Here is a 1,153,433-nt window from a genome sequence, read left to right as displayed (position 1 = left end):
GAAATGGAAGCAGAAAAACATGGAGCATATAATATGAACAATTCTGAACTCTCCAGATGTCTATGTATGAAAAAGCTCCTGATCTCAATGTGAAAATGGGGTTTAACTACATACATTATCACCTGTTTGGAGAGGAGAGGTAAATATAGCTATATATGATATATGGAGATAAATACAGGAATAAAGCACTATTAAGCACAGGAACCACTCATATTTTTCCATCTTCTCATTGCTAGGCTGGAGAATATAAAAGCGAACTGTGGTAGCCACTTGATGATCTCTCAGCCATAGTAGAACTAATGAAAGTACAATGATCCAATCTTACTCAGAGAACTTGTATTAGTTTTAAAAAGAGTACCACCGGAACAGCTCTCTCAGAATACTTTCCTATAACCTCTTAAAAGTTATTTTGAAAATTGTCAATATGGCTGGGTTCTTTTCAATTCAGCTGCAGGTTACAAAGGAATATTAAAGATGCTTTAAAAATTGATATAATACAAGAAAATTTTAACTATATTACATCAATTATGATATGTTACAATGAAATCCATGGCAGCTAGAAATGAAAAGGAGCTCACAGAATGATAATTAGAAATGCATTTACAAGATTACTCAGTTTTCCCAAGTAGGAAAATTACTGTTCCTTCTTGCTCCTTATTGGTACAAAATTTATTTCAGGGGCCACAGATTCTTAAAGCGTTACAAAGTCTGAAGAATACAAAAAAATTGGCCATCAAAAAAATTAAGGCTTCAGATTTAAAAGACCCAGTGAAGCAAGATTTAGCTATACAAATTAGAGGTGTGTTATGTCTTAGAGTAGGTAACAGCTGGATACTGTGAAGAATAAATGTGCGTACCAATGGGTGGGATGTTCATAATGCTAAAGAGCAAGAGAGAGATGTATAGCTTGGGCAGTGATGTGGATAATTACTTAGGAAATAGCAGAGTAATTGCTTCAGCAAATTCCCATGTAACTATTCCACATGAAACTTCAACGTGCCCTTGGACTTACTAAACACAGATAGTTGTTTCAGATAACCTTAGCAAAAAGAATCAGCAGTGAATCACAGTTAAAAAGAAGATCGCTGTTGTATTATTTAGTCCCACAAAACACGTTAGGGACTCTAAACATTAATAACACAGAGACAAAAAGCCATTGATTTTTACATTAGTAAGACCTTGGTAAGACCTCAGAATCCATTTTTTTCTAACCTGCTCAAACTATGTGTCTGATAAAGCCTATGATGTATAGATTTAATTATTTAAAATATCTTCTCATCTTCTGGAAAGTTTTCATATATATTCAATATTTGAATTTCATACAAAGCAAAATTTTAAAACATTTAAGTTGCTACAGGATACTGAGTGATAGCAATGTATAAAGAAGATTCTGGTTTGCCGAAGCAGTGGGAGTGGTGTAAATCTCAAAGTTGCAACATATCCGAAAAAACAAAAATGAAACAAAAAAACAGGGAGGACAAATAAAACTACACAAACTCGTGACTCAACATAAATGGAAGACAGAAACCCCTCAAATTCCAATTACTTGTAAGTATAAACGTAAACATTAAATTGCAGCATGCTCTCACTGGTGCTCCTGCCACCAGGCTTCATGGAAACCAACAGCAATTCAGGAGAAATACAAGGAAATAAGAGGGGAGCTAATGGCAGACCTGAATGTGATTTAAAACCACTGCCAGAAAGTCGATCCTATATGTGAAAATACTGAAAGTCAACAGTTAGATACAAGCACTGACACAGAGAAGGGACTTGAAAAGGTATATTAGAGATGACAAGGCAACCTCAGAAAGCTTTCGTGTTGGAGGGAGAAGAGAGCTAGCACAAAAGGAAAGGTTTCTTTGGGAACTATACATAGAGAAGAAAAGAAGCAAGGGGAAATATTTAGAATCCGCTACGACAAAACAAAATTTTAAAATCCAGTGACACATAACTATTCGAAAGCCATGCCATCCAGTAAAGAAGCAATACTTTGTCTGCAATGACAGAAGAGAGTGCTCTTGAACTAGGAATGTCATAACCATTCCAACAAACTGGAAAAACAAACAAAAACAAAAAAACTGCTATAAAAAAGAAAATTGAGAATGATAAGCCAAACAATTCATCTGATAGAAATTCCATCCCCTCCCTACAAATTGCCAAAACAGAAGGAAACTATAACATAACACTCAAACCTTAATTAAATATACTCAAACAAGCATTTAGGTAGATGAAACAGACATTTAAAACTAAGAGAAAATGCATGATCAGAAAAACAAATGAGTTGATTGAACTCAAAAAAAAAAAAAAGAAAAATACAAAACTATACCACAAATAGAAACTACATTACAAAATTCTAAACAAAAAATAGATTTCAATGAAAATATAACAAGGGATAGTAGAAAAACAACGGAAACAACTAAGGGAATAAAATGAAACTGAGAAAAACAATTAAAGGGTCACAGAGAAAGTGATTGAAATGGAGGACAGGCAAAATAAAATCCAATTTACATATCAATTGAATTCCTAAAGAACATTTTTTTAATGGAATAGAACTAATATTTGAAACTCTACTTCAATAAAGTATTAAAAAATGAAAGAGCTGAATCTATACACTGAAAGGGGACACTGGGTATCAAGGGAAAAGGACCTCCAATGATCAACTCCTAGTAAGACTAGTAGACATTAAAGGAAAAATTCTCAGGGTATCAAGGCAAAAAAATTCAAATAATGTACAAAGGAAAGAGAATTAGATTGGCAACAGGTTTATCAAATACAAGACTCAGTGCAAAGTACTGATGGGCAGCATTTTCTTTTTTTTTAATGTATTTTTTAAATTAATTAATTAATTTTGGGCTGCACTGGGTCTTCGTTGCTGTGTGCAGGTTTTCTCTAGTTGTGGTGAGCAGGGGCTATTCTTCATCACGGTGTGCAGGTTTCTCACTGTGGTGGCTTCTCTTATTGCGGAGCACAGGCTCTAAGTGCGCAGGCATCAGTAGTTGTGGCATGTGGACTCAGTAGTTGTGGCTCACGGGCTCTAGAGCGCAGGCTCAGTAGTTGTGGCCCACAGGCTTAGCTGCTCCGCAGCATGTAGGATCTTCCCAGACCAGGGCTCGAACCCGTGTCCCCTGAATTGGCAAGTGGATTCTCAACCACTGTGCCACAAGGGATGTCCCAATGGGCGACATTTTCATAAAATTCCAGGAAATACAGTGGAATCTAAATATTTATATCCAGCCAAGCTACCTTTGAGTATCAAGCCTATAGAAAAACTGCTTTAAACATGTAATAACTCAAGGAATTCTGTGTCCACAAGTCCTTGAGAAATCTATTAGAAGATGAATTTAATTCAACTAAGCAATTATTGGGAAAGTTAAGCCAAAAATTAACAGTGTGTATTTATATATTTATTTGTATATATAAAACAAAGACAGGGTAAACACAGGAAAATAACATGCGATATGATATACACAAATATATTATGTACTAAATGTTCTCACAAAGTAGAAACAATGCTGATAAAACAATGGAATAAGAAGGAAAGGGAAAGAATAAAGTAGAATAAACTTGTATAGGCAATAGGTAGGTATACTATTAAAAGCTGACAAACCAGACATTAAAGAGTTAAAATTTTAAGTTGAGAATAAAGCCATAATTACAATGTGACTACTAAAACAAAAATAAAACACTGCTAGAAAAGAAGTTCAAATAAAGAGACATAAGAGAGAGATAAAAACTCATGTAGTAAAAGAAACCCAGCAAATATACCATAAATGCAGAATGATTATAATATGAAATAATATGATAGAATTAGGACCAAACATAACATTCTTTCCAATAACTTCAGAGGCATTAACGTACCTATTAAAAGGAAAAGACTTCTATTCTGGTTCATAAAGCAGAACCTCACTTTATACAATATATAAGGTATATACCTAAAAGAAAATGAGTGAAAAGCCTAAATATAAAGAGTTAAACAAAAATATACCACGAAAATTTTTAAACAGATGAGCAGGGATAGTAACACTGATAAACAAAGTAAAACACAAAACAAAAACTATTAAATGTAAAAAAGGAAGACACTGTTTAATATTAAAAACCAAAAGTCTCAATGAAGATATAATAAGTATGAATATCTATGTAACAAATAATACAGCATTTCTCTTTGTAAAGCAAAATCTCAGAGATGACAGGAGACACAGACAGAGCAAAACCAATAGGAGACTTTAACATACTACTGACAGATCAGGTGGACTAAAAATGTGAAAACACTTTTTAACACTACAAATAGAATTATGAAGACTCTATGAATATATATTAAACTTTACACCCTGGAAATAGAAAATAAACCTTACTCTATATGGAACATCACAAAAATTCATCATGTATTAGGTCACAAGGAAAATGTCAGAAAGTTCTATAAAAGAGATATATTATAAGCAACACTCTCTGGTTTCAATGAAATAAAACTAGAAATTACTTAAGCAGATTTGTAAAAGCCCCTTCCTACTTGGAAACTTAAAAAACATTTTTTTAAAGCAATTCTTGGGTAAAAGAGTAAATACAAACAAAAAATGTCTTTTAAAAATAATAATGAAAACCCTACACATCAGATATTTTTAAAGCACTGATCAGAGGAAAACTGATAGCCTTAAACACTCATTTTAATGAAATTGAAAGAGTAAAAACTTATGAATTATCTGCAGAGCCAGAAATGTCTCATACTTTATATCTCTCAAGTCTCTCATACTTTATATCTCTCTCTTCTTCTATACCAGCTCTGACCCAGTCTGAAAAGGCTCTCTACTTTTAAGGACTCATGTTATATAGACCTCTAACAAGCAGCTTTCCTTGTCCTTGCACCCTGTGGCAGGAGCAGGTTACGAGCCAACTCCCATAAGCTCAGCAGAGATTCACACTTACTAATACACTTCTGGAATCTAAGCTTTTAACACATGTATTGTACAAGAAGCAAGGGAGACAAGAATGGCCTTCTAATAGAAAAGGTAGAAAACTAGAGCAGTATTTTAGCCTCCTTTACCTTCTCTTTTTAATGGATATCTTAAATATTTAAAACCATATTTGATAAAATGATGCATATCTTTATATAAGAACAATTTTAAGGAGAAATAAACTAAGTACATATACTACGATATAACCCTGGAGAGTTGTAAAAACTCAATGGACATCATGAAAAGGCCAAGTGTCTATAGAAGAGAAAAACCCCAAGCTAAATAGCAAATGGACAGGAAGAAAACATTTAGAGCACATGTAACAGATAAAGGTTACTATTTAATAAATAGAACTCAAATAGGTAAAAATTAGCACTATCAATTAACATTAAAAACAAAAATTTAAAAGATTTCCAACATCATGAATAATTTAAGAAATGTAAGTAAAATCAGGATATCCTTGCCATGAAATTACAATTTTAAGAATTTCATAATATCCAGTATTAGTGAGAATATGAGAAAATAGTGATTCTCTTAAAATGTTGGTGAGAATGTAAAATTACACAACTTTACTGGAGGGCAACATTGCCAATACCTATCAAAATTAATAATCTACATACCATTTTATTTCCATATCTAACCATCTATTATTCTAAACACTCACACTTAATTACAAAGACACTTTTAATAGTGTTTTTTTTTTTTTTTTTTTTGGTTACGCGGGCCTCTCACTGTTGTGGCCTCTCCCGTTGCGGAGCACAGGCTCCGGACGCGCAGGCTCAGCGGCCACGGCTCACAGGCCCAGCCGCTCTGCGGCATGTGGGATCTTCCCGGACTGGGGCACGAACCCGTGTCCCCTGCATCGGCAGGCGGACTCTCAACCACTGCGCCACCAGGGAAGCCCTTAATAGTGATTTTTTAAAAGGTGTGTAATAATATGAACAATTTCATGTCTCTTACAAAAAAAAATCAGATTATATATTTCTACATGTGTATATATTTTCATGTAAATAAAGGAATAAAGGTCTGGAATGATATACACCAAATGGATAGTGGTTACTATGGGGTGGGAACTGTGCATGGCTAAAAGGAGCAAAGAAGTACTTTTACTTTTTACTTCAATATATTCTTACCTGACGCTTGAATTTTTATGTCAAGAATGTTTTCACACATAGTTGTATAATTTCCTCTTGTTATTTTTAAAGAAAATAGTAGATTAAAAAAATGAAGATAGTGTATGTTTAGAATGTTTCAGATACTTTTAGTTATAATGGCACTTCTCAACCTATTCTTTGGTCTCAGTATTTTTATACTTTCCTATTTTTTTAATCTACCTTTGATTTTGATATGGATTCCACAATAATATCTTCCAGTTCAAAAATTCTAACAGTGAATTTTCTAAAAAGTTTATCCTGTCTATAATGGTATTTTACTTTTAGTGACAACATTTTTCAATTCTTCAATTTCTAATTAGATCTTTTTTCATATACACCTTCATATTTGGTTCTGCCTGTTTGGTTACATAATTTCTTGCTCTAGTCCAATGGAAGTTATTTTTTCATTTATTCCCATGAAAAAAAATCAAGCATACTTATTTTAAAGTTTTTAGTAGATCCATCCATTACACTAATTTTATATAAAGCAAATTCCTGTTTGTGCTATTTATCAAGTTGTCTTTCTCAAAAGTAGATTTCTTCATGTTTTTTATGTCATTTATAGTGGATAAGGTAAAGTGGCCCAACAGAAATTAGATCTGATGAGGTTATCCCTTCACTTAATACTTACTGTACACTGTTGTGAGGTATTATTACTCTTGTTTTATGGATAAAGAAACCCAAGTTTGTAATATTGCTTACTCATCAGTGAAAGAACTAGCAATAGGTCTGATTCCACAGCCTCATTCCTTTGCCATAGCACTGTGTGTGTTTGTGATTTAAAAAAAATTTGTAGTTGGCAACAAGTTTTCACCAAAATAAATTCAGTCAATGTGACTATTCATCCAGAGTGTCAAGAATGTTGTCCCAGGGCTTCCCTGGTGGCGCAGTGGTTGAGAGTCTGCCTGCCGATGCAGGGAACACGGGTTCGTGCCCCGGTCCGGGAGGAGGTCCGTGAGCCATGGCCGCTGAGCCTGCGCGTCCAGAGCCTGTGCTCCGCAACGGGAGAGGCCACAGCAGTGAGAGGCCCGCGAACCGCAAAAAAAAAAAAAAAAAAAAAAAAGAACATTGCCCCAGAAGTTAATGACCACCTTTTTTCTTGATCACAGTACACTACAGGTGAGTTCTTCTAGATTTTACTTGTACAAACAATCCTTCCTTCAAACTGAATTACAGTAAAAACACTTACCACAAAGGAAATTGCTAACAAAATCATTACCTACCTCAGCACAAACTAATGTTATTACCTCCAGGAAACAGAAGCAACTGAGTTACATAATAGAAATATTAATTTAAAGGTCACTGGATGTCAGAATGTATCATTTTAAAGAAGTCTCCTGAGTCACCATTTATTAGAAATTATAATGGTTAGAACTCCAAGTTCAATGCCATGAATCAGCAGATCTCTCTCCTCCCTGGTTCATTTAGCACCAGCTATGAAGATCTGGAAGGGGGAGGATAGTTATTCTCTCTCTGAAATATTTCCTTTCACTTGTAAGGAAGAAGAAAGAAAACCAGAGAGCCCTTCCTAAGCAACACTTTATTAAATATACATCTAATACCCTGCATTAATATATACAGCACACACACAGAGAAATTAGCTCTAGAAGGAGCCAGCTTAGTCCCATGCCCTCATTTAACAGATAATGAAACTAAGACTCAGTAAAGGGTTTATCCAATCAAAGCTGGAGAAATACTGATCGAAAGAACCACAAATAAAGAGGGGTAAAAATATTATACCACTTCTCTCAGCTAGATAAAAGCCATTCGGTACAACTGAACATGAAACAAAGATATGAAAATTACTGATATTTTCATTCTTCTATGTCATTTAAAAAATTCAACGCAACTTTTTCTTCTGGGCCTACACTTGCATAGTAAAGGAATTTGGTGAAAACTAAGTAATTAGCCTCTGCAATACATCAAAATACTTTCCAAACACTATACTTAATGTAACTGAAGCTGAAGTAGCATTCAATAATCATATTAAGGATGCCTATGTTTTAAAATGCATGGTGAGACCTGCATATACCCTCCAAAGTGCTAATTTGGGATTAAAAAGCAATTATAATTGCCAAAGAGCATAGGTTGATCACTGATACTACCATTCTGTATACAGAGTACTGTAGACACAGCTTATTGTCTGTAACATGTTAAACATAACCAAGAAATTCTGGTAGAGGGAAACAAACAAAGAAAAATTTATTGCATATCAAATGAACTGAAATCTTCAAATTTTTCTTTTCCTGATTTCAAGTCCAAGAGTCACTTTTTATAGTATACATAGGACAAGAAAAACCATTAGTACTGGGCATCAAGTACATCTTTGGTAATTTAATATGTTCCCTGAACATTCATTTTTTTTTAAGTTCCATTACAGATCTCTTTGTACATCAAGATTACTATTGCAAGACAATATACTTATCCACTCACGTTTCCTCTATATCAAATTGAAAAGTTGGTACAAAGTATAAAAGACATTATTCTAGTGGTTTTTTAAAAAATTATATACTATTTAGATTTCTTAAAATTTAAAACTGAATATTTTCTGCCAATATGATTCCTATTTCATCACAACACATCTCTGATATTCACCATATTCTAATACATAATACAACCACTTTAGAATAATCTTTAGCTATATCTCCTAGAGCTAGACATACATATACCCTATGTCCCCAGCAATTCCACTCCGAGGTCGATAGACAAGAGAAATTCATACATATATAGGAAAATTTAAGCAGTTATCTGTAGTATCCAAAAGGTAACAACCTAAATGTCTATTAACAGTACAATTGAAAAATAAATTGTGGAGTAACCTTACAAAGGAACACTTCACAGCAATAAAACTGAACTTCCACTACACACAGTGTGCATGAGCATCATCTACATAATGGTGAGTGAAAGAAGCTAGACACAGAAGAGTACATACTATATAATTCAACTTACATACACCTTTCAAAACAGGCAAAACTAATCTATGGAGATAATAATTATCTGAGTGAGATAATGACAGGAAGGAAGCATGAGAAAGATAATGTTCTTTACCTTCATCTGTGTGGTGGTTTCATGTGCAACCACCTTGGAAAAGTTCACCAAGCTGTACTCTTAGGATGTGTACTCATTTCTGCTTGAATGTTATAATTCAATTTAAGATCATCACTTCACAGGCTTCCCTGGTGGTGCAGTGGTTGAGAGTCCGCCTGCCGATGCAGGGGACACGGGTCTGTGCCCCAGTCCGGGAAGATCCCACATGCCGCGGAGCGGCTGGGCCCGTGAACCATGGCCGCTGAGCCTGTGCGTCCGGAGCCTGTGCTCCGCAACGGGAGAGGCCGCAGCAGTGAGAGGCCCGCGTACCACAAAAAAAAAAAAAAAAAAGAATTTTTCTAAGATTATATCTTGGAGTAGTGAATTCATCCTAGCAGTATTAATCAGAATAATAATATTCTGGTAATGACTTTCTACTAACTAACTATGTGATCTTTAACATAACTTAACTTCCCAGTGATAATTCTAATAGCCAATAAATCTCAGAGATCTTCTGGAGATTTTACTGAAAGACTTTAAATCATTTTTATTCATGTAACAAATATTCATGTGAGCTTACTATATGTAGGACAGTGTTGTAGGCACTTATTGCTCTTACTCTAGTGGAAAGAAATAGAAAACACACAGAGGAAGGAAGGAAGGATGGAAGGAAGGGAGGGAGGAAGATGTAAACTGTAATCGGTAATTAGAAAGTATAGCTATACTAATAGATATATACACACCAAATGAAACTCCATCCAGTGTGAACCCATCTGAACACACAAACACAAAAGGGAACCTAGCTTTAAATAACTATTTCATTATGCTGTGAAGTAAATCCTCTCCCAGGGTTAATATTCCAGCATAAATCTTCATGAATAAGTCTTTATAACACATGAAATATTTAAGCATTTCCTTAAAACCACAGAGGACAGAGCTGGAACCAAAGAGGCAGATTTTTCAAAGAAAGAGATTAGGTCAGTAATTAAAAAGGAACTTTAAACAACCAAAATATTTTAAAAGGCAGTGTTAAAAGAGAAACTTGATACTGGATTGTAGACAAGAAATAATTTGTATTTGGGAAGGAGGTTAGATTTGACCTATAAGACCGTTCTAGGAAGGATTTAATTCTAAGAACAGGAATTATCAATTAGGAGTTTTGAAAGTACATTAAAATATGGCATACTTTTAAATGCTTACTGTGTATATACAATAGTAAAAATAACAGTCATACACAATCTTACATTCATAATAAATTGACATTTAAAGTACTCTATTATCTTATAGATCTAAAAATGTTATTATAATTATACATATATGGTATAATTATAACAAAAATAAAATTTTATATTCCTTTTTTAGTGAGCAATATATCTCCAAGTATTTTTAATACGTTAATTTTTACTGTAATTCTAGCTAGGTTACCAAGAATGTTTATATCAGTAAATACATGCTTTTTAAGTAGAAAAAGATACGTACATTTCTAAAAAGCAACATAATTCTTTTAATCTGTTTTAACATCCTTCTAGGACAAAAATGCAAAAAACAAGCAAACTGAAAAAAATACTTATGTATGTATACACTAAAATCAAACTGCCTGAAAATTCAAATAACAGAATAAAATAGCAATGAAACTTACTGAGGCTCTGTTTATGCCACTCCCTAGTGGCTTCAAATTATCATTCATCGGTTAAACGCAACCAAGCTGAAAATCCTTGCAACTGACTATTATACACACTAGACACTTGTAGAATATTACCAACAAATATTTATTGAGTGGTTGTAGCCTTTTCTAATCCATTCTCCACACTACAGTTACAACAGTCTTTCTAAAATGATAATTTTATAAACTCATGCCCCCTCTAAAAGACATAAATGCTTTCCCTGCTACGACAGAATCACATCTAAGTTCCTTAAAAGGACTTTTGAGGTGGCATGTCCTGGTTACTTGTGCAGCCTTACCTCTCCCCACTCTATGTGAACTCAGTTTTTCAACCACATGGCTTTAATTTCAGGTTCTCTGAACTTTCTGGAGTCCCAGTTCTAAACATGAGCTGTCACTTCCACCTAGAACACTATTTCCTGATCTCTCACCCTAACTTCTACTGAGTCTTCAATATTCACCTGCAAGAAGGAATGATCCTCATGGAGAAGACCTTCCTGGTTCCCCACATACCAGTGCTTCACCCCTACAGCAATCTCAAGCTGGCTTATACCACTTAATGGCCTACCTTCCCCCAAAACAGCAAGACAGAGATCATTTCTGTGTCACCACTCTGTACCCAATGATACCTAGAAAATTCATTATCTGTTGGATTGAGTGAATAATATAAATGCCAGTCCTTGATATAGGTAATATGAGTTCTAGGTTCTTAGAACACTACACAAATAGTTTCCTAGTTTAGAACACTACACAAATAGTTTCCTAGTCTGGGCATTTGCTTAATTTGAAAAAGCAGAGTAGAAGAGTAGGTGAACTTGGGCAAATTACTTAACCTCTTCAAGCTTTATCTTCTACTACTTTAAAGAGGGGAACCTTCACCATTTCATCATATGGTGCAACCATCCACTCATTGATCAAACCAGAAAACCTGTCATCATCCTTGTTTCCTCTCTCTCCCTCTACTATCTTACCCAATCCAAACCAAGTCTGTGTATCCACCTCCAAAGAGATATTTCAATTTGTCTGCTTCTCTCCATTTTTTTCTATCCCCACAGTAAACCAGCTTCTCTATTATATTTTCAAGTACATTTTCCCATTCTTGCCCCATCCAACTTATTTATCACAGAGCAGTCAGAGAACCTTTATCAAACTATAAGGTGAATTGTCACTCTACTTAAAATCTCCCTCGGGCTTCCCTGGTGGCGCAGTGGTTGAGAGTCCACCTGCCGATGCAGGGGACATGGGTTTGTGCCCCGGTCTGGGAAGATCCCGCATGCCGCGGAGCAGCTGGGCCCGTGAGCCATGGCCGCTGAGCCTGCACGTCCGGAGCCTGTGCTCCACAACGGGAGAGGCCACAACAGTGAGATGCCCGTGTACTGCAAAAAAAAAAAAAATCTCCCTCGGTGATGTCCTACTACCCTATTAAATGATGTGGCCCCTAACAACATCTCCAAACTCATCTCATCCAACTTTGCCCAAAGTTCCCAACACACGACACACTGGCCTCCTTCCAGATCTTGCAACTTATCAAGCTTTTTCCTGCCTCAGAGCCTTTGCATATGCTGTTCTCTCTGCCTAGCACACTCTTCCCTTTGGTTTTCGTAGGGTTGGTTCCTTTACCTCCTTCAGCTTCAATGTTATTTCTCTTCAGAGAGATTTTCCCTGAACACTGTATCCAAATTGTTCCCTAAGCCTGCAATCCTGTTATTCTCTATTACCACACTTTCCTTCTTCCCTTTTCAGCAAATTCCCAATGTGTAGAGCCATGGCTCAGCACACAGCAACAGACTAAAAATGTTTCGGGAAGGAAGAAAAGAAGGGAAGCTGTACATGGGCAGAACATGTACAGTCTATTCTGATGTGAGCATGGGTTCTGTTTTCTCTAAATTTCACCTTCAACAGTCTGACATCCATCAGTAGAGTTGGATAAATGCCTTCTGTTATGAAGACAACTGTTTCTTTTGTTTATTTAATTCTTTTTTTAGGGGGGGTCATGTGTGTGTTTTTTTTAATTTATTAATTATTTATTTTTGGCTGAGTTGGGTCTTCGTTGCTGTGCGCAGGCTTTCTCTAATTGCAGTGAGCAGGGGCTACTCTTTATTAATTAATTTATTTACTTTTTAAATTTTCTTATGACAAGAATTTATTACTTTTGTAAATGAAAAATAACTTTACTGATCAATTTTACAGATTTAAAACAATATAAGCATTTATATATAAATGTTCACATTATAGAAATTTTTATGAAAATAAAGATAAAGAAAAAAAGACAAGTCTTATCACTCAGAGATTCTATACTTTCCAGCATTTCAAGCATATATATTTACAGAAATTTGAATTTTTTAGTGTACGTGTTGGGGGGCTACTCTTCGTTAGGGTGTGCGGGCTTCTCATTGCGGTGGCTTCTCACTGCGGAGCAGGGTCTCTAGGCGCACAGGCTTCAGTAGTTGTGGTTCGCGGGCTCTAGAGCGCAGGCTCAGTAGTTGTGGCTCACGGGCTTAGTTGCTCCGCGGCATATGGGATCTTCCCCGACCAGGGCTCGAACCCGTGTCCCCTGCATTGGCAGGTGGATTCTTAACCACTGCACCACCAGGGAAGCCCAAGACTACTGTTAATGCATAAGTTACCTGAGATAAGGCAAGGGTTAATATAATTGGGTCAATAAAAGTAGATAGCTATTACCTCAGAAAGGATGAAATATGATCATGAGAAACAGAAAATAAAATACTTGACAGTTTTGATAAGAGAAATAAATCCAGAAAGTTCTGAAACTGAAGTGCCACCTAAGGGTGGTGGCATCAGAAAGCCACCACATGATAAGGTTTTGGAGGAAAAAATGAGGCAAAACAACATTCGAGTCCCAGAAATACATGATTTTAAATAGGAATAATACTGATGGGAACAGACAGAGTAACAAACATAAACCCTCATTATCTCACATTTCACGTATGGTTTTGTTTTGTTTTTTGCGGTACGCGGACCTCTCACTGCTGTGGCCTCTCCCGTTGCAGAGCACAGGCTCCGGACGCGCAGGCTCAGTGGCCATGGCTCACGGGCCCAGCCGCTCCGCGGCATGTGGGATCTTCCCAGACCGGGACACTAACCCGTGTCCCCTGCATCGGCAGGCGGACTCTCAACCACTGCGCCACCAGGGAAGCCCTCACGTATGGTTTTTTCCTAGAATTTTCCCTGCACAGAAATATTAAGCGTGAAAATTGGAAATTTCATATAGGATCACCTAGAATGTAATCCCAATTTTATGAGTCAATCAATTCCTTTACAACTCCTAGGCCAGTCTAATATTACTGAATGTGTAATATTACTAACTTGAGGTTGGGTAAAAATGCCAAGTAGATCTACTCACAGCAAATTGTTTCAGTTGTGCTCCACGAGAGCTGGATGCACTCAGGTTTATTTTACGTTGGTCACCAGAGGTACAATTTGCTTCCCACCACTCTGCAATAAGCAGCTGCTTGCAATAAGCCCCATGTTGCAGACAACATTAGACCGTCTCCTGGGGCTTATAGAATGTTGATTCCTAAAGGCCAGATTTAACACTTTGGGGAAATATAAAAGCCAGCAAGCAACTACAGAATGAGAAATAATGCATGTTGCTTGATTATTTGAGGACTGCAACTTATTACAGGGATTGGTTACCACAAAACTATGATCTGTAAATGGCCCAGGTGGGATATGCTGAACAATAGTATGTTGTGCAAAAACTGAGTTGACTCACAGAACAGCAGAGATGAGGGGCACCAGGCGGATTAGCTGGTGGTCGTTCTGACTAATGGTTAATGGGTCTGAATCGCTAGTCAAAGGGCTAATGTCCCATTTGACAACCCTGGCCTCCACCAGAACACCTGCTATACTGGGCAGATTGTTTTAAGGCAGCTCTCTTATAGAATTCTTTATATTAAGTGAAAATCTATCTCTCAACTATTTAGTTTATTCCCATTCAGTAGGTTATACACTCCCTAGAACCAAGAGAATAAATCAAATTCACCTTAAACATTCCTACAAAAATTTGGAAGAAGCTATTACATACCCTCATGCCTCATTTTCCTTGTCTTCAGATTAAACTGCTGGAGCTTATTCAATTGTAACCTTGATTGTAGGGCATGGTGTTGAGTCACTTTCTTCTAAATATGTTGCTATCGCTGTATTTCAACAATCAAAGCCAAATGCACTAACCTAACATTAAGAACCAACATAAGGGGCTTCCCTCGTGGCACAGTGGTTAAGAATCTGCCTGCCGCTGCAGGGGACACGAGTTCGAGCCCTGGTCTGGGAAGGCCCCACATGCCGCGGAGCAACTAAGCCTGTGCACCACAACTACTGAACCTGCACTCTAGAGCCCATGAGCCACAACTACTGAGGCTGCATGCCACAACTACTGAAGCCTGCGCACCTAGAGCCCATGCTCCGCAACAAGAGAAGCCACCACAATGAGAAGCCCAAGCACCACAACAAAGGGTAGCCCCCGCTCGCTGCAACTAGAGAAAGCCCACGTGCAGCAATGAAGACCCAACACAGCCAAAAATAAATAAATCAAATAAATTAATTTAAAAAAAAAAGAACCAACATGTCTTGTTCCACCAAATCCTAATAAGGATGGAATTATAATCATCATCGTAAAATGAAGATATGGAGAATTACAGAAATAGAAATTCCTGCTAGAGGCTATATAGTTAGAGACAAGTATGGGAATTGAACACATGTCTGACTGCAAATCCTAACCCCTGTCCTGGACTACTTACTTCAGATGAGACCTGAGCAGAGTGGAGGGGGGATGGGGGTAAGAGAAGCTTCTGAACATCTGTTAACTCCTAAGTATGTTATTTAATACACAAACTGACTTGAACCATCTATGTGTTCAATATAACAACCATTTTTCTCCAAGTAATTGAAGAAAAAGGCTAAACCACGCAAGGTTGAGGATGGAGTTATCCAAATGCTACAGGAAGATGTCTGAACTTACCTTAGGGTTATGAGGCCACTGAGTATTTTAAGTGATAGAATTATACATTTACTGAAGTGACTTTAAAAATTAACTCTAAGAGGTGATATGTATGGATGGATGGAAAGAAAGCTACACTGGAGGCTGAGAGCAGTAAGATAACTCTCCCAATATTCCAAGTGAACCCTGCACAAGAGTCTGAACTAGATAAGTCACAGGGAGATGGAACAAAGTATATGGTTTCAAGAGATTTTTAAAAAGCAGAATTGACAGTACTCAATGATGGTTCAGATTATAAGCTGTAGTATACTACAGGTTTAGAATGTGGGCTGTGGTCTGACTGGGATATGAATTACAGCTCCACAATTTAATTTGTGTGATTGACGCTGTACTTCAGTGTCTGCAACTGTAAAAGAGGTACCAGAGTACCTACCTCATGGAGATGATCGTAACATTAACTGTGATAATAGATGTAGAAGGTTTATAAAAGTCCCTGTCACATAATAAATGCTCACTAAATGTTAGCAATGACAAGGAGGGAGAGGAGAGAGGCAGAGAAGGTAGTCTACGATGGCTCCATGTCTTTGCTTAGGTAACTGGATGAACTCAGAGATGGAACACGGGCAGAAAGTCAGGCATGAGAAGGAAGGTCAGGAGTTTACTTTCAAAGATGATGAGCCCGAGATGCCTGAGCGTTATCCAGGTAACAATGTGTTGAAGAGTAAGAAATTAAATGCCTGGATGTAGTCTAGCCTTTTAAAGAAATTTGGCTATGAGGGCAAGTAGAAAGGATGTAAAAGCCAGGGGAGGAAAGTAACTTATTTTGATGGATGACACAAGAATTAAGAGTTTGAAAGAGAAGAGCCTGGAGACAGGGAGGGACTAAAGGTACAAAGGATTAAGGGGTTAACCTGGTGAAACCAGTTTCCGAGCAGTTGGAGAGAAATGGGTCCAGAGCACAAGGACAAGCCTCAAACAGAAACAAGAGTTCCTCTTTCTCCTAGAAAAGCAGGAAACAGGCAAAGTAGAGATTCAGATTAAGACTGGAAACTATAAAACTCCTAGAAGGAACAAGAGTCAGAACACTCTTTGACATAAACCATAGCAGTATTTTTTTGGAAACTGTCTCCTCAGGCAAAGGATACAAAAACAAAAATCTTTAAATGGGACCTAATTAAATGTAAAAGCTTTTTTTACACATCAAGGGAAACGCACCACCAACAAAATGCAAAGACAACCTACAGGATGGGACAAAATATTTGCAAATGATATAACCGGTAACAGGTTAATATTCAAAATATATAAACAGCATATACAACTCAACTCAACATAAAAAAACAAACAGTCTGATTTTAAAAAGGCCAGAAGAACTGAACAGACATTCTTCCAAAGAGGAAATGCAGATGGCTAACAGGCACATGAATAAATGCTCAACATCACTAATCATCAGGGAAATGCAAATCAAAATCATAATAAGATATCACCTCACATCTCTCAGAATGGCTATCATTAAAAGAACACAAATAACAAATGTTGGTGAGGGTGTGGAGAAAAGGGATTCCTCATACACTATCTGTGGGAATGTAAACTGGTTCAGCCACAATGGAAAGCAGTATGGAGGTTCCTCAAAAAACTAAAAATAGAAATACCATGTGGTGACCTAAATGGGAAGGAAATCCAAAAAAGAGGGAGTATATCTATCCGTATATCTGATTCACTTTGCTGTACAGTAGAAACTAACACACCATTATAAAGCAACTATACTCCAAAAAAATTACTTAAAAAAAATACCATATTACCCAGCAATTCCATTTCTGGGTACATATCCAAAGAAAACGAAAACACTAATTCAAAAAGGTACATGCGCTACAATGTTCACAGCAGCATTATTTACATTAGCTAAGATATGGAAGCAACTTAAGTGTCCATCAACACATGAATGAATAAAAGGGTAAAGAAGATGTGATATATATACATATATATACATACACACACAACAGAATATCACTTAGCCATTAAAAGAAATGAAATTCTGCCATTTCCAACACCATGGATGGACCTGAAGGGTATTATGCTTAGTGAAATAAGACAAATACTCCTGTTATCACTTGTATGTGGAATCTAAAAAATAAAACAAGTGAATGAATAACAAAACAGAATCAGACTCACAAATATAGAGAACAAATTAGTGGTTACAGTGGGGAGAGGAAAGGTGGGAGTGGCGAGATAGTATTATAGTTTGTACCTCTTAATCCCCTACCCCTAAAATAAAAAAGCTACAAGGATATAGTGTATAGCACAAAGAATATAGCCAATATTTTATAACAAATTATAAATGGAGTATAAACTATAAAAATATTCAATCACTATGTTGTACACCTGAAACTAATATTGTAAATCAACTATACTTCAATTTTTAAAAATTTATAGATGCAGAGGTAGATATGTCCTATAGCAAGAAATTGAGGAAGTTTCTCTCCAATTTCACATCTTGTAATAACCTGAGGTCAATTCCATGGGAGTAGAGGGAGGTGGGGGGAGTAGGGAACTGAACTTGAGTATGGCGGCAAAGCTTTAGGATATTATTTGAAGGGAATGGAGTGAGAATGACAAGGGAAAGGCGTTCCTACGATGAACTTCAACTTAACTTTCAGAGCCCAATTCATTTGTTGCCTGTGAAATTTCCCCCTACTTTCCTCCCATAAATGGAACTTTCATCTGTCATACAATATTTGGTTCTAAATTTTTATTAAAGCACTTATTATGATAAAAGTTATATGTTTATTTTGCCACTAGATCATGTTTTGTTCAATGCTAAAATTCCCAGTCATTCTCTAAAACACAGTAGGTGCTCTTTTTTTCTTAAAAGAAGCAAGCCAGTTATCGATCCATCTAATTATACTGTAATTCCACATACTTCTCCATGTTAGAATGTTAGAAACCAAACAATGCAGTTTTTTAATCAGTAAACTAGAGAAAATTTGTATTTTTCTAATAGCAAATAGTTCACATGAATCTGCCCTACAAATAAGGTCATTGGGTCCATAGATTTGTTTTCAATATGCCCAAATGGTATTATTAGTATCATTAACAGAACTAGAATTGTGGGATAGTCTTTGGAAACTATTAAGATAGCATTAAACTATGTCTCACTGGCCCTAGATGTTCTCCTTGTAGAAACTAAACCTCTGCCATTTACTAACTAGCTGACTTGCCATCTAAAGGTTCTGATACCTGAAAGCAAGGAATACTTTTTTCTTTCCTTCTTATGTATACACATCATAAATTCCTAAGGACCTGCCTAGAATGAATTTAAACTAGCAAAGAAATCTTTTCTTCATCAAAAATCCTTTCGACTATTTATTTTCTTCCCAAGTAGACTGATTTTGGTGTGTACCAGTTAATACTTTATTAGCTTGGTCTTGCATGCTGAACACATCAGAGGCTTTTCCCCCCAGATACAGTTTTCTTGCATTCTTAGTAGTATGCCATAAGGGAAAGAATGATTTTTGAGCTACAACCACATTATCAAAGTAGAAGAGCCTCCTAGAACCCTAATTTCCAGAATCAGACGTAGAATTACTATCTCAATTCTATTTTTCTCTAAAATTTAAGGAAAAACACAACCAAAAAAGATTAATTGCTGATATTAAGAATAATAAATTATGTGACATATATGAATGAGCACCTATGTTGGGCAGCTGCTATGTTAGGTACTGGGATGGTAACCAAACTGCAGGAAATGTTATTCCTACTCTCCAGGAATTATACAGGCAAGTGGGATGGAAAGTACATGAGAGAACAAAATAGTTGAAAGACTTTTCATCAAGAAGTCAACAAATGCAGCCAGTTAATTTACAACAAGGTGCCTTTACCAACGTTAAATATCAGCGTTCCCCCCTAAACTTTAGTAAAGCAAATAAATTTGCCTTGGCTTTCATAGAGCCATGTGAGCCTTACCTACGTAGGTGTTAAAACATTAACAGATAAACCTCTGTGATAGGCTTTAACTAACAATGTCTCTAGAAGAAGGGTGGTCATCTGGTGCCAGGGAGGGGAGTAGAGGGCGGTCCCTGACTTGAGAGAGAAGCACTGCTAAGGGAAACAGAAGGAGAGGCAGGCCAGGGAAATCCACGGGTGTTTTCCAGGTAGGGTCAGACTCTCCACCCTCCCAAATCCATTCCTGGGCCTCTCCCTCTTCTCTCCTTAGGTCACACAGAACCCTCCCCCGCCCCCCCCAGTCCAAATCAAAATGAAGTTTCTGCACCCAACCCCCCTCAAATATCATCTACTCCATGTGAATTGATTATGTTATTTATTCAAAGATATTTCCTTCTTAAGGGGAACTCCTGATACCAATTGTTAAAGTAATAAAATATATTCCATATCATTAAATTTGCATATATAGATATATTGCTGGACTTATTATTTTGTACTTATTAATACACTGTATTATTATAAATTATTAGGCAATGAACTCCTTGAGGGCAGGGTCATCTTAGATTCCCAGAGTCTAGAAGTACATAGTAGATGTTCAATACATTACAATGAGACAATATTCCTCCCACAACTAGGAGGGTCTAGATTATTAATTATCTGAATCTTACACGATTATTCTCCATAAGTAATCATACAACAGAAAAATATTTTATATGAAGTGGCTAATTGATTAGGAGAGGAGATTTCAGCTTCACTTTACCATGGAACATTCACTCTTTCACTTCCTCTCTGCAGAATATTTTATAGTAAATAGAAACAGAATTTAACACTTTTTCAAAAATAATCCAAAATATCTAACAGTTTATTCACAGTCACTATGAAGATTTTCACTTTTTACACCTTTGATCTATTTTTAATTTAATTTAATTTCAGTCCACACTACACTACACTACACTACCTCACAGAGCTTCTGTTTACTTAGAACAGAACGATGAACACTGTCATTGTCCAGGATGATGAAACAGGTGAAAAATTGGTTGTATATGTTCAATCATGACGTTAAATATTATTAGGTTAGGTGGCCAACTATTACATTCTAAGAGATTAAAGTACAACACAAATTGATGAGGAAATCATAATCTTAAAATTTTCAACAACAGTCTGGTATTGATTTTGATATAAGACTAAAAAGCTTACTTAATACATTTTTTACTCAATTCACTATTGCATATGCGCTGGGGGGAAAAAATTGTATCTTGTATTCTATACCAACCCATTAAATCAAAATGAATGAGGGTGGCATCTATTTTTCTTCCACTGCACTGTAGATAACTACCAATTCAGGAAGGTAACTAACAATGGGAGCAATTCATCACCAATATCACTTTGTCATCAAGTTTTGCTTCCATTCCTGACCAACCAAAAATATATATATATTCCTTTTGACATATGTAAGTTTCAAACAGGTGTCAGAGATAAAAATTGCTAAAGGAGTAGCTGGAGTAACATGAGACTGCAAAAACAGAGGCATCCTCTCACTATTCTTTATCATTTCATCTAATTATTTCATTATGATGTTAAACTTTAAGCCATCCTTTTGAGATGAGTAAATGCAGACACACTGTCCCATCTCAATTTCATCCATGTTGTACCACGTATCCAATGAACCTCCCTTCAGGGAGGTTCTGACCTGTGTATTTCAAGACGGCTGCTACAGAGTACCTCAATATTATTTCATTTGATTTATTAATATAAAACTCAATCTGATTAGGCTTCAGCTTTTCAGTGAAATGACATTCACTTAAACATGGCATTTGACTGGGAATAGTTCCTTTTTCTGTGTCATATTTTTTAAGTAGCATTTTTTTATCTGTCATTAAGACAACAAATGTATCCATATCACCAAGACCTATGAGTAAAACGTGTAAGTGCAATCAATCAGCTAGATGTTTGCAATCATGAGCATAAACACCTTAGGCATGACAAAGCCTACATGAATTGTAATGCTTGGCAGGATATGGAAGAAGTGTTTAAAAAATAGACAAAAAGTATATGCATACTGTAGAGGTGACAAAAATCTGGACATGCAGTTAGAGGAGAAAATGTAGAATAAAGAATTAACAATATATGGCATAGGGAAACGTAACACTTGATGAATGACTGGTTCAAAAATGCTAGGGTAAGATAGACTCATCTGTATCTATAAATTTGGTTATTTCTCTTAGGAAAGAAAATTAATAATCTTCTCAACCTTTGAAACCCATTCAAGAGTAAGAAAAAGACAGTAAGTAGAAAAGAAAATTATAGGCTATCTCCACACAGAAGTCCCCAAAGACATCTGGAATATAACTATCTATCTAATCATCCACCTATCCAAAAAGTGTTGAGCACTTAATGTGGGCAGGATATTAGAGTGGACAATGTTCATATCTCTAATCTTCACAAGTTCTCACGAGTTAAACGTTATTATCCCAATTTTATAAATGAGGAAAGTAAGACTCAAAATTTGAGAAACAGAAGGGACTTCCCTGGTGGCGCAGTGGTTAGGAATCTGCCTGCCAGTACAGCGGACACGGGTTGGATCCCTGGTCCAGGAAGATCCCACATGCCGCAGAGCAACTCAGTCCGTGCGCCACAACTACTGAAGCCTGTGCACCTAGAGCCCGTGCTCCGCAACAAGAGAAGCCACCGCAATAAGAAGCCTGCACACAGCAACAGAGTAGACCCCTCTCGCCGCAACTAGAGAAAGCCTGTGCCCAGCAACTAAGACCCAACACAGCCAAAAATAAAATAAAAATAAATTTATTAAAAAAAAAAATTTGAGAAACATACCCAATGTTATACAGGTGCCAGATTCCAGCCTCCAATCCAGGTGCTGGCTGTAGTCTAAGCCAATGATTGTCAAACATTTTGGGTTTAGAACCCCTTAACATTTTAAAAAGTTACTAAAGATCCCCCAAAGCCTTTCTTTTATATGGACTGTATCCATGAGTTATAACATATTAGAAACTAAATTTGACAATCTAAAACTTTTGTTATTTTTAAACGAATTAACAATAGCACACCCATTACATGTCAACACAAATAACACTTTTTTGTTTAAAACTAACTATATTTTCCCCAAAAGAGTTTAAAGAGTGGCATTGTTTTACATTTTTGCGAATCTTAAGAGAGACAACTGGATTCTCATATCTGCTTTTGAATTAATCTGTTGTGATGTCACATGTCTTTTAGTCTCAGCAAAATTGCACTGTACATTCATGAGAGAATGAGAGTAAAAAAAGGCAAATAAATTCTTAGTATTATTATGCAAATTATTTTGACGTCATAAACGCCCCCCCCCAGAGTGTTTCAGGGATCCATCAGCATACCCTCAACCACATTTCTCACATTTTGAGAACACCACTTTCTGAAGTATATTACTGATACTGCATATGCATTACTATATAAAATACAAATTCATGCAAATATAGAATTTTTGTTTTCTGCAATGGAACTTAATACTTATTGCTCAAGACCCTGTTCCACCTAAAGTCAGAGACATAATCTAGTCTTTTCTAGATAATCACTTCTGGGTTTCCTCAGTAACTTCTGTATAAGGTCAATTCAGGATTTCAGGCCTCCTCATCTTTCTTGTCCTTGAGGTGAGGGTTACAGGCTGAGGGGCAAATTCACCCTGTGTCATCAGTGGGAGGCATCAGATCTGCAATGCCCTGCTCAACATTTGTGCAGTCTGGTTTTCAGATGCATCTGTAGTCCCGCTGGCCTCCAAGCATGTGCCCTACACTGCCATTCTTGGCTGTTATCTCCCTCATCATAACGGAGAGCACTGGTTCTCTGAGCGAACTTCCCTGTCCTGGAATTTAAGAAGTTCTAGCTGCCTCCCTTGATCCACAGGTAACCGGGGATTAATATTACATCTTCTTTGCCTCCAGGCTCCTCTCATAAGCATCTCTACCCTACTGACCCCATGTCACTTTAATGTGGGACACATCCATGAGATTGTTGCTTCATAAAGTTCCAGAAGGGGCAGGGATTCAGCCATTCCAATGTTACTGCTACCACACCCATGGTCATACAGAACCATATACGCTTTCATGTAAGTCTTGCCATCTCCCTGGCTTTCACCTAGAGAGTGAAGCTCAAATATCCCCTACTCAAATCTTCACCTAAAGGAGTTTCTATCACATCCCTCCCACACCTCAGCCTGAAGAGGAAAAGAAAGTAAGGTACAGGGCCACTGTGTCTACTGAATCTCACTTCTAACACAAATCTCTTTCTAGCCAAGACAACGTTTATTTAACATTATAATGAGATCATCTCATTTTTTAGCTAATTTCATTCCAATCTATTGTTTAAATTTTTTTAAATAAATAAATTTATGCACTGGTATCTTCAGAGCTTTGCTTTAAAAACACGACCTTCTCTATCAAATACAGTCCAGCTCCTGCAACTCAAACAGCTTGGATTTCAAGACTACTGCATCAACTGTAAATTTCAGCAGTCTACCTAGAACACAGAAAATAAGAGTTTAACTCTTCTTTAAAACTTTAACTCTCCTCTCCAACATAAAACTGTAGTAATGGTAATAAGCTTCAACCTGATTTAATGGGAAAAGGGCTGTGGATATTAAAAACAAACATGTATATTGATATACATATGTAAACCAAAAATAATTTACTAAAAAGAAATTGCACAAATCAATATATCAAAAGACAATCTTATGATCATTTGTATAATGATAGGTTCCATAAACACAAATATATTCAGTTATATGTATTACATTAATTATGGAAAAAAATTGGTTTTATCCACAAACTTTGATAATATTCCTTCTCCTCCTCCACCTTCTCCCCCTTCCCCTTTTTCTTTTTCTGAAAACATTTGGAATATCAAATATTGTTTCCTACAAAGAGTCTTCTGGTAGGATCCTAGGTGGTAAGATGGTACAGGTAGACATATAACTGGAGTGGTGAGAAGGGGTACTATTTACGGAGAATATAAAGTTAAGGATAGAGCGTAGAGCTTTAGATTTATGAGTAACAGAGATATAAAACTAGTCTATCTCTGATATCAAAAATGAATAAACAGGGCTTCCCTGGTGGTGCAGTGGTTGAGAGTCTGCCTGCCGATGCAGGGGACACGGGTTCGTGCCCTGGCCCGGGAGGACATAAGGTAGGTGATAATACTAATGCATAAATTAAGTTTGGCAAAATGTTTTCTTTTCATAAATTATAAAAATAAGTAATTCATACACTTTGAGTCTTTAACCAGAGGCACTGTGCAAATGCAAAGTGCTCTGAGTCTTCAAAACTTTTCAATGTAAACTGCAGTGCTGCGTAATATTACTTAATTTACACAACCCATGAACATCCTCTTAATTATTAGTTCAATATTTTTCCAAACTTTCTTGCCTTCAGCATTTTAAAAACCATTTTTGAAAACCTACTCAAAACAGAAAAATAGTTTTTAAAATAGGAAAAAAAAAATTAAAACCTCTACTCACTCATAAGACGTACAAAAATGTTGACAGTAACCTTTTAAACTTTCACCTATAGAACAAGTATAGTCTACATCTTGTAATACAACAAATCACCCTCCTTCTGAAGAAGGATTGAAACATACCCAAAACAAATTTTTTTAATTAAGGAGAACACACATACAGTGTAATCTATTTTAATTTTTTTTTTTTTGCGGTACGCAGGCCTCTCACTGCTGTGGCCTCTCCCGTTGTGGAGCACAGGCTCCAGACACACAGGCTCAGCGGCCATGGCTCACAGGCCCAGCCACTCCGCAGCATGTGGGATCTTCCCAGACCAGGGCACGAACCCGCGTCCCCTGCATCGGCAGGCGGATTCTCAACCACTGCGCCACCAGGGAAGCCCCTATTTTAATTTTGCTTTATATTTCAAAGATTTGTGTTTAAGCTTTATTAATAGTACTTTTCAAGTTATTTTTCTATCAATAGGTCTTTAATCATCTGAAAATATTTAATTCTGTTCGAAAATCTTACAACTCTTAAAATACTTGTTTCTGTGAGTATTTTTAACAATGATTATCTGAAAAACAAACTCCAAAGAACAATAATTAAGCCACATGGGTTTTAACACAGAATTCAGAAAATCAGACACACACACTACATGCACACACACAGCCATATTTTAAATAAAATATAATCAGTTATAGAATAAATAGACCCAGATTCCTTTTTACACTAATTGATTCATTCAACATCTTTAAATAATATCTTATTTGATATCAAATCCAGAATGTTTGCTTTCTAACACAGAATTGAAAATTTGCAGACTTCTCTCATATAAGTAATACTGAAACTGAGTGGGGCCCTGTGGGGTTCCGAGGCAGTGAAACTGAATGGGGCCTGGGCACTGAGTCCTCCTTTTGTCCACCATTTCTTATAGGCAAGACTCCAGCCTCCATGACCTTCCCCAAGTTCTGAAGGGCAGATTTGAACAGTTGCTAATCATGGGAGGAGCAGCCAAAAAATCACCTGAGGCAAGATTAAAGGCACCAGAGAAACTCATCAAGATTAAGAGATGATCACCTGAGGGCGTCCTTGGTGGCGCAGTGGTTAAGAGTCCACCTGCCAATGCAGGGGACGCGGGTTCGAGCCCTGGCCCGGGAGGATCCCACATGCTGCGGAGGAACTAAGTCCGTGTGCCACAACTACTGAGCCTGCGCTCTAGAGCCCACAAGCCACAACTACGGAAGACCTCGCGCCCAGAGCCTATGCTCCGCAACAAGAGAAGCCACGACAATGAGAAGCCCATGCACCGCAAGGAAGAGTAGCCCCCGCTCGCCATAACTAGAGAAAGCCTGTGCACAGCAAGGAAGACCCAACGCAGCCAAAAATAAATAAATTAATTAAAAAAAAAAAACAGGGACATCCCTGGTAGCACAGTGGTTAAGAGTCCACCTGCCAATGCAGGGAACACGGGTTTTTGTCCCAGTCCGGGAAGATCCCACATGCCAAGGAGCGGCTGGGCCCGTGAGCCATGGCCGCTGAGCCTGCGCGTCTGGAGCCTGTGCTCCGCAACCAGAGAGGCCACAACAGTGAGAGGCCCGGGTACCGCAAATTAAAAAATTAAAATTAAATTTAAAAAAAACAGAGATGACCACCTGAGGTGAGATTAAAGGAGCGCAAGCCCTGCTCACACCCTAATCTTGTCAGGACTCCCACTGTGAACCACTGCTATAAACCCCTCACCAAATCCTCTGGGGTGGAGATACGTAGTTTTTCAAGGCAGAAGCCCAGTGTGTCTCCCTTGCCTAGCAAAGCAATAAAGCTATCTTTTTCTACTTCACCCAGAACTCTGTCTCTGGGATTTGATTCAGCACCGGTATACAGAGAGGCCAAGCTTTTGGTAATGACGCTATTTATGAGTAAATTAATTAACATTCTGTATTAGCTGGGATTAAAAGAATCTTGACTTTAAAAGATAAAATATCTGTTAAAATGTCAAATCTTTTTTAAAGCATGTATGTACAAACGATAAGATTATTATTAAATGGTACAGTACTTCATAAACTGCAAACTCATCTATGCCATGGGATTAATCACCAACACTTGAGAAAGATGTGGACACAGACTGGCCCCAAAGTGGTATTTAAGTTTTTTGCTAAACACACACCTCTGTGTTTTTCTGTTCAAAAACTGACAAGATATAAAACACATTTAAAATCTTTTTTTAAATACCATGCAGCAACAATCCCTTAGAGGCAGCAATGCTAGATGGTACTTAAAAAAAGAATTTTTTAATTTTCTTTAGATTCATTTACAAAGCCTCACCACACAGCATGAGACATTATCCTGGTAAGCAACTATAAAGCAGAATTAACTATCCTCAAATGACTATGAAATTAAGTCAGCCATATCAGATTAAGATGACCATAACTGCAGTTAAAAACATGCTAATTTACACAGCCCCCTAACCATGTTTAATTGCCACATTAAAAATCCTAAATGCATCCTAAAATCCTAAAATCCCTTCAGATGCTGGTCCGTGCTTTTACTACTCCGAATCGTGTCAACTAAATTAACTTGTTTTGTCTGAATGTTGCACTTGGTTTTTTAATTTATAATACTGGTAACATTCACCAGCTCTAGCTATTATGTCGAAATATTTTTATTAAACAAATTAATGTAATTAAATCCATCAAACTGACTGTCATGAGGTAAGCCATGTGTTAAAAAAAAAAAAGTCTCTTACCCTCCTACAGCATGAGTCATCATGAAGAATGTATAGAAAAGATATACATAAATGCTGTTGTCCATTTCTATCTGTACCTTTAACCATCTGGGACATACTCATCTTCTCATGAACTAGGAAACTGAAGATAAGCAAAGGCACCAGCCAGTGTTAGAATTACTGCTGTACCACTCCTACACACGCCCACCCCTCCCCACACTCACTGATCTCTGCGGTCCATAAAATCCCTAAGCTTTTTACCGTAAGGCAATCCAGACCCTTTGGACACCCTACCTCAGCTCTGGATAACCTTTCTCTACTGGCCTGTCAACCACTTACTTTTTTATTCAGAGTACAAAACCATTTGGCCTGTTTCTGCTACACCCCCTGGGTGCCTCACTCTCTAGAACCATTTGATTTGAACACCCAGCATGTCTGGATTTGGCTTCCTTCCTGAACAACTGTTTCACCTTTCCTCACCTACACAATAAGGACATTATCTTATTACCCTCTATTCCCTTGTCACTCAAAGACCAGGATGCCACCCAGAGTTGAGGACAAATTATTTACTCCACCAGTTACTTAGGGCAACTCCCAAGCATTAATGAAAGTATCTTTTCCCATTATATGCCATACAGAGTCTTCAACAGGCAGCAGAACATAAGAGATAAAAGAAATTGTGACCTGCTCAAGAAAAAACCACAAAGCATAAAATCATCTTGATTTCCTCCATGACACGATATACCATAATGCCCAAGCTCAGTTAGGCGTTAGAAAGCCAAAGCATCCACAGCTGGCAGCAAAATGAGAACGATCTAGACTCATTTCAACATGTACAGTAGTTGCACTGAAAGGCTCCTTTAGCCAGTTCACTGTGTGACCCCCATACCCATGAGAACTATGAAAAGTTCTCAGACTAGAAGTAGTCTTCCTGCAGCTGCTGGAAATGACCAATTCTGTTAGTCTTATGGTCTTACAGTAAGTAAAACCAGGGGAGAAATGTGAAAGTTCTTTTAAAGTGAAGAAGATTAACATGGATGGGGACAGAAATCAAGACAGTAAAGGAAGGAGTAGGTGCTCTGATTTAATAAGCCAGAAATATTCACTGTCAACATTTTAAAACGTTTCATTTTAGGGTTTTTTTTTTCTATGTATACAGATTGGTTCCCTCAACTCCATTCCAGTTGCATTCTTTAATGCATGCCAAACTAGAAAGCTAAGCTAGAAGGCTAGAGTTCACTTCCTGAACTCCCTGACAGCTAGACTTTGGCACATAATCCAGCTCTTGCCCAGCAGATGCACCGACAGGACTTTAAGTCAGAGTTAAAACACAGTGAGGCAGAGGCCAGGCTGGCTGCTGTGGCTTCTGCTGTTTTTACTTGCAGAATCAGTCAGAGAAGTTTGATTTTTCTGCAGCATAGATCTTAGTCCAATTCCCACTTTCAGGAGTGTCGAGAGCCAGGGCCAGCCGTCCACTTAACCAGTGTGAATCATGGCAGAGATGATGTGGTCCTAGAGCCAGCAGTCGTTAGACAGTTCCTCAACTGTGCAAACTGCAGTTCCCCAGCTGACTGGCCACCTCTCTCAATGAGCAGCCCCTCCCCAAACAGAAACACGCTCATTAAATGAAGCAACAAATAAACTTCTGAACCATTACCCATTTTCCTCTCTTTGTTATACAAGCTAGTGCTTACCCTAACCTCTAAAGATTCCAACAAATATTTATTGAATGAATTTTGCAGAGGAAGATGGAAATGAAAGAGAGAAGAGGGAGGGAAAGCTGGAAAGAACTGAAAAAGATGGACAGATGGATAGAGATCTAGATTAAAGGATTTATGGGATAAACACTTTCCTGAAGTTTAGAATTCTTTGGTATTATTACAACTGTGTTAGTTAATAATAATATATTTAATTTCTTTTCTATTGATTTTTCTGATTGAGATAAACACTTGTTCAAAATTCCCATCTTATAGAAACTTATATTCTAATATACCCCATAATTTTAGTTAAATGTTTTCAGGTTAGGATTACAATTTTGTCATAAAGTTAATTACACATCTACAAGTTAAAAGTCTTCCATAATACATGAAGCTAAAATCGAATGCAGACATCAAAATAACGCATATGCAAAAACTGTACTATTTTATCATGTGCAAATTTTTTATGAAGGTATAATATAATGTTTATGACAATATTTTAAAGCAGCACTTCTCATAGTGTGGTCCAAAGAACTCTGGTGATCCCCAAGAACCTTTCAGGGGTTTCACAAGGTCTCCGTTTTCCAAGTACGTATCTGTGTAAGGGTAGATTTTCTTCATGTACTTCAAACAAAACAACATATGTCAGATTGAATGCAAGAGCAGATACGGGAACCCAGCTGTGTCTATTAAGCTACACATTAAAGAGATTTACAAAAATGTAAAAACGTCCCACTCTTCTCACTAAGTGTTTTTGTTGTAGGAAAGAGTTATTTATATTAATATATAATAGGTTTACTATTTTTATGAGTTTTTAATTTTCCCAATTTTAAATTCTAATATGCTAAATACTGAAAAATCTAATCCACGTAAACAAAAGCTCTTTGGGGCCCTCAATTTTTAAGATTTTTTTTAAAACTATAAACTAATTAGCAAAATCCTGTAACACTGCCAGAATTTCTTCTAGTAAACAAACTGTATTAAATTTAACCAGCTTGCTGTATGTATAAAATACCAGGAAGCCTTTCTAATTGCTGTAGTAGAAAAAACATGGTATTGTATACACGGGTTTAAATACCAGTTTCACAACTTATTAGCTATGTGGACATCTGGTCCCTATCATTCTCACTTATACCAATATGACAAACTCAACAGTACGCGTATCAAAACTAAAATTATTGCATTTTGCAAGCATTCTTGAACACTGAATAAGGATTATATAGTGATTTCTATATAATTATATACATTAATTCAATTATCTGAGAGTGTATTTCACAGCTAACTCACTGTTAAGAGTTATACATTCTGTAGTAGCAGTTGCAGCATCATGAAGTATAGCTGAAGCCATCACAAAATTTTTCCTAAAATACCTGTCTTGTTTTATGGAGTCTCAACAAAATGCTTAGTTGTTCAAACGTCTGCCTTGATCCAAAGATTTCTTTCTCAGGAAAATTTGGTGTTGCCTAGGGATACTCCTACCTTTCAGTGAAGAAGTGTTCATCTGAGAGAGTTGTCTAGGACACTCATCTTTGACAGCAGAAGATAAACTTTATCATAACTTGTTCATCAGGCATCCAAAGCCTAGAAATCTGCTCTCTATTACTAACAATTTAATATGCTCTCAATGAGTATGATCAATTCTTTTATCATCTAAATTTTATGAAAAGTCTTATTAAGGAAAGTTAGGGTCTGAGAAAAAGCTCCAAAGCGGTAGACGCCATTTTTCCCCCCATATTCCCAAAAGAATTCTCTAAAATTTTGCAGTACGCTTTCTCAGTTGACATTCAAAATTTTTCACAAGTTTGAACAGCTGCAAAGAATGTAACTTCCAGTATGTTGCAAATATTCTCATTTTTAAACACAACCATCACATCACTCTTTTAAGGGTACCAAAGGAATCTAAATGTCACAGACGTTTGATACACACCATCACCCATTATTAAAATACAATATTTAATAGTAAGAAATTTTACAGGGTTCACATTTTTGCTTGAACTCATTTATACTTACGTCCCCACTGAATTTTACCCTTATGTAATACATTTTTTTATTTCTGAAAGTTTTTATCGATCACTCTATCATACTTTTCTACAATAAAAATATTCCTTAAAATCTTACATCTAAACTTTTGATTTTATTTCCTAAAACTGTACAGTTCAAACTAGAAATATATATTGGAAATGCATTTCTTGATGAGATGGATGGGGCTAGTTTTTTTTTTAATTGTTCATAGGCCTCTGAATGAACATTACTTATTACTAGTATGAGACAAGGTTATGCATCAATTTTTGTTCTATTCTTTTCTCTCTTTATGAAAGGACTGAAAAAATCCTGTTTATTTAAATAATAGATGAAAAGGGACAGCATTTTGTTATAGCAATGTTAATTCCTCAAAATCACATAATGAATCATACATATATTTTTAATAATCAGCTTATAACTCAATTACATCTTCCTACAAGTTGAGAAAGAAATTGGAAACCACATGAGTTGCAAAAGAATTTGTTGCCTAGTGTTTTTAAGTCATTCACTTTCTCAATACCAATACCAATATTTCTAACTGATCCTCTACTTGATGTGAGGGGCATTTTCCACCCTGGAAAAATGCACCATAGTAAGAAAAGGAATGGGTGAGAGGCCTGTCTGCATTTCTTCTTACAACATGAAAGAGCAACTGTGAGAAGGCAGTTAAAGGAGAACCTGCTAGAGAGATGCCTTCTCAGGTGAACCAGTTTTAGGCAAGACTATGGAAATTTAGGACTTAGAAAGGGATTTCTTCAAAATCAACTGTGTGTTCCTTGCAAAGTAATCATGTACCAATTTGAAGACCTCAGGTCCAAGGGGCACACTGTCCTTTCACTCATCTTAGTATCTTAAACTAATCCCCCTTTCCCAGCTTCTCCCTCACCTCTCTCCCCTTCCTCCCCACCTCTCTCTCACACACAGAATTCAAAGCCCATTCATAGAAAGTAATCATATGAAGATCACCTCTGTATTTATTATAAAACTACTGCTGGTGGCACAATCATCTGAACACTAAATATGATCTAAATCCCTGCTACTCAAAGTATGGTCCTCAGAACACAGCACAAGTATCATCTGTGATCTTGTTAGAAATGCATATTTGGGGGCCCCATCTGACAACTACTAAATCAGAATCTGATTTAACAAAATCCCCACATGATTTACATGCAGATAAGCATATAAACACTGATGTAAGAAGGGGAGAAATACTTTTTGAAAGTTTAATATGTAGAAAACTATTTTTCTTTTGAAGATAATGATTCTCCCTTTCTGATCTTAAGAACTAGATAACCCTTGTGTTTCTTATGTAAACTAACCAGTTTATAAGACGATAAACCTCAAACTAAATATACTGGAAACACATTTCTTCCTCATTTTCCTGGACTTCAGAAGTGTCCTTCCTCCCTTCAACCTATCCCCTCCATAGCTGCAAGAGTAGAATCTATTTAACAAATATGACCATGGCACTCCCCTGCTTAAAAACCCTTCAAGTGTCTCCAACCCAAAATGAAATATTACAAGTACATGCGGACCTGATTATCTGGCTCCTATCTACCTCTCCAGCCTCATCATGCAACCACCTTCCATTGCCTACTGTAATTATTTTAGCTCCCTGCACACACCACATGGTAACTGTCCATCATGCTATCCCTTGCAAGAATACCCTTGCCCTATTTATTCTCTGGCTAATTCCTACCTGTCCTTCAAGGCCCCACTCAGCCATCTTCTCCTCCAAGAAGCTTTCCTGTGTGCTGAAACACACACACACACACACACACACACACACACACACACAATGGGTAAAGTTTATTTGCTTTGTACTCCCACATCACTTATTTTATATTCAAATAATCTGTCTCCCTAAATAGACAATAACCTCCTCCAGGGACTAACAAAATTAACGGCATGAAACAGGTGACAAAGACTGAGTCAAAATGAATAAATTGAAATTTAATTCTTAATCATAGCACTGTAATACCTCTTGCAATTGGTATATTTGCTTCTTCCCTGCTCTTACGCTTTAGTGTTTTTATGTCATATGATACAGTAAAACCAAGATATAAAAACTATTTTTTAAAATAAACTACCTCAATTCCTTTTTTTCAACTCGGCAGGGTCTGACTACATATACAGAACATGGCTATGTGACTTTGGCAAAATTACATAATCTGTCTCAGTTTCTTTTTTTTTTTTTTTTTTGTGGCCATGCTGCATGGCTTGCAGGATCCTAGCTCCCCAACAAGGGATTGAATCCGGCCCTGGCAGTGAAAATGCTGAGTCCTAACCACTAGACCGCCAGGGAATTCCCGACAGTTTCTTTATATTGATTAAATAGCAATTGCAAGATCATATTAGGTAGGAAGTATCAAATCAGGGTTGCAAATTAGGATGAAATGTTTTATATAAACTATAAACATTATATACAGAGTATTTTTATTTAAATCATATTCAATTTCATAAATTCTATGGGTTACAATGTTAAATCAACAGGAAATTCCTTAAGAAATAAATAAATAAAACTTTAAAAAAAAGTTTATTATTTATTTGTTTTATTGGCTGTGTCGGGTCTTAGTTGTGGCATGGGGGAATCTTCATTGTGGCGCAGGATCTTTTGTTGTGGTACGCAGGCTTCTTTCTAGTTGTGGCACACGGACTCTAGTTGAGGCACACGAGCTCAGTAGTTGTGACGTGCAGGCTTAGCTGCCCCACAGCATGTGGGATCTTATTTCCCTGGCAGGGATCGAACCTGCGTCCCCTGCATTGTAAGGCGGATTCTTTACCACTGGACCACCAGGGAAGTTCCAAGATAAACTTTAAATGAGAAGGTCCTAACCTTTGTACTGCTGAACTTTAAAAATTTAATTCAGTATAGTATTAATATCCTGGAGTGGCCTTTGCACAACTCTTTATTTCCTTAGTTTCCTGTACTTCAAGAAGGATATAGAAAAATAAGTGATTATGTGAAACTATTCAGCTTCCGAAACACAATCTGCTATCATGAACATTTCATTTGTTGAAAACACTTTCATCCTTTTCAACAACCCCACATCATTAATGCTTATTTCACCTGCCTGAGACAGGTATCATTACTAACCCCACACAGCTGTTCATTTCACGCCACACTAGGGCAGCTATTGGATGTCCTACAACATGGTGGCTAATCCTGACACTCATGAGGAATACTACCACAAATACATAAAGGACTATCAAAAAGGCAAGGAGAATTAAAATGTCATAGGTTTTGAAGGATGTATCTTAAGTCAGAGAAACTCAATAAATAACCAGTTGGCTTAAGGCTGAAAAGAAGAATTGCCAACTGGTTTAAAACCACAGTTTAATCAACTTACAAAGACAGTAAACCTAGCACCCAGATGTTGCTTTTTAATGCCATTCCTCACTAAAGAACCGTAGCTCCTTGGAGAAAGGGCTGATTCCAGAGCTGAGCAGAGAAGGTACATGATGAGCCTGGAGCATCTTGTTACACCAGAAAGTAAGGAAATGCTCAAAGAATGAGAAGACATGTCACAAGGACTCAAAATTATAAATTGCTGGGGGGGAAAATAGGAAAATAATAAATAAAGATAGAAATGGGGAAGAAAGAAAGGTTGATAGAATAGAATGCTGAAAGCTGACGGGTAAAAGTGGACATGCTGCTGGCATCATTTTCCAACCACAACAATAACACTGGGTTCAGGCAAGAATTATCAACAGATGCTAAATCAAGAGGAGAAATTTTTACTAGGAACAGTATGTGTGTGTGTGTGTGTGTGTGTGTGTGTATATATATATATATATATATATATATATATACATGGTCTCAGAATGTCTCCTCACTGCCTGCTCACCAGCAACAAGGGGAACATTTGTAACTATAAAAGGGAGAAATTGGACAACACTTTGACCAGGTGCACACTGAGTGCTTCCAGATATAATACCTGGAAAGAAAACATCACTTTTATAGTATTCTGTCTGGGAATGTGAAATCTGAAACTAAATTGTGACGAAACATCAGACTTAAATGAGGATCATTCTATTTAAAAAAAAATAGAGGGAGAACCCTGTATTCTTCAAACATGTCAATGTTATAAAAAGACAAAAAAAAGCTTAAGAATTGTTTCAGATTATAAAGAGACATGACAAACAAATGCAGTATGCAGCCCTCTACTGGATCCTGTACAAGAGAGAAAAACAAAGATGTATAAAGTACATTATCAGGTTCACTGACAAATTCTAATATGGATCATAAGTTAGATAAAATTAATCAATATTAAGTTACTATGGTCATAAAAACGTACCTTATTCTTAGGAAATCACATTGAAATATTTAACAGTAAAGGAAGGCAATGATATCATCAACTTACTCTCAAAAGATTCTGAGAAAAGGATGAATGTAAATGATCACTCTACATATGTATGTGTGCAGTGTATACATAAGTGTAATTAAATACATACATACAGGTATTCTCTGTACTACCCTTGCAACTTTTGTGTAATTTAAAATTATTTACAAATAAAAATTGTTTTAAAAAAAGCAGAAAGTATGATAAACACAAACTCCAACTAATGTGAGAGAGGCAGAGGAATCAGACAGGGGAATCAGGCAGATGGATGTGAGGTGTAATATTTTCTATGACAGATGCATGACTGTTCCTCTTTTTACTATGCTTTATAACTACATATATGTTACTTAAGCTCACATGTGTAAAGTAGCATATTATGAAGGAGAATAAAGATAAAATAATGCTCTGTAAATTATTTTAATAATTCATTCAAAACTACTCTAAGAATATGAAGAACAAACAAAGCCCAAAGTTAGTAGAAGGAAGTAACTGAAATGGAGACTACAAAGACAAGAGAAAAGACCAATGAAACTGAGTCGGTTCTTTGAAAAGATAAGCAAAATTGACAAACCTTTAACTAGACTCACCAAGAAAAAAAGAGAGGGGGCTCAAATAAATAGAATCAGAAATGAAAGAGAAGTTACAACTGATACCCCCAAAATACAAAGGAGCTTAAGAAACTACTATAAATTATATGCCCAAAAAGTTGAACAACCTAGAAAAAGTGGATAAATTCCTAGGAACATACCATCTTCCCAGACTGAATCATGAAGAAACAGCAAATCTGAATAGACCAATTACTAGCATGAAGGTAAAAAAAGTAATCAAAAGCCTCTCCCCTTCCCACTGCAAGAAAAAAAAAAACAGGACCAGACAGCTTCATTGATGATTTCCACCAAACATTCAAAGAAGAGTTAATAACTATCCTTCTCAAATTGGTCCAACAAATTTAAGAGGAGGGAACATTTCCAAACTCATTTTAGGAGGCCAGCATTGCAAAAACTAGACAAGGACACCAGTAAAAAAGAAAACTAAAGGCCAATATCACAGATTAACATAGATACAAAAATCATCAACAAAATATTAGCAAACTGAATTCAACAACATTGAAAGAGTTGTACATTATGATCAAGTGAGATTTATTCCAGGGATACGAGGATGGTTCAACATAAGCAAATCCATCAATGTGATAAACCACAATAACAAAATGAAGAATAAAAATCATATGGTCTTCTCAGGAGATGCAGAAAAAGCAGTTCACAAAATTCAACATACATTTATGACAAAAACTCTCAACAAAGTGGGCAAAAAGGGAACGTACATCAACTTAATAAAGGCCATATATGACAAGCCCATAGCTAACAACAAACTCAACAGTGAAAAACTGAAAGCTTTTCCCCTAAAATCAGGAAGAAGAAAATGATGTCCACTCTCATCACTTTTATTCCACATAGTATTGGAAGTCCTAGCCAGAGCAATTAGGCAAGAAAAAGAAACAGGCAACCAAACCGGAAAGAAAGAGGTAAAACTAACACTACTTGCAGATGACACTATTTCAAATATACAAAATCCTAAAGACACCACAAAAAAACTGTGAGAATTAACAAATTAAAGTTTCAGGGTACAAAATCAATATACAAAGATCTGCTGTGTTTCTATACACTAATAATAAGCTATCAGAAAGAGAAATTCAGAAAACAGTCACACTTGGAACTACATCAAAAAGAATAAAATACCTAGGAATAAATTTAACCAAGGAAGTTAAAGACCTGTACAGTGAAAACTATAAGACATTAATGAAAGAAACTGAAGACACAAATAAATGAAAAGATATTTTGTGTTCACGGATTGTAAGAATTAACATTTTTTAAATGACCATACTATGCAAAATAATCAACAGATTCAATGCAATCCCTGTCAAAGTTCCAATGGCATGTTTCACATAAATAGAACAAACAATCCTATATTTTGTATAAAATCAAAAAAGACCCCAAATAGCCAAAGCAACATTGGGAAAGAAAAAGCTGGAGGTATCACACTCCCTGATTTCAAACTACATTACAAAGCTATAGTAATCAAAACAGTACAGCATAAGCATAAAACAGACACACAGATCAATGGAACAGAGAGCCCAGAAATAAACCCATGCATATATAGCTAACTAATTTATGACAAAGGAGGCAAGAATATACAATGGGGAAAGAATCTCTTCAATAAATGGTGTTGAGGAAACTGAACAGCCATATGCAAAAGAACAAAACTCGATTATATCTTAAACCATTCACAAAAATTAACTCAAAATGGATTAAAGTTCTAATCACAAGGGGAATAAATGTAACTCTGCATGGTGATGGATATTAACTAGATTTATTGTGGTGATCATTCTGTACTGTATACAAATACTGAATTATTATGTTGTACACCTAAGACTAATACTGTTATATGTCAGTTACACCTCGATTTTTTAAAAATTTAAAGAATATGAAAAGCCCTCACAATGCAGCACAGCACAGACTAATAAGTATTTTGGGGGTAATAATGATCAATTTGTTTTAAGTCCACTAAGAGCACAGTACTGTTTTTAAGCCCAGTTCTTTAGTTTCTTCCTTCTTCCTCAATTTGGATGGTCTTTTTCCCTTCAACAAAAACTGTGTGAGTGTGTGTGTGTGTGTGTGTGTGTGTGTGTGTGTACTGTAACAAATAGTACAGTTAACAAGGTTTAATTGCAAATCATTATAGCTAACATTTATTGCTAAGTGCCAGACTATTAATGCTACTATGCCCGTGCTTATTATAGATCGTATCTTTTAACTATCACAGTCACTCTTATGACATACGTCCTATTATTTCCACCCCTCTTCACACAGATAAAAACCAGCAACAGAAAGGTTAGGTAACTTGTGCAACGCCACACAGCTAGTAAGTTTCAGAGTCAGAATTTGAACCCAGGGAATCTCATTCTAGACCTCATAGTTAAACACCATGCTCCACTGTGTTTTTATTACCTTCCTGAACCTAAGTTTCTGATCTCAAATTCTTCTTGTGCTGAATATATAGGTAAAACGACCATCAAGTACTTTAAATCCAGTACTTTATAAACCAGTAGGTAAAAAATAAATTATAACTATTATTTCTATTCACTGTGGGCAGCAAATGCTCTATATAAAATTCAAAAACCGATACTATCTTAGATTTGAATTTCCATTTCTTCTTTCCTCTGACCACTCATGGGGGGAAAAAATGTATTGTTGAGTAATTAAAATGCTACAAGAGACAAAGCAATAGAGAAAAAGTTTTAAAATAGTCTCAATCTGTATACACTAGATAACCACATTTTTAAAATACTTAGTATGCTATTCAGAAAAGGCAGATCTTATCGGACACAGAACACGCTTTCCAGCATACTGGCAGATGACAGATGGACAACACTGACAGATGGATGAAGTGAACATATGTCATTTTGTGGCAACCCAGCATCCAGCCCCTTTCCTGACATCACTTCAACTCCCTTTTGGGGAATTTTCTCCTCCACTATATCGTCCTGATGGAAACATAAATCTAAGTACATGCTCTCCAACTATGGAAACCAAAGGTGTCCCTTGGAGGCTGCTTCGGGACGATTTCTGCACAATTCCTGGTACAGGTTGGTTAGCACAAAACCCAGGATTAGTCAATAAAACACAATCTCTTGGGACTTGGTTTACTAAACAGAGTCTATGCACATACCAAAGATGTGATTAGAGTTGATTCATGTCAGCAACAGAGCCTAGGTATTTTTGTTGAGTGTTCCTGCTACCAAGACCTTTGGATCTGCCTGATTCCTCCCTGTTCCAAGCCTAATTATGCAGTCTCCCTTCAATTCTGAGAGAACTTCCCTCATTCTAAGAATTCCCAGTAAATTCCTTTTTTAACTTTAAATCATAGTCTGTGTCTTTTGCTGGCAAGGATGACAAAAAAACAAACATATAGAATATAAAGCCATAAAGGGATGAAATTATATAAACTTATTGAGTATTTCTTTGGATGACTTTTACTATTTTCCATTAGTTTGGTATGTTGGAAGATATGCTGGCCAAAGAATATGAAGATTTAGAAGCTAGTCCAGGCTTTCATTTTAGCAGGCTATAACATTTCAAGTGTGAATGCACTCATTCTTTTTTTTTTTTTTCTCATCTGTGAATGCAGGTGGTTTGAACTGCAAGTTTTCTTACATTCATAAAATATCATGTTTTGTGAAGAAGATCAGATTCTTAATGACAACACCAAAAATATAGACCTTCTTTAAAGAATTTAGCACATGGTTAATTGTTGACTTTAGTATTACCCATTCTTTTTTAAATATTTTTTTTATATAACTAAGATTTATAGTGGTTTCTAACATAAAGACTAGGAATCAAATACTTTCAGACTATTTCCCTAAGGGAATAACATGGCATGTCTCAGAAGATATAGCTATAAAAAATAAATAGGTTTGAAATATTATTACACAGTAAATACTATTATATTTTTAATATCCACAGGCAAAACAATGCAACTTTTACAGATTTTTACATTTTCTAATATTAAAATATTCTCCGGAAATGTGCTTTCCTTCATGTTTTCAAATGTTGTATCAATACCAACCTTACCTAAAAGTTTCAAGTTCAAAAGAATAAATAATTCCTTTCAAAATTCGTTGATGATTTGGTAGACATGTTCTGTTAAATGTGTATAAAACTGATTTACTAAGGAAGATATCCATAACAATACTAGAGATTCAATTTTTCAAAGAGGTCTAAAATTACTAGTGTCACTGTCAGCTGAAATGGTTTAAACTGCATTAATCACAGATTGATGAGAATCTGAAACAATGGGAGGACACACCATCAGGTCACAAGTGTTAGTATTGAAACCAAGACATCCATAGCAAAGTACTATTATGAATTCTTTAAAAATTACAAAGTCTTCCTCAAAAAGCCATTCAAACCAAGGAGACTATCATTATGTCTACAGAACCATGATTATTTAATATTATCATTTATCAAGCATTCACTGTATTTGAAAGGCTATGAGATTCTATTCCTCTCATCAAAGTTTTATCTCTCTAAACCTAACCTTGGGGATACTATTTGTTACTAACTCTCAACACACTTCAACACACAGGGAACTCCATCTTTCATGTAAGTCATTACACTAAATTCTAGGGTAACAAAGAGGAATAAGAATCGGTTGCTGGCTTTAAGGCACACATAGCCATGAAAACCGACTCAGTATAATGTCATACATACTAGAAAAGAGATGGTGTTTAGTGCTATCTGTCAAGGAAGCAATTAATTCTACTTGGGGGCACAGAAAGAGCTACAGAGAAGGTGAAATATTAAGCCTTTAGAAAAATATCAGAAATGTGAACAGTAACCTCTTATGTAGATACTGGACTTCACAGTCATTGACACCTGAGTTTAAACCCCAGCTCCACCCTCCTGTTGGCCACGTGAAACTGATCAAGTTGTCTGGAAACATAGAAAGTAGCCTTCATTCTGCCACTAGTTGTGATCTTAGGCAATTCACTTCACCTCTCTAGGCTTCACCTAATCTATGAAGGGAGTCATGGAGTCATGCTTTAAGATCTTTAATTTCCCCTCAGATTCTAACATGAGTCTATATTTTACATTATAGAAATTCCTATCTCTGTTGGATATCTTCATTTAGCAACTATTTATCAAGTACTACCCACAATATATCAGGCACTGTTCTAGGCACATGGGAGATGTCAGTGAACATAATAGCCCAAAATCACATGGAAATTACACAGAAAATATCTACTGAAAAACTTATAAATGCTTGGTTGTCTCCTTGTTCATACATCATTTCCCTGTAAGGTTGACATGTGTATTTGAAATAGTTACCACTGGGAAACAAATAACCAAACATTAACACACAAACAGAAATTTAAATGAAGATGAAGTATAGTTGGTAACACTGCCATCAAGATGATAGTTTCTCTAAGTTCACAATCAGTGAGCCTTAGCAACCTGACAAAAAAGGCAGTATGTTAATGAGATCTCTTAAACCAATTTAGTATATAGCCATCTTTTCTTCCTCATTTAAACTATTACCTGGTTATATCACAGCTCTCAAGAAACTATGTAAGTTTTACTTACAGATAAATAAAATCTGTACATGGTAAGAAATAATCACAAAAACCTATAATATCACTTCTTTTTCAGATATTCCACTTCTGTATCTGTGCCTTGTTTTAGACCATCTATGTCATTACGCAAGGTCTTTATTTGAGAATCGTATTATCACTTTTCAAAAATTGATTTATTCTTAAGTAAGCAATTTTAAGACATCAGGGATTTCAGGCAGCTCCAGAAACTCAGAAGACAGGGAATTTGGGGGGTGGCTTGTGGGGGAGGATGTGGATTGTTGAAAGGATACAAGATGCGGTGAGAGCAGAATCGACCTGCCCTCGGAATACACAGTGACTTGAGGAGTCACATGGCAAGTCAATTTGGACTCCTCCTCTGGGTCTGCTTCTCTCTTTCACTAATCTACTATTTACTCAGTATGCCTCGTCCCATTATCTCATGGCAATGTCTTCTTTATGGCTGCTATAGCCTCCGGGATTCTGCTGCCTACCTTCTCTCAGAAAATCTGCACACTTCTACATCATTCTATTAACTGCATCCCTCTCCTTAGGCGAAACGATCTTACAGGGGTTGTGCTCACTTTCCTGTAGAGAGCACCCCGTGGAACAGAGTTCTTATGTCCAGCCCCTTCCATGATTATGCGCCTTTGCCTGTTTTCCTATAGTCAGTGGTCAGGATAATGGGGTGACATGGTACACAGACAACTTGGTACTATATGCATAAGGCACCCTTCAAAAGAAGATTATGGCACAGTAGGTAAGAAAGATACACCATAACTGCCAGTCACCTGCAATGGACTGTTCATTACGTAAAGATAGTCTCACCACAGAGACTATATGTACAGAGACTGAATTCACAAGTCATGTCCACGAAGTAAGGCCACTTCTTTAAAGACACAGGAAGCAAATATATATGGCATATACTCGTAATTTAAAGTTCAAAAAAAAGGTGTAAAGAGGTGGGTATGTGTTTCAGAATAAAAAAGCTCAGCCTGGGAAACTCTTCTTTAAAGCAAAACAAAACAAACATACATACATATACTCAAAACAAACTAAAATCATTAATTTTAAAGATGAGCCTGTCAGCATCAAATTTGCACTGCAGAGTGGCATGTCTTAGATTTCGACTACTCAACCATAACTGACAGTCTCCAAGGTGTGCAGCTCAGAGTACATTAACAAATGGCCACCACTCTGGGTGAGAGAGCCGTCAGCCTGTCTTTTCCCCAGCTTCAGCACCCCACTTTTACCAGCAAGGGGCAGCCAGCATTGCAAGACCGCTAGCCTGAGGGTCCTGTCCTGGCCTCGTGTTTAAAAACTGCAAGCAACTACAAAACAAAACAATGAAAAAAACTATGGGTTACAATTTGTTTATAAAGATTACTTCAATAAAATAATGGAGGCTTAGAAAAGACAAGGACACCCATCTCTGGTTCTCTTTCTGATGGTGGGCAGGAAAAAGCCCACCTGTAAGGTGATATCCGTTGCCTCAGAAGAAAGCAGATACCGAGGAAGGTAGTGAAGAGCTATGGAAATGGGACTTTGGTGACCCGATCAAGGCACTGATCAAGCCTCACACACACCTGCCCCAGCTCCCGTCTTCTCACTTACGTTTGTCAAAAAAGATCCTTGGGGCTTTCGTACTTTGGATAAGACATCACCTCCCTTGACTCCTTGGCCTCCATCAGCACAAATCAACAGGAGAGCCCAGCAGTTACAGACAGGACCAGTCCTCCCCAGGGTCTACATAGCCATTGACAGGAATGAAAACTGAGAACCCACCCCCTCCCAAAGCAACACTCACAACCCTACCATGTTTATCACCCTTGGGATCATCAAAACTAATCTTATTATGTCCTTTATTCCCCCTTCTCATCAGCTCCCGGAGAAGCCCCAGACTTCCAGGTCATCTCTATCCCTACCAGGCTCTGGGGGCAGTGCAGCAACCCCAGGACCACCAGCGACTCCTCGTCCCTCATACCTGCTTTAATCTTCCCATGACCACTTGCAAATATCTGCTGCACTATGAATTTTACTTGTTTCTTCCATTAAAATTTCATCTGTTAACTGCTGTACCCCCAGCATATAGAGTACTCAGTATTTGTTCATGAAGGAATATCCAAAAAAAGTTATTCAAGGAAAAAAAAAAGTAAGGGGGAGAGAAAAGTAAGTTTGTTTGTTTTTTTTCTGGACTTGACAGGTTTTAGTCTTTGAGGAATGACAAAGGGCTTAGACTCATAATAAATGAAATTAATACATTCAATACATACAAAGACTACCAAAACTATACCTATGAACCCTGGAACACTGTTTTCAAAAGAGTTATTCTGACTTTTTACTTCTTTAATAACTTTACATACATAATATAAACATACACTCTCATCAGTAATTTTCAAAAATTAATTACTTTCTTTTCACAATGTATTTTCAGAATCAAACACATAATCATTTTAATAGCATGTTTTCTTTTATATGGATTATTTTAAAGCTCTAAAATATTCATAGGCATTCTAATTTTCTGAAGTGTCAGAAAAGAGTATACACTCCTTGCATTTACCTAAAGGAGCTGAAAACATATGCCCATAAAAAAACCACACATACAAATATTTATTTACACCAGTTTTATTCATAACTGCCAAAACTTAGAAGCGACCAGACGTTCTCTGACAGATGAATGGATAAACTGAGGTACATCTATACAATGGATTATTATTTAGTGCTAAAAATAAATGAACTATCAAGCCCTGAAAAGCCACGGAGGAGACCTAAATGCATATTACTAAGTGAAAGAAGCCAGTCTGAAAAGGCTACATACTATATGATCCCAGCCATACGACATTCTGCAAAAGGCTAAACTATACAGACAGCAAACAGATCAGTGGTTGCCAAGGGTTCCAGAGGTTGAGGAGTGGGCTGGAAGGGCAAGAGGGAGATGGAACACTGGGTATTTTTAGGGCAGTGAGGTATGATAATGATGGATACATGACATTATGCATCTGTTAAAGTTCATAGAGCAAAGTATAACACAACAAGTGAACCCTAATGGAAACTATGGATTTTAGTTGATAGTAATGTATCAGTATTTTCTCACCAATTATAACAAACGTTCCACGAAAATTCAAGTTGTTAGTAACAGGAGAAACTCTGTGCAGTCGGGGCACTGGGGGCAGGTATATGGTAATTCTGTTCTTCCTGCTCAATTTTCTATAAACCTAAAGCTGCTCTAAAAAATAAAGTCTATTATTTTAAAAACTTAATGAAGGTGTAAACAGACTGCCTACAAGCTTTCAAATGATCACTGACATTGTCATCTCTTCTGATGAGGTTTTTTTGTTTTGTTTCGTTTTTTTTGCGGTATGCGGGCCTCTCACTGTTGTGGCCTCTCCCGTTGCGGAGCACAGGCTCCAGACGCGCAGGCTCAGCGGCCATGGCTCACGGGCCCAGCCGCTCCACCGCATGTGGGATCTTCCCGGACCGGGGCACGAACCCGTGTCCCCTGCATAGGCAGGCGGACTCTCAACCACTGCGCTACCAGGGAAGCCCCCTGATGAGTTTTTTAATATAAGCAAAACCTGTTTCATAAAGAAAACGGTGAGAGTGGGGGCAGGGTAGCAGACAGATAAGGACACAGTTACGAGTGAGGATGGTAAAAAACACAAGTTTTACACGACTACAGCCAAATAAACAATAGTATGAGCAGTCAGAATTCCTAATCATTTTCATTTTCCTGTTTCAAGTGTTGTGAGATCATGCAACATATTTTCACAAAAAGCCCATAAATCTACATACTCAAGGTTAACAATTAGTCAAGATAAAAGTGAAAAGTCAAGTGTGGAGTCCATCTGTTACTTGATAAGGGAAGGGGCCTACAAAATTATACAGTTTTCTCATTATAGAGGATTAAGTGACTTACCCCAAAACACTTAAAAGTGGTACAAATGCCCCAAAAAACAAAAACAACAACAAAAAAACCCACTAACTACAGAGGAAAAGAGATCAAAAGCCTCTCACAGAGCAGCTGTTAAATAAACATTTCTTAAATCTAACTGAAATTATATATCAGGGAAAGGAAAACAAGAGATTTTCTATGAAAAGGAAAAAAAATCAGAGATGATCAGAAAAGTTATTACATTGGAGGACAGGGGTGTGGCATGCTGGAATAAAGGCTTGCACCATCTACCCAGCAGCAGTGTTTAGATAACTGGATGAGACTATGTTTGTAAATATCTTTGGAAAATGTCAGGCAGTAAAAATACTAAAACTGAGAAAAAAATAAATTAGTAAAAATAATGTCACTTTCTTTGGGCTTCCCTGGTGGCGCAGTGGTTGAGAGTCCGCCTGCCGATGCAGGGGACACGGGTTCGTGTCCCGGTCCAGGAGGATCCCACATGTCGCGGAGCGGCTGGGCCTGTGAGCCATGGCCGCTGAGCCTGCGCGTCGGGAGCCTGTGCTCCACAATGGGAGAGGCCACAACAGTGAGAGGCCCGCGTACCTCAAAAAAAAAAAAAAAAACCTGAGAAAAACACTGAGTAAAGGAGAGAAAACTGCCTTTTGATGCTGTAAAGTAAGGCAAGGCAGTGCATTTAGGATCCCTTTCCTGGTTCCTTGGAGCTCCACGTGCTGCCACTTGTAAAGCTCTACTGAGACAGAGATCTTCACTTGTCCATTTTTCTTGACAACTTTGGTTATAAGCTTTGCTGATGCTTATAAGTTCCTACAGGAGACAAATTGGTTAGTGAAGATTATGAACTAAAGGAAAACGCCTTCAAGGATGAGGTGGTAAGGGTAGAATGAATTCTTACACCAAGAAAAAAAAAAGGCTAAGATTTGGTTCTACATATTTTGTGCCAAATTAATTTCTCCTCTGCTGAGTACAGTACCTCATAAATCACCTACCTCTTAAGCATGAATGGAGAACCTGGGGAAATACATCAGATTTAAATGAACCCACTTTTAAGGTAAGGAACTCACATATCACAAGAATGGCTTACACTTCGGAAAACACTGTTTTGAATCAATTCAAAGTTACAAAATGCTTTTTTATCCCCTGCTTTTTTAATTATGAAGGAAAAAATGCAAATACCTCTTTCTAATTCTAGGTTTGCTCCGACTCTTCCTACTTTAGTCATCAGTAAAGACCTCATTCCTAAAAAAAAAACCAAACCTTCATCATCGTTACTTCAAATTATTTAATGGGAGCTGCTTTGTACTAAGCACAAAGCAGGTCTTTAAAAATTGCTCACAGGCTAGAGTTTGACATCATCATAAGTGCCTATAAACGAATATCAAATAATGTAAATTGGTCACCTGTTGACAATTCATCTGCATAAATCAAGTGAATACTCATGTAATAAATTCACATCTGACCTTTTTAACCTTTCCCAGTATTGATCATTCTGTAGCTGATAAGATCCTAAACTTGGCTAATGACAATAAAAAAAAAAACTGCAAAGGAAAGAAATGCATCCTTGGGGAATGACTAAGAAAAAGCTTTAGAACTTGGTAATAAGAAGCCAGTTCCCAGGAGGAAAAAAAAAAAAAATCCAACATTAGAAAACAGTGACAGGACTTAACAATTGTACAAGATGAGCTTTACCAAGTCCATGCTATCCCCACAGTATTATTGTCCTTTATCTGACAATCACAACTTATCAGGCTCCTTGCATTTTTCACAGTGTTAAAGGCAAGAATGACATCCATACAGTTCTTATCAAGTTAAAACCAAAGGACAGTCAACTCCGGAGAGTCAAACAAGTAAGGATGTAAGTGAAATGGCTTTGGTCATAAATCAAAAGCTAGTAAGGCCCGAACACATGAGTCTGACCCTTTAATAATATTCTCTCCTAGCTTGACAACTCAAGTGAGAAAACAAAGTATAGGGGATATCACTTGTGCAAAGACCCTGGATGCTGCACCTGATATTAGCTGTAGCTATCACACTGTTCAGAAAATTTCTTACACGAAATCAGGTAGAACTGTTATCACTAAGACTAGACTTTTGTTATCGAAGAAATCAAGAAATTTTCACATCAGATATATTCAAACACGATCTCATGATCTATTGAGAAGATTTTAGTATTTTTGGTTAAAGTTTAAAATTCCTACCAGAGTTTTGCCTCTTTCATAGCAGAGGTTATGCATAGCAGAGGTGGTGCTGTCACCCATCTATTCAGAAGGTGCTGAGCAAGAGATTCTTAACTCAATAATTAACTCAGCAGAACTTCCTGGATCAAACTGCAGAATAAATGTCCTGTCTTTCTGCATGCCAGAGCCATGCTTACCAAGCATCAAAGGGGAATAGGCTTGTTGAGTGTTGCTACAAAGAGTAGAGACAGATCAAAGGATAAAAGCTACCAGCAAACGGGTGAAAAAGCATCCAACAAAATACTGACCTTGTGAGATAGATGTCTACCACCAAAGTAGTAGTTCTCAATCTACTTGCTTAAAATTTTGTTTCCTAGGCCTGGTACTCAACTGGCTTGTTCATGAATTGGCGGGGGAAGGGGGGGGCCTGGAAATATGCAATTCTAACAAACAACCTAGTTGATTCTGATGTAGGTAGAAGATATACAATGCTAGCTAAACAACCAGGCCTTAGCAAACCTGTGGACAGATTTATGCATTTGGTCAAAAACAGCATTTGATGAACTACGAGGTCCCTTTGATATTTGTCTTTGTTTCTATGAGATTATGAAGGCAAGTAAAACAAAATAACAACAATACAGTAAACTTGAGAGTATATATAACTTGAGATGCACTATCATGTCATGTTTAAGACATCAAGCTTTGGTTTTAAAATAAGCCTGCTTTCAAATCCTATACCACTTACTAGCTTTGTGGCCTTGGGCAAATTACATACTTTTCCTAAGTCTCAATTTTTTTATGGGTATAATACTCAGCTCAGAGAAATTATGAGGACTAACTAACTTTGTGTTAAACACTCATAAAAAATGATAAAGAATGAAAAGTAAAGGTAAGAAAAAATGGACAAATCTGATACATTTTTAGTTAAAAATTATGAAAGTAAAAAAATTTATTATCTCATTACTTTAAAATATATATATATAGCCAATAAGCATATAAAAAGATAGTAAACATTGCTAGTCATCAGGTAAATGCAAATCAAAATCACAGTGAGATGCCACTTCACACCCACTAAGGACAGTTAACATCAAAAAGACATTTAACATGTTGATGAGAATTTGGAGAAATTTAAACCTTCCTACCCTGCTGGTGAGAATGTAAAATGGTAAAACAACTTTTGAAAAACAGCTTGGCAGTTCCTCAAATGCTTAAATATGAGTTACCATATGATCCAGAAATTTCACTCCTAGCTATATACCTAATGTAAGGTCCGTTGGCCCGGGTGAAAGGAGGCCCGGGGGGTAAGAGAAAACATCTACCAGTATGAGGTAGGAGAGGCATTGGGACATAACGACCTCACCTGTTCTGGGAATCAACAAGAGACTCTAACTTCCTGCCCAGAAAACAATGCGGCTGACGGGAAGGGAAAATGGGCTTACGCCCCACAACAGACCAACCAACACCTGGCCCTGCTGTATCCTCACCAAATAAGGAATTACCCTGTATAGCAAACCACCCCCTCCCCTTGCAAGCCGCCTTCTGCCTTTACCCCAATAAAAATCCCCCTCATCCAGTACTGGACGCGACTTCTCTGGCCCCTTTCTCTCGGACCAGTGAACCTCGCCCGGGAGCGCTCCCTAATAAAGCTCACTTGAAGCTTTCCTCTGTTTCGCGGTGCCGTTTGTTAAGATCCGACCTTACACCTAAGAGAACTGAAAACAAGTATTCAAACAAAAACTTGTACACAAATGTTTATAGCAGTATTTTTCATATCAATCAAAAAGTGGAAACAATCCAAACGTCTATCAACTGATGAGTGTATAAATAAAATGGGGTATTATCCATATCGTGGCATATTATTCAGCCATTAATAGAAATCGAGTACTGATACATGCTGCAACATGATAAACCTTGAAAATATTGTGATAAGTGAAAGAAGTCAGTCACAAAGGACCACATATTGTTTAATTCCATTGATATAAAATGTTCAGAATAGGAAAATCTATAGAGATAGACAGCATATTAGTGGTTTCCAGGGGCAGAGGTGGGGTGGTGTGGAGATGATGGCTAAAGGGGTAGTAGGGTTTCTTTTGTGGGTAATACAAATATTCTAAAATTGATTGTGCTGATGAATGCAAAACTCTGAATATACTAAGCCACTCAATTATAAACTTCAAATGGGTGAATCATATGGTATATGAATTAAATCTCAAGCTATTTTTTAAAAAGATTTATCTAAAATAAGAAGGAAAACATCCCTTTATGCCCAGCACCCTTTCCTTTGATGAACTGCCACTACCCCCATTCTCTGTAATTCTAGTTGGCTGTCAATTACAAGAAGTCCTCAAACCCCACTCTTGCCACAGTAACTGCTCACAATTTTCTGCCACTTAACTCTGGAGTGGTTTCTATTTCTCTACTTCCTGAGGCCTACTTATTCAACTCTGCTTTCCACTCTGTGATGTACCCGCACTTTATCAAATAAATCCCCCCCTCTTTCTTTGCTTAATCTCTCATTTTAGGTTGCTTGTAATCACAACACCCTATTTAGTATATACTCTACACTTCTCCAATCTCTTCTCTAAAAGTAATTACATAAACAATGGGCTATAAATCCTAACAATTTTTTCTACACATATACAGTTACTTGTCCACATATATAAATGTATGTCTTAACAGCATGATACTATGCATAGTATAATTACACCGTAATCAATTTTGTCATTCTTCCATGAATAGTTAATTGTCTTATTTATCCATTTTCTTTTAATATCAAGGGGAGTAGGGAGCATCCATTAAAAATGTATCAGCTTAAAATCCAACAAACATTTACTGAATATACTTGGTGGTTGGAAAAAAATTTTTTTACATACTTTTAGATGAGAGGAAGCTGAAAAATAATTTCTAATCAATTTTTGTTTACAATTCAGTTTGACAGAGAATATATAACAATTACAAAACAATTACATATCAGGAAATAAGCAAAATTGTAAGACAATCATCTTATACCAGCTAAAGCCATGCAAATTCAATTCAATTTTATTAAATGTCAACTATGTAATATTTTTCAATGTGCTGGTTATATTGTCCTTCAGGGCATCCAAAAAATAGTTTACAGCTTGGTATACTCATCCACTAGTCAACATTTTGTAACTGTCACATATACAAAGGTTGATAAACAAAATTTCCAGCAAAATTAAATATATTTAGGACAAAAGTTTAGGGTTTTGATTATTGTGATTATAATAATCATCTACATCTTTTAGTACTTACGAAGTCTTATTATCTCATTTATGTCTGCAATCAATCCTAGGAGGCAGGTATTGTTATTATAATCACCCAAGGGCATTATAGTTTTAACTGGCAAATCTCAGATTCAAAGTCAAGTCTTTCTGTCTCAAAAGTTCCTTTCTTAACCAATACCTTTGTAATATCTTAACAATGATTTTAATGACTAGCTGAAGAATTGAACTGAAGTTTTTATAATATTACATTAAAACATCTTTATTTACAAAAATCCTGCAAGCAACAAATTACTTTTCTGAATCAGCACAGTTATTAAACCTGAGTTCTTTACTTCTTGGCACATGAAAAGTTACAGTATCAATTTCTTCAGCATTCTGATAAAGGTGAAATCATATTAATTCAAGCTACCTACTTGATAGACTTGTGATCTTTTACAAACACAGAAAACAGGTTAGTCTAGACTCTTAATGAAATAATTATTCTGCATGAGAAATAGGTACACAGTTCCATGAGAATACAAAATAATATAGAATGCATCGTAATTACTGCATTGTTACACAGTAGATCTTTCCATATTTATGCATATTTAATTAAAATGATATTTATCAAAAGGCTAATGAGACCATTTTGAAACCCATTTACTGAAAGGCTAACGAGACAGTAGAATACAAGCTGTTTATTAACTGAAGAACAAGATATGTGACATCTGTACAAAGTCAGAGAAGACTGAAATTAAAAATAAAGTATCACTGAAAGCTTCTCATAAACCTTCCAGTAAAGAAGTCATATCACAGATAAGAAAGACCATGTACAATGTCAGCTTCCCACTTAAACTGACAGGTAAAGGCAAATTTATATTCTAGTCAAAGAACTTACATAATGAGCATATATAAATTAGATATAATGAGAATATGTAAATTATATATACATTTTTCAGGATTACAGTTGTTATAAGTATTTAAATACACGTCATTTTTTAAACTGCAAGATAGGCCATAATGGGGACTTCCCTGGTGGCACAGTGGTTAAGAAACCACCTGCCAATGCAGGGGACATGGGTTCGATCCCTGGTCCGGGAAGATCCCACATGCCGCGGAGCCACTAAGCCCTGTGCGCCACAACTACTGAAGCCCGCGCACCTAGGGCCTGTGCTCTGCAACAAGAGAAGCCACTGCCGTGAGAAGCCCGCGCGCCGCAACCAAAAGTAGCCCCCGCTCGCCGCGACTAGAGAAGGCCCACGCGCAGCAACAAAGACCCAACACAGCCAAAAATAAATAAATAAATTTATTTTTTTTAAAAAAAAAAAGGCCATAATGCTTACATGGTGAAATAAAATTTCATAATGTTGCACTTTAAGACAATCTCACGTTAGATTACTGCATCTCACAAAAACACTGTTGATATTTCACTGAGCCAAAAAGTAGTTCCCTAATCATGTGAATATAGTGGAAAGACACCATGCTGAAAGGCAAGTAAAATGCCAGTCACTTTCTTGAATAATAATGGTAATAGTCATAACAATATGTATCTGAAGGCTTTCAGCTTCAAGAAGAGAAAACTCCAGAGATATCAAAATGGCACATATCAAACTCTAAATAACAAAATTACTTAACATTTAATTGCAAACTCTCTGCTCATCAAATAAACAGGAACTCATTTTAAGATTAAGAAAAGTAGCAAGTCGGTTTAAGTCGAATTTTTAGATGAAAGAGCATTCATGAGCAACTTTCCAAGCCAGGATCTTGGTTACATTTTTTCCTAACATTAATAACAAGATTCACAAATACACGGTAAGTTTAAGCAAAAAATAAAATCCATACATATTGCCAGTGGCAACTGTTCTCTTCAAGAGAATTTAGCATTATAAATTACCTAAATAAAAATCAAAAGTGAATTACCAGAAGATAGTAAAAATAACCCCAGCAAAAACTTCTCTATTTCTCAACATAAATTAACATGAAAGAAGTCACTCACTGCTAATTTATTTATCAAGAAAAAAAAGATACTTTATTGTTGCACGTAGATAATTTGAAGGTACTTCACTGTAACACGTTTTTCTGTTATTTATCCAACGATACATTTATTAGTTGTCATATTAAGGCCCTGCTAAGAAAGTTTTTAAACATTTACTAAGAAACACCGTCTACAGTCAAAATGAGATTATGCTTAATATCTTCAAAGAATCTCAAATAGCCTGTTATTTATTCATTGGCTCCTAGGACATGTTCCAGCCAGATAATGATCTTTTGTCAAAATAAGAGCAACCCAGTCATGTGGTCCTCTTCACACAGACTGACAGCAATGCTCAGAATGTAATCAAAGCAAAACTATTCACCTAAATGGTAGTGACAGGACTACTTCGAACTGCTTAGATTTTTATTCTTCTTTAAAATTTTAGTCCCTTGAAATTTAACTGAAGTTAATACACAGCTATTAAATAGTAGCAGACTTATAATCAATACCTTTACTAACAGCTATTCCCCAGGCTCTCTTAGATAGAAGCACCAGAATTATGCAAGATGGAAAATACCCAATTAGGTTTTCCTAGACCAATTAGCTTGTCCAGCTATTGAATATTTTGACATAAATACATTCACACTCTTGAGTATGTGAGAGAAAAGTTAGCCCCTTAATTAGCAGTAAAACTGGTCTAGAAACGAGTCATCTGGCGTATCTCTGATATACTCTGGGATTGTATCATGTCACCAGAAATTTTTTAGAATACCAGGCATAAATTGCTAACCTCAGAGTACAAACTTAAGTTCAGCTCGCTTTACAAAAAGTAAAAAACAAAACAAAACAAAACAAAAAAACCCAACTGTTTCTTTTAAGTATCTGAGTTGATTCTAAGTGAAAAACATCAATTGTTCTCACTGCTATCCACTTTCCATAGTGCTAGAATGAGAGAACAGATCTGAGCTCCTTGTTCAGATACAAGTGGATCTAGGAATAAAGGGAACCATGTTTTCACCCAGGTGCTTGTGTTTCAGTCAGCCAGTGCTGAGACAACACTGTACAAACTGCTGTAGCTAGTTAACTTGGATGGTTAAAATATTGCCTTTGAATGCATGTGAACAACACTTCTGGACTTGAGTCATCCAATATTTATACTGAGCAGGCATGTTGCACCAGGCATTGGATTTGTCAACAGAAACATAAAGGTTTTAATTTTTTTTTTAATTAAAAAAATATTTTTTTAAGATTTAGAGTCTGGTGAGGAGATATATGCAAAAAATTAAATAAAATTTAGTGTAACCTGGTAAATGCAGTAATAAACTTATGTATAAGTTTGAAAAACATGGGTCTATACTAGCAGCAAACCATGGATTCTGACTTATTTTGTGAGCCATGGAATCAACATAGTCACAATCATTTTTTTTAATATAATAGCATAGGATACAAAACACTAAAATGTACCTCGTGAAAGAAAACACTGTTTTAAACTTTTGTTCCAGTTTTACATTGATACAGATTTAGATGTAAACACAGAGACAGATTTCAGTATAGCTATAGACAAAAATATAGAAGTATATATTTATCTCTATATGTGTGTGTACATACATATATCTGGGTCACCATGTAAAATACTCTTCCTAGGTATGGTCAAAAATCTTTGAAAGTCACAAGTAGATGAAATTTGCCTGAATAAGTCAAGGTAGGCTTCATCAAGGAAACAGCATTCAGGTTAATACTATATGAAAAAGTTTGTTCAGTACAAGGATAGGAGGCTTCCAGACAAGAAGAATAGAGTCTGTACAGATTGAGCACACTAAAATATGAATAGGGCCACATGCTGAAATATTATTTTGGATATACCGGGTCAAATACAATATATTAGCAAAATCAACATCACTTCTTCCTTATTTTTTAATGTGGCTACTAGAATATGTAAAACTATATATATGGCTTGCATAACAAATTTTAATGGACAGTAATGTGGTAGATGATGAACTGGAGAAAGGAAAACACATTAACAGTGATTAGGTCAAAGTTAGGCTGTTGAAATAGCCAAGGTGAGAGAAGACGACAGCCTGATCCACAACAGTAGGAATGCAAAGGAAGAGGAGAGAAAAGTTAAGAGGATAAAAGAAAGAAGAGACAGGACTTGGTGACTGACTGGTTATAAGAGATGAGCTGCCGCAACTAAGGCCCAGTGCAACCAAATAAATAATAAAAATAAATATTAAAAAAAAGAGAGATGAGAGAGATGAAGTCATGCATTCATTCATTCATTCATCCAAACATACCACTGCATGCCTAAGATATGCTGGGTCCCATGCTGGTTGTGCTACAGGGAGCTAAATAAAAGTCAAAAATGCTTATCAACATTCTGGAGTGGGGAATGGAGTGGAGGTTGTTACCATCCACTGAAATAGCAAATGAAGGAGGAGGAAATTTTCTGTTATCAAATACATCAAGAATGAGAAGCCTAAAGGATATTTAAATGGAAGTATCTGGGAAAGCATTTGGATTGCAGGGTCTGAAGTGAAGAGAAAGGTCTAAGCTGAAGCTACAGAGTTTGGCAGCAGATTCTTAGGAGGGGTTGAGATTGCTCAGAGAGAGGCTGTAGAGGGATAAGGGCCACAAGGTCCAAGGGAAAACAACACTACTAAGGACGCAGAAAAAGAGAGCAAGTCCACTAACAGGGAGTAGCTAGACATGAAGGAGAAAAAGCCATAAAGGGTAGAGTCACAGATGCCAAAAGAGAAGAATGTTTTTAAGTAAGTAACATTCCATAAAATCAAACTGGAAGAATAATTTCAGAGAAGCACTGAGTACAAAATCTGCTAAGTCAGAGATCACTGATGACCTTTATGAAGGTGATTCCAGCAGAGTGTGGAAAACAGCAAGACTACAGAAGGCTGAAGAGCACAGGGGAGGCCAGGAAGTAGAGAGGCCAAGCAGAGACAGCTGTTTCTAAAACCCTAAAAGAACAAAAAAGTAGTGAGCACAGATTTGAGGGAGGGTTTGGGGTGCTTTCATCTTTGCGTTTTGTTTTTGTTTTTGTTTTGTTTTGTTTTTTTGCGGTACACGGGCCTCTCACTGTTGTGGCCTCTCCCGTTGCGGAGCACAGGCTCTGGATGCGCAGACTCAGCAGCCATGGCTCACGGGCCCAGCCACTCCGTGGCATGTGGAATCTTCCCGGACCGGGGCACTAACCCATGTCCCCTGCATCGGCAGGCGGACTCTCAACCACTGTGCCACCAGGGAAGCCCTATCTTTGTGTTTTGATATGAGAGAGACTTGAACATGTTCAAAAGCTCAGAAAAGCAGTTAGTGCAGAGAGTGTGGTTAAAAAGGCAAGAAATGGAGTAACTAATGGATCAAAGTCCTGAGGAGCTGGGCGAGGAGAAAACCTAGAACACAGATGGACAGGTAACTTTGACCAGGAGAGAGAACATCTCTTCCCCTAAAGATGGAAGAAAAGGTGGCTTAAGAGACAACGATCAATTCTGATGCAAATAAGGACTCTAGTTTCTATATTAAAATATTACTCATGGTATAGAGGAATCACTGGGCTCCTCTCATTAATGGTAACTGCAAATGTGGCTCCACAGTTCCAAGTATCTGAGTAATACTTATGCATAGCAAACGTTCTAAAGCCAAGGACACAGAGTTACCACAGGGCAAGTCAACTTCAGTCTACTCCATGACCACTGACTTAATAGGTTCTAGCACCTATTAGGTACCCTCTCAGAAATGACTGTCAGTCTCAAAGAGGATTGGAGGGACAGAAAACCTTTCTATCCCTCTAGGGTTTCCACCTATGTACATGTGGAATAGAAGGTGTGGGAGAGTTTCTATCCTCTCTGCCTAACCCCTCACTAGCTCCTTCCCAAGGAAGAGTCACATCTGTCACACTGAGCCACAGTTTAAACCTTGTGGGTGGAGTTATTGTGCCTTCAAGACAGGAACCCAGATTCCCTCTACCTCTACTCTTCCCATTTCTGGCATTGGAAAGGTGAGTATGCATGCCCAGGAAGAATCTGGACCTCCAGGCAGAACGGTCATGATCATTTTGTGTGGTTTTAAAAAATCAGATCTGGCCTTCCTCATCTCCCCTCTGCTCCAATTTGCAACCTACAACTGGGGAGGTAAGTGGGACTGAGGCTCCTCGGAGTAGGAAACACAGTTTAGCCTCCAAATCCCTCACTGGAAAAGCCAGACATGGAGGGTTACCAAGCATCCATCCAGCTATGAAGCAGCACATTATTTCCCTGCTGGTGGGGGAAAAAATCATTCTTCAGTCCAGAACCCCAGAACACAGGAAGGGTAAAAGTGGAAGATTAAAACATCAAAATACTACCCTGAAACTCCCTCATCCAAAAGCCCTCAGCAACAGACAGAATAAAATTTGCACTCAGTTTTTCTGCCTATTTTTCATTTTTCTTTTCCTCAGTCTGACCCTCCTGAAGTCCTCTCCCCTTCTACTACCACACGTTCAAATCCATGAATTTCGTATGTCATCTTCTCAAGGAAGTCTTCCCGACCTGTCCAGTTAGATTTAAGTATCACCTCGTTTATCCTCTCATAGGCCTTATTTATATGTCTATTAAGTACTTTGTTATAGTAAGTTATTTAAATATATCTTTCCTAGTAAAACAGAGAGAGATCGCTAAATTCAGCTGTGTATCTCCAACCTTGAGCACATTGTCAAGGTTGGTCTCTGCTCTAAGTCACACCTCATCTCTCCTTCCTCTGAACTTCCACAACAATTTTGGGGGCTGCTACTGGGCCCAGTAGCATACAATCACCACTATCCCTCTTTTTTTGCAAGAAAGAAAGATCCAGAAGGATTCTGTATCACGGATAAACAATCTGAATTAATCTGACTGCCCAGACAGGAAGAACTAAAGGAGCAATCTTTTGACTCATCAGCCAGTCAGTGCTCCATTTGGCCTGGAGCTATGGAAATTCTTAAATCATCAGGCTCAAAGGAGGGTCCACAGACAGTAGAAATCAGTCATGAGTCAATGGGGACTGAGGCCAAAAAGACAGCCAGCAGTTGAGGTTGTCCCTTTGCATTTTCAACCTGGCTAAGTAAGTTAGAAAGTATACAGATTGTGCTTACTAAATACTGAGTTTCTAACTTGACTATTAATAATGGCAAAGCACCTTATAAAGTACACCTTATAAAGCACACCTTATAAAGCACATGAAGTACTTCTAAATACTTCCATTTTACACCTGAGGAAGTGAAGTCTTAGATAAATTGGGTGAGTTCTGTAAGGCCTCATTCATCAACAAATATTCAATAAATTCCTCCCATATGCAATGCACTGGGACTGAAGCAGACCTGCCCTTGTGGAGCTTTTTCTTATGGGGGAGACATAATAAAAGAAGTAAAATATAAAATATGTCAAATGGTGCTAATGGGAAAATAAGGCAGGCTAGGCAGAAGGTAGGGGTTTTGATGGCCCAGGAAGTCCTCAATGACAAGATGTATTAGAGCAGAGACCAGAATGGGGAGGAAAAAAACTTAAGTGGGTGGTGTCCCAGTCTGAACTGTAACCCAAATCTTGGATTCCCGCTGCTTATGCTTTTTCAAAATACAGCAACTTGCCTCTATGAGAGGAAGATGTTGACATTTAGGCAAGTAGCAGGAGAAACAGAGCCCTGTTCTTAGCATTTAGGGCACATTAGGAAAGTAGATCAGAAAAAAAAATCCTGAACAAGGCACAGAGAACACTATCCCATGGCCACAAGGGTCCCCAACCACAGAGTTGGATACTCCAAAAAGATGCCAAGGGGTACCTGTCATTGACAGGAGTAGCAGCACCACTGCAAATAGCAAAATGTTAAAGTTGTAACTAGAGAATGTCTGATCTTTTTATTGCTGTTTTTAAAGGGGAATGTCCTAAGTGCTTTGTTATGGTTCCTATCATACAAAAGTCGTTTGACTCTATTCTGAGTTACTTGGCTATCACAAGACAGAAAATGGGCTGCAATAAGAAGAGCTTATTCAGAGGAGGGAAAAGTACAAATTCTGGTCCCGTATCATGTCTTCACCCAAGGTATGATTTACCTTTCCCAGTGAAATTTTTGTCCAGCTCTGTTAATCACCCCCTACCAATCAAAAGTAAAGTACCATTCAGAATGGTGAGGTAAAGGAGCAGACAACCTAACAATTGTTGCATACAATTACTAAGTGACCTGAAGTAACCACCTCTACAACAAATAAATAAATATTCACTACATGAATGATGTCTCCATGAGACTTTGCCCTTTTCCTTTGCCCAATCTGCACCTGTTCTTAAAATCACTTCTGGTTTGGCGCTCATATTTATTCACTTAATGAACTGAGCTGAATACCTACAAAAAGCCAAGTACTTTGAGTGGTTAACTACTTGAAAACAGTATGTGCATGTGTACACACACACACACACATACACAAAAGCACACACCAATTATATACATAGGTCCTGTGTGAGATCCATTTGGGAATATTTCTATACATGTCAACTATGTAGATTCAAGTGCGAATGTATGTGTATATACGTGTGAGTGAGTCTGTATCAGAGAGAGAGGCAGAAACAAAGAGAAGGGGAATGGGATAAGCAACAACTAAAGTTACATTAGACGAGGACAGGAGAAATCCTAAGGCTCATGAGAAAACGCAAATGTATTTAAAGAAAAAGAATGAGGGCTTCCCTGGTGGCACAGTGGTTAAGAATCCGCCTGCCAATGCAGGGGACACGGGTTTGAGCCCTGGTCCAGGAAGATGCCACATGCCACGGAGCAACTAGGCCTGGGCGCCACAACTACTGAGCCTGTGCTCTAGAGCCAGTGTGCCACAGCTACTGAGCCTGTGCTCTAGAGCCCGCGTGCCACAACTACTGAGCCCTAGAGCCCGTGCTCTGCAGCAAGAGAAGCCACTGCAATGAGAAGCCCGCGCACGGCAACAAACAGTAGCCCCCCTTTGCTGCAACTAGAGAAAGCCCGCGTGCAGCAACGAAGACCCAACGCAGCCAAAAGTAAATAAAATAAATAAATTTTAAAAGAAAGAATGAAGTGAGCCTTTACTCACTTGTCTTCCCTGTACAATCATACTCACTGTACATGAACTGCTTTGCCCATATCCTGTACGCTCCCTGTGTTCCTTACAGGTTAAATATAATCAAGATCTACCTTTAAAGCTACTTGTAAAAACATCTCTCCCATTAACTTTTAGCTGACAAGTAATTATATTTTATCCTTCAAAAGAAAATTAGGTATAAAACAATCCCAAGAAAAATAAGAACTAATAACCTTGCTCCACAAAAGAGGCAAAAAAAAAAAAAAAGATTTAACCACGATAACACCTTCAGTTTCTGTCCTGCCATCCATTAATTTTAAATTTGATTTTTCTTTACATCACAAGGCACTTATTCAAAAATAGGAGAAGAACATATCCATATGTTGTCCTGCAAAAATAAAACACTATTAGTTGTATTTCTTGTTCAAACACTGTAAGAATAAAGGAACTGTTTTTAGAAATGATGAGGTTCCTGCAGATAACATTACACACAGGATTTGAGGCTGTTTTGTGACATAAAGTGCAGAGTATTTTGAGGATGGTTACAGATGCAATGGCACAGAAAAGGCTTTTAACTTTGGCTCATTTCCTCTGACCACCATGCCTCCATTCTACATTATAACCTCTCAAAGCTACAGATCCTTTCAAACTAGCTTTTAAACTACCTTTCCTTGGTATCATCACAAAACAAGAACACTTTGTTATTTGAAAATAAAAGCACAAAATTATTGTGACTCAATAACTGTGCTCATTATGGCAAACCAATAAACAAGGCTCAACAGAAACTGTTCTTGCCAATAGCTGTTGCTTACTGAGCTGCCAAGAAATAAATCCAAAAGAAAGCAAAGAAAGATCTGCCTTTACGATATAGACGGTTTCTTATTCAGAAGCTATCTTTAATATCAGAAACCGCTAGCACATATCCCACTGCTATCATTATCACCCACAATAGAATCGTAAACTAAGCACTAAAGTCTTGTCATTCATACCTTAGAATAATGATTAAAAAAAAAAAAACTAACAAGGACATACTGTATAGCACAGGGAACTATACTCAATATCTTGTAATAACCTATAATGTAAAAGAATCTGAAAAAGTATATATATGTATAGGTATAACTGTATCACTTTGCTGTACATTTGAAACAAAACATTGTAAATTATACTTCAATTTTTAAAAAATTAAAATACTAGAGAATTCCATTTTTAACTTAGTAATTTCTTTTTTGATATAACCCATAACAAATGCTACCCTGAGTAGAATCACTTTTAGAGACCGTATAGCGCTTTATATCCAAAGGAAAGTTAATAACAGGGCGGGAAAACATAAGAAGCATCAGGGCCTCTTTCTCTTGTTTGAGGCAGAAGAATTAGCTGGCAGGGTCACCAAAGCCAAGACCAAATATTCAACAGTGCTGGTTGGAGATGGTAGGGCCAAGCCAAAAGAGGTGACCAATCAATAAGAGATTGGTTACATACAGGGGGAATTGAGCAAGTAGGTAAACATATTTAGGATAATGGGAGCCAAGGTTTTCAACACTGCAGAAGGAATCTGCAAGTATAAAAATGGGAAAGGAAGAATAAATCCTGCTGTTTGGGGTTGGAGTTGGAGATATCAGTGTGAACCTATTTTTTTACATAGATCTATAGATATATACATACATAGAGATATATACGTGTATATGGCGTATATATACATACACACATACATGCATACATATATACATACACACACATACATACAAACCTCTATTTCCTAAGTTTATTTACTAAGAAGATCTAGAAGGAAAGATATCCTAACAGCAATGACACCTCTAGAACCCTCTAGAAACCCCTTGGTTTCTAAATGTCATTTCCACCCAAAGGAACCAGAAAGCCTAAAATTCCAAGGCTGAGGCAGAAAAAGTATAAAATATGCCTGGACCACCTTTTAATATAATGAATTGAGAACATAGCACCAGTTCTGTGGTAATTCTGTCTGAAAACATCATCTGAAGCTATTCATGAGTAAACATCAGATAAACCCAAATAGAGAAGTATAATTTGGCTGTATTCTTCAAAAACATTCAGATCATGAAAGACAAGGCAAGACTAAGGAACAGTCCAGTTGAAGGAGACCAAAGGGCAGGATAATAGATACAAGGCATGATACTGGATGCTGGACCTATAAATAACATCGCTAGGGTGACTAGTGAATTATGAATGGGATCTGTGGGTTAGATGGTAATATTATATCAATATGCATTTCCTATTTTGATGGTTATATTACGGTTATGTGGGAGAATATCCTTGTTTTTAGGAAACACTGAATTACTAAGAGATTACTAGAGCACCATGGCTGCAACTTTTACTCTCAAGCCAAAAAAAAGAAAAACAAAATCTTCAAAATCATCTGTGAGAGTTAAGGGATAGAGAGAGAGAAGAGAGGGAATATGATAAGACAATCGTAATAAAATGTTAATACTAGGGGAATACGAGTAAAGAACATATGAGAGTTCTTTGTCCTATTCTTAGAATGTTTCTGTAAGTTTGAAATCATTGTAAAATTAAAAGTTTAAAAGAGAAAGAAATGTTTGGTCATAAATGTTCATATACTATGAAGAAAAACCTTAACTTTCTATGAAGGGCCACAATCTGCTGTAAATTTTAAAAGTAAAATAAAAAAAAGGTATGCTGTGGCTACAGACAAAAGATGGCCTACATAATTCTAAAAGCACTCAAACAAAATAAGGACATTAAAAGGGCTTTTATCATCAATAAGTCTGAAAAATGTGAACTGTATGGGACTTCCCTGGCGGTCCAGTGGTTAAGACTCTGCACTCTCAATGCAGGGGGAACAGGTTTGATCCCTGGTCGGGGAGCTAAGATCCCACATGCTGCACAGCGTGGCCAAAAACAAACAAACAAAAAAAATTGTAATTCTTATGCAACACTTGGCTGATTAAAGGTGACATATTTTATGGGCATTACAAATATTTTAAGGATAAAATTGCAGAAAATCCCTGCTATTCATGAAATAAGATGACCCACGTAGACAAAGAAATGTGTCACCCAGATCCTGCTTCAAGGATGAGCTCGGGGGGATTGTGGTCAGTAGAGGGTCTCCAGGTCAGCCGACTTGAACATGTGGCTCAGTTGCAGACAGCCCTGCCCTGGGCATTCCACATCCTTCCACAGAGCAGGGGTGACCTGAGACAATGCTGAGGGCAATACCACCTCAAACCCCTCCCCTGCCACTGGCCTGGCTGGGGCTTTGTCAGGCTTGCGTGGAAGTTTGGCTTCTTTCTCTACCCAATCCTGTAGCTTCCCCTTCCTTTCACAGCAGTTGATTCCTGACATACATCTTGCACCCCTATTCCACCTCAGTGATTACTTCTGGCGAACCCAACCTACAACCAGGCCCTCCTTCGCTATTTGTTAAAACATAGCTTGATATGGACACATTTTATGATTTTGTCTTGTGAGGGAGTAACATTATTTCTGACTCATATGACAGGTATGAATTTTCTTAAGGTGAATTCTGCCTCTAACTCCCATCCATTTACCTTCTCATGCTGTGTGACAGAAAAATTGTACTTTCCCCTTTTCATGTTAGCCAAATATAAAAGATAATGGTTGTTTAAACAGCAAATTTCCCTCTTACGGTCCATTAGCTCCTGCGGCTTGTTCTTGTAGTGGAATTGAAATATAACAAAATGACTTCCATGGCAATAGAGAATAATCTAGTAAATGTGAATTCTGACTCACCAACAGAAGAATATAAGAGGAGATTACAGGACTGTAGTGGGACGAAATTTTTAATTTCCATGTGTGTATTTTTAGTATCACATTTTGAAACAAAGAAAACAGACAAATTCATACACGCTGAACTAGGAAGAGTGAAACTCTAATTATAGTAAAAGTTTAAAAACTATACCTCAATCATCAGTTTGTATTATCACTCCCTACCATTACTACCAAAATACATTCAACTATCACAAAAAATTTTTTACTTAGAAATTTGAGACCTTTTTACAACTTCTACTTGCAACTCTATTATCTACTATAATTTCAGTTCCAGTTACTAATGTCTCCCATTACGTTCATTTTTACTAATAAAAACAAGTATGGGGCTTCCCTGGTGGCGCAGTGGTTGAGAGTCCTCCTGCCGATGCAGGGGACACAGGTTCGTGCCCAGGTCCGGGAAGATCCCACATGCCGCGGAGCGGCTGGGCCCGTGAGCCATGGCCACTGAGCCTGCGCGTCTGGAGCCTGTGCTCCACAATGGGAGAGACCACAACAGTGAGAGGCCCGCGTACCGCAAAGAAAACCCAAAAAAAAACAAGTATGGTTTATGGCTAATATGTAAGTGAAAGATTCTCAAAAGACTACAGAATCTTTAGAAAGCACAGGAATAGAGGAACTGCAGGGTTTGTGAGCATCACAAATACGATAGCAGATCTCTTGCCTCATACCCAGTTAGCTGGCCCTTTCTGTTCAGAAGCCCTGTGAAACATGCAGGCTGACGCCCTTGGGCAGCCACTCTCTCTACCATACACCGCTTTTCTCCCCGCCCCCCAACCCCCTGAGTTGTACACTCAAAGGTGGTTGTTTTGGTCCCACACTTATTATCAGTTGTTCCTGTTGCTGTGTAATTTAAATTGTTCACAAGCTGATGAAATCAAAGAGCAAAAAGGCAAGAATGACTGCATCTAAGAAAAAGAAGTACTATGCATCACAAAGATTTAATAAAGATGAATTACTAAAATTATAAACATACTGGGTATGAACAAGGCTAGACTGGACAATTAGAAAAAAATTATTCAAATCTAAAAGGATTCTATACTCAGAATGCTTTGTGTCTTAAATTTTTCTTGTTAATCAACCAAACTAATGTACTGTAGATAACCCATTGTGTCTGTGCCTTATACAAGAAGGATTATGCAAACCTCCAGACTTTTTAAAGGAAAGAACTTCAGCCTTACAAAAGAAACTCGCAAACACATAAATAGTGAGATAAGAGTAGGAGTTCAAGGAAGCCTGGATAGGATTCTTTAATATTAAGCAATCAACCACACCTCTCTTTCATTTGCCTCCACTCTCTAGGTGGGATTCCCGCCCTCTGTTCTTAAGGATGACATGCAGCACTGCTCCCTCATCCCCGACTGCAACAGGCATTGCTTCCATCTCAGGCTAATTCTTCCTGGTTTGTGGTGAAGCTCAGCAAGTGTTCTTCGCCTGCTTGCTTCACAGTCCTTGCCTTGCTTTGTATATATGGATTCTTCACTACCAACTAGATTTCACTTGTGTCCAGCATATCCCATCTGCAAACTGCATTTTCCCTTTGGACATCTGCTCCCCAAGATGGAATTCAGACAAGAATTTATTCTTGACTCCACAGCCACGTGGGCAATTACTTGATTAGACACATTTCCAGTGCTTTAAGCACCCTTGCCAATGCATATATTGGCTAACTAGGAAAAAGGGTACCCGGGCCACTGAAGCCTCTTTTTCTTCTAGCCACATTTTAATGGTCAATGTTCCCTGCACACTGGAAATGTACAAGAGCTACCATAAACTGAATTTTCTGCTATGGGCCCAGCATTTGCAGCTTTAGCTCCTAAAGCATCTAATCTATTTTTTACTTATTCTAGTCTATTGTCTTACATTCCTTAGCCACCACTCACCTCATTTCCTACCAACCTATTATATCCTTACCTCCTTCCTTGGACTTTTTGGCCTGTAACTTGGTAATTCCCTTATTACGCTTGAACAGGTTTTGCTCACACCGCTTGTGACATCAAATGAGAAGTATTTTTCCTCCTGACACCAACCAATTGTAACACCTACTGGGTGTCCTACAATTCTAGTCAATTCTGACACTAAGTTCCTGGGGTTAATGTCAGGTTCCCCACAAAATATTTTCACTTCAAATGCCAGTCACAAGTATCAAGTCCCCAGGTTACCCACATTTCTGTCCAACTTGGCTACAAAGTCAGGGGGTTCCCACAATTGACTCTTACTGCAAGAGTCAACAATTCACCAGAATAGCTCATTAAACTCTGGAAAACGCTTTACATACTATTGCCAGCTTATTATAATGGATACAAACGGAGAGCCAGATGAAGAGGTACATACGGTGAGGTCCGAAAGGGTCCCAAGCACGAGGACTTACATCCCCTTGGAGAAGGGGTGTGCCACCCTCCTAGCATGTGGGTGTGTTCACCAAGTGCAAAGCTCTCTGAACCCTGTCATTTACGGGATTTTAGGGAGGTTTCATTACACAAGCAAGATTGATTAAATCACTGGCCATTGGTGATCTACTCAATCTCCAGTCCCTCTCTCTCCAGTAGCCAGAGGTTGTTGGGTGGGGCTCAGAGTTCTAAGTTTCCAGTCAAGGGTTGCTGTCCTTTGACCAGCCCTATGCAAAAGCTAGATAGGGCCCATCAAGAGTTATTATTCGAACAAAAGATGTTCTTATCACTCTTACCACTCAGAAAATTCCAAGTGTTTTAGCAGCTCTGCCAGAAAGTGGAGACAAAGATCAAATCTCTCTCTCTAGTACCATAATACATTAACTCTTTCTTCCTTTTTCCATTTTTCCACAAACTACCTTGTAAGTAATAGCTCTCTACTGTGACCTAGTCCCTTTAACGGCTCCTCTCACACTACCTCTTATAAGAAACTTCTCCCATTTCTCCTTCCCTTCCCTCTACCTTTCCCAAGTTTGTACCAGGTAACAGGCAAGATTTAGATCATTACACATTTTCAATTAGACTTACTTTGTTGTCTGCTCTGCGCAGACTATCTGCTGTGTGTAAACTCTGCATGCTAGAAGTAGCTATTTAATTTTGCTCCTGACATTTTATGTAGGAAAGAATTGCTTACAGGTTCAGTGTGTCTAGAAAGACCATTCCTCTGGGAAGAACATATCTGTTGCTCAATGTTCATTGACTGTTTTATTTTTAAAATCCTCCCATCACCATTCCTGACTGCCAAGGGTACAACTTCACAGTCTAATGTCTACAAGTAGTGAAAATTAAAGCTTAGCCTCTGCCTACATAAAAAAGTATCCCTACCTGAAGATACACAGTCCCCTCAGAATCTTTTTGCTCTGATTCTCTGTTCACATAAATGGGTTCTATATATGTAACCTTTTCCCAAAAAGAAGACACCCAAAGATAGCCAAGAGGTGCAAGACAGACAATTAAACTTCATTCTGAATTGAATCACCAATGTCTTTTATTGCCTTGTTCTCACATTTTCAAAATTTTCTCCTTTCAGTGATAATAACCTTGTTAAAAACTGACCTTCAAGATAGGGATCAGCAATTGATCAGTTTGCTAGCCCACTCTCCCATCCACCAACCAACGTATTTCATTTACTAGGATACAATTTTTAAAATATTCTGTCATCTCTGGAATCAGGATTTATTTTAGTCAATCACAGCATAGTTTAAGTAACAGTACCTTTTTCTTTCTTAGTGGTATATAAAAATAAGGATTCATCTTAGATTTGATAATAAGTTCCTCTCCCAGCAGCCTCTGGTTGACCACCAGAGATAACCCATGTAAAGCACTTAGCATTGGATATGGCATACAGGAAGTATTCAATAAATTTGCTGTGTTCATCATCATGTTTCTAAACAAATAACAGAAAATTTAAAAATAAACATAGATTAAGTTAGAGTTCTGATGCATTCTCCTTATTCAACTTTTTCTAAGTGCCTTTTGTTTAGTTGTTTCTGTCCTAATTTTCTATACTTTGCATTTGTCTCCATGTGCCAGACGACTGAAAAAAAAAATCTGATGCAATTGCTAAAGGTTGTGCTAAATGATCTGGCTCAGAGTATCCAAGCCTGACAGATTAGGATCTTTTCATATCAAAGGACTTTAATATCCTTTGAGATCCTGTAAGATCCTTTCACTAGCTACCAAATCAAAAGACTATTTGGATAACAGACTATAAAAATATCTCACTAGATAACAGACTATAAGACAATTCCACAGTTAGGAGTCTTTGAAAATGGCTCAAACTTTTTTTAAAACTAAAAGTACCAAGTCATAATTTCAAATGATATAAGTTATTTTTCTTCCATACTCTCCTACGCTTTGACATTTTTTTCTCTCTGTCTCCATACACAGTAACCTGAAATGTATTTCTACTTAAATCAGAGAGCAGTCAATTAAATTTAAAAATTGTAGCCCAATTTTGTTTGCCTGATCACACATTACTGGTACTCATTTTTACTTTATACTGTATCATACAGTCATTTCAGCAAAATCATTTTACTTCTTGTTAATGAATGTGCTAGTATAAGAAATATCCACATTTTAAAAGAAGCTCAGCATTGGTAATTATTAGAGAAATGCAAATGAAAACCACGAGGTATCACCTCACACCAGTCAGAATGGCTATCATCAAAAAGTCTACAAATGATAAATGCTGGAGAGGGTGTGGAGAAAAGGGAACCCTCTTGCACTGTTGGTGGGAATGTAAATTGGTGAAGCCACTATGGAAAACAGTGTGGAAATTCCTTAGAAACCTAAAAATAGAGCTACCATATGACCCAGCAATCCCACTCCTGGGCATATACCTCAAAAAGATGAAAACTCTAACTCCAAAAGTTACATGCACCCCAATGTTCATAGCAGCACTATTTGCAATAGCCAAGACATAGAAACATCCCAAACGTCCATCAATAGATGATTGGCTTAAGAAGATGTGATATATATATACAATGGAATATTATTCAGCCATAAAAAAGGAATGAAATAATGCCATTTGCAGCAACATGGATGGACCTAGAGAATATCATAGTAAGTGAAGTCAGACAAAGACAAATATTATATGATATCACTTACATATGGAATCTAAAAAATAATGCAAATTAATCTATATACAGAACAGAAACACAGTCACAGATACAGGAAAAAAACGTATGGTTACTATGGAGGAAAAGGAGGTAGAAAGGGATAAAGAAGGAGTATGGGATTAAGAGATACAAACTACTATACATAAAATAGGTAAGCAACAAGAATTTGCTGTATAGCACAGGGAACTACATTCAATATCTTGTAATAACCTATAATGGAAAAATAATCTGCAAATATATATTTTATATATATATATATATACAACTAAATCACTTTGCTGTATACCTGAAACTAACAAAATATTGTAAATCAACTATACTTCAATAAAAATGTTTAATAAGAAATATCCACATTTTAATGAAAAATACAGTACAGCTACAATATTTCTAAAAGAAAATAATACAGACAGTACAGTTTTATGGTATTTTATAGATGAAATTGTACCTTTATTTTGCTGTTCATTTTAACCTTTCCCCTATTTAAAATAACTTAATTGAAAGCATGATATAATTTCACCTCTGGTATATCAAAAATACACAACCAACTGTGGTAACATTATTCTGTAACATTCCTAAGTAAAACCTATTAAATATTGATTCAACCTGGACCCAAGCCTGAACAATGTTATTCAACAAATTTACATAAACCATAATTCTAACTATTTAATGTTCATGTATCATGTAGCCCTAAGAATAGAGAAATATTGGTTAGCAAATTATTTGTATAAATACAATATAACTCAATATATAATGCCAGTCGTTATGCTTAAGGCTACAGAAAAAAAATTTTTTTTCAAATTACAAATCACATTTAATAGGCATATCCACAATGTCTACATATTATATATTCCTGCAGTCTTTTTCTACACATATATACCTTATTTTTCAATTATTGGGATTATGGCAACATCATGTAGCTTGCTTTTTTTTTTAATTTCACAATTTAACAGCAGCAAATTTCCCTGAAGAGTTTCAAAAACATAGGAGTGCGTAGTACTGTAGTATTGTTGAAAAAAATCTGCATGTAAGTGGGCCCACCGGTTCAAACCTGTGTTGTTCAAAGGTCAACTGTAACTACAACAGTAAACAAGTCATTTAACCTTTATAGGCCATGGTGTTCAATTCAGAAATGGGTAATTTCTTAACAAGATTATCTATTAAGTCTGTTCAACTTAAAGATTCAATGATGACATGACTTCTATTTCCAGAATCCAGTTTTACACTCCCTGCTGCTGCACCTCCACCTTGGTGGTATTCCCTTGCTCCCACCTTCCACCCTTGACCTTCTCCACCTTACCCCACTGTCCATTTAAAATGTTCCTATCCTGTTCTCTTTCAGGCTTTTCTATGTGATCAACCATCTATATATGTAGTCTGAATGACAGTAACTTTTAATGTACCTTCTTTGTGCTAAATTTACATTCAGGTACCTTGCATGGCTCAACGGAGAGGTATTAGTGACGTGGAACATTCAGGCACGGAGGCTTGGGGAAGAGCTCTCAGCCTATCTGCTTACATCTTTGGAAAGCATATGGCATGAGGCATGACTGCATCTCTACTCTGAAATAATATGTCTGTAGTAAAGATTATTAATATCATTTTATAATTTTACAACTCTCATTTCCATAATGATCACCAGTAGAAATAACACAGACATTTTAGAGTCACACCAAAAAAAAAAAGTTATTCTGTTAAGTCCTTCTCAAATATATTCTGATGAGGAAAGGTTTATGTTGTTTGGGGGTGGGGTTTATTTTTTTAATTGTGATATAATTGACACACATTTTATTAGTTTCAGGTATACAATATGATAATTCAATATTTGTATCTATTGTGAAATAATTACCATAATAATTCTAGTTAACATTCATCACCACCCGTAGTTAAAATATTTTTTTATGGGATGAGAACTTTTAAGACCTCTCCTAGCAACATTCAAAATACAATACAGTACTATTAACTATAGTCACCATGGTATACATTACATCCCCAGGACTTACTCATTTTATAAGTCTAAGTTTGTACCTTTTGACTACCTTCACCCACTTCACCAACACCCTACCCCCAGCCTCTGGCAACCACCTGTTCTCTGTATTTATGAGTTCAGTATTTTTTGTGTTTTGTTTTTTGGAGATTTCACATATAAGTGAGATCATACACTATTTGTCTTCCTCTGTCCAATTTATTTCACTTAGCATAATGCCCTCAAGGGCCATCCACATTGTCCAAAATGTCAAAAAAAAAAAAAAAAAAAAAGGTTCTGTTTTTATTTTTGTATTTTCTGCTTTCCTTGCGCTAGTCTAGTTTTTCTTAAATATTTACATAAATTTATGTAATAACTTCACTTTGGACTGAACAGATTTGCTTTTATTTTCTAAGGATTTGATGACATGTGTTGAGATTATCTCACTGAGATGCAATAAAATTTAGCTTATGTTCCAAATGTAATCCACCAAGTTATAACATGATTTAAAATGAAGTCAGTAAAATAAAATTCCAATTTTCTAGTGAATATGTATAATCATTAAGGATAGGATCTTAAATATTTTCTGATTGCCTACCTGTGCTGAGAGTTATGGGGGAGCAAAAGCAGTTAAAACCAGTTTTCTGTCCCAACGAGTGTACATGTTGGTAAAATAGAGAGACCTGTGCTCACCTAACAATAACACAAGGTAGAATAAAATGGTTCTTTAAAGAAAAATAAATGAATTCTGTAGCGGCACAAAAGTTTTAGCATTAAAGGATATACAGATAAATAGAGAGGATTAAAACTGTAGCTCCAATACCCTTCCAAATTTTAAGGTACTTCTTTGAGCAATAAATAAGGGAAAAATTACCCAACCATGTCCTTTCAAAGGTACACTGGAGATTATACTTCCTGTAGCACTTCTGTACAAATGAGCCCTGACTAGCAGTGGACCACTGCTTGCTGTTGAGGAGATTCCTCAAGTAACTGTGAAGACTAAAATGGAAAAAAACCAGGCGAGGCATGGTCATACAGATCAATTCAATTGGTAAAACATGGACTAGATAGCTACATACAAGGTCAGGTGGAAGGAACAACTTGGAATGCTATTAAGCAATAGAATTAGGAAAACTACAGTTTCGTTATTAAACCAACTTTTATTTAGAGCCTTTGTGCAAAACACTAGATCAGTGAATAAAATCCAGGAAACATGTACTCTGGGAGACTGTCTCCCATGTTATATATTCATGGTCTAAAAATAATAATAATAAATTCAGAGAGCAATCCTTCACTCATTCATCCTGTAAATGTCCCATGTATTCAAAACAAAACAAAGCAAAAGCCTTCTGCTCTGAAACGACCTTTATAAAACACCTCAGCTGGTATTCCTGGTCCCTAATATCAAGTGCTTTTCCATATCTATAGATTATTCACATAATGAAATGCAATCACCCTCTTCCTTAATATGTTTCTTTTATCACTTTTTTGGTCAAAAGCTTTAAAACTTCCGTATACTGCAAAATCAAACTGAAACTTCACAAGGTGGCATTCGAAACCCTCCATCTCTCTAAACATCCAATTTGTTTCCTATTACCTTCCCAACAGGAATTTTCTGTTCCAACCTCAATGCCCTCCTGGTACTAAGCACATTATCTTCATTTACATCTATTGACATCTGTTTTTCTATGGTCATCTTAACACAACAAATCCTTTCCCTCCTATCCAAACTTTTTCCAGCTCAACTCGAGCACCATTCCTTCCAGAAAGTCCTCCTCGATCATCCAAATCCATACTACTTTCTTCCTTATTGTGTATCATTCATTTTGGTAATGAATCTTATGTTTTAAATTACTATCTGCTGTTTTCATACCAACTAGGTTGGAATTTTTAAAGTCAGATGGTTTATCATTTATTTATTTTGTACTTCCTAGGATATTTAGTATACCAGTTATTGGATAGTAAGTATTCAAAATGTATGTGCTGTTTTAAATTCATCAATAAAATCATCTGGTCTAACAAATTTCTTTACACATGAAAAACAGGACAAAACAAAAACAGAAACAAAAACAGGACAAAAAGTTAAATAGCTATTGCACATCACAAAGGGTTTGAGAGCCAAGTCCGACAGCTAGAATTCTGTATTCAGGTTACCAAGAATCCTGCAGAGGGTCCCTAAAAGGGTACAAGGAAAGATCCCTTATTTTTCATGTACTACTGTTAAAAGTTTGGATCCTATGATTTAAAAAGTAGCTTGAATTCAAAATGTGAAATGACCATAGTTAAATGTAAGGTAATATTTGGGCAAAATTAGCTGTTTTGAAGCCTTCTGAATGGTTTATGTTTTGTTTTTTTTAACCAGCATATTATTGTAAGGGCCATACCTGCAACAACTCCAAACACATACACTAATAAATATCAAATGACAGTGTAACATAGAAGGAGTTTTACCATGGAGGCATGACCTACCCATCATGTTTTGCTCTCTCTCACAGTACTTTATCTACTTGACTAGAAAATAAAAGCCCACATAAATTCACACTAGTCAATCTAAAATATTTTGGAATAAAGGACATAAATTCATCTGAGAAGATAACCAGTACACAAAAAATCAGGTTCATGTGATACAATTAAAATTGGTTACCACAAAGAGCTGAAACATTAGGAGTGTTAGAAATTACAGAGAGCCTTAGGAGTATTAGGAGTTACTGAGAGCCTTTTAGCAAAAGAGGGCTTGCCCAACTGCTATTGTAATGACAATGAAAAATTTTATTTCTTAATGATCTCATCTGGAACACATTATATTTGACAGCATATAGATGCTGTCAAATATAATAGGCACATATGGCATACCAATTATGACCGCCCTCGCCCACAAATAAAAAATGACTTTTGAGCACAACTCCATTTTTACTGCTTTTTGGAACTCTTTTTTCATTTAGGAATAATCTAGTACATACAACAGAGTTCATGGAAAACTCAAACACTTAACTATCTCAGTGAAGAGAGGTAGAAAGAAAGTCTATAAACTTCACTTCTGATCCATTTGAAAAAATTTAAATTTGGAGAGAAAAAATCAATTCATTCTTAAAGTCCCTACACACTAGAAATAAAGTTCATTCCACACTTTCGTATTTGACAAAGAAAATAATATCAAATAGCAGCCCACGATTCCCGGAAGGAGTCATGTCAATTGCTATTTCTTAAATTAATTCAGTAACCTATAATAATGTGAGTTCCTGATACATAATGTCTATCAGTAGGCAATGCAAAAAATTCAGAATCACTTCTAGTGCCAAAACTCCAAAAAGATATGTCTAAGCAGTTCCTTAATTCCTACTTCACCTGTATCTGCTGCTTACTGCAGTATCAGAAAAATTAAAATTATACCAATGGGCTTCCCTGGTGGCGCAGTGGTTGAGAGTACGCCTGCCGATGCAGGGGACACGGGTTCGTGCCCTGGTCTGGGAAGATCCCACATGCCGCGCAGTGGCTGGGCCCGTGAGCCATGGCCGCTGAGCCTGCGCGTCCAGAGCCTGTGCTCCACAACGGGAGAGGCCACAACAGTGAGAGGCCCACGTAACGTAAAAAAAAAAAAATTATACCAGGTATAGCTTGCAAGAACTCCAATTCTACAAATTAAATGCAAGTTTAACCAAGATTTCTTATAATATCTTATCAGTCATGTTTCTAAGCTAAGACACTACAAGTCTGTGAAATTCCTTATACTAACTATAGTTTAGTGAGTTCGCATGTGCTTACACAGTTTGTTCTTTAGTTACTTAACAGGAAGTGTGCAACAATATTCTTTAAGACTCCAAAGGTCCTTAAAAATGGAAAATGCTCAAATTTAAAGGATTTATCTGTTATTTTCAAACTCTCTTCCTCTACTTTCACTATTTCTGAATATGTAGGTGCCCCAAACAAAAAGACTGGCTGAAAATTCAGGAACAGGAAACTCCAACCATATCATCTTAACAAATAACACCACATATCAGAGTATACCACCAAAAAAAAATGTATTTGGAACAATGCACTAAAAATTTTGATTAGAGCTTCACACTCAAATGTCTAAAGAATTCTGAGCATTTTACATGATACTACCCCATACATTCTAGAGAATGATTAATAAAGTATAACATTAAAGAAATAGTATGTCTAAGACCAAAAGAGATTAAAATATTTCATATTTATATTTTTACATTAGTTATTTATCCAATTACAAATGTAAGTTATATTAAGGTAAACATAAATTGTAACCTAAACACATTCTTTGAATTTTCCTTCTACATCAGTGTCTTCCTTCCAATCTCCCTGGCTCTACGTGTTATACTACCCCAGGGCCCCGCTAAGTGAAAAGCTAAGATCTCTTCTCTTTCTCTATTCACTATCTGACTCAGAGGTCAGCAAACTACTTCCTGCAGGCCAAATCCAACCTACCACCAATTTTTATAAATAACGATTTATTAGAACACAGCCACACCCATTTGTTTAACTATTGTCACAGTATTTACCAATACCAGAGCAGAGTTTAATGATTGCAACAAAGACAACATGGTGCATCTGAACACCTGTCAAGAGGAACTCACTCAGATCCACGACTTTGTATGTGTACCCTGAGAGCTCCTCAAACTCTATCTTCAGTCTGGACCCAGACTTGCATTCCAACTTTTCAGAACAATCTACTCTCATATTTCTAATAGGCAAGCAAATGTAATATGTATAAAGCTGGAAATTTGATTTCTACCCACCCCCACCTGCTCCTATGCCTTTCAGGTCTCAACACACTCATCAGCATTCATCCAATTGCTCGGGCCAAAGTCTTCAGAATCATCTTTGATTTCTCTCACATTTCTCTCACATCCTTATCCCAACCACCAAAAAAATTATATTCTCAAAATATACTCAGAATCCGGCCACTTCTTGCCCACTCCAATGCTACCACACTAACTCAAGCCACAACCATTTCTCACCTGGACCATTACAATAGCTCCTGACCGGCTCCTTATTGCTGCTCTCAGCCCCTTACATTCTATTTTCACAAAGCATCTGGAGTGATCATGGAATCCCACTGCTAAAAATACTTCAAAGGCCACACAGGGTATAACCATCAAAGCCCTTCAGGATCTGGCTCCTTTGGTTTCTCCACATGGGCCTCCTTACTGTCAAGCATGGTCCTGCCCAGTTTCTTTGCACTTACTGTTCTCTCTGAAAAATTCTTCCCTCCAGATACCAAGTTGGCATGCTTCCGCATTTTATTCAGGTCTCTGCTCAAATATTACTTTAAGCTAGAGACTACCTTCCTCAATCACTCTCTCTGAATTAGTGACTCCTGTCAACTCTATATCCCTGTAGTTAGATGCCTTGGGAAACAGACTCCAAGACTGTGAGATTTGCATGCATTTAGAGGAACACTTTCAGGAACAACATCTGGAAGGGAGTGAAGAAAGTAGGACAGGTAGACAGAGAAGTTGAACTGCAATGCAGTTGTAACGGAGGCTTCGGTCAAAGCCACTGGAACCTTGAATGGGAACGGCCTTCAGAATTTCCCAACTGAGGCAAGAACCTGAGAGGTCTTTGAGTCCACATACTGGTTCATTATGAGATGCAGGGTACTTCCAGACAGAGGGAATAATTTGTGTAAGACACATGAGAACATGCTTTAGGGAAATTAGGGGAATGTAATACTACATTACACAGTGACAAAACACCTATAATTAAAAAGACAGAAAATAACAAGTGTTGACAAGGATGTGGAGAAACTAGAACCCTCATAAATTCGTGGTAGAAATGTAAAATGGTACTACAGCTGCATTGGAAAACATTTTAATAGTTTCTTTAAAAGTTCAACATAAACTTATCACACAATCCAGCAATCACACATCTAGGAATCTACCAAAACAAACAAAAATATATGTTTATGAAAAGACTAGTAAAGAATATTTATAGCAGCATTTTATAATACCTAAAAACTGCAAATAAACCAAAGGTCCATCAAATGGTGAATAAATTTTAAACATGGACTACATCCATACAAGGAATACTATTCAGCAATAAAAAGGAATGAAATACTGGTATCTGCTACAATATGGATGAGCCCCAAGAACATTATGTTCAGTAAAAGAAGCCAGACACAAAAGACAATTTACGATTCCATTTAAATGAAATGTCCATTAAGGGCAGAAAGCAGATTGTTGGTTGCCTGGAGCTGGGGGTAGGAAAGAGGATTGACTGCAAATAGGCATGAGGAATATTTTGGCGTTCATGGAAATGTTCTAAAACTGGATTGTGGTGATGGCTACACAACTCTCAGAATTCATGAAATATCATTGTTTTCCACACTTAGCATGCGTGAATTTTATGGGATGTAAAGGAAAAGGACAAAAAAGATTGTTGGCTAAGTAATTCTTAAATTAGCTAAAGTAATAGTGTAAGGATGGTAATAGCTAATACTCACTGAGTTTGCTAGGGGTCAAAAATTGTTCTATGAACTTCACTTGTGTTAACTCATTTAATTTTTACTACAATCCCATTAAACAGGACCTACTTCACCCTCATTTCAGAGATGAGGTAACTGAGGCTCAGGGAAATTTAAGTAACATGCTCATACCACAGAAGAAAATATATTAATTGACTCATACTCATAAAAATAAATCATTCTACCTTACAATGCTAAGTAACAGCCTTTAGCTAACTTACCAGCAAAACCAGAAAATAGCACAATATGTACAAAATGTGTATAAACATGGTAAGTTTACCATAAACAGCACATTTAAGATGGTCCAATAAGTGACCATGTTGCAACACTTCTAATTATCTCCACTAGCCATTGAAACCACTAATGAATATGTCATTATAGGACTGTTTGGTCAGTAACTGGTACATATTCAGTGAGAGAATTATTGTAAACAAATACAAAGAACACCTATGATCTTGTCTACTGAATCAATATGTTCATACAGATACAGAAATATCACTATAGTTCATGTAAATACAACTTTATTCTCTAAGAGTCAGGCATAAACATACACAAACACACACTGAGTCACATACACTCTATAATAAAAATTCTAGTGCAACGTGTCACAAAACTGAAGGCATATCATTGCTCCTTTAACTGAAAAGTACGAGACAAGATGAGATGACAGGGTGTTTTATCTTTTTCATATGAAAGTTTAGTTATAAATTTCACAATGCAGTAAACGTGAATGGAAAACTTGGGGACAATAACTTCTTGTGCATCTTCCAGTAAAACATTCTCAAATTTAGAGACAGCTCTAGATAAGAAAGCTGATAAATGAACTACCTTGTATGTAGTTAGTATTTTTTTTAATTAAAGCACCTCGTATAAATGATCACCAAGCCCATATATTTGACAATTTAATTTTCCAGCCACACAATCCTCAGAATGTGGAAGAAATAGGATGTGTAACTAAAACCAAATTCGCCTTCAATACCTTTCCAAGCCAAGACAAAAATCCACGTCAGCTTTCTGTCTAAATGATATATTGATGAAAGCTAGAATAAAAATGGTGCTTAAAAATGTGCCATTTATAACTGAGAATAAATGTTTCTAAGGGCTGACAAGCTTCAGTCAGTTAAATTGCTTTTACGTGGAAATATTTTTCCCAAAATGTTTTCTCTAGTATTTTTAATAGAAAAATTTGTAATTAATGTTCCTAATAATTAAACAACTCTTTCTGTGTATTGGCTATACAAATTAGTAATGTGAATATATAAAGCATTCATTTAAAGTTGAAGAAACCATCCCATAAGAGAAATGTAATTCCTATCTTTAATTCTCTTAGAGTGTAACATCTCTGCCTAGAAAGCTATGCATCAATAATAAATTTATCATTCAATATGGATATCAGCCCATAGCTAAAAATTTGCAGATCTATATAACCAAGCACATTAAGTAGTCCTCCTGGGTAACATATAACCATGAGTAACTCTCATAATTCAACACACACTATGGTAAGAAACATTACAACAGCATGTGTTCATTTTGAGTCCCAATCCAATTTTATAAGAACCTGTAGATGCTGTCAATGTAATGAATTAAACAACCAATGTGCACTAAAAGGGTTGGGGGTGGGGGCAGGAATGACCTAAAGTGTATCTTAACCTCTATAAAACCTCTGTTGGTATTATTTTAAGATATTGGTATAACTTTCATTAAATAATCTTTTGGTATCTATAAAAATTCTTCAAAATCTCTGAAAATAATATACCACAAAAGCTTGCTTCTGAAAGCAACCAGATTCAATAATCAGGTTTGGAGCAACTACATTTACCACAATGAATTTAAGTGGGAAAAGTAACTATGCTGGACTGCTACAAGATTGCTCTCCCAATTCCGTATATAACTAGAAAAGTGAGCAAAATATATAAAGCTATTTCAAATATTGAACAAAAGGCAATACAGGCCTGTGAAATAACAGAAAGGAAACAAATGAGGTGCTAAGACTGCCCATATTTTATCCTAAAGGCAAAGTCCCATCTGTGGTATAAGGATGGGGAACCCAAAAAGAACTCAGAGACTGCCTAAGTTAAGAAACAAAAGTTACTCTTTGGGGAGACTGAAATAGCCAGAATTTGTGGGTCTGGTAAAAAAAAAAAAAAAAAAAAGGTGTGGGGAGCTTTGCAAAAAAAAAAAAAAAAAAAAGCTGCAGTAATTGGCATTAATCCTGACAGGCTTTGAGTACCCATCTGTGCTGAATAGGGTGAAACTCCAAGAGGCCAAGTGAAGAAAAACAAGAAAGGAAAGAGCAATTTCAGGGGAGCTGTAAACTTAACAATTTCCAGAATGTAGAGACCTTGTTTATAACCAGGGCATTCTGTAAAGACTCTAGAAAGGTCTATTACTCTTAGTAGTGAGGCTAAACTAGCTCTAGAGTAAATAGTACCATAGATCATGGAAATATAAAAAGCATGAAAATGAGCCTCAAAATGATTAAACTGATCTGTAAATAAAGGTTAAACCTTATTTAAAGGAAACCATAAAATTCAGCTAAAAAATATTACCTATCTAAAAAAAAAAGAAACAGGCAAAAGGCAGGAAAACGTTACCTATAACCAGGAGAAACATCGGTCAATAAAGATAGATCCAGAATTAACAGATAAAGTTAACATAAAAGGAATTTAAAATAGCTATTAAAATAGGCTTGATAAGATTAAAGACTCAAAGGAAAATAATAAGAGAAAGGGAATATACCAACACAAACCAGATTAAATGTCTAAAGGTAAAAAATATAGTATTTGACGTAAACATTTCACAGGATGGGGTTATCAGCAATTAAGCACTGAAGAAAAAAAATTATCAGGGAACTGAAGACATAGCAATATAAATTGTCTTAATCAAATATGAAGGGAAAAAAAGGCAAAGAAGTGAATACAGCCTCCGTAAAATGTGAGACAGTATCAATTAGCTAACGTTTGTGTAATTAAGAGTCCTAAAAGAAGAAGGAAAAGAGGGTTAAAAAAATTTTAAAGAAACCATGCCCAAAAATGTTCTAAATTTAATAAAAACCATCTACCTACAAATCCAAGAAGTTCAAAGCCCAGGCAGAATAATTATAAAGGGGAAAAAAAAAACCCACAAGGTATGTTATAACCAAATTGCTAGAAGCCAGTAATAGAAAACCTTAAAAGCAGCCAGGAAAATATAAAGATACGTTATGTACATAGGAACAAAGATAAAAATACCACAGACATGATGTCAGGAACTATGCAAGCCAGAGGAAATGGAATGCCATTTTTAAAATGCTAAAAAAAAAAAAAAAATTAATGAAACTAAAATTCTATATCCAGTCCAAATGTCTCTCAAAAATAAACAAAAAATAAAGGCAGATATGTTGTTGTCAGCATACCTATATTTTTAGGAAACACTGAAAGAAGTTCTTCAAGTAAAAGAAAAATAATACCAAGATAGAAACTTGCATCTACATAAAGGCATAAAGAACAGTGGAAAGAATATAGGTGTAATAAACCTAAGACTTTTTCCTAATTTTTAATCTCTTTAAAAGATAATTGACTGTGTGTAGCAAAAATAATGTATTGTGGAGTTTATACACATGTAGAAGTAAAATGTATGACCATAATAGCACAAAAGATGGAAGGGACTACTGGAAGTATACTAATGTAAGATAATTATAAGTGAAAAGGCATAAAATTATTTGAAAGTATACTATGAAGTATTACTAATACATACCATACATAAGGTATTGATGTACTAATATATATTAATCCATGATGTAAACTTCAAAGTAACCACTAAAAAAGTAACAATATATAGCAGTAGTGGAGATAAAATGGCACATAAAATGTACTCTATTGTCTCAAAAGGCTGCAAGAAAAGACAAAATTACAAACACCAAAAACATAGACAAAGAGAAAAAAACAAACAGCAATATGGCACATTTAAGCAGTTACCTTATACAGAAACCTAAACCAGCCTCTCTAGCAGGGCTCCCCAAAAGTTTTAAGCCCTAATGTCCTAAGTCATTTATTGTATGCAGTAAATTAACTTCTCCTCTCTGCACCTACAGTGGGACTTGCTTTGTCCCATACTCAGGAAAATTGGGAAAATATCCATTCAAACCATTTTCTGTAGGTATTCCTCCCGCAGAAGTCTAGCTGAGTGAGGCTAGTATGTATTCAATTTAAAGGCACAGATTGTCAGATTGTAAATAAACAAAACCAAATATATGATAAGTTAAATAAAATGAGCCCAAATACATGCTAAGTTAAACCCAAATTAATTATAAAAACAGACGTTAAAAAATGATTTTTTTAAGATTTATCATGCAAACACTAACCATAAAAAAGCTTAAGTAGCTACATAAAGATGGAAGTAGATTTGAGAACAAGTGATATTACCAAGGATAAAGATGGGTATTTTATTATGACACAAGAGTTAATTCATCAAGAATACTTAACAATCCTTAATGTATATGCAGCTAATAACAGAGTATCAGGGCACATGAAGCAACAACTAACAGAACTAAATGTGAAATAAACAAACTTACAGTAATACCTGGAGATTAACACAGTTCTCACAGTAATTCACAGAACAAAAAGACCAAAAAAATCAGTAGGTATACAGGATACTTGATTAGCACCATCAACACACTTGACCTAATTTACATTTGTAGAATACTCCATCCAGTGATGGCAGAGTACACATAATTTTCCAGTGCATGTGAAAAGTTAACCAGGAGACATCACATGACAGGCCGGAATAGAAAAGGTCCAGTAAATTTTAAAATGTTGAAATCACTCAATACTTTCTTTGATCACAGTGGAATTAAACTAGAAATCAAGAAAAACTAAAGAAAAAGAGAAGCCCTGAAATATTTGGAAACCAAACAGTATGCTTCTAAATAACCAATGGAGAAAAGAATACAATCACAAGGGAAATTTTTGAATATCTTGAAGTGAATGAAAATGAAAACACAACCTATCAAAATTTGTGGGAGAAGCTAAAGTAGTGCTCAGAGCAGTGCTTCACAGAATGTGCTACACATTAGAATCAACTAGGGAGTTTTTAAATATCCCATTGTACACCATATATATTTCAACAATTAAATCATAGTGTCTGGGGTTGGGAAAAAGCCATTAGTATACTTTAAAGACTCTTAGATCATTTTCATTTACAACAAAACTTCAGAGACACTAGTTTAGAGGAAAATTTGTAGCTTTAAAAGACAAATTTCTACGTTAAGAAATTAGAGAAAGCAAAGCAACTTAAAAACAAAGTACATAGAAAAGAGGAAATTGTTTTTACAAGAGTAAATAATCAAAGACATTGAAAACAGACAAACCAAAGATGCTTTTTAAAAGAAAAAAAATTTTAAGTGATAAACTACTAGCTAGAATGACTCAGGGAATAAAAGAAGGAAGACACAAATTATGAATACCAGAAATAAAAAAGGATTCATTCTACAGATGCTTCAGACATTAAAACAATAAGAGAATATTAAGAATAATTTTAATCCGATATCCTTGATAACAGATTAAATGGATAAATTGCTTGACAGATGCAAAGTACAAAACTAACTCAAAAAGAAGCCCATCATCAATCTCAAAAATTGAATTTATAACTAAATGTCTTCTCAGAAAGAAGATTCCAGGACCAGATGGCTTCACTGGCAAATTCTATCAAAAATTTAAGGAAGAATTGAGACAAATCCCATATAAACTTGTTCAAAAAGAGGAAGAAGGAATACTTCCCTACTTTATGAAGCCATCAAACCTCCAAAACCAAATGGACATTACAGAAGAAAAAAATGATAGACCAATATATCTTATGGATACAAAGATTTTTAACAAAATATTACCAAATCAAATCTAGCTATATAGTGGATTCTTGAACAACATAGGTTTGAACTGCCCAGGTCCACTTAAACGCAGACTTCTTTTTCAAGAGTAAATATTACACTACTGTAAGATCCGAGTTATTAAATCTAAGGATGCGGAACTGGGGATACAGAGGAACCAGGGAGACAGAGGGCCAACTATAAATTATATTTGGATTTTCAACTACTCAGAGGATCAGTGTCCTTAACTCCTGCATTGTTTAAGGGTCAACTATATATAAAAAGGAATATTAACACATACACGTGGAATCTGAAAAAATTGGTATAGACGATCTCATTTACAAAGCAGAAATAGAGACTGACGTAGAGAACAAAAGTATGGATATCAAGGGGGAAAGGGGTGTGGGATGAATTGGGAGATTGGGATTGATATATATACACTATTGATACTGTGTATAAAATAGATAACTAACGAGAACCTACAGTATAGCACAGGGAACTCTACTCAATGCTCTGTGGTGACCTAAATGAGAAGGAAATCCAAAAAAGAGGGAATATATGTATACGTATAGCTGATTCACTTTGCTGTACAGTAGAAACTAACACAGTATTGTAAAGCAACTATACTCCAATAAAAAAAATTTTTTAAATGATATTACATCAAGTATGGCTTATGCAGGAATGCAAGATTCCTTTAACATTTAAAAATCTAATTAATGTAACACCATATTAACAGATTAAAAGACAAAACCTTATGACTATCTTGATATTGTAGAAAAGCATGTGACAACATTCAATACTCACTCCTGATTTAAACAAACAAACAAAAAACTCTCAGCAAAGTAGAAACAGAAAGTGTGTCGGTTATCAACTTCTTGCTTGTCAGCTCCAAACTGTCCTTCTACCCTTCACTGTCCTGCTTTGTGATACTGAAGCTGGACCCTGTATCTTTTCATCTTTGCCAGTAGCCATAACATTAAGCTTTATTGGTAGACGGTGCTGGAGGAACACTGCTCGAGTAAAGGACTTCTCTTGCTGGTTCCAGTATGCTTTATTTTCTTCTTGCTCACATGGCAGCCACTAGGGGCACCCAGTGGCACTCACTCCCCAGCAGCTTTCAGCCACACCCCCATAAGCCCACTGCAGCAAGTTCCACCAGCACCCCAGGTAGTTTCCCCAGCAAGTCTCACAGATGTCCCCAAACAGCAGTCTCCCAGAGAGTTTCAGTAGCACCCCATGAGCATCTTCCCAGTGGATACTGTCCACTCCTCAGGGATTGGCTCACCTCCACACACATCACAGGAGCAAGAGAATAAAGCACACTGAAACCAGAAAGAGAGGCCCCTTCCTCCTTACCCAAAGGAGGCCTCCCAGGGAGTTTCAGTGACACCTCTACAGGCTAATTCCAAGCAAGTCTCAATAGGACCTAGAGGGCGGCTAACTGGATTAAGCAAATGGTGGTACGTCCATACAATGGAGTATTATTCAATAATAAAAAGATATAAGCTATCAAGCCACAGAAAGACATGGAGGGACATTAAAAGCCGATTAAGTGAAAGAAGCCAGTCTGAAAAGGCTATTTTTTTTGTGATCCCACCTATATGACATTCTGGAAAAGCAATACTATTAGAGATAGCAAAAAGACCAGAGATTGCCAGAGCTTCAGAGGAGGGAGAAGGGAATGATGAACAGGTAGAGCAGAGGGGATTCTTAGGGGGGTGAAACTATTCTGTTTGATACTGTAATGGTAGATACATGATATTATGCATCTGTCAAAACCCGTAGGACAATACGAGGAGTAAACCCTAATGTAAACTATGGACTTGAGTATTGGTTCAATTTTAATAAATATACTACACTAATGCAAAATAAGAATAATAAGGGAAACTGTGTAGAGGTATATGGGAACTCTGTACTTTATGGTCCATTCTCCTGTAAACCTAAAGCTGCTCTTAAAAATACACTCTATTGGACTTCCCTGGTGGCGCAGTGGTTGAGAGTCCGCCTGCCGATGCAGGGGACACGGGTTTGTGCCCCGGTCCGGGAAGAGCCTGCGCGTCTGGAGCCTGTGCTCCGCAACGGGAGAGGCCACAACAGTGAGAGGCCCGTGTACTGCAAAAAAAAAAAAAAAAAAAAAGAAAGAAAAAAAAAAATATATATATATATATATATACATAGTCTACTAATTTTTTTTGATGTGTTATCTTTATTTTGTATTTCATGGTAATTTTTAAAACATATACAGATACACTTTAAAATTGTCACCTTACTTCTGTGTGGTCAGCAGTATTCTAAGATGGCCTCCATCTTAAGAGGATTCCTACTCCCTGGTGTACACAGTCTATCCCCTGAGTATGGGCAGGACTGTAAATATGGTCAATTCCCTGTATTAGATGACATTTTATGACAGAGGTAAAAGGATTTTACAGATGTAATTAAAGTTACAAAGTAGTTGACTTTAAGTCTGTCAAAAGGAGATTATTCTGGGCTAATCAAGTGAGCTCTCAGAAGGGACTAGGCCTTTCCTGAAGTAAGAGCCTCAAAGAGACTCTCCTGTTGGCCTGAAAGGAAAGGGCCTCATGAGGGGGTCATGTAGCAAGGCCCTAAGAGGGCCTCTAAAGACTGAGAGCAGTCTCCAGTCAACAGCTAGCAAAAAAATTAGGACCTCAGACAACCCCAAGAAATTGAATTATGCCAACAACAACACAAATATGCAAGAAGACCCCATGAGACCTCAGCCCAGGTAAGATCTTGATCTCACCTTGTGAGATCCTGAGCACAGAATCCAGCTATACTGGACCCATACTCTTGACCCATGGAAACTGACATCCCTCATTTATGTTTTTTAAGCCACCAAGTTTGTGGGAACTTGTTATTTAGGGATGGAAAACTGATACAGCCTGTTACTCACACACTGACAAAACACCAAAGTCAACAAATTAGACTAAAAGAAGTCATTTGAGGCTTTTGTTTACTCTGAAAAATGAACTTAATTGTACAGTCATAAAAATGTAAATTACTTTATTTTGCATATAGCTGGCATTTGACATTTTGAAAAGCCAAATTATAACTAGCATATATGACACAACCACAGCCTCTTAAAAAAAAATCCACAACCAAGAAAATATGCAACAACAAATCCAACAGGAAGCAACTTTTTTAAGATGCTACTGAGAATTTTGTAAATGGTAACCAAGTGATAATTGTTTAAAAACAAACAGACAGGTTCTGACCCAAAAAAAATGCCAAGAGAAAAGTTTTAAAACTCTGCAAATAAAACATGTCATGAGTCCTGGGTTTCTGAATAGAAATTTACCATAAGCAAAGTCAATGTTCATGTCTTTCTATGTACCAATCTCTAGAACAGAAAAGTGAGGCCCAGCATAGTGGAACAAAAGATTAAAAACAGTGAGCCCTTACAAGATGATGCAACACATCTTATATCACAGAATTTAAAATTCTGGTGAAGCTCACCATTTTTTTAAAAAACTCTATCTTCACTGATATGAAAGAGAATATAAAACATTTAATATCTGGAGATTTTTATGACTTTCCTTTTATGATTGGTGGATAAGAAGGATGTTTAATTGTTTACTTTCTTACCAAATTATAGTTTAAAAGATTATCAGTCTCATAGATCAAGTTTTATCTTTCTTCCAGCTTTATCATTCTATGATTCATCAGACTAAATTCAGAGCATTTGCATTAGACTATCTTATTAACATTAAAAAATAATTTTAAAGGAGGTTTGTTTAGCACAAAACAGTGTGTAAAAAATTAATGAATGGGAATGGGACTGAGGGTAAAAATTGAAATACTGGTCATATTTCATTTCAACCTGAAGAGTATTGAATAACTAACTATAAACAAGAGTTTTTATGGTCAAGGTTTAGAACTGATTAAGAAAAATTACTTAAGGACTTAGTTTCAATTGTATTTAAAAGTTATTCTACATATCACTGTTAATCAATTATACTTCAATTTGAAATTTATTTTAATTTATTTAAAGTTATTCTAATGGATGAATGGAAAAACAAAATGTGGAATATCTACAAAATAGAATATTATTCAACCTTAAAAAGAATTAAAACACTAATACATGCTACAATACGGATGAGCCTTGAAAACATCATGCTAAAATGTGAAAGAAGCCAAGAAACAAAGGTCCATGTGTTGTATTATTTCATTTATATGAAATATTTGCAATGGTTATATCCATTCTGGATATGGGAGACTCCTTTGGTGATGATGAAAATGTTTTGGAACTTAACAGAGGTGACACAACATTGTGAATGCCAATGAATTTTATACTTTAAAAGAGTTAACTTTATATTACGTGAATTTTACCTCAACTAAAAAAAGTCAATCTACTAAATCTAAATATTAATTACAATTATAACATATAAATGTACAGAAAATATCTAATCCCAATTTCTATCAACCCTCAGCTGTTCAAATAAAAGTCACTAGCACATGAACAGAAAATCATTAAATATCCCACTTCAGTACACATTGAAACTTTATACACAAATTTTGAAAGGTCACCTGTACCACTGCAGCAACAATTACAAAAATGCTAGATCCTGTGGTAGGCATGTAATAAATAAAATTTGCAAAATCTCAGAAACTTATAGGTAATGATACACCATAGAGGTAGTTCACATAATTCTACTGAACAATAGTCATGCTTTCTCTTTTTTCTACCAATTTAAATATTCATAAATTACTGTCAAATGCCAAGTCATAGCAAGAAAAGATCTAGCCCAAATCTTGGAATCTGGTTTGGAGCACCTGGATTAGCAAACTAATCAGTCAAATGTAATATTAAGCATGTCAACCAAACATTCCACTTTCCCTTTGTCTTTGGAAATGCTCCATTAGATTTCCAAAGAGAAAAATAAAAGACAATACTTCATACAAAAGGTTTTAACCCCTGCTTGGAAAACACACATTTTAACACATAATTTAATATTTTAATAAGATTGGTTCAAGATAATTTTCCAGCAAGACTCAAAATATCCCCACCATAAGAAACACTTTAAAGTTGTTTTTCAGTTTAATTTAAATAGATCTTCAAATATAAATCTCCTCTATAAATATAAGAATTGCCTGCTTTGCTCAGTAGGCAATATCATATGTAATAAAGAATTTAGGTTACAATGGAGGTTTATACCTAAATAAACTAAGTAAAGCAGAATAAGATATAATACATAGTATCTTCAAGGGAATTACATAAGCACTAATTTTACATAAAACAATAAAAAAGATGCTAGATCTATACTGTCCAATATAGTAGCCATTAATCACAAATACCTCTTCAACTTTAAAGTAATTAAAATTACATAAAATTAAACATTCAAAATTGGTTCAAGATGGCGGAGTAGAAGGACGTGCACTCACTCCCTCTTGTGAGACCACCGAAACCACAAATAACTGCTGAACAATCACTGACAGGAAGACACTGGAAGTCACCAAAAAAGATACCCCACATCCAAAGACAAAGAAAAAGGCACAGTGAGATGGTAGGAGGGGCGCAATCACAGTAAAATCAAATCCCATAACTGCTGGGTGGGTGACTCACAAACTGGAGAACACTTATACCACAGAAGGCCACCCACTGCAGTTAAGGTTCTGAGTCCCACGTCAGGTTTCCCAACCTGGTGGTCCAGCAACAGGAGGAGGAACTCGCAGAGAATCAGACTTTGAAGGCTAGAGGGATTTGACTGCAGGACGTCGAGAGGACTGAGGGAAAGAGAAACTCCACTCTTGGAGGGCACACACAAAGTAGTGTGCACATCAGAACCCAGGGGAAGGAGCAGTGACCCTACAGGAGACTGAACCAGACCTACCTGCTAGCTAGTGTTGCAGGGTCTCCTGCAGAGGCGAGGGGTGGCTGTGGCTCACCACAGGAACAAGGACACTGGCAACAGAAGTTCTGGAAAGTACTCCTTGGCGTGAGCCCTCCCCGAGTCTGCCACTAGCCCCACCAAAGAGTGATATAGGCTCCAGTGCTGGGTCGCCTCAGGCCAGACAACCAACAGGGAGCAAACCCAGGCCCACCTATAAGCAGACAAGCAGCTTAAAGATTTACTGAGCTCTGCCCACTAGAGCAACACCCAGCTCTACCCACCACCAGTCCCTACCATCAGGAAGCTTGCACAAGCTATGTAGATAGCCTCATCCACCGGAGGGCAGACAGTAGAAGCAAGAACTACAATCCTGCAGCCTCTGGGAAAAAACACATTCACAGAAGGAGTGACAAAATGAAAAGGCAGAGGATTATGTACCAGATGAAGGAAAAAGATAAAACCCCAGAAAAACAACTAAATGAAGTGGAGATAGGCAACTTTCCAGAAAAAGAATTCAGAATAATGATAGTGAAGATGATCCAGGACCTCGGAAAAAGAATGGAGACAAATATTGAGAAGATGCAAGAAATGTTTAACAAAGACCTAGAAGAATTAAAGACCAAACAAACAGAGATGAACAATATAATAACTGAAAAGAAAACTACATTAGAAGGAATCAATAGCAGAATAACTGAGGCAGAGGAACGGGTAAGTGACCTAGAAGACAGAATGGTGGAATTCATTGCTGCGGGACAGAATAAAGAAAAAAGAATGAAAAGAAATGAAGACAGCCTAAGAGACCTCTGGGACAACATTAAATGCAACAACATTCACATTATAGGGGTCCCAGAAAGAAAAGAGAGAAAGGACCCAAGAAAATGTCTGAAGAGATTATAGTCGAAAACTTCCCTAACAAGGGAAACAGCAACCCAAGTCCTGGAAGCACAGAGAGTCCCATACAGGATAAACCCAAGCGGAAACATGCCAAGAAACATGGTAATCAAATTGACAAAAATTAAACACAAAGAAAAATTATTGAAAGCAACAAGGGAAAACGACTAATAACATACAAGGCAACCCCAATAAGGTTGAAAGCTGATTGCTCAGCAGAAACTCTACAAGCCAGAAGGGAGTAGAACGATACACTTAAAGTGATGAAAGGGAAGAACCTACAACCAAGATTACTCTACCCAGCAAGGATCTCATTCAGATTCGACAGAAAATCAAAAGACTTACAGACAAGCAAAAGCTAAGACAACTCAGCAACACCAAACCAGCTCTACAACAAATGCTAAAGGAACTTCTCTAAGTGGAAAACACAAGAGAAGAAAAACACCTACAAAAACAAACCCATAACAAGTAAGGAAATGGTAATAGGAACACACATATCAATAACTACCATAAACATGAATGGATTAAATGCTCCAACCAAAAGACACAGGCTCGCTGAATGGACACAAAAACAAGACCCATATATATGCTATCTACAAGAGACTGACTTCAGACCTAGGGACACACACAGAATGAAAGTGAGGGGATGGAAAAAGATATTCCATGCAAATGGAAATCAAAAGAAAGCAGCAGTAGCAATACTCATATCAGATAAAATAGACTTTAAAATAAAGATTGTTACAAGAGACAAGGAAGGACACTAAACAATGATCAGGGGATCAATCCAAGAAGAAGATACAACAATTGTAAATACATATGCACCCAACATGGGAGCACCTCAATACATAAGGCAAATGCTAACACCTATAAAAGAGAAAATCAACAGTAACACAATAATAGTGGGGGACTTTAACACCTCACTTACACCACTGGACAGATCATCCAGACAGAAAATTAATGAGGAAACACAAGCTTTAAATGACACAATAGACCAGATAAATGTAATTGATATTTATAGGACATTCCATCCAAAAACAGCAGATTACACTTTCTTCTCAAAGCAAATGGAACATTCTCCAAGATAGATCACATCTTGGATCACAAATCAAGCCTCAGTAAATTTAAGAAAACTAAAATCATATCAAGCAGCATTTCTAAACACAACGTTATGAGATTAGAAATCAACTGCAGGGGAAAAAATGCAAAATACACACACACATGGAGGCCAAACAACACGTTACTCACTAACCAAGAGATCGCTGAAGAAATCAAGGGGGAAATCAAACATACCTAGAGACAAATGAAAACAAAAACACAATGATCCAAAACATATGGGATGCAGCAAAAGCAGTTCCAAGAGGGAAGCAGCAAAAGCAGTTCTAAGCAATCCTACCTCAAGAAACAAAAATCTCAAACAATCTAACCTTACACCTAAAGGAACTAGAGAAAGAAGAACAAACAAAACCCAAAGTTAGTAGATGGAAAGAAATCATAAAGATCAGAGCAGAAATAAATGAAACAGAAAAAACAAAACCAATAGCAAAGATCAATAAAACTAAAAGCTGGTTCTTTGAGAAGATAAAAAAAATTGATAAACCTTTAGCTAGACTCATCAAGAAAAAGAGGGAGAGGACTCAAATCAATAAAATTAGAAATGAAAAAGGAGAAGACACCACAGACACTGCAGAAATACAAAGCATCCTAAGAGACTACTACAAGCAACTCTATGCCAATAAAATGGACAACCTGGAAGAAATGGACAAATTCTTAGAAACGTATAACCTTCCAAGACTGAACCAGAAAGAAACAGGAAATATGAACAGACTAATCACAAGTAATGAAATTGAAACTGTAATTAAAAATCTTCCAACAAACAAAACTCCAGGATCAGATGGCTTCACAGGTGAATTCTATCAAACATTTAGAGAAGAGTTAACACCCAACCTTCTCAAACTCTTCCAAAAACTTGCAGAGGAAGGAACACTCCCAAACTCATTCTACAAGGCCACCATCATGCTGCTACCAAAACCAGACAGAGATACTACAAAAACAGAAATTTACAGACCAATATCACTGATGAATATAGGTGCAAAAATCCTCAACAAAATACTAGCAAACAAAATCCAACAGCACATTAAAAGGATCATACATCATGATCAACTGGGGTTTATCCCACAGATGCAAGGATTCTTCAATATATGCAAATCAATGTGATACACCATATTAGCAAACTGAAGAATAAAAACCATATGATCATCTCAATAGATGCAGAAAATGCTTCTGACAAGATTCAACTCACATTTATGATAAAAACTCTCCAGAAAGTGGGCATAGAGGGAACCTACCTCAACATAATAAAGGCCATATACGACAAACTTACAGCAAACATCATTCTCAATGGTGAAAAACTGAAAGCATTTCCTCTAAGATCAGGAACAAGACAAGGATGTCCACTCTCACCACTATCATGCAACATAGTGTCGGAAGTCCTAGCCGCGGCAATAAGAGGAAAAAAGGAAATAAAAGGAATACGAATTGGAAAAGAAAAAGGAAAACTTCCACTGTTTGCAGATGACATGATACTATACATAGAGAATCCTACAGATGCCACCAAAAAACTACTAGAGCTAATTAATGAATTAAATAAACTTGCAGGATACAAAATTAATGCACAGAAGTCTCTTGCATTCCTATACACTAATGATGAAAAATCTGAAACAGAAATAAAGGAAACACTCCCATTTACCATTGCAACAAAAAGAAAAAAATACCTAGGAATAAACCTACCTAGGGAGACAAAAGACCTGTATGCAGAAAATTATAAGACACTGATGAAAGAAACTAAAGATGATACCAACAGATGGAGAGATATACCATGTTCTTGGATTGGAAGAATCAATATTGTGAAAATGACTGTACTACCCAAAGCAATCTACAGATTCAATGCAATCTCTATCAAATTACCAACGGCACTTTTTACGGAACTAGACAAAAAATCTTAAAATTTATGTGGAGACACAAAAGATCCCGAATAGCCAAAGCAGTCTTGAGGGAACAAAACGGAGCTGGAGGAATCAGACTCCCTGACTTCAGACTATACTACAAAGCTACAGTCATCAAGACAATATGGTACTGGCACAAAAACAGAAATACAGACCAATGGAACAAGATAGAAAGCCCAGAGATAAACTCACACACCTATGGTCAACTAATCTATGACAAAGGAGGCAAGGATATACAATGGAGAAAAGACAGTCTCTTCAATAAGTGGTGCTGGGCAAACTGGACAGCTACATGTAAAAGAATGAAATTAGAACACTCCCTAACACCATACACAAAAATAAACTCAAAATGGATTAGAGACCTAAATATAAGGCCAGACACTATAAAACTCTTAGAGGAAAACATAGGAAGAACATTCTTTGACATAAGTCACAGCAAGATCTTTTTTGATCCACCTCCCAGACTTATGGAAATAAAAACAAAAATAAACAAATGGGACCTAATGAAACTTCAAAGCTTTTGCACAGCAAAGGAAACCATAAACAAAACGAAAAGACAACCCTCAGAATGGGAGAAAATATTTGCAAATGAATCAACAAAGGATTAATCTCCAAAATATATAAACCGCTCATGCAGCTCAATATTAAAAAAAACAAACACCCCCAATCCAAAAATGGGCAGAAGACCTAAATAGACATTTCTCCAAAGAAGACATACAGATGGCCGAGAAGCACATGAAAAGCTGCTCAACATCACTAATTATTATAGAAATGCAAATCAAAACTACAATGAGGTATCATCACCTCACACCGGTCAGAATCGCCAACATCAGAAAATCTACAAACAACAAATGCTGGGGGCGTGTGGAGAAAAGGGAACCCTCTTGCACTGTTGGTGGGAATGTAAATTGATACAGCCACTATGGAGAACAGTATGGAGGTTCCTTAAAAAACTAAAAATAGAATTACCATATGACCCGACAATCCCACTCCTGGGCATATACCCAGAGAAAACCATAATTCAAAAAAACATATGCACCCCAATGTTCATTGCAGCACTATTTACAATAGCCAGGTCATGGAAGCAACCAAAATGCCCATCGACAGACGAATGGATAAAGAAGATGTGGTACATATATGCAATGGAATAATACTCAGCTATAAAACGGAAAGAAACTGGGTCATTTGTAGAGACGTGGATGGAACTAGAGTCTGTCATACAGAGTGAAGTAAGTCAGAAAGAGAAAAACAAGTATTGTATATTAACGCATATACGTGGAATCTAGAAAAATGGTGCAGATGAACCAGTTTGCAGGGCAGAAATAGAAACACAGATGTAGAGAACAAACGTATGGACACCAATGGGGAAACTGGTGGGGGGGGCACAGGGGGACGAATTGGGAGATTTGGATTGACAATATATACACTAATATGTATGAAATAGATAACCTGCTGTATAAAAATAAATAAATAAAAAAATAGAAGGCACAAGGGAAGGCTTCAGAAAATTTTAAAAAATTAAAGATTCATTTCCTCAGTGGCACGAATCACATTTCAAGTGTGCAATAGCCACATGTGTCTCATGGCTACCATATTGGACAGCAGATTTCCATCACTGTAGAAATAGCACTACAGAATCCACAGAGGTGGATTTACCATAAATTTGCTGCATGAAGCTTAGGCTTCAGGGTTCTTTTCTCTTGTGTCAAATGGTATGAGTCACAGTATGCAACTTGGGGGTCCAGCAAAGAGGAAGGTAAATTGGTGGTACATTCAGTTTGGGTTTAGTGAAATATATGTATGTGGTTCTCACTTATTTCCATGTGTACTTAATTATTGCCATGTGATCCATTGTGGGAATGGCTTCAAGGAATACACCTTTTTACCCACTGCTCCAATTCACCTGGAGTCATTAAATGGAAGTACAGAGCCTGAGGTCTATGGAGACATATATGTGTCCCATGGAAAATAGAACTACAGGTATGTGATAAGTGGAGGAGAAAAAGTCTGAAATGTACACAGCTAGAAGCTAGTCTATGGTAAATTCTTCCATTCATGATACATGAAATAGTATAAGCAGAGAATTCAGTTTTTAGTCAGTGCCTAGTCAAATCAGAAGTTCTCTCTTATTGTAGTATAGTTGATAAGGCTTATATAATTATAAATGCATCATACAGTTCTTTTTTCTTTTTATGGGACTCCTATGAAATAGAACTTCTCAAACTCTCTTTGTAGAGCACAAACCTGTAGCAGTTCTACAAGCAACTGAGTATTTTTTTGAGTGAAGCTGCATGTTTTATACACTTCAACTATCAGTAATAAAAAAAAATTTTGTTAGCCAGGCTACAGGAAAGACTAACTCATCTTTCTAATCTCTTTCCAGGTAATCATATTGTAATAGCCTTGTCACAGGGAGAGGCAATCAAAGACTATACATCCTACAGATGTAAATTTTTAAGAAGTATTTTAAGAGTGTTATTAGTTCTAAAATGTCCACTTTTCTAAGTATTATGATTATGTCATTGGCCACCTTTTCTTTTTTTTTTTTTTGCGTACGCGGGCCTCTCACTATTGTGGCCTCTCCCGTTGTGCAGCACAGGCTCCTGACGCGCAGGCGCAGCGGCCATGGCTCACAGGCCCAGCCACTCCGCGGCATATGGGATCTTCCTGGACCGGGGCACGAACCCGTGTCCCCTACATCGGCAGGCAGACTCTCAACCACTGTGCCACCAGGGAAGCCCCACTAGCCACATTTTTAAAAGTCTGTCATCTGTTTTCTTTTTTCATTCTAAGTTTTAACTTCTGTACATCAATTCGTAATTTTGTATTTTCTTTCTTAAAGAGGACTTGCCCTCATAAAAAGTCTAAATTTCAGATCCCCAACAAAACCTTAATGCCCCTGATGCTAGGAAATTATGTCTTGATCAAAATAAGTATTTACCAATTAGCAATCTCTACATTTTTGTTTCTTCATTCCACGAGTTACATTTTATAACCCAGATACATCACTGTCATTGAATCCCAGGATTTAAAAAGGCTAATTTGGAACACGTGTTCCCCCCACTATGGCCTTTACCTGATATCTCTTCAACCTTCAGTTCCAAAAAAAAAAAAAAAAACCACCACAAAAAACTCACATCTCACTAGCACTAAACAAATGTCATTCCTGGTAATTAGGTTACAATGAGTGCCTTCGAGCTTTGTACTGCTAATACCAGTGAAATTCTTAATATAATTACAGTTATGAGTATTCAAATGACTAAGACTTTTCTTTTAGTACACGATATATTGAACCAAATGCTGGCCTGAAAATACCAATTCATTTAAGAAAATAAAAAACAAAAATTTCAATCATCTAATTACCTTGACAAAATGTTCTAAATGATACCAACATTAGTAAAACTACCTTTATGTATTACGAAAATACACTTACAGTATAAATATAAAAATGCCCAATAGCTAAAGACCTTTTATACAAATATTCCCTAGGTTACATTTTATTTATGTTTCATTTCATACCCTTTACACTTCATTAAGCCATACTTCAAATAACCTAATTTCTAGTTATTGTACTGCAAAGATATTCTCAGCCTGAAACTATATTAAAAAAATTGTAAAGCAAACTTCTCAAAGCCATACCACAGGTGGAAATCAAATGAAATGCCTAATATCATATAAATGGCTAAAGTTTTAAATGGATTGCATTTATACAATTGCCTAGGCACATTTATTTCAAAGTGTTTTTGTTATGCCTGCCACAGCTGTAAAATAAAAATTATAGGTTATGTTAAAAATTTAAAGAACTGAATTTAGACCTGGAATGTAGATATTCTAGTAGTTAACCCTGATAGATACAGTTACTAAAAAGAAAAACACTTCTTAACCAAGACGAATGGAAAGAGAAAACTTAGCATTCTTAATCAAAACATTTGTTCTATATTCCTAAAGACAAAAGATAGAATAGTGGTTTCCAGAAGCTGCAGGGAGGGAGGAATGAGAAGTCACTGAGTTACTGTTTAATGGGTACAGACTATCAGTTTGGAAGGATGAAAAATTCTGGAGATGGATGGGGGTTACAGTTGTGCAACAAGGAGAATATATTTAATAGCACTGAAAATGGTTAACGTAATTCATTTTATATTTTACCACAATAAAAAAAGTTTTAATCATGCTAAAGTAATTATACTTTTATTTTTATATACACATTTTTTTTCTTTTCTGCAATTCAGCCTGAATTGGAAAGTACTTCATTATTAATAACAGCAACTAAGCTCTTAAGTTGTCCCAAGTCATAGCTAATAAGATGGAGAAAATCGATTTCCTGACTTCTGGCTGCATGAACTTTGTTCTCTAACACTATGCAAATTGAGAGATCACATAAGAAATTCCTAACTCTGACCAAGAATAGTTCTTTTAAAACATATAAAAAACTATTTGTACAAGTAAAGGCATAAGTGAATCTTTTTTAAAGTAAAAGATAGCTAAATGTACTGATGACTACATTGAGCATAAAGAGTTGATGGGGCAGGGCAGGTGTCATAATAAATCAAGTCCAGCGTTTCAGTTGTGAAAAGAAAACAATTACGTCAACAGTACAAATATTCAATCAACTTCGAAGAATCTATCTTTATCCTGTATACCATAATGTCCTGTATAATACAAAACCTACTGACAAATTCTAAGATGCATGATTATTTTTAAAGGGAGTTCTGATTCATTAGAATTTAATATTTACAAATCTAAGTGCCATCTGTAGAATCTGATTTACATTAAGATACTTTCCACTCATCACAGTATCTCCAGCATCTTATACGGTGTTACACAGTTGGCACACAATAAATACCTTTTTAATTAGCAGGCAAGGAAGGAGAAAGAGAAGGAGAGAATTAAGGAAAAAAAGGAAGAGAGGGAAGGTGGGAGGGTGGGGGGTGTATGGGGTTTGTTAGAATTTACATACCATCATTTTCTAACAAACCATCAGCTAGTATTCAGCCTTTATGCAAAAAGTCAGAGAGGCTAGAGACTAGAAGTAATGATAAACTGAGGATCAGTTCCCAGACTAGGCTGTGCTATTTTACAGATTTTATTGGTGATTTCTTTCTCTATTGCCTGGAGTTCAGAATTTAAATATATTAGTGATAGATACAAAGTACCTGATTAATGCCTTTGATCCATTACACCTGTATAATTTGTGTATGATGTATAACTACACTATTAAAATATATTTTAAATACAGACTCTTAATACAAAGTGATTTTATATATTCCAAAATATTTTTCTCCATTGTACAATTAAAATTTTATATTTTCACCATTTTATAATAGATCATTTTAAAAGCCAAATATTAACCAACTCTATTACAAAAGCAAAACACCTGAAACAACTGCCATATTTCAACTTCATAACCTTTGTAAAAATATGTGCTTATTTGGGTCATAGAATTATGTCACTTTTGCTGACTAACAGGCAAAAATCTCTGTCAAGGGACTTTCGTTTATATGGTCTGATGCCCTTATAAGGAATTACAAGGCTCAATGGCCGCTAGTTGTGTGTACTTCTGGCATTGCCCTAAATTTGTGTCATTAGTCATTTCATGAAGTCCTTCTAGCTTTCCTTCATCAACTGCCCTCTCAGGTTTCCCAGTTGTCATTCTTAAGATCATTTCACACAATAATTTGTCACCTTCCTATGTTTTTCAGTTAAACATTTACATACTTTGATTCCTTAAAGATTTCATGTTTTGTCAAAACTAATCAGGAGAGGAAAAAAATCACATCGTTGCCTATGGCATGTGAGGGTAAAGGCTGACTGGTAATGGACAAGAGGGAACTTTCTGGGGAGATGGTAACATTATCTTGATAGAGGTTTGGGTTTACAGGTATACGTACCTGTCAAAACTCAGCAAACGTTCACTTAAGATTTATGCATGTCCACTGTATTTCAATTTACTTCAAGAAGAAAAAATAATGGAGACTATTACTGAATTCTAGATGATATGCATGCTGAAGTATTTAGGAGGAAATGCCTGCAATGTACTTTGAAATGCATCATAAAATTGATTGATGGATGAATAGAGAGATGAACAGATGAACAGATACATAATTGAAAAATGTTCGCTAAAATAAGTGGTAGGTAAACTGGTATTCACTGTAAAATTTTTCCAACTTCTCTATGTTTGAAAATTTCCACAATGTTTTAAAATTTAGAAGATCATTATTCATAATCCTTTTTACTTTAAAATTTACCCAGTAAAGAAAGAGGAATCTGGGACTTCCCTGGTGGCACAGTGGTTGAGAGTCCGCCTGCCGATGCAGGGGACACGGGTTCGTGCCCCGGTCTGGGAAGATCCCACATGCCGCGGAGCGGCTGGGCCCGTGAGCCATGGCCACTGAGCCTGCGCATCTGGAGCCTGTGCTCCACAATGGGAGAGGCCACAACAGTGAGAGGCCCGCGTACCGCAAAAAAAAAAAAAAAAGAGGAATCAGCAAATGTTCCCAAAGACTCTGAACTATGATCTTAGTTGCTTGTTTGCTTGAACGTTTCAGGTATTTATATAAATTGATCCGAACAGTTAAAACTGGTTAAAAATCTTTTTAAATTAATTAAATGTATCTGAAAGGGCATCTTCTGGACCATAAAGGATAAGTGAATTTTTTCCAGATGGAGGAAGCTCATTCTAGACTGTAGAAAATTGTGTACATAAGCATATAATACAAAAAATTTACAGCAAAAAGCAACATATTTATGGTAGTTGCTTCTTGAATATATCAAGATATTTTAAATAAATGTATATATATTAGATCCTCCTTTTACGATCTAATATACTGCTTTTGAAAGATTCTGCAATCTTTTCAGTTACCAATATAATCTAGGTGTCTCTTGTTTACCATTCAAACCAAGCTGCAAGTATTTTAAGTAACTGAAAGTATGACGACAGCTGATTTTATTACTTCTTTGGGATTTTTTTCCATAACAAATTTTACCTCGAACTCACTACATGAAACACTGCTCTAAACTGTTAAAATCCCAAGAGTGAATACCCTGGGATTAGAAAGGTTTCCTAGACCAGACAGCAAATAAAAATGCAAGTGTCTCACACAGCAACTTAGCCCACTATAAAATGCACAAAGGACAAATATCCAAAGTACTGTCTAAATTGTCTATAATCTACTTAGATATTTTAAATATTTTGTATGTTCCTTTTTAAGGCATGTGGATGGTCCCATTTCCTTTAATGAGCAGTTTACCTCTCTAACCAACTCCAGCAAAATTCTAGCACATGTGGGTTTACTTCAATGTACCTTATCTACAAAATGTAGGTATCACTAAATACTCACATGCTTAATATGAGGATTAAATGAGATTTCGTTTAAAAATAAAAGCAGTTAGGGCTTACTGTTCAATAAATAATAGTAATTAATAATAAAAATGTTTATCCACATGCATATTCACACAATTGCACAGACATGCTTTTTTAATCTGGGCCATGAGCCCAGGTGAGCCAGAATTCATTTTATCATTTCAGTTTAGTTACAAAGTCCCAGCTCGTAGTCTCACTGCATTACTGATCACTTCAATGTCATGACAGTTTTTCATTTGCTCCCGTTCAGATCCAAACTCCTTACTTCACTGCTCACCCAAGACTGGAACTCTTTACAGAGTTCACTAGCAAAGACCTTAAAATTCTTTTATCATTTATCCGTTAGTGGCTGAGAATAGAAATATCACTGGACCTTCACCTCAAATAATCCTCTAAAAAAATTCTGAGTGACTGAGTTGGGCCAGAGGTTCAGACTCAAGATGCTCTGTAATTTGTTTCAAACCATTTTCTATCGGTACTGTCAAATGATCCCCAGGCTGAATGAGATGTTTTTTGTTCTTAGGGAAAAAGTCAGGTCAGAAAGATAATATTAGGAGAGTTCTTAAGATTGAACACTGCATTATTAAAGGAGATGCTAAATATTCAGAAATTCTAGGGAAAAGAAATTTCTAGGACAAAAAAATGAAATAGAAAGGCTGATTTTGTCCATTAGTACATATAATAATGACTGTTACTATTTAATAGAAAACTACATTATCACTTGGTGATAGAAAATGATCTTTGATCAGCTTATTAATCTCCATGCTTTATTTCCACCATGGAAAAAAGTATTTTTCATATTTACAATTATTAATCTAGCTCAATATACCATAAAGATTTCAAAACAGTTAAATCTTCCTTAATGCCCTAAGAGCAAAGACAGAGCCTAAGGCTTAGCAAGTCCATAACACTGACATATTCTTCTCAAGAAACATGTTTAATTTAAGATATAGGTATGGGGCTTCCCTGGTGGCGCAGTGGTTGTGAGTCCGCCTGCCGATGCAGGGCACGCACACGGGTTCGTGCCCTGGTCCGGGAAGATCCCACATGCCGCGGAGCGGCTGCGCCCGTGAACAATGGCCGCTGAGCCTGCGCATCCGGAGCCTGTGCTCCGCAACGGGAGAGGCCACAACAGTGAGAGGCCCGCGTACCACAAAAAAATTTCTTAAAAGGTACAGGTATGAATCTTTTTTGCTGGAATGTTACTTATACTCATTTAAAACCTGAATGCTATTAGTACTGATTTGCACTTTTTCATATTTCATGATATGCTCTTGATACAAGTGTAGGCTGTGAGCAACCGCACTCAGGCTACACTCCTCATTGGCTAAGACCCGTCAGCAGATTGTACACATGTTAACACATTGCTTTTTTTCATTTGCAATACGCTGAGAGTGATTCTCTTTTTGTTCCCTGATGTTGTATTTCAATGAAAATGATACGGCAATTAGGACCTTATTTAGCCAATAAGTTAGTTTGCCCTCTTTGTCTACATAAAAACTAGATGCCTGGTTTCTCATCTAAATGAGAAAGACATAAGGCAGTAGAAAAGTGAATACTGAAAATGTTAAAAGAAATAAAGGTTTCAGTAGTAATTTTTTAAATAAGGACTAGGAGGAAAACAATTTAATATAAAAAATTTGCATGTCTAAAAATACTTAGGTCGGGCTTCCCTGGTGGCGCAGTGGTTGAGAGTTCACCTGCCGATGCAGGGCACACGGGTTCATGCCCCGGTCCGGGAAGATCCCACATGCCGCAGAGCGGCTGGGCCAGTGGGCCTGCGCGTCCGGAGCCGGTGCTCCGCAACAGGAGAGGCCACAACAGTGAGAGGCCCGAGGACCGTTAAACAAACAAACAAACAAAACTTAGGTGAATCCCTACAACCCTAAAAAAATCTTTACAAAATGATTCATATGTGAACTAAACAAATCTACCATTTCAAAAAGAAAAACTTTTGGTAAAAGTAAAATCTTCATTAAAAACTTTTTTAAAAAATACTGTGATAAAGTACCATTCTAAAGAAATGGCCAGGTGCCTTGTGATTTTATTTTTACGCAAGAAAATCTTATTCTGCTTTACTGACAATGTGCTTTATTTTAAAACTAGAGCAGAACAAAAAGTTCAAAGGAATACTTTCCAAAGTACAAAAAAGTTGATGATAAACCAAGCCACAGCTAGAATGACTATCTGTATAACCTTCCCAAATCTGTAAATGCTTAAAAGTATAGTATTATACAATCACAAACAAATATGTACATATTCTCTACCTGAACAGCTTTATAGTTGCCATGAATCATTCTTTCATTTTCTACAAGTATTTAGAAAGCAGTCTAGTTCCTGATTTAAGAGGAAAGAAAAGGAAGGAAAAGCGGAAAAATAAAACACAAAGTGTTTGACAAAAAGAAAGTATCCGATAAGACATGGATAGATGGGTGGGTGCATACATAGGTAGATGGATGAACAGATGCTCAAGAAGGACAGGTAAATGAATAAATAAGCTGCTTTCCATGCACGGGGGGGCGGGGGGCAAAAAATACCACACACCGTCTTTCTTTCCTCCTTTTACTTAAGTAATACCTGTGGAAGTCCTTAATCTGGAGGTTGTCAATGCACTTCAGGAGAGGATTTATGAATCTCCAGGAACTATGAAGGATGGGGATGCATGGTGATACGGGTACACACATGAATGGCGTGGGGGTGGGGGTGAGTGTGTGTAGACATCCACTCATGCATGTATCTCTGAAGTAAATTAAGAGCTTCTTAAAGGTATCATGACCTAGAAGAAGGTTAAGATCCACTACTGTAAAGTGTTCTGCTTAGTTAATTAAATGGTACGGCAATACTAGGTAGTCTTCTCAAAGCTGGGGAGCCATGCTAAGAATTTCAGGCAAACCTAAAGACAGACTCAAACTCAGGGCTCTCATTAACCAGAGCTCTTAGCTACCCTAAAGAGGTGAGAAATTGCATTGTTTTAACATAAAAAGCATTTTTTAAAAATGAAATTAAAATCCTAAATGGGCAAAAACTTACTTTTAATGTTCTCAAAACTTACTTTTAATGAGACTGAAGTTAGGACACAAAAGTTCTCAAGTGTCAGCATTCAGTACTTTGTGCAGGGAAAACTCTTCATAGCATGGCCTGAGTTCCCACAATGTGCCTGAAGATAACATGCAGGCACACAGAACGATCTCTCTAATAACTGGAGTACACACACAAAAAGGGCCCCTTCTTCTCATCTCTAGAAACAAATTAATCTACTCTTTTTTAAAGTCTACTTCATCAGAGTCTTTCACCTGTCACCAAAAGCAGCAAGGCCTGAGTGAAGAGGCTGACTAGGCAGCTTGAACAAGTTCCCGTGCACAGACTAGGGAAGCTTTGGCACTCACAGATGGTGCTAGGCATGGGACCTGAATCAAGAGCAGCAGGATACTATCTACCTAGTAGATAACAAAAGCACTGAAAGCTTAAAAAAAAAAAAAAATTAACACAACATCCCTGATTTCATACTTATTAAGCATCGTCCTTTCACAATAGCCCAGAAGAATTAAGAATTTAAAGATTCACATCTAATTTAACTTCAACCCAGATGAAACAGTTTTTTTTAAATTGAGACTTCAACAGCTGAATCTTGCCTTTCAATGGCAACAGAACTTTAGAGAAATGATACCTTCCCAGGGATCTTTTCAAGCTTTTCACAAACATTTATAATAATGGCATATAATTTCATAAGTTTCTTTAATGGACAGGTCAGCTCACACTTTGAGAAATGCAGACTCAAGAATCAAATTCACAGAGGAGAAGGGAAACATGGAAAGCATGCTGGACCAGAATCACATCAGAAGGCTTAGGGTCTTAGCTCTAAAACTAGGTGGATGGACATGAGTTCCTGGACAAGAACCACATGTAGACAAAGCAAACATAAGGTAACACATTATACTCAAGTCACTCTACTTCCTGTCTGTCTGGCTTTATCTCATAAATAACAAAGCCCTGTTTGAGGTCCTGATTAGAACATTCTAATTGGAAAAAAAAAAGTGAAATTGGAAAATACATAATAAGGTCAGGATATTGGAAATTAATAATCAGATGAGGAAAATGTATTTGATATTTTCACAACTTCTGCAATATGCCTCCTAAGTAAGCTAAATGACATATGTCCGAAAACTACTGCTATTTTATCTAAAAACAGTGCACACTAAAATATAATTCTTCCTTTCTTTCCTGGTAGGAAAAAAAAGTTTTTAAAGCATGTAAATATAAATTTTTAGGGAAAGCTAGATATCGAGTATGCTTTTTAACCTGGTCCAATTTTTTTTTTAATCTGGGTTTATAACAGTTCTATAACTCTGAGAGTATCTGTTGCTGCTAGCCTATGGAAGAGATAAGTAATTGAAGATAAAATTTTTGTACTTTACACCAAAACTTGCTAAATTACCAGATACTCCATCCTCAAGCCAAAATCCTTACTTAAACAAGCCAATTAGTCACTTAGTTATCCCACTACTTTCTATTTTGAACTCTTCATTAAAAAAATTATATATACACACACACACACACACACACACACACATATATATATATATATTTTTTTTTTTTGCCACGCCTCTGCGGCATAGCATGTGGGATCTTAGTTCCTGGACCAGGGATCAAACCCATGCCCCCTACAATGGACGCACAGAGTCTGAACCACTGGACCAGCAGAGAAGTCCCTGAACTTTGTCTGAAAGGATCTAAGCAGGGTAACCAAGTATTTTCTGGAAGCTGGATGCACAAAATAAGAACCTTTACCAGCTCATGAATATTTTTATTGTTTTCTCTTTTACTCCAGGAAGTAAACAAACAATAGACACTATTAAATTTAATTACTGTGCCCTATTTTATGTTGAGGACAAAAAATGCTCCATCTCAGTAACAGCTACTACACATGCAGCACTCCCATAGTGTAAGGCCAGGATTTATAGTGCTTTTGTTAGATAATAAAATACAGATAAACACGAGAAGAAATGCAATTCGTTGCTTGGTAACATCCACCACTAATGCACTTTAGGCCTTTTCATGATATCACTGGTCAATGGAAAAGGAGAATGTTGTATCCTCATGAGCAAGTCACTTTGCCTACTGGATCTCAGGTTCTCATATAAAGTATTTTACTTATTAATTTTATTAACCTGTAAACTCTTTATAGGCAAAAGACCATAGTATCCTAATACCCATCCACGCACAATAGGTGGCCAGAAAAATAACGTTCAAACTGCAAGAGGACAAAGGCTCCAGTCTACTTAATCTCCAGTCTACTTAATCTTCAATCTAAGACTTTTTAAGTCTGACCCTTGGGTGGGTAAGTCCATAAAATGTAGTAGAAGAAATAAGAGCGTGGAAGGTCCATAGAAGTGTGGTAGAATGAATTGAAGACCATAAGAGAAAGAAATGACTTGCACAGTTGAGGATTAGCTGAAGAACTATCTGCTTTTATCTTTTTTTGTTACTAGAAAGTTTTAGAGGATCCCAAAGGCAGAAATTAAGACATGAGCAGATAAATTATATATCAGTTAAACTTTAAAATTGTTTTTTGATAAATATAAGCGGTTCCAAGCTTTGATTACCCTCCTAACGTGTTGCCTCCATCAGACTTTATCAAAACTATACCAAAAACTCTAGTTCTAAACTTTGTAGAACAAAGTATAGTTTCTCTTTCAGAAATTTTGCTTTGTTTTTTTCTAGTTAAAACCCTCATAGAATGGCTAATCATAATTTTTAATAATCATAAAATCAAAACTTCCTTAATTTATATTAAAAAATGTTTATGCTCTTTTGGCAAAAAAGGAATTAGTACTTAGAAATTCACATTTGGACAATCTCCCTTAAGATATCCAATATGTAGAAAAAAATCTGTAAGCACAAAATGTCTACCACAGAATTACTTATAACAGCAAAAGTCCAGAAAAAAAAATCATTAAAATAAGAGAACGATTACATAAAGATCAAATTGGCATACCAATTTGATCTTCTATTTTGAAGCTATTTAAAATGATCGACATAAAACCCAAGCGGCAACATGGAAACACTTTGTTTAAAAAAAAAAAAAAAAGATAGAAAATAGGCTGGAAGGAAATACATTACCCCCTAAAAAAACAGTTTTAAGCAAACAATGTAAGAATACAAAAACTAAATTGCTCATACATTTCATAATGACAGTAGAAAAGTTAAATAAAGATGCATTTTTAACTAAGACAGGACTAAGTTATCTTCCAAGTCTTTTCTTCTCAAGCTTAGATATACATATCACTGAATACTTAAAAAAGAATTTTTCCGTATTCTGTAAAAACACAAAGTTACTCAAATTTTTCAAAACCCTGTTTTATACGTGGAATCTTGTCAGAGTTAAACTCAAAGAATTTGACATTAACTTACATAGTTGTTCTCTATTTATGAAAAGCCAAAATGGATCTTTTAAAAAACACATCCACTGCTAAAACAGTTTGAAAAAATCCAGAGTGAAAACAAAGAACTGTGACAGACTCAGTATCCTCAGCAATAAGAAGTATAAAAATGACAATCTCGAAAGATGTATATAAAACAATTTTAATTGTGCCACTTATTAAAGGTTTTTAAATTGTTTCTTTTCATTTTATTATTTCTTTCTGACCACCTAATCTAAACTAGTTATCAGGCCACTACCCCATCACACTTTTCATTATTTGTATAGCACTTATTCTTATCTGATATATTTGACAGAAATATCTATTTATCTAATTGTTTATTATCTATCTGGCCCACGAGGACGTAGACTTTAGAAGTGAGGGAGTATATTCTGTCTTATTCACCCCCAGAGCTGCCTCATACAAACTTGTAAGCTCTACATACATCACTATAGTTATGCAATACACAACCTGCACAACTGAATATGACCTGCTTATGAATGATTAACTATATACATGTCATAAAGCACCAGGATCTTAACAATGTCAGTATCTCTGATGATGCAACACCACTCTCAGCATGTATGCCAGAAAAAGCTGTTCCTCAAAGTTTTCAACTCCTAAGTTTTCTTTAACATTATTTCACATGAGCATGTATGAATTTGTTCCTTGTTATTCCATGGAATTTATAAAAGCAAAATATTCCTGAGGCAGAAACCAATCCACAAGAATGGTAAACCAATCCTTTACCTATGAAAGGCCAATCATAATGAGTTATGATAGTATTAAATGTTTTAAAGTATCTCTCAAACAAAAAAACACAGAGTTTCTTAGCACTGGGTAAGTCTCATTATTTTTAAAGTGACTTCCTAGTCGTTTCAAAGAATACTGTTTATATATAAATACACACACACACACAGTCTAATCCATTAGAATTTTAAGCATAGAAAGGGATTTTAAACAATAAAGTTATACAACTACTTATAAAACTAATTAGAATAAGACATTTTAGTTTAGTATTTTATTCAGGAGTCCCATACTCACTCTTTCCAAACATGGTTCTTTTTATAATAATGTCTGGAAAACAAAAACTCAAATTTTAATCAAAAGTAAAAGCTAGAACTATCTCCTGGGAAGTCTAATTCAAGGTAAACAACCTCTCCTTTACTAGACTGTCCTATTCACATAAAACTGTGTGGCTAGAAGAAATGATAATGGAATATAAAACCTTTGTCTTCTAGGTTGTTGTTTATAATCTGGATGAAGCTGACAGCCAACAAAAAGCATACAAAGGCCAATGTGAAAAGAATGTGTAGGCTTGGTCATTCATCTTCCTAGAAGACAGATGCTCACCAGTAAGGCGATCAGCTACTGAATAATAACTTTCTCATCCACACACACACACACAGATATAAAATAGAAATTACAACCCTTATTCCCCACTTGGAAAATATGAACTACATTCAACAATTTTTTAATTTGTCCACTATGTGCTAGGCAACAATAGGATAAAATATGACTAGGAAACACTATTTGCCCCCAGAGGAACTTCGCACTCTTATGAGGACATTATTTGGCAACAAAGAAGCAATGGACACATTATCAAATCAAGGTGGGGTCCAGCAGTTAGAAACAGCCTTGCTATGCCTAGACCCAGGGCTGACTCATCTCAAACCATGCTGTCCTGCACCCCCGTATCTACTCTTCTTCTGGAACTGCTTCCCCCTGGAGCTTATCTCCTTGCCCAGCTATTGCATCTGCATAGTCCACAGCTAATCCTCTCATCTCTAGTTTTCAAAAGTGATTCTTCCCAATCACCCCTTCCAACCTCCATTCTATCACCCTAGGGTCCCCATCTCAGGCACTCTTTCTGACTCAACTATTCTCACACCTCCTCAAAACTGCACTCCCAGACTTGACCACCTGTGGAGGGCAAACCTGTGTCTGCATATTACGTCAGAGAAAGACAAGTACACAGCTACCTAGAACACAAGGCAGGGTGAAAATGCATAAGAGCTCTGCAGGTACTGTCGTCTGAGCTAGTTATCTCAGGAACATCTAACGATATATAGTTAAGTGTTCACTGCACAGTAGAGATTCCCTTCTGGGAGCCACCTACCATGTTCCACAAATCAGTCCCAAGATAGTCTTATTGCATTTTTTCTACCGGAAGTTTTATCAGAAACTATTTCAAGTTTTTGCCTTTTCAAAATTGGTTTCAATCACTGGAAGTTGCTTTTGAGACATACATTTGAGAACTTCATCATTTACAGTTGACTGATTTTCTAGACCTTCCAAATACTGGATTTTACCCCTTTAATGGCCCTCTGCTCCCAATATAAATTTTCATCAATGCCAGGATATTGGACGAAATAACCCTGAAACCAGCCGTCAGATTAAGGATGGCTACAAGGTACATCTCTAATCTTCAGTAGTGGCCTGTGCTAAGTAGAAGGCCCAGATGTTCCTTGCAATATATGTGTAGCTACCTCAAAAAATTGCCAGCTACCAACCAAAAAACTCTGGTACAAATAAAGTAGGACTGGATGCATCTAATGAAGCACATAACACTGTAATGCTGAATGTAAATACTAACAAAATTTTCTAAAGTTATATGCGAGCAGGTCCTTTGTAAATCATAGAAGGAAAAGTGTTTTTAACCTTAAGTTTTCCCATATAATTAACCGTTGCTACCCAAGCAAATCCTGTGAACTGAAAAGCCAAACTGAGCTGGCATGGTCCTAGTTATAATTACCATTTAAATACAACAGAACAAAAGCCTCTATGTTGACAAGAACATCAAAGCGGAACACAACCATCTAGAATGTCTCAATTACACATATGCTTTGGAAGTACTGAGGGTTTTTCACTTCACTTTTCTTTCCAGAACATCCAACAAAACTTTTAAATCAGTTAGTGAAAATATACACATGTAATAGCATAGATTCTTTTTTTAAGATAGAGATCTGAACATTATCTCATTCAATCCCCTTTTAAAAGTGAGAAAATGAAACCTAGAAAGTGCGAGTCACACAAGACCACACACTATATTAAACAAAAATTTTCCTCTGTTAACTATTTATACCTATGCCCCATAACATAGCTCATTTTTCAAATACAATAGAATAATTTATTTTGTGAGTCTCTCCAAGTACCAGGCTACCTTCAAAACAGTATTATGACCACGGTCACCAGAGGAGGAAACCTGAGTGGGCTAGTAAAGGATGCAGAGGACACAATCATGGAGAGCTTAATGGTGTGAACTTAATTCCCAGGAAACCTGGTAAACCTTACTTCCCAGGAAACCTGAGCACGTAGAGCTCAAACAGGTATCAAGTCTCCTCTGAACAGTTCTCAGTATGAGGACATCTTAGTGTACTGTTTTACATTCCTTCCCAGTCCAAGCTTCACACAACAGAATTCTCAAAATATCTAAGTGGGACTTCACAATCTACTTTTTCAAATGTTCTGACACAACACTGAAAAGGCTGAAATTATTAAGGTCTCAAAAGCTATTGGGCTAGCCAAAAAGTGCCTTTGGGTTTTAAGTAAAAATAAAACACACATTTTTCATTTTCACCAAGAACTTTATTGAACAATGTATTCACCCTTTTGTTCCACTACCTTCTGCCATTTTTCAGGCAACTTCAGAATTCCATCTTCCCAAAACTTTTTACCTTTTCGAGCAAAGAACTGTTCCAGATGCCTTTTACAGTCTTCCAGGGAATTGAAATTTTTCCATTAAGAGAATTTTGTAAAGACCGAAATAAATGGAAATCCAAAGGTGCAATGTCTGGTGAATACGGCAGATGAATCAGAACTTCCCAGCCAAGCTGTAACAGCTTTTGCCTGGCCATTAAAGAAACATGCGGTCTTGCATTATCCTGATGGAAGATCATGCGTTTTCTGTTGATTAATTCTGGTCGTTTTTCATCAAGTGCTGCTTTCAGTTGGTCTAACTGGGAGCAGTACTTGTTGGAATTAATTGTTTGGTTTTCCAGAAGGAGCTCATAATAGAGGACTCCCTTCCAATCCCACCATATACACAACATCACCTTCTTTGGATGAAGATTGGCCTTTGGTGTGGTTGGTGGTCGTTAATTTCCCTTGCCCCACGATCTCTTCCGTTCCACAATATTGTACAGTATCCACTTTTCATCGCACATCACAATTAGTTTTAAAAACAAAATGCTTTCATTACGTTTCAGTAGAGAATCCCACGCAGAAATATGGTCAAGAAGTTTTTGTCGCTTAACTTATGTGGAACGCAAACATCAAAGTGATTCACAAAACCAAGCTGGTGCAAATGATTTTCAACGCTTGATTTGGGTACTTTGAGTATGTCGGCTATCTCCAGCGTGGTAAACATTGATTGTTCTCAATTAATGTCTCAATTTGATCGCTATCAACTTCAACTGGTCTACCCGACCATGGAGCATCATCCAGTGAGAAATCTCTAGCACGAAACTTCACAAACCACTTTTGACACATTCGATCAGTCACAGCACCTCCTCCATACACTGCGCAAATCTTTTTCTGCATTTTGGTTGCACTTTTACCTTTCTTGAAATAATAAAGCATATGCCGAAAATGTTGTTTTCCTTCCACCTTCAATATTAAAATGGTTACACAAAAATTCACCAATTTTGATGTCTTTTTTTAAATGCACAGCTGTCACAAAATCTAACAAAATTGTTTTGAAAGAGTTAAAAGACAACTAAGTGCTACTAGAACCATCTTATGGAAAAACCCGAACGAACCTTTTGGCCAGCCCAATATTATATTTAATTCAAATGTGTTCAGCTACTACCCATTTTCCCTCTATTTTTAAATGTGTGAATCACTGTAAACATTCTAAAACTTATTTTCAATTTTTTCTACACAGGCACAATGGAAAGAAGTGGGGGAGTTAGAAGGTGAGTAACTTGATTTTCTAATTATAAAGGGAGGAAATTTTTAAATGCATTATAGATGTGAAAATTTAAGTGTAAAGAATATTGTGTGTGCATCTTGACAGTATCCAACTTTGAAAGATAAAAAAACGTTTAAATAAGCTTTTAAATTACTTCTTTGTAAATATTAAAGGTATAGCCTTAATTTCTATGAAAGTAATTCTTAAATGCAGCCGTTTTATAACAAAAAAAACCAGTTCCCTCATCACTTGGGAGAAGTTTAAGTTTGTTATTTAATTTTGTTTCCCTACTATCTGACTCGAATTTGTTTTTTTCCATTAATTATAAGGTCCTTTCTCTTATGTTTTAAAATAACCTGCATATTCATATATCTGTTAATACACACACACATTTTTATTGTAGCTCAGCTAATGCGCTGGCAAACATGTGTATGTACGTACACACGTACACACACACACACACACACACACACACACACACACTAGTTTAAAGCACTTTAGGCTTCAGAGGAGCAATACCATACAAGGTCATGGCAAATAAAAAGCACAAATTTGAAGACTAAGAATAATGAAACTTTAAAGTACAAATAGAGAACAGGAGTTCAAGCACGCTCAAGATATCATGAGCATTTTCAAATAAGTTTTAGAGCTCAAATTAGATGATCCTTTTTGTGGACTGCTGAAAGAGTAGAGGTTGGAAAACAGAATTAATTGAAGAAAAAGGAACAACAAGAAAATAAAGTAGGAAAGAAAGGAGGAGGAAATGCAAACTTATTTAGTATTAAAGGAAGAAATGCTATTAAACAGACCAATTGCGTAAAGGCCACAAATTAATAGAGCTTAATTAGAGACTGAAACACCATATTGCCAAAACAAAATGCCTGAATGCTACTTAATCAAGAAAGAAATCCTACATTTTCTCTGGACATACCACTAGTAGCATAAGAAATCAGTAAATACTTTTTTCAAAAGGAAGGCTTAAGCAGAAGAGAAAATATATAGGTCACAGGAAATATAAAACTAATAGTGTCTTTCCATACAGACTTAAAACAATTCTAGTCACTAATGGGCAGTGGGTCTGAGGAAGGAAGATACTTCTAGGAGATACTACATTCTTACATTATTCACAGGGCAGGGATCCATATCATTTTGTTCACTGACCTATCCCAAGTACCTAGAGCAGTGCCTGACACATAGCAGGTACTCAAAAATAATGAAGGAAGGGACTATTACTTTGCCTGAGGCTCTGTCTGTAACAAATCCCCCATCTGGGGAAGCACTTACTAAACCACATGTTGCTCCAATTCTGATTACTTAATTTGCATTTCACTTTTCTCACCCTATTGTCGTTATCATGGGTAACAGTCTGTTGCTACAATTGGAAGTGATATCTGTACAGTACAGATGAGCACAATACTTCTGTTCTTGGCTGATTTCATTTTATGGCCATAAAAACTCAAAGCATCTAATCCTTTAGCTTGTTTCCTTTATGCCTTCTCCCCACCTTTACAATAGATCTACTCCTCTGAATTTTCCCTGATCAAAACAGTCCCTCAATGATCTCCATAAAAGCCCATTAGTAAAAAAAACAAAAAAAAACAAAAAAGGTAATTAGGATGAAATTAAATCATTAGGGTGGACCCGAATCCAACTTGACTGGTCTCCTTATAAGAAGAGGAAATTTGGAAGGATTCTTGTGCGCAGAGGAGACACCAGGTGAAGACACAAGGAGAAGTCAGCCATCTACAAGGCAAGGAGAGAGGCCTCAAAAGAAACCAACATTGCCAACACTTGGATCTCAACTTCTAGCCTCTAGAACTGTGAGAAAATAATTTCTGTTGTTTAAGATCAAAAAGTTCAGGGGCTTCCCTGGTGGCGCAGTGGTTGAGAGTCCGCCTGCCGATGCAGGGGACACGGGTTCATGCCCTGGTCCGGGAAGATCCCACATGCCGTGGAGCGGCTGGGCCCGTGAGCCATGGCCGCTGAGCCTACGTGTCCGGAGCCTGTGCTCCGCAACGGGAGAGGCCACAACAGTGAGAGGCCCGCGTACGGTAAAAAAAAAAAAAAAAAAAAAAGTTCATTAGTAATAGATTCAGAGACACATTTTTGAATCTATTTAACATATATAAATAGATGTTATGACAGGTATTACTGTAAAAGTATTCAAATTAAGTTGTTGCTTTATTTGATGTCAAATCCTGCCTTAAACTGATAAAGTACATATAGAGGTGAAGGCTACCTACAGGACATGATGAAACAAAGATGACTCTTACTATTAATACAGACTCAACTATCTGCCCTTGAGTCAGTGAGGGACAAGAAAAAAAGACTGGAGGGGAGCTGCCACTAGTGCACAGGATGATTTTGAGCAGTGCAGGTATTAACTGATTGGCTACCTCCTACCAACGTCTCAAGCTAACCCCAAATCACTCTCACACCGTAAAGCCCAATCATTCCTGTTCTTTTAAGTTGTGTAAAGAAAAAGCTCTCTAAAATAACATTCATTTGTAAGTGATTAATATACAGTAGGCACTCAAATATTTGCTAAATAATGAATCAATGAGTACTTCCTTGTGGTTTGGGAAGTTCAGCCCAAATTAAATGCCAAACTTTTAAATGTAAAGTGTTATGTCTCAAAAATGTATATTACCAATTGATAAATAAATGTGTCTGGATACTCAATAAGAACTTTATGCATTCATATATTCAACACAAAGACAATTTTATAACAATAAATTGAAACAATTTTGCTTTGAAGTAATTCTCAAGTGACAATTTATGCTCAGTCATATACCTACCAGAAAATGAAATACCTATTTCCAAAACTAATGAGTCAAAAACAGTAAGAAGGGCTTCCCTGGTGGCGCAGTGGTTGAGAGTTCGCCTGCTGATGCAGGGGACACGGGTTCGTGCCCCGGTCCGGGAAGATTCCACATGCCACGGAGTGGCTAGGCCCGTGAGCCATGGCCACTGAGCCTGTGCGTCCGGAGCCCGTGCTCCGCAACGGAAGAGGCCACAACAGTGAGAGGCCCGCGGACCGCAAAAAAAAAAAAAAAGAATCTGTTGTTTATATCTTTTCTAAGAAACATTTTTAGAAACTATTGCTAGAATTTTAAAATTTGTACAGTTTCATTATTAAGAATTAATTCTTGGTACAAAATATGATTTTAATTAGCTGGGATTTAACAAGGTATGTGATCAGTAAGTATGTGTCAATTCTTAATTTACAAGATTTTTGTTGTTGTTGTTTTTTGCGGTATGCGGGCCTCTCACTGTTGTGGCCTCTCCTGTTGCGGAGCACAGGCTCCGGAGGCGCAGGCTCCGCGGCCATGGCTCACGGGCCCAGCCGCTCCGCGGCATGTGGGATCTTCCCGGACCGGGTCACGAACCTGTGTCCCCTGCATCAGCAGGCGGACTCTCAACCACTGCGCCACCAGGTAAGCACTATGTGTGCTCTTTTAATTCTCCTGTGAACAAATTGTATTATCTTACTGGTTCCCTCATTATTTATGAGCTAAACAAAGTCTTTGACACATTCATTTTATATTTGAATAGGACTCATGATTCTTTTTAAAAGTAAACTTTAACAGAGTCTGTAAGTAAACATACAACTTTTGAAATGACATTCACTTTCCATGAACACACCTTCTTAAAATTTCCTCTAGATCATTAGTCATCTCATTTAAATTACTCAAGCTAAAATAACACAGTATGCTTCAGTGAACCCAAAACACCAGCATTATATGATGTACCTTTATTATGTACCACCAAGAAAGAAAAAAAGCGACCAAATATGACACAACGCTTTCTTATCATTTAATACTTGTTTGTTTTTTAAAACTTTGTCATATATTCCACTGCTCTGCTTCCATGCCTTTATATATGTACAATTTATCTTTCCAAGGCCAAATCTTAGGATTTGGAAATTATGGTGGTACCTAAAGTACACAAAACTCAATTAAACCATTGACACTATAACCACATTCACACATGCACAGACAATGAGAAGTTCATCAAAACCACCAGACAGCCAACAAGGAACTTAAGAAACTATCAATTTAAAGATGTGTCCTAATTTCAGATATATTGAAATATGAACAAAAATGTGCATTTCAGAAACCAGAAAAAAACTTATAAATGTAAAAATATTTAACACAATTATAAATGACAAATAGCTTAGAATCAGAAACTCTAACATTAGATGGTCATCATTTGCTTAAATATTAGCGCCAGTATAGTCCATAAAGATTGCCAGCAATGTATGAACCTTAAAATTGAGACCCAAAATCTCAGTGAAGCCAAATAATCCTTTAGAGGTAAAAATAAAAGATGAGGTCCTTGATGGAAGCACAATTATTCAATCTCTTGCTGACTCAAAGAGTAGTAATAGTGCTTTGGGCTCTAGTAGAAGAACAAGAAAGATGTTACAGCATAAAAGGTATGGTTTAAAATAAAACAATGAAAAAAAAAAAAGAATTACCCCCATCCTTCCTAAGCAAATAATCTTCCTCCTCCTTTTTGATATACTGCTGACATTCATTTCCCATCTTCAATCTAATATTAACAGTTTGTAAAACTGCTTTATTATAACAACAATCTCCATCAACACACAGCTACAACTAGTTGTAATCTCCTTGAGCATAAAAGGAGACAAAGTCCTGTCTTGAATAGTCAGGTTTGTAACTTGGAAAAAGTACCTATTATTCTAAATACTTATCAATGATGTCGATCAGATTTCCTGGTAAACTTTACTTAATTTTTGGCCTTTCATAATATGTTACAAAAGTTTTAATTGTCTCCTTTATTACTGGGGTCTGCGGTACTGCCTGGAACGTAGCAGTAGTCGTGAATATTGGTAAACTTAAACTCGATTCTTTCTCACAATAGCTTGATTTTCACAATTAATCTATGAAGTAAGTATGGCAACAATCATGACTCCCATCCCATACATGAAGAAACTTTACAGAGTTTAGGACTTTGCCCGAAGTCACACCATTAGTAAGTGGCACCATCAAAACTGAATCCCAGGCCCTCTGACTGAGTCCTGAACGTTTCTTACTATCACAGACTCCATGTCCCCTACCTAGGAGCTGTCCTTCCCTCTCTTCCCTTCCTTTAGATAACAAATGGTACTTGCCCTATGGATATGGCTTGCTCAGTTACTGACTGAAGCCACATCAGTGAGTTCATCATTACTCATGAGGAAATTCTCGACCTAGTTACACCAGCATTTTAGCACTGATATTGTAAAATTAGGTACAGCCGAGTCTATTGGAAATACCTAATAGTGACAGATAAGGCCAGGTTCTAGTAGGACTAGAACACTTAATTTTCCTGTGCCTCAAATTCTTCATTTGCAAAAGTGAGGTAAAACGTAGAGAATCCCAGTCTTTCCCTAATCAAAAACCTAATATTCTAAAACCTTACCAGTGATACCAAGCATATCTTGCTAATTTTTACTTCTTAATATTTAGCCTTTCATAATGTGTTCAAAGAAAAGGAGGAAACTATAGAAACCTAGCCGTTAGATTCTATAGTGGGAGAAGAACATAGAATCCATCAACAAAAATTTAAATACATTCCAGCCATACTACCTAAGAAACCTGTACTCATTTAAAACCATAAAGTTTTGAGGATAAAAGAGATCTACATAGATACAAGTGTTACAGCAGCCCTTCTGGGTATACAGTATGCTGTTACATTTTACTAGCTTATAGCATTTTTTTGTACATGGCAAAACTACATTTTTCTCATTGCAAATGCCCTAGTTCTTCCCACAAAGTTATTGTAAAGTCTTCAAATGTCACTCATTTGTCCTTTAAAGCAAACAAAGAAAATACTCTGTGTCATGAAAAATGGTCACCATGTCCTCTAGTTGCTTCAAGATATAGCATATAAATCACTGAGTTGCTGAATAGAACCGTACTACCCAGATACTTTTGCCTAAAAGATTTTTAAGATTTCTCACCTTTTGCTTTTCTCTTTTACATCTTTCAGACCACTTAATCTGCTCTGATCTCAGAGATACCAATTATTTTTTCAATGTGTGAATACGGTTGGTATTTTTGACCACTTGGTTAGCATAAAGCTTTGTATGAATTTTCCTTGTATGAGTACTTTTTCTTTGCATGAGTCAATGTCTATTAAGATGTAAATTATTTCTGCTTAATCACTTGGGCCTTTTACTAAAAGTAGTTTTAAAATGGACAAAAAACTTTGGTCAATTTTTATGGAATGGCATTATTACCATCAATAATATGCTTCTATTTTAATAAGTAACCTACCACGCACTGCCCTGTTACCAAAAAAAAACTGCTTGAAATGACCAATAAAATTACCCCCCCCATCTCTTTCTCCTTTGCCTCTCAGCTCTATTTCCCTCCAAAAAATTCTTTCCTTAGAAATTTCCCAAAACTGCATGTTTTTCTGGTTCTCCAGTCCCTCTGATCTTTTCATCACTTTCTTCAGGATCCGTTTCATCCTTTCTCCCGCCACCACTTACCTTTGATTCTCTGCCTGCATTCCTCTTCCTCTTAATTCACTTCTTGGTAGCTCATCTACTTCCCCAAGTTCAATTAACATTTCTATACTGATGAATCCCCAAAGAACATTTTTAGTCCTAATCTCCAACCAATCTCTGATCCCAGATTTCCAGTTGCCTTCAGGATATGTCTACATGAATGACTCAATATCCTATTAGAATTTAAAACGTCTAGCTTCTCTCCATAATCCTCACCCCCCTGTCCATAAACTCATACTTGGGGACATCTAATCCTTCTATGTAATCCTAATAATTTAAAGTCCTCACCATCTTGCCAGTCCAAGCCCAAAATCAGTTATGTTACCTGCTTTATTTAATCACAGGAGGCTAAAATGGTCACCAAGTTGCCACTTAAAATGTAACAACTGTTTTCAATACTAACTGATGAGCTCAGAATAACCTGTGAGTAAATTTTTTATAGTTCACTATTTCCCTACTGGACATTTGTTTCTAATTTTTCAGTATATACAAATCAAGTTACAATATTTATCATTACACATAATTTTGTATTTAAGAATATCACCTTACCATAGCAATCCATAAGTGGAATTATGGGGCCAAAAGACAGAAGCATGGTTAAGATTCTTGATTAATACTGACAAGCTGATTTCCAGAATAGTGCTGTCACAAGAATGTTGGTTCCAGGACAGCTGAGATATTGTTTGTTTTGTACGTATTACAGGCATGGTAATACAACAATGAAGAGCAAAAGGACTCAGTTTAGTGAAATAAATTAATCAACCAATCATACCTATGAAAGTACTCACAAATACTTAACATTCTTTTGTATACTCACTATACTTTTCCACTTACCTTTAAAAGTGACCATGTCATTTGCTTTGACCAATAAAATATGAGCAAAAGTGACTTGTGATACTTCTAGACAAAAGTTTTAAGAGCCATTTGTATTTTCATATTTTTCCCTCTGTCACAGCAACCAAAATGACAGGCAAAAGTTTCTATTACTTTTATTATTATTATTAATCATCATTATTATATTTCATATGGTAAAATGTAGTTTTCTTCCTTAAAACATATCCCCTTTATTGAGCAGAAAGTCACAGGGAACTCCCTTACAAAGAGCTCAATGCAAGGAGGCCCTTTGATAGGAGGATTGCAGGTGTGCAGTCCCCTCTAAGATAAAATGTGGTGCAATAAAGGAAATTGCTAAAACCTAAAAGGCATCGTTGAAATCAAGCTGACTTGGAACATCAGAGAATTCTAATCAAGTTTTGATAGATTTCAGTGAAATAAAAATGCTTCATAGCATGGCTCTAAGATAGCTTTACTGCAGCTCTACAGGCTCCAAAAAGGCAGCTAGAAACCAGGCAAAATGCTTCATGTTACAATTCAGCTGTATGGGCTGAAATGTCACCCCAGCATAAGGGTAGAGGGGGTAAAGGAGAGAAAGCAGCCAGAAACTCAGATATAGAATGTAACTCAATATATTTCAATTGCAATGAATAAAGCAAACAGAATAAACATATAAAGATGTGGGCATGTAAACTGAGTTTCTAAAGACATTTTAACTGCTACTATCTAAATCCTATGAGATAAGGAATATTTCTTCTACAAATACAGCTAAACACATTGGAGATTACAAGTTTTAGTGGCAATTTCAAGACGTACAAGGAATTAGAGGAAGCCCAATCAGAAATGAGAACCAAGTTTAAGGCCAATCAACATTTCAGAAGTTAGAAGAACAGGTATTTTATCATTTTTTTGTTTGCATTTCGTAAATAAAGGTGTTTGTGGGAGATTTAATAAATGTTTGCCTTCTCTCCTTTTTTTTAAGTGGTAAAGGTAGAAAAGTTAACTAAGAAAAGGAGGGAAAGAGAGCAGTCAATTGCAAATTTTGCAATCCAGAAAAATCCTATTAATATCCTTTTGTGACGGTATCTGTTCTTATAATTAGGTCCCACAATTACCATAAATGCTTACAGCCAGGTAGTATGATTATCAAAAGCCGAATATGATGTTCCTTATTTTTAAATCACAATTCAAGTTTATTGTATTTTTCCCATCATAAAACTAATTAATCAATATAGAAGATATGGAACATACTGAAGAGCAGACAAAAGGGAAAATAACCTGCAACACTGTGATCCAAGTAAATCATTATTTCATATTTGGTCTATTTCCTTCTCATGATTTCTCCAAGCCAAGTTTTTCCTTGCTTATTTTATTCTATCCACTTTTTCAATTCTCATCATTTAAATGTAAGCTTTTACTCATGTTACCTACAACTGTTCACAGGCTTCACTTTAATACAGCATTCCATCAAATGGATATCTTACAATTTATACTTTGCCTTAGTGCCAGATAGTTGCTCTCAATTTCTTCCACCATTACAAATAATTCTGTAAGGAACACAATGGGTATAAAGTTTTTCAATAATTTCAAATTCCTGTATTAGAATATATTCCTCAAAACTGAACTACTTATAAAAACAATAATCAAAGGGCAATATGATGTCTGGGATTTGTATCAAAATTATACAGGGTAACAAAGTAGATGGGAGTTACAGATGAAACAAGATTGTATATATTTAAAATTTTCCAGAACAGTGTTCAAACAAAAAGCAGATAGCATCCTAAGGGAGAAAAAAGTATATTTTATATATATATATATACAAAATTATATAATATAGCAAAGTGAAAGTTTAAGGCTCTTTCTGCACATTGCCAAACTGCTTCCCTAAAGGGCTGTAATCATTTTTACTCCCAACATATAGCTTAAGGTTTTATTGTGAAGTCTTTTTAACTTTGAAGTCTTTGTTTATACATTGACTTCAGCACATCTCCAACCTACTGAAATTTTTTTCCATTGAGATATGCTACTGAGTTTTCACTTATTCTGGACACAGGCAATTGCTTTTTTGATGCTCTGTGGTTTATCATGCAAACATGATCTTATGCAGAACAAGAATTGGTAACAATGATTTACCTACAGGGATGTTTATCATATTGTTTGTTGTTTACCTCATATTAACATGAAAATGTTGGTCCAAAAATGAATTAGGAACATACCAACAAGGCATAATTAATTAATGCCCCAAAATTAATTATTAGGATATTGAAACCTGTAAATTTATAGTGACAAGGCTTTTCTTACCTAAAAATTCAGTGATACAATGTCCAGATACACACTTTACCCGTATGGCCCTAGCTCTGACCTTGCCAATGAAGTTTCGTGACCTTGAGCAAGGCTCTCATCTCCAAAATCAGTGTTTTACACTAGCTCATTTCTAACGTTTTTGAACTCTATGATTCTATATAAACTTAAAAGAAATGAAAAATATAGTTGGTCAATAAGAAACTTTATCATGATATACAGTATATTAGTTTCCTGGAGCAGTTGTAACAAAGTACTAAGAACTGGGTGCCTTAGAGCAACAGAAATGTATTGTGTCACAGTTTTGGAGGTCAGAAGTGTGAATAAAGGTGTCAGCACAGCCATATTCCCTCTGAAGAGGCTAGGGAAGGATCCGTTCCAGGCGTCTCACATAGTTTCTAGTAGCTGCAGTTACTCATTGGCTTATAGATGGCCATCTTCTCCCTGTGTCAACAACTTCTTCTGTGTATGTCTGTGTCCAAATTTCCCCATTTTATAAAGACACCTGTCATACTGGATTAGGGCTCAGCCTTACAAGCTCAGTTTAATTAGATTACCTCTGTAAAGACCCTATTTCCAAATAAGTTCCACATTCTGAGAAACTGAGGTTTAGAACTTTAACATATGTTTGGTTGGTTTTCTTTTTTTGGTTTTTTTGGGGGGTGAGGGGAAGGTTGACACAATTCAACCCATAACAAATAGCACACTGGTTAATCTGCTGCCCTCCAGATCCACTTCCTGATCGTTTCTGACTTCTACCCCAGAGGCTGACATCTGTGAAGTACATTACCCAAGCTTCCTTGACTTCTAGCTTCCAGCTGGGTTCAGCCAATGGGAGGCACCTGCAGGAGATCACAAGCTGATAGAAAAGAGAAGGTGAGGAATTTGTCACCCCCGACCTCCCACCAGGACGCTGTTTTGGGAGTCACTACATTCAGTCACTCAAGGTCCCGATTCCTGTCCACTGGCCCCTCTCCCATGCTTCCAGCTCTCACCAGTACAGGTAATTCCATTTCCTCTCCTTGACCCTCCGGCATAAGGCTGTCATGACTTCCCTCTGTTACTAGTCCTTGAGTGCTTCAGTATTTCTTCCCAGTTGAATCCTGCCCACCCCTTTGTGAACAGCCCCTTCATTAACCTCTCTTCATCACCCTCATTCATGTACCATCTGTTTCTCACCAAGACCCCATCTGATATATTGGGATAAGCCACTTCTTTACTTCAGATGATCTACATGATTTGTTTTTCAAAACTCTAAACAGAAGTGTAACCTCAGGCATGGAGGCCTCCAATCGATACTTAAAATAATTGGTAGTAAAGGTACCACTCTGTATCATATACACATTTGTGACTCTTTGGCGCTCTCTCATTTCTATCTTCCTCTAGAGAAGCAGTATGACAGAGGTTAAGAGCATGGATTGTGGAGGCAGACTACTCCACTTTGACTCTTGCCTCCACCACTTACTAGACTGTGTAAACTGAGCAAATTACTTAACCTTGCTGTATGTTAATAAAATGGACATAAAAACAATAGTATACAGGTCATAGGGTTGCCACGTGAGATAGACATCAAATTATTGATACTTACATTAATTTTATGGTAACTAAATCAATTAATATAGATCAAGTGCTTAGAACAATGCCTGGCTTATACAAGTGTTTTGTATTAGCTGCTATTACTAACTTTTCCTTTGATGTTTTGTGCTTGATCTATGCTTTAAGTCAATCTAGCCTCATCATTTTATGTGGACCCCACCTGCCCAGTCAAAGGTATGTTAGGAATATACAAAAGCACAGCCAAGCATGTAACTTTTACTACCAACCTACCTGGCCTTCAAAAGGGCAATAAGACCTGTCCCTCCTGCTATACCTGGCTCTCTGACCCCTGTGGCAGAACATTTTAAATCGTTAGGATTTTTATTGCCTTACAATTCATTTTTGATGACTTCACGTGCTGTCAGACAAGTCTGTGACGTTCATCAATCCCCCACCTGGGCTACTCCAGGCTACACGTGAGACACCACACTCCACCCCCTACCCCAAGCTCTACTCAGCCTTTTAAACAGTTATCAAACCCCTCCTTCAGCCAGAGACAGCCCTTAATAGTGATTTTCATCCCAAGATGTATATGCTTGGTTTTGTTTAATTGTGGAGAAGATGTCACTCCAAAAGGACATGAAAAATCATCAAATTCAGTAGCATTTTAAGAAAGGGTTAAGTAATTGGGGAGGGAACCTGGGAAAAGAAACCCTCATTGATCTTTGCAAACTATAAGCCTTCTTTTTAAGTTAAAAATAAACAAAAAACTTTAGAAAATATTCCATTACTTGACTTAGCCAAACACACCTCAACTGCAATAACTAATTTGCAAAAAGTGTTTACTGTTACTGTATAAAATGGCTTTGAGATACATTTAAATGTACTGTATTTGTGTTTATATAAGCACTTATTTACCAATACATCAAAATATCTTATCTACATCCCAAGAAAGCTTCAACTTAGAAATGAGAGTACTAGCTATGAGTTGAGTGGTAGCTATAGAGTTCATTGTTATAGAAGCAGATGGACTGGCTGGCTGACTACGTGACTACGAATTTGGCAAAAGAGCCAAGCGACCAAGAGCACAGCCCTGAGGTGAGAAGGCTCTGGTCCAAATCCTCACTCCCACATTTACTAAATGACCTTGGGCAAGTTAAAACCTCCATGGGCCACAAGTTCCTTATTGTAAAATAACTGTTCTTACCTCACACGTCATTGGGAAGATTAAATGACATAATATATACAAAGCATTTAGAACTCCTGACACAAAGCCAGCCCTCAACCACTTCTAATTCTACAACTTCCAACTGTATATAAATAGTCCAGAACTATATAGTTCCATAAAAGATCATTTTTATAATATTCCAGACAGCTCTTCCAATTATTAGCTGAGAATGTGGGCCAGTTCCTTGACTTCCCTTAGCCTCAATGCCCTCATGAGTAAAACAGGAATTAGTTTCAAGGGCTTCTTGTGATGTTCAAATGAAACAATGACTATATAAAGCCCAGGATGAGTACAATGTATCATTCTCATTGTTACACCCTAGTCTCTGGAGGAGGACGAGCACGTGGTGGTGATAAGGAAATCATGGGGGATCTAAATTTCCCAGTAATAGAGCCATAAGTATCGGGAGAGGGACTACCTGAACGTCAACCATTTTATTCATTTAACATCCTCATGCTTAATCCTCCACAGGAAACCTGGCACACAGTCTGGGGGGGAAACACACATCTTTTTTCCTTAAAAATTAACAGCAAAATGGCACGAAGAGCTTAAACTTTGGAGTCATATTTGAGATAAACCCAGCTCTGTCACTTACTAGGTAAATGGAACCAAGCAAATTATTTCTCTAGGCCTCAACCTCTAAACTGAAAATAACAATAGCTGCTTCATGATATTATTTGAGAACTAAGAGGGATAATGTTTATGAAGTATTTAGCAGAGTGTGTAACAGATTGTATGTGCCAAATAAATGGTAGTGACTGTTTTTTTTTTTTAAAAAGAGATCATTTTTACTTTAAAGGAAATATTTTGTTGCAGTTACAGTTTGGGGCTTTTTTCTCCTACTTATGAGTCACACTGCTCATACTTTAGCACAATATTAGTGATTTTAGAGAATAAGTTTTCACTGATGACCCATGTTTACATTAAAACAATATGCTGAATCCTGAGTTCATGTCTAGACTTGCTTGAAATTACAGAGATGAGAAGGTTAATTACCATTTTAAATATAATGATTGGCTATTACCTTGTTTTCCTTTTGAGAAAAGGGCAAAACAGTTTCACTATATGCAAAAATTTTCCTGTTGACAATTTATTCATTGCTGTTTGACCTCTAGTTTTCTTTCAAATCAAGCAATTAGATTTTAAACCAACTCGCATGAAATAGCAGCAAAAATGACTTCCTCAGCATATTTAGTACTTCTTTAAGGTCTCCCAGAAGTAACACCTTCTAATTAATATTTATCCATTTCCTCCCACAGCATCAATGACTATGCTGCCTAAGGGAAGCCCATTGCCAGCTAAGGCACGTGAGGTTAATAATAATAGGATTGGGCTGGATGAAATAACACGTTGCATTATAAAGAACTAACATCTCATTCAAATGAAATATGCTAGGAGAATAAAGAGTCCAGAAGACAACCAATTGTAAAAATATTAGAAAATAGGTAACAATTAAAGTCATTCTTTCTCAACCCAACCAGACGAACTAACTGCCAGTTACTTTCTACTTACATTAGTATTACCTCAGGGGATCTACTGTTTTCCTGTAAAACTCAGCCAAGCTGCGAACCTTAACTAAGATATTTCTCTACATTAGTTTCCAAGTACAGAAAGTATATCTGTAAGTAAGACATACATCATTCATTGTTTCCAGGATGCTATTAATTCTTGCTGCTCGGAAACTGAAATATCTATACAGGGCTTCTTGTACAGGGAAATACAGAAATCTGCTTGTTAACCTAGCTATGAGTATCACATAAGCATACCATATATTTCCCCATTTCTTATGAGTATATGAATGCTGTCAGGCCATACTATCCACACTTGATGACTAGTTTCTTCCACTAATCATCAAGAAGACTAAAATCTCATCTTTAAATTTAGGCCTTAATGGTTTTCAGAGGAGAGGAAAATACTGAAGAGAATGTCTAGAGTTAAAGATAGAACAGTAGCCTAGGATTTACATGCCACGTAAGAAGAGGACAAATGGAATCGCTGTAAGTTTCAAACAGGAAAACGGTATTATCCAACTGTGTTGGTAAGAACTCTGGTAGCGATGTCGAAAATGTATTAGAGGAAACAGAGTCAAAGTAAGAGGCACCAGGTGGGATCTTAGCAAGGGTGAGGGGGACATGAAGTGAAACACTGCAAAAAAGAGGAAAGAAAAATGTTCAGAATGTATTTCACAGGTAGACCCAAAAAGATTGTGTATCTAATTGCATATAGATGGTTAAAAAAAATTGGAAGAAGTTAAAGATTATGGTGAAGTCTCTAACTTTGACTTGTGACCAAATATGGCAAAAATGTCAAGAACCAAAATAGTAACACAGAGGAAGAAAACAAGTTTGGTACGGAGCAAAGGCCAGGTTGGGAGAATCCACAGAATATCATCATATAGATATGTCCAATAAATAGCTAAAAGTACAGGCATGATTCTCAGGCAAGAAGTCAAGGACAGAGGGCAAAGGGAAAAGAAAAGAGATCCAAGAAAAGAATCAGCAAAACAGAGAACTCAAGGAAGAACCAAGAAAGGAGTGTAATGTGATGAGGGACAAGGAAATTTCCAGAAGGAAGTATTTACAGCGCCTGAGTTCGCTATGGCATCAGGAAGCGTTCATATTGTGCCCATTGTATTTAGCACTGAGAAGGTTTGGGAATTTTTTCAAGGAGTTTCTGTCAATTACTGAACACAGAAGTCTGATTTCATAAGTTAAGGAACTGAAGAGAACTCAGGTTACTCTTTCTGGATGTTTGAAAATAAAGAGAAAATGTGCCCATTCAGCTCTAAATTCTGACAGATTCTAGGAAGTGCAATCTGTCACTACTGAATAGAAAAGGGGAGAAAACAAAAGGAATTAAAGGTGACTCCAAAGTCCCTAAATTTGATTGATGGGTAGTGATTATGAGGATCCAGCCACCTCAGGTGCACAGTCCAATACAGCAGCCATGAGCCTCAGTGAGGCTACTGAGCACTGGAAGTAGCGAGTCCAAATTGAGATGTGTTCTCTGAAATCCACACCAGATGTTCAAGACTTAGCACTTCAAACACGGTAAAATGTCTCATTAATAGTTTAATATTAATTACATATGGAAATAATATTGGGGATATACTATGTTGAGCTGAAGTATATTATTAAAATTAACTTCACCTATTTCTTTTTACTTTGTTAATGTGCCAAGTAGACAATTTAAAATTACACAGAGCTCACATTATATTGCTATTGGACAGCCCTGACCTAGAGAATGAACACTGGAATTGGAATAAGGGCAGGATTCAGAAAGGTTCTGTCGAAACCAGCCCTTCTGAATCACATTAGGGTAAAGTTTATGAAGAGGTCACCCAGGACAACTTCATGATGGTATAACTTAAGAAACTAAGGTCCTAACTGATTAGGTTGCTTACTCAGGTCCTCTGGCTAGTTCGAAGCAAAACCCAAACTATAACTCACCATGGGTATTACCTCTTTTATTCCACCTCTTGAAACATCAGTGAAAATTTAAAAGTTTGAATTAAAAAAAGTTAACAGTAGCTGGGCTGTTATATACATCCATCTCGTTCTATGCCATGTCCAATAAAATATCTTGCTTGTAGCAAAAAACACAACCTCCAAACATATTAAAATTATGACCTCAATAAACAGTGTCCTATGTTCACCGCTCAACCCATATTGTAACTAATCTTTTAAGGTAGCCATGCTAGGTTTTGCTTTTGTTTTGGACATATATATACTCTGAACAACACAACTCCACATTAAAGACAGTATCATCCATTCAAGCATATGTCTCTTAAAAAATAGTTTTAAGAAAACATTTGAAAAAGCTCAAAGAATTCACTTCTCAACTCTTGCATTGTTGTCTGCCATTCAAGATTGGTAACTCACTAAAATATCAGGGCTTTTTATACTCATGAGAAGTTAAAAATTACTAAGTTCAGGGACTTCCCTGGTGGCGCAGTGGTTAAGAATCCACCTGACGATGCAGGGGACATGGGTTCAAGCCCTTGTCCTGTAAGATCCCACATGCCGTGGAGAAACTAAGCCCGTGCGCCACAACTACTGAGCCTGCACTCTAGAGCCCACAAGCCACAACTACTGAGCCCGCATGCCACAACTACTGAAGCCCACGTGCCTAGAGCCCATGCTCCACAACAAGAGAAGCCACCGCAATGAGAAGCCTGTGCACCACAACGAAGAGTAGCCCTCACTAGCCACAACTAGAGAAAGCCTGTGTGCAGCAAGGAAGACCCAACACAGCCAAAATCAGTCAATCAATCAATCAATAAATTTATTTTAAGAAAGAGGTCTATTTTTTAAAAATTACTAAGTTCAAAGTAAAACTACAGTATATATTAATATATATTTCAAATTCTTGTAGAATTTAAAGTCTGACTTTGCCCAATGAAATCTTCAAAGCTCACTCAACCTCTATGTTACAGGTCAGCCACAGTTTCAGGATCTCCAATAATTATAACCAACCAAAACTCTCTGGTTGTAATTTCTTCAATATTCCAAGCTACTATAAATCTGTTTAAACTTCACATGTAAAAAAGGGCACAATTAGATTTTTAATGACATTTTCTTTTCAAGCTAATTTTCCATGAGAAATTGAAAAATAAACTTATTGCTTTAAACTGTACATAGTACTTAATTCTGTGAGATAGTTTCTTAAGCTATTAACTACCAAAATTATGATAGTTATTTTCATTGTAGAGTTATTGCTCCAAACTACAGTGCTGAAAAATGATTAGGCAGCAGGTTTATTTCATTCTATATATATACACCCTGCATTTATTTTAATAAAACTACTATTGGTATTCCAAAATGACATTATTGAGAGAAACAAAGAATACCAGCTTCCATTTCTTGACTACGTGCTATCTCATTGTACCACACTGATAAAAGGCTGATACAAATCTAGCTAATGGAGTCAGGCATGCACAGAGCAACTGTGTTTTCCAAAGAGGTGTTTTCAATTTTGAACCACATGTTTTCGTTTCTTTGCTTGCTGTTTGTGACCGCTCTTCACATAACTGGAGTTAGTGTACTCATCTATTTTAAAGGTATTCTATTCCAGATTCCTATATGGAAGCCTGTCCACTGGCTGCTGTTAGTTCCCAGAAGTACACATCCAGGTATCTCATTTAAAGCAGAGCTTCAGCACATTTTTAAAAGATTTTTCCAGTTTTCCCTGCTTGTACTGGCCTCTTTCAGCTTACTACACATACTAGGTGTTAGGTGTCCCACTGTCATCTACCATAATGCAGCATGGTGTTACAGTCACTGCTCCTTCAGTGCTTGCAGACCCAGTCACAGTGCTGTTTATGTCAACCTGCTCCATGAAAAGAGTAACTTGCAGTTCACGGTGAGGAAATCACATAAATATCTGTGGTACATTCAGTATCAATACTCAAAATTTTTTACCACAGGCAACATTTTATACGCCTTCAGTTGGTATAGAGCCTATAATCTACTATAAAGGATTTTTTTTATTTCCTTAACTCTCAAAGGATCACTAAGAGATAAGGTCACAAAATTCAAGAACGGTCTTCCATTTTTCACTGCTAGCGAAAACGTGGCCATGTTTAAGACTTGGCTGGTACAGGCTAACACATGATTCAGACATTGTTACGCTCCCATGAAGTGAAGCTTTGACACCTTGTTCAAGATCAACAAACCTACTTAACCACTTCTCCCACACAACTATTAACTCTGGCCTCAGAACTGCTACACATGCCATCTCTGAAACTCTCGCTTCTTCTCTGGTCAAGCATGGACCACCCCATCTTTAAAATCGGATTACAAATTCACACCTATTTTTCTTTCAGCTCCTCTCCCTTCACTAACTCATTACTTTCAGTATCATATCAGTAGTTGTTCACGTGGCTCAATAAACTCACACACCAGGTGTGCGGATAGAAACTATGGAGAGAAATTATGTCTGCTATTTCTGCTGTGCCACCTGACAACATTTACCACCAAACCATTTTAATAGCATAATTTAAAAAATTTTAACTGTAAGCCTGGATGTGAAGTGTTTGCCAGTTTTCATGATATAAACACTCCCACCATGACTGACTTCAAGCGACAAAAATGAAGTTGCTGAATGCTGGAATGGGAACATGTAGGCAGACTGACTCTTGGGAACCAGTGCAAAGCACTGTACCATGCTTGGCACAATTGCTGATTTATTGAATATCAAGCTTCCCTTCTAATATGCCCACCTGTTACATTTTTGACAAGTTTCAAAAATGTCTCTTTTCAATTTGGCTCATTCTAGACACATCTATCCAGTGGAATAGTAAGTTCCATGAAGAAAGGTGCTTTTCCTGTCTATTTTCTTTACTGCTGTATCACAGTAGATAGTTCTGTACCCAGAGTAAACACCTGGAAAATATTTGCCAAATGAACAAACTCTCAATAATTTAAATATAAGAAAATACTATAAATATCCAATAGAAGCTGTGATATGCCTCCCATCATAAAATAAATTTAACTTACACATGTGGGAAATAAAATCATAGAGAAAAGAACTGTAAAATTAAAAGTTACCTTAAAATTATCAGGTGCAATCCCTTCATTTTATTAAAAAGGAAAACCTATCCACAGAAGTTAATTGACAAATTAATTGACATAAAGTCTCACAGTGCCAGAGTGAGCCTAGAACCCAGGTCTCTTGGTATCTGGTCCAAATCTTTTTTGGCTAGATAATCATTAACTGCCCCTTGGGTTATTACCTATTTGAGCTATTAACCTGTTGGGAAGCTGCTAACATTATGAAAAGCAGATTTTTTCATTGGTTTTCAACATTAATATACAGTGCAGAACTGCATTTGATATACTATCTAATAAAAGAAAAGCCAAGCTAATCATAAGATATCAGTGACAAAGAGAGACTATAATTATAAAGTATAGTTCTCTATATATCAAATGACCTTTTTCTCAGCAAAGCATCATAGGAGCTGAGATTAGCTCAATTTCTATATTCACAACATCTTTAAATTTGGAATCATCTATGAACTTAATTATCTTAGTTATTATTCCCTCTAGCTGATCATTAGTACAGAGGTCATATAAAATTAGTCCTTATATTGATTCTAGAAAGATTCCAAGATCTTCTCTTAATTCAGAGGCATAAGAAGCTTCAAAAATGGCCAAGAATCTACCAACATCTTTATAAGATTTCAATTATTTATATATATGTTATACATACAATTATACATATATTATATATATATCTTATTGGGCTAACTAGAAGTGTATCTCAATTAAGGTCTTATTAAAAACACATAAGTAAAAATCCCAAATATTGTCTAAAGAAATATTTTTTCTTCTAAGAATCATAATATCCTGTACTGAATTTCTATAAATGATTCAAGTAGGTTGACAGTCTCTCAAGTTGTTTCTATTATGAAACAGATAAGTAGAACCCAAATGTAAACAACTAACCAATAACATATACACATAGTGAAAATTACAGTATTTTAACAAATTACATGTTAGATATTTTTCTCATGAGAAATTCTCTATTTCATTATTTGCTACCATTTTTTAAATCCACAAAAAAATAAATGTGCAAAAGAATCATAACTCCTTGAAAATGACTAAGAACAACACTCCCTCTGTTTCTAGAGCAAAGTGAATATTCGAAGATAATTTCAGGAGGTTACGTTCATTAGCCAATATTCCCCTAACACCTAAGGCAGTTCTCTGATATTTTTCAGTATGATCTTATTACTGTCTAATTATCCATATTGCTTTTCATCCTTTTTGTTAAACGGAAATTCACAGCAGTTTAACCTTTCATTCAGAATCATTAAATACACCCCCCCTTCACTGATAATTGGCCTCTCTTTTTTATTTTTATACTATCTTTATTGGAGTATAATTGCTTCACAATGGTGTGTTAATTTCTGCTTTATAACAAAGTGAATCAGCTATACATATACATATATCCCCGAATCTCCACCCTCTTGTGTCTCCCTCCCACCCTCTCTATCCCACCCCTCTAGGTGGTCAAAAAGCACCGAGCTGATCTCCCTGTGCTATTCGGCTGCTTCCCTCTAGCTATCTATTTTACACTTGGTAGCGTATATATATCGATGCCACTCTCTAACTTCATCCCAGCTTACCCTTCCCTCTCCCCGTGTCCTCAAGTCCATTCTCTAAATCTTATAGCCAGTTTCTTAAAAGGACTTTATTTGAATGTAGTGTCTCAGACTGTCCTCAATTCTTTTCAGTCTTGTTTTTTAATCTGCTCTGCTGTAGTTATTTCCACTATTTTATCTTCCAGGTCACCTATCTGTTCTTCTGTCTCAGTTATTCTGCTATTGATCCCTTCTAGAGAATTTTTAATTTCATTTATTGTGTTGTACATCATTGTTTGTTTGCTCTTTAGCTCTTCTAGGTCCTTGTTGAACATCTCTTGTATTTTCTCCATTCTATTTCCAAGATTTTGGATCATCTTTACTATCATTACTCTGAATTCTTTTTCAGGTAGACTGCCTATTTCCTCTTCATTTGTTAGGTCTGGTGGGTTTTTACCTTGCTCCTTCATCTTCTGTGTGTTTTTCTGTCTTCTCATTTTGCTTAACTTACTGTGTTTGGGGTCTCCTTTTCACAGGCTGCAGGTTCATAGTTCCCATTGTTTTTGGTGTCTGTCTCCAGTAGCTAAGGTTGGTTCAGTGGGTTGTGTAGGCTTCCTGGTGGAGGGGGCTGGGGCCTGTGTTCTGGTGGATGAGGCTGGATCTTGTCTTTCTGGTGGGCAGGTCCACGTCTGGTGGTGTGTGTTGGGGTGTCTGTGGCCTTATTATGATTTTAGGCAGCCTCTGTGCTAATGGATGGGGCTGTGTTCCAGTCTTGCTAGTTGTTTGCCATAGGGTGTCCAGCACTGTAGCTTGCTGGCCGTTGAGTGGAGCTGGGTCTTGGCGTTGAGATGGAGATCTGTGGGAGATTTTCGCCGTTTGATATTACGTGGAGCTGGGAGGTCTCTGGTGGACCAATGTCCTGAACTTGGCTCTCCCACCTCAGAGGCACAGGCCTGATGCCCGGCCAGACCACCAAGACCCTGTCAGCCACACAGCTCAGAAGAAAAGTGAGAAAAAAACAAAGAACGAAAAAAATAAAATAAAGTTATTAAAATTAAAAATATTAAAAATTAAAAAATGTTAAGTAATTTAAAAAGAAAGAAGAGAGCAACCAAACCAAAAAACAAATCCACCAATTATAACAAGCGCTAAAAACTATACAAAAAAAGACAGAACCCTAGGACAAATTGTAAAATCAAAGCTATACAGACAAAATCACACAAAGCAGCATACACATACACACTCACTAAAAGAAAAAATGGAAATATATATATCTTTGCTCCCAAAGTCCACCACCTCAATTTCGCATGATTCGTTGTCTCTTCAGGTATTCCACAGATCAGATACAGGGTACATCAAGTTGATTGTGGAGATTTAATCCGCTGCTCCTGAGGCTGCTGGGAGAGATTTCCCTTTCTCTTCTTTGTTCGCACAGCTCCTGGGGTTCAGCTTTGGATTTGGGCCCGCCTCTGCGTGTAGGTCGCGTGAGGGCGTCTGTTCTTCGCTCAGACAGGACGGGGTTAAAGGAGCAGCTGATTCAGGGCTCTGGCTCACTCAGGCCGGGGGGAGGGAGGGGTATGGATGCGGGGTGAGCCTGCGGCGGCAGAGGCCTGCGTGACGTTGCACCAGCCTGAGGCACACCATGCGTTCTCCCGGGGAAGTTGTCCCTGGATCGCGGGACCCTGGCAGTGGCAGGCTGCACAGGCTCCCAGGAGGGGAGGTGTGGATAGTGACCTGTGCTCACACACAGGCTTCTTGGTGGCGGCAGCAGCAGCCTTAGCGTCTCATGCCTGTCTCTGCGGTCCACGCTGATAGCCGCAGCTCGCACCCGTTTCTGGAGCTTGTTTAGGTGGTGCTCTGAATTCCCTCTCCTCGTGCACCCAGAAACAATGGTCTCTTGCCTCTTAGGTCCAGACTTTTCCCAGACTCCCTCCCAGCTAGCTGTGGCGCACTAGCCCCTTCAGGCTGTGTTCACGCCGCCAACCCCAGTCCTCTCCCTGGGATCCGACCTCTGAAGCCCGAGCCTCAGCTCCCAGCCCCGCCCACCCCGGCAGGTGAGCAGACAGGCCTCTCGGGCTGGTGAGTGCTGGTCGGCACTGATCCTCTGTGCGGGAATCTCTCCACTTTGCCTTCCGCACCCCTGTTGCTGCGCTCTCCTCCGCGGCTCCGAAGCTTCCCCCTCCGCCACCTGCAGTCTCTGCCCGCAAAGGGGCTTCTTAGTGTGTGGAAACCTTTCCTCCTTCACAGCTCCCTCCCAGAGGTGCAGGTCCCGTCCCTATTCCTTTGTCTCTGTTTTTTCTTTTTTCTTTTTCCCTACCCAGGTACGTGGGGAGTTTCTTGCCTTTTGGGAGGTCTGAGGTCTTCTGCCAGCGTTCAGCAGGTGTTCTGTAGGAGCTGTTCCACATGTAGATGTATTTCTGATGTATTTGTGGGGAGGCAGGTGATCTCCACGTCTTACTCTTCCGCCATCTTGAAGGTCTCCCTGGCCTCTTTATTAACTGATCTCCCCCCTTGATTTACTACAAATCTTTTTGTATGCCTTTTGTTAATAAATTATTTACCTTCTTTCAACTCAACACACTGTCAGTTAGCAAAGCTTTCCTATTATTTCTTCAAGTTCTTACTGCTCTTTAAAGATGCTTTAGAATAATAAATTTTTAATAAACCTGGAATAGTTTAATGATTCATATTTAATTCTATGGTACAATTTATGTGAGACATACTACTCACACTTAAGTATTTCCTATTGTATTGTCTTAGTACTCCACGGTAACTTTCCCGCAATCCAAATACACAAATCTTTGCAATGTAACGTATGACCTCTAAAAACCACAGTGAGCCGTATTACAATTATCATATCCGTAGCCAAATCAAACTGAGTCAGCCTCTCTGTCAGCAATTTCAAGAGCTATACAATTTTTAATAAAGTGCAACCTATACTTATTGTGCCTTCAGTAAATATCAATGTGACCTCCGAATGTGAGTAACCTGTCACTAGATTATGCAGAGTTACCTTTCATAATAATGGGTCATTGAGGCGTCTCATTAATGTAAATAAACAATTACCAAAAAGAAAAAAAAAAGTATTCCTGTTCTTCTTGGAAAGAATATTTTCCGTAACTCCAAAACACTGATAAAGTTTGGGGGCTATCGCTTTAAGCCCTTTCCTTTTCTTATCAGCCACAGACACATTTCCCAAGAACTGCCACCCCCTCTCCAAAACAGTGCCTTTTTTTTTTTTTTTGTAAAAGGGAAAAAAAAAAAAAAGTGGGAAGGTAGCTACTGACCTTAGATCAAATAAGGTGATATTTAAGTTTCATTTTGAGATTTCTTCCACATTTCCGGGACCTAAGCTATGAAACAGAATATGGGATCTAGGATCAGTTCTTTTCTAAGAACAAGTGCATAGTGTTGACTGGTGGGAAATGCATCTGAAGTTGACAAAAGAGATGGAGATAACCAGAACAAGATTAACCATTAGAGCCAAAAACTCAACTCCCAGAATAAACGACAAGAGATAAAGAAATAAGATTTCTATAGCTTTCTTATTTTGAATAATTTTAAACAGAAAGGAAAGGATTTTGTGCTCATCCTCTTGTAAAATACCTGTCAACTTTTAATTTTTTGATTTTCAATAATTTCAACCTTAATAAGCACTATTCATCTGATCCCTTTGACTAAAAAAGCTCTGGTGTTCAAAGTCTCCTTATCTATTCTAAAATTTCTGTTTAATGTACCAACATGGTACATTCTCTTCTTTACAAAAATCAAATTTGACTCCAGCTTCAAAAGTATGGAACAATATTTTTTCAATATTCTGAGGGATTGATTCTTATGTCCAGCTCTCTAACAATTCCATCTGGATTCTAAAACTATTTTCATGCAATTTTTTAAATGGAAAAGACCTTAGAAATCAACTAGTCTATACCTCTTACTTTGCAGGTGCTAAGACTTGACCCTAAGCATAGTTAAGAAAACCTCTCCCAGGTCACTCAGCCAGTTAATAAGTGATAACAGCTGAAAGTAGTAAGATTTCCTGAAGCCTACTCCTATATTCTTGCACCAAGGAACTGGCAGGTAGAGGCTTACAAATTTGTTTTATGTAAAAGAAAATAATAACTTTTAATTAGTTAGGCAAGTAACTTAATAAAAGTGTTTTTCAAATGCTTAATAAGAATCTTCTGTAAAAGTTCATCTCCTTATACATTCTAACAGTAGTAGTATAACTGTTTGTATCTTTTCATTGCTTAACACAATTTTCTATTGCCACTCTAACAAATTAAAACAAACAAAGGGGTTTAAAATTAAAACAACAGCCATTTATAATCTCACCGTTCTCCAGGACTGAAGTCTGGCAGGTTCGGCTGGGTACTCTGCTTAGCGTCTCAGAAGGCCAAAATCAAGCTGCCGGCTGGTCTGGGCCCTTATCTAGAGACTAGGGGAGAGTTCATTTCCAGGATCATTAGGTTGTTGGCAAAATTCAATTCTGTGTGGGACTGAGGTCCTCATTTCTTTGCTGGCCTTTGGCTAAATGTCATTCTTAGTTTCTAGAGGCAGCTTGCTTTCCTCTGCTCACGGCCCCTGAATCTCCAAAGCCAGCAAAAGCACATCGAATCTTTTCTCTGGCTTTGGATCGTTCTGACTTGTTCCACGGCATCTTCCTAACTTCCTCCTCTGCCTCTGCTTTTAAGGACTCCTGAGATTATATTGGGCCCACCTGGATAACCCAGGCTAGCCTCCTCACTGACAACTGAAGGTCAACCTTAATTACAACCACAAAGTCCCTTTGTCAGTACAAGGTAACATATTCATGGGCACAATATCTCATCATATTCACTGTCCTGGGCATTACGGCATGGAATCTTGAGGACCAAAATTCTGCCTACTACACTTAGCACCTGTTTTACTAACATAACCTTAAAGATTTACATTTTTTTTAACAGATCCTATTGTTCAAACTTAACAACTCTAACAAAAATGTAAATTTTCACCCCTAACATTTACACGTCCACTTCCAGGAATGGCTCAGATTGGCCCTGCTTAGGTCCAATCACAGGGCCAGCTTCGTAGGGACATAACCAGTGCAATCACCCATGGGCCTGGACTCAGAAAAGCCCCACACTTGGGGCTTAATTAATGCTCTTCAGGTGCTATCTTGAAATTCTTAATACTTTATTTTGTAAGTAAAGTCCTATAGACAATGGAGCATGTACTGAGGGTTTGTTTGAAAAAGAGTATATTTCTCTTTCATTTTTGCAGAATAGTTCCAATAGGTACAAAATTCTAGGTTGGGATTTTTTTTTTTCCTTTAGCACTTTAAAGATGTCATTCAGTTCTCTCCTGTATCCCCCCAATTGAAAAGTCGGCTATTATTTTTGCTTCTTTGAAGGTAATATCTTTTTTTTCCTTTTAAGAGGTTTCTCTTTTTTTTGGTTTTCAGTGGTTTGACTACCTACCCTGTGCCCTAATTGTGGTTTTTCACTGTATTTATCCTGATAGGATTTGCAGTACTTCTTGATTCTTTAGGTTGATATCTTTCATGAGTTCTACAAAATTCTTAGCCTTTATTTATTCAGGCTATTCCCCTCACCCATGGCCTAGATATTTTCTAACTGACCTATCAACCAGTTCACGATCCTCCCCACAGCTGTGTCTAATTTGCTGTTAAACTCATCTATTGAGTCCTTCACTTCAGTTATACTAGTTTTCATTTCTAGAATTCCTTTCAATTCTTTTTCTAGATTCTGATTCTCTAATGAAATCCATCTTTTCATCAATTTTTTAATATATTGATTATAATTATTTTATAGCCCACGTCTGATAATTCCAAAAGCTAGAACACTATGAGAATGTTTCTAATGATTGTTGTTTTATATTTTTTTAATCTTGGTCCTGGCTTGCGATAGGCATGGTTTATTTTTATAGAATGTCATGTACTGTGTTTAAAACTTACAGAGATTCTGCATGATGTCTCTTGTTTCTGGCAATGACAGAGAGTTAAAGTAAAGGAAGATCACCTTAAAATCAATTGAGTTTATCAGAGGCTGCATTTCAATTTTTGTAACTTAATAGTCTATTTCTAGTTCTCTGTAACTCCTAGGATGTAGCCCTTCAGGGGTCCCAATTAAAAGTTTAGAGTGTTTTACCAGGGTCCTGCATCTTCCTCCCTGAATTCTAGTTTGTGACCTCTTAGCAATGTGAAACTGCCAAAAATTACACCCAGCATCCCCCATCTTAGCTGCCGCTGCTTGGCTTCTCAGCCTCACAGCCCGTACTGTTATTAAGTGACAAATAACCCAAGGTGAAAAGTGGCACTGAATACAGGGATCACCTCAGTGTGTTTCTCTTCACTCTGGGATCTTTGCCCTTTGGTAGTACTACAATGCCTGTAGATACTCTTTTTAATACAGCTTTCTCATTTTTTCAGTATGGGCCTTAGCTTGAAATAAACTAATCTATCGTACCTGAAAGTGGAGATCAGATGTTGGTGATCTTAATGGCCTCGCTTTATGTATGCATCCATATATTACTGGTTCCAAAAGTATTAAACACAGGTTGACATACCTATGGGATAGTTTACTTTTCTGTGTTTTATCTTCTGCTTGAAAGCTAAACCATTTACTTCTTAAATTTTTCAATTATTTCTCTGTTAGAATTATTATTTCAACTTATATTCAAATGTTTCTCCTTAATAGTTCAACCTGACTCCTTATGTATAACATAAAAGGTGTTATTTGGGAGCATTTGGGAGCACCTTCATTGTAAATGCTGTCTTGCACTTTTTTTTTAAATAGGGTAATAGTGTTCACAGAGACTGGATTTTTTTTCACAATAAGTTACGTAAGTACCCACTATTTCAAAGAATGCTGCATGTATAACTTTGTTCTTTGACAACTTCTAGTCATCTCTCAAAGCATATAAGATTTATGAAATGGGTTGAGCAGAAGCTATGGATATCTCCTATAGTTACATTGCCATAAAATCTCAGTAATTCAAAATTGAAATTTATGATCACTGAAACATTTCTATGCTATAATTTGAGCCTGAACTAAGAAAATGTTTTATTGTATAATTAAATGTATAAAAATTGTGAAGGCAGTTTATCCTACTCAAGAAAGGAAATTGCTTTTAAGGACTACCTTAAGGGCACCAACTTTCTGTATGCCTCTGAAGAGTATTTATAAAATCAGTTTAATCTATATCAGACAATAGCAACAATACTTACACTATCTCATTTTTTAAGTATTATTTGTAAATATACTTTGTAACGAATGCAAATTATTATGTGTAATTGAAAGTGCCAAAAACTAAATCTCTCATCAAAACAAATTGCAGCCCAGGATTTCACTCTCCAGCATTTTTACTATCAATTAAAGACAAAAAACAAAAACCTAGGCACTTCTTCCTACCTATAGAACCTTTCTTTGAAAGTCATGTTATTTCTAAATTTGTGCTCCTGAAATGTACGATATTAACTACAAATGAACAAAAAAAAAATTTGGCTCTAAACCAAAAAAAAACTAGGAATAAGTATAGATAGACTAGTATCACACTACTAATCACAATTATGTTCTCCCAGCTCAACAGATTAACTGGCTTTTAATACAATTATAGGTCATTATTCATTATTATCATTGCCCTGGGCATTTGTTTCAAAACATGAATTTCGTATTTTAGCAGACTGCAATTAATTTCCCTTGGTGGGTCAAGGGACCTTTAAAGATTTATAAGCGCTCAAGACACAAAGGAACTAGCACCTTTCTCCCGCCCCCAAGGGCTCTATTCTATGTCATCTATTTCCCTGGCTCAATTCTTCATAACTCTTTGCTCATATTTACTGCTACAGACGTAGCCATCACAGTCAGAAAATGGCAATTAGTCTACCATGTTGCAAACCAGCTGTCAAAACTGTATGCAGACTGTATGTTCGTAATAAAGTATTATTGCTATTAATAAAGAGACATTTCAGGAACCACTGTATCAGAAATTTCATTACAGAAATGGGGATAATATGATAGATGCAGAGATACAAGGGTCTGCATGACTTCTTTGCTAAGAATGAGAAATATCCTCAACCAAACCATCACCACAGTATACAGAGGCTTTATAGTTTGACAGTAAAGAACACTGGATTTGATGGGAAGCCCTTCAAACCTTCGCTCTTCCATTTACCAGCCAGCTGTACGTTCACAAGCAAGTTAGTTTACCTCTCTGTACCTCAATGTTCTCATCTATAAAATAGGAATAACAACAGTACCTACTTTACTGGGGTTTATTTTAATGAGGATTAAATAAAAATGAATGTAGAACTAAGCCCAGTGACTGGAAAATGATAAAGTCAGTAAATATTAAAAACTGTTGTGAGGCACATGAAAAGATGCTCAACATCACTGATTATTAGAGAAATGCAAATCAAAACTACAATGAGGTATCACCTCATACCAATCAAAATGGCTATCAACAAAAAGTCTACAAACAATAAATGCTGGAGAGGGTGTGGAGAAAAGGGAACCCTCCTACACTGTGGGTGGGAATGTAAATTGGTGCAGCCACTGTGGAGAACAGTATGGAGGCTCCTTAAAAAACTCAAAATAGAACTACCATATGATTCAACAATCCCACTCCTGGGCATATATCCGGAAAAGACAAAAACTCTAATTCAAAAAGATACATGCACCCCAATGTTCATAGCAGCACTATTTACAATAGCCAAGACATGGAAGCAATCCAAATGCCCATCAAGAGACAACTGGTGAGATATACGTAAGAAGATGTGAGTAGAAAGATACACACACACACACACACACACACACACACACACACAAACATACACATACACACAATGGAATATTACTCAGCCATAAAAAAAGAATGAAATATTGCCATTTGCAGCAACATGGATGGACCTAGAAAATATCATACTGAGTGAAGTTGTCAGATAAAGACAAATATTATATGATATCACTTACATGTGGAATCTAAAAAATAATACAAATGAATATATGCAAAACAGAAACAGATTCACAGACATAGAAAACAAACTTATGGTTACTAAAGGGGAAAAGGAGGTGGAAAGGAATAAATTAGGAGTATGGGATTAATAGATACAAACTGTATACATAAAATAGGTAAGCAACAAGGATTTACTATATAGCACAGGGAACAATATTCAGTATCTTGTAATAACCTGTAGTGGAAAATAATCTGAATCACTGTGCTGTGTACCTGAAACTAACACAATATTGTAAATCAACTATACTCCAGTAAAGAATAAATAAATAAATGATTTTTTTAAAAAAAAGGGACTTCAGTGCTACAAGAAAAAAAATATTGTGGTTACTTTTTTTTCTCTGTAGATTGCATGTCTTTTTCCCTTTCCCTTTGAACTTGATCATCCCAACACTCTCACCAACACAGTGTTTTCCTGTCTTTGGGAGTCTGCTTTGCTTCATAGGAGATACATTAGTATTTTTCCACCTCAGACTTTAGGATCTCATCTTAGTTCACCTTAGAAACACTCCAGGAAAGCAGCAGTGTACAATGGAAAAAGGTTTAGACACAGAATTTGTCCAACTGAAACGTAATGTGTATCACATAGGTAATTTCAAATTTTCTACGAGCCACATTAGAAAAGGAAAAAGAAACAGGTGAAATTGACTATAATAATATATTTTATTTCACTGAATATATCCAAAATATTAACATTTTAACAAGCGGCAGTAGCCACACTTCAAGTGCTCAATAGCCACATATGCCTACTATATCAGGCAATAGAGATTTAGAGTCAAATGGACCTGGATTCAAATTCTATCTCTGCCAATTACTTGCCATTTACCTGCCAAATCTCAGTTTCATCACAGTAAAAATAACTATGTCCACAAGATTTAGTGTATACAGAAGTAGCAATATAATGTTGTACATATGAAACATATAATGTTATAAACCAGTTACCTAAATAAACAATAAATTAAAAAGTAAATATGTCTACCACCCACAAAAATAAAATAATAACTATCTCCAGATACTGTTATGAGAATTAAAATGGCATACACAAAGCACTTAATGCAAGGCCTGTCATACAGGGGTGCTCATTAAATGAGAATTCCCTCACCCTAACCTTCTACTCTAAAACTGAATGCTGGCTCAATATAGAATATTCTGTGCCTTAGCCTTATTTCCTTCCCTTCTACCCCTACTACAAACTATAGCCTTTTCCCCCACCTTCACAGCTCTACCTCCTGGCTTCCTATCATCTATAAACTTCACTGTGTGGACTTTTAGAAGCCATGGAACCTCTTAGTCATGACCTAAGTATGTGGTCCTAAGAAATGAAGAGAGCTGTGCCTGAAAACTTCCTTCTCCTCTGACCCTGTCTCATCCATCTCCCCAGCAGTTACCACTGCTGCAGCTTCCCCGGCAACTGCCATCAACAGCAATGCTTCCTCACCAGAGACAGACTGACCCTCCAACACTGAAAAGGATCATTCTACAAAACAACTGGCCAGACCCTCCAAAAGTGTCAAGGTCAAAAAAGATAGAGTGACCAAGGAACTGTCACAGATTAAAAGAGACTAGAGAGACACGAAAAATAAAAATGAAATATAGGATTCTGGGTAGGATCTTGGTATAGAAAGAGGACATTAGTGGGAAAACCAGTGAAATTCAAACAAGGTCTGTAGAGTAGTTAATAGTATTATATCAATGTCAATTTCCTGGTCTCCATAATTGTCCTGTGGTTGTGCATAATGTTAAAATTGGGGGGATATAAGATGAGTAAGGTCTGAGGAGCTAATGTATAACATGGTGATGATAGTTAATAACACTGTATTATATAATGAACTTGGTTAAGAGAGTAAATGTTCTCACCGTAAATAGGTGATGGACGTGTTAATTAACTTGATGGAGGGAATTCTTTCACAATGTATACATATATCAATTCATCCCAGTGTACACTTTAAATATATTACAATTTTGTCAATTTTACCTTAATAAAACAGAAAAAAAAATTAGGGGTATATGGGAACTCTCTATACTATTTTTACAACCTTTCTTTAAGTCATTTCAAAGTGAAAAGTTAAAACACTTTTAAATGTGATTATCTGAAACTTTATTATGAAGGAACCTCTGTCCCAATGGATGGTAATTGATATATCATTATAAAATAGTGCTACTTATGCTAAGTCTATGGCAGTAAGGCCATCACACAGGTTAATGAAAAGTCGATTCCAAGGTATAGAAAATCCACCTTAATCACCACTATTAGTTTGCAAATCCACTAAGAGAGTATGATGTCACCTACTTACACTCTAACACTGAGGACTTGATGACAGCAAATAATGTTTTGTGCGACCAGTAACGTTATCAAACAAATACACCGTTTGATTTAACATTACTGAATAATGTGCTTAAACAGTAGCCCCACTGCTACCAACAGAAAGAAAGTGACAGGAAAAGGAAGAGATGCAAAGAAGCGTATTCCAATATGCACACTTCCCCCACCCAGACCTTCGTTGGTTTAGGAAACGGGCCTTGGTCAATAAGCTCTGAATGAAATTTCTTACAATAGAAGTCTGCTCTGCTACATCCTGTGTTCCTGTAACATGAATTAGCTCATAGGCAACTGGTGAGAAAGAATGGAGAAAGAATTTTCAGTATAAAGCAGAAGCTGCACTGGTTCACATCTGATTTTCTTCCCGGATCATTAATGTTTTGCCTCATTAATAATAACAGCTGAAGGCTAAGTACACTAAAGGCAGCAAAGTAAGAAGGAATCAGTATTATACATTCAACCTTTCTCCTAGAAGTGCCTAAAGCAAGGTTAACCGGGATCTTTGTTTTCATTAAAAAATAAAGTTATAAATAAATAAATAAAACAAAGTAACACAAAACAATGAGCTGAGCATACATCTCTGGGATCAGTACATTTTGTACAAAGCTTGCAATCTTTCCTCTACTTGCAACTTCTGGTAATAATGCCCCTGGCCCTTGTAAATATAGATAGCCTCAACCCTTCCTTATATAGTCTTCCATCAAGCTACCTTCACCTTTTTTAAGTAAAACCCGACATTTACTGCAGTGTTTATTTATTAGAAAGTTCATATGTCTTTTAAATGGTGCTATTGGAATTGTTGTTATTTTCATTAGTGCTCTGGTTACAAACATGCATAAGCCCTAGTAACTTAAGTATGAATTTACGAACTGCGTTTTCCAGAAATGCATATATAATATTATCATAGAAATGCTGCATTTCCACATACTCTGAATACATAAAATGCTGTCCGACGATAATTTAAAATATAAACTGTCAAACTACCTTGTTTCCAAAGATTACTTATATATCAATAAAATGTGTTATTAATACCAATATTATATTTATCATATTTTAAATTTAGCCATAAATTCAAAATTTAGTCATGCATTTCCGTATTAGTCACACATTTCTTACATAGATAGGATATTCTAATGTAAGGACATGTGTCTAGAAAGCATTTTTGTTCTAAAACTAAAAAGATACTTTAAACAGTGTCTTTTACTATATTACATCATGCTAAAGAAGATTTTAGTATAAGACTTTTGGTTCATAAAAAGAAAGCAACAATTACTGCTTAATGATTATTTGTTATTAAATAACATGATACCAATCACTAAGCATTCTTATATGTAAGTAGTTCCTGCTAGTAACAAGCATTATGAAAGAAAATTTGTGTTATTTATACATGACAGAGATATAGCACAATTAACTCATTAAAAATACAGTTCAACCTAAGTAGCTACAATTCAGTATATCAACCTTAATTTGAATATACTATTTCTGAAATTAATTTATATAATAAATATCAATTACTTTAATATTTACATAAATGAATAGTGTTCTCTTTTTTACATAGTCTATGATATGCTAGGGTACTGTTATGGACCCATGCAACCCTGAATTTTAAGGAGCCTTTTTTTTTCCCAACTACCTATTCAAATTCACTTGGTTAGAGATAGTATGTTTCTCAGAGAAAAAAGTTACTGCACGATTGTCTGCTTATAGTGTGACCTCTTTCACTTGGGTGGGTATCCTCTCCACCACTAAGCGAGGATGTAACCTTGTCAAACCAAAGGCAAAAGAATAATGAGTGCACGACAGGCTAACCCAGCATGGAAAGGTTGTTAAGGAGGTTGCAGAAACAGTTCCCTGAATGACAAAATAAAAGTATACTCCAAAGAGTAGGTTAATATTAAAGAAAGCACTCAAGAACATGAGAAGCATTTAATTCCCATCCTCGGATGGCTGCCATACAAAACTTCACTCAAATTTATTTCATTAGTTACTTACCAGATTTACTTAATATGTTTTCAAATCTTGGTAGAACAGGTTTGACTAAGACACATTTAGAAAATATCTACTTCCACAAAGTACTAGCCAAAGGTAAGTATGAACCAGTAGATAACGTTTTGCTTTTACCAATTATAAATTATCACCCAACAAAAAACAATCATTCCAATTCAAGAATCAGAACTATAAGTTGGAAGTCTTCACCAAACAGGAGGATTTTTACTATCACTAAACAAGTAACAGTAATTGCTACATTAATTGCCACCCCAAAGCACTAACTGGCATAACAGGGAATCATATTAAAATATTTTTATAAGTAGCTGAAACCAGCAGAAATTAGGCAAGTTATGTTGCAGTCTTCTCAATGTAAATTTACTTTTAAAATAAACAAACAAATCTCAAGCATGTACTAGGACTATCATTGTGTCAGTTATGTACATTTTGACATTCCTTTTCTACACTATGAAATTTTTGTTCTGGACCAGTCTTAATACTTTAACAGAGAAACAGTGCCACCTTTTGGTCCCATACAAAAGCCTCCAGTCTACTAGTCTTCCAAACTTCCTTTTTTCAGTTAAATTACCGATATATATAAATGCCACTGAATTTCATGTCACAATTATCATCGTCTAGAAATATTTTGTAGCTACACAAGCTAATAAACCATGAGAGTAACTTAACAGTTGCTTCCAAAATGTGGAATTTCAAAATTACCCAAATACCAAGTTCATGTACTCTAGATCATCAATATAATAATTTCTAATCAACATTTCATTAAACACGTTCTACCAAATCCAGGTATGTCAGTCAACTGATATATTTTAAGTATAAAAGAAAAATCCTTTCTTATAGCACTGTTACATTTCAAAATTGATTTTGAAAAATGCATTATATCAATATTTTAAATGGACCTATTAATTTAATAATTGACAATATGGTATAAACAGTGAATTACTAGTTAAATCAGATAATTATAAATAATCTGTTTCTGATTTACTCACACTAATGACACAATGTCACCACGTTGTACTTCAAAATTCCTCACTTTCCAGTGGTTCAAAAGCACCACATCAGATGACTGGCTCCCCCCAGGATTCAAAGAAGGCTAAAAAATAAGATGAAAGAGACACATCTATCATTTGTATTTTTCATTCTTCATGGTTCCTTGCACTTCATAGCTGTAGTGCAGTGCAATAAAACATTTCTAATATGGTAGCTTTCAACAAATTGCTGTTCTAAAATAACTGCAAATGATGAGTTTTCAGAAAGGCTCGTTGGGATTCTTCACAGAGAACCAGAAAAAAAAAAATACATTACCAATACTTATTTGAAAGGAAAACGTGCTAGATATTCAAATCTTTACTAAACTCCTACAAAGAGCATGGAAACCTGTAAGAGGAATTAAAAGGAAAAAGTGAATCAAACCTCCCAACAAAATATTCGGATAGGATCTAATTCCACAGTAAGTACACATTATCGTTCCATCTGGAGAAAAGAAGAAATAATCTCAAATCAACCAGGAAAACACCCATATAAAGAAGTAAAGGGACCAGAAGAAACGAGTGATGGGATAATCTTGGAAAATATGGGAATTTGCCAATCTGACCTCTCTTTTCTCCAGAGAGCATGCAACAAGGGTCCTGGCTCCAGTTTAAGCCTAATAAGTAACCTTCACCTTAGGATTCAGACAAGTCTAGATGTGCCTAAGGACTGACGGGGCAAAAACTGAGAAACATTTCGTGTAAGAATTCATCTGAAGGTCAGGAATCATCTAGGCATAAAAAATTGACTGAGGAGCCATAAAGCCAACATACCTGTCACCTGGACAGGGGTGCAGAAAAAGCCAATGGATATCAAGTCTGAAACCTGAGGGTGGACAAAAGAATGAGAAAAAGTAGGAAAGCTTTATCACCATTGACCCTCCAGGGTCTCTGAGAACGTCATAGGGGAAACAGCAATTTCTGCGGTGGTGGGAAAGGTACCAAACCACAGCTGAGGCGCTCCACCTTCACAGATGGTGGCCGCAAGAGGAGACACAGCCACAGCAACCAGGGCAGGAGCGAGGAAAACAGTGCATGCCAGACAACAGCCCATCCCTGGAGCAGTAGTGACATACTCTTTTTTAAAGATTCCTGGTATTACCTGTAGGTTCTACAAAGCAGATGTGGGCAAAGCTGTGGAAATTTTGCATGGGGGCTATTATCATGATCTTATTTTTGACTCCCCAGATTTTTTGTGGCCAAAAAATATTGGTTATCCTTGGGGGTCTCAAACCCTTCTACAGCTTCTGCAACTCCTTTATGTGATAATGCCTAAATATCTCTAACTTTAGTTTTGAATTCCCTGCTAATCATCACTTGACTATCTGACATAAAATTCAACATGATTAAATGGAATTTGTCATCATTTCCTACCAAAACAATTTTCTTCCTTATTTTCTTACATCCTTATTTACCATTTTCCCAGTCAACCAACTTAAAATCTTAATTATCTTTTTACTTCATATCCAACCAGTCACCAAGCTAAAGGGATTTTCTTTTCATAATATCTTTCACTTATGGCCCATCTTGTCTCCTCTCTACCATCATATTTCAAGCACCAGTCATCATACAACTTCATGCACCTATACTAGTCAGTCTCTCACCTCCAACTCAAAAGTGCATGATTCTATTTCTTTATAACTATAAAATCTTAAGTTACTTAACTTTATTATACTCCAATTTCCTTACTAGTAAAATGGTGATATTTAGTAACTATTCTCTAATTAATAATTAAATAATAATAATAGCCAATATTTGCCGAGTACTTACCACGTGCAAGACATCGTTCTAAGGGCTTTACAAATATTAACTTATTCGGTGAGATCATGCATTTAAAGTGCTTAGAATAGTTCTTAGCCCATAGTTAAGCTCTCAATAACTTCTATTATTGATATTACTAAATCACAACTTTAATTAGAGGTAGTTTTGTACGCTTTCCCCAGGTTCCTCCTCTGGCTCTATCCCTAATAAGGAACAGAGCTGATATGGCAGGATAAATCCAAGGGGCTTTGTTGGGCCATGGTGCTAGGGTATGGAGCTTTTGCCATCACACAGTAGGGTTAAGCTGAAAGTCACGCTTCCATAGGGGTTTATTCTTTCTCACCCATATTTCCCATTCATATTCTCTATTTCTTCCTCTCCCTCTCTGTCTTTGAGTTCTGCATCTTGCAAGTCCCTTCCCCTTATTTCTTTGTATTTCTCTTCCTACATAATTGCTGTGGCAAAGGCGGCCTGGGGGAGACCACCTGCACATAAAGAGAAAATCTCCTTTCTACTGCACTTGCTCTGGGTCCATTTCTTTTCCTTGCCATCAGAGTAGTGAAGAACAAAAGTTATTTAATTATTTCCAACTGCTCTTCCTTAGTGTCTTTTATTGTTTTTCAAAAGTTTGTGATTACAACTCTTAATAAGAAAGACATTTTACACTTTACCCAATACACACATGCACGAATACACACATCTGAACAAAATGCCACAAAATAATAATTACCTTTACTTCATACACCCTGATATTTTCTTTGTCTCTTAATCCATATTTTTAAAATTCTGTCTATAGCCAACCATATTAATTTCCCATCCACTATTATTGATTTGCAACCTACAAATCAGTTGTAGCCCAGAGTGCTAACATCATAGCTTTAGATGATTCTTCTTTAACCATTATCCTATGAAGGCTGCTTTCTTCTGGAATTCTACCATCAGTTCTTTCATCTCTGCTTTATATTATTTCCTTAGAAAAGATCATCAATATTCTCAGTTGCAAATACCACCCACATACCTATGACTGTTAAAAGTGAAGTCCCAAATCACTTCCTCCTCTATACTCAATACATAGCACTGCATACTACAACACTTCGCATATTGTGATGTCAGTTTTATTAACCTGTCTCCACATCTAAACAGGAAGCACTTTATCCATTATTGTGACCCCTAGTTAAATTTATACCCTACCCCCCAACTGCATTTCTGAAATTCTAGAACATAATTCTAACTGGTTGCTGGGCATCAAATTTGATCAAGCCATTCCCCTACTTAAAATCCTTCACTAGCTTCCTGACACTACCAACATGACTGTCTTCAACATAAAAATCAAGAGACATGTGATCTGCAGGACCCTACCAATCCCCACTTACATAGTTCCTACAAGTTAACACTAAACCACAAGCAGTGCTCCCTATACACAGGTTAGTTCCTCACACTCCCAAGGCATCATCTAAGCAAAATTCCTGCCTGAAATGTTTCCCCCTCTTTCCCTCTTCCCACAATCTGTTTAACTCATACTTCAAAACAACACTTAAGGGCCCCGCCCCGTCGCCACGTTGTTCCCTCGGTGCTGGACGGGAGCAACTGCAGTTGGACCCGGGCAGTGCCGCCGACGCCTTCTGCGCACCGGGTCCTCGACCTTCTCTCTTTCCTCTCTGCACCCGGATGGGCTGGCCCGGAGCTCCCGGGCTTCCTCCGTGTGGCCGCGAGAAACTCCCTGCACTCCTATAATGACCCTGGCACAGTGGTGAATGGCTTTTCCTGCGGTCCGTGCCCAAGTGGATCTTCCCGACAGCCCTAGGGATAATGATGATATCTGAACTGAACAATTAAGGGTTCTGAAATCAGAGATGTTGAGATTAAAAATGGCAGGAAAATCACTGCTTTTTAAAGTAATTCTCCCTTGGAGATGGTGGAGTTGGGAAGAGTTCTCTAATGAACAGATATGTGTCTAATAAGTTGGATACCCAGCTCTTCTATACAATAGGTGTGGAATTTTTAAATAAAGGTTTGGAGGTGGATGGACATTTTGTTACCATACAGATTTGGGACACGGCCGGTCAAGAGTGATTCAGAAGCCTGAGGACGCCATTTTACAGAAGTTCTGACTGTTGCCTGCTTACTTTTAGCGTCGATGATTCTCAAAGCTTCCAGAACTTGAGAAACTGGAAGAAAAAATTCATATATTATGCGGATGTGACAAAATCCGAAAGCTTTCCTTTTGTGATTTTGGGTAACAAGGTTGACATCAGCGAGCGGCAGGTGTCTGCAGAAGAAGCTCAAGCCTGGTGCAGGGACAACAGCGACCATCCTTACTTTGAAACAAGTGCAAAAGATGCCACGAATATCACATCGGCCTTTGAGGAAGCAGTTCGAAGAGTGCTTGCTACCAAGTATAGGTCAGATCACTTGATTCAGACAGACACAATTAGTCTGCACCGAAAGCCCAAGCCCAGCTCATCTTGCTGTTGAAGTTAGAGAGGTTGCCCGTGCGATCTAACCAGCTCATACACTTGCACAGATAAGCACAGGGTGGAGACGAGAATTAGTGTTTGCAGCGATGGATCATGTACTCATAAAATTAAACTAACCATATTACTGCCTTGTTAGTGGGCGGGAGAAGGGACACATCCACTCACAGGAGACTCTATTTACTCAGTAATGGCACCTTACATTTATAAGTTGTAATGGTTGTCTAATAATGTTTAATTTAAATATGTATGTTACAGAGCTAATAAATGAGATGACCAAGACTTTATAATTAAAACAAAACACTTGAGTGTTCTAGAAGTTACTGTTTTTTCCCTGGGAAAATAGAGAACTACTTTTTCTATGTGTATATTTTTATATAATTAGCATTCTGTTCCTGGTTCAGGGAAAACATGTCCTAAAGCAATAATGTTAGATATTAAAGATTAAAATCCAGAAAGAAAAAAAAAAACTTGAATTCCATGAGGCAATCTCATAGGAATTCTTTCCTATCACTCCTTCTCTCTCCTCCCCATTCCCATCTTCAGTCTCCATTAGGTGATCAAAACTCCCAAGTTCCCCATCAAAACCTGTGACTGCTGCTATCATAGCAGTTTTAAGCACATATTATAATTATTGGATTCTCTCTCTCTCCAAGAGTCCATAAGCATTTTGAGACTAGATTATTTCTTATGTCTGTGTTCTTGATACGTGGGCAAGTAAGGATGTTAATAAATTTTAGTGGAAAGAATTTTTTAAAAATCAATTAATGAAATTTCCAAAGACTCCCCAAATCAACATGCCCAAAACAGAGACCATATTCCATCCTAGCCCCAAAATATACTTCTATACTCTCCTCCTTAGTTAACAGTATCACCACTCACCTTATCCCCCATACTAGAAAACTCTTGAGTCCTTCTCAACTTCTCTCTCCGAGTCACCTATCACCAGACTTTCCCTCTTCCCAGAATGCCTTTTCCCTACTTGGAAAAATTCTGTTTATCTTTCAAAGCCCAGCTCAGATGATGGTGACTTCTCTGTGAAGCCTTAAAACAAAACACAACAAAACTTGAAGTTCCCTTGCAGAAATTAGGAAATTACATCCTGGTGCTCCATGGTTAGGGACCGAATAATCCCTATAGACTCAAATCTTGACACCTGCATTCATCTTTCCCTTACAGAATCAATCATCTACCAACTTTTCTCATGTTAATTGTTAGAACCAAAAGGTAATGCATTGTAAACAAAAGATTTATGTAGGGGAAGAAAAACCCAGAAGGAAGCACGTCTAATTTCAAGAAGTAAAATATTAGAATCATTAGTCAACACCTGGAAGACCTTGTTTGATTTTTACAAAGGAAACAATAGTTTTCTTTTACCTTTCCTCTCCTCCACAAGGCTAAATTAATCATTCCCCCACCTGTGCTCCCTTAGCAATTTAGGTAAACTTCAGGGATAGCTCTTAAAACCTTATTACAGGTATCAGCCTATACATATGACTCTTTCACTGTAAGTTTCTCAGTTGCAGGAACCATACTTTATTCATTTTTGTATGCCCAATCCCAGAACAGTGGCTGGAAAATAGTATTTCTATGCTTTGAAGTTTAAAAGATTAAATGTGTTTGAAAGCATATTTAACTAAGATGTTTCCCAAGCAATGAACGTTATCTAAACAATGTATACATCTCTTGGACTTCCCTGGTGGCACAGTGGTTAAGAATCTGCCTGCCAATGCAGAGAACACGGGTTCGAGCCCTGGTCTGAGAAGATCCCACATGCCTCAGAGCAACTAAGCCCGTGCGCCACAACTACTGAGCCTGCGCTCTGGAGTCCGTGCTCTGCAACAAAGAAGCCACTGCAATGAGAAGCCCGCACACCACAATGAAGAGTAGCCCCTGCTCGCCGCAACTAGAGAAAGCCCACGTGCAGCAACAAAGACCCAACGCAGCCAAAAATTAATTAATTAATTAATTTTTAAAAAATAAACAATGTATACATCTTCCAAGAAAATATACTCTGGATGAGTAAGTTCAGTAAGAAATTTTTTGTGTTGCATCAAGTAGGCAATTTAAGCATTAGGAATAAAGTTGGACAGTGCTTTATTAGTAGCCATAATAAGATAATGCTAATCAAAACAGAATAAAATTTTCTTTATAATTCATTTATAAATGTAAATAACACTTATGAATATGAATAACACTTTTCATAAAGAGAAACTTTCTGTAATTGGGAAACTGTTCCTATAGCACTATAAAAACCATAGTTGTTTGTACTTCAATTAAAATTTTTTAAAAAAATAAGTACACTTTACTTCCTGAGTTTTCTAAAACAACTTTTCAGAAGAAAAATAATGCACTAACTTCAAAATGAAAATTTTATATAAGAAATGAAGAAAACTTCATTTGGATGATGCAATTTTAGAAAAATTAGTAAACCATGTTATTTCTTGGAAATTTTACAACTTGTTTTTCCCTGTGGAAGGGCAGTTTGCTTCAGACAGAGAAAGCAATCTTTTCAAACCAAAGGTATACACATGAAATCTAAATTAAAAGTCATAAATTTTGGAAACCCAATGTAACCAAAGAGTCCATATTTTCTTGTCATGTTGTTAATATTTTAAATCCTAGATTCCCAGAGATTACGTCAAAATTATAACCAACTGAAAATAACAATGTTTTCTGAAGTAAGAAACCTCAGAGAATATTTAATCTAGGAGTTTCTTTTTTTGTTTTAATTGAAGTATAGTTGATTTACAATGTTGTGTTAGTTTCTGGTATATGGCAAATTGAGTCAGTTACATATTTTTTTCAGATTATCTTCCATATATATAAAACGGAATGTATTCTTACTGAATATAGTTCCCTGTGCTATACAGTAGGACCTTATTGCTTATCTATTTTGCATGTAGTAGTTTGTATCTGCTAATCCCAAACTCCTAATTTGTCCCTCCCCGCCCCTTCCCCTTTGGTAACCGTAAGTTTGTTTTCTATGTCTGTGAGTCTGTTTCTGTTTTGTATATAAGTTCATTTGTATCATATTTTAGAGTCCACATACGTGATATCATATAATATTTGTCTTTCTCTTTCTGACTTACTTCACTTAGTATGATAATCTCTAGGTCCATCCATGTTGCTGCAAATGACATTATTTCATTCTTTTTTTATGACTAATATTTCTTTGTGTGTATGTGTGTGCACACGCACATGCACGTCTGTGTGTGTATATATATATATATCTCACATCTTCTTTATCCATTCATCTGTTGCTGGACATTTAGGTTGCTTCCATGTCTTGGCTATTGTAAATAGTGCTACTATAAACATTGGGGTGCATGTATCTTTTCGAATTAGAGTTTTCTCCAAATATCTGCCCAGCAGTGGGAGTGCTGGATCACACAGCAACTCAGCAACTCTATTTTTAATCTTTTAAGGAACCTCCATACTGTTTTCCATGGTGGCTGCACCAATTTACGTTCCCACCAACAAGGTAGGAGGGTTCCCTTTCCTCCACAACCTGTCCAATCTAGGAGTTTCTACCTGTATCTCAAAATGTGTGACTGTGTCAGATGTTCCTGCTTGCAGTCAAAGAGATTTCCAGCAGCAAGGGGGAAAACACTGCTAGTCATTGGGATTACCAATAAAGAAGAAAATAAACCCAAAAGCAGCTCTGCCCTTCTTTACTTCAGTGATTTACATTCTCACACAATCAATTCCTTAGCGTCTACTGTGGAGCACTAGGATTAAAAATCAAACAGCTTAGGTAAGTCTTTTGGACTTGTACACACTGTTGTATTTAAAATAGATAACCAACAAGGACCTACTATATAGCACAGGGAACGCTGCTCAATGTTCTGTAACAACCTAAATGGGAAAAGAATTTGAAAAAAATAGACACATGTTTATGTATAACTGAAAAAAAGAAAGAAAAGAAAAAAAAAATCAAACAACTTAGATAAGTCTTTTGGATAGCCCTTGCTCTAAAGACAGAAAACTATGTTCAAAACTGGGCTCTACTTGCTTACTAGCCAGATTACCTGAAACAAACTATTTAACGTTTCTAAACCTGATTTCCACATCTATAAAGTGGGGATTGCAGTACCACCCACCTCATAGGGTTCTCACGTGAGAATTAAATCAGAGGATCCAGGAAACATTCTTAACAGTGCATGATACCAGTCAACAAATAAGATGATAATGATGACTACAGCAACAACAGGACAAAGGGAAACAAAATCAAGTACAACATCCTTTCCATAAGATTCAAGATAAGATTAAGCCTTTGCTTATTGCCCTGAATGTTTTTCCTTTCAAAAACTGGCATACCTTTTTTTATTGCTCTTCACTTTATTGTGCTTCACAGATATTTTGTTTTTACAAATTGAAGGTTTGTTTCAACCCTGCATCAAGGGTCTATCAGCTCTATTTTTCCAACAATATATACTCACTTCGTGTCTCTGTGTCACATTTTGGTAATCCTAGCAATATTTCAAATTTTTCATTTATGATACTTGTTATGGTGACCTGTGGTCAGTAATCTTTGATGTTGTTATTATAATTGTTTTGGGGCACCACAAACTGTGTCCATATAAAACAGCAAATTTAATCGATAAATGTTGTGTGTGTTCTGACTGCTCCACCGACTGGTCATTCCCCCCACTCCGGCCTTCCCATTCCCTGAGACACAACAATATTGAAATTAGGTCAGTCAATACCCCTACAATAAGTGTTCAAGTGAAAGGAAGAGTTATAGGTATCTCACTTTAAATCAAAAGCTAGAAATTAAAACCATGAAACTCAGATTGGGACTTGAACCCACATTCTTTTAACTGAGATCATACACCTGGTCTCAGGACTTACTGAAGTTCAGGTTCTTGATGTCTCATGGCAGAAACAATTCAGTGAGAGACAAAGTGATAGGTAAAAAGTGGATTTATTTAGAGAGAAACACACTCCATAGACAGAGTGTGGGCCATCACAGAAGGCGAGAGAGGCACCAGGGTATGGGGTTGTCAGTTTTTATAGGGGCAGGTAATTTCATAGGCTAATGAGTGGGAGAAGTATTCCAGTTATTTTGGGGAAGGGGCAGAGATTTCCAGGATTGGGCCACTGCACACTTTTTGATCTTTGATGGTCAGCCTCAGAACTGTTATGGAGCTGGTGGGTGTGTGCATTTAGCATATGCTAATGTATTACAATGAGCATATAATGAGATTCAAGGTCCACTGGAAGTCAAATCTTCCACCATCTTGGACCTATTTGGTTCTAATCAGTTTACGTCGTGTCTTCGGGCTATGTCATTCTTTTAAAGGTTGTGCCCTGCCCCCTTCCCTCCTGTTTCAAAATGATTAAGCTTAGTGACTAAAGGACGTGGAAAGCCAAGAAAAGCTGAAAGCTAGGCCTCTTAGGTCAGTTAGCCAAATTGTGACTGCAAAGGAAAAGTTATTGATAGAAAGTAAAAGTGCTACTCTAGTGAACACACAAATGGTAAGAAAGTGAAACAGCCTTATTGCTGATATGGAGGAAGTTTTAGTGGTCTAGAGAGAAGATCAAACCAGCCACAACATTCCCTTCAGCCAAAGCCAAATCCAGAGCAAGGTCCTAACTCTCTTCAATTCTGTGAAGGCTGAGAGAGGTGAAGAAGCTGCAGAAGAAAAGTTTGAAGCTAGCGGAGGTTGGTTCATGAAGTTTAAGGAAGGAAGCCATCTCCATAACATCAAAGTGCAAAGTGAAGCAGCAAGTGCTGATGCAGAAGCTGCACAAATTATCTAGAAGATCTAGCTAAGATAATTTATGAAGGTGGCTACACTAAACAACAGATTTTCAATGTAGATGAAAGAGCCTTATACTAGAAGATGCCATCCAGAACTTTCATAGCTAGAGAGAAGTCCATGCCTGGCTTCAAAACTTCAAAGGACAGGGTGAGTCTCTTGTTAGGGGCTAATGCAACTGGTAACTTTAAGCTGAAGCCAGTGCTCAATTACCATTCTGAAAATCACAGGGCCTTTAAGAATTATGCTAAATCTACTCTGCCTGTGCTCTGTAAATGGAACAACAAAGTCTGAATTACAGCACATCTCTTTACAACATGGTTTACTGAATTTTTTTTTTTTTTTTTTTGAGGTATGCGGGCCTCTCACTGTTGTGGCCTCTCCCGTTGTGGAGCACAGGCTCTGGATGCGCAGGCTCAGTGGCCATGGCTCACGGGCCCAGCCACTCCGTGGCATGTGGGATCTTCCCAGACCAGGGCATGAACCCGTGTCCCCTGCATTGGCAGGCAGACTCTCAACCACGGCGCCACCAGGGAAGCCTGGTTTACTGAATATTTTAAGGTCTGTGGAGACCTACTGCTCAGAAAAAATATTCCTTTCAAAATATTACTGCTTATTGACAATGCATTTGGTCATCGAAGAACTCTGATGGATGTATAAGACTAATGTTGTTTTCATGCCTGCTAACACAACATCCATTCTGTAGCCCATGGATCAAGGAGGAATTTCAACTTTCAACTTTTTTTTTTGGTCTACTATTTCTACTATTGATAAAGAAACATACATGCTGTGGAAAAAAAAAAAAGAAGTTGCTAGAGCCACCCCAACTTTCAGCAACCACAACCCTGATAAATCAGCAGCAACAACAATGAGGCACAACCCTACACCAGCAAAAAGATTATGACTCACTAAAAGCTCAAAAGCTGGTTAGCAATTTTTAGCAATAAAGTATTGTTTAATTAAGATATGTTCATTGTTATTTTTAGACATAATGCAATTGCACTTAATAGACTACAGAATAATGTAAACATAACTTTTAAATGCACTGGGAAACGAACAACAACAAAAAAAGTCATGTGACTTGCTTTATTGTGCTATCACTTTATTGCGGTGGTCTGGAACCAAACTTGCAATACTTCTGAGGTACGCCTGACTAAACTGGAAGTCCTCAGGCTGAAATTTTTACCACCATCACCCCCCGACTACTAAATTCTTGGTGCATTGTTTCATTTTAGCTAAGCAAATAAAGTAAGCATACTTCTATTTTGGATCTCAATTGCTCTGCCTCTAGGAAGTAATCCAGATGAAATTTCAATGTGCATAACTATTGAAAAATATCTTCTAGAAAACCATGATGCCTGGGCTTCCCTGGTGGCGCAGTGGTTAAGAATACGCCTGCCAATGCAGGGGACATGGGTTCGAGCCCTGGTCTGGGAAGATCCCACAGGCCGCGGAGCAACTAAGCCCGTGCGCCACAACTACTGAGCCTACACTCTGAAGCCCACAAGCCACAACTGCTGAAGCCCGTGTGCCTAGAGTCCACGCTCCACAACAAGAGAAGCCACTGCAACGAGAAGCCCGTGCACCACAATGAAGAGTAGCCCTTGCTCGCTGCAACTAGAGAAAGCCTGTGTGCAGCAACGAATACCCAACGCAGTGAAAAATAAAAATTTTTTAAAAACCCAAAACATTATACCCATTATGTTTTTAAGTTTCATTTTTAAAACATACATACATATATAAATAAAGGTATACAGTAAAAAAAAAATCTTAAATTAGCTCTGGTTGATGAGATTATAATTTTCTTTTTCTTTTTTTTTGGAAAAACTTTAAGTTACATTAAAAAGAGGTTATATGCTTTGCTCTGACCTAAGTACTATATCATTCACTCTAAGAAAGACAATATAAGTCAGCAGATTTCAACAGATGTTAATAAATTATGTTAAACCTTGAAATGGCAGATATCAAACCTGCTTTTGAAACAAATATAACACAGGAGTTGAGCTTTAATGTTCTCTCTGATCAATCTGATGGATTTTTATTTCTCCTAAAAACAAATATTATTGTCAAGGTATCCTAAATTCTCAGCTTGTGTCTAAGTTCAAATCATATGACAGTTTGGGGGAAATATATGTCTTGATTTAGGAAAATATAACTCCCCTAGAGAATTAAACAGAGACATGATAGATTTCTCACCTTGTAAGATTTAGCCACAGCCAAATAATAAATGATATTATTATGGTTTTGATTTTTTCTACAAATTTCTTATTCATTTATTCTCTCATTCACTTTTTAATTAAAACAAAAGAAGTCCACAGCCACAATTCACTACCTATAGTCTACCAATAAAGCCCGGTTTTAACCTCACATCTTTGGGAGCAGTACTGTCAATCTTTTCAGACCTATAACGAGCACTACCCGCCCTGACTATATTCAATCTAAAATGTTTAAATAGTATTTTGTGATTTTCAATAAGACAGTCCCCAGTGGCAGCCACAGGAACCAACAGCAGCCCCCAGACTTCTTTGGAAGAACCATTATTTTAGAGAACTGATTGGTGGAGTGAGGTGCAGCAGAGCGGGACTGTTAAAGTAAGAGAAGAAACTGAAATAATACTTCATTGTAAACTTTCTAACATTGTAGCACTAGCCAGCAAGCAATGAGGTACATGTAAAATAAGTATATTCTGATTACAGAACAATTATTATTATTACATGCCATACTTTTGAAAAAACATGCATAAAATTGTGTAAAATGTCATCTTCCTTCTCTTGCTATACAGGTGTCTTATTGTTTGCATGGCTTCTAGAGTTCTCAGACTTGTCTTACAAGGTATGCATAATAAAATGGACTATACTGTACCCAAGTCTGCATGAAGCTTTAAGTTGGAAGTGGAGCATTCTTTCCAGGTAAAGGGTACTTATAACCCATAGCCCTGAATACTTGACCCCCTACAATGACCATCCATCTAATTCAAAAATTATTCAAACTTTTGACCTCAGGGCCCTTAACCTGGCAAGGTGATTAAAACCTAGACTCACACATACATACTCAGTTACACTTGAGTGCTAAAGGGAAGAAATTCATATCATAAAGCATCTTAGGAAATGTATACTTATTCAGTCCTAGTTACATATGACACTTTATTAATAAGTTTAGAATAATGGGCTCCTCACACTTGCTCCAGCTTCCAGAGGCCCCCACAGGAGCATGTGGCAATACCAGGAAGTCCCCATTAGAAACCTTCCCACTTCACAGAGTCACTTTAGAGCTCTGGCCTAGACCAGTCACTCCACCTTGACCAGATAATCCTGACAGCCTCTCTTTGCTCACACATGTAGACTTTGGACAGGTTTCACATGAGCTGGAACAGAGATATATTTTTATATGCCCAACTTAAAAGACAACAAAGGATGCCTTTGTTAAGGAAGTGAAGTTATAAAAATTAATTCACGCTTTCTTTTACTCATTCATTCCTTCATTGCTGAAAAACTCCTGAATTCCAATTCTGCTAGGCATTGTGCTAGGCAATGCGATTCCTCACCCTTGAAAATCCAAATATGATTCGAATCACATTTTAGTCAGAGATTTAAGAGCCTTTTAAAAAATATTCACTTTAAATTGAGGTGAATATTTTCTCATCCTTTTGATATTTCTGCATGAAGTTTTATTCACTGAAAAATAATTTGTATTTCTGTAGATACTAAATTTCTTAACTTTTTTTAAAAAGCCTTTAAAGCTGTATTAATAAAATTTTTAAATGGACATATACCATTTTAATTTAACTTGGAAGAATAATGAGTTGCTAATTTTTCATTCTTTAGATTATATTTTCTATGTATATATAGGGACACATCAAAGTTTTACAGGCACTCTCATATATTGCTTGTACAAATAAAAATCTTTACAAACTATCTGAAAGGTAATTTGCCAAAATGTATCTAAAGTGGTCTTATCCTTAGGCCTGGAAATGTCATATTTAGAAACTTATCCTAAGGAAATAATCAAAAATATGTACAAGGATGCTCATATTATTTATGATAGGTGAATAACTGAGTCAACTTAAATACCAATAATAGAAAACTGATTAAAATAGTAATGGTTAAACCATATTATATATGGATACCAGAAGCCATTAAAAATCACACTGCAGAGAAATATTTAAGGATATTTGGATATGTCTGGCAAAATAAATTAGATGAAAATGTGATAAATGGAAAAAAACAAATTGGTGTGATCCAGCTTAGAAAGGGAAGGGAGGAAGAGAGAGAAGGAGGGAGGGAAGGAGGAAGGAAAACTGTAGAAAGGTATGAGAAGAACTTATAATGGTTTAGAAATGCAAACTTTTAGTCAAAAGTCTGGGCTTAAATCTGTGTAATCTTCAACAGATTAATCTCTCTGCTCCTGTTTCTTCATCTGTAAAATGGATTAGTAATAGTACCTTCATCATAGGATTTCCGGGGATATTAAACAAACTATTATATTTAAACTGAATACTAAAACTATAATGCCTGGAACACACTGATCACTCAGTACTTTTTAACTATTAGTATTATACAATAACATCTTAAAGTAATTAATTCTGGAAGGTGATGTAAATTATTTTTATTTGTGTATTTTTCTATGTTGTCCAAGTTTTCTTCAATCAAAATGCAGTGCTTTAGAGAGAATGAAGCAATTAACTTTTTAAAGGAAAAAAAGCATCTGATTCTTTTGTTTTTAAATAGAGGAGTATCTAATTTTATTTATACTTTTTCACAATTTTATTTATTTATTTATTTTATGTATTTATTTTTGGCTGCATTGGGTCTTCGTTGCTGCACACGGGCTTTCTCTAGTTGCAGCAAGCGGGGGCTACTCTTCGTTGTGGTGCACAGGCTTCTCATTGCGGTGGCTTCTCTTGTTGTGGAGCATGGGCTCTAGGTGCACGGGCTTCAGTATTTGTAGCATGTGGGCTCAGTAGTTGTGGTTCATGGGTAGAGCGCAGGCTCAGTAGTTGTGGTGCACGGGCTTAGTTGCTCCGCAGCATGTGGGATCTTCCTGGACCAGGGCTGAACCCGTGTCCTCTGCATTGGCAGGCAGATTCTTAACCACTGCGCCACCAGGGAAGCCCCAAGCATCTGATTCTTATATCTTTTTATTACAAATATTTTTGAAGTTTGCTTTCTTCTTAAGTTCCTTAGTGTTTAAGCATCCGCTTTATTCACATCACTGTAACTAGACTGCAAGGTTACAATCTGCAAACTTTCTGGTTCAATGCAATAATGCAATTACTACAAAACACTACCATTAAATATGTGTATGGTGTTTCCCTGCTAATAAAACATACTGAGACAGCTATTCAAATTAATAGTTCTAATTAATCACAAAATGAAATAGATGATGTATAATTAATGAAATATTAAATTGATATAAACATTTCTACATAGTAACAAGAAGACAGATTACTATATGTAATCTAAGCCAGCTACATAGATACATCTATGTACTGACACCAAGATACATCTATATACTGATGAATCTTTAACATCCTCATAAAACTGAATAAGGCCTTCTTATTCACTAGTACATCCTTCTCCATTGCCCAGAAGAAACCACATTTCCCTCTGATGTGCCCTCCTGACCCAAAAAGTTCATAGTAAGATGTGTAGCAACAGAAAGAATTTCGTTCAACAAATAAAAAAAGGTTTTTAGGAGGCTGTTGGGATGATTTCCCCAGGTGTACATAACTCCAAAGAGGCCAAACTCCCAAGTAGGTGCAGTGCACAGCAATCTATTCACTTCACGTGTACAATATCTATAAACAAATCTGTGAAAATGAGACCATGGATTTTAAATCCTTCAGCTCTTCATTGCTGAACCTGATACTGCATCATATGAAAAAAAAAAAGCCCCCATTCTAGCAGTACAAGTGGGTATAAAGAGAAATTTTGGTCCATGGGACCTCTGAATTACATAAATCAAAGCTATTAGAATTCAAGGGATCGACTGTGAAGAAAACAATCTATTGAAAGGAATCAAAAAGCATTGTGGCAGGTAAAAGGGACAAAAGCATACAATCCTTATATTACTCATCTACTGCTATAAAACAAACTACTCCAAAACTTAAAACAGTAATCAGCTGTTTGCTCTTGATTCTCTGCATTTAGGCTATGCTAAATGACTAACCAGGTGGTTAGTAAGCTAGTGTGACCTGAGATCATTCAGGCAACTGCAATCATAGAGATAGCAGTGATCCCAGAGGACAGGCTCCACTGTGTAAGCATCTAACAAACCTCTGTAGACATGTTTGCTATAATTCCACTGGCCAAAGGAAGTCATATGGCCAAGCCAAGAGTCAGGGTAGGAGTCTACAAAAGAGCTTGAGAACCAAGAGGCATGGCTTATAGGAGTTGGGGGGAGGGGAGGGGATGTTAATGTAACAATCTATCAAAGTTCTGCCATCTGGACCCAATGAATCATATCCCTCCCACACGCAAACACATGTAACCCTTCCCAGGATTTCCAACATCTCCTCTGACTTTTGCAAAAGGATCAAATTTTATTACCTCATAATATGCATCAGCTCCAAGTATGGATGAGGGTACAACTTGAACGCAGCTCATCTTGAATCAGAAGTTTACGAAGCAAAAAGAAAAAATTGTCTGTCCCCCAAATATCCAACATACAATGGAAAGACAGGGGACAGGATAACTACAATAGATTTTAAAAGGGAATAGGAGAAACACAGAAGTCATTTATCCGTACAGGTCTAAAATCCAGCAGCAGATGTTGTCAGAGCCTCCTAACACAGGGACAGGAATATTCTTTTAATTAGGGCCCATTTCTGTTATCTGGAATGGTTTCCTAATCTATTCTTCTCCATGGCTCTTTGCTCTGCTGTCTGGGCTTTGGGGTTCTTTTTAAACAGAAATGCTCCTACTCATAGTAAATTGAGGCCAAGAGTCCTCTTTTTAAACTGACCATCCCTTTTAGTATAAGCCAATTCTAACCTCTTAAAATTTTGTAGACTTCCTATGCATCTAACTGAGGTTCATTCTATTCCCCCTAAAACTATATCCATAAATCTTTCAAACTAGATCTTGCTCTAATTTGGAAGTGTCAGGTTGTTAGGGCACAAAACCCTTAAGATTCTTATCATCTTATCATCTCTTTCATCTAGATAAAAGGATCCACCTTAAATCTTTCTAAGATCTTAATAAAGAGTACTTGATATTTACTCCAGGCCACTTTTTACTTTAAGAACCTTTTGCCTGCCAGAGACTACTAAAGAAACAGTTTTATTTTCCAATACAGAAATTCCTGGACACCCTGTATTTCCTCTAATTTCTGCTTTAAGTTCACTTCTCTCTTCCCATACCTTATACAAAGCTATCAGAAGCCAGTTGACAATTTCAACATTCTGCCTGGATCCTTAAGCCAGATCCACAAATTCAGTACATACATCTTCTGTATTCTAAGTTCCTGTAAGTGACAGTTTTTAAAATTGTTTCAGAACCATAAAAATGCATCATCATCATTCCAATCTCCAATAACAGTTTCCTCACCACCTCTCCAAATTCCATTAACAGTTGTTTGTCATTTTTCCAGCCTCTGCCAACAATCCCTTTACCGTTTTTCTAGACCTCAACTGCAACCCAGTCCCAAAACCAATGCAACATATTTTAGGATTTTGTTATGGCATCACCTCACTAATAATACCAATTTTAGTTTCAGTCACCTATTGCTGCATGACAAACCATTCCAAAACTGTGCCTTAAAAGAATAACCATTTATTTGATCATGATGCTGCAATTTGGGGTCCACTCAGTGGGGGCAGATCCTCTGCTGCTTTCTCCTGTGGTCACTCATGTGGTTGTAACCATATGGGGTTCAAATGGGGCTGGAAGTCCTAGATGGCCCTAGTCATATGTCAGGTATTTACCTGGGGATTGTTGGCCAGAATGTCTCATTTGTCCTTCAATGTGCCCTCTAGCAGGACAGCCTGAGTTTCTTGCATGTTCCCAGTTCACAAGTGCTCACCATGTTTCCACTTGAATAACATCTGCTGATGCCCCATAGTTAAAGCAAGTCACATGGCCAGAGTCAATGTGGGGGGAACTATACAAATCAATGAGGGACTTATGATTCATTGAGAAGCTATTACTGTAAAAATCTACAAGTCTCCTACCCTAAGTGAATGTGCCATTCTCTCAGCTGACACTCTGTGCTTCCTATCGGTCATTTTAAAAACTACAGAAATAAAAGATAGTTTATATTGTAAAAAAGAAAGAGAGGAAGGAAGGAAGGAAGGAAGGAAAGGAGGGAGGGAGGAAGAAAATTAGCTGGTAAAACAAGTAAACTAAATAAAGCAAAAAAAATTAACATTCTTAAAATGTCTTAAAAAATTAAAAAACATTCTTAAAGCTACAAAGTGCAGAACACACATTTTAAAGTTTTAATAAAGTAGAAAGATAATATAAAAGTAAAATTAGGAAGAGGAAATAAAAACAAAGTTTATAAACTAGTAAGAAAATCTACAATGAAAATAATATAAATTGATAAAACAACTGGTATGAGATTAGAAACAAGAAAATAAGCTAAAACTAGCACAGATATATGGTAAATAATTCAATAGACAAAAGGATGGGGAATAAAAAATATATTTTTAAAAAATACTAAGAGTTAGAATTCAAAAGCTTAACAAACCAAGGCAATCAGGCTTTTTCAAGCAAAAGTTGTTCGCATTTTGGCAAATCCCCCAACAATCTGTCATACCCAAGAGCTGGGGCTCTCTGTAAAAAACCAGTTCTCAAACTTGAGTATTTACAGGCTTGTCACAATGCAGATTCCAAGATCCTAGCAGTGATTCTAATTTCATAGATCTGAAATAGGGCTCGGGTACACAGGTAGTGTTAATAAAAAAGGCCCAAGAACCACACTAACTGCAAAAGGGCTTTCTCAGACCATGCGCCTCCTTATCCTTTGTGTTGCATTTACTGCTTGAAGCCGTTATGACAAGTGCACATTTAAAATTTCAGAATCAAGAGCTAACGTGCTCCACTCCCTTAGTTATAGCTCAATTTGAGCAGCTTCACCCTTTCAATCCTCCCTCCAGCAATAAAGCAGCATTTTTCATATTACAGGTCATGACCAGTGAGTGAGTCGTAGAATCAATTTAATGGGTTGTGACCAGAATAGAAAATATCAGAGGGCATTGCACATAATGATGGTAATTACAGTTTAAGCACTGTTACATGAAACTTTTGTTTCAGTCGTGTGTCTGTGTATACAATGAAAACCTATAATATGAGTCATGGGCAAAAAGGTTTGAAAATTTCTGCTATAAAGAATATGATGGATTCATCAGGGAGCTAAAAAGTTTTTCAGGTGCAAAGTGCAGAAACACCCTCAAATTTAAAGGAAAAAAAATTTTAATGATGATAATTTCATTTTATCATATTGCTATAGGGTTTAATTATTCAGGCACTTTAATGCTTCAAAGAACAAATTTAATATGCAGTTATTCACCATCCCCTTGAACAGGTAGGTGAGAGAAATATGGTCCCTTTCTTTTAGAACCTTACAAAGTAATTAGTATTAACCCATAATTAAGATGACTAGATGACAATAAAAAAGAATTTATAATCATAAGTTAAATTTACAGGCCTGTAGGATTTCAAATAAGTGAATGATGGAATTAGGGAAAGTTGTGTAAAGAAGATAGGACTTGAGTTTACCCTTAAAGGAAGTGTAAGATAAAGAAAAAGCAGACAGGAAAAGGTACAGTATTAAGTCTTGTTGTATAGTCAAACTAGGCTAACTGCCTATAAAAAGAATCTCCAAAGCTCAGTCTATAATACAATAGTGAGTGGATTTACTACACCCACTGTTGGGTGTAGTACAATACACCCAGTACTACACCCAGTCATTGGGAAACCCAGGTTCTTTCTATCTTGTAGATCCACCATCTCCTGTGGCCTCCAAGTCCTCAACTGGATCCTCTGCATTCAGCCAGCAGACAGAAGAGAGAGCATGGATTACAAAGAAGGCTTTTATGGGTCAGGCCTGGAAATGGCACCTCATTTTTCTGGTCTTTTTTCACTGGCCAGAACTCAGTCACATTTGACTACTAGGAAAGGAAAAAGTACAGCCTAGGACCAAAATGGTGTACCTCCATTCATCACTAGCTCTCTCTCACAACTAAAACATCCCAGAAGTAATTAACAAATACAGGAAGACTCTGAAAGATGTAAAGAAGATATACTGGAGGCTAGGGACCTTAGGACTTGAGGAGTGACACGGTGGTGAGTTCCCTGGGTTTTCCTTTTGCTTCCCGTGCATCCTAGATGAGGTGCTGGAGAAGCCTGCAACCAGGAACCACCAATAGTCAGGACAAAAAAGCCTGAAGAAGAGCCTATTTTTTACCCAAAAGACTGGAAAAGGATGGCCAAGTGCAACAAAAAAAAACCATTTTTTATAATACCTGTCCTAATCCAGCCAAACACCAAAGGAAAAACTGGCCCAACACCGTCGTGTCAGTGGGCTGAGCAGGGACCTAGACTTCCAGCCTCACCCAGCAGCAGTGAGACTGGGCAGGGTCCCTTCATTTCCCCTGACTCAGCAACAAAGAGGTAGAATGAGAGTGCAGGCAGTGCTAATCAGCACACTTTCTCCTACCCCAGTGTTAGTTTGGCAATTTCTTTAAAAATTAAACATAAATGTACCACACAACTTAGCAATTCCACTCCTAGGTATCTGCCCAAGAGAAATGAAAACATGTTTATACAGAACCTGTACACCAATGTCCACAGCAGCATTATTCACAATAATGAAACTGTAGAAACAACCTAAATGTTCATCGACTGGTGAACAGATAAACAAAATGTGATATATCCATACAATGGAATACTATTCAGCAATAAAATTATACCAACTATTGATATATGGTAAAACATAGATAAACCTCAAAACACATTATGGTAAGTAAAAGAAGCCGGACAAAAAGACCACATATAGTTTGGTTCTATTCACAGGAAATGTCCAGAAAAGGCAAATCTATAAAGCAGATCAGTGGCTGCCTAAGGCAAGGTGGAAGCAAGAATTAACTTCAAACAGGCATGAGGGATCTTGGAAACTTTCTAAAAGGTGATGACTGTACAGTGCTACAAATTCAATAAAAATCATTAAGTCACTCAGAATGGGTATAAACCTGTTTTTTAAAAACTAGATGGAATAAAGCAATGGACTACCATGTTATCCATCATCTAGATTCAACATTATGAACTCATGGCCAATCTTGTTTCATCTGTAACCCCACTCCACTTTTCCTCCTCTAATATTAAAATAAATTTCAGCTATTTTATATATATATATGTATAGGTATGTATGTATATTTCATTGCAAATTTTATTAGATTCATAGTATAGAAGATAAGGATTTTTAACCTAATCACAATATGATTTTTACATCTTAAAAAATATATTAAAGCACACTTTGCTTGACCATTTTAAATAATATTTTGTTGCTTTCTCATATTTTCAGTTTCCTTTTTTACTTCTTTAAACAAACTACATTTAACAGGTGATAGTTTTAATATCTAAAGTCTTTAAGGTCTGATTCTACCAAGGGTTGTTATTGACTCTCGTTTAAAGCACTCACTTCCTTGTATGATATTTTTTACTGTGATATCATGTTCATCAAACTTTGCATGTGCCCAGGAGGACTGCTGATAGCTTCTGCCAGGTGCCTGAGGCTGCCCTAAACCCCTGTCCACTATAAATTACTATCTCTGTTTAGGGTTTTTCAGTTACAGTGAAAGAGAATTCAAATCTCAATTCCACATTAGGGCTTTTACTCTGTACTCAGAGACTTGACAGTTTTTCTCTCATAACAGATTCTGGTTTTAGTTTATCAGTTCCCCAAAGATGTGTCTCTTCCATGATCCTGAATTTATTCAGAATTTCTGTCCCAACTCTCTACCTTGTATCAGTCCAGGGCTGATCCCCATGTGGCCATTAAAACCAAAAATCTAAGTTACCAGGAAACAACAAATGTCCAGAAGACAGCTGATTACTTTAATGTGTAGTTACTACTCTAGAATGTATTCCCCCTTACGTGTGGTCTCTGGTCATTTCCCTTACCTTCCTGCAAGGTCACTATGCATTTTTAAAGATTCTTAATATTTTTACTTTTTAATGAGTTCTGCATGGGAAATATTTTCAAGATGTCTATTCTGCCATCTTTCCAGAAACTGAATTCTAATTCCTTCTTAGAAAATCTATAATCTTCAGTTTAACATAGGGTGTCTTCCATCAACCTGAGTTTCAGACTTTAAAATCTTCCATCTCCCACTTACAATGTAAGCTTGACTGAGCTCTGCCCACCAGAGCTACAACCAGCTCTACCCACCACCAGTCCCTCCCATCAGGAAACTTGCACAAGCCTCATAGATAGCCTCATCCACCAGAGGGCAGACAGCAGAAGCAAGAAGAACTACAATCCTGCAGCCTGTGGAACAAAAACCACATTCACAGAAAGACAGACAAGATGAAAGGCAGAGGGCTATATACCACATGAAGGAACAAGATAAAACCCCAGAAAAACAACTAAATGAAGTGGAAATAGGCAACTCTCCAGAAAAAGAATTCAGAATAATGGTAGTGAAGATGATCCAGGACCTCGGATAAAGTATAGAGGCAAAGATCGAGAAGATGCAAGAAATGTTTAACAAAGACTTAGAAGAATTAAAGAAAAAACAAACAGAGATGAACAATACAATAACTGAAATGAAAACTACACTAGAAGGAATCAATACCAGAATAACTGAGGCAGAAGAATGGATAAGTGACGTGGCAGACAGAATGGTGGAATTCACGGCAATGGAACAGAATAAAGAAAAAAGGAATGAAAAGAAATGCAGACAGCATAAGAGACATCTAGGACAACATTACACGCAACAACATTCGCATAATAGGGGTCCCAGAAGGAGAAGAGAGACAGAAAGGACCACAGAAAATATTTGAAGAGATTATAGTCTCTTCCCTAACTTCCCTAACATGTGAAAGGAAGTAGCCACCCAAGTCCAGGAAGCACAAAGAGTCCCATACAGGATAAACCCAAGGAGAAACATACCAAGACACACAGTAATCAAACTGGCAAAAATTAAGGACAAAGAAAAATTACTGACAGCAGGAAGGAAAAATAACATACAAAGGAATTCCCATAAGGTTAACAGCTGACTTCTCAGTAGAAACTCTACAAGCCAGAAGGACTGGCATGATATACTTAAAGTGATGAAAGGGAAGAACCTACAACCAAGATCACTCTACCCGGCAAGGATCTCATTCAGATTCGATGGAGATATCAAAAGCTTTACAGGCAAGCAAAAGCTAAGACAACTCAGCAACACCAAACCAGCTCTACAACAAATGCTAAAGGAACTTCTCCAAGGGGGAAACACAAGGGAAGAAAACGACATACAAAAACAAACACAAAACAATTAAGAAAATGGTAGTAGGAACATACATATCGATAATTACCTTAAACGTGAAGGGATTAAATGCTCCAACAAAAAGACACAGGCTTGCTGAATGGATAAAAAAACAAGACCCATATATATGCTGTCTACAAGACACCCACTTCAGATCTAGGGACACATACAGACAGAAAGTGAGGGGATGGAAAAAGATATTCCATGCAAATGAAAATCAAAAGAAAGCTGGAGTAGCAATACTCATATCAGATAACAGAGACGTAAAAATAAAGAATGTTACAAGGGACAAGGAAGGACACTACATAATGATCAAGGGATCAACCCAAGAAGAAGATATAACAATTATAAACATATGTGCACCCAACATAGGAGCACCTCAATATTAAGGCAACTGATAACAGCTATAAAAGAGGAAATCGACAGTAACACAATAACAGTGGGGGACTTTTAACACCTCACTTACACCAATAAACAGATCAACCAAACAGAAAATTAATAAGGAAACACAAGCTTTAAGTAACACAATAGACCAGAGAGATTTAATTGATATTTATAGGATATTCCAACAAAAGCAGCATATTAAACTTTCTTCTCAAGTTCGCACAGAACCTTGTCCAGGATAGATCACATCTTGGGTCACAAATCAAGCCTCAGTAAATTTAATAAAACTGAAATCATATCAAGCATCTTTTCTGACCACAATGCTATGACATTAGAAATCAATTACAGGGAAAAAAACATAAAAAACACAAACACATGGAGGCTAAACAATATGTTACTAAATAACCAAGAGATCACTAAAAAATAAAAGAGGAAATCAAAAAAATACCTAGAGACAAATGACAATGAAAAAACAACGATCCAAAACCTATGGGATGCAGCTAAAGCAGTTCTAAGAGAGAAGTTTATAGCAATACAAGGCTACCTCAAGAAACAAGAAAAATCTCAAATAAACAATCTTACACCTAAAGGAACTAGAGAAAGAAGAAGAAACAAAACCCAAAGTTAGCAGAAGGAAATAAAGCATAAAGATCTGAGCAAAAATAAATGAAATAGAAACAAAAAAAACAGTAGCAAAGATCCATAAAACTAAAAGCTCGTTCTTTGAGAAGATAAACAAAATTGATAAACCATTAGCCAGACTCATCAAGAAAAAGAGGGAGAGGACTCAAATCAATAAAATCAGAAATGAAAAAAGAGAAGTTACAACAGACACCACAGAAATAAAAAGCAGCCTAAGACACTACTACAAGCAACTCTATGCCAATAAAATGGACAACCTCAAAGAAATGGACAAATTCTTAGAAAGGTATAACCTTCCAAGACTGAACCAAGAAGAAATAGAAAATATAAACAGACCAATCACAAGTAATGAAATTGAAACTGTAATTAAAAATCTTGCAACAGGGCTTCCCTGCTGGTGCAGTGGTTGAGAGTCCACCTGCTGATGCAGGGGACACGGGTTCGTGCCCCGGTCTGGGAAGATCCCACATGCCGCAGAGCGGCTAGGCCCATGAGCCGTGGCCGCTGAGCCTGCACATCTGGAGCGTGTGCTCCGCAACGGGACAGGCCACAACAGTGAAAGGCCCACGATGTACCACAAAAAAAAAAAAATCTTGCAACAAACAAAAGTCCAGGACCAGATGGCTCCACAGGTGAATTCTATCAAACATTTAGACAAGAGCTAATCCCATCCTTCTCAAAGTCTTCCAAAAAACAGCAGAGGAAGGAGCACTCCCAAACTCATTCTATGAGGCCACCATCACCCTGATACCAAAACCAGATAACCATACTACAGAAAAAGAAAATTACAGACCAATATCACTAATGATCTGTAATTTTCTGCAAATATTATATGTGATATAATATCACTTCAAAAATCCTCAACAAAAAACTAGCAAACAGAATCCAACAACATATTAAAAGGATCACACACCATGATCAAGTGGGATTTATCCCTGGGATGCAAGGATTCTTCAATATATACAAATCAATCCATGTGATACACCATATTAACAAATTGAAGAATAAAAACCGTATGATCATCTCAATAGATGCAGAAAAGGCTTTTGACAAAATTCAACACCCATTTATGATAAAAACTCTCCAGAAAGAGGGCATAGAGGAAACCTACCTCCACATAATAAAGGTCTTATATGACAAACCCACAGCAAACATCATTCTCAATGGTGAAAATCTGAAAGCATTTCCTCTAAGATCAGGAAAAAGACAAGGATGTCCACTCTCACCACTATTATTCAACATAGTGTTGGAAGTCCTAGCCACAGCAATCAGAGAAGAAAAAGAAATAAAAGGAATACAAGTTGGAAAAGAAGAAATAAAACTGTCACTGTTTGCAGATGACATTATACTATACATAGAGAATCCTAAAAATGCCACCAGAAAACTACTAGAGCTAATCAATGAATTGGTAAACTTGCAGGATACAAAATTAATGCACAGAAATCTCTTCCATTCCTATATACTAATGATGAAAAATCTGAAAGAGAAATTAAGGAAACACTCCCATTTACCATTGTAACATAAAGAATAAAATATCTAGGAATAAACCTACCTAGGGAGACAAAAGATCTGTACACAGAAAACTATAAGACATTGATGAAAGAAATTAAAGATGATACCAACAGATGGAGAGATATACCATGTTCTTGGATTGGAAGAATCAATATTGTGAAAATGACTATATTACCCAAAGCAATCTACAGATTCAGTGCAATTCCTATCAAATTACCAATGGCATTTTTTACAGAACTAGAACAAAAAGTCTTAAAATTTGTATGGAGACACAAAAGACCCTGAATAGCCAACGCAGTCTTGAGGGAAAAAAGCAGAGCTGGAGGAATCAGGCTCCCTGACTTCAGACTATACTACAAAGCTACAGTCATCAAGACAATATGGTACTGGCACAAAAACAGAAATATAGATCAATGGAACAAGATAGAAAGCCCAGAGATAAACCCACGCACCTATGGTCAACTAGTCAATGAAAAAGGAGGCAAGGATATACAATGGAGAAAAGACAGACTCTTCAATAAGTGGTGTTGGGAAAACAGGACAGCTGCTTGTAAAAGAAAGAAATTAGAACACTCCCTAACTTCATACACAAAAATAAACTCAAAATGGATTACAGACCTAAATGTAAGACCAGGCACTATAAAACTCTTAGAGGAAAACACAGGACGAACACTGACATAAATCACAAGATCATTTTTGATCCACCTCCTAGAGTAATGGAAATAAAAACAAAAATTAACAAATGGGACCTAATGAAACTTCAAAGCTTTTGCACAGCAAAGGAAACTATAAACAAAATGAAAAGACAACCCTCAGAATGGGAGAAAATACTTGCAAATGAATCAATGGACAAAGGATTAATCTCCAAAATATATAAACAGCTCATGCAGCTCCATATTAAAGAAACCAACACCCCAATCCAAAGATGGGCAGAAGACCTAAATAGACATTTCTCCAAAGAAGACATACAGATGGCCAAGAAGCACATGAAAAGCTGCTCAACATCACTAATTATTAGAGAAATGTACATCAAAACTACAATGAGATATCACTTCATACCAGTTAGAATGGGCATCATCAGAAAATCTACAAACAACAAATGCTGGAGAGGGTGTGGAGAAAAGGGAACCCTCTTGCCCTGTTGGTGGGACTATAAATTGATACAGCCACTATGGATAACAGTATGGAAGTTCCTTAAAAAACGAAAAATAGAACTACCACACGACCCAGCAATCCCACTACTGGGCATATACCCAGAGAAAACCATAATTCAAAAAGACACATGCACCCCAATATTCATTGCAGCACTATTTACAATAGCCAGGTCATGGAAGCAACCTAAATGCCCATCAACAGATGGTACATATACACAATGGAATATTACTCAGCCATAAAAAGGAACGAAATTGGGTCATTTGTAGAGATGTGGATGGATCTAGAGACTGTCATACAGAGTGAAGTAAGTCAGAAAGACAAAACAAATATCATATATTAATGCATATATGTGCAACCTAGAAAAATGGTACAGTAGAACTGGTTTGCAGGGCAGAAATTGAGACAAAGATGTAGAGAACAAAAGTATGGACACCAAGGGGGGAAGCAGGGGGAGTAGTGGTGGTGGGATGAATTGGGTGATTGCGATTGACATGTATACACTGTTGTGTATAAAATGGATGAGTAATAAGAACCTGCTCTATAAAAAAATAAATAAAATAAAATTCAAAAAAAATAACATAAGCTTAATTTTTATCTTTGTTTAAATGCCAAATGTACTGGGCTTCCCTCGTGGCGCAGTGGTTGAGAGTCCGCCTGCCGATGCAGGGGACACGGGTTCGTGCCCCGGTCCAGGAAGATCCCACATGCCGCGGAGTGGCTGGGCCCGTGAGCCATGGCCGCTGAGCCTGCGCGTCCGGAGCCTGTGCTCCGCAACGGGAGAGGCCACAACAGTGAGAGGCCCGCGTACCGCAAAAAAAAAAAAAAAAAATGCCAAATGTACTATGAAACCATCCCCAAATTAAATAACTTACTAATTACATCATTCAATAAACCAAAACAAAATGGAACGAAATATCTCTGTGAACAGGAATACTATCAGGAGGTATTATAGCACAGTGATAAAGCACAACTTTTATTGGTTATTATTTAGTAAAATGGAAAGCATTATCAGAGTTGGTTCAAATCACTTCTAAAACCTAAGGGCTATGTAAGTTAATGTAAATCATATCAAATGTCTGGCCTTAGTTTTCTCAAATGTAAAGTTTAGAACCTGAATCAATATCTCTTAATATATCAAAAATTCTAGGCATATGAATCTGAATAAAATATTAAATTTAAATTTTTAATTAAAATTTTTTTAATTTAAAAATCTGTAAAGATCATTACTATACCAATCAGCAAGCATCATGAGTATACTCAGCAGAGCATACAGAAGTACTGTTAAAGGGGCATGATGCATACAGCCTACTCTCAACTGGTTCAATAACAACGTTTGTGGGTATATATACTCACACATACATATGTGTGAGTATATACACATAGAAACATAGATGCATATATTATATGTTATCTATTATATGTTATATATGGGGGGAGGAGAGGAAAGAAAGAGAAAGGAAGAGAATAAAATCAACCCGGCAAAATACTGAAAACTGGTGAATCTGAGTAGAGAACACATGGGAGTTATCTGTACTACTCTTAAAACTTTTCTGTAAATCTAAAATTACTTCAACGTTAAAAAAAGAGAGTGCTGTGAAGTCAGTGTTTAAACAACAGACCTAACCCTGGCTATATAGAACAGAAGCTCACTGCTATTCTATCATGGGACGTGAAGAAAATCCATGAAGGGACATTATAAAGTTATCACTCACTCACTGTTTCAGTATCACATATGTTTGTTGCTATAAATACAAACTGATCTATTTAAACTCTCTATTAATGACAGGTTGCAGAACTACATAAAAATGCATAACATCCTAAGGGGTAAAAACCTCAGGTGAGATTTTTGAGCGAAAAGTAATTTGGGAAGAAAACACACGTGTAAGCTAATAAAGCCTTCCAACATTAACACCTGGCTTCCCTCAAAGTCAGCCTCAGCCAACCAAGGGGACTAAGAGCACAGAGCAGTCAGCATCACAGGAAATGTGTGCCCAGCGGTTCCCAGCATCTTAGAAGTGAAAATTCAGCAGGTAACATAAAACTCCCTAACTCCACCTTAAATTCTGGCATATAAATCACAGTACATCTCTTTTCTTGAGAGTCTATTTGTATCTAGCTTCTCAGAATGTCAAAATAATAGTTACAACCACTATAACCATTGTATATTAAGCCCACTATAGGTTTTAAATTTTTTTAATAGAATAAAATAATGTGACAGAAAGAGAGAAAGAGCATCAGCCTCTTTGCTTGCTTTTTTGATAGAACTTTTAATTTTAAACTCAGCAGGGAACAAGAAATGACTGCAAAGAGCCAGGTAGAAGTGAAGAGGTTTATTACAAACCAGTTTCTTCAAGATCATTTGCAGGTAGCTGAAAGTCAAGGCAATTTTGAACCAATGAATGTGTGGTATTGATGAATAAAGACCTAAATGCTGATTAGACTCTATTTTCCCTCACATTCTCTAATTTTCTAATCTATTCTGCATAAATCCTTCCCTGAAGTCTGAGCTAGAGAGATAGTATTGTGTAATGTTTTCAAGTATTTTCCCTTCTGGCTATGCAAAATGGTAAAAGGAAAAGGGCATACTACCTAAAAATTGTGTGGCAACTGCAACAAAAACAGGACAATGTCACTTACAATTATTTCTTTCACTTATTTTTTTATGTCTTAAATCTTAATTTTACATGTAGAAGGCATACACCTTTTATAAGAACCAGTGACCCTGCTGCAGGCATTCTCACTCAAATAAAATCTAAAACTTTGGTGTGAGGTCATTAAACGTTTCCTAGGGTAACTTTTTACTCTAAAAGTCTCTGTAAGCGATTGAACTCCTAATCTGAGTAATTTCATCTCACCAATATAAATTCCCTCTGTAGTTTCAACTGTATGCAATATCAGTTTTTGTTTCCTGAGTTAAATTAATGTTGAGTAACATGGCATTTCTTTAAAAAAAAAAAAGTGCATCTACTTTCATGGTAACCTTTCAAGCAACCCGTAGAAGTGATTCATGTGCACGAGAAGGGAATAGGTCAGTATGAATAATCATTAACCAACAATATCTCCTAGTGTTCCTTGTGTGCAGAGCATTGCTAAAGTTACATCTCATCCAATAAAAGGGATATGCCTATATAACTTGATAAAAAATCAAATATTTCATAAACTGAATCCTATTTTCCACTGAATTATATCATTAACTTTATTTGCATTTATGACTTACCTTCAACTAGCTGTGACTCCCCATGTTTGATCACCTCTATCCTTCTAGTCAGATACCTAATGAATTTGTAAATTAATATTGGAAAACCTAACCTCAAAAAAGAACCACTGAGTATTGTTTAAAAAGTAAAGAATTATTTCTTATAAGAGGGAATCCTGAAAATGAGCTTGTCCTATTAAATCTCAAGCCAACAGAATTTTTTTAAAGACATAAAAAGAGTTCTAATGCAAAATTTGTCACTCAAAGTGAATTTCCTGTTGTTATAACAGTATTTATTCAATAAACTCCAAAGGATTGGTATTATATGTCCTTTAAATAAAATTCTAACTTTCATTTCTTGGATTTCCTTAAATAACATGTCTACAAGTTGCAGAGTGACCTTTTAAAAAAACCACACTAAAGTGATGAACCAATTGGCCCTGGGCTATTTCCAACCTAACGGCATCTAAACTGGATCAATCCATTCCAGAATTCAGTGACTCAGAATTTCAATCTATTCCAATTTTGTCGGACTTGGACTACAAAGACTAGGGTCATTCTAGGTAGACTCAAAGGTAAATACAACTTTTTAGATTACCTCTGAAATCAATCATGTGTCTTTGGCATCTTAGTGGCTGTGGTAGATGTACTTACCTATTCACAATTCCTCCTTCCCTCCCCACCTTCATCATGACTTCCCTGTGGGTGGAATATACTTCCAACTAATTGCTTTGGGGTTTGCCATGTGACTTGTTTTTACCAATGGAATGTGGACAGAAGGGTAGAAGTTCTGAACTGAGGCTTTAAGACATTCTGAGTGTTTCCACTCACCTGCCTGTGTCCTGCTATCACCCATAAGAAGAGCATGCCCCAAGCTGTCACTATTCCTTCAGCAGAGGCTCCAGTGAGAGATACAGGAAGCAGACTGATCCAAACCCTTAGTCTAGAGTGACTACAATCAATCTACAGACCCATGAGTAAGAAATAAAGACCTGTTAAGTAAACCACTGAAATCTTGGGGTTGTTTGTTGCCACAGTAACAAACAAACTTAATACAGTGTCCAACCATAAAAGGTATTATTTTTCTGGTACCACTCTGTCTCAAATTAAAATTTCCAAGTCCATTCTCTAAAACAGTATGCTAAACCAATCAAGTTTTTTCATTTCTGGATGTACCAGGCACTGACCAAACATTTGTCTGACAGCTTGATATCTTCTATATTAAATCTTATCTGAAGATTTATCTGTCAACTAGGATTAGTAATTCTTGAACCTCCTCTGCTAAAGCAAGAGTACCTTGAAGACAGAATCTGTAACTGATTCACCCACCCCCTATAGCACCTAAAATAGTTTTGCACATACTAGCCATTTGATAAATGACTCCCTATTCCAACTCTCAGTTACCAGTGCTTATTATTATTTTCCATATCCCAAAATGACCCCAAGTCACAAAATTACTCATATATTTGAAATGACAGAAATGACTAGATATGATCTTTCTACCTGAATACATAGGGGAACTAAAGTACTATGCAATGAATGATGCTCAAGACTGATAACCTGCACCAGTAGGAATTCCCTCAAAATGGCACACAGATTCCTTTAATGAATACTGAGATTTAGAATGGATAGCTGGATGATGAATCTCACGGTGCTACACACAAACATGTAGCAGAGATGGGTCAGCATTCGAGGGTACAATTCCAAGGGAGTTTCCAGAAAGGGGTCCGTGAGCCCCTTCACTGGAGCACTTTTCTGTCATGAGTCTGTTCATCACTGGTCCTCTGTGCCACTCTGTCTCCTGCTCAGTGTCCCAGTTATCTAATTTTCTCCATCACCCAACTGATCTTTTATTTTCTTTCCTCTTCTTCACATTTTTCTTCTTTCTTGCCTATTGCTTTTTCTGCCTTCCTTTCATACTTTTAAGCCTTGGTACAAGAAGACATCACCATGGATCCAGAATACTCCTTCTGTTCCACAACAAATCAACCAACTGCAATAACCTGGATATAATGTTCAGGCCTCAGAGTCAATAAAAGCAGATGTGCTCCTTAAAGGAAGCTCAGGGACTTCCAGAGAGCTCCACACACCCTGCCAACTATTTAGTACTTGAATCATTAAAGAAATTTGAAGACAAGAATTTTTTCAAATTTTTTGCCAAAAATTCTGCTGAACCCCATGGTCTAAACATGTTCAGTTATCAAAGCTGTATAGTAGCAAAGATCTCTTCAACTATGCTGAATTAATTAATCACCATATTTCTTATTGCACTTTCAGCTCCTAAATAATTTTAAGTATGATTTAGTGATATCTAATGAAAGTGTAAACAAGTTATCTATTATACTTAAAAGTGGTCTGAAATTCCTAAAATATAGGTCAAACCATAATAAACATACATTTTTTTCCTTTCTTCCCAGAATATTCTTTCCCCTTTTATTCCAAAAATAGCACCCCCTCTTCTTCTGGGAAGTGTCACCCTTACCTCACCATGAAAGCCCACAATGTGATTCAAATATACGCTGTCATTTTCTCACTCCAACTAGCCACAGGCTAGGGGTGTGCACCTGTCCAAAGCTGGGTCAGTCATGGCACCCTAATCTTCTGGCCAAAGTTGATCTGTATTTGTATGGGTAAGGGCATATGGCCCAAGATGAATCAATCACAGTCCTTCCTCAAGATTTTTCAAAGTGAAATTAAGGCATAAGGAGAAGTCTCTCTCAGGCGGTGATGAAATTGGCATCTAAAGGCATGAGACCTGCCAGCTGCCATGTGCCCTGCATTGAGAAGAAAGCTGGTCTGAGAGAACTAAGCCAAGATGCAGACAGAAGCAGACGTTGAAATAGAAAAGACTGAGCACCCTGGCAGCATTCAAATCCCTGGTTCCAGTTGTCTCTGACAATTGCCACACTCCTTCCTTTCTCCTAGGTACATCATAAGCCTTCCAATCAATTCCCCTGTAGATCTAAGTCAATTCAAGCTGTTTTTCTGTAATGAGTAGCCAAGGATATTCTACATAATCTACCAAACAAACTACAAGTTAACAAATTTGACTTATTGGGGGTAGTGGTTCAGAAAGAACCACTGTAAGAAACTCTAATGTATGTTCAACAAACTTACTATTTAGTTAACAGACGTGGCATTTAAGGATGACACTATTTAACACGTTCTTCACTGGGGATAAGCCTTCTCTTTTCATAAAATGGTTGGTTCCTTGTGTTTTTTTCCTCTGAGCACAAGCCATGAACATAGATGTTCTGTGGGTATATACTGGGCTACAAACATGAAGATTGGGATACTATGATTGCCATATGATCCTCTGGAATGTCATGAGATCCCAGGTTAGGAGGTTTTGTGTTCTGGAAAATTCCATCTAAGGACAGTGAGGGTTGTGTAGCAAGATAGCACTAACTAAACTGGAGAATAATCATTATTCACATGATTATTTGTTACCAAAGGATAATACCTGTGGATGGGTTCAAAGGGATGAAAGGGACCAAAAAGGAATTTCGATGGCTATGGAGAAGGCAGTTTTAATCTCAAATGAAGCATCTGACTCAAAAGCTCAACAAAGAAAGTTTAGCTTTCCCTAAGAATTGGGTCTAAGATGAGGCTGCTAGGAATTCACAATTGAAGAAGTATAAGAAATGTAAAATCCCATCTGTGTTCAAAGTATTAAATTGCATTTAGAAATAAAGCCATACACCTGTAAATCCCTCCTCCTATGCCTGCTGTACCCCATGCAATACAATATTTTTGCATTCAACGCAAGTGAACAGTTTGCTTGGGGCTGGTGACCCACCCTAGAGGGAACCTGAGAGACAGGGTTGAGCTTAGAATCCATTGCCCAAGAGAAGGCCCTAAAACACCCTCAAATGATGAAAGCAGAAGTAAATATTCAGACAGCCCTGCTTTAGAACTTTAGCTTCACCCAAAGAGCACACACTCTAAGGATCTCATTGACCACCTGAACTCAGGAAGAGACCTGATTCTCAGTACAATAATTACGATTTAAAAAAAGCAAATTCAGCAGAAGCGGGAGAAACAGAGAGATGGCAGCGAGATACGGACCTGGCCTGCCAATTCCCACTCTGCAGATGAAGGGGCCACAGGCCAAGAAGTGCAGGTACCTCTAGATGCTGGAAAAATAAATGAGTCCCGAGGGGAACAGCCAGCTCCACTCACCACCAGTCCCTCCCATCAGGAAACTTGCACAAGCCTCATAGATAGCCTCATCCACCAGAGGGCAGACAGCAGAAGCAAGAACTACAATCCTGCAGCCTGTGGAACAAAAACCACATTCACAGAAAGACAGACAAGATGAAAAGGCAGAGGACTATGTACCAGATGAAGGAACAAGATAAAAACCCAGAAAAACAACTAAATGGAGATAGGCAATAATCCAGAAAAGAATTCAGAATAATGATAGTGAAGATGATCCAGGACCTCGGAAAAAGAATGAAGGCAAAGATCGAGAAGATGCAAGAAATGTTTAACAAAGACTTAGAAGAATTAAAGAAAAAACAAACAGAGATGAACAATACAATAACTGAAATGAAAACTACACTAGAAGGAATCAATACCAGAATAACTGAGGCAGAAGAACAGATAAGTGACCTGGAAGAAACACTGGTGGAATTCACTGCTGCGGAACAGAATAAAGAAAAAGAATGAAAAGAAATGAAGACAGCCTAAGAGATCTATGGAACAACATTAAATGCAACAACATTCACATTATAGGGGTCCCAGAAGGAGAAGAGACACAGAAAGGACCCGAAAAAATATTTGAAGAGATTATAGTCAAAAACTTCCCTAACATGGGAAAGGAAATAGCCACCCAAGTCCAGAAAGTGCAGAGAGTCCCATACAGGATAAACTCAAGGAGAAACACGCCAAGACACAGAGTAATCAAATTGGCAAAAATTAAAGACAAAGAAAAATTATTGAGAGCAGGAAGGAAAAAATGACAAATGACATACAAGGGAACTCCCATAAGGTTAACAGCTAATTTCTCAGCAGAAACTCTGTAAGCCAGAGAGAGTAGCATGATATACTTAAAGTGATGAAAGGGGAGAAACTACAACCAAGATCACTCTACCTGGCAAGGATCTCACTCAGATTCAATGGAGAAATCAAAAGCTTTACAGACAACCAAAAGCTAAGACAATTCAGCACCACCAAGTCAGCTCTACAACAAATGCTAAAGGAACTTCTCTAAGTGGGAAACACAAGAGAAGAAAAGGACATACACAAACAAACCCAAAACAATTAAGAAAATGGTAGTAGGAACATACATATCAATAATTACCTTAAACGTGAAGGGATTAAATGCTCCAACAAAAAGACACAGGCTTGATGAATGGATACAAAAACAAGACCCATATATATGATATCTACAAGGGACCCACTTCAGACCTAGGGACACATACAAACTGAAAGTGAGGGGATGGAAAAAGATATTCCATGCAAATGGAAATCAACAGAAAGCTGGAGTAGCAATACTCATATCTGATAAAATAGACTTTAAAATAAAGAATGTTACAAGAGAAAAGGAAGGACACTACATAATGATCAAGGGATCAATCTAAGAAGATATAACAATTATAAACATATATGCACCCAACATAGGAGCACTTCAATATTAAGGCAACTGCTAACAGCTATAAAAGAGGAAATCGACAGTAACACAATAATAGTGGGGGACTTTAACACCTCACTTACACCAATAAACAGATCAACCAAACAGAAAATTAATACGGAAACACAAGCTTTAAACGACACAACAGACCAGATAGATTTAATTGATATTTACAGGACATTCCATCCAAAAACAGCAGATTACACTTTCTTCTCAAGTGCGAACGGAACATTTTCCAGGATAGATCACATCTTGGGTCACAAATCAAGCCTCAGTAAATTTAAGAAAACTGAAATCATATCAAGCATCTTTTCAGACCACAACACTATGAGATTAGAAATCAATTACAGGGAAAAAAACACAAACACATGGAGGCAAAACAATATGTCACTAAAAAACCAAGAGATCACTGAAGAAATCAAAGAGGAAATCAAAAAATGCCTAGAAACAATAGACAATGAAAACATGACGAGCCAAAACCTATGGGATGGAGCTAAAGCAGTTCTAAGAGGGAAGTTTATAGCAATACAAGCCTACCTCAAGAAACAACAAAAATCTCATATAAACAATCTAACCTTACACCTAAAGGAACTAGAGAAAGAAGAACAAAAAAAAACCAAAGTTACAGAAGGAAAGAAATCATAAAGATCAGAGTGGAATTAAATGAAATAGAAACAAAGAAAACAATAGCAGAGATCCATAAAACTAAAAGCTGGTTCTTTGAGAAGATAAACAAAATTGATAAACCATTAGCCAGACTCATCAAGAAAAAGACGGAGAGGACTCAAATCAATAAAATTAGAAAGGAAAAAGGAGAAGACACCTCAGACACCACAGAAATACAAAGCATCCTAAGAGACTACTACAAGCAACTCTATGCCAATAAAATGGACAACCTAGAAGAAATGGACAAATTCTTAGAAAGGTAGAATCTTCCAAACTGAACCAGGAAGAAACAGAAAATATGAACTGACCAATCACAAGTAAAGAAATTGAAACTGTGATTAAAAATCTTCCAACAAACAAAAGCCCAGGACCAGATGGCTTCACAGGTGAATTCTATCAAACATTTAGAGAAGAGCTAACACCCATCCTTCTCAAAGTCTTCCAAAAAACTGCAGAGGAAGGAACACTCCTAAACTCATTCTATGAGGTCACCATCACCCTGATACCAAAACCAGACAAAGACACTACAAGAAAAGAATATTACAGACCAATATCACTGATGAATATAGATGCAAAAATCCTCAGCAAAATACTAGCAAACAGAATCCAACAACACATTAAAAGGATCATACACCATGATCAAGTGGGATTTATCCCAGGGATGCAAGGATTCCTCAATATATGCCAATCAACCAGTGTGATACACCATATTAACAAATTGAAGAATAAAATCCATATGATCATGTCAATAGATGCAGAAAAAGCTTCTGACAAAATTCTACACCCATTTATGATAAAAAGTCTCCAGAAAGTGGGCACAGAGGGAACCAACCTCCACATAATAAAGGCCATATATGACAAACCCACAGCAAACATCATTCTCAATGGTGAAAATCTGAAAGCATTTCCTCTAAGATCAGGAAAAAGACAAGGATGTCCACTCTCTCCACTATTATTCAACATAGTGTTGGAAGTCTTAGCCACGGCTATCAGAGAAGAAAAAGAAATAAAAGGAATACAAATTGGAAAAGAAGAAGAAAAACTGTTACTGTTTGCAGATGACATTATACTATACATAGAGAATCCTAAAAATGCCACCAGAAAACTACTAGAGCTAATCAATGAATTTGGTAAACTTGCAAGATACAAATTAATGCACAGAAATCTCTTCCATTCCTATACACTAATGATGAAAAATCTGAAAGAGAAATTAAGGAAACACGCCCATTTACCATTGCAACAAAAAGAATAAAATACCTAGGAATAAACCTACCTAGGGAGACAAAAGACCTGTATGCAGAAAACTATAAGACACTGATGAAAGAAATTAAAGATGATACTAACAGATGGAGAGATATACCATGTTCTTGGATTGGAAGAATCAATATTGTGAAAATGACTATACTACCCAAAGCAATCTACAGATTCAGTGCAATTCCTATCAAATTACCAATGGCATTTTTTACAGAACTAGAACAAAAAATCTTAAAATTTGTATGGAGACACAAAAGACCCTGAATAGCCAACGCAGTCTTGAGGGAAAAAAGCAGAGCTGGAGGAATCAGGCTCCCTGACTTCAGACTATACTACAAAGCTACAGTCATCAAGACAATATGGTACTGGCACAAAAACAGAAATATAGATCAATGGAACAAAATAGAAAGCCCAGAGATAAACTCACGCACCTATGGTCAACTAATCTATGACAAAAGAGGCAAGGATATACAATGGAGAAAAGACAGTCTCTTCAATAAGTGGTGCTGGGAAAACTGGACAGCTACATGTAAAAGAATGAAATTAGAACACTCCCTAACAGCATACACAAAAATAAACTCAAAATGGATTAGAGACCTAAATGTAAGACCGGACACTCTAAAACTCTAAGAGGAAAACATAGGAAGAACGCTCTTTGATATAAATCACAGCAGGATCCTTTTTGATCTACCTCCTAGAGTAATGGAATTAAAAACAAAAATAAACAAAGGGACCTAATGAAACTTCAAAGCTTTTGCACAGCAAAGGAAACCATAAACAAAATGAAAACACAACCCTCAGAATGGGAGAAAATATTTGCAAACGAATCAAAGGACAAAGGATTAATCTCCAAAATATATAAACAGCTCTATATATATATATATATATATATATATATATATATATATATTTTTTTTTTTTTTTTTTTTTTTTTTTTTTTTTGCAGTACACAGGCCTCTCACTCTTGTGGCCTCTCCTGTTGCAGAGCACAGGCTCCGGAAGCACAGGCTCAGCAGCCATGGCTCATGGGCCCAGCCGCTTCGCGGCACATGGGATCTTCCCAGACTGGAGCATGAACCCGTGTCCCCTGCATCGCAGGCAGACTCCCAACCACTGCGTCACCAGGGAAGCCCGCAGCTCAATATTAAAAAAACAAACCAATCCAAAAATGGGCAGAAAACCTAAATAGACATTTCTCCAAAGAGGACATACAGATGGCCAAGAAGCACATGAAAAGCTGCTCAACATCACTAATTATTAGAGAAATGCAAATCAAAACTACAATGAGATATCACTTCACACCAGTTAGAATGGGCATCACCAGAAAATCTACAAACAACAAATGCTGGAGAGGGTGCGGAGTAAAGGGAAACCTCTTGCATTGTTGGTGGGATTGTAAATTGATACAGCCACTATGGAGAACAGTATGGAGGTTCCTTAAAAAACTAGAAATAGAACTACCATACGACCCAGAAATCCCACTACTGGGCATATACCTAGAGAAAACCATAATTCAAAGAGACACATGCACCCCAAAATTCACTGCAGCACTATTTACAATAGCCAGGTCATGGAAGCAACCTAAATGCCCATCGACAGATGAATGGATAAAGAAAATATGGTACATATCTACAATCGAATATTACTCAGCCATAAAAAGGAACGAAATTGGGTCATTTGTAGAGATGTGGATGGATCTAGAGGCTGTTATACAGAGCGAAGTAAGTCAGAAACAGAAAAACAAATATTGTATATTAACATATATATGTGGAACCTAGAAAAATGGTACAGATGAACCGGTTTGTAGGGCAGAAATTGAGACACAGATGTAGAGGAGAAATGTATGGACACCAAGGGGGGAAAGTGGCGGGGGGTGGGGATGGTGGTGGGATGAACTGGGTGATTGGGATTGACATGTATACACTGATGTGTATAAAATTGATGACTAATAAGAACCTTCTGTATAAAAAAATAAATAAAATAAAATTCAAAAAGTTTTTAAAAAAGCAAATTCATTCTAACTCCTCAGAGCTGATGTCTATGCCCTCACCCAGTTCTAAGACAAAAAGAAAAAAAGTAAGCTGTTTATTCTCTGTATAATTTTAAGCTTTTAGAAGCTTATACATTCATTTTATTTATGTTTTATACACATATTGAGCACAATGCATGAACTTAATACATGCTAATAACAGAAGAAAACAAATTATATTACAAAATGCAAATTCTTCTTAGTTGCATAAACTTACTTAAACAGCTAGTTTCTAGACATCAATTTTAGAATAATCAAGTTTTCTCTAAGTTACTCCAGAAGACTATTTGCATATAACTTTTGGAAATCTCCACTCCAAATTTCTTTCAATGTAAATAGCACTTAATATTTTCAATCAGCAACAGGCTTAAAGAATACACTAGAATATCTGAGATCAGTGCTCTAGACTTTTCTACCTATCAGAAGTGTGTGTGTGTATGTATGTGTGTGTGTGTGTGTGTGTGTGTGTAACAATAGAGTAACTGAATTTGAGCCAAATCCATCTTGCAGCTGTACTAATAATTTGATCCTAAAAGGATATTTAAGTATGTATTCAAATATGGATAACTTAAAAATCTTAAAATCTCAAGCCACAGCCACAAAAAATGGTATCATGTAGTAAAATTTCTTTAGAATCTCCATTTACAATTCCAAAATAAAAAAGCCACAGATACAGAGAACTATCTGATAGCTAATTTTATTCACCTCTGCTCTGATTTTAATATGACTACATTAAAAGACCTTGTAAAGAAATTTAGCAATGTTAAATTTCAGTTCAAGGCCTTTTTAAAACCTTTCAGTTCCAGCATAGAGATAATACACAGAAATATCATTTCTAATGCCTGAGAAACAGTGAAGCATGTGCTTTAAAGAACGAAGTCATATTAGTCTCACCTGCATTGATGCTCCTTCCACTCTTGCCACACAGGCAACCTGATCCAGGAAAGTCACTGCCACAGGCACCGCCACAAAGAAGCCTTTACAAAATGCCTTGAAGTATCTCTTCACCCAGCCTTGAGACAGTGCCATACCTAAAAGCACAAAGAAAACAAATATGAAATTAGCCTCAATAAGGTGAAAAAGAAAAACATAAAAACAGCCCAAGAAAAATAAGAGTTAAGAAAAAGCAACCTCATCTCAATATGTTTCACACACATCCCTATAACCATTGGAATAAATTTGACTTAAAATCCCAAAGGCAAATACATTAACTTAGGTTAACTCTTTTCAGTAGCTCAAGTAGCTTACTAATTTCAATAGAAAACTTCTCCTCACAAAGCAATGAGTTAGAAAAAAAATAAGCATTCCAAAAGTAAATCCTTTCCTGTTGCTGACTATGGTGGAGATGCTCCTTAAAGCCCTGATATCTGTTCTCTTCTGCAATAATAGAAGTTCTAGTGGGACACATGGCTGCCCAGCCTCCCTTGCAGCTAAATGTGACCATGTGACTATGTATGATGAATGGCATATGAGCAGCAATTACATACTTCCACACTGTGCCCTTAAAAGAAGTATGTCCTCCACTTTCTGTTCCCATTTTGTGATACCTGTGATAAGGACGTGGTTGTAGGATCAGGAGTAGCCATCTCAAGTTAAAGATGGCAAAGCAACAAAATAGAAGGGTCCTAGGTCCCCAGCACCATGCAGACATTGTCATTGCCCTGCATCGCTTACACTCGAGCTGTTAATTAAGAGGTAAATCATTTTCCATCATATTTAAGCCAATGCTATAGGGCCTATGTTATAGCAGCCAGACTGATCCTAACTAATACAACAATGAAATCTACGAAAAATCAAGAAAAAAAAATCACTGCATATGAATTCAATACAGAAAATTATCAACCCTCACTTAGCCCTGTAACTTTTCAGATTTCAGATTGCCTAGCAAAGGCAATCCTTAAACTGTCTCAAGCAATGAAAAACAAAATAGTGAGAGATCAAAATATGCTACCCTAGAAGATCCAATGGACCCAAACTCAGTCCAACAGATGAAGACTCTTCCTGGCTGGAAAAGACAAATGACCAGTTTGTTCACCAGTTTCTCAAAACAATACTTATTCATACTGTGTAACAGACTATAATTTTTGTCTGTTTTATTTCTTGAACAGGACTAGATAGATACAGGGAGACCAGATTATTCTAGCAGTCCAGGGCAAGAGATGATGGTAGGATGGATTATGGTGGTGGTGGTGGTGGTGGAGAGGGACCAACATGGGCAAACTTATACCTATTTTGGAAGTTAAACTGACAGGATTGAAAATGGATGGGCAAAGGCTGGGGAGAGGAGAGGAGACAAGAAAACTGTCAAGGGGTAGTTGTGACCTATCCAAGCACTGTTATTTTGTCATTCCCTTGGATTGCATTCCAAAGTACTAAAAACATGCTCATGATTCAATTCCTCAAACTTCTAATAAGTACAAGGTCATAAGGTGGGTGCTAGGGATACAGGAGTGAAAAGGAGATACGGTCCTTGCACTCAAGGAGTTACAAAGTGCCAGGGAAGACTGCCCTTAAACAAATATTTCCAATGGAAATGAGCATTAAAATGGGCCAATGTCTCTGGAGCACAGGAACATGGAGCAAGGAAGTCTATCCATCAGAAAATGATTCAGAAAGGTCTCTCAAAGGAAATGGCATTTGAGGTGAGACCTGGGCTCTTCAGCAAAAGGAGCAGCATGTATGAAGTCTTCAGAGCAAAATAAAATATGGTTATTATAGAAACTAAAAGAAGTTCAGTTTGGATGGAGTATACCCAAACTTTACCATGTTAATTCTCAATTTTTAATTCAGTAAACATTTATTTATTGCCTGCTAAACACCAATGCTAAGTGCAGAGGATATAAAGACAGCTACATATACAGTATAATATTTAAAAACTCTCACTAAATATATTTTCTATATAAATGTATGCATATAAAAGCATTTTAAATAGTTATCTGCAGTATTGTTTTAATCATTTAATAAACACCCATATGTCACTTGAATAATTATTAAAATATAGAGAGACATAAAAAAGCAGGTTTACCAAAATGCTAAAAATGGTTCATTCTAGATGTTGAGAAAGTAGATGATGAACTATTTTCTTCTTTGAACTTCAGTTGGTTTCTAATATTTAAAAAAGAAAGATGGTCCTCAGAAGTCACTTTAATGTATAGATACTATGGGGTAAAACTAGTCTTGCTCTCTTTCCCATCACAATAAACAAACCACACTTTTGCAGTCTAGTCCCTGCTGCTCCAAGTAGAACAAGTAAGATTCTTCTCTGTTTGTGCACCGATCGGTATATTATAACTGACTGCAATTCTTTTATGTAGCCGATTCAGACTATGACAGAATATTACATGCTTTTGAAAACATCTTGAAAGTCTGAAGAGCCTTGGAAATTCTTACCTTTCTACTCACCCATAGTAAGTACTTCAGTTCAAACAGGAAAAAAATACTGACAATTCATATAACAACTAACCTGACCACTTGACTATTTAAGTAATTAATAAACTGGCTTTAAACACACAAACCTATGCTTGCTTAAATATATTTTAATAATCAGGTCAAAGAGACTTAGATAACCAGAGGATTTAGACTCAAAAAAAAAACGGATAGTACAAATAGAAAAACTTGCTTCTATATATCTGTGGCTCTTAGAATAAAAGTAGCAAATATATTGACAGAATGAAAATATAATGTGTTCTCTTGGCTGTTCCCTGTGCCCTGCATGCATGGACCTTCACCTTCACTAAATAACTAGGGATAGCAGCAGGATAGAAACTAGGAAAGCTTCAAATACGATGACGCCACAGCTATCCCAGTTGTAAGGTAGCATGCATGATTACAATGTAAATTAAAGGGGAAAAATACATTAACATAAGTTGCATTAAATTCAGGTTCCCAGAATTTTACACCTCCAATTCTTTTCCAATATAAACTCCCCCCTATACTGCTACTCCATTCAGTCACTGTGGCACCCAGGAAGGAGCATGGTAACGAGTGTCAGGGGCCCTGAGGTGGTGTCCTCTCTATGTCTACAAATAGCTGCATGACTTTGATCAACTCACTTCTGGTCCTCAGTTTCCTCATCTATAAAAAGAAAGGGGTTAGATTCAATTTCTAAGATCCTTTCTAGGGTTAACATTCTATATTTCTATACATTTTTTTATTGCTTCTCCAGGACGTTGAAAAGGTACTAAAATTAAGAAAAGCACTTAGATTATTATTGACTAAGAAGAAATGTTATGTTGCCTTTTAGGTTTGAGATTTTTTTTAATGTTGAAAGGAAAAAATAACTTTGCTTTTATTAAACAAATAGTTAAAAAGGGAAGCAAAGAGGAAGTTGGAACTAGTGCAATTTCTGTGAAAGGACATTTTAAATACAGGTAAAGACCTGAAAGCCACTGCCCTTTCCCTTCTCACACTCACAACTCCACTGCTCATCAGGGCACTGCTGCCATCTCCTGCACAACGGTAAGGACAAATATTTTTCTACTGAGAGATTCTCAAAGAGCATGTGGGAGCTGTGGGAGGTGTGCCAATCTGAAGGTGTGCAGATTCTGCCCCAAGCCAAGGGGGAAAATAAAAGCTGCCTTGCAGATAAGGGGTCACTATTTTCAGAGGCTTAAAAGCAAAGTCTCAGTACAGTCCTGTCCTACCCGAATTGTGAACCACACCTCTACCTCATAATAAAACGCTTTTAGAAGCTTCTCACTATCATTAGAATACTAAAGCTATACATAAATGAAGAAATGAATATTATACTTCTATGTCAAGTCATATCAAATAAAATGTTTAAAGTGCTATGGCATTCACACTTCATTAAAGTTAATGTATTTCTTTTTCTATAAAGAACCATTGGGATGATCTGGTGTTTTGTTCACACCTTAAATGTTTAAAACTACCATACTAATAAGCACCTAGCATCCACTTCCTCTGCCAAAATTTCCTTTAAGCAATAATAATGTGACCATCCCCGGCAAAAAAGGAATAATTTTTATTCCTAGTGAACCAGTGAACTCAATTCTTCTAGTAACCATGCAAGTCATTTAGGTTCAAAACACTGCTCCTGAGAAAATTATTGCTTAAGTAGCAGGCACATCTGGTTCATTGCTAAAGTACATAAACTGAGAATATTTTAAAATAAGCTTTCAGAGTTCACCGAAATCATATTTGCCACCTGGTATAAAACACCTGCAAGTAAAAGGTTTTTTGGTGCTACTGACCTCAACCACATAATGACCTATACTCTAAATACCTCTCTTTCCTCTCACAACTTGTTATGGTTTGATCATACATGAATTCATCTAAAATCATTCTTAAATTTGCATATATTTTAGCTTATACAAAGTCACTCATCCATAGCAACCAGGTGAATAAATACAACTCAAGTCATCCTAATTATAAAAACTATTTTAAAATTGTGTGGCAGGTTTGAAGGTAAGAGGAAAACAATAAATTACAAAGCAGTATCTTATATAAAATGTAACCTTTCTATCATAGAAATCAGCCTGCACATTTGGATAGCCAAATCAAGATTTTATTTGTAAATTCAAACTATGAATATCAGAGAATAAAAGAGCAGGGACCCAAACAAATCTGACACCCAATTCCTGACTCAGTCAATATATATTTATTGATCACCTACTATGTAACTGTGCTAAGGGGTGAGCACATAATGCAGAACAAGGCAGGCTTGGTCCTTGGCCACGTGGAGCTTACATTTTCATTCTCTCTACATTAAGTGCCTACTTTGTGCTACTCACTATGCTAAGATACCAAAAGTAAAATGGTACACTGAGTCATAGTTCCTTCCCAAAGGCCCTGTGATAAGATCACAAGAAATGAGTAGATGACCACACACGATCAGGCTACCCTCCTCCATGTATCTCTCCAGGAGCTCCTGGTACCAATAACCTCACTCTGCAAACAAAGTATAAGCATGTGCAATAGGAGGCAGGAGGCATTAGGATACGTTTACACTGAATCAAGGGAAAAATAATAACTGATGAACTAGAACAATTTTGATTCCACTGGAAGCAGATCTGGGAAAGTAACTGATGGATACCAATTTGAAATAAATTACAGGGCCACCTTCCTCCTTTCAGATTATAAATAAATACTATAAAAATAGATAATTGGTAATCTTTAGAATGTGAACTCCAGCATGAAATTATTTATCTTTTAACTTGTGTGACTTAATGGTTCTCACTCAAAAATGTGCAGAAAGGACAAAACAGCAAGAAAAAATAAAGTATGAAGAAAAACTAGTCAAAAATAATAAAGGAAAGAAAGCTGGGCTTCCCTGGTGGCACAGGGGTTAAAACTCCGCCTGCCAATGCAGGGGACACGGGTTCAAGCCCTGGGCCAAGAAGGTCACACATGCCGCAGAGCAATTAAGCCCATGCGCCACGACTACTGAGCCTGCGCTCTAGAGCCCACAAGCCACAACTACTGAAGCCCATGAGGCACAATTACCAAAGCCTGCACGCCTAGAGCCCATGCTCCGCAATAAGAGAAGCCACCGCAATGAGAAGCTTGAGCACCACAACAAAGAGTAGCCCCTGCTCAGTGCAACTAGAGACAGCCCATGCACAGCAACGAAGACCCAACACAGCCATAAATAAATAAATAAATACATAAATAAATTTATTTTAAAAAATAAAAGAAAGAAAGAAATCTAATGGGGATACACATAAAGTGAATCATGTTCTGGAAAAGAAACCCAATTTTAAAAGTCCACACTGGGGTTGGCTGTGTGAACACAGCCTAAAAGGGGCTAGTGTGCCACAGCTAGCCTGGAGGGAGTCCGGGAAAAAGTCTGGACCTCCCTAAGAGACAAGAGATTATTGTTTCGGGGTGCGCAAGGAGAGGGGATTCAGAGCACCACCTAAATGAGCTCCAGAGATGGGCGTGGGCCACGGCTATCAGCGCAGACCCCAGAGACGGGCATGAGACGCTAAGGCTGCTGCTGCCGCCACCAAGAAGCCTGTGTGCGAGCACAGGTCACTATCCACACCTCCCCTCCCGGGAGCCTGTGCAGCCTGCCACTGCCAGGGTCCCGTGATACAGGGACAACTTTTCCAGGAGAACACACGGCGTGCTTCAAGCTGGTGCAACATCATGCTGGCTTTTGTCGCTGCAGGCTTGCCCCACATTCCGTACCCCTCCCTCCCACCGGCCTAAGTGACCCAGAGTCCCCTAATCAGCTGCGACTTTAACACCATCCTGTCTGCGCAGGGAACAGACCACCTCGGGTGACCTACATGCAGAGGCGGGGCCAAATCCAAAGCTGAACCCCAGGAGCTGCGTGAACAAAGAAGAGAAAGGGAAATCTCTCCCAGCAGCCTCAGGAGCAGTGGATTAAATCTCCACAATCAACTTGATGTACCCTCCATCTCTGAAATACCTGAATCAACAACAAATCATCCCAAAATTGAGGCAGTGGACTTTAGGAGCAACTGCAGACTTGGACTTTGCTTCCTGCATCTAATTTGTTTCCGGTTTTATGTTGATCTTCATTTAGTATTTAGAGCTTACTATCACTGGTAGATTTGTTTACTGATTTGGTTGCTCTCTTCCTTTTATATATATATTTTTTTCCTTTTTCTCTTTTTGTGAGTGTGTATGTGTATGCTTCTTTTAGTGATTTTGTCTATATAGCTTTGCTTTCACCATCTGTCCTAGGGTTCCGCCTGTTTTGTTTTTTTTGTTTTTTTTGTATAGTTTTTAGCGCTTGTTATCATTGGTGGATTTGTTTATTGGTGTGGTTGCTCTCTTCTTTCTTCCTTATTTTTTTATTTTTTACAATATTTTTTAATTTTTATTTTAATAACTTTATTTTATTTTATTTTACTTTTTATTTCATTTTTTTTCTCCCTTTTCCCCTGAGCCACGTGGCTGACAAGGTCTTGCTGCTCTGGCTGGGTGTCAGGACGGAGCCTCTTAGATGGGAGAGCCGAGTTCAGGACATTGGTCCAACAGAGACCTCCCAGCTCCACGTAACATAAAATGGCGAAAGCTCTCCCAGAGATCTCCATCTCAATGCTAAGAACCAGCTCCACTCAACAATGAGTAAGCTACAGTGCTGGACACCCCATGTCAAACAACAACCAAGACAGGAACACAAACCCAACCATTAGCAGAGAGGCTGCCTAAAATCATAATAAGGCCACAGACACCCCAAAACACACATTGGGATGCAGTCCTGCCCACCAGAAAGACAAGATCCAGACTCATCCACCAGAACACAGGCACCAGTTCCCTCCAGCAGGAAGCCTACACAACCCACTAAACGAACCTTACCCACTAGGAGCAGACAGCAAAAACATTGGGAATTATGAACCTGCAGCCTGTGAAATGGAAACCCCAAACACCGTAAATTAAGCAAAATGAGAAGACAGAGAAATACACAGCAGATGAAACAGCAAGGTAAAAACCCACTAGACCAAAAAAAGAAGAGGAAATAGGCAGTCTACCTGAAACAGAATTCAGAGTAATGATAGTAAAGATGATCCAAAATCTTGGAAACAGAATGGAGAAAACAGAAGAAACGATTAACAAGGACCTAGAAGAACTAAAGAGCAAACAAACAATGATGAACACAAAAAATGAAATTAAAAATTCTCTAGAAGGGATCCATAGCAGAATAACTGAGACAGAAGAACAGATAAGTGACCTGGAAGATAAAATAGTGGAAATAACTACCACAAAGCAGAATAAAGACAAAATAATGAACAGAACTGAGGACAGTCTCAGAGACCTGTGGGACAACAGTAAACACACCAACATTCGAATTATAACGGTACCAGAAGAAGAAGAGAAAAAGAAAGGGACTGAGAAAATATTTGAAGACATTATAAGGGAAAACTTCCCAAATATGGGAAAGGAAATGGTCAGTCAAGTCCAGAAAGTGCAGAGTCCCATACAGGATAAATGCAAGAAGAAACACGCCAAGACACATATTAATCAAACTATCAAAAATTAAATACAGGGCTTCACTGGTGGAACAGTGGTTAAAAATCCACCTGCCAGTGCAAGAGACAGGGGTTTGAGCCCTGGCCCAGGAAGATCCCACATGCCACGGAGCAACTAAGCCTGTGTGCCACAACTACTAAGCCTGCACTATAGAGCCCATGACCCACAACTACTGAAGCCCGTGTGCCTAGAGACTGTGCTCCGCAACAAAAGAAATCACCGCAATGAGAAGCCAGTGCACCAAAATGAAGAGTAACCCCCACTCATCGCAACTAGAGAAAAGCCCACGCGCAGCAACGAAGACCCAATGCAGCCAAAAATTTTTTTAATGTTTTTAATTAAATACAAAGAAAAAATATTAAAAGCAGCAAGGGAAAAGCAACAAATAACATATAAGGGAATCACCATAAGGTTAACAGCTGATTTCTCAGCAGAAACTCAATAAGCCAGAAGGGTGTGGCAGGACATATTTAAAGTGATGAAAGGGAAAATCCTACAACCAAGATTACTCTAACCAGCAAGGATCTCATTCAGATTCAACAGAGAAATTAAAACCTTTACAAGCAAAAGCTAAGAGAACTCAGCACCACCAAACCAGCTTTACAACAAATGCTGAAGGAACTTCTCTAGGCAGGAAACACAAGAGAAGGAAAAGTCCTACCATAACAAACCCAAAACAGTCACGAAAATGGTAATAGGAACATACATATTGATAACTGCCTTAATGTAAATGGATTAAATGCTCCAACCAAAAGACAGAGACGGGCTGAATGGATACAAAAACAAGACCCGTCTATAGGCTGTCTACAAAGGACCCACTTCAGACCTAGGGACACATACAGACTGAAAGTGACGGGATGGAAAAAGATATTCCATACAAATGGAAATCAAAATAAAGCTAGAGTAGCAATTCTCATATCAGACAAAATAGACTTTAAAATAAAGAATGTTACAAGACACAAAGAAGGACACTACATAACGATCAGGGGATCAATCCAGAAGATATAACAATTATAAATATTTATGCACCCAACATAGGAGCACCTCAAAACATTAGGCAAATGCTAACAGCCATAAAAGGGGAAATCGACAGTAACACAATCATAGTAGGAGACTTTAACACCCCACTTTCACCAATGGACAGATCATCTGAAATGAAAATAAATAAGGAAAAACAAGCTTGAAATGCTACATTAAAAAAGATGGACTTAATTGATATATATATAGGACATTCCATCCAAAAACAACAGAAAACACTTTCTTCTCAGGTGCTCATGAAACATTCTCCAAGACAGATCATATCTTGGGTCACAAATCAAGCCCTGGTAAACTTAAGAAAATGAAATCGTATCAAGTTTCTTTTCTGACCACAACAGCATGAGACTAGGTATCAATTACAGGAAAAAATCTGTAAAAAATAAAAACACATGGAGGCTAAACAATACACTACTAAATAACCAAGAGATCACTGAAGAAATCAAAGAGGAAATCAAAAAATACCTAGAAACAAATGACAATGAAAACACGACGACCCAAAACCTATGGGATGCAGGAAAAACAGTTCTAAGAGGGAAGTTTATAGCAATACAATCCTCCTCAAGAAACAAGAAACATCTCAAATAAACACCCTAACCTTACACATAAAGCAATTAGAGAAACAAGGAAAAAAAAAAAAAAACCCAAAGTTAGCAGAAGCAAAGAAATCATAAAGATCACATCAGAAATAAATGAAAAACAAATGAAGGAAACAACAGCAAAGATCAATAAAAGTAAAAGCTGGTTCTTTGAGAAGATAAACAAAATTGATAAACCATTAGCCAGACTCATCAAGAAAAAAAGGGAGAACACTCAAATCAATAGGATTAGAAATGAAAAAGGAGAAGTAACAACTGACACTGCAGAAATACAAAGGATCGTGAGAGATTACTACAAGCAACTATATGCCAATAAAATGGACAACCTGAAAGAAATGGACAAATTCTTAGAAAAACACAACCTTCCGAGACTGAACCAGGAAAAAATAAAAAATATAAACAGACCAATCACAAGCACTGAAATTGAGACTGTGATTAAAAATATTCCAACAAACAAAAGCCCAGGACCAGATGGCTTCACAGGCAAATTCTATCAAACATTTAGATAAGAGCTAACACCTATCCTTCTCAAACTCTTCCAAAGTATAGCAGAGAGGAACACTCCCAAACTCATTCTATGAGGGCACCATCACCCTGACACCAAAACCAAACAAAGATGTCACAAAGAAACTACAGGCCAATATCACTGATGAACACAGATGCAAAAATCCTCAACAAAATACTAGCAAACAGAATCCAACAGCACACTAAAAGGATCATACACCATGATCAAGTGGGGTTTATCCCAGGAATGCAAGGATTCTTCAGTATACACAAATCAATTGACGTGATAAACCATATTAACAAACTGAAGAATTAAAACCATATGATCATCTCAATAGATGCAGAAAAAGCTTTTGACAAAATTTAACACCCATTTATGATAAAAACCCTCCAGAAAGGAGGCATAGAGGGAACTTAGCTCAACATAATAAAGGTCATACGTGACACAACCACAGCCAACATTGTTCTCAATGGTGAAAAACTGAAACCATTTCCTCTAAGATCAGGAACAAGACAAGGTTGCCCACTCTCACTACTATTATTCAACATAGTTTTGGAAGTTTCAGCCACAGAAATCAGAGGAGAAAAAGAAATAAAAGGAATCCAAACTGGAAAAGAAGAAGTAAAACTGTCACTGTTTGCAGATGACATGATACTATACATAGAGAATCCTAAAGATGCTACCAGAAAACTACTAGAGCTAATCAATGAATTTGGTAAAGTAGCAGGATACAAAATTAATGCACAGAAATCTGTTGCACTCCTATACACTAATGATGAAAAATTTGAAAGAGAAATTAAGGAAACACTCCCATTTACCACTGCAACAAAAAGAATAAAATACCTAGGAATAAACCTACATAAGGAGAAAAAAGACCCGTATGCAGAAAACTACAAGACACTGATGAAAGAAATTAAAGATGATACAAACAGATGATACAAACATGTACTTGGACTGGAAGAATCAACATTGTGAAAATGACTACACTACCCAAAGCAATCTACAGATTCAATGCAGTCCCTATCAAACTACCAATGGCATTTTTCACAGAACTAGAACAAAAATTTCACCATGTGTATGGAAACACAAAAGACCCCAAAGAGCCAAAGCAATCTTAAGAAAGAAAAACGGAGCTGGAGGACAGCTGGAGGACCCAGACATCAGACTATACAGTATACTATCAGTATACTATCAGACTATACTACAAAGCTACAGTAATCAAGACAGTACGGGATTGGCACAAAAACAGAAATATAGATTAATGGAAGAGGATAGAAAGCCCAGAGGTAAACCCATGCACATATGGTCACCTTATTTTTGATAAAGGAGGCAAGAATATAGAATGGAGAAAAGACAGCCTCTTCAATAAGTGGTGTTGGGAAAAATGGACAGCTACATATAAAAGAATGAAATGAGAACACTCCCTAACACCATATACAAAAATAAACTCAAAATGGATTAAAGACCTAAATGTAAGGCCAGACACTATAAAGCTCTTAGAGGAAAACATAGGCAGAACACTCTATGACATAAATCACAGCAACATCCTTTTTGACCCACCTCCTAGAGAAATGGAAATAAAAACAAAAATAAACAAATGGGATCTAATGCAACCTAAAAGCTTTTGCACAGCAAAGGAAACCATAAATAAGACAAAACAACAACCCTCAGAATGGGAGAAAATAGTTGCAAATGAAGCAACTGACAAAGGATTAATCTCCAAAATTTACAAGTAGCTCATGCAGCTCAATATCAAAAACACAAACAACCCAATCCAAAAACAGGCAGAAGACCTAAACAAACATTTCTCCAAAGAAGATATACAGATTGCCAATAAACACATGAAAGGATGCTCAACATCACAAATCATTAGAGAAATGCAAATCAAAACTACAATGAGGTATCACCTCACACAGGTCAGAATGGCCATCATCAAAATCTACACACAATAAATGCTGGAGAGGGTGTGGAGAAAAGGGAATCCTCTTGCACTGTTGGTGGGAATGTAAATTGGTGCAACCACTATGGACAACAGTATGGAGGTTCCTTAAAAAACTAAAAACAGAACTACCATATGACCCAGCAATCCCACTACTGGACATATACCCTGAGGAAACCATAATTCAAAAAGAGTCATGTACCACAATGTTCATTGCAGCACCATTTACAATAGCCAGGATATGGAACCAATGTAAATGTCCATTGATAGATGACTGGATAAAGAAGATGTGGCACATATATACAATGGAATATTACTCAGCCATAAAAGGAAACGAAATTGAGTTATTTGTTGTGAGATGGTTGGACCTAGAGTCTGTCATACAGAGTGAAGTAAGTCAGGAAAAGAAAAACAAATACCATATGCTAACACATATATATGTAATCTAAAAAAAAAAAAAAAATGGTTCTGAAGAACCTAGGGGCAGGACTGGAATAAAGACGCAGACATAGAGAATGGACTTGAGGATGTAGGGAGAGGGAAGGGTATGCTGGAACGAAGTGAGAAAGTGGCATTGACATATATACATTACCAAATGTAAAATAGACAGCTAGTGAGAAGCAGCCGCATAGCAGAGGGAGATCAGCTCGGAGCTTTGTGTCTAACTAGAAGGGTGGGATAGGGAGGGTGGGAGGGAGACGCAAGAGGGAGGAGATATGGGGATATGTGTATAGGTATGGCTGATTCACTTTGTTATACAGCAGAAACTAACATACCATTGTAAAGCACCAATTATACTCCAATAAAGATGTTAAAATAAATAAATAAATAAATAAATAAAAGTCCACATAGTGGGACTTCCCTGGATTCCCTGAGAATCCAAAAGACCCCAGCACAAATCATGATTCAATCACGTGACTTTGGACAAATTCCTTCATCTTCCTGAGCCACAATTTTTCCACATGAGAAACTCTGCGGGGTGTTTTGGAAGTTCAGAATGTTCAGATGTGTGGCATTTTTAAAAAAAATAAGCATTAATATTAAGGGAAATAAAAAACCCATAAAACTAGCATCTGAACATATTATGTGTAATGTATTAGAGAACAATGGCTAGATCATCAAATAAAAGGTGTTTCTTCAGATAAAAGCATTAGCCATGTCCAAAGAAAAGGACTAGCAATAACAAATCAAAAAAGGGCAAGAGACTTAAGGATGTCCATTACATACAATAAAACCTATAAAGCCTATCTTCTAAATAATGGGACACCTAATATCCAGAGTGATAGTTTTGTTCTACTTTGAATCTAATCTTGTTCTCAGATTTGATGGGTTAGGGATGATCAGCTTTCCTGATGTTTGCCAAATAACAAGAATTATGGAGTCCCAACACCAGCACTGTCCTAGGTGTTTTGAGAATTATTTTTAAGCAGAATATAAGAAACATATGACTTAGCAACAAAATTGGACCAGAGGAATAATTTATATAATAGACATTGGGAAAAAAGAAAAGAAAAATAAGAGCTGAATTGCAAGAAAAAAATTCATGCAAAAAGCTGAAAAGAAAAAAATGAATTAGAATGTAGGTGGTAAGTTTAAGAATGTTCACTCTAAAATTCTTACAATTTTTCTGTACGTTTAAAATTTTTCATTAAAATGTTGAAATTAAAAGAAGGATAAATTACATTTGGTAAATTTCTCAGACAAGAGGAAAATGTGATTATGAGAGTAAAGGTACATAATGGCCTATTTCAGATAGTGAGAATACGGGCCAGACCAGGGAACAGGAGATATATTAAGAGCAGTGAGGAATAAGACTGGATTTAATGCTTATTTTTTATTTTGCTTTGTTTTGTTTCTTAGCAGTATGGAAATCACCGTCCCAATGTTTTTGGAAACCATATAAAACAAGATCCACATCACAACAGTTGCCCTCTCTAAGAGCTGGCTCAGGCCACCCTAATCCTATATCCTTATCCTTTAAGTCCATGTAGACACCATTTGACTGCATTTACAAGTAAGACCCAATCTCAAATTTCAGTTATTAAGATGCCATAGATTCTACAAAAGTAGTTTACCATAAAAATTAACAGGACAGAAAATAGCTTTCTATGAAATGAGGAAAACCGTATTAAATGATGACCATTAGCAGGGAGAAGCTTGGCAAGATTTAAACTCTAATAACCACAAAATTTAGATTTCAACACTGTACTCTATTTTTTTTCCAATGTAATAGAAAAGCATAACTGCTGTCGTTAAGTAGAAGCTAAAGGCAATGTGGATATTAAGCTAACAATGTAGCAACTTAAATATATGTGTAAATGAAACAGACCAGGTACTTATCTACACCCCAAAGAAAGTAATTAGAGGACTTTGGACTATTTCACCATAAACCTATTTATTCCTGAAGCAATAATACTTTGAATTAGCTAAAGAACGTATTTCCAGCATCAGAATACTTGCTGAACAGCTAAAAAGAAAATACAGCATTATTGAGCATTTAGACTGTGAGTGAAATTGGTTTTTAAAAAATTGAGAGCCTGTAAACGGAAAAAGTATGCTTTCCAAAAACAAAATCTCAAAACCCTTCAAAAATCAAAACTAAGCAATAGAAGTCAGAGGAAATAAGGAAAAGATGATAACACTGAGAACCTATAAAAGAAGGGCACAAGATCAACAAGAAGAATAATAGGAAGTAAGCGCCAGGCGATAATATGAGTTTCCGGGGAAATGTCCCCTAAAACTCCATATGACACACAGTTCCCGGAGCACAGCTGTCCCTGACCTATCTTGCTACCTCCGATCCTGGCCTACTGTCTAATACTACTTCATACTCGTTTCTCCTAATTACTTTTCACAACATCTCTGCTTCTGCCCTATTTTTAAATGGTACAAGCGTCTCCAATGGGTTGAGCAGTAAAGTGGAATAGTCAATTTTTTTTAAATACGTGATTTTAGGGTCTCATGAAAATCCTATCCTGACCCCTATCCCTCATGCCTCAAATGTGTTGCTTTCTTTAACCAGACACTAACTCAAATTCATATCAAGAGATAAGGAACAAAAACATGGCTTTTCCTTTGATCAGGATTGAGAAGAGGAAATAGGAAGGTTTCTCAAAATAGCCAAGCCCACCCGCCCGCCAACGGGCAAAGATGGGAAGGTAAGGTCACAAAAAAGTAAGACTGGGAAATACAATGTAACCAGCAAAACTTACAGCCAGCCCAGGGACTGATACTACTCTCACAGAATGATAAATTTAAAAATTAGAAACACAGGCTCCCCCAGCAGGGTAAACACTTTAAGGCTCTGATTAGTCTGTCAAAAATAAAGCCTGTCCAAACTATGGTTGGAAGTTTTGGAAGGCTGCCCACGGCCCATCTATGGCAGCTGCATGTCCATGGGATGCTCAAACAGTGGCAGTGCAGGCTCAGTACTGGATAAAGACTCAGCCAGATGAGAAGATTTACGCAATTTAAAGTGAAAGCAACAGTGACCAAGGTCTTTGGAATGACTGGTTGTGGTCCTTTAAACTTACAAGTGTAAGCCCACACTCAGGCACATGCACTTGTTGAAATGGCAACAAAGGCCAGGCTGGCAACATGTTTTTAACAACAAAAGAAAGGCAGTCAAGAGGTCAGAGTACAAAGAGGCTCCTTCTGTACAGCCTGGGAACTAAGGCAGATGGAGCACAGCACTCTCTGGACTCAAGAGACTGCTGCACAGAAAGTCCAGGGATCACAATGAGCCCCTGGTGAACATTATAGCAAATGGAGCTGAGATGTTTATTTAGATTGCTCCCCACACATAAATGACCTATTTTGATTTTGCCTACTTGCTGGTGTATTAGAAGATTCTGTTTAAGATACCTGTGAAATTTCATTAACATGCAATGCCCTGAAGTTACAATGTATCTGCCTATCAAAGTATTTAAAATTACTCATAGAAATATGAAATAGTGTAAAAAACAAAAAACTGTTTAATACTGTAAGCAGGTATCTGCAATGAAATACAATGATCCCTACTGTATAATTCCAAAGAAGCATCAGAAGTTGGGGAAATAAAGCAACTTAAATGTCACCACATTATTATCAATATTATTTTGTGAATCTGTTATTAGATACTTGACCAATAAGAGTCAATGGCTCTCACATACAGTCGAGCATGGTATTATGGAACATTCCATCAATTCAATATTAGACTCTTTAAATGAATTAATGTGATATTAGTGCAGTAGTCAAATACATGAATGGAACAGTCAAGGGAGCTGTGGTGGTTTAAAAATGTTCCTGCAAACCCCTGACAGCCCTCCCTTCAAAATGAGGAGCCTAACTCCCATCTTCTTAAGAGTGGGCTGGACTTAGTGACTTCCTTCTAGCAAACACAATGTGGCAGAAGTGATGCTATATGACTGAAGCTAGTCAAAAAAAAGATAGCTTCCTCCTGCCTCTCTCTCCTGGATGACTACTTCTAGGCAAGCCAGCACCATGTCCTGAGGACAGCCAACCCTGGCAAAAGCCCAATTAGAGAGCAATTAAGGCCTCCCTCCCCACAAGAGCCAGCACCCCCTGACCAGCCATGAGTGAGCCACCTGCAAGGTGCAAGACCCTCCCACCTCAGTTAAGCACTCAGATGACTGTGGCTCCGGTTGAAATCTTTCCTTCAACCCTAAGGGGGACCATGAACTAGAATTGTGGAGCTGAGCTGCTCCCAAATTTCTGACCCGTGGAAACTGTGAGAGAGAATAAACGTTTCAAGCCACTGAGTTTGAGGGTAATTTGTTTTGCAGAAATAACTAATACAATAGTAAACCCAGAAATAAATCCAAAGACACAAAGAAATCTGGTATATGACAGAGATGTTCACATTGATAGGGAGGAGCCTGAATTAACACATGATGTGAAATAACTAACCACAGTTTGGAGGGAGAAAAAAAAAAACCAAAGGTGGATATTTTACTCATTATAGAAAGATAAATTCTGGATAATTCAAAGGTTAAATGTAAAAAATAAAAACATAAAAGCAACAAAAGAAAATAAAGGCAGACAGTATTTTAAGAGTGGAAAGAGGCATTTTTGAACATTTTATAAAACCCAGGAAACATAAAAGAAAAAAGATTGATGGATTTAACTTCATAAAAATCAAAACATCCCATAAATAAGGTTATAAGATAATCAGCATGATATTAAAAATTGCAATATATATTAATCCCAAAGGTTTAATATCGCTAAAATTATACAATTCTTAGAAGAAAAAAGGTAAATGTTCTGAGAGAAAAGTGAGTAAAATACATGAAAGGCATTTCACCAAAAGCAAAATATGGATAGTATATAAAGATATAAAAAGATGTTCAACCACATTAATAATAAAACAGATACAAATAAAAAAAATATATCACCTTTTTAACCTATCAGACTGGCAAAGATTCAGAAAACTAAAACTACCCAGTGTAGGAGCATAGAATTTATCATGCTCTCCTGGGAGTGTAAATGGGTACAACCTTTCTTGAAAGTAATATTATAATATGTACTAAAGTGTTACATGAACACACACCTCTGATGCAGAGACACCACTTCTAGGGCACAAAGATATGATCAAGAATTTTCAGTACGCCACTGTTTACAACGGTGAAAAACTGAAAACAGCCTAAATGTCCATGAAAAAATAAAGAAATAAACTACAACAGGCATACAGTGAAATAATTTTCAATCATTAAAAAGGACATTGTATAGCTATACTGTTTGACATTCTGTATTGAAAAAAAGTTGGAAAACTATAAGTATAATATGAACTAATTTATGTGAAATTTTATACACACACATCATCATCAAAAGGGTGGGGTGAGGAACAACAGGCACACAAATGATGACAGTAGTATTTACTGGCAGTCAAGAGATTTTTACTTTCTTCTTCGTTCTTTTCCATATTATTTAAATTCTCAATAATGGGTATATATTATCTTTATATACTAAAGCAAATTAACATTAGCCTTTTCTGCTACAACAGATGTTTCTTTAATGTAAGTTAGTTCACATGCAGGAAAGTCGTATTTCCTGTCTTCAAGACCCTCCCCTAAGGTAAGCTATCCAAGGAAGTTGAGAGTGCAGATGAAGAAATCCAAATATTTCCCCTTGTGTTTAAAATAAAACTAAGTCAACACCCTGGATCAGATTTTTAACTTTGATGAAATTGGTCTCTGTTAGAAGTGGGTGACTTTAAGGACCAACAATTCAAAGGAGGAAAACCAGGATTTAAGGCCAAGGACTGATTGTGATGCTGGGTATAAATGCCAGTTGAGATATAACCACGTTGTTGTTTTTATTACAATTGTCACTTTTTGGTGCCGGGTCTGTTTACAAAATTCTACTGGTTTCCAACCATCTGTTCCTCACCCCATTTCCTCTAGAAGCCCTATCACGTTTAGCACATGATTTTGCAAAATTAAAGGTTTTTCAGAAATGCAAACATGGCAGGAAGAGAAAAATGCCTCTGCTGTTCTGAGGAAAACTCAAAGATGTAGAGAAACATTCCATAAGTAAAAAAGGAAAAGAAACATTAAACTTTATTTTGCTTCAGCAATAGTTTCTAATGAAAGATGTGAAACACAGGACAAAACAATCGCAATAATCTTGATTTACACCACAAATTTATATATATATATAAAAATACATATGTACACACACACACACACACACACACACACACACACACACAGAGGGAGGGAAGGAGAGAGAGAGAAAAGAGAAATGGTCCTTGCCCCCACTAGACACTTAAAATCTAAGCAAGACAGAGAATTAAACAGGCATCAATTGTGGTAGATGAAGGAGGGATTAATCAAATTAACTTTTTTTTTAAGTGGCACAAACAGTAAAGAGATTTATTTCTTTCTCATATAAAAAAATTCTGCAGGCAGGCAATTCAAACTGACCCTGTATTGTCCACCATGGCAATTCACCCATCATCTTTCTTTCTTTTTTTTTTTTTTAACTATTTTATTAAGGTATGACTGACATACCAAATGCTGCACATATTTAATGTATCCAACTTGATGAGTTTGGAGATAAGTATACACTCATGGAACCATCACCACAATATATTCCATAAACATACCAGACACCTCCAAAAGTTTCCTCCCACCCTCTTTTAATCCCATTAATTTTTGAACATCGTATTTAATTATATATCCTCAAATTAGGTAAGTGGAGGAGAAATGCAAACAATGAGGGAAGCAGGTCTGAAACTATTTTAGATACATTGTAGCATTGAACAAATGGGAAACCCGTGTTAGCTGGGAGCCAGGGTGCTCTCTATGGAAAAAGGGAGATATAAATACACAGCAGGGAGCCAAGGAAGAACCCTCTGGAGACATAAAAGCAAAGATACCCTGGCAGCAACGACTATATCTAGTACCTGGATCTTAGGTTCTAATACCGTTCCTCACAATAGGGAACTAGGGCTCTTCAAGAAAGGGTTGATTCCAGGGCTGGGCAAGCAAGGTATAGAATGAGCCTGGAACATCTTGTTACGCGAAGTGCTCAGAAAAACAATGGAAGCACATCAAAAGGACACAGGGGCCTGCTTGAAGGTGTTCCTACTGGTTAAATATGAAAAAATGTGACCATCTAAATAAATAAGGTCAGTAATGATTATAAACCACTGAAAAATACCTGTGGATCTGCTTATCTTCTGAAATTGGGCAATATTAAAAGAACTGAGTATTTAGCCTCAAAAAGTAAACTGGGTAATGCTAATTTAATTTCATATAAGTAATTAATACCATGAAAGTATTCTATAAACTGTTGTTTAATAAAATGCAAAATAGTGTTTTCCTTTGTGATCATTCTCAGATATACGTTTAGAAATGCAGTTTCCTGGCAGGGAATTTTTTTTCAATTCATAGTATCCTTCTACGTAATTTCCAAAGTATAATTGTTGACCTGACTAAATAAAGTTTTCCACTGCTCTTTGATTACTATATCAGCACATCCAACTGTCAAGTGAATTTGGGATCCAGCATAAAATGGAGATTTTGTGAATCTGAACTATTTAAAACGTACAGTTTTAGTAATTATCATTAGTACCAGTAGCATACAATGATTGGACCTTTGCAGGTTTAAGAAACAGCTGATGTTAAAATTATCTAAACCTAAAGAACATGGGGCCAGGGCGGGGCACCAGAGTGATGATTACCAAAAAAAGAGAACTGAGTTGGCATCTCTTCCTTCAGTATTTTCTCCTTTCATGTCAATAAACAGTTATTGAGTACCTGTTGTGTGCTGGGCATCATACCAGTTTCTATACTGAAAGAGTGAAGACGTATCTGTGCATCTATATAGATACTGAACATTAACCATTGTTCTTTTGAATTACTCTAGCCTTGTGAGGGCCACAAAAATAAAATAAAGATGGATTTCGTAAGAGACAGAAGCAAGTGGGGATGTTATGGAAAGACAAACTACACAGTATTCTATATTCGGCCCATCTACTCTCAGAGAATGACTCCATCATCCAAACAGCTGCCCCAAGGTCAACATGGTAGTTAACCAAAGGGCCCTCTCCTGAAAAAATACAAATCATAACTTCTCTGGCTTGAAATCCTTCAATAACTTTCCACTTCCTATAGCATAATATCAAGCTCTTTATATTTAGCATACACAGCTAATTATGATTAGGTCCCTAGTTTCATTACTTCTACTCTTTCGTTAGCATGTCACGTTCTAGCCAAACCCAGCAACACACAATTTCTAGATTGTGTCATGCTTTTACTTGTCTCTGGGCCCTTATACATGTTCTCCCTTTTGTCTTCATAACTCTCCCTACCTTTCTTGTCTTGGCCACCTCTTATGCATCTTTCAGGTCTGCTTAGATGTCACTCCACTGGAAGTCCACCCTGACTCTTCAAAGCTGAACTAGATGCCCCTCCTATGTGTTCTCACAAAAAGCCTATGCTCCCCCTAGTGTAGTATTTATCACACCTGATTTTCCCATCCTCACCTCCAATTGGTTGTGAGTTCTGTGAGGGGAGGGACTCTTGTTCACTGCCATACCTCAGTGCCTTGCACTGAAGTGTTCAATATTCAATACAGTGTTATTAATGAAATTAACAAAACATTTCCAATAACATTACTAAAAATAATTCTTTAATTAACGATTTCGGTAATTAAAGAATTACCAAAATTTCCTGTCCATGTAAACTATCTAAACATTAGATTCAGAATGTGATGGATGTTGGGGATGCATGGGTTGAGAATAAGGCATTACCCAATCACATGCAACAAACTGTGTGTATGTGTGTGCACACACGTGAGCATGTGCATATGTTTATCTGATTATCCCCATCTCTCACCTGATAGTTCTACTTGGTAGTTGAAGATATTTATGGAGAAAGTGGTTTTCTAAAAAAAAATTTGTGTGCGTGTGTGTGTAACTTCAAGAGGTTTGGGGGGGGTGCTTTTTTTCTTCAATAAATCATAGCACAGCACTCATGTCTAAAGGCAGTAAAGATGGGTAACAAGAATCAAATAACTTTTCACAACCCATTCAACTATAAGGCATTATGAATTTTCTTTTCAATTAACAGCTTACTTTTAGAAAGTATTTAGCTTGTTTTTCCTTTAAAAGCAGTGTTTTTCAATCCATGCTCCATGGTGTCCTGAGGATTCCCTAGAGGGTTAGGGGCCAAAAGGAGCAGGCACTAAGTGAGCAGAGCTTTGAGCCCCGACTCCCTGCTTCAGTCTGAGCCACTCTGCTTTTATCTGTTTTTTTTAATAATAGAATTCCAAAAAAGATTTTCCTTGAAGAAGAGTTCACTACACTAAAATAAGAAGAAAAGAAAAAGGTTAAAAATCACCACCTTAAAGAATCAGTGGTGGATTGAGGCTCACACTCTATAATTCAAGTCCTTAATGTCTTTCATATTTCTAGTTTATTTCTTGTACATTCATCTCTGTCAGGTTTATTGGCTGGTTTATTTCTAAAATGAGAAATACCATTTGAATACAGAAATATCCAGGTAGAGAGAAAACAACAAGTTTTGAGAAGTATATTTATTCTCTGATGCAGCTGTTTCTAAATTAATTTCTCTTATAATGTTTAATGGCATTATTTATGTACCAATCTTCGAGCTAACGATTCATAACACAGAATACCAAAATAATCTAATTGAAAAACAGAAAAGCCCACTGTAAATGCCAGCTGCTGCTATATTGTCATGTACTATCAACAAATATCTCATCTTGCTTTAATATTGTCTTAGGAAAAAGATCGTCTTAAATGGAAAACCCCACCAAACTCACATTTAACTAGCAACTTTAGCTATTTTACCAAGAAACAAAAGGGGAACAAGGTAACTGAAACCAGGGGGTCCTCCTTCATGCAACATTCAGAAGACCAGTGGGGAGAATTTGATCTGCTGATGAATACACTCATGGATGAGAAGGAGAAATGGGATTCTCTCAGACAGAAACCTTCTGCTGTCCTATGCACACCAGCATGGGGATTGTGGAATGGTACTCACTGGAAAACACCTGATAAACACCTGCAATCAAGTCCCAGCTCTGTAACAGTAAGTTGGGTGAATCCGAAAACTTTAGAGGTGAACACATATAATTATTTATAAGATCTACTGAGCTGAGCAGGATTAAAAGATAAACTGAGGCATATTAAAATGTTAAGCATTTATCTGAGCAAAAATCAATTCAAATAGGGCAGTGCCGAACTGCAAGTGGTTAGAAGTGCTCCACCAAGAGGAGTTCAGGGGAAAGGAGGAAGCAAAGAAAGGAAATAATTGATTGGCTATAGGTGAAAGCCTAGTTGGCCGTTGGTGACTGGTGGTCCTTAGGTTTCAACTTTGTAACCTTGAGGCATCTACAGGCTTAGATTTCGGCTTAAGTAGGTCACCCCACGGCATTAGAGCTACCTCAGTCTAATGGCCTCCTTGTTTAATTTAACAGAACAACCAACCTAATTTTCACCTCTTCCAGGAAACATTACATGAGTACTCTGACCTACAGAGCCATCTTTCACCCCCAAACTCCTCTGGCATGTACTAGCCACACCCACATTTGCCAGCCAGTATTGTTAGTTAACTTTTTGTAGAAGGTCCATTCCCTCCAACTAGATTGTAAACCACGAAAGGGTAAGCACCATGTCTCATTCCTCCCTATACACCCTGAAGATATGAGAATTTTACTGAGCATTTGCAGGTGCTAAATAAATACTTTTTGACTGCTTGTTTCATTTTAGATGTGGTTTATATTAATACCCACTTACAATGTTGATGGAAAGACAGCTTGGTATGGCTGTGTCAGACACTCCATTCCTTTAAATGACAGTCAGGAGCGTAAGGGAAAAATTGGGTGACCAGAGCAGGCTGTTTTGAGAGCCACCCAATCCATCTGAAAGTACCTCCATGCATGTGTCACCCCAAAGAACAAAGCACCCATCCTCTTCTAGAGCTAAACCTTTCCTCCTCTTCCCATGCTAGGTACCAAATTAGAAATCAGAAAACTTGGATTCAAGTCTTAGTTATGCCAGGGACTGGGCAATTCATTTCATCTACTTGAGTAGACTACCTCTAAGGTTCTTTGCTCTAACTATCTATGATTCTATGAGACTAACTTCAAGCCTTTTCCTTCCATATCCGAAATCCATGGAATGGCCCGTTTCTCCCAGCACTAAAATTACCTGTCTTTCGTGATACCGCCCATCATCATCATTGTTGCTCCTGTGCTCCAAGACCTTTCTGACTTTGGCTGCAAGGTTAACATATTCATGAAAGTATGTTCACGTCTAATGATGACACTTAAATTTCTCATCTGATCTTTACTTCATACCTGTGCTCATTTAACAAATACACATCGCGTGGCTAATTGGATAATACAGGACAACACACACACTTGGGGAAATTTCTAATACATTCCTGCTTTCAGCAGCAAAGACACGTACGACCCTATTTACAAAGAAGCACCACTAATAATAAATAAAATTAAACTATTTTCATGTTGGTCACGAGATAGGTTCTTTTCAACTTAATCAATAGCTCAGTGGCCCTGAGAATAATTCCCTGACCTTTCCAATTTTGTAAGAAACTTATTTTTATTGGCTAATCAACATCAAATGATATTAGGGAATGTCACAATGGTTGTTACAGTAAATGGCTTAGAAAGAAAAGCCAGTAACAATTTTGATAGATTTGGGGGAATATATGAGCTAGATAAGAATATATGAGCCATATAGAAATTCAAAGCAATTTAAATTAATATCTATCAGTTTTGAATAATGAAGAAGTTTTTCAGAACCTAATGTAGTTTTGTTCTGCAAAAAGACTAGGCATATAACACACAGACCTTTCCCTAGCCAAGTAACTTGTTATCCAATTAATTAAAAAGGAAGGTGGCAATTTCACTTCTTCTTGTCTAGCAAAAACAGCCATGATAAAATCATAGATGAAAAGGTCAGTTTTAGAAGTGAGATGTAGGTAACTGAATCCTCCAGGAAATATTTAAATGTTATTTTTCCTTGGCCAAAATTAGACCAACATTTTGCTACATCTTGGTTGTTAACCCTAGTACCACTATTAAACAGTTGCATAAAAATTTTTGACTAACAGAACAATGAGGTTTTGCTTCATTTTTAACAGAGATAGAGTGATTGGCCACTCATACAAAATCAGCCAAAAGTACTCTTCCACAAATTATTATCAAATCTATAAACTCTGAAAGAAGCATTAACTGGAAAGAAAGAAAAACTGTAAAAAAACAATTTTGTGAAACCAATGAAATAAAAATTTTAGTCTAGTGAAGAAAATTCATTTTGTATTGTCTAAAATAGTATATCACTATATAAATGATATTACAATAAACATTTTTGTTATTTTAATTACATCAAATAATCCCTACACTAACTCTATTTTTATCCCTAAATGCAGATGTAAACTTATGCTCAGCGTATTTGAGTAATCTTCCTAAGGTCACACAGATATTAAGCAGCAGAGCTGAGTCCAGGTTTTCTGGCCGGTGGCCTGCACACTTAAGCACTATTCTCCATTGCCTCCCAGTTAGTCACCACTCCCAGTAAATATTCACCACTCCCAGTAAACACAGAGCAGGATGAGTTATTGATTCCATAACTGCCATTATAGCATTGAGATGCAATTTATATGAAGTGTCTGAATACACAATTAGTTCAATCCACTATATAAAAGGTAAATGCTTAAGTCTCATTCATTTCTAATAAATTTTCAAATTGGGAAAGGATACAAAAGGAAGAAAAGTACAAATCTATATATCATATCAATTAACAGAAAAATATAATTAGAGTTGTCTTTGGACTTAGCAAGTATTGAAAACGCTTATTGTCCTGTTGTCCTTTCAGCCCTTTGAGTTGCCTGTTAGAATTTGACATTTCACTGCTGAAACAAAAGAAAGGTGGAAAATATGTGCATTCCAAAGCATTGTACCCTTTTGCAATTTCCCTTCCATATTTATTACCCAGATCTTTAAAACACTCAACTAGAAGCTAAACCAATTCAAAGATATGTGTAAAATGTAAAATTGGAAATGCTGCAAAATCAACGTGACCTTTAAAGTGTAACATTTCCCACAATCGTTTAGTTAATACTAGAAAAACATTTTACAGTGTTTAAAGCATAATCTTCATGTGTAATATTTGAAGCAAATATAAAAGCAAATACAGAACAAAGTACTTAAAAATCAACCACTTTTTTTTTTTTTTTTTGTGGTACGTGGGCCTCTCACTGTTGTGGCCTCTTCCGTTGCAGAGCACAGGCTCCGGACGCGCAGGCTCAGCAGCCATGGCTCACGGGCCCAGCCGCTCTGCGGCATGTGGGATCTTCCCAGACGGGGGCAGGAACCCGTGTCCCCTGCATCGGCAGGCGGACTCTCAACCACTGCGCCACCAGGGAAGCCCTCAACCACATTTTTTAAACAAAAACTGCAATTAATTTTAAACTACCACTTTTTCCGTAGTAGTTACATCATATATATTTTAAACATTCATAACCTATAAGGGTACTCTGCTTTTCAAATACAAAACTGATGAAACCACTGTCAGCCTACCCCAGTCACCTCCTGCAACTGGTAGGGCCTAGTTGAATGACTAATTCTCCCCCAATTTACCCATATTAGTTTGCTTGAGAACAAAACTATGTATCGGGCAAAAGGCCAAGATGGGCCCTCTCTGTGAGCCAACAAGACCACACTTGATTAATCCCCAAGGCACTGGTCTCAACAGCACATTTTCAAACCAACCAGACTCCTCAGCCAAAGATACTTTAAGCAAAGATAATAATTAGGTAGTCGATATTATCATAAAATTAAATTTTGAATGAGAGCAAATGTAGTCTTCCATCTTCAGATCCTATCATACATTTGTTAAAAGTAACGATATGCAAATCAATGCTAATGGATTGGCAAAATTTCCCCGAGAGAATCACACTTCAGATAAATCGCCATTCATAATTTTTTTATTTCATAATCAAGTAGCAATCCTTGAGAAACTCTCTTTCCCTTTTGACTACTTTGATTAAGTATTTTCAATAGAAGCTGATCAGAAAATACTTTTTCTCAGACTATTTTTTTTTCCTGCACCGCTCCTAGCAGTAGAGAAAAATTAGCAAGAAAAATGAATTCAGAATCCACCCCATTCCCACTTACTAAATGGTGTAGATGTGTATATCCCATTGCCTTTAACACCTGAGAATTAGGAAGAAAAAGAGTTCAAGGAAAAACAAACTGAGCAATCTAATATCTGGCTAAAGGACAAATTCTATCTTTAAAACTGAATACAGGGCTTCCCTGGTGGCTCAGTGGTTGAGAGTCTGCCTGCCGATGCAGGGGACACGGGTTCGTGCCCCAGTCTGGGAAGATCCCACATGCCGCGGAGCGGCTGGGTCCGTGAGCCATGGCCGCTGAGCCTGCGCGTCCGGAGCCTGCGCGTCCGGAAACTGTGCTCCGCAACGGGAGAGGCCACAACAGTGAGAGGCCCACGTACCTCAAAAAAAAAAAAAAAAAATTGAATACAGTTTCTATCAACTCTAGGAATTCAGTTCATATTTCTTTAATTCAAAGAGTGAAAGAACAATGTTACAGCATGAAGAGACAAAACAGAGAAACATCAACAAAGCAACTAAATTAGATACCTCACCTGTCACAGAGAAAATCAATAAGGCTCAATGAATTTATATTGTACACAGACTTACTTAAGGAAAAACTTTGAAATATAATGTCTTTAGCTTTTTGTGTACTAAACATATTCTGCTCCATTGGCTGGAAAAAAACTTTAAGAAGATGGCCTCTGGGTAGAGGGCAAATAGGACTCAAGCTATACTTTAACGGAGAAGCAAAACAAGACGGGAGAAAAGCAGCTGGGGAGGGAAGGTTTATATGCCACTTATGTAAAAATCATACACGTTGGCTTTTTACTGGGAAAGGAATGTAACCGGCAACACTAAGAATGAAATAGACGGAATCACCTTGGCAAGAAACAAAACAGCAAGAGGATTAAGTAGGCCTGAGAGTGGTTTACACCCCCAAACAAGAAACGAGTGAGACAAACTCAGGTAGGAAAAAGACAAAACTCCAACTGCCTCTCTTACTCTGAGAGACAGAATAAGACACACCACCAACAACAAAGAAGTCTCAACCTAGAATTCAGGTGCTCTGGTTCTCTCCCTCCCTCCCTCCCTCCCTCTCCTCTCTCTCTCATACTCTCAGAGCAAAGGGACAACATATTTTACAACATTAACAGAAGACCAAGAAGAAAACAGCTATGCCTGGTTGGTCAGCTCTGCCCACAGAGGCTTCCTACAAACTCCATGGAACCTCTTTTTTTTTTTTTTGCGGTACACAGGCCCCTCACTGCTGTGGTCCCCCCCGTCGCGGAGCACAGGCTCCGGACGCGCAGGCCCAGTGGCCACGGCCCACGGGCCCAGCTGCTCCACGGCATGTGGGATCCTCCCGGACCGGGGCACGAACCCGCGTCCCCTGCATCGGCAGGCGGACTCCCAACCACTGCGCCACCAGGGAAGCCCCCATGGAACCTCTTTTGACCACATCTTCATTTCCCAGAGTCAACCACAGAGTTTGTCCCATTTTGTCTGACAAGAGAGGGATTCATGGCCACTGTGGTAAAGCAAAGGCACAATCCTGCAAAATGGCTACATTTAAGGAGTCCACAGAATCTCAACAGGCTCCTAAGTAATCTCCTTACCTCCCACATGACCCTCTATCCTTTCTAAAAATATACCTTTCTAAAATGTAGACCATGATACTACTCAATTCAAAATCTTTCATGACTAGACATTGAAAAAGTCCAAATTCTGTGACCCACCATTCAACGACGTTGAGAATCTATCCTGATTCTTTTCCAGCATCATCTTGTTCTGTTCTATGATAGTATCCTTCACCTTCCCTTTTTTTGCCTTTACTTGTGCTACTCCTTCAGCCTAGAATTTCTTTCCATCCTCTCTACAGCATAAGTACTGCATTCTAACACCAGCTCAAGATATCACCTCCTATTGTGCAAAGTCATAGGCAATCTCCCTTAGCTACATCTCATTCTGTGCTACACCAGAGCTTTGTTTATACCCATTTTGGACACAGATTATATTCTGAATCACAGATATTTATTTACATATTCATCTTCCCTACCTCCATATCACAGGGTTGTGGGGGTGGAGTTATATTATCTCTTTTAATTGTGGTAAAGTACACATGGTATAAAATTTACTGTCTTAACCTTTTTTTTTTTTTTTTTTTTTCCCGGTACACGGGCCTCTCACTGTTGTAGCCTCTCCCGTTGTGGAACACAGGCTCCAGACACACAGGCTCAGCGGCCATGGCTCACAGACCCAGCCGCTCCGCAGCATGTGACATCTTCCCGGACCAGGGCACGAACCCGTGTCCCCTGCATCGGCAGGCAGACTCTCAACCACTGCGCCACCAGGGAAGCCCCAGGCTTAACCATTTTTAAGTATACAGTTCAAGTGATAAGTATATTCACATTGTTCTGTAACCAATCTCCACAACTCTTCATCTTGCAAAACTGAAACTCTTTACCCAGTAAGCAACACCTCCTCCAATTCCCTCCTATCCCCAGCCCCTGGCACCCAACTTTCTACTTTCTGTGTCTATAAATTTGACTATTCTAGGTACCTCATATAAATGGAATCATATAGTATTTGTCTTCTCATGACTGACTTATTTTGGTTACCATACTGTCCTCAAGGTTCATCCATCTGCAGCATGTGTCAGAATTTCCTGCCTCTTTAAGACTGAATAAAATTCCACTGTGTGCATATACCACATTTTGTTTATCCATTCATCCGCCCATGGACACTTGGGTTGCTCCCACCTTCTGGCTATTTTGAATAGTGCTGCTATGAACATGGGTCTTCGAGATCTTGCTTTAAATTCTTTAGGGCATATACCCAGAAGTGGAACTGTTGGATCATATGGAAACATTTTCATTTTTTTGAGGAACTGCCTTCCAAAGCACCTGTAGCATTTTACATTCTCACTAAGAGTGCACAAATTTTCCAATTTCTCCACATCCTCACCAACACTTGTTAATTTCTATGTTTTTTAATAATAGCCATCCTAACAAGCGTGCATTTCCCTAATGATTAATGATTTTGAGCTTCTCATGTGCTTATCAGCCATTTATATATCTTCTTTGAAGAAATGTTTCTTCAGGTCCTTTGCTCAATTTTTAATTGGACTGTTTGTGCTTGTTGTTGTGTTGTAAGAATTTTTATATACTCTGGATATTAACCCCTCATCAGATATATGAACCAGAGCTCTTTTTTTTTTTTTTGCTCTTTTTTTTTTTTTTGCAGTACACGGGCCTCTCACTGTTGTGGCCTCTCCCATTGCGGAGCACAGGCTCCGGACGCGCAGGCTCAGCGGCCATGGCTCACGGGCCCAGCCGCTCCGCGGCATGTGGGATCTTCCCAGACCGGGACACGAACCCGTGTCCCCTGCATCGGCAGGTGGACTCTCAACCACTGCGCCACCAGGGAAGCCCCAGAGCTCTTTTTTAATTCACTTTTCTATTCCCTAATTTTTCAGAGTTGGCTATAAGTATTACAGAAATATATTTTGAGTCGAAGATGTTTCTTCCTTTTTTAGGTTTTTTTTTGGAGGGGGTCGGGGGGTATAATACAAAATTCAGGATATCCAAAAAGGGGTATACAGTGGAAAATGAAACTCCTTCCCATCCCTGTTATCCAGCCACCAAGTTTCAACCCCCAGAGGCATTTTCCATTTTCTTATAATTCCCTCCAGAGATACTCTGTGCATATACAAGAAAATACATATCTTAATTTAGTCTCCTCCAAAATAACCTACTAATACCCAGTGTTCTGTACCTTGCCTTTTTGACTTAATAATTATTCCATTGCAGTGTACATAAATTGCTTTATTCTTTTTAACAACTACGAAATATTTCACTACATGTACCATAATTTATTTATCCAGTCCCCTAAGGATGAGCACTTGTTTCCAATTGCTGCCAAGAATATCCTTAAATATACATTATTTCATGTAAGTACAAGATTTGTGGGTTAAATTCTGGTAGGGGGATCAAATGATATGTGTATTTTAAGTTTTGATAACTATTTCTAAATTGGTCTCAACAAAAACTACAAAAATTCCTACATCCATTAGCAATAATGACATTGCCTATTTTCCCATACCCTTAGTAATACCTCATGTGTTCAAAATTTGTTTCTTTACCAATTTGATAGGTTGAAAAATGAGTATTCACTTAAGTTTTATTTTGCATTTCTCTTTTATGAACTGCCTTTCATATCCTTTCATATCTTTGTCCATTTTTCTGATTGTTGGTCTTTTTCCCAGAGTTGTTATTTTCAATATATTTATGAATTAGCCCTTTTCCTACAGTATGAATTTTCCAATTATATGAATTAATATATTTATGAAATTAGCCCTTTTCCTATGATATGAATTGCAAATCATCCTAGTTTGCCTTTGCTTTTTTTTTTTTAAAAAATAAATTTATTTATTTATTTTTGGCTGTGTCAGGTCTTCGTTGCTGTGCAAGGGCTTTCTATAGTTGCGGCGAGCGGGGGCCACTCTTCATCGCGGTGTGTGGGTGTCTCACTGTCACGGCCTCTCGTTGCGGAGCACAGCCTCCAGAAGCACAGGCTCAGTAGCTGTGGCTCACGGGCCTAGTTGCTCCGTGGCATGTGGGACCTTCCCAGACCAGGGCTCGAACCCGTGCCCTCTGCATTGGCAGGTAGACTCTCAACCACTGCGCCACCAGGGAAGCCCTGCCTTTGCTTTTTGATATAGTTTTTTTAATCTGTTTTTGGCAGTGCAGAATTTTAATATAGTCAAGTTTCACTATTCTTCTCTTTTATGGTTTCTATGCATTTCTTACTTTCTATTCCCACAATTATCATAGTGAAAATCCTCACTACGTTGTAGTAAATTACAGCTTCCCAACTGGTCTACTTTTCATTACTCCCTCTACCTTCCAACTGATCCTATACACTTGTCAGATTAATCCTCTTAAAATACTGTACATTAGTAGAGACACAAAAAGTTGAGATTACAATATAATAAAGATATCAACTGTCCTGACAGGAAATGACTATTACAGTTTTGTCTTGTATTAATTAAGCTCTCTTGAGCATTCTCAAACTCAGAAGTGTAAAGTTTTCTATAATTTTAATTCATTAGAATGTCACTGATCACAGGTCTACGTATTATAAAAGAGGGGGACATTCTGATTGAAAACTAGGATTATATTCAATACACCAACTGCCTCAGGATTTCAACTTCACAGGACTATTTTTATGCTCTTCCCCCAGAATCTCTCTACCAAACTCTACCCTGCCCTAGTGGCTTCAACCACACAGAGTCTGGTCATAAGAGCTTTAGAATCCAGGTTTTTCTCACCATAAACAGGAAATAATGTGTCTCTAACTCTATACAGAATGTGACACTATAATTCATGCTTTTGGAAGAAGGACAACATTTCAAGCTGACAGCTAGGTAATAAATATGATTAGGAGCCAAGCACGCAAGCAGAATATCCCAAAATGTACACCTTTCATAAGAAGACACAAGCAGGCTTAATCAGTAAGACAAATTCAGATTAAAAAAATGCAGTTCCCCCCCCACGCCCCGCCCCCAGGCACAGATAAATAAGCATCTTTTCAGAAGTACTACCTTCTTAACCCCAAATCATTATTTCCCTTGAGGACTCTTCTACAAAACTAAAAAAAAAAGAAAAAAAAAATTTAAGTTGGAGACAGTAACCAAGTATGACTCATTAACCAAATAATTCTTCACATTTCTTTGTAATGAGTTAAAATTTACATAGGTTTCAAATAAACAGCTTACATACACAGTCCTCAAAATTAACCAATGAAGTACACTTTAATCTCCATTTTCCCAAAAGGAAAATGAAACTCAGAGACCAAAAGTTCATGTTCACATAGCTGATAGTAGACCTAGCACTTGAATAAAAAGTCTTCATAACCCCATTCCATATTTTTGTCACTATACATCACCACTTTAATGTCTAGAAATTTACATTTAATGCCTATTTTTTAATTTCAAAATAATAGTTTTAATAAAATGTTTAGAGTATTAACGTCATGCAGCCATATACACCAGATATGCCTCAAACTATTAATCTTCTAATGTGTTTTCATAACCCATTTGTTCAGATTATAGTACTTCTCTTACCCATAAAAAATAGACTCATTAAAAACACAAGCTAATTAGTTTATAAAGTGCTTCAAACTACTTTTAGATAATAACACTAAATTGTTAATAGTTAACAAACCAAATAATAGGTATTTAGTATCTTAATCTGACACTAATAAAACTCTTATTAAAGTAACTATTAAACAAATAAGCTCTTGGAAAAATACCAAAATGCTTAGTAAATAATCTGCTACCACAGGCAAACTAAAAATTCAGGCATACATATATGTGTGTGTGTGTGTGTGTGTGTGTGTGTGTGTGTGTGTGTATTCCAAGTACATGATATTCTGGAAAAGGCAAAACTATGCAGACAGTAAAAAGATCTGTGGTTGCCAAGGATTAGGAAAGACTGATGAATGGGTAGAGCACAATGGATCTCTAGAGCAGTGAAACTACTCTGTATGATACTATAATGGTGAATCCATGACATTACACATTTGTCCAAACCCACAGAACGTACACACCAAGAGTGAACCCTAGGGGCTTCCCTGGTGGCGCAGTGGTTGAGAATCTGCCTGCCAATGCAGGGGACACAGGTTCGAGCCCTGGTCTGGGAAGATCCCACATGCCGCGGAGCAACTAGGCCCATAAGCCACAACTACTGAGCCTGCGCGTCTGGAGCCTGTGCTCCGCAACAAGAGAGGCCGCGATAGTGAGAGGCCCACGCACCGCGATGAAGAGTGGGCCCCGCTTGCCGCAACTAGAGAAAGCCCTCACACAGAAACGAAGACCCAACACAGCCAAAAATTAAAACAATAAATAAATAAATTTAAATTATAAAAAAAAAAGAGCGAACCCTAATGTAAACTATGAGCATTAGGCATAATGATGTGTCAATGTAGGTTTATCAATTGTAATAAATGTACCATTCTGGGAAGTAATGTTGATAATGGGAGATGCTCTGCAAGTGTAGGGGTGGAGAGCGTGTGGGAAATCTCTGTACCTTCCACTCAATTTTGCTGTAAACCTAAAACTACTCCAAAAAATAAAGTATATTTTAAAAATTAAGGTAAATTATCTGTGGCAACTCTAATCTGTTCAATCATTGCTTCAGAGGTGCACTTTCACCTGTTTAGAAAAGAACACCCTTGGCCATCAACCCTAACCTTCAGAGACATTCTGCCTCACACACCCACCACTCCTCCCAATCCTGCTCTGCCCCTCGTAGCCTGCTCAGCATCTAACATGACATTGGTAGACTAAGTCCAAAGACACGGAGAAAATTAAGTATAGACAACAGATGCAGAAGGAAGGTAGTGGCTAAGAAGGTAAAGAATTCCGAAAGAGGGAAATCTGCAGAAAAATCCACAAGAGAGCACAGAAAGGAGAAAACAATCCTGAGATGCTCTGAACTTACTGGTCTACATAATGCGAAAATCATATGAAATTAAATTGTCCTAAAATACAAAACATGATATTACAAGCATTTCCCTTCTTTAAAAAATGTCTTTGCTGAACATGATTCCAAAACTAGAACTTGATAATGTGTTTAAAATGTGTCCTCCGGCCACAAGCAAGATGATTTTTCAAAAGTTGACCGTAAATGCTATAAACATTTTTCAACAGAAAGATATATAAAAGTGTGTGTGTCAAAGTGCCATTACAAAGACCTGGCTCTCAGAATAAAGTTTTGGATAAAATTGCAAAATTTTAATTTTTATGATATATTACATGGAAGAAAGACGTACATTTTTATCTTCTAGGTATTTTTAATCTCAGACGTCAGAAACACGCTATGAGTTACCAAACTGAGCAGGAGTTCACTGAGATCTTGAAACAGTCACACGGAACCACTGCGGGGGGTGTGTGTGCTTGTTTGCTCTGTTCATCAACAACGAGGCAGGGCTAAGCGCTGGCAGACCCAAACACCTGAGTCATTTGGGAGAGGCTAAGGACTCCAGTGGCAAAACAGGGACCCATAAGACAGGCTTAAGAATGGTTCTGGCAGGAGTCACCACCATCACCACCACCACCACCTGAGCAAAAATCAACCTTCTGTATCTAAAGTTTCAGGGGAGGCACAAAGGCTGGAGTTTCACCAGGGATCCAACTCAGTTCAGTAAATACCAAGTAAGCACCAACAAAGTACCCAGCGCTAGGGTAAAGGTGCTGGGGGACACTGAAGAGAACTTGGTCTCTTGGTATGGGACTCTGGGGAAGCCTGAGTGAGGACAGCTCGTGGAGAGGAACCAACTTGCCAGCACCCGACTTGCCAGCCACTATGGAAGTGAATCTTTTAGCCCCAGGCACACCTTCCACTAACTGCACCTCCACCTGGTATCTGCTGACAACCTCACGGGACCCTGAGCCAGAACCACCTGAATTGCAGACCCATAGCAACCATGAGATAATAAACGATTACTGTTGTTTTCAGCCACAAAGTTTTCGATATGGTACAAAGCAACAGCGAACAAATGCATCCAGATTTTACATGAAAGGCTCAGAGAGGCTAACTTACCTACTACCACATAGGAGTTAGCACTTAAACCACGTCGGGAACCTAGTCTCTAGGCTTTAGATTCAGTTTCCTTGTCATTAAGTGACACCACTTCTCAAGTAAAATAAGTTATAATACTGTAAGAATGATCATTTCTATATGATTACACGACCGGCACTAACACACCAGGCTTTCCACAGCACAGAGATACAGCACATGTCGCCGCATACTTAACAGACATGATGAGACCTGCAATATAATTGAATTTGTGACTCTTCATGGTACTTTTTGGGGTTTTTACTATCTTCTGAAAGAATTCTGGTTTTTTTTTAAGTGTACAGATTTTGAAAATAAAAACCTAACATATTTATAGCATGTTAATACTGAACAATTATATTATTGACATTGAGGATATTTATACACTTTACAACCTTAATCACAATAAACATTTGTGTAATTTTAAACAGAATTAATATGTCACACTACGAAAAGTTCCACTGCTCATTGTTTCTTTAAGGATTTGCTTTTTTGCTTTAAGTCTTCAACTTTTAGCATTACACAAACATAGTAAAATATAGTATCAAAATGCTCATGATGGTGAAATCTTAAGTCCCATCCATAAAATGGTTACTATCTTGCAGGACAAGGTGGCTAGCTCTTAGTCTGTCTACTCCTAGAGAAAGTCAATGGAACATTTCACTGTTACAGCCACATCTGCATGTAAATGTAACTTAACTAAGGACACATTATTATTAAAAGGAATTGCAAGAATTCAACCTACAATTTTTTAGCTCCAAACCTGACACTTTTCTTCTGTACCATGTTTTAGCCAGTGGTTCTCTACTCTGAATGCTTAGGGCACTTTGAAAATTACCCATACCTGGACATCATCCCCCAGAAATTCTGATTTAATTGCTTTGGTCTGTTTTAGCCATCTAATATATAATAAACCAGTACTGATAAATTCACAGAAAGTTTATGCCACAAAGGGAGAAACTGTGGATATCCCTACATGTTAGCTAAAACATCCTTATCCCCTAAGACAAAGATACCTTGCAATAAAGGAAGCAGAACAAGGAAGAAGAGATGGGAAACTCAAACCCATTCTGCTGCTTTCATGGAGCCACCAAGGAATATTTTATTCCCCTGATTCCTCTCCCTGAACCCCATCACCCCACACCTTAACTCCACTGCAAGCTTTAAATCAAGCATCACCTCCTCCATGAAGCCTTCAGGATCACACAAAATAAGCCCATTTTTCGGCATCCATCTTACCCTGAACTCTACCTCTAAATAACACATACTGCACAAGGCATTTATTTACACATCCATTTCTCTTACTGGCCTGAGGGCTCCTTAACGGTAGGGTCCCTATATTATTCATCCTTCCCATCTTATATATCTTTGTATCCAGAGCCTTGAAGATAGATAGTAGATATTAAAAAGTATTTGCTGAATTGTATGGTTTTTGTTTTTGTTTTTTTATGTTTGGTATGGTTATTTCCGCCTTGGCCTCCTAGTAGACACTCTTCTGAAATTTTTCAACTTCTCATAATGTATGCAAAAAGGCCAGACATGTTGAGAGCAAGACAGCAGTGGAACCCTAGGCCAAGAAAGAATAGGATAAATGGGGTAAAATGAGATACCCGAAGGTAAGATCAGGTATGAATTTTTTTTTAAGCAAGAGATTAGGCAAAGGGACAACTTGATTTTCATTCACAAGAAGGTGTGACTAAGAACACTGATTACAGGCAACCATATTTTCGTATTTTCGACAGAGCTTTTAAAATTCTGAACTGAAGACCAATGAAGCCAGAAGCTCTGAGAAAGAACCCAGGCCTATCAACTCTAGCCCCACTCCCTCCCCTCCTGTTTACCCCTTCACCCAGGGCAATTTACTCTGCCCAGAACCTGAAAAGTTTTGCTTTCTCTTTTCTCCCAGCCTCTCTGGCCACTCTGCTTCAGCATCCTTACATCTTTCTTTTTCTTGGTTTGTCCCTAAAATGTGAATATCCTCTAGGACTTACTTTCAGCCTTTTTCTCTTCTCTTTCTATGCAGTTCCTCTGAGCACTTTTACCCTTACCCATGCCTTCAACCACTCTCCATGTGGCAAGCACTCAGAAATCTGTATCTCCAGCCTCCCCAGCTCTTGTGATGCTCCAAGACCTTATCAACTGCCCCCTAGATGCCTCCAACTCACCAATGACATGCCCCACAAGCACATTAAACACAACGTGTCCAAATCTGAACTATCACCTTCCCCCTCAGATCTGCTTCCTCTTCTCTTTTCCCTCCCACTACCCAGAAACCTGGCAGGCATTCTAGTCAGCCTCACTCTCCCATTCCCTTCACATTCAAACAGTCGCAAAGACCAGCCAGCTCTCCCTCCTGCTAGATATTCTCCTACACATTCTCACTTCTGAGCACCCCTACTACTTCTGCCTTTGTGCTCTCAACCTCCTATCATCCACAGTAATTGCACTGTCCACTCCGGCCCCCAATCCTACCCCATCCCCACCCCACTGGACCCCAATCTACCCAGCACACTGCTTTCAGGGTGATCTTTCGGGCCATTCACATTTCTTCAGTGGCTCACTACAACACATGGGATGGGAAATGCGCCCTGAATTAGCTTTCTACTTTCATCTCCTTTCACTCCTGACTTTGCCCTTCACACTCTAATATAATGACCTGCCTACAGTTCCCAGAACACACTGTGCTCTCATAATACCACACGACTATTCATGTTATTAGCTCCACCTGGAAATGCTCTGTGCTGCTTGTCACCCTGCCCAATCCTACTCAGCTGTCAAGACTCGGCTCAAACACAACCACGGCTAAAGCCCTTCTCTGGCATTCCTGTCAGGGATCAAGAGCTTCTGCTAGGCTTGTTTTGCATGTGTAGGTATCTCCATTAGAGCAAATAGCACACAATATTTGAACTGTTGGTCAAGATGTCCACTGCCCTATAGACTGTAAGCTCCTTGGTCAAGGAAAGTAACTTTTCAACTTTCTATCCTCAGCACTAGTTCAATGCACACAGCATACAGAAAATTTTAAAAAGGAATTAATGTATGAACTGTAGGCCAATGAAAGGAAAAAAGATCAACAGGACTTTAAGTATAGAAAAAGAATCCAGATCTTAAGGAAGTACAGACATCTATTATTAAGTCCCACCCATTAAAAAAATAGAAACATATGGTTATTAACATAGTACAAAGGTGACAAAGAGAAAATCTGTCATTGGACTAAGCAGGCAATAAGGAGCTAAGAGTCTCCAAGGGAGCAGCTGACAAAAGATTAGCAGAAAGGTCAGAGATAAAGGTGGTTCTTTCTCTGAGTCAAGTAATTCATCAACCTGAGTCCATGGACTAAGCAAAACACTAGCACCTTCCTCTCTCAGTTCACCACTCCTCCCCTTTGTCATGATTCTCCATACCCCTTTCCCAGCCCCACTACCAAGTCCCAGCTTCAGTGGGTAATTCCCTTCAACTGGAGCCACAAGCCTGGGATATAAGAGAGGGGAAGTCTTTGTTCTCGTGGCCAGGACCTAGAGGAAAGAAAATGAAAGTGCTATTTACTGAGAACCTATTTCGTACCAGGCATTGTGCTACTTTAAGAACACTCACTGGGACTTCCCTGCAGTCCAGTGGTTAAGACTCCATGCTTCCACAGCAGGGGGTATGGGTTCTATCCCTGGTCAGGGAACTAAGATCCTGCATTTCCGAGGTGAGGCCAAAAAAAAACACTCCCTAAATCTCACAGTAATCATTTATAATTAGTACCCCATTTTACAGATGGGAAATTTGTGTCCAAGGTCACACAACAATGACAGAGCTGGCCCAAGAACCCAGGAATATTTCTCCAGAGTATTTCTACACCCCTGACCACCTCAAAATGGAGAGATGTGGTCCAGCCATTCTAGGTTGCAACTCAGAATACATTATTCTCCAAAACACTATTATAAGTGTTGGTTACAGTCTATAGTATCACTAATACACAAAGGCACACAATGAGTTAGGAAAGCTTTGGGGTCCTGGCCTGGAAATCTAAATGCTATTTGTTATTTTATTTGTTCAACATGACAAACAAAAGTGGTCTTGAAAATTTGAGGAATACAAGGAGTTCTTAAGTGAGGCTTTTCCTTAAGAATATTGTCTTCCACAAAAAATCACCAAGGATAGAAACTATTTCACATTGTTAACTTGTAAGAACCATGACACTAGAAGACACCTGTGGGAAATATGCTTATCTGACCAGGTGCTCATTTACAGTGTGCTGTCATTTGAATAAAACATCATACTAAATCCTACAGACTGCAGCTTATGATAGAAATGCCACAAACTACAGCAGTACAGCTGATTGCCTGTAATCTACTGACAAAATGTAGTCTTTAGCAAAGTGAAGCCAGATGTCTGGTGTGAAATCAGATGTCTGTGGACTTGTCTTTCTTGGCTTCCAGAACAGTATTAGCTACACTAAATACACAGCTTAGCTGTATATTAAACCCACGACTTGGCAAAATCATGACAGTTTGGACATGAAGCATCAGAATTTTTATTGTAATTCTTATAAACCAAAGACATTTCTGAAATAAAAATCCTAACTTTAAACACTCAGCTAAATGTGGTAGTATGTCTTTCTCACTGTGGGAACAGCGTCAGAGCTTTTTAAACACATTATGGAAACCCTTCCCCTTCACTTTTCAAGCTGACACTCTTTCCGCTGTGGAATGATCTGATAGAGGGAATCAGGTGTCAGTCCTTGTCCCAGAAATTCTAGGATCAGACAGAAAAGGTGATCACCTGTGAAAATGCAAATACCCAGGAAGCTTAGCACCTTTAGGAAAGTAAGTACTAGAATGCTTTCCACAATCACAAGCAAGATCAAAAGAAAGTGGGTGACCCGATAGAGAAACAGGAAGGGAAGTTAACAGTATCTGTGTACCAGGCACTGTTTTTACACTTTCTTTTTAATATACTCATTGTTCTGTCTTGATAGATGAGAAGTTAGGGGTAAAGAAGTTTTAACTGGCCTACAGTCGCAGAGCTAATATAAGAAGAGTCAGGATTCACATCCATGTCTGAAAGACTATAAAAGGCATGCTACTTCCACACAGGATTTGGAGTGGAACAAAGAGCAGAGGTAAATAGCCAAGAATATGAAGGTAAAAGGCAGAAACCTACCATTTTTACCCAGCAGTGGTCGTCTGAGACTGATTTCAGATGAGACTCACATTCTACCTTTTATAACCTTGCAAGATTTAATTTTAAGTAACTTTTTTTTACCTTATATAACTTTTGTAACCAAAAAAAGACAACTTGTTTCACTTCAATTTAAAAAAAAAAAGAGGTTATGAGAATTCCCTGGCAGTCCAGTGGTTAGGACTCAGCACTTCTGCTGCCGGGGGCCTGGGGTTCAATCCCTGGTCAGCGAACTAAGACCCCACAAGCCACTCAGCACGGTCAAAAAAAAAAAATTGGGATTGACATATACACACTACTATATATAAAACAGATAACTAATAAGGACCTACTGTATAGCACAGGGAACTCTTAATACTCTGTAATGACCTATATGGGAAAAGAATCTAAAAAAAAAGTGGATATATGTATAACTGATTCACTTTGCTGTACAGCAAAAATTAACACATTTTAAATCAACTATACTCCAATAAAAATTAAATTACAAAAATAAATTTAAAAATTAAAAGAAACAAAAAAAAGTGAGGCTAAATGTAAAGAAACCCACACAAGTGCACAGCCTACTTTAGCATTTATTTTCCTAAGTGCATCATCCTTAACATTGTCCATGCTTTCTAATCGTAGGTCATTTTTCTGGAACAATTCAAAAAATTATCCTCATCTAATTATAATGCTGGTTCAATACATTTATTACACTGGAAAATGACTATAACTTTACTACAGGACACAAATCACCATGGTCAGTCATCCTTGAAAGTTCATTTCTAAAAGTATCAGTAAGGCAGGAAATAACGCTGTTCTCCCACACCACTGCAACCACCATCAGCAGTACAGTGAATGTCTTCTACATTAACACTTAACTATTCAGAAAAACCACAGAAAACCAGTAAAAGGCCTGCCCCCAAATGGTCATCTCCAACAGTCTCCTCATTCTCACCACCTTACTCACATCAAAGTGCTCAGCACTCTGGTAAAATAAAAATATCTATTGAATCAATAAATGAACCTATCACCAATAAACAACTATTTCCTGTTTTTTTCAGAAATGAAGTTATGTGGCCATCTGCCAGTTGAGCACACACAAATAATAAAGATTCAGGACACAGGCAGCCAATGTCAAGATGCCATGGAGGGCAATTCCAGTTTTCCTGTGTAAGTATCCAAGAATGTGATTTACAAAATCCTTGCCTGTGGCTTACCTGAGTTTTAACTAATTCAAAACATTTCTTTATATGGGACACAGAGGATGCATAAGGTGTTTCCAAACTTCTGAGAGCAGTTGTGTCTCATTTCACTAATACTAGGGGTGGGAGGGATCATGGAAAAGTTCCAGAGAAGAACCGTTAAAAGAGCCCACACTGAAAAATCACAGCAAACCTTCAAAGACTTCAATATGCTGTTTGGCAACGTTTCAGAAGTGAAGAGAATGCTGGTGAGGAGGGATCAAAGGGAAAGTCAAGAAGAAAACGCCCAGTCTGGTCATTTCTCCCTCCCAAAATACCTTTCTCTATGAGCTTAAGAGAAGATCCCAAAAGAACTTCAACACTTGTAACACTGTTATTAACTTTATGCTTTGGAGTCCTAAAGGATTTTTACAGGAGTCCCCTTTTAAAATGTAAAGATCCTTGGAGGGGTTCCTGTTCATTATCAAGGACAGCCATGATGCTTTAATTTCACAGTCTCAGAGATTATTCCAAGTTAGCTAAGAGATGGGGGCCTGAGGCAGACAACTACAGGACAACTACAAGACAGACAACTACCGAGAGGTGAAGGGTAATGACAGTTTTCTGCCAGGTCAAGTGGCTAAAAGGGACCTATGCCAGCTGTCAAAGTCCCAGCCAACTTACGGACTCCAAAACACCTGAAAATAAAAACCTCTTCGACTTGGAGCCTGTGACCCTTGAAGGTGGGCCTTAGGTTCCTGCTGAAAACGTACAATTTGGCCCCAAGATCCAAGGGCAGTTCTGGATCTAGTCCTTCTCTCTCTGGCTCGCTCTCTTTCAGGATAAAGTCCTAGCTCCTTCCACCCCTAACCATTCCTTACTTACCCTTTCTCCCGTTCCTCCTCGGTGAGAAGGGGTAAGTGGTTACTTTGTGCCCTCGCCCAATTTGGCCAAAACCCTAAAAGTAAAAATGACAGAGACAAACACGTGTTTTAAAACCCTGACATTCAAGCCTCTGGAACTCCCACCACTCGCCCAACGTGTCCAGACAGAAGGCAGCGCGTCTCCACAGCGCTCCCTCTCGGCCAGGACTTGGGCCGGAGTTGTCCCCTCTGGTGGGGGGCACGAAGAGAGGGCGCGACCTGGGGGCGCCTGGCCAGCGGGGAGGAGCGCGTCGGCTCCAGGCCTGGCGTCCCGGCCTCTGAGCTCCGGTTTCCGACCCGCGCTAGCGGAAGGAGGAGGGGTCCGGGGTTGGCCGCCCCGCGGGGGCCTCAGATAAACACGCGCCCGCACACATGCTCGCGGTCACCACAGGACTCGCGGCCAAGCAGCCCTCCGCCTCCCAGCAACACTCGTCCCCTCTGGGGCTAACTCCGGGCTGAGGGGCCCAAACCCTGGGGGCCACCAAGGGTCGGCAGCGGCACCCCACCTGCCCACCCCAGCCAACCTCACGGCCCCCTACCTGCCCCCAAACCCCCGCCCTCCGCACCCGCTGCGCAGCTCTGCCCAAGAGAAGTCCCCGCGTGGGTTCCGCCCTCCGCCGGCGGCAAGCTCCGCCCCCGCCCCCGCCCCCGGAGCGCGGGAGCTTCGCGAAGCTCCGCCCCCAGCGGTAAAGCTGTACTTCCGAACGCCTGCGCGGGATAGGCCCAAAACCCGGCCTGGATCTGAAACGGATCAAAAACAACCCTTGCCTAGCAGGCTATTATTGACCATTTGCCCTGAGCTCAGCGCTGTACTAATGGCTGAGAGAGGGCAACAAAGAGTTGAAAATCTGTGAGACTGTGACTTCATCCTCTCCCCTTGTTTTACAGATGAGGAAACCGAGACCCCAGCAGTTGTTTTGAGTGCACAGCTACAGTGGCAAGCTGCCTTATTGGGGCTCTCCCCTCTGGACTCGTCCTTTCGGCGTTTTTTCTACTAATGTGGGTAGGGGAAAACTATTCCATGTTGCCGCTTCTAAACAAGCCAGAAGGAATAACCCAGAACAAGTGTTTTACTTTGGAGAAACTGGAATTTCATACCTAAGCTTTTGCATTCAAATGACACAGACTCTTAACTGGGTTATTAAAACCTTCGAAGAAAGTGAAACCTACTACTTTTTTTTTTTTTAACCCTTCGCCAATTATATCCTTGATTGTGTCTGTCTTTATCGTCCTTCTGGATACTGACAAACTATTCTGTGCAAATCATTCAATACCAATCTAAGTACCAGACATTCTGGTACTTTGGGTTAAAAACTAATTCTAAAGTTTTAAAAACCTAGTCAGAGACTTAAACGGTCCTGATAACTAGAACTATTAGTCTCCTGAGGAGAATAAAACTGCTCTCCTGTGAAGGGGTTGTGTAGCAGTTTTGTAGTTTTTCTTATTTGTCACTGAAATAATTACTGTAAGGTAAGCTCTTCTCTGCTAGTGCTTAAGGACTTAATTCCAAGAACACTTAGCTTGGAAGACCACCCTCATGGAATAGCAGTGGGGACCAATTTGTAAATTGGACTGGGATCTATTGGCACTAATAATTAATATTAATAATTAAGTGGTCCCAAATTAAATAGATGGAGCTCCTGGTCACCAGGAGCTGGCTGTGTGGAATGGAATGTATGTGGAAAAACAACAAAGACAGGTATGCGTGATTTTTATTATAAAGGAATGTAAATAAACATACAAAAAGAGTTGATAAGTCTGATCAGACTTTGTCACTAAGATTCATGAAATGTACTTAGGAAGCTGAGGTAATCTGAAAAGGGTACAGTACACTATATGACTCCAACTATCTGACACTCTGGAAAAGGCAAAACAATGGAGACAGTAAAAAGAGCTGTGGTTGACAAGGGTTATGCTAGAAGAAGGGAAGAATAGGCAGAGCACAAAGAATATTTAGGGCAATGAAAATATTCTGTATGATACTGTCAGGGTGATGCATGTCCTCATACATTTGTCAAACCCCATGGAATGGATAACACCAAGAGTGAAACTTGATGTAAACTATAGACTCTGGGTGATAATGATGTGTCTGTGTGGGTTCATCAGTTGTAACAAATGTACCACTTTGATGCTGGGATGATGATAGTTGGGGAGGCTCTGCAAGTGTCGGGTCTCTGTACTTTCTCCTCAGTTTTGCAGTGAACCTAAAACTGCTCTTTTAAAAAAAAAAAAAGACTTCTAAATAAAAAGAAGCTGGCTAAAACTTCAGAACATCCCATATTCTTCAAATTCATCAGTTAAATTATAAACTGAATATTTGGCTTTATGTGTGGAGTTGAAACATAATGAGTTGTTTCCTTAGATGAGAGCAGCATTCTGTTTGGCATTTATGTCATCAGGAAGAAAATGAATCACCTGTTCCTAAGGTATAAAATTGAACTGTGGTTAGAGATCATGTCTAATGCTCAAGGAGATATTTAAACAAAGTTAACTTGAAATAAAGTTTATAAATTCTATGAATACATTTATATTTTGAATCTACTCCTATTCATACATACTTACAATTAGTAAGTAAACAGTGCAAGATATCATAGAATAAAGTTTTCAAAATTCTTGGTCTCAAGATCTCTTTACATTCTTAAAAATGATTGAGGACTTTAAAGAGCTTTTGTTTGTGTGGGTTATATATGTCGATATTTACTGTATTAAAAATTAAAACAAAAAATTTAGATGTATGTTTATTAAGTCATTTTTAAATAATAAACCCATTTCATGTTTACTATAAAGAACATTTTTTTGAATAATGAATACATTTTTTTAAAAATTAGTGAGAAAATTGGCCTTTTTCACATTTTTTGCAAATCTCTTTACTCTCCGGCTTAAGAGAGTGTTGGAAGTTCACATTCTGCTTCTGCATTCAATCTTTTGTGATATGTTGTTATAGCTAAGATATTATGAGGAAAACTGGCCCTCATTCAAATCATGGTTGAAAAAAGGAGGACCTTGCAAATCCCCTAAAAGGGTCTCAGAAACCCCCAGAGGTCCTCAGATCTCACTTTGAGAATTCCTGCCAAATAGCATTTTGTATTTTATTTATTTGAATATCATGCATTCCCACATCAGAGTTTGCTAACACCTGAAATTATAGCCCTTCTCTTATTCCAAGCTAAAACTCAAACTTGACAGCTCATGTCAAACCCATCACATATTTGAAAGTTTTTTCAAGGCTTTTACTATAGCAACTCTGATTAAATTGATATTCTTTTTGAATACGTGTAAAAACATTTAAGATTTCATTTATATCCCTCATTTCAAACGTTTTTGGGAAATTTTGAATGTAAATTGTGCCATCTGGAAAAATGAAACATTGGTATATGGTTATTAACCAATTTTAGGTATACTTATAATAAATGATGTACATCTCCTTTTACATAAATAATTTAAAAGTCAGCTTAAAATATAAATAAAACAGGCAATTACAGTTTTGTTTATTACCTAAATAAATACTAGGTTCTAATTTTTAATACAATTTCCAACTAAAAGAAACCAGGGCCACTCAGAGGAATGTCTGATTTCAGGTCTGGGGCAAGATATATATAAGACAAGTGTGGGATATCTTGTGACACAAAACAAGGAATCCATTCACAATAAATAAGTGTGTCAAAAGGTAACAGAGGGCTTCCCTGGTGGCGCAGTGGTTGGGAGTCTGCCTGCCGATGCAGGGGACACGGGTTCACGCCCCGGTGCGGAATGATCCCACATGCTGCGGAGCGGGTAGGCCCGTGAGCCATGGCCGCTGAGCAGGCCCGTGAGCCATGGCCGCTGAGCCTGCACGTCCAGAGCCTATGCTCCGCAACTGGAGAGGCCACAGTGGTGAGAGGCCCGCGTACCGCAAAAAAAAAAAAAAAAAAAGGTAACAGAAACCAAAATCAAAGGATCTCTTTGGTCAAAGATGGGACAATCAAAAAAAGTAATAAATACAGTTCTTTGAAACATACTGAATATATAAAAATCCATGAATTCTTAATGATGCTCCAAAGGAGGGAGACAAAAATCAACAAAAACAAAACAATTCACTGGACACTACTGCAAGTAACTAGGGCACACACCCCTTATTCTAAAATTGTCAATTGTGGGGCTTCCCTGGTGACACAGTGGTTAAGAATCCACCTGCCAATGCAGGGGACACAGGTTCGAGCCCTGGTCCGGGAAGATCCCACATGCCGCGGAGCAGCTAAGCCCGTGTGCCACAGCTACTGAGCCTGCACTCCAGAGCCCGTGAGCCACAACTACTGAGCCCGTGTGCCACAACTACTGAAGCCCATGCACCTAGAGCTCGTGCTCCACAAGAGAAGCCACTGCAATGAGAAGCCCACGCACCGCAACGAAGAGTAGCCCCTGCTCGCCTCAACTGGAGAAAGCCTACATGCAGCAACAAAGACCCAACGCAGACAAAAATAAACAAATAAATTAATTTAAAAATTAAAATAAAATTGTCAATTGAAAGAAAAGAATTAGAACTTACACTACCTTTCCTGATTTAATTGTATTTCAGAAAGCCAAATCGTTGTTGAGGGTAAGTTGATTTTTGTAATATAGAAAGAAATACCAGAATTGGAAAATTGCCATTTAGCAATCCTCTGTGAAATAAATGATTCAGGCAACAATCATCAATGGATTAAACCATTAAATGGAAGGTCAATAAGGTACTTTACAATGGAGATCAGGGTGTCACTACCTCAGCCTAATACTCTTAAGTATCACTACAAAAGGGACTCCATTGTGTGCTGCCTGATCTAATCTGAAGTACTCAGCACACCTATGAAGTGTCCTTCCCTAAACAAAACAAAGCTAACCAAAAACAAAACAGTCTCATCAAGCCTTAGAACTGACTTCCCACTTAAAGGCTTACAGGAAACATGAGGATTAGAGGAACAAGTTAAATGACACCACAAGGAAGGTAACAGATAAAGTCTAGAATGTGACACACTCTATAAAACAACTGACACTGTTTCTGCAGCAAGTTAGTAACAGGGCAAAAAGGAGAGAGAAGAGGTGAGGAAGAGCTCTGGATTAAAGAGATATAGCAGCAAAATGAAAGGTGTGACCTTGTTTAGTTTCAACTGTTGTGATTCAAACATCACAACAGTTAAAAAACTTTAAGACATGCATAGACATTTGAGTATGGACTGGTATTAGACAATGCCAAAGAAATATTGATATTTTATTGGGTGTAATAATGGCATTGTGTTTATGTTGGAAAATGTCCATTTTCTTTGGGGAAACATTCTGAAGTGTGTTGAAGTTAAATGACATACTATCTGGGATTTGCTTTAAGATACTTGAACCAGTAGGATTCATCCCTGGGATGGTTCAACATATGCAAATCAATCAGTATGATACATCATATTAATAGAATGAAAGAAAAGAATCATGATCATCTCAATAAAAACAGAAAAAGCATTTGACAGACTTCAACATCTATTCATGATAAAAAATAATCCTAACAGATTAAGCATAGAAGGAATATAGTTCAACATAATAAAGGCCATATATGACAAGCCCACAGCTAACATCATACTCAATGGTGAAAGGTTGGAAGCTTTTCCTCTAAGATCAGGAATGACAAGATTGCCCACTCTCAGCATAGTACTGGAAGTCCTAGCTAGGGAAGTCAGGAAGAAAAAGAAACAATAGGCATCAGAATTGGAAAGGAAGAAGTAAAATTTTCTCTATTTGCAGATGACATGATTTTATATATGGAAAATCCTAAAGATTCAATCAAAAAACTGTTAAAACTAGTCAACGAATTCAGTAAAGCTGCAGGGCACAAAATTAACATGCAAAAATCAGTAGTGTTCCTATACACTATAAATTTTGAAATCCTGAGAAAGAACACCAAAGCAGGACACATCACACTTCCTGATTCCAAGCTATATTATAGTCATTAAAACAATATGGAACAGACAAGTAGACCCAGGGAACAGAATCAAGAGCCCAGAAATAAACCCAAGCACACAAGATCAACTAGTATTTGACAAAGGGGCCAAGAGTACTCAATGGAGAAAAGACAGTCTCTTCAATAAATGATGCTGGGAAAATTGGATAGTCACATGTAAAAGAATAAAATTTGACCACTGTCTTACACCATTCACAAAAATTAACTTGCAACAGATTAAAGACTTAAATGTTAAGACCTGAAACCGTGAAACTCGTAGAAGAAAACATAGGACAAATGCTCTTTGACATAGGCCTTGGTAATGATATTTTGGAAATCACTCCTAAAGTACAAGAAACAAAATCAAAAATAGACAAATAGGACTACAATAAACTAAAAGCTTCTTCACTGCAAAAGAAATCACCAACAACCAAGTACTTAGATCCACGAAGGAAGGAAAGAGTTACCTGGTGGACCCTGGCCTGCCTCACATTTTGCTGTTTTTTAATTTGCTTTTGATTGACAATTCTGACATATCTGAAGGAATTGCTTATATTTTCTCATGAATTAGCCATATAATAATTACAAACCACAAATCCATAATAACTACTTATGGGGGGAAAAATTCAAAATAAAACTGCACACAGTAAAAATTTGTTAAAAGGGAAAATAAACAAGATCCATATCTTGTTGGTAACTCTCAAAGCTAAAAACACTGAACAGTTGGGGCTTCCCTGGTGGTGCAGTGGTTGAGAGTCCGCCTGCCGATGCAGGGGACACGGGTTCGTGCCCCGGTCCGGGAAGATCCCACATGCCGCGGAGCAGCGGGACCCGTCAGCCACGGCCGCTGAGCCTGCGCGTCTGGAGCCTGTGCTCCTCAGCGGAAGAGGCCACAGCAGTGAGAAGCCTGCGTACCGCAAAAAAAAAAAAAAAAAAGCACTGAACTGTAGATTTAGTAGGAATAATCAGTACAAAATGATGAAGCAATGGCTAAAACTGCACATGATTAAAATGCATAATTGACAAATTCTGTTTTCCTTCATCTGAGCATATCTTTATTTCCCCCACATTCCTAAAGGATTATTTTCACCAGATATAGAATTGACAATTCTTATCTCTCAGTATATGAAAAATGTGGTGCCACTTCCTTCTGGCCTCCATTGTTGCCAGATGAGAAATCTGCTCTCATTCAAATTGTTGTTCTTCTATAAATAGTGTGTTGTTTCTGGCTGCTCTCCAGACATTTTTTATTTGTCTTTAGTTTTCAGAAGCATTGGGATAGTTTGGCATGGATTTCTTTTCTTTTCTTTTTCTTTTTTTTTTTTTCCTACTTAGGGTTTGTTCAACCTCTTAAATTAGTAGGGTTATGCCTTTCGCCAAATTTTGGAAGTTATTAGCTATTATTTCTTCAAATATTCTCTAAATCTCACATTCTTTCTCCTCTCCTTCTGGACCTCCACTGACACAAATGTTAGCTCTTTTGTTATTGCCCATAGGTTCCTGAGACTCTGTCCATTTTCTTGTCCCAGTTGATTTTCTCTCTGTCGTTCAGGTTGGGTAAATTCTATTGATCTGTCCTCAAGTTCACCAATTCAATCCATAGTTATCTCCAATCTATAGTTGAACCCATCTAACAAGTTTTTTATTTTGTTTTTATTTTTTTAGTTCTATAATTTTCATTTGGTTCTTTTCTTATATAACATTTATTTCTTTGCTGATATTTTTTCATTTGTATCAAGATAATTTATAGTTGTTAATTGAAGCATTTTTATAATGGCTGCTTTAAAATCTGTGTCAGATCACTCCAACATCTAATTCATCTTGGGTTTGACATCTGTTGATTTTCTTTTCTCATTCAAGTAGCGATTTTCCTAGGTTTTGGCATGATGGGTAATGTTCAATTATATCTTGGATATTGTGGCTATTATAGGACTCTGAATTCCACTTAATCTTCTTTTTTAAACAGACAGTCCCCCCTGTTGACATATAGCAGGAAGCCAGGGGATTTTGTATGTTTAGTCCCCCACTGGATTCCACCAACATCACCCAGGCAAAAGTGGAGCACTCATTCACACTGCCCTAATGTCATGGTTGAGTCTGACACCTTCACCGTAGAAGTAAGGCACTCACGCCATCTAGATACCTCTTAATGGGGGTGCCACCAGGGAGCTGGGAAGCAGACACCCTATTGACAGCATTGTGTTCATGCAGAATTGAGTGGAATCTCAGCTCTCAATTCCTCCTTGAGCCTCACTGCCACCAGGGGAGGAGAGGGCCGTAAACAGAGGGCCAACTAGCCCTGCCTCTGGGAGTGGAGGCTCAGAACCCATTGGGCTAAGGCACAGCTTCCATGGGGGAATGGGGGGCTGGAGGAGAAAGTGGAATGTGACTAGACTTGAGTCACGCCTTCTTGTTCAGTCTTGTTGATGCTGGCACTGGGGGTGGCATGTGAATTGAGACATAGTTGTGACAAACCCGCATCCTACTGCCTCATTAAGTCTGGTTGCTGCCAAGAGTGGATGTAAGCTCAGCTCATTGCTGGACCCTGCTGACACTATCCTGGCAGGGAATTGAGGAAGACCTGCTTCTGCCAGACTGAGAACAGCTGTCCCCTCAACCAGTCAACACCACCCTGTGGGAGAAGCAGAGTGCCGCTGCCTGCTTCCAGTGCGTGCGGTGGAAAATCAGCTTTCTGCTTGGCCTCCATGAAACCTCCAGAGAGAGAGGGGTGTGGTTTTTCTATTGTTGTTTGACTGGAGTAGGGCGGGTATTACGGAAAATTTTGGCTAAACAGGCTTTTCTTGGAGCTTTTTCGGTATATGTCTGTTGCTGCTTCCAGGTTGGAAGCTTCTGCAAGGCCTTGTCTGGGATCTAAGGGAGGCAGCAAGGAAACTCAGGGAACCCACTGCCATCTCAGTCCTCAGGTCCCAAGGTGTCTAAATTGTCCACCTTCTTTTGAGACTTCAGAGACTTCCTATGCTTGTTTGTTGAGTTATGCCCAGGCTTTTTCATTCTAAGAAGGAGGACCTGGGTGGAATGAGGCTATTTCAGTTTCACCAGAACCAGAAGTCATCTTTGTAAATACTTTAATAGAAGAAATGCAAAAATATGAATTGTTATGAAATATTCCAGCATGAAATTTGAAACTGATCTAATATCTCAATTATCTAAAGCAATATCAATTTCCAAAAGCAAGGCAAGCAGACAAAATAAAAATAAATAAGGGTGCTAATATGACGTTATATGTGCAATAATACTCAACTTCAAGATGCTTTTAGACACTCTTAACAATTCAACAAGTGTCAAGGCAAAATAAAATTTTCTACATCTAGAATATTTGTTACAAAACAAAGATCATCAGGGCAATTTATGTTTTCTGTATTTTAATTTTTTTATTTTAAGAATGATAACTTTTAAATAAATTTCAATTTTTAGTCAGCTTCATTTGGTGTTTATTATTGGTGTTAATTTTCTCATCTCAATTTTTCTATTATCAGGTAGAGATCATTTTTATATGTTATTCAAATATATACTCTTGTAATATGCATTTGTTCTCTTTATTTTTACAGAAAACCTCTAAAACTTTTAGAATAACCCTATTATCAAAAGATGATGCACTCCTTATTATTATGGTCACCCATCATTATCTAAAAACACATAAGTACATTAAAAAATACATATTAACTTATGATTCCTGGAATTCCTATTTATTTCCTTAATCATGAAAGTATCTGTTGGGAATTTGAAATCACTGTAAAAATGTGAATACACAGACTAATTGCCTTATTAACAAAGTCTTTTTTTTTTTTTCAATGATGCAGACCTTAATCAAAATTTTTTCTCTCTCTAACTCGTATATCCAAACTTACTTGGTCATTGTAGGCACTCTGATGCAGGGAAATCATGACATATTCTTAAAGAACATGAGAATATTCAGCCTTTAGAAGAAAAGGCTTAGGTGAGAATTTGATAGCTATCTTCATAAACTTCAAGGGCTGTCCTGAACAAGAGAAACTGCGTTTATTCTTTAAGACCCAAGAGGATAGAATTAGGATAAATGAGATGGAGTTACAGGGAAGAAAATTTTGATTTTATATGTATACCCATTTTCTAGCAACCAGAGAACTCTGAAAAGAGTACCTCCAGAAATAGTGATTTCCTGTCAAGGAAAAAGACTGGATAACCACTTATGGGGGATTGTATCAAAGGGACTCTTAAGAGTTTATGATTCTTTCCGTCTCTATTATCTTATGCTATTCTCCTAGTGAGATACATAGGACAAGTATTAAAATTGCCATTTATGGATAAGAATAATGAAACTCAGAGAGTATATTGGTTAGGACCCTTGATAAATTATAAAAGCAACTTGAGCTAGCCTAAGCAAAAATGAAAGACAGTATAAGATTGAATGCAATTTCATAGAAACCAAGGTTAGTATAATGCAGCTGAAAACAGAAGCCAGCAGAACTCTCTCTCTGTCCTGACTCTGCATCTCTCAATAAATTGCTTTGTTCTCTGCTTCTACAGATGTATTTTCTGTGCTTCCCAGCCACATGATAGGTAGAAGATATTTATTCCACAGCCCCCTAGTTTACATCTCTATCATTCAAGAGACCAGCCCAGGACGACTGACTGCCTCAATTATTTTGGACTTTATGGTACCAATTCATCACATCGTTCTCCCTTCTGATTCCTATGCCAAGTGATAAATAACCACAGTAAAACTGAGTTGGATAATGTGACTTGTATCTTTCTTGGGGCAGAAATGGAGTTTTCTACAACTTTCCCTTGAACTGAACTCACTCGGTCAAAGGCAGATCCTCTTGTCTGGAACTTTGAATCTGGAGCAAGTGATACAAACAATTTGGAATTTTTTTTCAATAACTGTGGCACCAATAACCTTAGAATCTAGTTCTCTGTGGCCGTAGTGACAGTAGCAGCTTCCAGTATCTGGTGATATACTGATGACTACAGGGCAATGACAGCAGTCATATTCTACCCAGGTTCTTTCTGCAGCATGACTTTGTCCTTCCTATGTTATTGTCTTCTTTAGTTGTTGCTCATTTTTTCCCAAGCCCAGCTCTTCAGGTCTTCTCAGGGATTCTGTGAGCATTCTTAAATTCTTGAAATAATTATTTCTTCTTTTAAAATATGCCAGAATCATTTTGTGTTGTTTACAACTCAGAGCTTGCCTGTCTTGCAATCAGCTATACCAGTTGGTCAGGCCCTTGTAGAGGAAACATGATTGTCAGAGATCCACCCCATGAATGTCAAGAGCAATTCCCAGGAAAAAAAGGATGGGAAAATACCCCCCAAAAGCATCTTTTTACACAGATATTCAGTGAGTTGTCCAAGACCAGAGAGGAGATTAATATCAGAACCCTAAAAAAAAAGTCTTAGCAATCAACATTGAGTTTATTCTTTTATCCTTAGGGTTAATTTTAACTTGTAAATTAATAATTAGTGGTGAAAACTAGGGTTTTTTAATAGAAAAACCAATATAAGCATTTCAGAATCTCAATAATCTACTCTTCCACCAAACTTAGAAAACAATTTAGAAGAAGAAAAGGCTGAATTCAATTCAACAACTCAGTTCTTTCAAAATAACTTCTTACTTAATTAAACTTTACTATTTCTTTCAACTATATAAGCGTATCCTAAACACTACTATGCTAACACAGGACAAAGTAATGAATTACTGATTAAACACATAATTGAAAATTATGTTTAAAATATTCTAATACTTTCCATCATGTAATATAAAATTAAACTGTGTGGTCTAAGTTTATCTCTTTTTAGTGACCTATTTGATTTCTGTGAGGGAGATAATTTTTGAAATTGAGCAAAATTAAAAAGAAAGGGAAATAATGACTTGAATAATCAGTCCCAAATACACAAGAGTTACTATTTGTATTTTACTGTACAAGACTAAGATTAGATTAAAAATTCAAAGTAAACCAGATATGAAGCACAGAGATTATCGTTGAGCATAAATAACTAAAATTAACTAGAATCTTAAATAAACTGAGAACTCCTAAATTCCTGAGGATGTGAAGGAGGCTATTAGAAGTCTGTAAAGATTTCTCCTACTCAAAGATCTTTGGAACCCAAAGATCTAGGAGGAGCTTCAAGCTGTGACTAGACTCCCAGTGGACTCATCAAAGCTTAACCCAAACTGGACCCTGGAGTCTCCTCCAATGTTCATCGATGAAAATTCCCAGGAAGTTCCAGCTGCCTCTCGACCTATCTCTGAAGTATTAATAAAAAATCTTAGTAAGTTGACTCTCAATCCTAGTACCAAATTGCCTTCCGTTCTACCAGAATATCCACTTCAACAGAATGGACAGAGACTTGGTAAAGGCATACTCTATAGAAGGAAAGGTGTGAGGACATTGTTAACTGCTTGGAAAGAAAGGGGAAAAAAAGACCCACTATGAAGTAGCTACTATTATTTTTTAATTTTACAGATTAGGGAACTAAAAAGAAGCTTTCCTAAGGTCATAAAATTAGTGTATGATGGACCTGAAACACACAAACACAGGTCTGCCTAACATCAAACTTTATGCTCTTAGCCACTCTGCTATCTTCTGCCTCATGAAATATATTGTTCTGTTTTCAGAGAGCTCTAATTACTAAAAAGTTGCTCTTTTATATTCAGTGAAATTATTTTCCCTGTAATTTTCAGTTACAGATCTTAATTTGGCCCTTGAACACAAGATAAATATAATATTTCATAAATTAGATGGTACAGTAAAAGTGCCTAAAAAACAGCATGTGTTCAATAAGAATTAATTTAAATCATCCCGGCAATGGGCATAACAGTCATTGATAAAATATTAATTAAGGCAGGGCCAGCACTAATTGTATTCTCACCCAGTTTGAATTTCTCTAATTTATACAGAAACTATAAGAAAAGAATAAACATAATAGTTAACTCCAGCTATACAGATAAACTGTTTTACAACATTTCCTTAATCTGCTAGCTGAGTGACCTTGTAGACAAGGTCAAAAAGGGAAATGACTCCTAGATTGCATAAGCAGCAGACAATTAGAATGTTTTGGCGGGGCAGGGAGGGAGAGAAGATGTGAGGACATTAAATAAAGCTTCTTAAAATTAATAAGCATTTATCTTATTAATAGGTAAATAGGCAATATTGACTTTATAAATGTTGACTATTTTATAAGTGGAAAAGACTGAACTTGTTCAAAGGTAAAGTGTTACTTACATTAAAAATTTACTTAAAGTGACAAGAGAACTAAGTACATAATCACTATTGATAATAAGAAGGTTGTTAAAGGATGATTTTCAAAATGGTAAAATACTAAGTGAACATATGTTAAAGATTTTATTTAACTTATTAATTAATGAGGGTAATCTCGGTGGCCTCTGCATGAAGTGGCATGAAGCAGGATTTCAGATCCCTGGCCAGAGATTCAAGTCAGGCCATGGCAGTGAGAGAGCTAAATCCTAGCCACTAGACCAGTGACCAGTGACAGGGCCCCCGCCTGTCAGTTTTGTAGAAATAAATTCCTACAAAGAGACGGAAAGTAGTAAAATAAGTAAAGTGTTTATTAGGAGGAAAAAGAGTACATGTGGATAGACAAACGGGTGGGCTCAGAGAGAGAGTTGTGCCCTCGTGGTAGTTTGAATCACTTATATGGGGCATTTCTTCCAGGTTTCCTTTGACCAATCATCTTGCTTTGCCTGGTTCTGAGTTCATATTTGGTTTATCTCAGGGTGTGTGTGTGCATGCATCTCTTAGCCAAGAAGGATTCTAGCGAAGAGGCCTATGAATAGGTTGACATCACTCCCTTTTTGACCTCCAAGGAGCCTCTCTGTGCATGTATAGCAAGGAAGATCTCCTTGACCTTGAAAATGAGAAACATGTGGTCTCTATCTTTTATCTGGGCAGGGTGCAGCTTCTCTCTGCTCCTGCTATTTTGGAGTATCTGTCCACAGGGGACAAAGCGCAACAGCTCAGCCTAAGGCCCAACTATCTCCTGCCTCAAGGGAACCAGTAAGATATTGCAACCTGTTCAAAAAAGAATCAGAACAGACATATGTAAGGCAATCAGGAATCCTGAAGTAAATTTGCTAATAGATGCAAAAAAATAGATCCTATAGGCACTAAATTATAATGCTAGAATCATCTTTACTACAGAGAGGAAATCAGTTGTGTTTCTATGACAAAATTTATTTACATGTCTACGAACAAGAATTATTTGCATTTTACTATCAGTCGGTTTTCTATAATGTTCTGAGTTACAAAATAGCTAAATCAAGGACAGTTCAAAGCACAGGCCCCAAGAGAATCAGAAAACCTGAAGGGAGAGCCAGGCAACGTCAGAGAGTCCATTGAAAGGACACCCAGTAATGGCGCCCATTTCAAAATCTTTCACAATTCATCCTGATGGGGTTTCCTAACAGGATATGAAGGAGAAAAACTGACAAAGTCTTGGGTTAAATGAAAATTTACAAAGCTTGAAATATTTTATATTTTTTTAAAAAAACATGTGAAAATCTATAAGAAACTGAATAATCCAGAAAAATCATAAAATTATTTTCTTGGATTCTTCTTTGCCACATTCTTCAAATAAACCTGGTTACTCACTATACACAAGGTAAGATGGGAACTGGAAAAAAGGGAAAGAAAAGTAATAAATTCTATTCATATACCTTCTCAATCATCTGCCAAAAATTGTATTTAAAAAAGTAGTGTTATATAACTTATTTTATATGTCCATATGATCAATGACAAGCTGAAGCTTTCCCTGATCTTGTGTTAAAGGATGATTGGTTGGGAGACCTTCAAGATGGCAGAGGAGTGAGACATGGAAATCACCTTCCTCCCCACAAATACATCCGAAGTACATCTACATGAGGAACAACTCCTACAGAACACCTACTGAACGCTGGCAGAAGACCTCAGACCTCCCAAAAGGCAAGAAACTCCCCACGTACATGGGTAGGGCAAAAGAAAAAAGAATAAACAGAGACAAAAGAATAGGGATGGGACCTGCACCAGTGGGAGGGAGCTGTTAAGGAGGAAAGATCTCCACACGCTAGGAAGCCCCTTCACTGGCGGAGACGGGGGGTGGTAGAGGGGAGGCTTCAGAGCCGCAGAGGAGAGCGCAGCAACATGGGTGCGGAGGGCAAAGCGGAGAGATTCCCACACAGAAGATCGGTGCTGACCAGCACTCACCATGCTGAGAGGCTTGTCTGCTCACCCGCCGGGGCGGGCGGGGCTGGGAGCTGAGGCTCGGGCTTCAGAGGTCGGATCCCAGGGAGAGGACTGGGGTTGGCGGCGTGAACACAGCCTGAAGGGGGCTAGTGCTCCACAGCTAGCCGGGACGAAGTCCAGGAAAAAGTCTGGAGCTGCTGAAGAGGCAGGAGACTTTTTCTTGCCTCTTTGTTGGGATTAACAGCGCTGCTTAAAGGAGCTCCAGAGACGGGCGCGAGCCGCGGCTACCAGCGCGTACCCCAGAGACGGGCACGAGACGCTAAGGCTGCTGCTGCCGCCACCAAGAAGCCTGTGTGCAAGCACAGGTCACTATCCACACCTCCCCTCCCGGGAGCTGTGCAGCCCGCCACTGCCACGGTCCCGCGATCCAGGGACAACTTCCCCGGGAGAACACACGGCGCGCCTCAGGCTGGAGTAACGTCACGCCGGCCTCTGCCGCCGCAGGCTCGCCCCGCATGCGTACGCCTCCCGCCCCGCATGCGTACGCCTCCCTCCCCGCGGCCTGAGTGCGCCAGAGCGCCCAATCAGCCGCGCCTTTAGCCCCGTCCTGTCCGAGCGAAGAACAGACGCCCTCAGGCGACCTACACGCAGAGGCGGGTCCAAATCCAAAGCTGAACCCCAGGAGCTGTGCGAACAAAGAAGAGAAAGGGAAATCTCTCCCAGCAGCCTCAGGAGCAGCGGATTAAATCTCCACAATCAACTTATGTACCCTGCAACGGTGGAATACCTGAATAGACGACGAATCATTCCAAAATTGAGGCAGTGGACTTTGGGAGTAACGATATATTTTTTTTTTCCGTTTTCTCTTTTTGTGAGTGTGTATGTGTATGCTTCTTTGTCTGATTTTGTCTGTATAGCTTTGCTTTAACCATTTGTACTAGGGTTCTCTCTGTTCGTTTGTTTGGGTGTGGGGTGGTGTTCTTTTTTTTTAGTATGGTTTTTAACGCTTGTTATCATTGCTGGATTTTTTTTCACTTTGGTTGCTCTCTTCTTTCTTTTTTATTTCTTTTATTTTTAATAATTATTGTTTATTTTAATAACTTTATTTAATTTTATTTATTTATTTCTCTTTTTCTCCCTTCTGAGCTGTGTGGCCGACAGGGTCTTGTTGCTTGGGTCGGGTGTCAGGCCTGTGGCTCTGAGGTGGCAGAGCCAAGTTCAGGACATTGGTCCACCAGAGTTCTCCCAGCTCCACGTAATATCAAATGGCTAAAGCTCTCCCAGAGATTTCCATCTCAACACTAAGACCCAGCTCTACTCAACAACCAGCAAGCTACAGTGCTGGACACCCCATGCCAAACAACTAGCAAGACAAGAACACAGCCTGACTCACTAGCAGAGAGGCTGCCTAAAATAATAATAAGGCCACAGACAGTGCAAAACACACCACTGGATGTGGTCCTGCCCACCAGAAAGACAAGATCCAGCCTCATCCTCCAGAACACAGGCACAAGTCCCCTCCACCAGGAAGCCTACACAACCCACTGAACCAAGCTTAGCCGCTGGGGGCAGACACCAAAAGCAATGGGAACTACAAACCTGCAGCCTGCAAAAAGGAGACCCCAAACACAGTAAGTTAAGCAAAATGAGAAGACAGAGAAACACACAGCAGATGAAGGAGCAAGGTAAAAACCCACCAGACAAAACAAATGAAGAGGAAATAGGCAGTCTACCTGACAAAAAATTCAGAGTAATGATAATAAAGATGATCCAAAATATTGGAAATAGAATGGAGAAAATATAAGAAATGTTCAACAAGGAACTAGAAGAACTAAAGAGCAAACAAACAATGATGAACAACACAATTAATGAACTTAAAAATTATCTAGAAGGGATCAATAGCAGAATAACTGAGGCAGAAGAACGGAGAACTGACCTGGAAGATAAAATAGTGGAAATAACTACTGCAGAGCAGAATAAAGAAAAAAGAATGAAAAGAATTGAGGACAGTCTCAGAGACCTCTGGGACAATATTAAACACGCCAACATTCAAATTACAGGGGTCCCAGAAGAAGAAGAGAAAAAGAAAGGGACTGAGAAAATATTTGAAGAGATTATAGTTGAAAACTTCCCTAGTATGGGAAAGGAAATTGTTAACCAAGTCCAGGAAGCACAGAGAGTCCAATACAGGATAAATCCAAGGAGAAACAAGCCAAGAAACATATTAATCAAACTATCAAAAATTAAATACAAAAAAAAATATTAAAAGCAACAAGGGAAAAACAACAAATAACACACAAGGGAATCCCCATAAGGTTAACAGCTGAACTTTCAGCAGAAACTCTGCAAGCCAGAAGGGAGTGGCAGGACATATTTAAAGTAATGAAATGGAAAAACCTACAACCAAGATTACTCTACCCAGCAAGAGTAATCATTCAGATTCAAAGGAGAAATTAAAAACTTTATAGACGAACATAAGCTAAGAGAAGTCAGCACCACCAAACCAGCTTTACAACAAATGCTAAAGGAACTTCTCTAGGCAGGAAACACAAGAGCAGGAAAAGACCTTCAATAACAAACCCAAAACAATTAAGAAAATGGTAATAGGAACATACATATCGATAATTACCTTTAATGTGAATGGATTAAATGCTCCAACCAAAAGACACCGGTTTGCTGAATGGATACAAAAACAAGAACAATCTACATGCTGTCTACAAGAGACCCACTTCAGACGTAGGGACACATGGAGACTGAAAGTGAGGAGATGGAAAAAGATATTCCATACAAATGGAAATTAAAAGAAATCTGGAATAGCAATACTCATATCAGATAAAATAGACTTTAAATAAAGAATGTTACAAGAGACAAGGAGGGACACTACATAAGGATCAACAGATCAATCCAATAAGAAGATATAACAATTATAAATATATATTCACCCAACATAGGAGCACCTCAGTACATTAGGCAACTGCTAACAGTTATAAAAGAGGAAATAGTACAACAATCATAGTAAGGGACTTTAACACTCCACTTTCACCAATGGACAGATCATCTGAAATGAAAAAAAATAAGGAAACACAAGCTTTAAATGACACATTAAACAAAGTGGACTCAATTGATATTTATAGGACATTCCATCCAAAAACAACAGAATACAATTTCTTCTCAAGTGCTCATAGAACATTCTCCAGAATAGATCATACCTTGGGTCACAAATCAAGCCTTGGTAAATTTAAGAAATATGAAATCATACCAAGTATTTTTTCCAACCACAACGCTATGAGACTAGATATCAATTACAGGAAAAAAATCTGTAATAAATACAAACACATGGAGGCTAAACAATACACTACTAAATAACCAAGATATCACTGAAGAAATCAAAGAGGAAATCAAAAAAATATGTAGTAACAAATGACAATGAACACACAACGACCCAAAACCTATGGGATGCAGCAAAAGCAGTTCTAAGAGGGAAGTTTATAGCAATACAAGCCTACCTCAAGAAACAAGAAACATCTTAAATAAACAACCTAACCTTACACCTAAAGCAATTAGAGAAACAAAAACAAAAAAAAAACCCCACAATTAGCAGAAGGAAAGAAACCATAAATATATCAGATCAGAAATAAATGAAGAAGAAATGAAGGAAACAATAGCAAAGATCAATAAAACTAAAAGCTGGTTCTTTGAGAAGAGAAACAAAATTGATAAACCATTAGCCAGACTCATCAAGAATAAAAGGGCGAAGACTCAAGTCAATAGAATTAGAAATGAAAAAGAAGTAACAACTAACACTGCAGAAATACAGAGGATCATGAGGAATTACTACAAGCAACTATATGCCAATAAAATGGACAACCTGAAAGAAATGGACAAATTCTTAGAAGCACACCACCTTCCAAGGCTGAACCAGAAAGAAACAGAAAATATAAAAAGACAAATCACAGCACTAAAATTGAGACTGTGATTAAAAATCTTCCAAAAAATAAAAGCCCAGGACCAGATGGCTCCACAGGTGAATTCTATCAAACATTTAGAGAAGAGCTAACACCTATCCTTCTCAAACTCTTCCAAAATATAGCAGAGGGAGGATCACTCCCAAACTCATTCTACAAGGCCACCATCACCCTGATACCAAAACAAGACAAAGATGTCACAAAGAAAGAAAACTACAGGCCAATATCACTGATGAACATAGATGTAAAAATACTCAACAAAACACTAGCAAACAGAATCCAACAGCATGTTAAAAGGATCATACACCATGATCAAGTTGATGCAAGGATTCTTCAGTATATGCAAATCAATCAATGTGATACACCGTATTAACAAACTGAAGGATAAAAACTATATGATCATCTCAATAGATGCAGAAAAAGCTTTTGACAAAATTTCACACCTATTTATGATAAACACCCTCCAGAAAGTAGGCATAGAGGGAACTTACCTCAACATAATAAAGGCCATATATGACAAACCCACAGCCAACATCGTTCTCAATGGTGAAAAACTGAAACCATTTCCACTAAGATCAGGAACAAGACAAGGATGCCCACTCTCACCACTATTATTCAACGTAGTTTTGAAAGTTTTAGCCACAGCAATCAGAGAAGAAAAAGAAATAAAAGGAATCCAAATTGGAAAGAAGAAGTAAAACTGTCACTGTTTGCAGATGACATTATACTATACATAGAGAATCCTAAAGATGCTACCAGAAAACTACTAAAGCTAATAAATGAATTTGGTAAAGTAGCAGGATACAAAATTAATGCACAGAATTCTCTTGCATTCGTATACACCAATGATGAAAAATCTGTAAGGGAAATTAAGGAAACACTCCCATTTACCATTGCAACAAAAAGAATAAAATACCTAGGAATAAACCTACCTAAGGAGACGAAAGAACTGTATGCAGAAAACTATAAGACACGGATGAAAGAAATTACAGATGATACAAACAGATGGAGACATATACCATGTTCTTGGATTGGAAGACTCAACATTGTGAAAATGACTATACTACCCAAAGCAATCTACAGATTCAGTGCAATCCCTATTAAACTACCAATGGCATGTTTCACAGACCTAGAACAAAAAATTTCACAATTTTTATGGAAACACAAAAGACCCCAAATAGCTAAAGCAATCTTGAGAAAGAAAAACAGAGCTGGAGGAATCAGGCTCCCTGACTTCAGACTATACTACAAAGGTCCAGTAATCAAGACAGTATGGTACTGGCACAAAAATAGAAATATAAATCAATGGAACAGGATAGAAAGCCCAGAGATAAACCCATGCACATATGGTCACCTTATTTTTGATAAAGGAGGCAAGAATATAGAATGGAGAAAAGACAGCCTCTTCAATAAGTGGTGCTGGGAAAAATGGACAGCTACATGTAAAAGAATGAAATTAGAGCACTCCTTTATACCATACACAAAAATAAACTCAAAATGGATTACAGACCTAAATGTATGGCCAGAGAGTATAAAACTCTTAGAGGAAAACATAGGAAGTACACTCTATGACATAAATCACAGCAGATCCTTTTTTACCCACCTCCTAGAGAAATGGAAATAAAAACAAAAATAAACAAATGGGACCTAATGAAACTTCAAAGCTTTTGCACAACAAAGGAAACCTTAAGAACAGACGAAAAGACAACCCTCAGAATGGGAGAAAATATTTGCAAATGAAGCAACTGACAAAGGACTAATCTCCAAAATTTACAAGCAGCTCATGCAGCTCAATATCAAAATAACAAACAACCCAATCCAAAAATGGGCAGAAGACCTAAATAGACATTTCTCCAAAGAAGAGATACAAATAGTCAATAAACACATGGAAGAATGCTCAACATCATTAATCATTAGAGAAATGCAAATCAAAACTACAAGGAGGTGTCACCTCAAACCAGTCAGAATGGCCATCATCAAAAAGTCTAGGGCTTCCCTCGTGGTGCAGTGGTTGAGAGACTGCCTGCCGATGCAGGGGACACTGTTTCATGCCCCAGTCTGGGAAGATCCCACATGCCGCGGAGCAGCTGGACCTGTGAGCCATGGCCGCTGAGCCTGCGCGTCCGGAGCCTGTGCTCCGCAACGGGGGAGGCCACAACAGTGAGAGGCCCGCGTACCACAAAAAAAAAAAAAAAAAAAAAAAATACTGGAGAGGGTGTGGAGAAAAGCGAACCCTCTCGCACTGTTGGTGGGAATGTAAATTGATACAGCCACTATGGAGAACAGTATGGAGGTTCCTTAAAAAACTAAAAATACAGCTACCATACAACCCAGCAATCTCACTACTGGGCATATACCCTGAGAAAACCATAATTCAAAAAGAGTCATGTACCACAATGTTCATTGCAGCTCTATTTACAATAGCCAGGACATGGAAGCAACCTAAGTGTCCATCGACAGATGAATGGATAAAGAAGATGTGGCACATATATACAATGGGATATTACTCAGCCATTAAAAGAAATGAAATTGAGTTATTTGTAGTGAGGTGTATGCACCTAGAGTCTGTCATATAGAGTGAAGTAAGTCAGAAAGAGAAAAACAAATACCATGTGCTAACACATATATATGGAATATAAAAAAAGAAAGAAAGATAAAGGTTATGAAGAACTTAGGGGCAGGACATGAATAATGACGCAGATGTAGAGAATGGATTTCAGGTCACGGGGAGGGAGAAAGGTAAGCTGGGACAAAGTGAGAGAGTGGCATGGACTAATACGTACTACCAAATGTAAAATAGATAGCTAGTGGGAAGCAGCTGCATAGCACAGGGAGATCAGCTCAGTGCTTTGTGACCACCTAGAGAGGTTCAATAAGGAGGGTGGGAGGGAGACGCAAGACGGACGAGATACAGGGATATATGTATATGTATAGCTGATTCACTTTGTTATAAAGCAGAAACTAACACACCATTGTAGAGCAATTATACTCCAATAAAGATGTTTTCAAAAAAAAGATGATTAGTTGGAATTCAAAACTGGACAAAGAAAATATTAAAATGGCCAATAGGCACATGAAAAGATGTTCAGCATCCCTAGTTATTAGGGAAATACAAATCAAAACCACAATGAGATACCATTTCACACCCATTAGAAGGCTTTTATCAAAAAGGAGAAAATAACAAGTGTTTGTGAGGAGGATGACAAAAATTGGACTCCTTGTGCTTTGCTGAAGGGAATGGTGAGCCACTGTAGAGAACAGTATAGTGATTCCTCATAAAGTTAAACATATGATCCAGCCATTCCACTTCCAGGAATATACCCAAAAGAATGGAAAGCAGTTCAAACAGATACTTGCACACCAATGTTCATAAAAATTGTCTACAAAGAAAAAGGCACAATGCCAGAGTTGTGGGTTTCTGTTTTATTCAGGGACCTTTCTGAGGACTATAGCCTGGGAAATAGCCTCTCAGCTCTGAGGTTATGCTCCTACGAGGTAGGAGGAGAGCCATATATATGTGATTTTGATTAGGGAGTGCTTGCAGTCAAGCATACATCTCAGTAAAATGTTATTGCTAGTCACAAGGATCAGATATCTCAGATAATGATTTTAGTGCTTTTCTATGTATGGGAAGATTCAAGAATCTGGGTTCATTAAAAATTTTTCCAGAGATATCTCTAACAATCTAAGGGGTCTGTTTTTCCAAAACACAGGCTGCCTTATCCTGTTTTTCATCCTGAATTTCTTTCAGGGTGCACTGTCAGTCAGCTACTGCAGTGGCTAATGACTTGAACCTTTTATCCTTATAGAACTGGATGGTGGGCAACATCTTTGCTCTACACAGCATTATTCACAACAGCCAAAAAGTAGAAGTAACCCAGGCTTCCCTGGTGGCGCAGTGGTTGAGAGTCCGCCTGCCGATGCAGGGGACATGGGTTCGTGCCCCGACCCGGGAAGATCCCACATGCCGCGGAGCGGCTGGGCCCGTGAGCCATGGCCGCTGAGCCTGCGCGTCCGGAGCCTGTGCTCCGCAATGGGAGAGGCCACAGCAGTGAGAGGCCCGCGTACAGCAAAAAAAAAAAAAAAAAAAAAAAGTAGAAATAACCCAAGTGTACATCAACAGATGAATGGATAACAAAATGTGGTATTATAGGAAAACTTCCTTTTACCTTTGTAGGCTCTGTGGCTGGCCCTAAGAATTAAACTGACAAAACAGATCAACTGGAGAAAAACATACAAATTTTATTTCATATTTTTTCATGTACACAGGAAATCTTCAAAAGGAAAATGAAGACTGGAATAAACCATTGGGTTCCAAAACTTAAGTACCTTTTTAAACAAAGAATGAGAAATTGTGCAGATGTGACAAGACAAAGGGGTTTGGGGTAGGGGCAGTAAATTGTGGAACAGTGACTTGAAAATATATGAGGGAAACTAATGGAAGTTATTTTAATAGGTTTGTTTTATTTTAGTAGATTTGTTTGTATAGATCCATTTTGGTGTAGGTTCCCAGTCTCCAGTGATAAGAATGTTCTCTTCCTGGTACAGAGAGGGTACCTCTCTCATGGGAAATTTTATGATCCACTTTTAAGTAGAAAGAGGGAGATCAGAGATCCCTTCGTGGGACTTCCCTGTTGGTCCAGTGGTGGTCTGTGCTTCCATTGCAGGGGACACAGTTTCGATCCTTGATCAGGGAATTAAGATACTGGATGCCAAGCAGCACAGCCAAAAAAGAGAGAGAGAGAGAGAGAGAGAGATCCCTTCCTGCATCAGTTGCTTCTCAAGTGCTTTCAGCTCAAAATAATTAATATGCCAAAGTGGCATACGTTGGGATGGCATGTTCTGCTCCCCTTCAGTATATAGATACTGTAGGGGAGAAACACTTTTCCTTCTACCCTTCTAGGGTTTTTTAGCTGGTCTAATAATCAAGTTGGCATAAGACAGATTAACAGGAGAAAACCAATTTAATTTTGTACATATGGAAGTCCATAAAAATATGAGACCCCAAAAGCAAGTCAAGTATCTCTAAGAAGGAAGGACACTGAGAAGCATCTGAACTAACTGGCCTTGCTAGGTTTCCCCCAGTTTACCACACTTGGCTCACCTTTGTCCTATCACATCTTCCCACAACTTTTCCTTCTTCATCACTTCTGGCATGAAAACGCTCAGGTTTAACCATTTCTTTGAGTCTTCATTTCCTTATGAAGGCTCCCATGTCATGTGCTTACATTACATTAAATTAGTTACATTAAATCAGTTTGTATGCTCTTCTTCTGTTAATCTATCTTTGTCAGTTTAATTTTCAGACCCATCCAAGGACCCTAAGAGGGTAGAGGAAAAGTTTTTTTCCTCCCATACTGTATAGGCACAGAGTTCTAGAAAGAAACAATGGTGGTGGTTGCACAATGATGTGAATATACTTAAGGCCACTGAATTGTACACTTTTAAAAAGTTAAAAGGGTAAATTTTATGTTGTATATATTTTACTGAACACACACCAAAGAAGCTCATTCAGTGGAAGTCAAGTAGGTTTTAAAACTTTTTCAGAGCTCCAAACACTCCAAACTGTCTTCCTTTTCTTCTTCTCAAGTTAATTGTTAAGCATTTGTTGAGAGCTTTTGTACTAAACACTGTGCTAGGCACAGCAGAAAATTCAAAATGAGACATCTTTCTTTCCCTGAAATCCATCATTTAGTTTTCCTAAATTACGATTAAAGGAAAGCTGTTCCGTTTTTAATATGGTTTTGTGTTCTTTTGTTGGGAAAGTGTTGTTAACAGGGGTGCTGAGGGGGAAAGAAAATTAAATGGAGTTTTTAAAATGTTGGACTTCTTTAATATGCTATTATGTATTTTGAATCTCCAAGACAGGGACTTAGTAAAGGGCTTCCTAAACTTATTTGATCAGGAATTCTTTGTCCTCTTGGAGCCCAGTTAATTAATATCTCCCTTGTACTGTGCATACAGAAGCTGAGCTACAGATGTACCAGCTATGGGGGGGCGGGGATTCTCTTTATGCAGGGCTAGATATGTTATGCAAGGTGTAATTATGATACAAATGTGCACTTTATTTTATCCCTAAGTGTTCTAGCATGTGTACATGATTATTTTTAACATTTTTTAAAAAATTAAAAATATAGATTAAATGTTAGAGACAATAAAAGTAATTTTCTCAAGTAATTTCTTACCTCAATTTAGAGTTCACTGTCTCCTTTAGATGGCTTTTAATGTTCTTTTTAAAAAGTTATTTCCATTTTGGGGAGAAGGGCTTGCTAATGGAGATTTTGCAGAAAATGTGATGCTGACTTTGTGGTCTGTAACTTCTAAACCTTTTTAATTAACAAAAAATAAAGCACAAATTCTCATTTTTTTTTTCTTGATAAAAGTACAATATTTCTACTAAGTTGTATTCTGATTAACAGCTGTAAGGACCTGTGATATTATCCGTGCCTTTGGATAATCGCACTATATTTTGCAGCTTGTTCTTAATCCATCATTTAAAATACGTCTCCATTTCTCCCATTACTAGACCTGGACTTCAAGTCATAACCTTCAACAATATACTCCCGCATTTTCTACATGTTCTCTAATTTTGAACCATTTCTTCACAATTGAACATGGTGGACCAATTTAAGTGAAATGGGTATCTGATTAAAGCCAAAGATACAGCAAATCTGAGCCCATTTCATGATTTTACTGTTGGTCCCAATTATATTTTCATTAGTAGTATCACTTTCATGTTCATAAAATATTGACTAAATGCATTAGGATATTCAAATAATTACATGCGCATTACAAAGGGACGGGATGATGAAGCTGCCAAGATTAAACATTTGGCTGTCAGGTAGAAGGCCCTTGTGATGGTGTGAAATGTTTATCAGTGAAGGATGAAAGTGTACACTCAGCATAGGAAACTGGTATTTAGCTGTGTAAATGCAAATTTTCTGAAAGTAAAGCATTCCAAAGCTGGCAGCTGCTGAAATAGAGGAACAACATCTTATGTGAGTTCAAGGATTAATTCCTACTGGATGACTACAGGCCTTCATGGAGGAGGATATATTTGGGCTGGATTCTGAGGGATAAATAAGATTCCCGCAAATTATTCCAGATGGACGAGAGAGGCTGAGATGTGAAAATACATAGTACGTCTGGGAAAGCCATTTGGTGGTGCAAAAGGTAGAGCGAGTGAGGATATGGAAGTGAAATGAGACTAGAAAACAATAGATTGAGGCCAGGTCATTAATGCTGACAATTTTAGACTTTATTCTCTAAGTAATTGGGAGCTGAGGAACATTTTTGAGCAGAGGGCATGATCTGTGTTTCAGAACAATTACTCTAGTGGACCCACAGGGAATAGATGAGTCTGGAATAAAGCAGGGAGGCTGGGAGCCTAATTAGGATGTTATAATTGTCTAGTGAGAAATGATGAAGATTTGATTGAATGGAAAGGAAGCAATAAATAGGAGAGATATTTCAAAAAGAAAATTAACTGAGCTTGGTGAGCAAATCAATTAGAAATGAATTTGGATGCAATAAACAGAATGTCTGCTGACTAGGGCTTAACACATAGGGACTTATTTTACTCAAGTAAATGCAGGTGGCTGCTGGTGTTGGTGCAGAAAATCGCCAGTTGTTGGGCTGCACCCCACAGGCCTCAGGAGGCCTGTGCTTGCCCAGCTTCAAGACCAAAGAAAGAGCCTGGAGTCAGCAACAGAGACATTGGTAGTTTAATGGATGGGGGAGAACTTACACGTCTGGAGCAAGGTCCTTGAGTGACACCCACATCCCGCGCCATGGAAGGTGGGCAGGACATGGTGGCAGGCTTCCCTCCTGGGGGGAAGGGGAGATCTCCAGTTATAGGGGAATTGGGTCAGGTAAGCTCATTAGTTACCAGAGAAACCAGTAGAGGGGCACGCCCCTCATTGCCCCTTTGATAAGAACAGTCACAAACTGGAACCTGGGGCAAGTATGTAGGAAGATCAGTCACGTGTGTCGGGTGTAGGTGAAGCAGACACTGAGTGGGCAGGGGATGTACAGAGAGCAAGAGAAAGCCATCTTGAGTGGCCTGACCATATACCAATATCAGGGACATTTCTCAGTTCTCTCGGTTTTTGCCTCATGCTATTGAACAACCCTCTCTTTCACAGCCAGCTCTAGGTGTCGTTGGCCAGAGCTGGCTCACATGGCAGCCTCTACCTGCATTGGAGGCTGGGGAAGTAGGGGACAGGAGGGCCTTGATTGCCTAAGACTGCCCATGGTCCATAACTAGGGGCTGATCACAATGTCTTTTTGGAAAAAGAAAAAATTAGCATGGAATAAATAGGCATTGGATAGTAAGTGGACAATTAATAGAGTTTGCCACAGTGACTAATTGGATATAGAGGGTGCAGTGGATTGAATAGTGTCCCCCTAAAATTTCTGTTCACCCAGAGCCTGAGAATAAGGCTTTATTTAGAAAAAGGGTCTTTGCAGAAGTAAATAAGGTAAGGATTGTGATGAGAACATTACTGGATTAGGATGTGCCCTGTATACAATGAGCGTGTCCTTGTAAATATCAAAGATAAAGCCAGACAGTAGCTAAAGTTGTAAGGACAGACTTTAATCGGTAATAAACTATCATAAAAGGGAAGAGGCTCCTTCATGAATTCAATTTGTGCAGAGGTGACTGGGTGTTCTAAAGGCAGAATGAAGGAGTAGGGAAAGAGAAAGGTAGGGGTTTGAGAAGAGTCAAGGAAGCAGAAATTTATAAAAAGTGTGAAGTGGGAGGGAGATTTGGTCCATGTGAAATTCATCTGGGTTTGTTAACTGGCACTTATCAGAGTTAGGCTCCTACTCTCACACAGAGCCTGGGAGAAAAGGCCCTATCTTCAGGCGTTGGCTGGAACAAACAGTAAATTCTTTTGGCAGCCTTGAGTTTTCTGAGGCAGGAATTAAGAGGGCTGGACTGGTCATCCTAGGAATTCAACCTTGAACTGTTAGAAATTACACTACTGTTTATTCAAGTCTTTGTGTGTAGGTGGGAAGGGAGGATGGAAAAATCATTTGTGCTGAGCCTGCAGTTTGGTTTTTTTTTGCGGTACACGGGACTCTCACTGTTGCGGCCTCTCCCATTGCGGGGCACAGGCTCCGGACGCGCAGGCTCAGCGGCCATGGCTCACGGGCCCAGCCACACTCTGCGGCATGTGGGATCTTCCCGGACCAGGGCACGAACCCGTGTCCCCTGCATCGGCAGGCGGATTCTCAACCACTGCGCCACTAGGGAAGCCCAAGCCTGCAGTTTTAATAGACCAAGGTAGAGGCCTGGTCAAGAAGACGGCTTAAAGGAGCCTGACTAGAGTTTGGTAAAAGAGAGAATCTTTGTCGTAAGAGACAGACACAGTGAAGAGGGCCATGTGAAGATGGAGACAGAGATCAGAGTTATGCTGCCCAAACCAAGGAACACCAGGAGCCATCAGAAGAGGCAAGAGGCAAGGTAAGATCCTCCCACAAAACGTTTGGAAGGAGCATGGCTCTGCTGATATTTTGATTTTGAATTTCCGGCCTCTTGAACTCTGAGAAAGTCAATTTCTGCTGGGTTTTTTAAAATAAATTTATTTATTTTTGGCTGCGTTGGGTCTTCATTGCTGCACACGGGCTTTCTCTAGTTGTGGTGAGTGGGGGCCCCTATTCGTTTCAGTGCGGGGGCTTCTCATTGCGGTGGCTTCTCTTGTTGCAGAGCACGGGCTCCAGGCGCGCGTGGGCCTCAGCATTTGCGGTGTGTGGGCTCCAGGGCACGTGAGCTTCAGTAGTTGTGGCTCACAGTCTCTAGAGTGCAGACTCAGTAGTTGTGGCGCATGGGCTTAGTTGCTCCACGTCATGTGGGATCTTCCCCGGCCAGGGCTCAAACCTGTGTCCCCTGCATTGGCAGGTGGATTCTTAACCACTGCGCCACCAGGGAAGCCCAGTTTCTGGTGTTTTAAGCCACCTAGTTTGTGGCAATTTGTTCCAGCAGCTCTAGGAAACTAATATACAGAGTGAAGGAGAGAAGCTTCAAAGCATAGGAGCCTGGGAAGACATCAATACCGTGGGTTGAACATGGTGACTAAGAGACATCTGGGAAATATTCATGAGGGGATGTTAGGCAGGGATTGGGGTTGTGGATTAAGGCTTGAAGAGTGAAGAATAAAGAGACTGCTGCTGAAAGAAAAGTAAATTTCATCAAACAATAGTTTATAACTTAGAACATAAGTATAGTATTGAATTGCCCACTTCAACACAGTTGTTTCCCTCCTGTTTCCAAAGTCTATTTCTGTATGTCAGGGGTAGAGAGAAAGCTAGCATCATTGAGGGTTAGTGAATTTGGTTTATAAGGACCAACAAATTTCCACAAGTTTAGAAAGAGTCACTAGCAGTGCTTTAACTTCCCATTTGCCCTAGTAACAAATTCAGCAGCCCTTTCTAAAGTTCACCATGGATTACTGTCTCTATTAGTTTTTTGTTTTAATAAGAAAACAATAAACACTAACCATAGCATTGCTATATCCTCAGTGCTCATAATGTAATTTGTTCATATTTCTAGTATTATATTTGTCCCAATGCGTTGTAATTCTCATTCTGTCTCCCACTCTAAATTGTGAGTTTCTTGAGAGCAATGCACCATTTTAATACATATTTGTATCTTAATTACCTAGTGCAATATTCAATACTTTAAGTAATTTATGTAATAATTGTTGCATGAATTGCAATAACAATAGTAGTTAAGGGCCAGGCTCTGGAGCTAGACCACCTAGGATAAATCTTGCCTCTTACATATTATCTTGGTGACCTTGGGCACATTACTAAACCTCTCGGTGCCTCAGTTTCCTCATCGTAATCTGGAATAACAAGGCAATCCTCATAAAATTGTTGTGACGATTAAATAAATTAGCACATTTAAAGCACTTAGAAAAGTTCTAAGTATGTGGTAGATGCTCAATACATGATCAATATCTGTAAATATGCTATTGAATTATTAAGTAGAATAAAGCCTTCTGACATTCCATACTGCTATCCAAAGTAGGCCTTCTGTATTTTCTTTTACATCTTCCTATTTCCTTCATGACAATATTATAATCTGTAGATTCACTTACTTGTCTACTGACAAATCCCATGAGGGCAAAAACATTGTCTGTTTAGTTTTCCACGTAGTCCATGCTTAACCCCTCATCTGCATACAGTAGAGATTAGCAACAGTTTGTTAAAGGAATAAATTGATGAATGATCCATTTCATTCCATGATCATTGAATGACTCATCTGTAAAGTCTAATTGAACTCTTTCTCACATAGCTAACATTTGTCGACTGAAAAAAAAAAAGCACAACCTAAAAGTTGAGGGTTATGTGGTTTTTTTTGTTTGTTTTTTGCGGTATGCGGGCCTCTCACTATTGTGGCCTCTCCCGTTGCAGAGCACAGGCTCTGGATGCACAGGCTCAGCGGCCATGGCTCACGGGCCCAGCCACTCCGTGGCATGTGGGATCTTCCCGGACCGGGGCATGAACCCGTGTCCCCTGCATCGGCAGGTGAACTCTCAACCACTGCGCCACCAGGGAAGCCTGAGGGTTATGTTTTATTCAGCGGACAAAACTGAGGACTTAAGCCCGGGACACAGTATCTCAGATAACTCTGAGGGACTGCTCTGAAGAGGCAAGGGGAGAAGCCAGGAAATATAGGAGTTTTTGCAACAAAAACCAGGTAGTTGAAACATTGGAAGATGATTGTTAATTAAAGAAAACCAGATATCTTGAGTTAAGGAATTTAGTGGTTTTCTGTGTACGGGAAGATGCAAAAGTCTGGGCTCACTGAAATCAACCCTTTGATATGCACCTCAGCTATCTGGGGCCAGTATCCCGTGCTTCTCATCCTGAGTCTCCTCAGGGTATACCATCAGGGATGGCTGCAGTGGCTGACTGCTAGATGGGGGTACAAATCCTGCGTCCATCCTGAGTTCCCTCAGGGCTCACCATCAGGGCGACTGTAATGTGATGGCTTGATGGCTGCAACATCCTTTAGTGATATGGCAGGTGGCATTTTTCGTTCACACATTGAAACTCCTAGTTGGAAGTTCAAAGAAAGGCAATGTGCCATAACAACAGACCTTCAGGCAGATCTGAGAAAGAAGGACTTCCTCTCATTTCTAGGACTAGCTACCTGAAAATAAGATAATATCTTATATCACTATAGGAACATACTCATTTTATCTCCTGTTTCTGCTCCAAGGCAGTTTTGACATTGGAACAACTAACAATAATATTATGTTCTTAGAGAAAGACTGATGACTCACGTGTGAGAGGGTTCAGGACAGGTTCAGGGAGCAAAATTTGCCGCCCTGAAGTGCCTTGTTGGCTTGCAGATTATTTCGAGCTGAAAACAATCAATGCCCAAAAGCCTCAGGAAGAAACTTTGACCTTCCCCCTAGATACCTAAAAGAATAAGATAGAGGACCTGTTCCAGGAAGGCAGCTATCACCATAGAAAACTATAGCATGAACTAGGTGTGGTAGACAGGGAAGAACCGAGCAAAGACTGTAAAATTCTTTCTATGTCCCATTGTCTCTGCATATGGCCCAGCAAATATTTGTTTACCAAAGATTTGCTTTTTCATCTTCATGGGAATTGCCTTCCTCCCCTTTGAAGTCCCGAACCACTACCCCCAACATTCTCTTTTGTCTTTATCTGAAGATGGTATGTAAAGTGAGCATTTTGGCCATTTTGGTGAGTCACTCAGTTTTCCTGGGTCTCTTCCATGCATACATGTTACTAAACTTTTGTTTGATTTTCTCCTTTTAATCTGTCTCATGTCAATTTAATTCTTAGATCAGCCAGAAGAATCTAGAAGGACAGAGGAAAATTTCTTCCTCCCCATGTGAACAAAGAACCAATGAGTGTTGCTTACCACCCAGTTCTACAATGGTTAAGTCATAAGCCGCAGCAGTCATGACCAACAGTGCAATCAGAGAGGAATTCAGGATGAAAAACAGTAGGAGGTACTCTGTACTTCGGATAAACAAGTCCTTAGGTAGTTAGATGCGTACCTCAGAAGAATTTCAATGACCCCATTCTTGCACCTTCCATATATAGAAAAGCTCTAAAATCATTAACTTGAGATATTTGTTCTTTGTGATTAGCAGTAATCTTTTACCAAGATGTATGTTTTCCTGCATGTATTTCTTAACCAAAAAAAGTCATATATAAACTGGCTCCTCTCCTACTTCTTCGAAGCTATTTCCTCAGAGTTGAGAGTCTGTCTCCCAGGCTATAGTCTTCAGTGAGACCCTGAATAAAACTTAACTCACAACTCTTACGTTGTGCATTTTTCTATGAGCTGACACCCTACACAGGGTACCCCCAATATACAGCGGCTTAGCATATTAGATATTTTTAGCTGATGAAATTTGAAAAAAGGCATGTATAGGAAGGACTTTCTTACCTTCCCCTGAAGCAAGTCATAAAACGCTCATGTGAGAAGGGCGCTCCCTATACCTGGAGGAAAGGAGTATCCTTATCTCCAAAGATAAAAGGCCAAGGAGAGGAATCTGAACGCACAGCCCTTTCTAAGTCCCATTCCCACCCCTACCCGCTGCCACCCCTTTTACTGTACGGCCCATACTCTTTATCCTGTTGTGTCTTTCCAGGATTTTCCACTCTTCATCAAACCCAGCATAAAAACACTCAGGTTTAATCATTTCTTTGAGTCTTCATTTCCTTATGAAGGCTCCTGTGACACATAAACCTTACATTAAATAGATTGCTATGTATTTTCCTTGTTAATCTTTCTTTTGTTATAGGCGTCCCAACAGAGAACTTAGAAAGGTAGAGGAAAAAGATATTCTTCCTCCCCTCCACTGGAATAAAGTTTATTTTATGGGAATTTTCTTTTTTTTCAATGTGGTTCATATAGAGGGGAATTCAATGATGAAGAATTGGCTGTTTTTAAAATCAATCCCTCTTTTGGGACTTGAAAAGGATTTGGGAAATAAAAACTAATAGAATCTTTACAGTATTAAAAGTTTCCAAACCAAAATGCAAGCTAGTCTTATTTACCAGAAAGCCTTTCCCATTGCTTTGTTCTGACGTCCATACATTTGTCCAGAGAGGACAGCAATGAAGGAAGAATATGTAAACATTTTAATCATTTCTAACTTGCCATCTGTGACAATTCACAGTGATGAAATCAGAAATGATGGAATCACTTTTCCATTTCTTTAAGGTCACCAAGGACAGGCAAGCTCAGGACATACTGTATTTGTCAGAAGCAAAGAGATGACTGGGGAGGTGGCAGTGGCAGATCTGTTCTAGGCTTAGCTCATTTTACTGAAGAATGTGTGTCCCCTTCTGACATTTATCAAAAGAAATTCAGTTTTATAAAAAGAAGGATGTCAAATAATAGTACATAGCTAACACTCATTCTGTGGCTGTCAGAAGGCCAGATGGGGCAAAAAGGAAAAGGGTAGATGGAAGAGAAAGTCATGCTGGCAAGAAACAGAAAACCAAATAGGGTGGAAGATCAGTTCTAATATACTTACATGCTTGAATACATTTCTAATTAAATCACCTAGTTTTGAGATCCATATTAATGTCTGGTTCACACTTTGGATTACTGTTTTTCACTTTCTTCAAATACAAGGAATGACACAAAGTAAAGGTTTTGTGTCTGTGTGTGTAGTTTTGGGGTTTTTTTTGTTGCTTTATTTTATTTTATTTTATTTCTGCTACATCAGGGAAGAAAGCTAATGAAACCTGGTAAAAAATCCCACAGCACCCGGTACAATGAAATGCACCCCGTGGGCAAGCAATCAATACTTCTTTACAGTGATGATGATGATTTTTCTCTGGCAGGAAAGGATATTCTGGGTCAAAGAACAAAACCAAAAGTTGTGACAGAGGTAATAGAAAAAGAGAAGTCAGATTAAGATCAAAGGAAGGGATTCTATTAGGAGACTAATGATGAGGCTGACAAAATACAAGTGATAGTGTTTTCCCATACTGCATAAAAATATTAGATTCAGCTACAAATTAAATCTCTTTCTCAGTGAGGGGTTTCTGCAGGACATAAACAATTAGGCTGCTGTCTAGAGAAGGCAGGAAACTTGATTAACAGATCCACAAAGACAGCATAGGCAAGATGGGTTTAACACCAGGAGGTAAAACACCAACTGTTATGCAAATTGACTTTTCCCAAAATGTTGGATAATTTCAATCAAGGACTGAAATACACTTTTTTTTTTTTTTAACATCACTGTTCTCTGGCCTTAAACTCGTCAAAGGAGTTTCTTCTTAAGTAAATGCTACTGATGCATGTGTCACAGTCTCCCAAGATGAGTACTGAGGCACTACAGAAGATTTAACCATGAGACAGGTTTTTGCTTCTTTTCTGAATTTTCAAATATTCAAGGTTCTAGCTAAGGATGGCTGAGCAGGCAGCTTGTGGGACACTAGCTGTGAAGTGTTTGTGTCTGACCTCTTTGAGTCCCGTACTCTCTGTAAGTGCAGTCCAAGGTAGTCTCATTTAGAACAGGGACTCTAAGAGGTGACTAAAATTTGTCAATGACAAAATACTTCTGTGTATTTCTCCCACAAATAAGGCATTGTGCTAAGGCCAGAGACATCACACCAGGAATCCAGGAAAAATTGTAACATTATATTCAAACTCGAGATTTTCAAATTCAAGGTCCTAAAAGCTATGCAGAATATTTTAAAATGTATCTGTAATCAAGTATCTTTCCTTGAACAAAAATAAATCAAGCTCAATAGCATATAAACCAGATCTTTCTGCTCCTTCTTCTTGGAAGGTGTCGAGAAGAATTAATGTCATGCAGATGCTCTTCTACATGGCGTTAATATAGTCATCTTGATAAGTATTATTACCAGCACAGCTTTCAAGGTTTAAAATTTTTCATGGGACTGGCCACACACATTTGCATAAATCCTTTTGAATCAGGGAATCAATAATAAATGATCAAATAAACTAAATAAGTTAACATACAAATTTTTAACTCTTTGTATCAGGGATTGGCAAACTTTTTCTCTGAAGGGCCAGATAGTAAATATGTTAGCCTTTGCATTCCAGACACACTTTCACAACTACTCAACTTTGCCGTTGGGACTCAAAAGCAGCCATAGGCTCTATGGAAGTGAACGGGCATGGCTGTGTTCCAATAAAGCGTTATTTACAATAACAGGCAACGAACTTTTGCCTACAAGCCTTAGTTCGCTGACTCATGCCTCATAGCATCATTTGTTTCCCCTTCATTTCTTTTCATTCATCCTCTACCACAAAGTCACTGCCTTGCACTCAAAATGCAGAAAAACTGGCTACAGACCAAACATTGTAAACAAAGATTGCAGGAGGGGAACCTGAAAATCAGTTTGAAAAAATCTGTGCTACGGCTTCCCTGGTGGCGCAGTGGTTGAGAGTCCGGTTGCCGATGCAGGAGACATGGGTTCGTGCCCCGGTCCAGGAAGATCCCACATGCCGCAGAGCGGCTAGGCCCGTGAGCCATGGCCGCTGAGCCTGCGCGTCCGGAGCCTGTGCTCCGCAACGGGAGAGGCCACAACAGTGGGAGGCCCGCGTACCGCTATAAAAAAAAAAAAAAAATCTGTGCTAAAGTGTTAATAGAATATACACTGGAAAACATTAGCGTTAACAATCCTTTCCCCATCCTGCTGCTTAAGACCTCTTTCTAAAATGCAGATTTGCTCTTGGAACTCTCTAGCTTAAAATGCTTTACCTGCAGCAGACAGCCAGCTCTTTAGCTTGTCACAATTGGCTCATCCCACAGCTGACCCTGCTTCCCTCCCAGCCTCATCTCTTGCCATCTCTTCCTCTCAAACTCTATGCTCCAGCTACACGGAGGGAATCATAATTTTCACAATGCTACCTGCTTTCTTGCCTTCCAACCCATGCACTTGTTTACTCACTTTGCCTGAAACCTTCTATAAGCAACCCTGACCTTGCTAAATAACTCCTAGAGGACTGAGCTTAGGTGTCTTAGGTGACTTTGATTCCCAGGCTGTGCTCTCAAGACACCATTTATATATCTGCATTATAATATTCTCACCACTATCTAGAAATGATTATTTCCTTGTCTATTGCCCCTGATAAATATTAAATTCTTGAAAGCTTAAAGCATGGTGCCTAGCACATGAAGAACAATCCATAAGTGATTATTAAATCAATCAATCAATTAAATGAGCTTTGGGCCCTTCCACTTTGGCCTATAAATTCAGTGATTCCCAACTATGAGCAATCTCTTTTCTTTTGCATATTATCTATAAAGGATGCCCAAAACAACTAATAGAGAAATTTTTAAAAAATCAGTTAAACCAGTACCTCAATATCATATAAAGGAGAAAACTATTAATAAAATTGCTTTGCATTTACCATATAAGTAGGAATCTTTTCTCAACTGCTAGTCATATGAGAACAAGGTTTTATTTGAAGAGCAATTAAACATTTATGGGGTCTGCAGGAGACATGAACAGATGCTATATAAAGACATCCAGAAGAACAGACTGTAGAAAAAAATAAATTTGTGTTTCAGTGGAAAACTATACATTATCTACACACAGCATATCCTTCTGGGTTATTAGGTTTTAGTCTGTCGTAATCTTTGCACTATTTTACAACTCTTTGTAAGTTGATACACATTCACATTCTGTCTGGTCTGGAAGAGTTTCAACTGACTTCCCTCCATTCCTTTACTCCATAGAAATTAGTGCCTTTTGACTTTTCCTTTAAACCAGTTATACCGTCTACCTGGTTCCCTCATTGAATAAGTAAAATAAAATCTTCAATACATGCTCATTTTTAAATCCATATGAGAGTCATGATTTTACCTTTTTCAGAAAATTATCTTTTAACAGTCTTGGAGGTTCCATTGAGATGCTCAGTGGATTCATGTACCAGAACCAGGAAAACTTCATAAGGAGGGAAGTACACTCCATGGGCAGCTACGCCCACGGCAGCCTTCTCTTGGCTCCCAAATGTGAATCCAAAATGGAAATAAAACTTTGCTTCCTCTCTGCTTTTCTAGTTTTAATTTTCCTCTCTACCAATTTTATGTTTTGTGTTTGGATTGTTTGGAGCCAATAAGTTATTTCCCAGTAATTGTTGAAAATTTGGTTTTATGACCTGATCATTTGACCATCTCTGTAAATGGATTAATAGTTAATAGAGAACTCAGCTGGCTGCGAAACAACAGAGAATCTAGTATGTTAGTCTTTTCTGTTTGCCTATTTTGAGATCAAATCAATTAAGAATTTCTTGCCCACTGGTGAGTTTTATATTTCTATGTTTACTCTTGACCCATGGCTAAAATTTTAGAATGAAAGCTATAAGCTTTCTCCCTCTCGCTGTGTATATTTGTATGTGACTATAATTTAGAAAGGCTTTTACCTCTCATCATGTGAGTGTATAGTATTTTATTATTCCAAATAGTACTAATAAATTAAATTATAAAATATATCTTAAAGAGGACTTCCCTGGTGGCACAGTGGTTGAGAGTCCGCCTGCCGATGCAGGGGACACGGGTTCGTGCCCCGGTCCGGGAGGATCCCACATGCCGCAGAGCGGCTGGGCCCGTGAGCCATGGCCGCTCGGCCTGCGCGTCCAGAGCCTGTGCTCCGCAACGGGAGAGGCCACAACAGTGAGAGGCCCGCGTACCTCAAAAAAAAAAAAAAAAAAAAAAATATATATATATATATATATATATATATATCGTAAAGAAATAAGTATTTATATAATTAGAATATTCCTAAAATAAGGAAATTGAACTTCTCATACTTTCAATGTGCCAAATTTTAAGTTTTCAGCCCAGAAATATTTTAAGAATTCACTTTCACATAATTTAGTTAATGAGACAAGTTTAATATTATTGGTTTTATAAAAAAAAAAGTTATGTCATCTATGATTTGTCAGTGTTAAAAAGCATAATACATAAGTATAGATTTCTACTTTACTTGGATATGTACTTCATAATCTTTTTTTTTGGCGGTACGCGGGCCTCTCAGTGTTAAATTAAATCTATTTAATCTATTTTAATTAATTATGTTCTAATTGAATAATGTAAGAAAAGCATCCAACTTTATCTTTTTTTATTTATTGTTTTTTTTTTTTTTGCGGTACATGGGCCTCTCACTGTTGTGGCCTCTCCTGTTGCAGAGCACAGGCTCCAGATGCGCAGGCTCAGCGGCCATGGCTCACGGGCCCAGCCGCTCCGCGGCATGTGGGACCTTCCCAGACCGGGGCACGAACCCGTGTTCCCTGCATCGGCAGGCGGACTCTCAACCACTGCGCCACCAGGGAAGCCCCCAACTTTATTATTTTGTATGTGGATATTCAGTTGTTATATTTGAGAATGACGCTAATTTAGTCAAATATGACCATGTATTTTAAGCAAGTAACATTTTAGATTTTATAAATAAATGTTTACAAAGCTCTCTTGGGTAAACTGGACTGGTACTTGGCTTACAGGGCTCCCAACCTTCCAGGTGAATGTGGAAGTTTACTTCCTGGTAGGCCCAAGAATCTTAGAATATTTGGGAGAACTGGAAAAGAAAAGAATTTGCCCACATTTATAGGTAGTGCATGTGAAATCTGGTGGTGAGTTCTTACTTTGGCCTCCTAACCTCAGAATAGCACATAACAAGAGGCTTTTAAAAGTTCATTCTGAGATTCCTTATGAAAACCTCCAGCAAAGCCAATTTAAGAAGGCCTATGTGGTATGGTATTCTTGCTGCATCTATATAAACAACCAGACCAAATCCACTAACAACAATCTTATTTTGTTTCTATTTTTGTTAATTTTTTAAAGTATTTTTTAATATCTTTATTGGAGTATAATTGCTTTAAAATGGTATGTTAGTTTCTGCTGTATAACAAAGTGAATCAGCTATATGTATACATATATCCCCATATCCCCTCCCTCTTGCGTCTCGCTCCCACCCTCCCTATCCCACCCCTCTAGGTGGTCACAAAGCACCAAGCTGATCTCCCTGTGCTATGCGGCTGCTTCCCACTAGCTAGCTATTTTACATTTGGTAGTGTATATATGTCCATGCCACTCTCTCACTTCATCCCAGCTTACCCTTCCCCCTCTCTATGTCTGCGTCTTTATTCCTGTCCTGCTCTTAGGTTCTTCAGAACCTTTCTTTTTAGATTCCATATATATGTGTTTGCATACAGTATTTGTTTTTCTCTTTCTGACTTACTTCACTCTGTATGACAGACTCTAGGTCCATCCACCTCACTACAAATAACTCAATTTCGTTTCTTTTTATGACTGAATAATATTCCATTGTATATATGTGCCACATCTTCTTTATCCATTCGTTTGCGATGGACACTTAGGCTGCTTCCATATCCTGGCTATTATAAATAGTGCTGCAATGAATATTGTGGTACATGACTCTTTTTAAATTATGGTTTATCAGGGTATATGCCCAGTATTGGGATTGCTGGGTCATATGGTAGTTCTATTTTTAGTTTTTTAAGGAACTTCCATACTGTTCTCCATAGTGGTTGCACCAATTTACATTCCCACCAACAGTGCGAGAGGGTTTCCTTTTCTCCACACCCTCTCCAGCATTTATTGTGTGTAGATTTTTTGATGATGACCATTCTGACCTGTGTGAGGTGATACCTCATTGTAGTTTTGATTTGCATTTCTCTAATGATTAGTGATGTTGAGCATCCTTTCATATGTTGGCAATCTGTATATCTTCTTTGGAGAAATGTCTATTTAGGTCTTCTGCCCATTTATGGATTGGGTTGTTTTTTTTTTGATATTGAGCTGCTTGTATATTTTGGAGATTAATCCTTTGTCAGTTGCTTCGTTTGCAAATATTTCCTCCCATTCTGAGGGTTGTCTTTTTGTCTGTTTTTAAGGTTTCCTTTGCTGTGTGAAAGCTTTTAAGTTTCATTAGGTCCCATTTGTTTATTTTTGTTTTTATTTCCATTTCTCTAGGAGGTGGGTCAAAAAGGATATTGCTGTGATTTATGTCATAGAGTGTTATGCCTATGTTTTCCTCTAAGAGTTTTATAGTGTCTGGCCTTACATTTAGGTGTTTAATCCATTTTGAGTTTACTTTTGTATATGGTGTTAGAGAGTGTTCTAATTTCATTCTTTTACATGTAGCTGTCCAGTTTTCCCAACACCATTTATTGAAAAGGGTGTCTTTTTTCCATTGTATATTCTTGCCTCCTTTATCAAAGATAAGGTGACCATATGTGTGTGGGTTTACCTCTGGGCTTTCTGTCTTATTCCATTGATCTATATTACTATTTTTGTGTCAGTACCATACTGTATTGATTACTGTAGCTTTGTAGTATAGTCTGTAGTCAGAGAGTCTGATTCCTCTGGCTCCGTTTTTCTTTCTCAAGATAGCTTTGCCTATTCAGGTTCTTTTGTGTTTCCATACGAATTGTGAAATTTTTTGTTCTAGTTCTGTGAAAAATGCCATTGGTTGTTGTATAGGGATTGCATTGAATCTGTAGATTGCTTTGGGTAGTATAGTCATTTTCACAATGTTGATTCTTCCAATCCAAGAACGTGGTATGTCTCTCCATCTGTTTGTATCATCTTTAAGTTCTTTCATCAGTGTCTTATAGTTTTCTGCATACAGGTCTTTCGTCTCCTTAGGTAGGTTTATTCCTCGGTATTTTATTCTTTTTGTTGCAGTGGTAAATGGGAGTGTTTCCTTAATTTCTCTTTCAGATTTTTCATCATTAGTGTATAGGAATGCAAGAGATTTCTTTTTTATTTTTTAAAATAAATGTATTTATTTATTTTTGTCTGCATTGGGTCTTCATTGCTGCACGTGGGTTTTCTCTAGTTGCGGCGAGCAGCGGCTACTCTTCGTTGCAGTGTGTGGGCTTCTCATTGAGGTGGCTTGTCTTGTTGCGGAGCATGGGCTCTAGGCATGTGGGCTTCAGTAGTTATGGCTCACAGGCTCTAGAGTGCAGGCTCAGTAGTTGTGGCACACGGGCTTAGTTGTTCCGCGGCATGTGGGATCCTCCTGACCAGGGTTCAAACCCATGTCCCCTGCATTGGCAGGCAGATTCTTAACCAGTGTGCCACCAGGGAAACCCAGGAATGCAAGAGATGTCTGTGCATTAATTTTGTATCCTGCTACTTTTCCAAATTCATTGATTAGCTCTAGTAGTTTTCTGGTAGCATCTTTAGGATTCTCTATGTATAGTATCATGTCATTGCAAACAGTGATAGTTTTACTTCTTCTTTTCTGATTTGGAATCTTCTTATTTCTTTTCTTCTCTGATTACTGTGGCTTAAACCTGCAAAACTATGTTGAATAATAGTGGTGAGAGTGGACAACCTTGTCTTGTTCCTGATCTTAGAGGAAATGTTTGTTTTTCACCATTGAGAACAATGTTGGCTGTGGATTTGTCATACATGACCTTTATTATGTTGAGGTAAATTCCCTCCATGCCTACTTTCTGGAACGTTTTTATCATAAATGGGTGTTGAATTTTGTCAAAAGCTTTTTCTGCACATATTGAGATGATCATATGGTTTTTCTCCTTCAGTTGTTGATATGGTTTATCACATTGATTGATTTGTATATATTGAAGAATCCTTGCATTCCTGGGATAAACCCCACTTGATCATGGTATATGATCCTTTTAATATGCTGTTGGGAAATCTTATTTTGTAATCAAGAATAAACTTTTGAGATTAATTTTGATCAAAAGGGGAGAGATTGTAGAAAAAAATTGTGTTTTGATGGAAACTATGCATTATATGCATATAGCATAGCTTTCTGTATTAACAGATGCTAGCCTTTCATAGTCTTTGAGCTATTTTAAAACTTTTAAGTTGATAGACTGCCATATTCTGATAGAGTTTCAACTGACTTCCCTCTTTCCTCAGGAAAAAAACACTTTTTCCTCCATTTGCTATTCCATTCCTTTACTCCATATAGATTTGTGCCTTTTGACTTTTCTTTGAACTGGTATAACATGTGCCAGTGTCCCTGAACAAATGAGTAAAGTAAAATCTTTAACACATGTTCATCTTTGTAACTGCATGAGAGTCATAATTCTTTTATTTTTTTTTGAAAATTATCGTTTAACAATACATTTCAGAATGGGATGGAGACAAAATCAAGTAAGAGAGAAAGGGACAAGCAAAATGCACAGGTTTTGAATGTGTCTCATTTGGACAATGTATAGACAGTGAACAAAGCCTCAGGGAGATTGACTTGCCCAAAGTGATAGAAGAAGAAAATGGGGGTGAGATAAAGGTAAAGGGTAAACAACAATTAATGGAAAAGATAGTAAAATCACCAAAAACATGTGAATAAATGTTCAATCCCATAATGGCCTCAAATCTCCTTATCTAAGAGAGTGGCAAGAACTTAAAAGAGTGATACTACCCAGAGCAAGTAAGGTGTTGCTGGAATAGGCACACTCCTGCTTTGTGAGTGAGTGTGTAAGTTATAAACTCTTTAGGTGGCTATTTAGTAATATTTATTAAAATTTAAATGCAGCTACTCTTTAACCCAGTGACTCTACTTTTAGATATTTAATCAGTGAAAGACTGGCAACAGTATTTGATGATATATGTTCAAGGACACTTATTTCTAGTATTGTTAGAAAAATTTGGGAATACCCTACATTTCCATAAATAAGGGGTTGCTTCAGAATAGAGTACATATAATGTATTTTTTTAAAAATCATATATATAAAGTAGTTATCTTAGAGGGCTGCAGTTATGGAAGTCCGCCAGTAGACATATTTTTTTTTATATGTTTGTATTACTTTTGTAACATGCAAAAATAATCCAGTGAAGATGTAACTATAAGAAAATCCAATCTTTTAAACTTGATGCAGTATCTTGTCCACTATTATGTGATGGACCGTATCATACAAATTAACTCATCTTTTCAATGCTTCAGTGGAAGTTTATCAGCAGGAATGGGGAAGGTTGTAGAACAGCATTCTTAAATTGACCTACATGGGATGGAAAGAGGTCATTACTCTCTGAGATTTTTCTATGGATGTGCACAATATTCAGACTAGGATCTAATAAAGATCCACGCACCCTGCCCAAACTAATCATACCCTTTACCTGACTATTTGTCTTTGGGCAAATAAGCATGAGAATTTTACCAACATGATTTTGAATAACTTATGGACTACGGAATATATATGTATGAGTGTGTGCGTGTGTATGTGCGTGTACGTATGTGTGTATATATATATTTTAAATTGAAAATGACTAATTGTCTTTTGACTGTAATACCCAGGGAAGAATTAAGTTGCCAGAAGATGAATTAATGTTAAAAGATCTGAATATTCATCATGTAAATAATCACTTCCAAGTGAATATAATACAGATAGAATCAATATATTTTTAAAAGTTATTTGTGGAGTTAATTGATTTCAAACTGCATATACTTCCAATTTCAAAACAGGCTAATTTGCAACTGACCCTTATTAGATGAATAACATATTATCACTTTAAGAATTTAGATCATAAGTTACACTAAACTGCTATAGGAAATAGATTTGATCAGCCAACCAAACCACTGTCATGGTTCACTATTCATAAATACCATGGCAAATAATAATTAACATTTACCACAGGGTTAGTGCATTGAAATTACTTCTGTCAGTTGTGCATCCAAGCAACCCAGTGAAGTAGGTTATGATTATCCTGGTTTAACAGGGGGTAACTAGGGGCACAGGACAAGAAAATGATTGATTCCAGATAAAGTGTGCAGACCAATCTCCTGTAGGACAGCTCCATAATTTTGTTAGTATTTATGAAGCCATATTTTGGAGTCTTTTACTTATTGAAAACAATTTTAGAGAAATAAATCAAACACAGACACATGTAAGTCCCTCAACAAGGCTGTGTATATAGACGAGATAACATAATCGTCCCCAACAGTTTCCATCCCAAATTTATTTTTTGTTCAATGTACATGGTTTCCAATTGCTTTCTATTTACACTAATGCTACAACAAGAGGCAACAGGGATATTGTGCAGTAAAAATCATGCAACCAGACTGTTCAAACTTTTTGGCAATGGTGATGTTTAGCTTTGTCCTCTGTGGTCTAATTCTCACATTGCTCAGGACTGGGCTCTGAACATAGTAAACAACCAGTGGGTGCTACTGATAGAGCAAGAATATTACAGTGGGTCCCAAAGGGATACTGGAGACTCTATTTCCCAGGAGGTGCTCAACAAATATTTATCTGTCCAGAGTGAATTGTTGGTGTGGAAGCCACAGAAGCTAAACCACTGATAGATGGCACTTTCAGGACTATAATCCTTGAGAAAAAAAATTTTTTCCCCATTCATGGTTGGTTATCTAAATAGTTAAATATACCCTCTTCTGATATGGTACTTGTCTGCCATCCTCCCCTTTAGAGAAACTGATTTCTGAATAATTTCTCTTGTACGTGCATTTTAAAGGTGTGTAATTAACTGGTAACAGGTTGTTAGGTAGCTGATGAGGTGTGAACCAGCCACTAATTTGTTTTCTTTATTTACAACTTTCTTTGCACTTGAAGATAACAGCGTGGTGTTTTTCATTCCCTGCTTACTTCACCAGATTAAAAAGTGATTTGTGAAGCCATTTTTAATTCCTCAAATTCCATTAAAAAGGAGTATCCAGGGGAGTCTTAATCAAGACATAATAGGCACTAAAATGTGATCACACAACAGCACTTCTAATGTGGCCCTATCAGCTAAAATGTTAAGGAATTGCCTCCCGTTAACTGAATTCAGCCCTGACACTGACCTACAACTTCTGGAACAACCTCCATTCACTTGGCACTGGCTTTATTGCAAGTCTTTGCAGCTAACTACTTTATTGCTTTAGAATTTATCATAGAACCCACAGGGATAATTTGTTACAAAAGTATAATTATTGTATTATCACTAAAATAGTTTGCTTTCCCCTTCAAATTGCCTCGCCTCCTATTTAATAATACATTTTTAAAAAAAATTACGTTGAGAAGAAATTAAAATAGAAACATAATGGAATGAGAACTGCTAAAAATACAAGACTGGAATATTGAAAATGCAGCTAAAACAGAAATGGCTAAGTGTAGAATCAGCAGGTAACCAAAAGGGGTAATTTGGAACCAGGGAGAATATTGAGTTATTAGATGAGTTTGAAAAGACAAGTAAGAATAAAAACTCTGTCCTGGCCTTTAAAAAAAATATAATCAATAGTTAAGGTATAGAATATGTGAAAACATATGTCCAGAACTGTCCATAAGTCTTGGATAGACAGTTAACCAACATGCAGCAAAGCACAGACGTTGGATAAGTGGCAACATTCTCCGTTCTACCTGTCAAATCCCCATCAATACTTATATCTAGAACACTGTGGCCTCCAGGATCTATTTCTAATGCAGGTATGTCTTGGAGCATCAACTCCAGAAGCTGCTATAGTGATTACTTTTGTATGATATTAACAGCCAACGTGTTTTGAGTACTTGATTTATAACAGGCATTTGTGTGGGGGTTTTTTTGAAATTGTAAAAACATATTTTATTTAACCAAATATATCCAAAATATTATTAGTTTAACATATGATTAATATAAAATTATTAATAATGTATTTTACATGTTTTTCCAACTAAATCTTCGAAATCCAATGTGAGTGTGACATCACATCTCAGTGTTGACCAGCCTCATTTCAAGTGGACAACAGCACAGTGTTGAACAGTGTCTTAGTGGTTACCAGCAGGAGATAGTCCCCTGCCCAACTACCTAAAACAGCCCAGCTGCTCATCTACCACGTTATCTATTTTGTCTTCTTTGCAGCCCTCACCAATACCTCAAATTTTATTATTTGCTTGCGTGGTTTTGTCCCTTTAAGACAAGGACTCACCTTGAACAGCGCCCAGCACAGGGTAGGCGCTCAATATACACTGTCTCTGTCTGAATCCGTGTCCAGGGATGGAGGGCGGGCCCCCGGGCCCCCTTCACCCTCGCCTGGAGCTGCTCCTCTGCCCACCTGGGCCACCCCTCACCCTTCCTTCTCCAGGGCCATCCCCAGAGTGTGGGTGTGCCTGGGAGAACTCTGCCCCGCCTGGGATTTCCATGTGCCCTGCAGGGACCGCAGCTACAGACCACGGAAGGCCCCACGTGAGCTCCTCCCTCGGAGCTGCAGCTCCAGGACCTGCGCCGGCACGTGGAGCTCTCGGTGGCCGAGCTCTGCACTTGCGGCAGGGAGCCCTCCACTGCTTCCCCACAGGTTCTGCCTGAAGTTCTTTATGGTATTAATTCATTGAATCTCCCCAGTGACTCCAGGGATAGTACTATTAGGATGCTTATTCTATAGTCAAAGGAACTGAGGCATGGTTTACAGTTAAAAGTAACTTGCCTAAGGTTACAGACTGTTGGGGAAACATAGTTAAAATGAAATCTGCCAACCCAGAAAACTTCTCCATAGAGAGAAGAGAAAGAAAACAGTTTTATTATCAAATAAGCATCAAACCAGAATGAGATGCACATCACAGACAATCCACTAAGAGATTGATTGCAAAGACAGAAGGAAGACTTACTTTTTTTTCTGGAGCCAAACAGATACAACCCTTGACATATATGTTCTCAAGATAAACAGTAACTAGTTCTCAACTCAGGGGGCTGGACGGCACCTTCTGTGACACATAATTCATCTTAGCTGTACCTGGTAATTGGGATGACCATCCATGTTAGCTAATTGGTTTTATTCAGAGGAAACACAAACCTCTTGTGGCTTTATGACAGGAGGAGTTCTGCAACTTGGAGCAAGGTGACTAAATAAGTGAGGCTTGCACTTTCCACAGAAATTAGGAGATAGTGGCGCTATCTCTTAATGTTTGCATTTCAAAGAGATGGCTCCCATGTCCTTCAGAAAGGATTACTGGGTCATAAAGCAGACATAAAGCCTATCTACTTTTCAAAAGGATTTTATACATTTCAAAGAGAGGAAAAAGTACTTCTGATTAAAAGTTTTCCCGAAGTAAATGTTTTAAGAAGGAGGGGATGGAAATTTCTTATTTTTAACACAGGCTCCGGACGCGCAGGCTCAGCAGCCGTGGCTCACGGGCCCAGCCCCTCCGCTGCATGCGGGATCCTCCCGGACTGGGGCACGAACCCGCATCCCCTGCATTGGCAGGCGGACCCCCAACCACTGCACCACCAGGGAAGCCCCAAAAACATTTTTGAACTGTTTTTAACATCTTTCTAGTTCATTTACCAATTAATGAGTTAAAGAAAATATTTGACATATATTCATTCTTTATTTGTCTAAGAGTCATAATTCTACCTTTTTGAAAATTATAATTTAGCAAGTGTGGTGCAAGGTTGAAACCGTGCACCTCAGATTGGGACTTGAACCCACTCGGTTGGGACTCGAACCCGGCCAAAACCCGCAGTCTTCCAACTGAGATCACACACCTGGTTTTATGACCTAATGAAGTCCAGGTTCTTGATGTCTCATTGCAGAAACACTTCAGTGAGAAACAAAGTGATAGGTAAGAAGTGGATTTATTTAGAGAGAAACACTCTCCACAGACAGAGTGTGGACCATCTCAGAAGGTGAGAAAAGGCACAAGGGTGTGGGGTTGTCAATTTTTATAGTGGTGGGTAATTTCATAGGCTAATGAGTGGGAGGAGTATTCCAGCTATTTCAGGAAGGGGCAGGGATTTCCAAGAATTGGACCACCACCCACTTTTTGATCCTTATGGTCGCCTTGGAACTTCACGGTGCCTGTGGGTGTGTCATTTAGCTTGCTGATGTGTTACAGTGAGTGTATACTGAGGCTCAAGGTCTAGTGGAAGTTGGCTTGTCCACCACGTTGGACCCATTTGGTTCTAATCCATTTATGTCATGTCCTCGGGCTATGTCATTCTTTTAAATGTTGTGCCCTGCCCCCTTCCTTCCTGCTTCAAGGTCTGATATCCTGTATTCAGGCAAGGGCTCTTCCTGGTTTGACAATAAAAACAAATCTGTTGAAACCGCACAACTCAGATGGGTCTTGAACCCAGCAAAAACTCAAATTGGGCCTTGAACCCACTGTCTTTTAATTAAAATCGCACACCTGGTCTCAGTACTTAATGAAGCTTAGGTTATGTCTCGGCGCAGAAGGAATTCAGTGAGAGGCAAAGTGATAGGTGTGAAATGGATTTATTTAAAGATACACATTCCATAGACAGATTGTGATTTGTCTCAAAAGGCAAGAGTGGCCCTGAGGGAAACACTCCACAAACAGAGTGTGGAGCATCTCAGAAGGCAAGAGGCCCCAAAATATGGGATGGTTAGTTTTTACGGGCTGGGTAATTTCATAGGTTAATGAGTGGGAGGATTATTCCAACTATTGTGGAGAAGGGGTGGAGATTTCCAGGAATTGGGCCACCGCCCACATTTTGGCCTTGTATGGTAGGCCTCAGAACTGTCCTGGTGGTGGTGGGGGTGTCATTTAGCTTATGCTAAAGTGTTACAATGAGCTTATAATGAGGCTCATGGAAGTCAAATCTTTTGCCATCTTGGGCCTAATCGGTTCTAACCAGTTCTGTCGTGTCCTCAACAGCTATGTCATTCTTTTAAATGTTGTGCCCTGCCCACTACTCTCGTGTTTCACTGTGACCATATTCCCATTATACTACTTGTAAGGTCGGATCTTAACAAACGGCACCGCGAAACAGAGGAAAGCTTCAAGTGAGCTTTATTAGGGAGCGCTCCCGGGCGAGGTTCACTGGTCCGAGAGAAAGGGGCCAGAGAAGTAGCACCCGGGCGAGCGTTGGGCAAGATTTTATAGGGGAAGAAGGGAAAGGGGTGTGGTGAATCTGGGAGGGCGCAGGGTATTCCTTATTTGGTGGTCTTTTCGGGTATCCGGGGGAACCGTTAGTCCCGCCCCCTCGAAAGGCGGGAAGGCTGGCCTGGGTTCAAAGTCCCCAGGTCAGTTCCTGGAACTGGGTGGTCCGGAATATCTCCAGGGCAGTTTCTGGAACTGGATGGTCCGGACAATTTCGGTCTGATGCAACCTGTGAATCTGATTGTGTTCCCCTGCCTCGGGCCAGTTGGCCTTACACTACTCTGTATGGATGTCACATGAAATGCTCATCAATCCTTTAAACTCTCACCCCAAAAATCCTACTCCAAGAACTTTTATTTGGCTTACTAATCCTAAAGAAACTCTAAAGTTAACAAGATTCAAAGGGGGGAAAAATAAACCAGAAAGAAAAAATAAGCCATACAAAAAATGTGGAGCAGGCATAGAGAAAGCACTTTAAACCTCCATAAATTCCAGTCAAGTTTTAGCCAGCTCTGAGAAAAATTAGTATTAGGCTCACATCCCTTATTTCTCTTACTCTCCAGTCAACCTCTCTTTCAAATTTTTAATACAAATCAGCACACTCCCTGCCCTCCCCATCTCCTCTTAGTTAATTCTTCTGAAACAGGAGGGAAGGATGCAAGGCACAACCTTTGAAAGAATGACATAGCCCGAGGACATGACATAAACTAATTAGAATCAAATGGGTCCAAGATGGCGGACAAGTCGACTTCCGCTAGACCTTGAGCCTCAGTATATGCTCACGTCAGCAACCTAAATGACACACCCACAGGCTCCATGACAGTTCCATAACGATCAAAAAGTGGGTGGTGGCCCAATTCCTGGAAATCCCCACCCCTTCCTAAAATAGCTGGAATACTCCTCCCACTCTTTAGCCTATGAAATTACCCACCACTATAAAAACTGACAACGCCACACCCTTGTGCCTTTCCTCACCTTCTGAGATGGCGCACGCTCTGTGGAGTGTGTTTCTCTCTAAATAAATCCACTTCTTACCTATCACTTTGTCTCTCACTGAATTCTGTCTGTGATGAGACATCAAGAACCTGAGCTTCATTAAGTCCTAAAAACAGGTGTGTGATCTCAGTTGGAAGACTGTGGGTTTTGGCTGGGTTCGAGTCCTGGCACGTGGGTTCAAGTCCCAGTCTGAGGTGCACGGTTTCAGCTGGCAACCACGAAGGGACAGTGATAAGGTAAGAAAATGTTGAGAGATAGGTCTTGGTCCTAAAGAGGCCCGTGGGATGCCATGAGCCAGGCATACTGGGGAAGACGCTCTGCCGATGTCTGCTCATTTTTGACCAGCGGGTCAACCCCGTATACTTATGCACATCCAACAGTAAGTCCAGGACGGAATTATTAATCTCTATACTCTTCTCTTTGACTCTGAGGTTTTTCTCCTACATTCTTGTATTCTTGTTCATTCCTGCTCTATTTCTTTCTTCTATTAACCCCAGAAGACCTGTGTGACTACCAAGGTGTACTTTTTATTGCTTTTACTCCCCTTCCTCTGACCCTTACAAGTGCTGACCCTTTATTCCCAACTTATAGCTACACCAACTCCAGCTCATCATCAACACCATTGGGGATGTCTTCTGTGCCATTTCTTTGCAACTTTTGGGGCACTAAAACCTGGTTGGGAGACTACCTTGGAAGGGATAGCATCTAAAATCGTAAGTGCAAATCTTGACTAAATTGCACGGTGGATTTTGACTTAAGAGTAGAACTTTTGATAGCCCGGGAGTTAGAGATGTCACCTCAGGCTTGTCTGAAATGGGTCAGGCTGCATCAATCCCAACCAATACCCTTCTGGGCCATATACACCAGGGTTGGGAAAGATTTGGACAACAAGAATTAAAAGGAAAGAACTTAGTAGGTTATGTAATCAGGTTTGGCCACAATATGAGTTAGGAAATTTAAAATGGAGTTAAGTACCTTATGTTCAAATTTTCATGGCCTTCTATCTAGACAATGGAACCCAAAAGGAATTTAAGGCATGTGTAGTTCGGGAGAGGTAACTCTGAAAAGGACACAGCAGACATTAACTGACCCACCCTACAGGGCCATGGATCCCAAACGAATGTGGATCCCTCCTCCCCCTTTTGGCTTTGCATTTCATAGCCCGGTCTGCCCTAGATTTCAGGTGCAAAATTCAGAAAGCAACTGCTAGTCCTCAGAGTCCAATGAATGATTTGTTCCAACTGGCTTATTTGGTTTGCAGTAATAGGGATATGACGAAAAAGGCTGAACACACCCAGAGAAATATGCAGAATGGCCAAATGATTGCAGCGTCTGTGTCCGCTCAGAGACGACCCAAATGGCAGCCAGCTTTTCTGGGCCACTCTGGCCCTGGCAGACCACAAGGCCCATGGTTACCCATACAAGGCTAGTGGACCCTGTGTGGACAAAAGGGGCACTGGTGGGAGGATTGTGATCCATGTGTCCTTTGCAAACAGCCAGGTCACTGGAAGAGGGAATACCCCAGATGCCAGAGAGCAATGCTGGCCCCTCGGCCATTGATGGTTTTGCAATCAGAAGACTGAAGGGACCCAAGGCCGAAAGTGGCTCTGCCTAGAGATACCATCTACATAACTAATGTTGAGCCTCGGGTGGTCATTGATGTGGCAAATCAATGTGATAGAATTTCTTATAGACACTGGTGCAACCTTCTCGGTCTTCACCTAAAGGATTGGAAACCTTAGCAATCATAAGGAATATGTAATGGGGTTGTCAGGGAAGAGACATGGGCACACATTCCTGGAATCCCTTTTGTGCGAGGTCAATGGCCAGCTGTTTTTACATTCCTTCCTGTTTGTGCCTGACTGTCCCATCCCTTTAATGGGAAGTGATTTATTAACTAAGTTAGGGGCCACTCTGTTTCTCGAGGGGCAGGGGAACAACTCTCATCACCAAATGGTTCTAACAAAAAGCAAAAAGGAACAGATAAAATCTGAAGCTAAAATAGAAGCCTTAGTAGACCCTGGTATGTGGAATATCGAGGTTCCGGGCTTGGCCAAAGATATCCAGCCGGTGATTATTAAATAAAAAGGATTATATAGTGTCTAAATGTAAGGTACAAATTTCTTAAACCTAGGGAAGATCCTTAAAAATGTTTGTAAGTAGATTATCAAAATAGGAGATCACTGGTCTGCCTAAACTGACCATAGCTGATATTCAGAGCCTGATAGGAATTTTGGAAGAGGCCTTCTCCCCTAAGCTAAATGAGGAAAAGTAAAACTTTCCAACATAGGTGAATGAGTATGTCAGTCCTTCAATATCATTGAGGTAACCACCCAATTCTTTGAAAAAGAAAACAAAACTGTCCTTGTTTTACAAATGTAGTCTATATAGGACCAGAGGTGTGGCTCCAAAAATAATCCAAAACCCACCAATCCTTTTCCACTCCCCAAACCTTCCCTATTTATCTTAAGAGCTTTGTAAATATTAAACAAAGGGGAAACAGAGTCATCCTAGGAGGAACTTGCCTGTAACTTCGAGATGCAAATGTCCTATCTGGTCTTCTCAGGAACGCATATCTCTGCCATCTTTTTAAATGCAAATTTTAAAGTAAATTTAGAACTTGACTTGTCAAGGATAAATAGAAATCTTAAGTATCCTTTCTGTAAAAACTAGTAAAAAGGGTTTAGCCATCTAGGTAGGTGACCTTGATTTGTTCCATCTCCTAGAAGCCCAATTTGAATCCAACCCCTTGTAAATGATAGCTTTTATGTTGTACCTGACTCAGGGCTGAATTTTGGAATGGGAACTGTGTGGCCTCTGTGTTTGTTTGTGTGTTCATATGTATCTATATGTGCGTTGTAGTTGTATGGTATTGCCAAAAATTATTTTGTAAAAGAGTTCTACTTAATTGGCTTTTAAAAATTTAAGCGCTTATATAAATACTCAGAAATAAAAAGCAATCTGGCCAGAATGAATTTCAGGTTCATGTCATCTGGAAAATATTCAGTACTAAACTGATATCTGGTATTGAACGTGGCTTAAGCTTGTTGGTTTGATTAATATGGACATGTTAGAGTCATCCATGTTAAGTATAATACTTCTGTTGTACCTAGGTTTATCAGAGGTCAAATAAGACCTTATTCTATTACAAATCTGTCAACAAGAAAAGTAACACAGTGTGAAAAAAACTTTTTTTTTTTTGGTGTTAGGGAATTCCTTTTTTTTTTTACATCTTTATTGGAGTATAATTGCTTTACAATGGTGTGTTAGTTTCTGCTCTATAACAAAGTGAATCAGTTATACATATATATATATGTTCCCATATCTCTTCCCTCTTGCGTCTCCCTCCCTCCCACCCTCCCTATCCCACCCCTCCAGGCGGTCACAAAGCACCGAGCTGATCTCCCTGTGCTATGTGGCTGCTTCCCACTAGCTATCTACCTTACGTTTGGTGGTGTATATATGAAAAAAACTTTTAAGAGAAGTACAATATGTGTTTTTAGTAAAAAAAAAAAAAAAAGGTGTGAAGAATGAAAAATACTGAAAAGAGTTATGCATGATCAGGATTTTCTAAGACTGGATTGAATTTAGTTGGGTAAATGGATTTTGTTTGGAATGGGCTAGAACGAGACTGGATTTGGTTTCTCCCTCCAGAGTATTATTGAAATGCTGCTTTTGACAACAGATTTTCTTTGCCTTTAAATGACTTGTATTTGCTTTTGGTTAACTTTGGTTAAGGAATAAGTATTGTCTCATGGTAACCTATGATCTTATTTGACCAAGTGTTTCAAACTTTTTTGACAAACTTTGCAAATATCAAATTTCAATTAAGTTTCTTTTGATTTCCAGCTAACTTTGGGGTACTTTAGAGGTCCCCTGAAGTACCTTAAAGAGAAATATTTAACTAGGATTATTTGGTGTGTTCAATGTAGTCATTCGTAATTGTGGTTATTGTAACCAAGTTTCTTTATCGATTACACTGTAATCAGATGTTTAACCATGCCTTTTAAGTCTTTTGTCATTTATGGATATTTTTGTACTCTGATGCTGTTATAAAAAGTGCTTCATCTTCAGAGAGATTCATAGAAAGGCAATGGAAACAATTACAACAGTTCTACAACAAGATGATGGCTATGCGAGGATTCCAGCCCATACTGACTTAAAACAGGGATCTGCCCTGCCCCTGGGGCCCCTAGATCAGGCATCCAGAGATTTTTACTCCCTGACAGGCAGGGTCGACTCCCCTACTCAGCCTTGAAGCAGTTACAGAAGACAGACCATCACCCTTCTGCTTCCCATAACAATATGGGAGTAAAATCTCTGAGGGGTAATGAAACAGGAGGGAGAGAGGTAGGGCACAACCTCTGAAAGAATGACACAGTCCGAGGACATGACATAAACTAATTAGAATCAAATGGGTCCAAGATGGCGGACAAGTCGACTTCCGCTAGACCTTGAGCCTCAGTGTATGCTCACGTCAGCAACCTAAATGACACACCCACAGGCTCCATGACAGTTCCATAACGATCAAAAAGTGGGTGGTGGCCCAATTCCTGGAAATCCCCACCCCTTCCTAAAATAGCTGGAATACTCCTCCCACTCATTAGCCTATGAAATTACCCACCACTATAAAAACTGACAACCCCACACCCTTGTGCCTTTTCTCACCTTCTGAGATGGCCCAAACTCTGCCTGTGGAGGGTGTTTCTCTCTAAATGAATCCTCTTCTTACCTATCACTAATTCTGTCTGTGATGAGACATCAAGAACCTGAGTTTCATTAAGTCTTGAAACCAGGTGTGTGATCTCAGTTGGAAGACTGTGGATTTGGGCTGGGTTTAAGTCCCGGCTGTGTGGATTCAAGTCCCCAGTCTGGGTTTTGGCCGGGTTCAAGTCCCAGCCTTGTGGGTTCAAGTTCCAATCTGAGGTGTGTGGTTTCACTTCCACTCCTCTCCCTCACACTTTGCTTTTCTCTGGTCATACTCCATTCCTAGGTACATATCAGTGTATTGGCTGGAACTCTCCAAATTGTACCTCTACTCTCTCTAGGAAGAGCTATTCTTAGGGCTATAATCTGGAGCTCATTGTTGTGTGGGTTGTGGCAGGGGTTTTGTTTGTTTGTTTTTGGCTTTTTTCTCTTGTTAGGAAAGACTAGTCTATTGTGTGAGTCCATATTTGATGGCTAACTCCACCTATTCAGGTTGATGTGAGGGGGTAGGCATTTGCCTCTTACTAAATGGAAAAGTGCCATGTTGGCCTCCCTGTGCTATCCTAATTCCTAGCATTGAAATCAATTCTTTTTTTGTTTTTTTTTTTTGTTTTTTTTTTGCGGTACGCGGGCCTCTCACTGCTGTGGCCCCTCCCGCCACGGAGCACAGGCTCCGGAAGGGCAGGCTCAGCGGCCATGGCTTACGGGCCCAGCCGCTCTGCGGCATGCGGGATCTTCCCGGACCGGGGCACGAACCCGTGTCCCCTGCATCGGCAGGCGGACTCTCAACCACTGCGCCACCAGGGAAGCCCAAATCAATTCTATTTTTAAAACGTAATCCTGTTTTAAATAAAATGGATTCCACTTTGGACACACTTTAGTATAAATTCATTGATTAATAACAAGCCCCAGTTACTTTCGTGAGGTCACAGGGCTTTGTTTCTGCCTCTACACAAGTCCTCCACACAAGGCAATCATCACGACTCTTGTTCCCTTCACTAATTTTCAGTGGGGACCAGCAGAAGCCAGGGATACCCCTCCCCCAGCATGCGCATGGAAACACATCTTTTGGGGTGTGTGTGTGTGATGGATGTGATTCAAAAAACTGCTGTCTCCCCAGTCTGATATGCCTTGCCAGAAAGTGAATCCCACTCTTAAGAATTTCTAATCTATGAGAATAAAACCTGAGAGAGGAGCATATAAAATTGAGGAGGTGGGAGGGACTTCCCTGGTGGTCCAGTGGTAAAGAATCCACCTTACAATGCAGGGGATGCGGGTTCAACCTCTGGTCAGGGAACTAAGATCCCACATTCTGTGGGGCAACTAAGCCCATGCACAACAACTAGAGAGAGAAAACCCACATGCCACGACTAGAGAGAAGCCCACGCGTCGCAACAAAAAATCCCACATGCCACACCTAAGACACAACGCAGCCAAAAGTAAATTAAATGAATAAATAATAAATAAATCTTTTTTAAAAAAAGAATTGAGGGGGTGGGAAAGGTGAGAAGAGAGGGAAAGGGTATAAAGATGGAGTGTTGCTCAGAGAGGTTAAGCCTGGACAGGACATCAAAACGAGGGGCCTCGATGGACACCGGAACCTGGGAGGGGGAGGTGCGTGTGGAAGGAGAAGGCCTGCCGAGCACCCAAAACATATTTAGCCCACTTCACACTTTTAGCCAGGGCCAAGTTCATCCACCCTCAGGAGAGTCTCAGCCTGGGGAAGAACAGTTCTGTGAATTTACATGGGAAAATAATCGGTATCTCCCTGCATCTGAAAGTTTTCCCGAAAAGGAGAGTCTATAGCCTTCACAGCATGCCAAAGGGATCAGTGGCTCAAAAAATAGTTTAAGAACCTGAGTCTCAGCCATTTTCTCATTACCGTGTTCCTTCTCATTACTATGCTCTTGCAATGCCATTTTCTTATCAACCTCCTCTCTAAAAACGTTACCAATTTATTCTTTTGAGAAAACTTTATATCTTTGTGGATGTCTGATACTGTCCTTAGATGAACTTCTTATGAAATCTGTCCTGGTTTGTGGGGACTTGGAAAGAATGGGCTACCTGGTGAAAAATATTCACAGACTAAGGTGCAGCTAAGGACAAGAGCCCTACTTCAGTTTAGAGCACGGTGGAGGACTTATTGACAGTATCGATGGTACATTTAAAATCTGCAAAATATTTTACTAACACATCCACCAGGTTTTTCCCAAATGCCAAAGAAGAAAGGAAAAGAACAGACAAAATACCTTTAACAGGAAGACATTACAAGCACGATGGTGTTCAGCTCTGCTGCCATGTATCTCAGGCTGTTCAATGCTAACCTCAATTCATCTTCTCCCGGGAAGGAGTGTTTGTAAATTGCATCAAAATGATTCCAGACTATCAGGCAGGCTGGTTGGCCTGGACTCCTGGAAGCAGATAAAGAAGCTCTCATTTGTAATGTCATGTTGGTTTCTTATTATTTAATATGTCAGCCAAGGGGGGAAAATGCCCAGATATTTCTGCTCACAGCAGTATGTGATCACATCTCTTCTTGTAGGAAGGATTTTAAGGGCTTCCCTGGTGGCGCAGTGATTGAGAGTCCGCCTGCCGATGCAGGGGACACAGGTTCGTGCCCCGGTCCAGGAAGATCCCACATGCCGCGGAGCGGCTAGGCCCGTGAGCCATGGCCGCTGAGCCTGGGCGTCCAGAGCCTGTGCTCCGCAACGGGAGAGGCCACAACAGTGAGAGGCCCGCGTACCGCAAAAAAAAAAAAAAAAGGATTTTAATAGGGAGATGACTACCTTGAAGTGCTTGATTGTAAGAAATAGGTGCATATCTGTCATTGGTAGCTCATAACAGAGTTTTTGGTTAACTTTCTGCTGCAGATGTTTTTTAAGCATTCTACTCCACATTATTCCAGCTGTGTAGTTTCAGATTTTAATGGAAACAACACAGTTCAAAACACATTCAAAGTATCTTAGTGATTAGAGAGCAACTTTAAATTCTGTTTACCTAAGCATTTTAGAAATGCTAGAAAAAAAGTAATTATTCTCTGAAAGACTGTTTCACACTCTGTCAAGAATATTCAAGAGGAAAGAACACAGTTTCTGTTTCTAAACAATCAAATAATAACTGTTCACTTATTTTGTTATCTAATATATATATGTGTATATATATATAGTATTATACAAAAGTATACATAAGGCTAAAAAATGTCAATGCAAAATGCTTTTAGATATATCTACCATTTTTCATATTTTCTTAAACCTTTTCATATTTAATTAACAATGTATGTCATCAGACATAAATCTTGCTTGTGAATATAACACATCTCCATTATTTAGGTTCTTTAGCCTGTTGATATCTTTGCTTTATTTATTGACAGGTTGCTACAATTTGAAGAACATTTAAGAATCTAAGACACCTGTAGATGAGAGGCAATTAAGTTTTTGCTCTCTACTATTACACTAACTCTTTCAGGCTATAAGAATCCCATTTTCTAGATTACCTTTTCTAATAGACTTCCCAGTACCCTAGAACCAAGGTTAGTGACATTTCAGGGAGTGATTGGGATGGGAACACCAAAGAGCATTGTTAGAAGCCTAAAAATCAATCAAGAAATCACTCACTTATGAGTTTTCAGGTTCAAAAGACATTTGAGTTCAGCCCGAGCTTGCTGGTAAGAAGCCAGTAAATTGCCCTCTTTTGAGAAGGGTATGATTTTTTTTCCAGGACAATTTGAACTGGTATAGTAAATTACTTTATTTAAAAAAGTAGAACTCCTCAACTAGAGTTCCTTTGAGTAACATTCTAACAGTGAAGTTAATGACCTTCTAGACACCCCCTATCTACCTTCAAAGGGGACCCTTGTATGGACCCTGCCCAGAGTTGATGAGACTCTGAAGAATTTTCTAATAAACTGCCACATTATTCCCTTAAACAGCCAAGGGACTCTTAAATCAAAATTAATGAAAAACCATAGCCTGCAGAAGGCTCTGGGAAAACTGGCAGAAGCCAGCAAAAGTAAGAATTCTTACCAGAGCAAGTTCTCCCAAATCTCTGTCTGTAATGCCCAGTTGTGAGAGGGAAATAAAATTTCACACTGTCCCTCCCTTTCCAAATCCAAACCCATTGTTTATTGATCCTTTCTCTCCTAGGGATAGTTATTGCCTTCTTGCTTGTCTTGTTTTACATCCTAAGTACTTGGACTTGGCTTTCTGCCTGCCTGGGCCATGCAAGTTGTCAGTTCTTTCTTTTGGCTACCTTTGGGAGTGACTCTAGATCTTGCAAAGACAATGTGTTTTGCACCCTTTTGGGAGATACCTCTTGAGTCCAAGAGGTTGTTTAATATTGCCAGAAATAACCATTGCTTGTCCCAGCTGAGACCTGACAAGATATTTAAAAGGATTTCATAACTTTATAACCAGAATTCTGGCCAAATTGAAAACTGATATTCAGAGGCTGAAAGAAAAAAATTTTGTGACCATCTCCTCTTAGCTAAATGTAACCAGAGAGAAATATTCCAACATAGGTGGGTGGGTGTGTCAGCCCTTTAGCACCCAGGCTACAACCCAGTTCTTTGAGGAACTGAGATCAATTCTCCTTATCTTATAAAACTTTACATAACTAGAAATATAGCTCTAGGAAAGAAAAAGGGGAAAGGGGACTATTATGAAATATGAACTGCTATAGAAGCACCCTCGCACAAAAACCTAATTCAAGGAAAATATTAAAACAAAAACTATAAGATCTCTGTTTACATTTGTATGTTCATTTGTGTCTATAAACGTGTTGTAGATGTGTGGTATTTTTCTACCTTCAGATGATACTGATAAAATAAATTTGTAAGGAGCTCTATTTAATTGGTTGAACAAATTAAGAGCTTTTATAAATTTAGTATTAAAACTAACTCAAATGCTTTTCAAGTTTACGTGATCTGGGATAAACTTTAGTAAAAAAAAAAAAGCTAGTTTAACTTTGTTGGTTTAATTAAAGGGGGTATGTTTTTAGAGCTGCCAACATTGAATATAATGCAGGCATACAACTTTTTATTCTACCTAATTTGGTAGTCAAATAAGTTCACGTTATCTCTTACAAAATTTTCTGCCAGAAAAATAACCTAGAATGATAACTGACTTTGTCTAATGTCTCATGAAGTTTTGTGTGTGGTCTAAACATAATTTTTGAGAATAATTAAATGGGTGTAAGGGAGACAAAAGTTTCTAGGTGAACTTTTGAAACTAGTTTTCCTAAATCCTTTTGGTACGCTGAAACCTTAAAGTTTTGCTAAATTAACTTAAATGATGGATAGTCGTTGAATATCCAGATCACTTCCAAATAAGATAAAATACTGAAACATCAATTACTGAACATAGGTTTAGTCATGTTTTACTTCCTTTTACAGAGGAATTAAAGATATTTTGGTCTATTAGCAAACATGTTTAATGTCATGCCGAGAAGCATGTTTCTAGAAACTATAAAAGTATAAGTCTGCCAATCCGCAGAATGCTAATGTAAAAGTTCATAATTGATTACTTCTTAGTTTTCACTAGAAACTAAAGGTTTCTAAGGATTAATAATTCTAATATATGTCATTAAAATTACTAGAAATAATAAGGAAAAGAAATTTTATGTGTGGTGAGGACTGGATAAGATTGGAATAAATTTAATTAAGTAAATGAGTTTTAATATCAAAAGTTATCTGATGGGGACTTCCCTGGTGGCTCAGTGGTTAAGAATCCGCCTGCCAATGCAGGGTACATGGGTTTGATCCCTGGTCCGAGAAGATCCCACATGCCGTGGAGGATCTAAGTGCACCACAATTACTGAGCCTGTGCTCTAGAGCCTGTGCGCCACAACTACTGAAGCGCGCACGCTCTGGGGCCTGCGTGCTGTGAATAGTGAGCCCGTGTGCTGCAACTACTGAAGCCCACACACCTAGAGCCGGTGCAACAAGAGAAGCCATCGCAATGAGAAGCCTGCACACCGCAACAAAGAGTAGCCCCCACTTGCCACAACTAGAGAAATCTCACGTGCAGCAACGAAGACCCAACACAGCCAAAAAATAAATTAAAAAAAAAAGTCATCTGATACAAAATTGGAATTTGTTTTTCTCTCTGTTAAAAGGACAAAGTTTCTTTTTTTCTCTTTTTTAAACTCTTCTCTTGATAATAGGATCTTATGGAAGATTTTTCTTTACTTTTAAGTAATCTGCCTAGAAAAAAAAAAGATCTTGTGTCTAATCAAAATAATCACCTATGTTTTATGTTGTTTTTATTAGATCTTGTATTACTTGAATTTACCCAATCCTCTTAATATTAAAAGAGCTAGGTTTTGCTCAGTACTGTGTAAGCTTTTATATTTGCTATGAAGTCTTTAACTGTTATTTTAGTTAAAGCGATAACTAAGTATTGTTTCACAGTAACCTATGATCCTATTTGATCAAGTGTTATAAAACTTTTTTGACATTTTTGACACCCTTCCCACAAATCAAATTCTAAATGAAATCTTTTTGACCTTAAATTAACTTTGAAAATTTCCAGAAGACCCCTGGAAGATTTTAAAAGATTTGTTCTCCCTCTTTATAAAAAAGAGAGATATTAAACTAATTAGGCTTATTTGATATGTTAAATTACATGGGAAGCATTGCCTAATGAGAAGTACTACAAATCCTTCTTCGTGTTGTATTTATATAGGTATATGTTATAAGTATTTCAGAAACTATGAAATTCCTAGAAATCTGATATGTCCTGGTATAATGTTGCCAGATGTAATTCCAGTTATTATCTAAAAACATTGTGTGTCACATAAATAAATAAATTTCCTTGTCAATTCCATCAGATCTTTAATAATGGGTATTTTAGGTATTTTGTCATTTACAGAGAGTTATTATTCTACTCTGATTCTTTGGAAAAGTGTTCCTACAAAGGTGTTTCATCTTCAGAGAAATGCAAGAAATAGACTTTTTGACAGGTACAAGTCTGATAATTTTAAGGTCGTAAAACTGAACTGGCAAGAGCAAACACTACCCTTGAACCTCCTTGGAAAGGACTACACCATATTCTCCTCACCACCCAGATGGCAGTCAAACTTCTGGGATTCGAGCTTTGGGTACACAGTTCACAGCTAAAGAAAAGTCCTCTTGAAATCTGGTCACATCTAAATGCTGGAGACCTAGTCAATCAAATTGACTAGGAAGAGAAGAATCTGACATCAAGGTAGACTGCTTCCTCCCAGGACATCAGATCAAGACTTTATACTTTAACCAAACACGAAACATTCTCTTCTCTTTCTTTTCTTTACTCTGGCGTTGGCCTGGAAAGATAATGCCATTGTTCATATCTCCCAGGCCATTGCTAAGGGGAGTAACCTTCCATACTGCTAGACTTGTCATTAGAAACTATGATCTGTTCATGATGCTAGAGACCCCCTGTTCTGTTTCCCTGTCTCTGCTTAACACCCCAAACTTGGGAAAAGAAAGGAACACAAGGCAAAGTAACCCAAATAAAACTACCTCCATGGCTGTCATCTTTCCAGTCCTGAGCCACAGATTCAAACAGAAATTATCAGGAGGCATTCATGATGCAAAATTAGCTTCCTTTGACAGATCCCTAATTCCTTGGTTAGGAGTAAATGTAAATAAGGCCTATGATCAGGAATCTATTGTTAACTCTTGAAAACATTCCAGAATCTGCTGCTAAAGCAATAACTGTCCCCCAAAATCCTTAGACTCTCTGGCGAAAGCTGTTATTAATAATAGGATAGCACTTGATCGTCTTCTAGTGGATAAGGAGGTATCTGTGCTGTGGCCAACACCACCTACTGCACCTGGATTAATGCTCCTTGGAAAGTGAAATGCAATTACATAAGGTCACTAAGTAAGCCAATTGGCTTAAAAAAGTGACTCCTTCAATGAGGTCTTTCTTTGACTTATTTGATTTTTTTGATCGGTTTCATTCTTGGGGACGTGGCTCCAAAGTGCACTGCAAACATTGGGAATTATCCTGCTTATTATAATCATAATAATCTCCCTGGTGCATTGTATTCTCTCAACAGCTTTAAATGTGTGTTCATAGCCACTAACTACCAAGCAATGATCTCTTCAAAACTGGACTGTCAGAAAAGGAATGAAGAAATTGACCAGCTTAAAGGCTGAACCTGAAGCCATGACCTGTGAATATCACAGGGATTAAGCAAAAACATCATGACCTGCGAATACCACACAAGGGAAAACAAAGCTGAACTTCAGAGCAGTAGCTGAGAGTGGCGTGAAAGCCTTAAGTTTTGATTACATCTCTTAGTTAAGCTGAGAGTCTGATCAAAGGGGGGAAATTGTTAACAAAGAAACAACAGGCCCCAAATGGATTCACTTGTGCTGAAATCAAGACTGAATACCTAACTTAACTGCAGTTACAACCTTCCTCAGGAATGTAATCCTAATTGGTCAGTTGGTGTGGAAATTTCTGGTCAGCTCTAATGAAGCAATCTGTCACATGGGCCCTCTCCATTCCCCAAAGGATGATGAGGTAATCTGCCACATTCACCCTTTCCATCCCCCGTAGGTAGGTTACCTAAACCTGAAATAAACATTTTTGCTTATGGCTTCCTTGCCTTGCCTTTAAAAATCTCTCCCTTTCCGTAGAGTCCCTCTGTTCACTAGATGGGGTGCTGCCCAATACATGAATCATTCAATAAATCCAATTAGATCTTTAAAATTTGCTCAGTTTAATTTTTGTTTTTTAACACTACCAACTGACTTTAGGGCTTGAAATTTCCATCTTAGTTCAATCTTTGGATTAAGGAAACAAAGGGTTCCTGTTACAATGCAATTCAGCTACTGGTACTTTTATGCATATAGTTTATCTGATTGGTCCAAATCTCTAGTAGAGTTAACATTTGATGAGGAAACCAAGATTCTTCCCAGGCAGAGCTCTTTGTTGAGGGCAGCCTCGGGTAAGGCACTAAAAGGGATCCCAGGCAGCTGTGGGAAAAAAAAAAGGTTGGAATGCCCTGAAAAAGGGGTGGCTTGTGCCCCTTTTTTGTTTATAGCTATGACATTTGATAAATGCCTTGAAGGATCAACTGGGTTATATGTGGCAGACTTTTCCGCTTGTCCCCAGGGCTCCAAAATATGTCATCAGAGATGGAATTAAGTGGAACTAGCTGATGAGGATTTACAACTCGCTCTAAATCTGCCTGGCTCTTCTTTGTGCTGTCCGCTGTGTTTTGCTAAGTCAGTTTTCTGGCAAACGTGAAGCATGAGAGGCTGACTTCTATGTTTGCCAGCATATATCCTGTCTTCCTTTTGACCACAGGACTTACAAACATTCTCCAGGCCAGAGAAATGGCAAACACAGTATGAATCATAATGCAGAGAATCGACTCAGGCCCTCCCCGGAGTCTTGTGTATCCCACTTCACATAGTAACACATTTTGAAAAGTTTGAAGAAAACCACACTCTTATAAACCAAATTATATTCTGCCATTGATTTTTCATTTTCTAAGGTATATATTCCCTCACAGCATAAATCTTAACTTCAAAAACATTGTGAAAGATTCATATTTTAAACTGAAAAATAAAACTTTATAATAAAATAATAGCATTAAATAAACATGATTTTAAATATAACTGCTGTCCTAGTGAAAAAGTGGTTGTTGTCAGTGAAGAATAAGAAAGAACACTAAGCCTTTTTTAAAGGTTCTCAAAGAACAGTTTTTCTCAGAGTACGCTTTCTCGTCTCAGTTTTTAAAAATAGGTTGGTTTCCTTCCGGTAATCTTAAAACTAAAATTAATAACGGCCGACAAAAATAACAACAAAACCCCCAAACCAAACCAAACGACAGATAGCTCCCAACCCCAATAAGCATTTGCTGTGTGCAAAGCACTGTACTAAGAGATCTACATGGACTTTCTAATTTTATCCTCACAGCAACGCACTATTATCATTACTGCTGGTGAAGATATCCAAGACCTGCAGAGGTATGAATGTGAAGTATCAATTAGTTGCTCTGCAGTATTTCTCAAAGTATATTGCTCAGACTGCCTGTACCAGAATCACCTGAGACCCCATTAAAAATTCATTTTTCTAGGCTCCCAACATGCAGAGGTTTTAACTCAGAGGTTTGAGGTAGTAATCTGGAATTTGCTTTGTAATAAGCACTTCAGGTGATTCTGGTGCACAATAAAGTTTATCACTTGAGAATATTCATTTTTAATGTAATGTTCATACATATTTTAATAGAGACACAAAAGCAAGTAAAAATGGCCCATAATTCTACTCTTGTTATAAAAATTAAAATGTGCATTAAATAATTCCAGTAAAATAGAAAGTTAGAGGTAAAAATCCCCCTCCGTACCACACCCTTCATCACCAACATCCCCCCAACACACATGTAAACACTCCTGTTCCTCTAAATAACCACTCTCAAGTTTCTTGTTACCCCCAGAAAAATGTTACCATATATATGCATATACCTTGTATTATGCCCAGAAAGTGAATCATACTATGTTTACTGTTCTCCTTCTTTTTAATGTATCACTCAAACTCACTGTATATAGGGCTCTACCTCATTCTTTTAAACTGCCGCACTGTATTTCATTAACTATATGCACTAAAGTTTAATACATTTTTATCTATCCAGTTTTTATTATTATAAACAATATTGCCCTAAATATTATATATGATATATATTTATATAATATGTTGACTGTGCTGTCTCTTTCAAACTGTAAATCTGGTATTAAAATTACCCAGGTAGAGACTTCTATGTTTTCTAGAAGATTTAGATCCCTCTTTTAATCTCATTTCTGTTAGAATGAAAAGAAAGATTCTTAGTAAGCATGGTTCATATTAAAGAAGTGAGTGTTTTATTTGAGTTAAACTTAATTACACATAATTGTAGAAGCACATAATCCTATCATTTATTAAATTAACGGGACCACAAATACAAAAGAAAGAATCAACTAAATTGGAATATGGCAAAATGGAAGAAAACAGAGCAAACTTAGCAAAACTGTAAGAAGGCAGGATTAAAAGAGACCCAGAAAAGAAAACTTAACGCAATAACAGAGTTATTAAAAGGAAGACTATTCAAGCAGTGGTGATTATTTCAAACATACATAATAACTTATTTCAGTGAAAGTTAAATGTATTCATTTGTTCCATTCATTCATTTATTCAATAAACATTTATTGTTAGGCACTGTGCTGAGTTTGAGGCTGTATGGAGGGAAAGATATAGATAGGTCTTACCCTCAATGAGTTTACTGTCTATAGCAATACAGATACAAAATATATACACAGATCAATACAGGGCAATTGCTTTTAAAAAACAATTTTAAAAAATTGCTTTTAGAAAAAGTCAGGGATTTTTTTAGAGAAGGGGTTTCCAGGCGGCATAGAGGAAGTAACATGTGAAGTCACTGAGGATTATAAGAGCAGGCAGGTTAGAAATCAAAGTGTAATTCATGTTGCTGGAGTGGAAACTGCAAGGTGAGAACTGGAGGAACAAGAGATGAGACTAGATAGATGACACTAGATAGGGAGATGGGGTAATATCATGAAATGTCTTACTTGTCACGCTCACAAGCTGAGTATTTATACTATGTGCAATAGGGAATGGCCAAGAATTTTCAATGGGAATATCACATAATCAGATCCTCAGGAAATTGGATGGAGTTGAAATAATCTAGTTCACAGATAACGAGACCCTGGTGAGCTACAGCAATTGTGGTGGTAGGGCTGGAGATGACAGGACTCTTCATGGGTAGAACCAACAAGTCTTAGCAATTAATCATCTGAAGAGAGGAGGCAGAAGGAAGAATTTATGATGTTGCCAAAATTTCTGGCTTGGGCAAATAGGTGTCTGGTATTCTTTGAAATGGAAATTAATGAAAGGGGAACAGATCTTTCCAGAATCTCTTTCAGATGTTCTCAGTTTATCAAGACCCAACACACTTGTTTTACAGTAAAAAAAATTTTTAATATCCCCTGCATACACTGAAAATTTATGGATAATATAACGTACTTATATAGAGCATTCTTAAACTTTTAACATAATGGCCCAACAGTAAGATAAAGTATAAACTAAAGGAAAGTAATTGAGGACAAAATATCTATATCAACATGCAAATGTTCAGGCATGGCTATGAAAAACCATTAAGAAGTAGTCAGAGGTTTAGACCTATTTGTGAAGTCACTGTCAGTGACACAGCCACACACATAGATCAACACACTCCACTATACTTCCCACTACACCACCATGTTCCAGAATGTTAGAGGAGAGTTCATCTTGGCTGCAGTATTGGAGAGGGCTTCATAATGCTGGTGGCATTTCAGTTTGGCTTTAAAAAGAAGAATAGAATTTTGAAATGGAGAACTAGAAGAAGAAGAAAAAGGCATTCCCAATACAGAGAACAGTACAAAGTGGGCATAAAAAAGGAAAATACAGGACGATCTTTGGCTTTGGCTGTGGCAGAAGCTACATGGAGTAGGCTTATGAAGCTGAAGAAGTATGTTCTGGTTAATTCAGAGAGAACCTTGAGAGTCTACCAAAGAGTTGAACTTTAAGCTTGCTTTGGTAAGTTATTTGCATTAATCAGCAGCTAGAATAATTTTATTTTCCCATAAATATTGAACAGATCATCTTTAAGCTAACCCTGCCCAAATTATCTCATATTCCAAGGTGATGAAGTACAAATGAATGAGATTTTATTGTCCAAATTGATAAAGCTACATTAAAGAGAGTTTGAAGGTAATGAGTGGATATAAAAATAGATTGCTTGTCTTTTCTTTTAATGTCAGACTTGGAAGGATCAAATGAGGTATTTTGTACTTTTTCTTCTGGATAATAATCTGGGAAGCGGACATTTATGACCTCTGCTGGCAGTGATGTCAAGAGTAAAAATCACATAGGGGATAAGCGCCAGCTTGAGAGAAGAGAATGAATTCTGTTAAATAACTTCCTAAGAGAGGGCCCATGTTAACATTCTATCATTGAAATCACAGTTTTCTTTTTAAAATATAAAGATGTGCTACATAATAATATCTAACCGTTCTAAGAGGTTTGTTAATTATCCTTGCTAGAAGACAATAAAAGATAAGTTCTATTCAAACAATATTCTTCTGAGAAAAATTAATCTCTCTCTTTTTATTATTTTTAAATTTTATTTTATTTTAATTTTTGCCTGAAATGTCCCATTAGGTTTTCAAAGCCTTATCTACCTACCTTCTCTTCAAACATCCATTTGACTAAGGAGTCAGCCCACAGAAATCAGGAATAGGACCATTAAACTACTTCCACACATTTTAAATCTCATAAATAATTGAGATAAAATGGATGGTTGCTAGGCTGCAGTTGATTTCATCCTATCCCATTGTAATGTAATTTATGTTTATTGGTGGTTTTTTTTTTCTTGTTTGTAAACCTACGGGGAAAAGCTTTTGGTGATTGAACTGCTATATATGTAATAGTACCTATTCTAAGGCAATGACTTTGAGCTATTCATGTCATTTCTTCTCATATCTTTGAAAAAAGAATGTAAAGAAATCCAATGCTAGCCCCAGCAATGTCAAAGTTAGAGAATGAGTAAAGCCTGAAACTTGCTCTCCTTGGTCCCAAAGTGACTTTTAACTTCAAGACACTCAGAGCAGAGGGCCCCAAACTAAGGTAAATCAGCTCCTCAGGTGGAAATCAACACGTGAAAGGAGTCAACACTTAAATGTTGTAGCATCCTGTACTTCAGCCCAGGAACAGCAGGTGGGTCCCATCTTCAGACGGTAACTCTGATTGGTGGTAGGTATTTAGAGCAGGCACCTGCAAACGACAGCCAGTAAACCACAGGACTATAACCCATAGGCCAAATCCAGCCAGTCTTTTGTTTGTAAATAATGCTTTGTTGGAACACAGCCAGGCTCATTCATTCCTTATTGTCCGTGGCTGCTTTCACCCTACAGGGGCGGAGTTGAGTAGCTGCAACAAAAAACTGTATGGTCCCCAAACCCTAAAATATTTACTGTCTAGTTTGTTATAGAAAATGTTTGCTGATTCCTGGTCTAGAATATTATGTTGGGAAGACTGCTGTGGCCTCCGCTAGTCTTAGAAGGAAAGAATGCTAAGATTTATTTTTTTTTTATGTCTGCTATGTTCACAGAGGGAGAGTGTCGTATATTTATCAGGCCTGCTCTGTGCCCTGCCCAGAAGTCAGAACAGCGTGACGGGAGGTATGAGATGGAAAAGAGTAGCTTCAGTGTCAAATCCAGCACCTAATGATCTCCACCAGAAATGCGAGGATGTTGAATAGGAAGTCAAAAAAGTTGGTAACAAGGAGGGGGTGAGTGATGTCACAGAAAAGAGATGACTTGTCGGTGGGGATGATAGAAAACATAAAACCAAGTCTATCATTCCAAGTAGAAGTGCATTAAGTTTAGTTTTCTATTCTGTGGATTGAATTATACTCATTGGCGATATAGAAAATTTGGAGGAAAAATCTTTTTGAGTTTGTTTAAGGGAAGAAAGCAAGGCATCGTGGTAAGAAAGAATTCACCTTTCCTTGAAAAAGGATGGCTCTTTTTCCTCCGTACCATCCTTCGTGTGCACACACATACACTCACATGCTCAGTCCTCCTCATCTCACAAAACTGACTGATTTCATACAAATAAGAACTCTTCTTGGTCCTGCGATATTGCAGTCAGAACTGGACAACGCTTCTCTAGTGGCCAGTACTTATTTTTTTGAAATGACCTTAAATACAGGACTTGTGAATGGACAGAGGGAATATTTTCACTACTCCCTGGATCCTAAGGGCTTATTCCTATACCTCATAGAATCAGAATAGAAATTTAATGAAAGACAGTCTGAAAGTGTCCAGAGATTTTTAGAACATGGTGTTAGGGATGCTTGCAGTTGTCATGCAAAAACCTCAACTTGTGGCAAGATACAAACAATCCATTGACTGGCAAATTAACAAAATAAGAGGTGTTGAGTAGTCACCTACATATCTTTAGGAAGGAACCAGCCAAGGAAGTTTAATTTCTTTCTTTGACACACTGACAAAGGAGAAGTAAGAGATATAATATATCCAGACTTCAGTAAGGCTTTTGGTACCATTTCACATGACATTTCTTTTCAACAAGCTGGTAATACATAGCTTAGATCACTGGGCTGTCAAGTGGCTGAAGAGTTGCAATCAAAGAGGAGCTATCAGTGACTTCTTGTCATCCTGAGGACATTTATCCAGGGGTGTCCATCCATAATGGCTGGTTGAGGGCCAGAGTCATCCACAGGGTGATGGAAGTGAGCATAAGTTCAATAAATTTGCTGATAACACCAATCTGGAGCAGTCTCTTACACCTGGCAAGATGGGGATAGTTTTCAATGACCTTGATTAGGTCGGGCTGGTAGAGTAGAACAATCTCGAAGCCAGGATACCAGGCCAAGACACAGTGGGCAGATTTCCTATTCAGGAGGGCTTACGGCATGTTGCAGTGTAATGCGGCAGTGCTTTATTTCGAAAATTTTCTGAGGCACTGTAATTAATTAACAACTCTCCATGATGCCAGTGGTTTAGAGCTACTTTTATTGTACCAGTTTTCTAATTTGCAAAATAGAAACTCAAAGACATGTCTCACCATATTCTTTTAAAATTTAAATAACTCCTTGAAAATGCCTGACAGATATTGGATGCTAAATGTTAGTTTCCTTCCTCCTCCCTGTTTTCCCACACTTGTTATAGTGGAACCAGCCCCAGGAAGGGAAAGCCCTGAATTCAGTATAGAAATTCAAAAGGAAAAAAGGATCTTCCAAGAAACAAAAATACTGGTATTGAACCTTAAAGCACCCTCTGGCACATCAAAATGTTACCCCTTAATAATATTTTAACGATCAAGTAGAATACTTTTTCAAGGATGAGCAGTTATATGAGTAGTTATAAGAATTTTAAGAAATTTACCTTCAGCAGTTGAGTCAGAGAATTATTGCTTCTTTTACTTCACGGATCTTATAAAAAATTAGTCCCATGCATACAGTGAGTACTCAACAGGTACTTGTTTTATTTTCTTTGTAAGCTGTCAGGAGAAATGAGTTTTTAAAAATGAGTGCTTAGTAATAACTCCAAAGCAGGTGTTCTTAACTCCTTTGGGGATTAGACTTTCATTTGAGAACAAGGAACAAGTAGCAAGAGCCAGTGCAGCACCTGTAACAAGTTTTACTCATAAATTCTTTTTTTTCCATTTTAAAATTTATTTTATTCAAGTATAGCTGATTTACAGTGTTGTGTTAATTTCTACTGTGCAGCACAGTGAGTCAGTTACACATACGTATACACTCTTTTTCGTATTCTTTTCCATTATGGTTTATCCCAGGATATTGAATCTAGTTCCCTGTGCTATGCAGTAGGACCTTGTTGTTTATACGTTCTATACATAATAGTTTTCATCTGCTAATCCCAAACTCCCAATCCATCCCTCCCCCAACCCTCCTCCACCTTGGCAACCAGTCTGTTCTCTATGTTTGTGAGTCTGTTTCATAGAGAAGTTCATTTGTGTCATATTTTAGATTCCACATATAAGTGATATCATATGGTGTTTGTCTCTTTTTGACTTAATTCACTTAGTATGATAATCTCTAGGTCCATCCATGTTGCTGCAAATGGAATTATTTCATTCTTTTTTATGGCTGAGTAGTATTCCATTGTATATATATATACCATATCTTCTTTATCCATTCATCTGTCAATGGACATTTAGGTTGTTTCCATGTCTTGGCTATTGTGAATAGTGCTGCTATATTTCCATCTTTATTGCTAGAAAATGATAGCCTGCTGGAATTTCATAAAGACATATCAGTGACACACTGTATGTTTCCAGGGCAGAGTGGGCACATCTCTGGTCAACACGTATACTAAATGACAGTCGTGCTCAAAGGCTCAGACCTTACTTGAGCAAAAAAGTTATTATTCATCAGAAAGGTACTGCTAACAGGACCACTCATAAATTCTTATCTAGGTTGAGATAGAAAAAGTCAAGTTTGTATTCCCATTAGTAATGACACCGGACAGACCCTGGGGCTTGGAACAGTGAAAGGCAGGTTAGGCAATGAGAAAGCTGGCAGGTGTTCTTGGTCAATCTCTTTCCAAAGTAAACTCAAAGATGTTCTCAACTGTAAACACCTTCTGCTTGTAAAGGATTAGATAAAAAGTCTCCTTCTCCCAATTCCTTAAATTCAACTACGGAAAATAGAGAACCACTGCCAGAAAAGAAAGTTTCTGGCATTTAACATCTCTCCACTTATCTTCTTTCTCGGCTTACCACTTTTATTTCACTGAAATAAATTGGCCAGTTAAAGGAGAGCTTCCCCACACTTCCACCACCAAATCTACCAGCCTCTCTGCATCTTTGCCTCTTTCCCTATCTAATCCAACCTTGTGCACTGATTCTATTCCTTTTCACCCCTGCCTTATCAGTTGCCCCCTGCCCCCCCACCCTGATCATCCCCATTAGGTTATATGCTTGTTGTTAAGTCTCTAACCTAAAAAATTAAAAATCCAAAAAACATTTTTAAAAAAACCCTCCCTAGATCCCTCTCCAGTTAACATTTCCAGAACTCCATTCTCTGTTCCCTTTTAACTCTTTGTTGAAAAGAGTTGTCTATATTTTTGTCTATACTCTTCTCCTCTAAGTCACTCTTGAATTAGACTCTGATTAGGCTTTTGTTTCCTCTACTGTACTCAAATTCCTGTTAACAAGATTCTGATAAACCTCCACGTTGATAAATCCAGTGTTAAAGTCTCTGTCCTCATTATACTTGACCTGTCGATCACTTTGCTTTATTTGAAACACTTCCTTCACTTGTCCTCCAAGACCTCACTTTCTCTGAGGTTTTCTTCTACATCATTGGCCGCTCCTCCTCAGTCTCCTTGCCTTGACGGAGCTCTTCTTCTGACCTCTAAACACTGGAGTGTCCCAAGACTTTGTCCTCAGACTTTTCAATTTCTGTATTTATCTTCAGGGGCATTTCATCCAATCTCATGGCCTTTATAAACCACCTAAACACTGACAATTCCCAAATATATATCTTGGGCTGAGACCTCACCCCTGAACTCCACACTCATGTACCTAACTATCTTCTTGACACTTGTACTTCATTGCCTAATTGACGTCTCAAATGCAACATGTCCAAAACCAGATCCTTAATGCATTCTCCTGTGCCTCCACTCACACCCCTCCCCCGCATTGTTCCTCTCCCAGACGTTTCGGTCTCAATAAAGTCAACGCCATTCTTCTAGTTGTTCAAGTCAAAAAACATGAAGTCATCCTTGACTCCTCTCTTTCTTTTTCAGTTCTGTCAGCTCTACCTTTGAAATATACCCAACTCTACTGTTCCATTATCATCATTTCCTGGTAGGATTATTGCCATCGTCTCCAACTAGTCCCCTTCATCCACCATTTCTCTCTCTAACCTTTGCAAATGCTCTACATACACACGTACTCTGTTCTCCAGAGTAGCTTAAGGGAGCCTGCTAAAGCTTAAGTTCAATTATGTAAAGCGTCTGCTCAAAACATTCCCTTTGTTTTCCAGCTAATTCCAAACAAAATCCTAAGTCATCTCCATGACCCACAAGGCCCTACATGATCAAGTCCTGGGAACTTCTCTGGCTTCATCTCCTATCACGCTCCCTTGCTCACTCCTCTCCAGACACACTGCCCTCCTTGTGTTTCTCTAATACCCTGGACACATTTCTGCCCACAGCGCTTGCCCTTGATGCGCTCTGTGCTGGGATCTCTTCCCACTCATCAATCTGCATGACTCTCTTTCACTTCATTTAGATCTCTGCTAAAATGTCACTTACTGGGCTTCCCTGGTGGCGCAGTGGTTGAGAGTCCACCTGCCGATGCAGGGGACACAGGTTCGTGCCCCAGTTTAGGAAGATCCCACATGCCACGGAGTGGCTGGGCCCGTGGGCCATGGCCGCTGAGCCTGTGCATCCGGAGCCTGTGCTCTGCAATGGGAGAGGCCACAGCAGTGAGAGGCCTGCATACCGCAAAAAAAAAAAAAAAAGTCACTTACTCCAAACACTCCATATAAAATCCTACAAACACACCTTATCTCATCACTCTCCAGCCTAAAGCAGGGTAACTATTTTAGTTCAATTCTCTGTACTTATCACCACCTGACTAATATAAATTTGTTTCCTTTCTATCTCCTTCCATTAGGATATGAACTCCATGAAAGCAGGGATTTTGGTCTCTTTATCCTCTGCTTTATCCTCAACATTTAGAACAGTGCTTTGCATGAAATAGGTATTCCAAAAATATTTGTCGCATAAGTACTGCCAATGAAATGGCTCATAGCTGCAACCTTTGCTTCAGAAGATTGAGCTGAAGCTAGGATTAGTTAGAATACTTTAAAAACCAATATATAACACCCAAATTTTTCTCTAGAATAATTCTTCAAAGTAAGTGTGAATTCTAGGCCAAGACTTTTGTTGTGGGTGTTACTTCTACTAAAATATAAAAATGGCTTTGGTAGTATTCATTAGGGTTATCCAAAGAAACAGAACCAACTGTGTGTGTGTGTGTGTGTGTGTGTGTGTGTGTGTGTGTGTGTGTGTGTGTGTGTGTGTGTGTGTGTGTGTGTGTGTGTGTGTGTGTGGAGAGAGGGGGAGAGAGAGAGATTGATTTCAAGGAATTGGCTCATGTGATTGTGGAGGTTTGGCAAGTCTGATGGGGGAGGCCAGTAGGCTGGAGACTCAGGGAAGAGTGTAGTTTGAGTCCCAAGGCAGTCTGCTGGCAGAATTCCTTCTTGCTCAGGAGAGGTCAGTCATTGTTCTATTAAGACTCAACTTTTTGGATGAGGCCCTCCCACACTATGGAGGGTAATATTCTTTACTTGAAGTCTACCAGTTTAAACGTTAATCTCACCCCCCAAAAAAAACACCTTCACAGAAACATTTGGAATAACATTTGACCAAAATCTAGTCACTGTGGCTCAGAAAAGTTGACACATAAAATTAGACATCACAGATAGGTTATTCTGAATATATATTGGCTTTGCCTGCTTTGTCTCTTCACTTATTTATAAGCTCCCTGGGCACATTGGTTTTCAGGAGAACAGGTGATTGATAGATGTGAGGTGACTTTCATATAATGAGGTCAAGGAAACATGGTGAATGACAATCAAAAATTTACTTTCACCATGAGGGGTCTCCATCATGTTGGGGAAACGCTTGCTAAATTGCTCAGTCAGTTGTTTTTCCAAACAAGGTCATATTTGATCATTTATATCCTTTCACAAGCTAAGAGGTGAGTATGGAAAATCTTCCAACATCAACACTTCCACTGGAGGTGGCCCAACAGAGCCTGGGTTCTTTAATTGACAATGGCCTAGAACATCAATGTTACATACAGCTCTTCTTCGCTTGGACGAAAATGTGAAGCCATAAGCCCAGGGCAAAAGTCTTAAGCCACACAAAATGTCCACAAAGAGGCTATGATCGTTGCAAACTGCAAAAGCTTAGCAACCGTTATGATCAATGCAAACTACATGGCTTTGGAGATCATTGTAAAACATGTTGATTCAGAAAATAAGAGGATGTGTGTGTGGGTGTGTGTATGTTTGTGTGTATGGTGGGCATGTGTCTTTTTATTTTATTGAAAAGAGTGTTCTTGAAGAGTGAACACTGATGCCATGTGGTATTTTGTAGTTAACCCCTAAAAGGTGATCTGTCACAGAATAAGGCAATGGTTTGTATTCATTCAATGTGCCAGCGTAGATTTGGAAGTCAATAGATGCTTGACAGTAAACAACTAATTAAATAAACCATTTTAAAGCCTTCATGTGTGTAAATCTAATGCCATGAACTGCATTTTCCCAGCTGTTGGTACAGTGTTTCAGCAATGGCTGTCTCTTATCAAAGAAAAAATTTGAGTGATCTTTTAACAGACTTGAAGCTCTTACTCTCTGTTTAGTATGGATTCAGCAAGAACTACCAAAATATGGGTTCCAGAAAATACTAACAATAAGAATACAGCTCTCTCAACATAGACACCAGTAGCTCTAATTTCATATTTCTATTTTTTTCACTTGGATCCCTGATAAATTGTAATTCAGATATCAGCTGAGGTCATCCTGCCCTTTCAGATTTAAATAAAATTGGTCTAAGTCTTTTTGTTCTGCCCTGTGGGAAGTCTAATGCTTTCCCTGATATTTTCACAAAGATCTTAGAACTCACATTTCTATGGACGTATCTGCTCTGAGTTCCCACTTCTGCTGAACTCTTAGTGTCACTTTTGTCTGGTCTCGACCCTCACTCCTACTCCACTTTTTTCTGCTGAGTGCTGACCCAGATGTGGACCATTGCCCCATTTCCTTCTTGAGAAAATCTCACAGGTGAGGAATTTGAGTGTGTAGCAGTCTTTATCGGTGATTTGGGGAATTGGTGGTTAAACCACGGCAGCAAGGCATGCAACTTTAACTTTTTCCAGCTCTAGCCATCTAACATGGCTTTTTCCTCTTGTATCCCCTAACCCCACCTTTGCTTCCTTCCCTTCTCTGCTTTCCCTCACCACCAAATTTCTGTTATTTCTTATTCAGAGCAGTTCAGTCTTCTTATAGATCACACCCTCAGGGCCTTATTTTCCTCTGAGGGTGATCTTTCAGTGTGTAGTCTTAAACCAACAATAGCAACACTGCCTAAATGGTCTGGTGCCAGCTGTTAAATTAGTTTTTCCATCTATATCTGAAAAGGTGACATGAGAAGCTCCAATTCCAAATCTACCTGTCTCTGAACTTGTTTCTTTTTTAAAAAATTTATTTTTACTTTTGGCTGTGTTGGGTCTTCATTGCTGCGCACGGGCTTTCTCTAGTTGCGGGGAGCGGGGGTTACTCTTTGTTGCTGTGCGTGGGCTTCTCACTGTGGTGGCTTCTCTTGTTGTGGAGCACAGGCTCTAGGTGCACAGGCTTTGATAGATGTGGCATGCGGGCTCAGTAGTTGTGGCTCGCGGGCTCTAGAGCACAGGCTCAGTAGTTGTGGCACACGGGCTTAGTTGCTCTGTGGCATGTGGCATCTTCCCGGACCAGGGCTTGAACCCCTGTCCCTTGCATTGGCAGGTGGATTCTTAACCACCGGCCACCAGGGAAGCCCTGAACTTGTTTCTTTGTGCACCAAAATACTAAAGGCTTGCTGTAGTTTTTTGCAATTTCGTCCTTCTCCTCGCCTTGTAAATGTTGAATGTGCTTTTAAAAATTCTACATTTATATTCCTATACTTATAAGCAGATCATGATGTAAACTCTTTGTAAGCTGAGAAGCAGCTAATGCTTCTAGATGGACTTTCATTAGAAATATTACCTATTCTACCATCACACTTCTCTGCTTACATTATTTAAATCATTCTATATCCAGAAAACTAGAAAGCAGAATCTCAGTGTCATACTAGAAAATTTCAGAAGCATCAAGTTATAAAGTAAAGATGCTTGAATTTGAACGTCCCCCAGTTAGTAGGTGGGGACTGTTTGGGTACCTCCAGCAACATCACTAGCAATTGTTTATTAGTAAATCCAAAGACCTTAGTTTAATAGTTGCTCAAAATAACTTTTTCATTGGAGCAAAAAGTGCATTTTAAGAAATAACTTGGCGGAATATTTGGATCCAAATGGAACTTGCAGTTCCTCAGAGGATCCGTTTCCTTTGTTTTGGCAAAAAAATACATTTAAGTGTTTACTATGTGCAAAAGACTGTGTTAAGATGTATATGAATTAAATAATTCAGTCATCATCACTGCCCCATGAGGTAGCTATTTTTATCTCCATTTCAGATATGAAAATACTGAGGTTTGAGAAGGTTAAGTAACATGTCCAAGATCGTGAGATGCTGGCGCCCCAGGTGTATCAGACAGGGCTCTGGCCAGACAAGGTTGGCACACCTAAACAAGATGATGGAGGAGAGTTTAATGAAGGAAGTGCTTGTCGAGGTGTGGGCAGGGACAGGCAGGATCAGCAATGGGAGCCATGACAACTCCTAGGTCTCCAAGGCCAAGGGCAGGGAGCAGGAGAGGGGATTCCCAATAGACCCTGACATCTTGGGGAGAGGAAAGCGGACACCGCCCAACTGAGCCCCAAAGGGATGGAGACTGACAGAATATATTCCTCGAGCTCTCATCAAACCCTCTGATCTGCCAGTGCCTCCCATTGTCCAAACTCAACCCTAAGGCAGAAGACAGAGGCACCTGTGAGATACAGCCCATAAAGGTGAGACTTTTTTAAGAGCAGAAACTTAATGAACGTAAACTCCTCTTCCTCTTGGATTGTGCATCGTGTGTTTCCCAACACATGATCTAAAAAGCCCCAAATTTTACCGTTGAGAGAAGGGCCACAGCTTTGTCACCAAGGCAACAGGGCTTTCATCAGGCTGTGCGTGATTTGGAATGTAAATCTCCAACAGTAACAGCTGATGAGAGTAGACTGCAGTCATCCTGTAAGCTCTCAATTACCTGTGTTTTGGTAAAACAGGAGCACTAGGAGGTCGTTATGGTGCTATGAACTGAATGTTTGTGTTCCCACACATTTATGCTTTGAGATCCTAACCCCCCCGTGTGATGATACTAAGAGGGGAGCCTTTGGGAGGTAATTAGTTCATGAGGGTGAAGTCCTCATGAATGGGATTAGTACGCTTATGAAAAGACAGGAGAGAGCTTTGCTTCCTCTCTCTCTCTGCTCTTCACCATGTAAGGATATAAGAAATTGGCAGTCTGCAACCCAGGAGAGGGCTCTCACTAGACTCTGACCAGGCTGGCACTGCTATCTCAGACTTCCAGCCTCCAGAACAGTGAGAAATATGTTTCTGCTGTTTACCAGCTACTCAGTCTATGACACTTTGTCATAGCAGCCCGGGCAAACTAAGACACATGGTGTATGCAACGAGCCTGGCATGCTTCTGTATAAAGGCCTGTGGTAGGCAGCATAAATGCCCCCTAAAGATGCCCACATCTTACTCCCTGGAACCTTTGAATTTTTCTTACATAGCAACAGTGACTTTGCAGGAATTGTTAACGTTAAGGATCTGGAGAAGGTGGGAGTAATCTGGATTTGCAGGTGGAACCAATCTACTCGCATGAGTCTTTAAAAGCAGAGAACCACTCTCAGCTGCTGAGGACCGGAGGGTGTGAGTGGAACCCGTCTTGCTGGTTTTGAAAATGGAGGAAGGCGGCCGTGAGCTGAGGAATGTGGGAAGTCTCGGGAAGCTGGAAAAACAAGGTAACCAGTTCTATTCGGGAGCCTCCGGAAAGGAGTGCCGTCCTCCCAACACCTTGATTTTAGCCCAGTGACAATTATATCGGATTTCTGACCTACAGAACTATAAGGTAATAAGTTTGTGGTGTTCTACGCTGCTGCAGTTGTTTGTTAGGGCAGAAATAGAAAAGTAATACAAGGCCCTTCATCTTTTTGTTTCGGGTTAGAAAGCAAGCCTCTCGGTATATACATTTCTGGATGTGTGATGACTGACATCAAGGTGTTCAATAAGCGCCAAGCATCAGTCTTTAAGCATCGGATCTATGCAGATTCTAGGGTAGAAGCTGTTTTCAATTGCATACCGGTGTCCCTTGAGAGTAGGCTGATGCTTCACACTGTTGTTTTTTTAAACATCTACCTCATCGTTAGAAAAAGTTTTGTTTTGGGTGTCAGTAAAACAATCAGGGAGAGTAGCCTTTGAAAAACAGTCCCAGAACTAGTAGCCTAACTCCTGGCCGTGTGTAAGTAGAAGAACCAAAACTCTTTAAAAAAAACACCAACCGGGGCTTCCCTGGTGGCACAGTGGTTGAGAGTCTGCCTGCCGATTCAGGGAACACGGGTTCGTGCCCCGGTCAGGGAAGATCCCACATGCCGCGGAGCGGCTAGGCCCGTAAGCCACGGCCGCTGGGTCTGCGCGTCCGGAGCCTGTGCTCTACAACGGGAGAGGCCACAGCAGTGAGAGGCCCGCGTACCGCAAAAAAAAAGAAAACAGCAAGTGGATCACAAGGCCGTCGGTATACAGCACACCATTTCTACAACAAAGTCATTGTTGGTTTGCATACACTCATGCCTGTGGGGTTCCTGATCAATCTGTGTTCACCACGGAGGAAATAAAATGCCAATGCTCCTCAGGTACCAGTGACGCTAATGGTTTTATGGAGCCACATAGGAAGTGTAAACTGAGTTAAGCCCTAAGCCACCTGTGCCTGAGGGGTAATAAGGGTAAGAAGGGTTTGCGAAGACCTGAGTTATCCAGGTATGAACCTTAATTCTTCTCTTGATGTATATGTGAATATAGCCCTCAGACCTTCCAGAGTACTGAGAGGTAACTGCCACAAGAAGCACATTCTGGTGTTTTAGCAACTGCAGAACACGGAAAGCACAATTCACTCCACAAAACGAAGCTCATTTCCAGATTCTTCCCTGTTTTGCAAGTGGAACCACCTGAAAGGATGAGAATCTGTCTTGATATTAAGCTCCATCTGTTATTTTTGCTTCAGACACAATTTCTGAGTTTGAAGTCCCAGGATTTTAGATGAAAAGAATTCTTGAATTAGTTAAGGGGTGGGGGGAGAGTCACTACATGAGAACACCTGTTTCCAATCTCACAGAGTGACCACACGCTGAGGGCCTGATTAGACAAAGGCCACAGAAAGAAAACAAGAAAAACCATCGGGAAGGAGGATCAGAGTTTCACTGTGGTTGAAGCCTATTTATTTTGTGTTTGTAATCAGTTTCTCAAGGGAGAAAGGGGAAGTGTGTCACTCTTATCCCAACATTGTTGCAGACCGGTCAGGGCAAAATGCAGGAGTATCCTGCAGAGAAATGGGGCAGGGACACAAAATGTCACCCTCTGTACCTGTGTATGTGGCTGTTCATCTGTATCCTTTATCATATCCTTTATAATAAGCCAGTAATTGTAAGTCAGTGTTTCCTTTGAGTTCTGTAAATCATTATAGCAAATTATTGAACCTGAGGAGGGGGTCATAGGAAACACCAATTTGTAGGCAACCTGGGAACTGAGTACTTGGCATTGGCATCTGAAGGAGGGAGCAGTTTTAGGAGACTGAACCCTTAACCTGTGGGGTCGTGTAATTCCCTGTGCATAATTGAATTGTAGGACACCTAACTGGTACCCAGACAGTTGGTTTTGTTATTTGTTATCTATGGTTTTGTTATTTCAAGACTGTTACATAAATGGAATCACACTGAGTAAACCTATTAAGATTGGTTTTTTTTCACTCAGCATAATGACCTTGAGGTCCATCCAGGTTTTTGCAGTAGCTCATTCCTTTTTATTACTGAGTAGTATTCCATTGTATGGATATAAACCTTGTTTGACTGTTTATCTGTTGAAGGTCATCTGAGTTGTTTCCAGTTTGGGGCTATTAAAAATAATGCTGTTGTGAACACGGATGTACAGACTTTTGCAGGACATAAATTTTCATTACTCTGGGATAAATTCCAAGAGTGATCTTGCTATGAAGTATACTCTTTGATTCAATTCAATGTCTAATATCACAAAAATGCAAAACTTAAAAAAAACTTCATTTTCTGCAAAAAGATATGATTATTTAGTTTGTTTTTACACAGAAGTTTTTCTCCATGTTTACTGAGGTATATTTCACAAATAAAATAGTAGGGTTTTTAAAGTATACAATGTGATGATTTGATATATTTGATAAATGTATATACATTGTGAAAGAATTCCCCTGTCAAGTTAATTAATACATCCATCAAGTCACATATTCACTTTTTATTTGTTTGTTTTGATTTTTGTTTTTTTGAATTTTATTTTTTCTTTATACAGCAGGTTCTTATTACTTATCTATTTTATACATATTAGTGTATATATGTCAATCCAAATTTCCCAATTCATCCCACCCCCACCCATGCTTTCCCTCCTTGGTGTCCATACATTTCTTCTCTACATCTGTGTCTCTATTTCTGCCTTGCAAACAGGTTCATCTGTACCATTTTCCTAGATTCCACATATATGCATCAATATATGATATTTTTCTCTGACTTAATTGACTCTGTATGACAGTCTCTAGGTCCAGCCACATCTCTACAAATGACCCAGTTTCATTCCTTTTTATGGCTGAGTAATATTCCATTGTGTATATGTACCACATCTTCTATATCCATTCATCTGTCAGTGGGCATTTAGATTGCTTCCATGACCTGGCTATTGTAAATAGTGCTGCAATGAACATTGGGGTGCATGTGTCTTCTGAATTATGGTTTTCTCTGGGTATATGCCCAGTAGTGGGATTGCTGGGTCATATGGTAATTCTATATTTAGTTTTTTAAGGAACCTCCGTACTGTTCTCCATAGTGGCTGTATCAATTTACATTCCCACCAACAGTGCAAGAGGGTTCCCTTTTCTCCACACCGTCTCCAGCATTTGTTGTTCGTAGATTTTCTGATGATGCCCATTCTAACTGGTGTGAGGTGATACCTCGTTGTAGTTTTGATTTGCATTTTCCTAATAATTAGAGATGTTGAGCACATTTTCATGTGCCTCTTGGCCATCTGTATGTCAACTTTGGAGAAATGTCTATTTAGGTCATCTGCCGATTTTTTGATTGGGTGGTTTGTTTTTTTAATATTGAACTGCATGAGCTGTTTATATATCTTGGAGATTAATCCTTTGTATATTGATTTGTTTGCAAATATTTTCTCCCGTTCTGAGGGTTGTCTTTTTTTTTTTTTTTCTCGGTACGTGGGCCTCTCACTGTTGTGGCCTCTCCAGTTGCGGAGCACAGGCTCCGGACACGCAGGCTCAGTGGCCATGGCTCATGGGCCTAGCCGCTCCACGGCATGTGGGATCTTCCCGGACTGGGGCACGAACCCGTGTCCCCTGCATCGGCAGGCCGACTCTCAACCACTGAGCCACCAGGGAAGCCCAAGGGTTGTCTTTTTGTCTTGTTTATGGTTTCCTTTGCTGTGCAAAAGATTTGAAGTTTCATTAGGTCCCATTTGTTTATTTTTGTTTTTATTTCCATTTCTCTAGGAGGTGGGTCAAAAAAGATCTGGCTGTGATTAATGTCAAAGAGTGTTCTTCCTATGTTTTCCCCTAAGAGTTTTATAGTGTCCGGTCTTACATTTAGGTCTCTAATCCATTTTGAGTTTATTTGTGTGTGTGGTGTTAGGGAGTGTTCTAATTCTATTCTTTTACATGTAGCTGTCCAGTTTTCCCGGCACCACTTACTGAAGAGACTGTCTTTTCTCCACTGTATATCCTTGCCTCCTTTGTCATGGATTAGTTGACCATAGGTGCGTGGGTTTATCTCTGGGCTTTCTATCCTGTTCCATTGATCTATATTTCTGTTTTTGTGCCAGTACCATATTGTCTTGATTACTGTAGCTTTGTAGTGTGAAGTCAGGTGAGTCTCATTCCTCCACTCCGTTTTTTTCCCTCAAGACTGCTTTAGCTGTTCGGGGTCTTTGTTGTCACCATACAAATTTTAAGATTTTTTTGTTCTAGTTCTGTTAAAAAAAAAAAAATGCCATTGGTAATTTGATAGGGATTGCATTAAATCTGTAGATTGCTTTGTGTAGTATAGTCATTTTCGCAATATTGATTCTTCCAATCCAAGAACATGGTATATCTCTCCATCTGTTGGTATCACCTTTAATTTCTTTCAGCAGTGTCTTATAGTTTTCTGCATACAGGTCTTTTGTCTCCCTAGGTAGGTTTATTCCTAGGTATTTTATTCTTTTTGTTGCAATGGTAAATGGGCATGTTTCCTTAATTTCTCTTTCAGATTTTTCATCATTAGTGTATAGGAATGAAAGAGATTTCTGTGCCTAAATTTTGTATCCTGCAACTTTACCAAATGCATTGATTAGGTCTAGTAGTTTTTTGGTGGCATTTTTAACATTCTTTATGTATAGTCATGGCATCTGCAAACAGTGACAGTTTTACTTCTTTTCCAATTTGTATTCCTTTTACTTCTTTTTCTTCTCTGATTGTTGTGGCTAGGACTTTCAAAACTATGTTGAATAATAGTGGCAAGTGTGGACATCTTTGTCTTGTTCCTGATCTTAGAGGAAATGCTTTCAGTTTTTCACCATTGACAATGATGTTTGTTGTGGGTTTGTCGTATATGACCTTTATTATGTTGAGGTAGGTTCCCTCTATGCCCACTTTCTGGAGAGTTTTTTTCATCATAAATGGGTGTTGAATTTTGTCAAAAGCTTTTTCTGCATCTATTGAGATGATCATATGGTTTTTCTTCTTCAATTTGTTAATATGGTGTATCACACTGATGGATTGGCATATATTGAAGAATCCTTGCAACCCTGGGATAAATCCCACTTGATCATGGTGTATGATCCTTTGTTTGCTAGTATTTTGTTGAGGATTTTTGCATCTAAATTCATCAGTGATATTGGTCTGTAATTTTCTCTTTTTGTAGTATCTTTGTCTGGTTTTGGTATCAGGGTGATGGTGGCCTCATAGAATGAGTTTGGGAGTGTTCCTTCCTCTGAAAATTTTTGGAAGAGTTTGAGAAGGATGGGTGTTAGCTCTTCTCTAAATGTTTGATAGAATTCAGCTGTGAAGCCATCTGGTGCTGGACTTTTGTTTGTTGGAAGAGTTTTAATCTCAGTTTCAATTTCATTATTGTGATTGGCCTGTTCATATTTTCTGTTTCTTCCTGGTTCAGTCTTGGAAGGTTATACCTTTCTAAGAATTTGTCCGTTTCTTCCAGGTTATCCATTTTATTGGCATTGAGTTGCTTGTAGTAGTCTCTTAGGATGCTTTGTATTTCTGCAGTGGCTGTTGTGACTTCTCCTTTTTCATTTCTAATTTTATGGATTTGAGTCTTCTCCCTCTTTTTTTGATGAGTCTGGCTAGTGGCTTATCAATTTAGTTTATCTTCTCAAAGAACCAGCTTTTGGTTTTATTGATCTTTGCAGTTGTTTTCTTTGTTTCTATTTCATTTATTTCTGCTCTGATCTTTATGATTTCTTTCCTTCTACTAACTTTGGGTTTTGTTTGTTCTTCTTTCTCTAGTTCCTTTAGGTGTAAGGTTACATTGTTTGAGATTTTTCTTGTTTCTTGAGGTAGGCTTGTATAGCTATGAACTTCTCTCTTAGAACTGCTTTTGCTGCATCGCATAAGTTTTGGATCGTCGTGTTTTTGTTGTCATTTGTCTCTAGGTGTTTTCTGATTTCCTGTTTGATTTTGTCAGTGAACTCTTGGTTATTTAGTAACATTGTTTAATCTCCATGTGTTTGTGTTTTTTACAGTTTTTTTCCCTGTAACTGCTTTCTAACCTCATAGTATTGTGGTCAGAAAAGATGCCTGATACGATTTAAGTTTTCTTAAATTTACTGAGGCTTGATTTGTGACCCAAGTTGTGACGTATCCTGGAGAATGTTCCGTGTGCACTTGAAAAGAAAATGTAATCTGCTATTTTTGGATGGAATGTCCTATAAATATCAATTAAATCGACCTGGTCTATTGTGTCACTTAAAGCTTGTGTTTCGTTATTAATTTTCTGTCTGGCTAATCTGTCCATTGGTGTAACTGAGCTGTTAAAGTCCCCCACTATTATTGTGTTCCTGTCAATTTCCTCTTTTATAGCTGTTAGCAGTTGCCTATATATTGAGGTGCTCCTATGTTGGGTGCATATCTATTTATAATTGTTATATCTTCTTCTTGGATTGATTCCCTAGATCATTATGTAGTGTCCTTCCTTGTCTCTTGTAGCATTCTTTATTTAAAGTCTATTTTATCTGATATGAGTATTGCTACTCCAGCTTTCTTTTAATTTCCATTTGCATGGAATATCTTTCTTCATCCCCTCACTTTCAGTCTCTATGTGACCCTAGGTCTGAAGTGGATCTCTAGTAGACAGCATATAGATGAGTCTTGTTTCTGTATCCATTCAGCCAGTCTGTCTTTTGGTTGGATCATTTAATCCATTCACATTTAAGGTAATTATCGATATGTACGTTCCTATTACCATTTTCTTTATTGTTTTGGGTTTGTTTTTGTAAGTCCTCTACTTCTCTTTTGTTTCCCACTTAGAGAAGTTCCTTTGGCATTTGTTATACAGCTCATTTGGTGGTGCTGAATTCTCTTAGCTTTTGCTTGTCTGTAAAGCTTTTGATTTCTCCATCAAATCTGAATGAGATCCTTGCCAAGTAGAATAATCTTGGTTGTAGATTCTTCCCTTTCATCACTTTAAATATATCATCCCACTCCCTACTGGAATGTAGAGATTCTGCTGAGAAATCAGCTGTTAACCGTATGGGAGTTTCCTTGTATGTTATTTGTCATTTTTCCCTTGTTGCTTTTAATAATTTTTTTTGTCTTTAATTTTTGTCAGCTTGATTACTATGTGTCTCAGCATGTTTCTCCTTGGGTTTATCCTGCCTGACACTCTCTGTGCATCCTGGACTTGGGTGGCTATTTCCTTTCCCACATTAGGGAAGTTTTCGACTATAATCTCTTCAAATATTTTCTCAGGTCCTTTCTCTTTCTCTTCTCCCTCTGGGACCCCTGTAATGCGAATGCTGTTGCATTTCATGTTGTCCCAGAGGTCTCTTAGGCTGTCTTCATTTCTTTTCATTCTTTTTTCTTTATTCTGTTCCACAGCAGTGAATCTCACCATTCTGTCTTCCAGGTCACTTACCCATTCTTCTGTCTCAGTTATTCTCCTATTGGTTCCTTCTTGTGTATTTTATATTTCAGTTATTGTATTGTTCATCTGTTTGTTTGTTCTTTAATTCTTTCTAGGTGTTTGATCTTTAATTCTTTTATGTCTTTGTTAAACATTTCTTGCATCTTCTCGATCTTTGCCTCTATACTTTATCCGAGGTCCTGGATCATCTTCACTATCATTATTCTGAATTCTTTTTCTGGAAGGTTGCCTATCTCCACTTCATTTAGTTGTTTTTCTGGAGTTTTATCTTGTTCCTTCATCTGGTACATAGCCGTCTGCCTTTTCATCTTGTCTGTCTTTCTGTGAATGTGGTTTTTGTTCCACAGGCTGCAGGATTGTAATTCTTCTTGCTTCTGGTCTCTGCCCTCTGGTGGATGAGGCTATCTAAGGGCTTGTGCAAGCTTCCTGATGGGAGGGACTGGTGGTGGGTAGAGCTGGGTGTTGCTGTGGTGGGTAGAGCTCAGTTAAACTTTAGTCCCCTTGTCTGCTGGTGGGTGGGGCTGTGTTCCCTCCCTGTTGGTTGTTTGTCCTTAGGAGACTCAGCACTGGAGCCTAGAGGCTCTTTGGTGGGGCTAATGGCCGACTCTGGGAGGGCTCGCACCAAGGAGTATTTCCCAGAACTTCTGCTCCCAGTGTCCTTGTCCCCATGGTGAGCCACAGCCAACCCCCGCCTCTGCAGGAAACCCTCCAACACTAGCAGGTAGGTCTGGTTCAGTCTCCTATGGGGTCACTGCTTCTTCCCCTGGGTCCTCATGTGCACACTACTTTATGTGTGCCCTCCAAGAGTGGAGTCTCTGTTTCCCTCAGTCCTGTTGAAGTCCTGCAATCAAATCCTGCTAGCTTTCAAAGTCTGATTCTCTGGCAATTCTTCTTCCCGTTGCCTGATCCCCAGGTTGGGAAGCCTGACATGAGGCTCAGAACCTTCACTCCAGTGGGTGGACTTCTGTTATAATTGTTCTCCAGTTGGTGATTCACCCACCCAACAGTAATGGGATTTGATTTTAATGTAATTTCACCCCTCCTACCATCTCATTGTGACTTCTCGTTTGTCTTTGGATGTGGGGTGTCTTTTTTAGTGAGTTCCAGTGTCTTCCTGTGGATGATTGTTCAGCAGTTAGTTGTGATTCCGGTGGTCTCGCAAGAGGGAGTGAGTGCATGTCCTTCTACTCTGCCATCTTGAACCAATTTCCACTAGTGAGAATAGTGAGAATATTTAAGTTCTACTTAAATATTTCTAGTGAGAATATTTTCTCTAGTGAGAATATTTAAGTTCTACTCGCTTAGAAAAGTTCAATTATATAATAGTGTTATCAGCTATAGTCACCGTGTGATATATTAGATCCTCAGACCTTATTTGTTTTATAACTGTATAACTGAAAATTTGTACCTTTTCACAAACATCTCCCTATTTCTCCCATCCACCAGCCCCTGGCAACCACTTTTCTACCATTTCCATGAGTTTGACCACATTTTTTCCCCCATATATCATATTTTCTTTATCCATTCATTTGTTGCCAGACACTTAGGTTGTTTTCATACCTTGCCTATTGTGAATAATGCTGCTATGAATATGAAGGTGCAGATAGTTTTCCGAGATGATTTCATTTCTTTGGGATATATACCCAGAAGTGAAATTGTTGGATCATATGGTACTTCTAGATAAAATTTCTTCAGGAAACTCTATACTCTTTTCCATAGTGGCTGTACCAGTTTACATTCCTACCAACAGCGTACAAGTGTTCCCCTTTCTCCACATCCTTGCCTTGTTATCTTTTTTAAAATAATAGACATCCTAACAAGTATAAGGTGGTAGCTCATTGTGGTTTTATTCTGCATTTCCCTGATGATTAGTGATGTCAAGCACCTTTCCATGTACCTATTGACTATTTGTATGTTTTCTCTAGAAAAATGTCTAGTCTGATCCTTTGTCCATTTTTAAATTGATTTATTTGCTTTTTTTTTGCTATTGAGTTGTATTCCTTATATATTGTGGATGTTAACCACTTATCAGATGTGGTTTGGAAATATTTTCTTCCATTTCTTGGTTGCCTTTTAATTTTGTTAATTGTTTCCTTTGCTGGGCAGAAGCTTTTAAGTCTGATAGAGTCCTACTTGGTTATTTTGCTTCTGTTGCCTTTGCTTTTGGTGTCAAATCCAAAACATCATTGCCAAGGCTGATGTAAAGGAGCTTACTCTGTTTTCTTATCTCTCTGTGTGATACCTCCAGGTTTAGTTCCTCATTCTCATGATCCCTTAGGCAATTCAGGTTCTTTTGTGGTTCCATACAAATTTTAGGATTGTTTTGTCTATTTCTGTGAAAAATACTACTGAAATTTTGATAGGGATTCCACTGAATCTGTAGATGGTTTTGAGTAGTATGGATATTTTTGCAGTATTAATTATTCCAATCTATCAGCACAGAATATCTTTCCATTTATTTGTGTTATTCAGTTTCTTTTATGAATGTTTTATAGTTTTAGGAATACAGATATTTTACCTCCTTGCTTAAATTTATTTGTAGGTATTGCTTTTGATGATATTGTAAATGGAATTATTTGCTTCTCTTTCTGTTAGTTTGGTGGTGGTATATAGAAATGTGAATAATGTTATATTGATTTGGTAGCCTGCAGCTTTACTAAATTCATTTATTAGTTCTGACAGTTTTTTGGGGGGGGTATTGTCTTTTGAGCTTTCTATATTAAATGTCACGTAATCTGCAGATAGAGACATTTTACTTTTTCTTTTGCCATTTGAATGCCTTTTACTTTCTTTTCTTGCTTAATTGCTCTGGCTAGGACTGCCAGTACTGTGTTGAATAAAAGTTGTGAGAGTGGTTACCCTGATTTTCTTCCTTATCTTAGAGGAAAAACTTTCAGCACTTTAGCATTGAGTATGATGTTAGCCGTGGACTTAACTATATGTGGCCTTTACTATGTTGTGGTAAGTTTCCTCAATACCCAGTTTGTTGAGAGTTTTTATCATCAATGGATGTTGAATTTTGTCAAATGCTTTTTCTGCCTCTATTGAGAGGATCATGTTACTTTTATCCTTCATTGTACAGTATTAACATGATATATCACATTTATTGATTCGTGCATGTTGAATCACCCTTGCAACTTTGGAATCCCACTTGATCATGGTATATGATCTTTTTAATCTGTTGTTGAATTCAGTTTGCCAGTATTTGTTGGATTTTTGCATGGTCAAATATGACACTATTAAGGGCTTCTACTTGAAAACAAAGTTAGGGATAGGTGTGCATGATACATCTAAGGTGCATTTAAATTTAAAGTATTAATTGCTTTTTAAAAGTTAGACCTGATGCTTTTTACATTTGTCCTAGGATCAAGCTGGCAATGATATTTGTTTTAAAAACATGATCCCCTCTTAAAAAAGGTGGTGGTGAGATTCTTTTCAGCTAAAGTTATATATCCCCTTCACAATTTTTGCTATGTATGTGTGCTAACTCTATTATTATCTCTTTAAATCAACTCACATTTGCTTAAATGTAATTTATGAAGCTCTAAATCACTACTGTAAACTGGATAACGGTATTGCTTGTCATGAGGAAAAGATAAATACACATAAAAACTGTTCTTAAATTCCAGCTGGTTACCACTGCTTCCTAAATTTTTTGTTAGAAAGAGATATTATCAGTACCAGAAAGATGTTACAGACTTAGTAACACCAAACTGAGTCTTCCACCTTGGGAAATCAGAAGGTAGAATTAAAAGAATTTTGAATATTAAGAAAACTGAAAAAGAATAGAAAAAATTATAATTCAACATATACATAATGCCATTTCAGTGGCACCACCTAAAACCAAAAGGAGTATCAAACAGCTGTGAAGCAAAATGTCCCCTCTTTTTCACAACTAATATTGTACATCTTCCTCCATTAAAATTCACGTAGAAAATCTGACTTATCAAAAGATTTATGTAGGGGATAGGAGTAAAAAATGTCTTACTTCACTAAAAGCTAATCTAGGTAACATTTTTGGGATCATCCCAGCTGACCTGTTTTGCAATATTTCTGCAAACTGTATTTATAGTGTGTATCCCTTGACCCATTGACCTATATTACCACAGCATCTGCCTTCTGCTCCTCAAAGCTAAGTTCATTCCCCTCTGCAATACTCCTTTGGCTCAACAAGGGCTCTAGGCACCCAAGCCTGGAATATCATCATGGGGGTGGCCGACAAAGCCTGAGATGGGCACTAGGCAATGCCCCAAGGATTATACATCAGCAGGAACATAACTTGACCTCAAAGGTGAGAACAGATTCAGCCCAGGCAGTCCTTCCCTACTACTGGCCAATGTTTCAAGCCAACAGCCAGGTACTTACAACATGAGAAAGATGGAAATTGTAAAAGGCAGCATGACAAGCACAAAGACTTTAAAAGGTTTTAACAGCAGACCTTTCTGAGAATTGGTCACATAGTCATTATCCTGCAGGGGAAGCTTAGCAGCTTCACCTGATTCCTGGGAAGCTCCACAGTTGCCCCCCAAGGGGCATTAACCAGGGCTGCAGGTATCAATCACCTGGGGACATTTAAAATGCCCACAGCCAGCCTCATTCTTAGAGACTGTGTTTTAATTGGTGGGGAGTAGGTACAGAAGTATTTTCAAAGAGTTCCCCAAGAGGTTATGAGGTACAGTCAAGGTTGAGAGCCAAGAAGTCATCATACTTAACAGACTGTGTCCACTGCTGGGGCTTTAACAGCAGTCAAGGACCCCAGCCTGGATTGGGGATGGGAAGGTGAAGCAGGCTCCTCCAGGGTTAGATGCCAAGACTGTGCTGGTAGCTTGATTAGGCCAGCTGTGTTGTCTGTCTCCTGAGAAACAGGCAGCCTAGATTCCTGGGCCAGGGGTGACCACTGTAATAATTGGTAAAATAACATTGGAAAGAAAGCTAAAAAAGAATTCCCATGTAAATTTTAACTTAGCTAAACAAATTAAGGATCTAGTTGTTTAAGCATCTTGATCTCTCCAGTTCACATCTCATGGCTAGAGAAGGGTCATCGACTTATCCAGTTAGTACCTTCTTTTCTTCATTTCTCCATGTGCCTGTTTTTTTTTGGTGTTTGTTTGTTGTTTTTTTGCTTTGCTTTGTTTATTTTTCTTTTTTATATTTATTTTTTAATTGAAGTATAGAATCTCTCTTTTTCAGATTCTTTCCCCATGTAGGTTATTACAAAATATTGAGTATAGTTCCCTGTGCTATACAGTTGATCCTTGTTGTTTAAGTGCCTATTGTTCTTAAGCTAAGGTTATATATGTACCTTCAAAGGTGGGATGAGATCCATGTGTATCTAAACGCAGACACTTCTCTATCTATGCTTTGTGTAATTTCTCATTATCAAATGGTTGGTTGCATAAAATTTAAAGTGGTGCTACTGAAACAATATATATGAATAGAACGGTATAGGTAGAACATTGAATTTCAGCTGATTTCAAAACATTAATGAAAAATCAGATCAGTTATAATCCTAGATAAAAATAAATCTTTATAAAAGTGAAATGATTTAATAGGAAAAGTCACCCCATCTTCCCGTTGGAGCCAGCAGAGGCATCATAGTGTCATTTGTAATTCTGGCAGAATCAGCACATCCTCTCCTCGCACAGGTTAGAGCTCCATGTGCTGATTCTGAGTGACAGGAACAAATGTCATTCCAATCACCCTCTCTGCAGGAGGAGGACTCCTGGGTATGATGCTGGTCTTCTTCCTTGCTGGGGTACTGCAAAGCTTGATTAATGTTTGCAAAACACTTGGAGGACCTTATATAGAATTACTATGTAATTGCAAAAGATTACTGTGAGGGAAAATGTTAGTAAATCTTACTAGGAGAGGAAGAGGGTTTAATTGGTAAACCTTATGCTTTACTTTGAAAATTATATCAGACAGAAGTGATGTTATAAGCACCCAGGAATAAAGGGAGTTATCTTAAGAATAATGGTCTATAAATCCAAAGTATTGTCTCATGGCTCTGTTTAATTTTGTTTAAACTCAAGTATTAGTACAAACCTAACCACCTACATTAAAACCATTTGTTACAGAGATTAAGATCTGCTGTTTATATGATATCTGTCTCCTAAAAACATGCTTGTGCATAAGGATATTTAGTTTTCTATGAATTTGAACCAGAAAACATACCCCAGCCACCAAGATCGTAATTGGATTTACTTTGAGGTCTTTCTTTCTCCACATATCTTTTGGATGTCTGTCAGAGCTGCATATTGTGTTTGTTGGATTATTTCTTGGCAAACTTCAGCAACATCAGAAGTGACTTGCATTTTATTAGTTTTGGGTTTTTTTGAAGCAGAACATCTGAGCTGAACTTGTTTGTCTGATAACACAATTTCATAACCATGTAACTTGTAGTGGTTTCCCCACCCCCCAGACCATTTTATGGTTCAATGTTAATCTTATCTGTTGATTCTCACTTCAGGGCTAATGGATTAAGTAGACTCATTATTCAAGCCAATTCATAGAAACCAAGGTTTGCAAACCCCAGTTACTGTGTGGCTCAGGGCTCGAATGGCTGGGAGTTGAGCAACCCAACTCAAACGGTGCTTTCTCTTGGGTCCAAAGACACTTCTGCTTACACACCAACCTACAGGAGCTGGAGTCTACATCCCAAGAGCCAGCCCTTGCCCAGTCTGTGGGACAATGCCCCCAACTGTTGGGAGAGCAGCTGGGTTGCTGCAGCAATGCAGGATTTGCCAATAACTTTCTTTACCCAGGAAGGGCTGTTGATCCAAGACATTCCTGGAATGGATTAGAAGCTCTGGCCAGGTGTGAGACGGAGGGGAGTGAAAAGATAATGTTCTCTAAGAGAACAGGCCAAAATATGGTGGTGATTTTGTTAGGCATTGAAGTTTCAGGTGTGTGCAAGTCTCAGGGCAAGAGGTAGGAACTAGAAACCCCTGGTCATCAAACTAAGACACGTTGCTTGGAGTGGGATCCAGAGAACCCAGAGATGATGTCAAAGACAAAAGTGTTGCTGAATTGAACTTGGTTCTGCTCTCCTGCCTTGTTGTGAAGCCAATTTATTGACACCTGGCTGTAGTGAAGGCAAATACAGCGTTATTGCAGGCTCCAAACGAGAACAGGCAGCTTATGTTCAAAAGACCTGAGATCCACTGTGGCTTTCCAGGAAGGATTTTTAAAGGCAAACTTAGGGGTGAGGGCTGCCAGGTCCATGGCTTTCTTCTGATCCGTTGGTAGTGAGGTAACAGAGTGATGTTTCGGGAATCTTAATAATCAACCTTCTGATTCCAACCAGTCTGGGGTCACCATCTTCTACCTGGACCAGCATCTTAGTTTCTCAGAACAACTCAAAGATATGAGTCAGATTGTTAGCTATATTCCTTGAGGAGGAACTAGGATTGTTTTATTGCTGAACTATTATCATTACTTCTCTTGATAGAGAGGTTAATCTTAAACTTTGCAGGGGAGCTCAGTTTTAGGGGGACTCAGTTTCAAAAGCAAGGAACAGGGGCCAAAGGCAAGTTTTTCTGATGGGGCAAGTAATGGCAGCTGGGTTGCTTGTACTGTTGCTCTACAGCACTCACATGATTAGGTCTCCCTCCTGCTTACAAACCTTGAGTACCTTGAATATCCTCTGTGGTACAACCAGGCTCAAATCTGACAGTCCTGAACTCTGTCTGGGTTCCATGCTACCCAAGGCAGCAGTGGTAGAGAAACCACCCTCCTATCCTTGTGATCCTTCTGTGTTCTGAGAAAAGACTCACTGAAGGACTAACCTGGCCTCGCATGGTCCCAGATAAGACCCACCTCCACCTTTCCTCAGGGACTTGCCTATTTTATAAAACCTTGTTTTCTCCCTCTCTGAGACCGTCCTCATTAATGAATATTCTCTCTATTGAAATTGCCTGAATAAAATCATTTCCTTAACTGTTGGATGCATTTTCTTTCACAAGTCCAAACTCTTTAGCATTTCACAGAAGGCCCTTCATGGTCCAAGTCCAGGCTCCTCTTCTGCTGCTCTTCCAACAAACCCTGTGCTCAGCCCCATGGTCTATTCACATCTTACAATTAGCACCACGTTCTCCTGGGTCTCTCTGCATTTACACAAGCTACACCAACTGGGCAGAACTCCTTGCCCACTTCATCTTTCCAGCTAGTCCCAAATCATCCCTCAAGACTAAACAGAGCTATCCCCTCCTTTCTGGAAGCCTTCCTCAATCCCCTTCACAACTCATAGCATGTTGTTTACCTACATCAGAGTACTTACCACACTAGTTTGGGCATATTGTGTTATAAGTCTCCCATTTACTTACCTTAAAACAGATAAAACCCTATTAGACTCCAAGGTAATGTGGTATGTGGTGAGAAAGTACTTCATAAATGTTTGCTGGAAAAAAATCTGCCTGATTAATGATCATAGGGTTAAAGCGGACGGGCTATGGCAATAACCACCTTTGTGCTGTTTATGTGGGAATAAGCGTTGCTGCTGTTCTGATTTGATTGATAGCTCTCACCCTTTACAGATGAGAAGCCCTAATTAAATGTCAAAAGAGACTAAATTGCAAAGCATGAATTGTCTCTTAATTAAAGAGAGAAAGCAATTGCCTTATATGATCTGGTAATCGTTTAAAGTGACCATGCTGAATTCTTAGACTCATCCTCAGTTTCTTTCCGGCCTCAGCTCCAGATTAGAGCTGGGGGGCAGGCATTGCAATGTCAAAAACAGGGCCCCGAGAAGGAAACCTTGGGCTACCTAAATGAGAGTCTCCCTCCCTACATTCTTTTCTCTTTTGCCTTCCTCTTTTTTCTCTTTCACATTTTAGTTCACTCTTGGCCAAATTTTAGTCATTACCGCAGAGGATACTTCTGAAATTTCTGCCAATTTTACGTCCCATTTATATTTTTATGTGGCTCATGTCTTATTTTCTCATTTTCTCAATGCACACAAAAGGCAAACTTGATGTGACTACCTTAAACAGTAACCAGTATTGCTTGTCATGACCCAAAAGTCACCCCCAAACTATATAACATATCCTAGGTTTCTAGCCTGCCAGGAAATCTCCACCCTGATGGAGCAGAAAAATTCCAAAGGGGCCCCTCCCTAGGATCCTGGTTACCTCTAGAGGATTCTCTGCTTTGCATGAGCTGAAAGGCTGTGTTTAAAATTACCATTCAGGGCCTACCTAAAGCCAGGTAGCTTACAAGTCATCATTTTAAGCCAAGGCAAGAAAAATTTAAACAAAATTTTTCCTTGCCTGTTCTCTCCCTCCCCTCTAGTGTGCCTTGTGCATCTGCATTATGTGTTAACCAGACCTCCTCAATGGCAGAAATACCTGCTCAACCATGAAGATCAGTTTTTCTCCTTTTGGTGCCAGCCATGTAACTCCTTAGATGATAGTATTCCTTTCTAAATTCTGTAAGGGGTTACAATGACCCAGCACTCACCTTAAATATGCAGACATCTTTGGTAAACTTTATGTAAAATGCCAATATATCATTGCCCTTAGAGATAGCAACTGGTGCAGAACAGACTGGTTAGATGACCTAAGGAGGTACGGGGCCTCACCTAATGTAAGTTCTTAGCTTAAATACTTAATTATGACCTATTCATGTTAGTAGCTATATTACTGGCATTCTGCCTATTTTACAAGATTGTTTCTTGCATTACCAAATGTGTGACTGAGCCTCAGATACAATTAATGATTAGGTGACTTGAAACAATTGACCAAATATATAGTTCTATAAGATCAATGATTGTAATAGTGTAACTTTCGATATAGGAAGAAGCAACTAGATGGAAACCATTTCCTGGACCATAAATGACTAGTAAGACAGGTGATTGAGAGGCTTTTGGCTACTGTTAACAGGACCTAGTCCAGTAATAGCACATTGAGTGGCCCATCAATGAAATCCTTGCCTTACCTGGGAATGAGCATTCCCAGCACCATGGGACAAATTGGTCACGAGACGCTTCCCAAATTTGGTTGAAATTAAGATAGAAAGGGAAGGGATTGTGGAATAATGTTGCCCACCATTCAGTTCTACAAGAATCGAGCCATTAGCCACTACAATTGTTGACTTACAATACACACTGAAAGGAATTCAGGGCAAAGATCAGGATGAAGCACTCTGTGCTCTAGGAAAACTGGCAGAACAGGGCTTCGGATAGTTAGATATTTTCAGGAGCTACTTTTTATGAACCTGGATTCTTGCATCTTAGAAAACACTAAACCTTTAAGCTATCTGTTCCTAGTGGCAGCAGCAATCTTCTCCTGAGATTGCATGTACTCCTTTGCCAAAATCACATAGATACTGACCTCCCCCTTTATCTTTTTGTACCAGTTCTCAGAACTCTCTGAGAGACTCTCTCCCAGGTTATAATCCTGTTTGGTTCGAATAAAAATTCCCATTTTTTCTTTAGATCGACCATTGATTAATTTTTTCATTGCCATCAATGGTGTCACGGACCACTGCTGATACATGTACCATACTTTGGATGACATTGCTGGAGTTTTCAGTCTCAAAATAGTTGAAAACCTTGTTACTATCTGTGTCGAGTAGTACAGATATTTTTCACTTATGTGCCACAAACAATTCTGATTACTTTAACATCTTCCCTATTTTACTTTCCATCCCTTTTAACCACTTCAGATGTGTTGCTCTGGGCCTCCCTCCATGTCTCTTTAAAAATTGTGCAGTTAGAATTTGGAACTGACATTTAGCAAGCACCTATTTTAAGGTAATTTACATGGTCTGTCTCTATTAATCCTCATAACAAACTTGAGAAATAGGTATCATGATCCCTACTTCACAGATGATGTGAAAATTCAGCTGATCAATACAGAGCTAGGATTTAACTGGCCCATTTGTTCACCCCTGCTCAGTGCTGCCTCTGAGAATGAGCTGGAGTTTTTTCAGTAGTCAAGTCATGGCTGAGGATCGCGGTAGCCCTGCCTCGAGGTTCCTACTTGCTATATTCCAAGTGATAAAATCAAATCAGTATGCCCATGACTCATTTTCAGTTTGGGATCACTATGACCATTTCATTCAGAGATGACAGATAGGTTTCATCTGAATGTCAATGCCAAACAACAGGCAGAAACTACCTAGGGCTCTGCATTGGGAGACTGTTTCAGGGTTTCTCAGGAAAGGATGATTAATTAGAGATGTCTCCCACAGGCTCTGGAGCAGGGAGTGGCAGCATGAGTACTATGCATTTGCTATGCTTACTGTAATCTTTTCTGGAAATACATATGTGCTTGGTCATGTCCCAGTTAGCATTTACATGCTTTCAATTTTCTCCCCTTATTTATAATGTAGCAGTTGTCTTTTTGGTTTCACATTACTTCTTGGGCTACCCAAGTATGAAATTTAAATTCAGTTTTGTGAAGGTGCTAGCAAACCTCATTACTTCTCTTCTTCATGTAACCCAATATTATCTACCTACCTAAGGTGATATAGCATAAACTAATACAGGTACCTGAGAGGGGGAGCAGCATACGCCACTCCAAAATGTACCACTTTGGCACATGGACTCTTTTGAGCTAAAGGCAATTAAGACCAAGCAGACTCAGGAAAAGTCTCTTTGCCTCTCTCTTAACTGCCTAAAAGAATTTAGATAGAGGGCCTGTACCAGGAGAAAGCTAGTACCAAAGATAACTTTTTATATCAGAAAGACTCATCGGCATGGCTGGGCATACATTTGTTTCCCAAACATCTGCTCTTGTCATCTGCCTCTGATTTGTCTTCTTTCCCTTTGAAGCCCCAGAGCCCTCTTCCATTTTTTAGCTCAGGATGGCACATAAGCATCAATTGCCTGAATGCCTTTGAGTCTGATATTTTTATGGGACTTCAGCATTTACGAAGTTTTTTTTTCTCCTTCAATCTGTATTATGTCAAATTAATTATTAGGCCAGCCAAATAACCTAGAAGGTGTCAGAAAGGGAGAAATTATCCTCTACACTTCTAGGTTCTTCTGGTCTATGAATTAAATTGACATGAGACAGGTTAACAGGAGAAAACCAAACTAAAGTTTAATGACACGTATACATGGGAGAGACTCAGGAAAACTGAGTAACTCACTAAAATGACTGAAACCCTCACATTAAATACCATCCTCAGCTACAGACAAAAGAGGATGTTGAGAATAGGGAGTCAGTTAGGGAGGTTACCAGGAAAAGCACAGTAAATGAGGGTAAGTTTGTTATTCCGATGTAAGTCCTGGCCTTCTCCATTGTTAAGTTCCTGGAGGTTCAGTTCTCCTCCTCTTCCAGGAACAGGGAGGGAGATACCCTTACAAATGGAGATTTCTCTTATAAGTGTTTCTTACAAAATGGTAACTCCTACCTGGTTATCAGTTTTTCCCATGTCTGTTGTTTCTTAGAAAATAACCAGCTTAAAATAATTAATATGTCAAAGAAACATATTTTGGGATGGCAAATTTTGCTCCCCTACAAAGGGAAGAAGGGAAAGTTTTCCTGCCTTACATATTTCACAGAAACAGCCACTAGAACTGTATGCCTCCATGAGATTTTATAATCTGTTAAAAATAAATTTCACAAAATACACGATAAGGTTTTGCCAATTTTTGTGCTTGTGATTCCTTAATCCAAAATTGTTTGCCTCTGACTGCACAAGTCCAAAATAAAATGGATTACATAATTCATTTCCAATTTCATATATCATATTTTTCCAAGTTTGAAGACCAGTTTAAAGGTTCAAAAACAGCTTTGGTCTTTTAAGAATTTTACCATTTAATTTGTTAACTGGAATTCAGTAAAAGTGATTTTGAAAATTTATCTATGGTTTTTAAAGCACCAAATCACCATTTTTCTTCCCTTTTAAATGTAAGTAGTCCCCAGATAACCAGTTTGGAAATAGATTTCCAGTGAGTATCTAAGAACGTCTTATTTTCTAATATTCATACAGAGAAAATAAAATTCTTTTCCCTGATATAATTTTTTGATATAAGTATGGAATATATATGAAAGGGAGTAAAAACATACACATATTATGGTTGAATTTAAAATTCTTGTAGGGAATTTTAGGGAGTAGGGAAAACATAGTAACTTTTTCCCTACAAAAACCATCTTACTCATAATTTAAGAGGATGAAGTTCTAAGAACTATTTCATCTTTGTGAGTTATTCATAATTAGAATATTCTAAGCTTTGTATTTGCATACTGATTCTTAGTAAAAAAAAAATAAAATAAAATAAAAAATGTTGGTCCTGGCAACTAAAATTACCTCCTCCAAATTATAGTCTTTTCTCTGAGAGTTTTGCTTTTCTGTTACCCCAACCAAAGGCAAATGAAATAAGAGACAGCACAGTCATATGGCAGTCTAAAGAGAAAATTCATTTTAATTGCATTGATCTTACTTCATAAGGTTAAATACAATTGTTCCCCAAGTCGTATATCATTTTTATTGAGGTTAATGTTGAGTCAAGATCTAATTTCAGCAGCTCCTTAAAGTTATTTGAACTGTTTCCTCCAGCTACATGATGATACTTATTGTTCATCTGAAATTCCAATTCATGACATCTTATTCTATTCATAAGTAGTTGGATATGATTTTAGTAAATAGTGTTTAAAAATAAGAGTATGTGCTAGTCAAGTAAAGAAACTTAAGAAGACTTCAATTTCTGAACTATGGTAAACATGATAACATAAAATAAGCTTGTGGTTGTTTAGAAAGCTTTTACAATATGGCCTCACATTCTTTGAATCTCCTCCCATTAAGAGGTGAAGTATATACCCTTCCCATTGAATTTGTGTAGGTTTTGAAGATTTCAACGATATAGTTCAGCAGCGACATTAAATGATCTATGAAAACCTGAAACTTGTTTGCTGGCAAACTTGCTCTTGGAGCCCTAAGCCACATGTAAGAAGTTCAGCTACCTGGAGGGCATCATGCTTCAGAAGCTCCCTGTAAGTTTTCTAGCTGACAGTTCTGGTTGAGTCCAGCCTTCCTGCCATCTGCACAAAGCCTCCAGACATGAGTAAAGATGTCTCCATAGAACTCTGGTCCCCAGTCCTTTGAATCACCTCCAGCTATTTACATCTCCGCAGCTTGAGGTCCCAGACATCACGAAACAGAGACAATCCATCCTCACCATGCTCTGTATGAATTCATCACTTACAGAATCCATGAGCACAATAAAATGCCTCTGAGTTCTAGGGTTTTTTGTTATTCAGTAATAGTAACTGGAAGGTAGCTTGGTACCTGAAAAGGGGGGACTATCATAATAAAACCTAAAAATGTTATATTGGTTTTGGGGCCAGGGAGCAGATGGAAGCTTGATGGACATTGGGGGACTGAGGGGAAATATTGAAGGAAATTGAGAGAGATGTTTTGGGAAGTTGAAGGAAAGAGGATCCTTGTTACTCTTAGTGGAAAGTTTGGTAACACTGTTACCTGTGGTAATATAGAAAATGGAAAATATACCTAATGAACTCAGTGATCTAGCTGAAGAGCATTCTGTGCAGAATATCAAAGGTATCTCCTGGCTTCATCTATCTGCCTGTTTAAAAATGTGATAAAAGAAGGATACACTAAAGAGTAGAGTTTGGAAAAAAATGAAAAAGACACAAGTGAGTTTTCCCAGCTAGTAAGTAGTAGTGTTCTCAAAGTAAGAAAGGACCTCAGGAGAAAGATCAGATCCTAGCTGCTGTCAGGAAAATGGGAACATGGGGAAAAGACAGTACTCAGGGTGTGATTTATAAACCTGTGTTTAAAACTCACAAAAATTTAAGGTGGGACCTCACAGACTCTTTCCCAAAAAAACCCCAAATATTCTAGGGATCTTAAAGGTGTGCCTTACAGACATTCTCCATTAAACATAGGCTTTCTAAGAAGAACAGCTGAATGTAATGATAGACAAACCTAAGAACCTTAAAGGCATTGTTCCACAGCAGGCTCAGAGGAGGCCCAAAGTAGAGAAAGGCTTCCTAGCAGAGATTTCTAGGTATGTCTAATGAAATATAAATGGATAAACAGGAAACATAATTTTTAAAGAAATTATATGTGCTTGGAATAAAAGGGACAGAAATAATATAAAATGAAAGGAGGGCTTTGAACCCATGAACTTCTATGGGCATGAAGCAAATTGAGAATACTTAACAGATGCAAAATTGGATGATTTATTTTGGGAAAAGAAGGATGACATAGAAAGTGAAACCATGAACCCAGAGTATGGAACCTAGAATCATGATGATCCACTTCCAAGAAGACCCTGATCAAGGAACTGGCAACATGGGCTTGACTGGTTTCAGAATTGCTATGGGCCAGTGACTGCTGTGTGCCTCTGGTTCTCCCCACCACCCCCTTTTTTTAATTGACGTGTGGTTGACTTATAACATTATATTAGTTTCAGGTGTACAACATAGTGATTCAATATTTTTAAAGATTATACTACATTTAAAGTTATTACAAAATAATGGCTATGTTTCCCTGTGCTGTACAATATACACTTGTTTATTTATTGGTTCCCTTCTTTTTCTTTTTTCTTTTTGGTTCCCCTATTTTTGATCAAGAGTATCACAGTAATTCTAGACCTGTCCTGCCTCTGTATGTTTGCTATAAAGGGGGCAGATAACTTGTCCCTTTAGTTCACAGGTTTTTTTTTTTTTTAATTTATTTATTTAATTTATTTATTTTTAGCTGCGTTGGGTCTTCATTGCTGTGCATGAACTTTCTCTAGTTGCAGCGAGCAGGGGTTACTGTTCGTTGCGGTGCACAGGCTTCTCATTGTGGTGGCTTCTCTTTGTTGCGGAGCACAGGCTCTAGGCTCACAGGCTTCAGTAGTTGTGGCTCGCAGGCTCTAGAGCACAGACTCAGTAGTTGTGGCACACGGACTTAGTTGCTCCACAGCATGTGGGATCTTCCTGGACCGGGGCTTGAATCCATGTCCCCTGCATTGGCAGGCAGATTCTTAACCACTGTGCCACCAGGGAAGCCCCAGTTCACAGGTTTTTAAACCAGGAAAAATCATATCTGAGGACCCCAGGGGTCTCATCCACATCTGGACCTGATTTAGATAACAACATCCTAGACCTCAATCCTGAACTTAATATTGTAGAATCATGGGACTTTTGTGAGTTCTTGACAGAGAGTATGTTTTGTATGTGGGAGGAATGTAAATACTTATGGCCACTGGGCCAATTGTGGCAGTTTAATAACGTGGCCACAAATTCTTTGACACTTTTCTTTTTCTTTTTTTTTTTTTACATCTTTATTGGAGTATAATTGCTTTACAATGGTGTGTTAGTTTCTGCTTTATAACAAAGTGAATCAGTTATACATATACATATGTTCCCATATCTCTTCCCTCTTGCGTCTCCCTCCCTCCCACCCTCCCTATCCCACCCCTCCAGGCGGTCACAAAGCACCGAGCTGATCTCCCTGTGCTATGCGGCTGCTTCCCACTAGCTATCTACCTTACGTTTGGTAGTGTATATATGTCCATGCCTCTCACTTGACACTTTTCTCTTTAAAAGGCAAGGTGCCATAGACTTCCAATCCATGAACACAAATATCTTTTCATTTATTTGTGTCTTCTTCAGTTTCTTTCATTAATGTCTTATAGTTTTCAGTGTATAGATCTTTCACCTCATTGGATAAATTTATCCCTAAGTATTTTATTATTTTGATGCTATTGTAAGTGGAATTGCTTTTTTATTTCTTCTTTGGATAATTTATTGCTAATGTATAGAAACACAACTGATTTTTATATATCGATTTTGAAACCTGCAACTTTGCTAAATTGGTTTATTAGTTCTCAGTTTTTTGGTGGAGGCTTTAGGATATTCTGTATAAGATTATTTCATATGTAGATAGAGAAAATTTTACTTCTTCCTGATTGTTTGGATGCCTTTTATTTACTTATTTTTTCCTTGCTTGATTGCTCTGGCTGGAACTTCCAGCACTATTCTTAATAGGAGTGGTGAGAGTGGGCACCCTTGCTTTGTTCCTGATCTTAAGGGAAAAGCTTTTAATCTTTCACTATTGAGTATAATGTTCTAACCATAGATCATAAAACATCTGGTATAATGTAGGCTTGTCATATATAGACTTTATTATGTTGAAGTATGATCTTTGTATACCCAGTTTGAGAGTTTTTATCATAAATGGATATTTAATTTTGTTAAATGTTTTTTCTGCATCTATTGAGATGATTGTGATTTTTATCTTTCATTTTATTAAGTGATGCATCACACTGATTGAGTTGCACATGTTGAACCCTCCTTGTATCCTGGGGTGAATCCCACTTGATCACAGTGTATGATAATTTTAATGTGCTGTTGAATTGGGTTTGCTAGTATCCTGTTGAGAATTTTTACATCTAATTGATCAGAAATATTGGTCTATAGTTTTCTTTTCTTGCAGTGTTGTTATCTGTCTTTGGTATCAAGGTAATGTCAGCCTCATAAAATGAGTTTGGGAGTGTTTCCTCCTCTTAGATTTTTTTTGAGGAGTTTGAGAAAGATTATATTTATTTCTTCTATAATTGTTGGATAGAATTCACCAATGAAGCAATTTTGTCCTGGGTGTCCTTCTATGATTGGCTTATTTCACTTAGCGTAATATCCTCAAGCTTCATCCATGTCGTAGCATATGACAGAATTTCCTTTCTTGTGTAATTACATATAATTTCCATTAATATAAATATCACATGATTCCACTTATATAAGGTATCTAAAATAGTTGAACTCAGAGAAACATAAAATAGAATAGTGGTTGCAAGGGCTGGGAGAAGGAGGAAATGGGAAGTTGCCGTTCAATGGGTTTAGAGTTTCAGTCATATAAGATGAAAAAGTTCTAGACGTCTGCTGTACAACACTGAGCTTATAGTTAATATACTGTACTGTACACTGAAATTTTTGTTAAGTGTAGATCTCATGTCACTTATTTTACCACAATAAAAATAAACACATAACTAAAATAAAATCAGTACATCAAAAAAAAATGGTTAAGGCACTCAAAAGCTGCATATATGTCTGGAATTCAGGTTATTGTAAATAATGGTCTCTCTTAAAATGTGCCTAACTGTATATGATATTCCAGATCCTCTCAGAGCACACCAGAACCTCACTTCGGTTCTGAGCACACTGTGGAGGAGATGACGTTAGAGCTTGTCTCAGAGTACTAAGGGGTCCTGGATCCATGGCACACAGAATGTTTGAAGGAATATATAGTCTGGCACCCAGCCAACTAAGTTGTATTCAAACACGAAGAGTTGTCCTTGGGCAGAGAGAGACTGGTTTGCCAAAGAGTTAGACTTTAGTGGGCTAATGTTGCAGCAAGAAAGCCTTTTGTTCTGTCAAAGTGCCCCAAAGCTCCTCAGGGAGAGAATGCAATTTCTCATCAGGGGGTGAGTTGAGTCAAGTAGAGGCTGGGTGGCCATCTGCTAGGGAAATTATAGGAAAGTCCCTTCAGGTTCTGAAACTCACTGACTAAATGACAACACTTATCAATTAAATTAACAAATTATTCTGTGTTAAGCACTGAAGGTTCAACAAGGACTCATTCTCTGCTCAGTGATGAATATTAGTTGTGACTCAGAACTTGAAAAAAAATGTTGAAATCCTCTTTAGAGACATCTGTGTGCATTGACATAGTGTCCTGACACTCGGGCTTTCTGGCCGCTGCAGTTGGGGCGATGTAACCTCCTGCTTGGAGAATCGGGCTCTTGTGTCTGCGAATCAAAGAAATTTACTTCAAACCAGCATTGGAAAAATGTGGAATTTTTCTTAAGTTGTGTTTTTATTTGTTTGTTTTTATACTGCAGGTTCTTATTAGTCATCAATTTTATACGCATCAGTGTAAACATGTCAATCCCAATCACCCAATTCAGCACACCACCATCCCCACCCCACTGCGGTTTTCCTCCCTTGGTGTCCATACGTTTGTTCTCTACATCTGTGTCTCAACTTCTGCTCTGCAAACCGGTTCATCTGTACCATTTTTCTAGGTTCCACATACATGCATTAATATATGATATTTGTTTTTCTCTTTATGACTTACTTCACTCTGTATGACAGTCTCTAGATCCATCCAGGTCTCAACAAATGACACAATTTCGTTCCTTTTCGTGGCTGAGTAATATTCCATTGTATATATGTACCACATCTTCTTTATCCATTTGTATGTCGATGGGCATTTAGGTTGCTTCCATGACCTGGCTATTGTAAATAGTGCTGCAATGAACATTGGGGTGCATGTGTCTTTTTGAACTATGGTTTTCTCTGGGTATATGCCCAGTAATGGGATGGCTGGGTCATATGGTAATTCTATTTTTAGTTTTTTAAGGAACCTCCATACTGTTCTCCATAGTGGCTGTATCAATTTACATTCCCACCAACAGTGCAAGAGGGTTCCCTTTTCTCCACACCCTCTCCAGCATTTGTTGTTTGTAGATTTTCTGATGATGCCCATTCTAACTGGTGTGAGATGATACCTCATTGTAGTTTTGATTTGCATTTCTCTAATAATTAGTGATGTTGAGCAAATTTTCATGTGCCTCTTGGCCATTTGTATGTCTTCTTTGGAGAAATATCTATTTAGGTCTTCTGCCCATTTTTGGATTGGGTTGTTTGTTTCTTTGATATTGAGCTGCATGAGCTGTTTATATATTTTGGAGATTAATCCTTTGTCCATTGATTTGTTTGCAAATATTTTCTCCCATTCTGAGAGTTGTCTTTTCGTCTTGTTTATGGTTTCCTTTGCTTTGCAAAAGCTTTGAAGTTTCACTAGGTCCCATTTGTTTATTTTAATTTTTATTTCCATTACTCTAGGAGGTGGATCAAAAAATATCTTGCTGTGATTTATGTCAAAGAGTGTTCTTCCTATGCTTTCTCCTAAGAATTTTATAGTGTCTGGTCTCACATTTAGGTCTCTAATCCATTTTGAGTTTATTTTTGTGTATGGTGTTAGGGAGTGTTCTAATTTCATTCTTTTACATGTAGCTGTCCAGTTTTCCCAGCACCACTTATTGAAGAGACTCTTTTCTCCATTGTATATCTTTGCCTTCTTTGTCATAGATTAGTTGACAATAGGTGCATGGGTTTATCTCTGGGCTTTCTATCTTGTTCCATTGATCTATGTTTCTGTTTTTGTGCCAGTACCATATTGTCTTGATTACTGTAGCTTTGTCCTATAGTGTGAAGTCAGGGAGTCTGATTCCTCCAGCTCCGTATTTTTCCCCTCAAGACTGCTTTGGCTATTCGGGGTCTTTTTTATCTCCATACAAATTTTAAAATGATTTGTTCTAGTTCCGTTAAAAAATGCCATTGGTACTTTGATAGGGATTGCATTGAATCTGTACATTGCTTTGGGTAGTACAGTCATTTTCACAATATTGATTCTTCCAATCCAAGAACATGGTATATCTCTCCATCTGTTGGTATCATCTTTAATTTCTTTCATCAGTGTCTTATAGTTTTCTGCATACAGGTGTTTTGTCTCCCTAGGTAGGTTTATTCCTAGGTATTTTATTCTTTTTGTTGCAATGGTAAATGGGAATGTTTCCATAATTTCTCTTTCAGATTTTTCATCATTAGTGTATAGGAATGAAAGAGATTTCTGTGCATTAATTTTGTATCCTGCAAGTTTACCAAATTCAGTGATTAGCTCTAGTAGTTTTCTGGTGGCATTTTTAGGATTCTCTATGTATAGTATCATGTCATCTGCAAACAGTGACAGTTTTACTTCTTCTTTTCCAATTCGTATTCCTTTTATTTCTTTTTCTTCTCTGAATGCCGTGGCTAGGACTTCCAAAACTATGTAGAATAATAGTGGAGAGAGTGGACATCCTTGTCTTGTTCCTGATCTTAGAGGAAATGCTTTCAGTTTTTCACCATTAAGAATGATGTTTGCTGTGGGTTTGTCATATATGACCTTTATTATGTTGAGGTAAGTTCCCTCTATGCCTGCTTTCTGGAGAGTTTTTATCATAAATGGGTGTTGAATTTTGTCAAAAGTCTTTCTGCATCTATTGAGATGATCATATGGTTTTTCTTCTTCAATTTGTTAATGTGATGTATCACATTGATTGATTTGCATATATTGAAGAATCCTTGCACCCCTGGGATAAATCCCACTTGATCATGGTGTATGATCCTTTTAATGTGTTGTTGGATTCTGTTTGCTAGTATTTTGTTGAGGATTTTTGCATCTATATTCATCAGTGATATTGGTCTGTAATTATCTTTTTTTTGTAGTATCTTTGTTTGGTTTTGGTATCAGGGTGATGGTGGCCTCATAGAATGAGTTTGGGAGTGTTCCTTCCTCTGCAAGTTTTTGGAAGCGTTTGAGAAGGATGGGTGTTAGCTCTTCTCTAAATGTTTGATAGAATTCACCTGTGAAGCCATCCGGTCCTGGACTTTGTTTGTTGGAAGATTTTTAATCGTAGTTTCAATTTCATTATTTGTGATTGTTCTGTTCATATTTTCTGTTTCTTCCTGGTTCAGTCTTGGAAGCTTATAGCTTTCTAAGAATTTGTCCATTTCTTCCAGGTTGTCCATTTTATTGGCATGGAGTTGCTTGTAGTAGTCTCTTAGGATGCTTTGTATTTCTGCAGTGCCTGTTGTAAGTTCTCCTTTTTCATTTCTAATGTTATTGATTTGAGTCCTCTCCCTCTTTTTCTTGATGAGTCTGGCTAATTGTTTATCAATTTTGTTTATCTTCTCAAAGAACCTGCTTTTAGTTTTATTGATCTTTGCAGTTGTTTTCTTTGTTTCTATTTCATTTATTTCTGCTCTGATCTTTATGAATTCTTTCCTTCTGCTAACTTTGGGTTTTATTTGTTCTTCTTTCTCTAGTTCCTTTAGGTGTAACGTTAGATTGTTTACTTGAGATTTTTCTTGTTTCTTGAGGTAGGCTTGTATAGCTCTAAACTTCCTTCTTAGAACTGCTTTTGCTGTATCCCATGGGTTTTGGATCATCATGTTTTCATTGTCATTTGTCTCTAGGTATTTTCTTATTTCTTCAGTGAACTGTTGGTTACTTAGTAACATATTATTTAGCCTCCATGTGTTTGTGTTTTTTACGTATTTTTCCCTGTAATTCATTTCTAATCTCATAGCGTTGTGGTCAGAAAAGATGCTTGATATGATTTCAATTTTCTTAAATTTACTGAGGCTTGATTTGTGACCCAAGATGTGATGTATCCTGGAGAATGTTCCATGTGCACTTGAGAAGAAAGTGTAATCTGCTGTTTTTGGATGGAATGTCCTATAAAGATCAGTTAAATCTATCTGGTCTATTGTGTCATTTAAAGCTTCTGTTTCCTTATTTATTTTCATTTTGGATGATCTGTCCATTGGTGTAAGTGAGGTGTTAAAATCCCCCACTATTATTGTGTTACTGTCGATTTCCTCTTTTATAGCTGTTGGCAGTTGCCTTATGTATTGAGGTGCTCCTATGTTGGGTGCATAAATATCATGGTGCCCTGACACTCAGGCTTTCTGGCCTCTGCAGTTGGGGCCATGTAACCTCCTGCTTGGAGAATCGGGCTCTTGTGTCTGTGAATCAAAGACATTTACTTCAAACCAGCATAGGAAAAATGTGAAATTTTTCTTAAGTTTTAACAGAGGTATTTCACAAAATACAAGGCAGGAAGTACAGTCATGTATGATGGAATCCAGACTGGGAGAGCCATCAGGCAGCCACTCTGTTTCTCTCCATGTCTGTCTCTCTGTATATCTTGAACTCTGTGGCCACGTGGTCTTTTTATACCTGTAATCAGCCCATTAGGTCATTCTTCTGTCGGCAGATGAGCTATCTTGGCTTTTCCACACGCAGTGCTGCCTCACAGTTCTACATGCAAGCTTAAAGCCATTTCCAAATTTCTAAATTTCTTGCAAAGATTTTTGATTGGCTGAGTTTGGATAAGGTATGCATACCTGCTCTGGATGGTCAGTGGTGTGTGGTATAAATGTGGTCTTGGGGTTTGTCTCTATAGGTAGAAGTTAGATCTCAGAGAAAGAGAGCAGTTAATGAACAGAGAAGATACCTAGGTGATAGGAAGTTTTATCACAGTACTTGATACATAGTAATTGCTAAATAAATGTTAGATTTAGATTAATTACAATTAATTAATTATAATTGTATAATTACAATTATATAGAACATAATAACAATTACAGAGGACAAAAATGTTGACCTGAGATAGGGATTCTGCATGGGGTGAACTAGGCTCGTATATTAGTTAGGTGACTGGAAGTTCATGGAATTCAAATTTGTGTCTTAGCCATAGAGAACAGACTTGGTTGCCGAGGCGGGAGGGGGAGGGATGGATTAAGAGTTTGGGTTTAGCAGATGCAAATTAGTATATATATAGGATGGATAAACATCAAGGTCCTGCTGTATAGTACAGGGAACTATATTCAATATCCTGTGACAAACCATAATGGAAAAGAATATAAAAAAGAATGTATGGGGCTTCCCTGGTGGCTCATTGGTTAAGAATCCACCTGCCAATGCAGGGGACATGGGTTCAAGCCCTGGTCCGGGAAGATCCCACATGCCGCGGAATAACTAAGTCTGTGCACCACAACTACTGAGCCTGCACGCCACAACTACTGAAGCCCACATGCCTAGAGCCTGTGCTCCACAACAACGAGTAGCCCCCACTCAACACAACTAGAGAAAAGCCCACGCACAGCAACAAAGACCCAACACAGCCAAAAATAAAATAAAATTTAAAAAAACGAAAAAATAAGAACGTGTGTGTGTGTGTGTGTATATATATATATAAAACTGAATCACTTTGCTGTACAGCAGAAATGAACACAACATTGTAAATCAACTACAATAAAAAAAATTGTCTTAGCAAAGTTCCAATTTATAATATCGCAAACTTCCAAGATCACTATTAATAAGTCAAGTTGGATTTTTAAATTCAGTAATGTCAGAGATATAATTCTCTCCTAAACACATCCAACTTATAAAAAAGAAAAAGAGCCAAGAGTTCAATAGGCAGTTCCTAATATGTAACATTGATTTTTGGTCAAATAAGATAGAGCTAAGCTACTTCCTTGAACATTTCAAGTTTGTTCCCACATAATGACCAAAAAAATAATTTAAAAGCAACAAGAAGAATTGTTGAGTATGTTACATCTTTGAAGTCATTTTTGGAAAGTATTAGGTAAACTTCAATATTTTACTTACAATCATCCATCACTTCTCAGTAAAACTTTCACTGGGAATATTGAAACCATCCCAATGGGGTTAAAACAGGCCCAGAGGCTCAGAAATTTGCTTTACAGGAAAATATAATCTACAGAGCTCTAAGGTCTGAGTTGGTGTGATTTTTTTATATGACAAAGCCAATTATAGACGTATTTACTTTCTACTTACTGAGAGCTAATTTAAGCTAACATCATTTCATATAATATTCCTTGGGAACTAAGTCCTTTGTTTTGTAGGTAAGTAAAATTGTTTTTGACTTCAAAAGGAGTTTTGCCCATCTTAGAAACCAGATCATGTTTCTAGGCATATTACCCTTACGTGATCTCCCATTTCTCTTTACTTCTTTTTAGTTCCTTGATGTTTGAAAATTCTGGTGGACTGTGTATTAATGGATAGGTACAGCTCCCATGATAGTTTGCATTAATGTCTCTCCTCTTTGCTTCGACTGCATAGATTTTAAGAAAAATTCTTTTGGCGTACTCCTGACAAATTGCACATTGTAATACATATAATAACAAAAGTATACCAACATGTATTTAAAATACTAGGGTGTGTGTTTTATAAACAGCTATACAGTCCACAGCATTGGCAGAATGCACAGATAAGATACATGTGTTCTGTTTTTGCTCTGTTGCACTAGTAAATTGCTTTTGAAATGCAGGTATGGGTCATGTAAGAGGGTAGAGAAGCTATACCAAAGGGTTGAATTTTACCAATTATCTGATATCTCTAAGAATTGATGGGGCTTCCCTGGTGGCACAGTGGTTAAGAATCCTCCTGCCAATGCAGGGGACACGGGTTCGATGCCTGATTAGGGAATATCCCACATACCGTGGAGCAACTAAGCCTGTGTGCCACAACTACTGAGCCTGCTCTCTACAGCCTGTGAGCCACAGCTACTGAGCCCACATGCTGCAACTACTGAAGCCTCTGCGCCTAGAGCCTGTTCTCAGCAACAAGAGAAGCCACCATGATGAGAAGCCCACGCACCACAAGAAGAGTAGCCTCCGCTCGCCACAACGAAAGAAAGCTGGCATGCAGCAACGAATACCCAACACAGCCGAAATTAATCTATTAATTTTAAAAAATCAACTGATTAAAAAAAAATTGATGAGGGACTTCCCTGGTGACACAGTGGTTAAGAATCCACCTGCCAGCTCAATATCAAAAAAACAACGCAATCCAAAAATGGGCGGAAGACCTAAATAGACATTTCTCCAAAGAAGATATACACATTGCCAACAAACACATGAAAGGATGCTCAATGTCACTAATCATTAGAGAAATGCAAATCAAAACTACAATGAGGTATCACCTCATACCGGTCAGAATGTCCATCATCAAAAAATCTACAAACAGTAAATTTTCTCCACCCTGGAGACGGGTAGAGAAACAGTAAATTTTCAGTAAAAAATCTACAAACAGTAAATTTTCTCCACCCTGGAGAGGGTGTGGAGAAAAGGGAACTCTCTTGCACTATTGGTGGGAATGTAAATTGATACAGCCACTGTGGAAAACAGTATGGAGGTTCCTTAAAAAACTAAAAATAAGAACTACCATATGACCCAGCAATCCCACTACTGGGCATATACCCTGAGAAAACCATAATTCAAAAAGAGTCATGTACCAAAATGTTCATTGCAGCACTATTTACAATAGCCAGGACATGGAGGCAACCTAAGTGTCCATCGACAGAAGAATAGATAAGATGTGGCACATGTATACAATGGACTATTACTCAGCCATAAAAAGAAACTAAACTGAGTTATTTGTAGTGAGGTGTATGGACCTAGAGACTGTCATACAGAGTGAAGTAAGTCAGAAAGAGAAAAACAAATACCGTATGCTAACACATATATATGGAATCTAAAAAAAAAAAAGAAGGATATGAAGGACCTAGGGGCAGGACAGGAATAAAGACACAGGCATAGAGAATGGACTTGAGGACACGGGGAGGGGGAAGTGGAACATGGGATGAAGTGAGAGAGTGGCATGGACATATATACACTACCAAATGTAAAATAGATAGCTAGTGGGAAGCAGCTGCATAGCACAGGGAGATCAGCTCTGTGCTTTGTGACCACCTGGAGGGGTGGGATAGGGAGGGTGGTAGTGAGATGCAAGAGGGAGGGGATATGGGGATATATGTATACATATAGCTGATTCACTTTGTTATACAGCAGAAACTAACACACCATTGTAAAGCAATTATACTCCAATAAAGATGTTAAAAAAAAAAGAATCCACCTGCCAATGCAGGGGACACGGGTTTGATCCATCCCTGGTCCAGGAAGATCCCACGGGCTGCAGAGCAACTAAGCCTGTGTGCCACAACTACTGAGCCTGTTCTCTAGAGCCTGTGAGGCACAATTACTGAAGCCCACACACCTAAAGCCTGCACTCCGCAACAAGAGAAACCACCTCAATGAGAAGCCCATGCGCCACAACAAAGAGTAGCCCCTGCTCACCGCAACTAGAGAAAGCGTGTGTGCAGCAACGAAGACCCAACGCAGCCAAAAATAAATTAATTAAAAAAAGAAAGAATCGATGAAATACATTCCATTGATGCTTGGAATTCCTTTCAAATGAAAATGCATAATCAGTCTTCCTTGCTTCTCTGAAGAGAGAGCAGGTATCAAGGTTTCTCTCTTGACAAGTCAAGGCTAATTTCACTAGATGGATTTATGCAAATTGATATTTTAGATGAAGATATCTAAAGTCAAGGTCAAGACCACACCCTGAACTGCATTTGGTTTCAGAGGGCAAATGGGAACTCCAGAATCATTTGTTTTCATCATTATTTTGCTGCCCCCACAATACACGTCATAATCAAATTCAGTCTCAGCAGAGAAGGTTGACCATAGCTCCCTGATTTGTAATGGTACCTGACTCTAGAATCAAGGTATATCCATATGACAAACATGCTCCGTCCCATCCCCCTCCTTGCTGTCAGTCATCACTTCATTCCTGTTCAGGAAAGTAATGCCAAGCTCAGTTATTTGAGTTGTTTTTTTAATTAATTGAGGTTATGTGATCATAAAGATTTTGGCAGCAGTGGCTAGAACAGACTTAGTAATGATGATCTATTATGACCAGGTGGACTCTTTGACAGCTGATTTTTACCTGACAATGTGTGTAAAGCCTTTAATTAGATAAATATAGCTAACAAGCTGACCTCACCATCTGCTGTCATTTCTCTTCCTGGGTAGAGCATATTATGCTCTATGAAATGTTAACGCTGTTTAGTGCAGGCCCCTTCAAGCAGCCCTGCACAGAACTTACAGTTCATCTATCGGTATAATCCAAGGTTGCCTACGTCTCAACTTATTTATGGCCCCCTAACCAGAAAACAATTTTCCAAAATCAGTTGGTGGAGATCTAAACAATTCCATTCTTGCTCCAAACCCAAGGAAGTAAATTAAGCCCTTTTCTCTTTTATCCAGTCAATGAATCGCTGCACATCAAAGAATTCTGAAGCTTGAAGTGCTTGCTTTGCTGTGATAACTGGCGCCAGCTATGGTGACATGGCATAATAATGGCAGTGAGGCAGTGAGACAACAGGCAGAGTAGTGGAGCTGCTGTACCTGACTCGGGTCCTTTTCAGGACTAAGCTGTTCATTTCCCCAGCTGCTGGGAGTCTGGGCAGGGATGGCTCACAGATGTGCTCTCCCACCTCCCCCAGGAACTGCCCTTAGTCAAAGGCAAATGCCTGGCTCTGTTACATGACCTCTGCTACAGAGGTCCCCATGGGATCAGTTCAGGCTCTTTGGCAAGATTATCTCAGCTCAACTTCTCCCTCTGCCTAATCTTGCTTCCCTTACCCCTTACAACATTGTTCCTGAGTTCCCCAATAAAATTCTGCACCCAAATCTCTTTCCCAGAGGCTGTTTCCTGGACACCCAAGCTATAACATACAGTTAGGTCACAAGGCCTTGCTTGCAGAAAAATGTTGGACTTGTACCAGGCTGATTTTGTTTGTTTGCCGTAAGACTTTCTCCACATTTTTCTGTCTCCTCCCTGTGGGTAAGAGAGATTGTGGCTTTATTATGTGCTTCATTATGGATAGAGTATGGTGAGGGCTATATCTTATCTGGATTCACACACACTCTCTCAATGCATAAGTCGTATCAGATACAACTAAAGCACTCGTGCATTCAGTCAAGGATTTCAAGGGCACAAATTGACCTTGGAATGTCTCCTGTCTACATCTTGTCCGTTTCTATGGCGCATCCCTCTATTTCCTCCCTCCCCGATGGTCACCTACTCAAACTCCTAGTAGCTCTCCTAAGCTATAGTTTTGCTCCCAATAGAGTTTGTGTATTTTGTGTGCTTCAAGAGTTCGGTTTTTGGCAAACTAAACCTAAGATGCTTCTAAGATATTCAAGAAGAGATTTCAAGTAGGCTATTTGATCAAGCAATCGTGAACTTGGAAAAGAAATGCTGATGTTAGTATAAAAGTGCTATATGAAACCATGGGAACGGGTTGAGGATATTCTAGGGAGAGAGGAAAGACAGAGAAGAGAAATTAGGATGAGCTTGAAATCTCCTTTTAGAGACCTGGCAGAGAATGTAGGGCATGCAAAGGAGACTGAGGAAGAACAGCCACATAGAGAAAATTAGGAGGTGGTGGTATGCTGGGAGCCAGAGTGCTTCAGGAGGCCTGGGGTGGTCAACTGAGGGTTTTTTTAATAACAACTTTATTGAGAAATAATTCACATACCATAAAGTTTACCATTTTAAAGTATACAATTCAGACCCTTGAGCATCCATTATCACTATCTAATTCAAGAATATTTTTATCCCACCAAAATATCAGTTGGCCTATTCTGGACATTTCACGTCAATGGAATCATACAATATGCAGTCCTTTATCGTTAACGTCTTTGGCGTACGTTTTCAAGATTCATCGTGTTTTAGCATTATCGATACCTTCTTCCTGTTTATTGCCAAATAATATTTTATCACATAAGTATACCACACTTTATCTGTTATTAATCCGTTGATGAACATTTGAGTTGTTTGACTTTATGGCTATTACGAATAATGCTGCTAGGAACATTAATATATAAGTTTTTGTGTGGATATGTGTTTTCAGATCTCTCAGGTATATTTGGAAGTGGAATTGTTGGGTCATACGGTAGCTCTAGTTTAACTGTTTGAGGAACGGGTAGACTGTTTTCCAAAATGGCTTCACTATTTTATTATTTACACTATTTTACTCTCCCCAGCAGCAGTGAACGAGGGCCCCAGTTTCTCCACAACCTCATCAACATTTGTTATTGTCTGTCTTTTTGATTATGGCTATCCTAGTCTATGTGAAGTGGCTTTGATTTGCATTTCTCTGAGGATTACTGATGTCGGGTATATTTTCATGTGTTAATCGGCCATTTGTCAACCTTCTTTGGCGAGATCCTTTGGCAGATTTTTAATTGGGGTATTTGTCTTTTATTATTGTAAGAATTCTTACAGTCTCTTACCAGATATATAATTTGCAAATATTTTATCTCATTCTGTGGGTTGTCTTTTCACGTTCTTAGTGATGCACTTTGAAGCATAAAAGTTTTTAATTTTGATGAAGTCCAACTTAACTGTTTTTAATTTGGTTGCTCGTGCTTTTGGTGTCATGGTCAACTGTGCTTTGCCTGCTGGGAGAGATCAGGTAAAGCAAAGACAGAGAAATAGCCACAGGTTTGGCAACAGGAAGTCATTTGTGACCTTGGAAGAAGGTTTATAAAATGCTGAGGTTGAACTCCTGCTGGAGTAAATTGTGAAGGACTAAGGAGAACACCTAAGCCAAGTCCTGGTCCAGAAGTCCATGGAGTATAAGAGAAAACAGCCTCCACTTGACAGGGCTGCAACTTGCAAGGGCGATGTCCTGAGGTGTCAACTTTTTACTTAAGAGAGAGAGTCAAGGGAATGTTCAGGAAACAGGTTAAAAACATAAGACAGTCTGTTGATCAGTGTTGGAAAGTTAGAGAAGGCACAGGAAAGGGTTATGGGGCTGTGGTATGACTGGTAGATTGGGCCACTTTGAAAGCAAGCCTGAATGAATTCTAAATGTATCCTTTGTGTCACAAGACCAAGACTCAAAATTCTGAGACGATCCATCCAGTTAAAGAGACCTCTTTCTTCCAGGGAGCAGAGAGAAATAAGGTCTAGCACTCTTGGCTTATATAGTGGGAAACTGAGTACTACCTCCTACCAATACTACCCACAATGGAGGCATCCACAATTGGGAATGGAAATTGGATTCTGGGTTGCTATTCCTCCCCAAACAAAAAATACATAGACTATTTGTTAAATTTTTGTGTCTACTTTAAAAGAATGCTTTAGATAAAATTCTCTTGGCTAAGTGACAGAGATTCAATATAAGTCAAATTCACATATAAATATCTGATTTGCTGTCACTTGTAACTATAGGCTTAGTCTAGATGGTTTGAGGTATGAATTAGATCAGCCTAGATTGTGGGGGGAGAGTGTAACCTTCAAAAGTATTTTTAAGGCATCATATGTTCCTGGAGTTAAAGTATTTTCAACCCATGCATCCACATATAAAGAAGATTCATTGAAAATAATCTTTCCTGTATATGTAAAAATATGCTAGGCATCTGCTTTGCTTTTTCCCATTCTACCTATGGCTGCTTGCCGCAGTATAAAAATCCAACAAGAAGCGCTTGGCAAACATGGTTTAATTTTACTGACACACTTGCATCAATTCTCTAATTTAAATTCTACATGTGCTGGTTAGGGTTTAGCCTAAGCTGCTTAAGTTCTGTGGATTAAATTGGATGTTTTTTTTTTTCCTTTCTCCCCACATAATAATCCAAATATTCAAGGATGGGTAAATGGCTCTGCTCCATACTAGTAATGTTTGCTCTCAATGTGTGGTTTCCATCTCCAGACCCAAGGCCACTGCTATAGCTCATCCCATTTCCAACTGGCAGTAAGGAGGAAAGGCTGTGGTCCAGGGCAAGCAAATTGTCTTTACATTAGAGTTGCCCCAGAATTTGCATTTGCCCCAGAATTTACATCACTTATGATCACATCCCATTGTCCTGAATTTAGTCACATGGCTACTCCTAGCTGAAAAGGAGGCTGAGAAATGTCTTTGCCATGAGCCCAGCTAAAAGAAACAAGTTCTAGTCCTCAAGGAAGAAGGAAAAAATGGATACTAGTTTAGCAACCTTCACCAAATCAGGGGACAGCTAATGTGTGAAAGTTTACCAGTTTTTCCACAGTTAACTCAATTCTTGTTACAATAAAGTGCAGAGAAGAATGTCCTATTGAACAAGGAAACTCTTCCTGTCTGCTCTTTAGAGGGAAGAAACAATTAAGCATTAGAGTCAAGAGCATGGGAAATCTCTGGGTTGATAATTCAAGTTTTGTTATGTACTGGCTCTGAGACTTTGAGTAAATGACTTCACTTTTCTGTGCCTTATTTCCTCATAAGGATGATAGAAATGAAAAATGCTTGGAACGGTGCCTGGGTTATTGCAAGCATTCAGTTGATACTAGTTTATATTCTAGCAGCCACTGGGGGTAATTAATTGCTTTTTAGCTAACATTTTTAATTATTAAAATATCCTGAAACTGCTGTTTGTATTAATATGAACATATAGTGGGCTCCTAACAATTGTGAATGAATGGATAATAAGTCACTAAGACCAGGGAAACCCAGAGGTCAAAGTAAAAACAGGGCTTTATTTTCAGAGTCTGTCTTCTGAACAGCTTCGGGGAGTGTGGTCTGGTTGTAATTGATAAGGAAAATAGGAGTCTTTAATTCTTTCCAGTGCTGTCTTGTCTGATTAATACCATGATTTATGGCTGTAGTTCCATGGGGGAAAAATGATCTCAGCATTTAAGCTAGTAATTCCACATGTGACACAGATGATCTGGACACCTCATGGTAGAAAATAGGAAAGAAGCTTAATGTAAAATCCAAGCTTTGAGGCCTTTTGTGGTCACCTCTGCTACTCAGAATCCACTCAGGCCTTATGGGCACCACATCCTGGGTTTAATGCATGTATCTGGTTGATCAGATGTTTCTGGGATCATTATATCTCATGGGGTTCCCAAGGCTCTGAAACTAAGCTGCTTTGGGCTTTTTTTTTTTTTTTAATAGGGAGAGGAAACAAACATTTTCATCTTCCTATTGCTGTTTTTAGTGGAATATCAACATTCTGGGGGGTCATATTTGAAGTGATGACTAGTCAGTAAGAAAGCACTGGAGCATGAAGAAATGCATAAGAAAAGATGGTACAAAGAAATGGCAAATTGTCATCTAGAGACTAAAAATATAGGTGGAGGGGCTCACTTAGGACCAGTTCATGAAGAGAGATACCTCTGAGATTGTACCTCCATGGGCTTGAGTCAATAAAAGTTCATTTGATTCACTGTCAGGTCTTTGGAGATAGAAATGTTTGAAAACTTGGCTCATTTCTACTGAAGAAGAGTTTTTCAGCAATTCCAAACAAGGGTCCCAGAGTCCAAAACTTCCTGTGATGAATCTATCAAGGTGTTATAAAGAAACTTCCCAAATGTAGGTTAAGGTCTGAAGAAGTCTACTTTACAGTGTGTATCAGTGAGTGAGCCAGGAAACTCCACCTCATTCTCCCCACCACTCCCGCCTCCCAGAAATTCTGACTCTACAGAATAGGAGGAATAATTGAGTATTCTGACCAATGGAAAATAAAAGCTCTCTAAAGACATGAGCAATAGTATATTTGGGGTAGGAAATTGTATTAGTCTTCAAATAATAAAACATCAAAAGTAAAGTATTCTAAGAAAGACTGCATCAAGGGCCATTACAGCAATCTACATTAGAACAAACATTAGTGTTATATATTGTGCTGTGTTTTGATTTCTGACTTTCACTTCTCCTTAACATCAACCACTCCCTTCCACTGCATCCTATGGACTGCTGATCCCCCAGAACTGCTCTGAAATAATCCCCAATACTCTACCCTTGGCCCACCACTTCCTCTCCTTCCAGTTCTCACTCCTTCCACATCCTCTCTTTGGCTTTATCTAAACCTCCAGTCACATTCCTCCAAGTCTGTTAGACCTCCACAAGTTTTTACTTCCTTCCCTGCCTGGCCTAGCCCAATGACCCTTTGCTTTACATGTGTCTTTGGGCTTTGGTCTTTCATGCCCTACTAATCCTCAACTGTGATGAACCAGGATAAAGGCAACTTTCATCCGCCTTCCTGGGAGCTAGACCTTGGCCACTGAATGCCCTTGGAGAAAGTTACAAAATTGCACCAACTGGTGCTATCACAAAATCAGGATCTCTAATCTCAGTGGGCCCTCCACTGCCTGGTGATTCTTATAGGTATTTAAGCATCACTGACTCTAACAAATTTGGCCCAAACTTCGCAACTCTCCTCAGGCCTACTTTACCAACTCACTGTCCTTACTCTCAGTAAATAAGTCTCTTCCTGCTACATGGATAAAAGAGGGCCACTAGTAGTAAACTGTATAAACTCCTGCTACATCTCTACTGTTCTATATTCAGCATCAAGAGTTCGAGATGAATAGGCATCCCTCCTTTTCATCCACCCTCTGGATTCCTTCTCATCCTCAGGAACATCTTCACCTACCCTATAGGCCAAAGATTTCTCTCTCAGATGTATTCTGTTGCAGACAGATCTGTTCTGTTTGTCCTTCCTGCTTCTCCACAACTCTGCCTTAGGTCAGACTGACCTTCCTGCAAACCCCCAAAGGAGCCCCTAGCTGGTCTTCCAGCCTCCTCCATTCTTTGCTTCTTCCAGTCTATCCTCCTCACCACTGTGAGTAATCTTGCACAGCAATCTTTCTAAAACATAAGTCTGAGCATGCTTTCCTCCTGCTTGAAATCATTTAGAGGCTCCTCATCACCACTAGAAAAAATGTCCCAAGATCCCTGGCATGACAAACCATGCTTTTCATAACCTGTCCCTGCCCACCTCTTTAGCTCCATCTCTCTACTCTTGGTTTGCTACCAGGTGCTCCTGCAGTCAGAGTCCACTTAGCATCCCCTAAACACTACATGCTTGCTCCCAGGTCTCTGTTGTGCAGGTTTCTCTTCCTGGAATGTCTTTTCCCTGTCATGTCATTCCTGGTGGCTCTTCAAGTCTTTGATCAAGAGCTACCACGTCTGTGATGTCTGCTCTGTCCCACTTTACCCCAGTACCCCCTCACTCTAGGTTAAATGCCTCAAAACTACCATAGCATCTTCCTCATGATTCTTTTATAGGCCTTATCATGCCTTATCATTTAGTCATCATTTTAGCTAGTTAGTTTTTACAGAAGTAAATCAATCATAGAAAAATGTAAAATACATATAAGCAAAAAGAGAAAAACCCAAACCTAAAATTCCTCTACCTAGATTTAATCAATACTAACTTTTGGGCATATACTCTAGAATATATTTCCAAGTATGTATGCGTAAATAATTATTTGATAATGGGCTTATATTGTATATATTATACTACACTTTTTAAAAAAAAGTATTTATTTATTTATTTATGGCTGTGTTGGGTCTTCATTGCTGCTCGGGCTTTCTCTAGTTGTGGCGAGCAGGGCTACTCTTTGTTGTGGTGCATGGGCGTCTCATTGCAGTGGCTTCTTTTGTTGTGGAGCACAGGCTCTAGGCATGTGGGCTTCCGTAGTTGTGGCGCACAGGCTCAGTAGTTGTGGCTCGCGGGCTCTAGAGTGCAGGCTCAGTAGTTGTGGCACACGGGCTTAGTTGCTCCGTGGCATGTGGGATGTGGGATTTTCCCTGACCAGGTATCAAACCTGCGTCCCCTGCATTGGCAGGCGGATTCTTAACCACTGCGCCACCAGAGAAGTCCCTGTACTACCCTTTAAAAATAAACATTTTATATCATAGTTTTTGAGTTAGCAGTGTTATAAATATATTACCATGTCAAAAAAAATACATACACATCATAATTTTTAATAACTGCTGAGAATTAGTGTATACATATTTTATTAAAGCTATTCCCTACAGTTAGCCATTTAGAATATTTCAAGTTTTTATTATAATCAGTGTTGCAATGATTATGCATAAATATTTGTGTACATTTCTGATAAGGGTATTTTCTTAGAATAAATTTTTAGAAGTTCAATTTCTGGATCAAGGAGAATTTTAGAGAGTGCTGGTAGTTATTTGCCCAATAGGAAAATCATCTTTTGTTTAAAGATTGGTCTATTTCTCTTCCTTCCCATCAGGGTAGAGACTCCTACAAGCTGGACACATTGTCTTGTTATTTTCTGTGTCCCCAGGACCACACTTGGGAGTATCACTGCCTCACATCAAGCATGTCAGATTCATGCCATCTGGCTGATCGCCCCTTTCTAGGAATAAGAAAACACAAAACAGGTCAAGATCATTAGCCCTAGACAAACTTAGTTCCAGTGTTTTCATGGAAATAAATCAACCCCACAGTATGATAAACAGGGTATTTGAACCTATGTTTTGAATGGGATATATATCATGTAAATTCTGCATCTATGGGCCTTGCCACTCCTTTGGTGATTAATCACTTGTGCATGCTCTCCATGGCACTTCTTGTGATTTTTTTTTTACTAGTTAACATACATACCTCCATTTTTTTCTCAACTAAGAATAAATTCCTGGAAAATGCGGATGATTATACTTCTTTGTATGCCTGTAAGTTTGTGCCCTCAGTAGGCCCTCAATAAATATTTTTTAATTACCCCAGTACATCTAATCTTGATCATGAAACTGCTAGGGGGAGGGACATGAGCCTCGTTCTGCTAATGTTTTCACCCCTCATAAAGGGCCAAATAAGAGAATTAACTGCCTTTCACAGTGAGCCCTCAGCACACTCATTAAATATAGTTGGAGGTGACTCTGCTCAGCGTCACTCACGGGTGGTAATGAGTGGATGGTCTTGCCTGAGGCAGCTGGTGGGCATTGCTAGGAGTCACATAGGAGGTCAAGGACAATTTCAGCACCTCAAAATAAATGCGTAGTTACTGTTGTCACCCAGCCCCCACCCTTCAGCCCACTAGTTTCTTCACTATGTTCCTTATATATATATATATATATATATATATATATATTTTTTTTTTTTTATTTATGGCTGGGTTGGGTCTTTGTTGCTATGCATGCGCTTTCTCCAGTTGTGCTGAGCGGGGATGCTCTTCACTGCGGTGCATGGGCTTCTCACTGTGGTGGCTTCTCTTGTTGCAGAGCACGGGCTCTAGGCACATGGGCTTCAGTAGTTGTGGCACGTGGGCTCAGTAGTTGTGGCGCATGGGCTTAGTTGCTCTGCAGCATGTGGGATCTTCCCGGACCAGGGCTCAAAACCGTGTCTCCTGCATTGGCAGGCATATTCTTAACCACTGTGCCACCAGTGTTCCTAATATTTTATGCATCTGACTTGAACAAATTTTCGAATAACACACAGCCTTCCACCAATTTAAAGAATATGGGAATGTTCTTTAAAAGCCAGTAGCAGGAATATGGGAGCCATTACCCCTTCATCAGGTTGCTCAAGTGCTTTTGACTTGAAATCTGCAGCAATCAAGCACTCAAGGTTCAAAATGAACCCCACGATCTTAGTCTAGAAAGTCTTTGAAATCACAGCTGAGCATGATGAGGTAGAGAGAAAGAAGTAAAACAGGTTGAAACTTACTAAATAACATAAAATTACTATTAAGAGGCTACATCTCACTAAATACATGAGGTCAAGGTGATAACTAATCAGCTCATTTCTGTAAATTTTGACTTTTATTTTTTAAATTTTTTAATTGAAGTATATAGTTGATTTATGATGTGTTAATTTCTGCTGTACAGCGAAGTGATTCAGCTACACACATGTATATATCTATATATATAGATAGATACATTCTTTTTTAATATTCTTTTCATTATGGTTTATCATAGGATGTTGAATATAGTTCTCTGTGCTGTACAGTATGACATTGTTTATGCATTCTATATATAAAAGCTCACATCTGCTAACCCCAACCTCCCACTCTATCTCTCCCCCAACCCCCTCCCACTTGGCAACCACCAGTCTAGTCTCTTTGTCCACGATTCTGTTTCTGTTTCATAGATAAGTTCATTTGAGTCATATTTTAGATTCCACATATAAGTGATATCATATGGTAATTTTAGATTCCACATATAAGTGATATCGTATGGTATTTGTCTTTCTCTTTCTGACTTACTTCATTTAGTATGGTAATTTCTAGTTGCGTCCTTTTGACTCTTGGATTAAGAGTATTAAAAGTAGTTTCTGGGGACTTCTCTGGCAGTCCAGTGGTTAAGACTCTGAGCTTCCAATGCAGGGGGGATGCAGGTTTGATTCCTGCTCGGGGAACTAAGATCCCCCATGCCATGCGTCCAAGAAGAAAATAAAAAAAGGTATTTTCTGCATCTGTCCCATCTTATTTCATCAAGAGTAATGGAAGCCCCAGCCCCTAGTCACCTACCCACACCCAAACAATGCTCCACTCAGAGAACTGGACCTCCACCTCCACTCCTCTTACCCTACTTCTCAGCCTTTGAGGTTTCATGAAGCAGTACAACAACAACAAAAAAATGGGGGGACAGTGATAAGGTTGTTACCTTTTAATTGTGCAAGTAAAGATACTGCGGGGAAAAAAACCTCATCTACTACCACTAACAGTTCAAAAACAGAATACTGTAATACCCTAGATAAAGAAGATCCCACAAAAAGTTCTTCGCAAGTTAAGACAATTGGAAATTTAAGCCAGTATATAAGCCAAATATATTTTTCTCATTTTACAAAAAATGTGTGAAAACTTCATAGTGGAGCAACATTGGCGTTTGAGGAGTTCCATTAGTCCGCGCTGTTTTGCTTGCCACTTTTCCCAACCACACTCCTTTCTTTCTGTTTCCAGTCTATTGTTCTGGGCCACCACTCTCCTGCTCCCCTCCCCAAGTACTTCTCCTCCTCTGCTTACACATCTTTTTTCTTGAAGCCCGTGGTACACTGATTCTATTGTGGGCCAGTACCCCTTTTTCTTGCCTCTTAACTCTATTTCTCCCCAGCCCTCTCCTTTAAGTTGCATCCCAGATATCCTGATTACACCCCATTACCAGGGGACCCCAGCATTACTGAGTAGGAGGAATCAGTCTATCCCACTCACTTCTGGGAGATTGATGAACTTGACCAGATCCAGGCCTGAGGCTGCTCCTGCTTCTCCTGATCCAGGATTTACCCATTTCTAGATGATACTCTAAGTTGGTTGTTCCTTGGCCTTCTCGTCTAATTCCATTGAAACTTAAAAATATATATAAATAACTATTTGTTCATAAATTTAGAAAATTCAAAATAAAGACGTCACCCATAATTTCACTCCTTAAAACAACTATTACTAGTATCACTTTGGTGTATTTTTTAAGTATGCATCTTTGAAAACACTGCTGTAATCATAGTTTGCATATACTTTTATTTATTTATATCTTCGTTAATCAATTATACTCCAATATAAATAATGTTGTGTTAATCTCCTGTGTACAGCAGAGTGGTTCAGTTATACATATATATGTATCTATTCTTTTTCAAATTCTTTTCCCATTTAGATGATTACAGAGTATTTAGCAGAGTTCCCTGTGCTATACACACACACTTTCCCTCCTGTGGGACAACTTCTGTTGTATAATTGTTTTCCAGTTTGTGGGTTGCCCACCTGGCATATATGAAATTTGATTTTATCGCGATTGTGACTCTCCTACTGTCTTGTTGTGGCTTCTTCTTTGGATGTAGGGTATCTTTTTTGGTAGGTTCCAGCACTTTTTTGTCACTGGTTGTTCAGCAATTGTGATTTTGGTGTTTCTGTAAGAAGGGGTGAACTCACATCCTTCTACTCTGCCATCTTGTCTCCTTCTCCTATACCACCAGTGTGCATATACTTTAAATCTTGCTTTTTTTCATTTCAAACACTATTAGTTTTTCCTTCTTGTTCCTATTCCTTAAATACATTTTTCAAATTAGCATATACCATTCCTTTTTTTAAAAACATCTTTATTGGAGTATATTGCCTTACAGTGTTGTGTTAGTTTCTGCTGTATAACAACGTGAATCAGCTATATGCATACTTATATCCCCATATCTCTTCCCTCTAGCGTTTCCCTCCGACCCTCCTTATCCCACCCCTTTAGATGGTCACAAAGCACTAAGCTGATCTCCCTGTGCCATGCAGCTGCTTCCCATTAGCTATCTATTTTACATTTGGTAGTGTGTATATGTCCATGCCACTCTCTCACTTTGTCCCATGTTACACTTCCCCCTCCCCGTGTCCTCAAGTCCATTCTCTATGTCTGTGTCTTTATTCCTGTCCTGCCCCTAGGTTCTTCATAATCTTTTTTTTTCCTTAGGTTCCATATATGTGTTAGCATACAGTATTTGTTTTTCTCTTTCTGACTTACTTCACTCTGTATGACAGTCTCTAGATCCATCCACCTCACTACAAATAACTCAGTTTCATTCCTTTTTATGGCTGAGTAATATTCCACTGTATATATGTGCCACATCTTCTTTATCCATTCATCTGTCGATGGACACTTAGGTTGCTTCCATGTCCTGGCTATTGTAAATAGAGCTGCAGTGAACATTGTGGTACACGTCTCTTTTTGAATTATGTTTCTCATGGTATATGCCCAATAGTGGGATTGCTGGGTCGTATGGTAGTTCTCTTTTTAGTTTTTTAAGGAAACTGCATACTGTTCTCCATAGTGGCTGTTTCAATTTAGATTCCCACCAACAGTGCAGGAGTGTTCCCTTTTCTCCACACCCTCTCCAGCATTTATTGTTTCTAGATTTTTTGATGATGGCCATTCTGACTGGTGTGAGATGATATCTCATTGTAGTTTTGATTTGCATTTCTCTAATGATTAATGATGTTGAGCATTCTTTCATGTGTTTGTTGGCAATCTGTATATTTTCTTTGGAGAAATGTCTATTTAGATCTTCCCATTTTTGGATTGGGTTCTTTGTTTTTTTGTTATTGAGCTGCATGAGCTGCTTGTAAATTTTGGAGATTAATCCTTTGTCAGTTGCTTCATTTGCAAATATTTTCCCCCATTCTGAGGGTTGTCTTTCGGTCTTGTTTATGTTTTCCTTTGCTGTGCAAAAGCTTTTAAGTTTCGTTAGGTCCCATTTGTTTATTTGTGTTTTTATTTCCATTTCTCTAGGAGGTGGGTCAAAAGGATCTTGCTGTGATTTATGTCAGAGTGTTCTTCGTATGTTTTCCTCTAAGAATTTTATATATAGAGTCTGACCTTACATTTAGGTCTTTAATCCATTTTGAGTTTATTATTGTATGGTGTTAGGGAGTGTTCTAATTTCATTCTTTTACATGTAGCTGTCCAGTTTTCCCAACACCATTTATTGAAAAGGGTGTCTTTTTTCCATTGTATATTCTTCCCTCCTTTATAAAAGATAAGGTCACCATATGTGTGTGGGTTTATCACTGGGCTTTCTATCCTGTTCCATTGATCTATATTTCTGTTTTTGTGCCAGTACCATACTGTCTTGATTACTGTATCTTTGTAGTATAGTCTGAAGTCAGGGAGTCTGATTCTTCCAGCTCCATTTTTCTTTCTCAACATTGCTTTGGCTATTTGGGGTCTTTTGTGTTTCCATACAAAGTGTGCAATTTTTTGTTTTAGTTCTGTGAAAAATGCCATTGGTAGTTTGATAGGGATTGCATTGAATCTGTAGATTGCTTTGGGTAGTATAGTCATTTTCACAATGTTGATTCTTCCAATCCAAGAACATGGTATATCTCTCCATCTGTTTATTTAATTTATTTAATTTCTTTCATCAGTGTCTTAAAGTTTTCTGCATACAGGTCTTTGGTCTCCTTAGGTAGGTTTATTCCTAGGTATTTTATTCTTTTTGTTGCAATGGTAAATGGGAGTGTTTCCTTAATTTCTCTTTCAGATTTTGATCATTAGTATATAAGAATGCAAGAGACTTCTGTGCATTAATTTTGTATCCTGCTACTTTACCAAATTCATTGATTAACTCTAGTAGTTTTCTGGTAGCATCTTTAGGATTCTCTATGTATAGTATCATGTCATCTGCAAACAGTGACAGTTTTTTGTCTTCTTTTCTGATTTGGATTCCTTTTATTTCTTTTCTTCTCTGATTGTTATGGCTAAAACTGCCAAAACTATGTTGAATAACAGTGGTGAGAGTGGGCAACCTTGTCTTGTTCCTGATCTTAGAGGAAATGGTTTCAGTTTTTCACCATTGAGAATGATGTTGGCTGTGGGTTTGTCATATATGGCCTTTATTATGTTGAGGTAGGGTCTCTATATGCCTACTTTCTGGAGAGTTTTTATCATAAATTGGTGTTGAATTTTGTCAAAAGCTTTTTCTGCATCTGTTGAGATGATCATATGGTTTTTATCCTTCAATTTGTTAATATGGTGTATCACATTGATTGATTTGCGTATACTGAAGAATCCTTGCATCAACTTGATCATCGTGTATGATCCTTTTAATGTGCTGTTGGATTCTGTTTGCTAGTATTTTGTTGAGGATTTTTCCATCTATGTTCATCAGAGATATTGGCCTGTAGTTTTCTTTTTTTGTGACATCTTTGTCTGGTTTTGGTATCAGGGTTATGATGGCCTCGTAGAATGAGTTTGGGAGTGTTCCTCCCTCTGCTACGTTTTGGAAGAGTTTGAGAAGGATAGGTGTTAGCTCTTCTCTACATGTTTGATAGAATTCGTTTGTGAAGACATCTGGTCCTGGGCTTTTGTTTGTAGGAAAATTTTTAATTACAGTTTCTATTTCAGTGCTTGTGATTGGTCTGTTTATATTTTCTATTTCTTCCTGGTTCAGTCTCAGAAGTTTTTGCATTTTTAAAAATTTGTCTATTTCTTCCAGGTTGTCCATTTTATTGGCGTGTAGTTGCTTGTAGTATTATCTCATGATCCTTTGTATTTCTGCAGTGTCAGTTGTTACTTCTCCTTTTTAATTTCTTATCCTGTTGAGTCTTCTCCCTTTTTTTCTTGATGAGTCTGGCTCTTGGTTTATCAATTTTGTTTATCTTCTCAAAGAACCAACTTTTAGAGTTACTGATCTTTGCTATTGTTTCTTTCATTTCTTTTACGTTTGTTTCTGATCTGATATTTATGATTTCTTTCCTTCTGCTAACTTTGGGGTTTATTTGTTCTTCTTTCTCTAATTGGTTTAGGTGTAAGGTTAGGTTGTTTGAGATGTTTCTTGTTTCTTGAGGTAAGAGTGTATTGCTATAAACTTCCCTCTTAGAACTGCTTTAGCTGTATCTCATAGGTTTTAGGTTATTGTGTTTTCATTTTTATTTGTTTCTGGTATTTTTTGATTTCCTCTTTGATTTCCTCAGTGATCTCTTGGTTATTTAGTAGCATATTGTTTAGCCTCCATGTGTTTGTATTTTTTACAGTTTTTTCCTGTAATTGTTATCTAGTCTCATAGGGTTGTGTTCGGAGAAGATACCTGATATGACTTCAATTTTCTTAAATTTACCAGGGCTTGATATGTGGCCCAAGATATGGTCTGTTCTGGAGAATGTTCTATGAGCACTTGAGAAGAAAGTGTATTCTGTTGGTTTTGGATGGAGTGTCCTGTAAATATCAATTAGGTCCATCTTGTTTAATGTGTCATTCAAAGATTGTGTTTCCTTATTTATTTTCATTTTGGATCATCTGTCCATTGGTGAAAGTGGGGTGTTAAAGTGCCCTAGTATTATATTGTTACTGTTGATTTTCCCTCTTATGGCTGTTAGCATTTGCCTTATGTATTGAGGTGTTCCTATGTTGGGTGCATAAATATTTACAATTGTTATATCTTCTTCCTGGATTGATCCCTTGATCATTGTGTAGTGTCTTTCTTTGTCACTTGTAATAGTCTTTATTTTAAAGTCTATATGAGAATTGCTATATCTGATATGAGACTTGCTACACCAGTTTTCTTTTGATTTCCATTTGCATGGAATATCTTTTTCCATCCCCTCACTTTCAGTCTGTGTGTTTCCCTAGGTCTGAAGTGGGTCTCTTGTAGACAGTCTGTAGACCAGTCTTGTTTTTGTATCCATTCAGCCAGTCTATGTCTTTTGGTTGGAGCATTTAATCCATTTATGTTTAAGGTAATTATTGATATGTATGTTCCTACTACCTTTTTCTTAATCGTTTTGGGTTTGTTATTGTAGGTCTTTTCCTTCTCTTGTGTTTCCTGTCTAGAGAAGTTCCTTTAGCATTTGTTGTAAAGCTGGTTTGGTTGTGCTGAGTTCTCTTAGCTTTTGCTTGTCTGTAAAGGTTTTAATTTCTCCGTTGAATCTGAATGAGATCCTTGCTGGGTAGAGTAATCTTGGTTGTAGGTTTTTCCTTTCATCACTTTAAATATGTCCTGCCACTCCCTTCTGGCTTGCAGAGTTTCTGCTGAAAAATCAGCTGTTAACCTTATGGGGATTCCCTTGTATGTTATTTGTTGCTTTTCCCTTGCTGCTTTCAATATTTTTTCTTTGTTTAATGATTTTTGATAGTTTGATTAATATGTCTTGGCATGTTTCTCTTTGTGTTTATCCTTTATGGTACTCTCAGTGCTTCCTGGACTTGATTGACTATTTCCTATCACATGTTAGGGAAGTTTTCAACTATAATCTCTTCAAATATTTTCTCAGACCCTTTCTTTTTCTCTTCTTCTTCTGGGACCCCTATAATTCGAATGTTGGTGCATTTAATGTTGTCCCAGAGGTCTCTGAGACTGTCCTCAATTCTTTTCATTTTCATTCTTTTTTCTTTTTTCTGCTCCCTGGCAGTTATTTCCACCATTTTATCTTCCAGGTCACTTATCCGTTCTTCTATCTGAGTTATTCTGTTACTGATTCCTTCTAGAGTATTTTTAATTTCAGTAATTGTGTTGTTCATCACTGTTTGTTTGCTCTTTAATTCTTCTATATCCTTGTTAAATGTTTCTTGTATTTTCTCCATTTTGTTTCTGATATTTTGGATCATCTTTGCTATCAGTACTCTGAATTCTTTTTCAGGTAGGTTGCTTATTTCATCTTCATTTGGTCTTGTAGGTTTTTACCTTGCTCCTTTTTCTGTAACAAACTTCTTGTTCTTTCTTTTTTTTTTTTTGATGGATGGTGCTGTATTCCTGTCTTACTGGTTGTTTGGCCTGAGACATCCAGCACTGCAGTTTGCAGGCAGTTGGATAGAGCTGGGTCCTGGTGCTGAGATGAGGACCTCTGGTAGGCCTTACTCCTATTGATATTCCCTGGGTTCTGAGGTTCTCTGTTAGTCCAGCAGTTTGGACTCAGAGCTCCCACCACAGGAGCTCAGGCCCAACCTCTGGCTTGGGAACCAAGATCCCGCAAGCTTTGTGGTGCAGTAAAAAAAAAAAAACAAAATGGAAGAAAGGAAAAAAGGAGCAGTACAACATCAAAGAATAAAAAACAAAATAAAATTAGATAAAAAATACATTAGGAAAAATAAAAGTATAATTGAAACAATTGCAACAAGGTAAAATAGAACCACAACAGAAAAAAGAAAGAAAAAAAAGGCGGGGGGAGAACAAGCCAAAGGAGAGATCACTAACAAAGTATAAAGAATAAAATAAAATTAGAAAAATAAGCTTATTAGGAAAAAGAAAAATATAAAAGAATCAACAACAATGAATCAACAAGGTAAAATATAACCTCAATCTAAAAGAGGAATAAAGAGAAGAAAAAAAAGAAGAAAAGCCTTGGTTATGGGGGCAGAGTTTAGGTGGGGGTTGGAACTTAAGCAAGACCCGTGTTTTGGGTGGGGTGGAACCTAGGTGGGTTGGAGGGTGACATTTGAGCATGGGGTGGGGCCTCTGCTTAGGACCTGCGCAGAACGGGAGAGGCAGCACCTTGAAAGGAGGGCCTCTGGACAGTGGGTTTCTGGAGTTTGGAGGTAGGGCTCTGAGTGAGGGTGTGTAGGTGGGGTTTAGGCCCAGCTTGTTGGAGGGTGTCTCTGAGTGTAGAAGTAGGGTCCTGGGAGGGGGTGTAAGAGCGGGACTTGGGCTCTGTGCAGCAGGAGGGAGGCTCCGAGGGCAGAGGATTAGGCCCAGGAGCCCAACAGGCTTCCCAGTGCCTAAGTGGACAGGCCCCATTCCCTTCCATTCCTTCATTCCCTCCCCCACTGTCTCCCCCAGGGTCTCCCCCATCACCACTGGACCCCTAACCATGGGTGGTAGGTGTAGGAACTCCTTCCCTCCCCCAACCACCCTTCAGGGGTCCTGGTCTGGAGGTCTGGCCTTTACTTTTGCTCCCCCTTCCTTCCCTCCCACTCCCTTAGGACCCACATGGATGGAGGGGGCCTCGGTGGGCAGAGGATCAGGCCCGGGATCTCAACAGGTTCCTGGGTGTCCAAGTGGACAGGGGAAACATGGCCATGGTGCCTTTTGATCCTCTGACCTCCCAATGGTTCCCCAATTTCCCCCTTTGGGCGTGGGATCCCTTCCCCTCCCCCACCCACCCCTCAGGGGCACCAGTCCCATCCCGCCTCCGCTTCTCCTCCGTCTTCACTCTCCCCACGCCCCACGTCCTACCCAGTCGCTGGGGCTTCCTCCCGTCCCCTTAGGTGTCCGCGGTCCCCCACCGGTGCCCTAGTTGTGAGGAGATGTGAATTCTGCATCCTCCTAGTACGCCATCTTGGCTCCACCCCCCCATTCTTTTGATTGGATGTTATATTTTATGTAGCCATCTCCATACTAACGTTTCTATGACTTTAAATTTTTGCCTGTTGTTTCCCCATATACCCATGTTGCCTTTTGAATTATTTTCTTCTCATAGATTTCCAGTCATGAGTTACAGCTCAAAGGACATGACCATTTTTTAGATTCTGGATCCATACTGCCAAATTGCATTTCAAAAAGGTTATCCTAATTTAGTGCCACCAGCTAGATCAATGAGGACAACTTATCACCATACTCTTCCCAGAATTGGGTGCTGTCATTTTATACATATAGCTAATTTCATAAGCAACAAATGTTACTTTATTGTTGTTTTAATTTGTTTTTCTTTGATTAGTAGTTCAGTTAGTTATTTTACTATGTTTGTTTATGGTTCATTTTTTGTAAATTATTTATTTGCCTATTAGCATATTTTCTCCCTTCCTTTCCAATACTTATGTCTCTTAACAGTCTTAATTATTATTTTAAAAAATCAATTTAGGTGAATTCTTCATAAGGATATTAACATTGTCATATATGGTGCAAATGTTTTTTTAGTCTGTTTGCTCTTTCATCTTGGCTATATTTTTCTCTTACATAAGTTTTGAAATTTCATGCCAACTTGTAAATTCTTAAGCTCAGACAGTTGCCTTACCAAGAGGAATAAAAAAGGGAGAAAAGAAAAGTTAACTGAAGTTGGTAAACATTTAGTTATATTTGTTCTTGTCTTCAGGCCCAGCCATCAGATCAGTTGCATTAATTCGATCAAAGGTCACAGCCAGATTCCCCCTCACTTCCTCATAGATAGGGAAGGATTCAGAGGGAGGTGAGGTGGGGTCAACTCATGGGTAGAGAGCATAATCCTGATGAGGGGAGCCCCTTTTTCTGGGTTTGGAACAAGGACTTGGGTAAGTTGTAGGTGGTGAGGCAAGAGGTTGAGGTACAGTGAGGGGAGGGATGATGGATGTACCAGGAGACCCTCTGCCAAGTTTCATTACAGGCTTGAAGTTCTTTTAATGCTGTGTATTTACCTTTTTTAAAATAATTATTTTCTAATAAGATAATTTTCTCCCTCTTGGAGGGAAATAATGTGGAACTGTTGCCTCTTGTTCCCAAGTCAGTCACGCTAAGACCTGTGTGTGCTTTTTTCAGGATGAGAAAATTCACATTATTGACACAAACGGAACTTGTAAACTGGGGATATGTGCAGAATTCTTTTCAGACCTGTCTAAAAGTTGTTTCTATTGGCTGCTTAGTGCTGCTGCTAAAGAACAAAGAGGAGCCAGCCCCTTAAACCTATTGCAAATGACTTAACAGATGGGCTTTACTCATGAATGGAATTAAAATTTGCTTGTATTACTGCCAACCACTTCTCCCAGAGGAGTTTCATATAGGACCAGAAACTCCTCCCCTTCACTTCCTACTATCTGCCACATCCATGCCTTTGAAGTAGAAATCTCCTGGCAAACTCTGCATGCGCTTTGCAAAGAGCTCCAAATCCACATCTGTTTTCGATTTGGAGGGGAAAAAAAATAAGTGAAACCAGTGTGGTGGTATCTGAATGAATGTTGTAGAAATCATTTTTAAAAATCTCTTAAAGTATATCACAGTCAAATACGCATACAGTTGTTTAAACCATTGTGAAAAACAGGAGTTTCCTGCAACATTCCTGTCCTGCAGCCATTTTCACTCCAGAGGGGCCATCATTTTCAAGTTATTTCTTAACTTTTGCTCTTTTATCTAAATTAAAGTATATTAAATTGCTACTTTTTGCTTGTCTTTAAATTTTAGGCATTACTGATTGACATCCCTATATGGAAGATGAGAATTTGTTATTCTCCATATACAGATTCCTTCCTTACCCTCATCCTTCCAATATAATTTGGAGTTAGACCAATATATATTTTGCATTTCCATGACTATGTAAATATTACGTATAGCTGACCCCCATGGTATACTATAATTACGTTACTTATCTAAACATTTTTTTTTGTTTTTTCTGGAGTTCATTTTTTCCCCCTTGACTTGCATAGCTTTCCAGGTACCTCTCTTATCCATCCCTCAACTATCTTACAAAAGTATAATCTCCTCTCGGTAAATTGAAACACATCAAGCATTTCATTAGCCTCATCTTCTTTGGGACATTGCACTCTGGCATTTATTATGGTTGCTCAGGTCAGTGCCCTCACTTCTAGGTTTTTTGGCTTCTTCACTGATTGTGAATGACAGGGGTAAACTGGATAAGTGAGATGGTACTTGTGTTCAGAATGTTGGGGATTTTCTAGTATTGTATACAAATAGAGAATCTAAAATGCCTTCCTAGCAAGCTCTTCTCTGAGATGAAGTATTTTCAGTAGACGCTGTACTGTTAGTGCCTGTTACTTTAATGTTGTCTCATTTCTCCTTTTCATTTTCTTTGTAGGTTATCAACTTCCTTACACACAATTCTGTAAAATACTTACCTGGTTTAGTAACATTTTCTCAAAGTTTAGGTAAGGCAGCAATATTTTCTTCCCACACGGCAAAGAATCACTCCATCAATATCCAATCTTGGAAAAATATTGCTGGTGGCACTAAAATTGGTACAACTCTTTTGGGAAATAATTTGCCGGTGTGCAAGGTAACTACAAAAATCATCCTTCCCTTGCCTTTGCAATTTTAGTCTAGGACTCCATGCTAAAGAAGTAACCCAAAACATGGAAAAAGCTGTATGTCAGAAGAGTCCCAGTGGTATTATTTGTAGTAGTGAAAAAGTGGAAACGATATCATGTCCATTAATAGGGGAATGGCTAAGTAAATGGTGGGAATATATACTTCGCTTTTTATGTACATGTAATAACATGAAAATACTTACTGTAACGTTAAACAAAAAATAAGAGTAGTCCATCCAGGTACACCGTGATTAGCACTATGTAAAATACACATGTTGAAAACTGAAACCATCTACTCTATACAGCTTATGTCTACATGAACATGACCTCACTATTCCAATGTTTGCTGGCATAACTTTACTCTTCCAGGAGTCTCTTTGCCAGGTAAATAAGTTTATTTTTCATAACGTAATTTCTCAACAGACCCATCAAATTGTCAATAGAAAGTATCAGTTAACAGAACCCCTCAAACCCGCTGTTTCTAACCAACCCTCAACAATTATATCATGATCTTTACCCAATCTTAAGGTCTGCTCATTGAAAGATCTACCTTAAACAAAACTCCAGAATTTCAATAAAATCTGATTTTGCCCTTGCCTCTCTAAGACACTGCCAAAGCTCTTTTGAGGTGGTGCTCCCCCTTATGGTAGTGGGCAGTGATCTCAGCCCTGTATTATCATTAGATTGTGTTGGGATACGTGGGAAACCAGCACTCAGCAAAGGAGGAAAACTATGCCATATATGCATAAAGAAAAAGACAAAAGGAATATGTAAAAATAATAGTTATGTTGGGGGATTGGTATTCTGTCAAATTTTCAAGTCTTTTGAACGGTATCCTTATGTAATGAGGACAAGGTTTATTTCATTCAGTAACTAAGAATTTATTTATTCTGATGATAAAGCCATCTTTTAATGTGTAAAGATCAAATAAAGGCAAAGCTGTGTAACTTGTTATGTTCTTTGTTGTTTTGTAGAGAAAATATCAATCTGAAGAGAAGACTACTAAGGTAGGAAAAGAAGCTATTCATATTGTAATGAGGCTTGTAGAATCGAAAGACTCGTGGGTTCAGTGGTAATGAAAATGATCCCCAAATGCTCTAAAAATCACTTAATGTTGAGAAATAATCAGGAAGACATGGACATGACCTTTAAATGGGTTTTGGTATTTAATGGAACAGAGGCTTTAGACAGGGGCTTGCTTAGCACTGAGTGACATAAATGTTGTAAATCTAACATAGCATTGACGCATCTCACAAAATTAAAAGCCGGGGTTTATTAACAGACTTGGTAGTCAGTGGATTTTGCAGCGTTAAATGTATTTCCTATCAATCAGTCATTTTATGAAAATCAGGAGGAAAGCAGGCAGGCAGATAGTTTGCCCAACTGGCAAAAGCAGCACTCAACTAACTATTCCTTTTGTACACTGGGCAGTTATTTACACAGCTTCTGTTCCAGGTAAAGATATGCTGATGACAGGAGTAAACACAAATGTCAAGATTAATCAGGTAATTTTATTTAATATTTACCATTCAGCAGCAACCAACATGAACATCTAGGCTAACAGAATCTCTTGAAATGTTCTGCTATATAGCTGCTTCAGAAATACACACACATGATCAACTGTTCATTGCCAAAAAAAAAAAAATTTTTTTAAATGGCTTCAAGAGCAAATAACACTGATTTATACTGTGCCCAAGCACTAGTCAAGGAATCTATTAAATTACAGAGGAAAAGGAAATCAAAGAAGCTTTGTTATCTTATGCATGTCACCTTATTTAAATGGAAGGAAGTCTTCTTTAAAGCAACAGAAATACGGATCTTCATATATATATATATATATATATATATTTAAGGATGTGATTACAAACACAAAGTGTTATCATCAAAAGCAAAAGCTAGTTCAAGAAATTTTCAACCGAAAAACTTGCAAGATACAAAGCTAAAATTCATGTTCCTTTTCTCTATTATGAATAATTTCACTAAACATAAATATTTTAACATATATTAATTTTCTGACATTCAAAATTGTAAAGTCAATATGGCAGAATTATTGTTAGAAGCACATATGTACAAATATTTTTTTTCCGTACATAAAGTATTTGGCATAATTATAACAATCATACTGCATCCACAACAGTTTGCTTTTATTTTTACTTTTTTTTACACATAATGGTATCTCTTATTAAAATTAACCAGTTATGTACAAAAATACTTGAACATTTATTATAGAAAACCTCTATAACCAGCCTCAACAGCGTATACCTGCTGAATGGTTTCATTAAGGGAATATAAAAAAGTTGTCACTGCCTTCCAGGTAAGCTATCAACAAAAACATACACAGTTAAACTAAATTGAGCTTCCCAACAAAAGAGGGAAAATATTCAACAGTATGATTTAAAATACAGTTCATATCTATTGTCAGTTGAGTGTTATAAACAGTCAGTAAAGAAAACAAAGATACAAAATACGTTACCACATACAAGGTGCTTTTTTCACACTCCTATGACTGTGGCATGAGCGTCCCTATCTAGATCTAAGATGCTGTGTTGCAGTATTCAAGCTAGAGTGGTCTACGGCCATCCTCCTTCAACAAAAGGACAACAGGATTAGCTAAGAAGACAAGCTCCATCAGTAATCATGGAGAGTTGTGAGGAATTCCTTATTTTGTGCAGGATTGAAAGTTAATGCCCTTGCCTTTTCAAAGTCCTTTTGCCATTTAATCATGCTAATATGTTTTCTCTCTGTTTCTTCATTTACTCTATTAATTTACTGCTGTCCTGTATTGATTCCTGAATTCTTGTTAATGGGACACATTAATTTGTGCCTACTTAACACATGAACATCTGTTCTTCTTTAGTGACAAATTTGGTAGAGGAAACTATCAAGTGAGGAGGCACAAAATTCAAGTAAACATTTCTCCTAGGGTCTTTTGCTTCATCTACCCGATTGGAACTCTGGAAGTAAATTGTACCTTGAAAAGAAATACAGTAGATACCATGGTGCCAGGGTACTAAAGGGTTTACCAACCCATTGGTAAAGTAGCGTTTTAAGAATGTAGACATCAGCCAAGGTCAAAAGCAACCTTAAAGAAGTATTTTGCTTCAAGAACAAAACCGCTTCCAGTCCCAATCCTTGCAACCCCTTAAGTTTACTGTCTCACTAGCTTGCTTTAACTTTTAATTCTGAAGATGTGCACTTATCAATCTGTTCATAGAAAGAGCCAGAAATCTCACCTTATTTACAGAAGTCTTCTAAAATAAGGACTATTGTGTTTGTTAGGATGTACATAGACTTAATAAGCTTTCTTGAAGTATCAAGTATTCAGTAAAAAGTATACAACATTATCACGCTTCATATTGTTCGACAATATTCTATTGGTTTTAAGATTAAACTATGTAAAAAAAGTGAACATAAAAAGATACAAAAGAAGGCTTTATTACTATTTATCACTTCCAAATGAGAAACGCTGTAATGAAAATTCAGCCATACTTGGAACACCTGGCGTTTGAGATCAGTAACTTTTAATATTGTGCAACATTCTATTAACAAGTGAGTTTTAATTCCATTCATCTAAAGACAAATCTGAGTAAGTTATTAAAGTGCCTACACTAAATGTCTTCTCACCATACCTCTTATTTCTTGTAAACGGCAGAGAATTCATGGCAGGGAAATAGAAAAGGGACTTCTTATAACTGGGAGACTTTCCGGGGCAGGGGTCTGGGCCGCGGGCCGGGGTCCGTCCTCCTGGTCCCATTCTCCAGGTGTCCCGATCGCGCCGCCAGAGGCTTGGGGGGCAAGGCGGGCGGTTCCGCCGTGATGGGGATGGACAGGCTGTGAGGTAGCGGGACCGGGCGCCGCAGAGTCCGCTCGTACACGCTGTACGGCGGCGGCGTCTTGCTCTCCTTGCGCACCAGCTCTTCAGACCCACTGTGGCCTGACCCCGGCGCCACCGACTGTTCGTTCACCTGATTTTCAAAGCCTGAGGTTTCCGACGTGCTACACCGGCTGAGGGACGAAATCCCACTGCTGTAGCTGCCGGACAGGACGGGGGAGTTGGAGATGAGTCCTGGGGAGTGATACTCCACCGGAGAGGGGGTGAAAGACTGCATGGATCCCTGTGCGGAGTGGAAAGGGAGGGGTGGGGGAGACACAGCAGAGAGTCACTGACAGACACTGTGATGAGCTCAACTGTGTCCCCCACCCATCCTTAGGTTGAAGCCCTATCCCCTGACCCCCACCCCCCACCCCATGTGCCTACATTTGGAGATACAGCCTTTAAAGAACGAGTAAGTGAAATTGAGGCCCTCAGGATGGACCCCAACCCAATCTGGTATCCTTTTAGGAAAAAAAATTGGACACAAAGAGACACCAAAGACGCATGCACACGGAGAAAAGACCCTGAGGACATAGGGAGAAGGTGGCCGTCTGCAAGTCAAGGAGAGAGGCTGCAGGAGAAACCGAGAATGGTGGCACCTTGATCTTGGACCTGTAGGCTCCAGAACCGTGAGAAAATACATTTCTGTTGTTGAAGCCCTCCCAGTCCGTGGGGTTTTGCTCTGCCGGCCCTGGAAAACTCATGCAGACACCCAGACTCAAATCTGAGTGCTGGCGTGCCTCAGAACCGCACATATACATCAGGCATTTATCTGCCAGGGCCGCCAGTCCATTCAGTTCACCTCACTGCCCACTTTACTCTTTATCATGGTCAGGACAGAAAGAGGATAAAAGTACTCAGGGAGAAAATGCAGAGGCATATCATTAGTCCCATGGTTTGAAGGATAGGAAACTGGCAAAAACCAAAACAAAACCAAACCCGTTGGAGATACCACTTCCCTTTCTAGCTCAGCAGAACCACTGGAGGTTCTAGCAACAACTGCTCACTTTCTCTTACTGGAGATATTATTTTGAAGCTGAGCAGGGCTGTCCCCTTTGGATGGGGCATGAATTCTTCACTTTCCCACCATTCCCACCCCAACACATTGAGGCCTCCTGGCCTCCTTCACTCATTTGTTAGCTGTCTAGCCCCACTGGCATTGGAATGTGCTACTTCCCTAAGGGTTCCACCGGGAAATACTGCCCCCTACGTACTCCTTGAGTCCATTCAAAGCATATTAGCTTCTTAAGGTCTTATAATAAAGCAACCTAAATGACTTTGTTCAGCCCAGTGTTTCCTAAACTCATTTGACCATAGACCATTTTTTTTCATGTATCACATAAACGGCCTATAAAACCAAGAAATGTTACCCTAGACCAACTTTACCTTGGTCTCTCTTTTGAAACAAAAACAATGCTAGTAGACACAAATCCTTTCATTTAGCAGGAGCCTAAAGTTAAGCATGGCTAGTTAAGAGATCCAAATTCACTGCAATTTTTTGTTAAAAATTAGACACTAAGTTCAAAATAAGGCAGGTAAGCTGAGTCTTCACAGGGTTAATTCCATCATTTATTTGCTGATAAAACTATCAGTCAAGGAGTTTTCTGCATTCTAAGCACAGCAAAGCTTGTAACTTGGTAGCACTACGCCCTCTAATGTAACCCAGGAGTTACAACACAAATGTTCCACCCATTTTCTCTTCAAACCTATTTTGTAAAAATACGGCTACGAAGCTACCTATGGCCGGTAAGAACATAGGCAGGTCTGTGGAGAGACAGTATACACCACTTTGCTAACTATTTGGTGACTACTTGAACATTTTCAGCCCTTCGATTCTTTCTATTTTTTAAGAATCAATTCCTAGTCTTACTACTACTCTACACAATCAAGTAAAAAATGCATGTGTGAATTCCATAGCAACACGAGGGGCTCTTTGCAAGCAAGGGGAAGTGTAACGATGCGGAAACACCATGTTGCTTTTGTTCCCATCACATTAAGATGACAGTCAATGGCTCAGGGTGAATGCAGTCCCATGTACTTTACAATTAATAGCTGCTCTACAGAATGACAACCAAACTAGCAAATAATTTGCACCCACCAGCAAATTTTGACATCAGCAATGTTGGCAATGCAAACAAAATCACACTTCTTTGCAATTTTCTCCGTTTGGGGGGGGGTTTCCTTCCCAATTCTCAATTTCTACCAGCAACAGTCCTTAGCACCACAGATGTATGGGATCACAATGTGATCCCATGTGTTTGTAGAAGCTAATTTGTCCTTTTATTTTCCATTAGTTAGAAATGTCTCATCAACAAAAAGGACATGGAATGTGTAAATCCTAAGTCATTCAGGTACAAAATCATTCTTTCAACACTCACTTCAACCTCATAGTAGCCTCTGGCATAGCAGCTCTGAACACCTACCTCTGAATGGACTGACAATCCTTGCAGCCAGTTTGATTCAATTTGGATAGAGACTAAATATTCTTTTTTTAAAAATTAATTTTTAAAATTTTTGGCTGCATTGGGTCTCCGTTGCTGCGCGCGGGCTTTCTCTAGTTGTGGCGAGTGGGGGCTACTCTTCGTTGCGGTATGTGGGCTTCTCATTGTAGTGGCTTCTCTTGTTGTGGAGCATGGGCTCTAGGCGCACGGGCTTCAGCAGTTGTGGCACGCGGGCTCAGGAGTTGTGGCTCGCAGTCTCCAGAGCACAGGCTCAGCAGTTGTGGCACACGGGCTTAGTTGCTCCGCGGCATGTGGGATCTTCCCAGACCAGGGATCAAACCCGTGTCCCCTGCATTGGCAGGCGGATTCTTAACCACTGCGCCACCAGGGAAATCCCTAAATATTATTCTTTACCTTCGTGAGGGATTCTGTATGTTTAGAGATGTTAAGAAGCCTATGTCTACATATCAAATCAAATGTCTGACCTTTAAAGCTTTCCAGTTTGTTTCCCAGAAATTTTAAAATTCCTTTTACTGCCTTGTTTTTCATGATCAAGTATGTATCTCTAATGTAAACGGAAACCTTGGTGTAAAATATTGCAAGAGGAAAAGTTGGCTTTGGCGTTTTCAAAATGGGTGAGGCTGATGAAGAAGGCACTGGAGAATATTTAGTATATCTTGATGATTGTTTTTCAATATACGTGTTTGTTTTTGATGTCCCTTAAACCAAAAGACCAGGCTGAAAATGCCCTAGGAGATACATGGGGACCATTTCTTTCTGAATTCAGTGTATATTCTCACTCTAGTTTGTACATTCTCTTGCCACCATTTGGAGAAAAAGCCTAATAATCTGAAAACAAATGGCAGGCTCCCCAAAGGGAAAGCCTAGTGCTGTTTTCTTACCCATCTTCCTCTCCCCCTTCTTTATAGGTTCTTTGCCTGGTCTGTGCAGATGAAAGCACCTCATTGATGTACCAGGGAAAAAAGTAACGTGGGGCCAATCTCTAGCCTCAATCTAAACAAGAGCCTGTACCTTCAATGGAGATCGCCCAGCAGGTGATGGGGATACCGACGTCGTGTGTCTTGCTGGTGAAGCTGTAAAGACAGAGAGATCATTTCAGTTCAGAAAACCAGACAGCTGACTACCTGCAAAAGCCCTCTGTGTGTACATACCCATATAGATGATCTAGTGCACAAGGGTCTAGGCAAGGGGGTGGGGAGCAACTAAATGGTGCCCACCCAAAACGGATTCTTCACAAAGGACGGCAGCTCCAAGACATGGGGTAATTAGTGAAAAGTCACCAGTGTATACATGATGCTTTAACCACAGTGACAGGACCCCAAGCTGGTCCAAAGTCCTTCCCACTTCCTCAAAGTCCAGATGCTTCTCTGCTGCTTGGTCTATTTCAAAAGGTGCTTTTAGGTGTGGGGTGCCAGGGAGCAGACTTTGGGAAATAACTGCTGACTTTGGCCCTGAGCAGGAACGGGAAGACCCAAGTCATCCAGACAGCTTAGAATAGGTCCCAGGAATATACTGACATCAGCCTCCCCTTCCATCCCCCAATATTCCTGAAATGGACAGGAAAGCCTTGGCCATATCATACAAGAGGTAAGAAGTTTTCCATTTTTCTCCCTAATGTTTGTCCTCGGGTCTTCCCTTTATCTCTGGGAGGTGGTAGCCTATGGATTTTATCATCAAGGCCAAGAAGAACCCTCTCTTTGTTTCTCCCACCAGATTTTCAAGCCCTACACCCGGGACACAGCTTGTTTGATGGTACTGCTGTGTGTGTGCACTTGTGGGTCAAATCCAGCTCTCTAAAGCATAACCACACATACTAAAAGCCTGCCGTGACACCGTCAACATGGTGCGTATAAGCCAGATTTCCCAATTCTGCCTACAGAGGTTTCAATGAGCTCAGAGTTTGCTGCTCTGTGATGAGCTGCCATTCTCCCAGATGTCACAGTGAGGGCTGTAACTCATAAGAAAACTACGGAAAGGCTGAAGGGAAGAGAGACAGTTACAGATCCCCCCAACAGTGACCACACATGATGACATGAGGACAGACCATGACAGCAATCAGTGCAGAAGGGAAGGCAGCCCTGCCAAGTTAACCGGGAAGAGGTATGGTCGTACGTGTACTCTGAGCCTAAGGGACCAGGAAGAGTGGCCGGTCCCCACACTGTGGGGTTGTGTGGCCTCCATCTTACACGCTAGGGCATGCTGTCAGCGTGTGCCATGTTCCATCATCACTGTTAGTTCTCCTACGGCATCGATTGTGGGTGTTGAGTATGGAAGAAAAACATGCACATATAGAGAAGCAGATCTTGATTGGGAATGGTATGTCTGGCAGAAGTCAAGGTTTACTATTACTTGGGACCCTCTTCCTCTCAACTTAGGCGTTCCCCGGTACCGTCACTGTGGGATGCGCAGTAGCCCCTGTGCGTACTGCATGTTTACGGTGATGTTTCTCTGGAAAGACCTAAAGTAGTTCTATCAGTGTCCTTGTCTACAAGTCTGAATGAGCAGGAACCTAGATACCATGAATATTACTGTTCCTTAGAAAATGCTTTTTGAGTTCCCAACTTTAGGTACACGCCAGGTTTAAATTGGAGGTTGCCTGAAAATATGGACATCATGAATAAAATACCAATTACTGGTTGATGAGTTTTAAACTCTCATGGTCACACTGACCTACTTATGCAGAGTATCAATTAAGGCTAAAGTTATTTCTTTTTCTGTTTGGAGATCTCACATGTCTTTCCAAATCTATTGGTGACTTTTTGCTTTGGCGAGTATAAAACAAACTGGGCAGCACATAGTTTATTTTAAAAAGAGAGTCATTTTTCTTAGTGAAAAAAGAAACTAGAAAGATGAGATGCTAAAATACAGCAAATGAAACATGGACAATCAAGCCAGAAAAATCCATGAAAAACACAGTGTCATATTTTCTCTTGCCTTTAGGCTGTTGTATTTGTAAAGCTTCAAAACTACTCTAAATATATGTTAAGTGTTGAAAAGTCTCTCCCCATCACCAGGATAGGATAAGTAAAGCAGGGTAGCCCCTCTTAAAAAACCGCCCCCATATGCAGGTCACCAAGCAACGGCTTGTTCAGGAGGAAAGGGGAACTAGTATTGTTATAAACTCACGAAGGAAGTTTCTTAAGCATAATTTTCAGTGGTTCTCAAGTCTAGAAAAGTGTGGTAAAATACAGATTCTAAGGTCTTGGCCCAGAAATAGTAAAATTCTGATTCAGTAGGTCTGAGGTTAAGCCCAAGAATTTTGCTCCTTAAACCAACACCCTAGGGGATTCAGTGCCTTGAATGAACCCTTTGAGAAATATGACCCTTGAATACAGACCTGTCTAAGCAGCAGATAACTACGGATGCACTGTTCGTTGTTTTCCATAAGCCTATCCAAATCACAGTTAGTCAATCCTATTTAGGGGCTACCGGAAACTGGGGCATCAGTCCTGAAGAAAGTGGCTAGACTTAGTAAAGGTTGATAAGAATGAGGTGACTCAGGATAGCATAGAAAAAATGCTAGTGTCTCAGCAAGGTTAGGGTACCCCCTAAATTCTGAGGATGGCATGTAGGAAAAGAACATTCTACAAAATCTGTCTGTGGGGTTTATTAGGAATGGTGCACTGCTTGACTTAGTGTAACAGGAGTTCAGGAAAGAGGGGGAACACTACAAACAAATTATATACTACTAAGGACACCAAATGCCTACCTTTTTGAGGAATTCAGGACAAGCTGCAGTAGTCAATAAAAGTTATTTTATGAAAGTGATTGTTAAGTGCTTCAAATACCCACCAGTCTGTGTGGGTCTTGGAGGGACAGGGGGAGAGATAAGTTTCCCACCGTCTGACATGTTCTTGGCTTCCTTCCCACTGTCCAGGCTCCAGCTGCTAGGGGTAGGATTCACAGCTGGAAGGGAAAAACACAGCTAAAAACACATGGTCTACTTGGCCCTGTAAACACTCTACATCTTAGAAGAAAGTCAGAATTATCCAGAATGAAAAAATCAACTGGATTAAAAAAAAACAAGAAACTTCCTAAATACCGAACTTTTACTTAATTGCCTACCTCACAGTTATAGTTGATATTTAATTGGGTGATAGCAGGTCTCTTTCTTTCCCTCAAGCAGTCAAACAGAACTATACATCTCTACACGAGAGTGTGGAAACTTGTTGAGAATGATAGATCTGTTTAGATGCTGGATAACAGATGGAAGATGTAGTTACTAGACTATTGTAAAACTTGATTTTTAGTAGAAATTTCTGGACTAGTGGCACCCTGAAAGGGGGAAGGCAGCGGCACGCTAATATCTCCACTGTCTGGCAGAATTAGTGGCAAGAAACAGCCACGCCACACCATCCTGTTGGCCCTTGTTTCTAAAGTCAATGGGCTATAGTGAAGAATGTCCTAAAAAAATAATTTGGAGTACTGACGGTATCATTCCTTTTTTGTAATCTGCCTGCTCCATGCTTCAGCAAGATGCAGAAATATGGAACAACCCCGTTAGGGACAAGGGCAAGACACACAAGGTTATAAATAGCCGCTCTGTGATGAGGTTTACGACATCAAGCCTTTAGAGATTTCCAGTAGCTTGCTGCCTGAGCAGACACTGCCACCTGATGGACATATCTAGAATTGCAACATTTTACCATTCTTTATCTTACCACTTTCATTGGATGGAACTACCACTCGTAAAATACTTTTTCTCCGGTCCTTTTAAATGTGCTTTGTGGTTTTCTTTGGTATAAAAGGTGAGGAAAAAGACCACGTTCCTAAATTCTCCCGACAAAGATCAATATCTGACTTGTAACTTTAAAGCAAAATGTGTGTTTTAAAATAACTGGCTACAGTTCTGCTGATTTCTATTTCGCAAGGAAAGTTTTAATGTATCGGTGTACTCAAATGACGATGCAGTCGAGCTCTTAATAAAGACAGTTACAATGCGCTTTACACGGATATTTCGTTAGTGACTTAATTCACTGGCCCGGGGACTGCTCTGATTTTTTGAGGCCTGACCCTGGGAGGTGAGCGGGTGCCTTGCTGCCAGCCCTGCCCCCCTGGCTGAGGAAGTCGCATTTCATCTGCTCTTCCTCTGCTGTGTTGCACAGACCGATGCTAACTGGCTATGAACTGCTAGGCCATGTGTTTGTTTCTCATTTTTTCAGGTGACCTTGAGGCAGGGCACACTCCATCACGCACGGGATTGCAATTCTTAAAGAGCATCTGAGTCCCCGCAAACGACAGATGAGCTGGCAGAATGAACTCTGTAAGGCAGACACAAAGTGGGACCAGGGAATCGATCTGAGAAGGTGCTTTCTTTCATTGCGCTGAACAAGTAGCCTAATTGGCCACTTTGTTTCAGGTAGCGCAGGCCTTGCCTCGGTGACTCACTGAATGACACCAAAAGTCATTAAACAGAGGAGTCCCTACCTTGCTCAGATTCTGCTGTTAAATCCTACAAGAACACAGTTTGTGAAGAACGCATCAGAAATAACTGTCTTTCATTCATCTCCTAAAGAGCAAATTAGTCCAGATCGTTAAAGGTCTGGAGATCTGCCTTCCACACAGACACACGGGAGACTGGAGGAAATGAGGACAAAACAAACCATTACACATTCCAGGACTGATGAAGGGGCTGGCTTTATACCCACCTTTCTCAGGCGCAGAAAGATTTGGGTCACTGCGTGGCAAGGCCCCGTCTCCAATATGATTAAACAGCAGCCTCTGGAAAGGCACAAGAATCTATTTTTATGATGCAATATGCTAATATGTGAGACCTTCTAGAAAATGAGATGATTATCTTATTACTGAACCTTTTTGTTGAAAAAAATGTTTTTATATGCTGTGATGAGGCTAGGAACAAAGAATTCAATTATATTTAAGGGAAAAAGGGCAGAGACCCTTAGGGTTCAAACAGTGTTTTAAAAGTCTATACTAGGGCTTTCCTGGTGGCGCAGTGGTTGAGGGTCCGCCTGCCGATGCAGGGGACACGGGTTTGTGCCCCGGTCTGGGAAGATCCCACATGCCGCGGAGCGGCTGGGCCCGTGAGCCATGGCCGCTGGGCCTGCGTGTCCGGAGCCTGTGCTCTGCAATGGGAGAGACCACAGCGGTGAGAGGCCCGCGTACCACCAAAAAAAAAAAGTCTATACTAGATTTCAAATATAAATGGCAAATAGGTTTTGTAATAAAATGCAAGGAAAAAATAAACAGTAAGCAGTTAAGTTATGGTGCTCTTTGTAAATACAAATGCTAGACTGGCAATACGAAATGCAAGTAAGAATTAAAGGAGGAATATTAGCTCAAAAAATCTCTAGTGGGGCTTCCCTGGTGGCGCAGTGGTTGAGAGTCCGCCTGCCGATGCAAGGGACGCGGGTTCGTGCCCCGGTCCGGGAGGATCCCACGTGCCGCGGAGCGGCTGGGCCCGTGAGCCATGGCCGCTGAGCCTGCGCGTCTGGAGCCTGTGCTCCACAATGTGAAAGGCCACAACAGTGAGAGGCCCACGTACCGCAAAAAAAAAAAAAAAAAAAAAAATCTCTAGTGAATGGACTTTACATTTTAAATCGTAGATTAGGTTAAAACATATGAAATGGTCAATATGTTACAATTTTTAACCCACAAAAATGCCAGTTTTACATGGTTCTACCTAACATATTAAACAAAAAGGCACAAAGTCCTTAAAAGTAGACGCACCAGAGCAATGTGTATTATTGAAATTTTGGCAACATGCACTGTTTCAAATTTGACCCAAAGCAGAAAACTCGAGAGGCTAACCAGCAAGTCTTTCATGCTAACCAGCATGCTGGTGACATGCTCGCCAGGAGCAGACGGAACAAACGCAACATCAAGTGACAAAGGGAAATTAAACCAGTTAGCTGGTCCAGCCAAATGCACGCAGATATAATTTCTGCGAGACATCAGTGTCGTGTGGATGAGGTATCCTGGAACTTTGGGGAAGATCACACAATCTTCCCATCAAGCCAAACCCCACTCACTCTCATCCCTTTCCAGATGTAGCTACAGACTTCTGCCAGGATGGCGTAGAAAAACAGAGAAATGAGCTGGAGGATAAATAACTATTATCCTCTGCTCCCAAGTTTTCCCCAAATAATCGGTAAAACTCAGGGCTCCACATGAATCTTATCTTTGAAACCCTCCTTCAAAGCGCTTGAAGGGCCCAGAGGGTCAAAACCTTGGCCCTGCTCTCACTCGGACTAACAGAGATCACTGCAAAACCAAGTCTGGGGTGGGTGGTGAGGGCCACGTGCCTTATTCCTGAGGGCTGCAGGGGAGGCCCTAGGATTCAGCTTCCTCCTCAGTGCATCAAAGAAGAATGGCAAAGGTAAAAAGACATGTTCCTCACTCTTGGGTACCTCAGCAAGGAATCCGTGGCAGCTCTCTCGAGTTAGGTACAGGCAAAAAGAAATGTGGCTGGGCAGCCATGCGTCTCCTCAAGGGTCTTTGGCTAATGTAAGAAGTTCCTCCAAATTTCTGTTACAGACACATGCAGACAGACACCCCCCAACTCATTCACCCAATCACCCCTCCTAATGTTCAAGTAGCAGCAACGAGATTAGTCTGATCAAGGTGGGTAAAATCATTTCCCATTTCCCTATCAGCTTTCCTGCTCAGGCAATTACCCACGTATCCACATCAGACACATGGCTCACACAGAAATTCCTAACAACAGGCGCAGGGCAGAGGTGTGCTCTTCACCCAGCTGGACCCGTCAACACAGCCTATCTGGTGGCCTCTGGCAGCTACCGTGAGGTTCTGCAGACAGACGTAAGCAACAACCAGACGTTTCCTCGTTTTCTAGAATTTCCATCCCACAAGAACTACCTGAGAAGGTTCCACAGGTGTCGGGTAGATAGCACTGCATGGCCGCTCTCTTGGGGACAGGCAAGAGTTTTCTCTGGAATGTTTGTGTTTGTCAGACAACAAAGGAGAAGCTGGCAAGAGAAGGAGAGAAAGGCTCATCAGGGTGGTGGGCTGGGCCCGTTTGGAGGAGAGAGCCTGAGCATGTGGGGGCCACCACAGCTCCTGGGGGCTGGAAGGTTCTCTGGGCACCCTTAGTCCACCCCACACCCTGGCGCTGACCTCTGGCACTCGACGGAGCAGAACTTGTCACATTAGGCGAGGCAGAGTGAGTAGAACTCAAGCTTGAGGTAGATGGACTTGGCTGGAAAACATGGGAGCTGTTATCAAACACAGCTTAGAGGCTGCAGACAGCGCTGACACATTTGAAACAAAATCATCAGTTCTTTTTTCAAATTAGAAAAAAAAAAAAGGTCCAGTAAGAAATATGGAAAAATCTCCCTAACTCAGACTGCTAAGGATGCCTCTGAATTCATCAAGAATCTGCGATTTTGACTCCTGCCAAAGGACTGCACTTGTGTTCATTTCAGCTACATACATCCTATGACTCAGGAGCAGTTAGCAGCGGCTCCCTGACTAAAGCACAAGCACAAAGACTCCCAGCCTCGGGCAGGTCAATAGGTGAGCGCTTCTAAAAGGCAGAGAACACACCTTTGCATTTTCTCCAATGTAATGTGTTCAAAGCATGAATTTGGCAATATGTATTATGCCCCTTTTCCAAAGACAGTGGTGAGGAAAATTTCCGCTGAATCTTACCGAGTTACTATTAACACCTATCAGCCGAATCTAAAGACAAATTTTGGTTGCAAGAGTTACACTGACGCTAAAATCTATGTTTTTTATTTTGTAAAAAATGTTTTATTATGGGACATTTCCAACATGTACCTAAGTGGAGAGATCTTACAATGGGCCCCTAAACCATATCTTCTTAAAAGGAAAAAAACAAAACACTTAGAAATGCTAAGAGGTCAGTGGTGACAAGCTCCAGGAGTCCCAACTGAAGACCCGACTCAGAGGCAGAGCTCAAAGTGCCCCCCTGCACGGCCTGCCCGGGCTTTCCCATGGCTCGCTCAGGTCTTACAGTGGATGGGGGAGCTTTGAGAGAATCATCTTTGTAGACTCCAGAGACCAATAAGGCAACAGGAGTGTTTAAAGGTTTGTCCTTAAGTCAAGTGCTCGCTTATAGGTCTGTTCCTAAGCACAGCAGAGTGAACGGAAACACTCATGATTGAGACAGAAAGGGAATAAACAGGACCAGACAAAAAAGCTAATCAAGTACCTGCATGTTAAAGACTTCATCAGAGCTTTCTGATTGCCCTGTAATATTGCTTACTTCAGCAGAAGCTTGTGAGGACAGTGAGGAAGAAGAATATCGGTTGACAGCTGGGTAACTTAATGGGCTGTTTTGGGGGGAAAAAAAAATGGTTGTTAACTCAGTCTCTGAATTGTACTTTATCACATGCTGGCATGGTATAAAACCAAAGGGGAAAAAAATATGCACATCCCATTTTGTTGTCTCCTGTTTGCCTCGATATGATCAAATGTCTGAGTTTATTTCTCATGCTGTTGCTGTTTTAGCTGTGGCAGATGTCTGCAGCTGCCTCGAGGGTTAATTATTTCATTAAGAAATTGCGTATTTGACAAAGTGTGCCGCGAAGAACGAGAGAATCGTTCCAGATCATCTTGTGGGGACGCCAAAGTGTCAAGATAATTCAGAATATGACTTACCTGCGTCTAGGAATTACCCTGGTACCATCTGGGCTCATGGAAGCAGGTGCTGAGTTTCTACACACGCGAGGGCTTCCATTAGGAAAATGGACTGGACTGGCTTGTATACAAGCAGAGAATTCCTAAAGAGGCAGTAGACAAAATATTTCAGAACGGCAATTACAAGGGCAAAAATCACTCGTGAGGTATTTCGCTGCACTAGATGTGCATTGTAATTGTCATGAAGTCTTTCTATAGGGAACTTATAAAGGTAAGTTTCATTATTATTAAGCTTTCTCTCATTTACTTTTTTGTTTTCATACAGGTTGAGAGTGACAAACAGAAGTTAATGCAATTTTAGTATTTGAGGGCTCTCTGGTAAAATGGTGCAGTTTGGTAGGAAAACCAAAAGATGTCACTATTGGATATTTCACCGTCCCTCTACCAAAAAGCAAATGGCAGAGGTCAGACTGCCCCCCCATGGACACTTTGTGTACTTACCTGTATTCCTAAACTGGACTTCATCACAAAGAACTGGTCGACCAGCTTTTTGTGAAGCGGTCTCATATCTTGAGGTACAAACTTCTCATGCACGGCCAAGCCAAATTCCAAAATCTGTGCCTTGATAGTAACATAAGGGGAAAATCCACATCAGTGGGTACCTCCTCTAAGTGCCTGCTAGGGGATTCAAGCACAGTACCATGCATTTTGCATGCAATATTGCTAGTCTCTCAATCTGACAAGATAGCAACAATCCTTAGTTTACCGGGGAGGACACCGAGGATCAGAAAATTCTGCATGTACTAAAATTCTGCATGTACTAAAATTCCCCATGTACTACAGGACAAATGAGGATTTGAACTTAGGTCTCTCTGATTCCAAAGACTTGATTTTCCTACTACCTCAAGTTTCTTTCCCATGATTTTCGACCTATAACAACCACCATTTTAAAACAGTTAAGTGTTTCTTTGGCCCCTTCCTGCACTTCTCAGGATGGGGCAGGGAATGGGGGTTCCCTGTTAGGAGGGGCAGGTGGGTCTCCCCCAGGGACCTCTTTTCTGGATGGCGCCCTCTCTGCCACGTTTCCCTTCTCTCTCCCATCAGGTTCTTCTCCCTCCCTCTCTCAGATTTTCAAAATCTGTCAGGGAGGAAGGGACAAGTGAACGGAAATTCCGTAACAGTTGCAATGCTTCTTGTTTTTGTTAAAAAAAATAGTATTCTTGTTCACTTATTCTAATGCAAAAAGGAACAGCTCCTATCTTTAAAAAAGTTTTCCTGCTGTGAGAACCTAAACCAAGATGAATATAAACATGCAAGTTTTCTCTGTACAGGTATCAAAAGTGCTTAATTCCTTTGATTTGAGTAGCAGCTGTCTTTTACATTTTTCAAAAATTCCCCATGCTATAGTGGTCAAAAGAACAAATTCCAGAGGCTGAGAGGAAAACAAATCACATGTCACCACAATGGCGCTTTATCTTTACAGCCCGTGAAGGTTCAAGTTTGAAAGCCAGGGCAGACAGTACTGACTCTGGGGGGTGAGAGCATCCAGCACCTTCCAAAGGGGTCAGAACTGCGGTAACTTCTGCTCTGGATGCCCATCTACCACCAGCACATTTGCATAAAGATAAAAATACCTTGAAATAAACATCAAGGACAGCTTGAAAGGAACAGCTTGAGTGGAGCATATGTCTGAGGCATAAAGGGCGAGCTCGGTCTCTGTGGGGAGGGTAGGAGGGATGGAGGAGCTGAGCCTAAGTGTAGAGGCCTCAGTCCTTTGCATCTTAGACACTAGCTGGGAGGGGCCCTCCCTTTTGTGCAGATAACGTCGCAGGTTGGGTTCTCCCAGAAGTAGGCTCCAGCATGGAGATTAGGCTGTTTACTGGGGTGTATCCTTGAGATCACTGCCTGTGGGAGGGAGGGAGGGAGGGGCAGAAGTGGGACTTGACCAAAAAAGAAACTGAACTGGATGGCAGCCTGGCAGCCTTCTGCCAACCCCAGGGGAGCTCTGGACCTTTAACGGTCTGTCACAGTTGTGCTATGTTGGGCCCAAATGGCCAGGCTCTGTCTCTCCTCCCCAGTCACTGGACGCAGGTCATCTAGGAAGGTGGAGATCTTAGGCTACGTGGCTCTCTGCAGCAGAGGCAACGCCGGCGGACCTGAGAGCCTAAGGTGTCTTCTAGCAGGTAGGGCCACAACTCCCTTCCGGAAGGGGCACTGGGGCAGTGCATCTCCATGTCTACTAGACAGTTCTCTGAACTACCTCACAGAGGTCCAGAGGACGGTGCCCAACCCCCTTCCTATGGTCCCACAAAGACATGTGACTTGCCCAAGGTCACATGGCAGTCACTTGCACTACATGGCCTATGATAGGATCTAATGCTTCCTAGGCCATAGCTCTTTCCACAAGGCCCCATGAACACAATCAGGCAGAATGTGGAGGAAACCAAGGTCCCTCAATTTTTATTTTTCTTGAGAGACTTCTTAACCCTTTTGATTTTAACTCGAGGGAAAGAATTCAGTCAGACTGAATACAGCAGGAAAGTATCCTGGGGTGAGGCAAATCACTCATAAGAGACTGCTGGTAAAATACAGACTTTTAAAAATCAAAGAAGGCTAAAGTCGTTCCATAATCCTCAGTACCGGATAACCTAAGCTGCTCACTTCATTTCGAGAATCTACGTCACCCCCAGGGCCACAATGAGAATTTAACTTATTCTATATTTCCTTGCAGGTCAACTGTAAGTAATTCCTCTCTCTTTTTCAGAATCTGTACAACTGACCCTCTTCCAGCCATGGCCCTTGTCCATGGCCACTTCTCTCCCTTCAGTATTAAGTTTTGTGGACTAAGCCTTCAGAGCATAAAATATGGACTAAAACCAGATACAACCTCATCATTTCCTAATCCCAAACAGCCTGTTTTATTTGTTTTTTAATTTGGCATTATCAAGTGGAAAGAGATGCTTCTGTCACATTTTATCGTACATATTCCATTTTTCACGGGTATAAAATTTCCTATTGAACCCAGCCTCCCAACCATAATGTCTCCCACCTCAGAGGTTTTCAAACCATTTTCAGGCCAAGAGCTATCAAAAGGGGCACAGCAGGCAACAGATTTTTCACTCTGGTTCTTTGTACTTGATGGAACCAAAGAAATAAAAACCAACTATGCTTCTGTAACGTTGAAAATGATGAGATTGTATCTAGTTTTGTCCATATCATATAATCTATAGGCTTAGTCTGCACAACAGGATACTTCTAAAGCAAAGGGTATTGACTGCCCACTTCCTTATTCTAACATTTAAGTAAGAATCTCATTCATTCATTTACTTATTTATTCATTTTGAGTTAGCCTGAACTTATTTGATCCCAAAATCTTGAGTGAAAAGTTGGCATCAAGTCTTTGGGGAGACTATTCAAAGAACGTTCCAAGAGATTACGTGAGGTTGTTTGTTGTAAGGGGCTGCCATAGTCTACTCATTGGTTTTTGTTTTTGTTTTGCATTAAAGTGGGAAGAAAACGTAGAAATTAGCAAGTTAGGATACATTACAAGTGAATCTGTAACCCCTGACTGCTAGCTTCAGTTAGATCACTGATGTTGAAAACCATGTAGGTGGGTCTCCAGGTAAGCAAGTATGTATCTACACAGAAGAGGGGGACGGTGATGGGCTTCTGCTCCCCTTACCTGCTCAAGCATCAGCTCTCTTAACCGTGCAATTTTCTCTCCATCTTCAGGGTGACTTAAGATATATTCTTTGACAAAGAATGCCTAGTAAGAGAAGGGATAGTCAGTTTACTTCAGGAGAGTTACAAAGGAAGTGAAAGACACCGTTGTTGTTTTTTAAAGTCATCTTTAAAGAAATGATACCATTATACACCACTTTTGGGGGACAGACAGTGATTCTGAGTACGGTCAGCTGGTCAGATGGGAATATAAGGAAATGATTGTTAACAGGAGATCAGAGATTGTATAAACTTTGTACCGTTGGTAAAACAAATAGCAAATCCAAATCAATAAGCTTTATGACATTACATCCTAAAATAAATTGCCTTAAGACTCAGAATGATCAAGATGGTGGCCTCATCTTCCAAGCTACTGTACCTTTCTGTTTAAAACTAAGACAGCAGATGAAAAATCCACTTAAACTATCTTCTAAACAAGATCAAATTTTTTTATGTCCAAGAACCACTCTTTGCTCAGGGAAATGGGTTTAGGTAGACATTCATTAAACAATCCCGATACCCTCACTTCTTTTATTCATCCAAGAAAACACACACACACACACACACACACACACTTTTATCCTCAAAATATCACATTTTGGGAAACAGAGTAAGTGTGCATCACAAATTACTGTATGTTTGCTCTATCTAACAAAGAAATCTGGTTGTGTTAATTGTAGCCCTATGATAGCAGGCTGATGTGATTTGTGCATATTTTGAAAAAAGATTTCTGAAACCTTAAGAAATCACATATGAAAACTTTCAAACGACAATATCTAATCCTCACCTCTTGATACCTGGAAACTCCACCATTAACCGCAGCATCTATAACTCCATTCAGGCACATGGTCAGGGGATTAATATTCTGCATCTGTCTTGTCTGACACTGACTAATCAGAGTCTTCAGCTGCTGATTCTTATTTTCCAATACTTCAGTTGCATTTTCAAGAGGACTCATTTCTACCTGAGAACAAATGAGCATAAATATATATTGGATTTTGTGACATTCAGGAAGAAAGACAAGGGACTTCCCTGGAGGTCCAGTGGTTAAGACTTCACGCTTCCAGTGCAGGGGGCACAGGTTCGATCCCTTGTCAGGGAACTAAGATCCTGCATCCCGCATGCCGTGAAGTATGGCCAAAAAAAAAAAAAAAGAAAGAAAGAAAAGAAAAGAAAAGAAAGACAAAGTAGATTATCCGTGTTCTGAATTATCTGTGCTCCCCCTTGGCTCCCATCAATATCTCTACCAGGGGCCATAGTAGAATAGACAAGGATGTGGAAGACAAATTAGCTGTTTGTAAGGTCTGGGAAGAGAAGGTGATTCTATTCATTGGTTGAAATGTGGTTTGGATAATCAGCACTAATCAACTACATATTAGCAATGCAACAATCAATTTAAACCTTAAAAGAAAATTCAAGCATGTCTTTTAAAACTTGTTTTTCTTTTCTTTTGAAGGCTAAGTGTTCAAGGGCCCTGCATATTATAACATCTTTCTAGATACTAAATGCAAAGTACCACAGGAGGTACAAAGATGCATTTACAGATCCTCCGATGTCAAGGAGATTTCAGCCTGGTTGGGAAGATGGAACATATGCCCATATGAACCCCATATGCATATATAACAGCACCATAAGGTGGCACAGGATGCCACACAGTTGGGAGTTATAGAAAATAAGATACTCATATATGCCGCAGGATTTATTTGTTGAAGGAGAGCCAAATAGAATCATAATGACTTAACAATTCTCGGTTATGGGAGGCCTAATTGTGAAAATGATGAAAGTGCTCTTCAAATGTATAGCACTGTGACTGTTATTGCCACTGACTTTCTCTTTGAAGAGAAGGCCTGCTAAGCTCTCAGCTGTACAATAATTCAAGCTTACTGTAAGCACATTTCAATACTGGTTCTTTCAGTTAAGGAAAGTTTTTAAAGGTCACTTAGATCATCTTAAACCAACACTGAAAAGTACTAGAATAATTTGACTATGTCAAAATTAAGAATATACATTCATCAAAAGATACAATAAAGGAGAAGGAAAGATAAACCAGAAAGTAGAAGATATCTGTAACATGTAAAACCGTCAAAGAGCCTATGTCCAGAATATATAAAGAACCCTTATAAACCATTTAAGAGAAAGGCAAACAGCTGAATTAAAAATGGGCAAAGAAGTAGCCACTTTACAAAGGAAGAAACCCAAATGACCAGTAAACATATGAAAAGTGTTGAACCTCATCTGTGATCAAAGAAGTGAAAAATAATACCACAATGACATACTATTAAGCACTCACCAGTATGGCAAAAATAAATATGACACTAGCAAATGAGAGTGAGAACGTGAGCAACTGAATCTCTCAGTTTCTGCTGTTGGAAGTTCAAATTGGTTCAATCACTTTGGAAAACAGTTTGGGATTATGTATTAAAGATGAAGATATCTCTATATTATATTTTATGATCCAGCAATTCTACTCCTAGACATATATCTGAGGAAAAGTATCTGTGTACATGTGTACCAGGAAACATGTACAAAAGTGTTCATGATCATCTCCAAAATCTGTATGTCCATCAAGAATAGAATGCATAAGCATATTGTAGGATACAATGGAATACAGCAATGAAAACAAACAAGTCACATATAATAACATGGACTAATGTTACAAATAATACTGAGTGACAGATGCAAGTTACAATAGAATATATATAGTATGACACTATTATACAGGCATACCTCATTTTATTGTACTTTGCTTTATTGTGCTTCACAGATGCTGTGTTGTTTTACAAATTGAGGGTTCACGGAACCCTCTGTTGAATAAGGCTACTGGCCTCGTTTTTTTCAACAGCATTTGCTCACTTCATGTCTCTGTGTCACATTTTGATAATTCTCACAATATTTCAAACTTTTTCATTATTATATTTGTTATGGTGATCTGTGATCAGTGGTCTTTGATGTTGCTATTGTAATTGCTTTGGCATTCTTTTAGCAATAAAGTATTTTTAAACTAAGGTATGTACATTTTTTCTTAGACATAATGCTATTACACACAAAACACTGCAGTATAGTATAAACATCACTTTTATATGCACTGGGACACCAACAAATCTGTGTGACTTGCTTTATTGTGGTGGTCTAGAACTGAACCCGCACCATCTCCAAGGTATGCCTGTTCAAAACCAGGCAAAACTAAACTGACTTGTTTAAAGAGGCATATATAGGTAATAAACGAAGCAAGAGAATGGATACCATAAAAGTTATGATAAGGGAGGGAGTAGCAATTGGGAAAGGATACACGGGAGGCCTATAGGGTGCTACTGGCAATGTTCTGTTTCTTTACCTGAGTGGTGGTAAACAGGATTTTATTTTCCAATTATTTAGGACATTAAACTTTTGTTTTATGATCACAAAAGCTAAATCATAAAGAAGAAGTCTGAGAGCTCTGATGAACTGAAAGTTAAAAAGTGAACAAAACATCTTAGAAACAGAAAGTAGAACAGTGGTTGCCAGGGGCTGGGGGGAGGGGGAAAGGGAAATTGTTCAATGCATGGTGCACAACAACGTGCTATAGTTAATACCACTGTACTATACATTTAAAAATGATTATGATGGTGACTTTTATGTATTTTTGACCATAGCTAAAAAAATTCATGCTCAACATTATAGATTCAAATGCTATTAATATGAAATTAAAAAAATAAACAAGATACAATAAACAGACAAAAAACAAATAATAACTTCTGAAAATATTTCCAACATATATTTCAGCTGAATTATTAATATATCTCAAATACTGAAGAAAACTACACGAAGAATATAATCAGTAAATTCGCAAAAAAAGAGTCAATAAATATATGAAAACATATCATCTCCACTAGCACTCAACAAATGCCAAAAAAAATCAACCCTACTGTGATCATTTTTGATCTATTATTTGGAACTTTTAAAATAATATTCAACAGGGCTTCCCTGGTGGCGCAGTGGTTGAGAGTCCGCCTGCCGATGCAGGGGACACGGGTTTGTGCCCTGATCTGGGAAGATCCCACGTGCCGCGGAGCAGCTGGGCCCGTGAGCCGTGGCCGCTGAGCCTGCGCGTCTGGAGCCTGTGCTCCGCAGCGGGAGAGGCCACAGTGCTGAGAGGCCCGCGTACCGCAAAAAATAAAAATAAAAATAAAATAAAATAAAAAAATAATAATATTCAACAGCCAGTGCTGAAGAGAATGCTGGGAAAATGGTTATTCCCAAGAACAGCTATATACTCCAGACAGGGCATAAATTGATACATGCCATTGCTGATCAATGAATCAAAGGTTATACTGTGGACCCTTTGATAGCTCAATTCACTTCTAGGGAAATTATTCTAAGGAGATGATTAAAGAAGTGTGCAAAGAATAATGTGTAAAAATGTTCATCAAGGAATTATTTTCCTTTATTCCCAGTTTGTGATCCTTAATTCCCATTTACCACTAAAAAGAATCAGGAGTCATTGGAGAAATGGTTGCTTTTGGGTCTGGGGCAGGATTGTACAAGTGAGCCTGGACTACCCAGCCATACCAGTAAGCAAGGAAGGCAGCTGGAGGAAGGCATTAGAGCAGCTGGCCTGTGGTCCATTCACTCTCTTTACTGGAGGGATGTCCTTTGGGAACAGAAAAGAAAGCAGGTGACCTGGTCTTATCTCCTTGTCAATTGAACCTTCAAATAAAAAGACTAACTGCTAGGAGGAAGAGATGGTATCTATGGAATGCCCTTAGCGGAAAGTCCCCAGCTAAAGGATTGCTTACAGTAAATAAACCCAGAGTCCATAAGGCACACGTCCCTAGAGAATGTCCCAGAGAAGCTTGACAACTCTCTGGAGTATAAAATGGAATATTTCACAATTTAAGTTTCATAATTGAAACGTGCCCTTTGTATGAGGAACTCTGTGAACTTCACTTGGACACTCTGTCTCTTAATCAGGATTACTACTGACGTGGAGAAGAAGGACGTGGAGGACAAGACTTGAGGTCTCAGATGTCTCTCTGCTTCATCTGAGCCTCCTGATTGCCTAAAAGTTATTAGTAAAGCTTGACGCTGATTCCTATGCTTGATTTGACAAACCGGCCCTGCGTGTTAGCTCAGTAACAAAGACAACTTGGATACTGTCAAAAAGACTGAGGAACCAATTTGAAGAGGCTCCCAATGGGCAAAATGGAACATTTGAAAAATAATGAGTCATAATTGCAATGGATTGAAACAAAACAAACACGTTTAAATCCATGAGTTACTACTGATACTAAAACCCAAACTAACCAAACAAAACCCTCTTTGGTCACTTTTATAGGGTGTTAGGGAACCAAATTATTATTTTGAAAACTGGCAGGGCAATTCCATGGTGGTCCAGTGGTTAGGATTCTGCACTTTCACTGCTGAGGGTGCCCTCTGTATGAGGAACCAGGGTTCAATCCCTGGTCGGGGAACTAAGATCCCACAAGCTTCGTGGTGTGGAAAAAAAAAAGAAACCATGAAAACTGGTAAATAAAAGGAAAGAATAGAGCATTATCCTTCCTTTCCTATACCTTAGGGTAATCAAATCGGTGATGAGGGCATGTTTCTCTTTACAGAAGTATTCCAATCAACAAACAAAGAAAGAACAATAAAATACCACCATTTTGTAACCCTTAAGAGATGACTGGATGGGGGCAACGAGCGTCACTGGCTGCCAACCAGAGCATATAACACAACCCATGAAGTAGTCTTGCAAAAAATGAAAAGATAAAAAATAAAAACAAAATAACATCTTATCAAGCTTCTAGATCTAACTGCTAATTTACAAAAAAAAAATAGGAAGAAACATGTTAAATGATCTCACTGATTCACAGTCTGCAAAATCCATACTTAAGGAAACACTTCAGGATAAACAACCTGGATTCTTCAACCAAAAAACTTCAAGGAAAATAAATTAATTCGGGGGAACCTACAGATCTAATAGGATCTAGGAGGTATTTCAACCAATTTCAATGTGTGGCCCTTATTTGGGTCCAGATTCAAACAACAGATGACAAAAACAAACAAAAACCTATAAAATAAAGACTTGGAGAACTGTGAATAAACTGGATATTTTATGATCAAGGAATTATTGTTAAAATTTTTAGATGGAATAATGGTATTATGGTTATGTTTTTGGTTAATATACAGACTAAAATATTCTTACATAGCTGAAATGATGTCTGAGATTTACTTCAAAATAATCCAGTGTGAAAGGGAATGGAGGGAGGTGTAGATGGAACAAAATTGGCCTTTTTGATAGCTGGTGAAATAAAATGATGGGTAAACCAGGTTCGTTATATATTTTCTCTATTTTTATTTGATATAACTTTAGATTAAAAAGGACACTGGGGCTGTGTACAGAAGTGATTGCAGCAGGGGGAGGGCAGAAGGGCACAAGGTGACCTCTTATACTACTGCAGAAATCGGGCACTAGATGGCACTATCAGTAGGGAGGTGAGGGGTGGTCGGATCCTGGGTAATTTTGAAAGTACCATAGAGCCACACGATTTTCTGATGGATATGATGTGAAGTGTGATGATATTGTCATTATCTTTAGAGTTTAAAAAATCATTATTTGTACATTCTATTTTATAGCTTTTTCATCTTGTTTAAAAATTTTTAAATAAGCTTACTTTTTAATCAAAAAAATAAAGATCCTGTTTGTTTTGAAAACAATAAAAACAATTACTGAGGAAACAATTGTTCAAAGGCATTATCATCTTTGAAAGAATGGGAGAATATGTTCAATAATATGTTCTGGGGTTACGATTTAGAGAATAAAGGCCCGCAGTCTCATCTGAAATCTCTGCTGCTACATGTTTTCAGAACTCAGAATATTTCTGATTTTAGAAAGGTAACATAGGGTGCATATAGTATATTATGTAATCCTCAAGATGTGAAAACATCTTTTGGTATTCAGAATCCTTCAGATTCTGGCATGGCACATAAGGAATTTCAATTCAGTGTGGCATATATGTATTGAGTACCCACTCTGTGCCCAGATCTTCAGGACCTTCCACACTAGGAATTAAAGCAGTAAACCAGCTTTAATAGAAGGTGGGGACATGCCAGGCAGTGGGAATAAGCGAAAGACATGAGGTTGTCAGAAGTGGGCTGTGTTCAGGGAACAGAATAGCCCAGTTGGGTTTGTTCTGTTTGACAGAATATAAGATTGCATATTCGAATGAAGTAGGCAGCTGACGTTTGAAAGGCTGTGTTTAGTGATGCTCCTTTAATCGTTATCAGCACGCTGCTTTTTATTAGCGGGGTGTATGTGTGTGTGTATATAATATTTCCAAGGTTAGGAACATTGGTGAGTGTCACAGAATTTAATGCTCTCGGTAGCAAGCAGCTGACAAAGCTCTCTGAATCATTAATGCAGCATGGATGACTAAGAACATCTCTGTGGGTTGGGCCCATGCCATTCAGCAGGAAGCAAAACAATAAGACTTTCTGAGCACTGATGTCAGCAGCCTCTCCTCTTCCGCGAAGGCTGCAGGGTCCACCATGTAAGCAACCAGCTTTGTGGACCCTTGACTCAGACCTGACAAGAACACAACCACACTGATGTAATCTGCTGGACTGAGTTCAATTTGTTAAGGGAGCTGTATGAATTTTTCCACCCAGCAAAATGAAGATGCCATTAAATCCTTAGTGTGATTGAATAGGATAAGCTGAGGGTGGTTTCAATGCTTAGAGAGATTTCAGGTAGGATAAGCCATTCTTGGAAGACAATTTGGGCAAGAACTGCTCTTTCTTATTCATTGACAGAGTGGACTTGTTACTTAAAAAAAGGAAGGGGTTAAATGGTATTTTCACAATTGGCACATTTTCTATTAGCCAGAGGACAGTGGCTGGCCCGAGACATAATGGATATACCAAGGGTGGGAGAAGGGATGCTTGAGATTGCAGGGCTGTGGCTGACAGCAAGGTGCTGGCAGCTTGAAGAGCAGCCCAAGCACGGGGCGGGGTCTCAGTCCGGATGTGGCTACCTTCGGCAACTGCTCTCTCTGTTTCCACAACTGGGGACTGGAGCTGGGAGGCGTGCTTTACAACCCGAAGGCTTCTTGGCTGCTGTGGTTTCCAGGTTCTATAATGACACCCGCTGATTTCTCCACTGGTGCCCAGGGAGACTAACACAGCAGCATCCCTTCTACTGTGAACTGTGACAGCATGGACGTACTGTGTGTCAAATACTGTGCCGGGGCTTGACACTGGCTTCGTGTTGCCTTATAAGGCTAGAAGTGATAAACATAACTGGCTTTGGAGTCAGAAAAATCTGGATTCGAGTTTATCTTTTTTCAATATCTTGCTATGGAACCTCTGGCAAAGGCTTTTAACCTCTTGTCAAAACTTGTGAAAATGGGGATAAGAATACATACCTCAGATATGGAGAAATGAGAACCCTAGTCCACTGCTGGTGGGAATGTAAACTGCTTCAATCACCTTGGAAAATAGTATGGAGGTTCCTCAAAAAACTAAAAGCAGAACCACCATATGATCCAGCAATGCCACTCCTAGCTATATAGCCAAAGAAAATGAAAATACTAATTCAAAAAGATACATGCACCTCAATGTTCCTAGCAGCATTGTGTACAATAGCCAAGATATACAAGCAATCTGAGGGTCCAGCCACAGATGAATGGAGAGAGATTTGAGATATATATATATATCTACACACACACACACACACACACACCGGAATATTACTGAGCCATAGAAAAGAATGAAATTCTGCCATTTGCAACAACGTGGATGGACCTAGAGGGTATTATACTTAGTGAAATAAGTCAGACAGAGAAAGACAAATACTCTGCTACCACTTATATGGGGAATCCGAAAGTAAAATAAATGTGTATAACAAAACAAACAAAAAAGAATACATACCTTGTAGCTTTAGCATGGTGATTAAATTAGTTAATGTAGATAACTTTCTTCCAGTGGCCTGGCACTGAAGGTAAGCAGTGAAGGTCACATAGCTAGAGTAGTTAGGAGAGCTGGAATTTCAGTTCTTCTAACTCAAGGGCCCGAGGTGTTGACATGCTGCAGTCATTGCTATTTTTGAGGAATCCCTCTGGCTGGCTGGGCTAGGTCAATGGTAATGTTCCCCTTCCAGCTTTGGTCATAGCGGTCAATAAATATCACAAACATTCACTAACTTACTATGAGTGTTTCCAGGGACTTCGAGTCCCAAGCAGAAGCAATAAATATACAGACTGACACCAGGTGATGAGAAAGTTCTTGAGAATAAGCTCTGATCCTTACCACTTCACGCTTCTCCACTTCAAACCAGCGGGAAATTCCGGGTAAACTCTGCACCAAGTATAGTGATGTTCTCTCCACCCAGAGACTCTATGAAATACAAAACAAATTAAGTCCCCAAGTTACCTTTCTTTCTAGTTACTGAGCTATGACTAATGTTTGCCGTTCAGTTTTATCAAGTTTTCGGTTTTGTCAGCTTTTCTTTAGTATTCATTCCAGTACTTCATCAACCCCTTTGCACTCAGAAAGCTATCACAGTAAGACACACTGAAGCTTATGTAAAGTTCATTGTATATCATCTGAAACTTTTTTCCACGTAGAATAAATCATCTACTCCAGACAGCATGCTTAAAAATATAAAAACAGGTCATCACATTATTTTTTTTACTATTTCCTCTAAGTTTCTAATTTAAACTCTCTCTACTCTGCAAGGGGTCTAGCCATTTTTATTTGGAAGAGGTAAGTAGTAGTATCAGCTATTCGACACGGGATTAGAATAACAGAATCCTCAAGGAGGAAAGGGCTTTAGGAATCACACAGCCTGATCTTTCTGTTTTAAAGATGACAACACAAAGTCTCCAAGAGGCATGTGACCTGCTCAAAGCTACATTCCCATCACCTGTAGAGCTGCCCCTAGGACCCCCGCACTAGAACTTCCGACTTCTCCGTTGCTACAGGCACTGTGCCACGTTTTCTCGTGCCGATATTCACTGCTGTGATCCAGGAGGATCTGTATGTAACAGCCAGGGCTCCCCTGGCCAGGATGAGCACCCTCGTGACACGTGAAACCATGGCTGACTTTGGTAAGAGCTGCTGTTGATGACGACTTTCTCTTTTGTCAACCAGGCTTCTGGAGGCTTCTGCATCTCTGCCTCATGTTTCTTAAACAAAGCGTATTCCTGCGTGGATAATAAACTTGACAAAATCCCTGAAATAGTGCCATTTATTCAACAACAACAACAAATGGAAGTATTTCTTCGTGCCAGCCAAGACCTACTGCAACGAATAGGGCAGAGGCCTGGCGACAGGGGCCCCGCGTGCTCTGCTGGTGACAGGGGGGTAAGCAGATCCAGAAGGGTTCAGGGAGAGGAGAAAGGAATGCTCCAGGTGCTGGGGGAAAACAGAGGAGAAAGCAGGCGTGCCCAGCACCCTGTGGGAGGAGGACAGCGCTTCTCAGAGAAGGTGACACGTGAGCGGAATTTTGAAGAGTGAGTAGGAGTTTGCCAGGCAGAGAGCGGGGGAGACAGTGCAGGCAGCAGGAAGCAGCAGGCGCAGAGATGCGAGCGGCTTGTGAAAGGGCGGCTTGTGAAAGGGCATGGCAGGAGATGGAGGGAGAAGCTCGGGGCTGTAGGAGCTGACAGGGAGGGTGGGTGAGTGCAAGGGCAGTTAGGAGCCAGATGCTGAGGGCTGTGAGCACAGGAGTGAGGAGCCAGATTTATCTATTTATTTTAGGAGGGTTGCTACAACACTGATAAATATTTAACGTGATGGCCAAGAGGAAATGTGGTGCAGCGGAAAAAGCAATGGAGATGGCATCAGAAGGTGCGGGTTCTAGTGCAGGGTCTGGGGTAATTAGAACGCCACTCTGAGCAAGTCATCTGTCCAACTCTGGTGGATCTTGGACTTTTTACCTACTGGAAACTTGCAATGAAAACTATATTACACATTAATGATCTTTAATTGGTTTTGGAAGGGCAAAAGAAAAATTAAGGTATCCAAAAGGATTAGAAAATGGTCATGGATCTTTTCAATAACATCCTAGTGCTATTTTCCAGTGGTTTCCTGGCCTTGATATTTAACCCATCAACCTCCTTGCCCAAAGGACTATGCTTTGCTCAGTCCCATCATAACAGTGCAAAACTATCCAGCTTTCCCTCTGATCACTTGGCTGTGAGGAACTCCTGCAGTTGCTGCTGGGAGCACTGGGGACTGACACTTAGGCAGGGGTGACGAGGCAAGTTCACATCAGACAATCACAGCTGATAGGAGAACATCTCCCAGCTTAAGTAGAGACGCTGTGATGAAAGAAGCTAAGCCAAGTCACCCGCAATCCTACGTTCATTTTACATTCTCTGTTTAGAGGGAAATACTGACTAACTGAGGATCTGTGTGGTTTCACTTTGTCCCTGTTAACAAGGAAAGAGCAGATTATAATTTATCCCCAGGGTGGCTGTGAGAAACCTTGCCCTTTCTGGCTGAGAGAGAATTAGCAAGGCATATCGGAACTACTGAGGATGGAGGATTCAACCCGTGCAAACAGTCTATGGTTTGTTTTTATTCTGGGTCCTCTCAGAAGTTCTAGTTACACACCATTCTAATAAGAAAATGCAGCAAAAGATAGCACAGAACTCTCCCACTGCACCAGCAGGCTCCCCAGTGGTTCTGTCTCAGAATCCCCTGTTCCTTCAGTATCCTTTACTCACGGCAGTCTCTTGTAACTGAGAATAAATATCCTGAGGTTCCCACAGTTGGTTAAACGTGAATGAATGAGAGGACTGAGATGAATCATGAGAGCTCAAAAACTGGACCGAGGACCACTGCCATTAGAATCGTCATAAATGTCAGGGCTTCCTCTATGACCCAATGAGTCAGAATTCCTGGGCTAAGAAATCTGCTTGATGAGAAAGCACCCCATGTCACCCTGATACACGGTAGAGTTTGAGAACAACTAGACCACATGATTTCTGGTCCCTTCCAGCTTTATCACTTGACTCTATTCTGAGTAAATATTTATCAAGCATTTTGCCCCCAGGAGTTCACAGTCTATCTGAGGAAACCGCGCGCGTGTCGTAAGAACGACCTAGTACCTTGAATTCATTCTCTTTATCTTTAGTGCCTTTGTGAAATGGTCTGTCGTAGCGGAATTTCCAGATGTGATTCACTTTATAGAAACTTTTGATGTTGTCCGGGACACCCTCTCTCTGCAGGACCTCCTGGCTGTCCGGGATGGGAGTCACGGCATATATCTGCAAATCTAGGATTCAAGAGTCAAGGAGGGAACCTGACTTGGCAAACTCTGTGGCAGTCTGGCTCGAGCTGAGCTGTGGCAGAGAGAAGAGGCTGGGGAACAATCTGGTGTTTCTATCTGGAGCCAAGTCAAAACTGCCAAGAAGGCACCAAGAACTCGGTTCATAGCAAATCACCTCTCAAACTACAAGCCTTAAAGCAGTTTTACACAGGTGATTCTGACAAAGTATCAGTTTGAAATTTCTATGTCCTGTGAATTTATTTATCATTGACTTTTTTTTCTTTTTGGTTGGGGGTGGGTGGGAATGGCTTGGATCTCACATACTCAAGATTGGTTTAATTTTAATCCTTGGTCGTGAGACACTCTGATCTTTAGTGCATGTATGGTCTTTTTAAAATTTGTTTGTTTGTAAAACAATGTACAAATACCCATGCAACCAAAGACAGTAACCAGTACTGATAGTAACGCATATGCTCCTGTCTCCAGCCTTCCCACATTTGTGGTATCCACTCTCTCAAATCTTGTATTGACAAGCAGAGTGTTTAGTTGTAGTTGATACTTTTAAAAACTACTTTAAAGGCTATCATATTTACTTGTATGTTTACCTTCTTCTCTTCTCATTCAAAGAAGGATAGCAAAATGTTTTCCTTACATAACTTCTTGCTTCTGGTGCATTTAAGTTTCTACTTTGAAATGGCATCTGTAATTTTCAGGGGGAGTTTCTGGTCTTCTTTAAGATCATCAGTTTCAGAAAAAGACAGAGGAATTCAGAAAAGAGTGCTGGGGTGAATTCCCTTTGCCTCTAATGCCTGTGTAATTTCAGTTGAGTTGTTCATGTTTAGACAATGGGAGTGTCAATTATACGGCAATTATTAAATGATGAAGTGCTGTCCAGGATGCCATGGCTAAGAGTCCCTGGAAGATACGGGGCGGACTCTCTCCCCTTCCATCCAGAATAAAAATAGCAAGGGAAAACGGGGTAATGATATGTCCCAATAAACATAGTGCTATCATTTCCTTGAACTGAATTCAAGTAGTTTCTACAGGGGATGCCAGAGGAAAATTATTCTAAGGGAAATCCCTAAAAAGGAGCTTTAAAAGCAGGGCGGAGATACAGAAAAGTGGTAACTAAAAGGAGGAAAATTCTTTAACAGAATCCTTAAGGGATTTCTTTTCAACTAAATCATGAGAATAACTATCATAATTCTGTCTGGAAGGAGCTAACCTAAAATTAAGACGATGAGAAAGAGGGAGCGTAAGAACAGAGCTACTGAAAAGGGATCGGTAGTTGAACCACCTGCATGAAAATGCTCTGCAGCTAAAGGCCCGTGTGATCTAACTGGAATCCAGCCCTTCTAGGTGTGGATACACTGAGCTTCTGCCTGGAAGATGGTCTCGTCGGGCTGGTTGGCATGCTGCATGGCGATGGCGTGGGGGAACTCGTTCAGCATTCTCTGCTGGAAGGCCTCCAGCCTTTCGTAGTCATGCCCTCGACACACAAACTCTTTATTCTGGAGGTGAAATCAGAAAAAAAAAATTAGGACCATATAATTGGGTGCTTTAATTACAGAGAGAAGCCAAAATAAATGACACTGGCGGTAACTAAGCATAGGCCCAACATCAATAGACTATAACCAAAAAAATACACTGGAACAGTCTAAAGAATTTACCCAGATATTAAAAATGCTGAGCAAAGGTCATGAGCATAACTCCCTATTGCTTTTAATAAGTTCCAGTAGCATGCCTCACTCTTCTGGGTTCACCTGCATGAGGTGCAAAGGGGTGTCTGATTCTCAGAGCACCGAAGCGCAAAACAAAGCAATCCTGTTCCCTCCAATGTTAGCGAACACATGTGTTATAGATTATTTTCATAAACTGGATATCAAGTTAAGTGGATAAATTTTCAATTTGGAAGAAAGCAAAGTGAGTGCAATCTCTAAAAATACATTTTACTGCACTCTTTCTACAAAGGTCACTGAGATCGCCCTTAACACGTTCATTCCTAGATCCTTCCGTATAAAGGAAGACTAGGCCTGTCTGCATTCCAGTTCTCAACAGGGCTGGCACCGGATGCTTCCCTGCCATCCCCAACTCGGCTCAGCCTTCTGTAGCCAGGAATCCTGTTAACTGGCTGAAGCTAAGATTTGGGACTTTTAAGGTCTTGCTAAATTTTTGTCTGTTTTTGGTTTTGTTCTTACAATATGTATAAACATTCTGTGGTTAGGACTCTCTCTCACTGAGGAAAGAATGGTGAAGGTCATCCTTGATGGAGGCTACAGAGCTGGAAAGATGGGCACGTTTCTAACAAGTGCCTTTATGATTCGGTTATCGATAAGGAGGAACTCTTTCTGACAGTTTAATGATAATGAAATTATAAATGTTGAGCACAATCATTGACTAGGCTCTCTGCACATACCTTATTTAACTCAAATAAACTTGAGAGGTTGTTACCTCTGCCCCCCATTTTATAATTGAGAACCGAGGATCAAAATGGTTACATACTTTGTATGAGATTTAAGCTCAGGTCTGAGTCCAAGGCCTGAGCTCTCTCTGTTCTGAACGTGGCCTGGTACGTCCAGGAAAAACTCCTAGGAGCTACTGAGACCAAGAAAGATTGTGGGATAACGTGCCTTGCAGATCTTTAAGAAATACAGTGATTTGTGGTCTGGGGAGTTAAGGCCCAAGGGTCTCAGTGTCTCTCAGCTCTGTGAGGTTTCTGTGATTGCGTCTGTGATTGCGTCAAATGCCCCGAGGAAGAAGTCTGGGCCAAAGTGAGGAAGTTAAAAACCACCCGTGGGCAGAGGGCTCGGGGTTGCAGCTGAGAAAAAGCAGCTGCAGGCACGCAGAGGAAACAACAGCAGGACTGGGTGCTGAGAACCTGCCACAATTCCCCACAAGCCTCTCACTAAATCACGACCCTTTGAAAAACACAAGCTAAGACAGACTCCCTAGAAATTAAGACCCCCCCCAAAAACAATCCTATATTTAAAACTTTCTTGATAGAAGTCATACCTTCTGATGCTGTATTATTTGCTTTTTTTCTACTCAAAAGATAATCAACAAGGACCTACTGTATAGCACAGGGAACTCTACTCAATACTCTTTAATAACCTGTATGGGAAAAGAATCTGAAAAAGAATAGATGTATGTATATGTATAACTGAATCACTTTGCTGTACACCTGAAACTAATACAACATTGTAAATCAACTATACTCCAATATAAAATAAACGTTTTAAAAAAGATAATAAATTCGCTTGATAAAATAATACATACCTTCCTGCATCTTACAGAAGTCCCCAAATAAATATCTGAATACTCAAAAAACTGAAACAGTTCTAAAAAAAATGCTTATACATCACAACAATTTGTAGAATCAGGGGAGTTCCTCTAAGTGTAAAGTCATTCAGTGGTATTAAGAAATCATTTTGGAATAAACATAAATTTTGCGTCTGATATTTGAGTTTCTGAGAAATAAAGAGGAATTAAGCATTTCCTCCATCAATGCTTTTTTTTTTTTAAACCACAACTTTACTGAGATGCAGTTCACATACCATAAAATTCACCCTTTGGAAGTATGCAATTCAGTTGCTTTTAGTATATTCACAGAGTTGTGCAACCATCAGCATTATCTAATTTCAGATTATTTTCATTACCTCAAAAAGGAACTCATGCCCATTAGCAGTCACTCCCTAGTTCCCCTCCCCTCAGTCCTTGGCAACCACTAATCTATCTTCTGTTTCCATAATTTGCCTATTCTGGACATTTCATATAAATGGAATTACATAACACGTAGCCTTTTGTGACTGGCTTCTTTCACTTATAATATTCTCAAGGTTCAACCGTTTTGTAGCATATATCATTACCTCATTCCTTTCTTATTGCTGAATATTCCATTGTATAGCTGTACCACATTTTGTTTATCCATTCATCAGTGGATGGGCATTTGGACAATTTCCTTGTTTTGGCAATTATGAATAATGCTGCTCTGAATACTCGTGTACATGTCTTTGTGTGGCTCTATGTTTTCAAGTCTCTTGATTATACATACCTAGGAGTGGAATTGCTGGGTCGTATTTATTAATACTTACTGTTTTTAATCGTCTTTTTTTTTTTTTTTTAAAGGAAATACATACCTGTGGTATAAAGAATTCCCAAATAGCACAGGGCATACAATAAAAAGTAAATCTTTTTCCCATCCTTGACCTCAGTCATTCTCCTTAGACAAATCATTATTCAAACATATTCTATGCATATAAAACATTGTCAGTAAAGAACCCATTTTCCATGAGGGTAAAAAAAACCTACTTTGATCGTACAATCATATAAATATATTAATTTATTTGAGCTTTAAACATTTTCTGGAAATTGACCAAACAATGAAAGGAAATTTTTAATGTTGACATTTGTTTGTTTTTAAACCAAAGAACAGACTAGAATCTGATTTCCTAAAAAAAGGTCTAGCCTCATGATTCCAAAGGGTACAGTGCTCTTTAGAAACCAATAGAGGGTGACCCTTCTCTTTCATTTTGAAGGAAATGCCATTTATTTCTAGAAAAACTGTTTTCGAAAGAACAGTGATACAGAGATTGATTTATTCCAATGGACTTTTTAACAAAATTCATTTTATTAGCCGATGCAGTCCTCTAATTTGCTAAATTCCTTTTAAAATTATGGCTCCTAAACTGCTTCTGATTTTTACACTTTTAATTAACACTAATTGCACATACTAGATAGACATCTAGGATACTTCATAATACACTTGCTAACTGAATTCAGAATTTGATCAGGGCTACAACACTTTTGTGGGCTGCTTTCTCTATAAAAAATATTAAAAATCATATTGTATGACCCATTTGGTATAAAGACAAATAGATGAATAATAATCTAATGTATAATATACATTATAATATATACTATAACATTTTCTTTAACCTAAAAGTTCACTTTTTTCTGGGACTTTCCGGGCAGTCCAGTGGTTAGGACTTCACCTTCCAATGCAGGGGGTGTGGGCTCCATCCCTGGTTGGGGAGCTGAGATCCCACATGCCTCATGGCCAAAAAACCAAAACATTAAAAAAAAACAGAAGCAATATTTTAATCAATTCAATAAAGACTTTAAAAATGGTCCACATCAAAAAAAAAAAAATCAAAAAAAAAGTTTACTTTTTTCCTCTGATTTTTAAAAGAAATTAAAACAGTTTTATGGGCCATCTAAGAATAATATGGTCTCTAAACACTGTATGTACTGTGCATAATGGATTAGGTAGCCCTGAGTACGATAAGAAAACATCATCTTTGCATGATTTTGAACCAAGAGAGGAAGGGGATCTGCAGCAGCAGAGTCATGTCTGGACCCTCCTGTGGGGTCTCGGCCCTTTGTGCTCCTCACAGCTCTAGAACGTCCTTCCTTCCCCTCAGAACTTGGACCCAGGCCCTGTGTACTCTGTGGGGAGTGGCTGATCACAGCCTAGGACCAGCATGTCCATTTTCAAGATGTAGTCTTTCAAATTCAGCATGTGTTCTGAGTTTGCCACTATTTTTTATTTGGAATCAAGTTTTCCTTTGTCTTCAGGCAGGTCCATCTGCAGAGCCAACAATGTGACCGGGTACGTCACGTAGTTCCTCTTTAATCCAACAAAGAGATTTTACTTATGTCTGCGTGGCACCCAAATACACGGTCATTTCAATCAGCTAAAGATGATTGATTTGTTATTTGAGCATTTGTTCTATGTAATACTAAATCAATCTTTGCCTATGGTGTTTGGGTGTTTTATATATATGTATGAATAAAGGTTTTATATATATTAAACCTTTATTCTGAAAGGCAGGTAAGTTAATGATTATTAAAGAAAAAATGAAGTCAAATCTTTCTTCTCTCTGTTCGCCTTCAAGTACCCCCATCCTGTATCTATCCATAGGTACTGACAGTTAAAGCAAGGTATTTAGGGCAACACAAATACCAAAATATTTGTATATTGACATTTAAAGTTTGTAATGAATTCACTCAGTGTTACAAAATTATCCTAGATACTTCTCCTTAGTTGCCTGGGGAGGTGAATTCCCTCTCCCAACCAATGCTTTTAGGCAAGCAAGTGTTAAGTGCGATGTTACTTATCGAAATGTTATATAAGTATTCAAGCACATAAGAGACTACTCGGTACAGTGTGAACAACGGTGAGAATGGAATCAAGTATTTTACTATCCAGTAGGTACCTTAGAGAGTCAGGAAAATTTTCCTTTGTAGAAATAGTTTCTACTAGCAATAAACTGCATCTCTTTGCTGGGTGCCATTTAGCTTTTCACAGAATCGACTAGGCCAAACAATGCTCTTCACGTGATTCTGGAGGAAGAGTTTGCATATAATGTGAAACTGCTATGTTTTCTGCAACTCCAGCCACTCCTCTTGAATGCTAACTCTACGGAAACTGCATTCTGAAGAGAGACTCTCTATCACACAGGGGAAGCAACTGTAATTGCCAGAGACTGCTCATGAGATATAGTGAGCTTAGAAACTTAAGAAGAAAATCAAACGATTGTTTGGAATCTTGGGAAATTACTAGATGAGTGTGTTTGCAAACTACAAAGTTAAAAGAAAATCTCATGACGTTATTTTACCCTGTCTTAAAAGGATAAAATGTCATTCAGATCTTAGTTTGCTTGATTGGGATATCTATATTGGAAGTATAAAAGCAAATTAAATAGTATATTACTTACTCTTAAGAAAAATGGAAATTTTTTCCCATAAAATCCAACTCTGAAGAACTCTGGTTCAAGACGTTGCTGGTCCATAATTTTGTCATACAAAGAGGCTTCCATCATCTAGCAAAGAACAGGGGAAATTTTAATCATTTTATCTCATCTTTTAGCTCTACCACTTTATAGAAGAGGATATTTCTTCTACAAAAAGGAGAACATCATTTTAGTTCAGTTTGCAGAAAAGAAGGTTTGACTCCCTTTCTGTGCTTTAAGGCAGGGGTCAGCAAACTTACTCTGTAAATGACCAGGCAATAAATATTTTAGACTTTGCAGGCTACATGGTCCCTGTCACAATTACTCAATTCTGCGAGGCACACAGGCTGCAGTTTCCCGACCCCTGCTTTAAAGGATCGAGTATGTTATTATATGTTCTTACCAGAGAGAATGATATCTATGTACCTGGTCTATCGAGGAAATATTTTCTTCACAGTAAGATAAAAATTAACATGAACTGTTAGAGGCAAATTCTGGAGAATTCTCGTACTCACCTGTGGATTTGGTTTTCCTGGGTCATGGTAATTTGGGACATTTGGAAGGTGCAACCTTGTACAGGTTGGACAGGGATAAACCAATAAACCAAACCAAAGGGGGCCCATAGTGCAAAGTGCTGTCTGGGCTGAAAGCTCTTAAATGTGTCTTTGACAAGGTTGGAACTACGAAGTACATAAAGCTTATGGTTCCCCATTCATGGTATTATCATCCCCAGGGTTTCCACAGAAAGACTAATAATTCACTTGAAAACATTCCCCCTTCCCCCGCCCCCAGTAACAGCCCCCCAAAGAGCAGTTGGCATGAAGTGCAATGCTTTGCGTTTATAAAAATCTTAGTGACTATGGCACCCAAGGGCTCTAATGGGTAAACACTGTAACCTCGATTCTATTCCAGGGACAGGATGCCAAGAGAAGCACAACAACATTTTTATATAAAACTGAAGTGCCTGCCAGCGCCCGCATGATGAACTGAAGTTAAAACACGGTTTTTCCTCCTTGGTTTTGATGTTAGGAGAAATATCGATGAACTGCTGACATGAAATACTATGCCCAAAGCACAGGGCCAGCTCCCGCCAGCTGAAAAAGTTACTGGTGGTATAAGGGATTTTGAGCTGTTAAAGGTTTACGAGATCATCTCTTAAATTGCTACCTCAGAATTAAAAGGAAACATCATCATCTTTTTTAAAAATGTATATATAAAAGCTGATGATCCTGTTTTAGAAACCCTGAAGAGCTTAAGTGTTACAAGATGACGCCAAATGTTCATGACTTTAAAGAATAGGACTTGGAGTACCAGAGGGACTTGCATGAATTTGAAATAAAAGAAGGTATAAAACATTTGTTCAGGGACACAAAATATTAAACTCCTTGGGCTCTTGGGTACTAAGACCTTGGTTTCAGTTTAGCAAATAAAAACATATTTCTGAAGTGAAAAAGATTTGACACCTATAGAAGTTAACCCCCAAATAGTTAAAAACGTGTCAGCTAGTCATTTTTACTATTTTGCTGTGCAGATTATGGGACTAAGAATGGTACATTGTTACAGAGATTTGTGTGCAAGTGGCAAGCTCTTCTAATAGTGTGGAGAGTTTCCTCAACAAACTGAAAGTATTTATCTTGGGTTAAATTTTATATTTCATATGTCAGATGTGTTTAGAATAGATCAAGGGCTCCCTTTTTGTATATTAATCAGAAAAATCACACAGATCAACATGCTATTTCTCTGTATAAATAGAGGAGTATGCTTCAGAGGAAAGGCATCTTTAAAAAGCTTTCTGCAAGACATATCAAGACTATCACAAAGCTAATTTCATAGCGCCATATTGGAAAGCTAAGCAAAAAAGGATTCCGTAACCCGATTAGGATGCATCCAGGTACCTTACCCTCATCTTGCTCAGGTTTCTATAATCATAATAACTTTCGTACTGCTCTGCAATCTTCCGGCACAAGATGATGCCATTCTCCCAACACTGTGGACAAGTGAATGACATAAATGTTCATGATCTCACAACATTTACTAACTCCCACCCAGAGGTCAGGAGGTGACTGCTTTCAGATGATCAAGCCTTACTTCTTAACCTTTATAACCTACCCTTAAGGTACCACTGCAATTTTATGCATGAAAACAGCATGTAATTAATGTGTTAACTATTAAAAATCTTTAGAGAGTGGGAAATGATAACCCACCACAAGTCATTAACATATGGCACAAAAACAACATTTCCTGGCATCATTTCAAAATTATCATGTTGAAGATGTGGTGTGTGTGTATATATATATATATATATACATACATACATATAATGGAATATGACTCAGCCATCAAAAATAATGAAATAATGTCATTTGTAGCAACACAGATGAACCTAGAGATTATCACTAAAGCAAAGTAAGTCAGACAGAGAAAGACAAATACCATATGATATCACTTGTATGTGGGATCTAAAATACAACACAAATCAACATATCTATGAAACAAAGAAAGACTCACAGACACAGAAAACAGACGTGGTTGCCAAGGGTGTGGGGGTGGGAGAGGGATGGAGTGGGAGTTTGGGTTTAGCAGATGCAAACTAGTATCTATAGGATGGATAAACAATAAGGTCCTACTGCATAGCACAGGGAACTATATCCAATAGCCTGTGACAAACCATAATGGAAAAGAATATGAAAAAAAATATATGTACAACTGAGTCACTTTGCTGTACCAAAGAAATTAACACAACATTGTAAATCAACTCTACTTCAATAAAAATTTTTTTAAAAAGTAATAATTTATAGGTAAAAAACAAAGAAACAAAATTATCATCTTGAAATAACTGCTGTTCCACAATGGTCAAGGAGACGAATAAACAGGCCCTCAATGCTGGGGTGGGGGGAACTGCCACCGACCCCTAAGGCCCAATTATCCACAACTGGCACAGTGGATTCCTTGTTTGGCCCAATTTCACTTGGAAATTGTGAGGGTTTAACCCAGCTGGTTACTCTAAGGAGAAATGCAGAAATCCTTTGATCTAGCTCAGGTATCGGCAAAGTTATTCACCAAACAGTAAATACTTTAGGTTTTGTGGACCATACAGCCTTTGTCACAACCACTCAACTGCTGTTAAATCATGAAAACACATCCATATAGACACACATGAGCTTGTCTGGGTTCCAATAAAACTTTATAGACAATGAAAAGGGAACTTCATGTAATTTTCTCATGTCAAATCATTCTTCTTTTGATTTTGTTCAACCAATTAAAAATGTAAAAGTGATTCTTAGATTGTGGGTCAAACAGAAACAGTCAGTGAACCATTTGACCCATGGGCCGTAGTCTCCAAGCCCTGATCCAGCACAAGCTCCTGAGAATGGGCCAAGAGATGCAGCCAGAGGTTTTGTAACAGCTTATCTTAAGGGTGGAAACTTCACTGCAGGAGGGCACAGAGGCATTTCTTTGCTATTCACGTAACGAACGATATGTCAGTGTAGTTTGATAAATAATAGAAGAGGATAGGAAAGAAGCAATTCCCTTTCATCAAATTTTTAGGTGTACCCAATTATGTCTTATAAGAGAATGACAGCCACTGGTTGTATTTTAATTTCCTGTTTAACCTTGGCACTTTGGAAGATATACGTAAATCTAAGACACATATCACCAAAGCATCCAAGTGTTCAAATCAACTGGGGTCAGATTCACAATTATTTTTCTTCAAGAGCACTGCAAACCCTTGAAGAGGGAGCAGGGGGCAGGGAGGTGATGTGCTGAATTGCCTTATTAGCTCAGGAAGGTTTTCAGCACCCCATGGCAACTCTCAGTATATGACGGGATGCCATAAAATGCTGTAAACAAATTTAGTTTCATTTATTTTACCTTAAAAAAAAAGTGGAAGGAGGCAGATTACTACATGCCAATCTGGGGAGCTGAGTGAGGTGTGATAATGGTTTTTCGGAAAATAAAATGCCTGGGTGTCAAAACCTCTAGATCAGTGTTTCTCAAGGTGGGGTCCCATGTTCATACACATTGGAATTTCCTGGAGTCCTTGTTAAAATTGCAGAATCCCTTGCCTCAAGCCAGACTTACTTAATCAGAATGTCCAGGAGTAGGGCCTGGGAATCTTAATTTCAATAAACTCTTTGGAGTCTTTAATGCACATTGAAATTCGAGGGCCCCTGCTTGAAGAGGTGGCCATCAATGAACTAAAGGAAATGTGACAATCACCTTGCGAGATGCCACGGGTGGGCGGGGCCACCTACCTTGCCTCTGTCAAAGTTCTGGATGATGGCGAGGTGCAGGTGCTCCTTGCGCTGCCATTCTGTCTGCATGGGGTAGGTCAGGAACTCCCGGAGGGGCCGATCAGACCATTCCAGCAGCTCATCATATAACAGGAGAGTATACGCGGCCTCTGAAATTAAAGTGGGAAGGTGATGATCGAGACAGGACCCCAAAGAACCTCCCTTCAAACGGGGCTGGTGTAGGACAAATTGGAGAAAATACTATTTTCTGAATGTCATGATACTAAAGAAAAAAATGTCCAGAATATATGCAACAGAAGGTTAATGAATGATGAGTTCCCCTGGGAGATGGAATTATCAGAGATTTGTGTTTGATCTTTTGGTTCTCTTTATTCTCTCTTTCTCTCCTTCCCTCTTTTTTTTTTCCCCCATAACGTTCATATGCTACCAGCATATGATAATAAAAATAAAAATGTTTAAGGGTATCTCTGTAGCTGGTTCAAAGATGTAGGTAGGGGAGACGTGCCTTTGTTTGCTCGGAAGTTCACGGGTAAATCCCTTGGAGTGGGACTATGGGCATCTTCCAAAGGGCATGCTTAGGAAGCAAAAAATGATAGCTAAATTCTCCTGGATAATAAAAGGCTGAAAAATCTGAGAGTGGGGTGTGTGTGTGTGTGTGTGTGTGTGTGTGTGTGTGTGTGTGTGTGTGTGTTGGGGGGGGTCGGGGTACAGGCAGAATTTAGGAGGGGCAAAGCTAGAGAGGAGCCGAGCTCAGAGAAGAAAAATTTTTTAAATCTAGCAACAGAGGAAGGACAAGAAAGAGTAAAAGTATTGGATAAACAGTGTGTGTGTGTGTGTGTGTGTGTGTGTGTGTGTGTGTGTGTGTGTGTGTGTGTGTGTGTGTGTGTGAGAGAGACAGAGAGGGAAAACAAACTGCGGGGGCCGTGTGCTATGACCCCCATGGTTAGTCCGAACAAATCTTCAGTAATGGCTACTGAAGTCATGACATGTTTGGTGTGGTTGGAATTTCTTGGGGAAACATGAAAAGAGATGACATTCTATACACACGTGTGAAAATGGTGACCCACAGGCTTAAGCATAGTTGACAGGTAGTGTAGTTAACAGAATACTTGCTATTCTGCAGGTCTCTTCTTTTCCTGAACCCTAAATATGGCCAAATACATCAAGAATAGGAACCAGAATTCACTGTCACCGATGAAGGACTATAATAATAATCATCTAACACTATAACAGCCAACTCATTTACTGCATTGAATAAAATGAACAAACCCTTATGTTATTTATCTATTTAACTACCACCTCCACACACGTCTCAAAAGACACAGTAGGAGCTTTTGCCACAATATCCATAAATGGTAATTCTTTTTTTCACTTATTTGCTTGAAGGGTAACTACACATAAAGCTCTTAAGTAACATGTTAAGTTCTAGTACTATGATTTGGCTATCTCAATGTATCACATAGAGTTGCGATAAAGAGCTAGATTCCTATCACTTTTCTCTTTTCTCCCAAGTGTAGAAGTCCTGTAAGGCACAGGCTCTGGCGGTTCTTCCTCTTTAATTACCTTTGGTGAGCTCAGTCCTGTAGCTTCAATGACTGTAGCAAAAGCTTTCATCCCCCACCAGCGGTCTCCTATCCCCCAGCATTCAGTTTGTGCACTGTTACCAATATGACTTTCCTTCACTGCAAATGATCACATTGCTCCCCTGATTAAAACTAGCCAATGACTCTAAGTAACTAACAGAACAAATTTATATTTCCTAAAGTGACAGAGAAGGCTGCCCATCATATGGTCCCTCCGCTCACATATTCCCACTGTTCCTCCACTTATTGCAGGTAAGAAGGAGCCCACCACTGTCTCTCCTAAGAAGCCTCCAGCCCCCTTGACCCCATTATCAGCTTTTGCTGAATGAAACAAGATGCATCCTGACCCAGAGGCAGCTGCCCACCAGGGACAGAGGTGGCTTCTCTTGCTTGGGCACTGGACAAACCCTTTCTTGTGGTGAGATGGAGAGAGGGAATATCCGCTAAAGGGTGTTGGTTAATAAGTGGATGCAGAAACAGCTGAATTGCCACAACGTAGGTTGCCATGGAAGACTGCTTTACAGAGGACAAGAATGGTGATGATAATAACCAGATCATCAGAGCTGTGCTGTATTTGAATAGCCTTCTACTTTTCTCTGAGGCCTCCTGAGATAATTTCCTAATCTTTAATTACCCACATATTCTTATCATGCCAAGCACCTAAGAAAACCCCACGTGTGTCTTTGTTTTTCCATCCACACTCTCTGCTCGTGTTATCCGAACAAACTAAGGTTCCCCTCACTTATCACACCAACTGACACCTATGGTCCTTCACAGCCTGTTCCTTCAAGCCTTTCCGCTTTAACTACTAAATAACTCCTATTTTCTCTTAGTGATGCAGCTCAGGAATTATCATCTTTGTCTCTCAAATTTCTTGTGTGTCTCCCTGAGCACTCAAAAAATACCCTTAAGACTAACCATGTCACAGTGAAAAGGGGGAGGGGTGAGGACTGAGGGTCCTCACTCCCCACAGTTGAAGCCTGCAGCTGACCACAGGGTGGTACCTAAAAGGCAATGAAGGTCAAATTCACAGACACAGAAAGTAGAATGGTGGTTCCCAGGGACTGGGGGAGGGGAAAATGAGAAGTTATTGTTTAATGGGTACAGGGTTTCAGATTGGACAGATGAAAAAGTTCTGGAGACAGATGGTGGTAATGGTTGCACAACAATGTGAATGTACTTAATGCCACCGAACTGTACACTGAAAAATAGGTAAGATGGTAAATTTTATGTTATGTATATTTTACCACAACAAAAAAGTGAAAAAAAGGGGGAGCAATGAAGAGTTTCTAATCCCTAAACTGCTTTCCAAATCATGTTTGCCCTGGGAAGGTCCAGGGGATGGCTGGAAGGTCACGTGTGGGTGACTTGCCCCTGGGAAGTGTGGAAAAACAAGTAAGCATTGGTGGGCCAGCAGAGGAAGCTGAAAAATGATGGAATGGTGACATGGGAAAGGTGTGAAAACAAATTACACCTGTTTCAGAATTTGATTCGGGAAAATCATGATGAATACCTGAGGTAAACAGTGTGTGTAAAGGAAGCATTAAAGGAAACATGTATGCCTTTGAGGTGTTAACAACAGACTACTAAGGTTGTTTGAATACATTAACAAATTGTAAGTGTTTTATTATATGTTGTATACTTATTCCTCTACATCTTTAGAATACTACATATTGAAAAGAGAAGGATGAATCACATCCAGAATTTCCAATAGACAATGTTTTTAAAAGTGTTTATAATTCTGGGCTTCCCTGGTGGCGCAGTGGTTGAGAGTCCGCCTGCCGACGCAGGGGACACGGGTTCGTGCCCCGGTCTGGGAGGATCCCACGTGCCGCGGAGCGGCTGGGTCCGTGAGCCATGGCCGCTGAGCCTGCGCGTCCGGAGCCTGTGCTCCGCAACCGGTGAGGCCACAACAGTGAGAGGCCCGCGTACCGCAAAAAAAAAAAAAAAAAAAAAAAAAAAGTGTTTATAATTCTGAACAAAATGCATCATCACATAATTAAATATGGGCTATCTCATTCCATCGTTTTGAGATGTGTACAATGAGGACACCAATATGCAAAAAGAAATAACACAGGAGAAGAGTGGAGATGAATCAAGTAATGGAGGGCACTGTCACAGAGGGCTGGAAAGGGTTAAGCCATTTAAACTGAATCCTATAAAGATAGAGAAGTTTTTCCATCAATTTCCCTTTCTCCAAGGACACACAAAAATGAGGACAGAAGAGAAATAAGAAAAATGTTATATAGGAAAAGAAGTTATTTCTTATGACTTAGGGGAACATAAAAACTGCAAGCTGAGTAAACAAATTAAAGAAAAAAATTTATTCGTTTCCAAAATAGATTTGGATTTTCAGAAAACGAAAATGTATCTGTTACATATCTGCAAGAGCTTGCCCTCACTTCCCTCTCTCATTTCTTTTTTTTTATGGACTTTAAAATAAAACAAGTCTGCTAGGTTGTTTTCAGAGACAGAAAAACTAGGTTCACCATTTCTCTCAAAACTTGGCTACAAACTACTTTAAAATGACCACTTAAACTCCCAGACAACAGAGTCAGCTCAAAAATCTTAGTTTATTTCATCAAAACTATCAGCACATCTGTGTGAAGAGATACTGGGGCTTCCTCAGTGATTAAGGAATTACCAATATTGAAGGAGAGAAATCTGCTCTCAGGGTATTAAAATCTCACTGAGTGCATTCATTAGTAATGCATTTATTTAAGTCTCACACCGCTAGGCACTAGTCAAAGAACTGGGAAGACTAAGAAGAAAACATCATTTCTGTCCTCAAGGAACTTATCCTTCAAGTACAGATCTCTCTACTACCTACCTATGTACCTATTAACACACACACACACACACACACACACACACACACACACACACATATATACACCTTATATAACTATGAATAAAAACAACATGATAAATGTTTTAATGGAAATCTGAAAAAATTGCAATGGGAAAAGAGTTGGAAATATCAACTCAGCCCATGGCAGGGAGTGCTGAGTCATAGAGTTGATGAGGGAAGTGAAGGAAGGTAAACACTTCCTGGAAAAGATGATATAGGAGCTGGCTCTTAAGGATAAAAATTAGGAATGTAGTGCGAGAGGTAAGATGAGGCTGAGACAGGTGTTGGTTCAATTATGATGGGCTCCGAATAAAGAGTTTGAGCTTTATTTTGTAGAAGACATGAATTGATAGAGTTATATCTAGAGAAGGGCTTGGCAAAATTTTCTCAAAGGGCCAGAAAGTAAATAATTTAGGCTTGCAGGCCACACTACAACTTTGTGCAACTATTTAACTCTGCCAGTGGAGCACAACAGCAACCTTAGACAATATGTAATTAAGTGGGCGTGGCTCAGTTATAATAAAACTTTCTTTACAAAATCGGCTGGCCGGCCTGCAGGTTAAAGTTTGCTGAGGTAACTCTGGGGACAGTTAGGAAGCAGTCCAGGTGAGAGATGATGAAGGCCCATTTGAGGCAGTGAAACTGGAAATAATAAAAAGGAAATGGTTTTGCTGTTTAGGAAGCAGAACCAATAGCACTTCATGAATAAGAGGCATCAAAGATATCATGAAGTCTCCAGTTTAAGAGGAAACAGTAGGGCTTCCCTGGTGGCGCAGTGGTTGAGAGTCCGCCTGCCGATGCAGGGGACATGGGTTCATGCCCCGGTCTGGGAAGATCCCACATGCGGCGGAGCGGCTGGGCCTGTGAGCCATGGCCGCTGAGCCTGCGCGTCCGGAGCCTGTGCCCCGCAATGGGAGAGGCCACAACAGTGAAAGGCCAGCGTACCGCAAAAAAAAAAAAAAAAAAAAAAGTAAACAGTGATGCTCTTAAGTGATACAGTGGAACTGTAGCTAGAGGCATATTTAAATTCTGGGAACAAGAGCACCACTTCAGAAAGGTTCCTTTACTCTTAAAGCTGAGGGAGGAACCATGATTCAGGAGTTCTTTGGAAGAACAGTGGCAAAAGACTAAGATTTGTAGTTCCTAAATCCAATTAAAGGGTGCTCATTCTCGTTAAGATGTAGTAAGCACGTTCTAGTGTATCTTTCCCACTGATTCAACTAAAAACCCCAGACAAAATATGTAAAGCAACTATTGGAGAATTCTGAACAGTAAATGAGAAGGTAGACAGAACAGTAAAATCAGTACTCAAAAGAAGGACCACAGAGTGGTGAGTTCCTTGTTTTTATTTTTTGCCTTTTCTATCTCCTGGCTTAGCCTTCCCTGACTCCTGGAACTGCAAATGGAAACAGACAGAAAAAGCTCCAAGAAAAGCTCCTCTAGTCAGAGGACTGGGAAGAGGACCTTCTGTGGGATGGAGTACTTTTTTTTTTTGCGGTATGCGGGCCTCTCACTGTTGTGGCCTCTCCCGTTGCGGAGCACAGGCTCCAGACGCGCAGGCTCAGTGGCCATGGCTCACGGGACTAGCTGCTCCGTGGCATGTGGGATCTTCCCGGACCGGGGCACGAACCCATGTCCCCTGCATCAGCAGGCGGACTTTCAACCACTGCGCCACCAGGGAAGCCCGGATGGAGTACTTTTGACTCTTCTGGTCCACTCTGAGTCCCAGGGACAAAGCTGTAAACCTGAAGTGTGACAATAGGGGCAATCCAGTGGCAGCAGCAACAGCTTCCATTTTTCTCTTTTCTTTCACTGCTTTGTCCCCAGGGAGACCAACTGTACATAGTACATCATAGTGTGGAGGATCAAGCCTTGGCTCTGAGTACTTTGGCTTGGATCAAGTGAGAGTACTAGGAAAAGGAGCCCCTGGGAGATGGGAAGAGTGAGAAATATCAGAGAGAGGAAGGAGATGGAGGAAGGAATTTTTAAATTCTGTGTATGACTTCCTTGGGCTCACCCCCAAGCTGCACATGTGCAGAATGAACTAGAATCAACATAACAAAGATTTTGATAAATGAATTATGGTATAGATAAATGTCCATGTCCCAGACTCTCCCTGGGTGACTTACATGCAGGAAAGACCAGGAAAGTGCTGCAAAGGCTTTGATAACTAAACTGACCTTCAAAAGGTGGCTCAGGACTTGAGGTCCGAAACTAACTGATTTTCTGCTAAAATAAAAATAGTCAATATTCTCCAGAAGATGAACTCTCATAATATTCAAAATGCCCAGGATATAATCCAAAATTACTTGACATTCAAAGAACCAGGAAAACTAAACAAATCTCAAAGGGAAAAGGCAATAACAGATGCCAATTCCAAGATGATTCAGTTGTTGAAATTATAGGCAAATACTAAGAAATAGCTATTACAACCATGCTACTTGAAGTAAAAGTGAACACTCGTGAAATAAATAGAAAGATACATGTTCTTTGCAAAGAAATTGAAGCTATTAAAAAAACAGCCAAATAAGAATTTTAGAATTATATAATAAAAATAACAAAAACTAAAATTTCACTGGAAGGGCTCAATAGTTGAATGGAAATGATAGAGGAGAAGCAAAGGACTTGAAAATGGATGAAGCGAAATGATCCAATCTGAAAAACAGAAAGAAGAAAAATTGAAAAAAAAAAAACCTCAAAAAACAAACCAGGGTCTGAGAAACTTATAGAATGATACCAAAAGGTCATAAAACTGGCCATCCATAAAACTGGAGTCCTAAAAGAGAGAATCAGTGCAGAAAATATATTTGAAGAAATAATGCCTGAAAACTTGCCAAATTTGGTGAAGGAAATAAGTTTATAGATCCAAGAAACTCAGCAGACCCAACCAGGATAAACTTAAAGAAAACCATGCCCATATATATCATAACTGAACTGCTGAAAACCGAAGATAAAATATTGAAAGCAACCAGAGACAATTACACATTACATACAGGGGAACAATTTAAATGACTACAGATCTCTCATCAGAAACAATGGAGGCCAGAAGAAAGTAAAACAACATTTTTAAAGTACTGAAACAAAGATACTGTCCAAACAAAGACACTATCCAGCAAACATTTCCTTCAGGGATGAAGGTAAAATAAAGATGAAGGAAAACTAAGAATTCTTCACTATTAGATCTGCTCTAAAAGAAATACTAAAACAATTTCTTTAGGTTGAATGAAAATGTTAACAGAGGAAAATTGAGAATTTCAGGAATGAAGAAAGACCAACAGAAATGGTAAATATCTGAGTAAATATAACATTATTTTTAACCTCTTAAATTCTTTAAAATAGGTATGACTTAAAAATTATGACATTATCCGATGGAGTTTTCAATGTACCTAGATATAATACCTATGACACTACAATGTAAAGTGGGGAGGTCGTAAAGTTCCTATATTTAACTTGAAGTGGTGAAATACTCACTTTAAGTAGACCGTGAAAAGTTGCTTTTTATAATCCCAAAAGCAACCTCTAAAAAACTACACAAAGAGATATAGTAAAAAAAAAAAAAAAAAAAAAAAAAAAAAAGCCAATATATTAAAAACATAGAGTACTTAGAAACATAAATCTAATTAAAAATAAATTCCACTTTTAAAGGAGAAATGCTTGAGTCCTCAGCTCTAATTCAAACAACAGAGGAGTTATTATTTTTAATATACCAGTGACCTGCCCACCTCCCCAACCTGAGCCAAAAGACACAATTACCTGTGAAGTTCTGTGCTTTGAGGTGCAGATCGTAGAGTTTGTGGATATAGCGTATATACATCTCTTCCTTGTTCAGTTCAGTCTTATAGAAGTTCTATAAAAAAGAGTACAAGCATGGATAATTCCTCAACAATTAGGTTGTCAAGTATCTGCCTTTTACTCTGCTTGAAGTTTGATATCTTGAACCAAGAGAACAGATTAATTTTTCTGTATAAATGTCTTTAAAAAATTAAGTAAGGAGACCCAGTGACATATTTTTAACTCAGCACTGTCTGTATTAAACATTATTTATCATTTATTGAATAGGCTGGTAATTCCTGGGGGGATGTTATTACCACTGATTCACATTTCATTTGTTACTTTCTGTTGTTTTTTGTTAGTTTAACTGCCAGTGGACAATCAGCCTATTCAACTAAAAATATTAAAAATATGTAAGAGATTAACCTGTTTATTAAATTTGATCATGGATAGTCAAAGGATAATTTCTTTAATTTTAAACTTATTTTAAAGGTTTCCAGTTTATGACTACAACATAAAGGGATTAATAAGAGATTTTATTTCAAATTACTGTTACAGGGCCATGCTTATTGAAATATTTGGTTTATTAAAAAAAGGTATCTGGATCTTATTAAACTTCTCTAAAATGTTTTAACATTTGTCACCAAAAACTCAACTCTGACTTACCTGGACACATTACATTGCCATTTTAAAGGTACACTTTATAGGCATCCACATACACTCCTTTACCACATCAGTCATTACATTAGTCCTCACTGAACTTAGTAAACATACGAGCAAAAGTGTAAGAAGTTGGAGTCCAGCAAAAGCATGATGCTGTGAGACTCTACATAAGGCAATTTTAGAAAGCAGATCATTGTACATTTTGAAATCCCTGCTAAAGCCATCTGAACTGCTATCATTACTACTGCTGTTGTTATTTATTTTATTTTATTTTTTTGCTGTTGTTATTTTGACAGATGCTACTTGGTGTGTAGAAGAAGGGAAAATGAATAGTGATGGGGGGATAAATCTGCTGACTTGAAGCAGTGACAGGCTTTTCTAGGGGGGGAAAGTCCAGGAATTCTAAACGTTTCTGAATTTGATTAGCTAGAGAGGTGCTTTGGTAATGGACCAAACTAGCCAATGTGGCTGCTTAAATTGTACTTGGGCTCAAAGCCTGAGGAACTTCTGTCAATGTACTTTCTGGCCACTACCTAACAGGTGTCCATTCTTCAGTATGAGGACTCTTCTAACCTTGAGACACTGACATTTAGTTGAACGCATCATAAAAAATATTTTTTCCAATTCATACCATTATTCTTCCCCTTTTTGTCTTGTGCCTTGTAGATCTTGGCATTCTTTAAAAAGCTAAGTAAACAATGCTCTTCATATCTCTACTATAACCAAAATCATTTTAATTAGCAAGAATTGTTGTACCATAAACATAAATTTAACAACCTCATAGCAGGCTTTTATGTTATTAAAGGATAATTTGTTCTAATAGCTCTCTGGTAAGAAGCGTATTTCTTTGGGAACCAAATAAGTGATCACTCTGTAAATGAACAGTTCTTGAAAAAAAAGCAAAGCTCTCTCCAGTCAGCAGATGAGAATCTTTCACATGTGTCTGGCAAAACTAGTGACACAAAGAACAAAACAATAATTACATTTCCTTGTATTAGTCATGTCAAAGATTACCCATTTTTACCAGCCTAATACAGTTTAACTCTGATCTTGTAAAGAAAGCCAGAGCTCTCCTGAAGACAATCTGGAATTGATCTTTCCAAAAAGTTAAGAAAAATCTCTAGGAGGGAGGGAGTGGTTAAAAATGAACCATATTGCAGGTAGAAATCAAAAACTTTCCATATGGAGTAGAAGCTAAAAAGATTAGCTTCAAAGTTATATATTTTGTCCTTTAATAATAAGTAGTCGGGTGCTGGTTGAAATTAGAACAGCTTTCAAAGCGTTAGCATTTTCTATACGGATATTCTTTTTTTAAAAAATAAATTTATTTATTTTTGGCTGTGTTGGTTCTTTGTTGCTGCGCGCGGGCTTTCTCCAGTTGCGGCGAGCGGGGGCTACTCTTTGTTGCGGTGCTCAGGCTTCTCATTGCGGTGGCTTCTCTTGTTGCAGAGCACAGGCTCTAGGGCACGTGGGCTTCAGTAGTTGTGGCACACGGGCTCAGTAGTTGTGGCTCGCGGGCTCTAGAGCGCAGGCTCAGTAGTTGTGGTGCATGGACTTGTGGTGCATGCTCCATGGCATGTGGGATCTCCCAGGACCAGGGCTCAAACCCATGTCCCCCCTGCATTGGCTGATGGACTCTTAACCACTGCACCACCAGGGAAGTCTGATAAGGACTATTCTTGGTCAGTGAAAAACTAGCAAGATAAATTCATTGTCTCAGGTGGATATTGACGGGGCCACTGATTTTATTTATTAAGTCTCTGGCTTATTCCTACTGGGAAACTAGAATAAACACATTTAGGTGGAAGTATTCATTCTTTCATCCGAGGAAATGATCTCTCCTGTTATACCGGTTGAGGAAATGAACCTAGGGTCTACATTTATTTGTGTACCTCTAAACAGAGGACGCTGTGAAAGGAGATGGAGACAATGGAAGACGATTCCTTTGGAAAAAGGTAAAGGCTTTCCTTTGAGGCTATTTATGAGACTTTGTGTTTGGAGTTGGGGTAGAGCCAAGATTAAGGAGATAAACTGAGAAAACCTGAAGCTGACAGCACTTGGCTTTTCTCCCCAGATACTGATGTACAAGCAGGGACGTGGAAGGAGATCAGGCTGAGGACCTTGACCCTGGTGAAAGGCCTGCAAAAAGCTGGGAAAGCACAGAAAGGAAATTTAAAAGTGGAAATGACTGTGCTCAAGGTTAGAAATAAGTGCTAAGAGGAGAGATAATGGGTTGACCCAGTGAGCTTGGCCTGATGGCCTGCAGGTTACTGTTGGGTCTGATGATAAAAATTACAGAAGAAACTGCATAACAAGAGGTAGCCTGATAGAGGATGATCAGGTCTTACTATTTTTAGCAACTGATATTGGAGGTGGAGGTGTAACAATTAAATGCAAAAATGAAGAGGAAGTGGTAGGCGTGGTAAAAAAGGATAAAGTCATATACTCAGAGATGTAGTACAGTGAGAAAACAAATTAGTGAAACAGATTAAAAAGACAGTCATAAGAAAGCAAAAAATCCTGAGCTCTGAAGTGGGGCTGTGAGGGGAATAAACAAAACAAAACAAAAAAACCTGAAATCGATGAGCTAAGACAGGACAGAATCAGAATGGGGGACAAAACAAATTTTAAGGTGCAGACAAATAGAGAAAAAAAGGCATGTGACAGACTCATGTGCATCAGAGTAAGAGTTAGAATTCTGTCTGTGCAAGTACTTAGAATAGATGGTGAGGTTTCATCTATTCTGCAAAACAAGAAAAACAAACCATGATATTCACTAATTTAGAACCAAAGCAGTCACAACGCATTCCTGTATTTTAAATCTGATTAAGGTAAATTATCAAAAGCATCAATTTATACTATATTAAAATTTGAAAAAGGAATGTGAATGTATAATCCTTCTTTTGCTCTGTAGTGAGAATACCATTCTATTTGATAATTAGTTATGAGACATTTCAGTACAAATTTTGTGTTCCTAGAACTGTTCTGGTGTAGCCTATTATCCTTACCCAATATTTATTTTTAGTCTCAAAAACGTCTTGTTTGGGTGAGAAATTATGTGGTCATCCTAGTTATAATCCACAACTTAACAACAGCAGTATTATGGATTTAATTTGCAAAGAAGCTAGAGAGTGAAAATTCATGTGCTAAATAGGAAACTGTCATTTGTTCAGAAAAGAACATTAATATTTATTGAAACCTAGAATACATATAAGAAGGGCAGAAAGAAACTGTCTACACAAAAGTGAAAAGACTTTTCTCCAGGGACATCATGCTTTTCCCTAGGAGAGCAACAAAAGACTCCAGGGCAGAGGAGCGATGCAACAGGAGAAGCCTGGCGTCACTCTGGGATTTTACAGTGGGAACATTCTGCAGTGTTCGAAGCTCAGAATTTTCTGGCATTTAATTCAACCTGAAGCAAAAACATATCTAAACTCTTTTAAGAAACACCCAGATAAAGACACATGGTGGCTGATAAACAAAACATAGTATTTCTGTGAAAAAGCAAACGTTAGGATATAAGGAGGAAAAGGGAAATTGTTTACGAACCAGGAGGCTCACGGTGCAGCCAATCTTTTTGCCATCTACCTCGCCCATTTTCATGCAGTCCCTAAAAACAAAAAGCAAGAGTCAGAACACAGAACTTCCTTCCTAGGGGTGAACACAGTTTGTTCTTTTAGGAAGAAAAAATAAAAAAGGATCTGTCAGAGACTAGAGGCATTTGCAAGTTGCTGTTCAGATGAGGCTCAGCAGAATAGAGGCAGTGCCCCAGGAAGCGTGAGCTTGGGAGGGGGGCGGTCAGACCCTGCTGAGCACCAGTGTCGCTGAGAATTTCACTGCCAGGTGGACTGTGCTCCCTCTCAATAGACGGGGGCTCCAGGAAGGGGAGGAGTGAAGGTGTGTTATTACACACCTCTTACTTGGGGTGAGAAGGATCTGCTAAGCCTGGCCATCAGCAGTGAGAATGAAGCGTTTATTCTTAAAACACCATGCGTTTAAGTGGGATGAACTGCTTCAACAGTTTAGATCATTTCCAAATCAAAAAATGACTCTGAAAGCTAACGGTGTGAGTTTCATCCCCCCTCTCCTTTTCTAAGAAAGCAGCATGGTTGTACAATTGTTGGTTTCACTGTCGTCACCCTAAGACGAATGGATCTACTGGTTCTAATGGGTGAGTCTAAACATCAAGAAAAAAGATTTCTTTAATAACAGGACTGTCTCAATTCACTGAGACTTTAAAAGAACTGTCAAAACCCGTACAACAAAACATAAAAAAGGAAAAGCAAAGAAAAAACTCGGAACCAGCTAGTTAGAGGTCTGTTATTTTACTGCTCAAGGTTCCACGGTCTGATTATCAATTCTTTGAGTGATTAACCCAAGGGCAATGTCGACTGTATTCTAACTCTCAGACTTTCTAAGGGGAGCGCGGCATATCTGGAAAACCGGGAGGGCGGGGGGTGGGCTCGGCTTACCTGTAATCTAACAACCTCTCCATTAGACGAGTTACAGTGGCGATTAATGAAACACCACTCTCCCTCCATGTTTCCCGCTCAATTTTCTTTAGTAGACTGGAAAAGAAAGAACCCAGGGCATTTTCAACATTTATTTTTATCAGTCACCATGACAACCATTTTACTTTCATCAATACCTTAAATGCCTTAGCAACCACTGCAACATCTCACAAGTAGCACAATTTGCAAACAATGTCTTACCTAGGATAGGGACCAAATAGTGGAATTCTAATCCAGGAAGCATTGACAAAGCAAATTGATTTTCATTATCCAAGTCATCAAATACGAACACATGCATATAAATCATATTTTCAAAATATGCAAGCACCTCACAGCTCAAAGACATTGTTTCCTAGCTTCTCTCTTCCACTAACAGAGGCTTGCACCTCACCACACCAAACCACACTGCGAAAAGCGAAAACAGGAGTGCCTCTAAGTTTACTTTTAAGTAAGATCTTGCTTTATTCACATAAAAATGTTTTCCTACCTCTCAGTGGAATGCATCTTCATCCAAGCAATTTTACTGCAATGCAACTGCTACAGGAAAATCCTTGTACAGACGGTATGACGTTTTGCGTTTTTTCCTTTCACTTAACATTTGCCCACTCAATACATATTGTACTATCTGTGCACTCACTCAACAGTTTCATTCATTTTGTCATTAATCACAGAGGATTTTCTATGCGGTTGTTACAGCAGATTGATGACAAGTACCGAACCACATCTCTCCTCCTACCTTTTCCCTAATCTTAAGCACCTTGGAGCAGAGGCACTGCTATGTAAACACAAAACAATAACAATCATAATAATTAGGCTCTGTTTTACTTTGACTCCCACCTCTCGGCAAATTAACCATATACTTGGCAAAAACCTTTATGACTGAACTTTCCCCAAAAGAAAAAAGTAAGAACATAGGCATGACAATATGAGGATACTTTGCCCTCCTAAGTTTAATGATCATTATTTCTAAAATGTTGTTCCCCTTTCATCTTGGTTTCAGGAATAACAGAGAGAGAAACCATTTCGTACAAGTACCATCTCAGCCTATCCTATACTGTGCTTCGTAGAAAAAAAGCTATTTTGTCAAAGCTGTTTTTTTTTGCTCTGTGGCTACGTTCTCTCTCAATCTTCCTTCCCACTCCCCACTGCTTCTTGCTATTACCATTCCAGTGCCCAGCCCTCTGTCTTATCTCCTCATCCGGTGTCTATGCATCCCTGATCATTTGTTTTTCTGGTTTATTCTGAACTGTTTCCTAGATTAAGGAGGGGAAGATGGGAAGAAATAGCACATGAAGGGATGGAACTCGCCCTGACTAATCCCCCAGGGAAAGGTCCCCTAGTTTGTTCTAAACGTGTTTTCTTTTAAAAAGCCTCTGAGAAGCACCTGTTTCAAGCTTAAATGCCAAACTGGTATTGAACCAAGTACTCAAATGAAAATCTGCCTGCCAAAGCAATGCAGGATGATGGAGAAATCTTCCCAAGTGACAGCCCACACCTCATATACTTTAGAGGCTGAAAGACAAAGAGCTCAAGTTAGGTAATAATTCTAAAAATATATAGAGACTTCTTTTATAGGCATGAGTTTCATTAATTTGCACAGTCTCTGGCTGCAGGAAGAAATCTGAGCTACAGAATCCTCTTGTAAAAAGAGGCACAGCTCTGCACAGCCTGTTCCCTTGACTAACGCAAGACCCAAATATCAGGACCAAGCCTAGAACCCAGTTCATCTGCTTTCTCGGCCAGGCTAGTTCTTTCTGTGGGGAAGCTTGCCCTCCCAGTTTACCTGATACACATTGATAAGGAGAAGCTATCGGACAAGAAGAGAAGAGTCTCTCTAGATAACTTGGGTGACACTGATCTATAATTTGGTATATTTCTATTTGGTCTATAATCAGGCTGATGTGCCCATGGTGAGCACACAGGGAACTCATCTAATCACAGTGAAAGGTGATTTCTTCTTTTCTTTTTCTGAGGCACTAAAATGATGAATGGTTGCTACATGAACTAATGCACTAGACTTTACATACATGTCAAAAGAGCATTAACTATGCATCGTTCTTTTCTAATGTTTTTAAACCATTTTTAAAAACTGAAGTATAGCTGATTTACAATGTTGTATTAGTCTCAGGTGTACAGCAAAGTGATTCAGTTATATATATATATATATATATATATATACATATATATGTATATATATTCATTCTCAGATTATTTTTCATTATAGGTTATTACAAGACATTGAATATAGTTCCCTGTGCTATATAGTAGGTCCTTGTTTCTATTTCATATACAGAAGTATGTCTATTAGGATAAATTAGGATAAACTCCTAATTTATCTCCCCCCCACTCCAAGGTGATTTCTTATTGCTAATTGATAGGCAATGGGACTCCATAACATTGAACAGCAGGATAAGCCACGGTCCTGCAGGATGACACCCTGCCCAACAGGCTTTTACTCTGTGAAGGAATATGAAGGGTGTAGAATTTGACCCTCAGTCTACCTCTCTCTGTAGCCTAACAGGATTGTGTGGAGGCCAACACTTATATGAAACACCTGTGTCGGTGCACACTCTTCTTAATCCAAAGAGAAGAGTTAGATACCTAAGTATGTGCTACACAGCTAATCCTCTGTCTGCAAACTATAATTAAATGTGTGATCACATTTAAGCAAAGATCTATGAAATGATTTGGAGTCTTACTGAATTATTTAGAGCAACACACGATAGAGCACAGTAAAGGACTGAGGTGGAGGTTACCTCTTCCGGAAAGCCCCTTTAGAACCCCCAAGGCTACTGGTACCCCACTGTGTGCTCCTACAGCACAGTCACTGCTGCATCTTCAGCCTTAGAAGAGCGCCTAGCACAGGGAGATGCTCAATAAATGAAGGTGAATGAGTGAATGAAGTGGATCCAGGGAAGCAGAATTTCATTCTGATACCTTATTCTGAATATCACATGGACGGCAATGATCCACAATTTCAGCATTACCAAAAACAATCAATCCTGACCCCTATTTATTTCAAAAAGATGTAGCGTGGGTAAATGCAGATAACGTGAGGGTCAGCGAAAGATGAGTTCTTAGGAAGGAAGTTACTATATAAATTTACAGTCTCATTCTAAGGAGGCTACTTTGGCAAGTACATACTACATTTTCAGGAAGCAGTGAGCTCCTTTCAGCTTCTGAACAAATTTTAAGAAGTTTTAGACATGAAATACAGAGAACAAATGAGAATCTGTACCATAGTGGCATGTGTTCCTAATTCATAATGTGTGCAGTGACTCACTGTGATTATACTAATTCATTGTGATTTCTATTGCCAGAAAAGCATTTTATTGTTTCCTGAAATATAGTTGGATTTTCACTTTCTTTTCTGAGCCCAGGTAGTAATGAAAGAAAAATATTTCTAGCAATATTTCTAGTAATATGTTAAAAATCAACAAAAGAATAAAAATCTCCATGGAATGAATCAGGCACCTTAAAATAGTCCTAATTATAGAGGCTTAATATTGTAATTATTGGTTTGATTTTAACGTCAAGGTACATCTTCTATTTCAAAGCCATATTTACACACAAGCAATCCAAACTGCATGCTATCAGGCCTTTATTAAAGTTGATAAGAGGCACTATGGAGCTATGTGAGTGTTTATTAATCTTGTGAATTTATCATAAATAATTAATCACAAATCTCAAGAGATTCATTTTACTGAGTGCTTTCTCATTTTAGTTCTTTGTTCAAACCAAGGACTAGTAACTGAACTGAGAGTGGTTTTCAAAAGCAATTTATTTTATTGGATGAGGTTTTAATCAGAATTCTTGCTAAACTCCAGCTGTCACGAAAGACAGATGCTTTGTACACTAGAATGAACGAGGGCTTGGTGAATAATTATTAAAAGTTCCAGTTTAATTACAGTATCAGAGGAAAATGGCGTTGTTCAGGACTCAGTACAAAGAATGTATTTTATCATCCACCACTACCACAAGAAATCTGTGTACCCCTTCTTGGCTTTTCCTTTCAATATAATTTTCTTAAAAGCTTCCAGAATGATTTTGAATCAGGCAAGTTGAAATCTATCAGTCGCTAGTAATACTTTTCAAACCTATATATTAATGTATCCACTGCCCTAAATTTATGATCATAAAACGAATTACAGAATTTTGTATTTGGCTATCAGTCCTAAAGCATTAATATTTAGTTTTAGGTGATACTTGGGTGTAAATATAAGTAAAAGCGTATTTTGTGATAGAAAAATGTATTGCTAAATTGTTTTTGCACTTATTGCTAAATTGTTTTTGCAAACATTTCCCAAGCACAAAGAACTGGTTCTTCCTTCAAAAAGAAACACTTCGTAGGTATAAAAGGTTTGAAAATGACTAAGATCCATAGAAAGCTGTAGAGGAAACAAGTGCTAGAATTAAAATCCTAAAGCACTAGAACCTTCTTATGTATCCTCTCTGGCCGTTTCACACAGTGGATGAATACTTGGTATAAGCACTTCATCTTATGACAGTGATCACATTCTTTCCTTAGCAAGATAACCTCAAAGTCTCCTTACAATATTATTTCTCTATCCTCCATACAAATCCTAATCACAGAATTTACTAAAAACGACTTGCTTCTGTGATATTCTAATAAGAAACATTTAGGAAGAAATTAATAATGCTCAATGAGCAATAAGTATCGATGAATTAAATCAATTGTTGAAGAACAGATGCAAACTAGGTTAATTTTCCCAACAGCAAATCAACCAAGGATATCTCGTTTCGGAAAGCACTGTGCACAAATACAACAATCACACCACTATTGTGTCTTTTCCTCTCTCACTCTTGACCCTATTTAAAATCATTATCTTGCAGCCCCAGTTTAAAAATTACTAGGCATGAAAAGAGTGGAATTTGTTATATAACACTTGCAACCTGCCCTAATCAGAGATTAATACAAGGAGATATGTCTAATCATCAACATAACAAGATCCATTCGCCAGTTAAGCAATTATCCTTTATTTCACACTCCACAAAGACAAAGCACTCCTGTGAGACCCAAGCTGTCTTTGTAGCTCTCAGCTGCTTAGCACTGACACCAAATCCCCGGAACAGAATCCACTTGAGATAAACATGTTACTCACATACTGTTGAAGAGCTCACGGTATGTTTCATCACCTTTGCCTTCTGACATCAGGCTGTCCAGTTTGTCAATGAGCTTGGCTTCCACCTGAAACAGACCCAAATGTTACTCTCTTTCCTCCCTTTCACAAGTAGGATTTTCTAGGCATATTTATTTCTGCACAGGAAAAAGCCATAGTAAATTTTGTGAAAGCGACATTATCAGCTGTGGTTAACAGGAGACACCCCCTTGGAATTCTAGGGGGCCAATTCAGATGCAGGCACGTACTTCAAACTCCCGGTAGGGTAGCATGTGCTGTCGCCAAAGACTTCTATTTGTTGATTCAAACACAAATGCCTGCAGCCCAGCTTAAATGTTTGAATTCTTTATTTAGGAGCTGTAAAAACTGGCAAGTCTCATTTTTTTTTTTTTAATCATGATATATATAAGAACATCAGCAAACTACCATATCCACAAACATTCATTTAAATCTTTGATGTGTTTTGTATCTATTTTCTTTCTCAAAACAGCTCGAGGTCGCGCTAAATCTTTGCTAGAGTTGAGAATTTGTCCTAACCATGTACAGATGGTAGATCCATAGACATATTCTAAGTCAGCAATAGGCAGCATGAGAGAGAAAGGACATATTTCCTGAAAACTGTAGTCAAAACATTTATATTTTCAAGAACATAAATCCTTTAGGACTTCAGTATCAGGAAGGCAGAAATAAATATCCCTCATCTGTTGGAGGCAACAGAGGAGACAGAAAATGAAGACTCTCTGCCTGGCCAGAGAGAGTTAAACAACTAGGGGTAGGGAGGGATATTTGACTTTGGCAAGGGACTAAACACAATTATTCCCTTTGAATCAAATTTCAATAAGGGGATAAAGAGAAAAGGGAAGAAAAGTGGGTCTTCCCCAATACAATTTTTCAATAGCCTTTCATTCAGGTACTAGCTTTCTTGAAAATAAATGTAGAGATTGATACAGATGAAATGCCATGCTTTTGGCAACAGGAGGGTCCTATGTACGCATTCAGCTTGCTTGTACAGTTGACAATCATGTCTAAGACTTGAGAAGGCCTGCATCTGGAGAAGCAAGAAAGATCCTTCACACAGGAGAGTGCACATAGGTGAGTGCAATGACTGTGTGAAGAGATAGTAGGTCTGCTGTCTCCAATAGGAGTGACTTGGCATGGCAAAAGCAGTTGATTTCTGCTATGAGAACTGGTTTTGGAATAAGAACGTCTGTCTTTCCAAAACTGGAGCAGAGCTATTAGATTCTATGTCAAAGAGAAATGTTAAGCTCACCTCCTCAATTTCCTTTACAACAATTTCTACTGCTTTTCCCTTTAAATTAATTCTCAATGCTTCAAGCAAAGAGCAATAAAACATACTGTGCATCAAATGTTCAAAGCTAAGCCATTCACCAAATACAATGGGCAGACAACTGAGAGGTCAACGATTTTAAGAATCATTAACCTTCTGATTCCTCCGTGTTGTGTCCAGCTGGGAGCAAATAAAGTCTCTGCCAGTTCTTAAACACAGACCTAGGAAATCACAGGATTTTTTAGCTGAAAGGGAATGAAATTTTTTTTAGGGCTTCTCGGAGACCCAGTGAAACACACTACCAGAGAGGTGTCCGAGGCTACGCAGATTGGGAGTAGGCAGCCCAGGCTGAAATCTGGTTCGGTGCTCATTCCGCAACTCAGAGTTGAATGCAGTGGCTCAGAGATGCTCAAAGAGAACTGAAACTCTTCCAGCTGCTCCGAGGAGCACATCCGCCTACCTGTTTAAAATTGCCACTTCGCCTCTGCTCCCAGTCCATCATATCGTGAAAAATAGGAATCATGACATTCCGGAGATCTGGCTGGGGTATCAAGGTCACTTCCAGGAAGGGGCCAATCAGGGCAGGGATGAAATGAAGCTTGTGTTCTCCTAAATTGAATACAATATTTATGTTTCAGTATATTTAGTTTGAATAAGATTTCAGAAAATTAGTATTATACAGTTTGTTTAAAACTGTCGTCACAAGAATACATTCAATTACAGTTGTCTCCCCAAGCAAGAAAATATTCCCCTAAACAGATATATAAACAGTACATTTCCATATGTTAATATTTCTTCATTATTTTTAATTAAAAAACTAGGGATTTACCCTTTTCACAGTTTAAAAAAAGCCATAAGATACAATTAAACATTACATAAATCATTGGGAATTGGTTATGTATACTATTGTACATTCACACATTAAAATTCTTATGCAATCATTAAAAATGAGGTTGAAGAATAACACAAGTTTTTCAATATAATTAACTGAAAAAGCAAGGTACTATATAGTATGCACAGGTACATCTTTCATTTAAAATGAAAATATATATAAGAGTCTAGAAGATTATATTGCCTAATACTAACCACAGTGGTTACCTCTGGGTGATATTACTGGTGATTTTTATATATGAAAAAAGGTGGTTCCTATCTGTACTATATAATTTTCTTGTTTTTTTATATAATAAACATACAGCCTAAATAAACATTTAAATGTTGGTGCAAACAAAAAATAAACAATTTTCTGAAAAGACTACAATGTGATAATAGTGAGCTCAAAATGGTGTTTAGCAAGTGCTCCAAGGTATGGATGGTATCGATAATTCAGAGGAAAGGAAGGTGGAGGGTGGGCTGGACGTAGATGATTTTGTCTAGCATATGAGTGTTGAGTTCAGTCCATTATCCTACTCATCCATGTTAAATCTCAGAGTTTCTATTTTTTTTTTTTTTTTTTTTTTTTTTTGCGGTACGCGGGCCTCTCACTGTTGTGGCCTCTCCCGTTGCGGAGCACAGGCTCCGGACGCGCAGGCTCAGCAGCCATGGCTCACGGGCCTAGCCGCTCCGTGGCATGTGGGATCTTCCTGGGCCGGGGCACGAACCCGTGTCCCCTGCATTGGCAGGCGGACTCTCAACCACTGCGCCACTAGGGAAGCCCTGGATCTTTGTTTTTAATCTTTACTGAGTCTGGCATCCCTTGACCTCTCTAACAAAGAACATCATTAGCATGCACTTATTTTATTTACCACTATTTCACTGAGTATTGTTGAATCTCCTTTTAAAAACTGTTTTCCATTTATAGACACTTTACAATGTGATTTTCTTCTTCTAAAAATTTTTTACTATGAAAAATCTCAAATGTACACAAAATTACAAAGATTAGTAAAATAAATCCCCACATAACCATCATCTAGCTTCAATAATTATCAAAATTTTTTTGCTAATCTTGTTTCACCTATCAACCCAACTATTTTTTTCCCTGAGAAATTTTAAACCAAGTCAGAGACATCATAACATTCTACTTGTACAAACATCAGTAAGCATCTTTAACAGGTAGGTCATTTTATAAATATAGAATCATAGTGCCTTTATCACTCCTTCAAAAAAGGCAAACAGTAATTCCTCAAATTAATCTAAAACCAGCCTATATTAAAATTTTCCTGATTGTCTTAAAACATGTCATTTACAGTTGGCTTGTTTCAATCATAATGCAAACAAAATTCATATGCTCTATTTTGTAGCCTGATTTTCTAGGACAGTAGAGAAGCCATACCCACATTTAAATCATTGTACAGGAATGTATGAGGCTAGCCTTCTTTACTGAAAACAGTTTGGGAACAAAGAATCTGTGCAACCCGTACAAGCCTTCCACCATAGAAAATTTTACTCTTATCCAATCCGCAAAGCAAAATCTTGAGCTATGTATAGCAATGGTAAAATAAACTTCATTTAGATTATTTCTTTTTAAATCACAGATTTAGTATACTTTTCCCATCTCTAATTGTCAGCCACATGGTCTTGTTTTGAAGTATTTAGGGCACCTGCTACTTGGGCTGTTGTATATTTATTCACACAGAGCAGCCTGTTAGGGAAGTATTGATTTTTCTACAGCAGTTACAAGACACTGTGTTTGCAAATGTGGAAGAGAAGCCCACTTTATATTTAGTAAGAATGTTAGTTCAACTAAAAATAGAAAGAAAAAACTTAACCTTGCAGCATGATGAATGGCAAAGGTGGGACACAGCAGTAAAGAATAACCTCTTTCTTTGTAGACTATCCTTGCAAGTATAGGTACAAACATATAAATTTGGGGGAGAAAATTCATGCCTTCCCCCCTCTCGTTTTTTATTGAGGTAACAGTGGTTTATAACATTATATGAATTTTGGGCGTACAACATTATATTTTGACTTCTGTATATGCTACAGCAAGCTCACCACCAGAAGTTTAGTTTGCATCCATCACCATACAGTTGACTCCCTTTACCCATTTCACCCTCCCCCACCTCTCTTCCCCTCTGGTAACCATTAATCCATTCTCTGTATCTATGTGTTTGTTTTTGTTTCATTTTGTTTGTTCATTTATTTACTTTTAATATTCTGCATTAATGAAATCATATGTTCTGACTTATTTCACTTAGCATAATATCCTCAAGGTTGTCACAAATGGCAAGATTTCACATTTCTTATGACTGAGTAGTATTCCATTGTATGTACACACAGTATCTTCTTGATCTATTCATCTGTTGATGGACACTTAGGTTGTTTCCATATCTTGGCTATTGTAAATAATGCTGTAATGAACATAGGGGTGCATATATCTTCTCAAATTAGTGTTTTTTTTTTTTTTTTGGTATTCTTTGGATAAATACCCAGAAGTAGCATTACTAGGTTATATGGTAGATCTAATCTTAATTTTTTGAGCAATCTCCATACTATTTTCCATAGTGGCTGCACCAATTTACATTCCCACCAACAGTATAAGAGCATTCCCTTTCCTTCGCATCCTGTCCAGCACTGCTATTTCTTGTCTTTTTGATGACAGCCATTCTAATGGGCGTAAGGTGATAGCTCATTGTGGTTTTGATAGGAACTTCCCTAATAATTAGTGATGCTGAACATCTTTTCATGTGCCTGTCGGCCATCTACATATCTTCCTTGAAAAAGATGTCTATTCAGATCCTCTGCCCATTTTTTAATTGTTTTTTGTTGTTGTTGTTGGGTTGTATGAATTATTTATATATTCGGATATTAACCCATTATTGGATGTATGACTTGCAAATATCTTCTCCCATTTGGTAGGTTGTCTTTTTGTTCTGTTGATTGTTTCTTTTGCTGTGCAGATACTTTTTAGTTTTATGTAGTCCCATTTGTTTATTTTTGCTTTTGTTTCCCTTGCCTAAGTAGACATATCCAGGAAGATATTGCTAAGACTGATGTCAAAGAGTGTACTGTCTATGTTTTTTTCTCAGAATTCTATTGTTTCAGGTCTTACATTCAAGTCTTTAATCCATTTTTAGTTAATTTTTGTGTATGGTATAAGATGGTGGTCTAGTTTCATTCTTTTGCTGTCCAGTTTACCCAGCACCATTTATTAGAGACTGTAGTTTCTCCATTTATGTTCTTTGCTCTCTCATAGTAAATTAATTGTCCATACATGTGTGGGTTTATGTCTGGGTTCTCGGTCCTGTTCCATTGATCTGTGTTTCTGTTTTTATGCCAATACCTTGCTGTTCTGACTACTACAGCTTTCTAGTTTAATTTGAAATCAGGGAGTGTGCTACCTCCAGCTTTGTTCTTTTTCTTAGGATTATTTTGGCTATTCAGGGTCTTTTGTGGTTCTATACAAATTTTAGGATTGTTTGTTCTATTTCTGTGAAAAATGTCATTGGGATTTTGAGAGAGATTGCATTGAATTTGTAGATTGCTTTAAGTAATATGGACATCTTAACAATGTTAATTCTTCCATGAGCATGGGATAATTTTCCATTTCTTTATGCCACCTTCAATTTCTTTCAACAATGTCTTACTGTTTTCAGTGTACACGTCTTTCACCTCTGGTTAAATTTATTCCTAGGTATTTTATCCTCTACTCCCCTCCCACTGCAACAGAATATTTTTTAGTCCTTCAACTAATAAATTGAAAATACTGAGGAATAACACACCTAAGAAAAGGTGTTCACTTATCATTATTTGTTTTACTCTTCAAAAATAAATTGTTTTATCAAAACCACAATGAGATACCACCTCACAGCCATTAGGGAGGCTACTGTAAAAAAAAAACAAAAAACAAGACGAGAACAAACAAAAAAAACAGGACATAAGTGCTGGCAAGGACGTGGAGAAACTGGAACCCTGTGCCCTGTTAGTAGGAATGGAAAATGGTACAGTTGTTATGGAAAACATTATGGTGATTCCTCAAAACTTAAAAACAGAATTACCATATGAACCACTGCTCACAGGTAAATCTAGGAGCTATAATGATCAGATTTGAAAATCCTAAAGCTTTATGTTTTGTCTATAAATTTCTGTATACAAACTTGTATGTATAGTGCAATATTTATATTATGTATCGATGATATATGAACTCTTGATATACATGTTGTATCAAAAAAAAAAGCTTTATGTTTAAAAGTAGACTAGTCCCTAAATTATATATGCCCCTTTTTTCCTTGTCCTCGGCAGAACGCAAAAACTAACTTATTTCTAGCATATGGAAGCGTTTCCACACTTCTGAGGTAAACACCAATGACCAAAATCTGATTTTCATATATTGTCCAGTAAAATTTGTGTTTCTAAATGAGACCAACTGGAAAGTTTCAACTAATTGTGTATTTAGTGACTCTGGGAATTTCCTCTACTCAATTTATTTTCCAAAACTTAGTGCTTTTTGTATCTACTAAAAACTATTGGGGATTTTAAATTATGAAATCATAACAGTTTACTTGCTTTACGAAAACATGGTGAATATGTCTTTATCAAGCTTTTTACTGCTCCACACAAACTGGACAAAAAGTTTAAAATATCAGATTTAAAAACTAAGCTTTTAATAGGCATGGACCATTTTTTCTTTTATCCCTCAAAATAACTTGCACATAGGGCTTCCCTGGTGGCGCAGTGGTTGGGGGTCCGCCTGCCGATGCAGGGGACGCGGGTTCGTGCCCCGGTCTGGGAGGATCCCGCGTGCCGTGCAGCGGCTGGACCCGTGAGCCATCGCCCTTGAGCCTGCGGGTCGGGAGCCTGTGCTCCGCAGCGGGAGAGGCCGCAACAGTGAGAGGCCCAAATACCGAAAAAAAAAAAAAAAATAATAACTTGCACATGCCCAGTGCTTTATGGATTATGTTAAATTGAATCTGTCGGCCTGTTCCATTAAAAATGAAAATCTATAATTATCTGAATAAATTTTCCTTTAGCATTCAAAATACTCAATATGACATATTTATAGGTAAACCAAATTATAACTAATGTATTTTGATATTCTTACGTAACAAGCTGACTTAAGCTCTACAAAGGTGTCAAAATACCCTGAATACTTAATTTTTATTATCATATCATATTTATAAAAATATATGTTGGAAAAGAGGTTTTAACATTTCTAAACATTCTCCAATTCCAGTTGTTGTATAGTAGCAATGACCTTTAAAATTCACCTGATGTTTTGGAAGTCGCAGACCGCAACTCTAGGGAAATAATGCAGAAAGGAATGAAGTGAAGATGTACACTCACCCTATCCTTGAACTATGTCATGCTGGGAATCTGCACTTGAGTATAATAAGTCTTTTCTAACACAGTGCTAGAGCTAGCCTTTAGGGCTGGAAAAACAAAGGAAGGGGAGAGCGTTGTCTAAAGCAGTGCCTTTTAATCTTTTAATCTTTAGCCAAGTGCATAAGAATCACCTGGAGAACTTGTAAAAACTCAGACTGCTCTGCCCGTCTCAGAGATTCTCAGAGATTCTATTCCAGTGGGTCTGGGGAGGAGTTAGAGAGTTTGCATTTCTTACAAGCTTCCAGGTGATGCTGTCTACTGAGTATCACTGTTCTAAGAGCACTGACCTCATAACGTGTTACGGGGACCAGTATGCTCCAGAGATTTTTCACATTCTATAGATTTCTGATGAAAACTAAGACATAACATAAAACCCAGAGGGGTAGAAATATTTTTGTTAAAGACAAAATAGAGGAGAAGAGTTCATGAAGTACACAATGACTTCTTTAGTGAGACAAAAGGTGCCAGCTTTATTCAGCAAGCCATGGGTCATGGGCCTAAGGGAACAGGTATGACGGCTTGAAGAAAGATTTATGTGGAAATAACCATACAGGGCAATGCTGAGATTTATCTAGAAGAGGTTAACCTGCCATGTTTTCTAACATTATGTCAACTTAAACGAATCTGTCCTGGTCTTATCATTCTGTTTTTTGTTTTTTTTTGCGGTACGCGGGCCTTTCACTGTTGCGGCCTCTCCCGTTGCGGAGCACAGGCTCCGGACGCGCAGGCTCAGCGGCCATGGCTCACGGGCCCAGCCGCTCCGCGGCGTGTGGGATCCTCCCTGACCAGGGCACGAACCCGCGTCTCCTGCATCGGCAGGCGGACTCTCAACCACTGCACCACCAGGGAAGCCTGTCCTGGTCTTATCATTTGAGCTCCAACAAGAGCCTAAACCGCAACAGCATTTCTATGCAGCATTCTTTGGAAAACACTTTGCTAAATTAATGCCAAATGCAATAGGGACATTCCAAGGGTCTTGATCTGTTTTTGAAAAACAAACACACAAAGAATCAATGAAACATGAAGACTGAGAGGAGTGTTCTTCAAATAAGACAAACTGATTTTTTTTTTTTTTTTGTGGTACGCGGGCCTCTCACCGCTGTGACCTCTCCCGTTGAGAAGCACAGGCTCCGGACGCGCAGGCCCAGAGGCCATGGCTCACGGGCCCAGCTGCTCCGCGGCATGTGGGATCCTCCCGGACCGGGACACGAACCCGCGTCCCCTCCATCGGCAGGCGGACTCCCAACCACTGCGCCACGAGGGAAGCCCTGATGTTATTTTTGAGCTGAATCTAAAGATACCTCCTAGGCTTCTTCTGGCTGGTTTTAGACAGTTGGAGGTTACTTTCAAAGATGCTAACTCACTTTTTTCCCCTGAAATTATCAGCAAGCATTGAACACTGGGCTCAGTTATATATAACAAGGCTTCCTCAAATTGCCTTGTATATATTGTACATTTGAGGGATATCCTGGTCAAAAATCACTCTGTAACATGAATTGAAGTCAAATGATAATGGTTCTATTTTCACTTACAGAAAACAAATCCTGCCATCTCCAAGTTGTGCTTGGATGAGCCCAAGAGGAAAGATATAATACTTTCAGGTCATTATATATTCAATTCAAATAGGTCCATCACTTTAATAAATCACAAGGAGGAACTACAACGCAGCAACAGCAAATGAATACTATAAACTTGCATAGTTAACATACCAAATTAAATACGTTATGACTTTCAATAAAGAAACCCTATGTCAATGAGATTTTAAAACAGTTTATCTTCTAAATATTGTTGTTTTCTACGCAACCAATTTGCTAGGTAATATGCCCTATCTGCTGTGGCAGATTAACACAATTGGATCTAATTGTTTCTTAGCAACTGCAGATGCTTTAAAATCCTTTGGCTATACTCTTCATGATATAGGTCATTGGTTTTTAAGTTTCTAAGAGTACAGATGTTCAAGTCAATGTTTCATAAAGTTTATTCTAAATTTATTGTCATTCAGAGCCTCAATTCAGAGTTCTAGAAATTTTGTGCTGCTACAATTCCAAACTCTGAAAGGTTAGCTCATTGCTAGAATAGCATGTATTATTGGAACAATGTTAGATGATAAAATTTGTCATTCAGTAATAATGAAACACACAAAAGAAAGGTGATTTTTCAGACAGACACCAATTTACAGAATTAGTTGTAACCTTATTCAATGCCGAAGTGTCAATTACTCTCTATAGATTTCTCTATTGATTTAGACATTTGGTTTCAAATGCTGTCATTGGTAAATTGGCCTTCTTCGTTTGTTCACTTAAAAGGACAGTGATAAGCTAAAAATCGAGGTGCTTCTTTTTTCATCACTCACCTAGGTTCTGCCACATGCTGAAAATTTCACAACCCATCGTTACCCGCATGTCACCATACCTGAAATAGAACAAAAATCAAACCTGTTAAAAAGATTCCAGAACAAAGAAGTTATCTGTGTCTCTTTAGGACACAATCTATCATTCTGAATTAAAAGGCAATATGTTTTTAATTGAAGATGTTTAATGCAGGTGACTTTTCATTGAGGTATAACTGATATAACATCATATTGGTTTTAGGTGTATAATGTAACAATTTGAATATCTGTATATATTGCAAAATGGTCACCACAATAAGTCCAGTTAATATGCATCACCATAACTAGTTACACATTTTTTTTCTTTTGATGAAAACTTTCAAGATTCACTCTCCTAGCTACTTTCAAATATGCAATACAGTATTATTAACTATAGTCACCATGCTGTATCCATGCTGTACCCACCATGCTGTTCCCACCATCCCCATGACTTATTCATTTTATAACTGGAACTTTGTACAATGTACATGTCTTGATGCCTCTAATTCAAATCCTCATATAACTCCTTTAGTAAAACAGATTTGTCTCATAATTTTTTGCTTCTATGGTAATTTTGAATCCTGAAAGATTGAGGACAAAAATGTTTAAATAAGGTCAAAATAGTGAAATTTCCAGAAAGGACTGCTTGTTGTCCTCTTGGTCAATGCCTCTCCACTATGATTTCTAGTTATGGAGATCTGATTTATGAATCACTTGAACTAAAATACTCTTTAAAAGGCACCACATTTTATTTGCCTCATATTCTTACCCGATTATACACTGGTACTTACTTTTCTAACACCTTTTTCTTTTTGGAAGGTGTAAACATCTCTAACTGCAGACACAACTGGTTTATAAAAATGACTGCAAGGTAAAAGTAGGAATCCCAGATCTAAAACGAGAATGAGATATTTAAATACTATGGGGTTACAAAAATATTTACAGGTGAAGTGACATGATACCTTGGATTTGGTTCAAAAGTGGTAAGTGAATGGGGGGTATAGTTGCAATAAGATTGGCCATGAGTTGGTAATAGTTGAAGCTGGGTATGGGTACACGAGGGATTCATCATACTATACTCTTTACTTTTATATATGTGTGAAATTTTCTATAACAAAGAAGTAAACTAACTAAATAAATACTATCTATTATTGTATTGCTTCAATGTTGTATCCCAAGCTTCATGAGCTCTCTGGTACATGCTAAATGGCAGATGTTTTGTTTCTCTTATAACACGTCTGCGTGTCTCCAAGGAGGCTGAGGTATAAGTTGGATTACTTTACTCCTGTGTGATTTCATTTTTGGAACCCCTTTTCATGTAGAACTGAAAAAAAAGATACGCACACTCTTTTGGATATGCTAATTGCTTTAAATTCAGAGAGTATATAAAAATTCCCTACCAAGACAAATCTTCTACGTTCTCTTATACTAAAAACAGCATCAGAAAGAGATCAGAATAAAATTTCCAAAAATAAACCTAACCAAAAACATGGAGGACATCATGGAAGGAAACTACTTTTCTACTGACACCATGTAAAATTAAAGATAAATAGGAGAAATATTATAAAGAGTTAGTATCTTTTATACATAAAGAGCTCTCACAAATAAAAAAGAATATAACACTCCAAGCAAAATAATGAACAAAAATCAAGAACATATTCTTTACAAAATACGAATTTTAGTCAATAATTATTCAATACTAATAACTAGTTAATAACTAATAACTAATGACTAATAACATAACTAGTAAGAAATGTAAATTAAAGCAAAAAAAAATTGTTCCCTTTATCAAATTGCCCCCCTAAATTGTCTCTTCTAGTGTTGGTGTATATATAGGCAATCAAATATAATTGGTACGGTCTTTAACAATATTTTCACTTACAAATATTTATCCAAAGGAATAACTAGGAATATATGCCAACTTTTATTTTGTAAGAATACACATAAAAAGAGTAATTTATAAGAATAAAACAGTAGAAACAACTTGAATATTACAAAGTAGCACTGTGATTATGAAATTTTGATACTTTATTGTAAAGTATAAAGACATATTATGGAACCATTAAAATTTCACTGGTTTCTATTGTACTTTTTGTATTTCCTAGTTACCTGATAAGGACATTTTATTAAATGTTTAATATAAAAGAGGTTATTTTTAAAAGAATAAGAAACAAAGATGTAAAAAACATAAAACACCACTAAGAAGGGAAACCAGGATAGGCACTGCCCATTTTTATTTATCATTTCCCATTTTAAAAATGGTGTATCGAGAATTCTTAGAGACCCATGCATATCACATTACATTGCAGACTTACATAGAGATCTGTCTTAAAGAATCTTACTAATCTTTCATTTTTTATTTCTTTTCACTAATTCATTCTAAAAAATGGGAAGAAGGAGAAGTAAAGGAACTAAAGGGTTTACTTTGTAAATACATTCTTCACATAAACTCTATTTTAAAAGATGTCTTAAAAACATTATGCTCGAAGTTCTTTTTGTCATGCATGCATAGGGATCAAAAAGAATAAGAATTAAAATTTACAGTAACAATAAAGAACTTTCTCTCCTCTTAAGCACTATGATTTCCACCAGGTTGATAAACATATTTATAGACCTAACTTATTCAAAAATGTAATGAAAAACTCTTCTAACATTATTCATAAACTAATAGGGCCCAAGATTAATTTGAGGCAGACAGAATAACTTTCTCTACTACTAAGAGAAAAATACTTGAGGTAATTTCCTGAGGGACAATGTGAAACCTTTTAGCCCAAGTAGGATAGTCATCTAAATGGATACTCACCTTATAATCAAAGTTTTCGTTTAAGAAGTTCTTACGAAGTGCATCTGACAGGTACAGAACTGTTGTAATAATAACGCTAGTGATAAAAGAGAATACATTTTAAGTTGGAAACCACGTTAGTGAAAATCATTTATCAGGCAAGAATAAAGTAACTAAGAAGAAAACCTTCAGTAAGCCTGTGGAACTATACTAGATAATTCATATTTGAAATAAAAAAGAGAACAGATGCCCAGGAAAAAAAAAGAAGGAAAAGAAATCCATCACTGATATGCAGAAAAATCTATGAATTCATATGACTCAGAATTATATTAATATCTTCATGTTTTGTAATTTGTAAATTTCCAAAGCAAAAATGATTTAATAAACCTATAATATTCTATATTTTATTAACATGGAAGAAAGTCAGACTTTTAAAAAATACAGAAAAAGAGATGGAGCCCAAAGATGAAATGGATAGGATAAAACGACAGACCATATTGAGTATTTATTAGATATCTTCTCCTGCTCTCTCCCGTTTAAGGTGTTAGGGGGCATGTAAGAGCTATGGAAGTCAGATTCCTTCTCTCATGGTGACAGGATTGCCACTAAAGAAACCATTACAGACTGTGAAATTGTCTATAACCCAGTACTAAGCTATGTGAAACTGACAGTGAGTGTTACAGCAATTTAGAGAATGGGGCATCTCTGAGCTGGAGAAATTAGGGAAAGCCTGTCAGAGGTGGCATATACAGTCATATGTATTTTGTTAGGGAGATTAAAAAAGGAAGATTTGGTGAGTATTCTTGGTTAACTCTTGAGTTATCCATTTTGTTCAAAATCTGCTCCTTTTTACAGCTACAAGAGTATATATTCAAAATTGAATGTATTTCCAATTGGTTCATTTAATGTTAGATATAGCATTATATTGAAACAAGATAGGTCACTCCCCAAACCACTCAAAACCAAGCACCAACGTATAAATGATTGATATTTAAAATGTCTTTGGCCTTTTTTAAGACGCATGCATAAGTAAGTGCTTGTGATGTGATGAGACCCCAGCTCTCGTTACGGGATTTGTAACTGAAGGATATAGCTGTCTGACCCTACAGGTAAAACAACATGAAACAAAACAAAACTCCCCCACCAACCTCACACCTTGGTTGTCCTACTAGTAAAATATAGATTAGAAGAGCATTTACTAATTACAAGAATATTTATAGTCTCTGAAGAACTTAAATGTTCATTATTGTAATCTGCTGGAAAACTCACTATTAGAGTCTCCTTGTGGGGCAGGAGAGGATTAGCGAGGCTAAGGAGTTGGATCGTTGAATGTGGAAGCTCAAGGTAAGAAGAGGAAAGAGAAGAAAATCACCATTTTCATGGGCACTTGCTCTACCATGAGCAAGCACTGTGTTACATACATGTGCCTTTTATATGTCATTTACATCTTTCAGTGAATCATCCTATGAAAATTAAGTATAAGTAAAGCCTATGAGATTGAGAAGTTCTGTGGTTTCTTCTCCCCTCTCAAATGGCAGATATCAACAGTGAATTTCCTATCAAAGAGACAAATCACCTGCAAGTAACAGGTGTGTAAAGTGGCAATTGTCCAGACACTGGTGAAATCAATAATGCTAAGTTTCCCAAGTAGTTAATTCAAATCTTACTATATGAAACTAAAGCTTACTTGTCAGAAAATGAAATGCTATCAGGAAAGGGACTCTTTGCCCAGCATCTAGTAGATTGTGGGGCTTCTAAGTTTATTTATTTATTTATTTACATTAAAAAAATTTATTTTATATTGGAGCCTAGTTGAGTAAAAATGTTGTGTTAGCTTCTAAGTTTAAAAAAGAAAAATTTGCATCCTTAACAAACGTTCTGCTTTGACATCCAATGGAGAAACACACACAGTCCCACCACATCTGAGTTTTACATCAAAAACCACCTTCTGGCCCACAACTCTAGCTTGGATTGTTGTTCAGAAACAATAACCTCTAATGTTAGTGAAACATGACATATCTGGGATTTGGGTTATTGTGCCCAATGCTCCGGAAAGGAACCACCAAACTCAATCTTCCAAGTGAGAGAGATTATTCCATGGCAAAGATTACTCACTTGTTATTTATATGCTGGGTCCCAAACACATATACAAAATCCACGGCTTCGGGCTTCCCTGGTGGCGCAGTGGTTGAGAGTCCGCCTGCCGATGCAGGGGACGCGGGTTCGTGCCCCGGTCCGGGAGGATCCCACATGCTGCGGAGCGGCTGGGCCCGTGAGCCATGGCCGCTGAGCCTGCGCGTCCGGAGCCTGTGCTCCGCAACGGGAGAGGCCACAGCAGTGAGAGGCCCGCGTACCGCAAAAAAAAAAAAAAAAAATCCACGGCTTCTTGAACTGTGCTTGCTGGTAAACAATATGGAGCCTCTCTGGCTTTACGAAGGACCCGTGAGTCTCAAGCTGGCCGCTCACTGGAATCACTTGGGAGCTTTAAAAACACAGATGTCAGGATCACACCCCCAGAGATTTAATAACTGGGCTGGGGTGCGACCTGGACATCAGGATTGGTAAAGCTCCCCGAAGAGTCTATGTACACCCAAAACTGAGAAACACTGCTCTAGTCTTTTAAAAGTTAGACAAACTTTCATGGGTACCTGGTAATCTAGTTAAGATGCAGACTATGACTCAGCAGGCCTGGGATAGGGTCTGAGGTTCTGCATTCCTAACAAGCTCCAGGAGATGTTAATGTTGTTGATTCACGATCTACCCCTTGAAGAGTAAGGCTCTAGAGAGGTAGGTCTGAGTCAGAAGCACATTCCAAACAACACTGCTTCACATTCTCCTGCCTTCTAGAATTTTAGGCCGATGACTACTGTGGTTCTTTAATGGGTCTTGCATCCTTGCTCTGGATTGAACACCTCACCCTCTTATCTTATCAAGGCTGCTTTATCATCAGGCACAAGAGGTACAGGGCGCAGGGCCTTTGGAAAATCTTGAGCCCTGAAAAAGTGTTATGGAATCAAAAACTAAAACTGCAAAATAAAAACTAAAAGAAGGTTCATAACATGTCCACAGAATGCAACATTATCATTTTCATTAATTGTCTAATTTAATATTCATGCAACTTCTTTTATATTGAAAAAACTAGAGGTTACTTTTTATAACTTAACAAGAATTCCTAAGTAAACAGAAGTGCTGAGAAATCACAGGTAAATGGAATTAAATGATTTACTCCATAGGCCAATAATTTAAAAAGCAAACTGTAGAAATTGCTTTTCATTTTGGCATGTGGCATGTGGGTCTATTTAATGTTTGATATGATGAAAGGTAAGACCTCCAAAAATAAGACTCCTCAGGGCTAGAAAGATCTTAAAATGACTCTACTTCAATTGCTTTTAATTTATGCTCATAACATTCAGCCTAAGTCACAGAGGCAGCTCCCAAAGCTTTTTATGTCTCAGCACTAAGACAGTTTCCTGGCACACAGGTCTCCAAGCCAGCTAAAGGCATATATACATTATTACTTCTTCACTGTAGTGGATACCTGTAGCGTTTAAGGATTTTTCTTTACTTGTTCTAATTTATCCAAAACCGTGTGGCTCCTTTGGTTTTATTCTTTTACTCATGACTCAGTTTCTGAATATGGGAACATTTTAAATCTCAGCACTCCAACTCAACAGCTAAGAAAGCCCTTGCAATCTTTTACTACAAACGGTCAAAATACTGATGTCTGCTACAGAAATGCAGGCATAAGGATCACTTTTGACAACCCTAATCTATGGCACAGCATGATAAATGTATACATAAAAGAGAAACTGGTGCAAAGAAATCAAAGCTTTCTTCAAGTTTTCCAGTTGCCACTTCATTCCTGGCATTTAGAAAGTAATTTTTAAGCAACGCTATGCCTCCTATAGAAACTTCATCTCCTATAAACTGTCCTTTTGAAAACTACTCCAACCTAATAATCTGCTGAAGCAAAAGCCCATCTCCATAAATTATAAATGGATTGAGAGAAGCACCTTTTGGATAAACTTGGCATCAACAAGGCTGATGTTTGCGCACTGAAAAGCTATGGAGATCTAAATTTGGAGTACGACAATTTCCCTACAACCTGGCAGGTTAAGAGGGCAGAAGAAATCACCACAAAGACATTGAGGGCAGATAAAAATCCTGGACAGCCATCAGGGAAACTGATCTGAGCTAGTGGTCCTCAAATGTCAGTACATGAGCAACACCTGAAGGACACATAAGACTTTAGGGCCTCACCAGTGCCTACGGCTTGGTGAGATCGCACCGGGGCCCAGCCAGGTGATTCTGATGCATGTGACAGTTCATTCTGAGGTCTGGTGTTACAGATGGAAGAGAAGACAAACAAGGGTTGGAACTTGGAGAGCAATGACATTTGGGGAATTTGTCCTTGTTAAACACTGCATCACCAAGGGCCTAGCCCAGTGTTTGTTGAATGACTATAGCCTCAAACCTGTATTTAAATGTATGCTTTGTAATAATTACTTGCTGTACTAGATAATTCTAAAATGTAAAGCTTGTACAACTTTTTATACTTTTCTATAGATATTTTGAAGAAGAGACTGAAATTAAGACAGGTAAAGCTGATGGAGAAAGGCACTCCAAGTGGAGAGCACAGAATCTGCCAAAATGGGGAAGAAGTTAAAGGATCAGTAATTTTGCTTTCGGTGAAGGAAGCATGCAGTGAGGGTGAGGTAAAAAGAAAGAACAAGAATTGAAATGGAAGAATTTTTAAAAATTCCTTGACCTCCTCCTCCAGGCAGTATTGGCAAAAAATCACTCATGTCACAAAAACCTCAGTTTTTCTGACCTATTAGGCTTAAACCTTAATGTATTCTTGCCTTTCCTCATGTATTCATTCTCTCTACCAGCTCCTCACAACTCACCTGGAGATGCAGTGTGCAGGCAATTCTTGTGTAAATATTTGCTATAACTATCAAAGTTTTTGGTACATTCATCTCAGTAATATATAGTTTTGATAAAAATCACTATCTTTCCTCCTGGACAGTAAAAGCGTTTAAAGATAATTACCCTAATAGAAAAACACCACCATCAACAAAAAACAATAGTACAATGGGTGTTCAACAGATCAGCTACTCTAACATAAAACTTTTCATGGTCAGTGTCACATACTCTGTCTTCCTTCCTGTTACTATGGAAAAAGTATCAATGCTCCTAGCTAAGGCCAAGCTTCCTTGTGTGCACTAGATCAGTGCTACTCTGAGTGTGGTGAGCTTCCTTCATTGAGAAGTCTCACCACAAAAAACAACGTCAGATGAACTAAACTGCATGCTTACACAGTTGATTTAGTTTCCAGTGCAAGTCGATGGTGGACAGGTGCCACCCCTTAGGAAAGCTGACAGACAGGCACAATGAGAAATACTTGCTCTCATCCCTACTTGCCTATCCAAGGACACCGTTCCTTCACTTGGGCCTGATTTCTTTAGCACCATCAATATTTCTCTTTTCTGTGCCCTTCCTATCAGTGAACCAACATGCATAATATTCCAAATTTAGAAATGAATCCTAGTACTCATATCTCCTTCCAGATATAGCCCCATTTCTCTGCTCCCTTTTACAGCAAAATCTTCTAAAGAGCTGATAATTATTGCTTTCACTTTCTCAATTCCCATCTGTTCGCAAATTCACTCTAATGAGACTTTCATCTCCAACACTCCATGAAACAGCACTTGTCAAGGTCACCAATATCTACACCGCACTGCCAAATCCCAGGGATAATTGTCAGTCTTCATCCTCCAACCTCCCAGCAGCTCTTGATACTCCTTCCTTCATGAAATATTTTCCTCATACGGTATTATACCCTTCTGGTTCTCATCTTTCATCACAGGCTACTCCTTTTCAGTCTCTGTTGCTAGTTGCTTCTCAACATTCTGGCCTTTGAATGGTTGGCATGTTCTAGGGCCCAGGCTTAAGTAGTCTTCTCTTTTCAATCTATACTTTCTTCTAGGGTGCTCTCATTCAGTTTGATGGCTTCAAATACTACCCAATGCTAATGACCCTCAAATGTATGTTTCTAGCCTTGACTTCTTCTCTGAGCTCCATACAAGCATGTCCAGCTTCTTCTCCTACATCTCCACTTGGGTATCTAGGAGCATCTCAAACTTCTGTTCAATACAGGATTCCTCACCTCTCCCACCCCTAACGCTACTCCTCTCTCAGCATCTTCCATCTAAGTGAAAGGCACCATCATTTGTCCTTCTGTTCAGGCCAAAATTCTAAGAGCTATCTTCAAATTTTTTTCTCTCTTGCCCACAGCCAGTCATCTGCAAGTCTTATCATCTCTGTCTTCAGAATTGATCTTCTCACTACCTTCATTGCAATCTACCTATTCAAGCCATCATCATCTCTTACCTGGACTGCTATATTAAGCTCCTAACTGGTCCTTCCTGGTTTCTCTCTTGTCTCTCTACCCCCTAATATCTGGACCCTGTCTTCTTCCAACCTCATTTTTACTTGTTCCTTCCCTCCTGACATTTCTGCCACACAGTCTTTCAGCTCCTTGAATGTGCCATCTTCACTCTGACCACAGGGCCTTTGTATATGCTATTCCTGCTGATAAGAACAGTCTTCCTTTGCTATCTGCCTGTTAACTCCTGCTTTAGATTTCAGCTTCAGTTTCACTCCTTCAAAAAAACTCCTCCTATCCTAGTCCAGAACAAAGTTCCTTTCATAACCCCTCTCATAGAACTGTGCTTTTTATCTCTATGACATTTATTTTTACACGTTAGACACTGGAAAATATGTACTGAATGAATAGGTCAATGAATGAATGGATGACCTTCCCTAAAAATCTTTGATTCAATAAATCACTTATTTGCTACACAGATCTCATTTGAACGCTAAACTGGTGAAGGCAGTAATCAGCTAAACAATTCAGTGTTTGGTGGGAAAAAAACACACACAAAAAAGTATATGTTTGAAGCCAAATGCACACAAGATAAACAAAATAAGGGCCTGAAATTTCAGCTGCAGGGCCAGGGAGTTTTTACTCTTCTCTGTAAGTAAGTCTGTTACAAGATTTATCTCCTTGAAAATATGTATAAAGCTGTAACTTTATTTTTGTACTGTATTTTGCAATGTGTATGGAAGGGGGTGGAGAGAAGCTTGTCTCAAAGTGTCCTGTATTTTTGGTACTTAATTTTCATCTCCCTTATGTTCTCTTTCTCAGATTGAGCAGTTGTCCTCATCCTACCAAGAAATTACAGTGGACAGGCACAATAGAGCTTTGCAAGCAGGCAGAAGTCAAGTTTCTTATCCTTGTGAAATTTAGCCTGGACGCACTTACTACGTTACACAATGTGAGACATTCAGGTAGAAATAAACAAAAGACCATACTAATCGCCAGGTGTCTGTAGTCACAGCTTTCGGCAGGACTTCACATAAAGCAGAGAAGCTACAGGATTTGGGACAGCACAGTTGATGGAAGAAAGTTAAGGGCATTTAACTGACTTGAAAACACAGGAAGAAAGGACCAGCACATAACATAACATATTTTGCAGGATGAGCTATTCAGTTGAGTTCAAGTGTAGGGCAATGATGACTTCTCGGCCAGTTACTATAAATTTGACACGTATTAAGCAAACAAGTGGGTAGTAAAAGTGGGAGTTCAGGTTGAAATGCCTCTTTGAGGGGCCCTTATCAAATATTTGTCTAAGAAAGTTAGTATCATGGAAGAAAAGGTGGTCAACTTCAGGGACCTAGATCTAGCTTCTGCAACTTGCTTCTATACAGTTTAACAAAGTAAAAACTTTTTCCTTCTGGTGTGTGCTCTTTAACATATTTAAAATATCTTTAACATCTTTCAGAAATTTATTTTTCTACCAATATTATTGAGGTTAATATTTTTTTACAGATAAGGCACAAATAGCTAAAGGCTCATCTCTGAACTACATTGCATTTAGAGCACAAGAAAGATCCCACAGGCTTTCATAATTTGAATGGGAAATGGCAGTTAAATGAGGAGAGGAGAGGGAAACTGAACAGCAAAGAGCAGGTGGTCTGTTCCAACTTGGCAGGTGCTTTACCAGGCCCTGGGGTCCTGGTCTGTGAATCAGGTTGGATCTGCCACAGCCCGTCATCGCCAGTGGAAAAGTAGTGCCAGATTCCTATCGGCACTGACTTGGGTGGCAATGGAATGATGTTATTGCATTCAGCAAACGCTTATGGCCTTTTTTCTTGGGTTTGCTATGGGACTAATCTTCTGTTTAAATGCATTACACAGAGCTCATCTCTAACAAAATCATGTTCCTATTTGGTTAACATTATAGATGAAACTCTTGAACATCATATGTTTACTTAAAAACAGAATCTAGACTTCCAAGTCTTCTACCCACTCATGTGACAATAAAGTCTTCCTAAATGGAGTAGAGATTTTTAGGTGGGGCAGAGCGTGATGGCATCTCATATCAAAAGCCACATGGTTGCCATGGTTTTCAGAAGCTCAAGCACCGCCTTTGTACAAAAGGAACAAAATGTTAAATTTACTTTCAGTTTGAATTTCTGCCACTGAGAATTCTTTTTTTTTTTTAATAACAGCTGCTGGTTTTCTTTCAATTTAATTAATTAATTAACTTATTGGCTATGCTGGGTCTTTGTTGCTGTGCGTGGGCTTTCTCTAGTTGCAGCGAGGGGGGGTACTCTTCATTGCGGTGCGCGGGCTTCTCATTGCGGTGGCTTCTGTTGTTGTGGAGCACGGGCTCTAGGTGTGTGGGCTTCAGTAGTTGTGGCTCACGGGCTCTAGAGCACAGGCTCAGCAGTTGTGGCTTGCGGGCTCTAGAGAGCAGGCTTGGTAGTTGTGGAGCACAGGCTTAGTTGCTCCGCAGCATGTGGGTTCTTCCCGGAACAGGGCTCGAACCCTTGTCCCCTGCATTGGCAGGCGGATTCTTAACCACTGCACCACCAGGGAAGTCCCCCACTGAAAATTCTAATTCAACTCAAAATATCCCTCTGCACACAGGGCAGGCAGAATGGCCAAATGATGATGCTGTATGATGATGATGTCAGCAGCCTGGACCCCTTCCCATGTGGCTCCCTGGACCACTCCATAGCCCTTGCCAGGTACCCGGAATACTTGCTCTTTGGTAATAAGGGCAGATACATGACCAACGGCTCCCACTTAAATCTGTAGCATCTGGACATCCAGATGAAGAGATATTTGATTCTACTCACAGATATCAAACTAAATATGCTAAACTCTAAAGAGAGCTATTTCAGGAGTCTCAATTAGTCTTCAAAATGGAAAAGCTGTTTCTGTACTTATGTAAAATATAATATGCCATATTATACTGTTTGTTACTTCACCAAGTTTTTAACACAGCATTTTAACACCTCCCCGTTTATAAATGTATACTGCAGCAGAAGCCATATTAGGCATATCTAATCAAAATCAAACCCTATTTTCCTGAGGCTGTTACCACCATCATATCTGGGCATCTGGGGAGGACATACAGCGTCCTTGGCCTATGAATAGATACCTGGAGAATCTAACCTTCACCCTAAGCATGGGAGTGCTGGGGATGGGAGAAAAGGAAGAAGGAGAGGCAGGCATATGTGGGCTTGAAGGAAAGAATGCTTATGAAATAGGGTAAACTACAAGTGTGGAGATCAGGCCACTTTCCTAAAAAAACTTCATCTTCATTTTGTATCCTGAGATACTAGAGGCAAGAAGGGTGACAGCAGATAAATCCATGACACTGTGCCCTCCAGGAACAGCTCCTGCCATTCTGACCATCCCCTACTCTCCTTTCCTGACTCCTATTCATCCAAGTATTGACCTCAGATCATTCTACCTCCCCCACCCCCCGATATGCTTAATACAAGCTAATCTAATCAACTCTCAGAGATTCACTTTTACATCAATAACTTCCCATATGTCTGTATCTAGTTCTGAACTTCCTTCAGAGCACTATTTCAGCCTTCTGCTGGTCACATTTCTCAGGTGTATAACAGGACCTTCAATCTTCATGTGTCCCACTCAAGGGTCATATCTTATTCCCAGTGCTCAGTACATGGGAGATGCTTAATGGATTCTGCTGAGTTAAAATGAATTAAGAAAGATCAGAAACGACTCAAGTGCCCAGCAACAGGGCTGGTTAAATAAACTATGGTACGTCTAGTTAACAGAATATTATACAGCTACAAAAGAAAAAGAAACCATAAATGAATGAGGAGCTTTCTATGTGTTGATTCGGAAAGACTGCCAGGATTTAAGTGAAAGAGAGATGTGCAAGGGAGTTTATCTATTGTGCTACCTGCTAGGCCCTGCATAAAGGAACAATGGAAGGACATGTAAGAAACTAATAAAAGTGGTTACTTCAGGCTGGGGGTAGGTGATAAATAAGGTAATGGGAGGGGGACTTCTCAAGGCATACTCTGTTATATTGTTTGATTTTGAACTATGTTAATATATTACCTATTTAAAACAAATAGTAATCATTAAAAAAAAACAAAAAATAAACAAGCAAAAAACCAAAAAATAAGTGAGAAATTAATTCAGAGGCGAAGAAAAAGAACTCCAGGATTTGGAGGTTTCAAACTTGAGATCAAAGTGAAAAGACTGTTTTGCAGTCTCCTCTCCCCCATACAATGAGCTGCAATTATTATCAATGTAAATGTCTTACTTGTTAGCCACCAAGCGCATGACAGTCCAGTCCTTTGGGAACATCTCTGGGCGTATCAATATTCGGAACACAGTAAATATCTGCAGCAGGAAATCCTTGGATAAGGAGGAAAGAGACAATTTTACTGAGATATTATAACTGTCAACACACACACACACACACACACACACACACACAGTGCTGTTGTTACCATTTCCAAAGCAATTACAGAGAAGGGAGCCCTATTTCAATAGTTTACCCAGGAGAGGGAATCATTACCCTTCCCATTCTTAGCACCCAGCTGGTTTGCTACCCTTCCCAAATGTTCCTTTTTCCTTCTCTTTCTCATGCACAGTGGAAATGACTTTTGGTTTTTCTTCACAAGCTCCAAAAATGTAGGTTTTAGAAATAAAATGGAAAACTAGTTAACAGAAGATTAGCAGGGAAATGTATTTTCTTTCTTCTATTACAGTGTCCTAAACTTCAGAACTTTTCAACTCAAGAGAACTGTAAATGGTCCTGGTTCGATTTTGCTTTCCTTTAAGTGGATGTCAAAATTGAGAAATGTTTTGTTTAAGATGGTTTTATGTTCATTAAAAAGCATCTTAAGCAAAAATCCCATATTTCTTAGAGGGCATTCTGAAGATGCAGTATTAATGGGATGCATGCAGTTTTATAGAACCTGAGGGTCCTATGCAGAATAAATAGAAATAATGGATGTGCGCTAAGCTGAGCCCAGTGACAAGTCCTTAGAAGCTAAGAGAGTGTCAAGGTATTCTTCACAGAGATGCCATACCAGGGGGAGTGGTATTTACGGAGATGTTATCTTTAAACAGATCACCTGGAAACACTCTTGACAAGAAGCTATTGTCAGGCATGGAAATATTTCTTAAAACGTTACAAGAGATAGGTTCAAAGTGCTGGAGCACATATTTAACAAGGAATCAAGAAGATAACACACCGCAGGTAATGAATAAAATGGAGCTTGTCCTACTCCAAAAGAGATTGGCTCAATCTAGCTATCATTTAGATTTATTAACTAGAAAACTTAAAAATTTTTTTTGTAACTTAAGTACTGCTAGGAAAATGTATTTAACAATCTGATTGAAGGCAACAGTATGGTTTTGCTTAGAAAAAACACCCCAGACACATGAGTTTTATTTATCAAACCCAACAATACATTATGTTAAGCACGTAAGCTGCTTGAACATAAGATTACGATTGTCACTCATACCATCAGAAGACAGAAAGATAGAATCTAGAAAACTAAGAAACAGGTGGGAGCTGTGTGTGTGTGTTTACATATTCTAACAGCTTTGATCAAACCCATAAATATTTTGACAAGAATTTATTTTAGCTTCTTTGGCTTCAGCACACATACGTTGATGTGTAGTACGTGCCATGTGGAAACATGCCCAATAGGTCATCTTTCTTTAAATGGCCAGACAGATCCTCCCTGTGTTGTCAGAATCACCAGTTTCCCAAATGTGTTCTACTACGGGGTCAGATAATTTTGGGAAACACCTCCCATTCTAGCCCTCCCTTGGGATAGGAGGTCATTAGCTCACTAAAACTGTGAGAAGCCCTTTTTAATGCATTTCTAAAACTTATTCCAAATGGTTTTCCGGTTGATTCTTTTGAGTTTCCCAGACATGAACACATATAATCCCTGAGAAAAATGATGTTTGCATTTACCTTTCAAAGTGTTACAGCTCACTTTAGTTTCCTGTCTTGTTGCATTTGCTTAGATAGATATTAAAGAAAAAATCATGAAGGTGGTGAGTAGCTTGTTTTTTCACAGTCTACAAGTACTTAGGAATAGTTTAAATAAATTCTAAAATACTAATGTTTCATCTTTTCTCCTCCAATCTTTTAATGGAATTGGAAATTGGAGGCAGCACCCTTTGCGGGGGGAATAGGAGAGTGTGATGTACATTGCACTGAGAAAAAAATTGGCTGAAAAATTGGCGGCAGGAAGCAAGATATCTATCTTCTGGGCTAGCAACTTGGATCATTCTTTTGTAGTGCAGGGGACAAAGGTGACATTATTCCAGGTATAGGAGCGGAGACAGACAACCTGTTTCTGTACCGTCTCATTTTCTTATTCCCATTTATCTCACAAAATATAATAAAAGGCGTGCCAGCATGGGTCTTGTGCCAATGCTTATGTATTGACATCAACCTTTATTTCCCTGAAGAAAACTTTTCAGTGTCTCAAGTAGGTTTCTAAGCTTTATCTACCTTTACAGAACCAAGGACATTCATTTGTAGAAACCTTACAATGAAAATAAAAGAACATTATACTGAGAATCAGGAAATCTAGATTGTAATCCTGCCTCGGTCATTAACTGGCTCAGTGACCTTGTTACTTTATTTAACCTCTCTGGAACTGAGCTCTGAGGCTTTATAATGCAGGGGCTTTAAGGTCCCTTTTAGTTAGAGAAGATTAAAAATAATTAATATGATCACGTATCTATTCATGCAGTATGCAAACATGTTTCTTATTTCTCAACTGTAGGCTAATGTTTTAGCAGATGGTAACACAAACACCTTCCACTGTGGTACTTACATGTAATTTAGTTCAGCAAGTATTTCTTGTCAGCTGCCGTGCGACAGGTTACATTTCAAACTCAGTTCCAATGTTTTAAAGCACTAAGACCTGAACGCTAGATTCAGCATCCCCTCCCTTCCCTCCCCCAATACAATGGTATTTCCTTGTCTGTTCTGAGTACTTTTCAGCTCTGATTATTTCACTAAACAAGAACTTCTGCATAGATATGTGAAATTATTTTGCACACATAACGATAACTAAATAACAGATTTTTTTTATAATCTAGAAAAAGAACACTGCTGTAATAATACTCCTGTTTGGACAGCACACAGAAGTAAGTGTTTCATATGCCATCATTTCAAAATTGGCCGCCTGGGAGCAGTTTCTTTTCTGTTTGTTTACTTCAAATAGCACAACATGGTTACTTAACTGTATTCCCGGTAATTATTCAAATAAGGGTTCAAAATAAAAAAAGACAAACAGGGAGGTGTTACTTTACAGAAACACTTTTTCTGCAGTGTAAAAGGTTCAAGTAAGAACGTTCATATGAAAACCTTCAAAAACAATAAAAAGTCTCACATTCAAATAGAAAAGAAAGCCAGAGCAGTTGTTATGATGTTACATTATCATTAACACTTATTCATTTATAAATATCGGGTCCTTTAATATGTGCCGGGCGCTGTGTAAGATGCTGGGGACACCTAGTGGGGTAAAATATACTCTTTCATTTATTCATGCAATAATATTTATGGAGTGCCTGCAACATGCCACACCAGAGTTAAGTTAGTTGAATGTGACCTTTGCCTTCCTGGAGCTCAGAGTTTTGTGGGAGAGACGAACGCTAATCTATTTACGCACGTGGTACAAACTAGGATACATCTGAGGGCCAGGTATTCCACACAGAGGGAAGGGCACCTCCAAGCCTCAGACTCAAGACAGAGGTTGCCCAGGCTGCAAAGGGGAGTGGCAAGAAATGGGGCTGGTAGGTAAGTAGGGATAAATAAAAGATGGATAGGGACTTCCCTGGCCGTCCAGTGGTTAAGACTCACGCATTCCAATGCAGGGGGAGGGGGTTCAATACCTGGGTGGGGAACTAAGATCCCACATGCCTTGTGGCACGGCCAAAAATTTAAAAAAAAATTTTTAAAAAAGATGGATAAATAGAAAGATAATGATAAATAGGGACCAATCAAAGGTAAATAAATAAATACAAGGTAAATAAATCTCATACCTTTTCCCTGGTAAGCAGTTTGGAAATTTATCCTGAGGGCGATGTGGAGACACTGAGGGGCTTTATGCAGACATGTAAGAGGATCAAATTCTGGTTTTACAAAGATTTTCTGACTACAATATATAACACATTGTTTTGTGTTTACATGTACTATAGTATCAGAATAGCACAGACAGAAATCAGGTGTATGAAACAGAACTGGGGAGGCACAGAAGGAGGCCTTTTGAGATCATGAAACTTGAGTTAAGGGATTTGGGAAAAAAGCATCATGAGGTACATAGACAGCCCGGGACACTGTCTCCTTATGTCAAGAGCAATGAATGGGACAGAGCCTTCTAGATACACATTTCCTTTACTTATGATTTAGACTATAGTCAATCTTATTTTAAAATTTTGCCAAATATTTCAAATGTGTAACACCCTTGATGCAAGGTCTGAATTCAATTAAAGACTGTTAATAATCGTTATCACATTGAAACTAATATCCTTAAAATTGACTATTTAAGTACATCATGCAAAAATAACTCTCAAATCGTCCTCAATCCTCAAGAACTATAGAACTATTTTTCTGTAATAAAATAAAGACTATAAGTTGAAATAACTGTATGGAAAAAGATGGCTTCTGAAGCAGGCAGACATTTATTATGAGGGTTGATTCATTCAACAAAGATTTAATGTTCCAGGCTCTGTGCTTAGGACACAAAGACAGAGCCCCTACTCTCAGAGAGCCCACAGTCATCAAGAATACAAGGAAACAACAAATAATAACATGCATTGTTGCACATGCTGTCACAGAGGGGGACTGCAGTCTATGAAGGCTTCATTTAAAAAAAGTGATACCTGGGCCGGATTTTACTGCAGGAGCTGAAATCAGGGAAGGGATTAACGGGGTACAAATTAGGCAATGGACGTGAGGTGTGGTGGAATAGGCATTTCAGGTAGACAAAAAAAAAAAAAAAAAAAAAGACCCAGAGGAATTAAAAATTATCTATATGGTTTGTTAGGAATATACAAGTAATCGTAGTAATCTTAAGTGACTGGAATGAAAGGTATTTGGAAAGGGATGGAGGACAACGAGGATGGAAGGTAGACTGAAGTTAAGGAAGACTTGACGAAAAGACTGGACTTTGTCCTGCAGTTAATGTAAAGTCCTCAGAGTTTTAAAGTTGGCCTGAGACTTGATCAGATATGATTGTTGAAAGCTAGTGGGCCAGTATAAGGGAGACAATGAAAGGTGATAATAATGTTGTACATAACTTCCAGAACATGTACACTGTCAGGCTTAGAGCAAGATCACCACAGTTCTATATGAAAAGTCACAATCAACAAAAAACAGGAGTCTTACTGCTCTCTATATGCATAAAATGCCAGGGATATGGCCCCAGTAGAAGGTAGGTGTATAATAAAACATTACTGACTACCGAAGAAGGAAAAAAAAACCCTAATCACTGCTTAGTTTTTGCTTTTGTTCATTTCTAAAATAATGGCATGTTCTAGAGAAGGAAGGAAACAATGCAGAGGACCAGCGCTCAGGTCCGCGCTCCTACACACTTCAGGCGACGCTGTGACTCACAAGTACTTGAGGACCAAGGAGAAGAAATGGCCTACTGTTCACAATGCTGGAAGCCACTCCAACAGTAACCCTGGAGACACCCAGGTTCTCCAAGCAAGAATGAAGTTTAAAACTGCACTAGGCTTAGCAGATACTTGAGAATTACACACTTTCAACCTTCATTTTGACTTAGAGACCCATGGGGAAACGCTAGGCCAAATCTCTCTTTGAATTGATAAGAAGAGAAAAAAAGCAGTGATGCTAGGCATAAAGAACAACCAAAAAAAGATTCATTTGAAAATCTCAATATATAATTTGTCAGTATCAATTAAGATTAAAATGTATATATCCCATGATCCAACAGTTCTACTTCCAGAAATTCATGCTACAGCAATAAGGGCACAAATCCATAGAGATATATGTATCAAGATGTACACCACAGGATCCTTTCTAATGGCAAAAATCAGAAACATCCTGAATGCCCACTAAAAGGGAAATAATTATGGATCATCATATAATGAGATTCAGAAGAATGAATAATGTACTGGGCTATATAATGTCCATGGTATATTACTGTGTGAAAAGACGTGCAACCAGTATGATTCCATTAAAAAATGCGCGTGAGGATACAGCATAGAAAATAGTCTATGAGGATACACCCCTATGTGTTAACAGCAACTATCTCTGGGGAACAGAATCATGTGTGTGGAGGAAAAGAGGACATACGCTTTATTACTTTAAACCAATAGGGTTATGTGGGATTTTTAGTGTCTAATCCCAATAACAGTTATAATTTTTCATTAATATCACTCTATTAAGTTGTACCTTTCCTTACTGATCATTCCCTTATTTACTCAATTTCTAACCTAAATGTAGATACAAAAAAATCTGCCCCCCCAAATCCCAAACTCTCCCTCTGCCAATTTAGCCTTTTTAGACGTCCTCACTTCATGACTAGAACTACCTCATTACTTTTAAAGAGCTGACAAAGGAAATGTTATACAATTTGATAGCAAAGATTTTCGTTTAGGGAAGTTTATTGAAGTGTAGGCAAAAGCTGAGTTTAGCTGCCTGAGCAAAGAACTGAGACGTTAATAGAATTCCTAGCCCTCGCAATTACTTGGGAATGATGATAGTATCAATCTTCATCGCAAGGGGTAGTGAAATGAGATGCTGCAAGAAAAGAGTTTAGCGCTGCATCTGCTTCATGGCTGAGGGAGTGGGGCTGGGGAGGTACTACGTAACTGTTAGCCATTATCACTCTTGTTGCTTATACATATCACACTCATTTACAACTTATGATTTAGATGCCCCGATAACATTAAGGCATTAACAGAGATCGGTTTATTAGTCTTGATATTCCCAACATCTAGCCAAGGTGCTCAACAAATGTTCACTGAGTCAAGCAACTGACATAATAAAATAATAATAATAGTGCTTACCTCATGGGGTTCTTTTCAGGATTAAATTAGTTAATATTAATCAGCCTCTTAGAACAGTGCCTTACATGTACTAAGTTCTATATAAATGTTTGCTGTTTGAGGTCGTCAGTTCCTTTACCACAATACCCAAACCCCACAGTCCTCTAAGATTTTTGGTTTTATAATACATTTGGCAGCAAAACCTTACCCAAACTACTCATAGTCTTTATTTATCCCACCTAGAGCGAATATTTTATTTAGCTGCAGAAATACTGAGATGTTTGATTATATAGTTGACCCTTGAACAACATGGGTTTGGACTGTGCAGGTTCACTTATACAAATATTTTTTTCACTAGTAAGTACTACAGTACTACACGATCTGCAGTTGGTTGAATCCGTGGATGCAGAGCCATGGATGTGGAGGAAACATGGATAGAGAGGAACCACGTGTACAGAGGGCTGACGCTAGGCTGTATGTGGATTTTCAACTACACATAGTTCAAGGGTCAGCTGTAGTTGCTACCCCCAATTCTACTGGAGGTGCTATATGATACTATACAGTATATGTGCCATATTATCTTTCTGAAATCTCAAAAATTCTGATTTCTGCAATACATTTGGTAGAAGGACTTCAGACAAGGGACTAGAGATCAGTGCTATCATCTTCAGAAAATCTTGTAACATAGATTTCAGTACCATAAATATGGATACTTGACTTTGAAGAAAATTGAGAACAGGAAAACTTTACTTGTTAAAAGGTGGTATCTGAACTTTTAAAATACAGATTAAAACCAGCTGACTAATTAGCCTTTAGTAAAATAAATGCCCTCCAGTCTGCCTTCACTCCAGTTATCCCCCTTTCATTCTTACACTGGGGAAGGTGTCCTTCCTCCCAGTCAGTCCTTCCTCCCAGTCAAGGCTAATTAGGTCCCTCCTGCTGCTTTCTTAGAGACGTCCCCCTGTGAGTTAGGACCTCTTTTATCTTCAGTGTCTCCCTCTCCACCAGCTCTGATCATTTTTATTTAAATATGTTTAAGTCTCCTCCATGATAAATATTCCTCTGACATCCCAAGTTCTCCTTCAGTAGATACCTTATACTCCTCTTCTTGAAACACTGTCTACATCCACTATATCGTTTTTTTTTTTTTTTTAAATTCCTCAGTCCATGACATCTTGGCTTCTACCCTCACCAATGCATTGAAAATGCTCAAGTTCACCAAACATTCGATAATTCAATAGTGCAACCAGATAGGTCTTTCTTAACACAAATGTGATCGTGTCTGTCCCTTCTTAAAACCCTCCATAGTTTTCCAATGTCCTCAAAATAAAGTCTATGCACATTCACAGAGCCTTATGTCTTACATCTCTCTTCCTCACACTGTACAGTCGGTCTATCAATCTACAAATGTTGCCTGAATGCCTACAGCATGCTAGGCAAGTTCTGCGATCTGAGGATACAGCAGTGAACCAGCCATCGTTTCAGACATCAAGAAGTTTATAACCTAGTAGCTAGGAGTTGGGGATACACATAAACAAATAAACAAAAATATTCCAGATTCTAATAACCGTTATAAAGGTGGAATGGCAACTGTGGTATGTCAGTTAGGATATTCAGGTGATGTTTTAGTTGAGAGATCTGAACGTCTCAGCCAAAGATGGACAGCATACTCCCACCCAGCTCTCAGCTGAGACCTCCCTTGGGGAGTTTTCCTCTAGCCTTGAGTTGGGGCTGGCAGCAATTCCTAGATGCTCCAAAGCACTGTGTGCTTACTCTGTGTCTTCACCACTCTCATTTGCCTATGTTACCACCCATTACCAGTTTGACTCTTCCCCCTATAGGAACTGGCCTTTTTGCTTCTGGTTACATAATAATGCTGGTAGCACTTGGTAAGTTGGAATTGCTCAATCTGAAGGACAGATAGAGTAATTAATAGTTAAAAAAACTTCCTTGGCCTGAAGGCCCAGGTTTTTTTCTTATTTTTTTTTAGGCCCGGCTACTTTGAAGTGGGAAACATGTGTCCCTTGAAAAGGTGTGTGGCTGACTGAAATGAGGGAAAGCCACATAAAACACTTTATTCATTACTTTCATTTGCTTTATTATTGTTAATATGACTATTAAAGCATAAAACTCAATACCTAGATTAAACAAATCATGTTTTTCAACTTATGCTTTTCTACTATTTTTTTCTCATTCCCAGGACCTGTGAAAATATGTAATTTTTCCTATGTGAAATTTTGAAATACGAAGTCATAGACTTCTTGAGTAAAACCTAATGGTTCCTCAGCTGCGTTAAATATTCAACTTGTGATGAAAATTAATAACTGCACGATTATTTTCCTTTTTAACCATATGGGTTTCTGTATGTAAGTGGGTAAGTTCTAAGATCTTTATCCATTTTTAATTCTAAACTCAAGATTAAATATAAGCATGAAAAACATGATATTTTCAGGCTTGGGCACATGCTAATCAACTGTCAGATAGATTACATCTGCCCAAACCTATTCTTTGTTTCATATGACTCAGCTTGTCAACTGATCCAAGGTAACTGAAAGATTCTTCTGAGATGATACAACAGTTAAAAGTCAAAGATAAGTGATCCCTATGCGTTATCTATATTGAAAAAAATCTAGAAATCTTCCTCTAAGGCACTATGAAGGCTTGTAATCATGCAAACATTACACTGTGCCTATAACCACTGTCTTATAATTCTCCATCCCCAAGTGATAGGGATAGAGTAGGATAATTAAATAGTTTGTTTAGCAATCCCACTAGGGAAGGGAATTTTAAGGAAGTCTGGGAGACTGCTGTAAGCTAATGACCACTCAACAAAATAATCCAGTAACCTAGCAACAATCTATACTACCTTTTAGGAAGAGCAGGTGCATTCAAGGGCCAGGCACACTCAAGCCACAAGTCCTGATAGTTAAAACACCAGAGAGTAGGTATGGGATCTGAATCATGTTACACGAAGTCAGGGAATTAATGGTCCTTGAAGAGTAGCATTCTGCATGTAGCCAAGACAGGAATATAGGTGAAAGGGGAAAGAAACCAGGTGAAGGGGGACATTATACCAAAATCTGAGATGAACTACCATATTTAAGTATATGTTAATACCCTTTTGCTAATACACATATGATTTAAATAGCGCCATGACAGTCCCGGTTAGACCATAGAGGGTCAAAGGAGGAACTAATGATGTAAGCCTTGACATCTACCCAAAAATGAGGAAGAAGGTCGTCTTCTCCCCTCCCCACTTTTTCTTTGATTATAAAAGTGTAGCCCTCTTTGTTCTTGGGGCCATGCTCCCTTGCTGGCCAGCTTCTATCTCTCACAAGCATCCTATGCTAATAAACTCACTCTTTGCCTATAGCTTTGCCTCATGCTGACTTCTTTCTCTTCTGAGACAAAAGAACCTGAGCTTCAGTAAGTCCTGATACCAGGTGAGTAGTTTCAATTAAAAGACAGTGGGTTCAAATGTAAAATAGATAGCTAGTGGGAAGCAGCCGCATAGCACAGGGAGATCAGCTGGGTGCTTTGTGACCACCTAGAGGGGTGGGATAGGGAGGGTGGGAGGGAGATGGAAGAGGAGGAGATATGGGGATGTATGTATATGTATAAGTGATTCACTTTGTTATACAGCAGAAACTAACACACCATTGTAAAGCAATTATACTCCAATAAACTTGCTAAAAAAAAAAAGACAGTGGGTTCAAGTCCCCTCCTAGGTCAGAGATGGTGCGTTTAAGTCCCAATCTGCCGGTGACTTGGGTTCAAGACCCAGACCGTGGGTTCGAGTCCCAATCTGAGTTTTGGCTGGGTTCAAGTCCCATCCGAGAAAGAGTATGGTTTCACCAGCACTTAAGTGACCCTTCCATTTTGATGGTTTATGTATGAAGCTGTCTAGAAACTGAAGCGATGGAAGAGAAATAAAAGTAAATACGGACAGAAGACAGGTCATTCCTGTGACTGAGGACAAGCAGCTTCTAAGGTTTTAGTGAACACCATGAAGGAAGTGTTAAAGGTACCTAAATCTTAGCAAGGATTGGATTTTTACAAACCCAGCATCAATATCTTCCATTTAATGTCACTGTCAGAGTAGCACAGCATATTGATTAGACCAAAGCCCACAGAGAATGGCAAATACAGCTCTGCCTCCCTAGTCAGAATGTTGTAGCCAGAACTTCTCACTGTGTTTTTAGAGGGATGAAATCAGCTAATATTGTAATACATACTCCCTTATCTGCTATTAAGGCAATATTTCTAAGTCCACTTAACTAGACTCAGTCTATTTGCTTTTGTCTCATTAGTTCTGTTATTCTGTTTCTAGGTTACTGGACTTTGATGGCAGGCATTTCAAATCCTATATGCTTGTCCAAAGTAAGAATTAATTGCTTGGCTTGAGTACAGAAATTTTAAAGAATCAAGACAGAAGAGCAAATCTGTGCATAAATCTGATAAAAAACAGAATTGAATGGAATCAGGTAAAGCAATTGTCAAAAACCCATCTGAACCATGACGAATAAGAACAAGAGAAACTAAAAAGATATATTAGACACTTTAAAAAATGCCACTTACCCTTAGTTCCTCTTTCGTATTGAAACTATCAAGAAGCTGTTGATAATGTCTATCTGTCATTTGCCGTAACAGGGACAGGAGACAAGCAACAAACTCCCCCTAAGAGAAAAAAAAGGAAGCATGTTTTTTACTAAGTACATAAAAAAACATCAGTAACTTACCTTCAACTGATCTCAAATAGAACACTTGAAAAGAAAACCCACTATGATCCAAATTTACCCTATGATGTTGTCTTAATCTAAATTAACCATAATATTACAGTAAAATTTCTCCCTGTAATGATTACCATTTACTTGGTACACATGCATTTTAAAATTTAGAGTGGGGACTTCCCTGGTGGCACAGTGGTTAAGAATCCACCTGCCAATGCAGGGGACACGGGTTCAATCCCTGGTCCAGGAAGAGCCCACATGCCGTGGAGCAACTAAGCCCGTGTGCCACAACTACTGTGCCGCAACTGAGCCTGCAAGCCACAACTACTGAGCCCATGTGCCACAACTACTGAAGCCCGCATGCCAAAAGTACTGAGCCCGTGCGCCTAGAGCCCATGCTCTGCAACAAGAGAAGCCACTGCAATGAGAAGCCCGCGCAACACAATGAAGAGTAGCCTCCGCTCACCACTACTAGAGAAAGTCTGCACGCAGCAACAAAGACCCAACGCAGCCAAAAATAAATAAATAAATAAATAATGAAAAAATAAAATTTAGAGTGGATTTTTTTTTAACTTGGGTGGAAGCTTTTCAGTAGGGAAGTAACTCCACACACTTAAAGAAGATAATGTACTGAGGCTCCTGACCATTTATTAAGCATTTACTATGTCTTCATTCATTATACTGTTTGAGCCTCATATCAGTGTTATAAGGTAGGGGGTATAATATTAATTTTTCTTTTTATTGAAGTATAGCTGATTTACAATATTGTGTTAATTTCTGCTGTACAACACAGGGAATGCTAATTTAAAGAAAGTAAAATGTAGGTTTGGTGGGCTAAAAGACTTGCCCAAAGTCACACAGCTAGAAACTGGCAGAGCTGCAGTTATTCCTGCGGTTTTCTACTCCAAAGCTCTTCCTGTACCTTCATGCTCCATTTTTGAACTCACATGACCTTCTCCAGCTCATCAGTGTTCATCTGCTGACTTGTTGGGTGTCAAAAAAGCCATACATTGCATAATGTTTGTTTCAATCTCCTTTTAAGAACAGTTTAGTTATTTTTTTAAATTTATTTTATTAAAGTCTAGCTGATTTACAATGTTGTGTTAATTTCTGCTGTACAGTAAAATGATTCTGTAATACAGAACATATATATACACACTTTTTCTTATTCTTTTCCATTATGGTTTATCATAGGATATTGAATATAGTTCCCTGTGCTATATGGTAGGACCTTGTTTATCCATCCTGTATAAACTAGTTTGCATCTGCTAACCCCAAACTCCCAACCCACCCCTCCCCCATCTCCCCTCCCCCTTGGCAATCACAAGTCTAAGAACAGTTTAAGTTAACTGTGATTCTTTTGTGCTTGGGTGCTACGTGATTGACTCCTACAAAGTCCAAATCTTAAAAATTAATAATGAAAAAGAAAAAATATATATAGCATCCATAGATTTGAAGACTTATAAAATTGCTATCACTTGTATTTCCTGATGCATTTCTAACTTAAAATATATGTTTTCAATGCAAACTTTTTTGCTCAGCAAAGAATTTATCTACTTTTAGTTACATTTAAAACAATACAAGCACAACAGGAGAAGTAATCAGTGGTAATTGACTGTGCATTTAGAGAAATTCAGTTTAATTGGGAATTGGTTTCTTTGAGTTTACATGGAAAAAGATTACAGGCTCACATGTAAAATCTGAGACTAAAAGCCCTGAGTAATCAGATTTACCAAGAGAGGCAGCTAAGTCAGGACAGTCAAACGTATCCCCACCAAGGCCATGGGAGGCCTGAGGATGCTACTTAATGGCCATGTCAGGGTAACCAGAGATGCAAGCTGGCTCCTTGCATGTGGATAATCATCTGCAACACACAGATATGACAAGTAATTATCCCTACATACTTTTTAGGGCAAATATTTAAGAACTAACCAGTATGGGCTAGCAGAAATACCCTCTAAGCTCAACATATTACTTTGTTAATGCACAAAGGAATCCTTGATACTTAACACAAGAAATAGAAAATTTAAGGGCACAATCATGAATATTTTAGTGTATGTGTATGAAGAAATAACCCAAGGCTAGGAAGAAACTACTTGAAAGGACTGGGAGCTCATACATGACTGGTGCTCATATATGACTGAGAATAGTGTTTATTCTCACCAGTCAGACTGAAAAATCCTCACTACTAATAGGGCATCAGGGCATCAGTTAGAGTACTAAAAGTACTCTTTTCCTCAGTAGTGGGGAAAAATTACTCCTAGAATAAATGCTGCTCTGATCCTACCTAAAAAAGTTCAAAAGCAAGACCTGGAACAATCTAACGTCCCCAAGAAACTGCCATCCTCATCCCACAGCAAAGGTCAAAGATAGTTTTTGGAATTAAAAAAAAATTCACCTCCCAACAAGGTAAAATTTACAATGTCTGGCGTTCAATAAAAAATTACTAGGCTTACACAGAAATAGGAAAAAAAATGATGAAACAAATGAGAAGAGAAAATAATCAATCAATAGAAACAGACCAGAAATGACACACATAATAGAATTAGCAGTCAAGGACATTAAAATAGTTTTTAGTACTGTATTCTATATATTCAGGAAGCTTGAGGAAAGACTGAACATGTTAATTAGAGGCATGTAAGATTTCAAAAGGAACCAAATTAAACTTCTAGAGATGAAGATTGTCATGTATGAGATGAAAATTCACTGAATGGGACTAATGCCAGATTAGACTGTGGACAAAGAACGTCACCTGCCGTTTCAGTAAACAAAGGCTGTTGAGTCATCATCTACTACAGCCACCCCTGATGGTGCACCCTGAGGGGAATTCAGGATGGAGAAAACAGGATACTGGTCCTAGATAGTTAAGATGGATATCAAAGGAATAATTTCAATAAGCCCAGACTCTTGAATCTTCTCATACATAGAAAAGCACTAAAATCATTTACTTGAGATGTCTGTTTTTTGTGATTAGCAATAATCTTTCGATGTTCGACTACATTTTTTTTTTTTTTTCAGTAAAAACTCCTATATATCCTGGTTCCTCCCTTACCTCTTTGGGACAGTCCCTCAGAACTATCTGAGAGGCTGCCATCTGGGGCTATACTCCTCAGTAAGTCCACTAAATAAAACATAATTCTCAACTTTTAGGTTGTGCATTTTTTTTCAGTCAACAGACAATATAGAAGAAGACAGCATAATAGATATCCTCCAAAATGAAACAGAGGAAAAAAAAAAAAACTAAAAGAGAAGAAAAAAGCACAGTGAACTCTAGGACAACTTCAAGTAGCAAAATATATACGTAATTGCAGACCTCAAAGAGAAGGGGTCAGAAAAAGTAGTTGAAGAAATAAGGGGAAAAAATTTCAGATTCTTTGAAAAGCATAAACCTATATATCAAAGAATTTCAACAAACCCTAAGCATACAAAGCATGAAAAAAATTACATCAAAGCACAACATAGTAAAATTGCTGATAGCCAGTGATAAAGAGAAAATCTTAACACCAGTGAGAGGAAAAAAAAGACACATTATATCCAGAGGAAGAAAGATAAGGATGAGAGATTTCTCACTGGAAACAATACAAACTAAAGATAAATATGAGAGATTTCTCACTGGAAACAATACAAGCTAGAAAACAGTGGAGCAACATCTTTAGAGTACTGAAAGAAAACAACTATCAACCAAGAATTTGTTACCCAGTAAAATTCTTTCAAAAACAAAGAGAAAATAAAGACTTTTCAGACATCCCAAGACTTAAACAGTTCACCACTTCTACTCAACATTATAGTGAAGGTTCTAGTAAGTGCAATAAAGCAAGAACAAGAAATAAAGAAATACAGATTGGAAAGGAATTTTAAAAAAGCTGTCTTTATTCACAGACAACATATTTGTGTACAAAGAAAATGCTACAGAATCTACAATGAGCTACTAGAACTACTTAAGTGAGTTAATCAATGTTTAAGAATACAAGTTCAGTGTACAAAAATCAATTTTCTGCATAATGAAAATGAACAATTAGAAATTGAAATTTAAAATAATATAATTTATAATACCATTAAAATATGAACTACTTAGTGATATATATGACAGAATATATGTAAGATCTGCTGAACACTACAAAACCTTGATGAGAGCAATTAAAGATGACCTAAATAAATAGAGAGATATACTATGTTCATAGACTGCGATTCAATATTGTTAAGATGTTAACTCACTCCAAATTGATATATAAATTCAATGCAATCCCACTCCATATCATAGCAGGTATTTTGGGGGGCAGAAAGTGACAAGCTGATTTTAAAATTCATATGGAAGTGCAAAGGACCTGGAATAGTGAAAACAACTATGAAAAAGAACAAACTTAAAGGTCTTAGACTACCTGACTTCGAGACTAAACTATAACACTAAGGTAATCAGGATACTGTGTTACTGATGTCCAAACAGAAAAATAGATAAATAGAACAGAAAGCCCAAACCAGAAACAATCCAAACGCTCACGAACAGGTGAATGAATAAACAAATTATAGCATATCCATATAATAAAATACTATTCAGCATTAAAAAGAAATGAACTACTGATAAACAGAGTAACACTGATGAAACTCAAATAATTATATTGAAGAAGTCAAAATGCCCTCCTCCTTCACCATTCCCCCAAAAAACCAACAACAATAACCACATACTGTATGATTCCATTCATATAAAAATCTAGAAAATGCAAACTTATCTATGGTAACAGAAAGTAGGTCAGTGGTTGCCTGGGGATGAGGTAATGAAGAGGGGCAAGAGGGAGGGAATACAAACAAGCACAAAGAAACTTGCAAGAGTGATAGACATGTTCATTATCTGGATGGTGACGAAGGTTCACAGGTATGTATATTATGTCAAAATTTTATCAAACTGTAGACTTTAAACACATGCAATTTTTTGCATGTCAATTATATCTCTAAACTTTAAAAAAATAAGACATTATGACAATATTATCATTTATGGAACTATGTGTAAGTTGCTGTATTTTGATTATATTATCAAGTTTATCCCTCACTAGAGCCTTGTTGGGTGGACACTATTAACTTAACGTTACAGTGAGATCTGTTAAAGTTAATAACATATTTATCCCACGTTCCACAGTCAGAAAATGGTGAAGCTGGGGTGTTAACCTAGGTATCTCTGGCTCTTCTTCCTGCTGCTCAGACTGATTTATTTTATGGAGGAAATATAACTGAGCTTGGGGGTTATATTTCAAATACAAATAGGTATATAAGAATCTGTCTGTTGATAACCAATGTCTGTACCTTTTAGCCTGTCTTATGTCTTGACATGAAAATGTAAATCTAGTTGGTAGAAATGCATTCAATGTTTCATCTCTTAGTTTTTCTACATCCTATCTACACTGTCTCCAATGCAGCTACTAGATCAATATTCTTATTTATTTCAACATACATTCTGTGAATAGTGAAATATCTTAAATGACATTATTTTTAATAATTTTAGCAATAATAAAAATTATTCAAAAGTGAATAGACTTTCATTAAATCTTTACAGTCACCATACCTAGGAGAATACCTCTTTGAATCCATATCCTATTTATATCTGTCACATCTGGTTTACGCCTAATGCAAACAACTTGTCATCCTGATATCTAATCTTGGCACAATTAAGACATGTTGTCAATCCCAATATTTACTGTACAATGTCATTTTATTTATTCACTTCATCAATTTAGGAACTCCAAGCACATTTAACCCTGTTAAGAGGCCTAGACGTCCAATATTTTTTACCCGTAATGTAACTTTGTTTCTAAGAGATTTTTAAGTGTCTACATGAAAACCCTAGACTCACAATTTATTAAAAAGAATAAATAAAAAACCACTGTTGGCCAAGATTCACTTCATTTTAGTGTTGGAACTTTTTAATGTACAAATCACCATCAGAAAGAACTCTATGCTATAGTGGCTTGCATCCATTTTACAACTAGATTGAGCATACTGGGCATTTCCACCAATAACTGTGAATAAGATTATTAGACGGCTACAACAGTCTTCAAGAAACCTTCTATTATACATACCCACAATTTTCCCCAGAAACATCTCACAGAATTCTCCTGCCTTCTTCTCCTTCCCCCAACCACAGCCCATGGTGCGCAAAAACTTTCAATAAATGCAGAGTATATCTTAGACGTGGCTCCTGCTGAACTGAGTCACCCACACTATAAATGGTGCTGAACAGAATTATGTGCAAAGAAAAGAAGCATTTATCACTTGTAAGGAACTGTGGAGTCCAATTAGTTTGAGGGTGTGAACAAACAGCCATGTATGCCCCTTTATAAAATCTGCTTCCACATACAATTAGATGTTTGAAAGGAACCGATTACAATGGTGCTGCTTTTTTTTTTTTTTCCAGCTAGAGAGAGTATTTTAAACCTAAAAGAGCAGTTGGTAGAAGAACAAAAAGTACAATCCTTTTAGATAGTAAAAATAAGGCTACTATTATCTGGAATTATGACAAGAGCGGAAGCCGGTCATCCTGTTGGTGTTACTGGGAGGCAGGGTGACAGCCGTGGTACTCACAGAGAGCTGAAACACTTCACCACGACACACTGTGGGACCGACTTTTACCTACATTATGTCTGCTTATTGTGGGCACCTTTTCTGTAAAGACTGAAGGGTGCTCAGGGTAGGACTGCCATGTAAAGACTCCCTATTCAGAAAGCCTGTTCTCTAAATAAGAGAAAATGATGAAGAAATTAGACAGGTCTTCAGTGCCCAGAGAAATGACCTTGTCAATGACCAGAACATATTTCTCACCATAGAATTCATTATAATGCAAGCGCTCTTTACAGGAAACTGCCCTGTTTGCTATAAGAGCAGGAAGCCCCTTTTCTTGTCACTTTAGCAAAGCTATATTGTAACTAACTTTTATACCAGGGACCTCCATGCTCTACTCATCTCCAGCCCAAGCACACATTTCAAATCTTTTAATCACACAATACCTTGCCTAACTTGTCAGTTCTTTCCGTACATCAAAGAAGTAGAAATGAAGAATAAGTAATTAACAGATGACCAGATCTCTTCCCTAGCTTTCCCTTCAGTAATCTCCCGAACAGAATGTGTGACCAAACTGTATGAACAAGATAACATCCAGAGGAAGATCACAAGGGAGTTGACAAGCCTGCACACATTGGGGATGGCAATGACTCTGACCCGCATCTCAGTGATGAACTGAGATTACTACCCTGTTTCCCTTTAAACCCTTTCATGGCTGAGCAGAATCTTCAGAGGTGGTTTTTGAGGGATGCTGAGTCCACCATCTCCCCAGATTGCCGGCATTCTGATTAAAGCCACCTTTCTTTTCTATACTTCTGAGTATGTAATTGATTTTGGTTAATTCGGTAACAATAACAACAACAACACAGGTATTACTTCTGTAATAATAATAATAATATTACGGACCACTGTTGCTACCACAATTACTAACGGCTAAAATGTACTGATATTGTTTAAACACTTCTACAGATTTGATGAAACCCTCACACTAACTTTGAGATAAGTAAAATTATTTTCTCTATTTTAAAGGCAAAGAAACAGAGGCTAAAGATACTAGGTAACTTGCCCAAGAGCATGCGTAGTTAATCAAAGGGAAGAGTAGGATTCAAACCAGGTCTGCCTGAGGACTCAAAAAAAAAAAAAGAGCCTTCAAGCATAAAACTAAGGTGCCAAACAATTTAAGTGCATGTTTTCTCGCAAACTTCATCCCACATACCTAGAGTGAGCTTGGTTTTTCACACAGCAAGGGGCACAACAGAGCTACGTGGGGGAAGGTTTCACTTTATGTGATTTTCCTAAAATTGTAGCACACCGGACGATCAAACTGCCTGCCCAAATCCATCCATGAGCTTCATGCATTGCCTTCTCAAGTCTCTTAATTTGCACTGATTATTACACTGTGAAGCCCTACAGGCCATGCATGTCCCAGAGAAATTTGGTAGTTTCAACCCTGCCTATGGATACAAAGCAGTTTGAAAAAGTGTTCTAGCTTTTGACCTCGGGCAGTCTTTGACCACATGGAGCATTTCCTATGATTTTGTTTGCTCTGCCATTATAATTTTAGAATTGTGTTCGAGCTGTATTGCCAGGAAGCAGTTGAAATGTTACCATCAAAACCAAAATGAAGGAGCCTTTCTTCTGCTTTTGGGAAGGTGGAGTATATATGTTTTTCCCAATTCCTCCTGCCAAGTACAACTAAAACCCCTCCATTATATATAAAACAAACAGAATACAACTCTGGAAGGTGGAAAGAAAAGACTGGCTAGAGACCCTGGACCCAAGGAAGGACATAGTGCTGAGTTCTCTGGGTTTTCTTTTTGCCTCATATATCCCACCCCTGGAGCCGAAGAAGCTGGCCGTCTTGAAACACCAACTACTGCAAAGAAAATTCCCCCCAAAAGCCTATTCTCTTGGGCCAAAGGATCAGGAAATGGGCAGTTTAAGAAGAAAAAACTTTTAGCAGTCATTGCTCTACTGCAGCTGAATTCTACAAAACACTTTGGCCTTTCTCACACCTGCAAAAGCCAAATGGGGAGCCAGGACTTCCATCCTCACAAGGCTGTGATGAGGCACCCAACATCTCTCTCCAGAGCGGACAGCAAGATAGGGAGCAGGGACTTTCATGACAACTGGTCTGTGTCAGTGAAGACAATGCGAGGAACCTGGACTTCTACCTCCATCTGGCCATAATGAATTGGCACCCAACCCCTTACCCTGCCAAGTCACGTGACATAAAGCCACCTGAAACAGGTGTAAATAAGATCCAGAGTCTTATAATACAAAAATGTCCAGATTTCAATTGAAAATCACTCATCATACCCAAAATCAAGATATAAAATTGAATGAAAAAAGACAAGAGATGTCAACACTGAGGTGATAGAGATGTTAAAATTATCTGACATAACTCATACAAAAATCAACTTAAAATGGTTCATGGACTTAAACGTAATATAGAAAACTCTAACACTTTTTAGGAAAAAAGAACTAGGAGAGAGCCTTCACGATACAGGGCTAGACAAAAAGAGTTCTTCAGCTTGACATCAAAAGCATGACCTGTAAAAGGAAAAATTGATAAATTGGGCTTCATTGAAATGAAAAATTTTTGCTCTACAAAAGACCTGTTAAAAGGATGAAAAAAACAAGCTACAGAGTGGGAGAAAATATTTGTAAACCACATATTCAATGAAGGACAAGGATCTAGAATATATAAAGAACTCTCAAAACTCAAGAGTAAAAAGCAATCCAATCAGAAAATGGGAAAATGACATAAAAAGACATCCCACTGAAGGGGATATATAGATGGCAAATATGTGAAAGATGTTCAGCATCATCAGCCATTAGGGAAATGCAAATCAAAATCATGATAAGATGTCACTACCTGCCTATCAGAACGCCCCCATCCCCTCTCCACTCTTCAAAGTGAAAACACCAAGTGCTGACTATGGTGTTGAGAAATTGGATCATTCATCATACACTGTGTATATGAGAATGTAAAGTGATACACCCACTAGGGAAAACAGTTAGGCCATTTATTACAAAACTAAATATGCAACAACCATACAATTCAGCAGTCATACTCTTGGGAGTATTTAACCTGGAGAAATGAAGATTTATGGTTAGATAAAAACTTGCACACAAATGTTTATAGTAGCTTTGTTAGTAACAGCCAAATTCTGGAAACAACCAAGATGGCCTTCAACGGGGATAGTTAAACACACTGTGGTACATCCATACCATGAAAACTACTGACTAAGGAAAAGGAACAAATTATATATAGATACACACACACAATGACCTGGATGAATCTCTAGAGGATTATGCTGACTTAAAAAAAAAAAAAAAGCCAATCACAAAAGGTTATATACTGTATGATTCTATTTGTACAACATTTTTTTTTTTTTAAAGAAGATGTTGGGGGTAGGAGTTTTATTAATTAATTAATTTATTTTTGCTGTGTTGGGTCTTCGTTTCTGTGCGAGGGCTTTCTCTAGTTGTGGCAAACGGGGGCCACTCTTCATCGCGGTGCACGGGCCTCTCACTATCATGGCCTCTCTTGTTGCGGAGCACAGGCTCCAGACGCGCAGGCTCAGTAGTTGTGGCTCACGGGCCTAGTCGCTCTGCGGCATGCGGGATCCTCCCAGACCAGGGCTCGAACCCGTGTCCCCTGCATTAGCAGGCAGATTCTCAACCACTGTGCCACCAGGGAAGCCCACGTACAATATTTTTTTAATTAATTTTTTTAATCGAAGTAGAGTTGATTTACATTGTTGTGCCAATCTCTGCCGTACAGTGAAGTGACTCAAATACAACATTCTTAAAATGACAAAACTATAGAAATGGAGAATAGATTTTGTGGTTGTCAGGCTTAAGAAGGAGGTGAAGATGGGAGGGAAGTGAGTTTGGCTGTAAAAGGGCAAGATGGGGGATTCCTGGGGTGATGGAAATATTCTGCATCTTGATTAATGTCAATAGCCTAGTTGTGATACTGTTCTATAGTTCGATAAGAGGTTACCACTGGGGAGACTGGAGAAAAGGCACGTAGAATATCTATGTTATTTTTTGCAACTGCACGTGACTCTACAATTATTGCAAAATAAAAAGTTCAGAAAAACATGAAAAGACAGAACAAAAAAATTCAAAACAAAACCCCCCAAACTTTCAAACCCATAATGAACTCCAGTGGTTTTCAGGAAAAAACGACGTTTTGAGCATTTACTATGAACCAAATAATAGCTAAATACACAAAGCCAACCCTATGAGGTAGGCAGCATTTTACACATGAAATTCCATCAGACCATGAGAAATTAACTGCTTGCTCTTCTTTTCTTTTAATGAGGCAGTACAGCTATTACACATATTAGGAAGTTTTTTCATACTCTCTTTAACCTTAGTTTGTTAAAAGAAAGAATTTAACTTTACTTCCCAAACCCAGGGCTTGGCAGGAGGAATCAGGTAAATCTTAGCTCTGAAAGCAGAGAAAATAAAATTCAATGCAAGATGGCCATCCTTAAGCATTCAACTCTGGCAGGAGAGCCAGGGTGGACTTTTTATTTTTTTAAGTAAAAACAAAAATTATTTTCATCAGGGGCTAGGCAAACATTCTTAAGACAGGGGTTCTCTAATGCACAATTTGTAAAAATAATGGCAAAATGCTGACATTTTTGTAAATAATCTATATGTGAAAACTATAGCATCTACTGCCATTTTTGCAAATGGTATTTGGAAGAATGTTCTTAATCAGACCTAAAAAAAAAAAGTTTGATCAATTGAATGTGAGTTTTAAATGGAAATCAATTTATGTACCAATCCATCCATCTACGTATCTCTCTCTTGCGCTCTCCACACACACGTATAAATATATACACAAATGAACTATCACATAAATTATGTCTTAATATTTCTTATAAATCATGTTATATTAGATTCATAATAGTGGAGCTTGAAGACATCTTAGAAGTTACCAAGTCAAACTTTCTCAATTCATAGCTGAGGAAACTGAGCCCCCCTCACCCTACCCCAAATTAAGATTCTTACTAGTCATAGTGAAAAATTCAGAATCAGAACTCAGGACCCCCAGCTGCTATTGCTCTATTTCACTATTCTCACTTCCCCAAGCAATTTGATAGATGAAAAAAAAGAATGAAAAGTTATCAAGAAGACTGGGGATTTAGAACCAGGTTAACTTAAATTGGGCAAAGTGAAAATAAACTGTGCCAATTTGGCCTTTCTGTAATTAAAAATATCTTATATTAAAAATATCTTATATGCTGTTTATAAACAGCAACTCAGCCTCAAAGCAACTGAGGCTTTAACAAGCACAACTATGCTGTTTGGTGTGCCATTTGCTTTACGGCCTTACCGTGACATCCTGGAACTGGAGACGCATGGTGGAGCCGGATGGCTGTGGTCGACTGGTGATCTCCAATATGGTCCTCAGCAGGATGTCCAGCAGGCTGGCCACTATCACATCTATTTCCTCCAGCACAGATTTTTCCTTAAGAAAAAAAATAATGTGTTCAGGAAATTGTGGCTTAAAGTATATATTAACCTCTCTTTACTGGAAAAGGGGAAAAAGCACATTTCCAAATATAGAATCAAAGAGTCAGAGAACTCGAGAGCTTGACAGACCTGGACCTCTCCTAACTCACCTAAGTGAATGACCTTTGTTTATAGATAACAAAGGGCACGGAGATGTTAACAGCTTATCCAAGAGCATGCAACTCCACTGTGCAGTGGGTACCTGAGATACAAGATACACCTGAGTGATGTTCTGGAAAGCACCCCAGACTAATTCAGAACACCAGCTATGTCACTAACATGGTGTGTGTCCCTGTGCAAGTCAGTTTGCCTTTCTGGGCCTGATTCTTCACTAAACGTCCCTCTTGGTTTTAAGAGTCCATAATTTTTTGATTTCAGTTTGTGCTTACATTTACTCTTCTCATTACTGGAGTTGCACAGGTCATTTTCCAAAACTCTATTTTAAGTGCAAATGACTATTTCTATAAAAATGATTTTTTAAAATCCCTACATGTAAAGGTTAGCAAACAGCATTCAGTCTGGGTGAATAGTTAGTTACAGACTGGACTTAATGTCATTGGTCATGGTGGGACTGCTTCCCCAAAGCAAAATTAGTACTATCTAAGCCCCCAGGACTTGAGTGAGAAATGCAAATTGCTCTGCACTGACTGTATGTAGTGGATTTGAGTTATTATACCTGCACCAGACGAAGCACTATGATTATAAATACTTTGTACCAAGGAGATTGCCTTTGCAAAGAAAACTTTTAGAAAGTATGAGTTTAAAAGAGCTTTTTGGCTAGGATTTTATGATAAACTTTCTTACACTTGTAAGAAAACTACTAAGGATTTTCCCCCAGAGCAGAGTTTCTGCTCTGAATTCCTTATCAGATAAGTACAAAAATTGACTGCAACTTTAACAATGGGAGAAAAAAAAAAAATCACCTCTACTATCACCTGATGTTTTCAGTTTTCTGCAGTGAACTTTTGAACTTACTTTTAACTCTCAGCAGTTAAGAGTTAGCAAAAACATTCTAACTAGGCCCAGCGTAGCTATGCTTTATTCAATTGGGTGTGTAAAAAGCAATGGTCCTTCCCATGCAGGTGTCTTATACCATACTTTTATTTATTTTTTTCAATTAATTTTTATTGGAGTATAGTTGCTTTACAATGTTGTGTTAGTTTCTACTGTATAGCAAAACGAATCAGTTATACATATATCCCCTGTTTTTTAGATTTCCTTCCCATTTAGTTCACCACAGTGTATTAAGTAGAGTTCCCTGTGCTATCGTACTACACTTTTAGACACAGAGCTTCTGGCCTTTTTCTCTCAAGGGCCAACTCTGTTCCCACAGCACTGGGGCCCTATCTCCACCACCTCCACTGGAAGTCCATGTTAGCTGACTGCTGAGCTCTTCAGAAGGTCATAAGTCAGAGGAACAAAAATGGGGAAACTGTAGCATAGCAGTAAAAGGGAGACAGAGAAATGAATCTTAGCACTCACTGCCAAACCCTGCTTTGTAAAGCTTGTTACAGATGAGGCTCCTTAGTGAACAGATGCAGATTGACAGAACTGAATAGGGCATACTTCATATGTTGACTTCACATCAGACCCCTGAGCCATGAACATGCATACTCCGAGTTGTCCCTGTTTATAAGCAAGCATGTGGTTTTTCTCTATTGACATTGCATTGTCCAGTGCAATTGTATTGCCTCCAGAGTCAGGAACACGACAGGAATTCCTAAAGCCATAACAATTGAATGATTACTGCCATAACAATTGAGTGATTACTGTCGGGTGAGTAACAGTTGTGGTGCAAGATACCCCCAGGCTCCTGAGGCTCTCCTTTGCTTTCTCTACCTCCAGGGGGCTGGGCCCAAGGCTCACGGCCAAGCTTGGACCATCATCATGCAATCTTTCACATAATGGGCCCAAACAGGCTGTCTTTGCAAGCAATAATTTATTCTCGCCACAGAGCATTCATCAAGATTAAAGACACATGTGGGAGGCTTTGAGATTTCTAATTTTTCTCATTGGGTATTCAGTTCTTTCTTGAAATACAAGTTTAGGAAACCCAGGTTATTTGGGGTTACAGCGATGCCACAAGGTTAAAAAAACATTCCTTTAGAAGAAAAGTAAAAAGTCCAAAGCAGCTGGAAATAAAAGTGAGAGTCTCAAAGGATGACTCTTTGGTGTGGTTTATCTGAAGACTTTTAAAATTTTATTTCCAGAAGCCATTTGATGGGAACTACATCTTTTAACCTGTATTTACTTACTGAGCTATTTTTCTTGATGAGACAAAATACATTGCTAAGGATCCGAGCGCACATGATCAGGTCCTTCTGTTCTTGCAAGTGCATGTGGAGGTGATGTAACACGACAGGTAAGAGAATATACCGGGAATCTGGAAGGAGAAGAAGCATTAGTGTCACAAGGAAGAGTCCCGTGCAAACCTCGTGCAAATCCTTATCTACTCTTTAATTTTAATTGCTAAATTATTAATACATGTAGTTAGAAAGGTACTAGCTCTACAAGGTTGATATTGAAAAACAGTAGTCTCTTCCCCAACCCATGATTCCTGCACTTGCGAGACCTTTGACTCTTTTATTGAAATAGGTGTTTTTTCGGGTTTTTTGTTTTTTCTTACTTCCCAATACCTAAACGGCACACTTCTCTTGCTATTTCCAAATTTTTCATTGAGACGGATCATCGACTGACTTCCTAATATGGTAGATGAGAATTTAGTTTTTTCACCCCCTTTTCTTCTCCCAGCCTCTCAAAAGAGCTGTTACAACTTCTGGCTAAATGAACACTTTGCGTTTGCTGTTATGGTGACTTCCAACCCTTTGTCCAAGATCAGATTTTTGTTGTATTTTTGTTTTTCTCTCTCTGAAAGCTTTCAGGAAATTATTCTTGGTAATTCAAACTTTCATGACTATATGGCTTGCCTTGACTCTTTAACTCTATAAACCCATGTCCTTCAGAGCTGGGAACTTGCCTTGAATTATTTCTAGGATTATTTCTTTCCCGCTATTTCTTCTGTCCTCTGTCTGGAACTCTGACTACATTCACGTCATGAATCTCTTCAGCTGTCTTCTACTTTTCTTGAATATTTTTTTCATCTTTTGTCTAAAATTCTGGGCAATTTCCTTACTTTACCTTCCAACCCCTCTATTCAATTTTCTTATTTACACTATCATATATTTAATCTCCAAGTGTCCTTCTCATTTCCAAGTCCAGTGTTGTGGCCATACAACCTGTGCAGTCACACAGATCCCTGTGCCCACAAAGGCCCCGCGCTTGTGTGGATGAAAAATTGTTTCTTGCCATCTGCCTCTACAAGGATGAAGCCACTAGCCACTGCAGTCGCTGACCCTCAACACACCCTGAAAGGAGTTCAGGGTGGAAATCAGGAATGAAGCACTCTGTGCTCTGGGAAAAACTGGCAGAACAGGCCTTCAGATAGTTAGATATTTTTCACAAGATTTTATGAGCCCAATTTCTTACATCTTCTCATATCTAGAAAAGCACTAAAATCATTAACAGAGACATGTGCTTAGCAGCCACCTCCTACCAAAACGTGTGCTTGACTGCACATATCCCCCTTCGCCCGCCAAAATCACATATATACTGACCTCCCCTGCTACCTTCAGAGCAGTTCCTCAGAGCTATCTGGGAGGCTGTCTCCTGGGCTATGGTCCTCATTTTGCTCCAAATAAAACTTAACTCACAGCTCTGGGGTTGTGCGTTTTTTTGTTTGTTTGTTTGTTTTTTTGTTTTTCAGTCGACACTTGGTGTAATGTTCTGCTGCAGCCATCATGAAATTCTTAATAACTTTCAAACAAGAGGTGTTGCATTTTCATTATGCAGCCATTCGTCTTTATTTCTCTGAATGATCTCTTTATAGCTTCCCATTCTTGTTTCATGGATACACTATCTTCTCTCTCTGGGGAAATCAGAGACAACTTTTTGATTTTTTTTCTCCCGTAATTATCTTTGTCTTTCAAGTTCTTTTTGTTTGTTTGTTTCTTCCTTTTGGCCTCTGCCTTTCACATTAGAGGTTTTTCTCCAGTATTTGGTGATCTTTTATTGTCCCTTCATCTTTTCAAGGGAGGTACTGAAATGCTAACTGGGAAAAAAAAAAAATACCTGTGTGCCTAGGTAAGCTTGTGGACTGATGAGGCTTCACCACAAGGAGGCGAGACATGCAGATGGGGGACCCCATCATCAGGGGACCCCCAAATTTCAGAATCTGAGATGTCTGCTCTTGGGCTGGTCAGTTTCTCCAGAGAGAAATCTGCTAATCTCCTCTCTGGGGAGCATGAACCCATCATTTTCTGGGTAATGTGGAATCAAGACGGTAAGTGGCTGGTGGGGAAGTGGCTGGTAGGGGTCCCTCTGTTTAATCTGCTTACAGTGTGGAGCCTCAACCCCCAAATTTAGCATTGTCTGATTCTTTTGAATCCAGGCATGTCTCATTGACTTACTCTAGAGAGTACACTTTCCATTTTTTGCTAAAATAGAGGAGGGATTGAGGTAGGGTGGATGGGATACTAAATATTCCTTCTAAAGATTTAAAAAATTTCTAGCACCCTTAATCTTCAGAGATACCTCATATTTTCAATTCCTGATCCTTTCTGATACCATCCTGAGTTTTCTGCAATTCTGTGCTATAAACTAGTTTGTTCCTTGGCTCTGCTCCAACTCCATAAACCTGTCTGTGTTTCAGCCTTCTCTTGTCTGCTGTCAGACTTTGTAAAACTGTTGATATCTCTTATGTGTTGCCATCTCCTCTCCCACTCTCCTGAACTTGTGAGATTCCATATTTTTTAAAAATTCCTTTACTGACCATAGATATGAAACCACAATTCAAAAGTTTAGCAAATCAATGCCAGCAATATATAAAATAAGTATTACTTCAGGACCAGATGAGGTTTATCTTAAAAGCAAGGTTTGTTTAACATCTAAAGCTCATATTCATATTCACTTTCATCAGGGAAGAAAGATACATAGAGTTGATTTCCTCTTACGCATGGTAGTTCATTCCTAAAAAGTCACTGGGAACAGTGAAATGGCGAAAAGGGAATCATTTCTCCTAGGAGAAATATATAGGTACTTGTGTATACCTCACAGAGATTACAATCTGAAATCCTAAAATCAACTCATCAAGGTAGATTCTATTTTCTTTATTTTACAAAAGAGAAAACGAGGTTCAGAAGTGTGAAGTGACCTGCCTGAGGGAGCCCCACTAACAGGGATAAGCGTTGGGAATTAAACTGGCCCCAGAGCTGGAGCTTCCTGCCCTCTGCTGCCTCTGCCCTCTGCTCATCCCCACGTGAGTGGAAACGGAAGCAGAGCATCGCCTTGCTCGACCTCAGCTGGGAATGTGTGCATCCCGGAACTCAAAGTGCTCACTACTCTGTGCATGCCCGTGAATGAACATAAAAGTGCCACAGTACTGATTCGGGGTCTACAAATAAGTTTCAGTGAGTCAGTCTGTGAATAATAAACACATGTGTCAATCCTCCCTTAAATGGAAGTCTTATCTCGATCTCTAACTTGGCATTAGTATTTGAAATAGTAAGGTAACAGTAATCGAAAAATTGACTTATGCAGTATATATTTCAATCTTTTGAAAAAGTAACAGTGAATACGCTTATTGTCCTGAAGGTTTATTTTTCAACATGATGTCATGAGCACAAAATTAGTGCCTACCGGGGGCCAATAATGGGCATATTATTTACGAGATGTGTACTTACAAATGCCCCAGCCCCTGTCCTGCTCTGCTTGATTTTCTAAAAGATGTCATCTGTGCAACAACTCAAATGGATTAATTTTGGTTTATAAAAAACCATGTGTCTTATAAAGAGTCTGCAATAAATTATAATTCCACTTCACTCATTCAGGAAAAGTGGATAATCTAAATAACTCTACACCTATTAAAGAAACTGAACTTGCTGTTAAGAGCCTACAAGGAGAATTCTAGACTCAGGTGGCTTCTGTGAATTCTATGAAGCAGTTATTGGAAGAAAGAGTATCAAGTCTGCACAAATCCTCCCAGAAAACAGAATAAACTAACTCATTTTATGAGGCCAGCACTATCTATGCCGAAATTAGCCAAAGACATTACAAGACAAAACTACAGATTTGACATTTCTCATCAACACAGATGCAAAAATCCTTATAAAATTTTAACATAACACACACACACACACACACACACACACACACACACACACAATGATTAAACAGGATTTATCCTGGAAATGCAAATTGATTTAACATTTGAAAGTCAATCAATCAATGTAATTTACCATATTAGCAGTAGATGTAGGAAAAATGCAAAATTCAGCATCCATTAATGATAAAAGCTGTCAGGAAGATAAGAATAGAAGGTAATTTTCTCAAATTGATAAAGGGCATTAATGAAATGCCTGCCATTAGCTAACATAATAATAGTAGAAGATTGGATGAATGCTTTCTCCTTAAGATCAAAAATAAGACAAGGATGGCCAATTTCACCCACTCAGTTTAACCATGCACTGGATTCCGAGACAATAAAATAAGGTATATCCATAGGTGAAAAAGTATATGACCCTGTATCCTAATGAAAATCGTAAGAAATGCAAACAAAGTGTTCACGATTCGGAAAGGGCCTTCAGCAGCGTTTGCCTGACTTCTCTTACTGTCTTCTTTATTTCTTTTAGGAGTGAGGTTAGAAGTCTCATATTTCTTCTAACACCTGCCACCAGGCTACCAGCACAAGGAGGTATGGCCTTAGGTTCACCATCAAAACAAACCACATAAGGCACAGGCACACTTCACTTTAAGAAAACGAACACGGAGTATTAAAACCCAAACTTGTAAAATAATTCATTGCAGGCTTCCTTTCAACAGGAAGCGTGACCGGGGAACTTAAATACTTATTTACAAATCAATTACTTGAGAAAAAGAACCAAGAAAAGGAAACTGAAAGCTTAAATGACAGGAGTCACTGTCTAGTGATGCTTAATTAGAAAGGAAGATAAAGCTTATCTGATATGTTCTTGCAGCCAGTGGGATTTGATGTCTAAAAATTCAATTTGCAGCCAACTGTTAAGAAAATCTCTACTGCCAAAAAAGTAAGTAAGGTAGACAAATAATTCATGTGTGGTATGTAGATTTGCTGCTTCTCCATTAGTAGGGCAGTATCAGCCAATGCACAGGATAGAATGGATGGGTAAATGCCAAACAAGCTGACTGGTTAAAATGCTAACGCTTACCTTTAAAAGAAAATACCTGGATTCATCAAGAAGGCTCAAAGGAAAAAGAAGGGAATTCCCTGGTGGAGCAGTGGTTAAGAATCCGCCTGCCAATGCAGGGGACACGGGTTTGAGCCCTGGTCTGGGAAGATCCCACATGCCATGGAGTGCCTAAGCCCGTGTGCCACAACTACTGAGCCTGTGCTCTACAGCCCGCGAGCCACAACTACTGAGCCCATGTTCCTAGAGCCCGTGCTCCACAACAAGAGAAGCCACCGCAATGAGAAGCCAGCACACTACATTGAAGAGTAGCCCTGGCTCGCTGCAACTAGAGAAAGCCCGAGTGCAGCAACGAAGACCCAATACAGCCCCCCAAAATTAATTAATTAATTAAAAAAAGAAAAAAGGAAACCCATAGTTGAACAAACACTAACTTCCTAAACATTTAACAACAGTATCCGTTATACAGCTCTTATCCTTGAAAGGGTCAAAACATTCATATTATGTATCTCATATAAAGCTCACTGTATTGTGTCTCACTTTCTGTTTTGCCTGTACACACTTGAGTGGATAAAGCCAGCTCCTGATAGCAATTTCCAGTGGGCGTGGGGCTAGGAAGGAGGAGAAGCAGCTAAAAAATGCTGATGAATTTCCTCCTTGTGGTTGATTTCGAGGAAAGTCGTCATCTTTGCCTCCTCTATCAACAAAGCTTTAGACAACAATCCCTGTAGCCATCTGTCCCCACGGGAGTGAGGTCTGTGAGTCCTGTGGTGGCATGCAGGGTTGCTGGCCACTCTCCACAAACTGTCCCAGCGTGGGCTGGACATCAGCAAGGACACCTAAGCAGCTGCTCTGTGGCAGCCTCAGGACGGGGAGATGGTAAACCAGGTGGGCAAGAGGTCCAGCTGGGGCACAGCTTTGCATGTAGCAGAGCTGCTGGCTGCAGGGAAGCACCAGCCGCACAGGAAGCCCTGAAATCAGAGCTGGGTTAGGTCTTTGTCATCAAAGCCACCAGGAATTGAACTGCCAATGTTACAGCAACAGAACCTGCAAACAAGCCCTTCAGACATTAGAGGACAGACAACATTCAGAATGGAAAGGATCACAGATGACTTAGGGGCTACATGCCATGCAGACAAAGTCAGGATCACAGAAGAAAACAAAATACAGGGCTAAGGATGATCTCTCTGTGTTGTTCTTACCCAGTGGATTCAATCCCCTCCCACACCCCGCACCTAAAGCAAAATCCTAAGGAATGCAAAGTATCCATCAGTGGGAAAGTGCCTTTATCTGTGTTCGCCTGTCTTCTCTTAGTGATTTCTTGATCTCTTTTGGGAGTGAGGTTAGAAGTCTCGTATTTCTTTTAATGCCTGCCACAGGGCTACCAGCACAAGGAGGCCTGGCCTTAGGTGTACTTTTTACTTTTGTCAACTGTGCTCTGCTCCTGGTCTGGGACTCCAGCACTGAACACTGTTCTGTTGTCATGTTCATGCTCAACCTTAGCTCAAAAGTTGCTTTTGTAATAAAACTTTCCTTCTTTAATGCACATCATTTATTCAATAGCTATTGCTGCTCCATCCTGATCCCTAGCCATGACCCAGTACCTAGTATTCACGAAACGTTTACCAAGCAACTATTATGTACCAGGCACTGTTACAGAAGCTAAGATAAAACTGTCATCAAGATAAATATAGCCCCTGCTCTCTGAGGCTTTCCTTCTGGGATGAGGGTAGGAGACGGACATTAAACAACTAAATCACCAATTCTTTAGTTATTACAGATGTGTTAGGTTATCCAAGAAGTAAAAAGCCAAAGAATGAGAGTAATAATGGGGTGGGTGAGACAGATAGAAGATTTCTGGAGAAATGAGAGTTCAACTGAGCCCTGAAGGGTGCATGGGGGTCAACTAGGTTCAGAAAGGAAGAGGAGAAAGTGGGTTCCAAGCAGAGTGAAGAAATATGGAGATGGGACCAGGCAGGTGGGCCGGGCCAGATCACAAGGCCTGGAGTGTGCCCCCAAAACAGAATAAAACAACTGGGATGTGAATAAAGGAACTGGGTGGGAGTGACATCATCTGGTATGAGTTTCTGAAAGGGAACTATGGCTACACAGATGGACAGGAGAAAGGAGATATGGGGAAAAAGTATAGAAACCACTGAGGCAGGTCAGAGCAGGTGGCAGTCTGTATGGAGAGGTGGGAGCTGGGGAGGGGAGAAATGGCTGGCCATGCGAGACGCCGTGGAGGCCCAAGAGCAGTGGTGGTGGTAGGTGGAGACGAAGGGCAAAGGGAGAAGAGGGCTTCAGGAACGACTCTGAGGTCTCTAGGTGGAGAGCGTTGCCACATAGACTGTATTGTAATTTGCTACATTACTTGTAACCTAATACCTGGAATGGAGTCTGCTCACAATAAACATTTGTTGAATGAATGAATGAGCTACACCATGAGTTCTACTGGATCTGACAGGCAACTGAAATGGACCTGACATTTCTGTGTTCGTGTTTTAACCCAGCTTAAATGGGAAATAAGTAGGTTGCACATCACATTATCACAGTCCAGTTTGCAGCAACTCCATGGGCTGGCACTCGCCCTGGGCACCCAGGAGAAAGCAGCTATTCCTAACACCATACTTCAACGCAAACCAAGGCAGCTGCTTGTGGCATTGGAAACAAGACACACATCCCGGCTCTACTCCCCCACCCCCCGGAAATCTGTGCATATGTGATTGAGTGACAGATAAGAAATGAAAAGATAGGGGTCCCCCCTTTCTCCAGAAACGTGCTTGCTCATTCAATCAGTATTGAAGAGATCAGAAACAAGGTCAGAGAACAAAGTTGAAATTGGATGGTGAGTAGCCCAAAATATGTACATTTACCTTTATTTTCAAACGCCACAGATAAAACTTAGGGTTGGCTACGATTTTGGCGATGCATATTTTTCACCTTAAGTTCTATGTTCAGAGTGGCACATTACCTAAAACTCCTAATTTTATCGTTTTCTCTTCTAGGGAAAGATGTGGAAATTCTTTTCCAAACAAGCCCCTTTCTAAGTACTTCTTTAAGAACCTGCACTTTAACATGGTTTTAACTAATATATACACCTTAAAAATTTTATGTGTGCCAATCTTTAATAAAAGCCAAGAATAGAGACTGAACAACTATGAAAATTATGAAACTCTCAGCAAGTGCTTTCAGAGCTCCCTGATGGTGGAGGCCACCTAGAAAGGCCTTCGCTCCTAAGTTTTTCCACTTTGAGCAAGGGGACCTGGGGGAAAACACAGATAAGGGCAGCGAGCAGGGAGTGGATGAAGGAATTGAGACTAGAGGGGGCAAAACACTAAGGATATTTTAACAAAGGCTTTCTTGAGGTCTCAGGGGATTTTAAAAAAAAAAACCAAAAAAACCTATTTTTATATTGGCTAACCAACATGAAATCTACATTAAAAAAACGAAGGTCTTTACACTTCTTCCAGCGGTCCTGCATTATCATTCTACTTCTAGGGAACAAGTGCAGCCCTTATTCATGCAACTCTGCTCATCTCTATAAGGCGCATCTACTACAGTGCAAGCTCTGGCTAATAGAAAAGCTTTAAGCAAATGGCATTTTCAAAAGTGAAAGAAATTTAATCACTTGCAGTGCCAGAGAAGTCAATACTCAATTATGCTTTAACTATAGTTCTAAGAAATAAAAGCTACCAGGCACCCGTCAACTGTAGTAATACTTCCCTCTTAAAGTTGTCAAATTAATAGATAAACCATCACACATCCTTCCTTTATATTATGGCCTAAAATGGGAGGTGGAATGGGGAGGTGGAGGCATTCATTCCCAGAATAAACTGTAAAAATAGTCTAATAGTCCACCTTCCTCCCTCTCGCCTTTACTTTCATTGCAGCCTTGTATCAAATCCACAAAAGAGCTAACAGGGACCGAGGAGTTTCTGGTGAAAAGGGAAAAAAATGACTTTTGGATGCTTTCTTAAGAAATCCCTACCCTAAGAAATCTGATTCTTTATTTTGTAGGAAAAGAAAGTACCACTGTCATGTTTCTCGTCATTACACACTCAGTGCACTTATGCTCACCTCTATTATCTGCGCTGAGGTTTTCCTGATAAACTGCTCAATTATCCCAAAGCAGAAATGTATATGACTTTTTCTTAGCAAGCAAATAGCTCAGCGATGACTACAGACCTCTGCTGAACAATTCAAGTGACAAGCAATGGAGCCCAGTGCAAATCTGATGCAAAACCACGGTCCCCCAGAGCCTGACCTTGCTGTCTGAGAAGACTCAGCACCTGCCCTCTCACCCCCATTGCTCAAACCATCCCTCTGCTCCCGCTCTCCACACTTCCCTGCCCCAACCTCTATACTTCAAATCTACTCTTTTTGCCATTGCTAAAGCTGTCTTCTCTAACATCATTGAGACCTTTTCCTGGCCTTCAAAAAACAGGAAGAATAGAATTGTGGGGAAAAAGGGAAAAGTCAGTTGTTCAACTTTTATACCTTAAGTACGTCTGACTGGACCCCACATGATTTAGACATCAAATAACAACCTGCTTAAATTCCAAATCTGAGCTAAGTCTTTCAGGTCTGGCCAGATGCCCTAGACTCTCACCTTGAGGGTGCAGCTCAAAGGCGTTGACTCAGTCCTGCCTGGCTGTGGAATGCCTCCAGCCCTGAGGCTGCCCCTTGGCCCTTAACTCAAGATGGCTTGAACCTTCCTATCGCTTTTTTCATTCCCTTTTGTGGTGCTGACCTTGTATTCTGTATGTATTAATTTCTAATCTAAGCTCAACTAGAGGTATTCTGCAACCATGCTGCTTCCTTTGTGTGTCTCCTCCACTTTTTTTCTCCTTGGGATTTGTAATGGTTACTTTTATATGTCAATTTGACTGTGCCATGAGAGCCCAGATATTTGGTTAAACATTATCTTGGGTGTGTCTGTGTGAGTGTTTCTGGATGAGAATAACATGTGATTTGGTAGACAAAGTAAAGCAGATTGTCCTCCCCAATGTGGGTGGGCCTCATCTAATCCGCTGAAGCCCTGCATACAAGAAAAGGTGGAGTAAGGGAGGGTTTACTCTCTCTGCCTGTCATTCAGCTAAGAAGTCCATCCTCTCCTGCTTTCAGATTTAGACTGGAATTTATACAATCACCTCTCCTGGTTTTCAGGCCTTGGGACTCAGACTGGAACGACACCATCTGCTTTCTTGAGTCTCCAGCTTGCCAACTGCAGACCTTGGCACTTCTCAGCCTCCATAAGCACATGGGGCAATGCCTTATAATAAATCTCCTTACACACACATACACACACGCACACAGACATACACTATTGGGTCTGCTTCTCTGCAGAACCCTAATATAGGATTCTAGTACTAAGCCAACTTTCAGAACTTTCTCTCTTTCCTAGGGGCTTGTAACATCTACAGTTTTGTTCTCCAAAATGTTTTGAAATTTATTAAAGTGTGGGCCAATTGTGCTCCACATTCCTTTCTAGCTAATATGAACCCCCAGAAAATGAGGTCACTTTCTCAGATTCTTCTCACTTCTCTATCACTAACCAGTTCATCTTTGCTAATCAGAATTCAGCTCAGAGTAGCAATTATCTTTGCCATACACCATGTCCTGAGAAATGGAACTGTCATTATGGCAGTCAAGAATTAAGTACTTTGTCTTCAGCTGAATACATAGCCAGTTGATACCCTGTAACATACTTATCCCTACTTTATTTTGCCCTGTTCAGATTTATAATTTTAATCAGAAAAGTGTCATTTGTAACTTCCATCTGGCCAAGATGTGTGTACTTACATGAATGCAGCACTTCGTGTTCCATTTATTTTACTTTTAATAAGTAAATAAAATTCATAGACTTCTGAGTGTTTTTGACCTTCTACGCCATCACACTGCTTCTGAACTGTTTGTTTTACCCATATGTAGTAGGCAGAATAAACGGTTGACCCCAAAGATATCTACATCTTAATTCTCAGAACCTGTGAATATGTTATGTGAAAAGAATACATTAGATGAAAGAGATTTTGAAGAAATGATTAAATTAAGTATGTAGAGATAGGGAGATTATCCAGGTGGGCACCATGTAAACATAGGGGTCCTTACAAGTGAAAGCAGCTAGACAGAGTCAGAGGGAGATGTGAAGACGCTACACTGCTGGCTTTAAAGATGAAGGAGGGGGCCACAAACCAAGGAATGCAGGTGGCCTCTAGAAGCTGTAAAAGGCAAGAAAACGAATTGTCCTCTAGACGCTATACAAAGGAACGTCACTCTGTTGACACCCTGATTTTAGCCCAGTGAGAAGCATTTTGGACTTCTGCCCTACAGACATGTAACATAAGAAACTTGAGTTACATTAATCCACTAAGTTTGTGGTAGTTGTTGTAGCATCAATAGGAAACTAAGAGGCCAAAACTATATGTAAAACACGAGTCTGATTTCACCATATTTTGGTGATGCTACTCTTTTTTTTGGTTATGCTTCCTAGGTAATATTTACCCATTCTCTGTCATTTGGTTATAGGTATTTTGGGGGAAATAAGACAAAACTGGGGCAACCAAATTCCAAACTCCCTTTATAAAAACTCCTTTCCTTGTTTTAAGAAGTGTGTGTACTTTTTTTTTTTTTTTAAGTAGAGGTCAAACGTATTAGACTTAATCCCTTTACCTGCTGTTCTCTACCAGAGCCTCTCTTACTATGGTTCTCTGCACCCACACAATGCCCTTAGTTACAGTTTTATATTGTCCCTCTTCTTCTTCCAATTAGACAGAATCTGCTTATTTTTGTGAGATTTGCCATGGTCCTTGCAGGGTTCACACTCTCCTCTTAACCACCAGCCAAGACCTCCTACCTGGTTCTTTGACACGGTCTACGGAGCCAATGATTTGCACTGCACATCTTTGCCTCCAGTATCTCATCTTTCAACTGGACTACACAGATGTGCTCCATCTATCCCCCAAGTCCACAGTTTCTGACTTAGAATTTCAGAGTCACTAGAAGTACTTTCTAGGTTTGCTAACACTATTGCTGGGTCCCACGTGATTTAAATAGAAGGTAGTTTGAGCCTTGGAAGGCTCTCAGAAATGCCTGCTGTTTTTCTCCATGAAGACGGCCTCCTTCCAGATGCGCCCTGCCATTTATACATGACGACAGTCTATTTTCCTCAGTAGTGAGTCACTAAACAGCAAGCTAATTCTATCTTCCTGGGGCACTGACAGAAGTCGACCCTCTTACTAACATCTGCACATGCTTCTAAGTGTTCCATTGATCGGGAGCTGCTTTGCTTCCCAAAAGTTTATGCTTCTCCATAATTATCCTCCATGGTGACTGTCCCACATATCATGAGAGGTAGGTTCCCCCACCTCCCCCTCCTCCTCCACACCAGTGTCACCATCACTAAAGCCCAGCACTGGCTCTGAGTCTCTCCTCCAGATCACAAGCACAGACTCTCCAGGGTCCACGCATCCTTGGTCTCTTGAGTCCCTCTATCCTGGCCCCCTAAATAATCTCATCACCTCCCACAGAGAGCTGGTATCTTTTCTTCCGGCTTGTAGCAGCTACTTTTTGTTTCTCCTAAGTTCTGATTTCTCTACCACCTCCTGAGCATCAGTAATCAATAAGAAACTGAGCCCACAGACAGAACACATCTCGCAAGGGTAATTAATGAACACAATCCCCCCAAATAATTTCCGTATATTTGAAAACCGTTTTCAACATGTTTTCATGTTGCTCTTTTGGTGTCAGATTTTAACCTAACAAAGAATTATCTGGCCTGTGAGGGAGAAATATGGTAAAAATCATCTATTCTTCTGAGAGGGGAATGAACTCTTCTCAGTTTGGTAAAAAAAAATTGAAAGTCTAGTCAAATTGGGATGCCTGGTCTGGACCTTAACCCTTCCACTTCACACCACCTTTTCTTAACCCTGGAGGAAGCCCTAACCACTGAAGCAGAACCTCTAGGGCTCTCAGGGACAGAGTTTGAAAACTACCATGAGAAACATCTCTTTTCCAGGATGAGATGTATTTTTATGTGGAAAAATCAGAAGGTTGAACTTTCTCTCATGTTGATTCAAGCATTGTTAATTTCAGGAAAAAAATCAGAAACATACTAACAGTCTATCAACAGGAGAAAAAATAAATTAACCATTTTATACACACACACACACACACACACACACACACACACACTCAGTGGAATACTATACAAGAGTAAAAAAGAACTACAGCTATATCTAATAGCATGGATAAATATAAAAGTGTAATATTAGTCAAAAAGACGCACTCTACTTAATGACATTCAACATAATGTCATCATATAAAGACTAAAAGATGAAAATATTTTCAAGAGGTTAAAAAAATATGTTTTTATAGCTACAGAATAAAGGCATAGAAAATAGAAATGGAATCTCTGATAGTGGAAACTTCTATGAAGGAAGCGAATATATACAAGAGGGCCTGAATATTTCTATAATGACAAATCTCTTAAAAGACCTAGAGCAAATATCTGATATTGCTGAGATTTACTCATATTATGCTCTATTCTTGTTTGTATGTTTAAAATGTTTTACAATAAAATAATGTAAAAAAGGTTTATTAAATATATTTTAAACACCATTTCAAAAATACTGCACTATACACACATATCTGCATTCATGTGAAAACATAATTCACAGAAGAATTTCTAAAAGTTTTTGATTCAGTGATAATGACAGAAACTTCTTAAACTTTAAAATGAGACTGGTATTTTATTATTTTTTTCAGAAAGAAAACCAGAAGAAACAAGAGGCAATGGGATTTAATAATAGATATTATGACAAAATCAATCAATAAATAATAGATATTATGACAAAATCAAATTAGTCACTAGCTATTAGGATAAAATAAAAAATGACAATACACTGAAACTTTCACCCAGTTTCAGAACACAAATTGATGGAAAACTTTTAAGGACAAGAGAGACAAATAAACAAAGATCATAGCAGGTCCCTGTAAGCATCTCTGAAAGAAAAATGTTAAATTTTGTTGAATGTTAAAAAAAAAATCCAGAGCAAGGAAAAAAAGCATGCCCTATACTATAACTTGTTATGATTAGAATTAATAATTTAATCATTAGAGTTTTCATTCTTTCTAGAAATAAAGTTTGAAGAGCCATACTTTTGTATCTGACTATTTAATAAACTTATTCTACCATCCAAATAAACAATGCTTTTGAGAAAGTAGTTCTTAGTTTCTTTTTTTAATTGCTTCTGCTGACCTATAACGACAAAATGTAAATAATGGCTTTCTAGAGACACTGTTTCATCCAAGAGACCCAGCACCTTACCTGGGTTTGTATACAGCTGGCTTTCCACGGTTTTGCCGATGCACTGCAGTTTAACAGCTTGCAGGGCGTCATCCACGTGCACGATGGTCGGCAGACTGCCCAGGGTGTCCTGTACCAAGTTGGCCACTTCCCGGACATCAAAGAGCTTCAACAGCTCCGAGTACACAGCTGGGAAGGAGCTCAGAAACACAGCCTTAAAGAGATGAAATTTAAATCAATTCCCAGATACGACCTGAGAAATCAGCTATAAAATGTCAGTGAGTTTAAGATCGTGACAAGTATTTTTGAATGCTAGAAAAATGAATGTAAAATGTTTCTGGTACTGAAACTAAAAAGACTAAAAAGGTTAAAAGGCAAAATTTAGAAAAAAAAAAGTGTACCAAAATAGAGCAACTTTTCAAAATATGCAAAGGTACAACATAGTAAAAACTGGGAAATTCTGTAAAACTACTGACATTAGCAAGATGATGGACAATATGCCCAGAGAATCAGCAGAATGCAGCACGATCAAATGGAAAGAATGCTCAACTAAGACCTGGATTGTAATTATTTATGTTTCATTCTTTTTGGAGAAGCTTTCTGAAGTGCTCATTTAAATCTCATTTACTTTTAAGAAGCCAAACACATTAATTCTCTAAAGCACTCAATTTATGATTAAAGAAAAATACATAGGACATCAGAAGGCATCAGAAGACCTATATTATATGTAGGACTAGTTTGGCTTCTAATAAACTGTGCGACCTTGGACAAATCTTTTTAACCCCGTAGGTTTCAGTTTCATCACCTGCAAAACAACAAGATCATTAGAACAACTCCTTAGGTTTCTTCAAGATATACTGAAAACCCAGAACTGTCTGTATTCTTTATATAAGAAACCTGATAATTATATTTTAGGGGAAAAAAAAAGATGCTAACATAAAACCCTGAGGGGCATACTTTAAAAACTGGGCTAGGAGAGGACCTTCCAGATGGAAGAGGAGTAAGACAAGGAGATCACTTTCCTCCCCACAAGCACATGAAAAATATATTTACATGTGGAACAACTCCTAAAGAACACCTACTGAATGCTGGCAGAAGACCTCAGGCTTCCCAAAAGGCAAGAAACTCCCCACGAACCTGGCTGTGTGGCTGACAGGGTCTTGGTGCTCCGGCTGGGTTTCAGGCCTGAGGCTCTGAGGTGGAAGAGCCGAGTTCAGGACATTGGACCACCAGAGATCTCCCAGCCCCACATAATATCAATCGGCAAAAGCACTCCCATAGATGTCTGTCTCAATGCTAAGACCCAGCTCCACTCAACGACCAGCAAGCACCACTGCTGGACAGCCCATGCCAAACAACTAGCAAGACAGGAACGCAACACCACCCATTAGCAGAGAGGCTGCCTAAAATCATAAGTTCACAGACACCCCAAAACACATCACCGAATGCGGTCCTGCCCACCAGAAAGACAAGACCCAGCCTCATCCACCAGAACAAAGGCACCAGTCCCTTCCACCAGGAAGCCTACAGAACCCATTGAACCAACCTTATCCACTGAGGGCAGACACCAAGAACAACAGGAACTATGAACCTGAAGCCTGTGAAAAGGAGACCCCAAACACAGTAAGTTAAGCAAAATGAGAAGACAGAGAAAACCACAGCAGATGAAGGAGCAAGGTAAAAACCCACCAGACCAAACAAATGAAGAGGAAATAGGCAGTCTACCTAAAAAAGAATTCAGAGTAATGATAGTAAAGATAATCCAGAATCTAGGAAATAGAATGGAGAAAATACAAGAAATGTTTAACAAGGACCTGGAAGAATAAAACAGCAAACAAACAATGACAAACAACAAAGGAAATGAAATTAAAAATTCTCTAAAAGGAATCAATAGCAGAAAAACTGAGGAAGAAGAATGGATAAGTGACCTGGAAGATTAAATACTGGGAAAAACTACCACAGAGCAGAATAAAGAAAAAAGAATGAAAAGAATTGAGGACAGTCTCAGAGACCTCTGGGACAACATTAAACATACCAACATTCGAATTATAGGGGTTCCAGAAGAAGAAGAGAAAAAGAAAGGAACTGAGAAAATATTTGAAGAGATTATAGTTGAAAACTTCCCTAATATGGGAAAGGAAATAGTCAATCAAGTCCAGGAAGTACAGAGTCCCATACAGGATAAATCCAAGGAGAAACACACCAGGACACGTACTAATAAAACTATCAAAAATTAAATACAAAGAAAAAATATTGAAAGCAGCAAGGGAAAAACAACAAATAACACACAAGGGAATCCCCATAATGTTAACAGCTGATCTTTCAGCAGAAACTCTGCATGCCAGAAGGGAGTGGCAGGGCATATTTAAAGTGATGAAAGAGAAAAACCTACAACAAAGATTACTCTACCCAGCAAGGATCTCATTCAGATTTGACAGAGAAATTAAAATCTTTACAGACAAGCAAAAGCTAAGAGAATTCAGCACCACCAAACCAGCTTTACAGCAAATGTTAAAGGAACTTCTCTAGGCAGGAAACACAAGAGAAGGAAAAGACCTATAATAACAAACCCAAAACAATTACGAAAATGGTAATAGGAACATACATATCGATAATTACATTAAGTGTAAATGGATTAAATGCTCCAACAAAAAGACATCTACTGGCTGAATGGATACAAAAACAAGACCTGTACATATGCTGTCTATAAGATACCCACTTCAGTCCTAGGGATACATACAGACTGAAAGTGAGGGGATGGAAAAAGATATTCCGTGCAAATGGAAATCAAAAGAAAGCTGGAGTAGCAATTCTCATATCAGACAAAATCGACTTTAAAATAGAATCAATCCAAGAAGAAGATATAACAATTGTAAATATTTATGTACCCAACATAGGACCACCTCAATACATAAGGCAAATGCTAACAGTCATAAAAGAGGAAATCGAAAGCAACACAATAATAGTACGGGAATTTAACATCCCACTTCCATCAATGGACAGATCAACCAAAATGAAAATAAAGAAGGAAACACAAGCTTTAAATGATACATTAAACAAGATGGATTTAATTGATATATATAGGACATTCCATCCAAAAACAACAGAATACTTTCTTCTCAAGTGTTCATGGAACATTCTCCAGGATAGATCATAGCTTGGGTCACAAATCAAGCCTTGGTAAATTTAAGAAAATTGAAATCATATCAAGTATCTTTTCTGATCACAGTGCTATGAGACCAGATATCAATTACAGGAAAAAAAAACTGTAGAGGATACAAACAGATGGAGGCTAAACAATATACTACTAAATAACCAAGAGATCACTGAAGAAACAAAAGAAGAAATTTAAAAATACCTAGAAACAAATGACAATGAAAACACGACAGCCCAAAACATATGGGATGCGGCAAAAGCAGTTCTAAGAGGGAATTTTATAGTAATACAATCCTACCTCAAGAAACATCTCAAATAAATAACCTAACCTTACACCTAAAGCAATTAGAAAAAGAAGAACAAAAAAACCCAAAGTTAGCAGAAGGAAAGACATCATAAAGATGAGATCAGAAATAAATGGAAAAGAAATGAAGGAAACATGAGCAAAGATCAATAAAATTAAAGCTGGTTCTTTGAGAAGATAAACGAAATTGCTAAACCATTAGTCAGACCCATGAAGAAAAAAGTGAGAAGACTCAAATCAACAGAATTAGAAATGAAAAAGCAGAAGTAACAACTGACACTGCAGAAATACAAAGGATCATGAAAGATTACTACAAGCAACTATATGCCAATAAAATGGACAACCTGGAAGAAATGGACAAATTCTTAGAAAAGTACAACCTTCGGAGACTGAACCAGGAAGAAGTAGAAAATATAAACAGACCAATCACAAGCACTGAAACTGAAACTATGATTAAAAATCTTCCAACAAACAAAAGCCCCAGACCTGATGGATTCACAGGAGAATTCTAATAAACATTTAGAGAAGAGATAAAACCTATCCTTCTCAGACTCTTCCAAAATATAGCAGAGGGAGGAATACTCCCAAACTCATTCCATGAGGCCACCATCACCCTGATACCAAAACCAGACAAAGATGTCACAAAAAAAGAAAACTACAGGCCAATATCATTGATGAACAGAGATGCAAAAATCCTCAACAAAATACTAGTAAACAGAATCGAACAGCACATTAAAAGGATCATATACCATGATCAAGCGGGGTTTATCCCAGGAATGCAAGGATTCTTCAATATACACAAATCAACCAACGTTATACACCCTCTTAAAATGAAGGATAAAAACCATATGATCATCTCAATAGATGCAGAAAAAGCTTTTCACAAAATTCAATACCCATGTATGATAAAAACTCTCCAGAAAGTAGGCATAGAAGGAACTTATCTCAACAAAATAAAGGTCATGTATGAGAAACCCACAGCCAACATCATTCTCAATGGTGAAAAACTGAAAGCATTTCCACTATCAGGAACAAGACAAGGTTGCTGACTCTCACCACTATTATTCAACATACTTTTGGAAATTTTAACCACAGCAATCAGAGAAGAAAAGAAATAAAAGGAATCCAAATTGGAAAAGAAGATGTAAAACTGTCACTGTTTGCAGATGACATGATACTATACGTAGAGAATCCTAAAGATGCTACCAGAAAACTACTAGAGCTAATCAATGAATTTGGTAAAGTAGCAGAATACAAAATTAATGCACAGAAATCTCTTGCACTCCTATACACTAATGATGAAAAATCTGAAAGAGAAATTAAGGAAACACTCCCATTTACCACTGCAACAAATGAATAAAATACCTAGGATTAAACCTATCTAAGGAGACAAAAGACCTGTATGCAGAAAACTATAAGACACTGATGAAAGAAATTAAAGATGATACCAACAGATGGAGAGACATACCATATTCTTGGATAGGAAGAATCAACACTGTGAAAATGACTATACTACCCAAAGCAATCTACAGATTCAATGTAAGCCTGTCAAACTACAAATGGCATTTTTCACAGAACTAGAACAAAAAACTTCACAATTTGTATGGAAACACAAAAGACCCCGAATAGCCAAAGCGATCTTGAGAAAGAAAAATGGAGCTGGAGGAATCAGGATCCCTGACTTCAGACTGTACTCCAAAGCTACAGTAATCAAGACATATAGTAGTTGCACAAAAACAGCAATATAGATCAATGGAACAAGATAGAAAGACCAGAGATAAACCCACGCACATACAGTCACCTTATCTTTGATAAAGGAAGCAAGAATATACAATGGAGAAAAGATAGCCTCTTCAATAAGTGGTGTTGGGAAAACTGGACAGCTACATGTAAAAGAATGACATTAGAACACTCCCTAACACCATACACAATAATAAACTCAAAATGGATTAAAGACCTAAATGTAAGGTCAGACACTATATATAAAATTCTTAGAGGAAAATATAGGCAGAACACTCTATGACATAAATCACAGCAAGATCCTTTTTGGCCCACCTCCTAGAGAAATGGAAATAAAAACAAAAATAAACAAATGGGACTTACTGAAACTTAAAAGCTTTTGCACAGCAATGGAAATCATAAACAAGACGAAAAGACCACCCTTAGAATGGGAGAAAATATTTGCAAACGAAGCAGCTGACAAAGGATTAATCTCCAAAATTTACAAGCAGCTCATGCAGCTCAATATCAAAAAAACAAACAACCCAATCCAAAAATGGGCAGAAGATCTAAATAGACATTTCTCCAAAGAAGATATACAGATTGCCAACAAACATGTGAAAGTATGCTCAACATTACTAATCATTAGAGAAATGCAAATCAAAACTAAAATGAGGTATCACCTTACACCAGTCAGAATGGCCATCATCAAAAAGCTACAAACAATAAATGCTGGAGAGGGTGTGGAGAAAAGGGAACCCTCTTGCTCTGTTGGTGGGAATGTAAATTGATACAAGCACTATGGAGAACAGTATGGAGGTTCCTTAAAAAACTAAAAATAGAGCTACCATATGACCCAGCAATCCCACTACTGGGCATATACCGAGAAAACCATAATTCAAAAAGAGTCATGTACCCCAATGTTCATTTCAGCACTATTTACAATAGCCAGGACATGGAAGCAACCTGAGTGTCCTTCGACAGATGAATGGATAAAGAAGATGTGGCACATATATACAATGGAATATTACTCAGCCATAAAAAGAAATGAAATTGAGTTATTTGTAGTTAGGTGGATGAACCTAGAGTCTGTCAAAGAGTGAAGTAAGTCAGGAAGAGAAAAACAAATACCGTATGCTAACACATATATATGGAATCTAAAAGAAAAAAAAATGGTTCTGAAGAACCTAGGGGCAGGACAGGAATAAAGATGCAGACGTAGAGAATGGACTTGTGGACACGGGGAGAGGGAAGGGTAAGCTGGGATGAAGTGAGAGAGTGGCATGGACATATATACACTACCAAATGTAAAATAGAGAGCTAGTGGGAAGCAGCCGCATAGCACAGGGAGATCAGCCTGGTGCTTTGCGACCACCTAGAGCGGTGGGATAGGGAGGGTGGGAGGGAGATGAAAGAGGGAGGGGATATGGGGATATATACGTATACATATACCTGATTTACTTTGTTATACAGTAGCAACTCACACAACAATGTAAAGCAATTATACTCCAGTAAAGATATTAAAAAGATAAAGTAAACAAAATAAAATACACTTAGCCCCACTTTATATCACAAATATTTTAAAAATATTGAATAATCAATTTTTAAACAAATTCATTGCATTTGTGATGTACCAGGAATTCAGAATAGTCAAATAAAGCAACGATTAAGTCTCTGAAAAAAAAATAAATAAAAATTAAAAAAAAAAAAAACTGGTCTAGGATTGTACATCTAAACAAACTCAGCCTTTTAAAATTCCACAAAAGGAGGGCAGTGGAAGGAAAAGTCGATCAGCCTCAAACACCTGGTGAAGGAAGGTATTACATTTTGTAATATGAGATTCAAGGGCTGGTGGGTTTACCATTGAGATCTGACACCAGGGGAAGGTAGGTCAAGTCTACAAGTGCTGATGATTCAAACACAGAACTAAATTCAAATTCATGGAGTTTGGTATTTACCTGTATAGCAGCAGCAGAAATTGTAGAAGAGCCAAGACCTGTGTTTGATGCCAGAATCATCAGAATGCTTAAGGTGCTGGGGTCAACAGCTATGTTTTCCCCTTGACTCTTAAAAATTATAGATTTTCTTGAATGTACTTAAAATTAATAACCTGATATTCCCTGGTAAAGACTATATTTATATAGCCTACATTTCACTCTGCAAAGAGCTGAGTCATACAGATGAAATGTAAAAAAAATTAAAATAAAATGAGCCCAGCTTTCTGGTCACTAAAGTCACCTAAGTTGACTTTCCTCAGGAATCCCTTAATTTATCCATCAATTCTTTATTTATACCTCTTTATTTCAAAAAGGTATTTGAATGTGCTTGCAGTGTAAGATACAATTATTAAAAAGGATAAAGGAACAAGGACGTTGTGATGAGGGCAGAAAGACAGCTGTAATAGCTATCTAAGCCAAAGATTTTTACTGCAAATAAAAATAAAAACATGATTTTGTTTTGACCTTCTTGGTAGCCAAGGCAAATAGAGAAAGATAATTAATAGGAACTTGGGGCAGGGTCTTGGGCCTCAACTCCTTCCGCCATTCCTCTTTTCTTGGGGTTTCCAAGGTAGAGACCTGTCCTTGGAATGGGAAACCAAGATCCACTGTATATAGCTGACTAAGTCTTCAGTCCTGCCCAGGGCAGGGCTCCTAAGGACAGAGTCATTAACAGGCTGGGCTTAGGCCAGGAGTACTAAATGAACGTCCTAGTACCAGGATGGCCAGATCTATAGAGCAGCCATCCATTGATCCAACCTGAAGGATTGCTGGGATGGCTATTCTACCTCCAGGAGATGGAATTTGCTCTGAGTTGTAGCTCACATGGAAAAAATGCAAAATGGAGCAAGGATACTGGGTTTTTGTCTTTCAGGCAAGAATCTTTAAGGACCAGTGGGTAACCTTGGCTCTGGACATGGTAGGCAGAGTTCTAAGATGATCTCCATGAACTTTGTCCCCTGATGCTGTTCCCATGCAGAAGTTTTCTCTGGCTCGTGGTGGGGGAACTCAGAGATTTGAAGCATGAGAAGGATTTGACAAACTGTGCCTGGCTTCGAGGATGGAGGGGCCACACACCAAAGAATGCAAGTGGCCTCTAGGAGCTGAGAGCACCCAGATCCTCCTCCCACCCCTGGGTGACAGCCAGCATGGAAATGGGAATCTCACTCACAAGGAAACTGATGCTTGTCAAAAGCCTGAAAGATCTAGAAAGTGAATTCCTCCCCAGAGCCTCCAGATAAGCCATCAAAGCCAACACCTTGATTTTGGCTGTAGGACCAAGACCTGACCAAGCCTTCCAACCTACAGAACTTGAGCTAATAAATGGGTGTTATCTAAAGCCACGGTAGTCATTTGTTATGCAGCAACAGAAACCTAACTGTTGGATCAATCAGATTAGTGACACCTTCCTTCTTGGAAGAGAGAGTTAAGAAAGTGTGGGGTCAAAGGGGGACTTGGAATGGGAAGAAGTGTTTAGCATTCTCCCAAAACATAAAGGAACAAAGTCCTCATTGCTTAATGAAGAAACCTAACTGCTTCATTATTTTGTATAAATTTTCTCTTAGCATTAAACTAAATAAAATTATCATTTCAAAATTTTCAAGTATAGGATACTGCATAAAATAATAGAGAACGACTTCAGTAGAGTTTATGAAGATATTTAGAAACTATTATATATTTTATATATCATCTCTTGATAAAAAGCTAAGGGCCAAAAAAGAAGAATCAAATATGATTCTTTGAAGGTGCTAAAGTTGTTTTACTATCTTGATGGAGGGGTGGAACTTAGAGAATCAAGAGCAGTTGGAGTTCAGTATGTTAAACAAAGAAAAGGAGGCTGCTCTATATTGTGGTTGTACCTCAGCAGCCGAAATCATCTCAGGGTGACTGCTAGGGTTCGGTGGAAACACAACTAAGGTAAAAGAATATTTCTCCAACTTTAAAGAAGAGAAAAATCTCTTGAGTCCCTACAAAGGCATCTCATTAAGAAACCATGACTTAAAGTTACTCTTAAGAGTAAGAGAATATTTTTCAGTTATGGATTAAGTAAGTTTTAACCCTGTAACTTATAAAGGTTTGTTTTGTTTCAGAAAAATCTCAAAATGAAAACTCAACTTTTCAATAGCTTTTGTAAAAGTAGTGAACTTCTAAGAACTTTCATCTAAAGGAATATATGTTAACCTGTTACAGTATCCTTTTCAAATATCAATGGCTGATAAGTAGGGTCTGGTTAGTAGGCAACTTGACACTGAGGCTTCTGGCAAGTTTCCTAACGTGCAGTGATTGTACTGTTGACAAGAGAAGCCAAAATGACATTAAAAGAGCCTGTATCCTTAACCAGATGGAAGATGAGTCCACCTCTGCAAAGAAGAAAGTAACAAGAATAGCCCCCAAACAGTCAGAAAAACATGGCTCTATTATTGGGGGGGGGGGTACATTTCTAGTGTTTTGCCATTATATATAACACCTTCCAAATGTCAAATGACACCAAATTACAACAATACTCTTAGGGATCTAGTTTTGTCTCCTAATCTCCCATTTTATATCCCAACTCTCAGTGATTATAAGTCTCAAGTCTCCAGGGGATGGTGGTAAAGAGGTTGCTTCTCCATCTGACAAGTTATTAAACCAAGTTATTAGAATTAAACATGTACAAGAAGGATTAAGAAAGTGTAGAGAAAGATATTCAGAATTATCTCTCGGCACATGTTCAAGGCCACGCTATTTGGAAAGTGTATAGATCCTGTTCTTAAAACACGGGCAGCTACTCCTGGTCATAGAATGTGGCAGCAACCGCTCAGCACTGGTCATAGCAGATCAGTCCCAGGACGATTAGCGTCAAGTTAAATAAGACAAAACAACACGCAATTTAGCTGAGACCAATATAATGAGTCTCAAGTCCACAGATTAAAATGCAGCACAAGGGAGTTCTCTGGTGGTCCAGTGGTTAGGAATTGGCGCTCTCACTGCCGGGGCTCAGGTTCCATCCCTGGTCGGGGAACTAAAAAAAGAAGCAGCACAAGGCCTGGGGAAAACAACTGCAGCAGATTGGCTAGAGCGAAATTCCTTCTCCTTGGCTGACGGTGACAGGGTGTCTCTATCAGTATGTGTTCTAGAAACTGGAATGGAGGCTGGTGCAAACCAACAGGCTCTCCATTCAGAGCGAGAACAGTCCGAGGAAAGACAACCTAACTTCTGCTCTGCTGGCGTTCGGAAGCTGAGGGACCTTTTAAAAGTCTCAGTTAAGCTACAAATATAAGCTGGAGCTACAGGTTGCTGATGGAGAAAATATTCACTTATGCGGTTGTGTAAAAATAAATAAATTGGACTCATTTTTCCTCTATTCAGCAGAGATGAAAAAAAAAATTACCTGTGATTGAGATAATGCTCCAGACCCTTTGCTTTCTTGTGAAAGAAAAAAACGGACTGACATGAGGAGCTCCTGAATGCAGCGGCGAAATTCTTCCTCATTCTGTCCGCCGGTGGCGAGGGAAAACAGCCTTCGAGACTGAACGATATACTTAAAAATATATTCTTGGGCCTTAAAACAAAAGTTTTAAAACATTAGTTTCAAAGGAAACCAAAGGTATTTATTTGACAATGACACAGCACAAAAACCATAGCACAATATTAGACTTTTAAAATATTGACTTAAATACTAAGGCCCCGTGAGATTTTTGAACAGTATTTACTTGTAGGGAAAGAGCCATTTTTCTCTGATGCCTAATGAGAGAAAACATATAGATAATTTTTAAATTCTATGTAATTCTTGAGAGCTATGAACATTAAATGTTTCTGATCCTCAGATGATTTTTTAAATTTAATCAACAAATCTGTTTTACAAAAATTATTTTGCTTCGCTGGTAGGTACTCTTGCCACTTGCATTTTACCTTCAATTGGTCCAAAATGACAAATTTATAATGAGTAAAATGCTTGTTTTTTAAAATGTACACCTGTTTACTTTTATCTACTGACATCAAATAGGGTATAGTCAATTATAGAAATCAAAAGACTGCCAGAGCTGTTATGGACAATCCTTTTAAGAATCTATATTATTTACAAACATGTTTGCAGGTAAGGTATCAACATCTCCATATATACTGAGCACACAGGGCCCAGAGATATGGGCTGTGTTAAACCATGATAGCCAGTAAAACCTCATGTTTCCTCACTGTGATCCCTGCTAAGCCATCCCATTATCCTCTTAAGACAAATGGCCCTCAGATGGTCTCTGTCAGGGTGGTGGAAGCAAGAGCCAGGAACTTCTAAGCTTAACTGCCCATCTGCAGTCTTCTTTTCAACCCTTCCTCCTGCCAATCCTAGACTTCAAGTGTTCAGAGCCCAGAGGAGTAAGGATTCAATGCCAGGCAGGTTCCAGTGGGCAAGCTTGGCAAGGTCCCTTTCAAATTTCATCAGCTCTGGAGTAGCCATAAACTGATTAAGATCCTTGAATTGGAATGTCAGTAATACATCATCACCAATTACTGTCTGTGTAGAGGAAACCAATTCGTTTAGGTGTCACCACGCAACAGCACTGTTAGACGGTGATCTGTTTTTGACAACGTGTCATTACCTTCAACACCTCCTGGATGTGCTCTTGTCTCTCCGCTTCTGTGATCCTGTCCACATACCACTTGAGCACTTTGATGAGATCTCTAAAATACAAGGAGACGTGCAGAAGGTAGAATTGCTCTCATTCTCAATTAAATGCCAACAAATCAAATGCTTATGTTTATCATGAGGAGGCTTCATTTCCCAACAGTTGTCACATTTTTCTGTCAAACTGCCATAACATAATAATTTTACAAAGTCTGTCTATCAACAGCACTACCCCTTTTTTGAAGCTGAAGAGAGAAACAACACTTCCTCCCAGCGAGATTCCTTTCAATCTGGACATATTCCATCGGCCCTGCTGTTTCTGGCAGTGCTTCCAATGGGTGAACACAAATATCTGAGAAAAGGACTCTGGCCAAGGGAGTGCCTGAATATGACTGTCATGGTCAATCTCGGACAACTGCTAATTGGGATTTCCTCCCCAGCGACTACGTAAACAGTTGGATGAAATATTCGGCTGGAGGCAAAAGGGGGTGTGGGGAGGGATGAAGGTAATACCTCCCCATTTCAAAGCACACCCCCATGGAGTTATCAAGCCAATTCTCTGACCTGTGGGAAGAATGAGGCTTACTGTCAAAGTATGCCTTAGTAATTTCCAGAAAACCCAAGTCTCATTGTTTTAAGAAACAAAAATTGAATTAACCTCCACCCCCCCAAATTCTCAAGATTGCAGTTGTGTGACCGTTAACAGTGGTCAGTTCTTGGTTTCTAGGAAACAGAGCAGTTTTTAAAAATGCTCCTCTTTTCTGTCGGGAGAGAATCCATGGACGTGCCAGTAGGTAGATGCTGCTGGGAGTGCTATTTTGAAGATGATCTGTCGGTGAGTTTCTGGCCACCCATAGCTCAAGACGATTCCACAGGCCTTATTTGTCTTATTAGGACTTATTAGCTGCCTTCCTGGCCAACCTGAAATTTAGAAATTACACCCTCTTTCTCTACCTTCCAATGATAGTCTCAGTTGGAGGCAGTGACCACCTCACACCAGAGCCCAAATTGTTAGGCCAAGGGGCAAAGTCGGGCCAACATTTCAAAACTATCCCTGTTGTTACATTTCACCCTCTGAAAAACTCATGTTGGCAGAGGGTCAAGTCTTGCAAAAATGACTCCATTCATTTAAACATCAAAGGCGTAAATCTTACCAGGCCATGGTGGGGAATACCCAAAGGAATGGGATCAAATGCTTAATTGATTACCTACTATCTTTTATACAATAAATAGATGGGGAAAACCCTGATTCCATGTTCTTTAAACACACCTCTGGGAATAGATGATTGTGCATGTACATACCCATAGGTGCTTAGGTGCTTAAAGTATAAGGTAAAAACTTTGGCAGAATAGCAATGACAAGAGTGTAATGGGGAGATAGAACTTTGGGGTACATTTCAGGGCTGTATTTAAGCAAGGCCCCAAACCGGGAAGATGTCATGATAGGACAGAAAGAGGGACATTGTCACCTTCTGGCAACTGTCACCTGGGCTACTTGGAGGCAGGAACCAGCTAAAGCATGTCATTATTCATTCACTTTTAGCCTTGCTTGCCTTATCTGAGCTGACAGGAACGCACCAGCAGGTAAAATGGCAGCTGGTAACAAAGGGTAGAGTCCAATGACTGAACTGCTTGCAGCCAGGGACCAGGTCTTCATACGATCAGCACAAAGCATAGTGCCTGGTATGCAGTAGGCACTCAGTAAATATTAACAGATGAATGAACAAATGACTTTAAAATGGTATGATGGCAAAGATTCTTTTCCCATCATATTTCTTTCTTAAAGGCATCTAGAATCATCAAGGAGTGTGGTGATTAAATGGGGCTCTTGACAGCCAAAGTGAAATAACCAGATATTTTAGACTAAAGAATATCAAGTGAAACAGAGACAAGAAGAAAATACCTTATATTTTAGGTTTCAGGAATAGAATTCAGGAAGTTCTTTTTTTCCCCCTTTTACTCAAAATAAGTTCCAGCCATTAAAAGAAGGTGTGTGAGAAAGGAGGAAACTGTCTCAAGAGACACTTCAGTGGTTGTGCTTCACTTCTTCCTACACTCCCTTTAAAATGTTCCTATATAGTTGGTTCTGCTTTAAAAAGCTCAAAAGAAACTGCTTCTACACCAATTACAAGATAAAGGGCCTTACCTGTATGCAAGTGCCCCAGCAAAATGACTCTCAATATAAGTGTCCATTACAGGTTTAAAATGATGAAATTTGCTATCTTGCAGCAAATTTATTATGTGAACCTAAAAAAAATAAAAACATAAAATGGAGCTTTATAAAACTGAACACAAAGCAAGATTTTTTTTTGGTAGAGGGGAGGGGGAAGGTTTCTTTTCAAGTAAGCTCATGCTATTATGTGCACATTTATAAACAGCTTTAGGAAAGTCAAAATTAAGATATAATTAAAGTGAATTTAAACTCACCAAAGAATCAAACACTTTAGACCCATATTTTTGGGAATTTTCATCTAAAATTCCAAACAAGGTATCCAGTGTATCTTGCAGAAACTGTTGGATAAAGAAGTAAAAGCATAAATAAAATATCCTCTGTCCTTCCCCTCTAAATATTCTTTAACCCATGAATTTCCAAGAGAGGGATAACAAAATAGCATATACCTTTACTATCTCTGAGCCATCAATTTCTTTTAATTTAGAGAGACAGCCTGTGATCTTGTCTGGGTGGGTTCTCCATTTCAAAAGATCAAGCATATCACCTTTCCAAACAGAAAAGGAAAATTAGTTGCCTTGATAGAGAACACGAAAGTGTTCTACTGTAAACGCTGAATTCTTACACACATTGCCTCTTGGTCACTCAAGTTGCAGGCTCCCAGGCCCTCCCACTAGGCCTCTGAATGGCATTTATTACAGTGTATTCTAATTATTTCTCCCTTCCCAATGCCCTTGACTTACAAACTCCTACTTATCCTTCAGTTCTCAGGCTAGCTATCTGTCTTTGCCCCCACTAGACTGTAAATTCCAGCAGAACAAGAGAGTGTGCGAGTTTGGCCCTAACATAGTGCCAGCATCTGGAACAGGGCAGGCACATAGCAGGCACTTGGTAAATACTGGCTGAATGATTTTCTGCCTCCTCCCATTAAAGTGGGAGATTCTTGAGGGCTGGGAACCCACTTTATTCATATTTGTGCCCCCAGCATATAGCACTCTGCCTAGCAACAAATTCCACTCGGCAATGAAGGTCTTCTTGACAATGTGGCCCAAACCTGGCATGACTAGAAGGTCCCTGCACAGTGATGACAAAGCCAGTCAATTGTCAGACCATCTAGTGAGCCTTTGGACCTGAGAGGGCCAGTTCCTGGACTCCATGATCATCTTCCATCCTAGACTCTGGCCCAGCTCTTCAATTTCCTCCTTTCCCTGAACTGATAACACGTGGGTCCTGAGTCTAGCAGGGCCCTCAGGAAACCTCTTCACCTCGTGAGGGAATAAATCCTTCCCTCATCCTTCCTGGGCAGAAGGTCCTGAACATGGTGTCCAGCTTCACTGGTCTCCAAAGGGATCAGGGAGACGGTGGTGTCTGGAGGCCAATGAAAGCAGTGAGAACTGACAAGGCACGTGCGAGCAGGATGTGCCCCGGGCAGGGGAACCTGGCAGGGCTGGTCTCCTGGTACTCAGTGGGGCTGAGAGACTAGAACGGCCAAGAGAGAAGCCAGGAGGGGTTTTCTACTTCAAAGCACTTGTTTCAAGAAAAACCCAAATGGGACTTGCTGAGAGACAGAAAGACCGATGTGGAAACAAGAAACCAACCAACCAAACACAATCCAAGAGATCAAGGAAGAGTAGTTATGATGAGAAAGAAAATATGATGTAGTGAATAAAGATGCGAAAAAAGCATAAGAATCTCAAGAGGAAATAGAAGCAACTTCTACCAAAGTCAGATTCAAAAGAAAAACTTTACAAACAACTTAAAAGAAAGAAATTTGGTACTAAATGAAAATATTTGCCTATAACAAATAGGGGTAAGAGGAGGAGGCAGATTCAGAATGAGAAAAATGAGGGAATTTTTTTCAATACGGACAGTGAAAAAGAGATTTATGACTATTTTCATAACAGAAAATCCTGAAAATGTTAAATATTCATGTCTAACTCGGACACCCTGGAGGTATGATTGAAACCTTTTAAAAAATGATTGGTCAGAGCTTCCCTGGTGGCGCAGTGGTTGAGAGTCCGCCTGCCGATGCAGGGCACGCGGGTTCGTTCCCCGGTCCGGGAAGATCCCAGATGCCGCGGAGTGGCTAGGTCTGTGAGCCATGGCTGCTAAGCCTGCGCGTCCAGAGCCTGTGCTCCGCAAAGGGAGAGGCCACAGCAGTGAGAGGCCCGCGTACCGCAAAAACAAAAACAAAACAAAACAAAGATCTGTTGTGTGATGAAACATTTTTTTTTCCTTAGCAAAATGTCATTGTTACAGAATTAAAATAAAAAATTTAAATACTTAAAAAAAACCTCATGTATGCCAAGAACTCAGAATCAAGTCAAAATTGTCATCTCTTAGGCCTCTATTTTAGCCATTTGAAGATATATTAGTTGCAAATTTGGAGCTAGGACCTACTTCTGAAAAACGTGAATTTTATAAATTCCATTCAATTATCATTTACATGTATACTGACTGTATGCCTAATCTACCAAGAGCTATAAAATAGGTAGATGGCATGATCCCTACTTTTGTTTTTTTTAAATCACAATCTCAGGAAGAGACTGAATAAACCACCCACCACTGGGGGTAGGAAAGGGACGTAGGGCAGTCAGTACCTGCACAAATGTTAGACTTAATTTAAGCACTGTTTTTATTTTCTCATAACTTTTTAAACAGTTGTGTTTAACAGTCCAAGGAAGCTGACAAACAAGTAAAGTAATTCCTTTTCTGATCCCCACTTTTAAGAAGCTTAAAATATCTACTTGATTTGGCAATCACAGACGTCTAGCTGAGTGCTCTGGCCTCGGTATGCTATCTAAGAATGACACTGGAACACAGAGAGTGTGCAGACACACTTTAGAAACCCTGAAATGCAAATCTGCTCTAGGAAACTGTTCCTAGAGACCACATCACTTACTAAATGCCCAATTGTAATGGTAATGGGATCTGTAAACTTTCCAAGTCAAGTAAAATGAATACAAAGCAATTTAATTCCAATTTGGAACTGGATTACTTCTACACAGAGACATGTGTCTAGCATGTAAATTTCAGAAAGCTCAACTAACTTCCTTCCTCCTTCCCATGTCTGAAACACACTATTCATTTCCTGCTTCATTTTGAGCTGTCTTACACTGACAAGGTTAATCAATGTCAAAATGATAATCAAGCACTTATTAGTCTTCAACAATGAGTCAAGCATTGCCTTCCATATAGTGAGATGTTTAATATAATGGTTTCATGAATAGTTTATTTACCTGAAAATGTTCTCTGCTTTTACAAAGTAGCAGCTTCTAATTATCAGGATTTTGTTCCCTCTGTCTTATGTTCACAATTCTAATATCCTAAACCCTAGAACTAGAAAAAGTGAAGGATGCAGGGCTGAATATTCTGACAGCAGATAATCTATTGTTAGATTTGTGTCATTGGCAGAATAATGGTCCCCAAAGGTGTCCGTATTCTAATCCCTGGAACCTGTGAATATGTTTATCTTGGCATGGCAAAAGAGATTTTACAGGTGTGATTAAGTTAAAGATCTTTTTTTTTTTTTTTTCCGGTACGTGGGCCTCTCACTGTTGCGGCCTCTCCCGTTGCGGAGCACAGGCTCCGGCCGTGCAGGCTCAGTGGCCATGGCTCATGGGCCTAGCCGCTCCGCAGCATGTGGGATCTTCCCGGACCGGGGCACAAACCTGTGTCCCCTGCATTGGCAGGTGGACTCTCAACCACTGCGCCACCAGGGAAGCCCAAAGATCTTTTAAATAGGGGTATTATCCTGGATGATTTGGTGGGCCCACTCTAATCACAGGGGTTCCTAAAAGATGGAAGATGGTTAGAGTCAGAGAGATTTGAAGATGCTATGCTGCTGGCTTTGAAGATGGAGAAAGGGGCCAGGAGCCAAGGAATACAGGTGGTTCCTAGAAACTAGAAAAGGTAAGTAAAAGGATTCTCTCCAAGAGATTTCAGAGGGAATGTGGCCCGGCTGACACCTTGATTTAGGCCCCATGAAACTGACTGCAGACTTTTGACCTCCAAAATCGTAAGATAATAAATTATTGTTGCTTTAAGCCAATAAGTTTACAGTAATCACTACAGCAGCAACAGATAACTAATACAAGCTGAAATAGTCTAATGGAGACAATCAATTAAATGTGAACTTAGACTCTATAACAGACACACAACTAATCCACATGGGATGAATAAAAATTCCACTGAAGGGAGTCACTAACATGTTGATTTTATTATCTTCATAACCTCCATGGAGTTACACTGTTCCCACAAAAAATGCCTGAGGTAAATGCTTTATAGTCATTATAGAGATCTGTCAATGAAGGTTTTATTTAAGTAAAATCATTAACCACTGAATACTGATAAAGTCTGGTATAATGACATGACTTGGCAATAGCTACTTTCAATCAGATTTACTAAAAATGAATTACGTAGTTGATTTTTAAAAATATTTCCCAAAAATACTTTTGGAAGGGGAGAAACAAAACCCAAGATAAATGTGAAAGAATCATTTGCAATTTGCCAACTTCTACATAAATACAGTAGCAATGCATGACAAATTGAGGGGTATCTTAAAAGTGGTCATTATAACAATGCCACAATTTGCTTCTTTTCTCATTCCATGTTCTAAGAAAAGAAATATATTTCTTACTATGTGACACAGAAGAAAGAATTAATAACACAAAAGTTTAAGCACAGGAGCATTTTTTGACACAATACAGGGCCCTGACTTAGGATGGTTTGACTTAAGATTTTTTGACTTTACATGGGTGTGAAAGTGATATGAAATCATTTAGAAACCATACTTCGAATTTTGAGTTTTGCTCTTTTCCTGGGTTAGCCACATGCTAACACAGGTACAATACCCTCTTGCGATGCTGGGCATTGAGCCCCAGCTCCCGGACAGCCATGTGATCTCGAAGGTAAACAACCAACACCAGTTACAACCATTCTGTACCTATACAACCATTCTGTTTTTCACTTTCAGTACAGTATCCAATAAATTACATGAGATATCCAACACTATTATAAAATAGGCTTTGTGTTAGATAATTTTGCCCAGTTGTAAGCTAATGGAAGTGTTCTGGGCATGTTTAATGTAGGCTAGGCTAAGCTATGATGTTTTGTAGGTTAGGTGTAATAAATGCATATTCTACTTACCTTATTCAGGTTACCATGGGTTTATCGGGATGTAACCCAATCCTAAGTCAAGGAAGAGCTGTGCCTTATTATGAAGTGATTCTCTTCAACATAATGAATCTGATTTTATTAATATGGCATTCAGGATGCTTTCCAGAAGGCTTACATGGCAACCATGAAGAACTCAAAAATGTTTAATTTGCTTCCTTCATTATAGACAATGTTTTCACGACAGTTTGCCAAGGAGAAGAGCTTGCTTTATTAATCATAACTTGCTAAACAATCACTGACATAAAAAGTAATGCTAGAATAGAAAAGCAATATCCACCTAATTAAACAAAAAACAGCCTTCACTCTAAAGTCTGCAATTAGCACCGTCTATGGAGCTATAAAGCAAGAGAAATTAAGGTGGTGGTAATCCTGGTCTTTTTTTTTTTTTTTTAAAGTAGCTGGGTTTGACGGTTTATTTTGAAGAGTTGTGTACTTGGGTTCCAATACTGGGATAATTCTGTAGTCCTTAAACTACATGCATTTAAGAGATCATTGGGTCACAACTGTTTTCACATTATTGGAAATCACAAACAGAAAGATCAACATTTTTTCTAGTGCAAAGTTATTATACATAACATTGATGTTTATTGAATATCCTATCAAAATTCACATGACTACTTAAATACAAGGGCTTTCAAATAAAACAGTATTATAATTACCGTTTTGTGTGAGTTTTGTGGAACAGAGAAAAGATGTTATCCAAAAAGACTCCTTTGTGGCCTTCATGGCTTGATTATTATTCCCAAGGAGAATGCCCTTGGAAAAAGGAAGTTTGAGGTAGCGGGTAGTATCCTGAAGATTTGTGTTTTCTTCACACTGCAAAAAATATTTTAAAAAATGGGATAGGGGAGAGAAGAGACCTCATGAGAATTATTAAGCATGATATCCATCTCTAGTGTTTATGAACTGGGAAATATTCCAAATATTATTACAAATAGAATTTGGCTTTTAAGTAAAATGCAACAAAAATGTCTAAGAGGAATTACGCACGGATTTTGGACTCAGACCCATTTGGGTTTGAATCCTATCTCTGTTACTTCCCACACAAGTAACTGTATCAAGTTGTTTAACCTCTTGTGATTTCCATTTTCTCTCTCTATAACCTCATAGTGCCGTCATGAGAATTAGATTACATAAGGCCTTTATCATAGAGCCTGAAACATTGGAAGTGCTCAAGAAATCATACTGCAGTGACCATCGCATTTAAAAAAAGTGCTTACATTGTTCCCACATCTCCTCTGAGGCGGATATTAAACAACTCCTTACTTTGAAAACTGGCAATTAAAGGACTCTGTATTTCAGGATAATCTAATAGCTCCACTATGTTGAGAAGTCTCTACAGAAAATGCCAGCCAACAAATGTAAAAGGAATTATAGGTTTTAAAAAATACAGTTTCGTATTCCTAGTGTAATTCTTATTTTAGTCAATGATTGTTGCTAAGTGCTAAAACCAGCAGGAAAACTGTTGATGAGGAAATGAACATTCATATGATGCCACACAGGTTACCTCCTACTGGCCAGACGACAGACAGATGTCTGTCACGACAGATGTCTGTCACGACAGATGCCCGTGGGGGGACTGGGTTGTCAGCCCTCAAACGCAGGGCAATGCAAAGAAACACATCATCATCTGCAATGTGTTCTTACAAAGCTGTGGAACCTGAATCTGTTACACCTACAGGTTCAACTTCTACTTCACAGGAAATACGAGGGACAGAGCAACATGCTGAATGTTAGGGGGAAGCAACCAGACCAAGCCAGAGGCAGCACTTTCTGTAGGATGCTTGGCTTTGTACCTTCAAGTCAAGTTTTGTGAAAAAAAGGATTGTTCTAGACTTAAGAGATAGATAGCCAGATACAATGTAATGGTCCTGGATTTGGACAAACTTGCTGAAAAGGATTTTTTTTTTTGAAATGTATACATTGACTAAGTTCTAGAGGAGATTAAAGAAAAATTAATGATTGGAAAAGTCATTAACTGAAAAAAGGAAATTAAAAAAATATATATAATGAAGCAATCTAGATATCCTTCAGTATACGAACAGATAAACTGTGGTACAACCAGAAAATGGAATACCATTCAGTGCTAAAAAGAAGTGAGCTACGAAGCCATGAAAAGACATGGAGGAACCTTGATGCATATCACTAAGTGAAAGAAGCCAATCTGAAAAGGCTACATACTGTATGATTCCAACTATGGGCAAAACTATGGAGACAGTAAAAAAGATCAGTGGTTGCCAGGGGTTTTGGGAGTAGGAGAAAGGATGAACAGGCAGAGCACAGATTTTTCTAAGGCAGTATGATATTATCATGATGGATACATGTCACTATACATTTGTCCAAACCCACAGAATATACAAAACCAAGAGTGAACCCTACGGTAAACTATGGACTTTGGGTGATGATGATGTGTCAGTGTAGGTTCACCCTTGGTAAAAAATGTACCATTCTGGTGAGTGATGTTGCTAATGGGGGAGGCTCCGTATGTGTGGAGGCAATGGGTGGAAGGGAAATCTCTGTACTTTACTCTCAACTTTACTGTACACTAAAACTGCTCTTTAAAAAAGTCTATTAAAAATATGTATCATTTGGGTAAACGAAGTCCATACAGAAAAACATTCAGAAAGATATACACTATGGGGTGAACAGTTGACATTGTTTGGGTAATGACAGTCTGGTGTTTTTATTTTATTTATCTATATACTGCTTTTATAATGAAGGTGATTTTATATTAAAATTCTGAGAAAAAATATTGTAACAGATACAGAGATGGTATAGCTTAGCTTATTTTGAGTATAAACATAGGAACCTTATTTCTTTAAATATTTTCAAGGCTAGTGTCTTGGGAACAGGTAGGAAATTAAGCACAGAATCCCTCTGGTTTTCTAGACTACTCTGTGTGAGTTACAAAAAAATTTTAATAATAAATCTTTAAGAAAGACCTCTCTAACAAGTTGAGAGAAACAGAATCAGAATATTACACGATGTTCTTCCCAGCACACCTGTCCAGTAACGGGAGGACCAACACACACAATAAACAGCCTCCATAACTCTCTTCTCATGTTATGACTCCAAATGCTTTCTTTTATTACTGCAAGATATTTCATTTAGACAGAAGAATGCATATATAGTTTAAAGAATAATTATAAAGTGAACACTTCAGATGCTTTCCTGAGAAAAAGTGCTTAGGGAAAGTAATGTTCTGGAACTTGGGGTCACCGTCCCCTCTCCTCAATCCTGTTCTTGGTATCAGGGCTTGGAGCACAGCAAGCTATAACGTGAGTCACAGCAACCCATACTGGACCTATTTCCTGCCTGGATCTGGTCTATGGGGTCAGAAACATGCTCTGGTCTGCCATCCCCAGCCTGACTTATGCTCCATTTGTCGAACCATACCTCCTATTGGGACTGAAGTCTCATGCAAACCCAGTCTAGACACTGTCTAGCTATTTCCAGACCTCCTCCCCAGAAGCTGGAGTATGCCCTGGCCTGGTATGCTCCATTTGTTCACAGAAATCCTGCCCCTATAGATAGATCTCTTAGCTCCCTTCCCTCCAGCTAACTAGCTGCCTGCTCTTGAGCACTTCTGGAAGCCCCTTAGAATTCCTGCTTGCTGAGCTCATGTAGTTCAACTGGCAGTCAGGGACCAGTCACTGCTGTGTCGTGTCCATAGCGGGCACCGTGAATAGAAGCCTTGGCTGCCTTCACTGGGGCCAGTCACTGTGGCCAGGTCAGTGTCACCTTTTCTAGTTCACTGCACTTCTCTCCCAGCCTGGGGGACCAAGACCTCAGCATCGGAGTCTCTCTGATTCCGAGATGTGACACCTTGAGAGCTTCTTACAGCTAAACTCTATCACCCTTACTCAATGCAAAACACAGTAACTAATACAAACATTACTCTGGACACAAAAGTTATCTGAAGACCTTGCACCAACAATACTGGTGTGCATATGTGTGTGCTGTGTGTGTTGCTGTTGGTGTGGGGAGCAAGTGGGGGGTGGGTGGGTAGGAATTCTACCCTTAAATTCAGTAAAGAAAAGTACATAATTACCCTTTGGTCTCTGTGAACCCTTTACTATAATATTTACCAGGAGTTCAGAGCTGGTTTTTTTGTCCAGTAAGAGTCAAGGCCATACGCTAGGTATGGGGTTAGAGTTTTAATCTATTTCCAAAGAACTTAAGTGGCCTGCAGAGAAAATCTCATGGCCTATCTTTTCTTGTCCTCTGAGGTTTTCAGCATGCACCCATAACACATCACACAACACTGGAGCTTTTAAAGGCAATCCAAGCAACCACCATTTAGGCTAAGCACTCTGTGTGTATTTTCTTATTCTGATAATAATCCTATGAGGCTGGACATTGTAACCTGGGGAGCTTATGTGATTTCCTCAATATCACAGTATTAGTAACTATCAGAGCCAGGATCTGAACCAAAGTTTGTGCTTACAACTACTATACGACACAGTAGTTATGACAACAATGACTCTTCCAATGACTCTTGTTTTAACCAGGTTTTGAGTTTTGCTATAACAAATTTAAAATGTATCAATTTATAGATAACATACTGAATGGTGGGTATGTCTAAGAAAGACCCCCCCCAAAAGTTCATTTTTCAAAAAAAATGTATGTTTGTGGAAGACACCCTGGGAGAGAGCTTAGAGTGGTCTGTGGATCTGAAATAGTTTCATACATGAAATGGCTATGAGTCCTACAGTGAAATGGCTAGTTGACGTTCTGAAACCACTCAGGGAGCAAAAGGGATCACGTGATCTGGATGCAGTGGGGAAGAGGGGCAGGTAAGAGCAGAGAAGGCATGACATGGGAGACTGGAAACACAACAGGTGAGATAGAGATCGTTCGTTCAGTCACTTGATGAGAGAGAATTTATGGAAGAGAAATGAGGTTGAAGATCAGTGAAGAATAGAAATGGGTTCCAGAAGATGGGCCTGTAAGGCAGGGGCAGTGGTCAGCAAGGGTTTAAGCCAAAAAGGTTGTCCAGACTCTTAAGAGGAAATACACAGCTCACCAGCAGAAGCCAGGGAGTGAGCAAGAGTCAGCAGTGAATCCCTCGATTCTTCTGCCGGGTGGGAGAAGGGTCTGCACTGTGAGAACCACAGCATGGACGGGAGAAAACAAACAGGAATGAGCAATCTCCTTCCAGCTGGAGGGCTAAGAGTTAATGAAATCAAGGAAATGGAGCTGGTAAAGGACAGCATGGCGCTGCCTGTGTTTTAATTGGAAAAACAGTACAAAGGAGTTGTGGCTGGGTGTCTGAAGGCCTGCGAATCTGAGCGATGTAGGCTCGACAGCAAGAAACTGCAGTTTTGCACAAAATTACACTGCATGCAGTTGATAGATGGTTTTGTCACTGCAGTGGAATCCAGTCACACCCCTAAACTACATGGAGGGTTAAATGTGGATCACTTGCATTCCGGGGAACACTTGGAACACAACTGATTTGGTGTTGGCATAGGGACGATTTTTTTCATCAAATCCAGTGCAGGCATGGAACAAGGCAATATGGATATGAGAATAAGGACTGTCCTCCCTGTCCTCTTGCGACAGACACAGACACAGCTGAAGTCTTCCTGGCGTTATGGTAGATGTATGATGACAGAGAGATGAGGGAACGATTCACTGAGCCATTCTTTCTAGGAGAGACAAGGCGACATGACCACAGCCTCTTGAGGCTGCTACTGGATTGTGGGAACAAAACAATGTCATTGTCGTAGGAAAGGACAATTCTCTGTGTTTGCTTTGAAAGGCTGGGATCTGTGCAAGTCATTTTAAAATGGCATGAAGTTAATTTATTACAAATTAGAGAAGAGGGAGAATAAAGCCAGCCCTTTGCTTTACTCGACATGAATCAGATCTGACAGGAGGGATGTGTTCCCTCAGATTCTTACAGAAGAGTTAAAATGCAGGCTATGTGGCAGCAGGAGTAGCCTCTGTCTTCTGTGAGATTATATAGCATGGTCACAGTCTAATTCTTTGTCCAGAATTAAAATCAGTTGGTACAGCATTAAATGTTGCATCACACCCCAGGCTACTTTTTGACCACTGTCCTAGGCACAAGATAGAGATGCAATGGTCAGTCATAGACACTCTTCCAGAAATGTGGTATCTGCAATAATGCAAGCTATGTGATTGAGAGAAATAAATTAAAAATTTCTTCAGAAATACACTGGTACAGAGATTCATAGTATATTAATCAAATTAAGGGGCCTGTAATTTGCAGGAAGTAGAGAATTAAATTAAAAATGATAGCAATTTAGACAATCCAGTTGAAACGATATATTGCCAGTTAATCGAACCAGTTGTGGCAGCAAAATACCTTCTTCTGGGGATACTTTCAATATGATTCGTCATCCTTAATGTCACTACTAAACATTTATTAAAGTCCTACTATTTGACAGTCCTTTAATTCGGTATAAGGAATGTAACAAGGAAATAAACACAGTCCCTGTCTGTGAGGGCATTCCATGCCTGACCTCTGCATTCATCTGTTAATACTGATTACAAAGCTGTGATAAAGATCCCTGGATTCCAGTTCTGCCAGGGAAGGGAGAGGAAACCTTATGGGAAAGAGGCTATCTGACCTCAGTCGCAAAGAGTAAGGCTCGCCGGGCAGGTAAGGGAGAGAAAGGCAGGTTATGTGGAAGAAACGATAGAAAGAAACATAGAAAGACATTGGAGGAAAAACATACATATATAAGACTATGGAGATATGGCAACTCAATGCAATGTGGGATCCTGGATTAGATCCTAGACTAGAAAAATAACATTACTGGAAAAACTTGTGAAATCTAAATAAGTTTTGTGTTAACAGTATTATACCAAGGTTAATTTAGTTTCAATAAATGCGCTATGGTTATGTAAGATGTTAACATAAGGAGAAGTTGGGTGAAGGGTATATGGGAATTTTCTGTACTATTTTTGCAACTCTTCTGTGAGTCTAAAATAACTTAAAAAACAACTGTTTTAAAAAGTACAGGTGTAGTCAGACAGCTATATGTAGTTTAGTGTGGCTAAAGGCCGTGATTCTTTTCAGTAGCAAAAAAGCCTTGGGACTACCGTAAACATCTTAAATAAAAACTCAAGGTGATTCTAACACCTGGTTTAAATTCCCTAGATTAAAGTACTACCAAGGAGGGCTTCCCTGGTGGTGCAGTGGTAGAGAGTCCGCCTGCCAATGCAGGGGACACGGGTTTGTGCCCCGGTCCGGGAAGATCCCACATGCCGCGGAGCCATGGCCACTGAGCCTGCGCATCCGGAGCCTGTGCTCCGCACGGGAGAGGCCACAACAGTGAGAGGCCCGTGTACCGCAAAAAAAAAAAAAGTACTACCAAGGAGGGGAGGTGGCACTGACTGGTCGTGAAACCAAGCATTTAGATATGGGGATGAGTGTGAGAAGTCAAGAAAAACTGCAGGGTTCTGTTCACCGCAGGAGACGATGGAGATGGCATAAAGAACTTAGTTTTGGACAAGCTGAGTTTGAGGCATCTCTGGTGAACTGAACTGAAGGTGTTCAGTAGGCTGGTAAAAGTTCTGGGCTACAAGCCCATAGCTGGCTGTCAGCAGCAGAGATGCGGCAGGTTAATCCACAGAAGTGCATGAGATGGTGTCCAAGGATTAAATCCACGATAGCACCAACATTTAAGATGCAGATAAGATATAAACTAATATATATATAGGATGGATACACAACAAGGTCCTACTGTATAACACAGGGAACTATATTCAATATCCTGTGATAAACCATAATAAAAAAGAACATGAAAAAGAATAACTGCGTGTATAGCTGGGTCACTATGCTGTACAGCAGAAATTAATACAACATTGTGAATCAATTATACTTCAGTAAAATTAAAAAAAAAGATGCAGATAAGAGAGAAGAGTACTCAAAGGAGAAGAAGGATTAAACTAAGGTGAACGCTGGAATATGGGATTTTCAAGAAGGGTAATCAATAGTGTTTCATGCTACAGGGAAGTCAAATAAGGAAAGATTTAGAAAGGGTCCAGTAGTGTTGGCCGCCGCGTTAATGTTAGTGACCTCAAGGGAGAAACTTCATTTGAGCTGCGGGGACAGAAATAGCCTGAGGAACAAATGGGAGAGAGTGGCGGGAAGTAGAGACAGTGAGTGAAGACTGGCCTTTCCTGCAGGTGGCTGAGATGGGAAGGGAAAAGGCAGTGTGGTAGCTATTACAATTTTGTTTGTCTTTAAATTAAAAAATCTGAGACTACTGCCAGAAGAGAGGAAACATAGCTGCAGGAGCAAAAGCAGACATTGAGAGGAGCAAGGTCCCAGGGGACTCGGGAGGGAGGAAGATCCTGAGGGAAGCAGGTGGAAGAATCAGCCTTGGAGGGAAGGAGTCTTGCCCCACCCCCTGAGACAGGAAGCAGGAAGGAAGGGAAGGATGCAGATTAGTTTGCAGATGGCAGAGGAGAGAACACAGGAAGTTAAGGAAGTTCCTGTCTGATGGCTTCTGTTTTCTCTGTTAAGAACACGGGAAGTGGTGAGGTAGGCAGAATGGCACAATCTTGTCGATAGCTCTTGTGGGGACTGAGAGGGGGAGCTGATTAGTTGGCCTGCAGTGTGGATGGTCCTGCTTCTATACCCATCAGGCTGTTGCTAACCTATAGGAACTGTATAATTCCCTCCACTAATTAATGTGTAACCACCTAAGGAGGAGTAGAGGAGGGGGCAATGTTGACAGACTGATCTAGGGCTGGTTTTTACTTCCCATGCAGGTACAGCAGAACTAAAGATTAAGGGATAGTCTGAATAATAAAAAGAAGAAAGTGAAGTCAGGGGGGGTTTATTGGAGCAGAATAAGACTGAAAAATAAGTAGAGTATTAATAGAAAATTGGAAGGCTGAAAGGTTGTGGTCAGGAGATCAAGAATTTATGATTTTTGATTAGAAGTGGCTCTGGATGATCTCATTCATCCGTGCGTGCATCCGTCCGTGCACCCACGCATGCACGCATCCAGTATTTATTTAGCACACATGGGAGGTCCTGCTGGCTGGGGATGAAGGATGGCCAAGAGAGACCACAGTGAAGCAGAACACAAATGAAGGTCGCTGGAGTGGAAGTGACCAAGAAATAAGAGAAGAGGGCACTGGACAGGTCAACCAAAAGGAGGAGACAACTTTGAACTAGGGGCTAGGCTGACTGTAGGAAAGAAAACAGCCACCCACCACCCCATCCTCCCCTCTCCTTTGCTGGCCAGGAATATCGATACAGGTAGAAGGCAGTAACTAGGACAGGTAGAAAGTTGCAGCATTGTATGGAATGAGCCTTATGGAGGGCAGGGAAGCTCTTTACAAGAGGGTGGAAAACCAGTATCTTTAAAGGCACTGGGGCATTTAGAGACGTCCAGACACTAGACACAAGGCTTCAGAAGATGAGCCCTCTCTACTCCAGAGGCCACACAGGAAGCTCTCTCGGCAGGAGAGCCAAGGGTTCAGTTGAGACAGAATGAAAGGGCTTCCTGCACGTCACATTAATAGCCTTCAGTGTTAAGGCCAAGTCCACTTACGAAATTATCTTAGACTTTTTTTTTTTGGCTTTTCTGGGCGGCATGTGGGATCTCAGTTCCCCGGCCAGGGATCAAACCTATGCCCCCTGCAGTGGAAGTGCAGAGTCCTAACCACTGGACCACCAGGGAATTCCCCCATCTTAGCCTTTTTTAGCCTTTTTTTTTTTTTTTCCTGTTCAGCTTCTGTGTTCAGTTTGGCATGCTTTCATGCTAAACTTACCAGGTTATCTACTTTTTAATTTAATTTTGCAGGTGTTTACTATTTAATTTCTCTCACAGTGTGTAATAGAACAAGGGTTATATGACCGATTCTCCTACGCCCAAGCCCACGGTGGACAGATGTGTTTCAGGCTTGTCTAAGATCTACTGATCATGGTTACAGAGGCATCTCTTTCAGAATAGTTGGAGCAGCATGCAGAGTTCTCTGGACAGCAAGATGGGTGACAAACCTATCAGTCTATCTGAATTTTTCAGATTCCTCTCATGTTTTTCATTTTACTTATAAATATAAACATACTCTAGCAAAGGGTAAGTGGAGAGCAACTCAATCTGAGAAATCTACCTCAAAGACGGTAACAAGTGCAGAGGGGCTGTGCTGGACTTCCATGGACTAGGTGAGGAACTGGGATGTAGCATAAGAAAATGAAAAGTTGCAGGGAAAAAATATGAGCCACAAAGTGTTTATGAACAAACTTTTAGGGAGCAAAAGTGAAATAAACAAACACAAAAAAGACTCTTGCAATCTAGGCCATACATTAACTTAATCCCTTTCCAACCAGGAAACATGATCATCCTCTATTTAGCTGACTTCTTATCTGGCCCTTCTCTTGCTCAGAAGCAATAGATCCCACTCTAAGGGATCAGATTCTCTACCGAGCAAAACCCCAGGCTGGCTGAGTTGGGTCACTTGAGCCATAGTGGTGTTAATCAACAGTAATGAATTTGCAAAACTCCAATTTCTTTAAAGGTAGATTGTATTATTATTATTACTTGTTTATGCATACATCCTAGACCTGACAGTATTTTATTTTATTTTATTTTTAATTAATTAATGAATTTATTTATTTTTGGCCGCATTGGGTCTTTGTTGCTGCACAAGGGCTTTCTCTCCTTGCGGCAAGTGGGGGCTACTCTTGGTTGTGGTGCACGGGCTTCTCATTGCAGTGGCTTCTCTTGCTGCGGAGCACAGGCTCTAGAGCGCAGGCTCAGTAGTTGTGGTGCACGGGCTTAGTTGCTCTGTGGCATCTGGGATCTTCCTGGACCAGGGCTCGAACCCGTGTCCCCTGCATTGGTAGGCAGATGCTTAACCACTGCGCCACCAGGGAAGCCCCTGACGGTATTTTAGAACGTACTTCTAAGAACTAAAAATCCTTCACTGGAATAAGTCAGAATGGAGACTTGCGTGCACAGCTATTAACTTTCTATCCTCCTTCTTTGGATTCTCACACTATTCTCCTTAAGAGACTTGACTTCCAGAAAATGAATTATCTTAAGCTCATTATTTCAATGAGCTTAACTTGCTTTTCTTAACTTTAACTTTTCTTAACGTGCTTTCCAGCAGGTAGCTGGCGGGGGGTAGCCAAAAATATCCCTACAAAGTTAAGGAAGACAACAATCCTACCGGAATGCAGCAAAATAACAGAACTTAGTAAGATTAGATACTGTTACTAGCAAGTTAGCAATTCCAAAGACAGGTATTGGGTTTAGCCATCAAACACTTGGATATATTACTGATGTTCTGAGAGCTGAAACGGGACTCTGGAAGCACAAAATCTTTAATGCTGACTAATCAAGTTCTTTCACTTACCTTCCTAAAGCTGTAACATTCAGATTTTTGTAGATTTCAGAGTTTATCTCCATTGAACACTCCTCCAAACTTATTATCAATCATGTAAAGGTGAAAACGACCTTGAAACGGAGCTTTGCCCTTAGAATTCTTTAGCTCTTGCCATAAAGGATGAGTCCAGGTCCTTGCCACACTACTGACTGTTAACTCTGTGAGAACCATTTCCTTAAAACACACTCAGAAGAGGAGTCCAGCCATTGTCACAGAGGGAGACTATCTCAGGCCCAAATTAAGCTATTAAACAGTCTTCAACACAGCAGCTTTTTTTCTTGGCTCACCACAGGATTGAGTCTTTCAAACTAATACCTTACACAAGGAGCAAGTAGATTTTAAATCTAAATAGCCTACTATGAGCCACAGTTATTCTCTGTGTCATATCTACAAGGAGTTAAGGACACTTTATTTAAAAGCATTTTTTTCCGTCTTTCATCAACCTTAGATTTCATAGACAGTATCTGTCAATGAATGACATGGAATATGGTTTATAAAGATCTGAGACAATTAATGTTTCTTCAAAACCTTCCCATTAACAATACTGTCAAGATTTTATGACAGAAGAATGGCCTTCAGTTAGATCAATCTCCATAATTAAATGGTATAAAACAAAGCTAAGTACAACTTTCTGTCTCTTCTCATTTTTACTTTTTCAAAATGAAGATTTTAATGTCTTTAAATGATATGTGCCCACTAATAAAACCTTTAAGAAATGTAAAAATACTTCTGTGTCCAGGAGTCCCACTGGATCCTGCTTGGTTTCAGTAAGGGCTCGGAGCTAGGCATTTTACATGCACTTATTCTCCCAGCAAAACTGAGTGCTAACCCTGACTCTGTTCTGAAGACAGGGAACAGGTTCAGAGAGGTCACTGGGGCTGAAGCCAGGCAGGATTTTGGGGGCACTCAGGATCCTTCTGATGGAGCTCTGCATTTGAAGCCTGGATGCAGGAATTTTCAGAAGAGGATGGTACTGGGCATAACGGCTCTTTGGCTTGACAGACAGACCCCTGAGTCACAAAGGACACTTCGATGTCACCCATGGATTTCCCCATATGCTGCACTGACACATGGCACGGTGTCCTACTTTTCAGAGAGGAGATTGCAGAGGATTCCTCTCTTGCTGCCATTGCTGAGATTTTAGAGGCCACTGCTTTCAAGTAGACTGAAGCTGGGGGCGCCTTCAAGATGGTGAAGGAGTAAGACATGGAGATCACCTTCCTCCCCACAAATACATCAAAACTACATCTACGTGTGGAACAACTCCTACAGAACACCTCTTGAATGCTGGCAGAGGACCTCAGACCTCCCAAAAGATGCCCTCAGGAGACCTACACTCAGAGGCGGCACCAAATTCAAAGCTGAACCCCAGGAGCTGTGTGAACAAAGAAGAGAAAGGGAAATCTCTCCCAGCAGCCTCAGGAGCAGCGGATTAAATCCCCACAGCCAACTTGATGTACCCTGCATCTGTGGAATGCCTGAATAGAGAAGGAATCATCCCAAATTGAGGAGGTGGACTTTGGGAGCAACTGTAGACTTGGAGTTTGCTTTCTGCATCTAATTTGCTCCTGGTTTTATGTTTATCTTAGTTTAGTATTTAGAGCTTATTATCACTGGTAGATTTGTTTACTGATTTGGCTGCTCTCGTCCTTTTTTAATTTTATATATATATATATATATATATATTTTTTTTTTTTTTTTTTCCTTTTTCTCTTTTTGTGAGTGTGTACGTGTATGCTTCTTTCTGTGATTTGTCTCTATAGCACTGCTTTTGCCATTTGTCCTAGGGTTCTGACTGTCCGTTTTTTTTTTATTATAGTTTTTAGCACTTGTTATCATTGGAGGATTTGTTTTTTGGTTTTGCTGCTCTCTTCATTCTTTCTCCTTTTTTTATTACTTTTTTATTTTTAATAATTTTTTTCTATTTTAATAATTTTATTTTATTTATTTATTTATTTATTTCCCTCCCTCCCTCCCTTTTCTTCTGAGCTGTGTGGCTGACAGGGTCTTGGTGCTCTGGCTGGCTGTCAGGCCTCAGCCTCTGAGATGGAAGAGCCAAGCTGAGGACATTGGACCACCAGAGACCTCCTGGCCCCACATTATATCAATTGGTGAGAGCTCTCCCAGAGATCTCTGTCTCAACACTAAGATCCAGTTCCAGTCAACGACCACCAAGCTACAATGCTGCACACCCCATGCCAAACAACTAGCAAGACAGGAACACAAAACCACCCATTAGTAGAGAGGCTGCCTAAAATCATAATAAGTTCAGAGACACCCCCCAAAACACACCACAGGGTGTGGTTCTGCCCACCAAAAACACAAGACCCAGCCTTATCCACCTGAACACAGGCACCACTTCCCTGCACCAAGAAGCCTACACAACTCACTGAACCAACCTTAACCACTGGGAGCAGACACCAAAAACAATGGGAACTCCGAAACTACAGCCTGTGAAACAAAGACCCCAAACACAGTATGTTAAACAAAATGAGAAGACAGAGAAATACACAGCAGATGAAGAAGTAAGGTAAAAACCCACCAGACCAAACAAATGAAGAGGAAATAGGCAGTCTACCTGACAAAGAATTCAGAGTAATGATAGTAAAGATGATACAAATTCTTGGACAGAGAATGGAGAAAATACTAGAAATGTTTAACAAGGATCAAGAAGAACTAAAGGGCAAACAAACAATGATGAAGAACACAATAAATGAAATTAAAATTCTCTAGAAGGAATCAATAGCAGAATAATGGAGGCAGAAGAACGGATAAGTGACCTGGAAGATAAAATAGTGGAAATAACTACTGCAGAGCAGAATAAACAAAAGAGAATGAAAAGAATTGAGGACAATCTCGGAGACCTCTGGCACAACATTAAATGCACCAACATTTGAATTATAGGGGTACCAGAAGAAGTAGAGGAAAAAAAAGGGACTGAGAAAATACTTGAAGAGATTATAGTTGAAAACTTCCCTAATATGGGTAAGGAAATATTCAATCAAGTCCAGGAAGTGCAGAGAGTCCCATATAGGATAAATCCAAGGAGAAACACCCCAAGACACATATTAATCAAACTATCAAAAATTAAATACAAAGAAAAAATATTAAAAGCAGCGAGGGAAAAGCAACAATTAACATACAAGGGAATCCCCAGAAGGTTAACAGCTGATCTTTCAGAGAAAGTCTGCAAGCCTGAAGGGAGTGGCAGGACATATTTAAAGTGATGAAAGGAAAAAACTTACAACCAAGACTACTCTACCCAGTAAGGATCTCATTCAGACTCGATGGAGAAATTAAAACCTTTAGAGATAAGCAAAAGCTAAGAGAATTCAGCACCACCAAAAAAGCTTTACAACAAAAGCTAAAGGAACTTCTCTAGACAGGAAACACAAGAGAAGGAAAAGACTTACAATAACAAACCCAAAACAATTAAGAAAATGGTAATAGGAACATACATATCGATAACTACCCTAAATGTACATGGATTAAATGCTCCAACCAAAAGACAAAGACTGGCTGAATGGATACAAAAACAAGACCCGTACATATGCTGTCTGCAAGAGACCCACTTCAGACCTAGGGACACATACAGACTGAATGTAAGGGGATGGAAAAAGATATTCCATGCAAATGCAAATCAAAAGAAAGCTGGAGTAGCAGGTCTCATATGAGAAAAAATAGATTTTAAAATAAAGACTATTACAAGAGACAAAGAAGAACACTACATAATGACCAAGGGATCAATCCAAGAAGAAGATATAAAAATTGTAAATATTTATGCACCCAATACAGGAGCGTCTCAATACACAAGGCAAATGTTAACAATGATAAAAGGGGAAATCAACAGTAACACAATAATAGTAGGGAACTTTAACACCCCACTTTCACCAATGGACAGATCAACCAAAATGAAAATAAATAAGGAATTACAGCTTTAAATGATACATTAAAAAACATGGACTTAATTGATAGTTATAGGACATTCCATCCAAAACAACAGAATGCACTTTTTTCTCAAGTACTCATGGAACATTCTTGATTTGTGACCCAAGCTATGATCTAGCTTGGGTCACAAATCAAGCCTTGGTAAATTTAAGAAAATTGAAGTCATATCAAGTATCTTTTCTGGCCACAATGCTATGAGACTGGATATCAATTATAGGAAAAGAGCTGTAAAAAATACAAACACATGGTGGCTAAATAATACACTACTAAATAACCAAGAGATCACTGAAGAAATCAAAGAGGAAATCAAAAAATACCTAGAAACAAATGACAATGAAAACACGATGACCCAAAACCTGTGGGATACAGTAAAAGCAGTTCAAAGAGGGCCGTTTATAACAATACAGTCCTACCTCAAGAAACAAGAAACATCTTAAATAAACAACCTAAGCTTACAACTAAAGCAATAGGAGAAAGAACAAAAAAACCCCAAAGTTAGCAGAAGGAAAGAAATCATAAAGATCACATCAGAAATAAATGAAAAAGAAATGAAGGAAACAATAGCATAGATCAATAAAACCAAAAGTTGGTTCTTTGAGAAGATAAACAAAATTGATAAACCCCTAGCCAGACTCATCAAGAAAATAAGGGACAAGACTCAAATCAACAGAATTAGAAAGGAAAAAGGAGAAGTAACAACTGACACCACAGAAATACAAAAGACATGAGAGATTACTACAAGCAACTATATGTCAATAAAATGGACAACCTGGAAGAAATGGACAAATTCTTAGAAAAGCACAACCTTCCGAGACTGAACCAGGAAGAAATGGAAAATATAAACAGACCAATCACAAGCACTGAAATTGAAACTGTGATTAAAAATCTTCCAACAAACAAAAGCCGAGGACCAGATAGCTTCACAGGCGAATTCTATCAAACATTTAGAGAAGAGCTAACACCTACCCTTCTCAAACTCTTCAAAAACATAGCAGAGGTAGGAACACTTCCAAACTCATTCTATGAGGCCATCATCACCCTGATACCAAAACCAGACAAAGATGTCACAAACAAAGAAAACTACCGGCCAATATCACTGATGAGCATAGATGCAAAAATCCTCAACAAAACACTAGCAAACAGAATCCAACAGCACATTAAAAGGATCATACACTATGATCAAGTAGGGTTTATCCCAGGAATGCAAGGATTCTTCAATATATGCAAATCAATCAATGTGATACACCATATTAACAAACTGAAGGAGAAAAACCATATGATCATCTCAATAGATGCAGAAAAAGCTTTTGACAAAATTCAATACCCGTTTATGATAAAAACCCTCCAGAAAGTAGTCATAGAGGGAACTTACCTCCACATAATAAAGGCCATATATGACAAACCCACAGCCAATATCATTCTCAATGGTGAAAAACTGAAACCATTTCCACTAAGATCAGGAACAAGACAAGGTTGCCCTTGCCCACTCTCACCACTATTATTCAACATAGTTTTGGAAGTTTTAACCACAGCAGTCAGAGTAGAAAAAGAGATAAAAGGAATCCAAATCCGAAAGGAAGTAAAACTGTCACTGTTTGCAGATGACATGATACTATACATAGAGAATCCTAAAGATGCTACCAGAAAACTACTAGAGCTAATCAATGAATTTGGTAAAGTAGCAGAATACAAAATAAATGCACAGCAATCTCTTGCACTCCTATACACTAATGATGAAAAATCTGAAAGAGAAATTAAGGAAACACTCTCATTTACCATTGCAACAAAAAGAATAAAATACCTAGGAATAAACCTTCCTAAAGAGACAAAAGACCTCTATGCAGAAAACTATAAGACACTGATGAAAGAAATTAAAGATGATAGAAACAGATGGAGAGATATACCATGTTCTTGGATAAGAAGAATCAACACTGTGAAAATGACTATACTACCCAAAGCAATCTACAGATTCAATGCAATCCCTATCAAACTACCACTGGCATTTTTCACACAACTAGAACAAAAAAATTGCACAATTTGTATGGAAACACAAGACCCCGAATAGCCAACGCAATCTTGAGAAAGAAAAACGGAGCTGGAGGAATCAGGCTCTCTGACTTCAGACTATACTATAAAGCTACAGTAAATAAGACAGTATGGTACCAGCACAGAAACAGAAATATAGATCAGTGGAACAGGATAGAAAGCCCAGAGATAAACTCACACACACATAGTCACCTTATCTTTGATAAAGGAGGCAAGAATATACAATGGAGAAAAGACAGCCTCTTCAATAAGTGGTGCTGGGAAAACTGGAGAGCTACATGTAAAAGAATGAAATTAGAACACTCCCTAACACCATACACAAAAATAAACTCAAAATGGATTAAAGACTTAAATGTAAGGCCAGACACTGTAACGCTCTTGGAGGAAAACACAGGCAGAACACTCTATGACAGAAATCACAGCAAGATCCTTTTTGATCCACCTCCTAGAGAAATGGAAATAAAAACAAAAATAAACAAATGGAACCTAATGAAATTTAAAAGTTTTTGCACAGCAAAGGAAACCATAAATAAGATGAAAAGACAACCCTCAGAATGGAAGAAAATATTTGCAAATGAAGCAACTGACAAAGGATTAATCTCCAAAATATACTAGCAGCTCATGCAGCTCAATATCAAAAAACAAACAACCCAGTCCAGAAACGGGCAGAAAACCTAAATAGACATTTCTCCAAAGAAGATATACAGATTGCCAAGAAACACATGAATGTATGCTCAACGTCACTAATCATTAGGGAAATGCAAATCAAAACTACAATGAGGTATCACCTCACACCAGTCAGAATGGCCATCATCAAAAAATCTATAAACAATAAATGCTGGAGAGGGTGTGGAGAAAAGGGAACCCTCTTGCTCTGTTGGTGGGAATGTAAACTGATACAGCCACTATGGAGAACAGTATGGAGGTTCCTTAAAAAACTAAAAACAGAGCTACCATACGACCCAGCAATCCCACTACTGGGCATATACCCTGAGAAAACCATAATTCAAAAAGAGTCATGTACCACAATCTTCACTGCAGCTCTATTTACAATAGCCAGGACATGGAAGCAACATAATTGTCCATCAACAGATGAATGGATAAAGAAGATGTGGCACATATATACAATAGAATATTACTCTGCCATAAAAAGAAATGAAATTGAGTTATTTGTAAAGAGGTGGATGGACCTAGAGACTGTCATACAGAGTGAAGTAAGTCAGAAAGAGAAAAACAAATACTGTATGGTAACACATATATATGGAATCTAAAAAACAAACAAAAAAAAAAAACGTTCTGAAGAACCTAGGGGCAGGACAGGAATAAAGACGCAGACATAGAATTGGACTTGAGGACACGTGGAGGAGGAAGGGTAAGCTGGGATGAAGTGAGAGAGTGGTATGGACATATATATACTACCAAATGTAAAATAGATAGCTAGTGGGAAGCAGCTGCATAGCACAGGGAGATCAGCTCGGTGCTTTGTGTCCACCTAGAGGGGTGGGATAGGGAGGCTGGGAGGGAGATGCAAGAGGAGGAGATATGGGGATGTATGTATATGTACAGCTGATTCACTTTGTTATACACCAGAAACTAACACCATTGTAAAGCAATTATACTCCAATAAAGATGTAAAAAAAAAAAAAGAAAAGAGAAAACTTTCGTGTGAACCACTGAAAAGGAAGAAAAAAAAAGAAAGAAATGTAAAAATAAAGTCGTTGTTAATATTTTAGGACATCCTTCCAAGCATTGCTATGCACACATATACGTGTGGACATGCAGTTAAATAATTTTATAAAAATGGTCTTACACTAAATGTATGCATATATAAAATGCTGTTTATCAATATATTATAAACATTTTTCTATGCACATAAAAATTTCCACTAGACATTATTTCAATAACTATGTAGTATTTCATTCATTATATGGATATAACTAACTCATGTATCTAACCAGACCTATGTTATTGGTAATTTAGTTTACTTTCAAGTTTTTCCATATTTTAAGGAATCTGTATTGATCACCGTTGAATCATGTTTGCTTACCTTATCTGATTATCTTCTCCCAATAAATACCAAGATGTGGAATGGCTGAGCCAAAGGATATACACATTTAAAATATTGTATTGCCAAACTGTCCTACAGAAAGACAATACTATTCACATTTCCCTCTATGAATGCAAGAGAGTGTTCGTTTCCCTTTAATCTTCTTTGCCAATTCTCAGTTTTAAAAGTCTTTACCAACCTAATAGGCCAAAAGATTTCCCATTCTTTATTTAACTTACATTTCTTTGATTATTCATATATTTATCTTATATTCTTGCATTTATTATTTTTGAATAGCTTGTTTGTAACATTTAGCAAATTTTTTCTTTTTTTTTTAACTTATTTGTGATAACTTCTGGTAAACTGGGAATAGTCCCCCTTGGTAAGCTGTGTTGCAACCATGTTTCAGTTTATCATGTGTCTTTTAGCCTTGATTATGATGATTTTATCAATAAAAAGGTTTTAAACTTTATTTAGACAAAGTTACACATTTTTTTGTACCTGATTTGTAACATTTGAGAGGCATCATTAGAAAGGCCCTCTTTACCTAAACTTTCTAAAAATGTTCACTCATAGTATGTAGGCTCTTACAGATTTATTTTTTACATATAATCTGGAACTTGCTTTGGTATAAGAAGCAAGGTAATGATCCAGCTCTTTATTTTTCCCTCTAACACGCACTGTGGTCATCTCAACACCACTTATTAGATGGGCTATATTTTTTACCCAGTAATTTGAAATCCACTCGTCTCCCTAACTTTGTTTTTTTCGTTCAATTTTTCTTTAATTAATAAATTCCAGGCTGCAATCATCAGGAGGCTGTGCTCCTTCCTTCCATGGCAGAGGAAGGGTAAGCATTATGCTCATAATATGGGTTTATAATCATAACCTGCAAGTGGCCTTAAGCTGAAACTGAACTTCTTGGCTCAGTGCTATGAAAAAGAAAACCATGGCATCAACTAAACGAAAAACGTAAGATGTTATGCTTGGCAGGTATTCCATACCTCTTTAAGCAACAATAACCCTAATCATAAGACAACTCAGCTACTTAGGGTTTTTCTGTGGAGCTAATGCTTCCTGATGGATCTACAGAATGTAGGTCTGCCTCAAATTAGATGATCTACAGATACCATCCTCAGCCTCCTTTGTGATGGAGAAAGATCATTGGGAACACCTGCCGTTTAAATTGTTGACGCTCAAATAAATTTTCATAATGCTTTATGGATTGTAATTCTGGGCATTCAGTGAAAATTTGTGGAAGGGCTTGAGATGATTCAAAGCTCTACTTCTGAGAAAAATGGCTCTGCCAAAGGCACCACAACAGGCCCCTGGTAACGGAGTAGAATGATTGTCTGGGAATCAATACCAGTTGGACTCCTAAATGCTCACATGGAGAAGGAAGCTCTGCTACTTGTCCTCCTGGCATTTTAAGTATATGGGTATCTCTAATTAGCAAGTAAGAATCTTGGTGCTATTCATACTAGTTTAGAGGAAGTCAACCTGAACTTGACTGGAAACTTAGCACCTGCCCAAAAAACACCCTCTGACCCACAGGTGAGAGAGCCCACATGGTGAAATGCCATAAAGAAGTGATTTATTCTTCTAAATATTATTAGGAAGCTAATGATAACCTTAGCTCTTGCCTTTTCTGTGTGAAGATTTAATGGTATGCAGAGGCAAGATCACAAACATTCATATCAAGTACTATTAATGTCTTTTGGAAAACTGTAGCTGAAGACATTGGCTGTCATGTTACCCATATCACATAAGGGGCCTCAGACCTAAAGGTGATTATTTTAGATTCTCAGGTGTCTAGTGCATTGAGCTCCTCTGTTTGCTTTAGTGGTTACTCTGTTTTAAAATATTTTTTCTTTGTATTTTAACACTGTGAGCTCCTTTAAGCCACTTTTGAAGTCTAGAGCATGTACGTGTCAGCAATGGAGGGACTTTAACTGTTTTGTTTGCCACTATATTCCCAGTCACTAGAAGAGGGCCTGCCCTGCGGTTTGTAGTCAATGTGTTGAACAAACAATTAGAAAATAAACGATTCAAGAAATATACACATACATATACATACACAAACAAAAACTGCCAGGTGTGTTGTGCAGGGACACTGATTTTACTAGAATAATCCAAAGGTAAAGAAAGTTTTTGTTTGTAATCTCCTTCATTCATTCAGTATATCTTCACCGCGCATCTGCCGCATGCCAGAACCCCTCTGACACAGCTGTTGCTCCTGAAGGGCTCATATATCTACCAGAGTTAAGTCAAGGGATCACCAGACAATCATGGGACAATGTAATGAGGACAATGGTAAGAGGTGTGTGCAGATATCCAGGGAACTCATGGGAGCGCACTTAGCCAGCTGGAAATCCAGGGAGCAGGGGGCTGCGGCGTGGGGACCATTCTCCTGAATAAAGGTTCTGGCCAAGGTGCGCCTCTGTGGATGAGGAAGTGTCAGCTGCGGGGAGACAGGGGGCGGCAGGTGTGCCAGGAGTGCCAGGTGGAGCAGGGGGAACCAGCAGGCAGAAAGAGCTGATGTGGCTATGGCATTAGGTAGATGACCGGAAGTGCTGAGAGGTGAAGCAATAGGGAAGAGGCAGCCTGACACATGCTAAAAGCCTGCAATTTTCCCTCTTGGCAATGGGGAGCTTTTCAGTGGGTTTATATCAGAAAGGGGCCTGGTGAGATCTGCACCTTAGATGGGTCGCCCTGGCTGGCTGGAAAAAGGACTAGAGGGAGATAAGGTGCAGGTCGGCAGGACTAGTTAGCCCAGGTGAGAGCTGACAAGAGCTTGGAATAGCATGTGCTTACAGAAACAGAGAAACGCAAAGGAGAAATATTTTGGAGAAGATCATGTACTTTAATTCTCTCTTTCATAGTTGCTAGTGTTTTTATTCTATACTTCATTATTACTGGTATTCTCCGATAACTTCTAAGGATCTCTTGTTTTGTGAGTTTTCTTTTTGTTGCCTCCTACACTATCCTTTATTCCAAATGCTTTTAATGACAATTCTTGATGCAAAAAATAGAAAGTAACAACCACTAAAGTTGTCATGACAAAGAACAGCCATTTCTCTGCTTGCTTAGCGAGAGCAGCAGACAAGAAAAATGTAAAGCTGACCTTGCTTAATTTGCTTCTGGGGGTATACAGATCTTCAGATAAGAAAGCAGGTATTGGGAGTATTTAAAAATTTATTTGTAAGGTTTATCTAATCCTATCACAGCAAGAGAAAGGACTTTAATGTCACTCTATAGACTTACCCAAATACCTACACTTCAATTAAGATGAAAAAATAAATCATCTTTAAAATAGGTGTTAGAATATGACAGAGTATAGAGACAATATTCTCAAAAGTCACTCTCCCTGTCAGCAATCTTCCAGAAGAGTATCTTTGCAGTCATTTTTTTCTCTTTTCCACAGTGAGGATAAGACAGTGAGCTAATAATTCAGCCCTGTTTTTCACAGCTGCCCCCAGCATCTGACTGACGTTACCTTATGCACAATGAGCTCGTGAGTGCCATCTGGAAGAGTCCTACCATCTTCCTGCATCAGGGGGACAAAGGAGAAGCCAAACAACTTCTTCTCTCCTTTCTCCTTTGCTGTAGGGGAAAAAAAATTAGTCAATTTTTTTGAATTAATTGAAGTATAGTTGATTTACAATGTTGTGTTAGTTTCAGGTGTACGGCAAAGTGATTGTCATATATATATATATTTTTTTTCAGATTCTTTTCCCTTATAGGTTATTACAAGATACTGAGTATAATTCCCTGTGAAAATCAGTCAATTATTTAAGTGTATGCTTATACAACTGTGTTCAGATACATAGACTGTGACGATGCGTGATCATCAAGAAATATACCCCCCGACACACACACACACGCCAGCTCCTTTTACACAATGAAGAGCAGCTTTTATGATGGGACCTCTATGTACAGTAGCCACCCTCTAACCCCATATTCCTGCCTTATAATCTGCAAGTTACACTCCTTGACTAATTTGCTTCATGGGATTCACTATCTGAAATTATGGTGTTTTTTTGTTTTTTTTTTAATTTGTGGATTTCCTGTTTCTTCTCCTCACAACCTACCCTCCACTCCTGAACATAAGCACCATGGAGGGCAGGATTCTTGTCTAATTAAGTTATTCTACGCTTGGTCTCTCAAAGAATGCCAAGAACATAGTAGGTTCTCAGTAAATGTACAGTAAACAAATGAACGAGTGAATGAATGAATGTGAAATGCAATATTTTGCTTACTCCTCCTGGAAAGGGAGGCTCTCAGCTCTGCTTTGGTCCATGACAGAACTCTCCCTACAGCCACATGTGCAAACACAGAGCCCTACGGAAGCCACCTCCTTGGAATAAGGCATGCTGAAAGACATAAACAGCATTCTATAGTTTGATAAGAGCTTACTGCAGTAGTATTCTGGAAGTCAGAAATGAGGCAATGAGGTTTTCAGAGGCCTAATTGTGAATTACAACAGCTAGAAATGTCAAGGGTCATTGGCAATTGTTTATAGAGAAGGAAATTGAGATCTTACAATGTCAGGTAACCTGTTCTAGATCTCTTCAGTACCACTGCAGTTCTTTCCACACACCTTCCTTTTCTCCAAGAATGGAGAAAGCATGGAAAGAACCTGGTTTGTTCAACTGGACCCTCTCCTTGTATTTAGACGTGTAGGGAAGAGTTGCAGGGCTGGCAGCCATTATGGGCTGGACAGTTATTCTCTCCCACACAAGTGCGTAAGTAGAGGTTATACTTGATAGAGAAGTCCAGCTTTGGGATGCAGTAAGACCCTCACTAGAGGTGTCAGATATGGTGATCCTGAGGATTAGACAAGAGGCTCTAGCAACAAACACGCTGCTTCTGGCATTTAACCACAGGGACATGGAACCCTGCACAGAGAGTAGTAATTCTGGCTGGCTAGCTTAGGCCCCTAGCACGAGGACATCCCTGAAAATGTGATTATAGCGACGGTTCTTCTTTTTAAATCATTGATTTCAACCCCAGAGGTAAACTGGGGAAATATCAGTACTCTTTAAAGTTAAACAAAAGTCACAGCAAAGATCTCTGGGAAGAGATTTCTATGTCAATGAGCATGCTGGGTATGGAACTTATGATTTAGGGAAGACTTATTTACAAATAATTTTCTAAGTTGATTTGACTGTCATTTTGGTGTGGTTTTTGGTATTCAATTCAGAAAGATAAAAAGAATCCAAGATGCATAAAATTAGCAAAGATAAGGAACAAAGCAACAGTTTCCCCCAATTTGCCTTCTGCTATAAAATAAAAATAAATACCAAACAAAGTTTGAAGTGCATGGCCTTTTGTCCTGAGCTATTAGATCAGGATTAATAAACTGAATGGACTGTTATGTATAATATGCATAACACGATCCCCTTTTACTAATAAAAACCCTGAGTTCATGGATTCTACCTCCTAACTTTTCAATTCATTCTTTCTTGTACCTCAACTCCAACAATTCTGCCCCCTGGGACCCCCAGTTTATTGACCCATCCCTCCATCCCCTCCACTCCAACTTCCCATTTCTGTGGTCCATCATTCTAATCACTTCCTTGAAAATACCCTCAACCCCTCCCCTCTCCACACTTCCACTAATAACACTGCACCCTTGTAAAATCCAATTTGTGGCTCATTCCATGCCTACACTAATCTAAGTTTAATTAATGTGCACTAACCACAGAAGCACCCCGGGATAGGCAAACTTCCTACATTTACCTAATAAACTCACTCTTCTACTTTTCCAGACAATAATTTCATCCAGTCTCCTCTCCTCTCAAGCCTCCAATACCTCGACACTTCCCTCACTTTCAGCTCATGTAGAGAGAATTCCCACATGCCCTAGCATCCACCTATTACCCACCTGCATCTGTCTTCCTGTACTAGGTCTAAACTGCTCTTACCCAAGGCGAATTCTTAACCTTGCGCACCGGGTCCCCTGCTCCTTCCCCAACTCAAGGACACTGCTCCTACAGCTGTCCCCACTCTTCTACATCAGTTTCTCCTCTCTACTGAATGATTTCTCTCTAACAAACATGCTTTAAATGCTGCACCTTAAAAAAGAACACCACCAAAAAACCAATTTCTGGTGACCCACTTTTTTTTATAGCTACTATCCCATTTCTCTGCTCACCTGTATTCTTTATAGCAAAGTTTCTCAAAAGATTTGTCTATACTCACTGCCTGCCCTTCCTTTTCTCCAGCTTATTCTTTGACTCACTCCAGCCAGGCTTTCAACAGCACAAATCTACTAGAACAACTTGTCAGGTTCAGTGACCTCCATGATGCCAAATCAGGTGATAATTTCTCTGTCCTTATCTTATTTATCACTGGCACCTGACACATCTGATCAATTCCCTCTTGAAAAACTTTCTTCATTTAGTCTCCTGGATTCTATTCTTCCTCGATTCTCCTTCAACCTCACTGGCTATTCCTTCTTAATCCACATAATGGCTACTTTACATTCTCCCCAAATCTAAAGGTGTCAGTGCCCCAGGGATCCATCCTTGGACTTCCCTTGCTATCTAAACTTACTTAGACATCTCACCAGTCTCATGGCTTTGAAAATCTTCGACATCTGTGATGTGCTGGAGCTGGCCTGTACTGGCTCACAAGAGCTGGCAGTGTACATCTTTCCCCAACTCCAAGATCAGTGACGTCATGTTGGCAGCTTGAAATTGACCATGGTGGGAGTATTTACCCCATGGAATCAGCAAATGCTATAATTTAGGGCTTCCCCTCCCCTCTCCATCACCCTGAGTGCTGGTTAAATATTTACAGCACACCACTGAACTATACGTTCTCATTGTCAAGTGTAAGTCTTCAGCTTGGATCTCATTCAACTGCCTACTTGATACGTTGAACGTCTAATAGACTTCTCAGCCTTAACATATTTAAAATGGAATGTTTGATATTTGCTCTCCAAACAGATTCTTCCTGTTGTCTTCCCCACTTCATTAAATGACCACTTCATAATGAGGCCAAAATCTTGGGGTCAACCTTGAATTTTCTCCTTCTTTCACATCCAATCTGTCAATAAATCTGTAGACAAGAATCAAACCATTTAAATCTCTTACTTTGAGGACTGCATAAGCCCCCTAAATGGCCTGTTCCCATCTGGCCCACCTACAATCTATTATCCATGTAGCAGCCAGACTTATCTCCAAACTAAAGCCTCTAATGCCTCTTCTCACTCCAAATAAAGTCCAAAGTCCTTCCCATGACCTAAAAGACAACAGGGGATCTGGCTGCCCTGCTACCTCTCTGGTTCTCACCTCCAAACTCTCTCACGTGCTCATTCTGGCCTCCTTGTTATTCCTTGACAGTGCCAACCATGTTTCATGCCAACCATGTTTCAACCTCAAGTGTTTTATACTTACGGTTCTATATGCCTGAAATATTTTTTCCCCAGATACCCAAAGGCTCACACCTTCACTTCTTTTATGTTGTTGTTGACACACCTCTTTATCAGAGAGCTCTATCCTGACTGCCCTATGTAAAACAGCAACATAGCACCACTGCGTTCTAGCACCTGACTCCAGTTTAGTCTTCTTCACTGTATTTAACCCTACTCGATATATTATAGATTTATTTGCTCAAGTGTTGTCTGTCTTCCCTCTTTAGAGTGAAAGATCTATGAGAGGAGGTATTTTGTTGTGTTCACTGACGTATTTCCAACGCCCAGTAAAATGGTTGACATACAGCAGGTATTTAATAAATATTTGTTTCATGAACAAATATTTTAAAATAAATACATGTACATACAAAGAACACTTGGAAGTTCATGTGATAAAATGACTACACTGATTGTTTGTAGGGACTTTCTTTCTTCTTTACATGTTGCTGTTTCTTCTGAATTTTAACAACAAACATTAAAAACAAAACAAAACAAAACCCTGTGGACAAGGTTTGAAGTACAAGGACAAGATGGCAGAGATCTAACAGGTTCTACTGAAAATCACCTTTAGTCCAGTTTCCAAGTTCTGAGTTATAGTAACTTTCTCCAAATGTTCTTCCTCCTTTTTCTCCCATTTCACTTTTATTTTCCTCTTCTTCTTCCTTAAAGCTCAAAGCTCATCTTAGGCCCAAGTGAGAATTTATAACAAAGATTGGTGGAAGGAATGGTGTGGCACCATGGAAAGTCCTTTATTTTTTCTCACTTTAAATCCTACCCATGAAACTCTTCCAGGAATTTGGAAGAATGGTAAGACCCTGCTAGCCATCTCCCTATATTCTGAAACATCCACAAAAGCATAACTTGTGGAGCTTCTGAGCTAATTCCAAAACATTCCAAAGTCCCAACAACAAGACAAAGTCCTTCTCCTCTCCCTGAATCTTGGGCGAGTTACATAGCACTCAGGCGATGTAACAGGCACATATCTACTGGCAATGCCTCCATTCCTTTCAGACTGGAGAGGAGCCTGCTGCTTCCCCAATAATGTGGTTCTTCTCTATCTCTTGATTTTATTTATTTATCTATCTATCTATCTATTTATTTATTTATTTATGGCTGTGTTGGGTCTTTGTTGCTGCACATGGGCTTTCTCTAGTTGCAGCAAGGGGGCTACTCTTTGTTGCAGTGCGTGGGTTTCTCATTGCAGTGGCTTCTCTTGTTGTGGAGCATGGGCTCTAGGCGTGCGGGCTTCAGTAGTTGTGGCGCACAGGCTTAGTTGCTCCACGGCATGTGGGATCTTCCCAGACCAGGGCTCGAACCCACGTCCCCTGCATTGGCAGGTGGATTCTTAACCACTGTGCCACCAGGGAAGTCCCTCTCTTGATTATTATACTGCTCTTGAAGCAAGATTCACCAGAACCTTCTCTGGTCACAATGTACACTACTAGAAGTGCACACTTCTGGGGCACAGGGAAAACCAGACTATCCCTAGACTGGGGGCTGGTGGAGGCAGGGAGTGGGGGCTTCAGAGGGTGGTAATGAATGCAAAAGAATTAAAATAGAGACAACAGGAAATGATAACTTTATGGATAAGTAATGTCCACATGAATAAATCCTGTAACGTCTGTACGTCTTGGGTTTTTTAGATCTATAAAATGGGGAAATTACTTCACATCATCTCTAAGACCTGTTTGAGTTGACATTACTTGATCCTCATTTGAATACTGTTTGAGGATGCATGGTGATGTAGATATATGCAAATCAATATGAATTGGAGCCAATCAGAGGCTTTTCTAGTGACTTCACATGCCTAGGAAAGTCCCCGAGGGTTCCCCTGAGTTGTCTGAGAGCTGGATCAGCTCTTGGCTGGAGAGACAGCAGATGGGTCAGGACTGCCTAAAACCCCCTGAGCCAGTCAGGTCTTTACTGCTGCATCTTCTCTTTCTATCTAGTCTTTCCAGACTGTGAGAGTGATGGACTGGGTTTTATGAAAGTGACCAACTTAAGAAGAACCCTGTAGATTTCCATAGGTATTCTGTTTCCTTCCCCTCTTGCATCTATGTTTCCACAGAGGTTATTGGTTCTTCGAGAAGTGAGCCCGTTCACTTCCCAGGAGTTCACTCACCTTCGTTTCTCTCTTGTGCAGGTCTCTGGTTTGTCACACACTTTCTACAGATTAGCCCACACTGTTGTTTCAGCTCAGTTAGCAGACTACCCAGCACAACAAAGCCATGGAGACAATCCTGCCAGACACTTACTGGAACAATGCCGGAACTCGAAGCGGATGTGCGCTCCCCTGAATTTATCCACAGGGATAGGAAGTTTCAGTAGCTCAGACCACCTGGGACTGTTGTTATGATAAAGCACAAAGGAGTGGTACTCGCTAGCTGGTGGCTCTCCAGAGCCAAAGGAGATAAAATCCTAATAAAGGAAATATGCAGGTTAAAGACAGCTTCATTTCAAGATGATGTGGGGAGGAGCAGAGCAATTGCTCTGCTGTATCTGCCTGCTCCCCAAATAGCATTTCAGGTGAAATTATCTCCTCAGTTCTTTACGGGCCTGTTTCTACACTTGCTTCTGCTGACAGGCTGTGTCTGTTTCATCCTGAGGCTGGTCTCCCAGGGTCTACTCGGCTAAGGGAGGACCTTAGTGACATGAGTGAGATGGGCCACTGTGTGCCCAATTTGGAGTCAACGACATGATGAAATTCTCAACCTGCTACAGCCAAAAGCCTGTTCTGTGCCTTCTTGTAAAACTCACTAAGCCCCGGGCTCACATGAAACACTTCTTCCATAAAGGAACCTGATATTATAACCCCAATTAGTAAGAGCTTAATCCTCATGCCCTATTTTGGTTAAAATGAAAATACATAGGATGACCTATGATTTTTGCTTTGTTTCACCAATTGCCAAAAGCAAAAGTATGCATCTTCAAAACTATGACAGATGAAAGGGGAAAAATGAAATGGCATAAAAATGCTGCATTTAAGGAATAGCTGTTAGGAGGACATTGCTGACACAAACAAACTGTAAAAGCCTTTTTTTTTTTTTTCTACTTTCTTTTCTAAAAGGCATTTTCATAATTTAAGAAAAAACTACACAGGGGTGGAAAAGAAAAATAAGATTGGAAATAATGCAAATCAGAAATTAGCTGATCGCATTAAAGATGAACCCAAAGCAAGGATGTGGAATTGTTTTACCAAAAAGAATCCAGCATTAATGTACCTTCAAGGTCTGGCCGCTACTCTCTACAATGAACATCGTAACTTCCACATTTCTGGCCACACTCTTTCCTCCTTTCTCAAATTCTCCCCTTTCTATAGTGATGTATAAATCATTCCGCATTTCACCTAGTAGGAGAGGAAAATTGAAACCATGTTATATATAGTAAAAAGTGTAATAAAGTACTCTATCAAGAAAAACTTCAGTTCATAAAAATAGTGTTATAGCATACATATAAAAGTAAAATATACAATATTTATACTTTTATAAAAAGGTCCCCACCCTTACTACCAACATCCAAGAAAAGCAAAGGCCAGCTTCTGCTAGTCTGAGTTAGCAATACTGAAGATGCACATTTAGGAGGACAGTACTGGGCCTGGGTAGGAAGGTGTTGTCAAATTTCACCATTTTTCAATATTTCCCTCATTTCATTTATGATGTGCGATTACAAAATGACAGCCTAGCAGGGGTGGCTCAAAGAAACTAGTCTTAATACATTATAGTCACAGCATTTAGAGAAGAAGAAATACCTAAGTGGAAGAAAATGATCGGACTGCAAAGGGTACAGTTACAATTTAAATCTTTCCCAAAATTCGTGGATGAAATGACCTCACTACTGGAAGAATCCAGAGTAGTGTTTATGAACAGATGTAGAATAAGTCAGTCATACAGACACACTTGGCTTAATATTTCTTGCCATCAAGCTATAAAACAAATGAGAAGGGCCCTGGATTCAAACTGACATAGTCTATGTACACATATATCATCTATTTTTGTTTCTCCATTAGCTATTTATAAACTTGAATGCTTTTTCACCTTGCCCCCCTTTCTTATTCCTGCAAGAAAAAAATAGAATATAATGCCAACTAGCAGCGTGAGGCGAACATGCTCGGCAGCATGCTTTGATCTCTCCTGTGAGAAGTAAATTAGGGGTAAGCAGTGAGTGGATACAGACATGAGAAGTAAGTAAACCAAGTGTGGCTAGAAAGTTTTTGAAGGTAAATGTTGGTGAGGTTGGCAAGGTTGAATTTACTTAACATAGCTTTCCAACATTTGAAGGCCCAAACGCAATATATGTTTTTGCTAATAAAAAATCTCTCCTTAAGAAAGTAAATCACCGGAAGGAACAATAACCATACAAATATGCCCACACCTGGGAAATTTCTCAAACTTCCTGACCAAAGTGTTTCTAAGAAAGTACCCTAGCTTTCAAAAACATGGAGGAATACAGGTGTGCCTGGTCACCTTCCTACATAAAGACCAACTTTTAATGAGAACATCATTTGCAAATGACTTTGGCGGAACAGGAAACAGATGGGCCATAAAAGAAACTGAGTAAGTTCTAAAAGGGATGACGTCTCACCCACCCTTTACAAAGAGTATATAAGGAATACATTAGTGGAAACAACTAATACAGTGGTCTCTGTCTTATGAATTTCTCAGTACTCTCACACAACTCATACAAATCAACTTGGAAAGGCAATGAACTTGGAATTCCAGGAGAAAAGCAACGTATTTCAACACATGTAAAAGTATATGTGTATGCTTTGAAGGTTTTTTGTTTTAACCATATCCATTAAAAAAAAATTTTAAGAGAAAATGGTCCAGTAAATTTTACAAGTTTTCTAGTTTTTTTATAACTCAGTTCATCTAATTACTATAAAGTTATCATTTTATATATATGTATTCATACATACATAACACACATTCTCAATGCTATTTATTTTAACAATTACATTATAGAATAAATAAGCTCACAAACTTTGTCCTCTGAAGCCATCAATTTCAACTCAAAACAGGTCTGCAACGCTAATGGTCTGCACACGTGCTATTTCAACAATCCGAGAGGAAATTCTTGACAATAGTTTTCCCGCGAACAGACTTGGCAGGTAAAAACACAACACAAAAATCAAGGTACTTAGTTAACAGTAGTAAAATTCCTTTGCTTCTTGGAGGAGGTGACACATGATGAGTGGCCGTGCTTACACACAGACTATAAAACACACACTGATTAATGGGAAGTACAGCTACAGGAGTTTTTACCTTAGAAATTTCTTGTAATGAGTGATTAGCTTGTCCAAGCTACATGGGGATTAACTGTCACGCAAAATGGAGAGGAAGTGTTTCTTGGGAGGGGGACTTCCAACTCTCAGCTGTTGGAAGGACCGGCAACTCTGACTTAAGCAAAGACGGGGGGTGGGGAGCGGGGGTGGTGAGGGAGGTTTGCAAGGCAACCTGTCTCCCCCCGCTCTGTGTGCAGGCTGGCCCTACAGAAGAACAGGGGTGGGGGGACAGTAACATACTGCCAGTGCCAGGAAATTCTTTCTTCGTGTATTCATTCAGCAAATATACCGTGAGCACCTACTATGTGCCAGATATTATTCTAGGCCCAGTACATTCAGCAGTGAACAAAGCAAAAATGGCTTCCCTGTGGAGGGATTCTAGTAGGAGTAGGTCTTGAACAAAGAAGTAAAACACAGAGCACACTGAATAATGCTAAGTGCCATGGATAAAAGTAAGAGGAGACGGGGTGTTGAATGGAGGAGAGGGGGTGTCACATGAGAGAGGCCCTCACTAAGAGGATGAGACATCTGTGGAAGCTATGGTGTGTTCCAAAGGGACCAAAGTTAAAAATGGCCTTTGCTTCCCAAATGGACCCCTAGAGCTGGTTTAGCTTATAACTTTGCTGGATTCTTCTCTCTCTTCTGAATTCAAATAAGGCTAAAAAAAGGTAGGGTCACAGGAAAACTGGAATAAGGAGATCTGGATTCAAGTCTTTCTCTGCTACTCTCTATTCTCTGTGACATTAGTCTAGACAGGGTAAGATAAACCTTGGGGCCTCAAGTTTCTGTGTTATGAAAGTGGGGAAGGGGTAAAGGCAGAGAGGTAGGGATGGGAGAGGCAGTAGGAGGGCCGAGACTATTATGTCATGCTTGCTGTTTCTGTGACTTACAAAAGAAGTTCTGGACTGTAACACACTCATAAATTAAAACACCTTATACATATGTTTTAGTTTTCTGTTCTTTAACTGTCACTGTCCCTGTCCCTGTAACCCTCTTTATCTTTTGCAAAACTTGTAGACTAAAATAAGATTTCTTTGAAAAGAGAATACATGACAAGAACATTTCTCCTGAATGCCATTCTGCCTGTGTCCCCCCAGGAATCTGCAGCTTGCTATGTTCTAATACTGCAAGGTGCCACGTTTTGCCAAAATATGCAGAAGGATAAAGTTGAAACAAGTGCTAATTAAAGTCAATACACTTGAGGTTGGCTCTGAAGAAAACTAATAAGCCCAAATAGTGTTAAGAAAGCACCTTGGGTAATTAGGAGAGAAATCATAAACTAAGTATGAAATGGAGTCATAGCACCAATCGTGAAAAGCTACTTGCCTGACAATGTTTATTAATACCCTGCACATCTTAAATTTATTGCTCTGTAAATTTGATGTGCTTGACACTTCTCTCTGTTTCACAGGCCCACTGACTGGGAAGCCTTTACACATGTGAAGGCTTCTCAAAACATCACTGTAGACGAGATAGAGATAAGGCCACAGTAATAGGAACAAACTCAAAAAGAGTTCAGTGACTACAATCAAATGGGGTTGATTTATGGCTTGACCTCAACAGGCAAGAGGTTTTTATCAGTAGCTGAAAACCTGATCCTTGATTCTGTCCTATGAATGAACTGGATAAAGGCATAGAGGACATGTTCATCACATCAAGTAAACCACTGTCCCCAGCCTCAGGGGCTAGTCCAGTGCCTTTTCTGTGCTAGATATTTGCTGTTATTTTTGGAACTGGAAAAGAAAAGTTCCTGTCCTTCTTAAAAACAAAAGAACATACATAAAAGACTCCGGGTTTTTGTGAACTTAGATGATGATGATGATGATGATGATGATGATGACGTTTAGTAGTAGATAGTAGCAGATAGACAGTAGTCAGGTACTTATAGCCAAGTGCTACAAGTAGAATATCTCATTAAATCCTCATATTAACCTTATAGAAAGGCCCTATTTTTCCATTTTACAGATGAGGAAACTAAACTATAGAGATTAAGAATCATGCCCAATGTACTATCCGTATCTCTGCTTTAGCCATGAAAATGTAATTCAATAGGATGAGAACATCCATCAAATAAGCTAGTGCAATTCAGCCTTTGTCTCCAAAAGACTAGTGCCTCGAGCAAGGAAGGTAACAGTCCCACCCTGATTGGTCAGACCAATTATGAAGCACTGATTTCATTTCTAGGACAGAGACAGACAGAAACGGTATCATCCAGACCATAAATGATATGGAGAAGGGACCCATCAGAGGAGAGATGAGGGAGACGAGAGTTAACTGAATTTTAAAATGTTGAGGTTACAAGCAGAGAAACTCAACCCAATGGATAGAAGGTAGAGGGAGACGAGTTCAACATGAAAGAGGTCATTTTGAGAGAAGATGTAAGATGTGATGGTGTGATCTTGGCCATTATTAATACTCAAGTACAAGCCGGAAAACCATCCTCAGGGACCTCAGGAGGACATTCATGCATTGGACACATGGTTGAGCTGGATGGCCCTTCATGTGTGTAGCAGGCACCCCGTTACCTCCCCAAAGATGTCCAGGTCCTAATCCTGGGAACCTGTGAATAGATTACTTTACACGGCAAAAGGGACTTCGCAGATGTGATTAAGCTGACAATCTTGAGATGGGGAGATTTTCTTTGATTATCAGGGTGGACTCAATATAATTACAAAGGTCCTTATAAGAGGGAGGCAGAAGGTCAGGGTCAGAGAAGGGGATATGATGAGAGAAGCAGAGGTTGAATGATGTTGGGCCATAAGCCAAAGAGTACAGGGAGTCTCCAGAAGCTGGCAAAGACAAGAAAATGCATTCTCCTTTAGAGAATGCATCAGAAGAAATGCAGCCCTGCTGACACCCTGATATTAGCCCAGTGAGACTCATGCAAACTTCCCATCTCCGGAACTGTAAAATAGTACATTTGCATTGTTTTAAGCCACCCCATTTGCGAGGATTTGTTACAGTAGCCATAGGAAACTAATATAATATGCCATTCACACCTAGGCTTCTACTACTTCAGGATACCTTCAGGGCAGCGGTGGAGGGGGGGAGGGGCAGGGTAAGGGATAGGGGCAAGATTCACAAGTAACAGGAAATCAAGGCAGACCACACACAGGGAAAACTTATGCATGGGATGAAAAATTAACCTTGGATTTCTCACATAGAGTACACTTCAGTAAAACATATCTGTTCTCGTTTTTGTTTTGCTTTATTTTAAAAGAATACTCTGAGATGTTAAGCTTTCGAGGGGGTAGCTTTTTAATTTCTGTTTATGACTATCAAGCAAATGATACAACAGCAGCCATGAAGGACTTTCCAGACAGTGGTGCACAAAGACAGGAGCAGGGATGGGCTGCCCTTCATACTCTAGGACAACGCATGCATTTCTGGTAGTGTCTGTTGGGGAAACCCTACACCCTTGGGCAAGTGGGGCATGTAAGCTTTATAATTTGGGGGCAGCAGCCTCTTCCCCAATGTGATCTGGGGCTGGGATCCAACCTCAGGGTGACACGCCTCCCCCTCTCTTTGGTCACTGTGGCATTCCTTGGGTGAAAGACCACCACTCCTTGGTGACATGATCAGGGGTTCAGATCTAAGCAGAGTAGTTGCACCTATATGATATGGAGGTCCAGTGACTTGGACTGGGGCGTGGTGAGCTTTGGTTAGATTTACGATATATTTTTAGGGAACATCAAATAAAGCAGGGTCCCACTTGCTTTCTCCAAAAGAAGGATTATTTGAGGCAATTCCATCTGGTGATGTACATGTCTCTATCAGTAAGTGGTAAATAATAATAATAATATATATATTTAACAGAATAAAATTATATATCTTCTTAAATGGGAGGCGAACATCTCTACAACATTCTTCTTACCCCAGTCTTATAAATCACTATCTAGTCAACTTTAACCAAATAGAAATTTGACTTATTTGAACTATTGCCTAAAGACCAAAGGAAAAGCAGGCTTACTCTGGAAAATACTTGTAAAATAAACTTAAACAAATCTGGAAATCACTATCACAGCTACTACTGCTGGCAACCATTTGAAACATAGGCTCTGTTCATCGTTTTCAGTGTGAGCCTCTAGCCTCCAAATCTCAACCCTTCCCTCCCCTATCAGTCCACCACTTTTCCTTAATTCTTTTTAGGATTAGGAACTGCCAAGATGTATTAAAAGTGAATGCAATGGAAGGTATTAATTAGGTGTTCCTTAACAAAGAGGGATAGTTTTACCGGTTGATATGTGACAACAAGTCTCCAGGAGAGAGGGTACAGGTAGGGAAGATAAAGTAGGGAGACCATGATGATTGCCTAGAAAGAAGCATAAACTCAGAATAAGAATGGACCCTTAGGGTGGGAGGAGGACACCGCCTCACCTCCCATGACATTCCTGACACATCAGCCAGCTTTGTTCCAAAGCGTCTGGTGGATGGAAACTTAGTCCTTCCTGATATTCAGCAACGGCTCGAGCTCTGCTTTGTACAGTCTGTTAAGACATTTAAAGCTTGGCTGTCCAATCCCATAACGACTGCCACATGTGGCAACTGAGTCCTTGAAATGTGACTTGGCTGGAAAGAGATGTGCTGTAATGTATAGTAGTTACCAGCCTTCAAAGACTTAGGTTGAAATAGTGTAAAATAACTCATTATGAATTTTTTATATGGATTACCTATTAAAACGATATTTTGGATGCATTGGGTTAAATAAAATATATTGTTAAAATTAATTTCATCTCTTTCTTCCTACTTTTTTAAAAATGGTTACTAGAAAAGTTAAAATTACATTTGTGGCTCGCACTGTATTTCAACTGGAGAGCATTGACTGAAACATTTTCACTGCCCTCCCTCTCATGGGCTCAGAGGCCAGACCATGGAACTTTCTGTAGAGTTATTTGGTTCGTAGGTGGCAGTGATGGAGCTTCACAGAGGGTAACTTTTCTTCTTTGGAAACTGGGTACTCTAAGAAATAAAGTGCTGAATGACTGACCCTTAGCAACAGGAAGGGTTCGGAGGACTTCATGACAGGCCGAAAGCACATGGGCAGGTAGTCTCCTTATATCAGGTGACATTCCCGAGACCAGCCCATGCAAAAGCCAGACCAAGGGGAGAATCTCTGTTTACACGGTTTTCCCATCCCAAATAGAGTTTGGCATTGATGACATTCTGTGATCCTCAAGAAGAGTTTTGTGTACGTTCCTGTTAGTGTCAGGACCACAGATAATTCATTCTGCAGAAAGGCAGTAACTAAGTTAATGAAGGTCCTGTAGGTATAAACACGTGCTTCACCCATCCTGACCCCTATTCACAATACTAACTCTGAAGGACAAGTCTAGAAAAACAAAAGGAAAACAAACAAAAAACCCCATCATCCTAGCAGACTGTCAATATAACACTGGGATCAGAAATGCTGTTCACATATATTTTCTTATTGAAAACTCAGCTCAAGTTTTCATCAGAGCCACCAGTGAGAATTAACTGACAAGTCAAAATTCTAAAAAATAACAAAGGAAAACAAAACAATGGCTGTTAGGTTTGCCAACGTAAAATATTCCATTGAGTTGTAAAGTTGGTTTCAGCTGTTTAAGTTAATATACACATCCTTCCCTTCTCCATCTAATTTGAAAGACTCAAAAGCCAAAGAAGAAAAAATGAGAGAAGAAAAAGAAGAAAGTGCTTTAAAAAAAATCTCTTGCAGTCTTGGGCACTGCAGACATGTGTCTAGGAGGACTGATTCCCTGGTCAGCATGAACCTCGCCATAACGTGGTGTGGGAAAGGGACAGAAGTGAGACTTATTCCACAGAAAGCTCATTTTCATCATTAAAGCCAGACAAGAGCTGCATGAGCACAGCACACCCCAGACAATTATTCAGCCAGTGAAGTGTCATGTTGCTTAATATTTTTCCATTTCTCAATGATGCGGCTCAGAGACCAAGCTGAGGAATTCTTTTAGCAGCTGGCTGCATTCTGTTCTAAAATATGCTTTTTATATTAGATTTACCCATCAATTTGCTTCCCAGTGGGATGAAATTTTTTTCTTTTTTGTTAAAGAGGAAATACCAGCTATTTATAGCAACTGAAGGAAATAATGAATGGTTGCAAGAGCCACTGAATAACATGCCACCAAGTAAACAGTGCTGTAAACAGTCATTTTCGACAATAGTTAACAGAAGATGCTCAGGCAGACTGGGTCCCTAAGCTAGGTCAGGCCACCTCAGGAAACTTTCCAGGCTGTTCTCTTAGGCTTTCCTGCATGAATGCATTTCCGTCAGGAGATCACAAAATGCTGTGACAGTCAATGCCAGTCAGTTTCTGCATCATGTTAGGTCTTTATGGACAACAGTCCTACCATCAGTCTCATAACTGCGCCAGAGGCCTGTCAGATGCAACTTCCATTGCTTGCTTTTTACACATGGGATTTAAACAGTGATTTAAAGGATCTCATTTCTAAAAATACTGTCGACAATTTGAGACTATTTGGTCTTTCTATTTTTTTTTTTTCTTGGTTGTGGAAAGTAGGATGTAGAGCCCTGAGAAAGACTTACTTGGCATTTACTTTGTTGGTGTGAATCTCCTTAACTTCTACCATTTCCACTCAGAAACAAACACTTTTTTGGAGTCTCTTTTGGTTGCTAATACAGATCTGATTTATATATACAAATAGAACGAGGAGATGTATAGAAATACATATGGCGTTTGCACATGGCTGCTTATTTACATACACACATACATACATATCTCTGGTGGAAAAAGCCTCCAAAAAAGGCTAACCATTGCTTAATAACTGTTCTTGCCAAAACCTGTAAGGATTTCCCCTAAGTGACTTCAATAACACTTCCCACCAGAGGGTAAAATATTTTCTGTATTCAACTTCAGTTTTCCTATTATGGCCATAATGAAATGCAACCATGACCCCCACAAGTTATCCACCCTAATATAATAAAAATGTAAAGATTTTTTTAAAAAGGAATTAAATATCTCATTTTATTCTTAAGCATGGCCCATTTGAACTCTTTGAAGCTGACAATTTGAAAAAGTTCTCAAGCGTCAAAAGCAGACAAAGTAGCCATATTTCATCACGTAGTGCATCCCAAGTCACTTACCAGGCATAATAATATTAGAAAAACCCAACTTCCGGGTGATGGATACTCCATGAGAAAATACTGATGAGTATTCCCTTCTGATTTGTTCAATGTCTCCATGCAAGAGTTGTAGGGAAACTGCTAAACCTATAACAAAGGAGACCAGAGTTAAAAAAAGGACAGAAACAGCATGAACAGAAACTGAAATTGTTTCAACAAGCCCAAATCTATGGTATCATTGTTTTAAACTGAAGATTAATATTCAGACAAAATTAATGGACTCTATAAGACAAATATCTAGAGAACACTTTTCCAACTTGACTACCTGAGTTTTTCCACTTACAAAGAAGGTTCCAAGAAGCTAGAAAAAACCTGAACAGAACACTAAGAAGAGGAAGTCTGGCTTCCAGTCCCATCACCCGCTTCTCCAGCACCCTGCCAGACAGAAACACCCCTGCACCAACCTCAGCCTAGCAAATGGCAGGGGCTATCCAGCCCTGGAAGATACTGATCTTAAAAAGGGAGTTCTAATTTCTTTAAAACTCTACAAGGCCTGTGAATAATTACTAATCAAATGTCATAAACATGAACACAAAGCTAAACACATAAAAATTCAAGGATCTTAAGGATATTCAGAGATTTTAAAAAAAAAAAATTTAAGAAAGGTGATTGTAATAAAACCAACATTATATTCTTAATATTATATACAGTAGAAACTCATAATCATATTATTTTCTACTGAGCAGAACTGAGCAGGATGCAGGCCACTTTGATAAACAAGAGGGAATTTAGTCAGTAAAATAGTAAAATTAAATTTTTTTTGTTACCCCAATTATACTGACATTACCACAGCGGGATATACTGAGGACATTGAATGATACGTTTTTCATACCTTATTCTCCCAACTCTAGCTATAGGAAAAAATTAATGTCCTATCTTTTTGAATACTTATGTTTGCCTATTTCCAACATGCTGTTTCTCTTTCAGTCTTTTAATTCCCTGTTCCTTTTTTCTTCTATTATTTTAAAACAAAAAAGACAAAAAAAAAAAAAAAAGTCCCTCACTCACATTAGTGATAGAAAATGAAACCAGTCAAAGGTGACTTATTTTTTTAAAAACTTTCAATCATCATTAACCTGAATTCAATCTTAAAATGAATTTGGATGGTGGATCAAGAGAATGATAAATCTGTACTCCAAAGATCCTCCATCTACATCATTACTTATCACCCTTTTCACTCAGTTACATACATACTATTGTGGAAGTACTCACTCCCAATTCCTAATGCACAGCACTACAATGTTATCTGCAAACATACGCCATAAGCATGGCAACAATCATGCTGGGATGCAACAGAAATGCAAGACATTTGCCATGCATCTAGATTGGAATCTTCCTTTCACTTGTCTTCAGTAAAATGAAGAAACAAACAACAACAAAAGTAGTGTTTTGTTGGTTTGTTTGCTTGCTTTTCAATAGAGTGGGTAAAACATCAGGAAAATTTCTTTTTATAAAAAAGTACTAGGCTCGGAAAGAAGATGGAGCCTTTTCTGGGGTTCAAATCTGACCTAGATGAGGCATACCCAAAAAGGCAATGACATAAGAAAAGAAGGGCAGGATGTGGCTGCATCACTGTGTCCTCTGGTGTGTGGATCTAATAGAATGCTGGTGTCAGAAAGTTGTGAGAATTAGATTAAATCTGGCAGGCACTCAGGAACTTTAATTAAATCTTCATCCTATTTTCACCTAACTATCCTTTAGCTCCCTCCCTGCCCCCAGCCCACACGAGATGGATGACTGAGGGTGATAGAGTGGAGGAGCGTCAGTCCTCTGATAGCCACATGGAATGAAGCAGGGGAGAATGAGTCATCTGGATGGTTGGATGCGGACAACTTGGATGTGGTACTACTGGTTCCTTTTAAAACCCAGAGGCTAGTGACTGAAGATAAACTAACACATGTTATAATCCATCTGTCCCAGCAGTTATTTCTTCCTGACTCACGCTCTCCCGGTACCCCCACCTCATTACTGGTGTCTCTGTTCTCCTCCTACTTCTGTCCTTTTGCCTTCAAAACACTCACCCACACTGTCATCATCATTATGAACATCAGCAGAAGCTGATATCTGTAGAATAGCAGTGTGTGCCAGACACAGTATGTAATAACCATCCCTCCTGCTGGGTAGAACACTATTCTAGTACCCCAGGACACTATAAGCAATGCTTTCACATAGAGAATCACAAGCACTAAACAAAATTCTTGAGGTCCTGTGATGTTTTGCAAGGACAGATCATTTTACTAGAACTTCTCATCAAAGGACCTGATCAGAGATACTAGCAACCTTATGTGGTATGTACAATGTAAGAAAAGAACTAAACAGTAATGAAAAAACAAAGAGATCATGCTATTCAGGGTAGAGACTGGAGAAAGGAAATTGACCAGAATTCTTGTTTTGCTCTATTGGAGCCAGAATTCATTTAACCATCAGTGATTTATTTTATTTTATTTTTTACATAAGTTGAACACAGAGGATAAGACAATGAGAAAAGAAAGGCATTCAGTCAATGTGGATTCTAAAGACAATTAAAGATAGGAAATAGAGAAAAAATAAGTTTTGTGGAAAGACAGATAGATGTAAGCATGAACAAAGAAATGCATCAATGTTCTCGAGATAGCCAGAGCCATTGAGATGAGAGAAGGCAAGAGGATAGAGAGGACCCAAGTAGAAGACAACAGACAGAAAGGAGCCAGCTAATGGATAAGGGAAGGCAATGAGGAAGTGACAGGGGGAAAACAGACAAAATAGTAGAGGGGAAAAAGGAAAATTAGGCATTCAACAGTTGAATGCATTCTAAAATTTAGTTAGAAGATATGGTAGTTTTCAATCTGAAGGTTTGGAAAGATATAGATGAAAGCCCCAGGCATAATGATTTCATTTGTCTGGCCTACTGATATCAATTTGGAGGGGAAGGTATTGTTGAGGTGACCCAATTTCTTCAGAATGAAGAACTCACTGAGAATCAAGAACTGGAAAGGTCAAGTGGGCCAAGGGCTTGACCACAATGTACTTGGCTTTTCCCAAATCATCAATTCAATTTCCATTAAAAAACCACAACACTTAACAAAGAAACATCAAAGAGGGGATGTACTTTCAGGAAGACAAAGAAACATGACATAGTAGTGAATCTACAGGGACCAGCCCACCAAGAGCCACTGCAATACTATTTATTTTTCCATCAGGGAAACTCCTGATCCTGTTTTTATAGTGGTTCTTAAATATCTCGACTAAAATGAACAGGTTGGCTAAATGACTCACTAGACAATAAAAATAATGTATGAAGACAAAGAAACTATTCTTCACTACAAAGGGGAGACTTATCAAATATTCGCCCATTCCAATTACCTGAGATTTAGTCCTATCCCTTCAGGAGTGTAGCTTATGATACAAGGTATGTTCACAGTGCAGTATTTTTCTTCCTATTCTCTTTCTTGTCATACTTCACTGTCCTCGCCTTACCTGTTACATCTGGGGCTGGAGCAACTTCTAAAATTTTATCTGCACACTTTAACTTACTCCTTCCGCAATTCAAACTGTCCATTTTGGGCCAGGCAGTAACTTCCCGCTTGAGTGGAAGGTGGAGGGTGAGAAATAAGGGTGTACACAATAGGGTCTCTGATCCAAAGAAGCTGATAATCCAATAATGAAAGTAAGACACACACACGTAAGTAGAATATGAAGCAGCAAGGGTTAAGTGCATGATAGGAATATTAAAATAAGGAAAAATTATGACTGATTGAGGGAATTTGAAAGTGCAGGGAAGATTTTTTTTTTAAACTGGGAGTTATGACAACCAATAAGCTAAAAATTAGGTTAAATTTTTAATTTCACAAAATAGATCAATAATGTTCCACAATCAATTTTTTTTCTGGCTGTTAATATAAATCCCAAAAATGAAATGGCTAAGGGGGAAATGTTCCTCTTATTAGAAGAAACAATCACGAAACAAAACTTTTAAAAATCAGTCTAGATGTTTAAGACCCAATTACAAAGATTTGATATCTAATTCTAAACACAGGCATAGTCATTAATTAATCTAGAGTCACAAAACAGTTTTTCATGATTAAACTCAGCTTAGGGAGCAGAACTACAGGAAAGAAAGGCTTGGTATCTGTTAAACCAAATGTGGTTGATTTTTTGTTAACTCTAATTTCTTAGGAATCGGAGCTAACTCACTCTATAAGATGATTCTTTTTAAATTCATGAAATTCTGCATTTTTACATTAAAAAAGGCAAGCACAGCATGATTTATTAAGTAGCAGGCAAAATTAAGTTTAGACTAGATCAGCCATTTTGCCACCAATGAACCAACTAACACCTAACTGCAAATGTAGAGCAACACAAAAATGGAAAATAGTGACAAATATATTTGATAAATACATGTTGTGATTAAGTGTGCAGTTTAAGAAGTCTATCATACAGCATCATGACCCTGTCTCAGCATTAACTTCTCTGTGCTTTGGTTTCCACATCTTTAAAATAAAGATGATAATGATACCAACTCCATAAAATACTTTGGGCAATACCTGGTATAAAGGAAGTGCTCAAAAATGTTAGCAGCTGCTACTACACTACCACTGCCACTGCTGTTATATCACATTATTCTTTCTCTTTTCAGTTTGTGCTCATTTGGTATTTAAGCAGTGCACTAATTTTCCTCAAATGACTCCTTCTTTAAAACAATTTTAGAAATTCTATTTAGTTCTTTCTAACCACTAGAAGCTAAGCACCAAGAGGACAAAGATTTGTATTTGCTTTCCTAAATGCTGTATTACTAGTGCCTTGAATAATGCAGACATACAGATGTTCAATATTTTTTTGATGCATGAATTTGAAACTCTCCTTGTTCATTTTTTCATGTTTTCTTTTTCATTATGAACCTATTTTTCTACCTTTTATTTAGTCTTTTCCTGATAGTTTATTATCTGAACTTCTAGGAGATATAGCTTAGAGAATATACAAGTAATGCTTAGAAGTAAGTCCTCTAATACTGGGCTTGAAAGAACTGTTCTCTGTTTTAAAAAGGTGATGAGGGTACATGATTATCTGGTGAGATAGAAACTCCAAGCTTAAGCTAAATTAACTCAGTAGTTTGGAAAAATCCACAGCTATGAAATACAAGGTAAGTAACTGGTCCCAGTTGAGTAGCCTGAAAACAGTAAATGTATAATCACTCCATACTGCCACTTTCACACCCACGGTGCATAGGATTCCTATGAAAAAAAGCAACACCCACTGAAGTTGAGTCACAATAAAATGATAGTAAAAACAACAATCAATCGTGAAATAATCAGCAATAAGGGAGAGGGAGCAGATATAACAAATCATGTCTTGACTTCCATGAGACATTTAAAACTTAAGCCCCCAGTCATCAGGACCTATATTCACACGCCCCTTTCCTGTTGGACTGCCTATTTGAGTGTTTACACTTCTGGTATGGAGCTCCCTCTTAACGTCAGCAAGATGTCCCTTCCTTTCTTTGAAGCTTCATTTTCTATTTCTTACCACGTCTTAGTTGTAATTTATCCAGAATTTTTATGTGTTTGAAGGGGAGATTACAAGAGTCAGTCTACCATGTTTCAAAAGCCAATTTATTTTAAAATCCTTGAAATCCCTATTGTTTTACAATAACACAAGCAGTCTTTGAAGAATATACACTAGTGTGTCTTCAGTGCACAATTAAATTGTAATTGTAAATGGGTAAATTAATTAACTGAGCAAAAATTTACTCGACTTATATAGTATTTAAGAACTATCAATCTCATCAATATTTAATTCAAAAACTGTCCTTTGCTTCAAAAAATTTGCAAATGTGCCAAATTAAAGTATAAAATAAAGTCACAATATTGATTAAATAACTGACTTAAATGTAAAAAGTACTTAACATTACACAATTACATTTTTCTTTTTAATTCTCCTGAGTTTCTATACAAGTACAGAAGAAAAATCGTAGAATATTAAAGTATATGTTCTAAAAATACATGTGTTAAAAACATCTGAGCTAAGAATAGATGTGCTAATAGTGCAAAAATATTTTCACAAGTGGGATATCCAAAGGTCACATTACAAACCCAAACTAATAACAAACAAATCCCTGAAGTGACGTATGGGGGAGGAAACAAAGAATACAGTTGGCATATATCTATTAATCCTTACTCATTTAATTTTCTCAATCAGAATTTTCATGAAGTTTGATGATCAAACTGAAATGGTCTTTTCTTTCCATTTTCAGCATTTAAAAATATCCACATGCTAAGAAAAGACCAAAAAAATTGCTTCATTTACTTTTTCTCAAAATAAAGTGTCAAATAGAGAACGCTGAATTAGGCTCTTTATCTCAACTCAGCCAGAATATTCTAAAGTTTAAGAAAACTCATTTTAGAAAATGGGAGTATTTGAACAAGACTAAAAAGATTTGAAAAAAAATCATCATATATAACATGGCAAAATCTAAATGAAAAAAGGCAGGGAATAACTTATCAAAGAAGGTCATTTTTTTAAAGAACAGAGTAGGGAGAGGACACACAAAATACAGCATGGAGTTGTGAGCAAAGACAGGAACACATAGAATGGGTAAAAGAAATGTCTTTGCCCTGTTTTGTTTTGAAATCACTGAGATCTTCTGATTCCCAGTAAAATTATTGAAGGCTGTATCACTAGTTCGATTTCTAATAAAACTGTCATAAAGGCATTCACTTCTGGGGTATGAACATTTACAGTATCACAACTCTGTGTGGCTACTAATACCACAATCCAAAGAGGGTTATGTTGGGCTGAAGGCAGAATGTAGGGAGAGGCAATGAAAGGGAGACTGGGCCAGATTTTGGAAGCTTGCCTTGCAACACCACAGGAAGGGGCCAAGCTGGCATCACAAGTTGATGAATCAATAAAACTTGAAATGGGGCGTGAGATGAAGAACAGATTTTTATTTGGGAAAGAGGATTCTGGCAGTACAACAGAGGAAGATTTGGCAGGATACATATTACGGATAAATTTAACAGTCTAGGTGAGAATTAGAGAGGGATTAAACTTAATATCATAGGTAATTATAGAGCATGAGAACTTCAGCAATTATCGTGAGCACACAGAGACTGTGAAAGTAAACCTACATTCTAAAACCAGTCTCTTCCACTCAATCCCCAAACAATTTCTTCATCTTTTTCCTACTTTTATTAATTAATACTGAAGTTCTGAATCTACAGGTTCCAAACCTTCGAAAAATCTTTGATATCTTTCTTTGATGTCCTCAATAAACTGTCCCAAGTTTTATTCCAAAATGACAATCTCAGCTGCTTTTTATTTTGTTAATGTGGCAAAATTCATTAAGAAGCTCACATTCTCCCTTAATAATCCCATTTCTAAGGCTTTTAAAAAAATTTTTATTGTAGTTGATTTACAATGTTGTGTTAGTTTCAGGTGTACAGCAAAGTGAATCAGTTATACATATACATATATCCACTCACTTTTTAGACTCTTCTCCCATATAGGCCATTAAGAGTATTGAGTAGAATTCCCTGTGCTATATAGTAGGTTCTTATTAGTTACCTATTTTATACACAGTAGCGTGTATATGCCAATCCCAATCTCCCAATTTATCCCTCCCCCACTCTAAGGTTTTATTTTAAAGACATATTCCAAAATACAGCAGATGTTCCACACATTATTACTTATAAATGTGAAAAACTCCAAAGCATTTAAGAGTCCAACAGTGAGGGTTGGACACATAAATTAGGGCCTTAAATCTCAAAGCTAGGAAAATAATGCAACCTCCTTAGGACACAGTAAATTGTTTTACCTTCTAATTTTTTTTTTCCTATTTGGTACTAGGAAACCAAAGAAACAAACTTGAGGCAAACAACTGATAATTGTGTTTTTTATTCATTTGTGAAACAGATACTGAGTGTCTGATAAACACTGGGCAATTTTAAATTTAACTAAATGTAAAAAAAATGTTTTAAGTAGTACATGCATACATACAAAAGGTTCTATTATGGAGGAAAATGTACTTCCCTACCTCAGTTACTGAGTTCTGTTTACTAGAATTAATCAATGTTTACAACTTCTTGAGTATCCTACCACAGTTTTCCTCTTTTAATTGTGATAACTGTTATAAAGAAGATAAACAAGGGACTGAGATAAAAATAATAAAGGCAAAGTGGTTATAGAAGGCATTTCTGAGAGAGTAACATTCAAGCTTGGAAACAGAAAAAAATGGCAATGCAAAAGATGGGGAGACGGGAGAGGGGAAAGATAGCAGAAGAGTTAGACATGGAGATCACCTTCCTCCCCACAGATACATCAGAAATACATCTACACGTGGAACAACGCCTACAGAACACCTACTGAACGCTGGAAGAAGACCTCAGACCTCCCAAAAGGCAAGAAACTCCCCCCGTACCAGAGTAGGGCAAAAAAAGAAAAACAGAGACAAAAGAATAGGGATGGGACCTGAACCAGTGGGAAGAAGCCATGAAGGAGGAAAGGTTTCCACACACTAGAAGCCCCTTTTTGGGCGGAGACTGCGGGTGGTGGAGGGGGGAAGCTTAAGAGCCGCGGAGGACAGCACAGTCACAGGGGAGCGGAGGGCAAAGAGGAGAGATTCCCGCACAGAGGATCGGTGCTGACCAGCACTCACCAGCCCGAGAGGCTTGTCTGCTCACAGGCCGGGGTGGGTGGGGCTGGGAGCTGAGGCTCCGGCTTCGGTCAGAGAGCAGGGAGAGGACTGGCGGCGTGAACACAGCCTACAGGGGGTTAGTGCACCACGACTAGCCAGGAGGGAGTCCGGGGAAAAGTCTGGACCTGCCGAAGAGGCAAGAGACTTTTTCTTCCCTCTTTGTTTCCTGGTGCGAGAGGAGGGGATTAAGGGTGCTGCTTAAAGGAGCTCCAGAAACGGGCGCGAGCCGCGGCTAACAGCGCGAACACCAGAGACGGGCATGAGATGCTAAGGCTGCTGCTGCCACCACCAAGAAGCCTGTGTGCGAACACAGGTCACTCTCCACACCTCACTTCCGGAGAGGCTGTACAGCCCGACACTGTCAGGGTCCCGGGATCCAGGGACAACTCCCCCGGGAGAACGCACGGCGCGCCTCAGGTTGGTGCAACGTCATGCCGGACTCTGCTGCCGCAGCCTCGCCCCGCACTCCGTGGCCCTCCCTCCCCGCGGCCTGAGTGACCCACAGTCCCCGAAGCAGCTGCTCCTTTAACCACGTCCTGTCTGAGCGAAGAACAAACTCCCTCTGACGACCTACACGCAGAGGCGGCGCCAAATCCAAAGCTGAACCCCGGGAGCTGTGCGAACAAAGAAGAGAAAGGGAAATCTCTCCCAGCAGCCTCAGGAGCAGCGGATTAAATCTCCACAATCAACTTGATGTACCCTGCATCTGTGGAACACCTGAATAGACAACGAATCATCCCAAATTGAGGAGGTGGACACTGAGAGCAAGATTTATTATTTTTTCCCCCTTTTCCTCTTTTTGTGAGGGTGTATGTGTATGCTTCTGTGTGAGATTTTGTCTGTATAGCTGTGCTTTCACCATTTGTTGTAGGGTTCTATCCGTCCGCTTTTTTTTGTTGTTGTAGTTGTTTTTTTTACTTAAAAAATTTTTTTTTTCTTAATAATTATTTTTTAATTTTAATAACTTTATTTTACCTTATTTTATTTTCTTTTATCCTCTTTCTTTCTTTCCTTCTTCCTTCCTTCCTTTCTTTCTTTCCTTCTTTCTTTCTACTTTTTCTCCCTTTTATTCTGAGCCATGTGGATGAAAGGCTCTTGGTGCTGCAGCCAGGAGTCAGTGCTGTGCCTCTGAGGTGGGAGAGCCAACTTCAAGACACTGGTCCACAAGAGACCTCCCAGCTCCACGTAATATCAAACGGTGAAAATCTCCCAGAGATTTCCATCTCAACACCAGCACCCAGCTTTACTCAACAACCAGCAAGCTACAGTGCTGGACACCCTATGCCAAACAACTAGCAAGACAGGAACACAACGCCACCCATTAGCAGAGAGGCTGCCTAAAATCATAATAAGTCCACAGACACCCAAAACACACCACCAGACGTGGACCTGCCCACCAGAAAGACAAAATCCAGCCTCATGCACCAGAACACAGGCATTAGTCCCCTCCACCAGGAACCCTACACAACCCACTGAACCAACTTTAGCCACTGGGGACAGACACCAAAAACAACGGGAACAACGAACCTGCAGCCTGCAAAAAGGAGACCCCAAACACAGTAAGATAAGCAAAATGAGAAGACAGAAAAACACACAGCAGATGAAGGAGCAAGATAAAAACCCACCAGACCTAACAAATGTAGAGGAAATAGGCAGTCTACCTGAAAAAGAATTCAGAACAATGATAGTAAATATGATCCCAAATCTTGGAAATACAATAGAGAAAATGCAAGAAACATTTAACAAGGACCTAGAAGAACTAAAGATGAAACAAGCACGATGAACAACACAATAAATGAAATTAAAAATACTCTAGAAGGGATCAACAGCAGAATAACTGAGGCAGAAGAACGGATAAGTGACCTGGAAGATAAAAGAGTGGAAATAACTACTGCAGAGCAGAATAAAGAAAAAAGAATGAAAAGAACTGAGGACGGTCTCAGAGACCTCTGGGACAGCATTAAATGCACCAACATTCGAATTATAGGGGTTCCAGAAGAAGAAGAGAAAAAGAAAGGGACTGAGAAAATATTTGAAGAGATTATAGTGGAAAACTTCCCTAATATGGGAAAGGAAATAGTTAATTAAGTCCAGTAAGCACAGAGAGTCCCATACAGGATAAATCCAAGGAGAAACACAGCAAGACACATATTAATCAAATTGTCAAAAACTAAATACAAAGAAAACATATTAAAAGCCGCAACAAATAACACACAAGGGAATAAATAACACACAAGGGAAAAACAACATATAACACACAAGGGAATCCCCATAAGGTTAACAGCTGATCTTTCAGCAGAAACTCTGCAAGCCAGAAGGGACTGGCAGGACATATTTAAAATGATGAAGGAGAAAAACTTACCACCACGATTACTCTACCCAGCAAGGATATCATTCAGATTTGATGGAGAAATTAAAACCTTTACAGACAAGCAAAAGCTGAGAGAGTTCAGCACTACCAAACCAGCTTTACAACAAATGCTAAAGGATCTTCCCTAGGCAAGAAACACAAGAGAAGGAAAGGGCCTATAATATCAAACCCAAAACAATTAAGAAAATGGGAAGAGGAACATACATATCAATAATAACCTTAAATGTAAATGGATTAAATGCCCTCACAAAAAGACACAGACTGGCTGAATGGATACGAAAACAAGACCCATATATTTGCTGTCTACAAGAGACCCACTTCAGACCTAGAGACACATACAGACTGAAAGTGAGGGGATGGAAACAGATATTCCATGCAAAAGGAAACCAAAAGAAAGCTGGAGTAGCAATTCTCATATCAGACAAAATAGACTTTAAAATAAAGACTATTAGAAGAGACAAGGAAGGACACTACATAATGATCAAGGGATCGATCCAAGAAGAAGATATAACAATTGTAAATATTTATGCACCTAACATAGGAGCACCTCAATACATAAGGCAAATACTAACAGCCATAAAAGGGGAAATCGACAGTAACACATTCATAGTAGGTGACTTTAACACCCCAATTTCACCAATGGACAGATCATCCAAAATGAAAATAAATAAGGAAACACGAGCTTTAAATGATACATTAAACAAGATGGACTTAATTGATATTTATAGGACATTCCATCCAAAAACAAGAGAATACACATTTTTCTCAAGTGCTCATGGAACATTCCCCAGGACAGATCATATCTTGGGTCACAAATCAAGTCTTGATAAATTTAAGAAAACTGAAATTGTATCAAGTATCTTTTCCAACAACAACGCTATGAGACTAGATATCAATTACAGGAAAAGATCTGTAAAAAATACAAACACATGGAGGCTAAACAATACACTACTTAATAACGAAGTGATCACTGAAGAAATCAAACAGGAAATCAAAAAATACCTAGAAACAAATGACAATGGAGACACAACGACCCAAACCTATGAGATGCAGAAAAAGCAGTTCTAAGAGGGAAGTTTATATCAATACAATCCTACCTTAAGTAACAGGAAACAGCTCGAATAAATAACCTAACCTTGCACCTAAAGCAATTAGAGAAAGAAGAAGAAAAAAATCCCAAAGTTAGCAGAAGGAAAGAAATCATAAAGATCAGATCAGAAATAAATGAAAAAGAAATGAAGGAAACGATAGCAAAGATCAATAAAACTAAAAGCTGGTTCTTTGAGAAGATAAACAAAATTGATAAACCATTAGCCAGACTCATCAAGAAAAAAAGGGAGAAGACCCAAATCAATAGAATTTGAAATGAAAAAAGAGAAGTAACAGCTGACACAGCAGGAATACAAAAGATCATGAGAGATTACTACAAGCAACTCTATGCCAAGAAAATGGACAACCTCGAAGAAATGGACAAATTCTTCGAAATGCACAACCTGCCAAGACTGAATCAGGAAGAAATAGAAAATATGAACAGACCAATCAGAAGCACTGAAATTGAAACTGTGATTAAAAATCTTCCAACAAACAAAAGCCCAGGACCAGATGGCTTCACAGGCGAATTCTATCAAACATTTAGAGAAGAGCTAACACCTATCCTTCTCAAACTCTTCCAAAATATAGCAGAGGGAGGAACACTCCCAAACTCATTCTACGAGGCCACCATCACCCTGATACCAAAACCAGACAAGGATGTCACAAAGAAAGAAAACTACGGGCCAATATCACTGATGAACATAGATGCAAAAATCCTCAACAAAATACTAGCAAACAGAATCCAACAGGACATTAAAAGGATCATACACCATGATCAAGTGGGGTTTATTCCAGGAATGCAAGGATTCTTCAATATACGCAAATCAATCAATGTGATACACCATATTAACAAATTGAAGGAGAAAAACCATATGGTCATCTCAATAGATGCAGAGAAAGCTTTAGACAAAATTCAACACCCATTTATGATAAAAACCCTCCAGAAAGTAGGTACAGAGGGAACTTTCCTTAACATAATAAAGGCCATATATGACAAACCCACAGCCAACATCGTTCTTAATGGTGAAAAACTGAAATCATTTCCACTAAGATCAGGAACAAAACAAGGTTGCCCACTCTCACCACTCTTATTCAATATAGTTTTGGAAGTTTAGCCACAGCAATCAGAGAAGAAAAGGAAATAAAAGGAATCCAAATCAGAAAAGAAGAAGTAAAGCTGTCACCGTTTGCAGATGACATGATACTATACATAGAGAATCCTAAAGATGCTACCAGAAAACTACTCGAGCTAATCAATGAATTTGGTAAAGTAGCAGGATACAAAATTAATGCACAGAAGTCTCTGGCATTCCTATACACTAATGATGAAAAATCTGAAAGTGAAATCAAGAAATCACTCCCATTTACCATTGCAACAAAAAGAATAAAATATCTAGGAAGAAACCTACCTAAGGAGACAAATGACCTGTATGCAGAAAATTATAAGATACTGATGAAAGAAATTAAAAATGATACAAATAGATGGAGAGATATACCATGTTCTTGGATTGGAAGAATCAACATTATGAAAATGACTCTACTACCCAAAGCAATGTACAGATTCAATGCAATCCCTATCAAACTACCACTGGCATTTTTCACAGAACTAGAACAAAAAATTTCACAATTTGTATGGAAACACAAAAGAACTTGAATAGCCAAAGCAGTCTTGAGAACAAAAAACGGAGTTGGGGGAAATCAGGCTCCCTGACTTCAGACTATACTACATAGCTACAGTAATCAAGACAGTATGGTACTGGTATAAAAACAGAAATATAGATCAATGGAAGAGGATAGAAAGCCCAGAGATAAACCCACGCACATATGGTCACCTTATCTTTGATAAAGGAGGCAGGAATGTACAGTGGAGAAAGGACAGCCTCTTCAATAAGTGGTGCTGGGAAAACTGGACAGATACATGTAAAAGTATGAGATTAGATCACTCCCTAACACCATACACAAAAATAAGCTCAAAATGGATTAAAGACCTAAATGTAAGGCCAGAAACTATCAAACTCTTAGAGGAAAACATAGGCAGAACACTCTAGGACATAAATCACAGCAAGATCCTTTTTGACCCACCTCCTAGAGAAATGGAAATAAAAACAAAAATAAACAATAGGACCTAATGAAACTGCAAAGCTTTTGCACAGCAAAGGAAACCATAAACAAGACCAAAAGGCAACCCTCAGAATGGGAGAAAATATCTGCAAATGAAACAACTGACAAAGGATTAATGTCCAAAATTTACAAGCAGCTCATGCAGCTCAAAAACACAAACAACCCAGTCCAAAAATGGGCAGAAGACCTAAATAGACATTTCTCCGAAGAAGATATACAGACTGCCAACAAACACATGAAAGAATGCTCAGCATCATTAATCATTAGAGAAATGCAAATCAAAACTACAATGAGATATCATCTCACACCGGTCAGAATGGCCATCATCAAAAAATCTAGAAACAATAAATGCTGGAGAGGGTGTGGAGAAAAGGGAACACTCTTGCACTGCTGGTGGGAATGTGAATTGGTTCAGCCACTATGGAGAACAGTATGGAGGTTCCTCAAAAAACTACAAATAGAACTACCATATGACCCAGCAATCCCACTACTGGGCATAAACCCTGAGAAAACCATAATTCAAAAAGAGTCATGTACCAAAATGTTCACTGCAGCTCTATTTACAATAGCCAGGAGATGGAAACAACCTAAGTGCCCATCATCAGATGAATGGATAAAGAAGATGTGGCACATATATACAATGGAATATTACTCAGCCATAAAAAGAAACGAAATTGAGCTATTTGTAATGAGGTGGGTGGACCCAGAGTCTGTCATACAGAGTGAAGTAAGTCAGAAAGAAAAAGACAAATACCATATGCTAACACATATGTATGGAATTTAAGAAAAAAAAAAAGTCATGAAGAACCTAGGGGTAAGACAGGAGTAAAGACACAGACCTACTAGAGAATGGACTTGAGGATATGGGGAGGGGGAAGGGAAGCTGTGATAAAGTGAGAGAGTGGCATGGACATATATACACTACCAAACGTAAAATAGGTAGCTAGTGGGAAGCAGCCGCATAGCACAGGGAGATCAGCTCGGTGCTTTGTGACCACCTAGAGGGGTGGGATAGGGAGGGTGGGAGGGAGGTAGACACAAGAGGGAAGAGATATGGGAACATATGTATATGTATAACTGATTCACTTTGTTATAAAGCAGAAACTAACACACCATTGTAAAGCATTTATACTCCAATAAAGATGTAAAAAATAGGGCTTCCCTGGTGGCGCAGTGTTTGAGAGTCTGCCTGCCGATGCAGGGGACACAGGTTCATGCCCCGGTCCGGGAAGATCCCACATGCCACGGAGTGGCTGGGCTCGTGAGCCATGGCCGCTGAGCCTGCGTGTTAGGAGCCTCTGCTCCGCAGCGGGAGAGGCCACAACAGTGAGAGGCCCACGTACCGCAAAAAAAAAAGTAAATAAATAAATAAATAAATGAAAACAGTTTAGTAATGGATAAAAAAAAAACATGGGGAGACGATGCACCGGGAAGAGAAAAGAGCCCGTGCAAAGGTCCTACAACAGGAAAGAGCTTGGGGTGATGGAGAAAGTGGAGGAAGGCCACTGTGTCTGATGCAAGAGGAGTCAAATGAGGCTGGAGGGGAGGCAGGAAATATAAGCAGCAGTCGCAGAAGCCATAATTAATTACTCTTATTCTAAATGCAACAAGAAGCCATTGGAGAATTTTAAGTAAAGGAAACATGATCCAATTTGTGTTTTAAGAAAGTATTCTTAGGGTTGCCTGGAGAATGGGATTGGAAAGAGGAAGAGTGAAACTGATGAGTCATTGAGCTTCTTGGATGTGTAGATTAACGTTTTCATCAAATTTGGAAAGATTTTTGTCAATATTTAAAAAAATATGTTTCCTGCTCCTTTCTCTCTCTCCTTTCCTTCTGGTACTCTAATTTTATACATGTTGGTGTGCCTGGTGGGATTTTTCTGAGGTTCTGTTCATTTTTGTTTTCTTTCTTTTCTGAGAAAAAACACTTTTCCCCCCAAAATCTCCACTGTTTTCAAGAGTTCCTGTAGGCTTAAATTTCTGCAGACTCTGTTTCAAATAAAATCATTTTCGTTCAGCAGAGCTTGTGAGTTTTCTCTCTTTATTCATGGCCTCTTCCCTGGGCCAAGTCTCTGACCCACTGCTCCAGAGCTGGAGGTGGGTCCATCCTTTAGAGTGACACCTCTGATTTATGAGCCAGTGCTAGGCTGGGTCAGTAACCTCTGGTCTCCTCCTGTGGAACCTCTACCCAGTATGTGAGCTGGGGCAAGGTCAGTTGATGCCCCCATATTCTTGGCTTGCTATGTCTACGATGGAGCCCCTGCCCTATGAGTGGGGTGGGGTGGTAGAAGGGAGCCCCCAACCTCTTAGCCACTTTTGCCAGGAATTCAGCCTCTGCAACTCAGACCTAATGGAGATGAGAAACACTGGAGGCCTTCAGCTTTTGGTCAGATACAGTAGCCCTTGATTGAGAGCTGAGGGGAGAAGCAGCCCCATCTTCTTGGCCACAAGTGCCTAGAGGAGAACTTCCATCACACTGAGCAGGGGCAGGTGGGAGGGAGGAAGTGGGTTGTGACACAAGTGTCACCCACTCTCTCTGTTCTTATCAAGATTTGGTATTATTCTTTTTTGTTGTTTTTAACATCTTTATTGGAGTAAAATTGCTTTACAGTGGTGTGTTAGTTTCTGCTTTATAACACAGTGAATCAGCTATACATGTACATATATCCCCAAAATATGGAACGCTTCACGAATTTGCGTGTCATCCTTGTGCAGGGGCCATGCTAATCTTCTCTGTGTCGTTCCAATTTTTAGTATATGTGCTGCCGAAACGAGCATAAGATTTAGTATTATTCTTGAATAAGTATTTCTTCATTTGCTGTATGTGCTTAAAAAATTTTTCAGACTTTAATGCTTTTTAAAAATATGATATTTGGGCTTCTCTGGTGGCGCAGTGGTTGAGAGTCCGCCTGCTGATGCAGGGGACACAGGTTCGTGCCCCGGTCCGGGAAGATCCCACATGCCGCGGAGCGTCTGGGCCCGTGAGCCATGGCTGCTGAGCCTGCGCGTCCGGAGCCTGTTTTCCGCAACGGGAGAGGCCACAACGGTGAGAGGCCCGCGTACCGCAAAAAAAAAAAAAAAAAAAAAAAAAAAAAAAAAAAAAAAAAAAAAGATCTTTACCAGTTACAGCTGTGCTAATCTTGAGCGGTTTCATGCAGCTCCTTGTGCTGCTGTTCTGGGGCAAAACTCTAAAAACACTATTTCTTGACAGTACTTGCATACTTTGTGGTTGGAAGGTAGGGGGCTAAGGGTAAAACGTAACTGCTAGGACTTCTAAACTTGAACCACAAAATTACTAACGTCGTGAGGTGTCAGCAAAACATCCTAAAGATGATATTATTAGAGTCTATCATAAATTCATCTTCAGTAAAATCTGTTCTTTTCTTAAATCCTAAGACCTCATTATTATCAGAGCAAGAATTTTTACTTCTATTGCCTTCTATGTGCTTGATTTACAAAATCTGTCATCTGATTTTTGCTTTGGGTACTAGAATATTCTATATTGTGTCTATAAGGTAAGGTAATTGACTTCTAAAATAAAACACCAGAAGCATATATAACTTTCAGGGGTACGTCCTGGCTGCATCAAACAGTAAAATCCTGAAGGGATGAGGCGAGGTGTTTATACAGGGAGGTCAGAGACAGGGTCTGAGGGTCTCTGGAACAGAGGGAAGAAAGGAAGCCAAATGTCTGTTAGGTGTGGTTCAAGTGAGACAAGACAGTTGGAAAGTGAGTCAACTGAGGAAAACCCAGAAGCATTAGGAAGAGATGAGAGTGTAGAAATGGGCCAGGTTAGATGAAGAAATAAAGTGTGAGCTGTGACAGCAGTCTAGGCCTACTGAAATGTGTGTTCATTATATGAAGGAGGGCACCAAGCTGCTCAAAGCCTCTCTCCAGCAGGACCAGATTACCCAAAGGACAAGTGTTCTTTAACATTTCTTTCTTTCTTTCTTTCTTTTTGGTTAAACAAAGGCATTTAAAATAATTCTTAAGGATCCGATCTAACAAACTAAGAACTGGGATATAAGAATGCATTTTATAGAGAATTACACAACTTTATGGATATGTTCCATGTCTCAATATATGTAAATGCAGCATCAGTTTACAAAGAACGAAGTTTTCCATCGCCAGAGGTTTTCCAATTATAAGCGTTCAAACGCAGGGAACATATTTGCTTTTTTAAAAAAAATACAGTTTGGCAGATAGCCTCAGAAGTGTTTTAGCCTAAAAAACATGTTTGGTGACTTACATGGTGTGACTAAGGCCATCCTCCCAGCATTGGCTTCCTCCTCCTTTTGTACAAAATCTCTATGATCTATGAAGTCTGCAGCAAAGTCAAAAATTATAAACACTACCAGCATCATCACCTTCCCCATGATCATTTTAATAATGGAGTTAATCTTATTCGAACTTCTTTAAACTCCACTACCATTAAACTGTTTTCCACTAAATCTATGGCATAATTCTATATCATATATTAACACATATATGTGGAACCTAAAAAAATGGTATAGATGAACTGGTCTGCAAGGCAGAAATAGAAACACAGATGTAGAGAACAGACATATGGACACCAAAGGGGGAAAGCCGGGGCAGGGAGTGGGATGAATTGGGAGATAGGGATTGACATATATACAATAATATGTATAAAAGAGATAACTAATAAGAACCTGCTGTATAGCACAGGGAACTCTACTTCACTTTGTTGTACAGTAGAAACACAACACTGTAAAACAACTATACCCCAATAAAAGAAAAAATTTTTAAAAAGACCTTTAGCATTTTCATATTGAAAACCTAGACACTTATGTAATTAATGTTGCTACGGCTCTTACTGATGCACTTTAAAAGCCAATTTAAAGTTAAAAAAAAAAATTACTCTCCTTTCTAAAGAATCACACCTTGATTTCTGATTTTCAGCCAGTATTATTCAATTTGTGAATACACCTATTGCTGACCATTTTAACTGTTTGATGAAATAAAAATTCATATTTTAAGGCAAGACAAGAAAACTTTAAATATAAAATTTTTCTCTGCCCTTTTGGGCTTCTGCCCTCCCCTCTATCTTGCACTTTGCATCTGCATTATGTGTTAACAAGACCTCCCCAGTGGCAGAAATACCTGTTCAACCATGAAGATCAATTTTTCTTCTTCTGGTGCCAGCCATGTAACTCCTTAGAAGATAACATTCTCTTCTCAATCCTGTAAGGTACCCAACACTCGCCTTGTGTGTGTAGATATCTTTGGTGAATTTTATGTATAGTGCCAATATATTATTTCTTTTAAAGAGAGCAATTGGTGAAGAACAAACTGGTCAGACAACCTGGGCTGAACCTAAGTGAAATTCTTAGCTTAAATACTTACTAACGATCTTATTAATGTTACTAGCTATCCTACTTCTATTTTGTCTGTTTCACAAGATTATTGTTTCTTGCATTACCAAATGCATGACTGAGCCTCAGATAAAATTAATGATGATTAGGAGACCTGAAACAATTGACTAAACATATAGTCCCATAAGATCAAGGAATGAAACAGTGTAACGATAGACATGGGAAGACGCAACAAGAGGGAACCATGTCTTGGACCACAACAGACTAGTAAGACAGGCGGTCAAGAGGATTTTTGCTACTGTTAACAGGACCTAGACCAGTAATAATACACTGAGTGGCCCATCAACAAAATCTTCGCCTTTCCTGGGAATGAGCATTCCTAGCACTGTGGGACAAACTGGTCACAAAATGCTCCCCAAACCTTGGTTGAAACTAAGACTGAAAGGGAAAGAACTATAAAATAAAGAATGTTGCCCACCATCCTGTTCTACAATAATCAAGTCATTAGCCACTGCAGTTGCTGACCTACAGCACAGGGTGAAGATAAAGATGAGGTACTCTGTGCTCTGGGAAAACTAGCAGAACTGGCCTTCACAGAGTTAGATATTTTCAGGAGAAAATTTTATGAACCCAATTTTTTGCATCTTCCTATACTTAGAAAAGTACCATTGACTAAGATATCATTACCTCAAGAGCAGCAGTAACCTTCTACCAAGATGCTTAATTGCATATGCCCATTTGTCAAGGAGTATATGCAATATGTATAGTGCATATATATACTGATATATATATGTGTGTGTATATATATATAGATAGATAGATAAATATGTAATATATCACTTACATACTGGCCTCTCCCTTTACCTCTTCAGACCAGTACTCAGAACTCTCTGAGAGACTGTCTCCTGGGTTATAATCCTCAGGTTGGCCCAAATAAAATTTTCCATTTCTTTTTTATTTTTTTTAAGATTAGTATTTTTTAACATCTTTATTGGAGTATAATTGCTTTACATTGTTGTGTTAGTTGCGGCTGTATAATAAAGTGATTCAGCTATACACATACATATCCCCTCCCTCTTGCGTCTCCCTCCCACCCTCCCTATCCCACCCCTCTAGGTGGCCACAAAGCACCGAGCTGAACTCCCTGTGCTATGTGGCTACTTCCCATTAGCTATCTGGTTTACATTTGGTAATGTATATATGTCAATGCCACTCTCTGACTTCGTCCCAGCTTACCCTTCCCCCTCCCCATGTCCTCAAGTCCATTCTCTACGTCTGTGTCTTTATTCCTGTCCTGCCCCTATGTTCTTCAGAAACACTTTCTTTTTTTTTGATTCTATATATACATGTTAGCATACAGTATTTTTCTCTTTCTGACTTACTTCACTCTGTATGACAGACTCTAGGTCCATCCACCTCACTACAAATAATTCAATTTCGTTTCATTTTATGGCTGAGTAATATTCCATTGTATATATGTGCCACATCTTTTTTATTCATTCATCGGTAGATGGACATTTAAGTGCTGCAGTGAACATTGTGGTACATGTCTCTTTTTGAATTATGGTTTTCTCAGGGTATATGCCCAGTAGTGGGATTGCTGGATCATATGGTAGTTCTATTTTTAGTTTTTTAAGGAACCTCCATACTGTTCTCCAACAGTGGCTGTATCAATTTACATTCCCACCAACAGTGCAAGAGGGTTCCCTTTTCTCCACACCCTCTCCAGAATTTATTGTTTGTAGATTTTTTGATGATGGCCATTCTGACTGGTGTGAGGTGATTCCTCATTGTAGTTTCGATTTGCATTTCTCTAATGATTAGTGATGTTGAGCATCCTTTCTCATGTGTTTGTTGGCAATCTGTATATCTTCTTTGGAGAAATGTCTATTTAGGTCTTCTACCGATTTTTGGATTGGGTTGTTTGTTTTCTTCGATATTGAGCTTCATGAGCTGCTGGTATATTTTGGAGATTAATTCTTTGTCATTTGCTTCATTTGAAAATATTTCCTCCCATTCTGAGGGCTGTCTTTTCATCTTGTTTATGGTTTCCTTCACTGTGCAAAAGCTTTTAAGTTTCATTAGGTCCCATTTGTTTATTTTTGTTTTTATTTCCATTACTCTAGGAGGTGGGTCAAAAAGGATCCTGCTGTGATTTATGTCAAACAGTGCTCTGCCTATGTTTTCCTCTAAGAGTTTTATAGAGACTGGCCTTACATTTAAGTCCTTAATCTTATTTTTGTGTATGGTGTTAGGCAGTGTTCTAATTGCATTCTTTTACATGTAGCTGTCCAGTTCGCCCAGCACCACTTATTGAAGAGACTGTATTTTCTCCATTGTATATCCTTGTCTCCTTTGTCATAGATTAGTTGACCACAGATGTGTGGGTTTATCTCTGGGCTTTCTATCCTGTTCCATTGATTGATAGTTCTGTTTTCTGCCAGTACCATATTGTCTTGATTACTATAACTTTGTAGTATAGTCTGAAGTCAGGGAGCTTGATTCTTCCAGCTCCATTTTTCTTTCTCAAGATTGCTTTGGCTATTTGGGGTCTTTTGTTTCCACACAAATTGTGAAATTTTTTGCTCTAGTTCTGTGAAAAATGCCAGTGGTAGTTTGATAGGGATTGCATTGAATCTGTAGATTGCTTTGGGTAGTAGAGTCATTTTCACAGTGCTGATTCTTCCAATCCAAGAACATGGTATATCTCTCCATCTGTTTGTATCATCTTTAATTTCTTTCATCAGTGTCTTATAGTTTTCTGCATAGACGTCTTTTGTCTCCTTAGGTAGGTTTATTCCTAGGTATTTTATTCTTTTTGTTGCAATGGTAAATGGGAGTATTTCCTTAATTTCTCTTTCAGATTTTTCATCATTAGTGTATAGGAATGCAAGATATTTCTGTGCATTAATTTTGTGTCCTGCTACTTTACCAAATTCACTGATTAGCTCTTGTAGTTTTCTGGTAGCATCATTAGGATTCTCTATGTACAGTATCATGTCATCTGCAAACAGTAACAGTTTTACTTCTTCTTTCTGATTTGGATTTCTTTTATTTCTTGTTCTTCTCTGATTGCCGTGGCTAGGACTTCCAAAACTATGTTGAATAATAGTGGTAAGAGTGGGCAATCTTGTCCTGTTCCTGATGTTGGGGGAAATGGTTTCAGTTTTTCACCATTAAGAACGATGTTGGCTGTGGGTTTGTCATATATGGCCTTTATTATGTTGAGGAAAGTTCCCTCTATGCCTACTTTCTGGAGGGTTTTTATTATAAATAAGTGTTGTATTTTGTCAAAAGCTTTTTCTGCATGTAATGAGATGATCATATGGTTTTTCTCCTTCAATTTGTTAATATGGTGTATCACATTGATTGATTTGCATATGTTGAAGAATCCTTGTATTCCTGGGATAAACCCCATTTGATCATGGTGTATGATCCTTTTAATGTGCTGTTGGATTCTGTTTGCTAATATTTTGTTGAGGATTTTTGAATTTATGTTCAACAGTGATATTGGTCTGTAGTTTTCTTTTTGTGGCATCTTTGTCTGGTTTTGGTATCAGGGTGATGGTGGCCTCAGAGAAGGAGTTTGGGAGTGTTCCTCCCTCTGCTGTATTTTGGAAGAGTTTGAGAAGGATTGGTGTTAGCTCTTCTCTAAATGTTTGATAGAATTCGCCTGTGAAGCCATCTGGTCCTGGGCTTTTGTTTGTTGGAAGATTTTTAATCACAGTCTCAATTTCAGTGCTTGTGATTGGTCTGTTTATATTTTCTGTTTCTTCCTGGTTCAGTCTCGGAATGCTGTGTTTTAAGAATTTGTCCATTTCTTCGAGGTTGTCCATTTTCTTGGCATAGAGTTGCTTGTAGTAATCTCTCATGATCCTTTGTATTTCTGCAGTTTTGTTACTTCTCCCTTTTCCTTTCTAATTCTATTGATTTGAGTCTTCTCCCTTTTTTTCTTGATGAGTCTGGCTAATGGTTTATCAATTTTGTTTATCTTCTCAAAGAATTAGCTTTTAGTTTCATTGATCTTGCCTGTCATTTCCTTCATTTCGGTTTCATTTATTTCTGACCTGATCCTTATGATTTCTTTCCTTCTGCTAACATTGGGTTTTTTTTTTGTTGTTGTTGTTCTTCTCTCTCTAATTGCTTTAGGTGTAAGTTTAGGTTTTTTTTTTTTTGAGATGTTTCTTGTTTCTTGAGGCAGGACTGTATTGCTATAAACTTCTCTCTTTGAACTGTTTTTGTTGCATGCCATAGGCTTTGGGCCATCGTGTTTTCATTGTCCATTGTTTCTAGGTATTTTTAAATTTCCTCTTTGATTTGTTCAGTGACCTCTTGGTTATGTAGGAGCGTATTGTTTAGCGTCCATGTGTTTCTATTTTTTACAGCTCTTTTCCCGTAATTGATATCTAGTTTCATAGCATTGTGGTTGGAAAAGATACTTGATACAATTTCAATTTTCTTGAATTTACCATGGCTTGATTTGTGGCCATTACCAAGGCTTGATTTTTGGCCCAATATATGATCTATCCTGGAGAATGTTCCATGAGCACGTGAGAATAAACTGTATTCTGTGGTTTTTGGACGGAATGTCCTATAAATATCAATTAAGTCCATCTTGTTTAATGTATCATTTAAAGCTTGTGTCTCCTTATTTTTCATCTTGGTTAATCTGTCCATTGGTTAAAGTGGGGGCTTAAAGTCCCCTACTATGATTGTGTTACTGTCGATTCCCATTTTATGGCTGTTAGTATTTGCATGTACTGAGGTGCACCTATGTTGGGTGCACAAATATTTACAATTGTTGTATCTTCTTGGACTGATCTCTTGATCATTATGTAGTGTCCTTCTTTGTCTCTTGTAATAGTCTTTTAAAGTCTATATTGTCTGATATGAGAATTGCTACTGTAGCTTTCTTTTGATTTCCATTTGCATGGAATATCTTCTTCCATCCCCTCACTTTCTGTCTGTATATGTCCCTAGGTCTGATGTGGGTCTCTTGTAGACAGCATATGTGTGGGTCTTGTTTTTGTATCCATTCAGCCAGTCTGTGTCTTTTGGTTGGAGCATTTAATCAATTTACGTTTAAGGTAATTATCGATATGTATGTTCCTATTACCATTTTCTTAATTGTTTTGGGTTTGTTATTGTAGGTATTTTCCTCTTCTTGTGTTTCCTGCATAGAGAAGTTCCTTTAGCATTTGTTGTAAAGCTGGTTTCGTGGTGCTGAATTCTCTTAGCTTTTGCCTGTCTGTAAAGGTTCTAATTTCTCCATTGAATCTGAATGAGATCTTTGCTGGGTAGAGTAATCTTGGTTGTAGGTTTTTACCTTTCATCACTTTAAATATGTCCTGCCACTCCCTTCTGGCTTGCAGAGTTTCTGCTGAAAGATCAGCTGTTAACCTTATGGGGAATCCCTTGCATGTTATTTGTTGCTTTTTCCTCGCTGCTTTTAGTATTTTTTCTTTGTATTTAATTTTTGATAGTTTGATTAATATGTGTCTTGGAGTGTTTCTCCTTGGATTTATCCTGTATGGGACTCTCTGCACTTCCTGGACTTGATTGACTATTTCCTTTCCCCTATTAGGGGAGTTTTCAACTATAATCTCTTCAAATATTTTCTCAGTCCCTTCCTTTTTCTCTTCTTCTTCTGGGACCCCTATAACTTGAATGTTGGTACGTTTAATGTTGTCCCAGAGTTCTCTGAGACTGTCCTCAATTCTTCTCATTCTTTTTTCTGTATTCTGCTCTGTGGTAATTATTTCCACTATTTTATCTTCTAGGTCACTTATCTGTTCTTCTGCCTCAGTTATTCTGCTATTGATTCCTTCTAGAGAATTTTTAATTTCATTTATTGTGTTGTTCATCATTGTTTGCTTGCTCTTCAGTTCTTCTAGGTCCTTGTTTAACGTTTCTTGTATTTTCTCCATTCTATTTCTGAGATTCTGGATCATCTTTACTATCATTACTCTGAATTCTTTTTCAGGTAGACTGCCTATTTCCTCTTCATTTGTTTGGTCTGGTGGGTTTTTACCTTGCTCCTTCATCTGCTGCATATTTCTGTCTTCTCATTTTGCTTATCTTACTGTGTTTGGGGTCTCCTTTTCACAGGCTGCAGGTTCGTAGTTCCTGTTGTTTTTGGTGTCTGCCCTCAGTGGGTAAGGTTGCTTCAGTGGGTTGTGTAGGCTTCCTGGTGGAGGGGACTGGTGCCTGTGTTCTGGTGGATGAGGCTGGATCTTGTCTTTCTGGTGGGCAGGACCACGTCTAGTGGTGTGTTTTGGGGTGTCTATGAACTTAGTATGATTTTAGGCAGCCTTTCTGCTAATGGGTGGGGTTGTGTTCCTGTCTTGCTAGTTGTTCAGCCTGGGGTGTCCAGCACTGGAGCTTGCTGATTGTTGAGTGGAGCTGGGTCTTTGCGTTGAGACTGAGATTTCTGGGAGAGCTCTCACCGATTGATATTACGTGGGAGGTCTCTGGTGTCCTATGTCCTGAACTCGGCTCTCCCACCTCAGAGGCCCAATCCTGACACTCAGCTGGAGCACCAAGACCGTGTCAGCCACACAGCCATGTTTGTGGGGAGTTTCTTGCCTTTTGGGAAGTCTGAGGTCTGAGGTCTTCTGCCAGCATTCAGTAGGTGTTCTGTAGGAGCTGTTCCACATGTAGATGTATTTTTGATGTATTTGTGCGGAGGAAGGTGATCTCCATGTCTTACTCCTCTGCCATCTTGAAGGTCCTCTCCATTCCCTTTTTAGACTGATAATTTTTTTGTTGACATACTTAACTCTTAAAGGATGCAATTTTGACAACATGGAGGATTAATCAAAGGGTCTAACTACAGGCTTCACCTTCTGAAGATCATGTCCTTGAGATCTTTGAACAGGTAACCCTATCTACTGGGATGCCTACTTTCTAACATGTAAAAGGTATGGTACGTATGAGCAAATGATCTTGTGATTTTAACTGCTGGTCCACAATCTGCTATTTCAAAGTTTTGGGAAGGCTTTTATGTTTTCTTTAAAGAAGTAGTTAGCCTATGGCTAACAGTTATTGAGAAAATATGACTGAAGTAATACATAGTAAGTCATGGAATGTCAAACTAAGGAACATAAATGACATCTGAAGTTGTTTACTTTCATCGAGTCTCAACCAGAAAAGAAATTTATTGACCAGAAATGAGAGATGAAGAGGGACCATTGGCACATAGTGAAGGCTGGATGAGACCACTCAGAGAGAATTACCATTTCTTTTTTAACAAAGGAGAATTTTCACCTTAAAGTTTCCATCTTTATTTCGGATTTGGGATATCAACGTTTCAGTGGCATACACTGAGGATTATGTCAAGGTTAAAAAGGTTGTTTGTTTGTTTGCTTTCTACTGTAGCTATTATTACTTACTTGCAATTTTTTCAAGACATGAAGCATATAGTAAACCTCTGCCTAAAAATAACTTTTAAAAATATATAGAGAGCACAGCATATATGAATGTAATGTAATATCTGATTCTTTTAATTTACTGAAATACTTGTTATAAACTGCAAATTTTTTCTATGCAGCAAATCTTCCAAACAGTATTGCTAGTGATTATATCTAAATTAGCAAAATATAAGTAATTTAGAGAATAAAATTAGGCTCTAATCAATACTTCCATTAGCTTATAATTTGGGTTTGAATTTGCGTGCTTTTTTTTAAAGTACTGCATGCAGCTTTGCAAATATCTTAAAGCATATTTTAATATCATATTTTCAACTGTATCTTTTTTGTTCACTGTCATTAAAAGAGAATGGTTTAAAGGAAACTAAAAAGGTGTGACAACTGCATGCAACACAGCTTGAGTTTGTTTTGTTATAAAGGACATTGAGAAAATTGCCAAAACCTGAATGAGATCTACAGATTAGATAAGAGTATTATATCACTGTTACCTTCCTGATTTTGATCACTGTACTGTGGTTATATTGCCATGCCACGGAGTAAGCAGGGGTAGGAGGAATAATTCCTGCAATTTGTTCTCAAATAGTTCAGGTGGGGAAAAAATGTATATAAGTGTGATATATATGTATGTACAAGTATATATATGTATATGTGTCTGTATGTGTATGTATACACATATATATATAAACATCAGGGGCATTAATGCATCCCTTAAGAATTATACCAATTAAGTAATATTAAATTACTATATAAAGAGTCTATATAATATACACAGATATATAATTATACACACATATATACATATATATATAAAGCGTGTGTGTGTGTGTGTGTGTGTGTGTGCGCGCGTGCGCGCACAGAAAGAGAGAGAGAAGGATAAGCAACTATAGTAAAATGTTAACCTTTGAGAAATTAGGAATTCTTTGTACTATTCTTGCAACTTTTCTGAAAGTAAAATTAATTGAAAATTAAAAACTCTAAAAGAATAAAAAAGAGAGCATGGTTTAATAATTACAAAATTCCAAAAGTGAGCAAAAAGACCACACACTATATGTCTAGCCAATAGGTGGTGCCAATAAGTACCAGTTTTCTTTAAACAATATTAGAAAGCAAAGTTTCTAAAGGTGGTGTTCAAAAATCAGGAGTATTGGACTTCCCTGGTCGCGCAGTGGTTAAGAATCCACCTGCCAGTGCAGGGGACACGGGTTCGAGCCCTGGTCTGGGAAGATCCCACATGCCGCAGAGCAACTAAGCCCGTGTGCAACTACTGAGCCAGTGCTCTAGAGCCCGCCTGCCACAACTACTGAGCCCATACGCCACAACTACTGAAGGCCGTGAGCCTAGAGCCTGCATGCCACAAGAGAAGCCACCACAATGAGAAGCCTGCGCACCGCAACCAAGAGTAGCCTGCACTCACCGCAACTAGAGAAAGTCTGTGCTCAGCAACAAAGACCCAACACAGCCAAAAATAAATAAATAAATTTATTAAAAAAAAATCAGGAGCATTGACACAATCTTTAAGAATTACACCAGTTCAATACTATTGAATTAAACGACCACCTGACTGTGTGATGCTCAATCCCCCAAATGCAGTCTAACTCTCTCAAAAGCCTCCTTTCACCTCAGCTAAATAAAGAACACTGTTCGCTTCCTCCACAGAGTCAAACTGCCCTCCTTCTATGTGTGGGCTCCTTATCCAGGTAACTCCTTTTAACCTTCCGTGGGGGTTAAAATGTACAGTCTCGGCAGGAATGAAACCACAACACTCATGTTGCTAAGGCGAAAAGCAGATTGTAGAAACTGACCTGATTAGCAAATATGATTTCTGCTAGTTGTAAGTTACATGTGCAAACTACAGGAAATAGGATTTCATAAACACACAGATAACATGAAAAGATTCTGAATTTTCTCTTAGTACATACTGAACAGGAGCCAAGGATTTTTACACAATTTATTTCAAGTTGCAGAACCGAATGTGTCTCAGTAAATCACACCGGCTCAGTCTTATTTCACATTCCTAGAATTCGATTGCTAATGTCTATCAGAGGTGATGTTTACAATAACAAGTTGCTGGACAAACCTAAACCAGGCTCATTTTAATGACTATTTTTAGAATTTCAAACTCTCACAATATGATTTTTGGATTTTAAAATTCCCACAGAGTACAACTTTGGAAATTTCGAATTACCGAACGTAACTAAATCTAACCATACAGATTTGTTAATTCAATTATATTTTTATATTTAAAAATTAAACGAATCACTTGAAATTTTCTCCCAGTTTCTAATCTCAATAAAGATAGTGGTTAATGTACCTTCGCTATGTAAGTCTTAGGTTAGAGGGAAAAAACCCAGTTATCTAGACAAATCCTTTTATCTATTAAAATGACAAGATTACAACTCCAAGAGATAGGAGGACGTCAATGAAGCATAAAAGGCCTGGAAAGTAGGTGGTAGAATTTGATCCTAAAACTAATTTCAAAGTTGTTATTTTTTTCTTTTTTTAGTACAATGACCAAATAACAGCAGGGAAAAAACAATACTTTGTTGAGTGAACTCAATTCTCTTGAAAATTCTCTTTGACTGCACTGTTTCCATTTAATCAACTACTCCATGGTCCAAGGAGAAAATGTCAACGTATCTCACCACTGTGAAGTTTAAACATCAGGCACCCCAATTTCCAACTTTAATTTTGTATACCCTTGCTTCCCCCTTAAGTAAGCTATCAGATGCCTCCCTTTCAATAGTAAAGCCGAGCAGCTCCTAAAACCCTATCTGCTGTTTTTATAACTGCCTTCCCTCAAGACAGGTGACAACAGAACAATGACCCACCAAGACTGAAGAGTGGAAACTTAAATGGAAAGAGTAAAGGGCTAATTCATTAATTTTTAAAAGTTTCTTTCTGAGCTTTCTCTCTCTGGAGCAGCATTCTGGAGTGATGAAGCTTAGGACTGGGTTTGCCTTGCCTTGAGAGAGCTAGAAGAGACCAGGAGGAGACCAAAGGCATACAATGCAGGTAGATGCTGGCTGCATGCCGCTGGCTGGAACTCAGGCTTGACAGGAGGAGGATGGAGACGGGTGAGTCTTAAGGACAGGAGAGCAGACGGGGCTATGCAGTAAAAGCCAAGGATAAAGAGTATATATTCGGCTGCCGAGAAATCTAAGCATCAAACGGTAGGCAGCAAAATGGAGGACTGATACTGCCGAAAGGAGAGGAAACCTGGTAGACAGGGCTCTACAGTCTAACGGTTTCTTTTACGCTTTCCAAAGATGCACAAGTAGTTTTTCATTTCAGCACAATGGCTGCAAACACAACAGGTAACACCCAGGGAATAACATGGCTTGGATCTCACTTTCTGGTAGCCTCACACAGGATTCCAGGAAGGATAAGTGGTCAGTTAGCTGGTCAATAAAAGTGACAAAGCACATGGAACATGTGGAGCATGTCTAAGCACTCGGAGGACTTCCCAAGGAAATAGAATGTGCTGCCCTTCCTTCCTGGAGTTAATCTATGTAATCAGAAGGAAGACCTGGGAAGAGATGTTAGCAGTCAACTGGGCACCGATGAGATGTTCGAAACACAGAGTAGAAAGGGTCAGTTCAATGATTCAACCTGTCAATAATCCAGCTGCATTATTCTCAAAGTCTCCATTTAGAAGATCAAATCAGGATCCAATCTGAGAAAATGAAACAAGGAGACTTGACTAAAGAGGAAGGGGTAGAATATTCTAGATGATTACTCCAAAGTGAGTAAAAAATAATAATAGTTAACATTGAATAGACACTTATTATGTATTAAGTGCTGTGCTACATGCTTTGCATATGTTTTCTCTTTTAATCCTTCCAATAACCCTTAGAGGAAGACACTACTATTATCCCAGTAAAACTTGATTCAAACTTAGGACATCCCACTTCCAGAGGCAAAGCTCTTGGGGCTATACTCTCTGAGATGACTCCCATATGTAAGTAGAGAGAAATTTATGCTTTGGCTTGACTGGTATCCTGATCTCATGGGATACAGGGTCAGTTATGTTAAAGGAATCTATATGGACGTATAAGTCAAAGCCCGTCATTGGGTACTTCACCATGATTCAAGAGGCAACTGGGTATCACCTCGGTCTGGACAATGATATATTCAAATGACCCAATAACAGAAGGATTTTAAGGCATATCGGAAAGAGGAAAGGCTTGGGAGTTGACAAGGAGTTTGGAAAGAAGTATATTGGAGGAGGCCAACACACCCTGCTTAGTCAAGACTGAATCAATGATGGTAAGGAGGGAAGGGAATATATGGGAAAAGTCAGAAGGTCAGGGTTAGTTTTATATTTATTTATTCACATAGGAGGCAAATGCAAGCAAATTAAGAGTAATGGGACTCATGGGGAGAAAGAAAAAGATATACAATGGTTATAGACTTCTCCACCCAAAGTTAGTGGGCAGAAGGAAAGGAGCAAAGCATAATGGATGTTTGTGAGGCATCAAAAGAACTCAAAAAGAAAATTCTTTAAATCAAGTCTAGAGCAGCACTGCATAACTGAACTATGATATGAGAGCAGCACTGCATAACTGAACTATGAGATGAGCCACCTATGAAATTAAACATTTTCTAGTAGCCATATTAAAAAGTAGAAAGAAAGAAAATTAACTTCAGTAATATATTTTATTTAAACCAATATATCCACAATGTTATCTCTGAACATATAACGAACATAAAAATTATTAAAGGGATGTTTTATATTCATTTTATATGTGTCAAGTCTTCAAAATCGAATATGTAATTTACAGTTACTGCACGCCTCAGTCCCAGTGCTGTAGTAGCCTGTCTAACGCTCAATGGCCACAGGTGGCTGGTGCCTATTAAAGTGGACAGCACAGGCACAGAATACAGTTCATGATATAGTTCACGGTATCAAGAAACACCAAAAGGTCTAACAAAACTAATGGATTTGGCTAGAAGTTTGCCAATGAATTTGGCAAGGTACGTTTTTAAAAAGCAGCAGCCCTACCATCTTACTGAAGGCACATTTAAGATAAATCATTTGGTCCCTACACAGTAAGCACTATTTTAATTCTTTCACAGAAAAAGTGAAGACAAGTGTACATAGCAGTTTCTGAAGTATTCGTATTATTTCGTGTTATAGTCACTACTAAAATCTCCTGGTCCTTCAGAGACTCCTCTGCCTTCAACAGTAAGTGCAAGTCTTCTGTTTATTTAGTGGTAGATGTAGGACTTCGTGTGAATCAAAGAAAAGCCAAGTGACCTCCCCAGCTCTTGGGAGAGGGAAGAAAAAACTGACCTCACCATTCACTGCGGCCTGAAGCGCTGCCACGTGTGAGCTGTGGATACTTATGGCTCTCATGGGACCGAACCACAAAGTTTCTGTCTGCAGTTACTTTTTCTTTGTGGGTTGTTTTGGCCTGGCAAGATGTGCACAGGTCTGAAAAAAAGGTGGTCTAAATTTAAATTCAGGTTCTTCTAATTGCCAGGCAAGTGGGACTATCACACAAATATCTGTATTCAGGGGACTTTAAAAATCAGCCACAAAAAGCAATGCATTCAGTTCAAATACCAGCTAATTTGATTTGAGGTTTCTTTATGTAATTAAAGCACACAACTGCATAGTTTATTTTGCTTCAACATGGGTTTGAAGGTGGGATAGGGAGCAAACAATATTCACCAAGTTTTTGTCTACTGATCAAACTTTAAGACACCACTCTATATACTATATAATCTAGATATGCTATATAATATAATACAATCTATAGTATATTACTAGTATAAGACTACGTGACACATAATGTATTATATATAACTTATAATGCTATAGTACATTTCAGTTCCTGCTGGACAGGCATGCACACATTTTTCTATACATAAAACTGCAGCTATAGGCAGTGAAGCATGTTTGCCCTGGACCTTACTGACAAAAATTCCTGTTTATCAAACCCATTCCACACAGCAGTCATGAAATCAGGCATATTTGTCCTTTGGTTTTTAGCAATCAGTAACAACTTGGAGGTCCCAAGACATGGTACTATAGAACAAATGCAGATACTCTACCTTGATTCAAACCAGAACAGAATATATTTTTTAGAGTTACAGCTACAAGCCTATCGTAGAAAAAGGAGACATACCAGAATGCTGACTGAGCATTTTTAGGGAGTAGAGGAAAAAACAAAGGGCTGATCGTTTTCTTCTTCACAGACAAATAAAAGAAAGCACCTGAAATGAAAAGTGTAGGGACTCAGCCAGGTCTATTTACTCACCTGCGTTGGAGCCAGTCAAATTATAACGCGCATTCAACTTCTTGATGATGTTCTCATGGATTTGGTACCACTCACTCTCTGTATTACACCTATGAAAACATGACCACTCTGTTAAGTTTTGATGATGCATGAGATGACCTTACTAGCACACCTGCCCTTTTTGTTATAACCACTATAATGTACTTCCTGAAACCTCCTTGTAGACCTCAACAACCCACTGCAAGTGACTGTCAGTTTTGGCATAGTTGCCTCAAGATGAGCAGGAATGACCATTTCCGGTAATGCATGACCAACTACTTCATGCCAGAAGTGGCTGGGATGAACAATTCAGATTATGAGAGCTCCCCATTCCCCCAGTCTCAGGGAACAATGCATACACTGGAAGGAAGTACTGACTAAGAGTCTGACTCCCTGGATTCGAATCCTCACTATTAACTGAGTTATGTTCTTTGGGGAGTTATTTACTCTCTCTGTGCCTTGATTTGTTCATCTGTGAAATGGGGGTAAAATACTAGAACACTAAACAAGCTTGGGCTTAGGATAATGCCTGGCATATAGTAAATGCTCAAAAAATGTTAATTCTCATTAGCGAGTCTCCACCTATTATATCATGACCCAGTTGGCTAGCATCAAAATGCAACTAATCAAGCAAAATGCAATTGAGGTTAACACAACTGGCACTGGCAAAAGGCTGGCAGGATTTACCAAAGGGTAATTAAGGTAACCCTTCCAGATTTTCCACTTGTAGGCCAAAAGGCATCTCTCCATCTTCTCACTCTGACAACCACCTGTACCTTGGTCTTTCAGCTCTTGTCAGTCACTGACTCATGCTATCTTTGTATCCATGGTACATTCACCTAGGAGACACTGAAGGTTCTTGAGGATTGAATCTAGGACTGGTAGATATCTGTGTTCCCCTGAGTACTTTGAACACTGTGGGTGCTTAAAAAATACCAGCTGCATGAATGACTGGATGGATCTCCCTCTGGTAACTTCTGATGGTTCGTAAATATCTGGGTCTGCTATCTCCTTACTGCTGGGCCTCCCCCAATTAGGCTAGGGAAAGCCTCTCTTATCTGGATGTGTTTGTGAATTCACTACTATCTTTTAGTAGCCACAAAGGCTCCCTCCCAAGAGTCCTGAATACCAAAGGTTCTATACACTATCAATGAAAATGTTCCAGAGTATAGAGTCCTTTTCCTCACAACCTTGTCTATAGCCAATAATTCACAATCTGTTTACATATTTATTTATTTCATCACTATCAGCTTTTCCAGGATGAACAGGATGGAGGCTGTTTTTGAACCAGTTAACAGTAGGATACCAAACAGACCACTGACTCTTAGAAGGCTGGAAAATTAAGATGAAATGAAACCATTCCACCTGTCCAGTTGCAAGATACAAAATTGCCATGTACTACATTCTGTCCCCAGTTTTCTTAGTTCAACTCAGTTGGGAAGGGAGAAAGATGGTTTGCTTCTTATTAGATAGATAAGTCATAACTTCAGAAGTCATGCTTTTAACCTACAAAACTCCTAATAAAATAAAAGCTCCTAAAGTATGTGACTGAAATATCTTCCGGGCTCCAATGAGGTATTTGTTATTGTTCTCTGTTTTGAGTCCTAGATGGGCTAGGGATTCGGTCACCTTAACAAATAGAAATTTCTCCCAATTTGTTTCTAACAGGCACTTCTCTAAAATGTTTCACTATATTCATAGTTTCTTCTTAATCTACAATGACTGTTTTGACTGCCTAGCATCCTTCCTGGAACAGATTTGTAATTTGCTGAACTGGAATTTTTAGTGGATCTCTCTTGCAGCAAGAACAACCCCAAACCTTATTTGATACTTATGAAAAAACAGACAATAACAACCACAAAGAGCAGTACAATTTATTTTTATGGGCGTGAGTGTCTATCACAGAACTGGAATTTACGTGTCTTCCTTTGCCGGCTGCATAATCAAAGGGGATGCATGGAACTTCGGGTCCCTCAGTTTTCCCAGTAGCGAGATAAATCTAACACTTGCTACCCACACCTGGAAAGATCACTCTAAGAAACACTGAGACTGTGCTTGTAAGGAATTTTAGTTTTCTTGAAAAGCAATGCCACCTAACAGCATCACTGTCACATCACTAGACAGTGGTGTGAAATAACACCAGGAAACATACAACCTCGTAACATGAGAGCTCAGGTTCTGAGTCAGACAGTCCTGACTTCACATCTGGTTCCTGTTCTGATTAGCCAGGTGACTTTGGGTGTTATTTAGCCTCTCTCTTCCCTTATGTGGAAACGGAGCCAACAGCAAATGCTTCATGGGTTTGTCATGAGGATAAAGTGACATGACACATGCAAAGTGCTTAACACGGTTCCTTGCATGTAGTTAGCACAAAGTAAATGGTGCCTATTATCATTAGTATTATTGCAATTAAATTATGTTTTATGAACATCAGTAGAGTTTAGAAAGGGGATTATCATGGATTTAAGCCCGACCATATGATAAAAAGAATAGCGTGCTTTACTACCCACTAGTTTCACTAGAAGTTTTCAAGTTTAAAATCAAGGTCACAGATTTTATTGCTCTTAAAAGAGATAAAGAGAGTTTCCAGTCCTAAACCACAGGCTGTAAGCAAATCTTTGTCAACTAATTAGCAAATGTGTGGCACGGGTCCCAGGGGCACTGGGTAGAGGATGGATAAATCCATGAAACCCTGCAGCTGTGGTCAAAAAGCAATTTGAAGTATATGTCCCACAGGCAGTGCGCCACGTGCGTTCCCTCCACATATGGAAAAACTATTGGCACACATTGGATACATCGACTCAACAGCCAGAACAGAAAGCTAAAGCAAGCTCGCTCAGAGGAGGTCAGCCGTGTGGTCCTCAAATCGGGAATGTGGAGAGCAGATCCCCCATCCTTCAGCCCCCCATGGGTCTGCTCTGAGGATGTCACTGTGTGTCAACTCTCAATTTTCAGTCCTATGGGGAGGTGCTCAGGGTGGGGTGATCCAAAACCATGTGCATTTTTAAAAACTTAGGATTTGGAATACATTAAGTGAGTGTTTGAGCTGAACTGTGTCTGTTCCCACTGACCCTCAAAAGATGATGTAAGTCCTAACCCACATTCTGAGGACCTTATTTGGAAATAGGGTCTTCACACAGTTAATAAAGTTAAAATTAGGTCATTAGGGTGGGCCCTAACCCCATATAACTGTGTCCTTATAAAAAGGGGAAATTTGGACACCGAAACAGACGCACAAGCAGGGAGAGAGCCATGTGATGATGAAGCCAGAGATCAGGTGACGCATCTACAAGTCACCGGAAACTAGGAGAGAGAGGCAGGGGACAGATTCTCCCCTCACAGCCCTCAGAAGGAATCAATGTAGTCAACACCTTGATCCAGGATCTGTGGCCTCCATCACTGAGACAATGAATTCCTGTGGTTTAAGCCTCACTGTTTACGCTGCTTTGTTAGGGCAGCCCTAGCAAACTAATAATACACGAAGTAAGAGGGAAATCACCTGACCTGAACTTCCTTTTCCTAATTCTAATTAATTTATATTAAAAACGATTTCCATTTTCCAAGGACAAATGAACTCTCTGAGGGTAAAGACATGTTAGGCTTTAAATTCACGGGAAGTACTCTATGCAGTAGATGGTCCACCCAACTGATAAACTGTCTGTATTTTCTGGTTCTTGATTTCATAATTCCTCTGACAGGCAAACGTTGATTTGTGGGCTCACTTGTAGTGAACCTACAGATTATTGAGTTTTTGAGGAATGAACGCAACCCATCCCTGGCTCTTCCATTACCCACGAAAAGCAGGATTCGCCACGTAGGGTCCCCATGTACCTCTGCGCCCACCCCAGCCCCCAGCCCGTGCAAGCTTCTTACATGTACACTTTCAGGATGAGGTCATCTTTTGTCTCTCCTGTCAGCAGGTCAGCAATGCTAAGAACCGCACAGCCAAAGGGTCGCCGGTACTGAACACTACAGGCATTCTTTTTTTCTCCTGCCCCCATCCGACCTGTTCAATTAAAAAGCACATATGGCCCAAGGAGCCATTTGATTAATCCACCTTAAATAGAGATACATATAGATATAAAGTAGGCCATATAAAATGTAACTGGGTGATGGAAAAGACACAGCTTTGGGGCAACTGAAGATGTTGCTTCAGCTCTGGACTCTCCCCTCCAACCACCTAGCATGCCCAAGGTCACGCAGCGTAAACTCTGGCCATCACCTGTTATCTATAAAACATGAAGATGGGAGCTGAGCCTATGTCTGGGTACCTTCCCCCAAGCATTCATGAAGGCATCCCAGGAGGCTCACATCAAAAAAGGCAGTAGTGGTGCCTATCTCATTTTCTACTTTTTAAAATTGCCATATTTAAAAACCTTTTCAAATATTTCACCTTTGAAAGGAAGCAGTTTGAGATTCCCTAAGGTATAGCAAGTAAGCACAGGTGATCAAATGAGCACGCTCTTTCCTGACTCCGTACCCAGGCTGAAATCTCCAGGGATGTTTTTTACTCTGACACAGTTTCAACTTGTTTAACTTGTTAGACATTTTTAAATGTGTGGTTGAGATACTGTTTTAATTCATCATTGCATTTAATTACCAGTGGGTTATTTTGAAGACTGAAAGCAAAAAACACACTGGAGCTGTAATATAGCAAGTTAATGTGAGGAAAAATAATGAAAAAAGTCTGTAAGTCTGTTTCCAGATGTTTGGTAACGGATCCGTAAGTTGTTTCCATCTGAGTGAAATTCTCCAAGAGCACATCTGCATGACTCTAGCACTCCCCAAATCCAATGTTAAATAGAAAAAAAAAAAAAAAAGGAATGGCAACATCCAATTTAGCTTTCATTCTTCAGTGATAAAGGAGAATTGCCTCTGCAATATATCATCTTTAGAGAAATGCTTATAAATAAAAGCTGGAATACCACTTAAGGTGATAAAAAGCACAGAAGATACCAGTAAAAAGAGGACCTCTGAAATAATGGATTTTTCCCTATCGAAGTCCCTTTTGGATGATTGATGTGTGATAGCCTTGAAACATATTTTCTTGGATGATGTCTTGTCATCATTGATATATTATTAATATATTGGTTAACAGGCCTAAGGATAATACGAATGTTGAGCTAAAATGGATTCATATGCTAGATCGGATACTATAAGAGCCGAGAGGGCTCCTCTGGGGTCAGGAGCTGGCGTTTACTACGTGACATGCATGGTTTTGGTGGGTCATTAGGTATTACCATGTAGGTAAAGGCTTACTAATAGGGTTAATACGTAAACTTGACTACTGTGAATTCAAGAATAGTAAGCAAAATAAGAATAATAAATGTAATGAAGATTGTAGTAGAACTAACGATTATTAGGGCTAGCGTTGCTCCTCCGATTAAATGAGTTAGTAGGTGCCTGGCCGTAATATTAGCTGTTAGTCATACAGCTAGGGCTACTGGTTGGATGAATATGCTGATAGCTCCAATAATTACTAATATACTGATAAAGAGGGATGGGTGTTCCTGGCGGTAAAAAATAGGTTAGAGATGCTTTTTTTTTTTTTTTAATCGCAGTATGCGGGCCTCTCACTGTTGTGGCTCGTCCCGTTGTGGAGCACAGGCTTCGACGCACAGGCTCAGCGGCCATGGCTCACGGGCTCAGCCGCTCCGTGGCATGTGGGATCTTCCTGGACCGGGGCACGAACTCGTGTCCCCTGCATCGGCAGGCGGACTCTCAACCACTGCGCCACCAGGGAAGCCCCGAGATGCTTTTGTTTTACGGTGAAAGCCAGGAATGACTATTCGTGCTCAGACAGGGATAGCCATTCCTAAATTTATTGAAAGGCGTGGTGGGTACAAATGAATGGTGGTGAAAGACCTCCTACGTTTGTTGAGCCGATAAGTAAATGATGTAAATATTAATGTTCAAGTCTGTCCTTCAGCGTTATGAATGGCCATTGGTTTGATGTAAGTTGAACTAATCACTGCTGAATAGAAATCATACAGTTATTCACGAATCTGGCGTGGGGAAACTGTTTATTTCTCTTTGTTTCCTCCCCTTCTTTCCAATCAAAGATCAGGGCTTAAATTCTGAGGCAGGTGCTATTACTTCCTGCTCTCTGCAGCCAGTGAGGGTCAGCATGCCCTTTTCCCATTAAACAGTACGAGGAATACTCTAGAAAAATTAAGAAGTATCTGTCCCTGATGGACAAGAATCTTCCACTCCTTAATTTCACTGCAGCAGACTAAGTCTTAGTCTTTCTTAGAGTTTCTTACCTTCAGTCTTATGGAGTAATCATCAGACAAGTCTTTGTAGTAATGTCAATAAAGAATTAATTTGACCAAAGCTCAGGGAAGGAGGGTAGATAGTTTCTAATTCAACATTCATTCTGATGACTTAATGATCATAAAAATCTTAGTAAAAAATACAAAATCAAATGCCAGGTATTTGAAAGGCAGCCCTGTGATGGGTAATATTGTGAAGTGGTTTCCTCAGCTCTATCCTGGGAGTGAAGGACAGAGTTGCCCAGGCCATGGGCAAGCAGGGCATGTGGTCACTCTACCGTGTGTGTTTCTACCACCGAAAACCTATAGATACCTTTTTAAAAGTTCTGAAAGCTAAAGTGGTTTACTTTTTTTCTCAATGCTGTAGAAGATTATATTCAAATTTTAGCAATGTTTACATGAAGATATCCAGAACCACATTTTACACTAACAATTGCTATTATAAATTTGAATAAATTTTTTAAAAACACAAAGAATTACATAAACTGCACCCCTGCCATCCTGGGAACAGAGGCTTTATCTCATAAATACACAGCAACACGCATTACAACTTTTCCAACGTTTTGAAAGATTCTTTCCAATTTCCACCCCACCCCATAGTCATCTATAAAAAGGAAATTAAAACAAAACCAAAAACCATTTACTTTTTTATTTATTTCTATTGTCCCTCAAATATAAAAACAGGATAAAATGAAATGGGTTTTCAGAACAGATTTTTATGAGAAAAAATACTTAGAAAATCTATGTTGAAATGACATGTTTTATAGTCTCTCTCAATGCACAATGTGGTTATCATGTGCATAAAATAAAAAACTATAAAAATAAAGATCACTGTGCAGGACCGCATGGTGAGATATCATGATCCTGCAAAAGTATCCCCAGCACATCATGTAGCACAGTTAATGAGGAAGCGGGAACCAATTTCCAGTATCGGCTGGTTAGCTGTAATGGAAAAATGATGTAGGCTACACCATATAGTTCCTCTGCCATAAAATGCTTGCTTTTAGATGCCTTATATGTGTAAAAACTAGTGACCACATTTTGGCTCTGATGTGCAAGTTCACTGTAGAACACTCAAAGTGTGTTCTGCAAGATGTTAATAAATGTTACATCATATAAATGTTTCCACAGTCAAATCAAATTTGGAGAAAGCTAGGGTCAACAAAATTAGAGAAGCATTTTTATATTTCCCTGTAGGACTTCTCAGACCCTTTAATAAGCTGATGAAATTATACAAGTGAAAAATATATACAAAGTTTTTGGTATTTCATAACCCTTTTCTTATAGCACTTTCTGTAATAATGCTCTGCAGCCTCTGTACTTTGGAAAATGCCAATTGGTTTCATAAACCTGTAGGAAATCCAGCTCCTAGAAGTTTAATTTATGCTGTTAACAGAAATTAGAATTTAAAAAAACCAAATACCAAGTGCTTGAATCAAATATGTTTAGAGAGTCCAATAAAACAAAATGAAACACAACAAACTAACTAATGACTTATACGGAGAGAGAACAAAATCTATTTATGGTGATACGAAAGTCTGGGGAGACCAGGGAACAATTCCCAAATTCTGTAATTACTGGATTCAAATGTGGCCTTGACTTCTTTCTGATCTAGACATCACATACATCACAACTACATAGAGACCTCTCAGCAATTCTCCCTGTCGTGCTCCTGTCACACCAAGTATCATACCTACCAATTCGGATGATGTGCACGGTGATGTAGATGTCCCTTCTTAGCTCACTGCTACCCAAATCCTACCAAAAAACAAAGTCTGGTCATTTTAGAACTCATAATTTATGCAGAAGCATTTAAAAGGCATACGTAGCACATAATCTTCACAAATAACAGAAGAAAGACAAAGATAAACATAGACATTCTTAATGGAATTTCTGTAGCAGAAGCATAAAGTTCAAATCCTGTTCTAAAATACCACTACAATCAACTTTACTGTAAGCCTATGATGTCAAATAAGACTTAAAAGGAAAGCCCATGCTTATTTCAGTCTCTCACTTACTCATTCTTTAAACACTTATTAAGTACATACTAAATACCACCTGCCATACTGAGCCCTATCACCATTGGGATTTGGCCATAGTGTGACAGGCTCTAGTACACACTAAGGGACAAAGGTGTGACTGTGAATGCTGGTATTCAGATTTGGGGGCACTACTGTAATTTATGTGTTATTTACAAAGTTTAAGCAAATCTACTATGTTCTCTCACAGTAACTTATTTCTCTTAAATAAGATAAAGTACTTAAGGAAGAATCTGCCTCCCGGATAAAACAAGATCCACTTACCACAAAGAGAGAGCACTGTCGTTCTGGTTTATCTGGGGCTTTGGGAAGCCCATTTCTATTCAGCCTCAAGAAAAATCTCTCACTACAAGAGAAAAGAAGTTTAATATTTTGAAAATTATTTAATATGTAAGGACTCATTACTTTTCTAGCTGCTCTTCATCCTAAGAGTTAAACTCAAAACTTATTAGGTCTTTCATTTGACATCAAAACTGCGGATATAATTTAGGAGAGAACCCAAGACAATAAACATTTGCTTCACTTCGGACAAAACTGGCAAAGAGGCAAGTGCAAAAGCAGAAAACATAAATATATATGCAAGCAAAAAATTAACTTTGAAAAGAATAAGCTTCTATATCAGTGATATCATTATTTCAAAAAGTAGAAAAAAGTACACTAAAAGAAAACATGTGACAATGTGTTTTGTGTATTTGTACCTAAGATTTTTTTTCATGTTTTGTGTCATAGTATTTAATAAACATTATACAAGGACACCATTCTGAGTGGTAACCATTCATTAGAAGGCTTAATATTTTATGCTCTTATAAACCTATAATCCAAAACACAAAAAGAGAGACCAAGAAATGAAACTTGAATTTTCTTTGGTCCACAAAGGAACAGAAGACCTCGCACTGTCTATAGAACTTGCATTGAAAATACAGTGACACCTAGATTTAATGCAGACACAAATAATGCTGTTGATCAGTCACTAATTCAAGTCAATAAATACTTGCGGACACCATTTATACCCAAGATAATGTGTTACACTATTTATGTTCAAAAAACTAAAATGAATATCACCCTCGTCCCCAAATTAATCTACCAGCTACCACAAGCTTCTGAATTTTAATACCCTGATGCCCACAATAGAATCAAATGGCTGGCTGCCTCAGGAAGAGAACACACAGCCAACATCCCCAAAATGTGAAATTAGCACAGGGTATAGACTTGGTCAGTGTAGCTTCAGCCTAGGCATCAAGCAGGGAAAGGGAAGGTAGGGCATTAGTAAGGTTCAGACCCTTCCAAGTCTCCAAGCTTATTTATCACTTGGTCCTTGCCATAAATAATGGCTCTGTCATCCAAAATCACCCTTCTCCCCTACAGGGGGAGAAATGAGGACCATAAACAGATCTCTAAGGAAGCATATGGATTTGAATTTATGGTTGTTTTGGAACATTTTTATTCTCTTTTGCCATCTAAATCTAGATAGATATATTTAACAGATTCAACTACCTGGCTCACCCTGTCCTTTTCTTATATTATGCCTATCCCTGATCTCTCACTTGAGAAAGGGCAACCAATACACATTTCTACGGGGTCATTTCCACACTTATTACCTATGTCTTGTTCCACAGAGCAGTGGCCGATGAGATGTGAATGAAGAGAATATAAATTGCTGCAAGGATTCTCAAATGAAGACTATAAAGTTCCCATAGGAAATAATTCTGAAGCGGAGGCTGGAAACGACAGATCCAACCTCGCATGCAGAGTTAAATCAATCTTATCCAATTGTCATTTACTATAATTCATGGCGAAGGACTGCAAACTCTCTTCAGAATGGAAGAATATTTACTATTATTTCAAATTTAATATGTACTAAAAGGAAATGTGCAAAAATTCACCTTGGGATAAATGAATTACACTTTAAAACAGTCATTATTAGGTAATACTATTTTTTTGAGAAAACGGTATTTTTTTGGGAATGGGCACTCTGCTGAGGACTTTACATGGATTAATTCCTTTTATCCTCACTATGCCTTTAGGAAGTCAGTACTATTATTATGCCATTTTATAGTTGGGAAAACTGAGAAATAGTAAATAGTTTTGCCCAAGATTACAGAGCTGTTGGAGAAAAGACAGCCTCTTCAATAAGTGGTGTTGGGAAAACTGGACAGCTACATGTAAAAGAATGAAATTAGAACACTCCCTAACACCATATACAAAAATAAACTCAAAATGGATTAGAGACCTAAATGTAAGACTGGACACTATAAAACTCTTAGAGGAAAACATTAGGAAGAACACTCTTTGACATAAATCACAGGAAGATCTTTTTTTGATCCACCTCCTAGAGTTCTGGAAATAAAAACAAAAATAAACAAGTGGGACCTAATGAGACTTCAAAGCTTTTGCACAGCAAAGGAAACCATAAACCAGACGAAAAGACAACCCTCAGAATGGGAGAAAATATTTGCAAATGAATCAACGGACAAAGGATTAATCTCCAAAATATATAAACAGCTCATGAAGCTCAATATTAAAAAAACAAACAACCCAATCCAAAAATGGGCAGAAGACCTAAATAGACATTTCTCAACATCACTAATTATTAAGAAATGCAAATCAAAACTACAATGGGGTATCACCTCACACCAGTCAGAATGGCCATCATCAGAAAATCTACAAACAACAAATGCTGGAGAGGGTGTGGAGAAAAGGGAACCCTCTTGCACTGTTGGTGGGAATGTAAATTGATACAGCCACTATGGAGAACAGTATGGAGGTTCCTTAAAAAACTAAAAATTGAATTACCATATGATCCAGCAATCCCACTACTGGGCATATACCCAGAGAAAACCATAATTCAAAAAGACACATGCACCCCAATGTTCATTGCAGCACTGTTTACAACAGCCAGGTCATGGAAGCAACCTAAATGCCCATCGACAGACGAATGGATAAAGAAAATGTGGTACATATATACAATGGAATATTACTCAGCCATAAAAAGGAATGAAATTGGGTCATTTGTTGAGACGTGGATGGATCTAGAGACTGTCATACAGAGTGAAGTAAGTCAGAAAGAGAAAAACAAATATTGTATATTAACGCACATATGTGGAACCTAGAAAAATGGTACAGATGAACCGGTTTGCAGGGCAGAAATTGAGACACAGATGTAGAGAACAAACATATGGACACCAAGGGGGAGAAGTGGCGGGGGGTGTGTGTGTGTGTGGTGTGCTGAACTGAGTGATTGGGATTGACATGTATACACTGATATGTATGAAACTTATGACTAATAAGAACCTGCTGTATAAAAAAAATAAAAAATAATAATAAAAAAAAGATTTCAGAGCTGGTGTGTGGCTGAGTAGGAATTCTATGCCACATATAATTCAAAACGCTCGTCCTTCATTTGAATGCTATAGAATAAATTCTTTCTCTGCTTCATAGAATAATTGAGCAAATATTTACAGAATACTGAGATAAGGGAGAAGTCATTCATCCTCCGCGACTCCACTGACTCAGTCAAACTTGGTCCCAAGAGGGACCCCACGTCCTTCCTGGGGTAAGAGGAAAGGAAGAAGTAGAAACCCTGATTTAGCAGGTTTTCAAAGCCATCCCTGGTTTGAAATTGTTCCTTGGTAGTTTTTTCAATGAAACATACTTAGAAAAATGACTTGAGAAATAAGTTATTTTACTAAACAAATGCAAACCTCCAGAAAGATTTAAGTATTTGGCTTTAGTTGGTCAAAACTCCGGAGGTTTAAGACCAGTGTTTGGTTTTGCTTCTTAGTCATCAGTCACCTACTAACATATAATGTTTATTGATTGTATTTTAGCCCCAAACGCAAGCAGTGTGACTATTTTCCCCCTCCTGATGATGGACCGTGTGCTCTTTTTTATATGTTTGAGGCTTCTCTTTATCCCTACTGAAACAATTGAAACAAATGTCACTTTACCTTCTGACAGGTCAGTCAAAAATGATAAATAACAATAATATTAATATATAAAAGTCAACATGGCATTCTACATATGGAGACCTTAACTTGAATACTGATATAAAATACTATTCCATATTCACAAATTTCATCAATCTTCTGGTAAAATAATGTTTCCTAAAGCATTCTATTTCAGACACTCCTTTTGCTCTGTCACTATTTTAATTTCACTAGTCTAGACAGAATCCTGATTATGCAAGAATTATTATCATATCCTATTACAGAAAGAATACCAATATGTACTAAGCCATATCCCTTAGCTTAAGCATGCCTTAAAGGGGAGATAAAAATAGACTGAATATGGGTACTATGGGGAAATAAGTCATGTGCAATTTTTTAAAAACCAGACTTCTTTTAAAAGGAAAAAAAAAAACCTTTTATGGCCAATCAAATAAAGCCTTTCTTATTCATTTGGTGAAAGTTGTTGGTATACAAACTCAATCGATTTCTCTTCAGCTTTGGTGATACAGCAACCACTAAATCAGCAAATGGTTTCAGAGAGAAAAAAAGAACTACAGCAACACATTTCAGAATCTTCAGATTACAATAAATACCACCCACACGCTCACACACGTCTGTAAAATGCCAAACTGTTGCCTTCAAGGAGGGGGGACTAAACGAGTGTATGACATTTCACTCCGACACATCTTCCAAAATTCTCTCACAGACTTTTGTGGCCACACACAAAGGTATTTTCAACTCTCTACTGTAAGTCAAAGAGTGGGACCTCATCAGAAAACAGAACTAGCTTTTGTGAATTTAAGAAGTGTCCTATTATAAGATGTGCATACCTACATTACATCATTTACACTTTTTTCCCCCTAATCATAAGAGGTATGTGTGTTTCTTTCCATTACACTGTGACTAACTAGAATACAGGCCCATGATAATTAACCTTTACATTCCCAGCTGCTAGCCAACGATTTGGTACCTCCTTAGTGTTTAAAGACTGAACAAATACAATCTTTTAGGAAAAAATACAGCAAAATATAAATTATTGGGAAGCAACTTTTGCTCTCTTCCCTATAATATCTTTTACTTCACAGTAGTGAAATGTATGAAATTCTCCAGAGACATTTCAATCAATGGCACCTTACCACCAGATGTGAGAGTCACAAAATTAACTTCACGGCCCCTCCAGATTCTAGATCATGCCATTTAACTCTGTCACGCATATCCTACGTCTTTATTACAGTAAACATATAGTAATGGAAATATCTATGGTGACATAATATGTTTTCAAATGAGAATACTGCCTTCTTCATCAGCAAAGAGTGAATAAGCACATAGAACACTTCTAGACACATTAAGAAATGAGAGTTGACATTATTACCAGCAGAGAAAAATCATCATTTGACTTCCTGTTATAGTGTCATGTCCTCCCAGAGGAAATATCACTGCCAGAGAAATTTAGTGTCCACCTGAATTCCTTGTGTGAGCCACTATAATTCACCATATTATAAATCAACAATCTCAAATTCTTTCTTTGGAAATAAAGAACAAAAAATCACAATTATTTATTATTTATAACCTGCCTTCTTCTACAAAGGATTTGAGAGAACCAAGATAATGAAATAAGAGTGTGCAAGAGTATCCCCAGATATCCCTGGGGAAAAATAGTGAAAGTCAAAATATACCCTGTCCTGCTGTATTTATATATGCTTTACATGGATTTTCTCATTTAATTCTCCCAACCACCCTATAAGGTAGGAGCCCCTTGCGTCCCCATTTTACAAATGAGAAAGGTGGAGCTTGGGGATATTGCGTAAGTTGGCCGAAGTTGCACGGTCAGTCAAGGTTGGAACGAGGAAATTAATTTCCAGGGTCTGATTCCAAAGTTTCAGCTCTTAACCACAATGTTATGCTGTTTTCAAAATAACAGAACACCTCAAAACAGACAAAAAGAACAAGCCTACCCATGTCATGTGAACCAAGGATTTTATTATGAATATTTTCAATAAAATACAAAAATAGTAATTAAAAATGCATGAAGCCAGACAAAAAAAAATAAAGCCATGAACATATCTGTGTTTAGGGAGTTTATGTCTGTGAACCTACTCAGCTGCACTACTGACCTTCTGATGTACTCAAAACAACCTCTGATAATAAAGGGTGTACTTCAACAGCATAGCTTGGTAGAAAACTTTTTACCAGTGATGCAAATAATATGGGAGGCACAGTAGGGTTCTGAAGACCCTAATGGCTTCTCCTTCCCCTTCTCAGCAGGATAGGATGCTCCTATCTTCCCACCCCCTCCTCCTATCATCATAACACCCAGAAGCAGCTGTCCTGTAGGAAAGGCCCTACCTAGGGTCTTGGAGGCCTCCAGGCCAGATGTGGGAGGGTCCTCCCAGCCTTCTGACTAATCACATAAAGTGGCTCTCCCATATGGCACTCCTAGGACAATCATTTGCCTTCAAAGAGCAATGCACCTAAAGTTAGGAATGACCAACGCCAAGGAGATTTTTGTATTTCTCTATATGGATTCATGTTTATCACTCTATAGCTCCCCTCTCACAAGAAACAAAACTGCCTAGTGGTTTAATGTTTGTGGAAGTTACACAGTGTACACTTTATCCAAAAATATGTGATTGGATAATATCTTGGGTTGAAGTCTGATTAATCTACAAAAACTTACAAAGAATACTTCCAAAATCATTTTGAACAGTTAAGTCACTGAAATAAATTTATGTTCTCCAAAACTGACAGAAACAGGGCTTCCCTGGTGGCACAGTGGTTGAGAGTCCGCCTACCGATGCAGGGGACACGGGTTCGTGCCCCGGTCCGGGAAGATCCCACATGCCGCGAAGTGGCTAGGCCCGTGGGCCATGGCCACTGAGCCTGCGTGTCCGGAGCCTGTGCTCCGCAATGGGAGAGGCCACAACAGTGAGAGGCCCGCATAACACACACACACACACACACACACACACACACACACACACACACACACACACACACACAAAGTGACAGTAACAAAAGAGAGCAAACACTTCAGTGGTCGTATTCTGGTACACTAATTGGAAAAAGAACTGTCTGGTTCTTTTATGCTTACACTTTTTTATTTTTATTTTTTTAATTAATTAATTTATTTTTGGCTGCGCTGGGTCTTTGTTGCTGTGTGTGGGCTTTCTCTAGTTGTGGCAAGTGGGGCTACTCTTCGCTGCAGCGTGCGGGCTTCTCATTGTGGTGGCTTCTCTTGTTGCAGAGCACAGGCTCTAGGCACATGGGCCTCAGGAGTTGCAGCACATGGGCTCAGCAGTTGCAGCACACAGCCTCAGTAGTTGTGGCTCACGGGCTCTAGAGCACAGGCTCAATAGTTGTGGCACATGGGCTTAGTTGCTCCACGGCATGTAGGATCTTCCCAGACCAGGGCTCGAACCCGTGTCCCCTGCATTGGCAGGAGGATTCTTAACCAACGTGCCACCAGGGAAGTCTTACGCTTACACTTTATAAAACAATTGTAAATACCAAAAAATAGTAGTGTCTTTGAAAAAGCCAAGTTCCTTGTCTTTAATTTAACTATGCTCTGTGTGAGGACAATTAATATCTACTCTACACTGAATAGTAGTGCAGGGAGATGCACCAGCAGTCAGGGAGGAAACAGTGGGAGCGAGAAGACGGAAGGAGAATGTTTCAGCTGCGCTGACTCTAGGCCCTCTACCCAAAAGGCAACAGTACACAAATAGAAGGTGATCTCAGTGCTTCTATTTCACTGCTCCTCCTGCATTTTCTCAAATGCTTTCTGATTGACTAACAGTGTAAGACACTTCCAACCATCTGTGCAGGGAACTGTTACTGTGTTCTTTCCTAGAACGAGTGGCAAAGGACAACTCAAGGAGCATTCTAAATTGTCATAGTAACGCCCCCAGGAGCCAGCTGCCCGGGGGTAGCCACTAGACCGAGAGTTTTGGTGCTCACCATGGCACAGAAAAAGGGGCTCTCATCCAGGCCATCTCCGAACATGGGTGTGCACAACATTCTCCTGGGAGCTGTATAAAGCCCAGGCCCTAGCCTGGGGATCCTGACTTACTATGGACCTAAAAGCTCCCTGTGTGTTTAAAGACACAGTCATATTTAACAACCACCGTTTTGACCCAAATGCCTAGGCACTAATGAGTCAGAATTGCTGACTGTCTTTTATAATTGTCATATACAACCAGAAAACAGGCAACAAATGCCTGATATCTTCAGGTCAACGATTTCTCGCCTTTCTTCTCCCAACCACATGACTGATACAAATGAAGTTTTTCCTTGGCAATAAAAGAAAGCAACTCCTCAAGCAAGTCTTCCTAGATAAAGTTATTAATGTGCTTTCTAATTTTAAAACGAAAGCAACACAAGGGTCATGAGCTCTTCTGATTAAAGGGAAATGAAACAAGAAGGATCCTTGATACCAGGGTTGCCACAGTAGTTTACCTAAAGAGCAGAAAGACTCTGAGTTTTCTTTTTTAATATTAATACCCAAGTCCAGATTCGCTTTACAAATATTTGAGGTTGAAGGACTAAGCAACCAACTAATGGGTTGGCTTTGTCAGGACGATAAAGGATTTTGCTTTAGTTGAATGATGAAAGGGGAGATAATTTTTTAAACTACAGTCAACTCTATTGCTAATGTTGAACATCAAGCTGATTCTTTCTTACTACTTAGAATGACTTAAAACCACTTCATGTTACTTTTCTTTTCAGAGAATAAAGCTAACTGAATCAGAATTCCTTTTGGGAAGGTAAAGTTCAAAGAAAAAGGAGTGCAATGCTTTCTAAAGTTATAAATAAGTGATGTACAGATCACCTACTGATTGACGGATGAATTAAAGAAAAGATTTGGATCAACTGTTGATTTGAGAAAAACAATAATGACTCTAAGTTCTAAAGACTTGCGACCCTAAAAATCTCATTGTTGAATTCAAGTAAAATCCTTAGAAACAGCTAAACTGTTTAACTGAGCTACTCAGGAAAAAAACTTGCTTATGTCTACCTCTAGAGAACTCATTAAGAATTTCACTAGAAAACAAGTTTCTTAGAGAAGTAACTAAGAGTAGGTGATGATAGGATCTGGTCAACAGAAACAAGGACTGTGAAATAAGAAGACCTGTTTACAGGCAGGATGTCTTATGCTTATTGTTCTTGGAATTTACATAATTTGATTATGGTAAACACTATACCTTTGACATTTCATGAGGGAGGAATCGCTCTGATTTATATACAGTAATTGTTCTGACCTTTTTAACAATGCCTCTTTTGTTAGAAAGTATCTGTAGTAAGCAATCTTGAAAGTAAAGCAAACCTGAGCTCTTTATAACTACGCTGGGTTGAAGCATGCAGTTCTTTGCAAAGGCAAAGAAACCTTAATGAAAACAGACTAAATGAAAAAAGTCTAAGTAATTCAAGCCTTGAAAAAACAGTAAGTATAATGTCTTTCATACATTTATTATCTCAAAAAAATGTTCTAATTTTTAAAATGAAAGAAGCCAAAATCAAATATCCCTTTCAACAGCTTACTGATAGATTCTTTATATTCATTATAACTTAAAAAAATGAAAACTTATGATTACCAAAGGGGAAAGGAGTAGGGTAGGGATAAATTAGGAGTATGGGATTAACAGATACAAACCACTAGATATAAAAATAGATAAACAATAAGGATTTTCTGTATAGCACAGGGAACTATAATAACCTATAATGGAAAAGAATCTGAAACAAAATATGTACATGTAGAACTGAATCATTTTGCTGTACACCTGAAACTAACACATTATTATAAATCAACTATACTTCCATCTAAAAAAAAGAAAAGTATCTAAATCATCATTAAATACTATTTATTAACAAGATGACCCATGCAATTGGACTTTCTAAAGGTCAAATGCTTTTTCTTTTTAATCAGGGAGCTACAAAGCCTCTACACTGATATGCAAATGTTCATGTGTATGAGGATAGGTACATTAGTTTCTGTAGAGCTCCATAGTTTTTAAGTTTGAAAATGAACTTTAGGCACTGAAAAGTTTAGGAAGCATTGCTTTAGACACCACAAGTATTTCTGGTGAAACAAAAACAGCAATACTGGTTACCATACAAAGAGAAACTCTAGCCTTTAAAAGTATTTCTTGACTTAAAGCTTAATAGTATTTTGAACATCAATAGAATGTAAGTTCTGGGAGGGCAAGAATTTTTTTTTTTTTTAATTCATTTATGTGTCCCCAATGCCCAGATCAGTGCCTTTCCCCGAGCACAGCAGTACTTGTTTGCTGAATAAATGAAGATCAGTGATTCAACAGCAATAGTATGAAACCTCTGTTGCCCAATGGAAATAAAAAGATGCAGTCTCTGTTTAACTTGTAGTCAAAGATCTCTAAATGGAAATACTTAGGAGAAGACGCTACACAGATACTCTTCAACTTACAGGGTTACGTCCTGATAAAACCATTCAGCTTTACAAGAGCATTGTACCGAATACGGCTAGCCCAGGGAAAGATCAAAATTCAAAGTACAGTTTCCAGTAAATGTGTATTGCTTTCAAACCACTGTGAAGTCAAAAAATCTTAAGTCGAACCACTGTAAGTCAGGGACTGTCCATAAATTTATCTGCTAATTTTTATTTACTTTTTTTTTTTTTTAGCAGGACAGATTTTTGCAAATGATGCTCCCATAGAGACAGGTCTGACAGCAGAGTTCTGATTAACACAGGAGAACCTGAAACAAACCCATTACCATTGCTGATGCACTCAACCTTGAGTTCTCTCTCTTATTAATAAGCACATCCCCACTGGAGTGGAAGGAAGACAGAAAAAATTAAGACAATAATGACACAATCTTTTAATACTTTGCCTCAACAACAGTGAGAGACTTGTAAACTTCCTTTAACTGCATCGATGCCCAGTCTGTGTAGGGCATTCTGCAAGGTGCTGGGAACAGAAAGATAAGGAGAGGGTAAAGTCTTATCTTCAGAAAAGGAACTAACGAGGACCGTATCATGAGTAATTCCTTTGTCAATGGTGAATCACCTTACAGCACAAATGGCAGTGAAGAGCAAAGAAGTCCTTGTAAGGTGGGTTGCTGTGTGTGAGCGTGATTTGATTGGTAGTGAATTTAGGAAAACTAAATTAATCTGAATTCTCTATAGGCAGAAGACACAGGGCAGAGGAGAACAGACAGAGACGACCAGAATCCTGGTGAAAAGAACACCCATCTGCTCATCTTTTAAAACACAGGAATAGGGGTGGAAAGCCCTTCTGATCAATTTCTAAAACTCTGCACTGTTTAAGTACAATGAGACAAATTGGCTGAGTAAGTGTTTAGAGCTAAAGGGGATGAGAAAGCCAGTTCTGAATACATTTACTCTATGAGTTTTTGCTTTTCTGCCACTTTAAAGTTCCAGCCACTTATTCTTATAATAATGTAGTAATTTAAAATTTCAAAAGTAATTGGAATTGTGTGGCTCTTAAAATGCTACAGAGAAAAACTGTGGATCACTTCTACGTTGGGTGTTCTCAGCATGAATAAAGTTATTTGTTTGCTTGTTTTTGTTTTAATTTAGATCCTCCTCCTGGTTCCATTTCTTAAAATCTCTCCTATTAACATCACTACATCTCAATTTTTTTTTTGTATGCAACAGAAGTGTGACCAAAGGGGGAGCAAACCACAGAATCTGATTAGCTTCGAAGTGACAACAATCCCAATTTTCATGCACCTGCTAGAAGAATCAAATGATGGCAAAGAAGGGGGAGAGTGGAAAGCACTCATGCCTTTAAAGAGGAAGCCTGAGGGAAGGTCACTGTGGGTCAGTGATGTACAGACACCCACAGGGAACTCTGTGCCAGCATGTCTACACACAGCAGGAAGCACTCTGGGCCACATGGAATTGTTGATATTGCCACAGTCCAAGGAAGACCTCTGAATGCCTTCTTCTATTTCTGTTCTCAAAGAGTTGTGCTCCCTGCATGCATGGCCAGTCAGACATTTTCCCCTCCATTATTGCTGTACTTTGGAGAGGTTATAATTTTGAGTTAATTTTATAACATAAAACTGTAAAAAGAGATCTATGCCAACTATCTTTCTACGTTCAAAACAACAAATGCTCCTAATTTATGTAAAAATATAGAGACTGAATTTGTGTGATCACACTATAATAAGTTGTAAATGAGGTATGAAATGAGAAATTCTAGCACAGTGCTCAGAGGATTAAAGAATCATATGTGCTCCCTTAACTGTGTTATGTACTATAATATAGACACAAAAATATTAGCACTTTTTCCAAGAGTGGGCTAAATAACTACTCTCACCAACAGCTCCCTTCTGTAAGGTCTTTAAAAAATTTCCCAGTAACTAAGTCTTTTCAAAAGAAGCCCTGGGCTTCCCTGGTGGCGCAGTGGTTGAGAGTCTGCCTGCCGAAGCAGGGGACACGGGTTCGTACCCCAGTCTGGGAAGATCCCACATGCCGCAGAGTGGCTGGGCCTGTGAGCCATGGCCGCTGAGCCTGCGCGTCCGGAGCCTGTGCTCCACAACGAGAGAGGCCACGACAGTGAGAGGCCCACGTACCGCAAAAAAAAAAAAAAAAAAAAAAAAAAAAAAAGAAGCCCTAATTCTTTAATTTCCTCTTAAAAATGAAAGGCAATTAGATCACATCAGCCTCTGAAGAGACCAAATGGAAGCTATCGTTGTAATGTCTTTAATTCTCCTCCTCCTGCTAGATTCCCAGTCTCAGTTTTTTCCAGCTGTGATGTGTCAGACTCCAACTCTACCACCTGATACCTCTTTTCTGAGCACACCTGGCAAAAGCTGTCTAACTGGGGAGCCAGGATTCACCACCAATTTCAGATGTCTCTCTTTGGAGGTCCCGTCCTGCACTCAGCAGTTCCATTTTTCATCACTAACTCACTTCCTATCACATTTTTGCTCAAAGGCTGCTGACCTTGTTCCTGCAACTCACTTTCAGCCCTGAACTCCCTTTCATTTTCTCTTTTGCTCTCCAGCAGCAGCTCATCTTGTTTCCCCACTTTCCTTATAAAAGATCAAGGCCACAGACCCAGTCCCTGTTTTCCATTTCAATATCTTACACCCATTTCACCGCCCTCCCTCCCTCCCTCCCACATTAGTAGAAGAAGGGACCTTCCTCCTTCTCGAAATAGCTGCCTTCACATGTGTCCTGGATCCCTTCTGCCATCTGCTCCAGGAGACACCTTTGGGTCTCCAGCAGGGCCTCACGCTGCTCGCACACAACTGTTACTCCTGTGCACTGTGTGATGTGTGAATGAATGAACAAGGGAGTGGTGAGTGGTTTCCTCACCTTTGGGAGAACAAATCTCTACGTTTTTTAAATTATTTTTTAAAAAATTTATTTAAGTATAGTTGAGTTGAGTTATAATGTTGTGTTAATTTCTGCTGTACATCAAAGTGACTCAGTTATACATATATACATTCTTTTTCATTATGGTTTATCACAGGATATTGAATACAGTTCCCTGTGTTATACAGTAGGATCTTGTTTTTTAGGACAAACCTTTATTAATTCAGAGTTTTGGGGAAGCTGGTCCTTATACAGACACAGGATTTTGCTTAAGCATATAAGGTATTCCCTCTCACAGAACATTAATCCTCTAAAAGTTGCCTATTTTGTTTTATATATGAGTCAAAGCTTATGGTTTAAAGATAATACTATTGTAATATATGTGTTATTATAATACTGAATGCCCTAGACCTTCAGAAAACATTCCTGTTAAGTTCTGCCAAAAACATTCCCAAAAATATCATTGTCAGTTCAAAGGAACCCAGGATTATTATTCAAGGCAGAATGGAATCCAAACCATGTATGGGGCTAGTGACTAGACCAGATTAATAAACCCGTCTTCTTTCGAAGAGATTGAAAAAAATGCCTGCCCTCATGGCTTTCCTGCCCACATGCATAAAACATTGATAATTTTAAGGAGGTAATTCATTAACCATACATACTATAGGCTAAAAGGTAAAGCAAACACCCACAGGCCTGTCACAAGGAATTCACAACCATTCAATTCTGTCACACCGCTCCGCCTATCCCTTTGCTCTTTCTTTGTTTTTCTCTCTTTTTTTTCCTGTTGCTGAAGTATTTTAAAGCAAATCATATCCTTGATGCCATTCGACCTGTTTACTAGTCTCTCTAAATCTTATATAACTATAATAACACATACCTTAAAAATTAATAATAATTCCTTAGACTGTATGATTTCTTTAAGAATTCAAGACCAAACAGCACATATCATTTCTGGTTATGTTAAAGTACAGTTCCCGTTTTTAATCATCACCATCATAGCTTATAATTACTGACCAATGACCCGGTGTCAAGCATTAGACTAAAAAGTATATGCATTATCTCATGTAATCCTCAAATAATCCCATGAGAGAAGTACTATTATTATCCTCTTTTGGCAGATAAATTACAGACGTAAGAGACATGAATTAATTTGCCCAGGCTGATGTAGCTACTGAATGGCAATGGCAGAACCTCTGACTCTAGAGCCTGGCCACTTATATACTATAGAGTGGTATCTGCACAAGATACAAGATCTGAGTCTTGAGGATGGAGAGAAATTCAGATATAGTCCAGAAAGAGTTCATATAAAAAAAAATATCTGTGCCTCACCAATAATATTCACTACTTTTTCTTAAATGACAGAACTGGAATATACTAAAAAAGAAGGTAATTTTAGGCAATATAAAATTTATATGGAAATGAAGCATTTAATGAAAATGGAGAGTTTAACTGTGTGATGATAGAAAAAGCACATAACTTTAGTCAAGTATGTGAATAAGGTACCAGCAAGAAAGTCAACTTTATCTGAACTTAATTACTATGAAAAGCCTTTTTGTATTTAATCACCAGGATAAGACTTTTTAGAGAAGTACTACTCTGTGCTATTTTCTCAAATAAAAGCCCATGCCAACAGCTTACACGTATATAAGCAGCCCTATACTAGGCTGAGGGCTCACTGGTGGAACTTAGGTCCTACTAAACATATCCTCTGATGAGAATGAAATACGGTAACAGATTAGTCCTGAAACTTAGAATATAGCACTAACCAAAGTACTGAAAGTTATAAGGGAAATAGTCAACAAGTGGACTATGTCATTTTCATTGGCCCATGTAACTTATACTCTACTGTAGATTAACTGACATATTAATATGTCAACACAGGAAAGATAAGAATACACACATCCACAGCTGCACAGACTATGAAAAACATAAACGCTACGACTATTTCTATCACCAAATAGTACAACATCCAATTTTAAATGCAAGCTGAAAGAAACATTTGTAGCATATGATGCTAAGTACAAGCAGACCTCATTTGATTGTGCTTCGCTTTGTTGCACGTCACAGATATTGCATTTTTTACAAATTGAAGGTCTGTGACAAACCTGTGAAGAGCAAGTCTATCGGTGCCCGTTTTCCAACATTTGCTCATTTCAGGTCTCTGTGTCAGGTTTTCGTAATTCTAGCAATATTTCAGACTTTTTCATTATTATTATATTTGTCATAGTGACCCATGATCGGTGATCTCTGATGTTACCACTGCAATTCTTTTGGGGCATCTCGAACTGCGCCCATACAAGTTGGGTGTATGATTTGACTGCTCCACCATCATGAGATGTTCCTCATCTCTCTCCCTCTCCTAAGGCCTCCCTGTTCTCTGAGATACAATAATACTGAAATAAGGACAATTCATAACCCTACAATGGCCTCCAAGCATTCAAATGAAAGGAAGAGCCGCATGTTTCTCACTTTAGCTCAAAAGCTAGAAACGATTAAGCTTCATGAGGAAGGTATGTGGAAAGCTGAGACAGGCTGAAAGCTAGGCCTCTCACACCAGTTAGCCAAGTTGTGACTGCACAAAGGGAAAGTTCTTGAAGGAAATGAAAAGTGCTACTCCAGTGAACACATGAAAGGTAGAGCAAAACAGCTTTACTGATGATATGGAGAAAATTTTAGTGGTCTGGAGAGAGATCAAACCAGCCACAACATTCCCTTCAGCCAAAGTCAGATCCAGAGAAAGGCCCTAACTCTCATCAATTCTCTGAAGGCTGAGAGAGGTGAGAAAGTTGCAGAAGAAATGTTTGAAGCTAGCGGAGGTTGGTTCATGGGGTTTAAGGCAAGAAGCCGTCTCCATAACATCAAAGTGCCAGGTGAAGCAGCAAGTGCTGATGTAGAAGCCGCAACAAGTTATCCAGAAGATCTAGCTAAGATAATCCATGAAGGTGGCCACACCAAACAACAGATTTTCAAGGTAGACACAACAGCCTTATATCATAAGAAGATGCCATCTAGGACTTTCATAGCTGGAGAGGAGAAGTCAGTGCCTGGCTTCAAAACTTCAAAGGACAGGCTGACTCTCCTATTTGAGGCTAATGCAGCTGGTGACTTTAAGTTGAAGCCAATGCTTGTCTACCATTCTGAAAATTGTAGGGCCTTTAAGAATGATGCTAAATCTACTATGCCTATGCTCCATAAATGATACAACAAAGCCTGGATGACATCATATCTGTTTACAAAATGGTTTACTGAATATTTTAAGGCCACTGTTGAGACCTAGTATCCTGGAAAAAGAGATTCCTTTTAAAATATTACTGTTCATTGACAATGTACCTGGTCACCTAAGATCTCCGATGGAGAGGTACAACAAGACTCATGCTGTTTTCATGCCTGCTAACACAACATCCATTCTGCAGCTCATGGATCAAGGAGTCATTTCGACTTTCAAGTCTTACTATTTAAGAAATACAATTTGTAAGGCTATAGCTGCCATAGATAGTGATTCCTCTTGTGGATCTGGGCAAACTCAATTGAAAGCCTCTGAAAGGATTCATCGTTCAAGATGCCATTAAGAAAACACTTGTGCTTCATGGGAAGATGTCTAAATAACATTAACAGGAGTTTGGAAGAAGTTGATTCCAACCCTCATGGATGAGTTTGAGGAGCTCAAGACTTCAGTGGAGGAAGTAACTGTAGATGTGGTAGACACAGCAAGAGAACTGGAATTAGAAGTGGAGACTGAAGATGTGACTGAATGGCTGCAATCTCATATTTAACCTCGAAAGGATGAGAAGTGGCTTCTTAAGGATGAGCAATGAAATTGGTTTCTTGAGATGAAATCTACTCCTGGTGAAGATGCTGTGAAGATGGCTGAAATGACAACAAAGGATCTATAATATTATATGAACTTAGTTGATAAGGCAGGGTTTAAGAGGACTGACTCCCATTTTTGAAAGAAGTTCTGCTGTGGGTAAAATGCTATCAAACAGCATTGCATGCTACAGAGAGATCGTTCATGGAAAAAAAGAGTCAACTGATGCAGCAAATTTCACTGATGTCTTAGTTGAAGAAACTGTCACAGTCACCCCAGCCTTCAGTGACAACCACCCTCATCAGTCAGTACCATCAATATGTCTTGCTGGTGGCAAGACACTCCACCAGCAAAAAAGATGAGGGATCAAATGATGGTTAGCATTTTTTAGCAATAAAGTTTTGTTTTGTTTGTTTTGTTTTTTTGCGGTACGCAGGCCTCTCAGTGTTGTGGCCTCTCCCATTGCGGAGCACAGGCTCTGGACGCGCAGGCTCAACGGCCATGGCTCACGGATCCAGCCGCTCCGCGGCATGTGGGATCTTCCCGGACCGGGGCACGAACCCGTGTCCCCTGCATTGGCAGGTGGACTCTCAACCACTGCGCCACCAGGGAAGCCCAACAATAAAGTATTTTTTGATTAAGATATGCATTTTTTTTTTCAGACACAAAGACTATAGTATAGTGTAAACATAACTTTTGTATGCACCAGGAAACCAAAAAATTCCTGTGGCTTGCTTTATTGTGATACTCACTTTATTTCAGTTGTCTGGAACCAAACCTGTGGTTTGATTTCTTTATACAAATCCCCTCTCCCCTGATATTCCCAGTCCTATACCCCAGTTTATGCACATCCACTCTCTGCCCTTTCGCCCTTTCTCCAGTCCTTGGCTCATCTTCCCACCTGCAATTTCAAGGTTGTTTCCTGATGTCTTCTAAGGGACCTTGATCCAGCAATGACCTCCCCTCTCCCATGAGTGTAACCTCTCCCAGGTTACTGGATCCTTCCTGTCAATTCTTAATAAGCTCAAGCCTCTTCCACTTCAGTTTCTTAAAAAAACGAAACAAAAGGAAAAACCCTCAACAGACCCCTTGCTATACACTGGTGAGTAAAAAATTGGTTGCGGAAGAAAACAGATTACTATTAATATCGAAGTTTATGAGAATGGGTATAGAAAAGTGATTAAGGACAGTGATGCCTGATCAGACTGCATGTTAAAATACAACTCCACTATATACCAGCTGTGTGGCCTTGGGCAAGTTATTAATCGCTCTGTGCCTCACTTTCCCCATCTATAAAAAATGGGGATATAGTCAGCCTTCCGTATCTGTAGGTACTGCATCCGCAGAGTCAATCAACTGCAGATAGAAAATATTCAGGAAAACATATTCCAGAAAGTTTCAAAAAGCAACTATTTAAATAGTATTTATATTTTATTAGGTATTATAAGTAATTTAGAGATGATTAAAAGTATATGGGAGGATGTGTGCATGTTATATGCAAATACTATGCCATTTTATGTAAGGAACTTGAGTATCTGTGGATTTTGGTACCTGAGGGAGGTCCTGAACCAATTCCCCACGGATACCAAGCGAAGACTGTATTAATATTACCTACCTCGTAAGGTTGTTACAAGGGATAAATAAGTTAATATTTATTAAACAGCTTAGAACAGTGTCTGGCACATGGTTGTGTTATATGGCATGTAAGTGTTAGTTAAATAAACTGAATAGAACTGAATAAAATGAAATTACAGATGCTATCTAGGGAAATGATTCCCTGACTCTTCTAGCTATACCTTTACAGCTTGGAGAAATTATAAACTTTCAACCAGATAGATGCTCTCTAAAAATATTTTACTCATATAAAACTTAATTTGGCAAACATTTTTTTTAACTAAGAAATTACCTTTTATGGTGAGAAATCATGTCAAAGAGTGTGCAAAACTCACTCAAATAAACTAACGTATGTTATTTCTGATGATAATTGAGTCCAAAGTAGCTGTACCTGCCAGGGGCTCTGTCTGGGCAGATGCTGTTACATGAACAAATGAGGAAGGAAAAAAGGAAAAGAAGTACAGGGTAGGTGTATGTTAGCAAGATGCTGTCAGAATATGCCTGAATCTTTCTGGTACAGTAACAGGTGTCTGAAACATGCATCAGAGGCTTAATATTCTAGGTCACCTTCAGGCAGAAGCTGTTTCGAATAATATTAATGGGCTTTCTAAACACAGCTCAACATCAATGACTAATTGTTTTAAGTCTCTGTCAGAAAACGTACGCTTCCTGGTACTGAGGAAATACCATGTGCTTCATTTCTCCACACAGTGAACTAGAGGGGGTAATTTTCATGTGTTGACTCCTTTTGCATTTGACATCTCCAGGTACTGAATCTAAGATTCTGATCACTGGCACACAGTAAGAGTTGATGCTTTTTTGCTATTCTTAAAGTATCTTGAGAAGGACTCAATTTGAAAAACCAATTTCTATAGCATAGGATATTTCTGAGGCCCTATATTAGTTTCAGTGTTATCACTATCAATAATTTATAACAACTTATTATTAGGGCTATCAGTCTCTGAAGAGCTCTCTCTGGGCAATAAAATCCTGCTCAATGATGGAAATGTTCAGACAAATATTGAAGCCCTTGAGGAGGAACGTGGCTGAGGCCAACGCAGGAAGGGGGTGTTCACAGGGCAAACTCTGGGGCCAGATCACTGGCTTGCAACACTGTGCTTTGCCTCTTGCCAGTTTGTAAACTTAGGCAAGTTCCCTAACCTTTCTGTGCCTTGCTTCCTCACCTATACAATCAGTGCTGATAATATATTTAAAGCATTTAGAACAAAGTCTGGCAGGTGATTAGTGCTCAATAAAATCCTGGCTGTTTGCTTCTCAGAGGAGGTAAGTTAAACGAAAAAGTCCTAGCCAGTTGTCTGCCTTGTGAGAGGAATAAACATCTATCTTTCCTAATCAAACTTCTACAGGGTTTGTACATGTTGGCCCCTCCACCTGTACCTGGACAAGGTAATTTCCTGTGATTAATGGTCAGGGCAACACCATAAAGATTACACTTAGATTGTATTTTATTTTCTGTAAATTACAGCACTAATGATTCTATTTAACAACAAACGCATTCCCTGAACTATACCATCTTTTGCCTAGTAAATTTTATGGTTTGGATTGGACTTCGAATGCTGAAAAAGAAATAAAAAATCAAATTATCCATTCTCTTCAACAAATAAATTATAAGGAATTTAAGAGGGAGAGGGAAAGGGAAACTACAGCTGCAAAGTGACTGGCAAACTTATCAGCCATGCAATGGATGGACTTTATTTGGATCACGTAAATTCCAAATTCCAAATTTGGAATCTGTAAAACAATATACATCAGTCAACAGCAGAACTCTGAATAGACTGGAAATGGATATCTGATGATGTTAAGGGAATATTTATTTTGTGGGTGGCAATTTCTTTAGAGTACCTTTTTTTTTTTTTTTTTTTTTTTTTTTGCAGTACTTAGGCCTCTCACTGTCGTGGCCTCTCCCATTGCGGAGCACAGGCTCCGGACGCGCAGGCTCAGCGGCCATGGCTCACGGGCCCAGCCGCTCCGCGGCATGTGAGATCTTCCTGAACCGGGGCACGAACCCGTGTCCCCTGCATTGCCAGGCGGACTCTCAACCACTGCGCCACCAGGGAAGCCCTTCTTTTTTTTTTTCAACAGATAGGTACACCCCGTAATATTTACATATGAAAATTGGATGTCTGGGATTTGCCTCCCATAAGCTGGGGGCAAAGAGGAGGACTAGAAAGGGATGTGGTTAAAACAAGATCAGCCCTGAGTCAATCACTCTTGTCACTGGTGGCAGGTCCACGAAGCTTCACGATACTATTTTACTTTTTTATACATCTGAAATTTTCTAAAATAAGAAGTTTAAAAAAGTAATACGAGTTGATTTTAAAATACCCCCACATCCCACACTGCATTCATTGTTGCACATAAGAAGAAACACAACAATGCCTCAAAAATCATATCTTGCATTTATAATACCTTTTTCTGTGAAGATGCAAATACTTTACACTCATCAGCTACGCCAGAAGCAGTGAGGGAAGCAAGACTTGTCACCAGTTTCAAGATGAAGGAAAAGACAGAGGTAGGTGAAAGGATCAGGGCAGCAGCAGTCAACTGCAGAGACAAGACTCAAGCCCAGTCCTCAGATCTGTGCATCCTAAGGCCTCTTCAAAAGGTAATGGTGACACCACCCTGTGCAGCGTGAATCCGAGCTACTCATAGCAAGGTTTTGAACACTCCCTAAAAGAATAATCGCTGTGCTATCTGAGGCCTCAGAGAGTCAAGAAAAGAAATCTGAGATGGTTCCAAACACCTAGTAAGCGGGTGTTTTCACTCTTACTCATTCTTTTGTCAATCACCTTTATAGTGATTATGAGTTTGGGAGGTGAGAGCCGATGGCCAAACTCAGCGAGTAGAAGCAGGGGAGAGAAATTCAGGCTTGATTTCTCCTAGGGTCATTCTGTATCAGGTGTGTGCGACAGAGGGAAAGGGAGATGGGAGGGAGAGGGGAAGCAAGAGGGGAGGGGGAGAGGGTGGAGGGGAAAAAACCAGGAGGGGGAAGGAGGGAGGGCAGAGGAGGGAGGCAGGCATGTAAGGCAGCCCAACCACATCCAGAGCAGGTAAAAGGCCCAGCTCCCGGCCTGAACCTAGGGACCACAAAAACAATATTTTAGGGTTTCTGTAGCCAGGTTATTTTCCTACTTTCACCAAGTAAGTAGGAATAAAGGAAAGGGAATTCTGTCGATCAAAACCTAAAAGAACATTTTAGAAAATCTGAAAATGTTTGTAACAAGACAAAACTGAAAGACCAGCTAATATTAATCCTACATAAATGCAATTTGAGTGGCAAAGGGGAATGTATATTCCTCAAAAACTTTAGCTGAACAGGAATGAGCAAAAGAGTGACCTCATTTCTCCCTGTTACAATCCGTAACAAACAATAGCTTGTTAAATATTTTAGAGACCATACATTATATGTTGTCTCACAAGGCAGACAACTATACAATGTTATGAAGACTTTGGTTAAACTACACTACCTGGAAACCAAGCTTTCTAACACACACTTCAATATGTAAGCAGGCATTATCTCTAAATAATCTTTCACATGTCTAAAGCCAGTGCTAAGCTGTAACTTGAATCCTTTTCTCAGGCCTTTATCTTCCCTTTTTAGTGGTGTTGATTTGGGAAGGGGGAAGGGTTTTTTAACTCACTGATTCATTTTCTCCAACAGTATATAAAGTCGATTTTGAAACTGAATTACCATTGTTATTTCCACACCTCATAAACCCTGTCCTTGCTGCACAAAACCACCACCTTTAAATTCTATGAACACAGGACTTCCCTGGTGGCGCAGTGGTTAAGAATCCGCCGGCCAATGCAGGGGACATGGGTTCGAGCCCTGGTCCGGGATGATCCCACATGCCGCAGAGCAACTAAGCCCGTGCTCCACAACTACTGAGCCTGCGCTCTAGAGCCCACGAACCACAACTACTGAGTCCACGTGCCACAACTACTGAAGCCTGAGCACCTAGAGCTTGTGCTCCGCAACAAGAGAAGCCCGCGCACTGCAACGAAGAGTAGCCCCTGCTCGCTGCAACCAGAGAAAGCCCGCGCACAGCAACGAAGACCCAATGCAGCCAAAAATAAATAAAATTTTAAAAATTAAAAAATTCTATGGACATAGTCCACTGTCAAGAAATAGAAAGTACACTTTCTAGTAGGTAATGAATAACATATAAGTTAATTCACCAAAGATTTTATGGCTATAAATGCACTAAAAATAAACTTCACACATATTTCCTAGAAAAAGATTTTTTTTTACCAGAAAATACTCCAAGATTATTTTATATTTACAAAACAATATATGTGGCTCATTGTTGCTTAAAATTGTCAACGTTTATTTTAGTGAGTATTATTTCTTTAAAGTGTGGTACAATTGGGTCATTATGTGTAAGTTGTGGTACAATTTTAATTCCAAATTCAAATTTAAAAATTTTAATGTAAAAGATGGTGTGGATTGTGCTCAACTTTAAGACTTAAAAAATTTTATACATAAAAGAAGTCTCAAAAAAAGTTGAGACCTTTGGATAACAACCAAAATGTCCATTGTAAGCTTCTCCTAAATTTTGAAAACTTGCCATAAGAGAACTACAACAGGTAAGACAGAGAAAGAAGAAAAATGAAGGTGAAAATTGTTTATTATTTCCCAGCTCTGAAACTCTCATGGGAAGGTTTCCAAGTATTTAGTTGTCTCTCAATATCATTTGACGCAGACAGGGTAAGAATAATATAATTGCTTACTGAAAATTTGAAAAATACAATGTATTGAACTTGATAAGCAAACAAACTTCAGATTTTAGAGATATTATGTCCTCCTTGCATTATCAATACAAAATAACTCCAATAACAGACCTGATATCAATGACATACTTTCATTTAATAATAATTATGGTTCCACAGCCCTTTTGAGTTTTTCAAAAAACGTTTGCATGCATCATTTCATCTAATTTTCGGGGAAACGCCCAGAAGTTAGGCAGCTTAGAAATTCACAGAGTTCTACAGATGAGAAAACAGGCTGGTAGAGGAAAAATGTACAAGGTCATATATCCTGAAGCCTGACAGTTGCAAACATCCACAATTCCAACATTAAGAGGTTCAAGTCATATCTCCACATGCAGTTACCTGATTGGTCGATTCTCTTTACTGTCAAAGAGTGAAAAGATGACCTCAAGCTCCTCTCCCAGGTTGGAACACATGAGGCTTTTCATCTGCACAAAGAGGTGATGACTGCTGGCCTGCACTGGGGTATCTTTCTTCCGATGTCGATGCTCCATCTGAATGACACCCCCCCAAAAAACATGATCAGCATGGACCGAATTAAATAATGGAACCCAACAAGCTAGTTAGCTATGGTGTGATTATGATGTCCTGTGCTTTTTGTTGTTGTTGTTGTGTATTTGGTATCTAGTTGGATGTTAAATTCCAAATTTTCTCCCAACCACTAAAATAAAAAACTGAAGTTTGCAGACCATCAAGGAATCCTGCTTTAAGATTTGTTTCTTAATCATTAATGTTAAAATGATATCAACTCACTGAGTAGATTCAGGCAGCGTGAAGTTCAAAGGATGCTATCGGTCCCTCGTCAACTCCCAGGGTGAGAACAAATTATTAACCATCTTTTAAAAATCAGACTAAATTGTATCTAGCTGATCATTTCGCTGAACAATGTAGCTATGACTTCACATTTCTCATAATTAAAAATTCTTTTAAAGCATACTAAATTTCAAACTTGTGGTAGTTTTCTGAGGCGGGCAGTATCAAATGATATTCAATCACTAGAGCAAGAAAATGTTTCTAACTTGCTGCGGAGCTACAGGGAAGCAGACCTAAGAAAGCCAGTGAGGGGTCTAAAGGCAGGAACAGAGTCTGTGTCCATCTCTTATTTCCGTCCTTAATACAGCTAGCCTAGGCTATACTTGGGAGGCGGGACCGGAAGTAAGAGTTCCCACAAGTTGAGGAAGGAAAGGAATCACCCATGGTTCCAGGGGCGAGGAGAACATGAGAATGATCATTTAGTCAACATATACTTGTTACGTATCTATTATAAGCCCAGCACTGGGAATGCAATGATGCATAAACACAGAAACAGCCTGCCTTCATAGAGCTTTTCTACTGGGGGAGCAGACATCAACAAAATTTTCCCACAAACGGATAGAAAACTGCAACTCTGATGAATGGAGAATTTGACTTGTGTCTGGGCAGTCAGAGAAGGTTTCTTGGGAAAATGACACTTTAGCTGAGAGCGAAAGAGTGAGCGGGAATTATGAACCATCTAGGACAGTACTTCTCAAACTACCTGCAGTGAAGGACCAGGTTGGTTTTTCCGCCTAACCTACCGCAGATAGATATTTTCATAAAATATCATAAAAATGCCATGGCAATGTCAAAATGTTATAAAGGTTTCTAAACGTTTACTCGCCATTTTTGTACTTGGGCCGGTTACAAACAGCTCACGGTCCAGCTAGTTCTTGGACCACAGTGTGAGCAGAACTGACTCAGGGTAAGAGCACAGGGAAAACATACAGAAAGGCTGTGAATTAACAGAACAGGTGCTAAGAATGTGTAAGAGTATTGCTTTCATAACACAGACTACTAAAGAGGCTACTTCTTGTGGATCACTTGACAATTAAAAAAATATATTAATAGCTCAGGGATTAACTCCAAAGGAGTCATATCCTTTGTTGAGGTTAAGGTACAGAACTCTATGTCTACATCAGCCATCTTTTTATGTTTCTAAGTATAGTTCAGTAACTAATGACGAACTAAGATTTGAATGCAAAGAAATGCCATGTACAATTATAGATGCAGCAGCATAAAATCACCACAAGTTTTTCATGCTTTTATTTTTTAAATTGAACCACTTGAAAAGTAGACAGCTAAAAAAATGCAATTAACCGAGTGCATCTATAATTATTGTATACTCAGCAGGTACACTGGACACGCCTCTGTGAAAGTGAAGAGTAAGTGCATTTTCTTTTAAAGTTGACCTCAGCATTGTGGTATGTGTTGGCCATAATTACTAGAAAAGGCTTTCTGCAGAGAGATATTCTAACTAGAAAAAAGCATAATTCTTTTTTTTCTATGAGGGTTGCTCTATTTTGGGCTTTAAAAATCCTTTATAACAGGGCAAAGGAAACATAATGCATTCATAAAACTACATCTCTTTAACTTCTCAAGCTTTTTATTTTCTGAAGTTGCTAACTTATTTACTGATTTACTTAAAAGTTCAGGGTAACAATGTGCAAACTGCTATGAAGAAATGAATAACTACTAAAGGCTAGAGCTGAAAAAACAGATATAAAAACATTATGAATAGAACAGACCTCAAAGAGATGTCTGGTCTTTACTTCAAACAGTGCAAAGTTCCCAGCATCATTCATGACATTCACTAAAAACTGAGGAGAAAAATTAGCTCCCTTATTCCTGCAAAGAATCCAATCTATCTAGATCAGTGGTTCTCAACCTTGGCTGCACTTTAGAATCACCAAGAGAGCTTTTAAAAAATACTTATGCCCAGGTCCCATCCCAGAACAATTAAATTAGAATTTCTAGGGGATGGGGGTCTGGACAGTGGTAGTTTTAAAAGCTCCCCAGGTGATTCTAATGTGCAATGAGGGCTGAGAATCACTGATTGAAATCATGTTCAGAGAGATGCAAATCCTAGAAGAGTGAAAAACGTATTGTTGCATCTCTTGTATAATTACTGCCTTGGTCTTTGCACGCATGCTAGTAATAAGCCCACTTAATCCTACCCTTTGTACATGTGACATGGGCCCTCACAAATGGCACTGAAATCTCCTCTCTTCCTCACCCACCATCCTTCCATGCCTGAGACAGATTTGAACTTACATAGGTTAGGATGTCTTGTTTATCTTTTGGTAATTCACTACTTTTGGGAACTGCTAAAAAATCTCTCTGTGAATATATTATTGCAGTAGCAAAATTTAAAAGGTGTGTCCACACTTGAAGAACTATGATTTGGTAGTTATAACACATAGACAAAAATCCATCTCTGAAATAATGTATGGTTACAAAGGCACCTAGCAGTGACTCTAAATGTGCTTACAGTTTAACTAGACTTTTGATTAGGAAAAGAAACAGATGCATTCCGAAGATTTATTAAAGTGATACAAATCATTAACCCTCACTAATGCATTAATTACTGGGTGAATGGTCCACACCAGGGTTCGCACCTTCAGCACTACTGACAATTTGGGCTGGTAATTTCTCTGTCGTGGGGCTGTCCTGGGCTTGGTAGGATGTTTAACGTCTTTTTCTGGCATCTACTCTCCAGATACCAGTAGTATCTCTCCCCACTCCCCACCATCCCCAATTGTGACAACCAAAAATGTCTCCGGACATTGCCAAATGTACCCTGTTCTCTGTTGGAGAACCACTGGCCTACCCACTAAGTATCACAAAGCAAGCAGCTAACCTGATCTTATTAAAACCAAGAAAGGTTCCTAAAAAGGTACTCCTCATGCCCAAACAACCAGAGAACCCAGCCAATAAAGTCCTCTTTACTACAGAAGGATTGAGCTCTGGTTGTTGGCAGTAAACCATATGTTCCAACGGGACGTATGTCAACACGGTGAGGTTTAGCGCATTTTACTGCTTAGATGAACAAAATCAGGTGAGAAAGATCTGCTAACAGGACTATCAAAAACCCAAAACAAGACATTTTTTTCCTAATGATGCAGTAGGGAGTGTGTAAGATGCAAACACCTGTGTTTCAAATATTACGGGGAGAAGACATAGTGAAGAAAGAGAAGTGGCAACAATTAATCCAGCATCCTGTGTTGGGGCATTTTACCTCCACGCCATGATCCTTGATCTAGGAGTGACAATAAATCACCACCCCACTCCCACCTTCACCATAAGGGATTGGTGGTGGTGCCTGCCAACTCCCCCTGGCGAAGTCAATACAATCAGTCACATTTAGGTTGCATAGAGAAAAGGGCCAGTGCTACAGAGAACATGATTACCGCTGGGCCAGGACATAAATAGGAACTTGAAGCTGCCTTAAAGAAAAAACATGTCCTTCTGAAGCTTATAATCATTTGGGGTTCTCTTGGGCTATTGTCTTTGCTTTAGAAGCAGTAAAATGCAATCACTACGGAGGAGAAATTACAATTTCATGTAAAATTACAATGTTTTATTTTCCTCATCTGTCAAATGAAGACTGTGGACTAGGTTCTGAGCTATAAAATATGAAAAACCCCCTCCAATGGCAGTCATTGCTAATCGATCACAGCCTGGAAGAGACCCCAGAATCTTATCAATATAACACTCCCAACAGCCACAACTAACAAATCGGAATGTTCAAAGAGATGAAATAAATTTCCCATCCCATATATGACGTTAAGTAAAAAGAAGAGAGATAAAATCACATGCATACAAAATCAAACTTGGGAAAATAAAACATATTTGTGACAGACACTGTTAGTTGCTTCTCAAATATTTGACATCCCTAGCTAAATATGGGGATGTGACTGTGTTCTGGCCAATGAAATGTGAGTGCAAGTATTGTGTGGTAGTTCCAGGAAGGCTCATTAAAATAGTTGAGTCAACTGAGAGAAATCTTTCTCCTTCTTAAAGCTGGAGAGCAAGGTCATGGCTAGAGTTCTTGCAGCTATGTTGTACTTTGAAGTATCCTTGATGATGGAGCCTTTTTTGCTTCTGACACCATGAAACCACAAACAAGCCCAGGACTTCCTGCCTCTGGGCTTGCATACTGTAAAGGAGAAATAATTTCCATCATGTCTAAGCTTCTATTATTTACTTATTTCATTGAACACAGCCAAATCTAATCTTAAGATTTAGCACATAAGGCTGCCATTATTCTTGCCATCTTACCTCCTTAATAAGGATGAAATAAAGATGACAAAGGAATGAAAACTGACTGAATGCTTAGGTGCTTTGCAAACATTGTCTGTCAAGGAAAGGCATTTTACATGCATTTCTTATTTAACCTTCCTAACAAACATGGTTAGAATTATTTTTCCATTTAATAGACTAAGAAACTGAAGCTCTGAAAGATTTAGCAGTAAGTCCAAGATCAGAGAGCTGGTGGAAGGAAGAGATGAAATTTAAACCTAGTTTTTTGGATCTATGCCCATAGTCTTCTCATAATACCGCAGTAACATCAAGATCATTAAGTGATTGCTTATTAAGTGCAAATCACTGAACGAGATTATGTTGGACATAACAGAGGAAGTATCAATATAGGACACGGTGCCCACTCTGAAGAAACTTCAAATTGAGTGAGAGATTAAAACAAAAGTGAGAGACAAAATCTGATGCCCAACAGTTAAATAAACTATAATAAAAATGTCCCATTAGAGGATGTCGCTGACAAATCAATTCTAGAGATTTTGTTTGTTACATAAGCTAAGAGTTAGTGGTGACTTTTACTGCGAATATTCTCCTTGTGTGCCCTTCCTCCATCTCTGCCCTCCTCCCTCCAACCAACCTTCAACTGTGTTTTTGCTCTGGGCCTGATACCCTGCTTAGCACTGATGCCACAGAGGGGTGCGGCATGAAACATCACCCTCAAGAAGCTCAACGTAAAGCAAAGGAAATTCTCCACAGAAACGGAATTTATTCCAACGGAAATAATGAGCTGTGGATAATCTGAACAGATTGATGATGAAGGGGAAAACTGAAAGCGGTATTAAGAACTGCTTTCTCAAATCAGACATACGCCTGATGGGTTTACTGATGATTTTTTCCACACGTTTTTCAGATAATTTCAGGTGAAGAATAATCTGCAATTCTATGAAGAATACTCTAAGCTTGGGAAGCTATCCCCAGAGAGGTAGGATGTTCCAAAAAGGAGTCAGTTATTTTCCACAGTCACTCCTCCTTGGAACGTGGGGTAAGATGCAGTGGTAACTGGAGCAAAGCAAAGAAACGCCTGGGATACTGGCTTCTTTGATTTGAGGTTTTAAAATAGCTCAGTGAGTATCTAGAGGTTAGGTAAAACTTTATACAAATATTAAGAATACGAGGCTAGGGGGGCTTCCCTGGTGGCGCAGTGGTTGAGAGTCCGCCTGCCGATGCAGGGGACACGGGTTTGTGCTCCGGTCCGGGAAGATCCCACATGCCGCAGAGCGGCTGGGTCCGTGAGCCATGGCCGCTGAGCCTGCGCGTCCGGAGCCTGTGCTCCGCAATGGGAGAGGCCACAACGAGAGGCCCGTGTACCGCAAAGAAAAAAAAAAGAATACGAGGCTAGGGACTTCCCTGGTGCAGCAGTGGTTAAGAATCCGCCTGCCAATGCAGGGGACACAGGTTCGAGCCCTGGTTTGGGAAGATCCCACATGCTGCATAGCTACTAAGCCCATGCGCCACAACTACCGAGCCTGCATTCTAGAGCCCGTGAGTCACAACTACTGAGCCCGCGTGTTGCAACTACTGAAGCCCATGTGCCTAGAGCCCGTGCTCTGCAACAAGAGCACCGCAACGAGAAGCCCACACACCGCAACGAAGAGTAGCCCCCACTCACCGCAACTAGAGAAAGCCCGCGCACAGCAACGAAAACCCAACGCAGCCAAAAAAAAAAAAAAAAAATACAAGGCAGGTGGGACCAGATTTGGGGAACCTAGATGCCAAGTAAAGAACTGAACTTCAACCTACCATGTAACTAGACAAAAAACTCAAGTCATGGGTGAGGCCACGATGGGCAAGATGACCAAATATCTCAGGATTATTAACAAGTTTCAGCACTTAGGGATGGCCTGGGGTTTGGGAGAGGTGGGGGATAAGTCTAGCATTTGGAGACCAAGGAAGGGATACTTTCAGGAGTCTGTGCATACAGTGATAGCAGGGCAGGGAGGGGAGCTAACATATTGGTGAGCACTAACTGGAAACCATTAGTCACAACAATATCCTGAAACAGAACAGATAAATATGTATGACTTGTAACCATTCCACTAGACTAGGCAAAATACAAAGATTTCACTAGACTAGGCAAAGTACAAAGATTTGCAAAATAAAACTTAAAACTTCTTTGTCTTTACTTCCTAGTGCCTGGGCATTGAGGGCTCAGTAAGAACGTCAGGGCATTCTGAGGTGGGTAAATTATCTCAGTTTTGTACTTGAGGCATGGTCACCTCAGCTCTCAATTCTCTTTACTTGCTCCAAATTAAACCGGGAACATCCTGTTCTTACAAAATCAAGCAAGTATGAAGAGTGTCATGGAAACCACAAAATTAGCAGTGAGGCTGTGAGACAAGGATTCCTATACCTACCAATCGGTAGAGCTCAGTAATGCTGATGTCCTCTGGATCCACCATCGCGTACTCTTTCCTAGGCACCAGGTCCAGTCCCAGTTGTCTAGAAAACAGATTGCAAACATTTGGCGGAAGAGTTACCTTGATAGGATATATTAAAAATAATTATCTTTGGGCTTCCCTGGTGGCGCAGTGGTTGAGAGTCTGCCTGCCAATGCAGGGGACACGGGTTCGTGCCCCGGTCCAGGAAGATCCCACATGCCGCGGAGCGGCTGGGCCTGTGAGCCATGGCCGCTGAGCCTGCGCGTCCAGAGCCTGTGCTCCGCAACGGGAGAGGCCACAACAGTGAGAGGCCCGCGTACCTCCCCCCAAAAAAATAAAATAAAATAAAATAAATTAAATTAAAAAAATAACTATCTTTACTGTATCACCCTAACATTCGATATATCACCCACCATGCTTCTCTCACCCATATTTTTTACCTTATATTAACCTCTCACTGTGATTGGAGTAAGTGACTAGGCTGAACACTGGTCATAACTTGAGAACAGAAGATGACAAAGGCAAGTAAATGGGGTCGGGTGGGAATGGGCTGGCACTCTTGGTGGAGCACTCCTGCCACTGGGGGCCTCGGTACTCTATGGTGGGGAACCTTTAGCACCCTACAAGCTATTACCACAGAAACCCTTCCTCCTTGTACTGGGGTGGAAACTAGAGATAGACATAATTTTGTTCTAGAAACAGAGTTGAGGAGAGGGAAATGTAGCCTTTAGGATTTGACCTGGCACCAAAATTCCTAGTTATATCCAGAGCTAACACATTAATAATGGGAATCTCTGGCAACACGTGCATGGTCCTTATTCATAGCAAGTTCTGGGGTCAGTCATTAGGAGAAACTCAGTAAAGGCAGGGGACAGAAATTAGGACAGCATAGGTCTACGCCTGGGGTAGCAAAAATGGCTTAATCTCTTACGTCAGGTTTCATTGTGACTGATACATGAATTACTATGCTAAGAAATATTCTAACGTTATATCCAGCCTCAGTGGGACCAAGTATGGTATCGGATTTGTGATGTCTTACCATGGACAGAGGAAAATGAGTATAATCTTGCCAGTTTCCCTCTAGTGACCTTGATAACATACTCCTCTCCAGGCATCCACCTTACTACACTGATGTCAAGGCTGTATAATTCTACTCATCTCCGTAACCATCACAACTATCCCAAAGGCTTCATGATGTCTCTCTACCAGACTCCCCTCAATTATCCCACTCCAGGTCTCACACTTAATTCTCTGAGGATATTTTGCTCTACATCCCTTCCACATCATTACTCTCTCTAATACGGAAGCCTTCCTGCATGGCATTTCCAATTATACTACCAAAGTCTTCTCACTTTTGTATTTTAAAAACATCCTAAAACAGATGGAGAGATATACCATGTTCTTGGATTGGAAGAATCAACATTGTGAAAATGACTCTACTACCCAAAGCAATCTATAGATTCAATGCAATCCCTATCAAACTACCACTGGCATTTTTCACAGAACTAGAACAAAAAATTTCACAATTTGTATGGAAAAACAAGAGACCCCGAATAGCCAAAGCAATCTTGAGAACGAAAAAAGGAGCTGGAGGAATCAGGCTCCCTGACTTCAGACTATACTACAAAGCTACAGTAATCAAGACAGTATGGTACTGGCACAAAAACAGAAAGACAGATCAATGGAACAGGATAGAAAGCCCAGAGATAAACCCACGCACATATGGACACCTTATCTTTGATAAAGGAGGCAGGAATGTACAGTGGAGAAAGGACAGCCTCTTCAATAAGTGGTGCTGGGCAAACTGGACAGCTACATGTAAAAGTATGAGATTAGATCACTCCCTAACACCATACACAAAAATAAGCTCAAAATGGATTAAAGACCTAAATGTAAGGCCAGAAACTATCAAACTCTTAGAGGAAAACATAGGCAGAATACTCTATGACATAAATCACAGCAAGATCCTTTCTGACCCACCTCCTAGAGTAATGGAAATAAAAACAAAAATAAACAAATGGGACCTAATGAAACTGCAAAGCTTTTGCACAGCAAAGGAAACCATAAACAAGACCAAAAGACAACCCTCAGAATGGGAGAGAATATTTGCAAATGAAGCAACTGACAAAGGATTAATGTCCAAAATTTACAAGCAGCTCATGCAGCTCAATAACAAAAAAACAAACAACCCAATCCAAAAATGGGCAGAAGACCTAAATAGACATTTCTCCAAAGAAGATATACAGACTGCCAACAAACACATGAAAGAATGCTCAACATCATTAATCATTAGAGAAATGCAAATCAAAACTACAATGAGATATCATCTCACACCGGTCAGAATGGCCATCATCAAAAAATCTAGAAACAATAAATGCTGGAGAGGGTGTGGAGAAAAGGGAACACTCTTGCACTGCTGGTGGGAATGTGAATTGGTTCAGCCACTATGGAGAACAGTATGGAGGTTCCTTTAAAAACTACAAATAGAATTACCATATGACCCAGCAATCTCACTACTGGGCATATACCCTGAGAAAACCATAATTCAAAAAGAGTCATGTACCAAAATGTTCATTGCAGCTATTTACAATAGCCCGGAGATGGAAACAACCTAAGTGCCCATCATCAGATGAATGGATAAAGAAGATGTGGCACATATATACAATGGAATATTACTCAGCCATAAAAAGAAACGAAATTGAGCTATTTGTAATGAGGTGGGTGGACCCAGAGTCTGTCATACAGAGTGAAGTAAGTCAGAAAGAAAAAGACAAATACCGTATGCTAACACATATGTATGGAATTTAAGAAAAAAAAATGTCATGAAGAACCTAGGGGTAAGACAGGAATAAAGACACAGACCTACTGGAGAACGGACTTGAGGATATGGGGAGGGGGAAGGGTGAGTTGTGACAGGGCGAGAGAGAGTCATGGACATATACACACTAACAAACGTAAGGTAGATAGCTAGTGGGAAGTAGCTGCATGGCACAGGGATATCGGCTCGTGCTTTGTGACCGCCTGGAGGGGTGGGATAGGGAGGGTGGGAGGGAGGGAGACGCAAGATGGAAGAGATATGGGAACATATGTATATGTATAACTGATTCACTTTGTTATAAAGCAGAAACTAACACACCACTGTAAAGCAATTATACCCCAATAAAGATGTTAAAAAAAAAAATCCTAAAATTCTGTGACCTCCCCAAAACCTCATTAGAGGTTTCATAAGTAAAAACCTGTTATTAATTCAGCACATACTTCAAGCCAGGTACTTCCCCAGCCACGCTGAGGGATTGTTGGTTTTAAGATTACAAGACTGTGGCCCTCTTGATGGTAGGACTTGGCTTTTAGATACTAAAACAGTTTCTCACTTTTCTTCACTTATGTTTCTCTTTAACAAACTTAAAAATCACACTCCCATTCTCTAATTTTTTTTGAACTTTCAAAGCACAAACTCGGTAATTCATTTTCAAAATGCCCATGTCTCCCTGTTAGTTTCTGAACTGTGTCCTCCCAAAATTTGTATGTTGAAGCCTTAACGCTAATATGACTATATTTGAAAAGAGGGACTATAAGGAGATAATATAGGTTAAGTGAGGTCATTTGAGTGAGGCCCTAATCCAACAGGACTGGTGTCCTTAGAAGAAGAAGAGACTCCAGAGATTGTCCTTGTATGGACACAGTAAGAAGGCAGCCATCTGCAAGTCAGCAACAGAGTACTCACCAGAAACTGAATTTGCTGGTACCTTGCTCACGGACTAGTAGCCTCCAGAATTATGAGAAAATAAATGTCTGTTGTTTAAGCCACCCAGTCTGTGGTATTTTGTTATGGCAGCCTGAGCAGACTAATAAATCCCCCTTGCTATACCTCATCAGGGGATTCTGATAGGGTCTGTTCCCCATTCTCCATCCCGTCCCAAGAGAGGACCACTGCACTACAACGTAAGATATCAGAAGACACCAGGTGAGTATTGCTGAGGAAAGATTATCTAGCAAAGGAAAGAGGATATAGGCATACCTTGTTTTTACTGCACTTTGGAGATATTACTTTTTTTTACAAGTTGAAGGTTTGTGGCAACCCTGTGTCAAGCACGCCTGTTTGCGCCATTTTTCCAATAGCATTTGTTCACCTCACGTCTCTGTCACATTTTGGTGACTCTCAAAATATTTTAAACTTTTTCATGATTACATTTGTTATGGGGATCTCTGATCCATGATCTTTGATGTCACTATCTTAATTGTTTTGACATTTTTTAGCAATAGAGTATTTTTAAATTAAGATATGTATATTTTTAATACATATTGCCATTGCACATTAATAGACTATAGTACATTGTAAACATGACTTTTACATGCACTGGGGAATCAAAAAATTTTGTGACTTGCTTTATTGCAATATCTGCTTTATTGCGGTGGTCTGGAGCCGAACCTGCTTTATTGCGGCGGTCTGGAACCGAACCTGCTTTATTGCGGCGGTCTGGAGCCGAACGTGCTTTACTGCGGCGGTCTGGAGCCGAACCTGCTTTATTGCGGTGGTCTGGAGCCGAACCTGTTTTATTGCGGCGGTCTGGAGCCGAACGTGCTTTATTGCGGCGGTCTGGAACCGAACGTGCTTTATTGCGGCGGTCTGGAGCCGAACGTGCTTTATTGCGGCGGTCTGGAACCGAACCTGCTTTATTGCGGTGGTCTGGAGCCGAACCTGCTTTATTGCGGTGGTCTGGAACCGAACGTGCTTTATTGCGGCGGTCTGGAGCCGAACGTGCTTTATTGCGGCGGTCTGGAGCCGAACGTGCTTTATTGCGGTGGTCTGGAACTGAACCTGCTTTATTGCGGTGGTCTGGAGCTGAACCTGCTTTATTGCGGTGGTCTGGAACCGAACCTATCTCTGCAGTGTGCCTGCATTCAACCACATGTGAATCAGAGCACTCACCTCCTTCCCCGTGTCACGTTCCATGAGGAGCTGCCCTACCATACTTTCTTCTGGGAGGGTCAGGGGGCAGCTGAAGTAGTTTAGTCATCTGACCATCTCCCCTTCCTGAGCCACACCTGACTGGCCCACAGGTAGGCACCTGACCAAAGGACAAATAATCCCTGGACTGGCCAGCAGCTCATGAGCAGCTGGTATAAAATGCTCAGTTTGAACATGAATAACGGATACTGGCTGTCAATGAGAACCTAGAAATTCACATAGCATCAACCATCTGAGAAACATGAAGGACAAGTGATCTACATCACTGCAGAATGACTGAGTTAAGACCAACTCCAGCAGCAGAGGTTCTGGAGTAGGTGTGGGATCCAGAACCTTCCTCAGCTTTGGGGCCCCAGGAGCTGGTGATCTGCAAGTCTTTTCCTCTCATAAGGCTTGGATTATTCAACTTCTGCTGGCTTCCTGTAGTCCTAGCTGTGTGAAGAGACTTTGATATGTTTCTATTTTGTTCTGTTAATTCCTAGGTATATCCTTAGGATAACCCTCCCACTGTGTGAGGCTTCTAAGCTCACAGAAGAGGATCAGGACAGTGCTCTAAAAAACAAGAAGAAATGAGGCAAAGAGGGAAGGAACAGGATGGAAGGAGAGGACCTAGGACATGGGAAGCCAGCAAGGGAAATGGGTGGGTGGGGGGTTAGTTTTATATTAACTCAGTCACTGAACTGCTTTGGGACATCAGGAAGGAAGAATGAATGGGTACTCCCTCCTGTATCATTATCACAGGAAAATCAAAGGACAGCACAGGACTCTACGGAGAACTGAGACAGGTGCTATTATTTTAAGTCTGTTCGAGGCTTCCAGGCGAGAACACTTCTTCTGATGGCCCCTTTAGGGAACAAGATGGGTTATCTCCTCCCCCTCCCCCTCCCCCCAAGCTTCCTCCATCTAGAGGGCTTCTCTTCACCACTCTTCAACAGTTTGACATACAACTTGAGATTGAACACATCTTTCACTTATGTTCATCCTGCGATCTACATGCTGACAGACAATTTTGCAGAACAACTTAGTTTAATATGCAAGAGAATTATCTTAATTTGCTTTCCACTTTTGCTTTTCCATTCAGTAAGAAAACTATATTTAAAGGAATACAGTAAATGCACAATCTGTAAACTGTAAGTCATTTTAAATAAGTTGTCAAAGAAATTCAAAGGAAACAGAATGAGACCTCAGAAAATTCATGAATTTGAGGATGATCTAAATAAATTATATTGCTCACTTTCATGCATCAATGTTTTACCAACTTACCATAAATTAGACAAAGAACTGTCCAAAGTACAAGCTAGAACTTACATGAGTCCAAACTGAGCCATGATTCAGTCATAATTAATGTTTTTCCCTCCTTTCCCTTCTTTATGTCATCATCTTCCTTCCTAAAACTGAAAAAGTATCATCTTCCTGCCTGCTCTATATTTCTAAGCTATTTTTGATAAGCTAACTTCATCCAACTTTCTTCCTATTTACAAACTAGTCTTTTAAAGGAGGATCAGCACAATGACTAAGAGCCAATATAATTCAGAGAAAGTTCAAAGTTTTCTCAAAACAAACAAACAAAAAACACATGAAAGATGGGCAGCCTAAGTCATGGTCAAACAGTCTTCAGGGGCTTCCCTGGTGGCGCAGTGGTTGAGAGTCCGCCTGCTGATGCAGGGGACATGGGTTCGTGCCCCGGTCCGGGAAGATCCCACATGCCGCGGAGCAGCTGGGCCCGTGAGCCATGGCCGCTGAGCCTGCGCATCTGGAGCCTATGCTCCGCAATGGGAGAGGCTGCAACAGTGAGAGGCCCGCGTACCGCAAAAAAAAAAAAAAAAAAGAAGTCTTCAGATCTACCCCTCAAAGTGCTACCCCATCTCACACAGCGAGACCGGAGGCTCCATGCATGTGGCTGGCAAATCATCTCTCTCAGGAAGTGCTATGTGCTTTGAATCATGTTGCCCTGGAGCGGAAAGGGGCCTTGGATCTCTTCTAGCTCAACTTACTCCTTCGACAAGTGAGGAACCTGAAGTCAAGGAGGGCTCTGGAATTTGCCTCCCATCGTAGAAAAGCAGAGTTCCGAGTACAATGTCTTGCTGCATTCCAAACCTGCTCTTGTTTTTGACTCCCCAGAAGGAATAAACCTCCCTGAGATAAATGAATTAGGGCTGCTCTCCCGACTGTCGGTAAAAGGATGAATGGCACAGCTCACTCAACGAAATACCAGAAGGACTCTGGATGAGACAGAGGTTTAAAATGTGTTAGTGGGTCCACGTCTTCATACCTGTAGTATGTGATATCTTGGCAGGAAACAAAACTGGCTTCTGATAAAGCGACTTTCTATGGTTAGAGGAAGCACACTCTCGTTTCAGATCAGTTTTTCCAGATTCAGCAAGAGGCAAATTTATCTGTGGTGCACATTTTACTGCCTTTTCCTTTTTCTGTCGGCTTTTCTTTTATCCTGTTGCCCTAAGATCCTTTGAAGGTCCAAATAGCAAATGGGGATTTGGGGAGAGGAAACGGAGGGAGGCTATGACCTTGTAGGATACCGAGGGACCATTTACCATCCTTAAACTTAAGCCCATACAAGCCTAACTAACATCATAGTCAAAGCTGGTTTATTCTAATTTCTCCCCCATATATTAACATTCATACTTAGCACAATCAGCCTTCATCAGAGCTTTAAGTGATTAGAGATACTATTTAAAGTGCTTGGCTGTTATTGTAGATTAGTCACTCACAGTTTTATTTAAAAGTAAATCTTGGTCAAGAGCAGCTTTTTTACTGAGCCCTCCCAAGTAGCTCCTCAAAGAGACTAATATGTATACACAGGCAGAATCAGGGCAATAAGGAGAGCACGCCCCCTCCCACCCAGGGTACCTGTCCTAAGACTTTTAACAGAAGCTATTAGCATTAGCGTATCCCTCCAGATTACACCAACGACCTACTGCCACAATAAAGAAGAGGAATATATTTAGAAGGAAATTCACATGCCAAACCTAAAGCCTTGAAACAAGATGAATTTTTAGCAGACGCCATATCCGATTGACCCCAGTGAATACTTTGTATTTCATGAGCATTTGCACACTGTCAGAGCACACAGGGCAGTAGAGAACCGACAATGTCCTGGGACCCCCACCAGCCCTAGAGGATGCAGTTCTTGACTCTACTAGTGAGAGTTTGCACTAAGCCCCCCAAAGCGGAAAGATGGAAAAGGCTCCTCTGGTGTCTTCCAGAGATAGGACTGCATAGTGGCTCACACCTGTGTTGCAGTCACATCTGTTGTGTTCAGCCACCAGAGACCACCCCCTCAGCGGCCAGTACTCACTCGTTGCCCCAGTCCAGGCGGGCGGTGATGTGGCGCTTCACATCCTTCATCCGATCGTGGGTGAGATGCCCCACAAGCACCTGCCGCCGCAGATCCAGGATTTCATTCATGATGTGCCACAGCCGGTGGAAGAGATCGCCTTCATTTCTCTGGGAAATACACAAATGCGGAAATTCAATGATCAGTCACTGAGACATGGGGTAACCACAGAGGAAATGGGGGGCAGTCCTGCTTACCCTCTGTGTGCTGGCCACTCTGTGGACAGATTCTCCATTAACAGACAAACTCTCCCCTCGGGTTCTCAAATGCACTCATTGCTCTACATGCTTTCATCCCATTTCACAATGCTGTTCTCCTGCCCAAGAATCCAACTTCACTTCTCAGACTCCCCAACACAGACATTGTGTCCCAGGGTCCTCACTAAGCCTCCACACCCAAGCTTGGTCTCTGGCTTTACTTACTCTGCTTCCGTTTCCACCTCAAATCCTCTTTCTTTAGCTCCATCCAATTCTATTACCCTTCAAGGCTCCACCCGACCTCCACCTCCCTCAGGAAATCTTCCCCTTACAACTCTTGCTCACATTCTTTTTTCCCCTTCTCTGAAGTATGCCTGCATGTAATTAAAGCCAATTCAACAGAAAACACGGTTTTCCAATTATTTCTTACATGTTGGTCTTAATGCTTTACTGTGTTCCCATCAGAAGCTGGGTACACAGAGGGCTCTCACACTCGTTCATTGATGAATTTTCACTGCCATTATCTGGTCAGTATTCAGACTTAAAAAGAAATGTTTTCTTTCTTACTTGTTGAACATTCATGTAAATTCAGGCTAATCTCCTGTGAAATTCATCAAGCGAGGAGGCTTAGTTGGAAAAAAGACAGGTTAAACTCCTGGCTTCAAATCTCGGTTTTGCCACTCACTAGTTTTATAGGCTTTGAGTATGGCTTTTGCCATCTGTGAAACAGGCACAGTACTAACTTCCTGTAAGGTTATTTTATGGATTACAGATAACATTTGTGAAGAGACCCCAAGAGTATACTGATTAAGAGCACAGACTTGAAAGACAAACTACCTCAATGTGCATTGAAATTTTGCCCTTCACTGAGTGAAAAACCTTTGGCAGTGTATTAACCTCTTTGTGCTTCTTTTCTTATCTGTAGAATGGCTATCATAGTACCTATCTCATAGGCTTGCTATAGGGATTGATGACTTCATATATTAAAACTCTGAGAACAATGCTTGGCCCAGAATAAATATCATGTAAGTAACAGCTGCTACTAATGCTGTTATCATTAATGTTCTGATTCAGAATAAACCCTCTTATAAATATTGTGTCTTTATCAAAATCTAAATGTATGTCTCTTCCCCAGAGATATTTAGGGTAAACCTTTTATAAGTATTTCATCTTCCATCAACCCTTCATCTTTCTTAAGAAGAAGCCATGCTTTTACTTTCTACAAAAATTATTAGTAGGCTATATGAATAGTGGTACGAAAGTATTGAGATGATCGTTCATCTAAAGTCCTCTACAGAGATACGCTGCCAGAAATACCAAGTTCTGGGTGATGGGTAAGGATGGTCAGTCATAACATTCTTTTTCTTTTTTTCTTTTTTTGGTAAAAAGTAGTGATGGATCTTCTGCTTTATCAATGCTTGGTGACTGGAAAAGCATTTTCATGTACTGTGTAGGTTAGGCAATGTGCCAGCTGACCAAGAAGGATTCTCCACGACACCATCCCTGTCCTCTGAGATATCAATAATCTTGCTCTCAACTCCTAGAGCATTCTCTTGAGCCTGTTCTTCTATAACCTCTCACTCTTTACTCACGTTATACACTCCCATACAAGTCATTCCAAAGGTGCTATAATGTTTTAAGTCACTGGTCAGTGTCTGTGTTCTTCACCTGGTATAAGCTCCCAACCACAATGGCTGAGACTGCACTACGTAGTCCCAGCAGCTGAAGAATGAATACCTTGATTTAGAGCTGTTAGTTTTGGTGGATCTTGAGAGGTGGGTTCTGTTTAGATCATATAAAAGAACAAGCAGGGAAGATCAAGAAAAACTTGAGGAGGATGGACCTAGAGATCATCATACTAAGTGAAGTAACCAAAACACAGAAAAACAAACATCATATGATTTCACTTATGTGTGGAATCTAAAAAAAATGTTGCAAATGAACTTATTTACGAAACAGAAGGAGACTCACAGACACAGAGAATAAACTTACAATTATCAAAGGGGGAAAGTGGGGGGGATAAATTAGGAGTTTGGGGTTAACAGACACATACTACTATATATAAAACAGATAAACAAGGACCTACTGTATAGCACAGGGAACTATATATTCAGTATCTTGCAATAACCTATAATGGAAAAGAATCTGAAAAAGGCTATATATATATATATATATATATATGTATATATATATATGTATATATATATATATATACACACATACATATACATATATATAACTGAATCACTATGCTGTTCACCTGAAACTAACACAACATTGTAAATCAACTATACTTCAATTAAAAAATTAATTTAAAAAATTAAAATAAAAAAAAAAACTTGAGGAACTCTGTGGTCAGAAAGAAAAGTTCACTTGAGTCAAAGAAATTACATAAGGAAAATATAAGTCAAATCTCATGCAGCTGGGGAGAGAGTCAGCTCTGCTTAAAATGACTGTCACAGTGTGAAAGTCACTTGTCCTGCTCTTGGGGAAGGTGTTCTGCAGTTGTCCAGAAGAATGGGCTTGATTTCCTAATAATGTCGCCTCTAGTTCTTAAGTCTAAGAGAACATTGAGCTGAGAAGAAGTCAGATCCTTTATAAAAGGAAAACAAGTTGGTCCGCTTTCCCTTTCAGGAAGAGGTGGCAGGAACAGTGACATACTGCAGTCCTGACCAGCAAACCCTCCCTACTCGTGCATGAAAACAGTACATATCTGTTTTGACAGCTAGTCAGAAAATGATGCTTCTTTAAAAACTGGATTTTAAAAATTGGATAGTTATGAAGACTGTTCAGGAAATGGGAAGAATGCTTTTGATTTAATGTCAAATGAAAAAGGTAGGGTACAATATTAAACACTTAAAATAGAAAAATACCTAAACATTTTTACAATATATCAGAAAATTTCTGCAATATTTTTTGCAAAAAGTGAACTGTAAATATTTTAGTGTTGTAGAGAATGGGTAAGTTTTGATTTGCCTCAAGATGAAAATAATATAATTTTTGGAGCAGCAGACCTCAGTTTACAGCCAGGCTTTCCCACTTAGCATGGGACTCTGGATAGATTATCTTTGATGAGCTTCGAGAATAAAAACTACCTGGCAGAGTCCCACAGAAGACAGATGTGAAATACCCACCCAAAGGCCTGCACAAAAGTACTTGGTAAAAGATGGCTGCTGTATTTCTCCTAAACGTTTTGTGGTTAGATTACTGATACTTTATTAAGTGATATTTTAAAGGACATTAAATTAGGCCATTACCAATGTTATTAAAAAGAGCAAATAGCATTTCTCAAGCATCTGCCATGTGCTTTTTTATGCTAAATGTCCTACGTATATTAAGTATATCTCATATACTACTTACAATTAACAAGATATTAGTGGCTCATCAAGCACCTTCCAGTGGAGAAGCTTCCAGTGGAGAAGCTAGCCTTAAAACTGTTAGGAAAGACCACAGACAGTACCCCAATACACTCAAGCATGATGAACCTGAACTAAAACATTTAGCAAAAACGTTTACATCAGGAAAAGAGAAACCAAAAGGTCCAACAGAGTCAAGTCAGCCTCCTTCTCAAGGTCAAAAATCTGGTACTTCCAGGTTAAACATTATATTTTTTCCTAATAGAACTGACTACCATTCCAGTATCCAAGGAAACTCTGAAAAAATTCTCTCTCTGTTTCCGTCACTTAGGACGGTAGGAGGTGAGAAGGTTACTCCTAGAGCTTACAACACATAGGTTTTCAAGCCAATCAAGTATGTCCCCAAAATAGATGCTCGCAGCCTCAAAAGCAGGCAAAAATAGCTAGATAAGGAAGAATCAAGTGGAAATTCAACTCTGTTCCTCACCAGCAGCTACATAAAAGGAAAAGTGCTGGTGCCTTAGCTCAGCTAATGGTTGACACTTACACTGTCATTATTTTTACAGTGGGTACTTAGGATGCAGTGATTTGAAAATTTCACATAGTTTCATTTTCCATGTTAGTGTCAGGTACAATATTAAATGAAATAATACTTGGGTTTTATATTCTTTCCAACACAAATTTTTTTAAATCTAAAAAGGAGATCTGCATTTCCTTTGTAGTCTCCCAGCACAGAGCCCTTGAGTTCAGTTATCTTGACAGTGCATTTACCTCACCCCAGCAAAGCCTAGACGCTGTGTTTCATCTAAGATCATCTTGTGGATTTTAGTAGTGAGTCCTAATGCCACCAGCTCCAGGAGGGCATGGTCAGAGAAATCCAACATCAAAAGGGTTTTTATTAGTGACTTTTAAAGATTTTCTTGCCTCAATGAACTATCCTATTGCATTTTCTTTTTTAAATTAATTAATTAATTTATTTATTTATTTTTGGCTGCACTGGGTCTTCATTGCTGCACGCAGGTTTTCTCTAGCTGTGGCGAGCAGGGGCTGCTCTGCGTTGCGGTGCGTGGCCTTCTCATTGTGGTGGCTTCTCGTTGCAGAGCATGGACTCTAGGCGTGCGGGCCTCAGTAGTTGTGGCTCGCGGGCTCAGTACTTGTGGCTCACAGACTCTAGAGTGCAGGCTCAGTAGTTGTGGCACACGGGTTTAGTTGCTCCTCGGCACGTGGGATCTTCCCAGACTAGGGCTCGAACCCATGTTCCCCTGCATTGGCAGGTGGAATTTTAACCACTGTGCCACCAGGAAAGTGCCCCTATTGCATTTTCTATGTAGCAGAAAATAAAAACGGTCATTTTGTGCCCATGTCCCTCACTAATTTGGATTTTCTCTTTGACAGGCTATTTCAAATCATTTTGTCAGGGTAAGTACACCTTTGTATTTTGAGCACATCCCTTCAAATGATTAAGCTGTTCTATAAATTCCTTTGAAAATCAGAGAAGAAATAAATTCATCTTCCCCAAAATGTCACCCCCAATTCCCCATATACAGTGGTTCAGAGTGAGGGGAGGGTACTAGATTTACATCGGAATCCCAGCTCAGCCATTTTCCAACTACTTGGCCTCCAGCAAGTTCTTCACTCTCGGCCTCATTTTCCTCATTTGTAAACTCGGGATGATCATAGTCTTTTATTTCCTTGAGTGGTAGTAAGGATTAAATGAGATACTACATATAGAGTACTTCCCACAGGGTTTGCACCACAGAAGACTCTCAGTAAGTACAACATGTAAATAGGTATATATATATATATATATATATATATATACCCAAAACACTGACCCCTTTTTTCCCCAAGAAACATTCCTTTCTCTTGTATATTTAGAACATTCTCATTGATTCTGGCTAAGCAGCCTATCATTTTTATTATACTTGAATAATTTATAGAGAATTAGAACATAAAAAATACCACCAATATGAAAATTGTATTGAAAATAAGTTTAGTTCCCCCTGAAAATTAAATGTATTCAGAAAGCCTGACCCTGGTTCCATGTAAACCATCCTATTTGATTAGATGCCAGGAAAGTGATCTTTTGCCTTCGTGCGGCTTGAAAAAGAACTTGCAAAATCCATTCTAGATGGACACAGGGATTAAAACAACACTGAGTCTTATTAAGCTCTCTATCCCTAATTCCTGGAGGAGTACTAGTGACTTACAGCATGTGCTCAAATGCTAGTTGACACTCCTGTTCAGATATTTCTTAAAACAATTCTTTATCGGAAACATGATGCCATTAAAAAGTTACGTACCACATAGAGTTGTTTCCACATGGTTCCCCAGTCTCTTAATGTTGATGTCATTTCTGTGATAACAGAGTCTTCAGTGGGAATAACCATTTCAAATTGTCTGTGAAATTGAACAACAACAACAAAGTGTATATGCAAATGACATAGGCAATAATCTTAAACACTCTAAAAGGCCAACCAGGAAAGGAAGCTGCAGAGTTATTTTTGGTTCTGCAGACAGTAACCAGGATCCGATCATGAACTTGTGTGAGGAATGTAAAGTGGGTTACGGCAGTACCATAACAGAACGACCAGCCACTTTATCCAGATCAAGTCTGAGCAGTGTGGTGGTGAAGCAACAATAGCAGAAGAGTTCTGCTCCAGCCACAGTTTGACCTCTAAAGAGCAACTCGTTTAACTTCTCCAAGTCCCAAAGTCCTTGTGTGTAACATGAGGTCACCAGGCTACAGAAACTGAGATGGCTTTTGCCTTCCAAGCTCTATGACTATAGGACTCAAAGGGAGGGACAGGCTCATTCAACGATCAGGCTTTGATGGCTGCAAACATCTAAACTAACTCACCGTTATAAACAACTAGACACTGATATACTGACTGAACACTCACTTGTTCTCATTAACACTTCATTTTCATGACTCGCCAACAAGACCATGAAAAATGATTACTACTATCAGTAATGTTGTCATGCATCACAGAACTTATTAAGGGTTTGACATCACAGATATTTGAATATCCATTGCAGAACGCTCCGCTCCATGATTAGGGTAATATATTTCTCCTATTTCTTTTCTAAACATCAGAAACTATACTTGGAAAATATTCATACCAACATCTAGCAGGGTATGTATGGTGGTCCTAATATTAAGGAGATATAGAAGGAGATGGAGGGAAAAAACAGAAGATTGAATTGGTCTTCTGTATTCTATCTTTGACATACAATAACCTTTTCTTCTCGTCTCTAGTTTCTTTTTTCAAATTCTTCCAGTTTTTGCGCAGCTTAAAATGGGTAAGTGCCTATTAATACTACAGCTTCTCAAAAGAATGCTAACTGACTGTACTGATGGGCATTATCTCTTCATTTGAGTATTTTTTTCCAAGGACAATATCTAATATGTAGACACTGAACCAGGTTACATGGATGATCAAGGGAAAGTTACTTCGTAGCATGAGGCTAATAACTGCTCTGCATTCCTTTTTGACGTTATGTCCAAAGGGCATATAATTTTTTTTGTAAAGTTTTCTTGACGGCAAGTATGGGAGTTAAAATCTTGCCTCGATTTCTTCATCAACAGAGCCTCTTCTCCTCATTTCATACTGCTGCTAAAGTACTGACCCTGTGGATGTTTTACTCCTTTCTAGAGCTTACACACTGCTGAAAACATAAAGCTGGGCTGTAAAACTAGAAATAAAAGTAAACAGTAATATATGAACTGTGACATATATAGAACCTTTTATCAAGTCTATATAATATGACATTTTTAAATGGTAGTGCATTTATTTTGCTTTTGAAGCAGCTGTTGCAATTTAAAGGATGAATATCTGGAGACAGAGACTATAAAATGATAGAATGCAAGGTCAGGAGGGAACAGTGAATTTCCAGGAAAACTCAACAACCTACTTAACATCTAAAAACTGAAATGACCTCAGCAGGAATTAAACAATAGAGAAGTGACCTCACAAACTGTAATTTAAGGACCCCTGTCAGTCCTGCATTGCTCTGAAGACCCAGGAAAGAACATAAAGGCAATTCAGTCTGTGGGAAGTTGATTTGGGGTTTGTTCAACCAAAATGTAAATTTTTAAGAAGCACAGAATTGCCATTTTAGGTGAGGCAGCTGTTTCCTTTTAATTATACCAAAATCAACATTCAAACAGTCTGTCATAAGTAGTTGCCCCTGAAATTATATTTTGTTCAGTTATTCTGAGATGAACTTTGCAGCTATTTCATCCTGGTGGGCAATCAGGGTGCTAATCCCCTGAAAATAAGGCAGGTAACATCAAAATCCCAAAGAGGTTCCTCTCTGGGAAAGCAATCACCTGGCAACACGTGTTCTTGAATGTTTTCAGGCTAAAGTTTTTCTTCCAGTTAATAGTCCTAGAACCTAAAGTCTCAATGAATTCCAACATTTTTTTTTTTTAAGAAAATAAATTTTGGTTCTACCCTGAAGTTCTCTTGCTGTATAATGCTTATCATGCCCTCTTTCAGGTGGAGAACCCACAACCAAGTCTTACACTTATACGACCAAATTCTGAGACACCTTTACCCATATTTAAACTTCCTCGGACTCAAGGGAGCCAGATACTCACCACTTACTGGCTGGGACAAAAATAAAAATAAAAAAATAAAAGAAGATACTTGTTTCAATTAAAATTATGTCCCACCCCAATACAGTTTGAGAGAGAGGACTTTCACTGGGTGAAGTGATGCTTGACGTTTTTGCGAGCATCTTCTCTTTTCTCTTCCTCGGTCAGAGTGTAAGATGGGGGCTGGGTGGCTCTCTGCTCTGGAGAGTTGAGGGGATCAGGGTGGGGCTTGGGGCAAAGGCAGCAAAGAACTCTGGCTGCAGGGGGTCTGCTCAAGTGGATTCTTTAAGGGACAGGGTAGAAACCCTGGGTTTCAACATTGCCTAGACCAGATCACTAGGGCAGAAAGGTCAGAACAAAGAGTAAGCATGTGTTTTCTGGAGTGTCCCTTGGTTTACTTGAAGGGAGCTGGATAGAGCCTGGTGGAAGAATTCCAAAAGGATTAATAACTCTGCTTGACTCACTTCTGGTGGATTATAACTGCACAACATTTCTGACGGACACACATTTTTTAAAAGAGTAATAGTAGTGGTAATTATTAGTATTAGAATTATGTTTTTAACCTACTGTTTTAAATAATTACTACTACTATCAAAATAATAATAATAATACTGCTTAAAGTAACTGACATATATAAGACATATAACATAAGGATCTCCTAGACTCTTTAAGTTTTATCCACATACTCAAAGTAGTTATACCATATACTCTCAGCCACCTGAAGAAATTATTTCACTGAGCTAAGATTTAATACTCTACCTTTATAGAGAGTGGATATAAGAATCACCCATTTGAATAGCCTCCATGGAACTTTTCCGGTAAAAATAAAGTTTGAAGATATAATTTAATATGCTTTAAAATGTGCTTTAATAAATTCCTATTTTTTGCTATTTGATGAATAATGAAATTTTTATGGTACAACCTGCATTGTTTCTTTTGTCATAAAATGAAAATTATTCAGTGATCCAATGCATATTCCTTGTGACATTGGCAGCAAATATTTGGATTCACTTAAAATGAATAATCTGCTTATGTTAACCACTTAAATAAGCAAGTGCTACTCTTTCATTCTGTGATATTGTATTTGAATAATCTTTTATCATAACAGCTGCTTTAAGTCCTTTTGGACACAGACTGGGAAAAACTTTTCAAATATATCAGAAATCCTAAGTGATCAATGAGCTCAATCAAACAAACAGCACAGAAATGATGTTCTCTGAAGCAGAATAGCGGCTTTGTGAAATGGTCACACAAGGATATGGTATTAACCCCAAACAGGAAAATAATGGCAGGCTTGGCTGCTTATAATTCAGTAGTGAATCTAGGAAATTCCTGGGGTTGAGACATGACTCAGCATTTGATGGGTGTGACTGCCATGCTTCCCTACACAGCAGGAAACCAAGAAAAACCAACTCCTTTTGCTTAAAGCAGAAACTAACACACCATTGTAAAGCAATTATACTCCAATAAAGATGTTAAAAAAGAAAAAAGGTTAGGCCGATTCCATGATTTCTGGACAATGAGAGACCTCCAGAGCCCTAGATCCTACTGTTGTCCAACACACAGATGTGGTTCTTGAATTTTCTCCGCCAACTGCCTTAGTGTAATCTGTCTTTATCAAACAACACAGACAATGGCATGCTTTTCTATAGTTCATTTTTCAAGACAATTACTAAGTCTTCAAATTCCAAAATAAGTAATGGTTCTATGAAAAATCCTTCAACTATTAACAAAATTCATTTCTTACCCTTTGTTCTTTACACATGCATTTTTCAAGTGAACGTAGCTGGAAGGAAATATACCCTGGAAGAGAAAACATGCAGGTTATGGTTCTAGCTGTCTATTACAGCAGAGTTAGTTTTGTAAGTCATATGTATAAAATATAGCCACACAACCATAACAATACTAGGAAGAAGGAATCTCTAACATATTCTTTAGGCTAAATCTATTGTAGCTTAGACCCATTCATTTTATTTTCTACTACTTACCAGTTTACAAATTTAGAGATACTTTAAAATAAATATAATCAAAAAATTAAATCCCACTCAAAAGTATATTCTTCATAAAACAGAAAATTTTTATATTTTCAAGAATTCTATATAGAAAGCATGTTGAATAAGAATTTTTTTTTAATACTCCAGTATTGAAAGAAGGGGGTTTTTGTTTGTTTGTTTTCGTTGTAGTTCTTCTTCTTCTCTCCAAAAATACTCATGTGTCTATTTAAAAATATATACTAAAAAATACCACTATGAATCTGGAAACAATCTGTGTATTACATGTTAGGGAAGATCTTTGATGAAAACATAGCAGCAATTAATCACCAGGCTGCCATTTTGACGGAATAAAAATTAAACAAAAGAAGCCACGCTAGCTTAAAGCCTTTTATTGTAGGGAAAAGCTAGGGCAAGGAAATTATTCCTTTGTTCTAAATGAGAAATTGAAAAAAACAACATTAAAAAGAAGAGCATCAATTTTATTATCCATTAAACAACAATATTCTCTGAATGATTTTTTAGGTACAATTAAATGACAAATTCAATTAAATATTTAGGAAAACAAATGTCATTTGAATACATTATCACCACTGTGGATCCAAGGATAATATAAAATTTAACTAGCAAGTTCTGTAATATACAACAGTAGTAAATAGGTATATAGGTTAAAAAAATAACTTTTTTTTTCCTTTGGAATTTAAATTTACCTTAATATGGTAGGAATAACAAATAGAGTAATTATAGTAATTAACAAGAAAAAGTCAGAACTTGAGGTTCAAAGGGTAACAGAATAACAAACCATAACACATTTTTTCTCAAGCATGTACTAAATGAAAAATTAAATACTGAAGCTACATTTGCATGTGCCTGCAGATGTCCAAAAATAACTTTAAATGAGGGTTAAAGTATCATGCTCTCCTTTAGAATGGCCTAAAATAAATGAAATAACCTAATAAACACAGTTGGATGATCCGGAAAAAAGGTATATTTAAGCAGAAAGGCAGACAAAAGAGTTTAGATTGCTTATATTAGACTTTGGTAATGAGAAATGATACAATTTCTTATCTACAATCCTAGTAAAACCAGAATTAAACCGAAAAATGAACATGACATGTAAAAAAATATTAGAGAAATGTGGGTAGCATGGGTAGATTAGAACAAAGTATTAGAAAAAATATAGATATTAGCGAGGATTAGTGTCAAAATCATAAACTACATAAATGAAAGGTAAAAGAAAAATCATATTACTTCCTACTATAATTCCTTAGGATTTATATAAATATATAAAGGATAATGAGTCTTAGTTTTTGTCTGTAATGGTAAGAAAGATGGACTCTTTATATGATTTTCCCACATTTCAGCTCCTCAAATCCAAAGGGACTCTTAACATACCCTACAATAAACCTGTTTCTCCACACCAACTTTTTACAAATGATACCACAGAAAACTTAAAGATTAAATACCTCTATTCAGTGTTTCTTTTGGAATATATATATTTCCCCTGCCTGAATTTTACTTTCACTCTCTGTGAAACTAACACTTCAAAAAGATTTTTTTGTATATATAGTAAGCCTATTAAGGTCTTCTCAGTATAAATTTCAAGAGCTACATAGGATTATCATTTGAATAGCATGTCTTAACTATAATCCAAGTTCAAAAGAATTTCCAAAATTATGAAAATCTGTATTGCCATTTAGTATTTCAACTAAGAGTCCCAACTGTAATTTCAATTGTATAACGAAATAAAGAAAAATAACTGTCTTTCTTAAAAATCCCATAATTATGGTTAAAAGCAATAATTTTTACCTTGATATTTGGGTTTTTTAAGGCAAATCCTCTGTACCAGCCTGTGGAGAAATAATCATGGTCATATTTCAATAAATCATTACAATACTTTGAAGAAATGATTAGAAATCAATCTGTCCTTTACTGATGGAATTTTACCCCACATATAAATATTCTAGGTAAAAACATAATGGGGGTTGGGATTAGGCTCGACTAACAGTCAAGTGACTACTAGTTTAAGTCTTCTATTAATAAAATCATTTACAAATTGTATTGGAAACGTACATGAAAAATAGAAGCATGCATAACGGAAATAAAGGCTTTGGAATCAGAGTATTGCGCTTAAATTCTGGCTTTGCTACTTATTAGCTGTTGAATCTTGGGCAAATTGATTGACCTTTCTGAGCTTAGTTTCACTTCATTTTATAAAACGCTACACTACATCCCAGGGAAATTCAAAAATCTACACAAGATTTAACATAGTTCCAAATTCTCTTTGCCTGACTACAAAGCCCAGACTCTACCATCAAAGCATACTGCTCAGCCAGCAGTTCTGTAGTGAATTCACACATTTCTTCAGCTTACTGTCTTGGGTTAGGATCAGTCTGATAGCCTAAGAAGAGTGAAGCCAAGTCTTATCTACTAAGAGAATTAATGGCACTCTGTCATCCACACATAGTTTTTATTCTGTAGAATGCCTATTACTTAATCTCCAAGGAACTCTGAATCAATTTTACGGCACTATCCTTAATGGGGAACATATCTTTTTATAGTTTAAAACAATTACAGGGTGTGTATATATATATATACATATATAGATAGATAGATAGATACATATATATATTTATATGATTAATATATAGCCCCCTATAAATGTATTATTTTCAATTTATTTTTTCTTCAAGAACAAAAACCATTTTGCTTATTGGTAAGAAATTATTTTTATCATGTAACAAATGTTCTATGGAATTGAATCTTTTTTTGATTAATTGAACTTTTAGAAAGAAGTATTTGAGATTTGCATTTAAATATTTTTGTTCCTCATAAGTTTTCTCAAAAGAATATATTGTAAAACATCATTTTGAAATCAATCTGGAGAGAACAGAATGAATTAAGAAATGGAATCTCTATAATGTCAGGGTTTACTATATCCCTTAAAGACATCCATCCAAGAAATATAGCCATTCTTAAACAACTATTTTAACAGAAACCAAAACTTTTTGAGAATTGCAGATATGTCATAGAGAGGTCTCTATCCAACTACAGCATACAGAAATGTTTTCAGGTTATAAAACAGCTCCCAGGGGCTTCCCTGGTGGCGCAGTGGTGAGAATCTGCCTGCCAATGCAGGGGACACGGGTTCAAGCCCTGGTCAGGGAAGGTCCCACATGCCGCGGAGCAACTAGGCCCGTGAGCCACAACTACTGAGTCTGCGCGTCTGGAGCCTGTGCTCCGCAACAAGAGAGGCCGCGATAGTGAGAGGCCCGCGCACCGCAATGAAGAGTGGCCCCCGCTCGCCGCAACTAGAGAGAGCCCTTGCACAGAAACGAAGACCCAACACAGCCAAAAATAAATAAATAAGTAAATTAAAAAACCAAAAATACAGCTCCTATAGTTGTGAAGCCCATTTTCACCAATTCAAAACAGACTTTATATTTATCTGTAAAGAAAATAGAAACAAAATATATCTGGCAATGATAGAGAAAACCTTTATTTTTATTAGTTACATTGGACAAAATAAATGTCCATGTATCACCACAATTTAATAACAGGCTCTAACTAAAAGTAATAGTTCTATTTGGGAGAACACAATTTTGCCAATAATGAACCTTGATATGATAGAATCTTACCATATTATAAATTCCTAATAAGGACAATATATTAAGAGGAAAAACAGTCATCTTTGGATATACTGATAGGACTTTACAATGTGGCCATTTTGATAAGAAAAAAAGAGTAGTCATTTCATCTGGGATCTTTTTAAGGACTAGAGTTTAAGGATGTTTTGTTGACCAGGAATAGAAGCATGTGAGAATATACATATTAGGTCGATTGAATGAGATACCTGTTACATAAATTAATCATACAAGTTCATTTAACTTTTCAAATGCAGTGAATAACTTCAGCCCAGATTTGAGGGAGGTGAGGAGATGGCTGCAGGACTAGAGCAGAGTTGGCCCGGGCAGGAGTCCCACCTGGAGGCATCTGGTTACCCAACCTGGGGTAAGGCATTTCTGCTCTAGACCTCTTTCTTTCTGTCCTGGGGAACCCACCAGACTCTTGACATTCTAAGAAAGGCCTTCTTGTTTGGCCCCAAGTCATGAACTCTCACAAATTCAATAGTCTCAATTGCTTTCTATGTTGGCATCTAGTGAATATAAGTAAATAATATTAGGAAAAACTACAATCAGCTTAAAAATACCGAATAATGCTTTCCCATAAGCCAAACATTCAATATGCAAGAAAAAAGTTTTGTTAAAAATGGTTCACTGTGACTACTGGGGAAATTCCAGGGATTGATAGAAGTATGGAAACAATCTGTAAACTTTATGAACTGTCCAATGTTGCAGGAGATTGTTTATACAACCTCAAACAATCAACACTAGTCTACTTACCATCACACTTCTCCAGGATCTGAACTGTATCTCCAATTTCCAATGACAGGCCATACGGGACAGTTCCTCGAAAACTGGCAATAACTGTAAGAAATGATATAGATTATATGGAGATGATCATCATATCAGTTATAGCCAGTTATACTGCTTACTATTAAATGTTATTGACTAGGAAAAATGAATGTGAGTAGGAAATACACATTGATAGCTAGAGCCGGCTGTCACATCCTAATTTGACAGATTCTTGAAGAAAGTCAATCTTTAAGTTTACATAATTCGCCAACTTCTTGGTCGAATAAGTGTTATTAATACAAATTTCAAAGATGTGGAATTGGGCTTCCCTGGTGGCGCAGTCGTTGAGAGTCCGCCTGCTGATGCAGGGGACACAGGTTCGTGCCCTGGTCCGGGAAGTTCCCACATGCCGCGGAGCGTCTGGGCCCGTGAGCCATGGCCGCTGGGCCTGCACGTCCAGAGCCTGTGCTCCACAACAGGACAGGCCACAACAGTGAGAGGCCTGCGTACCGCAAAATAAATAAATAAATAAAAAATAAGTAAGGAATATATTTCTTACTTATTAATAAGCTTGGTTTACCTTTCTGCTATGCTGTTTGCAGGATATTTCTTTTCCAGAAAGTCCTCAAGAGAAGGGACTGCACCTATTTGCTCATTAATATGTCCCCAGGGCCTAGCCCAGTATGTGGCATTAAAGCAGTCTTCTGCTTCTGTAGTAAGCAATGGTGATGCCTGGACCTCTCCCCTGGGTCTAAACACACGGCCACCATGACAGTTCCCACATGCCTCAGCTCTCAGACCATTTGGAATTGAGGGGAGTCACCATTTAGCCTTAACCTAATGGTTACAGATTGATTGGTTTCTGAAACATTTCACAGGGCTGGGCAGGACTAGGATACCAGAGAGAAAGAGTGCACAGATTAACCATCCCTAGGTGATTTGAGTGGTTAAGGGAGAATAAAAGCACAGTGATTCTCCCCGGGAAAGTAACACTTGAGTCATAAAGGAGACAAGGATAGAAAATTTTAAAAATGTACCTCAACACACGAAAAGAGAAAGAGACATCTCCTGTTAAATACTATACACGCTGAAACCACCTTGCAATTCACATCCAAAAAAATGATCGTAAATGCTTTGACTGCATGATTTTTAAAAGCCCAAAATTTTGGAAGTGAATTTTATAATTCTCTTTCAGATGGTGAGACTTAGATACAACTCCAATCCCCAAAATAAATTATTGTTATTCCTATGAATGTGTTTTAAAAGCCTAAAGGAATACATGAACCTGTCAATAAATGAAAACATGCCAATAAGTAATGGGCTTTCAGAGAAGTCTAAAGCTGTTTTACGATCTCAAAACAAAATTAGCGGTAGCAGTCAAAACACAGGACAGAAAACATAACCTAAAGTACATGAGATAGGTAAAAATAACTACATAGTAACCAAGTTAGATCGTTTTAGATAAGCAGTAGTTCATGATGTCATTTTCTAACTATAACCATAAATACCCTATGACCTCATGTTGATGTCCTAGAAGACAAGTCTGCTTGAAAAATAATCAAAGGTCTGTATATCTTGACAGATTACTTCAAATAATAATTCAGAGACCTCTTCTTATAAGGGATCAACAACTGAATAGACAGCAGATTGAGTACAATTTAAAAGACTCCAAAGCAAGCTTGTACCCAGAATTGCCTGTCTACACTCATGAAGTTACCTTAATCTCTCACAACCCTAGTGTCTCAACCCTGCACTACTGATGCTTCTATGAGAGGTCTATGTGTACGGGCACCCAACCCAGCTCTGTGTACAGCTCTTACCACTCACAAATGCTGTTGTAACTCCCAAGGCTGCCATGACTACGTCCCCTACTGCTGGTCGCTCTGTCCTACCCCTCATCGCCTTATTGAACATGGCAGTACCATTCACGAATTCCATTTCTTCACCATCCCTTCATGCCTCGGCCCTTCACTTCACTGTGTTCTGAAACTGCTCTGTTCCCTAACTGTGACCACATTCATATTGCCTTTCAGGAGTCTATCTTCTTTTGAATCTTCTACTGCTTCTCTCATACCCTCCAGCCTTCTTCTGTAGACCTTCTTTCCCTAACCCTCTTCTTAAATGTTGCTGTCAAAAAGCCTGGGTGTAGGAAAATAACATCAAACTTGGCATCATGAGACGTGGGTTTGAACCCAGATCTGACCATTTATTAGCTGTGTGACTTTGGTCAATATACCAACCTCTCAGAATCTCCGTTACCTCATGAGGAAAATGCGGGTAACAATGAAGAAACTGCAAAAGGTAGTGGAGGATTAAATAAGGCACCTATCAGAAATAATTTACCACACTGTCTGGTATACTCTAGCTATTTAAAAATATCTCAATTGTAAAACTATACTTTTTTTCCTTCGATCCATACACATTCTCCCTATTTGGAGAACGTGCTAAGACTTCCAGAATCACCTGTCGCTATATGACTTGCCAAGTCTCTCTCCAGTCCTGATCTGTGGCCTCAGCAGCTGACACAAACTTCCAACTTGTGTATCTCTATTTAGAGGTCTAAGCACCTAAAACCTAGCATGGCTTCAACTGAATTCATTATCTCCCCTCCGCCTCCAGCCAAATCTAAGCAATTTTCTCTCTCCCAATCACCCACTCTAAAATGTTAGTCTTCTGCTGTAAGTCCTGCTTTCTCTCGCTATTCCTAGGTGGATTTCTCTGCATCACTCCAAAGGGCCGCTGGAAAGCCTTCCCGGAAGGCTCCCTGTCTCCACAGTTGTCCTTCCTCAACACAGCATCTATGAGACCACCAGAGGTCCCTTCGATTCTGTCACACTTGTACTTAAATGCTTTTTGGATATGTGGCATCAGGAAAATTTTATTAGGTTCAATTTCTTTTCTTTAAAGGAAAAGGTAATAAGACATATCATGCCATATCAGACAACAGTTTGATGGGGTTGTTTTCCTTTTATTTCATGCCACCATTTAGCTGATACAATCCTTACATATCTCCAAGCCAGATCCTCGTCCATTGCCCCCAATTCTGTCGAATGGTAGCACTGCGTCCAACGACTCTACAAGCCAGAAACCCAGGAGTCATTCACATGCCCCCGACCCACATATCCAGTCCAAGACCCACATCACAATGGCCTTATCTCTTTGATATCTCCCAAAGCCATCTTCTTCTCAACTTCTCCACTCCCACCACTGCCCTAGCTTCGTTATCACCTCTTGCCTGGCCTTCTCTAGCAGTCTCCTTGTAGGGCTGTGCCCATATACTCAGGTTCCTCTCCAATCCATTTCTCACACAGCAGTTAGAGAGGTCTTTTCAAAATTCACATTTGATGATGTCATCATCCTCATAAATATATCAAAGCTCTGAGAATAATAGAAAAAATCAGTACTACAGCCTGTAAGGTCCTGCCCTTTTCTGGTTTCATCCTGTACTTCTCAACCCTGACTTTTTATACTCTGGTCACAAAGACCTTCCTTGTTATACTCCCTCCCACACAGGACTTTGCCCATGATCGACCCTTTGCAAGGAATACTCTTCCTTTCCCTCCCCACCAAGTTAAGCTGTATTCACCCTACAGATGTCGGTTCACTGGTCACTTCTCAGAGTAGCTTTCCTCGACACACATCCCCTCACCCCAACTGCACACTCTCATAGCACCATATACCACTCAACCATCCCCTCTTATTTGTGCAAGTTTTTGAATGACGTCTCCTGCAACAGACTGTAAGTTCCATGGATATAAGGACGAGGTTAGTTCTAGGTCCCAATTGTCTACCTAATTCAGTTCAGAGCCTGGCACACAAACTGAACTCGGTAAATAATCGCTGAGGGGATGAATGAGGGCAGAGCCATTACTGTTACGTGTTCTGGTCTTAGGCAGTCAGGTTCCTTTATTATGGGCAATTCTATTTTAAGAGGGCGCTCAAAATTCTAAGAACCAAACTATATTACCTGTGAAAACTTATTCTTTCACAGGAGCTGTTTAAAACTGGGATGACAGGTTGTCTGGGTCATAACAGTGTATCACCTCATTTCTTACCCAAGAAGTCTACGTGGGTGAATCCTGACTTCACTCTTCAGCTATATCATATTTGATAACTATTAAAGGCAAGCTATTAAGTTCTTCAGTCTCACTGGGCTTCAGATGGCTCCTCTATAAAACAAAGGAGCTAGACAAAGTGAACTGAAAGGTCCCTGCCAGCCTGCAATTCTGAGAGTCTGGAAGAGGCCCTTCAGCTCAGCACTACAGAGCATGATATATAACTGAAGCACTCTGTCCCCAGACCAGCCTTGCTTTGGTTTTAGTCACTGCCTGAGTTCTGAAAGAATGGACATCTGTCCCCACCTGCAACAGCCACCTGATGAAGCAGAGGGAAAGCCTGTTCTCAGTATCTCCTACAAAGTCCTTTACCACTGCTCTCCTGCTACCTTTCCAGGCTCCCATCCCAGCTACCTCTCCACACACTGCCCTCCACACTGTCATACCTAAATTCTCATCAAGTTCTTTCATGCAGGCCTCAGTGCCTTTATACATATTATCCCCTTTGCGGGAGTTGCATTCCCCAGCCCTTCTACACTGGATACTGCAAAGTAGCCTTAGTTTTAGGTCTAGCTCCAAGGTTAGCCCTTTCAATTTCCTACTTCCTTTTCCCCATCCTTGGGCCCAAATGGAATCATTTACTCTTTCATCTGTGCTCCAAGGGCGCTCTGACCACACCTTAAATAGGGCAAGGTATCACATACTATTTAGCACTTTATTTATCTGTGTCTTTCTACTTGAGAACTTGAACTACTTTTTGTTTCTTTTTTTATTGACATATAGTACTAAGTTTAAGGTGTACAGCAATAATGATTTGACTTGCATGCATCATGAAATGAGTATCACAGTAAGTTTAGTGAACATCCATCATCTCATATAGATACAAAATTAAAGAAATAGAAAAAAGATTTTTTTTCTTGTGATGAGAACTCTTAGGATTTAGTCTTAACAACTTTCATATATAACATATAGCCATGTTAATTATATTTATCATGTTGTACATTACATCTCTAATATTTATCTTATAAATAAGTTTGTACCTTTCACTGCCTTCATCCAGTTCCCCCTTCCACCTATGGTAACCACAAATCTCATCTCTTTTTCTATAAGTTTGTTTTTTTGTTTTTGAAGTATAATTGACCTACAGCACTATGTTAGTTCTTGGTGTACAACACAGTGATTCAATATTTCTATGCATTTCAAAATGATCACCACAGTAAGTCTAGTTATGATGTCACCATATATACATACCCATAGTTATTTTTTTTTTCTTTTCTATTATGGTTTATTATAGGATATTGAATATACTTCCCTGTGCTATACAGTAGGACCTTGTTGTTTATCCATCCTATGTATAATAGTTTGCATCTGCTAGTCCCAAACTCCCAAGAGAACTGGAACTATTTTTAATTCATCTTCCATAAACCAGCACACAAATGTGTCAGTGCATGAATGGAGAATGAACACACATATGGAATGAATGAATGAAGCCACTGAAAAATGGTAGTCAGGTTTTAATGGATTCAGATTATGTCAGGGGCACCTCTCATAACTTAAAACATCTAAAATAAATACTGAACTGCAGATCATATTGGAGAGTAACACTTTTTTAGGCTACAGTTCAAGGCATGACTTTGATCTTTACCTTCTAAAATGGCAAGTTATTTCCAACCTTTGAATTACACAAGTAACTCTACCTTGCAATGTATGAAAGTCATGAATGGATGGATGAATGCTATCCTCTTTATGTTTCAGGTTATGAAAAAGAATGTTGAAAGGGGAAGGCAGTTCTAGGTAAAAGAGCAAAAGATCTGAATACATGACTGGCTCAAATTTACTAGTGGTAGTACATAATGTATCATAAAGTAAGGAAAACTGGTTTATTAAAGCAAAGATTCAAAGAAAACACAGGCATTCATGAAACCTCAATTTGCATTTCCATCAAGTGCACTTGAAGAATATGTTATGTTTAGATTCCATTTTGGATACAACTTTCCAACTAAATTCCCAAATCCTCCAAGCATTTTTGCATGAAACAAGTCCACAGTTGAAAATTCATCTTGTCCCCAGTTGTTGTAAAGTAGCTCTGTCTTTATCCAAAGGTCTTCTCATCCTACACTTTCCAGGGGCATTTCCCCACCAATAATATTTGGGTTTACTGAACATGACCACACATTGTCTTGATCTCTCGATTTTTTTTTTGTTTGTTTTCTTATAAATTGAACCACTTTAGTAGCTATAGAAAAGATCATAGAGAATGAATCATTCATAGAGCTGGGAACATAAAGGTTCAATACTATTGTTTCAGTCCTAAGGATCCTGGGAGTACAGTTTTAAACACCACATAAAAACTACTATATGGTATTGTTTTCATCTCTGCCCCTTTGCTACTATATAAAAATTTATTTGGGGGGCTTCCCTGGTGGCGCAGTGGTTGAGAGTCCGCCTGCCGATGCAGGGGACACAGGTTCGTGCCCCAGTCCGGGAAGATCCCACATGCCGCGGAGCGGCTGGGCCCGTGAGCCATGGCCACTGAGCCTGCGCGTCCGGAGCCTGCGCGTCCGGAGCTTCTGCTCCGCAACGGGAAAGGCCACAACAGTGAGAGGCCCGTGTACAGCAAAAAAAAAAAAACAAAAAACAAAAATTTATTTGGATTAACAAACATGCATGTAAACATAGCTTATACTCAAATCCTTTAAAATTGTATGTGGGGAATTCCCTGGAGGTCCAGTGGTTAGGACTCCACGCCTCTACTGCATGGGGCACGGGTTAGATCCTTGGTCAGGGAACTAAGATCCTGCAAGCCACGTGGCACGGCCAAAACAGAAACAAAAACAAAAACACTGGCTAACATTATATGTGTAAGAAAAGTGTTAAATGTATAGGGTAACCATCTTGAAAATCATATCATGAACAGCTGCCTCTTACCACTTATTGTGTTATTCGTTTATATACTATCAGTTTAGTACCTAGTAACAGTTTATTAAAAATTAAATGTCTGTGAGAAACATCCTCATATATAACTCACGAGTGTTTTCTATGAAGACGGTGGGAAAAAAAGCAAAATTGTGCTGTGAAACAGGGACTCATTTCTCAGTTTCAGAGACACAGCTTGCTCATTCAAAGAACAAATTTGTACTTTTAAACTTAGTACAGAGAAACTCAATCACAGAGTTCTATGACCTTTAAAAGCAAAAAAAGAAACAAATTATAAAAAAACTACTAGATGACAATCATGTAGCTCTACATCACAGATGATAACATATTCATCATCATGGTCAAAATAATATTTACCACGCTGCTACACACCACGATTCACGTCAAGCCTGGCAAATGCTGCCCTTGCCCTTTATGGGTTGACAATTTAAGACGAATGGAACATAATACAGGAAAAAAAAAATAATGAAATACTCTGTCCCTTGTGACACGAAGGAAGGAAACTCATCCCTCAAAGTCGGAGTTCATCTTTCTGATAAAAGGATCTCCAACTCGGGAACAGGCTGTGGTCTGAAAGGTCACTTGTGAGCTATTTACAACACAGAACACGATGCTATTATTCTCAAGCTCTGAGATTATCCCATGGAATCCCATTTAATACAAAAAACGAAACTCCTGTTTTTCACAACAGAAATGAGCTATGACTGCATGAGAATTTAAATAAACATTTCTATGTGAGTAGTTGTAAAATTCTGAAAGCTGGTACTTGAAACATGGCAGCGACAATGAGAAGGCAGTGAGAAAGCAGCGCATTGTGAAGGAACACCGTCTCTCAGAGGACATTTAAAAGTGGTCCTTCCTATGTCCACGTGCATTTCACACTGTTCTTGGCTTTGGTTGGTCATGGATGTATCTGCATTTAGGTTTATCAGTTTTTATGAGTATCATTGCAGTGGGGGGGACACAAATGGAAAAAAGGGGAGAAAAAGGTAGAATTTCTGAAGGATAAGAAGATTTTTTTCTGGATAAGAGCTGGAGGAAACAGTGAAAAGGGGAAGTAGATTAAGGAGAACTAAATTCTTTTCAGGGATTTTATTTCATAAAATAGTGAACTGTGGAAAAAGAGGACAAGGGGTCACCTCCTCTGCACATGCACAAAATTCTCTTGTAGGGAAAGATGAAATAAGGTGGGGAAAAACAAGTTAACAGTCTTATCAAAGACACTATCTGTTTTCTAGCTGTCTGGATAGAGCTTGAGGGAGGCTGCAATAGAAGTCATCTGGAGATTTCTCTTGGTACGATCACTAGCACAGGATGGAACTGTCTTTCTCCCATATCCCCCTCCATCTTGCCCCTCATGAGATGAAGTTAAGAGCAAAGTGTCATTTCTAACTTGAAGGGACTCCCAGCTGGTCATCAGTATGACAGTAGAGCCATGGGAGCAGGCTGTCCAGAAAGACTGAAAAAAAGAAATTCAAAGGAAACGTGTGAGGGGGAGATGGGGTGCTAGCTCCTGAACACTGCTTTGATGCTGCAAATGAACTCAGTAGGAAAATCAAAGAAACGCTTGCTAGGCTCCATCTTCTCTGTCCCTTGGACTTGCCATGCATTTGAGATCAGCCTCCATTCTGGTAACTGTCTATGCAGGTCTCACACAACTTGCATGCACGCCTGAGAGGCAGACATATGCACGTCTACAAATAGGACCCCATTCTTATGCCACAGGTACGGTCAGGCCTTGAGACAGGTCACAGGACTCTCTCCGGCCCTAAGTGACTTTGAAAAATCAGAAGCACACTGAATAAAATGTATTCATTTTCTGACATTTTACAAGTACCACCTTGAAAATACACTGCTGTCCTTGACTGTTAAGAGGACATTTCTACCAACTGCAGAACTTCACTCTGCTTGAACCACTGCCCTTTGGACTCGAGGTAAACGTAAAGGACAGTGGTGGGTGCTGCCACAGCAACACCCCTCTTCAGAAATGGATGACTTATTTTCCCAGCTGCCGAGAGCATTAGGGCATGCGGCCAAGGGGCAGCCTTCTGGGGTTGCCTCAGCTGAAGAGAGCTGTTTTGCCCAAGGCCATGTCCTCTTCCCAGGGTAACCTGCACCCAGTGACTAGGAGGGCCAGGCCCTCCTGCCACAACTTGGTACAATTCTGAAGGGCCACTCCAGCTGAAGTGATGACGGCCGTCACTGGGCCGGCATCACAGGTCATCTATTCCTTCTCTCCAGTTCTGCTTCTCCTCCCTCCCTGCCATCGGTGTGACAGCCAAGAACATTCACTGATAAACATCCTGCAAGCTAACCTCCATCTCAGAGTCTGCTTTCTGGAGAGCCAAACCTGCTCCAAGCTTACAACATCACCCATTCAGAATCGACTTCTTGCCAGATGCATTTTCAAGGGAGAAGGAGAGTAGCATGACTACAGTACTATCTCGTGGTTTTAGTAAGTTCTTTATGTATTATTTCTAATCTTCTATGATGTAGGTGTTTCTATTCCCACCTTAGAGATAGAGAAAAAGAAGAGGAAAGAGGCAAACAAGGGAATGAATGAACATCAAGAGGGAATTGTTTCCCATTAAGATTTATTTGAAGACATTGTCACTGCCGCAGTAAATGAACACGTTTTATTCCCCAAAGAGTCATAAACATACTCTTCCCCTTGGTTTTAATGTTACAAATGCAAAGACACGTTCCTAAGTGGCTAAAGGTCAAACAGTAAAACTCTGAACTGATGACTGCATCCACCCATCAGTACTTTTAAAAACAACTTAATATGATCGAAAAGGTTATGGTTTTGGCCAACTGCCAGTCAGGAGGAGCATCTTGGAAAAGACAAGAGTTTAAACAATTATCTCAGAAGTATCCCAGCACTTAGGAAAGGGAGATAATATTAAGAGCTCACAGCCCATCCCCGCTTTTTTTTCAAAAATTTTTTTGGCTGTGTAGCATGTGGGATCTTAGTTCCCAACCAGGGGCTGCATGTGCACCCCCTTCACTGGAAGCACAGATCGCCAGGGAGGTCTTAACCACTGGACGGCCAGGGAGGTCCTCTAGGGAGACAAATACTGAACAGGGCGATGGAGGCCCGGGGCTTAGCTCCACCACTTACGAACCATATAGTCTTTGGGCCTCTACCGTTTGCAGGCAGGATGACATGACCTGCCCGGCCTACCTCACAGAAATGTCATGAGGATCAAATAAATGTATGAGAACTGGATTTGTAAGCCTATAAATGTAAGTAAATATAGGATATTATTTTTCCATCATCACTGCTAACTGGAAGCTTGGAGACTAGATCTGAATCTGTCATGGGTAAAAATAAGGTTTCTGTGTACAATTGCATAAATCAAAAACCCTTGCTCTGTTCTGTTATTACAGATTCTTGGAGATCATTATTAACAAGTTAAACTTAGAAAGATTCAGGTTCAACCGCTCCAGAGGGGTAAAAGGCTGACACTATTGTTTTTTCTAACAAAACGGGAAAAAAATCTTTGGCAAATGAGACAGATAAAAAAAAAACAGTAACAGAGTTAAGAGAGATTTTCCTAAAATGCTAAGGCAGAGATAGGAAGGGAAGGAGATTCAGCTTTTAATACTCCCTCTGCCAAACAGCGCAATATTTGTCCAAGAGATACTAGACAGCATCGGGAGGAAAAATTACAACACAGACTTCATGTCACAAAGTGGAATGAAGTTACAGAAAATAATAATTGCTTCCCCCACACTCCAAGGGAAAATTTTTCACTAAGAAGTGAAATACCATTCTCCAAGCAAGCATAATAAATCTACCACCAAGTATTTGGTTTACAAAATTTATATATACATTTTATATACATATATAAATCTACTTAAATAAAATACATATCCTTTTTCCAGTGTGAGATGGCTAATGTTAAAATTATATTATTTAAGAGAATTTTTGAAACACAGGATTAAGTTTCCCGACCCTTTTTTTCCCCTTAATGTCTTGCTATAAGGGAAGAGAGAGAAAAAAATGGTTACATCCTTCTGTGCTTTGTTCTGATTTATCTCTCCAAGTACTAAATACTCAAAGTCAAAAAACAGCACAGGAGAACTGAAGTGGTACACCTGCACCCAGCCCTTTCCCCCTGCACCAGAGGGACTCACAGTTTGCCCCCAAATGGGGAGAGGTCAGCTTGTTCTCACAGACTCTTCTAACACCCTCTCTAATATTCAGCCCTGCCTCATCTGGTCATTCATCTGCCCCACACAATAAAGCACTCGTATGTCTAACTTTCCCTCCATAGGCTTTTCTTTTTCAAACTTGAATTTGACTGCCATTCCCAAAGCTCACTTCTCAAGAAGTCTGCTAGGATACTACCTACAAACCGTGGAACTTCCACCTAAAGAGAATCAAAGCCTACATTCTTACTATTCATCACTCCCTCTTCTGCTCTAATGACTAAGCCAGTTTCCAGTTTTGAACAAACACTAGTTTTGACTGGTTTTGACCACTGAAAACCAGTCAAAAGCAATTTCTCTAGAAAAAGGGGAACCAGTGAACAGGTCAATGGAGAAAAGGAACGAAGTTCAAAGTTCTCTAAAAATCTGGTTCCTGCACACTTTTCTAATCTCAGCCTTTACAAACCACATTCAACAGTCACACGAACCTCTCATCTGGGCCTTAGCAAGTGCTGCAAATGCTTTACGCTCTAGTTGGGATTCCCTTTTGCCCTTCCCCACGGGGTGTTCTTCATATCAACTCCACCTTCCCTGACTTCACGGTACCCGCCTCCCATTTACTTCTAACACTGACTACACCCAGGGTCTCTAGGTCTGAGGCCCCTCTATGCTCCCAACACCACCTAGTGGCTACTCAATAAATAATGAACGAACGCACAATGTAGTTTACTCATTCATTCACTTCTATGTGCCAGCACTGTGGCAGGCACTGGAAAGACAACAGTGAAGGTAACACCTTGCATCTGTTTCATCTAGCTCATTAGTCACGAGAAAGAATGTTTCCTATGTCTTTTTGTTCCTACAAAATACAATGCTGAATTTCGTATCCCCAGTGATTTTTAAACGTATGCACAAAACTGACACACTTATAATTCTATCATTCTTGTGTGGGGGAAAAAATTAAGATTATTGTCCATTTTTTTTGAACTTTTAACTTTGAAATAATTGAAGATTTATAAAAAACACAAAAATAGTATAAAAATCGATTCAGCCTTAAGTTAGCTTCAGCAAATGTTAAGATATTAAATAAAGCACACTTACCAAAACCAGGAAATTAACGTTGATACAATATTCTTAACTATCCTACTGATCGTATACAATTTTCACCAACTGTCCAACCAATGTCCTTTGTCTGGTTAAGGATCCAACCCAGGATTCCACATTACATTCAGTTGTTATATTTCTTTAGTCTCCTCTCATTTGACAGGTTCTTTGTCTTTCATGACCTTGATGCTTTCAAGAATACTGTCCAGTTATTTTGCAGAATGTCTCTAAATTTAGTTTTGTCTGATGTTTCCTCATGATCAAGTGTAGGATGTGCAATTTGGGCAAGAATACCACAGAAGTGATGATGTGTACCTGCTCAGTGTACCTTAACAGAAGACATATGATGGTAATGTGTCTCATTGCTGGTGATGTTAACCTTGATCGCTTGGTTAAGATGATTTCTCCACTGTAGAATTACTACTGCCTTTGTAATTAACAAGTATCTCGTGGGGACATACTTTGAGACTATGCAAATATACCATTTTTTTCATCATACTTTATAGCAACCATTAATGACTCTTGCCTGCAACCTTAGCAAATTTAACTCTGACATTTTTTCATAGGGTTATCCAGACACAGCTGGTTTATTTTAATTGCAGTTAAAACCTATAATGGGTCCTTTTTGAAGGTGGCACATTATCCTGACTTTAGCCTTGATTTACTAAGCATAAAGCATAAAATTAACACCACTACCACAGGTATTCTTGAGACAACCTACTCATCATATCAAATAAAACCTCAATCTCAACATTTCATTCATTTCAGAAAATCAACAGAATTAATATTTTTGCTTAATTTCCAGTACACTACATGGTCTCCGTATATACTACTTTCTTAACCAAAGAACGGATATATGTGTGTTTGGTGAAAGATAACTTTTGAACTGTTTCAGCCAACATTTTCAAGAAAGACTGAATGGATCTTGTCATTAACTATAACCATCCACAGATGTGAATTAAGCCTTTCTGTCTTTACCGCACTTATGGGTCACCGATAAGGGAACTGTGGTAAAATTTTCAATTTCTTTTATTTCAGGGAAGGAATCTAGCCTTCTGTGATGGCTAATTTTATGTGTCAACTTGACTGAGACACAGAGTCCCCAGATGAAACATTATCTCTGGGTGTGCCTGTGAGGGTATTTCTGGAAGAAATGAGCATTTGAATCAGTGGACTGAGTAAAGCACACTGCCCTTCCCAATACGGGTAAGCATCATCCAATCTGCTGAAGGGCCTGAATACAACAAAAAGGTGGGAGGAGGAATTTGATGTCTCTGCCTGTTTGACCTGGGACATCAATCTTCTCTTACCCTGACTAGGACTTAAATCATCAGCCCTCTGGTTCTCACAACTATATCACTGGCTTTCCTGGGTCTCCAGCCTCCATCGTGGGACTTCTCTGCTGCTATAATCATATGAGCCAATTCCTTATAGTAAATCGTATACATATACATACACATATATACATATACATACGTATACATATACATGTGTGTATGTAATACACATAATACGTACTCATGTACATACATATATTTATATGTATGCATGTATATGAACATATATATGTATGTATATGTATGTGTGTGTATATATATATATATATATATATATATACACACACATATATATATATCTCCATATCCATCCTGTTGGTTCTGTCTCTCTGGAGAACCCTAATACACCCTCCTAATAATTTTGTATGATAATACTGATTTTTAACTAAAGTCTTGGGTTTTACTGATGTTCCCAACAGTTCTTAAGTTATTAATTCTGTTGCATACTGTATTTGAACTGGTTATAAAAATCTTACTTAAAATAAGATGTTGACTACAAACTAGAGTAAGTCTTTAACTTACAAGTGATTTGCATTTTGGAAATTTTATAAAGTTGGTTACTTAGAACACATGGATTCTCAAGCTACCACATGATAGTATACTTGATTGATGAAGCAGCTGAAACAGTCATTTCACATGCAATGAAAACTAGGCGATGGAGGCACTTATAGTGGGGGAGGTATACTACGGCAGAGGTGGAGAGGTACTGGCAAATGTGGAGAGACAGTAGGCATAAGCTAACTCCTTCCCAACACCATGCTTCTCATCCTGGTCTCCTAGAAAACCCCAAGCCCAGAGAGGGCCACTGTACCTCAACTTTGCCACGACCTGGTGATCCATCCACACCAGTCAGTGCCCCCAATACAGACTGTATAATTATGAATACATGTTGGCCTTCTTTCACCATTTCCTTTTCCCCAAGGAAACGTAGTTGTTATCAGAACACCTCTCTCAACTTCACTCCCACCCCTATCCACAGGGCAAACCCAGCAGCTATCTGACCAGTGGGATGGGAGTGACTGAACATCCATGTTCTCTGGAATCTGGTGGAAGCCCAGCCCAGCCATTCTTTAGATTTACAAAGTATTAGGACTGGAAGGACTTTATAGGAATGATCACATCATTATATACGCGGTATTTGTAAACCTGGTATTCCTGTGGCTCATATTATCCAGGAAATTCATCTAAGCCTGATATTTCCACTTTATAAATTCTCCATGAAACCTTTCTGCTTCTCCACAATGACTATTTTTAAAATTAAAAGATAGTAAGAAAAGAATGCTGCTAGTTTATCATTGAGATTTTAATGACAAGTTAAGGCAAAACTCATGAAACTGTAATAGCCAAATCAGGGAACCAGGATAAAAATGAACATTACTGACTCAGCACTTATCAATTATAAATGAACTTTAAAATCCTTCCTCAGGGTTTCTAGAGGGCACCAAGTTCCCCTGGGGATCATGTCCTCTGTTCTTCGCCTCTTCCAATTTTATAAACTAATGAAGCAGTTGCTTCCCGTGCCTTTCTTCTCACTGAATTTCAGCTAACTATTGCTCCCAGATGTTGTCTACAGTAATTGAAATCTGCATTCTTTGTTAGCAAATTGATGCACTACTGAAAAGAAACTTTTAAAAACTATTCTCCATCCCCAAATATACTCCTTTTTTTTCTTTTTTTTCATAGAGATTAAAAATCACTGTGCTTGGCTAGGGTTAAAAATCTTTGTAAATATTTGTCCTTTACCCCTTCTACAATGAAACTTGCCAAACAAATTCGGTAAGTTTTCCAAAATATCTTCAAAAACAGACAACAGGCCTGGTGTTAGGGCCAAACCCCGTCATTTGTTTCATAATATGTTAATAAGGAAGAATCCATCTATTGCAATTCTTTGGTTTGAAGGATAATCTTGCACTTGTTTCTATTTTTCTGAGCATTACTGGAGGTGACTCAGTCTGTTCATGAACTAAATCTGACAATGTGAATGCCCTTGGGGGTTATGTACAAAGTGAGTGACTTTAATATTCCAGCCAACACAGAGTGAAATAACAAGTGCCCGAAGATGATAAGATTAAAAAGAGAAAAACATTTCAAACAACAGAGAAATTTTTATTTTTTGGAAGATAACTCAAATTCCCAAAAAACCACCTCAATGTAAAAAATGAAATTGAAAATGGAATGGATTCTTCCACAGGTGTGTGGGAATTTAAAGATAATTCCATTTAACAGAAAGAAAAATGAGTATGTCAAATTCCTAAGCTTCACTAGAAGAAGTTACATCTACATGAAAAGTACATATAAGAAAATATGGCTATTTCTTCTTTTATTCATGTCTATAATTAAAAGTATCTTATTTTAGAACCTCTGATAACAACCATGTGTTAGTTATGCTTTATAAAGTATTGACAATTTACTAAAAGTTTCACTATTAATAATAATAATAATAAATGTAGGTAAGTGTAGTGAATTCTTGAAGTTAAGAAGCTATATATTCATCTATATAAATGAAAAATTAGGTATTTCTAAATATAAATAAATGGATCAAAAAACTGATCGTAGGCTATCCAGATCCCATAATAATATGCTTAAAAATCCTGAATTTATGAACTTCTTGTAAACTTCAAATACAAAAATTTAAACAAATAAGTAAACTAATGTTCCTGCCATCTCTCCTAGCTCTAGCTCTGACATTTGAGTAAAGTATTAGCAAAAGATTAAGATACTTCTTCAAAGAGTTTTCAATCATTGAGTTTTAAGGTTATTTTGTGTACTAAATATTTGTGCTTTTTTTTTTTTTTTTTTAACATTTTCAATGAATCCAGAGTAGCAGATCTGGCTAAAAGAGAACGCAGTTTTAAAAAATGCTGCATTTTTCTATGAGTTCTTCTTAAAAACATTCACAGCTAGCAAGGTCAACTTTCTATTTGTTTGTTTATATAGGAGATATTTATAGGACTAAGTTATTTCATGCCAGGAAATTCCAATTTACAATTAGAACTACACAGTTAAAAATACCAAACATTGGGCTTCCCTGGTGGCTCAGTGGTTGAGAGTCCACCTGCCGATGCAGGGGACATGGGTTCGTGCCCCGGTCCGGGAAGATCCCACATGCCGCGGAGTGGCTGGGCCCGTGAGCCATGGCCGCTGAGCCTGCACGTCCGGAGCCTGTGCTCCGCAACAGGAGAGGCCACAGCAGTGAGAGGCCTGCGTACCGCAAAAAAAAAACAAACAAACAAAAAAATACATTATAGGGAAAAACTTTCCTACACTGTATTTGAAGCTGTGCGACAGATATATGTCTTAACTGTTTCTCAATCATCTCCTCTCCACCACCTGCCCCAATTCTGACACAGTTAAACAAATAGGACATATTAACCAAAATCTCATCAAAATAGATAAGATGTACCTATTCTTCCCTCCATCAAGCTAATATTTTTCTTTCTTTGCCGTAAGACTGAATCTTTTTTAGTTCTTAAGACATATGTAAAAATAATAAATCATTCTGTCAGCTTCCCAAAGACTAGTGGGGTTCCGCGTGAAGTAACATATGTCAAACTACTTAATATGCATGAATCTCAAAGCCCCGAGGTGAAAAAGTTCAGCTTCATGCAATTCCTTAGCCGTGGCAGGTCCTTCTGTTTGTTAAAAAACAAAAAAACAAAACAAAAATATCTCGGTTTGAATCTCTAATGCCCTTCATTTAGTCTGCGGCTTGCACCTGCTGGCCTTACGAAAAACAAATGTCTGACTTACATTTGTTTTTGGAAAATTAGAATAGACGTCAATCATTTCTTGAAAACTAGTCTTAGGCTTAAATGATCAAAACTTCAGTATCCCAAACCCGAGGGCCTTATAAGATCATGTGGCAAAGAAAATAGGCTGAAATTGATTTTGTTTTTTATGCTAAAGACCCACTCATGCCTACACCTAAAATTTTTAAAAGAAATTTAATGGATGAGCAAAAAGCTGGGCAAGAGAGGGAGCTAGAAATAATGAGAGGGTGTGGTAGCCACTCACCACAATGGCCTGGCTCTACGTGAACATTATGTCTAGAGATTAGGTCCTAAAGACTTTAGGGTCTATACAATAGTGTAGTTTTAAAAAACTGCAATCGACTCATATAATCAAAAAAGAACATCCCTCACTTTGTATTTCTGCTCTCTCCACTCTCCACTCCCCCTACTCAACAGGATACTGTCATCAGTAAATTTTAACATCAGGAAATTTGGGAGGATGGTTCTTGGATTTACCCATCCACATCTCATTCTCAGGCTGGACAATATGTTCACATATCACTGGGCTGGCCAAAGTGACAGAGAAACCGAACGAACTTTTTGGCCAGCCCAATATCATCTGTGTTTTTCATTCTCAGTAATTTCCTGTGCTCCTTAGCCCTCCTCCCACTGAGGCAGCTGCATTGCTTCATGGGGACAACAAAACAAAGGAGACGATGCTCAGTCTTCCACTTCCCAAACAGATGTGGCTCATTTCCCAGGCAACAGTAGGGAAGGTCAAGGCTTCCATTTGCCAAGGCTTTCATTAACAAGAGCCTGGCTTTACTGGGAGAAGGGTCTTCTAAATTCCGAAGGCTGTCCTTTAAATACCCAGAGTAGAATCTGGAGAACTCAGACTTTTGGTATAAACCACAGAGCATGAAAGATGCAGAAGGGTTTCCCAACATTGGAAGGAGAAAATCTCTACCAATCTAGAAAAGGAGAGAAGGGGACGGGGAAAAGAAAGATGTGACCCAGGGGGGTGTATACAAGCATAGCGCCTGCCTGGTATCCTACTGGGGCCAAGACCCAGGAATGGGGAGAAAGGTTGAATAGATTCCCTAATGGAGTCTGGAAATTCCAAAGCAAAGCGGTCTGAGCTTCCTGTTCCATGGTACTTTGCAAAGGACCTCAATAAGAACAGTAGCCAAAGTACAGTAGAAATGAATTGGGTCTCAGTAAGGTAACCTTCCTCCCTCCCCTCTCCAGGGGACAGTAGAAGGCAGCTGAGAACACAAAAATCACATTTCTGCCAGGTCTGCAGAGTCAACAGCCCAGAGACTGCGCTGCATGGAGTCTGCAAGCTGAGTCTTGAAGGGTCAACAGCACCTGCTAGACCTAAGGTGGAGGCCAAGTGAGGATGGGAAAGGGCCCATCACCATGTCCCACTCATGCTGGGAGACAAACACGGAGGGTACACAGAGGGCAAGGGGTAATACCCAAAGCCATTGTAATTTTTCTCCTCTAAATTATTTTGGTCCAGAAATTATCCCTTTAGATTTAGACATGACAGAGAATCAATAAACTGCTAGAATGAGTATCATGAGCTTTAGAGCATGGACTTCAGCAAATCTATCCTGTTAGTTCGGAAAATTACATGTTAGTTCTTGCCTATGTGGTATAAAGGCGAGGCGAGTCTCAGAGACATGGGATGTTACAGATACATAAGACTAGGTACCTGTCCTCAAAAGGCCTCTACCTAGGTGAAGAAAAGGGCAGGTACAAAAGAAAAATAAGTAAAAAATCAATCCTGTCAATCCTTTGACTAGCTTATTAGAAAAGGAAAGAAGTAGTACATGAAGTTCATACGTAGTTCTCCAGTATAAACTGAATGAAAACTTCCTAGGTTACTTGCAATTCAGGAGGAAGTATAACATCTTCCATCAGGCAAGTTAGACTAATCCAACTCCATGAGTCTGAGTGTTAACTTAAGCATTTTTTATCATCCACAAAGGGTCTCATCATCATTTTCATAAATTCACCAAATCTGCTCAGTAAGCTACTTTTCCTGCATCTTTTAACAGTTTCCTTAAAATCTATGTCTTTTCGTTTACCTACTGCACAGAGAGTTCTGGTCTAGTATTTCCTTAGACGATCCCCAAACCATTCCTATGTGTCAAACATGGCTCTACACAAATGGACCATGGCTCTTTCTTACAGGTGTCCTGCCCAGCACCTTCTCCCTAATTTCCCAGTTTAAATAAGCCAGTTGGTCCCCACCACCCACAGACTACCGGGCAGGCAGCTGGAACAATCTCCAAAAAGCCCAACATGTTCAGGGCATACAAAATGCTATTTTTATCAAATATGTATTTGATTATTTATGCTAATTAATGTCAAAATTGTAAGTAGAGAAAGACCACTAGCTAATTGCAGGGACGTGCGTTACTTAGTGCTAGTCTGTATCATGATGGTGTGAGAGACACTTCAAATGGAAAGTTTTACCTTTCCCTCTTCACATGCAATCTCCTCTGTCCCCACCTGAGTTTCCCCACAGAGGATGCTACGGTATGTGCTTAGCCCATTAGAATCACCCACTCAGTAAATGTTTATTAAAGATCTACCACAAAACAAAACAAAAAAAGAGATCTACCATAGACTGGGCACTGCTCTCGGTACTGAGCCAGGAGCACCCACAAATGTATTATAATGACTCCTCTCAGCAACTCTGCAGTAGGCACTTTTATCTGTATCTCACAGAGGAGAAAAGCTGGGCTTAGACAAGTGAAGTCATTTGCTTAAGGTCACCAAGCTTGAAAGTGTACCCAGGAGGGTTCAAACCTCAGTTGGTTAATGTATGTTCCAGCTGTGATTACTGCTGCTTGAGAGGAGAACAGGTACCACAGCCATGGGGAAGAGCATTGTTCGGACTTTTGCATAGGTGAGCTCAAATCCCATTTCTGTTACGTATTCACCAAGTGCCCTCAAGCAAGCTATTAATCTTGTTGTGCCTGAGTTTCCTCAAACTGTAAAAGTGAGGTGATAACAGTTATCTGCCTCACAGGGTTATGTGTCCATGGAGAACAGGGAAGGCATGCAGCACAGTGACCGGCACACCTGCACAGTCAGTATCTGTGAGCTGTCACCATGCTCTCTCTCCTACCACCACTACTACAATCACAGGGCAAGTCACTAATGTCAAGGAATGTTTCCCTGACAAAATGCTCATTTCCTAAATTTCCAACCTCTGTGATTTACTGGCTATAATTTTCTACTAATAAGCACTCAAAGCTAAAGGTCCACAAGTCGCTCCAGAAATAAAGTACAACTTCTATCAAAAAGAAGCGTTTTCTAAGGAGCCTTCCTGACAGAACTTCCGGAGTCCCTACCAGAAGCCGAGGGAGGCACGTAGAAGTAGAAGCCCGGAAGCTGTGACATGTACTATGACATGGTGCCGGGTTCCTGCAGGGCACATTGCAAAGGCCTCTGTTTCCCTGCTAAAGATTTGGTGTTTACGCCCATTCAAATTGTAAAGAGCATCTAAGAAAACCAGCATCTTAGAAAACCATCTAAGATACGGGGCAAAGTTGCACTTCTCACTCATCAAGACACATCATCTGCTTCTCATGGGTCGAAATCTCAGTAAGAAAGTAAACTATTAGATAATATTAGGCCTTCTCAATCTGAGAACAGAGATTTTAGGTTATTGTGCTTACTATTTTTTTTTTTTTTGCTGTACGCGGGCCTCTCACTGTTGTGGCCTCTCCCGTTGCGGAGCACAGGCTCCGGACGCGCAGGCTCAGTAGCCATGGCTCACGGGCCCAGCCGCTCCGCGGCATGTGGGATCCTCCTGGACCGGGGCACGAACCCATGGCCCCTGCATCGGCAGGCGGACTCTCAACCACTGTGCCACCAGGGAAGCCTGTGCTTACTATTTTTAAAATCAGTAATGGTGAAGGCTTTTTCCCCCCTAAACTTTGTCATTGGAATCTAACTAGAATTTCACTAGAATACTAAAAGAGAGACGGGCATTTTGTACTCCATCCCCTGAATGATGGTAGTATGTAACTTGTGCAGCATTATTTCTGCAACTTGAAAATCCACAGAGAAAATCCCCAACATGGCAATTCATGATATGTCTTCGAGAATTATTTTTGTTAATTCCTCAAAGACAGACTTGTTCTTTAATTCACATTCTAGCTCTTTTCATGTCATTACAAAATAAAACTTTGATATTTATTGTTGCTAACTGCTAGCCAGGAGACCAAGTGATACCAGCACATAAAAGTATTTCTTTCCCTTGATTTGTCAGTCATATGCTGGTCAATAGCTTTCCTTCCTAAACTGCTTTGTTTATGCCTTTCATAGGCAAGAAAATGTTCATCATGTACATGTTGGTTTGTCTTCAAGAAAGATTACTTATGTGCACATCTTTTAAAAGACATGATCAAGGATATAACGCTTTCAATTTTCTAATAAAATGACTTCATAAAAATAATCAACTTGCCCTAAAAACTTAATAAGTATATTATCCAAATGTTTCAAGAGACCTTTCTCAGCCTCCTGGCTTTATATATCATCTAAATGCTAATGATTCCCAAACTGATCTACCTACTTGGGACCTCTCCCTTGAATCCCAGATTAGTATATTCAACTTTCTGCTTGATTTCTCCATTAAACTGAACTCTTAATCTCTCTTTCCCACACTACCTGACTCCACAGTCCAAAACCTGTTCTACTCTCGGCCGTCCATCTCAGGAAATGGACTGCATCCTTCCAGCTGCTCAAACCCAAACCTAAGAGTCATCCTTGCCCCTCTTCTCTTACATCCTTTAACCAACCCATCAACAAATCCTGTCCTCTACTTGTAGCATATCTCAAGTCTGATCACTTCTTACTTACCCTCTCCACCAATACCTACCTGATCCAACCACCATCATCTCTAACCTGGATTATCGCATTCACCTCCTAAAGCTCTCCCTGCTTCCCAAACCTTGACTTTCAAGCAGTCAATTCTCCTCATAGCAGCCAGAGTGATTCTTCTAAAACTGAAGACAGATCATGCCATGCCTCTGCTCAAAATAACACAACCTCTTCCTTGACTGTCCACTGACATTGGTTATTTTCATACATTTTGTTCTTGCAGTGCTGCCATCAAGACTTGTGTTCTTAGCCATGTAAAAGTAGCAAAGTGATACAAAATCTTTCACAAAATTAGCAAAGTGATACAACTTCTTCCTTCGTATTTCATGCTACTAAATACATTTACAAAACAACCAAATTTCCAAGTTTAGAAACTTGGTTTGCATAACACACACAGCTGGTCACTGAGAAAGCACTAATCAACAGAAATGTTGAAGACCAACCTAAAGTCTTCAGTGACACTGATGATAGTACAGATGTCTTCCAAATGCTGACACAAGCCCAATCTTCAACGTTCACGCAGTACCACCGATATGGCAGCACCATGCTGGGGGCTAGGAATCCAGTGATGGATTAAAAAAAGCTGCTGCTTCTACCTGATCCTCACTGAGTTTCCTCAGCTCTCACAGAACTCCCAGTTCAACTCTATATTATGCGTGTGAAACCACCACCAGCTCAGAGACACCCTGGATGAAGACAAGGATTAAAAACAGACCCAGCTTCTGATCTAAATTGTGGGTGGTAGCGACACATTGTTCATTTGAGCTGTTTTGGATATTTCTTGACCTTTCTGTCTCAGTTCAAAGTGCTTAGTTATCAGATCAGCCAAAGAGAGGATAACCTACTTTACCAGGATGATAAACTCCTTTTTCAGCGACCCTCAGGCTGTCTCCTGCCTCAGTACCTCTGATGCTGTCTCCTGCCTCAGTACCTCTGATGCTGTCTCCTGCCTCAGTACCTCTGATGCTGTCTCCTGCCTCAGTACCTCTGATGCTCTCTCCTGCCTCAGTACCTCTGATGCTATCTCCATTAAGGTGCCAGCATAATCTACCCCAAGCTGAGCTGATCAGGTTTCTGCCACACAAAACCCTTCAATGGCCCTCCACAACTGCTATCATAACGTTCTTATCCTCTGTGGCCTGGCCCCACTGCCTGCCTTACTTGGGACCTCCTCTCTCACCATCCTTTATTTTCCATCAGCAACATCAGTTCCTTGTATTGATAGTTCTGCTCACACATGATGCTGTCTCTTAACTCCTACTGGCTCATGTGGGTCCTTCTGCGGGGAAGAGCCTTCAGCCCATTCACTGCTTGGTTTATTCTAAATCATTGTAAATTCAGCTAAGAGGGTGTCACCTCCACCCAGGCAGCCTTCCCTGCCCATCTGTACACACATAGAGCTCTCTCTTTATTCCCTTAGGCTGACAACCTAACAGGTGACAGCAAAGGTAAGAAATGGATCCCAATCTTCCTAGAACGCTATGAAAACATACTACTTTTCCAAGAGCAAAAGCATTTTGTTGGCAGAGTGGAGGCCAGAGCGTGCACCAAAAGGACCAATCAGTATATGTTTGAAAACTGCTACCCCACTGTTCCTAACACAGGACTATCTCATCTCACTAGCATTAGTTCAGCATAAGTAAATGGCCACACTGCAATTGCCTAGTAATGCCTTAAAAAGATGTAGCTAACCTCTTCTCTTAATCATCACATGGCTGAAATCAAGCGGGAAAAAATTTAACCCAGAAGGAGAGCTTTCTGAAAGGACCTGGATCAAGTGAAATGAAAACTTCGAGAAGAATGAACATCTCCAATCATCCTCTACACAGCAAGTCACAGCGGTACTCTGAGTCTGATTGCCTCCCTGGGCTTCCTTCATCCATTTCTCGCTCAGCATGGACAACACACATTTCACAGTGAATCATACCACAACTCTAATCATTTAAAAATAATAATGTTAGAGCTAGCATTTTCCAACTGACTACCCAAAACGTAAGTCAGATACCCAGCCAGGCTGGTCCTGCAATATTATGATGCAAGCAAGGTACATTCTGAGTTTTCCCCCCTTTCTCTCAGCACCCAGCTCCTTCTGGCTGCCCTCGAAGGATCTATCACTGAGCTGGTGGCCCCCAGCTCAGAAATATGCCTTCTCATTCCTTGGTTCTGTGTCACATCACTGGATCCACAGGATCCAAAGCAAATCTGATAACTTAATCGTTGTGAATGTGCAAGTACAGAAAGGCTAACCAGCCACTCTCAGGGAGCACAGTCACCTCAACGATAGCCTTCTGGGTGAAGAACACACACCCACGCTCCCACTCCAGCGCATCTGACACCCTGGGCACCCAAAGGAGGAGGAAGAGCCTTTTGGACCTCTCAAACTATGCAGCATAGAACCCCTTCTTTCATAGGTATGTCCTGGATCTAAATCTGCTTTATCAAAATGAAAATCCTAAGCAGCTTCAAGGGATGAAAATAAATGGGGAAATATAATTCATAAAACGTCACCATCCATTTTCTGCACAGGACCAACGGCTGGTGTTGGCAACATCTTCTGCAAAGTCAAACTGACATTGGATGAGAACTCTTATTAATCCCTGAACCTCCATGCTAATGTGAAGGACAGAACTTGTCACTTGAGTTTGGATAATCTAAAATGTCAGCCAACAGTTGCTCTTGAACTTACATGGAAATTCATTAGTTCCAACAGACAGCAGTGTTAATAAAGACGATAACTGTACTCACTGGGTGGTTGGCTTGCTTGTGTCGACAGGAGATACTATTATGAATGACTCTGATCCCACTTAATCCTTGGAAGTACAAGGGTAAACTACTGATGCATTACAGAAAGAAATTATTTGTAATATGGCCGAACCTAAACAGGATCACGAATAATTGTTTCTCTAAACATTCATGACAATTAAATAGCTGCAATATTTCAAAAAAGATCCAGATGTCTAAATCACTGCAAATGTAACTTTCTGGTTCAAAACGACTTTAGGAATTCACTTTCTTAATATAAGCAAAGCAGTTAAGTGCACAAACCACTACATGTACAGGAAAAACTGATGTCAAGAACTGTGATACTGGTGTATCGTGTCTCTAATTTAAATGCTGGCTTCAGAGTCATACTGACCAACCCAAAGAACCAGGACCTTGGTTTTGCAGAAAGCAATAAAGATGCACTTTTAAGGCTAAACTAGCATGTGGGCATGGAACAGCAAATTCTACAGGTATCTGCTTCCTAATGAGAACACACATCAAGACGGAGAAGAGGGCCGGCCTGGGAGCTCAGGCTGGGTCTGAACAGTGAATGCTCACATCTGTGGCACACACATCCCACTGTACAAATACAGTCACTGTCCAAAGCCAAGCACAGAGAACCTTTGGTTATGTTAATACTGCCTCAACTAATGCAGCTAAATAATGGATTCACGTTTCCCAAGTGTTTCTAAACCACAATGAAACTACAAAAATCATGAAACTCTAACAAGATGGCTGGAGTGAACACACTTGTACAGTGTGCCTCTCATCTTTTCTAATCACTCTACACGGTCCATGTAGTTTAAGGGGGAATGCCCCACACATCTGACACCCCCTCCAGCCCAGCAATGAACAAGGTCTAACAGATCCTTCCCCTTTAGCCAGAGCTGATGAGAAAGAAGATCTTTCATTCTTTTGGGACTTGGAGGTCTAAGACACGTGAAAGGTTAGAGCCACAGAGACAGAGCTTACTAGAAAAAGAAGTCTTCCTAGAGGGATGAAGAGAGCTCTGATGGTACACTGAACTCCTGGATCCAGTAGTTGCTGTAATGAGAGTTAGCACTTCAAATTTCACAGTTTTAATGAACATTTTTTAAGCTCGTGTGAATTTGGGGGTATTGACACTTGTAACTAAGAGTACTGGCCAAATACCAGGGCAAATACACAGAAAGGGATGCAATGGAAGACAAGGGGTGGAGCTTTATGAGGCAGAAGACATTGTATCCTCTTACGACTGGTATTCTCTTATGACTTAGAGTTCTTCATGCCGAACACATGCATGTTGATGCCCTCCATTTAGTGCCACCAAGCCAGAATAGAGCAGAGGGGAAAAGAGCAGGAATATTATGTAAGTAGCAGAGGCATTATACAACCATGGTCATTACCTGATAACAACTAGGCAACAAAATCAGGCATACCAGCAAACATAAAAAAGCATGTAGCAATGACACTGGATCCATGGATGCTGAAAGAGGAGCTGGTTCAGATCCTGCCTTAGTCAGTTTAGGCTGCTATACCAAAGGACTTGGGGGCTTATAAACAAGAGAAATTTACTCCTCACAGTTCTGGATGCTGGAAGTCTGAGATCAGAGTGCCAGCAACATCTTCCTCGTTTGCAGATGGCCAACATCTCATTGAATCCTTACATGGCGAAAAGAGAGTGAGTTAGCGCTGTGGCCTCTTCATATAAGGACACTAAGCTCATTCATGATGGCTCCATCCTCATGACCTAATTACCTCCCAAAGGCCCCTACCTCCAAATAATATCACATTGGAGTTAGATTTCAACATATGAATTTGGAGGGAACACAAACATTCAGCAAGTAAGATACCCAGCAAGTACGGTTGGCCTTCACCTCAATTCACTGCTGACTCAACTAAGATATCTTCCATGCAGTCAATGGATTCCCTTTCTTCTCTGCTGATCTTCACTAGAGCTGCAGTATCACTCTCCCACCTATTAAGGTTAGATGCCAGAGAGTTTTTTCTTTAGAGAAACTTAATTCCATTCTCTTATTCTTCACAGTACTCTCCTTCCTTCCTTACTTCCTTCCTCCCTTTCTTCCCTCCCTTCTTTCCTTCCCTCTAAACTGTCCTTCATATGAGCTTTATTTTCTTAAAGATTAAATCTTCTAGAACACCAGAATCACAACTAGCTGCTGGACAATCATCAACAGGAAGACACTAGAACTCACCAAAAAAGATACCCCACATCCAAAGACAAAGGAGAAGCCACAATGAGATGGTAGGAGGGGCACAATCACAGTAAAATCAAATCCCATAACTGCTGGGTGGGTGACGCACAAACTAGAGAACACTTATACCACAGAAGTCCACCCACTGGAGTGAAGGTTCTGAGCCCCACGTCGGGTTCCCGACCTGGGGGTCTGGCAACGGGAGGAGGAATTCCTAGAGAATCAGACTTTGAAGCCTAGTGGGATTTCACTGCAGGACTTCGACAGAACTGGGGGAAACAGAGACTCCACTCTTGGAGGGCACACACAAAGTAGTGTGTGCATCGGGACCCAGGGGAAGGAGCAGTGACCCCGGGGGAGACTGAAACAGACCTACCTGCTAGTGTTGGAGGGTCTCCTGCAGAGGTGGGTGGTGGCTATGGCTCACTGTGGGGACAAGGACACTGGCAGCAGAAGTTCTGGGAAGTACTCCTTGGCATGAGCCCTCCCAGAGTCCGCCATTAGCCCCACCAAAGAGCCCAGGTAGGCTCCAGTGTTGGGTTGCCTCAGGCTAAACAACCAACAGGGAGGGAACCCAGCCCCACCCATCAGCAGTCTAGCAGATTAAAGTTTTCTTGATCTCTGCCCACCAGAGCAAAAGTCAGCTCTACCCACCACCAGTTCCTCCCATCAGGGAACATGCACAAGCCTCTTAGATAGCCTCATCCACCAGAGGGCAGACAGCAGAAGCAAAAAGAACTACAATCCTGTAGCCTGTGGAACAAAAACCACATTCACAGAATGATGGACAAGATGAAAAGGCAGAGGGCTATGTACCAGATGAAGGAACAAGATAAAACCCCAGAAACACAACTAAATGAAGTGGAGATAGGCAACCCTCCAGAAAAAGAATTCAGAATAATGATAGTGAAGATGATCCAGGACCTCAGAAAAGAATGGAGGCAAAGATTGAGAAGATGAAGAAATGTTTATCAAAGACCTAGAAGAATTAATGAACAAACAAACAGAGATGAACAATACAATAACTGAAATGAAAACTACACTACAAGGAATCAATAGAATAACTGAGGCAGAACAACGGATAAGAAATCTGGAAGACAGAATGGTGTAATTCACTGCTGTGGAACAGAATAAAGAAAAAAGAATGAAAAGAAATGAAGACAGCCTAAGAGGCCTCTGGGACAACATTAACTGCAACAACATTTGCATTATAGGGATCCCAGATGGAGAAGAGAGAGAGAAAGGGCCCGAGAAAATATGTGAAGAGACTGTAGTTGAAAACTTCCCTAAGAAGGGAAAGGAAATAGCAACCCAAGTCTAGGAAGCACAGAGAGTCCCATAAAGGGTAAACTCAAGGAGAAACACACCAAGACACATAGTAATTAAACTGGAAAAAATTAAAGACAAAGAAAAATTATTGAAAGCAGCAAGGGAAAAATGACAACATAAAAGTGAACTCCCATAAGGTTAATAGCTGATTTCTAAGCAGAAACTCTTCAAGCCAGAAGGGAGTGGCATGATATACTTAAAACCCATGAAAGGGAAGAACCTACAATCAACATTACTCTACCCGGCAAGGATCTCATTCAGATTCGATGAAGAAATCAAAAGCTTTACAGAGAAGCAAAAGCTAAGAGAATTCAGCACCACCAAACCAGGTCTACAAAAAATTTTAAAGGAACTTCTCTAAGTGGGAAACACAAGAGAAGAAAAGGACCTACAAAAAAAACCCCAAAACAAATAAGAAAATGGTCATAGGAACATATATATCGATAATTACCTTAAACGTGAATGGACTCAATGCTCCAACCAAAAGACAGAGGCTTGCTGAATGGATACAAAAACAAGACCCATATATACGCTGTCTACAAGAGACCCACTTCAGACCTAGGGACACATACAGACTGAAAGGGAGGGGATAGAAAAAGATATTCCATGCAGATGTAAATCAAAAGAAAGCTGGAGTAGCAATATTCATATCAGATAAAATAGACTTTAAAATAAAGACTGTTACAAGAGACAAGGAAGGACACTACATAATGATCAACGGATCAATCCAAGAAGAAGATATAACAATTATAAATATATATGCACCCAACATAGGAGCACGTCAATACATAAGGTAACTGCTAACAGGTATAAAAGAGGAAATCGACAGTAACACAATAATAGTGGGGGACGTTAACCCTCACTTACACCAATGGACAGATCATGCAAAATGAAAATAAATAAGGAAACAGAAACTTTAAATGACACAACAGACCAGATACATTTAATTGATGTTTATAGGACATTCCATCCAGAAACAGCAGGTTACACTTTCTTCTCAAGTGCATATGGAACATTCTCCAGGATAGATCACATATTGGGTCACAAATCAAGCCTCAGTATATTTAAGAAAATTGAAATCATATCAAGCATCTTTTCTGACCACAATGCTATGAGATTAGAAATGAATTACAGGGAAAAAAACGTAAAAAACACAAACACATGGAGGCTAAACAATACGTTACTAAATAACCAAGAGATCACTGAAGAAATCAAAGAGGAAATGAAAAAAAACCTAGAGACAAACGACAATGAAAACACGATGATCCAAAACATCTGGGATGCAGCAAAAGCAGTTCTAAGAGGGAAGTTTATAGCTATATAAGCCTACCTCAAGAAACAAGAAAAATCTCAAATAAACAATCTAATCGTACACCTAAAGGATCTAGAGAAAGAAGAACAAACAAAACCCAAAGTTAGCAGAAGGAAAGAAATCATAAAGATCAGAGCAGAAATAAATGAAATAGAAATAAAGAAAACAATAGCAAGGATCAATAAAACTAAAAGCTGGTTCTTTGAGAAGATAAACAAAATTGATAAGCCACTAGCCAGACTCATCAAGAGGAAGAGGACTCAAATCAATAAAATTAGAAATGAAAAAGGAGAGGTTTCAACAGACACCGCAGAAATACAAAGCATCCTAAGAGACTACTACAAGCAACTCTATGCCAATAAAATGGACAACCTGGAAGAAATGGACAAATTCTTAGAAAGGTATAAGCTTCCAAGCCTGAAACAGGAAGAAACAGAAAATATGAACAGACCAATCACAAATAATGAAATTGAAACTGTGATTAAAAATCTTCCAAAAAACAAAAGTCCAGGACCAGAAGTCTTCACAGGTGAATTCTATCAAACATTTAGAGAAGAGCTAATACCCATCCTTCTCAAACTCTTCCAAAAAACTGCGGAGGAATGAACACTCCTAAACTCATTCTATGAGGCCACCATCACCCTGATACCAAAACCAGACAAAGATACTACAAAAAAAGAAAATTACAGCCCAATATCTCTGATGAATACAGCTGCAGAAATCCTCAACAAAATACTAGCAAACAATTATGACATAGTATGAGTGTGTTTCATGTTTGGTAACTGCAATCATTGTTGCTTTTGTTGTGGTCATCCATTTACAAAAAAAAAAAAAAATACTAGCAAACAGAATCCAACAACACATTAAAAGGATCACACACCATGATCCAGTGGGATTTATCCCAGGGATGCAAGGATTCTTCAGTATACGTAAATCAATCAATGTGATAAACCATATTAACAAATTGAAGAATAAAAACCATATGATCATCTCAATGGTTGCAGAAAAAGCTTTTGACAAAATTCAACACCCATTTATGATAAAAACTCTCCAGAAAGTGGGCATAAAGGGAACCTACCTCAACATATTACAAGGCCATATTCGACAAACCCACAGCAAACATCATTCTCAATTGTGAAAAACTGAAAGCATTTCCCCTAAGATCAGGAACAAGACAAGGATGTCCACTCTCACCACTATTATTCAACAGAGTTTTGGAAGTCCTAGCCACGGCAATCAGAGAAGAAAAAGAAATAAAATGAATACAAATTGGAAAAGAAGAAGTAAAACTGTCACTGTTTGCAGATGACATGATACTATACATGGAGAATCCTAAAGATGCCACCAGACAACTACTAGAGCGAATCAATGAATTTGGTAAAGTTGCAGGACACAAAATTAATGCAAAGAAATCTCTCACATTCCTATACACTAATGATGAAAAATCTGAAAGAGAAATTAAGAAAACACTCCCATTTACCACCGCAACAAAAAGAATAAAATACCTAGGATTAAACCTACCTAGGGAGACAAAAGACCTGTATGCAGAAAACTATAAGACACTGATGAAAGAAATTAAAGATGATACCAACAAATGGAGAGATATACCATGTTCTTGGATTGGAAGAATCAAAATTGTGAAAAAGACTATACTACCCAAAGCAATCTACAGATTCAATGCAATCCCTATCAAATTACCAATGGCATTTTTTACGGAACTAGAACAAAAAATCTTAAAATTTGTTTGTATACAGAAAAGACCCCGAATAGCCAAAGTAGTCCTAAGGGAAAAAAATGGAGCTGGAAGAATCAGACTCCCATCACTTCAGACTATACTGCAAAGCTACAGTAATGAAGACAATATGGTAATGGCACAAAAACAGAAACACAGATCAATGGAACAAGATAGAAAGCCCAGAGATAAGCCGAGAGATAAACCCACGCACCTATGGTCAACTAATCTATGACAAAGGAGGCAAGGATATACAATGGAGAAAAGACAGTCTCTTCAATAAGTGGTGCTGGGAAAACTGGACAGCTACATGTAAAAGAATGAAATTAGAACACTCCCTAACACCACAGACAAAAATAAACTCAAAATGGATTAGAGACGTAAATGTAAGACCGGAAACTATAAAACTCTTAGAGGAAAACATAGGGAGAACAGTCTTTTACATAAATCACAGCAAGATCTTTTTTGATCTACCTCCTAGAGTAATGGAAATAAAAACAAAAATAAACAAACGGGACCTAATGAAACTTCAAAGCTTTTGCACAACAAAGGAAACCGTAAATAAGATGAAAAGACAACCCTCAGAATGGGAGAAAATATTTGCAAACAAATCAACGGACAAAGGATTAATCTCCAAAATATATAAACAGCTCATGTAGCTCAATATTAAAAAAACAAACAACCCAATCCAAAAATGGGCAGAAGACCTAAACAGACATTTCTCCAAAGAAGACATACAGATGGCCAAGAAGTACATGAAAAGCTGCTCAACATCACTAATTATTAGAGAAATGCAAATCAAAGCTACAATGAGGTATCACCTCACACCAGTTAGAATGGGCATCATCAGAAAATCTACAAACAACAAATGCTGGAGAGGGTGTGGAGAAAAGGGAACACTCTTGCACTGTTGGTGGGAATGTAAATTGATACAGCCACTATGGAGAACAGTATGGAGGTTCCTTAAAAAACTAAAAATTGAATTACCATATGATCCAGCAATCTCACTACTGGGCACATACCCAGAGGAAACTGCAATTCAAAAAGACACATGCACCCCAATGTTCATTGCAGCACTATTTACAATAGCCAGGTCATGGAAGCAACCTAAATGCCCATCTACAGACAAATGGATAAAGAAGAGGTGGTACATATATACAATGGAATATTACTCAGCCATAAAAAGGAATGAAATTGGGTCATTTGTAGAAACGTGGATGGATCTAGAGACTGTCATGCAGAGTGAAGTAAGTCAGAAAGAGAAAAGCAAATATCGTATGTTAGCGCATATATGTGGAACCTAGAAAAATAGTACAGATGAACCGGTTTGCAGGACAGAAATTGAGACACAGATGTAGAGAACAAATGTATGGACACCAAGGGGGGAAAGCGGCGGGGTGGTGGTGGTGGTGGTGTGATGAATTGGGCGATTGGGATTGACATGTATACACTGATGTGTATAAAATTGATAACAAATAAGGACCTGCTGTATAAAAAAATAAATGAAATAAAATTTTAAAATTAAAAAAAAAAAGAAAAAGAGATTAAATCTTCTTACAAACTTCTCAAGAAGAAAACCAGCCCTGGTTTTTACAAACTTTCAGAGTGTGCTCTGCTTTGTAACCTTTAATCAAGTCGGAGCCTCTTCCCTCACTCCTCACCCTCCTCCTTTTCCTCTCTTGAGCTGTAACTCATGGACTGGCTTCTTTTCAAAGAGAATTCATTATGTGTAGTTCATCATTTCAAGCCTCTTCAAATTAATCTCATTGCTACAGGGTGATTTCTTGCTTTACTCCACGAACATTTTTGGAACTATTAGATTAACCCTTGAAAAATACAGCCTTATAAGTAAAAGTGCTGACAAACCAGAATTAAAGTGAGGTGAACGTATCATTAAAATGTTTCCAGTCAAAATACCAAAAGATACATGCAGGGTACCTTAGAAACTCAAATCAACCAAATCAAATGATATTGCTTCCTGAGAGTCACAACACAAAGCATGTCTACCAAAAAAAGAAGGCAGTGGGTTTGCATGACAAGCCTGGCCATTATCTCCATAGGAACAAGACTAGAAAACACAAAGTGCAATTGCTGAATCCACTGCAGTCTGCCGCATGCAACTCACCAGAATTTTTAATCTTGTTATAAGACCCTTAAGTAGGTCATAGCAAGCTTAAAAAATTTTGACAGCAGTAAAGTGTGATGGGTGACAATGTGTACATCATCTTGGAGGGAAAGTCAGTATTTTGTTATTCCGACCAAACCTCAGCTGCATTAAAATTATTAAATATTTAGGAAGAGCATGTACAAAAATATCTACTCTAACAGAGAAACTAAAAGACGTATTATACCACCTTCAACTAAAATATCTGATAACTAATTAGGTTTAAGGTGCTGCTTATCTAAAATTGGAAATCCTAAGTGAATGACTATAAACACCAAATACAATTAAGAAGTTATTTATACAAATGAACTGATTAAATAAAACTAAATCTTTAATGTCTTATTAGAGTGACATGTCACATAAATGCTGTCCTTGGCTTCCACATCTAGGGCTGCTTGCTTTGTTCTTAATAAGGGCCTTTTGGTGTTTTGGTATTCCTTTCAAGGCACCAAAGCATTCAGGAAAGATCTGTCTTAATCTGAATTCCTCCCTACATGATAGTGTGTTACAGTAGATTCCTCTGTGTTATATGAACACCATATAAAACAGCAAGTAAGGAAGTGGCTGAAAGGTAGACTAGGTTTTATTCCATTCCACTATGACCCGACCTTAGTTACTTTTCTCTCATTTTACCCCAATGTCCCTCACTCACCTAAAAAGGGAGGATGGGTAAGGAAGGGGTGAAAACAAATGTCCAGTTGTCCCTCAGTATCTGCTGAGGATTGGTTCCAGGACCTCCTGCAGATACCAAAATCTGAGGATGCTCAAGTCCCTTCTATAAAATGGAGTCGTATAGCTGGCCCTCTGTATCCACGGTGGGTTGAATCCACAGATGCGGAATCCACAGATATAGAGGATATAGAGGGCCTACTACATTGCCTTTTATTCGTAGCTTCAAATTAACATTTAAGTATTAATTGAATAATTTTCTCCAATATATTATAAGAAGAATACATTCTAACCTCTGAGGAAAAAAAAATCTTTATTACAATACCCCCAAAGGGAAGGGTAAGGGCCTTTATTTATTTAGCTAACAAATGTAAACAAAATAAAACTCACTGGAATCACCTCTGATTACATTCTAAATGTATCTCGTTTTTTTAGCTGTAATAAATCTGAACAAACAATCCAATGAGACATAAAGGTACATTTTAATTTTTTATTTTAATTAAAATAATTGTACGTATTTCTGAAAAGCTCAATATAAAGTAAATAATGCCAAAAGAAATACAATATACAAAGACAGATAAAACAGAATTTAAAAATAGGCCAAACTCCCTTACCTTTCTAGACTAGAAAAAACAGGCTAACAAAAGCAAATATAAAAACGATTATTTCCCTTGTTAGCTATTGTTTGAAACTTGAAGAGAAAGATGAAAAAGCATAAAACTTCAAATTTATAAGTGAAGTTTCAATCCTCCCAGCCCCTTCCCTTAAAACAAAAGAAAGCCAAACACAAAACCCTCCTCAGGAGGGTAGAGGTAAATGTCTTTTACTCTGATGGAACATGCTATGTCCTACTAACAAATTCAGCAATACTTTTCAAAGTGTGCCTTCAACTTCTTCCTGAAATTTACTTGCAATGCTTTCTCACCTTCATTCAATACTTCAAACCTTCCCCTCTTTCAGGCTGTTATCACTGTAGAATTGTTTTCCTGACCATAACATTTAAGACTGGGCTTCTTTTTCGACTTCACCACTTATGACTGCTTGATCAACTTCAGAGGACACAAAATTCTTCAAGCAGTTGTGCAAAGGACATGGACAGAGAGCCAGCACTAGGTTCCAAAGTTCATACTCACTGCCCTGAGTAGCACAGTCCTTGGAAATTTGAGCCACTACTTCACTATTGGGGGATCATAATCTCCTTTATACTTAAAAAAAAAGACAAAAAAAAAAAACTTAATAAGTAAGCTCAACATAAAACCCACATTGGCATTAATGTTTCAGTGTTAAATATAGTGCTCAGTCTGGAAAAATCCCTGGAAATAGAAGTCTTAAATGATAGCACCTCAATTGACAAATCTCGCAATAAAGGAGCTCATTTTCAATTCATGGGCTAATCTATTACGCTTTTGATTGGGTTTTGGTTACAAGTCTACTCTCAAACCTCTATTTTTATTTAAGGGGCCTAATATTTTCACTTGCATACATGTATGAGAAAGAGAAAATGAGAGAGATGTGTGTTTTGGGAGGGGGGAGAACAGAAGAAGATGAGAGAGAATATACAAGGATGAATCATTTGACCAACTTTATCAAACTTTTATAATGGACTGGGTAACAGCAGAGGAATCAAACAGGATTACTGAATCTATTTCCTCAAATAGCTAAATGGAAATTTTAAAATAACCTTTTAAAGTAACTAAACAAAGAAAGGAAACTAACCATGTACCATCTTTTGAAAAGTGCAACTGGAGGGATGGAGCGAGACTCTGAGCTCCATCCAGCACAGCTCTGAGTCCTATTCATATACTCTGCCTCAGAAGTGGTAATGAGGAAAAGGATGAGCTGATGAAACTCTCAACATTCTCACTTAAATGATCGCAACTGGAGAGAAGCTGACTTGGAATTAGAAGTCCTAAAGAAAAAAAAAAAATCCATGAGACTAGAAGAGTCCTGTACTTCCTCAAGTGCCCCAGGTTTGCCATATTCCAGGATACTAAGGAAAATTGGGCTCAGGCTGAACCAGCTGCAGCTAGATGGAGTGGACGGGGCCTAGAATATTTAAAAATTAGTAGAAAATAAAGTCAATTCAGATAGGTTGACTAACCATCCTGGTGTGCCTGACACTGAGAGGGTTTTCTGGGATGTGGGACTTCCGGTGTGAAATTTGGGCAAGTCCTGGACATACTGGGATGATTAGTCACCCTAGGTCCAGGTCCTCCAGCAAAGACAGTACTCAGCTCCAGTTGAGATCTTACCACTCTTGCGCCCTTGGATTATGAGTCCTGCAGTGAAGCTGACAGCCAGCCCTCAAATTGTAGATGGGAATTTAGAAGACAATTTAGTCCCAGATAAAGTAGAAACAGGATCAAGTGAATTCACTTCTACTTGATCAGAATAAATAGATGATGTGGAGAGTGGCCTCTATCATGCATGAGTGAGAAGAAATAAGAACAATTATAAAACTCTGCTAAAACAAAAAAATGTAAGAAAAGGATCCAGCATGTGAATGACAGATGTGGAACTAAGACTGTAAGGGGGACATCCCTGGTGGCGCAGTGGTTAAGAATCCACCTGCCAATGCGGGGGACACGGGTTCGAGCCCTGGTCCGGGAAGATCCCACATGCCATGGAGCAACTAAGCCTGTGCGCCACACTACTGAACTTGTGCTCCTAGCCCGCTAGCCACAACTACCGAGCCCACATGCCACAACTACTGAAGCCCACACTCCTAGAGCCCACGCTCCACAACAAGAGAAGCCACCGCAATGAGAAACCCACGCACCGCAACAAAGAGTAGCCTCCGCTCGCTGCAACTAGAGAAAGCCCATGTGCGGCAACAAAGACCCAACACAGCCAAAAATAAGTAAATTTATATATATTTAAAAAAAGACTGTAAGGAACATAACCCTAGAAACAGAAGACTCTCAGTGAGTGTTTCACATTCTATTAAAACCTTTGTAAGACTATGGATTCTATAAAAGAAGGACTCAAAGACTAGATGATGAAAGAACAAAAGTTCAAAATGAAAGGAAGATTATACTTCATAAACAAATTAGAAATAGCAAGGGTCAGAAGAGAAGAAAACCTAATTATTGGCCCAGAGTAAAGGTTAGAGATAATCACACTGAATGTGGCAAGAAAAGACAAAGGAATTAAGGGAACTAGAGAGAAGGTGACACATGGAGAATCAAGATAAGCAAATGTAAGGATGATTGTTGTTCTTGAAGCAACACACACATATACACACACAGGAAAGAGAAAAGAAGGGTTCATATTTAAAAAGTGGAGATTTACAACACACTCCTCCAAAGCTCTCTAAAATAAAGAACTGAAACTGCAGATCAAAAGGACATTTTTTTAAAAATAAATTTATTTATTTATTTTTGGCTGCATTGGGTCTACATTGCTGCGCGTGGGCTTTCTCTAGTTGCAGTAGGTGGGGGCTGCTCTTCACTGCAGTCTTCTCATTGCAGTGGCTTCTCTTGTTGCAGAGCACAGGCTCTAGGTGCACGGGCTTCAGTACTTGTGGCATGCAGGCTCAGTAGTGGTGGTTCGCGGGCTCCAGAGCACAGGCTCAGTAGTTGTGGCGCACGGGCTTAGTTGCTCCGTGGCATGTGGGATCTTCCCGGACCAGGGCTCGAACCTGTGTCCCCTGCGTTGGCAGGTGGATTCCTAACCACTATGCCACCAGGGAAGCCCCAAAAGGACATTCTTATGCCAGGGGAAATTTATACACAGTTATAAAAAAAAAATAAAAAAAAAATCAAGCAATAGCTTAAGTTATTGAACATAAGAATTAAAATTTTTTCAGGCCTTCCCTGGTGGCGCAGTGGTTGAGAGTCTGCCTGCCAATGCAGGGGACACAGGTTCGTGCCCCGGTCCGGGAGGATCCCACATGCCGCGGAGCGGCTGGGCCCGTGAGCCACGGCCGCTGAGCCTGCGCGTCCAGAGCCTGCGCGTCCGGAGCCTGTGTTCCGCAGTGGGAGAGGCCACAACAGTGAGAGGTCTGCGTACCGCAAAAAAAAAAAAAAAAAGTTTCAGACATCAAGTATAAAAAAGCAAGTCATCTACTAGAGGGAGAAAGACAACAAAACTAGGCTGACTACAGACATTGTCACAATAGTATTCAGTGTCAGAAGTCAGTGGGGCCATGTCTTTAAACGACAAAACGTATGACTAAAGAATATTAAATCCAGCTAACCTACAGTTCAAGTGTAAAAGCAAAAGGCAGACATTTGCAAACATTTGAAAACTCAGGAAATAGGATATCCATGAGTCTTCCTTTAGAATAAACAAACCAAAAAAAAAAAACTGCTTGACCATGAAATCTGCATAAACAAGAGATGAATCCAAATAAAGAACTCAGAAATGGAAAAACTGTGGCCAAAGGACCCATGGTTCTATTTAAATATAGAACTAAAACTAAACAACTAGGGCATTATGATTGCAAATCAGAGTATGAATGTTGTGAAGCCTGAAAAAAGAAAAACTAATATAAGCAACGTAAGGGGAGGCGGAGGAAGCACAAGTTTGTTAATTCCTCTCGTTTCCTAACAGGGAGACAATCCATATAATATCTAAGATGTTTAAATTTAGTTTGTTTTTAAAATGTTTAAGTTGAGATTTAATTATATATAATAAAATACACAGATCTCAAGTGTACGTTTGATGGGTTTTGACATATATATACACTCATTTAACCAATATCCCAATTAAGATATAGAACATTGACATCATCCTAGAAAGTTCCTTTCCAGTCTATACTCCATTCACCTCATAGGCAACCTCTCTTCTGAATTCTATCACCAGAGAAAAGTTCTGCATGTTCTAGAACATAATATAAATGGATTTATGGAATATATACTCTTTTGCGTCTGTCTTCTTTGCTCAGCAATGTCTATGAGAGTCATCCGTGTTGTTGCATGTCTTAACAGTCCCTTCCTATTTTATGATGTATGCTATTCCACTGTATGAATGTACCACAGTTTATTTATGTACATTGTTTCTAAGTGCTTATGAATGAATCTGAAATGAACATGCTTACACAGATCTTTTTGTGGACATGGGTTTTCATTTTGGGGAGGAAATAACAGTGGAATTACTAGATCCTAAGATAGGAGTACATTTAATTTTATAAGAAACACTTTCTCATAGGGTCTGAATCATTTTACATTCCCACTAAGAGCGTACAAGGATTCCAGCTGTTCCACATCCCCATGTAAACTTTGTATTTTCAGTATTTTTAATTTCAGCCATTCTAATGGGTGCACAGTATTCAGTGGTAATACTGTGACGGCTCCAACCTCCTAATGCTTCTTAACTCTTCCTTACCTTGGAGGCATTATTTTAGATATTATGGTTTTTACAACACAGAAGCTTAATCACAAGTTCAAAAATTCCTCCAGTTTCATTTCATTAAATATAATGCTTTAAATTTTAAAATAACATGTATACACACTGTTATAAAATTATTGGTGCCCATCTACCTATGTCCATTCATTCATCCTTCTATCCATAAATTTTCAGATGCTCATATTCCCCAAATGATAGCATTTAATTTCTGGCAGGTAAGATTTGGAGGTGATTTTAACCGTCTTTGTATTTTTCTATCTTCTTTGAATTTTAGAAAAATGAGCATGTCTCATATTTTAGAAAAATTGTAAAGCTATTTTTTATTTAGTGGGGATTGGACACCATATAAAGGCACAGAGAGAAAAATATGGAGGTGAAATCTAAGTACTTTTGAAAAATTAATTAACAGACATATCAACAGGTCATCTGTACTTTGGGGACTTGTGATTCTTCAAAGACTTTGTAGGAGGAGCAACAGAAGAGGTTTAGTGGTGATGAATACTAATGTCATTCTGCCACACAAATGGATGAGGACACAGATCAATATGCCAAGTGAGGTCAAGAACAAACAGCTTGGATGTGGCAGAATTGTCACGCCACTGCCACCGCTGGCTGGGGAGCTTCGTCTACACTCAGGACAGGCTACACCCTACTCTGTCATTGAGTGTGTCTCCTGAAAACCAACACCAGTAGGAACATGTTTCTCCTCCAGGTGACAAAGTGACAAAACTATAAAATCCAAGTAGAAGGTGAATAATCTTCAATCACAGATGTAAATCAAACCCTATTTAGTTCTATGGAAAGGACATAACTTGGCACCAGCTAGAGCCCATTTCAACCCTTGCTCTTAGTTACCAACTCTGATGTTTTGTGACTATAAAGAGGATCATGTCTATTTCACTCAGTAGGAACTTTTTAGAAAAGCAGCATATTGGACCAATGTCACTACCTTCTGGGCCTAAGAAATGGTGCATATCAACAAGTTCACTCACACGGAGGTCCTCATGTCCACCTTAGTCAGGTCCTTGGCTTCTGAGAAGTGGTTTAGTCTCTTCACAACACAGAGTAAATAACAGGAAAGGGATATAAACAGGGGAGCCAGAACAGAGAAGCTGAGTGTTAACATTCATACATCATGATATATTGTATTGTTTTAGGCTCAATGAATTTCCAAGATCTCCCAGAATCATCAGCCATATTTAAACACAGACTTCAAATGCACTCCACTCAAGTATAAGGATGTCAAAATTGTCTCCAACTCTTACATTATTATTTCAATGGAAAGATATTTACTGATTACCCACAGTGTAAGGAACCCTGCCATAATTTCTGCTGATAAGGCTGAATTATCAAGCATTTACTGTGCTAGATAGAAAACTGAAGATTATATATCTATCCGTTTTTTTTTAAGGTATGATTGTCAACATTAAATAAAAATCTAGATGGCATCACAAAGAGATGTTTGGACTTGCTGGATTTCACATCTCTGGGTGAAATGGGGATTCACACCTCGGTCTTCATACTCTCAATCGTGAGTTCTTTCCATTAACCATTGCCAATAACAGTTTTCACAAACATCTTACTTTGGTTACATGTCATTCATGTTTTCCAGAAAACTGCACAGGCCAGGGGAACCAGAAACCTGGATGTGAAGGTGCCCCAGGTGGCAGGATGTTAAAGACAACTGGTTTCCACAGCCCCTTTTTGTCTGATGCTTGTTGGCTGCAGGAACATTCCCCACTGCAAAGGTCACATCTCAGGGTAATTGGTAAGTTTCTGGAAGGTGGTACCTGGGGAGGTTTCATCATCTGAATATTATACCTATCCTTAAAGTAACTCTGGAAAGATGGATGTAGGAAGCAAAGCCTTCTCTTTCTGAAGGATTTCCTGATCTCCAAAGAGCTGAAGACTTGCCAGTGGGGCTACCTCTACATAGACCTGTGGGGTAGATTAGATCCACAGATGTCTCTTGTTTCCCCTGCACTGTGTTTTAAAACAATTTAATTATTACCAACGTTTGAGAATTAGGAGTTTTTCATAAATAAATTTAATTTTCAGCTTTTCTTGAAAAATGAGAAAATCCAGTTAATCGAGTCCTTATTGCCCATGCTAACAACTTATTTTGATTTAAATAACAGCTGACCTCTTCAGATGAAAAAGATCCCTCCAGCTACCCCTGTTGCTTACCCCTGGCCCTTTGCACTCAGGCCTGGCACCAATAAGCGTTTGAATTTCCAGCCCCTCACCACACGTCAGGTGTATTCTACTGGTAACTACCTTGTTCATACTGCATACATGTTCATTAATAAAATGTGAGTGACTGAGACACGGCCTCAAGCCATCTTGTATGTAGCCCACTAGCTGGAAAAGTAGACTCTCCACATATGTATGCTGACCCGATTTAAAGTGAGGTCAAAATGTTTTACAGAGAAAATTTAATGAAATCAATACGAAAACCAGTAAGTGATTAAATGGGGGCTTCCCTGGTGGCGCAGTGGTTGGGAATCCACCTGCCGATGCAGGGGGCATGGGTTCGTGTCCCGGTCCGGGAGGATCCCACGTGCCACGGAGCAGCTGGGCCCGTGAGCCATGGCTGCTGGGCCTGCTAGTCTGGAGCCTGTGCTCCGTGGCAGGGGAGGCCACAGCAGTGAGAGGCCCGCGTACCGCCAAAAAAAAAAAAAAAAAGTGATTAAATGGAAATCCTCCAACAGGATTCTCATCTCTAGTTTCTATGCTATCAAATCTTATCTTCTAATTGATCAGAATTCTAAATAGAAAGGCCCTCATATTTAAGTGACACAAATATGGGAAGTTATGTCACAGGTAGACTCTGCACTTTTCTTTTAAAATGTCCAATAATAGAGGTTTAATTAAATAAATCATCACGTTCCATACAGAAGGATACTAGCATTAAGAATGATGTTATAGAAGGAAATTTAACTACATGAAAAACTGGTATCATTCGGTGAAAGGATCACATTCTAAAATAGTATATTCAATGTAAATCCTTTTAAAAAATGTATAAACTATACACACATGCATTAAGAATGGACAGCTGTATATATTAGACTCTATAAACATGCATTTAAAAAGAGAGAAAGTACATACAATGTCTAAAGTAGTTATCTCTGGGTGGTGGATTTAGAAGTACTTACTATTTTTCTTTTTTTTTTTTTTAACATTTTAACAGTAACTAAATATTATTGTTTAGTAAGACAATAACATACCAGCTCAGGCTGAGATGAAGCCCTAAGTTGAAACCATTAGGTGAAACATCTTATGAACTATTTTCCTTGGGTTTAACAGGAAAACATTGATGAACACTGCTGATAAAAATCCTTCCAGAGTCTCAAGTACCCATCTATTGTGACAGGAAGGTCACAGAATGCCCAATTATTATAATTCTTTTCAGGAGAGGTGAGACCCTGAGGTGTCGCTGTCAGAGTAGATAAGAATACACAATTATAGGAGTTAAAAAATGTATTTCCTCTGACCTCAAGGAAATGGGGAAGAGAAGAAAATGAGGTCAAAGTATATTTCCATATTAGTCAACATTTTTCATCCAGTCACAGCCTGAACAAATTTAAAATATCAAAATATGATATAACTCAATGAACAGACAACAGACAAACTTTAGAGGAAGGCAGGGTCATTGACAGATCTACCATTCAATGGATAACGAACAATTTCAAAAATGATTCAGTTGGGACTTCCCTGGTGGCGCAGTGGTTGAGAGTCCACCTGCCGATGCAGGGGACACGGGTTTGTGCCCCGGTCCAGGAGGATACCATGTGCCGCGGAGCGGCTGGGCCCGTGAGCCATGGCCGCTGAGCCTGCACGTCCAGAGCCTGTGCTCCGCAGTGGGAGAGGCCACAGCGGTGAGAGGCCCGCGTACCGCAAAAAAAAAAAAAAAAAAAAGATTCAGTTAATTACTTCAAGTCATACAACTACTATGTAACAACAGACCTGGGCATAAAACCCCCAGTAAACCTGATACTATTCCTACTCTATCACTCTATCTCTTGCTCCATTTCACCAGCAGGGTAACATAGGACTAAAAAACTTTTTAGTTATGGTCCCTGTACTGCTATTAACTCTCATTTTGCCAAAGACACTTCCCATTTATGAGTTTCCTTTCCTCATCAGTAAAATGAAGAAGCAAACCTACATGATATCCATGACCCTCCCAGTCCTAGAATTCTATGATTCGATGGCAAACAGAAGACATTTGCTTGGGCCCCAGACTGCCCCCTTTTGCACTGCATCACCTATTTCTGGAGTGCCAAGCTGTACCTGCATTGGTTTAAGAATACCAGCATATGGGCTCATAGGGGAGCAGCCAAAATAAATATTCTCCAGTTCATGGCAGAATGAAAATAACAACCAGCTGCAAGGTGATAAAGACTAATAATCCCTGAGGATGTTAACCCATCATTTTAGTGACTCCCCAACTCTACTCACTGGAACAGACATCACTGTAGTCCAGAGGGGTCAACGATGGGGAGATGAAGACATTATTTTCATGCCTTTTTTGCCTTGGGACAGGAAGATCAGGTCAAAAATATGAAAAAGGATAGTGGACCACGGACAACAAGAAAGGATCAAGAAGTTACCAGACACCACTGGTAAAACTCACATCCAAGACAGCAAAGATTAATAAAACTTGTAGTTATATGGGAAAAAGCTAGGCCAGTATGTGCTGAGTGAAAATTCCATGAATGCCACATGACAAAAAATAGAGCTAATACAATGGGGGGAGGGGAAGGTATTTAGTTGATAATGTACACACTATACAAAATTATATCTTTGCTGTCCAACTGCTTGCTACAGGAATGACCAATTATCCATGGACAATAATGGCTCTATTCACTCACCTTACTTGTCAATTAGCATGTCAGGCAAAAGTGGAAAATAAACAGACATCATCACCTAGCCAATGAAATAGAGAGACGTTCACTTGTCTTGACCAAAACAGTGTCATTAAATCTCTTTTATAATCAAAAAGAACCTAATCAATAATCTCATTATTCCCTCTGAAATACTTAACAGTTTCACTAACAATCATATTCAATTCTTCTACACTCAAGAAACTGCCACAAATCAATTCTTAACCACAAAAGTGGGGCCTTAAAAACAGGAGCTTACTTGTTTTGATCCAAATACGATGATGCATTGATAACATAAAAACACACAAACATCCCAATCCAAAAATGGGCAGAAGACCTAAATAGACATTTCTCCAAAGAAGATATACAGATTGCCAACAAACACATGAAAGGATGCTCAACATCACTAATCATTAGAGAAATGCAAATCAAAACTACAATGAGGGACTTCCCTGGTGGCGTAGTGGTTGAGAGTCCGCCGCCGATGCAGAGGACACGGGTTTGTGCCCCGGTCCGGGAAGATCCCACATGCCGCGGAGTGGCTGGGCCTGTGAGCCATGGCCGCTGAGCCTGCGCGTCCGGAGCCTGTGCTCCGCAACGAGAGAGGCCACAACAGTGAGAGGCCCGCGTACGGCAAAAAAAAAACCCCAAAAATCTACAATGAGGTATCACCTCACACCAGTCAGAATGGCCATCAACAAAACATCTACAAACAATAAATGCTGGAGAGGGTATGGAGAAAAGGGAACCCTCTTGCACTGTTGGTGGGAATGTAAATTGACACAGCCACTATGGAGAACAGTATGGAGGTTCCTTAAAAAACTAAAAATAGAACTACCATACGACCCAGCAATCCCACTACTGGGCATATACCCTGAGAAAACCATAATTCAAAAAGAGTCATGTACCACAATGTTCATTGCAGCTCTATTTACAATAGCCAGGATATGGAAGCAACCTAAGTGTCCATCGACAGATGAATGGATAAAGAAGATGTGGCACATATATACAATAGAATATTACTCAGTCATAAAAAGAAATGAAATTGAGTTATTTGTAGTGAGGTGGATGGACCTAGAGTCTGTCATACAGAGTGAAGTAAGTCAGAAAGAGAGAGACAAATACCGTATGCTAACACATATATATGGAATCTAAAGGAAAAAAAATGGTTCTGAAGAACCTAGGGACAAGACAGGAATAAAGACAGGGACACAGAGAATGGACTTGAGGACACGGGGAGGGGGAAGGGTAAGCTGGGACGAAGTAAGAGAGTGGCATGGACATATATACACTAGCAAATGTAAAACAGCTAGTAGGAAGCAGCCGAGTAGCACAAGGAGATCAGCTCCCTGCTTTGTGTCCACATAGAGGGGTGGGATAGGGAGGGTGGGAGGGAGAGGACGCAAGAGGGAGGAGATATGGGGATATATGTAAATGTATAGCTGATTCACTTTGTTATACCTACAGCAGAAACTAACAAAACAAAACAAAAACCGCACCAGTGAGAGGTTATGGTGTAGATAACCAAGACATTGTTTAAAATGTTAAAGGCAAGATTAAGATCTCTGTTAAAAAGGCATCCATAAAAGCCATCAGTGGAAAGAATGAGGTGTCACAGCATCATGAATGTTTAATGAAGAGGCAGATAAGCCATTCTCACAGAACACAATCAATTTAAAGAACAAAATGATGCAAAAGAGCAGAGTTTGTTACCAACTAATTATGAGCATCAGTATATCCAAATGTCACGAAGAGAACAGGAAAGCCTGGTTAGAAGGGATACGAGAATATCTGACTTCAATATGGTTTATATGTAGTATTTGAATATGCCCAGATACTAGCCAATTCTGGGTCTCCCAGAAGTTGTAATAAAAGCTCTTAGCTTCAGAGTATTTCTTACTCTGAAATAAGAATCTTAAAGACAGCATTTAGCAGGATACATTATTTTGCATGTGAGCCATGTACACTCAGGTTAAAAAACAGGCTTGCTGAAGATCCCCCAACTAGTTAATTAGAATAATAATAAAATTAATGATAATAATTGTTGTTATTATTATTGTTGCTGCAGCTTCACCTGGCTAGCACTAAGGTATTGTTTGAAGTGCTTTATATCTATCCTGTCAATTAATATTCCCATTTACTCTATGAGTTATGTATTATTATCAATCCCACTTACAGATATGGAAACTAAAGCACAGAGAACCTAGGTTATTTATTCAACGTCACACATAGGGTGAGTGAGAGAACCAGGATTAGAACCCTAGGAAATCTGCTCCAGAATTTACGCCCTTCACCACTGCCCACTATCCTTGGCTTTTATATTAGTGGGGTTCCACCTATTCTATTACTATAGCAACACGGATGGTAGGCTGTGCACTAAGATGGAGATAGTACTAGCTGATGAGTTGAGTGACATGGGTTCCACCGGCATCCTGTGTGTCCTTGGGCAACTCACTCTACTTTCCTGGCTTTAGAGTCTTCATTTGCAAAAAGTGTGTTCTATGTTAGATAATGCCAAATATTGTTTTTATCTAGTGCTCATCAATGTGCATGAATTTGTTTCTTCCACTTTCATGACAATATGCCATAACACATTTTTCTCTCTAGCCCAAACTTCTCCTCTCACTTTACACTCATATATCCAAGTATCTATTTGATATCTCCATTTATGTCTAACCTATATCTCAAACATACCAGGTCGAAAATCACAGTCTTTCTTCCTACCCACCCTCTCCAAATCCCCTGATCCCACCCCAGTCTTAAACTCCCTACTAAAAAGAATTCTCTTCTACCAGTTGTGAGGTCCAAAAACATTACAGCCATCCTTGATTTCTTTCCTTTTCCACACTCTACATCCAGTCCTTCAGCAAACCCAAGAATGGGTTCTTCAAAATATATCATGAATTCCTGAATTGACCACTTTCAGCATACAACTAGCCCTACCTGAGACAGAGTTCTCCATATTCTCTAACCTGGACTATTTCCATAGCTTCTCACTGCCCCTGACCACCTGCAAAGCTTCCTCCCTTGCTTCACAGGACAGCGACCAGCAGGATTCCTTCTAACACCTAAGTTCCTCAGATCTCTTCTCTACGCAGGATCCTCCAAGTGCCTTCCCATCTCACTCACAATGAAAGCGCACATCCTTCCCACCAGGGTAATAAAGCCCAGCTGATCTGGTTCCTCACGCTACCCCTTCTTTTTGTGGTGCTCACTTTCTGCCATTCTCCTCTTGCTCATTCCACTGGCCACTCCACTCTCTTTCTGATTCTACAATCAGCCTCAAGCACGCTCTTCCATTTCTAGCTTTTATACCTACCTCTGTCTAGAACACTCTTTCCCCAGATGGCTGTGTGATTTGTCCTCTCACTTTTTTTAAGGTTTCTGCCCAAATGCCACCTTACAAAGAAAGGCTTTCCTAACTAGAGGAAAATATATAGAAACTTCGCACTGTGAAGATCTATCCCTTTACCCTAATTTAACTTTACAGCATTTACTATTTCTCCTTCCCATCATCCCCTCATTGAAATGTTACTCCATGAGACTAGGGAACTGTTTCCCGCTATGAACACACAGACTGTAATAGTATCTGACACATAGCAGATTCTCAATACACACTTTTTAAACAAATAAACCAGTAAATAATTATCACAATGTGTTATAACGATCATTTGACACTAAACGTTCCTTGGCTGAGGACAAGGATCAAGTCTTTTCATCCATATGCGCCCAAAATGTAGCACTTACCTGAAAGATAATAATTGCTCAATAATAGTTATCAAACACGTCAGGGCATTTTCCTCCTGAAACATACTAACTCTTTTCTATGACATGTTAGGAACTAGTAGATTCAAAAGTCATGCCTCTAAATCTGATAGGGGTGAAAGTTTGCCTTTTTATTCAAGAGAGCACTGTTACTGCCCCGCCACCCCCCCCCAAAAAAAGCCCTAACAGATATCAAAGGCACTGCAATAGAAAATACCATTTAAAAGACGAGGGAATAAATGTCAATTGCCATTTGGCAAAAAAAAAAAAAAGTACATTAAAATGTATGCCTCGTGATATGAAGTTAAGAAAAATAACAGTACTTTTTCCATGGAACAAAAAGCAAGCAGTTTCCTCTTAGCTATCATTTATCATTCATACGTTTATATTCATGGTATATTGAACTACTGCTTAGGGAAATCATTGTTCAGTACGCTATCTCTTGAATAACAACTGTACTTTAAAAAGACAGAAAAACTTGCCAGCTGAAAACCTACATCTGATTAATCACATCCATGCAAGCAATCATCACCCATACAACCTTGGAATTAACAAAAAGAGCATCCACCGGGGAGCGCTGGGTACCCGTTGGCCTATGTTCAAGTCTGGTGCTGGTGCCAAGAACCAAAAGTTTGTCTCATTTGTCCCACCTTGAAATATTTAAGAAAATTCAGACAGTGGAAAAAATAGATTTAGGGAAATTGTATTCTTGTAATAAAAGGTAAAGGCCAGCAATAAAAAAGTAAAAACCAAGCTAAAGGTAAATAGTCTCCCAGGAAGCTGCCAAAGTGGAAAAGAAAAAAAAAATCCTTCAGTGAAAATTTACACCTGATACTTCTGTTTCCAACTGAGATGGAGTAATAGGAAACAGATATAACCTGCTACCTGAAACAACCAAAAAACTGAATAAAATATATGTAACGATTTCAAGACAATGGACGTGACACATCAAAGGACAGTAATCCTTGAGAGAGGAGATACACATGGGGTGAGCCTTATGATTTTTCCAGTTTTCTGCCTTAAAAGATGGTCCAGGCCATGGCACCCTGAGGAGAAGCCTGAATGGAGCCCAGCAGACTCTCTGAGTTCAGGAAATAGAGTTGGGAGTCTGGGGAGATCAAGGAAGCTTACAGGAGCAGAGAGGACAGAGATACACAGAAAGAACTGCAAAGCTCTGCAGAAGGTTTACCTCAAGTATTCAGAATACTAATCAGTACATGCATGTGAGGAAACTAGGTAAATCTGGGGAAAAAAAACACCCTGAAGGATTAGAAGGAATAGTGTCTGGAACTCACACAAGACCTGTTCCCAATAGTCAGACTAGAAATCCTCATAATCCATAGGGTATTAGGTAGAGAAGGGTTTTCCCTCAGTACAGAAGCAAAAGTAGAGCTAGACTAACCACTTCTCTATTCTGATAAACAAATCTTAAAAGCAAGACCCAAAAGGATCAAATTAACTTAAATGCATCCCATAATGAAGGTTAAGAATATGTATACAAAATCAAAATGTCCATCACCCAAAAAGGTAAAATCTACTGATATGCAATTTAAAAATTATCAGGAATGCAAATAAGCAGGAAAATACAGCCCTTCATGTTAAGAAAAGTTAACCAATGTAAAATGACTCAGAAATAATACAGATGTTAGAATTAACAAAGATATTGGAATAGTATTATAACTGCACTCCATATGTTCAAAAGTTAAGTAGAAACATTAAAAAGAAGATATTAGAAAGACTTAAATTTCTGGAGTTGAAAACTACCATGTGCAAGGTGGGGGGACAGAGGGAGAAGAGCCAATAATGGGATTAACAGTAAACACTGCAGAACAAAGGTTAAAGAATTTGAAGATATAAAAATAGCAACGATCCAAAATGAAATAAAAAGGAAACTTTTTTTTTAATAAACACAGTATCAGTGATCTATGTGACAACATCAAGTGGCCTATTACATGTGTAACTGGAGTCACCAAAGGAGGGGCAAGAAAAAAACATGTATTGAATAAATAATAGCTAAAATTTTTCCAACTTTGATAAGAACACAAACCCACATACCCATTAAGCTTAAATAAACCCAAGCATGAGAAACATGAAGAGAACTCCACCCACATTATAATGGGATTGCTTAAAACCAGTGGTAGAGAGAACATCTTAAAAGCAGAAAGATAAAAAACATGTACAGAGAAATAAGGATACGAATGACAGCAGACTTTTCTCAAAAAACAAAGGCTAAAGATTTTCCAGACATACAAAAGCTGAAAGAATTCATCACCAGCACTACAAGAAATATTAAAGGAAGTCCTTCGGGCAGATCAGTATGTGAATGTACTCAAAGGAATAAAGAGCACCAGAAATGGAAATTACATGGGTAGATATATTTTAAAATTTTTCTATTATTTAAGTCACTTTAAAAGTTAATTGACTGTTTTAACAAAAATAATTATAATGTATTCTAGAGTTTAAAACATATGTTTAAATAAAATATATGACAATAGTGCAAAGGTCTGGAGAGGAGACATAGAAGTATATTACTGTAAGGTTCTTATACTATATATGAAGTGGTACATCACTTGAAGGTAAACTCTGATAAGTTAAAGATATATGCTAAAACCTTAGAGCAACCAGTAAGTAACCAAAACAAAGAGCTATAGTTGATAAGCCAACAGAAGAGATAAAATACAATCATAAAAAGAAGACAGAAAAAGAGCGAAAGGGACAAAAAAATGGATGGGACAAACAGAATACAACATAGCAAGATGATAGATTAAAATCTAAACATATCAACAATCACATTAAATGCAGATGGTCAAAACACCACAATTAAAAGGCAGGACTGTCAGATTAAAAAAAAAAAAATCAAGACCCAACTATATGCTGTCTATAAGAAAATCACTTCACTATAAAGGCACCAGTTAACTTTAACATGGCAACAGTAACCAAAAGAATGCCGGAGTAGCTATCAGGCAAAGTAGATTTCAGAGAACAAAATATTAGCATGAATAAAGAAAGTCATTTCATAATGATAAAAGAGTCAATTCATTAAGAGGATATAACAATCCTAAACATTTACATACCTAACAACAGTTCTTCAAAATACATCTAATTACAGTTCTATCAAGTCATATGAGCTGGAAAGAGTATGGTGCTTAGAGGCCTAGAGACTTAAATCCGAATATTAGCCTTACCACTGCCTTTGTGACCCAGGGCAAATGAAAAAACCCCTCAGAGCATCATTTCTTTGTCTATATTACAGACATCCTCAAACTTACCTATTTTACGGATTTAGGAGGGTTTGTCTCAACACTTAGCATGTCTGATACAGAGCAGGAACTCAAAATTGGTTATTCTCCCTTCCTTTTGGAATGTCTGTTGCAGCATTCCTTCTAAAATAAGAGATTCACCATCAGAAATAAAATCTGGCATTTCCCCCCAGAACTTAAAGAGACTTCCCTCTCCTAAAAGTCTCTGAAGTATTGGTCATGTTTGGACCAGCTTCGTTTTTCTTTAAATTTTATGGGCAGCCTCCAACTGAGATAGAAGGAAAGTGGACGAGGGTGGTAGCTCTGTTGCCATCCAATGCTAAAGTCACTGGGCTTATTCTCTGACTTTAACTGTACACAAATCAGAACAATCCTCAACTTGATGTTTACTCGCTCAAACACCCTTTTAGTATTCTGCTTCATCTGTATAGGTTATAGAACATTACACTGATCCAGAAAGAAATACTTTTGGGTATTGAATTCAAATTGTTCTTCCACATTGTCAAACAACTATTTATGTAGAAAATTAAAGGTAGCCATTGATACGAATGACTTATAAAAGTAGTCATGATAATACTTTTCTAAACAAAAGCCAAATGAAATTCACTGGGGAGTCATTTAAAAAAACGAAACAAAACAAAAAACAAAACGGAGAGCTCTAACTCCCAGTGCAAATTTCCTTTCACCATTAACTATCACAGTAAGGAAACTGCTGGTCTCAATTCTGATTTTTCACTGATTTAAAAGTCTACATAAGATTTCATCTCATCAAGACAAACTAAGATTGCCAAATATTACTAAAATGCAAATTTTGAAGCTAGAATATCTATGGGCTGTTTTTTGTTTAGCTCAGTATTTCACAATTAATAATTTCTGATTATGGCAATATACAGATGAATCAATGATTTGCAAAAATCCTTTGTGGGTTTGCAATACGGCCTATCAGGTATTTAATTCTAAGTGTAAAATATGGCCATTACCCAACATTTAAAAAAAAGAAAAAAAAAGACACTATTAGGTACACGTATATATTAGTGCTATGTAATACTACTGTACTATACAGTACTATACTCATACCTGCATCAATTAGTGGAACAACAAAAAATAAGGTTATTGTTAAGGTTTAGAAAGGTAGGGCAATGAAATAGCAAAATGAGGGTGGATGGGCATCGTAATGAAAAGTTTCATGAACATGTTGGGAATTCCTCAAGGCTTTGCGGGAGGAAGGTTAAAAACTCTCAGAGAAGATGAGGTAGGACATTTCAGCAGCAGGATTTAGTCATATGATGGAGGGTAAATTCAGTGGCATCAGATTACAAAACACCTTGAAGTTTCTTCATACACATTAGTTATACATTTTAGATGGGGAAATATCAATGACACTAAATTACAGATTCTTTTTAAAGGACCTCTTTTATTGAGGAGAAGAGGAGCCAGGAAGAGTGAAGAAGGAGTTAGGAGAAGAATAAGCGGGCTCAATACATTTTGATGTTAAGTTCTGAAATAATATCTAAAAACGATTGCAATCATTTTCAGAGAAGCCATTCATAGGTCAGAAAAAGATCAGAGAAAAGAATGACATTTTGTAATAATAAAAAAGTTTAATTTGCACCTGGCTGCAAATATTTTTTCAATAAGAACTTGAGGGTATGAAGGAAAGAACCTTGGGAGCTGTTCAAATGATTATGAGATGATTTGATATTGCTATGAAAATTATTCTGGCATTTTTCAAAAAGGCAAAACCAAAATACTCTTACAGTTTCCCCAGGCTATTCCAATTTATTTTTCAGAAGACTTACTTTTAATTAAAACCTAAAAAAGGGTCTATCTAGATAGATCTGTATATATTGATATCTATATTTACAGATCTATACCCATAATATTTATATTTATGTAAATATAGAGAGACAGGTCTTTTTTAAATTTTATTCAAGTATAGTTGATTTACAATGTTGTGCTAATTTCTGCTGTACAGCAAAGTGATTCAGTTATACATATATATATAAGACAGGTAGTTTTATACATACATATATATATATATAACACACATGCACATGTATATTTAGTCTATCTTTTAACATCCAAATCCCAATACTCTTAAAGAAAGCTCTATAAATATGTTTTGCATTCAGTAGAATTTTAAACTTTCATTCAACAGTCTTTCCTATTTCCCCTTTCTTCCCCTTTTTGGGGCATATGATGTATTATAGATTTCCAAGCTTTATGTCTTTGAAATCCATTACAAGGTTATGTTATTTCTGTGCTGGATCACCAGACCTATGTTGGGTAAGACCTGTTTCCAAACATATCAGTTTACCATCTGTATCTCCACATTATGTCATAATGCCCTAGACCCAGCCCCAAGTTATTGTATAAAAAGCTGGGCTTCCCTGGTGACACAGTGGTTAAGAATCCGCCAGCCAATGCAGGCGACACAGGTTCGAGCCCTGGTCTGGGAAGATCCCACATGCCGCGGAGCAACTAAGCCCGTGCGCCACAAGTACTGAGCCTGTGCTCTAGAGCCCGTGTTCTGCAACAAGAGAAGCCACCGCAATGAGAAGCCCGTGCACCACAACGAAGAGTAGCCCCCGCTCGTGGCAACTAGAGAAAGCCTAGGCATAGCAACAAAGACCCAACACAGCCAAAAAAAAAGCTTTGATGCTTCCCACTCACCCACTAGCAATAATGGTTACAGCTTCCTCACAACAGCAGCTGGAATTGTACACCCACCCCCTCCCACCACTCCCCTTTGATATGTCCCTACACTGATTTCACACTCCTCTCCAATATTATTATTAAGCTCTTCATTCTTCCTCTCAACACTCTCATGTTACTGTTTTACAAACTAAAACCTAATGAAATTTGCCTAAGTCGCACCATGTATAAGGTCAGTCTGTTTTAGAATCAATTGACAGAACACACCCATATGATTCCAGTTTCTTGCTCTGCTTTCTATATCACCAAACTGACAGGAGTTAAAAAGCCAACAGAAAAGCCAGTTAAATACTACAGTTTCTCCTACCCAGTGTTTATTCATTTCAATTATTGTTATTTCAAAGAACTCATATATAAAGAGACTCAATTCTCTTAACCATTCAAAGCCTGGAGCTAACAAAAGCACTGATTCTCACTGACTGGCCATCATTCTGGAGAGGCAACAGCAGGCTATGAACCTTACTAATTATAGTATAATATTTGGCCACATGCAAGACCCTAAGGTGCTATTTATATCCTACTCCTCAGATCAAGTTCAAGGGTTTGAAGTTCAAGGGAAGAACAAGCGAGGTGGCACAATCAGACTTCACCACTGCAGACCATACCACAAAGCAAGTAAAAACACCCTTGTTCATCTCATTTTTATGACTTAATCCACGTGCATATCTTTAAAAGGGTTTTCTGTAAGGAAAAAAAAATTATTCCACTCATTTCCTCCCTTCTCTAATATCTATTTCTCAAAAGTTCAAGAAGTAACTCTGCCCTCTCTCATGAAAGAAAGCACCACTAACTACTACAACCCAACAAGGCATTATCCAGCTTAATTACAAAGTGTCACAAACATCACAATAACAACAACAAAAAAGGCTCTTTCTAAACAATTGACAATACTCAACTTAGGCTATAAAATAGGAGGATTTGTTTCCATAGCTTATTTAGAATTTTGCTTGCTTTCCCACTCAATGATATGCATGCAATTACTAGGTCTTGCAAAACCAGTTATGTGTCAGAACCTGTAGGAGAAAGGTCCCAGGGAAAGGCAGTGTCAAGCAATGTCATCATCATCACACGATGAGTCAACCCCTTGGGCTGCAATCTGACCCAAACACCTGGGTAAGTAAGGAGTAAAGAAGGACAAATCGCAAATGAAGAGGGGAGCTGGTCCCTGGAGAGGGGGCAATGGTTGCTGGAGGGGCCAACAACAAACGTCCAGGACCTCAGCCTCCGAGCTTCTCCAGCTCCCTCTGCGGGTGAAGTCTCAAGGCTTCTTAGGAAGCACGCCTCTGATGGGACCAATGAACAAATTAATGTATTCAGAAGGGAAGTTCAGAATACAAGTTCCTCCACTTCTGAGCTGGGTCACAAAATAATGACTCGCTCAGCATCAGGTTTGGGACTACAAAACCTTTAATTCCTCGGATAAAAGTTATTTAATATTGCTTTCCTATTCCAAAATAACGAGATCCATCATTACATATACTTTGGTAAATCTCCATTTGTACCCACCAGAACTGATCCCAGTTTTCAGAGAACACAACCTCTGTTCTCCAAGTAATCCCAGCATTAAACCCCTGACCCAAAACTACACAGAAGTCATGACTATATTAGCTGCTAACGTAGAATGAGAGAGCTTGGGTGTTCCTCTTTTCTAAACTAGCCTCTGAACTCGAGAATTTGTGACCCTAAAAAAAAAAAAAAAAAAAAAAAGAACTACAAAATAAAGAAATAAAAATGATGTATTTTCCATTTCTTACAGGGAGAAAAAACAATTTTCATGTAACATCAAATTTACCTGACTTTGCTCTCAAATTAAGCCTAAGTCATTCACTACATTTTGAATTCGCTTATTTTACATTTATTTAGAACTTTCCTTCCAAATGTCATAAGGTTGATTTTTGAATAACAATAAAACAGGTGCTATTTTCAGAGCCCTTGTACTTATTCTAAAAGAGATTAAAGTAATTTAAGCTATATATATATATTATGGGAAATTAAAATAAATTTAACTTGTTTAATACAAAAAGAAAATGTAAATTAAATATGAAGCAAAGGAAAATAAAGGTATGAAAGCAAGATAAAGCCAGGAGCAGGGCTGGTATCAAAAATGTATCCCATGCATCTCCATATACTGCAAAAGATACAACAGATGGAACTGAACACCGTACTGCTCGGTACCAAAGATGGAGCTGGCACTAACCTCTTCCTAAAGGAAGGCAAAGAGGAAAATGTGATCACTGACAAGAATCTCAGGATCCGGGGGAGAAAAACAAAGAGACAGCAAAGGAGAAGCACAGTGAGATCTGATACTAACATCAGAGAAGACTTTTTCCTTCCTATCTTGGTCGAACTGTGCTCTGCTACCTTTGCCTGGGATGGGGGAGGGAGGAGGGGGGAGGGGGAGGCAGGTGGGAAAGGGATGAGGCATGTGGGATCAGATGAGACCTCAGCCCTTCAACGCTGCTGCCCCAAGAATAGCAGCTCTGGGTAATCTTACATAATTGGCCTCTGCGTAAGAAGTTACTGGGGTGGGGGGAAGGTTAGGTGGCTTTAGTTTAAACAATAAATTGACAACCGTTGATAGAGTTGGGTCCACAAGATGAGTCACTGAGGCATAGGAGAACAGATTAGAATTTCCGTGTGTCTGTGTGTATGGTATGATATATATATATATATATATATATATATATATATTTTTTTTTTTTTACCTTAAAAATAAAGTAAGCTCTCCTAAAGTCTCTTGTTTGAATTTTCCCTGGTGCATTCCCTAAATCACATGATACTGGAACTGTGAGGCATGGAGAGAGAAAAGGGGATTCTGCCTGGAGGGACGAATCCATGCAGTTCTTCACTCCCAGTATATGGTGAAAGACTGCAACACACCTGGGCCTGGCTAAGAGGATGTACAAATAAAATTACATCAGTTTAACTGAACTCTTTTACAAATGTACAAATGGCTTAAAAAGATTCCTACGAAGGAAACATGGATTAAGGATAGCACTAATAACATAAGCACGTGCAAACAAACAGAAAATGGTAAAATGGACCCTTCTATGTATTTACCTTAATCAGCCATATGTTATAGGTAAAAATTGAAGATCTAATCAGACCTGAAAATAAGAGGGCAAAAACAAATCATGCAACAGAGGCTGAATCATCAGGAAAACTACTTGAAAAACGGATTATATACCCACTAGCATTAATTATGAATTGTGTCCTAACTATCACTTGTGTTTTAGACATCAGCTATTAAAACCAGATATCAAAATAAACTACTTGGTCCAAAACTCATCAAACTACATACTTTAAAATAGGTGCAGTTTTCTGTACATAAATTATAAAAAGAAAAATAATGAGGCAAAAGATATAACCTTCGAATGCCTGTATCACAAAGAAGCAAGCTTAGGTTAAAAATAATGAAGCATATTTAATCACATTGCTTTCACTAAAATCATATAATTTTGTTACATGATTAAAAGGGCTTTGTAGTATTAATAAAAATTAAATAATAAAGTTTATTTTACCTTTATCTCCTCTTATAAAATCTGTTTTTGGAAGTGCTTTATATTATGCTTAGTAAGAGTATATAGTATATACACATAACTTGTAAATAAAAATACATGTTTTATGAGTGCAGACTCCAATGTTCTACCAATGGAATTTCACTAATACAGGAGATACTGTATGAATTATGAGAAACAGAAATGTTTGGAAAGTGTTTGGATAGGTCCTTGGAGAGAAAGAAGTCCAGTAGCAGTGACAGCACCTTATCTTTGCATCCTCCCCCCCCCCGCTTTTTATTCCTCTATCTTCACCCCTACCATGGCAAATGTTTTTTTATAATATACGGTCTAGCTAATTCTTTTTTTAATAACTCATTAAAACCTCTGTTATAAGGAACAGCAAGCATAACCTCCACTACTCCTGGAAGGTTCCAAAAGCAAAATGCAGGGATAACATAATGTCATGTGCCTAAATTATTTTCGTAATACGAATTACCCTAGCATAATTCACATTAAATTTCATTTGTGACCTTTCATCTAAGCCACACTGCTTGATTAGGATCGCTGGTATGTCTTTTCAGCCCTTTCAAATGCTTACTGTCCTGAATGGGCCTTCCATAAACTAAATTTGTCACCTGCTCCGTTTCATTAACCCAATCATGAATGCATTAAAAATTGAGTCCCCTGGGCAAAGGCCTCATGTAACCAATTCTCAGAGCTTTAGTAAGGCAAGTGCCTTGATTACAGGCTTGTTTGCAGTCTCAGAGGAAACATGGCCAGATAATGAGTAAGAAGGCAATAAAGTAAGCAGGAGAGAAGAACGGGAGAGAGGAGGAAAAGAAAAAAGCCAACTCTGGAAGTGGGCTCTACAGGAATACACTGACAAAGGTCAAAGACTGCTTCCTCTTCCTCTTCCCACATCTCCAAGGATCACACTGTGAAGCTGGCAAGCTATGGTTCAGAGAGGAGAGAAAAGCTCTTTCTAAGTCATAGGTCAAAACTCTGAAGGAAAAGCTGATTTGGGTGAAAGATTAAGCTCCACTCTGAGGACATCAGGGGTTTCCTCATCCAGCATGGCCTGAATTTCAGAGGATTCAGGAGTTCAATCTTCTTTTGAACCACTCCTGATATTTTTAGGCAAATGAAATCACAATAATGTTCTTAAATACATGTAACAATTTCACATTCATAAAGTTACACTACATTTCAGAATTTTTTCACTTCAGTGAATATAAAACCATCACGGCCAAACTTAGGAACCTATTCTCTATCGTGTATCAGGTCAAGATGTAATGATAACAATCATCCTATACTTACCTTCAATTTCATTTAATAGCAAAAGTGATATACAATTATTTCACCAAGTCATGATATAATTGACCAAAGAGAATTCTAGATATGCAACCCTAACCAACCCTGTCTCCTCAAAGAAGTCTCGCCATTGGATTTAACAGGGATAGTTGACTAAAGGAATATTTTTTGATTAATATAAAACTTAATTTAAGATAAACATGGACACATAAAAAGAAAAAAGATAAAAGCCATGGGACATGGACACAGTTATAAAGATTAGGATATGAACACTTTCCCATGGCTGTGTCTAAAACTTTGAGAAATCCTCCTTTTCAGACGCTAGCATTTTCTAAACTCCCTCACAGTGCACCGAACAGATATAGCCACTCACAGGCACTACTGTCAAAGTCTACACCAACTCAAGAAGAAGAAGAAAGAGAATACATTTAAGAGCCAATAACATTTTTTCTTTAAAATTAAAATTAAGAATTTCTTTAACTTTTAAGAGCAAACTTTAGAAAAATTCTTAGTTGTAGCAGAAAGAATTAAGATCATTTCCAAGTGGGCTTCCCTGGTGGTGCAGTGGTTGAGAGTCTGCCTGCTGATGCAGCGGACGCGGGTTCGTGCCCCGGTCCGGGAGGATCCCACATGCCACGGAGCGGCTGGGCCCATGAGCCATGGCTGCTGAGCCTGCGCGTCCGGAGTCTGTGCTCCGCAACGGGAGAGGCCACAGCAGCGAGAGGCCCGCGTACCGCAAAAACAAAACAAAACAAAATAAACAAACAAACAAAAAAAGATCATTTCCAAGTGGTGGCTAAAAGGAGCACCACATTCAATTCAGGAACTTCAAAAGCTGGACCTCAAGCCCGGGTAGCACATTTCACAGGTAAGCAGAAAGAAGACACATCTGCAAAGCACTGCCAACTCCAACAGAAAGACGATCTCATCTCCAACTCCTTCAAGGAGACTTACAGAGAAAAAGAATGGATGAGCTTCCCTCTTTGATTTTAAGCCATTTAAAGGTTAAACGTACAATCTAACAGGAAAAGAATGGCCTGGGTTCATAAGGTTACGAGGTATTTGAGATAACTGTTAATAATCCCTCATGTCCTACTTTACCACTTGTTCTCTTTTTTTGCATTCCTTCATTGCACACAAATGGACACTTTCCAGTATAAAAGGGAACAGATGGAGTTAAAAACTACTCATCTCCCCCGACCCATCTGCGTGTCTTTCCTACAAAGTGACGGTCACACACGTGTACATCATCATTTCCATTAGTCACCACTATGGATGGATTTGAGGCTGCAGCCCATGGATAGAAGGGGCTGCTGTGCACCCTTTGGAGGACAGCTGCATCCTGCCCCAGCTGGCCTGCCCACTGCCCAGAGGACTGCAGAAGTGGGTCAGACAAGCAGGCAGTGGCAGAATTAAACCACAGAAACATTCACAGTCACAAAGAGATTGAGGGCCACACTGGAAAAGACTGTCCCAAAGTGACAGGCTTTGGTTTATGGGGTAGCTCAAGACAGATGCCCAGGAGTTTGGATGCAGACAAGACTTCCTTCAAGGGAGGTGAGCCCTGGGCCTGCTACACACCAGCCTTTCTGTCACCTGATTTCCACTATCCCATCCTTCCATGTGATACCGAACAAGGGTCAGCACACACAGCAAAGTCTTTTTAAGCTCTCTCTGGCCACTTAAAATGTCTTCAAAATAAATAGACCAAAGTTTTCCTTTAAAAAGAATTATGAATGTAACTTTGACTCATAGTAGCCTTTCCCAAATTGTATTTTGTGGAACAATACTCTAGGAAGATGTTAATAATGTTCCATACACACCCACACAAACAGGTTGTATAAGATTTTTTAAGATGTTAAGAGATTCTTTTGCTGGAGAACTTCCCAGTGTCTTTGTTATGTTAATCTTCCCTGGGAATTTCCCAGGGAAGAATAAAGCGGTGATGGTGGTGGTGACAGAAATGATTACTGAGTGGTTCAACAGAAACCAGATCAACATCATCTCATTTTTTTTTTTACATGAATTCGCTTATTTAATCCTCAAAACAGAGCTATTTAGTAAGCAAAATTGTACAGTATAAAGAGGAGGAAACTGAGACTCAGAGAGATCATCATAACGCAGCTACTAAGGAGGAAAGCAGGAACTTGAACCCAGATCTGGCTGAAGAGTACTGTTATTCATTCATTCATTCATTCATTCATGCATGCAGTGAGCTGGTAAATATTTACTGTGTGTAGGACACTCCTAAGATGTATTTTTCTCTAATAATAATGTTGCTAATTATGACCAACATCTTTCCTCCTACCAACTTCATATTTTTAAAAATGTCAAACTTACATGAAAAAGCTTAAAAGAAAACCCCAATGAATATCCATTCCTCCTGCCTGTGAAATTCACTTTGTATAAAGTAAGTTTCAAAGAGGAAAAGAACATAAGGGAAGTCACGGAAGTGGGAAAAAGCACTAAACATTCAGAAGACATTTTGAAGGGTCAGTTCTGTCTCCAATAAAAGCAAGGCTAATTTCTTAAATCTTATATTTTATACCAAAGTAAAGGCAGTTGTCAATACATGTGTATTTAGCTCATGCCTTAGACAGCACCTCTTGATGAATATATTGGAAGGATCATTAAGATGTGCTAATATATCTTTATCGCTGCTCTATCTCCAGCACCAAAAACAGTGATACCTTGAATGATAGCTGAGGGTCAACATTAAACAATTGAATTTGCAAACGTGTGCATAAATAGAAGTATATATTCTGTGAGTTTTACTGTGTCCTTCCTGATAGGACAATAGCACTCATTGCCTTGACCTCACCTGTATACTCAGGTGTGGCTGAGCATCTGCACACAGGTGGTCCCCCTCCTCCCCTCCCCACCAAAAGATAGAGAAGTTATAAGCAGAAAACTCATTAACAGAGTCCACTTAAAAGTCACAAAGCATGAAAAATTCCCCAGTTTAAAATAAGCCACAAAAGGCAAAGACATCTACAATACCTTCCACTCCGACCAAACTGGAAAAGACTATCTCGAAGATAAAGCTAAGGTTTAGAGAAGCCTCAAGACAGAAGCCCGGGGGCTCCAGAATGCTGAGTCTGCACTTCCTACCTGCCAGCCTTTCTCTCACAGCCTTCTACCCTCCTTCTCTCCTGCATAATACAATCATAAAAATGAAAGACTTTTACTGATGGGACGCTTACGATGTCTCATCTCCTACTTGATGCTCTTTGTATCTCATTTGCACCCTCGTAAAGATGAATAGATAATGAATATAGACTCTGCTCGTGCCCTACAATTTTGCCAGTGTACGGTTAGGAGACTTACACTGTGAGCAAATTTTGGAAGGGGGGATAAGAGAGGAGGACACCTGTTACAGGACATTTGGGGCATTCAAAATCTTCCTTCTTGTCTCTTTTGAAGAGGAAGGGGCTATCTTCGACAGCTCCCTGTGCTGTGAATCCTCCCTTCTGTCACTCAGATGCGAGTTTTGATTAGAAAGTAAACTGTGTGAGTTAAGAGCTAGGCCCTGGACACCCTTTGCGCTGGCACAGGTGATGGCAGAGGTGTGAGTACTGAAGTCAGACGTGCAGCAGCTTCGTGGGTCACGGCAGAGGCAATGTGGCTCAGGGGTTGGCAACAACGGCAGCTCTCTTGTCCTTTCAGAGTCTGTAAGCCAGCTAATATCCCCTAACAAATCCCATTTAAACCAGCCAGGGTGGATTCTATTATCTGCATCAAAGAACTCTAGCAGATACAGAACTCTCTGGTAATGAAAGGTTTTGAAATTGCAAAAGATTTCAGTCAGTGGAGCAAAAATTTCATAAACCAGTTCCACACCCCTCACATCTACATTAGAGGTTGTAAGGACACTAAGCCAGTCTTTTGCTTAGGCTTCTTTTAATCCAAAAAAGTAATACAGATTTCTCTCTTGGGGCTACTAGCAGAAGAGAAACAGGTGCGTTGTCTTGTTAGACAAGCTCCTATGATGATGGGGGATTGTCAGCTACAAGAAGGCAGCTCTTACTGGCTGAATTGTGTGTTCCCCCCACCTCAAAATTCATATGTTGCAGCACTAATCCCTAGTACTACAGAACGTGATTATATTTGGAGATCGAACTTTTAAGCAGGTGACTAAAATGAGGAGGCCAGGATGGGCCCTAATCCAATCTGACTGGTGTCCTCCTAAGAAGAGGAAATCTGGACACACAAAGAGACACCAAGGAGGAAAGACCATGTGAGGACACAGCGAGAAGGCGGCCATCTGCAAACCAAGGAGAGAGGCCTCAGGAGAAAGCAACCCTGATGACACCCTGATCTTGGACTTCCAGCTTTCAGAAATGTGAGGAAATAAATGTTATTTAAGCCACCCAGCCTGTGGTCTTTCAGTATGGCAGCTGGAACTGCCTAATACAGCAACATAAAGGGCATTGATTGGACATGCAATCAACAAAGTAGGTTCTGGCCTTTATTCTGCCAGTTACCAGTGCTGGTTCCTGGGTAACTAGTTAAAACAACTTTGAGCTCGTCTCTGCACTCTTCTTCTCTCACTACACTTCAGACACACTGCCCTCTCAGTTCCTGAAACATGCCAAGCTTTCGCTCCTACCAGGGCATCTGTGTTTGCCATTCCTCAGCTGAAGCCTCTTTCCCACGCTCTTCGTACAGTTGGGTCTTTCTCAGCCTCAAGTTCTGAGACTTGGTGTCTTTTTCTGAGAGGCTGTGCCCGACCACAGGAGCTAAAGTCACTCTCTCTTGCTGCTTTATCTTCAAACTACATACCATGATTTTAATGATTATTTTTGTTTATTTGGTATTTTGCTGTTTTCCCTGGTAAGACATAAACTCCAAGAGGGAGGACACCATGTCTACCCTGGCCATTATATTCCTAAAGCCTAGCAGAGTGCCTGGCTCCCCATTAAGCTGTCAATAGATATTTGGTGACTAAATCAGTGAACTGGCTCTCAAACTCTAGTCCACTGAATGGTGCTCAGCTGAGCTGCTGGTAGAAACTGCCTAGGCACCTTACTCTTCTCAGGCTCCATCACTAAGATTCTGAATCAACTGGCCCAGGATGGTAGCAATTTAACAAGTTCCCCAGATGTTCTCATGCACAGCTGGATTTGGAGCTACTGGATGAGACAACTTCCAAGATCCACTTTAAAACTTATTTGTCTCCATGGTACTTTCGTGTCACGGTACTTTTCCTCCCTCACGTCATCATATAAGCTATTCTAAGATAAAACAAACACTGTTGGCAGAATTATGAAGGGAGAATCACTGTCATCACCATGTAATGACACCAAGCGTGCAAAATGGGGCTTCCATCCAAGGATCAAAAACATTAAAAGAAATCCATGGCATTCCCACATGATAAAACTTCAGGTGTTCAGCTTCCGTCCAAAGACAGAACACACGTAAAGAGTGACATTCACACCTGACGCTAAAAGCAAATGGCCCAAAATGTTAACTCTGGTTATCTCCAGATGGTGAGTTCATGGGTGATTTCATATCCTTTCTTTTTATCTCTTTAAAAAATGTTACACAGTGAACATTATTACATTTATAATCAGGAAAAATAATCACGTTGCTTAAAAATAATCCTATTCCTAGAATCAAACTGGAAAGTACCATGACACCAAGCAAACAAAACACACCGGCATCCGAACGTCAAGGGCCTGGCCAGAAAGGCCATGGAGGCAGGGCATCTGACCCCCTGAATGGTTGGCCAGAGCAGTGTGAGGCATTCAGAGACGGGCAAGAGACAGGACTATGGGTACGAGTCAGCCGGGGAGGTATTCCCAGAGGAGGTTCAACTTCAGCTAAGTTGTAAAGGAATGGAAAATGTACTGAGCAAAAAAATTAAGCCTTTTACATGCTCATTGGGTGATAACTGGAAGGCTAAAAAACAAAACAAAAAACGTGTAAATGACAGTGGTAAAGTACTGGGACTGCTGACTGCAGCTGAGAGGCATTCATTTCTTGCAGGAAACAGGCAGGGATGGGTTTCCTGCCAGCCGTTCTAGAGCTGATAGCTTTGACTCGCCTCCAGCACCTATGGGGAAAAGGAAAACTCCCCAGAGCAGCAGAGGTGTACAAAACATGCCTTCAAAGGCCACCATTTGAAATCCCCAGGAATTCTTACACCCTTGCCTTGTGATTGCCATAGAAATCTACAACATACACCTATCAGATGAACTCTGGCTGTCTGCTGCCACTAGCAGTTTAATGTCTGCTGCATTATTAGCATTTTTGGTGAAAGATATTGAATGACTTTGACTGCAGGGTGACTACATCCCAACTCAGTCCATTACTCACTGCACTTAGAGTGTTCATCTCAAAGCAGGTATGTAATTATATACAGAGCCAAGAAAATTATGCATGGCCCACACAATAAGGGGAAGGAAAAAATGAATTGAAGGAAAATATAATAAACTCTAGATTGCTTTGTTCCTGCATAATAAGTTGTTCCTGTTTGTTTCATTGCTACTGGGAGTTGTATTAAAGACTGGACTGCTATGTTCACAACCCAGTATCACCAGTTAGTAACAGGAGTATAACTTCACTGCAGACAATCCCTCTGGGTCAGTTTCTTCAACTGTAAAATGGAAAGAGTGTCTTGTATCCCTCATTGAAATGATCATTGAAATGATCAAATGATGCTAAAGCATCCTGTAATTACCCTGAAAGTTCTATTTTCCTAGATTGCTTTGGGCCAAATAAGGAGGTAGACTAATACAGGGATTAGAGCACTGGCTTTGAGTGTGATTCCAGCTCCATCCGTTCTAGGTATGTGAATGTGGACAAGTTATTAACCTCTCTCTTAAGCCTCAGTTTCCTCATCTGTAAGACACAGATAATAATATCTATCCCATAGGTTTATTGTGAACTTAAAAAAAATAATTCACATAAAGTGCTCAGCACAGTTTCAGGCACATTACAAATACATACAAATTATTATACTAATGATAACTTCTGTCTAAAGCAAGGATCAGCTATAAGGCAACCTAAAGCAAAACACGCCATACCAGATAGATACTTTCAGGAGTCCCCCCTCTGGCTGGAGGGAGACTCACCTTCTTAGAGACAGAGGTGGTGTCCTATTCATCCCTGTATCCCCAAGCATCTCCTACAGGGCCCTGCACTTGGTGGGTGTTCATACTCTGGTCCAATTAATGGTCCCAAGATCCTTCTTGTTGATTCAGAGACCCTCTGATAGGAAGCAGGGTCTCTGTCTCCTTGGATTACCCCCAAGTGGTTCACCAGGAAATCACTTCTTTAATGAGTTAAAATGAAAGTACCCGCGTGAAACAGTTAAAAACAACAAAAAAGAGCGATATTAATGAATGATCTCATTAGGATGATTTCCCAACTTTCATCTCTAATTCCTCCGTGCTATACAAAACTGTGTCTCCTTCAGAGCAGTAAATGTGCCTGCCATTTAAAATGCACTCTGAGAGCCCTGAATAACACTGACTGGCTATTCTGAGCACCCAAATGATGACCTGTTGCCTGACATGAGTACTGCCAGACAATGAATAAACCAATAAAACAAATCACCAGGTGGATGCAGGCTCAATGCTTTTCTCCTGAGAAGAATGAGTTATCTTTGGCTCTGTAGGCTAAATACATTTATAACACTCACACCTTTGCTAGTCTCATTCAAGCAGTCATTTGACCAGCTATTAATGAAAGACACAATTCTTGCTTTCAAGGGGCTCTCAGCCCAATGAGGGAAGCAGCATGGGGTCACTGTTAAAAGGCAAGGCTCAACAGTAAGAATAACTTCTTGAAATCTCAATTCTGCCTCTTGTTGGAAGACTTAGAGAAAATGGCTTAACTTCTCCAATTCTCAGTTTCCTTATATATAATATGGGGAAAATAAGACCTACCACTCTCATAAGAAGAGATCAGAGAGCTACCTAGCTCTCTTTCTGTCTCGTAAAGACACAGCAAGAAGAGCTCTCTTGTAAACCAGGAAGACGGCCCTCACTAAAGACCCCGACCATGCCAGCACCCTGACCTCAGACTGCTAGCCTCCAGAACTGTGAGAAATGCATGCTTGTTGTTTAGGCCATCCAGTCTCTGTTAATTTGTTAGAGCAGCCCGAACTAAGACATGATTATCATTAGCAGTCGTGGTGGTGGTAGAGGAAGATGTGCCACTGACAGACGTGGGCTGGGGTCAGAGCACAGATCAAGGGTACCCAATTCAGTGGGAACTCACAAAAAAGACTTCCTGGAAAAGGAACTACTTACCTCGAAATAGTCAAACAGGCAAAGAAGAGGGAACAGGAAAGATGGCAAACCAAAGATAGCATTTGCCTGCAGGCGTTTTTTACTTTGAAGGTAGGAAGAGGATGTAGCTGGGGGGTCCACACTTGCTTGGGTTTTTCTTTGAGAAGCTGCCACTGCTCACCTCAGGCAGGCAGGTGTTTAGAGTAAAGCACTGGGGCAGAAGATGCTTCATTCTATAGAATTTCTCGCAAACAAGTCAGTGTTTTGGGTGACATGACAGATGGAAAAACATTTTGTTCTACAAAGCCATTCTGTTTTTTAAAATAACGGCATTGGTTATAAAATGATTTTACCACAGCCCACATGGGGCTCTCCTTCTAAAATAGCTGGCATTTTTATTGATATCTGATACTGGCATCTTACACCACTTTTTTCTGCTCTTCTTAACCATTATTATTTAGTTCTCCTTCATTTTATCTTCCTCCCAACTAGCAGTTTTAAGTATTTTCGGATCAGGAACTTCTTCTACCTTTAGTATTTTCCAAAGCCCCTGCCTGGCAGGGTGTACTAAACATGTGAGAAGCATCAATAAATGTTGTCTAAAGAAAAATAAAAAGAATTTTTTAGCATCATTAAGGATAGTTTGAAATTTATATGACTCTACCAGATTTAAGTTATAAATCTTTATGGTTCCACCACCTGAAGGCAAAAACTGTTTTTTTTAATTATAGTTCTATTACTTCTCTAATTGGAATGAACTCAAGAATGATCCTTAGGGCCTCCCTGGTGGCGCAGTGGTTGAGAGTCCACCTGCTGATGCAGGGGACATGGGTTCGTGCCCTGGTCCGGCAAGATCCCACATGCCGCGGAGCGGCTGGGCCTGTGAACCATGGCCACTGGGCCTGTGTGTCCGGAGCCTGTGCTCCGCAATGGGAGAAGCCACAACAGTGAGAGGCCCGCGCCGCAAAAAAAAAAAAAAAAAAAAAGAATGATCCTTATATAAAGCAGAAACTAACACACCATTGCAAAGCAATTATACTCCAATAAAGATGTTAAAAAAAAAAAAAAAGAATGATCCTTATTTCAATAGGAAGGCTATACAAACTGTCTAAGTGTTACATTCCCAGAGCAGTCTTCTATCTTCTCAAAGGAATGCAAGTATAATCTTCTTAAATGTTTTCTAACTTTTGAATTGATTTTTATTCACAATTCCCTGCTAAATACTTACCTTCTTACTTGAATGTCCTTGCCCTTAACATAGAAAACTAAAAGTACACTAGCTTTAGAGAAATGTACCAGGAGCAATATTCAATACCATCAGAAATAAAGCTAGAAGGAAATTACCACCTGACCCTTGTCAAAGTAAGGGGAGCCTTACTTGATATTTTCAGTTAAAAAGATTAGACTGATGAAACCCCAAATTACTCCTCTTCCTACATGTTTAAAATTTTAGTGGAATTTTCTTGACTCTCTTAGGTTCAAGTGAAATACATACCCCTTCATCCTGCTGAAATCACTTTACTATAAACCGTTAGGAAAATTCATTCCTGAGTCATAATCTGCCAAACGTCATACAGACTGGGATTCCAAAATACCTTCAGGTTTTTTCTCAAGGGCTCTAACTAAAGAGCTTCCACTTCCAGTAGGAAAGCTCTAATAAACCTTAATAGTTCTGTGTACTCAGGAAGTACAAATGCTCATAAATTATCTCTTCAGAAATTCTCCTATTTAAAAAAAACTATCCAAGACCAGATTATCAGCTTGCAAAATAACATGACAATAGCAAGTCAGTCAACAATTTATTTGCATTTCACTGAATCTTTACTGAACACCTCCACAAGATGATAGGGATGCTAGGCCCTTGCGATCCAGGATCACTTATCAGAAACCTCGGGATCAGATGTACTGTGTAATTCAGTACGTTTCCAGGTTTTGCCAAGTAAGTTGGATTAAATATCATGTTTTACTAACTCTCCCAAGCAGATGTGGGTCAATGTTAATATCTCTGCACCAACATGTATGAATATCATATCAACAAGTTAGATTAGGTTTTACTGTCAAATGAGTTATGGAAAGATGTAGATTTTAGAGGGATCTAGGGATGACAAATAATATACTACTCCTATATCAAGGAGCTCACAGATAAGAGGAAGATATTTATTTATCCCTCTGAGTCAGTTAATAAGCCAGTACCAATCAGCCCCAAGTTCAGCCTTCTACACTCCGTTCTGGGATGCTTGGCTCAGCAAACCCCATTTCTGCGTTGCCAGCTGCTGGCTCTTCTGTCTGCCAACAAACGATGTCGTGGGAGACTGGAAGACCAGAGAGGGAGAAGGGACAAATTCCTTCCGGTGGATGGATGTTCCCATGCTGCCTCCTGTCTGTTGGCAGTTCCTGTGAGTATCACCCAGGCAATGCTTCTCCCCTGGGCAGTGGCAGGTCCCTCCAGGAGCACTGGAATCCAGTTGGCCGGTTTCTCCACAACAGGAGAACCCGCCACACCCAGAGACCTCAGCAGGAGCTGGATCCCAGCCCACTGGGACTCTCTTCTGAACTCAGCCAGGGCAGCACCCTCTCCTCAGGTCTGCTTCAGTTCTGTAAGGCCCCCCTCTAAGTTTCTAAGTTTTAGTAACCAAACCTCTTCCTCCAGTTGCTACATCCCTGACACTGTTAGTTTTCTCTTCTTGCCTTGTCAGTTTCCCACGTCCCACCTTTATACCTAGTTAACAATTCTTTATATTAAAGTATCGCTGTTCAGATAACTAGTGTGGTTACTACTCCTGATTGGACTCCTGCTGACATGCAATTCCCCACTTGTTATAATAAGCCTGGAAACACAGATTATGAAAGAAAATATTACAACAGCAGGACCAGGGAAAGATTCTGAGGGGCTAATGTCGATAGTTGAACTAGAACCTTACAAGACAAGAAAACAGGGGAAAGGGAAATTCTGACAGAACACACAAAAGAAGCAACCACACAGTAAAGGCAAAGCCCTGCTCACAGAAAGAGTTTTTGTGAGGGAGGGAAAAGAGGCAAGGCTGCAGGAGAGACTTTTTGCTAGTGCTAAGAAATGTTTTCTGGAGACAAGAGAGAGTTGTTGGAGGTTCACATGCAGTTCCCTGTTTTGTGTGGCACAGCACTGAGGGGAGTGTAGAGGACAGCTAACAGGGGAGTATAGCATAGAGGAGAGCTTGGAAATCAGGTAGAAAGTTATGTGCTAAGACAAAGTCTCTCCTCTAAAAATTTATATAATAGCAGGAAATTCAGACACAACTCACTAAATACTGTATAATTAAATATAAATAGATCCCAAATGTTGAGCCACACTCATTGGCGGCAAACAATGGAATTTTATTCCACTTCAAAAAGCGGTATGACAACTTTAATTTCTAAACTAAAAGTTTTCATTAAAAAGTAGTTTCACATAGGGCTTCCCTGGTGGTGCAGTGGTTGAGAGTCCGCCTGCCGATGCAGGGGACGCAGGTTCGTGCCCCGGTCCGGGAAGATCCCACATGCCGCGGAGCGGCTGGGCCCGTGAGCCATGGCCGCTGAGCCTGCGCGTCCGGAGCCTGTGCTCCGCAACGGGAGAGGCCACAGCGGTGAGAGGCCAGCATACCGCAAAAAAAAAAAAGTAGTTTCACATAGATCCAACCACCCTCCCACATACACACATAACCATGATGAAACTTGTGATTATACAAATGTCAGTAGGGCTAAAATCTGCATTTATTAAAAAAGAAAGAAAGAAAGAAAAATCCTCTAGAGAAATAAGTATGTAATGTAACAGGAATAAACTCTTCCAGTCCAAAAGAAGTACCCAAATAAATTCAGTGACTACTGATTTCCTAACTTGATTTTCTTTGGACTCCTGTAGCACTTCTAATTTTAATACAATTATCATTGACTCATGTCCTTGCATTACCTGTTATTTTATCTTCTCTTTTAAGCTAGAGCACAAAATTACTCTGTCAAGGGGAAGAATCACACATGACACTTTTGCTATATTCTCCTAGAATCTGTCACAGTGAGTAGAAACTCCTAAAATATTTGTTGATTTGTATGCTAAAATATATAGTATTTTCAGATATCCACTTAAAGAACTCTATAACAAATATTGTGAAATTTTGTCAGAATAGTTCTCAGTAATTTGAATAGTGTGATTTATTCACTTTTATATTCCCTGAAAACAAGCATAACCTCTTGCTCATAGCAGCAATGCAATAAATATTTGCTGATTTGAGTTGACTGAGGAAGAGAATCAAGGGTCATTTAAATATTTTGAAATCAAATTCTTCATTAATTTAGGATCTGGACAACCAGAGTTAATAAAGACAAACTGGACTTGAGAAAAATAGTTAAAACTTTTGGAACTCATTTTCATATTAAATAGCTTATTTAAAAAAAAAAAACAGATGAGGAAAGCTTAGGACACACTGGCACACTTCCACAGATTATTTGATGATCAAAGACATCTGGCTTCTTTGATGATTTATGGAATTCCACCCTTAAGGCCCACTTGATAGTTCCAAAATATGTTTTGCAATATTTGGACATCGCCCAGGTGGCTGGTTTAATTCACATTTCCCCAAACACTCATCTTATTGGGAAGTTTATTATTTCTTTATGGTTACAATTAAGTCCTAAATTCTAGGTAAAGTTTGTTCAGGGTTTTATGAAACAAAATGAGATTTTTTTTAAATTCATTTTTAATTTAAAATTGAAATTAAGCTTAGATCTGCTTAATTTTCCCTAAGTCTCAGTTTCCTGTGTATGATGTAGGGAAGAACTAAACATTACACAGAATTTCATTTTTCAGGAAAAAATACATTTAATCAAGAGATAATTAAATACACTACTTCTTAAAGGTCGACAAGTACAAGTATTATTTCCAATAGTATACAGCAAAATAGTATAGTTTGGAGATTCTTTTCTCCAAGAGATCTGTTCAACGTAAATGTCAAGGTATATATAGTAAGTAAAGTAGTTACACGTTTGATTTTATTCAATGTGATGCCAAATGAGAAAAAGGAAGAGAAAAGTCGATAGGACAGGGAAAGAGCCATTGAATGCCAACCACTATGCAACAAGTAAGGTTAATCTCTGTCAGTAGCCAGAAGTTCGAAATCCAAAAGCAGTACAGTTTTCTGACAAAATTAACCTTTGGGATAAATCTTCCCCCTCAAACCCAACATGGATGATTACAGAATAAATTAAGTTATCCAAAAAGGAAAGATGCTATAAGACTTAGCCAAATACCCTACTAGCCAAAAAATGTAACGTATTTGGGCTTCTTGGAACATTAAGAACAAAAATGCAATGGTATTCACATCTACACAATGGGAAAAATAAACCATATAAAAGGAAACCAAATTAGAACATTCTTTACTTTATAGTATAAAAACATTTTAGGAATTCACTGGTGGTCCAGTGGTTAGGACTCTGTGCTTCCACTGCCAGGGAACTGGGTTCAATCCCTGGTCAGGGAACTAAGATCCCGCAAGTCATGCAGTGCAGCTAAAAAAGAAAAAAGAAAAATAATTTTTAAAAAATATTTGTAGAAGTTAGCACGTCTTTTAAAAAATATGTTGTTTACAAAACAGAAAATTATAAATTTGTAGTGCCATGTACTTAAGAATGATGGAATAGGATTTTGGTGGGACCTTCAAGATGGCAGAGGAGTAAGAAATGGAGATCACCTTCCTCCCCACAAATACAACAAAAATACAACTACATGTGGCACAACTCCTACAGAACACCTACTGAATGCTGGCAGAAGACCTCAGACTTCCCAAAAGACAAGAAAATCCCCACATACCTGGGTAGGGCAAAATAAAAAAGGAAAAACAGAGACAAAAGAATAGGGACGGGACCTGCACCTCTGGGAGGGAACTGTGAAAGAGGAAAAGTTTCCACACACTAGGAAGCCCCTTCACTGGCAGAGATGGGGGCTGGTGGCGGGGCGGGGGGGGGGGCAGGAGTTTTGCAGCCACAGAGGAGAGCTCAGCAACCAGTGCAGAGGGCAAAGTGGAGAGATTCCCGCACAGAGGATGGGTGCCGACCAGCACTTACCAGCCCAAGAGGCTTCTCTGCTCACCCACCGGGGCAGATGGGGGCTGGGAGCTGAGGCTTGGGCATGAGAGGTCAGATCCCAGGGAGATGACTGGGGTTGGCTGCCTGAACACAGCCAGAAGGGGGCTAGTGCGCCACAGCTAGCCGGGAGGAAGTCTGGGGAAAAGTCTGGACCTGCCGAAGAGGCAAGAGACCATTGTTTTGGGGTGTGCGAGGAGAGGGGATTCTTTCCCTGTCTGCTCAGAGAAGGCAGAGCACTCCCTAAACAAGCTCCAGAGATGGGCAGGAGCCACAGCTATCAGCTGGGACCCCAGAGACAGGCATGAAATGCTAACGCTGCTGCTGCAGCCACCAACAATCCTGTGTGCAAGCACAGGTCACTGTCCACAATTCCCCTCCGAGGAGCCTCTGCAGCCAGCCACTGCCAGGGTCCCTGGATCCAGGGACAACTTCCCTGGGAGAACATATGGCGCGCCTCAGGCTGTTGCAATGTCACAACGGCCTCTGCCACTGCAGGCTCGCCCGCATTCCTTACCACTCCCTGCCCTGGGCCTGAGTAAGCCACAGCCCCCAGTCAGCCTTGCTTTAACCCTGTCCTGACTGGGTGGGAACAGATGCCTGAGGGCAACCCACATGCAGAGGCAGGGCCAAAACCAAAGAGGAACCCCAGGAGCTGTGCGAACAAAGAATAGAAAGGGAAATCTCTCCAGAATCTTCAGGAGCAACGGATTAAATCCCCACAAACAACTGGATGCACCCTGCCCCCACAAACAACTGGATGTACCCTGCGTCTGTAGAACACCCGAATAGACAAATAATCAACCCAAAATTGAGGCAGTGGACTTTGGAAGCAACGGAACACTTGGGGTTTGCTGTCTGCAACTGACTTGTTCCTGATTTTTCATGCTTATCGTAGTATGGTTTTTAGTCATCGTTATCATTGGTGGAATTGTTTATTGGTTTGGTTGAGCTTTTTTTTATAACTTTTTAAAAATTTTAATAACTTTGAAAATTTTTTTATTTTTATAATTTTATTGTATTTTTAAATTATTTTTTTCCCTTTCTTTTTTTTCCCCTTTTCTTCTGAACCATGTGGCTGACAGGGTCTTGGGGCTCTGGCCTTGTGTCAGGCCTGAGCCTATGAGGTGGAAGAGTCGAGTTCAGGGCACTGGACCACCAGAGACGTCCCAGCCCCATGTGATATCTATCAGCGAGAGCCTTCCCAGAGATCTCACTCTCAAAGCTAAGATCCACTTCCATCTAATGGCCAGCAAACTCCACTGCTGAACGCCCCATGCCAAACAACTAGCAACACAGGAACACAACCCCATCCATTAGCAGAGAGACTGCCTAAAATCATAAGTTCACAGACCCCAAAACACCACCGGACACAGCCTTGCCCACCAGAAAAACAAGATCCATATCCATCCACCACAACACAGGCACCAGTCCCCTCCACCTGGAGCCTACACAAGCCACTGAAGAAACCGTACCCACTGGGAGCAGACACCAAAAACAATGAGAATTACAAACCTGCAGCCTGCGAAAAGAAGACCCCAAACACAGTAAGTTAAGCAAAATGAGAAGACAGAGAAATATGCAGCAGATGAAGGAGCAAGGTAAAAACCCACCAGACCAAAGAAATGAAAAGGAAATAGGCAGTCTACCTGAAAAAGAATTCAGAGTAATGACAGTAAACATGAACCAAAATCTCGGAAATAGAATGGAGAAAATACAAGAAACATTTAACAAGGACCTAGAAGAATTAAAGAACAAACAAACAATGATGAACAACACAATAAATGAAATTAAAAATTCTCTAGAAGGACTCAATAGCAGAATAACTGAGGCAGAAGAATGGATAAGTGACCTGGAAGATAAAACAGTGGAAATAACTACCACAGAGCAGAATAAAGAAAAAAGAATGAAAAGAATTGAGGACAGTCTCAGAGAACTCTGGGACAACATTAAATGCACCAACATCCGAATTATAGGGGGTCCCAGAAGAAGAAGAGAAAAAGAAAGGGACTGAGAAAATATTTGAAGAGATTATAGTAGAAAACTTCCTTAATATGAGAAAGGAAATAGTCAAGTGCAGGAAGCGCAGAGAGTCCCATACAGGATAAATCCAAAGAGAAACACGCCAAGACACATATTAATCAAACTATCAAAAATTAAATACAAAGAACAAATATTAAAAGCGGCAAGGGAAAAGCAACAAATAACATACAAGGGAATCACCATGAGGTTAACAGCTGATGTTTCAGCAGAAACTCTGCAAGCCAGAAGGGAGTGGCAGGACATATTTAAAGTGATGAAAGGGAAAAACCTACAACTAAGATTACTCTACCCAGCAAGGATCTCATTCAGATTCAATGGAGAAATTAAAACCTTTACAGACAAACAAAAGTTAAGAGAATTCAGCACCACCAAACCTGCTTTACAACAAATGCTAAAGGAACTTCTCTAGGCAGGAAACACAAGAGAAAGAAAAGACCTACAAACAAACCCAAACAATTAAAAAAACGGTAATAGGAACATGCATATCAATAATTACTTTAAATGTAAATGGTTTAAATGCTCCAAACAAAAGACACAGACTAGCTGAATGGATACAAACATAAGACCCATATATGTGCTGTCTACAAAAGACCCATTTCAGACCTAGGGACACATACAGATTGAAAGTGAGGGGATGGAAAAATATATTCCATGCAAATAGAAATCAAAAGAAAGCTGGATAGCAATACTCATATCAGGCAAAATAGACTTGAAAATAAAGACTATTAGAAGAGACAAAGAAGACATAAAGATCAAGGGATCAATCCAAGAAGAGGATACAACAATTGTAAATATTTATGCACCCAACATAGGAACACCTCAATACATAAGGCAAATGCTAACAGCCATAAATGGGGAAACTGACAGTAACACAATCATAGTAGGGGACTTTAACCCCCCACTTTCACCAATGGCCAGATCAACCAAAATGAAAATAATTAAGGAAAAACAAGCTTTAAATATGATGGATTTGATTGATATTTATAGGACATTCCATCCAAAAACCACAGAATACACTTTCTTCTCAAGTGCTCATGGAACATTCTCCAGGATAGATCATATCTTGGGTCACAAATCAAGCCTTGGTAAATTTAAGAAATCTGAAATCATATCAAGTATCTTTTCCAATCACAACGCTGTGAGACTAGATATCAATTACAGGAAAAGAAAAACTGAAAAATATACAAACACATGGAGGCTAAACAATATGCTACTAAATAACCAAGAGATCACTGAAGAAATCAAAGAGGAAATCAAAAAATACCTAGAAACAAATGACAATGAAAACATGATGACCCAAAACCAATGGGATGGAGCAAAAGCAGTTCTAAAAGGGAAATTTATAGCAATACAATACTACCTCAAGAAACAAGAAAAATCTCAAATAAACAACCTACCTTACACCTAAAGCAATTAGAAAAAGAAGAACAAACACCCCCCAAAATTAGCAGAAAAAGAAATCATAATGATCTGATCAGAAATAAATGAAAAAGAAATGAAGGAAACAATAGCAAAGATCAATAAAATTAAAAGCTGGTTCTTTGAGAAGATAAACAAAATTGATAAACCATTAGCCAGACACATCAAGAAAAAAAGGGAGAAGACTCAAATCAATAGAATTAAAAATGAAAAAGGAGAAGTAACAACTGACACTGCAGAAATACAAAGAATCATGAGGGATTACTACAAGCAACTATATGCCAATAAAATGGACAGCCTGAAAGAAATGGACAAATTCTTAGAAAAGCACAACCTTCCGAGACTGAACCAGGAAGAAATAGAAAAAATAAACAGACCAATCACAAGCACTGAAATTGAGACTGTGATTAAAAATCTTCCAACAAACAAGAGCCCAGGACCGGATGGCTTCACAGGTGAATTCTATCAAAAATTTAGCAAAGAGCTAACACGTATCCTTCTCAAACTCTTCCAGAATATAGTGGAGGGAGGAACACTCCCAAACTCATTCTACGAGGCCACCATCACCCTGATATCAAAACCAGACAAAGATGTCACAAAAAAAGAAAACTACAGGCCAATATCTCTGATGAACACAGATGCAAAAATCCTCAACAAAATACTAGCAAACAGAATTCAGCAGCACATTAAAAGGATCATACACCATGATCAAGTGGGGTTTATCCCAGGAATGCAAGGATTCTTTAATATGTGCAAATCAATCAATGTGATACATCATATTAAAAAACATAATAAAAACCATATGACCATCTCAATAGATGCAGAAAAAGCTTTTGACAAAATTCAACACCAATTTATGATAAAAACTCTCCAGAAAGTAGGCATAGGGGGAACTTACCTCAACATAATACAGGCCATATATGACAAACCCACAGCCAACATCATTCTCAGTGGTAAAAAACTGAAACCATTTCCTCTAAAATCAGGAACAAGAAAAGGATGCCCACTCTCACCACTATTATTCAACATAGTTTTGGAAGTTTTAGCCATAGCAATCAGAGAAGAAAAAGAAATAAAAGGAATCCAGATAGGAAAAGAAGAAGTAAAACTGTCACTGTTTGCAGATGATGTGATATTATACACAGAGAATCCTAAAGATACTACCAGAAAACTACTAGAGTTAATCAATGCATTTGGTAAAGTAGCAGGATACAAAATTAATGCACAGAAGTCTCTTGCACTCCTATACACTAATGATGAAAAATCCGAAAGAGAAATTAAGGAAACACTCCCATTTACCACTGCAACAAAAGGAATAAAATACCTAGGAATAAACCTACCTAAGGAGACAAAAGACCTGTATGCAGAAACTTTAAGACACTGATGAAAGAAATTAAAGATGATACAAACAGATGGAGAGATATACCATGTTCTTGCATTGGAAGAATCAACACTGTGAAAATGACTATACTACCCGAAGAAATCTACAGATTCATTGCAATCCCTATCAAACTACCAATGGCATTTTTCACACAACTAGAACAAAAAATTTCACAATTTGTATGGAAACAAAAGACCCCGAATAGCCAAAGCATTCTTGAGAAAGAAAAACGGAGCTGGAAGAATCAGGCTCCCTGACTTCACAGTATACTACAAAGCTACAGTAATCAAGACAGTATGGTACCGGCACAAAAACAGAAATGTCGATCAATGGAACAAGATAGAAAGCCCAGAGAAAAACCCACACACATATGGTCACCTTATGCTTGATAAAGGAGGCAAAATTATACAATGGAGAGAAATAGCCTCTTCCATAAGCGGTGCTGGGAAAACTGGACAGCTACATGTAAAGGAATGAAATTGGAACACTCCCTAACACCATACACAAAAATAAACTCAAAATGGATTAAAGACCTAAATATAAGGCCAGACACTATAAAACGTTTAGAGGAAAACATAGGCAGAACACTCTGTAACATAAATTACAGCAGGATCCTTTTTGACCCACCTCCAAGAGAAATGGAAATGAAAACAAAAATAAACAAATGGAACCTAATGAAACTTAAAAGCTTTTGCACAGCAAAGGAAACCATAAACAAGATGAAAAGACAAACCTCAGAATGGGCGAACATATTTGCAAACGAAGCAACTGACAAAGGATAAATCTCCAAAATATACAAGCAGGACATGCAGCTCAATATCAAAAGAACAAACAACCCAATCCAAAAATGGGCAGACGACCTAAATAGACATTTCTCAACATCACTAATTATTAGAGAAATGCAAATCAAACTACAATGAGGTATCACCTCACACCAGTCAGAATGGCCATCATCAGAAAATCTACAAACAACAAATGCTGGAGAGGGTGTGGAGAAAAGGGAACACTCTTGCACTGCTGGTGGGAATGTGAATTGATACAGTCACTAAGGAGAACAGTATGGACGTCCTTAAAAAACTACAAAGAGAACTACCATACAACCCAGCAATCCCACTACTGGGCATATACCCTGAGAAAACCATAATTCAAAAGGAGTCATGTACCAAAATGTTCATTGCAGCTCTATTTACAATAGCCAGGACATGGAAGCAACCTAAGTGTCCATTGACAGATGAATGGACAAAGAAGATGTGGCACATATATACAATGGAATATTACTCAGCCATAAAAAGAAATGAAATTGAATTATTTGTAGTGAGGTGGATGGACCTAGAGTCTTTCATACAGAATTAAGTAATTCAGAAAGAGAAAAGCAAATACCATATGCTAACACCTATATATGGAATAAAAAAAAAAAAGGTTTTGAAGAACCTAAGGGCAGGACAGGAATGAAGACACAGACGTCCTAGAGAATGGACTTGAGGACACGAGGTGGGGGAAGGGTAAGCTGGGACGAATTGAGAGAGTAGCATTGACATATATACACTACCAAATGCGAAACAGACAGTGGGAAGTAGGTAAATCGCACGGGGGGATCAGCCTGGTGTTTTGTGTCCACCTAGAGGGGTGCGATAGGGAGGGTGGTATGGTGACGCAAGAGGGAGGGGATGTGGGGATATATTTATACATAATGCTGATTCACTTTGTTATATAGCAGAAACTAACACAACATTGTAAAGCAATTATACTCCAATATAGTTGTTTAAAAAAAAAAAGAATGATGGAATAAGTATTTAGAAAAAGTCTTTCACTAATTTCTAAGCATTCTGTTATGAGCTGTGGTACCATGTATTATAAAATCTTATTTTAAGCCATGGTTTGTTAACAGATTATCTTCAAAGAGTACCTATCATTTATTTGTATATGTGTATGTGTATGCATTTTTTAATATGCCAGTTATTTGTCTGCAATATTATGGCAACATTTTAAGCTCAATGATACTAGAAAGCACTGAGTAATACTTATAATTTTCTCTATAATCCTCTCAAATTTTTATATAATATTATTCATTTTAATACTTTTGGGAAGTAAAAACTATAATCAGTAAACTTAATGGATAAAATGTAGCTAAGAAATATCAAAGCAGTACCAGAAAGAGAATAAACATCAATTACGCTGTGGTAGGTATGAATTAAAAGTACAAGCCAAAGTGAGTGAAATTCTGACTACTATATTTATTGAACACATTTTCATAGATGCTATACTATTTATTGATAACTTTGACAAATATATAAAATTGTTTTCTACTAAATAGGATACTGATAGATGGATTTTATCAAATTATTCTTAGAATTTTAGGCTTATCAGTGTATGAATATAATTTTCTCTCTCCTCCTTTTTTTAAAATTAAGAGATGTTAAAAGATGCTCAATTAATTGACACCTAAATTGGAGCTTTTCTTAAAACAAACAAGAAGTGCCCTTCCTCTCACATTCTACCCCATTTCTCTTAATATATTCTGCCCCCAGCTGTATTTAGTATCACTAAAGCTGTTATATTTCCTTACATGAAATAGAAATAGTCTACACTTGCCCAGGAAAATACATTTTCCTATTATTAACTCTCCCACTTTGATTATTGTGAGCAAAGTATTATGAGCAACTGTTTTATTATTTTGGGAGAAACTTTACAGCTGCAAGCAGGGCACAGAATGACATGGTGATTTAGGAATAGAGTATCTGAATAGGCAAGATTGCTGTGGATTATGAAAGGAAGGTTATTTGAGAGTTTGTCAGATTATAAGAGAGAAAAATGCTATAACATAGATCCAACCTTCTTACCCAAAGACGATATGGTCAAAGAGTACATACACACTGATGTCACTCTAGAGGATGTCTACATAAACCAACTGCGAAGACAGGCAGAGGCTATAGATGGTCCAGGGGCTCACACATCATACACATGCTTTCCCTCGGAGTCTGGGTCTCTGTTCTCAACACATATTACTACTACCATTACGATATCTTATAAAGCATTATACAAGATGATATCAGGCAGGAAGAGTGAGGTACAACAAACACTTCCTAAAAATTATACAAATAAACAAAACAAAACAAAACTGTATGTGTACAAACTGAGGGAGACTTAACTTACTTGCATTTTGTGTAGATAGACACCCTAGAAGTTTTATCTGACTAAAAGTTCAGTCTGAGGCAATGGTGTTATATGGAAGTATATTTGCCACAAAAACAAACAAACAAAATCTCATGTAAGGCTTGGGCCACTATTAGAACCACAGCATCCAGTACAAAGGCCATTAAAAATCCTGCTGTTCCCTGCTTATAAATTATACTACATGTGAAGCCAACTTTTAAATTTTGACCGTAACATATTCAAGGGCACTGGCAAACTACAGCAAGCCCAGAGTTGAGCGAAGACAAAAAGGGGTCTAGAGACCTTGTCCTGTAAGGTATAAAAGAAGGAGTTGAAAACTTAGAAGACTACAAAAAAGAAAATACTTCAAGAGTTGACAGAGAGATGTGGCCTTGGTAGGTTAAGCTAAATAATGTCTTCATGCTTCAGTTTCCTAATTTGTGAGACAGAAATCATAAAAGCACCTATTTTATAAGGCTGTTGGAAAGATTAAATTAATTAAAGCAAACACTAGAACAGTGCCTAGCATGTAATTGATCTCAGCAAGTGCTATCATTAATAACATCATCTTCATTGTTTTCTTCTATAGCCTCCAGACGACAGAATTAGGAGCAATGGGGAAACGTTAAAGGAAAACCAATATTGATTGAATATTAACTATAAATCCTACTTTCCTATATCAGGGATTCCGTCCAGTCTCTTCATTTTAATCTAATCAAGTTGCAGTCACGTCAGCTTTTAAATGCCTACGCTTCCTTGGTTATCTAAGTTAAATTTCTATCACAAGAACTAAATTTAGAGCAATTGCTTCTGTAAACATTATTTACATTTAAAAAAGAATAAATACTCTAACTTACCTAGTAGGTAAATATAGATCATTAAACTTTTTTAAAAGTAGGATTTCCAGATAAAAATACAGGATGCCCAGCTAATTATAAATTTCAAAAAAAAATTACAAATAAGTTTTTAGTATAAGAGGGTCCCCAAAATTGCACAGGACATACTTTTACGGAAAACGTTTTCATTATTTACCTGAAATTAAAATTTAACTGGGTGTCCTGTACTTTTATTTGCTAAATCTGGCAAGGGTTTAAAAGGGTAAATGTTAACAAAACGCAAAGTAACTGAAAACATTTTTTTTAAACAAATTTTTGGAAGATCCTTTTATATGTAGGATGTTTTCTAACATGGATAGGGTAATGTCATGTACCTACCACTTTTTGTTTAAACATCATTTAAGAAATTTTTACTCCCTGACACATGCTTTAGTCATATCTCAGATTTCCAGTGCCAGCTGAAACTGATCCAGAGGAGGTTATCATCAGCCAGGTACTTGTGGCAACTTGTAGGAACATCACTTCCCACTCGGCTAAAGGCAGACAGACCTTGTGGTCGATTTCTGTTTTCACCTCTGTTAGGCACAGATAGCACAGTTCCTCTGCTCTAGGAATATTTACACGACCAATGTATCCAAATATTTGAAATGACCATTGTCAAAGAACACATCTTCTGTCATTTTCCTCAGGCTCTACAAATAGATCCACCATTACCTGAACACTATAAACTAGTAACTAGTAAATGGAGACAGTAAGATAGTTTGATGTTTCAACAACATTTATATTTATGCCATTAAAAAGTTATACTGTGGAAAGTGAGAAATGAAAAAGTAGATTTAGGTAACTTGTAGCTATTGTTCAACAACGTAAAAAAATTTTAAAGATACAAGTGACCAGGGCTTCCCTGGTGGCGCAGTGGTTAAGAATCTGCCTGCCCATGCAGGGGCCACGGGTTCGATCCCTGGTCTGGGAAGATCTCACATGCCGCGGAGCAAATAAGCCCATGCGCCACAACTACTGAGCCTGCGCTCTAGAGCCCGTGCTCTGCAACAAGAGAAGCCACCACAGTGAGAAGCCCGTGCACCACAATGAAGAGTAGCCCCTACTCGCCACAACTAGAGAAAGCCCGCGAGCAGCAACGAAGACCCAACGCAGCCAAAAATAAATATAATTAATTAATTTAAAAAAAAAAGATACAAGTGACCATCGAGGGGTATTTCTGGAGGGTCTGCCAGGTGGCCCCTAGGCCATGGAGGAGAAGCTGCCACCTGAGGAGACAAGGGTGAAACCAGTAACAAATGTGCTGAGATGTGAAGGGGAGTGGGGCTGCTGCAAAAAGCCCATGAAAGAAGAAGTGAAACAGGAGGAAGGAACCCCAAGTCAGAAGAATGCAAGTCCAGTGGATAATTCAAGGAAGCAGTGAGGTTTGGAGGAGCCTGGCAGAATGTGGGCAAGCTGTATTTACATGACTCAGTTTCGGTATGACTGTTGCTTCTCAAAGTTGTAGGGAACAAACAAGACAATCCATGTGAAAATATCCTGCACACTACAAAATCTACAGGAGATGCTGGTCGTCATGATCATGAATCAGGAGGGCTTGAACCCAGGACTCAAGGTGAGGGTAGACCTCTAAGTAAAGTCTGAGGTGGAAAGTGCTCACAGAAGTATTCTTTATGTTCTGCAGAACAGACCAGATAGACAAAGAACATGAAAAAATGACCTGCAAGTGGGACTCTTCTAGATAGTTCCCTTGAAGGAAGCCATCACATCTTCATGGTCTTTGAGATTTACTTTTATCTTTCTTATTTTATCAGCTACCTCAAATGTTTTATAGACTGTAATAGAAAAACAAAAAAACCCCAAATTTTTGTAGCTCCAGTTCCTAACACAGTACTCCTCACGCAGCTGATGTTTAATACATGTCTATTAAATTAAATGATTAACTAATGGTTGTGCCCTTTAGCAGACCAAAAAGAAAGATGGTAACTAAACTTGGGACTCAAGAATGAAAAGAGGGAAAACTGCCTGAAGTACCATAATTCGAAATGTGAAGACCAAAGGAAGCGGATCACAGAGTAATGGCGCACATGGCATAGTGCTCACAGGTACAGCCTCGACAGAGACACACACTTAAATTGGAGCCCTACTCTGCTTCTCACCAGCCATGTGACAAACTGGGCAAACTGCTGATCCTCTCTGTGCCTCCAAATCCTCGTGCATCCAATGGGTCGCAGGAACACTTACCGAAGAGAGCTGTGGGAATTAAATGAGATTTCTATACGTGCACAGTCTAGGAATCCTTAGCACAGTGCCCAGCATGGAATAACCCCTCAATAAATGATAAGACGAATAGTAATAAAATACTGAAAAACAAAAAACATCTTTTAAAAAACCTATGTCATGACTGGGGTGAGAGAAAATCTGTGCCAATTGAACCATGCTTTGTGGGATCAACACATATTTTACCCTGAAACTCTCATAAATCATAATGTCAGCAGTGGTAACAGCCATCACCACGCCCTCATCTGTGGGTCTGGAAGACTGAGAACACACCAGGTAGGGATTGGTAATTCCACAGGAAAGTCATGGACAGAAGAATGGCTAAAAATAGGGGTAGTGGTTTCTGTGGTATAAAATCTTCCTTTTTTAAAATCTCTACTGGGGGATGACAAGATTGGAAATCCCTCAGCAGGCTGGGATTTCCCATCAAATCAAACATCATAGTGGTTTATTACAAAATTCTTTTCTCTTCCTGTAAGAAACTGAAAGACCTAAGGAGAATTTACTGTGTTTTTTCTTTGTTATTGTTTTTATTGATTTTTTGAATTTTATCTTATTTATTATTTTATACAGCAAGTTCTTATTAGTTATCCATTTTATACATTAGTGTACAGATGTCAGTCTCAATCTCCCAATTCATCCCACCACCACCACCAACCCCGCCCCCACCACTTTCCCCTCCTTGGTGTCCATATGTTTGTATGAGAATGTACTGTTAAATTAAACCCCTAGCTAATGGAGATAGGGAGGCACTTATGGAGGTGACAGTTCCTCCTCTCTCCCACTTAGATTGCATCACATTCGCTACGTTTAAGGCTTTATATACACACACACAAAAAGAGAGAGAGAGAGAGAGAGAGAGAGAGAGAGAGAGAGAGCGAGAACTCGAAGGGAGAGAAAAATACTAGCCACCAACCATATACTTGCTGAGCCATTTCATATCAAAAGTAACTATGTGAGATTGGCAGTGCTTTCCCTGTGTGTGAAAAATACATAATTTTGTAAACATGGTAAAATCCTACCCATGTGATTTAGTTAAAAATAAATTTTGAATGAAGAAAATATGATTGTGAAACATATTTAAAATTAAAAAACACTCTATTACTTTTAATTCATTGTGGAGATTGTGAATTTAAAGTTCATTGGGTCTGCTTTGTGAACAGATTAAGCACACTTGAAATTAGCGCTAATTATAATTGGCAATGATTATACCCCCAAATAAATGTTCTAATTTTTATAATGTACGTTTTTTCAGTAGGTTCATAACACTAATTTTTTAAAATAATGCCTTTCTCCATTGACTGCACTAAGGTAAAGTAAATTTCAGTGCATCTCAGGCAAAATAATTAGGAATTCGAATTTTATATTAATATGATTTTAAAATAGTTGAAAATAATTTTATTTGATTGCTACCACAACTCCTCAAGCTTTCATACTGATCATCTCTACTGGTTACATTTACAAGCACCCCCCAGGCAATTTGCCCCTGTTGTTCTGTAAGTTGGCTGAAGATAAAAGATTAGAATCTGAAAATCTAGAGTTACTGGTAGATTGCATGACCCAGTTACTGTAACAAAATGAATTAACCTCTGTTTCCTAGAGGTTTACCTTTACAGACTGAGTTAACCTCTTACTCCCAGAAGTCAAATTTCTGGCAACATCAGGGATTCTTTTTAGAACAAATTATATACAGAAAAGTAAAGGAAAAGTTTACCAAGTATCCAAAATAGCCATGAAAATGCTTCACTTCCCAGGAGAAGGCCTTAAATCCTCACATAGAATTTATTTATCCTTACCTAAAAATGAGTCTTAAAAGACTTAGTTATCTGTGGTACAGAATGAACAAGGTGAAAGGTAGGATAAAATAATTGTACATATAAGGTAAAACCATGTGAGATAATCATATCAATGACCTTGGTTAGTATGATCTACTGTTTAGCAAACTCTTTCCTTCCCCACATTTAGGAACGAGATATACTTCCCTGTGCCACTGATGTTAGGCTCAGTAAGGGACCTACTTTGACCAATGGAATGGAATCAGATGTGATACAAGGAGAGACTTGAAACATGCTTGAGCCGTTGGGCTAGCCTTCTTTTATCTCTGCCATCGCCATAAGAAAAGCTTTCCTTGGTTTGCTGCCCCTTCAGATTGGGCCCCAGACCCAAGCACAATCCACAGTGAGAACACAAGCTCAGATAGGCCTGCAACATAACCTAGAATGACCCCCAGCCAATCAGCATCTGGGGAAAACAGAATGAATGAAAATTATCTTAAGCCACTGAGTTGTGGGATTTGTTATGTAGCAATAACTGTCTGATGCAGTCATAAAGAAAAGGTTAAGAGATGTTTCAATTGTCTTTGCTTACATTTTTAGTAAAACTTTTATCAAAAGCTATCAAAATATTTTTAAATTTTATCATTTGAAGAGTGTAACTTTTAACTGACTGGAAAATTCATTTATATGAAAAGCATCCCCAAGCCACTACTTAACAATGTAATGCATAGTTCTTAAGAGTTGTGTGTCCAGAAAAAGAGAACAAGCACTTTCTTTAAATAAAGTCTGCTTAGCTTTGCTGAATAGTTGTACTGAACCCTGAGTTAACATACTTCCATCTGAGGTTTCACACTGTTAGTCAGAAATAAGCAACAGTCGCATGATGCTGTGGACTGAGAAAATGTTTCCTTCTATTCCCACAAATCAACCAACACAGGAAACTTCAAGACCTGCATAATGAAAATGAAAGAAAATCCTTGTTTTCTCAGAAAATCCTCCTTCATGTCTGCACAAAGTGAAGTAACAGATTCAGACTTATTGCCAAATCCCATGGATATGACTTGCTGCCATTTTTAAGCTACCACTTACTGAACATTTCCCTTGTGTGGCAGGCTTTGTGCTGGGTGTTTTACTACTTCAAGTAAATCATGCAGCCACTCTATGAGGTACGTATTATTACCATCTGCACTTTAGAGAATGAAAAAATGGAAATGTGAAGAGTATGAATAACTTGCCAAAGCTGTAGAGCTAGAAGTGGTCAGGCAGGGATTTGGAGCCAGTATGTCTTACTCCAGACCAGTGCCCTTACTCATACCCTATTCTATGAGAAAACAGTTCCACCATCTTCATTTTAACATCAGAACCTGCCATGCAGATCTTACCACAAAGCTACCTTCTAATCTTTTCTCCTCAAAATGAAGAAGATCTAATATGGTAACATCTGGAGAAATACTTCATTGCTCCCTCTCAATCCCCAAATGCCTACTTGCCATCAGATAGTCAAGATGCCCACAGAGTTATTTCAAGCACCCTTTAGAAATCAGTAAACGAGATTAAAGATTAAAAATCCATACTTGATCAAAGACTGATAAGACTGTGTCAAAAAGACACAGGGGTCAAAGTGGCCTAAGACAGGGCAACTTGAGCAAAAAGAATAATGACTGCAATGGATTGAAAGATATTCAATGTCTAAAAATTCATGAGTTCATGATAATACTTATGGGGAAAAGTTAATTACTCCTTACTGGAGGTTCCAAGGACACAAATTTATTATTCCCTAAATTTATAAAAATGGTAAAAGAATCAAGTATTTGTCTTGCCTTTTCTGTGCAAACTATATGTCAAGGTAATCAAACTGTAGATGAGAGGGAATTCTTCTTTATAGAATTCCAGTCAATAAATGTTGAAGAAATGACAGAATTAGAAAAATCACCATTTTCTAATTCTGAAGAGAAAGAATGGGCAGTGATTATCAATGGATACCAAGTCCATCAGGTGAGAGAATGATGGGGAACTTTATAATGGAATCAGGCTGACAGCTTCTGCACCTCCTTGAGCACTGCCAGTGAAGGAGGGACAGCCAAACATCTTGTCCTTGTTGAAGGAACGTAAACATACACAGCACCACCTATGAGATATTTTTCCCAAAGTAAATAAGTAAACAAAAAGGCTGAATCTAATCACATCTCTAGACCTAATATCCAACTTACAGAAAATACAGGTTACAGAGGAACCAGTGAAACGTTAACACACCATGAGAAAACCATCAGCCAACTCCACAATACGGCACATCTGAACCTATCAATGAGCTTTTCTGCCAACAAGTCAAAGGCATAAGGTGAAAAAACCAGAATACCAGGGGACAGAAGGAAATAATAAAACAAAAGACTTAAGAGACCCAATAAGCACTGCAAAATGTAGACTCTGTTTAGATCCTGAATTGGGACGGGGACAGGGAACAACGATAAAAACATATCCTTGAGATCACCGGAAATATGGACTGCTATATTAACCCTTGAAATTAACGTTCATTATATTAGGTGTGATGAGGAAATAATAACTCATTTTTAAAAAACGGTCCTTCTCAGTTAGAAATGTATACTGAAGACTTCTGAGGTAAAATGACATACTATCAAGGATTTGCCTTAAAATACTCCAGAAACAGGAAAAAAAAAAAAGGACGTGATGTGATGTTAGATAAGTAAGATTAGCAAACTGTAGCTAATTCTTGAAGTTCAGAAAGTATGTGAAGATATATTATACTACCTTTGTATACATATGTGTTCAAATTGCCACAATAAAATTAAGGCAGAAAGGGAAATAAAAAACAAAAAAATTAACCCACGACAGCTAATGCTCTTTAAATCTGGGGACTGTTAAGTCACATTTCAGTTAGTGTTTACCTGCTCGTCTCTCGTTTTTTTCTTTATTTTCAAAATTATAGTTTTGTATTAAAATAACTAAATTTGGGAGAAGTTGTGTTTTCTATAACAAGAGTGTCAATGAAACAGAAATTAAAAAAAAAATAGAACTGAGAGCACCAAAATTCATTCATTTAATAAATATTCACTGAGTCCCTACTTTCTCCTCACCAGTCCAGGGCTGTGGGGAAACCTCAGTGGAAAAGACAAAGGTCCCTCTTGTTAAAATCGTGGTTGCTAAAAATGTGGCAAATATCAGCTTCCCCATTAGGGTCAGGAATAAGGATGTGGTAACAGGTGCAATTTCCCAAATCAACTTTGGCATGTAAAATGTCAATAAAACCTAACTCCAAAGTCACATCAAACTGATCCTGACAGGGTTCATGCTGAGCCCAGGCCATTCTGCCCCAGCTCATTAAATGTTAACTGTGAATGAAGCCCACACAGGGGAATTAAATAATAGTCAAAGATCAGAATGTCAAAGTTTACATGGTCAGGAACACCAGGGATAGGAAAGCAAAAGCACTCAGGAGGACTGGAACGTTCTACCATCACCACCGCCACCACCACTACCACCCCACCCCCAGAGGAAAAAAAGATCCATAAAAGACAGGATTTCAGTGAGGAACCAGTACTGCATGCTAAAGCCCGCGCAAGAAGGAAGAAAAGTCAGAAAAACAAAGAGGAAACTCTTAGGACTATCGGTTCTACATTTTGTGGTGCAGACAAAACAGCTCACTACAGTGGGGCTGTGGTAAAGGATTCCATGTTTTACATTCCCAGATGCCAGTTTAGATGATGTCAGTCTCCAGCATTGATCTCTCTTTTCAACGGCAAACTTCCACTCATTCAGTATCCTACCCCGAAGGATGGTGTTAACTGAGGCAGGATGACCTGCTATTAACATCACACATTCTGGAGTTGGATTGCCTGAGACTGTATCCTAGCTTTGCCACCTAGTTGCTCTATGACCTGAGGAAACTTCCTTAACCTCTCTGAGTCTGTTTTCTCACCAATAAAATGGGAATAATACTATTACATAAGGTCTGACATTTAAGGTCTGATTAAATAACTTAACGCATTTAAAGAGCTTACAATGATGCTTGTAAGTACTAAGTGTTCAACAGCACTTGTTATCATATGTTGTCAATGTAAAAGGCACACTGGATTTTGAAGATTTGATTCTAAGAAAACAAAAGAATATAGAATATCTAAATTTTTTTATGTTGTTACATATAGAAATGATAATATTTTGAATATACTGGGTTAAATAAAATAGTATCGGAATTATTTGCACCTTTTCTACTTCTATTACTTTTTAGTGTGGCTACTAAAAAATTTAAAATATGTGTGACTTGCATTTTATTTCTATCGGTCAGGGCTGCTCTAGAAGGTTGATCTTTGAAACTAGAGATCCATCATCTCTCCTCTTACCCAGAGCTGTAAGTTAGGTTTACCTGAATTTAAGAATACCTGTGTATATACGATCAATAAGGTAATCCCCACCACACCCACCCATTCCACAGCCCTGAAAAGAACAGAAGATATTCACAGTCATCTTTCCCAGGTCTTTCTTCACCTAAAGAAGGCTCTTACCCATCTAAGCCCCCAGTTAACGATGTACATGCTCTTGAGATTTGAAATGAATGGCGGTCCATAACTGACACCCAGAATCTTTCCTGCACCTTCTGAAGGCATCAAGAGCTGAAAAGCATCAAACCTATGAAGTCCATTTCATAAGCTTGTTATCTCTTTCTGAGTATCATCAGAGCAACCTAACCAGCCTCCCCCTCCCACCATTTGATCACATCAGCAAGTCATTCTGTCCTAGGTGGGATGCTCTCAGTGACTCACAGAAAAACCAAACCTGAGCACTCCACAAGCAAACTGCTAGAGATTTCTGTGTGTGTCCTTAATAGAGTCAGGCCTACTTTCAGCTCTGCTCTCTAACAACCCACGTCCTTACCAAGGCTGCTTGTGCAGTAACTTTGTTCAATCAGTGAAGATGTCAGAGACTGCCATGAATTATTTCTTGCCTGAATAACACACTAAATATTCTCATTCTGCCTCATGTTCATCCACCATGGAAGATGCTTGCTACACTGGTCTGTCACATGCAAGGAAATAAATGAATATTTATTGAGTGTTTATCATGTATGAAGAACTATTTTGGGTTATCACATTTTATTTTTTAATCCCCTCAACAACCCTGTGAGATATTTTTACCTACACTTTACCACAGATGAAGATGTTAAAATTCAATTATATGTCCACAAAACAGGTCCCTGTAGACCTGACTTGTGCATACTTTTGGTGTCAAGGATCAGAGAACTCTAGCCAAGGGAGCAACAGCCTGTCTCCACCTGAACAGGAAGAATCTGGGCTCTGGCTTGTCCTTGGGCTTACACGAGGACTTTCAGCCCCAAGCTTCCAGTTTCTTCAAAGCAACATCTGAAAGCACCCAAGTGAAAAACAGTTTCTCCAAAGGGTACTGCAGTGTGAAACAGCTAAAGATGACCTGGCCTCAAAGAGACGGTGATTTGCATTAAACTTCCCTTCCTTTTCTTGTTTAACATGCCGGACAGGCAGCAGTAGATCAGAAAGCCATTATCACCATTCCAGTTTTGAAACTGCACTGTCCTCCTTCCCCAAGAAGACGGAATAAAAAGCACAGCCAGCAGGCTCTGGGTACTAGTAAATTATATCCCCACACACCTCAGGATGTCAGAGAGGTGCTGCTCTCAGGTGGAAATTTGGGAGGAGTAGAAACAGAATACTGAAATCCCTACCAGCCTAGAAACTCAAGGTGTCCTGAGGAATCAAACCCCACTTTAACAACAAAGGATTTACGTTTTCTATCGTTTCCATATTGGTGTCATTATGGAAGATTTGAGCACAGGTGGAGATAATTGTATCAGAAGGCAGGAAAGAAAGTAGCCCAAACACAGTGAAGGTGTGTTGCTGAATTCTTAAATAGGCAGATAGTTACCCTGCTGCTTGAAAGGATACAAGTGGGCATATTATTACCCAGAAATCGCTTAATGGTCACCTGATCACCAATAAACATTAAGGGGTTCTTGTCATATGTGCTCTTTCTCAATGCCCCTTCCACCTGCTACTCCTCCACAAATCATTATTCTTATTAACACGGTAATTAATTCTCTCTGGGCAACTAACTTGTTAAAAGTATCATTTAAGCTGGTCTGCAAACCATCATTAGTACCCTCTTCACAAAAATAACCTATCACTTAATACTACAGATAAAAAGTCATCACATGTTTCAAAAAGGGAAAAAAACAATTATATTAATACTACCACTTTGAAGTTAGTTATGACTATGCCCCTGATTGATTCATGTGGGCCAAGAAGTCTAAGCAGGACTGTATTCTCTGTTAAAACATTCCTGCAGTACAGCAGAGCTGGCAGTCAGCAAAGATGTTGTTTCTTTTCAATGAGAAATGCTGTATAAGCAAAATTACCTTTCCATAAGGAAACTCTCATTAGTGTAATATAATGATTATTATAGATAATAATGGCAATACAATGAGAAAGAAAGGCAATTGTATTACCTCAAAGAAAGGCAATACAATGAGTTGAGAGGATAATGCTGAATCATGGAGGAATGGATAAAGACATTCAGTTGCTAAAAGAAAATAAAAGGCTAATCTCAAAGACTAGTACAAAAAATCCAGTGATTTTGCTCCTCATTTATAAGAAACAGAATGTCCCATACTCATCTAATATGAAGTTAGCTTTATAAACCTTGCCTTTTAAAAAAAAAAATTCTAGGGCTTCCCTGGTGGCGCAGTGGTTGAGAGTCCACCTGCCGATGCAGGGGACGCGGGTTCGTGCCCGGGTCCGGGAAGATCCCACATGCCGCGGAGTGGCTGGGCCCGTGAGCCATGGCCGCTGAGCCTGCACGTCCAGAGCCTGTGCTCCACAATGGCACAGGCCACAACAGTGAGAGGCCCGCGTACAGCAAAAAAAAAAAAAAAAAAAAAAAATATATATATATATATATATATATTTAATAGAAAACGACAGAATCAGCAACAAAGAAAATTTGAAAACTGACCAACTCTTAAGGCTATATTTCAATGATTATAATAGGGGCTTTATTGTTAACTTTTGTACAGCAATAGAATAATTTGTAATCCTGAAAAAAAAAATCCCTCTATTTTACTTACCATTCATTGATCAGCCTTTCAAAAGCTTCTTTATTTTATACAGAACATGGACAAGATGGAGTCAAAGAAAGGCAATACAATGAGTTGAGAGGATAATGCTGAATTATGGAGGAATGGATAAAGACATTCAGTTGCTAAAAGAAAATAAAAGGCTTAAAAAGGAAGAAATAGGAGACAGTAAGGGATTTCAAATGCTGTAAGAAATATTTAGTTTAGATTTACTTAAAAATCAAAGGAGAATGGTGAATAGGACACAAAAGAGAGTTAAACCCCAAAGTTTTAATCTATTGAGAGACAGAATATGTAATTAAGTGGCCCATGACATTTCTTGAAGTTATTGAGCTCTATGAATCCTATGGATAGAGAATTCAGCAAACATTTCACAGAAGTCTTCTTTCTCCTATTGTTACAGGGATAAACCCATCAAAAAATGGCTTCATTCTTTCTAAAACATGCATGCTAATTTGAAATACTTTTATAAAGCTCACTGATGTAAAGAGGGACAAAAATAAAAGCAAGAAATTTTAAGAAATCATAAAACATTTCACCAAATTCCCTTAAGAAGACTGAATGAGCAAGTTTCATGAATTCAGGTATATCCAGAACTGATAAAGCATGGGTATAATTAGATCTTTCTGAAGCAAGTTCTACAATTATGTAAAATTATGTGTGTGTATGTGTGTGTGCTTCATTTTTTTAGGCCATTCCTTTACTCATCATGTACCATGTACCAATTTTATTTTGTCCTCTCAACTGATTATGTGGCTCTAGAAATTGGGATCAGGTCTCACTCAACTCTCTGTCACAATACAAAGCATTGCCTTATACACAGCTGGTGTTCAGTAAATGTTTATTCAGCCAAAATGAATTCTAATACCTTTGAATTCCACCCAGGAGCCAAGGCAATATTAATTGTCAATGAGGTACTCCACAGTGACTGAGATTTGGTGCTGGCCAAACCCAAAGACCAAGATGTAGCTGATTGGTAAAGATCCCAGTGAGAAGATCAGAAAGACACAAGCCAAGCCAGCATGGAGATGGGCAACAGGACGTTCCAGCAATGGATCACAGGGCACAGCATTGGGAAATTCAGGAACAGAAAGTCAACTGGTGTTGCAACAGAGAAGTAAACAGTCCATGTAAGAGAGGCACAGTGGCAGGGGTTTAGGGGGCAAGATTCAGTCACTGAGGGGGTCTGTCTATAGAAAGGAGGGTACCAATACAGAATAAATGGAAGCATATCAGATAGAACACACCAAGGCAGGGCAGAGGAATGAACACAGGACCTGGTAACTACAACTAGAGCCAACTCGCACTGAAAGGAAAAAAAAAGAAGGCCACTCAATAGAACCCAAGTAACCAATCAGAAGAAAACAAGTGGTGAAGAATACTGGTCTTAAGTCATAAAAATGAGGATTCTTAGACTTCTTTGGCTAGGAAAAGGATTACTTTCAGATCTGAGGGAAGGTCCAAACTGCTGAAATGTTTAAAAAGCTCTAGGGCGCAGTGGTTAAGAATCCGCCTGCCAATACAGAGGACACAGGTTTGATCCCTGGTCCAGGAAGATCCCACATGCCATGGAGCAACTAAGCCCGTGCGTCACAACTACTGATCCTGCACTCTAGAGTCCGCGAACCACAGCTACTGAAGCCTGCGTGTCTAGAGCCCGTGCTCTGCAACAAGAGAAGCCACTGCAATGAGAAGCCCGTGCACCGCAACGAAGAATAGCCCCCGCTCGCCACAACTAGAGAAAGCCCATGCACAGCAACAAAAGACCCAATGCAGCCAAAAATAAAATAAAATAAATTAATTTTAAAAATAAATAAAATTTTTAAAATAAAAATAAATTAAAAGCTGTAGGTAAAAGGATGAGGATTCAGGTTGTTCTATAAGCCTTCTGTAGACTAAACTTATGTTTTGAATATTTTTTTAATAGCAATGCGGTATGCTTAGCCATGCATACTTCTGGAGATTGCAGAGGTGAACATGTGAACAGAACTCTTAAGAAGCTGTGCGTCTATAAATTTAAGGCCAATTGGTACCCCCTAAGCTGAGAACAGCTTATTAATAATTTTCCTGTCATTAGGCCAAGATGCAGGAGGGAATGCTGAATGTCAGAATGCCACACTAACTCCCAATTCTAACAGAGTTTAGGACACCAGAGGTTTGCCCATAGGAAGCTGAAAAGTTTTGGTAGAACTCAAAGGATTCCACTGTGTATTTCAGCATGGAAATTTTGTTATATAACCAGGGCTTTAAATATGCCATGAAAATAGTATGCTCTTTTAGGAAATGCTTTCTTTCTCTTCCGCCTGTGTCTCAAATGTCTCCATCCTGCACAATTATTAGAAACTGCTTACATGTGAACAAATGCCAAAATTAAAAGTCCTAAGTGCTAAAAAAAAAAAAGAACAAAAAACAAAGATAATCCATATTCCTCTACTCAAATTCTCGAAAAAATAAACTATTTACCACTAAAGGAAATTTTATTTTTTATTCTATAAATTATATATATTTTATAATTAAATTATATCACTTCCTTTAGCAGTGAATAGTTTAATGTACACATCACACAATTTGAGATAAGATAAATACTAGACCCAAATTAACATACACTGAACTTTAAATAATCCAAGAAATACTTTCACAACACCTAAAAAGAAGAAGTGCAGAAGAAATTTAAATTCCTAAAACTGACTACCACCATTTACAGTCTAGAAAGGCAAATAAATAAAAGTCCACAGAAATAGCAGCAGACATTAGCCCTGATGACCACGTCTACAGTATGATCCTCCAGACACATGCCTCTCTTTAATAATAGCCCCTTTTACTCTTCAACAGGAAAAAATAGTTTACTGTATTCCTAAGCACAATTGATAATTTGTATTTACTTGTTTGTTAACTTATTCGATGCCTGTCTCCAGGACCTCATTGTAAGTTCCATGAGGTAAGGGAAGGTGACAGTTCTGTTCACCACTAAGCAACTATCCTAACGCATGGTGGGCATTCATTAACATTGATAGAATGATTGACTGAATCCATGAAAAAACACTATTTTCTTTTAGGTTGACAGACCTTATACAGACACGTCAATCAGAAAAACTTGTCTTTTAAATCAACAAAGTACGAAGAAACCCCATAATATGTACACATAAGAAAAGTAACAGGGCTTTCCGGGTGGCGCAGTGGTTAAGAATCCGCCTGCCAATGCAGGGGACACAGGTTCGAGGCCTGGTCTGGGAAGATCCCCCATGCCACGGAGCAACTAAGCCTGTGCGCCACAACTACTGAGCCTGCGCTCTAGAGCCCACGAGCCACAATGACTGAAGCCCACGCGCCTAGAGCCCATGCTCTGCAACAAAAGAAGCCACCGCAACGAGAAGCCCACGCACCGCAACGAAGAGTAGCCTCCACTCACCGCAACTAGAGAAAGCCCGCGCACAGCAACGAAGACCCAACGCAGCCAAAAATAAATAATAAATTAAAAAAATAATAATAAAAGATGCAATTAAATAGACAAGTAGCTAGATGGACACAATAGCAGATAAAACTACCCTCTCTCTCACATTTATAAATATATTTGGAGGTATTTGAGCCCATTAATATATTACTACTGATATAACTGTTGGAAAGATTTAAAAATCAACAAAAAAATAATGAACAGGTTTTGTTTTTGTGGATTTTTTTGTACAAATTAAACACTGTTAAATATTTGCAAAACAAGGACTCACAAATAGTATTTTATCCTCTTAACTCTAGGTTATTATAATTTTACAATCTTATCTTTATTTTTAGACTCCATGGAATAGTATAACAAAAATAAATTCTGGCAATGAAAATGAGCTGTGTTTCAAACCTACATATGCCAACTATCATACCTCCTTCCAACTTTGAATAAGGAATATTATATTATGCATGAAGCATTTCATAGAATGTTTTGATATAGTTACAATTCAGGTATTGGTAACTATGTAAAGCACTTGTTAAAAGTGTGAGGGTCTCCCCGGAACTGAATGTGTGTGTGTGTTATGGAACACACACAGTGAGAAGATTTCACTTTTGGCATCACTTCTAAAGGTAAGAATTATTACAGTCAGCAATCCACCAAAAAACAAAAACAAAAAATCACCTACTAAGAATTAACAAGCAATTTTATCACAGGCAGAGAGGGCCCAGGTATAAATTCAGCACCATTATCCCAGTATAAGGTCATGCTGACTTACTATATATTTCACATGCTAGTTAAGAAATCCGTCTATAATACATACCTCAAAATGTCTTTTGAATCAAGATGATGGTGACCCTGCCTACATCATAGCTCTGGTCCCCAGGGAGTTGAAGTATGTGCTATGAAGAAGGAAGGCTTGATTTTTACATGCGGTTGCTTAGCACCAAGTACTTTTATGTCAAAAGACAAATGGCACCAATAAAACAGCTTATTACAAAGGCTACCAATCAGCCCTAGAAAAGTCATGACCCAGTGCCAACTTCCCGAAGCAATTCTCAGTTGAATTTGATATTTATTGTTGTTATGATTCTCTACACAATGAAATCCCTCAGAACCCCTCTCCCTTGGTATTTTTAACTCCAATATTTCACTTCCCAACCATAATTTTTTTGCCTTTCCCCTATTGGCAAATACACTCACTCACTTTTCCTTTTGCCTTCAAATAGAACTGTAGTTCATTCCTGAACTTTCTACATTTTATGCCCACTGACTAACATTTCCTAAGGTCTTTTTTTGCCCAGCCCTTATCCTTCGCCTTCCTTTATATGCTGATGCTCTGAGGTCTTTCCTGAGATTCACATGCTCCCCCTCTTTCTCCAACAGAGTAGGTCTGTCTTTCTCCTCTCAACCTCTCCAACAGTTCTTGCTCTACTTCCTGAATTCAAATGCTCCTTGCTCTACAACTATTTATGTATCTGTCTCCCACTGCTAGTCTGAGGTTTTTGAGGACAGGACATATACTCAACCACACCACCTAATTAATAGCGGTCTCAGTAAATGTAAGATTAGTGAGCAAGTGGCTGAGACACTGAGAAGTGGGTGAGGAAGAAAGAGAAAGCTAGAAACATTGTGAGTTCTAAAAGTAAGCACAGCACGGTGATAAAGAAGAAAAACTCCACAACAAACTGCCAAGGTTCAAATCCCAGCCCTGACACCTTCTAGTCCTTAGGAAAGGTACCTAGCTGGTGCATGTCATGAGGAATAACTGAGTTAATACACGTTAAACACTTAGAAGGTTATCTTTAAGCATTATGAACATACTGCGTGTTGGAAATTAACATTTACACAGTGGATTGGCCCTTTAAGAATTCTGGTTACTCTATACTAATAAAACCTTTTAAAGTATTAATAAAATCACAAGTTCAAATTTTTTTAAAGGGTTTTCTTATTGAAAGGAAGCAAACCCACAGATGCCTAGACTTCTGCCTCTGGTAATGTTGACTTGCGCACATGCATGAGTTCACCTATGACAGCAAAGAAGTCACTTAAAATAGCTACAAAATTAACTCAAGTTACATGAAACACTGCCATTTTTTAAACTTATCAATTATACCCATTTTTCCCACAATACTACAGGACAATAGCACATGATTCGGTTTTCTAATTCTCAGGTTAAAACCCCCAAAGTTCAGAGAGCCAATGTAAAGTAAGAACAAGGTGGAATTTTCCTGTGACTACGGATGCAAAAGGACTGAAAAATGAATGGGAACTTGAGCCCAGAGAAGTCATAATCACAAATTCAGATCATCTCCTTCCTCCCTTTCTAATCCCAGCCCCAGGCCCCTGAGAGCCAGTGGGAAAGCCCAATGGGCCACCTCTTAGCCTGGGCAGGAGACCTATTTACTCAGGGGAATCAGAGCTGCAGAATATTTGTTCATGGCCCTTAAAACCAAGGGCTCAGTCTTGGGATAGGGTAGATTGGTGAAAGATGGTCCATTTATAGGATTTTTTTAAAAAGATAAAGTCATGAGTGCTCCTGCCCTAAGAACAGCCCTAAACAATCGCCCTTTTTCTGAAACCAGGGGCCCAGTCCTGCCTATCCCTTCGGGACATGACACAGGGCCAACTTCTCAGAGGTGGACCCACCTTACCAGCCTGAGGACAAGGAGAGTAAACCCAAGCTCCTGCACCCCGTCCACAACACGCTTCTCCCTGCTGAGGCCAGTGCCTGCAGGGCAGGCTCTTTAGAAAGACGACAGTACTGAATTTTTTCCTGAAATTGTGGTCATTAGAGAAGACAGGGTTGGTAGGTTAATGCCCTCTTGATCTTATAATGGTACTTTCACAACAGATGTGTTATTGCTACTGTGTGCTCTGGAATATGAATCATAACACGCAGCAATTATTACTGAATTACTTTTAAGTACACCACTGAAATAGAATGCCTCATTAACCAGCCCTGCTCTCTCCATTAGCAAATTAATCATAGAGTAGGGAGGGCCCTCTAAGAGGAAGCGGGGTAAAACTCCCAACTCACAACCTTTACAGCTTCTTTGCACATAATTGTAGGCCACGGCTTATGAAACTTGGCTCTCTGACTGCAGGGGAAGCGCCAAAACTCACGATTAACCTTGGCTCCTAACAACCCCAGAGAATCAATCATCAGAAGGAATCTGCTCCGCCCGCTCCCACATATTGTACAGCACGACTTAGAATGGACAAGTATAAAACACCACTTTTTAGGAGAAAAATATCCAAATGACCTCCTGTATTTTAAATCTGTGCTAAGGAATATAGAAATAATATAAAAAGTATAAGGCAGAAGTTTCAAAATGCTTATAATCTGGGGTAGGGGACGGGGGAAAAAAGACTAGAAAGTAACTTTGGAAAAATATAAGGTAGTATATAATTACCCCAATGCCAAATGGTGTGATCTATCAATACTAAACAGTAAATGGGTTCCAACAAGGGTGAGATCAGTAATGTTTGGGGGATGACAGTTTCAAGAATATTATGACTCAAGCATTATGAACATGCTGCGTGTTGGAAATTAACATTTACACGGTGGATTGGCCCTTTAAGAATTCTGGTTACTCTATACTAATAAAATCTTTTGAAGTATTAATAAAATCTGTGCTAAGGAATATAGAAATAATAGAAAAAGTATAAGGCAGAAGTTTCAAAATGCTTATAATCTGGGGTAGGGGACAGGGGAGAAAAGACTAGAAAGTAACTTTGGAAAAAGGGATTAAAGCATCATTTTCGATTATTACCTTGAGACTATTAGCTTAATAATCTACTAGATCATTAAAAAACAGGAAAGACTGGCCATTAACAGAAACACGTCAGAGACCATACTGAGGACATTATTCTATGCTTGTATCTGAGGAGAAAAACTCCTAATCCCTTTCACCTTGGAAGGTGATCTGAAACATGCTTAAATTAACTCATACATGACAGATCCTATTTTTTTTCCTTATTTATCAGCTTTTTTCAACCTTTCTCTAAATAAATTATAGAAAATTACAATCAAGAACCAAGCAATAAGTTTATGCAAACAAATTTAAAATTCAGTGTGAAAATCTAAAATCTCCTAAAATAAAACATGAAATTTTTTTTTTTTTAAAGTAGACACAGGGCTTCCCTGGTGGCTCAGTGGATCCGCCAGCCAATGCAGGGGACACGGGTTTGAGCCCAGGGCCGGGAAGATCCCACATGCCACGGAGCAACTAAGCCTGTGCGCAACAGCTACTGAGCCTGCGCTCTAGAGCCCACGAGCCGCAACTACTGAGCCCGCACACAGCTACTGAAGCCCGTGCGCCCAGAGCCCGTGTTCCACAACAAGAGAAGCCGCCGCAATGGGAAGCCCACGCACCACAAGGAAGAGTAGCCCCCACTCGCTGCAACTGGAGAAAGCCCGTGTGTAGCAACGAAGACCCAATGCAGCCAAAAATAAATAAATAAATTTTTTAAAAAAAAGAAAGAAATGAAAAACGTAGACCCAAAGCATGAGAAAAGCTGAGTAATGGGTACACAGGACTTCTTTGTATTATTTTCACAACTTTTTACTAGTGTATAATTATCTGAAAATAATCTTTTTAAATCATCAGGAGAACAAAATTAAAATGCAAACATTATAACTACATGAGTTGAATAACCATGATGAAGTTTCAAATTTGGTGCTAAGCTTCCTTGAAGCAAAGGCATAAAGCCTCCAAACATTACAAGAAATATAAGAATCTTTACGGTTCTATGAAGGATGGGAAGGCATGTAATGGGCAGTGGACTCTACAGCAGATTCTAATGGGCAGTTCCTAATTGCTATGGTCTGAATAATTATGTCCCCCCAAAATTCATGTGCTGAATCCTAACCCCCAACATGATGGTATTAGGATGTGACTAGGTCATGAGCGCAAAGCCCTAATGACTGGGATTAGTGCCCTTATAAAAGACAACCGAGAGAGCGCCCTACACCTCCTTCTACCATGTGAGGATACAGTGAGAAGACAGTCTTCTATTAACAAGAAAGTGGGCCTTCACCTGACACCAAACCTGCCAGTGCCTTGATCTTGGACCTCCCAGCCTCCGGAACTGTGAGAAATAAATGTCTGTTGTTTATAAGCCACTCCATTTGTGGTATTTTGTTACAGCAGTCTGATCAGACTAAGACACATATGCAGCCTTTAGCAAGAGAAGAGAGCAAAATCTTCAGGATCAGCTCGGGGGGCAGCCATGGAATCTAAAGGGACCTGATACTTTGAGGTGTGAACAGATACAAGTCTTTAGGCACACTAAATGCCCCTTTCTCCTAAGGCAGGTTTCTGATAAAAGCTGGTTGTCAGAAAGGCTGAGGATACACTCTAATCTGCGCCCAGAAACTGATATTCCTCTGATGAGGACAACTCTATAAACACACAGAGGATCAGACTAGCAGACGGCAGAGCAGGACCTTGCAAATCAAGTTGAGAAATTGAACCAGACCCTTGCAAACAAAGCATCCACACAGACATGGGGCTCTGAGGAGACTGTGGGCTGAACAATACATCTTCTTGGGCAGCAGCAAAAATTCTCCTCTGACACACAGACATGTATTTGACAGTGCATCCAGGAATCCACACATTGGAGGCTGGCAGAAATGCTTGGAACCTTGTGGGTTTTTAAAATGGGAATAATGACTTTCTTAACCTAACCAATGATAACTTTAAAAATATTCCCAAGGAACATCTAATTCTGAGTAACATGGCTTGCTGATGAGGCCTTTGATGTCACTAGCTACAGAGAGCTGAGTGTACTGGCTTGTTACACTCAAGCGTTATTTAACATTTGCCAGTCGAAAGCAGAGAACGACTGCCAAAGGCAGCGAAGATTCCTGTATGGATTTAAAAGGTACATGTATTAAGTTCTGTCTTGACTTCTATTTTCACCTTGAGTTTAGAAGACCGAGAGAGGATATGTGTACAAAAGAACAATGAGCATTACTTAAGTCTGAAGGAAAAAGCAAGAGAAGAGGAACATAGTATTCTGGCAATGTTTTGTTTTATAAATTACTTGGCAGCATGTGGCTAAATCCATAAAGAAATTTTAAGTACCCTGTTTTGGCCACAGATCATTTCCTTAAAAGCATAATAACTACACTAAATTTCTGAAGAGTTGATTTAATTAACATTAAATCCAGCAGATATTTATTGACTATTTATTACGTATAAGGCATTATACTAAGATTCTATAAGCCCATTTGTACAAGGCCTTACCTTCAAATACCTCACAATCTAATCAGAGAAATGAAAGAGGAGAAGACATGTAATGTATACAAAGAGCCACTGTTTTGGACTGAACTGTGTTTCCCCAAAATGCATATGTTGAAGTTCTAACCCCCAGGACCTTAGAATATGGCTGTATTTGGAGACAAGGGCTTCAGAGAGGTAATTAAAGTTAAATGAGGTCATACGGGGGGGCCGTACCCAATCTGACTGATGTCCTTCTAAGAGGAAGAGATCCCAGGATACAAGGGAGATGTATGCACAGAAAAAAAAGACCATGTGAGGACACAAAGGGAACTCTGAAAGTCAAAGAGAGAGGCCTCAGGAGAAACCAACCCTGCTGACACCTTGATCTTGGATCTTCCAGCCTCCAGAACTGTGAGAAAATAAATTTCTGTAGGTTAAGTCACCCAGTCTGTGGTATTTTGTTATGGTCACCATGGAAGACTAATAATAAAGCCACTCTGTAGGGGGAGTAATGATACATACCATAAGAGGAAAGTGATATTTTATTTAATTAAAGGAATCAGGAGAAATTTCATGGAAGAAGCTCATGGGATGGATGGGTAGAATTCTGAAACATAAAGGGGCGGGAAGAGTGGGGAAAGAAATCATTCCAGGAATAAGCCACAATTCCAGGGTAGCAAAGAGTAGGCCATTTGGAAAGCAGCCAGTAGCCCAGTTTGGTGACACTCTGTTTTCCTGTGGGCAAGGACGTGAGACCCTATTAAAGTCATACAGCAAAGGTCTTTGAACGTCAGCATGAGGAATTTATCCCGAATTTCGTAGAGGCAGGGCCGCACATAAAAGAAATAAATTGTCAATTATACAGCCTTTGAGTGCAACACGAATGATTATTTCTCAATATGGAGAAGAGTCTTGTATGAAGTTAATAAAGTTTCTCAGTTTTTCTTTTTCAAAACACACACACTAAAGTTCTAAGTATACATTTATTATAAAGAGTCTAAGATTAGCATAATACAAACACTTCTCGGATTACATCCTTAGATAGACAGTGATACTATTTCACTGCAAGCTCATCTGAATTCTGAAGAGCTTGCAAAAATAAATGTCACTCTCTAAAAAAGGATACTAACCCGAATTCTAAATGCATAATCGTTACATAATCCGTTAGGTGTCACACACTACGCTGGAGTGATACATATCCTTCTAGGAAACTGAATAGAAAACGACTGAACTAAACAAATCCCTCATTAGAAGCACGCTATGCTTCTAAGCTTGACAGTACAAGTCAAGGAGACACACTCCTTCAGAACTGAAATCTCCACCTCAATTATTACACCTTCTCAATAAATGAGAAGGTGTAATATTTTAGACCATTAACTACACTATTTATTATGAGAGCATTGAGGATACTGTTAGAACACTGTCCTGGCAACAAGTCATTTATTTATACTCCCTTAATTTGCAGACCCCAGTGAAACTTAGATAATTAAAAGGGTATTTAAAACTTAGGTCACTAGAAGAACATTGGCCAAACACAGTAAGTTTCCACTGATATCAAAACAGACTAAAAACCTACTTCAGGAGCTAACCTTTCATCACATCCTTTCTATTTATTGAAGACAATAGCAAAATACCCATATTATTGCATTCCAATGTGAGGAGAAACCCAACAACTGCTAAATCGCATCCATGAAAATGGATGCTGTAATCCTGCTTCTTAGGGATATAATCTAGTAGAATGTAGGGAATTTTAATGTACAGTAAATAAAGTGAGACACCTTATTTCTGCATGCTGCTAGGAACCAGGGATGTAAAGGTGACCAATCACTTCCAGTACTTGGTCTAGTTTTATTTATTGGAGGAGGAGAAAAGGAGAGAGAAAAAAACCCTAATCATAACCCCATTTCAAATGACTGATGTGAGAAGAAAGTGCTTTGTCGTTCTTGAAGGATTTCTCTCAGAAAGAGAAGTTTCCTTCATTGAAGAGAAAAAACCCACCTCTCTGGCCACTTGACAACATCCCAGTGGTGTGGCCAGGAGGCCGAGGTTTCCCCAAGTGGAGCAAACGGGCAGGCAGGGTGCCCACGAGCACTGTAGCACTGGCTCCCAAAAGCCCTCTTCCCGCCTTCCGCTGCCATTTCCCCAAGCAAAACAAACACACACCCAAAGGTGAACAACAGGGGAACTCTTTCCCGATTGCCAAACAGACAAGATGAAAGATCTTTGCTGATCAGGCTTCTTCCCTCCAGTTAGGATTAAGGAGGAGACAACACTGAGGGCTAAGCCACTGGCCAACTCAATTCCTCCGCAGCCCCAAATGAGACACAGAGAAGGAAAAAAATATATATGGTAAGCCTAAAATATAAAAAGCAGGACTGTTCTCTTGAAGAAAATGCTCTATAAAGTCAGGCAATCCAACTCTCACATAAATGCAACCAGCTTTCAGGATAGACTCCTGGGCCACCTGCTCTCTCAAGGTAAAACTACTGAACTAAAAATAAGAATGTATTGATTTTTAGGGATATTGCATCTCAGCAGAAGAGGAAGGTCCTCAGGTTTTAAGAAAGTTTGGACAGGCTGGTTATTGAACAAAAGCCACATATTTGTGAGCAACCAGGGTGCATTTCTATATATAGCAATCTTTTTCTGTTAAGCTGCATTAAAAATCATCTTTGGATGCAATATTGTATCCAGAAGGAAAGTCATTTGTGGATGGCCTCCCAGAAAAGCCAAAGGACCGCCAAACATGAATATGAGCCTCCAATCTCCTGATACTGGGTTTTGTTTTGTTTTTTTTTTTCATTAAAATGTAATAAATTAACAGATATCTTTCCAATAAAGGTTTTAAAAAAATTGAAATACTGGGAAATCTTGTCTTAAAACACTGTTAACACTTGCAGAACTCCATTATGATTAGAATAAAATTCCAAGGCAAAGAATATTTCATAAAAATATGTACAGGGACATTCATCTCTCCACTCACATGCCGCACTCTGTGGACTGAGTCTGGGGTGATGCAGGTCTACCATGCACCCATCCATCTCAGAGCCTTAGGCTTCAAAGACATGACTAGATTATTATATGTCAAGAAACGAAACTAAATAGAATAGGAAACATTTATGCGTTATTACTCCGGTATCAGGCCCTGGACACTGGGCCTGTCTAGGAAAGGGCCACATGGCAGACAGATCTCCAGGCCACCTTCATCAGCAGAGGAGGCAGGTTAAAGGCTGAATCTGTCAAGCATCATGCACAGTGGGGGTCATCCTTAAATCTCTGAGCCAAGAAGACAGTGGTCCTGTTTTCAGAGGCAATGTTGTTCCTGGTTGGGGTAACTTGCTGACTGCAGCCTTTTCAGATCAGACACTCCCCACTCCCATCCTTTAGACACTCTCACAATAGACCCAGGGTCCGTGCTCAGGGAAATCAGACAGGTATTCAGCTGGAGCGTGGGTGCAGTTCACATGCTACAGGAGGAGCCTGTCCCGTGGGCTCCATGCAACTCACCTCCCACAGTGAGATGCACATGCAGCTGCCTGCATCTTCCCCATTCGGAACACGCCTGGACCTCAGCAAGAAGTCCCACCTATGTCCCATCTATCCCTCCCCTCCAAGCTCCCCTCACCCTTCCGACATCCACCCTCGGGTCTTCACATAGCAGAGTGCAGGATGTGCAGGTGACCCACATGAGGAAAAGGGTGCAGTCATTTCTGAAAAGCACCCACAACACGTGATGTCACCTGGGCACAGGAAGAGTTGGCCCTTTCAGCTCTTCACATCTGGGGCACCTGGTCCTGCCTCAATAGCTGGTTCTTTTTTTTTTTTTTTTTTTTTTTTTTGCAGTACGCAGGCCTCTCACTGCTGTGGCCTCTCCCGTTGTGGAGCACAGGCTCCGGACGTGCAGGCTCAGCGGCCATGGCTCATGGGCCCAGCCGCTCCGTGGCATGCGGGATCTTCCCGGACCGGGGCACGAACCCGTGTCCCCTGCACCAGCAGGCGGACTCTCAACCACTGCGCCACCAGGGAAGCCCATAGCTGGTTCTTGACAGCATTCACATAGACCAGATGACACTAAGGAGGGGATGCGAGCTCCCTGGGGAAGAATGGAGCCACCTCAAGGGTCCCAGACTGGCTAGGAATGTCTTGAGGTGTGAGCAGTAGACATGAAGACACTCCCTTATGTGGGGAGGGGATAAGGGACTGCCTTAGTTCCAGTTATTTCTGCCTGCTTGTCCTCAGGACATAGGTGAGAGTCCTGGTCTCAATGCAGTTTCCATCAGGCTGAGAAAAACACTGCCATTTTACAAACTGGTGGAAATCATTAGTTCGCACTGACATCAGTTACCATACATAGAACTTCTGCCTATGTGGGGCATTTTTGCTAGTCATTTGTTATCTCTTTATTTAATTCCAACCAGTAATTTCTTTTACATAGTTAGACATCTTTTGCAATTTTTCATTGAATAGTTTTAATGTTTATGAAGTGTTTATTCAGAAAACCTATCACTCCATGATACTTCAGTTACCATCCTTGGCTTTTGCTCTCAGAACTCCAGTGATAGGACACTGGAGAGGCCCTGGTTCTACATGTAAGGGTCAGGGCTGAAGTTCCTCTTCTGGACAGAGCATGACCTGCCTGTCTAACCTCAGATCACTAGCTATTTTCATTAAGCACAGACTTCTTCATTCATAAAGAAGAGGAATGAGTAGTCTACACAATCCTCCAAATACTCTCCAAGGGCCTACACGTTGCTCCTCAGCCCCAACCTGGAAGAAGAGTTTTCCACATTCATCAAGAAGATTCCTGGGACTCCCCTGGTGGCGCAGTGGTTGAGAATCCGCCTGCCAATGCAGGGAACACGGGTTCGAGCCCTGGTCCGGGAAGATCCCACATGCCACGGAGCAACTAAGCCCGTGCGCCACAACTACTGAGCCTGCGCTCTAGAGCCCACAAGTCACAACAACTGAGCCCACGTGCTGCAGCTACTGAAGCCCGCGTGCCTAGAGCCCGTGCTCCGCAACAAGAGAAGCCACCGCAATGAGAAGCCCACGCACCGCAACGGAGAGTCGCCCCCGCTCACCGCAATTAGAGAAAGCCCTTGAACAGCAATGAAGACCCAACGCAGCCAAAAATAATTAATTAATTAAAAAATCGTGAGGTACTTTCAAAAAAAAAAAAAGAAGATTCCTCCAAGTAACCTGTGAGGAAGTGAATTTTACTAAAGATTTCACAGAGAGAAGTGAGAGGAGTGCCAGTGTGTTTACACCTGCACAGTCACAGCAAGCCCTGTAGGCAGAGCTCTTCTCAATTCTTTCTTTTCAGCCTCCTGCCACCAGTCTCCTCTCTCTTCACCTTTCCATAAGAGGTCTTTGAATCTCCTTGGCTTTTGTCCCCCCTCGGGGACCTTTTCAGGGACCTCTCAATCTCCCCCACTTTCTTATACAGAAAAACTTAGTTCTATCCCAGTTTCCACCTCTTATCTTGTACCCTTCACCTGGCACTTAACACTGTCTTCAAGGACATGACAGGCTATCACTGTGAGAGAGCTGATTCTATGCTCAGCAAACCACAGATTTTCCACAACTAGGATCCTTGGAAGGCAGTGGTGGGTTACCAGTAGGAAAATAAAAAATTACACGACCACATATTCAATGAAAACAAGCTTGCAAATTAAAAACAACAAAAACAAACAAAAAAACGCAACAAATTAGGTCAGAGGCTATGGTGAAAGACTCCATTATTAGGGAATTCCTGAGGCAAAGTGGGGCATAGGCCAGTTCTAGCAATTTAAAAACCAGGGAGATCTGCTCCGGAGTTCTCAAATACAATGACCAGTGTCTGAGACCAGGAAGAAAAGTCCCAAGTGAGCAGAAGCAATAGAAGAACTGGGACTCTGGTGAACCAGCAGGGCTGCGAAGGCAGCTATGCAAAATTCAGGGGTTCAGACAATGAGGTCAGTAGCCCAAAGTGGGTTGATTTTTGGCACCATAAAAGATTTTAAAAGGCAACGAAAAGGAAAATTATGACTATTAACGTAAGAAAAGGAAAAAATCTTTGAAAATTGATTTCTCTATATCTAACTCCATAAAGTCATCCCCAAACAGAAAAGCTTCAATAAGTTTAGCTTCTTTTCAGAATATGTGATGAAGGATTAAGAAAATTTCATATCAGAATCCAGCCAAAAGCAGAACATATTTTTCCTTTTCCCTCCCCCCTCCCCCACCAGCTCCCCTGGTTGACTTCCATTTTTCATTAAAAGGGCTACTGCTTTCTAAGTCCATGAGGTCAAAACATCTGTGTAGTTTTGGGCTTTCTGACTGACCATCCCTCATGCAGGGGCCAAATCCTACAAATCTGACCTACCTCATTGTGTTCCCTGAACTAAGGCATGAATACACAAGCCATCCCGGTCAAGCCCTCATGACACGGTCACTCCCAATGACTAATATTAGAAAACACTGGTTCACTTAGTAATACAGCACTTGCAAATGCTGAGGCATCTCATTATACAATAACAAAATATCATAAACCTCATCCAAAAAGTTTTAAAGTATTGGTACGCAATAGGATCACAGAGGCAGATGCAGAACTTTTTTAACTCTCATTTTTCTCAAGAGGGCAAATCTTATCATTGGCAATAACTGCTGTCAAATGTCTTGAAGTGACAGGCTCGTGATGTTCATTTCCAAGAAAAGGTGTGCCAAGTCCCCAAGACTGAGGGACTATAATATGTCAGTTTGTCTTCCATGTAAAAAAGATGTTCCTTGGAATAAAGCAGCTAGTTCAGCTCGCAACTCAGATATTTGCAGAAGCGCTTTTCCTCAAGACAAGCAATGTTGTTTAGCATGCAGCAGAAGGGCTTTAGGAGGGAATTCCCTCGTGGTCCAATGGTTAGGACTCCACGTTTCCAATGCAGGGGGCACTGGTTCACTCCCTGGTCAGGGAACTAAGATCCCGCATGCCACACGCGGCACAACCAAAAAAAAAAGGTGCTTTAGAAAAGTGTTTCCCATTTTGTCACACAGAATATTAAAAAGATGTGAACCTGAGATTTGAGATTTTTACTGGTCCATCAAGGATATTCTTAAGTGAAACTAGTATTTTTTTCTGTAGGTGCATGGAAGTGACAAATACAAGGACTACAGCTCCATGCCACGGCCTTGATTGGTACTAAGGCACCAGAAGTTTTCCCAGTATTGCTTTGGCACCATCAATACAAATGCCAAACCCAGTGGAAAAGGCAAATAGCATCTTAGTATTATGAAAATAGCTTTGTCTTTGCAGACCCTCCCCAAAAAGGGTCTGGGGGACCCCTAGGAGCCTGCAGATTTTACTTTGAGAAACTCAGGTCTAGACCCTTAAAATTCATCCCTTACGGGCCTTCCTTTCTCCAGTGACCTATACAGCAGATCATTTTTATCTCAAAATGCTGCCAGATTCACCTATCCAAAGCACAAATATCTATTCCTCCTTCCCCCATCAAAATCATTTGAGTCCTTCCCACTGACAACAAAATTAACTGCAGATTCCCACACTGACATGAAAGATGCCCAGTGAGGTTGCTTAAGCTGCTTTTCCTGCCTAGCTCCCCCATCTTTTGCATTCACATCCTTCTCTCTAGTCAAACAGAACGTAGGTTCTTCCCAGCTGGGCATTTGCTTCTTTAATTTCCTCTGCCTGGAATGCACCTGTCAATATCCCACTGTTCCTTAAACCTGTGGTCTTCACTCTGGCTGCATATGAGAATCCCATAGGGGTCTATTACTAAGCCCCTCCTTCCAGAGATTTTGATTTTATTTGAATGGGGGCCAGGCTCAGGGATAGGTAGTTTTTAGAGCTTCCTAGGTGATACTCAGTTGAGAGCCAGTGATTCCATCTTATGTGCTACTGTCTAAAGGAAAGACTTTTAGATTCCTCCAGAAGAAACAGTTGCACTTTTTTTTTTTTTTTTTTTTTCGGTACGCAGGTCTCTCACTGTTGTGGCCTCTCCCGTTGTGGAGCACAGGCTCTGGACGCGCAGGCTCAGCAGCCATGGCTCACGGGCCCAGCCGCTCCGCGGCATGTGGGATCTTCCCGAACCGGGGCACGAACCCGTGTCCCCTGCATTGGCAGGCGGACTCTCAACCACTGCGCCACCAGGGAAGCCCCAGATGCACTTTTTTTTTGCATACCTGCAGCTGACTATTCTCACCCCCTCTGTGGCATATTTCATTTCTGCCTTGTAATCTAGCTCTTGTTCCGTTTATCTCATCTCCCAACTAAGCCAAACAATCCTTTGAGACAGCACCTCACCACACTCCTCACTGTGTTCCCTGTAGTGACAAGGACAGAGCCCTGCCCAGGACACAGATTAAAGATATGCTGTTGCCTTTTTTTTTTTTTGTGGTAAAGTACATATCACATAAAGTTTACCATTTTAACCATTTTAAAGTATACAATTCAGTAGCACAAAGTAAAATCACGATGCTGTTGCAACCATCACAACTCTCTAGTTCCAGAACATTCTCATTACCCCAAATGGACACCCCATATCCATTAGCAGTCATTCCCCATCCCCTACCTCCCCCATCCCCTGGCAACCACTAATTTGTTGTCTCTGTGGATTATACAGAGATATGGTATATATGCCAACATGTGTATATCTATATACAGTTGACCCTTGAACAACATGAGTTTGAACTGCAAGGGTCCACTCATATGTAGATTTTTTTCAGTGGTAAATACAAGAGTACTACACAATCCACTGGCAGTTGAATCCAAGGATGAGGAACCTCAGATACGGAGGCACCCAGCTACAGAGGGCCAACTATAAATTATATGTGGATTCTCAACTATGTGGAAGGTAGGTGCCCTGACCCCCACGATTCAGGGGTCAACTGTATATTTTATATATCTCCATACGATATATGATATATATAAGCCACACACATCGATGACTTCCCTCCGAGTTCTCATATCTCTCCTTCCACAATAACTCCCACGCTGTAGCCCTCTGACGCTGACATTCACAAGCAAACTTCAGGTCTTTGTCAAGTGACGGTGCCACATTTTTTGTATTTATGTATGTCTTCACCACTTCACATGTGTAAAACCATGCCCCATTTTTATCTGGTTCCTGTCTTTTTCAAAAATGTGTCATTGATTACGTTTTTGAATGTTGGGTCCCAGTTTTTCCCATAAGTGCTGTGGTTTGGATTGTGCAACTTTGGGCGGCATGGTGATTCGGGGGAAGGCAGAAGTTGCATTATAGCAGAACTGACTGGATGGCTTTTACTTCAAAGTAGAAGCTTGCATCCAAGACCAAGTTTTCATGACCTGCTTCTTCCTTTGACTCAGTCCTGGACATCCAAAGAAAGATGTCACTGCACTTATTAAAAGTGCATTCAACTCACTTTAAAACTTATTTTCACATCACCGTAAGTAGGAACGGCCCCCTCCTCCACAGTCAGAAAAATCCGTGCAAGATTTCTCCTACACAAGATGCAGTGCTGTTGTGTGAAGAAACTCTTCGCGCTTATCAAATCATCCCCGTTTTCCACAAAATCTGTGATCTGCTTGCAGATCTCTTGTTTACAAAGGAATGACAGCAGAACCACAGACACAAAATTTTAAAAATCGTTTCTCTGAAAATCCCTGGGGCTTACTTATGCCATACTCCATTTTCTCCTTCTTAAATTTTAGAGAATTTATTGAGTAATTATTGCCACACTTAACAAGACTTAATTGGACTACTTCAAATGAAAATCATCCAGAGAGAGGCAAGGTGACAATTAGAAATTTCAGATTAATTTGGGAAGAACATTTCAGCCTCGCACTGTACCCAAATATTCCAGTAAAATGAAATTCATACTTCACATAAAAGTAGAGTAAAAAATACTCAATGGCTCTACACCATACCCAGTAATAACTGCCCCAAAAGCCTTCCTCCAGACCTCATAGTCGGGTGGCCACTAGGACTTCTCTGCTTACTGTGAATTCCCCTCCTGCCTTCCTGCTCTCTGCAGCCCAAGAGGTTAAGACTATCATCTTTTCTAACTCCTAGAACCCCAGACCAGGGCCTGTCTTCAACCTATGAATCAAACAGGCCTATCTGTCAAACACAGGCAGTGGCAAGGAGGGGAGAAAGCTCTGGTAATTGTCAGTCCTCTACTCCACCCCTCCTGCTGCTTCCCAAACTTTACATCTGCTGTGTACATGGAGTTGCAGCCCAACTGCTTCAACGACTACCCAGAAGATTGCACAAAATCTTCATTTCCCCCACAAAAGACGTATCTTTCCCCAGAAATTGAAATGTTCAGTGCCCACAGATGGCTCTCGTATGTCTTCATCTTTTCCTGATGACCTTGTGCATCTAAAAAGAGATGGGATGGGGCCAGAGATAGTCACTCCTGTTAGCTGCCTGTTTCCAACAGTTGTTGGCAGTAGAAACATCCTTGGACAACAGACAAGGAGTTATGTCAGTTCATCAAGGCCCCGGGACAGGAGATAGGAATTCCACTCAAGAGAAGAAGTGGAAACCATAGCAGAAAACGCAGAGGAGAATAAAAGGCAGAGGAAGATAGGGCATTGACTGAACTGCAGAATCCCAGAGGTTTTGTTAGAAGCCTATATCCCACTCCCACCAAAGCCCAGAGCCCTTAGCCTCTGTCCCCACTGCTCTGCTGCAGTAGACCACCACCAGCCCAGGCAGTAGGTGGAGGAGTGCAGGAGAAGGTAGAAATGCCTGAGAACAGGACAGCACTGTAGAGAGAGGAGCTCCTGGCCCTCCAAAGTGAAAAAGCAAACACTGTCTCAGGATATCAGAATGGCTTTGAGATCTGTGGTGCTGTTGACACTTGGATGCCTCAGAAATGTTAAGGCTGGCCCAAGAACCTAACACTGATCAGAACACAGCGTCTACGGCAACCTGTGTGCCAAATCCATTCAACTGCATCCTAAATGAATTTTGGAAACGCAGTCCTTTCATATAAAAGCAGTCAGGGCGGTGATGAAGTGTGGGCTCTGATGTCAGACAGCATGGGTTCAGTTTCTAGCTCCATCCTCTGCAGCCTTGGCTTCAGGCAGTCAGCTTACAAAGGATGGATTAGTGAACCAGCAGCACTCGCATACTGAGCACCTACTGTATACCAGACACCACGCTAGATGTGTTATATATGTTCTATCCTCATAATCAAACCGCAAGATTAAGTAACTTGTCCGACATCACATATGTAGAAAATGGCAAAGCTGGGATTTGAACCTGGTCAACCTGACTCCAAATCTCATGCCTCCTTCCTGTCTCAAAGAGCATTTCTACATTATATATGATAGCTTCTGTATCTCTCAGGAAAGAGCCTCTAAGCTCCAAGCGGTCTTCTTCCTTCTGGGGACAGGAGCAGGACTTCATCCTGCGATTAGATTCAAAGAGTCCTCTTCTGTGCTCTGCTGAGCACAGGGTCCAAGCACTGATTAAGGAGGTCCACACGCACTCTCAGACATTTTGTCAACACTGACAAAATGTTTCGCACAGTTTCCTACAAATCTACAGGGGGCAACGCTTCTTCTCCTTTTGTCCACTTTATGCTCTCACAGTCACAAACCTGTTGGCATTAGGTTCGATTCCCTTGAACTTTCAGAAGTTTCTCCCTTCTATTATTTCATCCTCCTTGTCTAGGAACCCTCACCTACTCCTACATGAGAGAGAACAGAAACACACTGTTTGAAGACCTTTACTGTTCACAAATTAGATTGCATTTGCACAGATCAGTAGAGAATACTTCTAGGCAGGAAGACTCACAGACCAATTGGTAGATATTTTAGTCTGTGGGTCCCTTCTTTATGGCTCCCTTTCATTCCTCTACCTGAGGCATGTGGTTTTTTTAACATCTTTATTGGAGTATAATTGCTTTACAATGGTGTTAGTTTCTGCTGTATAACGAAGTGAATCAGCTATACATGTACATACATCCCCATATCCCCTCCCTCTTGTGTCTCCCTCCCACCCTCCCTATCCCACCCCTCTAGGTGGTCACAAAGCACCCAGCTGATCTCCCTGTGCTATGCGGCTGCTTCCCACTAGCTATCTATTTTACATTTGGTAGTGTATATATGTCCATGCCACTCTCTCACTTCGTCCCAGCTTCCCCTTCCCCTTCCCTGTGCCCTCAAGTCCATTCTCTACATCTGTGTCTTTATTCCTGTCCTGTCCCTAGGTTCTTCAGAACCATTGTTTTTCTTTTAGATTCCATATATATGTGTTAGCATATGGTATTTGTTTTTCTCTTTCTGACTTACTTCACTCTGTATGACAGACTCTAGGTCCATCCACCTCACTACAAATAACTCAATTTCATTTCTTTTTATGGCTAAGTAATATTCCATTGTATATATGTGCCACATTTTCTTTATCCATTCATCTGTCGATGGACACTTAGGTTGCTTCCATGTCCTGGCTATTGTAAATAGAGCTGCAATGAACACTGTGGTACATGACTCTTCTTGAATTATGGTTTTCTCAGGGTATAAGGCATGTGGTTTTGACCCCACCCATCCACCAAAACTGCTCTCACCAAAGTTGCTGATGATGTTCTGGTGCAGAATGAAAACTGAACTCTTATTTAACATAGATGAAGTTACCCTGTATTTGAATACAGAGTATAAAAGTTCTCCAGCACTACTATACTTTGATCAATTTCTCCATCTACTTCTATTAGTATTTGATCTATACTTATTCCTAAGTAAAAAAAAATGCTGCAAGCAATATTAATTAAATTCTGCTTTGTCTGATATTAATATTGTCACATTTGATTCTCACTGGTCACTGCTAATAAAGCTTAACTGGTCTTTTTATTTTTAATTTTGACATGTCATTATATTTGTCTACTTGTGGCAAAAAATACAACATAAAATTTTCCATCTGTACCAATTTTAAGTGTCAGTGCAGTGTGTAAAGTATATGCATATTGTTGTGAAACAGATCTCCAGGACTTGTTCATCCTGCAAATCTGAAACTCTATACTCATTAGACAGCAACTCCCCATTCCTTCCTTCCTTCCCCCCACCCCCTGGAAACCACCATTCTACTTTCTAGTTCTATGAATTTGATTACTTAAGAGTTGAGTCATTATGTTTTAAGACTGTGTCTTATAAACAGTATTTAGTTGGATTTTTTAAAACCCAATCTAAGTCTGAACCTTCTAGTGTTTAGTCCAAATACATTTATTAAGATGACAGATATGTTTGCATTTATTTTTGATATTGTATTGAATCCTTTTTGTGTGTTTATACACTATGGACTTTATCTTCCACTTCATTATAAAGACTAGGTTTTTGTCTGCTTTTATTGACTTTAGTCTTTTGGAAGTTGAAATCTTGTTTTTATTTTACTGGTGGCTATCTTTAAGTTCTCAAATAGACACTAAACCCTCTAATGATGAAGTCAAGAGCAAGATCACTTGCAACTGTCTCACAGTCGGGATAAGAAATTTAGGATCACAAAAGAGTGACCTGAAGGGATGGTCTTTGTAAAAAGTACCGTGAACAAACTTTTGACCCAAAATCAAAATAAAGGTCTAGTTAACTAAATTTAGTTTCCATCAATCATTTCTATAATTCAAGCAAATAGCATCTGGAGTTTTACCTATAAAGATAGGAAACCTCTTACCCCTGTATAGTAGAGGAAGTAATTTTCTAAATGACTCTACCCGCTGTATCAATTATCTACTCAATAAAGTGTCCACCATTTACCCATGGAATATTCGTGGTAAATTGTACTTTCTGGATCCAGTATGCCCTTGAACTATCTTCTTACTATGTCCTCCTCTTAGAATTCAAGGCAGTCAAACTAATTTTCATTCTCCCCTAAATCAGCTGTAACAGGGAAGGAAAATCTGCTTTAAAAACTAAAGAATATATTCTAAATCCTAATAGAAGGATTCTGTCTAGATAGAAGGAATTTGTCCAGAAATAATAGAAAGGACATCCAGTTAGGTGGCACCCCTACTGCTCTGTCCTGGTACTAATTATAATCAAGAGTTTATCATGAGAATAGGGTATCCGTTTTTCTGATCATGGAGAAGACATTTTAGGTGACATCATAAACCAACATTCTCTACAACTTGTTTTTATGTGTAACACATCGGATAAGTGAGAAGTGGTAACGTGGACACATTTCATCACTATCATTTAGATAAGAAATGAATTGGTTAGAGTATTCCACCTGTGACCTCATGACCACATTAAAGGATACTCCACCAGCCTCTTTTGGCCAAGGACCAAATCCCAGCTCTATTTCTGCTTCCTCCAGTGTAACAGAGGGAAGATCATGGCCTGGAAACAGAAGAACAATAAATGAAGAAAGGTTTAGCCACACACTGGCCACTTGACTTGGGAAACCTCGTTTTCTGATTTATAAAATGAGGATATAATATTACCAACTACTTCATAAGATCGTTTTAAGGATAAAATAAAATAATGTATTATTGACTACCTTGTATGGTGCCTGGCCCATAGCAGGTATTCATTAAATATTGTTTCTTAAAAAATAAACAACACTTGGTCAATTTCCTTGTTTTTAATATAAAGAACAAACCCACATTCATTAAGGTAATACCTTCATTGACACATTTCATGTATAACTTAGATTCTTTTTTTTTCCATCACTTTCCTAACTACAACCTGCTCAATCTTTTAAAAGATAGGTTGTGTTTGCAAATGAACTTATTTACAAAACAGAAACAGACTCACGGACTTAGAGAATGAACTTAGGGTTACGGGGTGGGGGGAAGAGATAGTTAGGGAGTTTGGGATTGACATGTACACACTGCTATATTTAAAATGGATGATAACCAACAAGGACCTACTGCGTAGCACAGAAAACTCTACTCGGTATTATGTAACAATCTAAATGGGACAAGAATTTGAAAAAGAATAGATACATGTACATGTACAACTGAATCACTTAAAAAAAAAAGATAGGCTGTATTTGAATCTATTAGCGTGCTGATAAATGATAAGTAATGAACAGACTTAGATGAGACATTCATACCAAAAATGAGTTTGGCTTACCAAGTATCAAAACCTCTTTTCTTAAGGAAGCTTCCTGTGTGAGCACAGCCCTAAAACACTGAGTTAAACCAGGCCTCCCTGTGAAAAGAATAAACCTGAAAGCCCACAGCTCCACCAAGTTTGAAATTATAAACAAGAGTGAATTATACATTTTAAAAGTTCTGTGCCTGATAAAAAGATGGGTGAGTTGACTCTCAGGTAATTGTAATATCTAGTACTTTCTATAATATCTTTATGATTTAAATTACAGTGTGTGGGGAAAATCATATGTTTTAGAGACAATGCCTCCCTGCCCCCCCCAACAGGGTGACCCAAAGCCTTCTCTATCACGTCATTTAGAGCAATTATCTTGCCTCTCAAAAATCCAAACCAGCTATTTAAAAAATACTAAGGTTAGTTGGTTTTTTCTTTCTGAAATGTGAGCTGATTTTGTATGTGCGGTTGCTTCCACCGACCAGTAGACAAAGCTTAAAAGCACTTCTTAGTGGAGTTGGCTCCTAATGAATGCAGTGAGTGTACCTGGCACTTCAGTTATCACTACACTGTGCAGAGAATTGCATTTGAAAAAGCAACTGACGCTAAGGAAGAGGTACAGGTTAATGATGAGAGAACTAGACTCAGACTGTCTAGGTTCAAATTCCAGCTTCCCAAGATATGTGACCTTTGTCAAGTTAATTAACCTCTCTATGCCTCAGTTTCCCTCATCTGAAAAATGGGTATTATAAGAATACCTAGCCATGGATCTGCTGTGAAGCTTAAATGAGACAGGTAATTCCCATTCATCAAGCATGGCATCACACTCAATATGCTACCAATAATGGAAGGCTCATCATCACTATTCTTTTTATTTTTTCTTTTTTTAAAATGTATTTTTGGCTGCGTTGGGTCTTCATTGCTGTGCGCAGGCTTTCTCTAGTGGCGGCGACCACTTCTCATTGCAGTGGCTTCTCTTGTTGCAGAGCATGGGCTCTAGGCATGCGGGCTTCAGTAGTTAATGGTGCGCGGGCTCTAGACTGCAGGCTCAGTAGTTGTAGCGCATGGGCTAAGTTGCTCCGCAGCATGTGGGATCTTCCCAGACCAGGGCTTGAACTCGTATCCCCTGCATTGGCAGGTGGATTTCTAACCACTGCACCACCAGGGAAGTCCATCATCATCACTATTCTGATTGTAAAGAATTATCAGTGAATTTTTCTCTCTTCTGGAAAACTAGAGCTAATCAAAATATTAGCTATTTCTAACCATCATAAAAATTAATCAAAAAGGCATAACACTGAAATCCTCAAAGACAGAGAATCTCTGAGTACCTACCATAATCCAGGAAAACAGGCTATTATCCTGTTTAATCCTCCCAAGAGCCCAGTGAATTAGGTATTATCATCTCCAAATTAAAGATGAAGCTAAAACTCAGATAAATAACCACAGCTAAAATGGGGAAGAGCTGTGAGTTAAACACCAACTCTTTCACTCCCAAATCTATATCTGCACATGAAATCAGGTTGCCCCCTTGGTGTCTGATACTAGCATATTAGACTAAATGTTTGCCAATGAAAACACCGAATAATATGAACAAAATAAATCAATACTATATAACCAACAAGTACGTGCACATGTGTCTTTGTACAGAAAGTCTAAGCTATGGCTCACTTACTAAAGGCAACATTCAATTAGACAAACAGCACCATAAACACATAATTTAGACAGTTCCTTAATATCTCTTGGCAAGGGAAGATTCCAGTACAATCCTTCCCTAATCCTAGACGATTCTGAATCCTGTACCCAGATGACTTTCTTAGTGTACAAATTACTACCACCTTGAAAACGGAGCCCTCTCATACATTGCTGGTGAAAATTTAAAATGGTAGAGTCACTCTGGAAAGCAGCTTGGTAGTTTCTTATACAACTAAACATGCACTTACAATATTACCTAGTAACTGTACTTCTGAGCACTTACCCCAGAGAAATAAAAACTTACGTGCACACAAGGACTTGTATATGGGGACTTCGCTGGTGGCGCAGTGGTTAAGAAACCACCTGCCAATGCAGGGGACATAGGTTCCAGTCCTGGTCCGAGAAGTTCCCACATGCCATGGAGCAACTAAGCCCGTGCGCCACAACTACTGAGCCTGCGCTCTAGAACCCACAAGCCACAACTACTGAAGCCCGTGTGCCTAGAGGCTGTGCTCTGCAACAAGAGAAGCCACCGCAATAAGAAGGCCGCGCACCACAACGAAGTGTAGCCCTGCTCGCCGCAACTAGAGAAAGCCCGCTCACAGCAACGGAGACCCAATGCAGCCAAAAAACCCAGTCAATCAATCAATAAAAAAAAAAAAAGAAGAACTTGTATATGAACACTCATTTCAGCTTTATTCCTTATAGCCCCAAACTAGAAACAACCCAAATGTCCCTCAAGGGATGAATGCTTAAACAAATTCTGGTACAACCATACTATGGATCAGTACTCTGCAATAAATAGGGATGAACTACTGATCTGTGCAACAACGTGGATGGATCTCAAGGCATTATGCTTAGTTCAAAAAAAAAAAAAAGCCAATCTCAAAAGGTTATATACAGTATGATTCCAATTAGATACCATCTTCAAAATGACAGAATTATACAGATGGAGAACAGACAAGTAGTTACCAGAGGCCAGGGCCAGTGGAGAGATGGGTGGATCTATAAAGGCGAAGCTTAAGGGAGGTCCTTTGTGGTGATGAAATGGTCCATATCCTGATTATGGTGGTGGTTACCTGAATCTACACATGGGATTAGATTGCACAGAACTATACACATATACACTAGCACATGTACAAACTGAACAAGGCACATGCCAATGTCAATGTTCTGGTTTCAATACTGTATTACAGCTACATAAGATGTCATCATTGGGGGAACTGGGTGAAGGGAACATGGGCCTCTTCATGTAGGAGTAACCTTCTGTGAGTCTATAATTTATTTCAAGAGTAAAAGTTAAAAAAAAAAAAAAATCCCAAGCAGCTTTTTAGCTCATCCTTATGTGGATACCTCTAAACAGCCTGAGCAGCATTCCTGTTTTTATGAGGTTGCAATTTCCCCAAAACGCCTCAAACTAGCAGCAGCCTGGAGACTAGAACCCACGCCACCTAACTCACCATCCAGTTCTCCATCACACCTTTTATAATGGAAGACAGTGAAAACACAAACGTATTAACATAGCCATAGTCTCCGGCTTTCAGTAATGCCATTCCCTTGGTGTCAAGTCCTTGGGAATCCGTCCCCAAATGAACAAGCCCTTGAATACATCTAGACTTGGAAGCAATTGACTCTGCCTGAAAAGGTCAGGGGAGGCTTGTTCCAAGAAGAGAAATTTGAGCCGAGTTTGAAGGTTAAGTAGGACGTCACCTGGCAGAACTGGAAGGAATGAGCATTCCAGGAAGCAACAGGCCTGGGACAGCACCCAGGTTTAGAGGGCTGCAAGGAAGCGGGAAGAGGGTATGACAAAAGTGCAACGTAGCCGTGGGAAAGAAGCAGGCACCAGGTCTTAAACGTCCACAGTGCTGTGTTACAGGCACTCCACTGATGACAGGAAGTCTCTTAACACTTCTTCTCTTTATATTTGTTTACAATACCCGCATGATATTTCTTTTCCTCACATGCATCCCTTCTGCTAGTTAAGATAAACAAGATATCGTGGTTCTAACAATTCTCCCAATAATTATGATAATGTGATGCTTTGTCAGTTTGTCTTCTAAGCAAAGCAAGATTCTTCTGGGGAAGTAAAATTAAGCCAAGGAGGAATGATATCAAAATCACTACCCCAAATTATACACAGAAGCTAAAGGAATCTCATGTAACATATTCCAAGCATATTTATTTTTATTCAATCTTGCCCTTTCTCAAAGCTTGTCTATACTCGCAAAATAAACATAAGCCATGATTTAAGTTAGTAAATTGGAAAAAAAAATGTACAGGGGGTGAGTAAAAATACAGAGAACATCCTACCAAAAGGAACCAATAATTCTTGATTTAAATTTAACAGCTTTGTTCACTGTGGCAGTAAAATATTAATGGCATTGCAAAGTTGAATTCACATGGGCAGTAATTCACAATTTCTGGAAGAGTCTTTATTTTATGTCAAGTCACTACATCAGTAAAAGTTACCAAAAATAAATCCATTTGACTTCCAGTATTTTAGGCAATAAATAGAGCCATTTCTCCCAATGTCAAGTTAGCTTTGAAATACACAGGCTTATAATAGTGAAAACCTCCATGATATCAAAGAAATGGCATGACATATGTCATAAATATGTCTCAAAACTAACAAATGTGATTCCGCTTCTTGTAGTTTTTGAGGTGTCTTCTGCTCTTTGAATTAGCCTAAAACTCCGAGTATGAAATATATGCTGTGTGCTGAATGAGATCAGCTCTATGTTCAGCACTTTAGATCGTTTTCAAATGTGCTTTGGCCCGTGACTGATCAATCACTTTGCAATGACTAGAGAGCATCAGGTACATGCAGTCATGTGATCCCCTGTGTACCTGGGGAGGGCAGAAGGAGGCAAGCAATTCCAACAGGATACAGGGATGCCAACTTAAGGGTCAAACAACAGAGTAGGTCATTCACCTACGTGAGGTACTAAATGGCCCCCAGCTTTATAAGAAAGGAAGGAACCAACTACCTTCACATCTAATAAACCATGGGCTTCATTAGGAATAAGTCTTATCCCTCTTCATAGTCTCAGTCCCTAATATGATGCCGCTTAATACATGTGTGTGGACTAAATGAGAGACTGATAGAATGAATGCATGCATGGTGCATTGCAAAAAAAACAGTTAAAAGGTGGTACATACATTATTAATTCACTTATTTTTGTTATAAACATTTATCAGGTGCTTGTAATGGGCCAAGTGCCATCCTAGCTAATGAGGAAGAGACAATAGGAAAGAGCAGATAGGTGACAGCAGAGAAAGACAGGACCCAAGAGAGGAGAAAGGGAAAAGGACTAACTATGGTTTGAACAAATGTCATGATTTCAAACTGATATACTGCTACAGGGGCAAAAGGAGATGCTTTAATTCTGTCCCTGGAAAGAGGCTGATGTCCTGTGGGGAGGAGAACATGCAGGGTCTAGGGGCAGAAGACTAGCTCACACACAAAGGGCCTTCATCATCACCGTGGGTCTGAAAGCTTTAAAAATCTCATTTCAGAAGTATTTATTAATACTGCATAAGGGCTAAGATAAAAGGGATGTGGGGAGGGGTGCCGGCAGCTCCACAGACCACTAGGAAAACAGTGGTCTGTCGTGGTGTCTGGTTTAGGAGACATGTAACCCCATGTAAATTGGTCCCCTACTTCAGAACCAGAGGTCATTTTCTCTGTGGTCAGTTTGTCTTAACTACAGGGATTCTTAAAGAGGTTTCAGCCACACAATTTCAAAGGCACAGTTTTGCTTGAAATTCGGTTCAACACAGTCAAAAAACAGACTGCCATCCCAAAAGGACTTCGAGCTATCACGAACAAAAGAATGGAACTTAACCAGGAAAAACCTGGGGGGGAAAACAGGACATTTGGTCATCCCAGACTGGTGGCAGCTCGCACAAAGGATGCAATGTTAAAAATAGAATCAACAAACATTCACATGGAGATGGTATCTAGAAACAGCACAAAGATTGATGGCATCCCTCCCCTGAAAGGACCTTGAAGGAGGAAGCTACAGACCACAGGCATGCATGCACACAGCAAGACATTTGCAGAAATGCTTTAAAGAAAGAAAAAAAAAAGGCCTTTGGTTTTGCTATTTCACCTACATTCAATATGCTTGGTTACAAAGTAGGAGGGAGCATGGGACAGACAGAGGAAGATTATTGAAGGATGAGCAGAATACTCTCTGACCTTAGGGACATTTATTCCTGGTTTATACTGCTCCGTGGGCACTTGGTCCCACGGCCTGACAGACCCGGTCTCCTTGCAGGAATCATTAAGCAGAGAGGCCCACACAAACCCACCCTTATTCTTCGTCAGAAGTTCCAAGTTTTACTCCCAAGTTTCAATTGACAATGGATGGAAGTGAAATGGATGAATCCAGACGTTTAGTATTCAGGTTCCCCAGAATTTAGAAACCCAAATTCCAGAATCACCACATACCCTTAAATTCCAGAAGAATTACTGACATCTGTAATACTGAAGTACCCCTGAGACTTCTATTTCTTCATTCCAACCTAATTCCCAGAATACGGACACAGGTCATATCTCTTTCTCTCAACTGTTAGAGGATGAGGAAGATGTGGCTACCTGTGAGAGCCACCAAGCCTCCAACATGCAGAAGCATGTCTAGAAAGAAACCAGAGTAGAATCCAGGACTGACGGAGTCAGAATGTATCTTGCCAGTCCATAAATGTTTCTGTCATGAGTCTTCTCAAACTTCCTCAAATACATAAGCCATGCTTTCTTGTTTAATCTTATAATGAGGATTTGGGTCTTACATCTCTTTGCCTGAATGAAAAAGAATATGGTATAAAAAGGCTGCTTGGAGGTACACTTCTAAAGGACAAAGATTGCTTTTCGGAAAAGCATCATATACAGGCAGGTGTTTATTACTCTGAATTGATGGTTCTCAAACTGTGAGTTGTATCTCATTGATGGTTCCTAAAATGGTTCGTGAAATCAACTTTTTGAACAGAATAAAGTGCAATGGAATGGAAGAGGATGGAAAGGAATATATTAGAATGTATCACATATTGTCAGGTTAACTATTATTCGGTGAAACTTTTACCATAGTGCTGAACAAGATTTGGTTTTTAAAATAAAAAGCCACTACTTTGGATGATATCAACTTGATATTTTGAAAAATATAAATGCACTATTCATACTATTCACATTACTTTGAATTCTTCACTCCATTAGATGTTTCAGAATCATTTCAGCTGTAATTAGATGAAGCCCCAAACCCTTTACACTTTAGTCTCAAGATAAAGAAAATTAATAAAATGGGCTGAGCCTTTACAATAACAACATTCCTCGTCCTTGAGGCGTGGAAAGCCTGCATAACAGCAACAAATTGAAGAAGGGGTAAATCCACCATCCAAAACCATCAAGATCCTATATCTCTTAAAGCGATCTGTTCTAGAGACATCAGACTTGAACATGGCGTCCTGACCCCATGAACTGCGGGACTGACCCAATGAACCGTAGAAGGGTTTTTACTAATATTTCAAATGACTTTAAAAAATTAAAATAGATAAAATATCTAAGACCAGAAAAGTAAAGAAGTGGATACTAAAATGGTTAAGTATATCAAGGTATGTTTCAAAAATCCTCATGTGGGGCTTCCCTGGTGGCGCAGTGGTTGAGAGTCCGCCTGCCGATGCAGGGGACACGGGTTCGTGCCCCGGTCCGGGAAGATCCCACATGCTGCGGAGCGGCTGGGCCCGTGAGCCACGGCCGCTAAGCCTGAGCATCCGGAGCCTGTGCTCCGCAACGGGAGAGGCCACAACAGTGAGAGGCCCGCGTACCAGGAAAAAAAAAAAAAAAAAAAAAAAATCCTCATGTGTGCTATCTTTTTAGTAAGAAAAATGCCTGACCTATGATTCAATCAGGCATATCTCAGAGTAGCAGTAATGTATCATGATAAGAAAACATTTACTTCCATAATTTTCTTAACCATTTATCCTTGATTGCTATAAAACTTGTTTCACCCTTAGAACATATATACACAAATAAACTTTAAATAAAAATACAATCTTTATTGAATAAAGTCCTTTCTGTATAATTCACTATTTCTAAATCCTTAGTCAATCAATTTTGCCTTAACTAGGACATAATTTGCTTTAACTATGACATAATTATTCTGATTGGGGCTCTTTAAATTGATTCTTTTACATTGCTAAATTAAAAGTCAGTGTATTTTTCAAGTAAATATGATTCAAGCTTATTGATAAAGCTCATTGATTCAGATGGACTGAACTTCAAGTCATTTAAAGATAGCTAAAACCATGGAAGTAAATGGCTTATTATTATCCATTTAAGCTTTTCCTTTCTCTCCTTCTTTATGCTTTTGTCAAAGCTAGGGCATTAAAATATCCCTATCTATCTATCTATCTATCTATCTATCAATCATCTATCTCTTTCTTTACACATCCCTGACATACAACCATATATATAGTAGGTATTTGAGAAAAAAATTACTTTCTGAATGGAAAGATTACATAAGACACATTAAATTTATTCTAATATCCAATTAGCCTAACTTATTTATTAAATTTTATTCCCTAAAGCAAGTTCTTATTCGCTCTACATCCTATTTCCCTTAATCAACAGAAAGCCATCAATCCAAGAATTGACTATTATATCCGCTCAGTTGACAGCCTGCTGTCTTAAGCTGCATGCAGACTATTATGTAAGGAATTAAAGAGCATATAGAATAGAAATTCAACCGCCAGAAATGTTTAAAAAGCAAACAAAAAAGCCTTTTCTAACTCTCTTTTCCAAGGGTTATAAAATTCTAATCATTCCTCTCATCAAAAAATTAAACCACTCTAAATTACCCCAAATATATAATGATGGAAAACAATTTTGTTGCTTGCCCAGGAATATCTGAAAGGCCAACTGAAAAGGCCAATCGGCATAGAAAATAATATAAAACATCAACCATCCCTATCAGTTCTCTTCCACATTCATCCTAATTACAGGCCACCTGCCCCAAAATAATCATCTAAATCTGCAGCCAAAAGGAGAAAACCAAGCATTAGGCAACAGTCAAGAACTAATCAGATTTTTCTCTCGTGTCATACACCACTGCCATAGGTTTAAAGGAGAATTATTTGGGCCAATTTCCAAAGATGTCACTGTAAATTAAACATACTCTCAGAAGTTTTTAGCTCACTGTAGTGTATAACCCAAATCAATAGCTTGCATAATTTCAAAGCTCTGAAGAAATTGAGAACAAAATAAATGAAACTTGTTTTATGTCTAATAGAAGTGTTTTCACTTTTTTTTTTTTTTTAAATAGAAACTATGAAGGACTAGCAACACACAAAAAGCCATTATCTGCTTGTGGATTTTTCTCTCTGTGGTTTATTTCATGTCTGAAATCCCAGGCTGTCTTGTAAATCACTCAGCCTAAAATCATGCCACAATTCCCACTCCCACAGACAAGTACAGTGCGCTCAGGGAACACAAAATAATTTTTGTTAGCTTAATCCAGACATTTATGAAAAGAGAAGTCTGTCATGAAATGCCATAACTCATTCACTTATCCACATATTTCTGTGACACCTGCTACGTGTCAAGGTCTCTGCTGGAGGATGACGTGGGGAACAAGATTTGCCTCCGCCCCTCCGAGTTTATAATCAGGTGGTGGACAAAAGACCGGAAACGAGAGTTCAAGGTCAAATGTTGCAAACGCCATCAGGATGAAATAAACAGAGTACTCTAGGAGTCAAGAAGAGGCAGATTATCACCGGTTTATGAGATCAGGCAGGGTTTTCTGGAGGAGATCACATTTAAATTGGGTCCTGAAGGAGGAATAGGATTTTGAAAAGCAGAGATGGATGGATAATTTGAAAAACGAGAAGAGACCACTGACATTTCCCAGAGGTCTAGTATGTATGCTGACACTGGGCTATGAGCTTTTATTTATGATATCTCATAATTCCTTTTCAATGGGGAAGCACAACGGGATTCAGCTGTAGGATCTGGGAAAGAAGCAAAAAGGCAAACAAGATGAGGTGAGTGCAAGTGTAGAATATCCCCAGCGCTGAGCCAAAAAGTCTGAACTTTACCAGAAAGAAAAATGGAACTCAGTACTTCAGTTCCCTCATCTGCATAATGGGGCTAACAGCCATACCTGCCTCACAGGCTTTTTGTATGATAAGTACATGGGATAACACATGTAAAATCCTTTGCACACTGCTTGACACGCAATCAACATTCAGTAAAGTGTTAGCCATTATCATCATCTACCTCTAGACTAAATAATCCCCTCCCTACCATCATCCTCCACATGACATGGTTTCTAGTAAAACACCTGCCCACTTCTGGGTCACTCCAACCTGGCAAAATCCTCCTAAGATATGTTTTATCCAAAAAGGAACCAATATACCCTCAGTGGTTTGGCTGGAATATTATACCGAAGGACAATTATTGCCCTTACTCTTGACACTGAATAGAGAGCACAGGCTTTATTCTCTTTGGTAGAGCTAATGTAGAAAGACCAAGAGAGAACCTGCAGAAGAAATGTTACAATTTATATATTCAGGTAACACACGTGGAGCTCAAGGATGAATACCAGAATGGCAGAACACCCTACAGGAAGAGGCCATGAGTGGTTGCTGACTCCAAATAGATTGGAAAAGCTCATTACACAACCCGATTGTGAGAGGAGCCGCTCGCAGCATCCCTGGCCACACCCAACTCCACCACAACTGCCTGCCCTGCAAGAAGCTGGCAGCACCACCAGCAGGAGCAACTCCTGCAACCAATTTATACACATTCAAAACCTCGGCTTCCAGCTGGTAGCAGCTCTGAAGTCAGACAAGCAGCGACTCCTGGGCCGTTGCAAGAGGATGTAAGTCCAGGGCCTACATGCCGGACTGGCTTCCAACACCCACCTAGATAATCAGCTAAGTCCAAACAGGACTTCATAAAGGTGCCCGGGTCTCAGGCCAGATGGTGTATCTAGACTAGAAAAAACAGAACATGCGAAGCTTGCTCAGCCCTGGCTGAAGCAGACAGAACAACAGATCAATAAGCAGTTTTCATTCCATATGTCATTTCACCTGCCTAACAACCCCGAGAAGGGTTCTGCTGACTCTGACCCTCGCTATGCCACGAAGCCCCTCCATGCCTCAGTAACCGTCTTTGTAAAGTGGGGACAATAAAAGCACCTATGTCACTTTCTAAAAAACAAAAACAAAAAAAACCCGGTTCTCAGGGATTCAGGAAACAAACTGCAAATGGCATGGAGTCTAGCTACCTCTAAACTGACAAAAAAGCTACCTCCTGGGTGTAAAGTAGGAAGCATGAAAATACCCCCCAAGAGGGGTGATTCCTTTGAATAAAACCATTATGAGTCCCCAAAGCCAGGCAGTCTGCCACAAGAAAAAAGAAGTTCTAGTTCCAGTAACCATTAATCACAATAGCAGGCACTCCCATTGCTTCTTTATGCAGTAGTGTCCTCAAAAGTATTTTGAGTATTTGTGAAATATTAAGGACAACATGTGGACAAGACACAGCTTAGGAAAAGGGCAATAGCTAAGTCTAACCTTAGAATACGTGAGAATGCAATTTCATTTTATCTAATCTAAAATGAGAGGGAATGGGAAAAGTATCACATTAACAAATTCAGCAGCAGGCTGGTAATTCTGTAGCTTGGTGTGACAAAACAGTAAGTGCTTTACAGGTTAACAGTGATAATTAAAAGTTTTCCGGGCGGGGGTGGTGGTGGCGGGGAGTCAAAGCCATACAACTAAGGGAACCAACAAAGATATTCTGAAAGGACAGTAAAGTCCTTGAGGAGGAGAAACGCAGATAGCTGAGTCTGGGGCTTGAAGAGAGCAAGAGAATGGAAATACTGACAAGACAGCAGGTGATGCGCTAGACCACAGGTCACCACTAAATAAAGAGAGGATGTTAGCTGAAGGAAAAGTAGAGGAATCAGGGACTGTGAGAGACTCCAACCAATTTACAAGTTTTTGCCAAGGAGCAGTTTGTAGAGCAAGGAAAATATAGTACCTCCAGAATTTTAGTTACCATCCCATTCAACCCCCTTGTGGTTAAGAGGAGGAAGGAAAGGCCCAAGTGACCTGCCTAAGGCTGTGAAGTTAAGGTACCACTCAAGCCAAGATAGGACACCCAGCTCCCAAGTCCAAATTCACTGCCCTTCCTTCCTACTGACCTAGTCCAAGAAGAAAAATTAATGCAGCTGGGAATTCTCCCAAGAAAAATCAAGGCTAACCTGCACGGCTCTAATGAAGGATACAAGTAGAAGATCAGTTACAATACAAGGCTCTACGCTCTCCCCTCGAACAGGCAGCTCTGAAATGTAGAAACATTGGTGCCTCTACCCGCCATCTGTAGGACACTGTCCCTCACGCCAAGCAGCCAATGTCCAGACTACACCCAGAGCCCACGAACATGGCTCCTACATGCTTGCTCCTCGGTGGCTTGGTATGTCCTACACAGAACATACTTTTTGAGATTAAAACTCTGAGGCTGAGCTGCTGGGGTTTTTGTGTCATTCCTTAAGATTAACTTTGGATCTCCTAGCCAGTCTATTTTTTCACAGAAATAAAACACAAATATTCAGGATTTTAAGTTGTTGTGAATTAGCACAAGACATGTAGAAATGGAGTCTTGAGGCTTTATTCAAACTCCCTATTCACCTACTCTCTGCAAATAAAAAGCTAAGCTCAAAATCATCTTACCTGATGCATTACAAAAAATAATAATGCAGAGACAAACACACATGGAAGATTGTTTCTGCCTTGCCTTTCAGCTTCTCTTTAGCAGTTTTGCAAAAAGCTCTGAGAAACAAAGAAGGCTTTGGGAGAATTCCCTTTGAGCTTTGTTGGCAGCCTTCCAATGCATGAAGCCATATGAGGCTAACAGTGGGTACAGGTACTCAGAACCTGCATTAATACCTCACCTGAAGCAGGAACAGCACACACCTGTACACCTGGTTTGTAGGAGGCTCTACAACTGGTATAGAAATCTAGTTCTTCCTAAACACCCTGTTTTCCTTCAAAACTCCCCTGAGAGTCTATGCCTGATTATTTCCAACCCTGAGTGGCATAGGCAGTGCTGCCAAACCCAGGATCTCCTGTCACACCCCACCTGGAGGAAGCATTCTGCATCATCAATCACCAACATGCAGCCTCTTAGATCCCAACCCAGACATAACAGCTTTATTTGCAAAGCTCAGAGGTTCTCAGAGTTTTTTACACTCAACTCCTTCAAAATATCCTAAACGCCACCACCATCCTCTACTATAAAGGACAGAAAAAAGTCTATAGGTGCCACATATATATAAGACTGCTCTAAAAAATGTAACCTGTGATGGTGAGCTTCATGTGTCAGCTTGGCTAGGCTATAGTACCCAGTTATCCAATCAAACACTGATCTAATCAAAACTAACTGCTCTGAAGGTATTTTGTAGATATGGTAATATCTGTAATGAGCTGACTTTAGTAAGACAATTATTCTTGATAATGTGGATAGGGCCTCATCTGACCATTTGAAAGGCCTTAAAAGAAAACACTGCGGTCCTGAAGAAATTCTGCCTCAAAACTGCAGCATCAATTCTTGTCCAAGGGTTTCCTTATATATAAAGGGATATAACATAAATATAAATAAATATATATATATAAATATAAATACATATATATATATATATATATATATATATATATATAAATCTCACCAGTTCCATTTCTTTGGAAAGCCCCATTACATAATGGGGTTCCCTATTTGCATCACTACAGACCTTTTAAAATCAGGATTGTAAACACAAATGCCAATGGGGGCCAAGTAGGTAATGTCACTGGGGAGAGTGGCTGTTAGACATCAGATAGCAATGAACAGGCTGTCTCAGTGCCCAGAAGACATGAGGGAGTTGCTGGGAATTACACTGAACAGTGGACACTTCTACCTACAGGGGACAGCAGTGTTGCCAGGCTGCAATGGGGAACCAATGCCAGTAGATGTTCCATGTGTTCAAGAGAAACCAGAAATCCATACTTTTTAAAGGTAACCTCCCCCCAGTCAAATTTAAAGCATCCTGTAATCCAGTCCTACGGAGATCAAATAAAACAAGTCTGTAAGCCAGATGGGAGAGAGGAGGAAAACAGGCTCTACGGATCCTACATGCAGTAATTCATTTAGTCTTGAAAACATCGCCATAGGCAGGTACTATTATTATGCCCTTTTTGCAGATCAGGAAACTGCAGCATAGAAGGTAAGGTCACATGACTGGTAAGTGGGGCAGCCAGGACATCAATTCTGGCAGAATACAGGGCCACAGACAATTTTGTTTACCTTTTGTCTACAGTCCTCATCCTGAAGCGTTTGATGCTCTGATTTTTCATTTCTGGATGTTAGAATAGGCTCGTAAAGGCAGCCATGGAAACTTTACAGGTGGAGAAAATGTGACACAGAAAACTAAAGACATACTGAAGGGCTCACGCATGTAAATGAGCCAGTAATTCAACTGACGCCTCTCTCCTCTGCCTTTCAACTCAGAAGGTGCACCATACTCGTAAGTATTTACCACTTATAGAAGAAACCGGAATCCTGAATTTTGTGTGTATCATTCACATGTCTGTGGCAGGGTTTACACTGTTACTTCACATGCGTGTATAGCATCTAATACCACTTTGCATGCTTTTAAGCCTGAAGTAAATGGTATCGTAAGGTGTATACACCCTTCTGCAACTTGCTTTTATTTTCTCGCTGTGATGCGTTTGACATTTATTTCTTTCCGGATTGCATAACATTCCATTGCATGAAAATAACACAGGGTATTTATCCATTTGTTTGCTATTAGATATTTAGTTCACATTATGCACAATGCAAGAAAGCACATTCCTACACGTGTCTTCTTGTGGACAAGTATGAGGCTTCCTCTGGGGGTGGACAAGTGGAGGTGACAGTTATACTATGGTAATGCATGAGAGATGTAAGGGGATTCTGTATAATTTTGCAATTCTGTAATTCTAAAATTAGTTCAAAATAAACGGTTTTTAAAAAAGAAAAAGAATACATTCTTTGGGGCCACTCAAAGCAATCTCCCCATACGACTACAAAGCTGTGGGCTAAATAGCAGACACAGACTAGGCCTGTGAACAGAAGAGGCTAGCTCCTCAGTACCCAGGCCCAGAAATGTCACAGCTCCGCCATGTGAACACAGCTGTTTAGAACGCCTCAAATAGTTGAGCTTACATATGGTCAAGCTTACATATGAACTTACATATGTTAAGTAAAAAATCAAAGCAATTCTTTGAATATTTATGAACCAAGACAGGAAGAAGTTATTTAAATTGAAAAGACAGCAAAAGTTCATTAGAGTCAAAAAGCCTCTCAAGTTATAGCACTTCTCTGTCCAATATATGTAATGACTTGTCTTTTTCATAGGGTTAAACTGAATCTAAGATTTAACTCTATGCATGTAGGGGCACATCTAAAAGTCTGAGGTCCCCTAAAGTATGAGGGGGGAAAAAAACCCTCTGAGTTCAAACATCTTTTACTTCCTCTTCTTTCCAACCAGGCAGATTCCTTGTGCTATGAGACAATTGTGTTTATGTAAAGGTCCAGAGAGAGGGACTGGGAAGAGCTAATGGGCCAAATCCAAGCCCAGCCACCTCCCCTAGGAAGCCTGCCAGGACTAACCTCATCTGAACCACATCACTCAGCTCCTTCTCTCTCCCTTCGGACTTGCACATCACCTTTGGCCTCAATCACTTAGCACTTGTAGATGTTTTGATTTGGATCATCTGTAAGTCCCTGTTATGTTTTCTCTTCCTACACAGACTGTAAACTTCTCAAGGCATTATGTCAATCCATCAGCAAGGTCAATTGCCAGAATACAGCAGAAAGAAGCCGAACTGGAAACGAGGAGAAGGCGTGGTTTCCAGTAAGATCTCTGCAACCACAGCCTAAGTATGTTATCATCTTTGTGGGGACTTAATTTCTTCAATGGTTTTTCTTCAAGATCTTTCTTCAGTAGTTTCTTCAATAGTTTTTCTTCAAGATCATTCTTCAGTTTCTAATACGATTGTTTCCCATTCGATTCTATTTATAAATCATCCATTCATTTCACCTTCTGCTGCTGACAGTTTATTACATGCAAGATATATGAACCCTGAGAGATATAATCCTTGCCAATAAGAAACATCAGGTGATTTTATTTTTTGATACCTTCCACAATCTGAGTAGCTCACTATCAAGCAAAGACTACTTAATAAGTGTTGGTTAAAAGTAACCAAGTGATAAAGCCAGTGGCTGGGGAATAAACCATCTCAGCCGATCCTTTCTGTGAAGTGTGTTTTCTCTATCTAGCCTCCTCAGTCGTGGCCCACACTCAGGAACAGTTTGACATTTTAGCACCATATGGCTCAGTGAGGCTCCAAAGGCCACCTAAAACTTGCCAGGCCTCTTGGCATTTCCCACACTTGCCAATGTGGATGGTAGCAGGCACCCAGCTCACAGCTGCAGCTTGAGTCAGGTCCAGGCGGACCAGGGGCTCTCCAGGATGCCAGGTCAGCAAGTAGCAAGAGCAGCGGCCACAGAGCTTTGTGGTTCAGTGCCACGATGCCAAAACTAATAATCTAATGCTCATTTACCCAGATTTCTGGCACAGCTGGGAAAATACCCTGGTGGTTTTGGAACCAAGTGTCTTTCCATCAGAGGTATCCCGGAATCGCGCCCTATGCCGAGATGCCATCCCTATGAAGCACTCTGCGGTATGCTCACTCTCCTTGGAATGCTTGCCAACATCAAGGAAGCTATCGGGACTATCAGGACAGACAAAGCACCAAGGTGTGAAAAGAGGGATCCCACGCCCAAAGGACCTCCTTTTCCAAAAGCCTGGGTTTCATCATCAGAGATTTATTTCCTACTGGGTTATGAAACACTTTTGCTTGTTAAAATTTTAAAGAGTGCTATACTTTATAAGCTATAAACTCAGACCTCTTCTTGGGCCTCTGTAAGGGCAGCTCCCTCTGTGAGGAAACAATATTTATGTTGCGAAAAGGAGGGACACTGTAGGAGCTGAGGCGGGGACTGGGCACCTTGGGAAGCGATAAAGGTAGTAGGTGTCAAAGGGGAAGGGAACGAACAGCAAGAAAGCAGTGCAGAAAGGCAAGGCAAGTGTGAATGGAAGACAGCTCGTCTACTCAAGGTCTGTAATGAGGGTATTCCATAAACGTAAGTGTTCAAGATCAGGCTGTGATCATGAAACCACATCCCTAAGCAATGCTTTGCTCTAACTGGCCACGTCTCATTACTCCAGGCCTTAAAACCTCTCTTCAACAACATACACAGGCACATACACACAGACTAATAAACTCCCATCCTAGACCTGAGATTGGTCCAGCTCACGTAAAACCGAGCTACATGCAAGCATATGTTGTTCAGGAAAAGGCCCTCAGGGTTTCCAGTACTGCCGTGTTATATATTCAGAGATATAACAGAAGTCCTCTCAGTTTATAGTGCCAAAACTGGCTATTCAGAGGATGAGAAATTCCAGACGGACTTACCATTCCTTACTTCATAACAGTTAATTTGTATAAAAACCTAACAGGGTCATTAAACTGGATTTTTATACTTCCTTCAGGCTCACCTAATTTCATCCTTTTCTCTAGTAAACTTTGCATTCCACTAGACATACAGGCACTCCAGGGATGATTTTAGAAACATGATTTGCATGGAAATGCTTATTTTCATCTGACTTTGCCTTTCAAGTCGGAATGCCCAGGTCACAGCATCCAAGTCAAAAAATTAAAACAAAGTGGGGGAAGGGTAGGAGAGGAGGTACGCAAAAATATATTTATGACAATCTATTATTTGATGTCATCTAGCTTCTCTTAAACTGCATACTTCATTAGAATGTGTTCAAATGTTTATTTCCAAAACAGAAAATTAAATAGACTGGAAGACATGATAGTCTAACAGGATAAAATGTGCCTCCTACAGTGAGTGGCCCACGTAACAGATCCGAAGATCCGACATCTAAAATCACAGTGTGGCAGCATTTATCACACTTACAACATCCATCAGTTTTTGCAGCAGGAATCCAAGGTGACTTTACAGAGGGACTCAGCTTTGGGAAGCAGTTGGATGTTAAATGCTTCGCCAGAAAGCTTTTGTAAAATCAGCCTTTTCTAAGGCTCGCATGGGGAGGAGTTTTGAAATCTCCATCACAAAGCTACAGAAGTCCCCAGAGCTTGGTCATCCTGCAAGGCGTTTACCAAGGCTTTCCTTAATAAACGGGCAAAACTTGATCCCCCTCCTTTCTGGTCACCCCAACTTCAGGAATGCCAAACAAAAGGCAGGAATTTCAAGGAGATCTGAACCTAGGCTCAGATCTATTACTAGAATAAACATTGCTATTACTGGAATAAACATTTTTTTTAATTCCTAGATTAATTCCTAGAATTAATTTTTAAGCACAGCCATTTATAGATATATCAGTACATGCGTGTCACTTCACATTCCGGCCTTACCCAATTGACCTGTAACTTTTCTCTTTTGGCTTCACAAAGACTCAACATTCTTATTGTTACTGGATAGTCTGCCTAAAAATATTTTCTTCTGGAATTATTTTTTACCCATTTCCATGCCCAATACCTCGAAATACCCTCAAAGGTAGACAATATTTCCAAGTCAACAGTTGGCCTATTTTGCCCGGTTTGGTATAAAATCTGGTAATACCACATCAGAAGATTCTGGCAACAACGTGAGCTAAAATAAGGGAGTTATCTGGAAGGTAAGAGAGCCTTCACAGAAAGCCTTGAGTCACAAAAGCTCCGTACTGAAGTGATTATAGACACAGGTGAAGAATCCATCCTTAGCTACACAGGAACAGTTCCCAGGAACAAATGTAGATTTTGATAAGGAGAAGTCTCCATCAGGAGTAGGCTGGAAAGCCTCAATTTAATTACCTCTCCATCTTCTTATTATTCCACTCGACTTCCTATTTCCCCATCTCATTTCACAGCCTCCACCAGCTCTCCCCTCGGGCCTCATATTATCCCTTTGTACAAGCACACATTCTCGTTCCCCTCCTCCACACTCCCATGGCTAAATGTTCTCTGCTTTCTGGGTCTTGCTTTCACAGCGTCCAGCTTTCCAATAAACTGTCATGAATCAGCACCTTTCACTAGAAGTTTCTGAAGACAGTACTGCCCTAGAGAGGCAGAAAAGCTAAAGTCTCCTCTTATTTAAGACATGTAAACCACAGGCAAAGCCAGACAAAGAATCCTTGTTGCCAGAGTCAAGAATATAGAACAGATTCTAGAGATGGGATTGATGCTGAACTTTTCAAAGTCCGTATCTCAGCTCTCCTGAGTGCAGGCAGAGAGACACGGTGCAGAAGAAAACATAAGCATCGCTAAGAATCAGGACCATCAGAGAAGCAAACTACCAGAAAACAGGGTTCTTAACTTTTTTACCCCAGAGCTCTTTGGCAATCTGGTGAAATCTAGGGCCCACTTCTCAGAGTAATGTTTTTACAAGCATAAAAAACACAGGATTAAAAAGGAACACAGGGTTTCCCTGGTGGCACAGTGGTTGAGAGTCCGCCTGCCGATGCAGGGGACACGGGTTCGTGCCCCAGTCTGGGAAGATCCCACATGCCGCAGAGCGGCTGGGCCCGTGAGCCATGGCCGCTGAGCCTGCGCGTCCGGAGCCTGTGCTCCGCAATGGGAGAGGCCACAACAGTGAGAGGCCCGTGCATCAACAATAACAACAAAAAGAACAAATTCTAATATAGTTGTATTTGCGCTTCTTTATTGCCACAGTGAATAACAGGATGTAGTAGCATATTTCATAAGTACTATAATTTCAAAGGCTAAATGCTACTATGATTGTTGCCTACATTCATACTTAAAGTAAATTCTAAGTTTTATTTAGGAATTAGTGAAAAATGAAATTTTTTTTTCCCATCCAAGTTCAGAGACTCTAGAATTCTATCCATGGGCTCCCTGATTATGAACCCCTGCCTCAGTTATTCTTCCCAGATCCTAAAATGATTAAAGTTCTTAAAGGAATGACCTCTAGGTTCGTGTCAATACAAATCCATTGCCACATCCAATTCAGTGATTATGGGTCTCACAACTACTGGACCAAAAGGTGTAACATTAACTCCAGCGTTTTGTGAATACAATGAAGCCTCTGGAGCTCTAAAGTCTGATGCCCTGGAACTAAGGTGAAGGCTCTGGCCACTGAGTATGCTGCTCCTCCCTTCAACAGGTAGGTGTATCAACTCCCTTATTCCTAGACATTAATTTTGTACTTTCCAACTGAAGATACCTAAGCACATTTGTGTGGACTCATGAATCACTATGTTTCCTATTCAAAGACAAGATCAATGTTTTAAAAAAATTGCAACATTAATTAAATAAGAGCTTTATGGGGGCAGGGGGAACACTACATTAAGTACATCTATGGATTTTAAGATACATACAATTTTCAGACATTGAAGATTGTGGGGGGACTTCCCTGGTGGTCGAGTGGTAAAGAATCCGCCTTCAAATGAAGGGGATGCAGGTTCAATCCCTGGTCGGGGACCTAAGATCCCACATGCCACGGGGCAACTAAGCCCATGCCACAACTAATGAGCCCACAGGCCCCGACTAAAGAGAGAAAACCCAACCCACACGCCACAACTAGAGAGAAGCCCACACGCAACAAAAGATCCCACGTGCCACAACAAAGATCCCACATGCCACAACTAAGACCCAGTGCAGCCAAAAATAATAAAAAAATAAAAAGATTGTGGGAAGGAGCAGAATGCCTCAGACTTAGAATTGAATAAAAAATATAAGTGATTTTATGTTATTCTGAGTATGTCAAATATTGTGCTTAGGCTGAAGATATTTGAGAAGTGAAACGTATGAAGTTTCAAAATATTAGCCAATAGATTTTATGAATCATGGAATCTATTTAACCAATGCTTAATTGTGTTTTAGTCTTACGCAGAAACATGCCAACCAACCAGCTCAGCAAATACCCATTATTATCATTTTCAGTATTTAATATTTAACAAATACTTACATAGTGCCAGGTATCATTCTAAACACTTTATAAATGTTAACCCTGTTAATTTTCAAGATAAGACTATGAGATAATAGTTAACATCCTCATCTGTATGATGGGGCACACAAAGGTTGAATGACTAGCTCAGGGGCATGCAGCTACTAAGTTGCAGAACTTGATTCGAACCCAGGCAGTGTGGCTACAGGGTCCACATTCTCAATTATGCTCTATTGCTTTGTCTTGCTCGGTTCCTGGTTATTTGAACAACACTTTTTAATTTCTTTTTCTCACATTTTAAGAGGTGCTATTTGCTAACACTTCTCTTTCTGGCATGTGGATATAGAGACTCTCCATGGAAAATTTTCATGCCAGTCAACAAGGATTTATGATTATTTAACATCTGTGGAGTAAAAGATGGTGCAGCTGCAGGACCAGTCCCACGCTCTGCAAGAGAGTGTCACTGCCGTCCCTTTGTCATTATGAATTCTTGGCTTCCCACTTGAATATATCACTATTTCTATGCTCAAGGATTGAGCCCGTAGGCTGATATAACCCAGGCACTAAGGGGGGAAAATGCAAAACAATCATGTTTTCAGCAGTTGGGCCCTTCAGAGTACAGATTTAGAGCACACATAATAACTTCTCTGTTATCACATGCCAACATGGGTCTGTCTCTCTGTGTATGAAAATATTGGGTCTTAAAGTTTCTATAGAAAAGAAAGAAACATCTTACAAAGAAAATTAAAATAAAAGGAGAAGAAAACAACATTATAAAAAGTATACAGAGTATCCTTATTTTGCAGAAAATAAGACTACCAAAGAAGAGGACATTCTATCACCAACAGGGGAACAGAAGTTCACATAAGCTGGGAAAAGAAGATTAATCTCATATTAGAAGACATCGTTTCTAAGGTACCTATTCCCTGGATTCAGTACATCTGGAAGAAGGATGAAAAATACTGCTAGAGAAAATAGGAACAGAATAGAATAGAATCTGGTCAAGCCACCAGATCTGCTCGGCAAGTATGCAGAGGCTTCTGAAATATGCCCTAAGGGCAACCCCCAGAGGTGTCTGGGTCAGGTTCAATGGCATGTGCTTGGCACATCCTTGGGAGGATGGGAAGAGGCAATAGCTGCTGACGTTCAATGAACATTTACTATGGGCCAGGCAAGGTACCAAGTGCTTCACATACACTATCTAATCCTCACAAAAGCACTACAGTCCACCATTTTAGAAAAGAAAACATTGACTTAAGAGAAGTTAAGTAATTTTCTGAAAATAACAATACTAGTAAGAGCCTAGGCCTGGATTTGAACCTAACTGGGACTCCAAAGCTTTGAAATACTTCCCTGCCTGAGGAATTTCTCCTCCTAGGATCCTAACACTACCTTTTTAACCAAGCATCTCCCAAAATGACAAATGCATATTGCAACTGCAGTGGTAAATGCATAAAAACATGCAAATGTTTTACTATAGTTGGCAGAAATATCAGAGTACAAATTACCCAACAATTAGGTAGTTTATGGATAAATGGTTTCAATATTCTCAATTATCTTTACTTCAAGAATGAGTCTTTTTTCACAGACATAGAAAACATACTTATGGTTACCTGAGGGGACAGTGTGGTGTGTGTGTAGGGGGAAGGGGAGTTAGGCGATTAAACAGGAGACTGGGATTAACATATACACACTACTATGTATAAAATAGATAAATAACAAGGACCTACTGTATAGGGAACTATACTCAATGTCTTGTAATAAACTATAATGGAAAAGAATCTGAAAAAGAATATATATATATATATAACTGAATCATTTTCCTGTACACCTGAAGCTAACACAACATTGTAAGTTAACTATACTTCAATTTTTTAAAAAACTGTTTAAAAAAGAATGAGTCTTGGGGCTTCCCTGGTGGCGCAGTGGTTGAGAGTCTGCCTGCCGATGCAGGGGACACAGGTTCGTGCCCCGGTCTGGGAAGATCCCACATGCCACGGAGCAGCTAGGCCCGTGAGCCATGGCCGCTGAGCCTGCGCGTCCTGAGCCTGTGCTCCGCAATGGGAGAGGCCACAACAGTGAGAGGCCCACATACCTCAAAAAAAAAAAAAAAAAGGAAAAAAAGAGAATGAGTCTTTCTGAGAAATGCAAATCAAAACAACAATGAGATATCACCTCACACCTGTCAGAATGGCTATTATCAAAAAGTGTACAAATAACAAATGTTGAGAGGATGTGGAGAAAAGGGAAGCCTCATGCCACTGTGTAAAACAGTATAGTTTCCTCAGAAAAACTGAAAATAGAACTACCATATGACTCAGCAATTCCACTCCTGCGTATATGTCTGGAAAAAACAAAAACACTAATTTGAAGACATATATGCACCCCGATATTCATACCAGCACTATTTACAACAGCCGAAATATGAAAGCAAACCAAGTACCCACCAACACACAATTAGATTAAGAAGATGTGGTACAGCTATACAATGGAATATTACTTAGCCGTAAAAAAGAATGAAATACTGTCATTTGCAGCAACGTGGATGGACCTAGAGAATGTTATGCTTAGTGAAATAAGTCAAACAAATACTGTATGATATCCCTTCTATGTGGAATCTAAAAAAATATATATAAATGAATGTATATGCAAAACAGAAACAGACTCAAAGACTTTTACAGAAAACCAACTTGTGGTTACCAAAGGGGAGAGGGAAGTGGGGATGAACAAATTAGGGGTATGGGATTAACAGATACAAACTATAACGTATAAAATAGATAAGCAGCAAGGATATACTGTATATACAGCACAGAGAACTATAGCGATTATCTAGTAATAGCCTATAATGGAGTATAGGAAGAAGGGGAAGGAAGGAAGGAAGGAAGGGAGGGAGGGAGGGAGGGAGGGAGGGAGGAAGGAAGGAAGGAAGGAAGGAAGGAAGGAAGGAAGGAAGGAAGGAAGGAAGGAAGGGAGAAAGGAAAGAAGGAAGAATTTTTCCTGTCAACACTGGTTCCAAGGACTTCCCTCGTGGTCCAGTGGGTGGGACTCCCCGCTCCCAATGCAGGGGGCCCGGTTCCATCCCTAGCTGGGGAACTAGATCCCACACGCATGGCGCAACTAAAGAGTCCACATGCTGCAACTAAGACCCGGCACACCAAAATAAATAAATAAATAATAATAAATAAATAAAAATTAAAAAAACCTCCACCCTCATCCTTAAAGATAACCTTGTCTGGTCTTTTTTTTTTTGGCTGTGTTGGGTCTTCCTTGCTGCACGCGGGCTTTCTCTAGCTGCGGCGAGCAGGGGCTACTCTTCGTTGTGGTGCGTGGGCATCTCATTGCGATGGCTTCTCTTGTGGCGGAGCACGAGCTCTAGGCACGCGGACTTCAGTAGTTGTGGCATGAAGGCTCAGTAGCTGTGGCTCGTGGGCTCAGTCGTTGTGGCTCGCAGGCTCTAGAGCACAGCCTCAGTAGTTGTGGCGCACAGGTTTAGCTGCTCCACAGCATGTGGGATCTTCCCGGACCAGGGAATTGGCATTGGCAGGTGGATTGGCAGGTGGATTCTTAGCCACTGCGCCATCAGGGAAGTCCCACCTTGTCTAGTCTTGCTTTACCCCTCACAGAGTCCTGTACTGAACTGTTTGCTTCAAAAACAGAAACAAAGTCCACCATTTCGACAGCAAGTCAATCTTGCTCTCGCTTGTAAACCTTCTGATGTGGGACTGCTCAGCGTCCTGGTTTCCACTCACAGACCTTCCCCACTTTCCCAGCATCTGGTCAGCTTACCCTATTGCTCAGCCCTTGAGCCTAGCTTCTGAATGGCTCCAAGTCCTCTGCTCCAGCATGCCTCACAGCCCTAAGCTCCAGGATGACTTAACAAACCCCATCCCTAACCTCCCCAGAACGTTCAAAGTCCCAATGTGGGACTCACAGTGCCTTTTCGGGGCTTCCATCTGTTCAGATGCCAATTCCTAGCCACTTTCTTCTAAAACATTAACAAGACTAACATCGTCTTCACGACTTATTTAAAAGGCACTGCTTGGCACCAGCCAGACTGAAAACCTTAGGAAGGAATATCTTCAAGATTAGCCTTCCAGAGTTATTAAGTAGAGGGTAGGAGTACCACTTCTATATCTAAAGCACAGCACAATATAAAGTAAGTGGCATTCAACTACGTGGGGAATAACTTAATTCTGGATACTTTTACTCTACCCTGGAGCCAGTTCCTAGGAGGGATGATGCAATAGCCATCTCTGAAGCAGTTTTACAACAGCAAAGATCTGCACTTACAGCTAGGTCAGTTTAGTGGCTGAAGCCTGAGGCTACGGCACCTGAACCCGAGCAGGTAGCCCATACTCAGCAACTACCTTAGCTTCTTGCAGCCTCAGTTTCCTCACGTGTACAATGGCAATAATAATAATACCTACCTTATAGGACTGTAGAGGGCAAATAAAATAATGTATGTTAGGTACTTAACACTCAAAATATAGCAGGTATTACTTACCAGCAGTAGTTAAAAAAAAAAAAAAGGAGTAACTCAATACATATACACTGCCCCACAAGAGTCACACAGCCAGGGTAAGAAAGACACCTGCAAGATTCGTTTAACTTTTAGTTCAGTGGGAAGGCAGGCACATTCGAGATGCAGATGGACACCCCTGTGTCTGGAGCTCACCACCAACACAAACCTCTGAGTCATGCACAGTAGTGGAGCATCTTTTCCCAAATCCCGCTTTCATGCTGAGGTTAAATCCAGCAAACATAAACTTCTGTTATTGTGGGCCTCTAAATGCTTTTCTCTCAGAGGGCTCTGCTGTTTTTGTTTTTATCAAATGGATATCTTTTTTCAATAATTAGGAAACTTCAGCAAACTGCAGGCATGTGGTTGAGCATAAAGGTTTCTAAGAACCAACCACCTACACAAATCTGATCATGAAAAAAGGACCCATGTCTAGCTGTAAGCAGAATGTAGAATATATTTAACTACAGCACCAAACTGCTGCTGATTTGTTAGAAAACAAACTCCAACTGATTGACGCTATTATGCAATAAGTTGATGCTTAGTTGTACTTGAGACAGAGGGGAAAACTAAAATCCATTCAAAGACGTACAAATGAAAAATGAATGCTATTTCCCAAATACTCTATTTATATAAAGGCACATGCTCAACTTTAAGTTGAGAAGGCCTCAAGAAAAAAAATAACTCTTCCATTTACTATGAAAGTAACAATCTCAGAAAATGGACAATTAGACCACTCCATGACAGAGAATATTAGCATTTAACAAACTCTTCTATAAATATAAGCAATAAACAGTTTCAGCACAGCTGGCTTCTGAAGGCTTCAATATTAACAAACAGACTTAATATTCTTGATTTACTACAGATTTTTCCATCAAGTGAAATAGTCACGAGGATGATAATTGGGCCCACGTGCCTCCCAAGGACAAAGCTCGGTGGTGTGATGGGGGGCAAGCCACAGAGCCCCAAAGGAAGACCATGTGTACAGCAATTCTTAGCTTGCAGTATTGAAAAGGCTCTGTCTCCTCAATTCAACTAAAAATAAACAAATGGGGGTGTATGCAGTCCCAATGTCCCCATCACAGGTTTTAAACCACAAAAACTCATCTGTTACTCAAAACATGCCAAAGATTGACACTTAAGAGTACTTTTGCAGTTTATATCCATCAAGCTGAAGGATATATCTTAAGTAGTATAAAATGAAACCATCAACATTTATTCAAACGAAGGTCCTGTGAGAGTAAATGTATAGAGTCGATGATGTAATAAGAATTTAAACATATTTTCATGTTGAGCCATTTCAAAAACATGTCACAAATAGGATGAGTATTCACACAGGATACTGATGTCAGTTTCAAGAGTAATTTAAGGACTACAGTTTGGAATGGCAGATGGGAAATATCTATATAAAGTAGTCTTTATAGATCAACATTATTTTACAATAAATTGTATTTACCTTTTCAGGATGTAGCACAATAAATTCTCAGATTTATGTCTTTGCTACCACTACTATGTATTGTCTTGTTGAATTTTTAAGGAATTCTCTTTACAACAAAGGAAAAACAGAAAAACAGTGTAAATCAATGAAATGAGACCATTTTAAAATTATATCTAATCAAAAGGCAGAAAAAAATTTAAAAACCACAGCGCTAGTTTTTAGCAAAACTTTGACAAATAAACAGGCAACATTAAATTTAGCTCAGCATCCACCAGTTGCTAAATTTTGGGTTGTTTTAGATTGCAGGTTAAAGTTCCTATGAAGGAAGGTCATTCATACACTGAGAAGTCAGAAATAACTTAAAAGGTAAGAGATACGATAGTTATTTGTAAGTTATATTATAAAAATGAACAGGCAATTCCCAACTTACCAACATTAAGTTATTAGCTGTGTAAAATTTAGCTCTGAGTCAGGTTTTGAGAGCACCTCCAGATTCCAGCAAATATGTTTCTCCTTCAGCTAAACCATATTATGGGTTAATTTAGCTTGGTGGACCATTCTGGGAACCCATTATTTATAATATTATTCCAAGTGGAAAATTAATTGCCAGTTCCAATATAGAATGCGGGATGTGTGTGAAGGACACACTGTCCTAGCAAAACAAAGAAATCACCCTCCAATGTCTACCAACCGCAGTTACTGCATCAGCAAGCGATGTGTGCAAGCCATCATACGAGGTACCTTGGAGGACCCAAAGCAATAATATTTCGGCAGAGTCAGCCTTCAGTTTAAAGGCTGGAAATAAAAACGAACCACTGAGATAGAGATAACAAACTTCCTGTCAAAATAATGATGTAGCAAATTTTTAATATTGTTCTAGGTTAAAAGAATAAGTAATCTTTAAATGACACCATACCTGAAGAAAACCCAGGTTTGAGAGTTACAGTTATCACTAATAAAGACTCTGCTGCCTTCCCAGCTAAGAGCCACATCTCCATTCTGCTTAGATTTTGTCTGAATGACTCCTTTTTCTTTGCACTTGCTTTCTGAAATACAAATCACTGGGAAATTCTACAATGTTGTTCTACATTTGTCACACATCCTTCTAGGCCCAACTAGTGAAAGTATTAGATAACTCCCCCCTTTCATGAATAAAGATGGCAGCTAATACATAGAGCACTGTCTACTCTATATCAAGAAAACTGTTCTCTGCTACAGATGTGCTAAGATGGAGGCTGGTATTTATTCCTCCATGAGAGAAAGACTCTCTCATCTCCCAGGAACACTGGCTCAGGGTGAACGAGTTAATAAAGTGAAGACAGCTCATGTAGTCCACGGCATCAAGACTCCTCCTCCCCAAAGCATTTTTCATCATGTCAATCGTATCACTACTGACCTCTCTCAAGAACAAGATCTATCACTGCAAGTGCATGCCAGAGACATGAAACAACAGAGTGCCCTGAAGGAGAGTTGGACCTCATGCAAAACCTTGCTGTTCTTTAGATTTTAAAAGGATTCAGAAAATAAAGGATCCATGACATGATGCCATATTGACATTTGCAAAGCACCAGTAATTTCCCAAGCACTACCACAAACATCACTTCATTTGAGTCTCCAATGACTCTGACAAGCAAGGCAGACATTATTGTTCCAAGTTATTGATGAAGAAATGGATAAGGAAATTGATAAACCTTAGAGGAGTTAAACGACTTCTTAGAGATCCATAGTAAAGCATTTTTTCTTTTATAGGACACTGCCTCACTTGTCAAAATGATCTCTTTTACTGAACTACTTTTGAAAGCCATAATAATAAAATACATAGACATTAGGTTAAAACTCCTTTTATGTAACCACCCTCCCAGAAAAAGTCCTTTAAAAACTCTATCCCAGGGCTTCCCTGGTGGCGCAGTGGTTAAGAATCCGCCTGCCAATGCAGGGGACACGGGTTCAAGCCCTGGTCCGGGAAGATCCTACATGCCACGGAGCAACTAAGCCCGTGTGCCACAACTACTGAGCCTGCGCTCTAGAGCCCATGAGCCACAACTACTGAACCCGCATGCCACAACTATGAACCCGCGTGCCACAACTACTGAAGCCTGTGCGCCTAGAACCCGTGCTTCACAACAAAAGAAGCCACACAATGAGAAGCCTGTGCACCGCAAGGAAGAGTAACCCCCGCTCGCCACAACTAGAGAAAGCCCGCTCACAGCAAGAAAAACCCAACAGAGCCAAAAATAAATAAATAAATTTAAAAAAATAAAAAGTCTATTCCCTGTATCAGAAAAATTTCCTGAGGAGAATGCTAAGGATTTTAGTATTGGCCACAGTACACTCTGAATTGCAGTTCTCACTAATTCTTTCCCATTTTGGTTTACCCTTCCCCAACTGAATTAAGACCCCATGTTGAGAAAGTACTAAGCAAATATAAAAGAATAATTTGTACCTGGGAGATACACAGTTTATCATTTATTGGGCAAAGAAACAAATCATTACTCTTCTCATGGTCTGACCTACTCAAAATAAAAATGCTCTTTGGGTAATATTCCACATACACTAGTAGTATAGTTATGCTGCAATCCCCAACCAGTGGGTTATGCAAGCCCTCTCCCTTCCTCAGTCAGGAGGCTCCAGACTGTGGACAATGTAGATTCCAGAGTTCAAAGAGATATGAGAGTGCATGAGTAGCTAAGAGTGAGTAGAACTCAGAATCCCAAATAGTATTTCTAGGTGTATTAGTAATTCTACCAATGAAGACAGTGGATGGCAGCCTATAAGGACTTTTCCAGAGGCAGCCTCCAGGCCAGCCTTGTCCAATAGAACTTTCTGTGACAAGGGAAGTGCTCCGTATCTGCAGTATCCAATGTAGCACTCCCTAGTGACACGTGACTACTGAGAGCTTGAAATATGGTTAGTGCGGCAGAAAACTATTGGGTTGGCCAAAACGTTCATTCATTTTTTTCCGTAAGACGGGTCTAGTAGAGCTTAGTTGTCTTTAACTTCATTCGAAACAATTTTGCTAGACTGTATTGTGACAGCTGTCATATCAGCATGCATTTTTAAAATAGGACATCAAAATTGGTGGATTTTTGTGTAGCCATTTTAATATTGAAGATGGAAGAAAAAAAGGAGCTTTTTCAGCCTATTACACTTTATTATTTCAATAAAGGTAAAAACACAACTGTAAAAAAAGATTTGTGCAGTGTATAGAGAAGGTGCTGTGACTGATCAAACGTGTCAAAAGTGGTTTGCAAAGTTTCGTGCTGGAGATTTCTCGCTGGACGATCCTTCACGGCCAGGTAGACCAGTTGAAGTTGATAGCGATCAAATTGAGACATTGATTGAGAACAATCAATGTTATACCGCGCAGGAGATAGCCAACATACTCAAAATATCCAAATTAAGTGTTGAAAATCAGTTGCACCAGCTTGGTTATGTGAACCACTTTGATGTTTGGGTTCCATATAAGTTAAGGGAAAAAAACCTTCTTGACCATATTTCCGGATGTGATTCTCTATTTAAACTCAATGAAAACGTTCCATTTTTAAAACAAATTGTGACGTGTGATGAAAAGTGGATACTGTACAATAATGTGGAATGGAAGAGATCGTGGAGCAAGTGAAATGAACCACCACCAACCACACCAAAGGCCGGTCTTCATCCAAAGAAGGTGATGTTGTGTATATGGTGGGACTGGAAGGGAGTCCTCTATTATGAGCTCCTTCCAGAAAACCAAACGATTAATTCCAACAAGTACTGCTCCCAATTAGACCAACTGAAAGCGGCACTTGACGAAAAACGTCTGGAATAAGGTGATGGAAAACACATAATCTTCCAGCAGGATAATACAAGACCACATGTTTTTTGATGACCAGGCAAAACCTGTTACAGCTTGGCTGGGAAGTTCTGATTCAACCGCCATACTCACCAGACACTGCACCTTTGACTTCCATTTATTTCGGTCTTTACAAAATTCTCTTAATCGAAAAAATTTCAATTCCCTGGAAGACTGTAAAAGGCACCTGGAACAGTTCTTTGCTCAAAAAGATAAAAAGTTTGGGGAAGACGGAATTATGAAGTTGCCTGAAAAATGGCAGAAGGTAGTGGAACAAAAGAGTGAATACACTGTTCAATAAAGTCCTTGGTGAAAATGAAAAATGTGTCTCTTATTTTTTCTTAAAAACCGAAGGCACTTTTTGGCTAACCCAAAAAATTTTCAATTTTATGTAAATTAACTTAAATGTAAATGTAAAGACCCACATATGAACAGCCCCTCTCAAGAGTAATGACATCACTCTACACAGGAAGCACAGCCCAGTTTGTTATCACAGGGCTGAGACCCATGTAACGAAACGAGCTTGGGCTTTGGAGGCTGGCAGACTAGGGTCTCTTACAAGTTGTATCACCTTGAAAGTACTTTATTGAGCCTCAGCTTCTCCATCTCTATGGTGGGGATCTCAACACCAATTTCTCAGCATGGTTGGGAGGAAAGGGCTTCCCTCCCACTATGTCTACCACACAAAACACTGTAAAACATTAGTCTCTCTCCCCTACCACGCCTCCCCCCATCCTCTCAATCCAAAAGAACTGTACACTTGGAACCTACCAGGCAATTATGAGATATAATGTCATGAACAATCAATAAAAACATCTGAGCTTCTTAGAAGTAAGCTAAGAAAGAAAAAAGAAAATCACATCTGGGCTTACATCTTAACTTGGCAAAAAGTTTTATGGCATCAAAGCATTATAAACTGTACTCGTTTTTCAATATTTGGTTAATTACAACTGCACTTTAGTAATGAGCCAGAAAGCTAAAGCATGCTCCTCTCTTATCTCACAAAGCATAACATTCTATAATAGAGACTATAAAAACCACATAATGTTGTTTAAACATTACTTTATATGATACAGTCTTCCCAAGAAGCAGATTGAAAATTCTCTACATTCCCGTGTAAGGGATGAACTATCCAGCATTGCTCTAGTGCTCAATAAATGTTTGCTTGATTGTAAAGTAGATAGAGTTCATGAGTAATTACTGACATCCTTAATTGTATACCTGGCCTTAGCGATTATTAAAAGACTATTCACACACACATACATTATTCACGATATTCAGTGTAGTTTTATTTACAATGAATAAAGTGAACAACTTTAGCATTCCACTACAGTGGAATTATGTAAGTAAGCAAAGAGACCTTCATTCAGCGGAATTTTTTTTTTTTTTTTTTTTTTGCGATACGCGGGCCTCTCACTGTTGTGGCCTCTCCCGTTGTGGAGCACAGGCTCCGGACACGCAGGCTCAGCGGCCATGCCTCACGGGCCCAGTCGCTCCGCGTCATGTGGGATCTTCCCGGACCGGGGCACGAACCTGTGTCCCCTGCATCGGCAGGCGGACTCTCAACCACTGCCCCACCAGGGAAGCCCTACAGCATAATTCTTTAAATTAAAAATATACATAGAAAAAAGGTGAAAAAATTAATAATAACAGCTATTTTCATTAAGAGATGGAGCAACATATAATTTTTCCCTCACATGTCTATCTTCCTAGATTTCGGTAACGAGTACGTATGACTTTGAGAGTGGGTGGTGGGGCACAAATGCTTTTAAAGTTACTCATTTTGGTGGAGCCCCAGTCATCTTTGTTTCCCGTCATTTGAAAGCAGCTTACCATACTGCGGAAAGACAAGCACTCAACCACAATACCTCAAATATGTTTTGGTCCCCTGCAGCCTGGCAACCAGGCAATGAGAGCGATTACAGAGCGCTCGGCCCATGCCCTCCCTGTGGCCACCACTGGCAACATCACCTTCTCCTCCCTGCCCTGAATGTTGCCACACCAGGTTCTGCACCAGCTCTTGGCTTGCTCCCCAGAGACAGGAACATATTAAGGGTGAAGAAGTTCCCTCCTATAGCAACTACACACCTAAGTAACCTGCGTGAAAAGTCTTCATTGAGTCCCAAAGTTTTTTAAAATAGGAAGTCTATGGTCTAATAATTTTTGGAATGACTATTTGGAGGAAAACCACTACAAGAGCTCAGAGAATGGAGCTTCTAACCTAGCTTGGGTTGCTGAGGAATACCTAGCTATAGAACTTCTGTGTGAATATGAGTTCACCAGGCAAGGAAGAAAGGGAGGAATGTTCCAGGTAGAGGAACAGTCAGTACAAAGGCGAGATGTCACAGGACAGTCAAAGAACTGTGGAGTAGCTTCGGCTGAAGCCAAGGTACAAGGTGAAAAGCTGAAAAGCCTAAGGGAACCTGGAAATGCAGACAACGTCTAGTCCATGAAAACTTCTTGCAAGTCATTCTAATGAATTTGGACTTGATCCCATCTGATCGGTGACTGATTTGAAGGAGTTAAATGGCCGCTAAGAACCATCCCTTTGGCTGCAGTGGGGAGGATGAATTGGGGGAGTAGAGAGCCTGCTGAGAGGCAGGGTACTTAGGTTGTGACTGCAATAGTTTAAGAAGGAAATGAGTCTTAAGCTAAACAAACAAGTGGGGATAAAGAAGAAAGGGCAGATTTGAGAGATACCTCAATGGCAGAATCCACAGGATGTGATGAACTGATAGATAAGAGAGAAAAGGAGGAGGGAGAACGGAAGGAATGTATGCCCACGGGATTCCTAACCAAGCTCTTCTGTGCCACAAACCGCTTTTGTAGTAGTGAGGCCAAGAATGTTTCTCAAAATGTTTTTAAGTGCATAAAATAAAACACGTAGAATTAAGAGAAACTAATAACACCGAAATACAGTTTTCCCCATGGAAGCCCTAAGAGCCTATGGCTTTCAACATTTAGTCCATCTCAGAATCACTAGGAGCGCTTGTTAAAACAGACTGCTGGTTAAATAAGCTACAAGGGTATATTGCACAACACAGGGAATATAGCCAATATTTTATACCTATAAATGGAATATACCCTTTAAAAATTATGAATTACTAGGTTGTACACCTGAAACTTATAAAACATTGTACATCAACTACACCTCAATTAAGAAATAAAACAGATTCCTGGCCCCCACCTCCAAGTTCCCATGATGCTGATGATGCTGGCCTGGGGAACACACTTAGGAACCATTGTACTAGGGCGATGCCCAGGTTTCTGGCTAGAAAGCTAAGTGGACTTGGTACTGCTGATATGCTAGCTTACCTCTGTATCCCTAGAGCATATAGCTTGGTACACTGTATGAATTCAATAAATACTTTGTGAACAAATGAAGCAGCAATACAGATACAATAGTGAATTTAGTGCTTAATGTTTGGCTAAGTTATACCTTCACTTGGTTTTTGTTATGCTTCCTCTGTAATCCTTGGAAGTCCTAACGACAGCGGATTACACTGTTTTGATCTAATTTACAAGTCCTTGTTAGATTCAAAAAATGGCCTTCAAGTAGCCAGTTATATTCCTCTATAAATAAGATAAACACTCAAGAGTACGCATTTACATTTCAAAATAATTCTTGGCCAATCCGTGAAAATGCTGAATCCTCTTTATTCATATATAGGGAATCTCTCTATTATTAAGGCTTACAGTATCAAACACTGAAAACGTCAAAGAAACTATCACTTTTAACAAACTTAGCACAGTTCAAAGAATTGCCCAGTAAAAAGTTTTTAGAGAATCTTTTGTAATAAATGGCTGAAAACTATTTTCAATTAGCATCTCAATAGTTTAGTAATAAATGGTTGTTTCTCTATCTCCTGACAGCACTTAAAAAAAGCATTTGTTTCCATAATATTTTAAGTATTCTGGTCCGTTCTCATTTACTATAACCACCGTGTAAAGTTGACACTTAGGTAAGATTTAGCCCAGCTTCATCTAAGTTACTACAAGCCAACTAAAAGAATCCCACTACTGGGCTTCCCTGGTGGTGCAGTGGTTGAGAGTCCGCCTGCCGACGCAGGGGACACGGGTTCGTGCCCCGGTCTGGGAAGATCCCACATGCAGAGCGGCTGGGCCCGTGAGTCACGGCCGCTGAGCCTGCACGTCCGGAGCCTGTGCTCCGCAACGGGAGAGGCCACAACAGTGAGAGGCCCGCGTACCGCCAAAAAAAAAAAAGAATTCCACTACTGAAGTCCACATGTATTTGTAAGGTGGCCTGCTCTGTGCTGGTTGCTACGGAGATTACAGAAGCCAAAGAGAAAGTCAGAGACAATTCAGCTCTGTGAGCAGCGTTACCAGGTCCCTTTGGTATTCTACCAAAAGGTGTACCTCCACAAACACGTCCTTCTCTGAAATATGTTATCTTCCCTTGGAATGAAGTTCCAGGACCTTTCCAAGTCCACACCACTCTACAAATTACACACCCCCCCCCCCAACACTTGCCTGGGGCTGTCTTTTTTTCCTTCACATCTGCATTTCTCCCCCCCACCCCCACCCCCGCCAGCTCCCATCATCCCCATCATCAGTACCTATCAGGCAGGCCTCTGCGGCTGTCCCTTATCTTTCTCCTCCTCCCCAGAAGCTCCCTGCTGCACTCCCACTGCACGGCCTTTATCACATCACTCTCTCCCTCAGACACGCTCCTGGGCCAACCGAGAGCCTTGATCTGGCAACCAAGGTCCGTCATCATTTGATCCTAACCTGAGTTTCCGACCTAGTTCCTTCCTGCTTCTCCAAACTCTTCACTCCAGCCAAACTGTCCTACTTCCTCTGATCAAAACATGCCTGTTTCCTCCCTGACAATGATGCCCTGCATCTGTGAAAGTCTTACCCATCTATTAAGATCTAGCACATGAATGACCCCCTTCTCCCCCAAGAGACTTCCTCATCCCAATAAACAATCTCCTCCCCACCTTCCGCGAAGTAAATTGTCACATATTTCAGATACCTGTGCACACGTCTCTTCTTGGCGTGACTGTAAGCTTCTACACAACAAGGATTGTGTGTCACACTTAACAACACCCATCCATCTGTTCAGCACAGCACACTTGCATTGAGAGTAATTCTCCATAAATACCTAACCCCAGGAACCACATCTCTGGGCCTCAGTACCTCTGCAAACTAGGATCCTGTGGTACCTCTCTCAAAGGGCTTTGGTGAACTTCAAATGACATAACAAAATATTTCTTTTGAAAACACTCTACAAATTGAATTGGAAGGATAACATAATTGGGGAGGCAAATGTGCATTCACACAATACCAAGGACCCAAACAAGACCGCATGCCCTCAAGCTCTCAGATGGCACAGGAATTCCAAGACAGCAAGGACCACTCCTGGCTCCACAGGATTCCTAGGGAAAGTTTTCTCTGGAGAGAAGAATTTGAGGTAAGCCCTGAGGGAGGTATAGGATCTCTATTAACAAACAGAAGAGGAGCAGCTAGGACAAAGGAAACCTACCAAGCCTGCCCAGCCTCTCTGAAACATCTTAATCCCCTAGTTAGTCATCGAGAATCTGAACACGGCAGTCAGAGGTTACTTAGAAATCTTTGGAACAGTACTGGGTGGTCTCCTTAGACAAACACCACCACTTCCCCATCCAGGGGTCAGCGGCCACTGCAGGAAAGGAAACAGAATGTTCCTTCAGTGGGGAACAACAATAAATTTGTTAAACTTTAGCTTTCTATACACTTATCTTTCTAAATGACTTACTTGTACTTGGCTACGACCTCTATTAAAGAACCTATCATTGCATTCATCAGCCTACATTTCACAACTTTTTCCTGAGAATGCAGGCTTAGCAAATATTTTCAGGGGCCAACATGGACTCTCGGTTCTGTAAAGCAGGACCCGAAGCCCACCACCAGGATCACCACCATGGTCCTGCATTTCCTCCCATATAGACATTGAACTAATATTTGCAGGGAGACAGAATTAACAACTAAGGTGAGTCATAGGATTTTAATTATGAAGAAATAGCTTTGAAAGCAGATGTACAGAAAAGGCCAACCAGTGGCAAATTTCCTATTGTTTCCTTTCCTGTTATGTCTACATGGTGATAGCTAGCTAGTCTCCAAAAATACCCCATACACAAATATTTTTAGAATATTTGTATAACATGCTTATCACTACCTATATAAGTTTAATATAAAAGAAAAGGTTGAGAAAACACTTCTGTGGACTAGTGAGCTTGCTATACTTGTTTAGAAAACTGAATAGCACATATGCCTGTTGCAGAATCCAAATAAGACAGTTTACTTCACTTTACCAAGTAACCTAGTAGCTAATAGCAAGAAACAATCTGGCTAGGCACACAGTAACAAGAAGGAAAGCTAAATACATTTTTCATGCCTGGCATGGAAAATCTAATGGAAGGCTACATTTCCTATAAACTCTAATTAGACGAGAAAGGGAAATCAGAGGATTTTGCTTTGATCCTGGGATCTGTCTTTATCATAGTACCAACCTGTGTAACACAAAAGCAGCTTATTAATTCTGCATTCCAATTTCACACAGCAAAGCCTTTTAGGCTAAAACAAAATGCAGTCCATGCTGACTGTCTAGAGAGATTGGGCTAATTTACGTGATGTAAGGGATGCTTTATTCATAGAAGGAAGGTAGGTTAAGCTCTCCGGAGGTAACAACTTCAGCTCTGGAACAGCCGCTCTGGACCACTTAAGCAATATCAATAGTTCACTTACGACACTTACACATCTTGGTTAATGTGGCATAACAAAACTGGAGGATCTTTACGCCAAAGTAATTTTTTCCTCTGTGACGGTAAGAAAAGGATGACAAAAGCCTTCATCCTGAGCATGCTAACTAAAGAGTACAGTATACTGAAGTCATAGTTGCTACACCCACCCAGACTGGTTTCAACTTTTCTCTTAAGATTTGGAGGGTGGAAAGAGGGTACATCATTTCCAATGTAGTGGTTAAAAAGCTCGTGAAAAAAGGTTCACTTTCCATTATACTATATGTAATAAAGTTTGATTAAAAATGATAGTGTCATTTTTTTTAATGCATCACAATTTTTATTTTGCATGTTCCCAAAGGGAGTAACTCCAGAAAGTGTGAAACCTTATTTATCTGGCATCAAGAGAGGAGAGCTCTGGAGGAGTGGTTTCCTGAATAACAAACACTCTGCCATTCATTTGCCTGGAGTGGAAGTGTCTCTCCTGCCAGCACTCCTCCCTTCTGGGCCTCCCCTCCTCCACTCTGCCTGGCCAGGCTGGCTGTCACTCATGGCATCTCAGTCACCTGGCCTCAGAAGTAGCATGTGACCCAAACTGGACCAATCACAGCCAACACTCCCTGGATATCGTGGTACATCTAGAAGTAGGCATGTGACCCAAACAAGGTCTGTGCCCTTTCACTTAATTTTGTGTACAGACATTGAGAGGAAGAGAGTTTGTTTTCTTCTTTATCCAAAAGCCCCAACCTTGTAGATTTGGAGCAAAAACAACAGAACCCTAAGAAATTCCACTTAACCTCCTGAGTACTGCTTTGCCCCAAGCCAGCCATGCGTTTGAACTAGTAGTTACACGATCAACATTTTCAAGATGGGTTTTTATCGCTTGCAACTAAAAGAATTGTGATTCAATGTCTAGACATCATCTGATCTAAAGTTACCTGATGTTACAGGAACACTTCCCCAAACAAACTGCGTGCTTCTCTACCTTAGTTTTAAAAAAAAAAAAAAGCCATAGTCAACGTAAATTAACCTTTTCTTACTGATCTAGTCACTTACATCGTAACATATGATATTCTCGAGCCCTACTGTATTATCCAGGGATAACTGACTCTTCACTACATAGGTCAGTACTGCTTTGTAACAGATTCCTGTGTTTATGACATTGTAAGCAACATAACACTGCCTGAGTGTGTGGGAGCCAGATGTGAATTTGTCCTCCCTTGTAGCTGCCTCTATTGCCATATCCCAGACAACAGACCAATTACTGACCAGAAACCATTTACTAAAGGGGAATAAATTAAGACATGCCAAGCTAGTTGCTGTGAATGACTAATCACACCCCGCCCTTTGTTTACACAAGAAACAGCTTCACTCAAGTTAAACGATAAACAAACAAACAAAAAGATGGGGGGGGGCAGGAAGTACAGGCTACCCAAAGGCAGCCACTGTAACAGAGCCCAGCCCCCCACTTTCTGCCCCCCATCTGCTTCTGTCTGCACAACATGTACCACCCTCACCACTGCCCGGGCCGGTGGCAGCCCTTGTTGCCTCTAGTGGCCACCCTTTTCTGGGCAGTGAATCACCTTTCTCACAGCTAATTGGCTTCATTTCTCAGCTTCCCAAGGGTAACTTCCTGGAAGAGGAATGTGGTTTAGCTCTTCTTTTTGAGCTAGACCAACATCCTGCCAACATCACCCAAAATCAGCTTATGGACAGCTATCTCTGGCTTGTGTGTCCACCTGGACATAATCAGTGGTAGCCAAAGAGAGGTCCCTTTTATTTACTTATTCATTATTTATTTAATAATTTATTTAACAAACATTTACACAGAACTTAGTAGAAGCAAGGCAAATACTTTTCTTTTCTTTTTTTTTTTTTTTTGCGGTACGCGGGCCTCTCACTGTTGCGGCCTCTCCCGTTGCAGAGCACAGGCTCCGGACGCGCAGGCTCAGTGGCCGTGGCTCACGGGCCCAGCCGCTCCGCGGCATGTGGGATCTTCCCAGACCGGGGCACGAACCCGTGTCCCCTGCATCGGCAGGCGGACTCTCAACCACTGCGCCACCAGGGAAGCCCAAGGCAAATACTCTTCTAAGTTCTCTTCAAATATTCATTAATTTAATACTCATAATAAACCAATGAGGTAGGTACAATTATTTTCCCATTATACAGATGAGAAAACTGAGGCATACAGAAGTAAATAATTGCCCCGAGGTTCACAGTTAATAAGTGGATATGAGATGAGACCGTCTTGGGGGAAGAGTTTATACTGTTAATCACTAAGCCACAGAAAATTTCACGATCAGTTAGGACTGCATGAAGCTGGGCATGCACACATTCTGAAATGACTTTAGTATACATTCATTCACCCATTCATTCATTCAAACTTTTTGAGCACCTATTATGTGCCAGACACACTTTAGTCTCTGAGGAGATAGCAGTGAACAAAACACACAAAGACCTTGTCTTGAAGGAGTTTATATCTGATCATATTAAGATTACCCTGCTCATCTTTATTGGTGATGTAGCACACTTAGTGTACTTTAAATACATACTTTTATTCTTGTTCTATGGTCTATATATAGCCATATTAATATGGTATGCATTTGTTAGACTTCCGAAAAACTGAATAAATAACAACCATCAGAGTTGTTGGCTCTAACCTATCTGGATTACTTATTCACTCTGTCAGGAACTATGCTAAGTGTGCATTCTTTAATTTACACATATATACTCCAAGCCTGTGTGCTCTATCTAAAGTTCAATAGATGGACATCTAATCTACCCAATCTTGCAACTGTCCTGAGAGCCTATCTCATGCTCATTATTCACAATTAATTTAAAAAACCTTTCCATAGCGTGCCCCACAATGTATTAAATGCATTGCATGTCTTACTTCATTTAACATTCATGCCCATCCTGAGGTGGGTACTATTATTCCTTTATACAGAAGAGGAAGCTAAGGCTCAAACGCCTAGTAAGCGACAAAGCCAGAATACAAACCAGGATCTGCTTGAGCTCCACTATAGACCATTGGGAAAATATCACCCACTGTGATAGACATGTTATTACAGCCTCATGGCACAAAGAACTATCTGCTAAGGCGTAAAATAATCTTTATCTTTCTAAATACTATCATCAGCATAAACTGCCTAATTAATATTAATTTTCATATTAGTCAATATGACTATTAATTAATTAATATTAAGCAGAGTATAACCTTGGGCTTCAGTCTAAGAATACACACAATAATTGTCCACTACATGGTCTATAAAGTGGATTGCTTTCTTTGGGTGATAAACTCTGGTATGAGATTACCCATAATAATGAGTAATTATTAATGTAATGTAATGGAGAGGATATGGAGAAAAGGGAACCCTCCTACACTGTTGGTGGGAATGTAAATTGGTGCAACCTCTATGGAAAACAATGTGGAGGTTCCTCAAAAAACTAAAAATAGAACTACCATATGACCCAGCAATTCCACTCCTGTGTATATAGATGAAAAACACAAAAACACTAATTTGAAAAGATAATGCACCCAATGTTCATAGCAGCATTATTTACAATTGTCAAGATATGGAAGCAACCCAAGTGTCCATCAACGAATGAATGGATAAAGAAGACGTACAGATATATACAATGGAATACTACTTAGCCATAAGAAAGAATGAAATTTTTCCATTTGCAGCAACATGGATGAACTTGGAGGGCATTATGCTCAGTGAAATAAGTCAGACAGAGAAAGACAAATACTGTATGGTATTACTTATATGTGGGACCTAAAAAGTACAACAAACTAGTGAATATATATATATAACAAAAAGGAAGCAGACTCACAGATATAGAGAACAAACCAGTGGTTACCTGTGAGGAGAGGGAAGTGGGGAGGGGCAATACAAGATTAAGAAGTACAAACTATTAAGTATAAAATAAGCTACAATGATATATTGTACAATACAGGAATACAGCCAATACTTTATAATAACTATAAATGGAGTATAACCTTTAAAAATTGTGAATGACTATATTGTACACCTATAACTTATATAATATTGTACAGCAACTATACTTCAATTTTTAAAAATTCTTCTGTTTTCAATAATGGCAGTAGCAATGAAAAACAGATTAAATATTTAAAGTAACTTCTCTTAGGTCACAATAGTTGCTTGGAAGAATAAATTCTGATAATTATAACTGTTTAAATTCTCATTACTTTAATGAAACCTACTGCATATTTATTGAGGCAGGTGTTGAAGAAAAACAGGTGAAATGGTTTATAATTTTCAAGGTTTCCATCAGACACATCTCCAATAGTTCACAGCTACAAAAGAATTCCTTAGTGGACAAAATTTCATTCAGTCAAATGGCCTATAGCTGGACCAATGTCCCGGGGTCTCAATTAAGAGTTGTTATTCTTCAGGGAACAAAGCCAGGAACAACGATCAACCTTTTGGCTCCCCTTTCCAAGTTCTTCCAAGGAATTTTTTGGAAACTGATGTTGATGCCTGAAGAACAACAAACAACCTCCATTTGCAAGTGGAACAAAAAATCAGAAGCAGGTGGTCAAGTAGCTAAACTGGCAACGGTTCTAGCCAGTAGCTGGATGGCCTGACTTCAGTCTTGGCCAAGGTCACCAGTGACTCCCCAATGCACAGCTGTACAGTGGCCAGTCCTTCCTCTACAAGAAAATGCTTGTGCACCGCAGTGAGAAGCCCGTGCACCACAACAAAGAGTAGCCCCCGCTCGCCGCAACTAGAGAAAGCCCGCGCGCAGCAACGAAGACCCAACTCAGCCATAAATAAATAAATACATAAATAAATACATAAATAAATTTTAGAAAAATGCTTGTGAAAGACAAGAAAAGGCATGGCTAAGAAAACACACACCTGAACATAGAATCTGCTAGTGTCATAATGGCCATTAGAAGATCAGCCCCTTGATTTAAAATGCTCATGGCAAAAGAAGGAACAGCAAAGATGCACAGAAATTCTTGGTGGGGATGGGTAATTTATATTCAAGGAATTTATTTTAAGATATCAATCATCAAAACTGTCCCTCTGTCCATCCCTCACTCTTAGTGATCATCCTTTATACAGTTCATAGTTCCTTTTACGTGACTCTAGGACTTTGTACTGTTGCCTTGATCGCTGGTTCACACATACCTGAGCAAACTTAAGAAATTCCATTACCACACTCTGGGCCTTGATAGTTTCTTCAGGAAAAAAAAAAAAAAATGAGGTACAATTGACCTTTGAACAACAGGGCTTTGAACTTCACTGGTCCACACATATGCAGATATTTTTCAAATACTGCAGTACCATAGGATCTGCAGTTGATTGAATGAATCAGCAAATTCCGAATTGCGGATATGGAGGGCCAGTTATAAATTATACTTGGATTTCTGATTGCACAGAGGGTCGGCACCCCTAACTCCTGCATTGTTCAAGGGTCAGCTGTACTAGACTAAATAATCACTACGACTTGTTCGAGCCTTTCCATTTCATCATTATAAAATTAAAACATCTTGACTTTCTCCTATGCCAGCAAATTCCTCACCAGTCCCTCCTCACTCTCCATGACTCTACATAACAACTGTCCTACACTTTAAAACCTATTGACTAGGATGCATAATACAGTCATGATCATGGTTCACTTAAATTAAAATTTGAAAACCATACCACAGTTTTTTTTTTTGTTTTGGGGTTTTTTTTTTTTGCGGTACGTGGGCCTCTCACTGCTGTGGCCTCTCCCGTTGTGGAGCACAGGCTCCGGACGCGCAGGCTCAGCAGCCATGGCTCACGGGCCCAGCCGCTCCGCGGCATGTGGGATCTTCCCAGACCGGGGCACGAACCCGTGTTCCCTGCATAGGCAGGCAGACTCTCAACCACTGCACCACCAGGGAAGCCCCATACCACAGTTTTGAATCATTGAATCCATCACACATTACATTCTCAGGCAGAAAAATACTACTCTTCATGAGTATTTGAAGATAACCTCTCAGTTCGGAATAAAACCTATCTGGTACTTCCTAGTAAAAAAAAAAAAACCCAAGTATTAATCAAGTTTTAAATGCAACATTTTAGGCCCATCACACCCATTCTGGTGTCTGGATATACTGTTTGGAGCTGTATAAGTCAAAGTGTCCAGAGAAAAAGACTCGTCAATTTTGGACGAACTGCCAGCACGTATACAAGATGTTTCTCTATAAACACGGTTAAGCAATACAAGGAATTAGGCAAGGTAAGTGCTGCCCATGGCTGATGAAAAGAATAATTTTTAATTCTACTTACAGCTATATTTGTAAATCACTGAAGAAGAAAATCAAGTACATCTGTTTTCCCCCATTTGGGTCAGAAGTCCATGAAAAATTGCAAGTTAACCATGGTGATCTGAAAAGAACCCAGTACCCTGGGTGGTCCTTTTTAGGAAGGTACACACACATACATTTATGTTATCACTATCACTCCAAAGCTATAGTTTTCCAAGTAAAACGTCAGTAACACAGTTTGAAAGATGAAATTTTATAAACCAAAATTAAGATGCCTCTTAGAACAAGCTCATTTAAGTCTTAGAAGGATTAAAATGAGAATTTTACAGCCCAAATATTTGATCTTTTAAAGGAAGCACTTTCTATGGAGGAAGATTATAAACTATTCTGTGGTTTATTCCAGGAAGAAATTTTTGAAAAATATGCCAATAGCTAAGGGATGTGGAATTAGGCAGATAAGTCTAAATTATGCATTTGTGAACCATTTCAGGCCCTTCCCTTATAGCCTTGGATGAGACTTTTGGCCTCTACTCCAAAGTACAAATCAAGACTGAGAGAAGCAGAAACTTTTATTTTTCAACTGCATCAATGGTCATAGCTGATAAGAGAGCAGGGAGACAGATCACCTCTGTGCTTCACCAACTCCAACTTGGGGAGCTGACCAGCACCAGCACTGGGTGGGGATCACCTATAATAGGCACCCAGTAGAAGTTATATTAATCTGAACAGGTGAGCGACTCAACTAGCTACCACAGAGGCCATTAGCACTTCTTCCTGAAGCAGAGTTTCTTAGGCCTCTCAGGACACTGATTTACACACAACCACTGTAAGTTCAATTATTACAATCTCCATCCCCATAAGCAAAGCAGAAGCAGCAAACTACAAGGAGGGAAGCGGCTACAAAAAGCGGCAAAGAAAATTCCAAGTGATAATCTGATAACAAAATGGGAAAGGAAAAAAGTAAAAGGGCAAGGAAAACATTCAAAAATCATATATATTTAGGGTTATTTATTGTAGGAGCAAACTCTACCGATCTCAATACCTCCAAAGACATCACTAGATTGCAGAATAAGAGATGCTTTCATAAATAATGATGATCTTGATTAATGACACGAAAGGTCAAGCTACATTCAGAATAGCTAAGAGGGAAAGGATAATTAACATGTTTTACAAAAATTTTCTTAAGACATATTTTTAAATTAGGGTGCTAAAGGGAGAAACTTAGGTATCCACAAAGCCTGATAAAATGCTTTAATCTAAGAAATGTTAGTAATCTAAGAAATGTTAAAGCCCAAAGCTCCCTATGAATAATTATATAGATATTGAGATACGCAGAAATGCTGTCAGCTACTGCCTCAGAGGATAGAATACTCAGAAGCAGTACCATATGTGCCAAAAGGGGTGTTTTTCCAGCACAATGCTCCAGTCAATTCTACGTTGAAACCACTGCCATGAATTCCAAATGTGATTTATCAATGTGCGAAATCTCTAGAGTCACAGTACCAAAAAAAGGCTAAACTGACATGAACGTGGATTGGACCCCCTTTCACTAAATACCCACACCCCGACACCTTACTCTACAGGTTATGGGAAATAGTTTCAATTCTAAATGTTAGAGAAACTTTCACAAACAGTCCTGACCCTCCTTCACAGCAGATATTGCAGAATCACGCGCCAACGGTATGAGCTTCTGCACTTTCATATCACATTGGCAAGGCTGAATGGCTCACTTCTGATATTAATTTTCTCCTTTAATGGAAAAGTAACTAATCTATTCCCCATAAAGAAATAACTAATGAATACCATTATGACTCGCTTGAGAGAACAGACTAGCTATTGAAAAGAAAAACTATGTAAATGATAGCAATGAGAAAGTAGTCTGACCATGTCATATTCTATTTCACTAAATATAATCCATATAAATATGTTTTTTTCTTTTTTTATATTTAATGTTTTTTTCTTTATCTGTAATATAACATTTGATCATGGAAAATAACATAATGTTAAAAAGATGTAAGTTATAAAGCATGATAATGCCATGGAACACAATGAACAGACCACAGGATCAAAGAGGTAGATCTTTACCAAAAACCTGCGTCATCCAGGTGCACCTCTCCCTGACCCCTGGCTCCTAAGATGATTTGTTCACATCCACATAGAAATGTTCCCATATTATTATATTTGGAAAATATATTACCAAATATTTCAAACGATTCTTCTACCTGCCTTATTAGTTTGCTTGGGCTGCCACAAAAAAAAAAAAAAAAAAAAAAAAAAACCCACAGACTCTACGGCTTAAACAACAGAAATTTATTTTCTCACAGTTCTGAAGGCTGGAAGTCCAAGGTCAAGGCAGTTGGTGGGGTTGGTTTCCTCTGAGGTCTCTATCCTTGGCTTGCAGACGGCCACATTCTTACTGTGTCTTCACATGGCTGTCCTTCTGTGCACCCACACCACTGGAGTCTCTGCATGTATCCCAATTTCCTCTCCTTATAAGGACACCAGTCAGATCAGATTAGGGCCCACTCTAAGACCTCATTTAACTTAATCATCTCTTTCAAGGCTCGGTCTCCAAAGACAGTTATTGATACATATTCTGAGGTACTGGGAATGAGGGCTGCGGCATATAAATTTTGGGGGGGACACAATTCATCCCATACCACTGCCCAAATGAAATTCAAAGCAAATATTCCAGTAAGTTTCTGGTGCTGTGCATCTCAGTATTCTTCAAAGCAAGTTAAGGAAATGTCCCACCTAGAAGGCTAACATTCATTCGGCCACAAGAAATGCCCACAAGGGGCTTCCCTGGTGGCGCAGTGGTTGGGAGTCCGCCTGCCGATGCAGGGGACACGGGTTCGTGCCCCGGTCCGGGAGGATCCCACATGCCGTGGAGCAGCTGGGCCTATGAGCCATGGTCGCTGAGCCTGCGCGTCCGGAGCCTGTGCCCCGCAACGGGAGAGGCCGCAGCAGTGAGAGGCCCACGTACCGAAAAAAAAAAAAAAAAAGAAATGCCCACATAAACAATATAAGCACTTCCAGAATAAGAAAAATGTATCTCTTCTTTGTGGGCTTACTTTATGTGCCAGCCTCTCTCTTTGGGTCCTACAGTAGGTCCCTGTAAGAAGAGGGTTTTGACCAAATCTCTGAGATCTATCCTCTCTCTACCTCTGTTAGACAGCAAACCATTGGAAGCACGTGATCTCAAATAAAGGCCACGTAATGCCATTTCCAGTGTATGAAGAAAACAAGTGACTTTTAGTTCCTCACTGTCAGTGTTAGAAACAGAGGTAAAAATCAGGGCAGATTGCTCCCTCCAAAGCCAGGCTACGCTAATTAACTAAAATTACAGTAATTCACATTTTCAAGTGTTTATCTTCTGCAATAGAGATAAACTCATTAGCTTACAATCTATCGTTAAGTGGAAGAACCATAATACCAAATGGTGAATATTATACAATACGGTTACTAGAGAGAATACATCAAATATAGAAATAAAAAACACAAAGAAGAATAGAAGAATAGACCTTAAAAAATAACAGTAGGTTATTTCTGGTGGTGGGATCACAGATAAATTTTGATCTCTCTTCTTTACACTTTTTGATAGTTCCACATTTTCATCCATGAAGTGTTAAATCTTATTTTCGGCTATATGGATGCAAAATGACAGCCTACTGTGCTGAAGGACCCTCATGGGTAGACCTTAGCCCAGACGACACAGTCTCATATCCAAACAAAATCTGGGAACTAGCAAGAAGCTTAATCACCTCCTGTGAGCCTTTCATGACAACCAGCCTGATCACATGGACATTTATCATTTCACTGATACAAAGACATCTGGCATGTCAACAGCTCAAAGGCCAACCAATGATTACCCAGAATCCAATGTAATCCCTCTGACATTCTATACATTTGCCTGATTAATTTAGTGTCAGATTTTTACGGGGATTCTGTTCAAAAACCAGGGAGGAAACAAACCGCTAAAAAGCATGATCTCCCTTGTGCACTGTGCAAGAAAGAAACAGCAAAAGGGGTGACACCCCCCATGCCCCAATTTATAATTACTTTTCCATGTTTCAACACAACTGTTTCAACTCAAGGGAAGGAGGGAAATGTCACTTCTGGACAATAGCCCTTGTTGTACTAGATTATTTTCCATTGTTTCTTTCTAAAGACTTAGTGGCGAGGCAGCTGTCTTGTAGGCAGCAGGTCCTCTTAACCCGGATCCCTAAGGAATCACTTCCTAAAGAGATTAATAACAGAGCCAAACAGAAGTGGCTTTGAAGCTTACACTGCTCTTTTAAAGGCAGGCAGCACTTAGTTCAAAAGGGTTCCACTGGGATCCAGTCTGGCTTTCCAAATAGTTATTAGTTGGGCAATATTTAGAAATCACCTGCTCCCAAAGGCTACCGAACACTCTGAATACACTACAAAGACCTGCCAGACACCCGAGTCATAGCTACACCGGCTGAGGGAAGGCTTGGAAACACCCAAGGGCAGGCGCTGGCCTAGCACAACCCCACAGCAAGACACTTTCCACTGGCAATTCCAAGTGGAAAATGGCCCCCAAGAAAGTTACCTAAGCAGCGCTACATCCAACAATACGGTGACCAAAATTAGTCAAGAGAGCAAGCAGGGTATCTGTACAACCTGACAACAGGGGGACTGGGCCTCCAGGAGCAAACCCAACAGGTGACCCACAGGACACCTCAGAGAGGACAGCTCTGGCCCTCCTAATGCAGGCTTTCCCCACCTCCCCTCCTCTACACCAATTCCCTCCTGGTTCTTCACCTCTGGCCTGCCAGGTATGGTTTGGACCAAGGCCAGGACCATGCCATCTGCAGACTCCCAGTCTTGACCAGCTGAAGCCCTTCAACCTTTCAGCTGGCTGGGAGAGACTGAGGGATCCCATCAGACGTTAGTACACAATCTGAGATGGCCCCTATCATCTAAAAACAGAAACTGTTCACAGATGCAAGCATCATCTGGAAAAGACCGCCATGATCCTTGAATCGCACTCCGCCTTTCCTACCTTGATCTGTTCTCCCCCAAAGACCTTAATGACTGAGAAGCTCTTCCAACTCACTGCTAAAGGGTCAGCTGTGGACATTCCATCACAGAGAGGTATGTGGGTGCCGCGTTACACACAATCACAAACACACTGATTTTTACTTTTGCTAAAAGGACCCCAAAACCTTCTCTGTACCATCACACCAAACAATGACACACACACACACACACACACACATCCATATATATGAAAGAAAGCATGATTTTAGGGAATAAAGGCAAGTCTTAAATAACAGCAATAATAATAATTATTATTATTACTATTTTAATTAGAAGTTTTCACCACCTCCTTAGGAGAGTAAAAGATGCTTCTCCCAGCACCTTCCTTCATGTGACCCTAAAGGGCTCCAGAGACTTGTAACATCTCCTGATTTTAAGGCTCTGTCACTTCCGTATTATATTCCAGGATGACTGGCACCTGGTTCTCACTAGATGATGCTTTATCTCAACGTTTTCCAAAAAGTTTTCGCTTGTATGTCTGCTAAAAGAACGATGACAACTATGTTTCCCCTTGCACGTGTCTAAGTTGACACCTAAGGTTTTTCATCTCAAATTTCAATAGTTGAAAGAATCTAATTTCCAAGGAATCATATAATGACATTTGAAACTTAAAGTGTAACATGATTCTCTAAAATGTATCCAACTGAATCAAAACACCAGAGCTATTTGCTATCTACCACTATTCATTTAAAAAAAACTGAGAAGCTCTTGTATAACACAAATTTTCATTGTTCCTTATTCCCTTTGAATTTATATGTCCATTCCGGCATTCCCACAGAAATTTATCTTAACGTAAATATTTTTGTTTGAAAATTTTATCAGTCATTCTATCATATATCTCTGCAAATTAAGTATGAACAATATATATGCATAATTTACAGAAAATTTTATATATACGTAAATATCTTATGGTCTGAAGAAACTTTAAAAATTTACATATAAATATAAATATTGTGTGGTGACAGGATCTTTTTAAATTTACATACATAAAAATACAAATGTGAATATCTAAGTTTCCTGTAACCATAAGTCTCATTTTTTTATCTGAATTGATGTATATTAGTTATTAGTTATATACAACTGATAAAACCATAAACATTATAATTTTATAAATGATTATTAAAATAAAAACTAGTTGTTAGAAATGCATCACTTAATGAGATGAATGAGCCACTTTTTCCAATTAAATTATGCATCTGTACATACATATTGCTAAAATGAGACAAAATTCAGCATTAGTTTTATTCCTATCTGGCTCTCCCCCTTTTTTAATCTAAAAGCTGAGAAATCTTCTTCATACAACTAACTACTTGGAAATTCAAATTTGTTGTAGTAATTTTCTTCAATAGTTTGAATTCCTTCTGGGACATATGCCAAAAACAATCTCAGGGTGATCTGTCATCAAAATTATTTTTAATGATCAACTGAAAACTCAATTAAGCCCTCTCTCAATTTGTGGAAAATAAAGGATTGGACGCCACCTGAATTGCAAAAGTATTTGTTACCCTGTCATTAGAGCCATTAATTTTCATCAACACCAACAACACTATTTCAATCATCCTTTTGTTTGGAACACCGGAGTTTTTCTACCTCGGGGTCTGAAGGGTCCCCTAGTAAGATTAGAGATGGGTGGCAGATTGGCCTTTCTCTTGTCCAGAGGTAGATCTATCAGGGAAAGGAGTACAAGTGCGAAAGGAGACTACAGGTAATAAAGAAAGAACACATATGAAAGTTGAGATCTAGAAATAGATTCCCTGAAATCCACTCATACCCCTCACCATGACCTCATACTCATCAGTAGCCTATGGGTCCGTGAACCCCTGTCTGAAGATCTCCCCTTGACGCTGCAATGTGCTATTTGGTCATAACTTTGAAAACAACACAGGGCTGGGAGCTTTGTTCTTCACTCCTACAGTAAGGCAATTGTGTCTGCATCACCTCTCATTTTACCTTCCCATTATTAATAATACAAAACTTTTAATGGCTTTCAGTTTATTAGGGAAAAAAAGCTCATATAAACAATGCCCTTATTGGGCTTTTTCAGAATCAAAATAGAAAACCCTGTATTTTGTACAGACCAGCCAATTACTGTATTTGTTTTTTTTGTTTTTTTGTTTTCTTTTTTTGCGGTACGCAGGCCTCTCACTGCTGTGGTCTCTCCCGTTGTGGAGCACAGGCTCCGGACGCGCAGGCTCAGCGGCCATGGCTCACGGGCGCAGCCGCTCCGCGGCATGTGGGATCTTCCCAGACCAGGGCACGAACCCGTGTCCCCTGCATCGGCAGGCGGACTCTCAACCACTGCGCCACCAGGGAAGCCCTGTATTTGTTTTTTTAACATCTTTATTGTCCAAATTATTTTTTTTAATTTATTTTTTTACATCTTTATTGGAGTATAATTGCTTTACAATTGGTGTGTTAGTTTCTGCTTTATAACAAAGTGAATCAGTTATACATACACATATGTTCCCATATCTCTTCCCTCTTGCGTCTCCATCCCTCCCACCCTCCCTATCCCACCCCTCTAGGTGGTCACAAACCACCAAGCTGATCTCCCTGTGCTATGCGGCTGCTTCCCACTAGCTATCTATTTTATGTTTGGTACTGTATATATGTCCATGCCACTCTCTCACTTTGTCACAGCTTACCCTTCCCCCTCCCCATATCCTCAAGTCCATTCTCTAGTAGGTCTGTGTCTTTATTCCCTTCTTACCCCTAGGTACTTCAGGAGATTTATTTTTTCTTAGATTCTATATATATGTGTTAGCATACGGTATTTGTCTTTCTCTTTCTGACTTACTTCACTCTGTATGACAGACTCTAGGTCCGTCCACCCCACTACAAATAACTCAATTTCGTTTCTTTTTATGGCTGAATAATATTCCATTGTATATATGTGCCACATCTTCTTTATCCATTCATCCGATGATGGACACTTAGGTTGCTTCCATCTCCTGGCTATTGTAAATAGAGCTGCAATGAATATTTTGGCACATGACTCTTTCTGAATTATGGTTTTTTCAGGGTATATGCCCAGTAGTGGGATTGCTGGGTTGTATGGTAGTTCTATTTGTAGTTTTTTAAGGACGTCCATACTGTTCTCCATAGTGGCTGTATCAATTCACATTCCCACCAGCAGTGCAAGTGTGTTCCCTTTTCTCCACACCCTCTCCAGAATTTATTGTTTCTAGATTTTTTGATGATGGCCATTCTGACCGGTGTGAGATGATATCTCATTGTAGTTTTGATTTGCATTTCTCTATTGATTAATGATGTTGAGCATTCTTTCATGTGTTTGTTGGCAATCTGTATATCTTCTTTGGAGAAATGTCTATTTAGGTCTTCTGCCCATTTTTGGATTGGGTTGTTTATTTTTTTGTTATTGAGCTGCATGAGCTGCTTGTAAATTTTGGAGATTAATCCTTTGTCAGTTGCTTCATTTGCAAATATTGTTCCCCATTCTGAGGGTTGTCTTTTGGTCTTGTTTATGGTTTCCTTTGCTGTGCAAAAGCTTTGGATTGGAAGAATCAACATTGTGAAAATGAATCTCTACCAAAAGCAATCTACAGATTCAATGCAATCCCTATCGAACTACCACTGGCATTTTTCACAGAACTAGAACCAAAAATTTCACAATTTGTATGGAAACACAAAAGACCACGAATAGCCAAAGCAATCTTGAGAACGACAAATGAAGCTGGAGGAATCAGGCTCCCTGACTTCAGACTATACTACAAAGCTACAGTAATCAAGACAGTATGGTACTGGCACAAAAACAGAAATATAGATCAATGGAACAGGATAGAAAGCCCAGAGATAAACCCACGCACATATGGTCACCTTACGTTTGATAAAGGAGGCAAGAATATACAGTGGAGAAAAGACAACCTCTTCAATAAGTGGTGCTGGGAAAACTGGACAGCTACATTTAAAAGTATGAGGTTAGAACACTCCTTAACAGCATACACAACAATAAGGTTAAAATGGATTAAAGATCTAAATGTAAGGCCAGAAACTGTCAAACTCTTAGAGGAAAACATAGGCAGAACACCCTATGACATAAATCGCAGCAAAATCCTTTTTGACCCAACTCCTAGAGAAATGGAAATAAAAACAAAAATAAACAAATGGGACTTAACATATTTATTGGAGTATAATTGCTTTACAATGGTATGTTAGTTTCTGCTGTATAACAAAGTGAATCAGCTATATGTATACATATATCCCCATATCCCCTCCCCTTTGCGTCTCCCTCCCTCCCTATCCCACCCCTCTAGGTGGTCACAAAACACCCAGCTGATCTCCCCTGCAATGCAGCTGCTTCCCACTATCTATTTTACATTTGGTGGCGTATATATGTCAATGCTACTCTCTAACTTTGACCCAGCTTACCCTTCCCCCTCCCCATGTCCTCAAGTTCATTCTCTACGAGTGCATGTTTATTCCTGTCCTGTCCCTACGTTCATGAGAACTATTTCTTTTTTTTTTTTTTTTAGATTACATATATATGTGTAGGCATACAGTATTTACTTTTCTCTTTCTGACTTACTTAATTCTGTATCACAGACGCTAGGTCCATCCACCTCACTACAAATAACTCAATTTCATTTCTTTTTATGGCTGAGTAATATTCCATTGTATTTAAGTGCCACATCTTCTTTATCCATTCATCTGTAGATGGACACTTAGGTTCCTTCCACATCCTGGCTATTGTAAATAGAGCTGCAATGAACATTGTGGTACATGACTCTTTTTGAATTATGGTTTTCTCAGGGATTATGCCCAGTAGTGGGATTTCTGGGTCATATGGTAGTTCTATATTTACTTTCTTAAGGAACCTACATACTGTTTTCCATAGTGGCTGTATCAATTTACATTCCCATCAACAGTGCAAGAGGGTTCCCTTTTCTCCATATCCTCTCCAGCATTTATTGTTTGTAGATATTTTGATGGTGGCCATTCTGACCAGTGTGAATTGATACCTCATTGTAGTTTTGATTTGCATTCCTCTAATGATTAGTGATGCTGACCATCCTTTCATGTGTTTGTTGGCAATCTGTATATCTTCTTTGGAGAAATGTCTATTTAGATCTTCTGCCCATTTTTGGATTGGGTTGTTTGTTTTCTTGATATAGAGCTGCATGAGCTGCTTGTATATTTTAGAGATTAATCTTTTGTCAGTTGCTTCGCTTGCAAATATTTTCTCCCATGCTGAGGGTTGTCTTTTCGTCTTGTTTATGGTTTCCTTTGCTGTGCAAAAGCTTTTAAATTTCATTACGTCCCATTTGTTTTTGTTTTTATTTCCATTTTTCTAGGAGATGGGTCAAAAGGATTTTATTGTGATTTATGTCATAGTGTTCTGCCTATGTTTCCCTCTAAGAGTTTTATAGTGTCTGGCCTGACATTTAGTACTTTAATCCATTTCGAGTTTATTTTTGTGTACAGTGTTAGAAAGTGTTCTAATTTCATTCTTTTCCATGTAGCTGTCCACTTTCCCCAGCACTACTTATTGAAGAGACTGTCTTTTCTCCATTGTGTATTCTTGCCTCCTTTATCACAGATAAGGTGACCATATGTGTGTGGGTTTATCTCTGGGCTTTCTAACCTTTTCGATTGATCTATATTTCTGTTTTTGAGCCACTCCATACAGTCTTGATTAATGTAGCTTTGTAGTATAGTCTGAAGTCAGGGAGCCTGATTCTTCCAGCCCGTTTTTCTTTCTCAAGATTGCTTTGGCTATCCAGGGTCTTTTGTGTTTCCATACAAATTGTGAAATTTTTTGTTCCAGTTCTGCGAAAAATGCCATTGGTAGTTTGATAGAGATTGCACTGAATCTGTAGATTGCTTTGGGTAGTAGAGTCATTTTCACAATGTTGATTCTTCCAATCCAAGAACATGGTATATCTCTCCATCTGTTTGTATCATTTTTAATTACTTTCATCAGTGTCTTATAGTTTTCTCCATACAGGTCTTTTGTCTCCTTTGGTAGGTTTATTCCTAGGTATTTTATTCTTTTTGTTGCAATGGTAAATGGGAGCATTTCCTTAATTTCTCTTTCAGATTTTTCATCATTAGTGTATAGGAATGCAAGAGATTTCTGTGCATTAATTTTGTATTCTGCTATTTTACCAAATTCATTGATTAGCTCTAGTAGTTTTCTGGTAACATCTTTAGGATTCTCTATGTATAGTATCATGCCATCTTCAAACACTGACAGCTTTATTTCTTCTTTTCCGATGTGGATTCCTTTTTCTTCTCTGATTGCTGTGCCTAAAACTTCCAAAACTATGTTGAATAACAGTGGTGAGAGTGGGCATCCTTGTCCTGTTCCTGATTTTAGAGGAAATGGTTTCAGTTTTTCACCATTGAAAACGATGTTGGCTGTGGGAATATCACATATGGCCTTAATTATGTTGAGGTAAGTTCCCTCTATGCCTACTTTCTGGAGAGTTTTTATCATAAATTTGAATTTTGTTGAAAACTTTTTCTGCATCTATTGAGATATGGTTTTTATCCTTCAGTTTGTTAATATGGTGTATCACATTGATTGATTTGCGTATACAGAAGAATGCTTGCAGTCCTGGGATAAACCCCACTTGATCATGGTATATGATTATTTTAATGTGCTGCTGGATTCTGTTTGATACTATTTTGTTGAGCATTTTTGCATCTATGTTCATCAGTGATATTGGTCTGTAGTTTTAATTTTTTGTGACATCTTTCTCTGGTTTGGGTATCAGGGTGATGGTGGCGTTGTAGGGAGTATCAGGGAGTGTTCCTCCCTCTGCTGTATCTTGGAAGAGTTTGAGCATAGGTGTTAGCTCTTCCCTAAATGTTTGATAGAATTCGCCTGTGAAGCCATCTGGTCCTGGGCTTTTCTTTGTTGGAAGATTTTTAATAACAGTTTCAATTTCAGTGCTTGTGACTGGTCTGTTTATATTTTCTGTTTCTTCCTGGTTCAGTCTCAGAAGGTTGTTCTTTCTAAGAATTTGTCCACTTCTTTCAGGCTGTCCATTTTATTGGCATATAGTTGCTTGTCGTAACCTCTCATGATCCTTTGTATTTCTGCAGTGTCAGTTGTTACTTCTCTTTTTTCATTTCTAACTCTGTTGATTTGAGTGTTCTCCATCAATTTTGTTTATCTTCTCAAAGAACCACCTTTTAGTTTTATTGATCTTTGCTACTGTTTCCTTCGTTTCTTTTTATTTCTTATCTGATCTTTATGATTTCTTTCCTTCTGCTAACCTTGGGGGATTTTTGTTCTTCTTTTTCTAATTGCTTTAGGTGTAAGGTTAGGTTGTTTATTTGAGATTTTCTTGTTTCTTAAAGTAGGATTGTATTGCTATAAATTTCTCTCTTAGAATTGCTTTCCCTGCATCCCATGGGTTTTGCATCATCGTGTTTTCATTGTCCTTTATTTCTACGTATCTTTTGGCTTCCTCTTTGATTTCTTCAGTGATCTCTTGGTTATTTAGTAGCGTATTGTTTAGCCTCCATGTGTTTGTATTTTTACAGTTTTTTTCCTGTAATTGATATCTAGTCTGACAGTACTTTGGACGAAAAAATACTTGATATGATTTCAGTTTTCTTAAATTTACCAAGGCTTGATTTGTGAACCAAGATATGATCTATCCTGGAGAATGTTCCATGAGCACTTGAGAAGAAAGTGTATTCTGTTATTTTTGGATGGAATGCCCTATAAATATCAATTAAGTCCCTCTGGTCTTATGTGTCATTTAAAGCTTGTGTTTCCTTATTTATTTTCATTTTGGATGATCTGTCCATTGGTGAAAGTGGGGTGTTGAAGACTCCTACTATGATTGTGTTACTGTCGATTTCCCCTTTTATGGCTGTTAGTATTTGCCTTATGTATTGAGGTGCTCCTGTGTTGGGTGCACAAATATTTACAATTGTTATATCTTCTTTGATTGAGCCCTTGATCATTACGTCTTCTTTGTCTCTTGTAATAGTCTTTATTTTAAAGTCTATTTTGTCTGATATGAGTATTGCTACTCCAGCTTTCTTTTGATTTCCATTTGCATGTAATATCTTCTACCATTCCCTCACTTTCAGTCTGTATGTTTCCCTAGGTCTGAAGTGGGTCTCTTGTAGACTACATATATACGGGTCTTGTTTTTGTATCCTTTCAGCCAGTCTGTGTCTTTTGGGTGGAGCCGTTAATCCATTTACATTTAAGGTAATTATTGATATGTATGTTCCTATTACTGTTTTCTTAATTGTTTTGGGTTTGTTTTCGTAGGTGTTTTCCTTCTCTTGTGTTTCCTGGCTAGAGACATTCCTTTAGCATTTGTTGTAAAGCTGGTTTGGTGGTGCTGAATTCTCTTAACTTTTACTTGTCTGTAAAGGTTTTAATTTCTGTGTCGAATCTGAATGAGATCCTTGCTGGGTAGAGTAATAGTGGTTGTAGGTTTTTGCCTTTCATCACTTTAAATATGTCCTGCCACTCCCTTCTGGCTTGCAGAGTTTCTGCTGAAAGATCAGCTGTTAACCTTATGGGGATTCCCTTATATGTTATTTGTTGATTTTCCCTTGCTGCTTTTAATATCTGTTCTTTGCATTTAATTTTTGATAGTTTGATTAATAAGTGTCTTGGCATGTTTCTCCTTCGATTTATCCTGTATGGGACTCTCTGCCCTTCCTGGACTTGACTATTTCCTTTCCCACATTAGGTAAGTTTTCTACTATAATCGCTTCAAATATTTTCTCAGACCCTTTCTTTTTCTCTTCTTCTTCTGGAACCCCCTATAATTCGAATGTTGGTGTGTTTAATGTTGTCGCTAAGGTCTCTGAGACTGTCCTCAATTCTTTTCATTCTTTTTTCTTTATTCTGCTCTGCAGTAGTTATTTACACTATTTTATCTTCCAGATCACTTATCCGTTCTTCTGCCTCAGTTATTCTGCTATTGATTCCTTCTAGAGAATTTTTAATTTCATTTATTGTGTTGTTCATCATTGTTTGTTTGCTCTTGAGTTCTTCTAGGTCCTTGTTAAACATTTCTTGTATTTTCTCCATTCTATTTCCAAGATCTTGGATCATCTTTACTGTCATTACTCTGAATTCTTTTTCAGGTAGACTGCCTAGTTCCTCTTCATTTGTTGGGTCTGGTGGGTTTTTACCTTGCTCCTTCATCTGTTGCATATTTCTCTGTCTTCTCATTTTGCTTAGCTTACTGTGTTTGATGTCTCCTTTTCACAGGCTGTAGGTTCATAGTTCCCGTTGTTTTTGTTGTCTGCCCTTAGCTGGTAAAGTTGGTTCAGTGGCTTGTGTAGGCTTCCTGGTCGAGAGCACTGGTGCCTGTGTTATGGTGGGTAGGGCTGTATCTTGTCTTTCTAGAGGGCAGGGCTGCATCCTTTGATGTGTTTTGGGGTGTCTGTGAACTTAGTATGATTTTAGGCAGCCTCTCTGCTAATGGGTGGGGTTGTGTTCCTGTCTTGCTAGTTGTTTGGCATGGGGCATCCAGCACTGGAGCTTGCTGGCCATTGGGTGGAGCTGGTCATAGCATTGAGACAGAGATGTCTGGGAGAGCTCTTGCAGATTGATATCACATGGGGCCCAGAGGTCTCTGGTGGTCCAATGTCCTGAACTAGCTCTCCCACCTCAGAGGCTCAGGCCTGACACAGGGACGGAGCACCAAGACCCTGTCAGCCTATGGAAGAAGGCATTTCCACTCAAACGAATCTTTTAAAATGAATATTCAGTATTTACTGTATGATATATTCTCCATTGCAAGTGTGCACTCAGGTCAAGGGAGGTGTAAGCTTTCCAACCAAGAACTCAAGTGCACGACCAAGAATGCTGTTGGATCAAAATGCTGGTGTTACCTCCTACTATCTTTTAATTACAGCACTTTTTACCCTCCGGAGTCTTCTAACCACCAAGTCCTGCTCAGTAACAATGTTGGAACTGTCTCATTACAGTAAGCTGTCTCCTGAGTACCTACTTCTTTAACCAAGTTCATTTGCTCTGAGAGCACTGTACTCAGTGCTGAGACTGCACTTAAGACAAAGGTAAGTTTAGTGATTGTTGCTGGTTGTTTGTTTAACAAAATTGCTGCACAGATGCTGATCATCTAGGTGTAAGCAGCCTGCTATACCATTTTGCATCAAGACCTTGGGTACGGTCATCCTTTTGGGAACTAGGTTGCCCTAGATTATAGAGACAGTAAGGTGGGGTGAGGGTAGGAGGGAAGAGAGTTCTCCTGCCAACCAACTTCCAATTCCAGTCTTTACTGTCAGACAATTAAGCTCCTGGGCACATAATCACAGTCAGACCAAGTAGTTAGGCAAAGACAGTGGGAATATGTGTTGTCCCTAAGAAGTGACGCCTGTCTTGCAGTTAAACACACCAGGCCACAATCAGGACAGGCTGAGGGATTTGTTACGAGTTTATGCTCAGGAATCAGACAACCCCGGGTGCAAAGATTGGTATCATCCCTTACTTTACCTGTGACTTTACCTTGGTCAAGCAACCTTTCCAAACCTTAGACAGCTCTCCTGAAATACAGGGATGATATTAATAGCACCTACTGTGAGAAGCAGACAAGGTAATAATCCATTTAAAAGCACTTAACCCATTGACTGACAAATAGAATTACTCATTTAGCAGTAGCTATTGTTGTTAAGCAAAATATTCTTACATATTTGCAAACCAATTTTTCTTAAAATTATCATAAATGATATGTCAAATACAATAGGGGAATATTGATTTTTTTTTTTCACAGAAATTTGAAATAAGCCCTTTCACAAGGTTAAAAAAAAAAAGAGTCACCCTTTTGGGTAAATCCAGATCTTTATCAACATGACATTAGGTTTGCTTAAAAGAAAGGATACCTGCTTTACGGAAATTCTGTTCTTCTTCATGCTCTGGGGACACCATGGGCAGCCTCTTGGCTGCCACCAGCCGTCATCTGCTTAGCATAAGCTGTGTGTGTGTGTGTGTGTGTGTGTGTGCGCGCGTGCGTGCGCATGCTTGTACATTCAGGCATGCACACACATATCCTAAGACACTCATCCCCTGGGACTTTCACAGTGATAGTAAAACAGCTGTGGAGCCATGGTCAATCCAATAAACAAATTGTTTTAAGGAGAATCCCAAAATGCTTACTGATGCCAGAAGCGTTCTCTCATTCCCTAAGACCTTTCTGAAGACTGCTTCTGGTCTCATCTTCCTTCATCACATTTATAGATGAAATGCAACACAGTATTATAGTCATGGATGCATTAAAAGTTGCCGTGTTTCTGCTTCAAGATGTAAGGAGGAGCCTGGTCATATCACTCGCCTATGTACTTACAAAGTGAAGCTTATGGTATGCCTTTCTGCTTATTTAATTGTGAATGGTCCTAAGTCATTCTATAACATAAATGAATAAAGAGCTTTCCCAGAAGAGATTCAAGGAGGGGAGAAGACAAGACATTAGCAAGGGAGTGAGGGAGATGTGAGAGAGAAAATCAGCAGCTACAGTACCTCTGTCTCCCAGCCATACCTATTCAAAAGACTCACTTAGTAAAACTTTTCAACTTCTCTGCTTCCAGCCTCTACAATTTAGGCAGGAACAGAAACACCTACCAGAAGGAAACTGCAGAGAAACACTGGCGAAAGAGCTGAACTGAGAATATACCATCTCCTCCTATCAATCTGCAAGTACCAGATACACACATCATACACTGAGTCCCAGCCTTACAAAGGAGCTGCCTGAACTACAATGACAAGGACATCATTTTGTTGCTGCTAGCAGCTGGTCATGTGGAAATGATTCACTTGCATGCTTTGAAAAAAAGTGATCCAAGAAATAAAAATAAATTTTCTATCCATCATGCATCACACTTCCCTTTAATCGTCCCTTTCATTCTCAGTTCAGAACCACAGAAGAGCTCACACACGGAATATACGTGCAAAGAGCAGCAGACTGCTTAACTAGAGGCTTTTGTAAGATCTCAATACACTTACCGATCCACAAGAAATCAGGACAGTATTCATTATAAAGGTTACCTGAAAGATGCAGCAACTTCAGACATAAAATGAACCTATGATGGTAAAAAGAATAAATTTTTTTTAAAATTGTGTTTGCCTATAGCCAACTCCTCAAAAGTTATAAGTACCCAAAAAGTTAGAACCCTTATTTAGGAATAGAAATAGACACAGAGGTGACCACAGGAGAAAAGTTTCTACGTGAACTCTCTAGAAACCCTCCCTTACAGATATTGAGAATACAGTGTTAATGTATCATTATTCATTAGAGAGTTTCAGCAAAACACCCAACACAAAAGAGTTTTCTTTTAAACCTAGACACACACATACAAAAACCTGAATTGGCACTCAAAGAAACCCTTCAAGAAAACAACTGCTTCTAAAGGAAGTTTTTCTAGAATCACTACATGATTTTTAACTGACACATAAGGGCACCTCAAAACCTTTCCACAACTTACAAAAACCTAGCTTAATTAGAAATATGGAAATAAAACTGGCAGTTCTGTCAAGATTTAGGAGATTAGGATAGCTTTATTGAAAAGCCTCAAAATCAGGAATGTGCCAATGAAACAGGTACCTGAAATGTGTGATGAATATTAAACTTACACTCGTATCACTTCTGCATATGCATAAACACTTTTCAGTTTAGACTCTTCCTATTATATGTACTTCTGGCATGTCGTTAGGAAACTGACAAGTTGTCAGTTCAGTTTTAAAGGTGGAGGGAAGGGGCACAGCATCAGTTCCTCGTTCTGTAGCAAGTCCAAAAGTCTAAATTTAATAGAACGTGACTAGCAAACAAAATTCCAAAGTAAAAACTAAAACTTGAGAACTTCAAAGTCAACCTGAACGGGATTCCCTGGTGGCACAGTGGTTAAGAATCCGCCTGCCAATGTAGGGGACACGGGTTCAAGCCCTGGTCTGGGAAGATCCCACATGTCACGGAGCAAATAAGCCCGTGCACCACAATTACTGAGCCTGCGCTCTTGGCCCGTGAGCCACAACTACTGAAGCCCACGCACCTAGAGCCCGTGCTCCGCAACAAGAGAAGCCACCGCAATGAGAAGCCTGCACACCGCAAAGAAGAGTAGCCCCCTCTTGCCACAACTAGAGAAAGCCCACGCGCAGCAACGAAGACCCAATGCAGCCAAAAATAAATAAATAAATTTAAAATAATAATAATAAAAAAATTCGATCTGAGCAGTTGTCAGTACCACATACCTGGAGTTCATTAGGCAGAAAACTGACCAGACAAGAGAAACGGCATCCACTGAGCCCAAGGTTGGGCAGCAGCAGAACACAGCAAGGAAGGACCCAGCTCACCCCAACCCAGAACTCCCTGGTGGCTGCAAAACCTCTTCGCTCCCAAATCACCTAACAGCGATCAAAGGACCGAAGACCTCAGAGGCACAGCACACCCTGATACACAAAATTCCCCTCTTCCTTCAGCAAACAACCTTGTACCCCACAGAACACAATCTGGGATCTGCCAGGCAGATCAGATGGAAATTCTGCTCTTCCAGGCATGAAAGTTACTGTGAGTTGATCCTCTGGAGCCAAAGAGTTCCGAAATGAATCTGTGGGCATGTAGTTAAAGGCACTGGCGTTTCCTTAGAAAACACTCAGAAAAGAAAGGTGCTGGTGATAAAAGCACAAGCTGGAGAGTCACTTAACGAGGCTTTCTCAATTCCACGATGACAGCATGAGCTTCCTGTCAGTTTGTGTGAGGCACTGTCCCAATGACGGCATCCTTCTTTTGAGTAGCTGGGGAGCCCACAGTGCCGCCCGGGACTTTGTGGTTACACACTGCTTCTCTGCCTTCAAGGGAGGGGTTGGCAAAGTGGGCTGGTTGTATAAGTATAGACTCCCTCCCTAATCAATAATAACTGCCTCGCCCTAGTTTAGGAAGCATTCCCTGGTTGTGATGCAGCAAAGGCAGTTTTCCTAAAGTAGGTGAAAATGACACATGATAGCTGCACTTTAAAGGAAAAAGAATGGAAGATAATTCTTAGTAACACAGAGTGTTTCTGCATAACTTACACATAACTCTTCTTGACCAAGTGAATCCTAGCATGACTGGATAAGCTAAAAGATCACCAATGCCAAATGTTACTGATTTTGCTCATTTGGGGTATTGACATCACTTTTATACACTGATAAAACACTAGCGATAATATCCAATGTTGGCACAGGAAGAGAAAACAAGTACATCAGTCAGAATATAAATGGTAGAGACTTGGGGGAATATAATTTGTCAAGACCTATAAAAAGTTTAAATGTGCATCCCTTTTGACCAAGCAATTGTACTTTCGAGAATATTTTCTACAGAGATATTCACACATGTGTAATTACATGATTGCATATAGTTGCATATTAATATAAATGCGGACATCTTTGAGGCAATATTGTTTAGAAGAACATGATATTGGAAACCACAAAAAAGAGGTGTTTAAATAAATTATGACACTTCCTAGTGTGGAAGAGTATGCAACTATTAAGAATAATTATTCACAATAACCAAGATGTGGAAACAACCTAAATATACATTGAGAGATGAATGGATAAAGAAAACGTAGTATATACATACTTCTTTTTTTCCTCCTTAAAAAAAGAAGGAGGCAGACTCCGGGACGGCTCGCACCAAGGAGTGCTTCCCAGGGCTTCTGCTGCCAGTGTCCTTGTCCTCACGGTGACGTGCAGCCAGCCCCAACCTCTGCAGGAGACCCTCCAACACTAGCAGTTACATCGAGGAGGAACCAAGATGGCTGAGTAGAAGGACGTGCTCTCACTCCCTCTTGCGAGAACACCAGAATCACAACTAGCTGCTGGACAATCATCGACAGGAAGACACTAGAACTCACCAAAAAAGATACCCCACATCCAAAGACAAAGGAGAAGCCACAATGAGACGGTAGGAGGGGCGCAATCACAGTAAAATCAAATCCCATAACTGGTGGGTGGGTGACTCACAGACTGGCAAACGTTTATACCACAGAAGTCCACCCACGGGAGCGAAGGTTCCGAGCCTCATGTCAGGCTTCCCAACCTGGGGGTCCGGCAACGGGAGGAGGAATTCCTAGAGAATCAGACTTTGAAGCCTATTGGGAATTGATTGCAGGACTTTGACAGGACTGGGGGAGACAGAGACTCCACTCTTGGAGGGCACACACAAAGTAGTGTGCGCATCGGGACCCAGGGGAAGGAGCAGTGACCCCAGGGGAGACTGAACCAGACAAACCTGCTAGTGTTGGGGGGTCTCCTGCAGAGGCAGGGGGGCGGGTGGGCTGTGGCTCACCGTGGGGACGGGGACACTGGCAGCAGAGGTTCTGGGAAGTACTCCTTGGCATGGGCCCTCCCAGAGTCTGTTATTAGCCCCACCAAAGGGCCCAGATAGGCTCCAGTGTTGGGTTCCCTCAGGCCAAACAACCAATAGGGTGGGAACCCAGCCCCACCCATCAACAGTCAAGTGGATTAAACTTTTACTGAGCTCTGCCCACGACAGCAACAGTCAGCTCTACCCACCACCAGTCCCTCCTATCAAGCCTCTTAGATAGCCTCATTCACCAGAGGGCAGAGAGCAGAAGCAAGAAGAACTACAATCCTACAGCCTGTGGAACAAAAACATTCACAGAAAGATGGACAAGATGAAAAGGTAGAGGGCTATGTACCAGATGAAGGAAGAAGATAAAACCCAAGAAAAACAACTAAATGAAGTGGAGATAGGCAACCTTCCAGAAAAAGAATTCAGAATAATGATAGTGAAGATGATCCAGGACCTCGGAGAAAGAATGGAGGCAAAGATCGAGAAGATGCAAGAAATGTTTAACAAAGACCTAGAAGAATTAAAGAACAAACAAACAGAGATGAACAATACAATAACTGAAATGAAAACTACACTAGGAGGAATCAATAGCAGAATAACTGAGACAGAAGAACGGATAAGTGACCTGGAAGATAGAATGGTGGAATTCACTGCTGTGGAACAGAAGAAAGAAAAAAGAATGAAAAGAAATGAAGACCGCCTAAGAGACTTCTGGGAAAACATTAAACACAACAACATTGCATTATAGGGGTCCCAGAAGGAGAAGAGAGAGAGAAAGGACCTGAGAAAATATATGAAGAGATTATAGTCAAAAACTTCCCTAACATGGGAAAGGAAATAGCCACCCAAGTCCAGGAAGCACAGTGAGTCCCATACAGGATAAAGCCAAGGAGACACACGCCAAGACACATAGTAATCAAACTGGCAAAAATTAAAGGGAAAGAAAAGTTTATTTATCTCTTGTAAAAATAAAATACAGTGTGTGTGTGAAACCAAAAAAAAAAAAAGAAGGAAATCCTGCCATTTGTAACAATATGGATGGACCTAGAAGACATTACGGTATGGTAAATGAAAGAAGCCAGACACAGAAAGAAAAATAGTGCATGATTTCATTTATATGTGGGATCTAAAATATTCAAACACATAGAGTACAGAATAGAATGGTGGTTTCCCAGGACCAAAAAAAAAAGGTAACAGGAAGTAGGATTACATGACTGAAATGGATGGGAACCTCAATTGTCCCTATGTCACTAACTTTCTGCACCTTTTGAATTTTATACCATTTGTTGTCAAGTATATTTAAGAGTATGCATTCTGGATCCATGCCACCGGCTTCAAATACCCATTTTATACTGCTGTCCTGCATGATCTTAGACAAATTACCTGATCTTTGTGCCTCAGTTTCTTGAGCTGAAAAATAGTACTAACAATACATATCCTGTAAGGTTGTTCTAATACATGTAAAGGTCTTAAAACAGTGCAGGCACACAGTAAGCCTCAAATTTAAGTATTATATTATGGTTATTATTATTATAAATAATTTTTCAAATAAATACATTTTAAAATAAGTTTTTAAAAGAGCTAGATTTATAACGCACTTACATGGACACATATTTTTTTAAAGTTGCAGAACATAAAAAATGTGATCACATTTCTAAAAATATACACACCAACAGAACAGGAAAGGATCTAAGGCTCCACCCCAAAGCAATACAATGATAATTTCTAAAAAAGAGAGTGGGGGAAAGAGGTAAAGGGAGACTTCAGCGTCATAATTTACATTCTTCTATACTGTTAAACTTTTAATCACAAGCATGTATACACTGCATGTGTGTGAGAGAGACAAAATTTCGAGCTCACAGAGCACCAACGCCTCATTTCACTAAGGAAACTAAAGATCATATAAAGTAAAAAGTAGCATCCCTTTCATCCACTGAAGAAATAGAGGAAGCAGGTCAAACCAATGGGGATCAAAATGTCAGCTTTTGACATTCAACACCAGATGGAAGGACAAAACTGGGTGTGTAGACCTTTGGCTCACTACCAAGGCAGGGCATGCAAGACCTAGAACATTTGACACGGAACACATGAGAACACAAAGGTGCCCTCTAGGGTTACGCAACAGGGTGGCCACTGGACTACACGATGTCTTCGTTCAAATGAGCAAAAGGAACTGCTTGGGTCCCAGCGCAGCTGGCTAGGCCCAGCAGAGCTCTGGCTGGCTTCCAAACGCCACTTTCTCCCTTTGTGCAGTACACAAACCACACCACTGTACAGAGGACCCAGCTAACACTCCTCGATATTGAATTTAGGTCATGAACATGCAGGTCTCCCGCACCATCACTAACCTCACAAATCAGAAGGCAGACTCTCTGCAGAGGATAGCTCCCAGTGGAAAGGAAAGACTGAGCCAGGCCAACCTGGTCCGCAGTCTCAAACTAGCCAGACAACTGCCAATCAAACCAGGCAGGGAGGAAAGGAGAGAAGGGGCAGAGAAAGGGCAGACAGTTTCATTAACGGAGTTCTCCACTTGGGAACAGGAGGAAAATTAAGTGTTTGCTCTTAACAAAGATACCAGCTACATAAGGTATTATCCAGAATTTTATAAGGCAGAATAGTAATGAAACATGGAAACTAGAAAGAGCAAAAGCAATTTCAAACATAATAGTAATGCAAAAAGCATTCCAGACCCTACTGATGACCTACAAGCTGTGGACTTTGGCTTTTGTGTCTTAAAAAACAGTAGGCATAACTCACTGCCTTGTTACCTCATGACATGATATTATGTCTATCAGGGCTTTGCAAGGAGTACGTCATAGGCATTTGAGATGGGAGGGTTCTTCCTTCTGAAGGCATGTAAATAGCATTCCTGGCCCTGCCCAATGAAGGCCACCAGGACTTCCCAATTATTCGTCAAAAACAACACATTTCCAAATACCCCTGCGAGTAGGGGTAGAGGGTGACTGATTCAAGTTGAGAGACACTGATCTAAACTGGAATAAGATAATGTGTCAGCTACATGTAGCAGTATTAAGATGATGACAGTTTATATGAGAGTCACCTATGTGCAGCTCCCCAGCCATTCCACACACACCTTTAGCTTACTTGCTTTTACTTACACTATTCCTGTATCCAGGAAAGTCCTCTATGATTTCTTCCACCTAGTTAACTCCGACAATTCCACTCAACTCTATTCAGATGTCACCTTCTCCAGGACACTTGCCTGCCCAGACAGAAGGGTCCCTTCCTCTCGGTATGCCTGTCTCTCCCAGGACCACAATCAGTGATCCCTTCTCTGCCTTCTCCATGCAGGTTTGAGGTCCTTGGAATTCACCATTCATCTCTGTACCCACAGCACACTGCATATGCCTAATGCATGCACCTAACACATATTTAATGAAGGAGTGAATTTTTAAGCTTCCTGAGGTCCAAAACGCCTTCCCAGACTGATGTTAACTCAGCACAGTGCCTGGCAAAAGAGGAACTCATAAATCAGTGACTATCGCAGGGATGTAGCTGCATGGGTGACCATCACTTGCTAATACATCTGGGTAGGATCAGGTTACTCCAAACCTTCCTTCCCTCCCTCCCTCCCTCCCTTCCCCCTGAATGATCAGTGGGCACTTCCCGTGGGTACTGTTCTGGGCAATGTCTTCGCATTGCACTGTACTCTCCACCTCAGCTTCATACAGGAGCAGTACACAGGAAACACTAGCATTTGGATTAACTCCAACTGATTCAAGGTTGAATAAAGCATGTGCTCCAACTTGTCTTTCATTTCTCTTCCTTTTTCCTTTTAGAGCAAGAGGTACAAGCTACTATATTTGTTTTGCCTCGTTCCAGGCAGCATGGCACTCACCCTCCTTAACAACATGCAGTCGATCCCTGGAAATCAGCTAGTGACTCCTTCCTAACAGTGAATCTCTGTTCCTACGGTCACATGCCTTGGATACTGGCTCCCAGAGTGTGAGCCAGTTCTTTCCCAACGGGCTTTAGAAGTCTCTCTGCTCCTTCACAAACACCTGTGTGACCCCCATACCTCCCCATGGGGCTTGGAGAAGGTCTTGAGAGAAGGAGATATGGATGGTATCATGACCAAGTATTCTGACTAGTGTGGACTTCCATCTTGAACTCAAGGTCATCCATAATAATTCCTTATGCTTGTAAAGTCCCTTATAATTTACATGGCTTCACAAGAATGATCTCACCTGATCATGATAATTACACTGTGAATAAGCAAGGCAGGTATTACTATTCCTGTTTACAGAGCAAGGAACTAAAGCTTTCCTTGAGTTTCCCTTAAAAGGACCCTTCCCACACTTTACAAAAAAAAAACTGGGACTTCCCTGGTGGTCCAGTGGTAAGGAATCCACCTTGCAATGCAGGTGACGCCGGCTGATCCCTGGTCAGGATACTAAGATCCCATATGCTGTGGGGAAACTAAGCCCTCGCATCACAACTAGAGAGCCCACCTGCTACAAACTACAGAGCCCACGCACTCTGGAGCCCACATGCCACAACTAGAGAGAAAACCTGCATATCACAACTAGAGAGAAGCCCGTGTACCACAACAAAGAGCCCATGCACTGCAACGAAAGGTCCCGCATGCCACAACGAAGATCCCGCGTGCTGCAGCTAAGACCCAACCCAGCCAAAAATAAAACATAAAAAGTAATAAAAACCTGACATGGGCTATAAAAACGATAAAGAATCCATAGGACACCAGTTATACTGAACTTCAGAGCAGCCAGTACACACAGCACTGGCAGCGTAGTGCTGAGGTTGGTCTGGGGAACGCAGCAGCAAAGTACGGGCTACACACTGGTGTTTACATCTAAAGATGGTGACTACCCATCAGGATCTTATTGGATCAACTACCTACACACACGTGCACAAAACAAGTTCTGCAGACATGGAAAATGAGTATACAGAGAAACAAACTGAGATAGTTCTTCAAATGAACGGCAGAGCTGGGCTGTCTTGACTGGTGACATGTGATTTACACTCCACTAGTCACTTCATTTGCTGTGCCTTCACCATCTCATCCTTAAAAAAGGAACAACTCCCTCCTAGCCATGTTCTAGGAGGCTGAAAGGATCTAAAAGGACAAGTGAGAAAGCACCACAAATAGTTAAAAGTCCCACATCAATGCAACGGGGTATTATTATTCTACACACAGGAAAGTTATGATTTCAGCAGTTAAGTCATTTTCTATCAGGCCCAGCGACTTCACAAGAGAGTTGGAACGTGGGTCACACCCTCAGAGGGCTATCTGGGGCAAAAGTCACTTGAAATGAAAGAGACACTCAGTCTGACCACAATCCTTGCTTGATGGTTTATGGCTAGTTTTCCCTGGTACTGCCCAGATCCCCCCGACCCCACCCAAGGGCCCAGCAGGTCTCTACTGTCATGCATTCTATTTTCCTAACCTGCCTTTCCCACATCACGACAACATAGTCCTAAACTGCCTTTCCTAAGCGGCACCTGATCTTTTATACAGCACCTGACACATGACGACTACCACCAGGTAGTATGACTACCCACAGGGGCACCTGCCACTGCTGGCTGCAGCTGAGGGAAAGGGTCACTTCGATGGAGGGGCCATCTCAGCTGCACACTTAGGGATGCTCCAACCCCAGGCTCATGCAAGCACTCCCTGATGGGCTGAGTCTCAGCCCACACTTCTGATGAGGCCTGTAGCAGTGATGGGCTGGGCTGGGCTGGGCTGGAGAACCTCTCTGGGACATCATGGGGGTTCTCAAAGGGAACAGAGGGTCAAGGGCCCAACCCAATGCAAAGGTTTCAAAGTCACAGGCCGTCCAACCACTAGCCTTGGCTCTGTGTCAGGAGCCACCTTACATCTCTTTATCCCAGTGGACCTGCCTGTTTCCAAAAAAAAAAAATTAAGTGCTGCAGTAATAACTATGCCTTATGTTGACAGATTGCCTTGAGGGTAATTTACATGCTCCAGTCCTACACTGCCACCAGCAAAACCAAAACAAATCAGCAACAAAGACCTGACCAGGGAGACACTGTGACACAGTGGTGAAGGCATGACAGCAAATCATAGTTCCACACCTCATTAGCCTTGAGATCTCGGGCAGGTGCTGTAACATTTCTTTGCCTCAGTTTCTCATTTGTAAAATTACGGGCAATAATAAGAACAGCACCCACATCATGCAGTTGTCATGAGCATGAAATGAAATAACATGTACACAACCTTAGCATGATGCCTGACACACACTAAGAGCTCAGTAAATACTATTATTGTAAAAGCAAGGTACTGCCTGTAATCAACTATATCATCACAAAATATGGTTGCATCAACAATTTGACATCAAATTAACATTAGCACTAAGGTAAAAATATAAATGCAAGAAACTTCCCATTGTGCTTAATGAGACATTCAAAAAAAAGAAAAACAAAAACAGCAGTATCATGACAAATATGTCATAATAGTTTTCCTTCTTTGAGATATTAAAAACTCCAAAGAGGGCTTCCCTGGTGGCGCAGTGGTTGAGGGTCCGCCTGCCGATGCAGGGGACGCGGGTTCATGCTCCGGTCCAGGAGGATCCCGCGTGCCGTGGAGCGCCATGGCCGCTGAGCCTGCGCGTCCGGAGCCTGTGCTCCGCAACGGGAGAGGCCACAGCAGTGAGAGGCCCGCGTACCGCAAAAAAAAAAAAAAAAACTCCAAAGAGGTCAGTACCCTCTTTATTTTTTTATTTTTATTTTTTTTTGGGATTAAAATCAAGATTACCAAAAATGGCAACATTTTATTTATCTACCATCTTGAGTCTCCAATGAGACCTCAGCTGGGCACAATGGGATTTGAAAACCAATCTGGGAAGTGGGTCACTTCCTCTCTTTTTTTTTTTTTTTTTTAAACATCTTTATTGAAGCATAATTGCTTTACAATGGTATGTTAGTTTCAGCTTCACAACAAAATGAATCAGTTATATATATACATATGTTCCCATATCTCTTCCTGCTTGCGTCACCCTCCCTCCCACCCTCCCTATCCCATCCCTCCAGGCGGTCACAAAGCACCGAGCTGATCTCCCTGTGCTATGCGGCTGCTTCCCACTAGGTATCTACCTTACGTTTGGTAGTGTATACATGTCCATGCCTCTTTATTGCTTTGTCACCGTTTACCCTTCCCCCTCCCCATAGCCTCAAGTCCATTCTCTAGTATGTCTGTGTCTTTATTCCTGTTTCACCCCTAGGTTTTTCATGACATTTTTTTTTTCTTAAATTCCATATATATGTGTTAGCATACGGTATTTGTCTCTCTCTTTCTGACTTACTTCACTCTGTATGACAGACTCTAGGTCTATCCACCTCATTACAAATAGCTCAATTTCGTCTCTTTTTATGGCTGAGTAATATTCCATTGTATATATGTGCCACATCTTCTTTATCCATTCATCCAATGATGGACACTTAGGTTGTTTCCATCTCTGGGCTATTGTAAACAGAGCTGCAATGAACATTTTGGTACATGACTCTTTTTGAATTCTGGTTTTCTCAGGGTATATGCCCAGTAGTGGGATTGCTGGGTCATATGGTAGTTCTATTTGTAGCTTTTTAAGGAACCTCCATACTGTTCTCCACAGTGGCTGTATCAATTTACATTCCCACCAACAGTGTAAGAGGGTTCCCTTTTCTCCACACCCTCTCCAGCATTTATTGTTTCTAGATTTTTTGATGATGGCCATTCTGACTGGTGTGAGATGATATCTCATTGTAGTTTTGATTTGCATTTCTCTAATGATTAGTGATGTTGAGCATTCTTTCATGTGTTTGTTGGCACTCTGTATATCTTCTTTGGAGAAATGTCTATTTAGGTCTTCTGCCCATTTTTGGATTGGGTTGTTTGTTCTTTTGTTATTAAGCTGCATGAGCTGCTTATAAATTTTGGAGATTAATCCTTTGTCAGTTGCTTCATTTGCAAATATTTTCTCCCATTCTGAGGGTTGTCTTTTGGTCTTCTTTATGGTTTCCTTTGCTGCGCAAAAGCTTTTAAGTTTCATTAGGTCCCATTTGTTTACTTTTCTTTTTATTTCCATTTCTCTAGGAGGTGGGTCAAAAAGGATCTTGCTGTGATTTATGTCATAGAGTGTTCTGCCTATGTTTTCCTCTAAGAGTTTGATAGTTTCTGGCCTTACATTTAGGTCTTTAATCCATTTTGAGCTTACTTTTGTGTATGGTGTTAGGGAGTGATCTAATCTCATACTTTTACATGTAGCTGTCCAGTTTTCCCAGCACCACTTATTGAATAGGCTGTCCTTTCTCCACTGTACATTTCTGCCTCCTTTGTCAAAGATAAGGTGACCATATGTGCGTGGGTTTATCTCTGGGCTTTCTATCCTGTTCCATTGATCTATATTTCTGTTTTTGTGCCAGTACCATACTGTCTTGATTACTGTAGCTTTGTAGTATAGTCTGAAGTCAGGAAGCCTGATTCCTCCAGCTCCATTTTTCGTTCTCAAGATTGCTTTGGCTATTCGGGGTCTTTTGTGTTTCCATACAAATTGTGAGATTTTTTGTTCTAGTTCTGTGAAAAATGCCAGTGGTAGTTTCATAGGGATTGCATTGAATCTGTAGATTGCTTTGGGTAGTAGAGTCATTTTCACAATGTTGATTCTTCCAATCCAAGAACATGGTATATCTCTCCATCTATTTGTATCATTTTTAATTTCTTTCATCAGTGTCTTATAATTTTCTGCATACAGGTCTTTTGTCTCCTTAGGTAGGTTTATTCCTAGGTATTTTATTCTTTTTGTTGCAATGGTAAATGGGAGTGTTTTCTTGATTTCACTTTCAGATTTTTCATCCTTAGTGTATAGGAATGCCAGAGATTTCTGTGCATTAATTTTGTATCCTGCTACTTTACCAAATTCATTGATTAGCTCTAGTAGTTTTCTGGTAGCATCTTTAGGATTCTGTATGTATAGTATCATGTCATCTGCAAACAGTGACAGCTTTACTTCTTCTTTTCCGATTTGGATTCCTTTTATTTCCTTTTCTTCTCTGATTGCTGTGGCTAAAACTTCCAAAACTATGTTGAATAAGAGTGGTGAGAGTGGGCAACCTTGTCTTGTTCCTGATCTTAGTGGAAATGCTTTCAGTTTTTCACCATTGAGGACGATGTTGGCTGTGGGTTTGTCATATATGGCCTTTATTATGTTGAGGAAAGTTCCCTCTATGCCTACTTTTTGCAGGGTTTTTATCATAAATGGGTGTTGAATTTTGTTGAAAGCTTTCTCTGCATCTATTGAGATGATCATATGGTTTTTCTCCTTCAATTTGTTAATATGGTGTATCATGTTGATTGATTTGCGTATATTGAAGAATCCTTGCATTCCTGGAATAAACCCCACTTGATCATGGTGTATGATCCGTTTAATGTGCTGTTGGATTCTGTTTGCTAGTATTTTGTTGAGGATCTTTGCATCTATGTTCATCAGTGATATTGGCCTGTAGTTTTCTTTCTTTGTGACATCCTTGTCTGGTTTTGGTATCAGGGTGATGGTGGCCTCGTAGAATGAGTTGGGGAGTGTTCCTCCCTCTGCTATATTTTGGAAGAGTCTGAGAAGGATAGGTGATAGCTCTTCTCTAAATGTTTGATTGAATTCGCCTGTGAAGCCATCTGGTCCTGGGCTTTTGCTTGTTGGAAGATTTTTAATCACAGTTTCAATTTCAGTGCTTGTGATTGGTCTGTTCATATTTTCTATTTCTTCCTGATTCAGTCTTGGCAGGTTGTGCCTTTCTAAGAATTTGTCCATTTCTTCCACGTTGTCCATTTTATTGGCATAGAGTTGCTTGTAGTAATCTCTCATGATCTTTTGTATTTCTGCAGTGTCAGTTGTTACTTCTCCTTTTTCATTTCTAATTCTATTGATTTGAGTCTTCTCCCTTTTTTTCTTGATGAGTCTGGCTAATGGTTTATCAATTTTGTTTATCCTTTCAAAGAACCAGCTTTTAGTTTTATTGATCTTTGCTATTGTTTCCTTCATTTCTTTTTCATTTATTTCTGATCTGATTTTTATGATTTCTTTCCTCCTGCTAACTTTGGGGTTTTTTTGTTCTTCTTTCTCTAATTGCTTTAGGTGCAAGGTTAGGTTGTTTATTCGAGATGTTTCCTGTTTCTTAAGGTAAGATTGTATTGCTATAAACTTCCCTCTTAGAACTGCTTTTGCTGCATCCCATAGATTTTGAGTCGTCGTGTCTCCATTGTCATTTGTTTCTAGGTATTTTTTGATTTCCCCTTTGATTTCTTCAGTGATCACTTTGTTATTAAGTAGTGTATTGTTTAGCCTCCATGTGTTTGTATTTTTTACAGATCTTCTCCTGTGATTGATATCGAGTCTCATAGCGTTGTGGTCGGAAAAGATACTTGATACAATTTCAATTTTCTTAAATTTACCAAGGCTTGATTTGTGACCCAAGATATGATCTATCCTGGAGAATGTTCCATGAGCACTTGAGAAGAATGTGTATTCTGTTGTTTTTGGATGGAATGTCCTATAAATATCAATTAACTCCATCTCATTTAATGTATCATTTAAAGCTTGTGTTTCCTTATTTATTTTCATTTTGGATGATCTGTCCATGGGTGAAAGTGGGGTGTTAAAGTCCCCTACTATGAATGTGTTACTGTCGATTTCCCCTTTTATGGTTGTCAGTATTTGCCTTATGTATTGAGGTGCACCTATGTTGGGTGCATAAATATTTACAATTGTTATATCTTCCTCTTGGATCGATCCCTTGATCATTATGTAGTGTCCTTCTTTGTCTCTTCTAATAGTCTTTGTTTTAAAGTCTATTTTGTCTGATATGAGAATTGCTACTCCAGCTTTCTTTTGGTTTCCATTTGCATGAAATACCTTTTTCCATCCCCTTACTTTCAGTCTGTATGTGTCTCTAGGTCTGAAGTGGGTCTCTTGTAGACAGCAAATATATGGGTCTTGTTTTTGTATCCATTCAGCCAATCTGTGTCTTTTGGTGGGAGCATTTAGTCCATTTACATTTAAGGTAATTATCGATATGTGTGTTCCCATTCCCATTTTCTTAATTGTTTTGGGTTTGTTATTGTAGGTCTTTTCCTTCTTTTGTGTTTCTTGCCTAGAGAAGTTCCTTTAGCAGTTGTTGTAGAGCTGGTTTGGTGGTGCTGAACTCTCTCAGCTTTTGCTTGTCTGTAAAGGTTTTAATTTCTCCATCAAATCTGAATGAGATCCTTGCTGGGTAGAGTAATCTTGGTTGCAGGTTTTTCTCCTTCAACACTTTCAATATGTCCTGCCACTCCCTTCTGGCTTGCAGAGTTTCTGCTGAAAGATCAGCTGTTAACCTTATGGGGATTCCCTTATGTGTTATCTGTTGTTTTTCCCTTGCTGCTTTTAATATGCTTTCTTTGTATTTAATTTTTGACAGTTTGATTAATATGTGTCTTGGCGTATTTCTCCTTGGATTTATCCTGTATGGGACTCTCTGTGCTTCCTGGACTTGATTAACTATTTCTTTTCCCATATTAGGGAAGTTTTCAACTATAATCTCTTCAAATATTTTCTCAGTCCCTTTCTTTTTCTCTTCTTCTTCTGGAACCCCTATAATTCGAATGTTGGTACGTTTAATGTTGTCCCAGAGGTCTCTGAGACTGTCCTCAGTTCTTTTCATTCTTTTTTCTTTATTCTGCTCTGCAGTAGTTATTTCCACTATTTTATCTTCCAGGTCACTTATCCGTTCTTCTGCCTCAGTTATTCTGCTATTGATCCCATCTAGAGTACTTTTAATTTCATTTATTGTGTTGTTCATCGTTGCTTGTTTCATCTTTAGTTCTTCTAGGTCCTTGTTAACTGATTCTTGCATTTTGTCCATTCTATTGTCCATTCTATCTCCAAGATTTCGGATCAACCTTACTATCATTATTCTGAATTCTTTTTCAGGTAGACTGCCTATTTCCTCTTCATTTGTTAGGTCTGATGGGTTTTTATCTTGCTCCTTCATCTGCGGTGTGTTTTTCTGTCTTTTCATTTTGCTTATCTTACTGTGTTTGGGGTCTCCTTTTTTGCAGGCTGAAGGTTCGTAGTTCCTGTTGTTTTTTGTGTCTGTCCCCAGTGGCTAAGGTTGGTTCAGTGGGTTGTGTAGGCTTCCTGGTGGAGGGTACTAGTGCCTGTGTTCTGGTGGATGAGGCTAGATCTTGTCTTTCTGGTGGGCAGGTCCACGTCTGGTGGTGTGTTTTGGGGTGTCTGTAGACTTATTATGATTTTGGGCCGCCTCTCTGCTAATGGGTGGGATTGTGTTCCTGTCTTGCTAGTTGTTTGGCATAGGATGTCCAGCACTGTAGCTTGCTGGTCGTTGAGTGACGCTGGGTGCTGGCGTTGAGATGGAGATCTCTCGGAGATTTTTGCTGTTTGATATTATGTGCAGCTGGGAGGTCTCTTGTGGATCAGTGTCCTGAAGTTGGCTCTCCCACCTCAGAGGCACAGCACTGATTCCTGGCTGCAGCACCAAGCGCCTTTCATCCACAGGGCTCCTTAATTTGGGATGATTCCTTGTCTATTCAGGTATTCCACAGATGCAGGGTATATCAAGTTGATTGTGGAGCTTTAATCCGCTGCTTCTGAGGCTGCTGGGAGAGATTTCCCTTTCTCTTCTTTGTTCTCACAGTTCCCAGGGGCTCAGCTTTGGATTTAGCCTCGCCTGTGCGTGTAGGTCGCCGGAGGGCGTCTGTTCTTTGCTCAGACAGGACGGGGTTAAAGGAGCCGCTGATTCGGAGGCTCTGGCTCACTCAGGCCCGGGGGTAGGGAGGGGCACGGAGTGTGGGGCGGGCCTGCGGCGGCAGAGGCCGGCGAGACGTTGCAGCCTGAGGCGCGCCTGTGCGTTCTCCCGGGGGAGTTGTCCCTGGATCCCGGGACCCTGGCAGTGGCGGGCTGCACAGGCTCCCCGGAAGGGCGTGTGGCTAGTGACCTGTGTTCGCACACAGGCCTCCCGGTGGCGGCAGCAGCGGCCCTAGCGTCTCATGTCTGTCTCTGGGCTCCGCACTTTTAGCCGCGGCTCGCGCCCGTCCCTGGAGCTCTCTCAAGCAGCGTTCTTAATCCCCTCTCCTCGTGCACCAGGAAACAAAGAGGGACGTAAAAGTCTCCTGCCTCCCCGGCAGTTCCAGACTTCTCCCTGGACTCTCTCCCGGCCAGCCGCGGTGCACCAACGCCCTGCAGGCTGTGTTCACGCCGCCAACCCCAGTCCTCTCCCGGGGCTCCGACAAAAGCCGGAGCCTCAGCTCCCAGTCCCGCCCGCCCCGGCGGGCGAGCAGACAAGCCTCTCGGCTGGCGAGTTCCGGTCGGCCCGATCCTCTGCGCTGGAATCTGTCCGCTTTGCCCTCCGCACCCCTGTTGCTGTGCTCTCCTCCGCGGCTCCCAAGCTCCCCCACTCCGCCTCCCGAAGTCTCCACCCGCGAAGGGGCTTCCTAGTGTGTGGACACTTTTCCTCCTTCACAGCTCTCTCCCGCTGGTGCAGGACCCGTCCCTGTCCTTTTGTCTCTGTTTAGTTTTTTCTTTTGCCCTACCCAGGTACGTGGGGGGTTTCTTGCCTTTTGGGAGGTCTGAGGTCTTCTGCCAGCGTTCAGTAGATGCTCTGTAGGAGTTGTTCCACGCGTAGATGTATTTCTGGTGTATCTGTGGGGAGGAACGTGATCTCCGCGTCTTACTCTTCCGCCATCTTCAGTACCCTCTTTAAAGTGCAGCAAGAGCTCTGTGTGAAGGGGGACAGAACTTCAGGGACACATTAAAGAAGTTGATTACATTAGAGAAACAAAAATCTTCCAGCAAAAATGCCATTACTATTAAAAAAAAAATGGTAAGGGGATCAAGAGGTGGTCTCTAATCACACATTTTTGTACACATGCTTATATTTGTTTCTCTTTTTTAAAAAAGCTAATACAAGTTAATATTGATGCCCAGAGAAAAATATATTTTTTTAAAAGCTAACCACAAGATAGACTAGCACTTGTCAGTTACCTTTTTCTTTTAAATCCTGCTTAAAATGTGCAATTGCCCAAGTAAACTTTAAGTATGCCAAAACACTAAGAAATTACAAAACTCAACACCAAAATAATTCATGTGTTACAACCATAATTACTTCTATAGTTAGGAAATTATTATCCTCATAAGAAAATCCTGGCAAATTGCTTAAAACATTTCCCTTCTGAGTGGATCTAGGAGGAATAAAATGAAAATTCAGAGTTCAGTCATTTTGATGTCCCCATGCCTAAGAAGACTTTATCTCCGTCAATTAGCTACCTGCAATAATTTTAAATGTCTATGCAATAGCCACATTTCCTTGGTTTGTGAGATCTTCCTTCCCTTCCCCCATTTTCATTTTCACAGATGTTTCTGTGGAATACAAAACGAAGGAAAGCTTTCTTCTTCTGTTTCTGTGCCCTCTGCTTTTTTAAGTCTTTGTCTGATCTACTCCACAGAGCTACAGCCAGAAAGAAAATGGGAAGAGAAAGTGGAGAAAGGAGGGTTTGGTTTTGCCCTTAGAAGCCACCATTTCTCAGGTGGAAAATAAGATTGTCATGCCATGATGACATTTTGCCTTGTGTCACAATGATTAATAGTCCTAATTTTTTCCAATTAGGGATGTAATCGCAACCAGTCGATAGAATCTGACCAATCTTGTACAGTATGGTCTGTGAGTGCTATAATTTCAGTGTGGAATAAGATCTAAGATGATTCTTTTCCTCTGACAGCTAAGTGTTATATTGTATTTCCATCCTTGAGTTCTTTTTTTCACATCTGAAAAAGGAAAGAAGCTTTTCAGAAATAAATTATTTCCAAATCTGACCCTTTTCACAAATTGGCTTTCTTTGAATTGGTACAGTGTGACTCAGAAAGGGAGTATGGGGCTTAGTTTATTCATTTGAATATGTTAATAGCCTTGGCAATCCCTTAATAGGGATAGAAAGACTTAGGGGAATAGAGTGGTTTTATATGATATTTATAAACACTTACCAAAATTCACAGAACCAAATTCTATAGGGAATTGCCCAAGAGCATCAAGAAACACACAAGGCTGCAAACTGGCAGAAGAGAACACTACAAAGGGTAAATATCTCATACACTTCACCTTCAGTTACCTAAACACAAACCAAAACATTTCAGATACAGAATAAGACAGTTCCACTGATATCTAGTCAGAGGAGTGCCCAAGGAAATCTCTAACTTTCAGTGAATTTTAGAATTTCAAGGAAACTTGGAAATCCCCTCATCCAACTCTCATTTTACAGAGGCCCTAAGAAGGCCCTAAGAGAGAAATGCTTTCATACAGTTCAGACAGTTATTATGAAGGAACCAAAATTAGAACCCTAGCCTCTTACTTTCATAAGATAAACTTATGTTAATCCTTTCAAATAAGTAATTTATAGCATGATGGTATCAAATGGTTTTTTCAGACATGAATAGCTTTATTACATCAATATAAATCAGCTGATCAGGAGAATTCCGACAGGAATTTCAAAGCTCGCTGTAACAGAAATTTACCTGTGATCCTCCAGTCTTATTTCAAGGCATTCTGCCATGTCAATGGTTTTCAAATTTTGGTTTTCGCAGTAAAGTTTTCCTGTTTTTTGTCTTTTAATGAACTCTTAGATAGAACCTCAACATCTAACATCAATAAAATCAGCATTTTATCCTAATCAATTTATATTTTCAAATTTTTATCTGCTCAGCATCAAATCAGTCAGTGAGAACACTGAGCAGGGTTCCTGTGAGCCCATATCACACCACTGTGCAAATCAGAAAGAGGACATCTCTCCTTCCCAGCAGAGACTTGACCAAATCCAGCCACCTTGTGCAGAGCACATCCTGCAATACCATACGTGGGGTATGACAGATGGCTTCTAATAAAAAGTTCTAATGAATAAGGCTGTTCCCATGAACACAAAAATTTTAAATGGGAAGCTATAAATGACAACTGTAGTCTATCTCTTCAGCAGACCATACATCTCTATATTTTGTTTTGGTTGCACAGTACAGTGAAAAATGCTGTTTCTCGCCAACAGCTAATTGCGTATTTGGTAGCAGTTTTGTTTCTGTCTTTTGATAGTAGCTTGCCTTGCAATCTCAGGATACTCTTATTCTGAAAAAGCAGGGGTAGGAAAATTTTGTTGCAAAGTTGAATCACTAAAAAGTTGGAAATGCACCCCAAACTTGCAGGAAGTTTGCTAAAAATGTCTAAGATACATTGTTCGCCAGAAGATTTTCTACAATTGACCAGTACATGGTGACCAGAGCATGTGAAAAACAGATGTGCCTGAACATCTGGTGTTTTAAGTGGAGTCCAAGAGCCATATGCTATTGTGAAGACTTCACTTATAAACACTCTTAAGAATTTAGACCTGCCCATGCGGACTCAAATAAATTTATTTTATTTTTATATTATAAATTACAATTTCTTACATAGCAAATATTACCCAAAGAACAGAAAGTACAAAAGAAAAAAAAAATCCAGTCCTGTCTTCATGGAGTTTAGTGGTTAGCAGTAGGTTTCTTCATGAAATAGCACTCACAACTTTCTGGGTTTTATTCTCCATCTGGATTTTTGGATGCCAACTTTATACAGTCACAGAACAAATAGAACCATGCCATATGCTTCGGGATTTCTGTAGGTAATTCCATATACTTTTGACAAGTTCTGTCACTCTGACAAATATCTGTCTTCATCTAGATCAGCCCTGTAGGATGTGGGGGGCAGGCCCTGGCTAGTCCGGTTGACCTCATGTCCTCAGAGCCTGGTTTATACAGTCTGGACAACCTGGTAGATAAACTTAACAAAAAACTACAACACACTGAGCTTAGAGCTTTCTCCCTCATCCAAGGAACCCACTGACTATGGTCTCAATGATCGTTTCCCCCTACATTTATATATTGAAATCCTAATGCCCAATGCGATGGTATTAGGAGGTGAGGCCTTTGGGAGGTGCTTAGGTCATGAGGGCACTGCCCTCATGAATGGGATTAATGCTCTTATAAAAGAGACCCCAGAGAGTTCCCTAATCCCTTCCACCATGTCAGGATACAGCAAGAAGTCTGCAACCTGGAAGCGGGCCTTCACCAGAAGCTGGCCAGGCTGGATCCCCAGCCTTTAGAACTGTGAAAAATAAATTTCTGTTTATAAGCTACCCAGTCTGTGGTATGTTGTTATAGCAGCCTGAATGACTAGAATACCATTGATTCATTGATTCATTGATTTACTGAGCCTACTAAAAGCTAGCTCTGTGTTACCCCCGCAGGAAGTCAAAGCTGGACAGCACAGCATCTAGGGCTTCACAAGCCTGTAGCAGAGGTAGACAGTTTCAAATGGTAGTAACAAGAGCCCTGAGAGAGGCAGCTGCGGGCACAGATGTGGAATAAAGAGCAGTTTTCATTTCTGCCAGGAGGAGTCAGATATGGAAACTCTTAGAGAAGAGACACCACAGTTAGGTTTTCCAGGTAAAGATGGCAAAGGAGGATGGACCGGCCAGGCAGAGTTCCGGCAAGTGCAGAGACCGAGAGTTCAGAAGCAGCATGGCACCTCTGAAAAGCTCTACCTGGTTCCCTAGCATAGAGCACAGGGTGCAGGAGGAAGAACTGTCTGATACGGGACTGGATTGCAGTCAGGGGCCAATTTAGGAAGGACCTGGTGTGCTTTGAAATGACTTTGGACTCTATCCTGACTGCAAAGGAAACATTACAGGTATTTTTGTGTTTTCAGATGAAGCACATCAACAAAGTTGCTCTATAAAAAAGATCACTTGTGGTTAAAATGCAAGGCATGTGCTAGAGAAAGAAGAGACTCTAGGTAGGAGACAAATGAGGAGGCTACCACAGTAATCAGACAAGAAGTACCAACCCAGCCCACCCAGGTTGCCATGGCATTGGATCCTTGGCCCTGTAGGTCGAGGCTTCCCTGAGCATGGATGGGGCCCAGGTCCATGCAGAGCAAGAACTTCCAACATCAGAACCACCAGCCTCAGAGTTTAGGGTTTCCATGGCTGCTCCAATCAATGCTGGTCAGCCCTCCCTTCTAGCTCTTTCTTCTAGTCCCTCCATCACTGAGAACTTGTATTTTGCTCCAGCGTTCCTCCTTGGCCCCGGTCACACTTGGCCAAGGTCCATCCTCATTCACAGATGCACATTTTTACTCCCTTCCTGTCATGCAGCCCTGTTCGGTCCTTGGCTCTCACTCCCCCATTCCCCCCACCCCTTCTGGTACCCATCCATCTCCTGACCCACCTCATGACCCCTCCAGCACCACTGTGCTCCACATCCCTCACCCACATGCAGGCAGCACATGAGGGGCCTGACCATGACCACCAGAGGCTAAGGCTGAAGTAAAAAGACAATGAAGGGGCTTCCCTGGTGGCGCAGTGGTTGAGACTCCGCCTACCGATGCAGGGGATACAGGTTCGTGCCCGGGTCCGGGAGGCTCCCACATGCCGCGGAGCGGCTGGGCCCGTGAGCCATGGCCGCTGAGCCTGCGCATCCGGAGCCTACGCTCCGCAACGGGAGAGGCCACAGCAGTGAGAGGCCCACGTACCGCAAAAAAATAAAAAATAAATAAAAAATAAAAGACAATGAAGATACTTATTTCATATAATACTGGAATTAATACAAGCATCTTATTCAAAAAGTAAAGTATGGTGAGCAATTTCTTCACCACTGTCCACAGGCCCCAAAGCTGGGCCTCCAGATTTCAGCCATAGGCCTGTGTGTGCAGAAGAGTGTGGTACCATGACAGGGCCACAGGCTTCAGACCTAGATAATGTGTCCAAATCTCACCTTGAACAAATCACTCACTCTCTCTAGGTTTGCTAAGGCTTCAGTGCGTATATCTGGGGTCAATCACACAGGCCTAGCCCCTGGTAAACATTCATCTTAAGCCTGTTTTTTCCTCTGCCTAGCCACTCTTAGTTAATATTGAATCCATCTTTCTTCCTCTGCCCAGTCTTAGAAGGAAATCACAAAAAAAGACAATCCATTGTCCAAGATACTTAACATTGGTCAGGTGACAGGAATGAATCCAGGGTTGGTGGGGGGTGGGGGTGGGGGAATGGGGGCGGAAATTACCCAGTAGGAAGAGGAAGAAGGTTTTCCAGCTATTTAAAGTACAACTCTACTCAGGTGTTTATACTGGACAATCTCAGTAGCTGGTGACTCACTCTATGGGAAGTATCTTAAAAATGAAACCTCTATTCTTCTGGACAAGTTCTGAGTTTTCCAGGATATGAGACACTCCCTCCTCGGGGCTATTTCCTCAGGCTCACAAGTGAATAGCATCACCATTCCAAGTCCTTATCTTCCTTTTAAAGCTTGAGGGAAAATATGTCTTAACCTTCACACTGATTTCTCTATGATACGTTTATATACTGCCTTACTAAGTGAAATTAAAAAAAAAAAAAAAACAGGGATAACACCTACTTTGAAAACAATGTTGTGTAAATTAAATAGAAAACTATGAAACACTTCTACCTTCTTCACCTGTCCAGGGACTCAGTTCTAAACCTCTTCGTGTGCCCCCAAAAAGCTAGCATGATTATAGACAGCAGGCATACCCAATAAATAATCACCCAACATAAGTTTTTCCGTCAATGTGTCATTAGATATGCCTTTATACTTATCACTAAGGAAAACAATATGCAAGTAAACTCTTAGAGGGATGTACTACCTATCAGGATATGCATATTTAAGGACAGAAAATGGACAACAAATTCCCCCAATATTGCTTTATTCTCCTCAGGGACTTGGCATTTACTCCCCAGGCAGGCCTTTCAAAAACGAAGTACACCTAAAGTGATGTCTCCAACCAAATTTCCGTATAATAAAACTTCAACTACCTATTCTAAATGCTAACCCACATGGTCAAAACTATTACCCCTAGTTTCTCATAAATAATTGTAGCAGGGAGAAATGACTCATTTCAAGACCCTACTTCTATTAGTTGCTTTGAAGGCACCCAAATTGATTTAATGACTTAAGACAATATGAGCAACTTTGCACAAATGCCATTATTCAAATAAACATATTCCTGGAGTTATCAGCAGATGACCAACATCAAACACTCGGACTCAATTAAGTCTGTGCTTCCGAGGGTGGACCAAGGGAGTTAGTTAGATCTCAGACCATAGACAGGGGCTACAGTGATTACATCTATTAAACAGAGGCTCAAGATTCTGCTTCTATTTTCTTTGTTCCTCTTCCTACAGTGCCTAAAACTGCTCTAATCCATTGTATTAGTCAGCTCAGGCTGCCATAATAAAATACCATAGCCTGGGTGACTTAACAGCAGAAATTTATTTTCTCACAGTTTTTGAGCCTGGAAGTCCCAGATTAAGGTCCAGTAGGGTCAGTTTCTGGTAAGGGCTCTTTCCCTGGCTTATAGACAGCTGCCTTCTCACTCTGTCCTCACATGCCCTTTCTTAGGTACGTGCATGCTTGAGTTCCTGAAGAGAGCTAGTAAGCTCTCTAGGGTCTCTTCCTATAAGGACAGTAATCTAATTGGAACAGGGCTCCACCCTTATGACCTCATTCAACCTTAATTACCTCCTTACTTCAAATACAGCCAGTCTGGGGGTCAGAGCTTCAACATAAGAATTCTGGAGGGACACAAACATTCCATCCTGACACCCATAAATAAGCAGTTATTCCCCATAATTGCTAAATAAAACCTCTTCAAGTTCTTGACTCTCTACATTGATCAATTTCTCCTGCATAAATTATCCCAGGACCCACAGTCTCACTGGACAGAGTTTACAGACGATGGAAAGTGAGCAGTGACACCAACATTCATCTTCTAAACAAACACTTCTTGGAGAGAACAGTATTTTTATCTTAGATGATTTGTTTGAAGCTCTTTCTCAAAGAGGGATTAGGGCTCTTTTCCAAAGATTTGTACCCCACAGCCATCGGAAAACACAGCTTTGTGACTACTGGGAAATAAAGCCGCAACATCACAAGTAATCAAGCAGGCATATAGCAAGGAAAGCCACTTTGAAACTTTGGAACACAGTACTTCCTGGGAATAAATGACAAACGAAATTCAGGCCTTCCAGATTCAACTTCCACCAGTCTAACCTCTAATCCTGAGAGGAAAACTCTATATAGGAAATAAAGCTCGGTTTATAAAAGAGTTTATATAATTATTTCTGATTACAAAAGCAATTCATGTTACTTTTTGGAAATTATTAAAAAGTAGAAAGTATAAAAAAATAATGCCACCTCTCAACTGTAACAACTGGTTGTAACAACACTGCAACATGTAATTTTGTATCCCAATTCTTCACTTCTCATAAGTATTTTCTCATTTTAAAACTCATTACCATAATTTTTACATAATTTATACATAATATTTCCTCTTCCAACTTGGGGCCAAGAACATAAATGGTTGGTTTTCTGAATCAACTTACATAAACTATGGATGGGACTATTAAATGAAATGTAGGATGCAATTAATACAAATATAATTTTCCTGAAAAAAACAACTTTTACCTGTGTGTGGAGTTTTATAGGAATCCTCCTATCTTGTCGTTAGTGTTTATCATCCAGATTTCTGGAGAAAAATCTCAGCTATTTCTCCTCTCTTGGGTCTTTACAGAACTGCCTATGCATGTTTGGATTTTCCTATTTCTTCGAGAGCCTGGCTAAACCCTAAGCCTGTTAACAAGGAAGCCCTACAGACTCTTCAACCAACTCTGGACACCCTCGGAGAAAGGCCAACAGGTTCTTTCCTCTCCCCAGGATAGTGAGTACTGTTTTCTCCAGAGCCTGGGTTAGGGCTATTTTTAGTTGCCTCACAAACATGCATGCCCATGTTCCCAAACATGTTCACCTCCAGTCACCAAGGCAGACAGGATTCTTTCATTTTGGATGAAAAAAAAAAAAGAACCAAATCTCTACATTTCTGCTTAAAGATTTCAAGGAGATCTTTATGTTTAGATTAATGCCCAATTAACACTCTCAGAAAATCGAACAATAAATTGTTTGGTTAAGAAAACAGTTCACTAGAACTTCCCTGGCAGTACAGCGGTTAAGACTCCGAGCTTCTAATGCAAGGGGCGTGCGTTCGATCCCTGGTCGGAGAACTAAGATTCCACATGCCGTGCAGATCAGCCAAAAAAAACAAAACGGTTCACAACTTGGGGGAGTAATGGTCATCAAATTCACCCAGGAAGACGTGCGACTTTCATAACCAGAAGGGTTCTCACCAGCCTCCATCCACCAACCTTCTCTTTCTGGCACACACACAGGGGACACGAATGGGGGTGGAAAAGAAATACACATGTGTAACTGGCAGCTTCCCAAAGCCTCCCATGCGAATGTCATGCTTTCCCTCTTCCTCCCCAGCTGAGAAGCAGCCATGTTTAGTTCATTACAGAGTGACAGACGCCTGTTTCTGGATTTAGCGGCTTTCCTTCTTCGATAGGGATACAAATGTGATCACTGACTGATGCAACCTGAGTCTTGAACCTCTCTGCAGTACCAAGGATGGGGCTAAAAATAAAGGTGTGGGTTTGGTCCCACTTACAAGTCTTCCTTCCTGGTTGAAGTGAACAGCTCTAAGCCAAGTTCCCAGTGATAAGTCATCAGGTGCCATGGACCATGGTTTTTGGCAATTCAGACAAGATTATCTCTTATCCTACCATGTCTTTCTCTGTCACCAATAGATTGCAAGCAAAACTATAAAATCCAGCATGCTTTGTTACTGCCATACTTCAAAGGTGCCTACAAAATCAGATTTTTTATGAAGACCGCAGTACACCTGTCAAAGACAAGATGGTGGGCCTCCCTGGTGGCGCAGTGGTTGAGAGTCCGCCTACCGATGCAGGGGACACGGGCTCGTGCCCCAGTCCAGGAAGATTCCACATGCCGCGGAGAGGCTGGGCCCGTGAGCCATGGCCGCTGAGCCTGCGCGTCTGGAGCCTGCGCGTCCGGAGCCTGCGCGTCCGGAGCCTGTGCTCCGCGGCGGGAGAGGCCACAACAGTGAGAGGCCCGCGTACCGCAAAAAAAAAAAAAAAAAAAAAGACAAGATGGTATTCTCCGTAGACTCCTTTCCACCCAACCAACCACCCACCTTCCTGTCCCAGTTGTTTCTCCAACTGGTCATCTCTCAAGAAATACAAAGATGAGATGGAACGAGAAGGACCATAGAGGCCTCAGGCGGTAAAGGACACATACCAAGTTGAATGTATTGACCTGGCCTCGAAGGTGGTGACAGTGGGGAGGGGCAACGGGTCTTCCTGCCCAGGTCACTGAGGTCACTGAGGCTGCTCTGATTAATGAGGGAAAGCAGAGGGAAGCCACCAAGTGGTTTTCATAATGCAGTTCCTCCTGCCTTGGAGAAATTCCTCCTGAATTTCGGCAACAGGTTTTCTGTCAGACTTCATTTCTAATATTATCAATGCTTGCCTCTTTGCGTACGTTTATTGATCTTTCCGCGGGAAGTAATGCAGGCTATATTAGGGGAAGGGAGCCTAATGTTATCTTTTTTTTTTTTTTTTCAGGTTTTAAAACTTTTTATTTGCATATTAAAAAAATTGTGCATTCCAATAATTAAAATCATTTGAACAACAACAAAAAAAAAATGGCACTGATTAAACTGCATTTTACAGCCCGCAGGACACCCTGGACCAGCTTGCTCTTTACTCTAGATTTCACTGTCGTCCCACCCAGCCTCCTTCACCAACATGCAAGTTCTTTTCCTTCCCTGCCAGCCAGACAGGCGGATGGGAAGCAGGCGCGGCCTTCGTTGTCAGTAGTTCTCCATTCTTTGATGTGAAAAAGGGCAGCACAGTCATTTAAACTTGATCCAACCTCTTTGCATCTTACAAAGTTAAACAGCTAAAAGAAGTAAAATAAGAAGGCAATGCTCGTGGAATGTACAGTGCATATTGGCGGCGCACGCCTCATTACGACTCGCCTGCTTGCTTCTCCTGTTCAATCGTTTCTTGTGAAGGCAGTGGATTTTTCTCTTTCGTTTCTGTTTTCTTCAGTTTCGACTTATCGAATTTCTCAATCTCAGCCATATCGGGTTTGTCAGACATGGCTGCAGAGGAAGCGGAGCGAGTTACGAGCGAACGAGGTCCGACCTGCGCAGTGGTCGCCGCCGAGTCCTAATGTTATCTTAAGCTGGAATCCCTTACTTAAAATCACATAGTTTTCAGGAGTACAGTGGTATAACTTTAAGAATTCTAAATTTGACCTTGGGGTTCCTAAGAGTTGTTACACATTTACTACGCACACACACACACACGCAGTCTGTATGCACAAATATATTGCTCTGGATATCTGAGCATTTTCCCATTTGTGGATGTGTATATACACCTATATGCTGTTTGAGGGATATATAAATTTTGCTTATTGAAATATTATTTGTGGTTTCTGTTTTTCAACGTTCTGTTGAGGAAATCTCACAAACATGCATAATCTGGCATGAGACATTTGCTTGGGAGAGAACTGTCACGGAAATAGAAATAACTTATGCCTTAACCAGGCAATGCACTAATAGGAAGCAAGAAAAGACCATAAAATCTAGTTTCCTACCAACTCCACATGGACAGCTAATATGTCTCATTTTACAGTCCCCATACCCATATTAATAAAGTGCTTCAAGATGACTGAACTTTGAAAATTTAGGACCTGTCACTTTAAAAATTAGACAAGCTGACTACATTATCAGTCAATACAATTAATAAAGTGGATCACTTCAGTCATCACACACAAACCAAATGACTCTCTAATCATGCTCTTTAGTCTAGAACTTCTCTCCTTTGCTCCAGAGTGATATGCTATTCCTGTCTATGCAGATATCGCCACCTGAATGTTTGATGAGTATGGACAACTCTAGGCCATCACAAACTCTTAATCTTACACCATAAACCTTCCCCACCTACAAAAACGTCTCTGTCGTTGAACAGCACTTATGTTTACCCAGTTGTTCAAGCTGGAAACCAGGAAGACACTAAATTGCTTCCTTTCCCTAACTCCTCACATCCAGTTACTGTTGTTTCCATCTCCTAAACATCTTAGATTATCCACATTACACCACGCAGGATGGCTCACCAGGTTCAGGTACTTATCTCTCACCTCATCTACCGCAATAATCTCTCTTAGACCATTTTTATGCCACCCCTGTCATCCAAAAGCAACAATATGTGTGAATATTGCTCATATCTCCAACCAAAAGGAATTCTTAAAAAAAGAATTTGCTGGTAATCATTATAGTCTAACAATTCTTATCTGTGCATTAATTACATCTTCTCTGTATGCTACACATTAACTACATCTTCTCTATAATGCTACACATTTTATGTAGTTTCAATCACTGTCAGTATTTCCTTTGATTTATTTTGTCACTTGACACTACATACCTGGAATGTATTTCCGAAATAGCATTATTTATGGAATTATTCCATTTCTTGACTATAAATACCCTGCTGTGCTGATAATCAGAAGTGATTAAAGTATTCCTGTATTGGAATTGATGTTGTTTCACAGACAACATGGCAAGGAATAACTCTGTGCATGAAGTGTTGTGTCCCTATTGATTTTTTTTTCATGTAAACTTTGAGGGGTGGGATTACTGACTCAAACGCCTCCTAATGACTGTCATGTTAGGCAATACAGAATAGTGGCTAAGGGAGCAGGCTCAGTCTAAAACATTTTGGGTTCCAATCCTAGTTCCACCATTTCTGTGTGACCTCAGACAAGTTACCTAACCTCTCTATGACTCAGTTTCCTGTAAAATATGAGTGATAACTGAACCTTTCCTCATGGAGCTGTCATGAGGATTAGACAGAGAACACATGACAAGCTCTCAGAACTATGCTTGGCAAATAGACAGTGCTCCACAAAGGCTATTAAATACATACATTCATTTCCAAAAGTATCACATTAATATTCAATACAACCAGCAGGGTAACGCATATCAGTTTTACTGCAACTTTGTCACCAAAAGGCATTAACACTATTTTTGGTGATTCTTATTTACTTAGTAGATATCCAGTGTATCTTAGCACACATTTTTTTTAAATGCCAGAAAGTAAAACAGTTGTTCCTTAAGTACATTTAAATTGCTTAAATAAAAATAGGCTTGAGGAACTTTACTTTATTCTTTAATATTATATATACTCTGACCAAATAAGCTTACCAGTTTAGATTTTTAAGAAAACAAGTTACATGAGCTGCCTTGTTTCTTCTACTAGTGGTCAACAATATGTAAAAGGGTAGAAAAGAATGGTGCTGGTAACCCTACAATTGGCAAACTCATTAGATCTGTTATATTTATTCTTCTGCTATAGTGGCCAGAGATCACTGTCAAAGGAAATTATATAGAAAAATCCAAAATTGGTCTTTAGGCAGTTGATCCCAGCCCTTGTCAAAAAGATCCTAGTAGAAAGACACATGTAATGTTAAAGAGACAATTTATACAATGTATCTGATGGCTTTGTATACTTGTTCCACTGTAAATGAGAAATATTATATAAAAAGACAGATTTTGACTTATATTGAAAGAAAAAAGTATGATTAAAGTTTAAGCTAAAATAAACACAAATATATGTCAAAAAGCAACAACATCATGAATGAACTTAACTAGAAACCCAACAAGGTCTAAGTTCCAGTCCTTCCTGTTTCACAAATGTGGTATCTAGAGCAGTGCTTTTCAAACTATGGGTCAGGACCCATTAATGAGTCATTACGTTAATGACAACTTTTTTTTTTAAGTTTATAAATAAATTTATTTTATTGAGGTATAATTGACATACATTATATTAGCTTCAGGTATTACAACATAATGATTTGATATTTGTATATATATTTTTAAATGAAAAAGAATAGAACATCAAAGAAAGTATGAGCAAATATTGTTTCACTTATATGTGTGTGGGGTGGTGTTGGTGGTGTCAGGAAATAAAATGTATTTCCTATTATGGATGACAGCTAAACAAGATTAAAAGCCACTGATCTAGAGTACAGGCATATCTCATTTTATTGTGCTTCCCACTTACTGCATTTTTTAAAATTTATTTATTTATTTATTTATTTTACAAATTGAAGGCTTGTAGCCACCCTGCAATGATGGTTTGCATTTTTTTTTTTTAGCAATAAGGTATTTTTAAATTAAGGTATGTACATTGTTTTTTAAACATAACGCTATTGCATTCTCAATAGACTACAGTATAGTGTAAACATAACTTTTATATGCACTAGGAAACCAAAAAATTTGTGTGACTTGCTTTATGTGATAATTCGCTTTATTGTAATGGTCTGGAACCGAACGCACAACATCTCCAAGGTATGCCTGTAAGTCACTTAACTTCTGTGAAGTTGTTTCCTCATGTCTTAAATGGAAGTTATCATTCTACTTCAGAGAGCAGACCCAAATGAAATAATTTCACAACATTTTTTTACCTATAAAACATTGTATTAATATGGTAAGGTTATAGCATCTTGGTTGGGTTTCCTTAGAGTTTAACGTTTCTCTGTTATATATGCTAACAGCATAAAGTCACTATGCTAGAAATTTGGACATACTGTAAGAAATTCTGAAAATGTAGTCTCCTAAGAAATGGAGCTAGAGACAAGAAAGCCTTAAGTTTCTTGAAATTTTTATTAACTCCTTTGTAGTACTTACCATACAGCCTCTGGGGAAAAAACAAGACTAAAGAAGAAAGGCAGCATCTTTGTGTTACTGTGGGGCCTCATGAAAGAATCATCACTTAGGAGAATGACCAAAAGGGGGAAACGTTTATAGGCTATTCCCACAGGAGGCCAGATCAAGAACGTCAGCTGCCATCCCACTGTCTGCACAGCCCTTCAATGGTACTTTACTTGTAGGTATAAATCACTCCTCTTTGCTTCTCACTGAAAGTTTAGAATCCTGTGCCAGGCTCTAAATGCCACAAACAATTCCAGGCAGCACATCTTTATCTAGCTACACATGTTATCTGCACACATCACAGTACCACAAATAGGAAACATTTTAAGGCTGCTAGCTAACAAACTGAAAACAGCTAAGAGGAAAGGTACACTCCCTCATAACTCTCCCACACAGGCTACCATTAAAGCACGCTTCTGAAGGAAAAGACATTCTAAAGATCCTGTGTAAATAAGAGACGGTACCTCTCCCCCTAAAAATAGAAGTGGCTTTAAAAAGGAACAGAATTCCTACTTGGATGAGTTCAAAAAGCACTTCAGGATAAATGGAGGACAGGAATGTTTGTGGGTACTCAGTGATACTGGTACTATAATAATTCATTTTTTAAATGACATCCATGACCTTCAGATCAGCTTGTTCTGAGTTTTGTTTCTTGTAAGCCTCATGGATTTTTTGCAGTGATCAATCCAGCCCATATTCCCCCTCTAAGCTTAACTGGATTCACACATGTAAAACAACTGGCTGGATGTAGAGGTGCAGTTTGCAGCTCAGTAAGGCTACTGGCTCACCTGGGAATGCTGCATGAATGCCTGCTGAGCAAATGAATGTAGAAACAGATCTGCAATGGTCCTAACTTTCTCTGTGACTAATTCCCACCACTTTAAGGGAGGGGACAGGGGGTATGACAGATGAGGACAGGCAGAAGGCAGACAGTGGGCGTGAGGTAAGTTGTGAAGAGGTGATCAAGAATGCTTTAGTCATTGCCCACGGAGTTCCTGCTGGACAATCAAACAGACTGAAAAAGCAAGCAACCATCACCTTGGTTCTGGCAGCTTGCCAGGTAGTTTGCTTACCTGTGATCTTAGTTGAAAACCATGTGGGATGTGTCACAGCAAAAGTGTCTTTCTCATAACAATCTTGACACAATAGAAATGTCTGTCTTACCAAAGGACACACTTGTTTGGAAGAGCTCTACAGAATCAGTACTGGGAAGGATCTTGGATATCATTTGACCATGATGTTGAGACCCTAAAAAGTTAAGCGACTTACCTAAGGTCACACAGCTGGCAGCATTGTCTAGACTAAGACCAAAAGCTAAACAGAATCGCCCAAGATAAAATATGCCTATCATTGTGCCTACTAACATGTTTTTAAAGAGACAAGGTTCCCTATCACTCAGGACTCTAGCTTTATCACTATACCTGTCTAATTCCTTAGAACACTTAGGTATATGACTATGTACACATTGTTTTAAGACTATTCATCAGTTAAATGGAGGAGATAGTGCCCACACATCAGGTTTGAAAAGGAATTTCTATCTCTGGTACACCTTACTACAGGTATGAAATTTAAGTCATTTTATCCATGTTTACAATGTGTTCCTTGAAACTGAAACACTAATATATAAAGACACATAATTATCTCATACATAATTGATGGTAGATAAGAAGTATATTAGAAATATACAATTTGCATGGAAACTTCAGGCACTCAAAGTCACAAAGACCAATTTATTTCAAAGAATGAGGAAAGTGAATTACTACTACACCTGATATCAACCAAACATTTGTGCCCATAAAACATCTTTTCCTTAGTATTTATAAAAAACTAGACAAGAAAAGCACATACACTAACCAAGTTTATAAAAATAAATAAATCAATAACAACTTGCAGCATAGGCAGCTACAAATAGTGCTCTCCGTGGTGAGAAATAAAGTACACACGTAAGAATCCTAGCAAAATTTTCACCACACACACACACACACACACACACACACACACACACACCCCTAACAGATGGATTCTAAAAAACAGCTAAGCATTTCATAAGCCAAATGCTCAAAAATTAATAATAAAAGATGGTTAACATTCCATGTTATGTGTGATATTGTATAAATGAGCACAACAGACAACCCCCGCCCCACCGCTTTCGCCGCTCATCTCACTCAACCTTTTTCCAAATGTGTGCTCATCCTTCCGCCTCCCCTACTCTGCAACCAAATCACAGCCACCCAAAGGCGAGGTGTCTGCTGCAGCCCAAAACACTTGAGTGATAACATCCAGTTTGCCATTCCAGGAAATCCCAGAGTATGTTTTAATCCTCTGCCCACAGCTTGCAAAGAAAGGTGAGAGAAGAACTAATCGATACCAGCACCCCAGCTGTGACCTGGCGCATAAAGAAATCAAGAAAGTAAATCCCATCCATAATCTGTATAATTTAACACTTGGAAGAAAGCAACATCTGGGATCAACTCCAAGCGGGACTGTGTTGCTGGACGTGTCTGTGCTTCCTGCACTGAGTGATAACCCGGTGACAAGGGAACACTCCAGGTCCTCACCAGTTCAGCAAAGGCAATGTATTTTCCTAGCCAGGGGTAATCTACTCCAAAAAAGGGGTTAGTGAAGGGAAGGAAACATCTACTCCTTGCCAGTAGAGTGCCTGGCAAAGGCTCCCCTTACACTTCAAAGAGAGGGAAAGGTGGAACCCCTCCCCAAAGGTGGGTCCTGGACAAACTATTGTCTTGCTAGCCAGTCAAAATCCAGAATGAAAGCTAATGTAATATACAGGAATGACTTTGTTTAAACCTTTCAGGGGACTCCAAAGTCCTATCCCCAGGCGAAGTTGGAAAAAAAAAAAATTCCCTGTAACTATGACTCCCTGGAAAGGCTTTCCAGATTTTTTAAATTACAGGAAAATGAAAAAAATAATTACAGGAAAACGAATTTAGAACATAAGCAGATACCTACACATCATCTAAATCACTAGATCTATACCCAATTTAAAAAAAAAAAAAGTACACCAATCAGCAGGACGGGGCATTATAGGAAATAGAGATTGTTAGTAAAATCCATAATGCTTTCTCTCTGTTAAACCTTCTGAGAGGTTATAATTGCATTTGGCTGCTGCAGGCTTGTCAGAGAGCCTGGCTTAATAGTCGCAACCTAAAAGGAGTAACTGCCAAGGGGCGACTCAGCTGAAATCAAACAACAAAAACGGGAACTGTAATCGGCCTGAAATGGAAGGAGGGAAAGGAAGGGAGACTCCTGTATTCATCAGTCAACATTAATGTCCTTTGTTGTTCACCTTTGCACAGAAGAGCGAGCACTACCCTGCTCCTTTTCCTCCGAACACCAGTGTCTGGGTAGTCCTTTCCTAAGAGCTGTCTCCTCGCCTCGAAGACCCAAGCTTTCCGATTCCCTCTCCCCATTAACACTCCACAGCTGTCCTCCACCACCCCACCCCCCAACCGGGCTCACCCCGGGCAGAGAGGGTGGTCAGAAGTAAAAACATTGCTGAAATACCCGTTCCCCTCCAAAGACCAAAGAGCAGAGCTGCGCAGATGTTGAAATTTACCAATTTCCCCCCGCCCCTCAACACACTCGGTAACCCGGGATGGAAGGGAGGAGGGAGGCTCGGGCCGGACTCTGTCAGAGCGGCTCTTTTGAGGACGGTGCCACATTCCGCTCTCCGGGAATGTTGAAGGGAGGCAGAGGGAAGGTTTTGCGCCTCCCTTCTGTTTTGGGGATGTTCTCTCTACGCGACTGTTGTTGCCTCCCTTTCCACCCTGGGAAATTGTCACAGCCCTTGCAGTCTTTGGGGAAAAAGGAGAAGGAGGGAGCGGAATGCCGTTCGCCCTCCTCTTCCAACTTGACATACACACGCCCCGTCGCCACTCCGAACTCCGCAGGCAGAGCCCGCAGCAGGCGGACTGGCGGCGCGCTCCCCTCAGCCGTCCGAGCGCTCCCTCCGGGAGCCGGTGCCTCAAGCGCCCATCCGGCGTTAAAGCGCGAGACCCCGGCGCGCACCCCTCTGCCCGGAGCTGGCTGGGCAAAGCCCCGAACCCGCAGCGCGATGCTAGGATTAGGCATTTCCAGCCGGGTGGAGAGAGAGGGGCGCGGGGGCAAGGACGAGAAATACGCACACGCTCCGGCCAGAGCGGAATAAAAGTTCGCCCAGCTGAGACTCACCCACGCCGTATTTCTCGTGCTCCGTAGGTATCCACATGGCTAGAGAGGGGTCCGGGGTCTTCTCGCTTTGGAATCCCCGCGCCCCTTCTTCCGACTCACAACAATGCACAGCTCCCGAGTAGCGGCTGCAGCGCTGGAGCCCGGCGGCTCCGCGCGGGCTGCAGGCGCTGGGCAAGGTCTGCGCTGGAGGCTCCCGAGCCCGGCGTTGACACCGCGCGGCCGAGGCTGCGCCACCCGCCGCTCTCCCGGCGGTAGCTATTCACACTCCTCCGACGCGCTCCCGGGAACCCGGAGGCGCAGTCATTGTTCTGATTCACTGAACTAAGCGAACACGCCGGGGCACTCTCGGGCGCACCCCCTCCCGCCAGCGCCTCTTCCAGCCCTCCCTGCCTAGCGCCCCCGCAGCACCCTGGGAATTGTAGTTCTGGGCCACTCCATCCCGGAAGGAGGAGGGGAATTAGCGGCTGGGGGCGGGGATACGCTCCGCTCGCCACGTCCTATTGGCCCAGATAGTGACGGCGCGGCGTGGGAGTGGAGGAGACGCCGCGTCGATGGGGAGTTCATTTCCAATCGCGTTTCCATTGGTTCCGCGCCTGGCCGCAGCCCTCCCTTTTTTTTCCTCAGCCGTGTAATGGCTGCTCCCAAGACACGGGGGGCTGCTACCCAAGGAGAGGAGGACGGTGATGGCAAACGTGGCGGAACTGGGGGTGTCAGTTATGAGGGTGAGTACGGTGCCTCTGAGGTGTCTTCCTTTCGCTCCGACCTGGAGTGCTGCTGACTGCTGGGCGGACCCTAGCTCTAAGGCCACCTGAGCACGAGGGAACCTCGGGCAGGGCCCAGCGGGATGGCGTGGGGTCGGAGGAGGCTAGTTGTTGGGGGCTGTCTGGGAGGGAAGAGAAAATGGGATGCCATAGCCTCCGCAGCCGGGGAAGTTCCCTGGGCGTCTGTCCCACATTTGGAGCTCCCACCTTTGCGCTCGCTGCTGAGTGGGCGTGGGTCATGTCACGTTCGTGCGTGGGTTATTGTAACTCTGGGATTAGCCACTCTCTTTTCTCGCCAGTACCCTACCCCTGCCTTGGTTTGCTTGGTTTGGCCTCGGGAGATAGGTTTTATTTTGATTCGGGTGGATTTCCAGTTGCAGACTGGTTGGTCGCTGCTATCCACTCTACAGATTTTCTCAACTGCTGGCTGGAGTAGCCTCTGAAGGGAAAGTGTGTGTGGCTCTCACAGTTTACCCCCTCGCTCTTTGACTGCCCCAGGCGTTCTCCAGGATTGAATGTGGAGCCTGGGAGATCTTCCAGACTGGGTCCTTAGAACGAGAGGAAGGGAAGTGGTAATTTGCAGTCATGGTTCCAGAGAAAATCATCACAGCTACTTCGGCTTCACTTGACTTTCAAGTTGTCTTCTGATCCAATATAGAGAGCAAAAATCACACTTTGAAAGCTGCAGGGGGATCTTCTTTAGAATTCCTAGTCCCATTCTTTTACCTTTAGTCTGTCTATCCCCATCCCACTCTTCTTTTTTGATTTATTCATGTAACACAGCTACTTGTCTTTTTCTAATGGACATGGTTTGGGGCTTAAATTTGGTTCTCCGTCCTTGTTGGGTTTTATAAAAATTTCTTTCTTTGTTTTTGTTTTCATGGTTAAATTGACATTTAGTCTTAAGTTTTTGTCTTAGCACAGAGATTTCTTCCCACTTCTTATCAATGGAACCCCTAGCTTTGAAATTATTTCAGTACCTCTACCAAAGAAATCTTTGGCTAAGCTCCATACTTAAATATTGTGTTATATTCACACCTTAAACAGTTCATTTTGGGGTTGGCCATATAGTCAACTCTTATCTTGTAGTAACATACTAAAGGTTTTCCATATTCTCAAAGTACCAGAGGGCTACCAGTTTAACATTTGAAGGTGAAATCTTTGGTGAATTTATCTCACAGATTAACTCATAAAAAAGAAAATTGGGTATGCCTTTCAAAAACATTGTATAACTTTTAAATATCATTAGTTACTTTAAAATTATAAAACTTTTCATTATAATCAGTTCAAACCATTCAGAGATGTGTAAGGTAAAAAACTGAAAGTTCCTGCACCACACTCAGTCCCACTCCCAAAGTAGCAACTCTTGGGGGTTTGGTGTGTGTTTTTTCTAATAAATTTTATATATGACACACATCTGTATGGTTTTGATTTTTTTTTAATAAAAAGTGATCATTCTATGTAAGCTTAAAGATCTGCCACCGTCTTTCTCCCAGTGTTCTACTATAGACAGCCTTCCCTATCAGTATATTTGTTAATTCTTTTTAAGGACTGTGCCCATAGTGTTCCATAATATGGACGTCCCATACTTTAACCATTCCTCTGTTAATGAACATGTAGGGTAGCTTTAGTTTTTCAGTGATGTAGTGAACAGCTTTATATACATATCCTTGTCCACCGGGTGTGTATTTCTTGAGGAATTTGGTCAAAGGTGACACATGTTTAAAATTGTGATGTCAGATTTTCCTCTGAACGAGTGTGTGTAGACATTCCTACCAGTAATAATATGAGTGTCCTTCTCTCCATATCATTACCAAACTGTGATGACCAGTATTAATTCAGGATCAGTGTTTAGATGACCATTAGATTGAATTAACTGATAGAAAGCATAATTTTAGGTTGCAGTTTGTTGTCAACAGAAGTATTGAGCAGTGAATTTGCTGTATCTGTAACAAAAATTTCCTCACTCTGGTTCAGAACTGCCCATCAGTGATTAGTGAGAATCAGTATTCTCAGTAATTGGTAGCAATCAATGGGAGAGCTTAATGGCTGATTTTTATGTCATTCTTACAAGGTAAAGTTGTCATTAAAAATTCCCTTAATACATGTATACACTAATAAGTATAAAATGGATAACTAATAGGAACCTGCTATATAAAAAATAAATTAAATTTTAAAATTAAAAAAAAATTCCCTTAATAACCTATGTATCATTCTGTGACTTTATCCACATTCTTTTCAAAGCCTGCAAAGTGTGATACAAATTTTGGGTGGAAATAATGATGTTAAAAGTATGCATATTCATATTTTTTGTTAAGCAGCCACTTCAGCTATCGAGTATGTCTTTCCCTGTAAAATCATTAATTTCTTGAAAACTGCCTCTTTTAAGAGGTTTCCCTCTAATTCTAATTAAAATGTCAATCTGTGTGTTCAATATTCTGGGACAGAAGGGACTGGGGAGTCTTTTTATAGAAATCTGTGCAATTCTACAAGATTTCTGCTAGAATGAGTCACTGGGCAGTATGCAGGCAGGTACACCTTCCCTGAGGTCTGTGTGCCAGACATCCTGAGGCTCCATCTCTCAGGGAAGCCCTTGCTTTCCAAACATTTGAACGGTAACTAGGATTTCATATTGTCCCCTAAAATTAAGAACATGTAATAGACTCAACATTTCTCACATTTGGGGATGTTACTGGGGAAATTTTTCTGATGGCAGTGATTTCGTCTGACAGTGTTAACCTGTGCTTCCATATTGTAGTATTCTGACAGAGTCTACTTTTTTCCCTACAAATGCATGTCCACTAGATGATGATCATGGTAATGCCTCTTTGGATTTATAAAGCTTTTCGTCTGGAGACCTTATTAATTCATTTGTGATGTCTCTAGAAGAAATGGGGATAGCAGGTGGCGTCAACTCCTCATTCTTGTATTTCCTATTTTAATAAATGGCGTCAAGCCTTTTATAGAAACCGAGGAAGCACCCTTGATTCCTATCTTGCCCTCAGGTCCTGAATTTGATCAGTTACCACGCCTTATTTTCCTGTGCCTGAAAGAATCTTTTGAATCTGTTCTTTCTCTCCATCTCTTCAAGTAGCCACTATTCTGTTTCTAACCCTCACTGTTGCTGCTGAATTACCTGTGTCCCCACGCTCCAGACTGTACTCTTGGGGACCAAAACCGTGTCGTTTGTTTTTGTCTGCTTGACCCTGTTCTTGGCACCTCGTCAGTGTTTAATAAATGTTTGACCAGAACTGAATTCTAGCCTGGATGATTGCAAAACCTTCCTATTGATCTCACTGACTTTTTTTTTTTTTTGGCTGCACTGGGTCTTCTTTGCTGCGCGTGGGCTTTTCTCTAGTTGCGGCGACAGGGAGCCACTCTTCGTTGTGGTGCATGGGCCTCTCATTGCCGTGGCTTCTCACTGCGGAGCAGGGTCTCTAGGCACGCAGGCCTCAGTAATTGTGGCTCACAGGCTCTAGAGCGCAGGCTCAACAGCCGTGGCACAGGGGCTTAGTTGCTCTGCCGCATGTGGGATCCTCCCAGACCAGGGCTCCAACCCGTGTCCCATGCATTGGCCGGCGAACTCTTAACCTCTGCACCACCAGGGAAACCCTGATCTCACTGACTCTTGATTTTCCCTTTCTTAATCCACCTTCCCAAACTCAAATGTATTCATGGATCTTCACTTCAAATCTTCGGTGTAACTCTAACGTGTTACATTTAGGTTCCAATCTACTTTTCCAGCCTCATGTTCAGTCACCCTGCTTTACTCCCAAATCTCCATTATCACACTTACACCATATCACACTGTAGTTATTTGTTGGCAGTTTTGTCTGCACCAGTAGACTGAACTTCTTGAGGACGAGAGTTGTCTTATTTTAGTTTTGTACATCCAGTGCCTATCAGAACTGTGTGTAGTAAACACTCTATAACAATTTAATGGTTAGAATCTTTGAAATTTATCCAAAGTACTTGAATGACTGCTATTTTTAAACAGAGGAATTGAAGTAGAATAAAAAACTGAGTAGATGTTGTGTGCTTGTGAAAGTTATGCATACCAACGTGTACTTGTGAAAGTTATGCATACCAACTGGAAAATTCAGAATGTCATCATGAAGTATCAACTTTGTCAGAGATAATCATAGTTAGCATTTAAGCATAGTTTTTCAGTCTTTTTTTAAGTGAAGTGTTAGTGTTTAGATAATGATTAAATATTTAAGAGAATACTTCAAATCTGTCCTTTATAACCTTGAACCCATAACTGAGTAAACTGCTACAGAGACCTTGAAATCTGTCTTCCATCATCTGTGTGGCTCTTATCTAGTTTTCCACAGGTTGTCATCTTACTTCCAGCATTAAGGCTTAAGTCCAGCCTTGTATATTTGGCATGACAGTGGAAAGAGGACTAGACCCTATCTTGGAAAAACTGTATTTAAATTTCAATTCTGATTTTTAGTAGCTGTATAATGTAGATTTATTACATATCTGCTACATTTATGAAAATATAGCTATAATATCTACCTTGCAGAGTTACTATGATTATTGCATTGAATTATACATTTAGGAAAGCCCAACATATTTCCTTTTATAAAGTTGGAACTCAGTAAATATCAGTTGCATTCAATATAAAGATATGCCTAATTGAACTGTAAAACTGCCTGCTCTGATTAACTTAGAAGCAATCTAAATTGCGGTGTAACCAAGGGGAAGCTTAAGAATGTGGTGGTGATAACTGCTTAGGCTGCCCTTGCATTCCTAGGGGTTGTCAGGGTGTCTGTTGGTGCTCTGTACTGGTATTGCAACTATGTGCTCTGAAGGCCTTTTATATTATCTTCTATACCCTTTCTCACCCCTGCCAAGAACTGCCCTCTCATACCCAGCTCCCAGCTCTTCACACATACACCCACATTCAGAGTCAGCAAGAAGCTTAGATAATCTTACATACTCAGATGGCCTTGCAAGGTACAGGCCGGAGGGTGTCAAGGAAGAAAAAGAATTATAGATACTAGGTTTGGTGTAAGGTTCTGAAGGGGCCTACTTCAGAACACCCTTTTGTTTTCCTTTAAAACATACATGGGACCCAGCTTGCAGGATATTAAGAGAAGATATTATAAAAGAGGTATTATAACAATGATGATACTGATGGTAGCTAACATTTGTAGAGCAGTAACTGTGCCAAGTACTGTTTCAAATGCTTTTAGAGATCATTCTGTCTTAACATCCCTGAGATAGATACTCATATTATCCCCTTTTTATTTAATACAAATGAGAAAACTGGTGCAAAGAGCAGCTTGCACAAGGCCACACAGTAACTGAAAGAGAACTTTTAACCCAATTACGACTATAAAGATGTCACATAGTAACTAAATTCCATTGGATGAGGTCTGAAACATACTTTCCTTAAACATAACTTTGTTCTAAAGTTGATGTTACTATAGAAAGACAATATGGTATGAAAAAAGAGGTCAGGACAACTTAGGATCACATCCTGGTTACTCACCAGCCACAGGCAAGTTAAGCGACCTCTGAACCTTAGTTTCTCATCTGTGAAATGGGTAATAATCATATCTGTCTTGCTGGAATGTTGAATTGAGTAGTGGGATCATAATTATAGTACCTAGTCTTCAATAAATGGTGACTTTTACTTCAGTCATAGGTTTAGGGACATCTTTGGCATGTGTGCCAGAGGTGATACAGGTGATGGTTTTGAGTGCTACAATCTTAACGTGTCTTTTCCATTTTAAGACCAGGTTTCTGTTACAGGATTTGGTAGGTACTTGTAGTATCAGACACTGAGTTTACATACACTTCTAATTGTATTGACATAGATCTTGCGTTCATGAAGAAGAATAGCACTGTCCTCCACAGCACGTTCTCATACACGTCCCATCTTGAAAAACTGAAGATGATATTGACCAGATTGATGTAATAAAAATCATACTTTCTTCTAAATGTAAATCCATGAGTATATAGAAATAAGAAGTACACCTAAGCTGCCCTTCCAGTGATTGAATTTTTAAATACTTCTATTAGTTGTTCATGGAAAACTTTACCATAGAGTTAGGATTCCGTTTTGCTGTGATTTATTTAATAAACTTATGAGACTGAATGGATTGGCATTTCACTGACAGTTCCTTGAAGAACTGCCATCTCTTGCTGAAATAAGTGTGTTCTACTGACTTCATTGACCCAAAGGTGAGCAGGACAGTGAGTGGTGATGGATTTGACTGATCAGTCTTCTGCCTTTCTTTACATCTCAACCAATGGTCTTTGTGACCAGTGTCGTTATTTGTAAGGTAGCCAACTGGGACTGGGTGTTGTCTTTAGCTCTAGGCCTCAAGTAGTTTCTGGAATTAAACAGGGCTTAAACCTTTGCTCGATTGTGGGGGTGGAGGGAGGTTGGGAGGGGTGTTCAACAAAAAGTGGTAGAATATTTTAAGTGACATAAGCTGATGTGGGATACTTTGGGGCTTTCTTTATGTGTAATATATTTAAATTCATCAAAACATTGAGTAAAAATGTATGGAAGGAAAACCTGGATTAAGAGTCAGAAATCTGGGTTCTTAGTCTGCTGCTTTGTGGCAGTGTGAATTTCGGGAAAATCCTTTAACCCTGCTGAGCCTCAGTCTCATAAAAATGCTGCAGGTAAGTACCTTGCTGATATTACTGGGAGGTTGAATGAGACACTGTATATGAAAGCACTCTGTAAACTTTGATACACTATGAAAATGTAGGGATGAATGATGCTGATGAAGGTCTGTCACAAGAGGCAGTGGTGAGTCTTTGGAATTGGACAAACTGGATTCCAAAGTAGCTGTCGGTTAAAACCTGTGTAACCTTGAGCAAGTCAGGTGACCTCACTATTATTATCATCACAACTGCTGCTACTACTACAATAATCTGGAGATATGACTTTAAAATGATTGCAGACTAATTAACATTAGAGTTTGAATCAAGACATATCCCTGATTTTATAATATACCCTTTGAGGACAGGGACTGTCACATATAGCTTTGGATCACCTCATCTTCTGGGACAGTGCCATGCTGTGTTGGCATTTAGTGTTGGTTGAGTGGTGACTGTGGATGGGCTCCGTGTTGGGTGCTGTATGGGGCACAAATGAAGAAGAACCCCTGGCCTTATCCTTGGGGACTTTTCAGTGTAATTGGTGGGGCTCCACATTCATATTTTACCAGAGCTAATTGGAGAGTCCTTTCTGTTTCCATACTACACTCTGGGAAGAACTGGATACATTTGAATCTGCAATTTGTATTCATTGACTGAGGAGCTGAGCAGAGTAAAGCTTTTAAATGTGGTTATTTTTAAAAGAAAGGAAATGCATGCTCATCTCCTGGTTTCCCTAACACTGTCCTTATTTTGTGTTTTTTCTAAACTGAAAGATGATTACAGAGTAATTACAAGTAATTACAGAGGCCCTGCCTTTAACAATTTTTTTTTAGTGTTTTTATTCAAAAACTTAAGATTTGTTTCTTAAGAGAAAGACTTCGGAATTGTCATTGTGGTTATTGATTTAACACAATCTTTCTGTTATGTAACAGGCTGCTATTCACCAGTAATAGCCAATTAGAAAGGAAAATATCTTGTACCACAAATCGTAATTACCATTTTAAAGCAATTAATAGCAGGAACTGTTGCTGAACAGTAACATAACATCAATCAGGCTGTCTTTGCTAAAGCACCATACAACTAATTTCCACAAATGGAGGAGGGGAGAGGAAGTTCAGTGAAAAGGAGTCTGAAAGCTTATTGGACTTGCTTACAAACTAGTTGATGGATGGCTTTTGAAAGCTTTATAAATATGCACCCACATGAAGGAAAGTAATGCTGATAATCTACAGGGACTTTGAGTTATTTTTCCAACATCAATGATCATAGACTATATTGTTTAGTGGAAAACCCACTGGACAAGGAGTTAAAAGACCTGGATTTTAATCCCACTTCTGCTTCTGACTGGCTATGTGATTTTAGAGAAGTTATTTGCACTTGTATTTAAAATTTCCTGGTTTGTAAATGAGAGAATTCTTTATATTAGCATCCTTTCAACTGATATTCCAAACATCAATAAAAGAGAGAGAAGGTAGACTTACAGCTAGGGAGCCCAATTATACATATCCTAAAGTCTGTGTAGAAAGAAAGAATATATATCTGGATTTTTCCCTTAAGAATTAGTTACACATTAGTTGCACATGTGAATGTCACTAATCAGGTGTATCAAGTTAGAAAATTGGTGGAGAACCACTGGCAATAGATAACTTCTAGGGTCTCTTAATCCAAAAGATTATGGATAGATCATTATGATGCATCCCATCTTCCCCATCTCCTCTCCTTTCCATGTTTTAATAAACGATGCAAATCTGAAAGAGCTTTGATAGGACTGAGAATTAGTTCATTCAGAAAATTTTATTAAGCATCTGCTGTGTGCAAGCTTCTATATTTTAGATGCTATAGAATACAAAGATGAAAATAAGATAGGTCTTGCCATCCAGGATCTTATGGCCTAATAGGAAGATAATAAGTGCATAAATAACAGTATTACAAAGTAGAAAGTGTAAGGATCATCAGAGTGATCAAGATGGAGTTGAGCAAGAAAGAGATTGTGCGCAACAGGTGGTACTAGGTCTTGAAGTTGAATAGGATTTGGACATGCTGAAATAAGGAAAAGCGTTATAGACCTAGGCAAAGGGAGGGAACAATAGAAAAACTAAGGGCATCTACAGCAGGTAACAAGTCAAAGTCATTTTGCCTGGAGAAAATGTTAGGTAAATGGAAGCAATGAAAAGTTTGGACGGTTTGAAGCTAGATCATATAGCCTCAGACGTTAGACCCTGACTCTGCAGACTTGAGGAAAGGGAATGACAAGATCAATGTTTAATCAGGTAACAATGTCCTGAAGAGGGAAGGTTGAGTCAGGAGGCAGGGGTATTTGCCAAAGAAAAAGATAATGAAGACTCATACTAGACTTTAATAATATGCCCTTGTTAATGAAGTCAGGTGATTAATCAGTCCTGTAAGGAAATTCCTGAGATTAGAGAAATATGCCAGGACAGAACAGGTTGTATATAAAGATTCTTTCTTTGATAGGTTGGGGTCTGCTTGGGCTCTGTCATAAGGAAGGCCCAGGGAGTACAGGCAGAGAACACCATATAGATGACAAAACAGGCAGCAGGGTACAGACAGGTGGAGAGATCTGGGAGCAGATAGTATTAAAGAAAACCAGAGCTGGACAGTAGTTAAAGTGGTAAAGAACAGAGTTTATTCATCAACAATTGCAATAGAAGGGAAGAGGCCTCTGTATAGAATTGGGCTCAATTCCAGATTCAAGGAAAGGTGGAGATTTTTAGACAAGGAGCAGGTTGGGGAGGTTGGGTGATGGAAAATTACTAATAGGAAACATCAGGGGGATTCTGGTGTAACGGAGCAAAGGGTTCATGTGCCTGTGGTGCAGAAAGCCAAACTCTGACAGTGGGAGTTTGCAGCAAAGTCAGGATTTATTGCAGGACGCCAAGCAAGGGAGTGGGAGACAAGCCTCAATCCACTCCAATTTGGTCTTTGAGTTAGGGCGTTTTATTTAAAGGGAAAGAACAAAGAAGCTGGGGATAATCATCATCTTGTGACATTTCTGTGACATTTCTTTTTTTTTTTTTTTTTTTGGCGGTACGCGGGCCTCTCACTGTTGTGGCCTCTCCCGTTGGGGAGCACAGGCTCCGGACGCGCAGGCTCAGCGGCCATGGCTCACGGGCCCAGCTGCTCCGCAGCATGTGGGATCTTCCTGGACCGGGGCACGAACCCATGTCCCCTGCATCGGCAGGCAGACTCTCAACCACTGTGCCACCAGGGAAGCCCTCTGTGACATTTCTTAATCGTCATTTTGGGAGTTAGGATGTCTGGTTTACAATTCTCTGGCCATGTGGTCCATGGCTTGGGGGTCTATTAGCTCATGCCCTGGAGAAATAACCTGAGTTTGTACATTAATGATGATATCAGCGACAGCAGTTTTAGTCATCTGATTCTGGCTGATTAGTGTTCAGTTAGCACAGGATTGAGGTCAGAGGGGGACAAGAAAGGGAATAAAGTTTCAGATAGAGAGGTTAATTATAAGCTCAGCAGGGCAACTCCATTTTAGGGGGACACGGTTTCACTGTCTAAATAGACTCAACAAGGTTCTTGCTGCAGGCCGGCCCAAGTAATATCACCTGGAGGATAGTAGAGGCAGAAGAGCCCCATCAGAGATGGAGAGTGGGGGATTCTCTCCAAACTGATTTAGCAGGATTCTTGCTAAAATCTGGCTATGCAGGTCTAGCATGGCCTGATCCAGAAAAGGGTTCAGAGGATCCCGATTAAGTTTGGTCAAGGAGAGCGCCTTTGTCATTAGCAGGAACACAACCACAGTAAACTGGACTTTAGAGACAGGATTCAAGTCAGTTCAAAAGCCTTAGAGAAACAAGTTTAGAGGAACATGGATTCTGGGTGAGGCATGGATTCTGGTTTATGGTATCAGGGCAGCAGGTTGAAGACTCATTTACTAGAAAAGGTATACAAGTTGAGGCTTGGTTCCAATAAATTAGTCACATGCCCCGTGACCAGCATCCCAGACCCAGATGGAGATGAAGCCAAGAAGACTGGGTTGGTATAGAGCCACTGGCTTGAGGTGGTCCTCTGCTGGAGCAGAGCCAAACTGCTGGTGAGCTTAGAGATCCCTGCGGATGCTGATTGGCAGTGTTAGCAGGGGCCTAGCTGCAGGCAACTCATTACAGTTGCCCATATGGCCACTGAACTCCTAACCCTGTGCTCATTAATCCTGAATAATCAGCCAGTTGTAATATAATTCTCAAGTATAGGGTGATAACACCCTTTCTTTTTCATGACCCCTAGACTACATGGGTATTTGATACCACAGAGAAAGATTCCTGTTCTTGATCTTTTTCCTTTTGAAACATCTTAGAGTTTATTGACAAAAGAGATTAAAGTATGTTAACTATTTCCCCCATTTGTAAGGTATGTTTAAGTATCAGTTGTTATAGTTGTTTCCATAAATAGAGCACAATTCTGTTTTCCTTTCATTACATGAGTCCCAGAGTACATCCAACCATGTAGATTTACATGTTCTTAGAGTCTAAATGAATTTAGAATGAATAAAACCTTTAAGTAATGAACTGAAAAGAAATTCATTTCTTTGATATCATACTTTTGAGATACATTCATAGAAAATTGTGTTCTTGTTTTTGTTCATCTATGTGATGGAAGTAGGTAGGGCTAATGTAAATTTAATATCTATTTATGTTTTTAGGGACAATATTTCAGGACTCCATAGAATTCTACGACAGAAAAAGTATTAATACCGTTTTACACAAAGAAATTTTCATGTGCAAATACTGAGGTTAAAAAAAAAAATACTGAGGTAAATAAAGCTACGTAGCATTCTTACTTCAGGACTTTTTAGTATGCAAATTTTTGTGACCATCCAAGAGATAAATATTACATTGCAGTTTCCCAAATATTTAACTACACTACCTTTTTCTCAAATAACACCTATTAACATTTAATGGGATGCTAGTGTTCTGTGGAATTTGATTTGGCAAATGCTAATCAGGGTCATCTTCCCTTAAACAGATCATATTTATTAAGAACTTAGACACACCCAACAGTTCCATCTGTAAACATCTTCAAGAAGAGATCATTCACCCTGTATCTATAATAATAACCATTGTCATTCATTTTATAGCTTTCCTGTTTTACTTCCAGCCCTTAGTGGGGAAAGAATGTAGGAGTATTAAGCCCAAGGTAAACACAACAAACATAACTATTTGTTCTGTCTCAGAGAGATGTGACATCCATCCTCTAAGTAGCATTTTTCCCCCTTTCAAAAGCTAGAATTTTTTTGAAAATGTTCAGGATAGCCTTCAAATAAATATTTGTATAAATAAAACCTACCACTTTAGCACAGTATGAGGACTCTTCAAATTGTCTTTTGTTTATTTTAGTGTCTCTTCCTTAGTACATTAGAATTAAGATTTGAATATTGAACGATAAAAAAAGGAAATTGTTCCCAAGTAACCAATTTCTGATCTGCTGTTCCAGAGCGCTCAAGCCTGTGCTTCTTTTTAAAGCCAGGTAACCATAGCTATTTAATGCATTATTTAAGGTTATAAAATTTTAATTCACATTCTTCTATCAGCTTTCTTTGACTTCAAGAATGTAGGTTAGTTGCAATTTTTTTCTAATTGCCTGTGTTTGGCATCATTGTCAGAAATGTCAGTTTCTGAATTACTGTTTATTAATGAAATGATGAATCCAGGCATCTCTTTGATGTAAAATCCACAACTAGTGTGATATAGAGGAATTTTTTAGTGAAAGGTTTTTTAAACAGCTTAGAAATGATTCATGGGACCATTGTTATTCACGTCTAGTTAGCAGTATTCAGAGCCAACTGGCAAGTCTCCATTTCTTCAGGATTCTCACTGTTACATTAAATGTGGTTTCAAAGTAGACTGATTTAGGCAAGCAGCGTATAAGTGAAATAACTGGATTGCTCTCTTCATCTTCTCACGTTTTCTAAAAATTACGTTTGCTGATATCCTTTGTGACAATACATTAATGAATCAGATTCTGAATTCATCTTATAGATCGTTATCAAAAATTATGTTATTAATATTAGCTGACCGTTGGACCCTGCTGTGAAGTGCACACATACTTGTGGAAACTCATACACATTTTCATATACTTATGGGCAACATTTTTTAATGTTATATCCTTCATAAGTTATACTTCATAAATATTATAATCCTCATAAATATATAACCTCCTCCCTTTCTCCTTCTGGGTTAGTCATATTCGTATTTCAAATCTTAGCTTAAATGTCACTTTTTATGTGAAGCTATTCTTGAAACATAGTGTGAATTAGCTACACACTTCTTTGTAGCTTAATCATATTATACTATATAATTATCTAGGAGAATCCCATTACCTGCTTTGTAGAGAGAAAAATTTTAATTCTAATAGTTCCATTGATACATACTATGTTACTTTTCAAGGGCTGCCTGTAACAAATTACACAAACGGGGTGGCTTAAAGCAGCAGAAGTTTGTTCTCTCACAGTTCTTAAGGCCAGAAGACGGAAATCAAGGTGTCAGCAGGGCCACACTCCCTCTTCTCTAGAGTAGAATCCCTTTCCTTGCCTCTTCCAGCTTCTGGTGGCGCCAGGCATTCCTTGACTTGTGGCAGCATAACTCTACCTCCATCTTCAACCTGTCTGAGAGGTTAGATAGGCTTCACGAGGGAGGTGAGACCTAAGCAGTGGTCTTTGCCAGGTGGGGTAGGTCTTCTTGATAGAGGACGCTGCATGAGGAAGGGCTTGGAGAACCTCTACACCTGCATACTATCAAAGCCTGAAATGATGTGGTAGAGTAGGAGACAAGGCTAAAAAGGGCACACAGGCTGTATTAAAAAGGAGCTTGTGGGCCATGCAGAAGAACTTGGGTTATGGCCTACATAACGGGGAGTGTTTTAGGCGGGTGAGAAACATGAATCAGATTTGCTGGATAGGAACAGCCTTGTGGCAGTTATAATGTGAAGATGAATACAGACTTCAGAGGCTCTTGTGAGAAAAGCACATTCCTTATGTAGTCCAAACTGGGTGCCAAGCTAAATAAGTCTCTCTAAAGTGTGTAAACCGTGATGTAACCTTCCAGCTCAGAAACCAGATATAATTTCTCTGTGCCTATAGGAAAAATCCCAAAATGAAAGGATATCTTTATTCAGCACTCCTCATTGCCTGACCCCACTAATTTAATCTGCTGCTTCTCAACCACAGAGATGGCTGTGAGTTTTCTTTTACTGCCTTGTTTGTAACCACACCTCAGGTGTGAGTCCCACAGTAGAAGAATAATCTAAGGGGCGCAGATGGGAGAGTAAAGCCTGTTCATTGCGTGCTCACTTGACTTTGTCATGTGGAAATCTGCACTTTTAAATTTTATTTTCTAGATGACAGTGAATTTTTAAAGTTATGTTTTTCTTATTTCCAAGAAATTTTTGTTCTCTAAGAAAAGTTGGTATTTTTTCCATAATTAAAAATGGCTATATACCCCTGCAATTCTGTATTTTGTTTTGATCCATGGCAAGTTTTACCGATACTCCTAGTTAAGCTCCAGATTTTATACAAACTTCTAAGAATTTTCAAACAAGATCTTACATCATTTGGGAGAGGGGGTGATTGTGTATCTTTAAAATTGTGTGCATGCACATGTGTATATGTAAAAAAAAAAGTTGATTTGTTGTAAACATTTTAAAATGTTGATGTGTTAATTGGAGTGAAGTTTAGTCTGATTAACCAGAAAGGGGAAACGCTGCTTTATTGCTGTAATTTTTCTCTTATTGAAAACTTTTTACATACATATCTACTGCAAATCCTTAATTCTGATTTAGCACAACTTATAAATCCAAGGTCATCCTTTCAGAGGCATTTAATCCTCCACTGTAGTACCTCTTTTTAATGATAAACTGCATTTTTATGAGTAGCCCAGTTACTTCTGAAGACTCTGATGAATGCCATCTGGTCCTAATGATGGATTGCAACTTCTCAGATTGCTTTTTTTGTGTGCTTCCATCTCCATGTTACCCTATTTTTTCCATTTTGATAATTTATTGTTGTAACAGATTACTTCATCGCCAATAAGTGTTCTTTACTGTTTTTCTTTAAATTTTCTTTAACATGAATGACATCTCCTTTCATTTCTGAAAGTAATCAAACATCAGCATGGTACTGTTTTATATCATGTATTAGAATCAAGTCACCCATAGGACTCACTAATTAAAGGAATCTTTCAGTTGATCATTATACAGCTTATCTTATATATTCCTTCCTAATATCAGGTGTATTTGCTGGAAATCAGTAATTTGGGGGAGGGGAGTCTAATCTACTATTTCAGAAACACAGACAAGATAGTAGTTTCCACTTCATTAGGAAAGATTGGTATCAATTTAAAATAGTCTGCTGTTTTCTCCAGCTAGTTCCCTTGGTAAAAACAGAGCAGTATCCAGGGACTGCCACCCCCTTCCGCCGAAAAAAAGGTTTTTTTCCCCCTTAACTACAGTGATTTCAAAGCCTTTGTCCCATAAGTATCATATATTAAAGACTGGACAGATGATTTTAAAAGTGAATAATGAGATCTGGGGAATGGAGATTGGGAGTCAATATAATTGGAATTAAAGTCTCAGGGGAAGACAACATGAATTGCAGGAAAAAGGAACAAGGTATCAACGAGACAATAGAAGAAACCTTGTGAAATCAAGATGTGTTCATTTGGAGAATTAGAACAACTAGTCTGGAATAGTTTGTAGATTAACACTTAAATTCATGTAGGGTAATGCTCTGAATTTTCAAGTGTTCCTCTGTAGTACCTGTTTTGAGTTGATTTGCCTTCTTTAAATTAATTTGAAAACCAGATTACAAATGAAATACTGAGAATTGAGGCCACTTCTCTGAAGTTACTAGAAGTGTAGACATGTGTATGTGAACAAACAATAGCACAACTACTAGTTGATAATGTAAGTGCTGCAAGCAATGGGCAAGAGTTGAAACTGCATGCTGTCTGGGATGTCCTCTCCTCAAGATCCCCTTAAGTCCTGAATCTGAGTAATAATTTAATAGCAGTTTTGTCGTTAGAGCGGTTCTGAATCAACTGTTGTATACAGTGTCCAAAGCAAGAATCTAGTGATGCAGTTCTTACACTGTCAACCTCACTACACTGCACTTTTGTCTGTCACTGGCGTACCTTATAATCTTGAGAGTGATGGCTGGTGGTTCCAAAAGCCTACAGTTACTTGAATAGTCCACTTCCATTATCCCTGCACAGTTTGAGAAATTTTGTCATCTTCTGACCAGTCTAACCCTAACTCGTATTCTCCCTGGCTAGAGTATCTTTTCCCTGCCTTTCTACTTTACAACCCCTACTCATTCCTCAAGAGTCAGTTTAGATGACACCTTCACCTTTTCTGTGAAATGTTCTTGTTGACTCCTTGTCTCCACCTGAAAGTTAACCCAGCATTTTCTGTTTTTTTTAAAAATATTTATTTATTTTATTTATTTTTTTGGCCACGTCAGGTCTTAGTTGCGGCGCACAGGATCTTCGTTGAGGTATGCAGGATCTTTCATTGCACCACGCAGTCTCTTCATTGCAGTGCTCAGGCTTCTCTCTAGTTGTGGCATGCAGGTTTTCTCTCTCTAGTTGTGGCGCATGGGCTTCAGGGCGCATAGGCTCTGTAGTTTGTGGCCCTCGGACTCTCTCGTTGATATGCATGAGCTCAGTAGTTGTGGAGCACAGGCTTAGTTGCCCTGCAGCATGTGGGATCTTAGTTCCCTGACCAGGGATCAAACCCACATCCCTTGCATTGGAAGGCAGATTCTTTACCCCTGGACCACCAGGGAAGTCCCACATTTTCTCTTCTTAATGTTTTTTTTCCATCATCAGTTTCTCGTTTCAGCTGCCATTTTGGGATTCTGACCTCAGTACACTTTGCTCCTGTTTTTTTTTTTTTTTTTTTTTTTGGCTGTGTTGGGTCTTCGTTTCTGTGCGAGGGCTTTCTCTAGTTGCGGCAAGAGGGGGCCACTCTTCATCGCGGTGTGCAGGCCTCTCACTATCGCGGCCTCTCTTGTTGCGGAGCATAGGCTCCAGACGCGCAGACTCAGTAGTTGTGGCTCACGGGCCTAGTTGCTCCACGGCATGTGGGATCTTCCCAGACCAGGGCTCGAACCCGTGTCCCCTGCATTGGCAGGCAGATTCTCAACCACTGCGCCACCAGGGTGCTCCTGTATTTTATGTTCAGATGCTCAGTCAGTGATGCCAGCATTACTCCTCAGTTGACACTTGACACTTGGATGGGATTAGACATACGTCTGCTGTATATCCAGGGCTGAGGCACCCCTGGATTCATCTTCTTTCTCCTGCCTTTCATCTATTCGAAGCTACTGTCCTTGCAGAGCCAATACTACACTGACTGTCCTCCACAATCCTCCCCATATTTTCCAAGTCATATGGAAAGTCACAGTCCTTCAAGTCATATTTTCTGGAGCATGATTCCATGCTTGATCTCATTCTATCACTTCAACTACATTTAGAAAATAAGCAAGTTACTGAGCAAAAAGCACAAGTTACACAACTAGTTTTTAGCAAGCAGTGCTATCATTGGAACCCCTATATCTATTTACTCTTAGTGCATTATCATTATACCAAACCACAAATTCTCTCATGCTATCGTTTTAAACATCTCTGCTTTGAATGAATTTTTAGGTAATTTTTGTGTATGGTATAAGGAAATGGTCCAGCGCTATCCTTTTGCATATGGACATCTAGGTGTTCCAGCACCATTTGTTGAAAAGACTTATTATTTCCCCAACTGAATTGTCTTGGCATCCTTGTCAAAAATCAATTGATCATAAATTGTGAGGATAAATTTCTGAACTCTCGGTTCTCTTCCATTGATCTATATTGATCTTTTCTTATGCCAGTACCACCCTGTCTTAATTACTGTAGCTTTTTAGAAAGTTTTGAAGTCAATTAAATGTGAGATCCTCAACTTTGTTCTTCTGTTTTTTTTTACTTACCTGCTGATTTTTTAGCATTCAAGAACATCAAAAGAAAGACAAATACCAGCAGTAACCCTTTGTTTTACCATAAAAATTATCTCTTGAAATCTTTTCTTAATTGGCTATTTGCAGGTACTATTCTTTGATTACACTAGACCCAGGTAGTAATCTGGGGCAGGTGGTATCTGAACCTTTCTGGGCTTTAGTTTTTTCTGGTGGTTAGACATTGAGTCAGATACCCTTCCAGGCCCCTGGTAGCCTTTAAAAATCTGGAGCTAATTTCTATTTCCTTTCTTCTCTAGTGAACAGGTAAGTAAAGTATAGGCAAGAAAGAGGATTTCCTGGTGAGTCAGTATTAATGGAGCACCCATGTTGTACAATTCGCAGTATTAGAATGAAAAGCTTAAATTGTTATGAGTGCTATGGTAAATAGCTTAAGTTTTGTTGACCCTAAAAATTCTACAAATCCTTTCACTAACAATCGTTCACCTTCCATGTTTGTAATTAAGCACAATCTAATATTTTAAACTAGAACCCAAATGACACTTAGAAACATTTACACTGTAAAAGGGGGTCTCTCTGTGCAAGTAAGATATAGTTCCTATGACAATGAATGCAGTATTAAACCTGATTATGTATGATACTTATATTTCTTTGTCACCCATATTTCTCCTAACAGGCATTCTTCTAGGTTCTCTATTTATGTAACCTATTGAGGTTTGAAGTAGTGTTTTCTGTTGTAATTTTAGATCATTATATACTTCTCTTCATCAAGTTGGACCCTTTGACATTCTGGGTACCAGTGACTTCAACTTCCTTAGAATTAAAACAGAAAAATTACTAGCGTGAATTTTTATATACAGAAAAGATACACAGAGTTAAAAAAAAGAGTAGATACATTTTCTTTAACCAGATGGTTTTTAAATATATATATATGTATATAGTTTTCTTTATTATATCTTTCTGATAAGATACTTGATGATATCTATCTTTATGAAGTCACTTAGTTGCCTAATTGTATTAATGTATCTAGATTAGAATTTATGGTCATGTGATTAGTTAATAAGCTTCTTAAAACATTAATCTACATTTTCTATTATAATCTTGATATATGCATTAAACATAATTTTTATAATTTAGTAGTTTAAAGCCTAATAATATGCAGTTATTTGTGTGATTAGAAAAAAATTTCAAAAGGCAGTTATGAACAATTTTCAAAAATGTAATGTGTTGTACACATTGCTAACCTAGGAAAAGAAGCACAAATCCTGTTATTTTATTTCACTTTGAATACCTGGTTACTGGCAAGGAAGAGGTCAAATTATATGTCTTTTGAACAATTATTTCTGTTTATAATGTCCAAAATAATTTTTTTTTTCTCATACATGCTCTTCTTAACTAACTTTCTGTTCAGAAACTTACTCCTCTTCCTGGCTTTCTGATGACTTAGTAACTACTCTTCTCGCAGTTATTTTGGCTCATGGTTCTTCAAGTCCTCATTTCCTGTTTTCAGTTGTTCCTTCACCTCCACCCCAAGCCACTGACAGCAGTTAACCCATACATTGCTTTGGGATCCCTGGGCTCTGAGGGCCAGTACAGCTGGGTGAAGATGAGAGAGACTGCTAGCTGAAGCTCCAACCACTCTTCTCTCTTCCTGGGGTTCTCACACAGGTTGAAAGCGGAAGAAGGAAGAGCAGGCAGAGGGAAGGTAGTGACGAAGAACTTGGGCTCTACGTGGTTGCAACCTCTTAGATCCTGTTCTGATGTCCTTTGCACGCCATTACAAGGGAGAAGCTCAGGTCCGCGATTGTGGGTTTATTATTTTGCTATGGCTGCCATAACACAGTACCACAGACTGGGTAGCTTAAACAAGAGAAATTTATTGTCTCAAAAGTTCTGGAGGCTGATAGTGTGAAATCAAGGTGTCAGCAGATTTGGTTCCTTCTGAAGGTTATGAGGGAGAATCTGTTTCCTACCTCTCCTAGGTTCTGGTGGTTTGCTGGCAGTCTTGGTATTTCTTGGCTTATAAATGCATCATCCTGATCTATGCCATCAACCTCAGATTGTATCTTCCCTGTGTGTGTGTGGCTTTCTCTGTATCCAAATTTCCCCTTTTTATAAGGATGCCAGTGATGTTGGATTATGACCTCAAATTAACTCATTTTAACTTAATTCTATAAAGATGCTGTTTCCAAATAATGTCATATTCTGAGGTGCAGTAGGGATTAGGACTTAAATGTATCTTTTTGGGAGGACACGATTCAACACATAACTTTGGACATCTTATAATTGTCAGTGCCCATAGCATCCAAAACTGAGACACTCACTTTCTTTCTTTGATAAGCAGTTACCACCATGGAAGGAGATTGAGGGCAAGTGTCATTAGAAAATTAGTGGCTCTGAGCTTCCCAGGTGGCGCAGTGGTTGAGAGTCCGCCTGCCGATGCAGGGGACGCGGGTTCATGCCCCGGTCTGGGAAGATCCCACATGCCGCGGAGCGGCTGGGCCCGTGAGCCATGGCCGCTGAGCCTGCGCGTCCAGAGCCTGTGCTCCGCAACCGGAGAGGCCACAGTAGTGAGAGGCCCGCGTACCGCAAAAAAAAAAAAGAAAGAAAAGAAAAGAAAATTAGTGGACCTTGATTGTTTATGCATCATAGTTCGCCTATGGTTTAGAAGGATGTCTATAGTAGAATTTTAGACTTCACCCAATTTTAGCAAACAAAAATGCCAGTCTCCATGGAAGTTTCTCCACATTTTCTGTTTCAAATTTTAGTTCTTTGATTTTAGAAGAAAATCAAACCGCTAAATTCTTAATTATATTTATACAACAAAGAACCAAGATTTATCGTACCTCAAATTTGATGTTGAATGCCTAGCAACGTAGACTTCAAATAAACCTCCTCTTGGAGGATTCTCTTCTGTGAAGACTTCAAAATCATATTCACCTCCTCCCTGAGTATTCCTTGTCAAAGATACCTGCCTGTCACCTCCCTTCACAAGACACCACTCATTAGACCATCTTGGGCTTTGCCTGGTTACAGGCCTGCTTTTTGCTCTGGAACTTTGTCAAGGACAAAATCAATGTTTCTTTCATTGTTCTATCCCCAGTAACTAGCCCAGTTCCTGAGACACTCTAGGTGCTTTGGAAATACTCTTTAGTTCATTTGTTTCTCTGTGCACTCACTCTCCGACTTTACAAAGCCTGAAATGCTGAATATCTTTAGTGTCTTACTGGATCTCATGGTCAGGATCTTATTCATATTGTCACTGCACTTGAATACGATGGCCTAAACACATTTGAGGAGTGTGCTTCGTCACTACTTTTCAGGTAAGGAAACAGAAGCAGGGAAGGATCAAATGTTTTGTCTGAGGTCCAAGGCTATCACTGGCAGAGAACATTGAAGGTCCCCAGATTCTAGGTTTGCTATTCTACCTTGACAGACTTCAGGAATCAGGCAAAATTGGTTTTCTCCTGGAGACAGTATGGGCATATATGTATAACGTACCCTTTTGCCAGAAAAGAGTTTTGGTTTTGTTTTGTTTGTTTTGTTTTGTTTTGTTTTCTCTCAATGACTCAAGAAAACCACAGCTTTACTCCTGTACTGGATGCAGGAACAATATTACCATGCTGTCCTGCTCTGTTCACTCACCCTTTTAAGGAAATGCTTAAAGAACAGCAGGGCCTTATGGTGACAAAGGCACTTTATTCTCTGTTCAGTATTCCACTTGGCAGCCTTGTCTTTCTTTTCCTTAATTGCAATAAGCTAACCTCTTGCATCTCAAATGTAGTTGTAACCCAAAGGAAATAACCAAAGTGAATGTTTTATTAGTTGTATATTTCTTAATGAGCTAAGAAAAACATAAATAACGGGTCTTGGCAATGCATGTAGTTTAGCAAAATGTAGCAGTTCATATATTTGTGCATCAATGTACAAAAAGTTATGTAAACCCAAAAGGCATGAACAGGATTGGTAAGTTAACTATATGTCCCGAAACTGACCCAGTACCACAGACTGCTAATTTAGGTGGCCTGATTTGAGAGACATTGAAAAACCTCCATTCCTCAAAAATCTTTGTTTGCTGCTATTAAAAAATCGTATCTTTATCAATCCATTGCTTTGCGTTACACACTATCCCCTGTGAAGCACTGTTTTTAAAAATGTGAAATATTCATCGCAGGGAGGCAATACATTGTGTCACTCACCTCAGTAGAGGTCACCTCAGTATGAATTTTACCAGATCATTTACAAGATGAATTTTTAAATGAGCCGGTCAACAAAACAGCATTTTGCTCATTGCTGAGCTGAGCACAATGGGGAAAAGAAAGATCAGCTTATTTTAAGGAGCTTCCAGTATAATTTATGAGACAAAACATATACATAAAACAAAAATGCCAGTAACAATATTTTCTTGAGTGCCAAATGGTTTGGTGCATTAGAGAGCAGTATTTCTCAAACTTTTTCTTTGAGCAATGGACCTGTTTTCCAAATTATCTTACACAAAATCCCATTATATAAAACCTATGAAAATTGGGCTTCTTTGGTTCGAGAGGGTGAGGGGAAGCCAAGGGAGCCGTCTGCTCCAGTTGTCCCTTCATCCCTGATGAGACTCCTTGGGATCTAAGGCATCTGGGATCACAGTTAAGAATCATTAAATTTAGCACATAAACATGGGGTAAGTTGACAGAAGGGAAAATCCACTCTGGGTCTGAACAAGAGAGGAAAATCCCAAGTAGGAATTCGTCCTCGAGTTGGTATAAAAAAAGTCATAGGGATAGTGAGAAAAAAGTTGGGTAAAGAAGGTAGGTAGACATTAGCTCAAGCCGGAAAAGCAAGCAGAAAAGTTGAGATTTGTTGAGACAGAAAATAGAGAGACACTGGGAACTGATGTGGTGAAAGCAGACTTGAAGAAGGAAGACTGGTAGCAGGTGCAAGATGGTTTAGAAAGAGAATTTATTCTTATTCTCAAGTTATTCCTTCCTCTCTGGCTTTTCTCAGTTTCATTATCTGAGACACTGAGAGGAGGCCATCCACCTATCCTTCCCGCTTTCTCAATCCCCAGAGCTGTGTGTTGTACCTGCCTGAGCCTTCTATCTCTCATTCTGTGCAAAGCTGAACCCAGTTGAGCAAAATGCACATCCTTTCCACATAGCCCCTGGCTTCAGGGTCATCATGACTAACTGATGCCTAATAAACCCCATGATGCCACTTTCCTTTTCCTTTTTTTTAAAAAGATTTTGTTTTTATTTCCCTCCCTGAATTGCAAAGGGATTATGCATCTTCTGAATTTGGAAAGATTTATATGTGGATCTTTATAGATCTACTTATTAAAGGAGAATTTATACCTTAAGTTACATAAATGCCAGAAAATTAGCGATATGACTTGACTTTTATTTTCTCAGAAATGTTAAGTTCTTTTTTTTTTTAATTCATCAATTCCCTCTTTTCATTTTCTTGTGTACTGATGATTCCTCTCCAGTTGGTCCCCATAGCAACACTGGATAATGCTAATGAAACTGCAACATCTTAAGCTCTCCCACAGAGCATCTCTGTTAAAACTGCCATGAAACACAGTTGCTTTATTTTCTTTTCTTAAAAGAAATCGATATTTTGGGATCTTTCCCATGATGGAGGCTTAACTTCCCAAACTCTCTGGCTAGAATTGGAGCCTCTAATTTAGAGAAGATTTTTCGAAGATGATAAACCACGATTAGAATACCACTTCCTCCCCTTCATTCATGCCCCATGTTGGTGTACAGTATGAAAGTGGTTCTCAAAATGTGATTCCGCAACAGCAGCAGCATCATCTGGGCATTGGTTAGAAATGCAGATTCATGTGCCACACCCCAGCCCTTTTGAATCAGCTACTCAGGATGGAGCCCAGTGCTCTGTTTTAACAAGTCCTCCAGGTGATTTGGATGCACACTGAAGTTTGAGTACCACTGGTGTAGACGATAGAACTGTAGTAGGCAACAACATCACATCCAGTTTGATGGATTTTGCTAACACGATTAGAAATTATTTTACTGTTTGTTTTTTATATCACCTAGATTTATTTATACTATGAAACATTAACTAAATGTCAATTTGTGTTAAGATAAAATATGGCAGTGGAGAGTGTAATTGATTTGAGCTACTGAATTATTTATCCATTATTAACAAGGCCAAGTAATTGCCAGTAAGTCTATGGTAATAGGTAATGGCTCAGACTATAAAAGCATGTGTTTTTTTCTGTTTCTTATGTTTAATGTATGGATGCTGACAAGTATTCGCCTTTTAGAAAGGAGTACAGTTGACCCTGGAACAACACCATGGTTGGGGCTCTGATCCTCCACACGCTGGAAATTCAAGTATAACCATATTCACAGTTCCACATCCGCAGATTCAGCCAACCTCAGATCGTGTAGTACTATAGTATTTACTATTGAAAAAAATCCGAGTGTAAGTGGACCTGCACAGGTCAAACCCATGTTGTTCCAGGGTCAACTGTATTTTAAATAGTGCCTCTTCTGCTTGTAGTAAGTAATTCATCCTTTACGCACAGAAACACACCAAAAGCAGGCAGTAAAAGCAAGAATCTTTTTGATGCCATGATTTAGAGAACAAAAAATAGGAATCAGATGTAGTAGAAAATTACAAAAAAAGGACAAGTTTATTTTGTTATCTAAAGTTTTAAGTGGCAGGTAGGCCCCAAAACATGGATATCAAGGCAGAAATTTGAGCTGGAGAGAGGCACTCTGAAAGTTATTTTAAACTGCTGGTTATCACAAAGGTGAACCATCTGTATACCAGGATGTTGGAACAGAACCTAAGGAAGTTGTACTTGTTGGTGGTCAGGTCCGATCTGAAAGCCAGGCTGTCAGGCATTACAAAAAAAGAACCAGATGGGGTTCAGAAACCAATATAAGTAAGATACCCCTGGTCAGGAATCCAGAGAGTCCAAGCAAACAATACAAGCAGAGTGATTCTTATCAGCACCTGGCATTTGCTCCTACCTCTTGATCACCACTGCCCTATTTCAGATCCTCTCTGTATCTCACCAAGACTGTTCTTATTGCTTCCATATTGTGGTCAGATCCCTGAATATTCATAGTTCCCTGAATATACTGTCTCTGCCTTTCTGCCATATTACTCCTTGAAGTGCCTGGGGCCACCCTGCTCTCTCCAACTAGGTTAGCTCCTCTCATTTACTCATTATTTGCCCTTAAGGTCTTAGTTCAAATAATGAACTTCTTCACCTTTGACTGGCAGACTTAGGTCCTCTGTATACCCTGGATTTCCCTTATACCTTGTACTTACCATTATAACAAATGCCATGTATTGTAATTGTTTGTGTCTCTACCTGTGCTTTGGTAGCTGGATCCATATCTTCATCTCTAATCCTTTCTCTTCTCTTGGTGCCTAGCACACTGTAGATTTTCAATAAATATTTTTTAAATGAATGTTTAAGAGATTTTTATGTATTATAGGCATGGCAAACAAATTATGGATTTTCTGAAGTTTGATTTGAAATTTTTTTTTCCTTTTCTCTCAGCTACTGTAACTTCAGCTGTTTCACTGCCCCAAAATTTATCTCCTAAGTGTCTTATATGCAGATATAACAAAAATCCTTTGACGTTATTATATACCAGGGATCTGGAAAGATGGAAAAGTGTATCTCTGCCCTTGGGGGAAGGGTATGTTAGCCATTTAAGAAAATCTCCAGGGAAGTCTGTTAGTAAAATCTGAAGGTGGGATGTTGGAATAGCGTGTTTCTGTGCTTGTTAGAGGTATTTAATTAATATAATTCTTGGACCGAATTGTTCAAACCTTATAGAAAACCTCTTCTGTTCTTTCCTCTCTTTGCATTTCCATGCTATTCCAAAATTCAGAGTACTAGGGGAATGTGGTTGGAATTGAGAGATAAAAAGAAATTCTAGATTCTTTCCATGGGTAATGGTTTATAATGCCCTTTAATTTATCTGGCAGCATCTCAGAAAACAATATGTTTTGTTTAAGTAGCTTACCAGGTTTCTGAAGATTATTACATTGAGTAGTTTTTCAAAGGGCTATACATAACTGACTGCAAACATCATGTCTTGATGACTATCAGCAGAATAAACATATTTTTACTTACTGATTCCACTCAAATATTCCTAAATAGCTTTACTTGTTTTGGTTTTTGTTGCCATAGTTATTCTTCTCCCTCTTTGATGATCATTCATTTATTAATCAAACAAATATTCACTTAGCATCTACTGTATGCTGCACACTGGGCTGGGGGGCTAGAACCAGAAGAATGTATAAAGCGAACAAACTTCCTTCCTTCTTCAAATTTTAAAACTAGTGGGAGAGGGGCTTCCCTGGTGGCGCAGTAGTTAAGAATCCGCCTGCCAATGCAGGAGACACAGGTTCGAGCCCTGGTCCGGGAAGATCCCACATGCTGAGGAGCAACTAAGCCTGTGTGCCACAACTACTGAGCCTGCACTCTAGAGCCTGCGAGCCACAACTACTCAGCCCGCGTGCTGCAGCTACTGAAGCCCGCGGGCCTAGAGCCCATCCTCTGCAACAAGAGAAGCCACCGCAATGAGAAGCCCACACACCGCAGCGAAGAGTAGCCCCCGCTTGCCGCAACTAGAGAAAGCCCACGCGCACAGCAACAAAGACCCAATGCAGCCAAAAATTAAATAAATTAATAAATAAATAAATTTATTTTTAAAAAAACTAGTGGGAGAAATAGACTTTAGCAGAATTTCATCTTCTCTCCATATCATAATTTGTGGCTTCAGATCTTTGGTGGAGAGAACTGGGTATAAAATGAATATATATAGCAGAACCCAGGCCACAAACTCAGTGAAATTCAAGGGACCGCCAGGTAACAGAAGTGCTGGAAGTGGGGTGGAAAACGATCACTTTGAATTGCTGCTACTTTCAGCTTGATTTTGGAATAATAGGGGGTGGTGAGGATCATGGCAAATAGGAACATACCTACCCTGCCTGAGGAAGCAGCCATCCAGATCTGGATTATTAACATGTGGAAATGAACTCCCACTGTTATCAGAGTCTGGAAATTTTTTTAATGTGTACTCTTTCAGTTTTAATGATGGTAGCTAATTGAAATTAAAATACTGTACCTATCAAATAAAATATATCAGAGGGGTAGATTTGGCATGAGGGTTGCCAGTGTATAGACTCAGAGTCTGAGCTCCCTGTGAGTAAACTGCATGAGTTTTAGCATCTAATTTGAATACACAGAAGCCTTGTTTTCTTCCTTCCTTGTTAGAATTACCAGATTAAGCAAATGAAAATAAAGATTGAGGACCAATTATATTTGCATTTCAGATAAGCAGCTAATAACGTTTTTAGTATATACCCCAAATATTGCACAGGATGTGCTTATACTATGCAATACCATACAGTATTTGGGACATACTTATACTAAAACAGTATTCGTTGTATATCTGAAATTCAAATTTAACTGGGCATCCTGTATTTTATCTGGCAATCCTGTTCCTAGTACTGTCTACTGTTTTGAATTTAAGTTTGCCAAATAAGTGGCCTGTGGGTGAAATATTTACTTATGTTCCCAATTTATTAATAATTAATGTAAATAATTAAAATTTTAATTTTTATTAAGTGATGGCTGTATGCCAAGCTGGGCATACCTTCAAATAGGAATAGGGTTTTTTTGTTTGTTTTTTTGTTTTTTAAATCTGGCTATCTATGGGGAAATCTTCTTATTTAGCCTTTATATATAAACTTCTAAAAATGTTTTTACAGTGTATTATTATTTTGGCACAAAAATAATAATTCTTTCTATAGTCCAAATGAACATTTTTATCTACGTATTTATCCCCATGCTACCAACTTGCTTTATGACCTTTAAAAAAAAAAAAACATATCTTTGTAAATGTCCTTTCCACATTAGCACATTGATTTTTATTTTAATCTTTGAAAAGCTAAGTTCTGAGCACTTTGCTTCAACTAGTATTCTCCCTGATGCCCACGTCACTGCAATTTTTTTTGTACTTTTTGAGATTCTCCTATTCTTCCCTTCGTGATACTAACCATCTATATTAATGAGTTAATAAACCAGGCTTGTTGCTAATGAATCGATTCATTCAACTCTAGATTTAATTAGAAAGACATTTAACATGCCAGCAGATGTTCTGGTTTTGTTTAATTGTCCCCAAATATAATAAAATACAATGAATTTTTATATTTTTGCATAAATTAAACAATCAAGATTTGTTACTCTTATCATGTATTATAAAAGGCTAACTGATGCAGTTTTGTTACCATTGTATTCCAAGTATCAGAAGGAAAATCAGTTTCCTTCTAAAAGCACTCACCTAACTCTTAACTGGCACAAGAGTAGGGTGTAGGAGTAAAGAGTATCCTGACCCTCAAATCTATATAAAGGAAACTAAGCCATAGATGCATCCCAAAGTGTTGGTTTTTTTTTTTTTCTGTCAGTACTTTGATAGGGGATGCATCTTCTAAATTAATTAACCAATAAAAAAGTTACTTAAGAACTGTAATTCCAGAGACACTATCTAGTGAGTTCTTTTAATTGTTTGCTTTTCATGGTTTTGCTTGCAGTATTCAGAGGGACTTTTACTTTAAAAAAGAGAAAAAGAAAAAGTCAAAGTTTTAGGAGAGATTTTAATGTTCAGGGCTTTTATTAGAGGTATTGGCAGGGAAGCTTTTAAATGTGTTAGTGCATGCACAAAAGTAACAGCTCAGACAAACTGAGCAGTCCTCACTTTGGACCTTCAGCCTCTAGCATGCCCTTCCTAGAAAAGAAATGAAAGGATTCTATGCAGTATCCCAGATACCAAGTCAGTAGATGACATGAATTAAGCAATACTCAGATACAAAGGAAATTACAGATACATTAGGAAAAAGCTGTCTTAAAAAAATTACCAAATGGGTAAATTCATCCATCCTGGGCACACTTCCTGAGGTAGGGTTATAAAGACTTGCAGAGTAGCTAAAGAGGAGGAAGAAGACAATAGAATTCCTTTCCCCCTTCCAAGTCAGCTTTTTTGTTTTTTTCTTTGGTAGTTCCTTTTGTTTAAAAATATGTATTTTTTTAAAAATAGGGATCGGGCTTCCCTGGTGGCGCAGTGGTTAAGAGTCCGCCTGCCGATGCAGGGGACGCGGGTTCGCGCCCTGGTCCGGGAGGATCCCACGTGCCGCGCAGCGGCTGGGCCCGTGAGCCATGGCCGCTGAGCCTGCGCGTCCGGAGCCTGTGCTCCGCAATGGGAGAGGCCACAGCAGTGAGAGGCCCGCGTACCGCAAAAAAAAAAAAAAAAAATAGGGATCATAGTATAAATATGGATTTATACAGTTTTTTCCTGAGTATTTCCCCATGCCACTAAATCTCTCAAAACACATTTTTAATGACTTGTTTAATGTCTATAATTCATTTAATCATTCTCTTATTGTTGGATATTAGGTCATTTTATTTTTTTCTATCATTAAATTAACATCAATAGGTATTCTTTAGTAAACCCCCCCAATCTTGCTTTTATAGGGTAGTTATTTCTGGGAAGTGATCAGCCTTAGATACCAGTTAAATTTTGATTTTCACATTACATTTCAGAGTGTACGGAATGCAACAGTTTTCTAAAACTAGGGCAAGAAGAGAATGAAATCAGGCAGGTAGGCCAGGCAGAGAGCAAAGGTGATGGAACAGAAAGTTGTACCTACTCTGGTTTATGTACCATCCCAACTTCTGCAATGAAGTTACAGCATAGAGTGATTGCTTGTTTTTCATCTGAGGTTCACTTCTTACAACTTTGCAATATTTTTCTTTTAGTTTTAACAGTTCTTTCAAGGATTTGGTAGGATTGTTAATATCTTTCATATACAACCACAGAAATGTGTGTGAGACATAGAGATTAGACCTTGTAATGATAGGCTACCATAATCCCTAATATTTAATAGTCTCTAAGTAGAACTTGTCTCAGTGGTTCTCCTACTTATAAGTTTGCTCAGGCAGCTTGGAGAAGATTCCAACCACCATAAAAACTTGAGGCATTAAGTAGCTTCGTGAATTTCGAGTGTCTTTCTGGGCGCTACACTAGCATCTTTGAATTCCCTTCTGGGCTTCCCCTATATTCAATACTGTAGGCTGTCTGGTGTTGTTAGCTTCAACCAGGTGCTTGGGTGATTGGAATGAAGGTTCAGCTTTGACATCTATTTGCCTTCAAAACTAGTAATAATGTACCTGGAGACCAACTGTGTCTCATTTCACAATTTGTAAAGTCAGTTTTACCTAACAGCCAACAATTAGGTTTTCTGCCTATAAAAAAAAAATGAGAGGATACAAAATACATTTGCTAAATCCCATAAAGAGCTAATGAATGACATTTTATATGCCTAGCTATGTCTACTTTCCGGCTGTGTTTTTGATTTTTCAGATTGAGAAAGGTGATTGTAGTTAACCCTTGAACAACAGCTGTCTGAGCAGTGAGAGTCTACCTTTACCTGGATTTTTTTTTCTGTAAATACTGCAGTACTACATGATGTGCAGTTGCTGAGGTTGCCGTGGAACCACAGGTAAGGAGGGCCTGCTGTAAAGTTCTAGGCTGATTTTCAGCTGCGAGGATGCCGCCCCAATTTCCGCCTTGTTCAAGGGTCAACTCTACTTCATTTGGGTCCTTATTTCTTGCTTTTTCTGGCAGAAAAGAATAACTTGTATCGAAGGTGGAAACAAAATCTCATTTTTTAGAGATTTTTAACCTCTCCCCTAATTTTTTTTTTTTTTTTTTTTTTGCGGTACGCGGGCCTCTCACTGTTGTGGCCTCTCCCGTTGCGGAGCACAGGCTCAGGACGCGCAGGCTCAGTGCGCTCCGCGGCATTTGGAATCTTCCGGGACCGGGGCACGAACCCATGTTCCCTGAATCGGCAGGCGGACTCTCAACCGCTGCGGACTCTCAACCGCTGCGCCACCAGGGAAGCCCTCCCCTAATTTATTTTTGTGCTTCTTGTCTGAATTTTACCACATGTAACATTTTGCCCCAAATCCTTATATTCTTTAACCTTCATGGTCCCTTTAGAATTGTGTTTTTAGGAGTTTCTTCATAATCTGCTCTCCATCAAAAGACACCAGTGCTCATTTGTTTAATCCTCTTGAATATCAAAGCCTCTAGTCAAAGCTATTGTGTCATTCTGCTTGCTTTTACTTGAATATTCTGTAATAGAAGACTTTTTTAAAGCAAGGTGACCTGAACTACCCTTTGTTCCAAATAAAGTTGCTTCATTTTTAAGTAACATCCTTTGACTTATACCAAGACAACATTTTAAAAGTCTACTTAGTTTTTTAAGTGCAGTGCTACAAGTTTAAAGTTTTATCCTCTACTAAACATTTATTCTTCTGTTCAGTGTCTTGTAGCATGGGAGTACCAAGGGTGTATTCATTTTCTGTAGAATTTGGTGTTCCCTAACTCATTACTTTATATTTCTCTACAGTGAGTTCTGTACACTGCTCTCAGCCTGCCTGCATAGCTCTCCTCCTTCCTACAATCTGCCCTTCTAGTTTTGTGGCCTCAATAGATTTCATCTCCCTTCATGTTCTGTCTTCCAAATTACTGACATTTTTAAAAGCAATTAAATTTAAAAAGATTATTATTGAGCCATGCGTATAGACTGCTTGCCCAAATTTATGGATCTTAAAATTGTCAAGCTGCTGGCCAGGAATTTTCAGCCTTTTATTAAAGCTCAGAAAGAAAGCCAAGGGGAGAACAATGCAGGGAGTATTGTCTTACAAAGAGAACTTTGGACTTAAAGTTCCCATTGTAAATAATATTTTTAGTTTCAGTTTTTTTAAGAGTTTTTTTTTTGGTCTATTTGCCTTAAATACTTTTTATTTACGAAAAAACTACTGCATGTGATTTATTTTCTCAATTAATATGTTAAAAGCCGAATAAGTGAATTATATTAATAAAGGTAATTTAATGACATAAAACATTTGTTCCATGGGATTATCTCTCAGAATGTTTTATAAATGATATAGAGGATTATATATTTTTTTAAATACATTTTGTCTTATTAGTACAAAAGTATGCTGTTAATCATATTTAGATACTCTTCAAAGCTTAGTATTTAAGAGGCTATTTTGCTTTAGATTTGTTTCAATTAAAAATATGAATACTTTTTGTAGTAAATGTTGATGAATAATACTGCCTAACTTCGTGGGGACTCTGCCATTCACGGTGTCCATTAAGTAGTAATAAAATTAGAAAGGAGCAATAATAAGTTACTATACACCGTATTTAAATAACAACATATATATGGTCATGAAAGGGTGGGGGCATCAAGGTCTCTCCCTCATAATCCAGGATATTTGCTCAGGGAGAGTGTAGTGACTCCAAGGTTAGGCTCTGGAATCAGACTGCCTGCATTCCAGTCCTCTGTGGAACCCTTTGGTCGAGGAGGTCATTGCTCAATCTCTGAATCAAAAAGCTGGATTTACTGTTGCTGGACAGTGGAGACCTGTACTTAAAAGGCATAGTCTTTCTGACAAAGCAGACTGCTGATCTCGTTTTGGGTTTTGGGAATCATAGAGCTCAGAGACCGTTGGACTCTCAGAAGCAGTATTGTGTGGGGATTGGTAGACCTTTAGCTATAGCAATATAGTTGCTGAATGAAGCCTTTGCCAGTTAACTGACTTTCAGAAGTATCCTAATGGATTGAGTTGTCACTAACCCACTGGTGTAAGTTTAAAACTGTGATTCTCTTACTACCTAACAATAACAAAACTGCCTTCCTCATAGAACTTTTTTTGATAATTAAATCAGAGATTGTGTATAAACATCCTAGCATAATGCCTAACAAAAACAAGCCATCATCGGGGCTTCCCTGGTGGCGCAGTGGTTGAGAATCCACCTGCCAGTGCAGGGAACACGGGTTCGATCCCTGATCCGGGAAGATCCCACATGCCACAGAGCAACTGAGCCCGTGCACCACAACTACTGAGCCTGTGCTCTAGAGCCCGTGAGCCACAACTACTGAGCCCGCATGCTGCAACTACTGAAGCCTGCGCACCTAGAACCCGTGCTCTGCAGCAAGAGAAGCCACCGCAATGAGAAGCCCGCTCACTGCGATGAAGAGTAGCCCCCGCTCGCTGCAACTAGAGAAAGCCCGCGCGTAGCAACGAAGACCCAACACAGCCAAAATAAATAAATAAAATAAATAAATAAATTAAAAAAAAACAAAAAACAAGCCATCATCTTCATCAGTCTGGCCTTTAAGAGGGTAGACTGTAAAGCCTTTAGAGCATTCGATCATCATATTGGGTCAGTATAGCACCTCACATTGGCCTCATTCCCCAGTGTTATATAATACATACTGTTCATTTTCACTTTTTTTTTTAAATATTTATTTTTATTTATTTGGTTGTGCTGGGTCTTAGTTGCAGCAGGCGGGCTCCTTAGTTGTGGCTTGCCAACTCCTTAGTTGCAGCACATGAGCTCCTTAGTTGTGGCATGCAAACTTTTGGTTATGGCATGCATGTGGGATCTCATACCCTGACCAGGGATCGAACCCAGGCCCCCTGTATTGGGAGCGTGGGGTCATAACCACTGCGCCACCAGGGAAGTCCCCATTTTCACTTTTATGTGTGCTTAATACACGGCTCTACAGTGTCAACATTTTATGCAGTGTTTATTTCACTTTTAAATAGATATCACTTGCTTTCTAGACCAGTGGGCTTTTTGTGGGTTTGGTTTGGTTTTTAAGCTTTTGTGAGAATCACAGATCTCTTTGAGAACCTGGTAAAAGCTGTGAACTTTTCCCCTGAGTGATGTTTCTGTGCATATACATATGTTTATATACAATTTCTTAAATTCTCAGATTCCGTGAAAGCTCAGGCCCTGCTCTTCAAAACTACCTCTGTTCCAAAAGATATAGTTTTCTGTGAGAATCTTTACATCTAGAAGCATAGGTTTCAGTTGTAGGACACTGGGTAATACCAATAAAAATAGCCCTTTATGATAGAAAACATAAAATGTATCTTGGAGATTGAGGGTGAAGGTTGAAATGGATTAGACAAAAAGGTGCCAGTTCCTGGAGGCCACAGTGGCCCTTTCTAGGCAACAGTGCAGGCTGGGCAGTAGCTTTTGAACATTAGTATACAGAAGCACCCCTGGGATCCTGCTCTGGGCCCAAAGCCCCAAATTTGATTAATTAGATCTGGCACTGGATGATTCTGGTCCTAACTACTGTTAAAGGAAAACTGAAGTTATCAAATCCAAACATTGTTATGATGTAGCAAGTTCTCCCCACTTTCCTCTCCAGTCCAATTTTTTTTGGTAATATCTGTCGCTCTTGCACTGTAAGGAATCCTCTGAAACAGAAGTGTTTCACTAGAAGATTTTGCGGTGTCAGGTCACTAGGCCTTTGGTTCTTAAATTGCATCACCTGTTAAAACAGGTTGCTTGTTAAAGAGCAAATTTCTGGGCCCCACCCCCAGAGTTTCTGATTTAGTAGGTCCTGGTCTGGGGCCCAGTGATTTGCATTTCTAACAGCTTTTCAGATGATGCTGATGCTGCTGGTCCAGGGGCCACACTTCAAGGACTACTGCTCAAGGCATTGATGTATCATTGGTCCTCTAGGCCCACTTACCACTGGTCACAAACACGAGATTGTTTATACCAGCTACTCAAACTCAATAATTTAATTTGTGTTGAGTAATTATTTGTAATAACTCTAGGTCAGTTGATAGGGATAATTGCTCTTGGTTAGTGCCTAACAGTCAATAAAAGTGTTGCAGAAATGTCTTCAGGCTTGAGAGAATGGGACAAGGGCAGAAAGAAACTTTTAAGTAAATTATTTAGTAAGATTAAAAAAAAAAAAAGGAACCACAGCAACCCTGACTTTAAAATGCAGAGTGCTTCCTCTGGACCCTAGCCTGACTCTAGTTGAGAGAAACTTTTGAGCAAAGGCTGCATCCGTAACTGGGAATAGGTCACACTTATAATACGGCCCTACCTAGGTTATGCTTCCCTAGAAAGGAAATAAGGAGCTCCTATAGCTAGAGAGATTGTTGACCATCTTTTCTGACTCTCTTCATATCAGAATAAAAGAAAGAAATCAAGTTCATGTTCAAAGTCAAAAATTATGATATCTGGTTACCCCTGCTAATCTCACCTCTGAATTGCTAATGACCAGACTTTTCTTTTTTTAAAGAATCAATTTTATTTATTTATTTATTTTTGGCTGCATTGGGTCTTAGTTGCTGCACACAGGCTTTCTCTAGTTGTGGTGAGCAGGGGCTACTCTTCATTGTGGTGTGCGAGCTTCTCATTGCTGTGGCCTCTCTTGTTGCGGAGCGCGGGCTCCAGGCGCACAGGCTTCAGTAGTTGTGGCACACAGGCTCAGTAGTTGGGGCTCATGGGCTTAGTTGCTCTGCGGCATTGTGGGATCCTTCTGGACCAGGGATCGAACCTTGTCCCCTGCATTGGCAGGCGGATTCTTAACCACTGCGCCACCAGGGAAGTCCCGTGACCAGACTTTCTTTAACCACTTCCATAACTAAAGATATAAATGATCCACATTAAAATATTGGTACCCTTTGACCTAGAAATTCTACTTCTAATTAAACCTAAGAAAATTACTATTTTAAAAAGAGCAGAGATTTAGCTAAAGGTATATTCACTGCAATTTTGTTTATAATAGCAATAAGTGTGTACAATTGGTTAAATAAATTGTTATATTCCATTGTTAGAATACTCTGGTTATTTTAAGTAATTTTATAGAAGGATATTTGGTGGTGTGGAAAGTTCCTTATGGCATATTAAGTGGAGGGGAAAAAAACATGTATCAGGAAAGTATTTTTGGGATTTTTAATTAAAAATGTGTGGCGATATATATGAAGAAAAATCATCATAATCTTAATTGTGCTTATTTCTGAATCGTGGGATCGTGGGTGCATTTCCCCTTTGTTTTGCTTAAAAGTCCTACAATGTACTCATTTTTGTTGTCTGAAAATTTTGCTTTAGAAATCTGTACGATTTAAACTATTTTAGTGAGAGTTTTAATCAAGTATTACACCAGTCAACCAAGAAGTACAGAAAATACCTGAGAGCACTTTCTTATATTTTGAATAAGAAGAAAAAGTGAAAGTCTCAGAACAGTACTGGATGCTTCTCCGTATTTAAGAAAGGTCAGTGCTGGGAGAGGAAAGGGTGCAGAAGGAAGCTGTTGAAGACTGCCCTATTAGCCTTTAAATGGTAAAGGCAGACAGAGCTAAGTGTAGTATTGCCATCAAACTACAGAGAGAACTCTGCCTGTTAACAACATTTCTACACTTATTAGTTTAATTCTTTTTTTTTTTTTTTTTTTTTTTTTTTTTTTTGCGGTACGCGGGCCTCTCATTGTTGTGGCCTCTCCCTTTGCAGAGCACAGGCTCAGCGGCCATGGCTCACGGGCCCAGCCGCTCCGCGGCACGTGGGATCTTCCCGGACCGGGGCACGCCCCACATCCCCTGCATGGCAGGCGGACTCTCAACCACTGCGCCACCAGAGAAGCCCTAGTTTAATCCTTAAGATGACTGTATAGTTACTCTCTGGCCGGTGGATCACTAACAATGGTCCAGGGTTATCACTGGATATAAAATCACAGACCAAGAAATGAAGACTTTTTTTGGACATTGGGTAAGAGTTGTAATAACTTCGGCAATTTCCAGTAAGATATTTGAAGACCTCACCAGCGTATCATAACAAACCTTTGAAAGTAATTATAAAATTTAGGTTTGTTGAATACTGAAAACCTCACTGAAATCTCTAAAGTTTTACTGTACTCCTAAAACAATTGCTTACCAGAAACTAGCAGTGCCAATAATTTGTTTTGTAAAATATCCCTTGGCTATTTGTAGTTGGAGGTCTTCTCTTATGGAGCTCTTGGTGTCACACGTATATGTTAGATTTAAAGAGCTCATCCTTAAAGTTTCTTAATCCTTAATGCAACAAAAAAAGTATATTTATCTTTTAATGAATGTAGGACTCATCTCTTTAATATTAATAAACTTTCTACTCTTTATTCTTTTTTAAGTAAGAATTTGTTCAACCCAGTGGCTTTCATCTGGATGAGTGGTTTATGAAGCTTCCCAAATTATTATAACAATATCCCTTTCCCCCACTGTAAATTACATGTTTGGAGCACAGCAGAAATGACAGCTGGCAGTGAGATTCAGAGTGAAGCACCTTTCTGCTCTGTAATAGATTCCTTTGACCACTGCTATATCCTCTTATATTTAAGTATATTGGGTATGTTGAATAGAATTACTGTCCCATTAGCTTATTTTATACAGCCCAAATAACTTATTTTGTGGGGTTTTTGGGGGGTTTTTTTTGCAGTACGTGGGCCTCTCACTCTGTGGCCTCTCCCGTTGCGGAGCACAGGCTCCGCACGCGCAGGCTCAGCGGCCATGGCTCACGGGCCCAGCCGCTCCGCGGCATGTGGGATCTTCCCGGACCGGGGCATGAACCCGTGTTCCCTGCATCGGCAGGCGGACCCTCAACCACTGCGCCACCAGGGAAGCCCTTATTTTGTGTTTTATATTTTATTTAGTAGCTATCATGCATGATCAATAACCAACGTTGAGTGGAGTGCTAGGATTTGGGAAACCTAATGTGTTTTGATGCTGATCTTATCTTTATTGATTTTATCAAATATTTCCCTATTGCGTTTTAACTTTAAATGCATTCTGTTCAAAAAATCTTATTTCTTAAGTGCTTTACAGCTTTATAGAGTCAGAGCTGAGAATGAGAAGAGGTTGGGGAATGGGCAGAAGAGAGCAAGGGTGATGAACAGCCCTTTTAAGAATTGCTAACATTTGACTAGCTTTGTTGGCTGTTTGGGGGTTTTTTTGTTTTTGTTTTTTTAATCTCTTGTCTGATTCCAAAAGTCCCCTTCATTTTTTTTTCCCTTTCCTGTTTTTCCGTTCTTTTTTGTTAGTGCACTTCTAACTGCTAGGGAATATCTGCTGACTGGAAGAGGACTAGGAGGTTTGAGTCATCAGACCTAGGAAGCATAGAGGAAGGCAGGGTGTTCTCTACTGCTGACATCTCCTGATTCCACAAAGGGGATCTGAGCCCACTGCACTTTCAAAATAACAGTGGTGGCAGCTTGCCCTATCACAGACCTTCCCCAACATTTCCCTGGATGCTCCCTCAGATGATTGAAATTCTCAAGCAACTGGAACTCACCCTCTCCTTTCATGGGGAAAGCTATAGTTTTGTTAACTAGCCCAGTGTAAGACCCATCCAAATGATTCTGAATGGTTTTGAGTGTCATTTCTGGAAAGTCAAAAGTACCTTATGACAATTTGACTTGAAGGTGAATTTATCTATATGTTCCTTAAGGGTTTACAATGTGTTGCTTTTCTGTCTTTTCTGTTCTTTTTGTACAGAACTTTATCCCACATAGAATCATTTGGTGAACACTCGAAATTTGGAATGAATTTATAACACAAGAAGTACAAAAATAATTTATAGATCATTGCTTCTGAACTTTTTTTTTTTTTTGGCACGTCCAAAATTAAAATCCAAAGTGGATTTTGTGGAATTATTTATCTTCAGATCAAAGTAAAACATACCGAAACTATGGATGGGTTGCTGCTGTTTTGTCAGTACATACACTCTTTCCTTGGCTTGCTTATTTTGAATTGCTGTCAATTTTTTGAAGATAATTTTGTGTACCTATTTTAGGTGGTTTATGTAAACATCTGGTGAGGTTTCATTGATTGCCACTTAATAACTTCAAATACACAGTCATTTAAGCATTTTGTTTTAATCTAGATTTCTTGAGAGGTTTCTTCACTGTTAAGACTCTGCACCTCTTTGATATCAGTGTTTTTTTATTCCGTGAGTCAATACACTGAATCTTACAGACTGGCACTCCTGAGTGATACTTATTATCTTCCTCTATTTAGTATTTTTCTCTCTCAGAATGGCAATTTTATATCTGGATTTTGGGGGATAAATCCATTCCAGTAAAATTGGTTATAAAGCATGTTTTGATAAAACAAGTGCTATTTTCTCATTGTTTTGCAGAATAAAACTGGAACTGCATTGGGGAAGGACAAAGCCTCCTTGTTGACTTGGCTGTAACGTGATGCAGAAACTGTTAAGATGGCCAGTTATTTGGCATAATGAACATTGGCCTATACAAGAAGGCTTGTTGTAACACTTTACTAGGGAGGCAAGATGCGAAGTAGAAAATAACTTCTAGGTTATAGTTTTCTCATCCCTGAAGTGGAGTTTTGATTCTAGGTCCTCACTCGCTGTAAGCTGTGATATGCTATACCAGAAGCACTTTTTCAATATGTGGAGTACTGTGATTCCCTAGTCCCACGTTCTTTTATTAAGGGTTTTTAAGTCTAAAAGCTGAGCTATGTTATCAGTAGATGCCCTCATCTGTCCCGGTGTATTCAGCCCTAAAAATACTTTGTTATATACAAATAACAGAGGTGCTTCTACTCTAGTAACCTTATGCATTCCTGAAAAACTGCATTCTACAGAAGTACGCGACACAAATAACAGGTCTTAAGCGTGGCAGGGGGTGGGGGATTGGGTTAGGGATAGATCACTCAAAACCAATAGAACTTTGTAAACCATAGCAATCCTAATAAAAAGAGCAGCATGGTTAAGTCTCCGCTGGATTTACAGTCCAGTTAATTCTTTGCATCATTGAACTCTGGAATTCATGCTGCCTCCTTCAAACTATAGTTCCTTGGAGACATTTACTCCTAATGAAGACCAGTTTTATCAAAATTAAATACCCAACACACTGTGTAGACTTCTGTCGATCAGGTGTTTTGTTTTGTTTTTAAGACTTATATTTTTAAAGCAGTTTTAGATTTACCACAAAATCGCAGAGGTACAGAGGTTTCCCATATACTCCTTACCCCCATACATGAATAGCCTTTCCAATTATCAGCGTTATTCACCAGAATGGTACATTTTTTACCAAGGATGAGCGTACATTGACCTATCATAATCACCCAAAGTCCATTGTTTACTTTAGGGTTCCCCCTTGGTGTTGTACATTCTAAGGGTTTGGACAAATGTATAATGGCATATATCCATTTTTATAATATCCTACAGAGTATTTTCACTGCTCTAAAAATCCTCTGTGCTCTGCATAATCATCTGCATAATTTGCATAATCATCTGCATAATCATCACCCCCATCCCAGCTACCACTGATCTTTTTATGGTCTCCATAGGTTTGCCTTTTCCAGAACGGTATATAGTTAGAATCACAGTATGCAGCCTTTTTAGATTGGCTTCTTGTACTTAGTAATATGCATTTAAGATTGTTCCATGTGTTTTTATGTCTTGATAGCTCATTTCTTTTTAGTGCTGAATAATATTCCATTGTCTGGATGTACCAAAATTAATTTATCCATTTGCCTACTGCAGGACATCTTGGTTGCTTCCAAGTTTTGACAATTATGATTAAAGCTGCTGTAAACATCTGTGTGCAGGTTTTTGTGTGGACATCAGTTTTCAGCTCCTTTGGGTAAATACCAAGGAGTACAATTGCTGGATTGTATGGTAAGAGTATGTTTAGTTTTGTAAGAAGCTGCCACACAGTCTTCCAAAGTGACTATACCATTTTGTGTTCCCACCAGCAATGAATGAGAGTTCCTGTTGCTCCACATCCTCACCAGCATTTGGTGTGTTCAGTGTTCTGGATTTTGGCCATTCTAATAGCTGTATAGTAGGATCTTGTTTTAATTTGCATTTCCCTGATACCATATGTTGTGGAGCACCTTTTCATATGCTTATTTGCCTTCTGTATATCTTCTTTGATGATGTTAATATCTTCAGCCCCATATAATATTGTAAATCAACTATACTTCAATTAAAAAATAATAAAGATCTTCAGCCCATTTTTTAATCCGGTTGTTTGTTATCTTATTGTTGAGTTTTAAGAGTTTTTTGGTATATTGTGGATAACAGTCCTTTATCAGGTGTGTCTTTTTTTTTTGCGTTACGCGGGCCCCTCACTGTTGTGGCCTTTCCCATTGCGGAGCACAGGCTCCGGACGCGCAGGCTCAGCAGCCATGGCTCACGGGCCCAGCCGCTCTGCGGCATGGGGGATCCTCCCGGACACGAACCCGTGTCCCCTGCATCGGCAGGCGGACTCTCAACCACTGCGCCACCAGGGAAGCCCTATCAGGTGTGTCTTTTGCAAATCTTTTCTCCCAGTCTGTGGCTTGGCTTCTCATTTTCTTGATACTGTCTTTTTCAGAGTGGAAGTTTTTAATTTTAATGAAGTTCACCTTATCAGTTATTTCTTTCAGGGATCCTGTCTTTGGTGTTGTATCTAAAAAGGCATCATTATGCTCAAGGTCATCAAGGTTTTCTCCTATGTTATTATTGACTTAAAAATGCACAACATAAAAGCTGTGAGTCTGGTTTATTCATTTTCTTACTAAGGACTGTAGCCCTGGAGACTGCCTCTCAGATAGCTCTGAGAAACTGTTCCAAAGAGGTAAGCAGGGAGGTCAGTATATTTGTGATTTGGGCAAAGGTGGTCTGTGCAACCAAGCACACCTCTTGGTAGAAGGTTGCTGGTAGTCACGAGGAGCAGATATCTTAGTTCATTGTTTTAGTGCTTTTCTAAGTATGGGAAGATGCAAGAATCCAGGTTCATAAAAAAGTTTCTTCTGAAAATATCTCACTATCTGAAGGCCTGTTCTGCCAGTTTTCCCAGAGCTCAGAGAGCCTCATTCCTGATCTCCACCCTGAACTCCTTTCAGGACGTGTTGAAGATCAGCAACTGCGGTGGCTAATGACTCAATCCTTGTGGAGCTGGGTGGCCAGTGGCATTTTTTAGTTGGCATTATTGTCTAAGAGTTTTACAGTTTTGTGTTTTACGATTAGGTCTGTGATCCATTTTGAGTTAATGTTTGTGAAGAGTGTAAGGTCTGTGCCTAGATTGATTTTTTTTTTTTTTTTTTGTGGGGAGGGGCCTGTGAATGTCCATTTGTTCCAACCATTTGTTGAAAAGACACTCTGTCAGTCAGGTGTTATTTAAACACGGGAAGAAATGCCATTGCACCTTGTTCATCTGTATCATCAGCTTCCTTGAATAGCTTAACATAATGGAAAGAATAGCAGTTCTTGAAGTCCCTACTTGCTGTAAGGAAGAACTTAACTAGATTTTCAGGAGTTTTGTTAAAGATTGTTGTATATTGCTTAGGCTTTCTTTAAATAATGAGAAAGCATGCCGTGATTGCTTCAAATCACTATTTTGCTGGAAAAAAATGCACATGAACTAATACAACTTCTGTGTTATGCTGGCGTTATTCTTCAGTTTATCAAATGTGTATGAGCAGATTCACAGTAAAGAAACATATTGCATCAATGACTTTAATTTGATTACCTTTCATAAATAAAGTGCAAAGATGTTGTTTTTCCCAAAACCAGAAACCATTTTTTAACCTTCCCCCATAAAATGTCTATCTTTTTTACTCTTATATTAAATTACGAAGTCATAGAATTGATCATAACAGGTTTTCCTTAGAACAGTAGTTTGTGGATTCACATAAAACATGTACCAGTCACCACAGAATGATTACATTAGAATCACTGTGTGGAAAACATCATGTTTCCAAAGCTCCCTAGTTGATTTATATGTACTATCAGGTTTGAGAATCACTGCTTGAAAATAAAAATAACAAAAGATATTCATCAAGTATCATTTTTAGTAAAGTTGCATTTGGACATCCAGTGAAGCCAGTGCTAGTCAGATGAACTGCTGACAAAATTCTGTGTTTGCTGTTGCATGAGTAATTTGCAACATGTACTATTTTATGTTAACTAACTTCCACTCATTCTTTTAAGGATACAAGATATATATCACTTTTTGGATTAATTTTTGTAATTATGAGGTAAACCATGGGAAATTAGTACTACATCTGAAATTCTAGGATTAAAATCTGTTGTATGTTTTATTGTCCAGCAACTTTTTATTTCCTCTTCCTTTGTATTGGAAGGCAAGTGATTTTTGTGATGTAGTCACATTTAGAGAAGGTTATTTTACATCATGGAGATGAGATTTATACTAAACTCACTGAAGATACGGGAGAGGTTGTCAGTAGACAAGTAAATTGAGAATTATATTTTTTTAAATGTCCTGAAAAATGATTGGATCACAAGTGTTGTGCAGAAGCTTTAAAAGACTACTCACAACTGTCTTTATAAAAGCAGCAGCTCCAGATAACTTGAAGAAAAAGGATTTGTTAAATACCTCAGAGTAAGACCAAACAACTACCCAAGCAGTCTGGCATGTAACTGGAACTAAGGAAGTGCGTCCAGTGCTTCAGTATTTCGCTTGCTGGATATAGGCTACCTTACCATTGTGCTTTGTTCTTTTCTCTCCTCTGGTGCTTCTTACATTCTAGGTCGTGTGAGATGTATCTGTGAACTTGACCAGCCTCCCTGGTGGAAAAGATGTGGATTCCTTGAGAGCAGGGTCGTTCTTATTCTTCTTTATTTGCTCTCCAGTATCTAGCGCAGCTCTTTTGCTTGCAAGTGGGCTGGAAGGAAAAATTACTTTCTAGGGAAATATTTTTATAAAACAGAGTGATACAATGAATGTCAGCCAAGACTTCGCCTAACTTTCAGAAAGTTTCTATTTCAATATCAGGGCTGAGAAGTAATCTGTTATTATTTTCATCCTCAAATCCTTTAGAGCCTTGCTATTACAGAGCTGCTTTATTGCTGAGAAGGCTGTTATAAAGAGGTCTTTTACTATTTCAACAATTAAAATCCGTCAGATGGAATCTCAGCTGACTTAACCAGTGCTGGATAATCTAGTAAATACTGTCATAGCCAAGGTTCACTGTATTAATAATAGATTTTCTTCTAAAGAAGTTAGAATAACTTAGTAATTATTAACTTTAACATATCACCCAAAGAATTAGCAAATTTTCTTAGTTTTATAATTTGCCATGATATTTAGTGCTTAAGATAGCAAAATTGCTTGTCAGAAGAGCAGAGAACGTATTCAGTGACTTTTCTCCACGTGAAAAATCCGTTCAGCATAGATACTGATTTGAAACTACTGCTTGATTTTATTCTAAATTATTATGTTTGGGACATAAGCCAAAGAGAGAAATGCGTTCGTAGAGTTGTTAACAAGACAGCACTTTCATTCAGTAAAAGACAAAAACTAATTTTTTTCAAGGAGCTAATTGATATCTGATATATACATACATATATATGTATATAAGTGTGAAGAATTAAACTGTTCTAAAACAAGAATTTAAATCAGTGATTATGTGGTACTTTTGAAAAGTTCCTATTTATTAATGTGCTTTTCTGTGCCTAAAAATAATTATTCTTAACAAAACTATTGTACTAACAAATTATTCATACTGATGAATTAAGATATCAAACATTAAAATTAAAAGATGACATAGCTATTTAATTTTTTAAATAGAGATATGCTAGTCCCACAACTCAAAATTTATGATTCTATCAAAAACACTAATTATACTTAATAGGGAAATATCAGATAGGTAATTTAAAATTTTCTAGTTGCCAGCCCATTTCATTAAAAATATTGACTAGAATACTAATTCCAAAGTAATTGCCTGTCAAATCAAATCAATTAAATTAGGTTAAACCCAGCCTCTGTGGATGCACTGTGAAATCTCCACTGGGCACTACTTACTTAGAAAGCATAAGGTAGGCCAATAACCAATCAGGTGTTTATGAGTCAGAATTTACCCTTCCTTCCTTTCCATCTTTTCCCCCATAGATTTCAGTAAATAAGAGTATTCATCAGTTTGCTTTGTTTCTCCCTTCCTGCCAAAAACTCTTATTTGTCAGTATCTTTTGTTACATTGGTCTCCTGTCAGGATCACCAGGAGATGATCCTATGTTTCAAATAGGTTATCCTGGTTAATTAAATTTTCCATTAACTGAGGTGAAAATTTTATTACCTTTTTTGTTTATTTCCAGATTTATATTCCCAGATTCCTGATGTCTGCCTCCTGCCTACTACTGCCTTCTACTGGTAGATGGGAGATAATGTTGAGGACTTAGTTCCGATTTGTTGTTACTTAGAATGAAATATATATATACCCAGCCTTGAATTCCAGTTGGAGTCCCAGCATTCCTATCAAATAAAAACTTGTAGTAGTTTTACATTTAAGTACTGTGAAGTATCTTTGATAGTGTAGAGTAGGAGCAGTAGAAGATGTGAAATATCAGTGATGTGAGAGAGAGAATAAAGTAATAACACAGTATGTTTTTTTATCTTTCATTCCAACTCCTTTTGGATTCTAAATCTCTCATTGCCAATAAACTTTAGAGTTAGAGAAAATATTTCTGAAGAAATGAATATACTTAACCATGTATGTTTTAAAGTGCTTTTTTTTTTTAATATGGTAACTCTTTTTATTTTTTTAAGGAACCTCCATACTGTTCTCCATAGTGACTGCACCAGGTTACGTTCCCACCAACAGTGTAGGAGTGTTCCTTTTTCTCCACACCCTCTCCAGCATTTATTATTTGTAGACTTTTTAATGATGGCCATTCTGACCAGAGTGAGGTTATATCTCATTGTAGTTTTGATTTGCATTTCTCTAGTAATTAGCAATGTTGAGCATTTTTTCATGTGCCTGTTGGCCATCTGTATGTCTTCTTGGAGAAATGTCTCTTTAGGTCTTTTTTTTTTTTTTTTTTAAGATGTTAGGGATAGTAGGAGTTTATTTATTTATTTATTTATTTATTTTTGCTGTGTTGGGTCTTCATTTCTGTGCAAGGGCTTCCTCTAGTTGTGGCAAGCCGGGGCCACTCTTCATCGCGGTGCGCGGACCTCTCACTACCGCGGCCTCTCTTGTTGCGGAGCATAGGCTCCAGACGCGCAGGCTCAGTAGTTGTGGCTCACGGGCCTAGTTGCTCCGCGGCATGTGGGATCCTCCCAGACCAGGGCTCGAACCCATGTCCCCTGCATTAGCAGGCAGATTCTCAACCACTGCGCCACCAGGGAAGCCCCTAGGTCTTCTTAAAGTACATTTTTAACAGTAGAAATCTTAATCTGATTTAAATTTACAAATAATCGTTTATCATATTAATAAGGAAGGATTTGTTTTTATCCATTTACTTTCTCTTCCTAGGATTTATTTCCCTCTGAAATGTCATGAACTTATGTTTCAAACAGCTATTGCTTTCACATTATTGTTACTACTGCATTATTAAAGTAGACACTACTAATTCCTCTTTGTGGAATGGATTAAGATAAGAAGGTATCATGTGTAAACCAGAAACAAGTAATCGATAGCCAAAAAAGCTGCCTGAGAAAGGAAACTTAATCACATTTCACTGTTAAGTAGTTTTGAAAGTAGGAATTGTAGCATGGAAAGGGAGGCCCCAGCCAATATTTTAGACTCTGCAGTGCTTTCATATTACAGTAAGGAAAAGGAGCTTAATTAATATCATCTCAGTCATAATCTGAGCAGGAAATCAAGTCATTTCTGCATCCTCTAGTCTACTACATCATTTGTTCCTGAGTTTCATTTTATTTTTAGTAACTCCTAAACTAATTGAGAGTTTTCTAGACAAAAAGAGTAGATCTACAGGGGACTTCCCTGGTGGTCCAGTGGTTAAGAATCCACCTTCCAATGCAGGGGACGTGGGTTTGATCTCTGGTCGGGGAACTAAGATCCCACATGCTGCGGAGCAGCTAAGCCCACACGCCACAGCTAGAGAGCCTGCGTGCCGCAACTAAGACCCGACACAGCCAAATAAAAAAAATTAATATATTTTTTTAAAAGAGTAGATCTAGAAGTAACCAACTTCCCAACCCACCCTCAGGGAATTTAGTAGGATGGACAGTGGTTTGAGGATGTATGAGAAAGCAATTTCTGAGTATTTCTAGAAAGATTGGACCTGTTAATAGCTTTAATATAACAGTAGGATGGTTGCCACACGTTCTCAGTCTTTTCCTGACTTCTCTTTGCTATTGATTTTGCTTGCATACAAATTGAACAAACCTGTCTCACTAGAAATAATCAGGTGATAGCATATGCTATAGAACTTAACACTTACAACACTTACAGTTTTTCTTTATAGAATGGGAATGTAAAAAGGAAAATCTTTGAGGAACAAGAGAGTTAATTGTTAATCCTAATTCTATGTGAAAAACATTTTGCCTTTTCTCAAATAAATCTTCACTGTAGACAGGATGCAGTAATCTGGTCCTATTAGAAACTCTCTGGAATATATATCCCCACAGGTAAAGAATCCCTCCTATTACATCTGTTCTCAGTAAATTCCTGTATTTATATAAAAGATACCATATATTTTACTTTCAAAAACAGTAGTCCAGCGGTTAATGTTAATGGTGGAGATTTCAGGCACTGTGATAACCAATTTAAAAAATTACTTTTGCCAGGGGATTTGTTTGTAGTTTCTATATTATACCCTATATAAGTATTGCCTGTTCTGTCTTCAGGGTGTCTCCTTCTGCTCTGCCTGCAAAGTGAGGTCATCTAAATCCTGTTGCAAAATGGTGGTTCATTTAGTTATGTAATTGCTTGAAATCCCAAAATAAGGACACTATTCACATACACGTTGTAAATAAAAATGTTAGACTAAATGATAAAAAATATAGTGTAAGTGACAGGATGCATGGTTTTAAAACTTTTTGGAGTCACCAGAACCCTTTAAGAATTAAATCAAAAGACCTTCCTAGGGCTTCCCTGGTGGTGCAGTGGTTGAGAGTCCGCCTGCCAATGCAGGGGACACAGGTTCGTGCCCCGGTCTGGGAAGATCCCACATGCCGCAGAGAAGCTGGGCCCGTGAGCCATGGCTGCTGAGCCTGCGCGTCCGGAGCCTGTGCTCCCCAACGGGAGAGGCCACAACAGTGAGAGGCCCGCATACCACAAAAAAAAAAAAAAAAAAAGACCTTCCTAGAAAAATTCATACACACATAATTTTGAATACAATTTCACATTGAACTCTACAGATTGAGTCTGAATCGTGTAGGTGTTCATGGACCCTAAGATTAAGGTCTTCTGCATTAATTAGATCTGCTCTGTCAAATATGATAGCCAATAATCACATGTGGCTATTTAATTAAAATTAAACAAAATTGAAGTTCCTCAGTCTCACTGTCCACATTCTCAATGCTCAATAACCACATGTAGCTAATGGCCACCATGGACAATAGCCAATAGGACAAAGCAGATATAGAACATTTCCTTTCTCTCAATAGGTTCTTTTGGACAGCACTGGGTTAGGTGTTTCTAAAATACTCTATTTAAAAATCTTATCATTATGTGTATTTATATATAAGTATTTCTGTAGAGCTGCATGATTTGACAACCCAGAACATATATGTTGTAAGAAAAGTCAAGCTCTTTTTGACACAATACAGATCTGTTCCCGAAATATAAATAGGACTCAAAGTAAGGCAGCTAGCTAACCTCAGCTGGACCTTCAGGACTATTCTACAATGATTTTTTTCTAAATTGCATTTTCCGTTAGTAGTAGTTCTAAATCTTTTCCATTTTTTCCTTAAGTTCTTGTCTTCAGTGTAGTTGGAGACCTCACCTCCTATGTTCAGAAAATTGAGGCTGTCAGTATAAATTCCTTCAACTTCCCTTATCTCTGTATAAAAATCTCATCGTGTTTTCTTTTATTGTAATATGCTACAGAAATAGCAAGGTGATCAAGAGAATGCAAAAGCCTTTGAATTTTAACTATATAATCAGGACTTAAGAGTAAATAGACAGTTATGAAGTGAGCTTATTCTTTGTTAGAAGTCTGGGATCCACTCTTACATGACTTGGTGCTTTAGATCTACTTAAGGACCATGGAATGTGTATTTTGAATTAATGTACAGGAATTGCAGTACACCTCAGTGCATATGATGCCTGTCTCTCTCCATCCTCAAACTTACAGCCATACTCATTATTATCAGTAGTAATAATGGGAGCTAACCTTTATTGCACTAATGTTCGACCACCCATGTGCTTTACATCAGTTTCCTCAATTAACCCTCATAACAACTCCATCAGGTAACTAGTATAATTAATCCATTTTATGCTGTAGAAACAGACTTGACGTTAAGTAACTCACCCAGGATTGGTTAATGGGACCAAGTGTACAGTATTTTTAAGTATATGCACATTGTTGTATAGTGGATCTCTAGGACCTTTTCATCTTGCATAACCAAAACTCTATACTCATTGAACAACTACTCCCCATTTTCCCCTCCTCCATCTCCTGACAACCACCGTTCTACTTATGCTTCTATGAGTGTCGCCACTTTAAATAACTCATATAAATGGAATCATGCAGTATTCATCCTTTTGTGATTGGCTTAGTTCACTTACATGTCTTTTAGGTTCATCCATGTTGTACTGTATGACAGAATGTCCTTTTATAAGGCTGAATAATGTTTCATTGTATATCTGTACCACAACTTCTTTATCCGTTCATATGTCGATGGACACGTAGGCTGTTTGCACCTCTTGGCTATTGTGAATAAGGCTTTGTTGAACATGGAAGTGCAAATCTCTTCACATCCTGTTTTCAGTTCTCCTTGATATATACTGCTGGATTATATGGTAGTTCTGTTTTTAATTTTTTGAGGACCCTCCATCCTGTTTTCTGCAATAGCTGTAGCAGTTTACATTCCAAGAACACTGTACAGATTTTCTTTTTCTCCATACCCTTGTCAACACTTATCTCGTGTATTTTTGATGATAGTCATTCTAACAGATGTGAGGTAGTATCTCATTATACTTTGATTTGCATTTCCCTGGTGATTAGTGATGTTGAGCACCTTTTCATATACCTGTGGGCTATTTGTATGTCTTCTTTAGAGAAGTGTCTATTCAGGTCCTTTGCCCATTTTTTAATTGGGTTATTTGTTTTTGCTTTTGAGTTTTATGAGTTACTTGGGTATTTTGGATATTAACCCTTTTGCAGTTATACGGTTTGCAAATATTGTCTCCCATTCCATAGATCGTTTTGTTGTCTTTTTTTTTTCCTTTGCTATGCAGAAACTTTGTAGTTTCATGTAGTCCTACTTATCTATTGTTTTCGTTGCCTACACCTTGGTGTCATATTCAAGAAATCATTGCCACCCTCAGAATGGGAGAAAATATTTGCAAATGAAGCAACTGACAAAGAATTAATCTCCAAAATATACAAGCAGCTCATGCAGTTCAATATCTAAAAAACAAACAGGGCTTCCCTGGTGGTGCAGTGGTTGAGAGTCCACCTGCCAATGCAGGGGACATGGGTTTGTGCCCCGATACGGGAAGATCCCACATGCTGCAGAGCGGCTAGGCCCGTGAGCCATGGCCGCTGAGCCTGCGCGTCTGGAGCCTGTGCTCTGCAACGGGAGAGGCAACAACAGTGAGAGGCCCGCGTACCGCCAAAACAAAACAAAACAAAACAAAAACCAATCCAAAAATGTGCAGAAGATCTAAATAGACACTTCTCCAAAGAAGATATACAGATTGCCAACAAACACGTGAAAGGATGCTCAACATCACTAATCATTAGAGAAGTGCAAATCAAAACTACAATGAGGTATCACCTCACACCAGTCAGAATGGCCATCATCAAAAAATCTACAAACAATAAATGCTGGAGAGGGTGTGGAGGAAAGGGAACCCTCTTACACTGTTGGTAGAAATGTAAATTGATACAGCCACTATGGAGAACAGTATGGAGGTTCCTTAAAAAACTAAAAATAGAACTACCATACGACCCAGCAATCCCACTACTGGGCATATACCCTGAGAAAACCATAATTCAAAAAGAGTCATGTACCACAATGTTCATTGCAGCCCTATTTACAATATCCAGGACATGGAAGCAACCTAAGTGCCCATGGACAGATGAATGGATAAAGAAGATGTGGCACATATATACAATGGAATATTACTCAGGCATAAAAAAATGAAATTGAGTTATTTGCAGTGAGGTGGATGGACCTAGAGACTGTCATACAGAGTGAAGTAAGTCAGAAAGAGAAAAACAAATACCATATGCTAACATGTATATAGAATCTAAAAAAAAATGGTTCTGAAGAACTTAGGGGCAGGACAGGTATAAAGATGCAGACATATTAAAAAAAAAAAAGATGCAGACATAGAGAATGGACTTGAAGACATGGGGAGGGGGAAGGGTAAGCTGGGACAAAGTGAGAGAGTGACATGGACATATATACACTACCAAATGTAAAATGGTTAGCTAGTGGGAAGCAGTTGCATAGCACAGGGAGATCAGCTCGGTGCTTTGTGGCCACCTAGAGGGGTGGGATAGAGAGGATGGGAGGGAGACACAAGAGGGAGGAGATATGGGGTTATAAGTATATGTATAGCTGATTCACTTTGTTATAAAGCAGAAACTAACACACCATTGTAAAGCAGTTATACTCCAATAAAGATGTTAAAATAAATAAATAAAATAAAAATTTAAAAAAAATCATTGCCAAGGCCAATATTAGGAAGTTTTTTTCCTATATTTTCTTCTAGGAGTTTTATAAGTTCAGGTTTTATATTTAAGTCTTTATTTTATTTTGAGTTGATTTTGTGTGTGTGGAATAAGGTAAGCGTCCAGTTTCATCTTTTACACGTGAATATCCAGTTTACCCAATAATAGTATTTTTTAATGAATGGTTGTTGAAAAAACTATCCTTTATTGCACTGTAGTCTTGGCATCTTTGTCAAAGGTCATTTGACACTATGTGTTTGGGTTTATTTCTGGGCTCTCTATTCTGTTCCTTGATCTATATACATCTCTCATTAAGCGAGTACATACTGTTTTGACTACTGTAGCTTTGTAGGATGTTTTGAAGTCAGGAAGTGGAAGACCTCTAGCTTTGTTCTTCTTTCTCAAGGTTGTTTTGGCTATTCACGGTCCTTTGTGTTTCCATATGAATTTTAATGTTTTTTTTTTCTATTTCTGCAAAAAAAAAAAAAAGCCAAAGGAATTTGATAGAAATTGCATTGAATCTGTAGATTGCTTTGGGTAGTTTGGACAATATAACATTTTACATCTTCCTATCCATGAACATACGCTGTCTTTCCAGTTATATTTGTATCTTTCATCAGTGTTTTGTAGTTTTCGGTGTACAAGTCTTTTTGCCTCTTTGGTTAAGTTTATTACTACATATTTTATTCTTTTTGATACTATTGTAAATAGAATTGTTTTAATTTCCTTTTCAGAAAGTTCATTGTTGGTGTATAGAAACACAACTGATTTTTGTATGTTATTTGTCCTGCAACTTTACTGAATTTGTTTATTAGTTCTAAGCATTTTTTTCTGTGTGTGTATACTCTCTATAGTAATATAAGATCATGTAATCTGCAAACATAATTTTACTTCTTTTCTGATTTGGATGCCTTTTTTGTTTGTTTGTTTCTTGTTTGTTTCTTGCCTAATTTCTCTAGTTAGGACTTCCAGTATTATGTTGAATATAAATGGCAAGAGTGGGCATCCTTACCTTGTTCCTCATCTTAGAGGGAAAGTTTTCAGTTTTTAACAGTTGTAAATATTATGAGCTTTTTATATATATTGCCTTCATTATGTTGAGACAGTTTCGTTCTTTTTCTAGTTTGTTGAGGGTTTTTATCATGAAAGGATGTTGAATTCTGTCAAATGCTTTTTTTCCATCTATTGAGGTGATCCTGTGATTTATGTCTTTCATTCTGTTAATGTGGTGTATCATATTGATTGATTTTCATATGCTTAACCATTCTTGCATCCCAAGGATAAATTCCACTTGATTATGGTGTATGATCCTTGTAATGTGCTGTTGAATTTGGTTTGCTGGTATTTTGTTGAAGACTTTTGCATCTTTATACATTAGGGATATTAGTCTGTAATTTTCTTGTAGTGTCTGTCTCGCTTTGGTATCATGGTAATGCTGGCCTCATAAAATGAGTTTGGAAGTGTTCCTTCCTCTTCAGTATTTTGGAGGAGTTTGAGAAGAATTGGCACTAATTCTTTAAGTGTTTGATAGAATTCTCCTGTGAAGCCATTTGTTCCTGGGCTTTTCTTCGTTGGGAGTTTTTTCATTACTGACTCAGTCTCCTTATAGTTACAGATTTTCTATTTCTTCAGTGATTCAGGTTTGGAATATTGTATGTTTCTAAGAATGTATCCATTTCTTCTAGGTTATCCAGTTTGTTGGAGTATAATTATTTATAGCAGCCCCTCATGATCCTTTGTATTTCTGTGTTATCAGTTATAATATCTCCCTCTTTCATTCCTGATTTTGAGTTTACCTTTTAAAAAAACACCCACTCTGGGCTTCCCTGGTGGCGCAGTGGTTGAGAGTCTGCCTGCTGATGCAGGGGACACGGGTTCGTGCCCCGGTTTGGGAAGATCCCACATGCCGCAGAGCGGCTGGGCCCGTGAGCCATGGCCGCTGAGCCTGCGCGTCCGAAGCCTGTGCTCCGCAACGGGAGAGGCCACAACAGTGAGAGGCCCGCGTACCGCAAAAAAAAAAAAAAAAAGCCAATTCGTATTTTTGTTGATTTTTTTCTATATTTTTTCTATTTTCTATTTCATTTATTTCTGTCCCAATCTTGTTTGTTTCCTTCTGCTAAATTGGAGCTTGGTTTGCTCTTCTTTGACTAGTTCCTTGAGTTACAATGTTTGTTTATGGGAGATCGTTTTTCCTTTTAACATACTCATTTACCACTATAAACTTTCCTGGTTTTCCTGCATCCCACAGGTTTTGGTATCTTGTGTTTTCCTTTTGTTGAGACTTGTTTTGTGACTTAATATGTTGTGTTACTTCCTTGATTAAAGACCATCAGGATCTACTCACAACTTTCAAATTAAATATAAATCTTTGGCCTGGCATTAAGGCACACCAACATGTGATCCATCTACCTTTACAGCTTTTTCTTACTTAGACTCTAGCACTATTTGGACTATTTTGATTTTTTAACTACCCATATGTACTTGCTGGAATTCTTTACCATTTCAGGAATCCTCTGTGATGACTACCCTTTATTTCTCCAGTTTTAAGGGTTTTTTTCCCTCCCTATTCTAAGCCCTTGATTTATATGGTCAACTTCACATATGTTAACCTGTATTATAATTGTTTGTACAGTTGTCTCATATTTTCTTCTAGACTAACAATTTCTTCAGGATAGGTATTTTTATTAATAATCTTTGTATTTCTTTTAGTATCTAGAATTAACGTGATGCATAATAGGCATTCAATTTTTAAATGGTAAATATAATCAAAATTTTTCATCTTAGATCTTAAGACTTAGAAAGTGACTGAATAAAACGGTGCTTGCTCTACTGCTTTCTCTTATCTGTCACAGTCACATTTAGGAACTCATCAGTTGGCATGCTTTTTATTTAAGAATTTTTCAGTGTTAAAAAAATTGGGGGCAAATAAATGCATTCATAATCTCATTGTTTTGTATATTCTCTTTCAAACCTTGTACTTGCATTTGAGTGTATGTACATGTATGTTTATAATTGCCAGTTAGCAAATGCATAATGTTATATAGCACAGATATGCCAGATATTATAGAACAGTTTTCATTTGTGTGACATTTAGGTTGTTTCCATTACTTTACTTTATAGGTGATGCTGTAATAAAGTTTTCATAGCTTTTTGCCTGTTAAATTAGCTCCTTTAATTTTCAAGCATGGGTTTATTATGTTTAAGGGTTGACTATGTTTGTAACTGTTTTTATACCAGAGGAAGTGGCAAACTTTCCAGCTGTATAGATGAGTTCTAAGTCCATCCCCCAGCCTTCCCACTTTTAGTAGGAGTATAGTAAATTAATCTTTTATATTTGGGGCCTCATTAATTTACAAGATGAATTATTAGCCCAGGGGTAATTAAATAAGGGTGTTGTATTCTTACTCTGAATTTAAGAGATTGATAATGGTTAAAAAGACTAGACCTAGTCTTTGCAATTTTCCAAATGCATCTGCTGGGGAGCCACTCTTAGAAATCAAAGAACTGACTTGTTTAGGAAGTAGAAGGCCATTTTTTGGTGTAAGAGCAAAATACTCTCAAGAATTTAGAAATAAAGTTACCTTCTTGGAGTTTAATTTTTAGAATAAAATCAGCATATAATCAGTGAGATTGATTAGGCATTGAAATCCTATGGAAATATATGATATCTGTCAGATCAAAAGCTTAGAGAACAGGCCTGAAAATATTATCCAGACTTGTTAAAATACGGAAGTGAGCTATAATCAAATAAATTACACTAATATATATAAAGAACAAATGTAAAGGAAATGTTTACTTTGGAAACTAGAGTATGTTTACAGTGTTTTCAGAATTAAAACAGTAAAAACAAACAAAAACACTCCACCTATCTCGATATTCCAGTTTTTATGATAGATATCAATTAGATGATCAGAGTGTGATGAGAGTAGCAACTAAATCAATTTTATCCGGGTTGAGTGTATCACCAAATTACTGCTTCGTTTTCACAGTTTCAGTGGTGGTGTGATGATAATGTTTGCAGGGACTTCTTTAAAGGGGAAATGATGTGTGAGGTGTTCTACAGTTCCTTACGATGGAATGCTGTAAAAGTTCTTATCAATTATTTGTTGATCTGGGCTTTTCTTCTCTCATTCAACTTAAGGGAGACAGAAACCTCAGTCTTCTTATTTTTTCTTCAAAGCACCAGCAGCCAGCTATTTGTTTGGCAGTAATGATATATTGCAAAGTCTAGAGCTGCCTATTTTAGCATATAGGTATATTATGAATTCATGACTGGTTTGTTCCCTAGATAGAACTTTGCTACTCAAAGTGTGGTTTGTGAATGAGTGGGCTGACAACATCTGGGCACTGAGACATGTAGAATTTCAATCCTGTCTACCTCTTAGGCCAACTTTGTTAGTTCATGTACTCCAAGAAGCACACACTAAGATGGAATTTGACGTTGAAGAGATTTGTTAGGGAAGACGCCAGAGGGAAGAAGGAGAGGTAGGTCTGACCTGTGTGAAGGAAAGAGGGTAAGGAGGGTTGTGTAGGAGCTCGGAGTACAGCACAGTTCTAAGCAAGTTTCTGGCAAGCCAGTGGGGAGTCCTCCAGCCAGTGTCCCATGTCAGTGAAGTTCCATCTCTCACAGGAATGAGTCTGCCTTGCTATTTCTGCTGCCTCCCATCATTTAATGAAAGCAGTGTATGGAAAGCTTGGCTTCAGTGCAAGTGGGATTTCAGAGCACAGCACCCAAGGCCTTCTTTGCATTATGGTCACAACAGCAAGAGATTTGATTGGCACAGTTCCCTGGCTGCCACACCTACTGAATCAGGTGCATTTCAACAAAATCTCCAGGTGATTATATGCATATTAAGCTTTGAAAAGCACTACCCTAGAATAATAATTTGACACTTTGAGGATCTTACCCAGAGTCAGTAAAATTGTTTATAATCAGCATAGGATCTCCTCAAAAACTCAGCTCTTTCGGAGTGGTATTTTTTACAGTTCATTTGAACAGAGTTGCTGTTCAAAGTGAGAACTAGAGCAGATAATTTGTTGTTAATTTGTAACAAATGTGGGAAGCAGATTTTGAGCCAAAGCAGAATTTCCAATGATACTTTGCCTCTTTGCTGAAAGGAGCTAGATATAATTTACTTCCTTTGGCCTTTTAGAGTTCAAAGTTCTTGTAGCAAAGAATTACGTATTTCTGCGTGTTGTCTTTTTACCATGTGGTAAGATGTAGATATGATTCTTGTGGTGACAGCTGGAAATAAACTGCTAGATCTTACTGAGTGTCCTCTGCTGACACAGTGCTTAGCATTTGAGGGGCTCTCTCTAGGACAGACTACACTATAAAGTTAGCTTTGCCACAAGGCATTGTCACCTAACTTATGGATTTTTCCATGAGTCCAAGGTATCCACACTCTGGTATATATATGATCAGGAGACCCACAGTCCCCATGTGATCATCCTCTGAACCACTGATTCCCAGGCTTCAGTGTAGAGACTACTGCTTGGTAAAAATTACAGTTCCTCTGTCTACAGTAAGGTCTTGAAATCAGTACTTTTAAAAAGCCTCCCAGGTGATGAAACTTAATTTGGAAGTCACTGCTCTAAAGTAAAATATATACAGAGGATTGGGGTCTATCCCACAGAAACATCCTCAGATGGAGTGGTTATAACTGACTCAGCATTCCAAATGATGCTTGTTCCTTGTTTACTAGAGAGTATCTTTACATGAAAAATTAAAAATAATTTTGAAATCCCTAATTAAAGATGAAATACTTTTATCACACTCAATAGTATTTATTGTTATCTCAGAATTCAATGTAATTTTTACATCATTATTTATTAATTAGCAGTGGGCCTGTTAACACCAAGGCTCACAGGACTGAATATCTGGCTATAATTATAGTTAGACTACTCTCAATCCTGGGCAGAGAAAGTTCTCCTAAAGACAGACAGCCAGAGGTGTTCCCTAAAATAGAATTTACCTAGAAACTGAGTTAAAGGTGTAACTCTAGTTTTAAGTACCTCTGGTCCATTATTCATTCTTTTATTTCTTTGTTCAGCAAACACTTGTGAAATACAATCTATGTTTCAGGCACTGTATAATCGATACCAGAGACCTGAAAATAAGTAAGACTTAGTGCTTGACCGTGAGGAATTCACTAGACTACCCTAGTGGCAGAGATATACATGAAAACAATTAATTACAACAGAGATATTTGTATTGTTGAGCATGGAGAGATGGAGTAGGTCAAGCCCACAAGCAGCCGTGGGGCGAAGGTGGGGGGACAGAGTGAGGGACAGCTGGCAAACACAAAGAATAGCACAGGTGCATCACATGAGACACCAGTTACTGCTGCCTTTGTCCACAAGCCCTGTCAGGAATATCTAAATTCTGAGCAGATCACCTGAGCTATCTAAAACTTAACTCATTATCCATCCCTCTCAGAAAACAAAAATTCTGCTTCTCTACATGTATTTCTAGATTTGTGACTGGTACCCCCATTCATACAGTCTTTCCAGCCAGAAACCTGGGAGTCTTCCTCATCTCCTTCTCCTTTACTCCCTGTGGCCAGCCATTAATCAGGAACTGTCAGTTTCATCTTTGTAGCCTCTTCTCTATTCCTCTCTTCTAAGCACTGCTAACGTTGCTGCTTCAGACAAGCTCTCAAACTTGGACATCTGCAGTAGTCTCCTAACTGGTCGGTCTCCCCATCTTTAGACTTGTCCTCTTTCCAATCCATTCTCCCCATATCAGTTTAAAACAGGAGAGACCCCTCCTATAAGGAAAGGTCTAAACTCCTTAGAGTTAGGTATAGGTTGAGAGTGCAAATGCTTGAGCCGAACTGCTTGGATTCAAATCCTGACTCGACCACTTACTAGCTATCTGAAGGGCAAGTCACTTAGCCTTTCAGTGACTAAGTTTCCTCAACTGTAAAATAAGAGTAGAAATTGACTGTCTGTCATAGGATTACCGTAAGGGTTAATTGAATTAATACTGTACCTGTAAAGTGCTTAACAATGCCTGGCACAAAGTAAACACAGTGATGGTGGGTACTCATGGTAGGATAATAATGCACAGTATTTGTGCCAAGTAAATAAAGATGACCAGGACTCACCTTGTCTTCCAGACACTAACAGTCTGAAGGTAAACAGATTACTTCTTATGATCAATGCTGTTATAAATTTGAACACAGTGCTAAATGATTATGGAATCAGGAGAAAATTGTAGAACCTTGAGATCTAAAAATGTTTTTTTCTATTAATGTTTTTTATTTTATGGATGTATAGCAACTCAAGTTCCCAAATACAACTTAGTACCTCTCAAACCACAAGTTCCTCATACATGAAATCTGTAGATTCATGATTTTGCTCCTGTACACCCTTACAGTGACAGTAAGCAATTTGGTTCTAGTATGTGTGAACATTTAGGTCCCTTCTCTGAGGAATAATTTGAAAAAAGAGAAACTGGCATTGAACAAACAAAAGGGAAGAGACATGAGCCACAGAAGAATAGTAGAGAGTTTGCAGTAAAGTCTCAGGAAAGAAGACAATGGTAGAGTACCCAGTGGTTTTGAAGGATGTGGGCTACTGAGGTTTAAGAGTTGCTGGTGGAGGTGGTATGGGGGAGGCTGCAGGACACGGCAGAATGCATATAAATTTAGTATGACTTACAAGTACATATGAATTCAAAACAGCACTGAACATAGTTTAACAAGAAACACAGTTGAGGAATTGCCTTTTGGGGTTGGAGGCAGAAAAATGTAGTGTTTGAATTTAGGCTCAAATTAGTAAGTTTAGGCTATTTACTAACACTGTGACTTGGGGAAATTATTTAACTTTTCTAAGTCTCAATTCTCATCTGGAAGATGGAGGTTGTAATAGTACTAATCGAATAAGGTAGTTAGGGTTAATTGAGAAAGTGCCCTAAAACACTTTGCTGGTAATTTACAAATAGCAAACACCTAGTAAGGTTAGTTCTTGCTGTTGGTGGTGATTATTAATATAGTGTTTGCTTTCTTCAGTTAAGAAAAATGAATTTACAGATACCTCAATCAAATTTGGGAAGAAGAATATAGTACAGTACTTGTTATTTCCTAGATGGCAGGTAATGTTACTAACGTTTATTTAGAATATGCTGCCTTTTGTTTTCCTATTCTAGGGAACGTAAAATATTATTACAGAGTTTCATGAGTATATCACTTACCTTTTTCCCCATCCTATTTTTCACATGCAGGTTTAAGTTCCTGCAGAACTTAACCTATAACTGAAAAATATATCCTGCAACTAAAGAGCTATAGCATTCCAGAACTTGATTTCATTACCTAATTTAATGAATATAATAATGGGTAACACACCAGTCTTACTAATAGTGCTTCTAAAGTGCTTAAATATTTTTAATATTCTCCCTATTGTCATGTGTACCCTGTTTTCTTCTTTCCAGGTATTTAATAATTTTAGGTAACTAAGATAAACAGTTTGATTTAGCCTACTTTATTATGAGTGATGTATATTAGAGGACATCGCTCATGGGACACGTTCCCTCTCCAGCTCACTTAGGTGACTGCTGTATCCCCATGCTCCCATAAATCCTATACATTCTCTCTCTCTCTTTATCGTTTTAACTTATCTTTACCTTCAAACAAATTTCAAGCACTTAGGCCTTGATGGTAAGAATAGTGTCATGCAAAGTCAAGCAGGAAAAAACTCAGTAGATACTCAGCTAATTTTTGTTAAGTGAGTGAATGAATGCTGCCCTCTTACATCATTTATCCAGTTCTTAGGCCATGGTCAGCAGTGTACCAGTAACGGATTCAATTAATTATTCAATTAAGAAGGCCTTTAAAAATAGGTAAAGTAAAATAAAAATAAGGAATAAAATTTAACAGTAGAATTAATAGTAACCTAATTCCAAAGATTGCTGTCTGTGAAATAGCTGTCTTTCTTTCCAAAGAAGATCTCCTGCCCTTCCTCAGATGCCAAATGCCTTACGCTAGTTACCTTGTCGCTGACTACTCAGTAGCCTGCATAAGGTGACAGGTCCAGCCTTCCACCCTAGAAGACTGAAGAGGACTCCTGACACAACTGGCTGTAGTTTGAGGCCCTGAATTCAGAGCTGTAGACCTTACATACTTCAACTCTTAAGGATACTATAGGTGATGTTAGGAAAAGGAATAGTGTAGACAAGAAAAATGTTTAGCATGTATGTCTAGTAATTGAGCATTCATCTCTTTGTTTGCAAGAACTTGAATTATGATACATAATTATATAATCAAATGATAGATATAAATCAACATCAAAAATTGCCACCTGGGCCATGCAGCACATGCTGTGTTAACCCAATATGAGACCTGTCTTCTTCGCACATGACAAATAATCAGAAACAGGAAAGAGTTTGCAGGTGTAACAGGAAGCAGCTTAAAAGATTGTCCTGGCATCACCTGTAGCCTCAATATATACCATTTGCCTCCCAGCGTGATGACTTTCAGCCATAGGTCACAAATGGGCCTTAGAACCTTAACCCAGTGTGTTGCAGCCTTCCCCCTCCAGGTACCCCTAGATTTCCTGCCATTGGTAGGTATCCAAGAAGAAGGCTTGAACAGCTGTCCTGACAAGTGGGTTTTCCCAATTCAAGCTGGCAAATGGGGAGTTTGAGCTGCTTTGTTATACTCCCTGCCTCTGGGTTACAGAAGCTATTTAAAATGGTAATAAAGTATCCTGCTCTCTGGTACTGTGTATTTTCTTTTTTGGAATTATGTAAATATCTTTAGGATCCTTTTAATGCAGGAGGTGAGAAATCATCCTTCTAAAGAGAGTTGATTTCAGCTTTTTTTTTCTTTTTCTTTTTGTCTCTCCCAGACAGTAAGGATTGTATCCTGGAGCCGCTTTCCCTGCCAGAAAATCCAGGTGGCACCACCAGTTTAGAAGGTTCTCCATCTGTGCCTTGTATTTTCTGTGAAGAACATTTTCTTATAGATGAACAAGACAAACTTCTGAAGCACATGATCATTGAACATAAGACTGTCATAGCTGATGTTAAGTTGGTTGCTGATTTCCAAAGGTAAATTTTGTTTTTATCCATAAAAGAATTGTTTATTATTTCTTAAAGGAAAGGCATAGCATATATAAAATTATTCCTATAGAAATATGAAAATTCATATTATCAGATTTCACCTTAGTCTTTTTTAAACTTTGTACTTATTTGCCTTCATGAGTGTGTAAGTTATGTTTGAAAATGTCACATACCTTTGCATGTCCTACAAATTCTGGAAGCAGACCAACTTTCCGAAGAGTCAATAATATTCCCTTTACCAGATTCCATGAAATTTTGGACATTGTTGATCTCTATCAGATTGATGTTCTTTTCATGTTTCAGGACATATGCATTCTCCAACTAAGTGAGTTCTTCCAGAAAGGTGAGAATAGACTTGGTAAAAGGCCACCCAAAGGGCAGTTTTGGGGGAAAGAGATACTTGGAACCTTTTAAGCCAAAAGCTTATCATCCAAACACCTGTCAGCTTAAATGCTGTTATATGGTTGAAAACCAGGAAAATATTGAGTCTTTCAACAAGCCAGAGGGCTATAAGAGTAGACAGCAATTAAGGTCAGTGACTGAGGTACTTAGAGGAAGAGGATGAAGAGTAGATGTGAGTAGTTGAGGAACTGCCAACATTGGGCATGTGTGAAATGTAGGAACCTGACCTATACAACCAGGCCCCCAAAGTGAGCTAATTATAGTCACTAATTCTAGACTAATTCTTGGTAGTGATTGTCTAAGAGAAATGCCTTCTCTTAAGCAGATATAGTGGAGTAGTTATGTACAGGTCATTATTAGTTGAAATTTGGAATAATTTTCCATATAAACAATATCAGTGTAGTTAACTGGCTTTTTATAGTTACTGAAAGCACATATTTTGGTATATCTGGTAGGGTCCCATTTTGAGATGTTCTGCATTGATTTCCCTACAAAACGTTAGAGTAGCCCAGATATTATAAAATCCCTGCATCTAAACTCTGTATCTCCCAGACCACATTATTCTTAGCAAGCAACTTGTTTCTTAGAATGGGTTTTGCAAGCAACAAGCTGTATTATTAAAGAGTGGACTGTGAAACCTGAAAGGCCTAGGATTGAATGCAGACTCGGTGACTTTCTTTACCACATGGCTTCCAGCAAGCTACTTACCACTCTAAGCATCAGTTTTCTCATCTATAGAATGGGGGTAACACCAGCCCTCATAATATTATTGAGCATTATATAAAACAGGGCATGTATAGCACCAGTGTCTGAGATATCTTTTATACACAATAAATGGTAGCCAAATTTTTAATTATATTTTGATTACAAAAGATATATTTGAAGTCTTAGCTTCCTGCAACGGTAGCTTAAGATTTCAATAGGCATTTATGCTGGTCTGAAGACCTAATTATCATTTGTAAAATCTGTTTTGAGAAATTTTCATTTAAGTTTCTAAGTACTCTAAACTTATAGAATGGCAGTTTGTTTTTAAGGACAAATAGCCACAGTGCTCAAAGGGGTAATATTAGCTATTCTCTAGCCCTTCTTGGCCTTCTCAGATGCATAGCACCAATAATGAATGTCTGCTGTGTGCTGTCTCTGTTATGGCCCCTTATATCCATCCACTCAGCATTGCTACTTGTGAGTAGACTTTGGGGCTGTATGGTTAGGGGGCAGAGACAGAATAGGGAAGGAGAGTTATATGAACAATATATGCCACCAACTACTGGAATAAACTAATTCTTACATGCCTTCAGAGGAAACACTCTGTGCTTCTCATTCTCATTCATTCTTTGTTTTCAATTAAAATTTGTATGTGTGTATATATGTATATACACATGTGTGTGTGTTGAGAGTATTCTGGGAGTTTTCTCTTATATGATACCTAGTTATAGGTGGTCAGATCTTTCGATTTTGTTTTAGACATTTCTTAGGCTAGAGAGCTTTGAATTCTTCTCTTATTCAAATAACCGTTGACAGGACTATCAAAAGAGTTATTGTTTTATAAATTTCCTATCACTTGGCCTTTCTTTGATGTAAAACTTTTTTTTTTTTACTCTTTTTTACCACATAAATGCAAATTCTCCCTAAGGAATTGCAGAAAAATATGATGATCAACCAGTGATAATTGAGTAATGTTAAGATTTTCTTTGTCTTCTTCTAAAATCTGTGAGAAATGTCTGAATCAGTTCGTATTTTATCCTTTTTACTTGTGTATGATGGCTAAGTGGCTATATTTGTACTAATCAATCTCTCTTTTATCATTGTTGTCAATCTCATCTGTATGTGGGCAGGAAAATCAAATTATTTACTAGGTCTCAGGGCTTAGGAGTTAATAATTAAATATTGAGATCAATCACACTATAAATGCAGTTATGTAATAAAATGGATGCTTTAATTAAAAAGAAAAAGATGCATGTCTGATATAAGTGCTTTCTAAATAAAGTGTGTAGTTAACATGTACTTTAAATTTGGAAACCTAGATTTTCCTTGTCAACTCTCCTCCTAATCAAATAAAAGTTTCACCCTCAGGAAGTAAAAATGTGATTAATTCACACTGACCAGGAATGGATATGGCTAAACTTTGTTATTTTTAAATACCATTTAATATATTAACAGTGTTGTGATTAACAATGTTGTGTTAGTTTCAGGTGTACAACAGAGAGATTCAGTTATACATATACAAGTATCTATTCTTTTTCAAATTCTTTTCCCATTTAGGTTCCACAAGGACCTACTGTATATAGCACAGGGAACTCTGCTCAATATTATGTAACAACCTATGTGACTTTTTCTTAGCAGTTATTGAGGGGAGGGAGGGATAGTGAGAGGTTCAATTGGCATGAGTTAATTCACTCAGAACTTCTTTATAGGTTGAATAATTCTTATATATATATAAAACTTCTCAGAGAGGAGTTGTTGCTTCTGAGTACAATAAGTAATAAAGACGATAAATAATAGATAAGAGATGGACTTACCTTGTCCTTTGTAAGAAATAAGCTCTAAAGTTTCCGTTTAAATATATTTAACATTTTCTTTATTGGAACAAAGTAACAGTAAAATTTTCTCAGAGCAAATAAAACAAAAACAAAAGTAAAAGTCTCTCCTTTGAGCCGTTTATTAACATAGTTATTTATACTGAGCTACTTGCTAGCTTTATTCAGTAGATAAAATTTTTCCAGAAGAAAAATGTTAACTCCTTAATTCTTGCCCCTTTCTATATTAGAGTCCACTCATTCAGTGCTACTTAATTAATGACTGTATCTCAAATCTTTATGCTTCTGTCAATAAGCACGCCAGTTACAATGGGGAGCTGGGCAGGCAAGATGATATTACTACAAGGATTTCTTGTGAGATGTGATTAAAGTTCTTTTAAAAGAAAGTATTTGCTGGTGACCTAATAATTACTTATATGGCTTTTTAATAAAATATGAAATGCTGTGATAACTGTCCTCCAAATAAAGGGTTCATACCACATATTATTTCTTGGCTTCCTTTATATATTGAGTGGTTTCTTTAAACAAACTAAAGAAGTAGGAAAAAATGAAGAAGTACTAAGTGATACCTTAACATGGAACAATAAATTTTAGTGGGTGGGAAAAAATGCCACCAGTGCAGGTATTGAACATCTGCTATCTTTAAAACATCTCTCAATTGAATACAATTTATCTGAATGCTTTTACCAACCACAGGGAAATGGACATATTGATACCTCTTAATTTTAATTATAAACTAAAAAAGTACTATTATGTGATAACTAGGATACATCTTAAATTTAGACTTAGGTCAAAAGTTTGTTGCAATTCAGATCTATTTATATAGTATACCACAATAAGATATGATACATAATTGTATATGTTTAAGTTATATGGTAGTTTATGGTTATATTTTGCTTTTGTAACATGATTCTTTTTCCCTTTGATGTTATTGTCACCCAGCCTTTGGTCAGGAGGAGACCACTCAGATGACACCTTTGTGCCTATTGGACTGGCCTACTACCTGCTTTATCCTTCTTCCCCCAGAAGCTATCTAACAACATCTCAGAGATGCTCTTAGAGATGGTGTCTGGAAAACATCCTTTCCAGAATTCATGACCACTTGTTCATGAAGCAATAAAATAGCTTTTAACCAATGTAAAGACTACCAGAAAAAAAAAAAGAAAAAAAAAAAAAAAAAAGACTACCAGACATGAGCATATAACAGTATCTTCTCTCTCTTCATCCCATTGGACGCCTTAACTATTTGAAGAGGGTAACTGAAGTTCTGTCAGACACAATCTCCCCATGATTTTAAGTCAGCCGATGTTAGTAATCACTTCCCTTGTGCCTACCACACTGAGGTAAACTGTGATACAAAACAAATACATGATGTGAGCCTTCTCTTCAAAGATCAAGGAGAAAAGGACTCAACATGGAAGTCCTTAGAGACTAAGAGCCATTGACTTTTGGAATCAGGACATCAGAGGGATCAGTGCCTCTGTAGGTACTGTACCTTTTGCTTAGTCAAGCAGTTCCAATTCAACAGCCCCAAAGAGCTGGTGTCAACTTTCAACACTTGGGCAGGAAGTTAGGAGCAGTTCAGACCAAGAGCTGCTTTTAGGTAATATGCTTTTCAGAAAGGGAAGACCTTCCCTCTCCCTTCAGACTTCATGTCTGTACTTCAGTTTTGCCATGTCAAAAAGCATTCTCCTTGGTCTCTAAGGAAGAAAATTCTTCAAGTATCGCAACTGTAATTCTGGAGGCTTTCTCCTGTTTTTCTGAAATTTTTCTGAAATTTTTCTGAAATTCTTGTGTAGATTGGTCCTCACGTGACATGAGAGGCATTGTGTTGTAGGAGACTTGAGTTTGGATTTGGAGACAACAGATCCCAATTCTAACATTCTAATTGTGTGACCTTGGGCAGGTAGGGTCTCAGTAATGGTAGCTGCTAATAATTGATATCCTTCTGATCACCATCATCATCATCACTCTACTCTTCCCCGCCTCAGCCACATGTGTGTGCCCTCTGACACTACTCATATAACTATTTTAATTTGCTCATTAAATGTTTGATGAAACGTTATCATTGTTGTTTTTGTTGTTGTTTTAGATACCAATATTTCTCTGGAATAACAAATTCTTTACTACTTTAATCTTATCTAAATATGTTACTTTTTCTTATAATAATAACTTTCATTTATTAAACACTCAGCATGGTGGACACTGCTTTACATGTGTTATCCTGTTTAATTATCAACAGTCCATTTTGCAAATAAGTAAGCTGAGTGTCAGAAAGGTTAAAAAATCTTTTAATTCAGGTTCATATCTCTGAATGCAAAGTCCCTGCTTCTCTCTTCCCTGTTGCCTGCAGGGCTGGTGGAGTCAGTTAATAAAACGTCAGCCACAAGGGTTGGACCAGCGTCTTAATTTAAAAAGCACAACTACTTCTAGCTCAAGATCTGTGCAGATAAGAGACTCTTATTGTGTTGACTCTGTTAAAGAATTAGTGACAATTCAAAGGACAGTCTGGTCACTAGTATCTGCTCTTACCTGGTCATCTGCTTCATGTAATTTTTTACATGTAATTATCACTGCCTTTTAACGAACTGTAGGCTCATAGTGGAAATAATATAAAGGGCTGACAACAACTGTTCTGTTTTCTCCAGAGGGTGGCACCCACAGAGCCTTCAGTGGAGTAGTAATCAAGAGTGATGAACCTCTCCTTGGTGTATTCTAGTGGTAGCCATGAGGAAACTCCAGATAAAACTTGACTCCCTTTTCTTTCAGTTTCCCCTGGAGGGGAAGGAAAAGCAACTAGTGGGGAATGGAAAAGAGGAGAATAAGAGTAACTATGTAAGATAACTGGGGAGTGGAGGGTGCTGAAGCTGGCCAGGATGGCAAAGGGAATAACGTGTCAGCCTTTTGTAGGTGCTTTTCCTCTTTTTGTGTACTCTGATGGACCTGAAATGCCTTCGGCTCTGATACTTCTAATGTGGGAGCCAGGGAGCTAGACATAGGGTCATGGTTCATCATTTATAGTATTTATGGTTTGAGACTGAGCTGGAGCCTCAGATACATCATTTTCAGATCTCTTAAAATAAGGTCTAGCACTGTTTTATAAGGAAAGAGTTCTACCCCTTCTTACCCATCCAGGTTGCCAGCATGGTTATACATGAGAAGGAAGAGCTAAAGCATGTGGTTCTATTGTTATACATTATTCTTTTACTTCTTTTTTTTTTTTGTAAATTTACTTATTTTTATTTATTTTTGGTTGCATTGGGTCTTTGCTGCTGTGTGCGGGCTTTCTCTAGTTGCGGCGAGTGGGGGCTACTCTTGGCTGCGGTGTGCGGGCTTCTCATTGCGGTGGCTTCTCTTTTTGCGGAGCACGGGCTCTAGGCGTGCGGGCTTCAGTAGTTGTCACATGCGGGCTCAGTAGTTATGGCGCGTGGGCTTAGTTGCTCCGCAGCATGTGGGATCTTCCCAGACCAGGGCTCGAACCCGTGTGCCCTGCATTGGCAGGCGGATTCTTTACCACTGCACCACCAGGGAAGCCCATCTTTTACTTCTTTTACTTATATATTCTATATTCAGTGTTGTCATCCATTTATATTTTATATTAGCTCATGTCACGTTTCTCTCTTTCTCTCAGACCTCTCTCCCGGCACATTTTTTTTTTCCTAATGTATAATGAATGCCCTTTCTATAGAGCACCATGGGTTGGGAAAATAAGAAAAAGAGATTAAAAAGGAGTCAAAATATTGGGAGCTGGAGAACTACTTAGAGAACCTTACAGGAATCTTCAAATGCTCTTCTACCTCTTTAAAACATTTAGTGTGGACCTACTATGTGCAGGACACAGGTGCTATATCAAGCCATTTAAATATACTCTTTCTGTGTGCTTTGTCTGTTTAACTAAGTTCCATCTCTTGTGCAGGTTTTGATCCTTTGTTGTAAGTTTCCTTTTTTATCCATCAACATGTAGCCTGATAAATTGTCAACTGCAGAGTCAACCTTTCCATTTCCTTTTTCCCCCTTGAAGCAGATCACATTCTCTTCTTCTTCTTCTTTGATAAATGAAATTGTAATTGTCAATATAAATCTTGTTAGATAAATGGAAAGATGAACAGCTTGTTGAATCCTGTCATCTTACTCCCTCTTTCATCAAATAGTGCAGGTCTGGGTGTTATGCTTTGCTTTTACGTATAGCCAGTGTCCTTCTTCTAACTCAACTCATTAGATACAGGAATTGCAAGCTTGGCTGTTATTCTAAAAGCTAAATTTCAGACACAGTGTGGACGTATGGAATTGTTCTATCTTGTTATATAGATATTGAATTTAGACTGACTTCTCATTGCATTATCATGATCTGTTCTTTTGATGTATAAGATAACCACCTAACTTTCAATTTATTGGAAAATGTGTGATAAAGCCTATTTAATCATTGTTGCATTTTAAATTCATACAAACTTAGATGTGATTTCAAAAAAACTTCATTATCACATGAAAATAATTCATTTTAATTTTTCCATATGTCTCTATTGAATTTGGGGGTGGTAAAATTTAATCATTTTCATGCCTTTACAGGGTAATGTCATTCCATTAAATATTTATTTCATATTTCTACAATGCTCTGCTGCCTTTCTATTTACAAATTTTCTAGCTAGAAGTTTTCAGTCAACATTTGATTTATTGCTTTAGGGTAATTAAATGTTCTTATAAAATCCTATATTCTAAAGTAAGTAGGGTATTGAGTCTTCTCACCATTCTTTGTTTTTGATTGTTCTAAGGTACATTTCATATTGGAGGAAAAGATTCACTGAACAGCCCATTACAGATTTTTGTAGTGTGATAAGAATCAATTCCACAGCTCCATTTGGTAAGTGTACATCTTGACTACCATCTTTTCCCTGCAATCCAAAAATTCAAAGGAATAATCTTTCTTATAATTCTCTTAAATAGTAGCTAAAATTAAATTGCTCTGTTCATGTTGTATAACTTCAGTAAAGTTAAAACAGAACTATATACCAGAAGAGAGATCGTCATAGACATAGATAGATATATTTCTCTTAAGAAAGATAAATTTTTTGAAAAAGTGATAAATATCATTTCTTATTTATTTTCTTGATCTCTCAACAGAAGAACAAGACAATTATTTTTTGCTGTGTGATGTTTTACCAGAAGATAGAATACTTAGAGAAGAACTTCAGAAGCAGAGACTGGTAAGAGTTATTTTAAAGAATGAGCAGTGTGTTGGAAACACATACAAAATCATTTTTGTTATTGCCCTTTTTTGTTTGTTTTTATTCTGGAAACTTTCAAACATACACAAAGAGGAGATAATACATAAAGATCTTAAAACAGGAAAGGTAGACACTTGATTGAAGATTAAAGCATTTCATGTTAAAAATGCAGAGAGAATTTTTGGCTTTGTTTTGCTTCCTGGATTATCTCTAAAATAACAACAGAGCTTACACATTTTAGTGTAATTTTAGCTGCCTGACACATGCTAGGGTTCAGCAATCGTGGAAGAATGCCCTCAGCTAAAATTGAGTTGAATTGATTAACCTTTTTTCTCCCCCTGGAATGTGCTATGCACTAGCACTTCTTTTGTTCCCCTTTATGAATTAAGCAAATAGTTTGATCATAATAGTCTTTCTCATTTTCAGCCTTAACGATAAGGAAGCTGATTTGAAAATCTCAGCATCTTTAGTCTTTTAAAAAGATAACAGCATATACAGGTGTGAAAATTTTCATTTTCAGAAGTTGAACAGAAATTGGTTAATTTTTTGAAGTTAGTAATTTTATTTAAAAGTATCCAGTTTTCCATTATTTGTCACTAAATCTCAACTATTACTTGAAAATGACTTGCTCTTCCTTTAGTGGTTACTTATAAGTGTTCCCTGTATCTTTGGACTTGGCTAGATACGTTGTGAAAGAAAACTATGATTTCAGTGTTTCTGCTAAATCCTCAAGAGATCTAGGAGGAAAATAAATCCTGTCTAACAAAGTCGTAAGATTTGAGAAAGTCCCCTGAAGCACATTATATTATGTAAACATGAGATGATGTTGTTGGATACTGATTTATGTAAGAAAAAGTATGCAAACCCAATGAAGAAAGAGGACTTCCTGAGTTTCTCTTCTTTCCCTATTGTAATATCTAAGAAATCTGCAGAATAAGGATAAATTGACTGTAAAATTTTATGGATTTTGTTTGGTAGTACTTATTCATAATTTTTTATTTCCATGAGTTTTTTCACTCTTATTCACAGTGGTCTTAATCAAAAATGATCAAACTGACATAATCCTAGTACCCCTATGTATTTCTTTATAAGAACTCAAACTAACACAGCAGCCATTACTGTTACTTGATACACAGAATCTTTGTTGTATGTCTGTAGACAGACTCAAGTCCCTAGAAATATCTACATCTATAAAACTTAGGTAACCTTTTAAGATTGTGAAACCACCTCCAACATGTGGGTTCTTTCCCCACACCACCATGCAATTCTCTGACACCAGCTGCATGTTCTACAATTCAACGCAGTCCTGACACTGTCTACTTAAAGATAGCATCAGATCCCACAGGTTAAGGGCTCAGTCCCACAAGACTGCTATCCACTTCATATACCAATCGCAAATCCAGGTTGTCACCTGTACTTCTGACCAACTGGCTGTGAACCCCTATAAAGGGGTTCTCATGACCCTCCTTCCTTGGGTTTGATTAATTTGCTAGAGTGGTTCACAGAACTCAGGAAACTAGTTTACTCAATAGATTACTGGTTTATTACAAAGGATATTAATGAATGTGAATCAACAGCCAGATGAAAAAATACATAGTATGAGATCCTGAACAAAGAAGCTCTGTCCCCATGGAATTTGAGGCCCACCAAGGCAGCATGTAGATGAAGTTCAGAGAGCTTCATCAACCTGGAAACTCTGAACCATGTCCTTTGGGTTTTTAGGAAACCTCATTACTTAGGCATGATTGATTAAATCATTGACCATTGAGGGGAATGAAAGTTCCAACCCTCAAAATGACATAGTTGGCTCTCATCCTTAGGTTACCTAGTACTCTCTGAAAGTCAGCTCGTTAGCATAACAAGAAACACATTTATAGCTCTCAACACTTAGTAATTCCCTGGATTTTAGGAGCTAAGTGCCAGGAATGGGGGCTAAAGCCAGATATACATTTCTCATGACAAATCACAACATCCCATCTTTTTACCAACTTTATACTTTGTCAGAGTAGTAGATTTGATGAAAGTGAGTGTTATGGCAGCTTAAAAGAAACAAAATATGATGAAATTGCAGTCAGTGTATGCATACGTTCATGTTCATTGAATTCCTGCTTAACTAGATGATCATACAAAGAAGCACAAGGCATGGTTCATGTCATAAAAGAGTACAATCTAGAGAAAAACCGCAAATGTGTTCTTGGGAATGGAGATAATGATAGAATGTAGGGCTTGTGAAGATTAAGTGAGATAATGCATGTGATATACTTACGATAGTATCTGCTAGGTAGAAAGCACTCAATAAATGTTGCCAGTAATACAAATAACAATATATTGTGTCTTAACAGTGAGATGGATTTGGGTATTTGGAGAGTTGTAGAAAAGGGAGGAAAATACATATGGATCTGTATGTTCAAGGTATATTCAGGAAAGTTAAGTCTGATCTGAAAGATTTGGGGAGGAGTGTGAGATAGGTTTGAAGAGGTAAGATGAAGCTAAATCATGGAAATCCTTTGGTGCCAGGATTGACTTTCTAATGAGAAAGACCCATTGATGTCTCTTCATTGCCCATGAGAGTGAAATGAAGAAAAGATGATAAATGTAGCTGTATAAAAATCCATTTAAAGCTGGCAAGTTCTGACTACAGACCAACTTGGAGATGTGGAAAGAAACTAACAATTACTGAGTGCCAGCCATACGCCATGCCTTTGCATTAGATCCTTGCTTCATAGCAACCCTGTGAGATAGCTATTAAATGCTGTTCTACTGATGAGGAAACTGTGGCATAGAAAGATGATTTTGTCCAGGAGCACTTAGTGAATGAGAAGCAAAGCTGAGGCTTTAAGCTAAGTGGTGTGCCTAATACCTGCCTTTTTAAGCCATGCCACGCCGTGCGAGTCTAGTAGTTGTTTACTCTGCTTCCCACAACTCTTGTACTCTTTTTTATTCTAGGCTCTGATAGTTGCTCTGTCCTGGATGCTCATTATCTTATAGGTCTGTGTAGGGAGGGGATTCAGGCTAGGATTGGACTTTCAGGAAAGCAGAGGAGGCTTACAATAGGCTACCACTGGGAATGGTGGCTAGAAGATCAACAAAAAGAAAAGATTTGCCAAGTAACAGGAAGACAGGCTGAATTTGCAGTCAGACATTTCATTGTAATTTTATGCTCTGTAGTGTGGAAGCAGGAGGTTGGTGTGGGTGATCTTTCTTTGGGAGTTGGCAATAATGACAGGATGTCTCTCTTTTATGTACAATGAGCTCTACAAGTCAGTAACAGACATTTCCAGAAAGAAGTCCAAATGATCAAATGAACCAGTCTTCAACAAAAGTATCGAGTTAACAAGATTTGAGAACAATAACACTAAATGGTGGCAAGAATATTAAAGGACAAGCACTTTTTCAGCCACTTAAAAGAGTGTGAGTTGGTATACCATTCCTGAAAGGCACTTAAATGTAGTTTAAACCATTTAAATTGCTTCATGGTAATGGGTATATAATCCAGTCTGTGTTTTTCAATGAACTCAGCTCAGTGTCAGTAGGATCTCAAGTCCATGAGAGAGGACCCTCAAACTAGAGTGGCATTTGCTCTCCTGATTTGCATTAGTGATGACTTGCATAGGTATTGTTCATATGTACTCTCTCATTTGGAACTCTAGGGAATTCCCTGGCGGTCCAGTGGTTAGGACTCTGTGCTTCCACTGCAGGGGGCACAGGTTCGATCCCTGGTCGAGGAACTGAGATCCCACAAGCCACGTGGCATGGCCAAAAACAAATTTTAAATAAAAAGTCATTTGGAACTCTAAATAAAAGATTTAGTGTAAATACCTGTGTATGATTTGCTGTTAATTCAAAATGACTTTGTAATTTCTTTGAGGTAGGGATTATGTCTTATATTTAAATATCCTTCCTTAGCACTCACTATATTGCTAAGTTCACATTGGTGTTTTTTCCAAGCCCCGTTTTTTGGGGGGTAAAAAAATCTGTTTCTGTGTGAGTGGCTGGAGGCATATAGAATCTAAATGATCCACTTTTTCCATTCTTTTTTAGACCTCACTGGTTCCTTGTGACATTTATGAGATGTGTCTGAGTTCCCAGTTTTCTTTTTGAAGAGCTTGATTCCTACTTGACACTTTTTGAAATTTTTCATCTGTACTCTGAAGGTGGAACTACAGAATTAGGAAAGATTCTTGAGGGTTTGAACAGCTTGTATACCTTCCTCCCTTTTAGCTTCCTTCTTTAAAAATATTCCCTTGATCCCATCATTCTACCTTAATCTCCTCCAGTGGTTCTTTTCCCTCTTTTCTTTTAAATGGGTAAGTTTTCCAAGGTCCCCCATCCAGGGGATGCACTCTCATCAATACCACTGCTATGCTCATGGCTTAAATTTTGGTCCTGGCACACAACAGGCAGTCAGAGTAAATATCCATTGATTGGTTCATCTCCAGCTTTCTTCCTGGCTTACCTCTAAACTCCAGTTCTAACTTGCATTATGTTGAACTTTTCCATATGAATTTTCAATCAACACCTTAATTTTAATGTGCCTAAAACTGAACTTATTTTTTTCTCTACCAAAATTTGTAGTTTGCTTGTTTCCCTTTTCTTATATAATAGTACCACCATTCCCCTGGTCACTCAGTTTGGAAATTTCTGGAATCATCTTTAACTCATCCCCATACCTAAGTCATTTGTCAAGTCCTATCAGTTCCACCTTTGAGTCCCATATACATCCTTTTCTTTGCACTCCTTCTCTAATCAATTGGCATTGCCTCCAGAATTTTAATATTAAAATACATAGCAGATCATTTTACTCTCCTAAAATCTGCAGTGGTCTTTTTCATCTACATATTCTTAAGCTTTTCTGGGCTCAAACTGCATTTCCAGTATCTTTTCCCATTTTTTCTTTCAATTACCCAGGGTCCAGTTTATTCATTTATTTAATAAATATTTATCTTTCCCCAGACACTGTTCTAAATTCTGTTGATATAGCAGTGGATGAAATAAGCCACAGCCCCTGCCCATCTAGAGATTGTACTCTCGTGAAAACACTACTTGTCTCACAGTTACTCGTTTGTTAGGTGGTTTCAGGAATCTGCGTCATCAATCAGGAATGCCAGCCCCACCTGTGTAAATAACATACGCCTCAAGACATTGTTCAAATACCATACTTTCCACAAAAGCTTCCTGATGCCACCAGTCAGAATTAATAACCTCTTCTAAGCTCTATTAATACAGTATTTTACTTGGCTTTTCAATTATAGTTAGTTGTTTAAAAATCTTTCTTTCTTACTGGATTAGATGCCTCTTAATGGTTGGGACTGTCATGTTCAGTTTTGTATCTTCTCTGAGCCTTGTTCATAAAGTATTAACTTAAATTTGATCCTGGAGTATTTGTGTGGCATTTCTATAGAGCCGTATAGTCAGATCTCCCTGATTTAAGGAAGAGAGGTGAAATAACCGAGGCAGACATCTTTAATCATGGGTTACACTTTTCACACTTTTCACATAAGCATAAAAAAATGCTGGTTTTTACATTTGCCTACAGTAGAAGATAAATGGCAGTCATAAGCTCCCAGAGCAAGATATAACTTTTAATTAAACTGGGACGAGGGGAAACATCTATTTAGCTGCATCAAAGTGGGTTTTTTTAATCACTATTGTAAATGTCAGCTTGAGAGATCATTCATGACAGCTATAAATATTTTATGAAAATTTTAACCTATATAACAATTTGATCCTCTAGAGAGAAACAGTTTTTTTGTTTTTTTTTTTACTGCTACTTCATATATCCCACCTCCCCCAACAATAAAACAACAAAATGAAATTACCTATCTCCCACTAAGAAGATTATTCTCCCTTGTGCCACTTTTCTGTATAGATTTCAGAGATTTTTAATAAAAGATCAAATTATATCAGTGACTTATAAAGTATAATGTTATACCTTTCCTGCATAATTCCTAGCTTTGTAGCACAAATTTTCTAATTGCACCTACAGTAACTTTCCCAAATATAAGATGATGTTTCCCATTGAATGTAACATTATTATTAACAATGCAACAAAGATCAAGTTAGCTAGAGTGTCCACTGAGTAATATTAACCTTCAGATTAATTAATGTTTTCATTTAGGAAACAAATGTAAACCCAGTCTGAAACAATACTAAACTGAATCCTAAAGTTTACCACTTTGAACTTCTTCAACAAGAACTTAAATTTTGCATGGCATTTTTTATATACATTGGCTCTGTGAGATCACTAAGGCAATATCATTATCTCTGTTTAGATGGAAAAACAAGTTTGAAGATATTAGGAGATATGCTCAAGGCCACAGTTATATAATGTATTAAATAGGAAGGGAGGATCTCAAACTCCTGTTTTCCAACTCTAAGCACCATTTCTCTATCGGGATTCTTTATCAAACTGGATCTTCCTTCTATAAGCAAATGTGACATTTTCAAAATAGTCAGTTTTTAGAATTAATAAAGATGGATGAACAGGACATAAATACATATGTAAACAAATAATAGTGTTCTGTTTCCATTGCTAAGAATTTTTTTCATCTACTTATTATCTTAGGTCAGTCATAGATAGGAATTTCTTATTCCTTTGGGCCTAAGCTGCTTATATTTTCTTTTAACACTTGAAGATAGTGTGTTTTTGGAGTTGCCTCTATCTTTAGAGAAACATAGGGCTATACCTGAGCTTGAGTTTAGCCAGTAAAATACTTCCTCGGACAGATAATACTATACTGATCCATGCCATGCTGATAGCTTCTCTTTTCTTCAGTGTAAATTATTTTGCAGTCTCCCATAGCCACCTTTCCATTTTTAAAAGTCCTCGTCATCTTGCCTGGGCTGGATTCCCTTTTATCTTGAATACAAATAGAAATAAGGCTTTTCTAGCTCTCACGTGTTTAACTCTTGCTTTTTTTGTTCTGTATTTCAACTTCTCTTTTTTTTATTGTGATGACCTATTCCATGTAAATGAGAAATCTATATAATTTTTTTCTCCACTAGTTAATTTGCTAAAGATGTTCGGTCTATTCTGTTTCTTCCTTACTCTTCAAAAGCCACCTCATGGAGATTCAAAGTAGGAGAAATATACTGACTGTGTATCCTATGTAGCAAGCAGATGGTAATTGCCTTTATCATTGCAGTTTCAAAAAGGGTAGAATGGGGCTTCCCTGGTGGCGCAGTGGTTGAGAGTCCGCCTGCCGATGCAGGGGACACGGGTTTGTGCCCCAGTCTGGGAAGATCCCACATAACGTGGAGCGGCTGGGCCTGTGAGCCATGGCCACTGAGCCTGCGCGTCCAGAGCCTGTGCTCCGCAACGGGAGAGGCCACAAGAGTGAGAGGCCTGCCTCCCAAAAAAAAAAAAAAAAGGGTAGGATGTACTGATATCTTTCAAAAAGGTGAGATATTAGATCAAATCTCATGGATTTGGGGGAGTATATCATCATCCAGTTAAGAAATTTCTCTCTGGCTTTTTTGTTTTACTGTTTTTCTTTAGTCATTGACATGTGTTTTCTTACTCATTTAAGATGTCTTGATATTGCCATAAACTTAAGTTTCCCTCATCTCAAAATGCTGAGAACACTGGGTTTTATTGTATTTTAAGAAACTGTATTGTGTCATGATAATCCTTGTTTTAATACAGTTATTCCTGCCTCTACATGCAACTCATCCTCATGTTTCTTTGCCCTACTCCCAGTCTTTCTCCCGAGAACTTGGAGGAAACCTGTGGAAAAGAGCTGGATCCTTTTGTGTCCAAGGCTCCCAGGGACTTAGCCTTTAAAAACTTCTTTAAAATTTTAGCTATTTTCTTCCTACTTGCCCTTTTCGTCTCATGCTCTGCCAAAGGTGAAATAGTTCTTGAGTCCCTGCCTCTCTTCAGAGAGCTTGTCACCTTCTGGAATTCAATTTGTCTTTTTGCCTTTTTTTTTTTTAGGATTTATTTATTTTTATTTAGGCTGCACCAGGTCTTAGTTGTGACACGCAGGATCTTCTTTGCAGCATGCAGGATCTTTTAGTTACATCATGCATGCAGGACTCTAGTTCCCTGACCAGGGATCGAACCTGGGCCCCCTGCATTGGGAGCACAGAGTCTTACCCACTGGACCACCAGGAAAGTCCCTTGTCTGGTTACCTTTTGAGTTCAGCTTTTTGGACTCAAAATAAGTTGTGTGGGGCTTCCCTGGTGGCACAGTGGTTGAGAATCCACCTGCCAGTGCAGGGGACATGGGTTCAAGCCCTGGTCCGGGAAGATCCCACATGCCGCAGAGCAGCTAAGCCCATGCACCACAACTGCTGAGCCTGCGTTCTAGAGCCCACGAGCCACAAATACTGAGCCCATGTGCCACAACTACTGAAGCCCACACACCTTGAGCCCATGTTGCGCAACAAGAGAAGCCACCACAATGAGAAGCCCGCGTTCCACAACAAAGAGTGGCCCCCGCTCACCACAACTAGAGGAAGCCTGCACGCAGCAATGAAGACCCAACGCAGCCAAAAATAAAAATAAAATAAATTTATTAAAAAAAAAAAAAGGCAAACATGATTGGCACAAATTTATCCCAGCTTAGCTTATAGCTACAACAATCAAAAGTTGCATGAGGGCTTCCCTGGTGGCGCAGTGGTTGAGAGTCCGCCTGCCGATGCAGGGGACACGGGTTCATGCCCCAGTCCGGGAAGATCCCACATGCCGCGGAGCGGCTGGGCCCGTGAGCCATGGCCGCTGAGCCTGCGCGTCCGGAGCCTGTGCTCCGCAACGGGAGAGGCCACAACAGTGAGAGGCCCGTGTACCGCAAAAAAAAAAAAAAACAGTTGCATGAAACTCAAATGGTCAACAATAGGGCAATGCTTTAATAAGTTACAGTTTATCCATATATTGGAGTATAATGACAGTGACCCCTGCTCGTCGCAACTAGAGAAAGCCCGCACGCAGCAACAAAGACCCAATGCAGCCAAAAATAAAAAAAAAAGTTGTGTGTGGGTTTTTCTGTTTGTTTTTCTAGGGTTTTTTATTATCCACCTTTTTCTCATTGTAAGGATATTCTCTTTTGGCTTTCCTCATCCTAAGCAGAGTGAAATTCTTCTTCCTTCTGCTTTATTTTAATTAATATCTTAGTGATTAAGTGCCACTTTTGGTTAAAGTAGATGCTTTTCCTCTTTTCATACAATTCAGAAACACATATACATACATATGTATCTGTCTACTAAAAGAGACAATTGGCTCTACTAACTAGTTGTCGTAAATAAATTCCAAAACCTGTTATTGTTTAGTATCTAATCTTGGACTTTTGACCAAGGTATCAGTGAATATTGTATCAGTAAATTACCACATTTAGTTACCTTGGTATACATTTTGCTAGAAGTTTGTCTTTGGAGTATATGCCAGCAAATTATGTCAGTCACTGTCAGGTGTTCTTTGAGTATATTCCTGACAACCCCCCACTCACCCACCCAGTCAGGGCTAGGCAACTGGTGACACCTTCCTTAAAATTTAATCCATGTTAAAAATTGTGACCATGATAAATGAAGTACAACTTTGGAGGCTAGTAATTGGTGTTGGGAGGGTGAGGTAGGGATTTAAAATGATTTTTCTAGGGGACTCTTTTGTCTGGTGTGTGGCTATCCCCTTGAGTCATTTTTGACAAAGAATTAAATGACTTTCCATGTCAACTCCAGTCCACGTTTAGGACTATGCAGTTTTTATAAGAGAGTGTCAACTCAGATGTCTCCTGGTTACCTTCTAAGTCCAGTGGCTCTGCATCCAAGTGAGAGCTTAGAAAAGTAACATTCCAGCTACTTGACTGGAAGGACAAAGTCAAGAATATTATCAACCGATATTTATAAAAACGATGTTCAGGGAAAATTGTTTCGGGAAGTTCATAATTTTTCTAGGAAATCTTAAACTCTCAACCTCTAATCAAGAGGAAGCAGGTATCTGTATTGCATCATGACAGTTCTTATCCCACCCCTCTGTGTTGCTTTCACTAAGTTTTGGGATATGCTTTGGCACGAGAGACAGCTTTGGAGAATCAATATGAGAAACAGTCCATCTTGTTTGGTGTATTTATTCTTGGTATATTGCCCATTATATCACATAGTATACTTATTTTCAATGACTTCTAGCTTCCCAGTGTTAGGCCAGACTTCACAAGACTATCCTCACTTCAAACATCAGCCACAAGTTGGGGGATCCCCAGGCCGCCTTCACTTCTGGCCAGCTGGCTACAAATTCAAGGGGTTCCCACTAACACCCTCAGTTTCATTAATTTGCAGTAATGACTCACAAAACTCAGGAAAGCAGTACATTTATGATTACAGTTTTATTGTAGAAATAGGTCCAAATTAGAATCAGCCAGAGACATACATAGGGTGAGGTCTGGGAGAGCCCCAAACACAAACTTCCATTGTCCCCAGGGATGTATTGCCCTTCTGGCACATCCGTGTGTGTCATACACACAGTATTGGCAACCAGGAAAGCTTACCTGAGCTTTGGTGTCCAGAGTTTTTAATGAAACTTCATTAAGCTTGATTGATTGACTAATTGACCACATGGTTAAACTCAAATTCAAGTTCCCCTCCCCTTCCTGAAGTCAGACTGATATCCTGTGGCTCAAAGCCCTAACCCACTAATCATATGGTTGGTCTTTGTGGCATGGCAGTCCCCATTCTGAGTTATCTCATTAGCATAAACTATCAGGTGGAGTCAAAGGGCCCACCAGGAATAACAGAGACACTCCAGCCACTCAAGAAATTCCAAGGCTTTAGAGGTTATCTCCTAGGAACAGGGGACAAAGCCAGCCAAATTCTTTGTTACACAAACTCCTGTCCATCTGTTTCCCTCATCTAAGAAAGCTGATAGCCAAATTTGAGGCCCACCTATAAGTGCGAATGTGTGGGTTTGGGTGTGTATATACGTGTACACGTATACTTCTTTTTATTTTTTATCTTTAATTTATGTGCCCATCCCACACGAATTTTTCTTTCTTCCTTTACTCATTTTTATGCTACATTGTTTTGTAATCACCTGAAATACTTAAATGAAATCATTCCAGATACCTCAGAGATAATACATGGTTCTAGAAATAGAAAGCAGGAGGAATAAGGAGTTCTGCTGCCCTTCTGTGGAGCCTTTGGTCCACTGCTCTACCTTTATTAGGGAGATTTGTTGTGTTCTTTATTGGAGGAGGGCAACTGGGCTCCTGGACTGAGAATTCCTGGCAGGTTCTGCCATGCTGCTGCCTTTGAGCTAGGTTGGGAGGGAACCTTCAGAGTGTGCGATTTTCTCTCATAGTCACTCATACAGCCATTTAGCCAGGAAACTATTGTGAATCTAATATGTCAGTATCAATAAAATGTTTTTGATATCTGTAATTAATAACATCAGCCTTAGTTTTACTTCCTTATGTTAATGCAAGCTGTTTCCATTGGATTTGTCATTTAAGCATCAGTTTTTTCTTTCCTGTGTACAAATACTTATAAATTGACATTTTCTAAATTACTTTTTCCCAAATTGGATGATTTTTATAATTTCCAACCTAACTCACAATTTCATTTTCTACCTATATGTCAGTCCCCTGTGACGGTGTTGCATGCCATCTGCTATGTCTGCTGTTTCATTAATGTTTCCTCTGCTTCGGCTTATGAATAAAGATAAAAGACTATGCACTGACCCCTTTGCTACCATTCTTGACATTTTAAACCAATTACATAAACATACAGCTTGTTATTATGACTCTTTGCCTAATACCTCAGCTGTATTCTTACAGCTATGGTTTTTATCCAAGCCTATTTTGTAATGAAAATTTTATCTGATTTCGTCAGCTGCTTTGAGAAGTTCCAACGTATAACATCTGTGACGTTCTCTTCATCCCTCTATTCTGTAAATCCATGAATAAAATCTAGTATATCTACCTAGCATGGGGTTTTTTAGAAAAATAAAAGCACAAAAATGGTGGCTTGGATTTGCACATCTTTGTGATGCTTTCTATGGATTGTTCTCCTAATATTATATTTTTCTGTTCATAAGTGACTTCAAACGTATGCTATGATTAATCCTATCAGATACCAAGCTGAAAGGAAGAAAGGAAGGAAGGGCAGGAGGAAAGAAAAAAAATTTGTTCTTGACTGCCCAAGCATCTTCCACCCAGTTTCTTCCTCACTAACGCGTGATCAGCAGCAATCAACATGTGTGCCACAGAAGAAGGAAATACAGAATCATTAAAGCTCAGTGTTGTTTTGTCACATCATACCAAGTTAGCAGCAGTGGGAATAAGGGTGGAGGGACATAGTGGTGATGTGGCTCTCTTTTACCTAGATCCCTCCTGACTGTTCAAGGGGTCTGAGGAAGTAGAGACCATAGGAAACAGAGCACTTCCATTCAACAGTTATTGCTTACTCCTGTCGGTGAGGCACAGTAGGGACTACAAAGATGAACCAAGCAGTTCTGCCCCTTGGCAAGCTTTTTATCTGGTGGGGTACATTACATAAAAGTAGTAAAATTAACAAGGTTTTCCTAGCAGTCATCCATATACTTTAGAAGACCATTATTGAGCTGGGAAAAGTTTCCGTTTACCAGACTTCAGAGCCTAAGTCCCAGGCTGGTTAGTTATTTTGTGGCTTATGATTTAGAGAGTGGGGGAATCGGATGGATGAAAAAAAGATATTTTTTTAAGAGGAAGGGGAGGGGGACAAAGATTTGGCAGCAGGGCACCCAACAACCAAATGAAATGTGTGAACCGATGATGGTCTTGGTGGGAGTTGGGGAAGAGAAGAACATTAAAAGACATTCTTGGGACAGTTGAAGAAATTTAAATATTGCCTGGATGTTACATACTATTTTGGAATTATTATTGATTTTCTTAGGTATAATGATAGTGGCACCGTGGTTGTATATAGGAGAAAGTCCTTATTAGAAGAGGGATGCTGAAGTATTTGAGTGAAGTGTCATGAGGTCTGCAGCTCACTCTCTTACTTTCAAATGATTCAACAAAACAGAAGATGTTTAGTGGTAAATATATATGTGTATAGTGTGTGTGTGTGTGTCTGTGTTTGTGTGAAAAGAGAGGGAAGCTGTGGTGAAATGTGAACAATTATTGAATATATATATTGAGTATAGGAATGTTCATTGTACTAGTCTTTCAACTTTCCTGTTTGTGAAATTTTTCATAATAAAAAATGGTAAGAAAATAAGAGACACTGACAGAGTTACATGACTTGAATAGCTTCCAGGTTTACTAACTCGTTTGGCATATCATGACATAACTGTCAGCAAAGCCAATTTCAACAAATAAATGAGAACTATCTTCTTAATTTACTGAATTGATTACAACAGGATGATGAAAGCTATTATAGGATATAATAGTTGCAGAATTAAAATAATTTCTTTTTCATCTTCACATGATTTATTTGATGTATAAGTAAAATTTGACTAAAAGTATATATATATATTTCGTGTTCCTATATTAAGAAATAATAATTTCCTATTTTATAATGTACAGACAGACATTTCATAGAGTAGGCTTTATTAGAGTAGATAAGAGGGAGAGTGTGTTGCCATTATTTTATTTCTTAATATGTTTAAAGAATAAAACAATAACATTCTACTTCAATATACTTAGTTTCCTTAATTGTTGGATTTAATAATTATCATTCTAGTTCATTTCCTTATCTTGACTTGCATCTCCTGTTTCTCTCAAAAAGTCATCTTAGAAACATAAATTGATAATTATGCTTTTAAGATATATACTTATTAAAAGTATATATACTGTATTAAAATGAAAGCATTTAAGTGAAAAAAAGTAAAAACTTGTTCTCCAAATTCCTATCCCATAGCAATCTAAAATTCTATATGTAACTCTTTATATTTCTAAAAATTACCAGTTGTGAGTTTTTAAAAAAAAACAGCTACTTTAGAACTTTTAAATTAATAACCAATAATAAATTCCATTTTTTAGGATAGTTTACATATACAGTAGGCTATTATCTTTGTTTAAATAAATACCAACTTACTATTGCTGTGGAAAGCTCTCCATTTTATAGTCTATATGAAGTGCCAGTCCTATATGAGTAAGAGATAATCAATTGTTCTATAAACTCGTCTCCTTTGAGAATTTCATTTTGATTTTCAGGAGAGCATTCACATTTGTAGTGTGTGTGTTGTTGTACTGGGGGTGTAAATGTAGTTATCATGTATTATTAAGAGTCTACTCTAATAAATTGTGTACATGTGACATAAAGAAGCTCCATGTTCTCTTAGTAGAGATGGTTGGGACATAGTTTTCTTGAAGACCAAGCAATGTAGATGTCTATGGAACACTACATACTGTGGTGGCAAAAGAAGATACTTCTAGCACAGAAGTGGTCAGGGTCAGTCCACTTTATGATTTGTAGAATGTTTCAGAAGCAATTTAGAGATCACCAGAACCTAAGTCCTAGAGAAGTGACATGCTTAAGGCCACATTTAGAGCTAGTTAGTCACAAAACCAGGACAAGAATACACATCTCCTGAGTCCCCATCAGTTGTTGTTCCCACTCACCACAGAGATGTAGTGTTTGAACTGAGCTCTGAAGGGTTAGGGAAGAGAACTCCAGTTGGCAAAGATGGGTGAAAAAAAGAGAGAACAGTTACTCCAGACCATTGAGTGGCCTGAGGAATCACAATAAGTAATTGAGAACTGCTATTGAGAAGAGTAATACACAGATTATAGCAGATGTTCTTGTTTTTCCCTGTAACAGAGTTTATATGGAGAAGCATTGCAAGAGAAGGCTTTTAGAAACCTAGAATAGAATCAGGTACAAAGCAATGTGAATGCCATTCTAAAGATTGTGGATTTTATTCAGTAGAAAACAGGGAGCTATTTCATGTTACTTTAAGTACCAGTTCTAATTGTTTCACTTTCAGATATAGTCATTACATATTTATATACTAGGGTTTTTTTTTTAAGGTCCATTTACAATCAGATTTTGACTTCCATCTCTCTGGACATGCTTTGGATAAACATACTTTTTAAATGTGTGTGTACAGGGAAAGTCTTTCCTATAAATCTGTCCATCTGGTATCTGGTAACCTCAGTAGATCCAAATAGCACAGAGGACAGAAATCAGAGAAAAAGCATCCCTATGAGGTAAAAATAACTTCCACAAAGCCCATCCAAATACTGGGAGCTACTCTTTCTCAGATACCAAACAAATTTGACTTAATTTTATCCATAGAATTTGATTATCTATTTTTCTTTAGCTGGATTTTAGGAATTCCTATAATCTTGTTCTAGTTTAAGGAGAAAAACAGGAGGTCTATGCAGAGGATAGCAAATGAAAAGGAGGTGTAGATAGCAGAGCCAGTTGGTGGGTACAGAAGTAGACTCACTGACAGTGATGACCATAAAAGAGTGAGAAGGAAGGCCAACCAGAAGAGCACAACAGTTTAGAGTCATTTGTAGGGACAAAGAGATCCTGAAAGTAAATTGATACGTTATAGCACAATATAGTAGTAATTGTTCATAGCAAGGACCCTACATCATACAGAAAAGGTTAAATCATATCTCAAGTTTTGAAAGTAGGGTATACATGAGAGATGTCTTGGAAACCATTTTGTGTAAAACTATTAACCCTTTAAATACCAAATTAAAATTTCTACGATCAAGAAAATCGACTTAGCCAGTATACCTCTTTTTATAATTGTCAGAAATAAGGCATGATCACATTTGTATATATTATCTCTCCTGTTATTTTACCGTGTTCTAAAGCCTCAAATGCTGAGAAGTAATCCATCTAAGACTGATCTAAATGAAGTTTTTGCGTGGATATTTTGTAAGAAAGATTTTTATGTTGCCCTACCTTTCCAGATATCTGTCCCCTGGATTCTGAACTTGTTTGTTCACTAAATAGAAAAGTTATTGTTATATGCTATGTGTCTAGATATGCTACAGTGGGTACGTTCTGAGAAAAAAAAAGCAAATGTGGTATCCGGATATGGCACCAAGTAGCTTTGTAGCTTTAAACAGGTCACCCTAACATCTCTTTGTAGGGAGTTAGTCCGTAGTTTCATGAGGTCCCTTTCAGTTCTCAAATTCTAAAATGCCAGTACTGAGCAGCATTGGTCAGAAGGAAATCTTACTGGAGAGGTTAGATGTGGTTAGTAGAAATAGAATATGTTAATGGGGAGACAGGAAAATAGCCAAGAATGAATAGGTAGAGTATTCATGTTATTGCAATGACAAGAGTCAAATATGGCAAGAATACAAGTTGGAGCTGAACAGTTGCAGCAGAGAATCCAAAGCTGAACTACCTGGTGGCCATGTCCATTTCTCCCAATTATAGAACTCTTTCTTACATTGATGTTATTAAAATGAGAAAAGTCTTATGCAAATGAAATAAACAGAAAGCAGAGGTGAAACAACAAATGGTTTAAGTAGCTCCCCTTGGCAGAAGGTCTGGGAAAGAGTTTAAAAAGAGTTTGTGCAGTGAACAGAAGGCAGATCGTGAAAGAATGAACTTAGATAAAAATGAAAGGAGTTGTATGGAACCTGCCAGATTAGGGACGACACAGGTACTCTAGAGCCCTTGTCTCTAGGTAGTGCAGATAAACTAGCAGAGAATTCACAGTGCCACCTCATCACCATATGAGACAACCTCCAGAATGCGAGCAAAAGAACAGCGTGGTTTTAGTTACTTGCCATTAAAAAGTGGCTTCTTGGGGACTTCCCTGGTGGCGCGGTGGTTAGAAATCCGCCTGCCAATGCAGGGGACACAGGTTCGAGCCCTGGTCCGGGAAGATCCCACATGCCACGGAGCAACTAAGCCCATGAGCCACAACTACTGAACCTGCGCTCTATGAGCCCACGTGCCACAGCTACTGAAGGCTTCATGCCTAGAGCCTGTGCTCCGTAACAAGAGAAGCCACCGCAATGAGAAGCCCACGCACCACAACGAAGAGTAGCCCCTGCTCGCTGCAACTAGAGAAAGCCCGCACACAGCCAAAATAAATTAATTTTTTTTAAAAAAAAGTGGCTTCTTGCTTTAGTGCCCTGTCCACTCCATGCTCCTTCTAATTCACCAAAATGTAAATTAGGCTCTCCTAAGAAGAATCAATTTATACACAACTTCAGGTGTCTACACTCAGGTTGTGCAATTCAGGGTCAACTGATAAAACTTAAATTTGGCCAAAGAAAACTGTAGATGGCTCAGTATCACTCTGGTTTAGACTCACAAATCTGTTATATTTGTGCTGAGTCAAAACCAAGGAAATATTAAGTTGAATAAGATTTTTCTTTAGCCAACTTTGGGTTATATCATCACCAGCCTGAGAAATATGAGATGATGATTTTTAATAAGCATTAACAGGTCTTGTAGGCTGAAAACAGGAGCAGACAAAGTATTGCTCAGCCTTACTGTGGGATGTTTATAGTGATCTTTATCAAGAGCTTTATCTATTGGGTTTTTGGTTTTGCTGCTACCAAAGTTGTAAATATAGGGCTGTGAAGCGTGTTTTCTCTTTTTTAGTCGAACTATACGTTTGTAAAAGTTCGGTTTTCCTTTAATTTGACTTTTACTGTCACTTTCAGTTTTTATGTAAGATTCACTTAAACTTAAAAAGCAATAATTCCCTGGTGGCGCAGTGGTTGAGAGTCCGCCTGCCGATGCAGGGGACACGGGTTCATGCCCCGGTCCGGGAAGATCCCACATGCCGCGGAGCAGCTAGGCCCGTGAGCCATGGCCGCTGAGCCTGCGCATCCGGAGCGTGTGCTCCACAACGGGAGAGGCCACAACAGTGAGAGGCCCGCGTACTGCAAAAAAAAAAAAAGCAATAATTAAAATTGTCTGATACATCAACCTTACTCCCTTTATTTCTTTTGCTTTTATCTATCCACTTGCTGCCAGCATAAAGCCCTAAACTTCATGAAGTAAACAGTGTTCTTTTATATTTGCTGTGTGCCTGAAGTGTTGAGCAAGGTGTCTCCATTCTGTATGTCAAAGCTCCAACATATTCCAGTGCTGTAATTTCCAGAATCTTCACAGACCCTGGCAACTCCTTTGTAAAGTCTCACAGATTCTGCCCTATACATGTACAGCTCAGTATTTGGACTAAGGTAAAAAGAATCCCAGTCCAGGTTTCTTGAGCTCCTCCTCTGCAGCTCTCTTCTTTCTAGTACCTTGTCCCACAAATTCCCCTTGCTTTTGTATCCTGAATGCCAGTCTTTTTTTCCTTCTACACCAAGTGAGGTAGATACATAACCTTCATTTGGGTTTAACTTCCCTATGTTGCAATTTGGAAAACACTACCCAACAGAAAACCGGCAATGTATTATTTTTTTTTACTCATCAATCACAGCCATGTGCTATTGTCCATTTTCTTTTTGTGTGGTGGAGGGGGGAGGCTGTGTTGGGTCTTCGTTGCTACGCGTGGGCTTTCTCTAGTTGCGGTGAGCGGGGTCTACTCTTCATCGTGTGTGGGCTTCTCACTGTGGTGCCTTCTCTTGTTGCGGAGCACAGACTTTAGGCACACAGGCTTCAGTAGTTGTGGCACGTAGGCTCAGTAGTTGTCACTCGCGGGTTCTAGAGCTCAGGCTCAGTAGTTGTGGCGCACGGGCTTAGCTGCTCCACGGCATGTGGGATCTTCCTGGACCAGGGCTCGAACCTTTGTCCCCTGCACTGACAGGAGGATTCTTAACCACTGAGCCACCAGCGAAGTCCCTATTATACATTTTCTGAAAAAAGGTAAGATATATGAAGCAATTTGTTTTACAGTAGTTTACAAGGGGAGGAGAAGTGTTATATCCATTATTTCATCATGGCGGAAACCAGAAGTTGATTGAATTGATTTTTATCCTGGCAGCTTCTTAATTTTTTTCTTCAGTGGATTAATAATTCTAAATGTTTGGTGATACATTTCCAGAAATGCCACATGGAATTTGTTAAGCTTCTAGATACAAGCTCATTTTTTATGCTGTCCTACAGATATTTACAGAATCAGCAATAAACTTTATGAAGTTCGTGTTTTGAGCTTCATGTTATAAGAATAGCTGGAGAGTCATATGCAGGTGTAAAATAAGAACAGCATAAAGACTTTCTTTTAATTTCAAAGAGTTTTCATATCCATTTAGAAGATAAAAGCAAGCAAAAGAGATGATGGTAAAGCAAGTTACCAGTTATTGGGGAATTGACATCAGGTGAGCTCATTAGTTACCAGGGAAACCAGTAGAGAGGCACACACCTCAGCGCCCCTTTGATGAGAACAATCACTAGCTGGGGCCTGGGGCAAGTACACAGGAAGGTCAGTCATGTGCATAGGGTATAGGTGAAGCAGGCACTGGTTGGTCAGGGGATGTACAGAGAGCAAGAGAACAGCCATCTTGAGTGGCTTGACCATACACATGCACAATTTGAATTCTGTACATAAATTTCTGATTTAATCCTATAAACAATGCTATGAGGTAATATTTTCATTTTCATCTTAAAATTGAGAAAATTGAGTGTTAAAGATGTTAAATAAAATATTGAGTACAGGTGAGAGCCAGATTCAAATCTAGTTCTATTTGATGTTTCAGAGTCTGAGCTCTTAACTATTGTAGTCCAGAAATGACTACATGGCAGAAATGGGGATCAAGTTGGACCTTAAAGAACAGTTAATATTTATAAGAGTGAAAAGCAAAGAGAAATAAAATTACCTCATGGAAAAACAATGTGTAGAAGAACCACCATGATTAGAATAGGGTGTTACCAATGTAAATTTTAAATTATTAGAGTTGGAGAGTAACAGGATAATTGTACATGAAAATAATTTTAAGAAGTTTTTCTAGCAACAAAAGAGAGGATGGATATGATAGAAAAAAAGGATTGAAATAAGGCAGACCCTCTAAGAGACTTACTTATAGTAATCTCATAATGACTGATTAAAGACTGGATTCAGGGTGATGGCATTGGGAATGGTGGAGAGAAGTAATATGAAAGTCCAAGTGAAAAATTGATCAGAACTTGATTACAAACTAAACTGAGAATTACAGAAAGGAGCACATTTTTGCTTTTGGAAGAGAGTGAGGTTGGGAGATGATTAATAAAGACAGAGGAAGGACAGAGTAGTGAAGGATGGTGAGACCCTATTGACTTCAAGTTTCCTACATAGCTATCCTAATGGTATGTTGTCTGGCATTTAACAGTATAGACTTGGAGTTTAGGTACAAGGACAGGAATGGAGAAATTCAAAATATCATCAGTGTTCACATACTTCCTTTTATGCTTCTACCCCAATTTCCTCCCATCCAGACTATGACATTTTTCATTAGCTAACTATGGATTTATTAAAGATAATATCATATATCTGTGTTTCTATTTTACAGAAAGAAATTCTGGAACAACAGCAACAAGAGCGAAATGATAACAGTTTTCAAGGCAGTTGTATGTTTTGCAATGAGGAATTCCTCGGAAACAGGTAGCAATTATGTATGTCTTTAAATTTTACTGTTTTTCATCTGAAGACTTACCAAAACATCCACAATGGCTATATAGACTAAGTTCTATGGATTGGCTCAGAACCCTTTCATATATCCACAGTAATTTTTTTTTAATCCACCAGACATCAAAGATGGAATGTAGTTGCTCTAAGCAGAGTAGGGGGATAAATTTTTTAGATGCCAGAAATAGAATTGTGTTTAATGTTGTAGGGCTTTTTAAATTGTCCGACAGGCAAGACCACGTGCAGCAAACTACAACAGACGTGCCCTTCTGTATTAACCTGTTAACGCTAAACCTTTGGCTGGGACTTCCCTGGCAGTCCAGTGGTTAAGGCTCTGTGCTTCTACTGCAGGGGCCACAGGTGTGATCCCTGGCTGGGGATCTAAGATCCCAAATGCTGAGCCAAGTGGACAAAAAAAAATCCTTTAGCAGTTTTTGGTGTTTCACTTTTGAACATTAAAAATGATAAAGATCTAAGGGGGAAAAAAATGGGGAATTGGTAATTCTGTCACCAACCCCAACTGGCCCAAAACCAACTGGTGTACTGTAATTCAGTTCTAATGCTAACCACCCAGAGTTAGCATCAGACTCTACAGGTTTAAGGGCATCATCCCCAACAAGCCTGCCCACACTTCAGACACCAGCCACAAGTTTAGGGGTTCCCCAGGACACCTGCACTTTTGACCAACTGGCTACGAATTCATGGCTACCCACCAATAATTTGCATAGGTTCATTAATTCACTAGAATGGCTCACAAAACTCAGGAAAGTGTTTATCATAAAGGATACAGATGAGGAACAGTTAAATGAAGAGACACAGAGCAGGGTCTGGATGGGTCTTGAACACAGAGCTTCTATGCCTTCTCCTTAAAGAATCAGGATATATCATCTTCATGGCACATCAGTGTATTTACCAACCAAGAATCTTCACTGAGTTTTGGTATCCAGAATTTTTACATGCTTCATTATGTAAGCATGATTGATTTAATTATTGAACTTAATCTCCGGCCCCTCTCTCCTTTCTGGAGGTCAGGGTGGCTCTAAGTCCCAACCCTTTGACCACATTGTTAGTCTTTCTGGTAACCAATCCCCATCCTGAAGCTTTCTAGAGGCCTACCACAAGTCACTTTATTAGCAAAGGTAATCTGATCATAGAGAAATTCCAAGGATTTTTGAAGCTCAGTGCCTGGAACCAGGGACAAAGATCAGACAAATTTCTTTTTATGCAACAGTAATATTTACAAATGTACATTCACTTAAATATAAGTCATGAAGTTGTAACCTCTAGGAAATGGGAATAGTTTCAGTGACAGCATACAATGGACAATCAGAAAAATATCATTCTCCCACCCACTTGAATGAAAGCAGTCTTTAGTTTCTAAAAAAAAAGAAAAGCCTAGCACAAACTGACATCGTTGTCTGAAAAACATTGAAGAGGAGAGGGTAGCTATTTGTTTGAATTTAGAAAAGGGTTTGGATGAAGCATCAATGTTGAAAACACCAGTGATGAAGATTTGATTCTCATATAGAATCAGTTAGCATGGAGAAAAATCTGTGCCAAGGTCACTAATTATGCTCTAACCCTGTCAGTTTCAAAGGGCTTTATGAGGATGGCAGTGAGGACCACCTCACTATCAAAAAGTTTACCAAGCATTGCTACTTCTTTTTAGCATGTTGTTTCTGATTTTATGTTAAAACTATTATTAACCTAGTGAGGAGATGTGTGATTATTATTAGGAATCTCTAGTATTAAAAAGCTATAAATATTTTTATATTTATATAAAGTTTATTTTATAAAAAAATTTTATCTTTATATAAAGCTTAAGTTTTTATGATAAATGTAGGGACTGATGTGATTTGAAGTATATGTCCATATGATATGAAATTCTGATAATATTGGTATTTCAACTTACTGAATATTGGTGCTCCTATAATTCCTAATATAATCCTCCTGTTATTTTCTACCTGTATCTGTATTCTCTGTTGACTGGGGTGACATGGGAATTAAGTGAACTCCTCAGTAGTTTTGATTGACTATGTCATTGTTCTCTAATAAACAAAATTTTTAAGAAATTAACCAATGACAAAGATAAGCAGCATCTCATTTTTATAAAATGTCCCCTTCTGCAGTTCTTGTTTATGAAAAGGTCAGTTTATAATAAAAGATTAAAGATATAAACTGATTCCAGCTTTGTACGTTATTAGCAATACTTTGGGATTATATTTGTGTCCTCCCAGCCTAGGGACATAAAAAGAATAGAAAGACAAAGGACATGGGTTAATGATAAGGATAGAAGAATAAGTACTTTCTTGCTATCCTACATCTATCTCCCCTCTCCTATACACTTTTGACTCTGGAATGTATGAAGCTATTTCTTTCAATCTTAATCTAAAATGTGTCTCCTGTAAACAGCATATAGTTGGATCATGTTTTTTAATCCATTCTGCTAATCTCTGCTTTTTGGTTGGAGTGTCTAATTTATGTTTAATGTAATTACTGATGAGATGGGATTACTTAGACCATTTTGCTGTTTGTTTTATGTTTTAAGTTTCTTTTTTTTATTTCTCCCCTCCATTACTGCCTTCTTTTTTGTTAAATAGATATTTTCTAGTGTACCATTTTTATTCCTTTGTTTCTTTTACTATATTTTTTGAGTTATTTTCTTAGTGGCCCATTCACTATCCACTACAATTCACTGGAGATTACAATTAACATTTTATTTATTTTTTTATAAATTTATTTATTTTTGGCTGCACTGGGCCTTCGTTGCTGCGCATGGGCTTTCTCTAGTTGCAGCGAGCGGGGGCTACTCTTCATTGTGGTATGCAGGCCTCTTGTTGTGGTGGCCTCTTGTTGTGGAGCACGGGCTCTAGGCGTGCAGCCTCAGTAGCTGTGGCACAAGGGCTCAGTAGTTGTGGCTCTCAAGCTCTAGAACGCAGGCTCAGCAGTTGTGGCTCACGGGCCTAGCTGCTCCATGGCATGTGGGATTCTCCCAGACCAGGGCCCAAACCCATGTCCCCTGCATTGGCAGGCGGACTCCCAACCACTGTGCCACCAGGGAAGCCCCTAACATTTTAACTTAAAACAATTAGGTTCAGATTAATACCAACGTAATTTCAACAGTATACAAAAACTTTGCTCCAACGTAGCTAGCTCTTTCCCCACTCCTTTGTGCTACTGTTTTCATACAAACTACATCTTTATACATTATAAGCTCATTAACATGTCTTTAAAATCGTTACTTCATGCAGTTATTTTTACATCAGGTATGGGAAGAAAAGATTTGTAAACAATAATACATTTAATACTGCCTTTTATATTTGACTGTGTAATTACTTTTACTGGAGATTTTTACTTCTTTATGTATGTTTGAGTTACTATCTAGCATCCTTTCATTTTAGCCCAAAGGACTTCTTTTAGTTTCGTGTTGGGCAGGTCTGTTAGCAGTGAATTTTCTCAGGTTTTGTTATCTGGGACCTGTCTTGATTTCATCTTCATATTTTTTCTTGGTATGGGTCTCTCTGATTTATTATACTTGAAGTTTATTGGGCTTCTTCTGTTTGGATTAATGTTTTCCATCAAATTTGGGAAGTTTTTGGCCATTATTTCTTCAAATATTCTTTCTTCCCCTATCTTTCTTTGCCTTTTGGGAATCCTATTATACAGATGTTGGTAGATGGGATGGTGTCTGAGGCTCAATTTATTTTTCTTCATTCTTTTTTCTTCTGTTCCACAGACTAGAAAATCTAAATTTATCTTCAGGTTCATTGGTTCTTTGTTCTGCCAGTTCAGTTTTTCTTTTGAGACCTTCTAGTGAATTTTTCATATCAGTTACTGTACATTTCATCTCCAGATTTGTATGTTTTTTTTTAATTTCTGTTTTTTTATTAGTATCCTCTTTTTTATAAGATATTATTCTCATACCTTTTTTTGATTCTTTAGACATGGTTTTCCTTAATTCTTTACACATATTCTTATTGTCTGATTTAAAGTCTTTGTCTGACAAGTCCAACATTTGGGCTTCCTCAGCAACAGTTTCTGTTGACTTTCTTTTCATATGATAGTGCTTATATGCATACTTTTTTTATAACATGTCACTATTTCATAGCCCAAATGTGTGTTTCAGTGTTTATTAACCTTTGCTTGTACTTCTAATTAGTGTTGTTATCATTATACAAACAATACTCATGACCTGATTTGTTCCTAGATAAGTTGTAAATAATGCAAATTACTCAAATTTCTTCCTAGATCTGTTCTTTTGAACCATATGGCCAGAGAACACACTTTCAACATTGGGTTGCCAGACAACATTGTAAACTGCAATGAATTTCTGTGTACATTACAGAAAAAGCTTGACAAGTAAGTACTTTTTTATGAAACACGACCTGAAGCTGTCTCAATCTTGGATTCTGTTTTGAATTTTTAAAAATTAATTTAATAGTCAGAAGTAACTCAAGAAATGGAATTTTCTCATTTCTCGTGTTGGAGGAGTTCACATTTTGTATGACAATCCTTATTTTTTGTAGATCATATTGCCTTTTAGTAGTTTTAAAATATAAATGTCTTATATACCAAACAATGTATATGCCATTATAAGGTATGTTATTATATAGGGTATGAAAAATATACTTAACCAGCCTAAGAAAGAGAATGTTATTATTTCCTTTGAATCTCGCTGTGTGCCCTTCCTCATTAGTATCTCCCCCAGAAACCACTATTCTTCATTTCGGATTCATAATTTCTTTACTTTTCTCTATAATTTTTCTACACATTTAGTAAAGTAAATATATTGTCACATTGCTAGATGTTATTCAGTTTTATGTGAAACATAACATACTGATTGCATTCTTTTACCTTTTAGTATTTATTCACATTTATATATCATAACACTCCACTTTTCTCAAGGTCATATTCTGGCAACCGTGAGTATCTAGAGTTTAGCTTGTAGAAATAGGGAAGGAAATTCTCTACATCACCAAAATGGCTTTCAAAAATCTATCCTCTTTTCTTTCTAGGAAAGGGCCCAAGATTTTACTCTCAAAACCTAGTTTTATTTATTTAATATAATACTAATGAATGTGGTATCTCAGACCACAACATTTGGAGCAATACATTGAGAAAGAAATACCCATTATAAAAAGTTCTGAATTCAAATTCTGGTATCAACAGTACATTAAAACAAGTCTCTTTACTCTTTTATTGAATGACCATTCATTTATAAAATAATACCAGGTGTGCTTTCTAGCAAGATTAGCAGTAATGATATCCCTAATCAACTTATTGCCCATAAATTGTTTACTATAAAAGAATATAGTTACTTCTGTGGCATAAGAAATAATTGAAAGGGTGTTTAGTAAAGATGAAAAAGAATTCAGAATAGAAACAACAACTGATTTCAGTCATTTTGTTGTCGAACCCAAGTTCAGTGCCCAACACACAGTGAGGCCAAACAAACCAAAACATCAGAGTTTTGGTTTTTGAATAAGTTTTCATGTATACTTATTCTGTGTTACTCCAGAAAGTAGAACTCTAATGGCTGTTGGGTAATCCAGGCAGTATCAACTGTCAAGCTTAGTATGAGAAAGACATTTTGTTAGTAATCTGTTCAAAACTGGTCATTACTGCCTCATTAGGTAATGAATTCCCAGTCAGTGGAAATATTCTAGCAGAAGATACATGCGAATGATAAGATAGTAAAAATAGCACTTACTGTATGCTATGAATGTGCTAGGTATTTTATTCGTATATATATCAATAAATTAAACGTGTATACATACATTTATATTTTGTGTGAATTGTTATCATGATTATGAATTTATGTGCACATATATGTATACATTATCGTAAAAATTCTCTAAAATGTATGTTTTATCATCAGGTTAGCAGAAAATGAGCGGTATCAGAGGCGTCAAGTAACTTGACCACGTCCCACAGCTGGCGCTAGGAATCAGACCTGCAAATTAGGTCACAGGATATATCAAACCATGGACTAATTGTTATACTCAATGGAGGCAACCAAAACTAGTTATCATATATTTATTTGAAGAACATACCTACATTTTCATTTTTAGAATAGGTAATTCGATTAGTAAAGCACCAAAATCATTTTTGGATAATTGCTATCTATATCACAGTTTTAACTAAATAGCCAAGTTGGCCAAGTTAGCCGACTACAAAATAAACCACAGCATGCATCCTCTAAAGCCAAATGAATAAAATGAAAGGGATTCCAGAAGGGTATCATATGCCATTTGAAGATTCTGTGAGTCCTAAAATGAATAAATTATAAGACCCAATAATAATAATAATAAAGGGCTATGCAACAACTATTTCGGAGACTTATTTAATCTCAGCATTTGTGTCTTTCTTGTAGCTTGCAGTGCTTGTACTGTGAAAAGACCTTCAGGGACAAAAATACACTTAAAGATCACATGAGGAAAAAACAGCATCGTAGGATCAATCCTAAGAACAGAGAATATGACCGATTTTATGTCATCAATTATTTGGTAAGGCTTTCTTTTCTCTTCATAAGTTACAATTTGATTGCATATCTACAAACATCAAAATGTAATTGAGGGATTCTTTCAAGCAATGATTATCTTTAAAATGGTTAGTTTACAAAGCGTAAGTTGATTTGATTTGTCTTTGATTTGCCAGATGTTTATATAGTAAAAAGATCATGTCTCTACAACTCATAGTGATCTTGATAAAATAAATAAATAAATAACCATACATACCTGGATAGCCATGCATTGCCCCCCATTGATTGTCCATTACCATGAGTACAGGGACTTCTGTACTCTACTCAGAAAACGTTGTTGACTTCTGGATGTGCTAGATGCTATGCTAGATAAATGTTTACAGACAGTCTCTTCACTTATTCCTTTTTCCCCCATTAAAATATCTTCCCGTTTCCCATCAAATAAATAAATAAATAATAAAAATTTGTCTTTGTCATTCTCTTGGGCCAGCTTATTTCTAATGGAAATTTTAGAGAAACCAAGTGATTTCACTCAGCAAGAGGACTTTCATTTTTTGGACTAGTAGGATGGACTAATGGGGATACCATGTCAAAGATTTTAAATACTTTCAAAGCTCTCCTAGCCCAGAAACCTCAGTACCATTTGCTGGCCTCTATAGATTACAGTCCCTTTTATTTAAGAAGACGTATTCAGTTGGAGACAAATGTCCATCTCTACAGGGGCATTTGGAAATTTGAGAAGGGAATTTTGATTAACACAATGACTGGAGAGTGCCCCCAGTCTGCTGATTTTTTTAGGTATACATAACAAAGGACGGAAACTGTTGCAGGAGGGGACACCCCTTCCAGGGCCGAGAGTGGGCTCTTATCTAACACTCAGAAATGTATTGTCCAAGGAGACACACGTGCTGACAAAGCAAGAGACTTTAGTGGGAAGAGGCACCTGGGTGGAGAGCAGCAGAGGGAACCCAGGAGGAGTACTCTGCCACGTGGCTCACAGTCTCAGGTTTTATGGTGATGTGGTAGTTTCCAGGTTGTCTCTAGCCAATCATTCTGACTCATGGTTCTTCCTGGTGGCGTGCACATCTCTCAGCCAAGATGGATTCCAGCAAGAATGATTCTGGGAGGTTGGTAGGACATATGGACTGGCATCTCCTCTCTCCTTTTGACCTTTCTCAGATTCTTCCAATTGGTGGTACTTTGTTAGTTCCATGTTCCTTACCAGGATCTCCTATTGTACAATAAGTCATGCAAGTGGTTATCGTGCCTATCCAGTGTGGGCAGTTTCAGTCAGTGGTTCCCTAACAAAACTACTCATGAAAACAGAGGGAGTTAAGTAGTTCTCCAGTAGTATTGAAATAAAGATCGGCCCTGAACCAAGATGGCGGAGTAGAGGGATGTGCTCTCACTCCCTCTCGTGAGAACACCAGAATCAAAACTAGCTGATGGACAGTCATTGATGGGAAGACACTGGAACTCACCAAAAAAGATACCCTACATCCAAAGACAAAAGAGAAGCCACAATGAGATGGTACGAGGGGCACAATCACAATAAAATCAAATCCCATAACTGCTGAGTGGGTGACTCACAGACTGGAGAACACTATACCACAGAAGTCCACCCACTGGAGTGAAGGTTCTGAGCCCCACGTCAGGCTTCCCAACTGGGAGTCCGGCAACAGAAGGAGGAATTCCTAGAGAATCAGACTTTGAAGTCCAGTGGGATTTGATTGCAGGACTTCGACAGGACTGGGGGAAACAGAGACTCCACTCTTGGAGGGCACACACAAAGTAGTGTGCACATCGGGACCCAGGGGAAGCAGCAGTGACCCCATAGGAGACTGAACCAGACCAACCTGCTAGGGTTGGAGCATCTCCAGCAGAGGCGGGGGGTGGCTGTGGCTCACTGTGGGAACAAGGACACTAGCAGCAGAAGTTCTGAGTGTGAGCCCTCCCAGAGTCTGCCATTAGCCCCACCAAAGAGCCTAGGTAGGCTCCAGTGTTGGGTTGCCTCAAGCCAAACAACCAACAGGGAGGGAACCCGGCCCCAGCCATCACCAGTCAAGCGGATTAAAGTTTTACTCAGCTCTGCTGACCAGAGCAACAGTCAGCTCTACCCATCACCAGTCCCTCGCATCAGGAAACTTGTACAAGCCTCTTAGATAGCCTCATCCGCCAGAGGGCACACGACAAAGGCAAGAAGAACAACAATCCTGCAGCCTGTGGAACAAAAACCACATTCACAGAAAGATAGGCAAGATGAAAAGGCAGAGGGCTCTGTACCAGATGAAGGAACAAGATAAAACCCCAGAAAAACAACTAAATGAAGTGGAGATAGGCAACTTTCCAGAAAAAGAATTCAGAATAATGATAGTGAAGATGATCCAGGACCTTGGAAAAAGAATGGAGGCAAATATTGAGAAGATGCAAGAAATGTTTAACAAAGACCTAGAAGAATTAAAGAACAAACAGAGATGAACAATACAATGACTGAAATGAAAACTACACTAGAAGGAATCAATAGCAGAATAACTGAGGAAGAATAAAGGATAACTGACCTGGAAGACAGAATGGTGGAATTCACTGCTGCAGAACAGAATACAGAAAAAAGAATGAAAAGAAATGAAGACAGCCTAAGAGGCCTCTGAGACAACGTTAAACGCAACAGCGTTCGCATTATAGGGGTCCCAGAAGGAGAAGACAGACAGAAAGGACCACAGAAAAAATTTGAAGAGATTATTGTTGAAAACTTCCCTAACATGGGAAAGGAAATAGCCACCCAAGTCCAGGAAGTGCAGCAAGTCCCATACAGGATAAACCCAAGGAGAAACACACCGAGACACATAGTAATCAAATTGGCAAAAATTAAACACAAAGAAAAATTATTGAAGCAGCAAGGTAAAAATGACAGATAACATACAAGGGAGCTAGCATAAGGTTAACAGCTGATTTCTCAGCAGAAACTCTACAGGCCAGAAGGGAGTGGCATGATATACTTAAAGTGATGAAAGGGAAGAACCTACAACCAAGATTACTCTACCCAGCAAGGATCTTATTCAGATTTGATGGAGAAATCAACAGCTTTACAGACAAGCAAAAGCTAAGAGAATTCAGCCCCACCAAACCAGCTCTACCACAAATACTAAAGGAACTTCTCTGAGTGGGAAACACAAGAGAAGAAAAGGACCTACAAAAACGAACCCAAAACAATTAAGAAAATGGTCATAGGAACATACATATCGATAATTAGCTTAAACATGAATGGATTAGGGCTTCCCTGGTGGCGCAGTGGTTGAGAGTCCACCTGCCAATGCAGGGGACACGGGTTCGTGCCCTGGTCCGGGAAGATCCCACATGCCACGGAGCAGCTAGGCCCGTGAGCCACGGCCGCTGAGCCTGCGCGTCCAGAGCCTGTGCTCCTCAACGGGAGAGGCCATAACAGTGAGAGGCCTACATACCGCAAAACAAAAAACAAAAAAAAAGCATAAATCGATTAAATGCTCCAACCAAAAGACAGAGGCTTGCTGAATGGATACAAAAACAAGACCCATCTATATGCTGTCTACAAGAGACCCACTTCAGACCTAAGGGCACATACAGACTGAAAGTGAGGAGATGGAAAAAGATATTCCGTGCAAATGGAAATCAGAAGAAAGCTGGAGTAGCAGTACTCATATCAGATAAAATAGACTTTAAAATAAAGAGTGTTAATGTTAGAGACAAGGAAGGACACTACATAATGATCAAGGGATCAATCCAGGAAGAAGACATAACAATTATAAATATATATGCACCCAACATAGGAGCACCTCAATACATAAGGCAACTGCTAACAGCTATAAAAGAGGAAATCGACAGTAACACAATAATAGTGGGGAACTTTAACACGTCACTTACACCAATGGACAGATCATCCAAAATGAAAATAAATAAGGAAACAGAAGCTTTAAATGACACAACAGACCAGATAAATTTAATTGATATTTATAGGACATTCCATCCAAAAACAGCAGATTACACTTTCTTCTCAAGTGCACACGGAACATTCTGCAGGATAGATCACATCTTGGGTTACAAATCAAGCCTCAGTAAATTTAAGAAAATTAAATCCTATCAAGCATCGTTTTGGACCACAATGCTATGAGATTAGAACAGGGAAAAAAACGTAAAAAACACAGACACATGGAGGCTAAACAATATGTTACTAAATAACCAAGAGATCACTGAAGAAATCAAAGAGGAAATCAAAAAATACCTAGAGACAAATGACAATGAAAACACGACGATCCAAAACCTATGGGATGCAGCAAAAGCAGTTCTAAGAAAGAAGTTTATAGCTATACAAGCCTACCTCAAGAAACAAGAAAAATCTCAAATAAACAGTCTAACCTTACACCTAAAGGAACTTGAGGAAGAAGAACAAAAACTAAAGTTAGCAGAAGGAAAGAAATCATAAAGATCAGAGCAGAAATAAATGAAATAGAAACAAAGAAAACAGTAGCAAAGATCAATAAAACTGAAAGCTGGATCTTTGAGAAGATAAACAAAATTGATCAACCATTAGCCACACTGATCAAGAAAAAGAGGGAGAGGACTCAAATCGATAAAATTAGAAATGAAAAAGAAATTACAACAGACACCTCAGAAATACAAAGCATCCTAAGAGACTACTACAAGCAACTCTATGCCAATAAAATGGACAACCTGGAAGAAATGGACAAATTCCTAGAAAGGTATAACCTTCCAAGACTGAACCAGGAAGAAATAGAAAATATGAACAGACCAGTCATAAGTAATGAAATTGAAACTGTGATTAAAAATCTTCCAACAAACAAAAGTCCGGACCAGATGGCTTTGCAGATGAATTCTATCAAACATTTAGAGAAGAGCTGACACCCATCCTTCTCAAACTCTTCCAAAAAAATTGCAGAGGAAGGAACACTCCCAAACTCATTCTGTGAGGCCACCATCACCCTGATACCAAAACCCGACAAAGATACTACAAAAAAAGAAAATTACAGACCAATATCACTGATGAATATAGATGCAAAAATCCTCAACAAAATACTAGCACACAGAATCCAACAACACATTGAAAGGATCATACACCATGATCAAGTGGGATTTATCCCAGGGATGCAAGGATTCTTCAATATACGCAAATCAATTAGTGTGATACACCATATTAACAAAATGATGAATAAAAATCATATGATCAAAAAAAAATCATATGATCATCTCAATAGATGCAGAAGAAGCTTTTGACAAAATTCAACACCCATTTATGATAAAAACTCTCCAGAAAGTGGGCATAGAGGGAACCTACCTCAACATAATAAAGGCCATATACGACAAACCCACAGCAAACATCATTCTCAATGGTGAAAAAGTGAAAGCATTTCCTCTAAGATCAGGAACGAGACAAGGATGTCCACTCTCGCCACTATTATTCAACATAGTTTTGGAAGTCCTAGCTATGGCAATCAAAGAAGAAAAAGAATAAAAGGAATACAAATTGGAAAAGAAGAAGTAAAACTGTCACTGTTTGCAGATGACATGATACTATACATAGAGATTCCTAAACATGCCACCAGAAAACTACTAGAGCCAATCAATGAATTTGGTAAAGTTGCAGGATACAAAATTAATGCACAGAAATCTCTTGCATTCATATACACTAATGATGAAAAATCTGAAAGAGAAATTAAGGAAACACTCCCATTTACCATTGCAACAAAAAGAATAAAATACCTAGGAATAAAGCTACCTAGGGAGACAAAAGACCTGTATGCAGAAACTTATAAGACACTGGTGAAAGAAATTAAAGAGGATACCAACAGGTGGAGAGATATACCATGTTCTTGGATTGGAAGAATCAATATTCTGAAAATGACTGTACTTCCCAAAGCAATCTACAGATTCAATGCAATCCCTATCTAATTACAAATGGCATTTTTTACGGAACTAGAACAAAAAATCTTAAAATTTGTATGGAGACACAAAGGACCCCAAATAGCCAAAGCAGTCTTGAGGGAAAAAAACAGAGCTGGAGGAATCAGACTCTCTCACTTCAGACTATACTACAAAGCTACAGTAATCAAGACAATATGGTACTGGCACAAAAACAGAAACATAGATCAATGGAACGGGATAGAAAGCCCAGAGATAAAGCCTCACACCTATGGTCAATTAATCTATGACAAAGGAGGCAAGGATATACAATGGAGAAAAGACAGTCTCTTCAATAAGTGGTGCTGGGAAAACTGGACAGCTACATGTAAAAGAATGAAATTAGGACACTCCCTAACAGCATACACAAAAATAAACTCAAAATGGATCAGGGACCTAAATGTAAGACCGGACACTATAAAACTCTTAGAGGAAAACATAGGAAGAACACTCTTTGACATAAATCACAGCAAGATCTTTTTTGATCCACCTCATAGAGTAATGGAAATAAAAACAAAAATAAACAAATCGGACCTAATGAAACTTCAGAGCTTTTGCACAGCAAAGGAAACCATAAACAAGATGTAAAGACAACCCTCAGAATGGGAGAAAATATTTGCAAACGAATCACTGGACAAAGGATTAATCTCCAATATATATAAACAGCTCATGCAGCTCAATATTAATAAAACAAACACCCCAGTCCAAAAATGGATAGAAGACCTAAATAGACATTTCTCCAAAGAACACATATAGATGGCCAAGAAGCACATGAAAAGCTGCTCACCATCACTAATTATTAGAGAAATGCAAATCAAAACCACAATGAGGTATCACCTCACACCAGTTAGAATGGGCATCATCAGAAAATCTACAAACGACAAATGCTGGAGAGAGTGTGGAGAAAAGGGAACCCTCTTGCACTGTTGGTGGGAATGTAAATTGATACAGCCACTATGGAGAACAGTATGGAGGTTCCTTAAAAAACTAAAAATGGAGTTACCATATGAACCAGCAATCCCACTACTGGGCATATACCCAGAGAAAACCATAATTCAAAAAGACACCTACATCCCAATGTTCATTGCAGCACTATTTACAATAGCCAGGTCATGGAAGCAACCTAAATGCCCATCGACAGACGAATGGATAAAGAAGATGTGGTACATACATACAATGGAATATTACTCAGCCATAAAACAGAACGAAATTGGGTCATTTGTTGAGACATGGATGGACCTAGAGAGTGTCATACAGAGGAAAGGAAGTCAGAAAGAGAAAAACAAATATTGTATATTAATGCATATATGTGGAATCTAGAAAAATGGTACAGATGAACCAGTTTGCAGGGCAGAAATAGAGACACAGATGTAGAGAACAAACGTATGGACACCAAGGGGGGAAAGTGGCTGGGGGGTGGGGGTGTGATGAATTGGGCAATTGGGATTGACATGTATACACTGATGTGTATAAAATGGATAACCAATAAGAACCTGCAGTGTAAAAAAATAAATTAAATTTTAAATATTTTTTTAAAATTAAGGCTCAAAAAAAAGATGGGGAATTCTGGTTCTGACACTTTTCTAAAGCAAATGGAAATTATTTTTTGCTCTGAAATTTGAATTTTAATCCGAACCCATTGGCCACGAAAAGCATAATTGATAATAATGAGCCATTTTATGTATTGGACAGAAACAAGCATATTCTGAATTATATTGGAAATCTCTGCTTTAGGATAGAATTTTTGCCTGTTCTAACTAATCCTTAGCATATTAAAAGAAAATTCCCCTTGAGAAACAAGTAGAATAAGGGTGTCTGAAGATTGGCTCTGAGAGGTCGCCATGGTTTGCTACACATGTTTTACAACTAGCTACAGGCAAAGGCACCCTTTGAGTCTTTCAGTCTTCTCTTGAAATCACTCAGTCGTTAATTCCTAGGGCAAACGCTGCTTCAGGGCCCAGCCCAATCCTACAGGGGGTGGACTTCAGTGTTAACTCTAAGAAATATTGAGCTACTGCCGAAAGCTGTGGAAGCAATTTAATAGCACTTCTGGGGCTCTTTTAAACTAATAGTCAAGAGCTTGGGGCTAGCAGAACATTGTGTATAGCTGGAGGTGTTTATCTTTTAGAGGAGACTTCAAAGAAACTGCTCACTCAAATTCTGCTGTCACTTTTAGAAAAGTTTGATACTTCATTCCCTGGGCATCAAGTAGTGTGACTGTGAAAACTGAAATTATCCGTTGGGACCAGCTGTCTCTAGATGAGTGTGCTAGATTGTACTGCCCACAGAGTGCCCAGATTTCATGTGGGATGAATCATGACTTGAGAGAAGTGCTTCAAGAGAATGTAAAGGCTTCAGTAACATATAAAATGAAAATTAAATCATTTTAGGGTAATATCGTTAGAAGTTTTTGGTTTGGTTTTAACTAGGAGCATTTGAGTACCTGATATGTGCCAGGTACTGTCTTTGGTATTTAAATTAAGTCTTTTACTCTTAACCACAGCCTTATGACACAGGTTTTGTCATTATCCTCATTTATAGATTAGGCAACTACAGCACAGAGAAGTTCAGTAATTTTCCCAGGGTCACATAGCTGGAGCTTTCTGCATCAGTTTCGTTCAATTTTTCCTCAGTTTTTACAATTGAAACAATAGTAGTACCTACCTCTTATACTTTGGATTGGGTTTTTTGGTCAATTAATGGTGATAAATTCATAATGATCTACACACACACACACACACACACACACACACACTTTTGCCTATTGTCTTTTACACCAAACTAGAAAGTGAAGCAAGGTCAAGGTAAAACTAATCAGCTCCTTAAGGGCTCTAACCCACAACCTTAGCCATCTTAGCTATATGCTTTCCCATTGAGGCCAACAATAAGATTTGTTTTTTCTTTTTTGCCCACGCTGCGCGGGTTGCATGATCTTAGTTCCCCGACCAGGGATTGAACCCAGGGCCCCGGCAGTGGAAGTTCAGAGTCCTAACCACTGGACCACCAGGGAATTCCCATTTTGTTTTTTAAAAAGCTAAAAAAAAGAAAAAGAAAAGAAATGAGAGACATTCATTGTTTATTCCTCTGAGGGAAAAGGCTGACATAAGTATGTGGATGTGGGTAAAAGATTGAATTGTTGTGTTAGTAACTGGTGTCTGCACATCCATTTCTCACATCCTCTTCCCTTCAGAAGCAATTTCATTGGCTGCATACATTCTACAAATGTTTGAGTGACTTCTAGGTACCAAACACTGGTGGAACAGAAAGAAAAATATGACAGAACAGGTGGTTGATTTAAGCCACTACTTTCAAGGAATTTAGAGGTTGGTATGAGAACCAGACATGTAAACACATTAATTTCAGCACTTTGTAATGGTGTGTACAGAGTTAATGTTTCAACCTCTCCTGTAGCAGATCTATATAGTCGTTGAGTCATGCATCCACAGTGTCTCACCTCCAAGGAGAATTTTCAGACCAGCAGTAATGGAAGCATCCAGGATATTCCTGGCAAGATACGCTCTGAGAGTCATAAAAGGTGGGAGAGCCATAAAAGGTGTCCCGATCCCTGGTCGGGACAAGAGGCTGTTTTTGGTCTCTTCTCAGCTCAGCAAATTGATAAATTCCTTTTTCTTTCTTGGGTGAAATAATTTCCATGTTTAATTGCTCATATCAGTTTTTTAATATTAACAGGCTTGCAAATAAGTATATTAAAGGTCTTTTGCATGGTCTAGATTATCTACTTAGAGTTCTTGCTTTATTTTCTCACAAACAGAAGGGTTCAGTGGAGAGTGGAGCAAGCTAAGGGGACAAGGTCCCAGGCAGTTTCACATTCAAATACCCCTGCCTCAGAGGGCAGCAGACTGCTTAACATCATCACTGAGGCTTCACCTACATATTCCTAAAGTGCTCACGTTTCAAGCCCTAAATTTTTCTAAAGGGAACTATTTTTACAGTGATACTATCATTTTGACTTAATTTTTTTTTATTTTTTAAATACACAAAGCCATTTGTAACAAAAGTAGGCTCTTAACCTGTTTTTCAGTTTTGTTATAGTTCTCTCTCCTGCAGTTATTAATATTTACATTTAAAACACTGTTTCTGTTTCTCGTGGATTTCTTGTGTAAGCACGTGTTAAGTTTTTTCCATGTTTTTTTGCACCCTGTCATTGATCATAAGCCAGCTGATGCAGAGGTTTGAGGAAGGAAGTGTTCTGAACATCTTTACTGGCATGCCTTCCAAACTTTGTTTTTCTTATATTCTTTTCTTTCCTAACATGATTCATTAGCAGGCACAGTGTCTTAATTAGAGACTAAATTTTTTTTCTCTTTGGGTCTTATTCCTGTAATAAGTCATATATTTAACTGTACCAAGGCAGAGCACTCTAGGAAAGTCTCAGCCGCTGTCGCATGCAAATCACTTGTTTCCTATTCTAATGAACACAGAGTTCCATTTTTCTCTCAAATGGTAAATGGTTAGTGCTGTATTGCCTAGATAAATCCCCGTGTTGTACTTAATACTGAGAAAACTGCAAAGTAATGCTTTGACACTGGAAGTTTGACAGTGAAAGATATTTTTCATCATTTGGGGCTCAAAACATTTATTGATAAGTAACATTTGCCTGTATTGTTGAGAATGATAGTACCCCAAATGGCCCATCAGGGTATTAGTCCAAGTCCAGAGAGACATAAAAGATTTAATTCATCACCAAAAATTCCATCTAACAAGGATCCTGTTGGCAATGGTGAGGCCATTCTTGATGTTCATAATGATGCTTAGACACTTCATGACTACTCTGGGAAGTACATTATAGAGTCCAAATTAACTATCTCTAATGACGTTATGGTAAATCTCTGCATGTCTGAGTTTATGCGTCATTTAGCTGATAGGTAATGACAGCTTCAAAACCTCTCATTAAGTTGATGAATGATAGCTTTTCTCTAAATCATAATGGCTCTTGTAGTTCTTTGTTTTTAGTTAAATGAATACCTTTTTAGAAAAAAACAAATGTTCATGAGGTGAATTCTGATAATGTTTTTCCAAAAGAAGGATATCTGTATTATATCAGGTGAGGTTGGACTTGACAGTTGCCATAGTTTAACTGCTTGAAAAAGTGCCCACTAGTATTTCTACATCCTTCTTTAATGTACTGTCTGCTTTTGCATGGCATGGTGGGAAGATTGAGTGGAGAGAAAAGAAAGGACAAGAGAAAGAAAGAAAGGACTCAAGGGATAAAAGAGACATGGTTGGGCCAAAAGAAATCATTCCTTCTCATCACTACATAAAGTTTTGCTGAAACTATGACTAAATTTTCCAGACATAGCCCTAAAAGGGTGGAACTCCTCCATGAACTGTAAGAGATAAAAGGGATTTGAGTAGATATTTGAGTACCTACTATTACCTGGTACCATGTACCATGTGCTTTTTATACATTAACTATTTAACCACATTACGAAACCTTTTGAGGTAGGATCTAAATTGACATCATATTTTTTAGATGTTTTCAGTTAAAATTCAATTCAAAATATACTTCTAGTACCCACTGTGTGCCCGGCTCTGGAAATGTAACAATGAACAAAGGCCATGTCCAAACAGACATTCTAGTGGAAAAGACAGAGAGCAAATAAGAAAACAAATAGATACACAAAATGATTTCAGGGTGTGATCAATGCTTTGAAGAAAAATAAAACATCCTAGAGGAATAAAAAGTAACTTGAAGGAGGGGTGTTTTAGACAGAGTAGTCAGAAAAAGAGGTAGTAGCGTTTAAGCAGAGACCAGGATGACTGAGCCACGTTAGGATATGTGAGGGAGCAGTGTTTCAGGCAGACGATGCGACAAGTACAGAAGTAGCTGGGTGGAAGTCAGCTTGCTGTGTTCAAGCAATAGCAAAAGAGCAGTCTGGCTGGAGCCAGCTGAGCAAGAGAAAAAGTGGTGGGACATAGTGATGGAGAGGGAGCCAGGGCAGAACATGGAGGCCTTATAAGCCATGGTAAGGCCTCTGAATTTTGTTCTGAGTGTGTGAGAAGCCCTGGGAGGGGTCATACAAACAGGGAGGTACCCTTTAGAAAGCTCACTGTGGCTGCTGTCTGGGAAATAGACTGTAGGGGACCTCAAATAGAAACAGAGTCCAGCTAGGAGGATGTTTCAGAGTCTCTGTCAAAAGATATTAGTGGGGTTTTGTTTGTTTGTTTGTTTTTTTGCGGTACACAGGCCTCTCACTGTTGTGGCCTCTCCCGTTGCGGAGCACAGGCTCCGGACGCACAGGCTTAGCGGCCATGGCTCACGGGCCCAGCCGCTCCGCGACATGTGGGATCTTCCCGGACCGGGGCACGAACCCGTGTCCCCTGCATCAGCAGGCGGACTCTCAACCACTGCGCCACCAGGGAAGCCCATTAGTGGTTTTTTTTAAAAGATCCCCAAGAGATTCTTATGTGGATCTAGGGTTGAGAAATGCTGATTAACATTTAAGAGAAAAGAATTTCACTGAAAGCTTATTACTGCTTCTTCAAAAAGAAAAACATATGAAAATATTATTAAACATTTTTGCATATTTTTAAAATGTTTGATTTAGGATATATCCCAAATCCTAACCATTTAGGATATATCCTAAATCCTAAAATTTGATTATCATTTCTTATCCGTGAAATAACAGCTTTAATATATTCTGCTTGTATTATTTTAAAACCATTTGCGTTTGGGTTCTGTCTTGTTTTGTTTTTGAGTTCTGTGTCTACTTTCTCCTTTCGCCTCTTCCTCCTTCACCCCTCCTGTTTATCTCTAATCCTTCTGTTCTTCCTACAAAGGAACTTGGAAAATCCTGGGAAGAAGTTCAACTAGAAGATGATCGGGAGTTGCTAGATCATCAGGAAGAGTAAGACTTATTATTGATGCTACTTAATTACAGTGGTTTAAGAGAAGGAAAACAGTTCCTTAGTTTGATTTAAAATTACCATTCTGAAAAGACAGAGTAAAACGAAAGAGAACCCTCTCTCTAAGCCATGCATCATTTCATGTAATATAGTAAAAACTTGAATTCAAAATAACTTCTCATACCAGTCAGAATGGCCATCATCAAAAAGTCTGCAAATAATAAATGCTGGAGAAGGTGTGAAGAAAAGGGAACCCTCCTACAGTTTTGATGGGCATGTAACTTGGTGCAGCCACTGTGGAGAACAGTATAGAGGTTCCTTAAAAAACTAAAAATAGAGTTAGCATATGATCCAACGATCACCCTCCTGGGCATATATCTGGAAAAGACGAAAACTCTAATTTGAAAAGATAAATGGGACTTCCCTGGTGGTCCAGTGGTTAAGATTCCTGGTCGGGGAAGTTCCACGTGCCGTGAGGTGTGGCCAAAAACAAAACAGAAAAAGAAAGAAAAAGAAAAGATACATGCATCCCAATGTTCACAGCAGCGCTGTTTACAGTAGCCAAGACATGGAAGCAACCTAAATGTCCATGGACAGTTGAATGGAAAAACTGTTTGTGGTATACAAACAATGGAATATTACTCAGCCAAAAAAAAGAATGATATAATACCATTTGCAGCCATATAGATGGACCTAGAGATTTTCGTACTAAGTAAAGTAAGTCAGACAGAGAAAGACAAATATCATATGATATCACTTGTATGTGAAATCTAATAAAATGATACAAATGAAAAAATAAATAAATAAATAAAATGATACAAATGAACTTACTTAGGAAACAGAAATAGACTCACAGACATAAAAAACAAATTTATGTTTACCAAAGGGGGAAGGGGGGGTAAATTAGGGGTTCAGCATTAACAGATACACAGTCCTATATATAAAATTGCTAAACAACAAGGCCGTACTGTATAACACAGGGAATTCTATTCAGTGTCTTGTAATAACCTATAATGGAAAAGAATCTGATGAAGAATATATATGTATATAAATATATATGTATATAAACGAATATGTATATATGTATGTATATAAAAAGATTTTATACATATGTATATAAAAAACTGAATCACTTTGCTGTATACCTGAAACTAACACATTTTAAATCAACTATACTTCAATAAAAAATAATAATCATAATACCAAAATAACTTGGACATAAGAATCACTAAAGCACCTGTTATTCCAACTAAATAGGTGTTTTGCTACTAAAGCTATTCATTGAACGCACAGGTAGTATATAATTCAGAGAAAAATATATTCCAAAGTGCTTTGCTTATTAGTCCATTGGTCCCTAGACCTTAAAGTGATATGATCTTTGAACTCTCTCTCCATGCTGCTTGCCATTGGAGTAGTGAATATAACTCAATGGAGGTTAACCTTGTTCTGTGTTCATCCCGTTGATGACTAATGTAAAACAGTCACAGCTTCTTTGTTTGAAATTATAAGCTTGAGAAGTATTCTTTTCAACCTAAAAGGATTCCCTGTTATTCATTCTCTTTTCGTTCAAAGCTGTTCAGCCTTTTGTTTCTCCCAGGATTTTGGTTCTCCTGGTTTAGGAATGACAAAAAGTTGACAGTATCTCAAAAAATAAATGCAATGAGGGGAGAAAATGGTAAAAAGGGCCCTGTATGCCTTTTGATTTCTCTATTTGCCATCAAATTTAACACTTTGCCCCATTTAAAATGATCAGTATTTCCCACATGATAGATAAGGGTTTGCCTTTTTAAAATACGCCATTTATCATGCAGAAACACACTCCCAGCACTGCACCTCACAGCATGCGCACTTAGTGGTCATGGTTAATGAGAGAGAGCATACGTTTCCTGATATATCTTCTCTGCAAATTAAAGCTGGTTTTCTCAGAAAGACATTGCACTGATCTCGTAGTGAAATAGCTACTCGGAGAGGCAAATGTAAGAAAATGGAGCAGCACCTGTTTGCTATTTATATTAATTTCATAGTGCTACTTTGAATTTCAAAAACTGTATCAAAAAGTCATAATATGATATGACAGTCTTTACAGAAATGTCAGAGTTGAAAGAGAATGGCAGGGTTTCCTAGGGAGCAGAAAGTAATACCAAGTCACTGTGCAGGACGCCCTCTTAATGAAGAGAATCTCCATGTTTGCTGTTTTCTTTCTAACACAGTGACTGGTCTGATTGGGAAGAACACCCTCTCTCTGCTGTCTGCCTATTTTGTGAAAAGCAAGCAGAAACAATTGAGAAATTATGTGTCCACATGGAGGTGAGACGCTTTTATTCATTTGAATTTTGTTTCGTTGTTCCAACAGGGAGAAGCTGATGATAACTGCAGCCTCATCATCTTACACCTTTAGTTTCTCAATTATTTTCCCCTTCCTAAAAGTGCTATAAGCAAAACAGAAGAGACAGGGCAGGTCCATGGAGGAGAACTAGAACTCAGGGCGGTTAAGTACAACTGACTGGACCTGGGTGAACTGTTAGTTTGGGATTTCACAGACCACTGATGCCATCCCACCTCTGAGATGCTTATGAGATAGTTCTGGCCTAGACTGTGGGATCTGCAACCACGATTAACAATACCCAGGATACGGACAGGTTCTGAGTCTTTTTCCAGTGCTTCCCATGCTGGTGAACAAGGAGAGCAGAAAAAGAAAAAGATGCCGCTTACAGAGCCCTTGGGGGAAATGGGGGTGGGGGAGCCATGGAGGTGGAGAGGGCACAGGGTGTGGTCTTGCAGCTCCTTCAGTTAAAAGTATTTGGAGAGAAGAAATTTGAGGACATTTCCAGTTTGCGCTTTCCTTTCTGGAGGCCATCTTTATGTTATATTGGGAGTAGAGAGTTGAGTGTAATAGAAAAATATTACTGTATTATTCTGATGTCCCCTCCCTCCCCTCTCGCCACTCAGCTCTGTCATAGTGGAGCAGACTCTCCTTTTTCACCCATGTTCATTCCATTCTCATTCATAAAAACAAGGACAAGGTGTTCAAAAGGCTATGGGTATTTACTCAAGTGAAAACAGAGTCATTTTGTCTGAAACAGGTTGCCACTAGTATGTGTGTATAGTTTCCAGTGTTTAAATGTAACTCATAATATCCTAGTATCTTTGAATTGAAAGGAGCCTTGGTCCCCCTATCCTGTATAAGAATTCCCTTTGCAGTATCCTTGACTAGTGTCCTCAACCTCTGCTCAGTTACTTTCAGTGATAACGTATCATGGAATTCTTAATTATCCTGACTGTGATACTACACTGAATACCTTCACGGGGAGTTAGACGGTCTTTATTCTCTGTGAGCTTATAAGTTGAAGCATTTACCCAGATGGGCGATTGCAGGGATGGAACAGAATAAAAATAAGTCTATGCATCGTGAAAATCAAGACATGTAATTTGTGGGAAGGTATGAGTGAAGAGAAACTTGCAGATTTAAACACTGTATTTGACAGCATAAAACGAAGAGCAGAATTTTTTAAATTACCTATCTGCTTGTGGAGCAAAAGACCTATATTCATAATTCTAGTCCAGACACACAGTACAGTAGGGCCACATCTTACCTAGCGACTAAGGACACTTCTGTCAGACTGCAGAATGCATACAGAGTAAATTTGTAAAGACTGGAGATACAAGCTGTGAACAATTAAATGTTTTAACTGATTGACATGACTTGTTTGGACTGTGCTTTATAAAGCAGTTGGATGTGGGGGGAAGCAGTTAGATTTCGAAGACTTCAAAAGCAGATGATGAACCGAGACTGAGTTTCTACAGTGTTCAAACTCCTGTGAATAAGCTGTCTGTTTATAACTTCAGCCTGAAAGATTAAATAATTTATATGCTCACAGATATATTCATTCCTTTTTTTAGGATGCACATGAATTTGATCTCCTCAAAATAAAGTCAGAACTTGGTAAGTTTGATTCGGAAGTTGTTTTCCATGATGCTGCATTTTTTTATACACCATCCCGTAAACGATGCCTGCGTTGCACAGTTGTGATTGGAGAGTGCACAGCCAAAATGTGTCTCTCCACAGATGGTCTCAACAGAACTGCCTGAAACCGTGATTCACAACCATTTTGAACTATAATATTCACATATGGTTTTGATTTCATATAGTCTTTCTTCTTTTCTACATATATGATTGCTTCAAATAAAATACAGGTTAATGGTTAATATCATAATTTGGTGGGGACTAGTGGAAAAAACGTGGATTTTGAAGTCACACTAGAGTTCATATTCCAGCTCTAGCACTTACTGGCTGTGTGACATTGGGCCTCGGGTCAGCAGAATGTTACAGAGAGTGGATAAGAGTGTGTAAAACACCTACTGCACTGCTTGGTAGTGTAGCTAGATTATTTATTATAGATGTACCCAATTGGATCACTATGATAGAAGGATTAGGGTCATGAAGACATAAAGTACTGACTTGCTAATGTATCCAAGACCATAAAAAGCTCACTTCCCACACCTCAACTCACCGACTACTTTCCTAGACTCTTGGACATGTTACTTTACTTTACCGCTCTTATAGGCATGTGTATATGTTATATATGTAATAGATTAATAGTCAAGAACATGGGCTGTGGAGCCAAAAGCCTGGTGTCAAATCCTGGCTCTACACCTACTGGCTGTGCAATTCTGGACAGTTTCCTAATGTATAATGTGGATACGGTAACACCACCTATATGATAGGGTATTGCGAGGATTAAACGCATTAATGCATGGAAAGTGATTAGAACAGTGCCTAGCACATAAACCCTATATAAGTATTGGCTGTTATTATTTGATATCTATTAATATGCTTTAAAACTGCACTGCCTCTTCAGGTTGGTTAATAAAGAGAAACGGTTCTTTTAAAAAATTATAAAAATGCAAAAATGGGTCTGACCAGTTGTCTGATGGTTCTATGTACTGTCATTTTCAGGACTGAACTTCTATGAGCAAGTGAAACTAGTCAATTTCATTCGGAGGCAAATTCACCAATGTAGATGTTATGGCTGCCATGAGAAGTTCAAGTCCAAAGCAGACTTAAGGACTCACATGGAGGAAGCTAAACATACTTCACTGCTTCCTGAAAGACAGACATGGGATCAACCACAGTGAGTACTGCTCAACGAGACATACATGTCTTTGCTCCTTCTCCATTATTTCATCCCTTTATTTAATTCCTCTTTAGAAAATCCCAGATTTATGAGAGGCAAGGTCAGCCCTGGATTGACCTGAGACCCTGTTCCTATAATTCTCATTCAGGTCGAAACCTTTAGATTTCAGAACTAACTACAAAGTGTGTCCAGAGAAGGAACCAGAGTAATAGACTTAAAATTCTTTAGATATTTTAATGTTTGATAATTTATAATGAAGGAAATAGTGATGATTAGGTTGGGGGTGGGAAAAAAAAAACCTCACAAGCAGAAGCAGTTGTTTTTATCAGATACAACTGATAAAAGGAGCAGTGTATGAAAGAGTAACTGTATTTGAACTTTGTTAACCTTAGGGAAGAACCGGGCCCTTTGAGTAGAAATGAGAGAGATGTCATCTTTAGCTTTATCGAGGAGGTATTATTTAATAGCTAGAGTTGCCTGATAGTGGAGTAGGCTGCCTTTTAAGATAGTGAGTGTCTTGTTATGGTAGATATCAAGCCAAGGCTGAATTGCCAACTACCAAGGATATAGTAAGACTGATGTCAGCCAGTAAAGGTCAAAGTAAAAGTAATTCAGGAGTTCTCTCCCTTACAGCCTTTGCAAAATGCAGTTGAAATTGTTGGCAAGAAACCTAGCAAAATTATAGTGATGTGTACATTCAGCTGCCTAGAAATTTTCTGGATAATATATAGTTTTGGTTATTCAGTATATCTGTGGTTGTTTTCAGGTATTATTTTCCAACCTATGAAAATGACACTCTGCTATGTACCCTGTCTGACAGTGAAAGTGACCTGACAGCTCAGGAACAAAATGGAAATATCGCCATCATTAGTGAAGATACATCTAAACTGCATGCTTTGAAACAAAGCAGTATTTTGAACCAGTTGCTACTACATGAGTCCTTGAAAAACTAGAAGAAACTGCCACATAAGCAATGTTTCATGTTTTCTCCAATGAGACAGATGCAAAAGAATACTTTAAATTTGAACATCAGCAAAGGATTAGTCTTTGGTAAAATTTTTTTTTTTTTTTTTAATTGGCTGTCTTGGGTCTTCATTGCGGTGCGCGGGCTTCTCATTGCAGTGGCTTCCCTTGTTGCGGAGCACAGGCTCTAGGCTCGCAGGCTTCAGTAGTTGTGGCTCGTGGGCTCTAGAGCGTGGGCTCAGTAGTTGTGGCACACAGTCCTAGTTGCTCTGCAGCAGGTGGGATTTTCCCGGACCAGGGATTGAACCCGTGTCACCTGCTTTGGCAGGCGGATTCTTAGCCGCTGCATCACCAGGGAAGTCCAAAATAAACTTTTAAAAAACTAATTTTTTTCCCAAAAATAAAGTAGAAACTAAATAAAATGAAGACTTTTTGTATATGGGCTCTGAAGTTTTGTTATGTAATCATTGTAAATGTTCTCATTTCATTAGACTCATATTTATCTATAATAAGGAAGACGTGCCAATCACAAAGAAGTGAAATGTTCAAATTATTTATAAACCTAATTTCAACCAGTAGTTTCAGTCTCTTCCCCACAGGCTTTCGTCATCCAGCAAGTCACAAAATTTGACAGACGTGTGCTTTCTGTACTACACTGGGTCAGCTGTGAATGTAGTGACCAAAAGAGGAGCCACAGAAGAGAGGAACAGTGGTCAAAGTCCTGGATGATGCACAAATCGGACACTATTTCGGAAAAATCAAAATCTGACTATGGTATTATTATTGCTTTCCACCTGGAGTTATTAAACTCCCTAGAAATGGACATCAAGCCAAATAACTTCACTTTCCCCTACAGTGTATATATGGCTAACAGATGAGTACTTTTTTAAAAACAACCACAATACCATTATGACATCTAACAAAATTAACAATAACTTCTTAATATCATATGTTTTCAGTTTTCCTTAGTTGTCCCAAAAATGTCTTTTTACAACATTACCAGTTACAGGACAAATATTGTATGCCTCCTGATAAGATGCAATGAGGAAGACAAAACATCCCTTTTCAGGGTTCTTCCCCAAAATGTATAATGCGAATATACTGAAGAAACATCAACTAAACCCAAGTGAGGGACAATCTACAAATAATTGGCCTTTACTCTTCAAAAAATCAAGGTCATGAAAAACAAAGACTGAAGTAACTGTACCAAATTAAAGAAGACTAGAGAGGTATCACATTGTGTAATCCTGGATTGGATCCCAGACCAAGAAAATATGGTTTTCTTCTGCTGTAAAAGATATTAGTGGGACAATTAGCAAAATTTGAGTAAGGTCTGTAGTAAATGTTATGGTATTCATATTAATTTCCAGATTTCAGCAATTGTACTGTAGTATGTGTAAGAATGTTCTTGTCTTTAGAAAATACACACTGAAGTTGTTAAGGGTAAAGGAGCACTTTGTTGGCAATAAAAAACTAATATGGGGAATTCCCTGGCCGTCCAGTGGTTAGGATTCCGGGCTTCCACTGCAAGGGCCCTGGCTTTTTTTTTTGGCTGCAGTGGATCTTTGTTGCCGTGCATGGGCTTTCTCTAGTTGTGGCGAGCGGAGGGCTACTCTTTGTTGTGGTGTGCAGGCTTCTCATTGTGGTGTCTACTCTTGTTGCAGAGCACGGGCTCTAGGCACGCAGGCTTCAGTAGTTGTGGCACGTGGGCTCAGTAGTTGTGGCTCACAGACTCTAGAGTGCAGGCTCAGTAGTTGTGGCGTATGGGCTTAGTTGCTCCGCAGCATGGGAGATCTTCCCGGAGCAGGGCTCAAACCCGTGTCGCCTGGATTGGCAGGCAGATTCTTAACCACTGTGCCACCAGGGAAACCCAGGGGCCCGGCTTTGATCCCTGGTCAGGGAACTAAGATCCTGCATGCCATGCAGTGCAGCCCAAAAACAAAAAAGAAAACACACACACACACACACACACACACACACACACCCCTAATATGGGTATGTATATAGAGAGAGAATGATAAAGTAGATGCAATAAGATGTTAACATTTGGGGAAATCTAAGTGAAGGGTATGTGGGAATTCTTTGTACTATGGCAACTTTTCTATAAGTAAAAATAGATTTTAAAAAACTTTTCAAGATGTCTTTTTACTTGGTTTGCTTAAATCAGGATTCTAGTGAGACACATACTTTGCATTTGGTTGGTGTGGTCCTTAAGGGTCTTATGTATAACAGTTTATGCTGTTAAACTCTTTCATTTTAACTGCCACTTACTTGTTAAAGAGATTAGGTCATCTTTCTCACTTTCTGAATTTGGATAGCGTATCCTCTTTGTGTCATTTAACATGTTCCTCTATCACCAGTTTTTCCTGCAAACTGGTATATCTAGAAGCTCCATTAAAAATTTGTGTTCGGGCTTCCCTGGTGGCGCAGTGGTTGAGAGTCCACCTGCCGATGCAGGGGACATGGGTTCGTGCCCCAGTCCGGGAGGATCCCACATGCCGCGGAGCAGCTAGGCCCGTGAGCCATGGCCACTGAGCCTGCGCATCCGGAGCCTGTGCTGCACAACGGGAGAGGCCACAACAGTGAGAGGCCCGCATACCACAAAAAAAAAAAAAAAAAAATTTGTGTTCAAAAAAATTTTTACAAAAATAATTCGTAAGAGATGTGTGCTTTCTCCCACATCACATCAGGCACATGATATCTGATGTGCCACTTATAGAGATGTGACAATTGATCAGTGCGTTCATGTGCTGTCAGTCTGGTGCATCATTATAAAGTTCCCCATCAAACCATTTTAATATCCACTGGTTTATGTTATCTAGAATTTTTTTTAGGGCTTGCAAAATGGTGATCTTCTAATTCTATGATTTCTTTACCAATGGGTACTTTACACAGCATGTGTACTAGAGAGCACTGGAGTCTGAAGTTCTAGTTTTCAACTGTTAATGCAAGCCTGTATAGGCAGTGCACCAAGACTAATCTTGAAGTCATGTGGTACAGCCTGTCCAGAATCTCAAGAGTAATCTCCCACCATGTGATCCACAATTGACTGGATTTGTAAATTATATGAGCTGTGGCCAACGCTTTAGAATCCAAGCCTCGAGGTGTGCAGACACCCATACAATTCTTTTCATTGAAAACCAGCAAACAATAAATAGGAGCCTTTATTTAATGAAAAACCTACCGTTGTTTTAAAACCAAAGATCAAGAAGGAAGTTAGTCCTGTGCCTAGAAACTTCTGTCTCTAGGAATCAGATTTGTTCAGAAAATCAAGGAATATCTGGGGTGTTTCTAGAATGTGCTTCAGTCTTAGAACAGGAGCAATGACAGGATGAGAACAAAATAAATGAAGAGTAATTAAGCTTGAGAAGGAGAAAGCGTTTTTGGAGATAAAGTTGAGATTTTAGAGAACAGATCCAACAGATATTAAAGGAAAAATGAAATTGAAAGACAAGATAAAAGGGACAGGATACTGTACTTGGAGTTTCATTCATTTAAGAGGTGTTTTTCTTAGGTTGGTAGATATTTGGGGGGGATCATCTGGAACATAAGGACAGAAATAATAACTTAGTTCCAAAGAAATTGAACAAGAGTATAAGCAAAGTCTCAGCAAACTGTACTGACTGTCCCAAAGGGAGCGCGGATACAGGCCACTACTGGCAAAGTGCTCTCTTAGAGCCACGCAGAGACTCCTTGGGAAGAACCACTGGTGGATTGCACCTTAAAGACTGGGACAGTGGTGCCAAGTGTACCTGAAAGTCTGGACCATTTGAGAGGGGAATAGCAGTCAAATGCAAGTAGACTGTTCGGAGGGTATTGAATGAGTGTCCAGATGTTGCTGTGATTGTAGGTAAGGACGTAAGTGCTGCCTGTGCCCAGAGTGGGCACACCTGAGAAATTCTGAGCATTAAGACTCTAAAGGAGGGCAGCAAGAAAGATGAAGCATAATAGAAGAGAGTGAGCAGGGCAGTGATAAATGGAATCCAACCCTGGATTGGCTGTCGGCCCAGTCAGAAAATACGTGCTGATTATCTCACTCGGAAAACTGAGAGTGCTCAAGATTTTTTTTGGACAGTAGTTGCCTTTGACAGACCGGAACCTAGTGACTCATCTCTCAGAACAGAAGACCCTGTTAGACAAAATCTAGATGAGAAAGGTAGCATTATCTGGGCCAGAAAGGAGAGAAAGTTTAAGAAAAAAAAAGAAGGAAGGAAGCATCAGATCCTACAAATACTGTTAGGCCTATATGTGTTAGGGAAGGAAAGGGAATAACTTAAGAAATAAATTATACTGTGACAAACTCAGCTGCTCCTCCCAGAAAGGTGCAGAGGGAAATCGAGCCCTAGGACATATCCACTATTGCTGGAAAAGGCAGAGCCAAGAGAAATACTGCTGGAGGCTGGACCAGTCCAAAGCAGGAGAAGGTGGTGTGCTGAGGAGGGCTCTCCAGAAGTATGTGTCCTCACCAGTGCAATTAGTCTGGTAGTCCAGTTGCCCCCAGTATTTATATATGTCTTTAATAATAATAAGTTTAGTTGGGTATATGGCTGCCTAGAATGAAGACTGCATTTCTCAACCTCTCTGGTAGTTCAGGGTATAGGCTTGTTTTATTGGCACCTTACTGTATTGCATTTTTCAGATGCTGTGTTTTTTACAAACTGAAGGTTCATGGCAATCCAGCGTCAAGCAAGTTTATCCGCGCCGTTTCTCCACCAGCATTTGCTTACTTCGTGTCCCTCACGTTTTGGTAATTCTCACAGTATTTCAAACTTTTTCATTATTACTATATATGTTATGGTGATCTGTGATCATTGATCTTTGATGTTACTATTGTCATTGTTTTGGGGTGTCATGAGCACCCCAAACCAGCCCATCTCTCTCCCTCTCTTCAGCCCTCCCTATTCCCTAAAACACAACAATATTGAACTTAGGCCAGTGAAGAGCCCTACAATGGCCTCTGAGTGTTCAAGTGAAAGGAAGAGTCACACATTTGTCGCTTTAAATCAAAAGGTAGAAATGATTAAGCTTAATGAGGAAGGCATGTTGGAAGGTGAGAGAGACCAAAAGCTAGACCTCTTATACCAGTCAAGCTGTGACTGCAAAGGGATAGTTCTTCAAGGAAATTAAAAGTGCTAATCCAGTGAACACATGCATAATAAAGCAAAACAGCCTTATTGCTGATATGGAGAAAGTTTTAATGGTCCGGATAGAAGATCAAATAAGCCACAACATTCCTTTAAGCCAAAGCCTGATCCACAGCAAGGCCCTAACTCTTCCTTCAGGAAGCTGCAGGAGAAAAGTTTGAAGCTAGCAGAAGTTGGTTCATGAAGTTTAAGGAAAGAAGCCATCTTCATAACATAAAAGTACAAGGTGAAGCAGCAAGTGGTAATAGAGAAGCTGCAGCAAGTTATCCAGGAGATCTAGCTAAGATAATTTATGAAGGTGGCTATACCAAACAACAGATTTTCAATGTAGACAAAGCAGCCTTCTATTGGAAGAAGATGCCATCTAGGACTTTCATAGAAGTTAATGCCCGGCTTCAAAGCTCCAAAGGACAGGCCGACTCTCCTGTTAGGGCTTAATGCAGCAGGTGACTTTAAGTTGAAGCCATTGCTCATTTACCATTCCCAAAATTTTAGGGCCCTTAAGAATTATGCTAAGTCTGGGCTTCTCTGCTGGCTCAGTAGTTAAGAATCTGCCTGCCAATGCAGGGGACATGGGTTCGAGCCCTGGTCCAGGAAGATCGCACATGCCGCGGAGCAGCTGGACCCGTGAGCCACAACTCCTGAGCCCACGTGCCACAACTACTGAAACCCGCGCACCTAGGGCCTGTGCTCTGCAACAAGAAAAGCCACCTCAATGAGAAGCCCGCACACTGCAACGAAGAGTAGTCCCTGCTTGCCGCAACTAGCGAAAGCCCACATGCAGCAACAAAGACCCAATGCAGCCAAAAATAAATAAACTTATTTTAAAAAAAAAAATTATGCTAAGTCTACTCTGCCTGTGCTCTGTAAATGGAACAACAAAGCCTGGATGACAGCACATCTGTTTACAACATGGTTTACTGAGTATTTTAAGCCCACTGTTTAGATCTGCTCAGAAAAAAAGATTCCTTTCAAAATATTACTGTTGGGCTTCCCTGGTGGCACAGTGGTTGAGAGTCCGCCTGCTGATGCAGGGAATACGGGTTCATGCCCCGGTCCGGGAAGATCCCACATGCTGCAGAGCGGCTAGGCCTGTGAGCCATGGCCGCTGAGCCTGTGCATCCGGAGCCTGTGCTCCTCAACGGGAGAGGCCACAACAGTGAGAGGCCCGTGTACCGCAAATATATATATATAATTGCTGTTTGTTGACAGTGCACCTGTTCACCCAATATCTCTGATGGAAATGTGCAATCAGATTAATGTTTTCATGCCTGCTAATACAACATCCATTCTGCAGCCCATGGATCAAAGAGTCATTTCAACTTTTAAGTCTTATTATTAAGAAATACACTTTCTAAGGCTATAGCAGTCATAGATGGTGATTCTAATAATGTATCTGGGCAAAGCCAATTGAAAACCTTCTGGAAAGGATTCAGCATTCTAGACACCACTAAGAATATTTGTGATTTACGGGAAGAGGTCAAAATATCAGCATTAACAGGAGACTGAAAGAAGTTGACTCCAGTCCTCAAGGATGAGTTTGAGGAGTTCGGGACTTCAGCGGAGGAAGTAACTGCAGATGTGGTGGAAATAGCAAGACAACTAGAACTAGAAGTGGAGCCTGAAGATGTGACTGAATTGCCACGATCTCATATAAACCTTGAATGGATGCAGAGTTACTTCTTAAGGATGAGCAATGAAAGTGGTTTCTTGAGATGGAGTCTACTCCCGGTGAAGATGCTGTGAAGATGGTTGACATGACAACAAAGGATTTAGATTACATAAACTTAGTTGATAAAGCAGCAAGGTTGATAAAGGATTTAGAATATTACATAAACTTAGTTCATAAAGCAGCAGCAGGGTTTGAGAGGATTGACTCCAATTTTTTTTTAATAAATTTATTTATTTATTTATGGCTGCGTTGGGCCTTGGTTGCTGCACGCAGGCTTTCTCTAATTGTGAGCGGGGACTGCCCTTCGTTGTGGTGCGGGGGCTTCTCATTGCGGTGGCTTCTCTTGGTGCGGAGCACGGGCTCTAGGCGTGTGGGCTTCAGTAGTTGTGGCACATGGGCTCAGTAGTTGTGGCTTGCAGGCTCTAGAGCGCAGGCTCAGTAGTTGTGGTGCACGGGCTTAGTTGCTCCATGACATGTGGGATCTTCCCAGACCAGGGCTCGAACCCAGCTCCCCTGCCTTGGCAGGCGGATTCTTAACCACTGCGCCACCAGGGAAGCCCCTGACTCCAATTTTGAAAGAAGTTCTGTGGATGAAATGCTATCGAACAGCATGCGTGCTGCAGAGAAATCATTCATAAAAGGAAGAGTCAATCAATGAGTCAAACTTCATTGTTGTCTTATTTTAAGAAACTGCCATGGCCACCCCAGCCTTCAGCAGCCACCCTGACCAGGCAGCACCATCAACATCAAGGCAAGACCCTCCACCAGCAGAAAGATTACAGTTCACTGAAGGCTCAAATGATGGTTAGCATTTTTTAGCAATAAAGTGTTTTTTAATTAAGGTATGTACATTGTTTTTTAGATATAACACTATTGCACACTTAATACACTACAGTATAGTGTAAGCATAACTTTTATATGCACTGGGAAATCAAAAAGTTTGTGTGACTTGCTTTGTTGAGATAGTTGCCTTGTTGCAGTAGTCTGGAACCAAGCCTGCAGTATCTCCAAGGTATGCCTGAACTCGTGTGTCTTCTTTAAGAAACGACACAAGCACCATTTGCTTTACTTACATCCTTTCCTACCTTATTTCACTTAGGATGTAGATATTCTGCATATGAGACAATGAGGTCCAAGCCACGCATGGTGGGGCAACAGTGTCAACGGAATCTGGATCCGTGACACTATGGAAGGGTACACCAGCACTGGAATGCTGACCTAGACATTTATGTGAGCAGAATAAACTTCAACCTTCCCCCTGTTATTTTGGGTTTTCTGTCATTCATATCCAAAACTAATCCTAACACACCTAGAGATTCAAGCTGCAGAAATGTCAACAACAGCTTTAGTTCAGGAATCTGCTGAGGATGTTTTCCAGCTGAAACAAATAAGGAAATGAAGGAGAAACTCACCTTGCATGGCAGGCTTCACATGCCCTAGCAATTTCACAACAAAAGGCAACAGCAGGAGCCACTGTGTCATTATTTAGAGCCCAGGTTCCATGGATCAGGGAATGTTGGAGACAGGGGGCTCAAAGGGGAAATGGAAGTTAAGAGGCATTTAATATTCAAGCTGGGAGAGGGACTTCCCTGATGGCACAGTGGCTAAGACTCCGTGCTCCCTATGCAGGGGTCCGGGTTCAATCCCTGGTCAGGAAACTATGATCCCACAACTAAGAGTTCACATGCTGCAACTAAGGAGCCCTGGAGCCATAACTAAGACCCAGCATAAATAAATAAATTTATTTTTTTTTTAAAGGTTCAAGATGGGAGAGAAAGATCTCAAAACAGACTAATGACTGGGCTTGCCATCACTGCTATTTCTAAACTTTGCAAGAGTGTAAAAATCTTTTGGGGAAGAAAATTCTCATCTGCCCTCTTAGGTTCTCTGGCTGGGTCTGCAAAATAATCTGACAACAGACATATTAATATGAGAAAAGACATACAAATTTCTTTGATTTTAAAAGGTTTACATGATGTGGGGTCTTCCTAGAAAGAGAGAAAACTTACAAAGAAACAGCTAAACTTGGAGGCCTTTATAGCATTTGAACATAAGAGGTTACATTTAAAAAGAAGTGTCAAGACAAATGGAAAGGGCTTCGAGCTTCTAGGGGCAGCAAATTGTAGGAAGGCAAATATATGGGAAATTAATGGTAGATAAGGCCTAGTTGGTAAGGTTTGTTTGTGTAGACTCTCGCGGGGCCATCCTGTCTCCTGTATCACTGGAAGTTGTTACTCCCTTCCCACGGACAGTGGTGGGGTGGGGTGGCAGTGGGGAGACACCTTCACAAGGGGAATTTGTGATCTTACTTTCCAGAAGATAGGGAACAGCAGAGAGCTCATCCTGTGCCTGCTTTTTCTCAGTTGCCTTCAGCTCAAAATAATCCTTATGCCAGAGTGGCCTATATTGGGATGGTGTATTCTGACCTCCTACAGTCGCATATGTCACCCTGAGAGAAATATGTGTTGATTCTTCCCATAGGAATGATAAAACATGTTGCCGACGTTAACTTCTTGAGGGAGCTTCCTCCTGGTTGAGTTTGTTTACGGATCAAGGATTTCAGATAACTTACACAGCATCCTGGTGAAGCCCAAATCAAGATTTCACTGTCTGTTTTATGGAAAGTGCAAGGTTCTGGGAGCACCACTTTGTCTTGATAATTACTTGAAAATCTTGGTATTGGTTTTTTTTCTGTTGTTTAATTTTGTTGGTGTCGAGTACTTTGATGATACTCTTTAAAAAGTGAGGTGTAACAGAAATTTGGTGTTTAACTTCTGAGACTCTGAAAAAAAAACCACACTAGTGGTTCTAGTGAGACCCTGTCCAGGCTGCTGAAAGAACCACAGTGCTCTTCAGGTATGAAGAACCCTTCTGGTTCAGAACAAGCAGAATCAGAAATTGGGAAGGATGAGTTTTAGACTTTAATGCCTTTTAACTTTAACTCAAGCAGACAAGAGAATCTAATCTTAGAACTTTAATTTTTCCCTGGGAAATTCACAATGGTAGAGGGGTTATTTTTAAATTGGGGACATCAGTATTTTACTGGAATGTTTTTTATTGAAGCATCTTTACAGTGTCATATAATCTCTTTGCAGAACCTCTGATAGACTGTTCTAAACAACATGGTTAGATGTAATTTAGAATGAAAAGTGAACGGGGAGCTTTCAGCTGGAGTTCAGCGTGGCCTGTAATTACTTCAGTCGATCAATTGCCTTCCGAGGGCAATAGCTACCCTCTTCGCCACCAGGCTCAGGAGAACACACAAAGGAAGAGTAGTTGGCACTTGGGCGGGAGAGGTCGGGGGTGTGCTCATGGTAAGGGCTGCACTGTCATCCTAGATTGTTGATCTCCTCCTGCAGGGGAGACAGGCACACTCTCAGTTGGCCTGTAGTTTAATGGTTAAGCCTAAGGAGCTAAGAGAACACAAACCTGGAGAATATGGGAAAAGGGGAACTCCTTTCCCCTAGCCTCTTGTTTCCATGAGAAAGGAATCCATTACAATAACATTCTGGGTTTCTTTCTGACCCCTCTCATTCCTGAAAGGGAGGAATGGCAGAACAGGAGCTTGGCATGTGTGACTCAGCCCCTTCCTCCTTTTTCTCTTTGGGATCTGTCTCTGCATACGGAACGCATCCTGTTCTGCTCCTACTTTCTGCAAACTTTAGACTGGCAGGCTCTGCCAGGGCAGTTGGAGGCCTTCAGTTGTCCAACACTCTCTACGACTGTGTGGGTAAGTGTGCCTGACTTTGGGGTTCAGTGTTAGAAAGCTCACTTGCCCACAGCTACAAGCCACATTCTCCAGTATCTTTATTAGCAATAATGGTGATATTTAATCTCCGTCTGCTTGACTCATGTTTCAGCTGGCCCTTCTATAAGGTATATGGTCTCTCAGGGTATGGTGGGCGTGGCCAGAATTACTTGGAGACCACCTCTCAGAGAGTTACCCCTAAATACACTAAGTCCCAGCAATCAGGACGCAAAGTAGACTTAGTTCCATCCAGGGCTAAGGCTGGGCGATAAAGCCAGAGAATTCTAGCATGTCATCGGTGAGCTAGCTGCACATATAGTTTTTGAAAGACCATTAGAACTAGGGTCTTAGGTTGAGTTCCACCAGAAACAGACTTTAAGAATTTGAGGGCAGGTCATTCGTTTGAGAGGTAAACCCAGGAAATACCAGTTCAGGAAGTGAGGAAGTAAAACATAAAATGGAACACAAAACTGTGCATTAATGAAGTTACTACTATGGGAATGCGACTTAGCTTACTGAGGACCTCTGGGAGACTGCATAGGACACTTCTTGGAGTTGTGCCACACCTACCAGCACCACCAAGGGGCAAAAGGCTGGGATATTTATCCACCAACTCCACTGGCCATGGGTTGAGGACTGCTCTCAGGGGCATAAATTCCCTGGCACTTCAGCCTGCCTTGCACATTGGTCTAGTGTCCTCAGGAGGCTGGAGAAGTCCCTCATACGAAGACTGAGGAAGCGGTAATGTAAAAGGGCCCCGACGGTAACTGCTACAACTGCAGGTGTTGCATTATCACAAAAGTAAAAGTTTTATGGAGACCTTAGCAGTCCTCACAACTTTTCCATATATCATCTCACTTGACCTTCAAAACAATGTTGTGACGTATCTAGTCAGGAACTTGGATCCTAATCAGGGGTAAAGAGAGGATGAGAACACTGAAGATCAGAGAGATGGGGCAAAGCACAACAAAGTAATATATGACAAAATAATATATGGAAACTTAAAATGAGACCAAGCCAAGTCCCGGACTTCTTCAGTGAATGGAGAAATAGCGGTTCTTTTTGAGAGGATGGAGTCGAACTTGAATGAGAACAAGAATGAATTCTTTAATGTAAGTGCTTTGCTGAATTCATATGCAGAATTGACATACCAGTCCACTTCCATCAAGGGCATCAAGTTGCAGCTATTGTTTGCTTAGGCTGCAAAAATAGTCACCCTATATCCTTGAAGTTTAATTCAGCTATTTCTGTAAGCTTTAGATGATGGATAGCTAAAGGGTTAAACCAGAAGCTGCCGTTGAACTCTCATGCCTTATAATTGATATTTTGAAAAGCTAAAGCACATTCAATTCCTGAGGATAGCAGTTTGCAAGATTGAATGGCATTGGAGCATGCTAATTCAAACTGGAAACATTCAGCTAAGTTAATATTAATCTCAGAGTATTCTAAGATTCAAGTGAAGATGTGTCCTTTGGTCCTTGTAAAATTAGACTACAAAAAAACAGATTTTTGAGGATATTCTCAGTCACTTGGATACACAGTGAGCAGTAAATAAAACTCTTATAAAACCATAGATTCTGATTTTGGTGTTTTCATCATCTGGCAAACATTACAAGAACAAAAGAATATGCTGTGGTAAATTGTAAAAAGTAAAAAAAAAAAAATTAAGGAGGAAGAGAAAGTGAAAGGCAAACCAAAAAAAAATTATTAATCTCTTACTCTCACAAAAGGCAGCCCACTTTAACACTTCCATCGCTGTCAAGATGAAGTCCGAAACCTGGTATTTGAGATCCCGCAGAGTCGGGCCAAAACTACGTCCTCCAACACCCCATCCATCACGAAGTCCAGTCAATTCTATCTCTAAAATGCATCTCAGTTTCTACCACCATCATCTCAGGACTGAACTACTGGAACAGTCTCCTAACTGGTCGCCCTCCTTCCTTGCTGGCTCCTGCAACCTGTCCTCCTCAGAGCAGCTTTAAAAATCCTTCTCTGGTATAATGAACTTTCTTGATTACCTACCCAGCATCTTCCCCTTTCTTCCTTTGCTAATAGTTTGCAAATTATTTGGGGGAACCTATTCTACCCTTACTAAGTAGCAGCCATGCCACTGGGATTGACTCCAGCCCTAGCTTCATGGGAGTCCTGATTGGAATAAGAACTTCACTGCAGAGCTACGCAGAGAGGTTATGCAGAGAGGTTATGCAGAGAGGTGCATAGCAAGGGCCCGCCCACAGTGACTGGTCCGGGCTGAACCAATCAGAGTGAAGGTGAGGAATTCTGTTACATTCCTCACCTGCTTCAAGAAGCTAGACCCTCCCTTTCCTGTTGAAAAAAAGACACCCGTACCCTGGTTGCTGCCAAAAATCATCTTGCCACCCTTGAGAGAAACTAGCTCAAGGCCTCTCACAGAAGAGCAAAGAAGAGAGTTCCTGAGAAATGAAGCCAGAGCCGTCACCTCAAGGTCCTCTGAACGTTTCGGTTACTCGGGTCAATAAATCCCCTTTATTGTTTAAACCCTTGACATGGGGTTTTCTTTCTCATACAGTGAGAGCTTCCCATTGAATATGGAGGCAAGTCTAAACTTCTTACATGATCTGCAAGGCCCTCAGGAATTTCATCTCCACCCTTGTTTCACGTCACTCTCCTGTGCCCGCTACTCTGCAGGCAACCAGGCCTCCTTGTGTTCATTGAACCGACCGTGCTTTTCCCACGTCTGTGTTTTCAGCACTTCTGTTCTCTCTGTACTCTTGCCCCAGCTCTTTAATGTCACCTTGTCATCCAGACCTCACTTTGACTCTCCCCACCTGCTGGCCCAGTCCACTTTCTATCCCTGCACTAACGCTTCTGCTGCCAGTGCAGTTTCAAATTCAGCACCCCATAAGACAAGCAGAGGGGGACAGTCAGGCCGTGAGTAAATAATAATCTTGGGTTCCACAAGCAAAAATTGCATTTGTTCTCCTTCCACTGTCACCTCTAGGAGGAAATTATACAATAGATTTGTGGGGACATCAAATTTTTCTGGGGCTAAGATGGAGAATTTTATTGCCAAGAATTCCAAGAGGCTACTCCCCATGAGACAAAAGCCAAACTGCACTTTGATGCCAGTTATGTGGGTCTAGAAGGTCTCAGCTGAGAGCTGATAGGGGTGGGACACGAGGAGAAGGTGGAGGGAGAGACAGCAGCAAGGCACTGAAAGGTGAGGGAGGTTGCAGGGGTCAGAGAGAGCAGACCATTCAGCACCGGAGAGAGTTGAAGAGGACTTAGAAGATATTTTGATGCACGATGCCTGGTGCACAGTTGTCTCCTTAAAAACATTTCATGGGAAACAGAAAACAGACTAGATGTTACCAGGGGTGAGGGAGAGGGCATGGGAGTTACTGTTTGATGGTTACAGAGTTTCTATTTGGTGTAATGAAAAAGTTCTAGAAATAGATAATGATGATGGTGGCACAACATGTGAATGTAATTGATGCCACTTAAAATGTCAAAATCGTCAATTGTATGTTATATATATTTTACCACAGTTTTTAAAAATACCAAAAAAGAAGAGATTTTTTTTAAAACTAGCTAACTGTGTATAGGATGAACTGGAGTAGGTCAAACTTACCAAGAAGGAGGCTGGCACATTAATCTAGTCAGGAGGTGATGAGAACAACTAGAGCAGTGAAAGTCAGTCAGGGGAAAAATTAGAAATAGAATGGTCAGGACCAAAAGCATTTGGTTTGGGACCTGCTGAGTTTGAGGCGTGTGGTGGATATTGCCCAGCTCTCTCCATCAGGACTGAGGTCTTCATTCCCTCAGCTGGCCTGGATACAGGTAGATAACAGCCCACAGCTGCAGCCCTCTCTGGAATTGGCTGTTGGCCAAATGAAGCTGCATTGTACAAGGGGTTGTGGAAACTTGGGAAGAAATGATTTCTACCAGAAGGAGGGAGTGATGGGCAGAGAAGGCAACCTGAGAAACTCCGTTGGATTTGGCAACGTAGAGGTCCTTGGTGACCTTGGCAGGAGAAGTATATCTGCGGAGGGACAAGGTCTGAATTGCAGTGGGATGGAGGCCACAAGGGAGGCAATGAGGAAGAGCTGGATCTGCATCTGGAAGGAAGGGTAGGAAGTAGGGCACGGAAAGACCTGCGAGGCAGGGAAAATGGTGTGAGCTAGGAAACCCAGGCTGGGGAATCACCCAGTTTAACTGGAGGAGGTCAGGGGAAGGCAGGAGGGATGGCTAGAGAGATGGATCATGCCCATGCATGGCTGTCTTCACTGGTAGGCTGTGGGGTTTGAGCAGAATTAACAAGGCTGTTTCCACACTTGTGCCTGAGTTCCACTGGGTTCAGGAAACTGCCTTCTGGTGGGAACTGGGCATTCTCTCACCAGAGTGTGGGCTTGACCATTTGCACCAGCTGAATGTTTTGGCTGCAGTCCCTTGGACTCCATGTTTATGAATGCATACGTAATACATTTTCTGAAGTGAATTCCATTAAGCCAGTTTAATTCATGCATCAATCCTATTCTGTCATGTAAACTTGTATCTAATACTTTTTACTTTCATTTTTATTTTACTAAAATTATTTTCAAAGGATTTATTTCTGTTTTGTATGAATTGTACAGGAAGTATTTAATACATCTATCAAATTGCATCCATTATAGCTTCTGCCATTGTATATTTTCTTTTGTGACCTGTGTTTTTATCAAATCCAATTTCCCTAGACAAATATTTGCAGATCTAAATTTTATTAAGTCTCCCAGGAAAGCAAGGATTCTTCAGTATACACAAATCAATCAATGTGATAAACCATATTAACAAACTGAAGGAGAAAAACAATATGATCGTTTCAATACATGCAGAAAAAGCTTTCAACAAAATTCAACACCCATTTATGATAAAAACCCTGCAGAAAGTAGGCATAGAGGGAACTTACCTCAACATAATAAAGGCCACATATGACAAACCAACAGCCAACATCATTCTCAATGGTGAAAAACTGAAACCATTTCCTCTAAGATCAGGAACAAGACAATGTTGCCCACTCTCACCACTATTATTCAACATAGTTTTGGAAGTTTTAGCCACAGCAAGCAGAGAAGAAAAAGAAATAAAAGGAATCCAGATAGGAAAAGAAGAAGTAAATGGGAGATGATTTGCAGATGACATGATACAATACATAGAGAATCCTAACATGCTACCAGAAAACTACTGGACCTAATCAATGAATTTGGTAAAGTTGCAGGATACAAAATTAATACACAGAAATCTCTTGCATTCCTATACACTAATGATGAAAAATCTGAAAGAGAAATTAAGGAAACACTCCCATTTACCACTGAAACAAAAAGAATAAAATACCTAGGAATAAACCTACCTAGGGAGACAAAAGACCTGTATGCAGAAAACTATAAGACACTGATGAAAGAAATTAAAGACGATACAAACAGATGGAGAGATATACCATGTTCTTGGATGGGAAGAATCAACATTGTGAAAATGACTATACTACCCAAAGCAATCTACAGATTCAGTGCAATCCCTATCAAACTACCAATGGCATTTTTCACAAAACTAGAACAAAAAATTTCACAATTTGTATGGAAACACAAAAGACCCTGAATAGCCAAAGCAATGTTGAGAAAGAAAAACAGAGCTGGAAGAATCAGGCTCTCTGACTTCAGACTATACTACAAAGTTACAGTAATCAAGACAGTATGGTACTGGCACAAAAACAGAAATATAGATCAATGGAACAGGATAAAAAGCCCAGAGATAAACCCACGCACATATGGTCACCTTATCTTTGATAAAGAAGGCAAGACTATACAATGGAGAAAAGACAGCCTCTTCAATAAGTGGTGCTGGGAAAACTGGACAGCTATATGTAAAAGAATGAAATTAGAACACTCCCTAACACCATACACAAAAATAAACTCAAAATGGATTAAAGACCTAAATGTAAGGCCAGACACTATCAAACTCTTAGAGGGAAACATAGGCAGAACACTCTGTGACATAAATCACAGCAAGATCCTTTTTGACCCACCTCCTAGAAAAATGGAAATAAAAACAGAAATAAACAAATGGGACCTAATGAAACTTAAAAGCTTTTACACAGCAAAGGAAAACATAAACAAGACGAAAAGATAACCTTCAGAATGGGAGAAAATGTTTGCAAATGAAGCAATGAACAAAGGATTGATCTCCAAAATTTATATGCAGCTCATGCAGCTCAATATCAAAAAAACAAACAACCCAGTCCAAAAATGGGCAGAAGACCTAAATAGACATTTCTCCAAAGAAGATATACAGATTGCCAACAAGCACATGAAAAGATGCTCAACATCACTAATCATTAGAGAAATGCAAATCAAAACTACAATGGGGTATCACCTCACACCTGTCAGAATGGCCATCATCAAAAAAATCTACAAACAATAAATGCTGGAGAGGGTGTGGAGAAAAGGGAACCCTCTTGCACTGTTGATGTGAATGTAAATTGATACAGTCACTATGGAGAACAGTATGGAGGTTCCTTAAAAAACTAAAAGTAGAACTACCATACGACCCTGCAATCCCACTACTGGGCATGTACCCTGAGAAAACCATAATTCAAAAAGAGTCATGTACCACAATGTTCACTGCAGCTTTATTTACAGTAGCCAGGACATGGAAGCAACCGAAGTGTCTATCAACAGATGAATGGATAAAGAAGATATGGCACATATATACAATGGAATATTACCATAAAAAGAAACGAAATTGAGTTATCTGTAGTGAGGTGGATGGACCTAGAGACTCATACAGAGCGAAGTAAGTCAGAAAGAGAAAAACAAATACCGTATGCTAACACATATATATGGAATCTAAAAAATGGTTCTGACAAACCTTGGGGCAGAACAGGAATAAAGACGCAGACATATAGAATGGACTTGAGGACACGGGGAGGGGGAAGGGTAAGCTGGGACGAAGTGAGAGAGTGGCGTGGACATATATACACTACCAAATGTAAAATAGATAGCTAGTGGGAAGCAGCTGCATAGCACAGGGAGATCAGCTCCGTGCTTTGTGGCCACCTAGAGGGGTGGGATAGGGAGTAAGGTAGCAAGACGGTGGAGATATGGGGATATATGTATATGTATAGCTGATTCACTTTGTTATAAAGCAGAAACTAACACACGATTGTAAAGCAATTATACTCCAATAAAGATGTTAATAAATAAATTTTATTAAGGCAGTTTGATCTTTTTTAAAATCTCTAACAAATTGTACAGTGTGACATTTTAACCATTATCAGTTCTATTTTGAGATTATTCCTTCTAATAAAATTCATTAAGACTAGGGGGAAAAAATCCTTGATAAAAATCTGTTGTCAAGGCTTCTGGACTTCATCTGTGTTCTTTTTGGATGTGTCAGTCAGAAGGTGGAACCAGGACAGCCTCGTGGTAGTCCAGTTACAAAGGGATAAACAGAAACTTCAGGGTGATACTTAACGTATCCTGTTATCAATGAAATTCTGAGGCACTAATGAAAGAGTTCTTTTGACTCTCCATGCCTCTGCCTTACAGTCAATGAATGATTTAAGCTCTGAAGAGAATCTGGCTGATTAATTTATAGGATAGCTTTCATCTTTGTACATTCTTCTTTTCCTCAGAAGGTGACAACATAGTTATTTTAAATCTCCCTTGAAACCAGTAATAATATTAATCATGTTTTTTTAAATGCCTTGCTTAGTGAAATTCTTTCAGTAGCATGTTACTATCCCAGGCATTGAAGTAACCTGGTTTAAATTATTAAAGCAAGCTCTCACCATGATGTATATAATAAGCAGACTTATAAGTAGGTTGACCCCCACAAAATCCCTTAGCATTTAGAACCTAAAAAAATGGCAGATTCATGTGAGTCAAGCTGAAAGGCTTGGTTTTCAAAGTTAAGGGGTTGGGGGGCTTCCCTGGTGGTGCAGTGGTTGAGAATCCGCTTGCCAATGCAGGGGACATGGGCTTGAGCCCTGGTCCAGGAAGATCCCACATGCCGTGGAGCAACTAAGCCCGTGCGCCACAGCTACTGAGCCTATGCCCTAGAGCCTGTGAGCCACAACTACTGAGCCCATGTGCTGCAACTACCGAAGCCCACGCACCTAGAGCCCGTGCTCTGCAACAAGAGAAGCCACTGCAGTGAGAAGCCCACGCACCACAACGAAGAGTAGCCTCCCAATCGCCACAACTAGAGAAAGCCCACGTGCAGCAACAAAGACCCAACGCAGCCAAAAGTAATAAATACATTTATTTTTAAAAATTTTTTTTAAATTAAAAAAGTTAAGGGGGGCAAAAATTATCCGGCAGCGCACAACATGCCAAGATGAGATTATCTTCATGTTAGGATAGAATCAGAAATCCTCATGTCTAGGCAGTAGATCTGATGTCAAAGCCTCAGTTCCCACAGCTCCATACTTAATATGAGTGAGTGAGGTGGGCTGGGCAGACTGCAGCGGCCCCAAGGCGCACCTGGCATCCTTCCCTCAGGGCTCACTGCTGGACTCGTGCCCACTTTCCCTGAGCAACCCCTGCCGATCGTTAGATCAGAAACTCTGGCCCAGGTGGCCAAATCTACTATTTTTTCAAAAGAAGTCAGAAATCTGGATTTTTATGTGAAATTGTCTGACTTTTAATTCCTGCCTGAGGGCTAATTCCAGTTTATGACTCTTGATACGAATGACATGATAAAATAGAATAGCGAAGTCATGTTGTACTGACTATAGACCAGTGTTCTCAAAGGGCGAGTGGAGTGAATGCACTCAGGAGATACTTTTAAATTTGTATTGTGAAAAAAAAAAATGGTTCTGAAAAACCTAGGGGCAGGACAGGAATAAAGACTCAGACATAGAGAATGGACTTGACACGGGGAGGAGGAAGGGTAAGCTGGGACAAAGTGAGAGAGTGGCATGGACATATATACACTACCAAATGTAAAATAGATAGCTAGTGGGAAGCAGCCGCATAGCACAGGGAGATCAGCTTGGTGCTTTGTGACCACCTAGAGGAGTGGGATAGGGAGGGTGGGAGGGAGACGCAAGAGGGAGGAGATATGAGGACATATGTATATGTATAGCTGATTCACTTTGTTATACAGCAGAAACTAACACACCATTGTAAAGCAATTATACTCCAATAAAGATGTTTTAAAAAACTTTGTATTTGTGTATATATATATATATATGGCATACATAATAATTAGAACAATGATATCTATATATTAAATGGTAAAGAGTAATTTATAAAGAATAGATATAATTTGGAGAGAGAATGGGAATACACAGGAAGACATTTTAAAACATTTTACAGATAAAGGTGTAGAATCAAGAAAGTTCAGAGAACTTCTGATGAAGAAGTCCTGGGGCCACAGTTCTCAAACTTGGATGTACCTAAAAAACTTATTTCAGATGCATATTCCTAGGCCTCACACCATGGTATTCTCATGCACTAATCTGGGATGGGAGTGAGAAATCTGCCTTTTTAACAAATGCCCTAGTGGTTTTGAGTCAAAAAGCCCATGGACCAGACTTAATAAACACAGGCATATTGTTAGCAGAGGCTCTTCCGTCAAAAGATACTGGGTTCAAATCTTGCCTCTGACATTGATCAGCTACAGGGCTTTGAGAAAGTGAACTTTAACGTCTCAAAGCCACAATTTTCTCATTTGTAAAATGAGCATAATAATAATAATGGCTACCTCATAAGTTTGTAAAACAGTGCTTATCACATAGCAAAGGTTTAATAAATATTAACTATTTCGTTATGATGGATTTATTCTTAAGTCCTGTGGGAGGCATCACAAATGTTCCTAGGGCAAGGTGAACCATCACCCTTGTGGCCTTTGTCATCCATCTTACAAAGAGACTTTGGGTACGACCCGTCCCTTTTATCCCACCTTCCTTTTTCTCTTTTTTCTCAAATTATTTTCCTCTTCAAAGCTGCCCTTGAAGTTCTTTTTAACTTGATTTCATCTATATAAACATATTCAGACATGGGCACTCGTGATACTACTGTCTCTACTTATGAATATGTTAGAACTTTTCCTTAATAATAAGTTTTTAAAACACATTATTCACTTGAACTGCTCCAAACATCCTCCCTAAGGATGGCTCTGACTAATAGCACGTGAAATTCACACCTGGGCAATGAATTTCAGGCACCATCTCTGGAACTACTACCACATGTGAATCACTGGAGAGCTGATATGACAACAATACCTACAAGGTGTGAGGCTTATTCATGTCCCTAGCGGGGCCCTCTGTGAAGAATGTCAACCATCCCAGCACATACAATGCCAATTTGTCAGAGCTACGGGAGTCAGTTTTTCCAGGCAGACTGTGATCTCACTGCTGGGATAATCCAGCTTACAAGGACCTGTCTGGGGCCCTGGGGCCAAATCTCCAACTCCTGTCAAGACTCCCCACATGGGCTTCCCTGGTGGCGCAGTGGTTAAGAATCCACCTGCCAATGCAGGGGACACGGGTTCCAACCCTGGTCTGGGAAGATCCGACATGATGCGGAGCAACTACTGAGCCTGCGTTCTAGAGCCCACATGCCACAACTACTGAAGCCTGCGCGCCTAGAGCCCGTGCTCCTCAACAAGAGAAGCCACCACAGTGAGAAGCCTGCTCACCGCAACATAGTGTAGCCCCCACCAGATGCAACTAGAGAAAGCCCGCGCAGCAATGAAGACCCAGCACAGCCAAAACTAAATATTTTTTAAAAAAGACTCCCCACAGACAAAAACAGATGATTATAGGAACAAGGTAAAAAGAATGTAGACAGATGATGATAATAATATTCATTATTACTAGTGGGAAAGAAATTTAAAGCACTTGCCTGAACTTCCATAGCTCAGTGCCAACATTTTTGTAAAAAGGTACTAGATCAGTGCCTCTGCTTTCTTATGTGTATTTTGGAAATAATAATAGAACGTATCTCATAGGTTGTCATAAGAAATAAATGAGGTTGTACTTTTAAAGTGTGTCCCTATCAAAATATCAATGGCATTTTTGCACAAATGGGAAAACTCTATCCTAAAATTCATATGGATTCTCAAGGGACCCAAATAGCCAAAGCAATCTTGGAAAAGAAGAACAAAATTGGAGATATCACACTTTCTGATTTCAAAACATATCACAAAGCTACAATAATAAAAGCAGGGTGGTGTTAGCATAAAGACAGACACCAAAATCAATAAAATAGAATAGGGAGCTCAGAAATAACATAGTTTCCAGCCTGTATGTATGAGGCATTTAATAAATGTACCACCATCACCGTCACTAAGCTTGATTATAATTACCCATTTTTCTCCCAGCCTTCTTTTCAGTATGCTGCACAGTGATGCCAGTCATTTATTTCAGGTTCATTTCTTCACTTCACTTCTTTTATAGACTTTGAGTTTGGCAAGTGTTGAGTAGGTATAAGGAGACCTGTGATTCAGGCAGGGATTAAGTGAGGAAGAACAGGTTCCAATCTTATTAGGCCCCAAGGACTCAACCTGACAGAATCTTTTCTACCTTCCAGGGTTTTGAATAGAAATGAAGGAACTTATCTTCGTCCCACCATTGGGAGTTACTGGATGAGCAGTGGTGGTCAGCAAGTCTATAGGCGAAGCCATAGCTCACACAAAGCCAATTATGACCCCTGGGTGCTGTTCACAACTTTATATAGAGTCTTCAGCATATGGGAGGCCAAATGGGGTTTGTGCTCTTAAATGTCACACTCCTGGGTACATTCTCAATATCTGACTGCACAGAGAATGAAACAGCCAAACAGTGTAAAGGAGAATTTTATTGTGCCGGTAATTTCAGAGCATCCTTGAGGTCAAGGAATAAAATTTTGGGCAGACAACTCAGATGTCAAGGCCTGTGCATGTGTTTTTCACTGCTTTCAGCTACAACTACTCCTGGAGTTCCAGAGGGGCTTAACAAGAGCAAAGAAAATTTCCCAGGTTTATTGGCAACTGCCAGAATTCTGCGTTGACATTCTCTCTGAGCAGTTTTATTATTTTTTTTAATTTTTATTGAAGTATAGTTGATTTATAGTATCATGTAAGTTTGAAGTGTACAGCACAGAGAGCAACGTTATTTGATGTCCCAGGTAGAAGCTGTTTGCTTTTTTCTTCCCTAATATAGCTACAATTTAAATATAGTCAATTGTAATGACCAAATTTGAGTTTCATTTCATGTTGCAAAATTTGTTAGTCCCACCTTACTTCACTCATGCCATTGTAAAAGTCTACTGCTGCTGAGTTTTGTTTAAAGGTCTATGTGTGGGAGATGGTCTGTCTTCAGTCCTGTTTTTCACCAGGAGATAATTATAAATTCATCAACCTGCAAGCAGGTATAACTCTTACAAACACAGCCAAGGAAGGGGTGCCAGCCATGACGTGCTGTCGATGCCATCACAGGTGGATTCTATTGAAGCTTCCCCTCTCTCATGGCTCAACCCTACCTGAGGCGGCTGGTGACTGTTCCCACACTCACACACTATAACAGGGAGCTGTCACCTCACTGATTACCCAGATCCTTGGTGTCTGCAGCTCTATACTGGAGACCCTAAGGCAACCTGAGCTTTCCAGGGAATTTACACAAAGAGAGAGTTTTCTGTTTTCCCAGGAACTGGGCCATGATGAAAATCAGAATGATACTGGTGCGCCCCCTCACCACCTGCCAAGGAGTCATGGGATGATAAGCATTTAGGTAAATAAATAGGTACCAGCTGCTGGTGTGCACAGCTCTGGACTTCAGTGGACATGAGTTCTGGATGTCTTAGAGAAGCTGACACCTCAGGGGCTGGGTCTGTGCTACAGTCTCAACTGGAGGTTAGTAACCTGGGGTTCCTGGGCTCTCCCCAAGGGGTCTCTGAATGTGAATGGGAAAAAATGACCTCTATATTGTCATTAACCTTAAAGTCAAATTTGGCACTTCCTTTCACTGTGAATGTAGGCAACAAATCAGTAGAATTAGCAGTGCTTTTTTTTTTTTTTAAACTTTCATGGTTTGGATGCTTTTTTTTTTCAAATTTATTTATTTATATTTTTGGCTGTGTTGGGTCTTCGTTTCTGTGCAAGGGCTCTCTCTAGTTGCGGCGAGCGGGGGCCACTCTTCATCGCGGTGCGCGGGCCTCTCACTATCGCGGCCTCTCGTTGCGGAGCATAGGCTCCAGACGCGCAGGCTCAGTAGTTGTGGCTCACGGGCCTAGTTGCTCCACGGCATGTGGGATCTTCCCAGGTCAGGGCTCGAACCCATGTCCCCTGCATTGGCAGGCAGATTCTCAACCACTGTGCCACCAGGGAAGCCCTAGCAGTGCTTTTGGTAATACAAACCACAGACATATTCATATTACACTCAGCTGTCTCAGACATCTCAAAATATCATTTACACTCTTACTAATTCAACAGTTACTGTACCCACCACTGGATCTTGTTGTTGAATGCATTAATAAAGATGCACATATATTACAGTATCTTAACTTTTATTAATATTTTATAACTATATTTAACATATTTTGTTTCCTCTGTATTTAATTTTATTTTTGAAAGCTATTACTCTGAAAAAATGTCCATAGACTTCACCAGGTGGCAACGGGCCCATGACATGCCAAAAAAGCTTTTAAAAAAAAAGCCCAAGTCTAGAGGAAGGATGTCACCACTGCAGTAATCATGGGACAGCTTCTCTCAGAGACTGGATTTAACTTCAGAATCCTACTCAACACAGTGCATCAGACAACCACACAGCAATCAACTGGAGTTGGCCTCTGAGATGATGTCTATTTACCATCTCTGGTCAGTAAGAACAAACTGACACAATGACAGGCCATCTCCTGGTTCTACAAGGTTCAGGTCCACTTGGAGATTAAGACATAGCCCTGGATTATTATATCTGTCCTGGGATTCTTCTGCCAATGGGGAAGTGTTTTGAACTTTTGCTGAGTATTTGCAGTGAGTCCCCAGGTGTCTACAAAACTCCTGAAGAAGACTGGCCCCTGGAAGGAATGATCAGTCACTCAGGGATTTCTGGTCACAGCACTGTGCAAAGATCTTCCAGTGTTCCTTAGGAAGCCATCCTGTGTCCATGTGTCATAACCAGGGCTGCTCCCAGTACAGCAACGAGCATTAAGAAAATATTAAATGCTCCTTACTCGTTAGTGAATAGGCACTGGCCCGAGCTCCCTGCATGCCCTTCCACCTCTCCAGACACCCTGGCCCCAGGAAGCCCTCGTGGGCGCTAAAGCAGAGGACCCCTGGAACTGGCTAAGTCTCCAGCTGCCTGGGGTTGTCTTGCATGTCCCCCCTCCTCCACCCACCTTCTACCATTGCTGCCAGAGCATGTCAGACCCCAGCCTTCCTGGGAGAGGGACTGTCATCCTGTAGGGAAATATGCCCAGTGCCCACCTGGACACCCCAAGTCTGTAGTGTCCTGCTTGCCTTCCCTCAAGGGTCACTTTTGCATGGCCTCATTAGGTCCATAGTGTTGAAATATTCTGACTGTCCTCATGGTCATCGCTACCCTCCCCTGCCCCTAAATCTCTGCCACTTTCACAAGGGAAAGTACTTGCTGAGATGATTGTGTAAAGGACCCCAGTGTCACTTCTCTACATTTTTCTAAAAATACTACCACCGGATGAACTGATTGAAATTCACAAGGAAGGGCAATGTTGCATAGAAGGGGAGGCAGCTCATAGGCACTTTCCCTCTACCATGTCAGCTGTCATTCACTGAACCAAACCTCTCACTGGGACTCAAGCACTGTGGTCCTTGGAGGACTGAGGCCATGGCATTCTCCTTGGTTCTGAGCACATGTCTAAAACAACTGAATCTACTAAAATCTAGACTCGGACCTCTGAGTGAAAGTGGCTAAATAGCAGCTCTCCAGCACCACCTATGATACCTCCCACCCTGAAGTGGGGGCCTTTTTCCTAACTCACAGCACACGTATAGGTAGATGGCTTCATTCTTGCTTTAAAGTAAGGAAATTAATACAAAACTTTGGAAATTTCTCTGTCGATCCAAGAATGTCCCACCCAAACATTTTCTTCACAGTCTGGTATATTGTTTCAGACCCTAAATGATGAACAATGCCTTCTGGACATTATTCAACAATAAAATGTGTGCCAACCTCTGTGGCATGCTGCTGAGCTGTTGCTAAGGCAGCCGTGCTTGTGTGCCAGCCGGGAGTGGCTTTCCGGCTGCTTTAGTGGGCTGGGCACTGGAGGTCAAAATAGCTGAGTGGATTTTCTCTCTGCCACTTCCCAGCTGCTTTCCCCTGGGGGAACACTTGGGTTTCCAAGCCTCAGCTATTTATCTCACCCGAAGTTGGTGTGAGGTCTGGAGGAATGTAAAAGGCCCAGCCCAATGGCTAGCATATAATAAAGACCCCGTCATTTGTTATTTTTGTTGTCTTAATGCTCTTTGGTATTTGAGCCAAAGGGCTGAGTGCAGGCAGAGGAATGGTGCATTTTGAAGGATACAGGGAAGGCTCAACCCTGTCATTATGTCATTGTTGCCTGAAATTCTCCATTAGAGAGGCATTCTTGGGGTTAATAACTTTTTCCAAAACACAGATAACTCTAGGGTGTAGTTCATTAAACTATTGGCACTCATTTGCACTGATAGGATATGTGTGATTGGGACAAAAATATAACATGTGATTGTCCAGAGCTTCCCCTCCCCTGGGGATTGGCGGTGAATGAGGTGAAATATGATTTGAGAGAGAAAGAGAGAATGGGGGAGGGGCAGGCCTGAAGTCTGGAGCCCACCTTCCACTGTGCGGCCTGAGAAGGAAGAAAGAGTGCTTTGGAGAAGCACTAAAAAGAGAAAACCTGAAGCGGTTAAAGTTTAGGAAGAAAGTTGGGACAAGGGGGAAAAGGGACTCTGATGAATCACTGCTGTGATGGACATAATCCTTGTTTCAGTTGGGCTTCTCCAGAACCAGGGCTATGATGGAGCCTGGGTTGCGAAGATTTATCAGTCCGTACACCTGGGAAGGGACGTGGGTGCCCTTGAAGGAAGGACTGGCCTGGCCTCCAAGCCTCAGCCAATCAGTGTGGAGCTCGTCCAAGCCTCGGCCAATCACTGTGGAACTCAGGAGATGCCACCACCCCCCAGGCCCTCCCACTCAGCCTCTCTCAGTCTCCATCCGTCCCTCAGTCCCTCCGTCCGTCTGGGAAGAGCTGGCTGCTGACTAGACTCCTCGGCTCTGTGACTCTCACATCCTCCCAGCCCAGGGCTGGGAGCCCCATTTCCGCACCCATTTGTTGTGCGCTTCCTCCATTGCTCCGTCGTGCGGTTCCTCCATTGCTCCGTCGTGAGCCTCGCTTCCTGAGGGAAACCTGGCAGAGGGAGGTGAGTGGACAGAAGGCAGCCACCACCGCTGGGCTGGTCACAGTGGCAGCTACTATTCATTGTTGTCCTCCTCCACTGTCCATTCTAAGCTCCCCTCGTCCCCAGCCACCCCCTCTGCTGGCCTCGGTGGCCTAGCTGGTGCCACAACTTACCCAGACCTTTATTTCCAAGAGGCCTCAGGTTCTGGTCACCTTGCTCTTCTTGGGTGGGGTCTGGTACACATGCCCATTTTACCGTCACGGTTGGGCAAGGGAATGCCAGCGAGTGCCCAAGGGGGGCGCACCTATATTCCTCACGGTCCCCACTGCGTGACAACAGGCCAGCCTCCTTCTGATGACAGAGGCAATTACCTGCACCAAGATGCTTAAGTTCTCTTCTTCCTGTTGGTCCCTGGACACAAGGAGCCCAAACTGCCCCAGTGGAAGCCATAGCTTATAATTCAAGAGACTCTTGCTGTGTCCCCTGGCCAGAGTGTGCCTGCTTTGAGTACCAGGTCTTCTAACCCTGCAGAGCCCGGAACTGAAGGAGCTGGGTCACTCAGAGTGACAGTGAGTGGGTCAACTCCTGCTTCCACTCTTGTTCCTGATCTCATCTATTCTTTCTCTTGGAGACAAAGCACGTAAGTTCTTTTATTTGATGAGTACGCTGCACCCTAGAGATTGGGACCCCACCCTATCAGAGTAATGCCTCTGATGGTGCTTCAGCTGTGCCCTTAGCAGGCTGTTTCAGTGCTCTCGCAGGCAAGCAGCTTCTGAGAGATGTGGAATGTGCTGCAGCCCATGGATCCCATGATCCCGGGCCTACCCTTGCTCCTCCTTTGCTGGGAAGTTGTCCCATGGTCTGATGTGATGTTATATAGAATCTCATACCAGTGGATCAAACACTCTAAGCCCTTAGAGAGTGGTCTTGGCTGAGGCCTACAGGTGGGAAAGACACATCTGTATCCAGAACACATGTATATTCCTGAACTTCTGGCTTTTCCCAGATTGAAAGGGCCCAGTATAGTCAATTTGTTGCCAAGTTAGCCACTTGGTCTCTTCAAGGAATGGTACCATACTGGGGGCTCAGTGCTGGTCTCTGTTCAACAGTGGCAATTTTTAACCATAGGCCTTTTTTCTTCCACTGAAAAGGGATGACCAGTAGGTATATCAGTCTTGGAAAATGAGGGTGCATACTGCTGGCCCATGCGTCACCTCCATCTTTGCCACTGTGGTCAGAATGGCTGCTTGCATCGCAGCCTGGGCCTGCTGTAGAGCCCTTTCCTGCTTTGCAGCCCTCAAATCCATAGCCACTCACCTCACTCAGTACATGGACCATGAAACTCTCACTAGCTATAGAACACAACATCTTTAGAACCCAAAGAGGTGTACCAGGCATTGTGTGTCCTTCTTCATGGTAAGTGATGAAGGATGTAATAATTTGTCTTTCCCCTAGGAGGGGATTTCAGCATGCCCCTGACCACTGGACCGTAAAAGTTTAATGGATGAAGCAGGCCCCTATATATTCAGTTTATCTCCCATCTTCTGGAGCACCTGTGAAGGTCTTACCAAGTCCACTAGGCTGCTGGTCACTTCTTGTTCATCTGGCCTAATCAACATAATGCCGATAGATGTAACAGGTAAATATCATGTTCTGAGGAATACCAGGATAGTCCAGATATCTCCTGTAATATATCTATGTAATATATATGACAGAGGGCAGAAGTTTACATAGCTCTGGGGTAAAACTTAAAATGTATATTGTGGTCCATTTGTTATGAATGTGAACTATCTCTGATCCCCTTTCTTGACTGTAATAGAAAAAAATGCATTCACCATGTCAAGACCACATGCCATATTCCCGAGGCCATGTTACTTTCTCTAGCAAAGATACCACATCTTGCCTGGTGGCTGTAATTTAGGCTCCTGTGTGGCCATGCTTGTTGTGGTCTGTAGCAGGAATCAGCAAACTCGAGCCTCAGCGTCAAATCCAGCCCTCTGCCTATTTTTGTATATAAAATTTATTTTATTTTAAAAATATGTTACTGTGTTTTATTGGGAGCCACTTTACAAATTGTCTATAGTTGCTTTCATGCTACAACAGCAGAATGGAGTAGTTGAAACAGAAACTATATGGCCAGCAAAATCTGAATATTTATTATCTGGTCCTTTATGGAAAAAATTCATTGACCCCTGATCTACAGTAATCTTCCACGATCCATCTGGTTTCTTCAGGGCCTGGATTAGCAAATTAGATGGAGGTATTTTGGAGACCACCACCCCTGCATCTTTTTTATCCTTAAGAGTGATGCTAATCTCTGCTTTTTCTCCCAGGATGCAGAATCACTATCTTGAGGGGAGAAGGGGTTCAGAGCCTTCCGTATGGTTTTTCCCATGACAGCTGTTACCTCACAGACCAAGGACTGGGAGTTACGGCAACTGCCAAGTATGTCAATCCAATGGTACATTTGGTGAGAGCGGAACAGAGCACAGGGTGGGTTCACTGACACAGTAGACCACTAAGCCAGGACTTGGCTAGGATTTCATTTATTATCTAGTCTCCATATCACTTCACTGTAATCAAGGGCCTATGGTAATGTTTCAAGTCTCTGTGTATCAATGTCTACTCAGATCTGGTTCCAACAGTCCTTTAAATGTCTAGGAATTCCCCTTTCTCCATTGCACAATTATGTGACAAATGCCACATGATGCCCTCAAGAGGGAGAGGTTTCTGCTTTGTCTCCTGGGGTGGGGAGATGGAGGGGTAATAGCTCTTAGTAGTGTAGATGAGCAGCTTCTATAAGTCTGTAGGCTCAGCAAGTTCAGAGAAGTCTGAGAGTCAAAATCTCAGGGGCCTTCACTGGGTTGAAGCCTGCTGAACTTGACCCTTGGCTTTCTCCACCCTCCTAGAGGTGACGAGACCTTCTTTGTATACACCTAAAGAAGCCCTCTGGCTTCCATGCCTGGCTTTCAATTGCCTCTTACTCAGCCCTTCAATGTTCATTATATTTCTGTAGAGCATCATTGGCACTTAGCAATCACTCCAGTACTCTTATCCATGCAGCTGCTCTTTTCTCCATACATCTCAAACGCCTGATAAATCATTCTAGCTAGTTCATTCCCTTCTACCAGTACATGCTCCCACAGGTGAAAGTTTTAAGTTGGGCTGCCACCTTGCCCCAGGGCTGTCTGCGTTCCTCCTATCACCAGTGATTGGTGTCCACACTGCCAGCCCAAGGTGATTGATTGACAAACTGCTCCAAAACCCCGTCTTATTGCCTACTTTCTTGGACCACTCCTGGTACCAACTCTCATAGCTTGGCTTCCCTGGAAGTAGATGCTGAGATGGAGTTTGGAGTGTAGGGTGTTTATTAGGAATCAACACCTGTGAAGGGAAGAAGACAAAAACGGGACTGGAAGAGGACAAAACTGAACTGCAGTGCAGGCTCAACATAGCCTTGGCCAGTTGGCAAGGAGCTGTGGGGAGAGTGTTCTGTGCCGAACCAGAATGAATGTGCCTTTGAATCCCCAATTTGCTCAGTCAGAGTGTGGGCTGCCTTGAAAAGGGAGAGAACTCAGGAGAAGCAGCTCCCTGCAGCTGACTGCACCACATGTTCCTTCCCCAACTCCCAGCTGGGAAGCAAGTCCTTTAAAGGGGGTCTGGGCCACCCCTCTGTGTGTCTACCCCAGCCCCTTTCTCGGTCAAGGAAAGAACTTGAGTTATTGTAAAATGATGTTTTGGCTTGTTAACCTTTGCTTCTTGAATGTGATGCCCCTCAGAGTCTTCAAGGAAAAAGCATAATGGCTGAGGAACTGAGGAGGAATCAGTGCTCTAGAGTTTGGGGAACAGCAGCGTATAGGAATGGAAAGAGACAGGGCACTGGGAGAGGCACTGGGTTCTTGGCAGAAGACCTAGTTAGGAAGGAGAGGGAAGAAAGGGGAAGAAGAGGGTCCAGGAGTCAGAATTTGCCTACCTTACAAGACTGCCTTGTGTTAAAAAAAAAAACCAAACAGATAAAAACAGGGGTGAACGAGGATGAGGAGCAGTTGGAACCCTCACACGTTGCTTTGGAAAAGAGTCTGGCAGTTCTTCAAAGGTTAAGCATAGAGTTAACGAATGACACATAAATTCCACTCCGTTATATACCCAAGAGAACTGAAACTTTATGTCCACAAAAACTTGCACATGAATGTTGACAGCAGTATTATTAATAATGCCCCCCAAAATGGAAACAACCCAGCTGTCAATCAGTTGATGAATGGATAAACATAATGTGATATGCTCATGCAATGGAACAGTATTTGGCAATAAAAAGGAATTAAGTATGGATACATACTACAACCTAGATGAACCTTGAAAACATTATGCAAAGTGAAAGAAGCCAGTCGCAAAAGACCACGTATTCTCTGATTGCATTTTTATGAAATGTCCAGAACAGGGAATCTATAGAAACGCAAAGGAGATAAGTGGTTTCCAGAATCTGGGGAAAGGGGAAATGAGAAGAGGCTGCTGATCAGTGCAGGGTTTCTTTTTGGGGTGATGAAAATGTTCTATAATTCATTGTGGTGGTTGCACAATTCTGTGAAAATACTAAAAACCATTGAATTGTGTACTTTAAATGGGTAATTCACACGGTATGTGAATTATTTCTCAATAAAGCTTTAAAATAAGAAAATATTTCAACTAAAAAAAGATGGCTTTGCATTGACCCTGACCAGAGCTATCTCTGAAAGGCCTTAAAATCTCAGAACTTGCCCAGCCCTTCCTGAAGTATGAATACCATTGGTTTCTTTTAAATTGGGAGACTATATAAATCAAAATAAAATAAATTATGGAAAAGCATCTGTAATACTTAAAAACTCGAGATTGATAATGTGTTGCCAATTGTGAGAATGTGATGTATTTTATATCAGTTTTTAAGTTTAAATTTCTAAGATTTCTCTTCCAATACTTGGAATTTTTAAAAGTTAAACACCAGAAATTTGAGCAAACTGTTGCAAAGAGGTTAGCAACAGTTATCTCTCTATGTCTGAGAGATATTTGTGACTGTGACATTGGCAGTTGAGCTTCCCGTGGGTATGAGGAAACTTTCCTATTTATTGTAGCCAAGGATTGTGCAGCTCCCTAACACCAGAGATGCATGAGCTAATCCACTCCCCTACCCACCCATCCATCCATTCATCCACCCACCTACCCATCCACCCATTCATCCATCCAGATACCAGTACCTACCATGTGTTAGACCCTGTGTGATTATTGGAGACACAATGAAGAACACAGTAGTCACCATATTTCTCCTTAATATTAGACTATAGTGGTAAAGAAATCAGATAAAAAGGTCGTTGCAACACAATGCAGTTCACATGCTATAAGAGGTGAACAGTTATGAATAAACATAGGTCCACCTTGATAAATCAGTCCACTCAGTGCTCACCTCATCCAGTCATCTTTCTGTATAGATGAACTCCTTCAATATTCTCTTCCTCTTGCTCTTTAATAACGATTTTCTCTTATTCAGTTAACTTTAAGATATATTCTGTTAGTGAGTAATCAGAATATCAAATTCTAACTGTATATATTAATAAAGTACTCCTGTGATATTATAATTTTGTGTCAGATCCTTGCTGCTATATTATAAATAGATGACCATACTGTCAAGATCACAGTCACATGGATGTTCTAGAAATATTTTAGCAAGAATCTCAAGTTTATTGAAATAATTGTATTAATTGCCTTCTCTTCTGAGACCTGGGATTTTTCTCCCCCTAGTAACTTTCTTCAGAGAAAGTTTTATTGCCTAGCCCTATGTATTTGTCTCCATCTGTCTTAGATGGCTGTTTGGGGTTTTCCTATGTGCTTTTAGTGGTTCTGTGAAATTGTTTGCCATTACTTTCTCAGCTCTGTCATGATTTGAGATACTTTGAAAGAAGAGTAGTTCATTGCTGTCTGCATTATGTTGACCACATCCTCACCTGTATCAATTTACTTCAGAGTTCCTTTTTTAACCACAGTATCAATCTCGAGATTTTAAATATTACAGATGCTTTTCCATAATTTATTTTATTTTGATTTATATAGTCTCCCAATTTAAAAGAAACCAATGGTATTCATACTTCAGGAAGACCTGGGCAAGTTCTGAGATTTTTGAGTCCTTTGAAGCAGGGCACTGAAGGAGGTGTGCTATTTCTAGTTTTCTTTGTAATGTCTCAGCAATGAAAATTTGGAAGTGAGAAGAATTTAAGAAATACTGTATAGATAATAGATATCACTTTGAGAGGTGATGAAAAGGGCAATTGAGGGCTATTGATTTATATGATAAAATTTAAATATTTTAAAATAATTTTTGCAATAAAGACCCCATTATAATGTTTGGACATACTATTTAAATTCCACGGTTTGTTTCCAATCTAAGTATTGCTTTAAAAAGTTATTGACAATTCTAGTTGTTTCTGCCTCAGCAGGGCAGTTTCCTCAAATTGAAACTAATTAAGGAAAAAACTTTAATTATTCAAGAAAGATTGTCTAATATACTATCAATAGAACTGAAAATATGTGAAAATCTTGATTAGAACTACATAATTAGTGGTTCTATTGAAATAAAGGCCAAAAAATAGTGTGAAATAAATACAAAACACATTGCAAATTATGCACATCGTTATTTTATTACTCTTCCAAACACCACCAAACCATCCATTATACACAATAATTTAATTCTTTTGTGTTTGGTATTTTGCCATCTTTCAATTTTACATTTATTTATCTGTTTTTGTCATTAAGAAAGTTTATTTTTCAAGGTAGGAGAACATGTTTTATTTAACAGTTTGTTAATTTGATTTATAGCTTCTACATAGTGTATGGCCATACCACCCTGAACACGCCTTATCTCATCATGTAACTTCTACATGTTTAGACTTAGAGTCCATGGGCCTTCATTTGTGCTCTTGGCCCAGATTCCACAAAAGCTTGAGGGAAGCCTACCCCCTCATTCCTTAGTTAAAAAAAAAAGCACAATGTTCACATGACTCTAATTTTTTTTTAATTAGAAAAAGGCAAACATTGAAAAGTCTAATTACCACCCTGTCCCATCCACCCCATTCCTACCTCTGCCTGCAAACCCTTTCCCACATAACCATATTTATTAATCTCTTATATTTTGTACATGAATAAAACTATATGTAAATATGGCTTCTTTTCTACCCCCAAATATTAGCATACTATGTACATCACTCTTTTTCCACGTAATATACCATTTTGCAAATCTTTCCATATTAGCATACGGGGAAGTTTCTGAATCTTGGTAAACAGCTGCATAGCATTCCATCATTTGAAAGTACTGCAAATTATTATTTAGTCCCATGTCAAGAAAGACATTTGGTTTATTTCCTATCTGTTACTATTATAAAGAAAACTACATTGAATAAACTTCTACATTTATCATTTTGTTTGTGTGCAAGTAAGTCTGTGGGAAAAAAATGACAAGAAGTGGGAATGCAGCGTTAAGAGTTATGGCAGTGTTTCTCTCCTAGTGACCTTAAGGGAGTGCAAATTCGTCATTGTTCAGGACTGTCCTGCTTATTGTAGCGTGTTCGCCGTAGCTATTCTTCCTCTGCTAAATGCCAACAACACCCTCTAGTCTCAGAGGTCAGCTGATGTGTGCCCTCTCACCTTTCCAGCTGCCTCCGAGCAGCTACCTACCAAAACGTACTAATGGACCATTTGTAGGGAATTGGTTGGATAAATTACGATATATCCTTATAACGAAATATCATTTGGCCTGTAGTTAAACGTTCTTGTATGTTAAATTCTGTTCTGAGCACTTTAAATCTTAATATGCCTTTGATCTTCAAGATACTCTTATGAGATAGAGGGTGTTGTTACATTCTACAAACATAGAAACTGTTGGATCCAGAGATTAAATGACTTGCCCAAGGCCACGTAGCTGATAGGCATGGGAGCTGGGAGTGGAACCCAGGCAGTCTGACTTCAAAGCCCACATGTTTGACCCCTCCTCTGTCCTCTCTTAAGAAGCATGAGGCACAAAGCAATGTGAATGTACTGAACACGACTGAACCGCACAGCTAAAAATGGTTAAAACGGCTGATTGTATGTTATATATATTTTACCACAATTTTTTTTATAAATCCTATTTTTTAAAAAACAGGAAAAAACATAAAGTGAGGCAGATCTCGTCCTAATCCAGAGAGAAGACCATGAAGAAGTAAGTGGAAAGGGAAGGGGAGAACAGTAAGTAAAGCATCCCTCATTTTTCATTGTCTAAATAATTTTGTGTGTGTGTCTGTAATGTGAGTATATATGAAATATACATTCATAGGTAAGGCATCATATATGCACAGAAAAATATCTAGAAGTTAAACATCAAATTGTTAACTGTGATGACTGGTGGTTAGAGAGATTAGAGAGGAAGGATTTTAAAACTCATATGCTCCTTTAATTTTTAGGAAAAAAATTACAGTGAATGAACATGACTTTGGGAATGAAATAGACAGAGAAGATATAATAGGGGCCCGCAGAAGACACCCATCTCTACATCCCACACACCTTCCTCTCCCAGGGGTTTTCTTTCTGTCCTCCATCCTCTGCTTCTTTACCAGGGACAGGGGCCAGTGTCCGATTGGTCAGTTTGTCTGAGATAACCTATCGGAAATCCCCTTTCACTCTCTGGGTTTGCCCAGCACTGGACCTTGGAATTTCTTTGTCTTCTTCCCTTATATACTAATCTGTCTTGGAATATTCCAAGGGCTGATTATAAAATGGACATTTTGTATCCTACCAATAGTAGCCGGTGTATGCTTATATGTAAAACAGCTTAAAATTTTAACTAAAAGCAGACCCTGCATGGAACACAAATGCTACAAGTGGTGGGGCATGTCTGGCAGAATGTTCCCAAAGATAGTGTCACCTCATGATACAATAAAATGAAAACAACTCATTTCTTTGGGTAACATTTTAACTTTTTCTTTATGAGTCAAAAATCATAATTTTCCTGGGCTATAGAACCCTCCAGAGTTATAAGGTGGGCTAGAGGTTTGGCTCTCCGACACCTGCGTTCATATCCCCTCCATCTCCGTGACAGCTAACGTTGCCTCGCTGTCAGCAAATGTGGACCCTGTGTTCCTTCCTCTGCTCCTCATCACACCCCTCCCACCTGTGCGCCTGCTGTCTTCATGCTGCCTGCCTTCCCTTCTTTTCTCCTTTCTCTCCTCTCCCACGCTTCCCCTGCTCTTCTCCACTTGGGTGCCATGGCATATCTGGAAAAGAGAACATTTTAAAGATCATTTTGTTCCAGGAACTGATACCTGGAATTTTATCTTTCAGGCTCTCTCTGTTCTGTCTTATTCTTTCTCTCCTGATTCTCTGTCTCTCTCTTGCAAAGTTTTTTGCTATCTGGCATCGTATCGTTTGTTTTATAAAGTAAGGGGAATGTTTGGTTTTTTGCTAGTATTTGTTTGCCTGTTATTATGAGTCCATTCAAATACATATTGATGCAGTATTTTCTAAAATTTTCTTAGGCTACAGCATATATAAATTTTCTTTATGGATTCACACTCAAGCATTCATTGCTTCTTAACATTGTTATGCCTGTTGGTATAATCCACTAGTACATGTGATATTTTTCTTTTATTGTTGCAGAAAACATAACCAAAACTATAATTAGTTGATTGAACAGTGCATGAAATGTGCAACATCATAATCTCATGCTTAGATATTACTAATTATAATCCAGTATAATGAACTTTTTTAAATTATACATTATTATTATTTATTTGGGCCACAAGAAAGCATACTCTGAGGTTTTTGGCTCTCTGCCTAGACATTTCAGTGTGGATGATAAAAGTGCCAAATTCTATAGTAATATATGTATGTACACACACACACACACACACACGTGCATGCACACACATATTTAATTTTTTTTCACAGATTTCATCCTTGTATGAGGCAAATGTTCTACCTTATCAATTAAAACCCGTTAGTGAAACTGCTCATTTGGGTAAGGAAACATGAAGTACATGTAATACCCTGAGGTTTAATAGGTAGTTTCTAGAAAGTTGCATGGCTGTTGCTGTGTAACTGTTACTGCAAAGTTGTTATTACTCGATTAGCTCACTGCAGAGAAGTCTTCTACTGAGATTTTGCCATGGATCACTGTCTGCATTTGATAGCTTGTCTCCTCAGCTGTAGGAGTAACCCATCAATTCCCTCTGGAGGCTCAACCCGGGGATGTTGCCATCTTATGCTCTAAGGAAGCATCCCAAGTGTGATTAACCTCTTTTAGGCTGGTTAAAAATGAATTTCCAGGGCTTCCCTGGTGGCGCAGTGGTTGAGAGTCTGCCTGCCGATGCAGGGGACATGGGTTCGTGCCCCGGTCCGGGAGGATCCCACATGCCGTGGAGCGGCTGGGCCCGTGAGCCATGGCTGCTGAGCCTGCGCGTCCGGAGCCTGTGCTCCGTAACGGGAGAGGCCACAACAGTGAGAGGCCTGTGTATCACAAAAAAAAAAAAAAAAAAAGAACAAAAACAAAAAAAATGCATTTCCACAGCCTAATTTGGAAAAAGAAAACACTTTTTTTCTTACTTGTTGATAATATCAGAAACAACTCTTAAATATGTAGAAGAAATATAACCATTTTCTTGAGTAGTTAGAAACCTGGTGAAAAAGTCACTTTTGCTGATAGCTCTCTGTCATTAAAGGAACCCTTCTCTTGTCTTTTGCCTCAGACCCAGCTCCTAGTTTTGTTTGTTTTTGTTTGTTTGTTTGTTTTTGTTTTTTCCGGTATGCGGGCCTCTCACTGTTGTGGCCTCTCCCGTTGCGGAGCACAGGCTCCGGATGCACAGGCTCCGGACGCACAGGCTCAGCGGCCATGGCTCACGGGCCCAGCCACTCCGCGGCATGTGGGATCTTCCCGGACCGGGGCACGAAGCCGTGTCCCGTGCATCGGCAGGCGGACTCTCAACCACTGCGCCACCAGGGAAGCCCCTAGTTTTGTTTTTTAATACAGTTCTATAATAGCTGTTTCTTGCTATTTGCCTTGGTATGCAGTATGAAGCTTTCTTACTATTTTTTTCCAGCATCAATACACTATAATTTATTTAGTTTATTTTTAAGGTAACACTTACTTGCTTTGTAAAACCCAATTACAAAAATAATAGGTACTCAGAATAAAAAACACGGGGATCAAAGATCCAGAGAGGAAAATACAAATCACCTCTAATCCCTCTTCCAAGAGATGCCTGTTGTTCACATATGAACCCGTGCTGTGATTGAATTATACATAGCTCTACTTTACATATTTTAATTAACAAAATTCTCTTTTATTGCTTCCCTTTGGAGGATATATTTAGAAATAGAGAATAGTTTCAGACACCTTGTGAGTTCTGAAGAGTGGTGACATGTCTGAGGAGCAAGTACTTTTTCACTTAGTTTCCGAATTAAACATTTTGCTTTATTCCTTAAGCCTCTTGTTCAAGTAGCAGAAACCACCTCTCGATAGATTAAGCAAAAAGAGACTCTACCAGAAGAATATAGGTGTCTCCTGAGATTGAAGAGAAGCTGAAGAACAGGGCTTATAATGGACAGAGATCTAGAGGTCCTGGCCTGGCCTGCCTTCCTTGCTTGCCCATCTCCCCTCAAAAATCAAAGTACCAGGAGAGAGTAGTTTTTGTTTTGTTTTCTTTTGCTGAATTTAAGTTGTATAAAACTAGTTGTGGGAAATTCCCTGGTGGTCCAGTGGTTAGGACTTGGTGCTTTCACTGCGGGGGCCTGGGTTCGATCCCTGGTTGGGGAACTAAGACCCTGCAAAGTGTGCAAAAAAAAAGAAAAAAAAAACTGATTGGACTTGATGATAGACTGACTATGGGTGGAGAGGGAAAGAAAGGGACCAGGAATGATCTCCACGTTTCTGGCTTCCATAAATACATTGCTAATGGTGCCATTTCCTAAGATTAGGAACATGAAAGAGGACCAGGCTGGCTAAATCTTGGGAGGGGTTAGATGAATGGTTTGGTTTGTTGCATGCTGAATTTGAGGTGCCTTGATACATGAAAAGATGTGAAGTAGGCAACCGGATACATAGGTTGTGCTGCAGCTTTTCTATCTGCATTTCCAGCCTCCTCTCTACCCTGCCTGCTGTCCTGGGAGGCTGACCTGCAGCAGCCAACTCCCTTCGCTTTTGGCTTCAGATTGGGTCGGTTCAATGGAGAGCAATGGCAGGAGATCAGAGGAGGAAAAGGAGTGAAGTGGGTCTTTATTCTCCTGGCTTCTTCCCTGCAGAGTTGCTGTGGGCTGGCTGCAACCCTGAACCAAAGATCACAGCTCTTGTCGGACAGCCTTCTCCACCAAGCCCTCTCTCTCCAGGGTCTGGCTGTGCCCTTGCTTCTTTCAGAATACTGTGCTACCTCTGACAATTTCCCTATAGTCTGTCCACCCACTCAAGTTGCACCAATCTGAGGGTATTATTCATTTCTGCCAGAGTCCTGACTGATACACCCATGCAGAATTCAAAGGACAGGTTCAGGCTGGAGATGTATTTTGTGAATCACCTGTTTGTAGATGTAGCAGAAGCAGATGTGGAGATTAAACTCCTTTGTGGGGGAACAGCGTGGAGAGTGTTTAGGATAGAGCTTCAAGAATCTCTACCTTGCCTCCCACTGAAACAGGGCAGTGAGAAGAAGCCTCACTGAACAGAGCCTCTGGGACCCCCTTGGGTCATTTAAAGGGAGGCTAGGCATCTAGTCTTGACCATCCACCATGGCATCACACAGCAAGAGAGGGACAGTTCACTAAAGTGAAATCAGAATGATATTAAAATGGGAGAATGGATGCTGGGTGGCTGGATACAACACACACACACACACATCCACACATACATGCATACACACCTACATACGTTTATTAAAATGGGATACACATATTTCTGCTTTTTCAGCAAGATTATTTCTGCTGTAAGTGACAGAAAATCAAAAATGGTAGTAACATAAACAAGGTAACAGTTTATTTCTCTATCACGTAAATGAAGTTTGGAGATAGTTCAGGGCTGGTATAGATAGCACTCATGGTTTAAGGATTAAGGTCCCTTTATCTTGTGGTTCCACCATCCTCAGCATACAAGTTCCACTTCATGGTTCAGGATGGCTACTTGTGCTCCAGTCATCTTGTCTGCATTCCAGCCAGCAGGACGTTTTTCAGATGTTGCACATAACAGTTATATCGATACTTATATCTCATTGGCCAGAACTGAGATATATGACCATATCTACTGGTGAGCTATTGAGGAATATCTTTGCTTCAGATGGCAGTGTGCCCAGCATAAAGCCAGGAGTTCTAATATAAAGGAAATAGGGGAGAATGGAAATTGGGACACCACTAGTGGTCTTTGCCAAACATGTTATTGTGTAACTTGTTTTCTTTTTCATTCAGAAATTTTTCCAACTTTTGATGACTCTTTACCAGTCATAGCTATGCTGTAATATCCTTCCATGATGTACTGTGTCTTCTAATCCAAATCACCCATGAAAAATATTAGGTGACATCAAGGATCCAACACACGGCTAGCACAGCTTAGGAAGATTTCTTAAACCAACTCAGCTCAACTCCACAGATCTTACAACATTAGAGTCAAAAGGGCCTATAGAGAACATCCAGTCTGGGAGATGGAAGAGTGACAGGTCAAGGCACATATTTCAGCAAAGTGCAGCCTGGCTGCAAAAGCCTGCCTCCTGCAGCTAGTTCTGACTTTCTGTGATTTAAAAATTCTAGGGGATCTTTGATGCATGGGCACATTTTACACCCTGCTTTAGGCAGATGTGAATGTGCACATGTTACCCCTGGCTACACATCAATTTCTAGACAGGAATAAACTACCCATTGCTTCTTTTTCTAGGAGGCATATGATGCTGTGGCGAATGAGGCCATAAATTTCTGTAGGAGATGAAAATCCCGCAGTAGGCACTCATTACCATGTCTTTGGACTGCCTTTTCCCATAGCAAATACGGTCAATTTTGTTTTGGGGGCTGGTAGGGAAGGTAGTCGTTGGCTCAAAGAATTTGGCTCATTAAGTCAGCGTAAAGCAACCAAAAAAAAAAAAAAAAAAAAAAAACTTAAGTGATGTGGAATAGAAACAATTTCAAAGTCCAGCCAAAGGTAGGTTGGGAAGTGGGTAGGGTATCAGGATTTTTCTCATTATGATGGATCTATTTACTTCTTATGCAGGCATTTCATGGCTTAAGGGATCAACAACTACTCTGTGGCAAATTGTCTTTGAATTCTAGAGTTATCAAACCTTGTCTTAGATACATGACAAAGAATGTAGCATGGTGAAAGGGGCTTATAATAAAAATGGTATCTAGTATGTAAGATTTTTGGTGAGAAACAAATGAAACTGTGAATGACAAATAATATTATCAACTTTAGACTGCTCCACCAGTGTTATTTTAATCATCATCTTCTTTGTGTCATGGCTCCAGCCCAGATGTTACTGTTTAGCCAGCAGGAGTTATATGTATTAGTCTGATGTAATATTAGGTCCTAGAGAGTCCTAGGTTATTGGTCCCAAAGATCTATCTTAGCCAGATGGCCAAAAGGTTGTGTGCAGCTCTGTTCAGTGGGAGAATTAGTGAGTCATCATGAATTCTACCCATTTGTGTGGGTAGAAAGTTGTTTAATTTGAACCTAGCATCAGCAATTAAAGATATCTGTCTGGAACACTTTTAAAAGAACCTAATAATTCTCTAAGATTATAAAACAGTAACAAGAGTTGGATAATGCCAGAGTTACTTTGGTTCCTGGTAAATTCTGTCCTCTTACCACATTGCCCATTGGTGACAATAGTTGAATAGATCGTGGTGCCAAATTATTACAGATTTTGAGTCTCCATGTGATAGCTTGCCACATGCTGACTTGTTTACCAATCCATGAAAATACCATCATACACAAAGTAGCAAGTAGAATGATTGCCTCATATATTATGTAGAAAGTGTCTTCAGGATTTCTTTATGAATAAGATACTGAAACTGCTGAATAATAGCTGTATTAGTTATCCTCTGCTGTGTAACAAATCACCCCAATCCTTAGAGACTTAAAAGTATTCCTGCGGGTCAGGAATTCGAGCACAGCATAGTTGGGTGCCTCTGGCTGCATGTCTATCAGGAGTTTGCAATCAAGCTATCAGCTGGGGTTGTGATCTCATCTAACAGCTCAGCTGGTGGCAGTGCTGGGGTCCACCCTAAAGCTCACTCACACGGTCATTGACAGGCCTCAATCACTTGCCATTAGGGCCTTTCCATGGGGCTGCCTCATGACATGGCAACTGGCTTTTCATGGGGCCAGTGAGAGAGAGAACCAGAAGCTAGTCTTTTATAATTTAATCCCCAAAGTAACATGTTATCACTTCTGCCATATTTCATTCATTAGAAATGAGCCAATAAGTCCAGTCCACAGGACTGGAGGGAGTACACAAGGGCATGAGTATTAGATAGTGGGAATCGTTAGGGATTTTCATAGAGGCTTCCTACAGCAATGGCATTGGAGTTTTATAATTTTGAAATAATAGTTTGGCAGATGGCCTTCATTTTTTAAAATTATTTTGCTTTTACATAGTAGCTAATGTTGAATATTTGTTATTGAAATGAGGCTCTGTGAAGTTAGGTATCTGCTGATAATTTCCTAGAACGTGCTTAATGTCAGCTAAAGTTTTATGGAGGTGCTGAGCCTGTAAAATCTACATAGTATTTTTTATAGGTTCATTACAGTTCATCTAGTAAATTCTCCTTCGGTAAATTAAATAATGAACTAATTTCTACTCCTCTCATTTTTTAAAAAATTAATGAACAGAAAGTACATTTTACTTGGTAAGAATTTGGCTTATTGTATATTTGGCATGACTGGGCTGAATGTCATATATTCTTCCTAAACATAAGACAAATGTGTGTTTGTGTGTTCATGATTTTAATCTCTAGGCACTTCTATCAATTAGCAGAAGATACATTATGATAAAACCAACCAATATCATTTTCTTTGCCTGAGGAGCTTCATTTAATATTTCTTATAGCGCAGGTCCTCTGGCATGAATTTTCTCAGTTTTTATTTATCTGATATTTTCTTTGAGTAAAGCATTCTAGCACAACAATTTTTTCTTTCAATGTTTTAAAGATATTGTACCAGTCTCTTCTAGCCAGCATAGTTTCTGATGAAAAGTTTGCTCTCATTCTTATCTTTGTTCTCTGTACATGTGTTTCATAATTTGGCTTTTTTTTTTTTTAATGTATGTTCTGCTTGGAGTTTGTTGAGATGTTTGGATCTGTGGATTTATAGTTTTCATCAAATTTGGAAAATTTTCAGCCATTATATCTTCAACTATCTCCCCTCCCCCTTTCTTCTGGGATTCCAACTACACATGTATTACAATCCTTGATATTTCTTAGTCACTGATGCTGTGTGTGTGTGCACATGTATGTTAGTCTTTTTTCTCTCTGCTTCATGGGTAAGTTTTCTATTGCTGTGTAACAAATTACCACAAAGTTTGAGACTTAAAATAACACCCATTTATTAACTCACAGTTCTGTAGGTCAGAAGTCTGGCACAGTATGTTTGGATTCTCTCCTTAAGGTCTCACAAGGCTGAAATCAAAGGGTTGACTGGGGATGAGGTTCTCACCTGAGGCTCAGCATCCTCTTCCAGATTCACTGGTTGTTGACTGGTTCATTTTCTTGGGGTTATAGAATTGAGGTCCCCATTTCCTTGCTGCTTCTCAGCACATTGCTGGTCTTTGCAAATGGAGGCTGCCCACTTTCCTTTCCACATGGGTTTCTCCATTATCAAGTCAGCAGCAGTACTTTGAATACTTCTCCTGATTTTGATCCCTGACTTCCTCTCTGTGATCACCCAGAGAAGCTCTGTGCTTTCAAAGGGCTGTGGTGCTCAGCTCAGGCCTACCTGGATAATCCCTCTTTCTTAACATCATCAGTGTCCTCGGATATAACAATCACCAGGGTGGAATCTATCATATTCATAGTCTTGTGGATTATGTTGGGGGTGTACACCCAGGGCACAAAATCTTGGGGGGACATCTTAGAATTCTGCCTGCCATGGATAGTTTTACTGCTATTTCTTGAAGTTCAGTTATCTTTTCTTCTGCAGCATCATACCTGTTATTAATCTCATTTAATATATCTTCTATCCAGACATTGTATTGTTCATCTCTAAAAGCACCATTTAGGTCTTTTAAAAACCTCCCATTTCTCTCCTCATAATGGTCCTGTTTTCCTCTACCTTCTTGAATATAGACCATATTTATAATAACTGTTTCAACATCCTTGCTAATTCCATCATGTTTTTCATTTCTGGTTCTATGTTTTTTTAATCAAAATTTCTCTTGGTTATAGATAATATTTCCTGCCTCTTTGCATGCATGGTGATTTATGGTTAGATGTTGGACACTGTGAATTTTACATCTCTGAATGTTTGGTTTTGTTGTATTCCTTTAAATTGTGTTGGATTTTGTTTCGGCACACAGTTAAGTTACTTGGAGTCAGTTGGATCCTTTCAACTTTTGCCTTTAAGTTTTGTCAGGGCAAGTCCTGAGCTGCCTTCAGTCAGGAAATAATTTAGCCCTCCCACTAAGGTGGCACACTTTTGATAATTCTTCATAATGCCCCACGTATTAAAAACCTTTCCACCCAGGCTCGTGCAACACAAACCATTCCCAGCCCTGTGTGATCTCTGGGAATTGTTATGCCTTCGCTTTTTCAGTGGGTCTTTTCCTGGCCTTGGGTAGTTTTCTTTCACACAGCAAACAGTAGAGCTCAGCCAAATACTTGAGGGTGTTTCTCTGCAGATCTCCAGAGCTCTCTCTTTCTCAGGAGCTCCCTCCTTTCTGGTAATTTGTCTTGAAAATTCTACTTGCCTTAGCCAATATCTGCCTTTCAACTCAGCAAGACTTCTGTGGTCTGTTTGGGTTCCCTGCTTTTGTACTGCAGCCTGGAAACTACCTCCAGGCAGTAAACTGGTACAATTGTAGGGCTGACCTTGTTTATTTCCTTTCTTTCAGAGATGGTAGATCTGCTCTGCCTTTTCTCCAATGTGTGAAAATAGTTGTTTCATATATTCTGTCCATTTTTCTAGCTGTTTAAGGTGAGAGAATAAATATGGTCCCCGTTATTCCATCTTGGCTTGTAGTGGAATGTTTATGATGAAACCAAAATAAATATAGAATTTTACTTTTAAGAACTTTTAGAGTATAGAATAATCTTCATTTTATGTCTAATTGAACTCTGATTAGTCTGCCTTTCAAATATACAGCTAGTGCTAAGTATTAGGGTGTAGTTGCTTTTCTATGTCTTAAATAGCAAGGAGTTCACATAGGAAGAGGGTGTGTAGGAGGTTTTTGAAAGAGTGGAAAAGTGTTAAGAAGAGCATGGAAGAAGATACCATGTCAAGGGGACTGTTGCACTGGCTGGGCTCATTGATTCCACAAGTATTCCCTCAGCAAACATTTTTGCCAAGTACCTGTTATCCTGGCTTTCTCACAGCCTGGAGCAAGCTAAGGAGCAGGTGCAGCTGGAAACTTTTGACTACCAGGCTCTCCGCTTGTGCTCAGGAGCTGCTGTGGCTGCTTCCCTCTTTTCGTCCTTTGGATGCCATTTTTAAGGATCAGGACCATCCTTAGATCCAGGCAAGATGGTTTTTCTGTCCTGAGCCCTGTGCTTTCGACATCTGTATTTCACAGATACAGAAAACATACGCTTGTTAAAAACACACCCTATCCTGTCACTGGGATCCAGAGCTCAGCTCTGGCGTAGTACAACGTGTAGCATCACACATCTACTCTCGGGACTAATACTGTTCAGAACCCAGGGAAACACTTATCCACAACTTTTGCCAAAATTGCTTTTAAACAACAGGTGCTGGTATCTGAGTGCCCTGAAGGTCTGTGTTTTACCACAGCAGACGTTAGAGATGGATGCTGCTTTGGCATGAGGATTTGAGTGGCAGAAATGTGTAGTAAAGAGAAGACAAATTAACTGTTGAATGCGTCCTCTCAGATAACTTGAATGCAATAGATTCTCGCACAATGAAACATCATTTTCCAGTAATGCCGCGTGTTCATGTTCTTGCTTCTCCTCATGTTCCAATCCGTGGTTCCAGAGCACAGCGTTCACAGCAATCGCATATGGTGGCTGAGGAATAGTTTGCAATATTAATTCGTATTATTTTAAAATTTGTTTGTATGTAGGCCTAGATGTAACATGAGTAAAATGCAATACCAGTGCTTTGCACTGTTGACTAAATGGATAATATTGTGCCAGTTTGAGTTTTCCAGGAAGCAAATGCCAAGACAGAGTCAGAAGAGCAAGAGATTTGTTTGGGGAGATGCCTGTGAAAGATACAGGGAAGAGAGAGAAGAGTGGGCAGGAAAAGCCTTCAGACCACAAAGTAGGTCTAACACCGATGAAGGGAGACAGGAAAGGAAGGAAGTTTGGGTAGGAAAAGTCTCAGACTGAAATACAGCTCGGAGAAAATCTTGACCAGCCCAATAAAGAATAATTTTTAGTTTTACTTGGGCCCTTGGTCCTACAAACATTAAAGCCTGCCGAGTTTCCATTTCTCTCAGAGCTAGACCTCTCTGCCCTAAGTGTAGCAATCTGACCCTATCGGCCTGTTTTTTTAGGCCCACTTTGTTGTTTCAGAAATCTGATTCTTAACTATAACTTGTCCCAATTCATTTAAAATGTGCCCAAACCCCTTCTCCTGGCCCAAGCTGGGTCAAATGGACAGAGGGAGGGGCAAATTGGGAGGAATAAGATCTCAGGGGTGGGTAGAGCAATGAGACTGGTGGTATTTGGTGTAAATGTTGCCAACATTGAAACTAGCAATGAAGAGTGGGTGTTATAAGGCAGGAAAAACATATTGTCTTCAGAGGAAATTGAATAGTGAACTTAATGACAGCACACAACTGACATATCTGGACTTTTCATTTATCTTAAAGAGAAAAATAGCATAACGGATTCGCTCTTAACATATACTTTCAAGTGTCGTTTTAAGATGTCAAACAGATCAGTGCATGCTCAGAAATATTAATGAGAAACCTTGAATTCATTCTCAAGATTTTCATTAAGTCACACTCGCCTGGCTCTGTTCCTCTGTTTTCAAAAGGCTGAATGCTTGGCAGAAGATGTAGGTATTTGGGGAAATTTTAGAATTGCATATATTGGAGCAGATTGGTTGTGTCCAGAAAGTGCTGTTACTGGGAGCACTGAATTATTATGTTACTGTGCAAATGAATACAAAATAACAGGCCTGGCTGGGCAGCGTCCAGATGGCAGCCCTTACAAGCTGTTTGGCTTTGGAATAGTCACTTGACCTCTCTGTACCTTGGGTTCCTCATCCATAGCAAGGAGGGATAATGATAGCTCTTATCTCCTTAGACTACTGTGATGATGAAATGAGATTATACACGTGAATAAAATAGTAGAACGGCACCTGGCACATACCAACCATTCAATAAATATTCTTTATAATGATTGTTTCTTTATCCGTGGGTATTTGCTCCCCTCCGTGGATTGATTATACTTCTAAGCTTAGCTGGCTGCCTTGCAATATGTGTTCATTAGGAGAGTGTTGAGTGGATCAGTTTAAACTCATTACCACTACAAATTACTAAAATAAAACAGCTCAAGGATCCTGTGATAATAGCGGTGGGTCACCCTTGCAGCAAAAGACGAGGTGGATGAGGGTGGATCGTCCGTTTAAAATCACTGCCATCGGGGCTTCCCTGGTGGCGCAGTGGTTGAGAGTCCGCCTGCCGATGCAGGGGACGCGGGTTCGTGCCCCGGTCCGGGAGGATCCCACATGCCGCGGAGAGGCTGGGCCCGTGAGCCATGGCCGCTGAGCCTGCGCGTCCGGAGCCTGTGCTCCGCAATGGGAGAGGCCGCAGCGGTGAGAGGCCCGCGTACCGTAAAAAAAAAAATAAATAAATAAAACCACTGCCATCAATCTACCACACAGGTTTTGAAATGATTCTTCTAAAGGGCATAAAAGTAGCTTATTTTTCATGCCTGTTCTTGTAATATGCTACAGATGCTATGAAAAATAAGCACAAGAAGTGGGAGGCAGGAGTTCTTAGATGAGATTTAAGATATTACTTGCCAAAGGGTTTTGGTCTTGCGTTCTTATAATTCAAAATTGTTTCCCACAGGTCTCAGTAGCGACATCTTGAAGTTGGTTGAGTGGCAGATGAGAAAAACATACGGTTCTCTCTGACACTCCAGGGCCTCTGCTCTGCTACTATCCACCGTTCACCCCCAAAGACCGAGGAGCCATGGGACCAGAAACCCCCATATTCCTTTGGAATTCCGAATTGGTAATATCAACAGGGAATATGGGAATTCGGGGGCCTTGAAAGTAACTTGAAGTCAGTAAATCAAATTCTATTTGACCTGCTTAGATTTGCTAAGATTTCTTTCTTCCATTCTGGCCAACCTCACTATGGATTAGAAGCCAGAATCCTTCCCATTCTTCCCCAGGAGTCAATTCTGAATGCTTTTCTTTCTTGAGATGCAGACCTAGGAGAACAAAACCTAAGATATGCAATTCCATCCTTGCCTGCTTCTCATCCCACCTTTGAATTCTAGTTCCATGTCTGAAGAATTATTCCCTCCTTGACACTGGACATTTCAAGGGAGAGGAGCTCACCAGAAGGGAATGGCCTTGCGCGTTAGGTCTAAGGATAACCATCTCTCCTAAAAGATAACTTGGGGTCAATTTGACACAAAGGTTCTTAAGACAAAACTCTCCACCCTCTAACACTCATAGTGGCTGGCGTGCCATCTGGAAGCACACATATGACTGCCACTATGAGACAGGCCACAGCTCTCAAAATGCATCCCTTAAGTCTCTTACAGGCTCGACATCCCAGGTTTCTTCCACTTGCTCATGCATCAGGGCTTGGAATCTTCTTCCTCTCCTGTTTACAATTCTTTTATTACTTTGAGCCCACTTGCCTCTAAAGGTGAGGCCCCTGGAATGAAATCCTTGACTCCAGGTGTGTTGTGACAGGGCCAGGTAGATAAATGATAACCAGTGAGGTAGATTATTTCTGCTCAGGAATCTTGTGGAGAAATCCTAGACTAGACTATACTCAATAAATACTTTTGTCTACTCTTAGGATGGTTAAGGTATCCAAGCTGTCATTTTCATCTTCCTGCTTTGAAGTTCCAGGGAGAACTTGATGTCACCTACCATTAGCCACTCTCTTGAATTAAAAGTCTTCTCCATGTCACCCAAAATCCTGCCCAAGAATTCAAACACCTTGTGTTCTAGGAAAACTGACAGAACTGGCCCTCAGGCAGTGAGATATTTTCAGGAGAAATTTTTCATGAATCTGGATTCTTGCATCTTCCTGTACTTAGAAAAGCACTAAGACATCAACTAAGATGTTTGTTCCTCCTGAGTAGCAGTGACCTTCTACCGAGATATATGCTTGGTTGCATGTACCCCCTTCACCAAAGTCACATTTATACCAACCTCCCCTCTTACCTCTTCAGAGCAGTTCCCCGAGCTCTCTGAGAGACCACCTTCTAGGTTATAATCCTCAGGTCAGTTCGAATAAAATTTTCCATTTCTTTTTTAGATTGACTATTGATTAATTTTTTGTTGACATCCTCATCCCAACTGATGTTCCTTTGGGGTCTTAGGAAGATGATTACAGCATGGTGGCCCTCTGTGATGTCAAGTTGGCCCGTGGGAAACAAGCACCCTTGCCTACCGTTGGTGGGAGTGTTGCTTCCACTGCATGTCTCTTTTCTTGCTCTAGCAGCTCTAGCCAGTCCCTCACCTTACATCCCTGCAGGTGAGAATCAAGTGCCAATTGCCATATTCTTCAGTCTCTGGGGGACGAGTGTCAAGCAGTCTTACTTCGGTCTCATGGCAGTCCCTTCACTGGCATCTCTCTCCTCCTGTAAAGCATTTCACTGTAGGCTGCCAGCTCCTTCACGAAAGTTCTCTCTGATCAATTTCCTTGAGAGTAATTCTTTTTTTTGTTAGTTACTGGGGAACTCTTTAAAAATTTTTTTTATTGAAGTATAGTTGATTTACAATGCTGTGTTAATTTCAGGTGTATAGCAAAGTGATTCATATATATATATATATATATATATATATATATATATTCTTTTTCAGATTCTTTTCCCTTATAGGTTATTACATAATATTGAGTATAGTTCCCTGTGCTATACAGTAGGTCCTTGTTGATTATCTATTTTAGATATAGTAGTGTGTATATGTTAATCCCAAACTGCTAATTTATCCCTCCTCCCGATAGTAATTTTTTTTTTTCTGGCCATTCCATACGGCATGTGGGATCTTAGTTCCCTGACCAGGGGTTGAACCTTTGCCCCTTGCATGGGAGGCACGGAGTCTTAACCACTGGACCTCCAGGGAAGTCCTGTAATAGTAATTTTTCATTGACCTGTACTCAATATTTTTGTAATTTTCTGCAAGTATGCTAAACTTCAATAAAGAAGTTTATTTGAACATTTATCTTGCATTGGCAGTTACAACTTAGCTTCTAGTTGCTTAGCTACAACTCCTGACAAGCTTAGGAGCACACACATGTGAGTAGGAAGTGTCATTAGCTATACAAGGACATGCCACAGGGTTTCTTTAAAGCAGTGGTGAGCATACTTATGTGACCTAGGGGTTCATTTGCAATCACCATTAACCAAACTAATGAGGCAATGTCTGTGTACCCTGGAGAGTGTAACAGAGGAATTAGAGGTTTTCAAGAGCTACAAGCTGCAAGTGAAAGAACTCCAGCAGCTAAAAGGCTTGTGATTTGATAATGAGAATGCTGCGGTGTTTGTGTTTGTTTTGTAACTTCAGACTTGTTGAATACGTTTTTTAGAACTGAGATGTATATGAACTCTTTTGTTGAAATTAAGAAGGGTCAGTTCGACTGAAAAGTAAGCTAGGTGACTGAAGGGCATTTTATCACCTCAAACAGAAATATCTACTTTTATGTATGTGTATGTATGTATATGTATATATACACATTTTTGCCTTATCGCTTAAATACTAAGGATAGTGACAAACACGTTAGACCTTTTATATCTTGCCTCTCATTAATATCTCCCTCAAAGAAAGTGTCTTACCCCAATAGAAACAAAAACTTCCCTTTGGGGAGATGATTCTGTATTTTAAGTGTTAGCAATTGTCTGGGTACCAGTGGTGGTACCATGCTTTGGTTGAGTATCTCTGACTTAACCTAGAGCACCTCTTTATCTCATTGGATAACCTTGAAAGTCAAGCCATGGCCTTGTCTTCGGGTGTTTCTTTTTAAAGAAAGATGGTTAGAGAAGGTGACCTTCTGGTATACTCCTCATGGTTTAACATGAGGCACACCAGCTGTGCTCTGTGAAATAAGCAACTTTCCCAAACAATGACCCTTATTCATCATTAAGGCCTTCACAGTTAAAAATAGGTTAACCAAATTTGCCGACTACTCATTTTAGTGTACTGTATTACTGTGCAATTTGAAAGATAGAAAGATACAGTCTAATGGCTTACAGTGGAGAATTTGCTCCTAGGTTGAAGACTTTTTGATGAGTTATAAATGAGATTTCACTCACAGGGGCAAATCTCTCTTGTAATCCTGAAGGCTTTTTTTTTTTTTTTTAAATGCAGTTACCTTATGCACAATAGTTTTGACATTTTATCAGCATGCAATTAAAGTCCCTTTGTCTAAGGTGCTAGCTCTAAACTCTTGAATAGATAGAAGCTCAGAATGAACTGTGTTGTGCGTTTCAAGAAAGAAATTAATTTGACAATTGGTGCAGTTCCGTCCCCAGGAGGGAGTGAGCAGTGCAGTGCTGCTCTCTGTCGGGCCGCTGCAGAAACATACAGGATGCATTTTGTTTGTCTGCCAAGAAAGTCTTCCCGAGGAAATTTTCCCAATCACTTCCCTGGGAATAATCTGGCTGCTTATTCAACACAGAGACTACTTTCAGCCGAAGTGCAAGAGAAACCCAATAAGCTAAGCAATAGAGCGGAAAACAAAATACGTTAAAACTCCTTTGGTGGGCGCTGAATGTTTGTTTCCCCCCAGATTCATATGTTGAAGCCCCAATCCCCAATGTGATGGTATTTGGAATAGGGTCACTGGGAGATAATTAGGATACGAAGGCACAGCCCTCATGAATGGGATTAGTGCCTTTGTAAAACAGATGCTTTCACACAACACTGTAAATCAACTATACTCCAATACAAAATAAAAATCTAAAAAAAAAAAGGCCTTTTCTGCATTGATTGAGATGATCCCTTTTATTGATTTGTGATCGTTGACTCATCATTGCATCCTAGTGATAAATCCCACTTGATCATGGTGTATGATCCTTATATAATGCTGTTGAATTTGGTTTGCTAGTATTTTGTTGAGGATTTTGCATTCATTTGGTACCTTGATCTTGGACTTCCCAGCCTCTAGAACTGTGAAAAATAACTGTGATCTCGTTCTGGCCAATGAAATATAAGAGGAAGTCAGGGGGTGGGATGGAGGGAGAGATTTTCCTTCCTGATAAGAACAAGAGATGCATGCAGGAGAAGAAAGTTAATTTGCCCACTCATCCCTCCCTGTTTATAAAGCTGGTATGTGAGGCTGGGCTGCCTCGAACCTGGCAGACATCTGGTGAACATCAGGTGTTAATTCTCTGGATGAAACCACTGAGCTGCTGACCACCCTGGAAGAGCTAGCTCTGAATTTCTTGTTCCTTATGGTTTAAGCTTCTGTGGTTGACTATTCTGTTAATTAGAGCCGAATACATTGTAGCCACTGCAGATGGTCTAATGTCTGGGTAGGAGATAATGCGTCCTCACACTGCAGCCTACAGGAATACTAGAACTGGCTGTCCTACCTTCTATTCATTCTCTTAGTTGCTACTTTGATTGCTCAGAGACCTAAGAGCCCTAAGGATTACAGTTCAGTAAGATTCAGGGATGTGTAAAAGCAACCTGTATATCCAAGCTGAAGCTGGCCTCTAAAAACACGGTTTGAAAGGCACCAAAATCCTCCACCCAGCATATAAAATAAAATAAAATGAATTTCCTTATATCCTGCTTTCAGGTCTGAAATTCTATTGGTAGAGATTGGTAGGGTCTTCAAGAGTCCTTTCTTAGGGCTTCCCTGGTGGTGCGGTGGTTGAGAGTCCGCCTGCCGATGAAGGGGACACGGGTTCGTGCCCCAGTCTGGGAAGATCCCACATGCGGGGGAGCGGCTAGGCCGGTGAGCCATGGCCGCTGAGCCTGCGCGTCTGGAGCCTGTGCTCCTCAATGGGAGAGGACACAGCAGTGAGAGGCCCACGTACCGCAAAAAAAAAAAAAAAAGAGTCCTTTCTTAAATTACATATTTGCTTGTGCAGAGACTAGCATCTTACACTCTTATTAGCTCAAGTGTTAACTGAGATGGGGAAGTGTAAGATGGGGACAAAATGATCAGAATCTTAGGCTTTGTGAGTTAGTTGGGATCTATGAGGTCACCTGGCCTCACACCTTTCTTTTGTAGATGAAAAATACTATGGACCAGAGAGGTTCAGTGGTTTACCCAGATAATCTCCACCTTAGAGCCAGAACCCTGGTTTCTAGACATCTAACCCAGGGGATTTTATACTCTCCTACTATCCCCAAATTAAGTGGATGGCACATTTTAAACACCTGGAGGAACTTTGCTGCAATTTCTCTAACTGGGTCTGGAATCTGTGGGCTTGAAGCTGCATTTGAATACAAAGTACAGTTTTTGCAACACGAGGAGAGCTGATGGACCCTGGAGAGAGCAGACACGTGGCCAGTGGCGTCAGGATTTTGCTGAGGTCGAAGCCTGCTCTTGCCCTCTATCCACTGGAAAGGGGAGCTCTTCCTCTCACTTCTCCCACCTCCACTATTACTTACTTGGTAGATCACACATTTGTTTTTAATAAATACCCATTTAACGTTTTGACATTTGTTAGCCCATTTTAACAAACATGCTATATTTACAATAGCATCATGTTCTTCAGAGAAATCTATTTCTGAGACTTATCAAAGTAATCACTGCTACATAGGCTTATTAAAGTTTTTAGAGACTGTATCATTTTTATGGGATCTTCAAATGAAAGTGTTTCTTAAAATATTAGGTCATATATTCAGACATAGTCTCATATTTTTGTCAAGCAGTTAAGGATTTATAAAGAAATGCATGCATCATTTAAAGAAAGTCTGACTTTTTATAAAAGAGCAAGAATTTGTTGCAGCATCAACAGTAATAAGTCTCTGCTTTAGACATGCAGTTTTAAAATATATTTGTTTCCAAAGAGCCGCATTTGTGATTGTTTTTGTTGTTTGCTTTTGCAAAGACACCTATACAGTCCTTCGATTCCAAACATTTCTAAGATCATAAATCCTGGAATGGTTTCTGTGTTCTCTTGCCCTCTGCTGGCTAAATTGAGACCTTCTTTGGAAACGTGTCCATCAGCTACGTTATGGTCACCAATGTACACCCTCCATCTTGTTCATTTTTAGGTCCATTTGACAAAAGCCTCCTTAACAGTCTTTATGCCAGAGATAAAAATCTAGCTTGAGGCCACCACTTCTCATCAAGATATCCATGACCAGCTCAGGACATCTGTCCATTCTCAAGCATCTTTTGTATTTACCCCTGCATCCTATGATTAGCACCTTATTATATACTGTACTATTCCTGAATTGTCTCTACTGAATGATTTAACAGATATATCAGTGTGTAAATATAAGCTGTATCATTCTATCTTGGTTATTAATTGCTTGGTGTTTGACTTGTTTTCCCAGTGTGACTGTCAATTCTCTAGGACTTCAACCCCCTCAGCTGAATTTAAAAGAGGCCTCGGCCATGGAAACTAAGCCCTCACACATCCCCTACACTCTCATGGAGTGATGAGGGAGCCCTCGTTCTTGCTGTGACCCTGCCATGACCAGGCATCCTCCAGTCTACTTGCAGTAGTCAAGATGGAGCGCACACACTTGGATAAGGTCAGCGCTTCCCTGGTGAGCCCAGAGGAGGAGAGGGAACCAGCTCACAGTCTTAGATCTGATCCCCCCACTCTCCTGCTGGTGGTGAACCCCAGCTGATGTTATTTAGGTTCTGCTGTCCCTGAGAACATGCTGCTCTCTCCTCTCTTCCACGTTAATTCTCACAAGTCTGATGTTCTGGGGAAACTCTGAGTGATTGCTGCTCTGGATTTCTACTTTGCCATTTACATCTAAATTGCAATCCGCATTATTCTGTCTCCTAGTTATTCCGAAGGTACAAGCTTCTCTCTCTCTCTCTTTTTATTAATCTTACCTTTTTTTTTCCCCAGAGGGAGGGTGGGTGGATAGATTTGAATTGGGGAGGCTGGCATTATTATCCTATGGAAAAGCTGCAGAAGTTCTCGTCTGATTTCTTCTGAGTTTTTGTTTTGTGTTGTTTTCTCGGTGAGGTAGAAAACAAGTCAATCAGCTGAATGAGGATGGGGTAGGAGAGAGGAGAGGGTATGAATAGCTGTCTGGGAGAGCCGGAGACTGGAGGACAGTATGACTGCCTAGGAGCATGAAGGCAACACTTGAGGTTTGTGGTAATAAATGTAAAGTAAGACCAGTCAGCCACGTTCCGTTCAGCTGCATCCTGTTGTGGTTTTGCCAGATGAGTACAAAGAAATGTGCAAAACAGCTAGGAGGAAAATTTCAGAGCACTCTGGTGAACACGAAAATAAGAGTTGAACAAATAGGGAGACATGCCATGTTCTTGGATTAGACAGCACAGCGTCGGGAAGACACCAGTTCTCCCCAAGCTAATACGTACATTTATTGTGATTGTGTTAAAAGTGGCCATTTATTTTTTTTCTGGAATCAGAAAAGTTGATTCCAAGCAAGAATACTCAGGAAAGCCCTGAAAAAGAGGCACAGTGGACTAAAGATATGAACAGACTCTTCAAAGAAGAAAAAAAAAGAAAATGGCCTTTACATAGTAAAGAGCTACTCAGTCTTGCTTATATTAAGAGAAAATTGAATTAATAAGTATTTTAAAATATGAATGCTCACCTATCTGATTGGAAAAACTCAAAAAGTTTGATAGTACCCTCTGTGAGTGAGGCTGTGGAGAAACAGGTGCTGTCCTAATTGTTGGGAGTGCAAAATGGTCCAGCCTCTAGAGAGAGTAATTTGGAATTAACTAATAAAGCTACACATGCATTTGCCTGTTGACTTAGCAGTTCTACTTTTAGGAATCTCGATAAATTCATGACTATGTGCAAGGAGTTAGTCATTCTGACATTATTTATAGTAGCAAAAGATTATAAACAATCCAAATATCCATCAGTAGGGGACTTGTTACATAAAAAACAGAGCAGCTGTTAAAAAAGAAAAGGAGTGAGAAGAAATGCTCCCTAAAAGAAAGATTCAGAACCACAGATTAGATAGATAGATAAAAGATAGGTACAGAACACTGTCTTTTATGTAAGAAAGGAGGAGAAATAAGAATATTTGCTTATTTTTGCCCCAAATTAAAGTCTTGGAATGTTGAGCCAAAAGTTAGTAAAAATGGTTTCCTAGAAGGGGCAGGAAAAAGGGCCTGAGAAGACAGAGGTGGAGGTGACACTTCTCTAAATATATTGAACAGTGGAAAGTCTTACTAACCTTAAAAATAATAATAAAGTAAAATGAAAGAGGAAAAGCAAACCCTAACGTTGAAAACAAATTAATTTCATGTGAATAACAGATTGAGGGACCATGAGCGTCTTTTTGTTGACCTTCCACTTGTGAGCTTCCCCAGTAAGTCTTGCTCTTCATCCCCAAACCACGGAAAGCTGTGAATTTGTACAACTTGCCTCAATTATGTTTACTGTCTGTTGTCTATCTTTTCCTACTGAACAGTCAGCTCCACAGGGCAGGGATCTATATTTGTTTTGTTCACTGATGTATCCAAACAGCATATACTGTGTTTTGCATATAGTAAGTGCTCAATAAATATTTGTTGAATGAATGAAACTCCTGTGGGCAAGGAAGCCATTTCTTCTTTTTTTTAAAATCCTTTTTTAAAAAATTGAAGTATAATAAGGACCTACTGTATAGCACAGGGAACTCTACTCAATACTCTGTAATGGCCTATATGGGAAAAGAATCTAAAAAAGAGTAGATACATGTATATATATAACTGATTCACTTTGCTGTACACCTGAAACTAACACAGCATTGTAAATCAGCTATATTCCAATTTTTAAAAAAACCAAAAAATAAAAACTTTAAAAAAATTGAAGTATAGTTAATTTACAATGCTGTGTTAGTTTCATGTGTGCAGCAAAGTGATTCAGTTTTATATAGATAGATAGATAGATATTCTTTTACAGATTCTTTTCCATTATAGGATATTATAAGATATTGAATATAGTCTCCTGCGCTATAGAGTAGGTTCTTATTGTGCATCTAGTTTATATATAGTAGTGTATATGTGTCAATCCCAAACTCCTAATTTATCCCCGCCCCTGCCCGCAACCCAGCTATCCCCTCAGGTAACCATAAGTTTGTTTTCTATGTCTGTGAGTCTATTTCTGTTTTGTAAGTAAGTTCATTTAAATCATTTTTTTAGGTTCCACATATAAGTGGTACCATATTATATTTGTCTTTCTCTGACTCACTTCACTTAATAAGATAATCTCTAGCTCCATCCATGCTGCTGCATATGAAGGAAGCCATGTCTTGTTTGTACTTTATTTAATGCCCCAAGGCTGGTAGTGGGCTAGCACAGGAATTACTAAGTATATATTTTTATCTGAGCCCAGATGTTTTTAGCAGAACTCCAACTACATTTCTGTCCTCACTGTCATTATTCACGTCTGGCCAATAGCCTGGGACCCCACTGCCGTGACTTTATTTGCAGCTGGCAGTCCCTGGCAGCCAAGACATTGCCCAGGCCCGTGCTGTGTTGACTGTGGCCCAAACTGCTGAAGATTTACTCTCCTTTCTCCTTTAGTGTACAAACTTCCAGCTGAGCTGCTTTGCTATTTCAGAGGTATCTCTCCACTTCTTTCTAGTCAGCTTACAGTGACAAGAGTGATGTTTTGGATTCAAAAAGAAATAAATCTTTTTAAAATGACTATATACAGCTGAAGAAATTTCTTTCAGTAGGTTGGATTTCATAATAAACTGGATAGATCTGACTGTGCAGTCTCACTAAGAATAGCATTAACCTGGTGGTCCAGTGGTTAAGACTCTGTGCTTCCAATGCAGGGGGGGTGTGGGTTTGATCCCTGGTCGGGGAGCTAAGATCCCACATGCCACGTGGTGCAGCCAAAAAATTTAAAAAAAAGAAAAAAAGAATAGCATCAATCTTCCCACATTCCTCTCTCATCGTTTCATTCTCTCCATAAAACCGACTGAAAGGCTTCAGTGTGGAGTCTACTTTTTAGAAAATTTTGCTCTGGGAGTAAGACATGTGGCTTTGAACTAATTCATCTTCCTGGGGCTCAGTTTCCACAATTTCAGCAACCCCTATCTTTCCAAGTTGCTGGAAATGCAAGCAAATATATATGTCAGTCTCCTAGCACAGTGCCCGTTCCTGGCTGAAGAGTACTTTTAATAAAAACAGGCCTCCTATTCCCACTAAAAATTGTAGGAAAAAGAGATGGGAAGGAAATATATCAAACTGTGGACAGTTATTACTGTGGCGTGTTGAGATTATTGTGCCTTTTATCTTGGTGATTTAAACTTTCCTGGGCTTGTCATATCTTGTAAAATGATTATATAGTAGTTTTATAATCAGAAAATGTGAATAAAAATGATAATTTGTATAATCCTTAACAGTTAAAAATTATTTCTCATTCCGTGATTCTGTCCCATTTCTCAGTAATAATTCACAACAAAAATCGAACTAAATAAGGGAATTCCCTGGCAGTCCAGTGGTTAGGCCTCTGTGCTTTTACTGCTGAGGGCCTGGGTTCGATCCCTGGTCAGAGAACTAACATCCACAAGCAGTCCAAAAAAAAAAAATCAAACTAAATAAGAGAATTCGTGTCGGTTCATTTCATGTACCACCAAAAGAATTAATATGAACACACAGACCCAGGGCCCAAAAAAAAAGCAGCCTGCAAACAAATGTGAATAAGAATGAAAACTGAGGACTTGATCTTCGGCAGGAACGTTGAAGTTGGAACTTTTAGGATTAGTGAGCCGATGGAGAGTCTTTTAAAGCGTTGGCCGACAGAGTGGCCTCTGTGAGGCACAGAGCAGAGTGGGGTGCACGTCTCCTGTCGAGAGCGGCACCCTCTCTCTGCAGGGAGGCATCCTCTTCGGTGGCCCTTTCGGAGGGTCATGCATGGAGCAGCCAGGTGGGAAGCACTCAGCCACACTGCAGCCACCCTTGGTGATCAGCACGGAGAAAGGTATCACAGCCAGGTGGGGGCAGGGGGCAGTGGACAGTCATCAGAGATTGGAACCCGAGAGGGAAGGAAGTGGCAGAGTTGGTGGCTGCTGCTCTTCGGACCTGCCAGCCACTCCCCCCTGCTGTCACTTGCAGGGGCTGTGGTCAGGGTTGCAAGAGGAGCACCGGGGAGAAAGGAGGCATTGGTGGCCGCACAGACCTCGTGCGTGACACTTCTGACCACCCCGCATTTCACAAGCGAGGAAATAGGAAGTGAGGGCCTAGAAGGGGACATGGGGCTGGCAGCCGTACACTCAGGACTTCAAAGGGCAAGCATTTTTGCCAGTACAGTTCTCCGGTAAGTGAAGATGCTGAAATTCATTTCCCGTGTGGCTTCTTTTATAGAGTGCTGACCAGCCCTCTAACTCTGGGCATCTGCAGTCTGTCGCAGAGCTTTGCAGCCTGAAAACCAAAACCAACCATTCATCTCACAGGCCTACCACATAAAGCAAGGGTCAGTGAGTTACCAAAATTGATATTTATTATGGGGAGAATTTTTTTTTTTTTTTTCCTCAGTACGCGGGCCTCTCACTGTTGTGGCCTCTCCCGTTGCGGAGCACAGGCTCCGGACGCGCAGGCCCAGCGGCCATGGCTCACGGGCCCAGCTGCTTCGCAGCATGTGGGATCTTCCCGGACCGGGGCACGAACCCATGTCCCCTGCATCGGCAGGCGGACTCTCAACCACTGAGCCCCCAGGGAAGCCCTATGGGGCGAATTTTTAACAGGAGATGGCAAGCCACCTTTATAAGTCTGGCAGCACCCTCAGACTGCACAGATAGAATTAGGAAATTAATAAAGTAGTTGCACTCATCTGTCTTCTGCAAAACACATTGAACTTTTCCCCTTTCCTTCGCTTTCATCCATTTCCACTACGAGCAGGTTTTTAAATTTGCTTCCTCCTTCCTCTCGTTTAACTCTTTTAAAGGAAGAACCTGAGCAATGTTCCCAGGAAGAAAGTTAGCACCTTTCTCTGCTCAGGGCCTCCCCTAATTAGCAGGTGGAAATTCCCAGATAAGAGCACCTGCCCGTTTGGCTGTGGCTCAAGAACTGAGGTTGGGAGGCTTGTGCCTACGGAAGGAAAATAACCAGTTGGATCAGTGGGTGAGAGATGAGAGCATAAATAGGGCTGAGACAAAGAAAAGGTCAGCTGCAAGTGGGTCAGGAGATCAGAGTGGACGAGTAGGCCCTGGAAGGTTCTGCCGGGAGGCCTGCCACAGAGGATTTGAGTCCCCACCCCACTCCAGGGACAGAATGACTCAGCATTTCCTATTACTATTATTAAGGCCAACCCCAGAGGCCCTAGCAAGGCTGACTGCTGTTAAAACCGGACTGTTCTTCTGGCCCCTGGTTCATTCTAGGTCTACATAGTAGAAGGCTATTCCAGAAGGGATGTGTAATTCATCCTGGTAGTTAATGCTCTTTTATTACTTTTTTTTTAAAACTTCAGCCAATAGGCTGAACTGGTCAGGCTTTGGGCTGACATCTGCTGCTTTATCTGGTCGCATTGTCATGTAATAATAAGTAACCTTTATTTGTGATCATCAGGGGCTGACGTTTTGTGAAGACTTTACAGGAACATCCCCTTTAACTCTCAGAAGCAGGCCACGAGGTAGGTATCGTTATCTCCATTTGCAGATGAGTGAGCTGAGGCTGAGAGATGTGAATTGCTCAAGGACTGAGAATCTAACTCAAGCCTTTTCACTTAAAAGTCTGTGTTCTTCACCTGTACCCTCTACTGCTTGGCAGAGATTAGGAATGGTTTATCGAGCTGAAACACAAATCAGAAGGTGATCATAGGCAGGAGAGCATGGAGAAAATGAAAAGCAAACAGTGGGGCAGGAATGTGATGAGAAGAATAGAGGGAGGGAAGCATATGCTGTGGCAGAAAATCAAGGTGGTAAACCATTGGCCCTTTATGGCCATGTAAGGTCCTACCTAGAGGTTAGGTTACCTTGTTAACGTGTCTTCAAGATGGCCAGGTTTTGTTATCTCTGTTTTCTATGTATGCATTCCATGGATTTATTACCTAGATCTGTATTCTTCTAGCTCCCAAGGGACTGGTGTGTATTCAGTGTGGCTGGAGAGACATCTGTCATACTGTTGCCCCATCTCATACCCTCCCTGAACTTTCACTCTTCAAGTAACTGGGTGAGGCTGTGGAGGCTGAGCACTGTCTTCAGAAGGTTATTGTTGAAATGTATGTTGTCCTCAAATTTAAACTCCATGAAGGCAAGGATTTTGTCTTGTTGCCTCGTATCCCTAGGGATGTAGAAGGTGATATTTATGTATGAAATTAAGAATGTATAAATAAATGAATTCAAGAAGTGAACAGTAGGCAGAGTGTCCCTTGAAGCCTTTGTTGATACTCCTGTCTAGCTGATTCATTGACTTTGCAAAGTAGAAAATGAGGAGGAATGGGTCACAGGTAATATGTTGGGGGGAGGTGTGTTTGGGTAGGATTAGGGACGGGAAACTTTGGAGCTTGGGGCTCTAGAGCAGGAGACCCTGGAGAGCTGGTGAGAAGTCTCAACTGCCCAATCCACCTTCCTCCCCACTTCAACATCAAGGTACTCTGTACTGTCCTGTCATCCTTCCTTCAATTTCAGGAGCAGATTTCTGATTTACCAAGGCTTAAATCACAAGTTTTAGGCATTCTCCAGCATTTTTGATCTTTCTTTCCACTGACATCTTCAAACAAGCACAGGTATTCCTCCTTCAAGAAAAACGAAACAGAAACAAAACCTGGTTTGACTCTCATTCTTTCTAAGTCATCACTCTATTTCTCTTCTTCCATTTACTGTTAAACTTGAATAAATGATCTGCACTTTTTTTTTTTTTTCCTTTGCGGTACACGGGCCTCTCACTGTTGTGGCCTCTCCCGTTGCGGAGCACAGGCTCCGGAAGCGCAGGCTCAGCGGCCATGGCTCACGGGCCCAGCCGCTCCGTGGCATGGGGGATCTTCCCGGACCGGGGCACAAACCCGTGTCCCCTGCATCGGCAGGCGGACTCTCAACCACTGCGCCACCAGGGAAACCCTGATCTGCACTTTTTATCTTCATTTTTCCACTACCTAAAACTCTTAATCCCTTGAAATCTGGCTTCTCCTTCTGTTTCTACTACAGTACTTTACTAAAATATTCTTTTTCTCTCTCTTTTACAGAAAACAAACAGAACAGAACATTACATCAGAACGCTAGTTGTCCCTGGTATTCCTTTCCTGTTCTTCCTTTTAATGAATAAAACTCTCCCGAGTTTTAGCTGGGCATATGGGTGCCCAACTAGAGACTACAATTCTCAGTATTTTTTTGTAGCTGGATGTGAGTATTTGGCCATCAGCTGGGAGCAAATTCCTGCTTCTCTGAGAGCTAACTGTGCTGTCTTTCCTGTTTTGTTCTCACTCTTCCTTGGAAAAGCAGCCTTGGAAGTTGGTGGTCAAGTTGGCAGGGTTGGCACGTTGAGGGCAGCAGTACTGCTCCACCAGCCTGTGACAGATCACCTCTGGATCTCTACATGAGACAGAAATAAACTTATACTGTATTTTAATCATTCTATTTGGGGGTCTTTTTTTGTTAAGCAGCTTAGCCTGTACTCTAATAAACTCCTTTTTCTTATTTAAAAAGTAATATGCAGGGCTTCCCTGGTGGCGCAGTGGTTGAGAGTCCACCTGCCGATGCAGGGGACACAGGTTCGTGCCCTGGTCCGGGAGGATCCCACATGCCGCAGAGCGGCTGGGCCCGTGAGCCATGGCCACTGAGCCTGTGCGTCTGGAGCCTGTGCTCTACAATGGGAGAGGCCACAGCAGTGAGAGGACCGCGTACCACCAAAAAAAAAAAAAAAAAGTAATATGCATTCACTGTAGAAACTGAATGATAAGTAGAAAGAAGATGACCCAAAAATTCCTGTTGATCCTCCTCCTTTTCTGATTGATTATTCCCACAAGCCTATGCCCAATTGCCTTCCTTTCTTTCTTCCACCTACAATCTTGGGCATAGCCCAGCATTAAGTTCTCTACTCTCTTGTCTCTCTGTACTCTGTCACAGAGAATAGCTCATATAGTGATTGATTTAGTCATTAATTAGTTCATTCATTTCAAAAAATGTACTGAGGCCCTACATTCTGCTAAGTGCCAGGGACCTACCTTCTGCTAAACATTAACTAGACATGTCTCCTCCCCCCAAGAAGATCACCAGCTGGAGAGGAGAAGGAAAGGCAGATTATAAACAAATCCTTTGAACATAGTGTGCTGAGTACCTGATGGAGCTCTCATGTGAGATTACAGAGGGCACCTGACCGGCTAGTTGGTGTGGAGGGCTGGGTATTGATGAAGGCCTCCAGGAGAAGGTGAGCCTGGTAAAGAAAGGTAAAGAAAGAAGGAGGGATGAGGAGAAAGGGAGATGATTCCAAGCTAAGAGGTCAGCGAGGAACCAAAAGCTTGGAAATGAAAACTTTCAAGGTGTTTGCAAGGAACTATAGGCCACAAGGTGCTGATACTGTGAGAAGTTTTGCTGCAGGTGGAGAGATGCAGGTCATGGAGGCTTTGCTTGTCATGCTAAGGAGGCTTGGGCTTTCTTCTGAGGAGACCTTACTGAAGGGTACTCAGCAGAACTGTGAAATTGTAGATCTACCTTTTAGATAGATGTTGTATTCTGGGTGGTTGGGTGAAGGATAGATTTCTGGGAGGTAAACAAAAGTGGAAACAGGGTACTGGTTAGCAGGCTATTTGCAGTGGAGTAGGTAAGAGGTGGTGATGGCTAGATCCAAGGTATTGGCAGGAAAAATTAAGAAGGAAGTGAATCTGAGAAACATTCAAGAAATAAAATGGCCATGGCTTGGTGACTGAAGAGAAAATAACAGGAAGGATCAAAGATGACTCCCACGTTTCTAGTGTGCGTGCTGGATAGATGGGGGTGACGGCGTTAGTGGCTTTAGCTGTCACCCCTGAGGTAGCTTATTGTGAAGGTAAGGGAGCTTAACCTTCAGGCCTCCTTGCAGGCATGGGCCCGTTCAAGGTCTCTGGGACTGGCCCTAGCAATTTTGTATTCTTAAGTCTGTATTCGTTTTCTTAAAGAGGGCCCAGACCCTCTTTAAGCTGGTATTAACTTCAGTGCTGATTACCACTAGATTAATCCTCCAAAGAAAACCGTTGATGTCATGTCATTCTTCTCCTCAAAAGCTATTGTCACAGTGTCAATGACTTTTTGCCTACTTGACACTTTTACCTTGAGGTTGCCTTTTACTGAAATGCTGTCCAACAAGTGTTTATAGTTTCAGACATCCCTGTCTACCAAAGGGTCTTTGGCCCTTCAAGACCTATCTACTAGTAGAGCTGCTTTAGTTGCAATTACAGTTGATCTTTGAACAACACGGAGGTTAATCTGTGTATAATTTATAGTCAGTTCTCCGTATCCTCAGTTCCTCAGCATCTGCAGATTCAACCAACCACCAACCGTGTGGTATTTACTATTGAAAAATATCTGCATATAAGTGGACCCACGCAGTTAAATGCCGTTGTTCAAGGGCCAACTGTACTCTGTTGAACTTTGTTTACTACCAGTCTTCTTGCTTTAGTTTTATACCAGTTGTGGCTTTTCTACCTGAAATATGTGTCTAATCTCTGACTTGGCCTTTCAGTGGTGACTGGTGTCGAGAATGTCTCATACCCACAGAAAGCCTCTGGCATAAGCAAACATCACTATATAGTGTGGCCCTGGTGGACATCCAACATGTGATGACACTTTAACATTCTGGTTTTTGATAATGTTGAGTCAAAGGCAGTTTGTACTCTAGAATGTTCACTCTGGGCTATAAACCCTTGAACATTAGTTATTCAATAGTTCTGATATCTGGAATATGACATGCAGTCATCTGCAGTCACAGAGCTGTCCTGGACCATCCTCTCATCTGAAAGAAGAGTTGTCTTCAGTGTTCGTTGCATTGCTGCCTGATGAGTGACTTCATAGGATTTTTCTGCTATCTGAATAGCTCCTACTCCGGGTACAAAAAATCTAATTCACTTCCTAAGCTTTTTCCCCATAATGTCCCTTCTGCTTCAATAGATTCTCACTCAGACACACCAAAATGGGACTCATAATATCGATTTATTATCTTAGCAATCTCGGTAAACAAGGCAGTCTCACCGTGTTCTTTTTCCTTCAGGGATAAGGCGGGCCTAGCATCTACCTAAAAAGAACATACTGTATGGCCTCATGTTACAAAAATTGCAGCTTGGTTAAAATTTCCACTGACAGTCCTTCAGTTTTTTTTGTAAGGAGATAACTTATTATGGAGAAATGTTGTTCTATAAGTAAAATAAAGCTATAATGTTACTATCAGGAGACAGTTCTGAGCCCTAGAGCACAGTGCTGATGTTTCATACCGGATCTTTCTCACCTCCTCCTTCTCAGCGTCTTTGTACTCCTTCAGTCTCTCCATCTCCCTCTTATATGTTAGCAGATACAAATCAAAGGTGTGGTGAGGCTGACAGCACCTGCAGAGGCCCAAGGCCCTCCCTGGGACAAAGGGATTTGGGTCTGCCCACTGTAATTCTGCAAAAGGAATTATGAACCAAGGAAAGTAAAACTTTTGATTCTAAGTAACATAGAACAGATGCAACCTGGGGAAGGAGGAGGATTTGGGAGCCCAATTCTCTTTGGGGAAAATACTGTTTTCTATGTTGTAATTCTCTTCTGTTAGCCCGAGCCTTCTGATCTCTGCAGCTTTGAAGGGTTCAGGGACGCGTATGCGTGGGTGGCTGAAGCAAAGCAAAAAAGGAAGGCTGGCAGCAGCCTGGGAAGGTGGTTATGAGATGGGAGAGGTGACCTGCTGAGAGCTGGGACTCGCTCCCTGCCACTCCCGGGGGACAGACAGCAGCTGGTGCAGAGGTGGGAGTGGGCGAACAGCCCTCAAGGATTCTCAGAGGAACCTGGAAGGAGAACCTGGTGAAAGATAAAGTTCCTTTTTGTCACACATGACATGAGCTCTAATCCTTGTTGCCCTTGGAAGACTAGAGAGGTCTTTGACATCTGGCCTGCCCAGGATAAACACTGCTGAGCCCATGTCCAGGAATGGGGCTATTTCCCACCTCCCATCCACACACACACTCACTCCTAGCTGCCTTTCATGCCACTTCTGTCTCTTCCAATGGGGGCTGCCCAAGCAGGAGGAGAAAACTAGAAGGTATTTTACATAAAGGGAGCAAGGAGGATATCAAAGACTCACATCACCTGTTTGCAGCTTGCTACCCCCCAGAAGTGGCCTTGGGCACTCATGTAGCCTGCTGTCTGAAATCAAGGATTCCCCCAGCATCCTGTTTCATATAGGTCAGCATCATGTTTCTCAGCTAATTGATAAGACAACCCCCAAAGGCCAGTGGGAGTGGAAGGGCTATTTCTCAGACCTCCTTCAGCTCAATGTTTTACATAATTAATCCTTGAGATGGATGGAACTTGTTAGGTTTATTTATTATTTCTTTCCTTTCTCCCTCTCTCTCCTCTCATCTTTCTTCTCCTCTTCCTCCCACCTTCTCTCTGCCCTCCCTTCTTTCCTTCTCGCATCGTTGGTCCTAGGAAGTTTTCTGCTCATTATCTTTCAAGCAGTGTTGCTGCTGTTCCTAGTGTCCTGTGTTCCCTGCAGTGGCCAGACATCTGCTCCCATCATTAAAGGCTTGGAGAGCACAAAGGGAGCTGAGGAAGCTTAAGTCTAGGCTTCAAGGTTACTGCTTAGATCTTTTTGCCTAGAAATGATTATATGAAGACATAAAACGTTGTTTTAACTCTATGTCCTATTATATGTTTTGCATTAAGAATCTCAATATAGAGATATGTAAAATTCAAATTGTTAACTCAGCCTTGGACTTTTCCCTCCTCTTCGATCAGTAGTACTCCAATATGGTTTATGGAGTCTGCTTTCCTATCTTGGAGGACAAGAATGACATGCATCAATTTGGAATGTTTTAGGTGAGATCACCTAGGAGCCAGGTTACAGATGAAGTGTAATCGTTTATCTTTAGACTCCCAGCTTTGATTTACCCGCCTTCCACCCAGTCCTCATATCTACGTAGTCCCATCTTGTACTAATGGGAGGGTAGTATCCAGGGCAGTAGGAAACTCCCTTGTCCTGACCTCCATAATCTGTGTTTCTATGCTATCTGTATTTGTGACAAAAGGCATAGGGGCTACCTCCGTTTGCCTAAATAGGTGGGAGAAGAAAGGTCACAGTTATGAAAGTAGTATTTGAAATAAAGAGAGAAAGGACAGGTATTCTGTCTGTTCATTATGCTCTTGTTGGAATCTCTTTTTACATGGAAATTCCAGTCATCTGTGATCTCAGATTCTTGGAAAGCAAGCACGTCCATGTTCTGTCCCTGATATAGACGTATTTATTCCTAAATATTTTATCCACCTTGGTGTTCTCCACATCCTTAGTGCTCCATAAATAGTTACTAAACGAATGATTCTTGCTGCCTGTATCAGTGTTGCATTGGGGGTGTGAGCACAATTTAATAGCAGAAGGCACTAGTCACTGGCCAGCCACGTAGCCATGTCCTCTTATCGCCTCTTCCTGTAATTACAGTTTGGTTTTATGTAATAACATGGATTCAATAAAATTTTCTCTTTTTTAGTAAGAGTATGTGATAAATACATGGGTGTGGGTGCTCATAGAATTTTTAATCCTATTTTTTCACATCTATTTGTTTTGACAATCAAAAATCAGTGTGGCTTACTATGTACCGGGCACAGTAACCATGACTGGCATTTTATATATACATTCTTTGTAATTCTTGCAATAGTGCTGTAAGGAATTACCGTCATTTTTCATTCATTCGTTGGTCCGTTCATCAACTGCTAGGTTCGCTGTTAGATGGTAAGGACACATCAGTCAATGAGACAGACAAAATCTAACATTCACAAGGCTTAGAAGCTGAGGCTTAGAGAAATGACTTGTAGTTAGGGGACACACTGAGTGACCAAGCTGAGATTCGAATCTATCTGATTACAAAACTCATGCTGCCTCCAAAACAGCGATAGTTAGTTACAAGGACCCTAAGTGCCAGTCCTGCACAGCCTCACTCGTTTTCAAACCTTCAGACCAATCTCATATGTTCGGTGTTATTATCTCCATTTTACAAATGAGGAAATGGGACTTGGAGAGGCTGAGTAACCTACTCATGATCTTGTAGCTGGTAGACAGCGGGGCCGTGATCTGGATGCAGGGTGGCCCGGCTCCAGAGCCCATTCTGCTTCCACTTGACCGTGCTGCTGCCCCATGTAGCAGAGAAGACCATGGTCCACAGGCCCTGCCCTGCTGGAGCTTACAGGACAACAGGCAAGAGAAGGTAAAAGACAATTACAGTACAAAGCAGAAAGGAATAAGGCCCCAAGAAGAGTATAAACAAAGTGCTTTGGGGTTGAGGAGGGATTATTTTAGTCTAAGGAGTACTTGAAAACAGAGGACAGGGGAAGTGCTCTATGTGATAAATCTTCAGGGTATCATTTTTCAAGCAGGAAATAATCTGTTATTCTGAGTGAAAACATAATAAATAGAAGTTAGAATTATTTCACTTCCTTTTTTTTTTGGTTTAGTAAGTATATTCATTATATAAAACTTATTGAGTGGCTGACTGGGTATAAAACTGTAAGAAACATTTCAATTTCAGAGATATTAAATTGCTAAAAAATATGCATCTTAAAATCAATTAAATACAGTTTTTTTGTGTTTTGTTTTTAGTAAGAGTATGTCTTGGTCTATGTTCAAGGTATTTTAAGTAGAGAAAGTAGAAAAGAGTCATAATATATTTTCACTTTCATTGGGGTCCCAGCGGGACTGCTGTATACAGTTGTACAATTTGTGTACTATACAAAAGAACCCAGCTGAGGGGGTGAGAGGGGGCTGAAATCCAGTCTGCATTTCCCATGCCAAACAATGCTCCCCATTGCAAGACTGCCTCCCTCCCAAAAGGAAGGACATCTTGGTGCCTTTTTAAATTTTGTAGGAGTTAGAAAAGATTGTTTATGGGTTTGCAGTGACCCTGGGTCCCACAGCAAGAGCAATAGTAATGGTGCTGTAGCAGCCATGGTTGAAGTGTGGTGTTAAATATGACAGGTTTTTTATATGTCTACTGTAGACTTTAAAATACTGTAGGAGTTTATTAAATTCTAAATTAAATTTAAGATTAACTCAGTAATTAAGTAATGACTAACAACATTGTAGAATCTGTTAATGAAAAATTTTATTGAATCCATGTTATTACATAAAACCAAACTGTAATATGGGATAGAATGAAATATTATAACTTTAAGTCTCAACTACACAGTATTTTTGCATATAATTTCAGGCATTTCACAGACCATCTAAATCCCATTTTGGACCTCAGATTAGCATACCTATATTATGGTACACAATGATTCAAAAAAGAATTGACAATATAATGTATTTATGTGTTTGTAGTATTTGTTTATAACAAATATAAACATGTGGTCAAAACCTAATACTTTCCCTATGGCTAGACACTTAAAAGGTCACCCACATGACGTCTATTTACTGGGTACTGAGTAGTCCATTTTGGAAGTGTTTAATTCTTTTTGAATCACCCTGTGTCATTTAACAGCTTCCTCTGGGAGGGTTTAAATGGCAACTCAGCACCCCGGGTTCTGGGTGCTAGTGTGCCATGAATACATATTTATTGTGGCTCACTTTGCAGGGTGCCTTTTATAGGTTGGGTTAATGGTGAACAGAATAATGCTTTATCAGATGACAATAATTTTCCTTTAGATTTCAATGAGTGATGGTGCCATTACCCCCCACTACAACGCTCCCTCAAGGTCAGATCCACAGATCCAGAGTGTCTCTGAAAGGTTCAGAGTTGTCACAGTGACCATGAAATTACGAGCTACTCCAGGGCTCATTCTCATAGAACGGGAAGTTTTCCTGGACAATGAGTCATTATTAAAGCATGGCTCCCTTATTGGACCAGCCAGTGTGCGACTGTAAAACACGCCTCTGGCAGTGTGGTTATCGTCACTAGCCAGAGGCTGTCTTCCACATCACAGGCTATGTCATGAAACTGTCATGTTAAGTGTTTCTTTTCCTTGTCACATGTCACCTTTAAGAAATGTTTCATTGGAGAGTTTGCTGAGAAGAGACTGGCTTGGGATTTTTATCATGAGCCAGATGAAATCTGCTGCAGGTGGATGGGGTGGGGGACCACTAACTAGTTTACTAGTTGAAAATGCCCCGTGATCTGACTGCAGCCACATACGTGAGCTGCATCAGCGAGTATAAATTAAAGCTGACCTTAACAGCAATATACTTATCTGGTCAATTTAGAGAATAGCTCTTAATAAAGTTTTAACTGACTCGTATTAATATGAACATTCATACTTGAATATGTCATTAATATTGAAATGTTTTATTTATTTTACTATCAATGTTTTTCTTTTTGAAGGTATCAAATAATGGTGACTCATTAAAGTAGACACTATTTCCTTAAATTTTTCCTTTGTAAAAAAAAGGGGGGAGGGGCTTCCCTGGTGGCGCAGTGGTTGAGAGTCCGCCTGCCAATGCAGGGGACACGGGTTCGTGCCCCGGTCCGGGAAGATCCCACATGCCGCGGAGCGGCTGGGCCCGTGAGCCATGGCTGCTGAGCCTGCGTGTCTGGAGCCTGCGCTCCGCAACGGGAGAGGCCACAGCAGTCAGAGGCCCGTGTACCGCAAAAAAAAAAAAAAAAAAAAAAGGGGGGGAGGAATATTTGTTCAAAGAAGACATGTTTTAATCATGAATGGCATTCATGAATGACATCATGAATGCAAGAAATGCAGTATGAGATCACCAGGACACTTGCCAAGCATTTTGCTTCACCACCTTGAGCAGCAGGGATGAAAGTGATTGCAGGGGGGGATTTGTGCTGGGGATATTCACTATCAATGATTCAGTGCGTGGCTGTTTTCCTTGCCTTACACATAGAGGATCCATAAATATTTATTGACATTTTATTCATTCAAAAATATCTGGTGAGTGCCTCATCTGTGTCAGTCATGGAGATGGGTGGTTGGGATACAAAGATGAATAAGGCAGAGCCTCTGTGTGCTGAGTCTTGAGTCACCTGTGCTTCGCAAAAGAGGCAAAGAGTGATGTGGGAGCATGAAGAAGGGAGGGATCAGCTTTAGCTACAGGGTGGCCATGAAGTCTGGAAATGAAGATACCTTATTTCATCCTGTATTGTAATATAATACCAACAAACAATTTATTATGTATTTGCCTGTGTTTTTAGACTTGCTGGTTATCTGTAAGAAGGTCAGGAAAGACTTTAAAGAGAAGATACTTGATTTGGGTCTTGAATACCAAAAGAAGTTCACCAGGTTTGGGGAAAGGGCCTGGAAAGACATTCAATGCGATCGAAGGAAATGTATGTTTGGGGAACTGCAAGTGATCTTGTTTAGCTGGAGTGTAGAAGATGAGGCAGATTAGATGGGGAGGAGCCAGATTTCAGAGGTTTTGCAAACCATGCTAAAGAGTGTGGATGTTATACTACAGGCAATCAGGAGCCAATGAAGTGTTATGAGCCAGGCAGTAACATGGTCATTCAATCAAAAAGCAATTTTCAGACCAGTGCTAGGTGCTGAGCTACAAGGATGAATTAGATATAAGAAACTCAAAGCCTACTAAAGAAAACGATAAACAAGTTAGTGCAATGGAAGTCATAGATTTTCTGAAATAGTATCATTATTATTATATTTATTGAGTATTTACTGTGTGCCAGACATACATGCATAGTGCTGAGTGCTAAAATGCATTGTCTTATTTAATTCTCCCAATAACCCTAAAAACCACTATTGATTAGTGCCATTTTATAGAAGAGGAAACTGAGGCACAGAAATTTGATACCTTGCCTCTGGTAAGTGGTGGAGCCAGGTTCAAATCCTAGTGGTCTGACTCCAGAAAATACACTTTTACCAATAAGGACTATGTTGTTTCCCCATGACAGAAATCTGTCTGATTTCTAAGAGCACTAGGGGCCACATTATCCATTCTGCAGAAACAGAGGTAGGGTTTGGAAAGTCTTCATGGAGATAGTCATGCGATGTGTCTTATGGAAGATCACTCTGTCAGCTTGGAGCTGGGCAAGACCAGAAGTGGGAATGTGAGTTAGGAGGCTAGGTAACAGTTGGTAGTATAAGTGGGAATGAGGGGAGAGGATAGAATCCAGAGCTATTTTAGATGTGAAATGGTTTATTGTGCTGAATGAGGTTAGGTTTCTGACTTGGATATAAAGGTGGATAGTAGAGCCGTTAACCATGATTCATAATACCAAAGGAGAAACAGGTGGGTGTGGGGTAGGGGTAGAGTAGATATGTACATTTTTAATTTGTTGAATCTGTGGAGTCTGTAGGGCAATAAATATAAGTAAAAGCCAGTGACTGGATATACAGTTCTAGAGTTTAGGAGAAATATCAAAGCTAGATATTACATTGGGTGTCACTTTGAAGATTTAAAAACTAATATATTAGTTAATTAAAGGTATCTCTCTAAATGTCAAATCATAACTATTGATTCTATCCAAAAAATTGGGTCAAATACAACAAATGGATAATACCACTAGAAAGCAAATAGTGAAGCTGGCAAAATGGACCACCCCATTTTAAAAAAAACATGTAGGCAGGTACTCTAGCTTCCGGAGCTGTGAAAAAATGGTATTGTACTGTGCGTAACTTTGGGTGGGCGAACACCAGGGATGGGGAGAAGGTGGATTAAGATATAAGAGGTAGAACTTCAGAGAACAAGAGTAGGGAAAGAACATTACTGAATGTTGCCTTAATCATATGGAAAGCACAAAAGTATAAAAGTTGTTGGTTTACTTCCTATTTTGAGAGTTCATTGATCAACCTCAGGGGACAAAGGCAAACTTGCATGGATGCATGAATGGAAATAATTTGAGACTAGAAGATATCTCTTATACAAAAAAGACTAGGCTATGGAAATCAAGCCAACAAAAAAATACTCTTCAAAGAAATTACAGTTATGACCTATATATTTAGAATTAAATTAACCCCATTATCATGTGGGTAGAATACATTTTGTTCCCTTGGTCTTTAGAATATAGAGAGGGCATCATTGCTCACCCATCATGGCAGCCCTTGTTTAGAAGGAAAACTACCAGTCATGAATCATTAACCTAAGCATAATGAAAGTTAGCCACCTGGGATACCATTAACAGAAAAATTGATTCTTCTCATTGAAAGATGTTTCAGTTACAAAAATTCTGATGCCAATTAACAGCAACAAACGACCCTATTAAGAACCATTAAGGGAAATAAAAACTCTTAATTAGGAATGCCAAAGATGGAGAAAGAAAAGGATACTGGGAAAAAAGCCCACAAAACATTCATGCATGATAATGGTGGAAGTGGAGGAAAGGGAATTCTCCAAAGAAAGAGTTTTAACAGGGTGTTCTTGGACAGAATTCTGTGGAGGCAGCATGAAGTGGCTAGTGGTGCTGTGTTGGTACATTCTAGGTACAAAACAGCAGATGACAGGAATGTGGATTTCAAAGACATTTCCTCTCTTAGAACATACGGGACTTTTAAGGGTTGCAGGGGAATAGTTGGGGATTTTTTTTTCAACTCACTTTTGAACACATAGAATGTTAGAAATTGTCAAATGCTACCACCTTTTTAAGGGGATTGTTAGATATAACAGTATCACTTGGGATACTTTCAGCCCCAAGTCACAGAAATCTCCAGTTAAAATTGACTTAACTATATGGGGCCTTCATTATCTCACAAAATGGGTGGTCTAGAGGTGGTAGGTGGTGCCGGTTGGTGAGTGATTGGGTGAGTGATACAAAAATCTCTTATGGGTTTTTTAATCCTTCCCTTTGGCCATTCCTGGTATTTTAGCTTTGTTTGCCCTCATGGTCACAAATGACAACATCCAGAGAAAGAGAAAACCATCTTTTCATTTGTATTTCTCTTGGAAAGGAGAAATCCTTCTGTAAAACCCCTCAACTCTTATACTTCATTGGCTAGAATTATGTTGCATGTCTAAGACTACACAAACCATTTGTAAGAGGAATCAATCATGGGATTAGTTATGACCCAATTCCTGGAGCTGAGGCCAGGTCCAGCTTTCCCTGAAGCACATGGCCACTCACAGCAGGTCGGAAATCTGGACAAAACTGGGGTTTTGTGAATGAAGAAGGAGGGTTGGATAGTTTTGGGGTAGGCAACCAATGGTGTCTGTTACAAATGAACTACAAAAGCCTTTCTTTCTTTTTTTTTTTTTATTTGTGGTACCCGGGCCTCTCACTGTTGTAGCCTCTACCGTTGCAGAGCACAGGCTCCGACGTGGAGGCTCAGCGGCCACGGCTCACGGGCCCAGCCGCTCCGCGGCATGTGGGATCTTCCCAGACCGGGTCACGAACCCATGTCCCCTGCATCGGCAGGCTGACTCTCAACCACTGCGCCACCAGGGAAGCCCCAAAGCCTTTCTTGAATGGAATGAAAAAACATTTTTCATTAAATGTTTCTTACTAATAAAGTTTTTAGTCTTTAACTATGTGTTCAATGGCCAGTTTTCTCTTATTTTTAGTAAAATAATAAAAATGATAATTTTAGAACTATTTAATATAACTGTTTCAGTGTGATAAACCTGGTATGGTCACTTTAGTTTGGCTTAAGTTTTTTTTTTTTTTTTTTTCCGGCCACACCGTACAACATGCCGGATCTTAGTTCCCTGATCAGGGATCCAACCCAAGCCCCCTTCAGGGGAAGCGCAGAGTCTTAGCCACTAGACCACCAGAGAAGTCCTAGTTTGGCTTAAGTTTTCTAAAATACCTTCTCAGAATTCTTTTGGCTGGGTTGGTTCACATTAATATCACTGATGATGGATGAAATTTGGCAGTTCTCTCATTCTCCATAATTAGGAAAAATGCTAACATGCCTCCAAAGTGTTGCAGAATCTGTTCCTACTTCCTACTGCGTTTCATTGGAGACTAAACGATAGGCTTTGCAAGTCCCATTTGCAACTACTTGGACAGTTTCCTGGGTTTTCCGGAGATACTAGACTCAATAAAACAGGGGGAGCACTAAGAAGAATTATCAGTTACTCTGGCTTGCAAGAAATAGAAATCAACTGGACCTAGCTTAAGCATAAAGAAAGAGTTCGTTTTAATAACAGTTCAGGGTTGTCTCCTGAACCCGAAGGCAGGAATTCAGTTGAGTGTTTGGAAGTTCTGCTGCCTGGAAGTGGAGGACCACTGGAAGCCGGGCTGTTCCGTCTCTTGTCTCTGCTTCTCACTATAGTCCTATTTTGTTCTTTTCTTTCTGCAAATACTTTCTTGTTTTATCATGTCTGTGGTGGGCAGATGAGAGCCACTTTTTATTCCTTGACATCACTTCTCATGTCTCTCAGTGTCTCTCAGACCCTCAGTGTCTCTCAGTTCTAATTCTGAATTCCCAGGCAAGAGAATCTGATTTACAAATGAGGAAACTGTGGCTTAAATGAAGCACCACCCAACTCAAGGAAGGCTCAAGGTGACCCAACTAGAAAGGCTTTTTTTTGGCCAAGTTCTCCCACCAGAGATCAAAACTGCGCCCCCTGCAGTGGAAGTGGAATCTTAACCACTGGACCACCAAGGAAGTCCTGATAAGGCATTTTGACTCTAGGTCTGTTTGGATCTTAAATGTGGTGACCTTCCAACAACATATGTGAACACCACTGAGATTTTCAGGAGCAGTGCTTGATACCTTGTTGACTCAGTCCAGTCTTGTATTTGTAGGTGAGCCTGATTTGGAAGCTTGGTACAGTTCCTCTTCTCACTGCCTCTATCAACGCCCAGCCAAAAGATCTTCCCTTCCCATCATTAGAAGAGTCATTTCTTTCTTAACACAAGGAGTATCTCATCGTTATAGAGTACCTGACAGGTTCCAAAGACCACATGATGATCTCCTTTTATTTTACAACAGTCCAGTGATGTGGTTGGCTGGAATTATTTACTCCCATTTACAGATAAGGAAATGGAGGTTCACAGGGGCAAGGTGATTTGCTCTAGTAGAGAGGACTAAATTCCCTGGGGAGGTGGACTGGTTGCTTAGGAGTAGATGAAGGATCTTCTTGGTCATGTCCCTGGGGGACCCAGGTGGGCTGACAGGGCAGGACAGCCACAAGCCACCTGGTGCTGAGCTTTCTTGCTAGACTGGGGACTTCTTGAGGCCAGATACCTTGTTCTCACTCATCTCTTTGTTCTCAGGTTCTAGCACAGTACTTGGTACATAGCAGACTCTCGCTGAATGTTTGCTGAAGGAATATGAGACTTTCCTAAAAATGATAACTTTTCAATACTGGAATGAACTGCCTTGAAAAGTTGGGTGATTCCTAGCACTGGCAGAGTTTAAGAAAAGATGGATAAATATCTGCTTGCTCATAATAAAGGCTAACATTTATTGAGCACTTGCTATGTGCTGGGCACTGGGTTAAGTGCTCTACATGTATTATTTCATGTATTCCTCACTCCATCCCCCAAAACAGTTTCTATTATTATCCTCATTGAAACCGAGGCACGGAGAGGCGAAGTGACTTGCTTAAGAATCCATTGCAAGTTGTGTGGCCATGATTTGAACCCTAGAAGACTGAGTTACAGATCTGGATCCTAGTCATGTTGTCGAAGTGTTTCTAGATGAGGCAGGAGATTGAGGTAGATTAGCTCTCAAGTATTTTCAACTTTGAGATTCCCTGATGGTTTGGCCAGGAGATTGGTGCCAACACATAAAGAGAAAGCAGGGAAGGAGAACTGGTTGTATAAGGATAGAGGGATCGGTAGAGAACAAGTTGATTTTGATTATGTTTGGTATGAAGTGTCAGAGGATATCCAAATGAAAAAAGTCCAACGGTATCTTTAGCTTGAAAGAAAAGCTAATTCATACGTGTGCTGTTGCCATGAAAAGCTCTTTCAACACAGGAAGTCATAACTATTACTGCCTGGTTGTGCATATAATGGTAGTTACGGCTCACATTACTTTTCTAACACAGCCTTATACTGTATTAGGGATAATACCATAGCTTTGTGAGATAAGCAACATTCTCTTTTTAGAAAAAGATAATTGAACTTACCCTTATTGTCTTTTATTTGTCAGAAATTTCATTAGATAAAGTGTATGCAATTTCAAAACTGAACACCACAAAGAAATATCTCCTAAATAAGAAAAAAGGCAAACAAAATATATTTTAAGGCTTAAGAGTTCTAACTAAATTTGCCACTGTATCCTTTCTTAAAAGAAACAAACAGGGACCTCAAATTTAGCATGTTGCATTATCACCATTCCTGACAATAAAACAAAACTTGCAAATGTTAAGAAAGCAATGTAACCAAAAACATAACAAGTGATAATCCATTTTTTAAAAAGTATTTGATTAACATTGCTATTTGATAATACAATTCTGCTACAGCCTTAGAAATATCAGAAAATTCTAAATCTGCTAGTCATCAGGCAGTCAACAACACTAGGGGCTGAGAGACACTGAAAAAAAGGAACAAGGCAAGATTTTGCCCAGATAGGCCTGTCCTAGCAGGACTTCATACATAACCCGTGACTCCTGGGAACACGCAGTCAGGTTCCCGTGTAGCCAAGGCCAGCCAGGGACAACCTTGAAATCAGAAGGGCCTGGGTTTTAATCACAGGCTCACTGTTTACCAATGGTATGACCTTGGGAAAGTTGCAAAACTTCTCTGAGCCCATTTCTTCATCCACAAAATGGAATGACTAATCCTTCCTTCATGGGGTGTTGTAAGAAGTACATGAGATGTGTGAAAAGAACCTAGAATGAAATGTTCTTAACACACAAGTACACACGTGTGCACGCACACACACAAGGGTGAGAGGAAACTTTTGGGGATGATGGATATGTTTACGGTATTGATTTGCTGATGGTTTCATGGGTATATACTTATATCCAAATTCATCAAATAGTATACATTAAACATGTACAGCTTTTTATATTTCAATCATACCTCAGTAAAGTGGTTTAAAAAAAAATACCCTAGGGCTTCCCTGGTGGCGCAGTGGTTAAGAATCCGCCTGCCAATGCAGGGGACACAGGTTCAAGCCCTGGTCTGGGAAGATCCCACATGCCGCTGAGCAACTAAGCCTGTGCGCCACAACTACTGAGCCTGCGCTCTAGAGCCTGTGCTCCACAACAAGCGAAGCCACCACAATAAGCCTGCGCACCGCATTAAAGAGTAGCCCCCACTCGCTACAACTAGAGAAAGCCCACGCGCAGCAACGAAGACCCAACACAGCCAATAAGTAAATAAATAAAAAATTTTTAAAAAATACCCTAGAATAGTACCAGCGACAGAACAGGCTTTTGATAATTGTTGTCTCATTCATTCCCCCACCTTAGTTTCTTTGCCTTTAAGAAACTAAGATATAGAGAAGATTCACTCCCTCATTGAATTAAACAGTTAGTGTCTACCAGGGCCACCATGTACAGGTGCACAGGTTGCTCCCTGCTGAAGTGAGGGGGGTGCATTCCAGCCCACTAGCACTCGTCAAGCTGGGTGCCCTGGCTCTCTTTCTAATTTGCAGAAACGTGCTACGTGTGCTTGTAAAGCCCCGGCATCTGTTTCAGGGATAATAAATTTGAACTTTGCCCACTTTGTGACTGATGGGACACGGACAAGTAATCAAGGGTTATAATACATACAATTAATGCTATTCTAGGGAAGGTACTATAGGCACACAGAAGAGAGACACTTAAATGAGATGGGGTGAGGGATGGGATAATCAGAATCTGTGACTTAAAGCAGCGGTCCCCAGCCTTTTTGGCTTCAGGGACTGGTTTCGTGGAAGACAGTTTTTCCACAGACGGGTGGTGGTGGGGGAATAGGTCAGGCCGTCATGCGAGCGATGGGAAGCAGCAGATGAAGCTGCGCTCGCTCGCCGCTGCTCGCCTCCTGCTGTGTGGCCCGGTTCCTAACAGGCGCAGACCAATATCGGTCCTCAGCCCGGGGGTTGGGGAACCCTGACTTAAAGGATGAGGGGGGAGATTGTGGACAATGTTTCAGGCAGAGCAGTGACATTCAATCATTTATCCATTTATGCATTCAGTAAACACAAATTGAATAGCTACCAACTTCCAATACTGAACTTGAAGAAAGAGCAGTAAATAAAACAAACAAAACCTCCTTTCTCATAATCTTAACATTCTGGTAGGGCAGAGAGACGATGATAATTGAACTAGAAAAATATTAGGTAGTGAGATGTGCTTTGGGATAATAACACAGGCAGGGTGGTGGTAGGTTGGGTGAGGGGGTATATGAGAGTGGAGGGTGGGACAGGCATTGCTAGGGAGCTGTCATTTAGGCTGAGATTTAAATGGCAACTGTAGAAAACTCAGCTGAAGATCTTATCAGGTGTGGGGAGGAGCTGTTACAAAAGTCTTAAGGGGGAATGAACTCTGTATTTTGAGTTGGCAAAGAAGATGCTTGAGGTGTGTTTGAATTGGCATGGGTGAGAAGAGGCTCCTGAGACGAGAAGGAGAGGTGGGCAGGTCCCAAACCTGTGTGAGCATGGTGACCTCACAGACCTTCGAGGCATCCAGTATCGCAGGAAGGAAGGGCCTTGTTGTTAGGCGATAAGAGGTGAGTCTAGAGAGACAGGCAGGAACCGGATGATGACAAGTCTTAAATGGAGAATCTGGGGCTTCCCTGGTGGCGCAGTGGTTAAGAGTCTGCCTGCCGATGCAGGGGACGCGGGTTTGTGCCCTGGTCCGGGAAGATCCCACATGCCGTGGAGCGGCTGGGCCCGTGAGCCATGGGCCCCTGAGCCTGTGCGTCCAGAGCCTGTGCTCCGCAATGGGAGAGGCCGCAACAGTGAGAGGCCCGCGTACCGAAAAAAAAAAAAAAAAAAAAAAAAATGGAGAATCTGGGAGGCATTTATTTCTGCTTAAAGCTATGCAAAGAATCCCAAGGAAGCCATGACTAAAGTCAGTCAAAGAAATCCTTTCATGTTCATGTCTTCAAGGGAGGTTTGAATACCAAGTCTTGTGTTACTTGTTCTTGAACCAAAATCCTCAATATATATACCCCATGAGAGATTAGAACTCTTCTCAAGTCCACAAATTCAGATTAGTGTAATTTTTGCAACATCTGAATATACTTACCATGATGTTGATATCTGTTAGGTGGAATGTTAAACTGGATTAGGTTGTGTTTATAGGAGGAGGATACATCTTCCTATGAGTAAGAGGTATGAGGGAGCACATAACATCATGTTGGTAACAAATATGTGATATTTATTAGAGCATTTCAAGGGAGACCTTTGCCTCGTAGTACCTGAGGGAGACACTGCTAGCTGCCTGTCTTATAGGCGTGATCTTCATTCTCTTTGACAGAACCTCAGATTTGATTATCAACGAACTTAATTAAAAATACTTTTCTTCTAGACTCCCTTGTGACTAGGAAGCGTATTTGACAAAAGTGTAGCCAATGAGATATAAGCAGAAGTCCCTGCAGAGGCAAAGTCTGGCTAGGAGAAAATCCCTTTGTCCTGTTCCTCTTCCTTCCTGGTTAATTGTAGTTATTCTGTACTTATTTGATGTTGTTTGGAGTCTTCTAATTTCTTCAAATATATTGCAAAACCAATATGTTAAGTTAAGGACCACTGTTTTATGACATCTATGGCTAAATCTTTCTGGTACTTTTACGGATCTGGAACTAAACTATGGACATAAAGACAGTAAGATGATTTTATCAAAAATATCTCTCAGAGTTCATTATACTAAAAGTAACACTCCATGTATGTAATGTTGCTGCCTTTTCTTGACCCAGAAAAATCAGTCAACAAATATTTCTTGAACATTCATTTAACATATACTGACCCCCTATAATTACAAAGATAACACTTCTTTACATGCCATGAGGGAAAGCGATGATGCAAACAGGTTCTTGTTTTGGGGGAGTTGACAGTTTCATGAGATGACAGATGTGTTTACAAACAAATGTAAAGCAAGTATGTATATGATGTGGTAGGTCATAGCTAGGCCTTCCCAATAAAAACCTCCAAGTGGATGTGAATGGATGTAGATAAAAGGAGCATGCCCCAAATGTAGGCAAAGCACAAGTTACAAGGCCTGAAACCTGGACATTAAGCCTGGGTGATGTGGCTCACAGGGTAGCAAAATTATTGCCTTACTTGTAGTATGAGTTGTTTCTGGATGACCAAGAGCCTGGGGTTATGAAAGGTATAATTCTATGATCCTCCAGTCTGGGGTCATCTCACTCAGTGTGGGCCAAGGCCACTGGGCTTCAGACGTACAGTCATCTGAAGGGATGATATAAGGGCATCAGTGGGAGCTGTGTCCACCAACCGGCATCCTTATCTGGTTTACTTGCAGCTTCAGGATTAAACAAAGTAAAAGCAACGCTGAAATAATGCCCTTTGAATAGCATCCTTGAATAGGCTGTGTGGCCTGTGCGGGTGTAATAAGTGCCATTAGAGCATTACAAAGAGTTTTAAGAGTTGTGAGGAAAAAGAAACAATTTTGGTTGGAGGCTTTAGGAAGGAAGGAGGTTGAATTTGAGCTAGATCTTGAAAGATGGATAAAATTTTCCAAGGTGAACCTGGGAGGAAGGACATTACAGAGCACTGGACAACGTGAATGATAAAATGGAGGCAGGACAGCAGAGCTGTGTACTGGAAGCGAGGAGCAGTGCAATGTGGCTGAAGCACAGGGCATGTACCAGGAAGCAGTGAAAGAAGGGCTGAAGAGGGAGTCCAGGCCAGGGGAAGAAGGTTGGCATTGGATACATTGGTAATGGGAACCAAGGAATGTTTTTGAGCAACTACTAAACCATGTGAATTAGTAAAATAGGGGATATATGAATAAATCTGGCAATATTATCATGCATTAAATATGGTGAAATGACTGGCAAGATCCCTTAAAATGCTCAGGCACCAACTGAGGTCATGTGTGATCGGAGAAGAGGACATGAATTTAGGTGTTTTATGGTAAAACTGATTGTTTTTAGGGAAACCAGGTATGACTTTGAGTTCTTGAATTTGGACATATGGGAGGACAGTAGTACTGTGAACACACAAAGGGAAGACAGGAAGAGGGAAACAGTATTAGAGATGCTGGACTGAGGTGCATATGGAACATTCAGGTGAAAATGTGCTACTTGCCATTGAAAAGAAAATAAGAGGACTCAGGAGGGAGGTGGAGTGGGAGATGAGTCACCTACATTGAGGTGAGTCAGTGAATTTGTCTGTCATAAGCATAATACATGAACTTAAAAACAGGTCCTAAATACATGACAAATGTAACTAGGAAGACAGAGATCTTAGGCGCACCTTGGAAAATAAAAAACACTGAGAGTATTGGTATTCATAGCTCATGTTTGTTTTACCAGCTGTTAAATTCCCAAAACCCAATCCTTATCTCAGATTGACCTCCTAACTGGCAGGAAGAATTGACAAAGGACACATTCTTGTATAGAAATCTGAATCGCCAGATCTTTCTAGTCTAGAGCAGGAGAAATACAGGAACTACATGACTAAGTAGATTAAAGCACATCTTTTTCAAGGGGGGGCGGCACATAGCCTTGAACCACAATTAATTTGAGATTTTTCTTGTTTCTTGAGGTAGGATTGTATTGCTATAAACTTCCCTCTTAGAATAGCTTTTGCTGCATCACATAGGTTTTGGGTCGTTGTGTTTTCATTGTCATTTGTTTCTAGGTATTTTTTGATTTCCTCTTTGATTTCTTCAGTCATCTCTTGGTTATTTAGTAGTGTATTGTTTAGCCTCCATGTGTTTGTATTTTTTACAGTTTTTTTTCCTGTAATTGATATCTAGTCTCATAGCATTGTGGTAGGAAAAGATACTTGATATGATTTCAAATTTCTTAAATCTACCAAGGCTTGATTTGTGACACAAGATATGACCTATCCTGGAGAATGTTCCATGAGCACTTGAGAAAAATGTGTATTCTGTTGTTTTTGGATGGAATGTCCTATAAATATCAATTAAGTCCATCTTGTTTAATGTGTCATTTAAAGCTTGTGTTCCCTTATTTATTTTCATTTTGGATGATCTGTCCATTGGTGAAAGTGGGGTGTTAAAGTCCTCTACTATTATTGTGTTACTGTCGATTTCCCCTTTTATGGCTGTTAGCATTTGCCTTATGTATTGAGGTGCTCCTATGTTTTGAACCACAATTCAATAATAAATATTGATGATCGCTAAACTAATTCAACAACTAAAACCATGGAAACATACCTAAGGAGGGGTATGGCTGAGCCTGGGCAGAGCCCACAGGCAAGTAGGGTAAAGGTTAAGGAGAAGAACACGAGCTTCTGGAGACAGACCAGCAATGCGGATTGCATAGCTCCCAGTTGGAAGCAATCCCAGTTGGAAGCGGGCTGTCGTCATTCGGCATGCTCCTCACTGGCTACCACCTCCGTCAATTCCAAGGCGGGGCCACGGGGCGGCAGGGGAAGGGTCTCGAGAAACAAAGGAAGCGCGTAGAAAAGCCCGTTGGGAGGAGCTGGGAGCCGGCTCCCCAGGGCTGACTACATTTCCCAGAATTCAAGACGGCAACGAAGACCGGCTCCGGGCCGCCGCTGGAAGACTTGTGGCGTGGGATCGGTAGTCAGCATCCTTCGGCCGCCCTAAGTCCGCCTCTGGTGGGGAGGTCTATAGGGATTGGCTAGTGAGAGTTCGAGTCCCGCCCACGTATGGTGACGACCGGCGGCGGTCTTGCTACTTAAGGCGTCGTGGCCTCGCCCGCCCCGCCTTAGCTCCAGCGCTAGAGAGAAACATGTATCGTTTCCGATTACAGCTCTTCACGGGGATTTCTGCTGCCGCCACCGCCCACTCTTACCCGCGCCGCTTCTCGCCTCTGTTAGTCGAAAACTCACCTCTCAGCCGCCCGCCGCACAGACGCACGAGTAAAAAGTGCAGCTCCATCGGCTGATCTTCGCTAAGCTCCGAGTTTAGGCGGCACCGGGCGTCCCACGATGCCGAAGAATAAGAAGCGGAACACTCCCCATCGCGGTGGCAGTAGTGGCGGCAGCTCAGGGGCAGCTGCAGCGACGGCGGCGACAGCAGGTACGAGAGTATCCCCGCCGCCAGCGTCCCAGTTGCCGGCCAGGCTGGCAAGTCTTTAACCTTGGGTACCGTGGGAGGTGTAGTTCTTTTCCTCTAGACGTTTGCGTCGGCGGGGCACCTGCTGTGGCCGGCGAACTACACTTCCCAGCGTGCCCCGGTGGCCGTACCTCGCGCGATTTGGATCTGGCATGCGAGTCGAACTCGGGCCCGGGTCGTGGAGTCTGGGAGGGGCGAATGGGTCCTTGGGTCTGGGAAGGGGTTGGCATCGGGGGTGACCGGGAGCTGGCAGGAGAGGAACTGTTCTCAGAGGCAGGTGCTGGCTCTCTAGAGCTCTCCTTGACGGAGAGTGGGGCCGGGCTCGGAGTTCCGTCCATGCTGTCACTGGTCACCTTTGACCACCCGGCTCCAACATGGAGTTCTCGGGAATGCCAAACGTCCGGCGGGTTTGGACTGGCCCACGCGGCCTGGGCCTTACGTGGTGGGGCCGGGGTGACGCAGAGGTGCCCATGTGGTATCCCGTTCTGCAGCCTTCTTTCGCATCCCGCGTGTCCACCTGGCCTGGCGGAGGCGTCGGAGGCTGGGGGCCACTGTCCCAGAGTAGGCTCTACTCCTGTCCCTATCTGGCACCCGAACAAATCCCGAGCCCCCAGCTCTCCTGTGACCAGTCGAGGCGACCTCCTGCTCCTCGGGGCAGAAACCACGTTCTCTTTTGTGCCGTATTCTATAGGTTCTCTGATGGGAGCCCGGGATAGGCGGGAATGGTGAGGAGCTCAGACTGCAATTGGCCAAAAGTTTAGGGTTTTCTGTCTCCTCTTTGCAAAGTTAAAGCTTTTCCTGGATGGGTAGGTGCTTAACTGAATTAATGATTCTTTACTCCTAACCATACGGCTAAGAAAAAAGGACTTAAAGCAGAAGGCCCTACGAGACACAGCATACTGAAAGCTAGTGTTAAACCGGATAAAATCAGCACGTTTAATAATTGCTTTGTTGAAACTTTGAAATTAAATGTTGGAATATCCTCAGATGTTATCACATCGGAACTACTACCAGCCACATATACTTGTCAGCACAGTTGCCACTTTGACCCTCAGAATATGCCTTTGTTCTTTAGCAAGTAAATAGGCCAGTTTTCTTGTTAAAGATGATTGGAAGCTGGTATTTTAAAAGCTTTCCTATAGGATTTATAGCAGCACGAAAACTTTGTGATCATGTATTAAATGTTTAATAATTGACAAGAATGAATTATTATAAATGTAGTTTTTTCCCTTTTCTTTATATCGCTCTTTATTTTGATTGAATGCTCTCGGTGTTCATGAAATTCATTCTTGATCAAGATATAAAATACATAGTTTGTTGTGGCATCTAGTTGCTCTGTGTGAATTGAGGATACATACCTCTCTACCTTTCTGCTTCAGCTTTCCTCATCTGAAGTAAACATTTAAATTCTGTCTAGAAGGTCCGTATTAATTTTATTCTTCTTTAAGTTTACCTTTTGTTGATGGAACAAATTATGGAGATGCAGCAAGCTAAAGTCATTTTGAAAATGGTAATGATGTTACTAATGGCTTCCTTGAATCACAAACAAACCTTTATTCCCTTCTGGAGCTTCCTGTCCAGCCTCCTTCCTTCCTGGTACTTAGAGAATAATATCAGGAGGCAGTGGGGGATTGCCTTTCAGATTTTACCATGAGGTTCATTTGCGAACTTTCATCATCAGGTAAAGAATTATTTGATTAGTTTATAAAACTATACATGCTTTGACTATCTTTGGAAGTTTACACTAGAACTTATTAACTGTGCTTGCCTCTAATTGGGCCTGGGGGGTGAGCTTTACTTTTTGAAAAGTTTCGTTTGGTTCTTTATGAATATTACTTAAGTCAATAAATGAATAAATAATAGTTGAGTAGAAGAGGTGGAAAATTGTCACAAACTTGTACTTAAAAGTCTTATCTTACTGGTATTTTTAAGTGACATCTAGAAGAAATGGGATTCAAATGAGATCTTCCCATGTACAGCCGAAAGATAACCAACTTCTCTATCACTTTGGGTTTCCCATTTAAATTCTCTGCTTTTTAAGTTAGTGGACAGGTCTAGGAAACTAATAAAATTGACCTTTTGTTCAAGTGTGCTTATTTTTCGTGACACTTAATTTGAAGAGAGCATTTTTAGGAAAGAACAAAACTTTGTTAATACATAAGCCCTCTAAGAAATAAGGACTTTATGTGTCTAAGTGCCACCTCATTAATGGTACTTGGGATCACAAGGTGGGTGAGTATGACCTAGATATCAGACATTCATACAGGATTTTTTTCCTCGTTTTTTTTTTTTTTTAATCTCTTTTTCCCTTGAGCCTTGGGAAATCATTGAAACTTAGAGAAGGGAGCTGTGTAGGACCTGGATAGGAAACTCTTCTTGATAGTTTAAAAATAGGCTGAATATGAAAAATAAAAAACGTAAATTGATTTGTGAATAAATGTTAGTAAAAGTTAAGTAGATGACTCAACTGTTGCCACGACTTCGAATCATGAAAACACATGAAGATAGATCCAGAAATAGAGTATGATGGCATAGGTCTTTCCTGTCCTAAGCACTATGATTAAGAAGTTTTGGGATCTTGGTTTCATTGCTTATTCTTTATGCTTCACTACTTTGATTGGCACACTTTATTCTCTTTGAGATAGCCGGCAGGTTTGAAGGCCACTTGCTTCCTGTGTTGATTTAAAAATCTGCTAAAGTCTCACCTCTGTTGTGATTTAAAAAAAAAGACAACCCCCATTTAAAAAAAAACAGCAACAGGCTTAATTAAATTTAGAGAATTTTTGAAAAGCTTATCTTATGATGTAGTAAATGCTACAGATTTCTTGAATATAGAGACCTAAGTGATACAATCTTAGGTTTGTATTGTATCATTGTACCTAAGGATACAATTTTAGGTACAATCTTTGATTCGAGCTCAGAGGTAAATCAGATGACTCAAGTCACTTTTGGGGCAGAATTTGGGACTTATTTTAACTCAGTGCTCAATGTAATTGATGACTAGGTAATCTTTTTATTAATATGAAATTCCCACAAAACAAAAATGACTAGAAATGACAGTGACCAGGAATGTACATTTACTCCTTAAGTTAATGAAGGTGAGAGAAAGATTCTAGCTTAAAAAAAAGGATTTTAATTTTTTAGTAATAGGGCTGATATTTTAAAACTGTTGGATTTGTTAGAACCTTTCTTTTAAAGGTAATTTATCTGTCGGGCTTTTATCTATCTTTTTATGCTACATCAAATACCAAAACTTTTTTTTTTTTTCCTTAAATCTTGGCTCTTTATTGCTGGAAAATACTCACACAGATTTTAAAAGGGTACTGTCAGTTTTCCCAAGGAAGCAACAGGAGTGTCAGCACTTGTGACTAGGTACAAATGTTCACGTGTGCACCCATCGTAGTAGGAAAGTCATCATCCAAATTAGTCACTAATCACCACAGTAAAGTGGGTTTTTAAAATACTGTAGTCACTTTTGAAATCGGCATGTGAAAAAAGTCAAATCTTAAACATTGCTCACCTAAATAATTCAAAATCTTCGAAGCAAAGTCCCAGTTTTAAACACACCATGTCTACAGTCTTGATCAGCTTGCAGCTTGCCCATAGTTCTTTACTTGCAAAAATGAGGCAATTCTGTAAAGACTCTCAAATTGATGCTTTCTATCTCCAGTGGATGTGGCCCTGTGAAGTCCGCCATAGAGTACTGGCCAAGAGAAAGGAGGACCTCTGTGCAGTGCTTGAGGACCATTTAAGGGGTCCTCACTTAAGAAGCCCTGCCTCTTAAGTGATTCACACGCTAGTTCACACGTCTTCTCAGCTCTTCTGACTTGCATGACTCAGGAACAAAAATCCTGTAGTTCACTGCACTGGGCATCACCCAAATAGCCCATCAGAGCTCTTTATAATTTCATACACATCTCATCAGCACTGTAGTTCTTTAGTGATCAATTACTTCATCCAATTCCTATCATTACTTTCTATGCCATTTTGGATCCACTTGTCAACATCCCCATCCAAAACTTCATTTTTAAGCCTTTGTTGACCCTCTCAATTCAAGTTGTCTTTAAAACTACCATCCCTTAACTTCTTAAATTCCCCTTGACATAAGACATGTGTAACCTAAAAACTAACCCATTCACCAGTTAATGTTTGCTAAGCCCAGTTATTCTCATTGGAACATATATTCGTTTTATTCTTATGATGGTCAGTTTTCATTGTCTTCATGATTTGAAGTAGTTTTTTCATCTGTAATACTTTTTGTATCACCAAAAATGGGTGCTGCATGTTAGATGATTGATATATTTCTGAAGTTGATGTATATTGTAAACAGTTGGTGCTCTGAAATACACATTAGGTGAATTGACTTATGTTAGGAATTTAAGTGTATTCTTTTGTAAAAAATCATCTCATAAATAAGTTTGGGTTTTTATTACTGGATTTTTTGTAAGTAAATTTTAAAATCCCAAGTTAAGTATTTGCATATATGACAACAAAATCATTTACCTTCACCCTCTTTTACCTATTAGGTGGCCAGCATCGAAATGTTCAACCTTTTAGTGATGAGGATGCATCGATTGAAACAATGAGCCATTGCAGTGGTTACAGTGATCCTTCCAGTTTTGCTGAAGATGGTATGAGTTTTCAGTTAAGATTTGCAACGTTAGATAAAAGGATGATTTAGGTGGAGGAATTCTTGTAGCTAAGTATACTATTACCGCTCCCTATCTGCTTTTTTCTATTTAAGTTACAGTGGTTGGTTTTTATTATTCCTTAGGACCAGAAGTCCTCGATGAGGAAGGAACTCAAGAAGACTTAGAGTATAAGTTGAAGGGATTCATTGACCTGACCCTAGATAAGAGGTAGGAATTACTGGAAACTCTTTTCTTCTGGGTGATTTCTGTCAGCCACTTTTTATTTAAAATATGTGCAGTTCTTTCATTTAACATTATGTTTTTCTAAAGCTCGATTTGTTTACTTTGTATATTTTAGTGTTTCTTATTCCTTTGGACTTTTAATGTATCAGTAGATAGGAACATGCCACTAGAATTTAGATTAATAGCCTAAGATTAGTCGTTGTTCAGCATAGGGGACATAACTGTATTTGATAATTGAAGTGGATTTGTTGAATTAAAAGTTAATCTTCAACTAGAAAGTATAACTAAACTTCGAAAAGTATCAAAGCTAAATTGTTTTCTTACTTAACAGTAACTCTAGAACCAACTTAAAACAAATGGAATTAAAAAGCCCAGAAGATTCAAACAAGAACTCTAGACTTCTGTAGTGTTAAAAAAAGTCTGAGTTTACTTGAATATGTAATGTAGGAGAACATGTCTTATACATTGAAAGTATAAAATTCTATGTGGTCATTTAACATTGTGGTTATTGAACTAATAAACAGAAAACATGATATAGAGTAGCTTAAAATCTTTTGTATAATAAGGTGAGTTGTAGATGAAAATTAAATTATTGTTGAAGAACTGTGAGAGCTTGATGAAAATTAGATTTTAAATAATCTATAAATAGAAAAAGTTGAGAGGGAAGTAAGCTAAGTTTTTAAAAGTCTCATTGACCAATGGTATACTCCAATTGGATATTCTTTCTCTTACATTTTGTTTTAAATAGTGCGAAGACAAGGCAGGCAGCTCTTGAAGGTATTAAAAATATACTGGCTTCAAAGATGCTTTATGAATTTATTCTGGAAAGAAGAATGACTTTAACTGATAGCATTGAACGCTGCCTGAAAAAAGGTAATGTCCATATTTTTGAGTCACAGTCACAGAACTGAAAAGGAATTTGCTACCTTCTGTGCAGTAATATTTGTTAATAGCACTTAGAAGTCTGGCTCACTCTTATAACTTTGTAATTGGCAGGGAATATGCCAGGCTTGTTAGAACTCAAAATCAAACTTGTTAGCTTTGTTTTGTTTATGTAATAAACAGTTTGAAACTAGGAAGGATTGGGGTGGATTATCAACTTTAGTTGTATCAGAAGAGGTGTTTGCCATTTTTTTTTTTTTTTTTTTTTTTTTGCGGTACATGGGCCTCTCACTGTTGTGGCCTCTCCCCTTGCGGAGCACAGGCTCCGGACGCGCAGGCTCAGCGGCCATGGCTCACGGGCCCAGCCGCTCCGCTGCATGTGGGATCTTCCCAGACCAGGGCACGAACCCGCGTCCCCGGCATCGGCAGGCGGACTCTCAACCACTGCGCCACCAGGGAAGTCCTGCCATTCTTTTGTATATAAAAAAGGCTTGAAACCATGTGTCAGATGTCAACAAAAAGTATTATTTATAAACCATCCTACTTCATTTTTCTAAAATTAAAAAAGTATCAATTATCTACCTCATTTTCTTATTTAAAACATCAATCATACCTGTCAATGACATCATTTCAGGATATCCCTTGGAATATTTGAATTCTAGAACTTTGTAATGGAGATTCTGGAATTCATATTATGATTGTAGAACTTTTATGATCATAGAACTTTTAAGAATGAAGAGAGACCTTAAAGATTAAGTCTAGTATTATCAAACTTTCAATTTTAGGAGCTGCCAGATTTAAAAAGATTTGGGGCTGCCAGCTTAATTATTTTGCCAAGTAAGAACATTATGAAAATAATTAGCTTCAACTATCATTATCACTTTATCAACAAAACATTTCTAGTACCAAAAGTGTAGGAAGCACACATGTTCCTTTAAATTGAATGTGCTTAGCTTTATGTTCTTATTCTCATTTTGCTTCAGGTGGAAGCTTTGTCAAGAATGGTGTTTGGAAACCTTTGATCTAATCCACCTCTCATTGTATAGGAAAAAGAAAGACCTAGGAAACAGGAGACTGGTCTAAAGTTATATACCTTGTTACTGGTATAGTTGATAACAGAGCCAACTTTTTTGAGATATTACAATGGCTTTGTTAAAAGTGTTAACATTGAAACTGTATCCACAAGGTAATTGGACTAGGTGACCTTTAAAAATTTCTTACAACCTGCATAAATATTTAATTTATCAGACAATAACTTAAGTTCAAAATTTGCCCAAATCCTTTGGTGTATACAGTTCTCAAGAGTTAACTTACATTTACCTTTATATTAACGTATTTTCTATAGTTTTAAAGAATCCCTTATTTTTTTAATATTTTTAGTTTTTGGCCGTACCATGCAGCTTGTGGGATTTTTTGTTCCCCGACCAGGGATGGAACCTGAGCCCTCGGCAATGAGAGCTCGGAGTCCTAACCACTGGACCACTAGGAAATTCCCAAGAATCCCTTATTTTGAATCCCTTATTTATTAAAAAAAAAATTAAAAAAACACTGGTGGAGGAAGCCCTGACAGTTTAGTTTACCTCATGGGCTGTGTACATCTGAAATGCTTGTCAGATTAATTCAAGGGCTACTTGAGCACTATTCTATAAGTACATGAAGGATTTGGAAGGTCAGATCAGCTTGAAATGCATTATCTGGCTGAACTGTTACAGTAATCCCTTAAAATTGGTGTTAATCTCCATTGCACAGATGAGGAAATGTTTTGAGAATAAGAGTAATTGGTTGAAGATCATTTGGCTAATACGTGGTAGATCTAGGATTTGAGTGAGGTCTAGATTTATCGCTCATGTCAAAGCCTTGAGCATATTACAAGTTTCATAATTGGTAGACGCTATTTTGAAATTGAACAAATTTGGGAGATTGCTGCCTTAATAAGTCTGTTGAAAATGATTTGTCATAGTTGCATTGTGGCTTCTTTTATAGGTAAAGGTGATGAGCAGCGTGCAGCTGCAGCATTAGCATCTGTTCTCTGTATTCAGTTGGGCCCTGGAATTGAAAGTGAAGAGGTTTTAAAGACTCTTGGACCAATCCTGAAGAAAATAATTTGTGATGGAACAGCTAGTATCCAGGCTAGACAAACTGTAAGTATAGGATTTTTAAATTTATAGATCTATCTAGGCATGACAGCCAGACCTTGTGATGAATGATCTAGGAAAATAGCATCTTTAAAAAATATAGCAGGTTTTTTATTAACATTTTATTCTCATTTGTCCCTTTGTTTTTTGAATTTTATTTATTTTATTTATTTATACAGCAGGTTCTCATAAGTTCTCTATTTTATCCATATTTGTGTGTATATGTCAATCCCAATCTCCCAAGTCATCCCACCACCACCCCCATTTGTCTTTAATTTTAGTGAGCAGGCTCAATATGACAATTGCCCTCTTAAATTTTCTGAGACTCAATAGAGCATCCCGTATAGAGAAGATTTCTACATCTTTGAAATTGAACATCATTTGCTGATATGAAATACAGTGCTGTGTTGAGTTATTTAAGATGATCTAGTTTTTATTGGAGCTTAAAGAAATGGTCCTGACACTGTTTATTGTGTGGTTATTTTTTATTCTAAGAAATGTAATGGAGTGGTTTTCTTAAAAAAATTCTGGCTGTTGTGGCCTAAAAGTCCTTATGAGAGAGCTGAATGCTGTAGTTACACAGGTGGATTTGGTAGATGTAGGAAACTCTGAAACTCTGACTTGTGAAATATTCATCTGGTTTTGGGGTTTGGAAAAGCTTTCATTCTCTAATTGATACATACCACTTGCAACACTTAAGACTGTGGGTTTTGTTTTTGGTTGTTGGTTTTCGGTGTGCTAGTAAGTGATTTAAGTGATCACATGAACGTGTTTTGCTTTATTCACAGAAACATGAGGTGGTTGTAGTGGATTTAGAAAGTGGATTTGAATCTTAATGCATTTTAAGATTTGAATGTTATGGATCTTAAGAATCTTAAGAGTCTTAATAGATCTTAAAAATTTAATTTTAGTGGATTTGAATCTTAAGCTGTTTTCCTAACAAGAGAACCATTTTAAGTTTAAAGCTTTTTCATACTGATTATTCAAATTAGCTTCCTCTTTAGTATTACTTACGGTACATGACATTAATCTTTGTATCAGATAAACCCTGAAGTCTTAGTGGCTTAATAAAAGTTTACTTCTTGTTCATATCACTGCCCAGTCAAGTCAGCAGGGTCCCTAGGCATCCATCCTGCATCTCTGCCCTACCTCTAGGTCCTTTCAGATGGCAAGTATGGTAGCTAGATGGGGAAAGCTAGAGGACAGAGACACATCGCTTCTGCCAAGAGTTCCTTGGTTTACCAACTGTATGGCTGCTGGGAATAGTCTAGCTCTTTCTCCCAGAGGCAAAGGAATAGGAGTTTGGTGACATTATAGGAATCTCTGCCCCCCAATAGTTAGCAATCCTAAAATATTTAATCACGCTTTTGCTCTTTGCCTTTCTGTTCTTCCTTTTTGTGTAGTTTCATGCAACTTTTAAATTGTGCAGGAGTATAGGGGTATTTGAAATGTTTGACAGAAAACACTATTGATTAGATATTTGAGGTGATCACTTAATTTTGGTTGCATGTGAGTTTGTTGTGGTCATCTAAAGGCCCTTTATTAATCCTTCTCACTCTTTCTGTGAATTAAAATAAAAAATAAACTAGCATTCTTCTGCATATTAGCAGAAGGAATCTTTATTAAATGTAGGCAGTCCTAATTTTTAATCTGCCATTTCTCTTAGTAATCAGAAGGAGAGATGTGGCCTTGCTTCTGCTGCTTACTTAGGAGAAGGGATGATAGATTGAAATTTTTCTTTACTAAGAATAATACATAGGCTACTTTTGAATTTTAACAATGTCCAATTTTTACCAGGATAAACTAATGAAAATAAAACAGTGACACCAAGCAGATTAATATTACAAGTGTCCTCATATTACTGGAACAGAACTAGCTGAAACCTGGGCATATGAATGATGACTTTAAAGACTTAAGCTTTAATGGTACTTGGAACAACATGAGGGAATTTTAGTAATAACATACGGGGAAAAGGGAAATGAAGAATAATAAAGCCTTACGAATTTCAAATTCTGTTTTTTGGTTTTTTTTTTGCGGTATGCGGGCCTCTCACTGTTGTGGCCCCTCCCGCTGCGGAGCACAGGCTCTGGACGCGCAGGCTCAGCGGCCATGGCTCATGGGCCCAGCCGCTCTGCGGCATGTGGGACCCTCCCGGACCGGGGCACGAACCCGTGTCCCCTGCATTGGCAGGCGTACTCTCAACCACTGCGCCACCAGGGAAGCCCTCAGATTCTGTTTTTATATGATTAATTTGTTAGAGCAGTGTTCTGAGAATTCATGGCTCCTATTTATGTTGCAGGTAGATTGTATATAGATATTCTGATTCTGTTTTATTAAGTAAGATTACCTTGGGAGCTTCCCTGGTGGCGCAGCTGTTGAGAGTCCGCTTGCCGATGCAGGGGACACAGGTTCGTGCCCCGGTCCGGGAAGATCCCACATGCTGCGGAGCCGCTGGGCCCATGAGCCATGGCCGCTGAGCCTGCGCGTCCGGAGCCTATGCTCCGCAGCGAGAGAGGCCACAACAGTGAGAGGCCCTTGTAAAAAGAAAAAAAAAAAAAGATTACCTTGGTAATCTTGGACTGTGTACTCACTCGTTTAGCATCCCCCCCCCAAAATAAACAATTATAGGATTCCCAACCTCTTTTCAACATATTCCAAAATAAGTAAAATCTGAGTTAATGAGATCCTTCTTTAAGTCGGAAGTTTGAGGACAGCTATTTAAATTTTTTGAGATTTGTGTTTTAAAGGTTTTTAATAGAGTAGGTTTCTTTATCTCAAATGTCCACACTTCATCTCTGTCTTTGAGTTGAAGTTTGAAATGATCTGCTAGATTAATGAAGGAAAATCTGAGAGAAATGGAGTAACTTCCCTAAGGTCATACTCTGAGTTTAGTAGCAGACCTTAGTGGCTTTTAGCCAAAATCCACTTCCCTTAACTTTTGACCTTATATTCTTTCTTTCTTTTTAATACTGTACTTGGGACCTAATGTAGTCATGTGGTTGAGAAATTTTTCACATTGAATTATAAAAGCAGGAAGATGTAGAATTAATAAGAAAATGGCAAACATTAATGTCTGTTTTTGTTTTGCTTTTTTTAGTGTGCAACTTGCTTTGCTGTTTGCTGTTTTATTGCCACAGATGACATTACTGTAAGTAGACAACCTTTTGAATCCAGTTGTTTGCACATTTCTCATTTAAGGTGGTATCTTATTTCCTGTTCTTATGCATTAGGAGCTGTATTCAACTCTGCAGTGTTTGGAAAATATCTTCACCAAGTCCTATCTCAAAGAGAACGACACTAATGTTGTCTGCAGCACCCCTACTACAGCGCTTCATATCAGCTCGCTTCTCGTGTGGACATTATTACTGACCATATGCCCAATCAATGAAGTGAAGAAAAAGCTTGAGGTGTATGTATTTTTAGTTTCTTACTTTATAAAATCAACATTTATTGACATAATCGGTTGTGTTCACATAATAATGACTGACTATTTTCTAGGCATTTCCATAAACTTCCAAGCCTCCTCTCTTCTGATGATGTAAACATGAGAATAGCTGCTGGTGAATCTCTGGCACTTCTGTTTGAATTGGCCAGAGGAATAGAGAGTGTAAGTATCTGATAGGTGAAACAAAAAGCTTGCATCACAAGGACCATTATTCCATCATAATCCTCACAATTAAGAAGTGGATGATAACTTTAGAGCATGGCCCACTGAGAACCTAGTGATCGATCGTTCTGCTTCTTGGCACTGGTGATGTAATACTTTTAAGAGCATAAACCAATAGGGGTTGGTAGAGCAATATTTAAGTGTAGTTCATTACATTTGATTGTTGCTGCCTACAGAACTGAAGTTTAGGTACACTCTTATTACTCATGGAGAGAGTTGTCCCGTATAATCTTTTGGATCTGCTTGGATTTCTCAGACATCAGACACATTAAGGTAATTCATGCATGGATGCTTTATAATAAATGTTGGACAAATGGATGAAATATTAGGTCAACATAGGTTTGGGATTAAGTCAGATGAGTTTAGTACTGTTATGTTTAACTTTTAAGCCAAAGATGGAAATAAACATAGCCCATTAGTCTGGGACATGTGCTTTGCAGTTCTCTACCACTGTCGACTCATAGTTGTTTTTTTTTTTAAACCACAGTTTGGCTTTTGAAGGTATTTGAGTTTGTGATAGGTGACCAATAGGTGATCCACCATCCTGATGGTATTCCAAGTTTAGCACTGAAAAGTCCTGTGTTCTAGGAAACCCTTTGTCTTAGGCTGTATGGGACATTTGGTCACCCTGGTTTGTGACCTCTGTTGTGAATCTTGGGTTACTTACTAGCTGCTTCTTAATTTAAGGAGAAAGACTATTTCTGGAATGAAACTTTGTCTGCAATTAAAGAAGTTATTTAACAGTGGATAATTCTAAATAAGATTAATACGTGTTCTGGGTTGCCTTGCTTATTCACATTCCATTCTAGGCCTGTGTTTCGTTGCCCCCCACATCCCTCCTTACTTTGAAAGAGAGCAGGTACAAGGTAAAAGTAAGTTATTAATGCTGTCAGTAGGTAATGAGTCTCCTTATGTGAGAAATTAGAAGACTGAAGTTTAGCAATCCATTTAATTTTATTGAGCTACTTAATGGCTCCTTAACCTCAAGGCACAGAAGCCAGATGTCCCCATTTTTAATCTTGTATTCCTCTACTGACTAGAAATGGTAAATTCTTTTCTTTTTCCTTTGAAATGCATCTTAAAAGTGAACTAATGATGCAGTTTAAAGTATATGTGTTGATTTGTTTAAATTTGCATAAATGTAAATATATTATTACCTGCATATCTTACATTATCTGAGTTAATAAATAATATGTGATAGCCAGGAGAACTCATCCAGATGTATTTAATTTGACTGAAGTCCTTGTCAAAGACAAAAATGAACTGGGTTATAAAACAACCTAGTGTTTTGTTTGCTTTTTTTTTTTTTTTTTGCACTAGGAATTTTATTTTGAATTTTTTGAGGAACATCCATACTATTTTCCAAAGTACCTGCACCAATTTACATTCCCACTAACAGTGCACAAGTGTTCCCTTTTCTCCACATCCTCACCAGTATTTGTTATTTCTTGTGTTTATGATGATAGCTATCCTAATAGGTTTGAGGTGATTCCTCATTGTGATTTTTTTTCTAACATCTTTATTAGAGTATAATTGCTTTACAATGTTGTATCAGTTTCTGCTTTATAACAAAGTGAATCAGTTATACATATACATATGTCCCCATATCTCTTCCCTCTTGTGTCTCCCTCCCTCCCACCCTCCCTATTCCACCCCTCTAGGTGGTCACAAAGCACCGAGCTGATCTCCCTGTGCTATGCGGCTGCTTCCCACTAGCTGTCTATTTTATGTTTGGTAGTGTATATATGTCCATGCCACTCTGTCACTTTGTCCCAGCTTACCCTTCCCCCTCCCTGTACCCTCAAGTCCATTCTCTAGTAGGTCTGCATCTTTACTCCTGTCTTGCCCCTAGGTTCTTCGGACCATTTTCTTTTTTTTTTCTTTTTTTTTAGATTCCATATATATGTGTTAGCATATGGTATTTGTTTTCCTCTTTCTGACTTACTTCACTCTATGACAGTCTCTAGGTCCATCCACCTCACTACAAATAACTCCGTTTCGTTCCTTTTTATGGCTGAATAATATTCCATTGTGTATATGTACCACATCTTCTTTATCCATTCATCTGTTGATGGACACTTAGGTTGCTTCCATGACCTGGCTGTTGTAAACAGTGCTGCAGTGAACATTGGGGTGCATATGTCTTTTTGAATTATGGTTTTCTCTGGGTATATGCCCAGTAGTGGGATTACAGGGTCGTATGGTAGTTCTATTTTTAGTTTTTAAAGGAACCTCCATACTGTTCTCCATAGCGGCTGTATCAATTTACATTCCCACCAACAGTGCAAGAGGGTTCCCTTTTCTTCACAGCCTCTCCAGCATTTATTGTTTGTAGATTTTTTGATGATGGGCATTCAGACTGGTGTGAGACGATATCTCATTGTAGCTTTGATTTGAATTTCTCTAATGATTAATGGTGTTGAGCATTCTTTCATGTGTTTGTTGGCAATCTGTATATCTTCTTTGGAGAAATGTCTATTTAGGTCTTCTGCCCATTTTTGGATTGGGTTGTTTGTTTTCTTGATATTGAGCTGCATGAGTTGCTTGTATGTTTTGGAGATTAATCCTTTGTCAGTTGCTTCATTTGCAAATATTTTCTCCCATCCTGAAGATTGTCTTTTCATCTTGTTTATGGTTTCCTTTGCTGTGCAAAAGCTTTGAAGTTTCATTAGGTCCCATTTGTTTACTTTTGTTTCTATTTCCATTTCTCTAAGAGGTAGGTCAAAAAGGATCTTGCTGTGATTTATGTCATAGAGTGTTCTGCCTATGTTTTCCTCTAAGAGTTTGATGGTATCTGGACTTACATGTAGGTCTTTAATCCATTTTGAGTTTATTTCTGTGTATGGTGTTAGGGAGTGTTCTAAATTCATTCTTTTACATGTAGCTGTCCAGTTTTCCCAGCACCACTTATTGAAGAGGCTGTCTTTTCTCCTTTGTATAGTCTTGGCTTCTTTATCAAAGATAAGGTGACCATATGTGCGTGGGTTTATCTCTGGGCTTTCTATCCTGTTCCATTGATCTATATTTCTGTTTTGTGCCAGTACCATACTGTCTTGATTACTGTAGCTTAGTAGTATAGTCTGAAGTCAGGGAGCCTGATTCCTCCAGCTCCGTTTTTCTTTCTCAAGGTCTTTTGTGTTTCTATACAAATTGTGAAATTTTTTGTTCTAGTTCTGTGAAAAATGCCAGTGGTAGTTTGATAGGGATTGCACTGAATCTGTAGATTTCTTTGGGAAGTATAGTCATTTTCACAATGTTGATTCTTCCAATCCAAGAACATGGTGTATCTCTCCATCTATTTGTATCACCTTTAATTTCTTTGAACAGTGTCTTATAATTTTATGCATACAGGTCTTTTGTCTCCTTAGGTAGGTTTATTCCTAGATATTTTATTCTTTTTGTTGCAATGGTAAATGGGAGTGTTTTCTTAATTTTACTTTCAGATTTTTCATCATTAGTGTATAGGAATGCAAGAGATTTCTGTGCATTAATTTTATATCCTGCTACTTTAGCAAATTCATTGATTAGCTCTAGTAGTTTTCTGGTAGCATCTTTAGGATTCTCTGTGTATAGGATCATGTCATCTGCAAACAGTGACAGCTTTATTTCTTCTTTTCCGATTTGGATTTTATTTCCTTTATTTCTTTTTCTTCTCTGATTGCTGTGGCTAAAACTTCCAAAACTATGTTGAATAATAGTGGTGAGAGTGGGCAACCTTGTTTTGTTCCTGATCTTAGTGGAAACGGTTTCGGTTTTTCACCATTGAGGATGATACTGGCTGTGGATTTGTCATGTATGGCCTTTATTATGTTGAGGAAAGTTCCCTCTGTGCCTATTTTATGGAGGATTTTTATCATAAATGGGTGTTGAATTTTGTTGAAAGCTTTCTCTGCATCTATTGAGATGAACATATGGTTTTTCTCCTTCAGGTTGTTAATACGGTGTATCACATTGATTGATTTGCGTATATTGAAGAATCCTTGCACTCCTGGGATAAACCCCACTTGATCATAGTGTATGATCCTTTTAATGTGCTGTTGGATTCTGTTTGCTAGTATTTTGTTGAGGATTTTTGCATCCATGTTCATCAGTGATATTGGCCTGTAGTTTTCTTTCTTTGTGACATCCTTGTCTGGTTTTGGTATCAGGGTGATGGTGGCCTCATAGAATGAGTTTGGGAGTGTTCCTCCCTCTGCTTTATTTTGGAAGAGTTTGAGAAGCATAGGTGTTAGCTCTTCTCTAAATGTTTTATAGATTTCGCCTTTGAAGCCATCGGGTTCTGAGCTTTCGCTTGTTGGAAGATTTTTCATCACAGTCTCAACTTCAGTGCTTGTGATTGGTCTGTTTTATATTTTCTATTTCTTCCTGGTTCAGTCTTGGAAGGTTGTGATTTTCTAAGAATTTGTCCATTTCTTCCAGGTTGTCCATTTTATTGGCATGTAGTTGCTTGTAGTAATCTCTCATGATCCTTTATATTTCTATAGTGTCAGTTGTTACCTCTCCTTTTTCATTTCTAATTCTATTGATCTGAGTCTTCTCCCTTTTTTTCTTGTTGAGTCTGGCTAATGGTTTATCAATTTTGTTTATCTTCTCAAAGAACCAGCTTTTAGTTTTATTTATCTTTGCTATCGTTTCCTTCATTTTTTTTCATTTGTTTCTGATCTGATCTTTATGATTTAAAATATAGAATGCTTCACGAATTTGCATGTCATCCTTGTGCAGGGGCCATGCTAATCTTCTCTGTATCGTTCCAATTTTAGTGTATGTGCTGCCAAAATGAGCAGTTTTTGCTATTTTTGTTAAGTTTTTTGAAAGGAGGGGAGTATTTGCTGGTGGGTTAGTGTGGTTACAAGGTGTTCAAAAAAATTAGTTAAACCGTAGGTTGATTTAAATTAGGTTTTTGTAGCACAAGTGTGGCATCAAATTAATCAGAGCCTTTTGCTAACATTAATTATTTTGTGTTATTATTAACCTGGAAATCTAACTATGTGATGAAATCAGCCTGGGAGACTTAGTAAAAATCTCTCTGAAGAGCTGGCTTTTAGGTTGGGTTTTAAAGAATGAGTTGGTGAAATATTAATAATAGCTATTTGTTCAAAGTTGATATGAAGAATTAGTAATCCTTCGTTTGTGAGAGCGCCCTTAGTTTACTTTGTGTGTCTGCCATGTAACCAAGCAGGTAAAGAGTATACTTAGGAGCTGCGGTGCCTGGGTTCAAATTTTGTCTTCCACCCTTATTACCTGATGATGTTGGGCAACTTCTCTGTGCCTCAGTATCCATATCTTTACAATGGAGATAGTAATAGTCACTACCTAATATGGTTCTTGGGAACACATGCCAAGTACAGTGTAAGTGGTAGCAGTTCCTGCACTATTAACTGAATCATGTATTACCTCCCTCTTACTAGTACTCTAGTAGTGGCCTTTTAGGAGCTCTCTAGTGTAACTTAAACTAAGACAAGGACTATTTAGTGAGTGGAATTATAGGTCTGAGGTCCATGTGATATGCTGATTCAGGGAAATATATCAAAATATAGTATAGTCAAACCTTCCCTAATTTTCCCTGCTCTATCCCCCACCTAAGCTGACAGGGGAAGTGCTTCAGGACAGAGAGACAGAGCAGAAACAAAGAAAAGAAAATTTGAAGACTCACAACACACTCCCCAGGCCTTAAATCACTTAGATTTTATATTTCCAGAAAGGACAACCCCACGTGCTTCTCATTTCTTGCCTTTGTTTATAGGATAACTGACTCATGTAAAAATGTCTCCATACCCTGATGGAGACATTCTGCCTCAATTAGCAGGGAATGAAAAGAATAAAAGTCTTTGTAGTTGCGTAGAGTCAGATAAAACCATTCTAGAAATAGTAGTCATCACTTTGCAGTGAAGTGGGGAGACATCAAATTCTGTTTTAATGTTAGGCTTCCCTGTTAGGATTATTTTTTAACACATAGGACAGCTGTGCAAGATCCAGCTTATTTCATTTTGTTTACAGGCAGTGCTCCAGTAACTTCTGTATAGAAATAGTAGTTTGGGGGGTGATTTTTGTGACCTTAAGCATCTCATCCTGTGTATTTAAACTCTTCTAAAAGTTTTCTGTGGTTTCATTTCATTCTAATGCCACTCAGCCTTTGAAACCATTTAACTTATAGTCATTTTAGTATGAAATAATTATCTTTAGCTGACCTGTTTGAAGCATTTATATTGTTATACTGAAACAGGCTATATCATAAAAGAGCTGTAGCATAATGGATGTTTATATACTGTGTTTTATATATTGTTAGAATATATAAATATATTTTACTTAGGCCTTAAATAAACCTGTGAGATGTGGGTTGTATTAACTATCCCCTTTTTATATCAGAGGACCTGAGACACAGATTGCTAATGTAATTATGCCCAAGGTTATATATGTCTAAGTAATGGATGTTTGTGATTCAAACATAGATGTTCTGACTGCAAAACCTGTTTTGTATGACAATAAACTTCCTCATATAGCTGTAATTACTACACTGATTTTTTAAAAGTCCAATTCTATGTAAATTCCTCTAAATCTAGAATACTGATGTAATAGTTCATGCTTCATAATTTATTGGGCAAATTTATATTTCCTGTCTTATTTAATCCTTAAAACTATCATGTGATGGGAGGGTGGATATTTTCATTTTACAGGTGATGAAACAGATTTGTAATTTTTAAAACTTGGTGTAGTGAGTAGTAGGCTTGAGGTTCTGATCTAGGACTTTTGACCCTGTTGTGTGGCAATGACTATGCAATTTTCTTTTCATTATTGTTAAGAGTTAGGTATTTGTCCCTCTAGGAGCCCATTTTTCATTTGTTCCTGAGTGTGAAGTTTTACTATGCAGTTATCCCAAACTTCAGTAAATTGGCTTTTGGATGCTGTTTATGGACTATTTTTGTTATATATTATGTTTTCTTTCTTTTTAAAGCACAGGCACTTTATGGAGACATTTCCCTACAGTACTTAATATTTATTTTCACAAGTACTATATTCAACTCAATGGTTCAGACTCTGTAAACTAGATTGAGTTTTATTGATTGCTAAGATTATTTACCATGGAGTTTCTCAACTTCAGCACTGTTGATACGTTGGGCTGGATAACTTTTGTTGTTGGAGGGGGCGCTGTCTTGTACATTTCAGGATGTTTAGCAGCTTCCCTAGCTTCTACTCATTAGAGGCCAGTAGCACCTCCTGGCAGATGATGATAACCAAAAATGTCTTTAGACATGGCCAGATGTATGCTGGGAGGTAAGATTGTTGAGACCACTAGCAGTAGTTCCCAGTTCTTAGAACAAATTAAGGTAATGCATAAAGTCTTGTTAATTTTTGGTGTATTCTCCCATATATATTTTTTTAAATCTTCCATAAATTTTATTTTTGAGAATAATACAAAAGAACAAGTAGTCAATGAAATGAGTAGAGAACTTCCAGTCTTTGCAATGTATTTGTTTCTAGCAGTAAAATGATTCCCGTTTTTTTATGATGGAATCAAATTTATTGGAATTTAAATATACAGATCAAAGTATCATTGGACTGTTTTAATCACATCTTATCAGCTTTGGTACCTGCTTTTCTAGATGAAAATCTTCTTGACAGGTGTTATTTCCAGCTAACTCAGACATAGGAAGTTGAATCAGAACATTTGAAGAAAACATTTGTTAGAACAGTTAAGAATATACAATCTCTAAAATACTGACAATGAGAAAATACTTTAAATTAAGAATATCTGGGGCTTCCCTGGTCATAATGGTTAAGAATCTGCCTGCCAATGCAGGGGACATGGGTTCGAGCCATGGTCCGGGAAGATCCCACATGCCGTGGAGCAACTAAGCCCGTGAGCCACAACTACTGAGCCTGTGCACCTAGAGCCTGTGCTCCACAACAAGAGAAGCCACCGCAACGAGAAGCCCGGGCACTGCAACAAAGAGTAGCCCCTGCTCGCCACAACTAGAGAAAGCCTGCGCACAGCAACGAAGACCCAACGCAGCCAAAAATAAATAAATAAATTAAAAAAAAAAAAAGAATGTGTTAATTTCAAGCTTATTTTCCATGAATGTAATAATTTTTTTCATTTTAGACGTTAAAAGAAATTATATTTATATTTTTTGAGATTGAACAATTATGTATACAGTGTGAAGAATGCCTAGAATAAGAGCTGCTTATTTTATGTTTTTATCTTTGGCTGCGCTGGGTCTTTGTTGCTGCATGTGGGCTTTCTCTAGTTTCGGCGAGCGGGGGCTCCTCTTCGTTGTGGTGCGCGGGCTTCTCATTGCGGTGGCTTCTCTTGTTGAGGAGCATGAACTGTAGGTGCACGGGCTTTAGTAGGTGCTGCATACGGGCTCAGTAGTTGTGGCATGCGGGCCCTAGAGCACACGGGCTCTAGGGTGTGCAGGCTTCAGTAGTTGTGGTGTGCACGCTCAGTAGTTATGGCTCTCGGGCTCTAGAGCGCAGGCTCAGTAGTTGTGGCGCATGGGCTTAGTTGCTCCATGGCATGAGGGATCTTCCTGGACCAGGGATCGAACCCGTGTCCCCTGCATTGGCAGGCGGATTCTTACCCACTGCGCCACCAGGGAAGTCTGAGCTGCTTGTTTTAATAGAATAAGTTAAGTGATTGTTACCACCAATGCAAAAAATCTTAAATAGGCATTAATAACTAGAACTGGAGATGGGTCACCTTCTGGCTTCCATGCGTGTCTGCTCTAGTTTTGGTCAGCTAAAGAACTTGGAATAATCTTTTAGTTTAATGTGGTTGTAAAATTTAATCAGGGAGTAAAAACACCCAAAATAAAGAGACTTTCAAAGTATAGCCACTTAAACTGTAAAAAGGAAGCCCATAGTCAACTTAAGGTCATAGCAAATAGTAATACATTTTGTGGCTTCCCTCCAAAAGGGATTAAAATATCTTCCTTTCTTAAATAATTTAATCACTTGAGTTGTGCACCTGATGTAAATACTCGGTTGCTTATTTGAAATATGGCCAATAAATTAGAAATTAGGTGCTTTAAAAAGCATTACTGATAGCTTGCCCTTTTGGAATAAGAATATTTGGAATTGTGGGAATATGTGCTTTGGGGACTAGGGAGCCAGGGGGTAGAAGCTGTATTGGTTTATGTGTATCTGACTATCACTGAACTTGTGTATCTGAACTATCACTGACTATCACTGAACTATTGGTTTATGTGTATCTGACTATCACTGAACTTGGAAATCCCAGTAATGTCTTGAATACAGTAGGAACACAGTAAGCATTGGTTGAATGCATCTGGTTATACTTGGAAGAGGAATGTTCATTGTTTGGTGGTAGTGTATCATCTTGTAGGCAACATTTCTGGATTAAATTTTTGCATGACAGTAAGTGTTTATGTGTGTATCTGTGCGAAGATCTCTAAATAGCTCCAAGATTTGCGTTGCTCTGTGTAACCCTGTTGGATATTTCCAAGGTGGACTGTTTTTTGTTAATTCTAGAAGAGGGTGGGGGGAAAGAAACAACAAACTACAAACAAAACCAAATTTTTTTTTCTGACCAGGACTTTTTTTACGAAGACATGGAGTCTTTGACTCAGATGCTTAGGGCTTTGGCTACCGATGGAACTAAGCACCGGGCCAAAGTGGACAAGAGAAAGCAGCGGTCGGTGTTCAGAGACATCCTTAGGGCGGTAGAGGTAGGCCACTTAATGCTGTAATAGATACTCCTTGATGGTTGGTCTGTAAACCCCATTTATCTTCCCTACCTTTCCTAGACTTCTGCTTCCCCCAATTTCACCACTGGCTTGTGAGGATATCTTGTCTTTCTGACTTGTCCTGTAACCTCCCCTCCCTCCGCCCCTGCCAATCCTAGACCAGTACAAATACCTGACTTTTCACCAAGTTTGTTGAGTGCTTTTGAAATTTAAAAACATTCACAACAAGGTGGTTTTGCCATTAATATTTATCCAAACTTGGTTGTGTCTTTAAGTCTACCACAACTAGGCAAATTCTACACCCTTATATGTGGGATAGTACTTCCACTTTCTAGTCTATTCATATTTCAGGGATGGAGGTATCGGTTTAAACCACATTATTCATTTCAGCATATACATGTCTATTTAGAAATTGTGTTTATGTAGGATCTCTTTAGATCATTTTGGTTCCTCTTACAATTGTTGTTCTTCTATTGGCCAGGAACGGGATTTTCCAACAGAAACTGTTAAATTTGGTCCTGAACGCATGTATATTGATTGCTGGGTCAAAAAACATACATATGACACCTTTAAGGAGGTTCTTGGATCAGGGATGCAGTACCACTTGCAGGTGAGTGGGTGACATCCTTTCTGTATGTTTGCTTTTAAATTAGGGAGGAGTTTTAAATCTACCTTACTTAACTGGCTTTTGAAGTTAGTTTGAATATACAGAATGTTTTCAGCATATGATATGCAAAATAGCAAGTTTATTTTTAAAAGTTAAATTTAATAAACATGAAACTCTTCTTTTTGTTTTTGTATTGTGTAAGCCTAGTGGAGCATCTATATAGCTGTTGGAACACTTGATATCTTTGTAGGGAAGCAGATAGTTTGACATAGCTTTCTTGAATTCAAGGCATTGGAAAACCATTTGGTCTTACGAGAAACAGAAAGAAAATAAGTGACTTACATTCATATTTATAAGCTCTACATAACTTCTGTTAACCAGATTTCACTTTATGTAGTTAAAAAAAAAGCTGATATTTAATACTGAGACTTACTGCATTTCTCTTTTATTTAAGTCAAATGAATTCCTTCGCAATGTTTTTGAACTTGGACCCCCAGTGATGCTTGATGCTGCAACACTTAAAACAATGAAGATTTCTCGTTTTGAAAGGGTAGGTTTGGTTTTTGTTTTCAATAGAACTAAATGCACAGAAGAAAAGTGGAGCCAAAGCTTTGATTCTGCCAGGTGATAGGTATTTAGCTATGTCTGTGAGATTTTAGTTCTTATGATGTTTCGGACACAGAGTAGCTGGACTAAAAGTATAGAAACTTCACTGCATTTAGAGTATGGAGGGTTATGATGAAAAATTTTTATCCATAATCCTATTAACATAGAAGCTATTTTTATCTTTTGTTTCCTTTTGCTTATGAAGTTTATATAGTTAAGGATAAATATTTACACAGTGCTTCTTTCGTATCAGATAACTGAGCCTAAACTTAGGAAGTACCAGATTCATTTTACAAATGAGGAAACAAATGTGCTCAGAGAGTTTGTAACATTAAATGGTGGTTAATATTTTTATTTAACATTTCAAAAACCCTTATATTTTAATTTTTTTTACTAAGGTAAAATTCACATAACATAAAAAACTATTCTACACTGTACAATTTAGTGGCATTTAGTACACTTACAGTGTTGCACAACTGTCACCACTATCTAGTTTCCAAACATTTTCACCACCTCAGAAGGAACCTTATGTCCATTAAGTATTCATTCTCCATTCCCTTCCCCTCTTCTCCCCCCAGCTGCTGACAGTCACTAATGTGCATTCTGTCTATGGGTTTACCTATTCTGGATATTTCATATACATAGAATCATATAATGTGACCTTTTGTGACTGGTTTTTTCATTTAGCATAATGTTGCCAAGGTTCATCCATGTTGTAGCGTGTCATTACTTCAGTCCTTTTTGTGGCCAAATAATCCTTCATTGTGTGGATATGCCACATGTTTATCTGTTCGTTAGTTGGTGGACATTTGGCTTGTTTCCACTTTTTGCCCCTTTTAAATCGTGCTGCTATGAACATATATGTACAAGTTTTGTTAGAGCACCTGTTTTTGATTCTTTTAGTTGTATGCCTAGAAGTGGAGTTGCTTGGTCACGTGGTAATTCTGTGTTTAACTTTTTAAGGAACCACCAAACTGTTTTCTACAGTGACTGTAGTGCATTTTGCATTCCCACTAGCAGTATAAGAGTTCAAATTTTGACATCCCTACCAACACTTTTTTGGTTTTATTTTTGTTTTAAATTATAGCCATCCTAGTGGGTCTGAATTGTTTAATTGTATATTGTAAAGAATCTTTACATTTGATCATTTTGATGGCCATATAATTGTTGGGTATTTTAAAACTGTTTTGAATAAATACTAATATTTTTACATAATTTCTCTTTCGAATTATTTCTTGGAAGAAATCCTTGCATGGGACTACAGGGCTTGATTATGATTTTTTGATATGCATTGCCAAATTACCTTCCAAAATAATTCTATCATTTTTAATTATTTTCAGTGGTGAATGAAAGCATGTAGCTATTACACACATATTTGACAGCATTGGGTTTTATAATTTTAAAAATTTGTTAGTTTGAATGAAACCTTATGATAGTTTCCCTTATTATTTTAATTAACAGCAAAGTTGAGTATTTTGTTCACATTAATTCATGATTTGTCTTTTCCTTGATCAGAATAAATGTTTATATACTTTAAAAAAATTTTTTGGCTGGAATTTTCTTGGTATTTTACATGTTTGGCTATTTTTTTTCATATAGAATAGCCATGAACTATAATGTGTTAATTTTCCCCCTCATTCTTTGTGTCTGTCTTATAAACATTTAAAATATTTCTAGAGTCAAATTAGTTCATTTCTTTCCTTTGTGATTTTTTTATTTATCTTTTTTTTTTAACTTTATAAGAATATCTGAAGCCTTAGTGGCTCACCTGTATTTTCCTTTTCTTCATTTCAGCATTTATATAATTCTGCCGCCTTCAAAGCTCGAACAAAAGCCCGAAGCAAATGTCGAGATAAGAGAGCAGATGTTGGAGAATTCTTCTAGGCTTTTAGCATTTGAAGACCACTTTCTAATTTCCCTTTTTTTAAAAAAAAAAAAAAATTTCTTATGTATTTAAACTCTAGAGACAGTTTTTTATCTTGGGTCAACAGATAGCTTTTGTAGTAGGGGTTATATTATAATTTAATTTGTAGTATTGCAACTGGTGAGTTCTGGTTATTGAATATTCTCTGTATATATAATCAGTAAACATTAATAAAGTGTTTGTAGTGTGTGGTCATTTTCTATTTATGAAGAGAGCAAAAATATAGTATTTCACTTGATTTCATGATGAGAAAAACTATTAGCTGAGGTTAAATTTCTTACGTTGTGGTTGTCAGAAATATTGATTATAATGATATAGATATACAAGGTATTTAACTTAAGATCTTAGATGAGTTCTGGATACGATTTTGGGAGCTAGATCTTCTGGAAAAGCTGCTATTATTTTCAATTTTAAATGGAACCTAATAATTTTGTTACTGGGATCAACAAAGGGAATTATACCATGAGACCTTACAGCTGCACTTACAGGCCACTCAGTCCATCTGTTATTCATAATGAATTTGTATATGCCAGAAAATTTGCTAGCCTTGACCTCTGAGGGCAGTAACACTAATTTTATCTGCTGTGTAAGACCTTGTGCCCTTTATTTTGAAATAAAGATCTTTTCACACTAAAAGTGCTTCTTTTTTAATAGAGGAACATTTATGGGTTTGAAGTTCAGAGTTCAAAGTGATGAAATGGGGTAGGGAGAGAGTGAAACAGAACTTGCTTTGTATATTTGGAAACATGAAAATAAATGAAAAACTATAGCAATATATCATTGGCCTTCCAGCTATTAAGACTAGTGCTGCTTGGTTGCCCATGGGGTGATTTTTTTACTTTATGGGAAGTTGTGAGCATTTTGACAATGTATTAGGGTTTTGTTATTATTAAACTTTATATTAAAATTACATTGCACAAGTAATACCTGCAGTTTAGAATTCATAGATTTATTTCTTTATATTAATGCAGAAAATAGTGATGAGGGGTGGGGAAGCATGTAGATAAGGACCAACATAGAGGTATTTTTTCTAAACTAGCATCTCTCTGCCACATGTTCAACCTCTTCTGGAAGGTCTGATGTGCCCTCTTCATTGAAAATCATTGGCCGGCCTGTGCAACCACTATTGCTTCTGGGAGTATGAGTTCCATCCCTCAGAAACAGTGCAATGGAAAACAGACTTGGAATCTCGAACCTGGCATTGTGTGTTGTCACCTCTTTATATTCCAAGTAGGTTAGAACCATGGAGAAGAGATTGCAAATAATATTTTTTCTAAAATTTCAATTTCATATATGTATATTTTAAAATATTAATGAATTTTTATTTTTATTAAAGTGATATATATATATATATATATATATACATAGTATAATAGTATTTCAAGGCTTATAAGGAAGTTAGCTCCCTGTGCCATCCTTTCCCATTTCTCAGGAGGCATTTCATTTCAGCCTTTATAGTTTTTTTTCCCTAGCACCTTGGTTTCAGATTTCTAAGTAGTATGCTTACACAGCTATTTCTTTATTCGATAGGTGAAGATTTCTGCCTTTTTACTTTTCCCTTCTCCCATTTTGTTTTGGCTGTTTGTTTTTTTTTTGGTTAAATTAGCATCGTTTGCATTATAGTGACCATATTTCTATTCATTTCTGAACTAGATGGTTTACTATGCTTACATTTCCATTCTCATAGGACATCTTGTCTTGGTTTTACACACATATCGCTAACTTTTCCAAAATAGTCCCAAGTAAATTTGTAAAATACTTCTTTAATCTACCTTCCACATGGTCAAAGCCAAACAGAGTACTTGTTTCAGTCTAGACTAACTTCTCTCTCATCTTAGTATACAGCTGTTTCCTGAGACTTCATCATCCTGGGATTTGTTTCCCTCTAGCGAGTTGGATTACACATCTCCTGGACCCCCTGTGTTCGTTATTAGGTTACTTTCCTGTTAAAGTGGAACACTTCCTTCAGTAACTTCTGGAAATGAGACTTTAAATGTCTGACAGATACTTTGGCTTGGTATATAAAATTCTAGGTAGAAAACCAAATTCAGGATTTTGAAGGCATTGCTCTATTCTAATTAAAGTGTTGCTGTGATATCTGATGGGATTTTAATTTCTGATTTGTTTCTTTTTCTTTTGTTCTTTGAATCTGTACTGTTCTAAAAGTGGGTGGTACTGTGCTTCGGTGGACTCTGGCAGTCTGGAAAATACTAAGTTCTTGACCTCCCCTCCCCCTTCACACACACATACACTTTTCTTTGATCTGGAACTCCCATGAGATGCTAGAGCTGCTGGGTTGAGTGTCTGGCCTTATTTCTTTTTCTTGGGAGATTTCTGTAACATGGTTTTCCAGTCGTCTTATTGCATTATATTTTCAGCTAACGTGAAATTACCTGCCTGTGTTTAGCTCCATACTTCACTTTTGCCTCCAGTTCCTGAGCCTGCCTGAATTCTGCAGGGTCTGTCACCTCACTCAGCAGTGATGGTCCTCCGGAGGTCTGCTAAGGCAGGTACCAACCACTCTCTCCTTCCCATGTTTGATACATTTGTTGAAATCTTGCTCAATGTTGTTTCCTCCTATTTTTATACTTGTGGTTTTATAATTTTTATTCTCCCTTTTTACTGGGATTTTAGGAGGAAGAAGATATAAACAAGTGTTAATTTGTATATTAAATTTATAGACGGGTACCTTTTTTTGTCAAATTGATGGGTAGTTGCTAGACAGGATAACTGGGGATTCAATGTGAAAGAATGCTTGCGTTTTCTTCAGGGCAGTAAAATGGTATATGAGAGACCAATTCATTCCTTGATTCTTGGTTAATCTTGCTGGCTTAAAGGAATTTAAAATGGTCCCTGGCTAATAAGTTCTTCGAGGTTCAGTCATTAATTTTGAACCAACTGGTATCTTTGACTCAAGTCTTTGGTAGCATGTTTTAATTTCCTGGGAATGAGATATAATATTTGAAAGAAAAAGCAAGAAATACTTGAAAATATCCCCAGGTTGAACAGTTCATGTGAGAATACCTATTTTCTTTTTGTGACTCAAAACTTCTGGATGTGGCCTTTCAGATACAGAGTAGATAAAATGAGGTAGGTTGTCTTGTTTTGTTCTTCACTGGTTCTCCAGAAGTCTAACGGCTCATAAGCCATAAAAAATCTCATCCCCCTCACTGGTGTAAAATAGGGTTGAATTCAGACTTTGGCAGGAGGAGTTGCTTAGTCTCCATTTTCCTCACCTTTAAGGCGGAGTGGAGGTGACTGATACTTCAAGGGTTAGGTTTACAGGAGAGAGAAAAACAGTCAATGTTCAAAATGAGGCCATCCTATTATTTTTTCAAAGAATAGATGGTTTAAAACAGATGAGGTAGTTGGGAGATTAAAGCTGAATATGATAATTAAAATAATAGCTAACATTCTCATTTTCCAAGAAATTTGGTATCGATTTTAATATATGCTTCTAAGAAAAAGTTACTAGTTACATTGTCTTTCTTCATGAACTGGTCCTCAGGTATAGATGAAGCTTTGAAAGATGACACTCTTTTCCCCCAAAAGGAGAGTGAGGTCCATACTGAATACAGACGTAAAAGGAATTTTGTGGAGCAAACATTTTCTAATTGACATGCAATATGTCTCAAGGATGAATTAATGTCTGTCTAGCAATGGCAATGGAGGGTAGGATTATAAAGGGTTATATATCCGTTTACCACTTAACCCTCAGTATCCTGCTCAGATAGTCAGGGGGGTAGGCTTGTGGTACAGTCTACTCCTCACTGTGCTGCTTTTATGTACCCCAGAGGGCAGATGGTCCTTGGCATGTGTGAGAGGGAACCACGTCAGAGGCTGACATTCCTGAGAAAGGAGGATGCATTAAAAACTCACAGAATAAAGCCTTTGAAAAGGAAAGAAAGTTGATGAGATAAAGCGCCTCCACTGCCGGCAGTGGGGGCACTGGGTCTGTAGCCATGCAATCTCCCACGCACAGTCCACTTCTGTAGCTACTGCAAGCCCTAGGCGTCCTCTGATCTGCCCTCATCCTGGTTAGACGGTCAACCTTATTCTTTTCCTGTTGACTGGAGTCCTGTGCAAGTTAGTTGTCAGAGTGGCAGCTCCAGCCTGCTACCCGATATTTATATATGAGAGCACCTCCTGGCAGAAGTGCAGGAACTGTGTCAGTTTACACATCTGCCAAATAAGGATGTAAATCTCAGTCCAATCAGAACCTCATCAGTTACCATTTAAATCAAGGCATGGTGGTTTTTTTCTTTTTAAAGCATAGTCCCAGTACTATATTTACTAAAAACCTTAGGCACTGTGAAAAAAAGTCACTATTTGGAATCTTACACTGCTTGGCTAAGTTAACACTAAATATAGACCAAAAGTTTCATGCTGGGGTTTATGGGCCTTATAGGAGCACCGTGTGCTGAAGGGAGGCAAAGAAAGAGCTACAGAATTTCTAGAAAGTCATTATAGTTGCTTCTGAATAATTTATTTTTCCTGGTAACCTAGCAGTCAAAGCTCACATTTTTGTAAGTAATTTGCATGCTATTACTCTACTGAGACTGAATTATGATTCTTGAGGCTAGGATGTTTTTTGTTGCATGTGCTCTGTGCTTTTTTTTTTTTTAATTTTTAAATTTATTTTATCTTTGGCTGCATTGGGTCTTCGTTGCTGTGCGCGGGCTTTTCTCTGGTTGTGGTGAGTGGGGGCTACTGTTCGTTGCCGTGTACAGGCTCCTTATTGCGGTGGCTTCTCTTATTGTGGAGCACGGGCTCTAGGCACACGGGCTTCAGTAGTTGTGGCACGCAGGCTCAGTAGTTGTGGCTTGCAGTCTCTAGAGCGCAAGCTCAGTAGTTGTGGCCCACAGGCTTAGTTGCTCCGTGGCATGTAGGATCTTCCAGGACCAGGGCTCGAACCCGTGTCCCCTGCATTGGCAGGCGGATTCTTAACCACTGCACCAGCAGGGAAGCCCTACTCTGTGCTTTTTTAACTTTTGATACAGATGATTTAGACTTGATTTTAAAAATTACTTCCTGGATGTGAAGAGGCACTGACTCTGAACTGGAATTATAGAACAAATTACCATGACTTGCTCAATAAAGCTTCCTATTAGCTTTGAATTAAATCCTATTATAACAATTTTTATTTTGTGGCAAGCAGTGCTGGTTTGAGTTATTTCTCTGGTTTGATACCAAGCACCTATGGTAAAAAGTAAAGAGCAAAGCAAATTTTCATAGACGATGATATTGGTCAGAATATTTATTAGTAGGTAGTCAAAGAATTCTTAAATGACAAAAAGAATCAGCTGTTAGCATTGATCTAAACTGGAGGAAAATAAAATTACTTACATGTTTCAGCTCAAGGTATTAGAAAGGGTTCCACGAAAAGGATGCTACTTTGGTTGGTCACTCTTAATGAGCAAATTTGCACACCGCAGTCAAGGAGGGTCAAGTTAGTGCAATGCAGAATTTAGTAACACTCTGGCTGCTCCAGCACTGCTGGTTGTTCCCAGATGCTCTCATGTGGAGATGCAAAGATAGCAACAACTGGGTGTCAAACAGCTATGGGTCCTGGCTTGAGGGCCATGTGATCGTGTATCCATTTACTCACAGGGTCATTTGCAGGCTCTTGGCGTCCGTGAACCACACTCAACTCAGTTTTTTCTAGTGGCTCTTTATTTTTCATTTGCATGTTGCATTTAATTAAAAATGCATTGAAATAGCATCTATTTACATTGTGACTTTACTCAAATGAAGAGATTTCCATTCAGAGCACTTCAGAGTTCACTCTAAGTTGTTATGTTAGTGCTTCTGGGTTTGATGTCGCATTGAATCACCTTTAGAGTTAGCAGCAAGGCCAGTAGTTTGGAGATTTTATTAGTCGTGCAGCTCTTAAGTCAGTTTTTGTAGCTATGATTTTCTAGCTAGTCCTCTACTTTGTAAACACTGATTCAAGCCTCAGTATGAGATTTAAGCAATAGTAATTACATCCCTAGAGGGGAAGCTAAGGCTCAAGAATGTCAAGTCAGAGATCCAAAAATGAACCATGTGTCAGCCACCAAGCCTAAAATAGATGCTGTGTCTGGAACGATGATCCTATGATGGGACACAACCTTTATGCCTCATCAGATATTAGTGTTTGGGATAATATATAAAGAGAGGATAAAATATAAAACATTTTTAAAACAATAGGAATCTGTGACCATGCATCAGTCAACACTTTTGGTTTTATCTGTAAAAGGATGAGATTTGATTGATCTCTAAGGCCCCTCTGTTCTATATGCTGTTACTTTTTTTTTTTGTCACTTAAAGTCATTCCCTTAGGAATGATCCATGAAGTATATTTGGAATTCAGTAATATCTATATCTAAAGTGCTTCAGTAGTATCTTACCTAAAATATTCAGGGAGTTAGGTGTTCTTGTTAATTAAAATTTCAGCATAACTGAAACACCCTTTTAGGTTTTTACTTTGAAAAAAAATTTAGTTCATGGCTTTTCGAGCTCACTGTTTTTCTTAGCTAGGGTTCTGGGGGAACTTTTTTTTTTTTACAAGTACTAGTAGGTTTTTAGTTATTACTGGGAAATTGTTCGGTCTTAATATTTTAGTGTGCTGTTTAATCTGTTTAGTAAATGGCTGATACTTTTTTTTTTTCAGATCTTCTATAGGTGTTCATCTTTTTTTTCCTGAATTTGGTTTCTCCTAACTCTAATCATATTTGCCTTCATTCTGTAGCTGGGCATTAAAGGAAAATTTTAAAATGTTAAGAGGAAGTCAATAGTGTGTTGCCACATATAGGCAGACGTGAAGTTTTCTGCATTGCTTTTACTAAAGTCCAGAGAGATATGACACAAGGATTCTTAACCTCAGTTTTATGTTAGTGTACTTATTATTAACTGCCTCAAATTCTTTTGGAAATAGTGAGATTTAAATCCTAAATAAAATATTTTAGGTGTTCCAACTTAACATAAATCACTGGCTTCTAAACTTGGCACTGGGCATTTGAAGAATAGGATTGGAGATTACCCTATGGAGTGTTCAGTCAATTGGGGAAATCAAAGATGTAGGCAAATAAATGCGATAAAATAGAACAGATGTTCTGATAGAAGAATGTACAGTATCCAGCAAGGGCACAAGGAAAAGACGGGTTGATTCTTAATGGAGGTGAGGTTTGAGCTGAGTCTTGACAAAGGATTCAGGAAGGGTGTGGAGAAGAAAGGTAACACAAGGGAAGGGGCAGTGAACTTAGAAGCGTGAGGCCTGCTTCCAGCCCAGCAACTAGCTAATGTATGATCTTGGGCATTTACCTTCTGAGCGTCAATTTTCTCATTTGTGGAAAGGATGGGGGCTAGATGAGAGCATGTCTAAAATCCTTTCCCGATCAAAAAATCCCACATCCATTATTAGACTCATTTTATGAAAAGAGATAACTGTGAAGAAGAAAGCTTTGATAGCAATCAGAATTTGTCTTCCTAGAACCTTCTTTTCACATAATTAAAAGGTCACAGGTTCTCTGTGCTAGAGAGACATCTTAAAATAGAACTTTTTAATCCATTCAGATTTTTCAGTGTAGCTTGAACTTGTGCTATCATTAGAGAATATTATCTTCAATGTAAACCACAATTTTAGAATTACTTATTACGTAAGTGACCGCACTCTAAGGAAACACAGAAGGAAGAGACCTGAGAGGTCCTGAAGTTTAGCCTCCAACAGCTGCAGTATTCATCTCCGTACTCAGTTTGCTAAGATTTTTGTCTTGAGGTCTCAGAGCCAGTCTGTAATGACTAAAGGATACCTTTAAGGTGGGGACTCCTATACCATATTGAGGGAGAATATAAAAAGTATAGTTTTGTATTAAAACCTCATCAATTAGAATGGTTCACAGTAACATTTTCTTCTTCTCAGAATTTTTATGGCCACAGGCTGCCTAGCTTAATTTTATCTTTTTATGTGTTTATACATCGTCTTCTTGCACAAGGGATTTGAGAAGTCTCGCCAGAATACGAACAGTGTAATAACATTCAAAAATCAATTACAGGGCTTCCCTGGTGGTGCAGTGGTTGAGAGTCCACCTGCCAATGCAGGGGATGCGGGTTCGTGCCCTGATCCGGGAAGATCCCACATGCCACGGAGAGGCTGGGCCCGTGAGCCATGGCCGCTGGGCCTGCGCGTCTGGAGCCTGTGCTCCGCAACGGGAGAGGCCACAACAGTGAGAGACCCACATACTGCAAAAAAAAAAAAAAAAATCACAAAAAATTAAAAGAGGCCCAGGGTAAATATAGACAGAATTGAGAAATCTGAGCAGGAAGAAAGAGCAAGTGCAGATAAGCAGGGTATTAAAGCGTTAAAATTGGGACACACACTTGACTCTGAGCTTCCAGGCAAGCAAAGCAAAAAGAAGAGTTTCAATATTGTCCCCAAAAGGAACAGCTAAACTTTTCTAGCCCTTCATTTGGCAGTAGTATGTGTGGGTGGGTCTTCACATGCCAGCCCAACTTCCTGTGGGCTGTGATCCATTTGAAGGCCGGCTCCCCAGCCCCGCCTCTCGTGTTTAACAGCAGTGTTTTCTTCCAGGGACAATGAATCCTTCTTCCCAGGACACCGGCTCTGGCGGCATTCCTGAAGATAGAAAGCTTTATGTTGTGGATTCCATAAATGACTTAAACAAACTAAACCTCTGTCCTGCCGGATCGCAGCATCTGTTCCGTATGTGTGCCTTCCCAGGCTTGGCCGCCCGTCCGGGCTTCTTGGCCACCTAAAAATAGCGAATGCTGAGCTGGACCTGTGGTCGTGGGCTGGGGGCAGGGTGGGCATTAGGAAGCCTCCGCGTTAGAGATGCTGTTTAGTATTAGGCAGTTTTTGCTTTTGTTCTCTGAATATTTGACAGGCTTGTGGGCTTTCTTGGCTGTTAAGCAAGATTTGAACTCTTGTCTTTAAAAGTTCTAAGAAGTTCCCTGTGGAGTTTCTCTCCCTGGAAAGCGGTGGAGGCTGCTGAGATGAGGCTTACTCATCCCTCTTGGCCACTTTTGTGCCTTCTAGTGACCACAGCCAGGTCACCGAGGGTGCCCACTTTCCTAGAGAGGTCTTACTTCGTAGCGGATTGTTCCACACATTTATCTAGTTTTAAAAAAAATCATTAAGATTTTGTTGGGCAAAAAAGTCAGCTTCATTTTTTTAGATTACAGATTGCCTCAATTAAAGCATTAGAAAGAGGAGGGGGATCACAAAATAAAAAGCTGCTGAATACTACATGTGTATCTTGTCCCCTAAATATTATAAATGAGTTCTATCAGGTTATTCTGAGCCCCATCTTTTCTAGCTTAAAAGCTGACATTCCAACACAGGTGATAAATGCCCACTTGCTGTTTGTTTCACATGTACTCGAAACTCTTACTGTCCCAATTTTATGTCCATTATTCCCCTTCTAAATCCTTTTTGTTTTAATTTTATTTTTTTTTATTTATTATTATTTTTTAGCTACATTGGGTCTTCGTTGCTGCACGTGGGCTTTCTCTAGTTGCGGCGAGCGGGGGCTCTTCATTGCAGTGCATGGGCTTCTCCTTGCAGTGGCTTCTCTTGTTGGGGATCATGGGCTCTAGGTGCGCGGGCTTCAGTAGCTGTGGCATGCAGGCTCAGTAGTTGTGGCTCACGGGCTCTAGAGCGCAGGCTCAGTAGTTGTGGTGCATGGGCTTAGTTGCTCCGTGGCATGTGGGATCTTCCCGGACCAGGGCTCGAACCCGTGTCCCCTGCATTGGCAGGCAGATTCTTAACCACTGCGCCACCAGGGAAGCCCCCTAAATCCTTCTTGAATTCTTGTTTTTCTCTTCATTTTAATTTGTTCAGGTTTTCACCTGTTTTTACTGCAGTCAGTCTCAATAAATGCAGGTGTTTGGGTGCCAGCTTATGCCGTGGCTATGATTAGGAAGGAAAAGCTCTGGAGGGTGTGACACAGGATGTCCCTATAAAGCACAGGACCTAAGCCCCCACCTCTCCATAATCAAGTAGCAGAGGGTGTGGGACTGATACAAAGTAGGAGGGATTACAGAAGGCAATTCAAGGATCTCCATTACCGCAAGTTTCTGTATTTCTTTTTCAATTTAATTTGGGTGTTATTAGGCAAATAGGCCTTACAAAACAGTGACCAAATGCAGACAATTCATGGTTTGGGTGAACCAAGCTGTTTTATAAGCATGGTTGCATTTCAGTTCAACGGTAAAACATTTAAGAGAACCTTGCTTCCAGAGCGTGTCCATCCTGGAAACAGCTTTTAGAAACCAAATCACATCAGGGTCATTTTGATGTTGTTGTTTAAATGGATGTAAGCATAACTGGTTATTTTTTAAATTTTTTTTAAATTTATTTATTTTTTTTTCGGTATGCGGGCCTCTCACTATTGTGGCCTCTCCCGTTGCGGAGCACAGGCTCCGGACGCACAGGCTCAGCGGCCATGGCTCACAGGCCCAGCCGCTCTGCGGCATGTGGGATCTTCCCGGACCGGGGCACGAACCCGTGTCCCCTGCATCGGCAGGCGGACCCTCAACCGCTGCGTCACCAGGGAAGCCCATAACTGATTAATTTTATAGGAAATAAAGTTTTCTGGGAGATATCTCAGTGTTCAGCCTTTCACCCAGAGTAAGTGACCCACAGCCAGCTGTGTTTTATCCTTGGCTCACTTTGGGAAGAGGGCAATAGAGCCTCCAGCACTCTGAACCCTTAACTTCTTTATTCCCTGCCCACCACCCACCACCACCCTCCCCCAAGCAAAAGAAAAATCCAAGTCTGGCTACATCAGTGTTAACACGATTTTCAAAGAATTTTCCAAATAGGGGCTGAGGAGATAGCTTGACCTGACTTGTTCTTTGGATACTGATATAGAAGAAGGTGAAAAACTCTCAAAGAGCACCCGATCCAAAGACATTCCTCAAACATAAGTCTCTTTCCAGAGTGATCAGAGGGAAAATGGGCATATCCCTTACATCTCTCTCTCTCTCTCTCTTTTTTTAATGCTGAGGAGTTTTTGTCTTTGTTTCGCATTAGCTCTAGAGGAGAAAATCCCGGACGTCGGCACTAACTCAGGAAATGGAAACCACAGTCTGTTTTTGGTGGGGCTGATCATCGTGCTGATTGTCAGCCTGGCACTGGTTTCCTTTGTGATATTTCTGATAGGTGAGTACCATCGACACACTTTTCATCACTGCTGTGCACTTACTTTGTAGCTGGTTGTTTAGCTTTGCTCCGGTAACGAGGCAGTGCTTCCTGGCAGTCAGTGCTGCCGCTGAAGGCTGAGGGGGCGTGAATGCCTAGGGTACCTGCTGCTCTGGGCCGGGTCGCTGGGGCACACATAAGCCCTCAGTGCCAGGAGTTCGCAAACATGGACATTAAATGTTTCTATAATGCTTTAATTTCTCATCTGGAGTCCCTAGCTGCCAATGGTAGGCAGCTAACTCAGGGTTTTCTTAGTATTCTAGCTAACTCGGGGTTTTCTTCATCCAACACATGGGTTCTCCATGAACTCAGGTCTATAATTTTCAGTCACAGTCAGGTTCACCCCCTCTTCCAGGTTCCCTGGCTTCCCTGAAATCCATTAGAAGCACTAACTGGGCTTGTGCCAGGGCCCAGAGGCAGTGCTGGGATGGGAGGAGACTGCTCCTGTCTGACACCGCCCAGGCTGGCGTCCTGCCTGCCCTTGGCCTGGGCCCTGCGTGTCCGCCCTTGAGTGGTGACCCAGGCTTTCCCACACAGCCCCTTAGCCAAGAGATCCCCTGAGGTCTCGGTGCCACTCTCCTCTCTGCCTCAGGTCGGGGAGGGGTGCTGTCCGTCCTGAGGCACGTTGCCCTTTCAGGAAAGCCCACTAGCATCCTCCCTGAGCTGTCCCCTGCAGACCACCATCTGGGGTTACTTCAGTTCCCTCCCACCCCTCTTAAGAGTGGACGGAGCCTGAGAGAAGGAGTTACGCTTTATACCCTTTTGCCTGGATCCACCACACTGTCATTTCTTCAGCCCTGCAGGCCTTGCAGCCTTCAGAACTCCTAAATGAGCGGTGGATCCCATGGCTCTGAAATGCCTCTATTTCAGATTCATTCAGGATCAGTGGAGGTAGCAGTGGTGGTGATGGGAAGTGGGCAGAGGGCATGACTCTTACTTACAGCTTCTAACCCCTTTTCCTCCCCAAAACTTCGTCTCCCTTCCAGCTTAAAGGTCTTTTCCTGGTATAGGTTTCAGAGCTGGCGCGAAGCGGTGATGTTTAATTGCTTCTTTGTCACCCTGCTGATGCCCTTTTGCACTTAGAAGCTACAGTGTGAACTCTCCTTACAATAGTGGTGCCCTTGCACGTGATTATTCTTTGGAGGAGGGTTGGCCCTGAACCTGCAGGAAAGAGCACACGGATTACCCTTCTGAAATGTTATACCACATAAGTTGCTCCAAATATCATCCTGCCTCACCTGCCCGGGAAATGACTAAGTTAAACTATTGAGAAATTTTAGGTACGCCTACCAACTTGGAAGCACCCCAAAGGGACTGCTGTTTTTTGTGGGAAAATAGGTAGTAAGATTTAGGGCAATGATAATTAAAAATGTTATGTATTGGGTGCCCACTCTGTCCCAGGCACTGTGCTAAGCATTTATGTCTGTTTGCTCACCACCTCATAACAACTCTATGGTGTAGGACCTATTGTTATTTTGGTTTTATCAATGCTGAAACTGAAGCTTAGAGAGATTAATTAATATGCCCAAGGCCAACAGTCAATGGTGCCTAATCAGGGCTCAGAGACACCCCTGCCTGACATCAAAGACTATTCACTTTATCACCATATTACACCCCGTTGTATGAATAAGATTTATTTTATGTTTGCTTCTAGTGTTTTATATTGAGGGCAAAGTCATATCAAGAAACAGAAAGAAGGGACTTCCCTGGCGGTCCAGTGGTTAAGACTTTGCCTTCCAATGCAGGGCGTGTGGGTTTGATCCCGGGGAGCTAAGATCCCACATGTCTTGCCGCCAAAAAACCAAAACATAAACAGAAGCAATATTGTAACAAATTCAATAAAGACTTTAAAAAAAAAATGGTCCACATCAAAAAAATCTTAGAAAAAAAAAGAAAAGATGAATAAAGAAGAGTGTCTTTTTATTGGACAATTACTCTTTGCCAGACACATTAAATTCATTATCTTAAGTCCTTACTCTACCCTTCAAGGTAGTGTCTAATGTTTCTATTTTGCTGATGAAAGACTGAGGCCCAGAGAGTTTAACTCTCCACATTCATCCAGCTAGTCAGAAGCAGAACTGGGATTCATACCCTGAGCTGTCTGCCTGCAGACCTCACTGGCCCTCCACTGCCTGTGTTGAAGTAATAATAAAGGCTTCCTGTGGTTTTCAGATAAACCTTAACCCAACCTAAGACCAGAGTTGGCACAGGCAGCTATAAATGAACTTGGCCTGTGCTCATCTTTAACAAGGAAACCTTTTTGCTGTCAGTGGGGTTCAGTGCAAATTTGTGTCATTTTAACTGAAGTGTAAGAACTTATATTCTTTATAACCCTGACATTTTTATGCAAGAGAAATAAGGCTGATTACCTTGAATAAACTGTTGGACCTTGTGTTTTTGTCACAATCTCTCTCCTAAAGAGGAATAACGGACAGCAAGGATAGGTTACCGTGGGTGCCTACCTGCCTCTGTAGCAGTTTCCAGTGGCCAAGCAATGTAGATATGTGGGATGTGATTAAGTATTGCCTTAATTTAAAAAAGGGTTCTATGGTCAAATGAGTTTGAGAATTGCTGGGTTAGTAATACTTAAGGTATTTTATTTTACTTCTTGTGAATTTCCAAAAGGCAGGTCAGGCATGATTTTTCTCTAATGTTTTTGCATATAGAAACCTTTTTCTCTTTTGGAATTTAACTTGGAACCACTGTATTGTGGAACAGCCTTAGTCCAATATGGCTGCTACTTCCGTCTGTGTTTGACTAACGTAGAAGGTTCCCAAGAGGGGAAGTATGTCCCATGCTATGGATTTATTTGTTTCACACTTTTCTCCAGAAGCAAGTGGTATCTCTGCCTGGCTCTGCATCAAAGCTCAATTAAAACCTTTCTGTCATGTCTTGGACCATAATTCATCCAACATAATTTTTCAGATATGGGGGAAAGGCAGCTTCTGGGCAACAGTTTGTTCCAAGCCTGGAAGGTGAGGCTCTAACACTTTCCCATGTTAGTTTTTGGCTAAACCCAGTAGCAAGTTACCACCATCATTAGTTCCTGAAAGATATCTTGGGAAAAAACTTGCCTGCAATGGAAATGATAAGGTGCTCACATGTTAGATACTGATTTTGTGCTGCTTTTCTTGGACATTTTAACTCATAAGCAGACCTCAGAGTATTCCATTCCCTGACCTACTCAATAACCAGGGGTTCTATTTATTTTGGAAATATGGACTCTCTGCTCTCAGGGTGGTCTGAGGGGAATTATTATACATTCATTATGGGCTGGTCATTTAGAGCCAGGAGAGCTGTGTATATCAAAGTAGTCTGGAACCCAAAATATCCCACCTCCCACATGTGGAGTGAAAAACCTTTTCTGAGAATGGGTCTCAAAATGAGACAACATAACAGTCACTTCTGTGGGGATAATCAGACGCTGGTGGTTTCCTTTGGTTGCTCACAGCAAAGTCTTTCTTAGCGAAAATCTGTGTGGAGTCTGCAAAAGGTAGTCAAGTCTTTCACCAAGAAGTCGTAAAAATAATTCACTTGATAGGTAACTTCAGTCTTCCATCAATTTCTCTTCTGGGCTTCTGGGCTGCGTGGGATACTGGAGCAGGGGATTTGCCAAGAGGGCCTCTCAGCTCTCAAGCCGAGCACCCCAACGGGGCTCTGATGAGTCCTGATGGAACACACTGGAAACCAGTGTAACACTGTCTGTTTTTCATTTTAAAGTTCAAACTGGCAACAAGATGGAAGATGTGTCAAGAAGACTAGCAACTGAGGGAAGGGACATAGATGATCTTAAGAAAATCAACAGCATCATTGTAAAGCGACTCAACCAACTGGACTCTGAACAGAACTAAAGGAATGATCTTCCAAGAGCAACTGCTAACACCTGAGCTTCTCGCTGTCCTGGGAGGGTACAGGGTTAAGAACCAACCAAGGGCATATTTGTAGGCAACAAAAGGCCAACTTTCCACTACAGGGATGGGAGCAGCTCCAAGGCAAGGGGGGCTGGGGATAGCCGCCAGAAGGGGGCTGATTTTGTGGTAGGGTCCTTCAGCTTTCATGGGGTTGAAGGTGGCTAGCGTGGAAGAGAACCAACAGGAAACAAGAATGGGAATTTGGCTCTGTATGTACAGCTTCTTTTACGAAAGGAGCTTTGGCACCAGAATAAGTTCACTGTGGCCAGTAAATTTCATGGCACCTCGTGTAACTTTATGAACTCCCTCGAAAGCCTGAGGAATTCACTGAATTATTTGTGTTCAAGGGAATCAGGTGATGACTCTTTGCAATAAAATAGATTCTGCTCAGGTGATTACACTTTGACTCATTTCTCCAGGGACAGGGGTGTGGGCGGCCTCCAGGCTAGTTGCCTACTGGTACTTGCTAATAGTAGTTATGTGCCTATGGTAGGGTGGGGTCAAAAGAGAAAGCCCTATTTATTCAACTAATGTTTATTGAGCTGCTGCTTTGTACAAGCCACCATACTCCAGAGAAGCTTACATTCAAGTGAGGAGCAAAGGAGATGTATGGTTATGTGTAGATATATAAGCTTTTTGACTTTGTTTCTAATGGGAAAAAAATCCTTCAGTACGCTGCTGATTAATTGTGAGGAAATCTGATAGGTTTGTAGCCTTTATTAAACTACAGTGGGAAACCATATATTTGGAATATTTGGAACCTGCCTTGTTTTAGCACAAAAGGTAAGGCACAGAATTTATGAAATTGGATATGTTGTGATATAAATCAGCTTTAAAAGCATGAGTCTTAGAAAATCTTGTATTTAATATAAATATATTGTGTAAGTCTGTTGTGTGAAATCTATTGCAATTCTATCGTTTTGGGTTCATCAGAAACTTCTGGGTTTATTCTAAAGTTAGACACATACATAAACACACATTTTATAACACTAAATAGTTAACGAAATAAACACAAGACATTTCACCTATCCATTTTTGCACTTAAAAACATTTGTACTGCATACTTAATTTTTAAAAATTGATATGCAGAATATTTTAAAAATCTGATTTGTATTTGTTGGAAAATTCTTATTGACCTGTTGATGGGGTGTGGCAAAATAATTTATCAGGATTTGCTATAACATTGTTTTACAAACTACAGATGAGCTGATGCAACAACTCTTTTTAAAAATACCCATTTCTTTCTTTGAACCCGTTTGGTCTTGTTATGCCTTTTTTTTTCTTTCCCCTACACAGTGGATATTTTGTGCTCAGTAATAAATGATCTTTATTCCAAGGAATTTATGATTTTTATAACATGAAGTAGTGTAGTGTCTGATAAATCATTTCATCCATGTTTTTGCATCCATCTTGTTGGATCTGCACTGTCCTGCCTGTATGGCATCGATGGAGCCATGGTCACATACACAGCCTGGGGAACTCCAGGCATTACAGCTCCTGGTATTTGGATTCACAGATTCGCAACTTCTATTGATCCTGTTTTAAAATATTGGCTGGCTACATGTAGTCTTTTTTTTTTTAACACAGGGATCTAAATTTGTTATTAAAGCTATTATTGGAACAACTGGAATAATCTGAATAGGGTCTGTAGACTAGATAATAGTATTATATCAATGTTAATTGCCTGATTTTACTAATAGTATCATGGTTATCATGAGACAGTTCTTGGTTTTAGAAAACACACATGGAAGCATTTAAGGATAAAGGGACATCATGTCTTCAATTCCAAAATGGTTCAGAAAAATAAAAGTGTGTGTGTGTGAATAGATAACTAATAAGAACCTGCTGTATAAAAAATAAAATAAAATTCAAAAATTCAAAAAAAATCTATGTGTGTATAAAGCCACTATGGTAAATGTTAACATTTGGAGAATTTTTGTTTAATAAAATCATCCATTTTTTTCTTTCCTTTTTCTTAAAAAACAGCTTTGAGATATAATTGACATATAAAAACTGTATATATTTAAGGTGTATAACAATGTTTTGATCTATGCATACATTGTTAAATGATCACCATAATTAAGCTAATTAACATATTTATCACCTCTACATAGTTACTATTTGTATGAATGTGTGTGTGTTGTGTGTATGGAAAGATCTAAGATCTATACTCAGTAAATTTCAAGTGTACAATACAGTATAGTTAAACTATCGTCACCATTCTGGACATTAGGTCTTGAGAATTTGTTCATCTTGCATAGCTGAACCTTCATACCCTTTGGTTACATGTAGTCTCACTGCAGTCAAATATGGTGGTTGAGACATGGGCTGGGGAACCCAACTGTCTGGTTCGAATCCTGGTGCCACCATTTACTGTGGCTTTGGGGAAATTAACCTCTTTCCTCCTTTATCAGTAAAATTAGATCATTATAAAATGTTTTTTAGTATTGTTGTAAGGCTTAAAAGAATTGATAAATGACTTACACTGTGTCAGAAACAAAGTACTCAATAAATGCTAGTTATTGTAATTATTAATGTTAAAAGTAGTAGGTGTTGTATAAGGGAAATAACCCACTAAATTTAACATCTACTGATGGGGACTTAGGGCCAAATGTTTTTCTGCTGCACTTAAGACCATAGCATCCTGATCTGATCCGACCAGGGATGGTGGGGTAAGAGCTTTTGGCAAAACAACGTGTTAAGCTAATTTACAAGAGCTGATCAATATAAGCAGGAGGGTTTGTGGTTTTCCAAACGATCTAGTCTGAAGAACATATCAATCCACATTTGCTTCTCTGAGGTCTGTCCTGGACCAAAGCACAACGCGCAGTGGCAGGAGGGAGCCGGGACAGTAATGTGAGGCAAAGGAGTAGAAAAAGAAAGAAGGGACTGCTGAACTGAGACATGTCCTGATAGGGAAAGAAAAGAAAGTTTTGCGTCTTTCTTTGGACTTTGTACATGTTCACAAGAGGCTCAGAGAGAGGTGATTTTTTTCTGGCAATGGGCTCTGTCTGCATGCCCTTCCTGGTGTTGCCATGATAGAAGGATTATCCGCGTCTTCTGACCCCAGGAACAATGCCATGCACTTTTCAGTCCACCATGATGACCCTGGGAGAGCCTTCCTACAGCTCCTCAAATTGTTCTGATTGGCAACCACCTGCAGGTGAGTCGGCCCCAGGCCCGCCCACCACACTCTGCTGTGACACCTGGAGGCCATTGGGGTGTGGAACAACCCGGAAGGAGGAGGCTTCAGCTTCCCAGTGTGGCTGCCCGGCCACAGATTAGGGAATACGGGGTACTTCTCTCTCCTGCAAAGACCAGGACTCTGCCAGTGGACACCAATCTCCAAAGCAAGGCTCTTAGGTAAGAACAAGAAAACCAGGAGGGTTAAAAATAACACAATTGAGGGGCTTCCCTGGCTGGCTGGTGGTTAAGACTCTGCACTTCCAATGCAGTGGGGGCGGGTTTGATCCCTGGTCAGGGAACTAGGATCCCACATGCCGGGGGGCCGGAAAAAAAAGAAAAACACAATTGCTTTTTTTTTTTCTAACAGCAGTCTGTGGTGGAAAAGAGAAAAATTTTGGTGTGCGTGACATTTGGACTGAGGTGTCTTGGGAAATATTGCACAAACCATTGTGTTATAATCCATTTTTATTGCTTAGAAAGAGAATTTTAATGGAAACAAGGTCTCTCTGAGTCATGGTGTATAAAATAATTTTATTCCCGCTTAAAATAATGACCCCATTTAAATTCAGTAGAGGATGGCTAAAAGAAACATCATAAGAAAAGACTGGTAATCTATCCCCTCTGTGAATGAGTTTGCTCAGAAGAAGCTGTGAAAAAGCATTAGGACTATGAGCTATCTTTCCACAGAATCAGGAAGTGTATTTTTTTTTAAAAAGAGGAAATTAAACATATTCTTATTGGAACCCATGTGTGTACTTATTCTCATTTGGTAAAGATAAAAACTTCTCAGTAAATTTTTTTATAGGCAAAACCTTACTGAAATATAATTCTGCTTTTCACGATGATGAAAAGGATTAAAAAAAAAACAAGGACAAGCAATTTAGAACAAACTTAATTCCCTGTAACAAGCAGGTGTTGAGCGTATATGTGGTGCCCGCCTGTGTGGGCTGATGGTACAGAGGATTCAAGAGGAGCCTAGTTGGTCATGCAAATAAGACACGTAAGAAGCCAGTAATGACCTGTAATAGTGAACAGGAGAAAGCAGCTCCCCAATGTGGCTGTCCAAGGGTCAGCTGGGAGGCTTAGGAAGACCCAGGTTCTTGGATCCTATTCTCAGATATTCTGACTTAGCAGGCAGGGCGGGTGGGATTGAGAATTCATGATCTTAAAAAGCTGCTGTGATGAGTCTGATGCTCCGTTTGGTTGAGTGGCTGGACAAATGATGCATTCGGAGTAAACTTGTGTTTGGATTCTGGTTCTGCGCACAAGTTACAGTGAGGCCCTCACCTCTCGCCTCTTTCTTTTTTTAAAAATTTCTTTGTTTTTGGCTGCAATGGGTCTTCGTTGCTGCATGCTGGCTTTCTCTGGTTGCCGTGAGCCGGGACTACTCTTTGTTGAGGTGCACAGGCTTCTCATTGTGGTGGCTTCTCTTGTTGCGGAGCACGGGCTCTAGGTGCACGGGCTTCAGTAGTTATGGTGTGCGGGCTCAGTAGTTGTGGCTCACGGGATTCTCCTTGCAGTGGCTTCTCTGTTGCGGAGCAGGGGCTCTAGGCGCGCGGGTTTGGTAGTTGTGGCTCGCGGGCTCTAGAGCGCAGGCTCAGTAGTTGTGGCGCACAGGCTTAGTTGCTCCGCGGCATGTGGGATCTTCCCGGACCAGGGCTCGAACCCGTGTCCCCTGCATTGGTGGGCGGATTCTCAACCACTGCGCCACCAGGGAAGTCCCTTGACTCTGTTTCTTAACCTCCCTGACTTTTGGGAGTTTCGTCTGTATAGTGGGAGGGTGTTGCTGCTGGTGAGAACAGCGAAGTTGACAGAAAGTCTTTCAGGCTCTGTGCTGTTTATAAGAGGCTCATAAATTGTATGTTAAAGAGGGGGCCCAATTGTGCATGTTATTTTTAATCCTCAGGGAACACTATTAATCTCTTGTCAAAGGAACCATAAAAGTCTTCAGAAGAACCCTCCACTTCCTCCCTCACCTGTCTGTTTTCTTTCCTCCCCCTTCTCATCTGTGCTTGGTTGAGGATCCAGTTTAGGGGGCTGTTCAATTTGACTGAAGAGCTGGTTGAGGGCCGTTCTGAGAGCAGAAGGTGTCAGTGAGAAGCTGGGAATGCTGAAGGGCGAGGAACCTAGGGAGAAGCCAGACAGAGGGGTCTGCTCCACTTCCTGCCCCAGGAGAGCAGAGAAGAATTATTGCCATAGGAGCTTTGTGGCGCCATGACCTAGGGGCTTCCTGGGAATGTGAGACGCGCAGGCCTGGCCAGGCTGGTAGCCTGCCCAGCAGTTTGTCTTTTCACATGTTGGAAAAATTGTGATCAATCTTGATCTCAAGACACAAATGATTCAGATTTCCGTTTTGTTTTGTTTTTAAGAAAATTAATGCTGTTCAGTGTCCTACCTGTGAGTGGCCTGGTGGCACCTTAGAGTCCCCCCTGCCCTGGCCCCAATTGTCAGGATCTGCCTCCTGGTCATTTGGAATGGGAACCTCCTGTCTTGGATATTTTCATCTGAAAACAGTTTATAGGTCCTTTGACAGAATTTTGACATTCCCTGGACATTGAGAATCATGTCTGGGAATGGTCGCCCTCCTCTTTGATATAACAGTTATAAATGACTCAGAGTTGGTGGGATAAAAAAAAAAATCAATACCCAAATATTCAATAATCACCTGAAACCAATGACAGTTTGGGGCCATGAAGTGAGGCAAATAATTAGTTCAATCCTCAGAGCCTGAGGAGCAAAATCAACAGTTGAAACAGGGACTAGGCCAGGTGCAACTCTTAAAACTGCAAGGATTAGAAACCTGTCTTCAATTTAGGTGTATTTTCTGTCTTTGCAAGAGTTCATTTGGACACAACTTGTGTTACCCCTGAATTTCTCACCACCTAAGAGAAATCAGACTGCCCCTAGAGGAAGGCACGTTATTGGTCAAAAAGAAATCAAACTGTTAATTTTGTTTCATTTCTTCTTTCTCTCTTTTTTTGCCTTCAAGGCTGGTCTTGCCAATAAAATACGTAGGGATTTTTCTGTAGACATTTTCTTTTAGACCAGGAATGTGGGAAGTAGGATGTGAGGGTAAATAAGGGCAGAGAAAGCAGCCCTGGAGTGAAGTATAGATCCCACCTGTCAAGCTGTGGCGTTTTAAGTCTTCCTGGATAAAGGCAGATGAGCTCTGTCCTGCGTCACGTACGTGAAGAACGAATGGGCTGTAGAAAGGAAGTCATGATCCTAATTTCTCGTGGTTTCTTGGCCTCCTCTGACTCTCACATCCCCTTTCAAATTATGAAACATGATTCATTCTTCATGCATGAATCCTCAAAGAAATGGATTGTAACAGCTTATTCCATGAGGAATATCCTTCCTGAATGTGGAATACTGCTGCCACAGAGCATTTATTGCCTGATGAACAAATGGGGCAGGTCAAACAATTGAAAAACCAATTAATAATCTAATTATGGCCTCTCAAATGCTAAAAATGTCTAATGTTCCATGTCCCAAAGTGGTTTTAAATATTGCCACAAATAGACTAAATTAGAATTCTACCCACATCCTTCTCCCTCCCCCCAATTTAGCAAATTTCTTTAATATTGATGAATTGGGGTCAGCTTCTGAATTACTATAAATCTATTCAGGGGCTCAAACAGTTTCTTACAGGCTCAGAAAACACAATGATGGAAAAGACATTAGGTAGCCTTTGAGGTACATTCCCTGACCTATGTTTAACCTTCATTTAGTACAGATGAGAGAAAACCCAGGTTCTTTCCATATTACTTGTAGAAGTCACAAAGGAATCATTCATAATTTTTTCCCCAATGGACACAATGCAATCCTTTGAGCCTAGAACTTCATGTGAACCTCTCAGATTTTGCCTTGTCATTGTGTACCTGTGTTGTACCCTTTGCATGATGTTCTCATCTGGGCATCCTCGGGCTATAGTGATGGCTCAGTAATGGGAATTTGTGTAATTAATCTAGGACGGGTTTCCATGCTGCCTGCATTGCCTCTGACTTGCAATAGAGCCAAGTGCTGCTCACTAATAAGAGGGGAGACACCTGGTGGCAGTTGGTTATTTCAGAGGAAGGAGGTCAATTTGAAAGGAAGAAAGAAGGCAGGAGTTAAAATATAGTGTGTGATGCTGGAGGGAGAGTGAATGGTTGCATCAGACATAGGACGGCTGGGGGCTACATGTGGGAGAAATGACCACCAGGCTAGGAGGCCACCTTGATGGTGGTGAAGACCATGGGCTTTGGAGTCGAAGGACCTGCCTTTGAATCTGGCTCTGTTGCTCACAAGCTGTGTGACCCTGGCTAAGTTACTTACCTTTTCTGAGCCTTGGTCACCTCATCTGTAAAATGGGAATAATACCTGCTTCACAGTGTTGCTGCAAAACACCTGGTGTTTGGTAAGCTCCTGATTAATGAGAGTGGCTATTAATTCCCTTGTTCACATAAAGAAGGTGAGAGCAGGGTTTGAGGTGAGGGAGAGGTTTTCTGCTGGCTCTAGTGAAGGGCTGATAGTTCTTTAGAATCTGGAAAAATTCCCTGGAAGGGGCCTCTCTGATCCTACTTTTAGGAAGGTCCACAGAAGGTAACTTATTGTCAGGCCCCTGTTGGGAAGTATCTTCCCATAAGCAATAGGAATTTATTAATTTCCAATGTCTTTTCACCATGCAGACATGCTGCCCTAATGGAGCTTACCCCTAAGTGGGGAGACAAGATCACCAGACAGAGGCAAAACAAGAAATAAGGCATGGTTAAGTTCCCAATTTTGTGATCCAGAGAATAAGATCTGGAACAGTTCAGGGTAGGGAAGGCATCTTCCTGAGCTGACAATAGGCTGGCCATCTATCCTGGGAAAGTCTTCATTCCCTGGCAAGCTGGGATGGTTGATTATTCTACCTTCAGAGAGAATATTGATGCCACCAGAAGGGTTTCTCTGGATGGCTACCTTCTCTCTCTGCAGACTTACCTACAACTTCACCCCAGCCATGGCTTTTCCTCAAGAATCAGATCAAGGTGAACTGCCTCCTATCCTTGATCCCAATCTCTTTTCCTTATCAGGGACCATGTTCTATTTAGTCAGTCTGTCCCTTTCCACTAGCTCCTTTTCCTATAGATACCCATTTAAGTCTCTCCTATCCTTGTAAATCCTTCTCCAATTACCCCCAATGGCCACTATCTTTTTTTCTTACTTTCCTTGTCTAGACTTCTCAAAAATGGTAGGCTGCACTCATTGTCTCTTACTGTTTAACTTCCCATCCATTCCTCAGAGATGTGACATTCACCCCCACCTGTCTACTGAAACTGTCCTTGCTAAGGTTATAACTGATGACCTCATTGCCAGATCCAATGACCATTTTTCAAACTTGTTAATGGAACTTTATGTTGCATTTGACACTGTTGATCATTGCCTTCATGAAACTCCTTAGACCCTTGACCTCTGGGTCAGCACTCTCCTGGTTTTCCTTGGATGCTTCTAGGGTTTCTATTCTATTTCCTCCTAGGGCCCCTCTTGCTCTACCTGCCTCTTCAATGTTGCTGTTCCTGCTCTTCTCTCTCTACACACTATTTCTGGGTTAGTTCATTTTATGGTTTCAAATGCCATTTTTATTTATAGATGACTTCTACATCTATTTCTTCAATCCAGATCTTTCCACTGTGCTTCAGATATAGAAGAAATTGCCTGCTCAGTATCTGGACCTAGATAAACTCAACATGTCCAACACAGAACAGATGCCTTTCCTCATGAAAATTTCTCCTCTTCTTGTATCTCTTTGCTTAGTTGGGGGCATCACCAACTGCCCAATTAGCCAAGCCAGAAACCTGGAGGATCACCTTTGACTTCTCTCTTTTCCTTACTTACCATTTGTGGTTAGTCATCAAGGATTTTTTATTTGACCTTCTAAATCATTTCTCAAATCCATCCTTTCCTCCCTATCCCTCCGACCTGTGCCCAACTTAAGGTCATCATTGCCCTTTGTCCGAATGATCACAGTATCCTCCTAACTGGCCTCTCAGACTCAATGTTTATTTCTTTCAAGTCTTCACTCTGCAAAGTCATTAGAATAATCTTTCTAAAAATATAAATCCATATTCTCCCCAGTGAAAAATCTTTAATAGTTCCCAAATCCTGCTTTGTGGGTCCTTACAGCATGTCGTTTCCACTGCAGTGCCTTCGTTCATAGAGTCCCTTCTGTCTGGGGGACCTTTTCTAATCCCTCCATCTCAACACCTCTTCTTCAGATATCGAGGCTTCTCAGACATAGTCTCTAAAACATTTTTGGATTTATCACCTCAAGGAGACCTACCCTAATATTTTCAGGCACCAGAAAGACTTAGAGTCGGGCATACTGGATTAGTATCTTAGGTCTACTTCCTGATAGTTGCATGGCCTTGGGAAGGAAACTTAACCTCTCTCCACCTTAGTTCTCTCCTCTATACAGGTGAGAATGATAATCATCAACCCCATGGTGTGTTTGAAGGGAGATGACATGTTCTTGAAGTACTTAGCACAGGTCTTGGCTCATAGTTTTACCCTGGACTCTAGCCACCATGGCAGTAGAAACCATGTCTTTTTTTTCTTTAACCAGTTAAGGCAAAAAAAGGACATTATTGGCTCACAGAACCTGGGTCTCAGGGACAATTGAGACTAGGAACTCAAAAGCCATCAGAACCATCCCACTCCCCTCTCAGTCCTCTTCTTCCGTGTGTCGGTTTTATTCTTTTTAATTTTTTTTATTCTCCTGCAGATTGATCCTTCCAGGTATTGGAACTATGACACCAGCAACTCCTGCCTTAATGTGAAACCGTGTCTATCTTATTCACCCTTGAATCCTCAGTGCCTGACGGTGTCTGGCAACAGAAGGAGACTTTTTAAATAAAAGAATAAAGAAATTGTAGCTATTAGGAATGTTTTTATGTACATGTATCTGTCCTACAATTTTCTGCTTATTCATAATGTTTTGGGATAAGAAATCTATAATTCTCCTAGGCCTTGAAGGGCCACTCTCCTATTTAATAGTGTAGCTCTTTACTCATCACATTCATTCTGCAAGAAGAAAGGTGATTTAATATGGAAAGATTAGAGATGTCAGTTGACCAAAGAAGGACTTTGTTAACATGTAGTGACCTCTCTGGAGGAACTCATTGCTTAGTGGACTCTGACCAGGCAGCTTTTGCTGTTAAGGCACATCCTCTTTAAACATGTGTCTGCTGTCCTGGGGCAGGATGACTGGGGGAAGCTCAGTCAACAGGGAAGACAGGAAGGGGATCTTGCAGAGAATGGAGGTGAATGGATTGTCCTTGTTCTTGCTTTAGTCTCTCTCCAGATTTGTCTGTTATTTCAGAGGTGGGGAAAAAAAAGACCTTTTGCTAATAGTGGTGAAGTTATTTACAATCTGAGTGTATTGAAGGATCAACTATATAATTTGTGGGGTCTGGTGCAAATTGGAAATGCAGGCCCCTTGTTTGTAGATTACTAAGAATTTCAAGATGGCAACAGTAGAGCATTAAACCAAGCCCAGGGTCCTGTGCAAATGTATGAGGTGACCACCCATGAAACTGCCCAGGTTTAGAGGCTGTAACAGTGTTGGCAGATAAGAAAGTTGGTGTGTTCCTGGCATTTTCTACTGTGTTCAGCTCAATTCGTGACCCATGAAGTTTAGAAAAAGAAATACCCAGCCAGCAAGTCCTCTCTCCTTCATAAAGCTAGGCTGTGTTCCCTATGATTCACACTCTTTGTTTGTTTGTTTTCTTGCCCCAAACCCTCAAAGTCCTTGTATTATGGGTTTTGCAGGTTTAATTCTTTTGTCCTCATGCCCTTGTTCTGCTCTCATCCTTTCTATTAAGAATTTGTGTACTGTTTTTATTATTAGATTTCATCTGTGCATCTTTCCTTCTTTGTCTTTGCTGTCTTTAAACCAGATTTTCCATCTTTAATTCATTTAGATTGTTTTAGAATATCTACCCTTCTCTGGTCACTTTTAGTTTTCTTTGGATTCCTTCCTATTTTCACTTGGTCTTCAGCAAATAAAGTGGATGTGTAGGGAGTGCTAGGCTGCCTTATCTCAGGAGACCCAGCTTATCAGTTGATGGCTCACCAATTCCTAACCATTGTTATGACCCAAATTATATCCACACTCTTTTCTCATAATTGGCTCCTCTCTCACAATATACTTGGCATCTCCTCTTTTCAGCTTTTCCTATATCTATTCAGTATCAGTTTCCTACATAAAGTTTCACTTCCAGTTGTTTTTGTTAGCACTCACCTTTAGTTAAATTTTGATTGATTTTTGTGTCTATTTCTCTACGGTCTTTGGCTCTGTATCAACTTATTTTTTGGTCTTTATTGTTGTCCTAATTTAAGAAAGGCCACCCTTTCTAAGAAAGGGTTAGATCAGAGATTTATTTAGCTTAGAATTCTGCCTCTGACTCTCAAGGATACTTTATGGGTGAATACAGTGGTTCTCCATAGCTCATCTGAGTGATTAGAAATTAAAAACACATCATGGATCTGTAGTCTATGATATGACTTGTATTCTTCTTTGTAGTTACTTGTTTATATATTCTATTTTATTTTGACTTTTGACTTCCTGACATCCCCTGCCAAACTATGACTTATACCAGGGATATAAAATGTCCCCTGCAATCAGCTCTCTTTTGCCCCTTTTTAGGAAGTTAGGTATACATGGAAGGATGCTAATGTTGAGTATTCCCATGCAGACTGTCTGGTCTGCATCTTTCCCCCCAAGATCAGGAGAAGAATAGTTACCTTCCCATGAAGAGATTTAAAGGTACAGGAGAAAAAAGGATAGTTTTGCATATTTTTATTTTAAAAATTCATTTAAAAAGCACATGAATTCTACTTGTTCAATGTATCAGATATTTTGCTTAGGCAAAAAATGGAATTTCTTTGAAGGACATTGGTTAATATGAAGAAATCCAAGAAAAAATTGACAACAAGCCTTAGGAAATGGGAGCTGGTACTTCAGCTTCTGATCAAGACTGAGTAACTAGGACTGGATTCCCCCCTCCCCCACCACCTGAAAATATATGCAGCTATGATTTCAAGACAATTGGCATCAGGCATTGAGCAACTGTTATTTCTAGAGACTGGAAACAAACAAGGTGAGCCTACAATTGTCCCAGTGTACTGCCTTGAACTGTATTGCATATGTTTAAAAAGCTAGAGACAATAAAAATATTAAAAAGACCTAAATTAAAGCATATAGAGATAAAAACTACGTGTGTGAGATGAAAACACAGTATGTGGTATTAACAACACATTAGACACTGCCGAAGAAATTATCGGTGAATTTGAAGACATAGCAATAGAAACTATTTAAAATGAAACATGCAGAGAAAAGAGAATTAACAAAAGGAAATAGACCATCAGTGAGCTGCAGGACAACTACAGTTTTGTCCTGCTGCAGGACAAAACAATATTTGTGTAGCTGGAGTCTTCAAAGGAGAGGAGAGAAAAAAATGTATGAAGGAATAAAGGCCAGACATTTGATGGAAAGTAAAACTCCGTGGATCCAAGAAGCTTGACAAAACCCAAGCACAAGCTAGATGAAGAAAGCATATTATAATAAATTTTCTCAGCCAGTAATAAAGAGAAAATCTTGAAAGCAATCAGAGAAAAAAAGACAAGTTAAATGCAGAGGAACAAAGATAAAGATGACAGTAGATTTCTCATTGGGAAAAATAGAAGCGAAGGGAGGGATAAATTGGAAGATTGGGATTGACACATCCACACTACTATATATAAAATAGATAACTACTAAGGACCTACTGTATAGCATAGGGGACTCTACTCAATACTCTGTAATGACCTATATGGGAAAAGAAGCTAAAAAGGAATGGAGCCGCATAGCACAGGGAGATCAACTCGGTACTTTGTGTCCACCTAGAGAGGTGGGATAAGGAGGGTGGGAGGGAGATGCAAGGGGGAGGAGATATGGGGATATATGTATATGCATAGCTGATTCACTTTGTTATAAAGCAGAAACTAACACCATTGTAAAGCAATTATACTCCAATAAAGATGTTAAAAAAATAAAAGTAAAAAAGAGTGGATATATGTATAACAGATTCACTTTGCTGTACACCTGAAGCTAATACATTGCAAATCAACTATACCCCAATAAAAAATTTTTAAAAAAAGACAGAGTGAAACAACATCTTTAAAGTACCAAAATTTAAAACAAAACACAAAACCTCCAAACCCAGAAAAAATGTCTTTTAAAAACAAAGAAGTAGGGCTTCCCTGGTGGCGCAGTGGTTGAGAGTCCGCCTGCCGATGCAGGGGACACGGGTTCGTGCCCCGGTCCGGGAAGATCCCACATGCCGCAGATCAGCTAGGCCCGTGAGCCATGGCCGCTGAGCCTGCACGTCCGGAGCCTGTGCTCCGCAACGTGAGAGGCCACAACAGTGAGAGACCCACGTACCACAAAAAAAAAAAACAAAAAAAACCAAAGAAGTAGCATCGTTCAGACATACAAAAGCTGAAAGTATTCAGCACCAATAGATCCACACTACAAGACATTAAAGAAAATCCTTACCAGAAAGAATTGAGAGGTTCTAGAGACAAGGAAGACTGATGGAACACAAGCTTCTCATCAGTCTGTTTCCTGTGGGAATATGTGGTTCTTCTGTCTCTGCTTCATTCTTCTGTCTCTGCAGACCAGTCTTGGCTTTAGTGTGGAATAACTTCTCAACAGCTTCTGAGTTTATATGTCCTTAGCTTCAGAACAATCTGGCTCTCTTTGACCCCATTCCAAATTTCTAGGAGAATCTGTGGCTTAGCTTTTACCAAGTGACCGACTATTTCTGGTCCATTCACCTGTGGCTGAATTGAGGTGTGGGGTCATACTATACAAGCATGGCTTTGGGGGGGTAGTTCTCAGAGAAAGAGTTTTATTATGAGCTGGACATACACCTAAAGGTGACTGATTGAGCCTTTAATTGCCTTATATCCTATCCTTTCATTGAAAGTGTCCTAGAAATATCTCGATCTGAATCAATCCTAAAAATCTATTGAGAAATAGGAATGCCAGGGAGAGAACATCAAGGATACTTGGTGACCATATTTTATGGCAGAGGGTGAGAAGGGAGAGAGAACATTGGTTTGGGCTCAGATTTGCCAGAAGCAAGCACATAAACCCTGAATGTGGGTAGACATTGGTGTTGGTGACTCCAGGTGTGCTGTGACATGGACTTCAGAAGATGGGAGTGGAAGAGGATACTTGTGATCTCATCTCCTCATTAAGACAATATAATCCAGAAGAGATTAAAGCTCCCTTTTTTTTTTTTTTTTTTTTTTTTGCGGTACGCGGGCCTCACTGCTGTGGCCTCTCCCGTTGTGGAGCACAGGCTCCAGACGCGCAGGCTCAGCGGCCACGGCTCACGGGCCCAGCCACTCCGCGGCATGCGGGATCCTCCCGGACCGGGGCACGAACCCGCATCCCCTGCATCGGCAGGCGGACTCTCAACCACTGCGCCACCAGGGAAGCCCTAAAGCTCCATTTTAAAAGGCAGAGAGGGAATCTGTTGACAGGAGGCAGCCAGCATTTTCCTCAACAGAGGAGGCAGGAAGAAAGGGAAGACACATTTAAGATAACAGGGCATTCATACATGGTGTAAGGAATGGAGGTAGATGACTTTTAGAGTGTAAAATGTGAAAGTAAAAGATGAATGGGGAAACAGGACACTAATTTCATGGTGTAGGAATCCCAAGGTGAACGAATCAAATGCCAGGTGATGTGTAAGCACCTGGATATTCCAGCAGATAAGCAGACAAGGCAAAACACATACCAGGCAGGATATTGGAATACCAGAAGTATTATTCCTATGTCCCTATTGACAGGTGTTTTTTTCTTCTACCTTGTCTGGAGTCATCTTGGGCTGGGGCCAGTGATGGCATGAACTAAACCTAAAATTCCATCTGGAAGATGGAAGGAAATGTGGAGAAGTGCAAAGACCTTGGGTTTCTTTTCTTTTTTTTTTTTTTTTGCGGTACACGGGCCTCTCACTGCTGTGGCCTCTCCAGTTGCAGAGCACAGGCTCCGGACGCGCAGGCTCGTCGGCCATAGCTCACGGGCCCAGCAGCTCGGCAGCATGTGGGATCTTCCCGGGCCGGGGCATGAACCCTTGTCCCCTGAATTGGCAGGCGGACTCCCAACCACTGCGCCACCAGGGAAGCCCGACCTTGTGTTTCTTTCAATGTCAACTCATGCTGATGTAGTGTTGAAATAGACTGAGGTCTCCCAGGAAAATTAATCAGTTTCCTCCTCTTCACCTCTCTTTCTCTTCTCTGTTACCTTAATCAGATCATTTGTCCATAATTTCTGTGGCAAGTTTTGTGCCTTCAACACTATTGCCTGTGATGGAGTAGCCAAGCTAAACAAAGCATCGGAAAATTCATATCTATGAATAAACAGAATTGTTTACTCATTGTAAGCGTGTAACCTCAAAATCTATTGAAAAAATGGGACCCTGCTTCACAGACTTGAAGGAGAAGATTTTGTCTTTTCTCTCAGTTTGATTGACTCCCAGAGACAGATGTGGATGTGAATTTATGCTTAACATGCACAAGAGGTTAAAACCATGCCTGATGTCACCCACTTGTGTTGTCAACACAAAACACAAAAATGGAAAAAAGTCCTAACAATGGAAGTAGATCTCTGCAGTTCCCAGTAACTACTGCCCACCTAAGAGGTGGTAACATTGCTGAAGTCTCTGAGGCCAAAATTTACACAATCCTTCTTTGATTAAAGGTGTTTTTAGCATTCCTTTAAAACTTGCATGTGTAGCTAATGGCTAACAGCTAATGCATTCTAAATTCTAAAAAGGATTTAGAGTAAAGAATGGAGAGTTTTTCTACTAGGTGGTAGGCCATGGTCCTAAGTCTCAAAATGCTGCGAGGAGGGAAAGTAACTTAAAATTAGAAAGAGTTGAATCAAGAAGGAAAGTGACTGTAATAATGACACTACACATTGATCGAATAGATTTTTTTTTTTCTTGGTACAAACACAGAAAATTACTCCTAATGCTCTTCTTGAAGTAGGCCCAAAATAACGCAATTCAAAGATTCTAAAATTTCAGAATAAAACTGTGACTTTAAAGAATACTCTTGGAGGGAGACTTAGTTTGTAGTTTATGCTTTTTAATACTGATTGAATTTTTTTTTAAATTGAAGTATAGTTCATTTACAATGTTGTGTCAGTTTCTGGTCTACAGCAAAGTGGTTCAGTTATATGTGATCTTTTTCATATTCTTTTTCATTATGATTTATTACACCTGTTGACTTTTATATCATGGGTGTTTTACATATTCAAAAAAATTTGATTCTTTTAACTTTTTAAAGAACCATCTTGAATCTTTGCAAGACTTCAGTCCTCTTTGATTGTTGAGTGCCTTTTAGCAAGTATGTCGCTCTAGCATTTACCAGAATTGATTATTTTATTAACAACATCTTTTTAATATTAGTACTTCTGAGAATGAAAACTCAGACAACTGGAGAGAGAAAAATCTCAAAAGATAAAATTCTTTACTATCAAAATAGTTTTTATTGAACATCTAGTTTCTTGTTAAGGAAATCATTCTAAATCAACCTCCTTTGTCTGATTTACTTAAATGTTATTGTGTTGATAGCAGTAATTACTGTACATCCCACAAAACATGCCTTTAATCCATTATTCCTAGTTCTAATGAAGAAATAAGATAATATTCCCTGTTTTTAAAATTTTTTACTTGGCCAAGGAATTAAAGTGTTTATATTTCCATCTAGTTTCTCTGAATAGAATCTTGTCTCCTTAGCTAAACTCCTTTAATTTTCCTTATCCTTTCATCGTTCCCCTGCTGACACCCTGGCCCTTTTCCCTGGATCTTTTGAGCACCATAGAAGACTCTGTTGAAAACGGGTTTCAGCTCTCACCTCAATATATTTGGGGCAGGCTCTATGACTAATAATTTCAGGCCTTAGATAAAGGCTGGCTAGACATTGGTCTAAACTCACAGTATAATTTGCCATCCAGAGCCATAGGCCCGAACTTTTGGCTTTTCTGCTATCTGGGTTTTTCTTCCAGGGCAGAGCTTGCTTTCCTTTCATGAAAAATTCACAAATTGAAAGCTATTTCTGTAGTGGAATTGGGCTTAGGCTCTTGTTAACCCTCACACTGACTTGAGGTGCTTCCCTTCATACAGTAAAATGATACATCTGACTCACCGGGTGCATGTTCTGGACATTTTTTCCTGTTGTGTGATGTTTTGGGGAGGTCGTCTGGTGCTCTTGGGGCATTCTGTTGTGGGATATTTGTTGGAAAATTATTATTGATTGCCTTTTTTTCGCCAGACACTGCAGAATGCTGAGGAGACATAGATGTGTAATGTGGTCTCTGACTTCACAGATAATATCTAGCATGGGACAAAGATGAGTGAGTTGACAGTGATAATTCAGTATGAAAAGTTAGGATGGGAAAGGCACAAGTTGCCATGGGAGTCCAGAGAATGGGAGTCTAATTCATACCTGGGTGGCCAGGAAAGTGTATGAGTTCCTAGTGCTGGGTAACAAATTGGACCAAAACTTAGTGGCATAATACAACCATTTTATTACACTCAGAATTTGTTGGTCAGAAATTTGGGAAGGGCTCAGTGGGATCAGTTCTTCTCTGTTCCACAATGTTTGGGACCTCAGCCAGGAAGACTGAAATGGCTGGGGGCAACTCAATGGCTGAGGGCTGAGTCCTTGGTGTTTTCACTCACATGTCTGGCACCTGGGCAGAGGGTATCAACGGAAACACCCATGTGTGCTTCCTCACAACATGACAGCCTTAGAATAGCTGGATCCCTTATGTGGTCAGCTCAGGGCTCCAAAGAAAATGTGGGGTAAAAGATATCATTGTGTCCATCTTTGGAAAATCCTTCCTAACTCAGTTACTATCTAGTGCCTCATAAATCACACATCACCTTATCTGATGTAGCCCAAGGCCTCCAGCTAAATGAAGGCACTCTCATCAGGAAGGACATTTCAAGGGCCTAGAGATCACCTTCCAGGAGCCGAGGGCAAAGGCCAGACCTCTGTTTGGGTGAGGTTAGTTCTTTACTACACAATGGGTTTACGGGTAGGGTTAGTGGAGAGAAAGTAAAAAGTCACTTGATGGTTTCAGTCTGGTGACTGAGAGAACTCACGTGCTATTGTCAGAAGCAGAGCTAAGAAATGGACCTGGTTATGAGACGAGGACAGGAGGAAAGGAGTATATTCCTGAATTCAGCTTTTGCGTTTGACACGGTCCAGCGTCCAAGAATGTTAACTGACTTCAGAATGGCAGTGGTGGTGGAGGTGGCAGCCCTGTCTCAGTAGCGTGGGAGGTGGAGGCCAGCGGCTCAGGTGGGAAGGGCAGCTGGTGTCAAGGCCCTGAAGAGAGACAGCGAATGGAGTAGCTTCTGGGGCACCAGGAACCACCGCTTACCCCACCCACAAGTCTCAGATTAGGAAAATGTCCTCTGAATAGTCCTCCTACCAGGCACTGTGGGGGGAATTGCTCTTGATAAATGCCTCCAGTGACAAACCTGTCGCTCTGTTTGGGCCATTCTGATGTGCTGTAAGAAAGTTTTATCTACCATATTGATGTGAATGATTTTCTAATCAATAACATCAGTAACAGCTTTGAGGTTTATTTCTCTTCAGGTATTCCGCCCCCGCCACCCCCCCCCCCCCGCCCATTTCAATTTACAGCTTCTTCAATATCAGTGGTATCTGCCAGATAATTCAGTCTTTATCCAGAGCACAGGGTATACAGATCTGGCTTCTCTCAGTAACTTCCAAATGTTCATTTTCCTAGCAGACCCATAACACTTTGTGTTTACAATAGCCCTTACTTAACTCAAGTTTAAATTTGCCTTTAATTTCTCTTTATAAAGGTGCTTTGGGGATGAACAGAGCTAAAATGCCTTCCCTGGGTATGCTTCTGCTTTCTGTTTCCCCCAACCAAGCAAAATTTCCCAAGACCCCTGGACCCTCTCGTCTACAGAGTCATTGAATTGCCATTGCTTTTGCCCAGAGCCTTCCTGATGGTGGCAGCAAAACCATAAATTAAGTCAAAGCCAAAGCCAGGGATTTAAATGGGACTCTGCAAAGCCCCAAGCAGATGTTCCTGGAGCTTGGAAAACAAACATACCCAAGTTCCTAGGGAGGTAACAGGCTGGGCTGAGGCAGGAGACAGGGGAACTTCTCCTCCCCTTTCCTTGCAGGGCGCGGAGGAAACAATGCACCGAATCTTTCATTCTGAAAGGCTGCGAATCTCCCTGCTGTTGACTGTCTTCCCTCCTTGCAGGGATGTGCTGGCTACATGCCTCTCAGAGTGTGGAAAGGAGATGACTCCCTCTATGTGCTGTTTCTCAGAACTTCCCATACCCTTGGTAGAGTCTGAAGTTGGCAGGAAGGGACCTACTGAGGAGGGGTCCCCCAAAGCCAGTGTCTCTCCCACACTCTCCAGGTACCTGGCCACTGTTAACATCCTCACTGTGCCCTGCCAAGTGCCGCCTCCCCACATGCCCTCAACCCTTCTCCCAGAATTACCTGTACATAAATTTAATTAATAGGTCTCAACATGGCAGAGGCCAGACTGGTAAATGTGTATCTGTGTCACAAGGCCTAGAACAGAGATGCAGCTCTATCTGGCATATGGGGTGACAACCTTTCCCCTCATGCATCCTTCTGCCTCCCCTTGTATAACAAGGTGTCCCGTGGGCTGCTTTCCTTGAGTCTTTTTTGTTTGAGAGAAACTGCCAGCTGTATTCTTAGTGAATGGAATCACATGGGACCAGATCTTTCATTGACGGGTCAGTGGAGTGACTCCACTGCTTGACTGTCATGAGATTCATACGCAACAGAAGAGGAATTGTTCCCCCAAAGAAATAGTCGCCGGCGGGCAAAAGTAAGAACCAGCTACTGTTGCTGATGGATAGCAAGATGTTGGGTAAAGAGTTGAACAGCTTCTCTCTCTACAGACCTGTGCGCTGTGGCAGTAGATTCAACCCATATCTTGGATGCTGCTTCTAGAATAGGTGGGGGAAATCCCCAAATGTTGACTCCCGGAGATAAGAGTGGTGAAGGGCGGGAGGCACCGCCTGTGTGACTCGGCTTTCCTTCTATGGGTTTGCAGATGAATTATTGGGTGCTGTCTCTGCCTTTCCCCTGGGAGTGTCTAGTAGACACTGGTGCAGGGCAGAGAAGGTGAGGGGCCCAGGCCACGTCCCAGCAGCTTTGTCTCATGAACTGTCACCCACACAGACCTCCCTTGTCTTGCACACACTGTTTCTGTGCGGGGTTTGGAGACAGAGCTCCTCCTGGTGCAGTGAGGAGACACTGGATTAATCTGATTCATTCTGTTTTTTAAAGGATTATTTTTATCAGCTGTGGGTGATTCAGAGTTAGAAGGTAGTTGACACGGTTTGGGTTTGAGTGGTAACCTGCCTCCTATTTCCATTCACTGTAATTGGATGTGGATGGGTTTTTGAGGAGAAGGTAGGATGAGAGGGGGCTTAAAGAAAGGAGGGGAGGACCCACGATGGGAGATGGCTCCAGGCAGAGCAGCTAGAGAGCAAGGAAGATTTATAGCTGGAGGCGGGTGAAGCCAACAGAAAGGGCAAGGAGGAAAAGGCATCTTCCTGGGAGGGAAGGCTGTGGATGGAGATGGGTGGAGATGGATGGAGATGCACAGAGAGAGGAAGGTGCAGAAAGAGGGGCCGATGGCAGAGTTGCCAGCCAGGAGTGATTTAGTGAAGCGGCCATATGGAAAAAAGGATTTGAGGAGAGTTGTGACATTTGTGAATCAGCCATTCAGATAAATAATTTTAGCTGTCATGGTAGAAAACGCACATCACAATTTATGGGGTGTACAAAGTAAAATCTAGGATGGAAAAGATTGCAGATGGATGTCCACTGTCACTGTAATTTGGTAATTTGATTCTGTGGCCCCTTAACAGGAGCTAACTCACATTTATCCAATGTTTACTTTGTGCCAGGCACGGGGCTAACCATGTGACCAGGATTATCTCACTTACTCCTCATAGCAACCCTCTGGAAAGGCACTATCTAAGCAGCCCTATGTTATGGATGGAGGAACAGGCTTGAAGAGCTAGCCAATTGTGTAAGATCACAGGCTGGGTTTTGGAGCATGGTGGCTGGATTCCAGTGCCAGGGGATGGGGCCTTCCTCCACCCACTCAGACCTTCGCTGGCCCAGTGTATATTTCCCAGGGCTGCCATCACAAAGGGCCACAAACTGGGTGACTTAGAACAACAGAAATTTATTTTTTCACAGTTCCAGAGACCAGAACTCTGAAATCAAGGTGTCAGCAGGACCATACTCCCTCTGAAGCTGCTAGGGAAGGATCTGCTCCAGGCCTCTCGCCTAGGTGCTGGTCGCTCCCTGGCTGGAGCAGTATAACTCAGACCCTCATAAGGCATCCTTCTGATACATGTGTTTGTCTCGTCACATGGTGTTCTTTGATAGACATCAATCATACGGGATTAGGGACCCACCCTCCTCCAGGATGACTTCATCTTAACTAATTACATCTGCAACAATCCTGTTTCCAAATAAGGTCACGTTCTGATGCACTGGGGATTAGAACTTCCACATACTAATTTTGGGGAGACAATTCAACCCCACAGACAGGGGTCCTGTGTCTAGGCAGTCCTCTCGGCCTATTCCCACCTCTGACTGGACCCCTGGCAAGGCCCCCTTTGCTGAAGAAGCAGGTGTCCCTCTGGCTCCGCTGCTGGCTCTGGGGCTCAGCTGTGGCATGCATGCTGTAGCCATGGCCTTGGCTGGATAGACTGGAGTCTCTGCCAGGGACAAATGTTCTTCCCCTGCCATCACTGCTAGCTGCATCTTTGTCATCACCATCATGTCTTGCTGACCTTCTGGAGGACCTCCTGCTATTCTCTGTTCACCATTCCTGTTTGTCATCTGCAAATAGACTCCCAGCCTCCATCTATGTGCTTGTGTGTCTGTGATGCCTGTGTAATTGTTTAATAAATGCTTTTGGAAAATGACTTCATCCCAATTGCAAGTGCCCCATGATCCATTTCCCTCTTTCTCTCTGTGGCCTTAAAATGGGTCTCCTCCTCCACCTGCTAAGACCCCAGGAAGGCACATGTAAACAGCATACCTGCTTGGGGGTCCCACTGTCTTTGAGAATGAAATTATAAGCATCCTTTCTCTTTCTTGGACTGACTTTAAGAGTGGAGGCCTGTTGATCTAATTTCCTGGCTGGTTTCTATGCAGCAGCGTATTTGATAGGAAACTGTGATTTGAATGATTCTGTTACTCCCCAGAAAAGCCAGCCTTTTTGTTATCCCTCGTCTTTCTGATTTGGAAGTCTGCAGAGGACACACAGTCACATTCCCCTTTCCTGTAGAATGTTCCAATCAGCAGCCAGCATAATGAAATCCAATTAGTGTGTTAGGCTGTTGTGATTCTAAAAATATTTCACTTCCCTCAGAGGGGCTGAGGAAATTGGGGGAATCAAGGTATTATAGCCAACCCGTAATTTGCAGAGAGGTTCTTCAATCATTTTGAAGGTGGTAGATTTGTTCTTGAGAAAACAAAAATAGATCACCTCTCCAAAATGAGGCTGTCCCTGAGATCATTTCGGTGATCCTTTCTTCAGATGCCAGCCCTTGTGTGCAGTGTAATGATCCCTTGGTTTGGATATATATGAATTATTAAGGTCAGTTAATTAACACATTTTTCTTCTGCTGAAGCAATTAGATGAATAGAGCTCTTGCCCTCTTTTTGGCTTTACTGCCAATTGCTCAGGGCTGAATAGAGGCAGTAAACATATTGCCACACAGATGCTAACCAGAGAAGTAATTTTTAGGTTTCTGTTTGATTTCTGAAGCGTCATCCTGCAACCCAAGGCAGCTTCCACCTGGGGAGAACAGGGGGACGGCAGTGGGGAGCTAGAGGGGAGAGGAGAGGAGAAGAACAGGCAACAAGCCCTCACACAAAGCTGATGGAGAGCATCTTCTAGATGCCCAGTATTCATTTGTCATTCCGCCCAGTTTTAGGCTTTGCATTTTACAATTTTGTCCTTCCCTCACAAAGCCTCTATGTCATTTCTCCACAAGTTATCCAACGTGAATAGTTATTACGGCTGCATGTATTAATATTCCAAGGTCATTTTCTTTCTGTCTCCCGTGTGGCCACAGAGTTCATAGTTGCCAGAAATTAGAATTTGGTCTGTTTAAAGTGATGTTTTCTGTAATCTGTGTTTCCTGATTTTCTAGGTCATTGGTTCCCAAAACTGCCTATGTGAGAGTCATCCGGGGAGCTTAACGAAGTGCAGATTCCCGGCCTTCACGTCACATCCGTGGTCTCACAGTCTCTGGGGATGGGGCCTGGAAATCTGGATTTAAAAAAATCTCCCAGGGTTAGGCTGATGCTCAGTCCAGGTTCGGGAACCACTGTTCTTTGTAATAACCATGGAAATGGCAATACTTAGCATCTCTCCTGTTCTTTGCTGACGGGTAGCCTGCTGTCATTCTTCAGGTGAGGCCTGATCTCCAGTCCAGGAGGTCCCTTGATCCCCAGGCAGACACACAGAATGGCTTGATTTGTGGGTGTGAGAGGTCTTTGTCTGCATCACTTGACTTTTTTTCCCCTATGGCTTCTGCCCACCAAAACAACCAGCATTTTATGGAAATTACCAGCTGTGAGAAGGCTGGCTGAGTGAGGAGATCATGACCATAGAAAAGAAGGATAAGACATAGGTACCAACCACCAGACTTCCCACAGCTTCAGTTTCCTCGCCTGTGAAATAGATTTAATGATAGCAACCCCATGTGGCTGTGAGGCAGAAACAAGGTGACATATGTAAGAATCCTAAGTAGATTTTAAAGCACTGTATCATGGAAGCATGATGATGGTGACGGTGATGATGATTTAGCAGAACTCTGATTGAGGCAACAGAGCAGAATGGAGGACTGGAGAAGATAGGAGGAAGACACTGTGCTGTCTTAGGGTAGGGAAGGTGGACAAGGTGAGCCATGCCTGGTCCATGGTATACAGTCAATAAATGTTTCCTTGTTGATCATTGTCTCACTGAGGTTTTATGTGGTTTTCCTAGTATTTTCCCCCCATCTTTTACACTTCATGCTCACTTTTGCTGATTTTTACAACATTTTGCTTTTAAAAACATTCTGGATGCAGGAGAAGGTCTCCCATGGTGTGATTCACCCCAGCTTCACACCTCCCACGATGGCCCTGCAGACAGGTCTATGCATGGGGGTGAGGGCAGGGCTGTTCACTAAGACCCACCTTAGGAATTTGGAGACTGTTTGCACAGACTTGCTAGGGCTTCCAAGAAAAATGGTGGTGGGCATTAGGATGGGTGGTAGGGCTCAGAGACTGTAAAGATTAGACTTCACGATTAAAGGGGTGATTGAAGACGGCCCCCGCTTCGGGAGCTCTTTGAGATAGCAGAGTTGAAGCTTGGGCTCTGTAAGTGGGATACTGGGTCATGTTTGTTGTCAGGCAGGGGACTATCAGATTCTAAGTGCTTTGTATGCAGCACCTCATTTAAGTCTTAAAACAACTCTGAAACAAATAATATTATTATAAGTGGGGCATAATCCCTTATCTGTAATTCTGAAATCCCCAAAGCTTTGAGAGTTTTTCTTAACTCATTTGAATGTAAAACTGACCTGAAATCTTTTGACAGGAAAATCTGACTTGAACTTATGTGAGGCTATTTGTAGTTTTGACTTACCCCACTCAGTGTGAATATTCATATGTTTTGCTGCAGAAATATTGATAGATTTGATTATACAGGACTGCGTTAGACCTCGCTGTTTGCGTAGGTAACATATGATAAGGGTAATGCGTTTCTGTCCTATAATCCAGAAAATCTGAATTCTGGAAACACATCTGACTCCACTCTGAGTTTTGGAAGAGGGATTTTCATTCTATCCTCTGCTTCTATAGAAAAACTGAAGCTCAAAGAGGTTAAGTAATTTGTCTGGGGTCACAAAGCTGCTACATTGAGAGCTATGGTTCCAACATAGGTCTGTTTTGAGCCATTCGGCCAGAAGTTGGTATTTCTGCCTTGGTTTTGAATCACGTCCCCCAAAGCTGCCCTTTTTTGTTATCCTGGCTTGTGTGGCAGGCCCCAGGAGGAGGGTGCGTGTGGGTGTGTGGTGGAGAGTGGAGTTGTCTTCTCGCTGCGTTACCCACACTGGTTCTGCCCTCCATTCTGGAAACACTTTACGTTTGTCCTAAAACATAAGTCTGATCATTCTGCTCATCTGCTTGAAGTTTTTCAGTGCTGCTGGAGAGTCCAGTCCAAGCTCCTTAGGATGGGATGTAAAGTCCACTCTGAACTGGCGCTCGCCTGACTATAGGAACAGTGCTTAAGAGTGTGGACTCGAGCTGGGTCAGGGGGTAAAACCCCCTCTCTGCTGCTCCCTAGGTGTGTGTGACCTTGGGCATGTAACTGATTCTCTGCCTCACGTTTTTTTTTTTTTTTTTACCAGAAATGATATCCTTTATTATAACATACAAATATTATGTCCTTATTTTGAAATTTTTAGATATGACTTAAACTTTTTGGAGGGATTCATAATTTTTAAAATTATTATTTATTTATTTTTACATCTTTATTGGAGTATAATTGCTTTACAATGGTGTGTTAGTTTCTGCTTTATAACAAAGTGAATCAGTTATACATATACATATGTCCCCATATCTCTTCCCTCTTGTGTCTCCCTCCCTCCCACCCTCCCTATCCCACCCATCTAGGTGGTCACAAAGCACCGAGCTGATCTCCCTGTGCTATGTGGCTGCTTCCCACTAGCTATCTATTTTACGTTTGGTAGTGTATATATGTCCATGCCTCTCTCTCGCTTTGTCACAGCTTACCCTTCCCCTTCCCCATATCCTCAAGTCCATTCTCTAGTAAGTCTGTGTCTTTGTTCCTGTCTTACCCCTAGGTTCTTCATCACATTTTTTTTTTCTTAAATTCCATATATATGTGTTAGCCTACAGTATTTGTCTTTCTCTTTCTGACTAACTTCACTCTGTATGACAGACTCTAGGTCTATCCACCTCATTACAAACAGCTCAATTTCGTTTCTTTTATGGCTCAGTAATATTCCATTGTATATATGTGCCACATCTTCTTTATCCATTCATCCGATGATGGACATTTGGGTTGTTTCCATCTCCGGGCTATTGTAAATAGAGCTGCAATGAACATTTTGGTACATAACTCTTTTTGAATTATGGTTTTCTCAGGGTATATGCCCAGTAGTGGGATTGCTGGGTCATATGGTAGTTCTATTTGTAGTGTTTTAAGGAACCTCCATACTGTTCTCCACAGTGGCTGTATCAACTTACATTCCCACCAACAGTGCAAGAGTGTTCCCTTTTCTCCACACCCTCTCCAGCATTTATTGTTTCTAGAGTTTTTGATGATGGCCATTCTGACTGGTGAGAGATGATATCTCATTGTAGTTTTGATTTGCATTTCTCTAATGATTAATGAAGTTGAGCATCCTTTCATGTGTTTGTTGGCAGTCTGTATATCTTCTTTGGAGAAATGTCTGTTTAGGTCTTCTGCCCATTTTTGGATTGGGTTGTTTGTTGTTTTGTTATTGTGCGGCATGAGCTGCTTGTAAATTTTGGAGATTAATCCTTTGTCAGTTGCTTCATTTGCAAATATTTTCTCCATTCTGAGGGTTGTCTTTTGGTCTTGTTTATGCTTTCCTTGGCTGTGCAAAAGCTTTGGAGTTTCATTAGGTCCCATTTGTTTATTTTTGTTTTTATTTCCATTTCTCTAGGAGTGGGTCAAAAAGGATCTTGCTGTGATATATGTCATAGAGTGTTCTGCCTATGTTTTCCTCTAAGAGTTTGATAGTTTCTGGCCTTACATTTAGGTCTTTAATCCATTTTGAGCTTATTTTTGTGTATGGTGTTAGGGAGTGATCTAATCTCATACTTTTACATGTACCTGTCCAGTTTTCCCAGCACCACTTATTGAAGAGGCTGTCCTTTCTCCACTGTACATTCCTGCCTTCTTCGCGGTTTTTTTTTTGTCTGTAAAATAAGGGTAATGGAGTCATCTACCACCTGAGGTTGTGTGAGGAGTGAAAGATTTAAAGCAGTGTAAGCTATGTAGTGCACACGATAAGCATTCAGTTGATATTATTGTGAGGGTTTCTCCTGCCTTTTAAAAATATCACCCAGGGCTTCCCTGGTGGCGCAGTGTTTGAGAGTCCGTCTGCCGATGTAGGGGACACGGGTTCGTGCCCCGCTCCGGGAAGATCCCACATGCCGCAGAGCGGCTGGACCCATGAGCCATGGCCGCTGAGCCTGCGCGTCCGGAGCCTATGCTCCGCAATGGGAGAGGCCACAACAGTGAGAGGCCCGCGTACCGGAAAAAAAAAAAAAAAATCACCCAGGTTTACTGAGATGTAATTGACACATAACACTGTGTAAGTTGAAAGTGTACAGTGTGCTGATTTGATATCTCGAACCTTTTCTCTTGCTGCCCAGACTCCTCCTTCTACCCCCAACCCCAGGCTTCGACTGTCCTCCCAGAATGAGGAAGACCATGGTCGCCTCCTTGTCTCGCTAATGCTCTTGCCTTTGTCCTGTTGCCCGCCTGCATGTCGACCATCTGTTTATATTTTACAGTGCAGCTCAAGAGCCATCTCCTTGAAGATTTTCTGAACTTGCCCTCCTTCCCCCTATCTGCTGGGCCCCCATGATGCTGCATTTGTATTTCGGTCATGGCCATCTACGGTATTTTAAAAGTTCTTCTTGGTTTGCTGATTTGTCTCTTTCCCTGAATTTTAAGGCCTTTGAGAACGTCCTGTCAGTGTTTGCATCCCCATTCCCTGGCAGAGTCTGACACAAGCCACATAATTAACGTGCGTGGGTAAATGCTATGGAGAGAATTCTTTCCTACTTGGTAGGAATTTCTGCTTCAGATGCTACTCGGAATCCACTCTTGGTAATTTGAGCTGAAAAGGAATTTATTAAAAGATATGAGGTAGCTCACAGGATTTCCAAGAAGCTGGAGAACGGGACTTGGATTTTTTTATAGCCAGGAGGAAGATGCAAGCCATGGCAGTTCATTGTTCCGGTGGAGGTCTTCCTACCATTCTGGTCCTGACACTGAGTGTGGGCACTGCCTCCAGACCATCCCCACTGCTGCCTCTGTAAGCTGATGGTCTCTCTTGCCACCCTCCTGCATCCTTGCCGGCAGGTTGTCATGCAGTGCCCAGGTGTTGCCTTCTAATTGTGTGGCTTTCTCCCACATTGAGATCTCCGTGGATGCACCTGATGGGTGGAGTGTAGGTCACATGCCTCTCTGTAGCCTGCAAAGGAGGCCGGCGAGGGGAAGGCATCTACTTTGAGAAAGCATGGGTTCATTTACTGGGCATGCCCAGCAAAGACAGGAGTTTCAAAGGTACTGAGGGGCCAGAGTGTCTTGGCGAGAATGGCAATGATGGCCAGAATTTATACCATGGCAGCGGTAGAGGTGAAGGGGTGACGGGTGAACAAGGTCGTGAAGGGCTGGAGGGAGAGGGTTTCCTGGGCAGCAGAAGGAGAATTTTCATAGACTTGGAGTGGGCAACTTCTAAGACTATGTGGAAAAAATGAGGGAGACATTCGAGCTTAAAGTTCTAGACCCCTGCTTTTCTTACCTGTGCTCGTCACTGTCCTTTCCATATCAAGACGGATATTGTCTGGAGAAGTGCGGCTCGTGGTCACACATCACAGTTGCTCTCCTCTCTGAACTGTTGACTGTGAGGCATTCAGTGATAACAAAGAAAAGGAAGGAATTATTCCTTGTCCAAATTAGTGCTGTTCAACAAATGTTCTATATCTGCACCGGCCACTGGCCTCACATGGATAGCACTTGAAAGGTGGCTAATGTGACTGAGGAACTGAATTTTTATTTATGTTAACCAATTTATTTAATCAGTTTAAATGTAAATAGCTACAGGTGGCTATTGGCTACCTTGTTGGATAGTGTAGGTCTAGATAATTTGACCTGTTTAGCGAGGCACAAGGGATCACTTTTTTTTTAATGTGAAAAAATATTTTTAAATGTATCACAGACTAGCTTATAATCAATTGTTGCTTCTTGGCACGTAAAGCCTTTATGGATAGAAATATTTCGTGGCATGTTGATTTAACAACAAACAAGTGAATGGTGAGATACTGGATTTAATCCTCAGTAGTGAGTCCTCACTTGAAGGTTTGTTAAACTAAGAATCTAAAAGCTAGAGTTTGAATAACAATATTTTCCAAATAAATCACTTTGGAAAATGCTATTATTTGCCAAAAGTAGAAAAAGGGGCAACGTTTAGGACAGTGAATCTCAAACCACTCATCAGAGTCACCTTGGAGGGCTTGTGATAACACAGACTTCGGGGTCCTATCCCAAAACCTTGGATTCTACGGGTCTTGGGTGGGACAGCAATTGACATTTCTAAGTTCTCAGGTGATGCTCCTGCTGCTGGGCTGGAGCCACACTTCAAGGACCTCTGGCTTAGGAAATGCTCTTTTCAATAAAATTAAACCAAGTTTTCCATTGTAGGACATCTCTGAATCTTTCATCTACAAATATTACTCTGAAGCTCCCAGGGAGAACTATGTATGCGGCACATCACACACTGATTTGTTCATTAAAACCCACTTCCCACTGAGTATCCCGCGGACTAGAGTTGGAAAAACACAATTCTATGAAATTCCGCTGAGTTAAATATAAAGCTTAGTTTTCCATTCTTCCACTTCCTCTGTCTAGTCACAGAAATGGTGTTCCCTGGGGCTCAGTTCTGAGAGGCTTTTATTTTCTATCTGTCCTCTCCTCACAGGAGGGCTCATCTAAGGCCGTGGCTTTAACTGTGGATGGACACCCAATTTGACACCTCCACCCAGTCTCTCCTCTGAACTCTACAGAGTGTACCACAGCCTACGTGGCATTTTCATCTCAGACAGAACACATCCTGAGCTGAACTCATGTTTACAGCTCCCTACTGACCCAATCTGACTCCTCCTGATTTCCTCTTCTCAGTAAATGGCATCACCATCCACCGCCTGGACCATCATCAAATTCATCAGCAAGATCTGGCATTTCTGCCAAAAAAAAAAGGCGTGTATAAAAGTGTGTATGTATATACACTTAGATATACATGAAAACAGCCATAATACATACATGTATTATGGTTCATAAACATGTATATCTCCTTTTATTCATCCATATGCCATATGCTAGTCCAAGATATGAGCCATCTTTGATTACACCATCACATTCTTTTCTTAAAAATGTGATGATTCCTATTTCCCTGGGCCATGCCATCCTGGAGGTTATAATGGGGTCATAATGCAAGAGAGGATAGAAAGGCATTTCTGTAGTTCTGCTCCCATCTATAATTATGGAAACTCAAATGGTTCCCAGACCTTTCCAGCTGGTTCAGGGAGATGCTGAAATGCTTTGCGTGTGCTCAGGAGCCGGTCCTCTCTGCCAACGTGCCCACTCTTCCTGCCTTGGCTGTGGCGATCTCGCCTGTCACCCAGAGAGGAGCCCAGACGCATGTTATTCTCTCCTACTTCTCTGTCCCAGGGAGAGATGAGTCCCACTTTGTGACCAGCCTGCTCTATCCCTCTGCTCTAACGAGCTCCATCCACATTCCTCTGACAAGGGATATGAAAGGGTACTGAACTCCTCCATATTGTTTTTTATGTTCTCCATCTAACTGGAAATTTAGTGGAATAGACCTTCTGTTTTTCCTTTCTTGCAATTCAGGCTCTTTTTCTGGGACTCAGGCAAACAGCTGTCCCTAAATCTCCTCTCCCTTCCTACCCCTACCTGGTGTCCTTGGATCAAGTTTGTATGACGTTATTCTCCTTTCTTTAGGAAGACTTTTAAAAAGTGGGTTCTGATTCCTCATACGTATAGAACCATGGGGGTCTGTCCCACACTGGCCTTTCTTGTTTTCTTCCTGGGGTGAGCCCAACCTCTTGCTTACCTGCCCCCCAACATGGACATAAATGTTCACATCTCTGTGCATGTGTGTTATATATAAATTATATGCCTACTTATCTCCATTTTATTTGCATCACACCATAAATGAAATCCAGGAGTAGGCTCCACTTCTTGCCCCCTTCCTTTTGGACTGTCCTGAATTGTTCTTGGTTACCTTCAAAAACAGTGTATGAAAGTCAGAGAAGTAGATTTTGTCCTTCCAGCCATGTTGGAACTCTAAAGCCCATTAGGCCTCTGAGCACAGGTTCTTCAGATTTTACTGGCTTTATTTACATCGAGGGAAAGAGCCAAACTGCAACCTGAGCGTCGAGGAGAGCGCCGTGGAAGGGCATCTCCACCCGCCTCGCCCTGTCCACGCCTCAGGTGCGCTGCTTCTAGAGGAATCGCCCTTCTCGCAGTGCCGGGGGCGCACGCGGGCTGCAGAGGCTGCCAGGAGTCCTGCAGGTGCAGCAGGGCTTTGTGCACAGCTTCGCTGCCTTGATTGCTCATCAGGAAGCTGGGTGGACAGATGGAGGCTCTTTTCAGTTTCTCACTTATTAGCAGTTTGTCACGTAGCATAATCCCACTTAGGCAACTTGGCGCAGTTCGGGCTCTGTAATTTAAAAGATCAATGAGGGGGGCTTCCCTGGTGGCGCAGTGGTTGAGAGTCCGCCTGCCGATGCAGGGGACGGGGGGTTCATGCCCCGGTCCGGGAGGATCCCACAGGCCGTGGAGCGGCTGGGCCCGTGAGCCATGGCCGCTGAGCCTGCGCCCGGAGCCTGCGCGTCCGGAGCCTGTGCTCCGCAACGGGAGAGGCCACAACAGTGAGAGGCCCGCGTACCGCAAAAAAAAAAAAAAAAAAAAAAAATTTTCTTGCTTGTCTGGCAAATAATTGGTGGGACACCATGTACCTACCAAATGCCTTCATTATCATTAGTGACCATTATTAATGAATTGTTTCCAAATAGAATCCTTCAGAAAGTATTGCTTCTTGGCAAGTACTGTGCATTGCTTTCAGAATTATATCAGTTATTTTAAGAACTATTTCGAGTCCATTTGGCTATGATTTATTTTATGATGTTAGTTATTCAATTTAAATTTCAGCAGTCTGTAATAAGCATGGTATTTCAAAAATATGTATATACGGTTGTTTGCTTCTCTTTATATAAGTAGGTAAAAACATAATCAGTCTTTTCTTCTCTAGAAGTGACATAAAGGAAAAATGTAATCTCTATCCTCATGTTAGTATTTTGAGAAATGATTTGGAAATCAGTTATTTAAATATTAGTTGCAAATGTGCATTTTTTATTTTTTTGTGTGTGCTACGCAGGCCTCTCACTGCTGTGGCCTCTCCCGCTGCGGAGCACAAGCTCCGGACGTGCAAGCCCAGCAGCCATGGCTCACGGGCCCAGACGCTCCGCGGCATGTGGGATCCTCCCGGACCGGGGCACGAACCCGTGTGCCCTGCATCGGCAGGCGGACTCTCAACCACTGCGCCACCAGGGAATCCCGCAAATGTGCATTTTTATGAACATTTCTCTCCATTTGAATGTTCAAAAATCTAAAAATTCTCATCATATCTCTTCAAAGAGTGATTAGAGGAAATAGAATCCTCTGTTTAAGGCAAAAACAACTTAGAACCTTATCAGTTTTTCCTGTTACCGTGAAGCTAATTTGAATAAATTTCTTTTTTTACAGTGTAATAACTCTGATTTAAAACTCACCATTCAACTAAAGGACTAACATCACCTGTGTACTCATTAAATTTGAAATGGTTCTGATTATGTCAACTTCTTTTTCCTACCTTGGACCATTTTCTTTATTAGGAGACAACTCTTCATCCCCTGTCAGGTGCAGATCCGTGCCTGATAGCCAATTGCATGAGTGGCCAGGAGCGGCGATGTTTCTGGACTCACAGAAAACTGAGTGCTGAAATTACTTGCTGCCCCTTCTATTTCACACTTGATTTCCTAGTGAACCATTGATCACATTCTACCCAAATCCTGTTAATAGCATTTAAACATCTCTTCTTGCTCTCTATCCTCCCTTTTTAAAGATCGTGGTTGTTTTTCTTCTTTTCTTTCTTCCAAGTTAAGTTGTCTCTGAAATTCAGAGCTTTCTTGTAGGAAACAGTTTTTCTCGCAGCAAACAGTTTTTACCTTCAGGCACTTCTCTCTGCCAGAAGCACTTTGTACATCGACTAGAAGTAGACTCCTCTGGGGTACCTGCTCAGCTCACAATGACCACCCCACCGCTGCTTTCATTTGGGAACAGTCTCCTGATCCGTAGGGTGGCCCCCAGGAGCCAGGTTGATACTAAGAGTCTTGACCATCTCCTCTAGCCATAAGGGTCGACCCTTGACCCACACTGGGTCTACTGTAGTCTCTCTCCTCAGAAAGTGAGGGTGGGACTCGGACACAGAGACTTAGTCTCTGTGAGTGACTTCCCAGCCTCCAGAACTGTGAGAAATAAATTTGTCTTGTTTCTACGCCATCTAGTTTATGGTATTTTGTTACAGCAGCCTGAAAGGACTAGGACACAGGGCAATGGCAGAGGACACAGGGCAATGGCAGAGCACAAATGTACACGCGGAAGCGAGGCAGGCCTTACGAGCCTGGGTTTGGAACTGGCATGCTTTCACATCTGCCTCATTCTGTTTGCCTGACAAGTCAAGTGTTGAACCCAACATTAAGATGTAGACACATATACGCTTTCCTCTGGTAGAACTGTAGTCATAAGGCACATTGCATGGATATGAGGCCCAAGGGGTGAGTGGTGGGTGGTGAGAAGAATCAAAGCGAATGATGTAATCTGTTACACACGTGAACTTGGGTTTATCTGTGGGGTGGCCCACATACCCCTCCATGTGGGCTAGAAAATAGAGAGAATGCATCTGCCCTGAGAGGGAGCAACAAAGCAGATACAAAGAATCAGAAAGGAGGGATAGAGAGTTCTGATGACTTCCCTGTTCCCTATTCCAGGTCCTTTTTTTTTAATTGAAGTACAGTTGCTGTACTATATTATATATTACAGGGGTACAAGATAGTGATTTGCAACTTTAAAGGTTATACTCCATTTATAGTTATTATAAAATATTGGTTGTATTCCCCATGTTGTATAATATATCCTTGTAACTTATTTTATACCTGATAGTTTGTACCTCTTGATCCCCTAGCCGCCCTATATTGCCCCTCCCCTGCCCCTCCCCATTGGTAACTACTAGTTTGTTCTCTATATCTGTGAATCCGCTTCTTTTTTGTTATATTCACTAGTCTGTTGCATTTTTCAGATTCCAAATATAAGTGATATCGTACAGTATTTGTCTTTCTCTATCTGACTTATTTCACTTAGCATAATGCCCTCCAAGTCCATTCATGTTACTGCAGATGGCAAAATTTTGTTCTTTTTATGGCTGGGTAGTATTCCATTTTGTGTGTGTGTGTGTGTGTGTGTGTGTGTGTGTGTGTATGCGTGTGTGTGTGTGTATGCCACATCTTCTTTATCCATTCATCTGTTGATGGACACTTAGGTTGCTTTCCTATATCAGCAATTGTAAATAATGCTGCAGTGAACATAGGGGTGCATATATCTTTGTGAATTGGTGTTTTTGTGTTCTTTGGATAAATACTAAGAAGTGGAATAGCTGGGTCATATGGTAGTTCTGTTCTTAACTTTTTGAGGAATCTCCATACTGTTTTCCATAGTGGCTGCGCCAATTTACAGTCCCACCAACAGTGCACGAGGTTTTTCTCCACATCCTCTCCAACATTTGTTATTTCTTATCTTTTTTGATGATAGCCACTCGAAAAGGTGTGAGGTGATATCTCACTGTGGTTTTGATTTGCATTCCCCTAATAATTAGTGATGTTGAGCATCTTTTCATGTGCCTGTTGACCACCTGTATATCTTTTAAAATGTCTACTTAGATCTTCTGCTCATTTTAAAATCAGGCTGTTTAGTCTATCCATGTCTCAAAAAATGACCCAATTTCATTCCTTTTTATGGCTGAGTAATATTCCATTGTATATATGTACCACATCTTCTTTATCCATTTGTATGTCGATGGGCATTTAGGTTGCTTCCATGAGCTGGCTATTGTAAACAGTGCTGCAATGAACATTGGGGTGCATGTGTCTTTTTGAATTACAGTTTTCTCTGGGTATATGCCCAGTAGTGGGATTGCTGGATCAAATGTTAATTCTATTTTTAGTTTTTTAAGGAACCTCTATACTGTTCTCCATAGTGGCTGTATCAATTTACATTCCCACCAACAGTGCAAGAGGGTTCCCTTTTCTCCACACCCTCTCCAGCCTTTGTTGTTTGTAGATTTTCTGATGATGCCCATTCTAACTGGAGTGAGTTGATACCTCATTGTGGGTTTGATTTGCATTTCTCTAATAATTAGTGATGGTGAGCAGCTTTTCATGTGTTTCTTGGCCATCTGTATGTCTTCTTTGGAGAAATGTCTGTTTAGGTCTTCTGCCCATTTTTTGATTAGGTTGTTTGTTTTTATAATACTGAGCTGCATGAGCTGTTTATATATTTTGGAGATTAATCCTTTGTCCATTGATACATTTGCAAATATTTTCTCCCATTCTGAGAGTTGTCTTTTTGTCCTGTTTATGGTTTCCTTTTCTGTGCAAAACCTTTGAAGTTTCATTAGGTCCCATTTGTTTATTTTTGTTTTTATTTCCATTACTCTAGGAGGTGGATCAAAAAAGATCTTGCTGTGATTTATGTCAAAGAGTGTCCTTCCTATGTTTTCCTCTAAGAGTTTTATAGTGTCCAGTCTTACATTTAGGTCTCTAATCCATTTTGAGTTTATTTTTGTGCATGGTGTTAGGGAGTGTTCTAATTTCATTCTTTTACATGTAGCTGTCCACTTTTACCAGCACCACTTATTGAAGAGACTGTCTTTTCTCCATTGTATACCCTTGCCTCCTTTGTCATAGATTAGATGACCATAGGTGTGTGGGTTTATCTCTGGGCTTTCTATCCTGTTCCATTGATCTATATTTCTGTTTTTGTGCCAGTACCATATTGTCTTGATTACTGTAGCTTTATAGTATAGTCTGAAGTTAGGGAGTCTGATTCCTCCAGCTCTGTTTTTTTCCCTCAAGACTGCTTTGGCTATTTGGGGTCTTCTGTGCCTCCATACAAATTTTAAGAGTTTTTGTCCTAGTTCCGTAAAAAATGCCACTGGTAATTTGATAGGGATTGCATTGAATCTGTAGGTTGCTTTGGGTAGTATAATCATTTTCACAATATTGATTCTTCCAATCCAAGGACATGGTATATCTCTCCATCTGTTGCTATCATCTTTAACTTCTTTCATCAGTGTCTTATAGTTTTCTGCCTACAGGCCTTTTCTTCCTTGGTAGGTTTATTCCTAGGTATTTTATTCTTTTTGTTGCAGTGGTAAATGTGAGTGTTTCCTTAATTTCTCTTTCAGATTTTTCATCATTAGTGTATAGGAATGCAAGAGATTTCTGTGCATTAATTTTGTACCCTGCCAGTTTACCAAATTCATTGATTAGCTCTAGTAGTTTTCTGGTGGCATCTGTACGAATCTCTATGTATAGTATCATGTCATCTGCAAGCAGTAAGTTTTACTTTTTCTTTTCCAATTTGTATTCCTTTAATTTCTTTTTCTTCTCTGATTGCCATAACTAGGACTTCCAAAACTATGTTGAATAATAGTGGTGAAAGTGGATATCCTTGTCTCGTTCCTGATCTTAGAGGAAATGCTTTCAGGTTTTCACCATTGAGAATGATGTTTGCTGTGGGTTTGTCATATATGGCCTTTATTATGTTGAGGTAGGTTCCCTCTATGCCCACTTTCTGGAGAGTTTTTATCATAAATGGGTGTTGAATTTTGTCAAAAGGGTTTTCTGCATCTATTGAGATGATCATATGGTTTTTATTCTTCAATTTGTTAATATGGTGTATCACATTGACTGATTTACGTATATTGAAGAATCCTTGTGTCCCTGGGATAAATCCCACTTGATCATGTTGTATGATCCTTTTAATGTGTTGTTGGATTCTGTTTACTAGTATTTTGTTGAGGATTTTTGCATATATATTCATCAGTGATATTGGTCTGTAATTTTCTTTTTTTGTAGTATCTTTGGTTTTGGTATCAGCATGTTGGTAGCCTCATACAATGAGTTTGGGAGTGTACCTTCCTCCGCAGTTTTTTGGAAGAGTTTGAGAAGGATTGGTGTTTGCTCTTCCCTAAATGTTTGATAGAATTCACCTGTGAAGCCGTCTAATCCTGGACTTTTGTTTGTTGGTAGATTTTTAATCACAGTTTCAATTTCATTACTTGTGGTTGGTCTGTTCATATTTTCTATTTCTTCATTGTTCTGTCTTGGAAGGTTATACCTTTCTAAGAATTTGTCCATTTCTTCCAGGTTGTCCATTTTATTGGCATAGAGTTTCTTGTAGTAGTCTCTTAGGATGCTTTGTATTTCTGCAGTGTCTATTGTCACTTCTGCTTTTCCATTTCTCATTTTATTGATTTCAGTCCTCTCCCTCTTTTTCTTGATGAGTCTGGCTAATGGTTTATCAAGTTGTTTATCTTCTCAAAGAAACAGCTTTTAGTTTTATTGATCTTTGCTATTGTTTTCTTTGTTTCTATTTCATTTATTCCTGCTCTGATCTTTATGATTTCCTTCCTCTGCTAACTCTGGGTTTTGTTTGTTCTTCTTTATCTAGTTCCTCTAGGTGTAAGGTTAGATTGTTTATTTGAGATTTTTCTTGTTTCTTGAGGTAGGCTTGTATAGCTATAAACTTCCCTCTTAGAACGCTTTTGCTGCATCTCGTAGGCTTTTGATCGTCGTGATGTCATTTTCATTTGTGTGTAGGTTTTTTTTTTTTTGCGGTACGCAGGCCTGTCACTGTTGTGGCCTCTCCCGTTGCGGAGCACAGGCTCTGGACGTGCAGGCTTAGCGGCCATGGCTCATGGGCCGAGCCGCTCTGCGGCATGTGGGATCTTCCCGGACCGGGGCACAAACCCGTGTCCCCTGCATCGGCAGGTGGAGTCCCAACCACTGCGCCAGCAGGGAAGCCCTCTAGGTATTTTTTGATTTCCTCTTTGATTTCTTCAGTGATCTCCTGGTTATTTAGTAACGTATTGTTTAGCCTCCATGTGTTTGTGTTTTTTATGTTTTTTTCCCTGTAATTCATTTCTAATCTCATAGCGTTGTGGTCAGAAGAGATGCTTGATATGATTTCAATTTGCTTAAATTTAATGAGGCTTGATTTGTGACCCAGGATGTGATCTATCCTGGAGAATGTTCCATGCACACTTGAGAAGAAAGTGTAACCTGCTGTTTCTGGATGGAATGTCCTCTAAATATCAATTAAATCTATCAGATCTATTGTGTCATTTAAAGGTTCTGTTTCCTTATTGATTTTCTGTTTGGATGATCTGTCCATTGGTGTAAGTGAGGTGTTAACGTCCCCCACTATTATTGTGTTGCTGTCGATTTCCTCTTTTATAGCTGTTAGCAGTTGCCTTATGTATTGAGATGCTCCTATGTTGGGTGCATATATATATTTATAATTGTTGTATCTTCTTCTTGGATTGATCCCTTGATCATTATGTAGTGGTCTTCCTTGTCTCTTGTAACATTCTTTATTTTAAAGTCTATTTATATTTGATATGAGTATTGCTACTGCAGCTTTCTTTTGATTTCAATTTGCATGGAATATCGTTTTCCATCCCCTCACTTTCAGTCTGTATGTGTCCCTAGGTCTGAGGTGGGTCTCTTGTAGACAGCATATATACAGGTCTTGTTTTTGTATCCATTCAGCGAGCCTGTATCTTTTGGTTGGAGCATTTAATCAATTCACGTTTAAGGTAATTATCGATATGTGTGGTCCTGTGACCATTTTCTTAATTGTTTTGGGTTTGTCTTTGTAGGTCCTTTTCTTCTCTTGTGTTTCCCACTTAGAGAAGTTCCTTTAGCATTTGTGTGGAGCTGGTTTCGTGGTGCTTAATTGTCTTAGCTTTTGCTTGTCTGTAAAGCTTTTGGTTTCTCCATCGAATCTGAATGAGATCCTTGCCGGGTAGAGTAATCTTGGTTGTAGGTTCTTCCCTTTCATCACTTTAAGTATATCATGCCACTCCCTTCTGGCTTGTAGAGTTTCTGCTGAGAAATCATCTGTTAACCTTATGGGTGTTCCCTTGTATGTTATTTGTCATTTTTCCCTTGCTGCTTTCAATAATTTTTCTTTGTCTTTAATTTTTGCCAGTTTGATTACTATGTGTCTTGGTGTGTTTCTCCTTGGATTTATCCTGTATGGGACTTGCTGTGCTTCCTGGACTTGGGTGGCTGTTTCCTTTCCCATATTAGGGAAGTTGTCAGCTATAATCTCTTCATATATTTTCTCTTGTCCTTTCTCTCTCTCTTCTCCTTCTGGGACCCCTATAATGCAAATGTTTTTGCGTTTAATGTTGTCCCAGAGGTCTCTTAGGCTGTCTTCATTTCTTTTCAGTCTTTTTTCTTTATTCTGTTCTGCAGCAGTGAATTCCACCATTCTGTCTTTCCGGTCACTTATCCGTTGTTCTGCCTCAGTTATTCTGCTATTGATTCCTTCTAGTGTAGTTTTCATTTCAGTTATTGTATTGTTCATCTCTGTTTGTTTATTCTTTAATTCTTCTAGGTCTTTGTTAAGCATTCCTTGCATCTTCTCGATCTTTGCCTCCTTTCTTTTTCCGAGGTCCTGGATCATCTTCACTATCATTATTCTGAATTCTTTTTCTGGAAGGTTGCCTATCTCCACTTCATTTAGTTGTTTTTCTGGGGTTTTATCTTGTTCCTTCATCTGGTACATAGCCCTCTGCCTTTTCGTCTTGTCTACCTTTCTGTGAATGTGGTTTTTGTTCCACAGGTTGCAGGATTGTTGTTCTTGCTTCTGTCGTCTGCCCTCTGGTGGATGAGGCTATCTAAGAGGCTTGTGCAAGTTTCCTGGTAGGAGGGACTGGTGGTGGGTAGAGCTGACTGTTGCTCTGGTGGGCAGAGCTCAGTAAAAGTTTAATCCACTTGCCTGCTGATGGATGGGGCTGGGTTCCCTCCCTGTTGGTTGTTTGGCCTGAGGGAACCCAACACTGGAGCCTACCTAGGCTCTTTGATGGGGCTAATGGCAGACTCTGGGAGGGCTCATGCCAAGGAGTACTTCCCAGAACTTCTGCTGCCAGTGTCCTTATCCCCGCTGTGAGCCACAGCTACCTCCGCCTCTGCAGGAGACCCTCCATCACTAGCAGATAGGTGTGGTTCAGTCTCCCCTGGGGTCACTGCTCCTTCCCCTGGGTCCCGATGTGCACACTCCTTTGTGTGTGCCCTCCAAGAGTGGAGTCTCTGTTTCCCCTAGTCCTGTTGAAGTCCTACAATCAAATCCCACTAGGCTTCAAAGTCTGATTCTCTAGGAATTCCTCCTCCTGTTGCCAGAACCCCAGGTTGGGAAGCCTGACGTGGGGCTCAGAACCTTCACTCCAGTGGGTGGACTTCTGTGGTATAAGTGTTCTCCAGTCTGTGAGTCACCCACCCAGCAGTTATGGGATTTGATTTTACTGTGATTGCACCCCTCCTACCATCTCATTGTGGTTTCTCCTTTGTCTTTGGATGTGGGGTATCTTTTTTGGTGAGTTCCAGCGTCTTCCGTTGATGATTGTCCAGCAGCTAGTTGTGATTCTGGTGTTCTCACAGGAGGGAGTGAGAGCACGTCCTTCTACTCTGCTATCTTGGTTCCTCCCTATTGTTGTTGTTGTTGTTTTTTTTTTTTTTGTTTTTACTGTATTTGTAATGGCTTTCATCTCTGGAGTGTGAGTCGGTATACGTGTGTGTGTGTGTGTATCTGTGTGTGTGTGTTTAAGTAAAAATTTAGAAGAAGATGGGAGAATTTATATCTGGTAAGGCAAGTCTCCAACTTGTTATCTTCTAAAACTATTTTGTCTTTTCTTGATCCTTTATTTTTCTAGGTGAGTATTAGCGTGAGCTGATCACATTCTGTGAGAAGTCCTGTTGGATTTGCACATACATTTTGGAGAGAAGTAACACTTTGTACATGTGTGGAATTTGTATCCAACCACCTTCCTAATGCTAATATTTTGTCTATAGGGTCTGTTGGATATCTATGTGGGCAATCATATATTCTCTGCAAGATGACAACTTCATCTCTGCACATCCTATTTTGAAACTTCATACAACATTTTTTAGTGTTCTTGAATCAATTATGACTTTCAGTATACCTTGAATAGTACAGGGAATAGTGGCAATTTTTCTGATTTTTACTTCAGTGAGGGAATGTTGCCAAAGATGTATCCTTTGCTGCTGGTTTTTGATAGACTACTTAGAGTTAAAGTTGTTCCAGAGCAGTGATTCTTATCCTGGATGCACATTGGCCTGTCCTGGGGAGATTTATAAAAATACCGTTGCCTGGTTCCAACCCTAGGGACTCTGGTCTAATAGGTTTGCGATGCAGCCTGGGCTTTGGGACTCTTAAAAACTCCCCTGATGCTTCTAATATGCAGCCACAATTGAGAACTACTGTTCTTGATTAATGCCTACATTTATTGGCCAAAAGTCTATTAGTGATGGGTGACAGAAATACAACTAGCTGAAGAAAAATAAAGAGGAGAAAGATTTATAAGTTTATAAGGTCATGGAAGTTGCAGAGCTAGGAATAATTGAATCCAGAGGTAAGGCTGTCTGGATCCTCTTTTTCTTCATCTCTTGTCTCTGCCCTCTCTGTGAGTGGCAATCATTCTCTACTACAGCAGTGGGCTATCTCCAAAGACTAGTGGAAAGCTCTGAACTCATCTTGTAATAGCTTCAGTGATGAGAGCATCTCTTACCTGATAGCTCCAGCAGGAGAAGTCCCCAAGAAAGGTTCTGATTGCTTGACTTTTGTGGCTGTCTTCCTCTGAACCAATCAGTTTGGCCCAAATATGGGCAGGTGACTGGGGGGAAGGCTTGTTGGGCAAACTGAGAGTAATTTATCTAACATTTAGACTTTGGTTAACTTTAACTTTCTTGAGTATAGTCATAAACCTGACAGTAAGAACAAGTCTCTAAGAAGGCGTGAAAATAATATTCACAAGAGAGATGTGAAGACATTCTTAAATATTGTGTTAAATTATGTTACTCATTTAATAAAATTGGTAATTTGGTTTTCCCTGGCAAGTTGCTTAGGTTTCAGAAAAAAGATATTAGGAGAAGGGAAGGATTACTGCTGAAGCTGATATATTGAAAAGTGATCATTGGTATCAAGGGAGGACAGAGGTTAAATCATCCTGTAAAAGCTCAGTAACCTGGCCTGTTTCGTTATGGGGTTAACAGTCCCTGAGGGAACCCCCATCAAGAAATAGCTATAAAAAACAATTTTCAAAAGTTGGAGGGGAAAGCGCAGGAAGGGAAATAGGAAGGCTTTGGAATCAGACACTACATATAAATTCTAACTAAAGATATGTTTGATTTTGAACAAGTTAATCTTTCCAAACCTCACTGTCTCTATCTGTAGAATGGAGATGGTGCCTAGTGTATAGGATCATTGAGGAAGTTAAGTGTTATGCATTAGGCACATAGTAAGTGCACAATAAATGTTACCTCTCATCCTTTATATCTTTTACCATAATAAATAATGATCATAACAATGATCCTGAGTTTGCAAGCAAGATTATATTATGTCTAGTGTACTGTGTATTGGGAAGGTAGGGAAATTTTAGTGACAAAACGATGGCTAAAATTAAAGGTTTAGTTCCTAAAGTAGTAAACTTTATCTAGAAAATTCACTCATACAAATAAGGCATTGTTCTACTACTATAACATAGAGGAATTTGAGGGTGCCAACTTTATATTTCCAACAAAGCTGTAATCTCTAACTTATTTGTTAATAGGCAGGTGGTTTTGTCAACCTTCCATGATTCCATGCTTTTTAAGAGTTTTCCCACTGAACTGAAGCTGCCGTTGGCCAGCTGCTGAACAGTGGGATAAACTCTTCTTTCTGCTTCAAGGAAACCACGGGCCTTCTGGCTGACCTGAGATATGAGGAAAGAGGAGAATTTTCTGTCCTGGGCCATTGCTGTCATGGAGGCTTCCAGGAAGCCTGCACCCCAGGGGCTGCTCTTGGATACTTGGGCCTGAGGTCCTAGAGAAGACTCAAACCTTGTTCATTTCTAGACAAAACTTCTCTTGGGTTGATCTGATGAGGAAGGAACACCTGATCAGGCCTTTCTCTCTCAAATGCTTCCCTTTTTCTCCTGTGTCACTATATCGTCCTGGTTTCCCTGCAAGCTCTCTCGTCTTCCTTCCCACCACCCGTCTCCCTTTTCTACACGCTGTATGTTTCTCTTGGTTCTCTCATTCTCATTTACACTGATGGCATCAACTACCAATTATGTGTGGCCACTCACAAATCTATGTTTCTAGACCGCAACCCCTCTCCTGACTAGTTTTCACATATGCAACATATGCGTGTTTCCCAAGTACCTCTAACTGAGCATCTTTTTTATCTTCCCTTCCTCTCACCCAAGCCTGTTTTTCCTTCTGTATTTCCAGCCCAGTGAAAGGCATGTCTACTTAAAAGTCACGTAATCCAGAAACCTGGAAGTCATCCCTATCTCTGTTTCTATGCAATATACCTAATAATATTAATAGCTGTTATTTCTGTTAGTCTTACTAAGCCAGAATTATTAATAATACAGAGCCATAATTCACTGGATCTAGAGTCCTGCTCTTAATCGCTCTACTTTAACTGCCAATCAGTTCTCTGGTCTTACTGACTCTACCTGGCTATTATATTTTAGACCTTTCTTCTTAATGTGTGACATATTTGACCTGTCCTTTCTATCCAACTCTTACTGCGTTAATCCAGTCCTCTAAATGGTCTCTCTGCTCCATCTTGTCCTTGTTCAACCCTTTCCACACTGCAGCACAATCTGAGCCACTTTCTGAGACTGACCACAAACCAAGTAAGCCTTTGGCTTATACCCCTCTGCGTTAGACTACTCCTTTATACACCCTCAAAGCAATGTCTCATGTAATACTTTACCCATCTTCTCTTTTCTTCTACAACCCCAGCGTGATAAACATTTTAATGCATTTTAAGCAACTGAAACAGTAGCTAATCAGCTGTCCTTTCAGAGCTTAGTCTCACGGTATTTAGTATTCACAGAGGGTTCATTTCAGCTTTTCTCAGCACCTTGCTGAGTTCCTCCCAGCTACATGTCTCGTTGATGGAGATGACTGCTGTGGGCAAGGGAATAGATGAAAAATCGTCTCATAATCTCCATTGACACAGGGATTGAGATGATACATTACCATGGGAAGGAGGACTCGGTGGAGAACCATGGGAGAGCTTCAGAAGAGCTGGTGCTAAGCACAGATAGGCTTATTTTCAAGTAGAGATGAACGCTACATACTAGAATCCTCCCCATGGAGCTATCGTGGTTAATTAAGAATATGTTCAGAGTCATAATATCCTCAGTAACAAACAATAAACTACTGTATGGTTGGAAAATAGAGGTAAAATTTCTTTTTTTAGAAAAAAATTAAGATGAACAAACAGAAAATTTTGTCAGAATTTGTTAACTTGCTACAATGTGGAATGACTTTTAATGAGATATAAAAAACAAATTACATGTTACAACTTATTTTCTAGAGGATTTATGGAATGCATAGGATTTTAGAAACCAATCTTTTTGAGTAAATAATACACAGACATAGAATACAAAATTCAAAAAGTGAAAAAGGGTATACTATAAAAATTAAGTCTCCTCCCCAGAGGTAAACCTGTTAACAATTTCCTGTGTTTCCAGATATAGTCTGTCATAGAATGAATTTTGAGTTAAAGTTTTTATCAAAATAAGCCTCTCCATTTCCCCAATACCTAATGTGTTGCCTGTTTTTTAGTAGGCATTCTATAAATACTGATTAAAGGACACTAATTCTGAGGGATGTTTTAGCCAATTTTATGAAAGTTGCTTTTTTTGGCTGCAGTGAGTGGCTTATGGGATCTTAGTTCCCTGACCAGGGTTTGAACGCACGCCCGTGTCAGTGAAAGTATCCGAGTCCTAACCACTGGACCACTAGGGAATTCCCAATTATTTTTTTTTTAACATCTTTATTGGAGTATAATTGCTTTACAATGGTGTGTTAGTTTCTGCTTTATAACAAAGTGAATCAGTTATACATACACATATGTTCTCATATCTCTTCCCTCTTGCGTCTCCCTCCCTCCCACCCTTCCTATACCCCCCCCACCAGGTGGTAACAAACCACTGAGCTAATCTCCCTGTGCTACGTGGCTGCTTCCCACTAGCTATCTATTTTACGTTTGGAAGTGTATATATGTCCATGCCACTCTCTCACTTTGTCAGAGCTTACCTTTCCCCCTCCCCATATACTCAAGTCCATTCTCTAGTAGGTCTGCGTCTTTATTCCCATCTTACTCCTAGGTTCTTCATGACTTTTTTTTTTCTTTTCTTAGATTCCATATATATGTGTTAGCATACGGTGTTTGTTTTTCTCTTTCTGACTTACTTCACTCTGTATGACAGACTCTAGGTCCATCCACCTCACTACAAATAACTCAGTTTTGTTTCATTTTATGGTTGAGTAATATTCCATTGTATACATGTGCCACATCTTCTTTATCCATTCATCTGATGATGGACACTTAGTTTGCTTCCATGTCCTGGCTATTGTAAATAGAGCTGCAGTGAACATTTTGGTACATGACTCTTTTCGAATTATGGTTTTCTCAGGGTATATGCCCAGTAGTGGGATTGCTGGGTCATATGGTAGTTCTATTTGTAGTGTTTTAAGGAACCTCCATACTGTTCTCCATAGTGGCTGTATCAACTTACATAACCACCAACAGTGCAAGAGGGTACCCTTTTCTCCACACTATCTCCAGCATTTATTGTTTCTAGATTTTTTGATGATGGCCACTCTGACTGGTGTGAGATGATATCTCATTGTAGCATTGATTTGCATTTCTCTAATGATTAATGAAGTTGAGCATTCTTTCATGTGTTTGTTGGCAATCTATATATCTTCTTTGGAGAAATGTCTATTTAGGTCTTCTGCCCATTTTTGGATTGGGTTATTTGTTTTTTTGTTATTGAGCTGCATGAGCTGCTTATAAATTTTGGAGATTAATCCTTTGTCAGTTGCTTCATTTGCAAATATTTTCTCCATTCTGAGGGTTGTCTTTTGGTCTTGTATATGGTTTCCTTGGCTTGCAAAAGCTTTTAAGTTTCATTAGGTCCCATTTGTTTATTTTTGTTTCTATTTCCATTTCTCTAAGAGGTAGGTCAAAAAGGATCTTGCTGTGATTTATGTCATAGAGTGTTCTGCCTATGTTATCCTATAAGAGTTTGATAGTTTCTGGCCTTACATTTAGGTCTTTAATCCATTTTGAGTTTATTTTTGTGCATGGTGTTAGGGAGTGTTCTAATTTCATACTTTTACATGTACCTGTCCAGTTTTCCCAGCGCCACTTATTGAAGAGGCTGTCTTTTCTCCACTGTATACTCTTGCCTCCTTTATCAAAGATAAGGTGACCATATGTGCGTGGGTTTATCTCTGGGCTTTCTATCCTGTTCCATTAATCTATATTTCTGTTTCTGTGCCAGTACCATACTGTTTTGATTACTGTAGCTTTGTAGTATAGTCTGAAGTCAGGGAGCCTGATTCCTCCAGCTCCATTTTTCGTTCTGAAGGTTGCTTTGGCTATTCGGGGTCTTTTGTGTTTCCAACCAATAGTGAAATTTTTTGTTCTAGTTCTGTGAAAAATGCCAGTGGTAGTTTGATAGGGATTCCATTGAATCTGTAGATTGCTTTGGGTAGTAGAGTCATTTTCACAATGTTGATTCTTCCAATTCAAGAACATGGTATATCTTTCCATCTATTTGTATCATCTTTAATTTCTTTCATCAGTGTCTTATAATTTTCTGCATGCAGGTCTTTTGTCCCCTTTGGTAGGTTTATTCCTAGATGTTTTATTCTTTTTGTTGCAATGGTAAATGGGAGTGTATTCTTAATTTCACTTTCAGATTTTTCATCATTAGTGTATAGGAATGCCAGAGATTTCTGTGCATTAATTTTGTATCCTGCTACTTTACCAAATTCATTGATTAGCTCTAGTAGTTTTCTGGTAGCATCTTTGGGATTCTCTATGTATAGTATCATGTCATCTGCAAACAGTGACAGCTTTACTTCTTCTTTTCTGATTTGGATTCCTTTTTTTCTTTTTCTTCTCTGATTGCTGTGGCTAAAACTTCCAAAACTATGTTGAATAAGAGTGGTGAGAGTGGGCAACCTTGTTTTGTTCCTGATCTTAGTGGAAATGATTTCAGTTTTTCACCATTGAGGACGATGTTGGCTGTGGGTTTGTCATATATGGCCTTTATTATGTTGAGGAAAGTTCCCTCTATGCCTACTTTCTGCAGGGTTTTTATCATAAATGGGTGTTGAATTTTGTTGAAAGCTTTTTCTGCATCTATTGAGATGATCATATGGTTTTTCTCCTTCAGGTTGTTAATATGGTGTATCACATTGATTGATTTGCGTATATTGAAGAATCCTTGCATTCCTGGAATAAACCCCACTTGATCATGGTGCATGATCCTTTTAATGTGCTGTTGGATTCTGTTTGCTAGTATTTTGCTGAGGATTTTCGCATCTATGTTCATCAGTGATATTGGCCTGTAGTTTTCTTTCTTTGTGACATTTTTGTCTGGTTTTGGTATCAGGGTGATGGTGGCCTCATAGAATGAGTTTGGAAGTGTTCCTCCCTCTGCTATATTTTGGAAGAGTTTGAGAAGGATAGGTGTTAGCTCTTCTCTAAATGTTTGATAGAATTCGCCCGTGAAGCCATCTGGTTCTGGGCTTTTGTTTGTTGGAAGATTTTTAATCACAGTTTCAATTTCAGTGCTTGTGATTGGTCTGTTCATATTTTCTATTTCTTCCTGGTTCAGTCTCCGCACGTTGTGCATTTCTAAGAATTTATCCATTTCTTCCAGTTTGTCCATTTTATTGGCATAGAGTTGCTTGTAGTAATCTCTCATGATCTTTTTTATTTCTGCAGTGTCAGTTGTTACCTCTCCTTTTTCATTTCTAATTCTATTGATTTGGGTCTTCTCCCTTTTTTTCTTGATGAGTCTGGCTAATGGTTTATCAATTTTGTTTATCTTCTCAAAGAACCACCTTTTAGTTTTATTGATCTTTGCTATTGTTTCCTTCATTTCTTTTCCATTTATTTCTGATCTGATCTTTATGATTTCTTTTCTTCTGCTAACTTTCGGGTTTTTTTGTTCTTCTTTCTTTAATTGCTTTAAGTGCAAGGTTAGGTTTTTATTTGAGATGTTTCCTGTTTCTTAAGGTAGGATTGTATTGCTATAAACTTCCCTCTTAGAACTGCTTTTGCTGCATCCCATAGGTTTTGGGTTGTTGTGTCTCTATTGTCATTTGTCTCTAGGTATTTTTTGATTTCCTCTTTGATTTCTTCAGTGATCATTTGGTTATTAAGTACTGTATTGTTTAGCCTCCATGTGTTTGTATTTTTTACAGATCTTTTCCTGTAATTGATATCTAGTTTTATAGCGTTTTGGTCAGGAAAGATACTTGATACGATTTCAGTTTTCTTAAATTTACCAAGGCTTGATTTGTGCCCCAAGATATTATCTATCCTGGAGAATGTTCCATTAGCACTTGAGAAAAATGTGTATTCTCTTGTTTTTGGATGGAACGTCCTATAAATGTCAATTAAATCCATCTTGTTTAATATATCATTTAAAGCTTGTGTTTCCTTCTTTATTTTCATTTTGGATGATCTGTCCATTGGTGAAAGTGGGGTGTTAAAGTCCCCTACTATGAATGTGTTACTGTCGATTTCCCCTTTTATGGCTGTTAGTATTTGCCTTATGTATTGAGGTGTTCCTATGTTGAGTTCATAAATATTTACAAGTGTTATATCATCTTCTTGGATCAATCCCTTGATCATTATGTAGTGTCCTTCCTTGTCTCTTGTAACATTCTTTATTAAAGTCTATTTTGTCTGATACGAGAATTGCTACTGCACCTTTCTTTTGATTTCCATTTGCGTGGAATATCTTTTTCCATCCCCTCACTTTCAGTCTGTATGTGTCCCTAGGTCTGAAGTGGGTCTCTTGTAGACAGCATATATACAGGTCTTGTTTTTGTATCCATTCAGCCAGTCTGTGTCTTTTGGTGGGAGCATTTAATCCCTTTACATTTAAGGTAATTATTGATATGTATGTTCCTATTCCCATTTTCTTAATTATTTTGGGGTTGTTATTGTAGGTCTTTTCCTTCTGTTGTGTTTCTTGCCTAGAGAAGTTCCTTTAGCATTTGTTGTAAAGCTGGTTTGGTGGTGCTGAACTCTCTCAGCTTTTGCTTGTCTGTAAAGGTTTTAATTTCTCCATCAAATCTGAATGAGATCCTTGCTGGGTAGAGTAATCTTGGTTGCAGGTTTTTCTCCTTCATCACTTTAAATGTGTCCTGCCAGTCCCTTCTGGCTTGCAGAGTTTCTGCTGAAAGTTCAACTGTTAACCTTATGGGGATTCCCTTGTGTATTATTTGTTGTTTTTCCCTTGCTGCTTTTAATATGTTTTCTTTGTATTTAATTTTTGACAGTTTGATTAATATGTGTCTTGGCATGTTTCTCTTTGGATTTATCCTGTATGGGACTCTCTGTGCTTCCTGGACTTGATTAACTCTTTCCTTTCCCATATTAGGGAAGTTTTTAACTATAACCTCTTCAAATATTTTCTCAGTCCCTTTCTTTTTCTCTTCTTCTTCAGGGACCCCTATACTTCGAGTGTTAGTGCAGTTGATATTGTCCCACAGGTCTCTGAGACTGTCCTCAGTTCTTTTCTTTCTTTTTTCTTTATTCTGCTCTGCAGTAGTTATTTCCACTGTTTTATCTTCCAGGTCACTTATCCGTTCTTCTGCCTTGGTTATTCTGCTATTGATCCCTTCTAGAGTATTTTTAATTTCATTTATTGTGTTGTTCATCGTTGTTTTTTTCATCTTTAGTTCTTCTAGGTCCTTTTTAAATGTTTCTTGCATTTTCTCTATTCTGTTTCCAAGATTTTGGATCATCTTTACTATCATTATTCTGAATTCTTTTTCAGGTAGACTGCCTATTTCCTCTTCATTTGTTAGGTGTGGTGGGTTTTTACCTTGCTCCTTCATCTGCTGTGTGTTTTTCTGTCTTCTCATTTTGCTTATCTTAATGTTTTTGGGGTCTCCTTCTTCGCAGGCTGCAGGTTCTTAGTTCCTGTTGTTTTTGGTGTCTGTCCCCAGTGGCTAAGGTTTTTTCAGTGGGTTGTCTAGGCTTCCTGGTGGAGGGGACTAGTGCCTGTGTTCTGGTGGATGAGGCTGGATCTTGTTTTTCTGGTGGGCAGGTCCACATCTGCTGGTGTGTTTTGGGGTGTCTGTGGCCTTATTATGATTTTAGGCAGCATTTCTGCTAATGGATGGGGCTGTGTTCCTGTCTTGCTAGTTGTTTGGCATAGGATGTCCAGCACTGTAGCTGGTCATTGAGTGAAGCTGAGTCTTGGTGTTGAAATGGAGATCTCTGGGAGATTTTCACCATTTGATATTATGGTGGAGCTGGGAGGTCTCTTGTGGACCAGTGTCCTGAAGTTGGCTCTCCCACCTTAGAGGCACAGCTCTGACTCCTGGCTGGAGCACCATGAGCCTTTCATCCACACAGCTCAGAATAAAAGGGAGAAAAAATAGAAACAAAGAAACAGGATAAAGTAAAATAAAGTAAGATAAAATAAAATAATTAAAGAATAATTATTAAGAAAAAAATTTTTAATGTAAAAAAAAGAAACAAAGAAAATGGACGGACAGAACCCTAGGATAAATGGTGAAAGCAAAGCTATACAGACAAAATCTTACACAGAAGCATATACATACACACTCACAAAAAGGGGGAAAATAATATATCTTGCTCCCAAAGTCTACCTCCTCAGTTCGGGATGATTCGTTGTCTATTCAGGTATTCCACGGATGCAGGGTACATCAAGTTGATTGTGCAGCTTTAATCCACTGTTTCTGAGGCTGCTGGGAGAAATTTCCCTTTCTCCTTTGTTGTCACAGCTCCCGGGGTTCAGCTTTGGATTTGGACCCGCCTCTGCGTGTAGGTCGCCTGAGGGTGTCTGTTTTTCACTCGGACAGGACGGGGTTAAAGGAGACGCTGATTCGGGGGCTCTGGCTCACTCAGGCCCAGGGGAGGGAGGGGTACAGAGGGTGGGCCGAGGCCGACATGATGTTGCACCAGCCTGAGGCGCACCGTGTGTTCTCCCGGGGAAGTTGTCCCTGGATCCCGGGACCCTGGCAGTGGCAGGCTGCACAGGCTCCTGCGAGGGGAGGTGTGGAGAGTGACCTGTGCTCGCACACAGGCTTCTTGGTGGCGGCAGCAGCAGCCTTAGCGTCTCATGCCTGTCTCTGGGGCCCGCGCTGTTAGCCGCTGCTCGCGCCCGTCTCTGGAGCTCCTTTAAGCAGCGCTCTTAATCCCCTCTCCTCGCGCACCAGGAAACAAAGAGGCAAGAAAAAGTCTCTTGCCTCTTCGGCAGGTGCAGACTTTTCCCCGGACTCCGTCCTGGCTAGCCGTGGTGCACTAGCCCCCTTCAGGTTGTGTTCACGCCGCCAACCCCAGTCCTCTCCCTGCGATCCGACCGAAGCCCGAGCCTCAGCTCCCAGCCCCCGCCTGCCCCGGCGGGTGAGCAGACAAGCCTCTCGGGCTGGTGAGTGCTGGTCGGCACCGATCCTCTGTGCGGGAATCTCCCCGCTTTGCCCTCCGCACCCCTGTTGCTGCGCTCTCCTCCGTGGCTCCGAAGCTTCCCCCCTCCGCCACCCACAGTCTCCCCCCACTAAGGGGCTTCCTAGTGTGTGGAAACCTTTCCTCCGTCACAGCTCCCTCCCACTGGTGCAGGTCCCGTCCCTATTCTTTTGTCTCTCTTTTTTCTTTTTTTCTTTTGCCCTACCCAGGTACGTGGGGAGTTTCTTGCCTTTTGGGCGGTCTGAGGCCTTCTGCCAGCGTTCAGTGGGTGTTCTATAGGAGCAGTTCCATGTGTAGATGTATTTCTGATGTATCTTTGGGGAGGAAGGTGATCTCCGCATCTTACTCTTCCGCCATCTTCTCAAATCTCTCCTCCCAAGTATTTTTTTCCAAGTTAAAATTTCAGTTTTGTCATCACATAAAAGCAAAAACTACACAAAAATAAGCAATGATATAACACAGTGAAAAAGAGGTATACATAGTCTGAATTGCTTTATTACAAACCAAAGCCTAACATCATATTCAGCAATGAAAGCATGGGAAAAGAACCTAAAAAAGGATGGATATCTGTATGTGTATAACTGATTCACTTTGCTGTATACTGGAAACTAACAACATTGTAAATCAATTATACTCTAATAAAAATTTAAAAAACAAAGAAAAAGCAATGAAAAGTTGGAGGTTTCCTGCTAATATCAGCAACAAGACAAGGATGCCCACTCTCCCCACTCTCATTCAACATAGTACTGGAATTCCTAGCCAGAGAAATTAGGAAGAAAAAGTAATAAATTCATCCAAATTAGAAAGGAAAAAGTAAAATTATATCTGATTGCAGATGATATAATCTTATACATAGAAAATCCTAAAGACTCTATCAAAAAAATGTTAGAACTAATAAATGAATTCAGTAAAGTTGCAGGACAAAGTCAACAAACAAAAATCAACTGTGTTTCTATACACAAACAATGGACTATCAGAAAAGGAAATTTAAAAAAAATCCCATTTACAATAGCATCAAAGATAATAAAATACTTAGGAATAAATTTAACCAAGGAGGTAAAAGATCTATACACTGAAAATTATAAGACATTGATTAAAGAAATTGAAGAAGACACAAATAAATGGGAAGATAATCTGTGTTCACAGATTGGAAGAATTAATATTGTTAAAATGTTTGTATCCAAAGCCATCTTTAGATTTGGTGCAATCCCTATCAAAATTCCACTGGCATTTTTCACAGAAATAAAAAAAAGAAAACCTAAAATTTTTTTGGAACTAAAAAAGGCCCCAAATAACCAAAGTTATCCTGAGAAAGAACAAAGCTGGATGTATTATTATTCCTGATTTCAAACTTTATTACAAAGCTATACTAATCAAACTGATTGGTATTGGCATAAAAACAGACACATAGATCAATGGAACAGAACCAAGAGCTCAGAAATAAACTCCCACATATGTGGTCAACTAATATTTGACAAGGGATCCTAGAATACCCAGTGGAGAAAGGAGTCTCTTTAATAGGTGGTGTTGGGAAAACTGGATATTCACATGCAAAAGAATGAAACTACACCACTCATGAAAATGAGCTCAAAATGGATTAATGATCTAAATTTAAGCCCCAGAACTATAAAACTATTGCAAAAAAACATAGGGAAAATTCTCCCTCACATTGATCTTAGCAATGATTTTTTGGATACGACACTAAAATGCAAGCAACAAAAGCAAAAACAAACAAGTGGGACTACAAATTATAAAGCTTTTGTACAGCAAAAGAATCAATCAACAAAATGAAAAGGCAACCTGTGGAATGAGGGAAAATATTTACAAACCATCTATCTGATAAGGAGTTAATATCTAAAATATATAAAGGACTCATACAATTCAATAGCACCAAAAAATCCAGTTAAAAATGGGCAGAATAAATAGATGTTTTTCCAAAGAAGACATACAAATGGTCAAACAATACATAAAAAGATGTTCAACATCACTAATTATCAGGGAAATGCAAGTCAAAACCACAATGAAATATTACCTCACGCCTGTTAGAATGGGTATCATAAAAAGACAAGAGATAACAAGTGTTGGTGAGGATGTGGAAAAAAGGGGACCCTTGTACACTATTGGTGGGAATGTAAATTGGTGCAGCCACTATGGAAAACAATATGGAGGTTCCTCAAAAAATTAAAAATAAAACTACCATATGATCCATCAATCCCACTTCTGGGTATATATGTGAAGGAAATGAAACTACTATCTTGAATAGATATCTCTACTCCCGTGTTTATTACAGAATTGTTTACAACATTCAAGACATGAAAGCAACCTAAGCATCTAATGATGAATGAATGGATAAAGAAAATGCAATACACACACACACACACACACACACACACACACACACACACACTATGGAATAATATTCAGCCCATTGAAAGAAGGAAACCCTCCTTTTTTGTGATGACATGGATGGATCTTGAGGGCATTATACTGAACGAAATAAGTCAGACAGAGAAAGACAAATACTATATGATATCACTTATATGTGGTATTTAAAAAAGCCAAACTCATAAAAATAGAAAGCAGAATGGTCATTGCCAGGGGTTGGGTTTGGATGAGTGGGAGAAAGGGGACATTGGTCAAAGGGTACAAATTTCCAGCTGTAGAATGTAAGTTTTGGGGATCTCATGTATACCATGGTGACTATAATTAACAATACTGTGTTACATACTTGAAAGTTGTTAGAACAGTAGATCTTAAATATTATCACTACACACATGCACACACAGGTTATTTGAGGTAACAGGTGTTTTAATTAACATTATTGTGGGAATCATCTAACAATATGTACTTGTATCCAGTCATCACATTGTACACCTTAAATTTACAAGTATGTGTCAATAATATCTCAGTAAAGCTGGAAACGAATACCTTTCAGATGAGTCAAAGATTTTAATGTAAAAATAAAACTATCAAGGTTATAGAAGCAAACATGAGAGGGAACTTCCTGGGGGATAAGGAGTCAAGGAGGCTTTTCTCACTGTAGACTCTTGTGCTTTATGAATGTTGTACAATGAACACGTATTACCTAGTCAAATATTTTCTAATATAAATGAAATAGTTAATAAGGATATTGTCTTGCCCAAACAGTCAAGTCTAATTTCTACTTCAAAAGCTGAGTACTAACTCATTTCTTTCCAGCTTCATTTCTGCTGTAACTGCACAAACTTGAAGGCAGTGAATATAAGACATTTTTTGTTCTTGCTGCTGCTCTCTGAATGAGGAGGTGACGGGGGAGGAATTACAGTAGGGCAAGAGGAGATACTGGAAGTGAGAAATAAAACACATTGCATAGTATTTCAAAATATTTACCTAGACTGCCCCTTTCTCCTCACTACCTTACCTCCCCGAGAATATTTCTGTGTTTTATTATCTAGTGGTTCAAGAGGATGACTGCATTATTTGGGCTTCCTGATCAGTGAGTCTGTTCTGATCTGTGTAATTCACAAATATAAGAAACTTGGTAGAAATTGTTTGCTGTGTTTATATTGTTCTTCCCATTTCAGATTGTAGCTGACTAAAACTAAGATGTTATCTTAGTGCAAGCACATGAATAGATAATATTCAACAGTTTGAACCATGAAAAAGTTGATAGAACTTAGAGCAGAAAGGATCTCTAATTTTTGCTCTAGATTTGTTA

The 1,153,433-nt window shown here is 39.2% G+C and overlaps 6 protein-coding genes, 2 non-coding genes and 1 pseudogene across 14 annotated transcripts in view; 4 read left to right on the top strand and 5 right to left on the bottom strand.

Annotated features, from left to right (window-relative positions):
• The window catches only part of IMMP2L (inner mitochondrial membrane peptidase subunit 2), a 910,414-nt gene extending 679,440 nt beyond the window's left edge, over nucleotides 1-230,974 (bottom strand). The window contains exons 1-5 of one of the 2 annotated variants that reach the window (XM_033428267.2): nucleotides 230,902-230,974; nucleotides 230,298-230,370; nucleotides 187,709-187,845; nucleotides 146,832-146,935; nucleotides 132,407-136,944 (exon numbers count right to left, since the gene is read on the bottom strand). In XM_033428267.2, the coding sequence (XP_033284158.1) occupies nucleotides 136,938-136,944; nucleotides 146,832-146,935; nucleotides 187,709-187,843 (246 nt within the window). In that variant the 5' untranslated portion in view covers nucleotides 187,844-187,845; nucleotides 230,298-230,370; nucleotides 230,902-230,974 and the 3' untranslated portion in view covers nucleotides 132,407-136,937. Of the gene's footprint in view, nucleotides 1-132,406; nucleotides 136,945-146,831; nucleotides 146,936-187,708; nucleotides 187,846-230,297; nucleotides 230,371-230,901 lie in introns of those variants that run through there. The other variant, XM_004269889.3, reaches the window with a different exon arrangement.
• LOC101287715 (ras-related protein Rab-9A-like) lies at nucleotides 150,500-151,575 on the top strand (annotated as a pseudogene).
• A 135,612-nt stretch (nucleotides 230,975-366,586) lies between the features above and the next one.
• Nucleotides 366,587-858,163, bottom strand: DOCK4 (dedicator of cytokinesis 4). Of its 3 annotated transcripts, none has more exons than XM_033428263.2 (53): nucleotides 857,753-858,163; nucleotides 643,758-643,841; nucleotides 641,164-641,204; nucleotides 639,111-639,166; nucleotides 635,067-635,163; nucleotides 629,172-629,320; nucleotides 620,863-620,947; nucleotides 613,736-613,887; nucleotides 590,173-590,254; nucleotides 589,567-589,627; nucleotides 585,471-585,603; nucleotides 581,580-581,668; nucleotides 548,263-548,388; nucleotides 539,102-539,226; nucleotides 538,136-538,298; nucleotides 531,957-532,063; nucleotides 509,700-509,856; nucleotides 504,312-504,409; nucleotides 504,120-504,203; nucleotides 503,839-503,939; nucleotides 501,667-501,748; nucleotides 500,463-500,633; nucleotides 489,938-490,130; nucleotides 475,648-475,775; nucleotides 473,214-473,348; nucleotides 461,157-461,255; nucleotides 449,845-449,939; nucleotides 439,205-439,280; nucleotides 437,193-437,293; nucleotides 436,387-436,445; nucleotides 428,236-428,384; nucleotides 426,470-426,555; nucleotides 421,548-421,574; nucleotides 421,308-421,403; nucleotides 420,385-420,445; nucleotides 416,155-416,248; nucleotides 407,968-408,116; nucleotides 405,612-405,698; nucleotides 403,697-403,801; nucleotides 398,350-398,491; nucleotides 396,820-396,986; nucleotides 394,016-394,102; nucleotides 385,518-385,694; nucleotides 384,693-384,776; nucleotides 381,512-381,631; nucleotides 381,032-381,153; nucleotides 380,583-380,703; nucleotides 379,526-379,607; nucleotides 379,268-379,377; nucleotides 377,080-377,152; nucleotides 375,224-375,337; nucleotides 372,443-372,504; nucleotides 366,587-369,210 (listed from the first exon to the last, which is right to left on the bottom strand). In XM_033428263.2, the coding sequence occupies exons 1-53, from the start codon at nucleotides 857,787-857,789 to the stop codon at nucleotides 368,782-368,784; spliced, it is 5,910 nt and encodes a 1,969-aa protein (XP_033284154.1). In that variant the 5' UTR covers nucleotides 857,790-858,163; the 3' UTR covers nucleotides 366,587-368,781. The 3 variants fall into 3 exon arrangements, with proteins under 3 accessions (XP_033284154.1, XP_033284155.1, XP_004269934.1); XM_033428264.2 differs by having other exon boundaries at nucleotides 380,637-380,703; nucleotides 857,753-858,116; XM_004269886.3 differs by lacking the exon at nucleotides 421,548-421,574 and having other exon boundaries at nucleotides 857,753-858,116.
• LOC117201373 (U6 spliceosomal RNA) lies at nucleotides 565,227-565,334 on the bottom strand. Its single transcript, XR_004483393.1, has one exon. It is a non-coding gene; the product is annotated as a U6 spliceosomal RNA (small nuclear RNA).
• Nucleotides 849,387-856,992, bottom strand: LOC125965441 (uncharacterized). The gene is made up of 2 exons (XM_049714989.1): nucleotides 856,894-856,992; nucleotides 849,387-850,019 (listed from the first exon to the last, which is right to left on the bottom strand). The coding sequence occupies exons 1-2, from the start codon at nucleotides 856,990-856,992 to the stop codon at nucleotides 849,816-849,818; spliced, it is 303 nt and encodes a 100-aa protein (XP_049570946.1). The 3' UTR covers nucleotides 849,387-849,815.
• Nucleotides 858,164-858,319: 156 nt separating the features above from the next.
• ZNF277 (zinc finger protein 277) lies at nucleotides 858,320-990,597 on the top strand. Of its 3 annotated transcripts, none has more exons than XM_033428260.2 (12): nucleotides 858,320-858,474; nucleotides 919,429-919,630; nucleotides 927,351-927,439; nucleotides 927,700-927,782; nucleotides 948,137-948,228; nucleotides 952,501-952,611; nucleotides 954,626-954,758; nucleotides 967,484-967,551; nucleotides 969,760-969,856; nucleotides 971,450-971,492; nucleotides 972,507-972,681; nucleotides 973,505-990,597. In XM_033428260.2, the coding sequence occupies exons 1-12, from the start codon at nucleotides 858,384-858,386 to the stop codon at nucleotides 973,635-973,637; spliced, it is 1,317 nt and encodes a 438-aa protein (XP_033284151.1). In that variant the 5' UTR covers nucleotides 858,320-858,383; the 3' UTR covers nucleotides 973,638-990,597. The 3 variants fall into 3 exon arrangements, with proteins under 3 accessions (XP_033284151.1, XP_004269933.1, XP_033284153.1); XM_004269885.3 differs by having other exon boundaries at nucleotides 973,451-990,597; XM_033428262.2 differs by having other exon boundaries at nucleotides 858,344-858,474; nucleotides 919,433-919,630; nucleotides 973,451-990,597.
• Nucleotides 990,598-1,034,622: 44,025 nt separating this feature from the next.
• Nucleotides 1,034,623-1,083,207, top strand: IFRD1 (interferon related developmental regulator 1). 2 transcript variants are annotated; one of them, XM_004269883.4, is made up of 12 exons: nucleotides 1,034,623-1,034,641; nucleotides 1,062,699-1,062,803; nucleotides 1,062,947-1,063,031; nucleotides 1,063,795-1,063,919; nucleotides 1,065,912-1,066,069; nucleotides 1,069,161-1,069,211; nucleotides 1,069,294-1,069,472; nucleotides 1,069,562-1,069,670; nucleotides 1,079,282-1,079,416; nucleotides 1,079,916-1,080,044; nucleotides 1,080,496-1,080,591; nucleotides 1,082,442-1,083,207. In XM_004269883.4, the coding sequence occupies exons 2-12, from the start codon at nucleotides 1,062,755-1,062,757 to the stop codon at nucleotides 1,082,529-1,082,531; spliced, it is 1,206 nt and encodes a 401-aa protein (XP_004269931.1). In that variant the 5' UTR covers nucleotides 1,034,623-1,034,641; nucleotides 1,062,699-1,062,754; the 3' UTR covers nucleotides 1,082,532-1,083,207. The 2 variants fall into 2 exon arrangements, with proteins under 2 accessions (XP_004269931.1, XP_033284149.1); XM_033428258.2 differs by lacking the exon at nucleotides 1,034,623-1,034,641 and adding an exon at nucleotides 1,057,805-1,058,136.
• LOC117201372 (U6 spliceosomal RNA) lies at nucleotides 1,074,408-1,074,514 on the bottom strand. The gene has a single exon (XR_004483392.1). It is a non-coding gene; the product is annotated as a U6 spliceosomal RNA (small nuclear RNA).
• Nucleotides 1,083,208-1,090,766: 7,559 nt separating the features above from the next.
• Nucleotides 1,090,767-1,098,077, top strand: LSMEM1 (leucine rich single-pass membrane protein 1). The gene is made up of 3 exons (XM_033428257.2): nucleotides 1,090,767-1,091,272; nucleotides 1,093,604-1,093,732; nucleotides 1,097,492-1,098,077. Exons 1-3 carry the CDS (start codon nucleotides 1,091,146-1,091,148, stop codon nucleotides 1,097,620-1,097,622), a joined length of 387 nt encoding a protein of 128 aa, XP_033284148.1. The 5' UTR covers nucleotides 1,090,767-1,091,145; the 3' UTR covers nucleotides 1,097,623-1,098,077.
• The last annotated feature ends 55,356 nt before the right edge of the window (nucleotides 1,098,078-1,153,433 follow it).

The sequence above is a fragment of the Orcinus orca genome, chromosome 9, assembly GCF_937001465.1.
Source record: "Orcinus orca chromosome 9, mOrcOrc1.1, whole genome shotgun sequence".
NCBI classification, from domain to species: domain Eukaryota; kingdom Metazoa; phylum Chordata; class Mammalia; order Artiodactyla; family Delphinidae; genus Orcinus; species Orcinus orca.
The sequence above is the reverse complement of the archived record's forward strand: the minus strand, read 5'-3'. Positions and strand labels throughout refer to the sequence as shown.

Bases quoted from the DNA above. Each gene is read 5' to 3' on its own strand.
- LOC125965441 (XM_049714989.1), bottom strand. From the start codon at position 856,992: ATGGGGAGAGGGAATCGGAAAGCTTGGGTCTTCGAGGCGAGGAGACAG. The intron at 850,020-856,893 runs GTAGTGCTCGCT...AGATAACATTAG, and splicing joins TTCGGAGGAAAAGGAGCAGG to GACTCGGCGGCGACCACTGC.
- DOCK4 (XM_033428263.2), bottom strand. From the start codon at position 857,789: ATGTGGATACCTACGGAGCACGAGAAATACGGCGTGG. The intron at 420,446-421,307 runs GTAAGCCGAGCC...TTTTGTTTTTAG, and splicing joins GAGAGGTTGTTAGATTACAG to GGACTGCATGAAAATGGGCG. The intron at 416,249-420,384 runs GTTCGTAAACAA...TCTTTTTTATAG, and splicing joins GCTGCACCGTGAGCCTCCTG to AACTTCTATAAGACTGAACT.
- ZNF277 (XM_004269885.3), top strand. From the start codon at position 858,384: ATGGCTGCTCCCAAGACACGGGGGGCTGCTACCCAAGGAGAGGAGGAC. The intron at 919,631-927,350 runs GTAAATTTTGTT...GATTGTTCTAAG, and splicing joins TTGGTTGCTGATTTCCAAAG to GTACATTTCATATTGGAGGA. The intron at 927,440-927,699 runs GTAAGTGTACAT...ATCTCTCAACAG, and splicing joins CAATTCCACAGCTCCATTTG to AAGAACAAGACAATTATTTT.
- IFRD1 (XM_033428258.2), top strand. From the start codon at position 1,058,046: ATGCCGAAGAATAAGAAGCGGAACACTCCCCATCGCGGTGGCAGTAGT. The intron at 1,063,920-1,065,911 runs GTAATGTCCATA...CTTCTTTTATAG, and splicing joins TGAACGCTGCCTGAAAAAAG to GTAAAGGTGATGAGCAGCGT. The intron at 1,066,070-1,069,160 runs GTAAGTATAGGA...TGCTTTTTTTAG, and splicing joins GTATCCAGGCTAGACAAACT to TGTGCAACTTGCTTTGCTGT.
- LSMEM1 (XM_033428257.2), top strand. From the start codon at position 1,091,146: ATGAATCCTTCTTCCCAGGACACCGGCTCTGGCGGCATTCCTGAAGAT. The intron at 1,091,273-1,093,603 runs GTATGTGTGCCT...GTTTCGCATTAG, and splicing joins CGGATCGCAGCATCTGTTCC to CTCTAGAGGAGAAAATCCCG. The intron at 1,093,733-1,097,491 runs GTGAGTACCATC...TTCATTTTAAAG, and splicing joins CTTTGTGATATTTCTGATAG to TTCAAACTGGCAACAAGATG.